Below are 1,141,928 nucleotides of genomic sequence, written 5' to 3'. Positions count from 1 at the left end.
TAAATGCCCTAAAAAAAGGTTGATTTAATGAGTAGAAAATTCAGGCTAGATCTCAATATGTTACAAGATGGAGGCTGGTTAAATAATTTTATGATAACTAAGGGGCAGATCTTAAAACGTACACGCAGGCGTAGATTTGTTCACGCAACCCGGCGCGAACAAATCTGGGGTTGGCACGCGCAAGGGGGTGCACACATGTGCACCTTGCGCGCGCCAAGCCCGAGGGGAGCCCCGATGGCTTTCCCCGTTCCCTTCAAGTCCGCTCCGATTTCAGAGCGGCCTTGAAGGGAACTTTTTTTCCTGCCCCCCCCCCCCCCCGGCTTCCCCTCCCTTTCCCTATCTAACCCACCCCCCATCCCTAACTAAATCCCCCCCCCTTCCTTTGTTGGACAAGTTACGCCTGCCCGAAGCAGGCGTAACTTCTGGCTCACCATTCCCCGGCCCGGGGGCTGCTTCAGAGGCCTCGGCCATGGTCCCGGAACGCCCCCAGGTCGGCACCACGCCCACGGCTGCACCCCCGGAATGCTCCCGAATGCCATGCCGCCCCCAACATGCCCCCGACACGCCCCCCCCCAAGCAAAGCCCCGAGACTTACACTCGTCCTGGGGCTTTGCGCGCGCCGGCGACCTATGCAACATAGGCTCGCTGGCGCACAAGTCCCCCTGGATCGCCCCGCCCCCTTACCCCTTAGAGTATTATCTTAATGGGTGGATCAAAACTGGCAAAAGTCCATGCATAACGTCACAGTTTTTGCAGAAATAATTACATTGCATTGCCAAATCCCAATCCTGAAACAAAAACATCAGATGATTTCTTCTACACAAAGGGCCGGATTTTCAAAGCCCTACGCATGCCGGACCTATTTTATAAAGGACCAACAGCGCGCAAAAAACCCCGGGATGCGTCTAGGTCCCAGGGGTTCGAAAAAAGGGGCGGGGAGGGGGCGGGGCGATCCAGGGGGCAGGCGGGGCAGGGCCAGAGGCCTCCAGCACAGCGGCCATTTGCCGCTGTGTTGGAGGATCGCGTGCCAGCAGGCTGCCGGCTCATGCAACTTGTGCCTGCCCAGAGGCAGACGCAAGAGGTAGGATAAAGGTCGGGGGGGGGGAGGGGGGGGGAGGTTAGAATAGGGCTAGGGATTGGAAAGGTTAGCGAAAGGAGTAGGAAGGACAGAGTATTTATTTATTGATTGATTGATTTTTAATATACCGACGTTCATGTACTCACGTCACATCGGTTTACAAATAATGCCAAATGTTGAGTTAAAAACATTTGTGATATAAAAGTAAATAAATAATCCTAAATACATAAATTCATGATCAAACAGTTAGACAAAATAAAATTGTACTACATTATTAACCTAATCATAACTATAAGCATTAATAAAATTAAAATTACAATTAAGATTATAAAATTCAAAAACTTAAAGTCTTAAAATTCAAGATTTAGTCAGGAAAGGCTTGCTGAAAAAGCCATGTTTTTACACCTTTCTTAAAAGTCTTGATACTTGTTTCCAGCCTTAGGCAAAGCGTTCCAGAGATGAGGCCCGGCAATGGAGAGGGCTCTTTCTCTGACAGTATTCAAATGTGCAGTTTTTGGAGATGGAATTGGTAAGATCCCGGTACCTGTAGATCTTATTGTTCATGAAGGAATGTGAAAAAGTAGGGCCGCGGTAAGCCATTCTACTTTTTCGTTGTATAGAGTTTTATGTATTAGAGTGAGAGCTTTATATTGCGTCCGGAATGTAAAGGGCAACCAGTGAAGATCTTTCAGTATTGGAGTGATATGTTTGGATTTTCGGGAATTGGTCAGGATTCTTGCAGCTGAGTTCTGAAGGAGTTGGATCGGTCTAGTATGAGAGGTAGGTAGTCCCAGTAATACAGCATTGCAATAGTCCATCTTAGATAAAATGAGAGCCTAAAAAATTGTCCTGAAATCATTTGTATATAAAAGGGGTTTTAATCTCTTTAGAAAATTTAATTTAAAATATCTGTCCTTTATTATGTTATTAATCCATCTTTTTAAGTTAATTTCACTGTCCAGAAATACCCTAGATCTTTAACCTCAAAGGAGATAGGATAATTTTTAGATCTAGTCAGTATTTCTGTTTCTATTTGTTTATTCAATTTGGGACAAATGTATAATATTTCGGTTTTCTTTGAGTTGAGTGGTAGGCTCATTTGAGTTAAGACTTTATTTATTGCGGATAAATAGATGTGCCATAATTTAAGAGTTGACTCTATAGAATTTTTGATTGGTATTAAAATCTGGACATCATCCGCATAAATATAAAAAGTTAAATTAAGACCAGCTAAAAGTTTACATAAAGGAATCCTATAAATATTAAAAATGGTGGCAGACAATGATGATCCCTGCGGGACACCATGCAGTAGACTAATTTGGTCTGATACCTTCTCATTTATTTTTACTTTAAATGATCAGTTGGTCAAATAGGAGTTAAACCATTGAAGAGTAGAATTATTTAGTCCTGTTTCTTTCAACCTATCAATTAGAGTATTGTGGTTGATCGTATTGAAGGCCGAAGATATGTCTAGCATCACTAAAAGATAAGTCTGTCCGTTGTCTAGAACTCTCAGGACTGTGTCCTGGAAGGAGACTAGAAGAGTCTTGGTGCTGTGATATCTTCGGAATCTGAACTGGGATGGATATAGAATATTATGTGTTTCTAGATGTTCTGTTAATTGTTTATTTACTACTTTTTCTAAGAATTTGGAGAGACATGGGAGATTAGAAATGGGTCTAAAGTTAGAAGGTCAAAGGAATTGGTTTGTGCCTTTTTTACAATTGGCTTCACTATTGCGCATTTGAGAATGTCTGGGAATGGGCCTTGGTTTAAGGAGAGGTTTATGATATCCGCTATTGGTTTAGCGATTATGTTGGGAATTGTCTTTAATAATTTAATTGAGATTGTGTCCAAGGGATGGGCTGCAGGGTTCATATTTTTTAAAATATTCACAATCTCAGAAGAAGAGATCGTATCAAACGTAGACCATGTAAGTTCAGGGTTTGTAGGTAATATTATTTGGCTAGTTTCATTGATTTGCAAGTTTTTTAGTAAATTGAGTGTTTTATCTTTAAAAAAGGAGGCAATCTTGTCGCATCTTCCTTCTAAAGAATCCTGTGATGCTGAATTGAATGATGAATTTGTTAAATTTGCTACGTATGTGTTGCGCCGGGAGGTGGACTCTTGGCCTGGTGCAGGATTGGTAGGCTCCCTGATAGGACTCAGAGAGTGTCTGCCACCAGGAGGCGGAACACAGGAAGAGACAGAAGCTAACTGGAACTTCACCAATAGCAACCCGGGGTTCCCTCAGGTTGAGCCCTTGGTTACCCGGGCCATCTGGTCTTAGGTGGGCCTCGCAGGATCTCCAAGAGATAAAGTTCAAGGGTATGCCCATCACGAATAAGGGTGTGTGGTCGATGTTCAGGTTTGATAGTCCGGGAGCCAGAGAAGGCCAGAACAGAGTCTCTGAATGTAGAGCGAGGATCAAGGCCTGAGTCCAGGATAGCGTAGTCAGTCAAAGCAGGGGTCAGTCCGTGGATAGTCAAACAGGTGAAGATCAGGTTCCAGATGGCAATCAGACGTGGTCAGTAGTCAGGCAGAGGTCAGTTCCAGGCAGCATGCAGATGTGGTCAGTGGACAGGCAGAGGTCAGTTCCAGGCAGCATGCAGACATTGTCGGAGAAACAGGCAAAGGTCAAATCTAGGCAGTGTTCAAAAGTAGTCAAGAACAGGCCGAGGTCAGTACCGAGAAGACAGTCCAAAGGTACTACCTGGGGAGACAAAGGAACAGGAGGACGCTGGAACAGGAGGACACTGGAACAGAAGGATGGAACAAGACACTGGAATCGCAGGAAGGCAAACTTGCTATCACAACGTGATTGACCCGATTGCCAAGGCGAGAAAGTGGTGTCTGACCAGTTCCTTAAATCTCAGAATCAATCAGGGTGTGCTGCGGAGCTAGGACCCGCCCTTGGCCCTTTAAGAGGCTGGGCGGTCCACGTGCATGCGCACCTAGGGGCGGGGCCGACGCCACGGAAGATGCCAAGCCCCGCCATGAGGCCTGGGAGGAGCAGGAAGGCCCGGCGGCCTCCACCGCGGGACACCTCGGCCGAGCCGAGCTTGCAGCAGCAGCGGGGGAGGACAGCCCGGGACCCGTCAGGGCAGGCATGAGGTGAGCAAGCCCGGGAGCAGGTCAGGTGCGAGCGGGACGCGCAACAGTATGAAAATAATGCTCTAGGGTTATATTGATAATTATGAATTTTGTGTGCGTAATACTCTTTTTTCAATTTGTTTGTGGTTGCTTTATATTTAGTAAGTAAAATCCCGTAATCACTTAGTGATGCGGTGGTAGGGTTCTTCCGCATTTATTTTCTGCGTTTCTTAAGGATTGTTTTATTAATTTCAATTCAGTTGTGTACCATGGGGAGTTATGTTTTTTATTAAAATTTATTTCTTTCTTTATAATGGGACAACATGTGTCTGCAACATTTTTTGTTAATGTGAACCATGAGTTTGTGGTGGTGCTAACATCAGATAGATCTAAATTTTCCATAGCTTTAGGGATGTGTTCTATTAGATCGTCAAGGGTACATGTTTTCCTGTATTCTATGATAGTTTTGTTAGAGGTTATTTTGTGTGAAGTATATTTTATCATAAGATTGGTGGAAATTAGACAATGATCAGACCATGGGATTGATGTGACCGTTGGAGCAAAAGGGTTTTCTATATGGGTATTTATGAATATAAAATCGGGCGCGAGCGGGACGCGCAACAGTACCCCCCCTTCTAGGCCTCCCCCTTACCAGCTTTGGTTTGTCAGGGTGATCTCGGTGGAAATCTTGGAGAAGTTGTTTGTCGTATATGTGGTGGGAGGGCTCCTACGAGTTCTCCTCCGGCCCGAAGCCCTCCCACGACAGGAGATACTCCCAATGGCCATGTCTTTTTCGGACATCTAAGACTTCTTTGACTTGGAGGGTCTCTTCTGGTTCTGCGGAGACTTGCAAAGGAGGAGGAGCCCTATGGGACGGCCAGGACAATATGAGTGGCATTAACAAGGAAATATGAAAGGTATTGTGGATACCCATTGATCTTGGCAGTTGGAGTTGGTATGCTACCGCTCTGACATGGCAGAGGACTGGAAAAGGCCCGATGAACTTTGGCGCCAGTCTCTGAGAGGGTAGCCTCAATCTGATGTTCTTTGTGCTGAGCCATACTTTCTGGCCTGGGTGGAAGAGTGGGGCTGCATGATGATGGGAATCAGTGGTGTTTAGATCGTTCAGCGGCCTGGGCTAGGCGCTCCTTAACTTGGTTCCAAAGGAGTCAAATGGCTTGTACTGTGAACTGAGCAGCTGGCGAAGGCACAGAGAGTGGCACCGGCAGAGGCAAACGTGGTTGTCGGCCAAACACCACAGAAAATGGAGAGACATTGGTGGCAGCAGCAACATGTGTGTTATGTGACAACTCGGCCCAAGGTAACAGGTCAGCCCAGTTGTCCTGATGATCATTTACATAGGACTGTAAAAAGGTCTTCAGTGTACGGTTAGTTCTTTCCGCTTGACCATTTGCCTGAGGGTGATAGGCCGATGTGAAGTTTAGGGTGATATTGAATTTCTTGCACAATGATTGCCAGTACTTAGTGGCAAATTGCGGCCCTCGGTCTGAGATTATTTCCTTGGGTAGGCCATGAAGGCGGAAGACGTGTTTAAGGAACAACTTGGCCAGTTCTGGTGCCGATGGAAGACTTCGCAGAGGGATAAAATGACCCATCTTAGAGGAGCGGTCAATGATGACCCAGATGACAGTGTTATCTTGAGACAGAGGCAGATCGGTGATAAAGTCGGTTGATATGCTTGACCAGGTAGGTGCTGGGAGCGGTTAGAGAAGGCCCCATGGTCGGCCAGTTGGGGGTTTCTGCTGGGCACAGATGGGACAAGAGTCAACATAGTTGCGGGAATCCTTTACCATACTGGACCACTATTAGAACCTCCTTAACATCTGAAGGGTTCTGGCTCGGCCAGGATGGCCGGCTAGCTTCAAATCGTGGGCCCAGCGGAGTACATGCTCACGTAGTCGACGTGGAACAACAATTTTTCCAGCGGGTACTGTGGTGGTAGCCGCAAGGGACACACAGGCAGGATTGATAATGTGTCTTGGGATGTCTGGTGTGTCCTCTGGTTCAAGGGAGCGCGATAGCGCATCTGCGCAGTGGTTCTTCGATGCTGACTGGTAACGCAGTTCGAAATTGAATCATTCAAAGAACAACGCCCATCTGGCTTGTCTTGGGTTCAATAGTTGTGCTTCTTTTAAATGTTCAAGATTTTTATTGTCTGTGAATATGGTAAATTTATGTTGTGCTCCTTCCAACCATGGGCGCCATTCTTGGAGTGCTAGCTTGACGGCTAGAAGTTCACAGTCTCCAATTGTGTAATTTTGCTCTGCGGCTGAGAATTTATGGAAATAGAATGAACATGGGATCAATGTCCCCTTGGAAGAGTACTGACTTAACACCACCCCAGCTCCGATGGTGGATGCGTCGACCTCAACGACGAATGGGCGGTTTGGGTCTGGATGTCACACACAGGGACCAGAGCAGAAAGCTTCTTTTAATGCATAAAAGACCACTTGAGCCTCGGGGCTCCAGACCCGGAGATTATTTCCTTTTCTAGTCATAGCAGTGAGTGGAGCAGCTAACGTGGAATAGTTAGCTATAAAGCTTCTATAATAATTCATGAATCTGAGGAATCTTTGTAAGGCACGGAGGCCTACTGGCTGGGGTCAATCGCGAATCCCTTGAAGCTTTTCAGGATCCATAGTAAATCCTCAATAGGAAATGATATACCCCAGGAAGGGCAGACGGTTCTGCTCAAAGATGCACTTCTCCAGCTTCACGTAGAGATGATATTCTCTGAGGCATTGGAGAACTGTCCTGATGTGAGAATGAAGTGACTTGAGGTCCTTTGAAAAGATTAGGATGTCATCTAAATATACAACTACAAATGAATATAACAGGTCTCGGAGGATCTCATTCATAAGGCTTTGAAAGACCGCAGGGGCATTACAGAGACCGAAAGGCATCACTATGCACTCGTAGTGGCCATCCCTGGTGCTGAAAGCGGTCTTCTAAATGTCTTCAGGCTGGATGCATACGAGATTTTACACCCCTCATAGATCCAGCTTCATGAAGATCTGGGCCCCTTGCAGGCAATCAAACAGTTCGCTGATGAGGGGCAGTTGGTAGCAATCCTTGTGGTTTATGGCATTGAGCCCATGATAATCAATACATGGGCGTAATCCTCCATCATTTTTCTTGACGAAGAAGAAGCCTGCTCCTGCTGGAGAGTCGGAAGGTCTGATGAACCCTTTCTCTAAATTCTCTTTAATGTATTTGGACATTGCCTGGGTCTCAGGAAGTGAGAGCGGATATGTTCTGCCCTTGGGAGGCATGGTACCTGGTAGAAGCTCGATAGGGCAATTGAACTTCCGGAGTGGAGGTAGTGTGTCAGCCTTTTGCTTAGAAAAGACGTCCTCAAAATCAGAGTGTTGAAGTCTTCAAGATGGTAACTGCTGGGGACACTTGTCTCAAGCAGTGTTTATGGCACTGCTGGAAGGATTGCCAGTCAAATTGGGGTCCATGTCCCTGGAGCCAGGGAAGTCCTAGGATGACTGGGTGTGTAGAATGTTTCAAGACATGCAAGGTTATTTCTTCCTCGTGGAGGGTTCCTACGGTAAGGCGGAAAGCTGCCGAGCGATGGGTGATGCGTCCGGGGAGATGTTCCCCTTGGATTGATGCGATGCGGAGAGGCACCTCTAAGGGTTGCAGGAGAATTTTCAGGAGGTTGACAGTGTCGTCCATGATGAAGCTTGCCACTTGCTCCGGTGTTGATAAGAGCAGTGGTGGCGAAGGAACGGGATTCCATGGAGAGTGAGACTGGAAGTAAAAGTTGGGGGCCAGTGACTGTAGCGCCCAAGCTCGGGACCCCCGCCGGGCTCAGGCTTTGCAGTTTTCCGGACGGAGCGGACATGACTGCTGAAGGTGTCTGGAGGCACCACAGTACAAGCAGAGGCTTTGCTTCTTGATCCGAAGACGTTCTTCGGGAGACAACCATCCTCGGTTGATTTGCATGGGTTCTTCTGTGGATGGAGGTGGTGCCGGTAAAGCCTTCAACTGAGGGCTTGGGGCACGTGCTGGGCGTTGAGCAAGAGGCCGGGAGACTTTCACTTCATGGTACTGTTGCCGGAAGTGATAGTCGATTTTTCCGAGGGAAATCAGGTCCTCTAGAGATGTGGGAATCTCTCGGACAGCGAGCTCATCTTTGAGAACAGAATACAGGCCTTCTAGATAGAATGCCCATAGACAGTCCTCTTGCCATCCCAGTTCTGTGGCCAATGTCCGGAACTCCACCGTGAACTCAGAAAGGGATCTTGATCCTTGATGGAGGATGGGATCGAAATGCTCCCAAAGTGGAGAAGCCCACGCCAGGGCCTTCCCCTCAAGGTGTGAGAGGATGAAGGTGATCTTGTTGTATTCCTTCAGGAACAATGAAGGCTGAAGGGCAAACTGCATGAAGCATTGGTTGAGGAATCCTCGGCAGAGGTGTGGATCCCCATTTAAGCGAGGAGGAGCTGGCAGAGCCAGTGATGCTCTCGGTAGCAGGGTAGTAGAGACTAGCTGGAGCTTCACCAATAGCAACCCGGGGTTCCCTCAGGTTGAGCCCTTGGTTACCCGGGCCGCCTGGTCTTAGGTGGGCCTCGCAGGATCTCCAAGAGATAAAGTTCAAGGGTGTGCCCACCACGAACAAGGGTATGTGGTCGATGTTCAGGTTTGATAGACCAGGAGCCAGAGAAGACCAGAACAGAGTCTCTGAATGTAGAGCGAGGATTAAGGCCAGAGTCAAGGATAGCATAGTCAGCCAAAGTAGGGGTCAATACCAGTGGTCAGTCCGTGGATAGTCAAACAGGCAAAGGTCAGGTTCCAGATGGCAATCAGACGTGGTCAGTAGTCAGGCAGAGGTCGGTTCCAGGCAGCATGAAGACATGGTCAGTGGACAAGCAGAGGTCAGTTCCAGGCAGCATGCAGAGGTGGTCGGAGAAACAGGCAAAGGTCAAATCTAGGCGGCGATCAAATGTAATCAAGAACAGGCTGAGGTCAGTACCAAGAAGATAGTCTGAAGGTACTACCTGGGGAGACGAAGGAACAGGAGGATGCTGGAACAGGACGCTGAAACTGAAGGATACTGGAACAGAAGAATGGAACAAGACACTGGAATTGCAGGAAGGCAAACTTGCTATCACAACGTGATTGACCCGATTGCCAAGGCGAGGAAGTGGTATCTGACCACTTCCTGAAATCTCAGGATCAATCAGGGTGTGCCTCGGAGCTAGGACCCGCCCGTGGCCCTTTAAGAGGCTGGGCGGTCCGCGCGCGTGCCTAGGGGTGGGGCCAACACCACGGAGGACGCTGAGCACCGCCGTGGGGCCTGGGAGGAGCAGGAAGGTGCCGCGGTTGAGCCAAGCTTGCAGCGGGGGAGGACGGCCCAGGACCCGTTGGGGCAGGCATGAGGTGAGCAGGCCCAGGAGCGGGTCGGGTGCGAGCGGGGTCGCACAACAGTATGAAAATAATGCTCTAGGGTTATATTGATAATTATGAATTTTGTGTGTGTAATACTCTTTTTCAATTTGTTTGTGGTTGCTTTATATTTAGTAAGTAAAATCCTGTAATCACTTAGTGATGCGTTGGTAGGGTTCTTCTGCCATTTCTTTTCTGTGTTTCTTAGGGATCGTTTTATTAATTTCAATTCAGTGGTGTACCATGGGGAGTTATATTTTTTATTAACATTTCTTTCTTTCTTTATAATGGGACAACATGTGTCTGCAACATTTTTTGTTAATGTGAACCATGAGTTCGTGGCAGTGGTAACGTCATGGCTTTAGGGATGTGTTCTATTACATCATCAAGGGTACATGTTTTCCTGTATTCTATGATAGTTTTGTTAGAGGTTATTTTGTGTGAAGTATATTTTATTATAAGATTGGTGGAAATTAGACAATGATCAGACCATGGGATTGATGTGACTATTGGAGCAAAAGGGTTTTCTATTTGTGTATTTATGAATATAAGATCTAGTATATGGAAGATTAATTATTTGTTGGAACCCTATGGCATGCATAGGAGATAATAATGTTTCACAATTGGGGGATAAGGGAGTTACATCTACGTGCAAGTTAAAGTCACCAAGGATTATTGTGGGGAGGTCTATATTTTTATTTTTGACTATAAATTCAATCAATGGGGAAACATTAACTTCTAATAATCCCGAGAAGGGGGGGGGGGGGGTATAAATTAAACAGATTTGTAATTGGTTTGATTTTAAAAAAGAGATTTCAAAATGAGTGGGGATGTCTATTGATTGAAGTGCTAATTTAAATTCTTTTTTATCAGCATCATTAATAGGGTAGGGGGAAGGCAAGTTTCCTCACAGGCCGCTCCTAAATTGAAGCAACCTGGGAGGGAACAGGGGGAAGGCTGCGGGCGTTGGCGCGCGCATGTTATAAAATCGGGTGTTCATGGACGCCCGCACGCTTCTTTTAAAATCTATCCCAAATTGCATAGTACATAAGAACATAAGAACATGCCATACTGGATCAGACCAAGGGTCCATCAAGCCCAGCATCCTGTTTCCAAGTGGCCAATCCAGGCCATAAGAACCTGGCAAGTACCCAAAAACTAAGTCTGTCCATTGCTACTGATGCTAGTAATAACAGTAGCTATTTTCTAAGTCACCTTAATAGCAGGTAATGGACTTCTCCTCCAAGAACTTATCCAATCCTTTTTTAAACCCAGCAACACTAACTGCACTAACCACATCCCCTGACAACAAATTCCAGAGTTTAATTGTGCATTGAGAAAAAAATAACTTTCTCCGATTAGTTTTAATGTGCCACATGCTAACTTCATGGAGTGCCCCCTAGTCCTTGTATTATCCGAAAGAGTAAATAATGGCATGCCAAAGCATATCCTGTCAGACAAAGGAGTACAGTTCACAGCCATGTTCTGGAGGGCTCTGTGTCATCCACAATCAAATGGTCAAACGGAAAGAATGAACCGTACACTTAAACAGTTCATCCACTCATACGTCAACTCCAGACAAAGCGATTGGGCTGAATTGCTTCCCTGGGCCGAATTCGCCCTGAACTCTCACCCTTCATCTGCTACTGGATCTACTCCATTCCAAATAGAGTATGGCCGTCAGCCATTGCCTCCACTTCCAATACCCTTGTCGGTAACATCTCCTGCAGCTCAGACCACAGGAGAGGAACTCCATCAGCTATGGAAACAGACCAAAGACCTTCTGCATAAGGCAGGACAACAGGCCAAGAAGAGCTATGACGCGCATCACAGAGCAGCACCTCAATTCCAACCAGGTGATAAGGTATGGCTCAGTACCAAATTCATCTGTCTCAAGCTGCCGCCTGTAAGATTCATTCCACGATACATTGGGCCTTTCTCCTTCCTTCGCCGCCTAGGACCTCTGACTTACAGCCTGCAACTACCTTCTTCCATGAAGATACACAATGCTTTCCACGTATCTCTCTTGACACCACTAATTCTCTCTGAGTTTTCAAAAAAGACTCCGGACCCTCTGCCTCTTACTGCTGAAGTGGACATCATGTACCAAGTGGATGACATTCTGGATGTACATAAACGAGGAAAGCACTGGGAGTGCCTCATATCCTGGGAAGGATATAGGCCAGAAGAAAATACTTGGGAGCCTGCTATCAATATCCTCGACAAGGATTTAATTCGACAATTTCATCTAACTCATCCAAGGAAGCCGAAACCCCCAAGGAGAGGCCCTAAGAAGGGGGGTACTATTGCGCACGTCAGTCGCAGACAGCTGTGACCTTTGTTGCTTACCTCCTTTTTCCCAGCACCAGCGATTCTGGCTAAAATGGCGACCTCTGCCTCCCAACGCTGACCTCCCTGGCGTCCCTGGGACAGCTTGGGTGATCCTGTTCGCCATCTTGAATTGGGGATTACTTATTTATTTATTTGTTTTTGTGAACCGACATTCAATCGAGATATCACATCGGTTCACATGTAACTGAAACAGAAATAAGACAATGGTTGCTTATTTTTACATTGTAACTTATATAAGACATTAGAAAGGTTAACTTACATTATAACTTAGAGATGTTAACATTTAAAAAGTGATTTGGAGTAAAATAGACATAAAGATAAAATGAAACAGATTTAACTATTTACAGTGACTTTTTACAAAGGGAACATCTAGGGTAGTTGAGGGGGCTGGGAAGATTGGGTGACAGAGAAAACGGTGTCTTGCAAGGAGGTAAAAGTATGACATTAGGGCGGAGTGCATTTACAATGCGGTATGGAATTACAGGGGAAAATAGGGGCAAGGGGGGGATAGCGGGGAAGGGTTGGAATGCTTGTGCCAAAAGAGGAAGAGGTAGATTACAGTTTGAATTCAGGTTTGGTGGAAGATTCATTTAAGGGGTGCAATACAAGGGAAAGGATGATTCACTTCTAAGCAGAGTAGGGCCTGGGCGGGGGGGGGGGGGGCGCCTAAGTTTCTGGCGGGAAGGCTTTCAGGAAGAGCCAGGTTTTAAGGTGTTGTTTGAAGCTCTCAAAGCTCAATTTGTTACTCAACACAGACAAGACGGAGTTCCTACTTATCACACAAGATGGTAGCTTACCGCTAAACAACCTGCAATTTTCAGTGTGCCCTTCATTCTCACCTAAGGTCAGGAACCTCGGGGTAATCTTGGACAGCCAAATGACCTTCACAGGCTTCATCAACAACACGGTAAAGGAGTGTTACTTTAAACTCCAAGTTCTAAAAAGGCTAAGACCCCTCCTCCATTTCCACGATTTCAGGTCAGTCCTACAATCCATCATTTTCTCAAAAATTGACTATTGCAATGCACTTCTTCACGGCCTGCCTGATATCTCACTCAAGCCCCTCCAGTTGCTACAGAACGCAACTGCTAGGATTCTCACAAAATCCAACAAGAGGGATCATATTACTCCAATTTTAAAGAAATTACACTGGCTCCCAATTAAGTTTAGAATCCTTCACAAACTATTAACAGTCACTCACAAGGCCATACACAACATCACACCACTGGATCTTACAATACCTTTGCAACTCCACACCTCCACCCATCCTCTAAGACTAGCCCAGAGAGGCACTCTGCAAGCACCTACCATCAAGACTTCCTTCAGAAAAAGAGCTATGTCCGCTTTGGGCCCCAAGCAATGGAACCTACTTCCTCCCGAACTAAGACTTGAACAATGTCCAATCACCTTCAAGAAGAGACTTAAGACTTTGTTGTTTGGCCAAGCTTTCTGCCATGGTTTCAGTCCGTATCATCATGTTACTGTCTTCCATAAGGAGGTTAGCATAGTCCCTCCCAATATAAGTTCCCAGCTATCGCCCAAGTTATGTCTACCCATGTTGCTATACCTGCTTTCACCCTAGTTATGTTATCCAGGTTTCTCTACCCTGTTCTATGTAAGACAAGACTGTGTCACTGTTGTTTTTTTGCTGGTTGTAATGTAAACCGTAGTGATAATTAATCATGTTAATTGAACCTCGGTATATAAAAGCTATAAATAAATAAATAAATAAATAAATAAATAAATAAGATTTGAGTCGATGGTTCCATTCTGAGGTGGGATGGGAGGGAGTTCCATAGCTTGGGTCCGGCTACTGATATGGTGCATTTTCGGGTAGAGGAGAGGTGCGCTGATTTGGAGGTGGGGACGGTGAGGAGCCCAGAGTGGATCTGAGGTTTCTGGGTGGGGTGTATGAGAGTATAGCAGAGTTTAACCAGTCCATCTTATTGTTGATCATTTTTTTATGTATGAAGGTTAGGGCTTTGTATTGGATTCTGTGGCTGATGGGTAGCCAGTGTAGTTCTTTGAGAGTGGGGGTGATGTGGTTGCATTTTTTGATGTTGGTGATGGATCTGGCGGCAGCTTTTTGTAGTACCTATAGTGGTCTGATGGTGGTGTCGGGGAGGCCAAGAAGAAGTGTGTTGCAGTAGTCGAGCTTGGAAAAGAGTATTGTTTGGAGGACGGTTCGATAGTCTTGGGCATGAAGAAGGGGTCTGAGTTTTTTCAGGGTTTGTAGTTTAAAGAATCCGTCCTTGATCATTGTGGAGATGTGATGTTTGAAGTTTAGCTCGTTGTCAATAGTCACTCCAAGGTTTTTTGTAGTATGTGTAAGTTGTGACCCCATGAGGTTAGGTGTATAGTTGATGGGGAGGGGCGAGGTGTAGTTGTTAGATATCAACATAAGAACATAAGAAAATGCCATACTGGGTCAGACCAAGGGTCCATCAAGCCCAGCATCCTGTTTCCAACAGTGGCCAAACCAGGCCATAAGAACCTGGCAAGTACCCAAAAACTAAGTCTATTCCATGTTAACATTGCTAATGGCAGTGGCTATTCTCTAAGTGAACTTAATAGCAGGTAATGGACTTCTCCTCCTAGAACTTATCCAATCCTTTTTTAAACACAGCTATACTAACTGCACTAACCACATCCTCTGGCAACAAATTCCAGAGTTTAATTGTGCGTTGAATAAAAAAGAACTTTCTCTGATTAGTTTTAAATGTGCCCCATGCTAACTTCATGGAGTGCCCCCTAGTCTTTCTATTATCCGAAAGAGTAAATAACCGATTCACATCTACCCGTTCTAGACCTCTCATAATTTTAAACATCTCTATCATATCCCCCCTCAGCCGTCTCTTCTCCAAGCTGAAAAGTCCTAACCTCTTTAGTCTTTCCTCATACGGGAGCTGTTCCATTTCCCTTATCATTTTGGTAGCCCTTCTCTGTACCTTCTCCATCGCAATTATATCTTTTTTGAGATGCGGCGACCAGAATTGTACACAGTATTCAAGGTGCGGTCTCACCATTGAGCGATACAGAGGCATTATGACATTTTCCGTTTTATACACCATTCCTTTTCTAATAATTCCCAACATTCTGTCTGCTTTTTTGACTGCCGCAGCACACTGAACCGACGATTTCAATGTGTTATCCACTATGACGCCTAGATCTCTTTCTTGGGTTGTAGCACCTAATATGGAACCCAACATTGTGTAATTATAGCATGGGTTATTTATCCCTATATGCATCACCTTGCACTTATCCACATTAAATTTCATCTGCCATTTGGATGCCCAATTTTCCAGCTTCACAAGGTCTTCCTGCAATTTATCACAATCTGCTTGTGATTTAACTACTCTGAACAATTTTGTGTCATCTGCAAATTTGATTATCTCACTCGTCGTATTTCATTCCAGTTCATTTATAAATATATTGAAAAGTAAGGGTCCCAATACAGATCCCTGAGGCACTCCACCGTCTACTCCCTTCCACTGAGACCGTCGCTCCCTGTGACAAGGTAAGGGCAAAGGCGATCGGCGCCATTTTGAAACCTCCAGCACCGGCACCGGCACGATTGAAGGGATGGCTCCTGGACCCCCCACTAGACCACCAGGTACATCTAAAAGGTTTTTGGGGGTGTCGGGAGGGTGGGAGAAGCAAAGGGGTAATTTGAAAACGGTCGGGGTGGGTTTTTTTTTCGGGCCATTTCAAAGTTGGTGGTGCCTGTGCACCACAGTGCACTATGGGTGCTAGGCCCATGTTACTGTAACTATTATGTGTGTCAAGGTAAGGTCCTGTGTCCACAAGAGGGTATCATCCCAAGTGGATGTAGGTTCCACTTGGGATGATACCCTCTTGTGGAGAGGCCAGGTATTGCAACATCTACTATGTTATGTATGCATCATGTTTTATGTACAGAGCATTGGAAAAATTGTATTCCAGCGAGTGTCCCTCCCTCTCAATCTTTTTCCTGTGGAGGGGAAATGTAGCTGACCCTTTGCTCAGCCATTAGTTGGTCTTAGTTCCTTTAGCATCAGGACTAGTAACAGATGAGTAGAATTTTCCATTCCTTTTCAGTCTCTCCAATGAGCTGACTGATTGGATATCCCAAGAGAATAAGGTGGAGCTTAAGGTATAGAGAGCATGGTCATTTTGAGTAGGCTCTTGAAGAATAAGGAGCTATTTGTCCTTTCAGCCTGCTGAGTTGAGCCTTCTAAACCAACTTGGTATTTTTGTTGCATTCAGAGGAAATTCCTCATCAGTAAACTCCCTATTAGAGGTGTGCCCCCCCCCCCAAAAAAAAATCAACTGTCTGAAAACTGTCCTCAAAGTGTGAAAATTACATCATCATGTCCATAGGTAGCTTCCTGCCTCTATAGTGTGAGTACATGAAGATTTTGCTCCAATGATGGTCCTTTCTAGGGGACCAAAATGAAGGTGGAATAGCTTAGAATGCAAGTTAATAAATCAATTATTTTATTTCTGAAGTGCCTGTTAAAACATAAACATAAGATATGCCATACTGGGTCAGACCAAGGGACCATCAAGCCAAGTATTCTGTTTCCAACAGTGAGTACCCAAAATTTAGATAGATCACAAGTTGCTATTGTTTATTAATTGCCGTCATAGCAGTTTATGGATTTATACTCTAGGAACTTATCCAAAACTTTTTTAAACAGTTACACTAACGCGTTGAGTGAAAAAGAATTTTCTTCAATTTATTTTAAATGAGCTACTTGCTAACTTCATGAAGTGCCCCTGGTCCTTCTATTATCTGAGAGAGTAAATAACTGATTTACATTAACTTGTTCAAGTTCTTTCATGACTTTATAGACTTCTATCATTTTCTTTAATATTCTATGTGGTACCTTTTTTCTATGGCTTTTTCAATTGAATTGTGCAGCCAACACCATATATATATATATATGTATATATGTGTGTGTGTGTATTTCAGATTGTATTAATACTGCTTTGGCTGTTCATCTAAGATTGGCATTTATCCTGCAAAACATATTGCAATGTTTTAATTAATTTAAACGAGCGTGGAAATTATAGATGTGATGTATTAGATTCTTCTGCAGCTAAATAGGTTGTCTTACAAAACTAGTGATTTTCTTGACAATATTTAAGTTAAACGTTTAGTCACGTCACATTAACCCCAATACTGGTATGATATCACAGCAGCTGTCCCCATCAACCAAGCAGATTATGATTTTCATGCGTCAAAATTGAAAGTCGCGAATAATGAAGACAATCTGCAGTGAAAAAGGTATCACAAAGAAGCAAGAAGGCCTGGCACGTCTCGTAAGCGTTATAGCCCCAGTCAATAACAAAAGCCGTCAGCCAACTTTTGCCTCACATCACAGAACCGGCATGCTCGCTCTGAACAAAGCTTCCCGCGAAATGTACGTCACCCTCAAGGGTGAAACGCAGGCTCACTCTTACATACGTAATCCCAACCTTCCTGTTCTCATTGGCTAGTGTCGGCTGGCCACGGTTTTCCTAATACACGTCACGGGCTTCCGCCTGCTAGGATTGGTTGACTTTCCGATCTCGGACGCAGCCGTTGGTTGCCCTCCTCCCGCCCCGGTTCTCCTCGCGCACTGTTAGTGTGCGTGCCCAGGCGGCGCGTGGCACTGGCGCGGGGCTTGGGGCACGCGGCGGCGGGAGTGCCCTCTCACATCTTCCCTTTTCCCGCTAGCGACCTGCTCCCTGACAGCGGCCATGACGGATTTCAAACTCGGCATCGTGCGGCTCGGACGGGTGGCTGGGAAGGTAAGGCAGCGCTGCTGGTTGGCCGGCCGGTTAGAGCCCGGGCCGGGGAGGGTAGCAGAGTCCGTTGTGTGAAGGGACTGCGGCAGGACCGCTGTGAGAGGAGGAGTAGGACACCTGTTGACAGGCCACTTGTGAGCAGGCGGGGGACGGGAGTAGTGTGAGGGGGACGGGCCAAAAGAGGAGGAAGAGAACCGTCGCGGCCTGACATGAGGGTATGGGGATCAGCGGACAAGTGTGGCCCAGCGCGAGGGAACGAGTAGGATAGGGAATAGGTGAGAGGATGCGGGAGGTATTTTGTTGTGAGGGAGAGCTGCGCACGGGGTGACCAGGCCGGTGAGGCGTGGCGCCGAGGGTTAGTGAGGACGAGCACGGCCCGAGGTGCCCGGAGAGTGGTGAGGTGAGATGACGGCGGGGGCGTTATCGGGCGGGGCTGAGAGAAGACGGTACCGGCGTATGAGGTACCCGCCCCCGGGAGGTGTTGGGCTGTGTTCGGAGAGGCTTGGGGGCTGGGTGGGGAAAGGTAACAGGTTGACGCTCTGGCGTAGGGCGAGCGAAGAGTGACTGGGCTGGCGGTCCCAGGACAGGGACTGGGGAGGCATTGCCTGGGAACTGGCGGCTGTGTAGAGGCGTGCAGGGCCCGGGCACGTGCCTTCTGCCGCACTACCACTGTCGAATAGCCTGCTGCACTGGCTCCGATTTTGTTTCATGCAGTCTCGATTCCTCTAGACTGTTTTTTTTTAAACAAATATACTCTTTAATTATCCATTTATTTTTCTAATATTGCATCTAAAGTTCTCTTAACTTGAGAGCGTCCTAAAAATAGGTTTTGGACAGCTATCTTTTTTTTAATGGCGAAATGGTTATTTGCTGATCTTTAGAGAGCGTTTAAGCTGTGTGTATGGTGGCGTTGCATGAGAGGAAACTAAGCTTGGCATTCTTCATACTGGCAGACTGTCTGATAATTCTCAAACACCTTTTATGCCTGAGGAGACAGGGATTGAGAACAAAGTTTGTGTATGATTGGGTTCAGACAGGATCCACTTTTATACTATTTAATGCTTATTGATATACATTGTCTATGCGTTTCTGTAGATTTAGCATTTGATCCAAAATTACTTTTCTTTAGCAGAAAATACTTTTTTTTTTGTTTTAACTTGGCAGTTTCCTCCTGTTTCTTTTCCAGGCTTTCAGCTCATTCAGATCTAGGGCTGGGAGCTGGTGCTATGATATTTGCAGGCTACCTGGACATTTCAACAGACCACTTAACATGGCCCCCCCATCCATAGTCCTGGCCCTAGGGAAAAACAGGGGTCATGCATCAGGTTTCCTTTTGGAATCCTGCAGTCATCCAGCATCTAGGTTTTTGCCATTGTGTTGTGATTTATGCCATGTACTTCATTCTTTTATATGGTTGTATGGAGTCCTCCATATTATCTGGTCACTCCCAGAAAACAAGATATGAACTGGGAATTGAATCTGTTGAGTTGGCTAGCCCAAAACCCCCTCCTCCTTTTTTTTTTTTTTCATTGAAGAGAAGCAAAAACTTGGTTCAAAATTAAAATGTTTTTTAAGGAGGGAGAAATCTTAAGCATATAATATTGCTATAACCACATTTTTTTTATTTCTTTTGCTTTTTGGCATTTGAGTGGATTTCATTCAGGTATGGTAGGTATTTTCCTATCTCCAGAGGATTTACAGTCTAACCTGGTCATTTATCAAAATGCGTTAGGGCATTATCGTGCGTGTTAGGGCCTTAACGCCACAATAATGCTGTAATGCATGCAATAAAATACCACATAGCAAAATGTGTATGCAAATTTAAAATTAGTAGTTGAGTGGGGAGGTGTTTGGGCGGAGTAAAAGGAAATGAGGGCTGGTTAATGTTGTATGCAATAATGTAATGCATGCTGTCACTGGATTTAATGCTAGAAATAACTGCACCTTTTTTTCTGAGTGTTATGCCTGTGATAGCTCTGTGTTGTGGCCGAAACGGGATTTATTGCAAATCCTGTTTTGGGAGGGGGGAAGTGAGAGAGAGCCTCTGAGGAGGGTCACTTATAATTGAACTTTTTATATCACTGTAAGAGGGGGCATTATGAACTTGGGGGTGAGTTCTGGGGGGTAATTTTTATATGCACAGTCATACGTATGAACAGCACCGTTACCGTCTGTGAAGATTTAATGTGATTTGGAGGGATGAAAGGTAAAAGAGCAGATTTAAACTCTACTTTTCATCCCTCTAAATCGCATTAAATCTTCACTGATGGTAATTGTGCTATTGGTACATTGCATGTAAAACTGCCTCACCCTGATTTACTAGTGACCCCTCTTACAGTAGTATAAATAGCTAGCTTTTGTGAGCCTCTCCACTCTTGCTCTCACTCTCCCTGCCCCCCCCCCCCCCCCCCCATATGCTATAAAAGCCTGTATGGTTAGTAACAGTGTGTGATCAATTTAATCACACCCCTTTTAATCGCGGGCTCTATTTTTGTGATATTTATAGCAAAATAACAAATCAAAGCCTAAACATGTACCTGAAATAAGGTAGGGTAAAGTGACTTGCCCAAGGTCACAGGGTGTTGCCCTGGGATTACCACTAGGCTACTTCTGCATAACATGGTATAGGCAGCAGAGCTGTGATCATCTTAATGAAAACATCAAAAATTTAGGACACCATTGAACTTCAAATACCTTAAAGCAGACAACATGAAGCATTTTTACATGGATCAGTATGGATAAAATGCCTCCACAAACTTTTTAAAACATGTAGAATTAAGCTTAAAGCCAAAGCTGCACTATTTATTTATTTAGGGCTTTTTTATACCAACACTCATGATACCAGTCATATCGTATCGGTTTACAATAAACAGTGGTGCAATAACATTAACAACAACGTGAACAATAGGCTAGGAGAGAAAAAGAGAGTGAAAGTTACAATAAACAGGGGCACTTGAACTGGGAGGAGGAAAAGCCAGAGTAATGGCTAACATAGAAATAGGTAATATTTAGTCTCAGAAATAAATAATATAAAGATATATACATAAGGCTATAATAGACACTTGTACTCAGGACTGAATATAATCAACTATACATGGTATCCTATACCTAGTTGTAGCAGTAGGGTATGTCATAGATCAGTGAAGGCTTGTAGAAATAGCCACGTCTTGAGTTTCTTTCTGAATGTCTGCGTGCAAGGTTCTTGTCTAAGGTCTGGGGCATGTTGTTCCAGATGGTTGGTGCTGCTGCTGAGAAGGCTCGATCTTTAGTGGATGAGAGGTGTGTGAATTTGGCTGGGGGGGGGGGGGGGTGTAGTGTACCTTTCTATACTTGTCTGATGGGTCTGGTAGAGAAGTGTAGCGTGAGAGGGTTGTGTAAGTCGATGGGTGTACTGTTGTAGATAGCTTTATGGATCTAGTTAAATCTGTAATACAAAAAGTCTTAAAATAGTTCTTGTATAGTCTTAAATTGGAAACAAAATTTCTACCTGATTTGTTGCTGTTTTAAAGGGTAGTGCATGGGTATATTTTACACTACAGACCTGCTAAAGAAATTTAAGATGTTAGCAACAAAATCTACTATTGGACAACCAGAAGGAGCTATTGTCCTGAATCTATGGTCCTTTTTGCTCAAAGATTAAGTGAAGAAATTCTGGTTTTATCTTTTGGTCTTGTTTCTGTGATGTCGGGGAAAATTGAGGTAATTAGATAATGTGCCAGAGTAAAACTTGGGGTCATTCTTTAGCACATGATAGCGACCGCATTGTGACATTAAAATTTAAACGAGGGGGGGGGGGCGTGTAAGGGTGCAGTTAGGAAAAACTATTTTCATTGCGGGCAGTAGTACCGGCAAAAACACCACTTTTTATGGTGGCGCTATGGGGATGAGAGTGCGCTGCAACTGCTGAGGGCGAAAACGCATTGCTGCAATGTGGCCCCTTTTTTTCTTCATGGCTTATTCCGCTATATAGCGGAATGATGAACCTAGGGCAAAGATTGTTTTCAAGCATTTCTGGGTATATTCTTACTGTCCTAATGTTGCTTAACAATCTTGTATTCCACAATTTCCTAATGAAAAATTTTAGTTCATTGTGGATCACATTCACTCAGAAAATGTAAACAATTCACACAGTCACAGATTAAACAAAACAAATGTAATAAAACATTCTCATCCATATGCCTCTAAAAAAAATATTTTCAACTGCTGCTGAAAGAAATGACAATATGAAATGTCAGTATGGAAGAAGTGAATAGATAGTATGTTCTATGACCAGTAATTTGAAAATTACTAAATTAGTTGACAGGCTCAAATGATGATGTCTGAGGAAAAGGTAAACTATAATTGCAGATGTTTTGAAGGGTTAAGCTCTAAATATGTTTGAGCATTGAAGACAGTTGGCGTCAGCTTTAATAAGTCTTGTCAGTTTGTGATGGTACATATGTTGTGTAATATCTGACTGTTTTCATTTTAATACAGGAAGGTAATAGAAAATAGAGGGTGTGTCAGAATTGTAATCTGTGTAGGCAACACTAACTTTAAATATTCATGAGAATTTGTATATATTCCACAATTTTCAGAGGAGTTCTCATGATTTGTGGTCTTCATTTTATCAGCAGGTTTATATTCAGTTTATATGTAGGGTTTACAATTGCAGATCACATTTTTCGCCCATATCAATGTTTATTACATTTATAGAAGACAGGCAGTCATAAATTCTTGCTTACTCTTTAATGCATGTTAGGGTTTCTGATTTTAGGTGTTTAATTGCAAATTTAGATGTTTGTTTTCCAGCTAATTAGGGGTTCTTTGGGAGTATCAAATCTGTGTATATCTGTGTTTTTTGCAGCATAGGTACTATTATTGGGTACCTTTTCTGGTTGAATCAAATGCTTACATTTGTGCAGTTGAGTAGTTAATATGGAAAAAGTACAAAAACAAAGCAGAAGATCCAGGGTTGGCGATGGAGGGGTGAGAGTACTAGGGGAAGTAGTGTTTTTTTTTTGATAATCTATTAAACACCTATTACTTTTATTTATTTTTTTAGCATGGAAATATTTTATTGGGGTTTACTGGTAAAAATATAAAATCAGAAGCCCTAGTTATAACTCATCACTTGATTAAAATCTTTCGGGGTGCAAGAAGTGGTCGAGATCATGGTGTTCAGGTACGAAAGGAATTCACCAAATTCAACTGTTCATTAGTTGATGTAACTGGGCACGTATGGAAGGATGAAGTGCTGTCAGGGGTTAGTTAGAAATCTATATTTTGCTGCAGAAATGAGACACACATTACTGAAGACATTAATACACACTATAGACTGGGGTGGAAAAGTATCAAATTCTTTGCTTGCTACTTGGGCCTTGGAGCTGCCACTTGCTACTTAGTGTGCCAAACAGGGAATATGCTGTGAGAGATGAATAAATGCTTGGGGGGGGGGGGGAGGGTGAAGCAGGAAGAAGAGGGGATGTCTGGAAGGGGAAGGAAATGGTTAAAAAAAAAAAAAAAAAAAAAAAAATTTTAGAAGCAAACAAAAAATAAAGCTAGAAAATAGAGAAAAATATGGGAAATTACCATCCCAGCAAAAATTCACTCAATGACATCTTAATGGAGGTAACTAGATTTATTACAATAATACAGAAGTGCTGTTGGCAAACAAGATTAAATCCTGGTCAGCTGGAGGTATGCTACCTGTCACAATTTGTAGGATTTGAGAAGCATATCTTCATTCAGTTAGGGAAACATGGGATCATGGTATCCCACAAGTAAGTAATTTGGCATAATTTGACACCTTGGGCCTCAGGCAAGGTAAATGTAGTAATTTAGTTCATTTTGTTAATTGATTATGGAGACCTTATTTAAGCTCTGACCAGTTTTAAACAGCATTGCAGGCCTTGATTATTTTGAGTCTAGGTTACTGTAATGAAGTTTATATTGGCATACCTAGTTCAACCTTCCAAACTCTCCAGGTGATGCAGAATGGTGCAGCAAGGGTATTGGTAGGAACCAATAGAAATGAGTAGGTCTCCCCTGTATTTTGATTATATTGGTTGCATGGAGGGTGGTCAAGTTCAAACTTGTTGATTCATAGTTTTGAATTCTAAAGCACCTTATTAAAGATCTACATGCCTAATGGACGCTCCCAGGGAAGAATTTACTTGAAATTCTCCAGCTAAGGCCATGCATCTCTGTGTGATGAGACCTTTTCAATAGCAGGGTCAACAATGTGGAATGATCTACCAGAGATGTTTAAGAGCTGACATGGATTCAAAATTATTACATTAAAAAATCCAAAATCTTTTATTTTTGGAAGTCTTTGCCATACCTCTGGCTTCAATTGCATGAAATCAATAACAGCTTCTAAAATATGTCAAGTAAAATAAGGTATTCAATGGCATGATATCACTAAGTCTTAAAAATAAGACTTAAGTAGGTTGCTCTCCAATGGCTATTAAAGTAAGCATATTTTGAATTGGTAAGAATAGGCAGGTTCCTACAGCATGAAGCAATCTTGTCTGTTGTAGAAATTTTGTGATTTGATTTGTGTGTAGTTTGTAGCTTAGGTGTTAAACTTTTTAAATTGGAAAGGTGAGGAAAGTCAGGAAAAATTCACTGGCTCCTAAGTTTTCTAAATATTTTTCCACCCTGTTGTCTATTGTGGATAGTTAAAATGCTTCTTCATTTCTCGCTTGCTCCAGCACTCTTATGTATTGCTTGTCTTTTCAAGGAAAGTAAGAGTTCATATTTAAAACCTAAAATGGCATTGTTCTGGCAAGGGTGAATTAAATCCTTCTTGGAGTGTTATCAACCGAATGACCTGGTTACTGGGGATGATGAGCCATGACCATGGTCCCACCAACTGACACCTATTTAGGGTGGGCTTGTAGGTGGGCTCCACCTGGTGATGTACCCCTTATACATTTTTGAATATGTGGTTTGGTTTGACTTCAATCTTATATTGAAGTTGGATGCGTTTGTGATTTTTATGTTTGGAATAATTGTCATCTTTTTGTATAAGTATGCTGGAATAAAATTAGGTTGGAGGAGAGTTTGTCTATTTGCATTTAAGAGTGAGATGGAGTTATGAGGCTGCTGGATTGGTAGCCGAATGCAGAAATTGAAATGTAAACAAAAAATATATAAAATACAGTAAAATGAGGACAATTTTTTTTTTTTATTAGATATGCTAGTTTTAGAAGGAAGTGCAAGCGTGGTATTGAGACTCAGAGATGAAGGTGAGGAATATGTAGAGGCAAAGAAGTAAAATTGCTTAACATATTTCTGTTTGGTGTTTAATTGTGGAAGGGCAGGGGGCAGGACCACATAAAATGAAACAAGATTGGAAGCGAGGTAAACCCTAATTGATTTTCAGAAAAGTGTGTTTGTGAAGATCTGACTAAACTTAAAGTAGATAAGGTAAAGGAGCCAGATGGGATGCATCTGAGGATGATATGGGAACTTAAAGGGGTTCTAGCAGCAACTCGAGCTGACTCTTTTTTTTTTTTTTTTTTTTTCCTTCTTCAATGCTTCTTTAGTCTGGAGTACTTCCAGAGAATTGGAGACAGGTGGATGTGGTTCCTATTCATAAAAGTGGAAGAGGAGTCTGGGAACTACAGGCCAGTTAGTCTGACCTCTGTGATGAGCAAATTAATGGAATCGCTTCTAAAACAGAGGATAATGCAGTTTCTGTAATCCAATGGATTACAAGATCTGAGGCAGCATGGTTTTACTAGAGGTCAATCTTGTGAGACAAATGTCATTTTCTTTGTTTGGGTGGCTATAGTGTTGGATCAAGGGAGAGCACTAGATGGAGTGTATTTTGATTTCAGTAAGGTCAATGACATGGTTCCACATAGGAGACTCTTTTAAATAAATTGAGCACTTTGGGTATTAGACCTAGAATGATTGACTGGGTTAGAAACTGTCTTTGTGACAGAGTAACACAAAAACATAAAAAATGGTGTACTGGGTTGATCAAACTAGGCTTGCAAGTATCCAAACACTAAGTAATCCCATTCTACTGATGCCAGTAATAGTGGCTAAACCGAGAGTAGGATTAAATGGTCAATTTTCTCAGTAGAAAAGGGTAAACGGAGTGCCTCAAGGATCTGTACTTGGACCAGTGCTTTTCAACATATTTATAAATGATCTGGAAAGGAATACGACAAGTGAGGTTATCAAATTTGCAGATAAAAAATTATTCAGAGTAGTTAAATCACAAGAGGATTGTGATATATTACAGGAGGACCTTGCAAGACTGGAAGATTGGGCATAAAAATGGCAGATTAAATTTAATGTGGACAAGTGCAAGGTGTTGCATATAGGGAAAATAACCCTTGCTGTAGTTACACAATTTTAGGTTCCATATTAGGAACTAACACCTAGGAAAAAAGATCTAGGCATCATAGTGGATAATACTTTGAAATTGTCTGCTTAGTGCTGCATCAGTCAAAAAAGCAAACAATGTTAGGAATTATTAGGAAGGGAATGGTTAATAAAACGGAAAATATCAAGCCTCTGTATCGCTCCATAGTGAGACCGCTCCTTGAATACTGTATACAATTCTGGTTGCCGCATCTCAAAAAATATATAGTTGCGATGGAGAAAGTACAGAGAAGGACAACCAAAATGATAAAGGGAATGGAAGGGCTCCCCTATGAGGAAACGGTGAAGAAGTTGGGGCTGTTCAGTTTGGAGAAGAGATGGCAGAGGTCTTGAATGAGTAGATGTGAATCTATTATTTACACTTTCAGCTAATAGAAGGACCAGGGGGCATGCCATGAAATTAGCAAGTAGCACATTTAAGACTAATTGGAGAAAATTCTTTTTCACTCAATGCAAAATTAAGCTCTGGAATTTTTTGCTAGAGGACGTGGTTAGTGCAGATAGTGTAGCTGGGTTCAAAAAAAGGTTTGGATAAGTTCTTGCAGGAGAAGTCCATTAACTGTTATTAATCAAGTTTGTTTATTTATTTGAAGAGTTTTATATACCGTTATTCGGGAAGCCATCATAACGTTTTACAAAGTGAATAAATTTTACAAAATAGGTTTTGAGATCATAACATGTTGTAATTACAATAATAAACATAACCAAGTAAGTCTCTGCAGATATAAGGTTGAATGTGGAGGGAGGTTAGTTAGGTTGAGAATTAAGGTTATGAGTTCATTTGAGAGTTGGTCTGTGTAGATGATTGTGGATTCATGAAGAATTTACGAAACAGTAACGTTTTTAGGTCTTTTTTGAAGGTTTTTATATTGTGTTGAGATCTTAGGTCTTCAGGTAGAGTGTTCCAAAGATTAGGGGAGGCGATGGAGAAGGCTCTCTCTCTTGTTGTTGTTAGATGAGCATCTTTGACAGTGGGGATTGATAAGAGGTTTGAATTGCTGGATCGTAGGTTTCTTGAGGAGTTTATTTACTTAGTTAATAGCCACTGCTATTAATTGCATCAGTAGCATCGGATCTTCTTGGTGTTTGGGTATTTGCCAGATTCTTGTGACCTGGTTTGGCCTCTGTTAGAAACAGGATGCTGGGCTTGGTCTAACCCAGCATGGCAATTTCTTATGTTCTTAAGTCGACTGGATTAAAGGCAGTTAATGGACGTCTCTTCCACGAACTTATCCAAACCTTTTTTGAATCCAGCTACACTAACTGCACTAACCACATCCTCTAGCAACAAATTCCAGAGCTGAATTGGGCATTGAGTGAAAATAATTTTTTCTAATTAGTTTTAAATGTGCTACTTGCTAACTTCATGGAGAGCCCCTTAGTCCTTCTAGTATTGGAAAGAATAAATATCCGATTCATATCTACCCGTTCTAGACATCTCATGATTTTAAAAACCTCTATCATATCCCTGCTCAGCCATCTCTTCTCCAAGTTGAACAGCCCTAACCTCTTTAGTCTTTCCTCATAGGGGAGTTGTTCATCCCCTTTATCATTTTGGTCACCCTTCTCTGTACCTTCTCCGGTGCAACTATATCTTTTTTTGAGATGCAGTGACCAGAACTGTACACAATACTCAAGGTGCGGTATCACCATGAAGTGCTACAAAGGCATTATCCCAGGACAAGCAGGATGCTAGTCCTCACATATGGGTGACATCAGTAATGGAGCCCTATGTACGGAAAACTTCTGTAAAAGTTTCTATGAAACTTTTGACTGGCACCAGTGTGCCTACTGAGCATGCCCAGCATGCTATGATATTCCCTGCCACAGGGGTCTCCCTTTAGTCTTCTTTTTTCCGCGAAGCAGTTAGCCTCGCGGTTATTAGGAGTCCTGTGGGATTCTCCACAATTTTCCTCACGGAAAACTTTCAAAAAAACTTCAACCGCAAAGGGTCTCCCTTAGTTTAGTCATCGCGGTGAGTTTTTACCGTTCTCGCGGTTCCGTTCCGTTTTTTGGTTAAAAACATTTTTACCTGAGTCTTAGGCCGTCGACGGCTGTCCGGCCACAAAATGGCTACAGGTTTTAAAAAATGCCCAAAATGCGCGAGAAATATGTCTATCACAGACCCACACCAGGACTGTGTACTTTGCCTTGGTGAGGGTCATGAGGTAAAAAATTGTCCCTTATGCGCTACGATGACCTCGAAAGGTCGACGTCTACGGCTGGACAAAATGGAGCAGCTATTCAAGATTCAACTAGTTACTGCTCCATCTGCTTCCAAACAATCGTCTCCGGCTGGATCGATTAGAAAAGTAGTATTGAAAAAACGTCACTCAGGTGAGTCGGGAGACGCTCCATTTTCCTCCCCCTCACCATCGTCCAAGGCCTCAACATCGGGCAGTGAGAAAGCCCGCGAAAAAGACAAACATCGGCATCGTAGGCCGCATACGGCATCACCTACCCCGATAGCCGGTGAGCCATCGACAGATGACGGGGCACCGTCCAAGAAACCCCGGCTCAAAGGTAAGGCTTCCGAGCCATCGACAAGGCGATCCTCGCCGATTCCGGCGGAAGGAACCGTACCTCCTCAGGGCTCTGAGGTTGTACTGATGTCGCCACCACCGCCTCCCCCCATGGGTGCTCTGTTCACACCATCCATGCGGGCGGAACTTGACGTTTATATACGCCAAGCGGTTCAGGATGCCTTTGTGGAAGCGATGCCACGACCGACTACTCCTCTCCTGCCATCGACACCGGCCTTCATACCATCGCCGATTCCATCGCCAGTACACGCGATGCCGATGCCGAGGAAATCACAATCAACGATGCCGTCGGTTCCAGGACTGGTACCATCCAGGGCGCAACCAGCGGTACCTTTGATGTCGATGCCCCAGATTCCATCGTTGCCAATGCGGCCATCGACCTCGATGGCACAGCCGGTACCATCTCATGATACGTCCATTTTTCAACCTCTGATGGAAAAATTGGACTCACTTATATACGCTTTTTCCTCTGCACCTCAACATCCAGGTTCTGATCTCCATCAGGAACCGTTACCAGGCCCCTCAGGTGTCATACCACCCATCAGGCCACAAACACCACTCTCTGACACTCCTTTTAAGCCTTCTAGGCCTATAGAACATCCTCTGGACTCTAGTGACTCAGAATATTCATCAGGGGAAGATATCCTCTCTGAGCCCTCACCACCAGAGGATAGAAGAAAATCACCACCGGAGGATCTTTCCTTCTCGAATTTTATAAAGGAAATGTCTGAAACAATTCCCTTCTCCCTCCTTTCAGAGATAGACAGCAGACAAAAAACTTTGGAAGTTCTCCAATTCGTAGATCCTCCTAAGGAAATTCTTGCCATTCCAGTCCATGAGGTCCTACAAGAATTGATGTACAGAATGTGGGAGCACCCTGGATCTGTGGCAGCGGTCAATAAGCGTGCTGATGCCACTTATCTGGTACAGCCCATCCCAGGGTTTCAAAAAACACAATTACCGCATCAGTCAGTGGTGGTCGAGTCGGCCCAAAAGAAGGCCAAGAGGTTAAAACAGCATGCCTCTACACCTCCTGGTAAGGATAACCGGTTCCTGGACAATCTAGGAAGAAAAATATTCCAAGCTGCCATGCTGGTATCTAGAATAAATTCTTACCAGCTCTTTATGAATCAGTACCAGCGAGACCTGTGGAAACAGGTAGAAACACTGTCACACCAGTTACCTGACCAATTTCAGGACGGATTACTAAAACTCGTGCACAAAGGCCTGGAGGCGGGTAAACACGAGGTTCGAGCAACATATGATTCCTTTGAAACAGCCTCCCGACTGTCAGCGTCAGGAATCACAGCCAGAAGATGGGCCTGGTTGAAATCATCGGAGCTGAGACCAGAGGTACAAGAGCGCTTGGCAGACTTGCCCTGCCTTGGAGAAAACCTCTTTGGGGATAAAGTTAAAGAGGCGGTGGCGACAATTAAGGATCACACTGAGACCCTTAAACAACTATCTCAGCTGCCGCAAGAAGTACACCAACCTTCTAGGAGGCTTCCAAGAAGAGAACCAAGGAAACCATATTACCGCCCTCGGCGGTATTATCCCCCAGCAGCCAGACCCAGACAGCAAAGGCCTACTCAAAGGTCACAACCTCGCCAGAGACCTGCCAGACCTCAACAGCCTCCACCTGCAGCGTCCACGTCTGGATTTTGAAATCCAACCAGAGAGCATGAGTCATTCCAAAAATCCTTGCCCACAATTACCTGTCGGAGGCCGAATTTCTCATTTCCATCAAAATTGGAACTCCATCACGACAGATCAATGGGTACTCTCAATTGTATCTCAAGGGTACCACTTGGATTTCCTCACTGTACCAAACGACAATCCTCCTATCCCATCTTGGACAGTGTCTTATCATTACACAATTCTACAAGTAGAATTATCCACCCTACTGACTGCCAAGGCCATAGAAAAAGTTCCCAGGCCTCAGTGGGGCAGAGGATTCTACTCCCGATATTTCCTCATTCCAAAGAAAACCGGGGGCCTACGCCCAATCCTAGATCTCAGAAATCTCAACAAATTTCTAAAGAAAGAAAAATTCAGGATGGTGTCATTAGGCACCATGCTACCTCTTCTTCAAAAAGGAGATTGGCTCTGCTCTCTGGATCTTCAAGACGCTTATGCTCACATTCCCATTTTTCCTCCTCATCGACAGTACCTGCGATTTCTGGTGGAAGGTCAGCACTTCCAATATCGAGTACTGCCTTTCGGCCTAGCCTCAGCACCTCGAGTGTTCACAAAGTGTCTTGCAGTAGCGGTGGCACATCTTCACAAACAAAGAGTACATGTGTTTCCCTACTTGGACGATTGGCTAATCAGAAGTCAAACACAAAACGGTGCTCTCACTTCTCTCCATCTCACAATGCAGTTACTTCACTCCTTGGGGTTTCTCATCAACTACGAGAAATCCCATCTCACACCATCTCACCAGTTACAGTTCATAGGTGCAGATCTCAATACTATCACAGCAAAAGCTTTTCTTCCAAGAGACCGTGCTCAGGCACTCGTCCTCTTAGCACAATCAGTTCGCAATCAATCTCGAGTTACAGCTCATCAGTGCCTCACCCTACTCGGACACATGGCCTCAACAGTTCATGTAACTCCCATGGCCAGACTGACCATGCGCCTACCGCAATGGACACTCAAATCTCAATGGATTCAAGCCATTCAACCATTGTCCACTTCCATTCGTATCACACCAGATCTAAGATCATCTCTTCTCTGGTGGACATCCGTAATCAACTTGCTCAAAGGCCTGCCTTTTCAGCAACCAGTTCCACAAGTGACTTTAACAACAGATGCATCCACCTTAGGGTGGGGTGCGCACATTGCTCACTTAAAGACGCAAGGCACGTGGACAAAACAAGAAGCCTCTTTTCAAATAAACTTCCTGGAGCTTCGAGCTATACGCTATGCTCTACATGCGTTCAAGGACTGCCTTTCACACAAAACTGTTCTGATCCAAACGGACAACACAGTAGCCATGTGGTACATCAACAAGCAGGGTGGTACGGGCTCGTACCTCCTTTGCCAGGAAGCAGCTCAAATATGGGACTGGGCCCTAGCACACTCAATTCTACTACGGGCCACCTACCTAGCAGGCATCCACAACACAGTAGCGGATCGCCTCAGCCGCCACTTTCAACCACCCGAGTGGTCCCTCGACCCAGCGATAGCAACCAAGATATTTCAACGCTGGGGTCAACCAACAATAGATCTCTTTGCGTCGCATCTGAACTACAAAGTGAACAATTACTGCTCTTTCCTCTTCCGGCAGAACAACTTACCAAAGGACGCGTTTGCTCGCCATTGGAACTCAGGCCTGTTATACGCGTATCCACCAATACCGCTCATAACCAAAACATTAGTAAAGCTACAACAGGACAAGGGGTCCATGATACTCATAGCCCCATATTGGCCTCGACAAGTATGGTTCCCCACACTGCTAGATCTCTCAGTCAGGGATCCAATTCGCCTGGGAGTAGCTCCCACTCTCATAACTCAGGAACAGGGACAGTTGCGCCATCCCAACCTTCAATCCCTGTCCCTGACAGCATGGATGTTGAAAGCTTGATCTTGCAACCATTCAACCTTTCAACTAATATATCTCAGGTACTAATAGCTGCACGTAAACCTTCCACTAGAAAGAATTATTCCTACAAATGGAAAAGGTTTACTTTATGGTGCACTCAGAAAGATTTAGATCCTTTCACTTGCCCCACTACCACGCTACTAGATTACCTTTACCATCTCTCAGACTCTGGTCTTAAGACGTCATCTGTAAGGGTACACTTAAGTGCAATCTCAGCTTATCATAACAAGCTAGGTGATGCGCCTCTCTCCACACAGCCTCTCGTCAGTAAATTCATGAGAGGCCTAACTCACATTAAACCTCCAATTCATTCCCCAAGCATTCAATGGGACCTGAACGTAGTATTAACTAGGCTCATGCGTTCCCCATTTGAACCCATAAATACCTGTGACCTTAAGTACCTAACTTGGAAAACGGTCTTTCTTATAGCCATTACATCAGCTAGAAGGGTCAGTGAATTACAAGCACTAGTCACATACGAACCTTTTACAAAGTTCCTACATGACAGGGTAGTCCTCCGGACACATCCAAAGTTCCTTCCTAAGGTTGTCACGGAATTTCATTTGAACCAATCCATAGTTTTACCAACATTCTTTCCTAGGCCTCATTCCCATCAAGGTGAACGAGCCTTACACACTTTGGACTGTAAGCGTGCGTTATCCTTCTATTTAAACCGCACTACAGCCCAAAGAAAATCCAGTCAGCTGTTTGTATCCTATGATCCAAACAAACCAGGTAAAGCAGTGGGTAAGCATACTCTGTCAAACTGGCTTGCAGATTGCATTCAATTTTGTTATGGAAAAGCAGGCCTTACTCTTCAAGGGCGAGTAAAAGCACATTCAGTCAGAGCAATGTCAACCTCAGTAGCACACCTTCGCTCTGTACCTATTCTGGACATTTGTAAAGCAGCAACCTGGAGTTCTCTTCACACTTTTGCAGCTCACTACTGTCTAGACAAAGAAGGAAGACAAGATTCAGCCTATGGACAATCTGTCTTAAAGAACTTGTTTCCAGTATAATCCCAACTCCTTCTACGTCCAACCTGCTGTGATCTTCGGCTGATTCATTCCATCAACAATACTTCACTGTTGCTACATGACAAATTGACTCAGCCTCTAGCTTGCTAATCACCCATATGTGAGGACTAGCATCCTGCTTGTCCTGGGATAAAGCAAAATTGCTTACCTTGTAATAGGTGTTATCCCAGGACAGCAGGATGTAGTCCTCACGAAACCCACCCGCCACCCCGCGGAGTTGGGTCCGATACGTTTTATTATTTTATTTTTGGCTAACGCTATTGCTACAAACCAAGACTAAAGGGAGACCCCTGTGGCAGGGAATATCATAGCATGCTGGGCATGCTCAGTAGGCACACTGGTGCCAGTCAAAAGTTTCATAGAAACTTTTACAGAAGTTTTCCGTACATAGGGCTCCATTACTGATGTCACCCATATGTGAGGACTACATCCTGCTGTCCTGGGATAACACCTATTACAAGGTAAGCAATTTTGCTTTATGACACTTTCTGTTTTATTCACTATTTCCTTCCTATTAATTCCTAACATTTGGGTTTTTTTTTGACTGCCGCAGTACACTGAGCTTCGTCACTGGGAGTTAGTGGTAAATGGAGTTTACTCTGAGAAGGGTTACTAGCAGTGTGTTTCAGGGATCAGAAATTGGACCAGTTATTTTCAACATGCTTGTGAAGAACATATTGGAAGAATTGCTAGGAAAAGCATTTTTGTGGATGATAGCAAAATTTGCAACAGGGTAGACAACCAAGACAATGTGGAGAACAAGAGGAGGGATCTAGTGAAGCTCGAGATAAGTCTAGAGCAGTGGTTCTCAACTGATGTGTGCAGGTGTTGTCTCCACACTTCCCGGTCCCCCACTGACGCAGCTGCTCCCCCTACCCGAGCAAAAGAGGTACTCTACCCAGGCTTAAAATGCTGATAGCACGGGTGGAATGTGGCAGGACAGCTGGAGTCAGCGGTAAGGTTTCTTCCTAGCCCCCACAGCCTGGAAGAGGAAGTGGTGAGCAGTGGGTGCATGCGCGGGAAGAAGAGACCATGCTAGTGCGGGCAGCGTCGGCCCAAAGAAAAGTGCAGCCTGAGGAATGAGCAGTGTGGCTTGGAGAAAAACAAAGGTCAACCCCGTGTCCGATGGGACTACTTTCTCCGCGAGGGCTGAAAGTGAAGGAGGTTGCTGCTGCCTTTAGGATTGGAAGTGGAGGAGGCTGCTGCTGCCTCTAGTTCCGGGGGGAGTGAGTGAATGAGCAAGCATGTGTTGGAGGTGCTGTGTGTGTGTGAGAAGCATGTATGTGAATGATTGATTGAGGCCTGTATATGTGAGTGTGTGTGACTGAGAGCCTGTATGTGTAATTTGTGATTGAAAACCTGTTTGTGTGAAAGAGTATGCTTGTGTGAATGAGATCCTTTGTGTGTGAGAAATCGTGTATGTATGATTAAGAGCCTGTGTGTATAAGTAAAAGAGACTGTGTCTGTGTGTGATTGAGAGCTGGTTTTGGTGAGGAAGCATGTGAGTATGTGATTGAGAGCCTGTGTGTAAATGAGAGAGCGAGCATGTGAATGAGTCTGAGACAGCATGTATGTGTGTGATTGAAAGCTTGCATGTGTAAGCATGGAAATGTGCAAAAATGTATGTGTAAGCATGGAAACGTGCAAAAATGTGTGTAAATGTGTAATTAAAAGCCTATATAAGTGAGAGAAAAAGCATGTATATATGTGAGTGATTGAAAGCTAGTGTGAGAGGAGAAAGTTGCACGCAAACCTTCCCTCCTGCTATTTCAAAACAATCTCAGGGCACCTGGATATCAAACATTCCCAGGTATGCAGAGCAAAACATTTTTTGTATCCTTTTTCATTAGTGGGACTTTGTGTCTGCTATTTTGAAATATTTTATTGGTATCTAGAAATTTTTGATGAGTTTTTAATTATTGGATATTCTATTCATCAGCTGTTTCGAAATCTGTTTTTTGTTTGGTTTTGCTGCTATTGATTTTATATTTCTTGATTTGTTTTATAAGGACTGGTGATTTTTCTCTTTTTCCTTTGTTACACTGCATACAGAGACCCTGGCTTGTTGCAGTTTCCAATTTAGTTTTTGTCTGCATGTTTCTAGTTATGTGTTTTGGTCTCTTTATTCTTTGTTAGGTGAGGGTCAGCACATGTGATTCAGGTGATGTTCTCTGCTGGCATGTAGTTTCTGTGTAGGGCTCTATAGAAGCCTGGCTTGTTCCATTTTCCTAATAGGAGGTGTATTGATGTCTTAAGGCCTGGTGTAGTATTTTCAGTGTTGCCTTTTCTGAAGTACTGGAAATTGGTGCTGTTTTGGTGTGGGATGTTTACTATTTATACAATTTCTGTACAGACAGTATATATCTTTCCCTTTTGTCATTAACAAAAATATTGAGCCTTTATTTTTATTTCTGCCGTGAATTGTAATGAGCAGTGTGTCACACATGAGTGTGGTCTGTCAGGTGTGTCATGATGGGGAAAAAGGTTGAGAACCACTGGTCTAAAGTCTAGCAGCCAGAAGATACTACCATAAGCTTGCTGGTCAGACTGGATGGACCATTTGAATTTTGCAGCTTAAATGCAATACTTTGCATTTAATACATAGAAAACATAGAAATGATTGCAGAAAAGACCAAAGGGGAAGAGGTGAAATTCATGAAGGAGCAGGATGTGGTGGGGATCTGATGATTTAAGTGGATAAACAGGTGGATAAAGTGATGGCAGAAGCCAGAAAGTTGCTTGGCTACATAGGGAGAGTAATGATTAGAAAAGTTGTGCATACTACCCTTAAATATGTCCCTGGTGAAACCTCATTTGGAATACTGTGTACAGTTTTGAAGACTGCACTTTCAAAAGGATTTAAACTGGTTGAGTTGGTTCAGAAGGTGGCTACTAAAATGGTCATTCCCAGTACGTACCAGGATCAGTCCAGACAGCTGGGTTATGCCTCCCCTCCAGCAGATGGAGTCAGAGAGAAAACTGAAAGCACCCCCTATATACACTGGTGTGCCCCCTGCGATCCTTCAGTATAATCTCTGACTCCAGCAGATTGAGAGGCATAACCTGCGGTCCTGCTCCGGTCGTTTCTATCTATCGGTCGGGGTAAAATTAAAACAATAAAATACACTATAAAAAGTAAGGTAGGACAGGGGGCACGATCATTGGATGCTTCCTTTTCTCTCCTCTGTCTGCCTGTCGGTCTGTGTGAATGTCTGTGTGAGTGTATTGCGCTGCGTAGCTAGGCATTAGTGTGAGGCAGGCTCGGAGGGTAGTACCCTTCTGATATTCCCGGGTTAGTGTGTCCGCAGCCTGGGGGAGAGCTTACCGGTGGGCCGGTCACCCTCCCCCCCCCAAATTCCAGGCTTTAGTCCTGAAGGGGGTTTAAAAAAAAAAAAAAAAAAAAAGTTTTTACTTGCAGAGCAGTTTAAGTCCTGTTGGAGACAGGCAGTGTGCTCGTTTTTTCTACTGCCCCGGCCTGCCCGTGCCTGCTCGGACCCCGGAGGGGGTGGCTAGATCACCCGGCGCGCGTTTTCTGTGAGGCTCTCCTCTCGGAGATTTTTTGGCGCCATTTGGTCGGGCTGCTCCGTTCGCGGTGCTGATGCCGCGATCTTCGGTCTGCCTGACCTGTGGAGAGGCGGGGGCGCGACTCTCCCGCGGGGGTCTCTGCCCCCGATGTGTTCCCGGGGGCGAGGGACCCTCGGGGGGGCCGAGTGCTGCCCGCAGCCGATCGTCTCGCCTTTCTCCAGAGCGGCACAGCAGCGCCTCAGGCAGTCGTCCTTCGGCCCCTCCTCCACCGGGGAGGAGTGCGGCGGCCATTTTGAACACGCGGCAGGCTGCCTGTTCAGCGTCGGAGGAGGAGATCTCCCCTCCTCCCTCTCCTGAGGCACAGAGCCCGGGCTCCCAGGCCGATTCGGGGTCTCCTCGGGGCCCCCCTGCATCGGGTGGTCAGAAGACGAGTCTGAAACGGTCAGTGCCATTTTCTTCCGATTTTGTGCTGTTAATGCACAAAGCCTTTTTACAGGCAGAATCCGGCTGGGAGGCGGAGGCTCCCGCTCCCCCGAAGGTTCCCAGGGCCGCCCCCGTCTCGGGGGGGAGTCCACCGGACATGGGGTCCTCCGGGATCAAGGGTCCCCGCCCGAGGGGGGGTGGGGCTGGGGACCTGGGAGACACAGGAGCCGCTCCGGAATCCCCGGGAGCTCCGGACTTGCTGATGGCCGACGATCCGGGGGCTGTAGCTGGGGATGATCCCCAGGTACTCCGCTTGTTTGGGAAAGAAGAATTAAGCTCCCTTATTCTCCACGTGTTGCAGGAGCTAGAGTTGACGACTCCGCCTCAGGAGGCGGACACGTCTACAGGGGATATCGCAATGGCAGGGATTCGAGCTCCTCCGCAGACCTTTCCTTTTCACCACAAGGTCTTACAGATCGTTTCAAAGGAATGGGAGCTCCCAGAGGCTTCTCTGCGGGTAACTCGAGCCATGGAAAGGCTATATCCCTTACCCAAGGATTCCCTGGAGCTTTTGAAGACACCCGCGGTAGATTCGGCTGTCACGGCGGTGGTGAAGCATACAACTATCCCAGTGACGGGGGGTATAGCGTTAAAGGACCTCCAAGACCGCAAGCTTGAAGTTTTATTAAAACGCATTTTTGACGTGGCGGCACTGGGGGTCCGAGCGGCGGCTTGCAGCAGCCTTGTACAGAGGGCCAACCTCCGCTGGGTTCAGCAGCTGCTGACCATGCAGGAGCTCCCTCCGGGCGAGGCTGAGCAGGCGAATTGTGTTGAAGCAGCGGTCGCTTATACAGCGGATGCCTTGTATGACTTGTTGCGCACATCGGCTCGCATTATGTCCTCGGCGGTCTCGGCCAGGAGGTTGCTCTGGCTCCGTCGTTGGTCGGCGGATGCCAACTCTAAGGCGAGGTTAGGTTCCTTCCCCTTTAAGGGCAAGCTGCTGTTTGGCGAGGAGCTGGACCAGCTCATTAAGGACCTGGGTGACAACAAGGTTTACAAGTTGCCCGAGGATAAGCCTCGGCAGCCTCGGTCGTTTGGTAACGCTAGGGCTCGCTTTCGGGGGCAACGGCGTTTCCGTGGGGGAAGAGGGGGTTCCCTTCCCCAGCGGCAGCAGGTGACGAGATCCCAGGCCTGGTCTTCTTCTTCCTTTCGCGGCAGGAGGCCTATACGCGGGGGATCTTCCCAAGGTTTTCCTGCCATCAAGCCCGCACAATGAAGGTGCGCGGGCCCACTCCTCCGTGCCCGTTATCGGAGGTCGGTTGTCCCGGTTCTGGGAGGAGTGGGCCGCAATTACTTCGGATCAATGGGTCCTCGATGTGGTTCGGTACGGCTACGAGTTGGATTTTGTACGTCCCCTCCGGGATCTCTTCCTGATATCGCCGTGCGGCCCCGTAGAAAAACAAGTAGCTATAGCCCAAACGGTCGCCCATCTACAGGCTCTGGGGGCGGTGGTTCCGGTTCCCCGGGACCAGCTCAGGACGGGTCGGTATTCCATATACTTCCTGGTGCCCAAAAAGGAGGGCACCTTCCGACCCATTCTGGATCTCAAAGGAGTAAACAAGGCGTTGCGTGTGCCCCGCTTCCGGATGGAGACCCTCCGGTCTGTTATTGCGGCCGTCCACAAGGGAGAATTTTTGGCTTCTTTGGACCTGACAGAGGCCTATCTGCAGTTTTGCGCCCTCCCCTTCGGGTTGGCCACCGCGCCGAGGGTATTCACCAAAGTTCTCGTGGTGGTAGCGGCTTCCCTCCGCCGGCAAGGCGTCCTGGTACATCCCTATCTCGACGATTGGCTCATTCGGGCAAAGTCGCACGCGGCATGCAACCGGGCGGTCTCCTTAGTGGTGCGCCAGCTGCAGCGGTTGGGTTGGGTAGTCAACTTCGCGAAGAGCAGACTCGAACCGACCCAACAGCTAGAGTTCCTGGGAGCCCGGTTCGACACCTTGGTGGGCAAGGTTTTTCTTTCGCAGCAACGCAGGCTCAATCTCATGACTCAGGTACGGCGCCTGTTAGAGCTCGAGATTCCCACGGTCTGGGATTATTTACAAGTCATTGGTCATATGGTGTCTACTATGGAAATGGTACCGTGGGCTTTTGCGCATATGCGTCCGTTACAAAGAGCACTTCTATCTCGTTGGGATCCCCGCTCGGAGGAGTACGGGATGGAATTGCCCTTGCTGGAACCGGCTCGCTCCAGTCTCTCTTGGTGGTTGACCCCAGCCAATCTCCTACAGGGGGTGGACCTAGAACCCCCGTCTTGGTTGGTGGTAACGACGGATGCCAGCCTGTCGGGCTGGGGTGCGGTCTGCCAGTCCCGTGCGGTCCAGGGCAACTGGTCGGCACTCCAAGCGACTTGGTCCATCAACCGATTGGAGACCAGAGCGGTCCGCCTGGCCCTGCGTTGTCTCCTTCCACTGGTACGTGGTCGAGCAGTGAGAGTTCTGTCGGACAATGCGACCACAGTGGCGTACATAAATCGACAAGGAGGCACAAAAAGCCAAGCAGTAGCGATCGAGGCGGCGCTGTTGATGTCCTGGGCGGAAAGGCACTTAGAGCGTCTCGCGGCCACCCACATTGCCGGCGTGGACAATGTTCAGGCGGATTACCTCAGCCGGCAGCACCTAGATCCAGGAGAATGGGAGATCTCGTTGGAGGCGATGGCTCTCATCGCGCAGCGTTGGGGGACTCCGCGCTTGGACCTCATGGCGACTCGCCAAAATGCAAAGGCGGTACGCTTCTTCAGTCGGAGAAGAGAGCACGCGTCGGAAGGGGTGGACGCGCTAGCCCTTCAGTGGCCTCGTCACATTCTTCTTTATGTGTTCCCTCCGTGGCCGCTGGTGGGGTAGGTGTTAAGGCGCATAGAGTCCCATTACGGTCCAGTGATTCTCGTGGCTCCGGAATGGCCGCGGCGTCCGTGGTTCGCGGATCTGGTCAACCTGGCAGTCGACGGCCCACTACGTCTCGGTCATCTTCCCAATCTTCTTCGGCAGGGTCCAGTATTTTTCGATCGGGCGGATCGTTTTTGTCTGGCGGCTTGGCTTTTGAGAGGAAGCGGTTGAAGAAGAGAGGTTATTCGGACGCGGTAGTGTCTACTCTCCTCCGGGCGCGTCGGTCTTCCACTACGCTCGCCTACACGAGGGTTTGGAAGGTTTTCCATGATTGGTGTGACACGGCAGGGATTTCGGCCGGACGTTCGTCAGTGGCGGATATCCTTATGTTCTTACAGGATGGCTTAAAGAAGGGGTTGGCATATAATTCACTCCGAGTTCAGGTGGCGGCCTTGGGCTGCCTGAGGGGTAAGGTCGAAGGCTCTTCCCTTGCGAGTCATCCAGACGTGGCTCGGTTTTTGCGAGGGGTTAGGAACTTGCGTCCTCCCGTCAGGCTTCCCTGTCCGTCTTGGAACTTGAACTTGGTTCTCCGTGGATTGTGTGCGGCTCCGTTTGAACCTCTTAAGGCGGCTTCTTTGAAGGATCTCACGCTCAAGACTGTTTTCCTTGTCGCCATTTCCTCGGCTCGTCGGGTGTCGGAGCTTCAGGCTCTCTCTTGCAGGGAACCGTTTTTGCGCATTTCGGCGTCAGGAGTTTCCCTCCGAACTGTTCCTTCCTTTCTACCTAAGGTGGTCTCTCCGTTTCATGTCAACCAAACGGTGGAATTACCTTCCTTTTCGGACGAGGAGCTACAGTCGGTTCAGGGCCGGGACTTGAGGCGTTTGGATGTCCGTCGGATTATCTTACGCTATTTGGAGGTTACGAATGACTTTAGAAAGTCGGATCACCTTTTCGTCTTGTGGAATGGACCCAGGAAGGGTCTTCAAGCGTCCAAAGCTACGATTGCACGCTGGTTAAAAGGTGCTATTGCGGCCACGTATGTTGGCTGTGGTAAGCCTGTTCCCCCTGGGCTTAAGGCTCATTCTCTGCGTTCTCAAGCGACTTCATGGGCAGAGAATCACTTGGTTTCTTGCCAAGAGATATGCAGGGCGGCCACATGGAAATCATGGCATACTTTTTCCAGGCATTATCGCCTGGATGTCCGGGGACCTCCTGCAGAGTCCTTTGGGAGCAGTGTGATTCGAGCGGGACTCTCAGGGTCCCACCCCAGTTAAGGCGGCTTGGGTACATCCCAGCTGTCTGGACTGATCCTGGTACGTACTGGGAAAGGAAAATTAGGTTCTTACCTTTGCTAATTTTCATTCCAGTAGTACCATGGATCAGTCCAGACGCCCGCCCACAGAGTTCTAGGTTTCCGCTCGTATTCTCTGCAATTTTTTCCGTTTCAGTGGTTTTATGACGGTTTCCGCACGATTGTGGTTTCTGTGACAGTTATACCAGTGTATCGTGTGTGGTTGTACATTTTTCCTGTTCTATTTGTTGTGTCAGGTTGTTTTATCTGTTTTTTCAAGGATGTTCTCCGTGATCTGGTCACTTGTTTAAAAAAAAAAAAAAAACAAACTCAAGGGGGATTCTTGAGGGCGGTGTTGAAAGTGCTTAAGTCATTTACTTCTGCTTTGATATCACATATACTGAAGGATCGCAGGGGGCACACCAGTGTATATAGGGGGTGCTTTCAGTTTTCTCTCTGACTCCATCTGCTGGAGGGGAGGCATAACCCAGCTGTCTGGACTGATCCATGGTACTACTGGAATGAAAATTAGCAAAGGTAAGAACCTAATTTTCCTGTGGCCTTTGTTCTAAAGCATATGGACATATTTAAAGATCTAAGCATGTATGCCCTAGATTAAAGGTGAGAAATAATTCTCAGAGGACAAGCAAGATGGCAGTCCTCACACATAGGTGACGTCGGATGGAGCCTGGCATGGAAACTTATGTCAAGCTTTCTAGAACTTTGACTGAGCCTCTTCGAGCATGCTTGGTTGGCATGCATTATAATGCACATCCACGCAGGGTTTCCTCAGTCTCTTCTTTTTCATGGAGCTTCATGTGTCACGTCAAGATTCTGATCCTTTTTATTACTTAAGTTGAGATTTTCTCAAGTGTTTTTTCGCATTCATGGGGTCCCTCCTGGTTTTCCCCTTTTCATATTGGCCATTTTGGTGTCTTTGGGTAGGTTTTATTTTGCAGTTGTATCCCCCAGGTGGTGGTGCCTTCGGTGCCCATAAGTGTCCTGTTTCAAGTTCATGTCCACATCCGGGTTTTAAGCCATACCCCCCTCCAGTGCTTGAGGATTGTCGATCAAGGTCCCCCATGATTAATGTATCCTCTGCCCGGGGGCATTGCACAATGTCCAGAGTTGCAGCAAGTGCATCGAGATGAACCTTAACGGGCATAAGATCTAGATCAACAAGATGGAGTGACTTTTCAGGCCTGAGAAGACCAACCCATCAGTCTTTAGGAGCCAAAGAGCTGCACTGCTGGACCCTGAGCCATTGACATCGGCAGGACTTTCATTTCATCGGTAACAGTGACTGCTAGGGATGTGAGAGAGAGGCTATAATCTGCCTCCCCCAGGTTGAAGATAGGTTCATAGTCTTCTTGGCCTATTCACTGGGGAAGGACCAATCAGAGCATAGAAAGAAGCATTGGTCCCAGTCTATGCATGGGAGCAGGCATGGGGGTGAACTAGCTTCTGCTGTGATTCCCCGAAGTATCCACGTAGTGAGGTTCACCAATACTCGGGTTATGCGACTGTCTCCACTAGTCCGATGCCTACCACCGATCCTCCTCTCAGTTCCAAAGAGGATGTGCTTACAACTCCTGGGTCTGTCAGTCTTGTCTTCGGCATTCTTTCAGAAGGAGTTGTAGAGGCAATTGCAGCTGTCTATGGAGAAGGCAGTGTGTTGTGATTGCCTCCCCATGATAAGGGGGGAATGTTATAAACAAGCCCAGTGCAGATCTTGAAACATGCAAAAATGTGCTAGCTATAACTGCAGAATAATAGGAGAAGCTCTTTCCTTCTTAAGGGATAATCACAAGCAATCTGATCTTTCTTACAAACAAAAATAGGGTCCCTCAAGAAAATACAAAAGTAAAGCTGTAAAACATCATAAACAAGACTTTGACATTTTGTCAGTGTGCCATTCAATCCTCTTGTTGAGCCCATGTGGGTGCACAGTATTCAGTTTAAAAATCCACCAGTTCTTCTGCCAGTTAAGTAGTATTTTGTAATCACCTCCCCATGGTGAAGGGGAGAATATGTTGTAAGATTGTCCAGTATTGATCCTGAAACTGATGTCCCAATGCAATACAATGTATAAGATCGGAGCTCGTTCATCTCCATTATTAATGACTTCTGTGTTCTATTAAACGAGTTCTAATGATACACATTGTCCTGACATATTTTACTGCTTGGACACAATATGGCATATACAACATTCAGTGTTAGACAATCTGTATTGAAACATCTCTTAACTGAAACATGTGGGTTTGTTTGTTTTTTTTATTCCCAGCATAGTCCCGGGATAGTACTCGCGTAGATCACAATTTTGACAGGGGTTATGTCCTGTAATTGCTCGCAGAGCTGTCTGCACCGGCAATCCTGCTCTAACTACCCATTATTTAATGCTTTATACTCCTTTTTTTTTTTTTTTTTAATGTTTGAAAATACAGGGAGATTGTGGAAGACCTGATGGCAACCTAAAATATGCCAATGCTTTTTTACAATCCTAATTTTCTCAGCCATGATTTAGCTTTATATTGCAATAATTGTTCTCTACTGAGAAATGTGCTCGAGAGAGAGCCGCCTTAAGTGGTCTTCTGGGGTATCTGTATGATCAGAACTTAGTTAAAAGTTCAATGGATTGTTTCGCAAATTCAATCTTTTCTGAACACACTGTTTCAAACATAAAAATGGTCTTACAGGAAGACATGTTTAAATGGATGAGATTTTATAAAGTGGTTTGTACCCCTGTTTCAGATATCTTCATAATATCTAAAAATGTCAATTGAACTTGATCATAAGAAATAGAAAATTTCAAATTGGGGTGCATCTGATTAAGCCATCTGTATTAGTGCTTCTGTATGATTACAAAAGAAAAAATATCTATATATTGTGACCACATCTGTACATATTGGAAATAATCACACTCAGATAAGTGTGTTTCTTATATGGACTAAGTAGAGCTTTTACATGCAAAAGAAAATTTATTTAAAAAAAATACACCACTCACTGCTCATAAATGAAAGCTTTTTGAAAAGAGTGCCTTTATGACACATGATTATACCTTAGAGCACAAAAAATAGGAGGACTATAGAACATGGAGTCCTGTGCTAAAAATGGTCATTGTTTTCATGATTGATATTATCACTTGTTCAGAAGTGAGATTTCATATTGGTATTTCCAATCATTCTTGCACTTCTTGGATTGCTTTTTCTTTAGTTTGGGCTCTATCTCATGACATCCTGCTGTCCTTGGAGACCATTTGTTACAGGCAAGCAACTCTGCTTTACCCCTAATTTCTGTTAGCATGTTATTATCTTTGTTCATTCTGGCCAGGTGGCTGGTAATACACCCCAATGCTATTTTATCCCCCTTTTCACATGGAATTTCTATCCATAAGGATAGGAGCAACTGTATGCTTTTCCCCATCTCATAATAGCTACTCTCTCCTTTTAAAAAGTTTGCCAGCAGCCTGGTTCCACAATGGTTAAGGTGGAGCCCACCCTATTACAGTCCACAATCTTCCCCAAAATGTTGCCCAGTTCCTAACAAACTTAGTCCTCTTCCCTGTATCGCTCTCTCATCCACGCATTGACTCCGGAACTGTGCCTGCCTCTGGAGTCCTGCATGTGCAACAGAAAGCATTTCTGGGGGAGGTACTGGATTTCAAGTTTCTCACAGGACAAGCAGGATGGTAGTCCTCACATATGGGTGACATCAGGATGGAGCCCAATCACAGAACATTTTTGTCAGTTTCTAGAGCTTTGACTGGCACATACTGGGCATGCCCAGCATGGTACTAACCTTGCATCCAGCAGGGGACCCCTTCAGACTCTTCCTCCCCCCCCCCCCCCTCCCCCGTGCAGCAGTAGCTACGCGGGTTAAGGTGCTTTCTAGAGATTCCTGACAGGAATTTTCCTCACGGAACTTCTTTCAAAATTTTCAAAAAATTCTACCTCGTGGTCCCCTGTTGATTCCGTACTCCGCGGTCAAAAGGTAAGACTTTACCCTCGTTTGCGGTCAATTCCCGTCAAGTTTTCCCTTTGGGGCCTACTGGCCATCGATCGCACCACGGCTAAATTTTTGTCTAAGCCATGGCGTCTGGTTTTTGGTGGTGCCCCGACTGTCCTCTGACAGTGTCCATCACAGACCTGCATAGGATTTGTGTGTTATGTTTGGGGTCCGACCATGACATCCTAACTTGCACCAAATGTGCCCAAATGACACCGAAGGGCTGTAAGGCCTGCTCAGAAAAGATGGAGTTTCTTTTTCAGGCAAAGCCTCAGACTCCATCAACCACTTTGACATCGTCTGAGCCGGTGCCATCGACCTCTTGTCAGCAGCGGGACATCAGTGCTGCCCGACCGGCACCAACTACTCTGAAGGTGTCGACTTCTTCCTCATCATCTTTGGAGAAGGACCGAGGAGAATATTGTGAAAAGCATCAACATCTCATCGGAAGGCTCAGTCCACTGATCCAGGCAAGTCCTCGGCATCTGCGTCGACAGAGCCACCAACAAAGAAATCCAGTCCAGAGAAGGCCCCATCCTCTTCTGCGACTGGGTCATCCAGGCGTTCCCCCACCTTCATTGGTGCTATGTCAGTATTTCCTCCTACTCCGGAGCTGGGGTTGCATGCCCCAGGCTTCCGAGAGGAATTGGATCAGATGATCCAAGAGGCCATCAGTAAGGCACTGCAGGGCTTCCAACCTCCATCGGCGCCAACACAGATGCCAGCCCCCGTCACCGACCCGATACCCATGGTGCTCACACCGCTGCTTGGCAGACTGGATGCGTTAATCGGTGCCCTTCCACTGGTATGTCCACCACCTTCCACGCCGATACCTTTGTCACTGGAAGACGAGGAAACACCGATGCCGGAACCCAGACCGTCTGGGTTCTTGCCATCGATACCGCATCGTCCTCAATCTGTGCTACCATCGATGCCGTCGGTGCTGAGGCCTGATCCTTCAGGAATAGCACCACTACTCCCCTCTGGAGATCCTATGGGAGCCGGTGATCAACCTTACAATTCTTGGATCGATGATTCTTCCCAGGATACGGATGATCTACCTTCAGATCAGTCGACCCCTGAGGAGAGAAGACTGTCTCCACCAGAGGACCTGTCCTTTATTCATTTTATAAAGGAAATGTCTGAAGCCATACCATTCCAGCTTCAGACAGAAGATGACTCCAGACACAAAATGCTGGAAGTGCTTCAAATCGTAGATGCACCCAAGGAGATCATGTCCATACCTGTTCATGAAGTTCTCCTGGACTTGCTGAAGAGGAATTGGGAGCATGCAGGCTCTGTACCATGGGTAGATCGTAAAACAGATGCCACCTACCTGGTACAGACAGCCCCTGTTTTCCAAAAACCACAGCTGGATCACCATTCTGTGGTTGTGGAGTCAGCCCTGAAAAAAGCACGACGTTCTAAGCCTCATTCTTCCATTCCTCCAGGGAAAGAACAGAGGTCCCTCGATGCATTTGGCCATCGTATTTTCCACGCATCAATGCTTATTTATTGCTTTGCCTCCTACCAGTTATACATGACCCAGTATAACAGAGACCTATTTAAGAAGATCCAGGATTTCTCTGAATCTTTACCTGATCAACTTCAGGATTAACTTAATGCCCTGGCTGAGAAGGGTCTAGATGCTGGCTAGCATGAGGTCCACACTGCCTCTAGGGTGTCCGCAGTGGGAATTAGTGCACAAAGGTGGGCTTGGCTGAAGTCCTCTGACTTAAGACCAGAGGTACAGGACAGATTGCCTCCAGTCTCTTTGGGGACAAAATCCAGGAGACTGTAGCACAGCTCAAAGACCACCATGAGGCACTACGCCAGCTTTTGTCCGTGCTTTCTGATTGCCCATCCACCTCTAAAAGGACATTCCAAAGAGACTCTTAAGCGGCCGTCTTTCAAGCCACGGAGATATTATCCTCCTCCTCGAGGTCGCCCCTCCAGACCTCCACTGGGCCCAGCTGCTGGATTTTGACACCTCGCTGGAGAGCATAAGCCAACCTCCTCTACCGTCCGTATCTGTCGGCGGTCAGGTCTGCCACTTCACCAACACATGGCACACAATCACTTCAGATCAGTGGGTACTTGCTGCACTGACTCAAGGTTACCACCTCAACTTCTGTCTGTATCAGCAGACTCCCCACCTTGGTCAACGTGGGGATCATCCGACCACGCTTCTCTTCTGGAAGAGGGGGTTTTAACCCTCCTGAAAGCCCAGGCAGTAGAACCAATGCCCCTCTCCCAGCAGGGGTTCTATTCCAGGTATTTCCTCATCCCAAAAAAGTCAGGGGGCATTAGTCCAATACTGGACCTGTGTGCCTTAAATATCTGCAGAAGGAAAAGTTCAGGATAGTAACCTTGGGCTCTCTACTTCCTCTTCTACAAAGAGGAGATTGGCTTTGCTCTCTAGATCTTCACGACGTGTATACACACACCTCGATCACTCAATCTCACCGCAAATTCCTTCGATTCCTGGTCAGCCCCCGGCACTTTCAGTACCGGGTACTGCCCTTCGGCCTAGCATCCGCACCTCGAGTCTTTACCAAGTGCCTCGTAGTGGTTGCGGCCTACCTGAGATGTAGACATGGATGCCTTGACCCATATCTCGACGATTGGCTGATAAGGGCTCCAACTCAAAGGGATGCACTAGCCTCCTTACGTCTAACTATCCATACGTTGCTGTGTCTCGGGTTTCTGATAGACTACCCCAAGTCCAGCATACTTCATCTCAAATCCTATCCTTCATAGGAGCTGACCTGAACACCATGCAGGCAAAAGCATTCCTCCCTCAGGATCGAGCTCGTACTCGTATCCCTCGCACAATGCCTCCAGAATCAAGATAATCGACAGCTCATCATTTCCTCATTTTGTTGGGTCACATGGCATCCTCTGTACATGGCACGCCAATGACACGCCTCGCCATGAGTCATGCAATGGACTCTGAAGTCCCAGTGGACTCAGACTTATCATGCATTGTCCACGTTACCAAGCAGTTCCGCCTGTCGCTGGCCTGGTGCATGCAGCTCTCCAACCTTCAAGGCCTTCCCTTTCAGGTACCAGAACATCATATTATCCTAACGGACGCCTCCAATCTAGGTTGGGGTGCTCGTCGATGACCTACTGATTCAGGGTGTCTGGTCTCCAGAGGAAGCCAAACATCAGATAAATTTCCTGGAACTTCAAGCGATCAGATATGCCCTCAGTCTTTCAGGATTGCCTCTCCAACAAGACCATCATGATTCAAACAGACAACCAGGTAGCGATGTGGTACATCAACAAGCAAGGGGGAACGGGCTCCTACCTTCTGTCAGGAAGCTGCACAGATATGGTTGTGGGCTCTTTCCCACTCGATGTACCTCAGAGCAACCTACTTGGCTGGCGTGGACAATGTTCTGGCGGACAGGTTGAGCCAGACCTTTCATCTGCACAAATGGTCTCTCAACCCCACGGTAGCAGGCACAATCTTCCAACGTTGGGGTTATCCACAAATAGATCTCTTTGCATCCATTCACAACTGCAAAGTAGAGAACTTCTGCTCATTCACTCGCACCCGCCACTCACAGCTGACGGACGCCTTTGCCCTCTAGTGGTCAGCGGTCTCCTCTTCACATACCCTCCACTTCACTCATATCAGACTCTCGTGAAGTTACGAAGGGACAAGGGTTTCATGATTGTGATAGCCCCTCAATGGCCACGCCAAGTCTGGTTCTCAATCAGTTCAGCACATCCCTCAAGGGAAGAATCCGCTTCTGATAACTCAGAACGCAACCCCAACCTCCAGGCCCTGTCTCTGATTGGCTGGATGTTGAAAGGTTAATACTTCAACCCCTTAACCTTTCAGAGTCGGTATCCCGAGTCCTGGTAGCTTCACAAAAGCCTTCCGTGAGACGGTCTTATCGTTCTAAGTGGAAAAGTTTTACGGTCTGGTGCACGTCTATGTCCATAGACCCCCATTCACTTGTTCCACCGTGAAGTTTCTGGACTATCTCTGGCATCTGTCAGTCAGGCCTGAAAACTTCCTCTATAAGGGTGCATGTCAGTGCGGTAGCTACTTTCCACAACTGTGTGGGAGATGTCTCCATTTCGACACAACTCTTAGTCACACATTCATGAGAGGTTTGCTCCACCTGAAACCTTCATTGCGCCCTCCAGCCCCTGCTTGGGACCTTAACTTGGTCTTAGGATGGCTTATGAAACCTCCGTTTGAGCCTCTCCACTCCTGTGATCTCCGCTATCTCACTTGGAAAGTGATTTTTCTTGCTATCACATCTGCTCGCAGTTAGTGAGTTACAGGCATTAGTAACCTACCCGCTTTACACCAAAAGTCAACATGACAGAGTGGTAATCCGTACACACCCTAAGTTTTTACCAAAGGTAGTGTTGGAATTTCATCTTAATCAACATCTTACCTACTTTCTTTCCAAGGCCCTATTCAAATCCAGAAGAACAGGCTCTATATTCCCTGGACGGCAAACGTGCCCTAGCCTTCTATCTAGAGCACACGTCGGCCCACAGGAAGTCCACTCAATTATTTGTTTCTTTCAATAACATTAAATTGGGAAATCCAATGGGAAAACAGACCCTTTCCTCCTGGTTGGCGGACTGTATCTCCTTTTGCTACCAGCAAGCAGGCATACTGCTACAAGACCATGTAAAAGCACACTGTTAGGGCCGTGGCAACCTCAGTGGCACACCTTCGTTTGGTGCCACTTATTGATATTTGTAAGGCTGCGACCTGGAGCGCTCTCCATACCTTCGCAGCCCATTATTGCTTACATAAGGCTGGCAGACAAGATTCTATTTTTGGCCAGTCTATTCTACGCAACTTATTCTCAACTACCCAACATCCTACCAGCAACCTCACCAGTTTAGTGTGGTCAGGATGCCCTACTACCCAAATCCACCCCTGTTGTTGTGCCTGTTACACATCTTTGGGTGCATTTGGTGCATTGCTCGGGCATCCTCAGTTCAGTACTCACCTATATGTGAGGACTACCTTCCTGCTTGTCCTGTGAGAAAGCAGAGTTGCTTACCTGTAACAGGTATTCTCACAGGACAGCAGGATGTTAGTCCTCATGAAACCCGCCCGCCACCCCACGGAGTTGGGTTCGCTTGCGATTTATTTTTCGCACGTACTTTTTGCTATACACGAGACTGAAGGGGGACCCCTGTTGGCTGCAGGGTTAGTACCATGCTGGGCATGCCCAGTGGGTGCCAGTTAAAGTTCTAGAAACTAGAAAAGTGTTCTGTGATTGGGCTCCATCCTGATGATGTCACTCATATGTGAGGACTGTCCTGTGAGAACACCTGTTACAGGTAAGCAACTCTGCTTTCTACATAAAGCCTACATTTGGCTTCCAGACCCTCCCTTCTACACCTTCATATATCATCATTGCTGCCCACAGTGCCAAGACAGCTGGCTCCTTCTTAGCACGGTCTGAAATCTTATCTAGGTGACATGAAGTTCACCACCTCCTCACCCTACTTGCCTCAATCATGATTTAAAAAATGTGAGATGCTTAGCAAAATTTGAGCCACAGATGGGTTTTTTGTTTTTTTTTGTTGGCCTGACTAATACAAGAGAAGCTTCAAAGGTACTGTATTTAGTCCATGGATAGCATTTTGAAAGACTTAAGAGAACTAGTTGTCTTTTGATTTATTAGGACTGATTGGAATGAGGTCTGGCTTTGTGGTTTTTGGAGGAGCAGATGGGAAGGTGGCTACTTGAGGTAGTATGTCTGAGAAGAGCTGTTACTTGGGTAGGAAGTCAATATGTGGATAGGTTATAGTGTCTAGGGGGTGGTTGTGTTTAGATTTGGTATATATATTTATTTTTTGTTTTATATTGGCATTAATATGTGAGTTTTTATGAATTCTGTTTAGTTTGTAAACTGACTTGGGTGACTTGTTTCAAGCCAGGAAAGTGGTCTATAAAATTCCCAAATTGGAATAATTGTTGCATTAAAAGACAAGTGGTAAATGATCGACCAACAAATGGCCACACCATCTCCTAGCAGTAAATTGTTAGAATATTGTAATGTAAAAAATAACAAGGGAACCAGAAATGTCAGTCTAAACATGGTGCACTTGGAGTAGTCACAGTAGGCTGCTTGGGTACAATTGGGCTGCAAAATTTTTTCTTAACCCCCCCCCAAAAAAAAAAACTTGATGCAAAAGTAGTGTAAGTAGTGTAAAATCTCAGTGCTGGGTTGTCTGAACATTGGGCAGTGACTTTTTTCTGTGGCATGTCTGATAAGTAGGTTGGTAAACACTGATTTTAAAGTAGCTTGGGAGCAAACTTTCTGTAAAGAAGGAATCTTCCCTGGATATTTACCAAATCACTTAGATTATTTCCGGCAGTATATTCCATCATGGTATAACTATGTATTCTAATTACAAATAAAAACTAGCCAGTTGTAAAATGAATAAGGTTAGTAAAATGACTTGCCTTGGCACGCATTGATTATTCAAGACATTAACCTGAGGCACTTGTGACTTGAGTAATAACAATAGAATGTGATGTGAAGTGCTTCTAATGTTAATTGTATATAGAGGAAGTACTATTTGAGAGGTGTGTGTATGTATAGAGGTGTATGTGTGTGTATATTTATTTATTTTAATTCCTAAAGATGAATTTACATTTGTACTTGAATTTTTTTTTCAGACTAAATACACTCTAATAGATGAACAAGATATCCCTTTGGTGGAAAGCTATTCATTTGAGGTAAGAATTTCTACTTAAATATTTAATTCATTTCTTGATCCAACAGTTTCTTCCTTTTGGACTTAACAAAATTGGAAATGAACACCTACTAAAATTATAGAACATAGAATTCCTTGTGAAACTACTTGTGGCTTCTGTACCCCAGGTCTAGCCTAGCCTTCAAAGCAACAATTATTGACAAGAAATCAGAGGGCAGCTTCTTCCAGATAGTTTCAAATTCCATTTGTAGGATTATCATTAGGTGTTGGAGCTGAGCAGTGACAAGAGTTCTTCATTTCAGCGCTGTGAATGCTATAGCATCCCAGCCCTTAATAGGCTCTGGGATTGAACATAAACTACATGTGCTGAACCATTGGGCCGGTCCTCTTCTGCTTAGACTTTTGGCTATGTGGGAGCAGATTCACTATTAATTTGGTAGATTTTCTTTTCCAGTGCCCTTGACTGATTAAACACATTCCCTGCTGGACTAGATGGCCTGCTGTGAGCCACTCACTGAATGCTTTTTCTTAGCTTTTAGACAGGTGAATTCAGAACAAGTGGGTTATGCACCTCTACCAGCAGATGGAGACTGAGCAAAGCTGATGTCACTGCAGGAGTATATAAACTGTGATATCAGCCCGCCAGTATTCTGTCTCCCGCAGATGGTGGATGTGCATCTCCCTACTGTGGAGATTGCTTAGTTTTCAGAAAGAGAAGTGGTAATTATACCATATGGTCCCTTCCTCAGTTGAGAATTCCTGAGGTGAGGAAGGGACCATATATAGAGAGATAGGAGATGTCTTGGTCTGGTAGCTGATTTTCAGCCAGAGAGGGTGGCTTCGGTAATAGCAGCCAGGTGTCAGTTATAGCTGAGAAATTGGTTTGCTGATGCAACCTCCAAGTCTAACCGTACGAAGTTACTCTTTAAAAGCTCACTTTTGTTTGGGAGCGAGATGGAGAAAATGGACTCAACCTTTCAGTTCCAGACAGCCCAGACTGGGTGCAGGCTCGGGTAGTGGACCCCCCTCGAGTCTTCCAATGATGGTGTGCCGACCCACCCTCGGAAGCAGGAGATAGGGGGTTGCATCTTTAATCAGAGGTGGATCAAAATCACATCAGATCAGTGGGTCCTGAAGGTGATGGGAGATGGAAATGTGCTGGAGATTTGCAGTGTTTCTTTGGACTTGTTCATGGGTGTCTCCCTGCAGAAGAGGCAGGCAGTTGAGTGTACATTGTCAAGGCTCCTCGGTCTGAGGACTGTGGTTCCAGTGCTCACATCTCAAGAAAATACAGGCCGATTATTCCATTTATTTCATTTTGCCCAAGAAAGAGGGCTCTTTTCGCCCCATCCTGGATATCAAAGGAGTCTACCATCATTTGCGGGTTACTCATTTTCACATAGAAACAGTGTACTCAATGATATCTTTGAGTCAGGGGAGTTTCTGATGTCCTTGGATCTGTCAGAGGCATACCTTCGTATTCCAGCCGGCTAGAGCATCAACTTTTTCTGTGATTTGCGGTTTTGGGACATCATCATTGGTTTCAAGCATTGCCACTACAGCAGGTGACAGCAGACTTCCATCGCCAGGTGAAGTGGAATCGAATAGTCCTCAGACGGCACACCATCATTGGCATTGTGCCCAGAATTTTTCCAAGGAAGGGATTCTGGTACACCTGAACTTGGATGACTGGCTGATTGGGACCAAGGCTTTGGAAGCAAGCTTCCTGGTGTTGTGCAAGGTGATCTCCTTGTTGTAGGAGCTCTGTTGGATGGTGAACCTGGCCAAGAACAGTCTTCAGCCATCTCAGTTGCCAGAGTATCTGTGTTTGCTTCAACACGAAGCAGGCGGGGTGTTCTGTCGGAGGGTTGTATTCAGAAGTTGATGGCACAGGTGCTCTAATGGATTCAATGTGCCCAACAGTGTGGTTATATCTACAGGTGCTCGGATTGATGGCGACCCTGGATGTGGTGCCTTGGGCAAGGGTGCATATGCATCCTCTTCAGTGCACTTTGCTGTCTCCTTGGAGCCCACAGTCTGAGGACTATTCGATTCCACTTCACCTGGCGATGGAAGTCTGCTGTCACCTGCTGTAGTGGCTAAAGGCGTTTCTTCTGAGGGGTTTCCCTAAGCTCACTGGACTGGCTGGTACCCTTGACAGATGCGAGCCTCCAGGATTGGAGGGGGCTCACTGTCAGGCGCTGACAATGCAAGGGCACAGGAGTCCACAAGAGTGTCTCTGAAGTATCAATCAGCTAGAAACTGTTCGGTCGGTTGGCATGCTTGTGGTTGAGCGATTCGAATGTCTGACAATGCAACTACAATGGCTTATATCAATTGGCAAGAAGGAACTAAGAGCCAGCAAGTATCACAGGAAATAGCCCAGCTTCTGGAATTGGCGGAAGTGCATCTTCAGGAGATTTCAGCCTCGTAAATTGCAGGAAAATGCAATGTAAGAGCAGGCTTTCTCAGCAGGCAGAGTGTTTGGATCCAGGAGAATGGGAATTGTCAAATGAGGCATTTCAACTGATAGTGGATTGCTGAGGCTTTCTGTTTTTGGACCTACTTGCAACTTCTTGTACTACAAAGGCTCCTTGTTTCTTCAGTCACAGAAGAGATCCAAAATCTTCTGAAATCGATGCCCTCATGCAGAAGTGGCCAGAGGTCGAGCTGCTGTGTGCCTCCCGATTCAGAGACTATTAGAGGGGAGTCCTACAGAAAATCCCTCTATCTCCTTGCTCGGCACGCCATACCAACGATGTTCCCACTCCTGTTGGGGTAAGGAGAGTTGGGCTTCCTACCAGGTTGAGCAGCCCCCAGTGGGCTAGGCTCCGCTGTAGGCTTGGTCAGCACACCGCATGGTTGGCTGGCAGCGCCATCTTACGTGCAGTTCTGTGCATACCATATTGCCCTCAATAGGACATTAGTATGTGCGGTGTGTCGGCACTGTGCACGTAACATCGCGTGCATCCCTACGCACACAACTTTGAAAGCGCGTGATACAGGAAGAGCTGTGCACACGGGTTGTGAGAGCACCTCTGTGCCCCACCCGGCAACTTGAAATTCGTACACATACAGTTTTAAGCAAGAGCCGATTGACCGCAGAACTACTGCTGCCAATAGTGCTGGCAACCAAGAAACCTAAAGGCCTTGTTCTCTGCACTGCTTGTCATATTAGGGCTTCACAGCTTGTCAATGCTGAGGGAAGCCCAAGGATAGTTGTCCTCCTCGGACTTTAAGCCAGGCTCCTCCCATTCAGATGATCGGTTCGTCACTGCCTTAACTGGATCTAAGTACACTTTTTTGACTGGGTCTTCCGTGGGAGAGGGAAATTCAGCTGGACCCACCCTAGGTACCTCCTGGACTAGGCATGTATCCGGCTACCTTTTCTTGGGTGGAGTTCTTCCAGGGGCCAAAAGCCTTCATACAAGCACAGTCTACTGCCTCACTTGCCCCTGTCCGGACAGAACCTCAGCTGATGACCCCTCCCGCTCCCCCATTCCTATGGCAGACCCTGAGGCGCATGCCTCACCGTACCAAGGGTATCCCTGGTAGGGACCCAGAGGGCACGGACGAAGAGGAGGACCTGGGTTCCTTGGAAGATGGTGAGATTCCTCCCCCCCCCCCCCCACCCCCCCCCACCCCCCCCCACCCCCCCGGGTTGGAACCGTATCAAACCATGTTATGGTTCTTTCACAGAGACAAATTGCTGACCCTGGCTTCCCAGATCCTGAAGATGCTGGGAGTTCCTAGGGCGGATTCTATGATAGAGCCAAAGAAGAATCCCATTCTGTTTTCTCTGCAGAAAGCTTCTTGCTACTTTCCAGTGATGGATGCCATCCAGGAATTGATTGATCTGAAATGGGATGCCCCAGAAGCAAGTTTTAAAGGGGGCTGAGTGTTGGAAGCTCTTTACCCTCTGGACCTGGTGGTAAGAGAACGTTTGCATTTCCCTAAAGTGGATTCACTGGTCTTTACCATCTCCCAAGTGAACAACTATCCCAGTGGAGGGAGGAGCAGCCTTAAAGAATGTACATGATAGACTGAGTCTATCCTTAAAAGTCTTTTGACGCAGTAGAAATGACCTTACATGGTTTCTTGTTGCACTTCGGTGGCTCGTTCATGTCTACTTCTCTCTCAGGAGGTGGATGACTCCGGGGTGAATTCCAGAGCGGTTATAGAACCCACTGCTGCCTTTTTAGCAGACACGGGCTCTGTTTTAGTCCGTACTTCAGCCAGAGGAGTGGCCTCAGTGGTGGCGGCGGCCTGATGAGAGCTATGGCTGCGAAATTGGTCAGCTGACTCAATCTCCAAAGCTAACCTTACAAAGATGCCCTTTAAAGGATCACTCCTATTCAGGAGCAAGTTGGAAAATCTGGCCAGTAATTGGGGAGTCCCCTGGTTACCGGAAGATAAGAGGAAGCAGTTACAGCACCCCTCGCCTATGAGGGGTCGTTCCAAGGGTTCCCAGCATTTTTGCTCCTACAGAAATTTGACCTTTAAGAGGTCTTGACCCCTTGGAAGGTCTCACTCCTTTCATATCTGGCTGCCCAAGAGAGGTTCGGGTTCAGGATCGTCTCAAACCGGTTTGTTCCGCTAATATCTCCAATTGCATATTAACGCTAGATTTGAACAGCTTGATAGTTTTTCAACTGACATATAAGCCTTAATTAACAGTCTTCTTATTAAAATGTTACCGTACTATGTTGGCTCATGAATAATTTGTAATCTAAACCAATTAGTTTTATTTCTTATTGTGCCTTTCTGTAAACCCTTGTGATGGTGAATTAACTTAATGGTATAGAAGAGTTTTTTATAAATAAATACTGACCCGCCTCTGGTAAAATGGGTACTGGAAGTCATACGAGAAGGATATGCACTGGAATTCCACAGCACTCCTCTGGACGTAATTTATGATGTCTCCTTGTCACTCCCATCAAAAGAAGCAGGCAGTAGAGGTTACACTAAGGCTCCTAAAGATGAGGGGTATCATCCCAGTACCTACGCTCCAGGAATATCCGGGGCGTTATTCCACTTATTTTGTCATCTACAAGAAGGAAGGCTCCTTTCGCCCCATCCTGGACCTCAAGAATGTCTATGGTCTCCTGCGTGTAACTCATTTTCGCATGGAGTCCTTACGCTCTGTGATGATGGCCGTACAAGTGGGAGAGTTCCTAACTCCTGGATCTATCTGAGGCCTACATACAAATTCTAATCCAATAAGAACACCAGTGTTCCTTATGCTTTGCACTACTGGTATCAGTTTTGGGCGCTGCTCTTTGGCCTAGTCACCGCCCCCAGAACATTTTCCAAAATTAATGGTGATCGTGGCGGCAGCACTGAGGAAAGATGGGATACTGGTACCCCTCATACTTGGACAATTGGCTGATCCGGGCCAAGTCCATGGAAGAGAGCCTCCTGATGACCAACAGGGTGATCTCCTTGTTGCAGGAACTTGGTTGGGTAATAAAACCTGGAAAAGAGCAGTCTCAAGCCTTCCCAGTCCTTGGAATATTTGGGAGTCCGGTTCGACACCAGGCGGGGCAAAGTCTTTCTTCTGACCACACGGATACAGAAGTTGATGTGCTGGGTTCATCAGTTGGTGAATACGATATGCCCGACAGTGTGGAGCGATCTCAAATTCCTGATTGCGGCAACCCTAGAAGTAGTGCCGTGTGAAAGGGCACACTTCAGTGCTCCCTTATGTTGGAATCCGCAGCCTCAAGACTGTGGTTCATCTCTACTTACTGATGGGAGTCTGTTCTTGCCTCCAGCAATGGTTGCAGGAAGCTTATCTGAACAGGGGTATGTCCTGTCCTCCCCGGACTGGCTGGTCCTCACAACAGATGTGAGTCTCCGGGGCTGGGGAGCTCACTGTCAGGAACAGACTGCCCAGGGACGTTGAATGGAAGAAGAGGCCCTCTGGAACATAAACTGCCTGGAAGCCCGGCTAGTCATGTTGGCGTATCTACAATTCAGCCATAGACTCCAGGGTCAAGTGGTCTGTGTAATGTCTGACAACGCAACATCGATAGCCTACATCAACTGCCAGGATGGAACCAAAAGCCAGCAAGTGTTACAGGAGATAGATTTCCTTATGGAATGGGCGGAAATACATTTACAGAAGATCTAAGCCTCCCACTTCGCAGGAAAATAACTTTAGAGCAGACTTTCTAAGCAGGGAGAATCTGGATCCAGGAGAGTGGGCATGGTCGGCCAAAGCCTTGCAGCTGGTGGTAGATCGCTGGGGCCTCCTGTCAATCGACCTGCTGGCTTTATCTCACAATGCAAAGGTTCCTCGATTCTTCAGTCTCAGAGATCCATGGTCCCTAGGAATCTGCTTTTGTCCAGATCTAGCCAGAAGACAAGTTGCTATATGCCTTCCCTCCATGGCCCTGCTGGGCAGGGTCATTTGCAGAATCGAACACCACAGGGCATTAGTCCTACTAGTAGCTCCAGATTGGCCCAGGCATTCGTGGTATGCAGAGACTCCTGATGGAGAACCCCCATATGCCTTCCACAGCACAGGGACCTGTCCGTTACAGGTATCAGACGTGATTCTGTCTTACGGTCTGGCCCTTGAGAGGGCTTGCCTGATGAAGCGGGAATATTCTGTGGCAGTAAGTGTCACATTACTCCGTGTTTGGAAATTCTCCATGTCCCTAGTGTATGTGCGGGTCTGGGGAGTATTTGAGGCCTGGTGTGAGAAAGGTGGCGTCTTCCCACTTATTCTGGAAATTTTTGCAGGATGGCTTAAATAAAGGTTTGGCCCTTAACTCCTTGAAGGTGCAGGTAGTGGCTCTCTCCTGTTTCAGGGGTGAGGTGAATGGGGCCTCCCTGTCGGCTCATCCTAACATGACCTGTTTTCTGAAGCGAGTGAAGCACCTTCGATCTCTTACGGTTACCGGTTCCCTTGTGGAATCTTAATTTAGTACTGGAATTTTTGGCAGGTCCTTGCTTTGAGCTGCTGTGCAGTCTTTCCTTGCATTTATTGACTTTGAAAACTGTGTTCCTTTTGGCTATATGCTCAGCTCGTTGCATTATTGTACTGGGAGCCGTTCCTCTGGATAACCTCAGGGGTGTTAGCTAGGTCCCATCCTTCTTGCCCAAGATAGTCTTGGAATTTCATTTGAATCAGTCCATTTTGTTGCCATCCTTAGATACTCAAGGATGCGGAGGAATATAGTCTCCTCCGCCATTTGGATGTCGAGACTTCTAGTGTGGTATATCTAAGTCTCAGAACTGGTCCGAAAGACGGGCCCACCTGTTTGTCCTTCACGGTGGAAGGAAGTAGGGCGACCCAGCTTCGCGGGCTACCATAGCTCACTGGTTTTAAGAGCCATTACCTTCTCAGGTTAGAGCTCATTCCACTAGGACTCGGGTGGTCTCATGGGCAGAAGTTAGACTGCTGTTGCCTTTCGATATCTGCCAAGCGGCAACATGGTCCTCCTTGCGCATCTTCTCCAGATTTTATTTCCTGGACTTAACAGGCCCAAGAGGATGCAGCCTTTACGTGGGTGGTGTTGACTGGACTGCGGGCAGCCTCCCATCCAAATTGGGAGTAGCTTTTGTACATCCCACTGGTCCTGAGTCCATTTTGCTACAAGCTAGGAAATGGAGAAGTTTCTTACCTGATAATTTTGTTTCTTAGTGTAGACAGATGGACTCAGGGTCCTGCCCTCGGCTGCCCAAGAACTGTGCCACAGGTTCTCCCATGGAGTGGGCCTCTAATCCAAGGGGCTACAGGTAATTGTTTATCCAGTCCCTAGATTAGGGACTGGATAAACTAACATCATAAACAGCTCCCTCTCTTCAGGCATTGTTCCCAATCCCCTTTAAGCATGCTGTTATCAAAACCCTCCCTAGACTCACAAGACCCAGCTAACTATCGGCCTATTTCTAACCTCCCATTCATTTCAAAAATCATGGAGAAGGTGGTCAACTCCCAGCTAACAAACTACCTTGAAGAAAATAATATACTCCATCCCGCACAATTCGGCTTTCGTAAGCATCTTAATACAGGAACCCTGCTGCTCTCCCTCTCTGATCACCTCATCAGAGGAATGGACCAAGGACAATGCTTCATCCTAGCCCTCTTGGACATCTCTGCATTCGACACCGTAAGCCACACCCAGCTCCTCTCCCGTCTCACTGACATAGGCCTCTCAGGTGTAGCTCTTAGTTGGTTTACCTCCTATCTCTCCGGCAGGCAATGCTGAATCTCCCCACCATGCGCTGCCCCAATGAGTTCCCCAAGGCTCCTCCCTCTCATCTACCCTATTCAACATCTACCTCATCCCCCTCTCACCTCTTTACAGATCTTGGTCTCAAATTCTACCTCTACGCTGATGATGTTCAAATCATTATTCCTGTCCGTGACTCCCTTACCAATGCAATTGATTTCTGGAAGAACTGCCTTGCTTCCATAAATACCCTACTCTCCAATCTCCACCTCGCACTTAATTCATCTAAAACTGAACTTCTCTTCATCTCACAACACACTCCTCCCAAGCTTGCAAATGATCCAACCTTTAACTCCTACCTTACACAGCACAGTGCACGAAACATCGGTGTGCAACTTGACCAACAACTGAACCTAAAAAATCATATCAATAAAATCCTCAAGGAAGGCTACTACAAGCTCTACGTCATAAAAAAAAAACCTAAAACCTCTACTGCATCCCAGTGACTTTTGCACTGTCATACAAGCCACCCTTGCGTCAAAACTTGACTACTGTAACTCTCTATCTAGGCCTCCCTTCCACCCCCATTAAACCTCTCCAATTACTGCAGAATGCTATAGCACGTACTATTACCAATGCCCGCAAATACGACCATATTACTCCCATCCTCAAAGACTTGCACTGGCTCCCTATCCCATATCGTCTACAAAACCCTCACTATAATCCACAAAGCCATACACATCCACAACTCCAGTTGGCTTGAAGAACCATTCCAACCTATACGCTCAAAGCAACTCACTAGAGCCTCCAAGAATGTGACTCTTCATGTGCCCACCCTAAAACACGCTCATCTCACTTCCACAAGAGAACGAGCTATTTCCATAGCTGGACCCACTTACTGGAACTCCCTACGGCTCGAAGTTTGTCCTTCTAAATTCCGTGCTAACCTTAAGACCTGGCTATTTAAACAAGTGTACCCCCAATAACCCGCTCCCTTCTCTACTCCCTTCACGCCAGTTATTCATTGTTTATAATTCTGCTATGACTCTTGCTGAAACTGGCCTGTGGTTGTGGTTGCAATCACATTCACAACCTCTCTGTGACGGTGGCTGTAACTGTAAATATAACTTTTGCTGAATATTTAACTTGTTTTTATTACTTATTTAATGTTGATGTTGCTGTCTGGTTATCATATTTCCTTCGCTAATCACTCTGTTCCTATTCACCCACTTGCCCACCTCCTGTTCATTGTATTTTCATCCTGTTACAATGTAAACCAATATGATGTTGCCACGAATATCGGTATAAAAAAGTTTATAAATAAAATAGATTAGGGTATCTATATTCTTACTGGAGTTCAGTGGTTATGGTTAGTTGAGCGCAGTTACGGTTATCCATTTGTAATCATTTTTAAGTCTTTTCACTAGAATGTCACAGTGGCTTTTGAAGAGAATACTGGAGGGCTGAGGTCACAGCAAGGGTATAGGTACTGTGACGTCAGCTTTGCAGGCTTACTCTGTATCTGCTGGCAGGGGAACATAACCCATTGGTCCTGAATCCATCTGTCTGCATTAAGGAAAATGAAATTTATCAGGTAAGTTAACTACTCCATTTTTATTGTGAAGTGATAATTCAGCCAGTAACCTCATGCTTGTTTTCATATGGTAACTTTTCTGTGTGATCATGAAAAGGGCCTAATGGTTTTCATATGTCATCTAGCGGCCATATTCCTTATTGCAATTTTGTAAGCTCTACCAGACATCAGACTTTTATCTTCAGTTTCCCATTGCTGCAAATCCTCTGTACCTGTCTCAAACTTGCTTAAATTCAATTTATTTTTGCCCCAAATGTCTCTGTCACCATTTCTGTGAAGAAATGTTTCTTTACATTGTTTCCTTCAATTCTTCTATCAGGACACTTAGAATTTCATGAAAGTGCTTGCCTTTTGTACATCTGAATGGCAGTCATTTAACTTGAATGGGGGCATGTGCTAGGAAACAACCAATATATATGTGGAAATCCTAGTAAGCAGTCTTCACTGCTTTAGATGTTTTAACACCTTAACCAGTTTTGCATTACTTTGTAAACACATCTTATCAGGTGGGTGCTGGCACAAGGCGCATAGGGCTAGCCCCAAATCTTGCATTTTGAAGTTTGTTGCCCTTTTAAAGACTTAAATGTTGTTCCTTTAAGGCACGAATGGAAGTGGATGCTGATGGGAATGGTGCCAAGATATTTGCATACGCTTTTGACAAGAACAAAGGAAGGGGTTCTGGTCGTTTGCTTCATGAACTCTTGTGGTAAGTATTATATAAATCTTTAAAAGCATTGGAATACTTGATTTCTCCTTAACTTGATTGTGATTTTTTAAAAGTAAAATCCTAAGTATTGCATAGTCCTTCTCTAGATACATCTGAACCTACACTAGCTTGTAAGCTTATTGCATTGTAGACTGGTTCTGGTTTGTGGAGTATGTAAGGATTCCATTCCACCTTTTAGAAACATTTTCTTATTTAAAAATATTTTTATACCGTGAAATCAGAGGTCTCAGCAGTTTACAAGAGTATTACGCAATTAGGCACAATTACACAGATGAAATTGCATTAAACAAAATCTGCCAATAGTTCCTTTCCTCATATGGATTCTTTTTGCAATCTAACCTGCATGCATCCTAGGAGCTGCCTTTTGCATAGAGATTTGCGCTGGAACAGCCAAGTTTTCAGGGTTTTCATAAACGAGTCTGTATCTGTCAAAATTCTCAGGTGCTGTGGCATGTTATTCCAAAGGATTGGGTTGGCAACTGAGAAGGCTCTGTCCTTGATTTTGCTCAGGTGTTCTTGTCCCTAGAGTTTGAGATGGAGTATAGATCTGTAACACTGTGCCCAGCCAAGGCACTTTCACATTGCTGATAAGCTTATTTATTAACATTAATACATTAATATTCTCTCCTAGTATGAGTATGGAGCCAGTGGCATATAGCTAGAACTGGGGTAGTATGCTTATATTTTGTACAATGTGTTAATGGGCTACCAAATTCTGTAATGGTTGTAATGGCTGAAGTGCAGACTTTGGTAAACCCAGTAATAGAGAATTACTTTTTATACGCATAATCCTAGATAGAGCAAAAATATTGGATTTACATTTAATTTGATATGGAGTTTGTGGAAAGTGCTGCAAGTGTGTATAATACTGTAGCTAATAAACTCACTAGTGAAATAAAGTAAACACCAGCTGCAAAAATCAAATATTACTCAATATAATATACAACAAACTTTGTTATAAAATGACCATCCTAGACATGCCGGTAGACTGCATTATAGTTTTCAATGTCTTCCGTCACAATTGGTCAAATGTTTTCTTATCTTGAGCAAGATACCATAATTGCATATAAAATTGAATTTTAGAAAATCAAACACTTATCTAAACAGAACTGCATACACCTGTTGCAAAGCACAAACGCTGACACAGTTTTTGTCAGCAACAGCTAAAGTGTGGCTGAAAACATCAGATGTCGCAACATTTCGAGAGAAACTTTCTGCTTTGAGGAAATTAATAAGTGTTGATATTTAAAGCATATCTTATATATCCATAAGTAGACTATTTCAGTAGCTGGTTAAAAAAACAAGAAATGTGAAACTGTCATTGTGGAATTCCTTGATGAATTATATATACAAAACTTTTGTATTAACACTTTTATAATGGTCCACAGGAAACGTTAGTTAAGCATAATTGCACAAGAAATATGATCATTGGTGTACATTTAAGTAAAACTTACTGAAAAAAGATGAAGCACTAACAGACACTATGGCGGTAGAACTACCGCTCAGACTGATGGAGGTGCGGCTCCACTGGGTGCTCCATCTGGATGCTGAAGACACTAGGTTTATCATTTACCCAAATCCCATCTCAGTCTCACCTCAGTTGGACTTTTTGGAGACCTGCTAGACATGGCTTTGACAAGGTTGTCTTTCCTGGACAAAGGGCCATCAACCTGATGACCATTGTGGCACTGATTCAACAGAGCCAGCAGGTGTCAGCTTGGGCCATATGACCGTGACAGAAGCTTAAGCTCCTTACCCTTTGTGCTGCTTGCCATATTCAGGCATCTCAGCCTGGTGTTCCCTCTAACTTGTGGTCAGCACTTTTGGAGGCTCAGGGAGACTTGTCAGTCTGATTTTGCTAAGCCCGGTCCTTCCTGGCATGTTGCGGGAATGGAAAAAGAGTTGCTAGAGCTTTTGCTTGGAATTGGGGCTCCCCTAACTCCTTCGTCAGTGGAGGAAGGTAGTTCAGTAGGCACAGGACCTACACCCCCTAGTTTTGTCATGGACCCTTCTGCCTTGGGTGGAAATTTTTTTTTTTTCCAAGGACTGCAGTCCTTTCTTCAGGCATGGTTGTTGGCCCCAGCCAATCTTAACAATTCAGGATCACAGGCTGCAGATTCCCATGCGTCTGAGTATGTTTAGACCTGCTGTGGGTTGCACTTATAAGGACCTGGATGGCACAGATGATGAAGCAGACCATTACTCCATGGAGGATGGGGAACCAGACCGTGTCTCTTGCCATTGTAAATGGATGTCCCTGCATACCCTGAAGACTAGGACCTGGAAAATGGAGAAACTGCATAAGTCTTAGACTTCTGAAGCGCAGTCTTGTCTGCCTTAGGAATTGAGTTGAGCAGGAACTTAAAATTATCTCCCCCCATCAATGGAACAAGTCAAATCTGGGTCAAGGAAGAAAAGGTTGCCCCTCTGTGGAGCCAGTGAGCAAAAAGCACAAAGTCTCGGGTGCATTGGTGCCATTGACGCATAAATCCTCGATACATTGAGTTCCAGAACATGAAATGTATCTTTCCTTGACATCTTTTACCATCACGGGTGTTACTCCATTTTTGAAGCATCATGCTACAGTTCTTCCAATGTAGCTAAATACTAGTCTACACAGAACTTTGGCAGAGAGAGAGAATACCCTAAATCCAACAATTACCAGAACCTTTACACCTGGAGACTCTAGATCCATTTATTCTCTAATACCTCTCATATCTAATATGTCTTTAATTCAAATTTTGCAGAGCCCAGAAGATGTGTAGGATTTCATTCTGGTATCAGAAGAGGTGATGCTGTTTGTCTTGTCATAGGAAGTAGAATGTCAGCCCCTTGACCAGATAAAAGTTGGTGAAGGATTTCTTCATTTCTGTGGTGACTGAGGATAAAGAGTATCTTCCAACTTTTCCATGATGTCGGGTTTTCTCCTCATGGGAGTAAATATATCATTTCCAGTTCAAGTGGAAACTCTATTGAAACCCCTAAGAAGTGGTTCTAGTCAACGACACTGGCTGAACTCTCCTGTAAGCAATTCAGAGGATGTTCACCAGGAGTATACCCCTCCAAGGTGACAGAGGACCCCTCATTCACTTTAGTTGTCGTCATGGGGGTCCTCAATCAGTGATCCCATACCTCTAGGCTGAAGAGAGGTTGACGGGGATCCCTTCTGACCCTCTTCTAAACCTTCAAACACTCGCCTCTACTGGAGGATCTTTACTACTACAGATTTTAATTTCATTTATTACTTATACTGCACCAATCAGACTAATACAGTTGACCAAGGTAGTTTGTAACAAACTTTAAATACAACAAAACTTTAAACAAATTAAAACCATTTAAAAATAAACAATCAAAACAAATGAGAAACTAACACTTCTTCCTTCTCCTTATTTCACTTGTTCTGCATAACTGTTTTAAATTGGAAAAAGCTAAGTTTTAACTTTCTTCCCGAACAATAGTTTGTTTCCAAAGAGATTCCAAAGCTCTACACCTCCTTCTGAGAACATTCTTACGACTTCTTCCTTTATGTGCTTCCTTCCTCATAGAATCTGCCAAAGGGAGATCTTAAATTCCTTTTTGAGACACAAGTCAACTGTTGCTTTAGATAATCAGCTTCTTTCTCTCAATTCCTTAATCATTATTAACACTTTAAATTGAATACAGTACTTCTCTGTGGAAGCCAGTGAAGTTGACTCAAGGGGCTGCACTAGTTCTTCTTGGGCAACCATGAATGATCCTTGCCATTATATTTTGCACAGTTTGCAAGCGACGAATGGATTTATCTGGCAAATCCAAAAACAGTGCATTTCCTGGCGTGTAGCCAGATGGACTCAGAACAAGTGGGTATAGTGTGCTCGTGCTAGCAGATGGAGACGGATCTGGCATCAGCACGGGTACATATACCCCCACAGGAAGTGAAGCAACTTAGTAATTTCCGTCTCCAAAGCAGTTTGGAGCGCCTGCACGCTCGCTGAGTGTGTTTTCCAAATATACTTTTTACTTTCTACTTTCTAAAATTTCTCAGAAGATTACCAGAAGACGAGCCCCGCACTCCTGCGGTGATACCCTCGGGTCCCTCCCCCAGTTGAGTTTCCAGAGGTGATTTCCGTGGTCCCTCAGAGGTCTAGGCCTCGGTCCGGTGGCCGAATCGCGGCAGGGATCTAGCCCCCAAGTGAGAAGGGCTCGGGCGTGGCTGAGAGGCGCCTCGGTCCTGATCCGTTCGCGGTGAGGACTTAGCCCCGAGCGTGACGAGTTCGGTGGCTTAGAGGCAGCGGGTGCACTTCCTCGAGCACGGCGGTGAAGGTACTCACCCTCTCCCCCCATGACGAGTTCGGTGGCTTAGAGGCAGCAGGTGCACTTCCTCGAGCACGGCGGTGAAGGTACTCACCCTCTCCCCCCGCAGCCGGAGACCACCCAGGCTGCAGCCGGGAAGCGCCGAAGATCAGGTAAGGCGTACATCTCTTACTTTTGCTGGTCTCCCTGGAGCGAGGATTGGCGGCGTTGCCTGCATACGGCATGCCGAGGAGGTCGCCATTTTGTCTGCCTTGTTCAGGTATTGAGCGCCCATGGATAGGCACACACGGATAGGCGCCTGTTGATAGGCGCACAACGCAGCATATAGTTTGCTAAGCATATTGTATATTATTGAGCGCATATAGCTGAAAGTATATCGCATAAGCGCCGGCGCCCTGCATTCGCAAGACGCGATGGAACACTTAAACGCCCCGGCGTCTCCAGAGGCAGCACCTCCTGATTCCGGCATAAAAGCTCTAGGCCTCTGCTCAGCATGCCACCTTAGAGCCACGCAGAGCGAGGAGGCAGACTTCCTTTGTGCCCAATGTGAAGAGGCCATGGGAGCCCTGGGCCAGGGCCGGTCCCAACCGAGGTTTACCGACAGTTCCACAGGGGCCACCCCAGATTTAGCGGGCCGACCTGAACAACCAGGCATCCCGGGGGAACTGGTTCCCCGCCGGCTAGAGACTGCTTCCATTTCTTGGGTGGACTTATTTAAAGGGATCCACGCCTTTGTACAGATGCAGTCGGCTGCCCGCCTTTACCGCAGGCACCCGCCACTAGGCAGCCCTGCTCAGGGGGATCCTGATGTCTCGGAGGATGAGTCCAAGCTCCCCGCGGAGGGGGAACTTCCCTCGGGGATGGAGCCATATCGAACCATGAGACGTTTCTTTCCCAAGGAGGATCTCTCTGACCTGGTTTCCCAGTGCCTGACGGAATTTGCTATTCCTGGCCCCAGCACTACGGGGGAACCCAATCAGAACCCCCTGCTGGAGGGCCTTTGTCCGGCCCAACATTTCCCCTTCCTGCAAGCAGCACAGCAGCTGATCGATCTGGAGTGGAATGCGCCGGAGGCCTCATTCAAAGGGGGTCGGGCCCTGTCTGGCATGTAGCCCCTGGACCCAGCGATCAAGGACATGCTGGCGTGCCCCAAGGTGGACGCCATAGTTAGCGCTGTAGTCAAGCGCACTACCATTCCAGTGGAGGGGGGGCGGCTCTCAAGGAGGCTCATGACAAACGCCTGGACGCCATCCTGAAACAAACCTTTGAGGTGGCAGCTCTGTCTCTGAGGATCGCAACCTGCTGCACAGTGGTGACGCATTCCTGTTTGTCACAGGTCAGGAACAATACCCCGGCAGCGGACATGGAGTCAGCTCTCTCGTTCCTCACGGACGCCGCCTCCGACCTAGTCCGTACGACAGCCAAGGGGGTCTCATCCTCAGTAGCAGCCAGGAGGCAGCTCTGGATACGGAACTGGTCAGCCGATGCTCCTTCTAAGACACATCTCACTAGAATGCCATTCAAGGGTTCTCTTCTGTTCGGCAGCGACCTAGATAAACTGGCCAGCACATGGGGCGCCTCTCCAGTACCTAGACTGCCGGAAGACAGGTCCAAGAGGAACCAGCGCACCTTTCCGAGGCCCTCCAGACGGAGCTCCCAACGCTTCACTCACTATAGGAGTCGCTACCAGGCACCTCGTCCTCAGGCCAGGAACCAGTCCTTTCGGACCAAGCGGCACAAGAGGGGAGCCGGCTCAGGTTACGGTCCCGGCCGCACCTCACAATGAGAATCAGCCGATCCATCCGGAGGACGAAGCCATAGGGGGCAGGTTAACCCTCTTCTACCCCAGATGGGTCGATTACGTCGGACCAGTGGGTCCTCGCCATCATCCGAGAGGGGTATTATCTGGACTTCCATCACATCCCTCCGGACTAGACCTCAGGGAATTGAACAAATTTCTCACCAAAGAGAAATTCAAAATGGTATTGTTGAAAGCAATCCTTCCTCTGATTCAAACCGATTGGATGTGTTCCATCGATCTCAAGGATGCCTACACACACATTCCAATCCATCCTCGTGGCGTTACCTATGCTTTCACTACAAGCATCAACACTACCAGTACAAAGTTCTTCCTTTTGGACTATCGGCTGCACCCAGGGTTTTCACCAAATGCATGGACGATTGGCTCATAATCGCCCCAGCTCCAAACATCTTACTCTATCACCTCCAGCAAGTGATACAATGCTTACAAGAGTTAGGTTTGGTGATCAATTGTCAGAAATCACACCTACAACTCACACAACTACAATTCATAGGAGCATGCCTGGACACCACTTGCAACCAGGCATTCCTACCAAACAGAATATCACAATTCCGTCACCTTCTGCATGACTTGAACCTTACTCAGAAACCTTCAGCGAGACAAGTTCTAGTAGTCTTAGGCCACATGGCGGCAGCTATTTTCACAGTTCCCAACACCAGGCTACACATGAGACGCCTGCAATGGGGTTTGAAACGTTAATGGAAACACTCTCAACTATTTGACACAAAGTATCGTTGACCTCAGAGATGAGGAAAGACATAACATGGTGGTTCCTAGACTCCACCCTGTCCAAAGGAGCATTGTTCAGCTCCCCTCCCCACAACGCAGTCTTAACCACGGATGCGTCTCGCAAGGGCTGGGGAGCACACCTCGAGATTTACGAGACACTAGGGTTATGGACAATCTCAGAACAGAACCTGCAGATAAATTTATTAGAACTCAGAGCGATTTGGAAGGCCTTACAAGTGTTTTAAGACCATCAGAAAGGCCACAGGGTCATGGTCTAACATAGAAATGAAATGAAATGACGGCAGAAGACCAACCGGTCCATCCAGTCTGCCCAGCAAGCTTCACACATTTGTTCTCATACTTAACTGTTTCTCTTGGCTCTTAGTAACCTTATGTTCTAATTCCCTTTTCACCCCCACCATTAATGTAGAGAGCAGTGCTGGAGCTGCTTCCAAGTGAAATATTAAGTTTGATTAGTTGGGTAAGCGGCAGCATAGCTCTCTGCCATGAAGCAGAGGGCAATGCTGGAAATGTGTGAAGTATCAGTTTTTCTTTTCCCCTGTCATTGAAGCAAGGAGTCATGCCGGACATGCACCGAAAGTGAAGAATGCCTTGAAAGTCACATTAACTATCATCAAATATTGAAAAGCCTAATAATTGGTAATACCTATAAGCCCATGAACCCATCCCTGTTTTTTTTTTTCTTTTTTTCTTTTCTTTTTTTAATTGGGAGATGGATGCCCTTCATCCTTCTACTCTGTGAAGGTGGACACCTACCACCGGCCACTGGCATCCCGCTCCGTTAATGCCTCTGTGGCTACTGCCGCTCCGTGCAGTGTTTTACTACCTGCTCTTTATATGCGTCCTCTAGAACTGATGGATCCCATCCCTGGGTTTTTTTATTATTTATTTAATTGGGAGATGACAGCCCTCCATCCTTCCGCTCCGTGAAGGTGGACACCTACCACTGGCCACTGGCATCCCGCTCCGTGAATGCCTCTGTGGCTACTGCCGCTCTGTGCAGTATTTTACTACCTGCTCTTTATATGGACACCTACCACTGGCCACTGGCATCCCGCTCCGTGAATGCCTCTGTGGCTACTGCCGCTCCGTGCAGTATTTTACTACCTGCTCTTTATATGTGTCCTCTAGACCTGATGGATCCCATCCCTGTTTTGTTTTTTGTTTTTGTTTTTTATTTAATTGGGAGATGACAGCCCTACATCCTTCCGCTCCATGAAGGTGGACACCTACCACTGGCCACTGGCATCCCGCTCCGTGAATGCCTCTGTGGCTACTGCCGCTCCGTGCAGTATTTTACTACCTGCTCTTTATATGCGTCCTCTGGACCTGATGGATCCACAATATTTATCCCATGCCCCTTTGAAGTGCTTCACAGTTTTGGACTTCACCACTTCCTCCGGAAGGGCATTCCAGGCATCCACCACTCTCTCCGTGAAGAAATTCTTCCTGACATTGGTTCTTAGTCTTCCTCCTTGGAGCCTCAGCTCGTGACCTCTGGTTCTGCTGATTTTTTTCTGTTGGAAAAGGTTTGTCATTGTCTTTGGATCGTTAAAGTTTTTCAAGTATCTGAAAGTTTGAATCATATCACCCCTGCTCCTCCTTTCCTCCAGGGTGTACATATTTAGATTCTTCAATCTCTCCTCGTATGTCAACCGATGAAGACCCTCCACCTTCCTGGTCGCCCTTCTCTGTACCGCCTCCAACTTGTCCTTGTCTCTTTGTAGATACGGTCTCCAGAACTGAACACAGTACTCCAGGTGAGGCCTCACCAAGGACCTGTACAAGGGGATTATCACTTCCCTTTTCTTACTCGATATTCCTCTCTCTATGCATCCCAGCATTCTTCTGGCTTTTGCAATCGCCTTGTCGCATTGTTTCGCCGACTTCATATCATTAGACACTATCACCCCAAGGTCTCTCTCCTGCTCCGTGCACATCAGCCTTTCCCCCCCCATCGAATACAGTTCATTCGGATTTCCACTCCCCAAATGCATGACTTTGCACTTCTTGGCATTGAATTTCAGCTGCCATATCTTCGACCACTCTTCCAGCTTCCTTAAATCCCGTCTCATTCTCTCCACTCCTTCCGGCGTGTCCACTCTGTTGCAGATCTTAGTGTCGTCCGCAAAAAGACAAACCTTACCTTCTATCCCGTCCGCAATGTCGCTCACAAAGATATTGAACAGGACCGGTCCCAACACCGATCCTTGCGGTACACCACTTAAAACCGCTCTCTCTTCAGAGAAAGTTCCATTTACCATCACGCATTGTCTTCTGTCCGTCAACCAGTTTGCAATCCAGGTCACCACTTCGGCACTCACTCCCAAGCCTTTTGTTTTATTCACCAGTCTCCTGTGCGGAACCGTATCAAAAGCTTTGCTGAAATCCAAGTAGATGACATCTAGCGCTCTTCCTTGATCCAATTCCTTGGTTACCCAGTCGAAAAAGTCAATCAGATTTGTCTGACAGGATCTTCCCCTGGTGAATCCATGCTGCCTCTGGTCCACGGACAATCAAGTAGCAATGTTTTACATCAACAAACAAGGAGGGTCTGGTTCATGGTCCCTTTGCAAGGAGACCCTGCAAATATTCGAACACGCTCACAAAAATTGCATACATCTACAAGTAACTTACTAGGAGTAGCAAACACGAGCGGACAGGTTAAGCCGCATCTTTCATCCTCACTAATGGGCACTCAATACAGAAATAGCCCAAGACATATTCATGCAGTGGGGGACACCTTCAATAGATCTCTTTGCAACAGAAATCAATGCTCAAGTTCCCAAATTCTGCTCGAAAGGACCAAGCCATTTCAGGATCACCCAAGATGCCTTCCTCATTCCGTGGATGACAGGCCTCCTGTACGCCTTTCCTCCCATACCACTCATAACAAGGACAATTCAGAAGCGCATAGCAGACAAAGCTCAACTGATACTAATCGTCCCGGCTTGGCCGAGGCAACCATGGTACAGTTTCCTTCTCAGACCATCATGGATCCAATTCGATTACCAAATCGCCAGGATCTTCTCTGCCAAGATCAAGGGACGCTTCTACACCCGTTACACTCATCTCTCCACTTGACAGCGTGGAAATTGAGAGGCTCCTTTTAACAGAACGAGGAGCTTCCACTTCGGCACAATTCATTTTGTTAGAATCTAGGAAACTCTCAACCAGGAAAAATTTATAGCTGTAAATGGAAACGCTATTCTACCTGGTGCAATTCCAAAGGGGTACCACCATTGGACTGCTCACCTGACTTGCTCATTGATTATCTGCATACACTATATGTAGCTGGTCTAGCAACATCATCCATCAGAGTTCATCTCAGCGCCATAGGTGCCTATCATAGACCATTTAACAATATTCCTATATCCAATCACCCCCTTACTATCTCGTTTCATCAAGGGGTTAACTCATCTTCGTCCTTCCTTCTGTGGAACCTTAACATAGTTTTGGAACAGCTCATGCTTTTCCCATTTGAACCCATGGACTCGGTACATGGAAAGTTGTATTCCTGTTTGCAGTAACATCAGCACGAAGAGTTAGTGAATTACAGGCCTTGGTCCATTATTCACCATATCTGCAGTTTCATCAAAAAGTAATTCTCCGAACTCACCCTTCCTTTCTGCCAAAAGTGGTTTCTCAATTCTATCTCAATCAAACCATGGAATTACCCACTTTTTTTTCCCTAAACCTCATTCAAATGATAGGGAAAAATTACTGCACACACTAGATTGTAAAAGAGCCTTAGCGTACTATAAAGAGAGAACAAACTCGGACTCCCGTGTTTCTCAACTCTTTGTCTCCTTTGATCCAAAGGCACCTGGATTACCGGTGGCTAAACGTACCATCTCCAGCTGGATAGTGCAGTGCATCACATTCTGTTACGACAAACAGAAACTACAACTAGGTTCAGAGCCTAAAGCTCATCAAGTCAGAGCAGTAGCAGCCTCATTGGCACACCCAAAGAATGTGCAACCCATAGACATTTGCAAGGCAGCTTCATGGTCATCTCTTCATACCTTCACATCTCACTACTGCCTTGATCAACAGGCAGCCACTGATGCGAAGATAGGGCAAGCAATCCTGCAATCTCTATCCTCCTGTCCAAGGTGATCGCCACACTGTTAATGATCATGTACAAACATATATCAGAAATAACGTGATCAAGAGCTTGGTACTCCCATGACAGCATGGCTAATTCAGCCCTGCTATCGACGGGGAAAAAGCAAGTTGGCTTATCGTAAACGGTGTTTCTGTAGATAGCAGGATGAATTAGCCATGCTGACCCACCCTCCTCCCTGGCAGTCACCTAATTTTCGATCACACTACAGCTTAATCACAGACTGAGGAGATTCCGTTACTTTCCTGCACGGGAACACATGCGCAGCCGCAGAGAGCAAAGCTCTAATCTCTGCTTTGACAAGCTCCGCCTCCCGGACATGATTGACAGATCCCATGACAGCATGGCTAATTCATCCTGCTATCTACAGAAACACCGTTTACGGTAAGCAAACTTGCTTATATACCGCCATGTTCAATGCCACCACACACATCTCGACAGTATTGATTAGGGCACACCATATGTCTTGGTTGAGAGCCAGTAGCTTATATTATGTCCACAATGAGTTAGCACACATCCCTTACCTGGATGATCATCTTTTCAGAGAAAAGATTAGGGAAAGAGTAGTTCAAATTAAGGAACAGCATGTGGCAGTCCAGTCCCTATTTGAGACGGGAACAAATCTTCTGCAAGGCACATTTTATGCTTTTAAAAGAGCATATTTCCAGACACGCCCCTTCCAATAATTCCAACAATACTAGATGCTGCCTTTACTTCATCACAACAGCAGTTTTCGAATTACCCTAGACAGTGTGAGCACTGTCCTATGGAAGACAAAGGAACAAATCTACCCAAAACCTGGGGCCAAATTTTTGAACACTTTTAAAACCCAGCAAAAGTTCTCTGAAGGGAAGAAGAATCCCACTCTACTTAAAAGAGCAAGATCACCAAAGATGATTGGGTTCTCAAAATAGGAACTGGAGTTGCTTCTCAAACAGCAGGCAATAGGGAGGAACAAATTCTATCACCATTGCCAGAGATTCTTCACCAATTGTTTCTTCATCTCAAAAAAATCTGGGGACCTGACACCCATCCGGGATTTAAGAAGCTGAACAAGCATATAGTTAGGGACCTTCATTTTTGGTTTATTTTTCCCTGGAATTTATCGGGGTTTATTTTGATAAGAGCAAAAAAAAAGTCAATGAAAAATTTCATTTTTTCTGGGAGAATTTTTTTCATTGTCCCATTCCCTCTCAACCTGCCTATATAAACTCCCTTCAAATGCTTCTTTGTGATCCTAATCCCTTTACCAGTCTCCCCAGCATTGCTCCCCTTCGGCCTGTCAGCAGCACCAAGGGTTTTCACCAAGTGCCTGGCTGTAGCTGTAGTTCATCTGACATTGGTGCTTTTATTTCCTTACCTGGACTAGCTTGTGACAGCTGACTCTGGGGAAAGTGGGCTAACTAATAACTTTCAAATTCTGATTCCCTCCCTGAAAATCATTCACTGAAAAGTGAATAGATTCTCTAATGGAAAGGGCTTTCCTCTTGTTAAATTATGCAGGTACTCTCAGATCCTTTGTATACAAACTTTTGACTATGGATCAATCAACTGCCAGAGAAGTTCTAATTTTTCTGGGCCACATGGTGGTGGTGAGTCACATAGCTTCATTAACATGATTGCAGTAGGGTCTTTGCTCCCAATGGAACTAGCTCACTCAACCCTTCACAGTGAAAGTGAGAATTTCACAGCAAATGAAACAGGATCTATGCTGTTGGCTCTGTCCCTACAACATAGACCCTAGTGCAAAGTTGAGGACCAGCAAAAAATGCCCCCACCCCCAAACACACTTGTGGTAGTAATTTTACCAAAATGCCTGAGGCTTGAAGAATGGTGTGGCAGACTCCTTACTGCCATGGTCCAAAGAGGCCCAGCAGGGTCTGAAGAGCAGTGGGGTTTTGGTGAACCCCATTTCTTCACAGCCTGAGGAAGAGAGGGGGAGGACTTGTGTTTATGTAAGACAGTGAGAGCTTGTGTTTGTATATGAAGAGAGGATACTTTGTGTGATCCCCTCCCCCAATCCACAGTCTCAGGATGACTGAATTTGAAACATTTTATTAGCTTTTGAGTTTATTGAATGATCCATTTGTCAGCTGTTGTGAAATATTTTCTGTTGATAAGCATGCTGAATTAGCCATTACATGTGGGTGATGTCATCCAATGGCATTGAAGCGCTTGTATCTCTAAAAAAGTAGATGTTCAAACTGTACTGAGCATGCATGGGAGTTCCCACACGAGTCTCCTCAGTCTTTTTTTGTGCAAGCAAAGCACAAACATGCACTTTTTTTACACAAAAATAGGCAAGTAAAAAAATATATTTTTATTTACAAAAAACTTTTTAAACCTTCTCCATTTCAATACTTTTGCCTTAGTTTTCTTAAGTTGCCTTGCTGTCTCTGCAGCCCCACAACAGCACTTTTTAGTGATACCAAAAAAAAAAAAATCAACGTCCAGTCAGAAGAAATAAACTACAGTGAATAGTTTCAAAAATTGTATCTGTGGGAAAATTGTTCCTCACCAGAAACAAATTATCGATGCCTTGACCCAGAATACAACCAGAAAAACTACTATATATATGGACAGATGTCTGTGCTTGCAGAGGACCAAGATGCTTTGAGGAACTGCATAAATCTCCCCAGAGTTAGTAGGTCCTCATCCAGCAGTGCAGCCTTGTCTGCTGCGCTGGGAAAGGAGTTGAGCAGGAGCTCCTCAAACTCCTCCCCTCTAGGCTGAAGCCATGGGGTTGAGTTCTACCAGCTGCTCTGCATCAGACAAAACCACAATTGCTAGAACCATCGCAATCTATGTCAAAGTAGTACAAATATTCCCAATAACTGTAACTTACCCTAAACTTTGGAAGGTGCAGGCTATAAATGATTTTAAATAAGCAAGGTGTTTTGGTACCAACATCAGCAGTGCACGGAGCATAGATTCTTGCAATGAAACTTCCACTGATGCCGTTGCAAGGCATGCAATGCAAAGGTACTGCCTCTTATTACTCAGCAACAGCAAATTTCCGCTTGCACTTGTCAGCATTAATGCCATTAGTCTAAGGTGATGCAACAAATACAACCAAACTTTGGGCCTAGTTTTTGATCCCGTCGACTATTCAACGGTTTCCCTCTCCAATGGAATGGGGGGGAGACTCCTGTTCTGTTCTTTCTGGAAGTGAGACACCAGATAATCAAAGACTACCGGGTCCTCAAGGTCAAGGAATCTGGATACAGTTTGTATTTGCTCTAGCTACCATCTTTTCCACATTGTTTGACCCTCAGTCCAGATCTGTTGCAGCTGCTGCTACTCCATCTGAGTTGGAATCACTTCTTTCAGCAATGAGAGAGAGCAGATTCCTGTGCTCCAATATGAACAAGGTTTTTACTCCTGAAATTTTCTCATCATGAAAAAATCTGGGGGATTGAGAACTGTTCAGGATTTGAGAAGTTTGAGCAAGCATCTGTTCCAGGAGACATTCAAAATGAATTCCCTCAACACGATTCTTTCCTACATCCCGAGGAGGAATAGATGTATGCTTTCACTTTGAAGGATGCATATGTATTCCGCTCATGAAGAAAGGCAAAACAATTAGTCATGGTTAAAAGGTGAGGTGTAAGAGGCTATTTTAGCCAAAAAATATCCTTCAAAAATTGGAAGAAGGATTCATCAAAACATTAAGACAGGCGAAGAGAAAATTTGAAATGAAGATGGCCATAGAGGCAAAAACTTTTTAAAAAAATATATCCGAAGCAAGAAACCTGTGAAGGAGTCGGTTGGACCATTAGATGACCGAGGGGTTAAAAGGGCTCTTAGGGAAGGTAAGGCCATTGCAGAAAGACTAAATGAATTCTTTGCTTCTGTGTTTACTAATGAGGGTGTTGGGGAGATACCAGTTCCGGAGATGGTTTTCAGGGGTGATGAGTCAGATGAATTGAACAAAATCACTGTGAACCTGGAAGATGTAGTAGGCCAGATTGACAAACTAAAGAGTAGCAAATCACTTGGACCGGATGGTATGCATCCTAGGGTACTGAAATTTCTGATCTATTAATTAAAATTTGTAACCTATCATTAAAATCATCCATTGTACCTGAAGACTGGAGTGTGGCCAATGTAACCCCAATATTTAAAAGGCTCCAGGGGCGATCCGGGTAACTATAGACCAGTGAGCCTGACTTCAGTGCCGGGAAAAATAGTGGAAACTATTTTCAAGATCAAAATTGTAGAGCATATAGAATGACATGGTTTAATGGAACAGTCAACAACATGGATTTACCCAAGGGAAGTCTTGCCTAACAAATCTGCTTCATTTTTTTAAAGGGGTTAACAAACATGTGGCTAAAGGTGAACCAGTAGATGTAGGTATTTGGATTTTCAGAAGGCGTTTGACAAAGTCATGGGATAGGAGGCAATGTCCTTTCATGGATTATAAACTGGTTAAAAGACAGGAAATAGAGAGTAAGATTAAATGGTCACCCTCAGGGATCTGTACTTGGACCGGTGTGTGTGGTGTGTGTGTAATTTGGAAAGGAATAAGACTAGTGAGGTTATCAAATTTGCAGATACAAAATTATTCAGAGTAGTTACAACACAAGCAGATTGTGATACATTACAGGAAGACCTTGCAAGACTGGAAGATTGGGCATCCAAATGGCAGATGAAATTTAATGTGGACAAGTGCAAGGTGTTGCATATAGGAAAAAATAACCCTTGCTGTACTTACATGATGATAGGTTCCATATTAGGAACTACCACCCAGGAAAAAGATCTAGGCATCATAGTGGATAATACTTTAAAATTGTCAGCTAAGTGTGCTGCAGCAGTCAAAAAAGCAAACAGAATGTTAGGAATTATTAGGAAGGGAATGGTTAATAAAACGGAATCGCTCAATGGTGAGACCGTACCTTGAATACTGTGTACAATTCTGGTCGCCGCATCTCAAAAAAGATGATATTGCGATGGAGAAGGTACAGAGAGGGGCTACCAGAATAAGGGGAATGGAACAGCTCCCCTATGAGGAAAGACTAAAAAGAGGTTAGGACTTTTCAGTTTGGAGAAGAGACGGCTGAGGGGGGATATGATAGAGGTGTTTAAAATCATGAGAGGTCTAGAACGGGTAGATGTGAATCGAAAAAATAGTGGGGGTGAAAGGGAAATAGAACCTAAGGTTACTAAGAGCCAAGAGAAACAGATAAGTATGAGAAAAAAGAAGTGTGAAGCTTGCTGGGCAGACTGGATGGACCGATTGGTCGTCTTCTGCCGTCATTTCTGTTTCTATGGTTTTTTACTCTTTCGGATAATAGACTAGGGGGCACTCCATGAAGTTAGCATGTGGTACATTTAAAACTAATCGGAGAAAGTTCTTTTTCACTCAACGCACAATTAAACTCTGGAATTTGTTGCCAGGGGATGTGGTTAGTGCAGTTAGTATAGCCTGTGTTTAAAAAAGGATTGGATAAGTTCTTGGAGGAGAAGTCCATTACCTGCTATTAATTAAGTTGAAAATAGCCACTGCTATTACTAGCAACGGTAACATGGAATAGGCTTAGTTTTTGGGTACTTGCCAGGTTCTTATGGCCTGGGTTGGCCACTGTTGGAAACAGGATGCTGGGCTTGATGGACCTTTGGTCTGACCCAGTATGGCATATTCTTATGTTCTTAACTGTAGAAACTTGTTTCTATCCAGCAAACACAGGTTATCTCAGGACACTTCCCTGTTCGATTGTAATACAGGTCTTTTTCAGCTGATACCGCTCATAGAACAGTGCAGAAAGCCCTAAAGGATTAAGCTCGACTGATCCTTGTAGCTCCAATGTGGCCTAGATTTGGTTTGCATATTTTGTACAGCTGTCTAGCAGTCCTTTGATCCATCTGGGGACAAACCCCAGCCTTGATAACTCAAAAGAAAGGAACCATATTCCACCCAAATCTTTCATCCCTCAACTTGGCTTGGATGTTGAACATTCAGTAACCACAAATCTTTGCCTAGAGAGATTGAGGACACATTTTCTGCTAGAAAACCAACTAAGAGAGCCTATGTCCTTAAATTGAAGAGGTTCTCCATATGGTGACAATATGACTTGGACTTTTTTCTTGTGAGCCCAAATGTTTGCTAACCTATTTGCTTTCCCTTTCTGAATCAGGCCTTGCCTCATCCTCCGAATACATCTCAGCACCATAGCTTATCATATTCAAGTTGACTGTAAACCTATTTCAGCTCATCTGTTTGATATCGAGATTTATGGAAGACTTATGGCAAGTTAAATCTTTGGTAATGTGGGGCTTGAATGTTGTCTTGTCTTGAGCTGCCCTTTGAACCATTAGAATCTTCTTGTCTTAAGTTCTTGACATAGAAAGTTTTTCTGTTGATAAGTAGGCTGAATTAGCCATGACATGTGGCGGACAATATCCGGTATGGACTTGTCTCTCCTAGCTAGTAAGTTTTAAGCTCTACTGAGCATGTGTAGGACTTGCCATGTGGACATTTCCTTGTGAGCGTCTTCACTCATTTTTTTCCAAGCACAGACATGTACTCCATATTTATTTTTTTTCCCTTAAATCTCAATTGGATTTACTCCTCAGGATTCATTTTTCTAGATTCCTTGCTGCTCTGCAGTGCTCACAACAGCATTTTACAGTGCTACTTTAAGTGTTTCTGTGTTGTGTTTTTTTGGGGTTTTTTTTTTTTTTTTTTGCTTTTTCTGCCTCGGCAATGTCAGACCAGAAAAAAAAAGCTATGGTGAATGGATTCAAAAAATGCATCTGTACAAGGTAATGTCCATCACTAACAGCCTTGAGCTTTGCTATCGATGCCTTGAGCTGGACTATAATCGGGAAAAAATTGCTATGCTTATGAACAGATATTCCAGGGCTATAAGGATTGAAGAGCTACATGAATCTCTTCAGAGTTAAAGCAAATTCTCTTCCTGCAGTGCACCTCCTTCTGCTTTGCAGGGAAGAGTTTAGCAGGAGCTGAATGAACTGATCTATCCAGAATACTGAACCCATATTTCCAGGCAAAAATATGTGGATTATCCAAAGATTTGATGTAACTGCAAGATTTTTCTATATTTAAGAATAGATTTTTGTACTAAAGTGTCGTTTTGAATAAGGACTTTGTATCAATGGTGTGATAGTGAAAAACTTTAGGAAGACCTTGTGAGATTGGAAGACTATATTTTATTCAGATGGCAGATGAAGTTTAATGTGGACAAGTACAAAATGATGCACATGTAGGGAAAAGTAACCCACACTATAGTTACATATTAGGAGTTAACATCCAGGAAAAGGATCTGGCTGTCATAGTGGATAATATTTTGAAATTCTCGGTGGTGCTAAAAACAAAACCCAGAACATTAGGAAAGGAATGGAGAATAAAACTGAGAATGTCAATGTCTCTGCGTTGCTCCTTGGTGAGGCTGCCATTGGTATACTCTGCAGTTCTGGTCACTGTATCTCCAAAAAGATATAGTTGCATTGGAAAAAATAGAAGGGTGACCAAAATGAGGGGCTGGAAAGGCTAGAGAAGTTAGGGCTGTTCAGCTTGGAGAAAAGATGGCTGAGGAGGGGATAGGAGGTCTATAAAATCATGAATGGAATGGATACATGTAAATCTGTTATTTACTCTTTCAGAAAATACAAAAGCATGGGGACTAGGGATGTGCAGACAAAAAGTTTATGTCCATAAGTCGAAAAGGGGGGTCAATTTCGGTCAATATGGACATATGGAGAATTCCATAAGTTGAGTCTATGTCCATACGTGCATACGAGGGGTCCAGGACAGAACCGCGGTGGACCACGTGATGGCCGCATCACGAGTGATGCGGCCGTCACGTGCTCCTGACCCCCCCCCCCCCCCCAAGCTGGTTCCGCTCCCGGACCCCTCGTTGGACAGAAACGGAACTTTTGGCCAGCTTGGGGAGGTCAGGAGGCCCCCCCAAGCTGGCCAAAAGTTCCGTTTCTGTCCAACGAGGGGTCCGGGAGCGGAACCGCGGTGGACCACGTGACGGCCGCGTCGCTCCGACGTGACGCAGCCGTCACGTGCTCCTCGCAAAGGAATAGAGGAATGGCTTCCTGACTCCCCGCTGGACCACCAGGGAATTTTGGTAAGTCTTGGGGGGGGATTAAGGAGGGTGAGGGTTTTAAATTTTTATTTAGGATCAACTATCGCGATTTCCAACGTATTCAACATAGCTATGTTGAATAAGTTGGAAATCCGATCGTTTTCGCCTCATCACTTTTTTAAGTTTAAAAAAAAAAAAAAAAAAAAAAGAGTAGTGTTTTACATATAAGTTCAAAACGAATGCACACCCCTAATGGGGGCATTCCATGAAGAAAGTAGCATATTCGAAACAAAGAGAATTCTTTGTGCACATCCTCTGGAATTTATTGCCAGAGGAAGTGGTTAAACCAACTTGCATAACTGGGTTTTTATTAAAAAGTTAGTCTGTAAATGGTTATGAACCAAGTAGACTTGGAACATAAGAACATGCCATACTGGGTCAGATCAAGGGTCCATCTAGCCCAGCATCCTGTTTCCAACAGTGGCCAATCCAGGCCATAAGAACCTGGCAAGTACCCAAAAACTAAGTCTATTCCATGCTACTGTTACCAGTAATAGCAGTGGCTATTTTCTAAGTCAACTTAATAGAATAGCCATTGTGCGACAGCAACATGGGATCTTGCCAGGTACTTATAATCTGGTTGGCCACTGACGGAAAAAGGATACTGGGTTTGATGGACCCTTGGTCTGACCTAGTATGGTAGTTCTTATGTAGTAGTTAGAACATGTAGGCTGCTGGCCCTCAGGTCATCCAACATGAGGACATCAATGAAAAATTGGTCTACATCCCATGTTCAGTGACAATCTCTTAGGAAACAAAGTCAGAAAAACCATTGATAAATCAAGGAGTAGCATACAGCCATTCAGTCTTTATCAACAGAGCACAAAAATTTGTCCTCTAGACAGCCTTGCTTATAAGCATTCGTACTTCAGAAGCAACCGACATGTTTCCACAACAGCAGCTTTGGCTCAGAGGCATCAGTGTGAGAGAGATGAACCTAAAGTACCACAGTAGGTTGACTGGTCCAAAGTTTCTCTTTTTGCTGATACTAAAATATGCAACAGGGTCGATACCCAGGAAGGTGTGGAAACCACAAGGAGAGATTTAGTGAAGCTAGAGGCATGGTCTAGACTGGCAGCTAAGATTTAATGCTTAAAAAATGCAGAGTAACTTGTTTAGGCTGTAAAAACCCAAGGAGGAGGTACAGTATTGGAAGTGAAATTAAGCACTAAAGAGCAGGGTCTGGGGATGATTGCACTCAAGGTGGCCAAATAGATAAAAGCAGCAAACACCAGAAGGATGAACTGCATAGGCAGAGGAGTAGTCAGTAGAAAAAGGTGATATTACCCTTGTATATGTCCCTTTTGAGACCTCATTTGGAATAGTGTGTACAATTCCTTCAAAAGGATACAAACCAGTTGGAGTCAGTCCAGAGGGTGACTACTAAAATCTATGGTCTTCATCCTAAAGCATATAGGGATAGATGCAAAGAGCTAAATATGTGTACCCTAGAACAGAGTGTCCCAACCGGTGTGTCATGGCATATTAGTGTGCTGTGGCATAGGAGCAATCAAACACGCGTCTCTGCAAGGCCTTTCTCCCAGGGGACAGGATTTGCACCTTTCAGTATCTGGCCTTAACGTTAAAGCGAAGCCAGTATCCAACAGCCTGACAGGCACTTACTATCTTGGGTCACATGGCAGTGGCAATATGTTGGGGGTCTCACGCATCTTCACATGTGCCACATGCAGTGGAGTCTGAAATCCCAATAGTTGCAATGTTTTCATCCCATGTTGACACCACTAGCCTTGACTCTATAATGCTACTTGATGTGGGGTGATGGCTGAAGCCTGGTGTTTTGAAGTCTGCATCAATCCGACTTCGATGCATCAAATGGTGCTGATGGATGCCTCCACAAAGGGTTGGGGCGTGCATGTCTCATTTCTGGACATAAGGTCTTTGGTCACCCACCGACAAAACATTTCACATAAATTTTACTGGAGCTACAGGTAGTCCTGGGGGAATTCTGCGCAGAAAATAGAGAAGACCCCAGCATGCCGTGAATGGAGCATGTCCACCTGTACAGCGGGACAAGCTCCATTCACGATGAAGATGAAGGCCTGGGCGTGTCGTTCATGGCAAAAGGGGAAGGTCCCCGTGTGCTGGGAACGATGTGCCCGGGCCATCATCTTCGCTGCGAACGGCGTGCAGGACGCGCTCCGTTTGCAGCATGCCAGTGAGAGAATGTGTGTGGGGGGAGGGGAGAGAGAGCAGGAGGTTGTGAGAGAGCATGGGTGGTAAGAGGATGGGTGGGGGTGATGCTTGAGTGTGGATTTCAGAGAGAGGGAGCCTATATGAGGAGATTGTGAAGGAGTGTGTATGAAAGGGATTGTGTGTATGTGAGGGTGCTAGTCTGTGTGAGGATGTATGTGTGAAAGAGAAAGGGAGCTTGTGTGGGTGTGTATGCAAGAGAGAAGAGGGCACTGTATTAAGGGGGTGTGTGTGTGTGTTAGGGAGCCTGTATGAAGGTGTGTATGAGTATTAGAGAGAAGGGAGCATGTGTGTGAGGGAGGGACAGTGGGAGGGGCAGTACTGAGAATGGGGTCAAACTCTGGGACTGGCAATAGAGTGGAAAGGGGTTGAGCCTAGAGGTGGAGGGGGTATACTGGCAGGTGAAGGAGTTGGGGGCAAAGTGGCCAGGGGAGTAGGGAGAGCGAGTGGAAGGGACACTTACAGTGAATTTCTAGGGAAATTCTGCCCAAAATATTTAAAATTCTGCATCTTTAATAACATCTTTCTGTATTAATTTAAAATGTAATTACTTAGACTGTTATGTAAATTGTTATTTTGACCAATATAAAGTTTGCAGAATTTTAAGTTTGTTTGGGTTTTTTTGCATTGAATTCTCCCAGGAGTAGCTACAGGTCATATGGTATGCCATTCACTCCTTCTCGCACCTCTTCAGCACAAAACATCATAATATACATGGACAATTAAGTAACCATGTTCTACATAATCAAGGAAGTCGGGTCCAATCCCAATATACTGTGCAAGGAGGCGGTGCTTACATTGGAATGGGCATTAGCCCACTCCATACGACTGCAAGCTTCTTACCTATGAGGAAAAGAAACACAGAGGCTGACTGGCTCATCATTTTTCACCCCCACGAATGGGAGCTCCATCAGGAAGTGGCATCCTCCCTGTTCAAAACATGGGGAATGCCCCGCATAGAACTCTTCACCACCAAGTGCAACATGAAGCTTCCACCGTTTTTGCTCTCTAGCTTAGGACACCTTTCTGCTTGAATGGACGGGGGAGCCTGTTGTACATGATTCCCCCTATTCCACTGATCTCTCAGGTGATCCAAAAATGCATTGTGGACAAGTCAGATCTCATAATCATAGCACCAGTGTGGCCCAGACAACCCTCCGTTCAACAACAGATCCTTCTTCCAAACAGAGTAGATCTGCTAATTTATTTTTTATTTTTAACATGTTTTGTATACTGTATATTCAGTTATGCCATCATAACTGTTTACATTAGGAGAGTGACATTAGAATTTTAGCAAATACAATTTAAAGAAAGTTGGGTAGCAATGGGGTAAAAGGGTTAGATTATATAGGGAAAAGTTTTTAGATGTCTGTTATAGAGTTCATAGTTTGATTAGTCTGTCGTAAGTTGATAGGATGGTGTCTTTGTTTTCTTTGGAGTTGTCTGGTTGGGAGTTTGTTGGTGTTGATAGTTAAGATCTTCTGAAAAAGCTCTGGTTAAAGTCAGGTTTTTAATTCTTTATTGAAAGTTTTGGTGTTAACTTGGGTTCTTACATTTAGGGGTAAGGCGTTCCATAGTGATGGGCTGGCGATGGATATAGCTAATGCAAGAAACAGGATCGCTACTGCATCCCATGCAGTATTCCCTCCATCTAACAGCATGGAGATCAAAAGGGAAGTACTTAAGCCATCTCCCTATCATGATGGCTATTCAGGACATTCTTATCTCAAGAAGGCCGTCCAAGAGAGAACTATGCAGCTAAGTAGCATAGATACTGTCAATGGTGCGACTGTCACTCGCGCGCCCCCCCCCCCCCCCCCGCCCCTTTTCTCCTTACCGGAACAACTATTGGAAAACCAACACTTGTATGTCTCCAGCTGGCAGTGTCATCCATCCCTTTTCACCTCAGCACTATATCAGCCTATCAGCCTACCAGCCTACGGTTCAAGGAACCTCCATGTCCACACATCCACTCGTTTCCCATTTCATGAGAGGTGCTCCGAGGCTTCGCCCTCCGACCTCACGCCCAGCTGTATTTTGGGACTTGAATGTTGTTCTGGAGAAACTAATGCACCTGCCCTTTGAGCTGATGCAAACTTCACCATTGAAATTTCTCACCTGGAAGGTTCTATTTCTGGTAACAGTAACATTGGCAGGGTGAGTCTATGAGCTTCATGTGCTAGTCCATTACTCACCATATCTGCAGTTCTTTCATGAGTCACTCTACAGACCCATCCATCCTTTCTTCAAAAGGTACTATAGGTTTTTTACCTTAATCAAACTGTAACGCTGCCGACTTTCTTTCCTAAGCCACATGCATCCAGCTGAGAAGCCCTACTACACACGCTGGATTGCAAGAGAGTGTTAGCCTACTATAAGCAAAGAACTAATGCACAAATAGGCATTTGCAACTTTTTCTTTCATGTTAAGCACTTTTATTTTGTTTCAACTTGTCCTGTCTCCCCCCACCTCCCTAAAAGAGGGTAGCTGAATCCTGCATTGAAATTAAAATGCTCATTGTATAGTGTGAAAAGGAAAATTTGGCAGGTTATAGTTCCAATAAATTGGTTCACTTTTCACTGCAGCTTGGGGAGACAGTGCTGTTCTAGCATTAGTTGGGTCTTGTCCTCATCTTGGAATATAAAAATCTTGCATGTTTTTGGTGTTAGAATTGAATTGGGCCAAGAACAGAATATTCACATATCCTCTTCCCACTTAAGGAAAACTTGAACAAAGAAACCTGCTTGTTTAATATTCACATTTCTACTTTACTTGGTTTTCAAACAGCAGGCACAGACTTTCTTACACTCTCGCTCTCTAAAATTTATACAGAAGATGATGAATTCTGGAATTGAAACTAAAATATGATGCCATTACTGTCCGTGTTATCACTTGGTACTTTTTTACAGGGTCGTGTTTGACATTTTCAGTTTTATTTTAATAATGTTTTAGCTGAATTTTTTTCTGTTTACCTTTTATCTGGCAGGAGTGACAGGCAGGAAAGTCTGTTCTCCCTGTTTTAGGAGACTACCTTAGGACCCTGGGGTCACTCTCTTGAGCCATTCACCCTTGAAAAGAATTTTTGGGGGAAAAAATGCAAAGTACTACTTTAGCAGATAAACAGAGGGAGACTGAATCTAAACAAAATGGCCTTTTGCTGATACTGCATAAGTAGCAGGTTTCCAGGGTTAGTTTTTAGAGACTTTTTTTTCTGATTTCTTATGCATTTTGTAGCATCAGTAAGGAAAGTTTTGTGTACATGCTCTAAAACATGTGGGCGATCTTTGTTTTTTGGGTTTTTTTTTTTCTCAGGGAAAGGCACAGAGGAGGCATTGCACCAGGATTTCAGGTGATTCATCTTAATGCAGTGACTGTGGATAATAGACTGGATAATCTGCAGTTAGTCCCATGGGGATGGAGGCCTAAAATGGAAGAAATATCAAGTAAACAAAGGTGAGGGAACTGCCAGCTTTTTAAAAATATGGGTAAAATAAATTGAAAGCTATTGTTATCCTAACCATCAAACCAGGAAGCTTTTTTGATTATGATACACTGTTTTGGAGGATTTTTCTGTTTGTTTTGAACTTGAGTTAAACACATTTGCTATGAAGCTTCTCTGTTGCAAGCCTGTCTTTCTGTATGGTCTCTTGCCTCCTAGTAGCAGGCAGCATAATGTGCCATGACTTTTCATTAAATGTCTTTATTTGATTATTTAAGGGAGCAGAGTTTATATTGGCTGGCCATTCAGCAGCTTCCTACAGATCCCATTGAGGAGCAGTTCCCCGTTCTGAACATCACACGTTATTATAATGCAAACGGAGACGTTGTGGAAGAAGAAGAGAATTCATGCACTTACTACGAGTGTCATTACCCTCCATGCACAATAATAGAAAAACAGGTGTGTCTAAACAAAGGGATGGAGGTTGAGTACTGGGTTTTCCATGCAAAGTATACCCTAAATCTCTACAATAAACTGAAGAATTAAATGGCAGGTAGAGCACCAGTTTGAGGGGAGGGGAGGGTGTGGAGGGTTTCCTGTAACCAGCAACCATTGGAGTGCATTGGTTAAGCTGTATCTTTTTTTCTTGATTAAATATTTTGTCATTTTGGGGGTTGGAGGAAGAGGCATTGGTTGGTGGGTAGTATTTTCAGAATAGGAAGATACGTTTCCATATTCCTACTGGTGTTGGAGTGCAGTAAGCCTATGATGGTACTTCCAAGCTGTTACATTGAAATAAGTCCTTTTGATAAGGAAGAAAAAAATTATGCGACTTGTGGAACCCTGCCAAATCTTCGTTTGATTCCTCATTTGTTTTATTGGACTTACTAATGATTCCTGGATGATGATTAAATGGCTTTACAAATTATACTTCCCTTTCACATTTAGGTACTGCTGAGTGACATGTCTGAATTTCAGGCTGTGTTCTCTTCATAGGCACTTTGCTGGTAACTGCCTCATGTCATGTGCAGAAGAAGAAAACGAGAAATACAGCTACCATTGCACTCAGTACCTAAGAACAGAAAGTGACATGGGACTAGTGAAGCTATGCTCATATGACCTAGACATGGAGCAGAAGCATGCTTGCAGCTCAGAGATCTTGTAAAGTTCACATAATATTTCTCTAGTATCATAGGAAAAAATGAAGCCTCCTTTCCAAAATGGCTGGCTGTACCTCTTTTCTCCTGCATTTGTACTGTATTTCTTCCCCATGCCTCTCTAGACTTGGTGCAAGCAGCTCATCCATCACATGATATGGTTGGGAAAATTTAGGTTTAGTTCATACCTTTTCACTGGTAGCTCAAGGCGAGTTACATTTGAGGTATTATAGGCATTTCCCTGTCCACAGATGGCTTAGATGGTAAGGTTGTACCTGAGGCAATAGTGTGAAGTGACTTGCCTAAATTTAGAAGTAGCAGGATTTTGAGCCCTAGTTCTGAGCCTGCTGTCCTAACTACTATATTCCTCTCTTCCAGAATTGATTAGGTCTGGTTTTCAAGTTCACCTTGTTCTTAGATCAGATGAATAGCTCATGAATATTCATTATGGATATCAAGTAGACACACAATAGTATCATACTTTCATACTTGGATCTTTTCTTTAATCTTAAACAGTTTATAGCTGACCATAATTCTTGTGCAGCACTGAGGCTACAGACCAGTGGACATGCTCTTACGAATGATAGAAATGTTTACTGTCCAGCATGTCTGATATTTGTAGTATATAGCCTGCTGCATGAGAATTGCAACATAATCTGTGGTTGAGGTTACTCCTGCTCTAATCATCTGGTATAAAACCAGGTGTAGTATCACAAACCTTTAAAATGAATAAAATAAAAAAAAGCTCCCTAGTTATAAAACAGTACTTGCTGGATTCTTTCACGCCATCTTATTGGTGTTCACAGTGCACTTGAAGTGTTAAGATTTCCTAAAGCCCTTTCTCAGTTGACAAGCAGGGCTAAATTTGCCATGACCTGTGGGTGATGTCATCCTAGTGCTGTTTAAGTTCATAGAGCTTTTGCTGTTCTGTGCATGTGTGGGAATTCCCTCTTGAGCCCCCCCCTTTTTTTTTTTTTGTCCAAGTATCAGCATGGAAATGCACCCTTTCTCTCTTGATATCTTTCAGAACATTTGCTCTCTTACAGGTTTTTTTCAATTAAGTTGCTTTGCTACATTAGCCCTCCAAACAGTACTTTAAGTGCTATTTAAGAAAAATTATTTTTACAAGATATCTGGTTTCAAGAAGCCCACAGTTAGCTTCAAAAACTGTGGGTGTGGGAGGACCGTGTCTATTATGGATCAAAATATCATTGGTTACCAATACGTTGGATTAAATCACGACTAAGCAAATTGCTGCCACTGTGGCTGGATGTCTCTACTGTCCCAGAAGTTCAAGGTTTGGAAAATGGAGGAACTGTAAGTCTCTGAAGAGCTGCAGTCTGTCCTCCCAAAGTGGAGCCTCATTATGCTCCCTGGGTGCTGAGTTAAAGGAGGAGCAAGAAGAATTCTCAGGGTCTAGCAAACAAAAAGCCATTGATATGTGCTACTAAGAAAAGCGCCACTCTTTGAAGTTGGCAGTGCAACCAGCTCCAAAAAGGGCAAAGAGAATACTGCTGATGCACCTTGAGCTTCAGAACAAGCTGCTACATTGTTGATGCTCTGGAACTGTGGAGCTTCTGATTAGATATTCACTAGATCACCAATTACTTATATACAAATGGAAGCTTTTCCAAGGGCAACAGGAGATATTCATTTAGTCCCCCCACCAATGTATAGAACAATATCACCATCTAGGTTATTGGAGCAAGTCCTACATCTGGGTATGCCGCATCCCATTTGTTCTGTGGTGCCCTTGATATCTAACCAGCCTCTGGAGCAAGTTTTCAAAGTACAGAGGATGTGCAAGGAGATTTTATCATGGTATCCAAAGACTAAGATCCACCTCAAATGCCTGGCCGGCATTTAGAACAAGTGGTAGAGTTGGTGAAGACTTTTTTGTCCTTAGCTGCCAGAAAATTTAAAAAAAGTCAACCTCTTTTCCAAAACATCAGATTTACTTTTGCAGGAAGGAGTCCCAGTAACCCCTGACCAGACAGGTACTCCAACAGAACCCCCACAAGGAGGTTCTAATCCCCAGCATTCACCTGCACTGGAGTCAAGCCAGTTGGAGGATCTACACCAATACATCCCTCTGAGGTACCCAAAGACCCTTCAGTTGCTCACTTCATCATTGGGGTCTTAGATTAGTGTTCCCTCTCTAGAATCTGAGGAAGGTTCCTTCAAACCCTTACCAGAACATCTAGAACAGTGGTTCTCAACCTTTTTCCTATCGTGACACACCGGACAGGCCACACTCACGTGTGACACGCTCATTACAATTCATGGCAGAAATAAAAAGTAAAGGTCCAGTAATTATTTTTATTGTTTAAAATGACACAAGGAAAAGATACATATTCTGTCTGAACAGAAATTGCATAAATAGTAAACATCCCACACCAAAACAGCACCAATTTCTAGCATTTAAACAGTAACCACCTTACCTAAGAAAAGGCAACACTGAAATATTACACCAGGCCTTAAGACACCAATACATCTCCTATTAGGAAAACGGACCAAGTCAGGCTGCTATAGGGCCCTACACAGAAACTACACACCCACAGAAAACCTCACCTGAGTCGCATGTACTCACACTCACCTAACAAAGAATAAAGAGACCAAAACGCATAACTAGAAGCATGCAGAAAAAACTGAATTGGAAACTGCAACAAGCCAGAGTCTCTGTATGCAGTGTAATAAAGGAAAAAAAACATCACCCATCCTTATAAAACAAATCAAGAAATATAAAATCAGTAGCAGTAAAATCATACTAACAAAAAGAACAGATAGTTTCGAAACAGTTGATGAGTGGAATATCCAATTAAAAACTCAAAAAAATTTCTAGATACTAATAAAATATTTCAAAATAGCAGACACAAAGACCCAGTAATGAAAAATAAGGATACAAAAATGTTTTTGCTCTGCATATCTGGAAACGTTTGATATCCAGGTGTCCTGAGATTGTTTTTTTGAATTAGCAGGAGGAGGGGTGGTTTGCTTGGCACTTTCTCCTGTGTCACATACCAGCGCTCGCTCTCACACTGGCTCTCAATTACACACCTATACACATATGCTCTCAGTCACTCACATATACACATGCTTTTTCTCTCACTTATATAGGCTCTTAATTACACATTTCCTAGCGTGTAGCAGATGGACTCAGGACCAGTGGGTAATACCCACTGGTCCTGATATAGTGTACTCCTGCTAGTAGTTGGAGACGGATCAGATTTCAATCTGTCAGCCCCTAGTACATATACCCCTGCAGGAAGTGCAGCTCTTCAGTATTTTCTGTCTCCATAGCAGTTAGGGACTATCTGCACGCTCTCACAGCGTTAGAACCAAATTTAAAGAAACCTACCTGAAGACGAGCCCCGCTCTCCTGCAGTGATACCTATAATCCATTGATGGATACTTATATCCATCAATAACCTGCTCTCAAGCCTTAATTTAATCCTCAATTCCAATAAAACAGAAATACTCCTCATCTCACAGGACGGCAACTATGCAATGACAAACCCGATCCCCACCAGTCAACCAACCTTTTCTTCTCAAGTAAAACCTCTGAGTCATCATGGACAATCAATTAAACCTAAAGAGATTTATCAATACTAAGGAGGGCTTTTTTAAATTACAAGTCCTAAAATGACTCAGACCACTCCTCCACTTCCAAGACTACCGATCGGTACTTCAAACAATCATTTTCTCAAAAACAGATTACTGCAATTCTCTTTTACTCGGACTCCCAGCTAACACCATTAAACCCCTACAAATGCTACAAAACACCTCAGCCAGGATTCTAACTAAGACCAACAAAAGAGACCATATTACACCTATCTTGAGGAACCTACATTGGCTCCCAATCAAGTTCAGAATCATATACAAAGCACTATCGATCATTCACAAAACTATCCACAATCTCATTCCTCTGGAACTAAACATCCCACTACGCCACATTTACCCTCCAGACCGATAAGAGCAGCATATAGAGACACTCTCCTTGTCCCACACTCCAAAACCTCTCTAAGTAAACGAGCTATGTCCACAGCAGGTCCTGCACAATGGAACTCTCTTCCTCCAGAACTACGGTTGGAACAATGCCCGATCACTTAAAAAAAAAAGACTAAAAACTTGGCTATTTGAACAAGCATTCCATTTATATTAATGACGTACCTCCATTATCTCCGTTACCAGTCAACAAGCTAATCTTTCCAAACTATCTACTCAGACTATCCATAATTTAGCAACCCAACTCTACAGTCCATCTTGCCAAGCTTACTCAGTGTACCCGGACATTAAATTAATTCCAATACGTACCTTGATCCTTAGCCAGACTAGACTAGGCTCAAACATTTTAATCAATTCGTTAATCATTCTTTTTCGTTGCTCCCCATTTTATCTTATCCAAGTTCTACGCCCTGTTCTATGTAATTGCATTCTTACATGCGTTTTTCCGTTATAATGTAAACCGAGATGATATGTAATTTCTTACATGAATCCCGGTATATAAAAATGTTAAATACCCTCGGGTCCCTACCCCAGTTGAAATTCCCGAGGTGATTTCTGTGGTCCCTTGGAGGTAAGCCTCGGTCCAGTGGCTGAATCACAGCAAGGACCTAGCCCCCGATCCTCGGGCGCGGCCGAGAGGCGGCGGTGAAGGTATTTGCCCTCTCCCCCCGCAGACAGAGACCGCCCGGGACGAAACCGGGAAGCACCAAAGACAAGGTAAGGTAGAAATCTTCTGCTTGAATCTGGTCTCAGAGGATCGAGGAAGAGCACAGGTCACCGGCCGGGACCAGTGCCACCGGGTTGATCCGCCCTAGCAGGGCCAGGCCTCAGCTATTTCCAAGGGTCTACCCACGTGGAGACCCTCAGAGGGGGTCGCCATCTTGGCCCTATTCGCTTCGCCGTTCAGCCCGAGCGCACAAAACCGAGCTAGGCGCACAAAGCACTTGTGCGCATAGACTTACCCGCACATAAAACCTTGTGCGCATAAGTTGCACGCACAGAGCTTGGGCGCACAACGCACACGCTCATCTTAAGCGCACCAGAGCGCATAAGAGTTTACGCGCAGACAGTCATAGCACCACCAGAAACAAGGATAAAGGCTCAAAGCCTCTGCCCAGCATGCCACATCAGTCGCACAAAGCGAGGAGGCAGACGCCCTGGGAGATCCAGTTCAGGGCCGAGTACTAGCTCCTCAGGGAGTACCCCGAACCTAGCAGATCCCAGTGGGACCTCCCCATAGATGGGGACCCCCAGGGAACCGGTTGCCCCTCAGCTTGGATCCAGCGTCGATCTCATGGGTGGAGTTCTTCAAGGGTATTCACGCCTTTGTTCAAATGCAAACTGAACCTCCAGCTGGTCAGCCACATGCTCTGCCAGAGGCATGTGGCTGACCAGCCTGTGCCTGGGCCCTTCAAGGCCCAGGCACAGGCTTCCACTACCCAGAAGCCCCACCTATGAGGACTCTGACATCTCTGAAGAGGAAGCTGAGCCCCTAGAAGGGGAGCTCCCCCTGGGGACAGAGCCTCACCGAACCATGAGACACTTCTTCACAAAGGACGAGCTCCCGGCCCTGGTCACCCAATGTCTGTCGGAGCTCGCTATCCGGGCCTAGGTACTTCAGGGGATCCTAAACAGAACCCCCTGCTGGAAGGTCTTCAGCAGACCTCTCTCCATTTCCCTCTGTTACAAGTGGCACAACAGCTGATCGGGGCATTCCATTCCAGGTCAGAGTCCACATTCAAAGGGGGACGAGCTTTGGCAGCCATGGACCCGGCGACCAAAGACCACCTTGCATGCCCAAGAGTTGATGCCATGGTCTGCATGGTCTCTAAGCGCACCACTATCCCAGTAGAGGGAGGAGCAGCGCTCAAGGATGCATACAACTGGCGTCTGGAATCCATCCTCAAACAGTCATTTGTCGTAGCTGCTATGTCTCTACAAATTGCGGCCTGCTGCACAGTGGTGACACGTGCCTGCTTATCCCAAACCAGGAACAACACCCCGGGAGAAGACATGGAACCAGCAGTATCATTACTCGTGGACGCTGCCTCCAACCTAGTGCGTACAGCGGCCAGAGGAGTGTCATTTGTGGTGGTGGCCAGAAGGCAACTCTGGCTCCGAAGCTGGTCGGCCGACGCATCTTCCAAAACGCGCCTCACAAGGATGCCCTTCAAAGGATCCCTCCTGTTTGGCAGCGAACTAGAGACATTAGCCGACAAATGGGGCGAGTCCCCAGTGTCGCGCCTGCCGGAGGATAAAACGAAGAGAAACCAGCAACTCTTCCCCAGGCCCTCCAGGGGCAGAAGTTCACAGTGCTTCAACCCTTACAGGAACAACTATCAAGCGCCCCGCCCTACGAGCAGGAACCAGTCCTTTCGGAACAAGCACAACAAGAGGGGTACCAGCTTGGGTACAGGCCCCAGCCGCACCCCACAATGAGATTCAGCCGACCAGTCCAAGGGAAGAAGCCATAGGGGGCAGACTAGCCCTATTCTACCGCAGATAGGTCGAGAACTTCGGACAAGTGGGTCCTAGCCATCATTCGGTAGAGGGGTACTACCTGGATTTTCTACGTACCCCTGCCACGACCTCTTCAAGAGGGCTGCAGTGGAAGCTACACTGTCCAGACTACTGGCCCTCGAGGCCATAACCCCAGTGCCTCCACAAGAAATAAATACTGGTCATTATTCCATCTATTTTATCGTCCTCGAGAAAGAGGGAACATTCAGGCCCATCCTGGACCTCAAGTCTGTCAACCGCCACCTGAGGATTCCCCGCTTCCGCATGGAAACCATGCAATCCGTAATAAGGGCAATACAACTGGGAGAGTTTCTCACATCCCTGGATCTTTAGGAGGCCTACCTACACATCCCAATTCATCAGGAACACCAGCGTTACCTACACTCCCAGTTGTAAACTTACATTCATGCTCTCTCAAAGGCAGGCTCTCAATCACAGACATAATCTTTCACATATACAGGCTCTCAGTCACACACAATGCTATCTCTCACACACATATACACACGCTTGCTTGCTCATTCACTCCCTCTTCCCAACCCTAATCTCCTTCATTTTCAGCCCTCGTGGAGGAGTCCCATGGGCCGCGGGGGGTTGGCGCTCTTCTTCATTTTCCTCCAAGCTGTACTGTGCCTCTCTTCTGTTCTTCGGTCTGATTCTGACCACACTAGCATGGTCTCTTCTTCCCGCGCACGCACCCGATGCTCTCCATTTCCTCTTCCGGGCCGCGGGGGGGGCGGCTGGAAGAAGAGACCATGCCGATGCCACTGACTCCAACTGTCCTGCCGCATTCCGCCCGGGCTGACAGCATTTTAAGCCCGGGCGGAGGAGGACCGGGGAGCAGCTGGGTCAGCAGGGGACAGGGAAGTGTGGCGACACACCGTGTTCTTGGCGACACACTGGTGTGTCTCGATACACCGGTTGAGAACCACTGGTCTAGAACACTCATTTCCACCTGAGGAGCTCTCATTCCAGGTTTCTGGATAAATTGGGTGATATGCTGGAATTAATGTTTGTAAGGATGACGCTGGTGCAGAGGTCTCAAGCTTTCTCCAAACTTTAGATAACCTGGTGGAGGCAGCAGCCATTCTAATCCATTTTACAAGAGTTACAAACAATGTGGGAGAATCTGCTTTCCTGAACCCAGTAGCCAGGAAATTATACCTACATAAGACTTGCCATACTGGGTCAGACCAAAGGTCCAAGCCTAGTATCCCAGTTTCCAACGGTAGCCAGGCCAGATCACAAGTACCTCGCAGGATCCCAAGGGGTAAATAGATTCCAAGCTGCTTATCCTAACAATAAGCAATGGATTTCTGCAGATCTATCTTAATGGTTAATGGACTCTTCCTCCATGAACTAGTTTTTTTTAAACGCAGCTACACTAGTTTTCACCACATTCTCTGGCAACAAATTCCAGAGCTTAATTATGCGCTGAGTAAGAAAATATTTTCTTACTAGTTTTATAGCCAAAAAAAACTACAAGTTTTGGGGAAATACAGTTAACTCAGCAATCAGTGTCAGTCTGCTCTTAAGAGTGAAGGAAACAAATATTTTCAAATATTCCACCAGAGATGGTAAAAGGTGTCGCAGAGCTCCATGCTTAATGTAAGTATGTCTGCCCATAAGTTTGACATGAGTCAATACTTGATTGCATACAAAAAGTGAAGCCTGCCCTTCTGGTTATAGCAGTTCTGCATACCTGTACCGGCTCCTAGATGCAAAAGAATGTATATACCATCTTTTAAATTCATTTTCGAGGCGTTCGGTACAGTAACCTGTTCCTCCTCCGCCTCCATTGGAGCACATTAGGTGACTTGTTTGAGAGCCAGTAGTTTGCATGACGATATCCACGATTAGTGAATGTCCTCTACCTGGGAGATCTTTGAGGACAAAATCAAAGAGCAACATATGGAAATACAGTCCACCGGCTATACCCTGCTACACTTTCTTAAAAGGTCATAATTCCAGAGATGCACCTGCTGGCAACTTCAGTGGTACTGGATCCAGCCTTAACTTCCACAATAGTAACAACTTCCGACTAGAAGTCAGCAATGTGAATTCCGCCAACCAAATGCAACACAACAGGGGTAGCTTAAACATGGATCGTTTTTGACCAGTTTCCCAACCAACCTCTTAACCTATTCAGGATGGGGGAGAATTTTTCTCCTTGGAAGAATGGTACAAGATTGCTAAAGACCACTGGGTTCTCAAGATTGGTGAATCTGGATACCACTTACCTTTCTCAAGCTTCCCATGCTGCCTAATTACTCAGTCTTCAATCCAGATCAGTTTTGTTCGGTGCAGTTCTGCCTGGAATTGGAGTCTTTCCTCAATCAGTGAGTGGTAAAATCTGCTCTGCCCAGCGATTCTACTCAGACTATTTCCTTAACCCCAAGAAAACCAAGGGATTGAGTCTTGTATGTAAGAATGAACATTTACATTGAAATCAGCCAAGTGTGCTGTGGCGATCAAAAAAGCAAACAATGTTAGGAATTAGAAAGGGAACAGAAAATAAAATGGAAGATGTCATAATGCCTCTGTATCCCTCCATGGTGAGGCTGCACCTTGAATACGGAGTGCAATTCTGGTCACCGCATCTCAAAAAGGATATAGCTGTGCTGGAGAGTGCAGAGAAGGGCAACCAAAATATGGGGCATGGAACAGCTGCCCTATGAGGAAAGACAAAGTTAGGGCTCTTTATTTTGGAGAAGAGACAACTGAGAGGAGGATATGATAGAAGTCTAAAAAATCATGAAAGGACTTGAACAAGTTAATGCAAATCAGTTATTTACTCTCTCAGATAATAGGAAGGACCAGGAGGCACTCCATGAAGTTACCAAGTAGCTCATTTAAAACAAATTGAAGTAAATTCTTTTTCACTCAGCACAGTTAAACTCTGGAATTCATTGCCAGGGAATATGGTTTCAGCAGTTAGTGTTACTGGGTTTAAAAAAGGTTTGGAAAAGTTCCTAGAGGTTAAATCCACAAACTGCTATTACGGTAACTAATAAGCAAAAGTAGCTTGTGATCGATCTAATGTTTGCGTACTTGCCAGGTACCTGTGACTTGGATTGGCCACTGTTGGAAAGAGGATACTGGGCTTGATGGACCCTTGGTCTGACCCAGTATGGCATTTATGTTCTTTTGTAACAAACCTTTGGGAGAAGTTCAAAATGAGTTCCTTTCAGGCAGGGGAATGGTTGTGTGCTCTGTATGTGAATGCTGCCTATGTTCACATACTCATCAGTCCTTTCCACTAGCATGGTCACTGCTTTCTTGTGGCCGCCTCTTTAGTGTAGCACAGAGTACTACACTTTGGTCTATCAGCAGCATCAAAGGTCTTTACCAAATTCCTAGCTGTAATAGCAGTGCACATCTATTAGGGGATCCTTGTCTTCCCTTAACTGGAAGACTGGCTAGTGACCATGACTTCCCAGGAAGGGGTACTGACCTTGCTGTAGAAGTCAATTTCAGTTGTCAGGATTTCTAGTAAAGAAAGTCCATTGGGACATGGATAGACACTCTGAAAGAGCATTTATTCTGATAGATCAAGTGAACACTCTGGGGTCCTTTGTTCATTTATTACTGATCATAAATCAGGCAACAGCCAGGGAAGTTCTGGGTCACATGGCCATGGCAAGGCATATAGTTTCACAAACCCACCTTTACATGCGACTTCTGCTTCCAATGGGATAAGTTAATTCAGCCTTTGACAATAGTGAATGTCTTGCAAGAAATAAAAAGATGCTTCACTGGTGGCTGGACCCCTTCATCCTTCCAAGAGGGGACCCACTCTGTCAGCTTCCTTATCAAGTGGCATTGGCAGAACTGCCTCCAAGGAGTGGGGGAGACTATACAGGCCCCTTTTGAACTCAAGGGGCTTTGTCTTTTTGCTAACTACAGTTTCAGATGAACTTTCTGGAACTGCAAGTGAGCACATATGCTCTCATATATCTCCTAGGGCAGACGAACCTTCTCAATTCAGATAACAAAGTAGCCATGTTCCACATGAACAAACAAAGGTGGCATGGTACCCTCTGTCGGGAGCTAATAAAGAGATGGGAATGGGCCTGCTACTACCACTGTCCTGCAAACAACCTGCCTTCAGGGATCACTAGCATTTTAGCAGACTGAGTTAGCAAAGTATTTCATCTTCACAAATGGTTCCTGCAGCATTCAATGGCTGTTTAGGTGACTGTTTCATCCATTAATAGACTTCTTTGCATCAGAGGAAAACGGGTGGAAATCTTTTCCTCCATTCTTTCCATGGAACTCAGATCCTCTCAAAACACTTTCCTGCTCAGCAGATCTCATGTATGCTTTTCCATGAATTCCACTTATAGCCAAAACTGTGCAAAAAGTGCTTAGAGACAAAGTCTGCCTGATTTTTCTTGTTGCACTAGCATGGCCCAGACAAGTGTGGTTTGTGTACCTGGTACAACTGTCCAATAGCCCTCCAATTCATCTCCTGACGGATCCATCCTTATTGACTCAAGAAGAGGGATATCTATTATCCAAACCTTCCACCCTCAACTTGACACTCTGGATGTTGAGCATTCACTAATTTCCCCATTTTACTTACCTGAAGAAGTGCAGATCATAATAGTGTACACCAGCAAGCAGTCACCTAGGAGAGTTTAGGGATTTAAATTAAAACTTCTCCATGTTGGTGTCAAATTCCTTTGACACATTTACTTGTGAACCAACAGAGCTACTTAAGTACTTGCTGTCTTTGTTCCTCAGGTCTCAGAACTTTGTCAGAGTATGTTTTAGTGCCATAGCCTACATAGTCAAACTGAGGATAGACCAATATCCACTCATCCATTGGTATCCAAGATCATGAAAGGTTTATGGCATATAAAACCTCCTGTCCCATGGAAGCTGAACATAGTTCTAGCACAACTTATAAAGCCACCAGTTTAGTCCTCTTATCTCATATTTCTGACATGGAAAGTATTATTGCTTGTTGCAACCATGTCTGCTGGAAGAGTTGGTGAGATCCAGGCTTTAGTTCATTAGTCTCCTTATGCATTTCTTCCACAATAGAGGTACTCTATACCCAACCAAAGTTTCTACCAAAGGTAGTCTCAGCTTTCCATATTAATCTAGCTATCGTGTTACCTATATTCTTTGAGGCCATAGGCACATAAAGGTGAAAACTCTTCATTCCTTAGACTGTAATAGAGCATTGGCTTACTATAGGAAAAGAACTCTGCCACATTGTCAGGCCTTGCAATTATTCGTCTCTTTTGATCCTAACTGACTGGGCATAGCAGTTTGCTATTAGCTAGCAGACTGTAGTGCATGTTACGCATTAACAGGCCTGTAGACTACAGACTCAATAAAAGCTCATTTTAGATAGCCATGGCTGTGTTGAGGCTCATCTGTGAGCTGTACCTTTTGAAGACATCTGCAAAGCTGCACCTTGTTTGTCACTGCACATCTTTATCCCATTACTATGGGGATAATCTTTCAAAGAGCAAGAGTAAATTCAGACAAGCAGTCTTGTGTAGCCTGTTCACGCAATAGTCCATTCTTCACAGTGAGAGCTGGGCTGCTTATTTAGTAAATGCTTCACTGCAGCTCACAGCTTAATGCATACAACATATGGCTAATTCAGCCCTGCTGATCAGATAAAACAAGTTTGCTTACTGTAAATGGTGTTCTCTGTGGACACTGGATGAATTAACCATGCTAAATACCCACCCGTCTCCCTGGAGTCAACCACCTAAATCTAAAATTGACTGAGAGGGCTTTCAAGGCAGTGCCTGTATGGGAATTCCCCCGCATGCTCTGTGAGCTTAGCGAAGGGTACATTTGGTGCTTTCGAATGCCATCACCTAGGTCATGGCTAATTCATCCTTTTTCCTATTGAACACCATTTATGGAAAGCAAACTTTTGCTGTATGCTCACTAATTGTTGCACTAAAGATGTGTCCATATTCAGATCCACTACACTGCTCAAAGAACAGAGCTATGAAATCCTGAGATCCACTGAGGGGTCCAAGATGGTGGATCTGAGCAGATGGGAGTGAGGCTGCTATGTCGGCTTGTTTTCCACAATCACCATAATGCCGCATACTGCGAGGAAGAGGTGAGCTAAAGAACACGAAGCACTACCTGTTCCCTCTGTTTTACCTAATTGGGGCCCGATGGACGCTTATGTCTGGGAAGCAAGTACTCCGGGAGTCGGGAATCCCCAGACCGGTCGTCATTGGGAATCTGCCCCTGCCAAGGATCCATTAGTGCTCCCAAGGGACATGGACATGTGGAAAAAGTATCTAACTCAGTCCCTGAAAATTCCTGAGCCTGCATTACCAATGATGTCTAGAGTTTACTATATTTATTTATATAAGAAGACTCTGGCTATGAGGAAAGGAGTAAAGTACTTCAACCAGTATTTCCTGATTCAAATCTTACAAATATTTTGGAAACCACACTTATTTATTTATTTATTTAGTTTTTTTATACCGATTTTCCTGCATAGAATGCATATCAAACCGGTTTACAATGAAACAGAATAAGCAGGAAGTAAAATTCCTTAGTCTAATACATTTAAACGTCAATAATGAAATAATTTTAAACAAAGCAAAAAGCTAAACAACATTAATAAAAGTTAAATTATTAACAAAAACATAAATACAATTATATTAGGAGCATAAAGGTTAGCACGAAGGGGAGCACAAAGGGGAAAACCCCTGTGTCGCGCGACACCTGGTGTAATAGCGCTGTTAATCGGGTCGCCGCTGGCTGGTCGTCATGACGTCAGGGGGGGCGGGTCTTCACATCGCTGATTTTCTCTTTTTACATCTCATTTCATTTTTACTATTTTTTTGGGTCTTTTTCTCACAAGATGTAGTTTTCTTTAAGTGCCCGATGGTAGTGGGCTGCCCCTCTGTAACAGCGCCTGGTGGAATAGCGCCGTTAATCGGAACTAGAACTAGTGTTATCTTCAACGTTGATCGCTTCATTCTTGTTGGAATCTGATAAGGACTGGATACTACGGACGTCCTTTCGTCTTCGATCAGAGCTCTTTCTGGGCTTAAAAATTAGTGCATATCCAGGTCGACTCAATCGAGGAGAAAAGTTTCTTCAATTGAGGCCCTTACAATTTGGGGCCTTTTTCCTGTTGAAATTCCCATGTAAATGTATAATCAAGTTTCAGGATAATATTTTCTAGGAATGTGCAATCGTTTTTCCCGAATTAGGCAATTTCAACAATGGTTTGGGAGAACCGAAAAAAGTTCGAATTTTTTCCAAAATTTAGGAAAAAATTCATTTTCAGATTAGTGCGCGCTAATGTGAAAATCAGGGCCCCTGAAAAAAAAAACCCCGAACCGCGGGAAAAATAAAATTCCCGCGGGGGGGCCCAGAAATGAAGCCAGACACTATATTTAGACCCGAAGCACATCTCTAATATTTTCATGCTTTTTTTTACCTCAGCAAGCTTTCTGACTTCTTGAAAGAGAAAATGTCTCCTGTTAGTTCTTCTCCTTTGGCTACTGAATGAGTATTTAAAGGCTACAGCTCTATTTGATCGTGAATATGCTTTCTGTATCAGATCCTTATTTTCCTATTAAATATTCCTGGTTGTGCTTGGATCCCTCTTTGGATAAGGACTCTGTATGCAGAATATTTATGATATAGTTCTTATTTCCTTTTTTATGTATTTTTTGGTCTGCTTACAAATAAAGTTGATTGCTTGAAATGTAACTAGAAAATTTAAAAAAATTATTAAAAAAACCCCCCAGAGATCCAGGGTTCAGTCTGCCTACAGTACACTGACCTGCAGCAAGTCTTTCCCCTATTGAATTTTTAGTCTTTGGAAGGGAAGGGTAAAAATTTTGTAATAGTATCATTTAAGCCATAGAAATAGTTTACACATTGTATAGAAACGTTAGAGAGGATAAGTCTCTCTGTTTCAATTTTCAGAGCTATGAGGTAATGTTCAACAAAATTCTTACCTACTAAAATAGCTTCTAGGATGTGGATATTCAGTGACTTAAGCTGTAAAGATAACTATTTTGGTTTTCTTTCTAGTTACGGGAATTTAACATCTGTGGTCGATGCCAGGTGGCACGGTACTGTGGATCCCAGTGCCAACAGAAGGACTGGCCGGCGCATAAAAAGCATTGTCGGGAGAAGAAGCGGACATCCCAACATGAGCCTGAGCCTGAGCGATGACTGGGCAGGTCAGGTGCTGCACATGCCTCTCTGCAGCATGGACAGACTACTATATATATATATTTTTTTTTTGCACAGCAATGACAAGACTGGTTATTGACGCCCGAGGCACTGAAGAGTTACCTGTAATGCTTGACTAAAATAACTGTATGAACTAACACAGCTTGGACTGAGACTTCATAAGGGGATGGACCACCTGTTTTAGTATTATCTTCACAAGCAAAGGAATACTGTGAAGACCCCGGGCAGGAAGCTTCTAATTATTTATATGTTAATATGTTTGTAAACTCTTGTACAGTTTTTTATGTTAGAAATTGTAAAATTAGAAACTCATTTAAAGTAATGTTGAAATGAGAAACAAAACTCTCTCCTTCCTCTGACTGTGGCCTATGAGTGAGTAAAAAGTCATCAAGCAATGCTTTTGTGGCTTTTCCTCTGGTGTGGCTTAAACTTGTACATCTCTGCCAGGTTCAAGGGACAGCGATACACCATCATCCGTTCTCTTTGAAAACCATTCTGCATGGAAGTACAGTAATTTAAAAAAAAAAAAAAAAAAAGGAAAAAGTAAAGCGTTCAAATGATCTGTTGTCTGTGCTTTTTATCTTTTCTTCATCTTAGCAAGGTATGCAGGATGAACTTGGTACCACACAGAATTTTTTTTCTTTTTTTTTTTTAAACTTGTGAACAGTGAAAAAACTCCAAGGCTTCAGCTCTTGTAGCTGCTTTCTCATCTTGTATGCAGGTGTGGAAAAATCTCAGGTTACTGGTTGCCAGTTAATAGTAGAAATTGGGGATATTCTTTGAAACTAACAGCCGGTAGGTTTAAAATAAATTGGAGAATTTTTTTTTTCCCCCACTCAGTGCACAATTAAGCTGTGGAATTTATTGCTAGAGGCTGTGGTCAACAAAAAAACAGTGGTGTTTAAAAAGGTTTGGAGAAATTCCTGGAGGAAAAGTTATTAACTAGGTCTGATGTAATATAAAACCCTTGCTAAAATTGGAGTTAGATTTTAACTTGGGTTTTATTTAATGTGTGCCTTAATGCTGTCCCTGTGGGCTGCAGGAAGCTAATGACTTGCAAATAGACCAGGAGTGTTATATATTTAAAAAAAAAAAAAAAAAAAGCCTGGCTGGAATAGAATGCCCCAAACCCCCTGCCACACATCTCCTAAAATACAAGTAAACTGCACTGGAGTAGAAACTCCAAACCCCTCTAGACCCCTATTATTCTTCCACATTCCAATTGGAGAAGACCCCTTACCTCTCCTTGGGCAGGGCTGCTCCATCAATGGCAGTTGATTTGTCCTGCCACTGTCAGCTGCCAATGAAAGGGACCAATCCCATTTAAGAATTCTGGAAGCACAGCCTTTTAAAAGGGGATTGGGCCTTTCACTGTCAGCTGAAGATGAAGGATCAATCGGCCAACTGTGAATAAATTAATATTACTATTCACGCCTTTACTGTTCACCATATGATGATATTCTATCAGCACCTGGATTTTAGGATTCTGTTCTGTCTTGGTTTTCTTACCTTTACCATCATACTTTGGTGTGCTCTGATGGATCTCTTCACACTATTTCACTGTCAATTGGTGTGCTTCAGGGCTTTGTCTTTGGACCTCTCTATACTTATTCCCTCGATGTTTTGATCTTCTCTCATGGTTTTTAGTAGAGATGTGAATCGGAACTGATATCGGATCCGATTCTGGTTCCGATTCACATCTATAGAGATGTAAATCGGAACTGATATCGGATCCGATTCTGGTTCCGATTCACATCTCTAGTTTTTAGTGCCATTTTTATGCTCATGATTCCCATATCTACCTCCATCAAATTTCACCAGTATCAAATATCTGCCTGCTTGTTTGACATTGCTGCTTAGATATACCACCACCACCACCATAAAGTTAATATGGGGAAGATCTCTTCCCACAAAACATCCCCCCCCCCCCCCCCTGTTTTTATTCTCCAGTTTTCAGCCTGTAATCTTGTGGTCGTTAGACTCCTTTCTTTACCCTAGACACCAGGGGTGGGGCCAAATCCTGCCCTTTATTACTTTTAAGCCAGCCAATGGAAGACATTTTAAAATGCATTTTACAAGTGGCCTACTGAGGCTTTTGCAGCCTGCCAGAGAGCTGCTAGTCATTAAAGGCCCAAAATGTTGCCTTTTTGATAACGTACGGAAAATGGGCCTTTGGCAGCAGGCAGCCAGGAAGTCTGTGTTGGTACGTGACCTGGCTGACTGAGACCCCATTCATCAGCACAGGAGAGACTTAGGTGCCCATGCCAGCGGTGCCCACCGGAGCCCAGGCTGGTGGGGCTGAAAAAAAAAATGCGGCAGTAGCGCCTGCCAGAGCCTGGGGCAAAAACAAAACAAAAAAAAAAAAAATGCAACAGTAGCATCTGCTGGAACCCAGGCCGGTGGGGCCAAAGGAGGAGAATGGCGATGCGGTACCTGCTGGAGGAGGAGGGACCAGGGTGATTGACCACATTTACCCAGACCGGCAAGACTGAAGAAAAAGCAGAGATTCAGCTGTGAGTTTGGGAACATGCCTGTGAAAGAGAGACTGGGAGCCTGCTTGTGTGTGCTTGTGAGTGTCTACAATCTCAGGGTGACTGGAAATGAAATGTTTTCAGGTATGGAGAGGGGGGGAAATGTTTTCCTTATTAGTTTTAATTATTAGGTGTTTGATCTGCTGTTTGAAATTTGATTTTGGGGAATTGTTTAAAATTTCTTTTAATCCTTATTAGATGGTCTATTTGTCATCGCTTTTAAATAGCTTTTTATTGGTATGGTTTCCTTACTGTTAAGTGATTATATTTCTTGGATTTGTTTTTTATGATGGAATGGTGATACTTGTTTTTTATTATTGCATTGCCTATGAGTCTGCTTTATTGGTTTCCAGTCCAATTTTTTGTCTGCACCTAACTATTTATACTTATGGCCTGCATTTGTGACTGAGGATAGGTGGGTCTGCTACCTGGGAAATGCCTTGTAACTATTGGGTTGAAGGCTTTTTTATTTTGGTAGAGGCTGGGGCTCCTTAGGTGCTAAAAAATGGCATTTAAGTCTGCTAGATTACAGAAATGCCTACAGCAAGTGGTTGGAGATTTTGATTTGCTGTGTCAAGGACCCATCCTCCAGCCCTCATTGTACTCTATTACGTGTAATGTGGCCCCAGCATAAGGTTGCCCTGCCCAAACACCCTTAAAACATCCTTTGTCCTTACAACTATCTACACATTATCTATGTTTAAACTATGCAACCTGCTCCTTGCAGGTCTCGCTACTACAATCCTTTCAAAATTCAGCTGCATGATTAATTTGTCAGAACCATATAACTCCTCATTACATTAGCTCCCTCCATTTCCACATGCAATCTGATCTTGCCTACAAGTGCTTGCATTCTGCAACTTCTCACTGCAGGCTCCTCCCCTTGTCTGTGGCAGGCTCCTCCCCCTAGTCCTAAGTGGTCAGGACTGATGGAGGGGGGGGCGGCGCGCGAGGTGTTGCTGGCTCATCCTCTGGTCCCGGAGGTGGCATGGCGCCCTGCACTGGTATCGATGGGGAATGCTTTGGCTTCTGATGGCCGGTGCCGCTTTGGCAGCACCGGCTTTGGGCTGGCATCAGCCCCTCCATGTCTTCACCAAATGTTTGGCAGTGGTGGCTGCCTACCTCGGATGTTGTTCGGTCCATGTGTTCCCATACCTGGACGACTGGCTGATCAGGAGCAACTCCCACTCCGGAGCCTTGCAAGCTCTAGCCCTGATGGTTCAGACTCCGCAGACTGTGGGGTTCGTTATCAACTTCCCCAAGTTGCACCTCTGTCCGTCCCTGCAGCTAAACTTCATAGGTGCCAGGTTGGACACAGCACAAGCGAAAGCTTTCTTACCCAAGGATCGGGTGATTGACTTTGCCTCGGTGGCCACCCTTATCTGCAACAGCAGGAGGGTGTCAGACTGTCTCCTATTCCACCTGCTGGGCCACAAGGTGGCCTCCGACCGTGTGACTCCCTTTGCTCGCCTCCGCATAAGGAGCCCTCAGTGGGTCTTGTGGTCCCAGTGGCAGCAGGCATCCCAAGATTTAGAGTCTCTGGTCTCGAACCTTCTGAAGCTATCGTTGACCTGGTGGCAAGCCTGCCCCAATCTAGAAGTGGACTTCCCTTCCAGCCCAAGCCACCCCAGGTGACCCTCACCACGGATGCTTCTCGGGTGGAGAGCCCACACGTACAGCCTACATACTCAAGGCCTTTCGACCACCGCCGAAGCATGTTGCCAGATAAACTTTCTGGAACTTCAGGTGATATGGTACGCTTTGTAGGCATTCCGGGATCAGTTGTCATCCAAGGAAGTTCTGATCAGGACAGACAACCAGGTCACGATGCAGTACATCAAACAGGGCGGCACAGGCTCATTCCTCCGCTGCCAAAGAGGTAGTGCAGGTTTGGAACAGTGCCCTCTCCCAAGGAATATATCTGTGGGTGTCCTACGTGTCAGGTCACCAACATGCTGGCAGACAGCCTCAGTCGGTCCTTCCAGCCACACAAGTGGTCTCTCAACCCTGCTATAGTGGCTGGGATACTCCAGATGTGGACCTGTTCGCCTCTCCTCTCAAATCTCAAAGTTTTTGTACCCCGGTTCCTTGTAAACCGACATATGATTGTATCATGAATGTCGGTATGAAAAAGCACTAAATAAATCACAAGGTGAGCAGATTCTGCTCCTTAGTAGCGGGGAACAGCCACCTGGCCTGTGATGCCTTCTCCCTTCACTGGGGACAAGGCTTCCTGTATTCATACAGGAGGCTGGGGGGGGACCATGCTTCTCGTGGCACCCTTCTGGCCTCGGCAGGTTTGGTTTTCTCTTCTCCAGGACCTGTTGGTGCGTGCACCCATCCTGCTAGGGACAGCGCCCGACTTCATACCACAGAATCAGGGCACTTTGCGCCACCCGAACCTTTAGGCACTGGCCCTGGTGGCTTGCATATTGAGCGCATAATCCTTCTGCCCTTACAGCTCTTGGACAGTGTTTCCCGGGACCTAATCGAATCCCAGAAACTTTCGACCAGGAAGTCCTACAGCTCAAAATGGAAATGCTTTTCCATCTGGTGCAGAGGACATGGGTTAGACCCGTTCTCGTGCCCTCTCCCCTGGCTGCTGGACTACCTGTGGCACTTGTCAGAATCTGGGCTCCAGACCAGTTAAGTCGGTGCACCTCAGTGCTGTCGGCGCATACCACCGAGGTGTTGTCGGTCCAGCCCCTTGTTGGGGTAATAGTGCGTCAAACGTGCGGCCAAACCCCCCGAAACTAATAGTGCCTGCAACATGCAAATGCATGTTGATGGCCCTATTGGTTATTCCCGCGCAATACAGAAAGTAACGCCTGCCCAAAGGCTGGCGTTAATTTTCTGCCGGCACCGGTCTGAGAACATGCATGGTGGGGGGGGGGGGGTAACTTGTTGATATAGCTGTTACCACCCTTAACCAATAAACCTTATACTTGTGATGTAACTCAACATTGTTCTCTGCTACAAACAGCAAGAGTTACTGAGACAGGAACCAACAAGGGCTCTGACTTTAACAGTTTTAGAAACTAAGTATGGAGAAAACCTGTATAGCTCGGCCAGTGCTACCATAAGTGTGCTGGGCAGACTGGATTGGCTATTTTATTTATTTATTTATAAACTTTTATATACAGACAACCGTTTGCACATCGTATCGGTTTACAGATAACTAAAAACTTTAGGCATTGCCTTTACATGGAACAGAAACTGTGAACTAGGGAACAGCAAACATCTAAAAGCACATTAATAGTATTTACAAAAGTAGGAGATAGAATAGATTAATTACAGCTTGGGAACTAGGAAGGCAAGCGGGGCATATCGAGAAGATATGCAACTTCGGTAACTGGCAAGGCAAAGATGGACAATTTTACAAAATATTAGACAAGTTATTTTGCAAAAGCATTAAGATCAGAGGGCAGGTGAGGAGAGGAAGAGGAGGGGAAGGAGAGTGTTGCTAAAAGCAGCAGGGAGTGCTGGAAGATAAAGGAGGTGTACTCAAAGGTTTAGGTGGTTTCAGGAGGGCGGTTCATGGAGGAAGGAAAGGCCTTCCTCCATGAACTGCTGTTTTGGTCTTTTTCTGCTGTTTCTATGGAATTTCTATCCATAAGGATTCTACAGTGCATTTTGTTTTCTACAGAACTTTTTATCCTATTTGACTCAATGCACTCTTTAATAATTAGTGCCACTCATCCACCAGTTGATCCATCCTATCATTGTGATATAACTTGTTACCCTGGTCCTATTGGCTATCCTGCATCCACCGGGTCTCTGAGATGCCAATTATATCTACCTTATTTTTGGGCTTCTAGTATTTGTATACAGACATTTAATAGTATGTTTTTTGTTTGAAATAACAACCTGCTTATCAGTTGAGAGACAATTTTGAATCTTTGAACTCTGCTCTTTACTTACAGCACCTGGGCCACTTTTTTGTATTTATTGCAACCTCTGTAATGGGAAGTCCTAACTCCCTGTTTTAGTATCCTTCAAAGATGCAGCATTCCGAACGATGTGCGGCAGAGTGACTGTTGGTTATGCTCCATCTCCTTTTTTAAAGGTTGGTGCTAGCAGTCTGGTTCTACCATGGTTAAGGTGGAGCCCATCCTTTCGGAAAAGGTCCCCTTCCCCAAAATGTTGCCCAGTTCCTAACAAAACTTAAAGCCCTCGTCCCTGCACCATCATCCAGGCATTGGGACTCCAGACCTCTGCCTGACTGGGGTTCTGTGTGTGAAACGGGAAGCACATCTTGATGTTACCCTGGAGATTCTGGGTTTCAACCTTCTACCCGAATCTAAATTTGGCTTACCAAACCTCCCTCCTGCATCTTCTATGTCATTGCTACCCACATGTACCAATGCAGTCTGCTGCTCCTCTCCAACACTAACTAAAATCCTATATGATGCATGAGGTCTGCTACCTTCATACCAGCCAGGCAAGTTACCAAGCAATTCTTGTGTCCACCAATCCCCCAGCTATCTACATTTTTAATAACTGAATCTCCAACTACAACAGCTGTCCTAACTCTTCGCTCCTGGTCATGTGCCCCTGAAGTGACCTTCTCTGTGTGAGAAGGTACCACAGCACTTTGAGAGCAGGTCCTATCTACAAAAATGCTTCCTGACATTCTAAGTTGATACTTTCCTTCCATGTGACCTTTCTCCTCTAAGGCAATACAAGGGCTGCCTGAGTGGAAGTGGGTTTGCTCTGATGTCCCTGAAGGTCTACTCTATATACCTTGTCTCCCTTGGTTCCTCCAGCCCTGCCACTAGCCTCCAGCAATCACTCTCTGCAGCAAGTGCACACGTACAACCTCTCATGACTGGTAGATGTGTAGCACCCTGTGCAAAAGATGGACTAGCCCCCCCCTCCCCCTTGCTGCATCATTGAATGCATCTTAATTTTGTTAATGGCTTATAATTTCTAAGGAAGTAGGGTTGATGAAACTAAGTACCGTTTGGTCTATTGGTTTATTTATATTTGTATGTGAATGACTCAAAACACTACATTTTAATCTATTTACAAATACCTAGATACACACTGACTCCTGATTTGAAATAATTCCATTATTATATCCAGCCTGTTGTAGAGTTTATAGTTTGGAAAGGTGTGGGTTTTTTTTTATATTAGGCTTTGCATTTCCAAAGTCTCTGTCAGAGGAGTGTGTTTGTTGCTATTATGGAGGTGATTCCAGAATTTCTACATTGAGAGAATGCCAGGAGCAGAAATGAAGGAAGGAGTGTCTCTGGCGTGAAGGGGGTGGGATTAGAATGCTTGCAGGGAGGTATAATAGTTAATTGAAAAAGCTTAAAGCCACTAGCTGTAGAGAAAATGTTTAACTGTAATAATACAAATCTTAGACCTTAAATAAGGTACTTTAGGGAGAAGAAGAGTGGCAGGTAAGACACTAGCATAAACGCCCTCTCAAATTTTATTGATAACATAGCATTATGTACAATTTCAGTTGCATATTTCCAACCTCTAAACTAGGTTACATAATTGTCAAAATTTCTATGATTGTCTTTCTATTATAAACAATCTGGCTGGATGGTAATTTGTTTTCATTCTCCAAATTAATTAATCCTCATCTCATATGTAAATGTTTTCTTGGAATTTGCCAGCATTAGCACCCTTGTGCTTGTTCTAAGAATATTTTCTATAATCTTAAATGGTATGTCAACTGTCCTCATCCTTGTTCTAGATATCCTTTTATAATCTCAGATGGAGTGTAAACTAACCTCGTCTCTGTTCTCAGATGGAATGTCAACTAACCTCATACCAGTTCAAAATATTCTAAAGCCTTATATTTCAGCATCTTTTCTCTAACTTATGGAATATTTTGTCTAGGAAAAACAAGTTCAAGGCTGAGACTATAATGCTGCTAGTAATAACAAAACTTTTATGATAAAAAAAAAATTTAAAAAAACCCAGGAGCACGGACTAAGGGCCTATGAGTACCCACATCGATCCCAACTTTTTGTCATTTTTTTATTACATAGTAATCTAAATCTAAAATTCCTCTGATTAAGTTCCTCTATTTAGGTCATAAGAAATATTAAAAATTATCTGCAGTCTTATTTAGAATGCTGAATTGTTCCCTTTAAAAAAAAAAAAAAAAAGGCAGGAATTGGCCAATTACGGTCATTGTTTTAATGTAAATATTTGTGGGAAGTGGATGGACTTCTGGAACGCACCATTTTCTGAGGGCTACCACTGGTCAGAGCAAATACAAGGCAGTAATGATATTGTAGCTGAATAAATCCAAACTAAAACTTTTGTTACACATTACTATGCCACCTCTCACTGTTACACTTACACATACCCAAAAACTGATTCTCAACTGGTGTGTCACCACACTTCCTGTTTCCTTACTGCTCCCCCTACCTGAGTGAAATTGGTCCTCCACCCGGTCTTAAAATGCTGATAGCTGGGGTGGAACACAGCAGGACAATTGGAGTCAGCGGTACTGGTATGCTCTCCTCTTCCTCCCATCCCCCACCCAGCAGAGGAAGTGGTGAGCAGCAGGTGCATGTGCAGGAAGAAGAGACCATGCTAGTGCAGGCAGCATTGGCCCGAAGAGGAGAGGCGTGGCCTGAAGAATGAGCAGCATGGCTCAGAGTAAAACAAGGAACAAAGTCAGCCCCTGCGGCCAATGGGTCGTCTTTCTCTGTGAGGGCTGAAAGTGAAGGAGGTTGCTGCTGTCTTTAGGGTTGGAAGTGGAGGCTGCTGCTGCCGCTAGTGTGTGGGGGTGAGGGGAGAATGAGGGAATGAGCAAGCACATATGAGATCAGCGGTTCTCACAGGACAAGCAGGATGGTAGTCCTCACATATGGGTGACATCAGGATTGAGCCCAATCATGGAAAACTTGTCAAAGTTTCCAGAACTTTGACTGGACCCTACTGGGCATGCCCAGCAGGGGTCCCCCTTCAGTCTTCTTTTTTCCGCGCAGCAGTAGCCTCGCGGTTTAGGAGCTCTGAAGAGATTCCTGACAGGAATTTTCCTCTTGGAGTTAATTAAAATTAGTTTTCCCCACAGGGGTCCCTCTAACTTTTCTCAGGCCGCGGTACTCCAGTAAGTTTTTCACAGTTTTTCGTCGATTACTGTCTAGTTTAGGCCTCATGGCCCTACTGGCCATCGACCATACCGCGGCTTGATTTTTTTCTATGGCCATGGCGTCTGTGCCTGGACTGTACTCGCACCATGTCTATCACAGACCCTCATGGAGTCTGTGTAATGTGTTTAGGCCGTGAGCATGATGTCCTGACTTGCACCAAATGTGCCCTCATGACACCAAAAGGTCGCAAAGCCAGAATGGAGAAGATGAGACTCCTTATCCGTGCTCACACCCTGACGCTGTCCATCGCATCGACTTCATCGGAGCCGGCACCGTTGAAGTCGCACCAGCATTGACAACAGTCCGGTGACCGCCCGCCCGCCATCGACGTCTTCACAGCCATCGACTCCCGTTTCTCCCCCTCAAGATTGAGGGGATCATAGGGAGAAACATCGCCATCCGGCATCGTAAGTCTCGGACCGTCAAGAGAGTGAAATCATCGACCTCGCCACAGTCTGACCCACCATCGAAGAAGCCCCGTCCAGGAACGGCACCGACCACTCCTGCGACCGGGACATAGAGGCCATCCTCACCCGATCGGGGTTTGGGAGTCGCGATTCCGCCTGTAAAGGTGGTCCCTCCAATTGTGCCTCTTCCGTCACGGAGCCGGGGCTGATTTCCCGGAGACCTGGGGCAGAACTGGACCGGCTGATCCAGGACGCCATAGACAAGGCGATGCAACGACTCCCGGTTCCACCAGCACAGAGAGTGGAACCGGTCACCGACCCGATTCCAGTAGCGCTGGCACCGCTGCTATCCTGGATGGAGGTGCTCATGACTGCCCTTCCACCGGTGATTCCCGGGTCTCCGATGGCTCTGGTGCGCTCCCTGATAACAGTTTCATCGGGAGGAGAAACACCGTTCCGCATTCCTCCTTCGGGGGTATTGCCTCAGCCATCGATGCCATGTCGTCCCTTGCCACCGATTCATTCATCGGGGGCGATACGCTCATCGGCGCCTTCGATGCTGGCACCGATACCCCCCAGGGAGTCTACGGTGCCCCCGGTTATTCCTTCGATTTTTCTCGAAGCCTCAGCCGGGCCCTTCGGGTATCCAACCCCCTTCTCGTCCTATAGGTCAGCCTGCTGATCCTTATGACACCTGGGGTGATGATACTTCCACAGACACTGATGACTTACCTTCACCTCCCTCTCCTACTGAAAGTAGAAAGCGTTCTTCAGAGGACCTCTCTTTCATTAATTTTGTGAAGGAAATGTCGGAATTGGTCCCTTTTCAGCTTCAGACGGAGCAAGATGATAGGCACTAGCTGATGGAGCTTCTCCAGTTCCTGGATGCCCCTAAAGTGATCACTTCTAATCCCATTCAACAAGTTCTTCTTGACCTCCTCAAAAAGAACTGGGAAAACCCTGGATCCATTGCCCCAGTACACAGAGAGGCTGACACTACCTATCTAGTACAGTCAGCCCCTGGCTTTCAAAAATCTCAGCTCAACCACCACTCAGTTGTGGTAGAATCAGCTCAAAAGAAAGCAAAAAGGACGAAGCCTCACTCCTCTACCCCTCCTGTCAAGGAACACAAGTTCCTAGACAATATTGGTCGAAGAGTGTTCCAAGGGGCCATGCTCATCTCCAGAATTGCTTCTTACCAGCTGTACATGACCCAATACAACAGGGTCATTTTCAAGCAAATACAGGACTTCTCTGAAACCCTGCCTGACCAATTCCAAGAACATCTTCAAATCCTTGTCAACAAGGGATTTGAGGCAGGAAAGCATGAGATAAGAACAGCTTATGATATCTTAGACACGTCCACTAGAGTGTCTGCAACTGCCATTTCGGCAAGACGCTGGGCCTGGCTCAAGTCTTCTGACCTTCGCCCAGAAGTACAAGACAGGCTCTCTGACCTGCCCTGTATAGGAGGAGATAACCTGTTCGGTGAACAGATTCAGCAAATAGTGGCTGAATTAAAGGACCATCATGAGATCCTCAAACAGCTCTCATCAATACCTTTTGACTTCCCTTCTAGACAGCCCTTCAAGAAGGACTCTAAGAAGTCATTCTTCCGCCCAAGGAAGTACTATCCTCCACCAATAAGGTCCCGAGTTACGAGGCCTTATCAAAAATCTCAGCCTCGCCAGCCCCGGAAGCAAAAGCCGCAAGCAGCTCCCCAGCCAGGGCCTGCTTCAGGTTTTTGACTTTCCCTTGGAGAGCAGAGGCCTGATTCCTCTGCCAGGCATACCAGTGGGAGGTCGATTGTGCCACTTTCACGGCGTGTGGCAATCAATCACAACCGACCAATGCATGCTAGCAATCATTGCTCAGGGTTACCACCTGAACTTTCTTGCTCTTCCACCGGAATCACCACCTCTACAAGCATGGAGAGTAACCAACCACTCTGTCCTTCTGGAGCAGGAGGTTTCCCTTCTTCTCCAGTGAAGGGCAATAGAACCCGTTCCTCTTTCGCAACAAGGTCTAGGGTTCTATTCTCGGTACTTTTTGATCCCCAAAAAATCCGGGGGGCTTTGTCCAATTTTGGACCTACGTGCCCTCAACAAGTACCTCCAGAGGGAAACGTTCAAGATGGTAACCTTGGGCTCGCTTCTACCTCTTCTACAAAGAGGAGACTGGCTCTGCTCTCTGGACCTCCAGGACACATACACCCACATTGCGATAGCTCCAGCTCATCGCAAGTACCTCCGGTTTTTAGTAGGCCCAAGGCACTATCAATACCGGGTGCTTCCATTCGGCCTAGCATCGGCACCACAAGTCTTTTTTCCAAATGTCTCGTAGTTGTCGCAGCCTTTCTCAGGAAAGAAAGTGTTCACGACTACCCCTATCTAGACGACTGGTTAATCAGGGCCCCAACCCAGCAAGCCGCTCGATCTTCCCTGGATTTGACCCTACACAGTCTAATTTCTCTAGGATTTCTCGTCAATTATGAGAAATCCTATTTAGTCCCACCTCAAACCTTGTCATTCATTGGGGCAGACTTGGGCACCTTACAGGCAAAAACCTTTCTACCTCAACAATGAGTGCAAACCCTCGTGTCCCTCACTCACCAGTTGCAGTCTCAGTATACAGCAATAGCTCAGCAATTCCTTGTCCTTCTCGGACACATAGCGTCCTCAGTCCATCTCACACCAATGGCACGCCTGGCCATGAGAGTCATGCATTGGACTCTGAGGTCACAATGGATTCAAGCGACTCAGCCTCCGTCAACCATTGTCCACATCACCAACGCACTCCGTCTGTCTCTTGACTGGTGGAAAGATCAGAACAATCTCCTCCAGGGACTGCCTTATCACCTACCAGATACTAAACTCATTCTCACCACCGACGCTTCCAACCTCGGATGGGGAGCTCATGTGAACGATCTACAGACACAAGGATCTTGGTCTCCAGAGGAAGTCAAACACCAGATAAATTTCCTGGAGCTTCGAGCAATGCGATAAGCTCTCAGAGCTTTTCAGGATTGCCTATCAAATCACATCATCCTGATTCAGACAGACAAACAGGTGGCTATGTGGTACATCAACAAGCAGGAAGGCACAGGCTCCTTCCTTCTGAGTCAGGAAGCTGCGCAGATTTGGGCGGAAGCGCTCTCCCGCTCGATGTACCTCAGGGCCACCTATTTGCCGGGAGTGCACAATGTCTTGGCAGACAGTCAGTCATGTCTTCCAACCGCACGAGTGGTCTCTCAATCCCTCGGTAGCGACCTCTTTCTTCCAGCAATGGGGTTATCCCCAAATAGACCTCTTTGCGTCCCCTCAGAACCACAAAGTGGACAATTACTGCTCCCTCATTCAGAGTGAGTGCTCTCAGCCCAGAGATGCATTCTCCTTCTCGTGGGCAGCCGGTCTGTTTTATGCATTCCCTCCACTTCCTCTTCTCTCGAAGACTCTCGTGAAGCTCCGTCAGGACAAGGGAACCATGATCCTGATAGCACCTCACTGGCCACGCCAAGTGTGGTTTCCCATACTCCAGGATCTCTCCATCCGCAGGCACATTCCCTTGGGAACGCACCCGCTTCTGATCACGCCATCCCAATCTTCAGGCCTTGTCCCTGACGGCATGGATGTTGAAAGGTTAATCCTTCAACCATTTAACCTTTCAGATTCGGTTTCTCGTGTCCTGATTGCTTCAGGGAAGCCTTCCACAAGAAAGTCTTATTCCTATAAATGGAAAAGGTATACATCATGGTGTTCGCAATCCCTTTTCCTGTCCAATCCCAAGGTTTTTGGACTATCTCTGGCATTTATTGGAATCAGGTCTAAAGACCTCTTCCATCAGAATGCATGTCAGTGCGGTAGCCGCCTTCCATAAAGGTGTCGGATGTCCCTATAACGGTACAACCCCTCGTAACACGTTTTCTGAAAGGCTTGCTCCATATCAAGCCACCTTTACGTCCTCCGGCCCCTTCTTGGGACCTTAACCTGGTTCTTGGTCGGCTCATGAAACCACCATTCGAGCCTCTTCACTCCTGTGACCTAAAATATCTCATATGGAAAGTGATTTTCCTGTTAGCTATCACTTCAGCTCACAGGGTTGGTGAGTTATAGGCCCTAGTTACCTATCCGCCTTACACTAAACTCCTGCAGGACCGGGCGGTACTCCACACTCACCCTAAGTTTTTGCCTAAGGTAGTTTCGGAGTTTCACATTAATCAATCCATCATACTACCTATCTTCTTTCCCAGGCCCCACTCCAACCCAGGGGAACAGGCTCTGCATACCCTTGACTGTAAACGGACTCTAGCGTTCTACCTAGACCGTACAGTTTCCCACAGGAAGAGCACTCAGTTATTCGTCTCTTTCCATCCCAACAAATTAGGGCAACCTGTTGGTAAGCACACTCTCTCCTGGTTGGCGGACTGCATATCTTTTTGTTATCAGCAAGCAGGCATTCCTTTTCAAGACCGTGTTAAAGCACACTCTGTGAGGTCCATGGCGACTTCAGTAGCATACCTACGATTGGTGCCGCTTCCTGACATTTGCAGAGCTGCCACCTGGAGCTCTCTCCACACTTTCGCAGCCCACTATTGCTTGGACAAAGCCGGAAGACAGGATTCCATCTTCGGCCAATCTGTCCTGCGTAATCTATTTCCAACGTGACGTACCAACACCCTTCCGCCTGCCCGGTGGGGTTCAGGATGCCCTCTACCAAATTCCACCCCAGTTGTTGTACCCAACGGCGTGTAACAGGCACATTTTGGTGCATGTTAGGACATCCTCAGCTCTGTACTCGCCCATATGTGAGGACTACCATCCTGCTTGTCCTGTGAGAAAGCAAATGTTGCTTACCTGTAACAGGTGTTCTCACAGGACAGCAGGATGTTAGTTCTCATGAAACCCGCCCGCCGCCCCCTGGTGTTGGGTTCGTAACGTTTTCTTGTTTTATTTTTTCGGCACTGCCTGTAACTATCAAATAAGACTGAAGGGGGACCCCTGCTGGCTGCAGAGTTAGTGCCATGCTGGGCATGCCCAGTAGGGGCCAGTCAAAGTTCTGGAAACTTTGACAGAAGTTTTCCGTGGTTGGGCTCCATCCTGATGATGTCACCCATATGTGAGGACTAACATCCTGCTGTCCTGTGAGAACACCTGTTACAAGTAAGCAACATTTGCTTTCTCAATCGGTGTGCTGCCAAGCACCAGCTGGTGTGTCGCTGCTCCCAGTGTACCAAAGCCCCAGTTATACTTCCCTTTACCTTTTTCCTGCTCCAGTGGGCCAGTGGGAAGCCTCCTCCCTTTTCCTGCCAGTGGGAGGAGGAAGCCACTGATTGGCTGGTAGGGCAGGAAGAAGGGGGGCATCTCCCAGCCCAGGGGTGGGGTGGTTTGAGGGGGGCTGGGAGGAATGGCAGTGTCCAGGCCCGTGGCGGCGAAGAAGCCCAATCCTGTGACTGCCACATGGAAGTGCTGAAATTAAACACAGCGGCAAGCCACAAAGAAAAGAGGCTAGCCGTGGCAGGGAACAGCGATAGAGTAGGGATTCCTCAAAACAGCAATGAGTTGCAAGCACGAAGAGGCCGGTTGCTCAGGGGATTCCCCCCCCCCCCCCTCGATGCAACAGTGAGTGTGGCAAAGCCGCGATTAAAGTAAAAATGGCGCTCAGCTATGCAGATTACAGATGGGGCAATTGGAGCTCCCAGTGGCTGTAAAAGCAGGCAGATGGGGAGCCATGGGATATCCCGCCAGCCAGAAGAAAGGCTTGAGTGCTGTGGCATTTTTCTAAAATAAATGTTTGCTGCTGAGAAGACAGCGGCAGCCCTGAGAAATCTGCCATTGTGAAATTAAAGTAGAACACAGCATTGGGGCTCTAAGCAAAGTGTGTGTGTGAGACACAGAGACTGGGCAGGGAGGTGACTGGGGTGAGTGTGAGACACAGAGACTGGGCAGGGAGGTGACTGGGGTGTGTGTGAGACACAGAGACTGGGCAGGGAGGTGACTGGGGTGTGTGTGAGACACAGAGACTGGTTAGGGAGGTGACGGGTGTGTATGAGACAGAGAAAGAGAAGACTAAGCAGGGAGGTGACTGGTGTCTGTGTGAGACAGAGACTGGTCTTAGGGTTTAATTGGGGTGGGTGTATGTGAGTGAGTGAGTGACTTGTGGGCCGTAAAAAGAGGACTGAGCTTCAGCAGCCGCTGCTGCTCCTGGTATGTGCTTTCAAGGGAAAGGAGTAGGAGAGTTGCTGGAGAGGGTAAGTAATGGTGGCATTTTAAGTTTATTTTTCTTGATTGACTGCCATTTTAATTATTGAGTATTATGTTATGTCTTCTGTTTTGAAATATTTTATTGATATTTGGATGATTTTTAATCATTTTTTAGTTTTAATTGTTTGGCCTTATTCTGTTCATCAGATGTTTTGAAACATTTATTAATATAGTTTTACAATTATTTCTGTGTGGGGATCTATAGCAGCTTGGCTTGTTCTGTTTTCCTAACAGGAGATGTATTAGTGTTTACGACCTGATTTAATATTTGTAGTGTTGCCTTTTCATAGATAGGGTTGTTATGTTTTCCATAATGTAGGTGTAACTTTGTGCAGATTAATTTCTGTGCCTTATTGCAGATCCTGGGACTGTGTTCAGTGCTATTTTTCTCTTTCCATTTCTCCAGGTTTGCATTGCATTAAGAGTGGCTTTTTTTGGGTTTCCATTCCAGTTTGTCTCCATATTTATAATTTGTGGTCTTTCTCTACTTGAAGGAGGTCGGTTCTGTGTGTGTGACAGAGGTGAGGTATTTTACTAGCATGTAGGCAATTGTATCAAACCTATCTGTTGTGTTTTCTCAATAGGATATGCATTAGTGGTAAATTATTGCCTTTTCATAAGGAGGGCTATTGTGCCTAGTAGTAAAGGTAGTTTGCTTTGCTTTTATTGAGATGTGATCAGAACCAGAATATCTTTTTTTTTTTTTTTTTTTTTTTTTTTTTGCATGGTGAGTTCTATGGGTAATGCCCTAGTTCTGCTCTGCATCCATTGATGGAGGTCAAGGGGGTTCCCTTGAATGCAGAGTGTATGTTTACATACAGCCCCGTGATGGTCACATGTTCAGTGTGTCTCGCATGTGAGAACCATGTCAGGTGTGTCCCAGCCGAAAAAGGTTAAGAACCACAGTGTTAGATCCCATGTGTGTGTGTGACAGCATGTATGTGAATGACTGATAGCCTGTATATGTGAAAGAGTATTTGTGTGATTGAGAACCTGTGTATGAGAGAGAGCATGAATGTAAGTGTGTGACTGAGAACCTGTATGTGTAAGTTTGTGTTTGAAAACATGTTTGTGTGAAAGGAAAATGTGTGTGTGTGATTGAGATCTTTTGTGTGTGTGTGAGACCATGTGTATGTATGATTAAGAGCCTGTGTGTATAAGTAAAAGAGAGACCATGTATGTCTGTGTGTGATTGAGAGCTGGGTTAGGTGAGGGAGCATGTGAGTATGTGAATGAGTTTGTGTGTTGACAGCATGTGTGTGTGATTTGAAAGCCTATGTGTGTAAGCGTGAAAAGACAGCATATGTGTAATTAAGAGCCTATATAAGTGAGAGAAAAAGCATTTTATATGTGAGCGATTGAGAGCCAGTGAGAGAGAGAGGAGAAAGCTGCAAGGAAACCATCCCTCCTCCTGCTAATTCAGAACCATCTCAGAGCACCTGGATATCAAACATTCCCCGGTATGCAGAGCAAAACTTTTTTTGTATTTTTCATTATTGGGCCTTTGTGTTTGCTATTTTGAAATATTGTATTAGTATCTAGAAATTTTTGATAAGTTTTTAATTATTGGATATTCCATTCATCAGCTGTTTCGAAATCTGTTCTTTTTGTTTGGTTTTGCTGCTATTGATTTTATATTTCTTGATTTTCTTTATAAGGACTGGTGATGTTTCTTTTTTTCCTTTGTTACACTGCATACAGAGACTCTGGCTTGTTGCGGTTTCTAATTCAGATTTGGTCTCTTTATTCTTTGTTAGGTGAGGGTCAGCACATGTGATTCAGGTGAGGTTTTCTGCTGGCACGTAGTTTCTATGTAGGGCTCTATAGTAGCCTGGCTTGTTCCGTTTTCCTAATAGGTGTAGTATTGGTATCTTAAGGCCTGGTGTAATATTTTCAGTATTGCCTTTTCTTAGGTAAGGTGTGTACTAGAAATTGGTGCTGTTTTGGTGTGGGATGTTTACTATTTATGCAATTTCTGTTCAGACAGAATATGTATCTTTCCCTTGTGTCATTCTTAATAATAAAAATAATACCAGGCCTTTATTTTTTATTTCCGTGGAGAACTGTAATGAGCAGTGTCACACATGAGTGTGGTCTGTCAGGTGTGTCACAATGGGAAAAAGGTTGAGAACCACTACCCTAGAACACCTTACAATAAGTCCATATTGCAATCAGACAGACTCTTCATGAAAGGAGAGCTTTCATTCCTTATTTTTTTATCCATAAACATAACCACCCCAGCAAGTAAGCAAACTTCTTATTGAGGTTTTATTAGTATTTTGCTAGTTTTATTGGCTTTTTGCTCTGCTATGGAGGGGAAACTTTTTCACTAGTTATGTTTGTACCAACTGGATGGATCAGATGGGGTTTATCTTCTTTTCACTTGATGGAATTCATTGTCAGAGGATGTGGTTAAGGCAGTTAGTGTAGCTGGGTTTAAAAAAAAAGTTTGGATAAGTCACTGGAGGAGAAGTCCATAAATTATCAATCAATGGGGAATAAGAACATGCCATACTGGGTCAGACCAAGGGTCCATCAAGCTCAGCATCCTGTTTCCAACAGTGGCCAATCCAGACTATAAGTACCTGGCATGTACCCAAAAATTGTCTGTCCCATGCTACTGATGCTAGTAATAACAGTGGCTATTTTCTAAGTCAACTTGATTAATAGCAGGTAATGGACTTCTCCTCCAAGAACTTATCCAAACCTTTTTTAAACCCAGCTATATAGTTAGTTATCCATTTTTTTGGGCTTTCCTTATGAATTGTATAACTGGGCTAGGATGAAGATGGTAGCAGATTGGCAAAATCAGTATGGACTTGGATTCATGATTGGATGAAGTGATATTCAGTGGAGTCAGGAAGTTTTTAAGGCAGATGATGATTCTTGAAGCCAAAGGAGTCGTCCATGGAAATATAAGTTGAAAAGTTTGCCTTGTCAAAGTTCTAGGATTGGTGGTGATCGCAGTCAGTGAGTTGTCCAGGAGTGAATAGCTTAGTATCTTGGAAAAGGTGAGTCTAGGCTGATGATAATTGAAGCAGGAGCTTTAGCATAATAGCAGTATTAAACAGTCTGAGTAATTTCAAATCTGTTGTGGGCATGGACCCTTGGACCAAGGTGTGGAGTTGGCACAACCTGCCACAATCTGCTGGCAGAGCTGACTGTAGCGGAGGCCCAACTGGAGCCTCATCTATACCAGCCCTCGTTCCCCTTAGCTTGAGCCCTTGGGTGCCAGGGCCAGCTGGACTTCGGTGCAGGTCTCTGCAGATGAGGTGAAGATCCATCAAGATGGCCAAGTCACAGGCCAGGGTCCAGGGGAGGTTGGTTACAGGCAGAGTCATGTAGCGGTTCGGGAAGGCAGTTTTTGATCAGAGTCAGTAATCTGGCAGTGGTCAGTGGCAGGAGGAGTTCAAACAGGGTCGAGAGTCAAGCTAAAGTCAAATATGAGTTCTGTCTGAGGGAACATGGGGCAGGAAGGCAAGGAACAGTACGGATGGGCGGAGGAAGAGACTGAAGGCCTGAAGACGAGGAATTGAAGACTGACCACAGGAAAATTACAAAGATTAGATGAACATTTCTCTCAGGAACAGGAAATACTGTGAGTCAGGATGAAGAAAGTCTTTCAGGCATAGTAGGCAAGCACATGTCTGTTATGGGGCCCTGATGGACCCCTTCCAGTAGAGTTGAATGAAGAATCTTTTAGTGGTGTCAGGTGTATCATCTGTTGCAGCTTCAAAACAAAGTGCATGACATATTCATAAGAGGCTGTAATTGTAGTAGGCAGAGCAAATGTCTGGCGTGAATCCAATGGTCAAATATTTGTGGCTGTGAAGCTAGATACAAGAATCCAGATTGTAGTAGTATTGCAGGAAGAATTGAACAGTCAATATTTTGGGTGACTGGAGTCAATGTAGCTGTTTGCTTCTATTGAAGGTGTGCAAAATTTATTGGGTGACTTACAGATCTTGGCTTTTCTTCATGGCTTTTTTGGCAGCGCATGTGGAAAGCGAAACTTGATATTAACTTGTGTTTCTGGCAATACAGTATAGATGTGCTAAAAAGGTACTCTGTGATGTGAAATTAAGTCTGTATCAAGGGGGCTGGGCTGGAATCAGACTATACCGCCACAGGAGCAGTACAGGACCTCAAGGGGCTGGACAGGCAAGATGAGGCTTGGCTAGGTAGGCAGGAAAATCTTGAGTAAGCTTCAAGACGAGGTATAAGGTAAAGACAGGCCCAGAGGCCACAAGGCAAGACACAAGTGGTCAGTCAAAGAACCAGGGTGACTCCATGAAAAGGCACTGAGGAAATGGCAAGGCTGACAAAACAGAGCTGAGGCTTGAGCTTGTGTAACCAGTGAGGAGATGCTTGGCAAAGCTTGTGGGAAAGGCTCATTGAGGACTCTTGCTGATAGGGAGGCATCACTGCGGTCAGGTATGGTGAAGCTGCACAGCAGGCAAAACTGACAGTTTGATTAAAACAAATCACATTTAATCAGGCTCATGTTCAGAGCTTGGGTGTCATAAGCATAGGTCTCCAAAATTACTTCAAACAGATTCAAATTTAATGTCTTTTAATATTAGCAAAGCGGACCAATCTTGTTTCTCCGAGGAAAAGCAGGAATGGTAGTCCTCGCACATGGGAGACATCAATGGATGGAGCCCAGCACAGAACTTTGATCTCAAAGAATCTAGAGCTTTCAGCATGCCCTAATGAGCAGGCGCAGCTGTAGTTATCACCCTGAGCAGGCGCAGCTGTAGTTATCACCCTGCCCCCTCGGCAGAGTCCCTCAGTCCTTTTTTTTTTCCCCACAGTATTCAGCTTTGCTGTCTTCTCACCATTTTTGTAAGTTATCTTACAAACAGCTGCAGCTGTTTTCTTCCCTTTTCTCTTAAGGTAGTTTTATTCTTCTAATTTTCCTCTTTTTTTTTTTTTCCAACTTCTGCTGGCCGCATGGTAGGCTTTCCCCTGTGCAGTCTGGCAGGGTCTGTTACTTAAAAAAAAAACAAATAACAAAACAACAACAAACAACCCCCCCCCCCCCCCCCAAAAAAAAAAACCAAAAAAAAAAACTTCTCCTGCAGTTTATCTGTATCCTCTCCTTGCTCTCTGTTTTTTCTCTTTTTCCATGGTGCTGACAGGACTGACTGATGCAGTCGGTCTGTGATTTTGTGTAAGCTGCTGAGCCTAGGGAGTTGCCTGACTTCCACCCAGGCTGGAGTTCTATGGCGATTCATCAATTGATCGGCATTGATGGATTCAGATGGTGGAAGGATTGAGGACCATGCAATTCCTGGGAGGAGGAGGGAGAGCTCATCCTTTCCACATCAAGGAACTAGTCTCCACGAGCAGGAGCCCTGGATGACGTTGCCTCTCCTGCTTGCCAGCCTTGGCAATGCAGTCTCCCTGGGAGAGAGGGTGAGTGGAGCCTTGGCAAGCAGCTTGCTGCCACACCTTGGTACCATGCCCATGGATGTTGCAGGTGCACGACTGTGACCAGTGCACCGTTCATCTAACGCATCGAAGTCGGGATCACATTGAAGCCCGGGCCCACCTTCAGGTACCATGGTCCAGGGTTGCCCTCATTGCCATTGAGGACCATGACCACCCATGATACCGTAGTGGCTGCCTTTGCTATTGGCATAGGTAGAACTGAAACCTCGCTACACTGGCTTGGGCATCGAGGGAGCGGAGTACGGGGCAAGTCAACACCCTCGAGGCCATGCTGCCCTTGATATTGAGGTGCCCATGGTGTCACGACGCCTTTGATGCCCTTGGTTCCATGGTGCGGCACACTTGATGACACAGTGCCCTTGATGCCTTGGTGACCATGGTACTATCAATGCCGCTGTGCCTTCAATGCCATCGACACCCTCGATCCATCAAGATGCGTACATGGCCACCCTCAGGGCTGTTAAGGTTGAAATGGTGGCAGGCCCTCTGCTGTCAAGGTGTGTAGAATCCATGCTGTGGCAGCTCTCGATGCTGTTGAGGTGCGTACCCTTGATGCCACGGCCCCCCACTAGGTCATCAAGTTGCATGGCATCTGTGCCAGCATGACCTCAATGCCACTGAGGCATGGGGCCACCATGGAGGCCTTTGGACCACCGATGCCTTTCATTACCGCAAGAACTTCATCAAGCTCCAGGCACCAGGTTTGCCATTGAGTGCCCTTGTCACCAGAGGCCATCAACCGCTGGGGCTCTCCGAAGCCTCTGCGTGACTGTGCAACCCTCGGGTGGCAAGGGTTTTTGGCCTTCTACTCGAGCCACCCTGATGTGCTGGTGCATCCATATGCAGTGGTCCTGTGCCCTCAAGACTCCTGGGTGGCATCCACTATGGAGCACTAAGAAGCTCAGAGCTGTCCCTTCAGCTGATGATCCCAGCATTGGAGGCCCTGCTGGGTTGTGCACACAATCAGTGTTAATGGGTGCTAGAGAGGCTCTCATCAGCTGTAATGCTTGCGAGGTCATCAAGCTCAAAGCATCGACACCCCCGGATGAATAAGTGAGCTGAGGGGAACTGTCATTGCACTGGCAGTCATCGGATTTTTGGCATCGGTGACCTGTGGGAGGACTGCAGGGCTTCTCCCTGCAGACACCTGTGGCTTCCTTGATCGATACCTTCAGGCACAGAGTCCCCATCATGGCCTCTGGGCAGTCTGTCCATGAGTACCTGTGGTACCGGTGATGGTGCTATATACCCGCGAACTGATTATAGTTGGGTTTAGCACAGTCAAGGCCCTGGGTGCAGAGTCAATGGGTGCCCAGTAGTGGCTTTAAATTGGTGAGTGCGAAAGCGCCGTGGCCTTATGGGCACCGTCTCTGCTCTGGGCACCAGTGGCTGCAGTCAGAGACTGCAGGACATGTCCACAGTACTCCATAAGCACCTGCGATTGCCAGGACTTCGCTGCTGTTGTTTCCTGTGGGACTCACAGGTGAGCTGATTCTGATGCAGTTTAGAGGGCCCACTTCTTGAAGCATTATCAGGTACTGGAGGGGGTGACATCATAGATCGCACCCTCCACTATGCCTTACCCAGAGCACCAGTGGTGCTGGGGACACCCTTGACACCCTGTTCTTTCCACTCTGCTGGAGTTACTGTGATGTTGAGGCACAGCTTGCGCAGCTGGAAAAAGGTAAGGCATCTGTTCCAAGTGCCTTGGATGCTGGCAGGCGACATTCTTCCTGTCTGTGCAGTCCACAACCATATTTGGGTTCTGCCATCTTTCGGCATGGTCTCAAGCCTCCGCGTCAGTCTGCACCGCATAGTGCTGAGGAGCACTGGTGTGGGAGGTGTCATTACACACTCCGTGCTTGATTGTGGGGCGGCATGTAGCCACCGACTCTGGCACGTGGTTCTCGGTCCTTGCTCGGGCGTGAGATTTCTCCCACAAGCAAGGCGCTTAGGATCATAGGTGTGCTGTCATCTGTGGATAGGTTACCATTGCATGAATTCCGCCAGCATGCTTTCACAGCAGAGACCTTCCAGTTGCCTTCTGCTGCCTAGGCATTTGTGTGTGTGGAGGGGGAGAGTTTCCCTCTGGGCAGTCACAACAGATTGTGTTCCGCAGCTGCAGGACTGACCTAGGACTGCATTCCTGGTCGGATCCTGATGACAGCGGACATCGAGTGGCTCAGGAGTCCTCTCCTTTCTCAGCAGAGGAATGTCTTTCAACTTCTACCATGTCAGACTCTCCTTTCTTGTGGAACAGTCTCTGGGGCTCTGACCCTGAAAAGCCCCCCTCCCCGCCCCAAATCCAGAGCCCTGATCCTCTGAATTGGTGCCTCTCCTTGGAGGCCAGGGAGCGGCAGTGGCAGTCGTTGGATTGTCTTCAGCTGGGGTCCATCCAGGGATTGCAGTGGAGACCTCCCTTATCTAAGGCTATAGCTGCCTGTGGTGGGTGGTTGCTTCAGCACCTCAGCGATCAGTGATTGTGCCTCAGTTCTCCTTCAGAGAGTTGCTAGGTCTTTTGGGATTGGGAGGACCTGATCCAACTGCTTCCCTCTCCCCTCTGGACACCCAACTTTGCACCCCTTCGAGGGGTGTCCCTCACTTTCCGTTCCCGGACAAGGGATGGCACTGCTCTGACTGGAGCCAGCTGCATGAACCAGTCAATAGCGCTCTCCCTTGGGTGCTCTAAGATGCAGCAGGTCTATCCATGAGGGAGCCTGTCCAGTATTGTTCCCTGGTGACCCTCCAGGTTTCCCCTGTTCAGGAGTCACTTTGGGAGTGTCTTCCTTGATCACAATCAGTCATTCTTGCCTATGGGACCCTCCTCTGTGAGGAGAGTTTGTCCATTAGCTGGATGATTGTGTCTTTCACCCTTTTGACATATTCATGGCTGAGGGAGTTGGGGGTCAAGTACCCCGCAACAGAGGCACTGCCCTTTGTTCGTGGTAGCATGCAAGCTGCTATTCCTCCTTTCAGGATCACCCTATCTGCGGATGGAGAAGTCCTGGGTCATGCAACGTTGTCCATTTCTGGGCCACGTGCTCCCTTAGGAGGGGAGGTAAATGCATTCATGGCTGAGGTAGTGATTCCTCAGCTGGGTGCTTGGAACTCTTGTTTCGAGATTACCCTGGGCCTGCCCTAATGCCCTTCAGGTTTCTGGGCTGGTAAAGAAATGATCTACTGGGGTCTACACCTGCGACTCCCCAGCTTCCTGTCTCCCAGTGGAGCTTTGGGATTTCTCCCCTGGGGCAAATGCTCTGTTTCCACTGTTTCAAGAAGACTGAAGGCTCTTACCTCAGTGAGTTACTCTCTGCTGGTTTCAGCAGTCAGTTGTTCACTTGGGGTTTATAGATACCATGGGCACCTTAGCTTTACCTCCCCTCCCCCCTAGCAAAGAACACAAGGAGGCAGACTGGTGGACTGCTAGAGCAAGCATAAGTCGCTTGGTTGTCTCTCTGTATACCTGCATGGATGGATACACCACATTTTTCCACTTATTTTCGCCATTCTCTGGCCAATACTGCCTTAGTTTTTCTCATTCTCTAGGTTGCCCAAAGGGCCTTCTTGCTCCCCTTGCTGTCTTGTGACAGCATAGATGAACCTGTTCTGACAGGTGCTCGAGTGAGGACAGGTGCTCTTGAGTTCAAGCCTATCTCATCTCCCTGCTCAGGAGTTTTGGGCTACAAGTCTGTTTTGGGGATTGTCTCATCCCTTGAAACCCTTGACGCTGTCCTGCGCAGTCAGCTAGGTCTGATGCTTCTGCACGCAGTGTCTGTCCTAGGCCCTGCCATGGTTTGCTGCTTGTTCTTCCAAGTGTTGCTTAGGTTTCTTTTGCCTATTCAGCCTACCAGCCAAACCTGGGCACTCTTCTCCAGATCCATTCGATCCTTTGGTTGTCTGTGGATGACAATTTCTTTCTGGAGGGCTCTCGGCCTGTTTCTTTTTAGGTTTTTTTCACACCGAAGGAAAATGTTGTTGTCATCCAAGAATCTCTTGTTTACATCTCCGGGTCCCTTCCTGTATCCAGGAGGATCTAGATCTACTGTTTTTGTTGGGGTTTACTTATCAGGAACCTTGCTTACCGTTTTCCATGATGCGGAGTTTGCTTCTATTTGCACTTGCATCACTCCTCTGCCTCAGGCATCTCTGCTACGCATGAGGCTTTGTGTCCTGGTCTTTTTTATGGCTTTCTTAATAGAACCCAACTCTTCTCCAGCCTGCACCCCTGGTGGATCGGCTGCATCTCGGACAAAGGAGGGAGGTAGTGCTCCAGCACTGTGTGGTTTCCTGCTTTGTCCTGCTCGGACAACCTAGAGTGAAGGATTCACCTATGTGTGAGGACTACCATCCTGCTTGTCCTAGGAGAAATCAGTTGCTTATCTGTAATAGGTATTCTCCTAGGTCAGCAGGATGTTAGTCCTTGTGAAATCCTCCTGCCTCCCCTGGGAGTTGGTTTCTCTCCCAGTATTAGCTATATCATGGACTGAGGGACTTTGCCTAGGGGGCAAGGTGATGACTACAGCTGCGATTGCTCAGTAGGGCATGCTAAAAGCTCTCTATTCTTTGAGATCAAAGTTCTGTGCTGGGCTCCATCTGATGATGTCACCCATCTGTAAGGACTAACATCCTGCTGTCCTTAGAAGAACACCTGTTACAGGTAAGCAACTCTGCTTTCTTTATCTTTTAATCAGTCTAAGTCAATGTAACTTAACCTCCAGTTGGTCAATAAAATTTCTTTAATATAGGTTTCTGTCCATCTCACATAATATAATTAGTGCTGAACCTTTAAACAAATTCATACAGTCTATACATTGGCCAGACATAAGGAAAATTCAAAGCTATACTGGAATGAAAAGTGTCCAGTTTTCTAATTTCAATATTTTATCAAGATCATGATTAAATAAAATTCAATGTTTGGTCACGTTCCAAGATTCCATAATATATGAAAAATATTTAAGCCACTTTAAATTTAATTTGCATTAGCTTTGGAATAAAGTGTATTAATCATTCTTATCAATAGATTAAAAATAAATTTGGAAGTACTAGTCTTGGAAAGAGTATCATTAATTTAATATCATAAGAGATCTAGACATCTTTTAAAATACTTAAAGCATAAACATATAGTATGATATAAATTGATCAATAGTTATAAGCCCTTGGCTGATATACTAGTGTGTAGAATAACAAATATTTTTTGCAAACTAAACATGTGATATGTATGTGTTAGGCATCTTAGTATGATAAGGAAACATCTAATAAAGGTTTTTTTTTTTTTCAACTTTCAAAGTATCCTTTTTGTACAGAAATATGGTATATACAATAAAAAGAAAAATGCTTATAACTAGAAAATTCTCTTGTACAGAAAAACCAATATCCTTTAGACCACAATACATGTGGGGAGGAGATCAACAAACATGAGAAAAATTGCAGAAAACAAAAAATTAACAATAGCATAACTTGAAAGGCATACACATGTTTTGTTAAGGATGATTAACCTAGATATTACTTGCTTGGATCATAATCTTCTTGGAGTCAATAAAACTTCTAAGCTGCTCTGGTGAAAAAAATACATAATTATCTATTATATTTAACAATGCATTTGCATGGAAACCTTAGGAAGAAGGTTGCTCCAATAGCTAAGGTATCCTGGTGTAGAGCCAAGAATTCTTTCCTGAGTTGATTTAGTTAACTCTGGGAAAAATCCTGACTTTTTGCCCCATAAAAGTGCATTCAATTTCTTGAAATTACTCTTCACAACTATGCCTAGATCTTTTTCAGTAAATAAAGATGACTCTAAAAAAATCAGATTTAAATATGCAGGAGAAATCTGAGTTTGAACACTAGAGAGAGAAGGTAGAAAATACTTTATCCAGGGGGGAGCTGATTCAGTGGTAAATTCCAGAACATCCAGGAAATATCTTTTTATAGTAATTCATGGAATCTCTCCCAACAACCCTGGGAAAGTGAATACTCGCAAATTTAGATGCCTTAAAGTATCTTCTATGAACTCCACTTTCCTGTTTAAGACACTACAATCTTGAATAATCGTTGACTGAACACCTTTAACATGTTGAATTTCACCTTCCATACTTTTAAACTTATCAGAAATTTCCTGCTGTTGAGAATCATTATGGTTAACAATAGTGTCCACTTGCTGCAATAGTGAATCAATCTTTGAAGAGCAATCTGAAAAAGCTTTTCCTATAGAAGACATTAAGTCCCACAGAGAGTCTAGGGTAACCACCGCAGGCTTCTCAGAAAAAGGTGGTAAACCATTGGGTATGAGAGTCCCGGCAGTTAATATTTCACCTCCGCTCTCCGCCCAGGTGATCATATCAGCCAACACCAGAGTGCGAGCTCTCTCCCCACCGATCATTGAGGAACTAAGCACAGGCATTTCCATACCTGCTATTCCCTTGCCCTCTGACAGTTGAATTCCCTCCTCGGGGCTCAAAGTGGGGCGAAGCGACAAGGCTGTCCATGCAACTGGTGGTGGGGGCTCAGCGAGACTGGGGTAGGCTCTCCTTCATTCCCCTTGGCAGCTGAAACTTGGGCCCCAGATTGCGATGCCGTTCCTGAGTACTGCAGGATCGTTTTTTGCCACGGTAAGGTAGAGGAGACTGAGGGCTAAGTTCTTATTCTCCCCTTTCTCTTTGCAGGCATTTTGATCAAAAAAGAAACCAGGAAAATTCTTAGAGGAAAATAGCGAGCAGGTAGTGCTGTGCACTGGTCAAGCTGCCATCTTGGCTCCTCCCCATAAAGGAATGATTCTAACAGAATAGTTGATCACTTATTAACTTAAAGTACTTCTGGCTAGAACATTTTTTTCTATTATGTGTTTTTCATGGTTAATTTCGTTATTAGAGAAGTATGCATTTAATCAGGTTGAAGTTTGTATTAATTCATAAGTAAATTTTTAGAATGGCAATAATCAGGTTAACATTCAGATTACAATTCAGTATTGAACAATGATTTCTAAATAGTTTTACTATATAAAGCTTTAATTGAAATAAGATTGAAATTTTACAGAGCATATCCAAATGTTTGGAATTTTAATAGTTGAAAGTGATTTTCTTTTCAGTTCCCTCCAAGTCTTGGGTAAAAAGCTGTTTGTGAACCTGGGCTTCCCACTTCAGCCCACTTTCACTGGAAAATGGGGCAGGGGAATTCTTGAGCTCTTCTTGGTTTCCTTAAAGGTTCATGCTGCGGGAATCCCCTGATTCAAGCACACCCTTGGACCCCCACCGAGCTGGTTCTGCAATTTTTAGTTTTGCTGATAAACTTTTTTTCTAGCTTTAGACAGGACCGGACTGTTTGCAGTACGTCTATTTCATTATTGCTTTGGGTTAACCTCTGGTGTTGCTGAACAAACATTATTTCTTGTAGATTGATTTGCCTATTTGATGCTCATTGTCTGTCTTCCTGCACCTTCCCCAGTGTTTTAATCTTTTTAAGCTCCTGAATTAGTGATTCATAATTAACAATTCAATTTTAGTTTAAGCCTCTTGTGAAGATAGTAGTGCATCCCTTTCTTGACCATCTCTCTACATGAGAGCAGCTGAATCTGGCTGTGTCTGAAACTCTTGTGCAAATTCATATTGATTCACATTTATTATGTATTTATTGGTGATTGCTTGTTCTACTATTATTCCCACCTTTTGGATACAAAGTTCTTCATGTAAACTAAAGTCCTGTAGTTTGTGTCCCATCAAATTGGCTGCAGGGCAGGGGACGGAGACTGGAACTGGCTTGGGGGTAGGATGATTGACAAATATCACAGAATTAGGATGACCAGGTTGTGTTGCTCATGTGATTTACTGTTGCAGAACTCCGCCCAAGGGGGTAGGGATGCCCACTTGTCCTGGTGTTGGTTTACGTAGGCTCTTAGGAAAGCCTTGAGAGTCTGATTTGTTTGTTCGGTTTAGCCATTACTGGGGGAAGGGCTGAAGAAAAATCTAAGGTAATTCCAAACTTCTTACAAGAAGGGGATCAGGGTGCCCAGGGAAACCATCTTGAACTTTTCTCTTTTGATGAATTTGATTAAGGCCGTCTGGGATGGGAAGCAGTCCCTCAGTTTTCTTTGGTTTCAGGAAGTACCAGAATAAAATCTCTGCCCTCTTTGCTCTGGTGGAATGGGCTTGATCGCCTTTAACTGTTAAGAGAGGAGAGCTTTGCTACTGGGCCCCAGAATGGGCTCGGGGGGGGGGGGGGGGGCAATTTGGTAGGAGACCCAAAAGGTTTAATTTTCACCCCTTGTGAACAATGGATAGAACCCACTGGTTTGAGGTTAGACTGGGCCACCAGTTTATAAAGAACTGCAGCTTTCCAGGTCCATTGCTTCGGGTACGAGTGACTTGGATATGTTCCCTACAATCCAGTCAAAACCCTGTCCCCAGAGTTAACTGAGGCATTGGCAGGGGCTTCGGGGCCCTCTGTTGCCTGGAACGGCTATGAGGGGGCTGGAGTTGCTGATGGGAGTAAGATGGCAGAGGGTAGTACCTGTTCGGGCGGAAAAAGGATTTCCTAGTTTCAAACCCTGACAGCTTTCTGACTGAGGAGCACAGGTCCTGAGTGCCAGTGAAGAGCTGCTCTAGGGTTTGTATGGTGGTCCTGGATCTGGACCACCACATCCTTCACTTTATTCCCAAAGAGATTCTCTCCTGTATATGACGCCTGCGGGTGCCGATTCCAATTACAAAGATCCTCTATGCTGATTTGAAAACATCGTATATTGAACGGACCCCCATGTTTTCTGCAATCGAGATGCTTATGCACCAGCGACTGGAGGGTGCTTACTGCTGCTGAGGTAGTTGCTTGGCAACCTCCTGCACCTGCTTCAGAATGTCGCAGAGCTGGGAGGCCGCTATGCCAGCAATAAGTATAGTACCCTGGAACACCACCTGCTATGCATGTGATTTCTGGAGGTCAACTTCGCCCACAGGACCTCTCTGCATTTCTTATGTATGCGCTGGGGAGATTTCAGGGGAGTGCTCTCAAGCCTCTGTGGGGCTCCAGTGCTGTTGATCCTCATGTCAGTAGAATGGCTACAGTCATTATCTGATATGAAAACCAGATAACTTACAACACATGATCATTAGTTTAATGGAGCAGAACTTATACCTTTTGAGGAAGATGACTAGATTTTTATTATAGCAGTATAAGCATTCATTAATTGGTATGATAGATATAGAATTTGGTTTAAATTTCTGGTTTTTAACAAAGCAAAACACTCTTGTAGCACAAGAATGTGTACATAAATGTTAGCCTGCACTTGTCAACTTGTATTGCCAATTGACTATCCAAGCTATAATTAAGCCAGTGATCTCACCCTAAGTTTTCTGTAGTAGTAAGGTCACACTCCTGGGAAATCAGGGATCCTATCTCAGCACAGAGGGAATCCAGTTGTCACGGATTCCCTGGTAAATCAGGAATTCCACAGTCTCAGGTAGGACCCCGAGTGCTCACAGATGCCTCTGTAAACTGCTCAGGCAGGAATGGGGTGAAGGTGGCTTAATTTGCTAGTCTCACTTTAGCCTAATGCCTGATAAATATTCCACAGCTAGGAAGCAGAGCTGGGCCATATTTTGAAACCAGTCTTGAAGCTCATAGAAAAATCTTGTGTGCCAAATTCACAGGTATAGAATTTAGGTGCAGGAATGCAGAAAGAAAAAGTGCTTGCAGTTAGGTGAATAGGAAAAGTTCTTCTCCCTGCAGTCTGTTGTCCAGGATCTTTTCTTTTCTTAGGACTTCATACATATTCATATACATAAGGTCCAAATGTTGATTCTGATTGGATGTTACTACCATCTATAGACGTATGATTGGAGGCTCCTCCTGATATGAGTTCATCTGAGTTATGTATGTGCATATTCTTACAAAAATGCTGGCAGTTTCTAGAGGTTTCTTTCAGAAACCGTGCTTGCTTCAGGGCTAGATACAAAGTTTCGGTCAAGGCCATGGTTTAGCAATTCTGTGTCTAGGCTGTACTAGCAAATTGTGAAATGAATGTCTGACAGGAAGAACAATGGCAGTTTCTTCTTTGTGTAGTCTTACAGTCATGTTAAACCAAAGAGGTCATCATGTAGCTTGAAAGTCAATTTTGTGGTTTTCAGGTCTGCACTTTGGTTCAGTATGTGTTCAGGCCTGCAGGCTCTGGTTCAGTTGCACACATCTTCCAGTATGACTGGCTTATGCCTTACACTCCAGTGATGGAAAAGGCCTTTTTGGCGAAACCTCGATCTGAACTGTTTAATGAATAGGGCCCTAGCTTGCTGTTTTTTAGTGGCAACGTCTGCCATTTTGGTGCAGCTTCCCACAGAGGTTTCAATCCTTCAGCAACCTTGTTTGGGTTCAGGGGTGTTTTTTGGGGATTCTTTGGTCCTGGCTCCGATGGAGAGGCCTCAACATCGGCATAAGTTAGACTGCTCAGTTTGGAGAATTTTCACCTGATTTTTCTCTTTCGGTTTTATTATCAGGCTTTCTGTGCTGAACAGAAGCCTGATAGCTAGCATAAACTCTCAGCTGGGGCCACCAATCTCTAATTAGAGTCCTTGGTTCCTCTCAAGAGGGACAGGGGATCCCCCTTCTGTTTTGGAGGAGTTTCCAAGAGACCCTGATGATCAGGCACACTGACAATACACACACTGAATATTTATGCGATACATTTGCATATGTAATGTGTGGAATGTTTCACTTAGAATTTTATAATTGTCTTCATTATTATTTCTTGATTTATGTATATTTCTCCTTTTATAAATGTAGTTGGTAGACTTCAGCCTTCCCTTGCAGTGAGGACCTGTAGTGGTATATATAATCTTGGGAGAAGCCTCAATTTGACTTCCTCACTTGAAGGAAATGGTTGCTGCTATTTGGGTCTGTGTGTTTGTGTGCTGGCTGCAAAGTTTTATATTGCTATTTTACCAAAAACACACAAACACACATATGTATGAGTGAGTTTGGCTTTCCTTTTTGAAGGAAATAAATCTGTTTGCTGTTCTGTGTGGCGAGTTCTGAGAGAGCAGGCTGTGAAGGGTTTGTTACACATGCATGGCCTCCATTGTATATAAATGCATCTCATGCATATTCATTATGAATATCCTGAAAAACTGATTGGCTTGCAGCACTCCAAAACAAGAGTTGCCTATCCTTGCCGTAAAGGAGAAGCATAGGGGAAATGAGACATTCAAATGCCTCAGAGATATTAATAATGTACAAGAAGTGCATGTTTGCTCTTTTCAGCAACTGAAGAGAAACAAAACTAGTTGGCAATGCAGTTGTTTGGCAAAAGACTGAGATCAAACCAGGAGTCCAGGATACTTTTTCTGTACATGTGTAGGCATGTGTACACATACATGCTGTAACCAGATTTTTTTTTTGGGGGGGTCCTAACCAATTGTATGGATGGAAAGGAGATTGTAGCTTTAAAAGTTTGCTCATGTCTGTTTGTGGTAACTGGAAGCGGCCACAGCTTGGGGAAATGGTCAGGAGGACAAACTGAGGCAGTCTCTGGCTGTTTATTTACAATAACAGAAAAATATAGCACAAGAGGCTGCTTACCTTTGCAGACCTTATCTTACAGCCCTCAACATACAATGGCTTCCTGTCTTCTCCCTGGGACTTGACTCATACTGTGGTGAGGGGAGATTGGTTCTTAAGTAGGACCAGGCCAGTCTTCAGTGGTTCTCAACCTTTTTCCCATCGTGACGCACCTGACAGGCCACACTCACATGTGTGACACACTGCTCATTACAATTCACGGCGGAAATAAAAAGTAAAGGTCCGGTAATTATTTTTATTGTTAAGAATCTCACAAGGGAAAGATACGTATTCTGTCTGAACAGAAACTGCATAAATAGTAAACATCCCACACCAAAACAGCACCAATTTCCAGTACTCAAACAGTAACCACCTTACCTAAGAAAAGGCAACAATGAAAATATTACACCAGGCCTTAAGACACCAATACACCTCCTATTAGGAAAATGGACCAAGTCAGGCTGCTATAGAGCCCTACACAGAAACTACATGCCAGCAGAAAACCTCACCTGAGTCACATGTGCTGACCCTCACCTAACAAAGAATAAAGAGACCAAAACGCATAACTAGAAGCATGCAGACAAAAACTGAATTGGAAACTGCAACAAGCCAGAGTCTCTGTATGCGGTATAACAAGGAAAATAAGAAACATCACCCATCCTTATAAAACAAATCAAGAAATTATAAAATCAGTAGCAGTAAAACTATACTAACAAAAAGAACAGATTATTTCAAAGCAGCTGAATGGAATATCCAATAATTAAAAACTCATATAAAAAATTTCAAAATAGCAGACACAAAGACCCAGTAATGAAAAATAATAAGGATACACAAAATGTTTTGCTCTGTATACCTGGGAATGTTTGATATCCAGGTGTCCTGAGATTATTTTGAATTAGCAGGAAGAGGGGTGGTTTGCTTGGAACTTTCTCCTCTCTCTCACACTGGCTCTCAATCACACACACATTCAGATGCTCTCTCACTTACATAGGCTCTCAGTCACTCACATATACACATGCTTTTTCTCTCACTTATTATATAGGCTCTTAATTACACATTTACACACATGCTGTCTTTTCACGCTTACACACACATACATGCTGTCTTTCTCTCACACAGACTCTCATTCATATGCTTCTAAACATGCTCTCTCTCTCTCATTTACACACAGGCTCTCAATCACATACTCACATGCTTTCTCACCTAAACCAGTTCTCAATCACACAATCTCTCTCTTACTTATACACACAGGCTCTTAATCATACATACACATGATCTCTCACACACAAAGGATCTCAATCATACACACATACTCTTTCACACAAACAGGTTTTCAATCACAAACTTACACATACAGGTTCTCAATCAAACTTACATTCATGCTCTCTCTCATAGGCAGGCTCTCAATCACAGACATACTCTTTCACATGTACAGGCTCTCAAACATTCACATACATGCTATCTCACTCACACACACACAGGATCTCAAACACACATGCTTTCTCATTCACATTCCCCCCCCCCCCCCGAACTAGCGGCAGCAGCCTCCTTTATTTTCAGTCCTCATGGAGAAAGGAGTCCCATCGGCCGCGAGGGTTGACGTTGTTCCTTATTTTACTCCGAGCTGCACTGCTCATCCTTCAAGCCGCGCCTCTCTTCTTTTCTTCGGGCTGATGCTGCCCGCACTAGCATGGTCTCTTCTTCCCACGCAAGCACCTGCTGCTCACCACTTCCTCTTCCGGGCCGCGGGGGGGGGGGGGGGGGCAGAGAGAAGAGAGCATGCCGGTGCTGCTGACTCCAGCTGTTCAGCCCCGGCAGAGGAGGACCGGGAAGTCGCGACACACCAGTTGAGAACCGCTGTTCTAAACTGGTGTTCTGAGGGAGTTTCTTGTACTCCCTCACATACCCTCTCTCTCATCTCAGCCTTGCTATGGTGAGCAACTGCTTGGACCGGGATCCCGTTTCCCTCATAAATAGGGGAAAAGCTGACTTGTGGTTGTATATGTCATCTTTGTAAGTACCCTCTTTTACCATTCTCTTGGGCCCTGCAGTCCCTGATGCTTGCAGCTGATTGAGGTGCTTTCCTTGCTGCTTCCTTCGACACTTCGCCCTCCCTCTGCTGCTTGTGGTATAAACTAGCATCTTTGCAGGGAGCGGTCTGCTGACGAGAAGGTTCATTACAGTTTGGAGGATTCAAACTAGATGTGAGGTAGTCCCAGAACATCTCAAACTCTGGATAGTATCACAAACTCAGTGTAGGATATTAAGGGTGAGCCTCTGTTAATCTGTGCTGCCCCTCCTCATCTTCTTGCCCAGGGACAGTCTCGCACAGTGTGCGCTTTCTTCCCAAAGTCTGAGCATATCCGTGGGTTTAACTTTGGGGTGGATTACTCTGTTCCTGTGAACTCGAGCCTATTGTGTGAGCTAGGCCACTAGGTTGACATGCATGGCTCTACTTTAAAAAAAAAAAAAAAAAAAAAAGTCCTTGGTGATGTGGCTTCATTGTCCACATTGAAACCACTCCTGGGGGTCCAGACTTGTTTGTCCCTTCTCTGGATACTTTGCATCCCCTGCACAGCTCTTTGAATCCAATACGAGTCATTTTTCTGGTATAACAGAATGCTCTGTTGCTAGCCAGACTTGATAAAAGGTATCTGCCATCTCTACAGTAGACTTAAAGATAACCTTAGAGTGTGGGCGTACCCAGCTCACATGACTGGGTGTAGGCCTTCTGTGAATTGCTTGAGGAGGCCCGCCTGAGATGAAAAAGGCAAATTTCATGTTTAACACTTTTTACCCAGCACCCTAAAGAGGTTTCAATGGAAGTCCCTATTTATATAAGGGGCCAGTTTGTAAGTATGTTTTACCACATGTCAGGGGGGGTACCTCCATTCCAAAAATTGCTTAGTTATCTTTTCAGCCTGAGCAATAACAAGTATGTCATAAGTGAAAAAACTGACCAGTGAGGATACTGTCATGGAGGGTAACATGGGTGATGGTTGGTATAAAGAAGTAAAATATTTCTGTAGGTTATTTTCTTGTAAATGGAAATGATCCATTTATTCTAACTTAAAGTAATCAAACATGCTAGTGACGTAAATCTAAGTTTTGGGTCCTGTGTTCAGCCAGTTAATAAAAAAAAAACCAAAACTGCATTTCAGAACCTTGCAAAATGAAAAAGGTGGTGATGTAAGACCAGAAGGAGGAAGGGTACACAACAGCAAATTCAAACTTTGCAATGTAGAGACAGGTGATGTCAGGGGCCATGGTGGCACCTATAGCTGTGCCTTTGATCTGAAGAAAAAAAAGGTTATAAAATCGTAAAGGTTTTTGTAAGAGCTAGCCGGGTTAGTTTTATTAGAACCTCAGAGGGAACCCGACTGGGTTTGACCCCAGAGGTGTGGTAAAACTTGCTTATAAATGGGCCCTTTTAAATAAATAGGAACTTAAATTTTACCTAGCTCCCTGAAGAAGTTTCAATGGGTTTGACATGCATTTTACCTTTCATCTCTGGTGGGCCAAATTTTGTAAACTTATTTTCCTTCATTGGTCTGTCCCAAAGCACCCTTTGAAGTGCTTTGGGGACCCTCCTTGATTTGCGTTTTATCAGGGCTGCAATCTGCGGGGATAGACTAGTCTCTTCAGACTTCACATCAAACCCTATTGCTCCCCAAGTTTGTTTAAGACATCAACCAATGGAAGTACTGAAAGGAGAGGATCACCTTTGTGGCTGAAGAGAGACTCTATAAGTACTGCTTGGGGAGAAATTTTAGAACTTAAAAGTTTGGGGGAGAAGTAAACTATTGGCATAGTCTTTAGTGTGTTTGTGTGTTTTGTATTAAATAGCTAGTCAGAGGGCAGGTGACAATTTTACAGTCACCTGCCCTCAGTCTTCAAATGCAATTCAGAAATTTCCCTTTAATCATATCCTTGTAGGTCACTATCAGATAAACAGTAAGTATGCTAATACATTTAAAGGACCCTAATTGTATGCATTTTTTACTCCCATAGCAACCAAAACTTAATCAGGAACTGAACAAAATTAAGATGAAGACAGCAGTCCAACAGAAAGGGGTAGGGGGGGGAAGCTTTCCCGTCTCTTCCATTCAGTGTCACGTGTATGATTTTTTTTTTTTTAACCTGTTGGTGAAAAGTTATGACTGCACCCCGTGCAAAGAGCTCCTGTCTCTCAGAGAACCAGTCCGATCTCTGGAAGCTAGAGTGGCAGACCTGGAGGAGTTGAGGCAGACAGAAAGGTATATAGATGAAACCTTCAGGAACATAGTAGCCAAGTCCCAACTTCAGACTGGCAGCCCTGGTGCTGCCTTGGAGGAGGAAGGTCTCATGATCAGAGAACATCAACCTGGTGCAGCAGGAAAGGATCCTGTAGCAAGGACCTACCCTGCAGCTGATGCATTGTCCTCTCGCACCAAGGATGTCTCTCCCAGGGCTACTGCCCTGGAGGGAAGGATCAGGTTGGCTGTCAGAGCTGGTGGTTTGATTATTAGGAATGTAGACAGTTGGATGGCTGGTGGATGTAAGGATCGCCTGGTAACATGCCTCCCTGGTGCGAAGGAGGCGGACCTCACACAGCAGTTAGATAGGACTTTAGATAGTGCGGGGGAGGAACCGGCTGTCCTGGTACATTTGGGCACCAGCGACATGTGAAAATGAGGGAGGGAGGGAGGTTCTGCAAGCCAAATTTAGGATCTTAGGTAGAAAGCTGAATCCAGAACTACCATGGCAGCATTCTCTGAAATGCTTCCTGTTTCACATGCAGGTCCCCAGAGGCAGGCAGAGATTTGGAGTCTCAATACATGGATTAGACCAGTAGTTCTCAACCTTTTTTTTGGCTGGGACACACCTGACTTGGTTCTCACATGCATGATACACTGAAAATGTGACCGTCATGGGGCTATATGTAAACATACACTCTGCATCCAAGGGAACCCCCTTGACCTCCAACAATGGATGCAGAGCAGAACTTGGGTATTACCCATAGAACTCACCATGCAAAAAAAGATATTCTGGTTCTGATGACATCTCCCTAAAAGCAAAACAAACTCCCTTTATGACCAGGCACAATAGCCCTCCGTATGACAAGGCAATAATTTACCACTAATGCATATCCTGTTGAGAGAACACAACAGATAAGATTGATATAAAAAAAGGAGGGGAATAGCTTGCTTGTTACGGCGGTTACTATCCTAAATCAAATACGCCTGATACTTCACTTTCAATGCACATCCAGCATAGCTCTCTCCTTCAATGGCAGGGAAAATGAAGAAAAGATGATTTATATTCAGCATCAACCAACAAGGAATAAATTACATAGTCTGGGTAAACAGATAAGCAGGAGTAGCTGGCTTGTTTCGGCGCTTACTACCCCTGAATCAATTAAGCCTGATACTTCACTTGCAATGCACATCCAACATAGCTCTCTGCTTCAACGGCAGAGAGAATGCAGAAAAGATGATTTATGTCAGCATCAACCAACAAGGAATGAATTACATAGTCTGGGTAAACAAATAAGCATGGGTGTAGCTTGCTTGTTAAGGTGGCTACTACCCCGAATCAATTAAGCATGATACTTGACTTGGAATAAGTATCCAGTGTAGCTCACTGCTTCAGCAACAGAGGGAATTAGTAAAGAGGATTTTTATTCAGACAACCAACAATGGTTGAATTGCACATGCAGGGTAAACAAACATGAGTAAAAACTGCTTTTCTGTGCACCCTCTGCCTTAATATCATGGCAATATTAAGTCGGAGGCCCCAAAAGTTAAAAATAAAAAAAATTTAAAATGGGCCCACGGCTCGAAAACTGGATGCTCACTTTTGCGGGCGTCCGGTTTCTGAACCCATGGCTGTCAGCGGGTTTGAGAACTGACGCTGGCAAAATTGAGCGTCGGCTGTCAAACGCGTTGTTTACGGTATGGACCCTACACTTTGCTTAGAGCCCCAATGCTGTGTTCCCCTTTAATTTCGCAGTGGCAGATTTCCCAGGGCTGCTGCAGCAAACATTTATTTTAGAAAAATATGCCACAGCACTCAAGCCTTTCTGCTGGCTGTTGGGATATCCCTAGGCTCCCTCGGCCTCCCATCTGCCTGCTTTTATGGCCGCTGGGAGCTCCAATTGCCTCATCTGTAATCAGCATGGCTGAACGCCACTTTCACTTTGCCGCGCTCACTGCTGCTTCGGGGGGAATCCCTGGAGCAACCGGCCTCTTCCTGCTTGTGACTCACTGCTGCTTTGGAGAATCCCTACTCTATCGCAGTTCCCTGCCGCTTTGGAAGTGGAAAATCCTGGCGCGGCTGGCCTTTCTTTGTGGCTCGCCGCTGAGTTTTATTTCAGCACTTCCACGTGGCAGTCACAGGATCGGGCTTCTTCGTCGCCACGGGCCTGGACACTGCCACTCCTCCCAATCCCCCTCAAACCACCCCCACTCCCGGGCTGTGAGATGCCCCTCTTCTTCCTGCCCCACCGGCCAATCAGCGGCTTCCTCCTCCCACTGGCAGGAAAAAAGAGGAGGCTTCCGATTGGCCCGCGGGCATAGGAAGAACGGAAGAGGCTTCCGATTGGCCCGCGGGGGCAGGAAGAAGGGAGGCTTCCCATTGGCCCTCGGGGGCAGGAAGAAAGGAGGCTTCCCATTGGCCCGTGGGAGCAGGAAAAAAGGTAAAGGGAAGTATAACTGGGGCTTTGGGACTCCGGGAGCCGTGACACACCAGTTGAGAACAGCTGTATTAAAATATGGACAGCATCCTCCATATGGATTGATATACTTTTTTTTTCCCAATTATTAGACTCACACTCCTTCTGTTTATCTGCTTGTGTAAGTTCTGATATCCACTCGTGGACTTTGTTTATTGCATAAGTAATGACATTGGATGGATTGAATGGCCCTTAAGTTTGTCTTCTGTGATATGGAACAGCAACACGCTGACACCATGAAGTGGGCTCTGTGGCTGGTAGAGGAGCAGATACATGTTTAAAAGAAACCTTTAATTTAGTACATGATTGTAAAAGATGGATACGGTGAATTGCTTCTTGTGAGTGTATAGCCCGGAAATATATAGCCATTTACATTCTCTGAAAGAGAAACGCATTTTGTTTTCTTCAGGAGGAAAAAAAACAATTCTGGAATTAGGAACTTGGTCACAGGGTTGAATCGTAGGAGGAAGATATTACAGGGACTCTGTGAGTTAGACGCTTCTCAAGCGGTGTGTCGCGGCTTCTTGGTGTACCGCTGCCCCGGTTGTGCTTCATCTCCCCCCCTCTTTCATCGCAGTGAGTCGCATGTAGTTTTTCACTAATTTTGCTGCCGTTCTGTTCAGGCAAGAACAGCAGCAGCGTTGCAGGAAGCCAGTGGCGCTCTAAAGGGGGGGGGGGATCCACCTCGGGAGTGTTTCGTAGCACCAATCAGCTGCTTTTACGTACAATCCGGCTGCGCCGCTGCAGAAGAGAAAAGAAAACAAGCTTTGCCTGCCCTGAGCGCGTGCTTCTCATACCAGGTCTGCTGTGCTTGCTGGATCCCGTCCTGTCCCTCTCCTGGCGCCCCCTTTGCTTTGGCCAACAATTAGAGGCCCAGTGCGGCGCAGATTTGGGACAGGCAAGGGGGGTTCCGACCGAAAAAAGGCTGAGAACCAATAGAGGGCAGGGCTCTGGTGGAGATGTGGTGGGGTGCTGGCAAAAAAGGAATAAAGGCTTTTCTGATGCATGTCAAGATCTGAATCCCAAAGAAACATTTTGTTTTTAATAACTCTTTTTTGTTGTTGTTTGTTTTGTGTACATCTTTTTTGTTTTACTACTGAGTACCCTTGGAGAGCATTTTCATTAGTCTATCTTTCTTTCCTTCTCTCTTTTGGCCCTTTTTCTCATTCAGCAGTCTCTTATTACTCTGCCTTCCCCAGACTGCATGTCCGGGCAGTTCAGTGGTTCATTTGTAACGCAAGGGCTGCTCATTGACTGTCAGAGCCTCACCTCAGTAACAGCAACCACCCTCTTTCACTGAGCCTAAGCTCAGCACCTTTATGGTGTGCCCAGGCTTGATTGCACTTAATGGCAGGAGATCTGCATTTGGATTCCCTGCACTGCAATAAAGGGAGGTGGGAGTGGGGAACAATAGGTAGAATAAATGAGGGACAAGGGCTTGTATGTTTGCCCATTCATATGTGAGAGCCAAACAGGGGATAACATGAACCAGAGAGTGGCACTACTGCTGCTGGGGTAACCTGCACAGAGCAGCCATGGTTATAAACCTCACATCAGTGAGCACTAGGTGGCTGAATGTTTTGGACAAAACCTTCACTAGTTCTGGTGATAGTTTGGAATGTTACAAATCTTGGTGGGAAGATGCACAAGGGTACCTGGCAGTTAGATTCAGTATGGGACTTGTTAAAACCAAAGAAAAAGATCAGGATTGGAGTGGCCTACCAGTGGAAATGGTGGAATTCAGCACCACCACAGTTAAGTTTAAGCATGCTTAGGTCCTTATTTACTACTGTGTTATTCATAGTCTGTAGTACTATGGCCTGAGCTCTGGGGCTGGCTCTTAGTTTTTCCCAATCAATAAATTAAAAAAAAAAAAAAGTTTCTTAGCATCCAGTCAGATGAATCCAGAACAAGTGGGCATTCCTACCAGCAGATGGAGATGACAAAAACTGAGGACATAGTATATACACTCCTGCAGTTACATTAGCCTGCCAGTATTCTCTGTCTCCAGCAGAAGGTGGATATGCATCTCTCCACTGGGGATTACTTCATTTTAAAATAAAGGAGAATTAAGGATAAAATTTGCCTCGCTCTCCTGTGGTGATACCAAATGGTCCCTCCCCTAGTTGAGTATTCCTGAGGTAATTTCCGTGGTTCCTCAGATGTGCATCTTGGTCCGGTACCTGGTTTTGCTGGCGTGGACTTAAGCTACTTGAGCAGCTAAAAGGCAGCGAGAGCACGAAGCTGAGCGCGACGGTGACTGCACATGCCCTCTCCTTCCGCAGCCGGAGACAGTCTCTGCTCAGCTAGGTATGGCTGAGCTCCAGTAAGTTAAAAAAAAAATAGAGGCTTAGCAGGAGTGGTGGTTTTTTTTTTTTGTACAGGTTTCCCTCCTCTCCTGGTCTCTGTGCTCAGTGCACTGGTCTGTCATTCGTTCTGCTCGGTGGGAGGTCAAGGGACCTGGGCAGCCTGGTGGGTTGAGCAGCCTCCTTAGGCTAGGAGCTGCTCCGAGGCTTTTTGCTACGTGCCATGTGGTAGGCCGCAACAACTTTTCATGCGCTTTCTAAGGCTGCTCTCTACAGGATTGTCAGTCCGGCGTGCGCGTCTTGCTGTGCGTCCAGGTTGCATGCCCGGTTTTTGGGCACACAGTGGGGCTTGTAGTCTGTGCGCCGATGTTAAGCGAAGCGTAGTAGCTGCGCACTTACCTGTGCGCTTCAGTTTTTTGTGTATTTAATTTTTGGCTGCCTAGGTAAGCGCTTAGGTTTTGGATGCATAATTTCTTGGCGCCTAGTTGAGTGCCTATCTCAAAAAAAGAAAAAAAAACAAAACCCCAGCTAGACGCATGCCTCTGGCTGCCGCTCAGCGTGTCTGCCATCATGGTGCCTAAGCGCCTTTCTCTTTGCGCTGCTTGCTATATATGGGCATCTCAACTTAGGAATGCCTACTGATTTGTGCCAGTGCTGTTTGGAGGCTCAGGGTGAATTGTCTTCCTCTGATTTCACTAAGTCTGATTCTTCCCAGCCAGATGTGGGTCTGGGTAAAGACTATTCAGGTGGGGGTGCCTGGTTTTGGAATGTCCCTTATCTGGTTCCTCAGCAAGGGAAGGTAGCTCGGTGAGTTCACCTCAGGCCCCTCCCAGTCTGGATGCTTCTACTTTTTTTATGGGTAGGATTTTTCCAGGGGGCGCAGTCCCCTGCCCTGTCCTATGCTCGTAAAGTAGAGGCGGAGGGGGAAAACCTTGCCTGGATTTTTTGTTGTCCGCCGGAGTACTTCTGGAGCGGCAGCAGGTCCTCTGGATGGAGATCCGGATGGCACGGATGATGCAGATCCTGCCTCTCTCGAGGATGGTGAAAATCCCCTGAATCAGAGCTGTATGGAACTATGTTGCAGTTCTTTCATAGAAATGAACTGCTAGCTCTGATTTCCCAGACCTTGAAAATTGCTTGGAGTTCCTGGTGAAGATTCAGTGTCTGAGCCAAAGAGAAATCCTATTTTGGTTTCCTTGCATACAGCCTCTTGTTTTTTCCCCCTTGATGGAGGCCATTCAAGAATTAATTGATCTTGAGTGGGACGCCCCAAAGTCTATTTTCAAAGGGGGTTGGATTTTGGAAGGCCTGTACCCTCTGGATCCAGTGGTAAGAGTGCACTTAGGAAAAACATAAGGTGGAAATGCATTTGTGTGCGCAGTCTCCAAGCCGATCACTAATCCTGTGGAAGGAGAAGTGGCCTTGAACGATGCTCATGGTAAAAGATTGAGACTATCCTTAAGTGGGCATTTGAAGCAGTGGCAATTACCTTACAGATTGCTTCTTGTTTCTTGGTGGCTCGCTCTTGTTAGTTTCTCTCCCAGGAGGTTGATGACTGGGGTAAACTCCAGGGTAGTTTTGGTACCAGCTGCTGCCTTCTTGGCGAAGGCAGGCTGTGATTTGGTCCGCACATCAGCCAGAAGGGTGGCTTTAATAGCAGTGGCCAGGTGTTGGTTATGGTTAAGAAACTGGTCAGCTGATGCGACCTCCAAGGCTGATCTCGCCAAATTGCCGCTTAGTGGCTCGCTTTTATTTGGTTGCAAGTTGGAGAAACTGGCCAGTAAGTGGGGTGAATCTCCAGTTCCTCGTTTTCTGGAGGATAAGAAGCAGGCACAGCGCTCCCCTTCACATTAGAGGGCATGCTAGAGGATCCAAGCATTTTCGATCCTGTACAGGAGCAGCCTTCAGAGGACTTGACCCTTTGGTGTGAGTCTCAGTCCTTTGTCCCCCAACAACCCAGAAGAGGTGCAGGCTTGGATAGTGGAACCTTCCGAGCCTCCCAATGAAGGTTTACAGGGCTTACTGGTAAGTGTTACTCCAGTCCCTAGACTAGTAGTATTACATTCTTTTGTGGGTTCAATATTGCCTGTTGACTCAGTATTGCAGTGATTATCTGTTTTTCATCAAGTTTTTTGCTAGTCTGTCCACAGATGCTTTTGAAGAGAATACTGACAGGCTGGTGTCAGTGCAGGGGTATATATATGCTGTGACATCAGGTTACTTCATCTCTATCTGCTGGTAGGAATGTATAACCCACTTGTTCTAAATTCATCTGACTGTCCTAAAGAAAAGGAAACTATCAGGTAAGTAGTAATTTCTCAATCTCTTCTTTCATCTTGGGGATTCTGGAGAAATGGGGAGATAGTGACACATCTGGATTCTGACTTCCTAATTGATGTGGTATTCTGACTTCTCTCCATTTCTTCCTGTGTGTCAAGCAATTAGGATGAGCATTATCTGTCATGGCATGGCACTGCAAGACCCAGACCCTGCAAGTCATAGACACGGAATACAATGCTGATGCTGTTGAATGGTGCCCTGTGGATGGCTGGCATAATATTCTGGTGTGTGGCACTTACCAGCTGAAGAAGCCAGAAAGTAAAGTAAGTATTGGAGGCAAAGCCTGGACTTCTCACAATGTGATGTTTATGGGTTGGTGGTGCTAGAAAATACTGCACAGGAAGTGTGTTCAAATTGGGTGTGAGCGAAATAAGAGGTTATATTTATGTAAGAATGATCTCCTGCTGTCTTAGTTTAGGGAGATGCTCCTTTAGATCAGTGATAGTTTGGCACCAAAAGATGGCAAACTCATGTCTTGAGAACCCTGGCTTGAAAAAAAAAAAAAGAGGTTGCAGTATCAGGATGTGGAAAAATTAATTCAAAAGGTTGAATATTTTGGGTACTGTATGGAGTTCGTGAAGCAATTAAGCTGGGCCAGGGTGTCCCCCTGGCATTCATCTGTAGGGGACAGAGTTCCAAACACTGCATGTGCAGTGACACCTAGAGGCAGGCTGAAGAACATCAGAAGTCACTATCCAGGGTTGGTCCACTGACTTAGTGCAAGGTCATGCACGAGTTCCCCAGTTTGATTCCTGAGTTGACTTTCATTTCTTGTATCTGCTGAGGTTTGCTGCAGAGGCAGTGTTTACAGCTCCTCTAGAATAGGAGTTGTGATCATCAGTCAAGAGTGACACCTAGTTACTGGATTCAAAGTCCATAATTGAGGGTTCTGGAAGGAACCCTGATGCATGGCCCCTGGCCAAAAGAACTGCCACTGCAATGACCAGCCTAGGTGGGGTGGAGGGGAAAAATCAATCCATGTGAATTGAAGCCTCTTGGTGCCAGGATCCCAACCTGAGTTTTGGTTGAGTTGGGGGCCCAAAGCAGCTGGAGAAAACTGCTAGGTTTAAAAAAAAAACCCAAAAAACAAAAAACGTGGTTGCATCCTACCATTTTTGTCTTCTCCAGCCATATTCACCTAAAAGTCTACATAGTGGGGGTTACTTTTAAGCTTTAAACCCTAGCATTTCCTGATCTTTTGCCTTGTTGACTTCCTAGAAGACTTTGAGTGACGTATGTCTTTTTCCTTTTAAGCTTTAGGGGCCTTTTAAGAGCTGTTTACTTCCTTTTCCCCTGTATATAAATATCTTATTTATTTTTTGTGAAGTAGCAGCACAGTGTGCTGGGAGAGAGGCCTGCAAGAAGAGGATTCGCGCAGTCCTACCTGTTGTGTGGGCTGTTTGAGAAAGTGTTTGTTTCTTGCAGTGGGGAGAGAGATTTCATCAGAGGAGGTCAGTATTGCCATGCGCCGCAGAGCTCTCAGAGTGGCTTCTTTTGGAGTGCGGGAAGTGCTGCCTTTGATGTGGAGATTGTTGGGGGAATATTTTATCTTTGGGTCTCAGCAGGGCATTTGTAGACTTTGGAGAGGGCTCTTCGGAAGTGTCTCTTCCAGCAGTGGAGGCAGAAGAACTGCTGTGAAGAAACAGCTGAGCTGTGAGGCAGACTCTGTTGGGCAAGTCATCAGGGTGGAATGGTGGCCATTTTGTGCTCTTCCGCGGTGTGGGAAGCTTCAGGGACGGCGTGCTCTGTTTCTCTTAATCTATCCCCCGTGGCTGGGGGAGTTACCACTCAGCATTCTGATTTGGGAGAAGCCTCTAAGGATCAGATTCCTGGAGTTTGTGTACCACTCCCATCCCAAGAACAGGATAGCTTACATTATTTCTGATGTGAACATAGTTAGGGGCTTCAGAGAGACATTTTCCAGAGGAGCCTTCTGAGTAGTTAAGGGGAATGGGAATCGAGAGAGACCCTTTGAAGGAGGGGGAAATTCCAGTTGCTGAGGAGGATGCTTAAAATGTATACAGTCTTTTTAAGAGGGTCAAGTTGGCAGCTCAGATTACTCGGGTTCTAGCAGAGCTGGAAATTAAGGAAAATAAACAGGAGCAGGAAGTAGAAGATCCTGTTTTGGAAGTGCTTAGAGGTCCCTTCAAAACCTTTACTTTTCCTTGGACAGCTAAAACATTGTTTTTGGGAAGTGGGATATGCTGGAGGTTGGTCTGCAGGTTGGCAGAGCCATGGCAAAGCTATAACATCTTCCGGAAGATGCTCTGTAACTGAAAGGTGCCCGGGGGGGTTGTACTGGTGTTGGCGATCAGAGAGAATCACTTTTTTTCCCATGGAGCCCTTGAAGACTTATGATTGGAAGATGGAAATTCATCTCAAAACAATTTTGAAGTCTTTGTTTTAGGGCAGCCGGTTGCAGTAGTGTCATGCACCAGCATGTATGTGCTGGGTGCACCAGATCCCAGTAGTAGAATTGCCTTAAGAGAAGGAGGCAGAATGCCTACAAGCTGGCATGGCTTTTATTGCTGATGCCCTGTAGGATTTGCTGCGCACAGTGGTCAGAAATGTGGTGCCAGCAATTTTGGCTAGGCAACTGCTCTGGTTCCACAGCTGGGCAGCTGAAGTATGGTTCAAGTGCCAGCTTGGTAACTTCCCTTTCAGAAAGAGCATTACTCTTTTTGGGGAAGATTTGGAGAAGTTGGTTGAGAACTTAGGTGAATGTAAGTCTCACAAGTTGCCTGAGGATAAACTTAAGGGACACCGAAAGTCAATTCCTAGTAAATCAAAGTTTTGGGAAGCTAGGCACTATTGTCCAGAGAAGAATTATTTTTCATTATTAATTTGTGGCTAAATCTCAGCTCTTTTGTGACATCTACATGACTTCCTAAGAGTATGGGGTCCAATTCTGGAGGGCTCAAGGGCTTTCAATGAACTACGGTCATGTGCATCACGGGACGGTTATCCCATTTTTATAAGGAGTGGGCCAAGATTAGAGTGGATCAATGTGTCCTTTCCTTTATAAGAGATGGCAGCACCTTAAATTTTGCTGGTCCAGTAGTTGCGGCTTTCATGGTCTTCCTGTATGCATCTTGGAGTAGGGGGAATGGAGATGATGAGATCCACACTAGATTGACCTCTCCTTTTAACTGTGGTTGTGCTGGCTTCAACTGAAGATGGAAGGAGGAATCTAAGATGGCGACGTGAGTGGACCCGTTCTTCCTGCTCTGACATCTACTCGTTTGTTCGCTTGCTTGAATTATGACACATAAGAGAGGGGAGAGAGAATTTTTCCCTCAGTCCTCACGCCCGTTGGACCAGCGCTTGATCACAGAATTTGCTGTCCTTGCCCCAGACTCATGAGCTTCGAGCCCTGTTGGCGGAACGGAAAGAGGAGCCCCGTTGTTGCACGGGGAAGTCTTTCTCAGCCCACTGGATTCCAGACCTCCGCTGCCTGCTTCCACCTAGTGCGGTGCTGATCTCATCATTCAGCCCTATACGGAGGGTGATGCTGGCGTCTTGTCTGGCAGGGGGGGGGAGGGGGGTTGAGTTTTTCTATAAGCCTCTGCGTTTTGACCATCTCACGGAGGAAGGTGCCATTGGCAGCGTCTCATCCTTGGAGCTACTGGTTGGGAGTACATCTGAGGCTGGGACCATGTTAGAAGGTAAGCGTATAGTTCCTTGGCACCCCCTCCCTTGGGATTATTAAACCAGCAGTGGTCACCTTGGAGTCCCTTTTGGGATTTGATTGCAAGTTTGTTCCAGACATTTTAATGATCAGTGCTGGCAATTGGAGACGGTCTGTCTCCCAGAAGCTGGGCTCTGTTGCTCATGATCATCAGCAAATTCTTCAGGAACACTTGAATTCCATTCAAGTTTTGGAGAATATTATCAAAGGCTTACAGACTATTAATGCATCTGTTATTCATGAGCGTTTCGCTTCTCTTAGAAGGCTGGAATCTATGGAATATTATCTAAGGCATTTTATATTTGAGATTTATAAGCTTTCCTAAAGTTCTTGGTGAAACTGCCTTGAGTCTTGCTTAAAAGATATTTAATTGAAATCTTAATTTCATCTGATATAATTCCTGTCTTTAAAACAACTTTTGATTCTTCTTCATAAACAGAGTTCTAATCAGCTTGGATCCTCTCAGAATGCAGTGGACTTTTCTAATCTATCTGCATATTTGGAAAATTCAGCTAGGGAAGTGATTGAGAGGTCTACAATGTTGGTTTCCTTTTTTTTTTTTTTTTTCTGAGCAGAATCTAAGCCTGGTGATGAAGTCTTATTTCAAAAATTTAAATGTTCCCTTTTTTAGTGGTTTAATCCGGATATATCGTGACTTAGCCAGAACTACACAAGAACAACTTAAAGCTTTTCTGGATATTTATTTATTTAGATTTTTATATACCATTCTTCCAAAAGAAGATCACAACGGTTTACATTAACAGCATTCATATTCATGGTCTCTAATCATATACTTTGTGTCCACTTTCAGCTTCTAGTTCAGCACCACAGCAAGTACGTATTCTAGTTCATAGGTATATATGCTTCCTGAAGTTCAGGCTCTAGGTACAAGCTTTTTGTTACATTATCCTTGTAAATGTATAATTAAATTGAATGCTAATACATTTAGGGGTAGATTTTCAAAGGGATACATGCGTACCCCCCCCCCCCCCCTGCGTGCGCCGAGCCTATTTTGCATAGGCTCGGCGGCGCGCGCAAGTCCCGGGGCTTTGCAAAGGAGGCGTGTCGGGTGGGCAGCATGGATTTTGGGGCATGGCTGGAGGTGTGTCGGGGGCGTGGTCAAGGCCTCCGGACCAGCCCCCGGGTCGGGTGATGGCGCGCCAGCAGCCCGCTGGCGCGCGCAGATTTACACCTGCTTTCGGCAAGCGTAAATCTGCCAACAAAGGTAGGGGATGTTTAGATAGGGTCGGTTAGGTAGGGGAAGGGAGGGGAAGGTGAGGGGAGGTGGAAGGAAAGTTCTCTCAGAGGCCGCTCAGATTTCGGAACGGCCTTGGAGGGAACAGGCAGAGCGCGCCGGGCTCGGCGCGCACAGGTTGCACAAATGTGCACCCCCTTGCGCGTGCCGACCCCGGATTTTATAAGATACGCATGGCTACGCGCGTATCTTATAAAATCCAGTGTACTTTTGTTCGTGCGCGCGTAAATTTATAAAATCTACCCCTTATGGTTTTTAGTCCAGAGCAATCGTGGAACTTCTTAAATGCCAGAGTAACTAATCTCATATCTAACTCAGAGTTCTTTAACGGTTATCTGTTTTGAATGGGGTAATCTTCATGCCACCTTAGTTTATCTTGCAATTCTATGCTGCAGTTTCTATTTGTTCTCTTTTTCCTCCCCCCCCCCCCCCACCCTCCACTCTTTTGTCATAAGCAAAAGAGAATACTTTTTTTGTTTCTTTATTGCTATCCTGGCTTTTTCATGTTTTCTGTAGTAACTCTCAAATTACTGTGCAAAGTTTATACTTAATGTTTTGAAAATTAATAAAGTAAGAAAAGACAGATCAGGGTAATTTATTCCATTTTTGTGGTACCTAAGAAGGAAGGCACATTTCATCCCATTCTGTATGTAAAGTAGGTGAATGTGTCTAAGAGCACCTCACTTCCAAATGGAGACTCTTTAGTCAGTAATTGCAGCAGACAGAAAAGGACTTCTGGCATTATTAGATCTTTTGGAGGCTTACATGCACATTCCTATTCAGAGATATCATTGCTGATTTGTCTGGTTTATGATGCTCGGGGAACATTTCCAATTTTGAGCACTACCCTTTGGGGCATATTTTCCAAAATAATGGTGGTTGTGGTGGTGAGTCATCACAGAGACAGGGTCATGATGGCTCCTTACTTGTACGATTTGTTGATTCAGACCAAGACAGAAGTTGAGTGCCATGGTTCTGTATGCAGAATGTGGGGTGGGATGTCAATTTTTTCCAAAAGCAAGCTGGAGCCATTTCGGAATCTGGAATACCTAGGCCCTCTGTTTGAGACTAGCATGGGAAAGGTCTTTCTTACAGTGGAAGTTAACTTGAAACTTCAGAACACAGTTTGGTAGTTAAAATGGATGACATTTTCCAGAGCCGGGGATTATCTACAAATACTGAGATCCTTGGCTTCCACATTGGGCCTGATCCCTTGGGCAACAACTCATATGAATCTGCTACAGAGGGCTGCTCTTTCTTGGTGGATCTAGCACATCAGTTTGTCCAAAGGTATGTACTTGAATAACCCAGATTAGATAGCAGTGACTACTGAAATCACCTTCAGTGGCTGGGGTGTCATCTGCCAAGAGTAGATGGCACAAGGTCTATGGACTCAGCTGGTCCTGGTCTATAAATCCCTTAGACAAGGGCAATCAGGAGTGCGTTGTGTTTTTTCTTTCTCTGGTCAGCGGAGAGGCAGTAAGGGTAAAGTCAGACAATGTGGCAGTGGTAGCTTATATAATCCAAGCAGGGAGGAACCACAAACCCAGTGGTGGTGTTGGAAGTGAGAATGTTGCTCTGGTGGGCAGAACAGCACTTATGGTCGCTTTTTGGCTTCTCTCATTGTTGGGGCACAGAATGTATAGGCAGTTTATTTGAGCAGGACTATTCTGTACCTCAAAGAATGGGAACTGGTAAAGGAAGTGGTCACTTTCCGGTCCAAATGGGGAATTCTTGTCATGGATTTGATGTCAATGGGGCTGAGCACCAAGGTGCCAAAGTTCTGCAGTCACAGGAGAGAACAAGGATCTGAAGACCTGGATGTCTCATCTCTGGTCTCAAGAAGTTCTTCTTTGTGTTTCTTCTTTGGCACCTGATAGACTGGTAAGGTGCATAGAAAGGCATCTAGGTTTTGTGATTCTGATGGCTCCAGAGTGTCCTGGAGGCTGTGGTTTGCAGACTTGATAAGTCTCAAGGTAGAGGGGTCCTTACAGCTTGATCATATCCCTAAACTCCTGCATCTTGGATTGGGCAGATCACTTTTGTTTCACAACTTGGCTTTTGTGAGGAGAAAGTTGAAGAGTGAGGGCTATTCTGAAGAAGTGACTTCCACTTTGCTTCAGGCCAGGAAGGCTTTGACTTCCTTGGCGCATATTCAGGTCTGGAAGGAGTTTTGAGTCCTGATGTCAGGCGTTGGGGCTGTCTTAGTTTCAAACTCCAATTTCATTTTTTTTCCTTTTTGTGAGTGGGTTTGTGGAAGGAGTTAGCCTGGAATTCCCTTAAAGTACAGATAGTAGCATTGTCCTGTTATACGGGATTCTTCATTAGCTGCTTAGCCAGGTGTGCTTTTGGTTTTTTTTTTTGAAGGTGGTTAAGCTGTTGCATCTGCTGATTTAGGAGGTTGGTCCTGTTGTGGAACCTTACTTTGTTTTTCAAAGCCTTGCGTAATCCTCTTTGTGCTTATACAGAGAGCGTCTATCAGAAACTTTACCCTTAAGATGGTGTTTTGAGTGGCTATCTGTTCAGTGAGATGTATTTCTGAATTTTAGGCCTTGTCTTGCAACTGTCCTTTCCTTTAGTTTTCAAAAGGATAGTGGTATCCCCTTTCCATTTAGGTCACATAGTGGAGATGTCTGCATTTCAGAACTAGAGTTCAGATTCTGCCACTCAGTCTTAAGAATTGCATGTTCGGGATGTGCATAGAAGTCTCTTGAGATACCTGGAGGTCATGAATAACGTTTGAAGGTTGGACCATCTTTTATGGTGATCAGCAGTTGTAACAAGGGAGGGAGAGCATCTAAATGCTCTATAGCTAGACGGAGTAAAGAGGCGATGGCGGAAGCATATATTTGAAAAGGCCTTAAGCCCACTTCATTTGAGGGCAAGCGGCTTCTTGGGCTGAGTATAAGTTGGTTTCACCACAGGATATTTGTGGAGCAGCCTCTTGGTCTTTGCGCATGTTTGCTAAGCCTTACTGAGTGGAAATTCGTGCTCCCAGATGTTGCAGTTTTTGGAGCAGGCGTATTGTGAGCAGGTCTTGCCTGTGCATTTTCTTTCCTTAAGTCCTACCAGACCTGTCCAGAAACCGACAGAATTTGAATCTGCAGTTTGCTTTTTCTGTATATGTATGTGTATCTATAATATGGTTCTCTTTAACTCTGGTGTTAGCAACATCTCAGTGGAGGGATGTCTGGCCTGGTTTCATTTTCACCAATGGTTAATTTTCCCCCCTTCTCATTTTGGGGGAGTTGGTTTAGCTTTGTTAGTTTTACTGGCACAGTAGTTTAAGAACTAACAATACAGTGACTCTTTTGTTCTGTCTCCATTTGCTGGTGGTGGAGAAAAACCCATCCATCTGGACTAGACTATTAGGATGGAAGGAAAGAATTAGTAGGTAAAAACCAATTTTTCCATACTTCTTCCTTCTTCTCCTGCTTATTTCTAGAATGCTACAAGATATATGCAGTGCTGTACACACACATCTGACATTTCTTGCTCCATGGACCTTAGGTCTTGTCAAAAAAACCCCACAGTCAACATAAATAGGTTTCTGAAAACTGTATTAATCACAATAAGCATTTGCAAAATCAACAAGGTCAGGGAGAGCCAGAATTTAAGACTTAAAAGTATTTCCAAAGATGGTCTGGTGGACCTTGGTTTGATCTCTAGATCAGGTTTTCTGTTCTCTCGGTTTGCTGGGGATGTTGAAGCAGCATTCATGGGCTTTTGGGAGTGGAGTTGGTCATCAGTATAATCTAGTGGCAGGATTAGGAGCCCATGATTACAGAGGTCTAGAAGGAGCATGGCCGTTGTCTGAGATGCGGCTCATGTTACTGGATTTCAGCCCCGGTTTTGAGGTAGAAGCCCAAAGGGGTAGAAGGAAACTCCCAGACAAAAAAAGTACATGTGAAACAATTTTTTAAATTTATTGTAACAATTCTAGAATGCTTTAATTATGCATTTCAAGGCTCGTGTAAGGCAAGGGAACATTTCACATTTTTCAGAACTACTTTCTGGATAAGTGAAGAGCAAAAATCAGGACTTGGGTTTTTGTTTTGGTTTTTTTTTTTCATTCACTCTCCAAACAAGTTTATTTAAATTTAGCTATTTCTGCCTCTTGTAATCTTCTTTTAGAAACAAAAAGAAAAGCCTCCTTTTCTCACACGTACATGACAGGCACTGAAGCACCCTCTGCTAGCTAAGAGTAAACAGAACCCAGTACTGCTGGTGATGATGTGGAGTGGGAAGGAGATATACAGAGAAGAACCAGTGACATTTCTGTATTGTGTGTTTAGCCTGCTGCTGGGGATGAAGAGAGTGAGAACCCACACACCAGACTAGGCCGCCTCTACCTGTACTCCTGCCACCCAGATCAACTATTCACACCCTTAATGGAAGTACAGAGGACAGAAACTGCTGCCATACTTGATATGAAATGGTAAGCTAGCTCCATCAAACCATATGTAGGTTAGTGAAATAACTTAAAACAGTATCTTGATAGTTATTGCATGTAGATCATGGATCTGATAAGAATATGGTGATAGTTACATCTGTAATACTGTCAGCATATACAGCACTGTACAAGACAATTACAATTGGACATCTCTGCCTCCAAAAACTATTATTTAATGTTGAGCCCAAAGCAATTGTGGTATTTGTAAAGTCTCACAATGAGCAGTACATAAGATCAGAGCTAGTGCTACTTTTTCCATCGATAAGCTGACTGAGTTATCCGTGTTATGTGGGGTGATGTTTAAACTGTGATACCAAATGGACTTCTCTTCAAGGTTGTAGAGCTTTGAACTCTATTGAGCATGTGCGAGAGTTACCTTCAGTCGTGTTTTTTTTTTTGTCAGAGCTGAAGCTCAAACATGCCTTGTGTCTCACATCAGTGCATCAAAAAGCCTTTTTTTTGGCCTTACCTTGCTGCTTCTGCAGCCCCATAACAGCACTTCAACAATGCAGAAATGCTGAGCCAGAAGAAAAAGTCTACGGTGAGTGGATTTTAAAACTTCCTGTGGCAAAACCATATCCCTCACCAACTACCACAATTTGTGTTACTGCTGCCTTGGACTGTTCATGACCAGAAATACCATGATGCCTGCAGATGAAGTTCCCACGTTCACAGCGCTCTAGAGCTTGCACATGGAAGAATTGTGAAAATCTTTTGATTCGCAGTAGACCATCCTCCTGCAGTGCAGCGTCAACTGGAAAAGATTTGAACAGAAGTTCTTTGAAAACTCGCCCCTCTGCTCAGGCTGAGACCACAGGGTTGAGTTCTGCTGACTGCTCGGAGTCAAAGCATAAGGAGCATTATTCCTGGAGCCAGAGCATGCAATGAAGTGCAAACAATTTAAGTGCAGTGCATCTGTGCATTCATGGTGTCCCTCTTCAGATCTGATGGTGCACAGACTATCAAAGATCCCTCGGAAACACGGAGCACAGATGGTTTCAGCTGTCTGATACAATGATGCATTGTTTACATGTTGCACTCAATGCACTTGACTTATTTCATTACACAATCCTTATGCCCACAAACTAATTTTCTCAACTCTCTGGCAGTAGATGAAAAACATGATTCTAAAGGTTCATTGTTCTCTACGACGTCCAGTCATTCAACTCCCTTGTGCCCTTCAGCAGCATTACAGACACAGCAATACATCAGCCACCCAAGATCTCTAGGGGAAGGTGTGAGATTACCTTTACTCCTTCCAATATCCAGAATGCTAATGCCCCCTAGATTAGTGATGGAAGACCTTCTTTTGGAAACAGCAAATCTTGTGTTCTATAGTCTCACTTTCAAACAGAATCATCTGTTTCTAATGCAAGAACCACCTACCCCAGGCCATAGGACACAAGTTGCTTTACCAGATTGCAGTGTTCGTGAGAAATTTCTTTACCTCTCTCAAAGGGGACAGATGGAATGTTCCAGCCTCCCCTTTCAACTCTCTCCTCGGCAGTACCACAGACTGGATTCCCAATCTCACCTATGTGACCTCATAGAACCCCAGATTAGGGGCTCTTCATCAACACACTCAACTGCAGCGGAGTCTACTCAGTTGGAGGCTAGGGACCCAATGACTCCTCCTCTGGCTTAACTGGAGGAACCCTCTGGTTCGCCACCTTCATCATTGGAGTCCTCGATAAGTAAACCCATACCCCATGACTTAGATAAGAAATCTACTGGAATACAGTCTGATCCTCTACTAGATCCTCCACATCACTTCTTCCCTCCAGAAGATCTCACCTATTCAAAACTTATTGAGAAATTAGGAACAGCACTAGGAATTCATTTTCGTGAAGCCAAGGACCCACGGACAGAACTGCTTGGGATCCTCAAAATTCTGGACACACCGCTGCCTTACCAGTTCACAAGATTCTCAAAGACCTGTTAATGAAATTGTGGTAAATGCTGATTTCATGTACCCCCCTACAGCTGTAAAATTAGACCTCAAGTATAGGGTATAACAGTCACCAAGCTTTGGTGTGGTTCACCTGCTGCACCAATCAGTTGTAGTGGGAAAGAAATCACACTTTCACTCCAATTCCCCGGCAGCAGTATTGCATTTCTAGACAACTTTGGAAAAAGGATATTCGAGTGTTATGCTTTCTGCTTTCATTGTATCCATTTCTACGTGGTTTAATATCTCCATGATTATCTTCCTCCAATCTGGACACTCGTCCTCAACCTTTCCTGGATGCAGAATAAGATGTTTGGCACGTCCTCATTTCTATACGAGCCTTTTGATTCTGCTTCATGTGCCTCTGCAGCCCTCATTGGCATGCGTCATATGGCGTGGTTATGAGCATGTTCGATCCGCGAGGACGTCCATGAGTAGCTAGGGAACCTCCCATGCTTGGGAGACAACCTTTTTCAGAGAGAAGCTCTGTGAAACAGTTTCCCAGAATGTGAGAGAATAGTTGTATGGGAAGGATGGGTTCTAGGTTTGACACAAATTTATTATTTGTCTTTGTATATGTAAACTCTCTCTTCAAATATATTGAATGTGGAAAACATTGCATGTACTGCTTTGTTTGTTGGAATATATTAATAACTGACTTGATATAAAGACTAGAATGTGCCAGAGCAGCCCGATTTGCCACGATATGTCCATATTATCCATACAATCACCCTTACTTTCACAGACTGCTTTATCAATCTTTTCAGCAGTACCATCTTTCATCTCTTCCAACCCAGTTTCAACTGCAGCTTTCAACCAGACTTAGACTACTACTAACGCTACCACCACACCTCAGCCAGACTGCCATGTTTTAGCTGTGGAGAAAGGGATCATTTTGCCAGAGACTGCCTGTAGAGAAGATGAGTCAACGAACATTAATTTCAGACCCCACATTATTGTAAGTTTGTGGATGTACCTAACCAGGAACTCTCTAAGTTTGATTCCTGTCAAGTTAGAGGGCTCTGCAACCCAGACATTTGTAAACTTGGGGAATGTGAAAACACTCATTTGAAGAGATTTGGTGAAGCAGATTCAGAGAGATTACAGGAAAACCGTGACCCTGACATGTATCCACGGGGACAAACGGCAGTATTCTACAAGCCAAGAATAGCTGAAGACCCCAGTTGGCCAGGACCAAATAGAAGCGGGAGTTATTCCTTGGCTTTTCTACCCTGTAGTGATAGGGCGGGACTGTCCAGACTTCAAAATCCTGTGGAACCAGCTCATGTTGAGCTTACCTCAAGCCAACAATGAAGAACTGACATTTCCAGAACTCTTCCACTTAGAAGTTCCAGACCTGTTTAATAAAGACTCTGACTCCTAAATCCTGGAGGCATCGGCAACAGAAAAAAGTTATGCAGCTAATTTAGAGGCAACTGGGGAGGAAAGGGTCAGAGTCAGGAAGAGCAATGTCACACCTTGCCCCTTTTGAGTGGGAAAATGGGGGTGACCCAGGAAACTTCAGATAGGCCTAGAGGGAGGATGAGTCCTTTCAGTGGATATGGGTGGAAAGCTAGTCCCTGGAGCGCAGGTTGCAGACCCTAGTGCTCCTTATTTTGTAATGAAAAGGGATCCACTGTACCAAGTCACAAAGGAAAAAGTGGAGGGGCAATTGATAGAGCAACTCCTAGTTCCCAAACCATATTGCCAGAAGGTTATGCAATTAGCGTGCAGCCACCAACTGGAGAGTCATCTGGGAGTAGGAAAAGACCCGAGAGAAAATATTGGCACAGTTCTATTGTCTGGGCCTACATAAACAGGTCCAGTTGTATTGCTGTCCCTGCCCTTCCTGTGAACTTGCAAAGCCTGCTGGCATATAGGTGGCACCTCTCGTACCAATGCCTATCATCGAGACCCCTTTCGAAAGGGTGAGTATGGATCTAGTGGGGCCACTAGACAGTTGCTCGAGGAAACAAGTACATTCTCATTCTTGACTATGCCATAAGATATCCAGAGGCAGTATCACTACAGAAAGTGAAGACCCTGATGGTGGGGAACACCATAACTTGGGCTACCCAAGGACATCCTGACGGATCAGGGGATCCCGTGTGTGTCCAGGATAATGAAACAACTGTGCACCTTGCTAAAGGTAAAAACTCTGTACCTTGGTGTATCACCCACAGACTGACATCATTGAGCATTTTAGTCAGATGCTTAAGCAAATGTTGAGGAAATTTGTGGATGAAGATGGCAACGATTGGGACTCATTGCTACCCTATGTGCTGTAAACAATCCACAAAGAACCCCAGAGCTCAATGATATTCTTCCCTTTTGAGTTACTGTATGGGAGGAGGCAGAGATGAATCTTGAACATAGCTTGTTAAACTTGGGAAGACTAAGGGAACCCTGGGCAGAACTTCGTTGACTATGTTCATGTGTAGGATCGCCTAAAAAAAAAAGCTGGGGAGTTGACCCGCCTATGCCTAGAGAAAGCTCAAGCTACATCCTTATTCTTTTATTATTAACAAAGCATGTTTATTAGCAATAACTTTTTTAACAATAATACTGACCGAGGAGGCTCACAAGGCACTGCCCACCTGGGAAACTCCCACACATTCTCAGTAGAGCTGAAAGCCCTACAAGCTTGGAGAGTAAGTATGGTACTGCCAGATGACATCACCTTGCATATAATGACTGTTTTATCCTTCTGTCTTTGGAATTGCTGTTTAAAGTATGTAAATTTGCTTTCTTAGCCCTTCTTAACACTGGACTCTAGGGCTAATATACTAAAAGTGCATTAAAATTAATATGCACTAAGCTATGTTAACGTGCTATATACAAAGGCCCGTTACCAATATAAAAAAAAAACATTGTTTACTTGATGCTGGCTCATTACATTTTTTTTTAAAATGTAATTTTATCAATTTAAACATTTTACAAATAAGGAAAACATAATTGCAGGAACATGGACAAATCTCACCATGAAGAAGTTAAATCCAAAAATCCTCCTTTATACTTCAGAAACCATTATTTGGAGGAGGATCCAGGAGAAAAGAGGAAAAATTTACTAAGAAAAAAATATGAAAAAAGCAAAAGAACTACTGCTGGTATGACGCCAGACAGAAAAAACAGGATAAATTAGTCTTCCACAGACTGCAAAGATTCATCCATCTTTATCTCAGATTATGGGTGTTTAGACTCAATAAAATATTCTAACTGTTCTGGATCATAGAAAACACATTGATTCAGAAGAAACGTTTTATTACGTAATTAGATGTTATGAGCAGGTATATTTTATTGTATTACATCTTTTTGTTTGTACATCGCTTTGTGACCTATAGAAGTGAACAAATATGAATTAAATATATCATTTTACATTTCCTTAGTGTTAAGAGTAGGTCAGTCCCAGCGAGTGGCTTATGCACCCCTGCCAGCAGATGGAGACAGAGCAAAAGCTGACGTCACAGCTATATAGTCCTGCCCAGACATCAGTCAGCCTGTATTCTCCATTTCCAGCAGATGGTGAACTTGCATTTCCCTTCAGGGGATTGCATGTGAGTGTTTAAAAAAAACAAAACAAAAAAACCCCAGAAGTTGGAAAGGTGTGTATGTAGCACCGCTTGCCTCCTGAGGTGATCACGTGCGGTCCCTCCCTCAGTAGAGTGCCTTCATTCTAGTAACCTTGACTGGCATGGGCCTAAATTCCAATTCGCAGTTGCAGGCTGAGAGGGGCTCGGCGGTGAAGGCTTTAGCCCTCTTCCCCCCCCCCCCCCCTAGCCGGGACCTGTTCTTGGTCTCAGAGAGGGCTGAGCTCAGGTAAAAGCTCTTAACTTTTAAAGAAAAAAAAAAGTCAGTGACAGGAGGACAGCAGGAAAATGGACTGTTTCCTCAGTGTTTGGCTGTCCTGCTCATGTCTCTGGGGAGTTCTGTGAGGAGAGAGTGCAGGCATGGTGGGTTGAGCAGCCATTTGGCTAGGCCCCACTCTCAGGCTTCTCCCATTTTGGTGTGGGGTAGGCTGTGGGATATTTTTGTGCGCTTTTTTGCTGCAGGCCATCAGCACGTGCTTGCATGTTCATGTGTGCGTCTGTTTTCGTCTGTGCTTTCAATGTGAGTGTTCTTCCTCACTAGAACAGAAGAAATTGCCATGCTGGGTCAGACCAAGGGTCCATCAAGCTCAGTATCCTGTTTCCAACAGTGGCCAATCCAGGCTACAAGTAACTGGCAAGAACCCAAAAACTAAGTCTATTCCATGCTAGTAATAGCAGTGGCTATTTTCTAAATCAACTTGATTAATAGCAAGTAATGGACTTCTCCTCCAAGAACTTATCCCAGCTGCACTAACCACATCCCCTGGCAACAAATTCCAGAGTTTGTGAGTTGAGTGAGAGAATGTTCTCCGATTAGTTTTAAATGTGTTACATGCTAACTTCATGGAGTGCCCTCTAGTCCTTCTATTATCCGAAAGAATAAATAACCAATTCACATCTACCCGTTCTAGACCTCTCATGATTTTAAACATCTCTATCATATCCCCCCTCAGCCGTCTCTTCTCCAAGCTGAAAAGTCCTAACCTCTTTAGTCTTTCCTCATAGGGGAGCTGTTCCATCACCCTTCTCCATCACAATATATTTTTTTTTTTTCTTTTTTTGAGATGCGGCGACCAGAATTGTACACAGTATTCCAGGTGCGGTCTCGCCATGGAACAATTCAGAGGCATTGTGACACTTTCCATTTTATTAACCATTTCCTTCCTAATAATTCCTAACATTGTTTGCTTTTTTGACTGCTGCAGCACACTGAGCCAACAATTTCAATATATTATCCACTATGACACCTAGATCTCTTTCCTGGGCGGTAGCTCCTAATATGGAATCTAATATTTTGTAGCTACAGCATGGGTTATTTTTCCCTACATGCAACACCTGGCATTAAATTTCATCTATTTGGATGCCCAATTTTCCAGTCTCGCAAGGTCCTCCTGCAGTTTCTTACAATCTGCTTGTGATTTAACTACTCTGAATAATTTTTTTATCTGCAAATTTAATTACCTCACTAGTCTTATTCCTTTCCAGATCATTTATAAATATATTGAAAAGCACGTGTCCCAGTATAGATCCCTGAGGCACTCCACTGCCCATCCCACTCCACTGAGAAAATTGTCCATTTAATCCCATTCTCTGTTTCCTGACTCTTAACCAGTTTGTAATCCACGAAAGGACATCGTCACCTATCCCATGACTTTTTACTTTTTACTCTTTACTCTTCTTAGAAGCCTTTCATGAGGAAGTTTGTGAAACGCCTTCTGAAAATCCAAATACACTACATCGACTGGTTCACCTTTATCTGCATGTTTATTAACCACTTCAAAAAAGTGAAACATGGCCACACATCTTGTGCATCGGTTTTGGATGACCATAGGACGACTGGCCTGGGTGCGTGCGCTAGGATGCACATTTGTTTTGTGCGGCCACTTTAGGTGCCCTTGTATGCATGGGAAAGCTAGGTGCAATCCTAATCGAGGTGTACGCTTACAGCATGGCGCCCATGGTAAAGAAACCTAAGCACCTATCTGCTGCCTGCCACATCTGGGCCATTCAGCCGGAGCTTTCTTTAAGGCTGTGTCTGTGCTGCCTGGATGCTCAGGGAGGTTTGCCGCATTCTGATTTTGCTGACAATGGTCCATCTCCTTGTTCTGGGGGGAGTGGAACTGAGGGAAACACTGCAGTGGTGTCTTCTCTCCTGATTGGTCCATGGGTTGAGTCCTCAGGGGACACAGGCTCGCAGGACATCAGGGTCAGGCCTGTGGGGCTTGGAATGGACCCGGCCTCCTTTTCCTAGGTGGAATTCTTCCCAGGAATTACAAACACTTCTACAGGGCCGGTCTGCTGAAGCAGCAGTTCCTACTAAGATAGGTCCAGGTGCTCCTCCTCCTGTCAAGCGCTGTAGCGCAGTACAGTCTGACAGCGTGAATGCAGGTGCATCAAGATGAATACAGATGACTAATAGACTGAAGAACATGCATTTGCATGTGATGAACGCTATTAGTTTTCGTGTGGTTGGCAGAGCATTTTCGATGTGCATCTATTACCCCTTATACTGTAATAGCGCGTCGAAAACACATGGCCATCAGTTGCTAAACGGTGCGCTCTGCCTAGCACACTGTACTGTATTGGCCCGAAAGTGTACAGAAAAGCAGAAAATACTGCTTTTCATGTTCTTTCTCTGACTTAATATTGTGGTGATATTAAGTCGGAGGAACAACAAAATTATGTCCCGAAAAAATAAAGTAAGTGTGTCAGCAGTCAGGTTAGGAAAAGGGTTGCTCTAAAATTGAGTGTCCATCTTCCTAAGTGGCTGACAGCCACCTCTCCCGGGCGCCTGCTGCCAAGGAAGTCCCAGGGGTGCGCAATTTCCCCCAGCACCTCCTTTTTACCGCGGCAGCCATTTTGCATTGGGTGCCCCGGAGAGGTGGATCGGTGTGCGTTAAGGGGATGGGCACTCAATCATGAGCGCCCCTTTAACTCGTGTCAATATTGCATCAGTCTGAAAATGAGAAAAGACCCCTTTAAATTGTAAGCTCTCTGAGAGCAAGGAAGTGCCTACTGTATGTGACTATAACTTGCCTTGAGTTATCAAAGAAAAGGTGTGAGCTAAATCTAAATAGATATTTTTAGTTTATACCTGCACTCATTTTTTTTTTTTTACACATTTTGAGTGGTTTTAGTACATTGGCCTCTGTGTGCTGAGCATTAAAATTAACTGGTTAGTCCAGATCTGCCAGCATTCTGTCTTTGAGAGAACTCCCTTTTTCTCAGCTAACAATGTTAGGTTTTTATTCCATTGTCTCTTTTCTGAAACTTCTCTTCCTTCCATTTCAGTGGAGTAGTAAAGCATTTTCCTCTTCCTTTCACCAAACTTCCCTGTTAAAAGCTTTCACATGGCCTGTATGGTTCTCAACCTTTGTCAACTAAAAGTTTCATTTTGACACAGTTTGAAATTAATTGAGCTTCTCCCTTGCACTTTCTTGGAATCCCTGGGGATAGCCGTATTATAAATTACTTTGTATGAAATGGGATGTGATTTCATTCATGCGGCGTATCTGACTTCATTTGTGAAATCAGTATGTATGGATTAATCAAGTATTGCAAATCTTTTTGGCATGGGTTTTCCCAGATTAGCTTCAGTAACTTTACATTGATACCCTGTGAATATTACTTGTCTTGTCCTTTTTCAGTACTGCTGTGTACACACAAGGCACAATTTTTGTTTTCCATTTTTTCCTCCCCAGTGATCTCTGCCACATCCATGTTTCCTAGAAGGCATTCCTTGGTGGCCCAAGGTCTGGAGATGTACTATGTCCAAGGTGCACCCTGAGGGCTAATTATTGCCCAGCAGGAGCAGCGTTTTTCCTCACTCCTTGCATCTGAGTGCACCACATCTGTACAGAAGGCATTTTTTTTTTATAGCCAGCAGTGCCGCATGTATTCTAAGTGTTGGTCAGTGTTCAGTAAGGCATACAGTGATCATTTCTTCTGGCTAAATAATGCAGCTCATTCTCAGTCCCATGATTCAGGATTAGTAAAGTGGATGTTTCTAAGAAAAGTTTGAGGATCTGTCAGTACTTTGAAAGATTTTTCCATGTTGTTGGGCTGTTCTTGACTTACAAAATGTGAGTTCCTGCTGGCAGAACAATGAGGATAAGGGGAGAGATATTGAGAAGAGTAAGATCATAAGAACATAAGAAATTGCCATGCTGGGTCAGACCAAGGGTCCATCAAGCCCAGCATCCTGTTTCCAACAGAGGCTAAAACCAGGCCACAAGAACCTGGCAATTACCCAAACACTAAGAAGATCCCATGCTACTGATGCAATTAATAGCAGTGGCTATTCCCTAAGTAAAATTGATTAATAGCCACTAATGGACTTCTCCTCCAAGAACTTATCCAAACCTTTTTTGAACCCAGCTACACTAACTGCACTAACCACATCCTCTGGCAACAAATTCCAGAGCTTTATTGTGCGTTGAGTAAAAAAGAATTTTCTCCGATTAGTCTTAAATGTGTTACTTGCTAACTTCATGGAATGCCCCCTAGTCCTTCTATTATTCGAAAGTGAAAATAATAGTCACATCTACTCGTTCAAGACTTCTCATGATCTTAAAGACCTCTATCATATCCACCCTCAGCTGTCTCTTCTCCAAGCTGAACAGCCCTACTCTCTTCAGCCTATCCTCATAGGGAAGCTGTTCTATCCCCTTTATCATTTTGGTTGCCCTTCTCTGTACCTTCTCCATCGCAACTATATCTTTTTTTGAGATGCGGCGACCATAATTGTACACAGTATTCAAGGTGCGGTCTCACCATGGAGCGATACAGAGGCATTATGACATTTTCCATTTTATTCACCATTCCCTTCCTAATAATTCCTAACATTCTATTTGCTTTTTTTGACTGCTGCAGCACACTGAGCTGATGATTTTAAAGTATTATCCACTATGATGCCTAGATCTTTTTCCTGGGTGGTAGCTCCTAATATGGAACCTAACATCGTGTAACTACAGCAACGGTTATTTTTCCCTATATGCAACACCTTGCACTTGTCCACATTAAATTTCATCTGCCATTTGGATGCCCAATCTTCAAGTCTTGCAAGGTCCTCCTGCAATGTATCACAGTCTGCTTGTGATTTAACTACTCTAAATAATTTTGTATCATCTGCAAATTTGATAACCTCACTCGTATTCCTTTCCAGATCATTTATATATATTGAAAAGCACCGGTCCAAGTACAGATCCCTGAGGCACTCCACTGTTTACCCTTTTCCACTGAGAAAATTGACCATTTAATCCTACTCTCTGTTTCCTGTCTTTTAACCAGTTTGTAATCCACGAAAGGACATCGCCTCCTATCCCATGACTTTTTAGTTTACGTAGAAGCCTCTCATGAGGGACTTTGTCAAACGCCTTCTGAAAATCCAAATACACTACATCTACCGGTTCACCTTTATCCACATGTTTATTAACCCCTTCAAAATAATGAAGCAGATTTGTTAGGCAAGACTTCCGTTGGGTAAATCCATGTTGACTATGTTCCATTAAATCATGTCTTTCTATATGCTTTACAATTTTGTTCTTGAGAATAGTTTCCACTATTTTTCCCGGCACTTGAAGTCAGGCTCACTGGTCTATAGTTACCTGGATCTCCCCGGGAGCCCTTTTTAAATATTGGGGTTACAATGGCCACCCTCCAGTCTTCAGGTACAAAGGATGATTTTAATGATAGGTTACAAATTTTAACTAATAGATCAGAAATTTCATTTTTGAGTTCCTTCAGTATCTTAGGATGCATACCATTCGGTTCAGGTGATTTGCTACTCTTTAGTTTGTCAATCTGGCCTACTACATCTTCCAGGTTCACAGTGAATTGGTTCAGGTTGTCTGACTCATCACCCCTGAAAACCATCTCTAGAACTGGTATCTCCCCAACATCCTCATTAGTAAACACGGAAGCAAAGAATTTGTTTAGTCTTTCTGCAATGGCCTTATCTTTCCTAAGAGCCCCTTGAACTCCTCGGTCATCTAATGGTCCAACTGACTCCCTCACAGGTTTCTTGCTTTGGATATATTTAAAAACGTTTTTATGAGTTTTTGCCTCTGTGGCCAACTTCATTTCAAATTCTCTCTTCGCCTGTCTTATCAATGTTTTACACTTAACTTGACAATGCCTATGTTTTATCCTATTTTCTTCAGATGGATCCTTCTTCCAGTTTTTGAAGGATTTTTTTTGGCTAAAATAGCCTCTTTCACCTCACCTTTTAACCATGACGGTAATCGTTTTTCCTTCCTTCCACCTTTCTTAATGCGCGGAATACATATGGACTGCGCCTCTAGGATTGTATTTTTAAACAATGTCCATGCCTGTTGAACACTTTTAACCTTTGCAGTTGCACCTTTCAGTTTTTTTCTATTTTTCTCATTTTATCAAAGTTTCCCTTTTTAAAATTTAGTGTTAGAGCTGCAGATTTACTTATTGTCCCCCTTCCAGTTATTAGTTTAAATTTGATCATGTTATGATCACTGTTGCCAAGTGGCCCCACCACCATTACTTCTCTCACCAAATCTTGCGTTCCACTAAGAATTAAATCTAAAATAGCTCCCTCTCTTGTTGGTTCCTGAACCAATTGCTCCATGAAGCAATCATTTATTACATCCAGGAACTTTGTCTCTAGCAAGTCCTGATGTTACATTTACCCAGTCAATATTGGGGTAATTGAAATCTCCCATTATTATTGCACTGCCAAATTGGTTTGCTTCTCTGATTTCTCTTAGCATTTCATCATCTGTCTGACCATTTTGTCCAGGTGGACGGTAGTATACTCCTATCACTATACTCTTACCCAACACACATGGGATTTCTACCCATATAGATTCTACTGAGCATTTAGTCTCTTGTATGAGTAAGGAGTGGATGCTACAAATACATGGAATAAAAGTTAGAGAGAGCACCTTGGTGGCCTCCGTTCCTAGAGAGGATTAATCAAGAAAAGGAAAATGCTCCAAAAATCTAAGACCCCCCCTCCCCCCCCCCCCAAAAAAAAATACTTTTGAGGTGAGATCTACTACCTGTGACACTATTGTTCCTTTTGTGAGGATTTTGAGTGAGGTGGTTGTATTTATTTGCAGAGTTGAAACTTTTTTTTTTTTTTTTTAAAGCCATTTGACAGCTTATAATACTGGAAATGTGTTTTTCTCACAGGGATCTGAGAGTAGTTCTTCTATTGACACATCCAGCTTAGCAGAGAGACTCCCACTGACTGCTGCTCTTGGGCAGCTGAATGTCAACTTGATGATCTGCTGGGCCTCCATGTGTTAAGCCAAGTGAACTCCCCTATCCTAGAAGGAGTTGTTCAGAACATGCTCTTGTTTGACAGTTTCTCTTTAACAAACTTGGATATTGTGGACCGTAACCTTTTCATTCTCTTCCCAGGTGCCATGTTCCAGTGGCCGAACACCCCCTGTTGGGTATTGCCAATGCCAAGGGAGTGGTTGAATTGTGTTGCTTGACCAACAGTGAGGTAAAGACTGAATTAGCAATAGGGAGAATTTCAGGCTATCAAAAATTAGTTTTCTCTTTACATTAGAGATGTGGATCTAGTAGAAGTGTAATGGATCCCCTCCTAGACTGATCCTCCCCCATATGACACAAAGCAGTAGTGCTACCAAAAACATTGCTTCACGTCATTCAGTCAGCAATTAGAGGCAAGGACAATAGAAGCCCCAGTATACAGAGTATGAGTACAGCATGGACAGCTGAAGAGAGATGAGAGAGAGCAGCACAGTCTGAGATATCCAAAGATTGTTTACGATTCACTCTTTGAGTGACAGCAAGAGATGTAGGGCATGTGATAGTCCTCAGGTTACTTCAATTCCAGTGGTTCTTCCTCCTAATTCTTTTTATTTCCAGTAGAAGATGGAGCTGATCAGCTGTGTTGATCTGGGTCAGGAATGTCTGGCTTTGTCTTTGGATTGGTCCACGGGATTAGGAGACAGGTAAGAAGGGTTAGTGTTACTGCACTCTGATTATATGTAGATGCATGTAGCAATATAGTACCAGGCTTAATGCAGGAAAGAGACTACACAAACTTCCTCTATATAGCTTTGCCGTGCACTCAGTCTTGCTGTGCAGCACACCCTTCTATTCCAATACTAGACCTTCCCCCACTTGCAGCTCTGCCAGTGCATCTTGTTTCTAGCCTAGAGAATGTCTTGCTCTTCCAGCCCAGACTCACAGCCACCAATGAACCTTAATCCTGTTTCATTTAAAACTTGGGTAAAAATTAAAGTATCTTGAGTAACTTTTAGAATGCTTCCCTCTCTTAGCCTAGTGAGAGCTGGTGCGTAAGACATAATGCAGTTTTCAGTTCTGTCTGCTGTGTTTTAGGATAGAATTAGTCCTTGCTTTAGTTGTAGATTTGTTTTAAACACCCAGTGATAGTATTGAATCTACATCTGCAGCACTCAGCCAATGAAGATTGTCAGCAGTGATTCAAAGGGAAGGCTGAGTTTGCTGGAGGTCCAGGAGTCTGCAGTGGCCCTGGACATCATTGTTCAGTGGAAGGCACATGACTTTGAAGCTTGGATTGCTGCTTTCAATTACTGGAACACAGAAATTCTATATTCAGGTATGTACCCAGATTAAGCTTTGTGCAGGAAGTATGTGTTTAAAAAAAATGTCTTTGATAGCTGTAGTGCTTGAAATGCTATCAGCCTTTTCCTATGTTTTTGGTATCTTCAAATCTCCACTGACACAGAGTCCGACTTGAATTTCAATGTGGTGTGGCGACATTCTTGAAGTACTGCTTCTGCTGATTTTCATAATTTTAATAGGCTTATATTCGTGTTCTTCACTGTAGCTCCCAATAATACATTCATAAAAAGAATAAACACATTACAAATTTTATATGCACATACAAAACATTAAATGCATCAATATATAGATAAAACAGAGAAAAATAAAATGTTATCATTCTCTTGTTCCGTAAACCTGCCAAATGTTCTGATGACCTTGCTGAAAAACCTGCCTCTTCTGATGTCACATAGTATCAGCCAATCAGTTATATAGGATGCTACTGTTCTTGGACTTGCTGCCTTTGCTGATGATAAAGAACAGATCACCTGGCCTGTATTTGTGGCCCCCCACTTTGAAAATTCTTGGTTTTCCCAGGAAGGAGACTTAATGGGTATTAAACATTTTTCATTTAATTAAGATTTTATATTCTGCTTGTTAAACATGTTCTGAAGCCTCATACATGAGTGACATCATCAGATAGAGCCCAGCACGGAAAACTTATGTCAAAGTTTCTAGAACTTTGAGCCTCATTGGGCATGCTCAGCATGCATTATACCATGAGTCCACACGGAGCCCCCTTCAGTCTCTTCTCTTTTGTGGAGCCTGTCATTTCGCGGTCTGGTGAGAGCCTCACTTTTTCTCAACTTTTGAGCCTTCTGGCCTGTTTTTGGTTAAACTTCGTTTTCATGATGATTTTTCTTTGCTGCCTCATGCGGTCGATTGGGGTCCCCTCTGGTTCTCCCTTTAGCATCCTAGATAGGACTTTCAACAGATTTTGGTAAGTTTATTTTTGCATAGATACCCCTGGGGCAGCAGTCCATTTGATGCTGCTGCTATTGATTTTAATCTCATGTCCCTTTTATTTTGTGCTGATGTGTCCACCTCTTGGACTTAAGCGATTTTCCCCTGAAGCCTGAGGACCATGTCTATCCATGATAGATGTGTCCTCTGCCTTGGGGCATTGCATGCCATCTGGTATTGCAGCAAGTATGCCAAGATCATCCTGAAGGGATGTCTAATCCAAGTCGATAAGAATAGAGCACCTCTTTGGGCCGGAGAAGTCTGAGCCATCGAGATCAGCATCAAGGGGCCTCATAGCTGCACCTATGGACACTGAGCCATCAACATCGGCAGAACCATCTGTTCCATTGATATTGACGGCTGGAAGGGACGATGGAGACTGGCCATCATCTGGCTCCTCCAAGTCGAGGATGTCTGGTTCCTCGTCATCGACCTTGGTACTGGGGAAGGACCATGCTAAGCAACGAGGGAAGTTGAAGAAGCATCTGCATCGGTCCCTGTTGATGCATGGGGATGCAACATGAAGCAAGCCAGTGGCGAGGAGAGCCAGTTCTCCATCAGTGCCGGAGGTGTGCCACAGACTCCATCTGTCCCGATGCCAACCACTGATCCTCCTCTCTGTTCTGAAGTGGATCTGGTCACACCTCTTCTGTCCTAGCTAGTATAGACATCAACGATGTTTGAGGAGGAACTGGAGAGGCGTGTGGAGCTGGCCATCAAGAAGGCAATGCACGGCAGCATTGCGGCACTGACGCACTGTCACTCCTCAAACAGCTGCTAGAATCTTTGCCCATGCTCATTGGCATGCTACTGACCCAGCCGGTATCTGTTCCCGGGATTGCATTGATGCCCTGCGGGCCACTGCTGCCTTCCTCTGCCGATCCAGTCATTGTTGCCGGTTCCTCGGAGAAGGAAGCTCCCACCAGACCAGCAAAGGCACTGAGGCCTATGGCCCCGTGTCCAGTTCTGTCTGTGCCTCCACCGCTGGTGAAGGCTGAGCACCCAGGGCCCCATCCCTAGTCGGTGACAGTGGGGATGAGGGTACTTATGACCTCTGGGGAGATAACTCATCGGGGGTCTCCTGCGATGCTTCTGGTGGCCTCAACTCGGACACATCTCCTCCAGAGGAGTGAAGGAAGTCTCCCCCTTTCAGTTAATTATTGAAGAGGATAACTGGCACAAAATGCTCAATATCCTCCAGTTCGTGGAGCCTCCCAAGGAGAGCATGGCAGTTCCAGTGCACGAGATCCTTGCGGAGTTTTTGCTGAGGATGTGGGAACACCCCCTCAGTATTTCCCATGAACAAGAAGGCAGATGCAATTTCTCATCTAGAAGGCTCTCTGATTCGACAAGTGCTAGCTGCCCCACCAATCAGTGGATAGTCTAATCTGCACTCAAGAAAGCCAAGCATTCTTGGACTCATTCCTCAGCGCTCCTAGGGAAGGCTCACAGAGCAATGGTCACTCTTGGAAGGAAGGTGTTCTAGAGCCTATGCTTTATTACCTGCATAGCTGCCTACCAGCTCTATATGAGCCAGTATATGTGGCACATCTGGAAGCAGGTGCAGGATGTTGCCGAGCAATTGCCTCAGCAGCAAGAGACACTCTTGTTGCTGGTGATAAAGGCCTGGAGTATGGAAAACACCTGGTCTGCTTGACCTACAATGTTTTGGTTTTTTTTTTAAATGGCATTGAGTGTCTCTGCAGTGGAAATCGGTGCCTGCAGACTTGCATGACTTGCAGGCCTTGGATCTCTGACCAGAAGTGCAAGAACAAATTGCAGATGTGCCATGCACTGGAGAGAATCTTTTCGGATGAGATGGACACAGTAGCCCAAATCTAAAACCACCATGCAGTCCTTCAGCAGCTCTGCCAGAACTCCAAAACCATCCTCCTCCTCTAGGAGGTCAATGAGATCAGGGCTGTGGAAGTCTTTCCACCTGAGAAGGTACTGTCCTCTTCCCTCTTGCTCCGGTCAAAAATACCAGAACTCTCACAACCGTCTCAGGGAGCAAAGAGATCAGAAACCCCAGCTGGTACCTCGGTTGGTCAGTTCCAGAGCTTTTGACTGGATCGTAGGGAGCATAGCCCAGTTGCCAAACCTATTGAATGCCCTGCCAAATTTCCCCCCCCCCCTTCAACATGAGCCCTTTTTTGGAGCCCAGTAGCCCATCAGTAGGTACTACTAACAGAGTTCTCTTCCCTCTTAACAGCCAGAGTGGTCAAACCTATTCCACCAGGGCAAAGAGGGTGGGGATTTTACTCCTGATATCAAAGAAAACAGGACGACTCCATCCCAACGAGGACCCTAAGTCTTGAGCAGATTCGTCAAAAAAGAAAAGTTGAAGATGGTTTCCCTGGGCACCTCGAACCTCCTTCTTGGAAAAAGAGGGACTTGCTATGCCCCCTCAATCTGAAGGACACGAACACTCACATAGAGATCTTCTCAAGTCACCGTAAGTATCTTTGATTCCTAGTGGGAAAACAGCACTTCCAGTATATAACGTACTGCCATTTGGGCTCCCATTGGCCCCATATGTCTACAAAACGTCTGACTGGGGTGGTGGCACACCTTTGCAGTCTGGGTGTTCATGTTTTGCCATATCTGGATGATTAGCTGGTCAGCTCCTCTTGGGCAGGGGCCATCGGATCCATGTACTTGACTATTTGAGTGTTGGAGACACTAGGGCTTATCAACTACCCCAAGTCCCATTTCAGTCTGTCACTTCAATTGGACTTTATTGGAGCCCTGCTAGACAAGACCTTCCTGTTTCAAAAGGGCCATCATCCCAATGGCCATCTTGGCAGAGATTCAACAGAGCCAGCAGGTGTCAGCCTGGCACATATTGAGTATCGCCATGACAGTTCATGGCACATTTATACATACAAAAGGCCCGATGGACCCTGAGGCCACAGTGGTGCCAGACTACACACAACCTCCAGGATCGTATCAGTCACCTCATCTCTCCAGGACTTTTCTCCTGGTGGAAGGTAATTTCAAATCTGGAATGGGAGATCTTCTTCTTTCAAAGTCCTCCTACCCAGATTGTTCTCAGTTACTTAGCCAGGTAAAGTACTTATGTGGCTAAGTAGTGACGACACACGGCAGATAGCCATATAAATCAATATTTATGTCTATCTGACAGCTGCTTCCCGCAGCCAGATAAATTCTGATTTATCTGTTTATCTGGTTAAGTGCGTAGTGGTGGCAGTAATCTGTCAGGGATACCACCCCCCGTCCCAAGTTAAAATGTGCATTCATTCTGTGCATTTTAAAGGTTACCCACATTTTTTTTTTTTTAACTCACGATGCATTAGCTTACTGCATCAAGAGTTTAAAAAAGAAAAAAAATAATAATCTGGGTGCTGAAAACTAGCGCACATTGTATTAGTGTCCTGATTTTACAGCATCGGCCTTTTAGGAAACTGAAATACAGAACCTCCAAGGCTGCATTCTCAGAAATGCTCCCATTCTTCGCAGGATCCAGAGGCAGACTCAACTCCAGAGTCTTAATGCATGGATGAGAGAATGGTGCAGGGGAAAGGGTTTTGGATTTGTTAGGAACTGGGAAACATTTGGGGAAGAGGGGGAGCCTGTTTTGCTGTAACGGGCTCCAGCTTAACCAGAGTGCAACCTTTTAGAAAGATAGAGAAGCTTTTAAATTAGATGGGGGAAAGCCAACAGTCATTCAGAAGCATGTGGTTTAGAATTATGTATCTTTGAAAGATACTAACAAAACAGGGAAGTTAGCGCATCCTGATTGAGAGGTTGCAATAAAAGTTAAAGTAGCCCAGGTGCCTTTTAAGTAAAGAGCAGAAAGATTCCAAATTACCCCTGTCAAGCATGTTGTGAAAACGAATAAATAACATACTTTGAAAAGTCTGTATATGAATGCTAGAAGCCTAAAAAATAAGATGGGAGAGTTAGAACGTATTGCATGGAATAAAGAATTGGATATAATTGGCATCTTAGAGACCTGGTGGAAGGAGGATAACCAATGGGACACACTCATACCAGGGTTCAAATTATTAGATCACAGTGATAGCATAGATCAAATTGGTAAAAAGGTGGTGCTATATGTTAAAGAGGGCATAGAGTCAAACAGGATAGAAGTTCTACAGGCAACAAAATATCCTGTAGAATTTGTATGGATTCCATTTGAGAAGGGGATTAGAATAGCAGTGAGGATGTCCTACCATCCACCTGGCCAGAATGAACAGGCAGATGAAATGCTAACAGAAATTAGGGAAGCTAACAAAATTAGCAATATAGTAATTGTTATGGTTAATGGTATTTGGGTGGATCCTTGAACACTCTGGCAGCTGACCACGCCCACGGGGGGGGCAGTCCCATGAGGGTTCATGGTGTCAGGCTAGACTCCGGATAGACAAACACAGGTTTGAATCTTTTATTAAACAGTGTGAATGACCACCAGAGGTAGCAGTAGTGGTTGTAGAGCTGGGCGCATCTCACAGAGAAAGCTGGAACAGCGGATCCTCTGCAAGGTAGTGCTGTAGTGGAAAGAGACTGAGAGTTATGAGTACACTATAAGATAAACATTCAGAGTCCCAATGTAGCAATAAGAGAAGCTCCGAGACGGGAAGAGCAGGCCCTCAAGGAGCGAGTACCTGATCCCTTAGAGCAGAGAGACTCGGTAGCGTTGTACTCACTTAGCAGTAACAGAGATTCCACTAGACGAGAGGTCTGGCACTGGAGCATGAAAGATACTATATATCCTAGAGGACACGCTCGTCATTCTGGCTGCATTGTCACAAAACCCCTCAAATAGAGACTTCCTTTTAATAGCACTCTCTACCTCATTTTGTTTTATATGTTATGTCTGCAGATAGCAATAGTTATCCGAATATGGCAGGGAGAATGTTCAACACTGTACCCTCCTAAAATTGCTCCGATCTAGTACATCCCTTGTCCTTCCGTCTAGCAAATGCAGCTGATTTAGTTCCTGGTGCAAATTCTGTATTGTGAGAGATTGTATGTGAAAAGTATATCTTATCCCCTACTTTAACTTTACTCCATGTATCCCATGTCAAACTGGGCACAGGTGATATCAGTATTGATAAATACCTAGCCGCCTTTGGTAGTCAGGGTAACACCTCAAGCATTGCCCCTCTCATATCCTTTTCCAGTTGAACCCACCTCTGTCTTCCCTTATCTTATGCCAGTCTACAATTGCTTGAAGTTGGGCAGACACAAAATACCAAAGAGAGCACGATATCCCTAAACCATTCTTTCTCTTAGTTTGATACAAAACGCCCCTTGCCACTCTCTCTGGGGCTTTCTCTTCCATATGAATCTGAACAGTTTTCATTGTCATAAATTAATGGAAGCCTCTGGTATTCCTATTGGAAGGGTTTGAAAGAGATAATTAAATTTTGGCAAGATATTCAATTTTATAATTGCTATTCTGCCACAGCATGAACATTTTCACCTATCCTATCTATGCAAGTCCAGGTCCATCTGCTTCAGAAGTCCCACATAATTCAATTGAAATAGAATTGGCATTTCCATCGATGCCACCCTTCATTTTATGGATGCCATTGATGCCCAGGTCTATTCCATCAATGGGCATCGATGCCCACGTCGATGCTGGTATCATTTTTCCGATACCAATGATGGTTTTTCGATTATTCGATGCCACATCGTTACCATAGATACCTACGCCAATGCCGTCAGTGCTCCATTACTGTCGTCATTGCTCTGGTCAAGTCATCGATGTTTTTTCATATATATTTTTGACTATACCCTCGAGGCCGCTTCGGCCACCATCGACACAGTCACACATGTAATGCCCTCGCCTAAACACAGTGCTCCATGCTTTGGGTTCTTATTAAAGCCCCGTATTAGCCTACGACACTACATAGTGCCAGGAGCAGTGCAGGCATGCTGACAGTCCGTCATCATTCGCCATCTGAGATGGCGAGGGCATCCATCTCTGTGCTGGGGAAAGACCGGACCGAGCACCATAGCATGCATCGTCACCAACACTGACCATCCGCCACAGACACCATCCAGCACATCGGTGTTATCCTTCTCGATGCTGGACAATGCTCAGGCCGAGCAATATCACCACTGCCATCGGCACTGTTCCGCACAGTTTTGACAGTCCTTGGTGATCCAGAAACACCGGAAAGAGTTCCAAAGAATTCTGCACTGGCATCACGAGATATCGAGCCGCTGCCATGAGGGCCGGGTTCACGAGCTGCTTGTTCTGCTCCTCTGTTCCCGAGGCATGCCCCACCGACATCGGTGGGGGATTGTGGTCCTTCACAAAATACTACCGTGGTTGTGCCAGCCACGCTCAGCCTGTTGCCTCCATACCAGGCATCAGAGTTGAGATGGGCGTCTATTCCCTCGATGACTCCTGGAATCCACGGAGCCAGTAATCTTCACCGGCTCGTCCTTCGGCGATCCACGTCGGATGGTAAGTACCCACTTCTGCGGCATTCCCATTGAGATGTGTTCTCTAATTCGAGCCACATGGTTTGAAAAGTTCTAGGTCATGTACCTTCCAAGAACTGTATTAGTGTCTCATATCGCTATGACAGCTATGTCAGCCACAATACCAAGAGAACCTCTCTATCATTTCTTTGGGATTGCATCAGGGAATCCTCCCTTCTTCAGCAATGAGGCTCTATATTGATTAATGCTCTGGCTTCTGGTTCCTGCTTCAGAACCAAAGTTCCAGGTGCATTCGCTGATCTGCTAAACACGAGATCCAGCAAATACTGCCTCAAGTGCAAGTCCGTCTCGATGTCTCCTTGTACAGCACACAGGAATGCGGGTAAGACTTTACCGCTCACGCTCCCGTGGGAGGTTACACGATATCCAGATTACATAAGCCCCTCCAGTTGGACACCTCCTGGTCTCCCAACTGGCCGGATATCAGAGCGGCCACCCCACCTTGTACCAAAGTTCCCGGTACACTCCCCCAGACGCTACAAAGCGCAGAGAGGGGGAAGGAGGGTTGGAGTTTTAATTGCACTATTCTTTCTTTCAACAGAAAGTAGTTACTCTCCACCCATCCTGGACCTCAGAAATACCAACTTTCTTCAGAAGGCACAGGTAAAATGGTATCTCTCGTTACCATGCTTCCATATCGCAGTAAGTACATTACCTCTAATCTTTCTATGTGCTTCAACAATATTACAATCCCAAGCTCTGCCAGTTGCACCAGCTTCGGCAACTGGGGTATTCATTGAATCACTATCGGTGACTGCTGTTTCTCTGCGGAGTGCAACATTATTCACGCTTTCCTTGCATGGACAGCTGCATAACCACAGTCAGTCCACGCAAGGAGCTCTAACTTCTTCATGACTCACTATACTTTTACTAACTGGAATTACTGTCACTGCCATTTCTGGATACCACAGTCACAATGACCTTCCTGTGCAGCAACCGCGCAGACATTCTAATAAATTCTTACATGTCTCTGCACGCATATTCCGTAACCTCAGTTCTTCATTGTCGGGCTATGGGGTTTTTTCCACTATGCACTTTCCTCATAGATCCAAAACTGCTATGGGTTAGATTCAGTGAAATTCTATTATCAGTGGGTCTAAGTTGTTCAACCGCTTTCGTCCCTCATCTATATTGCAGATCTAGAACTAAATCCTAGTCTGATCCTGCTCATGCTCGCATTTACTCAGGGTTGTAAGTTTGACCTAAACTCTTCTCAACCCAATATGCGCTTATTCCGCTCCAGGCACAGTTTCACATAAACTTCCTGGACCTTGTTATACCCTTATGCCTTTCAATACTGCCTCTGCAACAAATCTTTGTGCATACAGACAGCATAGGGACAATGTGCTTTCCAACACACAAGCACGCACAAACTCTTAGCTGCTCTGCAAGGAAACTGCGCAGCTGTACCCTTGGCCCTTGCTCACTCTATGTATCCTCGGGCCATTTATCTGAGAGACTTACTGAACGCACTAGCAGACCTTCTCCATGTAGGTTTCCATCCTCTCAAATGGTCTCAGACTACATGTGTAGTGGGAAAGATCTTCTAACACTGAGGTCAACCGAACTTGCCCTCTGCGTCCGCATCGAACCATACGGTGCACGGATTCTCCTCCCTACACATGTTTCCAATGTGTTCCCATAGGCGCCTTTGTTCCATCAAGGCCCTGTTATATGTGTCTCTTCCGCTGCCTCTCATAGCCAGCACTCTTCTAATGTTGAACCGGGACGGGGTTCACTGTTCCTCAGACCCACTTCCTGGCCAAGACCAGCATGCTTCCCATACTTCTCAATCTATCACACCAGTAACCAATTTGCCTTCTCACCAGTCAGTCACAAACTGTAGACTCACTGATGTTCTCAGGTACTGGTAGCATCACAAAACCTTCCACACACAAATCCTACCATTCAAAATGGCATGATTTACCACATGACGCATACAATAGGGTATTACCCTTTTTCTTTTTTCTATCCCACTCTTTTCTCTTGCTCCCTCTGATTCTGCTCCCCAGACATCCTCCACATAGGTATACCTCTGTTCCAATTGGTGTATCGTTTGGGAGTGGGGATATCCGATTAATGGTAAACCCCTTCTGAGTCATCTTACCATGGATTATCCACTGATCAAGCTGCCTCTATTTCACTAGTCAAGGAATGGAACCTATATTTCATGCTTACAAGTCTAGAGCCTTTCCATTCCTCTCATTTCACAGTTTGACATGGGAAATTCTTTCCCTCAAAAATGTCATTTCTGCCAACAGGGTCAGTGAGTTACACACCTTGTGACATACTCATCTGACCCTGCTTTCCTCCATGACCGAGTGGTTTTACATATTCAACTTTATATCTTAAGGTAGACGTTGCCTCACCTTACTCAGAATATACTCTGTCCATTTTTCCCAACACCTCTCTCTCACCAAAGTGAGAGGGTTTTTCCACTCCTTGGACAGTAATAGTGCACTTGCATTCTATCTAGATTGCACTTCACTCCATAGGAATTCCACCTAACTCTTTCCTTCTGTGGCAAGAGCCAAGCTGCGCGTTCCAGTGGGCAAACAGACCTATTCCTCCTAATTGACAGTCTGTATCTCTTTTCCTACCGACAAGCAAGCATTTCATTACAACACTGTGTAACCACACTCTGTTGTGTCTGTCCCAGCCTCAATAGCTTCCCCTTAGCCACTGCTGAGGGGAAGCGATTGTACATATTTATCAGGCTGCAACCTGGAGCTCTCTCCATACCTTCGCAGCCCATTATTGCTTAGATATGACTAGCCGGCATGCTCCATGTTTGGCCAGTCCATCTACTCTTATTCTTTTCGGTTTAACTACCCAACATCCTTCCACCAACCCGTTACGGGTTTCAGGATGCCCTCCGTTCCAAATTCCACCCCCGTCATTGCGCCTTTTGCGCGTCTTGGGTGCTTTTGGTGCACTCTCGGGCATCCTCAGCTCGGTACTCACCCATATGTGAGGACTACCATCCTGCTTGTCCTGTGAGAAAGCAAGTGTTGCTTACCTGTAACAGGTGTTCTCACAGGACAGCAGGATGTTAGTCCTCACGAAACCCACCCGCCACCCCATGGAGTTGGGTCTGTATACGTTTTTACTTTTATTTTAGTTTCGCTTGCGCTTTTAGCTATAAAACGAGACTGACGGAGACACCTGTGGCTCACAGGGATAATTGCAGGCTGGGCATGCTCAGTGCACTCAGTGTGCCAGTGTCAGTCAAAGCTTTGTAGAAACTTTGACAGAAAAGTTTTCCGTACAGGGCTCCATCCTGTGATGTCACCCATATGTGAGGACTAACATCCTGCTGTCCTGTAAGAACACCTGTTACATGTAAGCAACACTTGCTTTCCACACTTCTACATGTAAATGTATTATTTTTTTTAGCATAACACAATTATTTTTTCTTGATTTACTACCTTTCAATAAAATCATTGACTTACATAAAATATCATAGTACATAAAATGTCATTAATACAATACAACAACAAATCCAAACCAATGTACTGGTATATACTATAAAGCACCCTATTACCGACAAGCTTTTGTTAGACCCTCTATTCACGAGTAGGCATAAATCAATCCGTCTCGTTTATCATAAGAGCTGGATTTCAACCCGCAAAAGTTTGGATATGCACGTATTACACCGCGTTCTTTGATTCTTTCCGTTGAATTGGATTCCATCTTCCAGCGTTTCCCCTGAAGCAGGACTTCGGTCCGAAACATGGCCATGTCGGGACGTTTGGGACCTATTCATCGTGGATAAGTATCTGCATATATATCACCATTTGGATTTATTAGTTGGGAGTTTTCCCTATGAATTTTTGTCGGGACTGTTTTTAAAGATAACTTGAAAAAGCAAAAATATATGAGATTGAAAATTAAAGTAATGAGACCTCTTATGATAAACGAGATGGATTGATTTATGCCTACTCGTGAATAGAGGGTCTAACAAAAGCTTGTCGGTAATAGGGTGCTTTATAGTATATACCAGTACATTGGTTTGGATTTGTTGTTTACATAGTTGTGTACTGGAATACACGGGTGGTGGGAGTGGGTGTTTGTGTGATTAATACAATACAGTCATAATAAATACAAATAGGACATAACATAGGAACTTCTAAAACATTGTCCAGTTTGTAACACAACTATTTCTCAAATATGTACCCCTCAAAATATAATCCCAAACCTGACATAAACCAATGTTTTGGCCCACTAGGCCTTTGTCAGGGGAACATTTTGAGATAAATTTCTGTGGCAAGATGTTTCTGAAGGAATCTTTCGTGGTTTTAGCTGCAGTCTCATCACAAATGTAGTCCAAAATACTTAGGGTCCTTTGTTTTGCTTAAACTGTTTTTTGGTGTGGGTTTGTTTTACCCATAAATTCCCAGATTTTTCCAAAAAGACAATCCATTTATACCAATTTTCACCCTAATTTTACGATGATTAAAGAGCAGCTGCCGATGCAGTTCTCAAGGCTGCCAGTATGGGTCAAAGTACCTGCAGTGTTTCAAGTCCTGCCCCCCCCCCCCCCCCATCAGTGACAGCACTCACACCCACCAGTGCCGCTGATATGGCATGTCAAGTCCCGCCTCTCCCTCCCTCCAGGCAGCCAAGGTGCCTGCTGCTTGATGCTGCCAGTGCAGCATTTGGGAGGCTTCCTGATCCCACACAAAAGCAGAAGTGCAGAGCGCAGGAGCCTCGGTAAGCATGCTGCTAAAGAAGCAAGGAGAAGCCTGGAGCCACCACTAGTAAGGATGAAGGCTGTTGCAAAGAGAGGGGTGGGGGGTGTGGGAGAGAGATAGGGACATGCTAAGGTGAGGGTAGGGTGAGAGTAGAGATAGGGATGCTCCTGAGATGGTGAGTGGGAGAATCTGCTCAATATTGTTTTATTGTCTTGGTTTCTGTCCACCATAATAAACTCTGATATTTACTCAGAAAATTGTCACATTTTTCTACTGATTTTCTCCTGTTTTTTTATTCATCATAAAAATCCTGATAAATTCCCAGGAAAACTTTAAAAAAAATGAAAATGAAGGTCCCCAAGAATACCGCACTCAGTGTCTTCTCTGTAGCTTTTAGCCAATGATGTCAGCCAGGAAGCTACCTCATTGGTCAGTCAGTGATTGATGTCCTTCAAAAATTTGGTATGAAATTCAAAGAAACAGTGAAGATTTGCCAAGATCAAACACTAAAAAAGAGAGCCTTCTCGTAGCTCCGTAATATCCTTTAAAAATGTGGCACAAAATGCAAGAGACAAATGGAAGTGGTCCTCCTCTGGTCAAATACTGCAGATAGTACGTAGGCCATGTCAGAACATATTTATTGCGTCTTTAAATGAAGAGTACCCAAGGCAAGAAACACTTTAAAAACGCAAGCAACAAGTTTGGAGATGTTCATTGTGTAGAACAGATACAGATTTCAAACTGTATTTTTATACATCATGTGTCAGTTATGTTGCTGATTCTTTCAGTTTCTAAAAATCAATTTTCATGCATGCGAGTTTTCAGAAACAGTAGCAGCTATTCAGTCAGGTTCCAGATCTCCCACCAAGCAGTAATGCCTTTTGGGGATGTGATTTGCACCTTATAAAGCTCTTTGTAGTACTGATTGCATTATCTGTACGGATCCTTAAGGAAAGCCTTCTCTCCTTGCAGGTGGTGATGACTGTAGGTTCAGGGGCTGGGACACCAGGATGGGGACACATACATCTATTTTCACCAGTAACAGGTAAGCAGGGAAGCTTCATTTACAAGGCTGCTGCTTCCTTCTGTTTTTTTAAATGGAAAAATTTGATCAGACTAGAATGTCCTCCACCAAAGGCAGTCTCCGCATAATACAAGAACACCAAAGCTTAATTCCATTCCAGTATTTGTTATACTTTTTCTCCTCCCAAACATACCTCTCCCTGTCCAAGTGGATTCTGAAGGTAGAGGGATAAGTCCTTTTGTGAACCTGATATGTTTCTTGTAGTGTTAATTTAAAGGATCCCAGTTTAAGAGTGTTTTACATAATCTTCCATGCTTTTGTAGACCAAAGAAAGGAGGAGGAACAGACCCCCTTAAGTAAACCTGTTTGTTCTACTCCTGGCTATACGAGGTTTCTGACTAGAATGTCACATTTCCCATCTATGGCTAAAGGGATTATCGACTGTTCTCAATAGATCTACATATCTTACATGAATGGGGAGGGGGGTGCTTTCTCACATCAGTCTCATTCTCATCTGGCAGCTTTGGAAGTTGTTTAATTTCCTTTCATCAAGAGAGGTGTAGAATCTTATTCCGTTCACAGATCCTCATCCACTGCTTAGTAAATGTATGTGGCCCCCCAGCCCACGTCTCGTCTTTCATTACTTTCTTGCTTTGAAGAACCATATTTGCTTTACCAACAGCTTCTTTGATAAATTCATATTAAAAAAAAAAAGATGATGCCATTTCTGGGGCCAAGCAAGTGACGACACAAAGTAGGGGCAGGACTGTTACTGGACATAATGGTGCCCCAGACCAGGGATGGGAGGGAAGATGTCCTGATGATGAGAGAGCTGTAGGCTTAGCGGGAGCAGACCACTAAGGAGAGGCATGGCACGCCCCTCCCTCCCCCTTGCAGCACTGAGTCAGTGGAGTCTGATCCAAAGCTTTTCTTTTGGTCTTAGTCTTTGGGGCAGAAGGGAACAGAAATAGATGAAGAATTGCAGGATTTCTGTCTCTGATTCCTGAAATACGGGCTAGTTGAAAAGTTAAATGTGAAAGCATCATACATAAAGATACTGTCGGGGAGGGTTTAAAGAAAAACAAAACTAACTTTTGGGTTTTTGGTAACTTGGACAGGGAACTCAAAGAAAGGCTTGAGACTCTGTGCTTCGTTTGAAGAAACTTGCTGGCCTGAGGTGCTGCTGGCTGTGGGTGTCATGATGGGCTGGGCACTCCCTGTTATGTTATAAATTTGTATATACAGATTAGACCTAAAGCTAATTAGGAATTCCCTCTAGGAGATAACCTATATTTGGCTTTTCTTGTGCCACTGAGAATGAGTAATGAGAAATGTTTCACTGTCTATATATAAGAATAATTAAATACCACCAAATCTATAATTTTTTGCATATAATATAGCTCTCATATCTCTCAGCTCTCATATCTCTCAGCTGTCATCAGTAGAGGATAATTAAGCACGACAATGATTTCAGCCTTATATTTAATCATAAGAGTCTGAAATTGTCCCACTTTTTTTTTCTTTTGTTATGCATTTAAAAAAAAATCATGCCACTTGAATGTACATTTTTTAGTTTCATATTAATTTCATAACTTGTTAAATTGGCCGCCATTGGTTAATGCCCCTCATGGGCATTTCACACTGAGAACAATACAGTGCTCTGTGCAGATAATCACTGTGGGGAGCAAAAAATTGTAGATCTGGTGGAGTAGTGAGGTATGAAATTTTATTTTCTACCTACACTAGATTTTTCTGGGACAGTGTTGTTGGTAATAATTAAAGCCATGTTGGTTTGATTTTCTTTATCTTGCAGGCACAGCATGGGAGTTTGCAGTATTCAGAGCAATCCCCACAGAGAGAATATTCTAGCCACAGGAAGGTACTACCTTTTTTTTTTTTTTTTTTTTTTTTGGCTCACCATTTTTTTTTCTTCCAGCTAAATTGGAATTGGCCTCTATAGGGCTAAGGCACCATGAGCTTTCATTCACAGCTACTTGGGGGATTTTCCTTCCCCCCCCCCCGCCCCCTCCCATTTTATATCTCCTCCTGGCTCACTTAGCCCAGTCATTGCAGTGACTTCCTTTGGCTGCAATACACACACCAGGGCGCCACTTGTAACTCAGCAATCACGGTCCCTAAACCCAGTCACTGAGGGCTGGATTTTACAAGCCCTGCGCGTGTAAATCCGGCTGGATTTACGCGCGCAGGGCACTCGCGCGCCGGCGCGCCTATTTTGCATAGGCCGCTGGCGCACGCACAGCCCCGGGGCTTCGTAAAAGGGGCGGGGAGGGGCGTGTCTGGGGTCAGGGGGTGGTTCAGGGCTGGGGCGTGGCGCCGGCCCGGGGGCGTGGTCGAGGCCTCCGGACCAGCCCCCAGGTCGGGTGATGGCGCACCAGCAGCCCGCTGGTGCGCGCAGATTTACGCTTGCTTTCAGCAGGCATAAATCTGCCAACAAAGGTAGGGGGGGGTTTAGATAGGGTCGGGGGGGTGGGTTAGGTAGGAGAAGGTGCGGGGGGTGGAAAGAAAGTTCCCTCCGAGGCCGCTCTGATTTCGGAGCGGCCTCTGAGGGAACAGGCAGCGCGCGCCGGGCTCGGCACACGCAAGTTGCACAAATGTGCACCCCCTTGCACGCGCCAACCCCGGATTTTATAAGATACGCGTGTATCTTATCAAATCCAGCGTACCTTTGTTCGCGCTTGTGTAAATTTATAAAATCTACCCCAGCGTGTCACTCTTGTGTGATGACTGGGAACTGTGAATGTTTGTTTCCTCTAAGCAGCTCCAGCTGACCCAGGAATACAACCCAGCTCCTCTGCATGGCACTGCGGATATCAGTAAATCACTGATGCAGTATTTTTTTTTGTTTTTAATAATCTACTGAATTTTTTTTAAACGTGAAGAGAGAAATAAAGCAAAAGACAGCATGTTAACTAAGATAGGAATTACTCTTAGGCAAATGCAAAACAAAGGCAATCACTCAGAAATATTACTAAACGTTGGAGCACATAATGGGGAAAATAATTATAGGAAATACAAGGTTACTTCAAAACAGTCCTATCTCGTGAAGTTAAACACCGTTTACAGAAGAGGGAGTTGATCTATCCTGCAGAAAATTTTCCAAATGAAGCAGATCAGAAAATATAAATTTTTTAACTTGATATTTAATTGGATACTTTCAAGGGAATCTTAAAATAAATAAATAAATAAAAGCAGCAACAGCCAAAATTCTAGGCTTTTTCAAAAGAAAGACTTTACATCTAAGTTGTTTCCTTTGCAACATCTGGGAATAAAGCAATATTTCTGTCCCAAGAAACATTTTTAACATGAAAAAGGATCTCAGGGTTCATAACTTATCTGATTCTTGGAAATAGGAAACCATCAAAGTAGCTCTATCCAGTTCATGAGCTTTCCAGAAAATCTGTAAAATTTAAACTGTCAGAAACCAATTCAATCTTTCCCTCATTACCCTATGGTAAATCACTTTTTTTTTTTAAGATAAATAATAAGCATCTCCTTAGAAATCTTTAGAAATTCAAGATAGAATTTTTTTAAAGTAAGAATCAGAAGGCATTGGGGGAAATTTAAGAATCTTAAATGTAACCATCTAGAATAATTCTCAATGTTTTCCATCTTTGGGGGTCATTTACTAAGCATTTTTCCCATAGTACTAAAATGGGAAAAAATAATTTAGTATAATGACCCCTTTTAATTGTAAAACATGATTATTTCTAATGTTAAGCTCCAAACATGCTTAAGGCGCTTCTCCGTGGACACAAGGATACCATACCAAAATTTGTAGAAACAAATATCAATTTTTTATTGCGAATCCTTGGGAGATACAGATGGCAGGGCTTCTGCTTATGCAAAGCACTAGCCCCCGTCTCTCTTTGTGCATCAGTGTGTGTTTCATTTTATAAATGCTCTCCCTGCATGTAAAAAAAGAAGTTAAATTAGACCTATGTTACCTTGATCCCCTTCCCAAATTGGGGCTTAATTGCCTGGTGGTCACATTAATCTTCCATTAGTCCTTTCTCCTGTCATTTTTCACCCTCGGTGCCCTGTAGTTGAAATCCTAGCTGAGATTCTGACCCTCTCCTTCTGCTTTTTTTTTTTTTTTGTGACCCCCATGTCCCTCTATCACAAGTTTTAGAGAATTCCAGCTGCTGTCCAGATTTCTCCAGGTTAGGCTCGGTAGTGCATTTAGAGTTCATGTGGCCAGAATTGCAAACAGACAAAGGCAGCGCAAGATTCTGGGTAAATCAGTCTCCATGTTGGTCTCAGACTCAGGCACACATATCACTGAACAGGCTGACATGAGATTCCTCATGTCTAGAAATTCTTTCCCCTAAATCAGTCCATTTTCCACCATAATTTTGAATTAAATGCTCGTGTGTACCCACTTGTGTAGTTATTCCATCCAGAGTACTCAAAACAGTGACTGTATGGCTGGAAACAGATTTCTGCAGATCCACAATTGCAGCCCACACCAACTACAATGTAACCACTGCTGGCTTTAACTGCAAGGTTGGTGCTGATACTAGTGACTGTTTAGGAGTAGAAAATGACATTACTGTAGAAGATGGCAAATTTCCACCACCGGGGAGACTAGAGGTAGAAGCCTCTACTTCCTCATTGTCTACTCCAACACTTCCAAAGTCCATGTATCTGCTTGCAATTGGGATGGATTTGTAGGGCTCAGACAGGTGGAATAGCCTGAACGGGACCCAGAGGGCCCAAGATCACGTAGCCCTGAATTACCTTGGATTGAATAAAAGGCATCTGTTGTCGATTGGGATGGAGAGGGAGGCACAAATGGAAGAGCTTGAACTGTGCCCTTTCTCTTCTTACCCATATCGTAGCTTAGACCTTTGCACAGAGAGGTGTGCTCCTTAGTCGGTGGGGTATCGCAGAATCGAGGTCTTAAATAGGGACAAGCCCAGGCAGATGACATCACCAAAGACCCTCTGATGTTGGGACTCCCAGAACAGCTTAACTGCAGTAGATCTGCTCTCCTAACACTCCCCAATAACACCACAGGAGCGAGGTCTTAAATAGAGGCAGGTCTGGGGGGGGCAAGTGAAGTCACTGGCTGTGATGGGAATGTGAAGAGGAAGTTCTCCCCAGCATCCAGTGCAATCTTAGCCTTTTAGCAGTCCACAAAACTCTAATGCTTGTTTCACACTCGCACATTAAATGCTGTAGACACTGATTCCCATGTCTTCAAGAAAAAACTGTTTTATACCATTTTCTTTTATGGGGCCTACAGTACTGTGGTTGACAATCTCGACAAAATGGCTGGTACAGATAGTAAGACAGCTCCTGAGGAAGAACAAGTTATGAATCAAACTTTACCTAATCAGTCGGGCATGAAGGTCTGTCATGCAAAGATTTTAATACCTGGTTCAGATACCTAAATAAAAACATTGTGACTGCTAAGTTCGAGATACTACAGACTGTATTAGAGCTGTGCAGAGACCTGATTGATTTTGGCTGTCGGTTTGAGGAAATTGAAAATCATGTGGAAGAGCAGGGAGTGTCTGTTTCACTGCTGCAGAAAGATAGCTGATTTGGAAATGATTAAAGCTACAACTATGGAAAAGTTGTAGGACCTGGAAACTAGGTCTAGGAAATGTAGTTTCTGTTTTAGAGCCTTACCAGACACTGAAGAATTTACCGAAGTGAAAACCAGGGTGCAGCAAACAAGCCCTTCTCTCCCCTGAGGCCGGCGTGGAGTTGGAACAAAAGGTGAAAATAGAAAGAGCCCATAGAGCACGGGTCCCAAAATAGGAAACCTACTGAGGGACATCTATTGCTTGTTTTCATGGATTCCAGGTGAAGCTAATTGCTGTCAGAAAGAAAAGGTTATGTGAGCTGGAGAGGAGAGGGCAGAAGATTGCTGAGTGTAATGATTTAGCCCCTCAAACTATTCAAAAGAGGAAAAGTCTTCAAAAAATCACCACTGTTCGGAAAGAAAATATCAGATACTGCTGGCTTTTTTTCTTTTGGCGTTGCTTTGACTATAAGTGGGGTCATCTGTAAGGTTAAGACAGCTTCTGACGCAGCTCCAATCCTTCAAACAGCAGGGATTACCAGCCAAGTAAGAACATAAGAAGGTGCTATACTGGGTCAGACCAAGGGTCCATCAAGCCCAGCATCCTGTTTCCAACAGTGGCCAATCCAGGCCATAGGTACCTGGCAAGTACCACCATCTACGTCTGCCACTGCCCCTCATGCTTTGTGCAAGGAGTACCCAAGGTAGCAAAGAGTTGCCAACGGGCTCAGAAGACTCTGAAGACACTCTAGAGGCTCAGACTCTTGACTGTGGGTGTGAACACTTTTTTTTTTTTTAATTATTTTTTTCTGATTCAGTAATTTCTTCAGCGCATTACAGTTGCTGCCTTTCACCAGGAAATTTGGCTGTTTAGAGGGCGCACACTGAGGAGTCACACACTTGAGCTGAACTTCGATAACATTTTAGTTTTTTACGTATTTCATGTGCCCTATGATATTTCTTGTTTCTTTTCACATATAACAAAGCTGGATGCTGGGGAGGGAAGGGTGGGTTCATCATCCCCTGAAACCTGAGAATCTATAAGGGTTCTCAATCTAAATAAGAGAGCAGGGAAGGGGGGTGACAGGATAAGAGGTACATAGGGATGGAAAGGAGATGTCTGTTACAACTTTTAAGTGTCTAGTGAATAATAATGGGTTTCAAAATGTGCTATATTGGATATCCACTATATGGTTATGGGCTACATGGAATGCCTATAATGAACTCCTTTTATATGTTTGTACCTGGTGCATTTGGGATAAGGTCTCTCAGCTTTTTATATTATATCTCTAAAATTTATACCTTTGAATGCTAAACAGTTGAATTCTCCATACAAAAGGGTATGATGATTTAAAGAAGCTCAAAATTATATGCAGACATCCTGTTTATATAAGAAACATACCTCCTGTAAGAAGGATGAAAGGTTGTTAAATTCCAAAAGGTTTTCAAATGATTTCCTGGCATTTAATTCACTAAAATGTAAATATGGAATAGTGGGGTTCCTAGTTTCCAAGTACTGAGTAAGGACAGAGGTATATTATGCTTAAAATGGTTACCTCTTTAGAAACCTTTACGTTTTTAAATGTATGTGGCCCCAACTCATTTGAGCTCCTTTTTTCAGATGATCTCTGATCTCCTTATTGAGAAAGCAGAATGCCACCTAATTGGGGGTGGGGACTTTAATATAACCTTGAATCCGTAGCTAGATAACCTCAGTGGGCCAGGAATCAGTGATTAAGAAAAATTATATCCGTCTCAAAACACTGACTAGAATGGAGGTGGTGGATACTTGGAAAGTCCTTCATCCCACAGAGTGGGATTATACCTTTTTCGATAGACCTCCTGCTACCTTTTCGAGAATCAATTTATTTTTAGTTGAAAAGGTTTTGGCTCCCAGAGTTGAGCCTGCAAGTACCAGGTCTGTCACCTGGTCAGACTATGCTCCCATATCATGTGAAATATCTTTAACTCAAAATGACAGGGGAAAGAGGTTCTGGAGGGTTCTTGATGCTTTATTTATTGATTAAGATCTGTGTAATCACATTTATTGAAGAATATTTACAATTGAATGGCACTGGTGAAGTCTCTGTTATGATGATATAAGATGCCCCTGAACAACAGCCTTAACACATTTCCATATCTTGGTCCAGCTATCAGAAAAAAGGAGAGATTAAAAAAAACAAATTAAGCCTCTATGGAAAGTAGTTGAGCTAAAGGCCTCTCATTCCTCCTATTAAGTTTTGGTGCTGAAAAAGCATTTGATCATGTCACCTGTAATTATATGATAGAGACCCTCGCTGGTGTGGGGCTAGAAGGTTATGTTATGAAAGTTAACGTTCTTTACAACAGGCCGGTGCTAGTGAATGACATGAAGTCTGAAAGCTTTGAATTATATTGAGGCCCCTGACAAGGCTGCCCCTAGTCTCTTCCCTTGCTTTTTATTTTGCCATTAGAGCCATTACTAGAGAGGATAAGAGTGAATGATATAAAGGGAGTGGCAGTTGGAGCACAGGGGAGGTATTCAAGCTGGCAACCTTTGCTGATGATATATTAGTGCATATTGCGGATCCTCAGATCTCGTTTCCTCTGTTGTTGAAAAGTTATTCATCTAAATTGCTAAACCACAATATTAAGTCTTATCTTGAATGTACCAAAACCTGACAAAGCCCGAATGGTCCTCTCAATTTTATCACAAATACCAACAATCAGAGGACACTAACTTTTGTCATTTACACAAATGTCTGGTAAATGCCGTGAAGCTGTTTAAGAAGAATACAAAGACAGAAAAAAATCTTAGTCCCTGAAGAAGACCGGATAGTCGAAACACTGTCAGTGTCGGGCTGACATCTCCATTCTCACTATAATAGAAGGCTTATATAAGAGAAGACGATTTCCTCTGAATTATAAGTTAAGCAAATGACAACTTTTAGAGATGGAAACCGTGTAAGAGAGAGCTTTCACAACGTTTTGGCTAAAGACAATTATTAATGAGAACAAAAAGGAATATATTGCATTAAAATAAAAAAATAAAAAATTGAACAAATTAAAAACAGTATTAATAAATATAAGGCTATCACTAACATATGGGATAACCTATTTAGCTATACCGGACATTTGTGTTCATGACAAAATTTAGTGTCCTCTGATTTATTATCTTGAATGTAGCCTGATAAGTCGGGGGGGGCGACACAGTCCAGGGAGGAGCAGAGTTAGCTAGATAAGTTAACTGGCAAACTCTGATATTACAGAATGGACCACCTGTGTGTTCAATTATTTGCAATATGTACTTCTTCTTTTTTTTTTCCGGAGGGAAACTGAGAAGGAGCTGGCTTACAATGCACCTTTACCTGCCTCTGTTATTGTGTAACATTACTTAGGAAAATTTCCAAAACCCAGTACTTAGAACTTGAAGGCAAAGCCTTGGAACATTTTCCACTCACGCTATGTGTAATTTTTCCACTGTTTGTTTCCAGCTATGATGAACACATTCTTCTGTGGGATACCCGGCAAATGAAGCAGCCGCTGGCTGATACTCATGTCCAGGGTGGTGTCTGGCGACTTAAATGGCACCCTACCCATGAGCACCTGCTGCTCGCTGCATGCATGCATAATGGCTTTCAGATTTTGGATTGCCAAGCAAGTATGGGTGAGTGTACATCATGTGTAGCAACCTTCATTTTCAGTTTTTATTTTATTTTCCCTGGGATTTTCAATGTTAACCCTAAAACAGATAGGTGGAAAAATGAATAGAAAAGTCATTTTTCCTCTTATTTTAGTGTTAACATTGAAATTCTCAGGAAAAATAAAAAGTGAAAATGAAGGTCCCTGATTTTATATAGCTACAGAATAAACAAAAATGATTTGATCGAAAGATGTAAAAATTTACCGTTCTTATTCATCTAGTAAAACCAATCCTCACAAGTAAGTTATGTATCTGGACCAGCAGATGGAGAGAGAGAGAAAAACAGGCTCACTGACATCACTCTTAAATTCATCCGTGCTGACCTTAGCCTGCCGTGTTCTCTCTCTCCAGCAGATGGTATAGATGTCCATCTCGTGCAGTGGCCTGAAGCCTGGTTAGATTGAATAGGAATTCTTGTTTGGCTGCTGAGGTAAAAGGCTGGTTCTCCCTTCCTCAGTTGATCCATATTCTAGGATAGTCTGATTTAAAACAAAAAAAAAGGCAGTTCCTGAGGTGAAAGCTGAGTGCTGCCTCTCTCAGTTGAGGGGGCTTCCAGACTTATTTAGAGTCTTGTCCCTCCTTCCTTCTCTACCTCCTTCCTCTCTCCCTCCGCTGACAGCATTGTCTCCCTGCTTTCCTTCTGAATTTGCTTGTTGCTGGGTCCTTTAAGTTTTAGCCATAAAAAACGGAATGCTAAGGGTGACGTCAGTGAGCCTGTTTTTTGTCTCCATCTGCTGGTTGGAGTGTATAACCCACTCATCTGGATTGGCCTGACTGGACTCAAGAAAAGGAAGTTAACAGGTAAGACCTAATTTCTCCTTAAGCCTCCATATTTAATTGTCTGCTTGTGGTGATTTATAAAAAGGCAACACAGCCTGCAGATAATCATCCAGTGATTGTCCAGGTGAAATATTTTCCTAACCCCAAGAAAATACTCGAGTACAACGCCTGCTCAGGAAATTGCAATTAATTATTTTAGGGCAGGGTGGCATAATGTGGCACAGTATGGTATGGCACCCCCTCCCCAGGTTGGCCACCAGATGTCCCTGTCCCTGTATAGAACACTATTAAAGAGCTATCCACCCCCGTCATTCCCTCCCATCTAGAGGGCTGTGGTTCGATGCCTTAATGCTATTTAGCCCAGCCATTTTAGGACACTTTGGGTTCAGTTTGAGGGAACTTTGTAACACTAAGGATGTTTTAGGTTTTACACTCTGGTGAAGCCTGCCAGCTTTACCCAGATGGAGTTTCAGTTGGAAGTGATACCTCATTGCACACTTCCTGCCAGAGGGTCCATCTCCTACTAATTTACAGAAGAGATTTTTATGCCTGATAACCCTTTTGGGGCGAAAGGGCTCTCACCAGAGGACCAAAGACATGTGAGCCCACTCAGGACCCTAGGTGGGTGAGCACCAGTGATGAATCCTGAGGGCAGAAGATGTATCCAGTTTTAAGTTTTGGACCTGAAAAGTGTGGGGAGATTTTTTGGATCCCCCTCCCCATTGGGATGCACTGCTGAGGTATCCTAGTCCCCTCTGACTTCTCCCCAAGAGAAGTCCCTAGACATATTAACTAATTAAGGATGGAAGAACAAGATTGGGTGACCCCCCAACTAATATCCACCTATGGGACCAGGACAGGATGGGTGTCCAAAAAGGAGATGGAGTAAGGTGAGCTTTACGTATTACGTATCACCATGGGGCTCCTTCCAGACGCCTGAATAAAAGGATACTTATCTACTTAGAGGTACACTTGTACCAGCACTCATATGGAACTTCAGCATTGACAAATGGACTTTAATTTATGATTACCAATCCATAAACTTTATTTTAACACCCAGACTTTGGTTCTGTCAGATTTATCATAGCCTCTTACCTCATGGGATGCATCTATATTATTTAAACACACTGTGAAGCAAGACATCATGGGCCAAGCCAAAAGCGAGAGTTTACCCCATAAAAAGAATGCCCCCAGGATTGAGCGTCAAGCTTGGGAGTAAATTTGCCAGCTGGCGCAGTCCTGAAGAAACAAATATTTGTGTGCCCTTTGGGGGAGAACTCTGCTAAGGGTTACACCAGCAAGACTATTCAGGATTGTATCTGCCACTCTGTGCAGGTTTCCCCCTTGTTACCTTGCTCAGGGATGTTATTTGTGCTGTTGCATAGGCAGATGATGATAAATGCTAATCAAGTCTGTGTAGTATTTTTAAATTGAGGAATATTATGTTTCCAATGCACACTGTTGTCTTGCTTCTGCTCTTGTGACCAAAGCAGCAGAGTTTTGATTTGAGCTGTGGGTTGTCAGCTGTCACAAAGACCACTCAAGCAACACTATTATTCAAACCATAATTACAAGTTATTTTAAAGCAGATTTTGCTATTTGATTTTTGGCTTTTCTTTTTCAGCTCAGACTACAGAGAAATGTGACATACTTTCTTCTTATGTTCTCCACAACTCCTTGGCCTATGGAGCTGATTGGTCGAAGCTCTCGCTGTCAGATCCATTAGCTAACAATCAAGAGCCTCTCTTCTATACTTCTGGTGGGCGAGGAAGCAGAAGCAATTCTGACCAAGCTGTCCAGAAGCTGGAGCTGCAGGTCCAGAATCTGAAGATTTTCTATGAGTCACCCACTGCCAGTTTTGACTTGATCTTGGAAGATGAGGTTGGAGGTTATGTCCCCGAGGCTATTGCTGCTGCTAATAACATGCCTGGGCCACCGTGTTCTGAGGCAGGGGCTGAACCTGTAACTGATCCAACTGAGTCGGGATCTGCGCAAAAAGAGAGGAACCTCCTAGCAACCTGTTCCTTTTATGACCATGTCCTCCATGTGTGGAGATGGGAATGTAACTCAATAGAGCCTTCAGAATAAAAAGCTTTTCTTCCTTTTGTTGAAAAGAAAAAATCATTAGAGCAATAGTTTTCAGATGCTGTAAAGGTTGAAAAGCATAGATTTTTTCCCATGTTCTCAGAACATCTGCATTTTGGAAATACAGGACAGAAAGCCTTTTCATAGGGGGAGCTGTTTGCCAACTTGTTTCCTTGCCAATGTGGGAATTTCTTGTTTACTGCCTTAAGGAAGATTGAAAAGGAAAGGGGTGTGGTAAATAAGCCTATTCAGCATATAGTTCAGTCCTTAGGCACAAATAGGGAGAGGGAGTCCACTGAAGACTAAGACCCTTCTAGATTTAGCTAGAACAGGAATTCTAATGGAGCAATAATTAAGATTTCAGCTATGTACAACAGTTTGTTTAAACTATTACTAACATAGTAAGTATTTTGAATTGACAATAGACTTGTTATGTATATGAAAGAAAATTTGATAAAATTGTTTCACTCTTTTGAATTCTTTTAATCTCTCTTGAAAAGCTTCTTTACTATCCTTGAAGCGACCATGCTGCCCAAAGTGTCACATGTTACATCATACCCATACTGGCCTCTGTTGGGCCAAGTAATATGTGATGCTTTCTCCACATGGAGCATTTGAATGACATGACACTTGCTGATACGGGAATTTCAGAAATAATGAAATTGTGCATCTTTAAGATGGCTGTTACTACCTGCCATGTGCTCTTCTGACTTATTATAATAGTATCTGGTGGGAAGAGGTTCTTCTTAAGAGAAGAGAAGCTGTGCACAGTTAGTAGTAGTTTTAAAATTGCTTATTGTAAATGAAATGAAAGACAACAGGTGACTCAAAAGCATTTAACTGTCATTTTGTTTATTCCATGCCTGGTCTATTGAAGTTTGGGGCAGAGTTGATCTTAAATGCATTACTTGATGGAAGTTTCAGAATGATGTAGTTGAGAGAGATTTGAAAGCATCCATTTCCTTTTTTTTAGCCTCCAAAATTCCCCAGACACCAACTCCCTCCACTCTTGAAAGCACCTGATGCATGACACTGCAAGATGTGGTGGGAGATCCTTTTGGTGTATTTTTTTCTGTTTTTGCAGGAGGTGTCTGCCAACCTGTGAGATGAAACATTGGAAGCAAGTACAGATGGACCTGGGAGGTAATACTCTTTTTAAGTCTATTGGAGAGCTGTGGTGCGAGTATGGAGCTTTATGATTAAGCTTAGAGGAACGGTGTAGCACCACTGGCACGGAACAAGAGATTGCTTGGTTCCCACCAACCAACATTAACACTTTGATCAAGGCTGGAGCTAGGGATTGAAGACAGATGGCACAGAGTGCTTTTTTGACAGGGGTATAGAAAGCCATCAGTGTGTGTGTTCTGCTGTTTCAGTAGAGGGTAATCAATGCTGTAGCTATACCACTGTCCTTAATTGTTCTAAATTTGCAGATAAGCAAAAATCACCTTGGAGGATAGTCGGGGCACCTTATCCCAGTTAAAAAATAAATAAATAAATAAATAAATTTTTTGCTTTCGGTGTTCAGTATTAGAACTGGATGAATACTGCATTTACCAGCAGAAGTGCTAAAGTGGGATTTCCCTGAGGACAAGCAGGATGGCAGTCCTCGCATTTGTATGACATCCCATGGCGCCTGAACGAGAACGTTTGTCAAAGTTTCTAGAACTTTGATTGTGCCTCAGTGAGCATGCCTAGCATGCCATCATACTATTCATCCAAGTGAGGGCCCCTCCAGTCTCTGCTTTCCCATGGAGCCCACTGCTCGCAGTTCCTCACTCTTCTGGTCTCATTCTCTGAGGACAAGCAGGATGGTAATCATCACACATGGGTGACCTCATCAGATGAAGCCCAATGCGGAAAACTTTTATGTCAAGGTTTCTAGAAACTTTGACTAGGCACACTGAGCATGCCGTATACCATGCATCCATGTGGGGTCCCTCTTCAGTCTTTTTTTCCAAGAGCTGTCAGCATGGCAGTTGGATTGAGCTCTATAACTTTTGCATTTTGCCTAGTGGAAAACTTGTTTTTGTGGTTTTTCGCTGTCTCTCTTTGAAAGTCTGTCGCCAGACCCTTCTTGATACCTTCCCATAGTATCCCTAATTAGGGTTTTTGGCATTCGGGTAAGTTTCCGTTCACAGTATGTCATCCCCTCTCTCCCCCCCCCCCCCCCCCCCGGTAGCAGTGCCTGTTTTTCCATCTATGCCCACTGCCATCATTCTGTTTTTTCCCCATTTGTTTCACCCTGTCATGACCTTGAGTGGCTTTTTACTGATGCACCCAGTGCCTGAGGGTCATGTCAGTCACCGATCCTCATGAGGTTTGCATTCTGTGCCTTGGTGCATCGCATGACATCTGGGGTTTGCTGCTTGTGTACCCTGATAACTCCGAAGGAAAGTTGGCTTCGACACAATAAGATGGACAACCTCTTTGGGTTGAAGAAGTCAGAGCTATCGCATCGGTGGCATGGGCATCATTGGACCTCTGAGCCACACCAATGGACAACACGCCATCGACATTGGCGGGACCGTCGGATCCTTCAATCACTGGTAGATAGGGGCAGGGCACTGGAGACCGACCTTTATCTCCTCTGGGCCAAGGACGTCTGGTTCATTGTCCTCTCCTCGGCACCAGGGAAAGGTCGAGCCGAGCCTCGTGGCCAGGCCAAGAAGCATCAGCACTGGGCACGGGGACACACTGGTTTTTGCTGTGATGCCCCTGAAGCAACTCTGTGATGAGGCATGCCAAATCTCCATCAATGACCAGGGTCTGCGATGGTCTCCACTGGTCCTGGTGCCAGTCGCAGATTCCCCTCGTGGGTCCGAGGAAGATCCTGCCACCTCTCCTTCCTACCAGTTGGAGGAGGAGCTGCAGTGTTGAGTCCAGTTAGCGGTGGAGCAGGCACTGCAAGACTTTGGTCCCGCGATACTGGCGCCAGTGCCACCTGTGCTCATTCCGCTTCTGGAGATCAATGTGCTCATCAGTGCCTTACCAACCCAACTGACATCTGTTTCCAACAAAGCATTGGTGCCCAGTGGGGCACTGAGGCCTCCCCCCTACTGATAGGGTGGTCATTGCCAGTTTCTCAGAGGAAGAAGCTCTGCCAAGGCCGGCGGAGACACTGAGGCTGTTAGACCCCTATCCAGTTCCATCAGTGCCTGCACCTCTGGATGTCAGCTGAGCAACTAGGGGCCCCATTCCCTATGGTATACAGTGAGAATGAGGGTCCCTATGACCCCTGGGCGGATAATCAGATGGAATCCTCCTCCGAGGACTTCGATGGTCTCCCCTCAGACCCTTCTCCTCCAGAGGAGCAAAGGAGATCCCCACCCGAGGAATTGACCTCAGGAATAGTCAGGGTGATGGCGGAGGCCATCCCATTTCAACTTTTGAATGAAGAAGATGCCAGGCACAAAGCGCTTGAGGTTCTTCAGTTCATGGAACCTCCTAAGGAGATTGTAGCAGTCCCAGTACATGAGATCCTTACAGAGTTGCTGTTGAGGATGTGGGAACACCTCTCTCGCTGTACCTCCCATGAATAGGAAGACAAATGGGGTTTACCTCGTCAAAAAGGCTGCCAGATTAGATAAGCATCAGCTACCCCATCAACAAGTGATGGTGGAATCTACTCTCAAGAAGGCCAAGCGCTCTCGGACCCACTCCTCGGACGCTCTAGGAAGGAAGGTGTTCCAAGGCGCCATGCTTATTGTCCGCACAAATGTCTACCAGCTCTACATTAGCTAGTAATCGTGGGACATCTGGATGCAGGTGTAGGAGGTGGCTAAGCAGCTATCTCAAGAGCAGCAAGACACCTTCAATGTCACTGGTGCACAAGGTTTGGAGTGCAGAAAAAACTAGGTCCGAGCTACCTATGAGGTTTTCGAAACTGCATCAAGGGTCTCTGCAGCAGGTATTGGCTCCTGTGGACCTGGAATCTCAAACCAGAAGTGCAGGAATGACTCGCGGACTTGCTGTGCACGGGAGAGAATATCTTCAGAGAGAGAGGGAAGGATGCTGTGGTCTAACTCCAGGACCATCATGACACACTCTCTAATAGCTCTCCACCAGCACTCCGGACCCATCATCCTTATCCAGGAGGCAGTCAAGGCAGGGGCCCAGGAAGTCTCTTTTACCGGAAGAAGTACTACCCTCCACCTCCTCAAACCGTACACCCATCAGAGCTCCCATGCCGTTCCAGGCAGCAGAGAGCTCCCAAACCCCAAACCCCAACCGGCTCCTCAGTCAATTCCGGGGACAGGGTTTTGACTGGGCCGTAGGGAACATAAGCCAGTTGCCTGTATCAGGGATGATGGACCCTCCAGTCAGGGGCAGGCTGTGGTTCTTTGTGAACTGGTGGCCCAGTGTAACCTCAGACCAATGGGTTTTATCCATTGTCCACTAGGGGTACCAATTAAACCGATTGGGTGTCCTACTAAATTGCCTTCCATACTTGTCTTGGGGGTTGGTAGCACCTTAGGAGTTGCTACAATGGGAGCTCACCTCCCTCTTAATGGCCAGGGCAGTCGAGCCCATACCACCAGGGCAAAGAGGGTGGGGATTCTATTCCAGGTACTTACCAATTCCAAAAAGAACAGGACTCCTCCATCCTAGACGTGAGGACCTTGAACAAGTGGCCTCCGAAACATCAGGATGTCGGCTGAGGTAAGACCGACTACAATTTTGAGATAAGTGAATATTGCAACAGTATCCACGTGATCATTTCAGCAACAATTGCACAGTGGACAGTGAGCACTACAAAAGTTTGCATTCCAACACTGGGGTACCTAATGATTTTTAAAGCCTACACATAGGCTTCACAGTCACGATAGCCGTATTTTTTTACAGCATCGTATGAAGGTACACTCAGATTATTGACATCCATATAACAGGTCTCTTTTTGAATTCATAATTTTTTCATGTTATATTGTTTGGGTTTATAAATTTATACTTTAATTTCTTTTCATTTCAGTCCCGTTATTATTCTTTTGAGTAAACGCAACGACTAATTTCTTCAGGAAGCACAAACTTGGTGGGCAATAACGTGCTTCCTGAAGAAATTAGTCGTTTACATGTTGGGCAGGACTAAGGGAAGTAGTACACTTTTTAAAAAAAAACATTTTTTGAAATGTTTTAAAAAATTCTCAAAAAATTGGACCTATGATTAAAACTGCACCCTGTTAAGCTATCGATGGAGCAAAATTAATGCTCTAAAAGACATCAATAGTTGGGGTTTATATGATGGTCCCATACAATAAAATACTATTTAAATGTTATTTTTGATGAATACGTGTTTTGTTTAAAACTGATGCAATTAATAGCAGTGGCTATTCCCTAAGTAAAATTGATTGATAGCCGTTAATGGACTTCTCCTCCAAGAACTTATCCAAACTTTTTTGAACCCAGCTACACTAACCACATCCTCTGGCAACAAATTCCAGAGCTTTGTGTGTCGAGTGAAAAATAATTTTCTCCATTTAGTCTTAAATGTGCTACTTGCTAACTTCATAGAATGCCCCCTACTCCTTCTATTATTTGAAAGTGTAAATAACAGAGTCACATCTACTCGTTCAAAACCTTTCATGATCTTAAAGACCTCTATCATATCCCCCCTCAGCCGTCTCTTCTCCAAGCTGAACAGCCCTAACCTCTTCAACCTTTCCTCATAGGAGAGCTGTTCCATCCCATTTATCATTTTGGTTGCCCTTCTCTGTACCTTCTCCATCGCAACTATATCTTTCTTGAGATGCGGTGACCAGAATTGTACACAGTATTCAAGGTGCGGTCTCACCATGGAGCAATTATAGAAGCATTATGACATTTTCTGGTTTATTAACCATTCCCTTCCTAATAATTCCTAACATTCTGTTTAATTTGAAAAAAAAAAAAATCAAAGTTTTTATTAGAGACAAGAACAAATATGCCTTACAAACCAATGTACAAAGAATTGCAGACAAAATAAACATTATATATAGCAAAACAGTCTCTGCGTGTTTTCTATTAATAACACCTTCACCCCCCCCCCGTCCTCCCTCCCCTCCCCACATATGTAACACTTACATGCATTTAACACCCATTTGAGAATTATCCTAACTTTAGTTAAGAATTGGTAGTAGTCACCCTTATGAACGAGAATCTCTCCATTGTTGGTATGTCTGCCAGACCCTCAAAAAGGTCCCGAACTTCCCTTGCTTATGTGCTGTGATTTTACATAAGGAATATATCTTATCCACTCTTGCTTGTATAGCGGCCAAGGTGGGCCCCTTGGCCACCTTCCATAGACAGGCTATTTCACATCTAGTTGCAGTTGCTACAAACTTTAGGAACTGCGAACTATATTTATCCCCCTGAACTGAATCCCCATTCAGCAGTGCAGTCTGAGGCGTCTGTTTGTTTTTTTGACTGCTGCAGCACACTGAGCAGACTATTTCAATGTATTATCCACTATGATGCCTGGATCTTTTTCCTGGGTGGTAGCTCCTAATATGGAACCTAACATCGTGTAACTACAGCAAGGGCTATTTTTCCCTATATGCAACACCTTGCACTTGTCCACATTAAATTTCATCTGCCATTTGGATGCCCAATCTTCCAGTCTTGCAAGGTCCTCCTGTAATGTATCACAGTCCGCTTGTGATTTAACTACTCTGAATAATTTTGTATCATATGCAAATTTAATAACCTCACTCGTCTTATTACTTTCCAAATCATATTGAAAAGCACCGGACCGAGTACAGATCTGAGGCACTCCACTGTTTACCCTTTTCCATTGAGAAAATTGATCATTTAATCCTATTCTCTATTTCCCGTCTTTTAACCAGTTTGTAATCCACGAAAGGACATCACCTCCTATCCCATGACTTTTTAGTTTTCTTAGAAGCCTTTCATGAGGGACTTTGTCAAACAACTTCTGAAAATCCAAATACACTACATCTACCGGTTCACCTTTATCCACATGTTTATTAACCCCTTCAAAAAATGAAGCAGATTTGTTAGGTGAAACTTCCCTTTGGTAAATCCATGTTGACTGTGTTCCATTAAACCATGTCTTTCTATATGGATTTTGATCTTGAGAATAGTTTCCACTATTTTTCCCGGCACTGAAGTCAGGCTCACTGGTCTGTAGTTACCCGGATCACCCTGGAGACTTTTTTAACTATTGGGGTTACACTGGCCACCCTCCAGTCTTCAGGTACAATGGATGATTTTAATGAAAGCTTACAAAATGTAACTAATAGATCAGAAATTTCATTTTTTAGTTCCTTCAGTACCCTGGGATGCATACCATCCGGTCCAGGTGATTTGTTACTCTCTAGTTTGTCAATCTGTCCACTACATCTTCCAGGTTTACAGTGATTTTGAAAGAATAAGATGATACTTCATCCTTCTAAGCATCAAGTAAGCAAGCAAACAGGACCACAAACTGCAATTCTGAGAGTTGATGTGGAAAGTATATTCCACAGGCTAGCTAATTTTACTCGCCGGATAAGTGAGGCAAAGGCAGGAACTTTGGCAGGTCTTTCTCCTTTCTTTTAGCAGCTACCAGAGGTTACCATCAATTGTGAAGGGTGGCTGGGAAACATATCACCAAAGGTGTCACCACTGTTACTTCTGCTGTCCAGCCAAATGTCCTGATCTGCAATGGTCTAAGAACTGGCAGCTCAGAGTTAAGGTTAAAAAAAATGTAGAGTAATGCAGATAGGCTGAATGGATCTTGCTCTAGGAAGTTGTGGAATATAAGATTTTCAAATAAATTAGACTGCAAAGACCCAAAAGAGAGAGCTACAGTATTGGAGGTGAAATTCTTCTAAGCATTAAAGAAGGGCAGGATCTGGTGGTAACTGTATCTGATGATCTTAAGATGGCCAAACAGGTGGCTAAAGTGACTGTAAAAACTAGAAAGAGATTTGGCTGCACAGGAAGAGGAATGGAGCGCAGAAGAGAGATGATATACCCTTCTAAAGGTCTCTGGTGAGACCTCATTTGGAATACTGTGTGTGATTCTGAGAGCGCACTTTCAAAGGGACTTAAACTGGTTGGAGCTGTTCTGAGGGTGGCTTCTAAAATGGGCAGTAATCTTCATTCTAAAGCATATGGGGATAGGTTTAAAGATCTAAATGTATAGCCTAGAGCAGTGGTTCTCAACCTTTTTTCAGTTGGGACACACATGACAGATGGTTCTCACATGCATGACACACTGAACATGTGACCATCATGGGGCTATATGTAAACATACACTGCATCCACGGGAACCCCCTTGACCTCCAACAATGGATGCATTACCCATAGAACTCACCATGCAAAAAAAAATATTCTGGTTCTGATGACATCTCTGTAAAAGCAAAACAAACTCCCTTTTTACTATCAGGCACAATAGCCCTCATTATGAAAAGGCAATAATTTACCACTAATGCGTATTCTATTGAGAAAACACAACAAATAAGATAGATACAATTGCCTACATGCTAGTAAAATACCTCACCTCTGTCACAAACACAGAACCGACCTCCTTCAAGTACAGAAAGACCATAAATTATAAATATGGAGACAAACTGGAATGGAAAACCAAAAAAAGCCACTCTGCATGCAGTGCAAACCTAGAGAAATGGAAAGAGAAATATAGCACCGAACACAGTCCCAGCATCTTCAATAATGCACAGAAATTAATCTGCACAAAGTTACACCTGCATTATGGAACACATAACAACCCTAAATATGAAAAGGCAACACTACAAATATTAAATCAGGTCCTAAACACTAATACACCTCCTATTAGGAAAACAGAACAAGCCAAGCTGCTATAGATCCCCACACAGAAATAATTGTAAAACTATATTAATAAATGTTTCAAAACATCTGATGAACAGAATAAGGCCAAACAATTAAAACTCATAAAATTATTAAAATTTGTCCAAATATCAATAAAATATTTCAAAACAGCAGACATCACATAATACTCAATAATTAAAATGGCAGTCAAATAAGAAAAATAAACTTAAAATGCCACTTTTACTTACCCTCTCCAGCAACTCTCCTACTCCTTTCCCTTGAAAGCACATACCAGGAGCAGCAGCGGCTGCTGAAAGCTCTGTCCTCACAGTTCTCTTCTTTAGGGCCCACAAGTCACTCACACATCTCACATCCCCCCCCCCCCCCCCCCCCCAATTAAACCCTACGACCAGTCTCACATAAAGACATCAGTCACCTCCCTGCCTAGTCTTATCTCTGTCTCTCACACACACCCCAGTCACCTCCCTGCCCAGACTCTGTCTCTCACACACACTTTGATTAGAGCCCCAATGCTGTGTTTCCCTTTAATTTCGCAGTGGCAGATTTCTCAGGGCTGCCGCTGCCTTCTCAGCAGCACTGATGCAGCAAACATTTATTTTAGAAAAATATGCCACAGCACTCAAGCCTTTCTTCTGGCTTTCGGGATATCCCTAGGCTCCCTCGGCCTCCCATCTGCCTGCTTTTATGGCCGCTGGGAGCTCCAATTGCCTCATCTGTAATCAGCATGGCTGAACGCCACTTTCACTTTGCCGCGCTCACTATTGCTTCTGGGGGAATCCCTGGAGCAACCGGCCTCTTCCTGCTTGCGTCTCACTGCCGCTTTGGAGAATCCCTACTCGATGGCGATTCCCTGCCGCTTTGGAAGCGGGAAATCCTGGTGCGGCTGGCCTCTTTTCTTTGTGGTTCGCCGCTGTGTTTAATTTCAGCACTTCCAGCCCATGGCAGCCATAGGGCCAGGCTTCTTCGTCGCCACGAGCCTGGACACTGCCACAGTGCCACGCCTCCCAGATCCCCTCAAACCACCCCCACTCCTGGGCTGTGAGATGCCCCCCTTCTTCCTGCCCCACTGGCCAATCAGCAGCTTCCTCCTCCCACTGGCAGGAAGAAGGGAAAAGGCTTCTGACTGGCCCGCGGGGGCAGGAAAAAGGTAAAGGGAAGTATAACTGGGGCTGTGAGACACCGGCAGCCGCAATACACCAGCTGGTGCTTGGCGACACATTGGTGTGTCGCAACACACCGGTTGAGAACCGCTGGCCTAGAGGAAAGGTAAGATAGGGAAGACATTTAAACATCTCAGAGGTTATCATGTACAGGGTGTGAGCCCCTTGCAACAGAAAGGGTGAAATGGGATAGACTTGGGAAAAATCTTAGGGAAATATTTCTTTACAGAGAATGTAATGGTTGTATGGAATGACCTCCCACTGGAGGTGGTAGAGACAAAAACATCTGAATTCAAGAAAGTATGGGATAAATACTGCAGATATCAGAGGGAGTGATTGGAATTGTAAAGGTAAATTAGTTGGGCGGTTTGGCCAACTAAATAGGCCCTATGCTCATTTCTATTGACATTTTTCAATTGAACTTATGTCAAGAGCTTCCTGACTATTGACCTTCATAAGAATGTAAGAACTGCAATGGTTGGTCAGACCAAGGTACATAAAGCCCAGCATCCTGTCTCTAGCAGTGGCCAATCCAGGTCCCAAGTCGATGGGTGATCCCATAAAGTAGATCTAATTCCTGTTACTCACTTCTATACAAAAAAAAAATAAAATTGCTGACCAGCCCAGCAACGGAAGTCTTTCTGGTCCCTAAGGCAGCTTTTCCTGTGAAGCAAAGAACACTCAGTTGGTAAGGGAAAGCTTATCTTTACTGATGAGCCTTCTTTTACAAACACATATAGGGAGAGACACCTCGGTGATCAGTCTGCCTAATGACCAATCTTCATACCTTTTTTTTTTTTAGGTTATACAAGCAGCTGTGATGAGTGGCTATGCATAGCTGTCACTTTCATTGCTGGTGTGAAAACCACATGCTAGGCTGAATGATCAAAGGTGCCTAAGCACCTGTCTAACTTCAAGACGATATGTCTGGTCAAGTATTCAAAATAAGAGGTGTGAGCCGTGCTAGTACTTTCCCCAACAACCACATGTGGAAAGGGATTTGCCTCATAGTGGGCAAGGGACATGTTTGTGATGTGACAGGGATGCTTTTACATTAAATTTCACTTTTCAACATTTCAAAGTGGATTATATTCACTTGCTTTATCACCTCAGCACTTTGGACCAGGCTATCTGCTATATTTAAAAATATCATATTTACTATCTGCAGAAATAACATATTTTCCAGATATATAAAGAGTTCATCACCTGCAGCCAATGTCACTTATCTTTCTGACATTTAATTAACCTTAACTCTATAGTGGCATCTTAGTTTATCTGATTTATCTCTAACTATGGCTATAATAGTAGGTAACCACAATGCAGGTAGCTGAAGTTCTGTCTCTGTAGGACACCTTTAATATGCCTTAAGCAATGTATCCTCTGACATGTCTTATACACTGCAAAGTAATTTTAACATTGTGTGAAGACCTATTTTCAAACTTAACCCTTAAATAACTTGCTGAGCTCAATGCAGAATTACTAGCAGGTAAAGCATAATTCACCAAATCTGGGCTGGACCATGTCAAGAGAAAACGGATTCTAAGAAAACAGACACTCCCAGGCTTAGCAATAGCTTTCTTTAATCTACCTAGCTAATAATGTGTAATTGACTTTTCTTCCAGGAACTTGTTCAAACCTCTTGAAACCAGTTATGCTTATCTCCCTGATCATGTTATTTGGAAACAGATTCCACAGCTTAATAGGGTGCTGAGTGAAAAAGTACTTTCTATGATCTGTTTTGAATCTCTGCTTAGGTTCATAGTGTATCCCCTTGTTTTAGTATAATTTGAAAGGGTCGATAACCACTCTTTATTTACCTGTTCCACCCAACTCACAATTTTATAAACTTCCATCATGTCCTCTCTGAGCTGTTTCTTCTCAAAGCTGAGAAGCCCAATCCTGCATCACCTCTCCCTTCATAGGAGAGAGATTCTATCCCTTTTATCATTTATCTCCCTCCTCTGCACTTTTTCTAGTTCCGCTATGTCTTTCTTGAGATGGGGCAACTCGAACTACACACAATACTCAAGCTGTAGCTGCACCTTGGCTCAATATAGAGGCAATATATTTTCTTTTTTCCTCCATTCTTTTTTTGATCATTCATTCATAATATCCTATTTGCTTTTCTGACAATCGCACACTGAGTACTTTCCTTTAACATTTGATTGCTTAGCACAAGTGATGTGCATAATAAAACAAACATTTCATTGTCCAAAGCAAACATAAAACTGCATAACAGAATAGCAGATATAGGAATGACCAGTTCCAGGCTGAGCTCAAATTATGTAAAATTATACAGATTCAATTTAAACCAAACCTGAACTGCTGCTATAAATAAGCTCACCCACACAAGAAAGTTTTAAGTAATGCTTTGAATGTTTTGGCACACAAGTGTAGGTCTACTGGAAAGGAATTCCAGAGTATTGGCATAGCCACAGCGAAAGCACAATCCCTGAATGCCAAGAGCCATGCACTTAGAGGGGATGTGCAGCAATCCTTTCTGAGGATCTAAGCAAGCATGATGGCTGATACACTTTCAGGAGAGCATTTGACCATGGGCAAGAATTCAAATTAATTTGAACACAATTGTTGCTATTTTATATTTCACTCATTACGATCGAGGAAGCCAATGTAGGTCCATGAGTACTGGTGCTGTATGCTCTTCTCAAGGTATTCCAGAAATATGGGCTGCAGAATTTAATAATAGCTAAAGAGGTCAGGAAGGCCAAGATAGAGTGCATTACCATAATAAGTGGTAAAATGGAGGCCTGGACTACTGTACAAAAGTCTGCTTTTTCCAAAAGATTTTTAAACCAAAAATCACCAAGTTTATAGAAACCAGATCAAATATGTGGGTGAAAATAGGATTTCAACCTTAATTTCCACAATGACTCCAAGGTCCTTGTCTTGGATAGAAACTCCTAATACATAACCCAGCATCATATAACTGTGGTTGGGATTATTATATTTGCCTAGGTGCATCACTTTGCACGTTTCCACATTAAATTTCATCTGCTATTTCGTTCCCCAAGACTCCTAATCTCAAATTCCTTCTGCAGTTCTTTGCAATCTCCTGCTGTTTTGACACAAAATTATTCAAAATTATCTCCAAATTTGATCACCTCACTTGATCTCTTTTCCATAATACTTCACAACCAGCCTATTTTAATCCTCTTTTCATTGACACAAACATACCAAAATACTTAGTAATGAGATACAGGCTCCTAGTGTCAAATGAAGTTAGCAACACTGAGTTGTGTGTATGTGCATCACATTCTTTTCAACTAAAGACTGGAAGGAAACAAATGCCCTGCTAACAGCTGAGGCCTGCTACTCAGTTACTGCCATGTCCACTCATGGCTTAGTTTCTTCTATTTAGGTATGGTGAAAATGAGTGTACTCTTAAATAACCTGCATCTCTGATTGCACTGGGTGCTTTACATGCTGAATTCTTAGTCCTTGGTTAATGTGTATGTGGTATATCCTAAACCTAATTTATAAATAGCTTCAGCTGATTAATTAGCAGTTCTACAGTGTTTGTTTATAAACTGATAAATAGTAGTTGACAGCAAAAGACCAATTTGGCCATCTAATCTGCATCGTTATTCCTGTCCATATTACAAGGATATAACCCAGCTGTAGAAACTTGATTGCTTGCAAGATATCACCGTTTTGTTAGTTAACTTTTGTTTGCTTCCTAGAAGATGTGGTAGGCCTAATTTTCTACTCTTCAATTTGTTAATCACCTGGACCGGATGGTATACACCCCAGCATTCTGAAGGAACTAAAAAATGAAATTTCAGATCTATTAGTAAAAATGTGTAACCTATCATTAAAATCATCCATTGTACCTGAAGACTGGAGTGATGCTAATGTAACCCCAATATTTTGAAAGGGCTCCAGGGGTGATCCAAGAAACTACAGACTAGTTAGCCTGACTTCAGTGCCAGGAAAAATAGTGGAAAGTATTCTAAAGATCAAAATCACAGAACATATAGAAAAACATAGTTTAATGGAACAAAGTCAGTATGGCTTTACCCAAGGCAAGTTGTGCCTCACAAATCTGCTTCACCTTTTTGAAGGGGTTAATAAACAATAAACATGCAGATAAAGGTGAAGCTGTAAATGTAGTGTATTTGGATTTTCAGAAGGCATTTGACACAGTTCCTCATAAAAGGCTTCTAAGAAAAGTAAAAAGTCATGGGATAGGTGGTGATGTCCTTTCATGGATTACAAACTGGCTAAAAGACAGGAAACAGTAGGATTAGATGGATAATTTTCTTGGGGGGAGGGGGGAGGCAGTGGAGTGCCTCAGGGATCTGTAATGGGACCTGTGTTTTTCAATATATTTATAAATGATCTGGAAAGGAATAACGAGTGAGGTAATCAAATTTGCAGATGATACAAAATTATTCAGAGTAGTTAAATCACAAGTGGATTGTAATAAATTGCAGGAGGACCTTGTGAGACTGGAAAATTGGGCATCCAAATGGCAGATGAACTTTAATGTGGATAAGTGCAAGGTGATGCATATAGGGAAAAATAAGCCCATGCTGTAGTTACACGATGTTAGGTTCCTTATTAGGAGCTTCCACCCAGGAAAGAGATCTAGGCGTCATAGTGGATAATACATTGAAATCAGTGGCTCAGTGTGCCGCGGCAGTCAAAAAAGCAAACGATGTTAGGAATTATTAGAAAGGGAATAGTGAATAAAATGGAAAATGTCATAATGCCTCTGTATCACTCCATGGTGAGACTGCACCTTGAATACTGTGTACAATTCTGGTTGCCGCATCTCAAAAAAGATATAGTTGCGATGGAGAAGGTACCGAGAAGGGTGACCAAAATGATAAAGGGGATGGAACAGCTCCCCTATGAGGAAAGACTAAAGAGGTTAGGGCTGTTCAGCTTGGAGAAGATATGGCTGAGGGGGGATATGATAGAGGTCTTTAAGATCATGAGAGGTCTAGAATGGGTAATATGTGAATCTGTTATTTACTCTTTCGGATAATAGAAGGACTAGGGGGTACTCTATGAAGATAGCATGTAGCACATTTAAAACTAATAGGCAAAAGTTCTATTTCACTCAATGCACAATTAAACTCTGGAATTTGTTGCCAGGGATGTGGTTAGTGTAGCTGGGTTTAAAAAAGGTTTGGATAAGTTCTTGGAGGAGAAGTCCATTACCTGTTATTAAATCAAGTTGACTTAGAAAATAGCCACTGCTATTACTAGCATCAGTAGCATGGGGATAGACTTAGTTTTTGGGTACTTGCCAGGTACTTATAGCCTAGATTGGCCACTGTTAAACAGGATGCTAGGCTTGATGGACCCTTGGTCTGACCCAGTATGCATGTTCTTATGTTAAGTTCTCTTCCATCTTGGATAGATGACCATACAAGATCCCCTCTCCAATCCAATACCCATAATCTCACCTCCCCCCTAAACTCCATAATCTAGAGAGAGACATCTAAACACCTAGTCTTCTAGATCTATGTGGTCTTGCTGGACAGAACCCAGTCACCACCAACAGTGATAGTGTTGTTCCCTAGGGAGCTGTAGCCTGCTTATTCCATCCAGGCTATCACATTGCATGCAGTAACAGGAAGTTATGCTACCTTTCTCCACCTTTGTTTTGCTTTACCATCACTGCTCTTGCGCCTGAGAGAGAGTGACAGGGGTGGTATGTTAGCAATACTGCAACCTCCCTACTCTGTTTTGGACTATGACAGACAAAGACCAATAGGTCCATCTTGTCTGTCCAACTTCTAATACAATGCCAGACTCCAGCTGTTTTTGGCTTTCTTCTTACTTTATCACCAGGGATCCTATGTACTTATCCTATGCCTTTTAAAATTCCTTTACTGTGTATGTTTCCACCATTTCTGGTCTGAGTCCATGCCCTGCATCCAGGGCTGGTGCAAGGGTATTAGGCGTCCTAGGTGAACCTTCTGTCTTGCACCCGCTCAGACCTCATTCACTCAGACAAGCTCCCTCTCTTACATACACTTAGGTTCCTTGTCTCATTCACACCCGCACCCTTACACAGGTTCTCTCACTAACACCATTGCTCTTTCATATACACCCCCACGCACATGTGCTGCTCGTGGCCCACAGAGACTCTGCATTTCTCGGTCGTTAGCAGGATGGGTGCTGCTTGCGACCTGCTGCGTCTCTGCCACTTGGGGCCCGACCAGTCTCTACTCCTCTCACAGCCCCACATGACTGCTGTTTGCTGCCCCCTAATGGCTGGTGTCCTAGTTCACCTATTAGGATATCATAGCCCTGCCTGCATCCACCACTCATGAAAAATTGTCTGGTGCTGCTCCAGTCTCTAATCCCTGCCCCTGGAGTCTCATACTATGTCCTCTTGTTCTATAGCTATCTTTCTTCTGAAAAAGATGTGCTGCTTGTGTATGTCAAATGTTAATGTGTCAACTTATACCATTGAAGTATTCGAATGTTTTGAGAGATTCAATATCTCTCTCATCTCCTTTCCTCTAGAGTATACATATTTAAGTTTTAAGTCTCATCTCATATAGTTTTTCGTGCTGACTCAACACCATTTTGGTTGACTTCCTCTATACTACCCGCAGTCCGACTATATCCTTTTGGAAAAAGGGCCTCTGTAATTTGCCACAGTACGCTAGGGCCTGTCATCTAAATGCATTCAGAACTTTACTCACCTTCCATAGCTTTTATCCTATTGTATTGTATCACAAAGATACTGAATACGTAGTGGTTAAAGTAGTTAAAAAGGCAACAGTCACTTAGAGGAAGCATTTGGGTTTAAACGTTTAATGCAGCATGAGCCACAGTTTTGTGTTTGGATCTTGGACTGGGCATGTTGAAGCAATGACCTTTAGATTGCTCAGTCAAATTCTAGGGTGATGAAAACAGATACAGAATTCTTTCAAGCTTGGTTTTTTGGCCACCTAGCAATGAAGACTGGCAGCCAGAATCTAAAAAAAAGAAAAAAAAAGTACAAAATCTCGTTTTAGCCTTCAGACAGGCTAATCCACAGCAGTAGATTATGCAGCTCTACCAGCATATGGAGACTAAGCAAAGCTGATGTCATGGTATACATACCCCGGACTGACAGCCCACTACCATTCTCCATTTCCAGCAGATGGTGGACATGCATCTCTGTATTGGGGATTACTTAAAAAAAAAAAAAAAAATTGTAGAAGGAGAAAATAAGGAAAGTTAATTTTCCCCGCTCTCCTTTGGTGATACCTTATAGTCCCTCCCTCGGTTGAGTTTTCCTGATGTGATATCTGCAAATGAGTGCCTTGGTTTAGAAGCTCGTTTTTCTGCCCTGGATTTGTCTGTGGAGAGACAAACAGCTGAAAGGCTAGCGGGTGCAGGATGCTGAATGCAGCGGTGAAGGCCTTTGTTCTCTCCCCCCACCGCCGAGGAAAGATTCTGCATGTCCACCATATGCTGGAGACTGAGAATATTGGCAGGCTGATGTTGCTGCAGGAGTATATATACTGTGATGTCAGCTTTGCTCTGTCTCCATCTGCTGGTAGAGGTGCATAACCCACTGGGGTAGATTAACCTGCCCTTACTAAAGAAAAGGACATCATCAGGTATGTAGTAATTTCTCCTTCATTCACATTCTTTTCTTGACTACAATGACAAGAGCCTGGAATTTATAATCTAAATTTTTATATTTTTTCAAAAATTATAATGCCTTAATGCCAGTATTTTTTTTAATACATATGTAGCTGACACCACTACCTAGGTTCCCCTCTCTCTGCATTTTTAACCTCCTTCCTGTCTACCATTATGGTAGCCGCAATGGTCCTCATCCAGAGGTCAAAGGCTGCATCTCCCTCCAGAGTCATATATGCATGCATCCTGAGTCAGTAGGTTTTACTGTTGAGCAGTGAACATGGCTGGGACTTCTTTTCTTCTGGCACCTGTTAATGCTGCTTGTGCAGCTTCCTCAGCCCCAGCTCACTAACAGAATAGAAGCTGGACTTGGGAGCCAGACCCAGGTTTATCACATGACAGCATGCAGCACTACCACTAAGCCACTTCCAACCACTGTCTGTTGTATCAAACATTACTTACAAATCTTCAGCATTTATCCTAGAGGATAAAAAAAAAAAAAAATACTAAACCAGGACTTCTCAATTCAAAATTAATTTATTTTCTGCCAAAGTGCAGGTTAGATTTTTAACCTAAGAACACTGTTGGCTTATGTAGCTCTAACATCCATGTTTGATTCAATTCAAATCTTAGTGAACAGAACGTAATATATTTAGGAAAGACAGTTTAGAAAAAGTTACTGATGGAAAGTCCAAGGTGCTACCCTCTCTCTCAGCGTGCATAGTTCTTAGGATACAGCTTGAAAAGCTTGCCTTCCTGTGTTGATTCAAATCCATATTTCTCTAAGTTGTCAGGACTGAAAGAGCCCTCTTTGATGTCTTTCTCCATCTGTGGTGCAATGAGCTCGTCGAAAAGTTTTTTGGCAGTGGGAGTTTCCTCTGTTCCTTCTGGGGCTTTGTAGGAGACATACGGCTTCAAACGGAATCCAGTCAAGTCTGGTACCACAAACTCTGGGATCATCTCCTTCACACTGACAAATTTGGCACTTGGCGTGTGAAAGCCAGTCCGCTTGGGCCCTTTCCATTTGGGGGCAGCCCTGGGGCCGCGCCGTTTGGTGGTGTGCACTGCTGTCCTGTCTGCACCCCGTATTAAGCCTCGTACAATCTTGGTAAGCAATCCCATGGCAATTCTCTGAAAAAAAAAAGATAAGGGAACGTTCAAAACAGGTACAATTACTACACATTCTGGGGGGACATTCCACCACAAGCAATTTTTGTAAATTTTATATTTTTTAAATATTTAGAAAATGTACTTGTAAAATGTCAGACTGATTCTAGCCTGTAATTATCTCGAGTATTGTTTTGTTTACAACATGTGCAAGATTAGAGCAGAATCCTTGCAACCATCCAAATTTCAGCTTTAGCAAGTAGAGATTGTGATATTTAAACAAGCCATCTAAAGGCAAAAGTAGCAAGGGATTTCTTTAATGCCTTGTCTGAGGAAAAGGCTTGTTTGGAAAGGAGACACTTGAGAGAAGACATGTAGAAAGTTTACATAATCATGAGTGATGAGGCATGGGTAAATAAAAAGATGGTTATTTACCCTTTCAAATACTAAAACAAGGAGATACTCAATCAGCAAATTTAAAACAACTTGTAGGAAGTATTTCACTAAATACTAAGTAAACTATCAAAGCTGTTGCCAGACAATGGGGACAACATACAGGCCAATACAGTACAGTGCGCTCTGGTGGAGTGCACTGCTAGCCCGCGATTGGCCGCGTGTTTGATGCGCTATTTTTACCCCTTATACAGTATGGGTAATAGCGCGTCAAAAGCACGGCCACCCTCCCCCCCCCCCCCGAAACTAATAGCACCCGCAAAATGCAAATGCCTGTTAATAGGCCCATTAGTTATTCCCACGCCATACAGAAAGTAAGCCGCACATTTTACTTTCAGAAATTAACACCTGCCCAAAGGCAGGCGTTAATTTCTGCCAGCACCGGGAAAGTGTACAGAAAAGCAGAAAAAAATGCTTTTCTGTACACCCTCCGACTTAATATCATAGCAATATTAAGTCGGAGGCCCAAAATTAAAAAAAAATAAAAAAAATCGGTCCGCGGCCCGGAAGATGGATGCTCAATTTAGCCGGTATCCGTTTTCTGAACCTGTGGCTGTCAGCGGGTTTGAGAACAGACACCGGTAAAATTGAGCGTCTGCTGCTAACCCGCTGACAGCCACCGCTTCTGTCAAAAAGGAGGTGCTAGGGACATGTTAGTGTCCCTAGCGCCTCCTTTTACCGTGGGCCCTCATTTAAATACTTGATCGCGCGTCCAGAAGAGTGGCCTGGGTGCACGTTGAGAGAGCGGGTGCTCGCCTCGGAGTGCCAGATCTCCCGTATCGGCCTGATAGCACAGCAGGGTTTAAAAAGGATTTGGCAAGGTCATGGACAAAAAAATTCATAAACAGGTATTAGCCAAGTAGACTTGGAAAATCCATTGCCTTGCACTGGGAGTGAGCAACAGTTCTACTTTTTGGGATCTACCAGGTCCTTGTGACTAATCTAGCCACTGTCGGATAAAAGGATGCTGGGCTCAATGTACCCTGGTCAGACCAAGCATACACCAAGGCTCTAACCTCTTCCAATTTATATCTAAAAAAATGAAAAAGCCAGTGCACAGCTAAAGGAAACAATGAAAAGCAATGATCAATATTTAAGGAATTTTTCTTTTATACATATCCTGATTCTGTGCCCAACACCTAAAACCATATCAATTACGGTACTTCTTGCAGCAGTTGATCATGGAACCAAGAGGGTAAATTATATTAGAGCTACTTCTTGGTAAAAGGCAGGACCTGCTGCAAGAGAAAGATTGTGGCTCTGCTTGGCAACAGTAACAATCACTGGAAAGCGAGTACTAAGGAAAACTACAGCAGTAGCATTTAACTAAGATAAAACGAGGAAGTTTGTTAGATAAAAACTGAGAGTGATCTACAGTGTTTAAAATGTATTCCATGCATTAAAAAAATTCAAAGGAAAACCAAAACAACTCTGTGGTTTAATAGCGAGAGGTGAAAGAGGCAATTAAAGCCAGAAGGGCATCTTTAAAAAAAAATGAAAGCAGACCCAAAATGAGGAAAATAGGGAAGAGCTCAAGCAAGTTAGATGTAAAAAAAAAAAAAAAAAAAAAAAAAAAAAAAAAAAGGTAATTAAGCAGGTTAAGAGAATTTGAAAAGAAGCTTGCCAGAGAAAAAAAAAAAAAAAGTACTTTAGTACAGTTGAAGCAACAAGCCTGTGAGGTAGGCAGCTGGGTCACTGCATGACCAAAGGTAAAATGGGTGGGCAAGGAAATAGCAGAAAAACTAGATTAATTCTTTGCCTCTGTCTTTACTAAGGAGAACGTCCAAGTCATACCCACACCAGAAATATTTTTTGATTGTGATGATTCTGAGCAACTGGAGGACATAACTCGTATTGACAGACTAAAGACATCACTGAGGCCAGATGCTAGTCACCCTATTTCTGAAGGAGCTCAATGAAACTGCAGACCTATTTCTGGTGATTTGTAACTTATTTAAAACAGCCAAGGTACCAGAAGACTGGAGGGTCACCAATGTGATGTCAGTTTTTAAAAACAGCTCTGAGGTGACTTGGGAAACTACAGACCGGTGAGCCTGATGTCAGTGACAGGCAAAATGGCCAAAGCTATTCTTAAAAACAAAATTATCACATCAATTGATATGGTTTAAGGAGGGAGAGTCAACATGGGTTTTGCCAAGGGAAGGCTTGTCTTACCAATTTACTAGACTTTTTGTGAGGGTGTAGATAAACAGATAAAAAGGTGAGCCAGATGATATAATGTGTTTGGAGTTTCAAAAGGCAGTTGACAAAGTCCTTCATGAGCAACTACTAAAGAAATTGGTAGGTAATGGGATCGGAGGCAGTGTTCTGTTGTGGATTGGTTTCTGGATAAAAAGACAGTAACCAATGGTCAGTTTTCCGTGTGGAGAAAGGAAGTTAGTGGAGTGCCCCAGCGGTCTGTATTGGGACCTGGGCTGTTTAGCATATTCATAAACAATCTGGAAAAAGGAATGAGTGAGGTAACACAAAATTGTTTTGAATTGTTAAAATAGCAGCACAGTGGGGGATTCCCAGCTGCGAAAGAGGTCTGTGGCTTGCCTGTGACCGGTGAGAGAGAGTGGTGGGACTGGAGAGCAGCACCACTGTCAGAGTGGTGCTGATGTCCCCTATAAGACCTGAGCGCCAGTGGTGCCAGGAAGGGGGTTCCCAGCTGCGTAGAAGGTCCATGGCTTGCCTGTGACTGGTGAGAGTGTGCAGTGGGCTGGGAGAGCAGCACCGCTGTCAGAGTGGTGCTGATGTCCCCTATAAGACCTGAGCGCCAGTGGCATGCCGGAGCCAATTGCCAAAGGGGTGCAACCCTTCTCGGTTTTCTCTTTCGAAAAGAAAGGGGAAGATTTGTTTTCCCTCTATGACCTTGACTCCGGTGAGTGGTCCAATGGACTCCCTTTTGGAGAAGAGCGGTTGTGGTCCCGTGTCCCAAGAGTGGTAGCAGAGAGGAGGCTGGAAACTACAGGATGGTTAGTCTCACCTACAGGTGGGAAAATTAATGGAGACTGCTAAAGGAAAGGACAGTGCTCCATCGACAACTGCTGTGTTTCTGGACCTGAGGCAGCATGCGTTCGTCAGCAGAAGGTGCTGTCAGACAAATTGATTTTTTTTTTTTGATTGTGTGACTAAAGAAATGAATAAAGGAAAAGTGCTCAGTATGATTACATGGCTTTCAGCAAAGCTTTTGATATGGGTCCTGCATAGGAGGTTCATGAATAAAATGAGAAACTTGGGAGTGGACGCCAAGGTGGTGGAATGGATTACAAAGTAGTTCACTGGTAGGAGCCAGCATGTAATAGTAAACGGAACCTACACTGAAGAGAGAACAGAGTTAAGTGGAGTGCCATAGGGATTGGTTTTGGGAGCAGTTCTGTTCAATATCTTTGTGAGTAACAATATGGAAGGGATGTCAGGTAAAGTTTATTTGCGAATGATGCTAAGATCTAACACAGAGTGACATGCCTGAAGGAGTAAAGAGAATGAAAAGTGATTTAAGAAAACAAAGCATGGTCCAAGATTTGGCAGTGGGGATTCAATGCCAGAAAGTGCAGAGTCATGCACCTGGGGTGCAGAAATCCAAAAGCACTGTATATGATGGTGGGTGAAAGATTAATATATACAGATGGGGAGAGGGACCTTAGTGTAATAGTGGTTGGTGATGGGAAGGATTGTAATAAAGTGATACCTAAAACCAGAAAAATGCTGGGTTGCGTAGAGAGGAATAACCACTAATAAAAAGGAGGAGATAATGTCCTTAGTGTGGCCGCCCCTGGAGCCCATATCCTAAAAAAGGACAGAGACAGGAGTGAGGTGTCCCGAGAACAGCGACCAAATTGGTGTGGGGGTCTGTAGTGGAAGACTTATGAGGAGAGGCTGAAGGATCTGAATATGTACACCCTGGAAGAGAAGATATGATACAGACCTTCAGTTTTAATGATGCATGAACTTTAAAATTTTTCTAGTAGTAAGGAAACAGTAAGCCTAGGGGTCAAGAAATGAAACTCCAGGGGAAGATTGAGACCCAACACAGGAAATATATCTTTGTGGAGAGTATGGTGGATGCCTGGAATGTCTTTCCAGAAGAGGTGGTAAAATGAAAACCGTAAACAAAGTCAAAAGGGCATAGGCTAAACAGTGTGGGATTCCTAAAGTTTAGAGGTTGGAAATGAATAGGTAAAGAGAATGGTCACAAAAATGATAAAGAAGATAGAAAAGCTCCCTTATGCACAAAGGCTAAACAGCTTAGGGCTCTTTAGCTTGGAAAAGAGACAAGTGAGAGAGGATGTGATTGAAATGGTTAAAATCATGACAGGTAAAGTAGGAACTTATTTATTCTGTCAAACTAGGCAACAAGTCATGAAACTAACAACTGCCAGATTTAAAACAAATCATAGGAAGTATTTTTTCATTCAGCACCCAGTCAAGCTATAGAATCTGTTGCTGGAGGATGTGGTCAAGGCAACACCCATAGTTGGGGGTCAAAAGAGGATTGGAGAAGTTCCTGAAGGAAAAGTCCAAATAAACAATTATTAGCCAGATAGACTTAGGAAGCCACTGCTGTTCTCTAAGAGTGAGGGACAAAAAAACAGATCACCCATTGGGGATCTAATTATCACTTGTGACTCCAACTGGCCACTATTGGAGACAGAATACTGGGCTCAATGGAACTTGGTCTGACCCAACATGGCACTTTTATGAACTTATACTAATCCAAAAAAATGGTTTTATAAATGTGCTGCAAAATGTTTGTTTTTCAAAGAAATTAATTAAGGCTTCATAAAAAATGTATAATGCTTATAATCACTTACAGATGTGTTAAATTAGCACAAGTATTACAAGAGTGAGGCATAGCACCAATCATCAAAGCTTTATGCTAGCTATAGCTAAATACGACTATAGGAATAACATAGTAACATACAGAGCAATGATAGCAGAAGACCAAATAGTCCATCCAAGCTTCATAAGGTAGTAACTACCACTCCATGCAGGTTACCCCTAAGCCTTATATTAAAAGGTAATAATAAAGACCAAATAATTGTTCAGCTCAATCATAAATGCAGGGGAGAAGTAGGAGAGGAAGGGTAGGCCTCAGAACGAAAAGCCTTCTTATGTAAGACTATCGTAAAATATGATCTGGGAAACTAACAGCTCAGTGCCGCCATGAAAGCCCCCCCCCCCCCCCCCCGCAATACTACTGCTCTGATTTTGACTGAGCTTTGTAAAGACCAAAGGTTCCTTTCTGAAGAACAAATTGGTGACCTCAAGTCATTTTCTGATCGCGGTAGGCTGAAAAAAATCATGGCTTTAGGTAATAGAAACTATTAGTCTTGTCCATAACTTGCATATTACCAGAAGCACAGATATTTTTTTTTTTGAGAGCATGATCTGAAAATGCAAAAATAATGTACGAGCTTTGCAGAGCTGCTGCCCTTACTGGGTTTGTTCTGCGGCGAGGCAGCATATGGCTCGACTATCGGAGCGAGAGAGGCTGAGCCCCGAAGAGCGACGCGATAAAGAACTTACACTTCAAACAGCTCCTGGCGAGCTTCCCTTCCCGAGATGGACTGGTAGCTCTCACAACCAGCGGCTCGCTCGTTACCGACCCTTTCCTATAGGAAAAAAGAAATGCGTCCCCGACAGCACCACCCACGACGCAACAACCCGTCACCCGATTGGCTACAGCGCTAACCACCAATCGCCGGCCGCTTTAGTGCCACCCGTCCGCACAATCGGGAAAGAGGAGGCGTGGCCGATGGGAGGGGAGGTGAGCAGTTAGCTGCTGAAAGTTAGTGGCGGCCGTAGTTACTTGAGGTAGGAGTGGAGGAATGGGTTAGGATGGCGGCTGGGACTCTGGGTGGGAGGGGAGTCCGGACTCTCGGCGGTTACGGAGTCGGGCGTGAGATGTTTGTAGCGTGGCTCTCGAGCATGGGGCCCGACTTTGCGGTGCAAATGCCTGTCCCACTGCCTTCCAGCCCGGCGGCGGCTCCTCTGCGGGTGAAGGATTGGAGAGTTGCTCCGGAAAGGGCTCTAGAGGAGCCTTTGATCACTCCAGGACCCGCTTCTGGTTGGGGCAGAGTTTTTAATCTCTTAACTGTTGACCTTCCCATCCCCTCCTCCGCTGGGCTCTGTTTGTGAACGTTCCCTGCCTCTCTCCCCCCAAGCCCCTGCACACACGTCTGAAGGCTTGTGCCGCTGCTCCTTCATGCGCTCCGTCTGCAGGTTTTGGACCCACCGGCAGCTAGCGCTGTCCTCGAGCTGCTTTCCCTTGTCTGAGCAGCGAGTTCCGTCCTATCCATCACTCACTGGTTTTAATGCGTTCCACTGAAGAGCCTAGAGGCTGTCAACAGCAGTCATACTTTTAATATGCATAAACAGTTTCTCAGTTTTTTTTTTTTCCAAAATATAAGATCTAAAAATTGAAATGTCATGGACTGGGTTATAGTTTCGTTTTCCAGGGATAGTCTGGAAGAATCGATGCTTTAAATTTCAAATAGAGACTTTTGGTACCGTTTGTGCTTTATTTGCGTTACCTTAATCTACATCAGTTTCCTTTTTTTTTTTTGTTTTGTTTTGGAAAACAAGCATCAAAAGGGAATCATGAAACATTTCAGAAATGCTATATTATTATTATTATTTAAAATAATGTGGCTGCTGGTTTATTCCCACACTATTCAGTTCTTCATGAAAGACTGGCACACGAGAGAGAGTGTTAGTTTTGGTCTATTAACCACCCTTAATCTCCTCATTGGTCTTCCAGAACATTAATAGCCTGGTGTATGTAACTGCTTTGTGGTGTAGAAATGAGGGTTTAAGATGGTATGGGGTTTCCTTTGCAGTTGACTAGGTATTTTACAAAAGTTTAATCCTTTTCTCTTCTTCAGCCTAGCCCAGTCTGTGCAGTAGCAGTGCTCTGACTGAGCAGCATGAATTATGGCTTCCTTAAGAACCATTAGTACCCCATGCTTGAGTGATGGCTTTTAAGTAGCCTCCTTCCAGTTAGTCTGACCTTGGCAGTGGCTAAATTACTGAAATCACTGCTGAAGGATAGAGAATATCTTGAATCCAGAAGATTTAAGAGAAAAAACTCTTCAAAGAATCTGAGCAGCAGATAAAAAAATCAATTGGCAAAAGCATAAATATAGTGGGGAAATAGTTGCTTCATAAACTTCACATGGATCAAAATCTGGTGAAGGAATGGTTAAAGGAGAGGGAAGCTTAGACCTACAGGTGAGAGACTGATAATTGTAGCACAGGCTAGTGAATTATTGACATAGAAAAAAAACCAGTAAAACATATAAATGCAGATTCTGTAAACAAAACTAGAAACTGTTACATACTTCATTGCTGGATGTCGTGTTGATGTCAGAAGGCCTGTATACAGGAAGGCATATGATGGAACCACACAATCACTGGAAAATAGTATAAACATTATAAAACCACTATACCAAAGGGCAGGGATCGTGATCCTGAGAGAATTATAGAGAATGAAAAAGTTGTGATTACCTGGTGCATTCCTATTTCAACAGCTAGAAAGCTGAAATCAAGGAAACCGGATATTGCAGTAAAGGAGAAAAGCACAAGAACTGCATTGCTGATAATAGTATCAGTACCAAGCAAAGAATATTGTAACCATTTTAGGTATAACTCTTGACAATCAACTTAGATTTTCTCATCACATTTCTAACCTCATGTAGATTTCTTATTTTTTCTTGGTTTATAGTCTTAGACCCTTTCTGGATTCTGCAGATCTTAAAACCTCGCTCACTTACCCTCTCCACATTAGATCATTGCAATGTCTAATTACATAGTCTCTACTGTACAGATTAGACAAATTCAGATGGTACAGAATACTGACCCAAGCTTATTTTTGAAAGTCCAGATTTTATCATACCCCACTCCCCTCCAACGTAGCTCAACCTGGAGCCAATGTAGCTCCAGGTTGAGCTACATTGGCTCCCAGTGTCTTTATGCATCTGATTTAAGATTAGATGCCTTACCTTTGAACCCTTGCGTTGGGGCACCTCCTTATATCTTTCTTCTTTAATCTCCCATTACTTGCCATCACATTCACTATGTTCTTCTGAGCAAGAGCTTTTAGTGGTTCCTTCTGTCAGAGAAATATGTTTGAAAGATCTAGGGAAATCTGTTTTTCTTTCTTTTCTCCTTGCCTAAGAAATTCATTACCGCTTAGTATTCATATTGAAAGACTATTTGACATTTAGGCTCATTCCTTTCTTTTTTTTTTTTTCCATTTATTTATTTATCAATTTTACATATTATACACAAAGAATCCTTTGCATTCAATCAAGAGGAATACACAAAAGAAAATTGTTACACCACATTAATTGTAATAATACAACTACTTTTAAACAGAAATATTTATCCCCTTTATTCTAGGTAATATTGGGAGAGAGGAACAGGAAAAAAGAGGAGTGAAAAGGGAAAAATTAAACCAATACTCTCTTAACAACCCATTCCTTTATAAATTAGAACCAGATCTTCTATGTTATGGGGGTTTCCTTTCTGGCATCTATGAAGCTTCTTAGGCTCATTCCTTTCTACAGGCTTATCCACATCTTAATTCTGTGCCAACTTAAAACTTCTGTCTTTCTATAATGTTTTATATTTGTATATGTTTTTATGCTTTGTTTATTGTCCTTTTATATTTTTAGTTTTATTTACATTTTTTTATTTTTTGTAATGTTTTTATATTTTATATTTGTAGTGTTATGGTGATTCATATAATTTGCTATGTACATTGTTCTGATTTGCTAATGTAATTAATTGTGATTCATCAAGAAATAATAAACATAAACTAACAAACTATTCTGTGGCTAATATATATAGAGAAAAGATCCTCAAGTTTCATATGCAATCAGAGACCAAGAAAATATGGAAGAAAGATAACAGAAATAGTCCTGATTGGGTTGGGTGACACTCTCTTCTTGCTCCCACCATCTAGTGACAGTCAAGAAGCAGTCAATCACCATCTCCCACTGTTGGCAGGAGGACAGTGGCACTTCATGCTGCAATTATCTCTTCTTGCTACTCAGTCCAGACTTGAAGATCCTGTTCTGTGTTGTTCAAACTGCAAACCTACCCCAGGTGGCAGGAAAAGGCAGTCACAGTATGGAGCTCCATATCTTCTCTTCCTGCCAGTCTGGGGAGAGGATGGATGTGGAGCAGAGAAGGAAAGGATTGACTAAGAAGAGATGAAAGGGGAGAAAAGATGGGGTGGGAAGGGATGTGAGGCTGGCAGGCTAAGGCTGGGAGCAGCAAGGGAGAGGATTTGGAGGGGTGAGATGATGGTGGAGTGAAGCTGAAAGAAATGGAGAGAGGATGGAAAGGCAGGTAGTGAACTGGGAGATAAGAATGAGAGACAGGAAAACCTGTGGGAGGGATCAAATCATTCAACTATGTTACTTTTTCAAAGCTCAAAGTATAAGAAAATATACAAATAAACAATGGAATAAAAACAGAATAGCTTATAAGCAATAATATGGGTATCTAATAATTATATCTAATAAAACCAAAGTCATAAAGCATTGCTCTTGCTGTAAGCTATCAATAAAACCACTTAAATTTGTAAATTCCAATGCTGAGAGAGAAAATGTTGTGAAGAGCTTTACGGAACTCTAGCTCTGCTGTTGTTGCTTTGTAATGTTTGTTTTCATGAACTAAAATCTACAGAGAAGTAACTGTGTACACTTGGGGCTGGATTCATAGATACAGAATGGAAGAAAAACCTTTGCGAATTGGGTCTTAAGACTCGAATCCCAGAACACAAGAGATGTGTGGCAGAGTGGATGATGAACACTCTTTTGATCTCTGTTCACTGCAACCTTTCACTGGGATCATAGAGTCTGCCTGCGATATGGTGCGCTGGGGACCTGGATTCTGTCTTGACAATGAGATAAGAGCAGTGTTGAATCTTGATTTATTCAGTTTGTCCTGGGAGTATGAATGTTGATTTTTTTTTTTGTCTTGCACACACATTTATTCTTGATGTGTTGGCTCTTACAGATTTTAATTGTGTTCTCATTGGTTATTACAGGTCATGTGGCTGTTCGGGCTTGATAGCATTACAGGTATTTAACTTCCTCATATACGTAATTTAGTGAATACACTGGTGTGGCAAACACTTATTTAAGTCTGTATTACTCTATGACGCACAGCAAACTATTACTTCATATTCTACAAAATCATGAAAGGATTTGAACAGGTTACTGTAAATCGGTTATTTACTCTCTCAGATAAATAGGACTAGGGGGCACTCCATGAAGCTAGCAAGTAGCTCATTTAAAACAAATTGAAGAAAATTCAATTTGTGTATTTTAACACTGGAATTTATTGCCAGAGATGTTACGGCAGTTAATGTAACTGGGTTTAAAAAAGGTTTGATAAGTTCCTAGAGGAAAAATCCATAAACTCCTATCAATTAATAAGGAATAGTAACTTGAGATCTATTTAATGTTTGGGTACTTGCCAAATACTTGTGATTTGGATTGGCCACTGTTGGAAACAGGTGCTGGGCTTCATGGATCCTTGAATGACCCAGTATGGCATATCTTATGTTCATGTATCTGGTGGCCCTTGAGATAACCATGTTGGTGGAAACAAGGCAGTATTGGGCAGAGAGATTTGATATGCTGTGTATTTATTTATGAATTAAACTTAGAAATTTTAGTGTAACTGAAGTGCCTTTATGATATCTATATAGTATAGATATATAGATATGAAAGATATTCAGACTTTTCTACTGTCTTGTGTAATATTTTTAGTACTGAGAGTTTTAATGATGTAATTCACAGTTTTTTCTTCATCTAGTCAGACTAGACCAGACTATGCATGCCAACCAGCAGATGGAGACCAAGAATAACAGGTTTACTGCCTTATATACCTCTGCGCTGACACCAGCCTGCCAGTATTTTCTGTCTCTAGCATATGTTTGACAAGCATCCTGTTCTGTGGACTTCATCCTGTTAGGCTGAACAGAAAAAATTGACAGGACGCTCCTGAGGTGAAAGGCTGGTCTTCTCTCCCTCAGATGAGTGGGCCCCTTGACTGACAAAAATAAATAGACGATAATTCGGCCCTGAGGTGACGGCCTTCTGCTCCATCTCTCGCTGATTTGCGGGCACTGGAGGAGCTTCTAGAGGAATGGTTTGTAGCTATCCTTTTCCCCTTTCCTGCCTGAATCTCCCCACCTTCCCACCTCAGCATATACTTCTCCTTTAAATATTTTAAGCCTTCTCTGTGTTGGCAATAAAATAGAAAAAAAAAAGTATAGGGTCTGGGCAGCTGCAATAGGACCATCAGCAGAGCTGATCAGGGATTTAGAGATTTTTGAGGACTGAAGCCTGAGTTAAGTACCCAGTTTGTTTTTGAGTGGATCCAGGCAGCTGCCATGGGACTTGGCTGAAGGGCAGTGATGGTGCTGGTGGACCGTGGGAAAAAGCCTGCATTTCATACAGTGTGCTGTTTTAGGGTAGTGCCTTCTGGGGAAAGTTCCCAGCGTTGCTGGGCCTAGTGGTAGGCAGGCGCTCACTCCGGCATGGGGCGGGCATCTGCAATAGCCCAGGAAGGAATAGCAGCAGTAGCATTTGAGTCTTGTTCCTCCAAGCTTTTTTGATAGTAGCAGGAGCACCAGTGGACATTTTGTTATGCACTGCTTTAGAGCAGCTTGGGCCTCCTCTTTTAGCTGTGGGATAGGATTGCAGCGTCGCTCAGTCCAGTGTCAGCTCCTTCAGCAACTGTTTTAGGGCAGCCTCTTTTTTTTTCATAGGGAGGCCTCTTACAAAAGGAGGCGCACGGTATGACCTAAGTAGCCATCTCAGTATTTTCAGAGTCTTCTGACCCCTTGAACTTCTTGAGTAGAAAGAGACTCAAAATAGGTGGTGAAAAGATATTGCCAAGAGCTGTTTGCATTGCTTCAGAGAACTCAAATACCGTGAAGGGATACAACCTTAATTACACTTGCAGAGAGGCAAGTTCATCCTTCTTCAGCCAGTTCCCATTTTTTTTTTTTTTTGCAACTGTGGGAATGGTGACTGTATTACAGCCATGGAGTGCTAGATGAGAGTTAGAGCCTCCTTTATTTCTTTGCTCCTTAATCTGTGGCAGTAGTCTTCTTCTCGGTATGGCCTTTGGCTTTTGTTGAGTTTTCCAAATGCAGACAGCAGGGGCAGCTCCAGTGCTCTCAGATCTGGTGCGGCCATTTTGTGGATTCTTCCACCAGGCCTAAGCCTCTGACTGGGTAGGGCCTGGCTATGACCCTGGAAATTTCCCCTTGGTCTCCCAGGGGTATAATATGCTAAAAAAAACCCCGGACATTTAACAGCTGCTAATCCCAAGTGCCACAGTCTAAAGTGATCCAGAAACTTTAGCTGAATTTAAGACATGCCACCAACAATTATTTTAGTTCCCAATGAAAACATTGTGCAGTTTTCATATAGAAACATACTATGCAATACTTAAGAAATTTCTTTCGACTACCAGGAGAGCTGTAACTACATGGTTGAATCCATGGGAGTCTCAGCCCAACAAGGTCAGTGTTTTGACACAACTGCTTCAGGGGCCAGTGAAGTTGGCTGTGCTGCAAAAATAAACTGCATTAATAGAACTGCCTTGCATACCAATTGGTGAAATACTTATCCATTAGCATAAAATGAATAGTTTCAAAACTGTAAAATATGGTTGCTATGGAACCTGCAAAGGTATCTGATGTCAAGACATTGTGCATTGAGTATTCAATATAATGGTATTTCTTAGGAAGTTTAAGGAATAGAGGATACGGTGGATGGGACAGGGGAATAGAACAATTTGGGATACATGAAAGGGTGGTTTTGGAATGAGAACTCGTCACTTTCTCTCAGACCTCTGCTATGGCAAGATGGATAATAGTGGTGGTTTTTTTAATGGGGATAAAGATAAGGGAAGAGGGAGGGAGGGACAAAGGGGTGAGAGCTGTGAGTATGGGGGGAACCTCCCAAGTGTAGGACACAGCAAGTTCACTGTAGGTAATAATAATAGTTGATGGTGGCACCTAGGAGACTCATTCCTCGAAGTGGGTCAGCATGAGTCTCTCTCGTTAAGGTAGGGACACATACTTATTTTTTGCAGTAGAGATATGGGGTGGGGACCCACATTAAAAGTATATTGTGGAATGTAGCAGGCCTTGGCTCGCCAATAAATAGAGAAAACGTATTACCGCATCTTAATAGATTGGGGTACAAAATTGCATTCTTGCAAGAGACCCATGGACAAAGAACATAATAAATTCTGGAAGCGATGGGTGTCTCAGGTATTTAGCGTGCAAAGATCCTCAAAGTAATGTGGCATGGCGATTCTGATTCGTAACAGTGTCTCCTTTAAGATGGAAAAATCTGATGTGGCCCAGGAAGGAAGTTATCTAATGGTAAGGGGAAACTTCAGGGAAGATTATGTTGGCTTCAGTATATGCACCAAATCAATACAACCACCTATTTTTTTTACACAGGTGGTTTCCAGGTAGTAGCTTTAGGGTCTAAAAATATTCTACTGGGTGACATTTAATTTGTGTCCGAAACTCTGGTTTAGACACTCAACAGTGGGGAAGACTCCATTAGGGAAAAACCTGGGGGTACATTTTCTATGTAATCAGTTGCAGGTTTTAGATATTTAAAGGATTTTACTCACATAGCAATATCCTATGACTCAAAGTCTTAACACCTATTTGCTAGGATTCAAAAATCTAATAGTGAGAGTCTGTGATTGCTGCCCTGTATTGTGTATTTTGACTAGGGGTGGGATTAGGTCATTAGGAGACAGATAGAAAATACTTGCATGGTTACATTTTGATGATAAATTCCCACAATATCTAGAGACAAAATGGATAGAGTATGAGGAAAATAGGGCTTATAAAAATAAACCCATTCTTTTCTGGGAAACTGCAAAAGCAGTTTGAGAGGGGAAATAACAAGTTATGCTGCAGCCAAAGAGAAAGAGATAATTAACCAAATAACTGGATAAATGTAAAAAAGAGATGAATCTTAAGTGTTGAGAAGGGGGTAATGCGGGAGGCACATATATTTATTTTATTTATTTTATTTATTTATTTAAGAGTTTTTATATACCGTCATTAAGTTATTTACCATCATAACGGTTTACAATAGGGCACCTATATCAAAGAAAAATGTGGATCATAATTTACATAGGTGGTGCCATTAATATTCGGTAACAAATAATATTATGAATAATATGGTATATGATAAGGAGTTTACATTATAGTTGCATTGCCCAAACCGAGGAGGGATCTTACTGACCCATATCATTGCTAATTTAGATATAAAATTGTTTTCCAACATCTTAGTGACTAGATTGAACCCTGTTTTACCATCTTTAATTTCATAGGGATAAGTGAGTTTGTAAAAAGGGAGGAAAGCTAATGTACATAGCTGGAGGCTTTTAGTATTCTTGGAGGAAAGCTGGAGACAAAGGATCATTTCCCCCTTCCCCCCCTTGTGAGAGGATTTGAGGTGCAAAAACATTTGACAGTGTCTCTTGAGGTTCTTTAAAGGCAGTTCGCTGCAAATTCAGCCTACAAAGTCAGTTTTTCGGCTATTTTGAATTTCCATATTCCAATCCATCAGTATAGATATAGGCCAATGACACCGTATCAGGTCCCTTCTTGTTACACAGAGGTAGAGGACGGGCTTGTCTCTGTCTCCATTATTATTTATTCTCTCTATTGAATATTTAGTGTATGAACTAGAGGAGTTGCTGAGGACAACCAGTGCTAAATCAGTTATAGTTAACCTGAGGCACTTCTATTCTCTGATGACATTATGATGTTAGGACCTGAGGCCCCCAAACATTTTAAGGCAAGTATCGAGATCTTCAGCTCTTATGGCATAGTATCTGGATTAAAAATCAACCTTGATAAATCAGAGGTGCTGAATATTTTAGGTAATTTAAGGGAACAACGGAACCAATTTCCTCTGAGATGGGTGGATTCTTGGGTTAAATATTTAGGAGTGTGAATTCACAGAGAACAGGATAAGTGGTATGATATGAATGTCCCTCTGATTCTTAAGGAATTCAGGACAAATTGCAAAGTTGGAAGTTCCTACCAATTTCTTATTTGGGAAGAATGGCGCTAATTAAAATGATACAGATGCCTAAATTTCTTTAGTTATTACAAATGGTGCCCATTAAACTGGTGAAGAGTGACATAAAGACTCTCAATCAGATTTGTCAGGCTTCATTTAGCACTGATAAAAGGTGAGGTGCTCTATGGCACAACCAATGGTTCCTAGAGGTGAGGGAGGAATGGGTTTTTGTAATTTTTGGCTATACATTTTGGCCTCTGATCAGACCATTAATGAATTGGTTGAGGGATACTAATAATTATGCAGATATAAAACGGGAAAACCAAATGGTATCACCTTTAGACTTAAGATACTTCTTGCATTTAAAGCAAAAAGATTTAACGCTGGACTTGTCAATCATTACTTGTAAAAAGTATCCAGGGAGGATGGAAAGTACTTAGAGAATTACTAAGTCTTCCCTGGCATAAGTCACTATTTACACGCTGAGAAGTAATCCAGGGTTTGAACCTGATAGGAATACCCTATATTTCACAGGTTGAGTAGTCTAGCACACCAGATAGTAGAGGCATTTATAAATGCTCATTTTCATAAAATATATACATTTAAGAAATTATAGAGACCTTAGGGTTTAAACCCATAGAGTATGTTTTACTGGCAAGTCAAAGATTTTATGACAACTCAGTTCCCACCATCATTAAATTATCTTTCATCAGGTGCTTTTCATCAAGTATAGGCAAGGAAAAAATACCTATATAATACAGAAAATGAAATCTGCATTCATTGTCTTATAGCATACTCGGGGGTGGTTCTATAATGAAACAGAGTGAGATGGCCACTTCAGGTGGCAGAATTTTGAGGCTGCAAAAAATGCCGCTCTCAGAACGCCACTGTGGCATCCGCCTCACCCTGCCTGCCCCTGCTGCAACTGCAGAACCCAGGCTGGCGATGTCAGAAAAGAGGAGGGTCGCTGCTGTGGGCTGCCTCCGCTGGAGATACTGGTTCCGGAGATGATTTTCGAGGATGATGATTCAGATGAACTGAACTAAATTGCTGAGAAACCTGGAAGATGTAGTAGGTCAGATTGACAAACTAAAGAGTAGCAAATTGCCTGAACCGGATGGTATGCACTCCAGGGTTCTGAAGGAACTAAAAAATGAAATTTCAGATCTATTAGTTAAAATTTGTAACCTATTATTAAAATCATCCATTGGCCACCCTCCAGTCTTCAAGTCCAATGTAACCCCAATTTAAAAAAAATGCTCCAGGGGGTGATCCTGGAAACTAAAGACCATGAGCCTGACTTCAGTGCTGGGAAAATTAGTGGAAACTATTCTAAAGATCAAAATCACAGAGCAGAGTGAAAGACATGGTTTAATGGAACACAGCATGGATTTACCCTAGGCATGTCTTGCTTCACAAATCTTCATTTTTTTTTTTTTGAAGGGGTTAATAAACATGTGGATAAAGGTGACTCAGTAGATTTAGCATATTTGGATTTTCAAAAGGCATTTGACAAAGTCCCTCATGAGAGGCCTCTAAGGAAACTAAAAAGTCATGGGATAGGAGGCAGTGTCCTTTTGTGGATTATAAACTAGTTAAAAGACAGGAAACAGCAGGATTAAATGGTCAATTTTCTTAGTGGAAAAGGTTAAAGAGTGGAGTGCCTCGGGGATCTGTACTTGGACTGGTGCTTTTCAATCTAACTTATAAATGGGCCATGACCGACGGCCCGCAAATGCGCAGTAGAGCGCAGCTCTACTGCGCATGTGCGGGCAAGGACGTCGGTCTTAGCCAGCGTAAAAAAAAAAAACAAAAACATGGCGGCGGCGGTGTCGGGGGGGCAGCGGCAGCGGTGGTGGCGGCGGCGGTGGCGGTGGCGGTGGCGGGGGGGCAGCGGCAGCGGTGGTGGCGGCGGCGGTGTTGGGGGGCAGCGGTGGCAGCGTCCGGTGGCGGCGGCGGTGTTGGGGGGCAGCGGCAGCGGTGGCGTCCGGTGGCAGCAGCGGCGGGTGGCAGCGGCGGCGGTGGCGGCGAATGACGACGAGGAGCGGCGGCAGCGGCGGCCAGTAGCGAGGGAGGGAGGGACGAACTGAGGGAGGGAGGGACGAACTGAGGGAGGGAGGGACTGAGTGAGTGAGAGGGAGGGAGGGACTGAGGGGGAGGGACTGAGTGGGAGGGAGGTAGGGGGTGGGGAAGAGTGAGAATGAGGGAGAGGTGAGAGACAGGGATGTGAGTAAGTGGAAGGGTTAGAAGTTGTGGAGCAGAGAAAAAGGGAGTGGAGGAGGGCTGAGGGAGATGGGATTGAGACAGGGTGGGGAGTGACTGAGGGAAGGGGAGAGAGGTGGGAGTGACTGAGGGAAGGGAAGGGAGGTGAGAGTGAAGGGAAGGAGGCAGTGGGAGACAGAGAGTGAGTAAGACTGAGGGGGAAGGGGGAATGAGGGAGAAAAAGTGTAGGAGGGTGCTGTTTTCGAAAATGGACCGAAAACAAAAATGTAATGTAGCCCGTTGTGACGGGCTTAACGGCTTGTATATTTATAAATGATCTGGAAAGGAATACAATGAGTGAAGTAATCAAATTTGCAGATGATACGAAATTATTCAGAGTAGTTAAATCACAAGTGGATTGTGATAAATTGAAGGAGGACCCTTTGAGACTGGAAGATTGGGCATTCAAATGGCAGATGAAATTTAATGTGGACAACTGCAAGGTGTTGCATATACGGAAAAATAACCCATGCTGCAGTTACATGATGTTGGGTTCTATATTGGGAGTTACCATCCAGGAAAAGATCTAGGCATCATAGTAGATAATACTCAGTGTCCTGCATCAGTCAAAAAAGCAAACAATGTTAGGAATTATTAGGAAGGGAATGGTGAATAAAATGGAAAATGTCATAATGCCTCTGTATTGCTCCATGGTGAGACTGCACCTTGAGTACTGTGTAAAATTCTGGTCACCGCATCTCAAAAAAGATATAGTTGCACTGGAGAAGGTACAGAGAAGGGCAACCAAAACTAAAAACAGCCCTAACCTCTTTAGCCTTTCCTCTATTATGAGGAAAGGCTAAAGAGGTTAGGGCTGTTCAGCTTGGAGAAGAGATGGCTGAGGAGGGATATGATAGAGGTCTTTAAAATCATGAGAGGTCTAGAACGGGTAAATGTGAATCAGTTATTTACTCTTGGATAATAGGACTAGGGGGCACTCCATGAAGTTAGCATGTAGCACATTTAAAACTAATCAGAGAAAATTCTTTTTCACTCAACGCACAATTAAACTCTGGAATTTGTTGCAAGAGGATGTAATTAGCGTAGTTGGGCTTAAAAAAGGTTTGGATAAGTTCTTGGAGGAGAAGTCCATTAACTGCTATTAATCAAGTTGTCTTAGAGAATAGCTACTGCTTTTACTGGCATCAGTAGGATGGGATCTACTTAGTGTTTTGGTACTTGCCTGGTACTTGTAGCCTGGATTGGCCATTGTTTTGAAACAAGATGCTGGGCTTGATGGACTCTTGGTCTGACCAGTATGACAATTTCTTATGTTCTTATAAAAGGTGAGATGAGAGAGGCTATACTATCTAAAATAACATCTTTCAAGCAATGGAAAAGAGATCCAAATGAAGGATACAGCATAAGCCCTTGCAAGTCAGATGCAAAGCAGTGATATGGAAGGCAAAGAGAGAATTTGAAAAACTTACTGTGGAAGCAAAAAAATCATTATAAAAACTATTTCAGGTACATTCGAGGTAAAAAACCTGTGAGGAAGTCAAGTGGATCGTTAGATGATCAAGGGGTAGAAGGGGCACTTAAGGATGACAAAGCCATAGCGGAGAGACCAAATTAATTCTTTGCTTTGGTATTAACTAAGGAATATGTTTGAAATATACCCATGCAGAAGAGTAGAATGTATGGCTCACTAAACTAATAAACACACTGTACGTGAGACCACCGATTTTATTTAATTACAAGCAACAAGAGGAGGTTTTACAAATTACAATACATTTCTTGAACAAGGGATCCCCCCTTTTTTATATTAAAAAGGTCATGATTCGTAGGAAATGAAACAAAAATATCAGTGAACCTGGAAGATGTACTAGGGCAAACTGACAAACTAAAGAGTAGCAAATCACCTGGACCAGATGGTATATATATATCCCAGAGTGCTGAAAGAACTAAGAAATTAAATTGCAAACATGCTTTTGGAAATCTGTGAAAATAAATAAATAAATAAATAAATGAAATTGTCTATGGCACCTGAAGACTGAAGGTTTGCCAGTGTAATGCCTGTTTTTAAAAAGGGGGATCAAGGGGTGATCTAGGAAACTACAGCCCAATGAGTCTGATGCCTGGCACAATCATAAAGAACAAAATTGAACTTGAATGGGATAAAGCCAACATGCATTTAGCCAAGGGAAGTCTTGCCTCACAAATTTGCTACATTTTTTTTGAGGGTGTAAATAAACGTGGATAAAGGAGAGCCAGCTGATGTAGTGTAGTTGGATTTCCAGAAAGCATTTGACAAAGCCCCTCATGAGAAACTTAGGAAATTAAAAAGACATGGGATAGGGGGCAGTGGCCTATTGTGGATTGCAAACTAGTTAGAAAATAAAAAACTGAGAGTTGGGCTAAATGGTAAATTTTCCCAGTGGAGAAAGGTGAATAGTGGAGTGTCTCAAGGATCTGTTCTGGGACAACTGCTTCTTAGTATATTTATAAACTACCTGGAAATGGGAACAGCAAGTGAGATGATCAAATTTGCACATTTTACTTTTAGTATTCTGGGGGAATAACTAATAGGCTCATCAACATGCATCAAATGTAGATGGTCTAAAACGCATGGCCAAACGGGCTAAACAGTGCGCTCAGCCCAGCGCACAGTTCTGTATCGGCCTGTTTACTTGAAGACCAGTAAGTGGCTTAACCAGCCCTCAGGTTAGTGATTGTTCACTCTTTTGGCTGGACTCACTGTTCCGTATTAGTTGGCAGCATGCGTGGCTGATTGTTAGTCCTGATCAAGAATAATCAGTTGTCCACAGTTTGGCTTTTTCAGATAATACTGGCAGGTTGATGTTGAGGCAGGGCTATATATCCGTGACATCAGCTTTTACTTTATCTCCATCTGCTGGTAGAGGTGCATAACCTGCTCGTGGGGACAGGTTTGCCCTCCTTAGAGGAAAAGAAATGATCAGGTAAGAAGTAATTTCACTTTTTAATAACTAAATGGTGTATTATGTCTAAAAGACTACAGAAGGATGTAGCCACTATAGCACATTGGAAAGAATAAATGTTGGAGCTTATATGTCTAGAATATAAAAACCCATGCAGGAAGCCACCATTAGGTCAGAAAAAAGTCTTTAAATATGTGGAGTTTATTTGCCCTTGCTACCTGCCGGCAGATATTCAGTCTAGACTTCAAGAGTGAAAACATGCCTATTTGGAAAATGCATATCCAGTTAACTCTGGGCAGTGCACAGGTGTCTGGGAAGAAGAGGTAGTATATTGTTGAGGATTATTAAAATTATATAACGTGTTCATCCTGATTCATCTTGTATTGCATTGCCATTTTTAGCTAAGGTGTTAGAAAAGTGGTCCTAAATCAGTAAAATGTGTTTATTGAAGACAATAATAATCTTGACAATTTTCAGTTCAGTTTTTGATTCTCAAATGGCACCAAAACCTTAAGCTCAAATTTTCAAAGCCTGGTGCGCGCAAAAACCAGGAGATATGCGAGAGGCCGGACCATGCGCGTGCTGAGTGCATTTTAAAATGGCCCAGCCACGCGTGTATCTCCTGATACTCACCGAAGCGCAAGGCTCTTTGAAAGGGGCAGGCTGGGACAGCGGCCATTAGGCCCTGTCCCAGGGAAGCATGTGTCAGCAGCTGGCTGGTGAGCGCGGCTTATTTCTGCTCAAAGGAGCAGGTAACTTTAAAATAAAAAAAAAAAAAAAAAGAGTAGTTAGGTGGGATTTAGGCGTTGGGGTGGAGAGGGGAAAAGGGAGGAAGGGTAGTTAGGGGGTTGGGGAAGTTCTCCCCCAGTCCGCTCCTTAATTGGAGTGGATGGCGTGGACTGGGAGGGAACTGGGCAAAGGCCCGATCGCTTTGCCTCGCGTACTTTAAAAAAAATTCCCTCCTGCGCTTGAGTCACAACCCGCCCACACGTGCCCACGCCGGTATTAAAATCAGGCGCACATGTGCGCGTGGGTATCATATTTTATAACATGCGCGTGGTGACGCACGCAAGTTATAAAATCGACATGTTCCGATGAGGCTTTGATAATAGAACTGATTTTTTTCTTAGTCGTGTTGGATGTAACCTCAGCCTTTGATATGCTTGACCATAATGTTTTACTGTGCCATTTTCAGGAACTCGGTCTTTCATACATTGTGCTGGCTTGGTTTCAATCATTTCTAGCTAATTTATCAGTTGGCTATAATTTTTACGCAGACAACACTGTTTTATGTTCCTGTTTCTACCTCCATTGCTAATGCTTTATTGAAAATTTCTAGTAGTTTGGCTGATATTAAGAATTGGCTGTTTTGAAAATAGGCTTTTGCAAAATGTTGGTAAAGCAGAAGTTTTATTTTTGTCACGTTAATCTCCATTGGACCTTCCTCCAACTTTGCTTTTTGGTGCAGCCCCCATTACTGTTTCTAGAAAAATACAACATTTGGGAATAATTTCTGATACCCTATTATCCTTTAAACTTTAGGTTGGCAGTTTAATGTATAATTGTTTTTATAATCACTGGCTTTTATAGCACATTCAGCTTTTATCTGAATCTGATCTGAGAATAGGCATTAATTATTTCTCAAATTGATTATTGTAATGTGTTATATATGGGCCTTCCTTGTTATACCTTTAAAGCCCTTCAATCGATTCAAAACGCAGCAACCTTGACTTATCATGGGTACAAAGTTGCGAGACCTCATCACCCCTGCTTTAATGAACCTACATTGGTTGCCCGTGACTTTACATTTTACTCTCCAGGCTTTGCTAGTATTTAATGCAATCTGTGGTATTGCCCCTCCATGCTTCAGTTTGTTACTTTAAAATATATTGTCCTGTTTGCACGATCAGATCATAGTCTAAAAATTTACTTGAAGTGCCTTCTGCTTGACAAGTTCGGCTGATTGAATCATGTGAGAGAATATTTTGTTTCTGTCTCCACACTGGAATTCATTGTTGGATGTTTTAAGACGAGAACCTGATTTACTCCAAATTGCACAAAAGTTTGAAAGCATTTCTTTTTTTTCAACAAGAATTTTGTATAAATCGATGACAAAGTATAAATTACAGAAAAAGTCTACACGATTATTGCCTAACAGATTCCGCTCTTATTATTATCACAAGGGATTAAAATAGACCTTTCTAACGAAATCCATAGTTTTATGTTTTATTGTATTTTTTATTTTTGTTGTATTATGCTTGTATTGTTTTACCTGTTATGTTGTCATTCTGTCTTATTTACAATTGTGTATGTAATTTGTACACCACCTAGAATTGTAGATAGATGGATTATACATTTTTTTAAATAAATAGATTGACTAGTTTGTGCTATGTTATGAAAAGTATTGTCAGAATTTAATGGAAAATTTAATAAAGATATTAGGGGGGGAAAAAGTCAATCAATTTCAAATTAGAAATCCCAGTGATAAAGATCAATACTGTTAAAAGATGATAAAGCCACATTATGGCTCTCTACTATTTAAAGACATAGGAAAGGGGAATTTTCAGACTGGGATATATGATCTTCATTCCATTTCCTGTCAGAAAAGGTGGGCTTTCTTTTCATTTTCTTTTACTTCTCTTCAATTCCTTTATGAGTAGGATCCCCTGTGTTTATATTTTCATTTCTAGGCTTGTGGTCCAGTTCTTTTGTAACCTAAGCTAATAGGTAAATATTCCCTTTCACACATTTATACAGCCAGAACTACACAGAATTAGTACTGTGTTTTTCAAAGTGGTTATCAGTAGATGACTAATCATTTTAGCAGATTTTACTCCCAGCCTGTGGTGCCAAGGGTTGAGGCAAGCACCAGATAGGCAGTCTCCTAATTTGAGAAGCAGAAGACGAAAGATTTAGAGGAAGTTGGGGAAGTGAAATTTGTTCCTGCTTTAGTGCTGCTGTTAGTATTGTCTGGGAAAGAAACGGGGGGGGGGGGGATCTCACTTGTCTTGATCATTTGGGCCTCAGATACCACAGTTGGTACGGTACAGTTCATTGATGCCACAGTATGGTATGGTACTGTGGTACTCCAGTATGTGTTTACCTGTATATTGTTTGTCTGAAGGACACGAAACGGATACTGCTGTATATATCCTAAGTAGAAATGCAGTAGTCTACAGAGACTATTTCCATTTCACAAGTTAATTTTAATGAACCAGGCTAGAACAGTTTGCAATTTTACAATACACTTTTCTTTACTTGTCTCCTTCACCTTCTGTTTTTCAGAAGCGGATGATGACAGCGCCATTTGCCTTGAGGTACTATAGTTTGGGGATTTTAATGCCTTTCAAAAGTTAGAATTGTCACACATGTTTCTGAAGATTTTTATCTGCTCTTAATTTATGTAATATTTATGAAATTCTGTAGCCTGCGTGGTTCAGTGATTTAATGGCACATTATTTGCAACAGGTAGATCAGACTGTTGCCTGCCTTCACTTAAAGGAAGCTTGCGGATTGTGTCCTATTAGTGGGCTTGATCTTACTCCAACTTTGTTATTATCCCATCCTTAAAATACAAGCACCTTACATGCTCTGATTATACTGTAATTAAATGCAAGTTGTTGGCATTTGGCTAGATACATGTATGTATGTAGTCACACTGTAGTTCACTTAATGTGAACTACAGTGTGACTACATGAGTAGAATGAGTGACATGATTGCAGGTTTGATGGAGGCTCATTAGTATTAGTTTTGCTTAATCTTTATCCTGGGCCATTTTTGAATACACCTAAATTTGAGAGCCTCTCCCAGCCCCTCTCACTTTGCTAACTGCCATGGTGCTGTACTGCAGCAGTTTCCCAGGTTGTAGCTGGCCATTCTCTTGTGCCTCATGAAAGAAGAGAGAACATGCAAGGTGACTCCCCTTTAAAATCCCATGAAATTCTTTGGGGATTCATTTTTACTCTCTCGGCCTACTCGTTACCTTAAAGCTACTTGCATAATTCAGAGGCAGAAAGAGCAGTTTCAGGTTGCTGAAAGCTCCCAGCACTATAAGAGTGGTACTTGGATCATCGTTTCTTCTGGTGGCTAGTTGAATGGTTGCCACAGGTACTTCTAGTTAGCATGGCCTAAAGCCTGACCTTAGTCTTGCCACTTGACCACAGAGTTGTGACTCCTGGGGCTTTTTATGTATTTGAGCAGAAATCAGCAGAAACACTGGTGACTTCAGTTCAGAGAGAGTGATTTTCTATTGGTTCAACCTGATTTGTTAATGTATTTGTGCTTAAAAAGCTATGTGGTGAGTATTGGCATTCTCCTTGAGGGCACCAAAGTGTTTCTGCTCTGAGTTTCAGCAAAGGATTTGAGATCTGTAGTTCAATATCAAGCCCCTGTACTTTGGACCTCCTTGCCCTTTGATATTCACCTGGAAGGAAATTATCTGAAATTCAGGGAACTGATGAAAACTTTTTTTTTTTTTTTTTCAAAAGTATTTGTTTGAATTATGTTCTTTTTAATTACATTTATTGATGAAATATATCTGCATTTTTCTTTGTTTTATTGATTTTTCTTTTGGATGTTTTTAATGTTATCATTCATGTTTTATTGCTATTTTGTCTGGTATAATGGTTTATATATTGTATTGTTTTTAATTTTATTGTACACAGTTTGTTAATTTTGAAAAATGGTTTATCAAAAAATAAATTACCATTACCATCTTATTTAGTGAATCTTATAGTACACATATTTCCAGAAATTAGTTTGCTGCAGAGAACATAAAACATTTATGATAATAACACACTGTTACAAGATAAAATTAATTATAAACAAAAAAAAGTGCACATAGTAAATTTCTAAATGCAAGTTTTAGGGTAACCAAGGTGTGGGCTGAGCCTGACCACATTTTGTAAAAATAAACTGTACATAGTAACATAGTAGTTGACAGAAAAAGATCAATTGATTCATCCAATCTGCCCGCTTATTGTGGTCTGTATTGCCAATGATAGGTCTCATTTGCCAGCCACAGAAGCCTAACCACTTATCCGAGTCAACCTTTGTTTTCTCATTGGTTCGCTACCATCCTGGATGGATGACTATTAAATATCCTGTTTCCAAGCCAACATTTCTCTTCCCTGCTTTGCTTTACCATAAAGCTCTGTAATAATATAAACAGCTACAAAACTAGCAAGGCTGAGCATTTGGCCTCCTAGGGCCCTGTGGCCTTGCTAGACAATACCTGGGCAGTACCATCCTGTTGACACTGGCACTTATTTATCATAGGGATCCTCTCTGCTTATTCCGTGTGTTCTAATGATTTCAGTAGTTAGCAGAATAGTTTTAGTGGATTCCTCTTTTTCATATAGGATAGTATGGAGATGCTTAACTGTCAAGATTGTATATTGCAAATCCAACAAAAAGTTTGATTTCTTAGTATCTGGTCAGATGAATCCAGAACTAGTGGGTTGTGCACCTCTACCAGCAGATGGAGTTGGAGCAAACTGACGTCACAGTATATATACCCCTGCAATGACAGCCTTCCTGAATTCTCCGTCTCCAGCAAATGGTGGACATGCATCTCTCTACTGGGGATTGCTTTACTTTGAAAAGGAGAAATAAAAGGAAAACTAATTCGCTCTGTTCTCCTGCGGTGATACTAAATGGTTCCTTCTCCAGTTGAGAATTCCTGAGGTGATTTCCATGGTCCCTCAGATGAGTGTCTTGGTCTGGTAGCTGGTTGTTCAGCTGGTGTGAACTTAGCTGTTCAAACAGCTAAAAGGCAGTGGGTGCAGCAAGCCGAGCGCGGTGATGACTATATGCTCTCTCCTCCCCACAGCTGGGTACCGTCTTTGTACTTAGCCAGGAAGGGCTGAGCTCAGGTATATTAAAAAAAAACCAAACAAAAAAAAAACCCTCCTGTTTCTATATGTAGGGCTTTCTCCTTCCTCCGGTCTCTGTGCCCGGCATACTATTCCAATGTTCATCTCGCTCTGTGGGAGGTTAAGGGACGGGGGCAGCTTGGCGGGTTGAGCAGCCTTCTCTGGCTAGAACCCACTCTGAGGCTTTTTCGCTGCACACCGTGTGGTAGGCCTCAACGGCATTTTGTGCACTTTGTTAGGCTGCCTTCTTCAGGATTGTCGGTTTGGTTTGTGTATCTAGCTGCATATCCAGGTTGTGCGGCCAGTTTTTGGATGCTTAGTCGGGCCTGTGTTTGTGTGTCCAAGTTAAGCGGCACCCTTAGTGGCCGTGCACTTGTGTACACAAAAGTGTGCCATTTGTGCACTTAAAGTTTAGGGGCGCCTAAGTTGGACACTTAAACTTTTTTTTTTGGTCATATTTAGAAAAAAAAAAAAAGCTGGATGTATGCCTTCAGTCGCCTGCTAAGCATACTGACAGCATAATGACACTTGTAGCTAAGAAATCTAAGCGTCTTTCCCTCTGCGCTGCCTGGCATATTTGGGCATCTCAGCCTGGTATGCCCGCTAACTTGTGCCAGTGATGTTTAGAGGCTCAGGGAGAATTATCTTCCTCTGATTTTACTAAATCTGGTTCTTCCTTGCTGGATTACGGTCTGGATAAAGATGTCAGGAGGGGTACGTGATCTTGGAATTCTCCTAACCAGTTAGTCAGCGGGGAGGGTAGCTCAGTGAGTACACCTCAGGTGACGTCTGGTTTTGGCATGGATCCTTCTGCCTTTTAATGGATAGATTTTTTCCAGGGATTGCAATACTTTCTTCGTGCTCAGTCCTCGGCCCTGTCTAATGCTGCCAGGGCAAAATCGCAGGTGGGGACTTCTCTCTCTCCCAGTCCTAATGTTAAGTGCTGGAGTACACCTAGATCGGCAGCAGGTCTGCATGATAACAATCCGAATGGTATGGATGATGAGGCCAATCCTGACTTGCTAGAGGATGGAGAAATTACTCCGGGATTAGAACCATATAGGACTATGCTGCGATTCTTCCTTAGAGATGAACTGCTGATCCTGATTTCTCAGGCCCTGAAAATGCTGGGTGTACCTGGGGCGGATTCCATGTCTAAGCCAAAGAAAAATCTCATTTTGGTTTTCTTGCATAAAGCCTCTTGTTTTTCCCTGTGATGGAAGGCCATTCAAGAATTGATTGATCTTGAGTGGGGCGCCCCAGAGTCTAATTTCAAAGAGGCTGGGTTTTGTAAGGCCTGTACTGTCTGGATCCAGTGGTGAGAGAGTGTTTGTTTTACGAAGGTGGATGCACTTGTCTGTGCAGTCTCCAAGTGGACGAGTATCCCTATGGAGGGAGGAATGGCCTTGAAGGATGTACACAATAGGATTGAGGATATTCTTAAGCAAGCCTTTGAAGCAGGGGTAATGTTCTCTGGTGACTCGCTCTTGTTTATTTCTCTCTCAGGGGTCGATGACTCTGGTGTGAATTCCAGGACAGTTATGGAGTCAGCAGCCACCTTCTTGGCAGATGCAGGCTGCGATTTGGTCTGCACCTCAGTCAAGGGGGGGTGGCTTCTATAATAGCGGCCAGGCGCCTGGTATGGCTGAGAAATTGGTCTGCCAATGTGACCTCCAAGGCTAACTTCACAACATTGCCATTTAAAGGCTCGCTTTTGTTTGGGAGAGAGTTGGAAAATTTGTCTAGTAACTGGGGCGAATCACCTGTTCCTAGATTGCTGGAGGATAAGAAACAGATGCCGTGCTCCTTTAGCAGGAGAGGTCAGGCTAGGGGAGCCAAGCATTTTCAACCCTGTAAGGGAGTGACCTTTCAGAGGACTCTGCCTTTTGTCCCAGACAATCCAGAAGGGGCACGGGCTCAGGTAGTGGAGCCTCCCAATGAAGGTTTGCCAACCCACCCCCAAGAACAGGAAATAAGGGGATGCTGCTCTTTTATCTGAGGTGGGTCGAGATCACAATGGATCAATGGGTTCTGAAAGTGATACAAGAAGGATATGCACTGGAGTTTGCAGTGTCCTCGGGATGTGTTCATGGTATCTCCCTGCCACTCCCTGCAGAAGAAGCAGGTGGTGGAGGGTACATTAACAAGGCTGCTCAGTCTGAGGGCTGTGGTTCCTGTGCCCACATCTCAAGAAAATATGGGGTGATATTTCATTGTGTCCAAGAAGGAGGGCTCCTTTTATTCCATCCTGGATCTCAAAGGGGGCAACTATCATCTGTGGGTGACTCATTTTCACATGGAAACTTTGCGCTTGGTGATAATGGCTGTGCAGTCTGGGGAATTTCTGACCTATCTGGATCTGTCCAAGGGGTATCTTCACATTCCCATCCGACTAGAACATCGTTTTCTGCGTTTCACAGTTTTGGGTTGCCATTATCAGTTTTGGGTGCTACCTTTTGGTCAAGCCACTGCTCCCAGGATCTTTTCCAAGGTGTAATGGCAGTAGTTGCGGCAGTTGAAGAGGATGGGGGAATCCTAGTATGCCAGTATTTGGATGAATGGCTGATTCGAGCCAAGTCACTGGAAGAGAGCCGCCTGTGACCTGCAAGGTGATCTCCCTGTTGCAGGAGCTTGACTGAGTGGTGAACCTGGCCAAGAGCAGTTTTCGGTCTGCTCAATTGTTGGAATACCTTAGGGTTTGGGTTCGACATAAAGCAGGGCAAGATTTTCCTGCCTGAAGCTCATATTCAGAAGTTGATGGTACAGCTGCGTCTGATGAATACTCTGTGTCCGACTGTATGGGCCTACCTACAAGTGTTTGGTTGAATGGTGACCATCCTGGAAGTGGGACTGTGGACGAGGGTGCATATGCGTCCTCTCCAGCACTCCTTGCTGTCTTTGTAAAGTCTGCAGTCTCAGGACTATTCAATTCGGCTCCTCCTACTGATGGAGGTCGCCTCCCAACTGCAGTGATGGCTACAAGAAGATCATCTAAGGAAGGGAGTTTCCCTAAAATCATCGGACTGGTTTGTACTCACCTGTTTCAGGGGTCAGGTGAATGGTGGATCCTTGTAGGCTCATCCTGATGTGGCCTGTTTCCTGAATGGAGTGAAACATCGTTGTCCTCCCTTGTGGTTCCTGGAACCCTTGTGGAGTGTTAATTTGGTGTTGGCTTTCTTAGCAGGCCATATGTTTAGACCAATGTGTAGCCTTTCCTTGCGGATACTGACCTTGAAAATGGTGTTTCTTATGGTGATTTGTTCTGCACGTACAATTTCTGAGCTGCAGGCCTTGTCTTGCCAGGAGCCATTCCTCCTGGTGACTGTAGGGGCGGTACAGCTGCGACTGTTCCTTCTCTTTTACCAAAAGTGGTCTCTGATTTTCACTTCAATCAGTCCATCTCCCTGCCATCTCTGGACAGGGAAAGAAATATAGAGGAGTATCGTTTGTTGTGACCCTTGGAGGTCAAGAGACATATCGTCAGGTACCTGGAGGTTTCTAAGCCTTTACGGAAGATGGATCACCTATTTGTTCTCCACGGTAGTAGTAAACAAGGAGAGCCGGCTTCGCGGGCTACAATAGCTCGCTGGATTAAGGAGGTGGTCACTGCTGCTTACGTGGATGGCTGAACAGCAGTTGCCTAGTCAGGTTAGGGTTCTTTCCACTAGGGCTCAAGCAGTGTCATGGGCATAAGTTAGGTTGTTGTCTCCCATCGACATTTGCTGAGCTTCGATGTAGTCCTCCTTACACACCTTTTCCAGGTATCGTCTGGATGTGCAGGCCCGGGAGGATGCTTCCTTTGCACATGTGGTTTTGACAGGACCATGGGCAGTCTCCCGCTCTATTTGGGAATAGCTTGGTTACATCCCACTGGTCCTGGATTCATCTGACCAGATGCTAAGAAATGAGAAATTACTACTTACCTGATAATTTCCTTTTCTTTAGGATGGTCAAATGAATCCAGCTTTCCGCCCTCGGCTGCCGAACAATTGTGTGATGGTCCTCCTGCATGCTATGCATTAAAGGGATTACTGGTAAGTTTTAATCCAGTCCCTAGACTAGTGTTAATACATTTTTTGTCAGAGTTCAGAATTTCCTGTTGGCTGAGTATTGAAATGCTTATCTGTTTTTAATCGTTTTTTGCTAGTCTATCCACAGTTTGCTTTTGAAGAGAATACTGGCAGGCTGATGTCATTGCAGGGGTATATGTACTGTGACGTCTGTTTGCTCTGTCTCCATCTGCTGGTAGAGGAGTATAACCCACTCATCCTGCATTCATCTGCCCCTCCTAAAGAAAAGGAAATTATCAGGTAAGTAGTAATTTCTCAATATTTGTATTAAGGAGAGCACAGGTAGTAGATATTTTCTTCCCGTTTGTCTTGTGTTGTAAATTCCCTTCCCCAGAGACTGATTCAAGATCCTTACTGGCCATGTGCTAGAGAGGATGTCTCATACTTGTTTCAGTGGCCGCCTTCCCTCCCACTCAACATCCTAATGGATGTCGATTTAAAGCAGTACTGTAGTAAAGTTCTTCAGAGAGCAAATCGTGCTGACAAGATCAGAGCTGGATTTAGGTATAGCCAATGCCTTGGTGCCAAATTCTGAAGGCACCCAAAAACTGGAACTCCCTCTGTTCTCTGATTTCTGAGGGCAAAATCTCCCACCCTGGTCCTCTACCTATGAGCACCCATAATCTAAAATTTTGCCTTGGGCAAGACCATACATAGGCCAGGGTCTCACTTGCATCTTCTGAGGACTATGTAAAACTTGTTTACATACCTGTTTGTACTTTTAATATTTCATATTGGACTTTTTCTGCAATGCCAACCGGATATTGGACAGCCTATTGCCCTGGAGTCTGTCCTAGGTGTGGAGCCTTATTTAGAATCTGTTAACTGGTTTTCCAAGTATTAATGTTCTGTGGTTGAAATACATTTTAATAGATATAATTATTGATTGTTATACTTGGTTTCTGTATATGTTTGGCTCAAATCACTTACTTGGTGCTGGAGGAATGCTGAATAAAAGTAATATACCTGCTTTTCATCTGCCAGAGACAACATTCTGTAGTAATCTTTCCAGTGATCCTGAGACCAAATACAAAATGGTCAAAAATGACTTCAAAGATGTTATCAGATCCAATCTCCCTGGGGATTATTCACTGGTGCTGTCAGGTTATACTCCTACACTTCCAAGGAGTTAAGCAAATTTTTAAATTCTGACAGCATAAATATTGATTGCCCTTAGAAGGAAAAATACATTTCCACTTACACTCTTTGCTTGGCACTTTGAGATGTGGCAACACTTCACTGAGACAAGGCTCAAAATGGGATACTTAATATTTCAGATAAAGAGAGAGCTGTTTGGCTTCAATGATATATGATCATTGTTCATTGAACATTTATAGTTTTGCTGATTAACAAGCACAACTGTGTGTAGTGTTTACCTTGCTACCCATGTACAACTAATGCCAAGTCACATATTTGCTTTCGACCAACATGGTTGAGTAAACTAAGTCTGTTATGGATTGTAGTTTGCATCTGGATATGTTTCTATATGCTTTGTGGTGTTCTTTTAATCTGTGTATGCAATCCCTTGGCAAGATCCTCTTGTTTTTGCTTCAATAAGAACTGCCTTCAAAGGCACCCCCCCCCCTACAAAGTGGTCCTGGCTAATGATTGAATGTGAAGCATATCCTAATTTTTTGTTTTGGATGTACACAGCACTGTAAATCTTTTTGTGTAGGCGGAGCTGTTAACATACAGAATGAGCACAAGGGAGATGAAGTAGAAGGGAGGTTTTGAGTGGTTAGAACATTGAACTACAAGTCATGAGATGTGGGATGCACCCTAATGACATTGTGTGACCTTGAGTATGCCTCTTTCTCTCTGTGTAACTTGGTTTACCCCTACAGAATACCTAATTAGTAATCACCCTTCTCTAGCTTATTGGACACTAAGGTGACTACATGCGTGCTTTGACTTGAATTGTAAATTGCACTAGAACTCTATTCTAATGAAATGCATTAAAAAAAACCAAATCAGACTTTCACTAGGTGGAACAGTTTCTGTCCATTTCATGTACTATGCTTGTTTCACAGTTTAGTTAATGTAAAGTGCAGCTTTACACAAAGCGTGCTAGCTGAAGTCTGCTTCTGTGCTGTGGGATTGTCATATGCTGTTGACTGGGATCTTCTCTCTGTTGCCAGTGTGTTGAGACTTCATTGTACACTTGCAAACTCGTGCATTTGTTCCCAAACATTCATCTTACCCACGCTAAACCAGGACATTCCAGGAGAACAACTTGGGAGTGTAGAAAAAAACAGCAAAACAAAAGGAATAGGCTAAAAAAACTGCTAGGGGTAAAATCCTATTTTTTTAACTTTCTACTTCATTCAGTTGGAAGTATTCGATTAGAGTCTTACATCAAAATATTGCTTTAATTGCAAGAGCTCTGTTCCGTAATGCTCTGTCAAAAAGAGTTTTTTTTCTAGCGGTAATTGTGGCTTGTTTTGGATTATCCAGACCAATCTATCAATGGGCATAGACCTGCGTAGCAGAGTACTCCAGTTTGTGGAAGACCGATTGCAGACTACCATGGTAATGAAATACCTGGAAGATATATGGATAAGTAGAATATGCATGGCTCTCTGTCTCTCTAGGTGTGTGCGTGTGTTTTGTATATGCAGACACACATTTCTGCCTCCAGAATCATACAAATACATATAGTATTTTATCTATAACTGTTCCTTCACTGAGCAATAATCAGTGATTTATGTATTTGTTCTTATATATTTCCTTTTCAAACAGTTGATAGTCTGCTGTGCTCATCCCCTCCCCCCCCCCTCTTTTTCAGATTCCCTATTCCTTGTGGTAATATTGGACCACTAACTTTGTTTTGATACTACTAAGTCTAAGAGTCTCAGTTTTGAAAATGCTGCTGACCATCCAAGATAGGCTAGGTTGAAACTGAAACTAGCCTTAAATATAGCTGGCTAGTGCTGAAATCAATGCTAGCCAGCTTACTTTATTCCCTGTCCTGACCTTGCCCTGGGACTGCCCAGAATTTGATTGACTAAATCTAACTGCTTAATGAAATTACGCCACTATATTTAGTTGTTTAGCTGGCCAGATCCCTTTGAATATCTGTCCCTTATTGTTTAATGTGTGTGTTCTGGAGGTGAATGTTTGTCATATCTTGGCATGCATGTCCTTGCTGCTTACTAAATGCGGTGGCTAGCTTGATACCTCTGGACGGCTTGTCTCCTAATTTAGAAATAAAAGAAATGATGGTAGCAGAATTAAAAGAAGGCTAAGTGTGTATGTATCGGCTCTCCATTGTCCCTCGGCATAGTCAGTGGGATGGTGGTTGAAATATGTCTGGGTTTGTGTTTCAGGTAGTGATTTTCCCTTCCTTTCTCCAAGGGTATAGCTTTAATGTTCTAAGCATACAGTGTGAAGTGCTTTTTTGTGAGTCAGTATTTTGGTTGGGCTGGAAACCTAAATCTGTTTTAATCTTAAGTTATTATTTATTATTATGAATTGATTGGAGAAGCCAAATTTAAAGTCAAAAACCCTTTTTTCTAACTGGGTCCTGGGGTCACAGGAAAATAAAGTGACTTGCCTAAGATTATACACAGTCAGTGGCAGAGGAGAGTCTTTAGCTCATGTCCCAGGACCTTTCCTGAATTTTAATCCAGAGCACTAACCACTAGCCAGCTATATCTCCTCCTTCCTCTTCTTCCAGTCAGACCATTCCAGACAAGTGGGTTATGCATGCCAACCAGCAGATGAAGATAGGGAACCACAGGCTTGCTGATGTCACTCCATATATATCTCTGTGCTGACCGCAGCCTACCAGTATTCTCCATCTCCAGCAGATGGTGGACAAGCTTGCTGTGTTGGAAACAAACACATGGTTAGGCTGGGTGAAAGGAAAGATTCTGGTGCACAGCTCCTATGACAAGTGAATTCTCCCTCAGTTGAACTTGGCCCTAAACTGAAGAGGATGTCTGTGTAGTTAGTGGCTCCTGAGGTGGCAGCTTCAGCCTCCCTCTATTGGTAGAGCACCACCAGAGAATCAGAGAGCTACTGGTGTGAGAGTACTTTTCTTCTCTCTCCTCCTCTTCTCTCCCCACTTATGCTCTACTCTCCTTGAGTATGCAGAGCTAATTCGGGTCCAAAGCCTTGTGCTGCTTCTTTTAGTGATGTACTTCAGGAACAAGAAGATCCAGGGCAAATACGTTTTTCCACTCTCTTCCTTCAGGCTCTCAAGATATGTTTGCTGCTTCCCCTTTAAAGTCTTGAAAATGTTTCTGGCTGCAGCATTAAAGTTTAAAAAAGAAAAAACCAACAAACCCATACATAAAGGGGAATGCTGGCTATTTAGCGGCCAGAGGTTTGTGTCAACTGAAGAGTGGGACTGCCCTCTGTGGATTAGATGAAGCCTGTGTGTATCTGTTTTGGGCATTTTGGATTGTGGGCAATGCTTGAAGAGAAGTAATGGTGGAATGCAAAGTCTGCTCTCTGCAAAGCATGAAGTCTTAGTGCAGTGCCTTTGAAGGTGGGCTTTGAATGCTGCTGGGAGGATGTAACTCTGCAGGTCTTACTAGTCTTTCAGCAGGGGTTCTGCGATTGGCCGGGCTGCAGATAACTGTTAGGGGCACCAGCAGCCATTTTGAAATTGTGCGCAAATAGCAGGCACTGGTCAGCATTTGTTGCTGTCTGAAATGTCCCTTTATTAATTTGTTGGGTACCGTGTGACTTTCAGTGGTGAGTATGATTGTGGCACAAGCAGTACATGGAACAGAACCATTCTCTGCTCAACATCTAGTCTGAGGAAAGTAGTAGATATTGCCGGGATTGCTACGAAACTCAGGACCGCCATTGTGGGACTGGCTGAGACTGGATTCGGGTGACACTTTCCCACCAAGCCCAGGTCTCAGAGGGGGTTCAAGCGTTCATTTTATTGCAGCAGAGCACTGATGGGGGTATGACCCTCCTGCTCTGAGCCCAGAGAGGTACATTTTCTGATTTTGCTGTGGCTTTCACATCCACAGCAGCTGCTGTTACATTTCATACTGGATACTTCTTCCTGGCTCTGAGGAACAATTTCACAGGAAATTGCCAAAGTCTGCAAGCCTTTATAGGGGCAGGGTGCAGTTGCAGGACTTAGCTTCTATCCTTAATACCCCTGGATTTGAATAGAGCCCAGGATAAGATATAGGCCAGCATGGAGGAGGAAAATATTTTTCAGCCTCAGATATCTCTCTCCAATAGGACTTCTGTCCTTTGGCCCTGAAGGGCATGTTGTGGATTCCACGGTTGCTTTGCGGTCACAATATTTTCTGCAGTGCTGGGGGGGTTTGGTGCTTCTCTCATAGCCCTTAGGGGCTGGATTTTTGGTTTCCACAGTTACCTTTTGCAGTACTAGGATGTTCATTTCTCCTTTCCTTGACCAGAGAGACATGTTTTGGATCTCGCAGACTTACGCTGCGGTGGCAGCAGCAACAAGAGTGCAGGATTCCTCTGTGAAGGATAATTCCTTCTGGCTCTACACTGTATTTTAGAGATTTTTTTGGGGGTGTAGATCTACAAGTATTTTGTAAGGGGCAGAGTTCAGTTTTGGGAACTCCTGGCAGTTTCCCAGTATCATTGCCCTCAGTTGGAGCCCAGGGTGGCAAAGGCTAAGCACAAAGGCTTATGTATTTTCAGGGGATTCCCTTGAGAGCCTTAACAGACTGACATAAGGGATTAGTGGAGGGTCCTCAGAGGAGGGAGATTGCCCTCCTGAGAAATGTGTGGTGTCTCTTCTGTAGAAGAGAACTGGCCTTCTGATCTCCCAGTCCATGGTTATTTCAGTGTTGTGGAGGAATGGAAGAGAGAATCTTCATCACAGGTGTCTTTGTCACGGCCATTTCAGTTTACTTCTGGGTTAAGCTCCACCTCTCTTCCTGCCCTAGCCCCACCCCTTTGATATCCATCATAGCCCTGCCCACTTTCCGCCCCTTTTTGACACTTTTTTTGTTGTTACTTTGCTTACCTGGTCCTTGTGGCGGACGCAGACTGGAAGTGACATCATTAAAAAGGGTGGAAAGTGGGCAGGGCTAAGATGGATGCCAAAAATGGATGGCATGCTCCCTGCTTTTTGTAAAAAAAAAAAAATGTGAATAAAAAAACAAATCAGACTTTGAACCTCTTACTAAAGATAAAACAATGCATGCTAACAGATATAAAGATAGACTAATTCTCTGGGTGTTTCTTTATAAAGAATGTGTATTTTATGTGATAATAAATGTAACAATTTAATTCTGAGATGACATTACAAAATATAATTTGACTGTCTTACGCACTGTGATTTGTTGCAAAAGATGTGAATAGAAAACGAATCCCAGCTCCGAATCTTTTTCCAAGGATAGAAGTTCTTGCATCTCTTTCTTTTCAGAATTAAAATGTATTTGAAATGACAAAAGCTACAATGTAATCTATTTTGTAATCTGTGTAGTTTAAAAACTAACTGTAATAACCACGATATAAACACATTTATATAAAAAAAACAAACTATGGTTTCAACTATATATTGTGTCCTACCAGTCTGTGTAGATACTGTGGCACCAGGGGCGTATGGGACATCAGGGCCAAACGCGCAGGCCACTCATGCACAGTAAACATTACCTTGGAGCATGCAGAAATAGTCATATTTAATGATTTCACAGGAAATGACATCACAGTCAGGCATGCACAGTATAGACCATCTGCCTATAAAAGAAAAAACTGATGTCAGTCAAATAAGCATTAGCTTTATTATAATTTTTTAAATTTTGTTGTAGTAAAACATTTTGCTTACTGTGCTTTTCAAGGTTTGTCTCCTCTGCCCTTATGTTCTCTGAGACTCTTTCAGTGGGGAGAATGCACAGACATGGACACATTTTCATTGAGTGATGATACTAGAAACACAAAGGAACTTGTGCTCAACAAAATATAGCAAAAGGGGGATGGAAAGAGAGGGGCTCTGGAATGCCTAAAGAAAACAGCAGATAATTTACAGCTTGCAGATAAAACAGCTTATTTGCTTTTACAAAACAAAAAATACTGGCTTGTACTCATTTTTATAATACAACTGCTCAAAAAACTATAATCTTGGCTGGGTCTTTTTTTTTTGTTTTTTTTGTTTCAAACATTTTAAAAAAGAAAAAGGTCAGGGTCTACTTTTGAGTGATTTAAAAAAACAAACAAACAAAAAGCATTTTCCCTTGCTCTGGTCTTTTCCCTCTTTTTATCAGATGCTGTCTGAGCTAACTCAGCATGTATGGGGTAAGGGGATGATGTGGGTGGGAATAAGCAGTGAGGGGCTGTAAAATCTCTGAGATGAGAACTTTTTATTTTAAAACTGGTCTTTTCTCTTTCTCAAACAACACTGTTAAAAAGAAAACCAAAAAAGAAAACACTGACACAAAAATGTATGCTTTTGTGGCAAAAATGAAAAGGATTTATTTTTAGTTTAATGACAGAAAACAGAAGGAATTTAATGACTATCAACTACCCTTTCAAACCCCTGCAGCTACTTACTGAGCATATTTCCTTCCAACAGGGCTGCCCTCCATGCTCTCTCCTTGTAAACAAGATCTGAGCATGCGCAGGGATGATGTCATTGCCTGTAATGTCATGCCAAGTCGGCTGCCTGCAGCATGGTTCACAATGGCACAATTAAAACACGCTTTGTTTTGGTTTTACTGTACATGCGCAGTCGTGACATTTCTCGGTTTCACCACCACAGCTTCCATCATTTCCTGTCTCCAGGCACCTGCCGCCATCTTGAAAAAGTATTTCCGGTTCCGGTTTGCATCCTCCACAAGGGCCAGACAGGGGGCGCAAATGGAAGTGACATCATAAAAAGGGGCAGGGAGTGGGCAGGGCTATGACGGATGCCAAAGGGGTGAGGATAAGGTGAGAGAAGGGGCTGGGCTTAATCCGGAAGTAAACGCTGATTGGCTGAAAGGGGGGGGGGGGGCTCAGTGTGTGTTGCTTAACCCAGAAGTGGGCATTGCCACTTGTCAAATTTTTGACAAGATCTGTACCCCTTAACTACTTACTACCCTTCTTCCAGCCCAACAACTGGATGTGCTCCCTCTGTCTCAAGAATGCCTATGCTTACATTATGATACAACCTTCTTTTTGGCAGTACCTTCTTTTCAAGATAGGTTGCAATCATTACCAATACAAGGTATTCCAATTTGGACTCTTGTCTTCCCCCAGATTTTTCACAAAATGTCTAGCAGTGGCTGTAGCCCACCTTCTGTAAATGGGCATAACACTATTTCCTTACCTGGACGATTGGCTCATTGCTTCCTCGAAGAAAACTTGTCTCCAAATCAACATCAGACACCATTCATTGCTTAGAAAATTTGTGCTTCGTGATAAATTACAAACAGTCTGTGCTCCATCCAACACAAATTTTGCAGTTCATAGGAGCAAGTATAAATACAGTTCTATCGCACATTCCTTCCCGGTGACAGGGCCCAACTGTTACAAAACTTTGTGTCCCAGGTCCTTCGTTAGACTTGCACCACAGTATGCAGAGTTCTGGTGTTGCTGGGTCACATGGTAGCCATTCATGTAGCTCCACGAACTCAACTTCAAATGCGACGATTGCAATGGGGCCTATAAACATATAGGTTATGCACTCCCACCAGCAGATGGAGTCAGAGAACAGAGCTTCGAGGCACTGGTATCCCAAGTGTGCCACCTGCAGCTCATCAGTATTTATCGATACCCAAGCAAAGTATAATTGACAAAAAACCATCTAATTCCCAAAACAAGGGTGAACAGGAAAAAACTCCCTCAAGAGTCCGAAACAAATGACCTCAATATCTGAAAATCAGGTTTGAACCACGGTTCATAACAAAAACCAAAATATTATAGAATCATTCTGATAGATTCCCTATGTACAGCAGCTAACCATTAGGTAAATCAGTCTTTCGGCAGTAGCACCCGGGCGGGATCCTGGACTGATCTGTGGTATTACAGGAACGAAAATTAGCAGGTAAGAACCAATTTTCCTTTCCTGTACATACCCAGATCAGTCCAGACCAGTGGGATGTACCAAAGCCACATTACACCGGGTGGGAACCTGAAAGACCCGCTCACAAGACGCTCTCCCCAAAAAGCGCTTGGTCCGGAACCCTGACATCCAGACGATAATGCCTTGTAAAGGTATGTAGGGAAGACCAGACTGCGGCTCTGCAAATCTCCTCAGGTGACTACAACTGACACTCCACCCAAGAAGCCGCTTGTGTTCTCATCAAGCGAGCTTTCAAACCAGTCGGGATAGGGTGACCCTTCCCGATCTAGGCCAAGCAAATTGTTTCCTTCAGCCAGTGAGCCAAGGATGCCTTAGATGTCTTTTTGCCCTTCTTTGGACCTCTAAAGAGCACAAAAAGGTGATCAGATTTTCGAAAAGTTAGTGACCTTCAAATACCGAAGGAGAACCCGGCAGACATCTTAACAGATGAAGATCTCTTCCCATAGCGGGGTCACGAGCCCAATCAGGGAATCCGGGTAACTCCACGGACTGATTAACATGATAGGTAGACCCACTTTCGGCAAAAAGGAAGGGATCGTGCACAGGGACACAGGAAGGGGTCCCTACAGGAAAGAGCCTGCAATTCTGAAATACGCCTTGTGGAACAGATGTCCACCAAGAACATCATCTTCAAGGTGAGATACTTTAAGGAAGTGTGTCCCAGAGGCTTAATTATACTTTGGTGGGTATCAATAAATACCGATGAGCTGCAGGTGGCACACTTTGGGTACCAGTTCCTCGAAGCTTTGCTCTCAAGACTCCATCTGCTGGTGGGAGTGCATAACAGGGATGGAATGCCTATGTGCTCCAAGACACAGGGTCTCAGATCTGTCTAAGAAAAAGTCTGCCAAATTGATCTCTTAGTGTTGAGAGCAATACGAAATGCTCTGGTAGCATTTCATCACATTATCGGGGGAAGTATGTCATGATTCACATGGACCACTGTCTATTTAAACAAGCAAAGAGGATCCGGTTCATAAATTCTTTGCAGAGAGGCCGTTTAAATTTAGGACTAGGCAGTTATTCACTTCAGGCCATTTACTTACCAGGAAGAGTGAATTCGGAAGCAAACAGTCTGAGCAGAATCTTTCACCCGCAACAAATTGGCTGTCGATAAGAAGGTATTCAACAGCATTTTTTACTGATAGGTTCATCCGTGCATAGACCTCTGCAACAGAACAGAAAGCTAGAATGTTTTTTTTCTCACTTTGGCTCACCAGAATAAGAGAAGCACAAGATGCCTTTGGTCAGAGAGGCTATTCTATACCTTTCCTCTAATTCCTCACATCTCCAGAATGGTAAGAAGTGTATCTAGGATAGGGCAAAAATGATACTAATAGCTCCTGCCTGGCCGAGGCAACAATGGTATGTGTATTTTGTGCATTTGACAGTAGCAGAACCAACAACTTTAACAACCCAGACTTGTTGACCCAGGAGATGGGATCGCTACTTCACCCGCTTAACACATACCTACACTTGACAGCATGGATGTTGAGTGCACAATTTAACTTGCTGGAACCTCCCAGAGTCAATATATGAGGTTCTTATCTTGACTAGAAAACCATCTACCAGATGTAACTATTCCTTCATAAGGAAACATTACCCATCATGGTGCAGTTCCAGATCCATCGATCCATTCACTTGTGAGCCTCGTCAGTTGCTCTCCCCCTTGCACCACCTGTCCCCATCAGGGCTAACAACCTTGTCTGTTCGAGTGCACTTGAGTGCTATAGTGGCCTATCACAGCAGAGTAGAAGGAAAAGCAATACCTTCACACCTCTTTATCTCTCATTTCATGAGGGGCATTGTCAGCCCCTAGATGTCCCTAGTTCCATGCCAGTTAGCTAGAAAGGAATACCCCTTTTCATCACCTCCCCCAGAGGCTGACTAGTGGGTGGACCTTTTGCATATAAGTAGGGGCTAACTGTAGGATAAGTGTGGCTTTTTAGTTAAACCTTTGGAGAGTGAGGAGCTCTCATAGTATCTTTCTTTTGAGTGAGGTCTATTCTCCTACTATGTATATTTTGGGGCTATTTCTTCCTAGACAATCCTTGCCTGTCTGGAGGTTGGTCTCAATTTAGAAAAGATATTTTGTTTAGTGTCTTGCTAATTTTTGAGAAATTCAGTTGAGTGGACGCCCGGTTATTTTGGTGATGGTTCCCTGGATCCAGATGCCAGAATACTGAAGATCTGACAGAACCCTGTCTAGGAGAGAGACAGATCTGCAGTGACAGTGATTCTTCTTCAGAGAGGATTTTTGGCTGCTAGAGGCTGATACTATTTTGATTGGCAGGAGGTGTTTTTTTGGTTTTTTTTGTCCACCCTCCTTGCCTGGAGCTGGGCTGGAAGAGCACAATTCTGAACTTTACCATCAGACCCCTTCTTCAGAGAGAGGTCACAACTATAAGGAAGAAAGAGGAGGAATTTGGAGACCCTACGCAGGATCTTCATCCCAGGGACACAGGCGCCAGCTGGGTGAACGAAAGAATGACTTTGGACTCAGGTAGGACTATTCCATGTTCTAAGGGGGTCCCTTAGAGAGTAAACCCTACTCTTACACACTCAAGTCGGGAGTGGTAGGAATCACTAGAGGATCCTGAGACAGAGGCACTTACACAGAGGAGGATATTCAGCTGCAACTTTAGTCGTAATTGGACATTGATTTAACTTTTGAAAGAATCAGTGCATCCATGTTATCTGCCCCAGTTTCTGCATGTCAGCTGACTTAGACACACATTGTAGAGAGACTTCACACCACCGCCTGGGCCAGAAGCATCAGCATCCCCCATCCCCCCCCCAAGAAAGGACCCACACTTTAGGGGTAAAGGAGGGGAAAGAAGATATTAGTGTAGACAGCTCCAGAAATATAAATGTCTTTTGTGTGCCCTGGGACATGTCACTTTTAAGAAAAGGGTTACACACCCAAGCATCTTTCTGGCTTTTGCTGTCTCCTTATCCACATGTTTGGCCATCTTGAGATCATCTGATATCACCTCAAATCCTGCTGCTGTTTCATGCATAGAAAAATTTCATCTCCTGGACTGAAATGGCTTCCTTGGGTTTTTGCATCCCAAATGCATGACTGCATTTTTTTAGCATTAAATCTTAGCTGCTAGACTGTAAACCATTCCTTTATGCTTCGTTACTTTTCTGCTCCTATTTTTCACACCTTCCTGGGTATCTATCCTGTTACAGATTTTTTATATAATTTGCAAAATCGAAACCTTTCCTGGTAGTCTTTTCGTAGTATCATGAAAATGTTGAAAAAAGCCAGTCCAAGGACTGTCTTGCTCATATTTGTGCTTCCTTTAAATTTTGTCTGCATAATATAAGCATGATCTGTGTTTTTTATCTCTTGATTCATGCCATCTTCACTTTCTCATTCTTTTTCAACTTGACATTTGGTCTGCCGGATTGTACTCTTGACCCACTTCAGGTGCTCTAGAATTGTGCTGCAGATACTTTTCTTGCTTTAGCTGTATAACTCCCCTTTTTATCCCTGTACTGGACTTCCCAAACTTGTTCTGGGGAACCCATAGTCCAGAAGTGGCCAACTCTAGTCGTCAAGGGCCACAAACTGTCCTGGTTTTCAGGATATCCATAGTGTATATGCATGTAATATATTTGTATACAGTACCTCCACTGTATGCAGATCTGTCTTTATTGCATGTTTATTGTAGATATCCTGAAAAACAGGCCTTGTTGTATCTCTTGGTAACTGGAGTTGGCAACCCCTGCCATAGTCAGGTTTTCAGGATACCAAAAATGAATATGCATGAAATCAATTTGCATGTACTGAATTTGCATTTGCTGGAGATTTTTCATGCATATTCAATGTGGCTATCCTGAAAATCTGATGGACTGTGGGGGTCACCAGGATATCTTTGGAGAAACCCGACTTTACACTGACGTCTTGTCAAGAATTAATGTTTTTTTTAAACTTTTTTTAGCTAGTGTAGAAATGCATTCATGCTGTAAGATTCATGGACCTTTCTTGCTGTGGGAAGATTGGCTCAACCTACAGGGAAGGCCCTGTAGGTCGTTACTGACAGCTGGCTGAGCTATGCAGGGAAGAGATGAGTCTGGAGCTTCACCTATACCAATTCCTTTCCCCTTGGGTTGAGCCCTTGGGTTCCAGGGGCCGGCAGATCTTAGGGAAGAGTTTTCTAGGAGGCAGTGGGAGTGTAAGTCCAGAATCAGGCTAGGATAAGCAGCAGGCAAGAATGGTCAATTTCTAGACTAGGGTTGAATCCAGAAGTCAGTCCAAGGGCAGACGTAGGGAGCAAGGAGAAGGACTGACATGGTAGGGCAGGAAGGAAGGCCAGGGCTGGATAAGACTAGGCTGGAGAAATGAAGCAGGCTGGGATCAAGAATGCAGGAGAAGCAGCAACTCGTGCTACTCTGGAATGTAGGTGACCATGTTGGAAAGGCCCTTTTATAGGGCTGCAGAGGTGACATTGTCAAGGGGCACCAAGGCCTTTTTCCCCACCACGGGCCCTTCAAAGGTAAGGAGGGCGGGCAGGCGTGCACGCTCTTAGGGAGATGTGCTGGTGATGGCAGTTCTGGCAGCATCTGGCCACGCACAGGAAGGTCTGTGGTGTTGGCTGCGAAGGAGGGTCCAGTGACGGGGTGAGTGCCGTGGCTTGTGGGGCCTGCCTGCAAGTCGTGAAACATAACTCATGCTTGTGTCTACCACTACCTCTCTACATTTTGTTACTTTACACTCCTATTCATGCTCCTCTCTTCTTCCCGTTGCATAGTGGGGGGAGGGGAGAAGTAGACAGAGGTAGGCTGTTCCTTCCTTTTAATCTTCTTACTTTTGTGCTCTGGAATAAATTTCCATCACCCATTTAAGACAACCTGGTTCCTCTTCAATTCTGTACACTCCTGGTGGCTCCGTTTTAAAATCCTTTGTTCCGATGCTTAGTTTATTCATTAGTAATTTCTGTTTTGTCATTTCCTGATTTTTCCATTTCTTGTGTACCATTACTGCAACCATCTTTTTCTAAGGTGCCGTGGGTAAGGGCACTATATAAATGTTGACAGTAAAATAAATCTTCCTATAGTTAATATAACTGACTTTTTCACTCTGGCTTCCCATCCATTCTTTAAAGCCCTAAAGTGAAGATACTGGTATTACAGTAGTTTTACTAATAGTCTGTTACTCCCCCCAACATCCCACCATTTGCAAGTAATACATTTTTTCTTTCTTTCTTTCTTTTTTTTTTTATTGAACAAAAGTTGACAGGTATTTTGATTGGAGCAGTAGTGGTGCTATGTCTCATTGGGTCTGCTGCATTTGTCATTTACCAACGAGTGAAAGAGTCTGGTAAGTACTTGGTTGCTGACTTTGTTTTAGAGCTGCTGTAATTTGTGGTGATTTGTTTACTTCCCCTTTCACTGTTGTAGTCAAAGATGATACTGTTAGTGTTGAATCTTGATTTTAAGCCATGCTGTTGGGAATTCCTCCAAAACTGACGACTATTTGATCAAAACTAGTGGCTAAATCCATTTTGGCCACTGATGACTTATTTCAGCTTCAGGCGGCACACCCTAGGATTTTACTCAAGCGGCTTCCTTATGCATGCCTACAGGACGTTTTATCTTGGCAGCTTATCCAATGCAACACACTGACTGGCCAGGTCAAAGGTGAAATTTACCCAATGGACTCATCTGCATGCCAACAGGAATGTACTTTGGGAACGTATCCACCACGCCTAGGACTATACCCAGTGGCTTGAACCCAGGAGCTTATACTCCCCACAAATATATACACACTCTGATTCAGTACATTATAGTTCCAGGTACTGTATGATAGGTTTATATGAACAATAAAATGATAGAACAGAGAGTAAATAAAATCTGATAATACAGAAGTTAATTGCAGGTAACTACCAAACAGGCCTATACAGCTAGCATATCGAAAACACGCGGCATTTGGATGCGTGTTTTTGATATGCTAGCTTTACCCCTTATTCAGTAAGGGGTAATAGCGTGTCGAAAACGCGCGTCCAACCCCCCCGAGACTAATAGTGCCCGCAACATGCAAGTGCATGTTGATGGCCCTATTAGTCATTCCCGCGCGATACAGTAAGTATCGCGCGGGAATGACTACATTTTACTTTAAGAAATTAGTGCCTACCCAAAGGTAGGCGTTAATTTCTACCGGCGCCGGGGAAGTGCACAGAAAAGCAGTAAAAACTGCTTTTCTGTGCACCCTCCGACGTAATATCATGGCGATATTAAGTTGGAGGCCCCAAAAGTTAAAAAAAAAAAAAAGTTAAAAATAAAAAAAAAAAAATTTAAAATGGGCCTGTGGCTCGCGGGATGAAAACCGGACGCTCAATTTTGCCGGTGTCCGAACCCGTGGCTGTCAGCGGGTTTGAGAACAGACGCCGGCAAAATTGAGCGTCGGCTGTCAAACTTGCTGACAGCCGCCGCTTCCATCAAAAAAGAGGTGCTAGGGACGCGCTAGTGTCCCTAGCGTCTCTTTTTACCGCGGGCCCTAATTTAAATAAATTAAGTTACTGAATCGCGCGCACAGGAGAGTGGGCGCTCACCCGCTCTCCCACGTGGTTTACTGTATCGGCCCGAAAGAGAATACCTGTGTGTGTGTATATGTGTATATGTATGTGTGTATATATATATTTATCTTAAAGTATACATTTCCAAGGGAGCAGTCAACTGTTTGGGATAGGAGTGATGTCCCCTTCCTCGTAGTGTTCTTAATAGTTCAGAGTACATTTGTGAGTCCTCCTGTAAATTCTCCCTCTCTGACTGTGGTACTGCTTAATTGCTTACGTTCCCACCTTGGAACTGCTGGTACTATAACTACAGTTCCCAGATGCTTGCCTGAGACATTTTGTAAACATGTTAGCATAACATTTCCACATGGCTCTCAAAGCAGCTGCCAGAAGCATTTTATTATAAACAGCATATCATTTCCCTTCTCCTTGTCCTTAACCCTTTCTGAGTCAGACTAAATGTGGCCATCAGCCGCATCTTTTTTGAGATGCGGCGACCAGAATTGTACACAGTATTCAAGGTGTGGTCTCAGCATGGAGCGATATAGAGGCATTATGACATTTTCCGTTCTATTAACCATTCCCTTCCTAATAATTCCTAACATTCTATTTGCTTTTTTGACTGCTGCAGCACACTGAGCTGACGATTTTAAAGTATTATCCACTATGATGCCTAGATCTTTTTCCTGGGTGGTAGCTCCTAATATGGAACCTAATATCGTGTAACTACAGCAACGGTTATTTTTCCCTATATGCAACACCTTGCACTTGTCCACATTAAATTTCATCTGCCATTTGGATGCCCAATCTTCAAGTCTTGCAAGGTCTTCCTGCAATGTATCACAGTCTGCTTGTGATTTAACTACTCTGAATAATTTTGTATCATCTGCAAATTTGATAACCTCACTCGTCGTATTCCTTTCCAGATCATTTATATATATATGGAAAAGCACCGGTCCAAGTACAGATCCCTGAGGCACTCCACTGTTTACCCTTTTCCACTGAGAAAATTGACCATTTAATCCTACTCTCTGTTTCCTGTCTTTTAACCAGCTTGTAATCCACGAAAGGACATCGCCTCCTTTCCCATGACTTTTTAGTTTTCGTAGAAGCCTCTCATGAGGGACTTTGTCAAATGCCTTCTGAAAATCCAAATACACTACATCTACCGGTTCACCTTTATCCACATGTTTATTAACCCCTTCAAAAAAATGAAGCAGATTTGTTAGGCAAGACTTCCCTTGGGTAAATCCATGTTGACTATGTTCCATTAAATCATGTCTTTCTATATGCTTTACAATTTTGTTCTTGAGAATAGTTTCCACTATTTTTCCCGGCACTGAAGTCAGGCTCACTGGCCTATAGTTACCTGGATCGCCCCTGGAGCCTTTTTTAAATATTGGGGTTACATTGGCCACCCTCCAGTCTTCAGGTACAATGGATGATTTTAATGATAGGTTACAAATTTTAACTAATAGATCAGAAATTTCATTTTTGAGTTCCTTCAGGACCCTAGGATGCATACCATCCGGTCCAGGGGATTTGCTACTCTTTAGTTTGTCAATCTGGCCTACTTACATCTTCCAGGTTCACAGTGATTTTGTTCAGTTCGTCTGACTCATCACCCCTGAAAACCATCTCCGGAACTGGTATCTCCCCAACATCCTCATTTGTAAACACGGAGGCAAAGAATTCATTTAGTCTTTCTGCAAGGGCCTTATCTTCCCTAAGAGCCCCTTTAACCCCTCTGTCATCTAATGGTCCAACCGACTCCCTCACAGGTTTCTTGCTTTGGATATATTTTAAAAAGTTTTTATTATGAGTTTTTGCCTCTATGGCCAATTTCATTTCAAATTCTCTCTTCGCTTGTCTTATCAATGTTTTATACTTAGCTTGACAATGCTTATGTTTTATCCTATTTTCTTCAGATGGATCCTTCTTCCAGTTTTTGAAGGATGTTTTTTTGGCTAAAATAGCCTTTCACCTCACCTTTTAACCATGACTGTAATCGTTTTTCCTTCCTTCCATCTTTCTTAATGCGCGGAATACATATGGACTGCGCCTCTAGGATTGTATTTTTAAACAATGTCCATGCCTGTTGAACACTTTCAACCTTTGCAGCTGCACCTTTCAGTTTTTTTTCTATTTTTCTCATTTTATCAAAGTTTCCCTTTTTAAAATTTACCTACCTACCTAGATTTATATCTGAAATCTACTGAAGGGGCTCATGAGGCAAGGCTCGTGCTGAAACTCCTGCACATGTTCAGTAGAGTAAAAGCTCTCCTAGCTAAGAGAGTAGTCTGTTCAGTGCCACCGGATGATGTCACCCTCATGTCATCCTGCTGTCTCCAGCGAACACTGTTTATGGTCAACAAACTTGCTTTTTCTCTTTTTAATTTAATACCGTTCATATATCACACCTACCTTCTCCTAATGTACTAGTAACAGATGTCAGCATTAAAGGAAAATCCACAAATGGTCTTGTGATTTTCTCTCTGCTATGCTCTGTACAGTGACAGCACTTTGTTGGAAGTGGAGAATCCTCTAGGGTCTCTTAGATGTTAGTGTCAAAATCACACATGTCTTCTGGAACTGCTGCTCCTGAGGATGTTTATCTTGTAGTACTACCGGCAAAGCTGCACTGGAGGACAAAAATTACAGCATAAAAGCAGGGAGCATCCATATCTTGGAAGAATAAGAATCCTCGGGCTTTCATTACTGAAAGCACATGCCAGCCTTTCAAATCCTAGGGATTCTAGTGAAAAGCTTTAGGGACCCATTTTACCATCCTCTCCCTCCAAACCAGACATTTTAACAGGCTTTTTGCAACACTTTATAGATGGAATATTGATATAAGATTTTCAGATAATGCCACAAAAAGTAGCAATGGTTTGTGTTTTCTGATGTCTCCAGCTCCTGTTGCCAAATATATCTTGGCATAAATGATTTATTTTCTGTTTCAGAGCAGGAGCAGCAGCCGGAAATGCGTCACTACAGATTTCGCAAGAGAGATAAAATGATGTTCTATGGTCGAAAGATCATGAGAAAGGTACAGTCTCTGAAAACTGACTAAATGTTGAACTGACCTAGGGCTTTACATTCATGTTCCATGTTTTGTGATATAGCTGTTAAAAGAATATAAACATCAGACCTGAGAATAAATGAGGGAAATGTCTTAGAACAGTGATACAAAGGCAGTTTGATGATCTCGGGTTTGCATGCAGACTTTTAACCACGTTAAAAATGTTCTGGGGGAATAGTTGAAAACTATGCATGTACATTTAATTTTCAAAAATCAATGAGTATAGCTAATCTCAAAACTTGATACCTTCATTTCAGATTGCTTAATGTGTGTGCCTACTTTTTAAACATGTATATTAACCTAGTCTTCAAGCTGAACAAGTGGTTTGTGTTTGAATTTCAGATGGGTGTATGTGTGCTTTGTCAGAAGCCTCATTGAAAACATATCCAATGGGAAATAGAATTGTACAGTATTGTTGGGGATAAAAAGGCCCCCTTCCTCCACTTTGTCCATTTCTTCACTAGATGGTGCTCTTGCTATTTTAGTCCTAGAGATCCACATCCCTGATAAATTCATCTTGGAAATAACTATTTTTCCAGACCCATTTCTTTCACAAAGAAATTACTTTTGTTTGCTGAAACATTTCTGTAGCTGAATTGATAGCTGAACAAGTTTTGTTGAAGGTTAAATTCACTCTATAGTAAAACGCTTTTGGGTGCCATCTTTTGGGAATGGAGCTCCTGTGTGTGGCACTCTTCATTAAAAAAAAAAAAATGGAGCTTCTGTGTAAAAATATGGAATAGTCTGAAAATTCATCAAGGAAGACTTTACAAAAACAGTAAACTAATTCAAAAAAGCTTGGGATAAACACTGTGAATTCTTAAAGGTTAGAGCTGGAAATGAAGAAAAGAGTACATGGGGTGTAACCAGCATGGAGCGGCAACTACTATCCCTAGCAGAAGGCATGGGGATTAGTACCCTTAACCAATTAGCTTACATGATTTTTGACACAACTGCAGCATCACTCTCCGCTTTGACGGCAAGGGGAAAAAGTGAAATTGGGATTCAGATGACAATAAATGTTGGGCCCTGATTTTTATAGTCCAGGGTACTGATATGAAGACATCAGGGAAAAGCTCAGGGCTACTTCTATGGCCACGTCCAAAAACCAAACACATTCAAGCAGCAGCAGAGGTGTATGAATTATCAGTAAGGCTGCTCACTCTGTAAAAATGTTGCTAGCAGTAATTTTGTTTTGGGTTTAACAGTTGCTTAGTTTTGATTTTTAATATTATTACCCTTAACATAAAGCTTAAGGATATTCTGCTCATTGTGGCAGTTATTCCCCTTGACAGAAAAATGTGGTTAACCTACATGCAGGGCTGGCACAACCATTAGGCAAACTTAGGTGTTCGCCTATGGCGTCAACCAACACGGGGTGCCAAAGAGCAGCCATGTGGTATGCGAGCGGAGCCTATCCCGCTTGCGGCAAAGAGCAAAAGAGATTCGTTGGGCTGTGAGCAGTGACCAACCTGCTCGTGGCCCTGAGAAGCACACATTCTGTGATGCGAATGAGGTAGGAGTTTTGGGGTAAGACAGGGGAGGGGGTGTGGGCAAGGGGAGGATGGCGCAAAGCAGAGGATCGCTTAGGGCACCTGATACCCTTGCATTGGCCCTGCCTACATGTAGCAGCAGTTACTACCATAAGAAGCTTGCTGGGTAGATTGGATGGTCTCTTTCTGCTTTGTTACTATGTAAAACCTAAAAGCACTGCCCACAGTCTTTCTGTAGAGAGCTGCTTATAAAACCTATCCAGGGGGTAGGGCCACTGTAGCACCCTCAAAGGGAGGGGCTGCATGTGAATGGTATCTCCCTTCACTCTCCTACCAGCTTACTCTAACTTACAGGATCATTTATCAAACTGCATTATGGCGTTATCACAGGCGTTAGGGCCCTAATACCCATGATAGCACCAGCAATATGTAGTGCAACGCATGGATCGAATGAACATTTTTTTGAATTTATTCAAAGGGCTGGGATCAGGGAGGGGTTTAGGTGGGGTTACTGAGAATGAGAGGCATTATTGTAGCTTGAATACTACCCTGGTAGACGGTCTATCAAGCTAGGGCGAGAGAACATTGTAGAAATCTCATGTTTGTGTGATTTTCCTCACTCCAGATCATGTCAAATCTTAACTGATGTGTACGGTGTTGTTCTTACGTCTCACTGTGCATGTAAAACTGGCCCCAAAAACAGAGGGTCCATTACAATAGCATAGTAAATTCTTTTTATTCCAGTATTAGGTGTCTGCAGAAAGTTTGTTTCAGGCAGTGAGAAGTAATTACTGCAGAAATTGATTACATACTGACAGATCAAGCACTAAATTAGAAAATAAAAAATTATAAAAAAAATCAAAATAATTGCAATAATTATGTTTAGCAAAAAGTAATTGGCTGGATTTTTAAAGGCCTGCAGGCGTAAATCCCGGGCCCCTTTGAAAATTTGCGCAGTGCACACAAGGCCCGGCCACGTGTGTAAACCCCGGTACATGCACAAGTGCCAGGCCTCGTCAAGGGGGGGGGGGGGGGGGGCATGGGCGGCTAGGACAGCGGCCATTAGCCGATGTCCTGGAGAAGTGTGCGCTGGGTAGCCGGTCAGCGCGCATACATTACTTCTGCTCCCGATGAGCAGCAAGTAATAAAAATTCAGGGCAGGTAGGTAAGCTTTAGGAGGTGGGGAGGAGAGGGGAATGGGAAGGAAGGTTAGGTAGGGGCTTAGGGAAGTTCCCTCCCAGTCCGCTCCTTAATTGGAGCGGACTGGGAGGGAACTGGGGAAGGCCCAAATGCGTCGCCGTGCAGAGTTTGCATAAATTCACCCCCTTGTGCTCGCCGCCTGCACATACATGCGCGGATTATAAAATCCAGCGCATGTTTGCACACGGCCATTGGAGTTTATAACATGCGCGTGCCGATGCGTGCATGTTGTAAAATTGGCGTGTCCATGTGTACCTGCTGGGAACCGCTCGCACATTTTAAAATCTCTATAAAGACAGTTTGAGAATAATCTCTACTGTGAAACCAGATCAAAAGACAGTTTGAGAATTCTGTTTTTTGGGTATAAAAAATCAAAACTGTCAATTTTTGAAATATGAAATTGCAACAGGAATAAATGAAATTATACATTTTTAGTTCTGAAATTCTAAATTTAAAATAGTCCAATAAATGTATCTATATAATTAGCTTTAACTAAAAGCATTTAGGAAAAATTTGGTCTGGTCTACTGCAGCCCTGCATAATTGTAAGTAGTGAAGGTCTCCTGACATTTGATAGGTATAAGAGAGTTCTTGAATTGTGGGCTGTGGTAACTAGTTACTGAGGGGAGCATAGCACTGAATTTGCCACTCCTGATAAAAGTCTGAAATGGGGACAATGTCTGGATATTGCAAATCTGGATTCTGTGACTGGCATTGCCTGTCTCACTCTGACTAACACAGAAGTTGCTTTCTAGTTCACTTGGGATATGAAGACATGTTTGAGGGCCCTATCATTAAATTTCAGTAACCAGATTTGAGAAAGCTTTGAAGCTTTTTGCATAAAGTTATAGAATACTTATTCTTTTTTGTGATATTTATTGTACATGCCCAACATTATTTGATTAAGGATACTGTGCATCCACTGATAGCTGTCCCAGACAAACCCATGCTTTTCTGCTGACCAGGTGCTGAAAGTAAAACTTCTTCAAAGGTTGAGCCTCTTATTCTATGAGTTGGGGATTATTTTAGCAGCTCATATCCCCAGCCTCCTTTGGGGCCTGGGTATATCACCTCCTGTAATATGCCCAGAACTCGCTGGATAAACAGGAGATCTTGAATAGCTGTGTGCAGCTCTTCTCCCAAGCCATGACCGTGAATACAATCTATATGTTAAATGCACTGAAGTGTGTTTGATTTGAATCCTGCATGTGCACCCAGGTACTTGATTTTGGAAATCTGAACCAGGAGTTGGAGAAAAACTAATTAACGAAGATGGATGCCTGCAATATCAATTGAGAAATAGTACTAATTTTAATATTGAGCCAAAGATTAAGGGTTGGTTTGAAAGCAGTCATCAAATTCATAAATGGAGTTATAAGGGTAGTGATTAATTGACCATCTTTATGGGGGATAAGACATAACTGGCTTAAATCACAGCAGGACAGACATAGATTACATATTACAAAGAACTATCTCACTGCCTTCTGTTAAACATGGGAACAATATATTCAGTGACATTCTGGAATCTGTCTGGAAATTAGGAGCACATTATATTAACATCTGTCTGAGGTGGTTTAAATACAGTGGATCCTGCCTGGGAGCAGGGAAGAAACTAACAGCTCGATCCAGTATCGTCCGCTCGAGGATTGCCCGTCTGTAACGTGCTCGTAGCGCACAATTCGGGCGCGCAAGGCAGTTCGGCGATACAGTGTCCAGTTTCACGCGTCCGTATCGCTTCTGAAAACAGACGCATAACCCTTTCCGCACCCGGCATGTAAATGAACGAAAAAGCTGTATAATGAAGGAATTAGCTATTCCCCTGCGATACTGTAACGGGCGCTGATATTATCTCCTCCGTAACCCGCTGTTCTGCCGCGGCCTTAACCTGCTAGTTTACCGCCTCCCCCTAGTAGGAGTTAGTGTAGTGTAGTGTAGGGTAAAAACATTGCTTACCCGCCCTGGTCCCGTCCGGTCTCCTGCAGCCCCGTCCGGACCGGACGGGGCTGCAGGAGACCGGACGGGACCAGGGCAAAAAAAAACAAACGAAAAAGTAGCAAGGCTCGGGCCTGCTATGGTAAGTGTAAAAAGTGTAAAAAACAAAAAACCTGTGTGTTATATAAAAAAATAAAACAATTTTAAATACCTGTCGGAGGGCCGTGGGTCCAGGCGGCCGGTGGGCGGCGGGCAGCCATCAGCGGCATCCGGTAGTCCCTTCTCCCTTCCTCCCTCCCTCCCCTGCCTGGATGAGCGCCAAAATCGCACGGGCGGGTCGGCAGCGGGGGGGGGCGGCAGCAGGATCCGGGAGCGGCGGGTAGGCAGCAGCGGGGTCCGGGGGTCCGGGCAGCGGCAGCGGGGGGGGGGGGGCGGCAGCGGGGGGGCGGCAGCAGGATCCGGGAGCGGCGGGTAGGCAGCAGCGGGGTCCGGGGGTGGCAGCGAGATCCGGGGAGCCAGCAGCGGCAGCATGTTCGATCGCGCAGGCAGGTAGGTGGCAAAGTAAAGATGGCCGCCTGCACGGGAAAATCGTGCAATTGGCCGCTGAAGACGTGACGTCACGACGTTTGGCGTCACGGGGTGTGACGTCACGTCTTCAGCGGCCAATTGCACGATTTTCCCGTGCTGGCGGCCATCTTTACTTTGCCACCTACCTGCCTGCGCGATCGAACATGCTGCCGCTGCTGGCTCCCCGGATCTCGCTGCCCCCCCGGACCCCGCTGCTGCCTACCCGCCGCTCCCGGATCCTGCTGCCGCCCCCCCGCTGCCGCCCCCCCGCTGCCCCGGACCCCCCGGACCCCGCTGCTGCCTACCCGCCGCTCCCGGATCCTGCTGCCGCCCCCCCCCCCCCCCCCCGCTGCCGACCCGCCCGTGCGATTTTGGCGCTCATCCAGGCAGGGGAGGGAGGGAGGAAGGGAGAAGGGACTACCAGATGCTGCTGATGGCTGCCCACCGGCCGCCTGGACCCACGGCCCTCCGACAGGTATTTAAAATTGTTTTATTTTTTTATATAACACACAGGTTTTTTGTTTTTTACACTTTTTAAACTTTTTTACACTTCCTGGTGCCTGTCATTTCAAATGTCATTTGAAATGACAGGTACCAGCGCACCCAGGTTACTGTATAGGCGCTGTTACAGCGCCTATACAGTAAAATGGGTTGCGCGGGCATAACCCTTCCCTAACGCTTCACAGCCGCGGCATGCATTTGCATGCGATTAGAGGAGAGTATCGGGGAGTTAGTGAAGAGAACTGTGCGTGCGGGGAGGAAGGGTGCGCCTGACACTACCTCACTGTTTTTACCGCGGCCTTACTGGATCGAGCCGTAAATCTGGCATGCAAAACCCTATTCCTGGAGGACTGCAAACAGCTCTGGCTTTTAAGGAAGTCAACTGATTATAAATTAACCTGTTTCTTAAACCAGATGGATGCAGACAAATGCATATGAAAATTCAGTGGTGTCTTGAAAATCAGAACTTTGTATGGTCCTTGAGGGACAACATTTGTACACTCCAGGACTCGATGGTCTCTTCAGATTCTTTTCAGCCCTTTTTTTTTTTATATGAGCCTAGGATATTGAGGTCTGTGATAAATTCAGTGGATAAATATTAAATTTAATCTGATGATAAAAACTCAAATTATGGGCAGATGTTATGAATGTGATCACAGATCCTGTTTCTTAATCCATCTCTAGCTGGTTAAATATTTTTTGTGAATGCTTTAATTCTTTTGACTATTCTCTCTCTTGAATTTTCTAAGGTGAAAACTCTGCCTACCACTCTCGTTGGGAACTCTGCCACACGTCCGAAAATGAGGAAGAGGGCCCGTGTTTTAAACTTGGCTAAAAGGTACAACTCCATTGCGGTGGATATATTTATGTGAAATGAGCTTTCTCAATCACCTTCTCATGTGCATCGACCAAAGTTCTATTTCTTTCTATTGAGGAGCACATTTCAGTGTGCATAAGTTGTGTCAGGAAGATCCCATAGTGAACAAGGATCATCCTCGAATAATGGGGAGTCCTACAGGTGTCACATGGTCTGCCATTCTCCACAGTCATGGTATGGTAGTGTATCTCCAAGTTTCTTTGACAAGCAGGGCTGAATTAGCCATGATGTGTGGATGACATCATCAAACAGTGTCATATCTAGCTCAGTAGAGTTTTACTACCGAGCATGCGCAGGAGTTCCCTCATGCGTGCTGCCTCAGTCTTTTTTTTGTGAATCCCTCAGTCTATATTTTTGTTTGTTTTTTTTTGTTTTTGTCCGAGCTTCCGCATGGACTTGTATCTTCTCTTTCTACTTATCTTTTTCACAATTATCTGCTTCTGCCATTCTTTCACTTTCACTTTTCTGTTGCCTTGCTGCCTCAGCAGCCTCTCAACAGCCACACTCAATGACATCAAAGACTGTGGCTGCAGTATGTCTTTCATCGATGGTCATGACATATGCTTCAACCCGAACAACCACCCACCTAGTCCGGCACAAACCACATCTTTAAACATGGAGCTCTCTGCAGACGTCAGGAATTTAGGAACTTGGCTTGACAATCAACTTAACCTTAAAAAATTCATAAACACAACCACCAGGGATTGCTTCTTTAAACTACAGGTCCTAAAGAAACTAAAGCCACTCCTTCACTTCAATGACTTTCGCCTCGTTCTTCAATCCATTATTTTTTCGAAACTTGATTACTGCAACTCAATCTTACTGGGCCTCCCCTCCAACAGCATCAAACCCCTACAGATGGTACAAAGCGCCGCAGCCAGAATCCTAACTAACACTAATAGAAGAGACCATATTACCCCCATCTTGAGCAACCTCCACTGGCTACCCATCAAACAGAGAATCATATATAAAACCTTAACCATTATCCATAAAGCAATTCATAACGTCGCACCTATATCTCTACAAACTCAACTTCGCCTACACTCATCGGCCAGACCCATCAGAAGCGCCTACAAAGGCACATTAGTCGCAGCTCCCGCCAAATCAACGCTAAGAAAAAGAGCACTATCCACTGCGGGACCACATCAATGGAATGCGCTCCCACCAGACATAAGACTCGAACCCAATCTACCAGAGTTCAAAAAAAGGTTAAAAACCTGGCTCTTCAGGCAAGCGTTCCAATTCCCAGAGTGTAACTAGGCACCTCCTCCTGTCTTTCAGATCCAACCATTGCAAGGTGTCACTAACACATTGACACTTAATTTCATACACGGACTTGGTTATTCGCAATAGCTATTTAACAGTCATCCTTTTCATATTATATTATTTAACCGATTACTTGCAGACTATATACGCTACTAAAGTTCCTTGTAAAATGTGAACACACAGACTCAGCTCAAAACACGAATAATGTTATAATAATAATATTTGTTTGTTAAATACTATTGTTACTTTCACTGTTCCTTGTAATAATGTTCAATGGTTGATTGTTATTGTTCAATGTTCTATGTAAAAAACCCCAGTCTAACCTCCCAGACCAGGGCAACCTTTTTGTTACTTGTAAACCGGATTGATTTGTATTGCATACAGGAATTCCGGTATATAAAAATATAAAATAAATAAAGTCCCTGGGACCTGATCTTGATTCAGCTAATTGCTGTGACTGTGGTTGGATGTTGCCTAGTTCCCAGTGGAACTGGTCTTGGAAGATGGAGGTGCTCTGCAAATTGGTAAACAGATGGAGATGTAGTCCTTGAAGTGGGTCTTATCAGGCTCCCTTCATGCCAATTAGTGAGTAAATATTCTTCAGGCAGGCTCCCCCAACTGCAGTGCCGGACTCTGGATCTGCTGTAGCCAAGGCATTAAGCAAGGCTTGGAAGTATCGAGTGCAGGAGTCTGCATGCTCCATGGAACATTCCAGGGTCTTTCCACTTTAAATAGGGCTCATAAGCGATGAAAGAGAAGTGCCATTCAGCTCATTTTGAGCCAGCAGTGCAGAAATCATAGGCATTGTTGATGCAGTCTGTGCTATTGATGCATTGGCCCCTGGAGCACATGACATACTGCTCCTTGGCGCAGGTGCAGAGAATGTAGTTGATATTGCTGCTACTGATTGTGGTCCAATGGAAATTATTTGCAGCTGCCCTATTCTGTATTTGTGTCCTTGTCTCCTTCTCACCTCCTCTTTCTAAAACAGCAAGCTAGGGTCCCTCCCACTACATTTAAGAACATAAGAACATAAGAAATTGCCATACTGTGGTTCAGCCCAGCATCCTGTTTCCAACAGTTGCCAATCCAGGCTTACAAGTTCCTGTCAAGTACCCATAAACTAAGTATATCCCACGTTACTGATGCTAGTAATAGCAGTGGCTATTTTCAGGTAATGGACTTCTCCTCAAAGAACTTATCCAAACCTTTTTTTAAACCAGCTAACTAACTGCACTGACCACATCCCTTGGCAACAAATTCTAGAGTTTAATTGTGCGTTGAGTGAAAAAGCATTTTCTCCGATTAGTTTTAAATGTGCTACATGCTAACGTCATGGAGTGCCCCCTAGTCCTTCTATTATCCGAAAGAGTAAATAACCAATTCACATTTACCTGTTCTAGACCTCTCATGACATCTATCATATCCCCCTCAGCTGTCTCTTCTCCAAGCTGAACAGCCCTAACCTCTTTAGTCTTTCCTCATAGGGGAGCTGTTCCATCCCCTTTATCATTTTGGTCGCCCTTCTCTGTACCTTCTCCATTGCAATTCTATCTTCTTTGAGATGTGGCGACCAGAATTGTACACAGTATTCAAGGTGCGCTCTCAGCATGGAGAGAGAGAGGCATTATGACATTTTCCGTTTTATTCACCATTCTCTTCTTAATAATTTCTAACACTTTGCTTTTTTGCCTGCCGCAGCATACTGAGCAGATGATCTCTTTCCTGGGTGGTATCTCCTAATATGGAACCTAACATCTTGTAACTACAGCATGGGTTACTTTTCACTATATGAATCACCTTGCACTTATCCACATTAAATTTCATCTGCCATTTGGATGCCCAGTTTTCCAGTCTCACAAGATCCTCCTGCAATTTATCACAATCTGCTTGTGATTTAACTACTCTGAATAATTTTATATCATCTGCAAATTTTGATTACCTCACTTGTTGTATTCATTTCCAGATCATTTATAAATTATATTGAAAAACCTGGGTCCCAGTACAGATCCCTGAGGCATGCCACTGCCCACCCCTCCCTCAATTGAGAAAATTATCCATTTAATCCTATCCTCAGTTTCCTGTCTTTTAACCAATTTGTAATCCACGAATGGGCATCACTACCTATCCCATGACTTTTTACTTTTCTTAGAAACCTCTCATGAGGAACTTTGTCAAATGTCTTCTGAAGATCCAAATACACTACATCTACCGGTTCACATTTATCTACATGTTTATTAACCCCTTCAAAAAAAGTGAAGCAGATTTGTGAGGCAAGACTTGCCTTGGGTAAAGCCATGCTGACTTTGTTCCATTAAACCATGTCTTTCTATATGTTCTGTGATTTTGATCTTTAGAACACTTTCCATTATTTTTCCTGGCACTAAAGTTAAGCTAACTGATCTGTAGTTTCCGGATCGCCCCTGGAGCCCTTTTTAAATATTGGGGTTACATTAGCCACCCTCCAGTCTTCAAGTACAATGGATGATTTTAGTGATAGGTTACAAATTTTAACTAATAGATCTGAAATTTCATTTTTTGAGTTCCTTCAGAACCCTGGGGTGTATACCATCCGGTCCAGGTGATTTACTACTCTTCAGTTTGTCAGTCAGGCCTACCAAATCTTTTAGGTTCACCGTGATTTGGTTCAGTCCATCTGAATCATTACCCCTGGAAACCATCTCCAGAACCAAAATTCTCTTCAGTAAACATCGAAGCAAAGAAATCACGATGGCCTTATCTTCTTTAAGTGCCCCTTTAACCCCTGGATCATATAACGGTTCAACTGACTCCCTCGCAGTCTTTCTGCTTTGGATATATTTAAAAAAGATTTTACTGTGAGTTTTTGCCTCTATGGCCAACTTCTTTTCAAATTCTCTCTTAGCCTGTCTTATCAATATCTTATGTTTAACTTGCCAATGGTTATGCTTTATCCTATTTTCTTCTGTTGGATCCTTCTTCCAATTTTTGAATGAAGTTCTTTTGGCCTCCAAGCAATCCTTAGCACAGGTAGCAAGGAGGGAGACCCCACCTGGAGTCCCATATTCACTTCTCAAGAAGAGGATCCTATACTGATTTCAGAGGAGGATGTCTGTTCCCCAACTCTGGGCCAGAGGGCAGAATAGCCCATGACCACATGGCTGCATTGTTGAAGACTTTGATCTCTTTGGCAGACAGTGGCAAGGAGGGTATCCTTCAGCCTCTCTTCTGTCCAGGATGTTGAATTTGTTTCCTCAAAGGGGAGTCCTTGCTTCCATGCCATGGGAACACTCATCAGAAATTCCAGCCATAGAAATGAGGCTGTCTCAGTCAGGCAGGCTGCCCCTCTCTGTGGAGGGTTCTAGCCAGCATTCTGGAGAATAAGCACAGGACACTGCCGTATGGCGCATGTCCTGGAAATTTTCCTATCTGAGATGACAGATGTCTCTGCTCTGATCTGGTATTGAGAGAAAATTAACAGAATCCCTTTAGCATTGCAGAAAACACATTATAGGGATCTCTTCACTTTTATAATATCCACCATGATTCTTAGATTTATACACATATATTTATATATATACTGTTCAAGTACATCAAAATGTGTCACATATGATATTCTTATTCCAAACAATTTTTTATTATTAATTCCAGTTAAATAACACACATTACATATTATTCACATATATCATACATATCATTATGGACATGTCAGAGAACATCCTAAACATTACTGTCCCTTCAACCCCAATAACATATACACATTCTCACCATACATACCACATTCACATAACATACCTCACCATATGGCTCTGATCATCGCCATCTTTGCTGGGGTCATAAGTTAGCATTCCTCTACCTCTCAGTTAAGAGGAGGGGTCTACAGGGATCTCCTTAGACTCCTTGCATGATTTGTTGGAGCATTCAACCCCACCAGAAGACCTCTTCCTGGACAAGCTGGGTAAGGCCCAGGGACAAGGATCCACACAATGAGGTATTCAGCACTCTTTGGATTCTGGAAAAACTTTCTGAACCAGCAGTAATTCCAGTTCATCAAATCCTGTGGGATCTGCAAACGAGAATCTGTCCTACTGCCCCCCGTTGCTAGAAAGTTGGACCTTAAATATTGAGTGTGACAGGCTCCTGGGTTTGGCATAGTCCCAACTGCTGCAGCAATCTGTGGTAGTAGAATCAGAAATGAAGCAGGTCAAAAAGACTAAGATCTTCTGTAATACACCACTAAGGACCCCAGGTTTTTGGACAGTTTTGAAAAGAAAGTCTGCTAGAGCTTGATACTCAACACTTGCATTGTAGCTCATCAGTTCTATATGGTGCAATGCTTTCATGACTGCAATGACAAATTGAAGCCTCTGGTAGTGTCTCTGGACAGGGAATATAGAGGATATCAGTAGGCCCTTCTGGATGAAGAAGAGTGTGAATACCATCTCATCTGGTTAATGTACAAATCCTTAAAACACCACGGCAAGGTCTGCAGAAACCAATGAGGTGCATAGTTTAGCCTGTTTGAGATCCAGCAGCCTGCGTGAAGATGTTCATGACCATTTGGACGACATCTTGTGTTCTTGGGACAAGGTAGAGAAACTGTCAGCCAGATTAAGGAACGGCATGCAGCCATTCAGTCCTTGTTAGCAGGAGCCGACCAGCCACCTCCTTTTAGACATCATTTGGTTTTGAGCACTCTTTCTTCCAGAGATGCCCCCTCTGCCAATTTCAGTGGTATTGTGCTCCATCTGTGTTGCTATAACAGCAGCTTCTAGCTCATGAGAGAGAGCCTAGGATGCCACAGTGATCCCAATCCAAACCCAAAACTTCACCTGTTCCTCAACTAGTGGCAGAAGATAAAACAGGATCGGTTGGGTCTTCAAAATTGTGGAATCTGGTTACTGATGTGCTTCTTCTGTCTTCCAGTGCTGCAGCAGTGTTTTAGCCTTTAATCTGGATCGGTTTCATTCAATCCAGGAATTGTTTCTCAGCCAGCGGATGATAGAATCTATCCCTCCGGAAGATTGTGGCAAGGAATTCTATTCCAGCTATTTATTTATCTCCAAGAAGTCAGAAGTATTGATACCTATTCTGGATTTATAAAGATTGAACCTGCTATGTGAGAAGTTAAGGATAAATCCCTTCCATACAATGCTACCTTTCATCCCTCTAGAAAACTAGATTTGCACCCTGGGTCTGAACAATGTCTATGCTTACATTTCTATCCACCTGTCCGACTGGAAATACCTCAGATGTGTGTGGAATTATCTCATTACCAATACAAGGTCCTCCTTCAGCCTCTGTGGCCCCAAAGCTCTTCACCAATAAGCCTGTTGGTAGCAGCTGCTCATCATTGGGGAATTTGTGTTTTCCTTTACCTAGACAATTGGCTGGTGATATGAACTTCTCAAGTGGGAGTGCTGGTCTCCTTGCAGAAAAAGATCCAGCTACTTCAGCTACTAGGTTTCATAATTCATTTCATCTGGTTGAATGAAGTTCATCAGGGCATGGATAGATTCGGCAGGAGACAGCCTTCTTCTATGAGCACTGGTCTAGAACTTGCTGCAATAGGATCATAAGTATATAAGATTTGCCTTACTGGGGCAGATCAAAGGTTCATCAAGCCCAATATCCTGTTTCCATTTGTGGTCAATTCAGGTCATACGTACCTGGCAGGATCCCAAGGGATAGATAAATTCTATACTGCTTATTCCAGTGATAAGTGGATTTCTGCAACTCCCCCTTAATGGTTTATGGACTTTTCCTCCAGGAACTTGTACAAACCTTTTTTAAATGCAGCTACACTAATAGCTTTTACCACATCCTCTTGCGATGAATTCCAGAGTTTAATTATGCATTAAGTAAAATACATTTAAAACGAATAAGAGAAAGTATCACCTAGTAACTTCATTGTGTCCCCTAGTCTTTGTACTCTTTGAAAGAGTAAATAACAGATTGTTTACTTGTTCCATTCAACTCATTTTATAGACCTCTATCATATCTTCCCTCAGTTATCTCTTCTCCAGGTTGAAGAGTCCTATTCTTCATCCCCTTTATCATTTTGGTTGCCCTTCTATTATATCTTTTTTGAGATGTAATGACGAGAACTGCACACAATACTCAAGATGAGGTTGCACCATGGAGCAATACAGAGGCATTATGACATTCTCTGTTTTATTCTCCATTCATTTCCTAATTCCTAGCATTCTATTTGCTTTTTTGCTGCTGTTATACTCTAGGCAGAAGATTTCAACATACCGATGATGTCGCCTAGATCTTTTTTCTAAATAGAGACCCTTAATGTTAACTTGCATTGTGTAGTTAAATGCGTCACTTTGCACTTGTCCACATTAAATTTCATTTGTCTTTTGCATGCCCACTCTTCCAGTTTTGCAAGATCTTCTTGCAATTTCTTACAATCCTCTTGGGATTTAAGAACTTTAAATAGTTTTGTCTCATCAGTAAATTTGATCACCACACTTTTTCCCATTTCAAAGTCTTTTATAAATGTATTAAAAAGCAATGGTCACAGAACAGATGCCTGGGGCACTCCAGTATTTATCTTTTGCCATTGGAAAAATTTACCGTTTAGACCTACTTTCTGTTTCCTATATTTTAACCCCAATCCACATTAGGTCACTGCCCCGTGTCCCATGACCTTTTAATTTCCTAAGAAGTCGCTCACTCATGAGGGACACTATCAAATGCTTTCTGGAAATCCAGGTACACTATATCAACTGGCTCACCTTTATCCACATGTGTATTTATGCCCTCAAAAAAAATGTAGCAGATTGGTGAGGCAAGACTTCCCTTGGTTAATCCATGTTGGTTGAAACAGCGTTCTAGTTCAAGTTTTACTATCAAATGATGCTGGTGACAGATGCATCTATCAGAGCTTGGGGCATATATACAGGCTGCTTATGAACTCACTGGATTTGGTTGATAACTGAACTTTTGTTCAGATCAAGAGCTGCAAGGCATTCAGCATGCTTTGAGAGCATTCTCTCTTCTGATTCAAAGAGAGAGAATTCTGTCAACCAAGTGGTAATACTCTTTGTGAAAAAGCAAGGGGGCTCTTCCAAGAATATCAAAAAATTTAGAGTGAGCTGTCAGTCATGGAGATTTTCTTCAAGCAATCTACTTAGTTTTCAACTTGCTGGCAGATTGCCTCAGCAGAGTTTTTCATCCCCATGAGTTGTCCCTGAACCAAGCTAGTTGCCCTTTGCGATTGACTGCCAATCGACTTCCACATTGGAAAGCAAGACAAAAGTCAACAAATTTTGCTCCATTCTTCAAAGCAAGTTCAGATCTACTCTAGATGCTTTTCTGCTCGTTTATTTAACATGTTTTGTATACCATCATTTGGTTTTGCCATCACAATGCAGATCTACTGTATGCATCTCTACCACTGATGAAACTTCCCTATGAACCACTGGAGTTGTCTTCCTTGAAGTTTCTTACATAGAAGGTGGTGATCTTATTTGCTATCATTTCTGCTAGAAGAGTCAGTGAACTACAAGCTTTAATTTCATACTCTCCCATACCTGTAGTTTTTTCACAATAGGGTAGTGCTAAGTTCCTACTTGAAGTAATTTCTGCATTTTCATTTGAATCAAGCTATTGTTTTGTCCACATTTTTTTTCAGAGACCACATGTACACAAAGGATAAAAGGCCCTCCATTCACTGGACTGTAAACAGGCCTTGGCCTATTACCTGAGGAGAACTCAACCACATAGTTAGGCTTTCAACTGTTCTGATCCTAAGAGACTGGGTGTGGCTGTTGCCAAACATACTTTATCCAATTGGCTAGCAGACTGTAACATGCATTTTTATGCACTGTCTCGCCTTCAGATCACAGCCCCTGTTAAGGCTCATCAAGTTAGAGCCATGGCCATTTACACTGCTGTATCTGTTGAAGACATCTGGAAAGCTGCAACTTGTCAGTTAACACCTTTATGCCCCATTACTGCCTAGATAATCTTTCAAGATGTAACAGTAACTTTGGGCAAGCGGTTTTGCACAACTTGTTCACTCAGTCTTTTCTCCACGGGGGATCCAATAGCTTAATCAGTAAATGTTCTGCTATGCAACCCTCAGCTTGGGACTCCCTACATGTCATGGCTAATTCAGCCCTGCTTGTAAATGGAGAAAGCATGTTTGATTATTGTAAGCGGGGTTTTCCGTAGACAGCAGCATAACTTAGCTGTACTTAATACCTGCCTGTCTCCCTGGATAGTTGACTGTCTAGTTAAAGTTAAGCTCTACAATCAACTAAGGGGTTTACGAGGCAGCATTTGCATAGGAACTCCCACACATGCTCAGTGGAAAAGCTTTACTGAGCTAGAGAGATGAGTCTATTCAGCACTGTCAGATGACTTCACCCATGTGTCATAGCTAATTAATCTGCGGTATATGATGAGAAAATGCTTTTCTTGATGAAGATGGCCAAATTAGTGTGTGATGAAGTGTCTGTAACTTTTTAAGATAGACTGTTTTGGATATTTGATATAGACATTGAGTAGTTAATCTGCTTGACAGTGGTATTTGAAAAAGTTATTTATCAGTTTAAAGACCTCCACAACAGAAAGTAGCAAATTGTAAAAGTGTTCAGTATAGGTATTTCACATTTTTGGCTTAGGAAGATAACCCTTGTCACCTTCCTGTTACATTCCTCTTATGTATGCTTCTTTGCTCAGTGATGCACTGTATGCTACCCTACCTCCACTGCTGGTGACCCCTTTACTCCCTTGCCTTTTCATACTCATTCACATACCTGTTTTCAAGACCATAAAATGTTCCACATCTGAGGTCAGGAGAAGTAGGAGCGTTGGCATTAAGTGGAGGAAGGAATGCTGACACCTAAAGGGGAGAAGGAAAGAGAAAGAGGAGCCATTGGTATTGCGAGGATGAGGATGGTCAGTGAAAGGAACCTGGTTGAAGGTATCACAGGAGATGGGAGTGAGGGAGATATTTCAGAGGCATTAGTTGAGAGGTTGGGGAAATTGACTCTGGTTTCAGAGGGGATGTGGGAGAGAGGGGCAGGGTTTGGCTTAATGAGGGAGAAGGTTAGGTATTTGCATTCAGCGATTGGGTGGAACTCAGTAGTATCAGCAGATGTGGGGGTTGTGGGGCTTCCTGCCATTAGTGAAAAGGAGTAGGTAGGACTCAGCAGCCTCTGTGGGAGGAGAAAGGGTGGGGCTTGATAACTTCATGGAGAAGTAGAACTTGGCATTACAGGATAGTGGTTACAATGAAAGAGGAAGATGATTTTCGTAGGTATCAATTGGAGGGAAATGATTGGGATTGGAGGTATGACATTGGAAGGGGTGTGGTGATGGAAGAATGAACAGAAGCTCAGGAAGTGGTAGGCAGGGTGAGGGATGCACTGCTTGTTTTTGAGATCATTTTGATGTTCCCTTAAATCGCTTGTTGCCTTCTCTAGAGCTTTGATTTTCATAAAGAGCCCAGCTGTGGAATCTGTCTTTATTTAAATATATCTAGTTTTACAAGATACCAATCCAACCCATTTTTTAAAACTTCTATTTGATGTTCTCCATCAGTCACTAGTTTAGAAATGTCAGTTCTAACAAGCTTCATTGCCATGAAGATAGAAGCTATGTCTGCTTTTTTTGATTGGAAGCTGAAGATGATACAAAATTACTCAAAGATAAAACATGAGCTGATTGTGAGGAATTGCAGGAGAATATTGCAAGACTGAGGGATTAGGCTTCTAAATGGCAGAAGAAATTTAATGTGGACAAATGCAAAATACTTGGGTAATCTACTGACAGGCAACATCCAGGCTATCTTCCAAGCTGCCAGTCCAGATGGAAGAGCACTTCTTTATGAACACTCTATTCAGCTCTAATAGGACAGTCACTTGAATCCATATTACTTCTGGGTTATTGTGCTTAGCTACTTCTGTTCATTAGCTATCCCGGGGAGCCATTCAATGTTCAGATACTGTAATTATTGTTGGTACTTTATCAGGGATGGATGTTGTAACTCACTGTGTTCATGTACCTCCACAAACCTCTGTTCCCACAAGACTAAAATTTCTCAGCAGTTGGTGAAAAGGAGAGCCATGTCCATATAGAATTGTAAAACATAGGCAGCAAACACTTGGTGAGACTATGCACACCTTACCTGTCAGTAGATTAAACACACAGCATTGAGGTTTTTTTTTTTTTTTTTTATAAATCTCTTAATCAAAATATGCAGGTGATGGAGTTTCAAAGCTCATGTACTCAGTCATTTGTCAGGTGCTCAACACATTTGTTCTTTTGCACTCTGCAGGTAGTGGCTTTTGATTCACATTAGTTCACTCCAGTTTTGCTTATTGGATTGCATAACTTTGTTTTCTAGCTTGCAGGCACATTACTCAAATATGTCAGGTGTATGCCTGGGATGTGAGATTTTTGAATAGGAGCTGCACAAAGATGGTGACAGTGGCAGCTTGGGAGAACTCAGAATGACTATCTGGTACTCGCCTCAAAATGCCAGTTGCAGATTTTTGCCTCAAAACTGGATTTATCATGAACAGCTTTGCTAAAGCAGGGAGCATGTTAATTAGACCAGTGTTTCCCATCTTTTTGAAAATAAAGGCACACCTACATTAACAAAAATGTGTGACATACCAGCCTCCACAGAACACGCAGTGCAGACAGAATGGACTTTTATGGGCAAAAGAAGAACTAAGCCCTTCCAAATCTTAAAACAAAGAGAGAAAAGGAATGGAGACCAATATGGACTTGTCACAATACAGCAATATTCCATTGGCTTTTGAAATAAACTAATGCATCTGAGTCAGGGCAGGATTCTCTGTGTATTTGTGTATATATAACATATATAATATAACCGATGCACTTGTTTCAGGGCAGAATGCTACAACAGCTCCCCCATACTACCAGCTATATATGTCCATATTAAATGGAGTGCTGTTTTAGCAGCCTTTGAAATGAACTGATGGTCTGTGTGTATGTATATTTTATATGTGCGTGTATAATGTATGTGGTGGGTGGGTGTATATGTGTTTAAATACAGTGGCTTGCAAAAAATTCAACAGATTTGTGTGGATTACAAATGGTTCCAGATAGTATGTTTGTTTGCAAAACAGTATGCTCTTAAAGTAAATTTTCAAATGCTATTTTTTTGTAAAATAGCATTTTTCAGTTTTAAATTTTGTTTCCTAGCATGTAGCCACATGGACTCAGGGCCAGTGGGTTATGTGTTCCTCTGCTAGCAGATGGGAGATGGAGTCAGATTTCAAAGCTGACCTCACCCTAGATATAACCCTGCAGTGACCTCAGTATCTCTCCATCTCCTAGCAGATGCGGACACTATCCCACACACTAGCACAGTGTTAGGAAAATTACAGCAAGAAATCAAAATTACCTTAAAGAAGATTGAGCCCCGCTGTCCTGCAGTGATACCTAAGGGGCCCCTCCCCCAGTTGAGAATTCCTGAGATGATTTCTGATATCCCTCAGAGGTGTGCCTTGATCCGGTAGCTGGTTTTCGGCGTGGACTTAGACCCCAGAGTGGCTGAAAGGCAACGGGTGCATAACTGAGCATGGTGGTGAAGGTAAAACCCTCTCCCCCCGCAGTTGGAGATCGTCCGGCACACAATCGGAAAGTGCCGAGACCAGGTAAGCGGAAAACTTTAAATTCAGGAATCTGGTCTCCAGAGCTCGAACTGCCGTACCGATTCCTTCTTCTTCTGACGAGGTAAAAAGGGAGCACCAATCGAGTTGAGCAGCCTTGGTTGGGCTAGGCCCTGATCTGGTGCAAGGGTCCATACACGTGGAGACCCTCGGGGGGGCATCTTACGCTTGGGGGTCATCAGCGCTATCGTCCCTTCTCGACTGGCGGTATGTGCGGGGCAGGTCGGACGGCCGATGCGCCTAACTTGTGCGTGTCAAATACAGATGCGTGCACAACTGAGTGCACTCCGTGCGTATAACTATAGGCACAGCCACGCTTACAAGTACACACCCGCACTGAAGCTCATTACCTGTGCGCCTAGACATTGAGGCAATAGCACTGGCATCCAAGAAGGCCAGAAGGCACTCTCTTTGCACAGCTTGCCACATAAGAGCCACGCAGCCAGAACTGGAGTCCTGCCTGTGTTAGCATTGCGAAGAAGCCCAGGGGGGGACCAAAGCATGGTCCCTCAGTGCTTGAAGATGGGTCCGGAACTACTGCATACGATAGCTCCCTGGATCTATGCAACTCCGAGATGGCTTAAGAACATAAGAAATTGCCATGCTGGGTCAGACCAAGGGTCCATCAATCCCAGCATCCTGTTTCCAACAGAGGCCAAAACCAGGCCACAAGAACCTGGCAATTACCCAAACACTAAGAAGATCCCATGCTACTGATGCAATTAATAGCAGTGGCTATTCTCTAAGTAAAATTGATTAATAGCCATTAATGGACTTCTCCTCCAAGAACTTATCCAAACCTTTTTTGAACCCAGCTACACCAACTGCACTAACCACATCCTCTGGCAACAAATTCCAGAGCTTTATTGTGCGTTGAGTGAAAGAATTTTCTCCGATTAGTCTTAAATGTGCTACTTGCTAACTTCATGGAATGCCCCCTAGTCCTTCTATTATTCGAAAGTGAAAATAACCGAGTCACATCTACTCGTTCAAGACCTCTCATGATCTTAAAGACCTCTATCATATCCCCCCTCAGCTGTCTCTTCTCCAAGCTGAACAGCCCTAACCTCTTCAGCCTTTCCTCATAGGGAAGCTGTTCCATCCCCTTTATCATTTTGGTTGCCCTTCTCTGTACCTTCTCCATCGCAACTATATCTTTTTTGAGATGCGGCGACCAGAATTGTACACAGTATTCAAGGTGTGGTCTCACCATGGAGCGATATAGAGGCATTATGACATTTTCTGTTCTATTAACCATTCCCTTCCTAATAATTCCTAAAATTCTATTTGCTTTTTTGACTGCTGCAGCACACTGAGCTGACGATTTTAAAGTATTATCCACTATGATGCCTAGATCTTTTTCCTGGGTGGTAGCTCCTAATATGGAACCTAACATCGTGTAACTACAGCAACGGTTATTTTTCCCTATATGCAACACCTTGCACTTGTCCACATTAAATTTCATCTGCCATTTGGATGCCCAATCTTCAAGTCTTGCAAGGTCCTCCTGCAATGTATCACAAGGGGCACCTTAGGGGCCCCTACTCCCACTCCTCCTGGGATTAACATGGACCCAGGGACCTTCTCCTGGTTAGAATTTTTCCATAGGCTGAAAGCCTTCGTTCAGGCGCAATCAGCCCCGGCTGCATCCCAGGCTCAACCCCTGCCGGAAGCACAAGATCCTCCCGGCCCTACTCGGATGCCTTGAGACATGCCTCGCCTAACCAAGAATTTCCCTGACAGGGACCCAGACACCTCAGATGATGAGGGTGGCTCCCTAGAAGAAGGAGAAATCCCTCCAGGCCAGGAACCATATTGAACCATGCTTTGCTTCTTCCACAGGGATGAATTACCAGCTCTTGTTTCCCAGACTCTGAAGACTCTAGGTATTCCAGGCATGGACCCTATGGTGGAACCAAAGCAGAACCCATCTTGGTGTCCCTTCGTAAAGCCTCATGCTACTTCCCAATGATGGAAGCCATCCAGGAACTGATTGACCTGGAGTGGGATGCCCTGGAGGCCAGCTTTAAAGGAGGTCGAGCCTTGGAAGCCTTATATCCTCTGGAACCAGCGACCAAGGAACACCTGCGTTTTCCGAAAGTGGACGCCATGGTCTGTGCTATCCCAAAGTGAACAACCATTCCCGTTGAGGGAGGGGCTGCATTGAAGATACTCAGGATAGACTATTGGAATCCATTCTTAAGCAGGCCTTCGACGCAACAGCAATGACACTGCAGATTGCTTCCTGATGCACACTGGTGGTACGTTCCTGCTTGCTCCTCTCTCGAGAGGCAAATAACTCCGGAACACATATCTGTGAGATGATGGAACCTGCAGCAGCCTTCCTGATAGACGCAAGCTCAGATTTGGTGCGTATCTCAGCCAGAGGAATAACCTTGGGTAGTGGCAGCCAGAAGACAACTATGGCTGTAGAATTGGTCTGCTGATGCGACCTCTAAAGCGAATCTCACAAGAATGCCCTTTAAAGGATCTCTCTTATTCGGAAGTGAATTGGAGAAGTTAGCCAGCAAGTGGGGCGAATCTCCAGTGCCTTGGCTACCGGAAGACAGGGGTAAAAGATCCCAGTGCCTTCCCCCAGAAGAAACAGGGGCAGAGGCTCGCAATACTTTAGACCCTACAGGAACTCGCAATTCCAGTCACCTCGTCCCTCTGGAAGGTCACAGCCCTTTCGGAACTGACAGACCAAGAGAGGAGCAGGCCTGGGGGCAGGCTCCAGCTGTGCTCCCCAATGAGAATGGGCCAGGAAGAGGAAAAATAGGGGGTTGACTTTCCCTCTTCTACCAAAGATGGATCGAGATCATGTTGGACAAATGGGTACGAAACATAATACGAGAAGGTTACTCTCAATTTCCGCAGCATTCCTCAGGACAAATTTATGATGTCACCCTGCCACTCCCACACCAAGAAACTGGCAGTGGAAGCCACTCTGACAAGTCTATTCAGCCTGAAGGCAATATCTCTGGTTCCTACGCCCCAACAAAATACGGGGTGCTATTCCATCTATTTTATTCCCAAGAAGGAAGGATCATTCAGACCCATCTTGGATCTCAAGAACGTCAGCTATCATCTGCGGATACTACACTTCCGCATGGAGACTCTTCGCTCCGTAATAATGGCAGTACAACCAGGAGAGTTCCTAACCTCCCTGGACCTCTCCGAAGCCTTTCTTCACATTCCAGTCCATCAAGATCTCCAGCGTTTCCTAAGCTTTGCAATACTGGGTCACCATTACCAGTTCCGAGCGCTATCCTTTGGCCTAGCAACCTCCACCAGAACATTCTCCAAAATTATGGTGGTCATGGCGGCGACACTGAGGAAGGAAGGGATCTTGGTACACCCTTACCTGGGCTACTGGCTGATCAGGGCAAAGTCTTCAAAAGAGAGCCGGCAGGTGACCAGCAGAGTCAAGAACATACTGAAGGAGCTTGGTTGGGTCGTGAACACGGGCAAGAGCAGTCTGCAGCCCTCTCAGTGTCTAGAATACTTGGGGGCCCGTTTCAACACCAAACAGAACAAAGTCTTCCTCCCTCCCCCAAGGAGAAGGAAGCTGATGGAACAATTCCGATTGATGACCAATGCATGCCCCAAGGTATGGGACTATCTTCAAGTCCTCGATCTCATGGCAGCAACCCTGGAGGTTGTCCCGTGGGCAAGGACCCACATGCGACTGCTCCAGAGCTCCTTACTGTCACGCTGGAACCCACTGTCCCAGGACTACTCAATTCGCCTCCAACTACCAGCAGTGGTAGCTACAGGAACACCACCTAAGCAGAGGAGTAAGCCTATCCCCTCTGAACTGAATCTTGCTCACCACTGATGCAAGCCTGCAAGGGTGGGGAGCCCACTGTCAGGAACTGATGGCCCAGGGACAATGGAGCAAGGAAGAGGTGGGATGGAACATAAACTGCCTGGAAGCTCGAGCAGTCAGATTAGCATGCCTGCGATTCAGCCACAGACTCCTAGGCAAAGCGGTTTTAGTAATGTCAGACAATGCTACAACGGTTGCCTACATCAACCGCCAGGAGGAAACAGGAGCCAGCAGGTGTCTCTGGAGATAGATCCTCTCATGGCATGAGCGGAGATAAACCTACAAGGGATCTCGGCCTCCCACGTCGCAGGAAAAGACAACGTCTCAGCAGAATTCCTCAGCAGAGAGAGCCTGAACCTGGGGGTATGGATGCTGTTGACCACAGGCTTCCAACTGATAGTAAATCGCTGGGGCCTCCCAGCCATGGACCTACTGGTCACCTATCTCAGTGCCCAAGTCCCCAGGTTCTTCAGCCGCAGATGAGAGCCACACTCCCAAGGAATAGATGCTCTCATTCAGACCTGGCTGGAGGAAGACTTACTGTACGCCTTCCCCCCATGGCCACTACTGGGCAAGATCATCCGCAAGATAGAACACCACAGGGGACTAGTCCTACTAGTGACCCCAGATTGGCCAAGACACCCATGATACGCAGACATGCAAAGACTCCTTGCGGGGAGCCCTCTGTGCTTACCTCCACACAGGGACCTTCTCCAGCAGGGCCCGATTCTTCACGAAGATCCATCTCGATTCTCTCTTATAGTCTGGCCCTTGAAAGGACTCGCCTGAAGAAGCGCGGTTACTCGAAGTTCGTGATTGATACTTTGCTCCGAGCGAGCAAGTTCTCAATATCCCTGGCATTCATACGGATCTGGAGAATATTTGGAGCCTGGTGTGAGGACCGCGAGATACTCCCGCGGATGGCCAAGATCCCCATGATCTTGGCCGTCCCTAGGACGGTATGAAGAAGGGGTTGTCATTCAACTCCCTCAAGGTCTAAGTAGCTGCCCTCTCCTGCTTCAGAGCTGTAGTGAATGGTATCAGTCTATCAGCTCATCTGGATTAACAGTTTCCTAAAAGGGGTTAAGCAACTTTGGCCACCCCTAAAGTAGCTGGTGCCCCTATGGAACCTCAATCTGGTATTAGACTTCCTAGCGGGGGCTTCCTTCAGACCAACGCGTGGTCTGTCACTACGCCTCTTAACATTGAAGACTGTATTCCTGTTGGTAATATGTTCAGCTCATCACATCTCTGCACTACAAGCACTATCCTGTCGGGAACCATTCCTTTGGTTCACCCCTGGAAACATACAGCTGCGCAACATCCCCTCCTTCCTACCAAAAGTGGTTTCCGAGTTTCATTTGAACCAGGCCATCTCCGGATGAACATAAGGACTCTGAAGTGTCCCGCCTTCTTCGCCATCTAAATATTGGCAGACTCCTGGTGCGATACCTGGAAAGATCAGAACCGGTGCTCAAAATGGATCGCCTGTTCGTTCTTCATAGTGGGAAGAAACAAGGAGAAGCGGCCTCGCAGGCAACTATAGCCCGCTGCATCAAGGAAGTAATCAAGGCAGCCTACATAGAGGCAGGGCAGGAAAGCCTTTACCACTGCAGGTTAAGGCTCATTCTACTAGGACCCTTACTTTTCAATATATTTATAAATGATCTGGAAAGAAATACCACAAGTGAGATAATCAAATTTGCAGATGAGACAAAATTGTTCAGAGTAGTTAAATCACAAGCAGATTGTGATAAATTGCAGGAAGACCTTGTGAGACTGGAAAATTGGGCATCCAAATGGCAGATGAAATTTAATGTGGCTAAGTGCAAGGTGATGCATATAGGGAAAAATAACCCATGCTATAATTACACAAAGTTGGGTTCCATATTAGGTGCTACAACCCAAGAAAGAGATCTAGGTGTCATAGTGGATAACACATTGAAATCGTCAGTTCAGTGTGCTGCGGCAGTCAAAAAAGCAAACAGAATGTTGGGAATTATTAGAAAGGGAATGGTGAATAAAACGGAAAATGTCATAATGCCTCTGTATCGCTCCATGTGAGGCCGCACCTTGAATACTGTGTAGAATTCTGGTCGCCGCATCTTCAAAAAAGATATAATTGCGATGGATAAGGTACAGAGAAGGGCTACCAAAATAAGGGGCATGGAACAGCTCCTTTATGAGGAAAGACTAAAGAGGTTAGGACTTTTCAGCTTGGAGAAGAGACGACTGAGGGGGGGATATGATAGAGATGTTTAAAATCATGAGAGGTCTAGAACGGGTAGATGTGAATCGGTTATTTACTCTTTCGGACAGTAGAAAGACTAGGGGGCACTCCATGAAGTTAGCATGGGGCACATTTAAAACTAATCGGAGAAAGTTCTTTTTTACTCAACGCACAATTAAACTCTGGAATTTGTTGCCAGATGATGTGGTTAGTGCAGTTAGTATAGCTGTGTTTAAAAAAGGATTGGATAAGTTCTTGGAGGAGACGTCCATTACCTGCTATTAAATTCACTTTGGGGTAGATTTTAAAAAATTGCGCGATCGCGTACTTTTGTTCGCGCACCAGGCGCGAACAAAAGTACGCTGGATTTTATAAGATACGCGCGTATCTTATAAAATCCGGGGTTGGCGCGCGCAAGGGGGTGCACATTTGTGCAACCTGCGCGCGCCGAGCCCAGCGCGCGCTGCCTGTTCCCTCCCCAAACCTTCCCCTCCCTTCCCCTACCTAACCCACCCCCCCCGGCCCTATCTAAACTCCCCCTACCTTTGTCGGCAAAGTTACGCCTGTTGAAAGCAGGCATAACTTTGTGCGCGCCGGCCGGCAGCCCCGCTCTGTGTTCCAGTCCCGGGGGCTGGTCCGGAGGCCTCGGCCATGCCCCCGGACCGGTGCCATGCCCCCGGGCCCGCCCCCGAAACGCCACGTCGTTTCGGGAACGCCCCCGGACACGCCCCCCCACCCCTTTTCGAAAGCCCCGGGACTTATACGCGCGCAGGCCTTTTAAAATCCGCCCCTTAGAGAATAGCCACTGCCATTAGCAATGGTAACATGGAATAGACTTAGTTTTTGGGTACTTGCCAGGTTCTTATGGCCTGGATTGGCCATTGTTGGAAACAGGATGCTGGGCTTGATGGACGCTTGGTCTGACCCAGTATGGCGTTTTCTTATGTTCTTATCTTGGGCAGAAACCAAACTGCTATCGCCTGCCGAGATCTGTTGGGCGGTGACATGGTCCTTCCTACACACCACCTCAAGGTTCTACCACCTGGATGTTCAGGCCCGAGAAGACACAGCCTTCGCAAGGGCATTACCAAGTGGGCCACGGGCAACCTCCCACCCTGTCCGGGAGTAGCTTTTGTACATCCCACTGGTCCTGAGTCCATCTGGCTACACGCTTGGAAATGGAGAAATTACTTACCTGATAATTTAATTTTCCTTAGTATAAGACAGATGGACTCAGCATCCCGCCCAAGGCTGCCCCAGAGGAGGAGGACCCTGGAAAGCGAGCCTCGAGACTAAACAAATACGGGTAAGCCGTTGCCTACCCCTAAGACACCCACAGTTAGTCTGGTTTCGGGGTTAACTTAGTTGAATGCACTGGTGGTTTCCAGTTTTGAAACCAGTTTAATCAACTTTGAGAAGTTTAATCAAGTTGTTTATGCAAAAATATACCCACAATGGTTTTTCAAGGAGGATACTGAGGAGCTGAGGTCACTGCAGGGGTATATTTAGGGTGACGTCAGCTTTGAAATCTGACTCAGTCTCCCATCTGCTAGCAGAGGAACACATAACCCACTGGTCCTAAGTCCATCTCTCTACACTAAGGAAAACAAAATTATCAGGTAAGTAATTTCTCCATTTGCATAAATATTCAACCCCTTCAGACTAGTATTTCTCACTGTTGCTACTCTGACAGTGGTTAACACATAATTAGTTAGTATTAAACTTGTCAAAGACTTAGATATTTGTTCTATAGCATGGAAATTCCCTGGGTGTTGCCCCCACTTGTCATATTGACAGTGTTAGACTAGAAGTTTCTTCCCAGGTGAAAAACTTGGTATTGTTTTGTAAAGCAAATCAAGGCAGTTGTTCATTCAGGTTTTTATAAACTGTGTATTATTCCTGTTAAAATCCCTTCTAACTGCCTCAGATTTTTTAACTTCAGTCAAGGCCATTATACCGATGTTAGATTAATGCAACTCACTGTATATTGGCCTTCCTAATGTTATTAATAAAGCCCTACAGCTTCTGCAAAATTCAACAGCTAGGTTCATTACCGGTCAACCAATGAAAGAACATATAATATAAGGATTATGCATGAAACAGCCACGCTTGTGCACAAACTTGTGTCATAAAAAGCTTGTCCTTGAGCAAATGCCCTTCTTCGAATTTACAACCCCAGCTGTACGTTATGATTCTCACAAAGATGCCTTCTTGAGGTTTCATCTCTTCCCAAGCAAGGCTCACAGAAACAAGGGAACAAGTTTTCTTGATTGCAGCTCCAAATTTATGGAATTCACTTCCATTTGATATACTTAGATAATTTCTACTAAGTAATTTAAAATGGTGCTAAAGATCTATCTTTTCCAATTAGCTTTTGGATAAGGGCATGATTTTGGTTGCAGTATTTCCATGGACTGATTAATTCTTTCTTTTTATATGTATTGAAGTTTTTATTTTAGAATGATTGTGTATGTTTTGCTTGTATCTTGCTTAGGACAATTGTATAGGAGGTTTCTAAATTTTAAATAAATGCTAAATACATAAGCGGTAAATGTGTACGATCTTAAGCGAGTGTTTTTTCAATTGGTTCTTGGGACTACCACCCTTTTTATGCCACTCCAAATTAGTCTCTCTTCAGGATAATCAAAATGTGCAAAGAAACTCCTTTTTTAGATCAGGGATGGACAACTCTGATTCTTGAAGGCAGGATGCCTGTTAGATTTTCAAGATATCTACAGTGAATGTTCCTGAGATGCAGTTACACTAGGACTGGTGTTGCCTACTCATTTTAGGTATACCATATGTGAATATTTAATGAATATTAACTCTTGGGAATGGAACTGTTTGGCAGTGACCGAGGTGCTGCTTGGGATTTTCCGAGCTCATAGCTGTAAGTGCTGATCTTGTTGATATATATAAAGAGCATCTTCTTTCATTTTCCCCTTCTCTCCTAGGATACTACATTTTAAAAAGGAGTATCCAACACTGCAGCCCAAGGAGCCCCCTCCCTCCTTGCTGGAAGCAGATCTCACCGAGTTTGATGTAAAAAACTCCCATTTACCATCTGAAGTTCTGTATATGCTGAAGAATGTCAGGTAAGGTGTGAAAGGGCACTGTTTTTCTAAATTGATTACTAACTTGAGTTGTTTAAGGAGTTATGAAGCATCTGGCTCCAGTAGGAATAGGAAACTCTGAAGGCTGGGCTGACCTGATGGCCCAGTGGTAGTGCTTGGCATTGCTATGCAGAAGGTCTCCAGTTTGGTTCCCAGATCAGGTTTTCTACTCCCCAGGTTAGCTGGGGCTGGGATTTGTGACCATTGCTTAAGGATAACACTTATTGGCCAGATTCAGGGCCCATAATTGCAGGGTTCAGGAATGAATTCTGATGCATGTCTCTCTTGTCCCTGGACTGTCACTGCAATGGCTAGACTAGTTACATTGTGGGGGGGAAGAGGCAGGGAGATATAAAATAGGGGGGAAAAAAATCCCCAGGCAGTTGCTAATGAAGGCTTATGGTGCCAGATCCCAGCTCTTGCTCTGATTGAACTGGAAGTACAAAGGAGCAGGATGAAATTGCTGGGTCAAAAAAAAACAAACCCCAAAACACTAGAGGCTGGACCAGAGCTTTCCAGGTGTGTGTTTGAACCAGTCCCACTCTGGTTTTCAACTGTCATTTGTAGCCTGTTATATGAATACAATGTACGTGAGCTCCACCAGTTTACAAGAGATGCTGCTACTGATCCTATAGAAAAGCTCTTAGAAGGTGGAAGATTTAAAAATATGAACACTGATTCTCTCTTAGGTCTTTCAGGTGTGTGATAAATTTGATGCTTTTCCCCCCCAAAAGAATTCCAAATTAGATAGGCGTAAAATAGAGAAAACACAGTGATTTCTAGGTTTACCAAGCTATGAGTAGGGCATGGCGTATCAGTGCAGTGCGGGAGAGCAGTTTGAGGAATTGTTAGAGAGGGAGCATTGAGGATTGACTTGTTTTGATGCAGTAATTGCTTCCAGGAGGTTCAGAAAATTAAATCCTTGAGTAGAAATTGTGCAAGCAAGCAGATTTGAGGGCTGCTTGTATTTTATTTTGCCCTATGTTTGCCTGATACTCAAATCTGGCCCATAGTCCTCAAAGCTGCAGTATGGTTCTATATATGTGCCGTATCCCTCCCAAACCCCCTTCTAAATTTCCAGAACCTGCTCAAGGAAAGGAAGCTGAGCTGCAAAGTCAGAGTAAAGATACTTGAAAATCCAAATCAACAGAAGAGAGGATTTATTAACATAAAACTGTCCATGCTACAGTGACCGAAGTACAAATATTGAAGTAAGAAAAATACTGAGACCTTTAATTTAATATTGATGATCTGCTGAGAAATATGACATTGCATATTTCTAAATTATTCAGTGCTTTTGGTGATCTTATCAGTATTTTAGTGACATGTACGAGTTGTGTACCATATGTCCCAAAGGCATGTGTATTGCTGGATGTGGCCATATTGCATTTCTGCAGTTCTAAATTGTAAAAAAAAAAAAAAAAAAAATTAAACACATTCTTAAGCTGCCAATGAAAAAGGTGTGAGCTAAATAGCATAAATGAAAATAAATAAAAAATTGCCTCACTCTCAAAAGGAAACCCAACTCTTTCCATTGTAAGAGAAGCATTTAAAAAGGGGCGAATGGAGTTTTTACCGTTGGCTCTCAGGATTATTTTAATAAGATATTTAGTAGGGCTGGCCTGCACCATATGAGATTTGAATAAGCTCCTTCTCTGAATTCAGTTTTGTTACACTAGCATCTGTCTTGTGCTCTCACCAAGTAATCGAGTTCTAACACCCAAATCAGACTAACTAATGTCGGCACATTTTAAAATAATAAACATCTTTTTTTATGTCTGAAAATGAATATTTCATATCTCTTTAATTTCAAACACTAGAAGTAGCAGTGAGTCCCAGGGGTTGGCTTATCATGGTACCCAGGAGCAGCAGATTCCTGGGGCTGGAACACCCTCTTGGTGCCCAGGAGCAACAGAGATTTCTGAGGGGGAGTTGGCATATCAGCATGGTGTCCAGGAGCAGTAGAGACTCCTAGGGGGTTGGCATATCAGCATGGTGTCCAGGAGCAGTAGAGATTCCTAGGGGGTTGGCATACCATCACTGTGCCTAGAAGCAGCAGAGATTCCATCATTGTGCCCAGGAACAGCAAAGTGTTCCGGGGCTAGCCAGGCCATCATGGTGCACATGAGGAGCAGGTCAGGAGCAGCAGGAGCTAACATGCCATCAGAAAGCCATTGGCTGTTTTCCAGGGTGTCTGTTCCTGAGTGTACTAATGATTCGAATCTCACACTGTCCTTGGGTTGTAGTCTTGGTTTAGTGAATCGATTAGGTTCTTACCTATGATGTCTGAACAAATTTGGTTATATATTCAGATCTGATGGATAAGAAAAGTAAAGACATATATATGGTGTGGTTTGCAGAATTTGATCATTCCTCTTCATCTAGTTGGACCAGACCAGCCAGCGGGTAGAGACAAAGATCAACAGTCTTGCTCATGTCACTCCTTATATACCTCTGTGCTGATATCAGTCTGCCTGTATTCTCTGTCTCCAGCAGATAGGCAAGCAATCCTATGCTGTGCACTAGGGCCTGGTTAGACTAGGTGAAGGGGATTTGGTGGGCAGCTCATGAGATGAAAGATGTGTTCTTTCCTTCACTTGAGCATAGCCCTGGATTAGGAGATGATTCCTTTGAAGGAGGCAGCTTCTGAGTTGACAGCTGAGGCTTCCTTCAGTTGGCACAGCTGAAGGCAGTGGGGTTTCCAGTTGAATTTGTGCTTGGTTCCCACTATCCTCCTTTCTCCACCTCCTTTCCCTCTGGCTGGCCTAGTGGCCTTTAAAAAAAAAATAAAAAAAAATAAATAAATTTAAGTAGAGCTGCAGAGAGTTGAGAGGAGTTTTAAGGAGGCAGCGGCTATTGGAGTTGAGAACTTGGGCATTTGATGGTTTTTCTCTTCGTGTGGAGGAATCCCAGTGAATTTATTCTGCTCTCCCTTTCTGTCCTGGCTGTGGTGCTAACTTTGCCACAGTAGTGTAAAATGGCCACTGCTGCTGCTATGCAGGGGAATGGAGACCTGTACTGTAGTTAGAAGGAATGTAAAAGCAGCTTCCTGGGGGTCCCTTTAAGTGATCCAGTTTTGTTTGGAGGCGAGCAAAGTTCACTGAGCTTTGGAATGAAAGCTGTGTCAGTGTATCACTGTGCATTGTGGGTTCCCACCAGGGCAGTTGAGCACTGTGGCAGGAACAGGGCCATGTTAGGCGCATGGAAAGCTGCCTAGAAGTTGTGGCCTCCCTTTTTTTGGCCTGTGCAGCAGAAAGTGAGGTGGAGCTGGGGGTGGTGATGGATCTCTTCTCTTTATAAAGAATCCTCCCAAAGACGGGTAGACCAGGCAGGCAGTTTCCTTTTTTTTTATATTTAAATATTTTATTAAGCAACAATGATACATATTACACTTCACATATGTGGTCAAGCATCAAAGAGAATAAGAATACAAATGCAACAATCAGAAGAACCAGCCAATCTAAGTCCACATCCTAAAATACAAAGACTGTATCAAACCATATGTATTAAACATTAAACTTTAAACATTAAACATTTACATATGTGTTCGTTATTGAATGGTGTTGCCATTATTTATTTCCCCCCTTTCCTCCCTCCCCTATATCCTACCCTGATTGCTCCTACATTGAAACATTTAGCTTCCTTATCTATCCACAAATGATATAATGATAGCATAGTTCCCTATGATGTTCTAAGAGATCCCCTGCCATGATCTGTAAGCTCTCCATATGCTCACAAACTTCCCATATGATTTATGGAGATGAGCAGTAATTTCCGCTAAAGTATAGATTTTTTTGAGTTTAGATTGAACTCCTTCTATATTGGGTAATTGACTCTCCTTCCATCGCTGCGCTATATGAAGCAGAGCAGCTGTAAGGATAAAAGAAAACAACCTATTTTCATAATCCCCGAGCTGTGGCATAGATTGGCCTAGTAAAGCTTGTCTAGGGTGGAGAGATATCGAAGTTTGGAAGAGCTTGCTTAGCCATAATCCAACCTCATGCCAAAAGCCACCAATGAAAACACAAGTCCACCACATGTGAAAGTAGTCACCCCTTTGTGAGCATCCCCTCCAACAATTATCAGATAAAACTGGTTTCAATTTGTGGAAGTGAGCCGGGCTATAGTGCTAGTGGTATAACAATTTAAATGCATTTTCTAGCATAGAAGCTGCGATAAGTCCTTTTCCCATTCTCCCGAAAATCTCCTCCCGAAAATCTCCTCCCGAAAATCTCCTCCCATTCTATCTGGGATAAGGTGCATTGGAGATCAGTCTCCCATGCTATCATTTGCTTTGTTTTACAAAATGCCTGGCTCCCCAATAAGGAATAAATTTAGGACAACAATTTAGTAGCCTGATCAGCCTTCTGAAATATTACCCTCAAAGGCAGATTTATCTAGTTTAAAAGAATCGCAAAGTGCAGGGACATATGCAAAATGGCGTAATTGCAAATATGGAAGGGGATCCGCAGTTGGGAGATTGAATTTAGTCTGTAATTCCGAGAAAGGGATCAATGTTGACCCATCCCATAATGAACCACAGGTTTGTATACCCTTCAGCTGCCATGCCTTAAACGCCGAATTGGTATATCCTGGGGGGAACTTGCAATTGGCATATAGGTATGTACTCTGAGAATACACTTTTGGTCCCACCAGTAAATGTTGCTTATCGTCCCAAAGCTCCAGTGGGCATAACATAGATGGTGGGAGCACATCCCCCGGTCTCATGCACCAGGTGGATTTAGGTTGCCAAAGAATACTAGTGAGTGGCACTGTTCCCCTTAACTGTTGACTAAATTGCACCCAGGGTTTAATATCATGGGTCCTGTGCCACTCTACTAACATCTTAAATTTCGCTGCCATATAATATCTTTTGAGATTTGGAACGCCCATCCCCCCTTGTTGGCAGAATAAGAAAAGAGTAGACCTAGCTACCCTTGGCCTCTTTCGTTCCCAAATGTACATCATCCGTTTCTGCCATTTAGCCAACACTGGCTTCGGGATTGCAATAGGGAGAGACTGAAATAAGTACAACAATTTTGGTAAGACTGTCATTTTAATGGCAGCTATCCTGCCAAGCCATGATATCTGGTATCTATTCCACTCTTCCAAGTCCATCAACACTTTGGCTCACAATGGATCATAGTTAATATGAAATAAGTTATGTTGTGCACTAATATAGATACCTAAATACTTTATCTTTTGACGAGCCCATTTAAATTTAAAATGACTACGCAACTGTGCTGCCATAGAGGATGGTAGGTTAATATTGAGAATCTCGGACTTCTCCCAGTTTATGTGGAATCCAGACACTTTGCTGAAATTAGCCATTTCTGTAATTAAGTTTGGTAATGAGGAGTCCGGATCCGTAAGGGTAAGCATAATGTCATCCGCAAATAAAGACAACTTTGAAGAGAAACTGCCCAGCTCGATGCCTGTAATTTTTGAGTTCCACCGTATACTTATGGCCAAAGGTTCAAGGAAGATAGCAAATAATATTGGAGACAGCGGACATCCTTGCCGAGTTCCGCACTTCACTGGGAAAGAATCAGAGTATCCTCCATTAACTTTAATGCATGCTAGGGGTTGTCTATACAGTTGCTGCAACCAATCCATAAAGTGGTCCCCAAATTTCATTTTCCTCAATAAGGCAAAAAGGTATGGCCAATGCACCATATCAAATGCTTTCTCAGCATCGACCGAGAGAGCTAGTGTGGGAACAGGCAGGCAGTTTCTGCCGGGTGGTAGAGCTCCGCGATGAAGGCAGGAATGATGGTCATGCTTTGTGAGCAGGAGATTGAAAGGAGCAGGGCCTCCCTCTGTCTTTCTGCAGGCTCAATTTTTAGTCACATGAAATCAGGCTTCCCCTATAGATGGAACCATTAGCAATTGCTGACTGGAAGAGCATAATGAATGAGAGAGATGACAGGGCTTAAACATTTTTGCAAAATAAGGCAGATGTACATTTTTTAAATTAATTAAAAGCCATATTCAAAACTTTTAAATTTCACTCGAAACAAGACAGGCCGCCAATGTAGTTGTCGCAGTTGGGGAGTAATGTGCTCCTGGAGTGGCATTTTTTGTTACTAAGTGTGCTGCTGAGTTCTTCAACAATTGCAGAACTCGTAGGCAATTTTGGGGCAGTCCTACATGCAGCGAATTAGAGAAGTTGATTGTGGACAAAACAAATGCTTGGACTCCTGTTTTAAAATCTGCCAAATCTGAAAATGGTCTGATGTAATGATAAAATTTTAATTTAAAATAACCCAAGAAAAGAACTGAATGAAGTTGGGCTATAAAATCCAGTCTACTGTCAAAAATTACTCCAAGATTTTTAACCTGATCAACAAAGGGGAATAACATCCCCATTGATCAAAACAGAAGATAAACTTTGCAGTCTTGACCTTTTTGAAATCCTCTTGAGGTGCTTGAAGAGTATTGGAAGGTTTTACCTTCATTTTCTAGAGAAAAGTGTTGTAAATGTACTGTCTCCGGCCTCAAGAGGTAGTTGGCTTGCTGTCACTTTTCCATAGGTGCTGAACCATAGGTGGATAAACCCTGGAATTCTCCTGGTCCCTCATTAAGGGTTCCCCCTATCACTCTGCTAGGAAGGGAGACTCCATAAGAGTAATGCTAAGGAGATTTCTCAGATTGAAAGCGGAGGTTCCAGTTCCACAGCACCTTGGACGACTGGTCATTATTCTATTTATTTTTTTGTAATGCCAGAGAAGGAAGGGTTCTCCCTTCCCTTCAGAATGGAACCCATAAAGGTCTCTAAGATAGGGAGAATTCCTGACTTCCTTGGTGGTAGTGTAGTTTTACTTTTGTACTCCAAGAAAGTTCCTCAGTGATTTCTTCATTTTTTTCTGCTTCTGGCATAGTATTTTCAATTTCAGACTCTGCTCTTTGGTTAGTCACGATTCCGCTGATGTTTGTTACGACTTTGCGCAAGGAAAGTTTTTTTCCTTTTCTTCAAGAGCAATCTACCACTGTTGCAGTCTGTTTGGTCTGAGAGTATGATTTAATAGGACAGTAGGCTGGGTTCGGCTGTTGGAAGTAAGAATTCAGAAATTGGGTCATCGGATCCTTGTGTAACTAGTTGCTAGTCCAACTGTATGGTTGTCTCTTTACATTGTTTTTTGGCAGTGGCACACAGAAAGCCAAAGCTAGAAACACTGCGATCCATCTGGAGCAGCTTGCAATGGAAATTTCAGATCCCTGGAGTTTGGACGAGACTTGGAGCTACATCTTAAGTAGTAGTGTCATCATTTGACAATTTAACAGACTGGGAAAACACATTCCCTGGGTCAGCAGGCTCAAGGGTGGTGGAATACTAAGGAGGGTAACAATGGTCTATTGGTTGCTTGGAGGTCAGTTTGATTTGGCTTTTCTAGATTTTGGGCCTCTGCTGTTGGGTCAGGCAATTAAGATAATGTCCAGAAACTCCACAGCAGTAGTGTGTATAGATCTTCACGGAAGGACCAAGAGTTCTCTGGGTTGTAAGAGGTAGAATTACTTCTAGTATTGAACAATAAAGAATTTGAAGATTCATTGATGCATTTAAGACAGATAACTGCAATATTCATGCAGTTTAATTAATTTACAGATTGTTCACACTTGCTAGGTTCATCCAATGTCCAAGTAGACTACCTTAGTCGCAATATCGTGGACCCAGGGGAATGGTCTCTTTCTCAAAGAGCCTTAAATCAGATTGTTATGAAGTGGAGTCCACCAGACTGAGATTTGATGGTGATCAGCCAGAATGTGAAAGCTAGAGTTTTCAGCTGAAAGAAAGATGCTGGTTCGTCTTGGATCGATTACTGTAGTTTAGAAGTGGTACACTGAGAGGATATTATACGTGTTTCCTCCTTAGTCCGTGGTAGGCAGACTTCTTCATAAGATCGCTGAGCATTCAGGATTGGTATGACTAGTTGCTTCAGACTGGTCTCGCCAGCCATGGTATATGGATCTCCGGTTTCTGCTGTATGACATCTCTCTTCCACCTGACAGGGGGTTTCTATGCCAGGGTACGTTATTTCATGAGGAACCAAGATCATTTTTGTCTTGCAGTTTGGCCCTGGGGAAGGCATGATTAGTAAAGAAGTGTTACTCTCAAGATGTGCTATGCTACTGAGAGCTAGAATATTCTTCATTTCCTTAGATAATGTGCAGGTTTGGAATTTTTTTGAGAATGGATGCTCTGGTGATCAGTGTGCCCTGGGGATACTCCTTTTCCATTGATTTTGGAAGGTTCAGGTAGAGGCTCTCTTACTATAGGGGTCATATTAGTGGTAGACTGCTGTATTCTCAGCTGGATGTCTCTTGGCTCGAGAGGTGTTCAGCATATTAAACCTCAGCTCCATCTGTCAGTTCTGTCTTGTGATTTGAACTTAGTTTTAACATTCTTGGCAGGACCACAGTTTTCTCCTCTTAAGGCTATTTCTTTAGGGCTGCTTATGCTGAAAACTAACTTTATAATTGCTATTTGATTGGCTTGGATAATGTCTGAGTTGCAGGCACTTTCTTGTAGGAAGCCTTTCTTATTGATTATAAAGGAAAAGATCCAGATCCATTCAGTTGTCTCCTTCCTTCCAAAGGTTATTTCAGATTTTCTTTTCACTCAGTCAGTCTCTGACTTCTTTTAATAGAGAGACAGATTCTGAAGACTACCCACTCCTTCGTCCTTTGAACTTCAGGAGGCATTTTTTACGATAAAGAAAAGTCACTAGCACTTTCAGGTGCTCTGAACATCTTTGTTCTGTATGGTGTAATGCGAAAAGATGATAGCCTCTTGGGCTATAGTGGTATATATCCCCTGCATGGGGATAATTACAGCCGCTTATTTGAATTCCTGCACTCCATGCTGAAACAGGTACGGGTCATTATACAAGGGTGGAGTTGCAATCAGTCTCTCCTTTGGAGATTTATAAAGTGCTGACATAGTTGTCTTTGTATATCTTTCTAGGCATTACTGCCTGGATATCAAGAGCTTGAGAAGGAGGCTCCTTTGCATCTGTGTTGTTGCAAGTGGCTAGGGTAGAATCCCGTTCTGTAAGGAAGTAGCTTGAGTACAACCCACTGGTCTGCCTAGTCTGACTGGATGAAGAGGAAGGTGAAAATACTACCTACCTGATAATTTCCTTTCCTTTAATATAGTCATACCAGGCCAGGGCCCTCCCTCTGTTACTGATATCTTTAGATTGTTTATACGCTCTGTTCCTTGCAGGGGAATTTACTTGGAGCAGGTAAGCAGAGTTGAAGACGATGAATATATATACTTTACCGCAGGTGAGTTATTTCTGGCTTACTGTTGGATGTACTTCCTTAGTTTCTGCTTCCTTGTTTTTCTGGAAGTCTATGGGTGTAAAAAATAAAATAAAAGGTTCACTTGAGCTGATAGTTGTTGGAATTGAGCTTGTCCACAGTTTGCTTGTTAGAGGAACAGTGGCAGGCTGGTGTCAGCACAGGAATATACAAGGAGAGACATAAGTGAGCCTATTGATTTCTGTCTCCATCTGCTGGTTGGTTTGCATAAACCACTGGTATGGCCTGATCTGACAGTATTAAAGGAACGGAAATTATCAGATAAGTAACTTCCCCTTTATGTACTGATCTCTCTTGTTTTACACGCAGGGTCCTTGGCCATTTTGAGAAGCCTCTCTTCCTGGAGCTGTGTAAGCACATGGTTTTTGTACATTTCCTTGAAGGAGAACATGTTTTTCGGCCCGGGGAGATGGATAATAGCATCTACGTTGTACAAGAAGGAAAACTGGAAGTTTGCGTTCAAGAAAGTGTAAGAGTAAACTTTGTGTCCTTCCTTGCAACCTTATTTGCAGTTAAAAAAAAAAAAAAAAAAAAAATCTTGTACTACCCTCATCTTGAAAAGCTGCCATGCATCATAAAGAGCTGCTTTTTTAGTCCCAGTGGAAGGAAATTGTAAAGTTTGGTACCATTTTCCAGAGCAGGGCAGAGAGCTGCGTTCTGAGCCTTGCTGTTTCTGTGTTGCTGGGTGCCCCTCAGACGTGGGTGGGTGGCAGCAGGCCTTTTAATGCCAGCAAAAGTCAGCACTTTCTTAGGATGCTGAAAGAATCTGAAATGGGCTGGCAAATCCGAAAAGCAAAAAGCACAATGGGGAAGCGTCTGGCATCCAGGCTGCCAAAGTTTTCTGCTAACAAGGAAGAAATAAACAGATGTGATTAGATTTTTGGCCTTGGTGTGTACATGAGGGCTCACTGGTGTGCTTTGGGGCAGTAAATTTAGTTTGATGTAAACCACCAGAAAGGCAGCTGGTGGCTACAAGTTTCTATTGTAGTTTAAAAACTTTTGGTAGTATTAACAAACAGGTCAATACAGTAAAGTGCGGCCGCGGTTACCCTGCTTCTAACCCGCTTTCTACTCACAATTTGGCCGCGTTAGTCCAACCCGCGATTCACTAACCCTTTCAACCCATCCTTACCGCCTCTTTAAATCAACGGGAAACCCCTTTCTCCCGCGGCATGTATATGAGATGTAAACGATCGGATTAGCTATTCCCTCCCATACAGTAATGCGCGCCCCGATTATCGCTTTTTGAACCTGTAGTTTTGCCGCGCGTTTAACCTGCTAACTTACCGCCTACCCTTACTTCTGCGTTAGAGGCAGGGGTAAGGGTAGGCGGCAAACTTTCCCCCAGCCCTTGCTCACCTGCCCTGGCCGGTGAGTGAAAAAGGGGCAGCCCAGTCCTCTCTACCCTCCTCCCGAAGCAACGAAAGCGAAAAAGGAGAAAAGCAACATGTGAAGTGTAACTTGCTTTTCTTGCAGCCTTCCTCCGGAGACGCACCGCAGCTCCCCTGCCTCCCGGGGGCTGCCCCCTGCCTCCCAGGGACAGCCGGCGGCGAAAAGACAGCACGGGCCCTTTGACACGATCGCTCCAGCTGCGGCCACTTCTCCTGCGTGCATTCAGCCTGTGCGTGCAATTTGGCCGCTCAAGGCGTGACGTCACTACGTTTGGCGTCACGGCGTGTGACGTCGGCGTTCGCTGATGCACTGCCTTGAGCGCCGGCGAAGGTGAATGAATGCAATTTGGGCGCTCAAGGCAGTGCATCAGCGAACGCCGACGTCACATGCTGTGACGCCAAACGTAGTGACGTCACGCCTTGAGCGGCCAAATTGCACGCACAGGCTGAATGCACGCAGGAGAAGTGGCCACAGCTGGAGCGATCATGTCAGAGGGCCCGTGCAGGCATCCATTTTCGCCGGCGGAGCCGCTTTCTCCGCCGGCTGCCCCCGGGAGGCAGGGGAACTGTGGTGCCTTTCCGGAGGAGGGCTGCAAGAAAAGTAAGTTAAACTTCACATGTCGCTTTTCTCCTTTTTTGCTTTCGTTGCTTCGGGAGGAGGGTAGAGAGGACTGGCAATCCCGCGCGTAGGAGAACCGTCCACTTCCTGGTACCTGTCATTTCAAATGTCATTTGAAATGACAGGTTCCAGCGCACCCAGGTTACTGTATAGGCACTGTATAGCGCTCTATACAGTAAAATGGATTGCACGGGCAATCCCTTCTCGGACGCTTCTTGGACGCGGCTTGCATTTGCAAGCTATTTAAATACAGTATCGAGTGGTAGGTGAGCCGGACTGTGCGTGCGGCAAACGCGGGTGCGCCCGGCACTAACGCAGCTCTTCCTATCGCTCCTTACTGTATCGGCCTGAAAATAAGTAACTTATCCGTCTGCTCTGCTCAACTGTTTGTGATAGAAATGGACATGTTTTATTTCTTTCTATCCTCCTGCAGCACTTTCCTACTGCTACTTTTTCCCCTTGTTCCCGTTAGGGAGCCTTCACTTTCTCAACCTTCCCATATGTAAGTTCTGCAGTAACCTCTTATGACCAGTAGAGGGAAGGCATTGACTGAAAGAGGAGCACTTGGCTCATGCCCTTCTCCCTTCTTCCCAATGAATTGTGAATGTCACTTCAGCCTCGCAGGTGGCCTTGACTTGCAGAGGAATCCAGGTCTCCTGTGCAGAGCACTAACCCTGAGTGTGCTGGGTGATCCTGGGTGTGACCATCTGTTATATACTGAAATATATTTAATTTAAAGTGGTGTATATGTATTTGTATGTATACATATATGCTTGTATGTACATGAGAGTAAGCGGTTATATGTGCAGAGTCGATGTGCATGTCCAGCCACATCTTCAGTGTGACATCAGTATAGAGAGATTGATGTTAGCATGTTACAAAAATTGTATAAGAGAGACAAAACTTGAGCCTCCCATAAATTCTGGGATAACGTGCCATTTAGAGTATTAAGGGCCTTTAGGAGATCATGTAATGAAGATAAGGAGCATGACCTTTCTTCAAATTTGCAATCTGTTCCTGTTCTCTAGGATGGGACTGAGATGGTTGTTAAGGAAGTACTTCCAGGGGACAGCGTCCACAGTCTTCTCAGCATCCTTGATGTTATCACAGTAAGTTCACCTTAAACAGCTTAGGTTAGTTTTCCCGTCTATCCTGTTTAGTGAATTAGCACGGAGAGTTTGTTGGGAAGCAATGTTTTTGGAGGGGATTCTAAGATGTGTGTAGTGGTTAAAGCATTTATATATAAATAAAGATGAATCCAGAGATTTAAGCTTTGAGATGCTTTTTTTCCACAGACACTGAATGATCTTTGTTTCCCTTAGGGGCCAATTTATCAAATTGCGATAATGTGTTAGTGTGTTAAATGTGCATTGTTAGTAAATAGGCTTCATTAATCTTAATGAAACCTATTTACTAACAAGGTACATTAGCTTCTTTGTGTTGGAGCCTTGGCTCTAATCCTTACCCTACCATTGACTCTGTGACCTTGGGTAAGCCACTTGATCTCCTTGGTTTCTAGTCATATTCTGGGTCTGACACCATCTCCGTGATCCTGGAAAAGTTGGTTTAAGGGCAGTTTTTAGAAGCCATTTACATGGACAAATACTAGTTTCCTTGGCACTCAGGCAGGCCAATCCCCACAAGTGGGTTATGCACCTCTACTAGAAGATGTAGATGGAGTAAAAAATGACATCACAGACATATAGCTCTGCCCTGACATCGGCCCACCAGTATACTCTGTCTCTGGCAGATGGTGGACATGCATTTCTCTACTGGGGACTGCTTGAAGTAAAAGTGAAAAAAAAAATAAAGGAAACTGAGGGGGGATATGATAGAGGTATTTAAATTCATCAAGGTCTAGAACTTGTAGATGTGAATAGGTTATTTACTCTTTCAGATAAGGATAGGGGGCACTCCATGAAGTTAGCAAGTAGCACATTTAAAACTAATTGGAGAAAATTATTTTTCACTCAAAGCACCATTAAGCTCTGGAATTTGTTGCCAGAGGATGTAGTTAGTGCAGTTAGTGTAGCTGGGTTCAAAAAAGGTTTGGATAGGTTCTTGGAGGAGAGGTCCATTAACTGCTATTAATCAAGTTGTCTTAGAGAATAGCCACTGCTATTATTACTGGCATCAGTAGCATGGGATCTACTTAGTGTTTTGGTTCTTGCCAGATACTTGTAGCCTGGATTGACCCTGTTGGAAACAGGATACTGGGCTTGATGGACTCTTGGTCTGACCTAGTATAGCAATTTCTTATGTTCTTATGAGTGTACGCATGCCTGTTGCAGCCCCCAGCTGAAGAAGGAGCACAGTAGCTGCAGGTTCTAAGGCAGGGCTTCCCAAACCTGTCCTGGGGACCCCACAGCCAGTTGGATTTTCAGGATATCCACAATGAATATGCATGAGATACATTTGCATACCATGGAGGCTCAGTACATGCAAATTTATCTCATACATATTCATTGTGGGTATCCTGAAAACCCAACTGGCTGTGGGGTCCCCGGGACAGGTTTGGGAAGCCCTGTTCTAAGGTGAGGGGAGATGTGACATGGGAGGCCAGAGAGAGAGGGGCCGATTTGGTTAGAGTCCCTTATGTCGTTTGATTTCTATGGGGATGGAGAGTACTCTTCCCCCTTCTCGATGATTTCTGTGGGGAAGGGGAGTACTTCCTTCCCCCTCGATTTCAGGGGAAGAGGGTGGCATCCCTCCCCCCTCAAAACCTTTTGGTTTTTAGAGAGGAGGAGTGGAGGTTTTATACACCCAATTTCCATACCCTCCTATGATTTTTTAAGGGAGGAGGGGACTTACTCCCCCAATCCTCTGATTTTAGAGTAAGGGTGACTCTCCACCCTTTCCCCCAATGTCTATGGACATCCAAATTTTAAATCCAGACTGCAAAATGTTTATTATATGGTTTAAGAAGGAACCTCCCAAGTAATTAGGTTGAAGCGATACCTTTAGTAAGCTGAGGAGTGTTTAAATATGCAGTCTCTTCCTGAGAGAATGTTCAGTCTGTAACATAAATTTGCATTTAAAACTGTAGCACTGATAAATTAAAATTCATCTCTCTTCTAAGAGTCACCTCTTTTCCTGTTAAAAGAGAGAGAGGGCTGAAAGCATCCAGGAATGGGGTGTATGGCCTTGTTTTTCCAGCAGCTTATGTGGTTATGCTTGGCCAGCTGAGAGCCAAGCCAGACTTCTAGCATTATGGAACCATTTTCTGCCCAAGTTTCTATTGTGTGCTTCTGGTCAAGTCTGTGGCTGGGCTAAAACGGCACACCAGGTAGTCAGGGGAGTGGGGTCTGTGTCCGATGTCATGGTCAGACCGGAGGGGGAAGGTGCCCTCTGAAAACGCAGCCAACCTAACTGTAGCAGCATCAGCCCGGTGTACTGCTACTCATCTTACTTGCACTTGCTTAATGGCCCTGCTTCTGGGCTCGGTTATGCTTCTTTTTAATAGAAAAGAGTGCTTAGAGAAGATCTCTGCTTGAATAGCCGTTGGTCCTCTGCATGATCTGTATTGGTAACTACTCCGTTTAGTGGTTACAGCATGCTGTAGGCTGGATTTACGCTTTGAGCAAGAAAAAGGCCAAAAAACCCTGTAGAAAGCCTGAAGTTAGTTTGCTTGCATAATTTTGAAATAACAGACTCCACTTACCCAAGGCTTTAATCTCTTGTGCCATCTGGAAGAGTAAACAATCTCTTCAAGAAAGTGTGTGAGCAAACATGTACATGAAGCAGCGTGAAACTTTTTATTTGCGCAATTCTTAAATTTAGATTTTTTCGGAAGAACTCCCCCCCCCCCCCCCCCCCCTCCCAAGTGGTTTTTGCAGACGTCATTGCTTGAGCAATGAATATTTTCTGTGATTTTCTTTTTTTGGCTTTTCCCGGAGTTACTGGAAATGAAATCCTTTGGCAAAAGATGTGCTATTTCAGAATGTGCAAACTGACATGTAGGTTTTTGCACTTTTTTTTTGATGAAAGTAGGGCAAACAACGAGCCCTTCTGTTTTTCAAAACATGAGTTCACAGCTATATGGAACATAAATAGAAGTATATTCAGAAGAAATATTGCAGTTATTTACCATAAAGGTATCTTGAAAGTGTGTGGACAAACTTTGCAAGTACCTGGATTTTTGTCTTTTTAAAATAACTGAATTGGCTAAGTGCCCTAGTTTTTATAACAGGGTTAGATAACTCTAGCCCTGGAATACCATAAATAGGTTTGGTTTTCAGGATATCCACAAAGAATATGCACAAGGTATATCTGTATGCACAGATATGCATATTCATGGTGATGTCCTGAAAACCAGACCTGTTTGTGGCACTCCAGGACCAGAGTTGTTTATCTCTGATTTATAAGGTAGTGTGTTAGTCTTCCCCCTCTGACTTTTATTTTTATGCCCCTGGTCTTTTTGTTTGTTTTAGTTCTCATGGAATGCTTCACTAGTTTAGGAATCAGTCCCTGTAACCTCTCAGCCTTCCTCTGCTTTATTTATTGCTGTAGTGCACTTCAAGGTCACCTTGATCATGAGACCTGCATTTAAAATGAAGATCACACCAGTTTGTCATTAACATTAGTAGAACAGCAGTGCTGGTTTTAGGTCAAGCTTATGACAGGCTGTTAAATTTTAATTAGCAAATGTGCAGGTGGCATGGCTTACATCAGTGACATTTGTGAGGCTTTAACTTCCTAGAGAAACATTTCTAAACAACTTTGAAATTCTGCCTTAGATCACCCTTCTTTTTGAAATGTATAAAACATTTGAAGCTACCGGTAATTAAATTGCTAGTTTTGTTTTTACTCACTCTAGTTCAGAATCAGTGTAGTGGCTCATAGGACGGCAAGTGGCACTGCAGATCCAACAAACAATCCTTATGTGTTCTGTCTAGAGACCAGATTGGTGTTATTTTCTCTGAGGACAAGCAGGATGTCAGTCCTTTCACATGGGTGACATCATTCAATGGAGCCCTGCACAGAACTTTGACCTCCAAAGATTCTAGAGCTTTCAGCATGCTCTACTGAGCATGTGCAGCTGTAGTCACCTCCCTGCCTGCTAGGCAGAGCCCCTCAGTCTTTCTTTGTCTGTGAAGCTGTGTGGTTGTGATATCAGCTTTGTTCTCTCCCTCACAGCTACTGCTGTGACTATTCTGAAGCTGCAGCAGCTGTTTTGTTTTTTTTTCTAACAGGCCTTTGTTTTCTTTTTTTTTTTCCTTTTATACTTTAAGGTATTTTGTTTTTCTCCTTTACTCCCATTTCAAGCCTCTTTGCTGGCTGCATAGTAGTCCCTAGTGCACTGTGCAGCTTGGAAGAAGTTATTCTCTTCTCCTTAAGTTTGTGTTATCCTCTCCTTTAATTTATCTGGTTTGTGTTTTAGTCAGATACCCCTTGCGATTAGCATTATGCAGTCCATGTTTGTTCCAAGTAGGCCTTTGACCCGGGGACTTCCTTGAGTTCCCGTCCAGGTGGGAGTTCCAGGAAGTTTCATCTGACTGCTGGGCATTGACAGAGGCTGACAGTGAAGGAGTCCAGGACCGGACTGTTCCCATGGGGAGGAGAGCTCATCTTCCCCACACTCTTGAGAATTAGTCTTCATGGGCCCAAGTTAATATTCATCTCTGGTGTCCTGGATGACATAGCCTCCCCTCCATGTCAGCTTGCTCTGGCAATGTATCTCCTAGGGAGAGAAGTTGAGCATGAGGCTGGGCATTCAGCTTTGTTGCTGCACCATTGGTGCCATGCCCTTAATCAGTTGCCCATGCTCGTCTGTGCCAGAGCACGGATGATCAGATGTTGGAGCGTCGAGTGCCATGGATGCTGTTGAGATGTCAGGACAACCACACTGAATATAAATGAGACATATTTCCATGCCCTTGTATGCATCTCATGTTAGTGTCCAATCCACTTATTCATCCAGATAACTTTATGTACTAAGGAAAAGTCTTCAAAAAATTGTTTTCCATTTCATCCTTCTACACCAGTCCAGTGAGTCCTTACCAGGTGGGTTGTGTCCCTCTACCAGCAGATGGAGGCAGAGCACAAAGTCTTACTTCATGACATCATTGCCACTGTGTATAGGTGGTATTGCACAGAGAAACTCCAGTATACTCTGCTTCAGCAAATGGGAGAACGCACTGGTGGTGTAGCAGGATTTCTGGTTTTACCAGGAGAGTGAATCCAGTGCTGAGGTTCAAAGTCCCAGAGGGGGCTTGGTGGAACCTGTGGAGGGGATGGGGAAGGAAGAGTTCTCTCTTTAATAAAAAAAAAAAAAAAAAAAAAAAAAAATTGGAAGAGTGAGAGCCGCTTTCTTCATTGCTGCAGTGTTCTGGAAAGAAGTCTTAAACCTTCACCACCATTCCAGCATTTTTCCTGCTGGCCTATCGCTTTAAGCTTTTGAGATCTTGAGGGCAAAGGAAGGAATCGAGAAAAGCAGCTAGTGCCTGGAGAGCTTTTCTGGAGACAGCCTTTGTCACATATCCCAATGTATGACCTAAAACGTCCAATCAAAATACATGTACCATTTTAAATTTTCCAATGTCATAAAAAGAATTTATGATAAGGATTATTCAAAAACTCAAAACAATGTGTGCTATTCTGAATCTTCGTTTAATCCTGTAGGAGTAAGAAACTGAAACATATAAATCCAAAATTGTTCCCCATAATATAAACTAGTATTTCTAACTCCTCCCCAGGGGAAGGGGGCTTCAGCCACTCTAAAACAGTCAATTTCAATTGTGAAAAATTATGCTGTTGGTCTATACAATGTTGCATGATAGGAGTATTCAATTTCTTATTGTTTAGAAAACTTCTGTGTTTGAGAACATAAATCCTTATCTTACGTTTTGGGTGTCCAGCGTGTACCTTTGGACATGGGCATACAGTTGTGCTCATACGTTTACATATCCCTGGCAGAATATGTAAGATATGTAGCATTTTAAGAAAACACGAGTGATCAGACAAAACACGTCTATTATTTTTAATGTGTTTCAAATTAAACTATTATGCATCACAGAATAGCACAATTATTAAACCATATCATAAAGGGAAATAATAAAATGGTCCTGTTCAAAAGTTTGCATACCCTTAGTTCTTAATATCGTGTATTACCCCCTATTGCATCAATGACAGCTTGCAGTCTTTTGTGGTAGTTGTGAATGAGGCCTTTTATTTTCTCATGTGGTAAAGCTGCCCATTCCTCTTGGCAAAAAGCCTCCAGGTCTTCTAAATTCTTTGGTTGTCTGGCATAAACTGCATGTTTGAGGTCTCCCCAAAGTGCCTCGATGTTGAGGTCAGGAGACTGTGATGGCCACTCCAGAACCTTCATTTTCTTCTGTTTGGCCTTATGTTTTGGGATCATTGTCATATTAGAAAGTCCAAGTGCGCCCCATGAGCAGCTTCCTGGCTAATGAATGCAAATTCTCCTTCAGTATTTTCTGATAAACTGCATTCATCTTGCCATTAATTTTGCTAAATTCCCTGTGTCACTGGAGCTCACACCCCCAAAACAGCAGAAATGCACCTCCATGCTTTACGATAGGGACAGTATGCTTCTCTTCATAGTATTTATGATTGTAACCAAAAGTTCAATTTTGGTCTCATCACTCCAAATTATTTTGTTCCAGAAGTTTTGAGGCTTCTTTAGGTGCTTTTTGGAGTATTGTAAGCGGGCTGTTTTGTGGCGTTGGTGCAGCAATGGCTTTTTTCTGGCAACTATACCATGCAGCCCATTATTGTGCATGCTGAAACACCCACACCACTGTTTCAGAGAAGCCTATATTTCAGTAGAAGTTGCTTGTGGGTTTTTCTTTACATCTCCTCAAATTTTCCTGGCTGTTATCCGAAATCTTTCTTGGTGTACCTTAGTATTAATAGAACTCATAATTTTCCACTTTTTGATCAGAGTTTGAACTTTACCAATTAGCATTTTTAAATTTTTGGATATCTTTTTATATCCTTTTCCTGATTCATAAAGTTGAACTACTTTTGCTCACAGATCCTTTGACAGTTCCTTTGCTTTCCGCATGCTTTAGTAACCACCAAAGTCTGTGCAGCCCTCAATGAAATATATAAGGGTTTCTCAAGAGCTAAGAAACTCATTGACTATATACAAACAGTAATTACAATCAATCAAGGCATAGGTGTAGATACTTACCCTTCATTGCAATCTCATCCTATGTGTGTCAACTTGAGTGTATATTATCAGCCCAAACATTCAAGGGTATGTAAATTATTGAATAGTATCATTTTATTATTTCCTTTATTGCTATGGTTTGTTTAATGATTGTACTATTCTGTGATGCAAAATAGTTTTAATTTGAAATCATTAAAAATAACAGCAGTGTTTTGTCCCCCTATCGATATCCATACTCCGCGGTCGAAAGGTAAGGTTTTACCCTTGTTGCGATCGATTCCCGTTGTTATCCCTTCGGGGCCTACTGGCCATCGACCGCACCGCAGCTAAATTTTTGTCAGTCATGGCGTTGGGTTTTCGTCAGTGCCCCGACTGTACTTGAACAATGTCCATCACTGACCCACACGGGGTCTGTGTTATGTGTTTGGGGTCCGACTACGATGTCCTAACTTGCCCCAAATGTGCCCAAATGACTCGTTTAGAGAAAATGGAGTCTCTCTTTCAGTCAAAAACCCCGACTCCATCAATAGCTTCGACTTCATCCGAGCCGGAGCCATCGACCTCTCGCCAGCACCGGGACACCGCTGCTGCCCGACCGGCATCAACGATTCCAAAGGTGATGATAACCTCCTTGCCTCCTCAAGAAAAGGACCAAGGAGATCATCGTGAAAAACGTCGCTACCGTCATCGCAAGGCTCAGTCCGCGATCCAGGCAAGTCCTTGGCATCGACGTTGACGGAGCCATGGACAAAGAAGCCCCACCCTCTTCTGTGACCGGGTCACCGAGGCGATCTCCCCCTTCAGTGGTGCCAGGATCCGCGATTCCACCTTCACCGGTGGACCCTCCAGCTACGCCAGTGCTGCCTCCTACTCTGGTGCCGGGGTTCCATGTCCCAGGCTTCCGCGAGGAATTGGATCGGATGATCCAAGAGGTCATTGGTAAAGCACTTCAGGGCTTCCAACCTCCATCGACCCCCGGTACCGGTCCCCGAGCCAGTCACCAATCCAATTCCCATAGCGCTCGCGCCGCTACTGGGTAGATCGGATGCGTTGATTGATGCCCTTCCACCGATGGAACCGAGAGCACCGGTAGGTCCGGTGCCTTCCACACCGATTCCATTATCATCTGATGATGAGGAAACACAGATACCCATTTCACCATTTGGGATTTTACCACAGACTCATCCATCGATGTCACCGGACCCTGCGGTGCCACCACCGATGCCTAGGCCTGGTCCTTCAGGATTAGCACCATTTCTCCCCGCTGGAGATCAGCCCTATGATCCTTGGACTGATGATTTGTCCCAAGATAAAGATAATCTACCATCAGAGCCCTCTCCCCCAGATGAAAGACGACGTTCTCCACCTGAATATCTGTCTTTTATTAATTTCATCAAGGAAATGTTTGAAACCATCCAGTTTCAACTTCAGACAGAAGAGGACTCTAGGCACAAGTTGCTGGAAGTACTCCAATTTCTAGATGCCCCTAAGGAAATCGTCTATACCTATTCATGAAATCCTGCTTGATCTGAAGAGAAACTGGGAACACCCATGTTCGATTCCATCTGTCAACAGCAAGACAGATGCCACCTATCTTGTGCAGTCAGCTCCTGGGTTCCAAAGGTCACAGTTGGATCATCACTCTGTTGTTGAATCAGCCCAGAAGAAAGCACGACATTCAAAACTTCATTCTCCATACCTCCAGGAAAGGATAAAAAATCCCTGGATGCTTTTGGCAGGCGTATCTTCCATGGCTCAATGCTCATATCTCGCATTGCCTCTTACCAGTTATACATGACCCAGTATAACACCTTTTTAAGAGGATCCAGTTTTTCTCTGATTCTTTACCAGAGCAACTCCAGGCTCAACTTCATACTCTGGCTCAAAAAGGTCTGGATGCTGGAAAGCACGAGGTCCGCGCTGCGTATGATATCTTTGACACTGCCTCTAGAGTGTCTGCAGCGGGGATTAGTGCAAGAAGATGGGCCTGGCTCAAATCCTCAGACTTAAGACCAGAAGTCCAAGACAGGTTAGCAGATCTACCCTGTGTGGGTGATAATCTCTTTGGTGAAAAGATCCGAGAGACCGTGGCGCAGTTAAAGGACCACCATGAAACGCTGCGCTAGCTTTCTTCTGTGCCGTCTGAGTTTCCTTCTGCCCCTAAGAGAACTTTCAGGCGTGATTCTAAGCGGCCAGCCTACAAGCCAAGGAAATTTTATCCTCCGGCTTCTAGAAGGGATGCCCTTCCAGACCTTACCAAAAAGGTCAATCGATGTAGACTCTGCCTCAATCTCAGCCAGCTTCTCAGCCTGGACCAGCGTCAGGGTTTTGACTCCTTCCTAGACAGTGTAAGCCAACCTCCTCTTCCATCCATACTGGTCGGCGGTCGGCTCTGCCATTTCAACAGCGTTTGGCATACAGTCACCACAGACCAGTGGGTACATGTAGTAGTCACTTATGGTTGCCACCTAAATTTCCTGACTGTTCTAGCGGACTCTCGACCTCGGCTGACGTGGAGGGATGTCAGACTACTCTCCCTTGCTCGAACAGGAGGTCTCATCTCTCCTCAAATCCTGAGCAATAGAACCAGGGCCCCTCTCCCAGCAGGGGCAAGGGTTTTATTCCCTGTATTTTCTAATACCAAAAAAGTCAGGTGGCGTACGCCTGATACTGGACCTCCGCGCCCTAAACAAATTTTTGCAGAGAGAAAAATTCAAAATAGTAACCTTGGGCTCTCTACTTCCTCTCCTACAAAGAGGAGATTGGCTATGCTCTCTAGATCTCCAAGATGCTTACACACACATCTCAATTACCCCATCTCATCGCAAATTCCTGCGATTCCTGGTCGGCCCTCATCACTTCCAGTACTGTGTACTACCATTTGGCCTAGCGTCTGCTCCTCGAATATTTACCAAGTGCCTGGTGGTGTTTGCAGCCTTCCTCAGGAATCAGGGTGTGCATGTCTACCCTTATCTCGATGATTGGTTGATAAGGGCTCCGACTCACCAGGGCGCACTAGCCTCCCTGCATCTCACTATCCACACCCTGACCTCCTTAGGGTTTCTAATCAACTATCCCAAATCCAAGATAGTTACGTCCCAAACCCTATCCTTTATAGGGGCTGACCTAAACACTATGCAGGCAAAAACCTTCCTCCCCCAGGATTGTGCTTTCACCATAGCATCTCTGGCGCATCACCTACAGACTCGAGTATCTTCAACTGCTTATCAATTTCTTATACTGCTGGGTCACATGGCGTCCTCGGTGCATGTCACTCCGATGGCTCGCCTAGCCATGAGAGTGATGCAGTGGACCTTAAAATACCAGTTGATGCAAACTTGTCAGCCAATGTCCAGCATTATCCACGTTACCAAACAGCTCCGTCTGTCACTAACCTGGTGGATACACCACTCCAATCTCATTCAAGGCCTTCCATTTCAGGCTCCAGAACCTCAAATTACCTTAACAGACGCATCCAACCTCGGGTGGGGTGCACATGTAGGAGACCTGCAGACTCAGGGAACCTGGTCTCCAGAGGTCTGTCAGTGGGTGCAGGAAATGGATGCTCAAGCGTCTGTTTCCTGAACCTGCTGACAGCCATAGATTAGGAAAACGGACACCGGTAAAATTGAGTGTTCGTTTTCCTAACCTGACCAGTTGGCATATTAAGTCAGAGGGTGTACAGAAATCAGTAACTTTTTCAGGCCGCACATTGTTTTTTCAGTATCCCCGGTTCATAACTAATAGCCTCAAAAGCATGCTTTTGCATGTGATGAGCATTATTAGTTTCGGGGGGTGGGGGGGGGTTGGACACATGTTTTCAACATGCCAAACCCCTTACTGTATAAGGGTAGTGGACATGTGTCGAAAATGCGCGTCCAACTGTGTGTTAAACAGTGTGCGCGGCTGAGCGCACGTTACAGTATCAGCCTGATAATGGGGTTTATAAGAGGATTGAACAAGTTCCTGAAGGATAAGTCTATAAATAGTTAGTTATTAGTCAAGTAGACTTGGGAAAGCCAGTACTTGTCCCTGGGAGTGAGATCAATTATTGAGGATCTGCTGGGTTCTTGTGAGCTGGACTGGCCATTGTTGGAGACAGGATGCTGGGCTCAGTGGACCTTGGTCTCACCCAGGATCCTGGCACTCTTATGTTTTTTTTATCTTTTTTGAGAGAGCCGTTTTTTATGGGAATTTTTCCACATGTGTGTATTGTGGAGCATCTTTTGTACTGGACCATGTCTGTCTGTATTGTTTTTCAACTCTGCACATGCAGAAACATAAGGCATTTTGTAGTATGCTTATTCCTTAAAAATCCAGAATAGGGGATTGTCTGTACAGCGGGAGTTTATGTGCAGTAATACCAACTGCAGGGCCAAGCCAAATATGGGTGCTGCTTATGGACAAGAAGCCCAACCTGTGGGACTGCTGAAGAAGACAGTTTCCAGGAGCAGCTTGACAGAGTCTGTTCTGTCAAGCTGCCGAAAAGACAGCTGATGTAATATGGGGGTGGGGAAGATGAAGAGTGGGGGAGTTGCTTGAGAGAAGAGAGTGAAAGGACAAGAGGAGAATGAGGGAGGTAGGTAGGGGAAGAGAACTGCACTTGAGGGAAGGAGGAGAGAGAGGGAGAGATGTATTGATGTGGGACAAGTATGTGTGCACTCCTGTTACTCACTCCCTCAATGGTTGCTGTACATAGTGAGTGTATTTTATCTCTTGTGAGTAAGTGCTCAGGGTAAAGGATGCCTTTGGACACTTTGCCAATCTTGGTTTGCTTAGATTTAATGAGCTTTTGTTACATTGTCTCCTGACGTAAGTAGTATTTCTTGAAATTCTTCTCATATTGTAGTGGATCAAAATCTTGAGATAGTAAAGCTCCTGTTGACTTTACTGCTACAAGATTTTGAATCACTGCAAGATTTGCATTATGAAGGTTTTTCTATGCGACAAGTAACCCAGTCTGATGGCAATGTTCTGGGACAGAATTACTGTATGAGTTAGCTGCTTTACTAGAAATCAGTTGTCCCTGAATGTTTTTTTTGAAATGCTGCAGCATTGGGTCCTTCAAAGGATGGATCTTTTGATGGTCACGATCATTTGAGAAGCAATTCTAGATTTGATTTAAATATCTCTCAACAGTGAATTTCTCAGCAGTGCATTTTTCATGAATAAGATAAGTGACGCAAGATGTTTTCAGCGTGGAATTCTCTATAGATAAGGATTTCTGATAACTACAGATGAAATTTTAATTGCAGTTTTGAAAGGAAAAAAAAAAACGAAAAATGAAATTCCTTGTTGCATAACTCTAGTGACCAATGATTTAATCCTACAAACACAAATCAGTACATAAGTCGTAAGAAAAATGTGTGTGGTCTGGTGCTATATTTTTGGAAGATCACATAACACATGCACAATTATTCATATAAATAAATATATAACAGTGACATTGTTTTTGGTACAGTTTGGTAATATTTTCACTTTCAAGGTTTGTTGTTTTTGGTATAGTCATAGAGCATGAACATTTGTAAAATCATTCGCAATCTAGGACAGTTTTTGTTGTCTTTCTCCTTAGTACTCTATCATTTTGCGTTGATAAGAATACAAGATCCCCTATTTAGTTTACACCATGTACCTCTTCCTTCCCATTTCAAACTACAAAACTGTTGTCCAAGCATCCGTCCTCTTCGGTCTGAATATGTGAGCACCTGCAGTTCCACTATGATTTGTAGTACAATGAGAATTAGTGTCCTAGAGGAAAGGTTTTAATGATCCAAAGACAACGACAAACCTTTTCCGTAGGAAAAAAATCATCAGAACCAGGGGTCATGATTTGAAGCTCCAGGGAGGAAGACTCAGAACCAATATCAGGAAGTATTTCTTCACGGAGAGGGTGGTAGATGCCTGGAATGCCCTTCTGGAGGAAGTAGTGAAGACCAGAATTGTGAAGGACTTCAAAGGGGTGTGGGATAAACACTGTGGATCCATAAAGTCAAGAGGCCGTCAATGAAGAGTGGGTGGCTCGCCAGAATGACGGCTACTGCCTGGAGATAATACCCTTATTCAATAAACATACACATGGTTACTGTGACTCCAACATCGCTCTAAGCTTCAACAGCAAGAGGAAATGTGGAAAAAAGGATTTGCACTCACAAAGCGGGGAGTAGCTGGCTTGTTACGGCGGTTACTACCCCAAACCAAATAAGCCTGATACTTCACTTTCAATGCATATCCAGCATAGCTCTCTGCTTCAACGGCAGGGGAGAAGAAAAACAACCAATAAGGGCTGAATAACCTAGTCTGGGTAAACATATAAGTATGGGTGTAGCTTGCTTATTGTGGCGGTTACTACCCCTACTACCCCTAACTAATCAAGCTTGATATTTCACTTGGATGCAGCTCCATCACTGCTCTCTACATTTAATGGTGGGGGTGGAAGGGAAATAGAACCAAAGAACTAAGAGAAACAGATAAGTATGAGAGAAAAAATGTGTGAAGCTTGCTGGGCAGACTGGATGGGCCGTTTGGTCGTCTTCTGCCGTCATTTCTATGTTTCTATGTTCAGATAGCTGGTTTTATCTGGCATGGCAGGCTATTTAGGGGACCTTTGAGGCCAAATAGAAAGCAACAGTAATGTAAGCAGATAAAACAATGGGAATGCAGAGATGTGATCATGTAGGACATAAGGTGACAGTAGTGAAAAAAGGAAAAGAAAAATGATCTAAAAAGATATCCGAAGAATAGATAACACATTTGGGAATGTAATAGAAAAAGTTAAATGTTGCAAATATCAGTTATAATTTTTTGTCCTGCAATTTTGTCTTATTGCATGTGGTGCAATGTCAGTTTTGTTTCCAGATCTGATCTTGGAACTAGAATCTGATGTTTTTCACGTAAGACAGTGCAGTAAGAGGAAAATAATACACCTAACACTACAGATCACACCTTGGCCAACTTATTTTATTGCAGCTTATTATTTCCTCTGTTTTATTTTGATTTGTATTGTGGTGAAGAAGTTTCCTGTGGTAGCGAATAATGCTTCATTAGCGTTGGCTACTTTAATGGAAACATTGTGTTTAAGAAAGGGTTTTCATTTCTTTTGCAGTAAATTATATCTGCTTATAGAATATAAAGTGGTTTGCTTTATAATTAACTTTTAGTAAATGTTCTTTCCTCCAAAGGAAAGAGCCAAGGAAGTTTTATAAAGCAGAAATGCTGTGTTTTAGATATAACGACATAAATGTGTACAATCTCTCTACAGAGCACGGTCCTTGATGTGATGATTTTTTTTTTTTAAAGGAAAAAAATTACTTTAAAATGTTATGTTTTATATTATTAAGACTCTTGTCCATGACCTTTTCATGACCCCCAGTTAAATCATTCAGGACCCCCAGTTAAATAATTCAGCGGCAGAAGGCTTCAGTAAAATTGTTGCTTAGGGTGTTCGAGGAAAGTCATTGGTGATTTATTCACTCTGACATCTCGGAACCTTTTATAGAAATTGTGACTGGGGGCCAACTTCAATAACGCAGGCTTTCCAGATTCCACCAGTGCGAGAGTGAAGAGACAGGCCCATGTAGTGTTTCATTTCCACTGTGGATATGCGCTCCAGAGCAGTACAAGACACTGGCAGCACAGAGTAAATTAATATTGTTTTGTCTGATTTTCTTTGAAAATAGAAAAGAGGATATTGAATGCATTGAATTTTGCTACTTTAATAGTAATGTCAAATGGACTGTTGAAACCAGCTACTGAAAACTTGGCTGAATTCAAAATAAATTCAGGGTTTTTTTTTTTAAATAAAGTAAAATGGAACTTTTTACTAATTTCTAACAATTTCATGTAATTATTCCTGATCTACTTTATCAGATTTGGGAGCGAGGCAGCGAATCTAGGGGGACTCCTTGCTACTAGTGAGCTTCCCTTCCTGTGTTTGAATGGAGCAGGGCCAAGTAATGGGAGAAGAGCAGCACCTGCCTGGGAGGGAAGAAAGAACAGGTCACTCAGTAAGATGGGATGATCTTTGGAGACTAGACACAATTTGAAAAAAGTAAAACTGATTATGTTTAACGCTTGATTTTTTTTAATTTTTTTTTTTTTAGGGTCATCCTAAACCATTTAAAACTGTTTCAGCTCGAGCAGCGGTCAACTCCACTATACTGCAGCTCCCAGCAAATGCATTTCAGGATGTGTTTCAGAAGTACCCTGAAACTCTTGTCAGGATGGTGCAGGTAATGCTTGGCCCCACCTTTCATTTATTAATGAAATAAAACATCTCTTATTTCAAGTTTGTGGTTTGAGGGCATATTCATCGGTCTGTGTTTTTGTTTTCCTTTGGCTGTTGCTCTTAGATCATCATGGTGAGGCTCCAAAGGGTGACTTTCTTGGCTCTACACCACTATTTGGGACTGACCATTGAGCTGTTCAATTTGGTGAGTGCTGAAACAACAAAAGCAATTTATTTCCAGATTATTTTATATTCAGGAATTAACCAACTTAGTATTTACAAATTTTGTTTTAACCCATATAATCTGGGGTCTTCATGATGTGAAGAAAAAACTATTGTCACATGTTCTCTCAAGTTTCTCAAGTAAACACTATGATACTAGAAAGCACAGGACGCTTAAGGGAACATTGCTATGCATGCTTTTTAGTATAGGTCTCAAAAGTTTTAATGGAAATATGTTTGGGTCATATAACCTGCATCAGGTGTTTCTAGTCTTTTAAAAAGCAGCTAAAACCTATCTCTTCAGGGAAGCTTTTGGACTTTTATCAAAACACAAGCTTTCCTAGTGTGTAGCAGATGGACTCATAACGAATGGGTATAGTGTGCTCGTGCTAGCAGTTGGAGACTGATCTGACGTCAGCACGTAGTACATATACCCCTGTAGGAAGTGCAAACGCTCAGTAATTTCCGTCTCCAAAGCAGTTTGGAGCTACCTCACGCTCGCTGAGCGTTCTTCCAAATTCATAGAAGGATCCTACCTGAAGACGAGCCCCGCACTCCTGCGGTGATACCCTCTGGTCCCTCCCCCAGTTAAGTTTCCCGAGGTGATTTCCGTGGTCCCTCGGAGGTGAAAGCCTCGGTCCGGTGGCCGAATCACGGCAGGGACCTAGCCCCCCGAGTGAGAAGGGCTCGGGCGTGGCATAGAGGCAGCCTCAGTCCCGATCCGTTCGCGGTGAGGACTTGGCCCCCGAGCGAGACGAGTTCGGGCGCGGCTTAGAGGCAACGGGTGCACTTCCTCGAGCGCGGCGGTGACAGTAATCACCCTCTCCCCCCGCAGCCGGAGACCGCCTGGGTCGCAGCCGGGAAGCGCCGAAGATCAGGTAAGGCGTACATCTTTACTTTTGCTGGTCTCCGAAGAGCGAGGATTAGCGGGGTCGGCCTACGTGGAAGCCCGCCATTTTGCCTGCCTGCTCGACAGTCTCCATCTGCCCTGGTTCGCCGCCTCGACCTAGTGTCCAGACTAAGCGCACAGGCAACGGGCGCGAATGTTAGGCGCCCGAAAGTATTTGGGCGCACGTTGATGGGCGCACGTTGATCGGCGCGCATATTACAAGGCGCATACTTTCGGCTGGGAGCGTACCGGCGCATAGAGATAACAGACGCGATGGAGCGTATGAGAGCCCATGCGTCCACAGAGCCGGCACCTCCAGAATCAGGCATAAGAGCTCTAGGCCTCTGCTCAGCATGCCACCTCAGAGCCACACAGAGAGAGGAAGCAGACTCCCTATGTGCCTAATGTGAGGAGGCCCTGGGAATTCCAGGCCAGGGCCGGTCCCAGCCCAGATTAATTTCCAGTTCCTCCAGTTCCTCCAGTTCCTGCTCACCCCGGACCTAGTAGGCCGAGGTGAGCAGCCGGGGAACCCTACAGACCTGGTGCCCCTAAGGCTTGAACCTGCTTCGCTCTCCTGGGTGGAATTATTCAAGGGGATTCACGCCTTTGTCAAAATGCAGTCTGATCCCCGAACGGACCCATACGTACCGGATGACCCTGCCCCTGGACCCTCTAGACCTAAGCACGGCCACCCGGAAGCCCCACTTATGGGGATTCAGATTGCTCTGAGGAAGAAGGCAAGCTTCCCGAGCAGGGAGAACTTCCCTCGGGGATAGAGCCGTATCGAATCATGAGACGCTTCTTTCTTAAGGAGGATCTCCCAGACCTGGTCTCTTAATGCCTGTCGGAGCTGGCTATCCCGGGCCAAGGCACCCCAGGGGAACCTAGAATGAACCCCCTGCTAGAGGGCCTTCGTCAAACGGCTCACCATTTTCCCCTCCTTCAAGCAGCACAGCAGCTAATCGATCTGGAGTGGAATGCGCCGGAGGCCTTATTCAAAGGGGGTCGGGCCTTGTCTAGCATGTACCCCCTGGACCCGGCAACCAAGGAGCTGCTGGCATGCCCCAAGGTAGACGCCATAGTTTGCGCAGTTGTGACGCGCACCACCATTCCACTGGAGGGAGGGGCGGCCCTCAAAGGATGCACATGACCGGCGCCTGGACACCATTCTGAAACAAGCCTTCGAGGTGGCAGCCATGTCTCTACGAATCGCGACCTGCTGCACCATGGTGACGTGTTCCTGTTTATCACAAGCCAGGAACAACACCCCGGGATAAGAAATGGAATCAGCTCTTTCATTCCTCACTGACGCTGCCTCCGACTTAATTCGTACGGCAGCCAAGGGAGTGTCATCCTCAGTGGCAGCCAGGAGACAGCTCTGGCTACGAAATTGGTCGGCCGACTCCTCCTCCAAGACGCGCCTTACAAGAATGCCCTTTAAGGGATCCCTCCTGTTCGGCAGCAACCTCGAGAAACTGGCTAACAAATGGGGCGCCTCTCCATTACCCCGTCTACCAGAAGACAAGTTAAGGAGGAACCAGCGCCCCGCAGATGGGTCGAGATTACTTCGGACCAGTAGGTCCTCGCCATCATCTGAGAAGGGTATTACTTGGACTTCCTTCATCCCCCTCCGGACATGTTTGTGGAATCTCCTTGTCCACCCCTCAAGAGGGCGGCACTGGAAGCTACCTTGTGGAGGCTCCTGTCCCTAAAAGCCATAATCCCAGTGCCTGCATGGGAGATAAATTCTGGGCATTGCTCCATTTATTTCATCGTACCCAAGAAGGGGGGCACCTTCAGACCCGTCCTGGACCTCAAGTCAGTCAACCGGCACTTAAAAGTCCCAGGATTTCACATGGAAACTCTGCGTTCAGTCCGAAGTGCAATACAGCCAGGGGAGTATCTAACATCCCTGGATCTGTCAGAGACCTACTTGCATATCCCAATCCATCGGGATCACCAGCGCTTCTTACGCTTCAAAGTCCTGAAACAACACTTTCAGTTCCGGGCTTTATCCTTCGGGTTAGCCACTGCGCCGCGGACCTTTACCAAAGTAATAGTAGTGGTGGCGGCATCACTCAGGAAGGAAGGAATTCTTGTCCATCCCTACCTAGAAGATTGGCTGATCAGGGCAAAGTCACCGGAGGAGAGCCACCGGGCAACCAACAGTGTTATATCTCTTCTGGAAAGCCTAGGATGGGTAGTCAACATAAACAAGAGTTCCCTACAGCCTGCGCAGTCGCTGGAATACCTAGGAGTCCGATTCGACACCCAGGGAGACAGTCAACCTGACCTCCAAGAGGAGATCAAACCTCCGGAATCGTTTACAGACTCTGCTGAGCACCACCCGGCCCACAGCTTGGGATTACCTACAGGTCCTCGGCCTAATGGCGTCCACTCTGGAAGGTAGTACCATGGGCACGGGCTCATATGAGACTGTTACAACGCCCCCTCCTATCTCGGTGGAGCCCACGATTGCAGAACTACACCGTGCATCTACCTCTACCGGCCAGAGTACGGAATCAGTTACGGTGGTGGCTGCAGCCCAGCCACACGAGCCGGGGGTCAAAAATGTCCTCCTCAACCTGGACCCTGCTCACTACAGATGCCAGCCTGAGCGGCTGGGGGGCACACTGCGAAGAGCTAACCACCCAAGGGCAGTGGAACAGAGAAGAGTCGGGGTGGAACATCAACAGACTAGAGGCACGGGCAGTCAGGGTAGCCTGCCTGCGATTTACACACAGACTTTGAAACAAGGCAGTCAGAGTGATGTCGGACAATGCCACCATGGTGGCATACATCAACTGACAGGGCGGAACCTGAAGCCGACAGGTATCCTTAGAAATAGCCCCCCTGATGGCTTGGGCAGAAGCAAATCTCCAGGACATCTCCGCCATCCACATCGCCGGGAAGGACAACACCACGTCAGACTTCCTCAGCAGAGAAAGCCTAAACCCAGGGGAATGGAAGCTGTCATCCACGGCCTTCCAGATGATTGTGGATCAGTGGGGGACTCCGGGCATGGACCTACTAGCGGACAGGTCCAATGCTCAAGTACCCAGATACTTCAGTCGCAGGCGAGATCCTCTATCCCACAGGATCGACGCCCTGGTGCAGCCATGGCCTCAGGGGATCCTGCTCTATGCCTTTCCCCCATGGCCCCTGCTGGGCTCCATTATACACAAGATTCAGCGGCACAGAGGCCTAGTTCTTCTGGTGGCCCTGGACTGGCCAAGAAGACCCTGGTATGCAGACATGAAAAGACTACTGGCAGGGGATCCTCTACCCCTGCCCCCTCACAGGGACCTGCTGCGACAAGGTCCCATCCTCCACGAGAATCCAGCTCAATTCTCTCTTACGGTCTGGCCATTGAAAGGGCTCGACTGAAGAAAAGGGGATACTCGGGGCCGTTAATAGACACACTCCTCCGAGCACGCAAGTTCTCCACATCACTAACTTATATAAGGATCTGGAGAGTATTTGAAGCCTGGTGCGAAACTCGCAGCACCAATCCACATGCCGCTAAAATCCCCATAATTTTGGATTTCCTGCAAGATGGGCTTCAGAAGGGTCTGTCCCTCAATTCAATCAAGGTTCAGGTTGCAGCGCTATCCTGCTACGTCCCCAGGTGTGACAGCAACAGCATTGCCACACACCCAGACGTTTCACGTTTCCTGAAAGGAGTCAAACACATTCGCCCACCACTGAAATGGCCAGTGCCCCTGTGGAACCTCAACCTAGTTTTGGAATTCCTAGCGGGACCCACCTTCAGACCCCTCCGAGGCCTGTCCCTCCGTTTGTTAACCTTGAAGATGGTGTTCTTGCTGGCCGTATGCTCAGCACACCGCATCTCAGAGCTACAAGCGCTGTCCTGCCGCGATCCGTTTCTCAGAATCACCCTAGGGGCTATCCATCTTCGCACAGTTCCTTCCTTCTTACCCAAAGTAGTCGCACACTTCCACCTCAACCAAACCATATCCTTGCCAACCATGGAAGGGTTGAAGAAATCGGAAGCAGGTCGAAAACTGCATCATCTAGACATCGGCAGGCTGCTGTCCAGATACCTGGAAATGTCAGAAACAGTACGAAAGACGGGACCACCTGTTCGTCCTTCACAGTGGGAAGAGGCAAGGAGAAGCGGCCTCACGGGCGACTATTGCTCGCTGGATCAAAGAAGTTATCAAGGCGGCCTACGTAGAAGCGGGAAAACCACCACCTCTACGAGTCAAGGCTCACTCTACCAGAGCACAAGCGGCCTCCTGGGCAGAAGCTAGGATGCTGTCGCCTGCAGAGATATGTAAAGCGGCAACGTGGTCCTCCATCCATACCTTCTCCAGATTCTACAGTCTGGACATCCAGGCCAGGGAGGACACAGCATTTGCAAGGGCAATCCTAAACGTACCTCGGGCAGCCTACCACCCAGTCCGGGAGTAGCTTTTGTACATCCCATTCGTTATGAGTCCATCTGCTACACGCTAGGAAATGGAGAGATTACCTACCTGATAATCTCGTTTTCCTTAGTGTAGGCAGATGGACTCAGCATCCCGCCCGGCTGCCGATATATATGGGGATTCACTGTTTCAAGGTAAGCCATGTTTCCTTACATAGGACATCCATCCTGCCGGGTGTCAACTCCTTCCGATTGAGAACACTGGCGGTCTCCAGCTACTGTCAATCGGTCAGGTTAATCATGTTCAGTTAATCGGTCAGTCACACATATATCCATAATGCTTTTGCAAGGAAGATTACTGAGCGTCTGCACTTCCTGCAGGGATATATGTACTACGTGCTGACGTCAGATCCATCTCCAACTGCTAGCACGAGCACACTATACCCATTCGTTATGAGTCCATCTGTCTACACTAAGGAAAACGAGATTATCAGGTAAGTAATCTCTCCATTAATAAAGATCTAGTTTTTATATGTTGTACAATAGTGTGTAGTTATTTTATGATTCAAACTACAGTGGCAGGTTTACGGTCTTTTTATTTTTATTTCATGTATTTATATATGCTCTTATGTAAGCTGCCAAGAACATTGGATTGCTGCAGCCCATAAATGTTTTAAATAAATAGGAAAACTTGCTCCCCTGAAGCACTTAGATTGAAAGAGTATTCTCAGGTGGAGGCCTCACTGCTCAGCTGGCTGTGGAGGACTTGGTTGTTGTGACGTATAGGCTTCAAAGTGGCAATGACTGGAGCCTTGGCTCCTGTGGGCTCCCTTGGGTGATGCTACTGACTTTATGGACTCTTATTATTGAGAAGGGCTTTGCTCCATTTGTGCCAGTTCTGAGGCAAACCCTACCTTTCACACAGGGACAGGTTACTAAAGTGTTGAACACATTTTGTTGGCTCTGTCAATTACCTTTTGTGGTTCAGAGTACCAGCTAATGGGTGTACTGATCAACTCTTTCACACTTCTCCAAAACTCAACCGTGGATGCAAGATATGTTTGTGTTTCCCGTCGATAGCAAGGCTGAATTAGTCATGCTGTCTGGGAAGCGTTGCGACCCCAAGTAGGTGGAGTTTCCTCAGCTAATCACAGAGCTTTGACTCTGGTGTTCCCGCACGATTCCCCCTCCTCTTCAGTTTCTTCTTTTTCTGCGAGCTGATCACACGCAGGGTTTTTTCCTCAAGCTACTTTTTTCCTCACAGGAATTATTTTCGGCAATTTTTTTTTTTGCATTTTTTCTCTCAATTTTTCATCCTAGATGGCTCCGAAGCCATCCGGCTTCAAATACTGTCAATGTGGCAAAATTATGTCCATCACTGATGGACATAATGTTATGGTTTGAGTGGATTCTTGGGTACTGTGGAGATGACCATGCCCACAGGGAGGAACCCTGTGAGGAGCCACAGTACTGGGCTAGACTCAGGACGCACCAACACAGAGATTTGTCTTTTATTATACAGCTGATGTGTTTCACCAGAGGTGGCAGTAGTGAGGCAATCCAGAGATAGCAGGCCAGGGATCCTCAGCAGAGGAGACCCGTCTCACTGAGATGGTATCGGGAAGTCTGGTTGCAGGTTCCCAGTGCAGCAGAGCTGTAAATGAGACAGACTGACAAAGTTAGATTACTCACTAAGTTGGTAGGTGTATGGTGACGATTCCAGCAGGCAGAAGTAGTTGGTTACAGGCACAGATGCAGGGAGAGCAGTCCCTCAAGGAGTGAGTACCTGATCCCAGTAAGGCACATGAAAGAAAGCAAAGAGCCCCCGAGGAGCGGGTACCCAGGTTAGAGAATTACCCCGAAGAGCAGAGAGAGCTTCCAGCGGCAGCACGGAAGTGGCAGAGAGCTCAGGCCAGAGGCAAATCCAATCCTTGCTAACTCGATGAGCTAGCAAACAAGGGCAGGCTAAATACCCGAATGGCATGACGTCACTCGAGGGGGATGCCCCCGAGGTTCCCGCCATGACGTGGATAAAGACGTGGGTGGCGTGCATGCGGGCACGCACCCTAGGAGGCCCTTAGGAGAGTAACATGGTGTGAGGCTTTGCCATAGCCGTTCCGGGGACCCCGGAGAGAGCGGTTTGCAGACTCGGCGGTAGCCATCTTCCCAAGGCTGGCGGGGAGAGCAGAGAAAAAGGTGAGGCACAAAGGTCGAAGCTGTCTGAGACCGGACACAACACATAACTATTGCTACATTTGCTTAGGCCCAGATCACGACCAAGCGTCGTGTAGAGACTGGCTGCATGTCTCCGCGGGCCCGGCATCAGTGGGCAGCCAAGATGGAGCAACTAAGGATGGGCTCATATGCCCCACTGACGTCAGCACATTCTTCGCCGGGACCGGTGAAGAAGGGTAAGGCCCACGTTGAAAGGGCTTCCTCCCTAGTACCCTCTGAATTGAAGCGTGTCGTGTCCAGTACTGGGCCAGGGTTTCATACACCCTTAAGGCCTTCTAAACGAGCTGGGGCTCCAGCAGCAGTACCATGGACAAAAGGGATCGGGAGATGCGTCGTCTGGGTCTTAGGCTTCTGGGTCGGGTCGGCCCCATTCTTCAGCGCTGACAAAGTGGGCACACGATGCATTTAAGATGCATAGTGCATCAACGGCGCACGGCGCATCGAAATCACATGGATCTGCGCACGGCGCATCAATGGCGCAGGGATTGGCACACGATGCATTATTGATACACGGCGCAAAAAAGAAGCATGATGTGCCACCGAAGCAAAATGTTAAAGAAATCGTCCTCATACGACGCATCAAACACATTCATCAACGCAATCCTCAAGAAAAAGAACAGAAAAAAGGAAACATTCTCAGGACTCCCTACAGGCCTCCAGTATAAGTCCAGATATTGATATGGAGAATCTATCTGCTCCAGAATCCCACTGTTCAGTTCAGACACCAGTGAGTGAGCGTTCCTTTTCTAGTCTCTCCTCTGTATCTCGGTCCATTATAGATCCAGGTCATTACAGATTCCTTTAATTAAACGTTTTCGACCGTCTCCGGTCATTCAACCAAGGACCCAGCTCAAAAGGACATCGCCTGAGGAAATCTTGTTGGCTGCCATTCCAACAAAAGCCTCTAAGACACGGCTACACATCCCTCCTCAAGGTACCTTAGCAGCATCTGCGATGATTAAAATTTCTGAAGTTTTAAGTTCCTTCTTTAAGGATCTAGAGCAGTCAAAACAGGTACCACCCACGGGTTCCTCTCATGATTCCCTGCCTCCATCACCAGGTATTGAACCACTGGACCCAAACATAGAACATATCGACCTATTCCTCAAACTCTTCGACAGGAAATGCCATCTGACCCGCCGGAAGGCCTACCGGAGCCATATTCTCCCCCAGAGGACCTGACCAATGCAAAATTTATTGAAAAAGTAGGTAACCTCCTTCAAGTTGAAATGGGAAAGGTTCCTGATCCCAGGGCGGAAATAATGGGGATCCTAAAAAATCTTTGAAGCTCCTCCTGAGCCGACTGTTTTACCCACTGCATTCGGTCCTAGATAACATCCTGCTAAAAATCTGGAACACACCTTTTTCAACAACAGCAACCTCCAGAAAAATAAATATCAAATATAAAATGCGTAACTCAACCATTTATGAAACTTCTCAGCTTTCTTATAACCCCATTGTGGTCAAGTCAGCTTTATCAAAGGCAAAGCGTACTAAATTACATTCTAACGCACCACCGGACCGTGAAAATAAATGCCTAAGAACATAAGAAATTGCCATGCTGGGTCAGACCAAGGGTCCATCAAGCCCAGCATCCTGTTTCCAACAGAGGCCAAACCAGGCCACAAGAACCTGGCAATTACCCAAATACTAAGAAGATCCCATGCTACTGATGCAATTAATAGCAGTGGCTATTCCCTAAGTAAACTTGATTAATAGCCATTAATGGACTTCTCCTCCAAGAACTTATCCAAACCTTTTTTGAACCCAGCTACACTAACTGCACTAACCACATCCTCTGGCAACAAATTCCAGAGCTTTATTGTGCATTGAGTGAAATAATTTTCTCCGATTAGTCTTAAATGTGCTACTTGCTAACTTCATGGAATGCCCCCTAGTCCTTCTATTATTTGAAAGTGTAAATAACCGATTCACATCTACTCGTTCAAGACCTCTCATGATCTTAAAGACCTCTATCATATCCCCCCTCAGCCGTCACTTCTCCAAGCTGAACAGTCCTAACCTCTTCAGTCTTTCCTCATAGGAGAGCTGTTCCATCCCCTTTATCATTTTGGTTGTCCTACTCCGTACCTTCTCTATCGCAACTTTATCTTTTTTGAGATGCGGCGACCAGAACTGTACACAGTATTCAAGGTGCGGTCTCACCATGGAACGATATAGAGGCATTATGACATTTTCTGTTTTTTTAACCATTCCCTTGCTAATAATTCCTAACATTGTTTGTTTTTTTGACTGCTGCAGCACACTGAGCCGACGATTTTAAAGTATTATCCACTATGATGCCTAGATCTTTTTCCTGGGTGGGAGCTCCTAATATTTATTTATTTATTTAGCATTTTTCTATACCGACTTTCCAATAACAAAATTATTGATCAATTTGGTTTACATTTTAAACAATAACAAATAAATAATAATAATAATAATAATATGGAACCTAACATCGTGTAACTACAGCAAGGGTTATTTTTCCCTGTATGCAACACCTTGCACTTGTCCACATTAAATTTCATCTGCCATTTGGATGCCCAATCTTCCAGTCTTGTAAGGTCCTCCTGTAATGTATCACAATCTGCTTGTGATTTAACTACTCTGAATAATTTTATATTATCCACAAATTTGATAACCTTACTCGTCATATTCCTTTCCAGATCTCTATATATAGAAAAGCACCGGTCCAAGTACAGATCCTGGAGGCACTCCACTGTTTACCCTTTTCCACTGAGAAAATTGACCATTTAATCCTACGCTCTGTTTCCTGTCTTTTAACCAGTTTGAAATCCACGAAAGGACATCGCCTCCTGTCCCATGACTTTTTAGTTTCCTTAGAAGCCTCTCATGACGGACTTTGTCATACACCTTCTGAAAATCCAAATACACTACATCTACTGGTTCACTTTTATCCACATGTTTATTAACCCCTTCAAAAAAATGAGACAGATTTGTTAGGCAAGACTTCCCTTGGGTAAATCCATGTTGACTGTGTTCCATTAAACCATGTCTTTCTATATTTTTCCTGGCACTGAAGTCAGGCTCACTGGTCTATAGTTACCTGGATCTCCCCGGGAGCCCTTTTTAAATATTGGGGTTACAATGGCCACCCTCCAGTCTTCAGGTACAAAGGATGATTTTAATGATAGGTTACAAATTTTAACTAATAGATCAGAAATTTCATTTTTGAGTTCCTTCAGTATCTTAGGATGCATACCATTCGGTTCAGGTGATTTGCTACTCTTTAGTTTGTCAATCTGGCCTACTACATCTTCCAGGTTCACAGTGAATTGGTTCAGGTTGTCTGACTCATCACCCCTGAAAACCATCTCTAGAACTGGTATCTCCCCAACATCCTCATTAGTAAACACGGAAGCAAAGAATTTGTTTAGTCTTTCTGCAATGGCCTTATCTTTCCTAAGAGCCCCTTGAACTCCTCGGTCATCTAATGGTCCAACTGACTCCCTCACAGGTTTCTTGCTTTGGATATATTTAAAAACGTTTTTATGAGTTTTTGCCTCTGTGGCCAACTTCATTTCAAATTCTCTCTTCGCCTGTCTTATCAATGTTTTACACTTAACTTGACAATGCCTATGTTTTATCCTATTTTCTTCAGATGGATCCTTCTTCCAATTTTTGAAGGATGTTTTTTTTTGGCTAAAATAGCCTCTTTTACCTCACCTTTTAGCCATGACTGTAATCGTTTTGCTTTCCTTCCACCTTTCTTAATGCATGGAATACATATGGACTGCGCTTCTAGGATTGTATTTTTAAACAATGTCCATGCCTGTTGAACACTTTTAACCTTTGCAGCGGCACCTTTCAGTTTTTTTCTAACTATTTTCCTCATTTTATCAGTTTCCCTTTTGAAAGTTTAGTGTTAGAGCTGTAGATTTACTTATTGTCCCCCTTCCGGTTATTAGCTTAAATTTGATCATGTTATGATTACTGTTGCCAAGTGGCCCCGTTACCTCTCTCACCAAATCTTGCGTTCCACTAAGAATGAAATCTAAAATAGCTCCCTCTCTTGTTTGGTTCCTGAACCAATTGCTCCATGAAGCAGTCATTTATTACATCTAGGAACTTTGTCTCTAGCAAGACCTGATGTTACATTTACCTAGTCAATATTGGGGTAATTGAAATCTCCCATTATTATTGCACTGCCAAATTGGTTAGCTTCCCTGATTTCTCTTAGCATTTCATCATCTAGACGACTTTGGAAAGAAAGTATACCACTCCTCTATGTTGGCGACTAGGATACAGCATCAATTTTATACTACGCAATACCTTTTTGAATCTCTTCAAAAACTACGCCCAATTTGTTTATCAGAGGACAACACGCTCCCACAGCCTTTTCTGGACATAGAAGAGAGTCTCCGACATCTACTCAGATCTATATATGAATCTTTCGAGTCATCGGCAAGAGCTTCCGCCATAGTGGCCAGATGCCTCGCTTGGCTTAAGGCGAGTGCAATTTGGCCTGATGTTCATGAAAAATTGGCCAACATCCCATGCGGGGGTGACAGTCTTTTTGGGGACAAATTTGGGGACACAGTTTCTCATTTGAAAGAGCAGAGTGCGGCTGTACTCTCCCTTACAACACCCTCCGATACACATAAAACCCAGCAGAGGTTTTATTCTTCGTAGCGTCGACGGTATTATTCACGACCATACGCTAGGCCATATTCACAATATAGACCTCAGCCTTATGCTACGCCTAGGAATCCATCCCAAACTACATCATCAAGGGGCAGATCTAGACAACAAAGACAGCAAAAACAAACACCTGCACCTCAACAGAAACAGCCACCGTCTTTTCGAGGACAATAGAGCCATCACCACCACCAAAATTCATAAGAGGACACCTTCAATTTTTCCTAAGCACTTGGGAATCCATTATATCAGACCAGTGGGTGATCAACATCATCAAGGAAGGTTATCCTTTAAATTTCATATCCATTCCCTCCCTTCCTCATGTTACTCCAATACGGACAATATGCTCCTACTCAGTATCCCTCAACGCAGAGTTAGCCAACCTGCAAATTCAAAGCTCTATACAAATAATCCCTCTTCAACAACAGAATCAGGGATTCTATTCCCAATACTTTCTTATTCCAAAGAAGTCGGGGGGGGGGGGGGGGGGGGTGTCTCCGACCCATTCTGGATTTACGACTACTCAACAAACATATCCAGAAAGAGAAATTCAAGATGACTCTCTCAAGAATATCTTAACACTAATACAACCCAACGATTGGCTATGTTCCATCGACCTGATGGATGCGTACTCCATATCCCAATTCTCCCATCCTCTTGGTGTTACCTCTGTTTTCAAGTTCAGATTACACACTACCAATACAAAGTTCCTTTTGGCCTATCCTCAGCCCCAAGGGTATTCACAAAATGCCTAGCAGTGGTGGTGGCTCATCTCGGGCAACTTTCGATTCAAATATTCCCTTATCTGGACGACTGGTTAATAGTAGCGTTTGATCAGTCTACACTACGAGCACATACATTACGCACGATCAACTGTCTTCAAACGCTGGGGTTCCTCGTCAACTACGAGAAGTCACACCTAAAACCTACACAAATTCTTCAATTCATAGGAGTTCTCATCAATACAGTAGAACAGAGAGCCTACCTTCCCAAAGACAGAATTCAAATTCTTACAACATTGGCTCATAGCCTACTCAACAAAAGCCAAGCATCCGCATGCCAAGTTCTTCAGCTTCTAGGACATATGGCGGAAGCCATCTATGTGGTTCCCTACACCAGACTTCAAATGTGACGCTTACAATGGGGCCTAAAGACCCAGTGGTCACAGTTTCTACAGCCCCTCAACTGCAAGGTTCGAATTACCAACTCAGTGATAGAAGACATTCGCTGGTGGCTCTCTCCCAGCAGCCTATCCTTGGGCGCCCCCTTCCGGTTACCCCCTCATCAGCTCACACTTACGACGTATGCCTCCAGGAAGGGTTGGGGAGCCCACCTAGGTGACCTGAAAACTCAATGTCTATGGACACCTCAAGAGACTACATACCAAATCAATCTCCTAGAGTTACGTGCCATTTGGAGGGAACTTCAAACTTTCTCTGCTCAAATCCAAGGATCAAATCTAATGGTATGAAACGACAACCAGGTTGTCATGTTTTACATAAACAAGGAAGGAGGGTCTGGTTCCTGGACTCTGTGTTGGGAAGCAACTCGAATACTTCACTGGGCTCTCAAAGCCCAAGTATCCCTCCAGGCCACTTATCTTCCAGGTCTCGACAATGTAATGGCAGACCGTCTAAGCCAAATATTTCATCCACATGAATGGACTTTAAACCCAGAGATGGCATTAAACGTTTTCCAACAGTGGGGTTTCCCCACAATAGACCTCTTCACCACGGAAACCAACAGAGAAGTTCAGACATTCTGCTCCATTTTTCCCAGCAAACTACGATTCGCCCCAGATGCCTTTCTCATTCAATGGACACTAGGCTTAATGTATGCCTACCCTCCCATTCCACTGATTTCTCAGACACTTCAGAAATGCATTCAAGATGTGGTGGATATGATACTCATCGCCCCAGCATGGCCGATACAGCTGTGGTATGCGTATCTAATGCGACTTTCCATACACCCACCAATACCACTGCAGAACCTTCCACATCTTTTAACACAAGAAGGGGGCTCTCTCCTCCATCCATTGCATCATTCGCTTCATCTCATGGCATGGAGATTGAAAGGCAAATATTAAACCACCTAGGCCTACCTTCACAGATAGAAGATATCCTTATTGCATCCAGGAAACCTTCAACCAGACGTAATTATACTGGAAAATGGAACTGCTACCAAAACTGGTGTAAACCAAGGAATATAGATCCCTTTTCAGCTGCTGCAATTCAACTGCTGCAATATCTGCACACACTTTGATGCAGGTTTAGCCACCACATCAGTCCGAGTTCGTATCAGCGCTATAGCAGCATTTCATGTCCCTCATAATGATCTACCAATTTCAAATCATCCGTTTAATCTCTAGATACATGAAGGGCATGTTATGGCTTCGACCTCCGGTGCCATGGGACTTAAACGTGGTTTTGGAACAACTAATGCTTCCTCCCTTTGAACCATTAGACACCAGCCATATAAAATACATGACATGGAAAACAGTCTTCCTGGTGGCCATCACATCCGCAAGAAGAGTCTGTGAACTCCCAGGCCTTGGTTCACTACTCCCCTTATTTAGAATTCTACCACAACAAAGTGTCTCTTCGCCCTCACCCTCCCTTTCTACCTAAGGTGGTCTTGGTGTTTCATCTCAATCAAACCATTACTCTGCCCATTTTCATGCCAAAGCCTCATGCGAATGAGCATGAGAAACTTCTACATTCCCTAGACTGTAAAAGAGCTCTGGCTTACTATAAACAAAGAACCCAATCCACTTCGAGACCTTCTCAACTGTTCCTTTCCTTTAATCCAAATGATCCTGGCCAGCCTGTTTCAAAGAGGACTATCGCCAGTTGGTTATCACAATGCATTCTATTTTGCTTCAACAAACGTTCCTTCAAACTTAAAAACAAGCCTCAGGCGCACCAGATCTGTGCCACAGCAGCATCAGTTACCCACTTGAACAAAGTTCCATTGATTGATATCTGCAAAGCGGCAACATGGTCATCCATCCACACCTTTACATCCCATTATTGTCTACAACAACAAATGACCTCTGATGCAGCACTAGGCACAGCAGTCTTATCAACACTTCAAAATGTATGAGACTGTCTACTACTCCAAGTGTTGCTGTCCAAACCTTCCAGGACATATAATCACGGACACAACCCGGGAGCTTGGGACTCCCAGACAGCATGGCTAATGGAAGGCTGGTGTCGACAGGAAAAAGCAAGTTTGCTTACTGTAAACGGTGTTTCCATAGATAGCAGGATGAATTAGTCATGCATTCCCTCCCTCCTCCCTAGACAGTCACACAGAGGACACATACTTTTTAATTTACCTTTCGCTTGGCTACAAAGAAACTGAAGAGGAGAGGGAATCGCGCAGGAACACCACTGCGCAGCTGTACAGAGTCAAAGCTCTGTGATTAGCTGAGGAAACTCTGCCTACTTGGGGTCACAATGCTTCCCAGACAGGATGGCTAATTCATCCTGCTATCTACGGAAACACCATTTATGGTAAGCAAACTTGCTTTTACTGCTTGTGTGGCTTTCTATTCATTGTGATGCAGAATGCAGTGAAGTCTATCTCAGTAATTTTGGTACAAGGAACCATGTCACTAGCCAACATACAGCCCGATCCAGTAAAGTCCGTGGGAGAGCGGACTAACGCCCGCTCTCCCGGCGCGCGCACCGGCCCCTCGCCGGTGCGCGCGATCCAGTATTTAAATTAGGCGACGCGGTGCAAACGAGGAAAAGGAGGCGCTAGGGACACTAGCGCGTCCCTAGCGCCTCCTTTTGGCCTGGAGCGGCGGCTGTCAGCGGGTTTGACAGCCGACGCTCAATTTTGCCGGCGTCGGTTCTCGAGCCCGCTGACAGCCACGGGCTCGGAAACCGGACGCCGGCAAAATTGAGCGTCCGGTTTTCGGCCCGACAGCCGCGGGCCGAATTCAAAATTTTTTTTTTTTTTTTTTTTTTACTTTTTTATACTTTTGGGGACCTCCGACTTAATATTGCTATGATATTAAGTCGGAGGGTGCACAGAAAAGCAGTTTTTACTGCTTTTCTGTGCACTTCCCTGGCGCCGGAAGAAATTAGCGCCGACCTTTGGGCGGTGCTAATTTCTTAGAGTAAAATGTGCGGCTTGGCTGCACATTTTACTTACTGGATCGCTCGGGAATACCTAATAGGGCCATCAACATGCATTTGCATGTTGAGGGCGCTATTAGGTGCCGCGGGTGGGCCGCGTGTTTTCCTCCCCTTACTGAATAAGGGGTAAGGGAAAACACGCGTCCAGAGCAGGGTGACAGTGCGCTCCGACGGAGCACACTTTACTGGATCGACCTGAAAGAGTTGACTTCAGGTTGATATCACTCAACCAGTGCCAGGCCCTCTTGGTGATCTGCTTGCATCTGGTTTGGTTTCAGTGATAAGTCTGTGGAAACAATCCTGCTCCTTGCAATTGTCCATTATAAAAATGGGCATACAATACTGGGTGCAAACAACTTCCACATCAATGTGGTGGTAAAAATGTGTGTCTAGAGAAGTTCAAGAACTTAAGGATTTGTGTGATTGATTTATCCCCCAAGACCAGAACTCTAAGAAGCTTTTGACATTATTGAGAAAATGTATTTCCTAGAATGCTATGCTGAACAGACTACCAGCTCTGTATGTCAGAATATTAGCATACACTTTGGACTGATTATATTTTTGACCAGAATGGCTCCTAGGCTAAACAAGAAGAATTTTGCTCTATTATAAATATAGAGAGGAATGTGAAATGTTTCTAGTTCAGTTGTCCTGTGATGACAATTTGACATTTTGCCTTTTTTTCTCATAAAATAGCTTAGCTATGGACATTTTCCTTAGAGAAAATGGCTCACTGGCATGACTTGTGTAAAGAAAAGAACCATTTTTGGAACAAGTTGAAGGAGACATTTAATGTTATTGAGGATCATCTTGCCAACTTGCAGATTTTCTGCCACCCCAATCTACGTTCTATATCTTGGCAGTCTTGTGAGAATTTTAAGCAGAAAATGTCTTTCATGAGATTTTCCCATGGCTTTTCCAGCCCAGGCATCGGAAGGCTGAGCCTTGTCAACATAAATAAGAGCTCTAAGCCATTCACTTTCACATAGAGGCATTAGCCAATCTTTCTATTCAGATGCTGAAGAACCTCCTTCTAGGAGAAAGGCTGAAGTTTTGGCTTCTTGTTATTTCAGGCAACTGAGTTGTAAGGATTGTCAGGGAAATATACCAATTGCACTCTTCAAGAGTACCTAAAAATTACCTTACCCAAAAATCATTAAGATTTATATCTCACCAGGGTCTACTGAGGTTAGAAATCTTTTCCCTCTTAGAGGCCCATGTAGTCCAACCTATTTTACTCCAAGAAAGATGGAGAGGGTTTTAGTGCAGTTGCTATAAAACCCTTCTTAGAACTAACATAAGATATGCCATACTGGGTCAGACCAAGGGTCCATGAATCCCAGTATCCTGCTTCCAGCAGTGGCCAATCCAAGTTATAAGTATTTGGCAAGTACCCGTGCATTAAATAGATCCCAGGCTACTAATGTCGGCAACAAGCAGTGATTATTCCCTATTAATAGCAGTTTATGGACTTCTCCAGGAATGTATCCAAATCTTTTTTTAAACTCAGCTACAGAACTGCTTTAACCACATCCTCTGGCAACAAATTCCAGAGCTTAATTGTGCAATGAGTGAAAAATAATTTTCTCCGATTTATTTTAAATATGTACTTGCTAACTTAATAGAGTGCCCCCACTATGAAAATAGACCATTTAATCCAACTGTCTATTTTCTGTCTTTTAACCAGTTTGCAATCCACAACAGGACATCTCCTATCTCATGATGTTTTAGTTTTCGTAAAAGCCTCTTGTGAGGGACTTTGTCAAATGCCTTCTGAAAATCCAAATACACCCCATCTAACAGTTCATCTTTATCCACCTTTATCAGGCAAAGTTACAAACTTGTAACTTTGCCTGAAAGAAAAAAAGTACACATTTCCCTGACACATTAATAAGAACATAAGTTGCCATAATGGATCAGACTGAGAATCCATCAAACACAGCATCCTGTTTCCAACAGTGGGCAATCCAGGATACATGTAACTGGCAAGTACACAAACATTAAATAAATCCCATGCTATTAAAGACGGTAATAAGCAGTAGCTATTCTCTATTGATTAATGGCAGTTTATGGACTACTTCTCCAGGAACTTATCCAAACCTCTTTTAAACCCAGCTCTAACAACTGCCTTAACCACATCCTCTGACAATGAATTCCGGTGCTTAATTGTGCATTGAGTGAGAGAGAATTTTCTCAGATTTGTCTAAATGTGTTACTTGCTAACTTCATGGATTATCTGAAAGAGTAAATAACCAATTCACATTTACCCATTGAAGTCCTTTTATGATTTTACTGACTTCTATCATATCCCCCCTCAGCCATCTTTTTCTCCAGCCCTAACCTATTTATCCTTTCCTCATAGGGGAGCTGTTCCATCACCTTTATCATTTTAGTCCCCCTTCTCTGGACCTTCTCCAGCACAACTATATCTTTTTTTGAGAAGTGGCAACCAGAAATGCACACGATATTCAAGTGGTTTCACCATGGAATGATATAGAGGCATTATGATATTCTGTGTTTATTCACCATTCTCTTCCTAATAATTCCTAACATTCTCTTTGCTTTTAATGACCACTGCGGCACACTGAGCTGCTGATTTCAATATATTATCCACTATCACACCTAGTTGTTTTTCCTGGATGGTAACTCCTAATATTGAACCTAACATCATGTAACTATAGCAAAGGTTATTTTTCTTTATATGCATCACCTTGAACTTGTCCACATTAAACTTCATTTGCCATTTGGATGCCTAATCTTTCAGTCTCACAAGGTTCTCCTGCTATTTCATGCCCCACCACCATAGTCTTACATTAGTGTCGCTTTTGTTTCATCCACCATAGCCACGTCCTGTTTTCGGCGATACCCCCGGTATGAATCAGCATGAAACATGTCCTCTGCCTAGGGACATTGCATGACATCCGGGGTTGCCATTTATGTGCCCAGATGACACAGAGGGAATTTCGACTTTGACTCGACAAGATGGAGCAACTCTTTGGGTCGAAGAAGTCTGAGCCGGCAGCATCGGCATCAAAGGACCAAGGAGCTGCACCGATGGACACCAAGCCATTGACATCAGCAGGATCGTTGGTTCTATTGATGTCACCAAAGGATGGGGGTGCTGGAGATTGACCTTCATTTATCTCCTCCAGACCAAGGGAAGGACATCGAGTTGCTTGTCATTAGCCTTGGCACTGGGGAAGGACCAGGCCAAGCATTGAGGAAAGCCAAATAAACATCGGCACTGGTCCCCATCGATGCACGGTGCTGGGCTCGGGGATGCACTGGCTTTTGTCGCGATGCCCCTGAAATGACTCTGTGGCGAGGAGTGCCAATACTCCATCAATGCTGGGGGTCCGCGAAAGTCTCCACTGGTCCTGATGCCAGTCACCTGTGCATAGGGTCTGAGGAAGATCTGGCTACCCCTTCTTCCTCCCAGTTGATCTTGGCATCAGCAACATTCAAAGAAGAGCTGGAGTGCCTAGCAATGGACTGGGTGCTAGGGGGTTTTGGTCCTGTGCCACCGATGGCACCGGACCTGGTACCGCCCATCCTCATACCACTTCTGGAGAAGCTCAATGTGTTCATCTGTGCATTCTGACCCAGTTGGCATTGATTCCTATGTCAGCATCTGTGCCCAAAAGGGCACCAAAGCCTCTCCCTACCAATACAGTGGTCATCCAGTTCCTCCTCCAAGGAAGCTCCACAGAGGCCGCCAGAAACGCTGAGGCCTGCCCCTCCTGGTCCAGTTCTACTGGTGCCTGCACCTCTGGAAATATGCCGAACATCTATGGACTCATCCCCTGTTGCCTTCTGAGAGGATGACATACCCTATGACCCCTGGAGGGATGATATTTCAGAGTCCTCCATCAAGGGCTCAGAGGGCCTCTCTTTGGACCCTTCTCCTCCAGAGGAGTGAAACAAGTTTCTATCTGAGGACTTGAACTTTGCAGGGTATGTGAGTGTGATGGCAGAAGCCATCCCTTTTCTGTTATTGACTGAGGAGGATGCCAGGTAAAAAATGCTTGAGATCCTCCAGTTTGTGGAGCCTCCTAAGGAGATTGTGGTGGTCCCGGTACATGAGATCCTTAAGGAGTTGCTGCTGTGGATATGGGAGCACACCCTCACAGTTCCTTCCATCAATAAAAAGGCAGATGGGGGTTTACCTCGTCCAGAAGGCTGCTGAATTCGATAAGCATCAGCTGCCCCACCAATTTGTGGTTGTCAAATCCACCCTCGAGGGACAAGCATTGTTGGACTCATTCCTCCGTGCCCCTGGGGATGTACTATAGAGTGATGGATGCTCTTGGGAGAAAGGTATTTCAAAGCGCCATGCTTATTGCCCGCATTGCTTCCTTCCAGCTCTACATAAACCAGTACTTGTGGGACATCTGGAAGAAGGTACAGGAGATGGCTAAACAGCTGCCTCAACAACAGATGTTTTCGAAACATTGAGAGACTCTGCAGCGGGAATTGGTGCCCACAAAATGGCATGACTGCTGGCCTCTGATCTCTGACCAGAGGTACAGAAATGACTCGCTGATGTGCTTTGTATGGAAAGAATCTTCGGAGATAGGGTGAGAGGCAATGTGGCCCAACTTAGGGACAACCATGAAACCTTTTAATAACTCTCCACCAGTACTCCGGACCCGTCCTCATCCAGGAGGCCAGCGAGGCTGAGGCCAAGGAAGTCTTTCGTTTTCTAAAGGAAGTACTATCCTCCTCCTCCTCTCTCCTGTCAACACCATCAGGCTTTCCATGACCAACCCAGGCAGCAGAGAACCCTCCAAGCCTCAGCCAACAACTCAGTCAACTCCGGGGACAGGTTTTGACTGGGTCGTAGGGAGCATAAGCCAGTTGCCCATACCTGGGACGATGGCCCCTCTGGTCGGGGGAAGGCTGTGGTTCTTTGCCTAGTATAACCTCTGACCACTGTCCATCGTTCATCAGGGTAAAAATTGAAATTATTAGGTGTCCCACCAAATTGCCCTCCTTGCCCATTTTGGGGGCCAGTAGCGCATCAGGAGGTACTGTTAACAGAGCTCTCCTCTCTCTTAATGGCCAGAGTGGTTGAGCTCGTACCACCAGGGCAAAGAAGGCAGGCATTCCACTTCAGGTACTTACTGATCCAAAGAGAACAGGAGGACTCCGTCCCATCCTGGACCTAAGTGCCCTGAAAAGTTTCTTAAAAAAAAAAAAAAGTTCAGGATGGTTTCCCTGGACACCTTGATTCCCTTCTTGCAAACAGGGGATTGGCTATTCTCCCTTGACCTAAAGGATGCATACACTTGGCTGAGTATTTACATAGGATGGGTAGGAGGGGGTAGGGTCCGAATTTAGAAACAGATTTTTTAGCCCAACCTGTGGACCCCAGAACAATTTGAATGTTTAGGAGGAGATGTGGAGTTGGGGTTCACTGACCGACAAGGCCATTTATGAAATTTAGGGATGGGGAGGAGGAAATTGGGCCACAGATCCCCCCCCCCCCCCCCCTTTTTTTTTTAATTTGATAACTCTACTTAGCTGGATAGTTTTTGATGATATCTGGTTAAGTAGGAAATTATCTGGCCACAGAAGGCTGGATAACTTTAGACCTGCTTTGAAGCAGGTCTAAAGTTATCCACTAACCTAGCTGTAAAGAACTGAAATTTGGCTAATTTAGCTGGATAACTGACAACCCTCAGAATGCCTCTGTTTTATCTGTCTAGATTTTAGCCAGATAATGACTTGTCTGGCTGAAATCTAACTGGATAAGTAGTTTGATTTAGAAAACTTGTCATTTAGTTGGATAACTTTTGAGTTATCCGTCTAAATGGCTTTAAATATCGACCTCTGGAAACAAGAAGATGGTAATGAAGCACTAGGTAACCTGCATTCAGCCCATAACAGCAGTGCTGTACTGCTTTATGCTTTCAAGAAGGCATTAAGGTAACCTCCATGAGCGGCAGTTATAACCTTAAATACCAGTAGTGCTACAGCATTATGTTTTTAATAGTGCTGGAGGGACCATAATTAAAACCCAAACTTCAACAAGCATGTGGAGGCCAGCTCATTATCACAATGTCACTGGGCTACCCACCAGTGCTGATCACCTTGTAACAGCTAACATCCAAGGTAAAAAGACAATAAAAAATTGAAAAAACTTCCTTTGAAACTGAGAAGAGATTTCTGTGGGGAAAGCCATGATTCTGAGACCCACCCCCTCCCCTGACATCATCGCAAACGGATCCGGGCAGTTTGAAAGGCGCCAAGCCAGCAGGCGCTGCGCGCCGAAGGGGTGCGACAAAGGGGCACTCCCCTTTGTGCACCCCTTTGTGTTATTTGTTTAATATGCTCCTTGTTATACCTTTTGCTTAATTGTTAAGAACTTTGATTTTGATGATTTTATTTTTGTAATCTCTTAGCCTCAGGTACAAAAATTTTAGATTGTAAGCCCTTTTAGGGGATAGTGAATTACCTATTGTACCTTATTGTAAACCGATGTGAGATCTCTTTTTGAAATGAACATCGGTATATAAAAATCGTAAATAAAAAAATAAATAAAATTAATATAAAATTTGCTAATGGTTAGGGGGCCTGGTTGTTAAAGTGAATACAACAGGACCCCAAATGGCCTATGTGTGCATATTCATTATGGATATCCTGAAAAGCAAACCTGTTTGTGGCATTCAAGAACAGGAATTGCCTACTCCTGGCCTACTAGTAGATAAAGTTTATGGTGGTGGTAGCGGCAGAGTTGAGAGGATGGGATTCTGGTATACCTATACTTGGATGACTGGCTGTTTTGGTCCAAGTCTCTGGAAGAGAGCCTCCTGGTGTCATGCAAGGTGATCTCCTTGTTGCAGGAGTTTGGTTGGGTGATAAACCTGGCCAAGGGCAGTCTTCAGCCATCTCAGTCGCTAGAGTATCTCTTATTCAGTTTGACACGAAGCACGGCAGGCTTTTTCTGCTGGAAGGTTGTATTCAGAAACTGATGGCGCACCTGCGCCTGTTGATGAACACAATACACCCAACAGTGGTGGTCCTATCTTCAAGTATTCGGACTGATGGCGGTGACCCTGGAAGTGGTGCTGTGAGCGAGGGTGCATATGCATCCTCTTTAGTGCTTCCTGCTGTCTTGTTGGAGCCAACAGTCTCAGTACTATTCGAATTGGCTCCACCTGCCGGTGGAGGTCTGCTCTCAACTACAGTGGTGGTTACAAGCCGGTCATCTAAGAAAGGGGGTTTCTCTAAAATCTCCGGACTGGCTAGTACTCACGATAGATGCAAGCCTTCAGGGTTGGGGAGCTCACTGTCAGGAACTGACAGTGCAAGGGCGCTGGAATGCAGAAGAGTCTCTTTGGAATCTCAATCGGCTGGAAACCCGGGCAATCCGGCTAGCATGTTTGCAGTTCAGTGACAGGTTGCAAGGTCGATTGGTCCGGATAATGCAAAGACAGTGGCCGACATCAATTGGCAGAGAGGAACCAGGAGCCCAGCAACTATTGCAGGAAATAGGCAAACTTATGAATGGGTGGAAGTACAACTTCAGGAGATCTCAGCCTTGCACATTGCAGGGAAAGACAATGTAAGAACAGACTTTCTCAGCAGGCAGAGTCTTGACCAAGGAGAATGAGTATTGTCAGACGCGTTTCAGGTTATAATGAATCTCTGGAGCCTTCTGTTTCTGGACTTGCTGGTGACTTCTCGTAATTTGAAGATTCCTCGATTCTTCAGTCGCAGGAGAGATCCAAAGTCATTGGGCATTGATGCTCTTGTGCAGGAATGGCCCCATAGCACATGTTGGGCAGAATGGTTTGGAGGGTTGAGAGTCACAGAAGGATGGTGCTTCTGGTGGCACCAGATTGGCCCAGGAGACCATGGGATGTGGATCTGCGAAGGCTTCTGGTAGACTCCCCCCTCCGGTTTCCAGCGCACAGGGATCTGTTGCAGCAGGGGCCTGTTCTTCACAAATATCTGACTCGATTTTGTCTTATGGTATGGCCCTTGAGAGTGCTTGCTTGCTGAAGTGGGGATATTCTACTGAGGTGATTGCCACCTTGCTATGAACGAGAAAGTTTTCCACTTCCTTAGCCTATGCAGGTTTGGCAGGTGTTTGAAGCTTGGTATGAAGATGAAGGGATTCTTCCTTGTTCAGTTAAGATCCCACTCATTTTGGAATTTTTGCAGGATGGATTGAATAAAGGGTTGGCCCTTAATTCCTAAAGGTACAGGTATTGGCCCTTGCCTGTTTCAGGGGTCAAGTGAATGGTGGTCTCTTGTCGGCTCATCCAGATGTGGCCCATTTCTTGAAAGGAGGGAAACCTTTTCGTCCTCCCTTGCGGTTACTGGTGCCCTTGTAGAGTCTTAATCTGGTTTTGGATTTCTTAGCGGGTCCTACTTTTTGACTTATGTGGAACCTTTCCTTGTGGTTATTCACCTTGGAAATGGTGTTTCTCGTGGCAATTTGTTCTGCACGTAGGATATCCAAGCTGCAGGCCTTATCTTGCCAGGAGCCGTTCCTTCGAGTGACTCCAGGGGCAATACAGCTATGTATTGTTCCTTCCTTTTTTATCAAAAGTGCTCTCAGATTTTCACTTGAATCATTCCTTTTCCCTGCTGTCTCTGAATAGGGGGAGAGATGCAAAGGAATATTGCCTGTTGTAACCCTTGCATTTTAAGAAACATATTGTGAGGTATTTGGAGGTTTCTAGACCTCTCAGCAAGTTGTCCTCCATGGTGGAAGTAAACAGGGCGAGCTGACTTTGCGGGCTACAATAGCTTGCTGGATTAAGGAGGTAGTCATGGCCGCGTATGTGGATGCTGAACAGCTGTTGCCTGGTCAGGTTAGGGCTCATTCCACTAGGGCTCAGGCTGGGTCATGAGCAGAATTTAGGTTGTTGCTCCCGTCGACATTTGCTGAGCTGTGACATCCTCCTTGGATATGCAGGCCCAGGAGAATGCAGCCTTTGCACGTGTGCTTTTGACTGGGCTGGGGGCAGCTTCCCACCCTATTCGGGAGTAGCTTGGGTACATCCCACTGGTTTTGGATTCATCTGTCTGGACGCTAAGAAATGAGAAATTACTACTTACCTGATAATTTCCTTTTATTTAGGACAGACAGATGAATCCAGCTTCCCGCCCTTGGCTGCTGAATGATTGTCCTTCTGTGTGGCTATGTGTTCCAGGGGCTACTGGTGTTAATCCAGTCCCTAGACTATTGTTAATATATTCTTTATCTGAGTTCAGTGTTTCCTGTTGGCCGAGTATTGGAATTGTTGTTGTTTATAAAATTTGTTAGTCTGCTCACAGTTGGCTTTTGCAGAAGTTACTGGCGGGCTGATGTCACTGCAGGGGTATATATACTGTGATGTCAGGTTTGCTTAGTCTCTATCTGCTGGTAGAGGTGCATTACCCACTGGTTCTGTATTCATCTGTCTGTCCTAAAGCAAAGGAAATTATCAAGTAAGTAGTAATTTCTCATTACAGATGCGGGTCAATATTCAGCCGCTGAGTGGCTCGGCTAGTTAGCTAGATAAACATATCTGGCTAGTAGCAGGGTATATTCAACGGCGCAGTCATGTCAGTGATTATACCTGGCTATCTTAAAGTTTGCCAGATATGTTTATCTGGCAAACCTTTTTACTGTAGGTGAGCAACAAACGAAGGGATGCCACAAAAGCGTCTTTTTCAAATTTGCCCTTTGGGCAATTTTACTTGATCCTTTACGTCTCCTTGATTAAAATTTGAAAAAGACGCTTTTGTGGCATCCCTTCGTTTGTTGCTCACCTACGGTTTCACTGGATCGCCTACCCTGTTGTTTTTTGGGTCTAACCTTTTTACTGGTCAGTGGCACGACCAGTGTTAGCTGTATAAGTTAATCGGCTGTATAAGTTAACCGGCTAACTCTGCTCCTCCCCGAAACATCTCCCTCCCAACTCCAGAATTCCCCCGACTCATGATCAATCGGGTAGCAAAAGTAACTTGGCCATTGGTTTTCATCAGTAGGAGGCTGTACAGCTGCAAAGCAACAGAGGAGCTTCAGCTTCTCTGAATATAGCTCTCTTGTACAAGATTCTTGTTTTTAGGTAGCAATTAATTTAAAATCCAGATGTTAGAATTACCTTAAAACCATAACGTAGGCGGACAAGCTGGGCAAGACGTTTTCCTTGAGAAAATGCTAAATGAGCATAAAACACACTACTTTGTCTACTTATGCTCTGGTTTTAAGGTAATGCTAATAAACTTTAGATTTTTAATTAGCTGTTTATGTAGGCTCTGTTTTTAGGTACTTTCATTTGTGAACTGTGCAGCCCCTTTTCCTTCTTCCTGTGTAGTTACTTGTTTTTTGTATTTATCTGTTTGCTCTCTTTATTCAGAGCAACATTTTTGTTACTCATTCAGGAGAAGTGCAGTTGGTCTTCATATTAAATCTAAAAATAACCCTTAAACTACAGGCTAATACAGTGGAAAAAATGCAGTTAAATCAGCCATGAGGTTTTGTTTGAAATGTAAGTAGAACAAATTAAAATTTCATTTCATTTTTATTTCACAGGAGAGCCAGGCTATTCCATTGGTGACGGTAGCTAGTGTGACAGCTCAGACATGCACTAGCAAAGGGTTGCGTAGACAGATCTCCAACATGTCTATAGAGGACGAACATGGAGAAAGGACAGAGAGAGCTGGTGACCTCTCAGAATCAGGTATTTGCACTTTCAAACACGAAATGAGCTTCCAGATAGTCTAATTAGGAAACATTATTTCATGTTTTTATTATGTATGTTTTTGTACCCCGCTGAGAGTGATGATCAAGCAGAGTAGAAATTTGTAAACAAAATAAATAAAACAAGCTTACCCTGATCGTCTCCCAACACAACAGCAACAAGCAGCCCTCATGGTGCCTCCACCCTCCTGATTACTTCATGACACAAGACCACTGCCTGAATGCCAGTGAACCTCTCTTCTTTATGGCCACACAACAAGGCTGCTCAAATGTTCATCCTGTTGGTGACACAGTAAGAAGCCTGTACTCTGATCACACCAGACTCTCCAATAATACTACCCAGATCCAATTGCCCCACCACCTCCTTTGATACAATAAGACCACTTGGATCCCCCAGGTCGCCCTAAGATTCTGCATCCTCCTTGCTGGCAGGAATAGAGATGCTTACCTCCTGTCAGCTTGGCAGATGCTATAAAAATGGCACCATCTTAGTAGTGTTCACGCTTTCATACAGCCTAAATTTGCAATTGGAGATGGCTTGGGGAGTGGGTGGATAATATTAAAAGTACAGCTCCCTTTTACTTTTTGACCTCTCCAAAAATGCAAAATAGCATTTTGCTTGTATTGGGCACAGAGACATGGAAATTAAATGCAGAAGATAAAAATAAGAGTAAGTAAGGCCATTTATCAACTCTTAAATATACAATTTTAAAAACTTAAAATTTGTTTCTAGAATATAAAAAATTCACACTCAAAAGGTTATATATTCCAATAGGTCAACAAAATATTAGGGGAAACTTTTCAAAACATCCTGCCCAGGTGCAGAGTTTGCAGACAGTTTGCACTTGTGCACTTCATGAAAATATTCCTTTTGAAACATTTTTCTTGCCAATTTCAAAATTGCTGTGGCACAAAATTCCCAATGTCACATCCATCTGCTTTTTTTTTTTGTGCAGGCTAAATTTGGCTGGGAAATAGAACATTTGCATTTGAAAATGCAATGAATGCATGTTGTTCCCTAATTTGAACCAAAACATGCCCCTGAGAACACATCCTTTTAACCAAAGCTAAAAGTGCAAATGCAGTGAATCCTTGCACATACTTTTAGGAAGGTTAAGTGTGAGTGATTTTGAAAAAGCTCTTGCACGCTTAACAAATTGGACTTTTGAAACTTGGTCTCAGGGCTGGTAACTTTCAAATCGGTGAGCGGATGTACATTGGTGTGTGTGCGGTGCATACTCAGGGACGCGGCCATTTTATAACTTGTTCACATATACGCACGCATGCTATAAAATAGCCTTGCCACGTGCACGCCAGTTTTAAGTGGCCACATGCATAAGCGTGTGAATCCCACTTCTACAGTGCAAGTCAGGGAATTTTAAAAGCGGTGTGCATCCACATTATTGCCAGTTTGAGTTTGCCCAGTTAACAGCTAGGTCCTCCAAAACCCCTACACTCACCAGAACTCTTAAACCCCTCAGAAATGGCTTGATTGTTTTATTTTATTACTTACAAGTCCTCCATAGCATAAGTAAAGTTATGCAGAGGGGACTTTGGCGCGCACTGGAGCACTTAAGTATTTATGTGCACATCTATTAGCCAGGCTCTGAAACGCTGATGCCCAGACCATGCCCACACCCTACCCCTTTTTGGAAACTTTTCAGATGTGCATGCAGCAGGTTTTGCACTCGTATCTAGGTGCATTTTAAATTAGGGTTGGCTCACGTAAGCTTGACTTATTCACACACCCCCTGGTTGATGCATTGTGCGGGCTTTTAAAATTCCCCTCAAAAAGTGTTATTTTGTCTACCTTGATTGACACAAGGTTTTTGTTCCTCAGTTTCTTTGCTCATGTTGATTGTGAACTTTTTTCCTGGTTCTTCTCTCCAGTTTTTATTTCTTTTCATTTCTCCTTTTTTCTGTTGATAAACAGGCTGCATTAGCCATGCTCTATGGGTGATGTCATCTGGCGGCACTAGGCAGAGCTCTTTCTAAGCTAGTAGAGCACAAAGAAGCCCCAGATACTTTTTTAATCTTGTGGGCAGAGGAGACTTATCTACACCTTCCCACCGAACCTACTCATGGCAAAATCGGTTCAGAAATGCATTCATGATCTAGCTAGAATGATCCTAATTTCACCGGCATGGCTGAGATAATGCTGGTATGTGTAACTTGTACAGTATTCAGTAAGTCCTCCTCTGACTTTAGGGACCAGCATGTCATTCCTAACGCAAGAAGAAGCCCTTCTACATCCTCTTCAGCCCTACCTAAACTTCACAGCATGGATGTTGAAGGGACAACCATCACCCATTTAGACTTGCCTGAAAACATACAAGACATAGTGGTCACTGCAAGGAAACCATTGACTCGTCGGAATTATTCTTTCAAGTGGAACCGCTATTCCCAATGATGTGAAAACATGATCAACCCTTTCGCATGTCAGCCTCGACAGCTACTTTCATATCTCCATCACATATCCCAAAGAAGGTTAACAATCTCCTCAATTTGAGTAGATCTCAGCATCATGGCAGCATATCACCAATGAGAACAGAGCCCTGATCTCCATTCACCAACTAATTTCACATTTCATGAGGGAAATTCTTCAACTAAATCCCCTCATGCAGAAGCCCCCAGTACTTATGGGACATTAACATAGTCCTTGCAGCACTAATGGAACCTCTATTTGAGGCCCTAGATGCGTCAGAATTGAAATTCCTGATCTGGAAAGTCATTCTCCTAGTAGTGGATATTTCAGCAAGAAAAGTCGGTGAACTTCAAACTTTGGCTCATTTTCTTTCTTATGTACAATTCTACCATGACAAAGTAGTATTATGGATACATCCAAATTTCTTACCACAAATTGTTGGCTTTCCACTACAACCATAACATTACCTACTGATATTTTCTGCACAAACAGGAACTGGAGAAACTTCTGCACATACTGAATTGCAAATGAGCATTATCCTTTTACAAAATGAGAACACAAAGGCATAGACATTCCGATCAGCTATTCATCTCCTATGACCCTAAAAGGCTGGGGACACCAGTAGTAAAGCGAACATTGTCCAGCTGGATCACGTTTTGCATCCAACACTGCTACACATTTAAATCGCTACTATTGGCTCATCCGATTAAGGCACATCAGATGTGGGCAATGACAACGTCCATCACACACTTGCGTAATGTACCCATGGAAGAAATTTCTTTTTTTTTTATTTGTAATCTGTTTTTATTGTCTCAACTGGTAAGCATAATACAAAACAAATCAAAGCGGAACACATCAAACATCGACAACTGACATCCCGAAGCATCTTATACATGTGTCTCGGAGACAATTTACCATAGAAAGGTGAAAACACCCCCCCTCCCCCCTATCCCGCCCCCTGCTGGAGAGCAATACAAAACATAGCATAGATAGTATAAAATGGGTACATCAGGTAAAACCAAAATAAAAGAAAAAGCTAGGATCACTAGCAACCTGGAAGCAAAAATCCACTATACAACAAGGTGAGAATAGATCCGCCACTTAGATTGGTCAAGGAAAGTGCTCCTTGCTATAGCCCCAAGGGAAATCTGTACATGGTACCATTTCGTCTTCATAACCTAATGCAGCTACCCAGTTAACTATGGTATGGTTAAGAGCTTTGACTGTCTAACCATGTCGTATATGGTGCCCAAGTAGCCTGAAAAGTTGACAATTTATTTTGGTGGGTTGCCGTCAGCCTGCCTAGTTGGTAATACGATAGCACCCTATGTTGAACCCCTGCTAATGTAGGTGCTGCCTGTTGTTTCCAGTGTAATGCGATCTCTGCTCGTGCTGCAATAAAAATTTGCAAAAACAATTTTTGTGTCTGAGTGGTATGTTCTGGCAGTGGGAGCCCCAATAGAGCATGCCAAGGCTGTACTGTAGGTGTAACTTGCGACAGCTGGGCTAACCACTGAAACACTGCATTCCAAAAGGTACAGATCTGCGGACACAGCCACCAAACATGGTAGTACGTACCCCTATTTCCGCATCCCCGCCAACATTGATCAGAGATAGAAGAATAAAACCTATGAAGTGTAGCGGGCGTATAATGCCAGCGATAGATCATTTTATAACAATTTTCTTGAAGCCCTGTGGATATGGAGCATTTGCGAGCCATGGTGTAGATAATGTCCCAATCGCTATCAGCCAGCTGAGTCCCAAAATCAGTTTCCCACAACCCTCGGTATTTAGACTCATTGTTCCGGGCATTGTTAAACAGTGTGTAAATTTTAGAAATAATACCTTTAATAGCCGATGCATGCTGACACAGCGTTTCAAATAAGGTATTAGTTGTACGCACTAGACGCAACCGGATTCCTTTGCTAATAAAGGAACGAATCCTAGCATAAAGGAAAAAATCAATACTCCCGGCCGAGTAGAGAGTGCATAATTTATCCCTGGGCGTCATCTCTCCCTGTTGGATGACCTGACGTAAACATGTGGGACCTGTTCTCAGCCAGCGCCGAATAGCTAAGGAGTGCTCCTGAAAAGGGATAGCTGTGTTAGTAAATAAGTGTGTCATTAGGGAATATCTCTCCCCCCCCTATCAACAAGGGCTTCCATCTGTCCCATATGCGCAGCGTTGTGCGAAGGGCGTATGGGAGGTATGTAATAGTTCCCCACGAAGTACGTGGCTGCCATGGCAGCGCGGTTATGGGGAAATGACCCACTAGTCCTTGCTCAATATGTACCCATTGGGGAATCTCACGTGTGTCATGCAGGGCCACAAGTGCTCGCAACTGCGCTGCGTAGTAATACCAGGCTATGTTAGGCAACTGAAGGCCTCCCCTATTCTTAGGTCGAAATAGAACATGTCTAGCCACCCTCGGTGGCCTTTTCCTCCAAATAAAGCTACAGATTATTTGTTGCCACTGCGTAAGATACTTGGTAGGAAGATGGATAGGGATAGTAGTAAAAAAGTACAGAAAGCGAGGTAAGACCGTCATCTTTATTATAGCTAGTCTCCCCAACCATGAATGAGCAAGGTGGCCCCATCTTCTAAGCTGCTCTTGTATCTTGGAGACTAGGGGTTTGTAATTTAAGTCAAATAATTGACGATTATGGGGTCCAATCTTAACTCCCAGATATTTAAGGGAGGAGGTAGCCCACAGAAACGGGAAGTGACTACGGATTTCCTGTACTTCTGCAGGCGACAGAGTCAGGTTGAGCAACTCCGACTTTTCATAGTTGATCCGCATGCCTGACACCGCTGAGAAACTATGAAGCTCTTCCATTACCCCTGTCAAGGATGTCCTAGGGTCGGTCAGGGTTAACATGATGTCATCTGCAAAGAGGGAAATTTTTGAGTGTACCGAACCCCCTATGATACCCTGTATGTGCCCAGCCCGTCGAATCCTTGTGGCAAAGGGCTCAAGAAACAAGGCGAATAGCAGGGGCGACAGCGGGCAGCCCTGTCTGGTGCCTCTCTGGATGGGAAACGGGCATCCATACCCCCCGTTCGCCTTCACCCGTGCCTGGGGGTGGTCATACAGTTTACGGATCCAAAGCAAAAAGGAATTCCCAAAACCCATAGTCTCCAGAGTTTTAAATAGGTACTCCCAATGGACAAGGTCAAAGGCTTTCTCCGCATCCAGAGCTAGCAGTACTGCAGGAATGCCTTGCTGTTGAACCACATCCACTATATCCACTATTCTGCGAACATTGTCCGCCGCTAATCTGCCTGGGACAAATCCCACTTGATCATTATGGATCAACCCAGGAAGTATCCGGTTGAGTCTAGCCGCCAGGACCCGGGCCAGAATTTTTAAATCGATGTTTATCAAAGAAATGGGCCGGTATGAACTGCACTTGGTAGGATTGCTGCCCGGCTTTGCTAAAACGGTGATGCCCGCAGTGTTGCAATCTTTAGTAATTGAAGTGTTGTCTAATAGGGAATTAAAGGCATCTGTTAGAGGCTCCAGCAACAAAGGCACAAATTTCCTATAATACAGACCAGTGAAGCCATCCATCCCTGGTGCTTTCCCCGGTTTTAGCTTCTTTATAGCGGCCTCCACTTCCCCCACCTCTATGGGCTTGTCCAACGCAATTTTCTGTTGCTCAGTGAGCGTGGGAAGCTGTACCCCGTCCAGGTAGCGAGTTATGCCCTCCCCAGTGATAGCCGAATCCCTAGCATAAAGATTTGAATAAAAGTCCGTGAAGAGACGGCGTATATCCTCTGAGGAAGTAGACATGGACCCCTGCACCGTCTGAAGTTTAGCTATCACCGTGCGAGCCTGCGCCGACTTAAGTTGGCGAGCAAGGAATTTTCCCGCCTTATTCCCCCCTTCAAAATACTTCTGTTTCAATAACATGAGTTGATGGCTAATTGCAGCGTCCTCAATCGCCCTCAGTTGGTCCCTCACCCGTACTATCTGACGATAGGTCTTATCGGAGTGAGTGCGGCTATGAGTTTGCGTCAATGTATGTAGTTCTTGTGTCCATTGACTACGTTGGCCCTCTCTCAATTTATTGCAATGGGCCGCCCTAGCTATGCATGCCCCTCTGACCACTGCCTTGGAGCACTCCCATACGGTTACTGGTGACATGCCTTCGGTTTGGTTGGTTGCAAAATAATCCTGCAATAATTGCTCAACCTGACCGCAAAAGGCTGCATCGGTGAGCAGAGAGTCATTAAGACGCCAGGTTCGGAACCCTTTGTCTGTACCGGTAAAGTTGCACTTTAGCCATATGGGAGCATGGTCGGACCATGTAATAACATCTATATCAGTTTTATCAACTAGAGGTTGTAGTGTCTTAGACAGAAAGAAGTGATCTATTCTAGTATAGGTGTCATGCGCACTGGAATAGAAGGTGTAAGACCGGGAGGTGGGAAACCTCTCCCGCCATATATCCACCAACCCCCAGTCGTCCAAGAATCGGAGCCATCTCGAACGTATCGACTGATCATGAATGTTTCCCGAACTGGAGTCCCTAGAGGGGTTTTGAACAAAGTTAAAGTCCCCACCCAGGATTAAATCCCCCTCCAAATGCTGTAGTAATAAAGAATGGAGCACTTCTATAAAGGGAACTTTTTGCGCATTGGGGAAATATACATTGAGTAACGTGTACACCTGTTTTCCCACCCGCAATTTAAGCAAAATATAGCGACCCTGAGCATCATATACGTGGGAAACTTCCTCATGAACAAATGTGGGTGCTATCAACACCCCCACCCCCGTGTATTTGGAGGCTTTAGTGCTAGCCGCCCAGTGGGTCGCAGTGTAGTTGGGGAAACAAAGAAGGCGTTGATGGTGCCTCCGTACGTATGTTTCTTGAACAAACACAATATCCGCCTGACATCTCTGCAGCTCCCGTCTCAGGAGGGACCGCTTCCTCGGAGTATTGAGCCCTTTAACATTTAAAGACACAATTGTAGTCGCCATCTATACGGTCAGTAAACAACCAGATCCCGTCGCAAGGTGTGCCGTTCCCTCCACCCGTGTTGGCCAACGGACCTAGGCCTGAGTGACGTGCATTGGTGTGGATGTCTAAAGTGTGTGGATCCATTTGGACAAACCCATACCCAAACATATAAACAAAGACTCCAGCTTTCCCCCCCAAAAATCCTATTGCATCCCTGCTATCCTCCGTGGGATGCGCCTCCTCTGGAGGTCGGTAGTTTCGCACGGTGCGCATTAGTCCCAGCACCACTCCGCTCCACCCTAATAGCATGTACAGTGCATGTATATAGAATAACCCCTTTAAATTCTCAGTAACTAGAGCACCTTCTACCCATAGGTGCTCCATCTTGAGCAGCAATAAAAATAAGAAACATGAATACTAACGCCTATGTAGCGATAACCATTAGTGGCATCAAACGGCCCAGCCACTGCATCAAACCTTAGTCCCAATAGGACCACAATAGTCCTGTTAACCTGGCCGCCTCAGCCGTGCCCTTGCTCTGCCGGACCCTTCTGGTCTGGTTGTCTCCGAAGCCTTCTGCCTCCTTTATTCGCCCTCTGCCATCGCGGTGCAATGTCCATCTTCTGCGGTAGATTCTGTCCATCCGTATGTTGAAAGGCGACAGGAAGATGAGCATTCGTGAACGCCGCCGCCGCTTCCGCCACCGTGGCAACCTTATAGCTAGTTCCCTGTATCTGAAAGTATAGCCCAAAGGGAAATGTCCATCATTATCTGATGCTCCGCTCTCGCAGTTGAGCTGTAACCTCACGCAACTCGAATCTTTTCCTCAGCGTGACTGGTGCTAGATCCTGAAATATAAATATGGCGTGATTCTTCCATCGGATGTCTTTCAGCTTTCTAGCCAAGAGGTAGATCTGCTCCTTGATAGGAAAACTGGAAAAGCATATCACAATGTCTCTGGGCCGCTGATCCGTTCTAGGGCCTAGGGCCCTATGCGCCCTTTCAAACTGTATATCCTCCGACCCCAACATGCTTGCCTGGTCCCCCTCCGAGCCTTGAAGTAAAATATGTTGACAGATCTGGCGAGCTATCGCAGCCACCTCCTCAAACTCTGGTGTCTCTGGCACTCCCCGTATACGTAGGTTACTGCGCCTGTTTCTGTTCTCTAGGTCTTCAACCTTGTTCTGAAGCTCCAAAATGGCAGAGGAAGCAGAAGCCTGCCGAGTAGCTAACGTGTTTAGGGAATCACCATGGGCATCGATCCTCGTTTCGGTTTCATCCACGCGTTGCCCTAATGCAGCAAGATCCTCCTTCAGATCCGCCACAGACGCCATGATGTCCGCACGATGTTGTTTTAAATCCGCTCTGAGTTCCATGAACCAGGTTCTGGCTTCTGTTCTAGTTAGCAGGGCTGCGTCAGGGGTGTCTTCACTACAGCTCGGGACCACGGCTTGCTCCGGTTCTAGGAGAGATGTTGTCCCCGCCGCGTCTGGCCCAGCGCCGCCATCTTGGCCAGACAGTGCCGCCGCTTTTTCGAATGAAAATTGCCGCAGGTCGGTGGTCTTTCTTTTCGTTGCCATACCCACAGGCAAGAGAGGGATTCCGCGTATCGAGGGTAGAAAAAACCAGCGAATTCGCGCAATTTTGCCGCTGTCAGCAGGGTTTATAGCGAGCGGGTGAGCGGAGTGAAGTTTTTATGCGACTGCGCGCATCCGCCGGAAACAGCGCCCCCCATGGAAGAAATTTCTAAAGCTGCAACCTGGTCATTGATTCACACCTTTACATCACATTATTGTCTTGATGAACTGGCCAATTCAGACAGTTCCATGGGATGAGCGATATTGAGCCATTTTGCATCAACCTAGATTGCTGTCCATGAAGGAGTCAGGGTTGCAATATTATCAACTCCACCTGGTGACAACCTAAGCTTGAGACTCCCCATTGTACATGGCTAATTCAGCTTGCATATTGATGGGGGAAAAAGAAAGTTTGCTTAAGATGGTGTTTTCTTTAGATAGCAGAATGAATTAGCCATGCGATTCCGCCCTCTTCCTTGGACAACAATCCTCACGAAGAAGACGTCAGTTTTGAAATAGACTGAGGAGAGTTCTGGAACAGTGGATTGAGTGGGAGCTGCCGCATATGCCCAGTAGAGCTGAAATCTCTAGTAGCTTTGAGAGACAACTCTGTCTAATGCCGCCTCCTGACGTCACCCATTGAGCAGGGCTAATTCATCTTGCTATCTATGGAAAATACCACTTATGGCAAGCAAACTTGCTTTCTTCTTTCATCTCCTTCATTTCTGATGACCCTTTTTAATCTCATCTTCCCATTCCTTCAACAATTTATTTGCCTTTATTACTAGCTTTTTATTTCTCTCTCTCTCCCTTCCATCTATTATCTCCATATCTTACCCCTTTACCTCTCATCTCTCTCCCCTTCTTCCCTTTCCCTTAGCACTGATTCTCAATTTCCTCTTTGCCTGACTTTTTTCAGCCCCCAATGCCCTGTTTCTGTACTGCCCCACCTCTATCTTCAATTCTCCCTCATACACACCTCTCTCATATGCCCCATTTTCCTCCACCTGTTCTTCATACCTCTGTTCTTCTTTAGCCTCATCTTATCAAACCCTCTACCCCCACCTCTCAGCCCTTTAATTACCCCCGTCTAGTTCTTCCTCAGTGACAGCTCTCCATCATTCTTCTCTCTGTCCATGCTGTCCATTGTCTCTCTCATCTATCTCTGAGCTCTTTGCTTTCATCATCCCATTGTTACACTCATGGCTCCCAACTTCCCCTTTCCCCAGCCCTCCATTGGCTCTTCCACCCTCTTGCAATGCTTCCTTGTGTCCCTTCTAGTCTCCCCCACCTCTAAATCATGTACCTCTCTCTCTCCTTTCCTATCTCCAAGCTGTCTCGTTTGACTCTGCTGTTCTTCCACCTCTTTCATGTTACTCTGTCCTTCTTGCCTTCCTCCACCTACAATTGTTAAGCACTGGCGGGGTCTGTAAGACCTATGCATTTGTTATCCTTATAGTGCTGGTTTTTGCTCTGGTCTTCACAGTTTAGGCTTCTTTTTGAAAGAAGAAACACAGGCTGCAGAGACCAGAGGAGGAAACTGGAAGAGCAGCAGTTTTTACAGTTTCCTTAGTACCTGTCTCTTGCTGCTAGTACTGCCTGCCCTGTCTGCAGAATTGGCAGCTTTTCATCTATTTCCATGTTACCAAGAGACAAGCAGAGGAAACATGAGGCAGTCAGGGAAGAAAGGTGAAATTACTTCTTAGCTGATAATTTCCTTTCTTCTAAGGAAGGCACTGCTTATGCACTCCTACCTGCAGATGGAGACAGAGTAAACTGTTTTACAGATGTTACTTACATATAGTCCTGCCCCAACATAAGCCTGCCAGTATCTCTTGAAAAGCTAAACTGTGGACAAACTGATTATACTTGAACCATGACTATTAACAAACAGCAACTCGTTACTTCCAGCCAACTCGGAAATAATGAGCTTAGTAAAACATTTAACATCTTAGGGGCTGGTTCTTCATTTAGCAGTCCTTCAAAGAAATCAGATCAAAGAATACTTTACATCATCCTCGAATAAGGGATGAACTGAAACCAAAATCAAGTAGGCAGCCCAGGGCAGGTTGTGGCTTGGCCTACCTTCCTTAGAGTAAAGGAAATTATCACACAAGTAATTTCACCACCACCTGCACTCAGGCAGGCCGATTCATGCTGGTAGGATGTACCAAAGCTGCTCCTGAAAAAGATGGGAGGCTGCCGTCAATGCTGCCTGTACAAAGGTTGTGTCCTTTTGAGCCTTAACATCCAAGCAACAAAGCTTGGAAAAAGTATGCAAGGATGACCTCTGTACCGCCCGGCAAATCTCAACCAGAGGCAACAATCGAATCTCTGCCCACAAGACCTCATATGCACTAGTGGGACATGCCCTGACTTCCTAGGCAATGGAACATCTGCAACAACATAGGCATCCATGAAGAACTCTTTAACCCAACAGGTTACTGTCACCTGCGATGCTGGGTCTCCTTATCTACACCCATGATGGAGAATAAACAACTGATCATCCTTCCTCAAAGAGCAAGTAACCTTCAAGTACCGCATCAGATGCTACTTCAACAACCGAAAATCCTACTCAACTCTCTGTGTCCAGTTTGTGCAGGGGAATAGACTGATTCAAATGGAACTCCAATACCACCTTCGGGGAAAAGGAAAGTACAGTCCTGAGCCTCACTGCCTCCAGAGTTATTCGTAAGAAAGAGCCTGCAGCTTGTAAATATGCCTCGCAGAACACCCTTCAGGTGTCTGAGAGCAACTCCTGAACAAGGTAGTACTTGTGCAAACCAACAAACAGGTAGCCATGTGATCCACAGGCTGGCTGTCCACATTTGGTCGTGGGCCATCAACAATGGCATCACCCTCCGGGCAGTGTACCTCCCAGGGGTGGACAACGCCCTAGCGGATGTCTTGAGCCGAGCATTCCGGCCTCACAAATGGTCCCTTAGTCAACAGGTAGCAAACCAGATTTTTCACTCCTGGGGGACCCCGGACATAGATCTCTTTGCCTCCCGGGAAAACAGGAAAGTGCACTGCTTCTGCTCCCTAGGTTGGAGGAGCAGCGGATCGGTGGCCTCATGAATGGTATCTCTATTCTATTATAGCTGAAGTCCTTTTTTTATCTTTTTGGGATACCACTTTTTTGCGTCCCCCTGGAGCCACAAGCTGCTACTTTATTAATCCAAGAGACTAGCACACGACGCCATAACATCAGACGCATTTTCAATTCAATGGAACAGGACCTTGCTGTATGCTTTTAGTACAATTCATCTCATTCCAAAGATGATGCTCAAATTATGAAAGTACAAAGAGAAAATTGATTTTTATAACCCCTTTTTGGCTATGACAAATTTGTTTCTGTGTCTTCAAAGATTAGCAGTGGCTCCACTTGTCCATCTTCCAGTATTTTCAAATTTCCTAACTTGGTTCCAGGGCTCTCTTCTTCACCCCTACCTTCACACTCTGGCACTCACAGTGTGGATATTGAGAGCAAGAGAGCAATGGCCATGCCTTTTTTTCTTCAGGTCATTTTAGCAGTTAAAAGACCTGCCTCCAGGAGCTCTTATAATTTTAAATGGAAGAAATTTTCCTGCTGGTGTTCCCTTATTAATGAGGATCTTTTTACATGCTCAGCAAACACTTGGGATACACAATGTAGTTACTAGGTGATACATTATTAAAACTAATATCAATCTTTTTTTTTTTACTCCACTCATAATTAAGCTCTGGAATTCATTGCCAGAGAATGTGGTGAAAGCTATTGGGTTTGGACAAGTTCTTAGAGGAAAAATCCATAAACTGTTATTAAGGTGGACTTATCCCTGGGATAAGCAGCTTGGAATCTCTCTACCCCTTGGGATCCTGCCAGGTATTTGTGACCTGGAATGACCACTGTTGGAAACAGAATACTGGGCTTGATGGACCTTTTGGTCTGACCCAGTATGGAAAATCTTATATACTTATGTACTTATCAGTATTGCTTTAGTATCTCCTCCACCTTTTCAGTTCTGGTCTGAAATCAAACTCTGTTAGAATTTGTTTGAGGATGATTATTGTTTTCCATCACTATTTGAAACATCTTCCAATATCTCATCAGCTCATAATATTCAAGTTTATCAAAGGATTATATAATTTAAAGACTCCGATCAAGATCCCTCCTACTCAATGAGACCTTAATATAGTGGTTTCTCAATTGATAAAACCTCCATTTGAACCTTTGGTGACTTCTGACATTAAGTTTCTTATTTGGAAGCTTCTGTTTCTTATAACAGTACATCAGCGTCCAGTTTATCCTCCATATACTCAAGTTTTTCCCAGTAAAATTAGTTTGAGATCTCACCCTAAGTTCTTGACTAAGGTGGTCTCTCAATTTCATTTAAATCAGTCTATTATTCTTTAAGTTTGCTTTGCAAAACCTCATTCTTCCCCTAGCTGCACAGTCTCTTCCTACCCTGGTCTGTGGAAGAGCTATGTTAGTGGACAGAACAAAATTATTTGGAAAGTCTTCTCAATTGTTTTTCTCATATGATGTAAACAGCCAAGGTCATCCAGTCAAGAAGCAAACACTATCAACCTGGCTTTCATATTGCATTTCCTTTGCTTCTCTCTCCTCAAAAGGTTGCATTGTCTCTATTCAAGACATTTGCAAATCTGCCACTTGGACATCTATTCATACTTTTACAAACCATTACTGTTTAAAATATAATTCAGAACTGCCAAGCAGTTCTGCAAAACTTATTTCAATAAGAGCTTTTGGCTTCCTTCCATCTTCTTGTTATGGGTTGTGCAACTTCAAACAATAATAAACAAGATTATTCTCTGTAACCCTTAGACTGGGGCAGTCTCCATTTTTGTGGCTGCTTTTGTTCCTGTTTGAATACGGATTAAATGAAGTTGATTACCTGTAACAAGTGTTGTCTGAGGACAGTAGAACAAATCAGGGACACACTTCCACCTTCCTCCCCTATGTTGAAGCTTAGCTTTAGAAATGACTGTGATGACTCACATGGCAGCAGCAGTGTGGAAACTTCCATGCATACTCAGAAAGACATGGTCTTTCTGGGCTCTGAGAGAGCTTTTTTCTACGACGGTGCCTTCAGAAAATGTCACCCACTTAAGTGCCTGATTTGTTCTGATGTCTATGGAGAATGCCTTTTACAGGTAAGCAACTTTGTTTTCTGAGGTTAATATATGTTAGCATGTGGCTTCACTGGCAGCCTTGGATACTGTAATTTTCATTAAGTTGGGAATCAGAGACTACCCCCTCCACATCTGTATGAAATTGGAGATTAAAATTATTGAACTTTATTTGAAATTCAGGTGGACTAAAATGACATTTTCTTGAGCACAATATTAGATACTTGAGTCACCCAAATTTTCTTTGGCCTCTAGAGGGTGAATAGAGTCCAAAACCTAAATAGCAATTATCAAAAAAAAGCAGATATTTGAGAAGTATTCAGTAAAAACACAAAATGGAAATATTTACAAAAGGCCAAAATGTACTTGGAGCTCATGGGAGTAAGAATCCACTCTTCTCTACCCACAGATAAGGGATGTGGACTTGATTCAGTCAAATATATTTGCACCTCTTATTCCCATCTGGGAACCCTCAAACCTGAGTGTATTTATTTCTCTCTGTAGCTCTGATGCAGGTGCAAAGCTCTCATTTATTTCTTATTGGACAATATTGACATTTTTGCATATTTTTTTTACTTATAAATAGGAAATCTTCCTTGAACAAACCCTCTTCTTTTATATTATCACATAATACCAGTTGAAGAATTTTAATAACTCTCCCATTTTTTAAACATTGTGTAAGGGTGCTTTGAGTAGTAGTTCTTGGAGATAAACCATTTGTTGGCACCTACAACAGTAGTCTAAATTTTCCCATGTAAAAATCACTTTGTTAGGGTCCCGTGTACTTTACAGCCTGGGGATCATGACACTTACCTTTTTAAAAACTACAGTTTCATTTTCTAATGCCTATATTAACCTACCGTAGACAACATACAAATGATCTCTCCTAAACTATTGTGAGTCTCCTCCCATTTTTGTTTGCAACTTCATTTCTCTCTCACACATATACACTCACGTTTATGTGGTGCACACTTTGTGCATGCTTTTAAATTTGTTTTGACACATCCACCTTTCATTTACTCAGCCATACAGCATAAGTTCATTATAATACCTGTTTTTAATACCAAGCTTAAAAAGAAAGCAGACAGATAAAGCATGGCCTAAGTAAGAAATAATAAAAGAGAAAAGAAGTAAAATGATAGCATGAAGCAGAACATTACAAAATGTCACCGATATACTAAATAATATCATAGTAACATAGTAAGTGTCGGCAGAAAAAGTCCCAAGTGGTTCATCCTGCCCAATAAGCTTTTTATTTTTTATTCTTAGGATTATTGCTGCTATATGCAGGTTACCCTAGTTAATACGGGTTACTCTCTTCTTCATTTCCCATTATTTATCCACTAGTAATCCTCTGTGCTTATCCCATGCCCATTACTGCCCTTGTTCTCACTACCTGTATTATGAGGACATTCAATACATCCACCACACTTTCTGTAAAGAAATACTTCCTGATTTTGGATTTGATTTAACCACCTGGGAGCTTCATATTATGACCCCTTGTTCTACAGTTTGTCCATCAAAAAAGGTTTTATTCCTGTGCATTATTAATACCTTTCAGGCATTTAAGTCTGAATCATATCCCATCTGTATTTCCTCTCCTCCAGTGTATATATATTTAGGTTCTTCAGTCTCATCTCATAACTTTTGGTGTTGCTCCCAAACCATTTTGGTCATCTTTCTCTGGACCGCTTCAATCTTTTCTATCCTTTTTGAGATACAATGTCCAGAACTGAACACAGTACTCCAGATAAGGCTTAACCAATGATCTGTACAGTGGCATTATCACATCCTTTTTCTTGCTGGTTATGCTCTGTTTATGCAGCCCAGTATACCTCTGGCCTTAATCACTGCTTTGTCACATTACTTCGCTACCTTCAGATCTTTGGACACAATTACTCCAAGTGCTCTCTCCCAGTCCATGCATATCAGAATTGTGTCCCATCATGTATGGCTCTTTTGGATTTTTGAATTCAAAATGCATGACTTTGCATGACATAGAGTCCGAGCTCCAAACGTTCAGCCACTCCTCAAATGTTCTTAGATCATTTTATTTGGGGGATCCAAGATGGCCACACTTTGAGATCCACACGATGGACTCCCAATGCCTTTCCACCTCTTTCTAAATATTTCCTGCTTTCTTTGAGTTTCTTCATGGGGGGAAAAAAAAGGCAAGGGCTTACCAGACTGGCATTGTAATATCTACTCCAGGCACCTCTTTCACATGGATTCCCCTTTGATCAGCTCTGTGGAGCAGTTATTGGGCAATGAGGGAGCTGTAGGATCAATTTCCCATGCCCCTGAACAGAATATATCATTTTCCTAGGACAAGCAAGATGGTAGTCCTCACAAGTGGGTGATGATATCCAATGGAGCCCGGCACAGAAAACTTTTGTCAAAGTTTCTAGAAGCTTTGACCAGCACATTGAGCATGTCCAGGATGCCACTATCCGTGTGTCCATGCGAGGTCCCCCTTCGGTCTTTACTTTTCCGCGGTGCAGTTGCCTTGCGTTTTGTGGAGCTCCACTTTTTTCTCGGGTTTTTTGCAAGAAAGTGTTGATTTCCATTTCCATCGTCGGGTCCCCCTTTGCAGTCTGTGCCTTCTCGGCGTGGTAGGTAAAGTTGCTATTTTTGTTTGCTTCTTTACAGTCATTTCCTGACTTTTCACCTTTGGTGACTGCCGGTCATCGACTGCATGCTGGGTAGTTTTTATGGTGTTGTCCAGTTTTCGCTGGTGCCCCCAGTGCCCGCGGACCATGTCCATCATGGATCCGCATGAGGTTTGTATCCTCTGCTTGGGGGCCTCATACGACATCCAGGGGTGTCACCTGTGATTGGCTGACCCCCAAGGGCCGTCATGCGCGTTTTGATAAGATGGAGAAGCTTTTTGGTGCTTCCAAGTCTGCTCCATCTGCTCCAGTGCTGGAGTTGTTGACACCCAGAGGTCGCAGGGAGTCCCTTGATACGCTCCACCTCGCTACTCATCTCTCCACTTCCTCAAAGGATCTCGGGGATGGTGACTAATCCTCCATGATCTCACCGGTGTCCCGAACATCAGGATCCTCCGCCTCCTCGGCGCCGGGGAATGACCAGGCCGAGCACCGTGAAAGATCCCATAAGCATTGGCAATGATCGCCATCGGCGCATGGCTCCGGTGCTGATGCGGTACTGGAGGCAGCCGTACCATCACCGAAGTGACCCTGACCATCGGAGGCCCTGTCCTCTGTCTCTGGGAGTCCCAGGTGTTCCCCACCAATACCGTTGTTGAGCACCGTGCCACCTCAAAGAACGTGGAAGAGCCGGTGATGCCTCGTCCCCCTTCTTCAGTCTTGGTCTCACTGGACGTCCAGGAGAAGTTGGACCACAGGGTTCAGACTCCGGTGCTCAGAGCTCTCCAGAGTGTTGAGCCGGCCATGCCACCGGCCCCCATACCGGTGCCTGAGCTTCTGCCGACTATCCTAGCACCCCTGCTTGAGTGTCTGAACAGAGAAAATCAAAGGGGGGGAAAAGGGCTATGAGAGCAGGACCGAGAGGGTAGGAAGAGGATGAAGAATAAGCTAATCTGGGTAGGCCTGGTGAAACAGCCAGGTTTTTAATTGCTTTCTAAATTCTCCAGTCACCTAATTAAAAATCAGATTTGTCTGACATGACTTTCTTCTGCATTGCAGATTTCACTATCCTTTTTTTTCAGAAGTGTCTCCATTAGTTTTCCTACCACAGAGATAAGTCTAACTGGCCTGTAATTTCTAGGCTCCTCCTTACTCCGTTTTTGTAAGTGTGGGACTACAATTGTCTTTCTCCAGTCTTGTGGCAGCACTCCCATTTCCAGTGAACTATTGAACAGGTTTTTCAATGGACCTGCCAGCACCTCTCTGAGCTCCTTCAGTGCCCTGGGATGTAGCTTATCTGGTCCTGTGGCTTTGTCCACTTTGTTTCACTAGTTCACTAGTTCATCCAAACACACTCTTCCATATGTATCCCACTTCCATCTGTACCCTTATCAACTTGCAATGGTCCTTCCTAAAGGTCTTCTTTAGTGAATACCAAAATGAAATGATAAGGGGAATGGAACAGCTCCCCTATGAGGAAAGACTAAAGAGGTTAGGACTTTTCAGCTTGGAGAAGAGACGGCTGAGGGGGGGATATGATAGAGATGTTTAAAATAATGAGAGGTCTAGAACGGGTAGATGTGAATCAGTTATTTACTCTTTCGGATAGTAGAAAGACTAGGGGGCACTCCATGAAGTTAGCATGGGGCACATTTAAAACTAATCGGAGAAAGTTCTTTTTTACTCAACGCACAATTAAACTCTGGAATTTGTTGCCAGAGGATATGGTTAGTGCAGTTAGTATAGCTGTGTTTAAAAAAGGATTGGATAAGTTCTTGGAGGAGAAGTCCATTACCTGCTATTAAGTTCACTTAGAGAATAGCCACTGCTATTACTAGCAACGGTAACATGGAATAGACTTAGTTTTTGGGTACTTACCAGGTTCTTATGGCCTGGATTGGCCACTGTTGGAAACAGGATGCTGGGCTTGATGGATCCTTGGTCTGACCCAGTATGGCATTTTCTTATGTTCTTAATGTTTTAGCTTTTTTTCATCTTTGGCACACAGTGATCTTTGTCTCCTTTCAGTCTTACAATACTACCTCTGGTCTTCCTCCTTTTTCTGATATATTTGAAAAATGTTTGTCACCTCGTGTTACCTCTTTGGCAATCCTTTCTTCCACTCAAACTTTTGGCATCCTGATTTTTCCTGTCTCTTTCAGCTTCACAAGATATTTGTTATGAAATTGAGGTGTTTGGTGGATTCTCAGGGGCAACAGTGATGGTATCTCCCGTAGGGAACTGTAGCACCGGGCTAGACTCAGATGCACGAACACAGAGATATATCTTTATTATACAGCTTGGATGGTTCACCAGAGGTGGCAGTAGAGAGTGGATTAGATAGCAACAGTCTGTGATCCTCTGCGTAGGAGACCCGTCCCACAATGGTGGTGTAAGGCCCTGATGCAGATATCCAATGAGGCACTGTAGGAGAGACAGACTGGCAGAGGTTATAATATACTCCTTTATAGCTGAGTAGATGGAGTTCCCAATGAGCAGTAGAGAAAGGATAGGTATCAACAGTCTGTGGTTCCCGGCAAAGGAGACCCGTTCCACAATGGTGGTGAAGGGCCCGATGCAGATAGACAGCGAGGAGCTGTAGACAGACTGGGAGAAGTAGTACTCACTCTCGATAGCTGTTAGGTAGTGATCCATCAGGTAGAAGAATATGTAGCAGGCACTAGGATAGACACACAGGCCCTCGAGGAGCGAGTACCTGTAAATAGGATAGGCACCTGGAAATAAGCAAAGGGCCTCCAAGGAGTGGATACCCAGGTTAGTAGACCCTGAAGGGTGAAGGTAGCTTCCAGCAGGCAGTAGAAGTGGCAGAGCAGCTTCAGACCGGAGCAAATCCAATCTGTTGCTAACTTGGCGAGAGTCAGCAAATGGGCAACCTTAAGAAGGAGGAAGCAGTGACGTCACTCGAGGGGGACGCCTCCGAGGTTCGCGCCAACACTGCTACAAGATGTGAGGTGTGCGCGCGCCGTAGGAGGCCTCAGGTCAACATGGCGGGACGCCGCGCCAGAGTCGCTCCGGGGAATCCGGAGGGTGTGGCAAGGAGACGCCACAGATGCCATTCTCCTGAGGCTGGTGGAGAAGGCTGAAATAGAGGTGAGGCATGTCGGACGAAGCCATCTGAGACTGGACGCAACAATATTCTTCCTTGGGTGCCTCTTTTTATGTTCCTTTGTATTTTTTGAACTCTGACATTTTTGTGTGTTATTTTTTCAGCCGCCTCTTTAGAAAACCATATCTGTTTTCTTTTCCTCTTACTTTACTTACTTTACTTACATAAAGATTTATCGCCTTTATTATAATTCTTTAATTTAGCCACTGTTGTTCCACTTTTCCCATCTCCTTCCAGCCTTCTAGTTCCTCCTCAAGTTATTTGCTCATTTTTTCAAAATCGGTATTTCTGAAATCCATGACTTTGATTTTCATATGACTTCTCTCCATCTTAGCTGCTATATCAAACTATACTGTCTGATGAGCACTGGCGCTCAGATTGCCACCTACCCGACATTAGAGATACTATTTTCATTTGTGAGCAGCAGATCCAGTACCGCTCCTCCTGTCATGGCTTCTGTCACTATTTGTCTAAGCAGAGCCCCTTGAAAGGCATCCACAATCTTTCTACTCCTTAAAGATTCAACAGTAGGAATACATCTTGCATATTAAGGGAGAAATGCTGCCTATTGGAGAGATTCTTTTCCATCTTTTGAATGTCTTCAGCCAAATCTCTGTGCAGTTCTTTTCTCCGATTCTGAAGCCTGTAGATCGCATCTCTTTTGTCTTTAAAAAAAAAAAAACCAAAACCAAAACCCCCCACTGTGCTTCCTACTTACACCAACTCTCCTTACATATTCTCCCAACTTCTTATTAATATATATTATAAAACATATACAAAATTATTTGATTAAAATTGACAAGACTCCTTACACTTATGATCACAAATATACTTTCACAGATGTGTATCATAAATAGTGCACCCAAAAGACATGATTATAAAACATGTTAATAATCCCATAGCCCAATACAAATATGCTATACATCCATATACTTTGTATAGAATACTAAAACCTAATATTAATCCTACCCATACTGCCAAACAGAACACACTGCACTCACACCTCACTTACCATTCATATCACTACACCTCCGTACATTATGTTTTACCCTTAAAACATTTATTTATTTATTTATTTATTTATTTATTTAAGAGCTTTTATATACTGATGTTCATGTACTGGTACATATCACGTCTGTTTACATAGAACCAAAGTTGGAAATTACATCGAACATTATATCGAACAAGAGGGTACAAATAACAGGTCTAACATCGTGAGAACTTATAGATAACGCTGAGAACTTATAGATAAAGCTGAGGACAACTTATAATTTAAAATTATTACAAATAAATAAATAACAATCAAAAAGTCGGAATTACAACTGGCTTAATAAGCATGGGTGCAGATTGAAGTAAAGTAGAGCTAAACAGGAGAATTAAGGGCTACGGTGTCAGACTTCTAGCGTGATGGGGTATGAAATGAGAGAATCAAAACATATATCTTTTATATTCACATATTATCCACATATATTATAATCCCTGCAAATCCTTATCCCTCATTCAATGTCCTTCGTTACTGCTGTATCCTGCTGCTGTATTCTCAATGTTCTGTATCTAACTTCACTATAATGCTTCCGACGGGGATCCTTATTTCACCCAATAAGAGCTTCTTCAGGGGATACAACTCCAAAATCGACTCCAATATATAATTATCCACTGGTATCTTCCTCTGCATACAACTTCTAATAAGGCTCAAGACTTCACCGAATGTCGTGTGAACTAGAAGGGGATATCCAAATATTCCCATACACTCCTCTTCGGCAACCATTCTACAAATCTACAGCATGAAAGACACAAATCTATGTAAATCTAACTACTCTAAACTGTAACATAAATTACTGATTAAATAAATTTATCATAAAACATACCATGTTTCCTACCACGTCTGTTATTAAACAACCGGTTACCTTATTATATCATAAAGGTGCATCTACAAATTTAAAAATAAGATACATTATTTATGCATACCATTGATGCACTAAACTATCCTCACATCCCAACAAAACCTACTCACATTCAAAATTGTTCATTATCCAAACCTCCTACGCACACCGCTCCAATAATTATCACTTCCAGTATGGCCTCCATCAACATTACTGTTTGGCAACGTGACGCATACACGCCTTACCACCCACATTATATACAACACGCCAACCAATCCCCACACTTCAGCCACACCCCTTCCCTTATTGCTCCAATAGTAACATGTACTTTCAAGACTGTCTTACTATAGCAGGATATAATTTTACAACCTCTCTCAATCTCCTAACAAAAAGTTACGCAGGCACATTCATCAAAATTCCATGATTATACAAGTATTTCACACAGCTGGTCTTAATAAACCAAATAATGTTCCCCAATCAACCAATACCAATATTATCTAAAATGTATTTTAACCCTCAGTACATCTTCATAAAATATCACAATAATTCAATAGAATGCCTCCCATTCTACCGTGGTATTCAAACCATTGGGATGATATGTTCTCCGTGTGTGTGTGTAGGTATATATATATATCTCTGCTCCAATTGCCATAATGCTTTAATCCCATTACCCCATTGCACTCCGAAATTTGCTGAATAACAAACGGATCGATTCAGTAAAGTCCACGGGAGAGCGGGCGAACAGGCCACTCGCCTGTGCGCGCGATTCAGTATTTAAATGAGACCTGGCAGTAGAAACAGGCAAAAGGAGGCGCTAGGGACACTAGCGCGTCCCTAGCACCTCCTTTTGGCCCGGAGCGGCAGCTGTCAGCGGATTTGACAGCTGACGCTCAATTTTGCCAGCGTCTGCTCTCGAGCCCGCTGACAGCCACGGACTCGGAAACCGGACGCCGGCAAAATTGAGTGTCCGGTTTTCGACCCAACAGCTGCGGGCCGACTTCAAAATTTTTTTTTCTTTTTTCTTCTTTTTTTTTTTTTTTACTTTTTTTACCCTTCGGGACCTCCGACTTAATATCGCCATGATATTAAGTCGGAGGGTGCACAGAAAAGCAGTTTTTACTGCTTTTCTGTGCACTTTCCCGGTGCCCGAAGAAATTAGCACCTACCTTTGGGTAGGCGCTAATTTCTGAAAGCAAAATGTGTGGCTTGGCTGCACATTTTGTTTTCTGAATCGCGCGGGAATACCTAATAGGGCCACCAACATGCATTTGCATGTTGAGGGCACTATTATGTTCGGCGGGTTGGGCGCGCATTTTCGGCCCCTTACTGAATTAAGGGGTAAGGGAAAATGCACGTCCAATGGTGGGTTAACAGTGCGCGCGCCGTCGGAGCAAACTGTACTATATCGGCCTGAAAATACTTTAAGTCCTCAACCTGATGAGCACATTTAAGCCAATGGGCTACAAGAGGAGCTCCCTCCTTCCCTAATCTGATCCGACTCTTATGCTCAATGATTCTAGTTCTAATCTGGCTGTGGTATAACCAATATAAACAAGATCAAATGGGCACAAGATTGCATACACCACTCCTGCCGACCAACATGAAAAATGTCCTCTGATAATGAAGGGATATTTCATTAGGAGAGTACTAAAAGATTTAATGATGAGTATTCTCACATACTGAACATCCACCACAACTATACTGACCCCATTCATTTTTCATACCCTGAGTAAAATTAGACCGAGTCAATAACTATCTTAAATTTCTGCCTTTTTTCATGGCGAAAATTGGTCTTTCTAAAAAAAAACCGGGGCAAGACCTCAAAATTGGCCAATATTTTAAGATGATCTGCTTGATCTTGCCAGACTTGTAAGACAAAGGGATGCTACAAACAATCGTATTCACCTGACTACGGGGGACAGATAATAAATTATTTATTTATTTATTTATTTATTTATTTAAGGTTTTTATATACCGGCAATCATGAGCACATATCTTGCTGGTTTACATGAAACGGGGGTGCATTAATAAACATCAAACTCAAAACTGTGGTGACCGAAGGAGATAGTTACAATTAACAAGGGTCGCAGAACTTGGAGAAGAAGGAAGAGAAAGGAAAGAATAAATGGTTGGTAAATTATCCCTGTTGTCATATAGTGCTCTTTTGTATGCTCGTTTAGTGCATATAACAGGATAACCAAGTTCAACAAATTTGTTCATGAGATCCTTAGCATTCTTCTTATAGTCATAAATAGAAGTACAGATTCATCTATACCTCAGAAACTGGCTGATTGGGATACTTTCTTTCAACTTACGGGGGTTAAAACTATCAAAGTGTAAAGTAGAATTCTTGTCTGTAGGTTTAATATATATTGAGGTAACCAATTTATGCTGCTGTTTGCTAACCAAAACATCCAAATACGGTAGCTGAATATCACTGGATTGAGCTGTGAATGACAGGTTAGGATCAAACGAGTTCATCAAGGTGATGAATATCATAAGATCCTGATCATCCCCAGTCCACAACCAGAACAAATCATCAATAAATCTCTTCCAAAGAGGTATAAATTCAAATAAGGAAGACACATATATGTATCATTCTTCAAAAACTGCTACGTATAGCCATGCACTATTTGATACACATCTGTGAAAGTAAATTTGTGATCATAAGTGTAATGAGTCTTGTCAATTTTAGTTAAAGAATTTTGTATATGTTTTATAAATTATATTAATAAGAATTTGGGAGAATATGCAAGGATAGTTAATTATTTCCTCTGTTTGTATGTTACATCTGTAGTAGATTCAGAGGTTTTGCATTTATACTATATAAGGTACACACACTGGGTAACTCGAACTATTTTCTCTATATGATCTCACATCACACAAAATAAGAGAAAAGTGTACAATTTTATTACCATAATTTCAATGTTTCAAGAATGTGTCCATAGAATATAAAAACATATTCACACTCACACTCTCACTCATTCCTTCATTAAAAGTATTGGGAAAATACACAATGAAGCCAGCATATACAATTACAAAACATATATATGATGTTATTCAATACAACATATACCCAATTCCCTGTGGAAGTATCCACTTACACTCTATTTAAATAGTTAAATACATTTGTATATTCCTTAAAGCTGGTCTCTCTTGCGTAGTCCCTTTCTTTAAGCATCTTCGTGTTTGAACTTGATTGCGTACACGTGGTCTGACCCCAACAAGTGGCCCTTGTTTCACATGCGTTTGCTTCCTAAGGGGGACTGCAACCACTGAGAGAACCAAATGTAAAACGTCAACCCCAACCCTCAGGACACACTCACTATATATGTTTATCAACCATGTGTTTACCTGAAAATTATTTTATACTCAAATTGTTCACCAGACAACACCGATATTCTTTCTTATTGCTTATGACGAGATTATCCGGTCACATGCACACAACATTTCCAAAGACGGATCCTTTTTACAAATACAGCGCAGAGTCTATAAAACACGAAAATTCACAATTTAAACATTAGACAATATGGTATATAACTGAGACTACATCCCCAGAACTTTTTTCAACTCGACCCTTACCTTTTATTTAGCGCAACACAAAACGAGCCGATCACAGCTTCTCTTCTCACACCGACTTGTAGCTATGCCATGAACTTGCTGCGTTGATTAAAACAGCCCTGAAAACCTTTTTAAATGGGAACCGTAGGGCCCCCGCCCTTCTATGCCTAATCTCAAGTTACTACGTACCACTTAGTAAAATGCTACGTCATGACATCATCACAACATTAACGTAATACTATGCCCTCCACCATAATGACTCGCTTACCAGTAAGCCTCTATTAAAGAGACTTAGCGCGAGACAAACTCTTCTCATACCGACTTATAACACCACCATAAACTTACTGCATTAGTTGAAACAGCCCCGAGAACCTTTTAAAAAGGAGACCATAAGGCCCCCACCCTTCTATGCCGGATCGCAAGTAACTACATACCACATGGTAAAACACTACGTCGTGACATCATCAAAATCTAAACGTAATGCAACACCCTCCACCATAATAACTCGCTTACCATTCAGCCCCTATGAAAAAGACATATGTTTTTTAGCCCTCATATTCATCCAATTAATTTGTGGAAAACCATAAACATGCCATTATGACCTAACCACCCTCACATGCTTTTTCACATTTGGCTACAAAAACCACATTCAAAGAGCCACAGCTTGACATAGAATATTCACAACTTAACTTTGTAACTCCCAAGCTGGAATCTCCCTCACTCGCTTTTAAACGGATAAACCCACCTTACCATCCACCAGGACCTTAAAAGGAAACCAAAAACAGTCCTATCAATACTTATATTCACTAAATTGCCCAGATGTCAATCCATTTATCTAACCCAAAAATTAATGGACCAATTTTAATAATACCAAGTCGGTGTGAGAAGAGAAGTGAAGCTGTGATCGGCTATGATCGGCTCGTTTTGTGTTGCGCTAAATAAAAGGTAAGGGTCGAGTTGAAAAAGGTTCTGGGGATGTAGTCTGTTATATACCATATTGTCTAATGTTTAAATTGTGAATTTTCGTGTTTTATATACTCTGCGCTGTATTTGTAAAAAGGATCCGTCTTTGGAAATGTTGTGTGCATGTGACCGGATAATCTCGTCATAAGCAATAAGAAAGAATATCGGTGTTGTCTGGTGAACAATTTGAGTATAAAATAATTTTCAGGTAAACACATGGTTGATAAACATATATAGTGAGTGTGTCCTGAGGGTTGGGGTTGACGTTTTACATTTGGTTTTCTCAGTGGTTGCAGTCCCCCTGAGGAAGCAAACGCATGTGAAACAAGGGCCGCTTGTTGGGGTCAGACCACGTGTACGCAATCAAGTTCAAACATGGAGATGCTTAAAGAAAGGGACTACGCTTTAAGGAACTATACAAATGTATTAAACTATTTAAATAGAGTGTAAGTGGATACTTCCACAAGGAATTGGGTATATGTTGTATTGAATAACATCATATATATGTTTTGTAATTGTATATGCTGGCTTCATTGTGTATTGTGTATTTTCCCAATACTTTTAATAAAGGAATGAGTGAGAGTGTGAGTGTGAATATGTTTTTATGTTCTATGGACACATTCTTGAAACATTGAAATTATGGTAATAAAATTGTGCATTTATACTATATACACCACACTCTCTGCATTTCATTTGCTAATATATTGTTTTTAACATAAAGAGCTACTCTTTTTTGCCCTCTCTAATTTTCCTCGACAAGTTATAGCCCAGGATGGCCATATCTCATTGATGAGACTCATGCAACCATATCTCTGTAATAGCAACAATATGTAAGTCTGCTTCCACCATCATAGCCTCTAAATCTGGAACTTTGTTGCTCATACTGAGCATTTAAGCACACAATTTTCAGCTTTTTTCCCCCCTCTGCTTGCTGCTCTTACCAGACACCTTTTCTGTGCTTTTACTTAAAGTGGACTAATTGTATTCTTTTTCTCCATCCACCTCCTGTATTTCTATGTGTTGGGATGACATTTCAATTCCATTGACCTCACTCTGCTACTCCTGTCCTTTAGTTTAAATGCCTGATGAGTTTCTCACTTGGGATCCTTTTTCCTGCTACAGACAGATGCAGACCATTTTTGTTGAATAGACTTTAATTATTCCATATGCTGCCCCATCCCCCCAATGTATCCAAATCCTTCTCCTTTACACCAGGTTTTGAGCCACGTATTGGAGTTGTCTTTGTGACCTGGCCTTTCTCTTCCTTTTCTATGAAGAGGTAACACATCTGAAAAGGCAATAAACAGCTGTGTGCCTAAGCTGCTTCCCCAGATTTTGGAAACCTCTCTTCTTGGATGCTGTTTCTAGCAATGTTGTTGGTCCCTAGATAATAACATTTTTTAATTTCCTTTCTTCCTTAATGGTATTGGAAATTTGATTTTACTATTTTGTTTCCCTCAAACTGAGTCCCTAAGTTAGTGCCTCTGATTTCATTTCATTTATTGTTCTTAATAACCCACTTGTTAAGCATATTATCCAAGTGGTGGTATAATTCCACATACATACATAAAAACCAGCATGAAATTAAATTAATTGATAGTCTTCCCAGCAGAAGGAGCTTTGTTAGTGTTTTGCTAGCATTTTATGGTTTCTGTTGGACTTTGTTAAACTTATCTCCCAGCCGAGAGGGCATTCTGCCTCGATTTCTGATGGCTTTATGCAGTTTATTCATATCTTGAGTGACTCTCTTTTCAGATACTTCAGCTTCCATTTTTTGGACCATCCTCGTTTTCCAGTGCAGAAAAGGTGTTTTGTATGGGTATCATTTGGGAGGGGGGATATCTCCTGGTCACGGGTTTTACCATTCTATAGCCTACTGTAATCCATTTATCAGGGGTTTCCTAATTCTCTGTGGGAGTGGGAGCAGATATTCTGGATGTGAAATAGTTTGGAGAGATTTATTTAAACCTAGACAATTCTTCTTTCAGTTAAGTCAACTTTTTCTTTTTCATTGCAGACAGCTCATGGCAAATAGGGCAAGCCTTGACTTCCAGATGGTCTGCCTTATGACCAAAGTACCGATGTTATACAGAATAGCAGCCATTTGTTGATTTGTTTTACTACAGAACACCTGTATTGTGATAAGGCATTTTTAAATATCTTGTTTACCACTCAATTTTTATTACCGTTGTACATATGCTCCAAGGCTACATAAGAAAAACATGGTGAGGGGTGGGTGGGAGGGCTTTTATGTGTCAGGGCACTTGAAACCCAAAACTAACATTCTTAAATGTTATTGAAAAGGTTTTTTTCAGAAGAGTGCAAGGATGCCTAAAATTAACTAAACTTTTGTTTGCCCTAAAAATAGATTCTATACAGAAAGCAGCCCCCCTCCTTGTTTTCCAATTTAAACTGAGAGATATGCACAATTTTTCTAGACACCCAATTAATAGATGAAGCGCAAAGCAGCCCAAATTAGCAAAATCTCTAACCCCTTTTTTCAGATTAGTAAAGAGAGGCAAGACAGAATTAAATCTGCAACTTTAGTGCAAATAAAATAGCTACCAGATCATCTGGGTATCAGAGATATAGAAAAGACAAATGCAAGCAGTATAATTGGCTGACTGTAAAACCCTGTCTCCTCTCCTCTGTAATACTTATATTACTATACTGCACCTATCACTGCATGCCTGCACTATAGATGGTACACCATTGCATGTACACACTAATTGTCCAATGACTTGCTCAGTCACAGGGTATGAAACCTATAAAGCAGCCTTGTCACATGAGTATGTACTACAAGCAGACAGGTAAAATCAGTCAGGCATACCCTTACAGCCATATCAGCCACTGAAATTGCAAACCAAATATTTTTTGCTTCCCTGCTATACAGCACATTCCCATATCTGCCCCCTCCTTTGACTACTGTACCCTTCCAGGCCTGCCTGCAGCCATTAAGGCTTCTGTTCTTCTAGATGGGACAGTGGATGAAGTCCAGGAGGCAGTACGCTACAGTGTTCTTAGACCAGGAAGACACTGCTGACCTTTCCATTATCACTGTGACAACTAAACCAATAATCAAACCAGCTATTCAATATATAGTTAAAATGTATAAACATTTCATCTTTATAACACTATAGCTGGTTATTATTATTTATTATTATTATTTGAGATTTTTATATACCGACATTCATCAATGATATCATATCGGTTCACATTGTAACACAAAACGGCACCTGGAGTAGCGCTTTACATCGAACAGAGGTAGCAGAGGTAACTTTACATCGAACAATAGTAGCGTGTTAACAAGAAAATAATAACTTTACATATAATAAAAGTAACATGTTAACAAGAAAATAATTTAGGGGGGGAAATATGGGGAATTGTATTAAATGTTATAAACAAGATTTGCAAGTATATACAATATGTACAGAAATAGGAGAAAACTTAAAATGTAAATTTAGGCAGAATATGAGATGGGAAGGGGTGATCACAGACTATCAGTAAATAAGTACACATTGGACCCTGTATCTTGTTCATAGCAAATGTGTTAGAATCCACTGATCCCTCCTCCCCTCTCCCTCCCTCAGGATAGGACATGAGCATCAGACAACAAGATCTTTGAGCCTGGCTGTGTATTGCTTATATTGAAATAAGCAATATAGAGCTTAAGAGCCAGCATTTTATGAGTGCAGTGCCTTCCTAATCAAAGGACTCATTATGCAGTAGAATTAAATGCTCATGCACATTTTGTTTTGAATGTTGTTCTGCTTCTGGGATTATATTACCTTTATTACTCTATTTTTGAATGTCAGATGGTGCAAAGAACTCATCTGCAGAGAGCGCTGGGAAAGGAAGAGTTTGCTCTTGCTCAGTAGAAAGTACTGGTAAGCAGATTATCCATTCATTATTAGAGGGGAAGGACAATATACCGATTCTATGAAAAAATTATTTTGTAGCACTATTCATGTATATATGTATAGTTCCTCCTCCTCCTCCTCCTTCCAGTTCAGTCAGACTACCTGAGCTACAGTGCTATGAGCCTTCAATCCCACCTTCCTGATTTGTCAGTTTTTTTTCTCCTCCTGTTTCTCTCGCATCATCTAGCCCAGCCGTTGCAGTGGCAGTCCTCTGCTTGATGCATGGGCCATGGTTCCATTGGCTGTGATGGATTAGTACACCCTACACAGTGCATGGACTGGAAAGGGATAAAACTTTGCTCTCTTGTCAGCTTAAGCTCTAGGGATAACTAGCTGGATTTTAGCTCAGGTGGAACTGCAGGAGCTGATTAGGCTGAAAGGATGCTGCTGCCAAAGCAGGGCTTGAAATGTGGAGCTCTAAAACCTGTTTGTAGACTGGAGGTTGAAAAGCTGGCTGAGACACTAAATGCTAGGACCGTGGCATTCAGTGTCCCAAGTCAGTGGTCCTTCTGAATCCCTGCTGCATTGTACTCACTAATGAAGCCTTACAGAGTTGCACCAGTGGGTTATCTTTCTGGGAGAAAAATCCCACCTGTGAGGAGGAGGAGTTCTTTTGCAAAGCAGAAGATGTTTGTAACCGTTCACGCTCTCCAGTTCCCTGTACGTACCAGGATCAGTCCAGGACACCTGGGTTGTGACTCCGCACCAGTAGATGGAGACAGACTAAAACTTGTGGGCGGAGCATATATGCCCCTGTGCCAGTCACAGCCCCTCAGTCTTACTCTGTCTCCAGTAGGTGGTGCAGGTCCGGTCACAGCCCTGTCGGGCCTGATTCTGGTTCTTAGTCAGGTTCGCTTTTTGGGGTTTTGTTTTTGTTTTGTCTATTAGACCTTGGTTTTTTACTGTAAATTGGGGTTTTTGTTTAATTTGGTTACTTTAGTCCCGGTTGCCCTACCTCCCTGGGGAGTTGTGAGGTCCTGAGGGGACTACCCTCCCCAGGTTGAGGCCGCTGCTAGGGTTGAGGACCCGGCTGGGCTAGTAGCAGCGTCAGGGGTGACACCGGGGAGCCCGGTTCACTCACCCCTGCAGGACATAGGGCTTTTCAGCACCTGGGACAGCGTTTTTTCTTATTTAAAAAAAAAAAAAAAAAAAGTGTTTTTACTTTTGTTTTCAGTCGGCTCTCCGTTCCTTGGCGTTGCGCTCCGTTCCGCTCGAGGGGGGGCGTCTTCGGCAGGGGGGAGGTCGCCGATTTTCGCCGCGTTGAATTTTTGTTTTTATTCAGCGTCCCTCAGTGCTTTTCGGCGCGTCTTTGGTTTCCCGCGGTTTTTTGCAATGCCGCGCGGCTCGCAGTGCAGGGCCTGCGACTCGGCGCGCGCGCGTCTCTCCCGGGACGGCCTTTGCTCGGCCTGCGTCTCGGGAGACGAGGGATCGTCGGCGGCTCCTCGGGGGGCCCGTTCCCGGGTCGCGCGATCGCCGTCGCAAGGGGGGGGGGCCCCTGATAGGCCTCTTGACCCGTTCCCGGTCAGCGCGGGAGTGGCGGCCATTTTGTCTACCGGCCGGATAGTTTCGCGGGAAACGGTGGGGGCCTCGGTTTTACCTCCTACGCTTTCCCTGCAGCGGGGTGCGGCGGTGGAGGTCCCTTCAGAGGGGCCCCAGTCCCGGGGGCATTCGGAAAGCGACGCAACTGATTCGGGCGAGTTTTCTGAAGATTTGGCGCTTTTGCTGCGCAAAGTTCTCCATTATAAGCGCAGCAAGCGCAGACGGGGGGACGCCTCGCGTTCAAGGGTCCACCGGTCCCCGCAGAAGATGGCAAGGAGGGTGGCGAAGACCACCCAGAGCGCGGCCCGGGGCAAACTGCTTCCCCGAGGGGTGCCGCAGGACTCGGATTCCGAAGATACCTCCGGGGCGGACACAGTGGCCTCCGAGGAGCCCCTGCCGGGGGCCGGGACGGCAGCAGCAGATGGCTCGGCGCAGCCCAGTACAGGTAAAGGAGCGCAGGCCGTCGACGGGGATGACCCCAAGGTGGTGCGTCTGTTCCGCAGAGAGGAACTGTCGCCACTCATTCCGGCCATTCTCCAGGAGCTGGGGATTGAGGCTCCTCCGGTAGTGGTCCGCCAGGAGGCAAATATGGATCCTGTTCTGCTTGGGCTCACAGGGCCGGCGGTCATTTTTCATTTTTTCATCCACGGATATCCTCTTCAAGGAATGGGATACTCCGGAGTTAGGTCTGAAGGTCAGCAAGGCCATGGACAAACTTTACCCTTTGCCGGAGGACGCGCTAGAGCTCCTCCGACTCCCAAAGGTGGATTCGGCAGTGTCAGCTGTCATGAAGAGGTCCACCATCCCGGTCACGGGAGCGACAGTCCTCCGGGATATTCAAGACCGTAAGTTGGAGGTTCAACTCAAAAGAATTTTGAGGTTTCTGCCCTAGGGGTGCGTGCTGCCAGTTGCACAAATTTTGCTATGCGTGCTAGTCTGCGCTGGGCTCAAGTCCTGCAGGCGAATGCGGGTCTCTCTTCAGAGGAGGCTTCCCAAGCAGACAGATTGGAGGCGGCCATTGCCTATGGCGCTGATGCACTCCATGATCTTTTGCGCACCTCAGCTAGGTCCATGGTGGCAGCGGTGTCGGCACGTCGTCTCCTTTGGCTGCGCAATTGGGCAGCGGATGGCTCTTCCAAGGCTCACCTCGGGGCTTTGCCTTTTAAGGGGACATTGCTGTTCAGCAAGGAGTTGGACGATTTGATGGTTTCCCTGGGGGAGAACCGAGCGTTTAAGCTGCCGGAGGATAGGACCCGGTCGAGATCTTCCTTTTCAGGCAGAGCCCGGTTCAGGGCACCCAGGAAGTCTAGGCCGCAAAGATCCTCTGGAACCTCGTATAGGCCGTCTTCCTCTCGGAACACCCAGTGGCAGCAGTCCTTTTGGGGCAAACGTTTTGGCCGGCAAGGAGGGGCCCCGTCGGGTGCGGGGTCCAAGCCTTCGCAATGAAGTTCGGCCGGCCCATCCCTCGTCGCGTCCTCGGCACGCTGTTCCAAACGTGGGGGCGTGTCTATCCTTATTCCTCGAGGAATGGGCCAGCGTGACGTCGGATCAATGGGTCCTCGACGTGATAAAACATGGCTACGAGTTAGATTTTGCTCGCATCCCAACAGACAAATTCCTGGTCTCACCCTGCAAGGATCCCAAGAAGAAGGCGGCGGTGCTAGATACCATCCAAAGACTAGAAAGACTGGGAGCTATCTCGCCGGTTCCGGCCGCTCAGTACGGCAAGGGCCGGTACTCCATTTACTTCATAGTCCCCAAGAAAGACGGCACTTTCCGCCCAATTCTGGATCTAAAAGGAGTCAACAGATGCCTTCGAGTCCCTCACTTCAAAATGGAGACCATTCGGTCAGTGATCGCGTCAGTGCGTCCCGGCGAATTCCTGGCGTCCCTAGATCTCACAGAAGCATACCTTCATGTGGGAATTCAAGCAGCGTTTTCAGCGGTTTCTGAGGTTTGGCATTCTGGGCAGGCACTTCCAGTTCCGGGCGCTTCCGTTCGGCCTGGCGACAGCGCCTCGGACATTCACGAAAGTGATGGTGGTCGTGGCGGCGCAGTTGCGGCGGGAAGGCCTGCTGGTTCACCCTTACCTCGACGATTGGCTGATCCGGGCGAAGTCTCAAAGTCTGTGTTGGCAGGCGGTGGCCAGGGTGTTACAGCTCATGCAGTCCCTGGGCTGGGTGGTCAACTTCAACAAGAGTCATCTCGAACCCTCTCAGTCCTTGGAATATCTTGGAGCCCTGTTTGACACGAAGCGAGGCAGTGTGATTCTCTCGCAGGAACGGATATGCAAACTGCAGTCTCAGGTGCTACGTCTTTTGTCGCTACACCGGCCACGAGTCTGCGATTACCTGACGGTTCTGGGGTCTATGGCATCCACGCTGGCGTTAGTCCCTTGGGCGTTCGCTCATCTATGGCCGCTGCAGTCCTCATTGCTTTCCCGCTGGAAACCGGTTTCCGAGGATTTCTATCTACCTCTACCTCTCGAGGGGCAGGCGCGATCCAGCCTGAGCTGGAAGTCGGTTCAGGGTCTGTGGTCAGAGTCGCAGACCCGGTGGTCTATCAACCGGCTGGAGACCAGAGCGGTCCGTCTGGCGCTGCAAGTTTTTCTACTCCTCGTGCGCGGACAGGCGGTCCGGGTATTGTCGGACAACGCTACCACCGTGGCTTACATCAATCGCCAGGGAGGGACAAGAAGTCCTCTAGTGGCGGAGGAGGCGCGGCTCTTGATGCTCTGGGCAGAACGGCATCTCAGCCATCTCGCGGCTTCCCACATAGTGGGAGTCGACAACGTCCAGGCGGATTTTCTCAGTCGTCACCGCTTGGATCCCGGAGAGTGGGAGTTGGAGGACGAGGCGTTTCTCTTCATTCGCCGGATTTGGGGAACGCCCCACATGGATCTGATGGCCACCTGGCATGACGTGAAGGCTCCGCGATTTTACAGTCGACGTTGCGAAAGGGGAGCAGAAGGAGTCGACGCATTGGTGCTTCCCTGGCCGGTGGATGTACTTCTGTATGTGTTCCCACCGTGGCCCATGATCGGAAAGATCCTACGGCGCATAGAATTGCATCCATCCAATGTGATCATGGTGGCGCCGGAGTGGCCACGCCGTCCGTGGTTTGCGGACCTGGTCCAGCTGTCGGTGGCCGCACCCCTTCGTCTACAGGAATTCCCGGGGCTCCTTCGACAGGGCCCCGTCTGTTTGGAGGATGCGGCTCACTTTTGTCTCGCGGCATGGCTTTTGAGAGGTATCGGTTGAAGAGAAAAGGCTACTCGGATGCGGTCGTTGCTACGTTGCTGAGATCCAGAAAACAGTCTACGTCCCTAGCTTATGTTCGGGTCTGGGTAGTTTTTGAGGAATGGTGCATGGAGCGGGGCCTAGACCCCACTTCCGCTTCTATTCCCGATATTCTGGCTTTTCTCCAGGCGGGGCTCGCCAAAGGTTTAGTGTGTAATTCCCTTCGGGTTCAAGTGGCGGCGCTTGGCTGTTTGCGTGGTAAGGTCCGGGGGGTCTCTCTGGCTCTCCACCCGGATATCTCCCGCTTTCTTAGGGGGGCTAAGCACCTCCGTCCTCCGTTGCGGCCCCTTTGCCCGTCTTGGAACCTCAACTGGGTACTCTCAGCCTTATGCTCAGTGCCGTTTGAGCCCCTGAAACGTTCTATGCTCAAGGATCTCACCTTGAAGACCGTATTCCTAGTGGCGATTGCATCGGCCCGTCGTGTCTCAGAATTACAGGCGTTGTCCTGTAGGGAGACCTTCTTGCGCATCTCCGATTCGGGGGTCTCCTTGCGGACGGTTCCCTCCTTCCTTCCTAAGGTCGTGTCGTCGTTCCATTTACATCAGTCAATTGAACTTCCCGCTTTCTCGGTTGCGGAGTCTTCGGACCCGAAAACAAAAGTCTTGAGAAAACTAGATGTGCGGAGGTCCCTGCTTCGCTATCTGGAGGTTACTAATCCGTTTCCGGTGACGGATCATCTGTTTGTGTTAACTTCGGGTCCAAAGAAAGGTGCTGCGGCGTCCCGCATGACAATTGCCCGTTGGCTCAAGGAAGCCATTGGTTCTGCGTACATTCTGCGCGGAAAATCGCCGCCGGTGGGTCTTCGGGCTCATTCGACACGGTCTCACGCTGCGTCTTGGGCGGAATCTTCTCAGGTGTCGCCTCAAGAGATTTGCAGGGCGGCTACCTGGAAGTCGTTGCATACCTTCTTTAAACATTACCGGTTGGATGTTCAGGCTACTGAAGCTGGGGGTTTTGGAGAGAGGGTACTCCGAGCGGGACTCTCTGCTTCCCACCCTCGGTAAGTTAGCTCTGGTACATCCCAGGTGTCCTGGACTGATCCTGGTACGTACAGGGAAAGGAAAATTAGTTTCTTACCTGATAATTTTCGTTCCTGTAGTACCAAGGATCAGTCCAGGATCCCGCCCGCAGTGTTGCGCTATAGTAACGAAGAGTCCGCTCATTATTTTTTTTCAGTACGCTGATCCTTGTTTATTCGCTCTCCCGGTTGGGGAGTCTGGTTCCTGTAGGGGTGTTGGTTTTCTTTTCCCTACCAAGTTGTATGGTTAGCTATGGTTGCCTTTTGGCTTTTGTCTACTTTGACATTACGTATGACTGAGGGGCTGTGACTGGCACAGGGGCATATATGCTCCGCCCACAAGTTTTAGTCTGTCTCCATCTACTGGTGCGGAGTCACAACCCAGGTGTCCTGGACTGATCCTTGGTACTACAGGAACGAAAATTATCAGGTAAGAAACTAATTTTCCTTTAGAGGTGGAAGCAAAGGCTTGTCATGCCCTTACTTCTTAGATAAGACTGAAGAGCAAAAACTTGTCCTTGACTGTTTCTTCTTACATATGCCTGGAGGAAAGGACTTGCATAAACTCGAGTTGTGGTGACTGTAAAGGAGGGATTCGTGCTCAGCAGCAAGCGTTTGCTTAGCTCCCTGCACTCTGAAGGGGAGAAGTACTCTGAAATTGCCACTTGAAAGAAGTGCACAGTATAACTCAGAAAGCTTTGAAGCACTCACTGTATCCAGTGTTTGCCAACCCTCTTAAACTGGCGCAAGCGTGTCTTAAGTCAGCCAGTAGGTGTTGCTCTTATATGATTATTAGGGATGTACGAAGCCTCAACCTTGGCCCGCCGCGGGAAATCTCATATTTCCCGCAGTTCGGGCCTTTAAAATTCGGGGAGACCCAAATTTCTGTTTAGTGCACACTAACAATTTTTCGTTAGTACGCACTAAACCCGAAAGAAACTTTTCACGAAATTTCGGGCTCCCTGATCCAGGACAAATTAGGCAATTTCATTGAAATTGCCTAATTCGTCCTGGACGAATGCACATCACTAATGATTATTGAATGATCTTCCTTTAGTTAAGAGTTTGTGAGCACTGCCTCTGTAATATCCCCAGCTCCTTCTAGTTCCAGGAATCCTAACCTATGGGCCGATGCAGTAAAGTGCGCTCATGCTGAGCGCACCTTTAGCCCCAGTTTGGCTGTGCGTTTTCGACGCGCTATTTTTACCCCTTATACAGTAAGAGGTAATAGCGTGTCAAAAACGCGCGGCCAACCCCCCTGAAACTATTAGTGCCCGCAACGTGCAAATGCATGTTGATGGGCCTATTAGTTATTCCTGCGCGATACAGAAAGTAAATTGTGCAGCCAAGCCGCACATTTTACTTTCAGAAATTGCCTGCCCAAAGGCAGAAGTTAATTTCGGCCGGCACCGGGAAAGTGTACAGAAAAGCAGAAAAAACTGCTTTTCTGTACACCCTCCGACTTAATATCATAGCGATATTAAGACGGAGGAACCAAAAATTAAAAAAAACCATTTAAAATCTGCCCGCGGGTTTGAAGACGGACGCTCAATTTTGCCGAACCCGTGGCTGTCAGCGGGTTCAACAACCAATGCCGGTAAAATTAAGTGTCGGCTGTCAAACCTGCTGACAGCCGCCACTTCTGTCAAAAAGGAGGCACTAGGGACGTGCTAGTGTCCCTAGCGCCTCCTTTTATGTGGGCCCTCATTTACATAAATTTATTTACTGGATCGCCCGCTCTCCTGCGAAGTTTTCTGTATCGGCCCACTAGTCTGCTACACAGTAATATTGATGTTGAGCTCTGGAGCTAGCCACCAAAATCCTATTTTGACTGGTCAAGTGTTCTAATAGCTATATTCCTCTTCGTTCAGTCAGACCAGTCCATACAAATGGGTTATGTATGCCAACCAGCAGATGGAGACTGAGATCAACAGGCTCACTGATGTCACTGTTATATATGCTTGTGCTGCCACCAGCCTTTCAGTATTTTCTGGGTCTAGCAAATGGTGGAAGTGCATACTATACTGTGGACTCGAGCCTTGCCAGAGGGGACTAGGCCGAGATCTGCTGAGAAAACAACTTGTTCTCCCTCCCTCAGTTGAGCCAGTAGCAGTTTGTCTGATGAGAAGGGAGCGCCAGAGGTGACAGGATGTTCTAAGAGCTTCCAGGAGGGTAATGTGGCCATTCTTCTATCTAGTTCTGCATTAGATCTCTCATCCTTCTGACCTCTTCTCTCCCTTCCCCCTTCTTAAAGCGCAGGGGTTGCCCTTAGTCTTTGTGGCATTTCTTTAAACTTTTCTGTGCGCCTTTAGTGGAATAATAAAATTAAAAAAAAATAAAAAATAGAAAAAAAAAGGATTTCTGGTGGAGGAGCTCCTGGGCATTCCCTGAAATTCTGGTGCCTAGGTAATGGCCCACAGCTGTGCTGGGGGAGATTCAGGAGGCACTTGAGGAGTAAGAATTAGGTTTTATTTTTTGACATGACAGTGAGTGGAGGAGTCACATAAGGGACCAAGATGGTGCCAGTCATTCAGCATAGGAGGAAGTCCACCCTGTGCACATCCTGTTATCTCCAATTGGTGCAGGCAGGAAGTGCGCTCTGCTTGTACACGGAGTGTGCCTTGGCCTGGGAGGAGATGCCTGCCTGTGATTTTGTATCAGTGGGGGGGCTCCAGGTTGTCAGGCTTCCCTCTGCTGGGGAGGTGGCCCTGCAGTCATGTTAGGGCAGATGAGCCCTGATAAACATACGAGCCCTGATAAACATGAGCCTTGATAAACATACCTTCATTATCCCCGCAGTGCATCGAGGAGCAGATGGCTTTGCTTCCTTGTTCTGGTGCACCAGCACCTCTTACTCCAATTCTCATTCTTTGGAGTTTTTCAAGGTTCTGCAGATCTTCTGTATCAGCCAGCAGGCTTCGCAGGCTGGATCCTCTTTTTGTCCTATGGTTTCTGCGCATGCCTAGGGAAGGAAGTGTCTCTGGAGAGACTTTGAGGATTCTGCATGGGAGGATCCTTGTCCTTCTGAGGATTCTTTAAATGAATTCCAGAGGTTTCTTCCAGGTGATGTGAAGTTGTCCTGGAGGAGGGAGAAGCCCCCCCCCCCCCCAAGTCAATGCAGCAGGTCTTCCATAGAGAGGAATTGCCATCCCTAATCTCACAGATTTTACATATGTTGCAGCTGTATGAGGATGCAAGAGAGTTGGCTAAGGTGCCAAAAAGGGTTCCCATTATGGTTAGTTTGCTGAAAGTGCCTTGATACTTTACTCTCCATGAGGCAGTGCAGGAATTTTTTTTACCTGGAATGGGGCTCTCCCGAGGCTAATTTCAAAGGGGGTCAATCCTTGGCTGGCATGTATCTGTAAAGCCTCAGATAAAGTAACAGTTTCATTTTCCCTGGTGTGCTTGGTGACTAAGAGAACCATCATCCAGGTGGTGGATAGGAGGATAGACGCCATACTAAGGTGAACTTTTGAGATAGTTACATGAATCTTCAGATCACAGCACGCTGTTATATTGTGATGCAATCAGGGCTATGGTTAGTGTAGGAGGCACAAGAGAAATTAGGGGAGAATTCCCCATATGTAGAACTAGGGGTAGCCTTTTTGATGGATGCCGGATATGATTTGGCCTGCTCCTCTGCAAAGTAGATAACCTCCACAGTAGCAGCTTGTTGGCTTCTTTCTGTATGCAGTTGGTCAGAGGAGATTGATGTTATTTGGGTACAATTTGGATAAGATAGCAAAGGTTTGGGAGGGGAGGGCACTCAACAGTTCCCTGGCTTCTGGTGGATAGGACTAGATCTTTCTTCTATGCTATTTGTCTTGTAGCTGTCTGTGTGACTCCAGAAGATTTTGGCAGGACAAGATTTCTGCAGCTACACTGTCTCTGGTCCTTGTTCCAATAGATATTTCTTTTTTTTTTTCGTAATTAAAGATTTTTATTAAGCCAAGCACTACAACATGTAAACCAGACAAGTTACAATCAGAAAGTAATTAATCAGAACAGAGAACATTGGCATTGTACGAATTCAAGCGTCAGAACCAGTAAGACAGCGGTATAATAAGTGATGTAACAAAATTCGAAAACAAAGTTTACATCTCTGCATATGTTCCAAAACTTTTGATTGCAATACCCGCCCCCCCCCCCCCCTTGCCTCTCATAGACACTGCATATTAATAGAAATGGTGAAATACTGCTCAAGGTAAAAGGTATAAGATACAAAGGAGCTGTCATGTATGAATTCGGCTGCCTTACAAACATGCCTAATTAGAAATATGGGTAGTCTGCTGATCTTGGGGGCATGTGGCCATAGACAATAGCCACAATTGGTATGGTTGCCATGTCAATTCAAAGCGAGGAACTCTCCTATGCTTGTAAGCTGTAATTTTTGATAATAAATAAATTGTCTGCACCTTTTGTATAGCTGCTTTTGTGGGTACACTGGGAGATTTCCACAGGCGCGCAATTTCACAGTGACTAGCAGTTAATATGTAATGGGCTAAACGGTTATGATCTTTCAGAAGCCCAGGGATTTTTGTACCTAATAGTACCTGCGCAGATGTGAGTGAGGATAACCCAGGGAGCAGATCACTCATCCAATGAAATACGTCTTGCCAGACCGCCTGCAGTTTGGGACAGTCCCACCACATATGGAAACAGGTGCCCACCTCCATATAGGACTGCCAGCATGTCTCTGGGTAGTGAGGCGCGAACTTATGCAATTGGAAAGGACACACATACCAGCGATAAAGCACATTTATATGAGTTTTCAATAAGAGAAGCCGCAATATATCCTCTGCCAATATTTTGGAAAATAGACTTCCAATCCCGGGGAGCCCAGTCTACCTGGAGATCTCTCTCCCATGTCTTCTGAAATGTATATGTAGCTATGTCCTGCAAAGATAGTAGTTGGTATATCATAGATAAAACTTTAGTACAACCATTGGCCTTCTCACCAAACTTTTCAAATTCAGACTTCCCTAAGTTGAGATGCAAGTCAACCATGTGGGCATGAGCAAAATGTGTTAACTGTAAATAGGGGTACAAGGCTGAGTCTGGCAATGAGTAAGCCCGTTGCAGGTTTAAAACAGGCGCATGGTAGTTTGGCCCCAAATATACCCCCAATGTCGAATTCCCTGCCGCCTCCAAACTGTGAAAGCCAGATTCTCAAAGCCAGGGCGGAACGCTTTATTAGAGTATAAGCTGGTGCTAACATGATATTCCCTTCCGCCCACCAAAGAAGTTCCTTGCTGTTGCCACAGTTGTAATAACATGAGGGTGGAGGGGGGAAGCACCAGACTTGGCTCCAAAATCCAAGTCTTTCTGGGTTGCCAAATAAGACTGCTAAGTGGCACATTTCCCAGGAGTTCTTGAGTGATAAGCACCCATTGTTTAGACTGTCTGGACAGGTGCAAATCCACCAACTTTTTAAACTGGGCGGCCCTAAAATATCGAGCGAGATCCGGGGCACTAAGTCCCCCTCTTAGTTTGGGTTGAGTAAGTACCCTTTTGGCCACCCTGGGCCTCTGGTCTGCCCAGATGAAAGTCATACACCGTTTTTGCCACTGCTTTAAGAGCGAGGCTGGAACCAGGATTGGAAGCGTTTGGAACAGGTATAAAAGTTTTGGCAAGATAATCAGTTTAAAAACAGCCATTCTACTCAGCCATGAGATATGGTAGCGGCTCTATTCTTCCATGTCCTTGGCTATTTTGTTCCATAAAGGTGTGTAATTTATGGTGAGTAAATCCTGAGTAGCACTTAGCTGGATCCCCAAATATTTAATCTGCGTTTTTGCCCACTTGAATTGAAACAACCCTTGTAATCGACTGACCACCCTAGGTGGGATATTTATGTTAAGTATCTCAGATTTGTCCCAGTTAACCCGGAATCCTGAAACTCTACTAAAGACCTCCATTTCATCAGTCATACACTCAAGTGAGTTCTCTGGATCGGTAAGGGTGAGTAAAATATCATCGGTATACAGGGAAATTTTAGTGGAAATTCTACCCACTACCAGCTCAGTGATATCGGCGTTTCGTCTGACATTAATAGCAAAGGGTTCAAGAAACAGTGCAAAAAGCAACGGGGATAGCGGGCATCCCTGCCTAGTCCCCCTGCCCACCTCAAAGGTGGTGGAGTAACCACCGTTAATCTTTAGGCAGGCCCTGGGAGAACTGTATAGCTGACATAACCATTGGAGATATGGAGCCCCAAAACCCATATATTCCATAGTCTGAAAGAGATAAGGCCAATGCACCATATCAAATGCCTTTTCGGCATCAATTGACAGAGCTAAAGAAGGGAGTTTGTGTTTTTGCGCGAACCAAATGTTATCCAAAATCTTGTGGACATTGTTAGCGGTAGTTTTCCCAGGAATAAACCCCGCCTGATCGGTATGTACCAATTGAGCTATAAAACAATTCAAACGGTTAGCAAGAATTTTCGCCAGTAATTTAATGTCAATGTTCAAAAAAGAGAAATGGGTCTATATGATCTGCACACTGTGGGGTCTCGTCCAGGCTTTACCAAAACCGTAATCCCTGCCGTATTAGCCTGTGCTGATAATGTAGTCCCCATTCTCAATGAATTAAAATTTTTTTAACAGGATGGGCGTGAGTACTGTGGAAAATTGTTTATAAAACCTCGGCGTGTACCCATCAAGTCCCGGGGATTTGCCAGAGGGATTTAATAGCTTCTTGTAGTTCCACTGCCGTGATGTCTTTATCTAAAAATTGCTGCTGAGCAGCTGTCAAAGTTGGAAGAGGTATATTGGACAGATACGCAGTAATGGCCCCCTCCAGTATTGCCGAATCACCACTATGTAGTTGAGTATAGGACTGATGACATCTCCGCCTAATTGAAGTATTATCAGTAATAATCCTCCCCTCCATTGGTGCCCGTACTGTACTCGTACCATGTCCATTACAGACCCCCATAAAGTCTGTGTAATGTGTCTTGGACGAGAACACGATGTCTTGACCTGCATCAAATGTGCCCTAATGACACCAAAAGGTCGCAAGGCCAGAATGGAGAAGATGGAACTTCTCTTCGGTGCTCAAACCCCGACTCCATCCATTGCATCGACGTCGTCTGAACTGGCAGCATCAACTTCGCATCAGCATCGACCATCGGCCGATGACCGCCCGGCATCGACGACTTCTCGGCCATCGACATGCTCTACTCCCCCTCAAGACCAAGGGGGGATCGTAGGGAGAAACATCTCCATCGGCACTGAAAGACTTGGACCATCGAGGGAGCGAAATCATCGACCTCGCCATCGTCCGAGCCGCTGTCGAAGAAACCCCGTCCAGAAAAGGCACTGACCTTTTTGGCGACTGGATCACCGAGGCAACCCTCCCCTGATGGGGCATTGGGAGCCGCGACTCCACCTTTCACGGTGGTCCCTCCGACTATGCCTCTGCCTCCTTTTGTTCTCCGGAGCTGGGGCTGCTTGCTCCAGGTCTCCGAGAAGAACTGGACCGGATAGTTCAGGAGGCCATCGACAAGGCGATGCAATGACTCCAGGTTCCCCCGACACCAGTGCCGATAGTGGAACCGACCACCAACCCGATTCCGGCAGCGTTGGCACTGCTGCTATACAGGATGGAAGCGCTTATTGCCGCTTTTCCACAGATGGACCCCGGGTCACCAATGGCTCCGGTGCCCTCCCCGCTTGCTCTGTCATCGGGAGGAGAAACACCTTTCCGCATCCCTCCATCGGGAGTTCTGCCTCAGCCATCAAGATCGATACAGCCATCGCCACTGATTCCATCTGTGCCAATACGTCCATTGAGCCATCCATTGATGCCTGCGCCGAGACCTTCGATGCCTTCATCGGTGCCTCTGGTAATTTCTTCGATTCCTTCGGAGCCTAGACCGGGGCCTTCAGGTATCCAACCACCCTGTCCCCCTCTAGTTCCTAGAGGGACAGGTGCTGATCCTTATGATACCTGGACTGATGACTCCTCACCAGACACCGATGATTTGCCATCACCACCTTCACCCACTGAGAGTAGAAAGCTTTCTCCTTCAGAGGACTTTCTTTCATAAATTTTGTGAAAGAAATGTCTGAATTGGTTCCCTTCCAATTACAGACTGAATGGACGATAGACATCAGATGATGGAGTTGCTCCAATTCCTTGATGCTCCCAAGGAAATAACCTCCATCCCTGTCCACCAAGTTCTTCTGGACCTTTTCCAGAAGAACTGGGAACATCCTGGCTCCATTGAATCAGTCCACAGAAAAGCTGACACTACCTATTTGGTGCAGTCAGCTCCAGGTTTTCAAAAACCTCAACTGGATCACCAATCTGTGGTAGTTGAATCTGCACAGAAGAGAGCAAAAAGATCAAAACCTCACACTTCTTTTCCCCCTGGAAAGGAGCAGAAGTTTCTAGATGCCATTGGTCGCAGAGTCTTCCAAGGATCAATGCTCATCTCTCGAATAGCCACTTACCAGCTTTATATGACCCAATATAATAGGGTCATCTTTAAGCAGATACAAGACCTGACAGACTCCATGCCTCAGCCACTTCAAGAACAGCTACAAACCCTACTTAATAAGGGTTTTGAGGCAGGCAAACATGAGATCAGAACATCTTATGACATCTTTGACACTGCAACCAGGGTATCTGCAGCTGCTATTTCAGCAAGACGATGGGCTTGGCTCAAATCTTCAGACCTTCAACCTGAAGTCCAGGACAGATTGTCCGACCTCCCTTGTGTCAGAGACAATCTATTTGGAGAGCAGATTCAAAAGACAATGGCTGAATTAAAGGACCATCACGAGACCCTAAGACAACTCTCTCTGTTACCTTCGGATTACTCTTCCAAACAGCCCTTCCGGAAGGACTCTAAAAAGTCTTTCTTCCGTCCGAAGAAGTCCTACCCGCCACCAACCAGATCCCGTTCTATGAGACCATTTCTAAAAACACAGTCTCGTCAGACCCGGAAACAAAAGCCACACAAATCCCCCCAGCCGGGCCCTGCTTCTGGCTTTTGACTCTCGCATAGAGAGCAGCAGCCAGCTTCCATTACCCCCACATACCAATGGGAGGTCGATTGTGCCATTTCAACAACAGGTGGCACTCAATCACCTCAGACCAGTGGGTCCTAGCGATAATTGCTCAAGGATATCATCTCAATTTTCTCTCTAGCCCACCGGATTCCCCACCTCTAAGGACGTGGAAAACATCTGACCATTCATTGCTCCTGGAACAGGAGGTATCCCTCCTTCTCCAGTCCAGAGCAATAGAACCAGTACCATCCCCTCAGCAAGGCCTCTGGTTCTATTCCCGGTACTTTCTAATCCCCAAATGATCGGGAGGCATTCGTCCAATTCTGGATCTACGAGCCCTAAACAAGTACCTCCAGAGAGAAAAGTTCAAGATGGTAACCTTGGGCTCACTTCTTCCTCTTTTACAAAGAAGAGACTGGCTCTGCTCTCTAGACCTCCAGGACACATACACTCATATTGCAATAACTCCATCTCATCGCAAATACCTGAGGTTTCTCGTAGGCCCCAAGCACTAACAGTACCGAGTGCTTCCATTCGGCCTCGCATCTGAACGGGCTTTCTCGACAGCCGGACCATCACTCTGGAACTCCATCCCCACGAACCTCCTCCAGGAGCCTTGCCTGCCAACCTTCAGAAAAAGATTGAAAACTTGGCTATTCAAACAAGCCTTCCCTGACCACACCTGAATCACAACTATATATTCAAAGAATGTAGCCACCCCGGTGCTGTAAATAGTTATTAATTTATGTTAACCTTCTTCTGCTTCGTTATCTCTTGTCCCAGTTCCATTACCCCTGTTCATTGTAACTGCAACTCCTCTGCACTAGATTCAGTTATTGTATTTTTTTTGCACACCTTGTTCGAATGTAAACCGGCATGATGTGATTTTATCATGAATGCTGGTATATAAAAAACCTAAATAAATAAATCTGCACCACGAGTCTTCACAAAATGCCTCGTCGTGGTTGCAGCCTTCCTCAGGACTCAAGGTGTTTACGTCTACCCCTATCTGGACGATTGGTTAATCAGGGCTCCGACTCAGCAAGCCGCTCCGTCGTCCCTACATTTCACCTTAAACACTCTAATTTCACTCGGATTTCTCGTCAATTACGACAAATCCTGCTTAGTCCCATCTCAAACCTTATCGTTCATTGGGGCAGACTTGGATACTTGCAGACAAAGTCTTTCCTGCCTCGACAACGAGCTCTCACTCTCGTGTCTCCGGTGCATCAGCTGCGGTCTCAACATTCAACGACTGCACATCGTTTTCTCATCCTCCTGGGACACATGGCGTCCTCAGTTCAGGTCACCCCAATGGCCCGTTTGGCCATGAGAGTCATGCAGTGGACTCTAAGGTCGCAATGGACTCAATCCTTTCAGCCCCTGTCGACCATTGTCCACGTAACTGACTCCCTCCGTCTCTCTCTCGCCTAGTGGACAAATCAGACCATTCTTCTACAGGGCTTGCCCTTTCAGGCGCCAGACCCTCAAATAATTCTCACCACTGACACTTCCAACTTCAGATGGGGAACCCACGTGGCCGATCTGCAGACACAAGGTTCTTGGTCTCTAGAGGAAGCCAAACACCAGATAAATTTCCTGGAGCTGTAAGCAATCCGATACGCTCTCAGAGTATTTCAGGATCACCTACCCAATCAAGTCATCCTGATCCAGATGGACAACCAGGTGGCCATGTGGTACATCAACAAGCAGGGAGGAACAAGCTCCTACCTTCTGTCAGGAAGCTGCACAGATATGGGCAGAGGCCCTCTCCCACTCGATGTACCTCAGGGCCACCTACTTGCCGGGAGTAGACAGCGTGCTGGCAGACAAGTTGTCGTACCTTCCAACCGCATGAGTGGTCTCTAAACCCCTCAGTAGCGAACACCATCTTCCAAAAATGGGGTTATCCTCAAATAGACCTCTTTGCATCATCCCAGAATCGCAAAGTAGGCAATTTCTGCTCTCTCATTCGCAGCCAACATTATCCACCAAGAGACGCGTTCTCCCTATCATGGGTAACCGGTCTCCTATACGCATTCCCTCCTCTTCCACTTCTCTCGAAAACTCTCGTGAAGTTACGTCAGGACAAGGGAACTATGATCCTGATAGCTCCCCACTGGCCCCACCAGGTGTGGTTTCCAATACTTCAGGATCTCTCCATTCACAGGCACATTCCTTTGGGAACAGACCCGCTTCTAATCACTCAAAACAACGGGTGCCTTTGCCACCCCAATCTTCAAGCCTTGTCCCTGACGGCATGGATGTTGAAAGGTTAATCCTTCAACCTTTTAACCTTTCTGATCCAGTTTCCCGTGTCTTGATTGCTTCACGGAAGCCTTCCACGAGAAAATCTTACTCTTATAAATGGAACAGGTTCGCGTCATAGTGCTCTTCTCAGGCCCTTGATCCCTTTACCTGTCCAATCCTGAAGTTTCTAGACTATCTCTGGCACTTGTCAGAGTCAGGTCTAAAAACTTCCTCCATCAGAATGCATGTCAGTGCGGTAGCCGCCTTCCATAAAGGTGTCAGGGATGTCCCTATATCAGTGCAACCCCTTGTCACACAATTTCTGAAGGGCTTGCATCACCTCAAGCCTCCACTGCGTCCTCTGGCCCCTTCTTGGGACCTCAACCTAGTTTTGGGTCGGCTCATGAAACCACCATTCGAGCCTCTTCATGCTTGCGATGTTCGCTATCAAACATGGAAAGTGATTTTCCTCTTGGCTATCACTTCCGCTCGCAGAGTTACAGGCACTAGTTACCTATCCGCCTTATACTAAACTTCTGCAGGACCGGGCAGTACTCCGCACTCACCCTAAATTCCTACCTAAGGTAGTTTCAGAGTTTCATCTCAATCAATCCATCATACTACCTACCTTTTTTCTCAGGCCCCATTCCAATCCAGGAGAGCAGGCTCTGCATACCCTTGACTGTAAACGGGCTCTAGCTTTCTACCTAGACTGTACAGCTGCCCACAGAAAGAGCACTCAGTTGTTTGTCTCTTTCCATTCTAACAAATTGGGACAGCCTGTGGTTAAGCAGACTCTCTCCTCCTGGCTAGCGGACTGCATATCCTTTTGCTATCAGCAAGCGGGCATTCCACTTCAAGACCGTGTTAAAGCACACTCTGTAAGGGCCATGGCGACTTCAGTAGCACACCTACGATCGGTGCCGCTTCCTGACATTTGCAGGGCTGCCACCTGGAGTTCTCTCCATACTTTTACAGCCCACTATTGCTTAGACAAAGCCGGAAGACAAGATTCCATCTTCGGCCAGTCTGTATTGCGTAACCTATTTACGACGTGACATACCAACACCCTTCCGCCTGCCCGGTGGGGTTCAGGATGCCCTCTCCCAAATTCCACCCCAGCTTTGTGCCTCTGGCATGTCCCTGGGTACATTTGGTGCATGTCCGGACATCCTCAGCTCGGTACTCACCCATATGTGAGGACTACTATCCTGCTTGTTCTGTGAGAAAGCAAATGTTGCTTACCTGTAACAGGTGATCTCACAGTAGAGCAGGATGTTAGTCCTCACGAAAACCGCCCGCCACCCCACGGTGTTGGGTTTGTTTTCTTATATTTTTCGGCACTGCCTGTAGCTTTGTAACAAGACTGAAGGGGGACCCCTGCTGGCTGCAGGGTTAGTGCCATGCTGGGCATGCCCAGTAGGGGGCCAGTCAAAGTTCTGGAAACTTTGACAAAAGTGTTCCGTGATTGGGCTCCATCTGTGATGTCACTCATATGTGAGGACTAACATCCTGCTGTCCTGTGAGAACACCTATTACAGGTAAGCAACATTTGCTTTTTCTGCTGTATACTTTTAACAGTGTACAATTAGTATGTAACTGGCTAACATAGCAATCCTTTATTCTCGTGAATTACTAACTAATAAATGTGCAGAAAAATATCACTTATAAATTCAAGTACACTACGTTAAGACATCTTCGCGGTTTGTTCTAGTGTAGAAATTCCATCTAATTGACAAAAAACACTTGCTTTTACTTTCCTAATTTTTAATTTATATATTTATTTGTGTGAAGCTTCTAATACTCCTAATGTTTAAATATATTGTAATAAATGCAATACTAAGATACAGCGTCTTTCTTAGTTGCAAAAAGGTTATAAGGAATTACTTATTTATCTAGGTCTGGTGTTAATTGTAAAGCAGTGTCTGAAAACTCTGCTGTGCCTGGGACATAAATCACACCTTAAGCACTTGCTGGTTTCCCAGACCTGACAACTGAAGAAAAGAAAATGTTGAATGTTGTCTTTTAAATTAGATCCTGCTTCACGTTTAGGTACAACTTGTGCACTGGTCATTTTTAGATAAAGATTCAAAACAATTTAAAATAATTCTGAAGGGAACAGAGTTTATTGGCTTTCATTTTTTTTTTTTTTAAAGATAAAGGGGAACAGATACCATGTCAACACCAAACTCATGTTTCCCCTTTTGTCCTTGATAAGGGTGATTCAGAGGACTGTAGGACATCTGGGTTTGATATTTCTAGTAGCCCTGGTTTGATCTCTCAGACTGTGGTGTGCGGACCTATAACGCCTGCTGTGTAACAGTCCTCTGCGATTTCCACAACTTGAGAACCTGCTTTGCCAGAGTCCAGTGTCTCATGAGGGTCCAGATTGATTTTGTTTAATGGTTTGACATTAATGTCTGAGGTTTATGTGTTTTTATGATTTGTATTATTTATAAGTGTTTATGAATCTGTTTGTGTTGTAGCCCCTGACGCAGTCCCATTGTAAGAGGGCGAAACTCGGCCTGAGTCAGGATTTTTAAAAATATTTATTTCCACAATTAAGAATCCAAAATTTGGACATTTTGGCTTCTAATTCTCATCTTGTTGCCTCCATGGCTTTGTTAGACAGCCTTCCTTGTTGCTTTATCAATCTATGTACATTTTTAGTCACTGACTGGCATGCATAAATCTGTAACAGTGTTTCTCTTTGGATATCGGTAATTGCATTCTTCCATCTGGAGATCTCTACAACTGTAGATAGTCTACCCAGTTTTTTTCTTGTTTTGAAAAAAACTGTGTAATCCATAACCAAGAGAGATGTTTTTTCTGGATTAGTGAATTGTGTTCTTTCTCTGACCCAGGCCAATCTGGGTCTAGTGGGGTATCATATAGCTCATTGTGCTAGCGCAATCACTTTCAAACCCATGAAGTGGGATTTTTGCCACATTTCCCAAGCACACCCCTGTTTTTGCTGGGGCTACTGAGGCAAATCTGAATTTTAAACATCCTGTCCTATGTAGTCTCTTTGAGGAGGGGAACCTAATTCCATTCTCTCCTAGATCCCGTGACTGGTCAGGCTGCCTCAAAAAAAAAAAAAAAAAAATTATATACGGTTAACCTATTGACATTGTCAACCATTGACAATTGTAGGGGTGTGCAGGTTTTGTTTAGTTTTATTTTTTGTTCTATAGGTTGTATTGATTAGCTGCTAAGTGTAATTCTAGCATATTGTGGCATCATTTTTAGGCCTTTGTAAAACTCTTGTCTGTCAGGTAAGCATCAAGACCCATGCTTGCAGTAGTGCCCCTTGCTGTTCTGACCAGCCTGATAGTGAAGTGCATTTTAGTCAGTATACTAGTGCCTTTGATTGAAGAACTCTCAGAGTTAATACTAATCAATCTATCTTCCTGTTCTAGGTAGTTCCAGTCCTGCTAAATCAGACATGGATATGGCTTTTGAAAGAGCCGGAGTCATCCTTAGTTCCGAGGACTCATCTCTCAGCTCTGTTGTGAATAAGGTACAGTAGAACTGGTACAATGATAGTGAGTAATCTTTTGTAGATTCCTTTAGCCATCTTGCAGCTCTGAATTTTATGCCCAGCAGATAGATAACCTGCCAGCGATGGCTGAGTGTTTGATTTGGGGCCGGCTCATTTAGATCCGTTCTTCCACTCGCTGGGCCAGCTGAGATACTGTAAAGGCAACTTTTACATCCCTTGGGAAAGAGAGGACATTCTAGTCATGGCACAAGGGCGACAACTAGTTGCTGGATTTAGGGCCCATGATTTTATAGTTCCCAAAGAAAATCTTATTCACAGCCCTGGCCAAGGACTGTTGCGCATTGATCAGATTAAGTAAATTGAGAAGAGATATAAAATAGAAAACTCCTTGGGCAATTGTGATTGTAGGCTAATAGTGTTGAATCTCAGGTGGATTCCGACTGAGCTGGAAGCCCAAAGGGGGAGAATATGGAAGCTGCTGGGCCCCCCGAAAAAGTGTAATCTGTTGTAGACTCCAGATGATCTCTGGCTTTTTCTTTATATCTCCACTTTGTCAAAAGCTCCCCTGCTGGCTTCAGTAATACATTATGGTTTTCTGTAGTTTAATACTACTTAGGGTAAACAGTAATTAAATTAGTAATTAAACTGTGTATTTAGTTTTCTAAGTATGCCTTGAAGGGTTTGTTTTCATAAACCATAAAAAACAGCTTTGAGGGCTTCCTTCTGATTTGTGACAACTTGGTTTTAGTGGTTTCAAATATTGTGGCCATTTCTGGGAGAAGGAATCTCCCGTTATCCCAGGTCAAGCAGGATGCTAGTCCTCACATATGGGTGATGTCACTGATGGAGCCCTATCACGGAAAACTTTGTCAAAGTTTCTAGAAACTTTTGACTGGCATTCTGAGCCCACTGAGCATGCCCAGCATGCCATGAACCCTCGAGCCACAGGGGTCTCCCTTCGATCTTCTTTTTTCCGCGCTGCAGTTAGCCTCGCGGATAAGGAGTCCTGTGCAGTGAATATTCACTACAAAAATAGTTTCAAAAATTTCGGGAAAAAAATTATCCTGCCATAGGGATCTCCCTCTTTTCACCATCGGTGAATGATTTTATTTTTTCCAGTCTGTTCCATTATCGTTAAACCTAGTCAGAAGGTCGTCGACGGCTGTCCGGCCTTCATTATTGCTACCGGGTTTAAAAAGTGCCCGACTTGCTCCTGCACTATGTCCATAATGACCCACACATCGAGTGTGTACTCTGTCTTGGCAAGAGACATGATGTGTCGATGTGCCTGAGATGCGCCGAAATGACGCCGAAAGGCAGGCGAGCGTGCATGGAAAAGATGGAACATCTTTTTTTATCTTCAACTGATGCCGTCGACTTCAACTTCGACACAATCGTCTCCGGCTGGAGCGATTAGAAAAGTCGTTCTGAAAACTAGACGTTGCCCAGATGAAGCAGGTGATTGGCCTTCGCCGACCCCTTCCCGGTCATCGATAAAGTCTACATCTATAATCGAAAAGGCCGTTGAGCATCGACAGAAGCACCAACATCGACATCGGAGGCCTCAGGATCTGGACTTGGACCCGATAACCGGATTTCCCTCGATAATCATCGAACCAACTCCGAAAAAACCTCGGAGGGAGGAGTCTCTACTGCCCTTGAGGCCTTCGACTCCTAGGCGATCCCCACTGATATCTGTGCCGGGAACCGTACCTCCACAGGGACCTGTGGAGATAACTGTATCGCCTTCACTGCCTCCCCCCCCATAGCTGCTCTGACTTCACCAGCTATGAGGGTGGAACTGGATGGTTATATCCGCCAGGCAGTTCGAGATGCACTCAGACATGCCTTCGATGCCAGCACAGACAACGGTTCCACCCTCGATGCCAGTTCCATCGCCCGCATCTATTCCAACCCTGTCACTAGTGTCGATTCCGATACCGTCACAGAGTCCATCGCTGGCCCCGGCTCAACCACAGAGACAATCATCCTCGCTGACACCGATGCCTATACCAACGCCAGTGACGGATATGTCCTTAGCAACAATACTAGCAAAGTTGGATACTCTCATCGGTGCCATTCCGGTGCAACCACCCGATGCTCTGACACCAAGACCAATGGAAGAAGAGACAAAGGATTTACTGATGCCTGAGCCTATACCAGGTCCATCGGGAATCTCTCGTCCAAGACCATCGTTTTCTCCACTGTTTCCATCAAGACCACCGGTGAAACCCTCGATGCCATCCTTTCCTCTTCCATCGACTCCTCGTCCATTTTCCTCAGACACTTGGGATGATCCAGATACCGACTCTTCCTCGGAGGAAGTCCTCTCAGATCCTTCTCCTCAGGAGGAAAGAAGGAAGTCCCCTCCAGAGATCTTTCTCTACTTTCATTAAGGAGATGGCTGACACTATCCCTTTTCAGCTAGTATCTGAAGAAGATACTATACAGAAAATATTGGAAGTATTGCAGTTTGTGGATCCACCTAAAAAATTCCTGGCAATACCAGTTCACAAATTCTTGTGGACTTGCAACACAGGTTATGGGAACATCCCTGTACCATACCAACTGTCAATAAAAGGACTGATGCCACCTATCTGGTACAGTATATCCCTGGCTTTCAGAAAACACAACTGCCTCACCAATCGGTGTTCTGCTTTTCTCCTGAAAGGGGGAGGAGTTAGCAATCTGTCATGATCTGCTCCTCCAGAGGGGAGGAGTTAGCAATCTGTAGTGCTTACCTGCTAGGAGGGTGGAGTTAGTAATCTGTTAGTGAACTGCTGTTAGATGCTTCTGTTAAGGGAAGAAGGTAACAATCTGTTATGGATCAACTCTCCAAGGAAGAGGAGTTGGCAAACTGTTCAATGATACTCTTCTGAGGAGAGGAGCTAACAATAGGTATATTGTACTTCGCTACTGAGATAGCAATCTATCATGCCTCCGCTACGGAGTAGCAATCTGTTATATATAGGCTGCTGGCAAGTCCCATAGAAAGAGAAGGTAGCGAGCTATATAATACTTCTGTAAGCGGTGTTAGTGGTCGGTAGTGGTTGGCTCCCATAGAGTGATAGTAGTGTAAGGAATGACCACTTGGAGGAAATGGTGAATCCCTGGGTCGATGGCAGATGACAGCACCCCCAGGAGGAGATCCTGAGAGGAACCACTGGCTAGGCTAGAATATGAAATAAACACAAATAGTTCTTTATTAGGCTGGAAGCTGGACCACCAGTGGTGGCAGTAGTGAGTCAGTGTCTGGCAGGGCTGAAGTCCTTCTGATACTGGAATATAATCTCTGGGTTGCTGAGCTGTAGAGAGAGACTAGAAGTAGTGAGTAGACGGGGTATACTGGATACAAGATGGTACACTCACAATAGTAGATGTCTGCAATGGTCTCTATGCCACAGAGAGTCTTCAGTATATCCAGGAACAGGAGCCTTAGGCAAGCACTGGTTCCTATAAACAGTCTGTAATAAAAACTCGCAATAGCTGTATATGAAATGGCTTCTAGAGTAGAAGAGAGTCTGTAAAGGATTCTAGGAACATGGGCCCTCGTGGAGCGAGTACCGGTTCCTATCTGCAGTCTTGCCAATATAACTCTCGATCTCTGTACCTGCGATAAAGTCTTGGACGGAAGGGAGTCTTCAGAGCTATAGGAATGTAGGCCCTCGTGGAGTGAGTACAGATTCCTATCTACAATAGAACTCACTGTATTCACGTCTGCGATCGCTTCCAGGCAATGAGGAGTCTTCCGAGTATTCAGGGACGTAGGCCCTCGAGGAGCAAGTACCGGATCCTGTCTTGGCAATCTGAAATCAAGAAAAGAGAGTGGAGCCCCCGTGGAGCGGGTACTCCTGGTAAGTTTGGAAAGGCCGAGCAGTGGAGAAGGATTCCCCTAGCTGACTCGGATCGTTGTTGCAAGTATTGTGGACTGCCTATGCAAGTCCTGTTGGAGTTCCTTGCTAACTCGTTAGAGGTTAGCAAACAAAGACCTTTTAAAGTGCAAATGGATGACATCACTACGGGGGGATGCCCCCGATGTTCGCGCCCTTGCTGCTACAAAGTCTGGAATGCGCGCCCTTATGTCATCAGGAATATGGATCCGTAGCATCATGCCAGCCCGGGGACACCGGGACCAAGAGGCAGAGAGAAGCCGCGGCTGCATCTGTCCGTCAGAGCCGAAGGGAGTCGCTCCCAAGGTAGAGAGGATGGAGCGAGGGGCGAGAAGAGGCATGAACGCAACAGTTGGTGGTAGTAGAGTCAGCTCGAAAGCGGTCTAAAAGGATTAAACCTCATTCATCAAATCCTTCTGGAAAAGATCACAGGTTTTTGGACACCATCGGCAGGAAAATGTTCCAAGGTTCCATGTTAGTGTCCAGAATTGCGTCCTACCAACTCTATATGATGCAATATCAGCGTAATCTGTGGAAACAACTTCAGGAGTTTTCGTAATCTCTTCCCCATCAATTCCAAGATTCCTTTAACAACATTCATAAGGGCCTGGAAGCTGGGAAACATGAAGTTAGAGCATCATATGACAGCTTCGAAACTTCATCTAGGATGTCTGCCACAGGCATTAGTGCTCGCAGATGGGCCTGGCTCAAAGCCTCAGACCTGAGGCCAGAGGTGCAAGAGAAGCTTGCTGATCTACCTTGTGCAGGAGATAATCTCTTTGGAGATAAGGTACGTGAAGCAGTCTCTCAATTGAAGGAACACTTGGAAACATTACATCAACTTTCCTCTGTTTCACCAGAATCCCAGCCATCTACACGTAGACTTCCCAGGAAGGACTCAAAAAGGCCATATTATAGACCACGGAGATACTATCCTCCTGCTGCCAGTGGTCGGTTATCAAGGCCAGCACAAAGATCACAGACCCGACAACCAAGGGCACCTAGAGCTCAGCCTCCACCGCAAACAGGCCCGGCTTCGGGATTTTGAAAACTCACTAGAGAACAGAAGCCTGTCTACCAATCCGACCCCAAATTTGCCGGTAGGTGGTCGGATCACTTTTTTCCATCAAAATTGGTTGCACATCACTACAGACCAATGGGTACTCTCGATAACATCTCAAGGTTACCATCTGGACTTTCTAACTGTACCAAACGATACTCCACCCACTTTGTCTTGGACAGTGAAAAATCAATCCACACTTTTACAAAAAGATTTATCCACCCTTCTGAGAGCCAGGGCAGAGGATTCTACTCCCATTATTTCTTCATTCCAAAGAAAACAGGAGGCCTACATCCCATATTTGACCTCCGGAAGCCCAACAAATACCTACGAAAGGAAAAATTCAGGATGGTATCATTGGGCACCATGTTACCTCTACTTCAAAAAGGAGATTGGCTTTGTTCTCTGGATCTTCAAGACGCTTACGCTCACATTCCAATATTCCCTCCTCATTGCAAGTATCTGCGATTCTTAGTGGGATGTCAACATTTCCAGTCTTGCCTCAGCACCTCGAGTGTTCACAAAGTGCCTGGCAGTGGCAGCAGCCCACTTGCACAAGGAAGGCGTACACGTTTTTCCTTATCTGGACGACTGGCTCATCAGAAGCCAAACAAGACAAGGAGCTCTCAATTCTCTCAAGCTCACGATAAATCTACTCCATTCGTTGGGATTCCTAATCATCTACCAGAAATCCCATTTCATACCATCTCACCTGTTACAATTCATCGGAGCAGAATTAAACATCATAACATCAAAAGCTTTCCTTCCAAAAGACCGTGCACAGACACTCGCCTCGTTAGACTCTCTACGCACACGGGCGCATGTGACAGCCCATCAATGCCTCACTCTTCTGGGTCACATGGCCTCCACAGTTCATGTCACTCAATGGACACTGAGAGGGCAGTGGATACAAGCCATTCAACCACTGTCTTATCCAGTTTAGATAACTCAACAACTACGGTCCTCGCTCCTCTGGTGGACGAACATGAACAACTTGCTCACAGGCCTACCTTTCCAACAACCAATTTCGCAAGTAACATTGACTACAGATGCATCCACCTTAGGGTGGGGAGCACACATTGGACATCTCCAAACCCAGGGTACTTGGACAAATCTCGAAGCCACATTTCAGATAAATTTCCTAGAGCTTTGAGCTATACGTTATGCGCTGCATGCGTTCAAGGACTGCCTTTCACACAAGACTATACTGATACAGACAGACAACACGGTAGCCATATGGTACAATAAACAAACAAGGAGGTATGGGCTCGTTTCTCCTTTGTCAAGAAGCAGCACAAATTTGGGACTGGGCCCTAACGCACTCAATGTTTCTGCAGGCCACTTATCTGGCAGGCATTCACAACGTAGTGGCAGACGGCCTCAGTCGCCAATTCCAACCTCACGAATGGTCCCTGGATCCCTTAGTAGCGACCAGGATATTTCAACGTTGGGGTCAACCAACAGTAGACCTCTTTGCATCAGCACTGAATCACAAAGTGGACAACATTTGCTCCCTGCACAAGCAGAGAAACCAGTTACCCAGAGACGCCTTTGCTCGCTACTGGAATTCAGGCCTCCTATACGTGTATCCCCCGATACTGCTAATAACCAAGACACTAGTGAAGCTGCAACAGGACAAAGGGTCCATGATACTCATAGCCCCGTATTGGCCTCGACACGTATGGTTTCCCATATTCCTCAATCTTTTCATCAGGGAACCAATTCGCCTGGGCACAGCTCCCACTCTCATAACTCAGGATCAGGGCAGTTTGCGTCATCCCAACCTTCAATCCCTATCCCTCACAGCATGAATGTTGAAAGCTTGATCCTGCAACCTCTCAATCTTTCCTCTGTCTCTCATGTGCTTGTAGCTTCATGCAAACCTTCCACACAAAAAAACTATCGTTCTAAGTGGAAAAGATTAACCATGTGGTGTACCCAAGAAGGCATTAACCCTTTAACCTGCCTCACATCATCTTTATTAGACTATCTATGGCACCTCTCAGACTCTGGTCTCCAGACCTCATTCGTAAGGGTACACTTAAGTGCAATCTCAGCTTATCATAATACCGTGGGGGATGCACCGATATCTGTACAACCCCTTGTTAGTAGGTTTATGAGAGGTTTAATTCAACTTAAACCTCCACACCATCCAGCAGTCACAGAATGGGACCTTAATGTAGTATTAACGAGGCTCATGCGTCATTCTTTTGAACCCATGGATTCCTGTGATGATAAATTTCTCACTTGGAAGACTATTTTCTTAATAGCCATTACATCTGCTAGAAGGGTTAGTGAGTTACAAGCACTTGTCACATACTCACTCTATACAAAATTCCTACATGACCGAGTGGTACTCCGTACACACCCAAAATTTCTCCCCAAGGTAGTTTCTTCCCAAAACCGCACTCTCATCAAGGAGAGAGGGCTTTACACACCTTGGACTGTAAACGTGCGCTTGCATATTACTTAGATCGCACTACAGCCCATAGGAAATCCACCCAGCTTTTTGTTTCTTTTGATAAAAACAAACCGGGGAAAGCAGTGGGCAAACAAACTCTTTCTATCTGGCTTGCAGATTGTATAGAGTTCTGCTATGAAAAAGCAGGCCTCCCTCTCCAAGGGCGAGTAAAGGCGCACTCAGTAAGAGCAATGTCAACCTCAGTAGCACATTATCGTTCAGTGCCAATAGCTGACATATGTAAAGCCGCAACATGGAGTTCTCTTCATACCTTTGCAGCTCACTACTGCCTGGACAAGGAAGGAAGACAGGACTCAGCCTATGGACAGTCTGTCTTAAAGAACTTGTTTCCAGTATAGTGCCAACTCCTTCCACATCCAACCTGCTGTGATTTCAGGCTGCCTCATCTTTTCCAACAGTACACCAGTTGTTGTGCCTGTTGCACAAGTTGTACGCTGTTGGTCCAACACACAGATGACTCAGCCTGTAGCTTGCTAATCACCCATATGTGAGGACTAGCATCCTGCTTGTCCTGGGATAAAGCAAAATTGCTTACCTTGTAATCAGTGTTATCCCAAGTCAGCAGGATGTATTCCTCACTAAACCCACCCGCCACCCCGCGGAGTTGGGTCCGGTACATTTTATTTTATTTTTGGCTAAAGCTTATTGCTACAAACAAGACTGAAGGCAGACCCCTGTGGCTCGAGGGATCATAGCATGCTGGGCATGCTCAGTGGGCTCAGGATGCCAGTCAAAAGTTTCTAGAAACTTTGACACAGTTTTCCGTGATAGGGCTCCAGCAGTGATGTCACCCCATATGCGAGGACTACATCCTGCTGTCCTGGGATAACACTTATTACAAGGTAAGCAATTTTGCTAAATATATAAGACAGTGATCGCTCCAGAGAATGGATACCAAAATGATGTGAGGTCTTGAACCAAAAGCCCTATAAATTGAGATTCAGGATCTAAATATCTATATTGTGTGTATGTATACACACACTTTAGAGGAGAAGAGAGGGAAGATTTGAGACAATAAATACCTCAAAGGTTGAGGTAATGCATAAGAAGCAAGTATATTTCAGTGGAAAAGAACAAGAGGTCATGATTTGAGACTCAGATAAACTCAGGAGTAAAATAATTAAAAAAAAAAAAAGAGGACATGTTGATTGCACTGAGCAACATCCGAGGTGATGGGGTGTCAAACTAATAATAGCATCAAAAAAGGCCTGAATTTGAGGATCCTTACTTGAAAGAATGTGAGGGACGGGTGAAGCGCGAGATAGACGGGCTCTGTTGGACCTTATCAGGGCACATTAAATGGGCTTTGAGGTCCTTACTACCATCATACTTTGTGGCTATAACCAAACTTTACTTCATTTGGTATAGTTATGTAACGTTCAACTTAAAGTATCCCTTCTTGCTCTGATTTATGAAAAATGCGGTGCCAATAGTCACTGGTGTGAGTGACCCAGTATTGTCTAATCATGTCTGTCTGTCTCAGGTATGGTTCTATTACTAGACAGGATGAGGCAGCAGCCTCAGGTGGCAACATTTTGAGGTGGTAAAAAGTGATCCTGCACTAAAATTCCTGTCCAGCAGCTGCCTCACTTTCAGGCCGATACAGTAAAAGTCGCAGGAGAGCGGGCAAGCGCACAGGCCACTTTCCTGTGCACGCAATTTAGTATTCAAATGAGGGCCCGCGGTAAAAAGAGGTGCTAGGGACACTAGCGCGTCCCAAGCATCTTTTTTTTTTGACAGGAGCGGCGGCTGTCAGAGAGTTTGACAGTTGACTCTCAATTTTGCCGGCGTCCGTTCTCAAACCTGCTGACAGCCACAGCTCCGGAAACTGGACGCCGGCAAAATTGAGCATCCGGTTTTCAACCCGCAAGCCACGGGCTGATTTTAAAATTTTTTATTTTTAATTATTTTTTCTTTTGGAACCTCCGACTTAATATCGCCGGTGCCGGCAGAAATTAACACCTATCTTTGGGTAGGTGCTAATTTCTGAAAGTAAAATGTGTCGCCTGGCAGCACATTTTACTTACTAAATCGCGCGGGAATAACTAATACGGCCATCAACATGCATTTGCATGTTGCGGGCGCTATTAGTTTTGGGGGGGGGGGGTGGGTTGGCTGCGCATTTTTGACACACTATTACCCCTTACTGAATAAGGGATAAAGCTAGTGCGTCAAACGTGCATCCAAACGCGGGTTAACAGTGTGTTCCGCTGGAGCGCACTGTACTGTATCGGCCTGTTTGTATACAGATAGAAAAGTCTTCAGGCAGAAAGAACACACCAGTGGCAGTGGCGCACATGTATGATATACCTGTGAGGATCCCCAGCCCCACGGGTAGGAAAAAGAGATGGTGAGAATTTCTGACATGCTCACAGGGCTCCCAGCCCTTTCTACAAATGTACATAAGACTTGCTGACCATGAGAAATTTCCTCCCTTCTTATTAGAATGCAGCTCTCAGCCCCCACGAGCAGAAAGAAAACAGCAGCAGCAAAATTTCTGATGTGCTCATGGGGCTCCCAGCCCCTGCAAGCAGGAAGAAGAGTGGCAGTGGTTTGACATGCTCGCAGGAGTCCCCGGCCTCGTGAACATGTCATAAAGTCAGTGGTAGCTCAGATTTGTGATATGCCTACAGAGATACCAAACCCCGTGGGCAAGAAGACAGTGGCGGTGTAGATTTCTGACAAACCTGTGGTGGTCCAAAGCCCCACGGACAGAAAGACAAACCCTTGGCTAGTGTTGGATTATGACTTGCCCGTGGGTAGAAATAAAGAAGAGACCCAGTGGGTGGTAGGGAAGAGAAGGGGGTGGGGGATGTGAGTGAGAGGGAATGGCATGGGAAGGGAAAGGGTATAAGTGAGAGAGGGGAAAGAAGGTAAAGGGAGTGCTTGGGAAGGGATGGGAGGGTAAAGAGGAGATAAGTGTGCATGTGAGTGGAGAGGGAAGGAATGCAAAGAGGGCTGAGAGAGGGGGTGAAAGAGAAGTGAAGGAAGTGAGTGAGAAAGGGGAATATGAGTGAGTGTGCATGTGAGAGCATGTGAGTGACAGTATGAGCGAGCTTGTGTGTGTGTATGAAAGTATGTGGACATGTGTGTGTGTGAACATGAGTGCTCATACATACGCTCAACATTTGAAAATGTGTGTGAGAGCATGTGAGAGAATGGGCATATGTGTGTATGAGAATGTGAGCAAGCTTGTGTTTGTGTGTGAGAATGAGAATTTGTTACTGTGTGTATATGAAAGAGAGTGGACAAAGTTTTGGGCCGATACAGTAAAAATTGCGCGATACAGTAAATTAATTTAAATTGGGGTCCACGGCAAAAAGAGGCGCTAGGGACACTGGCGCGTCCCTAGCGCCTCTTTTTGGACAGGAGTGGTGGCTGTCAGTGAGTTTGACAGCCGACGCTCAATTTTGCCGGCGTCGGTTCTTGAGCCCGTTGACAGCCACGGGTTCGGAAACCGGACGCCAGCAAAATTGAGCGTCCAGTTTTCAACCTGCGAGCTGCGGGCCCATTTTAAATTTTTATTTTTTTTTTATTTTTTTTACTTTTTTTTTAACTTTTGGGGCCTCCGACTTAATATCGCCATGATATTAAGTCAGAGGGTGCACAGAAAAGCAATTTTTACTGCTTTTCTGTGCACTTCCCCGGCGCCAGCAGAAATTTACGCCTACCTTTGGATAGGTGCTAATTTCTTAAAGTAAAATGTGCAGCCTGACTGCACATTTTACTTACTGTATCGCACGGGAATACCTAATAGGGCCATCAACATGCATTTGCATGTTGCGGGCGCTATTAGGTTCGGGGGGGGTTGTACGCGCGTTTTCGACACACTATTACCCCTTACTGAATAAGGGGTAAAGCTAGTGCGTCGAAAACGCGCGTCCAATTGCAGGTTAACATTGCGCTCCACCGGAGCGCACTGTACTGTATCAGCCTCTTTGTGTGTAGCTTGCCTTCCTTCCCCCACTACTCCACTACTTCATGACAATTTCACAGTGACTGGAAATCAAAAGTTCCCAAGTATGGAAAAGCTGGAATTTTTTTTTATCTTTATTAGTTATAATTATTAAAGGATGTTATTTGATTTGTCTATTTTGACACATTTTATTATTTTTTGAGAACATTAACAACTTTTATATGAATTTAATTTTAGAATGTTCTTTTCATCAGATGTCTTGAAATATTTAATTTTTGTATTAATATGGTTTTATTATTATGACTGTTTTATATTTCCTGATTTTATAGTTTTGAGGAATGGTGATTCTGTTCTTCCATTGTACTGTATACAGAGCTCACTTTTTGCAATTTACAGCTCAGTTTTTGTCTGCATGTTTCAATTTATGCTTTATGGTCACTTTGTTCTGTATTTGGTGAGGGTCTGTCTATGTTCTGGCGTGTGATAGAAGTAAGATAGTTTTTGTGCAGGGATCTATAACAGCCTGTCTTGTTCTGTTTTCTTCTTAGGGGATGTACTGATGTAGTAGAGCCTGGTGTAAAGTTTGCATTGTTGCATTTTCATGGATAGGATTTTTACTATCAGCTCGATACAGTAAAGTGGGGCCGGGGTTACCCTGCTCCTAACCCGCTTTCTACTCACTTTTCGGCCGCGTTAGTCCAACCCGCGATACACTATCCCCTTTAACCCATTCTTACCGCCTCTTTAAATCCACGGGTAACCCCTTCCGCACGCGGCATGTATATCAGATGTAAACGATCAAATTAGCTATTCCCTCCCATACAGTAACGTGCGCCTCGACTATCGCTATTTTACCCTGCCGTTTTGCCGCGCGTTTAACCTGCTAACCATTACCCCTGCCTACCCTTACCCCTGCGTTAGAGGCAGGGGTAATGGTAGACGGCAAACTTTCCCCCAAAGAAACCGAAAATCCCCTCCTCCCGAAGCGGCTCGACATGTGGCAACTTACCTTTTGTTGCTTTTCAGCCCCTTCCCTTCTCTGCCGCCCTCCGGAGGGGGCAGCCGGCGGCTCAAGCGGCTCGCAGTGGTCCCCCCCGCGCAGGTTCCGGTTCTCCTGGCTCGGCAACAGCTAGGGCTCAATCAGCCCGTCGATTTGGGCGCTCCAGCCTAACCTCTGCACAGCTCCCAGACTTTGCCAAAAGATGGCACCCAACTTGCCTTCCCTCCCCTTACAGCGTCCATAAAATTTATCTAGCACGAGTCTGGAAACCCACCTTACTAGCCCTCCCCCCCTACACAGCACCTAGAAATCTGCCCAGTGTACCCCAATCTAACAATTCTCACTGTCCCCATTTATCCAAAGTACGCCGAACACTACCATCACCTGCGATTCAACCTCCATCATCCAAACGCACTTCAGACCCGCAGTTCATTTCCTTCCCTACACATACCCTCCAAACGCACATAGACAGGCGTGCTTTCATTGGCCGGAGCGCCTGTCAATTTGGGCGCACCGGCCAATGAAAGCACATAGACGGGCGCGCGTGACACACGCCGTGACGTCACGCGCGCCCGTCTGTGCTTTCATTGGCCGGAGCGCCCATCAATTTGGGTTTACTATATTGTAATTGTAGTTCAATTTATTCATGGCCTTTTGAGAGCTAAGCCCAAACCAAATCCACTTTACATTAGGCCTAATATGATATAGGGTTTTTGCAGGGTTTCCTCATTGGCATCACAACAGTGCATGTAAGTTTAATATCCATGTTGTTGAAAGTGATATTTTTACATCAGAAGACTGAATGTCCTTCTTCATATAAAATCTGTTGTTCCTGAATAATTTTAAGTGTCTGGTGAGCACTGGGGCAAGGGGAGAGCACAAGGATGTAAGATTTGCCAAGTGCCTAATATCCTTGCACTGGCCCTGAAAGAGTGCGTTACGCACAGATAAGAACATAAGAAATTGCCATACTGGGTCAGACTAAGGGTCCATCAAACCCAGCATCCTGTTTCCAACAGTGGCCAATCTAGACTTAGAAGTACCAGGCAAGTACCCTAACATTTAGTAGATCCCATGCTACTGATACTAGTAATAGTAGTGACTATTCTCTGTCACCTTGATTAATAGCGATTAATGGACTTCACCTCCAAGAACTTATCCAAACCTTTTTTAAACCCAGCTACACTAACTGCACTAACCACATCCCCTGGCAGCAAATTCCAGAGTTTAATTGTGCGTTGAGTGAAAAAGAATTTTCTCAGATTAGTTTTGGAAAAACAATTTTTGAATGAATGAAAGCATGTAAATACCAATAAACATTGGTGACTCCTGCTCCAAAAAACAAATCCGATACAATGGACAGCCATGCACCATCACTGAACTGTATCAACTCATGTTTGACCTTTACCTCCCCCGCCAGAACCGCTTCCCCTCCCCCCTATGATACAGAGCAACCGATAACATGTCAACACATATAAAAGTATCCTGCGAAGTTGCCTCGGGTGCAGGGTTCCTTATACACCCTTCAGCCTCCCCCCCGCCCCCCCTTCCCAGTTCTAGGCAATACAAACCTACCTCGTTATACATCAAACCCCAATACCTACCCCCCCACCCCTTTCCCCGGTCCATCCAAGGAATATTGCAGTCTCTATGTGTACTTAATGTTCTAAATACTGATCTGAAATTTCAAAGTCACTTCTGTATCCGGCAATATGGACAGCTTAACAATATCAGTCATTGAGTATCAGACTTCTGGTGCGATGAGGCAGTGCTTGTAAATAGGCCTCCCAGATTCGCAGGAATGACCGACAATGTTGTGGCGAAGATCTTGAGGTGAAATTATCCATCTGCATCATACGATGAAAATGTATGCGCTAAGTCCAATAGGAGGGAGCAGAAGGATCCCTCCAGGCAAGTAAAATCACCTTCCCCACCAGCCATGCCCTCTTAAAGTAACGAGGTCCCACCTCTCTGATTAGAGACTGGGGAATGCAATCAAATAATATTAATTGCGGAGACATCGGAATATTCACCTTGAGGATATGCTTCAAAAACCCCACAATTTTTCCCCTGTACATTTGAATCAGGGGACATGCCCAAAATACATGGGAGAGCGATCCCACAGCCAGCTGGCATCGGGAACATGTAGCATCTGGCCTCTGTTTAGCATAGAGCGCAATTTGGGGAGATATATAGGCTCTCCGCAAAAATTTAAATTGCATTTCCCGATGATACATGGTGCCTGTATTCTGACACACATTTCGCATGCAAGCAGAAAAGGCCCCAAGAGGGACCTGGAACACTCCATCACATTCCCATCACTCCACAGACAGGGCATAAGTAGGTTCCGATCGACCCTGGTGCAACCCCTTATAATATCGGGATAAGGAGGGAGATTTTTGGTTGTCAAAATGAAAGAAAGCGTCTAAAGCTTGAAATAGGGAGGGCTTCCTAACGTCAGGACCCAAGGATTGAATATAATGCCTAACCTGCAAGTAGCCAAAAACCTGGTTTGCATGTAACCCATATAGGTCTTTCAAAGTGTCAAAAGATAGAAGGGCCCCCGTGTCATCCAACAAATGTCCCAGGTATAATATACCCTGTTTATCCCAAGTCTGATAGAGGGCCGAAGAGGAGCCAGGCACAAGCTCCGGGTTTCCCCGTAAAGGTAACAGATAAGAACAAACTCTCGGCAATCCCAGCGTTTTACTTAGGGATAACCAAGCCCGTCTAATGGGAAGAATTAAGGGGCTGCCAGATAACAGGGAAGGTAATGCATCACTGGGCCCCATTAAAACGAATTTCAGATCCAGTGGGGCCACGAGTGTCTGCTCCGCCATGATATGCACATAAAAGGATTTCCCCAAAAGCCATTCACGCGCTACTCTCAAATTAGCTGCCACTTCATAGCGAAATAAATCTGGGACCCCCATCCCTCCTTCCCCCCACTTCAATTTTAACCAAGCGAGTGGAATGTGAGCCCTCTTCCCCCGCCATAGAAAAACACGCATCATGCGATCTAACTTATCAAGATCGTGGCGCTTAAGTGAAATGGGAAAATTTTGCAACACATATAATCACTTAGGCAACAGAGCCATTTTAAATAGGTTAATGCGACCCCCGAGGGAAAAGAGGTAAACCCTGCCAGAGGCGCAATTTGTCCTCTGTGGTTTTGAGCAGTCCAGGAATATTTACATTGTAAACTGCCGCTGGCTTTACAGATAGAAGGATCCCCAAATATTTGATAGAAGTCCCTGCCCACTTCAATGGAAAGGGCTCTTCCCATTGCTCCTGCACGGCCGCTGGAAATGCCAAGGCTTCCGATTTGTCCCAATTAATCCGCAAACCAGAGCAAGTGCCATAATCCTGAAAAAGGTCCAGGAGGACTGTCGAGGAGAGACCCGGTTTGGTCAAAAATACCATGATATCATCCGCAAAAGCGGCATATTTAAATATCTCCCTCTGATCTCGAAAATGAAATTGTATACCCCGAATGGCAGGAGTGTCCTGAATGGCCAAAAGCATAGGTTCCAATGGCAGCAGAAATAATAATGGAGACAGAGGGCAACTTTGACGCGTGCCCCGCAGGACTTGGAATGGAGTAGAACATTGTCCATTAACCACGATAGCTACCATTGGGTTACTATATAATAATTGTATGACCTGATAAAAGAAGCCCCCAAATCACATTTGACCCAGAAGCTGGAACATAAAGCTCCACTCTATTCTGTCAAATGCCTTTTCGGTGTCCAAACTGGCGATGAGAAAGGGCATCTTAGCTCGAGTACATAATTCCATGGCAACTGTGAGTCTCCGAATATTAGTTAAAGCGTAGCGCTTTTTAACAAAACCTACCTGCCCAAGTTTAATTATTTGAGGCAGAAGCCCACTCAGCCGATCAGCTAATATTTTGGCCAGCAATTTATGATCAACATTCAATAAAGAAATAGGTCTATAAGACGCTGCCAACTGGGGGTCTCTTCCTGGTTTAGGAATAAGAGTAACAAAACAATGAATCAAAGAACCCCAGTGCTAGTCTTGTTGATCAAAACCCATATAACAAAAAGACAGAGCATTAATTTCTCAATGCTGTGCTGACCACGAGAGAAATCAAAATTAATAGTACCGCATCAGCAAGCCAGACAACAGCAGTGATAAACACTTGCCGTCCGGACCACTCGTCACTTGCGGTTAGATGTTTTTTTTAGAACATTGTTCAAAAGTGTATATTTTAGATAAGCTTAACACTTCAGCTGTTCCCTGAAAGTCAACTCGAAAAATCAGTCCCCCGACAGAGGCTGGTGTTTCGCGATATATCAATCGCTTCTTCAGGAGTACTTTGTAAAATGCTGAGAAAAGTGCTGACAAACAAAAGAACAAAAATTCAAACCTTTTCCAAAACTTCAAAACAACACAGTTGCTTAACTTAAAGCGACACAGCCACGACAACCTTCTTAGTGGACTCATATGTCTCAGACGCTGTTTCGATTAGAACGGGACAGCAGGAGGCCTGAAACTCCTTACCTTTAAAAAAGCCCGCGCTTTGTGCGCGTGATGACGTCATAACGTTACCTACGTCACTAAAGATTCGTTACCATAGTTGCATGTAAACAAAGCAAAATAAGAAGAGAGGTGAACTGCAGAATGATTAGAGAAACACTTGGAGTTCTAAGGATGAATTCAAACCTTCAGGTTCCACAGTGCCAAGTCGATGGATCCAACGTTGTTCTGCGCGCAGAAGGCGAATATTGAAGTCCCCACCTCTCCAATTAGGAGAGAGTTGCTCAAGTACGCAAACTCTAAGATCATCAAAGGTGTGTTGAAAACGAGTGCAGTGCGAAGTGAGTGGAGCTGTCATCCGGCCTGTAGAAATGCATGACCGGTGCTCAATGAGACGAGTCTTAAGTGCCCGTTGAGTCTTGCCAACGTATAGGAGGTGACGGGGGCATTGTATGATGTAAATGACTCCTGTCGAATGACAGTCTGTAAACTTCCTCAAGATGAAAGTAAAATCCTTTCTGGTAAAATAAATTGCTGATGTGTCAATCATGACATGACATACTGTACATGTACCACAGGATGAATGGGCTCCTATAACATTAGCAGATTGGGGTACTGAAGAATCGGAGTGAACCAAAAGATCTTTTATGTTGGGACTCCGAGTAAAAGCAAATCTAGGGATCTCCTGAAATTCATTATGAATCTGCAACATGTGCCAGTTCTGATATATGATACGCTTCATCGTCTGTGTCATGGTGGAGAAAGGTAAAACAAAAGTCAAAATGTCCGTGGTAAAAAAAGCCACTCTCTGTTGGTAAATCGTGCTCGTGTAAATGCTCGTTTCACACATCGCGGTGGATAACCTCTTTTAATAAAACGATCTGTCAAAGATGTTGCTTGATGGCAAAATTCTTCTGTGGAAGTACATAATCTTCTCAGTCTAAAAAACTGACTAACCGGAAGATTCATTTTTAAGGACCGGGGATGCGCACTGCTGAAGTGTAAAAATGTGTTGGAAGCCACTGGTTTTCTGTAAATAGTGGTGTCAAAACCTAGTGGTCTTTTCAAAATCTTTATATCAAAAAAGTAGATAACGGTGGTATGAGATTCAAAAGTGAAATGAAGATGGGAATTTCGCCCATTAAGCCAATTTAGAAAATCTTGAACCATCGATGAAGAGCCTTTCCACAGAAGCAGTATATCATCGATATATCTTTTCCATGTATGAATGTGTTGAATGAAAGGATTGTTCTTGTATATCGAATTGTCTTCAAAGACAGTAACTGTGTTGTTTTGAAGTTTTGGAAAAGGTTTGAATTTTTGTTCTTTTGTTTGTCAGCACTTTTCTCAGCATTTTACAAAGTACTCCTGAAGAAGTGATTGATATATTGCGAAACACCGGCCGCTGTCGGGGGACTGATTTTTCGAGTTGACTTTCAGGGAACAGCTGAAATGTTAAGCTTATCTAAAATATACACTTTTGAACAATGTTCTAAAAAAACCATCTAACCGCAAGTGACGAGTGGTCCGGACGGCAAGTGTTTATCACTGCCGTTGTCTGGCTTGCTGATGCGGTACTATTAATTTTGATTTCCTGGCGTGTAGCCAGATGGACTCAGAACGAATGGGATAGTATCCGCGTGCTAGCAGTTGGAGACAGATCTGACGTCAGCACGGGGTATATATATCCCCACAGGAAGCGTAGCAACTCAGTAATTTCCGTCTCCAAAGCAGTTTGGAGAGCCTGCACGCTAGCTGAGCGTGTTTTCCAAATCTACTTTTCTTCTCTTTTTCTACTTACTAAAACTTCTATAGCATCAAGCCCCGCACTCCTGCGGTGATACCCTAAGGTCCCTCCCCCAGTAGAGAGTTTCCCGGGGTGATTTCCGTGATCACCCCGGAGGTGTAAGTCCTCGGTCCGGTGGCCGAATCGCGGCAGGGACACAGCCCCCGGGCAAGGTTCGGGTGAGGCTTTCGAGGTGCCTCGGTCCCGGCGTGGACGAGGCAGCGGGTGCATATCCTCAAACGCAGCGGTGAAGGTACTTGCCCTCCCCCTGCAGCCGGAGACCGCCCGGGTTCCAGCCGGGAAGCGCCGAGGATCAGGTAAGGCGTACATCTTTTATTTCTGGTCTCCGAGGAGCAGAGGATCGGCGGTGTGGCACGCCGTGGAGGACGCCATTTTGGGGCCTTGTTCAGGTATTGAGCGCCCGTAATAGGCACGGCTCTATTCCTCCTTGTGCGTATATTGACTTATTGCTGTGTGCATATGCCACTGAGCGTGTATTACTAACCGCCTGTTGATGAACGCATATTGCATGCCACTGAGCGTGTATTGCTAACCGCCTATTGCTGAGAGCATATTGCATGCTATTGAGTGTGTATTGCTAAACGCTTATTGCTGAAAGCCTATGGAATGCCATTGAGCGTATATTGCTAAAACGCTTATTGCTGAGAGCCTATTGAATGCCATTGAGCGTATATTGCTAAACGCTTATTGCTGAGAGCCTATTGAATGCCATTGAGCGTATATTGCTAATCGCTTATTGCTGAGCGCTTATTGAAAGCCTTTAAGCGTGTATTGTTGGCGGCATATTGCTGAGAGCATATTGCATACAATTGTGCTGTTTTCATGACCGCCTAGTGCTGAAAACCTATTATTATTTATTGTGCGCCTGTTGTATTAAGCGCCTATTGCTGCCGCATATTATTTTTATTGTGCGCCCGTTGTATTAAGCGCCTATTGCTGCCGCATGTTATTATTCTTGTGCGCCCGTTGTATTAAGCGCCTATTGCTGCCGCATGTTATTATTGCGCGCCTGTTATATTAAACATATATTATTGCCGCTTCTCTTTCAATGGAACAGAACGCATCAGCGTCTTCAGCGGTGGCGCCGCCTGCATCAGGCATTAAAGCCCTTGGCCTCTGCTCTGCATGCCAGCTTAGAGCCACGCACAGTGAAGAGCCAGACTCCCTATGTGCCCAATGTGAGGAGGCCGTGGGACCTTCGAGCCAGGCCCAGTCTCAGCCACGGTTTGCTGACAGTTCCCCAGGGGCTATCCCGGATTTAGCGGGCAGTCTCGACCAATCGGGAATCCCGGGGGATCTTGTACCCCGGCGATTAGAGGCTGCTTCCATTTCCTGGGTGGATCTCTTTAAGGGGATTCATGCCTTTGTACAGATGCAAACGGCTTCCCGTCCGGGCCCTGCGGTTCCTGCTGTTCCTATTGTTCCTGCGGTTGCTGCGACTGCGGCGGCTGCTGCGGCTGCCGCTGCAGTGGCGGCTCCTGCGGATCCTGTTCCTGGACCCTCACGCCCTTATCGTGAGCGGGACCTCCCACCGCTGGACAGTCCAGATCAATCGGACCAGGAGGTTTCACCGGACGAGTCCGAACTCCCGGACGAGGGGGAGCTTCCCCCAGGGATTGAGCCATATAGAACCATGAGGCGGTTCTCCCCCAAGGAGGATCTCTCCGACCTGCTGTCTCAGTGTCTGGCGGAGTTGGATATTACAGGTCCCAGCACTACGGTGCCCTCTGCGCAGATAACCCTGCTGGAAGGGCTTCGTCCTACAGCCCGCCATTTTCCATTCTTGCAAGCAGCTCAACAACTGATAGATTTAGAATGGGCGGCACCAGCGGCTTCCTTCAAAGGGGGCCGGGCCCTGACAGGCATGTACCCATTGGCACCGGCTATCCAGGACCTGCTGGCGTGCCCTCAGGTGGACGCCTTGATTAGCACTGTGGTGAAGCGCACTACCATTCCAGTTGAAGGGGGGACGGCCCTCAAGGAGCCTCATGACCGGCGACTGGACGCCATTCTGAAACAGACCTTTGAGGTGGCAGCTCTATCTTTGCGGATCGCGACCTGCTGCACAGTGGTGACGCGTGCCTGTTTGTCACAGGTTAGGAACAACGCTCCAGCAGCTGACATGGAGTCAACTCTTTCGTTCCTCACGGATGCTGCATCAGACCTGGTCCGGACAACAGCTAAGGGGATTTCATCCTCCGTAGCCGCCAGGAGGCAGCTCTGGATCCGGAGATGGTCAGCTGATGCGCCTTCAAAGACACGTCTCACCAGATTGCCCTTTAAGGGCTCTTTCCTATTTGGCAGCGATCTTGATAAACTGGCCAGTACATGGGGTGCCTCTCCAGTGCCTAGACTGCCGGAAGATCGGTTCAGAAGGGGCCAGCGCGCCTTTCCAAGGCCCTCCAGGGGCAGGAGTTCACAGCGCTTTGTTCCTTACAGGGGTCGCTACCAGGCACCACGTCCTCAGGCCAGGAATCAGTCCTTTCGGACCAAGCAGCACAAGAGGGGAGCAGGCCCGGGCTCGGGTCCCGGCCGTGCCTCACAATGAGAATCCGCTGATTCCTCTGGGGGACGGAGCCATAGGGGGCAGGTTAACCCTCTTCTACCCCAGATGGGTCGAGATCACGTTGGACCAGTGGGTCCTCGCCATTATCCGGGAGGGATGTTATCTGGACTTTCATCATCTCCCTCTGGACAAGTTTGTGGAATCTTCATGTCCCAGACACAAGACGGCAGCATTGAAAGCTACCCTGGCGAGGCTCCTGTCCTTGAAAGCCATCATCCCAGTACCTGCCTGGGAAGTGAATTCTGGACACTATTCCATTTATTTCATGGTACCCAAGAAAGGGTGCACCTTTCGGCCTGTGCTGGACCTCAAGTCAGTCAATCGCTACTTACGGGTACCAAGGTTTCGCATGGAGACTCTGTGCTCCGTCAAGACTGCAGTACAGCCAGGAGAATTCCTCACGGCGTTAGACCTGTCAGAGGCATACCTGCATATCCCGATCCATCCGGATCATCAGCGCTACCTACGCTTCAAGGTTCTAGGCCGCCACTTCCAGTTTCGGGCTCTGCCCTTCGGGCTGGCCACATCACCACGGACATTCACCAAGGTGGTCGTAGTGGTAGCAGCGGCACTCAGGCGGGAAAGAATTCTGGTCCATCCCTACTTAGACGACTGGCTGATCAGGGCGAAATCTCGAGAGGAGAGCCTTCGGACAACCGACAGAGTGATCGCCCTTCTGGAAAGCTTGGGCTGGGTAATCAACCTCAGCAAGAGCTGCTTACAGCCTTCCCAGTCCCTGGAATACCTGGGAGTACAGTTCGACACCCGGGCGGACACAGTCAGTCTTACTTCCAAGAGAAATTTGAAACTTCAGCAGCGTATCCAGCATTTGATGGGAGCCAGTCTGCCCATAGCCTGGGATTATCTGCAGGTTCTTGGTCTCATGGCATCCACCCTGGAAGTGGTGCCTTGGGCGAGGGCCCATATGAGACCTCTACAACACTCCTTGCTCTCTCGCTGGAGCCCCCGTCTACGGAACTATTCCACGCACCTGCATCTGCCAGCCAGAGTGCGGACCCAGTTGCGGTGGTGGTTGCAGTCCAACCACATGAGCAGGGGGTCGAAGATGTCATCACCCATGTGGACTTTGCTCACCACAGATGCCAGCCTGAGCGGCTGGGGAGCACACTGCGAAGAACTCACCGCACAAGGGCGGTGGAACAGAGAAGAGTCAGCGTGGAACATCAACCGTCTAGAGGCCCGGGCAGTCCGATTGGCATGCCTTCAATTTGCTCTCAGACTGAAGAACAGAGCAGTCAGAGTGATGTCCGACAACGCCACTACGGTGGCATACATCAACCGTCAGGGCGGAACCAGAAGCCGACAAGTATCTCTGGAAATCGCCCCACTGATGGTTTGGGCAGAGGCGAATCTTCAGGACATCTCCGCCGTCCACATTGCAGGGAAGGACAATACCACAGCAGACTTCCTCAGCAGAGAAAGCCTAAATCCGGGAGAGTGGCAGCTGTCACCCACAGCCTTCCAGATGATTGTGGATCACTGGGGGATTCCGGACATGGATTTACTGGCGGACAAGTCCAATGCTCAAGTACCCAGATACTTCAGCTGCAAGCGCGACCCGTTCTCACACGGAATCGATGCCCTGGTCCAGCCGTGGCCTCCAGGGACTCTGCTATACGCCTTTCCTCCGTGGCCTCTGCTGGGCGCCATCATCCACAAGATTCAGAAACACCGGGGCCTAGTTCTTCTAGTGGCACCAGACTGGCCAAGAAGACCCTGGTACGCAGACATGAGAAGACTACTGGCAGGGGAGCCTCTTCCCCTGCCTCCTCTCCTGCCTCCTCTCCGGGACCTTCTACGTCAAAGTCCCATCCTCCACGAGGATCCAGCTCAATTCTCTCTTACGGTCTGGCCATTGAGAGGGCTAGACTGAAGAAAAGAGGTTACTCGGAGCCCGTGATTGATACACTCCTCCGAGCTCGTAAGTTTTCCACGTCCCTCACCTACGTAAGGATCTGGAGAGTATTTGAGGCATGGTGCGACACTCACGGCACCAGTCCACATGCGACCACAATCCCTATTGTGTTGGATTTCCTGCAGGATGGACTTCAGAAGGGTCTCTCCCTCAGCTCCATCAAAGTTCAGGTGGCTGCGCTGTCTTGCTGTGGTCCCAGGAGGGATGGCAAGACCATCGCCAAGCACCCAGATGTTTCTCGCTTCCTGCAAGGGGTCAAGCATATTCGTCCGCCACTAAAGTGGCCTGTGCCCTTATGGAACCTCAATCATGTTTTGGATTTCCTCGCGGGATCCGCCTTCAGACCCCTTCGGGGACTGTCTCTCCGTTCTCTAACCTTGAAGATGGTGTTCCTATTGGCGGTATGTTCGGCACGCCGCATCTCAGAGCTACAAGCACTGTCCTGCCGTGATCCCTTTCTCAGAATCACTCCTGAGGCTATCCATCTTCGTACGGTTCCCTCCTTTCTACCTAAAGTGGTTTCACAGTTTCATCTTAACCAAACCATATCCTTGCCTACCACAGCGGGTTTGAAGAAATCTGAAGAAGGGCGTTTATTACGCCATCTCGACATTGGCAGATTGCTGCCCAGATATCTGGAAGTGACACAAGAACTACGAAAGACGGACCATCTGTTCGTCCTGCACAGCGGGAGGAAGCAAGGTGAAGCGGCCTCGCGGCCCACCATCGCCCGCTGGATTAAAGAAGTTATCAGAGCAGCTTACGTAGAGGCTGGGAAGTCTCCGCCTCTACAGGTCAAGGCTCATTCTACCAGAGCACAAGCGGCATCCTGGGCGGAATCCAGGATGCTGTCGCCTGCAGAAATATGTAAAGCGGCGACATGGTCCTCCCTTCATACCTTTTCCAGGTTCTACCGTCTGGATGTCCAGGCTAGGGAGGACTCAGCATTTGTGAGGGCGGTACTACATGGTCCTCAGGCAGCCTCCCGCCCAGGCTGGGAGTAAAGCTTTTGTACATCCCATTCGTTCTGAGTCCATCTGGCTACACGCCAGGAAATGTTGAGATTACTACCTGATAATCTCCTTTTCCTTAGTGTAGACAGATGGACTCAGCATCCTGCCCAGCTGCCTGTATACATGGGTTTCACCGATTCAAGGTAAGCCATGTCATCTATTTCCATAAGAGCGTACACTCTACCAGGTGTCAACGCCTTCCGGTTGTGAATGCTGGCGGTCTCCAGCTACTATCAATCGGTCAGGGGAATCCTGTTTTCACTTTTCACTGAGCGTCAGTACACACATCCATAACAGCTTTTGCAAGGAAGATTACTGAGTTGCTACGCTTCCTGTGGGGATATATATACCCCGTGCTGACGTCAGATCCGTCTCCAACTGCTAGCACGCGGATACTATCCCATTCGTTCTGAGTCCATCTGTCAACACTAAGGAAAAGGAGATTATCAGGTAGTAATCTCAACATTTCTCTCGTGGTCAGCACAGCATTGAGAAATTAATACTCTGTCTTTTTGTTATATGGGTTAGGAATAAGAGTCACATGAGCTACATTTCCATTCCTATGAAAGGTCCCCTGAGATACCATAACATTAAATACAAGCGGGAGAAGTTTGGTCAATGGGTCTATGAGACATTTATAGAACTCAGAACTATAGCCATCGGGGCCAGGAGCTTTCAACTTGGGAGTGCGTTGAATAGCCATTTGCATCTTCTCCTCAGAAATGGGCTCATTTAAGGACCGACTTTGACTGACAGTAATGGAGGGAATATGTATGCGTTCGCAGAATGCCTCCCATTTAGCTGGACTCCAACCCTCTGAGTGATACAGCGTAGAAAAATAAGAGCAAAACTCTTCCAGGATGGCAGCGGTATTCTTAACAATCTGCCCGCTGGAAGTTTTAAGAGTAGAAATGTGCCAAGATCCCCTGACAGACTTAATCAAATTTGCTAACAATTTCCCTGATTTGTTACTATATCTGTACATCTTGTGTTGATAATACAGCAGGCTTTTCTTAGCCCGTTGATGTAAAAGCGAATTAATTGCCGTTTGCACAGCTAAATAGGACTCCCTATGAACCTTGGAATGGGAATTCAATAAAGCTGATTTAGCCAACTGTAACTGCTGGGTTAGACTCAGCAATCTACTATCCAACATTTTCCTCCTATGGGCCAAATAAGAAATGTCCCCCCTCAGTACAGCCTTGGCAGTATTCCAAAACAGGTCAGAATCTTCACTATGTTGCGCATTGAGGGTTGCAAAATCTTCCCAGCGCGCCCGCAAAAACTCTTGAAGAGCAGTATCCTCCGCCAAATAATAAGGGTAGCGCCAATGAAAACCGGAGGGCGCTGTGGGGCATAATGCCAGATCCAGCCAGATGGGCGCATGATCCGAGAGAACAATATCCCCAATCCCTGCATCAGAGACTGTAGAGAAAAATTGCATGCTTACCAAAAAATAATCAATCCTGGAATGGGTTGCATGCGCTCTGGAGATATGGGTGAAGTCCCTATCAAAAGGATATAATGTATGCCACGAGTCCGTAAGGTGCAATGCCCCTTCCAATAAGCTAATTCCTTTACCCGACACCCCAACTCGCTGCACTGAAGAGGACCTATCCCAATCTGGATCCCGTACTTCATTAAAGTCCCGTCCCCCCACTACTACCATGTGATCAATATATGGCAATAATATTTTATGCAGGGTTCGGGAAAAAAGGAGTCTGCGAGGAATTGGGAGCATAGATATTACACAGCACCAAGGGAACAGAATTGATCTCAGCCACCAAGATTATGTAGCGTCCCAGCGGATCTTTAAATTCCTTGTGAATCTGTATAGGGAAATTCTTACGAATTAATATCGCCACCCCTGCTGATTTGGTACTAGCGGAAGCAAAATGAACCGCCCCACCCAATTCTGACACAACTTCCTGTGTTTGAGGTCTGACAGATGTGTTTCTTGAAGGAAGGCTACATCCACCCCCCTCCTTTTTTAATGCCTGAAGTATCTTGGACCGTTTAATCGGAAAGTTTATGCCGCAAACATTCCAGGACAACAGTCTTGTACCCCGATTAGCCATCCATGCCGAACAGGGTAATTGTAAGGATAAAGCCAACCCAACTCGTGTGAGGGGACAGCCATCCCAGAGGTGACCCCCCCCCCCCCGGCATCTCATGACTCTAGCAACATGCACAGATATGACTAACCCTAGTATTGATGGACCGGAACTGAACCCCTACCCACCCATCCCCCTTTCCCCAAACCCTCCCCTCCTCCCTCCCCATCCTATCACACTTAATCCCTTCTAGGAGACCGTTAAGACGCTTATGGCTCCCATCCACCCCATCCTCCCTCAGGGAATTTAACAGGAAAGAAATGCTGGTCCATACAGAGGATGTTTAGAGAATAGTAAGGCACAAAGTTGAAAATCATCCCCCTCCTGCTACAATAAACACAGATAAAGCAGGAACAAAAACACTGCCCCTCCTTAAGCCCAACTGAACTGCAACTTGCACAGTGAGATTAACAATGGACACACAGACTCGCCAATGGGCAAGCCAAATGATTGATAGGAACAGGTCCTGAAAAATGTCCACTAAAGTCCAAATGGAACAATAAAACCCGCTGCCTGGACAGCATGATGTCAGGTCATCCGGCGTCCGGGTTCCCAAAACTAGAGCTCATCTCTCCGCAGTAAGATGAAAATCTTGGCGGCACCAATCCATGACACTCCCAGCTCAGGGGCCCCCCCACGGGCTTGCCGGTGCCTGATTCAGTGTGGCAATATACTCACGGATATACCCCGCATCAGTAAACCAGCGTGGACCACCAGGTGTAGAGACTCTGACTTTCGCTGGGTAAATAATCACAACTCTTTGACCCAAGTTATGCAATTGGGTACACAATGGGGACAGTACCCGACGCTGCGCTGTCAGAGCAGATGAAAAGCCTGAAAATGAGAATTCTCTGACCCTCAAACTTGAGGGCTAACCCATGCCGCACAGCTTGCAGTATTTCCTCCTTGTGGGCAAAATTCAGGATTTTAGCGATAATCACCTGCTGTTTGTCTAGTTGCGCTCGCTTTTGCCAGAGGCGGTGAGCATGTTCAATACGTAAAGGGCCGCGGTTGGTAGAGAGAGTCAGTTCCCGTGTGAGCTGTCTTTCTAAAATCTTGGGTAATTCTCGCTTCTCTAGGGTTTCTGGCAGGCCGATTAGAACGCCGGGACCGGTTTTCAAGGTCTTCCAGGTGTTCAGTGTGTAGTGCAACTGCCTCCTGAAGCGCCTCCATAGTAGACCGCGTGGTATGGAGGCCATCTTTGGTGTCTGAGACCCGCTGTTCCAACTCTGTGAATCTCACATCATACCCGGCTACCGAGGAGGTAAGATCAGCCAGTTGGGTAGACAGCTTTTGAAACTCAGGCTGTAAAGCCTCCACTACCGCCGCCCAAACTTCCACCCAATTCGTCGGCACTTGCGTCACTGTGAGTCCGGTGGCGTCCTCCGCTCCGACGTCAGTAGGCCTCGGTGGTTCTTTAGCCATTTCTTTCTCCTTCCTGGCCGCCTGAGTTGACATTTACCCACGAAATGTGCTCCACCAGATATCGGCCACCAGACACAGATGCCCGAGCCCTCCGCGGACCAAACTTGCGGGCCGATACAGTAAGGAGCGGTAGGAAGAGCTGCGTTAGTGCCGGGCGCACCCACGTTTGCTGCACGCACAGTCCTGCTCACCTACCGCTCGATACTGTATTTAAATAGCTTGCAAATGCAAGCCGCGTCCAAGAAGCGTCTGTGAAGCGTTAGTCCCGCGCAACCCATTTTACTGTATAGGCGCTTAATACAGCGCTTATACAGTATCCTGGGTGCGCTGGTACCTGTCATTTCAAATGATATTTGAAATGACAGGCACCAGGAAGTGGATCCCAACTTTAACCCATGAAAACCTAAAATCCCCTCCTCCCGAAGCAGCTCGACATGTGCCAACTTACCTTTTGTTGCATTTCAGCCCTTTCAATCTTCTCTGCCGTCCTCCGGAGGGGGCAGCCGGCGGCGAAAGCAGCTTGCAGTGGTCCGTCCCCCCCTGCGCAGGTCCCGGTTCTCCTGGCTCAGCCCTCATCTGCTTAAGGAAGATTGTGAAGTCAGGTAAGAGCCCACTGTTCTGTGCCCTCTCCAGTCACGGCGCGAGCGGCGCGAAGCGTACTTTCATTGGCTTGAGCGCCCGTCAATTTGGGCGCTCCAGCCAATGAAAGCACATGGACGGGTGGCCGTGACGTCATAACGTCGTGATGTCACTTGCGCCCGTCTGTGCTTTCATTGGCTGGAGCGCCAGTCAATTTGGGCGCTCCAGCCAATGAAAGCACATGGGCGGGCGTGACGTCATGGCGTTTTGACGTCACGGCCGCCCGTCCATGTGCTTTCATTGGCTGGAGCACCCAAATTGACGGGCGCTCAAGCCAATGAAAGTACGCTTCGCTTCGCTCCGCTCGCGCCGTGACTGGAGAGGGCACAGAACAGTGGGCTCTTACCTGACTTCACATTTTAGGTTTTTAGGTTTCCTTTTGGGGGGAAAGTTTGCCATCTACCCTTACCCCTGCCTCTAACGCAGGGGTAGGGGTAGGCGGTAAATTAGCAGGTTAAACGCGCGGCAAAACGGCAGGGTAAAAAAGTGATAGTCGGGGTGCGCGTTACTGTATGGGAGGGAATAGCTAATTCGATCGTTTATATCTAATATACATGCCACGGGCGGAAGGGGTTACCCGGTGATTTAAAGAGGCGGTAAGAATGGGTTAAAGGGGATAGTGTATCGCGGGTTGGACTAACGCGGCCGAAAAGTGAGTAGAAAGCGGGTTAGAAGCAGGGTAACTGCGGCCGCACTTTACTGTATTGACCTGTTGGATTGTAGATGGGGTTAGATGGGCAGGCCGAGAGCCAGCGAGGGCAAGCTACATCTGCTTCCCTTCACAGCGTCACGTGATCTTCTCAGATTAGTTTTAAATGTGCTATTTGCTAACTTCATGGAGTGCCCCTAATCCTTCTATTATCCGAAAAACTAAATAACAGATTCACATTTACCTGTTCTAGACCTTTCATGATTTTAAAGACCTCTATCATATCCCCCCTCAGCCAACTCTTCTTCAAGCTGAACAGCCCTAACCTTTTTAGCTCTTCCTCATAGGGGACCTGTTCCATCCCCTTTATCATTTTGGTCACCCTTCTCTGTACCTTCTCCAATGCAACTATATCTTTTTTGAGATGCGGCAACTAGAATTGTACACAGTACTCAAGGTGCAGTCTCACCATGGGAGTGATACAGAGGCATTATGACATTTTCCATTTTATTCACCATTCCCTTCCTAATAATTCCTAACATTGTTTGCTTTTTTGACTGCTGCAGCACACTGAACCGATGATTTTAATGTATCATCCACTATGATGCCTAGATCTTTTTCCTGGGTGGTAGCTCCTAATGGAACCTAACATCGTGTAACTACAGCATGGATATTCGTCCCTATATGCGTCACCTTGCACTTGTCCACATTAAATTTCATCTGCCATTTGGATGCCCAATCTTCCAATCTCGCAAGTTCCTCTTGCAATTTATCACAATACGCTTGAGATTTGACTATTCTGAATATTTTTGTATCATCTGCAAATTTGATTACCCTCACTCATTGTATTCCTTTTCAGATCATTTATAAATATATTGAAAAGCACCAGTTCAAGAACAGATCCCTGAGGCACTCCACTGTTTACGCTTTTCCACTGAGAAAACTGACCATTTAATCCTACTGTTTCCTGTCTTTTAACCAGTTTGTAATCCACGAAAGGATATTGCCTCCTATCCCATGACTTTGTTTAAACATAGAAACATAGAAGTGTCGGCAGAAGAAGACCAAACGGCCCATCCAGTCTGCCCAGCAAGCTTTCACACCTATTTGTTTTCATTCTTATCTGTTACTCTGACCGCTGAGGTCAGGGCCCTTATTGGTAACTTTTTGGTTCCAATTCCCTTCCACCCCCCACCATCGATGCAGACAGCAGTTCTGGAGCTGCATCTAAGTGAAGTATCTAGCTAATTGGTTTGGGGTAGTAACCACCTTAATAAGAAAGCTACTCCCGTGCTTGTTTACCCTGCCTGTGCATTATTTCAAATAACACAACAAAACCGAGAGTGCATGGTTTCTGAGATACTCCCAGGATTATGTCAACACCACACAAAGCAAGAAAGCAAATCCCCTCCCCCCAGCCCAAATCTCTCCCTTTCCCCTATCCAAAAAAAACATCATGACCAACAAGAATGTCTCTGTATCATTCATCTGGAAATAGAGAAATCATTACTGCAATCAATGCCACTCATTTAAAATCAAACTCCGTGAGCGATGTGGGAGAGACTGCAAGTAGGGGTCCCAGATAGCCAAGAACAATTTCCGTTGGCGGGGAGATTGCCGCATGGTCTCAGCATCCAGGAGCATTATACGATGAAGACTGTTATGCCACAGCCAATACAATGGAGGGGTGTCCTCTCTCCACTGCAGCAAGATAACAACCTTCTTGGCCACTAAAGCCTTACGAAATAGTAACCGAGATCCCAAAGCTCACACTCGTAGGGGAGAAATGCAATCAAAAAGTGCCCAAAGCAGGAAAAGTGGTATACGAACCTCCAATAAGGTTTCTAAATAATGGAACACCTGTACCCAGAGGCGGTGAATAAGTGGACATTCCCAGAAACGTGTGACAGGGAACCAGGTAAATGACCACACCATCCACATGCAGCAGAGGACGAAATCCGAAGCTGGTATGAGCCTTGGGCAGAAACGTAGCAGCAACGGAGAAATTTATATTGCATTTCTCTGTATGCCATATTGACCAAGATTTGGGATATACGCTTCAGACAGGTACAAATTATAAACTCTGTAACTGTGAAGACCCCATCCCGGTTCCACCATTCTACAAGAATGGTGCAAGTGTTCAGGACAGTTAGCTGTTTTAAAAGTTTATAATAAGTTGATAAAGACGGCACTTTTGACTTTTCAAATGAAAAAAATATTATCAAGGGAGTGGAAGGTCGAGGCCAGATGAGAAGGTGGAAGCAGGGAACCAAAATACTTTTGAAGCTGCAAGTAGGGGAAAACCTCCAACGCCGAAAGCGTGTATATCTGCCTAAGTTTGGAGAAAGAAATAATGTCCAGATTCAAAGAAAGGGAAATCTTTAGATAAGCATTTGCAAGTATTTGATTTATGGTATAGGCAGAGAGATTCTGTTAGTAAAGATACTGAGGGGAATAAGAGGCCGCCACCGTATGCACCGGAGAATTCCATGCTCCCTGCCTCTAATTATTCAGGATTATACCCAGCATTGCCACAGGTTAATTTAGGGCATTTTCCGGAGTGAGAACATGACCTAACTGCAAAATTCCCTTGTCTGCCCAGGTGTGAAAAGCTTTAGTCTGAGAGCCAGGGGAGAAATCTGGGTTTCCCTGGACAGGTAAGAGATAAGCACAGACACGATCCGTCTGTAGCAGTCTTGTAAGTTTCAACCAAGTGAGGCAAATGGGCCTGATTAGTACATGGCATACCAGAAACGAGGGTAGACCACTAGATGGAGACTGCAAAACAAATTTGAGGGAAATCGGACCAGCCAATTCTTGATCAGCAGATAGACCAATGAAAGAGGACGTGTCCAATAACCAATCTCTAATAACACGAAGATTACTGGCCAAATTATAGAAGGCCAAATCAGGAACCCCTAGTCGTCGTCCCCCCCCCCCCAACCCCATCTCTCCCACAGCCAAGCCAAAGGGATCCAGGCCTTCCTACCCTGCCAAAAAAAACCCGCCGCTGAGCTCACTCAAGCTGCTGCAAATCAACCCGTCTCAAATGAAGAGGTCAATTCTGGAATAAGTAGATCCACTTGGGGAGTAGAGACATCTTAAAAAGATTAACACGGCCCCCCCCAAGATAAAGGCATTGGAGTCCAAAGCTGTAATTTATCCTGAGTGGCCTTAAGCAAAGGGAGAACATTAACTTTATAAAGACAATCAAGCGTACGGGGAATCACAACCCCAAGATAATTAATGGCGTCGAGAACCCATTGAAGAGGAAAGTCCTCATCCCAGGCGCTCTGGATAAGCCAAGGTCATAGATTTATTCATGTTGAGACGGAACCTGAGAGAACTCAAAAAGCCCAGATTAATTGAAGGAGTGGATGAAGAGAATTACAGGGATTGGTAAGAAAGACTAAAATATCATCTGCAAATGCAGCGTACTTAAAAGTTACAGGATGAAATTGCATACCCTTGATCCTCCGCCAACTGTATTGAACGTAAGAGTGGCTCAAGCTGGAGTACAAACAGGGGTGACAGGGGGCAACCCTGGTGACTACCTCTGGAAATAGGAAAAACATCGGACTGGGAGCCATTAGCAACTATAACAGCCTCCGGGTCCCGATAAAGGAGATGAATCACGTTCAGAAACAAGCCCTCAAACCCCATCGCATGCAAAACATAAGAGGTAGTCCCATTCCACTCTATCAAACACCTTCTCAGCATGAAAACTTATAGCGAGGAATGGGACCTCCATCTGCTGGCACATGGTCATAGCAGCCAACACCTTACGAATGTTAGTGAGATCATAACACCTCCTGATAAAAACCGACCTGGTCCCCCCAATAAGAGAAGGGAGTATAACTGCCAAGCGATCCGCCAGAATTTTAGCAAAAAGCTTTTGGTCAAAGTTTAATAAAGAGAGAGGGCGATAAGAACCCAGTAGTAGGGGATCTTTACCAGATTTATGAATAAGCGTGATATGAGCCATATTTGTATGGGCCAGGAAGGCCTCCTGTCTCAACAGTTCTGAGAAAGCATCTACCAAAGAGTTACCCACAAGGTTTACCACAACCTTATAGAACTCCGCCCCATAGCCATCTGGCCCCCGGGGCTTTGAAAAGTTTGGCCCCACAATCCACGGCAAGGACCTCATCCAGAGTGATGGGCAGATTTAAGCTAGCTCTCTGATCAGTACTGAGCGATGGGAGTTGCAACTGAGAGCAAAACCGAGCACAAGCCTCCCCATCCCAACCGCCGGAGTTGTACAGGTCTCGATAAAAATCCTGAAAGCTTTGCAAAATGGTGGCGGTCGTGGAATGAATTTGGCCCGCCGGAGTACACAGCGCTGGAATGTGGTGGCACCCTCTAGCCGCCCGCACGACATTGGCCAGCAATCTGCCTGATTTATTGCTGTGCTGATACAGCTTATATTGATAAAACAAAAAACCTTTCTGAGCCCGCTGATGAATCAATGTGTTCAATTCCCCCTGAATGGTCAAAAATTAAGTGCGCGCCACCTGAGTATTGGCCCTATTTAACGCGGTCTTGGCTTTGTTTAATTGAGTCGTCAAGGCTAAACTTTTATGATCAATGGCTCGCTTTCTATGGACCATCTTGAGGTATTTGGAGGTTTCTAAACCTGTCAGGAAGCTGGAGCACCTGTTTGTGCTCCACAGTGGAAGTAAACAGGGCAAACCGGTGTCGCAAGCTACAGTAGCCTGCTGGATTGAGGAGGTAGTCACGGCCGCGTATGTGGTTGTTGAACAGCCGTTGCCTAGTCAGGTTAGGGCTCATTGCACTAGGGGTCAGGCAGTATCATGGGCGGCGTTAGATTGTTGTCTTCCATTGACATTTGCTGAGCTGTGACGTAGTCCTCCTTACATACCTTTTCCAGGCATTATTGCCTGGACTTGTAGGCCTGGGAGGATGTAGCCTTCACAAGTGCAGTTTTGACTGGACCGTGGGCAGCCTCCAGCCCTGTTCGGGAGTAGCTTTGGTACATTCCACTGGTTCTGGATTCACCTGTCTGAACACTAAGAAAGGAGAAATTACTATTAGCCGATAATTTCCTTTTCTTTAGTACAGACAGGTAAATCCACCTTCTCACTCTTGGCTGCTAGATGGTCGTGCTATTGTCCTCCTGCATGGCTGCGTGATGCACGGTTTACTAGTAAGTATTACTCCAGTCCCTAGACAAGTGTTAATATTTCCTTCGAGCTCAGCGTTTTCCTGTTGGCTGAGTGCTGGAATGGTTATCTGTTAATAATCAAGTTTTGTTAGCATATCCACAGTTGGCTTTTGCCGAGAATACTGGCAGGCTGCTGTCATGTAGGGTATATATACTGTGGTATCAGCTTTGCCTCGTCTCCATCTGCTGGTAAAGGTGCATAACCCACTGGTTCTGGATTCACCTGTCTGTACTAAAGAAAAGGAAATTATCAAGTTAGTAATTTCTCCTTTTCCCTCACTTGAGGCAGCAAATTGCCTTGAGCTGCTCTTGGTGTGTCTGGTTTTTGTTATGCAGCAATCTATTGCTGTATAACAAAAAATGTTATGCAGCAATAGATTGCCAATATCAAATAATGATAACCACCTTAGTTTTGCTTTGTAAGATTTGTTTATTGCTTAAGAACATAAGATATACCTTACTGGGTCAGACCAAGGGTCCATCCTGACTTCAGCAGTGGCCAATCCAAGTCAAAAGTACCTGGCAAGTACTCCAAATTTAAATAAATCTCTTGTTACAACTTAAAAACTGTAACCTGGTTTGGCAACAGGAATCGTGTAATGCCTTCGTTGTAGAGTCTACACAGGATTCTTGCAGCTAGTCCCTTGAAATTCCCTCTGGCTGTAGTAATTTTTCAGTTGGTGCTACCATGTTCAAATGCAAAGGCAGGCTACGGCTCTCAAAAATTTTGGCAAATTGAATGGCGAAGTCTGCACCATGGACCTGGTTAAAAATTGGTCATTTGTTCTAATTATTAAAAGGTCCACAAATTATTTTAAAATTAATTAGTATGGTCAACTATATCCAATTCTTGATTTTTTTGTAGTTTTTTTTTTTTTTTTTTTATAAAGCTGACTGCTGATTGGATTCCAATTATCAGAATGGAGAAAGATGTTAAAGGGCAAAAGTCGCCTAACAAAGGTAATGCAAGTATTCATCAGTCTTGCATACTAGCATGCTACTCTATTGAGACACTGAAGCAGCTTATTGATTTGTTGGCATGCCTATAGCAATTGTCTCTTTAAACTGTTTCTCGGAGACCTTCTGTTTTTTGTTGTGGCCACCCCTATCCCAACTTTGTGTGAATGGTGACAAGCATTTTGGGGACCCTGCTAATGCATATGGCAATTTTTATCTCTCCCTGCACCTCTGTGCCCTACTCCCAAAATGGCAACTCTGTGTCTTGCAAGTGCAAGTGTCTTTGCAGATGAATTATAATTTGCCCATAATTGGCTTTAAAATTACATTTCTCAGCTTCTGGGCTCCCTCTTCTTGTGTCAGGACATGTTGGGCAGTTGTTTCCCTATTGGGGGCCACAGTGGGCCTCATGGACTGCCTACTTAGTCCTCCCAGCAATATGGCCTACTTGTTACAGTCTAGCTTGTCCTCTTGGCTCTATGGCCTGTACCTACTGCTGATGGCCATGTTACTCCTGTTCAGATACAGATGTATTTTCCGTTGATAAGCAGTCTGAATTAGCCATGATCTGTGGGTTGACGCCCTCTGGTGACATTGAACGGAAACTCTCTCACCAAGCTAGAAGAGCTTTTAGCTCTATTGAGCATATGCGGGATTTCCAGCGTGGGCATTGCTACTGAAACAGTCTGTTTTTTTGCACACTCCGCACGGATGGTTATCTTATCTCTCCTCAATCCTTGATCTTCTATTCACTTTGGTGAACCATAACAATGCTTTTCAGTGCTCTCTCTCCCTTCCTAGGGATCCTTAAAAAGGTAAGCAAGGATGCCCTTCAAAAAAAAAGAGAAAGCAAGTACAGAGGAAAAGTTCTCATGGCTTCCTAAAAAGCTAATAGTGGCTTCAAGGCCTGCACTTGCAGCCAAATAATGTATGTCTCCGGTCACGAGAACATTGGACCAGATAATTGCCTTGCCTGTAGATGGATGTCCCCGAGGGCTAAATATGCAATGGCATCGAAAATTGAGATGCTTCATGGATTGCCTATTTAGTCCTCCCAGCAATATGGCCTACTGCTTGGACACTCTGGTTGGTCTTCCCAGCTGTATGGCCTGTACCTACTGCTGATGGCCATGCGGCTCCTATTGATATTCAGATATGTTCCAGTCTCATGGTCGGTACTTTGCAAGAGATTAATCTGAGTCTTGTTCCCAGTCTTGGTCTTAGTCTTATTCTTTAGCTGTTGGGCCTTTGCTTGCTTTGAATATCTTGTTCCTGCAGTGGCCTTGCACTGCTTTAGTGGGTACCTTCCTTTTCTTGCAGCAGTTTAGTGCTGCTGCTGTGGGCACCTTCGAGTTCCTAGGCGTGTGTTTGTCCTTATTTCCATTTGTTCCACTGTTCAAGTTCCGTCAGTCACGAGCACCTGAATGTTCAACACAAGGGAAAGATGGCTGGTACAGGCAGAAGATACCTTGTATTTGCACTTGTTCAAGCCTGCTCTGTCTGTGTCCATCTTGCTCCTCCTTTTGGAGTCATAACTCTGGCATTGTGCCCTGACATCTTCTGCCCTGTAGTGGAAATGAGGATGACTGTTTGTCTATGTCCTTGAGTAGAATGGGAGGCAAGATGATATTATAAACTGCTTCTGCTGGCCAAGCGTATTTTCAGCCGAATTTATGCAGACCCCCTGATGTTTATCTGGGTAGACATTATCACTTGGTAGGGTGCTAGATCTTCTCAGTTTTTTGGAGAGAATGGTGATGGCATAAGCTTGGGCCATTTCTTTCAGGAGCTTCACAATCCATTGTGTGGACTAGTTACTCATTTAGTTCATCACCAGAAAAAGGATGATTTCCTGCAGATAAGCAGGTTGAATTAGCCATGACAACTGAGAACGTCCCTCCAGTCCTCTAGGTGACTGAGTTCCAAAGAGAACACAGAGTTGAGCTCTGTATGTCTGCCTGTGCATATCGCCACGTGGTTCCCAGCTTGCCGCTGTGGCAAAATTATGTCAAAGACGGATGGACATACCCTCTGCTGTGTCTGGCTAAGGCTGGACCATGACCAGGTGAACTGCAGGGATTGTGGCCACATGTCCCTGTGAGCACAGAGGCAGAGGGCAGCAAAGATCCAGAGGCTGAAGGAGGCAGCAGTGGCAGTCTGCTCAAGGATCCACACAGTCCTTTCCAGGGCCCAGCAGGGTATCCCTGAGAGGTAAGGCGATGAAAGGGCTCCACGGAAGCGCGCCCTAGGGAGTACTGGGGGAAAAATGTGGCGCCACATGGCAGGCAAGTCGCAGTCGACACACCTGGCGCATCAAGTCTACGCAGCTGGCGCATTGACGCGAAGAAAAGTATTGGGGCAATGCATGAGGTTCGAAGCGACCCACCATGATGGAAAGTCAAAGAGTCCGTGGAAAAGTGTCCCCACTGATGACACTGTGCAGTCTCTGAGATTGGGGAGGCAGGTGGACCTCCGGGTCCCACATACAGCGGAGATGGGCTCTACACCCACATGCCAGCTGCGGTCCAGACACGGAGCCCAAGTCCCAGAATGGGAAGGGCTGTCTGATGTGGAGCTGGTGTCAGCTCAGTGCTCATCAGGATCATCTCAGTCCTCCAAAATATTCTCGGACCTGTCAGCGGCATCAAGACTGAGACGAGAGGGATAACAGCTGCAGAAAACTCTGGCGAAGAGAGACAAGCGGCGCCCGCAGGGGGACCAAGAACCAGTACACCCAAGGGGACTGGATTCAGACATATTTCTGGCAGCAGTGCCCCCCAGAAAGGGGCCAAGGGAATCCGCCTCGGGTGAACGTAGGTCCCTGACTGCCCAAGCGATGTCTCAGATATCTCAGGTCGTCACTGGAGCAAGGCCGCAGGCAAGAGGTGAATGCCTCATGCAAAGCACCGCCACCAAGCAGAGAGGATGTGGACCCAAGGGGGTCATCTCCATATGACTCACTGGTCTCCTCTCCAGACTCTTCGGGTTACTCCTTGGACCCCACCGGAGGAACAATCTCAACCCATTTCCCCACTGGAGGAATTGTCTTACTCCAAGTTTGTCGAAGAGGTGGGAAGCACCCTTAAGGTGGAGATCAGGAAGGTACGGACCCGAGAGCAAAGGTCCTGGAGATTCTTAAAATTTTCAAGGCACCAGCAAGAGCCAACTTGCGCTACCATCCCACGCGGTCCTGGATGAGCTGATGACCAAAGCGTGGCAACTTCTGTTTTCAAGAGCATCAACCTCGAGCAAGACGGACTTCAAATTTAGAATGCGCAACTCCCCTGCAATTACCTCACACCTCTATTGTGGTGGAGTTGGCTATGAAGAGAGCCAGGAGGCCCTGGCTACATGTGAACACTCCCTGGGGAAGGATAATAAGTACCTGGATAGCTATGGCAGGCGTATCTTTTAAGCTGCGATGCTGAATGCAAAGATCCAGCAGCAGAAATTTTATATAATGCAGTATTTGTACGAGTGCCTGGAAACGTTAAAACCTGTGGTGATGGCCGCTGACCTGGACAGTAGCCCTCCATCCCAGCTACATGATATGGAGGAGGGGTTACATAACCTGCTCCATACAGTTTGACGCCTTTGACACCTTGGCAAGGATATCTGCAGAAGTTATCGCGGCCAGACGGATGGCCTGGCTACGGGTGAGTGCCATCAGGGAAGGACGTTCATGAGAAACCGGCCGACCTGCCCTGTTTCCCAGACAATTTATTCGAGGACAAGCTGTGAGAGACTGAAACGCAGCTGAAGGAACAAAGTGTAGCAGTACAGTCGCTGACATCTTGGGGAGAACAGCAGTGGGAAAGAGATTCTACCAGATTCCATAGAAGATGCAGGGCCAAAGCCGTGGGGACAGGCCTTATTCTCCCTTTCGCCTGCAACAATATCAGCCATCCAGGGAGCCGCAACAGCCCCAGAACCACGCCAGACAACAAAACCCGAAGCAAAGCGGGCCCCAGATGATCCGGGCGGCTCCAAACCCCATCAAAGGTTTTAGGAGCCATAGGAACCTTATTCCTCACACTAAAGTCAAAGGCAATTCCCCAGGTTTACCAACACGAGGGGGAGTTAATGACCCAAGCAGAGAAGATCCGCAGACGGGCCTACCAGAATACCAATTTCTATTGGCAGGCCTCCCAGCGGAGCCAAAGATGCTGATCCCAATGCTGCCCCTCTGGGAGGCCAGGGGAAGATGGTACTTCCCAGGAGTACACCAGAAGGCTATTCCGCTACTCCCAGCCCAGGGAGCATGGTTTTCAGCACAGTGTTCATGCCCATGCCGAGGATGTCTTGGGATTCGATCACCAAGCGACGGTGGGCTGGGGCCCTACTTGATCACAAGGGTTGATAAGAGCTGTCAATATGAAGTGGGGGAGGATGACCTGCGTAGGCAGCCTCCACAACCGGTGGAACTGAGCAGCAGTGGCTATAACCAGGAGGAAGACAGAAGCAGTCGAACCCTGGTTAATTGTCCTGGACCGAGCCAAGGGGTCATGGAGGTAGAAAGAACAGTTCTGACATACTTGGACCTGCCGGGGCCAATTCAGAACATGTTAGTCTCATCCAGAAAACCCTCTACTAGGATGAACTACCAAGCTTAAATGGGCCAGGTACTCAAAGTGGTGCATAGAGCAGGGGGTGGATCCTTTCTCGTGACCCCCAGAACATCTGCTCCACTATCTCCACTCCTTGTATTAAGCGGGACTGGTGACGGCATCGGTTAGAGTGCATGTAAGAGCCATCGCAGCCTACCACCTTCTGCAGGATGGTTATGGTTTTATTGTTTTTTGTATACCATCACATCGGCTAAGCCTTCACAACGGTTTACAGTTAAATAAAAATCACATGGTGCTCCAGTGTCGTGCCACCTGCTGGTGTCCAGATTTATGAAAGGTGTTCTCCAACCATGCCCACCAGTAAAGAAGCTGCCAGTGCCATGGGATCTAAATCTGGTCCTGGAGCAGTTGACGCTACCACCCTTTGAACCCATGCAAGCAGCCACATCAGATACCTCTCATGGAAGTTCCTTTTCCTAGTGGTGCTCACCTCAGCAAGGAGAGTCAGTGAACTCCAGGCCTTGGTCCATTATTCACCATACCTGGAGTTCTATAATGACAAAGTGACGCTGAAGACACACCAGTCATTTCTTCCTAAAGTGGTGTCGGCCTTTCACCTTAATCAGATGATCACGTTGCTGACCTTCTTCCTGAAACCACATCGGTTTGAGTCTGAGAAATGATTCCATACGCTGAACTATAAACACACCCTAGCATACTACAAGTGTCAGACACAATCCAGCCCCAGAGCCTTGCAATTGTTCGTCTCCTTCAACCCGAATGCCCCAGGGCACCCTGTTACGAAAAGGATGCTGTCATCCTGGATTTCTCAATGCATTGAGTTTTGTTACAATAGAACGGAAACCTTAGCTGCCATGCCGAAAGCTCACCAGGTCAGGGCAATGGCAGCCTCGATGGCACACCAGAGCGACGTGCCCATTCAGGATATCTGCAAAGCTGCCACATAGTCGTCGCTACACACCTTCACGTTACACTACTGCCTGAACCAACAAGCAGCTGCGGTTGTGGCAGTGGGAAGAGCTGTCCTACAGGCGGGTACAATAGAAGAGACTGCCCGCAAGGTGGGGCTAGGTTGAGCACACCCCATCGGATCTGGATTGAACCACAAACTACCTCCACCACAAAGGGGTGCTCAACCGCCTAGCTTAGGACTCCCCAGTTGTCATGGCTAATTCAACCTGCTTATCTGTGGGGAACAAAGCAAGTTTGCATAGCATAAACGGTGTTTTCCGTGGATAGGGTGAATTAGCCATGCTAACCCGCCTGCCTCCCCGGGACAGTCTCTGGACAGTGAAACTACAAGCTTGGATAACAGTCTGAGGCAAGCTGGGAACCACATGGTGATATGCACAGGCAGGCATACAGAGCACAACTCTATATGCTCTTTGGAGCTCCGCCACCTAGAGGACTGGAGGGACGTTCCCAGTTGTCATGGCTAATTCACCCTGCTATCCATAGAAAACACCGTTTACAGTAAGCAAACTTGCTTTTTCCTAGAATGCCTAGTTTTGATTTTTCTTTTTCTTGCTGGTTGGCATTCAAGAAGGGGAATGCCATTATGTGACTGGCATATGGAATTACTGGGATGATTAACAGTGAATAGCTATTAAAATGTAAAGATGTAACATTTGCTTTACCATATCCAGTTACTGTAGAATGAAGTGTTAATCTGGTTTTTTTCTTAAATAAACAACTTAGGCAGTCTTCTTACAAGAAAATAACTTTTATTATCAAGAGGAGTAAAAGGAAAGACTACAGAAGCCTTGTTTAAAAGCAAATAAAGTACAAAGAGTTGTGTAGGTACTGGGATCTAGTCTCTGCCTGCTGCCAGCAAAGTAGCAGAAAAAAGATGCCAGCCAAATGTTTCCCTGTGGAGCACAACTTTATACATTTCCTATCTTTCTCATACCAATATTCCTTCCGTGTCCTTATATGGTATTACTTCCTGTTCTTTCTTTGTTCTTGCTTCCTGAGGCACGCTCATCACAGTGCTTGATATCTGCGTGTTACTTATATCTAGATAGAATCTCTTGATGTGATTAGAGTTAAAATATCTTAGATCTGTGCATAGGAAATGATAGTATCAAAGGCTTTGCATACAGGCTATTTTCTGAGACCTTTGGACTGCATCTTTCTTATTCTTAGAAGACATAGGCATCAATGACTTAGGAAGGTGCAGAATGGATGATCTGGAGGCTAAATTTAGGCTTTTAAGCAAGAAGCTGAAATCCAGGTCCTCCAGAGTTGTATTCTCAGAAATGTTCCTCTTTCCATGTGAAGAACCCCAAAGGCAGGCTGAGATCCAGAGTCTCAATGCGTGTGTGGATGGTGCAGGGAAGTGGGTTTTAGATTTCTTACAAACGGGGGAACCTTTTTCAATGGGAGTGGAACCAGGTTGCTGACATTAACCTATAAAAAGGAGATAGAGCAGCTTTTAAACTAGATGGTGGGGGAATGCCAACAGTTGCTCAAGAAGCACAAGGTTTGAAATAACAAAATTTGGGAAGTTAAGGTATCCCAATAGATTGCAATAAATGCAAAAGAAGCCCATGTGCCTTTAAGTAAAGAGCAGATGGAGAAAGATTCCAAATTACCCCTGTCAACTAATAAGCAGGTTGTTAATACAAATAAAATACATACTTTGAAATGTATCTATACAAATGCTAGAAATCTAAAAAACTAAAGATGGGAAATTAGAATGCACAGTACTGAATGAAAATAGATATAATTGGCTTCTCAGAGACCTGGTTAGAAGGAGGATAACCAGGGCACAAATTATGTCACAATGATAGAATGGATCAAATTGGTGGAGACATGGCACTGCATGTTAAAGAGGGCATAAAGTCAAACAGGTTAAAAATTCTACAGGAAACAAAATGCACTTAGAATCTTTGTGGATAGAAATTCCATGTGAGAAGGGGAATAGAATAACAGTGGGGGTGCACTACTGTCCACCTGAACAGAAACAATGAAATGTTAACAAAATTAGCAACACAGTAATAATGGGTGATTTTAATTACCTGGTGCAAGAGAGATTGTATCACCACCAAAGATTCCAAATAAGACTTTTTATTCCAATTCAAAGTAGGACCAGGTGAATAGACATTAAAACGGCAACTCCATAAGTTGAATAGCAGACAATTTATAGCGATCCCCCGACACGGGCCGTGTTTCGCTTGGCTGCATCGGGGGGACCAGCACACTCATTTCAATCTAGAACAGATTCCCCCAAAGGATTAAATAAGGATATTGACTGGTATCTGTTTACCTGAGTCCTGCATTTGGCTGTCATGTTTAAGTTTGACAGCTCTCGCGAGACTGTCATGCTCAATTTTGACAGTTCTCGCGAGACTGTCTGCTTTCGCGCCCTTTTCTCACCTTTAAATAGCTGTTAGTATTGAGGGCGTCCGCGCTCCATTGAACATTTTGAGAAGGTATGTGCACTATTTTCAGAATTTGTTTGGCCACATTTCACCACCATTTTATGTTCTAGATTGAAATGAGTGTGCTGGTCCCCCCCGATGCAGCCAAGCGAAACACGGCCCGTGTCGGGGGATCGCTATAAATTGTCTGCTATTCAACTTATGGAGTTGCCGTTTTAATGTCTATTCACCTGGTCCTACTTTGAATTGGAATAAAAAGTCTTATTTGGAATCTTTGGTGGTGATACAATCTCTCTTGCACCAGTGTACTTTATTACTTGCAGATGTGCAAGGTTCCTGCTTCTTCTCCTTTTTGATTTTAATTACCCCAATGTCACATCATTACATGCTAAGGAGGTAAATTTTCTAGGTGTAATAAATGACTGTTTCATAGAGTAGCTGATACAATAACCAACAAGATGAGAGGGAGCTGTTTTAGGACTAATCCTTAGTGGAACCAATGACTTGGCAACAGTGATCATTTCATGATAAAATTTGACTCGATTAACTGGAAGGGAGGACACTAAAGAAATCTACTGCGTTAGCATTTAACTGTCAAAAGGGAGTCTATGATAAAATGAGAAAAATGCTTAGGGAAAAACTAAAAGGAGCAACTGCAAAGATCAATAGTTTACATCAGGCATGGATGTTGCTTAAAAATACCATGTTGGAAGCCCATACCAGATATATTCACCCACAAAAAATGATGCAGGGAAGTCAAAATGACTGCCAGCATGGTTAAAAGGTGCTGTGAGTGAGGCTATTCTAGCCAAAGGAACATCTTTCAAAAAATGTAAAAGTGATATGAATGAAGAAAACAAGTTAAATGCAAAACATTGATAAGGAAAGCAAAGAGAATTTGAAAAGAAGCTTGCTGTAGAAACAAAAACTCATAATAAAATCTTTTTTCAGGTATATTTGAATCAGAAAACTTGCAACGGAATCATTTGGACCATTAGATGCCCGAGGGGCAAAAAGGGGCACTAAGGGAGGCAAGCCCATAGTAGAGATGTGAATCGGAACCGAAATCGGATCCAATTCTGGTTCCGATTCACATCTCTAGCCCATAGCAGAGAGATTAAATGAATTTTTTTTTTTTTAGTAAGATATAAGGCAGATGCCCATTCTAGAAGTGATATTTAAATGTGGTGATTCGGAGACATTGAAACAAATGTTCAATGAATCTGGAAGATGTAACAAAGCAAATTGTAAAACTAAAAAGTAGCTAATCACTTGGTCTGGATGATATACAACCCAGAGTGCTGAAAAAATTGAAAAAATGAAATTGCAGACCTACTGTTAATAATCTGTAAACTATCATTAAAATCAGCTATGCTGCTGTTGAGAAGGGGGTAAAAACACCTAAAAAAAGAGAAAAGAATCCAATTGTTTATAACTTATTGCCCATTGTTAATTTGTACTTCTTGAGCACTATATTTGATGCTAGATTTCCAAGTAATTTCTTTGAGGATGTTGCAGTCTGTTTTCAAAGTATTGTAGTGTATTGTTACTGCAATAAAGATATTTAAAAATAAAATCAGCTTTGCTACCTTGAGGATAGCCAATATATCGCCAGGTTTTAAAAAGGGTTCTGGGGGAGATCCAGGAAAGTATAGACCGATGCGCCTGATGTCAGTGCCAAGGGAAATAGTTGAAACTATTAAACAACAAGATTATTGAACATATAGATAGTCATAGTTTAAGGGGACAAATCCAACATGAATTTAGCCAAGAAAGTCTTTCCACTCCAATTTGCTGATTTTTGAAGGTGTGAATAGACGTGGATAAAGGTGAGCCAGTTGATATAGTGTATCTGGATTGTCAGAAAGCATTTGACAGAGTACTTAATGAGAGACTCTTGAGGAATTAAAAAAGTCATGGGATATGAGGCAATGTTCTGTTGTGGACTGAGAACTGGTTAAAAGATAGCAAAGAATAGGGCTAAATGGTCAACTTTTCTCTATGGAGAAACATGACTAGTGGCGTGCCCTAGGGCTCTGCACTGGGACTGCTGCTTTTTATTGTATTTGTACATGACTTAGACATGGGAGCAAGTGAGATGATCAAATTTTCTGATACAAAATTATTCAAAGTTGTTAAATCTCAAGATTGTGAGAAATTGCAAGAGAGCCTTGCAGACTGGGAGACTGAGCATCCAAATGGGAGTTGACATTTATTGTGGAGAAATGCAGTGATGCATGTAGAGGAGAGCAATCCAAATTATAGCTGTACAATACAATGTTCCACATTGGGATTGATCACCCAGGAAAAAAGTCTAGGTGTCGTCATGGCTTATATGCTGAAATGCTCTGCTCAGTGTGTGGTGGTGGCCAAGAAATCAAATAGAATATTAGGAATTATTCTCAGAGGACAAGCAGGATGGAGGTCCTCAGACAAGGGTAACATCATCGGATGGAGCCTGGGACGGAAAACGTATGTCAAAGTTTCTAGAACTCTGACTGAGCCTCATTGAGCATGCTCACTCATGCAATATGCCACATATCCACATGGGGTCTCCTCAGTTTCTTCTTTTCCATGGAGCCTCACTTCTTGCGGACAGGTGAGCCTCAGATTTTTCACACTACTTCAGTGCTTTTTCAAGTTCTATTTTTCGTGTTTTTCTTTGCTTCTTTCCTTGCATAGTTGAAGTAGCGTCCTCCCAGTTATCCCATTAGCATCCTAGTTAGGTTTCTTGACATTTTTGGTGTCGATCCCCCCTGGGGGGGTGGTGCGCTTGGTGCTCGCTAGCCATCGACAGCTGCTGCCATTGATTTTGGTCTGGCATCCTTTGTTTCACGACATGTCCGCTTTGGGTTTTAAACTGTGCCCAGGTGTACGAGAACCATGTCTATCACAGGCCCCTATGATAGTGTCCTCTGTGTTGGGGCATCACATGATGTCTGGAGTTGCAGCAAGTGTGCCAAGATGACCCTGAAAAGACATAAGATCTGAATTAATAAGATGAAACGCCTCTTCGAGCCGGAGACAACCTATCCATAGGCATTGGCATTGATGGACCTTGGAGCCTCATCAATGCCCACCAAGCCATCAACATTGGTGGGGCCGTCTGTTCTGTCGAGATAGTTGGCTGAGAGGAACACTGGAGACCAGCCATTGTCAAGCTCCTCCAGGTCAAAGATGATGGGTTTGTCGTCCTTGACACCAAGGAAGGACCGATCCAAGCATCAAGGGAAGCAAAGGAAGCATTGGCATTTGTCCCAGTTGATGCACAGTGTTGGGTAAAGGGCTGCACCAGTTTCTGCTGTGATGCCCCCAAAGTGATCCTGTGGCGAGGAGAACTGGTCCTAAATCGATGCCAGGGGTACTCCACAGTCTCCACCAGTCCCAATGCCAGCCACAGATCATCCTTTCAGTTCTGAAGAGGATCTGGTTATACCTCCTCCACCCCAGCCTGTTCTGGCATCAATGACTTTCGAGAAGGATTTGAAGAGGTGCATGCAGCTGGCCATGGAGAAGATGATGCGTGGCGTTGGAGCACTGACTGCACTGACACCAGCACTATCGCTCCTCGAGCCGCTGCTGGAATCCCTACGTGTTATCAGCTGGTGTGCTACCAACTCAGCGGTGTCTCTTCCCAGGGCAGCATTGGTGTCCTGTTGCGCATCGGCGCTGCCACCAGTCAATCCAGTGGTCTTCCCCAGTTCCTCGGAGGATGAAGCCCCCATGATACTGGAGATTGCACCGGGGCCTGGACCAAAGCGAACAGATCCATCAGTGCCTGCACTGCTGTTTGGGAGCCAAGCACCGAGAGCCCCATCACCAGTCAATGACAGCGGAAACAAGGTATTCTATGAACCCTGGGGGATGACTTCTTCATGGCTTCTGATGACTCTTTGGATGGTCCCCCCTTAGAACCATCTCCTCCAGATCGAAGGAAGTCCCAACCAGATGACTCCTTCGCAGGCTTTGTTCGGGTGATAGCAGAGGCCATCCCAGTTCAATTGTTGACTGAAGAGGATTCCAGGCACAAAATTCTAGATAAACTCTAGTACATGGAGCCTCTCAAGGAAATTGTGGCAGTCCTAGTACACAAGATCCTTGCAGAGTTACTGTTGAGGATGTGGGAATACTCCCTCACAGTGCCTTCCATGACATATTTATCTCATCCAAAAGGCTGTCAGATACATAAGAACATAGCATAAGAACATAAGATATGCCATACTGGGTCAGACCAAGGATCCATCAAGCCCAGTATCCTGTCTCCAACAGTGGCCAATCCAAGTCACAAGTACCTGGCAAGTACTCAAACATTAAACAGATCCCATGCTACTAATGTTGGCAACAAGCAGTGGCTATTCCTTATTGATTAATAGCAGTTTATGGACTGCTACTCCAGGTACTTATCCAAACCTTTTTAAACCCAGGTACACTAGTTGCCTTAACCACATCCTCTGGCAATGAATTCCAGAGCTTAATTGTGCGTTGAGTGAAAAATAATTTTCTCTGATTTGTTTTAAATCTCTTAATTGCTAACTTCATGGAGTGCCTCCTAGTCCTTGTATTATCCAAAAGAGTAAATAACTGTTTCACAGTTACTAGTTCAAGTCCTTTCATGATTTTGTTGACAAGTATCAGCTGCCAGTCCAATTGGTGGTTGTCAAATCCACCTTCAAGAAGGACACGTGCTCTTGGACCCATTCCTCGGCGCCCCTGGAGAAGGATCAGAGAGCGATGGGTGCTCTTGGGTAGAAGGTATTCCAGGGCACTCTGCTTATTGCCTGCATAGCTGTACATGAGCCAGTACGTGTGGGACATCCTGAAGCAGATACAGGATGTTGCTGAGCAATTTCCTCAGCAGCAACAAAACACCCCCTCCTTTCGCTGATGCCTTAGAGTATGGAGTACAGAAAATTCTGGGTTCATTTGACCTACAATTTTTACGAAATAGCATCCAGGGTCTCTGCTGTGGGAATTGGTGCCCGCAAGCTCACATTGCTGTGGGCCTCGGTTCTCAGATTGGAGGTGCAGGAACAACTTGCTGACATGCTGTGTATGGGAGAGAATCTCTTTGAAAATAGAGTAAAGGACCGGTGGCCTAAATCTGGGACCACCATGTGACTGTTCAGCAGCTCTCTACTGGAACTCAGCATCTGCCCTCCTCAGCCAGGAGGTTGTCTAGATTTAGACCTGGGAAGTTCTCCTTCCACCCGAAAAAGTACTACCTTCTGCCTCCTTGTTCCTGTCAGCAACACTAGGGCTCTCATGGCCATTCCATGCAGCAAAGAGCTCTGAAAGCTTGCCAGAACCTCAATCAATTCCAGGGACAGGGTTTTGACTGGATCGCAGGGATTATAGCCAAGTTGCCTGTACCTGGAGCGATGGACCTGATGTTCGGGGGAGGGCTTCGGTTCTTTGTGAACCTGTGGACCAGTGTAACATCAGACCAGTGGGTTCTTTCCATCGTTCATGAGGGGTAAAAATTAAATCTTTTGGCTACTCTACCAAATTGCCTCCTGAACCCATTCTGGAAGTACTAGTTGCTGAGCTGTCTTCCTTCTTAATGGCCAGAGTGGTCAAATCCACCAGGGCAAAAAGTGCAGGGATGTTACTTCTGGTACTTCCTGTTCCCCTGTTTTCATTGGTAACTCCGTCCCATCCTAGCCCTAAGGATCTTGAACAAGTTCATCAAAAAAGAAAAGTTCAAGATGGTTTCCCAGGGCAGCCTGATCTCCTTCTTGAGAAAAGAGGACTGGCTAAGCTCCCTGGATCTAAAAGACGCTTACACCCACATCAAGATCTTCCCCAGCCACCGGAAGTATCTCATATTCTTGGTGGGGAAAGCAGCACTTCCAGTGTTACATTCTGCCGTATGAGCTTGCATCAGCCACTCGTGTCTTTGTGAAGGTGTGCCACCACCACGACTAGGCATTTTGTGAACTGGGAGTTCATGGTTTCCTGTATCTGGATGATTGGCTGGTCAAGAGCACCTCTCAAGCATGGTCTGAGGAGTCCATGCATACAACCATCAGGGTGCTGGAGACACTAGGGTTTGTTATCAACTACCCCAAGTCCCATCTCAACCCATCAACACAATTGGAATTTATTGGAGCCCTGCTAGATATGGCTAGATATGGCTCAGGCCAAGGGTTTCCTATCACAGCAATGGACCAAAACCTGATGACCATTGTGGCGGGAATTCAACAGAACCAGCAGGTGTCAGCATGGCACATGTTGAAGCTGTTGGGCCATATGGCTGTGACCGTACACATCACTCCCTTGGAATGTTTACACATACGAAAGTGTAAAGTGGGAGCAAGCCATTCAAGATCTCTAGGGGTGCATCAGAATAACATCATCTCTCCAGGATTCTTTATCCTAGTGGTGGGAAAATTTGAATTTGGAAAGTGGGGTGATTTTCCAAAGTCCTCTCTCTCAAATTGTCTAACCACAGATGCGTCCACTCTGGGCTGGGGAACTCATATAAAAGGACTCAACACCCAGGGTCTATGGTCTGTCCAGAAATGTCTCTATCAAATCAATTTCCTGAAGCTCCGGGCAATCAGGTTCTTGCTATGGGCTTTCAGAGATCAGCTGTTCAACAAAATTATCCTGATACAAACCTACAATCAAGTGGCAATGTGATATGTTAATAAGCAGGGAGGTATGGGATCGTACCTCTGTTAGTGTTCTAGGTAGCTGTGGGTGGATCCTCGGGCCGCTGGCAGATGACCTCGCCCCTGGGGGAAGATCCCGAGAGGGACCACCGGTCAGGCTCAGAGTATGGAAACAGACACACACTAGTTCTTTTGTGGCAGTAGTGAGCTCAAACGCCCGGCTGGGCTGTAGTCCCTCAGATACTGGAACAGCGATCCTGGATAACTTAAGCTTCAGTGGAAGTGGCGGTGTTGGGGAACATCCATAGCCCACTTCAAATGATGACACAGTAGTGGATCTTTCAGCTTGATGAGGGGACTCCTTAAGTCTTCCACTAGACGTCTGAGAATGAAGTTGCCTTCTGCCCCTGAGTCCACTGGGGCAGGAGTCCGAACCGTGACCGGTCCGTAAGTCAAAGAGACTGGAAGAGAAAGCGGAGGAGAGGGCGCAAGAACAGTCCTCCTGCAGGACTTAGGCCCGTCCGTTTTCCGGACGAATGGGGCACGTAGAGACATTTTGGCCAGGCTGACCACAGTACATGCAAAGGCCGCGCTTTTTCCGAAGTCTTCTTTCTTTGGAAGTTAAATGTCCATGACCAAGTTTCATCGGTTCATCTTTATCAGCAGCAAGAATTACTGGAACCAACTGTTATAAACCCTGCCTGCGGAGCTAACCCCTGTGAGCAGGCTCCACTCACTTCCCATGCCTCTGCTGCCCGACGCGGCTGGTGCCGCCGGAGCCGCGGACTTGGCCCGGAGGTCGCCATCTTGTTCCTCTCTTCACCGCGGCTGGAGCCATGGACTTCGCCGTTCATCGCAGCACAGAGCCACCACCGACGTCGCCTTCGCGGCAGGAGGCCGCATCTCCGGACTCGATTGGTGGCTGGAGCCGCCCTCGGGGCTTCCTGCAGCGGCTGGAACCATTGCCATCATCGTGGCCTGCCTTCAGGCCCAGCCCTGCTCTTACGCGACGTCGACGCTGTGAAGGCCGCTGTCCATGGTCCTGCACAGTTCCTGCTTCCTTTCCCTTAGGTGCCGGCGCGGTCTCTCTTCAATATTTAAAGGGCCAGACACAGGAAGTGTGCTGGCCCCACCTTTGGATGGACTTCCTGCTTGAGCCCTATATAAGGGCTGCTCCATCACTTCAGTCTTCGCCTTGCATCAGAGTTACTTCACTCTGGAGGCTCCTGCCTGCCAGAGCTCTGTCAGGTCTTCTTCGTGGAGCTCCTCTTTGTTTCATCTTCATGTCATGTCAAGTCTTCATGCCTGAGGTCCTCGTCCAGGTGTCCTGATGTTTCGTCTCCTGGTGTTTCGCCTCCTGGTGTCCTGCCCTTCTTGGTGTTTGCTTCAGCGCTCCTGAGCCTTCTGGTCCTGTCAGGCCGTGGTCTCTCGGATGACGTCTTTCCCGAGCTTGGAGTTGCCTACAGGTGAAATTCGTTCCTGTGCTCCTGAGCCGTCATGTCCTGCCAGCCTTTGTGGTGCTTCGGGCAACATCTGGCTCCGTCGTCGGAGTCACACTTCGACTGGATTCTTCCTTGTGCTCGTCCCGTTTTCAGCGTGGTCCATGACCAGCCTCCTCGGGCTGTGTAGGGCGCGCAGTGGGACAGGGTGGTCCGCGACCAGCCCATTGGGTCCGCCCGTGAAGGTGGGCTGTGTAGGGCGCCCTGAGAGACAGTGCCAATGTTCACCCTCCCAGCTCTCGTCTTGTCTGGACTTTGTCAAGTTCCTAGTCTCGTCCTGGATGCCGTTGCATCAGTCTTGGTGATGCAACATACATATACACACATATTAATTTATTTATTTAAACGCTTTTATAGACCGGTATTCGTCGAAATATCATATCTGTTTACATGGAACTAAACAGCGAACGTACATTAAACAGGGAGTTAAGAACTTGGGGGTATAACTTGTACAGAATTATTTATTTATTTATTTATTTATTTATTTAAGAGTTTTTTTATATACCGGGGCACGTTAAAAACATCACCCCGGTTCACAGTGTAACGTAACGTAGCAACGGGCTTTACAATAATTTAGAGTAGAAAAACATAGGTAACGTAGCAACAGGCTTTACAATAATTTAGAGTAGATAAACATAGGTAAACATTATTTAGATTTACAGCTATTCACAAGGTGTCAGGTCTTTATTCACAAAGGTGTCAGGTATATGGTATTGGAGGGGAGAAGGAGGATGGGGGTGTTGGGGTGGGAGGAGGAAGAGGGTGGGGGGGTACAGTGATGTGGGGAAGAGGGGGGTAATGGTTGTTAAGTTCAGGAGGGGCGTGTCAGTCGAGGGTCGTATCTTTAGTCGGGGTATGCTAGTTTGAAGAGCCAGGTTTTCAGATTCTGTTTGAATTTTTTATGGCAAGGTTCCTGGCGTAGGTGGGGTGGCATTTTGTTCCATTGGGATGTGCCTGCTATAATGAATGATCTTTCTCAGCGGAATAAGGTGTATATATATATATGTATGTATATATGTATGTATGTGTGTATATATATATATATATATATATGTATGTATATGTATGTATGTATATGTATGTATGTATATATATATGTGTGTGTGTATATATATATATATACACACACACACACACACACACACACACAGGAGACCCTCACCCCAATGTTGGGCGAAAGCATCTGAGTCTGGTTTGTCACATGTCCTGGGCTTTCTCAGAGGTGGAAGATCCGATTCGCGACCCCTTGGTCCAGAGACCATTTTGTGGGGTCTGAAGGCACTACTCAGTCTGTCCGCTATAACATTCTGCATTCTGGCCAGGTACATGGTCCTGAGCAAAATCCCATGGAAGAAGGCCTATGACCAGATCTGGACCGCTTCCTGTCACAGGAGATTGTTGCGACCGTCGCTGCCCGATGTCTCCACTACGCCCACCTTACCTCTTTGGCGACTCCCTCTGTGCCTGTTGGAAGTTTGGCTGCCGCGGCATCATCGTGCCACATACACATACACATATATTTATTTATTTATTTAAACGCTTTTATAGACCAGTATTCGTTGAAACATATCAGTTTACATGGAACTAAACAGGGAGTTAAGAACTTGGGGGTATAACTTGTACAGAATTAGCGGAATAAGGTATATACAATATATACAAGGATACAGTAATATATATAAGCTTTCTTGAAGCTTCACAAAGACAAAGGGACTGTGATTCTCATAGTCCCTTATTGGCCAAGACAGGTGTGGTTTCTACTTCTCAGGGAGATGTCCATCCAGAAATCAATCAGGATAGACTTCCCTAGATTTCATCACACAGGATTGAGGCAGGTTGTGACATCCTAACCTCCAAGTCCTGTTGTTCACAACCTGGTTGTTGAGAGGTTAATACTGCAACTATTAGATCTCTCATGGGAAGTGTCTTAGATCTTGGTGGCTTCCAGAAAGCTTTCCACTGGAAAGTCCTATGGACTGAAGTAGAAGAGGTTTTCCTTGTGTGCAGAAGGCCCTAGATACATTTTCCTGTTCCCCACAAAAACTACTTGACTATCTTCTACAACTTTCAGAAGCTGGTTTAAAGATCAGCTCTGTTAGAGTTCATCTGAGTGTGATTGGCGAATACCACTGTGGTGTAAATGGTATGCACATCTCTGTACAGCCTATAGTTGTATGTTTGATGCAGGGCCTGCTTTAGTTGAAGCCTCCCATAAGGCTTCTCGCTGTGTCTTGGGACCTCAAGTTGATGTTAGCTCAGCTGATGAAAGCTCCCTTTGAACCACTGTGCTCCTGTGACCTGAAATACGTGACCTGGAAAGTCATGTTTTTGGTGGTATCACTTCAGCATACTGGATCAGTGAATTCCAGGCCTTAGTGACTTACCCTCTTTACACTAAGTTTTTTGATGACAGAGTGGTCTAAGTACATTCTCTAAGTTCTTGCCTAAGGTGGTGTTGGACTTCTATCTTAAACAGTCCATTGTCCTGCCAACATTCTTTCCCAGGCCCCATTAGCACCAAGGTGAACAAGCCCTGCATAGTTTGGATTGCAAAAGAGCCTTACCCTTCTATCAGGAGCGGACAGAAGCTCATAGACAGTCCACCCAACTTTTTGTTTCTTTTGATAGGAATAAGTTGGGTATCACTGTTGCCAAGCAGACTCTTTCTATTTGGGTAGCAGACTGCTGCGACTCCTGTTATGTCTAGGTGGGACTGCATCTTGGGGGTCATGTCAAGGCTCACTCTGTTTGAGCCAAGGCAATGTTGGTGACCCACTTACGAGCAGTTCCCATTGTGGAGATCTGCAGAGCTGCGATGTGGAGTTCTCGCCACTCATTCACATCGCATTATTGTTTGGATGGGGATGACTGTCATGACAGCAGGTTTGGCCAATCTTTCCTTCGCAAATTGTTTGAGATTTAGAATCCAGCTCTGTTTCTGCCTAGGGCTCATTATTTTTGTTCAGGCTGCCTCCCCACTGTTACCAACAAAACTGGTTATTGTGTGTTGGTACTTGTTTGGTGTAGGTTTTTGGTCCCCTTTTATGTTAGGGGGCAATGTGTAGCTAGGGATTCACCCATGTGTGACTGCCAACCTGCTTGTCCTCTGAGAAAGCAGAGTTGCTTACCTGTAGCAGGTTTTCTCCAAGGACAGTAGGATGTCTGTCCTCACAAAACCCGCCCGCCACCCCGTGGAGTTGGGTTTCCCATATGTGGGTTTTCTCCTTTTATTATTTTATTCTTTTGAATTCTGTGATGTAAGACTGAGGGGACCCCGCGTGGTATAGTGCATGCGTGAGCAGGTTCAATGAGACTCAGTCAAAGTTTTCTGTGCCGGGCTCCATCAAATGATGTGTGAGGACTGACATCCTGCTGTCCTTGGAGAACACCTGTTACAGGTAAGCAACTGTGCTTTAGGAAAGAAATGGAGAATAAAATAGAGATTATCATAATTCCTCTGTATCACTCCATGTTGCAACACCACCTTGAGTATTGTATGTAGTTCTGGTCAAATGCATTTCAAAATAGATGTAAAGGAATTAGCAAATTTACAGTGAAGGGCAACCAAAATGATAAAGGGGATGGAAAAATTTCCCTATAAGAAAAAGCTTAAGAGGTTAGGGCTGTTCAGCTAGGAGAATAGACGACTGAGGGGAGTATTATGATAGAGCTCTATAGAATGAGAGGAGTGTAAGAAGTAAACTCCAATCAGTTGCTGACTCTTTCTTAAAACAAAAACAACCAAAGATTATTGTGTGTTCCCTAAGGTTCTGAGGTGATATATTTAAGACACACAGGAGAAAATATTTTTTTATTCAATGCATAATTAAACTCTGGAATTCTTTGCCGGAGTATGTGGTAATAACTGTTATAGCTGGCTTTAAGCAACAAGAAAATAATGTGCGGCAATAAACTTAAACTGAACAATACCACTTTAAACCAAACTGTTAGGTTTTAATAGGTACACACAACAATAGTGCACCGAATTTAAATATTAGTATTTAGGATAAGTAGTTACACTTATCCTAAATGCTAACTACTGTGTAACTACTTATCCTAAATGCTAATATTTAAATTCGGTGCACTATTGTTGTGTGTACCTATTAAAACTTAACAGTTTGGTTTAAAGTGGTATTGTTCAGTTTAAGTTTATTGCCGCACATTATTTTCTTGTTGCTGTATCTCTAAATGTGTGTGCCCTTTACTCCGCTCTCCCTGCATAGCTGGGTTTAAAACAGTTTTGGAGAAGTACATAACTGATTATTTATTTTTGTATATTTATTTTATAGTTATACTGTTTTCCACATGGTTTGCTTGATGTGGTTTACATATTAAAAGGAACATACACAGTTAAAACAAGGGACATACATTGACTAATAGCATTATAATATATTCATGCAAAGCAGCTGATCAGCGTTAGCCAATCATTACCAATATTCGCTAATCATGACGTCAGGCATTGAATAAGAGAGAATACACTGATCAAGAGCGTTTGTTTCAGGCATTAAAGGCCTCTTTGAAAAGATGGGTCTTCAGATTACTTTTGAAGTCCTTTAAATTGCTGATTTCTCTAGGGCTCAGGAATCTCGTTCCAGAGTCTAGGTCTGGCCACTGAAAAGGCACAGTTTACAGTAGGAATTTCTAGCAAGTTCTTATTTGAGGATCCCAAGTGCCTGGTAGGTCTTTAAATACGGAGGGAATTACTTAACCATATAGATGATTCATTATGTAGCAAATTGAAAATTAGAGTGAATATTTGATACTGTATACGCAGTTCAGTAGGAAGCCAGAACAGGAGTTATGTGATCTCGTGATCGTGCACCACTTAAAATGCGTGCTACAGAATTTTGAATCAGTTGTAGTGGTCTAATTGAATATGCTGGTAGTCCTAGGTAGACTTTTACAGCATATAATCTGTTGACCTTTTGGGATCCTGCCAGGTACTTGTGTCCTGCATTGGCCACTGTTAGAAATAGGATACTGGGCTTGATGGAACTTTGGTCTGACCCAGTATAGCAAATCTTATGTTCTAATGTAAAATCATTGATATAGTAAGGGAAATGCTTTATGCGTTTGGCACTTGCACATTAACTGTTGTATGAAAGTTAACATTTGGCACCTTTCGTCTTTTTTTTCTTTATGAAGCCTTTTCCAAAGAAGTCTGTAACAGTGGCGGAGATCCCCTCAGCTGTTTTTCATTATACAAGTGATTACTCAGGAGTGCCTGAACTTTGCATGAAAAGACAAATGGATGCTATCTTTGAAGCTGCCAAAAAAGATCTTTCAATCTTGATGAAACTTGAAGTAAGTTATTCCAGTTGAGAAGAGAAGGTTGGGTTAACATATTGAGAAGTAAATCCATTTCTCTGAACGTGCATTTAGAAATAAGGGTCAATAAACAAACTGCAGGTGATAGCTTTTTATTAGGCTAACTCAATACATTTGTGACTAACTCTTCAGGGCTATGCTTTCTTCTTCAGGTCAGTGAAGAAAAGCACAGTTACACTGGGTTTAAATATAGAATATAGAGTCAGCTAGTCATGCAGTTGTCATTAAAGGGATAGAAGTGGGGAAAGAGGAGAGCTGACAGACATTGTAAAGTGTTGCAGTTCCAAGAAGTGTAAGCCTGATGGGGTGAGAACGTTGATGTCCTTAAGTCCTTTTGTGTTTGTTTCAAAGTGCTTGATCATTTTAATTGCAAACGTTTTTTGTATTTAAGTGGACTAACATGGCAACCACAATCCTCTACAGCATTTCAAACCCCATCATAATGGGATAGGAGGAAAGTAATTAAGTACTGTATGTGAAGAAATCCTTTTACAGAATTGTCTATAAACTTTATTTAAAATATTTGTATTCCACCTTTTACAAAAATTGTTCAAATAAGATAAAAAGAAACCATAGATCAAAATATGCATACAGTATTGAAAATAATACAGATTGACTAAAACTTGGTAATGGGTCACAAGGCAAATAACATATAGGCAAAAGCAGAAAGTAAAATCCCTTAAAAACAGCAAAGAATACTGTATTTTTCGCTCCATAAGACGCACCTAGGAATCAGAGGGGGAAAATGAAAAAAAAAAATGGTGTGCTAAACAGGCTCTGTCCTGGGCATCTGTGCATCTTATGGAGCAAATTAGGGGCGTGCATAACATTTTTTTTTTGGTCCCCATTTCGTTTTTGGGTCTGGGGAGGGCCATTTCGATCCACTCCCCAGATCAGAAAACTTTTATCGTTCTCTTTCTGTGGGAACCTCGCCCCCCCCCCAAAAAAAACCCCCATCCCAACCCTTTAAATGTAATTAACTATAACCCCCTACCCTCCTGACACCCCCCCCCCCCCAAGACCTGCCAAAAGTCCCTGGTGGACCATTTTGATTACTGGCAGCCGACAGCCCAAGTGCAGGAGATCGCTCCTGGATCTCCAGGGACTTTTGGCAGGTCTTGGGGGAGTAAGGAGGGTGGGGGGGGGGGGCGTTGTAGTTAGCTTTTTTTTTTATGTTTGCTCCATAAGACACAAAGACATTTTCCCCCCACTTTTGGGAGAAAAATATGGTAATTTGAAAATCAACTAAACACAATGCCTAGCAAGAAAGGGGGTAGGCCAAAGTAATTAAATACTTGAAAAATAAATTCTCACAGGACAAGCAGGATGGTAGTCCTCACATATGGGTGACATCACAGGATGGAGCCCATCACGGAACACTTTTGTCAAAGTTTCTAGAACTTTGGCACCTACTAGGCATGCCCAGCATGGCACCAACCCTGCATCCGGCAGGGGTCCCCCTTCAGTCTCTTTTTTCCGCGCAGCAGTTGTCACGCGGGTTAAGGAGCTCTCTAGAGATTCCTGACAGGAATTTTCCTCACGGAACATCTTTAAAATTTTTCAATAAATTCTACCTCATAGGGGTCCCCCTATCGATATCCGTACTCTGCGGTCAAAAGGTAAGGCTTTACCATTGTTTGCGGTCGATTCCCGTTGAGTTTTCCCTTTGGGACCAATACTTGAAAAATAAATTCTCCTGAAATTAGAAATCTCCTCTCTCTTGGAAGGTCAGGGTTGTCAATGCTGTTCCTCTACAGAAAAGGGGAGTGAGTCTTTTGTTCCAGGAACTTTCTGGTCCCCAAGAAGACTGGAAAATATCATTCTATCCTAGATCCTGTTGGGTTTGTGGTATATTGTAGACCCTTGGTCGTTGTGGCGATGACTCCTTCCACGGGGAGGGGCCCCGTGGGGAACCAAAACAATAGGCTAGACTCAAGTAGGCAGACACTGAGGAAAGAAAGCTTTATTATACTGCTGTTGAATACGATGATTCTTGCCCAAAGAATGGACAGTGCTGTAGACCAGCGATATCACATAGGAACTCCAGATAGTCTCTGTAGTAGATGATCTCACCCAGATGTAGTGAAGGTCCAGTAGTGTTCCGCTGAGCGGATAGGCCGTGAATCTGAAGGGTGGAATGATGAGAGCTGGAGCGTAGTGGTACTCACAGAGTAGCAGCACTGGTAACTTCCTTCGGTAGATGAATGAGGAGAAGGACCCATGGTCCGAGGTGCAGGATACTCTGAGCAGATAGGCCCTCAAGGAGCGAGTACCTCGGAGCACCGAGGGTTTCCCGGAAGAGAGCAGACAGGACCCCTGAGGGGGCGGGTGTCCTGGTAGTTAGGTAGAGCACCCAAGAGGGCGAATAGAAGTGAGAGGCCCCCGAGGAGTGGGTACTCACAGCTTGAGTTGGAGCGAGATACTCCAGAGGGTAGAGTAGAATCCAAGCATGCAGCTTAGAAGCGATCAGAGAAGCAAAACCGAAGTCCTTGTTAACTCGTTGGAAAGGAGCGGAGCGGAAGTTTAAATACCCGGAGGTACTGACGTCATGCAGTGGGACCGCCCCCGAGATTCTCGCCATGACATGGTTAAGAATGCAGTCTGTGTGCGCACGCACGCCCTAGAGGCCTCAGGAAGAAGCATGGCGGACAGGGACGCCCATGCTGGCTTGGAGACGCCGAGGGGGTCGGCAAACAGCAGCGGAGGCAGCCATCTTCCCCAAGGAGGGAGAGTAGGGCAGAAGAGAGGTGAGGCAGAGCGGTCGCAGCCGTCTGCGAGCGACTGACGCAACAGGTCCAGGGGCCTTGAACAAATATTTCATAGTAGAGAAGTTAAAGATGCTTTCCCTGAACACCTTACCAACTCTTTTATATAGAGGATACTGGCTGTTCTCCGATGACAAACAGGATGGCAGTCCTCGCACATGGGTGACATCATCCAATGGAGCCTGGCATGGAAAACTTATGTCAGTTTCTAGAACTTTGACTTAGCCTCTCTTAGCATGCTCACACATGCAATATACTATGCATCCACATGGGGTCTCCTCAATCATTTGTTTTCCATGGAGCCTTGTGTCTTGCGGTTAGTGAGTCTCTCTACTTTTTTGCTACTTCTTTTCAGAAGTTTTAGTATCTTTCACTTTTTTCCCTAGTAATTGGGATCACATATTCAACACAGGGTCCCCTGTTTCTCCCCTTATCAACTTAACCAGGGATTTTGATAGTTCTGGTAAGTTTCATTTTCCAGTCAACTTCCCTAGGGTGGTGGTTCACTTGGTGCCCACCAGCCATCAAAGGTTGCAGCCATCGATTTTGATATTGCGTCTTTTTCTTTCGCAATGCCATGTCCTTGTCTGGTTTTTAAGTAGTGCCCTCGGTGCATGAGGACCATGTCTATCACCGATTCCCATGATAGATGTGTTCTCTGCCTTGGGGCATCACATGACATCCAGGGTTGCAGAAGTGCACTAAGATGACCCCCTAAAGGGCATAAGATTCAGCTTGATAAGATGGAATGCCTCTTCAAACCAGGTAAGACTGATCCATCGGCATTGAGGGACCTCGGAACCACACCAATGGATATTCAACCAGCTATATCAGTGGGGGCCAACAGTTGCGTTGGCATCGACTGTTTCCAGGGATGCCAGAGAGAGGCCATCTTCTGCCTCTTCCAGGTCAAAGACATTAGGTTCTTTGTCTTCAGCCTCTGCACTGAGGAAGGACCAATTCAAGCATCAAGCGAAGCCAAAGAAGCATTGGCATTGGTCCCCATTGGTGCATGTGCTGGGCATGGGGATGCACCAGTTCTAGCTGTGAAGCCTCTAAAGCAGCCCCATGGTGAGGAACACCAGTCCTTCATTGATTCCAGGGATTCACCACAGTCATCATTATTCCTGATGCTCACCACCTGTTCTGAAGCCTGGCCGCCAATCTTCCTAACAGTTCTGAAGAGGATTAGGTTATGCCTCCTGGAAGCTAGCCATCCTTGGCATCCGTGATCTTTTGACTAGGAGCTTGAGAGGCATGTGCAGCTGGCTGTGTAGAGGGCTGTGCATGGGCTCTGCATTGCAGCACCAATGGCAGCAGGGCCAGCACCATCCATCCTCAAGCTGCTGCTCGAATCCCTGCATGTGCTCATCAGAGAACTACCAACATAGTTACCAGTGTCGGTATCTGGGGCATTGGGGCAGCCATGGGCTGATCCAGTGGTCATCCCCGGTTCCTCGGAGGAGGAAACTCCCACAGCTCTGTATTTTTGATTGTTTTGTTATATGTTGCAATGTATTTGTTTTTAAACTGTACCCTGTTTTGAGCATAATATGGAAGACAGGTAAGAAAACAACTAAAAAAAAAATACAATTTGGGAATCCTGAAAAATTTGTGGATTAAACCAAAATTTGCATATCTTAAAATGCACACGAGGAACTAACAGCAAAGTTACCTACATTTTTTTTTTTTTCTAGGATCCATCATTATTGAATGATAAAGTGACACTACATCAGGTGAAAGGTGGAACTTTGATATCAAAACAAGGAGATCAGGTGATTGCCTCCATCAAGACAAGAGTAACGGCATTCTTTGCAAAATAAGCCAGTGTAGTTGTGGGCTCTTTGGGAATGTAGTATTTGCGTTGTAGTCTGTATTTCACAAACAAACTAAGAAAATACTATGTCTTTTGTGCAGTAATGAAAAACTATATTTTCCTGTACAATATATGTATAGAACAGGTGCTTATGAGAACACCTGAGATAAATAACAAACAAAACAAGTAGATACACAGTACCAGAGACATTGAATCTGTTATCAGCTCTGGTCAGTAGTCCCACCCATCCCACCTTACATCTGTATATTATCTCTTTGTTTATAACTCCTGAAGTTTTGCAAGCTACTGATAAGAAAAACTACTGCATATGTCCTCTAAGGTGCTGGACATTTTTGTCTTCATTCACTGCTTCTAATCGCCATATTGTAAAACACTCCAAAAAATAAACCGAAATCACCACATGTTGTCACAAGTAATCACTACTATTGTGTGTCCTGAAAGCTAAAGTATATCCATGAAGGCCCAGGCAATTGCCAAATGTTTCAGCACACAGCTTTTGCCAAAGCAGCCTTTGCTATACTTTTGACTGATAAAGTCAAGATTTAACTGTTAATATGCCAGCTGGCTCCCAGCAAGCACACTAATACAGACAGTAAGGGAGAGAGACATGGAGCATCTTTGAGAGAAGTTAGTTTGGGCTGGGCTGGAAATAAGGGAGTTTTGGTCTTGGTCTTTGCCTTTTGTGAGTGAGGAGGTGGATATAGTGCTCTGTTTGCTGCTATGATGATCTATTAAGATGTGTTTTATGTTTTGTGAATTTTATTGTATTTGATAGTTGTGTGTTTGATGTAAACCACTTTGGGTGCTTTTTGGAGTGGGGAAACACATTAGTGGGGTATGAAATGAAACTGTGTCTGCCTGTTTGTGGGTCTTGTGTTTAATTTTCAAGCAGAAAGTAAAATTGCCACAGATACAAAGTACCTGTAGACTTTTGCATTGGCATTTTCTGCAAGTAAAACTTCTCTGGAAAATGTGTATAGATTTGAAAAAATAGGAGGTAATTTTCAAAGGAGTTTTGCGTATAATGTATCATATCAATTTTCAAAACTTATTTACATGCATAAAGTATATTTATGTACATAAAACCCAGTTTTAAGTGTGTAAATCCTTTTGAAAATTACCCCCATAATCTAGAAGTGTTATTTTCCAGTCCTACTCAAAATATGGCTCTGAGAACACATCCCCCTTCATTCCAACTAAGAGTATGCATGCTGTGGAACTCTGCATATACTATCAGCTGGATTGAGTAGGGGCAATTTTCAGACATCCAGTTCACCTGGTTAAATCACTTTGAAAATTGCCCTCCACAGGAGAAAATATGATTTAATACCTTAAAGAGCCATGTACAACATATGTGCCATGCTGACTCAAACCAAGCTCCATTGAGCCCAGGATCTTCACTCCAACAGTGGCCAATCCCAGGTCACAAGTGCCTGGAAAATCCCAAATTGTTGATCTATTTCACTCCCAGGGATAAGCGCTGGCTTTCCTAAGTCTACCTCATTAATGACTGTTTATGGACTTTCCCTTCAGGAAATATTTCAACCCTCTTTTTGAACCCCAGTGTGTTAGCTGCCTTGACCACGTCCTCTGGCAATAGATTGCATAGCTTGTTCATGTGCTGAGTGAAAAAATACTTCCTATGATTAGTTTTAAATCTTCCGGTTGCTAGTTTCATGGAGTGTCTGATTGAAAGGATAAATAATCATTCCCTGTACACCCATTCCATCCCACTCATTATTTTAAAAATCTCAGTCATATCCCCTGTATTGTCTCTTCTTCAAACTAAAGAGCCCTAATCTATTTAGCCTTTTTCCATAAGGGAATTTTTCCATCCCCTTTATCATTGTTGTCGCCCTTCTCTGTACCTTTTCTATGTCTGCAATATCTTTTTTTGAGATGGAGCGACCAGAACTGGACACAATGCTCAAGTGTGGTTACACCAAGAATCTATATAAAAACATTTTTATATTCTCAGTTCTGTTCTCTATTTCTTTCCAAATAATGCCAAACATTCTATTTGCCTTTTTGACCACTGCCCATACCCTGAGCTGAAGATTTCAAGGTATTGTCTACAAGGAATGTGAGGTTTTTTTCCCCTGAGTGGTGACTCCTAACATGGAGCCAGCATCCTGTATTTGTAGTTAGGATTATTTTTCCGTACGTGCATTACTTTGCACATGTCCACATTAAATTATATTGGTCATTTAGGTGACTATTTTCCTAGTCTCACGAAGTCCTTTTGCAGTTCCTCACAATCCGCTGCTGTTTGAACAACCCAAAAGAATTTTCTGGTGTTTGTAAATTTGGTCACTTCACTTGCTGTTCCTTTTTACAGATCATTTATGAAAATACTAAATAGTACAAGTCCTAGTGCAGACGTATGGGACACCACCACAAACCTTTTTCTAATCAGAATACTGACCATTTAGTCCTATTTTTTGTTTCCTATCTTTTATCCAGTGACCAATCCACAATAGGATAATGTCTCCTATACTGTAATCTTCTATTTGCCTGAGGAGCCTCTCTTGAGGGACTTTGTTAAATACCTTCTAAAAATTAAAATATACTGTATCAACTGGCTCACTTTTATCTGCATGTTTGTTTATATCTTCAAAAAATCTAGTAAATGGTAGGAAAGACTTCACTTTGCAAAAACCACGATAATTCTGCTCCCATTAAACTGTCTATGTGGTCAATAATTTTGTTTTTAAGGATAGCTTCTACCAGTTTATCCTGCACCATTGTTAGGTTCCTTGATCTATAATTTTCCGGATTACCCCTGGAGCCTTTTTTAATAACTGGCATCACATTGGTCACCCTCCAATCTTCAGGGATATATAGCTGTTTTAAATGACAGGTTGCAGATTACCAGAAACAAGTCTGCAGTTTCATGTCTGAGTTTCTTCAGAACTCTGGCATAAATACCTTCCAAACCTGGTGATTTGTTATTCTTTAGTCAATCTGATTTGTTACATCTCCTGTTTCACAGTGATTTGGTTTAGCCACTCAGACTTATCACCATCCAAAAATGTTTCTTGTATAAGTGTCCTGAGGTACCAGCTGGAGAGGATCCCAGGATCCCTCTGTCTGCTGATCAAGCTTCCTAGGGTAGTTCCTCACTGCAGGACTCCTCAAACCACAATGAGGTTATTGTTTCTGAAGTGGCCTCCGGGTAGGCTCACACACCAAGCCCAGTTCCTTTATAATGTCCAGCACCACAGCCCAATGCTAGCTCAGCTCCGAAGCAAGAAATCACAAAAGAAGTCTGTGTCCAACATACAATAATGGAGCCCCAGGCATGGGGGAGAGCCCCAAAATATCAGTTTAGGCTGTACTTCACAGTTCAAAATGCGAACAATACTAGTTATAAGTTCACTCAGTTCAGTGGGGAAAACAAACCAGTTTAGCCTTCCGGCAAACACATCACCCTGCTAGGCAGTAGCTCAACACTCCCCTCCTCCCCACAGTTGTGCTGCAGGCAATGGTCTTCCCAGTCCTTTTACAAAAACAAGCCAGTCAAAAGAAAGAAACAGTCAGAACCCAGAGTAATTACACTTACTCTATGTCCATGTCTGCAGATGCAGTTTCCACTGCAGGAACATCCATCTCCAAGTCTTCTTCCTCCCCTGGGAAACTGAGCTCTCCTTTAAACTCCCATGTGCTGCCTTTGACTTCCTCCTCTGTAATCATGGGCTCAGGTATGTGTATTCCCTCCCCCAGGGTGCCAGCCCCAGTTGGCCAATCAAGCTTCTCCCTATTGGCCTACCCCCGCCTCAAAGAACCTGGGAAATGTAGTCTTCCCAAGATCCTTTGACTGTCTCTGCCATCTGGGTCTGACCCGGGCCCTCGCTGGGGTGATCTGGGCCGGGTTTTCCTCCCTGGGCACATCATGAACCTCATCAAGGTAAGTATGACCCAAACAACCTCCTCAGTAAAGGCACAGGCAAAGAATTAGTTTTTCTATTTCCTTGTTCTCCCTGAGCACCCTTTTTACCCTTTGGTTATCTAACGGCTTTTTGATTCAAATGTATTTGAAAAAGTTTGCAATATTTGTTTTATCTCTACTCCCCCACTTTTTATTTTAAATGTTTAATATTTTAATGTAAATCAAACTTTATTGCATACTAAAAAGACTTGCTCTTGGCATTCTGTCTTTCAGCTTTTTAACTCCTTCTACTCCAGAGATGCTCTGTTTATCCCATACTGTCTTGAATTCTAATCTCAAAATATATCACTTCTAATTTATATTATAAAGAAAGTATATAGATTTTCATTTAACATACCTTATATCATTGCAGATATAACTGCATATTAATGTCCTGTCATATAATCATAAGTCTTGAATTTGTTTAAAATGTGGTGATTGTGTTGTGAATTATTCTTTTCTGTGTTGATATATAATAAAAATGATATCACAGGACACAGATGCGTCAGGTGCATGCTCGCCTCCTCTCTCTATATAATTTGCCTTCTACGCCAGGGCTTCCAAAACCTGTCATAGGGATCCCAGGTTTTCAGAATATCCACAATAAATATGCATATTCTGAGTCTCCATGATATACAAATTTGGCCATAAAGCGTGACCTTGCTACAAGGTATCAACAATCACTGATTAGTGCCTTTGTCACCCTGTCAGTGACAGATCGCTGTTGTGAAGAAAACCACTCTGGCCAATTAAAACAATAAAGCAGTCCCTTCAGTCAGCCCTGCCTTTTAGCACCCAAATCAAATGATGAAGCCTCCCTACAAACCATTGGAGTTAGCTTCCTTAAAGATTCTTACCTGGAAAGTGATGTTTATAGTCCCCCATCACTTCGGCTAGAAGAGTCAGTGAGCTACAAGCATTGGTTCATTATTCTCCGTACTTACAGTTGTTCCCCAACAGAGTGGTGCTGTGCCCTCACCCCAAGTTCTTGCCAAAAGTGGTTTTGGCATTTCATTTGAATCAAGCCATTGTTTTGCCCAGGTTCTTTCTGAGACCTCATGCACATAAAGGAGAGAAGATCTTCCATTCACTGGATTGTAAAAGGGCCTTGGCCTGTTATCTAAAGAGAAAACCACATCATCAGGTTTCTTAACACACTGTAATAGCTGTTGGCAAGTGCATATTATCTGTCTAACTAGCAGACTCATTGCTGGCCTCCAAATTCCAGACTATCAAAGCTCATATGAGCCATGGCTACCTATGAGCCGTTTCCTTTGAAGACATTTGCAAAGTTGTAACTTGGTCCTCATTTCACACCTTGTCTTCCCATTACTATGTAAAACGTCTCTCCAGAAGTGACTAGCTTTGGGCAAGCAGTTTTGCACAGACTGCAAAACCCACTGGTCCACTCTCTGTGGGCAGTTCGGTTTGCTTACATCAGTAAGTGTTTCACGGCAACCCTCAGCTTGGGACTCCCCACTTCATGACTAATTCAGTCTTGCTTGTTGACAGAAAAAACATGTTTGCTTACTGTAACGATAAATTAGCCATGCTTAATACCCTCCTGCCTCTCAGGAGAGTTGACTACCTAGCTAAAGCTAAGCTCTATAATTGACTGAGGGACTGATGAGGCAGCGTTTGTGCGAGAATTCCTCCAAATACTCAATGATAAAACTTTAGTGAGCTAGAGAAATGGGTCTGTTTGGCACCACTGGATGATGTCACCTACATGTCATGGCTAATTCATCCTGTTGTCTATGGAGAACCCTATTTACTATAAAGAAACTTGCTTTTAAACTCATAGGCAGAACAAAAAAAAAATCTTTGGTGCCTTGCAGTCAGACTAGGCCACACTTGGCATCTTGTTTACTGCTCTGAAACAGTAAGACTTCTAGTTAGACTGCTGTTGGTGTTTCATACAAATCATACATGCATGTTAATACTGATAATTCAATAACAGTTCATGCTGCTGAGATGAAACATCCAGCATGTTTTGTGCCTTGACTGCATGTTAGAAGGTGGCTTGTTTTACTTTTCCTACTATTGTGATTTGTAGTACATTTGAGGCCACCAATGAGGACATGTTTTGCAATTTTATTGTTTTTTAATATTGTCATAAGTTTAGATTATCCATCGACATGTGGGCATAAATCAGCCATATGTGGGTGACGACATCCATTAGTGCTAACATGGGACCCAGAGCTCAGTAAAGACTTTACTGAGCATGTATAGGAGTTGTCACAGGTGCATACTGCCTCATGATCCTCTGTTTTATCCAACTACCAAATGGAGGTGTCCCAGTCTCTCTTGAAAATTTTTTGGTTTATGTTTTTGTTCCTTTATCGATCTCATTGCTGCTTCTATTTTTGCCACTGCCTCAGCAGACCCTCAAACAAAACGTTTAAGTTCTTAAAAATAAAAAAAAACAAAACAAGAAAAAGAGTATGGAACCGCTCAAGGCCTGCATTTCTGGGTGGCAGATGTCCATCTTGGACACACGCTCTGTTTCCTATTGCTGCTTGAGCTCAGATCATGGCTCCTCAAACTGCCTCAGCTGTGGATGGATGACCACTAGGTTTTCCATGACTGGAAAATGGAGGCTGTGAAGAAGGCACTGCCTGCAAAGAGCTCCATGCCCTGCTGCGTGGCCGAGGACTGGAGCCATTATCCAGGAGTGTGGTGGCATTGGAGTCTCAACATAAGAAATAGAGGCATTCTCATTCTTACAAGGGAAGCAAGGGAAGGCACTGCCTCTGTGGCTCAGGGTTCTGGATCTATCTCAGGTCAAGAGTTGAAAGTGGTGCAGAAGCCTCTGATATTAGCTGAGGTGCCGAGAAGAGCCGCCCCCCTTGGAGCTGAAGAAAAGATTGACCCCATTGGCACAGGCTCTGCCAAAGTGGGCCCTTCCTCATTGCTGTGGTAGGAGATAGATCTGTGCAGGTCTCATTGCCCTTCATGACATGGAATACTCCTTTAGCACTGAATCATGTTTCACCAGAGTACCAGACGAAGTTGGTTGGACTGTTAGATGACCAAGGGGTTAAAGAGGCTCTTAGAGCAGATAAGGCCATTGCAGAAAGACTAAATTAATTCTTTGCTTCTTGTTTACTAATGAGGATGTTGGAGAGAGATCAGTTCTGGAGATGGTTTTCAAGTGTGATGAATCAGATGAACTGAACCAAATCACTGTGACCCTGGAAGATGAAGTAGGCCAGATTGACAAACTAAAGTGTAGCAAATTACTGGACTGGATGGCATGCATCCCAGGATTCTGAGGGAACTAAAAAATGAAATTTCAGATCTATTAGTTAAAATTTGTAACCTATCATTAAAATCATCCATTATACCTGAAGACTGGAGGATGGCCAATGTAACCCCAATATTTAAAAAGGGCTCCAGGATGATCCGGGAAACTATACACCGTTAAACCTGACTTCAGTGCTGGGAAAAATAGTGGAAACTATTCTAAAGATCAAAATCACAGATCTTGTAGAAAGACATGAAGTCTTGCCTCACAACTCTGCATCATTTTTTTTGAAGGGATTAATAAACATGTGGATAAAGGTGAACTGGTACATGTAGTGTATTTGGATTTTCAGAAGGTGTTTGACAAAGTCCCTCATGAGAGGCTTCTAAGAAAACTAAAAAGTCATGGGATAGGAGGAGATGTTATTTCGTGGATTACAAACTGGTTAAAAGACAGGAAACAGAGAGCAGGATTAAATGGTCAATTTTTTTCAGTGGAAAAGGGTAAAAGGTGGAGTGCCTCAGGGATCTGTACTTGGATCAGTGCTTTTCAATATATTTATAAATGATCTGGAAAGGAATACTATTGTTATCAAATTTGCAGATGATACAAAATTATTCAGATTAGTTAAATCACAAGCGCATTGTGATAAATTGCAGGAGGACCTTGCGAGACTGTAAGATTGGACATCTAAATGTCAGATGAAAATTAATATGGAAAAATGCAAGGTATTGCATATAGGGAAACAAATCCATGCAGTAGTTACACGATGTTAGGTTCCATATTAGGAACTACCACACAGGAAAAAGATCTAGGCATCATAATGGATAAAGGTGATAAAGAAAATCACAGTGTGCTGCAGCACACTGAGCTGATGATAAAGATATCGTCAGCTCAGTGTGCTGCAGCAGTCAAAAAAGCAAACAGAATGTTAGGAATTATTAGTAAGGGAATGGTGAATAAAATGGAAAATGTCATAATGCCTCTGTAACGCTCCATGGTGAGATCGCACCTTTAGTACTGTGTACAGTTCTGGTCACTGCATCTCAAAAAAGATATAGTTGCATTGGAGAAGGTATAGAGAAGGGCAACCAAAATGATAAAGGTTATGGAACAGCTCCCCTATGAGGAAAGGCTAAATAGGTTAGGGTTGTTCAGCTTGGAGAAGAGATTGCTGAGGGAGGGATAGGACTAGGGGGCACTCCATGAAGTTAGCTAATTGGAGTCAATTTGTTTTCACTCAATGCACAATTAAGCTCTGGAATTTGTTGCCAGAGGATGTGGTTAGTGCAGATAGTGTAGCTGGGTTTAAAAAAAGGTTTGAATATATTCTTGGAGAAGTCCATTAACTGCTATTAATCAACTTGACTTAGGGAATGGCCTCTGCTGTTACTGGCATCAGTAGCATGAGATCTTAGTGATTGGATACTTGCCAGGTTCTTGTAGCCTGGTTTGGCCAATGTTGAAAACAGGATGCTGGGCTTGGTCTGATCCGATATGGCAATTTCTTATTTTCTTATATCCATGTCATAAGTATACAGCATGCATTCTAGGGTGCAGTAAACTCAGTTGGTAGGGCAGACAAGGCATCATCAATCAGAGCAGATTGCTGTGGCGAACAAACTCAAGAATCCTGCGGCTAGAGCTATGGCACCAAAAGAAGTGGTCATGTTTGTCAGTGCAACCAGCATGGAGTGGCTTGAAGCCAGCTACCTCTACTGCAGAGGGAGCTATTCCATGATGCTGACCGCCGTTATAGTTTATAGTTTTATAGTTTATTTAGGTTTTTTGTACTGTTACATCAGTCGTGAGACCATCACAACGGTGTACAATTAAAATGAAAATACAATAGTGTCATAAATACAATTAATAACAAATTAATACCATAAAATGTTGGTAACATTAAATTATTCTAAAACAATAAAACATTATTACATCCTTAAAGTAAAATACAAAATCAAGGAATAGTAAAATCAATAAGCTAAAAGGTTAAAAGGTTGCAATATAGAACTTGCTGGTTTATTTGTCATGCCTCTGTATATGCACATGTAAAAAGTCACGTCTTTAAGTCTGTTTTAAATTTCTTGATATCTGTCTGCAGTCTTAAATTGGTTGGCAATGTGTTCCAGAGCTTAGGGCCTGCTATGGAAATTGTTCTGTCCCGAACCTCACTGAGTCTTGCTGATTTGATCGTTGGAACAGACAAGAGGCCCTTGTTGCCAGATCGAAGGTCTCTTTGTGGGACATGTAGGTGTATAGAGTAATTAAGCCCGTCTATATTATTTCCATGTATTATCTTATGCAAAATGCATGCTACCTTGTATTGTACACGGAATGTTATGGGTAACCAATGTAAGGAAATTAGTACGGGATAATACTCACACATTTTTGTTCCAGTCAAAACATGTGCTGCCACGTTCTGTAGGACTTGCAAAGGCCTAATAGTGCTGTTAGGGAGGCCAAGCAGTAGCGCGTTGCAGTAGTCTCTTTGATAGTATTAATGATTACAAAACAGTTCTGAATTCCATTGGTGCCAGAAGAGGTTTAAGCTTTCTGAGGGTTAGTAGTTTAAAATAACCCTCTCTTATTTTTAGTGCAATTTGCTTTCATTCCAAGTTCTCTATCTATTGTTATCCCAAGGTCTCTGACAAAGGCGCATGGCAGTATCTTTGAGTTATTTTTAAGGCAAATAGGTTGGATGTCCCTTCCCATGAACTTGCGTTCCAATAAAAGTATTTCCGTTTTGTTTGTATTTAGAATTAGTTTTAATGGTACAAGTAATTGATTAATCATGTTGAGGTACATTGATACAGGTTTTAAGGATTGATCTATTGAGCCATTGATGGGTACAAGAAACTGAATATCATCTGCGTATATATAAACGTTAAGTCCTAACCCTGATTAAAAAAAAATGGCAGACAGGCAAAAGATAAACATTAAACAGCGTCGCAGAGAGGGTGGAGCCCTGTGGCACACCAGTTTCTAATGGAAAATTGTTGGAAAATGCATTTTTTATTTTTACTTGAAACCTTTGATTATTTAAAAGGATGTAAACCAATTTAAAACAGAGTTTTTTATTCCGTTAGTGAAAATGAACCAATCTGTGACTCAGAAGATGTCTTTCCTTCAACTCTGGCACAGAGAGGTCTCTTAGACTGTGGGAGCCTTCAGAGCTAGTGAAGAATTTATTTGCCCTAAAGACCGGAGAGGGAGATTAGCATATCTCCTGTCCAAGATGAACACAATTTCCCCACATAGTGGGGCTGCACAAGGTCTCACACCAGTGCATTCCTTGCCTTAAAAACTTTCAACATTGGGAATAAGTTCTCACTGGTGAGATGGTGGATTCTTCCTCTTCAGGGGAGTGAAAAAAAAAAAAGAAGTGGAATAAATTCATTGAGTTGTTCATTCTGAGATGTTTCCCCCTCAGACCAGCAGAGATCTATTTGGCCACCCTCATCATCATTGAGATCATGGTTCAGCATTCTCCCATGATTAAGGGAGGAGGAAAACTCCACAGGAATTTCTTTAGACCTTCTGCTAGAATTGCATCAGTATACCTCTCCTCTTGAAGATCTCTGCTAGTCATGGTTCTTGGATAAACTAGCAAAGATTCTGTCTAAACATGTCAGGAAATATAAGGACTCAAGATTGTATGTCTTCGGACTCCTTCAGTTTCTTTAGCCTCCAGCAGTCTCCATGACTATCCCAGTTCACAAAATTCCCCAGGACCTGCTGATGGGAATATGGCAGACATCAACATTATGTCTTCCAGTAGCCCAGAAACTGAATCTAAAGAATGGTGTCCAAATCTTCCTGGTGTTTGGCTACTATGGTGGTCAGCACTGAAATATTCCAAGCACACTTGTGATCACTCTTAACACACCTCCAAAAGCGTTAGATGGATTTGGGAAAAAGGTCTTTCAGGGATCCAAGCTGAGTGCCTGGATTGTAGCTTAACATAGTTAATGATACAGGTAAAGACTAAAATGATCCATCCAGTCTGCCCAACAAGTTGCTAAGGATAAATACTTGCCACTCCATGCAGGTTACTCCCTTGCCTTCTGTTAAGAGTAATAATTGCCGCTTTATGTAGGCACTCCCATGCAGAAATATAAACTTCAAGTTTAACAGAGGTTACTCCATTTCTTCATTTCCAGTCTCTAGCTATTAGGGATCCTCTGTCTTCAGTAATTCCATTACTGTTCTCGTCTTTACCACCTCTTCTACGAGTGTGTTCCATGAAGTATTTTCTGATATTTTTTCTGAGTTTTCTCCCTTGGAGTTTCATATCATTACCTCTAGCTTTATAGTTTCCTTTCCATTGATTTTTGCTATCATTAATTCCTTTCATGAATGAAATCATCTGTATATAGTGCAGTATTTGCACAAATATGTGCCAAAGCTAAATCTTTGAAGAAGTTGTCTGACTCGGGATAGGCAGATTTTCTTTGAGCAGTGGAGAAATGTGAAAAGTATAAGCTTTGGATACTGTGGCCAGGACCTCTGCCATGTGCATAGGAGCCCAGAGGCTCCCTGATTGTGAGCGAGTGGCCTCCATGATTACATGCAGGATCATCTCATGGATGTACCCTATACAGGAGAAAACCTGTTTGTCGACATAGTTTAAGATACGATGGCTCTAATTAAGGAGCATTAGTCCACCTTGCAATCATCATCAGTTCTGTTTGGCAAACAACCAACTCCTGCCTAACACCAATATTTTTCCTACAAGTGTCCACTCTTCCAAAGATGTCCCTTCCATTCTTTTCAGCATCATCAAACTCCTCTCACGCTTCAGCACCAGCTGCCTGTTTGTGGTTGGCAGAAAAAGAAGTATCAGCCGAAGGCTCAGCAGCAGACACAGCCTAACCCTTGGATTAGTTTCTGATGACCTTAAGACCCATCTTCCTACCTTCTCTGGTGGGGGCAAAGGTTCAGTCCTTCCTCTCAAAATGGCTCTGTGTCACCAAAGACTGATGGTCCTGAAAATTGTGGAGTGTGGCTACAGCCTAGGTTTCTCTTGTCCTCCTCCAATCCAGCAAATTTTAGTCTTCATCTCTGACTTTTCTCCGTCTACCCAATTGCAGGTGGAGGTGGCAGGTCCATCTCTGTCAAAAGTGCTGTAGTCCCTCTACAAGATCATATGGTTCCTGCATTCTCTGGGATTCCTAGTCAGCTTCGGCCGATCAAACCTGATTCTGTCTTAGTTCATAGGATGAACTCCCTCCAGATGATTCTTCCCTTTGTTCAACTGCGGGTTTGGATGTGTGCCCTGGATCTCAAAGACAGATATGCGTTCATTCCCAGTCATCCTGCCCATCAAAAGTGCCTCAAGTTTGTGTGAAAGATGTGCATTACTGATACAAGGTTCTCCCCTTGGCTTCTCAGCATCCTCTTAGTGTTCATAAATTGCCTTGTGGTAGTGGTAGCACATCTTCATTGGCAAGGAGTCTGCACATTTCCATATGTGGATGATTGGCTGGTAGCAGGACCATCCCCATCATAAGTGCTATATTCCCTCGAGAAGCCCATATGTCTTTTCCTGTACTGGTTCCATCGCAAAGAATTCAGTTCATAAGGTCTTGGATAGACTCACTTCAGAAAAAAAGTGTTTCTCCTAGGACAAGCAGGATGGTAGTCCTCACATGTGGGGGGTGTCAGTAGGCGGAGCCCTATTACGGAACACTTTTGTCAAAGTTTCTAGAAACTTTGACTGGCACACTGAGCATGCCCAGCATGCCATGATCCCTGTGCCCACAGGGGTCTCCCTTCAGTCTCTTTTTTTTTTTTTTTCCGTGCTGTGGTTTGCCTCGCGTTTAGGAGCTCTGTGAGATTTTTTTCTCACAACTTTTCCTCATGGAAAAACTTGAAATTTTACTTCACAAATAATTTCCCTACACGGGTCTCCCTTCGCGTACATTTTCATCGACACTCCAGTGTTCTCCAGTGACACTCCAGTGTTCTCCAGTCTGTTCCTGTCAACTCACTGTTGTTTCCCCTAGTTACCAACTGTTTGCGGCCCTCTTTTTTTCTCTCCCTATGTCTATCACACTCGGTCCACCCCACGATGCCCACAGGTGTTCTTGCTGCGATCTTCTGCCGGGTCCATTGGGGCTAGAGGGATCAGGGCGTCCATGGTTCCCATTGATGCCAAGGAGGCCGCCATCAACCCCATCGCAGCCGCTGTCGGTGCCGCCGACGCCGTCGAGGCCCCCATCGATGCCTCAGTGCCCTCGACTAATGAAAACGCTCCATACTTCGGGATCTCAACCAGTGCCCCCGTGTAATACTTGGGTGGAAAAGAATGCCAGGAGCAGTAGAGGCACGGTGACCGTCCGTCACTGATGCCATCCAGGATAGCAGTGGCATCTTCGGTGCTGGAGAATAACTGGGCCGAGCTCCAAGGGAAACATAGTCACAGCCACGGTAACCGTCTGTCATTGACGCCATCCACGCCATCGATGGCATCTTCTTCGGTGCTGGAGAATGACTGGGCCGAGCACCGAGAGAAACATCAGCACCAACAGGGTTCCTCATTCGGTGCCAGCACCAATACCGCATCAGCATCGATGTCCATCGAGCCAGTTGCGAAGCGGGCCCGAGGCACCTCACCGACACCGGTGCCGGGTACTGAGTCACCACAGATCCATGTGGAAGTGCCAGTAACACCTAGCCTGCCTCCCCCTGTAGCTGCATTACCTATATCAACTTCCAGGGAGGAGCTGGATGTCCTCATCCACCAGGCTGACCTCCATGCCTTCCGGAGTCTACAACCTCAATCGATGCCAGCCCCCATACCTGCACCAACACTGGAACCATCAATATTCGCACCATTGTGACACTGCCTCGCTGCCCTCATCGGTACCCTACCAACGACAGCCTAAGTCATCAATGCTGACTCATCCTTCTGAGCCTCCATGGGCCCCTATACTTATCCGGGGATCCTCGAAGGACGATGGGGACTCTAATCCTGCTTCGGCACCGATCCCATCAAGACCTAAACCAGCCTCCTCTTGGAGTCTTCTCCACCAGAAGAGTGGAGACGATCCCTCCAAATGACATCTCCTTTGCCACTTTTGTAAAGGAAATGTCTGAAACCAGCCCTTTCGACCTGGTCACTAAAGAGGACCAGAAGCTTTCGGGAGGGTCTAGGTCATAAAATCTTCCAGGAATCCATGTTGGTGTCACATATTGCTGTTTACCAGCTATGTTTGATACAACACCGAGGGAACCTCACTGCCATCAACATGAAGTTCGAACAACATGCACTGCCAGCAACAGGACTCAGTGCTAGATGGTGAACCTGGCTTATGGCCTCTGATTTACGGCCTGAAGTCCAAGATAAACTAGCTGATCTGCCATGCACTGCAGATCATCTCTTCATGCACAAGGTCCCTGCGACTGCTATCTACGTTTCTTGCAAATCCTCCCTCCTCGGGTAGAAAACCAGCGAAGAGGGATGCTAGAAAGACCTTCTACCGCAAACACGAGTTTTATCCAGCTCCTGCGTGAACCAACCAGTCCACTTCAAAAAGCATGTATACGTCAACATCTGATATCCAGCTCATACCAGTTCCACCAGTCAGGCAGGCTTCTGGATTTTGAAACCTTGCCAGAGAACAGAATGGTCCATCCTACTGAGGACCAGGACTCGGGACACTGTTCCCCGGACACAGCAAGGCAGAGGATCTTAATCCCGCTATTTCCTACTTCCAGTATAAACACGCAACCTCCACCCATTCTGGACCTCAGAAATCTCAAAAAATGTCTTCAGAAAGAAAAGTTCAGTATGGTGTCTCATGGCACCATGCTTCCCTTACTACAACAAGGAGGTTGACTCTATTCTCTGGACCTTCAATACGCTTCATAGTGAGTCAACAGCATTTTCAATACCAAGTTCTGCCATTCGAACTAGCTTCGACACCTTGTGTATTATACCAAATGCCTAGCAGTGATTGCCGCTCATCTATGAAAAAACAGCATTCATGTGTTTCCTTACCTGGACGACTGCCTGATAAGGAGTCCAAACAAGGAGCTCTAAATTCCCTAAGACTCACTATAAATCTACTAAATTTGCTGGGATTTCTGATCAACTCCCATAAATCCCATATGGATCCATCTCATCTCCTTGCCTCCATTGGTCCAGATCTGGGCACTACAGTCCAAAAGTCCTTCCTGCCCAACAACTGCGCAGACATCCTATCAAACTGTCCACATCTCTGCCCACATGCAACATAGCCTCAGCCCATCAATTCTTCCCATTGCTGGGCGACATGACTTCCATGGTCCATGTCACTCCTATGGCCAGACTAGCCATGGGAAAAACTCAGTGGACTTTAAAATTTCAGTGGCTCTAAGCCGTTTAACCACTTTCGTCTCTGATCCATGTAACCGATCCAGTAACCAATTCCTCAGGTGAACTTGGCCACGGTCGCATCCAACTTGGGTCGGGGAGCTCATATTAACAACCTCCAAACCCAAGTATGTAGACTCCGCTCGATGAACAGTCTCAGATCAACTTCCTGGAGCTTTGAGCCATACATTATGCCCTTTATGCCTTCAAACACTGCCTCTCTCACAAAACTGTGTGGATACAGCAGACAACGTAGTGGCAATGTGATACTCGAACAAGCAGGGACGTACAGGCTACTAGCAAGCCGCGCAGATCTGGACTTGGGCCCTTGCACACTCCATGCATCTCTGGGCCACTTATCTAACAGGCATTTATTTATTTTTATTTATTTAACGCTTTTTATATATCGACATTCGTTAATAACATCACATCTGTTTCCATAAAACAGAATGCAGCATATAAAGGCTTTACAATGAACTAATTTTCAACTGGGGATGAGAGGTACTAAATAACAGAAATTAAGGGGGGGGGGGGGGAGGATGCTGGAGGTAAAATCGTAGGTCTTACAATGATCGCCTTCAACTTATGTACAATCAATATATATGTGATCCTGATATCGCAGGGAGGGAATATGATGTTAGTGACAAGGGGGGACGAGAGTTGTAATAATAAATCATACATCATGAGTTGAGATAATCTTACATTCCCTGTACGTACCCGGATCAGTCCAGACTGTGGGTTGAGCCTCCTTTCCAGCAGGTGGAGACAGACTAAAACTGAATGGGTGTCCTATATGAGGACAGAGCATATCCTGTAACCCTTCAGTATTTGTCTGTCTCCAGAATAGTCAACCTCTCTGATTCAGGCTAGTCAGCCGTCTTTTTATTTGGATCAAGCAAGTACTTCAGTCTTTAATTGGCTTTCTCTAAAATATAAAAATATACAGGCCGATACAGTAAGGACGCGTAAGAAAGAGTGCGGCAGTGCCGGGTGCACCCTCGTTTGCTGCGCGCACAGTTTGGATCACATTCCGCTCGATACAGCATTCAAATGAGACGCAAATGCAAGCCGCGTCCAAAGCACGTCCATGAAGGCGGTAGGCGTGCGCAATCCATTTTACTGTATAGAGCGGTATACAGCGCCTATACAGTATCCTGGGTGCGCTGGTACCTGTCATTTCAAATGTCATTTGAAATGTCATTCCACCAGAAAATGGATGGTTCTCCTACAGACCTTGAGCACCCGGCGCCAGCAAGCCCCAGCAGCCGGCGATCGGTGGCAGGGAGTGCAACAAAGCACCTGTGCGCGCAGCTCCGATTTTCCGCCTCCTTCGGACGGGCAAGAGAGACGAAATTTCACGGGCAAACTTTCCCCCAGACCCCACTCACCTGCCCTGGCCGCGGCCACGAAAGTCCCCAGCAGCAGCAGAAGGGCGTCCATGGGTACTGGTCTCCCGTGCGGGCGCGCTGACAGCTCCGGAGCAGCCCCAGTCCTCTCTCCCCTCCTCCTGAGATGCGTACCACAGTTCCCCTGCCTCCCAGGGGCAGCTGGTGGCGAGAGCGGCTTCAGCAGCCCGGGGCGGAACGGGCGCTCCCCATGCGAGGTGGCTTCCAGCAGCCCCCGCCGGCGAAGGTGTATGAACGCACGCCTGTACATCCAATTTGGACGCTCAAGGCAGCGAAGATGCATGAGCGCACGCCGTTACCTCGGATGTCCAGCCGGGCGCTCAGGTCATGGGTGCGTTCATGCACCTTCGCTGCCTTGAGCGCCCAAATTGGGCGTCTTCGCTGGGAAGCTGCCCCCTGCATTCAATGCCCTTTCTGTCACCTGAAAGAAATACTTTTCTCAGGGCACTCCTGAGTCTGCTGCCTCTCGCTCTGGATCAAACAGGTGCCTTTTCCCCTTCTTGGTTTTCTTTGTTTACATTTAAGTCCCCCAGATTCCCAGTAAATGATCAATAAAACTGAGTTTGAAGATACTAATTTTATCAGATTAATTGATACGTCTTAATTCCTACCTCATGCTAACGGTAGACCCAGCCAGGAATAATATTATATTTAGATAGTCTCTGAGATTGACTCTGGTCTACGGTGCAGTCTTTGCTTTCATGCCAACATGGTCATACAGTAATTTTTTCTGGCTTCTCCTCTGTCAGTGCTTCAGTCCCAGCGGGTGGTAGGGGAGGGTAGTAAAGGGGGGAGTTATCAACTTAGCAAAAGGATTGCGTGCAAGGCCACTGGAAGTTTGTATACAGAGGTGCCCTGCTCTCAGGCTTCCTTTACATACAGGAAGTGATGCACAGCGGATGGACAGATGTGCTAACAGTAGAACCAGATGTGGGGATTACTGCTTTTTTTTTGTTTTGTTTCTTGTATCTGTCCTCTGCTGTGCTCTTCTTCCCTGAGAGGGGAATTTAGGCAGCGAAGGTGCATAAGCGCATGCCGTGACCTTGGACGTCCAGCCGGGTGCTCAGGTCACGGCGTGCGTTCATGCACCTTCGCTACCTTGGGCGCCCGCTTGTATGTCCAATTTGGGCGCTCAAGGCAGCGAAGGTGCATGAGCACACGCCGTGACCTCTGATGTCCAGCCGGGTATTCAGGTCACGGCGTGCGCTCATGCACCTTAGCTGCCTTGAGCACCCAAATTGGACGTACTGGCGTGCGTTCATGCACCTTCACCGGCGGGGGCTGCTGGAAGCCGCCTCGCATGGGGAGCGCCCGATCCACCCCGAGCTGCTGAAGCTGCTCTCACCGCCGGCTGCCCCCAGGAGGCAGGGAAGCCGCGGTGCGCGCCTCGGGAGGAGGGGAGAGAGGACTGGGGCTGCTCCGGAGCTGTCAGCACGCCTGCATGGGAGACCAGCACCCATGGACGCCCTTCTGCTACTGCTGCTGGGGGCTTGTGTGGCCGCGGCCAGGACAGGTGAACGGGGGCTGGGGGAAAGTTTGCCTGTGAAATTTCGTCTCTCTTGCCCGTCCGAAGGAGGCAGAAAATCGGAGCTGCGCGCACAGGTGCTTTGTTGCACTCCCTGCTGCCGATCGCCGGCTGCTGGGCTTGCCTGACGCTTGTCAAGCTGGCAATCCCCGATGCCAGAGCATAATAAAGAAATGATTTTCACCCTGCGCCTTGCTTTATTTTTTGTAATAATTTTTCCCCCTTGTGCGAGAAGCATTTTTTTCTGTGGATTGGGTTGGTTTGGGACTGGGTGGCTAAGTTCACCAAACTAACACCAGCCCTTTCGTGGCCGTTGGCCCTTTCGCGAGGGCCAGCCCGCGCGCTCCACCCCTAAGCTGTACATTAGATGCTGAGTTTGTATACAGGTAGAGATAGTAAGTATATTTTGCATACAGTGTGTAAGCAGATTGTTAGCAGTTTGTATACAGGAAAAAGTAGTAGGTATAGAACATACAGTAAATTGCTGGGCAGGCAGAAGGTGGATGAGTAGTCAGGAAGCAGGGTGGAGGCGATGGTTTATGCGGTTTACTAGATTATTGTAATTCCAGGGAAGAGAAGCTTGGTGATAGTCGCTGAAAGTTTAGGTAGGTAGGGGTGCACTAAGGGGCAGGCCCCTTTGGTCGTGCCCCTTCAGTGTGCGCCGCCGCTGCAACGGAGCCCAAGTTTAAAGGGCTGAAAAGGCTGGCCTCCCAGGCGTCAACAAGGATTTATTTATTTATTTATTTAACACTTTTCTATACCGACCTTCATGAAAAAATTTCATATCAGATCGGTTTACAAGTAACAAAGGGTATAACTTAAACAAGAACAATTCACTAGAAGCGGAAATTACATATAACAAGGGTAGTTAACTTGGAGGCTAGGCTAGTCAGAGGTATAGGACAGTGTAACTGAAGAGAACTAGAAAAGGCAATGAAACAAAAGAAACGGCGGCTTAATTATCATACTAAATGACTTTATCTGGGTGGCGCACAAGGCAGATTTGGGTGAGAGGTTTATCATATGATTATATTACTTGTCTAGGATGTGGATGTGGATGTGGCTCCTTCCCTGATTGGAGGTTCGGGAGCGCAGGGAAGAGGGTATATGGGCGGCCCTGAGCGGCGGCGCGTTTCTTACTTTTCTCTCTTTCTTATTTTAGAGGAGGATGGTGTCTTTTTGTGTTCCCGGTGGGGTTTTCTCTTTCTCAGTGTCTTTCTCAGTCTGGGCGTTTCTCTCACTGGAGTGTTGTCTTTTTCACTTTCTTGGTGTTCTCTTTCGTTGTCGAAGCTTTTCTCTCTCTCGCTGTCACTTCCGATGGTTTCTCTACCTTCCAGTGAGACCGGGGTGGTTCAGGTCAAGACCGGGGAAGATGGCGCAGGGGAAGGCCTCGATTCAGGGAAGAGGGTCAGGTCAAAAAGCTTTTTTGAGACAGATGGAGCATTTACTAGTAAGAAAGTTAAGGTGGCTAGTACAGTGGCTGAGGATATGGCTGTATAGGTATGAAATTAAATTAATTAGTACTTGGACTGGTTTATGACAAAATACATGAGAGGTTTCCATACATTCCATGGCCAAGAATAACCGAAATCTTGGTTGTGTTCTTATGTTAAATGGTGTCTTTCATTGCTGCAAGGATAAAATGAAAATAATGCAAGAGAAAAGGCAAAAATGAAGAATGTGGAGGATTGTACAGAGGCCCCACGAAGGAGCACACACAGGAGCTCTTTTGTTATGTTCCTTTATGCATGTATGCCTCGGCACCCTCCTGGGTGTCACCAGGGGCCAGAAAGATCGTAGACAGCTCCAGAGGATTGCTTGATACCGTGAGAAGGGGCTGAGATGTTAGTTGCAGTGATAGAAACAGTTGGTTGATGGTGCAGGTCTTAAGTAATTGCTCTGCTATGCAACCCTCAGCTTGGGGCTCCCTATATGTTATGACTGATTCATGCCTGTTTTTAATGGAAAAGCAAATTTACTTACTTGTAAACAGGGTTCTCCATAGATAATAGGATACACAAACCTACTTAATACATGCCTGCTTTTCTGGAGAGTCGACTACTTCTCTAAATCTTAAACTCTAGAAGAACCTGAGGAGCCCACATGACAATGTATGGGAACTCTAGTGTGTGCTCAGTAAAGTCTTTACTGAGCTCTGAAAGCTGGGTGTTTATCAGTGCTGTCAGATGATATCACCTACAGGTTTGGCTAATTAATCCTGCTGTCTCCAGAGAGCCCTGTTAACAAGTGAGCAAACTTGCTTTATTGTCATTCAAACAAGAATGCAGTGCATGTTATAGTTTAATATGTTGGACTTATACCTGCAGCCATAAAGATGGTCTGGAGGCGAATGTTTAACACATAGATTGCATGAAATTTTCAAAATGAAAAGAAGAATGTGATTTTATTATTGGATTATGATTGGGTAAATTGAGATTGCTAAGAGATATGACTTGCTTGCAGGGAAATCCAATGGGAAATGAGCTGTCCTGACTATTTGTGATTTAGTATTCCAAAAACTACACAATTCATTCACTGTCCTTTTAAATAAAAGAAAAAAAAAAAAGAAACAAAACAAAAAAAAACTATATAAAATAAAGTTGATACACAACCAAGAAGCAAAGTTTCATGGGCGGACTATGAACTTTTCCTTATTAATTAAGTGTACAGTTTTATTGTTAGGTGGGTTTTTTTTGTAAATATAATGCTAATTTATATTTCTTGTATCAAAGTACAACTCAAAGTGTAATGACCAGTAAAACATTATCTTTATTCTCTACAGGATGTCAGTATCTGTTTTGTGATCTCAGGTTTTCTTCATGTCTATCAGCGGAGAATTGACAGGGAAGAGGAGACCAGTCTCTTCATTACCCATCCAGGGGAGCTGGTGGGCCAGTTGGCTGTCCTGACAGGAGAGCCTCTCATTTTCACCATCAAAGCCAATCGAGATTGCACTTTCCTGTCCATCTCCAAATCCAATTTCTATGAGTGAGTAACAAACTCTCTTCTCCTTATAACACGCAAAGCAAAGTTGTAATAACCCAACTGACTCAAGCTTTCCTTTTATAACTAGTAGTAACTGAATGATACATTTGGTTTTGTTGGTGACTTTAGTTTGCTCTTGAGTTGATCAGGTCATCTTAAATCATGGTTAAATAAAGTTTGTTGGTAAATTTACCCATGAATCCTGCTCCCAAAAACCCAAAAGGATCCATACTGAATTGATTATCTTGGAGTGTTTGCTAAATTCTTCAATAGATCAAGTTGCCTGTCTCTTAGCACTAATATTTCTTCTTCTGGTGTTATCTGTTTTTCACATTTTTTTTTTATTCTTAACTATATACCAAAAAAACTCCTGGTAAGGGAAGAAAAGCACTAATATATTAAGTATATAGGTAATATTACAAAATTAAAAGATTTCTTTATTAACATATTCCAAACAGTGAAATATAATAAATGAGCATGTTTAAAAAGAGCACAATTCTAAATCACATCGAGTTTTATATCAATGAGAAAATAATTCCTAGCTTAAGTAACTGACACTCAACCAGTGAGGTGTGAAACTCAAATGTATCAATGATGTTATCCCAGGACAAGCAGGATGCTAGTCCTCACATATGGGTGACATCATTGATGGAGCCCTATTGCGGAAAACTTTTTGTCAAAGTTTCTAGAAACTTTTGACTGGCACTCTGAGCCCACTGAGCATGCCCAGCATGTTTATTGGCTACGTTATTGTTAAAACTTTTGTTCGATGTAAACCGAGTTGATTTGATCTGCATCAGGAAATTCGGTATAGAAAAGCCTTAAATAAATAAATAAATGATATTCTCAGCCACAGGGGTCTCCCTTCAGTCTTCGTTTTTCCGCGCTGCTGTTGGCATCACGGAGCAGGAGCCTGTGTGAGTTTTCTCACAGTTTGTCTGACCAAAAAATCAGATTTAAAAGCATTTATTCTCTCCCATATCAGGGTCTCTCGTGTTACCACTGGCTGGTGAGTAAATTTAGTCTCTTTCTTACTCTTTGGAGTAAAAATAATTTTTTCTCTCATTTTTCTCTCATTTTCATCGACGGCTGTCGATGAAAATATGGCCACGGGATTTAAAAAATGTCCCAACTGTAGTCGGACTATGACCATTACAGATCCACACCTCGAGTGTGGATCTGTAATGGAGTCCTTTGCTTTGGTCAAACACACGACGTAACAACCTGTCCCAAGTATGCTGAAATGACCGCGAAGGATAGAAATGCCCGCCAAGAAAAGATGGAGCATTTATTCCATTTACAACTTTTGCCTTCCCCGTCGACGATTACGCAGTCATCTCCGGCCGGAGCCTCCAAGCGTTTAATTCTTAAAAAGCGTCGTCTGGAAAGCTCAGGGGATCGTTCCTCGCTGACCCCATCCGTAGCATCGACGAGGTCAGTGGCGGAACATCGACCAAAGCATCGGCACGGACATCCATCGATCCCGGAGGCGCTTCTCTCCTCAGAGGAATCGACTCAAAGAAATACCGAGGCCTGCGACGCCGAGGCCTTCACCGGTCATCGAGGCACCGATCATTGAACCTCCACAAGACATTGTGGAAGGACCATTAACACCTCCACCGCCACCACGGGTAGCTGCTCTGCATGCGCCAGCTACCACGGAGGAATTGACGGATTTTATCAGTCAAGCGGTGCTCCAAGCATTAAAGGACCAGCAACCATCGATGCCTTCGCCGACGTCGATACCGGTGCGGTGCCTACACTGATGCCGGCGCTCCCGCCGATGCCAGAGCCTGCACCGAGGTCTGTACCAACACCAAAGTCTGCACTGATATCGAGGTGGCCATCGTTGTCGATGCCAATACCATCACCGATACCCAGCCCAATACCGGAACCAATTCCATTGATACCGATGCCACCTGGGGCTCCAGGACAGCTCTAATTAGCACTGTTCCAACTGTTGATGAACAGATTCGATACAATAGTCTGTGCTCTACCATCGGTTCCAACCAAGCCACAAGAAGATGTCCCTGGACGGCTACCATTCGATGATCCACAGCCAGGTCCTTCAGGGCTTTCTCGACCACCAAGGTTTTCTCCCATGTCTCCACGTCAAGACGACCCTGACGATTCCTGGGATGATAGACATACAGATACTTCTTCTGAAGGGTTTATATATATGATCCTTCTCCTCCAGAAGACAGAAAGAAATCTCCACCAGAGGATTTATCCTTTATAAATTTTGTTAAGGATATGGCAGACATCATACCTTTCACTTTGGTATCAGAGGAGGACACAAGACAGCAAACACTGGAATTCCTTCAATTCGTGGACCCTCCAAAAGAAGTCTTGGCTATACCTGTCCACAAAGTTCTCCTAGATTCACAGCACAGACACTGGGAGCATCCATTCTCAGTGCCATCCATAAATAAGAGAGTGGACACCACTTATTTGGTACAATCTGCCCCGGATACCAGAAATTGCAACTGCCACATCAATCAGTTGTTGTGGAGTTTGCACAAAAGAAGTCTAAATGAATAAGGCCTTATTCCTCCACTCCCCCAGGCAAGGATCACAGATTCCTGGACTACTTGGGCAGGAAAATCTATCAAGGGGCCATGTTAAATACAAGGACTGCATCATTTCAGTTATATATGATGCAATACCAGAGAAACCTGTGGTAACAGATGCAAGATCTCTCAACTTCATTACCACAGCAGTATCAAGAAGCAGCTCAAACAATAATGCATAAAGGGCTCGAAGCTGGCAAGCATGAAGTCCAGGCTGCTTATGACAATTTTGAAACTGCCTCCACAGTAGCGGCCTCCGGCATAAGTGCACGTCACTGGGCATGGCTTAAGGCCTTGGACCTCAGGCCTGAGGTCCAAGAAAAATTGGTTGATTTGCCATGCGTGGGGGACAACCTCTTTGGCTCTAAGGTGCAAGATGCTGTAGCCCAGTTAAAGGAACATACAGAAACCCTGTGTCAATTGTCGTCAGTTCCGCAGGACTCTGCTGCATCTTCATCTTGCTGCCCTCCTAGGAAGGAATCTCGACGCCCTTTCTACAGGCAGAGGCATTACTACCCTCCAACATCAAGGGGCAGATCTTCACGTCTGCAGCAAAGATCTCAGCCCAGGCAACCTAGAGCTGCTAGACCTCGGCCTCCACCGCAGACGGGACCGACTGCAGGCTTTTGAGGCCATCACCAGAGACCAAAGCCATCTCCACAACCCACAACTGGAGCTACCAGTAGGAGGCCGAGTTTCCTCCTTTTACAACCATTGGAAACAAATAACAGACCAATAGGTACTCTCCATAATATCTCGAGGATACCAACTCAATTTTGTCTCAATTCCAAGAGATTCTCCTCCAAAACCTCTTCCATTAAGCGAAAATCACATAATTCATCTACAAGCAGAATTATCCACCCTTCTGAGAGCCAGGGCTGTAGAACCGGAGCCCCAGACTCAGCAGGGCAGAGGATTCTACTCCCGTTATTTCCTCATTCCAAAGAAAACTGGAGGCCTACGTCCCATCCTAGACCTAGACAAATTTCTGAAGAAAGAAAAGTTCAGGATGGTTTCTCTAGGTACCATGCTTCCACTTCTTCAGACAGGAGATTGGCTTTGTTCTCTGGATCTACAAGACGCTTAAACTCACATTCCAATATTCCCTCCTCATAAGAACATAAGAAATTGCCATGCTGGGTCAGACCAAGGGTCCATCAAGCCCAGCATCCTGTTTCCAACAGAGACCAAAACCAGGCCACAAGAACCTGGCAATTACCCAAACACTAAGAAGATCCCATGCTACTGATGCAATTAATAGCAGTGGCTATTCCCTAAGTAAAATTGATTACTAGCCATTAATGGACTTCTCCTCCAAGAACTTATCCAAACCTTTTTTGAACCCAGCTACACTAACTGCACTAACCACATCCTCTGGCAACAAATTCCAGAGCTTTATTGTGCATTGAGTGAAAAAGAATTTTCTCCGATTAGTCTTAAATGTGCTACTTGCTAACTTCATGGAATGCCCCCTAGTCCTTCTATTATTTGAAAGTGTAAATAACCGAGTCACATCTACTCGTTCAAGACCTCTCATGATCTTAAAGACCTCTATCATATCCCCCCTCAGCCATCTCTTCTCCAAGCTGAACAGCCCTAACCTCTTCAGCCTTTCCTCATTGGGGAGCTGTTCCATCCCCTTTATCATTTTGGTTGCCCTTCTCTGTACCTTCTCCATCGCAACTATATCTTTTTTGAGATGAGGCGACCAGAATTGTACACAGTATTCAAGGTGCGGTCTCACCATGGAGCGATTTATAGAGGCATTATGACATTTTTCGTTCTATTAACCATTCCCTTCCTAATAATTCTTAACATTCTATTTACTTTTTTGAGTGCTGCAGCACACTGAGCCGACGATTTTAAAGTATTATCCACTATGATGCCTAGATCTTTTTCCTGGGTGGTAGCTCCTAATATGGAACCTAACATCGTGTAACTGCAGCAAGGGTTATTTTTCTCTATATGCAACACCTTGCACTTGTCCACATTAAATTTCATCTGCGCTTCCTGGTGGGTCATCAACATTTCCAGTACAGAGTACTACCATTCGGACTCGCTTCAGCTCCCAGAGTATTCACAAAATGCCTGGTAGTAATAGCAGCACACTTTTACATGGAAAGTGCCCACGTCTTCCCTTATCTGGACGACTGGCTAATCAGGAGTCAATCTCAACAAGGAGCAATAACTTCTCTCAATCAAACAATTGCTCTACTTCACTCTATGGGATTTCTCATCAATTATCAAAAGTCCCATCTCATTCCGTCTCATCTGCTTCAATTCATTGGAGCAGAATTGAACACCATCCTCTCAAAAGCCTTTCTACCCGACAATCGGGCAGAGAGACTTGCACTATTGGCAAACTCGCTACACTCACAGAAACAAGCAACAGCTCATCAGTTTCTGACCTTACTAGGTCACATGGCCTCCACAGTTCATGTCACTCCTATGGCAAGATTAGCCATGAGAATAACCCAATGGACTCTTAAGATTACAATGGATCCAAGCCATTCAATTACTGTCTTCTCCAATTCAAGTAGCCCACCAGCTGCGCTCATCTCTACTTTGGTGGGCGAACAAGGACAACTTGCGCAAGGGCCTGCCCTTCCAACAACCAGCCCACAGATAACTTTAACTACAGATGCATCCACCTTAGGTTGGAGAGCTCACATAGACAATCTCCAAACCCAAGGTTCTTGGACAAAACTCGAAGCAACATTTCAAATCAATGTCCTAGTCTTTTGAGCTATACGTTATGCTGTGCATGTGTTAAAGGACTGCCTTTCACACAAGATTGTTCTAATTCAAACGTACAACACAGTAGCCATGTGGTACCTGAACAAACAAGGAGGTACGGGCTCGTATCTCCTTTGTCGAAGTCGCACAGATTTGGGGCTGGGCTCTAACACACTCAATGTTTCTCCGGGCCACTTATCTGGCAGGCATTCACAACGTAGTGGCAGATCAACCCAGTCGTCAGTTCCAACCACATGAGTGGTCCCTGGATCCCTTAGTAGCGACCAGGATATTTCAACGTTGGGGGCAACCAACATTAGACATTTTTGATTCACACCTGAATCACAAAGTGGACAACTTCTGAGCTCTGCACAGACAGAAACACCAGCCAGCCAAGGACACCTTTGCTCGCCCTTGAAACTCAGGCCTTCTATACGCATATTCTCCGATACCGCTCATAACCAGAACTCTAGTGAAGCTACAACAGGACAAGGGGTCCATGATACTCATAGCCCCATATTGGCCTCGACAAGTATGGTTTCCCACACTTCTAGACCTCTCGATCAGAGAACCAATTCGCCTGGGTGTAGCTCCCACTCTCATAACTCAGGATCAGGGTCGGTTGCGCCATCCCAACCTTCAATCCTGAACAATGCGCCATCCCAACCTTCAATCCTGAACAATGCGCCATCCCAACCAAGTATGGTTTCCCACACTTCTAGACCTCTCGATCAGAGAACCAATTCGCCTGGGTGTAGCTCCCACTCTCATAACTCAGGATCAGGGTCGGTTGCGCCATCCCAACCTTCAATCCTGAACAATGCGCCATCCCAACCTTCAATCCTGAACAATGCGCCATCCCAACCTTCCTCCTGAACAATGGCCACTGGCATTTCCTGGTTAAAGCATATGCTCTAACCCGTTAAATTATTCGTATCATGTTATATTTATTCTACCTGCCTCTATCTTCCTTCCAGCTTGTCTTTAAGCCTCCAAGTTTTCCATACCTTGTTGATTGTAACTTTGACTTATTCCTTTTCCTTTGTTATCTATTATTTACCAGAATTGTTACCTCAGTTTTACCCTTTGTTAAAATGTAAACCGATCGGATATGGTTATCTACTATGAAGGTCGGTATAAAAAACTGCTAAATAAAATAAATAAATAAATAAATCCCAATCCTGGACAGAATGGATGTTGAAAGCTTGATCTTACAACCACTCAGTCTTTCATCCAATGTCTCTCAAGTGCTTATAGCTTCACGTAAACCTTCAACATGAAAGAACTATTCTTCAAAATGGAAAAGGTTTCCTTTGTGGTGCACACAAAAGAACATTGACCCTTTTTCCTGCCCCACAACTTCTCTACTAGACTATTTATGCCATCTTTCAGATTCTGGTCTCCAGATCTCAACTGTAAGAATATATTTAAGTGCAATCTCAGCTTACCATAACAAGATGGGAGATGCACCAATATCCATACAACTCTTGTCAGTAGATTTATGAGAGGTTTAACTCAACTTAAACCACCAATTAAGACACCAGTCACAGAATGGGACCTAAATCTGGTCTTAACAAGACTCATGCGTTCTGAACCCATGACTTCCTGTGATCCTAAATTTCTCACATGGAAGACTATCTTCCTCATAGCCATTATTTCGGCTAGAAGGGTTAGTGAGTTACAAGCACTTGTCACGTACTCACCCTATACAAAATTCCTACGTGACAGAGTGGTTCTCCGTACACATCCAAAATTCCTCCCCAAGGTAGTTACAGAATTCCATTTGAACCAATCCATAGTTTTACCCACATTCTTTCCAAGATTTCATTCTCACCAAGGAGAATGGGCCTTACATACCTTGGACTGTAAGTGTGTGCTAGCATTTTACTTAGACCGCACTGCAGTCCACAGGAAATCCACTCAACTCTTTGTATCTTATGATCCAAACAATCCGGGAAAAGCAGTGGGTAAACATACTCTTTCCAATTGGCTAGCAGATTGCATACAGTTTTGCTATGACAAAGCAGGCCTTCCTCTCCAAGGGCGAGTAAAGGCGCATCAGTAAGAGCAATGTCAACCTCAGTAGCACACTATCGTTCAGTGCCAATTCTTGACAGATGTAAAGCAGCAACATGGAGTTCTCTTCACATCTTTGCAGCTCATTACTGTTTGGACAAAAAAGGATGACAAGATTCAGCCTACGGACAATCTGTCATAAAGAACTTGTTTCCAGTTTAATCCCAACTCCTTACTGGGAGTTTTTTTTTTATGTACTTAGTGAGCACTTTACACTTACATTTACATTGCCTAAATTCTATTAGTTATTATGTGTGTGTGTGCATATATAATATAAATTCTAATAGGTGATGGTGCCATGAACCTTCAAACACCACTACCTTTGGTATTTCTTCTGTTTTTATAAACTTCTTGAGGACAGTCATTGTATTGATGGTCCTTGGCCAAGAGCCACAGACTAAGATATGCTTTGTAACCTGGTTCACATGCACCCTAGGTTTAGCCAGTAGGTGTCACTATTGAGCAATGGATATAACTTCTTAGCTCCAGCTGTCTCAGGTAGCGAAAACTGGGTCTGGGAATTCCACCTGGATTTTCCACATGGGCGTACACAACATTGACTATGAGCCACTGGGCCATCCTTGAATTTCATCCTCTTAAAATATAACTTGTATATTATTATTTTTATTCATTTGTATAGTGCATACCAGATGTAAACAATACAGACTCTTTGGAGCTTACAAGCTAGTCAAAATAGACTAAGAACATAAGAACATGCCATACTGGGTCAGACCAAGGGTCCATCAAGCCCAGCATCCTGTTTCCAACAGTGGCCAATCCAGGCCATAAGAACCTGGCAAGTACCCAAAAACTAAGTCTATTCCATGTTACCATGGCTAATGGCAGTGGCTATTCTCTAAGTGAACTTAATAACAGGTAATGGACTTCTCCTCCAAGAACTTATCCAATCCTTTTTTAAACACAGCTATACTAACTGCACTAACCACATCCTCTGGCAACAAATTCCAGAGTTTAATTGTGCGTTGAGTAACTTTTTGAAGTGTGTTGACTGACAACACACTTCAAAAAAACAACACAAAAACAAATAAGAGGCTTTGAATTAAAACACTGAAACCATGATTGGGAAAAACTAAATCAGATGCGTTATGAGTGGGATTAATTGAGGAAGTAACAGTTTTCATTAAGTGAGCAAAATTGCAAGTAGTGAGATCTCTTAAAAGTCTATAAGAAAATAGGTGTTGGGTTCTAGAAAGAGGATTAGGTGGGTTTCACTTGAGGACAGGACTACTCAGTCCTTTTGGATAAAAGCTGTGAGAAATCTGAACTTTTCCCCAAAAAACAATCTATAAAAGAAAAGCAACTCTTTTTGTATGACCCCAGCTGATCCTCTCTTACCTCCAAGCCAGTTTTATAACTCAAATTGATCCTTTCTTCCCTTCCCTCTCACCCCCCCAGTCTCACCTCTTCTCCTCCAACTTTTCTCTCACTTCCCTCTGCTGATACCATCTCATCCCCAGCTCCTCTCTTACATCCATCCCTCAGTTGATCTTCTGTCATTACCACTCTAATACCTCCATAGCCAATCCCTCTCCAGCTGATCCAAACCTTTCCCTGGCCAGGGTCAGCAGAAACATTTTCTTTTGGACTGCAGATCATAAGTGAATGACAACTGGTGGGAAGAGAGAGCAGGCTGGATGGTAGGGCAAAATTTTCTCTTGAGTAGGTTAAGTGGTATGTGAGGAGAAAGGAGAAGATGCAATCTCTAATAGCCCATGCACATTCAGCTCTTCCATCTTATGGCTGGTCCCAAGCTTGACTGTGACCTGCAAGTGTCAGCAGCATTAGAAATGAAAGTCAGCACGGGTCCTGTAAGTCAACGAAAACTCACAGGCCCTGATCTCTCCTCGCGTAGGTCTTCCTGTTACCATAGAAATTCCAGTAAATTCAGGGCCATTGTTTGTTCTGGCTTACAGGCCCCATGCTGATTTCCATTTCTAATGCAGCTGATGGGCCTGAACACTGCTGCTGTTTGAGGCACTTGAGACCCTAGCTGAAGGTTTTGTTACCCCATTTGGGGTCTTAACCCACAATTTGGGAAGCCCTACCCTAAAGGGGACACAATGGAAGTAGGGGTTGGGTATCATGTGGGAATTTGATCTACTTTGGGTAGATGCTAATACAATGCTACTGGGCAGATTAGGTGGGCCATTTTGATCTTCATCTGTCGTCATTTACTATGTCACTATGAGAATAGAAGAGTATTATCAGGTAAGAATGTATTTCTTCCCAGAAACTGTGAACATATATAATAGTTTCCTGGTGGAGATAGTGGAAGCAAAACAGTATTGGATTTCACGAAGTTAAGGGGCAAGCTTTGAAGATCCTTAGCTCTGGAGAAGTGAAGGGGTAAAGCTAAAGATCGAGTAGGGTCTGTGACATTGCTGAAAGGGAAAGTGAGTGGACCAGATGTATCTTATAGTTTTCATCAGTTGTCATATTCAGTGTTTGTGTTGCTACCCATAGCTTAGATTAGGCCAGTTCTACTGTACATAGGCATGTCAGACAGCTACTGTGGAAGCAGGGAGGCTTCTTATAAAACGCTTTAGCATCACTGGACTTTGATTTAACAAAAGGTTGCACTTTAAACTGGAGTTAACTAGAAACCACAGAATTCAAGGTAACATGTAGGCTGAAATGTATTTTTCTGGGTTTGGCTCAGTGACAGTAGGCAGACCCTGAATGTAATCCTTTTAAAGTGCAATTTATCTGTGGTCCAGTCAACAGTATTTACTGCAATGACTGAACTAAGTAAATTGAGAAGTGAATAGGGTAAATAAACTTGAGTAGTTGTGAATGAAGGCTTATGGTACCTTAGCACAATAGTAAACAGGGGCTAGGTCCAGGATTGTACTGACATCTGGGTGCCCTGGGCAGGCCAATAATTTGATGCCCTGTCAAGCCAATTAGATGGTCCATATAGTCTTTTTATGATGTTTCTATGAATTTAGCACCTCTTACAGGTTGGTGCCTCAGGCAATGGTTTGGCTGGCCTCCCCCTTAATGTAGCCCTAGCTAGTTATGATTGAATTGGAAGCCCAAATTAGTAGGAGAAATCTACCAGTCCAAATGCCCCCCATCCCCTTTATTTTTCTGTCCGTATTAGCCCCAAATGGACTGTGAGCTGCAGCATAGCATTGGTGATAGATTGCTCACCTCGTTGTGGATAATAGACTGCTCTGTCCTTGCCAGCAAAGGAAGACTTACAGCAGTACAATATAAGTTAGTTCACAATTTGCTAGTCTGAAATTCGTGTTCAGGAAGGGGGAGGAGGGGAAGAAAACCTGTTTCCACTTGGTATGAATTTTGAGCATGTGCATTCCTTATTGCCTGTAAGTGTGGCATTTATTTAGCCTGAATAACTGAAGTCAGAGAAAAGAAAACCACAGGACTGAATGCTCTCAAGGAGTGGTTCCCAATAGGGTCAACTAGAAACAGAAAGGTGTACTCCATGGAGTGCACATAATTTCCAAAGGCATTCTTTACATCAAGCACAAATTTCCAAAATGTGAGAGACATGCGGGAGGCTGTATTTGTCTATGCAAGCAAGAATCAAGCTTTGCTTTTGAGTGTGTATGAGAAAAAGAGAAAAGTTTGCGTGCACGTGAGGGGAGAAGCAAGAGTTGTAAGCAGTTCATTGTGAGAGAGGGCAGGGACCACTCAGTATAAGTGCCTATATGTATATATGTGTGTGGCTGTGTGTGAAATTGTTTTGTGTGTGTATATTTGAGAGAAAGCTTGAATTTATTTGGATGTGTGTTGGTGATGAAGATGCTGTTTGTATGTGTGTGAAATATAGGTGGGGATGTATGTGTTGATCTTTATATCAGAAAGGGAGTGTGTGTATATGTATGGAAGAGGCGGCGTATGTTTATGAAATCAGTTATGTGAATGTATGTCCTTGCCAACTTCATTCCCTGTTCTCTTTTTCAACTTAGTGTGTATCTTTCCATTGCTGTTTAGTGTACCCATGTAAGTTCCACAGCATAGAGAAAATACCTATGTGACTATGTTATGGGGACAATTGCCACCTTGCTGCAGCTGATATAGTCAATATGTGCACTTATATTTTTGATGCCGCAGAACTTAATGTTTTTGAAAGTTATATGTGTACATTGAAAAGGACACAGATGGAAATCAATGTTTGCATAAGACATTTTTCAGCACTTCTTTAAAAAATGTCTAAAAATCAAGGCTGAGGGAATCTGTGAAGGGCTAGATGTTCTGTGTATTGGAAGGAGTAGTGAGAGTAACAGAAACTGTGTGTATACTCTTCGCAGTGTATAACAGAAGCCATGCTTCAGCTCCCTGAGTAGAATCTTGATTGAAGCAGGACTTAAATGGGTGAAAAAAAAATTATATCTACCCTGTTATATAAGAGAAAGCTTACATTATAAGGAACATTGCCCAATTAAAACCAGTGGTTAGAATGAAACTTTTTTTTTTTTTTAAGAACAGATCCATTCTAATTTCCAGGGATCTCTGGAAACGGACATGTTCTGCACAGTCACAAATTTACCCCATAGGGATAGGAATCTGATTCATGTGTGACATGGATTTTAGGACTTCATAGCCAATATGGACCAATTAGGTGTCATGGAAAAGGGCTCATTTAAGGCATTGTTTTAGATACAGTTCCAAGTCTTTCAGGAGAATTGCAGAGGAGCATCTTAAGAATTTGCCAAGAATTTGTTTGCTATGTTCTGCTCTTCTTTTTCACTGCTTACTTGACCTCCCCTCCTCTCTGAAACTGGTTTGTTGTCATAGCGCTCCTGTGTTAGTTGTTTGGTTATTATATGAGAATAAGGAGGGGAAATCCTCATTGCCTTCATATCTGATATTTTTCTTTCATTTCTCTTCCTGTGTACAATTTTGTTGATGAATAATAATAAAAAAAAAAGGTTGAACCATAAAATATCTCCGGGATATAAGCTATGGGGTAGATTTTCAAAAAGTACTTGCCCACGTCCATGTGCGTGTGCTATCCGGTGAGCACACATGGACGCGCGATTTTATAATACGCGCTGGCGCACGTGTGTTATAAAATTCCAGGTCGGCGCGCACAAGGGGGGGTATAATTTTGCAAAGAGGCGGCGACGCATTGGGGCCTTCCCCAGTTTTCAACACCCTACCCTAACCTCCCTTTCCCTTCACCTATTCTACCCTCCCCCTATCCTAGCTACCCCTAATTTTTTTAATTTACCTCTTGCTCCTGCAAAGGAGCAGGAGCAAGTTGCGTGCTCCGGCACAGCAGCAAATGGCCTGTTCGCCAATCCTGTTAATTGCAAGGATAATCCAGAAAATGCTTAAATATTGTGTAAGAATTATTCTCATTGCTCCAGCATAACCAAGACAGATAGGTTTTTCCTATCTCTGAACAGTCTCTAATTTCATTGGGCATGTCCCCATCTCTCATCTTTCTGGAGGACAGTTATTTCTGCAGTCCAAATCTGCCTTCTCTAGCCCTTATTATATGGCGGCTGATCACACAGTAGAATCTTCTTTGCTTCTTCCTAAAGAAGTGGACGATATCCTGATCTCAGCCAGAAAGCCCTCAATGAAGGCTTATAGCTTTAAATGAATTTTCGGCCTGGTGCTAATCTGAATCTCTGAAACTGTTTGTAGGAAGCCCCCACAGGACTTGCTTTGCTACTTGTTTTCCCTTTCTTCATCAGAAAAGTTCACATTCATGCCATTGTGGCTTACCAGCAACAGGTGGAAGGTGCTCCAATTTCTACTCATCCTTTGGTATCCAGATTTATGAAATGATTGTGGTACTCTAAGCCTCTGGAGTCTTGAGACCTTAGTGTTATTCTGACCAACTTTATGAAGCCTTCATTTTACCTTTGGAGTCTACTCCTTTTAGAGTCACCTGCTCACATAGAAGGTGATATTTCGAATGGTCAATCATGTCTGCTCAACAAATCAGTGAGTTACAGGCTTGGGTGTACTTGCTCGCCTTATCTCTGGTTCTTTCGCAGTAAGGGTGATCCTTTGCCCTCATCCTAAGTTCCTATTAAAGTGATAACTACTTTTCACATAAATCAAGCCATTGTTCTTCCTACTTTCTTTCCAAGGACACATACTCCTGAAGATGAGAAGGTTTTTCATTCACTGGACTGTAAGAGGGCCTTGGCCTACTGTTTGAAAAGGAAGCAGCCTCATCAAATGACTTTTCAGTTGTCTGTTGTCTTTGATCCAAATAGATTAAGAGTAGCAGTCACCAAAAGAACTCTATCAATTTGGATAGTGGACTATATTGCGCAGTATTCTGCATTGGCTGGCTTATAGATTTCAGACTCTGTCAAGTGAGAGTCATGGTGATTTCAGTGGTGAATGTAAGACATTTGCAAAGCTACAACTGGTTGTATGTGCAACCCTTCACATCCCACTACTTTCTGGACAGCATGTCAAGGAATGACAGTAGTTTTGGATAATCAGTTTTGTGCAATTTAGAAACTTAGAAAGGTGATGGCAGAAAAAGACCATACAGCCTATCTAGGCTGCCCATCCACATCAACTATTTAGCTTTATAATCCTTACTACTCATTCAGAGATCCTCTGTGTTTATCTTATGCTTTCTTGAATTTAGATAATGTCCTTGTCTCTAGCACCTCCACAGAAAGGTTATTCTATGCACCCACTATCCTCACTGTAAAGAAATATTTCTTTAGATTACTTCTGCTTTCACCCTTATCCCATGAACCCTTGTTTAATAGATTCCTTTACAGTGAAAGAGGCCTGCCTCCTGTGCATTGAAACCTTGGAAGTATTTAAATGTCTCTATCATATCTCCCTGTCCTGCCTTTCCTCAAAGGTATATCTGTTTAGACCTTTAAGTCTATCCCCATATGCTTTCGAACAATACCATTGTTCATGTTAGTAACCACTCTCTGGGCTGACTTCATCCTGTTTATATCCTTTCGAAGATGCGGTTTCCAGAACTGTACCAAAATGAGGTCTCACCAGGGACTTACTTATTTATTTTATTTATTTATTTAAAACATTTTCTATACCGACTTTCACAGTATGACCAAGACGGTTCACAACTTCCAATATAAAAGAATAAAGAAAATAACTAAACGAAACTACACAATAAAACAAAACCAATAAAATATAAATAAACAAAGTAAAGTAATAGATGGAAAAAAAATACAATATGTATTTATAATCCCTAATTCTTTAACATAACTATACTAATTTTAAAAACAAGAAAAGTCGGGAAATTAGAGAAGAACAAAAACCAATGTTTTCACATGGTTGGCTGTAACAAGAGCAAGCTATTGAAACTGTTATGTGTGTTAAACAACCACTAATAGTGTGAAGATCTTTAAGAGTATGGGTTAGTTTCATCAAGTCCACCAATATTGCCACCTCCTTTTCTGCTGATCATTCCTCTCCCTATGCAACCAAGTATTCTTTTGGCTTTTGACATTGCCTTATCCACCAGTTTAGCCATCTTAAAATCATCCGATACAATCATTCTCAGTTCCCGCTTTTCTTTCGTGCTTAGAAGAATTTTGCCTTTGTTACTATACCACTCTTTTGGGATTTTGCTGCTCATATACATGACTCATAATTTTTAAGCATTAAATCTTACTGCCAGACTCTAGACTATTCCTTGAGCTTTGCTAGATTCCTCCTCATGTTTTCCACACTTTCCTGGCTATCTACCCTGTTGCAGATTTTGGATCATCCAGAAAAAGTAAACCCTTCCCAACAATCCTTCCGCAATATCACTAACAAAAATGTTGAACAGAACGGTCCCAGGATTGATCCCTGTGGTGCACCACTAGTAAAGCTCCTCTCCTCCACCACCAGTAATGCTCCTCTCCCACCAGTAATACCCACCTCCTTGGAGTGAACTTCATTTGCCACTACCCTTTCTTATCTCCCACTCAAGCAGTTTCTAACCCAATTAGGCTCTTTAGAGTCAAAATAATAAGGGCTTAGTGTACTTGTTCACTGAGTAGTCCATGCTGCACCAGTGGGGCCTGGTTGCTTTATTCAATTGCACTGCTGTGCAACCCTCAGTTTAGGACTCCTTGCAAGTTATAGCTAATTTAGCCCTGCTTGTCAATGACTATAGTATATAAGAACTTTAAGAATTGCCATGCTGGGTCAGACCAATGTCCATCGAACCCAGCATCCTGTCTCTGACAATAGTCAATTCAAGTTGCAAGTACCTGGCAGATCCCATAAAGTAGATCAAATTTCTGTTGTTTACTCCCAGGAATAGTAATCACTTTCTTTTGTCTACCTGGCTAATGTATTATGGATTTTTCCTCCAGGAATTTGTCCAAACCTCTTTTAAACCCCACTATGCTGGTTGCCTTGATCACGTCCTCTGGCAACAAATTCTACAGCTTGATAGTGTGCCGAGTGAAAACAGGGTTCTCTATAGACAGCAGGATGAGTTAGCAGTGTGTTTATCCCCACCCTCATCCCTATAGAATCAACTACCTCATTAAAGCTTGCTAAAGTCTGAAATTGAAAGAGGGGTTCATAAGGCAGCACATGTAGGAACCACCGTAAATGTTCAGTACATTTTTACAGAGCTCTGAGAGATGTATCCATTCAGTACCTCTGGAAGCTGAAACCCACGTGTCGTGGCTGATTCATCCTGCTGTCTATAGAGAGCCCTGTTTAGAGGTAAACAAACTTGCCTTTGTGAAGTGGCTCTGGTACATTTGTGGCTGGAGATTCTAGTAAGAGTGCAGAGTATCTCAGAGACTGCTTTTGTGATGTAGACAGGTGCTACTAAAAATTGCTCTCGTGTTGGCGATTGTGACCAGTCACAGAAAATAACACCATTGTGCTAACACAGAAGGGTTCAGAGTTTCTCTAATATGAATTTGGGTATATTCTTATACAGTAGGATGGCCCAAATTTCGAGCACATTTTCCTTGTATACAAAGCTCTGTCGCTCCTCCGGTACAAATCAGAATTGAAGATTTTCAGTATCTTTTTTAAAGCAAGCACAACCAGCATCATTTCAAAAACACATGGAGAGCCATCAAACATATATTTTAATTTCTCAAGTGTTTCAATATTGTTGGTGGAGCATAAAATCACAAATAAATGGCAAAGTTTGAAAAGTGTTCTGTCTGCTTCACTTTTCCAGAGAGGTGTTGACAGGTTCTCAATGCTGCTTGTAATTTTGATGGTGGTAAATCTGGTGATACTGGGTTTCTGCAGGTTTTTATCCCTGGTGTTTACAAGTCTTATTGCATAATATACAGCGGAGTGCATGTATTAACAGAAAAATATCTAAACACAATGATCGCACATTAAAGAAAGCTGCTTTTTTAAAGTATACTTTGGGTTCCTCTTGTGGACTGCCTGTTTGCCTGATCCAGATGTCCCGAATAACAATAGTAGTGAAAAATGATGCATAGGCCTCTTAATTATGTTATATGATGGTATCCCATCACGTATTTCAAGGGTGGCCTACTCTAATCCTTAAGAGCCATTAACCAATCTGGTTTTTAGAGTATCCTCTGGGAATATGCATAAGATGTATTCCTCCATTGTTTACAAAGATATCTCCTGTATATTCATTGTGAATATCTGGAAAACTAGGTCAGTTTGTGGCTCAGAAGGGGCTGGTGCTAGCCACCGCTCGCCTATTTAGTCATCATCAAAGTAACTTAGTCCTTTGAATTGAGCTCTGTAATACTTGTTTAGGAAGTATCGACATTCAGTGACTTCTCAAGCAAAAATATTTCAAAATATTAGTTCAAAAAGCAAGGTTTAAAACTTCAAACCCAGATGAGCATAATAAACATTATAAAAAGAAATCAAAAGAAAGATATAAATGGATTTTTGTTAGTGATGAGCTCTGGCCAGCTTCATCTCACCCTGTGCTGTGCACTTGGTTCTCATAAGGACTCTGGGAGCCCTCTCACACTCTCCGATGGTTCTCATACACACGCTAATTCTTACCAACCAATCAAGCTATTTATTTATTTATTTATTTATTTATTTATCGAGTTTTATATACCGTAGTTCGGTTTTGCCATCACAACGGTTTACAAAGTTTTGATGTTTAACAGAGTGTTTAAAAGATCCGTGCGAGTGTTAACATCGTCATTGTAGTCATTATAACGTAGTTTGGATGTCGAACTATTCAGATTATATTACGTGCTTGCATTGGTTTCACACGTTTATATATAACTTTATATATACCTTTATATTGGTAATGAGTCCAAACTGGGTGCCTCGGTGCAAACCCTGCCGGTACTTTTACCCGGGTTTGCATTAATAATCTGTAAGGGACCTTGGGTTTCCCCTTACTAAAGAAGTGTACAAATTAACTGAGGAACTTCAGTGCAGAGTTAGCTGGGTTTTGTTGCCCCACGTGGGAACATGCAGGTGGTGTGTCCTAGCTGTTTATCATCTCACAGTACAGTCTTTCCTCAAGGATTTTTTAGTTACCCTTTCAAGGAAGCAGGTTGCTCTGTCTTCTGCTTTAATTAATTTTTTCCTAATTTATGGGACAGGAGTAAGGGAGAGTCCCTATGTAGGAGTCAGCCTTCCGTTGACTTTACTATCCAGCCTTGATTTTTTTGGATCCTTTTAAGACAATCTTTGAGAATTCCCTGCGAGAGCCAATCCCCCTGGTTACAGTGGATTGGGGTGTCCCTGATTTCGAGGCTGGATTTGGGGTAAGGAAGACCTGCAGTGTGCTGTATCTCCTTTAGCGACATGATACAGAGGAGGAATATGTTTGCATTAACTGTCTTTTGAATTATCTCCTCTTGTTTCAAGGTACAAAAGTTTTATTCCACCCTTCCTGCTTCTTGCTTGATTTTCCACTTTTTGGGTTCATTCTAATATTTTTACCACTTGGAGCTGATAACCCATTGTACCTGGGGAGTCAGAAAACTAAAACTTTGGAAGAGGGAAGTCTTTCATCCAGAAAGATACAGAGGAATTACAAGTTCCATCTAAGGCAAGGGATCCCAGTAAAGTGCACTACCAGGAGAAACAAGATTCAACAGTAATGTGATAAGAACTTTGCTGCTATTGAGGGAAATCTTACATGAAGGGGTGAGAAGTGTCCAGCAGGCACTGCCTAAGGAGTTAACAGAATCAAGAAAGAGAGTAAAGTGCCCTTCTGGTGCTGTCTGAGGAGTTAAAGGATATCTAAAGGATTTCTTGGAAGATATTAAATCTGGGACTAAGTTCTGATTAAATATTGGGACCATATACATTCCAACCACCTTCAGTGTGAAGACTTAAGAATTAAATTGGGAGTTAAAGGATTGGACCACATTTAATCTACTGGGATTCCGAAAGAAAGGAACTGGAGAACAAAAGGAATTCAGTGTAAATCTAAGAGCTTTCAGTTGAGAAAAGAGACTTTGATAGAGAATTAGAATCACAAATTTATGATATCTTCTTGCTAACTTATTATTTATTTACTTGACCTACCAAGAGAATTACACTCGGGCCGATACAGTACAGTGCGCTCCGGAGGTAGTATTGCAGTAATCAACATTTGGCAAGCCTTTACCATCCTTATAAAATTCAAGTAAACCAAACTGACCAGGCTCTTAGAAAATGTCCCAAATGTAGCCACATTTCTGCATAAAAATGCCTTTCTCAAGGAGAACTGAAGTCACCTTGAGCAAACATCTTGCCTCCAAAATGAGTGTTCCTTGTTCTTTTTATCCCCATTTACTGCAATGTAGTGTTAACAAACCAAAGTGAATGCTTCCTTGGTCGTCAGTTTTGCTTTTGTAATAGTGATTTTCTATGAAACTCCTACACCCAACTCATAATATCGCTGCTCAAAGTTTGTGCAGCCTTTTCAAAAAGATTTTAAAACAGGGATGTGCAGTGCTGCCTATTATATAGTGAATTCATTAGTCAAGCTGTACAATTTTATTTCTGCCATGCTGAGTTTCAAACTCCCAGGGGAATGTTTTGATGCCAAGGTTCATCAGTTCTTGTCTTTCACAGTTCACAGACCTAGAGGCCCAAATTAGAGCAATCCATATGGCTAACCTTACTGAGAATTGTCTGATCATACATACCACATTTTTCAATTTTTGACAAATCTTTCCTTGTCTGCATGCTGAGGTTGCTCACATCGGTGTGTAAAATGTTCTGTCAGATGCAGAGCTCAGATATTCTCTCAGGATTTAATAGATGGGAGGTTGGTACTGATACTCTTTAACTGTTGGAATAGATAAGCCATGATTAACTTATTGTGACACAGCACCAATCTGTTTTTGACTCCTAATTGGATCCCCCTTTATTTCAGCTTCTGATTTTCTTGTTGAGGGGCACATTCAGAGCAAGAACCAATTTTCACCATCCTTAGAAATTCTCAGTACAGAAGCATTTATACATATAGATTTTCTTCCCTAGACTTTGAGAAAGAGGCCTTCATATTCTTGGAAGTAACTGACTCTGGATGTATTGCAGTGAATAAAGGTCTGAGAGATGGGATAAATGGCCAGGTACAGTAAGGACTCTTTGGATGGTGCAAGTTACTTGAGAGTAGTAGCAGTGTTTGATGGATTTGTCAAAATATTACCCAGCTTGTTTGTTAGATCTGTGGTTTCTTTCATTCTTTTCCTAACTTTCTTAACATAAGAACAAAATAAATAAATACAATTAGTACCGGCAAGTATTTTTATGGTGAGATATTTTATCGTTTTAAATAATGTGTATTGTTTTATTTACATTTTTATTTTGTATATTGTAAACTGCCTGGGTCAGTTCGCTGTATGTGTGGCATAGAAAAATTGAGAAATAAATAAGAATATAAGCTCTGCCATGCTAATTCAGATCAAAGATCCATTGAGCCCAGATCTTGTGACTATGTAACCAATCTGGGTCACAAGATCAATTCCTTATTACTTTCTTCCAGGGTTGAGTGATGACTTTCCTGAGCCTATCTGGCTAATAATGATTTATGGACTCTCTTTTCCAGGAATTTGTCTAAACCTCATTTAAATCCAGCTAAGCTAGATGCCTTACCACATCCTGCAGCAATAAATTCCACAATTTGATTGTATACTGAATGAAAAAAATGCTCTGATTAGTTTTAAACCTGTTAGTTTCATGGTGTGTCCCCTAGTGTAAATAACCATTTATTTACCTGTTACACCCCACTCATGATTTTATAAACTTCTAAAAAAAAAATCCCCTTTCAGTCTCCTCTTCTCCCCAACCTGTTAGCCTTTTTTTTTTTTTTTTTTTTTTTTAAAAAAAAGGAGTTGTTCCATCCCTTTTATCATTTGTGTTACTTTTCTATATATATTTCTACATAACTGTTTCATCATGCATGATCATTGTTTAAAAGTACCATCTTGGAAGCCCAGTCCAGATGTATTCCACATATTAGGAAAAGAATAAAAGAAAGGTCAAATACCAGTATGGTTAAAAGGTGAGCCGAAAGGTTTTATTTTAGCTAAATTAACTTTTTTTCAAAAATTGGAAAAAAGAACCATCTGAAGAAAATAGGAAAAAGCATAAGCATAGACAAGTTAGATGTAAAACATTGATAAAGTAGACTAAAAGAGAATTTGAAAATAAGCTGTCCGAATAGGCAAAAACTCATAATAAAAACTTTAAAAAAATATATCAGAAGCAGGAAACCTGTGAGAGAATTGGTTGGACCATTAGATGATTGAGGGGTTAAAAGGGAACAGAGAGAAAGATTAGGCCATTGCCAAAAAAAAATAATGGCTTCTTTGCTTCTGTGTTTACTGAAGAGGAATTTGGGAAGATACTTGTGCCAGAAACGATATTAAACAGTGATGATTCAGAAGAACTGAAACAAATCACGGTGAAGCTGGAAGATATAAGGCGGCAGATTGAGAAACGAAAGAATAGCAAATAGCCTGGATCAGATGATAGACACCTCAGAGTTTTGAAAGAACTAAAAAATTAAATTGCAGATCTATTACTAGCAATTTATAACCTATCATTAAAATCGTTCATTGTATCCAAAGATTGGAGGGTGGCCAGTATAACCCTGATCTTTATAAAGGGCTCTAGGGGTAATCTGGAGAAATTATAGACCAATGAGTGTGACTTCAGTGCTGGAAAAAATCATGGAAACCTCTCTAAAGAACAAAATCACAGAACACAGAGAAAGACTTGGTTTAATGAGACACAGCCAGCATGGATTTACACAAGGGAAATTTTGCATCACCAATCTGCTACATTTTTTGAAGGGATTAATAAACATGGATAATGGTGAGTTGGTGGGTATAGTGTATTTGTATTTTCAGAAGACGTTTAACAAAGTGCCCTTCAGAAACTCCTGAGAAAATTAAAAAGTCACAGGTTAGAAAGCAATGTCCTATTGCGGATTGCAAGCTTTTTAAAATCCTGAGGGAATATTGAAAGCAGATTTTGCTGGTGGCTGAAGATGATCAGCGAGTACTGCTTTTTGGGTAATACTGGGATTTAAAAGTTTGGGAAGAAGTGAAATTGTGTGGTATATCAATCAGTGTGTGTGCCTTGTTTAAAAGCTAGGACAGGTAAGTGATTTCTCTTAATGTGTTTGTGTTTGGACTTAAATAGCAAGCTAGGAACAGTAAGGAATTTATTTAATGTGTTTGTAAGCTTGTGAAATTTAGTATTTTTTGTATTAGAACTGTGACTATACAAAGATCACTTACTTCATCTGAAAAGGAGAGAATTCTGGTTCCTGGGGAAATCATTCACTAGTTTTGGGCTCACCCATCCCAGGACCCCATCTCCAACCCTTCCCAGGCTTTTTTTCTGTAAAAAGAAAAATCTTCTAAATAGGAGTCAGTAAGTTTGAATTTCATACAATTAACCCTAATTTCAGTGATGAACTAATTTTAGTGGTTTAGCTGCTCATTTACAAACTGTTATCTAGTTATCAAGGTAAAAACTTTAAATTTTAATAGACAAATTTAAAATCCCTTAAATTGAGAAACACAACTACTCCTTACTCAACTTTTAAAAACTTTAACTACTTATTAAAACAAAGATGCAGACAGAAGTCCAGAAGTGAGTTAGTGGTTAGCTAGTCTTTCGCAACAAGTACCAAATGTATGACTATCAACCTGTTGGTGAGGTGTTGTATGTGTTCACCCAGTGCAAAGAGGTCTTGGCTCTCAGAGAACGAGCCTGATCTCTGGAGGCCAGAGTGGCAGACCTGGAGGAGATGAGGCAAAGAGGTATATAGAGGAGACCTTCAGGAACATAGAGCATTCCCAACTTCAGTCAAGCAGCACTTGTGCTGCTTTGGAAAAGCAAGGTCACCTGTCAGGAGACCATCTCCTTGGTTTGGTAAAAAGAGACCCTGTAGATATGATCTAGGTGGTGCCTTATCCTCTCACACCAAGGATATTTTTCCAGGGTTATGTGCCCAGGAGGGAAGGGTTTGAATGGCTGTTAAATTGGGTAATTCGATCATTAGAAATGTAGATAGGTAGTGGCCGATAAGTGTGAGGATTGCTTGGTAACTTGCCTGTCTGGTGGAAAGGTAATGGATCTCACGCGCCACCTAGATAAGATTTTAGACCGTGCTGGGAGGAACAGACTGTCACTGTACATGTGGTTACTAATGACATAGGATGGTGCAGTAGGAAGGTTCTGGAGGCTAAATTTAGGCTCTTAAGTAGGAAACTGAAATCCAGAACGTTCAGGTTGCATTCTCAGAAATGCTTTCTGTTCCATGCGCAGCACCTCAGAGGCAGGCTGAGCTCCAGAGTTTCAATACATGGAAGAGATGATGGTGGAGGGAAGAGGGTTTTAAATTTGTTAGGAACTGAGGAACATTCTGGGGAATGAGGAGCCTATTCCAATGGGATGGCCTCCATCTTAACCTGAATGGAACCAGGCTGCTTGACTAACCTTTAAAAAGAAGATAGAGCAACTTATAAACTAGATAATGGGGAAAACTGACAGTTGCTCAGAAGCACATGGTTCAGAATGATGTATCTTTATAGGATACTAACAAAACAGGAATGTTAGGGTATCTGATAGAGAGGTTACATTAAATACTAAAGTAACTCAGCGGACTTTAAGTAAAGAGCAGACAGAGCAAAAAGATCTCAAATTACACCGTCAACTGATAAGCATATTGTTAATGCAAACAAAAAACATACTTTGAAGATGAGAGTTGTTCAGAAATAACTGTAAGTTTACTGTCTAAGGCATTGATCACTGCTTCTTTAATTTCCGCTATGGTCGGGTGCAGCTGGGAACAGAGATTAGTGTGTTCTCCGTTTTGGGCCTCTGCCGCCACCGCCATCTTGGTTTCCGGCCCACGCGGTTTTTCCTTGTCTCTCTTTTTGCTAGTTTTGCCGGCACAACTGATGTCGATTTCTGCATGAAGTTAGTTATGGACATAAATGGTCAAGTTAAGCAGATTTTCGGGGTTCCGACATGGCAGTTCAAGCTGATGGCGACGGGTAGAGGATTTAAACATCTCTCTAGGAGAGAGCACAGGCGTTTGAGGAAAGTTTAATAAATGCAAATTTAAATTCATAGAAAAATTCTCCAAATTTTCAATCCTTTGTGGAGCTGATGTAAGATTCACTTTTTGCTTAACTTGTAATTCCTTGATTTGAGACATATGCCTTCAAGCTAGCAATACTGGTCTCATGGGACGAAATACGCTGATCTTGATTATAGAATTTAGAATGAATTTCCAAAGTAATAGTAACCAAAAAAGAAACAGACTGTTCAATGGTAGCCAAAGCAGCCTATAAACTATCTAGTGTCACAAAAGCAGACTTAGATAACTCTGATCTGTCTTGGAGAGAAGCAATAACCGCTTGGACCCCTGTAAACCGGCTCCCGAGATCTCAAGCGCTGAGGAAACTCCACCTGAAGCCAAGTAATCAAGCTCCTCACCTCCAACTTGCTTTTCTGGCTCCCAGGAATGCTGGGATGTCTGCATCATCCCACTGTAATCCACCACCTACTCCAGGCACACAGACACTGACCAATGATGCGGCAGCAGCACCGGGACTCTAGGTATGTTCCGGCGATTCAACCCCCGCACGAGTGGCAACACCAGGGGACCTCAGTGTGGATCAATCCTTTGGACTGATCAAAAATTCAGCCGTCAACAGACCGGCAGCCCCTAAACCAGCCAAGTCTAGCTCAGAGATCGAAGGTAGGATGGGTGAAAATTCCAGCATGGTGGTCTGTCGGGATGCTCCGAGAAATGGATAAGTTCTAACTGCCCCCTTCCTCTTGCCCTTGGCACTGGAAAGGGGAAAGAAATAAGCAAAGGAAAATTGTTAGAGAGAGAACGCAGCTCTAGCTCACACGTCTGTTCAGGGTGCCATCTTGACACGGCCCCAGAATTACATTGTCTGATGATGCTTCTTAAGGCTATTATGCTATTGATTACTGCAATGTGTTCTCAGTTCTGAAAGAGAAATTCTGCTTGAGCGCTTAACCCAGTGATACTCAACCTATGACTCAGAGGAGGAAATTACTTTTAATGGTACATATAGTAAGTTATTAAATGTTGAGTTGGAAAAGGTAAAAGAAAACTGAAACTATGCATAACAGCAGTTAATGTATATATCCAAATCAAAATCTTTTTGCCCACATAGGGGTCAATTTTAAAAAGTCCACGCACAGTTCCCGGCGTGCACACATGGACGCGACGATTTTATAAAGCACGTGCTGGCACACACATGCTATAAAATATGATGCCCGTGCGCACAATCATGACAGATTTTAAAATCTGCACATGCATGTCTGGGCGACGCGGGGTGGGGGTGGGGCAGATTTTATAACCTACGCATGGTGATGCAATCTGGCCTCCCCCAGTTCCCTCCCAGCCACTCCAATTAAGGAGTGGACTGGGAGAACTTTCCTATCCCTATCCCTACCCTTCCTACCTCTTCCCCTCTCCTTTCCTCCCCTCTCCTCTCCGACCCCTAACCTAACGCTACCTATCCCTAATATTTTTTTTTTGTTACTTACTGCTCCTCTGGAGCAGAAGTAATCTGCACGTGCCGGCCGGCTGCTGGCGCACGCTTCCTTGGAATAGCGGCTAATGGCGCTGTCCCGACCCACCCCTTTTCCCTCAGCTGGCACTTCTGTGTGTACCGGGGTTTACGCGTGTGGCCAGGCCTGTTGTAAAATGTGTGCAGCGCGCACAAGGCCCGACCACACGCATAAACCCCGGTTTTTATGCACACGATCCTTTGAAAATTTACTTGATAGTCTTGAATATGAAGATTAAAAACATTAAAAAAAAAAAAAAAAAAAAAAAGTAACTGTAGGATTCTGCTCGTGGAGTGATGAAGGTCGCAAACTGTTAAATGCTTTTATATGAGAGTGCTGTTTTATCTGTGGCCTTTGTTTCAAAACCCATTTCTAAATGGTGATATTACTAAATTCATTTATCCATCAAACAAAAATCTCAGCTTTCCAATTGTTTGACATTAAATAGTGGTCAAATGGGTTTGAGGCTCTAACTGTTAAAGTTACCACTACCTTTACCCAATGTCCATTCCTGGTTACTCACACTAAACTTGTTCAAATGTTCTCCTCTCCCACCTCCCTCCCATCCATTCCTCTCTACCCTCCACGCTCTCCTTCAACGCACCCGCCTTATATCTAATGAATGATCCGATACTTCCCGCCTACAATACCATTCATTGTGCCTGATGTTAGTAATCAGTTAAGTGCCTAATGTTAGTAATTGTTTGGTTAAAAATTTGCTACAGCTGCGCTATTAAGAAGTTTATCGTTCAATTGTAATATACTCTCCAATGTTGACTGTAATATACTTTATAATGTTAAATCGATGTATTAAGTTGTTACCATGTAAACCGGTGTGAAGGCAGATTGCTATACGCTGGTATATAAAAAAAATTTGAAGTAAATAAATAAAGTATAGATGCAAAATGTTTATTCTGGGGGAGACAGTTCTTAAAGGACTAACAAGGAAACAATTTTTAAATCACATTTTTTCTTTTTTAAACATTTCTAGGATAATGAGACATCAGCCAAGCGTAGTATTGGGTGTAGCCCACACAGTGGTGAAAAGAATGTCCTCATTTGTGCGGCAAATTGACTTTGCTTTAGACTGGATGGCCCTGGAAGCTGGCCGAGCTGTTTACAGGTGAGAGTGGAGATGGAGAAATGAAGGGAAATAGAAACATGGAAGATATGGTTCATAGGCTCTGCTTCGTCTAATTAGTACCCATTTATTGGGCTGCCACAGACTTTCTGAATTTACTGCTACTATTTCTTATTTCTAAGCTGCTACCAGACATTCACAGCACTTGTACATAGAAGCAATGTTCACAAAATATTTCTTTTGTGCAACTTTTTATAAGCTGAGTTCAGATTTGTACACCACTAGCCAAGTGTGCCTTAGCAAGAATAGTGCAAATAATGTTGGATTTCAAAAGTTTTATTTAACTGGGCTAGTGGTGGGTTCTATGTTGTCTCAATAGCTCATGTACAGTGTTTTTGGATAATGCAAATTATTCAGAACTTGGCACAAGTTCTATCTGGTACCAGCCTTGGTCGACACATTACTCTAGTACTATATTCTGGACATTGACTTCTCATACAGTAGAGAGTGAAATATAATCACTTTAATTCATAAAATTCTGTATAATCATTCTGCCACAGCGTTACACTCCACATTGAGTATTTATCATCCCGGCCAATAATTGCAATCAGCCAGTCGAGGATTGCTTGAGGTATCATGGGTCAGACACACTCACCTGAGTGAGACTTGGGACAAGAGCCTTTTGTACTATATGAATATCCTCCCAGACCATCTTCGTTTGACTGAATACCTCAAGCTGTTTAGGAAATTGTTAAAAACGTATTGGTTCACGCTATCATTTAACCCCAGATGAGTAATATGATGGCTGTGCACTCAATTTGACCAGCTTTGTTCCTCATTTGTTTTTGTTTTGTTATCCAATTATGTTTTGGGATTTTATTATGTATGTATTATTACCCTACATGAATGTAAGATATGTGTGGGATATAATTTTAACAAATATGAAGTATGAAATAAATAGATCCCATAAAAGCTATCACAGCCTGCCAAGAATAAGTTCGCTGCAAATATTACATCAGACCCTAGAAAATCAATACACCTATTGAAAACAGAACAAGATGGATTGTTAGACCTCCTACAGAGAAACTGTGCACTAGCAGAATCTCTCACCTTGGTCACACATACGGAACACAGACAGATCCTAATCAAAGACTGAATAAGGGATCATCAAATAAAATCAAGAAGTATAAAACAGTCATAAAATGCAGGCACTCGCTCCTCACACTCACAAACTCTGACACTTACAAATGAGCTCTTTCCCTGTCACACACCACATATAAGCTCCCTCCCTCACACACACAGGCTCTCTCCTTCACATCCTTCACATCTGTTAATTTATACCAGGTTATAATGTAATCGGTTAAACTATTGGTTTTAATCTGTTAAAATATACCATGTTATAATGTACCTAAAGGCTCGCCTTCGGACAACTTGTATGTAAACTGGTGTGATATTTTGAATCGAATATCAGTATAGAAAAATAAATAAACAAATAAATAAATCCACAGGTTCTTTCCTTTACAGACTCTCTCCCTCGCACATATACATACACAGATTATCTCCCTCACATACAAGCTGTCTACCTCACACAGACACTTTCTTCCTCTCTGTCTCGCGTGTGCACACACAAATACACGCACCTCTCTTCATGTACACACACACACACATGAGGCTCTCTTCCTCACACATACACACACACTCTGGGATCAATATTGAAAAGCTAGCTGGGTATCTAACAGGCCGATACAGTAAAGCGCGGCCGCGGTTACCCTGCTTCTAACCCACTTCTAACTCACAATTTGGCTGCGTAAGTCCAACCCGCGATTCACTATCCCTTTTAACTCATCCTTACCGCTTCTTTAAATCAACCGGTAACCCTTTCCTCCCGCAGCATGTATATGAGATGTAAACGCTCCCATATAGTAATGTGCGCCCCGATTATCTCCTTTTTAACCTGTAGTTTTGCTGTGCGTTTAACCTGCTAACTTACCGCCTACCCTTACCCCTGCGTTAGTGTGGAGCGTCAGGTCAGAGAGACGAAATTTCATGGGCAAATGACCCCCTTACCCCCCCGGGACCCTTACCCTGGCGTTAGTGTGGTGTGACAGCAATAGGCAGGCTCCGGTCAAAATCTCCCCCTCCCGAAGCAAGGCGCAGGGCGAAAATTAAAACAAAAGTGAATAAAGTGTAATAAAAATAAACTTACTGCATGTGAATTTTCTTTGAACAGTCCTCTCTCTCTCTCTCTCCTCCTCCCGAGGCACGCACCGCGGCTCCCCTGCCTTCCGGGGGCAGCCGGCGGCGAAAGCGGCTTCCAGCAGCCCCCACCAGCGAAGGTGGATGAATGGACGCCCGTACGCCTGGATGAATGCATGCCCGCCGGCGAAGGTGAGTGAATGCACGCCCGTATGTGCCTGCGGGCGCGCATTCATCCAGGCGGAAGCCGGCGGGTGTGCATTCATTCACTCACCTTCGCCGGCGGGCGTGCATTCATCCAGGCGGAGGGAGCCGGCGGGCGTGCATTCATCCAGGCGGAGGGAGCCGTCGGGCGTGCATTCATCCAGGCGGAGGGAGCCGGCTGCGAAAGCGGCTTCCAGCAGCCCCCGCCGGCGGTGAATGAATGCACGCCTGTGTACGCCCGTGCGTGCAATTTTGGCGCTCAAGGCATGACGTCACGACGTCGGCGTTCGCTAATGCACTGCCTTGAGCGCCCAAATTGCACACACAGGTGTGCATTCATTCACCTTCGCCGGCGGGGGCAGGGGAGCCAAAGCGGCTTCCAGCAGCCCCCGCCGGCGAAGGTGAATGAATGCAATTTGGGCGCTCAAGGCAGTGCATTAGCTTACACAGACGTCACACGCCGTGACGCCAAACGTCGTGACGTCACACCTTGAGCGCCAAAATTGCACGCACAGGCGCACATTCATTCATCTTCGCCGGCGGGGGCTGCAGGAAGCCGCTTTCGCCGCCGGCTGCCCCTGGGAGGCAGGGGAGCTGCGGTGCTTGCCTCGGGAGGAGGAGGAGAGAGAGAGGACTGTTCAAAGAAAATTCACATGCAGTAAGTTTACTTTTATTACACTTTATTCACTTTTGTTTTAATTTTCGCCCTGTGCCTTGCTTCGAGAGGGTGGGAGAGAGGACTCGCAGTCCCCGCTGGTACCTGTCATTTCAAACGTCATTTGAAATGACATTTGAAATGACAGGTATCAGCACACCCAGGATACTGTATAGGTGCTGTAGAGTGCTCTATACAGTAAAATGGATTGTGCGGGCCTAACGCTTCACGGACACGGCTTGCATTTGCATGCTATTTAAATACAGTATTGAGCGGTAGGTGATCCGAACTGTGCGTGTGGCAAACGCGGGTGCGCCTGGCCCTAATGCACCTCTTCCTACAGCTCCTTACTGTTTCGGCCTGTAAGTTAGCTAGCTGGATAGACATATCTGGATAACAGATTGGATATTCAGTAGCACAGCTGTGCTACTGTATATCCCCTTAAGAGATCACTACTGTTATGAACCCTCCTGTAGCGGTGCTATGGGAGGCTCCTTACCTCTTCCTGGAGGCCGCTCCGAAGCCGGGGTCTCGCCTACGAACTATCCAGGATTTGCTCCAGGGCCTGGGAGGCCTCAATGTTCTTGGGGCCTGCCTGAAGCTGCTTGTGTTTGCATGGACTTCCTGGTTTGAGCTACGCCCTTCTGCCTAGGGGCCAGCCCACAGCACTCCTCCGTACTTATAGGGCCAGCTAGGTGTGGGCCATCCAAACTCCTCCCAGGGAGTTGCCGGTCTGCAGCCCTATAAAAGGCCTTCAACTTCCACTCAGCCTTTCCTTGCATCGGAGTTACTTCACTCTGGAGGCTCCTACCTGCCAGAGCTCCGTCAGGTCTTCTTCGTGGAGCTCCTCTTCGTTTCTTCTCGTCATGTCATGTCTTGGTGCCTGAGGTCCTCGTCCAGGTGTCCTGGTGTCTCGTCTTGATCTTCTGTTTCCTGATGTTCCAAATTCCTTGGTGTCCTGCTCCTGTGTCTTCAGCGCTCCCGAGCCTTTTGGTCCTGTCAGGCCGTTGCTCTTTTGGATGATGTCTTTCCCAAGTGTGGAGTTGCCTACAGGTGGAATTCGTTCCTATGCTCCTGAGCCGTCATGTCCTGCCAGCCTTTGCGGTGCTTCAGGCGACATCTGGCTTCGTCGTCGGAGTCCCACTTCGACTGGATTCTTCCCTGCGCTTGTCCCGTTCTCAGCGTGGTACGTGACCAGCCTCCTTGGGCTGTGTAGGGCGCGCAGTGGGACAGGGTGGTCCGTGACCAGTCCCGCGGGTGGACTGTGTAGGGTGCCCTGAGAGACAGTGCCAATGTCCTTCCGCCCAGCTTCTTGTCTCATCTGGACTTCATCAAGTTCCTCGTCTCGTCCTGGATGCCGTTGCATCAGTCTTGGTATCATGTCAACGTCTTGCTCCTGATGCTGTTGCATCGACCCTGGTCCGGGATGCCGTCGCATCGACCATTGGTCCGTGATGTCTTCACATCTGCTTTGGTGCCATGTTTTCAGCTACCTTGGTGTCATGTCTTGTGCCAGCCCTCGTCTCTGATGCCGTCCACGTCAGCCTTGGTGTCATGTCTTCGTCTGTGGTGCTGTAGCATCGATCCTGGTGTCATGTCTTCATGTCAAGGCCCATCTGCCCTCGACCTCAGGCCAGGCCTGCTGCTCCATGCCTATCCAAGCGGCAGGTCCGAAAAGGCTCGGAATGGTCGGAGGACCATCCACATTCCAACATCATATTGTTGAACTTGGGAGCTTGCAGGCCTGGCAGAGGGTAAGACCGTCAGCCATGCTGGAACACGCCGTCAACCCTCGGTTCGGTCCTGGATCCATCTGGGGTCGGGCTGAGGCCCATGGGCACACTAAACACCCCTGTGTAACAACTACTTGGATGGATAAGTTTTATCCATCTAAGTTTAGACATGCTCTTGAGCAGGTCTAAGCCAACTGGATATTCAGTGACTGTGAGATAGCCGGCTAAGTCCTACTTAACAGGCTTATCTGGTGTTTGAATATCAACTTCTCTCTTTCGCCTTTACGCACAGAGATTTGTCCCCTCACATACCCAGAGACACACATCCAGTCTCTCTCCCTTTCTCACACACACACACACACACACACACACACACACACCGCTCTTCCATACGTACACGCATACCGCTCTTCCATACGTACACACACAGATTCTCTGCCTTCCACATAAACGGGCTCCCTACCTGTCATACACAAAAACTGTCACACGCACCCCCCCCCAGCTGTTCCCTCCCTCACACACAGGCTCTCTATCTCTCTGTCATACATGTACAGACTATCTGTCTCTTACACACAGGCGCTCTCCTTCATACTCTCATAAATATACATATAGGTTCTCTTTGTCAACACACACAGTTCTCTCTATCTTTCTCACAATCTCATATACAGCTTCTTTCCCTTACACACAAAACATACAGAAGCCCTCTCACTTAAACACACACACACACATTCTCGTACATACTGTCTCTTTCACACACAAGCTCTGTCCTTCATGCTCTTACAAACAGACACATAGATTCTGTCCCTCAGAAATACACACAGGCTCTGTCTCTCCCTCTGTCTCATACAGATTCTCTCTGTCACTAAGGTTCTCTGTCACACACAGACATACCCACACGCTCTTATACCCACACACGTTCTCTCCTTCACACATACTTTCACATACTCCCCCCATATGCTCTTTACCACACACACAGACACGTTGTCCCTCCACAGACAAATATACATATAGACACTCTCTCACATACGCATGTACACACAGGCTCTCACACTACAAATTAACAGACAAATGTGCTCTCTCCTAAATACACACACCCACACAGTTCCTCTCTCCTATACACACACACACATGCTATTCCATATGCTCTCTCCCATGCATAAACACATTCCCTCCCATATAAACACAGGCAATTACACTTATGTGATCTTCGGTACTCACACGCTGTTGCGTTCGTGCCTCTTCTCGCCCCTCGCTCCACCCTCTCTATCCGGGATGTGACTCCCTTCGGCTCTGACAGACAGTGCAGCTGCAGCTTCTCTCCGCCGCAGCTTCCCCCGGGCTGGCCTGACACTACGGATCCGCCATGTTCCCGATGAAGTAAGCCCACGCGCGCGCTCCAGACTTTGTACCAGCAAGGGCACGAACCTCGGGGGCGTCCCCCGAAGTGATGTCATCCATCTGCACTTTAAAAGGTCTTTGTTTGCTAATCTCTAACGCATTAGGAAGGAACTCCAATGGGACTTGCTTCGGCAGTCCACGAAACTTGCACCAATGATCTGAGTCAGCCGGGGAACCCGTCCCCAGTGCTCGGCCTTTTCAAACTTAACCAGGAGTACCCGCTCCACGGGGGCTCCGCTCTCTCTTCTTAATTTCAGATTGCTAGAATACTCAGAAGACTCCTCGTTTCCTGGAAGTGATCGCGGACATGAACACAGTGAGTTCTATTACATAGGAATCGGTACTTGCTTCACGAGGGCCTACATTCCTATTGCTCTGAAGACTCCCTTCCGTCCAAGACGTTATCGCAGGTACAGAGATCAAGAGTTACATTGTCAAGATTACAGATAGGAACCGGTACTTGCTCCACAAGGGCCCATGTTCCTAGAATCTTATACAGACACTCTTCTACACTAGAAGCCATTTCATATACAGCAATTGTGAGTTCTTATTACAGACTGTTTGTGGGAACCAATGCTCGCCTACGGCTCCTGTTCCTGAATGTATTGAAGACTCTCTGTGGCATAGAGACCATTGCAGACATCTACTATTGTGAGTGTACCATCTTGTGTCCAGTATACCCTGTCTACTCACTACTTCTAGTCTCTCTCTACAGCTCAGCGACCCAGAGATTATATTCCAGTATCAGAAGGACTTCAGCCTTGCCGGACACAGCAACTCACTACTATCACCTCTGGTGGTCCAGCTTCCAGTCTAATAAAGAACTATTGTGTTATCTCATATTCTAGCCTAGCCGGTGGTTCCTCTCAGGATTTCCTCCTGGGGGCGCTGTCATCTGCCATCAGCTCAGGGATTCACTATTTTCTCCAAGTGGTCATCCCTTTCACTGTTGTCACCTTGTGGAGCCAACCACTACAGACCACTGACTCCGCTCACGGAAGTATTATATAGACAGCTACTCCTCTTTCTCTGAGACTTGCCAGCAGCTTATATAAATACAGATTGCTACTCCGTAGCAGGGGGCATGATAGATTGCTTTCTCAATAGTGAAGTACTATATACCTATTGCCAACTCCTCTTCCTTGGAGAGTTGATCCATAACAGATTGCTACTCCTTAGCAGATTGATACAGCTTGCTACTTCCTTTCCTTACAGGAGCATCTAATAGCAGTTCGCTAACAGAATTATAGATAGCTAACTCCTCCCCTCTGGAGGAGCAGGTCATGTCATATTGCTACTCCTTCCCTTTCAGGAGCACAGCACAACAGCTTGCCAACTCCGCCCTCCTGGTGGAGTGAACGACAGCAGATTGCTAACTCCTCCCCTCTGGAGGAGACGAGTGTAACAGATTGCTAGCTCCTCCCCTTTGGAGAAGGAGAGCGTAAAACACACACACAAACACACACACACACACACACACACACACACACGCGCGCTCTCTCTTCCAAGCTCTCACACACACTCCCTCATACACACATACACATGCTCTCTCCCACACTCATACACACATACACACACACACACACACACACACACACTGTGTTCCACAATCATGTGCATACACACTCTTCCTTTTACACCCACCCATACACAGATAACTCTCTCTCCCACACCCACCCACATGCTCTGTCCCTCACAAACACAGATACATACGGGAAGAGCTATGACCTCAGATACACATGGGAAGAGCTATGAACACGTTGGTAAAGTTAGTTACAGTAACAGGCATATTGGTTCACAGCCAGCACTGGGAGAGGTTAAGACCAGAGTTGATGGACTGGAACAACTTGACAGCATGATTATGAAAGATGGTAAAGATGCAGGCCAGGAAATTCAATAGTCAGCAGGCATAGTACCTAGAACATCAACAACATCATGATTACAATCTTGCAGGAAGGTGAGACAGTAGGGGTCACTCCCAAGGAGCTCCCTATGGACCAGATGGGAGGATCTAGTCTCTATCTGGAGGATCCACACGGTTTTGGGTCGAGTCGAGAGATACTTCAGAGTGGAAGTTGGATGATGACTGTGATTCAGAAGACATCTCGGCTCCCTGAGCCTCTGATGAGGCAGCTCCTGACTCCAGGGGATGCCTGGCTCTATCAGGATACAAGTGAGGAGTAGACTATGCTCCCCCTTGGTTGAATCTTTGCAGGGCTGGGTATGCCTCACTGTTGATGATGGCTGCAGTGGCCCTGTCGGGTTCCAAAGGGGCCATTCCAGTGGACTGAAGTGAAGCAGTCTCTGCTTGGTCCACTAGGATCTGTGACTAGATCATATGACATTTTGCAGTGGCTGGCATGAACCCAGTGATCAATTCCCTGCGACTTTAAATCTGAGTGACCTACCAACAATACTGGTAAGGATCTTTCCACTTAGGCCGCAAACAGTTCATCCTCTGGATGAAATCCTGCAATTTCTCTGGACTAAAAAAAAATAAATGTATTAGCATTCAGTTTAATTATACATTTACATGGATAGCGTAACAAAAAACTCACACCTAGAGCCTGAGCTTCAAGGCACATATCCAGAAAATCTTTTGTCAAACTTGTGTAGCTCTGGCTAGCTCAGGATACATCCTAACTAAACCACCATAAAAAGAAACTTTTACATTACTGAAATAAGACTTCATCACCAGGCTAAGATCCTGCTCAGAAAAGAAAAAAACCCAACATTATAGACTTCTAAGTCACTTCCACAGCTGAATTTTTCAAATATGCAGATAGATTAGAAAGATCCACCGCATTTGGAGAAGATCCTGACTGATTGGAACTTTGCTTATAAGGAAGAAACAAATATTTATTAAAGGCAGGACTCTTTATCAGATGAAATTTTCAAAATTTCAAGAAGATATCTCTTGAGTGTAACATAAGGCAATTCACCAAGAACTTTAGGACAATTTATGAATCTGAAATTTAAATGCCTTAAATGGTTTTCTAAGACAAATGCTCATGGATAATAGAGGCATTAGCAGCCTGTAAACTTTTAATATCATTCTCCAAAACTTGAGTGGAGGTTGAATGTTCTTGAAGAATTTGATGATGATTGTGAGCAACAGAATCCAATTTCAGGAAAACAGTTTCCAATCACCAGGACTGATCATTAAAAGTCTGGGACAAACCTGTAATCACATCCCAGACGGACTCCAAGGTGACCACCGCTGGTTTAATAATCCCAAAAGAGGGCCGAGGAGCCATACGGTCACCTTCTAAAATGGTTCCAGCCTCGGGCGCACTCCCCTCTGGGAGCGCCAAGTTTGAGATGCCACCAACGCACCTTCCTCCAGGGGATGTTCAGAACATAGAGGTTTAGAATAACTCTGCCCTCTGCCAGATGAGATGACATCTTTAACTACAGGAAATGTCTGTCCACCCACTAAACATGCAAACATATAGGATATATCTGCATTTCAACACTTGTGGCATTACAACAAAGTCCATTTGTAATCTGACAAAAGGACCCCAGGGGGCATTGAGGTGTGAGGGTGCAACTTAAATGCCTTTTCCTATATTGTTCTATATTGTCCTATATATATATATTCTTTTGGTGGCGGACTTCGGGGGAATCGGCTGCTCGGGCCTGCGTGGTCGGCACTAAAAGCCCGTCGGGGTAAGGCCTCTTGATTTCACCCTGCCCCCCAACGGGCTCCCCCGCCGACCACGAGGCTCTGCGTCTCGGCCCTCCGCTTCTCCGGGCCCAGCTTACCTTCGTCATCTGTGCACCAGCCAGCCAACCAGGTCCCAGGCGCTGGTGTGACCTCATCTTCAGGCGCCTCCGTGGGATTTAAATCCCCTCTCTCCTCCTGGCGTCGCGTGCATGAAGGAGTGCGAAAAAGGGGCCTGCCTTTTTGTGCGCCCCTTCGTGCACCCTCCAAAGTGCCCAACTATATCTCCTAAGTGCATCACCCTTTCATGTCTCTGTCTTAGGTTTTTCCTCTACCCTCCCTCACCCCTGAGAACACCCCATTCAGTAAATCTTCCACTGATTCCCGCCTCTCCCCCTCGTCTCCCGCCCTATCCCATTAATAATGCCACCCTACATATGCAACTGTCCTATCCCTCCTCAGCATAGATACCCCCCAAAATTCTCCCCCTTTAAACCCTACCCTCCCACACATCTGCAAAGGAGACTTACTCCTATTCTGATTTCCTCCCTTACTCAATTCCTTGGCCTCTCTCTAATTTCAATACTCCTCTTCAACGCCCAATCCCTCCAAAAGAAAACACATCTATTCCACGACCTATTAACTGACTCCAACCCTGAAATCTGCGCCATAACGGAAACATGGTTTAAGCCCCATGACACCCCCCTTATTAACCAGCTTCCTACGGACACATATGACTTCTTCTCTATATCCCACAAAAGGAAGAGAAGTGGTGGCCTACTCCTGGCTGCAAAGAAGGAACTTAAACTCTCATCCCAAAATTGCAATTTCCCCAGCCAATATGAAGTTGGCTTCTTTAAATCCAAAGTTCTCCAAATTTGCCTCATCTACACCCCCCCAGGCCTGCTAGAAAGCGACTCCTCCCCAATCGTTGAATTCCTTGCCGATTCCCTCTCTCCAGACCTTCCTACTATCCTCCTAGGTGATTTTAACCTACATGTTGATGCCACTCCGCAATCCCCTGCCTGTGAAGCTTTCCTTTCCTCCCTCGAAGCTATGGGATTCACACAACTCATACACTCCCCCACCCACAAGGCTGGCCATACCCTGGACCTCATCTTCACCAACTCCCTCCTCACTATCATCAATTCCCCATCCTGCCTCGCCGTACCATGGTTCAACCACTCCATCATTCAAACCACCCTTGCACTTCAACAGTCCACCCCCCCCCCCGCCCCAACCCAGGCACAATCCTTCAAATACCGTAAATCATGCACATTAGACACCCTCACAATAGCATGCTAGGACGTCCCTAACCAACTTGACCTCACTTCAGCCGAAAACGCCTTCAACTCATGGATTGATACCACCCTTAACATAGCAAACAAACTCTGCCCTGTCACTGTGAAAACCATTAAACCTGCCCTTCCAAATAAAAAACCATGGTATTCTACTGAGCTCAAGAATCTCAAAACCCTCCTCAGAACCTCAGAAAGGCGCTGGCGCAAACTTCCCTCCCCAGCAACCAAAACTGCCTACTACCAACTCATGCACCAATACAGGAAAGCCACTCTCTCAACCAAACGAGAATACTACGCCAAAAAGATACATAGTTTCCAATACAATCCCAAGGCACTCTTCACGATGATCTCCAATCTCACCAGCTCTACCCCAATCAACCACTAACACCCACCTCAAAAAATCATTGCAATGAACTTGCACACTTCTTCCAAACCAAAGTCTCTTCTCTCACCGCACGTTTCTCGTCTAACCCAAACACTGTGACACTGCCTAATTTCAGTCTTTCAGCTACCCTCTCGTCCTTTGACTCATCCTCTTTGCTTGAAATTGAAAATATCTTAAAGATGAGATCCTCCTCCCATCCCTCTGAAACCATCCCTACCAAACTCCTAGCTATTCCCAAAACTATCGCCAAACCGCTCTCATCTATCTGCAACTGTTCCTTAGAACAAGGCCGCCAATGAAGAGTGGGGACTCGCCAGAATGATGGCTACTGCCTGGAAACAATACCCTTATTCAATAAACATATACATGGTTACTGTGACTCCAACATCACTCTAAGCTTCAACAGCAAGAGGAAATATGGAAAAAAGGATTTGCATTCACAAAGAGGGGAGTAGCTGGCTTGTTACGGCGGTTACTACCCCAAACCAAATAAGCCTGATACTTCACTTTCAATGCATATCCAGCATAGTTATCTGCTTCAACGGCAGGGCTGAAGAAAAACTGATACTTCACACATCCAGCAGAGCTCTCTGCTTCAACGGCAGGGGAGAAGAAAAAAGGGTTTGCACTCACAAAGTGGGGAGTAGCTGGCTTGTTACGGCGGTTACTACCCCAAACCAAATGTGCCTGATACTTCACTTTCGATGCATATCCAGCATGGCTCTCTGCTTCAACGGCATGGGAGAAAGACTGATACATCACGCATTTCCAGCATAGCTCTCTGCTTCAACGGCAGGGGAAAAGAAAAACAACCAATAAGGGCTGTATAACATAGTCTGGGTAAAACAAATAAGCATGGGTGTAGCTTGCTTATTGCGGCGGTTACTACCCCTACTACCCCTAACTAATCAAGCTAGACATTTCACTTGGATGCAGCTCCATCACTGCTCTCTACATTAATGGTGGGGGTGGAAGGGAAATAGAACCAAGAGCTAAGAGAAACAGATAAGTATGAGAGAAAAAATGTGTGTGGCTTGCTGGGCAGACTGGATAGGCCGTTTGGTCTTCTTCTGCCATCATTTCTATGTTTCTATGTTTCTATGTAAGGCACAGTCCCCAACATTCTAAAGCAAGCTGTGGTCAAACCCATCCTTGACCCCTCTATCCTAGCCAATTTCAGACCTATCTCCAATTTCCCTTTCTTATCTAAAATCTTAGAAAAATTAGTCAATTCTCGCCTATCTGAGTACCTTGAACAACACAATATTCTTCCCTCCACACAGTACGGCTTCCGAAAAAATCTGAGCACTGAAAAATTGCTACTATCCCTGACTGACACCATTATCAAAGGATTCGACACAGGGAACTCTTTTCTTCTTGCCATGTTAGACATATCTGCCGCATTTGATACTGTGAATCATATTATCTTAATCAACATCCTTAGTAACTTTGGAATTTCCGGCACCGCTCTCTCCTGGATCAAAGCATACTTACAAGATCGTCACTACACAGTCTCCACCGATAATAATGAATCTGACCCAATTAGCCTTGACCCAGGGCTCCTCTCTCTCCTCCACTCTATTTTACATTTACATGCTTCCCCTCACCACCCTCCTTACCAATCTTGGCTTTAAACATTTTATCTACGCAGACGACGTCCAAATTCTTTTCCCCTTTTCCGACTCCCTCCAAACCACTCTTCAAAACTGGGAATCATGCCTAATCTCTATCACCCAACTACTCACCGACATGCACCTTGCTCTTAACCCCCCAAAAACTGAACTCCTCATCTCCACCAAACATCCACCACCCTCCATTCCCCTCGCTTACTCCACTACGTGATTCCCCGCCCACACCCGTAACCTGGGTGTCCTTATTGACAACCAGCTCTCTCTCAAACCCTTCATTAAATCTATCCTAAGTGACTGCTATTTTAAATTACAAACTATCAAAAAACTCAGACCTCTTCTATACTTCACTGACTTTCGCACAGTATTACAGTCTATTATTTTTTCCAAAATAGACTACTGTAATGCACTCTTCATTGGCCTCCCCGCCACACATACCAAACCATTACAACTCCTACAGATTGCCTCAGCACGTATGCTCACTAACTCCAAAAAACGTGCCCACATCACACCAACTCTCATCGAGCTCCACTGGCTACCAATCCAATCCCGAATCCTTTTTAAAGTTCTTTCTCTCATACACAAAAGCATCACTAATGAAAACACCCACTGGATCAACCCCCCTCTACTTCCTCACACCTCTACTACACCATCTTGCTCTGCCCTCCAAGGAACACTCCACACCACCTCTATCAAATCTACTAAACTTATCTCTACAATGAACAGAGCCTTTTCTCTGGCTGGCCCCACCCTTTGGAATTCCATGCCCCCAGACTTACGCGCCGAAACCTCTACACCCAAATTAAAAAAAATCTAAAAACTTGGCTGTTCCTACAGGCCTACCCATCCCACGTTAACCACCTTCCTGATGACTCCCTGAGCTGTGTATAGTACATTTTTCATTGAATAACCGTGTACATTCTGCTACTACTCCCCCCTGGGCCAACACTTCGTTAAACTGCTTATTTTACTCCATTCTCCCCCCTTCCGCTAACTCTCCTTTCTGAAACCTATTTCTGCTACCCTAATGCTTTGTAGAAAATCCTGTAAATTTCCTTTGCCTACCCAGCTTTCTAATCAGTTTATCGACTATATTCCATTGAACTTTGTAAATTGTTACTCCGTTTCTTTATTAGTTTTTTAGTTCCTTTTTACATAGTTATTGTTCCCTGTAAAGGCATTGCTGAAAAGTTCCAAGTTATTTGTAAACCGATACGATGTGCAAACGGTTGTCGGTATATAAAAAAAAAAATTCTAAATAAATAAATAAATAAATTGTGGACTGCACATATAATACATCTCTGTACAGCTTAACATGATTGGTCCCAGGCCTGGTGCCCACCAATGTGACTGAATCTCAGACATCACTCCTGCCTTGCTGGAATGCAAACCCTGATGAGCCACTTGAGTAAGATATGGCAAAAGTGACAAGGGGGCAACAGGCTTCCCATCAAGGCCACACCTTAAAGTCCCTGAGGACAGATATAGCAGTTTTGGCACCTCCAATGAAGATGTTGTTTCACGTTGTCTTTCTGCAAATCAAGAAGGCAATTTGGGAGAAGGGTATGGAGATCTATATGGGAAATAAAAAGGCATTAATGGTGGAAAAAGATGTCACCTCATGGAGGGTGGCCTGCCGGGCATTGTCCCTAGCCTCAAAAGAGTTCAAGGTGGTATGTGCAGCATACTTCACCACTGCAGTCTATGAGGGAGAGAATAGAGAATATAGCAACACTTGAATAAACTCAAATTTTCTAGTGTGTGGCAGATGGACTCAGGACCAATGGTTATATTGTGCTCCTGATAGCAGTTGGAGATCGAGTCAGATTTCAATCTGACGTCAGCACCACATATACCCGTTTACAAGGCTCTGTTCCTCAGTTTTTTTCCATCTCCATAGCAGTTTGGGACTTCACACATGCTTGCACAGCGTTAGAAAATCAAACTCCAAATTCAAAGAAAGAATCTTACCTACAGATGAACCCCACTCTCCTGCGGTGATACCTAAGGGTCCCTCCCCCAGTCTAGAATTCCTGAGGTGATTTTCGAGATCCCTCAGAGGTAAGCCTTGGTCCCGGTGTGGACTTAGCTCCCTGTGAAGGGAGCCGCTGAGAGGCAGCGGGTGCATGACCGCCCAGCAAGAGACCGGCTGAGAGGCAGCGGAGACCACCCGGCAAGAGACTGGGAAGCGCCGAGACAAGGTAAGGTAGAAAACTTTTCTCTAAGCCTCTGGTCTCCGAGGCTCGGATAACCGCACACCGGCGTCTGTCTAATCTGGTTGAACAGCCCCGTCCGGGCTAGACCCAGATCCTGCTCGAGGGTCCTCCCACGTGGTGACCCTCCCCAGGGGGGCTCTTCATCTTGCCCATGTGGTTGCCGGTGCCATTTTCCCCCCCCTTAGTCGCCGCTTTGTCCGCATAACTGAGCCGTGCGCACAGCAGTGAGCCGGGCGCATAAAATACTTGTGCGCACAGTGCCGTGGGAATATGCGCCGTGCGCACAGCGACGCGCACAAAGGGTGCCGAGCGCACAACTAGGCCCGGGCGCACAGCCATGCGCGCATCTTCCTTTCTTAGGAGCACCCAGAACGCATAACCAGGCCTCCCAGCATGCGCATCTGTACAGGATACACGTGCAAATCATGGCACCGCCGTCCAAGACAGCTAAAGGCCCAGTCCTCTGCCCGGTATGCCACCTGAGAGTGGCACAGCCCGAGGTGATCTCTGCCCTGTGCCTGTTGTGTGAAGAAGCTCGGGGGGAGCCGAGACAAGGTCCCCCTCAGCCTTTAGAGGACTCCGGATCTACCAGCGAGACTACCCCGGACCTCTCTGTTCCTAACTCGGCCCTTCCACAGTAGGAGCCCTTGGGGAGCGCCGCCGGATCCAATGCAGTCCCAGGGAACTTCACTTGGGCGGGATTCTTCATGGAACTACAATCCTACATCCACGCACAGACAGGACCACCAGCGGCACAACCATACCCCCCCCCCCCCCCCCCGCCAGTGGCCCAGAACCTCCCAGCGCCCTCCTGGCCTCCACCAGATGAGCCGCCCTTGGACAAATACCTCCCTTTAGGGGACACAGATGATTCAGAGAAGGAACCAGAACCCCTGGAAGAAGGGAAACTCCGTCCAGGAACGGAACCGTATCGCACCATGATGCGCTTCTTCCCAAAAGACAAATTGTCAGGTCTCGTAGCCACGAGTCTGAAGTCATTGGCCATCCTGGACACATGCAACACAGCAGAGTCCAAGGCGAGCCCCTTCCTAGCCGGGCTCCGCCAAACCTCACGCCATTTCCGTATGCTACAGGCCATACAATTGATCGACCTGGAATGGGACGCCTCGGAGGCCACCTTCAAGGGGGGTCGAGCCCTAGAAGCTCTCTACCACTTGGACCCCGTGACGAAGGAACTCCTGAGGTTTCCCAAGGTCGACGCCTTGGTCTCCACCACCACAAAGCGCACCACCATACCAGTCGAGGGTGGAGCTTCCCTCAAGGATGCCAATGACAGACGGCAGGAATCCATCCTCAAGCACTTACGATGTATCAGCTATGACCCTACAGATCGCTGCTTGCTGTGCCGTGGTATCACGCGCCTGCCTGGCGATGGCCAGGGATGGAACTACACCAATCGAGGCATTAGACCCAGCAATATCATTCCTCATGGATGCGACCTCAGACCTGGTGCGCACCTCAGCCAGGAGACTCTCGTCCATAGTGGCAGCCAGAAGACAGCTCTGGCTCCGAAGCTGGTCAGCCGACGCGTCCTCTAAGACGAGGCTCACGAGAATGCCCTTTAGATGATCACTTCTCTTTGGAAGTGACCTGGACAAACTAGCCGACAAATGGGGCGAGTCTCCAGTACCCTGTCTACCGGAGGACAGGAGCAAGAGGAACCAATGCCCCTCTCCCCAGGCACCCAAGGGCAGAGGATCCCAGCGATATAGACCATACAAAAATACTTACCAAGCCCCCCCCCTCCCGCCACACCAGCAAGGGGCAGTCCTTTTGGAACAGACACAACAAAGAGGAGCCAGCTCAGGACGAGGCCCCAGCCGCAACACGCAATGAGAATCAGCAAACCCATCTACAGGAAGAGATCATAGGGGGCAGGCTTGCCCTTTTCTACCAAAGATGGGTTGAGATAACGTCGGACAGTTGGGTCCTATCCATCGTCCGAGAGGGATACTACCTGGACTTCCACATCATCCCTCCGGACAAGTTTGTGATTTCTCCGTGCCACGACCCCTCCAAGAGGAAGGCAGTGGAAACTACACTATCAAAACTACTCGCCCTAAAGGCAATAACACTGGTGCCTCTGCACCAACAAAATTCGGGGCACTATTCCATCTACTTCATTGAGCCCAAGAAAGAGGGAACATTCCGGCCCATACTGGACCTCAAGACCGTCAATCTGTACCTGAAGGTAGCCCGCTTCCGCATGGAAACCCTGCGTGCATAAGGGCGGTACAACCGGGAGAATTCCTGACCTCCCTGGATCTGTCAGAAGCCTATCTCCACATAACGATCCATCGCATCCACCAGCATTTCCTACGCTTCGCGATATTGGGCCATCACTTTCAGTGCCAGGTCCTACCATTCGGGCTGGCTACGGCTCCCCGAACGTTCACCAAGATCTTGGTGGTATTGGCAGCAGCACTGAGGAAAGAGGGAATCCTCGTGCATCCATACCTGGATGATTGGCTGATCAGAGCGAAATCACCAGAGGGAAGCCAGCAAGCAACCACTGGAGTCAAGGAACTACTGCAGAACCTTGGGTGGGTTGTCAACACACCCAAGAGCCACCTGCAGCCCTCCCAATGCCTGGAATACCTGGAAGTCCGGTCGACACGAAAGGGAACAAAGTCACCCTTCCCCCTACAAGGAGAAGGAGACTGATAGAACAACTACGAGCATTGTTGAATTCCACTCTCCCCACGGCATGGGACTATCTCCAAGTCCTCGGACTCATGGCATCATCCATAGAAGTCGTCCCGTGGGCAAGGGAACCACATGCAGCCCCTACAACATTCCCTACTGTCTCGATGGAACCCGATGTCTCAAAACTACTCCGCCTCCCCTCCGGCTTCCAGCGAAGATTTGGAACCAGCTACAATGGTGGCTTCAAGAAGACCACCTGAGCGAGGGAATAAGCCTATCCCCACTGGAATGGACCTTGCTCACCACGGACGCAAGCCTGCGGGGATGGGGAGCCCACTGTCAGGAGCTAACGGCTCAAGGGCAATGGGATGAAGAAGAGTCGGCATGGAATATAAACCAACTGGAAGCCCGAGCAGTCAGACTAGCCTGCCTACGGTTCAGCTACAGACACTAACCCTAACCCTACATATTTATTTATTTATTTATTTATTTATTTTTAGATTTTTATATACCGGTGTTCCTATATGAAATAAAGATCACATCGGTTTACATTGAAACAGAACATGAAAATTGCCAAAAGGCATTACATAGAACAAGGTTATGAAACTTGGAACAGGGTACATAAGTTCAAAATTTAACAATAACGTTGTAACATTGATGACCAAAAGATAAAGGAAAGAAAAGAAAAAGACTTAAACAATTAAGTTGACAGGTCTTATTGAGCATAAAAATTATAACGTATAAGTGAGAAAGTCTCAAGTGTCCTGCAGCAAGAGATTAGATACCGAAGTAGGTAGTGGTATGGAAAATGGGGGTTTGTGAAGAAGATATGCTCTTGCTGGTTGGAGGGGAAAAAATGATGATCATGGTCCTGGAAAAGCTTGGCTAAAGAGCCAGGTTTTAAGGTTTTTTTTGAATGAAGAGTGGCAGAGCTCAAGCCGAATGTCTGGTGGGAGCGCATTCCATTGAATGGGGCCTGCTGTAGATATGGCACGTTTATGATGCGAGGATTTTGTTGAAGGTACATAGAGTGTGCCTTTATATGCTCCTCTGATGGGTCTAGAGGAGGAGTGAGGGCGTAGTTGGTTACATAAATGAAGAGGAGAGATATTGTGAATGGATTTATGAATTACGGTGAGTACTTTATATAGGATCCTTTGCTTTATAGGCAGCCAGTGGAGGAGCTTGAGAATGGGGGTGATGTGATCTCTTTTATTTGTATTGGTAAGGATTCTGGCTGCAGAGTTCTGTAGCATTTGGAGGGGTTTGATGGATGAATATGGAAGGCCAAAGAGAAGCGAATTGCAATAGTCGACTTTTGATAGAATAATGGCTTGTAGGACCATCCGAAAATCGTTGAAATAAAGAAGAGGCTTCAATTTTTTTAAGACTTGTAACTTATAAAAACAGTCTTTGGTGGTTGTGCTTATGAATTTTTTAAAATTGAGCTGATTGTCTAGCATGATACCTAGATCTCGAACATGTGGTGAGTGATTTAATATGGGAGTGGATGAGTTGAGTAGGTCAGCTGGGTTTAGAAGTTTGATGTTGTCTTGATTGATGATTAGGATCTCAGTTTTGTTATTGTTAAGAATGAGGCAAAGGCTGGAGAGAAGATGATTGATCTGTTGCAAACAATTGTTCCAGTGAGTCAAGGTTTTTTGTAAGGATTCTGAGATTGGGATGAGTATCTGGATGTCATCCGCGTAGAGATAGTGAGTTAGGTTTAGTTTAGTAAGTAGATGACATAGAGGTAAGAGGTAAATGTTGAAGAGGGTAGGGGAAAGGGAGGAACCCTGAGGGACCCCCCGGTTGGAAGGGATCGGTTGTGATTCTTTGTTGTTAATCTTTACTTTGAATTGTCTATTTGCTAGGAAGGATTTGAACCAGCTGAAGACTGTTCCTTTAATGCCTATATCTGCCAGACATTTTAATAGAGATGAATGGTTGACAGTGTCAAAGGCTGCAGAGAGATCTAGTAGTATCAAAAGATGTGGTTGTTTTTTGTCCATATTAGATAGAATAGAATCGGTAAGAGAGATAAGGAGAGATTCAGTGCTTAACAATTTCCGAAAGCCATACTGGGAAGATACAAGAATGTTGTTTTCTTCCAAATATTCAGATAGTTGTTTATTGACTATCTTTTCCATAAGTTTGGCGATCAATGGCAGATTAGCTATTGGGCGGAAGTTAGCTGGATCTGTGGTTGGAAGGTTAGGTTTTTTAAGTAGAGGTTTGAGAATGGCTAATTTAAGTTGATCAGGAACTAGACCCTGGGAGAGAGAGCAGTTAATGATGTCTGCAATTGGTTTTGATATGGAGTTTCTTATTGCGATGAGAAGGTTAGTAGGAATTGTGTCTAAGGGATGAGATGACGGTTTCATTTTTTTAAGTATGTTTTCTATCTCAAGTGCTGAAGTGGTCTCGAAAGTTTCCAGCGTTGTATTTAGTTGAGGTGAGGTAATGTGAGGGAATGGGGGATATGAAAAAGATGATGAGAAAGAGATAGTCAGTTTGTCAATTTTATCCTTAAAGTATTCTGCTAGTTCTGATGCTTTGTTGAGTGCTTGATCATCAGGAATGGTAGGAGGTGATGGTTTAGTGAGAGCTGAAACGTAGGAGAAAAGTGCTTTTGAATCAAATATGAAATGATGTATTTTTTTTGAGAAAAAATCTCTTTGTTCTCAGTATGGTGATCCTATAAGCATTGAGGGAGGTTTTATAAATAGCTAATGTTGTGGGGGATGGGTTTCTCCTCCAAGTGTGTTCTTTATTTCTTAGCTCTTGTTTAAGCAGCTTCAGTTCTGGGGTGAACCAGGGTTTCCTGTTGTCTGGCGAAGGTTGTACTACTTTTGTGATGGAAGGGCAGGTAATGTCTGCGATCTTTTTGGTGATGTTGCACCATGAGGTGGTGGCTGTAGATGCGTTGGAGAGATCGAGATGTAATAATTCATTAGTAAACTGATTGATGAGAAGGTCTGTAGAACAAGGTTTCCTGAATTGAATAGTGTTTTTTGGGAACGAAAGTGGAGGATGTTGTGAAAGCTTGAAGGTCGTGTTGATGATTTGATGGTCCGACCAAGGGACAGGTGAACATGTGATTGTATTTGTGTTTGAGATGCACTGATTAATGAAAATAAGGTCTAAAGTGTGACCTGCTTTGTGGGTAGGGGTTTTTATAATTTGTGTGAAGCCCATGTAGTTGAGAGCCGAGAGTAGGGTAACACAATTTGGGGATTGTGGTGAAGCATCGACATGTAAGTTGAAATCACCCAGTAAGATGGCAGGTTTGTCTGGGTTGAAGTATTTGGCAGAGAGTTCAATGACTGGTGAAGGGTCAGAATCTAAAGATCCTGGTGGAGCGTAGATTAGGCCAATTTGTAAATGATCAGATTTAAAGAAAGAGAGCTCTAATTTTGATGTGGTATATGAATGTTGTAAAGTTATTCTTAGACCTTTCTTGGCTGCGAGAAGCAGACCTCCTCCCTTTCTTTTGGGTCTAGGTATGGAGAAAAAATCATAAAGCTGAGTTGGTAGTTGATTTAACAGAGCTAAATCTGAAGGTTTAAACCACGTTTCTGGATTGCACAGATATCTGGGTTTACTTCAGTAAACCCAGATATGTAGGCTTCCCTTTATTTTTCTCATCAATTACCAAAAGTCCCATCTTATCCCGTCTCACGTACTTCAATTCATCAGAGCAGACTTGAACACCATCCTTTCAAGAGCTTTCCTACCCAAAGATCGGGCAGAAACACTCTCCCTATTGGCAAACTCGCTACACTCACAGAAACAAGCCACAGCTCATCAGTTTCTCACTTTACAAGTCCACATGGCCTCCACGGTACATGTCACTTCTATGGCAAGACTAGCCATGAGAATGACACAATGGACTTTAAGGTCACAATGGATACAAGCCATTCAACCACTGTCTTCTCCAATTCAAGTAACACACCAGCTATGTTCATCTCTCCTTTGGTGGGCAAACAGGGACAACTTGCGCAAGGGCCTACCCTTCCAACAACCAGTCCCACAGATAACTTTAACTACAGATGCATCCACTTTGGGTTGGGGAGCTCACATAGACAATCTCCAAACCCAGGGTACTTGGACAAAACTCGAAGCAACATTTCAAATCAATTTACTGGAACTTCGAGCTATATGTTTTGCTCTGCATGCATTCAAGGACTGCCTTTCACACAAGACTGTTCTGATTCAAACAGACAATGCAGTTGCCATGTGGTACCTGAACAAACAAGGAGGTACGGGCTTGTATGTCCTTTGTCAAGAAGCAGCACAGATTTGGGACTGGGCCCTGACACATTTCATGTTTCTCCAGGCCACTTATCTAGCGGGCATCCACAACATAGTTGCAAATCACCTCAGTCGTCAGTTCCAACCTCACGAGTGGTCCCTGGATCCCTTAGTAGCGACCAGGATATTTCAACTTTGGGGGCAACCAACAATAGACCTCTTTGCATCACACCTGAATCACAAAGTGGACAATTTCTGCTCTCTGCACAAGCAAACACCAGCCAGCCAAGGACGCCTTTGCTTGCCCTTGGAACTCAGGTCTTTTATATGCGTATCCTCCAATACCACTAATAACCAAAACTCTAGTGAAGCTACAACAGGACAAGGGGTCCATGATCCTAATAGGCCCACATTGGCCTCGACAAATGTGGTTTCCCATACTTCTCGACCTCTCAATTGCAGAGCCAATTCGCCTGGGTGTGGCTCCCACTCTCATAACTCAAGATCAGGGCAGATTTGCCATCCCAACCTTCAATCCCTATCTCTGACAGCATGGATGTTGAAAGCTTGATCTTACAACCACTCAATCTTTCCACTAATGTCTCTCAATTGCTTATAGCTTCACGTAAACCTTCCACATGGAAGAACTATTCTTCGAAATGGAAAAGATTTACTTTGTGGTGCGCACAAAAGGACATTGACCCTTTTCTTCTGCCCCACACCTTCTTTGCTAGACTACTTACGTCATCTTTCAGACTCTGGTCTCCAGACCTCATCTGAAAGAGTACACTTAAGTGCAATCTCTGCTTACCATAACAAGATGGGAGATGCACCCATATCCTTACAACCGCTTGTCAGTAGATTTATGAGAGGTTTAACTCATCTTAAACCACCAATATGGCCACCAGTCACAGAATGGGACCTTAATCTGGTGTTAACAAGGCTCATGCGTTCTGCTTTTGAACCCATGAATTCCTGTGATGTTAAATTTCTCTCATGGAAGACTATCTTCCTCAAAGCCATTACATCGCCTAGAAGGGTTAGTGAGCTACAAGCACTTGTCATGTACTTACCCTATACAAGACTCCTACATGACAGGGTGGTTCTACGTACACATCCAAAATTCCTCCCCAAGGTAGTTACGGAATTCCACTTGAACCATCCATAGTTTTGCCCACATTCTTCCCAAGGCCTCACTCTCACCAAGGTGAAAGGACTTTACATACCTTGGACTGTAAACGTATGCTAGCATATTACTTAGACTGCACTGCAGTCCACAGGAAATCCACTCAACTCTTTGTTTCTTTTGATCCAAACAAACCGGGTAATCCAGTGGGCAAACACACTCTCTCCAACTGGCTAGCAGATTGCATAGAATTCTGTTATGAAAAAGCAGGCCTTCCTCTCCAAGGGCGAGTAAAGGCGCATTCAGTAAGAGCAATGTCAACCTCAATAGCACACTATCGTTCAGTGCCAATACTTGACATATGTAAAGTGACAACATGGAGTTCTCTTCACACCTTTGCAGCTCATTACTGTTTGGACAAAGAAGGACGAAAAGATTCAGCCTATGGACAATCTGTCTTAAAGAATTGGTTTCCAGTATAATCCCAACTCCTTTTACATCCAACCTGATGTGATTTTATTTGCCTCATTTTTACCAACAATACTGCAATGTTGCTTCACTGCAAAATGACTCAGCCTATAGCTTGCTAATCACCCATATGTGAGGACTAGCATCCTGCTTGTCCTAGGATAAAGCAAAATTGCTTACCTTGTAATAGGTGTTATCCCAGGACAGCAGGATGTAGTCCTCACGAAACCCACCCGCCACCCCGCGGAGTTGGGTCAGATACGTTTTATTATTTTATTTTTGCTAAAGCTTATTGCAACATACGAGACTGAAGGGAGACCCCTGAGGCTGAGAATATAATGGCATTCTGGGCATGCTCAATGGGCTCAGTGTGCCAGTCAAATTTTCTAGAAACTTTGACAGAAAACTTTCCGTGATAGGGCTCCATCAGTGACGTCACCCATATGTGAGGACTACATCCTGCTGTCCTGGGATAACACCTATTACAAGGCAAGCAATTTTGCTGTCTTGGATCTTATGACGACTGTTAGCATTACCTAACAAATGAATGCAGGCTGGAATTCCTGAAATTTGACATTTCGAGGCACTATTATAGGGTATGCAGCTCATTGTAATAAAGAGCACAATGCAGAAATTATGCAACCGGAGAGAGAGAGAGATAGTGCTGCATTCCATATCTGGAATGGTTCATCAAGACCTTTATTTGACTCAATAAATTGAAATATTGTTACAATACACTGTTTAGCCATAGGGCTGGTAGAAGTATTTTTATGACATAAGACTTTTGGCCCAATACTTAGTGGTGTGGAAGAATATGTCATGGATCTTCACTATCAAAGTGAATCAAACAACCACTGGTACTCAGATTATTTTATAGCAATTTAAAAAATAATATAATGCTCTTTATTCTTCTAATGTCTCCATTGCTGATGGAAGGCAGGAAGCTTTTCTCTCCCACTTACATCATCTTTTGTTGCGCGAGGAAGATAAAAGATTTTTTGATTCTTCTATTTCAGTGAAAGAGATTCTTCTAGCTGTAAAGTCTTTCTTCTGGTAATGCCCTAGGACCTGATGACTTTTCTCTGGATTTTTTTGGGCTGTTATCCTCCAAACTTTGACCTTAATCATTCTTTTCACTCTTCTGGCAGAGCTGCTGGTAGTTTCTCAGAAGCTCTTATTGAACTACTGGAAAAGCCTGAAAAAATACCCTTTATTGGTACCGAAGAGACTGCAAAATTTATTCCAAGGTTTTGACTACATGACTAAATTGTTAGGTGATTTGATTCATCCAGATCAAACAGGATTTATGAAAGAATGATATAGCTTTGATAGCTCCCGGTTGTTTCATGATCTCATTCACATCGTCCAAGGACAGCATATCCGTGCTTTAACTATGTTGATAGATGCTGAAAAAGTATTCAATCGTGTCGAATGGGTCTGTATGTTTACAGTTCTGCCTTGGATGGGTTTGGGGATGATGTCATTAGATATATCAGAGCATTATACAGGTGCCCAAGATCACGACTTCTGGCAAAAAAAATACACTTTCTGAAAGTTTTGTATTGCATCATGGTATACAGCATGGCTGCCCTCTTTCTCCCCTATTTTTCATTTTATACTTAGAACCCCTTTTATTAGCTTTATGATAGAGAAATGGTATTTCAGGGATTTTCAACAAAGCTGTAAAGAGGTTGCTTATGCTGATGATTTGTTACTTTTTCTGTCTCACCCAGAGAATTCTATTCCTAGCCTCTTGAAGCTGATTGTGGACTTCTCTGTTTTTTCTGGTTATAAAGTTAACTGGGACAAAACTGAGGTTATGCCATTGAATAATTACTGTGTACAAACTATGGTCATGGGGGTGGACTGTAAATGGTCTTCTAGTAGTTCTAAATATCTAGGAATTTGGTTTTTCCCAAAACAGACTTAATGTTGAATGACCTTATTAGATGCATTTTGAAACTGGCTGAAGACGCTACCAAATGGTGGTGGTCTCATTTTGTCTTTTGGTAGGGGAGAATGGAATCCATTAAAATGGTTCTTGCTGCGCAAATCAATTATATCTTAAATATGTCTCTGTCCTGTTTCCCAAATCTTTTTATGCTCACTTAGATAGGGTTTTGATTACCTTTCTTTAGAAAAGAAAGCCTCCTCGTATTGCACTGAACAAACTAAAACTGATCAAAAAATGAGGATGTGGCTTCCCCGATTCTTTTTTGTATCATCAAGCATTTTTTATTTGATATGGGTTATTTCCATAGATGATTTAACCTTTACTCCACAATGGTGGTTTTTTGAGTGTAAGTTTAGTTACTCCTTTATTGTTGAGTCTGTTAATTGGTATGAAGCTCCCTAAATCTCTTAGCTAGATTCCACTAATAGTAGCTACCCACCTATTTTTTGGCTCATTTGATAACACATTACAGGGCAAATGGAACTCTAGCTTGCAAGTTTCATTGTGGCACAATCCTCCATTCATGATTAATAAATCAGTCATTAACTGGACAGTTTGGCAAGAACAGGGTATATGGACACTGGGATAAATGGACACAGACAGGCTCCTCTCTTTTAATACTTTGGCCTTAAAATATCTTCCCCATCTCAATATTATTGATGGCTCCAATTGCAAAATTGTTTTGCTCATAGCAAGATTTAGTTAGGTCTTCTCCTTGAAAATCCTGCTTTTTTAAATCCATTAGCTCCAAATTTTACTCTTTAGGTCATGAGGCTTCTTTATAAAGAAATACTTGCCTCCTTTTTCTCTAGATGGTTGGGACTAGAAAGGGTTTGGGAGAATGACCTTTCTATTGATCAGGATGACTTTAATTGGAATCAGTATTGGGTTGAGTATAGCGAAAACTTCACTTTCTGATAGTGTCACCCAATTTTTGTACTACATGCATCGTGTCACTAGAATGTTGTGAAAATGTTACAAACCTGGATTGCTATCCTATGGTACTTGTTGACAACGTGAATGTCAGGAAGGTACCCTGGAACATCTACTTTTTTTCTTGTGCTAAAATTCACCCCTTTTGGGTTCAAGTTGGGGATTATGTTAGCAAAATTCTTTCTTTGCAAATCCCTGTATACTTTCAGATTGTTGTTCTCCAATCTCAAGTACTACAGGAGTCCCTTTCAGCTTCTTGAAAGCTGCTAAATATTCTCCATGCCATAGCCTTACAGACAGTTTGAGCAATTAGAAAGTTTACAGTCTATTGAATGTTTTTGTGGTGGAACACAGTTTGTATGATTTACAAATATGAAATGGTAACTACTGGTAAATTTGGATGTAGGGCTAAACTTCATGTTATTTAGAAACCAGATAGGTACTTCTTGGCACTGTGAATGTTGTTTCTAAGCTCTGTTAATGTACATATGATTCAATGTATACATCTTTCTTTGTAATTTCTGTATGATCCACTTCCTCCTGTAAATTGTGGTTATTCTTGTATTTGTTCTTTTTTTATCTTCAATAAAAAGATTGAGCTCAAATAAAAGCTTCTCTATCTTCCTTTAAAACCTTAGTGCCAGCTACCTGGTTCCACTCTGGTTAAGGTGGAGCCCATCTTGTCAGACTAGGCTCCATCTACCCCAGAATGTTGCCTAGTTTCTAACAAATCTTAAACCCTCTTCCCTACACCATTGTCTCATCCACGCATTGAGAATCTGGAGCGTGGCCTGCCTCTGGGGTCCTATCCATGGACCAGAGAGCATTTCTGAGAATGTGACCCTGGAGTTTCTGGATATTAAGAGCCTGAATTTAGCATCCTCAACCTTCCTCCTGTACTTTCCTATGTTATTGGTACCCACATATACCACAATAGCCGGCTCCTCCCTAGCACTCCCTAAAATATAATCTAGGTGGTGCGTGAAGTCTGTTACCTTTGCATCAGGCAGCCAGTTTACCAAGTGGTCCTCATGCCCACCCAGCTATCTACTTTCCTAATGTTTGAATCACTCACTACAACAGCTGTCCTAACTCTTCCACCCTGGGCTCTGACCCCTGGAGATACATTCTCAATGCAGGAGGGAGGGCAGGACCTAGCTATAGGACATTAAGGTGTGATAGTCTCCTGCTAAATGACCTTGCTTCTCCAAAGCAGCACAAGGGCTGCTTGATTGGAGTTGGGACTGCTCTACTATGTCTCTGAAGGTCTCCCCTCTATTTCTATTTATTTATTTAATTCATCTTATTAACTGCTATTTCAATTTTTTTCAGTGCAGTTTTATTTATTTAAAAGTACTTATTTCTCACTCCTTCCACAGTTTGGGGTGGGGTACATGTAAGCTTAAATAATAAAATCAAGATATACAAATCGGGACATAGACATACAACATCAATAAGTAAACATAACCTGGAGCAAAGTTAGGGGGTACAGGAGAGGCATCAAAGCCTACTGGGCAGCTGACCTGAACAGAAAGGAGGATCTAACTGACTGCTGGAATAGATGCATTGAAAAGATGGGTGTTCAATGCTTTTTTGAATTTTTTAGGTTCCTTTAGACAGTGCATAGATGGAAGGAGTTCCTTAGCACTGGTCCAGCTATGGAAAGTTGCTGGTAAATGGGCTGAACAAGTAGGAGGGACATCCAGTAGAAATTGAGATGATGGTTGTAGGGTTTTGAACGGGGTGTGTACCTTGAGGGTAGAGCTGATCCAGGGAGAGGTGACATTAACAGGCTATGTATGATTATGGCCAACTGTAATGCAACAGCAAAACATACATATAATAAAAACAAACCATACATATTACAGAAAATATGAAATAAAACAATTTTAACACATTTTAAAACAAGTAAAATATTAAAGCACCTGTCTTCCAAAAATACATCATTTCATACAGGAAAAACGGATAGATTTAAAAAAAAAAAAAAAAAGCCTTCAATTTCTTCTGAAACTTTAAATTAGTTTCAGTATGTACTTCCATTGGTAAGGAATTCCAGGCAATTGATAATGCAAAGGAAAATGCTCTATTTTATATTTCTTGTAAGTAATTATCTGATGGCGAAGAATAACTAACAACCTTTCAGAGGCTGATCACAAGTAATGATTCGGGACCTACTTTTGCAGTTTTCCTGCTAGACCAAAGGAAAATAATGCTTTGTGTTAACACCAAACTTTAAACATTATCATATGTGGCTTATACTTGCTCCACATGTCAACCCGCACACTACTTGCAGAGCAGCATTCTAGACTAACTGCAAAACCCGAATGAGAAGCTTCTGAGTTCCAAAATATAAAGAATTACAATAGTCCAATCTGCTACATACTAGTGTCTGCACAACCAATCTAAAATCCACTTTAGGCAGGTATTCCTGAGATTAAGGAACTGTTTGTACTGGGTGCACACATACAGGGGTGGATTGGCCTAATGGGAGTTCAGGCATGCCCTGGTGGGCTGATCCAGCTTATCACGTGGTTAGTGTTGGTCTTGATGGCAGCCTTACAGAGTGAACACACATGATAATCTTTTGTGTACAGACAGCAGAGATGGGCTTTTGATTGCAGTTTTATCATGCAGAAGACATGCTGATTTATTTTCTATTAATTGTTCCTCACAGGCAGGGTGACAAATCAGACTGCACCTACATTGTGCTGAATGGTCGTCTTCGCTCTGTCATCAGATTGGAAGATGGCAAAAAGCAATTGACTGGGGAGTATGGACGAGGAAACCTTATTGGGGTGGTAAGAAAATGTATTCCATTTCTCTCCTTGTTCATATTTCAGTTATAATGACAGCAGAAAGCAAATGTAAAGACGTTTGACTTCCAGTCATGGGAAATTCCTTCTTGACTGACAGTAGGGTTTGAACTTGTGGCTGTATAGCAGTTCTATCTTCAGGAAGTGGTTGTCATATTTGCTGGGATCATCCTTTTTGTGACAGCAGTGTAGCAGTGATGTCTGCTTCTTCCAGCCCTTCAAGGGAAGTAAGATGGGTAAGGAAGAAAATCACCAGTTTTGTAAATATTAATTCAATAACAGAGGCAGAAGAGCTTTTTTTCCTGCTAGTACCTCATTTGAGGTCTGAGGCTTGAGAGAGCATTTGACATACTGTGGATGCTCTTGCTGTACTGTACAATTCGTGGATTGTCCTCCGTGTTGGTTTCATGGCATTTAAAAGGTCTGAGACAAGAGATGAGAGGAAGTTTGTAGGTATATGTGCGAAGGTTTGGAGGAGAAAAATTGATGCTGGGTACCACAGAGCCATGTGTAAAGAAACAAAGCTGGTGCTTGCAGGAGTGGTAGCAAGTCAAGCCAACTTGGATACTACAGAAACAAAAAAGGTAGATATATTCTTAAAAAGGAAAGATTATTAGATGCAAAGGTGAAAAGTGTGTGTATATTTTTTAATATATATTTATATTGTTATATGTTTGTAGTATTTACAAGACGTTTTATCCGAGGTATCTTAAAATAACAAAACAATCATGCTACAAAGGTACATAATACAATACTTCTGAAAATAATCAGGAAGGGGCCTCATGAGAAGATTAAAAAAAATGCCGTGCTTGGTACCATCGAGCCCGGCATTCTGTCTGGAACAATGGTCAGTCTTAAGTTGCCTGGAAATATTTGACAGAACCCAATGTGAATGTCTGTTGCTCTCACCAAGAATTAAAAGGTAAAGAAATCTAACTGTAGTGGGCTAATAATTATTTATGAACCTGTCTGCCAGAAACTTGCCCAAATCTTTTTTTTAAACTCAGCTTGACTATATTTTCTTGCAACAAGTTCCATAGCTTAATTGTGCATTTACTGAAAAAACACTTTGTTTTAAAGCTGATATTAGTTTAATGGATTGTTTGATGGAGTAAATAACCATTCCACCACACTCGATTTTATAGACTTCTTTCATATCCCTTCTCGGTTGTCTCTTTTTCAAGCTCAAGAGCCCTAACCTGCTTAGCCTTTTCTTCATAAGGGAGCCGTTCAGTACCCTTTATCATTTTTGTTGCCCAGTTTGGTTATATCTTTTGAGATGGGATGACCAGAACTGAACACAAAACTCAGTGTGGTTGCAACATGTATTGGTATAGAGGTTGTATTATATCCCAGCTGGGAGGGTGCTCGTGTGTGTCTGTTTATAAACAAACATACATTGAGAACAAGGAGGACCTTGAGAGACTGGAAGATTGGGCTTCCAAATGGCAGATGAAATTTAATGTGGAAAAGTGCAAAGTGATGGTCCAAGAAAACAGCACAGAAGTTGGTTAATTAAAGCCAGGAGGCAAGCAAACGATGAGATTGACCAAATGTGTAAAATACTTTATTAAAATCCTTTGTTAAAATGTCTACCAATTTAAAGAGATATGCAAAATTGGCCAAATTAATGTCAACACAGATGCCCGACTCTGGCCAAGTTTCGCCCTTTAGGGGGCCTGCATCAGGGGCTGTAAAATAATAAACAATTCCTTATTCAAAAGTAATGTAAAAATGATAAATGCACAATCTGCACATATGTATTCATTGTATATACATATAAAAATATATTAAAATATATATAAAAATGTAATAAATTACAAAACATCTTATAACACCTTACCAATATAACTACATCATGTTGTAATATAATTCAAAATATTAAAGATTTTAATATCATTTGAATAGTTTGCATGCCTATATATTATACATATTTCTCATATATTAGCTTGTCACCATTATTTTTACCGATCTTCTTAGGAGGTGGAATATTTCAATTTTGAACAAATCACTACCTTGATTGTAAACATAAGAAGTTATACCAAAAAAAGTATTCATGTTGATTAATGAATATAATTAAAAATTAAAATAAAAAATACAAATTAAATGTCATGGTGCTTGATTTCATGTTTATAAATTTCATATTAAAATGAAGCACATGATCCCAGAATGAATTGTCAAATTAAAAATAACCCGACATCCATAATTGGCCAATGTACTTTAAAAGACGCTCCAGAATAAACTTTTTGTGAATATAAAAACAAATAAAATTGCTTAAATAAGCTTTGTTCACGTTCTTATTTATTTATTTAAAAACTTTTCTATACCGTTGCTAAGTTTAAATACCATCCTAACGGTTTACATGTAGGCACATATTTAATGTAGGTGAAAGTGTACTATAGTACATTCTAACAGGTGCCGTCAAAGGTTCGGTTACAATATATCATTAGCCATAGTTATTTAGCAAAGTAGTTCATGACCAATTGTACCAAGGTACTTACACGGGTAGTTTTATCACACATAGTTTTATAGTTAAGCTTATTGTGGTGTAGAGTTCTAAGTACCCTGGGTCGGTGCCTTTCTGTCTTTTCCCGAATAATTTCTCTCTATTCTCTTGTCTCTTTGTAAAATGCTTGTTTAAAAAGCCATGTTTTTAAACTTTTGAGTACTTTTGTTCTAATTTTGATACATGCAATGAATTTCAAACACTTTTGTGTTCCCCGGTTGTGAATGTTTCACGCAGAGTGCTTAATAATTTTTTTAAAAAGGTAAAGATTCTGAAACTAAAATAAATTTTAAAACGTTCCCATAGTATTCCCTTAATATTAGTAATAGTGTGCTGCAGCAGTCAAAAAAGCAGACAGAATATTAGGAATTATTAGGAATGGAATGGTTAATAAAATGGAAAATGTCATAATGCCTCTGTATCGCTCCATGGTGAGACCGCACCTTGAATACTGTGTACAATTCTGGTCGCCGAATCTCAAAAAAGATATAGTTGTGATGGAGAAGGTATAGAGAAAGGCAACCAAAATGATAAATGGGATGGAACAGCTCCCCTAAGAGGAAAGGCTGAAAAGATTAGGGCTGTTCAGCTTGGAGAAGAGACAGGTGAGTGGGGATATGATAGAGGTTTTTAAGATGCAATGGGTTTCCCCCATCTTTATTTTCATCAGTTGTATCTCTAACACTCAGCACGCATAATATTCTTTCAAAGTAATATAGATCAGAGGTTCTTTAATAAAAGGAAAATAAATTATTAAAACCATCCCTTAAAGTCTTAGCTAATGGTAACAATGATTTACCTTAAAGTCTTTACAACCTAGCACATCATTGTCTAAAGGAAACCTGAAAAATGTCGGCATTTTTTAAAACGGGGTAGAATGGTGCCAAAATTTACCCCACTTCATTTCCTGCTGGAGTCTTGTCAGGCTAATGATTGACATATATCAATCCAAGGTGTCATACACACCAGCGCAAAGGACGAACGTGCTGAAAAAACAAACTACTTCACCTCTATTTATCTATTCGACTTTAATAATCACAAGAACACTTCCTATGTTTTTATTGCATAAGACTAAATAATTCCTTTTAACCATTGCGCAGAAAATTATTGTATAAATAAACTATCACAGAATTAGTGCAGACGGGTGTGATTAAGAAACAAATAATGAATCAAGGATACTAAAAATAAAAATAGAAATAAAATTGGTGTTAAATAATGTAGCATAAGCACCACGAATTACACTTTTTTTTTTTTTACATGAGAAAAAAAAAGATTCATATTTAACTTGAAAGTAAGAAGGGTTTAATGGATAAATGCCGCCTTATGTAGGCTTCCCTTTATTTTTCTTGAAATGTGAATTATTTCCTTTTCTAATGTTTGGTCAACCACAGTACCACACCATGGCTGGCTAACACTCAGACCAGGATGCTGCTGCAACTCTTTCTCTAGGCACATGTGCATGCACTTCACTGTTGTAAAGGCCCCACGGCAGGAGCTTCAACACTGCGCCTTCCAATGATGTCACCTCCCGGGATCTTTAAAATGCCAGCTATTTAGCAAGTCGCCGCCTCAGCAGCAGGTCTTCATGCATTGCAGTGCATATTGCTCGTGATCTGTTCCTTGCCTTGCTCCTTGTCTCACCATATGTAGTCCTGTCCTGCTTGTTTTGCTCCTTGCTGAGTCCTATTCCTTCCGAGCTTAGGTCCTTGTCTTGTGTCTGACCTAGCCTTGCCTTGTCTCCTCCTAGGTTCGCTCCTGTCTCTCCTGCCTCAGTCCCTGTCTTATCTCCCTCTGGTGCTCATTTCATCTCTCCGTGGTTTCCTCAGATTGATTCCTGGTGTCTTCACCTCTGCCTGGACCCTGACTCTGCCTGATTGCCACCTGCATTGACCCTTGCTTGAACTCCAATGCCGTTTACCTTCTGCTTGCCCTGATCTGTGGATCATTTTTCCTGCTGTGGACCTTTGTCTATGTCCTGCTAGCCTCAGAACCTAAGAGCTCAACCTATGGGGGAATAGGTTAGTATAGGTGAAGCTGCTCCTATCCAAGCCAGTAGTGGGTTTGCCTGCTGTGGTTTGCCCAATATTAGAAAAGGAAATAATTCAAATTGTTGCACTAATTCACATTAGAAAAGGAAATAATTCACTACTCAAACCTTGTTTTTATTAATGAGTTTGTAACCGTACTTAATTGGCACCTGTTAGAATGTACGATAACCTACCTATATATACTTTATTTTGTGCCTATTTGTAAACCGTTGCGATGGTACATAACTTAGTGACAGTATAGAAAAGTTTTTAAATAAATGAATAAATAACTCCCCATTTTCATTGTACTGACTACTTGATATATCTCTGGGCATGATGTTTTGACTATGTAATATAGTTCTGGGCACGATGTACCCACTAGTTTTCTCCGCTGTAGGTCAATGTTGTTTACTCTCACAAGCTGCAATCGGCCCTACTCCCCGTTTTCTCTGTACTGACTACTTGATATAGTTAACTGTTTGTTTATTTGCTCATTTGTTTACTTGTTTTTCGGGACCATTCCATAACTTACTAGAATAGTCTCCCTTATCCCAGTTTCTTGTATCCCTTGTTCCATGTACCGCCTGCGAGCGAATTTCTTTTGATTTATTTCAATGTTTCAGTGTAAACCGATGTGATTTGTATGTCATACAGGAACACCGGTATATAAAAATTAAAAATAAATAAATTTCAAGAAAAATAAAGGGAAGCCTACATAAGGAGGGCAATAATTGCTAGCTTTAACCTCTTCAGGTAAAAGCTAAAATTAAATATTGATGTTATTCAGAAAACATTTTTTTAAAGGTGGAATATACATTTTTAAATAATATAAAATATGGTAAAAAAAATGATCAGGTTAAGTTTTTATGACAGTTGGGCCTGCTGCCTCTTCACTTTGTTCCTTTTTAGTCTATATCAAAATATGAAAGTATTGCCTGCATGTCTTGTCTGTGGCTCTGTTTCTTTCAGCCTTTTTCTTCTTCGCAGTACTCGGTTCTCTCTTGCTTACTCTTGGTCTTGCCTTTCCTTGTTCACTCTTTCTCCCTAATGCTCCTCTACCCCTGTGCTGCAGTCTGATATGGCTCTGCCCAATACTCGATTATTTTGAGTTGCATGGTGCCCGTATCGCTCATGCCTCTTGGTGATCAGCATGAGAACAGTACAGGAACCTGGGAACTGCACGGCTCAAGCTTCCTGAGAGCAGTGCAGAGCTGTGAGTGGGCAGCACATTGCTGAGTCAGACATGACGATATTTCCTATCCCCTGCAGCGACTGTGAGGCAGGGATGTGATCCAGTCACTGGCATGCCATAACATGATAATGCGTTGCAATCCCAATTTTAAAAAAGATTGCGTTAGGAAAACAAAACAGAGCACCTTATTTTAAGACACTTAACCATAAATACCAAGAGAGACAGAAGACTGCAATTTGGTTGGAAACTTGGAGCACATTCTCAGCTCCAGCTGCTTTATCATCTGAAAATGTAGAACAATATATTGAAATGTTAGCTGCCTTGCTCTATGAAAAATGTGAATACAGTCCATGATGATTTGATTTAGGTTGAGTCTACAAGCATGCCAAACTCTGGAATAAGTCCTGAAAAAAGTTAGGATACTGGGGATTTAGTTCTCCAATAACTGCATATTAGTGTTTGGTTAAAAATGATGGTAAAGCAAGTTGGACACTCAACCTGGAAACTGATCCACATTTTCCCTACCTTTTGTCCTTTGGCGTCTGCTGTTTTCCTTCCTCTCTTTTTTTCTATCTTCTGTGTAGCTGACGACATTGTAGTGTACTGAGTGGGTTTTGAAACATCTGTTTTCTTAGTTTTGGTTAATAAGAAGTTGAATATTATAGTATTTTATCTTTTCATATTCTATGGGTGATGTATCTTTCATTTATAGACCCTGTAGTACAAAATAGGCAAGCAAACCATCACATATGACAAACACTTAAAAACCTATCAAAATCAGGTTTTGACACCCCCCCCCCCCTCCATATCTAGCTGCCTGGCTGATTGAAAGCAATTTAGGGAAAGGTGGATTTTAACAGCCTCCTGAAATGGAGCAGATCATTCTTTGCCCTTATTTTGTCTGGTAATTCACAGGGAACTATAGTCTGATCACATTCTATGCTAATTTCTTATCTTTTCTTTTTTGTATAATCTCATTAGGATTTTTCGGCTACTCTCTATTTGTTGTAATTTGTATGAATGGATGAATATATGTTTACTAGTTTGTTTATTATATATTCTATTGTCATTACTACATATTTGTTTGTCCATGCATTCCCATACAAAGTTGATTCTTTATATATTGTGAAATCTCATAAATTAAAAATAATTTGAGTTTTTGCCTCTATGCCCAACTTCATTTCAAATTCTCTCTTTGCCTGTCTTATCAATGTTTTACATTTATTTTGCCAATGCTTATGCTTTTTCCTATTCTCTTCAGATGGATCCTTCTTCCAATTTTTGAAGGAATTTTTTGGGGGGCTAAAATTGCCTCTTTCACCTCCCCTTTTAACCATGCCAGTAATCGTTTGACCTTCCTTCCAACTCTCTTAATTTTTTATTTTTTATTTATTATTTTGCTATACCGGCTTTCATGACAGGAATCGCATCAAACCAGTTTACATTTAACAAAAATCTGGACTGTGTCCCTAAGATGGTATTTTTAAACAATGTCTACACCTGTTGAACACTCTTAACCTTTGGAGCTGCACCTTTCAGGTTTTTTTCTAAATATTTTCATTTTCTCAAAGTTTTCCTTTTGAAAGTTTAGTGTTAGAGCTGTAGATTTACATATTTGTTCCCCTTTCAGTCAATAGTGCAAATTTGATCATGTTATGATCACTATTGCCAAGTGGCCCCACCATAGTTACTTTTTCTCCCCATATCCTGTGTTCCACTAAGAACCAATTGCTCTATGAAGCAGTCAGGTATTTCATCTAGGATCTTTACCTCTCTAGCATGTCCTGATGCTACATTTACCCAATCAGTATTGAAATAATTGAAATTTCCCATTATTATTGCACTACCAAATTGGTTAGCTTCCCTGATTTATCTTAGCATTTCATCATCCGTCTCATCATGTTGGCCAGGTGGACAGTAGTATATTCATATCGCTATATTCTTACCCAACATACACTGGCTTTCTACCGATAAAGATTCTACTGTGCATTTAGTCTCTTGTATGATCTTTATCCTGTTGGACTCTATGCCCTCTCAGACATAAAGCACCCGCCCCCCCCCACCACCAAGTTGATCTTTCCTATCATTGCAATATAATTTGTACCCTGTTATAGCACTGTCCTATTGGTTATCCTCCTTCCACCAGTTCTCTGATATTCCAGTTATGTCTCTCTCATCGTTCACTGCTATACACTCTAACACTCCCCTCTTACTTCTTAGAATTTTGGCATTGGCATATAGACTTTTCAAAGTTTATTTTTTGTTTGTATTAGCAATCTGCTTTTCAGTTCTTAGGGATAATTTGAAATCCTTAACTCAGAGGTGATTCTTTACTTATATGCACATGGACTACCTTTGCATTTATTGGAACCTCTCTGTTGGGATGGCTTAACTCTCCTGCTTTATTAGTATCCTTCGAAGATACCTTCCTCCGAATCATGCACTGCGAGTGACCTTCGACTTTCCCCTTTGCTCTTGTATAAAAGCTGCTCTATCTCCTTTTTAAAAGCACTAGCAGCTTGGTTCCATCCTGGTTAAGGTGGAGCCCGTCCTTTCGGAAAAGGCTTCGCCTTCCCCAAAATACACAAAACTGAATCCCTCTTCCCTGCACCGTCGTCTCATCCACATATTGAGACTCTGAGCTCTGCCTGCCTCTGGGGACCTGCACGTGGAACAGAGAGCATTTCAAAGACTTCTACCCTGAACGTTCTGGATTTCAGCTTTCTACCTAAAATCCTAAATTTGTCTTCCAGATCCTCCCTCCCACATTCTTCTATATCGTTGGTGCTGACATGTGCTATGACAGCTATCTCCTTCCCAGCACTGTTGAAAATTCTATCTAGGTGATGCGTGAGATCCTCCACCTTCGCACCAAGCAAGTTACAAGGCGGCCCTTATGTCCATCAGCCACCCATTTATGTTTCTAATAATCAAATCACCAACTATGATGTCCGACCTAACCCTTCGCTCCTGGGCAGTAGCCCTGAGAGACTTTTCCTTGGTGCAAGAGGACAATGCATGGTGGCTATTTGGCGGTTTTTTTCTGCTATGCTTGGCAAATTACATGATTAAGTTTTTTGGACTGCTGTTTAACTCATGATATGTTTTAATTGCAAAATAACCCAAAAAAAACCCCACAAAAAATATTTGGCATATAGCCACATCTATGATTATATATAGTGTGTGGGAGATAGCAAAAGTGTCCAACATTTTCTCTGATGATGTCTATTATGATGGTCTATTTAATATAATTGCAGTAGATTGAGGAGGAGGTTTAATAGTGCATAGTATTTAATTTATGGCATCAAACCTCAACTGGAGGAAGCTTATTGAGGCAGAAGTATAAATACTGGCATAAATTATAAATAGTATAAACTCTTGTAGGTGACTACAAGTTATAACATAATTAAACAGGTATAAACAGGCCTGATATAGGGATCCTAAGGAGAAACAGACCATTTACTAAGAAGACATTAATACATTGAGAATGGATATTATTTAAAGTTATAGATTATTGGATTTTGTGTCTTTTCGTGAAGTTACTGTGCATTTTTTATGTATTGATATTGCACCATTACTGTACACTGTACTGTCATTTACCAGATGAAGGTATTTGATCTGACCCCCTGATGTCCTTAACGTCTGAGCACAGAAACGTTATGGAAACAGAGAATGAGCAAAGATTGAACACAATGATGATCCTCATTTGTGTGTTGTGAAATAAAGATGAAACTGAAATGCTTTACGGCACTGGCCGTTATCCACTGATCTACGCTGTTAACTGACTACATTTGTATAATAAGTGACATTGAAAATATGTGCATTCACAGGTTGCAGGACTTCTTGTGTATGATTAGAGACCTTTGTTTTCAGTTTTAGTTTTCCTGGGAATTTCAGTGTTTATTACAACAATAACAAAAATGGGAGAAATCATTGGGAAAAAAAGATTCTGCATTTTCTAGATAGATATTTTTGTTCTTGTAATAAACACTGATAAATTCCAGGGGAAAATAAAAACTGCAAACTAAGGTCCCTATGTATGATTTAACATGGAATCTGTATTAATTGTGACATAAGCCAGTAAAATGTAATTATTTGTGAGCTTCCTTATATTTTGCACTGACTTGCAAGTGAAATTCTTGATCACACTTTTTTAGTGAAATTTTCCTTCCTTCCTATGATCCATTTTAATTGGGAATTTGTTTAGTGTTTTTGTCTTCATCTTATTACAGGTGGAGGCTTTAACACATCAACCCCGGGCTACAACTGTGCACGCTGTGCGAGATTCTGAGCTGGCCAAGTTACCTGAAGGAGCATTGACATTTATCAAACGCAGATACCCCCAGGTGAGAAAGGCAAAACTGAACTTTATCCTGCCTAAGATTGTGACTCCTTCATTCAGTGGTCGTGGCATGTTACACTCCTAGCAATGGGGTGAACACCCAGAACCTGGCAAACTTAATATGAATCAAAGGGATGTAGTTGGCTCATTCTTGATAAATACAGCCTGTCCTCAAATATACAGTGATCACACCTTGCTCTAAGAAGTAATACTGTCATCCAGAAACATTCCTGTTTTTGGGGTGTTGTGCTGCTAGAGATATTCTGAATGTTGGCTTATACTTGACTGCTTATTACCTTGTCCTCCCATGAGGAGAGAGCTGAGAAACATGTCATTTTGGCCTAAGCATGAACATGCAGAAACCTTTTAGGCCAAGTCATCTTTAGATCCATAAATTCCACAATTCCCACTCAGAACCTGAAATCAGAAAGTTACATTGGAAGTAATAATTGCCTTTCTGGTCTCATATTTGTAGAATTTCTGAGCCACATAAATTAAATATCTGGAAATATTTGGCCCCTGACATTTTTTCTTTTTGCTGTTAGAAAAACATTTGGGCCATCATGGGGGGTATTTGGCTCTGTTCTGCGTAGATTGCTTCTTCAACATAAATTCTCACAAAGAGAAGGAAAGGGGGGGGGGGGGTAAGATAAATGATGGAATCAGTAAAAACTTGTATCACATCATGATCCTGCTGCTGCTTTAAATCTAAATGGAGGTTGATGAGAAACTTTTTTTTCAAAAAAATTAACATTGACTATTGAACAACAGACTGTTTGGGGTACTGCTAAAATTCAGGTATGCACATTTTGAAATCCATTCACTCCAACTCAGACCATTTCCAGCTATTAGTTGTCAGTTGAAAATGGCAGCTGTAAGGCCCTCTAATAGCTGTGGAACATCCAACTTTAAGGGTCACTATAATGACCTAAACCTAGGGACCTTGAATAAATTTCTGAAAAAAGAACAAATAAAGATGATTTCTCTGGGCACCATAATTCCACTTTTAAATGGAGAAAACCTGGCTATGTTCACTAGATTTAAAAAAGGCTTACAGCCATATACAGAAGTAGCTTACAAGTTGGGTTATCTCAGATTCGTAGTAGGGGCATTTCACCTCCAGTTATCGCATATTGCCCTTTGACTTTGTATCCGCTCTGAATGTTTTCACCAGATGCTTAGCTGTTCTTGTGACTTATCTACACAAACTGGAGATTCTTAAGTTTTCCTGTTTGGATGATTGACCAATCAAGAGCACATTTCAGCTGGAAGCCAACAAATCCATATGAGAAAAAGGTATTGAAGAGATACTTATTCCAGAAACATTCTTTGAGAGTGATTCAGAGGAATTGAAGCAAATCATTGTGAACCAGAAAGATGTAAAAGAGCAAACTAACAGACTAGAGACTAGGAAATCATCAGCAACAGTATACACCACAGAATTCTGAAATAACGTATTACTAGTAGTTTTCATTCAAGCTACAGTACCTGAGGATTAAAAGGTGGCCAATGTAAAGTTTGTAAAAAGGACTTTAGGAGTGATCCAGAAACTATAGACTGGTGAACCTGTCATTGGTGCTGGGTAAAATGAATTCAGAAGCTGTTCTGAATGTAACCCTGACTCTGAGGAGGTACTGGTGACACCTTGTCCCCCTTCATCAGTCCTGTCCTCACAAGACTTCTAGGAGGAGTTGGACCGCAGGTTGCAGAGTGCGGTATTCCAAGCTCTACGGATCATTGAACAACCACCGGCCCCCATACTGGTGTCAGAGCCCACGCCATCTATCTTGGCGCCCCTGCTCGAGTGTCTGGACAACCTACTTGGAGGCTGAGGGACCTTCGGTACCCCAGTGGCCACCGATGCCCCCCTCGGGTGCGACCCCAATCATTGGGTCCTCTGAGGAGTAAGACACACACTGACCACCTGCACTGACTGGTGCAGTGGTCCCAAGGCCTCAGTTCCCTGAGCCTTTGCCCGTGCCATCCGGTGTCTCGAGACCTCACTGGGGCCAGTGGTGCCTAGGTCCGGAGATTTGCGCAGACCTCACCTGCGCAGGCCCTACGGGGACCTCAGCGAGGAGGAGGGTCTGTATAATCCATGGGGAGATGACTCTTTCGAGTATTCCTTCGAGGTATCTAATGACCCTCTCTCGGAACCTTTGCCTCCAGCGGAAAGGCGTTGGTCTCCCCTGGAGGACCTCTCCTTCGCAGGTTTTGTATGGGCCATGGCCGAGGCCATCCCCTTCCAGCTCCTCACGGAGGAGGATGCATGATATAAAATGTTGGAGGACCTCCAACTTGTCGATGCCCCAAGGGAGATAGTGGCTGTTCCTATCCCTGACATTTTCAAGGACCACCTCCTTTGGCTGTGAGAACATCCGATATCTATTTCTCCAGTAAATAGAAAGGCGGACGCCATCTACTTGGTGCAGCAGGCCTTGGGTTTTGAGAGACACGAACTCCCTCACCAGTCTGTAGTGTTGGAGTCCGTTCTCAAAAAGGCCAAACGCTCCTGCACCCATGCCTCGGACCTTCCGAGGTGAGAACATAGGGAGGTAGATGCCTTGGGAAGGAAGGTCTTTTAGGGTGCCATGCTCATCACCTGGATAGCCTCCTATCAGTTGTACATGACCCAGGACAACCAGAACCTGTGGAAACAGGTCCAGGAACTTGCGAAGTGCCTGCCACAACAGGAGCAGGAGTCATTCTCCGCTATCACACAACAGGGCTTTTAAGCAGGAAACACGAGGTGAGATCCACCTACAGTGTTTTTGAGACAGCAGCCAGGGTGGCCGCTGTGGGCATCGGTGCCCGTAGGATGGCTTGGCTCCATGCTTCCGACCTATGGCCAGAGGTCCCAGAGAAGTTAGCTGACCTCCCCTGTACAGGAGAGAATCTCTTTGGGGACAATTTCAGGGATGCGGTAGCCCAATTGAAGGATCACCATGAAACCCTTCAAGAACTATCTGCCAGTGCTTCGGACCCACCGTCCTCTATCAGGTAGCCTTTCCAACCAAATTCTAGGAAGTCATTTTATAGGCAGCGGAAGTATTATCCTCCTGCCTTCCGGACTCGTACGTCCCATACTAGTTCGAGGGGGCCTCTCCCATCAACGGCGAACTCCTAGACCCCCCCAACAGGCCCTGGCTACAGGGTTTTGACTGGAGGCAAGGGAGCATGAGTCAGTGCATTGTACCTCTGGCATCCAATCTTCCAGTGTGAGGAAAATTTCTTTGCTTCGCTCATCGCTGGTCGATCATTGCCTTGGACTGATGGGTCTTCACAATAGTTTGTCAGGGGTATCGACTACATTTCAGAGAAATCCCGGAGGACTCTTCCCCATGTCCATCGTGGGGTTCATCCGCCCAGCAGCACATACTTCTAACAGAGCTCTCCGCCCTCCTAACGGTGAGAGCGATAGAACCCTTTCTCTATCATCAGCAGGGTCGTGGATTCTATTTGAGGTACTTCCTCTACCCAAGAGAATGGGAGGACCCTCTGCGCCATTCGAACCTGTGACTGGGGAACATCTCGATGTGGGTGTACGTGTCCTTTAGACTAAGGATTGCCTCCTGTTGTGCCCTAGGGGCGAGATTTTGTCTGCTTCTCTCTCAGGAGGTTGATGAATCTGGAGGGAATACCAGAGCGGTTATGGAGCCTGCTGCCACCTTTTTAGCAGACATAGGCTGTGATTTGTTCCGGACCTCGGACAGTGGAATGGTTTCAGTCACAGTGGCCAGGCGTCAACTCTGGTTGTGAAATTAGTCAACTGATACAGCTTCCAAAGCCAATCTTACCAAGATGCCCTTTAAAGGCTTGCTCTTGTTTGAAAGCGAGTTGAAGAAACTGGCCAGTAAGTGGGGCGAGCCTCCGGTGCCTTGATTGCCAGAGGATAAAAAGCAGTTACAGCGCCCCTTTGGTATGAGTGGCTGTTTCCTGGGTTCTAGGTGTTTTTGTTCCTATAGAGGGATGACCTTTCAGCACCCTCAGCCTTTCGAAGGTCTCAGTCCTTTTGTCTTCGGCAGCCCAAGAGAGGAGCGGCTCAGGTGGACCTTCCAAGTTTCCCAATGAAGGTTTGCTGACTCATCTTCCAGAGCAGGAAATAGGGGGATGTCTCTCTTTCTCTCTTTTATTGGAGGTGGGTCAAGATCATGTCGGACCAGTGGGTCCTGGAGGTGATACGTAAAGGGTATGCCCTGGAATTTCGCAGTATTCCTTGGGACGTATTCATGGGGTGCCTTGCCATTCCCCGCAGAAGAAGCAGGCAGTGGAGTTCACACTTCAAAGGCTCCTCAGTCTGAGGGCTGTGGTTCTGGTGCCCATGTCTCAAGAAAGCATGGGACAATATTCCATTTATTTTGTTGTGCTCAGGAAGGCGGGCTCCTTTCGTCCCATCTTGGAGCTCAAGAGGGTCAGCCATCACTTGAAGGTGAACCATTTTTGGATGGAAACCTTATGCTCTATAATAATGGCAGTGCAGTCAGGGGAATTTCATACCTCCTTGGATTTATCAGAGGCTTAACATTCTTATTCCCATCTGTTTGGAACACTAATAGACAAACTCCTGAAGACAAAGTATATTACCAATATTTTAACGCATTTGCTGCATAGTTCTGCTGGTTTCCTGTCCCAAGGTTGAGTCATTTCATCCCCTGAAGAAGGACTATCAGTTTGAAACATGTACATGTTGGGACATCCAGAGTGAACGATCTTCAACAGAAGGAAAGTAAAAATCAGTATTTTTTATATGAAAAAAGAAAAAACTGCATTGTGCTTAATGGTGATTCACTGAAGGCTTTTTAGCCAGTTTGAATAGCAGGTTACCCATTGATTTTAAGATTACAAAGAATTGATAGTTAAAAAGTGAAAGTAAAAATGTTTGATACATATTTAAAGATTTTACAACACAAAATTATTTCTGGGACTTTTTCACTTGGTTAAAGACACAGGATAAAATCACTTTAATGGAGGTGTTTGGAAGTTAATGATTAAAATCCAGATAGAGGTATTGGGACACCCACAGAAATATATGAAACTTTCAACCAACCCCGCAAAAATTTTTCCTTTTTTAATATGGTGAAAATTTTTTAAAAAAAATATAAAAATATATGATCACTGATAGTGGTATTTAAGAAGCAAATTTAGATTATATCACTCAAATAAAAGTTATTCTTGTTTGTAAGCTAATTACAGTGATTGGACATTTTTTTCCCTTTTTTGATTTATTATAAGTTAAGATTTGGGCACTTATCTGGATAATTCCTAACTAAATGATAAGTTATCTGGCTAGATATTAGCTGTATAAGTTGCGAATTTTCCATGGGTATAACTGGGAGGAGTTGAGTTAGCTAGATAAAGTTAAATCTGGTCAGCCTGTAGACCTATCCTAAAGTAGGCCGGATAAACTTAACTGACTAAATTTAAGATAGTCTGATATATTCAGCGGAATGTCCATGCTAAGCCGGATAAGTTTATCTGGCTAACTAGCTGAGCCACCCAGAGACTGAATATGGACAGTTCTGTGAGTACAGAAGAAGTCTTTCTCTGGCATGTGCTACCACCACTCCGAGTCGGTTGAAGCAGTAGCACATGCTGGACAGAAGCCACCTCTCTAGTTGCAGAGCTCTTGAATTGCTGCATTGCTTCTGTGGCTTTGGGGTTTGTTTTTGTTTTTGGTAGGGGAGGGAGGTAAGTATGGAGGGACAATGATAGAGAAATTCAAGAGAGAGTGGAGAAAGGACAAAGAAACACAGAAGAAAAGGAAGATGGGCAGCTGGACACAGGAGAGGGTGGATAGAAGAATAGCGAGGCATAAGTGGGGAGGAGAGATGGGTACAAGGAATGGCATACCTCAAAACTTAAACCTACAGTTTGAATTTAGAGATTTGATTCAGAGACTCAAGCAAGTTCTAGGTCTTCCTTGGGTTGCTGAATGGAAGAATTGCAGGCCAGTGTCATTGCAGACATGGGTACTTTGTTGCATTATGGTGGAGAGAAGGAGCCAGTGTGTCATGCAGAGGAGAGAGAAAAATGAACAGAACAGATCCAAGGGAGTAAGAAGTTATTGAGAGAAAATAGGAGAGGGGAAAAAAAGATAAAGTGAAGAAAGAAAAACCTAGGAACAGAAACTAGATATTACTCATTGACCTCTGGGACAGTTGAAAATGCCAAAAATGGCTGTGCAGGCACCAATGCAGCTTTCCTATGTATTTCCATTTTAAAGGTATCCAAACAAGTCTTATCTATTTGTTTTTCTTAGTTTTGAACCTTTCATTTAGTATATATGCCTTGGCTACCTTCTATCTCTATTTCGTAAGTAAGGTCTCTTGCAATATCATTAGGGTTCTTGCTAGAACCGAAAAGGCAGTTGTTTTATATTTGAAAATGTAAATGAATACTGTAAATGTACTTTTTAGAATCTGATGAGTTGGCTGTTGCTTCTTTTTGATGAATTCCTTTCTGGGGCCAGTGATTAAGGATGTCTCTTTCAGACGGTTGACACTGATTTGTGTGTACTGAGTTCATATATGTGCATATCTATATACAGTCCTGATGAACGTTTTGAGTCTGAGACCAGAAGTTCTGTTTTTCTGGTACTCTCTCTGCTGTGCCCCCGATTCCTTTTGAATGTGTCCAAGTTGAATGTCTTGCGTTTTACTCCACCTAAACTATAAAGATTTGAAATACATATTTCTTTTTTTTTTTTTTTTCTAACATAGTAATGTCTTTTATTGACTACAGGCTGTCTATCTTTTCATCTTTTGTTTTGGCTGCCCTAATCATAGTCTGACCTGGTGAAGCTCAGAACTCTAAGCATTGATGAGAAATACTGGATTTTATTTATATATTGCGACTTATGGCATTGATAAAGCTATCCTTTTGTACGAAGCTGCATATAAACCTTGCACTCTTTTTTTTTTTTAAAACTACAGAGGAATATTCCCACAGGCCCTCGTTCCTATCTGGAATTGACAAAATAGCATAGTTGAGTCTTGCAAGTATGTTGCTCTGTCACCATGGCAGCAGCATGATGACTCATCTTATAAAGAAAATAAACAACCTGGAGCTCTCGCATGGGACATGGAATGAGCAGTTACATTTTATTGGTATGTCGGGTGTTATATCTTTCAAGAATTTAGAGATTAAACTCATAAAGCAGCCTACCATTGGGAACATGTATTTTTTTAAATCAGCAGTCCATGCATCTAGTTACATATTCATTCCTTGGAATGTTTAGAACACAGTTTCAGCAGAGCCCCAGAGTTGAGGGGGATATTTAAGATACAGAGAGAGCCTTTACAAAATAATGGATCAAATCCAGCCTGCTACTACAAAAGCTTTTAGCTTGCGTTTTAAGGAATAATTTTATAACTGCCCACATAAACTACACCAGTTTTAAAAATGAACTTAATATGTGTTAAGTTTGCTTGGGAAATTATCCTGTACAAGTTACACCTGCCAATTTCTGCAGGGAGAAGGAACATTTATGCACATACTTTTCAGAATCAAAAAGTGTGCTTATAAATACAAACCCCACCAAGTCTACCAAAATACCTCTCCACTATGCTATTTTAGCCAAAAGAATGTCTTTCAAATATTGATAAAAGACAGGAATGACTCATTGATGTGCTGTGTACTGGGGAGAATCTCTTCGGACATAGGGTGAGGGACGCAGTGGCCTAGCTCCGGGACTACCATGAAACTCTCCAATAACTCACCTCTAACTGTCTGCCAGCACTCTAGGAGATAGACTTCCTCTGCCAGATCTTGCCTTTCTATCACCAGAGGAACCATTATCCTCTGCCCCCTCACTCCCGTCAACAGCATCAGGGCTCCCACAGCTGCCCCAGGCAGCAGAGAGCCCTCAAGCCCCAGTCGGTGCCTCAGACAACTCCAGGAATGGGTTTTGATTGAGTCTTAGGGAGCATAGGCCAGTCGCCCATACCCATGACTTTGGACCCTCCAGTTGAGTGCAGGCTGCGGTTCTTTGTGCACCAATGGCCCAGTTTAACCTCTGACCAGTAGGTTCTTTCCATCGTCCATCACGGTTTACCAATTGAATAAGAACATAAGACTTGCCATACTGGGTCAGACTAAGGGTCCATCAAGCCCTGCATCCTGTTTCCTAAAGTGGCCAATCCACGTCACAAGTACCTGGCAGGTATCCAAACATTAAATAAATCTCAAGCTACTATTGCTTATTAATTAATAGCAGTTTATGGATTTTTCCTCTGGGAACTTATCCAAACCTTTTTTTAAAACCAGTTACACTAAGAACATAAGAAATTGCCATGCTGAGTCAGACTAAGGGTCATCAAGCCCAGCATCCTATTTCCAGCAGAGGCCAAACCAGGCCATAAGAACCTCGCAAATACCCAAACACCAAGAAGATCCCATGCTGCTGATGACAGTAATGTCTGGGATGGCATAATGTCCAACAGGATAAACATCCTGCATGAGACTAAATGCACAATTGAATCTTTATGGGTAGAAATCCCTTGTGTGTCAGGGAAGACAGTAGTGATAGGAGTATACTACCGTCCACCTGGTCAAGATGGTGAGACTGATAGTGAAATGCTAAGAGAAATTAGGGAAGCTAACCAAATTGGTAGCGCGGTAATAATGGGAGATTTCAATTACCCCAATATTGACTGGGTAAATGTATCATTGGTACATGCTAGAGATATAAAGTTCCTGGATGGAATAAATGACATTTTTATGGAGCAATTGGTCCAGGAACCGACAAGAGAGGGAGCAATTTTAGATCTAATTCTCAATGGAGGACAGGATTTGGTGAGAGAGGTAACGGTGGTGGTGCCGCTTGGCAATAGTGATCATAGTGACATGGTTTAATGGAACAAAGTCAGCATGGCTTTACCCAGGGCAAGTCTTGCCTCACAAATTTGCTTCACTTTTTTGAAGGAGTTAATAAACATGTGGATAAAGGTGAACTGGTAGATATAGTATACTTGGATTTTCAGAAGGCGTTTGACAAAGCTCCTCATGAGAGGCTTCTCGGAAACGTAAAAAGTCATGGGATAGGTGGCGATGTCCTTTCGTGGATTGCAAACTGGCTAAAAGACAGGAAACAGAGAGTAGGATTAAATGGGCAATTTTCTCAGTGGAAGGGAGTGGACAGTGGAGTGCCTCAGGGATCTGTATTGGGACCCTTACTGTTCAATATATTTATAAATGATATGGAAAGAAATACGACGAGTGAGATAATCAAATTTGCAGATGACACAAAATTGTTCAGAGTAGTTAAATCACAAGCAGATTGTGATAAATTGCAGGAAGACCTTGTGAGACTGGAAAATTGGGCATCCAAATGGCAGATGAAATTTAATGTGGATAAGTGCAAAGTGATGCATATAGGGAAAAATAACCCATGCTATAATTACACAATGTTGGGTTCCATATTAGGTGCTACAACCCAAGAAAGATATCTAGGTGTCATAGTGGATAACACATTGAAATTGTCGGTACAGTGTGCTGCGGCAGTCAAAAAAGCAAACAATGTTGGGAATTATTAGAAAAGGAATGGTGAATAAAACGGAAAATGTCATAATGCCTCTGTATCGCTCCATGGTGAGACCGCACCTTGAATACTGTGTACAATTCTGGTCGCCACATCTCAAAAAAGATATAATTGTGATGGAGAAGGTACAGAGAAGGGCTACCAAAATAAGGGGAATGGAACAACTCCCCTATGAGGAAAGACTAAAGAGGTTTTAGGACTTTTCAGCTTGGAGAAGAGACGACTGAGGGGGGATATGATAGAGGTGTTTAAAATCATGAGAGGTCTAGAACGGGTAGATGTGAATCGGTTATTTACTCTTTCGGATAGTAGAAAGACTAGGGGGCACTCCATGAAGTTAGCATGTGGCACATTTAAAACTAATCGGAGAAAGTTCTTTTTTACTTAACGCACAATTAAACTCTGGAATTTGTTGCCAGAGAATGTGGTTAGTGCAGTTAGTATAGCTGTGTTTAAAAAAGTACTGGATAAGTTCTTGGAGGAGAAGTCCATTACCTGCTATTAAGTTCACTTAGAGAATAGACACTGCCATTAGCAATGGTTACATGGAATAGACTTAGTTTTTGGGTACTTGCCAGGTTTTAATGGCCTGGATTGGCCACTGTTGGAAACAGGATGCTGGGCTTCATGGACCCTTGGTCTGACCCAGTATGGCATTTTCTTATGTTCTTATAATATGATCAAATTTGAATTAATGACTGGAAGGGGGACAGTAAGCAAATCCACGGCTCTTGTGCTAAACTTTCAAATGGGAAACTGATAAAATGAGAAAAATTGTAAGAAAAAAACTGAAAGGAGCAGCTACAAAGGTAAAAAGTGTGCAAGAGGCGTGGTCATTGTTAAAAAATGCCATCCTAGAAGCACAGTCACAGATGTATTCCACACATTAAAAAAGGTGGAAAGAAGGCAAAATGATTACTGGCATGGTTAAAAGGGGAGGTGAAAAGTTATTTTAGCCAAAAGATCTTCATTCAAAAATTGGAAGAAGGATCCAACAGAAGAAAATAGGATAATGCATAAGTGTTGGCAAGTTAAATGTAAGACATTGATAAGACAGGCTAAGAGAGAATTTGAAAAGAAGTTGGCCGAAGAGGCAAAAACTCATAATAAAAACTTTTTAAAATATATCCGAAGCAGAAAGCCTGTGAAGGGAGTCTGTTGGATCGTTAGATGATCGAGGGGTTAAAGGGGCACTTAAAGAAGATAAGGCCATCGCGGAAAGATTAAATGATTTCTTTGCTTCGGTGTTTACTAAAGAGTATGTTGGGGAGATACCGTATCAGAGAAGGTTTTCATGGGTAATAATTCAGATGGACTGAACCAAATCACGGTGAACCTAGAAGATGTGGTAGGCCTGATTGATAAACTGAAGAGTAGTAAATCACCTGGACCAGATGGTATACACCCCAGGGTTTTAAAGGAACTAAAACATGAAATTTCAGACCTATTATAAAAATTTGTAACCTATCATTAAAATCATCCATTGTACCTGAAGACTGGAGGATAGCTATTGTAACCCCAATATTTAAAAAGGACTCCAGGGGCAATCCGGGAAACTACAGACCGGTTAGCCTGACTTCAGTGCCAGGAAAAATACTGGAAAGTGTTCTAAGCATCAAAATCATAGACAATATAGAAAGACATGGTTTAACGGAACACAGTCAGCATGGCTTTACCCAAGGCAAGTCTTGCCTCAGAAATCTGCTTCACTTTTTTGAAGGAGTTAATAAACATGTGGATAAAGGTGAACCGGTAGATGTAGTGTAATTGGATTTTCAGAAGGTGTTTGATAAAGTTCCTCATGAGAAGCTTCTAGGAAAAGTAAAAAGTCATGGTATAGGTGGCGATGTCCTTTCGTGGATTACAAACTGGCTAAAAGTCAGGAAACAGAGAGTAGGATTAAATGGACAATTTTCTCAGTGGAAGGGAGTGGGCAATGGAGTGACTCAGGGATCTGTATTGGGACCCTTACTTTTCAATATATTTATAAATGATCTGGAAAGAAATACGACGAGTGAGGTAATCAGATTTGCAGATGATACAAAATTGTTCAGAGTAGTTAAATCACAAGCAGATTGTGATAAATTGCAGGAAGACCTTCTGAGTCTGGAAAACTGGGCATCAAAATGGCAGATGAAATGTAATGTGGACAAGTGCAAGGTGATGCATATAGGGAAAAATAACCCATGCTATAGATACACAATGGTAGGTTCTATATTAAGTGCTACCACCCAAGAAAGAGATCTAGGCGTCATAGTGGATAACACATTGAAATCGGTTCAGTGTACTGCGGCAGTCAAAAAAGCAAACAATGTTGGGAATTATTAGGAAGGGAATGGTGAATAAAACGGAAAATGTCATAATGCCTCTGTATCGCTCCATGGTGAGACACCACCTTGAATACTGTGTACAATTCTGGTCGCCGCATCTCAAAAAAGATATAATTGCGATGGAGAAGGTACAGAGAAGGGCTACCAAAATGATAAGGGGAATGGAACAGCTCCCCTATGAGGAAAGACTAAGAGGTTAGGACTTTTCAGCTTGGAGAAGAGACATCTGAGGGGGGGATATGATAGAGGTTTTTAAGATCATGAGAGGTCTTGAATGAGTAGATGTGAATCAGTTATTTAGTCTTTCAGATAGTAGAAAGACTAGGTTACACTCCATGAAGTTAGCATGTGGCACATTTAAAACTAATCGGAGAAGGTTCTTCTTCACTCAACGCACAATTAAACTCTGGACTTTGTTGCCAGAGGATGTGGTTAGTGCAGTTAGTATAGCTGTGTTTAAAAAAAGATTGGATAAGTTCTTGGAGGAGAAGTCCATTACCTGCTATTAATTAAGTTGAATTAGAAAATAGCCACTGCTATTACTAGCAATGGTAACATGAAATAGACTTAGTTTTGGGGTACTTGCCAGATTCTTATGGCCTGGATTGGCCACTGTTGGAAACAGGATGCTGGGCTTGATGGACCCTTGGGCTGACCCAGTATGGCATGTTCTTATGTTCTTAGAGGCCATTCCCTAAGTCATCTTGATTTATAGCAGTTAATGGACTTCTCCAAGAACTTATCCAAACCTTTTTTAAACCCAGCTACACTAACTGCACTAACCACTTCCTCTGGCAACAAAGTCCAGAGCTTAATTGTGCGTTGAGTGAAAAAGAATTTTCTCTGATTAGTCTTAAATGAGCTACTTGCTATCTTCATGGAGTGCCTCCTAGTCCTTCTGTTATCCAAAAGTGTAAATAACCAATTCACATCTACTCGTTCAAGACCTCTATTGTATCCCCCCTCAGCCGTCTCTTCTCCAAGCCCGTTTTGGGGGCTGCTAGCGCATCAGGAGGTACTGCTAATGGAGCTCTCCGCCCTCCTAATGGCCAGAGTGGTTGAGCCTCTCCCACCAGGACAAAGAGGGTGGGGATTTTACTACAGGTATTTCCTAATTCCAAAGAAAACAGAAGGTTTCCATTCCATCCTAGACCTAAGGGCCTTGAATACATTTCTCAAAACAGAAAAGTTCAGGATGGTTTTTCTGGGTGCCATGATCCCCTTTTTGCAAAAAGAGGACTGGCTATGCTCCCTTAATCTAAAGGACACGTACACTCACATCGAGATATTCCCCAGTCACAGGAAGTATCTCCAATTTGTGATGGGAAAACAGCACTTCCAGTACTGCGTGTTGCCGTTCGGGCTAGCGTCATCCCCAAGAGTCTTCACAAAATGCTCTGCAATTTCATATAAGTGCACATGCTTTCATGTTGTGTTGAGTGGGTGGTTTTGTATTGTTGCACTGGTTAATATAGAAGTATTTCACGAGTCATAGATGGTGGAATAAGCTTCAAGGTTCCTACAGAATTGTATGAGGTATCTGGATTTGGTTGGACAGGAAAGTCTCCATGGGAGCACAGATTCCTTGAGTGTGGTTGGACAGATTAAGGATGTTGTTAGAGGATATCTGCATTCTAGAGTGGCATGTCTGAGGTTAGATAATGTGATATCTTTCTTCTTCTTTAGGATAGGAAATGTTTGTAGTGAATGGTGTGGCTTGTTCTGAAGAAGTATTGTTCAGGCTTGGGATCAGTGGTGTGTCGGTTCTTTATGTGTGGTTCTGGGTTTGAAAATTTTCTTTATTTCATTTTTTCTCAAATGGATATTCACCATTAAAAACATTGCATTATGAGGAAGCTTTTGCATAAAGTAGTGTCATATTTAAAAGAAAACATTTACATTGTTTGTGTGTTTTGTTCGTTTTTAATGTTTTGTACATGTATTTTATTTCAAGTTATTTTATAATTGTTTTATTGTAATCCTCGCCAAATGGTTTTATGGAGGTTGTGGAATATAAGCATTTTTAAATAAATAAATAGACCAACCAAAAATATACAACACACACACTAACCAAACCCTGCCACAGACCCAGATGCCAACTTTGTCCCCATATGTACTCAGGCAACATTATTACAGAATCCAGCAACATTTTTGTAAGCAGTATTGCAGAAGGGCTATCAGGTAAGATTTGACTTTTAGTGGATGATACAGAAAATTGTAACAGGTCAGACATCCTGGAAGATGTAGAAAACATAACTGATCTAGTGATGCTTGAGGAATGGTCTAGAGTCTGGTAACTTAGATGTAATGCTAAAAAATGAGGGTCATGCATTTGGGTTGCAAAATCCCACAGGAGTGATACAGAATAGAGGGTAAAGTTCTTCTGGGGGTGAATATGTGTGATGACCAAACATGTAGAGAAGATAACAGCAAAAGCCAGAAGGATGCTAGGGTACACTGGGAGAGGAATAGTTACCAGGAAAAAGGAGGTTTTAATGCCTCTCTAAGTCTCTGGTGAACAGAGTCTGGCAGCTACTAAAATGGCCAGTGGTCTTCATTATAAAGCTTATGGGGACAGATTTAAAGATCTAAACATGTATGCTGTGGAGGGAAAGGAGTCATATGATAGAATCATTTTAAATACTTCTGAGCATTAAATGTACAGGAGGCAATCTCAGAATTAAGAGGTGATGGGCTGAGGGTGAAAAGTGATTTTAGTTTATTTACTTGATTAACCACTTTTTGCTCAAAACATCAGTACAGGGTAAAATTCAGATCAGTAATAATGTAAGGAAATATTTCGTTATGAAAAGTATAGTGGACACATGAAATGACCTTGTGGTGGAGGTAGGGACATTGTTGGAATTTATGCATGGGACAAGCACAGAGGATCTCTGAGGAAGAGAAAGGGAATCTAAAGCTAAGCAAGAGATGTGGATGGGCAGAGTGGATGGCTTTTATCTGATGTCATGTTCTGTGTAACAACTGGGGCTTACTCACCTGCTCTTCCTCCAATATATTATGTCAATGTCTGCCAGCAATGACAGTCTGCTCTCTACATAGGACAAACAAGGAAGTCCCTATGAAAAAGAATAAATGGGTGCAAATCTGACATCAGAAATTCTAAAACTCAGAAACAGTAGAACTTTTTAGCCTCCCAGGATACTCTATCACTGACTTTTTTTTTTTTGGAAACTATATTTATTAGGATTTTCAAGTGATACAAACTCAACTCTCATAGAAACAGTAGTATGTCACAACAATAAAAAGCGCTAAACAAGCAAAATCTGATTTTTTTTAAATCTCCCCTCCCCCTTCAAAAACCCATCCCTCCCTCTCCCCCCCCCCCCCCCCCTTTTCCCACCCACTATGCACTGGATTCATGAGTATAAAGTCTTTAAGCTAGTACTCGGAGATTCTCCTGTCATGTTCACTGGGTACAGATATTGTCTGCTGGCGAGGAAGGCTGGTAGTATCTTCTGTCAGCTGTGTGTCGGCCTGTCCAAAGACCATGGATCCCGATAATTTCCAACTCGTGGGGTTAGATATTTTCTAAAAGCTGCCCATATAAGCTTGGTCTGTAGAGATCTCTTTGGCGACTCTGGCTTAGCAACAGCAGGCTCCATAGAGCAAAGGCGTAATAGTTTCTGAAACCAGTTGTCATAGCTAGAGGGATATTTATCTATCCAATTTGCAAGAATAACCTGCTTTCCCACCATACCTGCCCTTAATATAAAAAGACGTTCCGGGATAGACAATTTCGCATAAGGAAGAGTCACTAGGCCAAAAAGCCAGAGATTGGGGTCTGGTGGGAGCGGCTTTTTCAGAAAAGCAGAACAAGCATGGCACACTTGTGTCCAAAAGTGTGAGATTTTTTTACATTCCCAAAAACAATGAAAATAATTACTGTCTTTAGCCGCGCATTTAGGGCATTGAGACGTTTTTGCAATTTTCATTTGATGCGCACGTTTGGGTGTTATATGGCTCAGCCAAAGAAATCTGTACTATATTTCTTGCAGGAGTACATTTTCCGATATCAGTGGTAAATCTTTGAAACATTTCTCAAAATCGACATAAGTTAAGGAGAAAAGGGGCCAATCTTGCCATCTGGCATACAATGGTGCGAGGAATTGTGCCTCAGAGTACTCTGTCAGTTCCTTATAAAAATGGGATACCTTGGATTTGTTGCTTTTCCCAACCTGAAACATATCCCTTAATTTTTGGACTGCTGGAGTGTCTGCAAGGAAAGGGTTCGCTGATTTAATAAAATGGGTGACTTGGAGGTATGCATAGAAATCCTCCGTTGGAAATGTGAATCTTTGTTGGAGTGTTGGAAGGATAGGATAGCCCCTGTCTTCATATCAAACAAGTCAAATATATAATTTAGACCCAAATTTTTCCACTTTTGAAAAATACCCCCATCATTTCCTGGAGAAAAAAAGATCATGGCCAGTAATAGTAAGGAACGAAGTAAGTCGGTTGGGTAGCTGTCCCATCCTACAAAGCATTTGCCAGGCCTTCCTACATGTTCCCAATAAGATTTGTGCTTTAATATGATAAGGAACCATTTGGTAAGATAGTTGTAATAGAGGATTAAGGGATTTAACTCCATACCATTCTAGTAGATAAGCATGCGGGGTAATGGTAGATAGTCCGAAAAGCCAATCCCGAATGTGTCTAATACTGCACGCTAGGTTATATAATTCCAGATTTGGACACCCAAGCCCCCCCTTCTCTCTAGGACTCATGAGCACCGACATAGGTATGCGAGCTCTCCTTCCCCTCCATAAAAAGGAACGTAAGGCTTGTTTGGAGATTGTGTTGGTCTCTTCTTGAAATCCAAATAGGGGCTAATTGGAGGGTGTATAACCACTTGGGCAGCAGGATCATTCTGAAAAGCTGAACTCGTCCCATCATTGACAAGGGGAGGGGCATCCATCTCTTCAAAGTAGCTAAGGTCGACGCAAGTACAGGGTGTATACTTGCCCTGTAGAAATTTTTGTCAACTTTTGGGGTATTCGTAAGCCTAGGTATTTTAGAGTGACTATCGCCCATCTAATGGGGAAGTCTGTTGGCCAGGTACCCCGTAATGTGCCTATGATATCAAGAACCTCTGATTTTGTATAATTTATTTTTAGGCCAGCAAATTGGCTGTATTGGTCCTGGAGGTCAAGGACTTCTGGTAGAGATATTTGGGGTTGTGTGAGAAAAACTAGTAGATCATCCGCAAAAGTGGCTACCTTAAAGATGTGTTTTGGTCCTCCAAAACCCTTTATCCTCCTGGACCCGTCTGTTTTTCTCAAAAGAGGGGTCTAGAGCCAAGATATATAATAAAGGGGACAGGGAACAACCCTGATGGACCCCGCATGTATTTCTACCTCATCGGATAGGCAATTATTAGCTAATATCTGCGAAGTCGGGTTTGTATATAGTAATGAGATGTAATTCAAGAAGGTAACCCTGGATTCCATATCTTTGTAGTACCGAGAAAAGATACGGCCATGCCACTCGATCGAAGGCTTTTTCTGAATCAAAGCCGATAGCTAATGCTGGGATATTTTGATTTTGGCAAATGGTCATGGCTGTAAGTAATTTGATGATATTTGCATTGGGTTTCCGACCTCTAACAAAGCCTGCTTGGTTGTATGAGATCAAAGTAGGAAGAAAGACTTTTAGTCGTTCTGCCAGAACTTTGGCTAATATTTTTAAATCGCAATTAAGCAACGAGATGGGTCGGTATGAGGAGGGGTTCGTTCGGTCTTTCCCTGGTTTTGGAAGAACTATTGTATGGGCTCTGTTGAAGGAGGTAGGGAAGAGTTCTTGTATAAGTCTTTCCTTAAAGTAATTTGTCAGGGCTCACTAATGTAGGGTGATAATATCTTGTAAAAATCATATGAGAACCCGTCCAGTCCGGGGGATTTCCCCGATTGTACGGCTGATATAATCTGTGTAATTTCAAATGGTTGGAATGGTCTGTTCAGAAATTCATGTTGGGCTGCTGAAAGCTTAGGTAAAGCTATATCTCGGAAAAAATTATCTTCTGCCTCCCTTCCCCCCCCAGGTCTTCAGACCTGTACAGATTACTGTAAAATTGTTTAAAGATGTCGCTGATGTCTGTTTCATTGGATGTCTTCCCTCCAGCTGGTGTTTGCAGGCTGGTTATAATGGACCTCAACCTCTGTGTTTTCGTTAAATTAGCTAGCAAGCGACTGGGTTTGTTACCAAATTTAAAGAGAGATTGTTGTCCCTTCCATAGATAGGATTTGGCTCTAGAATCAAGAAGGGTATTCAATCATCCTAGAATACTATAGAATTCAGCTCTGTATGATTTGTATGGTGCTGGATCAGTTCCCGTTTTGCTTGTTTGAGTAAAGCTTCTAAATCCAGAATTGACTGGTTGATTCGTTTATTGCACGAGTGGACATACGAGATAATTTCTCCCCTGATCACTGCTTTCGCAGTCTCCCAAAAAAAGGAGAGGTGTATTAATGTTGTTGATTGTCCCTCACATAATCTTTCCATTTCTCTTTAAGAAAATCTTTAAAAGAAGCATCATCTTTAAGGAAAAATGAAAATCTCCACAGGCGCGTCTGATGGGTAGTCCCCGGAGCCCTTAGCTGGATAGAGATTGGTGTATGATCTGATATTGCGAGAGTTTCTATCTGTGCATTTGAGACTGTGAAGAAATCTTGCTGGGAGATAAGAATGTAGTCTATGCGTGATAACGTGCTATGGGATCTCGAGATTTGCGTATAATCACGCTCGTTAGGGTGGAGTGTTCTCCAAACATCGATAAGAGACAAGTGTTGACAAAGGTATGCTACTCCCTTTGTTCTTTTACCCACTGAATACGTATGGGGGATATTTCTATCAATGGAGGCATCGTGAACACAGTTAAAATCCCCTGAAACATAAAGTGTACCCTGGCCACAAATATGCAGTAAATTACAAAGGTCTTCAAAAAATTTGTGATTGTATGCATTTGGAGCGTAAATATTAGAGATGGTGATTGGTCTATTATTCCATACTCCCAATAAGATAACGTAGCGTCCTTCTGGATCTGTGATGGATTTGGTAACTTGTACATTAGCATTTTTGTGCATCAATATCACCACCCCTCCTTTCCTATGCATTGCCGCTGCATGCAGACACATGTGCCCACCCAATCCCTCTGAAGCTTTTGACTTTCAGTGGATGTGAGATGAGTCTCTTGGATATAGGCTATTTCTGCGTGCAAGCATTTAAGATGGGCCAAAACATGTTTTCGTTTCACTGGGGTTCCTAGCCCATTTACATTCCAAGATATTAGTCTAGTCATTAACTCTCAGGCATTAAGAGAGCTAACTTTGCTGTTAACATAAAAAAAAAAAAACCTTTAGATAGGGAAGGCTCCCAGCCTTGCCTCTCCTCCTTCTTTTCCACCCCCACCGTACAGACATAGGCAAGTTCTTATAAAAACAACACAGTAATTGAAAACATGAGGATCTCAATAGACTCCAAATGCAAGGTCTCTGTAGTATATGTGACATAAATAATTATCTAGTGGTCCCTTCTCCCCCCCTCCTCCCCCTTAATCCCTCTCTCCCCATCCCCCCCCCCCCATCCCTAGTCAATCCTACCCCAAAACAAAAAATGAACGAACTTAAAACCTCCATGTAACAAGGAGGTTCAGAGATCTTGTTAATATGTCTGGGAGTTCCACTCCATAAATTTGTTGTGAATGTCTGATATGTTAACTTAGTTCATCAAATTGATATAGTGCTCAGCGTGATCTGTATTCAAGAGAGAAATTCCAGGTTACTGTGTGAGAACTCACGGTTTTCCTCTCTGTCAACGCGTGGGTGGTGCCCACACCAGAAAGAAAAATAGAGACAAACCGCTATCCCAGTCCAGGGTCAAGGCGGGAAGTAGAGCCAGGTTATATATATATATATATATATATATATACAATTTTTTTTTTTTTTTTTTTGAGAATCTAAGGGGGAGAGAGGATCCCTTAACAGGAACATCCGGGCCTTGATCGAGGTGTCCACAAGGGTCGGTGCTCTTTCGCACTTTCAGGTTCGCAGCCGTTCTTTCTATGGCCGGGAAAAACATGTGCCCAGTCCAGGCAGAAAAACATGCGGGTCAGCTCGCTTTTAAGTGAAGTGTGTTCACCCATATTTCCCTTCTCCATTTCCAGAATGTGAGTCTACCGGCGTGGCTTAACCTCTGGTTGTATTTCCCTGAATAGCACTCACAGTCATAGCCTCCTCTGGCGAAGCTACGAGCAATCATAGCTATAGTGAAAATCGGAGAGGGTAAGGACATAAGTTTGAATGCCAGTTTCCAGGTGCTCCTTGCTGCTGTTAAAAAGTGCGAAAAGGACACGACTTTTTATTGTCTCGTCTGTTGTCCTTTAAAAATATATAATGCGTCCTCTCCTGAACTCGGCTGTAGGTAGTCACTCAATTTTTACAGTTTTACCGGCCTGTACTCTCCGGCCATAGTCTCCGTCCTCTTCTTCCCCCCCCCCCCCCTCCCCGTCCTCCCCTGCTCTAGTTGTATCGCTCCATCTTTTCCCTGCCTTGACCTCCAATGTTTATGCTGGCTGCTCCTCTGTATAGGGTTTAACTGCGTGTAAACTGTTGAAATCCATAGTCTCCCTTAATTGTCAAGACTCACATTGGTCCCGTTTTTTTTTTTTTTTTATTTGCCCAGTTCCCTGTTTATTTTGTTCAGAAGTACCTGTGCAGATGCTGGGGTCTCAAAAGTATACATCTGGTCTTCGTACCATATTCTTAAACGTGCCGGGAAAAGAAGGGAGAACTTTATTCCACGTTTGTGGAGGGAGGTACACATGGGTGAGAATCTCCTTCGTGCTTCTGATACCGCTGCTGAGAAGTCCTGAAATTAGGCGTATGGGTTGATCGTGGAACATTAGTTTCTCTTTAGTCTGGGAGGCATGCCAGATTTCGGATTTGTGGGCTGAGTTAAGAATTTTTGCTAATATTAATCTCGGACAGGTGGAATCGTCCCTCTTTGCCCCGAGTTGGTGCGCCCGCTCCACAACCAATTTTCCTTGTAAGTGCGGAAGCCCGAGTGATTCAGGGAGCCATGCTTCCAAAACGGCACAAATAGTTTTTTCCTCCACACTCTCTGGGAACCACAGAAAGCGTAGGTTATATCCCTACGTGGTCTATTCTCAAGATCGTCAATTTTAGTCTGTAATATTTTCATCTGCTTTTCAGTGTCCACCATTTTACATTCTGTTTGTATGGCCTCATCTTCTACGCTTGAGATCTGATTTTCCACATGTTCAATACGAGGGATCATCTCATTTAGTGTTTCTTTGACCTCCCCAATTTGTTGGGTGATTTGATCCAATTTATTCTCAAGGGCTTCTCGAATCGCTTCTTTACTGTCTGTTATTGTAAGCCCCGACGGTGATTGAGGGGACTCACCCTCTTTCTCGGCCGCCATCTTGATGGCAGTGGTCTTCGGTTTTTCCTTCTCTCTCCTTCCCGCCTTAGATGCCATCGGTGGAGTTAGTTTATTCATATAATTGATGATGGACATAAGCCCTCTTCACTTATGCTTTTAGTGTCTCAAGGAGCTTTATAACGGGCTGAGATGGTCCGCGGTGTATGGAGTGTGCCCCGGAACTGGTGAAGGACGCGTCCTCCCAGCTCACCACATCATGTGATCTCCTCTATCACTGACTTTAAGGTTCCCGTACTCCTCCAAAGGAGCTTCAGAGGGATACGCCAGCATGAAACTGTGAAGTAGAATTGATGAAAAAGCTGGATGCCGTAGTTCTGGGCCTGAATAAAAGCAATAGTTTCATGGCCCACTACAGTTAATTTAAGGATGCTAAGATCATCATTTCGGTAGTTTTTGGACCCAGTTCAGGTATTAATGACCTTAATTATTCTACTGTTATCACATCCTTTTTTTTTCTATTGCTCTGCACATTGTACCCTGAATTTACTTAACTGTGTCCAAATAATAATGCTCACTCTGTCTGCTGTATCCTTTCCCCCATCAATGCCATCAATATGTCTATATTCCCATCTCCTCCACTACAGTTCATGCAGTTGACGAAGTGGACTGTTGTCCTTGAAAATTGATGCCTCAATAAATCTGTCTGTAAGATGTCCTCAGCTTCTATGTCATTTTTGCTACTATCGACTTACATGGCCTCCCCTCTGAAAGTTCATTTATAGGTCATTTTAAAGTTTAGGTATGGTATTACAAAACTTAAAATGCAGAACTACACCTTTCAGGGTGATGGTTTGGTTATTAAAAAGAGAAAATCATAGGAAAAGTCATTGCAAAAATATATTAAAAAAAAACTAAACATTATATTTTGTAAAATAATTATTTAGAAAAATATTTATACTGCTTCATTATTCAACAGTGTAATTAATAACCTAGAAACTAGTTACGTTATAACACTGGTGGACTTTTATTGGCTTATTGCTAAAGTTTGCTGTAATCCAGACATCTGATACTTAATTTTGAAGCCTAGCAGTTTTATAGAATAGATTTATTAGGTTTTATCTGTTATGGTATTTGTTAGTTCTCTAATGTGAGCTGCTTTAAAACCAAGCAGTCTGTGGGCAGCAAATATGTTGAATTAGATTGTGACTGATATAGTAAATATTGTGCAAGATCCACTTTGGGGCAAATGATTGAGTTCTTATAACTAAGACTTACTAGTAAGTAGTTTTTAATAAAGAGGAATCACTGTAGTTTAATACTTTTATTGAACTTATTTTAATACTGTCCTTTGAGCATTTTTTTTTCTTTTTCTAATGGATATGTACTTTGTAATCAAGAGGAAATTATCTGTATTGTATCCCATGTGGGTTTTGTCCTAGATTCTAGGAAAGATGTACTACATTGTCTTATAGTTCTCAATTCCTGACATTTAGAATGGATGTTTGTGTGTTACCATACCATCATTATTTGTTAATAAACAATAAACATTGTGTAGTTTAGAATTCCGAGATTTGGTCATCTTTATGTATTGCCTTTAAACTAGATTTTAAAAGGCCCGTGCGCGTGTCCATGTTATAAAATACATTTCCCGTGCGCACATGCATGCCGGATTTTAATATCCACGCGAGCATGTGCGGGTGGGCGGATTTTAAAAAACACGCAGTAACGCAAGTAGGGCTACCCCAGTTCACTCCCAGTCTGCTCCAGTTAGTCCTGGGGTTGGATCCAGAAAGCTGAAATTCAGATGCAGAGTTCTTTTTGGGAAAAATAGCAATGAGGCAAATAATCAAATCACAATCGAGCTTCAGAATCATGCCTCTAAACTGGATATTTGTCTACAGAGTTTATTAGATTGTGTTTGTGGAATGTGGTAGTACAAATCCATGAACTTGTGGCTAAAATTTCTATTCCAGTTTTCTTGGTTTGGATTCCTATAATTCATCATGCTGGTGTTTGATAAACTGCATGCAGGCAGATACCAAGAATAGGGCAAGGTTTAGAGGCTGGGGATGGGCTGGCCCATCTTTAAATTCAGTTTGCCAACCCATCCCTTAGCCTCTGCCCCATCCCGTGCTCCAGCAGCGGAGCACCTCCCCGGTTGTGGGCTCCCTGCTTTAGTTGGGGAGGGTTGGCTTCTAAAATAAAACCAAGCTGTTACCTCTGGGGTCTTACAGCATCAGTCAGATAAGTGGGTGTTTGTTTCATATAAGCAAACCTGTAATAAGACTTTCAGTTGATCTGCTGCGACTGCAATTCAAAATGCCATCCACATTCTCTACAATTTACTAAAGTATCTGTCCAGAAGAGGTTCACTTGGCAATAAAACTAATTCATACTGTCGCACTTTTTTTTTTTTTTTACTGTTGGGAACTGATTAAATGGTTGTCAGCTTTATTTACTTATGCTGTTAATTAAAAGTGATTTAGGGGTCTGGGTAAAAGAGAGGATCTTTTGAATTTAATTAAAACATCCACTATTAAAATTCATATGCATACTGATCAATCTGATATAACATTAAAAGGAGGTAGCTCATCAGCTTAAAGTTAGAATGCTTCTACATTTGTCGGTAATGCATATTCTGGGGGCAATTTTCAAACAGCCACATAATTTGCAATTATGTAGATGATCTTAGCATATGTATTTGATCTGAATTTTGAAAGGGAAACCATGTGGGTATTTTCCCTTTGACAATGCACTTATAGCACGCATATTAAAACAACCTGTGTATTTTGCACCTGCTCTTTTGTGTGAATGGCCAAGAGAGAAAGATAATGCATGTACTTTTGAAAGTGTCATGTACAAATACTATTTTCCTCCCTGACCTAAAAGGTTCGGCCGTTTAAAATGTGGTAAATGTAGATTCACATTGTGAATCTCACACATTGAGGACAATTTTTTGCCAATCTAATTTACCTGGGAAAATTACTATGCCAAAATTGTCTTCTGAATCCTAGGATATCTATCTCTACGAATGGCAGTTAATTTTTCCATTTGATACACATTCCATATCCGTTTGTATCCATAGGGACAGCAGTTCTTCTCCAGTGGGCTGCTAATTCATATCTAGCAGCTAGAAAAATGAGCAATTTTGCAACTCTTGCCATAACATTTTCCAAAGCTGCATTAAATAAACACACCTCAGTACATAAATCCACCTTAAAGTTAATTATATCAAAAATAATTTTTTTGGACTATGACCTAGAAAATAGTAATGACTATACATCCCCTCCATACATGGGCCATGATTCTTATGCCTTAACACACATCCGAGGTTGATTTATATATGGTTTTTAATCTATAGAGAGTCAAATACCAACAATAATAGATTTTGTGTGTGTTTTCAGCTAAGTTAGCTGATATCGAAGACTTAGCTGCTCTTGTTCAAATTGATTCCCTAATCTCATCTACAAGAATACAATCAAGTTCTTTCTCCCAAGCTACTTCATGTTTGCACTTCCCCTCTAGAGATGGGGACAAACACCTATTGTTATGCTTGGTGGCTAGTGGGGAGCTGCCTCACCCCCGATGCCTCTTGCAGCCGGGATGGCACTGCAAACTGCTAAAGGCCCTCCACACGGCTCCCACACTGTCCTGCCACTGCCCCTCCAGGTGAACATGTGCCTGACATCCACAGTCTTAAAGAGCCCATGGCGGGAAAGCAGCCACGGTGCCCTATGATGACATCACAGTCGGATTCCTACTTTCCTTTAGGCTGGCATGCTGAAACTTTAAAGTACCCCTTGGCACTTAGAATAAAGTAGTTTTTCACTGCAAATAGTTGTCTGAGCACGTATCCTAGAAACTGTCAGTAGATTATGCAGTGCTTGGGTATTGGCCTATGACATAATGGTGGCAGGAGTGGGATGGGCATGGACATCCAAAGCAGACCGCAAGAGACTAAATAAGCTCTGGACAGCCCAGGCAGCGAAGAGGCACTTAAATAGCACAGATGATTTCAAGAGACCAGAGAAAGACATGGAGAAACGGCAGAAGTAGCCCAGATGGCGAGAGGTGTGGAGAGCTCAAGAGGCCTATGTTTTCTACACTCTGGTAAATGTACTTGGGGACAGTTGAGCCACTGGTGTATAATGAAGATGTGTGCAGCCCTAAAATACAGTGATGTTTTTTACTGTTGGTAAGATTACCTAAGACATGAAAGACCTTGACATGGCAAATTTGCTTTCCTTTTGCTTCCTTTACTATTACTTAAAATTGGTTTAAAAGGGGAAAAATGTTTTCTCTTTTTATTCTTTGTTCTCCTTCCTTTATTGGGAGTGACTTTCCCTGGAACTGCTGAACAGTTGGTGTCACCAAGATATGCTTAAGGGTAAAGCAGTTCTCTGGCAAATTCCAGGAGTATAGAAGGTGTGGCAGGTTTTGCTGCCAGTCCGTCTTCACTTGGATTCTGTTTTTCCTCCCTCTAGGCTACTGACTGGAAGGAAAGCTGGGAAAGGTAGTGCAGAAGACTGTAAAGCAAATGGGAAGATGGGCGGTTGGGCCAAAATTCACATTTATAATGTAATGTTATAATATTCTAAAAGCTGAATACAAATAAAATTAAAAAAAAAAAATATATAGTCTAACTATGGCAAACAACCCCTTTCATACCTCAATCTTCCCTCCGAAATCCTCCCACCCACCCACCTGGTACCTCAATTGTGGCTTCCTTTTCGCTGCAGGATCGCAGTTCAGTGTGATCCCAGGAGCTTCCAGTGTTTTTCAGGTAATGCTGATAGAGTACTCTATCAGCATACATGAACATATGTGCTGATATAGTATGCTTCCAGTGTTATTATCTGAGTAATGTTGGAAGCGCCCAGGAATTCTAGGCCAAGATCACATTGAACTGTGCCAGCGAAAAGGGAGTTGTGATTAAGGTGCCATGTGGGTAGGAGGGTAGCGATGTGGGGGGGCCAGGATGGCCATAGCTATGCTATATTTAGTGGGGGAGAGGGCACGGAGACCTTTTTTTTTTTTTTTTTAGACAATTCTCAATGGGTTGTGGGGATTCCTGGCCAGTGAATAGGTTTGAATGTTTATGGATAGGGAGGTGAGAATCTGCCAGGAGGCCCACAACTACTTTTTATGCTTTTTTTTTTTTTCTTAAAGGAATGCTTCTTAATCAGATATTTTTGAAGATATCTGGTTAAGTAGTTAATTATCCGGCTATACAAGGCCGGATAATTTTAGATCTAACCAGCCATTTTCAGACACTTGCCAGTTAGGATTAAAGTTATCTGGTTGTATTTAGCCAGATAACTTTAGGGAAGTATATTCAGCAGGATAAGTTATCTGGTTAGCTGTAACCAGATAACTTGTCACTAAACGGCCTACTGAATATGACCCCCTTCTATTTCTAGTTTGGCTTATATACCTCCTTACTTCCCTAAAAAAGGAGACCCATTACAAGAAAATGTTGGGATTTTGTCTAAAGATCATTTGGTTTTTCAAAATAAATTGGAATGTATTTAGATCCAGGAACATACAATTACTTAACTTTCCTAAGCAGAGGTTAATTTCTCCCATCCAAATGCTTCAGAGATATTTTCTGGAAGTTTTAAAGATTCCTTAGAACATTTTACTTCCTATTGCTAAAGGGGTAGATTTTCAAAGGGTTACGCACGTAACCTCAAAAGCCGACCCCTGCGCGCCCCGAGCCTATTTTGCTTAGGCTTGGCGGCGCGCACAAGCTCTGGGACATGTGTATATCCTGGGGCTTTGAGAAGGGGGCGGGTCCGGGGGCAGTCCCGAGTCCTCCGGCACAGCAGCTGTGCTGGGGGATGGTGCGCCGGCAGCTGGCCGGCGCGCACAAGATACGCCTGCAAGAGGCAGGTGTAAAAAATAAAATAAGGGAGGGGGGTTGGGTTAGATAAGGGAGGGGAAAGGTGGGGGGGGAGCGAAAGAAAAGTTCGGAGTGGCCTTGGAGGGAACGGGGAAAGCCATCAGGGCTCCCCTTGGGCTTGGCGTGCGCAAGGTGCACAAGTGTGCACCCCCCTTGCGCGCGCTGACCCCGGATTTTATAACATGCGCACGGCAGCGCGTGCATGTTATAAAATCGGGTGTACATTTGTGTACAAATGTACCCTGCACACGCGTAGGTTTAAAAATCGGCCACAAAGTCTACTATTTACCGCAAGCTAAGAAATTCCACAATCTAATCCAAGATTATAAGTGTCTTTTAGACATCCTGAATCTCAGTGATTATTTGGAAGGTTCTGGTTGCAACTTTTGTTGTGGATTCAGTTAGAGACTTGATCATGAAATATTGTTTTGTAACAGATTGATCCCATTTTTAGAGTGCCAGATTAGTATCTTTCCAGATGTTGCAAAGATAACGCAGTAAAGAAGGAACAGATTCTTGCTGCTGAGACCTCTGAGGTATTGCAACTTGGAGCCCTTTTTTGGCTTAATTTTCCTTGTAAATGTGACCAAATTACAAGAGGTCAAATATATCTTTTTTGACCCTCAACATTTAACTACCTTTATATCCCAGAGTTAACTGCTCCATGCTCCCATGAGTAGTTCTTCTCCAGATCCAGCACTTTCTCCTAGAGATTGACCCTTTAAATGTGATTGTAGCTATGCATTGGTGCCTAAGTAGGCTGTTATAATTTCCTTAAATTGATTTCCTTCATCTATATAGCTCCCACCTCCCAGATATAGTGGGCTATTGATTATATGTGGATTTTCCTTAATGTTTGTTACGTCAAAGTTTTGTGATATATTTCTTTACAAGATTTATCTTGGTTTGTATTCACAAAATCTATAAATAAAAAACAAAATGCAAAAGGGAACCATAGCAGTTTGCAATTTAGAAACAAAGTATTCAAATTACTATACTTAAAAATAAAACATAACACACACAAATGCAATAAAATACATACAAAATAATTATAAATAAAATCCCTAAATACTGCTGATCACAGCAATTATAAAGGAAAACAAAAAAGGAGCACTTTGTAAAGCCTTTTCTGAGAAAAAACATGTGTCTGTATTTATTGCATATTTTCTTCTTTTTTAATCATTAAACGATGAAGTATGCAGTTTATTACTTACTTCCTGTGGAGGTCCTGTGCAGATAGAACACACTGCCAGTTGTTGTACCCAATACATGTTTGATGATTTCATAACTGTGATTTCGCTGCTTATATGACAAATCATTGGACTGGCTGACTGATTTGTTGCTTCACTTTAGCTATATGAAAGCAGAAGTTTCTGTAACTAACCCAGTGTTCCAAGTTCAATAGAATAGCCATTTGATGAATGATAGTAATGCAATCAGAGCCTAAATAAAATGCATAAAATACATAACATTTGTGTTTTCAATTTATCTTGTAACATTGTGCTTTTTTAGTGTATTTTTTGCAATTTTATTCAGTTTATTTAGTGTATATTCCACCTTTCATGTATTTCAAAGCTCAGGTACTGTAGGTATTTCTGTATCCCCAGAGGGCTTACAATCTAAGGGCCTGATTTACTAAGGCTTTTCTCCCATTCTGGATCCATGGGAGAAATGCTTAGTAAATAAGGTCCTAAGTTTGTACCTGAGGCAATAGAGGATGAAATGACTTGCCCAAGGTTACAAGGAGTGGCAGCATGATTTGAACCCTGGCTTCCCAGGTTTGCATCCTGCTTCTCTAAACACTATGCTGCTTTTCCTCTTCAGTGTATAAAGTTGCAAAAAAGCCTGAATAACAATAAGATCTCATGTTGTATCTTTACCTTACAGAATTATATGACTTGCATTTCATTTGATTGGAAGGATTATTTATAGCTGGCTATTTGTCTTCTGCTAGGTTGTGACTAGACTCATTCATTTGCTGGGCGAGAAGATCCTTGGTAATCTGCAGCAGGTGACTAACCCCCTCACTGGTGAGAAACTATTATTATGTGTTCATAAATGGCTAGTGAATTGGGGTGTGCTGTCATCCAAATTAAAATAAGAAATGTCTAGAAATGAAAGAAAAATGAGCAAAATGTTTGTTTTTGCCACCATTAGGAAAAAAATAATAAAACCCTGGCTGCCATTTTTTAATAGTCCCTCTGGGCTTCCTTTTACCTCCATGCCCCCCCTCCTCCCCCGACTCTCTGCCGTCTCCCCTTCTCAGAGTCCTTGTTATCATACCTTAAGCCAGGTCAGTCTCTTGGGTATAGGAATGATCCCCAGTCATTCCTGCCTTGCAGCTACCATGTCTCTTAATGGCGACGGCCTTTGCTGTTCAAAATAATGGTGCTGCCACTATTCTGAGAAATGGCACCAGTGGGGCAGATGTGACTGGGGCTTGCTTCTGCCCCAGGATACTGACCTGACTCAAGGTATGATAAGGGGGACTGGGGGAGGGGAGGAAGAGACCCTTGGAGACCTGTGGGAGGGATTCCAGGGGAGGCATGAAGGGATTAAGAGAATGCCCAGAGGGGCTAGTTAATGGCAACCAGTGTTTGGTTTTAGTGCATGCAATTGTATAAATAGTAGAGATGTGAATCGGAACCAGAATCGGATCCGATTTCAGTTCCGATTCACATCTCTAATAAATAGTGCGCACTAAAATCAAATGAAAACATAAACGTGAAATTAATTGCCATGAAATTAAATAAAACAAATTTCCCCTGTACACCCATGAAATGAAATTTAAAAAATTTTCCCCGCACCCCCATATTGGAGAATTGAATAAATGTGATTTTATCAAAAACTGGCTTCTAATTTCTTTTGTACACTTTGAGCTGTATGTCTACAGGGGTCAATATTCAGCAGCATTTAGCTGAATATAAATATTGATTTATCTGGCTAAATACTGACTCTTGAATATTTCCCCCACTTATCCAACTAAATTTTAGCTGACTAATTTCTTATTTGTCTAAAATTTATCCGGATTACATAGGAGCATTTTAGGAACTAGGCTGTACAATAGAGTATCCCTAAAGTTAGCCAGATAAACTTTATTCAGCTTACTTGAACATAGTCTGGTATATTTGGCGGTGAGGTTACACCACTGATTATCCTGTCAAAGTTAGCTGGATAGGTTTATCCGGCTAACTTTGCAGTCCAGCAAGTGACTGAATATTACCCCCAAAGTGTGAGCCTGAAGTTTGAGGACTTGGTCAAAATAAGCCTTGCAGTGGATCTTATAATTTTATGCCTTGTATTTTAAAAATGAAAGTGTCTACTTTCTACAGAGTTCTTGCTCTGTGTGGCACCAAACTTGTAAGTAAACCAAAGCTGCTCATTGGCAGTCTGGAGTTTTACTTATGATTAGCAAGCCAATGTTTTGTTTCCCCCTCCCCCTTATCTGAAGATTTTATTAGGGGATAGGATGAGATGGGAATGTGTGTCTTCTAAAAGTTAAAAAAAAACAAACAAACAAAAAAACCAACAACCCTCCAATATAATGACGACTTGATTTTGAATACATGGTGGATTTATAGTTGATTGCTTTGTGATGCAATACTGGCCAAGTGTCCCATGAGTATCCAACTTCTTGGGCCTTGGTGCAGCTGATTGGCTGTTGTTACCGTCGGGGCAGTCCGCAGCTACCCCCGGAAGTCCAAACTCAGTCCTGCAGCGCTGTAATCACTTGAAAGGTAAGACCTCAAGGCCAAGCAAAATCTCAAATAGGCAAACTCTCTCCTCCTCAACCAGCTAAAGGACTTAATTCAAGTCAATACTGAGGTGACAACAGCCATTCGGGGCGATTTGCAGACCATGTCTGTGAAAATGGAATCGTTTCAAACCTGGATCGATGACGTCGAAACTCAAGTCTCGTCGCTCCTGCTAACTATCGCTTCGGTTCCATGTCTCACAAAAGACCTAGAAAAAATGCAGCAAACTCTAGAGGACTTTTCCAATCGTAATCGGCGCAACAACGTATGAATTCTGAGGATACCAGAAGGATCCAAGGGATCAGATATAATGCAATTTTTATCTCACATGATCCCCACTAGCTTGCATTTGGACTTTGACTATCCGTTTGAGCTAGAGCGAGCACACAGGATCCCGTCGAAACCTCTTAGAAATTCGAAATATCCCAGGCCAATCATTTAAATTTTATTTGTTTATATTTAAATTCTTTTAATATACCGATGCTCAAGACCAAGTCTTATCGTACCGGTTTACAATAAACTAGGGGGTAAACCAGTTAACACTGAAAGCGAAAGTTACATTACAACAGGGAGTGTGGAACTGGGCTGTTAGAAAAAAGGATAGGTTAACAATTTCTAACTGGAGAGCAGAGCATGTAAGTAGAGAGTAATTGCTTACATGGTAAGAATTATATACAATTTACACAGTTGTTGTAAATTCATATTCAAAGTGCTGCTTTATCCTCTGGTTTTGGCTATCTTCACTGCCGTTAGAATGAAAGCTCCTATACAATTCCAAGGGCAAACAATATTGTTCATCCCAGATCTAGCTAAAACCACGGCGGACAAGCGGAAGGCCTTCCTAACCATGCGACTTCACATGCAAGCGTTGGGGGCTAAATATGGCTTGCTTTACCCGGCTCAAATGCGGGTAACATGCCATAATCAAACTAAACTGTTACATAGCCCATAAGATCTAGATGGCTTCTTGCAATCCTTTGAAACGGCGCAATCAATGGTCACCTGAACAGGAAGAGACAGTTCTTAGTCTCCATCTCCAGTTATAGGTTCTATAGCTACGGATAATTTTCTCAGTGGTTGGACCTTTTTCTTTTTTTTATTTTTGGTCTCTAATCATCTTGGTTAGACTTTGGTTTATATTTCACATATGAGACCGAAACCGCGGGTTAATGTTCACATCCGCTCATCCTGTATCTGAAAAGATACCCTGCAGCCTATTTCAGGATAATATATCATCATAATGTCCTTGCCTTTTTTCCCCTGTATTCATTTCCTTTTTTTTTTCAAATTTATAAATGGAGTGGCAGTCTCGAGGGGACAGTGGTCCGCCTTGAGGCTCTTTTTTTTTTGTACTTTTGGTTTTAGTGCTGTCACATGAGCTATCCATTCTCAGTCTCATTTTTGTAACCAGTCCATAAACCGGTCTCTCTCCCTTTCATTCTCTCCTTCTCAGTCTTTTTCTTACTTTCCTTTCTATTTCCTTTCTGGGTGTCTCAATCGTATGATTTTTAATGTGGAACATAGTGTTGTTTACATACCATCATATTCAATTTTTTCCTTCAAATGGCGAATAAGATCTCATCCTTTACAGTTGTTTCTCTGAATGTCAACGGCTCTTGCACCCCATCAAGAGAAAGAAAGTTCTTACATATTTACAGTTATAAGAACATAAGAAATTGCCATGCTGGGTCAGACCAAGGGTCCATCAAGCCCAGCATCCTGTTTCCAACAGAGGCCAAACCAGGCCACAAGAACCTGGCAATTACCCAAACACTAAGAAGATCCCATGCTACTGATGCAATTAATACCAGCGGCTATTCCCCAAGTAAACTTGATTAATAGCCATTAATGGACTTCTTCTCCAAGAACTTATCAAAACCTTTTTTGAACCCAGCAACACTAACTGCACTAACCACATCCTCTGTCAACAAATTCCAGAGCTTTATTGTGCGTTGAGTGAAAGAGAATTTTCTTCGATTAGTCTTAAAAGTTTTACTTGCTAACTTCATGGAATGCCCCCTAGTCCTTCTATTATTCGAAAGTGTAAATAACTGATCCACATCTAATTGTTCAAGACCTCTCATGATCTTAAAGACCTCTATCATAACCCCCCTCAGCCATCTCTTCTCCAAGCTGAACAGCCCTAACCTCTTCAGCCTTTCCTCATAGGGGAGCTGTTCCATCCCCTTTATCATTTTGGTTACCCTTTTCTGTACCTTCTCCATTGCAACGATATCTTTTTTGAGATGCGGCGACCAGAATTGTACACAGTATTCAAGGTGCGGTCTCACCATGGAGCAATATAGAGGCATTATGACATTTTCTGTTTTATTAACCATTCCCTTCCTAATAATTCTTAACATTCTGTTTGCTTTTTTGACTGCTGCAGCACACTGAGCCGACAATTTTAAAGTATTATCCACTATGTTGCCTAGATTTCTTTCCTGGGTGGTAGTTCCTAATATGGAACCTAACATCGTGTAACTACAGCAAGGGTTATTTTTCCCTATATGCAACACCTTGCACTTGTCCACATTAAATTTCATCTGCCATTTCAATGCCCAATCTTCCAGTCTTGCAAGGTCCTCTGGTAATGTATCACAATTCGCTTGTGATTTAATTACTCTGAATAATTTTGTATCATCTGCAAATTTGATAACCTCACTCGTCGTATTCCTTTCCAGATCATTTATATATATATTGAAAAGCACTGGTCCAAGCACAGATCCCTGAAGCACTCCACTGTACCCTTTGACACTGAGAAAATTGACCATTTAATCCTACTCTCTATTTCCTTTCTTTTAGCCAGTTTGTAATCCACGAAAGGACATCGCCTCTTATCCCATGCGACGTCCCTGCATGCAGACATTGCATTGCTCCGGGAAACACTTCACTGCGACGGAATCGCTTAAACTTAAACAACAATGAGTAGGTCAGGTTTTTTTAGTCCTGCTGCCCACAAGAAACGAGGCACTGCTATACTTTTACATAAAAAATTGGACGCCAGGGTATTGCGACAAGCTGCAGATCCTGATGGGAGATGGAACTACATTCTGGTTTCTATATATAAGGAACTGTGGACGACCCTTCCTTTTTTCATAATACGTTCGCTCATCTGCTTGCAGTAGAGACTCAGCAGAATATTATAGGAGGAGACTTTAATCAGCCTTTGGATCATTTTCTCGACAAGAAATCTACAGATCGTTCCAACTTCTCCAAATCTTGTACAGCGATTAAACACCTTATGTCTTCATTTGGACTCTCTGATCCCTGGCGCTTACTACACCCTACTACTAAAGACTATACGTTCTACTCCTTTCTTCATTCATCATACTCATGGATTGATTATTTGTTAACCTCGCACCACTTAATATCTTGGATTCTGAGGGGGGTGCTATTGAGCAGCGCTGCAAGATGTCCGCATAAAAGGTGCGCTCCCTCCCAAAGCTCTTAACTTGGCTCTAATTAGACTCTATCTGGGCCGGTCTTGGTAGTACGACTCACGGGACTCATGGCAGACGGGGCTAGGATGACTGCGAGAAAGAGAGCCGCCGATCTAAAGCGCTTCTCCTTCAGTAAAATCGCCGATGATCTTCCTCCGGATGTGGGCTGTGAGCAAGGCCTGCAGCAGCGGGAAGACTTAGAGGAGCCAGCCGCGATGGAAACTGGCTCTGAAGGCGGGGACGACCGGGCAGCGGGGGGATTGCACCCAGATATCCCCACCCGATCTGAAATCAGATCCTGGTTCTGTGAGATAAGATCGGACCTGAAAAATTATAAGGCGGACCTCCTAGCTAGCATGGCCGATCTGAGAGAAGATCTAAATTCACTTGGACGCCGCGTGGACGACATAGATACCAGGATGGATGGTCACAGTGCCAATTTGGAATCGCTCAATGGACACACGCAACAGACAATGCTCACTGTGGACTCGCTTCAGGAAAAGATTGAAGATTTAGAGAATCGAGCTCGCCGCTCTAACCTCCGCATTTGCGGCGTGCCGGAAACGGACTTGTTCCTGGACTGCATGCACACGGCGGCGGCCATTTGTAAAGCCCTCATTTTGGAGTATAAAACTCCCTCGGCTGAATCGCAGTCGGATCCCATTATAGTGCTAGAGCGTGCGCATCGGGCCTTAGGCTAGAGAAGAGACAACCAGCCGCGGGACATCATGCTCAAATTCTTAATTTACCAACAGAAAGAGGAGATCATCTCGCTGGCGCGGGCACACCCCAGCTGGACCTGGCAAGGTTGTGCTGTCGCTTTCTACAACGACCTGGCGCCCTCCACACTACAGAAGCGATTTCAACTCCGTGAAGCCATGGCAGTATTGCGTAAGGAAGAAATCAAGTATCGATGGGCATTCCCTTTTGCCCTCTTATTCCAGCACAACGGGATCTCCTATAGAATCAAATCTTTGGCGGATGCGGCGCACCACTTCAAAGAGGCAGGCCTGGCTTATTCGTTCACCACTGCAGCCAACACGACCAAGCAGCACTTACCCGATGCGACTCCAAGATGGCGCCGACCGGGAGCTGGCAGGGGACGACTGAGGAGGCAACCCACACCAGTCAGCCAGCAATCCTCCGAGCACGGATGAGTGGTTTGTGGGGACTGTTGGACAATTGTTGGTACTGGTTTTGCTATATGGTGTTCTTAAATGCTTAGCCGGTTTTTGCAATCTTTTTTTTTTTTTTTTTCAGACCGTGGGACTCGATCTGTGTTCATTTTTATTGCATTAGCAATTTTCATTAGTTACTATATTAATGGGCTAGCACACCCAGATAGACTGTTTAGTATGTTTATTGCTGTTTATTACTAACTTGTTTCGTTTTAATGCGCAGAGCTTGGGAGGGGGGGGGGGGGGGCTGGGAGTTGGCCTCCAGCAGTGTTCCTCGGTACCCCCTGGGTAGAGGTCCGTGTGCTAAGTCAGCGGACGCTCTTTGTTACATACCCACTAGGGACAGGGTTACTCTAATGTTCTTGCAGGTGCACAATTCATTCAGACCCCCGACAAAAGCCTGGAGCCTTCACAGTCAAGTCACTTTATCCACACCCTATTATCCTATGGTAAGGTTGGTCAGAGTACCTTTCCGAGAAGACCTATGTATCCTATGCTTTCCTTATGGCTAGAATAGTCACACTCAATATGAAGGGGCTAAACACCTATAGGAAACTACTCCTACTTAAGCAGGAATTACAACGCCAAAAGGCGGATATCGTCTATGTGCAAGAAACCCACTTAAGGAACCATGATAGTTATTTATTAGATTATAAGTCTTTCCCAACAGTGTATCATGCGGGGTGCACCAGGGGCGCTAAATATACGGGGACGGGGATAATGCTTTCGGCTTCATTGGTTTATGAATATTTATCCCATGTTGCCGACCCCAACGGTTGATATTTATTGCTGAAACTTAAGATGGGTTCCCAGGTATACTCTTTGGTAACTATCTATGCCCCCAACACGGCTCACGGGCCCTTTTTGAAAGAAATACAGGAGCTACTGGCAACTCACTCTGAGGGTTTTATTATCTTTGGAGATTTCAATATCACACTGCAACAGGGATTAGATACCTCGACAGCACGCTCACACGCCTCAGGCTGCTCGAAAGCAATTGAAGGCTTTGATGGAGGACTGGTCTGTAATAGATATCTGGTGGGTTCGTCACCCCCAGTCACGATCTTATTCATTTTACTCACCTCCGCACGACAGCTATTCTAGAATAGATTATTTTCTAGTAGATAAGCAACTGGGCAATAAGGTCTCTAAAACCGATTATGACACTATTTCCTGGTCAGATCATGCCCCTGTCATTCTGGACATAGACATTAGCGATGATGACCGGGGGGCTTGTTTCTGGAGACTTAATGAATCGCTCCTTGCTGACCCCTCCTATGTTCAGAAGCTCGAAGCCCAACTCTGAGTATTTCCAGCTCAATGCCACCCCCGAGGTTAATCCTGGCATAATCTGGGACTGTTCCAAGGCGTTCGCTCGAGGGCTTTTACTTTCCAGAGCAGCAGCCTGCACACGCCAGCAGCACCAAGCTAGAGGGGCTTTATTGCACAAAATTAGACTCCTTTCCCAAGAGCATATGAGGTCCTCCTCCTCAAGGTGTTATCAAAAATTGTTAGCTGCAAAGTCGGAGCTCTATAAAATTGACAATGCTCAGCTCTTACATACCCTGGAGATCACAAAGCAAGCTTATTACGAGGGGGGAGACAAAGCTGGGCGCTTACTGGCCCGTAGTCTAAAAGCCAAGATGGCTCGTAATAACATAGCCAAAATTAAGAACTCTAGGGGTGACATGCTGACAGCCTCTAAGGGCATCCGGGAAGCCTTCACGAGCTTCTATGGCCAACTGTATCAGCCGAATGCCGAGATAAGCCCGGACCACATTACCCAATATCTACAAATGGTCATGCTACCTAGCATTACCTCGGACCAACAGCAAGCTTTAGAGGCCCCTATTACGGAAGAGGAGGTATCAACAGTCATTAAGACCCTTAAGCCGGGCAAGGCGCCAGGCCTAGATGGCTTATCTGGTATCTATTATAAGAAATGCACTCCCACTATCATTGGGCCTTTGACGCAATTTTTTAACAGTTTACGTGCGGAGGGTGTAATCGCGCCTCAAGCTAATGTGGCGGGCATCACAGTCCTACCAAAGCCGGGCCGAGATCCGACACAGTGCTCATCTTATAGGCCTATATCATTAATTAATGTGGATCTCAAAATTCTTGCCCGGATTCTGGCCCTTCCACTTAATAGATTCCTCCCCTCACTTGTACACAGTGACCAGGTGGGCTTCGTGCCTCAACGCATGGCCGCTGATAATATTCGTAAGGTACTAGATCTGCTGTGGTGGGCTCATAGGAATAAGGTACCAGCAGCGTTGCTCTCATTAGACGCCGAAAAGGCGTTTGATTTGGTACACTGGCCTTTTTTATTTTCTACCTTGCAAAAAATGGCATTTGGACCTCTTTTCCTCCAGTGGATCCAGTGGCTTTATTCTAGCCCACAAGCGAGGGTAAAGGTAAACAATGGATACGGACCCCCCTTTGATATTGGTAGAGGCACCAGACAGGGGTGTCCGCTATCGCCATTATTGTTTGCCCTTTACCTGGAACCCCTCACTGTTAGAATCCGCGAGTCCTTGGAAATTAAGGGCCTAGAGGTGGGGGCCCACAGGTACAAGCTGTCCTTATTCGCGGATGACGTTTTGCTTTTCCTATCCGACCCAATGTCATCCCTGCAGGGGGTCAGGTGGGAACTGGAGGCCTTCAGTGGAGTGTCGGGTTTAAGGGTAAACTTAGACAAATCAGAGCTCCTTAATATTAACCTGGCCCCAGAGATAGTGCAGCGGTTAAAGGACCGCTTTCCCTTTAAGTGGGCGAAATCTCATATTAAATATCTGGGAGTGCGAATATCTTCCCAATTGTCTGATTTATTTCATATCAACTATGTGCCCCTCGCTGCCAAGATTACCACTGACATGAGCCGCTGGAATCGGGGTTGGGCAGAATTGCCATTGTTAAAATGAGTATTTTGCCGAAATTCCTGTATCTGTTTTCCTCCCTACCAGTATACATCCCTGCCTCCATTCTCCGTAATTGGCAACGCAGGATTTTTGATTTTATCTGGCGCCAGCGACCCCCCAGGTTACCTCGTGCTCTTCTCTTCATGCCAAGGCAACAAGGAGGCTTGGGGGTCCCTTGCCTAACGCGGTACTATCGGGCAGCTCAACTCCGGGCTCTCCTGGACCTCAACCGTGCCAAATTTCCTAAGCAGTGGGCCCAACTCGAACAGGCTATGGTGGGGCAGATGGCAATCGCAGCTATGCCGTGGCAACCGCCGGGATGTCTGGAGACCCGTACTTTGCATCCCTTGGGCTCTGGAGACTACGTTGAGGGTATGGGGACAGACCCGCAAACAGCTCCTAGGAGACTTCCATTATTTCTATCAATCATCTTTGGCCTTTAATGAACGGTTTATTCCTGACAGCACCTCCCCTCTTTTTTACAAATGGCGGGAGAAGGGGATTTTCACCTTAGGGCACTTCATCTCTCAGGGATCAATACAGTCAGCGGAGCACTTAGCTCTTAAATATAATCTCCCTCCCCTAAGTTTTCTAGCTTATGCACAAATCACCCATTTTATTCGCACTTTGCAACGCACAGGCTCCCTCCGACCGGGCAGGTCTATCATTGAGTCTTATTTTCTAAATTGCGATTTTCTAAAGGGGGCCATCTCCAAGCTTTATCAGCTTTTTTTCCCTAATGGCCTAGACCAGTGTACATTTGTCAAACAATGGGAGACTGATTTGCATATGCAGCTAGGGCCACAGACTTGGAGTGCCCTTTTGAAACGGGCCAGACAATGCTCAATATCCACCAGGCTCCGGGAAAACTGTTTTAAAATGGTATACCGGTGGTACCATACTCCGGCCAAATTACATAGATTTTTCCCCCTCATTGGAGATGAATGCTGGCGTGGCTGTGGAGCGGTGGGCACGTACTTACATATTTTGTGGCACTGTCCAACAGTTGCCTCTTTATGGAAGGAAGTTTTTGCCTGGCTGGGTACCATACTGGCACTGGATATTGACACTAGTGCTCGGGTGGCCCTATTACACGATTTCCCCACCATGGTGCCCGAGAAGTACCACCGGGCTTGTATTTAACTGTTCATTGCCACTCGTAGTCTCATAGCGGCCAACTGGAAATCTGGGAGGGTTCCATCGCTCAAGGAGGTTAAAGCGAAATTCTCTTCGTATTATCGCCTGGCCCACTTGACCGCGACTCGGAACCGCTGACTGGCTGCTTTTAACTCCACTTGGAAACCTTTTGTTGCTGCCCTGGGACTGGGTTAGCCCGCATTCAGTTTGATTTGACATTGGGAGGGTGTCGCACTAACCTTGATGGGTCGACCTTTCTATGGTGTAAGCATTTTCTGACACAAATCTTAACTACAAATATCTGTGTATTATCTGAGGTACTCTGTGCCACTTCTGATGTTTCTTTTATTCTAATAGACAGACTGTGGCTGTATGCTACTCTTTTCTTCATCTGAGTAATTGAGGGGGGCGGATGGACAGTTTGGTGTGTGTAATGTAACTCTGTCATGGGGAGGGGTTGGGGAGGGGTTGGGGAGGGGGAGAGGGTGGTTTCGGTTAGGGATTGCCAGTGGGACTGGACCAATCCGATGTTCCGGACTCTTTACTGTTGTTTTTTCAAGCTGATGTTTGTTATATATTAAGATTAAAAAAAAATATCTTGGATTCTCTCGGCATCTATTTCTTCTATTTTGATTTCCGATCACGCAGCTGTTCTCTTTTCGTGTAAACTGCAGAATCTAGTCGCGATTGATCGGATGTGGCTTTTCAACTCCTCATTGCTCTCAGAACCAACTTTCATCGAAACGCTTCGCACGAAAATCTCAGAATATTTCCTATTCAACACTGCTCCGGAAATTTCAGATTCCACATTGTGGGTGGCCTTTAAAGCTACAATTTGGGGAAACATTATCAACTGTTCATCACATTGGAGGAAGCAACAAAGGAGTTCCTTGGAAGCTCTCCAGCAAGAAGTAGCTATCCTCAAAATGGCTCATATCCAGTCCTCTACTAAAGCCTCCTTAGATGTGGTTCTAAGGGCAAAGTACCTTTATAATCAGAAGCTAAGTACCTCAGTGAGACTGCATGGATCTCACTCAAATTGTTGTGACTAGAGATGTGGACCCTTGGGCCGGCCGTGCGGAGAGGTACTGGTGGACTCCGCAGATATGGAATGGCCTGGAGGTGGTTCGAAGACAGAAGACAAAGAAGAACCTTCACCCTGGAAGTCAGAGATCCCCCCAGGATGAGCCTGTGAGGATCTGGACCGCTGGGACAGGCGGTTGTCCAAGAGACGGCAGGCAGGACCTGGAGTCTTCGCCCTGGAAGTCCGAGATCCCCCCCCCCAGGAGGAGCCCGTGAGGATCTAGTACCTGAGTTGAAGGATGGTAGCGAGAAGACAATCCAGGTGCGGAGTGGTCGGCAATCAGGAGTATGAGAGACGAGCAGAAGTCAAAACCAGGAAGGCGATCCGAAGGAGGAGATGACTGGAACTGGAGCAGCGGACTGAACCAAAAGCAGAGGCAGGAGCCGGGAACCGGGGAGACAGCCAGACTGGAGACAGGAGCAGGAACCACAGAGAAGGCAGGAACAGGATCCAAACTGGAAGGAATTGGAGACAGGTACAGATGAAGCAGGAGCTGCAACTAGCTACTCACCACAGGAGCTGACCACGTTGCAAGGCAGGGATCCTTGGTCAGACGCCGGGTTTAAATCCCTGCCGGCGTCTGATGTCATAATTGTGGGCTGGCCGCGGTTTCGCGCCAGAGGCCCTTTAAAAGGGTTCCCTCCTCATGCGCGCGTGTGCCTAAGGGGGCGGAGTCAGAATCTCTGAGCTCGGCGATGTCTGCCTCATGGAGAAGCCATGGAGAGCCAAGCAGGCCCAGCGAATCCTGGGGCCTGCTGCCGATATTCCTGGGGAGGCAAAGTAAGGAACCGGAAGCGAGGGTTGTGACCGGGACCGCAACACAAATGCCCTGTACTACGCAGAAAATAATAAATGTGGGCACCTTTTGGCCTCTTTTTTTTTAAAGAGAAGAACGGAAAAAAAGCATGTAGTAACATTTCTTTCTCCTTCCAATCAGTCCCTGACCACAGATGTGGAAAATCCTGCAAGCCTTTCGGAACTTTTACGATACTCCATATCAATCTGAAATGACTGTAATGGATGCGGACGTTAAAATATTTTTCTCTACCATCTCTCATCCCTAGTTATCACTGGAACAAGTAGCAGGCTTAGATGAGCCCATTACGCCTATGGAAATCACCAAGGCCATCGCTGCTCTATCTATTGGCAAGGCACCAGGACCAGATGGATTTACTACAGACTTCTATCGAGCCTTTCAGAAAGAATTAATACCTCATTTACATGCATATTACTTGGTAGCTCCTCTACAGCCAGACCTTTTTTCCACTTTTTTGGAAGCATGTGTAGTGGTGCTTCCAAAGCCAGGCAGAGACTAGTCCCATATTGGTAATTACAGGCCAATTTCCCTTCTGAATATGGATTATAAGATTGTCACCTAAATATTGGCCACTAGGTTGTCTTCAATTATGTCCTCCCTAATACATCCTGATCAATCTGACTTTATAAAAAATCGATTAATTGCTAATAATATGCGTCTTTCTTCATGTTCATGATGCCACCTTATCGCTCTCCTCCCCTGCAGTAGCAGTAGCCTTGGTTGCGGAAAGGCCATTCGACCGCGTCGAATGGCCTTTCCTATTCTCAACTTTGCCCAGGTTTGGATTTGGCCCTACTTTTGTCTCCTGGATTCAATTTTTATACCACTCGCTTACGGCGTTTCTCTACATAAACAACCAAAGATCGCCGTGCTTTTCATTGCATAGAGGAACCCGCCAGGGTTGCCCCCTTTCCCCTCTATTATTTAACCTGGCTTTGGAACCATTACTTCTTGCAATCAGACAGGATTCTTGCATTGAAGGAGTGACAATTGTTTCCGATACATTCAAACTTTCAGCATATGCAGATGATGTCCTGTTATTCCTTCTAAATCCAGATGAATCCCTCCCACATTTGTTGGATTTGAAAGCATCATACTCCTCTATATCAGGATACAAAATTAATTGGAATAAAATTGAGCTTCTTCCTTTAAATTATTTGGGCACCTTGGTGGATATCTTTCAGTCTCTGATCCAAAAAGTTCTCCATGGTCTCAAATATTTAGGGGTCAAATTTTTTTCTGACCCACAAGTTACTGTTAATACTGCGGAGTCCCACATACTGCAAACCATACGTGAGCTAGCGCTCCGATGGTCTCCCCTTCATCTAACCTGGTGGGGCAGACTGGAAACAATTAAAATGGTTATTGTACCTAAGGTTACATATATTCTCTCCATTTTGCCCGTATTCTTCACTTTAGATTTTTATAAACATATCGACAGACTACTTACCAAATTCCTTTGGCAAAATAAGGTTCCTCGAATTTCCTTGTCTAAATTGAAGGCTTCAAAGATTAATGGTGGGGTAAACTTCCCTGACTTTTACGCATACCATCAAGCGTTTATACTACAACAGGCTTATCACTTTACCACTGAGAGAGATCCCTGGGAACAACCCAGATGGTTATGTGTTGAAAGTAGCCTTCTTGCTCCATACCCACCTTCTTGTTTTCCTGGCATGAAATTGCTTTCCCAGCATGTGTCCAATCCCATATTAAGATCCTTGCACAAAGCGTTTGTAGCCTTCAACTCCTCTTGTCCTAAGGGTGAGTGCTCTTGGAATAATTCTAATATGATGCCCTTACGGCATAATCCGTTATTGAAATCTGGTAATCATCCTCTCAATTGGCCCGTCTGGCAAGCTAGGGATATCTGTTTTCTTTCCTCGATAATTGAAGGATCTAAGTTGTTATCCTTCTCTGCAATTCAAATGAAATATGGCCTACCATATAATCAATTTTATGCCTGGTTACAGTTAAGGAGCATTCTTTATTCCAATTTGTTCCTAACCCACTGGGAGGATAATTGTCCTTTTCTTCTCAGATTCTATCAAGAGTATGGAACGAAGGGGCACTTGGCATCTCGTTTATATAAAATCCTAACTAAATCCTCTGTATACTCCCAACAAAACCGCTTAGATTCTGCATGGACCAAGGACATTAACGCTTCCATAAATAACCAAATATGGGCGCACTTATGGTCCATATCCACGCGCATTTCATTATCTTCCAGTTTTACTCAATCCTCCTTTTGTATCATGCATAGAGCTATATGGACTCCCTGGAAATTACACTGGGCAGGTCTTCTTATATCACATTATTTATTTATTTAAGATTTTTATATACCGGCATTCATGATACAATCACATCATGCCGGTTTACATATAACAGGGGTGTACAATAAACAACTGAGTAACCTGGAAGTGTAGAAGGAGGCAGTTACAAATAACAAGGTTGATAGAACTGGGAAAAGAGAAAATAAGGAGAGGATAACATTAGATATAGATATTTACATTAGCTATAACATTAGCTATAGATATATACATGGAGAAGGGGTTGAACTGGCTGGGTAACGTATGGTTGATGGTAAGAGAAATTAGTTAGTGTCCGGGAATGCTTGTTTAAACAGCCAGGTCTTAAGTCTTTTCCTGAAGGTTGGGAGGCTGGGTTCATGTCTGAGGTCAGGGGGGATGGAGTTCCATAAAGGAGGGCCGGCTGTTGAGAAGGCCCGATCTCTTAAGGTAATATGTCTGGTGGTTTTGGCCGGGGGAACCTGAAGAGATCTTCGGAGTGCGTCTCTAGTTGGTCTGGAGGAGTTATATATTTGGAAAGGGACTTGTAAGTCGAGTGGGGTATGTTGATGGATGGTTTTGTATATTATGGAAAGAGATTTGTAGAGGATTCTGAAGTGAATTGGCAACCAGTGGAGTTCTTTTAGGATTGGAGTTATATGGTCCCTTCTCCTGGAGTTTGTCAGTAATCGTGCAGTAGCATTTTGTATCATCTGAAGAGGTTTAGTGTGGGAGGAAGGGAGGCCCAGAAGGATAGAGTTACAGTAATCTATCTTAGAGAATATGATAGCTTGTAGAATAGTTCTGAAATCCTGAGTGTGGAAGAGCGGTCTTATTCTTTTCAGTACTTGGAGTTTGTGGAAACAATCTTTGGTGGTTCTGTTGATAGAAGCTTTAAGGTTCATCCGGTTGTCAATTAACACTCCTAGGTCTCTCACTTGTGTGGTTGTAGGGCTAGCTGGAAGATTAGAGATGGAGTTGTTGTTATCTGGGGAAATGAGCAGAAGTTCAGTTTTGGAGGAGTTTAAAACTAGGTTTAGGTTGGATAAGAGGCGTTGTTGGACCTGTCTTACCCCAAAGCAACCTTGCAGCATATGCTATTCTCATGCTCATTTGTTCATAATTTTTGGCTACAAATTTGGCAAACCGTCTCTTCCATCTTCTCCTTTACCCAACCCCTCACCTATGCTATGATTTTTCTTAAAGGAGCAAATTCTTCCCTGGATCTCTCATTGCCCCAATGGAAATTGCTAGATTTTCTATTCACCGTAGCCTTACACAATATCATGTCTAACTGGAAAACGTATTGATCTGCTTTCACATCATTTATGGTGGAACTCGGTGTGTCTGTGTAATAAATATGAAAAGACTATGGCTATCAAATGTAACAGACTAGCTACATGGTCTCAAGTGTGGAAGCCATTAGACGACTATGTTTTATCTTTACCAAAAGATACTGAATCATGATACCATGTAATTTGACACTATGTTTATTCACTTTGACACCTTGAATTTTCTTGCTGATTTCTACATCTTTCTACTTCTCTATTATCTTTCTTTTCTCTCTTCCTTCTTCCTATCTATTGAATGCTTCTAGGACTTTTGATTGCCTAGATACACTATTGGTGTTGACTATCAAGATTCAGTTTTTTTTTCCCTTCAATAATGACTATTTGTAAATTGCATGATTATTGCACGCTTTCAGAGTTCAGTATGGAACTATCTTTGTTACAAGTTGATTATAATAACAATAAAAAGATTAAAACAAAATCACGAGAGGTCTAGAATGGGTAGATATGAATCGGTTATTTAGTCTTTCCGATAATAGACTAGGGGGCACTCCATGAAGTTAGAATGTGGCACATTTAAAACTAATCGGAGAAAGTTCTTCTTCAGTCAACGCACAATTAAACTCTAGAATTTGTTGCCAGAGGATGTGGTTAGTGCAGTTAGTATAGCTGTGTTTAAAAAAGGATTGGATAAGTTCTTGGAGGAGAAGTCCATTACCTGCTGTTAATTAAGTTGACTTAGAAAATAGCCACTGCTATTACTAGCAGCGGTAACATGAAATAGACTTAGTTTTTGGGCACTTGACAGGTTCTTATGGCCTGGATTGGCCACCGTTGGAAACAGGATGCTGGGCTTGATGGACCCTTGGTCTGACCCAGTATGGCCTGTTCTTATGTTCTTTTCAATTTACGTTCAGTGATACCCAGATATAAAGAATTATAGTAATGAATTAATGCACATGACAACATAATTAAATCTTGTAAAGACACATAAGTTTTTAATCTGTGGATGACTCTTAAAATAAAATTGACTTTCACAGACAAGAGACATGTTTAGTCATGAATAGTGTGTGATCCAAATACATCACCAAAATTCAAGTACAGACTTGTTTTAGGAAGGAGGGACAATGCATTTTTTTCAGACCCTAGATGTTTTTTGTTTGACATTACAATCCTTGATATCTGTATATAACCCATCAGCAGTTTTGTAATAAGGATATAAATACATACTTTGGAGAAATAGAAGTAAACAGAAATGCAACGTTTTCAGAGAATGAGCTGTACCAGAACATTGTAAAATGTGTAGCAGCTATTCAGAAAAGTAATTTTAAAAAGTGATCATTTCTTAACCCGAAATTTGAAAGTGAAAAAACATTAGACTATTGAAATGATCCAATATGTATTTTGGAAAATAACAGCAGTACTATGTATAGAAAGCCATAAGCAGTTATTTAAAATCTGTATATGTTTTTGAAAACTCTCCGTAATAAAAAATAATCCTTTTTATGTGTGTTTCCTTTTTCCAAACATACATAATTCTCAGATTTTATAAGAAAATATTTTAATTTGATTCTCAGGATGACCAAGAATGCCTTAAAACAAACCTTTGATAGTATGAGAGGATCAGTTTTTCTTAAAGTACTTTCCATTTTAGGAAACAAAAAATGTTGCTGGTTTTTGAACTAAAGTCTGTGTCCTGTGTCCACAGACAGGGAACTGGAATGTTGTATACTGGGTCCATAATTTTTTTTTTTATATAATTGTATTTTTATTGAATTTAACACAATAACACAAATTAACTTATTCCAGTAATGAGATAAATTTCATAATCATACATAATCATACGTAATGTAGAAACAATTCAAAAAGAAAAAATTGGAAACATCCCCAAAGAGAAATTTCTTCTAATTTAAGAAATAGGGTTGACCAAGATTATCATGCGTGATTATAATTAGAAACAAAAATTATTAATAATAGAATCCTGAACTTACACCCGCCAAAAATCAGTTCTAGCCGAACAACCTGTGGCGAACATTAGGAACGGGAGTCCGTAGCTGGGAAGGCTCAAAAAACAAATAATTTGAATTCTGGTATCTTAGCATACATATACATGTATATCGCAGATTAAACTTCGCTCCATGAGTTAGCGCCTCTGATTTCATAGAAAAAAATTTCCTCCTACATTCTTGAGTAATCCTAGTGATGTCATGAAAAATCCAAACTTTGTGTACATGAAATAACAGATGAGGATTCCAAAGAAAGATTTTCAATACTGAATTTCTCTCGGATAAAAAGGCAAAGGTAATTAACAAAGTTGCCCTTTTTTAAATAGAAGTCTTTCCCTGCAGCACAGCCTCCTTCAGCATGGGCTTGATGAAGATGCCATTGCCTCCTGCAGCCCACACAACTGATAAATCTGCCCCTTTCACTTGGGGCTGCAAGGCCTAATAAGGACATCCTTCCCCTGCAGCTGAAGCTCGTCACTGAGACCGGCAACATGGGAGCCACAATTGGCTGCTGAAAGAAACACATGGGTGCCATGGGACAATTCCAATATATCCGATAGATCTGGAGTTGAATCTGGTTCAGAGTCCTTAGCTATCCCTTCATCTGACATAGGAAGATAGTAGGCCTTAGTTATTACAGGAGTCGCCTCTGAAGGAAATTTAAGAATTTGAACCAAGTAATTCTTAAATAAATCTTTAGGAGAAAGCAATTTAACATAAGGAAAATTTAGTACTCTCAGGTTCAAAATTCTTCAGGTATTTTCCAATGTTTTCGAGTAAATTATGTCATCTTGAACTAATTTATGTTGCACTGATTCCATAGTTGTGATTTTGAAACAAGAATTTCAGATTCTTACATCAAAGGAATCAACTTGACTTTCTGTAGCTAAGACACGCCGATTAGTATCCACAAATATTGCTGCTAGAGAGGTAATAGCATTTTCTAAGGAGACTAAAGCAGTCCAGACAGAGTCCAGTGTTATCACTTTAGGCTGCTCAAGAATTGGTTTTGACAACGGACAAACCAGGTCAGTCCCATCTCCTTCAGACATAGGGATGCTTCCACCTACATAGCTCCAGACAGATTCGAGGCCATGGGAGAATCCGTGGAATCCGTTTCAAACGGATTCACCCAAGGTAAAACTGCATTGGTATCCCTTCTCAGGATCTGAATGATCTTCTCTCCTCTTTGTCCCGATTCTTGAAGAGGCACAATTTCTGAAGGTATATTTGAAATCGTTGAGAATGGAGATGGAGGCACAATCAGCACACCAGGGCTGAGTGACACAGCTTCAGCCAACGGAGCTAGCGATCGCTCAGCGTCTGACTCCGAAGCGGCTCTCCCCTCCAGCGTTGCAGTCAGGGGTACCGCAAAGAAGGTCTGAATCCGGGTTTGGGAGTGCTCGGGAATGGGAGAAGAGCTTGAAATCTCCCTCAACCAAGCTTTCCTCTTTGTATGAGGCATTTCTTTTGAAAAAGCAACTTCTTTAGTGTCCAATTCAGGCAGTGGCCATCTTGGTGGGGGTCCTTAACTTTTGTCCCCTGTCAACCCCACTTTCTCCACACACAGGCATTTTTTTTTTTAATGAGCAAGCCCATAACTCCTCCTAAAACCTGAGACAATTTCCAAAATCTCATTTTGCTCTATAACAAAGTTTTAATTGAACGATGTACATTAGGTACACAATGTATTTTTTTGTTTTTTCGAGGGTACACCGGGGTTCTTGTATCTTATTTCAGAAATGAAAAATCACCTTTCTAACACAAATTAAATCAAAGGCAGAAGATTTTTTCCAACCTTCCCTCTTCTCTGCTTTTTATGAGAAACCCCCAAAAGACAGGTGTGGAAAGTACCTTGTGATTCCTAGGGAAGTCCCCAAAAACTGGCTTTGTATATTTCTGCCAAAACTTATGCTAAAACAAAACCTCTAAGAAATAGTGACAGGCAGAAGCAATTAAACTTCCTTTATTTAGTTACCATATTGCATGCAAACTAATGAAACAGGTTACCATCAGATAACAGGAACCTATTCTAAGAGTCGCAACTTTAATTCACACTTATATATGATCTATAGGCAGTGATTATAAACAACTGACAAATCAGCTGTTGATATTCAAAACTCTGTCAATATGTATGAAGCCCCATCATCCATGTATTAGTCACATGGTTGATCTAATTGCCCTCTTATTAAATATTTTTATTTATTACTATATATGGTAAACTTTAGCTTCTAAAGTGTGTGTTTGTTTCCTAGCATGCATTTAGTTACGAAATCGTTGGATCTCTGCTTTGTTTCTGCCATTTTACTAAGCTCAAATGCACAGTCTCTAATCTTTTGTCAGCTGTTGGGATCAGCTACAAAGGAATTGAAGTAGGAATTCCTGAAACTTTACCACAAAATCCCTTCCTCTTGAAGCTCACAGCTGTCAGAGCCCTAATAAAACTACAGATCAAAATCTTGGGGGACCTCTCCTTGCATCCACTGCAACTGGGGTTGTTCAGGTAACCATTCAGCTCTATGATTACTCAACAGTGAGGATGCTTCTGCAAACTCTTAAGGGCAGTGGAGATGGTAGAAAGGTGTCAGCAGCCATGACAGTAGTGATAAACACAGAGGAGAGGTTTTTCCTGCAGAAAGACATAATAAATTGCAGAAGAAAACAGGCAGACAATATCAAGACTAATCCAACAACCATAAGAAGTATATAATAAGCAGTTTTCTTTTCCAGACCGTTGAACAAAGAACCAATCCCCAAAATATCTCAATCTCCATCTACCATCATATCACCCTCACTGAGCTCATGGGCCTGATTTGCTAATTCTCACAGAGTGAGCACTAATTTCTGAATGTCCCCTTGCTTATCAATGTAGGTACAACAGGAGATATATATAAGAACATAAGAAATTGCCATGCTGGGTCAGACCAAGGGTCCATCAAGCCCAGCATCCTGTTTCCAACAGAGGCCAAAAACCAGGCCACAAGAACCTGGCAATTACCCAAACACTAAGAAGAACCCATGCTACTGATGCAATTAATAGCAGTGGCTATTCCCTAAGTATAATTGATTAATAGCCATTAATGGACTTCTCCTCCAAGAACTTATCCAAACCTTTTTTGAACCCAGCTACACTAACTGCACTAACTACCTTCTCTGGCAACAAATTCCAGAGCTTTATTGTGCGTTGAGTGAAAAAGAATTTTCTCTGATTAGTCTTAAATGTGTTACTTGCTAACTTCATGGAATGCCCCCTAGTCCTTCTATTAATTGAAAGTGTAAATAACCGAGTCACATCTACTCGTTCAAGACCTCTCATGATCTTAAAGACCTCTATCATATCCCCCCTCAGCCGTCTCTTCTCCAAGCTGAACAGCCCTAACCTCTTCAGCCTTTCCTCATAGGGGAGCTGTTCCATCCCCTTTATCATTTTGGTTGCCCTTCTCTGTACCTTCTCCATCGCAACTATATCTTTTTTGAGATGCAGCGACCAGAATTGTACACAGTATTCAAGGTGCGGTCTCACCATGGAGCGATACAGAGGCATTATGACATTTTCCGTTCTATTAACCATTCCCTTCCTAATAATTCCTAACATTCTATTTGCTTTTTTGACTGCTGCAGCACACTGAGCCGACGATTTTCAAGTATTATCCACTATGATGCCTAGATCTTTTTCTTGGGTGGTAGCTCCTAACATGGACCCTAACATCGTGTAACTACAGCAAGGGTTATTTTTCCCTATGTGCATCACCTTGCACTTGTCCACATTAAATTTCATCTGCCATTTGGATGCCCAATCTTCCAGTCTTGCAAGGTCCTCCTGTAATGTATCACAGTCTGCCTGTGATTTAACTACTCTGAATAATTTTGTATCATCCGCAAATTTGATAACCTCACTCGTCGTATTCCTTTCCAGATCATTTATATATATATATATTGAAAAGCATGGTCCCAATACAGATCCCTGAGGTACTCCACTGTTTACCCTTTTCCACTGAGAATATTGACCATTTAATCCTACTCTCTGTTTCCTGTCTCTCAACCAGTTTGTAATCCACGAAAGGACATCGCCTCCTATCCCATGACTTTTTAGTTTTCGTAGAAGCCTCTCATGAGGGACTTTGTCAAATGCCTTCTGAAAATCCAAATACACTACATCTACCGGTTCACCTTTATCCACATGTTTATTAACCCCTTCAAAAAAATGAAGCAGATTTGTTAGGCAAGACTTCCCTTGGGTAAATCCATGTTGACTGTGTCCCATTAAATCATGTCTTTCTATATGCTCTACAATTTTGATCTTGAGAATAGTTTCCACTATTTTTCCCGGCACTGAAGTCAGGCTCACTGGTCTATAATTACCCGGATCGCCCCTGGAGCCTTTTTTAAATATTGGGGTTACATTGGCCACCCTCCAGTCTTCAGGTACAATGGATGATTTTAATGATAGGTTACAAATTTTAACTAATAGATCAGAAATTTCATTTTTTAGTTCCTTCAGAACCCTAGGATGCATACCATCCGGTCCAGGTGATTTGCTACTCTTTAGTTTGTCAATCTGGCCTACTACATCTTCCAGGTTCACAGTGATTTCGTTCAGTTCGTCTGAGTCATCACCCCTGAAAACCATCTCTGGAACTGGTATCTCCCCAACATCCTCATTAGTAAACACGGAGGCAAAGAATTCATTTAGTCTTTCTGCAATGGCCTTATCTTCCCTAAGAGCCCCTTTAACCCCTCTGTCATCTAATGGTCCAACCGACTCCCTCACAGGTTTCTTGCTTTGGATATATTTAAAAAAGTTTTTATTATGAGTTTTTGCCTCAATGGCCAACTTCATTTCAAATTCTCTCTTCGCCTGTCTTATCAATGTTTTACACTTACCTTGACAATGCTTATGTTTTATCCTATTTTCTTCAGATGGATCCTTCTTCCAATTTTTGAAGGATGTTTTTTTGGCTATATGACTTGGCAAACTCCTCCTCCTTTGGCCAACAACATTTCCAAGACCATATGATTGTTCAGGACCACCCGAGCTAGAGAAGAGACTTCTTGCTGCAAAGCACCGATGGCTATTCCGCTTTGATTGGCTATGTTTTCAACAGTGGAAGTTCCCCCACAGCCCACTCTGGTAGGACACAACCTTTAGTTCAAATCATAGTATTTTTATTATAAAGTGTTCTATATAGTCCTGCATAGCCACTGAAATATTAGACCAAAAGTTTTGCCAGATATCCAGGCAGGCAGCCATGGTTGTTATTGTTTAAGTTACACTTCCTCCGTAGAAGTAAACTTACGTGGCACTGGATCTGGGCACATACTCATGCATGTATTTACGTGCACATCTTTTGTCCCCACCCTGGAACACCCAAGCCATGCCCCTTTTAGAAAACAAGTAAGATGCACCCACATGTAGGCGGCTTTTAAAATATGGCAGGCACGTGTAAACCCTACATGATTGTGCATCTTCCGATTTTGGCATGTGCCGGGCTTTTAAAATTCATTTTTAATTGTTTATCACATAAGCGGCTGAATTTTAAATCGGCCACACATGCAAATTCCGGTGGTTACGTGTGGGGCCGGGCCCTGCGTGCATTTAACTGCTGATACACACACAAGTGCCGGGCCCTTAAAAGGGGGCGGGGCGGGGTCTGGGCAGGATGGAGCCTGGCCAGGACAGCGGCCATTAGCCACTATCCCGGGGATGCGTGCGTAGGCAGCCGGCCAGCGCGCACAAACTACTTCTGCTCCAAAGGAGCAGTAAGTAGTGAAACAAAAGAAGATTAAGTTGAAATGAAGGGTTTAGGTGGTGGGTAGGAGAGGGGAAGAGGGGAGGGGGTTTCGGTAGGGGGGTATGGAAGTTCCCTCCCAATCTGCTCCTTAATTAGAGTGGACTGGGAGGGAACTGGGGTAGGCTCAGTTGCATCACCACATGTAATTTAGTTAAATTCTCCCCCTGCGCTCACCACCTGCATGCGCGGATTATAAAATCCAGCACGCATGTGGCACACGGATTTTATAACATGCGTGTGTCAGCGCGCACATGGACATGCATACGCACCTTTTAAAATCTACCCCTAAATGCACATTCTTGATGCACAGAGAATTAGTCCATTTTTTTCCATCTGTCAGCATTCATTGTTTTGTCTTTAGTACTAGAGGGTCAATAAGTCTGTGATTCTTTTTCTATTCACATCTTTTAGGAAAAAAAAAATAAGGGGACATGCCACCCATAGATTTCATTAAGCATGTGTTTATATCATTCTTTATTATGATTAATTTTCAAAATACACATACCGTTTACAAAAAAACAAAAATGCTTATGGAATTCTATACATAGTATTGTTGTTTCAAAATATATTTTGGGGTTGCTTCAAACATCTACAACATTTTTCATTTCTGAAAAAGATACAAGAACATCATTGCCGTCTGGGGGTTCTCTGCATTTTTGGCAGACTTGTTCAGATCCATAACCATATTTACATCTTCATTACAAAGCCCCAGTATCTCCATCTTATACCCTGCCAGCATCAATTCACTTATGACATGTTCACGACATAGTCTATTGTGAGCGCTTTTTAGTTTCTACTCTTCCACGTGCCAGCACCATTTCATATAATCATGATATTTTTAAGATACATGCCTCATGGTCGTCATGTAGGACCGCGTACCAACATTTCTTTACAACACAGTGCGCAACTGATTATATGGGTGAATTAAATATGCTTTTATGATAAAGTGAATGGTTATTTGTTTACAAAGCCCCATTTTATTCCATCTCGTGTCCCCCACATCCTCTGCTTTCGAAGCCCATTTGCGATCTTTGGAGTTGATTTTAAAAGGAGCATGCACACGATTCCCGGCACGAGCACATGGACACGCCAATTTTATAACATGCATGTGTCATCGCACACGTTATAAAATATGATATCCGCGCGCACATGAGCGCCAGATTATAACATCTGTGCGTGTGTATGTGGGCGGCCCACGACTCGTGCGCAAAGGGGGGAGCATTTTAAAAAGCAGAGTGCATCAACGCAAGTAGGGCTTTCCCAGTTCCCTCCCAGTCCGCTGCAATTAAGGAACAGACTGGGAGGGAACTTCCCTATACCCCTATCTAACCTTCCTACCTTTTCCCCTCTCCTCCCAGACCCTTAACCCCTTCCTAGCTATTAGATTTTTTTTTTTGTAAGTTACCTTACTGCTCCTTCAGAGCAGCAGTAGACTACACTTGCCAGATGGCTGCCGGCAAGTGTTTTCTTGGGACAACGGCTGCCAGCAAGTGCTTCCCCGGGACAACGGCTAATGGCACTGTCCTGACCCACTTCTCCTCTCCCCGCCCAGCCCCTGCCCCCCAGCCCACTCCTTTCTTGAGGCCCGGCACTTCGGCGCATATCAGGGGTGTTACGCGCATGGCCAGGCCCTTTGCAAAATGTGTGTGGTGTGCGCAGGGCCCAGCCACACCCATAACCCCCAAAATTTACACGTGTGGGCTTCTGAAAATTAGGGCTTTTGTGTTTACCTTCCACATCTTCCAGTTCGTCGTCGTTGCAAGCGCAGAAACAGCTCATGCAGAATACCTTGACCAATAGTGGGTCTCCTGCATCTTCATTTTCTTCAGTCAACGAAGATCCTTCAGTGAGCTAGAACATAAAATGTTTACAAGATTGAGAAAGCCGTTCTAAAGACTAGTTCATTTTCTGTCATAATATCCACAGAAATAAAGTTTTAAAATCATGCGCTTACCTCTGCTACCATGCATGAACAATCTGCTTTTAGTTTAAAGTAATCCATCATCTCAGCATCTGTAACTGTGTAGTACAGTTCCATGTCCATACAATCTATACTGCTGTCGCCATTGCCTACGTCCGCCACTGGATCTCATTTTCTCGGTCCTCTTTGTTATCAAATAATTCTTGGGAATCAAACAACTTTTGTGCCAATGGTATCTTGTCTATCTTTGCATCAGTTGACCCCTCTTCGCATTATCTTTCCACACTGGTAATGCTCCCCAGAGATTCCATCAAAATTCCTACAGCCAGTTGCCCCTCCAGTTATGCTTTAAGAATGAGGTTCCCTAAGAACATCATGGAGAATTTGCCCCTCTTTGAGAATGATTGGATCTTCCCCTCTTTCTATCATCTATTTTTCAGGGGTGGGGGAGCGGTTCTCTGTCTACTTTTATTGCTCATTTTTTGGGATTCAAATAATTTTTGCTCTAATGGCATCTCATCTTTACGTTGTATGGCCCCTCTTTGGCCAATCATGCACAATTCCTATAGCCTGGTAAGCTTCCCTTCAATTTTCCTAAGTATGTAGCAGGAATTAACACTCCACCTTGAGAATCTGGAGTTGGCCTCCTCTTTCTAGAGCCTGTCTTTCAAGGGTTTTGTAGGGAACCATTTATTTAAACAAGGTTATGGTACAGCTTTTTTTTTTTTTTTTTTTTTAAACTTGCTGGGGGTTTGTCTTATTCGGCAGCTTCCACCTGTCATTTTTCTGTAGATATGCCTCTGCCTTGCCCCCAGCACTCAACATAGACATGTTCAGACTTGTTGCTCCCTAGTCCTATCCGTTCCAACACCATAAGAAAAAAGATATTCTTGGCTTGTCTGAGAATATTACTTTATAGTCTTGTAAAGTCAACATTTAATTTATATACATATTCCTAATGGCCCAAAAGGACATATTACAAACAGTTGCAGAAAGCACGTTATGAGTGGAGGAGTAGCCTAGTGGTTAGAACACTGGACTCCGAAACAGGGAAGCCAGGGTTCAAATCCCTGCCACTCTGTGGGCAAGTCACTTTACCCTCCATTGCCTCAGGTACAAAAATTGAGATTGTGAGCCCTCTGGAGACTCGAAATACCTCGAGTATAAAAATGTATAAAATCTGCCTTTGTATAAAATCCAACTTGTGTTGGAAAGGTGATTTGTCATTTCTGAAAAAAGATACAAGAACACCAGTTTACTCTCAGAAAAGTAAAAATGCATTATATACCTAACATTCATCACTCAATTAAAAATATCTTACAGAAAGTGTCTCAGGTTTTGGGAGTGATTATGGGCTTGTTCATTATAAAAAAAAAAAAATGCCTATGTATGTCGAGAAAGTAATGCTGTGAGAAGGGCAAAAACTACAGGACCCAGTATGTAACTGTCTGTCTGTGGACACAGGATACAGACTTTAGTTAAAAAAAAAATAGCTAAATGTTATGTTTCCTAAAATACAAGTACTAAACGAAAAAACTGAACCGCACATACTATCAAAGTTTTGCTTTAAGGTATCCAGGCATATTCTTGATCATCATCCTGAGAATCAAATTAAAATATTTTGTTACAAAATATGAGAATTATGTAAGTTTGGAAAAAGGGAATACACATAAAAAAGATTGTATTTTATTACGGATTGTTTTTAAAGACATTATAGACAAGATTTTAAATAGCTGCTTATGGCATTCTTTCCATAGTACCGCTGTTCTTTTCCAAAATACATATTGGATCATTTCAATAGTCTATAATGTTTTTTCACTTTTAAATTTTGGGTTAAGAAATGACCACTTTTTAAAATTATTTTTCTGAAAAATAGCTATATTTTACAGTGTTCTGGTACAGCTCATTCTCTGAAAGAGGCTACATTTCTGTTTCTTTCTATTTCTCTAAGGTATGTATTTATATCCTCCTTTATTACCAAATGTTTGATGGGTTATCTGCAGATATCAAGGATTGTAATGTTAAACAAAAAACATCTAGGGTCTGAAAAATTTGCATTGACCCCACTTTCCAAAACAAGTCTGAACTTGCCTCTGCATTGTTTATACTTCAAGACATGCCAGAGCATGTTATGATAAAAGGAAAAAAAAAGAATTTTCTGTCACAAGCATGAAAAAGGGAGGAAGGGAAATATTCCCAGGGTGGATCAAACTACAGAGCGTCGCATGTACCGTTCTTGAGTGTTGAGTCTGCTATCAATAAGGAGGAGCCTGGAGATGACATCATCCCTGATGGATCTAACAAACTAGTTTTTCCCTTCTTTTCCACTTCTCCCAAAAGGTATGCCTAAGCATACGCTGGTGTATGTGGAAAAAGAACACAGAAAGATTTTTTCCTTTTACTAACATTAACTACACATTAAAAAAAAACACAGCTGTTTGCTCGAGTTGGCATCATCGAAGATGGCTGCCTCCTTTTAGTTGTGATGCCTCCTTTTAGTTGTGATGTCATTTCTAGTGATGTCATCCAAGATGGACTCCCCAGGGCACCAGCTGCTATCTTAAAAAACATATTTCCAAGAGCAAAAGGGGGTATGGTTTGGGAGGGGTTAAAATGAATGTCAACAAATGGGCGATCCTAAAGTTGGACACGGGGTGGGACTTTGACAGAGTAAATGCTGGATTAGAGGAGGGCTGTGGGTGGGGCTTAACCTGGAAGTGAATACTGTTTGGCTTAGCTGCCTGCCCCTCACTTGTCAAAACAAAGTTTGACAAATGCTGTAGTCATTGTCTACTGCGGCCCCTAAGAACTAGATTTAAAATTTGTGCAAAAGTAAAGCTGGCGGGCCAGTTTGCTTACACACCTCTGAAACAACACAGTTGATGTTCCTATAATAAGATTTAAGTTGGGGTTTTATGACACACTGCATGCCTCGCCATACTGTTTGCCATGGTGTGGAGGAGTATGTTGTCAATGGATCCTTCTTATTTGCTGTATGTTTGTCTGCTTTATAACATTATGGATGCTTTACTACCTGGGGCTTTTTTTTCTTTTATCTTGAGATGGACAGTTAATTCTTCAGTTCATGTCTGGTATAGTATAACCTTGGTTTGAGAGTCATATTTAAATATTCTGAGTTAATTTTCAAAGACTGTCGAACTTTCAAGTACCCCCAGGCCTGCAAGCTAATGTTCAAAGATAATCCCATTGAACGGAGTTTCTCACTGAAAATTCAGGGCTGGCAGGGCCTGTACCCATGGTGAAATACATGTGCAGATTTCAAAATTAAAACACTTTCGGGTAAATTTTCAGAACCCGAGCGCATTTTCGAAACAGCCCAACCACGTGCATGTCTCTCGGTATGTACAGAAGTGCCTGGCTCTGTGAAAGGGGAGGGGGGGGGGGGGGCGGGACGGGGTCTGGGTGGGGCAAGGGGCCAGCTGGGACAGCAGCCATTATTTCACCAGCAGAGTTGAAGTAAGTTTTAAAACAAAAAAATTCTAATAGTTGGGGGGGATTGGGGAGGAGAGGGGAAAAGGCAGTAAGAGTAGGTAGGGTGATAAGGAAGTTTCCGTCCAGTCCGCTCCTTAATTTGAACGGACTGGGAGAGAACTGGGAATGACCCGATTATGTCGCCGTGCATTTTTTTTTTAATTACCCCCCTTTGATCATGCGAGTCGCTACCCACTCGCACATGCACGTGCCAGTATAAAATCGGGCGCATGTGAGTATCGTATTTTATAACATGCGCACAGCTATGTGTGAATGTTATAAAATCGGCACGTCTTTGAAAATCTACCTCTTTGTGCCTTTGCCTTCCCTACCCTATTTCTGGCCCTTTCCCTTTTTCCATGGTGAAAAGTGTGGATGCTGAGAAGAGGGCAATTTTGAGTCCATGATTTTATGTAACTGCTTAGTTACTTGGGCAAATCCCTTCGAAAATTGTTTTCCCTATTAATAATTTTGGGTTATACAAACTGCATAAAGTTAAATCTATTTTCCTAGCATGTAGCAGATGGACTCAGGACCAATGGGTATACTGTACTCCTGATAGCAGTTGGAGACGGATCAGATTTCAACCTGACGTCAGCCCTAGTACATATACCCCTGCAGGAAGTGCAGCTCTTCAGTATTTTCCATCTCCATAGCAGTTAGGGACTCTATGCACGCTCGCACAGCGTCAGAGTAATTTTACCAAAGAAAACCAAAATAAGAAATCTTACCTCTACAGACGAGCCCCGCTCTCCTGTGGTGACACCCATTGGGTCCCTCCCTCAGTTGACAATTCCCGAGATGATTTCTGCGATCCCTCTGAGGTAAGCCTCGGTCCGGTGGCTGACACTCTGTGGGGACCTAGCCCCAGACATCGGGTGAGGCTGAGAGGCAGCGGGTGCAACTTCGAGTGTGGTGGTTAAGGTATTTTCCCTCTCCCCCCGCAGCCGGAGACTGGCCGGAACGAGACCGGGAAGCACCGAGACAAGGTAAGGTAGAAATCTATTTAAAAGTCTCCGGTCTCCGAAGCTTGAGGAGCTGCACAGGTCTCCAGCCGGGACCAGTGCCACCGGGTTGATCTGCCCTAGCAAGGCTAGACCCCGGTCAGATCCGAGGGTCCTCCCACATGGATACCCTCCGAGATGGTCGCCATATTGTCCGCATGGTCGCCGTCACCATTTTGTTCTGTTCGCTGCCCTGTCCGCTGTTCCGAGCCGTGCGCTCAAATACCTTGTGCGCACAACATTGCGCCCACAAGTGACGCTCATAGCCACACGCTTACTGTGCCAGGCGCATAACTTCGACCTGTGCGCACAACAGCGCGTACATCTCCCTGAGCGCGCACCAAACCTACGCGCACAACTTCGACGCACCGGAGCGCACAACTGTATTTTACGCACACAAGCCATGGCACCACCGGAAAAGAAATTCAAGGCTCAGGGTCTTTGCCCAGCAAGCCACATTAGAGCTGCACAGCATGAGGAGGCCATGGCCCTGTGTATACAGTGAGAAGAGGCCCTAGGGGATCCAAATCATGGTCCTCCCCAGCCAGTACCGGGTTCCGGCCTCTCGAACAGTACGCCGGACCTAGCATTGCACAGCGGGACCCCCCCCCCTCAAACGGGACTCCCCAGGGACATATGGTGCCCCTTAGTCTAGACCCAGCATCTAGCTCCTGGGTGGAATTCTTCAAAGGTCTGCATACCTTCGTCCACATGCAACTGGGGCCTCCTATAATACTGCCACAGGCTCCACCAGAGGACCTCAACATCTCAGGACCCTCTATGCACAAGGAAGCGATGCCACCGCCCAGAAGTCCCACCTTCGGGGACACGGACAACTCTGATGAGGATTCAGAACCCCTGGAGGAAGGGGAACTCCCTCTGGGGACAGAGCATCACTGAACCATGAGATGCTTCTTCACCAAGGACGAGCTTCCAGACCTGGTCACACACAGCTTAAAAGAGCTTGCTATCCCGGGCATAAGTGCCTCAAGGGAACCTAAAATGAACCCCCTACTAGAGGGACTCCGTCAGACCTCCCATCATTTCCCACTATTACAAGCCGTCCAGCAACTAATTGACCTGGAATGGGATGCCCCGGAAACTACGTTCAAAGGGGGGGGGGCGGGCTCTGGTAGCCATGTACCCTCTGGACCCAACCGCCCAAGATCTCCTGGCATGTCCGAAAGTGGATGCCATGGTCTGCGCGGTCTCGAAGCGCACTACTATCCTGGTGGAGGGAGGAGCAGCCTCAAGAATGCTCAAGACAGACGTCTGGAATCTATCCTCAAACAGTCCTTTGACGTCTCCGCTATGTCTTTTCAGATTGCGGCCTGCTGTGCTGTGGTGACATGCGCCTGCTTATCACAGACAGGAACAACACTCCCTGGGGAGGCCCTGGAACCAGCAATATCATTCCTCGTGGACGCCGCTTCTGATCTGGTGTACACGCAGCTAGAGGAGTGCCATCCGCCGTGGCAGCCAGAAGACAACTCTGGCTCCGAAACTGGTCGGCCGACACATCCTCCAAAACGAGACTCACAAGGATGCCTTTCAAGGGAACATTCCTGTTCGGAAGCGAACTAGAGAAACTAGCCAACAAATGGGGCGAATCCCCACTGCCGTGGCTACCGGAGGACAGGAATAAGAGAAACCAGCGATCCTTCCCCGAACCTCCAGGGGCAGAGGATCACAGCGCTTCAACCCATATAGAAGCACATATCAAATGGCCTGCCCCGCAGGCCGAAGCCAGTCCTTTCAGAACGAGCACAACAAAAGGGGAGCCAGCTCAGGCCCAGGCCCCAGCCGCACCCCACAATGAAAATCAGCCGACCCATCCAAAGGAAGAAGCTATGGGGGCAGACTTGCCCTATTCTACCAAAGATGGGTCGAGATAACGTCGGACAAGTGGGTCCTATCCATCATTCGAGAGGGATATTACCTGGATTTCCACCACCTCCCTCCGGACAAGTTTGTGGAATTCCCCTGCCACGACCTTTCCAAGAGGATGGCAGTGGAAGCTACACTGACCAGATTGCTAGCCTTAGAGGGTATAACACCGGTGCTTCCACGACAAATAAATACTGGACATTATTCCATCTATTTTATCGTCCCCAAGAAAGAAGGAACGTTCAGACCCATCCTGGACCTCAAGGCTGTCAACTGTTACCTGAAGGAAGATTCCTCGCTTCCGCATGGAAACCCTACGCTTGGTAATAAGGGCGATACAACCAGGAGAGTTCCTTACATCCCTGGATCTGTCGGAAGCCTACCTACACATTCCGATCCATCAAGAGCATCAGCATTTTCTACGCTTCTAGATCCTGGACCATCACTACCAGTTCTGGGCACTACCATTCGGGTTAGCCACTACACCCTGGACGTTCACCAAGATCATAGTGGTGGTGGCAGCAACACTGAGGAAGGAAGGAATCCGCGTGCACCTTTATCTGTATGATTGGCTGATCAGGGCGAAATCCCCAGAGGAAAGCCACCAGGCAACCAACAGAGTCAAAACTCTACTGGAGAGCCTCGGGTGGGTGGTCAACACAAACAAGAGCTGCCTGCAGCCCTCCCAATCTCTAGAATACTTGGGAGTCCAGTTCGACACCAAACAAGACAATGTCATCCTGACACCAACAAGGAGATCAAAACTGATGACCCAGTTACGAACCCTGTTGAGTGAACTTCGCCCCACAGCATGGGACTACCTACAAGTCCTCGGCCTCATGACATCCACACTGGAAGTAGTGCCATGGGCCTGAGCTCACATGAGACCCCTACAGCACTTACTACTATCACGATGGAATCCACTGTCCCAGAACTACACCGTCCGTCTTCAGCTCCCGGACAGAGTTCGGTCCCGACTACGATGGTGGCTACAAGAAGGCCATCTGAGCCAGGGAACGAGACTATCCTCACCAGCCTGGATCCTGTTCACCACGGATGCCAGCCTACGATGATGGGGAGCACACTGCCAGGAGCTAACCGCCCAAGGGCAATGGAACAAAGAAAAGTCGGGATGGAACATCAATCGCCTAGAAGCCCAGGCAGTCAGACTAGCCTGCCTACGGTTCGGTCACAGACTCCGAGACAAAGTGGTCAGAGTAATGTCGGACAACGCCACAACAGTGGCCTACGTCAACCGTTAGGGATGAACCGGAAGCCAACAGGTGGCTCTGGAAATAGACCCCCTAATGTCATGGGCGGAAGCGAATCTTCAAGAGATCTCAGCCATCCACATCGCCGGGAAAGACAATGTCGCTGCGGATTACCTCAGCAGAGAAAGTCTAGACCCAGGAGAATGGAGGCTGTCGACCACAGCATTCCAATTGATAGTAAACCGTTGAGAACACCAACCATGGACCTCCTGGCAAACTGGTCCAATGCCCAAGTGCCCAGTTTCTTCAGCCGCAGGCGGGATCCCCAGTTCCAGGGAATCGATACCCTGGTACAAACCTGGCCCCAAGAGACTCTGTTATATGCCTTCTTGCCATGGCCCCTATTGGTCGCAATCATCCACAGGATAGAACACCACAGAGGACCAGTACTTCTAGTGGCCCCGGACTGTCCAAGAAGACCATGGTACGCAGACATGCGAAGACTGCTGAAAGGGAGCCCCCCCCCCCCGCTACCTCCACACAGAGACCTGCTCCAACAGGGACCGATCCTCCACAAGGATCCAGCTCGATTCTCTCTTACGGTCTGGCCATTGAGAGGACTCGTCTGAGGAAGAGTGGATACTTGGGGGCAGTAATTGACACCCTACTCCGAGCACGCAAGTTCTCCACATCCCTAACATACATAAGGATTTGGAGAGTATTCGAAGCCTGGTGCGTGGACCGCGACATCATACCACACTCAGTCAAAATTCCTGCGATTTTGGAATTCCTGCAGAACGGCCTACAAAAGGGATTGTCTCTCAACTCCATCAAGGTACAGGTGGCCGCATTCTCATGCTACGGAACCAAGAGTGAGAGCGGCAGCATAGCCTCTCACCCAGATGTCTCCTGCTTTCTGAAAGGAGTCAAGCAGATCCGACCACCCCTAAAGTGGCCGGTGCCTCTTTGGAACCTCAATCTGGTCCTAGATTTCCTAGCAGGAATCTCCTTCAGACCTCTCCGTGGCCTGTCTCTCTGACTATTAACATTGAAGACAGCCTTCCTGCTGGCAGTCTGTTCGGCCCGTCATATATCCGAGCTACAAGCACTGTCCTACTGGGAGCCGTTCCTCCGACTCACCCCTGGAACTATCCAGTTACGCACAGTTCCATCGTTCCTCCCCAAAGTGGTGTCTCACTGCCATCTCAACCAAACCATTTCGCTACCATTGCCAGATGAACATAAGAATTCGGAAGAAGCTCGATGTCTACGCCATCTCACCGTCGGCAGACTCCTAGTCCAATACCTGGAAAGGTCGGAATCTGTATGAAAGACGGACCATCTATTCGTCCTTGACAATGGGAAGAAGCAAGGAGAAGCGGCCTCTCGAGCAACCATAGCCCGCTGGATCAAAGAAGTCATCAAGGCGGCCTATGTAGAAGCAGGCAAGCCACCGCCTTTACAAGTCAAGGCCCATTCTACTAGAACCCAGGCAGTGTCCTGGGCGGAAACCAAGATGCTGTCACCCGCTGAGATCTGCAGGGCGGCGACATGGTCCTCCATCCACACCACCTCCAGGTTTTACCGCCTGGATGTTCAGGCTCAGCATTTGCAAGGGCAGTACTAAGTGGGTCACGGGCAGCCTCCCACCCGGCTCGGGAGTAGCTTTTATACATCCTGTTGGTCCTGAGTCCATCTGCTACACGCTAGGAAATGGAGAAATTACTTATCTGATAATTTCATTTTCCTTAGTGTAGACAGATGGACTCAGCATCCCACCCACGGCTGCCGTTACTCATGGACTTCTTGGGGGATTCACGGGTAAGCCATGCTTTCCTTCAGCTAGGACACCCATCCTACCGGGTGTCGACATTTCTTGGTTGAGGGCACTGGCGGTCTCCAGCTATAACCATTTCAACCAGTTCAGATTAATTAAGTTAGCCAAGTTATAAAGTTAATCAAGTTATTCAAATTATTCAGTCATACATATATCCACAATGCTTTTCGAGGAGAATACTAAAGAGTTGCACTTCCTGCAGAGATATATGTACTAGGGCTGACATCAGATTGAAATCTGATCAGCCTCCAACTGCTTTCAGGACTACACTATACCCATTGGCCTTGAGTCCATCTGTCTACACTAAGGAAAATGAAATTATCAGGTAAGTAATTTCTCCATTTCAGTTGCAAAATAAAATATATTTCTTCTTAAAATATTTCTGTTATAAGAAAACAGTACAGGATTAGTGGAAACAAAGTTTATTTTGTTGAATGCAGTAGGTTTAAATGAGGGCAGGCAAAACTTAACTGTTGATGCAGCAAGGAGTTTTGCGCCAGAAAACACATTTTCAAATGGGAGTACTGCTTAACCCCCTTGCATGGAAATCCAATGCAAATGAGGGCATTAAGCATTACTCCCTGATCTAGAGAGACTGCATCTGGCCAGCGTACCTTTTTATAGCATCCTATTTCCAACAGTGACCACTCCAGGCTACAAGTACCTGGCAAGTTTCCAAACACTAAGTAGATCCCATGCTACTGATGCCAGTAATTCTATAACATATACCAATACAAGGGATGCTTGTGTCCTGGAATTACTTATGTACGGTGGCTATTGTTCAAGGACAGCCAATTTTATGGGTGTCCTTCTTTTTAGCCCCGTCTATTAATCTTTATTATCCAAAATTCAATGTAGATTTTCTATTTTGTCTTTTACTTTTTTATCTAAAAAGATCCCCTTATCTCCCCGTTTTTATGAGGCGACCCGCTACTTGTTTGTCAATACTTATCAGGACATCCTGCAGGCAGACGCGATCCCCGCGAGAAGCAATTGAGACGGATGTCCTGATAAGTATTGACAAACAAGTAGCGGGTCGCCTCATAAAACGGGGAGATAAGGGGATCTTTTTAGATAAAAAGTAAAAGACAAAATAGAAAATCTACATTGAATTTTGGATAATAAAGATTAATAGACGGGGCTAAAAAGGACACCCATAAAATTGGCTGTCCTTGAACAATAGCCACCGTACATAAGTAATACCAGGACACAAGCATCCCTTGTATTGGTATATGTTATAGAATTATTATTGAAGGGAAGAGGTTGGTTGATGAACTGATGCCAGTAATAGAAGTGGCGATTCTCTAAGACAACTTGATTAATAGCAGTTAATGGACTTCTCCTTCATGAACTTATCCAAACCTTTTTTAAACCCAGCTACACTAACTGCTCTAACCACATCCCTTGGAAACAAATTCCAGAAACTGGAGTGGTAAAAGCAATGAATTTAGATGTTGAGTCCATAGTTTCCCAAAGATCTTGAGATGAAATGAACCCGAATGGCTCTACATTTGGCTTTTTTCTTGTGTTTTGGATGTTCAAGAACATCTTGCACTACAGTAAGTAATTGAAAAAAAAAAACCAGGTTGCATAGCAGAATTAAGAGAAAAAACCTTTAAAAAGTAGCAGATATAAGGAGGATGGGGTAGCTCAGGGATGCCATAGCCTTTCACCTCTAAGATGGGTATCATAGCTGCAGATTGATATTCTAGGTACAAAATTACAAGACATAGTAGTTTTGCAGTTTGACAAGTACGTCTTCTGCTGATCATCCAGAAAGCTTCATAGAATCAGATTTTCTGTTTATGACTGTAAAACTTAATAAAGCAACAATAAAAAAGTTTTAGCTTTGTGTGCATAGGAACATCCATTTGCTGGCAATTAATGGCCAACACAGTAACCAGTCATAGTCTGAAATTTCTGTATGAATATTTCTTAGCTATTGCTTTAGTGATTGTATAATGAGCCTATTGGTTTTTTTTGGTTTTTTTAATCTTATTACAGTAAATAAATTCTCCTTTTTTTAAAATCTCTTATTCATTTAACCATCCTGGCAGTGCCTTTGCATCTGATCTCCTTGCCATCCAACATACTGTTTATAGCCCAAATATTATTTTGTGACCAAATAAACAGATGATACTCTTTTAGGATCCACCCACAGTCCTGCTCCTTAATCATCAGCAGAACCACAGCAGCAGTATCTGATCTTGTATTCCCCAGTGTAATGTGAGGCACATCAGGATCGACACATGGAAATGGGAGTGGTGAGAGGGTAGTAGAATATATGTTTAATTTTGATGCAAATTGTGCATATTTTTGTGAGTCCTTCAAACCCCCTCCCCCCAAAAAAATTTTGATTTAATGATGTTCATTCTGTAGGCTCTTCAAAACAATTGTGTATATGTATGCTAATTCTATTTTGGTTATGGTCTCAGTGGAGGAGAGGCAGAAAAATACTGTATAAGGAGTAAAAATAGTGCGTCAAAAACGCACGTCCAACCGGGGGCTAACAGTGCGCTTGGCCTGAGTGCACTTTACTGCATTGGCCTGTATATTTGATAATGTTGCAGTCCAAGGTTCCATGAAAGGAACATGCAATAGTAAGGCAAACATCTATAAATATTTTACTTTCAAAGAAATTTGTGTAAAACTGTGGAGGAGTAGATTAATTGTTAGAAGAATAGGCTGCGATCCAGAGAAGCCAGGGTTCAAATCCCACTGCCAATCCTTGTGACCTTGGGCAAGTCACTTTACTCTCTATTGCCTCAGGTACAAACTTACAGGCCGATATAGAACATAAGAACATAAGAAAATGCCATACTGGGTCAGACCAAGGGTCCATCAAGCCCAGGATCCTGTTTCCAACAGTGGCCAATCCAGGCCATAAGAACCTGGCAAGTACCCAAAAACTAAGTCTATTCCATGTAACCATTGCTAATGGCAGTGGCTATTCTCTAAGTGAACTTAATAGCAGGTAATGGACTTCTCCTCCAAGAAAGGTGCATTCAGCTGAATGTTCCTTTCTGCGTGTATTTCAACAAGCATTTTCTGCAGGCAAAATTAACTGCTGATGCAGCAAGGAGTTTTGCGCCAGAAAACACATTTTCAAATGGGAGCGCTGCTTAACCCCCTTGCATGGAAATCCCATGCAAATGAGGGCATTAAGCATTACTCCCTGATCCAGAGAGACTGCATCTGTCCAGCGTACCTTTTATAGCACTGGAAATGTAACCTCTGGTTAGACCTGGAGTTAAGTTTCCCGCGCTATGAAGAAAAAGAGTAAGAATGTTTTTAAAAAGTTTAAAAATAGTCAAAAACTCTCTGGGTAAGTGCTGGCTTGCTGCCTCCACTTACTAGATAATAATGACTTACCCACATAAGTACTGACTTATCTGGAAATCACATTTTACAGATTTTACACGGTTTTTAACTCCTGATGCATTAGCATATCATTAGCTTACTATTTGTTTATTTTAAACATATTTATTTCCCGTCCTTCCTATGTTCAGAGCAGGAAATCTGTTTAAAATAAATAAATAGTAAACTAATACTGGGAGTTAAAAAATAAATAAATCTTGGTGTTAAAAATGTGTGCTAAAGCCAGAACACATTTTATTAGCACCGATATTATTGCATTGGCCTGTTAGATTGTATTAACGAAAAAAAAAACCTGTCCGACAAGATCAGATGCCATGAAGCCTTGGTACATCTGCCTCTTGCTGCACCCTGGTGGTGGCTTTGAAACAGCAGTGTCCCCTAAATGTACCTTTTGCTCTTATATTGACTACCAGGATATTATTTATTTATTTATTTATTTTTAATTTTTATATACCGATGTTCCTGTAAAGAATACATATCGCACCGGTTTACAAGGAACTGAACAACCAATCCCTGCAGAGTAGCATTGTAAAATTGAGACCATATTATGGTGCCTGTCTGTATAAATTAATCTCAAGACTTCAGGTCAGGTTTACTAAAGCTTTGTTAAGGATTTGTTAAAATCCTTGTTTATTTTGTATTTTCACATATCACACATTGAAAATAGGGTATGAGTCTCAGGTTGCATATTTCCAAGAGGCAACTGAATCGAACATTAGTCTCATCATAGTTTAATATTGTTAGCTAATGATTTGCGGATGTTGATTCTTAAAATGCCTTATGTTCCGTTTTCATGGTACAGTAAGTGAGTGTTAAAATGTTTTAAACTAGTGCACTGAATGGATGCCAGCAGAAATGATAGCACTATAACATATGCTAGCACATTCAAGGTCTTAATTTTTCAAAGTAACTTTAATGCTATAGACACTTAAAAGCTTTAAAACCAAGAATATTAAAATAACTACTATAAAACCTAGGGACCACATTCCATTTAGCAGAGAGCCCTGATTAAAACAATATTAGCACCAATTAGACAGGCCGATGCAGAAAGGTGCATTCAGCCAAACACACCTTTCTGTCTGCACTTCAGCGCACATTTTCTGCACACACTGCTGATGCAGCAAGGAGTTTTGCATGCAGAAAATACACTTATCTGACTGAGTAGCAGCAGCCCACAGCAGATAGCCATATAAGTACTGATTTATGTGTCTATCAGCTGCTTCCCGCTGCCAGATAGATGGATAAATCAGTATTTATCCTGGTAAGTGGTAGCTGCTGCCACTTACCCGGACAGCCTGTCAGGGGTGCCTCCAACCCTTCCCTAGTTAAAATGTGTGTTCTACCTGTGCTAAACACTTATTTTACAGTTTTTATATGTTTTGGGTTTTTTTTTTTAACTTCGATGCTTTAATGTATCATTAGCTTACTGTATTGGGAGATTTAAAAAAAATCTTGGTGTTAAAATGATTCGCTAAAAACGTTTGCACATTTTATTAGTGCCAAGATTATTGCATTGGCCTGAGAGTGTGGTAGAATGAAATATAAAACTTTGATCAATAAAAATTTTTTCTGTAGGCACAAAATGGGAAAAAATCCTTTTTAAGTAAGGCCATAATATACAGCATCTTATACTACCTATATAAATGGAATTTTTATCAAAAGCAGATAACATATCTGTGGTAGCTGTATGGGATCCAGACTTCCAAGTGGTTTGGGATGAGCTGTAATGTGAGTTTTTTTTTAATTTTTTTTTTTTTAGCAGGTCATGGAATTGGAATTCACACCATGGGTAATAAGTGGGATGCAGGAAACCCTGCCAGCAATCTGTCTACTGTCTCTATCCTGCCAGTATCTGAAGATGTGCCTCTTACAGCATTTACTCTGGAGCTCAAACATGCCCTCAACGCTATTGGTAAGACAACATGGTGTTTTACATATCTCAATTAGAAATACTGAAAAAATGATTTCTAAACAAATTAATTCACCCTCTCCTCATGCTCCTCCAGCACTCACTCTATCCTCGTGACTTGTAACCCCTTTTCCCAGCATTCACCCCCTCCCGATGCTTCCTCCTGCTTGCACCCACTTGCCTTTCCCCTAATATACTCTTTACTCTCCCACTAGCATTCACCCTTTCCTCATCATTGCCTCGCCCAACTCATGCTTTCCCCCAACTTTCACCTGCTAAACCACCCTCCCACAGCATTCACCCCTTCCTTTTGATTCCTCCAGAATTCACCCAGCTTGCAACCTCAGTCCTTTGTCTCCCTGGCCCCACATCATTCATCCACTCACTTGCCTCATTGGTGCTCTTCTATTCTGAATAGAAATTAAAAGGGGGGAAGGTTTCTATGAAAATCCTGTGGAGAGGGGCACAAATGTAAAAGAGCAGTATGTGTGGGGGTGTCTTCTTCCAAAAATGGGAGCTTTCCTGCCTTACTCTCTGTGCAGGTGGAAGTGGCCCAAAATGATTCCACATACAGACATTTTCTCCTAGGACAAGCAGGATGGTTGTCCTCACACATGGGTGACATCACAGATGGAGCCCGGCACGGAAAACTTATGTCAAAGTTTCTAGTAACTTTGACTGGCACTCTGAGCATGCCCAGCATGCCCTTATCCATGCATCCACACAAGTTCCCCTTTCAGTCTCTTCCACAGAGCTATTGTCTCACAGTGTGGAACTCTGCTCTTTGTATTTTCAAGTTGTTTCTCGGTCGATTCCGACTGTTCCAGTGCCGGGGTCCCTCTTCTCCTACCTGCTTATTTAGTAGGGTGGCACAGTAAGTTTTCTCCTTTCTGTGCAGTCTATTCCCGGTGGTGCTTTCCTCTCGGTGGCTGCTGGGCACCGACTGCTTGCTGGGTCTTTTTGTAATGGTGTCGGGTTTTCGTCGATGCACCCAGTGTCCATAGATCAAGTCTCTTACTGATCCACATGAAGTCTGTATCCTCTGCCTGGGGGCATCGCATGACATCAGGTGGTGTTGTTTTTACGACCAAATGACCCCCAAGGGCCGTCGCGCACGTCTGGATAAAATGGAGAAGCTCTTCTGTTCCAAGAAGTCTGAACCTTCGACTCTGGCGTCGGGAGCATCAACTCTGAGAGGCCACAGGGAGCTGGTGGACACCGAGCCCTCTCTGGAGAGAGGGGCCAGGGATCAGCTGTTATCGGTGTCTTCGTGCTCCAGGATGTCTGGATTGTCTCCATCCTCCTTAGCACCAAGGAAAGACCAGGCCGAGCACAGAGGAAAGTACAGAAAACATTGCCACCAGTCACCATCCTCGCATGGCACCAGGCTCATGTTGGCGCTGATGCCTGCCTTGATGCTTTCGAAGCGACCCCGCGGAGAGGAGGCACTATCCTCCATTGAACCCAAGAGTCCCAAGCGTTCCCCACTGATGCCGATGCCGGGCACCAATCTCCCTCGGGGTTCAAAGGGAGATCTGGTGATGCCTCTCCCTCCTCAGTCTGTCTTGTCTTTAACGGACTTTCAGGAGAAGTTGGACCGCAGGGTATACCTGGTGGTGGTCCGAGCCCTACAATGCATTGAGCTGCCAGCACTTCCACCACTGCTGGAGCTTGCACCTTCAATGTTGCACCACTGCTGGAGCGCTTCAATGTCCTTCGTGGCATCCTCCCCACACAACTGCTGCTGGTGCCCATGGGCCTGTCAATACCCCAGCGGGCAACCATTGTCTTCTCCCTCAAGGGCGATTCCCATTCTGAGTTCCTCCAAGGAGGAAGGCCCGGGGCAGTCCGCAGCACAGTTGAGGCCTTTAGTTCCAGGACTAGAATTTTCTGGTCCAGTTCCGGGACCTTCGAGGTGCCTTGATGCCCACGGTGCCATAGGTGCCCGCAGTGCCCAAGCCGAGGGGCCTGAGTAGGGGCCCTCCACTGGTGTCTCCGGGGGATCTCATTGAGGAAGATGCCCCATATGACCCGTGGGGGGATGATACATCCGAGACCTCGTCTGATGACTCAGGGGATCTTCCCTCGGACCAGCCTCCTCTAGAAGAGCAATGCTGGTCTCCGCCTGAGGACTTGACCTTTTGTGAATTTTGTCCGGGCCATGGCAGAAACCATTCCGTTTCAGCTTCTGACTGGAGGATGCCGGGCATAAGATGTTGGAGGTTCTCCAGTTTGTCGATGTCCCAAAGGAGGTGATGGCTGTCCCTGTTCATGAGATCTTCAAGGAGTTACTCATTATAATTTGGGAATACCCCATTTCTGTGTCTCCAGTAAATAGGAATGCTGATACCTGGTACAGCAGGCCTTGGGGTTTGAGAGGCATCAGCTCAATCTGTCGTGGTGCAGTCCACTCTCAAGAAAGCCAAGCATTCTCATACCCATGCCTTCACCACTCCGAGTCAAGAGCATAGAGTGCTGGAGTCACTGGGCAGGAAGGTGTTTCATGACACACTACTCTCAGAACCTCTGGAAACAGGTCCAGGAGTTGTCTGAGTGTCTGCCCTAGCAGCAAGAGGACAATTTTTTGGCTCTTGTCCAGCAGGGCTTGGAATGCGGCAAGCAGGAAGTGCACTCCACCTACAATGTGTTCAAAACATCTGCTAGGGTGGCAGCAGTGGGCATTGGGGGCCCGCAGGATGGCCTGACTCCGAGCCTTAGGTGTCCAGAAAAAGCTTGCGGACCTCCCATGCACTGGCGAGAACCTTTTTGGTGATAAGGTGAGGACTGCTGTGGCTCATTTGGAGGATCACTATGAGATCCTTCAGCATCTTTCAGCCAGTAGATCGGACCCGTCATCCTCTGTCAGGAAATCATCACAGCAGAGCTCGCAGAGGTCTTTTTACCACCAGAGGAAGTATTATCCTCCTGCCTCTTGTGCTCATTCCCAGTGTGGGGGCTTTAGGAGCCACTCCAGACAGCAGTGGACCCCCAAGCCACAGCCTGCATCCACTACAGGGTTTTGACTGGCGACCAGGGAGCATAAGCCAATCAGGTGTATCCTTGCCGTTGGACCCTCCAGTCGGAGGCTGGCTGCGATTCTTCGCGAGCCGCTGGCCCAGTGTCACCTTGGACCAGTGGGTCCTGTCTATTGTTCGTCGAGGGTATCGACTCAACTTTCTAGGTGTTCCCAAGGACTCTCCCTCATGTCCCTCTTGGGGGGTTGGTCCTCGCATCAGAAAATACTCTTGACAGAGCTCTCCGCTCTTGTAACGTCCAGAGCAGTCGAACCCGTCCCGCTGTGGCAGCAGGGGAGGGGGGTTCTATTCTCGCTATTTCCTGATTCCAAAGAGAACTGAGAGGCTAAGCCCTATTTTGGACCTGAGAGCCTTGAACTGGTTTCTAAAAAGAGAAAAGTTCAAATTTCCTAGCGTGTAGCAGATGGACTCAAAACAAGTGGGTATAGTGTGCTCGTGCTAGCAGTTGGAGACGGATCTGACATCAGCACGGATACATATACCCCCGCAGGAAGTGCAGCAATTCAGTAATTTCCGTCTCCAAAGCAGTTGGGAGCTACCTCACGCTCGCTGAGCGTTTTTCCAAATTCTAAAGACTAAATTCATAGAAGACACCTACTTGAAGACGAGCCCCGCACTCCTGCGGTGATACCATTCGGTCACTCCCCAGTTGAGTTTCCCGAGGTGATTTCCATGGTCCCTCGGAGGTGAGTGCCTCGGTCCGGTGGCCGGATCGCGGCAGGGACCTAGCCCCCGAGCGAGAAGGGCTCGGGCGCGGCTTTGCCCCCGAACGAGACGAGTTCGGGTGAGGCCTAGAGGCAGCCTCGGTCCCGGCGTGGACTTTGCCCCCAAGCGAGACGAGTTCGGGCGCGGCCTAGAGGCAGCGGGTGCACCTCAAGCGCGGCAGTGACGGTAATCACCCTCTCCCCCCGCAGCCGGAGACCGCCCGGGTCGCAGCCGGGAAGCGCCGAAGACAAGGTAAGGCATACATCTTTACTTGTTGGTCTCCGAGGAACCGAGGAGTAGCAGAGCCTGCCTACGTGGCAGCCCGCCAAGGGGGTCGCCATTTGCCTGTCTGCTCGCCGACGCCTTCTGCATTGCTGGGCGCACATGTTACTACGCATACTGTTAGGCACCTGCCGCTAAGCGCATACTGTTAGGCGCCCGTCGCTAAGCGCATACTATTAGTCGCTTGTTGCTAAGCACATGCTGTTAGGCGCCCGCTGCTATCCGCATAGGCGCCAGTTGCTAAGCGCATGTCGATAGGCGCCCGCTGCTAAGCGGCGCCCGCTCATAGGCGCCAGTTGATAGGCGCCCGTGGATAGGCGCACATCTTTCGCTCATATTACAAAGCGCAGACTCTAGCTGAGTTAATATACGAGATGGAGCGTAAGAGAGCCCATGCGTCAGCGGAGCCGGCACCTCCAGAATCAGGCATAAGCCTCTGCTCTGCATGCAACCTCAGAGCCACACAGAGCGAGGAAGCAGACTCCCTATGTGCCCAATGTGAAGAGGCCCTGGGAGCTCCAGGCCAGGACCGGTCGCAGCCCAGCGTACTTGCCAGTTCCTCAGGGAACACCCCGGACCTAGCAGGCAGCGGGGAGCTGCCAGGGAACCCGAGAGACCTGGTGCCCCTAAGGCCAGATTCGGCCTTGCTTTCCTGGGTGGAATTGTTTAAGGGGATTCATGCTTTTGTCACAATGCAGGTTGCGCCCCGAACGGGTCCATACGTAACGGATGACCCGGCCCCTGGACCCTCAAGGCCTAGGCACGGCCGCTCGCCACCCGGAAGCCCCACTTATGGGGATTCAGATTGCCCTGAGAAAGATGAAGAGCCCCCCGAGGAGGGAGAATTTCCCTCGGGGATTGAACCATATCGAACCATGAGGCGCTTCTTTCTGAAAGAGGATCTTCCAGGCCTGATCTCTCAATGCCTGTCGGAACTGGCTCTTCCGGGCCATGACACTCCAGGGGAACCAAGAATGAACCCCCTGTTAGAGGGCCTGCGTCAGATGACTCACCATTTTCCCCTCCTACAAGCAGCACAGCAGCTAATCGATCTGGAATGGAATGGGCCGGAGGCCTCATTCAAAGGGGGTTGGGCCTTGTCTGGCATGTACCCCTTAGACCCGGCAGATAAGGAAATGCTGGCGTGCCCTCAGGTAGACGCCATAGTAAGCGCAATTGTGAAGCGCACCACCATTCCGGTGGAAGGGGGGACAGCCCTCAAGGATACACATGACCGGCGCGTGGACGCCATTTTGAAACAAGCCTTTGAGGTGGCAGCTATGTCCCTACGAATTGCGACCTGCTGCACCGTGGTGACGCGTTCCTGTTTATCACAGGCTAGGAACAACACCCCGGGAGAAGAGATGGAATCAGCTCTCTCATTTCTCACTGACGCAGCCTCCGATCTAGTCCGTACGGCAGCCAAGGGAGTATCATCCGCAGTGGCAGCCAGGAGGCAGCTCTGGCTACGTGATTGGTCGGCCGACTCCTCTTCCAAGACACGTCTCACGAGAATGCCCTTTTAGGGATCCCTCCTGTTCGGCAGCGACCTCGAGAAACTGGCCAATAAATGGGGCGCTTCTCCATTACCCCGTCTACCAGAAGACAGGCCAAGGAGGAGCCAGCGCCCTTTTCCTAGGCCGTCCAGAGGTAGAAACTCGCAGTGCTTCAACCCTTACAGGACTCGCTACCAAGCACCTCGTCCGCAGGCCAGGAACCAGTCCTTTCGAACTAAGCACAACAAGAGGGGAACCAGCTCGGGTTCGGGTCCCAGCCGCACCCCACAATGACAATCAGCCGACCCATCCGGGGGTAGCAGCCATAGGGGGCAGGCTAACCCTCTTCTACCACAGGTGGGTCGAGATTACCTCGGACCAGTGGGTCCTCGCCATCATCCGAGAAGGGTACTACCTGGACTTTCTTCGGCTCCCGCCGGACAAGTTTGTGGAATCTCCTTGTTCACCCCTCAAGAGGACGGCACTAGAAGTTACCTTGCAGAGGCTCCTGTCCCTAAAAGCCATAATCCCAGTGCCTGCAGGGGAGATACATTCTGGGCATTATTCCATTTATTTCATAGTGCCCAAGAAGGAGGGCACTTTCAGGCCCGTCCTGGACCTCAAGTCGGTCAACCAACACGGGTCCCCCCCAGCTTTCGCATGGAAACTCTGCGGTCTGTCAAAAATTCAGTACAGCCAGGGGAGTTTCTCACATCCCTAGATCTGTCGGAAGCCTACTTGCATATCCCAATTCATCGGGATCACCAGCGCTATTTACGCTTCAAAGTCCTGAATCAATACTTCCAGTTCCGAGCTTTACCCTTCGGGTTAGCCACCGCGCCACGAACCTTTACCAAGGTCATAGTAGTAGTGGCGGCGGCACTCAGGAAGGAAGGAATTCTCGTCTATCCCTACCTGGACGATTGGCTGATCAGGGCAAAGTCACCAGAGGAAAGCCACCAGGCAACCAACAGAGTTATAGCTCTTCTGGAAAGCCTAGGATGGGTAGTAAACTTGAACAAGAGTTCCCTACAGCCTTCTCAGTCGCTGTAATACCTAGGAGTCCGATTCGACACCCAGGAAGACAAGGACAGCCTGACATCCAAGAGAAGATCAAAGCTCCGGAATAGTCTGCAGGCCCTGCTGAGCGCCACCTGGCCCACAGCTTGGGATTACTTACAGGTCCTCGGCCTTATGGCATCCACTCTGGAGGTGATACCATGGGCGCGGGCTCATATGAGACCATTACAACGCGCCCTCCTATCTCGGTGGAGCCCACGATCACAGCACTACACCACACACCTACCTCTACCAGCCAGAGTGCGGAATCAGATACGGTGGTGGTTGCAGCCCGGCCACATGAGCCGGAGGTCAAGAATGTCCTCCCCAACCTGGACCCTGCTCACTACAGATGCCAGCCTGAATGGATGGGGAGCACATTGCGAAGAACTCACTGCCCAAGGGCAGTGGAGCAGAGAAGAGTCGGGGTGGAACATCAACTGACTAGAGGCACGGGGCAGTCAGGCTAGCGTGCCTGCGATTTGCCCACAGACTTCGCAACAGAGCGGTCAGAGTGATGTCAGACAATGCCACCACGGTGGCATACATCAACCGTCAGGGCGGAACCAGAAGCCAACAGGTATCTCTAGAAATAGCCCCCCTGATGACTTGGGCGGAAGCGAATCTCCAGGACAGTTCTGCCGTTCACATTGCCGGGAAGGACAACACCACGGCAGACTTCCTCAGCAGAGAAAGCCTAAATCCAGGGGAATGGCAGCTGTCGCCCACAGCTTTCCAGATGATTGTGGATCAGTGGGACGCTGGGCATGGACCTACTAGCAGACAGGTCCAACGCTCAAGTACCCAGATATTTCAGCCGCAGGTGGGATCCGCTATCCCAGGGGATCGATGCCCTGGTACGGCCATGGCCTCAGGGGATCCTGCTATATGCCTTTCCTCCATGGCCCCTGCTGGTCGCCATTGTACACAAGATTCAGCGGCACAGAGGCCTAGTTCTTCTAGTGGCCCCGGACTGGCCAAGAAGACTCTGGTACGCAGACATGAGAAGATTACTGGCAGGGAATCCATTTCCCCTGCCTCCACACAGGGACCTGCTGCGGCAAGGTCCCATCCTCCACGAGGACCCAGCTCAATTCTCTCTTATGGTCTGGTCATTGAGAGGGCTAGACTGAAGAAAAGAGGATACTCGGGGCCGGTAATAGATACACTCCGAGCACGCAAGTTCTCCACATCGCTAACATATATAAGGATCTGGAGAGTATTTGAAGCCTGGTGCGACACTCACAGCACCAATCCACATGCCGCTAACATCCCTATCATTTTGGATTTCCTGCAAGATGGACTTCAGAAGGGTCTGTCCCTCAATTCCATCAAGGTTCAAGTAGCAGCGCTATCCTGCTACGGTCCCCGGAGTGACGGCAACAGCATCGCCACACACCCAGACGTTTCACGGTTCCTGAAAGGAGTCAAACACATTCGCCCGCCACTGAAGTGGCCAGTACCCCTGTGAAACCTCAACCTAGTGTTGGAATTTCTAGCAGGACACGCCTTCAGACCACTTCGAGGCCTGTCCCTCCGTTTGTTAACTTTGAAGATGGTGTTCCTGCTGGCCGTATGCTCAGCACGCCGCATCTCAGAGCTACAAGCACTGTCCTGCCGTGATCCATTTCTCAGAATCACTCCAGAGGCTATCCATCTTCGCACGGTTCCTTCCTTCTTACCCAAAGTAGTCTCACACTTCCACCTCAACCAAACCATATCCTTGCCTACCACGGAAGGTTTGAAAAAGTCGGAAGAAGGTCGAATTATACGCCATCTCGACATCGGCAGGCTGCTGTCCAGATACCTGGAAATGTCAGAAGTGGTACGAAAGACGGACCACCTGTTCGTCCTTCACAGCGGGAAGAAGCAAGGGGAAGCGGCCTCATGGGCAACCGTCGCCCGCTGGATCAAAGAAGTTATCAAAGCAGCCTACGTAGAAGCGGGAAAACCACCACCTCTACGGGTCAAGGCTCACTCTACCAGAGCGCAAGCGGCCTCTTGGGCAGAAACTAGGATGCTGTCGCCTGCAGAGATATGTAAAGCGGCGACGTGGTCCTCCCTCCATACCTTCTCCAGATTCTACCATCTGAACATCCAGGCCAGGGAGGACACAGCATTTGCGAGGGCAATCCTGAACGATCCTCGGGCAGCCTCCCGCCCAGTCCGGGAGTAGCTTTTGTACATCCCACTTGTTTTGAGTCCATCTGCTACACGCTAGGAAATGTAGAGATTACTTACCTGATAATCTCCTTTTCCTTAGTGTATGCAGATGGACTCAGCATCCCGCCCGGCTGCTAGTATACATAGGGATTCACCAACTCACGGTAAGGCATGTTTTTCTTATAATAGGGCATCCACCCTGCCGGGTGTCGACGCCTTCCGGTTGAGAACACTGGCGGTCTCCAGCTACTATCAATCGGTCAGGGTAATCCTGTTCATTTAATCAATCGGTCAGTACACATATATCCATAAAGCTTTTGCAAGGAAGATTACTGAATTGCTGCACTTCCTGCGGGGGTATATGTACCCGTGCTGACGTCAGATCCGTCTCCAACTGCTAACACGAGCACACTATACCCACTTGTTTTGAGTCCATCTGCATACACTAAGGAAAAGGAGATTATCAGGTAAGTAATCTCTACAATGGTCTCTCTGGGCACCCTGATTCCTCTCTTTCAAGGAGGGCACTGGCTTTGCTCCCTTGATCTCAAGGATGCATACACCCATATCAAGATCTTCCCAGTCACATGAAGTATCTTCGGTTTGTAGTGGGAGAGAGGCATTTCCAGTACAGGGTGTTGCTGTTCGGCCTCACCTCAGCCCCCCCCATGTCTTCACCAAGTGCTTGACAGCAGTGGGGGGTGCACCTCCACCATCTGGGGGTTCAGGTGTTTCCCTACTTGGATGACTGGCTGGTCAAGACTACCATCCAGGAGGGAGCGCTTCGGTCCCTGCACTTGACCATTCAGGTGTTGGAGTCCCTCGGGTTTGTTCTCACTACTTGGAGTCCCATCTGAACCCGACGCTGTAATTGTTTCATTGGCACGTGGCCGGACACTTCCCAGGCCAGGGCCTATCTGCCTCGCGATCGAGTGCTCGCACTGGTGTCCCTTGCAGGTCTAGTTCACTTGAGCCGGCAGGTCTTGGCCTGCTTTATGCTCCATCTTCTGGGTCACATGGCTGCAACTGTCCATGTTATTCTCTTGGCTCGCTTGCGTATGCGCAGGGCCCAATGGACTCTGCGCTCCCAATGGCAGCAGGCCGCCCAGGACCTACGCGTGCGTATCCGCATTACCTTGTCTCTCCAGACATCCCTGTCGTAGTTGGATAGTCTGCCCAATTTGGAGCAGGGGGTTCCTTTTCAGTCTCCCCCTTCCCAGGTTGTTCTCACCATGGATGGATTGATTCTGGGGTAGGGTGCCCATGTAGAAGGCCTCTGCACATAGGGGCTGTGGTCTTCTCAGGAAGCTCAGTGCCAGATCAACTTCCTGGAGCTTCAAGTTATTTGTTACGTACTCTGGATGTTCCAGGGTCACTTATCCAACAAGGTCACTGATCCAGACTGAAAATCAGGTGGCAATGTGGTACATCAGTAAACAGGGAGGTACGGTATTGTTCCTTCTGCGCCAGGAAGAGATGCAGATTTGGTCATGGACTCTGTCTCAGGGCATGCTGCTCCGAGCCATGTACCTTGCGGGGACAGAGAGTGTGGTGGCGGACCAGCTCAGTCGGCAGTGGTGGACCGGATCTTCCGGCTCTGGGGAAATCCAGACATGGTTTTCTTCCCCTCCCCCCGCAACAGCAAGGTGAAAACCTTCTGCTTCTTGAAGTCCATTACCTGCTATTGATTAAGTTGACTAGCAACAGTAGCATGGAATAGACTTAGTTTTTGGGTACTTGCCAGGTTCTTATGGACTGGATTGGCCACTGTTGGAAACAGGATGCTGGGCTTGATGGACCCTTGGCCTGACCCAGTACGGCATGTTCTTATGTTCTTACGGATGTTTCTCTATCCGCTGTATCATCTTGCCCGGCAGTGGCCATGGAGGAAAGACATACAACAGAATGTCCTGAAGGCCATGATAGTACTAGAGCATTAATGCCTTCTTGTCCTGTGTTTTTCTCCGGTAGCTGTAAAAAAGAGAAGCCTTGGTGTTCTGTTTGGTTTCAATTAAGTCCATATGGAGGTATCCCCATTTCTTGTAGATGAGACGCAACACCTCCTCTGACAGCTACTATTTCCCAGGGTCTAGCCTTCTCCAATATCTTTCACAGCATCTCAAATTTTGCTTCTGTGAAACAAATTCATTATTAAACCAAGGTGTTCTATGATTCTCTAAGGATAAGCAGGATGGCAGTCCTCACATATTGGTGACATCATTCAATGGAGCCTGACTTGGAAAACTTTCGTCAAAGCTCCTAAATGTTTGCACAGCCTCACTAAGCATATTTGGTCATGCATTTTACTTCACAGCCACATGGGGTTCCCTCAGTCTTTTCTTTTCCACGGAGCCCAGTTTTTCGTGGTGAAATGAGTCTCTAATTTTTTTTCTCCTTGTGAAAAGGATTTTTCGAGATGTTTTTTGCTGAAGTAGTATCACTGGGATCGCGCAGGTCGACACGGGTTCCCTCAATTTTCCATATATAGGTTTTTCAACATTTTTGCTAAGTTTTGTTTTGTTGTCGATCCCCGGGGCAGTGGTGCTCTTGCTACCTGCTGGCCATTGTTGGCCGCTGTTGTTGATTTTGATATCATGTTCCTTTTTGTTTCATGATGCCAATTCATATTCAGGGTTCCAACAATGTCCACAGTACAGGGAGGACTATGTCTATCACAGATCCCCATGATAGATGTCCTCTGCCTGGGGGCGTCGCATGATGTCTGAGGTTGCTGCAGGTGTGCAGAGATGACCCCTAAGATGCTGGGCCCATCTGGAGAAGATGGACTAATTCATCAGGCACTGAAAGATTGAGGCATCGAAGGCATAGACATTGAAGGCTGTTCTGAGGGGCCATCAGTTCCGTTGGTGTCTGTGACTGCCAGGTACTCTGGAGATGGGCCATTGCTCAGCTCTACCAGGTCAAAGATGGATTCATCCTCTTCAACCTTGGCACTAAGGAAGGACAGCGTCAACATCGAGGAAAGCCAAAAGAGTATTGACATTGGTTCCCATTGATGTATGCTGCGGGCACGAAGGATTCAGAAGCCTTGGCTGTGATGTTTCTGAAGCAACCTCATGGTGAGGAGTGCCAGTCCTCCACGTTTCTCAGGGTTTTTACCATGGCCTCCACAGGTCCCGATATCTGCCACCAATTCTCGTCTTAGTTCTAAGGAGGATCTGGTCAGACCTCCTGGATCCCAGTCCATTCTGGCATTGGCAATCTTCAAGGATGAGATGGAAGCATGAGTGTGGCAGACTATGGAGAAGTCACTGCTCGACTCCCTTCAGGTGCTTATCGGTGCCTTACTACCAACAAGACTGGTTTCGGTGCCCACAGTGGTGACGACGCCAGTCAGGGCATTAGAGCCATCCATGGTTTCTCGGATGAGGAAGCTTCTCTGAAAACTGGGGCGGCCTTGGGATCCAGGCCCACCCAGCCAGTCAAGTCAGTTCCCATACCGCCGGCCAAGGACCGAGTGCCTCAAAATCTAACCCTTGTCTGTGACAGTGAGGGAGGATCCTTTTGATCCTTGGGGGGCAGGCTTCTCGGAGGCTTCGGATGATGTCCTCCGAGATGCCTGCCAAGTCTCCACCAGAAAACTTTTTCTTTGCAGGGTTTGTCCAGCTGATGGCTGAAGCAATGGAGGAGGATACCCGGCACAAAATGCTGGATATTCTCCAGTACATGAAGCCTCCTATGGAGATTGTGGCAGTCCTAATACATGAGATCTTTATGGAGTTGCTGATGATAATGTGGGAGAACCCTCTCAGTGGCTTCCATTAACAAGAAGGAGATTGCGGTCTACCTTGCAAATAGGCTCTGAGATTCAACAAGTGTCAGCTGTCATGCTAATTGGTTGTGGTCGAATCTGTTCTCAAGAAGAACAAGTACCTTCACACCCACTCTTCGGTGTCTCCAGAGAGGGATCGGAGGGTCATGGGTACTCTTGGGAGAAAGGTGTTTCAGGGAACTATGCTCATTGCCCACATAGCGGCCTACCAGCTTTTCATGGGCAAATACATGTGGGATATCCTGAAACAGGTGCAAGAGGTAACCAAGCAACTGCCTCAGCAGCAGCAAGACATCCTCCAGTCACTGGTGTGTAAGGGTCTGGAGTGTGGAAAACATGAGATCCACTGTACATACAATAATTTAGTGGTGGCATTGAGAGTCTGCCACAGGGATTGGTACCCCTAGGCTCACCTGCTTGTGGGATTCAGATCTCCATCAGGAGGTTCAGGAAAGACTTGCCAATGTGCCATTTATGGGAGAGAATCTCTTCAGAGATAAAGTGAAGAATGCGGTTGTGCAGCTCCGTGATTAATGCATGATACTCCAGCAGCTCTTTGGCACTTGGACCTGGCCTCCTCATCTAGGAGGTCCTTGGGAACTGGCCAGAGGAAGTCTTTCTTCCACCTGAGAAGACACTATCCTCTGCCTTCTCGGTCCCAGCAATAACAGGCACCTCGTAGCTGCCCAAGACAACAGAGGGCCCCAAGCTCCCAGGCAGCACCTTGGTCAACTCTTTTGACAGGTTTTTGACTGGGTCAAAGAAAATGTAGCCAAGACCATTGTGCCCTTGGTGATGGACCTTCTAGTTGGGGACAGGCTATGGTCCTACTCAAGCTGATGGCCCAGTGTAACTTCGGGCTAGTGGATCCTCGCCATTATTCACAAAGGGTACAAATTAAATCTATTGAATTTCCTACCAGATCGCCCTCAGAATCCATTTTGGGGACCAGTAGCACATTAGAAAATGCTTTTGTATGTGTTCTCTTCCCTCTTAATGGCCAGAGTGGTTGAGCCCATTCTACCAGAGTAGAGAAGGCAGGGATTTTACTCCCAGTACTTCCTGATTCCAATGAAACCTGAGGGACTCAGTCCTATCCTAGGTCTAAAGACTTTGAACAAATTTCTAGAGAGAAAAGTTCAAAATGGTTTTCTTGGGCACCTTGATCCATTTTCTGCAAAAAGGAAATTGGCTATGCTTTTTCGCTCTAAAAGACACTTATACTCACATAAAGATCTTCCCTAGCTACCGGAAGTATCTTTGGGAGTTATTCTGCAATTTCAAGGCTGAGTGGCTGACTAACAGCACCTAGGCCGCAAACAGTTTATCATCTGGAATATTTTATGATAGACAAAGTTTCCTGACTAAACACCTAGGATATCTTGTTTAGAAAGAATCTTGGGAGCATTGTATCTTCTTGACCTGCTGAATTAGCCGTGAAACAAAATGCAAAATCAGTTGATCATGAGCAAAATCCTTGTCAACTGAGAAAAATGAGCATGGAAGGCATGGGTATTGGGTGGTCCATGAGTATCTTATGGGAGTAAGACCATGTTTAAGATTTGGCATGTTCCTCATGCACATGAGAATAAATGAGAGAGCAAAAGTTCATTTCAAGAGATCTTTCTACAATTGATTCAGAACGCCGCGGCAAGAATTCTGACTAACACCAACCGTGGGGAACACATATCACCCATACTCCATAACTTACACTGGCTCCCAGTGAAATACAGAATCCTTTACAAATCACTCACCTTAATTCACAAAGCCATCTACAATCATCTGCATCTGGACCTCAAATTCCCTCTCAATCTCCATATCACCAACAGACCGACCAGAGAAGTATATAAAGGAACCCTTCAAGCCCCACCTACAAAAGCCACACACCTCACCTCGACCAAAGACCGATCCTTTTCTACAGCAGGCCCAGCTATCTGGAACAATATCCCATCCAACCTTAGACTGGAACCCTGCCTCTTAACATTTAGAAAAAAACTCAAGACCTGGCTTTTCCGCCAGGCCTTCTCCGATCCCTTAGACACACATTAGACGACCGAAAATCCATTATGAACAATGGATCTCCTGACTATCTCAAGGTTATGTATAAGAGCCTACCCTGACTCTTTAACTGTTGTTTTTATCCTAAGCACTACATTCCTTTAGACCTTTCTTTCTAGCAGTTTTGCTTCCAAGTTTACCTCCCTTGTTGAATGTAACTTTGTTCTTCCTGTTTTATCTACGGTTTTGTTACAGTTCCCCCTTTTTGATGTAAACCGATCTGATATGGTCCCAACCATGAAGGTCGGTATAGAAAAAGTGTTAAATAAATAAATAAAAAATCTTATGGGTGATTTTAGCCAATTTATTTTTCAGGACTTGATTTAATCGTTCGTTGAGACCGAACGCCTGGGTGTGAAAATGTAGTTTATTCCCAACACCTTTCCCAGCTCTTCTATCACCTTTCCTGTAAAATGTGTACATCTGTCACTTTCAGTTGTCTCTATGGGTATAACCTCAGTTAAGAGTTTCTTAGCAACAATTATGGCATCATCTTTGACTACAGGAAACGCCTTGGTCCACCCACTAAACATTCAAACAATATGTAAAACTTATCTTCATTTTAACACAGGGGTATCAAAATGAAATCCATTTGCAACTTAATGAAAGGTCCCCAGGGGGCGTTTAGGTGTAATTGCGCAACCCAAATGTTATGTTGTGGACTGTAGATACTGCATCTCCTTACAACAATCAAAACCCCTATTGCCATCCCCCCCCCCCCCCCCTCACTTGCATGCACGGAGACTTGTAACGAGCCAGTCAAGCAAGGGAAGGCAGAATAATAGAAGGGGTCACCAGAAGTCCCTTGTGGCCCAGCAAGAACCCATTGGGGGAGAGCATTCAATATTCATACTTCCACAGAGTGATCTTTAGTAGTTTTATTCTGCAAGAAAAGATCAGAGACAAAGATTTGGTCCAGCACCTATAGAGGGAACAAAGTTTCATTAGAAGTAGAAAAAATTGGAATGTCAGAGAGGACCATATGCAAGAGCACTATTATGAGCTTCAAAGGTATCTGCCAAAGTTTTGAAGACATCTCAACACAACAGTATCTGAGAGAAAACCAAAGATTATAACAAGGTTTGATAGAAACATAGAAACATAGAAATGATGGCAGAAGACGACCAACCAGCCCATCCAGTCTGCCCAGCAAGCCCCACACATTTTTTTTTCCCATACTTATCTGTTTCTCTTGGCTCCTAGTAACCTTTGGTTCTATTTCCCTTTCACACCCACCATTAATGCAGAGAGCATTGATGGAGCTGCATCCAAGTGAAATATCAAGCTTGATTAGTTAGGGGCAGTAACCGCCGCAATAAGCAAGCTACACCCATGGTCACTTGCTCTACCCAGATTATGTTATTCAGCCCTTATGGGTTGTTTTTCTTCTCCCCTGCCATTGTAGCAGAGAGCTATGCTGGATATGCGTGTACTATTAGTTTTACTTCTCCCCTGCTGTTGAAGCAGAAAGCTATGTTGGATATGTATTGAAAATGAAGTATGCATTGAAAGCCACATTATCTATCAACAAATATTGAATAAGCCTAATAATTGGTAGTACCTATAGCTTATGAACTCTTCGTTAATTATACATACTCTTGCCCACTCCTGTTTTTTTGTTTTTTTTTAAATATGGAGATGGCAGGCCTCCATCCTTCCGCTCCGTGAAGGTGGAACACCAACCACTGGCCACTGGCATCCCGCTCCATGAATGCCTCTGTGGCTACTGCCGCTCCGTGCAGTGTTTTGCTGCCTCCTCTTTATACACTTCCTCTAGACCTGGTGGATCCACAGTGTTTATCCCATGCCCCTTTGAAAGGGGCGTGGGATAAACACTGGCACCAAAATGATATAGCACTTCAAAAACTTACTTGGATCCCAAAGAATCACTGTAAATGGAAGGCAGTCAAGAAAAAGGCACAAGTGAGGATCATGGATGCCACCCCATTTCTCTCACGATAAAAAGAAGGGAAAAAATGGGGCAGGCCCAAAGCCAGAGGTAATAAGAAGGCCTGTTTAAGAGAACAAAGGATGCCCACCCATTTTATTTGCCCAGGGTCAATAAATTCTGCAGAAAATAATACAATGCCTCAGCTTGAAAATGAAGTGATAGAGCTGGAGGAAATGAGAGGTTTCAGAAGAGCTGAGCTCAAGAGAAATAGGGTGTTGGTCACTCATTATGGGCAGATCTAGCAGGCCAAAACAAAATGCACCCAGCCTAGCACAAAGGTGGACACGCATTTTGGACGCTCTAGACTAGCATCTGGTGCAGTAAGGGGATTAGCATGTCCAAAATTCACGCCCAAAATGTGTAGCCAATAGCGCTCATCACATATAAATTCCATGTAGATGAGGCTATTAGCTATTACCCCCAGTGCAGAAAATCACCAGGTGCCCAATGCACACTTTTTAAGATGGCAAATTCAACTCCAGCCCTGGAGCTGGCATTGTCATTCCACCAGTCAAGGGCTCATGAGAAATGCAAAAATACTGTTCTGCATGGTTCCTCCATCATTGCAATAATTAAAACTACTACTTGCGGTGTTTAAGATTAAAGGAATAATGTAATCACCTGATCTACAAAAAACAAAAATTTCTGGGCGCACAATATACACATACAACATACACATTCCACAAGTATATTTGGCAAAATCAACTGAGGTGGAATAAAATGGACATTTGAATTGGGCGTCTATTGCAATTATGGGCTCACAGCCACGTCTCCTGGACGCTTGAGGAATCTGAGCACTAGGGCGCATAATTCATTTTTAGCGTGTTCTTTTTAATGCAGCAGCTCATTTTTATATTGAATCGGGCACCTAGGAGACGTGGCTGTGCACGTGTTAGGAAAATGGGTGCTCAATACATGTGCCCATTTTAATGCACATCTTATTGCATTAGCCCCTAGGGAAACAGGAAATTCAAACACAGATTGCATCTAAAATGTAGAGAGAAATGTTACAATGGTTTTTTTCTTACAAAGAGCTTGAGAAACAAAAATGAACTACAGAGAACTGCCTGCTGTGATAGATAAAGTCCTAGCAGTTTCTGCAAATTCTTAGTTTAATGGTATGTAGTCTGGAGATTGATTGTGTGACTTTTGGTAACAGCTTCCGTCAAAATAGTTTGTTCTGATGAATCTATGTGTATATGCATGTATCTTCCCAGAGAATAAGTCCTTCCTTTTTTTTAATCTGACATATGTAGAAAGTATTACATAACAACAAAGCATAGGAATCTCTCATGTTTGTAAAATAATCATAGGGAAGAAAAATTATAAAAAAAAAAAAGGAAGTTAATGTGTTACTACATACACCTTTTTTTAGAGCAGGATTTCAGTTCCTGGTTCATAGAAACAGAGATATGACAGCAGAAAAGAACCAAATGATCTATCCAGTCTGCCCAGCAAGCTTATCATGCAGCCCCATGCTTTTCAGTTTCCCAGACCATAAAAGTCAGGTTGAGATTAACCAGAATGTATCTACTTTTAGACTCCATATACAAACCTTAGAGGAGAATATACCACGGAAACATTAGAGAGTCAAACTATTTGCTTGTACCAGCTCCACCTAAGAATTTCATATCAAAAGAAATAACTGATTTTATGTAAGATAGTTAAATAAAGTATACAAAAGATTTTTCTTCTATCTCAGTGGGATTAAAATAAATACTGCAGACCTCTTGGTAATTCAAACACATGGATACCTACTTTTCTCAAGATAATATTCTCTAGCGGTATTTACAACTTAGGAAGCTAGAAATAGGCAGGCTGGGGAGCCATCCCTGTAAACATAGGACACTAATAATTTTTAATGACCAATCTAATTATAAGTATAAGGCGGTTAGTGTGACCCATAAGGAAACAAATTATACCAGGTCAAATTTGGCAGCAAGGATAATCCCTCATATTTTCTCCCCCTTCCTGTGCCCTTTGCTCTGCTCTTTCCTATACAAATAGAGGCAGGAGACTTAAACGGAAGTCCAAGATAGAAATTTGTAATAGATTATTTTCTTTCTGAGCTATTTAAACTCGAATGAGTCATGTAACTATTAACAGGTCTGCAGAAAAACTCAAATGGCTCCTCATTAGCAATCATCTTACATGGGGAAATCTTTGATAGATCAGCTTTATAGAAAAAATCTCTAAAGCTAATTTAACTAGATAATCTTTCTCAAATTTTGTAGGAGAATCTGAAATCGGTGGGGGATCAAGCCCACTTGGCTTTGTCATAGAGATGGGTATGTACATCCCAGACTGAAATATAAGCTTCAGCATGTAACAGGGAGCCCTTAATGGCCAACAAGTCACCTTGTGGCCAGGACATTTAAAAGTCTTGTGTGGCGAAGGTAGTATGCGTACTAGAAACTAGCCTAAAGGTTACTTGCCTTCTGTTTTCTGCCCAAGCATGCGTGTGGAATATGTGGGTTTAGCAGCTTGTCATGCTGACAGGCTGCATGTGCCACACAAACTAGCCGCTCCTCTTACTCAGGGTTAGAATGTCTCATTGAGAACCATGCCTGGGGTCTCTGAGAAAATTCTGCCAAGGAGCAGTGCCCTACATCTAAGACTTGTTATACCATAGGGAAAACCTCCACTTGGCCATATCAGGATGGTAGCACTAAGAATTTTCAGGGGTCTCAGGTCTTAGTACCAAGAGATGCGACATATAATTGGGTGGAGGCAAGACACCAAGGGGCCATCATTCAGAGTTTCTTTGATGGGGGATCTAGAGCAGAAAAGGATAGGGGGAATAGTACAAAGGAGCTAGGCAAGGGGGTACCAGAAGCAGAGCCACTTGCAGCAGCTTCAGGCTTAAAGATTTGAGTGCACAATTTGTTCAGTTCCACTTTTGTCTCTGCCAGGGTATTTTGTGATTTGTCCAAAGAATTTTTTTAATTCACTTTTATAGACTTCTCCTTCCTAAATTGACTCTTTCTCTCAGTGCTTAAAAACTTCCCATTAGCATACATCTGTTTTCTCTTCGCCCATCAAAGCCCCTTTCAAGTGGCCAAATTTCTCCAAGTAAAAAGTCTCCTCTAAATGAAATTGTAATTTCACATTTTCTTTTGTATAGAAATTCCATCCCTCCAGATATTTTACATCTAAATAAGTTGAATGCTGTCATATAAAATGTGCCAGTATATTTGGCGAAGACTCAGGTAATGAACTACCGTGCTCCATTGCAAACTCTACTGTAACAAGCCATGCCTATATGTGTCACAAGAAAAAAAATCATACAGCACTCCACAACAACGCCAGCTGGAAATGGTTACCCAGAGGGCTCCCTCACTCTGTGGATTCTCCTTTTTCTATACAAATGCTACTAAATACAAATGCCACTATGAAAACAGAGATTGAGCTCACAACCTGGAGAGCTCGGTTTGGGTGCCACCAGACTACACAATAACCCCAATACAAGAGAGCTCATGTACCAGAAGAGTTCATTCTGGGCACCACCAGACTTGACAAGAACCAAAATGCAGCCAATGTCGTGGCTGGCCAAGTGCTCATATGCTAACAAAGTGCCACCAATCACAACCATCACCCAAATATGCTAGCACTGGGTACAATTCTCCACACTATACACCTATAAGCAGAAATACCCCAAATCCAGACGCTACTAACCCAAACCCATTTGGTTTGGGTTAGTAACCGCCGTAACAAGCCAGCTACTCCCTGCTTTGTGAGTGTGAATCCTTTTTTCTTCTCCCCTGCCGTTGAAGCTATGCTGGGTATGCGTGAAGTATCAGTTTTTCTTCTCCCCTGCCGTTGGAGCAGAGAGCTATGCTGGATGTGCATCGAAAGTGAAGTATCAGGCACATTTGGTTTGGGGTAGTAACCGCCGTAACAAGCCAGCTACTCCCGGCTTTGTGAGTGCAAATCCTTTTTTCCACATTTCCTCTTGCTGTTGAAGCTTAGAGTGATGTTGGAGTCACAGTAACCATGTGTATGTTTATTGAATAAGGGTATTGTGTCCAGGCAGTAGCCATCATTCTGGCGAGTCACCCACTCTTCATTGGCGGCCTCTTGACTTTATGGATCCACAGTGTTTATCCCACGCCACTGGGGGCGTGGGATAAACACTGTGGATCCATAAAGTCAAGAGGCCGCCAATGAAGAGTGGGTGACTCGCCAGAATGATGGCTACTGCCTGGACACAATACCCTTATTCAATAAACATACACATGGTTACTGTGACTCCAACATCACTCTAAGCTTCAACAGCAAGAGGAAATGTGGAAAAAAGGATTTGCACTCACAAAGCCGGGAGTAGCTGGCTTGTTACGGCGGTTACTACCCCAAACCAAATGTGCCTGATACTTCACTTTCGATGCACATCCAGCATAGCTCTCTGCTCCAACGGCAGGGGAGAAGAAAAACTGATACTTCACGCATACCCAGCATAGCTTCAACGGCAGGGGAGAAGAAAAAAGGATTCACTCACAAAGCGGAGAGTAGCTGGCTTGTTACGGCGGTTACTAACCCAAACCAAATGTGCCTGATACTTCACTTTAGATGCATATCCAGCATAGCTCTCTGCTTCAACGGCAGGGGAGAAGAAAAACAACCAATAAGGGCTGTATAACATAGTCTGGGTTAAAACAAATAAGCATGGGTGTAGCTTGCTTATTGCGGCGGTTACTACCCCTACTACCCCCTAACTAATCAAGCCTTTCACTTGGATGCAGCTCCATCACTGCTCTCTACATTAATGGTGGGGGAGGAAGGGAAATAGAACCAAGAGCTAAAAGAAACAGATAAGTATGAGAGAAAAAATGTGTGAAGCTTGCTGGGCAGACTGGATGGGCCGTTTGGTCTTCTTCTGCCGTCATTTCTATGTTTCTATGTTTCTATGCTATGCCCATTGTCTATAATATCACCAGATTCCCAGCCTATGCTATAATGTCCCTCTTTTTCTTGGGTGTCAGCAGGGCAAAGAAAACAGACCTGGTGGCACTCAAGAAAACCAAGAAACTTAACACAAATCTATGGGGGAAGCCACAAGAGCAGGAGGGTCCAAAAGGGCAGAAATACCAAAACACCACGGTAACATGAATAAGATTAGAAGGCAGCAAACGTAAACACAGTCGGATGCAAAAAAACCTCAGAAAAATCCTCTGACACTAAATCATGGGGAGCAGGAGTCATCTGCCATCAAGAAGGTAGAAAAATTGGAAAAAAGACAGAATAAAAGGGAAGTAGAACTGTTTCTGCACCAGAAAAACCCTCATGAATTTCCCTTTTAGGAGAAAAGTCCCACAAGGCCCCAAAAGACTTTGTCTTTGTATTTCACTATCAGAGCTCATAAAAAAAAACTTAGAAATAAAATTAAGATAGGTGCAGTAAATACTCTCTATTGTTATCAGATAGCATGCATATCTGATGGACCAAGCTGCCAGCCTGAAATGAGAAAGCTGGTCTCTCTGATATACGCAGTTAAAATTCAGACTTACATACCAATGTCTGGAAGAAGCTCCTTGCACTGGAACAGGACGCTGATGTCAGGACATCCCTACTGCCAGCCAAGGAAGGGCACTCTTCCTGCTGCATGGAGTTTTTTTCCAAACAGAAGCAGTGCACGATATAATACTCTGAATCGAGATTCTGATATTGGGACAACCCTGCTTTGTGTGCTATGGTGGGACATTCTTCTCAGTGCACAGAGCTTCTTCCAATAAAAAGTGATGCACTTTAACGTGGTCAGAAATGCTGCTATCAGGTCATCCCTGCCAGCAATGCTGGAGTGCATGGAACATCTTTTGGACAGAAATGGAGTACAGTACCCTTGTGGATTAACTCTGGAATGTAATGCCAGTGGTGACTCACCCTTTCCAGCCATAGAGGGATTGGTGTTCTTTCCTTACCTGGTGTTTCCTTGTGTGGAGAAGCAGTGTGCCTTATTTTCCTTTCCTCCCCTGTAGTTTGCAGAAGACTGGCAGGTCTTTGAGGTATCTCCCTCCCCCCCCCCCCTTCTCCACAGATCAATTTGGCTAACCCATAGAGGGAGTGCTCTTATGGGCCAGTTTGTCCAGTGTTCAGGCAAAGCAAGTCCTCCCTTTCCCTTTGGGTCCAACACATGATGTCTTCCTGGCAGAGGCTTTGCACCTCCCAGATCTTTTGTTGGAATGGCAATGCTATGATACTTTGCAGCTCATACAGTGGCCTGTGCATGACCATTGAATTGTCACTCTCCTTCACATTGGCTTGCACATTGTATTTGATGGAGAATTCCATAATGTCATCTTGCTGATATGTGTTATTGCAGCATGCCTTAAAGAGGCAAATGATGGTGAAAGGCAAAAAAAACCCCACAATCCTCCAGCCAAGATATGAAGCATGCTATGGTTTCTGTGCTGCATTATCGGGCTCCTGCCACATCTTGCAAACATCTTTGAATCTAGTGATTCGGATGAGACATTTTGGGGATTTGATGAATCATTAGTTGGTGACTTTGCCAGTATTGTAGCTGAGGGGAAAGAGCTAGCAGGGTCTCTCAAACTCAAGAGTTAAAACATACCTCATTGGCCAAGAGCAGTCTCAAGAAGAAATGCCGCCATGGTTTTAAGAGCAGAGGAGATGCTCTTGACCCTCTGTCATCTTATCCACCATTCTCCCTAGATGGATCCCATAAAAAAGTATAAATGTGGAGGCACGTTCTACTCAGAGAAATAACTTTTTGTGATATACATATTCTGTGGGAAGCATGCCAGATGAGGAAAGAAAGTCAGACATTCCTCCAACATGTCCATGACAACCAAACCCCCAGCAGAGGCTGGTATTCTGGGGACACCATCCACCACCCAGGCAATAGCTGCACAGTTAGCCCCTTCTCTCACCTTGTTTAAATACAATTTAAAAACCCCATCTTTTTGAGGTTGTTTTTAAATCTTAAGAACATAAGAAGTTGCCATACTGAGTCAGATCAAGGGTCCATCAAGCCCAGGATCTTGTTTCCAACAGTGTCCAATCCAGGTTACTAGTACCTGGCAAGTACTGAAACATTAAGTAAATCCCATGATACTAATGCCAGTAATAGCTGTGGCTATTCATTATGGGGTAGATTTTTTAAAAAAATATGCCCGCGCGTACTTTTGTTCGCGCAGCAGGCGCAAACAAGAGTACGCCAGATTTTAATAGATAGGTGCGTAGCCTTTAAAATCTGGGGTCGGCGCGCGCAAGGCTGTGCAAAATCGGCAGCCTGCCTGCGCCGAGCCGCGCAGCCTGCCTCCGTTCCCTCCGAGGCCATTCCGAAATTGGAGCGGCCTCAGAGGGAACTTTCCTTCCACCCCCCAGCCCTATCTAAACCCCCCCCCCCACACCTTTGTTTGACAAGTTACGCGGCCAGCGTGCGCGAGTTACGCCTGCTCAAGGCAGGCGTAACTCGCGCACGCCGGCCGCGCGATTCCCCAGCCCGGGAGCAGGTACGGAGGCCTCGGCCATGCCCCCGAAACGCCCCCGGGCAGGAACCACGCCCACAGCCCCGGGACTTACGCGCGCCGCCGAGCCTATTCAACATAGGCTCGGCGCATGCAGGGGGAACTTGGGGCAGGTTTTCGGGGGGTATGCGCATATCTTACGCGCGTACCCCTTTGAAAATCTGCCCCATGTCAACTTGATTAATAACAGTTAATGGACTTCTCCTCCAGGAACTTATCCAAACCTTTTTTAAGCCCAGTTACACTAACTCCCCTAACCACATCCTTTGGCAACAAATTCCAGAGCTTAATTGTGAATTGAGTGAAAAAGAATTCCTCCAATTTGTTTTAAATGTGCTATTTGCTGACTTCATGGAATGCCCCCTAGGCCTTCTGTTATCTGAAAGAGTAAATAACTGATTAACATTTACACATTCCTGACCTCCCCTGATGGTCCACCTTCAGCCTCATTAACTAATTTTAACCATTGTTTTTTGCCCTGTATGTTTGCATTGATTAGATTTTAAGCAGTATTGAGCAAGAAATATCTCTTGTGTGTTGTTTGTGCAGTGCTGAATATGTGAAGTAGCACTACAGAAATGTTAAGTAGTACTTTATAGCTCAACAGCATTTTGTGGCAGGTTTATGTTCTTCAGGATGCTCCATGGCCTACTTCTGAACATACAGGAATGATTTATTTTGCTTTCATTCTGCATCTCTGCAGTCTCATTCCCAAACAGCCCGTAGATATTGAGGCCTTTCCAATAACATGGTGGTGTGCTACACAACAAAATTACTGAAAAGTAAGCCCCTAATTCTTAGAAAAACAATGGATTTATTAAAAAAAAAAAAAAAAAAAAGCGATTTAGAGGACCCCTGTAGGATTTTATTATTTTCCTTCTGTAAGTGTTTGTAACTGTTAAATGAGTAATGGAACCTCATTGTATTAGACAAATGGTCACAAAAATTATACAAAGAGATGCCTATTAAGGGTTTTTTTTATTGATTATTTTATTCAAACATGTAAAATAGGGAATAATGTCCAAAATAAATTATCCTTAACTAGATCTTATCTTTCTCAGAGGCTGGAACATTTGGCCAAGGTGACTCCATCTGATAAATGTTTGAAATGTAAATAGGGAGTGGGCAATTTGGTCCTGCATGAAGATACAAGTGTTTTAGAAGCAAATAATTTTATATGTGGATCAAGTTCTTGGTTTGAAGCTATTCTTCAGCGCTGAAATGGCTCTGTTTGGGGACTTTTCCTCATTTGCAACAGGTACTGCTTTACAGAAATTGTGGATCCCTAAGGTTTTTCTTTCGGCCAGGATCTCTGTTTCACACTGCTCCATCATTCATGTTTTGGTGTAACAAGAACCATACTGGTTGATTTTAAAAGCCTTACACGTGCCAAAGTAGGAGCTACGAATGTGACTTGGCCTGGCGCGCACCGCGTGGATTTTAAAACCCGTGTGGGTACACATCTATCACCTGGCTTGCGCATAAAAAATTTTTGTGAAAGCGGGGCATGATCTGGGCGGGACATAGGTGGGCCAGGACTTCACCATGAAGTTGGCATGTAAGTAGTTACGTGCACAAGTGCACGCCGGGGTCTCCTAACGCGTAACTTACGCTATGGATGGCATGTAAGTTGTTTAACAAGAAAAACAAGGTTAATCAGCTGGGTTTTAAGGCTCAAGGCTAATAGGGTAAAAGAGAGGCCAGTTGGGGGTTTACGATGTCCTCTCCTTTACTGGGGTGAACTGGGAAAAAGGTCTATTGCGTCGCCACGCATACCTACTAAAATTCACCCCACTTACGCGTTCCAGATGTCATTCTCATACACGTGCGCGCATCAGTATAAAATCATGCACATTTGTACGCTTAGCTGATTTTATAGCATGCATACATACACATGTGTTTTAAAATTGATGCATCCATGTGCGCACGCCAGCAGACGTGCGCGTATCTTAAATTTTACTTCAGTCTTTTACTTTTGGAGCTCCTCTTTGGCAAGATAGGCATCCAGTAAGATAAAACATTAGACATTTGGATGGCTTATATATCTCCATTGCTGCACAGGGATTACGGCATGGTCTTAAATGAGTATTGTCTGCTGAAAATGTCCACTGTTTTAGTCGTCAAGACTGTGAGACTTTATCTAACAAAGGCTCTGGGATTGGGAGGGAGTTAACTGATAAAATGAAGAAGTTGCTGTTGTATTGGTATCTGACGTGCATCAAAACCAAGTATGTCATATGCTTCTATATAGTTTGCTATTTGTCTTTTTCTTCTTTTTGCCTAATAAACAGACTTATACGTTAAAAAAATATAGCAACTGTGCGTTGAGTAGATAGTGTTAAGTACTGTGATTGTGACACTTTTCCTTTAAATTGGTGTAGTGGTGAACATTTTTCTATTGCCTGATACTCTGTTTCAGAGCATTGAGTAGTAATTGATAGCTTCCTTGTACACCATACACAATCAAGGGCTCATATCAATAAATAATTGGGTTTCTGAAAGCAGGAGCAATTATTCTGTTGCTGGAGTCTTAAGTTGTAAGGCGACTATTGCTATAAAAACACGGAATTTAAAAGTAAGACTGAAAATAATGATTTTTAAAAAATCTTTCAACTGCTGCTTTAACTGTATAGGTCTAGCAGGCTGTGCTTGTCAGACCCTAAAGGAACTTGTGGATGATTGTCTGTGGTGAATGTTTCATTTTCTGTGAAAGATCTAGACTTGCTCATCAATTCTAAAAGCTTTTGGAAATCAATGCAATGCACTATCTTTTGTGTTCTCAGGCGAGCAATTTCTCATCCTAAAAACAAACCCAATATTGTAGTATGTCAACAGTTTCTCAGTCTTTTATTCTCTGTTCCAGCTAGGGAGAAGCTTCAATATAATTTTAAAGATTAAATAGTAAGGATATGGACCGAGAGTATGTATTAAGCTACACACTGACGTTTATAACCCTGGATCACAAGCACCCAAGAAATAGACTTGATTTGTACAAGAAGCTAATTTACAGTTTGCCCAATTATCTTACTGTGTAACATGTATGAAAGCAATGCGAATGCATTCTTATTGAGATTTTTAAAAGGTAGTGGATGTGTTGAATGGCCTTCCAGGGAAGATTACAAAATTCAAAAAGACCTGGGTAAAGCACAGAGGATCCTTAACTGTAAAGAAGTGAAGCAAAGCCAGAGATTAACTATGGTGGATGGCATTGTACCAGAAGTGAACCGGAGAGATTAGATGGCTTTATATGGGGATATTTTTTTCTACTATCAGATTTTATCTTTGTTTCTATATCTTGTTCTTTAAAAGAACAAAAGCATTTTTATTTATTCCTTTCCTCCTGTACAAATGCCCAAGATAACTTACAATACAGCAGAATCAAAAGTATAACATTGCAATAAGTTAAAGTAAATCTTATCTTTACATTCTTTAAGGATATCAGCATCACAAACAAAAAAGAATATAGAAATATAACATAAAGCTAATCATCCCATTAAAAAAATTGCATCACAATAAGGTTTGAGTCATATAATAATATCAAACATCCTTAGCCAAAGCCCAAATAACTTATACTTTGTAACCTTCCAGATACTGAAATAAGTAACCATGTAGTGCTGGACAGACGTACGCCTGGATACCAGGGACTGATTTCCCCATAGTGGACAGTCACATTATTTCATCGTATTCTCCAAAGGCCTGGGTAAACAGCCAAGTTTTAATCTCTTTCTTAAACTGCTCCAAGTATGAAATAATACAAACCTCTTTGGGTAGCAAATTCCATATTAACGGAACATACAAATCAAAAAGCACATTGACGAGTTCTTAAAACACACCTCAAAAACCTAGAACTCCTGAAATTTAAAACCTAAAATTTCTCACTAACTTTCTGTGTGATTTGGGGCAGCACACTTAAAGTTCCTGTGCCTCAGTTATAATCCCATCTCTGACCTCAGCTCTTCCTGCAACTGTGTTAGCTTAGCTGACTTCAAATGTCAGCCAAGTTGAAATGTCCCTGACTGCTGTGAATCTGTAGGATTAGACTATAGCACCCAATATTCACAAAAGGAGGAGAAAATGTTAATAAAAATATCTTTCCTCTGTAGTTTGAAGTTTGGGTCATATGAAGAGAACTCCTGTTGCCTCCTTGGCAGTGTTCTAACATCTCTATCCATCAGTTATGTATATTCTCCTTCCATACCTGTTAGTTGAATACAGCAGGTGGGTTAGAGGGCAGGCGGGTACCATTCAGTGATTTATGGAGAAACACATTTTTACAAATCTGCTTTCCTCCTCCTAAGGTGCAAGTGCTATATTTTTTTTATTTTTTGATGTTGCACCATTATGATACATTATGGGACTTTTAGGATTACAAAATTAGTTAGACTTGTAATATTCTTATAATGGTGATGTGTTATAGTATATATTTAAGATGACCTTTTGTACTGCCTATGTGAATGCTGAGTGCTTGCTTGCACCTCAGTCTCTAAGGACACAAAACTTTTAGTGCTCTATGCTTTTGATGACCTGAAGAAGTGACATTCAACAATGCAGCAAAGCAGCATTTTGCTTTAGTTCCCCCAACAATCTTGCCAGAGCTGCACATTTTCCCTTTGTCAAATGCAAACATTCTCATAATTCTGAATTATTTACATCTGTTTTGGAAAAAAAAAAGCTTTTTGCTGTCAGATGCCCTGGTTCTATGCTGTGGACAGTTGTTTGCTTGCTTAAATACAGTTTACTGGGACTGGCCGGAAGGTTTAATGGTTATAGTTTGTTGCCATGCAAAAGATCTGTGTTCAATTGCGAATCCTGTTTTCGTTCCTTGGATTACAGGGGATGTTGCAAAGATAGCATAATCAAACCAAGAGAGTTAGAGATACCTAAGTTATAAATACACCACAAACATCAAGAATAAGTGAGAAATAGGGTGTCATCAAGCCAAAACACGTGAGACCCTAATTGGGTAATCGCTGGTCTTCTCAATCATGCAACCATGAAAAAGTGTATTTTTAAAGTTTTATAAGTGCAGATAAAAATTCTTTACCTTCCCATCATTATTACAATATTCTTATCTTCCATTTAAAATGTCTGTATATAATGTGATGACATCAGAAGGATATGTCGTCTGTCCAGGTCAACTTGTAGTCTCCCATGTGAAACATAAAATACTGAAAATTGTGTTACCATATGTATACCATTGTACCTCAGTCAAAACTGTACACATTCAAAACATCAACAAGACGAGGATTATAAAAAACAGGAGAAATCTAATTCGGAGTTCAGACCTAAAGGAGAAAGGGCAGAAAGAGTTTGTTCCATTTGTAGCAGCCAAGTGGCAAAGTCTCCCCCTCGTCACCCTGAGTTCAAAATCTTGATGATCTCAAAGCGAAGGTCCTCAAAACATGGTTGTGTTGAAAGCAATGAGTTACCAATGGAGCTGTAATTCGTTGGTTCCTCAAGAAACTTCTCTGTTCTGTCATCCTAACCCCAATAGTATGAGTAGTCTTTCCAATGTATGCTTTAATAGAATGACATATGACACTCCTTTACTTTTACAATCAGTATCAAATCATAGTTTGATAGAAACATTAATTGAAGAAATCCAGATAATGTCTGTGTTCAGGGACACACTACAAACAAGCAATTCTTGCATTGTTGTCTTCCCCTCCAGGTATGGTTAAGTTGCTGGGTACTAAAATCTGAAGCCCCGAGTGTAAGCAATCCTTGTGAGTTTGTGAAACACAGGATGCAACTACAATAAATGCCAGTGTTGAAAGATGGATGCACGAATTTCATTTACCCTAGAAGAAAAAGGTTGCACACACTTCAGCTTATCATCTTTAACAGTAGATTTAGGTAGAAAGAGCCAATGCTTACTGATAAAATTCTGCATGCAAGTAAGCTTATTGAATAATGTGTTACAGATAGACCCTGGCTTTAAAACATGCAGCCATATCCTGTGCTAAAATTCTTTAACTGTAATGCAGATCCAATGTAATCTTAAATTGGCTGACTGGAAGACTGTTCTTGAGTGCCCTAGGATGCACTGCCATATCCTAAAAGATTGTTGTAATCACTTGGTTTTCGAAATAAAATGATGATAAAGCTCTCTTGTGTCTTTCTAATCAGCAGATGTAAGAAGAATATTTGGTATTCCTGTATATATGCAGAAATTTCAAATGTGTATCTAAAGTAGTCAACCAACATACAAATTATTGTAGCAAAACCCTAGTGCCTTGCCTAAAGATAAATTTCATCTATATATGGTTTTAGTAATCCCTGAGTGGGATTACTAAAGGCAAATTACCTCTCCCTCTGGCAAAAATCTATATATGGTTTCCAAACAGCCAACTGTGATTGAAAGGGATAGGCCTCTTCCTAAATAGCCTCAAAGTGGCCCATATACAAGTTGGATAAATCAGGAGCCATGGTAGCCCCCATGGCAGCTACTAAGGAAACAATTTTGGATCCATTGATTACAAACTCTTTCTGCTTTGGGTCTGAACACTGAATTAGATCGCTCTTAAATTTTTTTAGTCGTCTTGATGATGCTTTGAATTTGTACAGTTTTTACTGAGGTACAATGGTATATGTATAGAAACACACAAAGGAGGGGTGAGTAAAGAGCACACACATGCAGTACTGGTCTGGATAAAAGTGTGTGACAACACACTAGACTGTTCTCAGTTTTTCACACTTATCCTTTTATTTAGCAGATAACAGCAGTCCTCAAGTAAGTGATAGCATATATATAGTTCCTCAATACAACTGTCTTTCACATGGGTGCTGCGTAGATCATTATGTCGGGAAGAAAAGAGCTTTTATTGCCTTAATGTGGTACACAATTCCTTTGAAATGCTAAATTGTGTGACATGGGTGCTTCAGCGTTCCCTTTAGTACTTTTGAGATTTTTACGAAAACTGTCCCAGCAGCGTTTCCCACAGTGCTCAAGCAAAGTCATGTGTTGCATTAAGGCATTAAAAGCTCTTTCCTTCCTGACATAATGATATGAGACTATCTTTCATGTTCCTCCCAGTGCAGCACCCATGTGAAACACGGCCTTGTTGAGGAAATATATATGCTATCACTTATTTGAAGATTGCTGATATCCTGGGAAAATACTGACAAGGAAGTGTGAGAGGCAGCCCGGCGCTGATGTCATCAAGGTCCTGGGTCATTAAATTTCTCTGCCTTGTGGCGCACTGCCACCAATGCATCCCCATATCCTTTTTTTTTTTTTTTTTTAAATCTTTTGAGATAATGGGCAGGAAAAGAAAAGGGAAGATTGTTTTTCTCCAATGTGCCAGCATGCGTATGTTGTAAAATCTGATGGCTGCGTGCAAGGGGGGAATTTTTGCTAAATATGCATGGTGATACAATCGGGCCTCTCTCAGTTCCCTCCCGGTCCACTCCAATTAAGGAGGGACTGGGAGGGAACTTTCCTACCCCCCTACCTAGCTTCTTCCCTCTTCCCCTCTCCTCCCCGCCCCCTAAACCTAAGCTAATTATCGCAAATTTTTAAATTTTACTACTTACTGCTCCTCCGGAGCACAAGTAGTTTCTGTGCGCCAGCCAGCTGTCGGCGTGTGCTTCCCCGGGACAGCAGCCTCCATCCTACCCAGACAGAACCCACCTTTGCCACCCCTTTTTCAGGGCCCAGCACTTATGCGCATAATGGGGGTTACACGTGAGGCCGGGTCCTTCCGAAAATAAGTGCGGCACACGCAAGGCCCAGCTATGCACATAACCTTCGTTATTTATGCACGTGGCTGAAAATTTGCTTATTTGGGTTTTTTTTATTTTTCTAAAATCACATTTGCTATCTGGTTTATATATATTTTTTAAATATGCTACTGAAGTGTTACAATTTACTGAAGGCAAATGTAAATAAATAGTGTTGTCTAAATTGTATTATACTCCAGATAAAAAGAGGATGTCTAGCGAAGATGCAAACAGCTCAGATTTGCTTGTTCCTATCTCCAGCCCTGATCTCTCTGTGTATCTCTATTCATAGAAACATAGAAATGACGGCAGAAGAAGACCAAATGGCCCATCCAGTCTGCCCAGCAAGCTTCACACATTTTTTTTTTCTCATACTTATCTGTTTCTCTTAGCTCTTTGGTTCTATTTCCCTTCCACCCCCACCATTAAATGTGGAGAGCAGTGATGGAGCTGCATCCAAGTGAAATATCAAGCTTGATTAGTTAGGGGTAGTAGGGGTAGTAACCGCCGCAATAAGCAAGCTACACCCATGCTTATTTGTTTTACCCAGACTATGTTATTCAGCCCTTATTGGTTGTTTTTCTTCTCCCCTGCCGTTGAAGCAGAGAGCTATGCTGGATATGCGTGAAGTATCAGTTTTTCTTCTCTCCTGCCGTTGAAGCAGAGAGCTATGCTGGATATGCGTGAAGTATCAGTTTTTCTTCTCTCCTGCCATTGAAGCAGAGAGCTATGCTGGATATGCGTGAAGTATCAGTTTTTCTTCTCCCCTGCCGTTGAAGCAGAGAGCTATGCTGGATATGTGTGAAGTATCAGTTTTTCTTCTCCCCTGCCATTGAAGCAGAGAGCTATGCTGGATATGCATTGAAAGTGAAGTATCAGGCTTATTTGGTTTGGGGAAGAAACCGCCGTAACAAGCCAGCTACTCCCCGCTTTGTGAGTGCAAATCCTTTTTTCCACATTTCCTCTTGCTGCTGAAGCTTAGAGCGATGTTGGAGTCACAGTAACCATGTGTATGTTCTTCTAATGATAATATACTGTATCTACTAGGGCTACAGGGATTGTTACTTTTGTTTCAGAATCACATAGGAATCTTTTACTTCAGCAATATTTAAAGTTTAGGGGGAAATCATTCTTTGGCCAACAGGTACAAGTCTTCCCGGATATTTTGCGGGAGACCCAGTTTAGGAGAAGGGCATTTCTTTATCTGAAACCAAATGTTATTTCCTTGGAAGCTGCTTTATTCCTAAAATATCCTTGTAAATGTATGGTTAATTTTCAGCAGGACAGATATGTATTTTTGGACCAGACACATTTGGAGATTTTTTTTAATAAATAAATGTGCTTGATGTCCTTTTTGTTCAGATTAGGTGGGTTCTCAGTATATTTGAATAGATATTATTGTCTTTAATTCATGCAATTTCTGTCTTGTTCTTATTATGGATTTGATATGAATTCCTTTTGTATTTTTCTTGTTTTGTTATCTTGAAATGTCATATATCCTGGTTATCTACCATATAAATGGGCTTGGACCGACGTGCCGCAAATGCGCAGTAGAGAGCAGCTCTACTGTGCATGCACAAGAGCACGTCTGTCAGAGGGCAGCAACATGGTGCTGGGAAGGAATGAAGCGGCGGGGAGGAGCAGCGGCGACGACGGCAGCACAGAAGGTCTCTGGGGGGGTCTCTCTCTCGCGCGGGGAGAAGCGGCGGCACAGACATAGAAATGGGAGGTCTCCAGGGGTCTCTCTTTCGCGTGCGCGCCTCATCACCGAGTGTCGGGCGGGCCAGCAACGAGTCCGGTGGAGAGGCGGGCACGAGAGAGAGAGACCCCTGTAGACCTCCCATGGAGCAGCGGCGGTATCTAAGCATCAGGCGCGCGTTCTGGATAAGAGAAGAAGGAGTGGAGGAGGGCTGAGGGAGAGGGATGGGGTTGAGGTGGGAGGGGAAGAAAGAGGATGTGAGTAAGTGGGGAGGGTAAAGTTGTGGAGTACAGAAAAAGGGAGTGGAGGAGGGCTGAGGTAGAGGGAAGGGGTTGAGGAGGTGGGAGGGGAAGGAAGGGAAAATGAGAAGGATGGAAGGAAGATTGTAAGTGGGAAGGGTAAAAGTGGAGTAGAGAAAAGAGGGAAGAGGAGGGCTGAGGGAGAGGGAAGATGGGGAAGGAAAGGGAAGGTGAGAGGGGAAGGAAAAAGGAAGAGGATATGACTGAAACAGATGGGAAGGGTAAGAAATTCTGGGTAAGAGAAAAAAGAGTGGAGGAGGGCTGGGAGAGGGAAGGAGTTGTAGATGAGGTGAGAGGGGAAGGAAAGGAAAGATGAGAGGGGATGGAAGGAAAAGGGAAGTTGTGGAGAACAGAGCGGCTGTAACCGTGCCGGTCTGACCGATGGAATCTCGCCCTAACGGGCTTAACGGCTAGTGTCATATAAATGATTAAATTGAAAAAACATAGTCCGTTTGGCATCAGTAAGTCACCTCTCTTCCCAGGCAGAATCTCTACATTCTGATTTTATAAGTTTTATTGTGATTTTAAAGTTGTATTTCCAGATATGCATTCTTTTTGTAAGAACTTGTTCTGTAAAAGTTTAATGAGTTTGTAATTAAAATTTGTGACTGATATATTCTATCTGTTCACTTCTTCTTGATAAATGATAAGCAGTTATTCAGCATTTTGTAATTATCTGCTTATTGGTGGCAGAACTGTTTGAAGCAAACTTCATTATCAATAATAGCCATTTTATTTTGGCCTGGTAGTTTCTTCCTACTCTTTGGCTTTCTGCTCAATCAGAACTGGTCTTCATTGGATTATGGCACTATGAACCTTCATTTACAAATAACCAGGTATTTTTGCCCTTTTTTTCTATTTCCTCATCTCATCTCAGTACAGGCATTGCAGTCCTTGGCCAGAAACTCCAAACTGCTACAAATGAAGGCTTATGGTACTGTAGCCAATAGAGGCCAGTTCTGATTGAACTGGAAGCCCAAAAGGAGCAGGAGGAAACTGCTGGACAAACCAAAAAAGCAAAATAATAGTACATATCTGATTATAATAATCTATTCATTTTATTTAAATTTGGTCTTAGGTGAATCATTATTACATATTTTCATTAATTTTCCCTGTAGTCTCTGCCTCTTCTAACATGATAAATTATAACACTTTACCATTTCTGTGTGACACACCATATTAACAGCTTTCTTTATGTATTTTGGAGTATAGTAGGGAGTTGGTTTTATTGAGAAACCAGATCCTCCATTAAGCCTAAGGAGAGTCCCAAGCCCTCTGTGCTCTTTTATTGGTAGCAGCAGGTCTCCCCTAGAGCATGGGTGGTTAAGTCCATTCCTTGAGAGCCACAGGCAGGCCAAGTTTTCAGGATATCCACAATGAATAAGCATGACATAGAATTGCATACAATGGAGGCAGTACATGCAAATCTACCTCCTGCATATTCGTTCTGGATATCCTGAACCAGGCCTGTTTGTAGTTCTCGAAGACTGGAGTTGGCTATCTCTGCCCTAGAATGTTTCATATTCAATTAATTGAGCAATAGTACATAACTGATGATCAGATTATTGTGTTTGCATATATGTGTTTATGAGCACTCAAATGCTTACGGTGGACAATACTCCGGCAAAGCTTTACTAACAATTCCATCTCCCAAATAGGCACACCTAAACATGGTTCATGACAGGGCACTCTCACTGGCAGGTCCAAAAATATGGAACTCACTACCAGTTGACCTAAGGCTAGAATCCCATCCAAGCACGTTTAAAAAAAAAAAAAAAAAAAGCGCAAGACATTTTACTTTTAAACAGTTTTATGGGCAGTTACTGGATAATTTTATCGATTGTATTATTTAAATGTGTTTTAGAGCTTGTTTTATTTGAATTATATTTTATATTTTGGTTTGAATTTTAAGATGTAAACTGATATGAAGTTTTTATGAATACCGGTATACAAAAAAGGGGTAGATTTTAATAAAGTACGCCCGTGCGTACTTTTGTTCATGCACCAGGAGCGAACAAGAGTACGCCGGATTTGAATAGATACGCGCGTAGCCTTTAAAATCCGGGGTCGGCGCGCGTAAGGCTGTGCAAAATCGGCAGCCTGTGCGCGCCGAGCCACGCAGCCTGCCTCTGTTCCCTCCACCCCCCCGCACCTTCCCCTCCCTTCCCCTACCTAACCCACCCCCCTAGCCCTATCTAACCCCCCCTACCTTATTTGAAGAGTTACGCGCGCCAGCTGCGCGATTCCCCGGCCCAGGAGCAATTTCGGAGGCCTCTGCCACACCCTCGAAACGCCTCCGGGCTGGAGAACCACACCCACGGCCCCGCCCCCGGATGACGTGCCGCCGTGACAAACGCCCCCTAGCAAGCCGGGGCTTGTGCACGCCGCCGAGTCTATTCAACATAGGCTCAGCGCGCGCAGGGAGAGGTTGGGGCAGGGTTTCGAGGGGGTACGCGCGTATCCCTTTGAAAATCTGCCCCAAAGTGTATAAATAAATAAATACTTTGAACTGATGCTGAGGTTTGCATCTGTTGGGCTTCTCTTGTCTTGTTTAAGTCCCACAGTCTTGATCAGACTGTAAATATTTACAAAACCTTTGTTTTCTCAGGTCCCACTTTGCTGCTAACAAGCGACAATATCAAGCAGCGACTTGGTTCAGCTGCCCTGGACAGGTAACAAAACCCCTTAATTTACCATGTAGTTGATAAGCCTAATGTGTATATGACAAAAAGTTTGAAATATAATGGATTCTTCTTATGAGAACCCTCTTGGGATTAAATAATAATGCTTGTATATACAGTGGTTTGCAAAAATGTTCAATCCCCTAAAAAGTCAGCAGATTTGTGTAAATTACAAATGACACTTATACAGATTGTTCCAGAGAGTATGTTTATTGGAAATTAGTTTGCTCTTAAAGTAAATTTTCAGTCACAAGTCATTATTTTTCTGCATTTTTTTTTAAATAAAATTAAAAACTGAATAATGCTGCTTGCATAAGTATTCAATCCATTCAGATTAATACTTGGTAGAACCACATTTTGCTGCAATAACAACTTTGACTGTTGGGGTAAGCTTCTACCAGATTTGCACAATGTTTAGGAGTGATTTTTGCCCATTCTTGGCAGATTTACTCCAAGTTGTTCAGGTTGGTTGGATGATGCTTATGGACTGCAATTTTCAAATAGTGCCACAGATTCTAGATCACCTTTTTGTTGTTCAACCACTCCTGTGTTGCTTTGGCCTTGTGCTTGGGATCGTTGTCCTGCTAAAAGGTGAACTTCTCCCAAGTTGTAGTGTTTTAGCAGACTGAAGCAGGTTGTATGTTACACCATTCATTCATACTACAATTTTAACAAGATGCCCTGTACCCACTGAGGAAAAGCATCCCCACAACATGATACTGCCACCTCTATTCTTTACTGTTGGGATGGTGTTTGCTGAGGAATGGACAGAGTTAGGTTTGTGCCACGCATAGCATTTTAATTTTGGCAAAAAAGCTTCATTTTTGTCTTATCTGACCACAAAACCTTATCCCACATTTTAGCTGTATCACTCCGATGCTTTCTGGCAAACTCCAAGCTTGCTTTGATGTGGTTTTTCTTCAGTAATGGCTTCTTTCTAGCCACCCTCCCATGCAGGCCAGTTGTATACATAGCTTATGATATGGTTGACTGGTGCACCTCCACTTCAGTCTCATTCACTGCACTCTGTAGCTTCTTCAAAGTGATTGTTGGCCTCTCTCTGGCTTCCTTCACAAGTCTCCTCCTTGCTCTGATGCTGAGTTTTGAGAGATGGCCTTGTCTAGGCAGTTTCTGGGTTGTTGTATGCATTTTCCATCTCCTCACGATTGATCTAACAGTGCTCACTGAGATATCCAAGCACTTGGATCTTATTTTGTAGCCTTTTCCTATCTTTTGCATGTTTATAACTTTATCCTTAATTTTCTTAGAATGCTCTTTGGTCTTCATTTTAACAGCTTTCCTTCAGATTTACATTCTGATGAATGGTACTGGAATTAGTTACTGGTAATTTGGTGATAGTGGTTTGGGAAGCAGCCAGAAGGAATAAAGAGAATCTTGTTTCTTTTATGTACATTTAATTAAGAGTGAAAGAAACGTAGGGGGGGGGGCGCTAGCACTGCAGAGTAAAATGGCCGCTTAAAACCAGAGCTCCCTGCCTCCTCAAGCCATCAACAGCAATTTGCTGGAGTTTTAACGACGGAAATCATTATAAATACGAGGCGCCCGACTACATAACAATCCTAGATAGCCCAGAGAAAAAAAGGAGTAGACTTCCAACAATATTCATACTCACAAAATGAGCCGGAAGAAACGGGCCTCCTGACCACGGTGAGACTGCCAGCCACGATGTGTCGGAGGAGGAGGGGGAGGTCGGTCCCAGCCTTGCCGCGGCGGCATCAAATGAAACCCCGACTAGAGACTAATTTTATCAGTGGTTTGGGGACTTGAGAGAGGATATGAAGGAAAACAAAAAAGAACTGCTACTGATGATGGTTGACCTGAGGGAGGAGATAACTGAGATCGGACACCGGGTCAACTACTGTGATGGTCGGCCAGATGCACAAGCGGTCAAGATGGATGCTTTACAAGCCCAGTGTCAACAGATGTCCCAAGACTCTGCCGAATTTCAAATAAAATTAGAGGACTTGGAAAATAGAAGTCGGCGAAATAATTTGTGTTTTCACGGCGTTCCCGAGATAGATGAATATGCGGATTGCGTAGAGACTGTTGAAAAAAAAAAAAAAAAAAAGCCAATTCTTTTTACAACAGGATCCGGATCCCAACTTAAGTGCCTCAGAGGTAATAATTGAGCAGGCCCACAGATCTCTAGGGCCGAAGGTGGGAAAGAAGCCACGGGATATAATCGCGTGCTTCAATAGATATCCCATGAAAGTGAGCATGGCAGCTAAAAAACAGATTTGGGAATGGCAATCCCATGGCATTGCTATCTTTGCAGATCTTTCTCCCATAACACTTAAAAATTGGATGGAATTCCAAGAAGTTACAACTCTTCTCAGGCATGAAGGACTATGGTACAGATGGTTATTTCCATTCGGACTGGCCATAACTGTCAAAGGAATCACCACTAAGATCCAAACTGTAGAGGAAGCAGCAGCCATCTTGAGGGTCAAGCTTGCTACAGCACCTAAGAGACTTTCTCAAAATCCATGCAGTGAGATCCCGAAATGGCAAAGGGTGACTAAAGGTGAATGGAGACTCCGAAGGCAGCAAGAAGAAGCAGGGTCAGATAAACAGCAGGAAGCTAGATGAACAGTTTGGGACATTTACGATTTCTTTTTTCTCTTTCTGTTGAATCGGGGAAACCCATGAGTATGACAGGGTACAGAACCAAGCCCCTAGATCAATGGATGAGATGAGTATCATGATATTTTATGGAATTTTATAGTTATCGTTAACTATTTGGACAATTGCTGTAAAAAGTTATATTTCTGATGTTCATGGGCTCGGGGGGGGGGAGAGAGAGCGGGAGCATGCTCTGCAAGTGCTTACAACCCCATCTGCGATAGCAGATCTGCCATGTTTGTATGGCAGAACGATAGGGAAAGGGAGGAGGAGAAAATATATGGGATATTGTATCACATTTTATGCATAAGACAGGTTCTTTATATTGCTATATTATGGGTGTCTGTTCTATTGCAATCTTATCATGAAGATCACATCACCTGTTGAATTCGAGGGATGAGGATGGTTGACATGGAAGATGGTGGGACTGGCAGATAGGGCGGGGATGGATGGACTGAGAAATCAGTTAATGCAATGATATGGAGTCCATTATTATCTGGTCCTTAAATGTTAAAGGATTGAACAGCCCGCGCAAGCGTCAGCTTATGCGAGAGGAGGTTAAACGCTCCGGTGCGGTGATTATTTTCCTGCAAGAAACCCACCTGACAAAACGGTATGAGCATTTACTAAAATGGTCTTTATTTCCACACCAATTCAGTGCAGCTGCTTCTAAATCCCATAAATATGCAGGAGTTAGTATTTTATTGCACAAGGATTTCCAATGCCATGTCAGGAAAGTCCAAGCGGATCCCAGGGGGAGATATTTTCTAGTACAAATTGAAATAGAGAGAGACATCTATTCCTTGCTCAATATTTATGCTCCATAGAGTGAATATAATGCATAACTAGACACCTTAGACAAGTTGATGAGCTCAGTGGGAATGGGAACATGGATAATGGCGGGAGATTTTAACCTGACAATCCAGCCTCGAATAGATAACTCCTCTGTTGGAGGCTTAGGAGCAAAAAAAGAGAGGAAATATCTTAATCTCTTATTTATAAATAGGGGTTATTGGATATTTGGAGATATCATCATCCACAAGACAGGAGTTATACTTTCTATTCTAATCCCCACATATCATATTCCCATATTGATTTTATGCTGATATAGGCCAGATTACGTGGTCTTATCATGCCTCTGTGTGGATAAAGATGAACTTGTTAGGGGGTGATACTGGAAGGAAGTTTTGGAAATTGAATGATACCTTATTAGATGATGAAGCTTTCTGTGTGACCTTAGTAGATGAGATCTGGGCTTATAAAACCAATAATGAGAAAGCATTATCTAATCCTCCACTTTTTTGGGAAACCCTAAAAGCAGTATTACGTAACAAATTCATTTCTCATGGTGCATATAAGAAAAGGTTGAAATTTGCCCAACAACAGAAATTATTAAATGATATTGCCACGCTAAAAGCCACACATAAAACCAAACCAACTGATTCAGTGCTCCTCAAACTACAGCAAGCTAGGATGCAACTCTGCTCTATAACATTTGAAACAGTATCTCACCACCTAAATATAACCAAACAGGAGTATTTTGAGTGGGGAAATAAAGCCAGCAGACTATTAACACAAAGGTTGAAACTTCGGCTAGCCCAGTCACAAATCACTGGAATTATTGGTGAGGATAGGTCCTTGTTAGTTACAGCAACAGCAATACATGAACGTTTCCAGAGATTTTACGGAGTTCTGTATGCGAGGGATGTTACGATCCAAGCGGAAAAGATAGAGGACTACCTCGCCCAGGTTACTCTTCCCACTGTAACTGCAGAGGAGCACCAATTTATGGACCAAGATATCTTGTGATTAATCAGGTGATTAAAAACCTTAAGGCCCCAGGATTGGATGGCTTTACAGCCCAATTCTATAAAAGTTTCTTCTGGAGGTTGCAGATCCTCTCTTAGGACTCTTTAATTCTCTACGTACGGGCCAGTCTCTTTACAAGGGATCTAATGTGGCCAGAATTACTATATTAGCAAAACCCGGTAGGGAACCTATGGAGTACGGCTCATATCACCCCATATCCCTCATTAATATTGACATAAAAATATTGGCTAAAATTCTAGCCAACCGTCTAAATAAGGTCATGCCCAGCTTAATTCACCCTGATCAAACTGGCTTCATACCAGGGAAGATGGCAGCAGACAACGTTCGTAAGGTCATTGATCCCATTTGGTGGACCAAGTTGATAAATACTCCAGCTGTCTTGTTGTCCGTGGACGCGGAAAAGGCGTTCGATATGGTTCATTGGCCATATCTGTTCCATACTATGGGAAAAATGAACTTTGGACAGTTTTTTTGCGATGGTTATCTGCATTATATGACAAGCCTAAGGCATGCGTTAAGGTAAATGGAATATACTCCGACAACTTTCCCATTGAGAGAGGGACCCGGCAGGGTTGCCCATTGTCACCACTATTGTTCGCCCTGTTCTTAGAGCCTCTGGCTATTAAAATATGCTCCACAGCAACAATTACAGGTATCGGAATGGGGGGGTTAGACTATAAGATGTCATTATTCGCCGATGATATCTTGTTTACTTTATTTAATCCACTTAATTCACTGTCGAACATAGTGCATATGCTGTCAGACTTTAGTTCAGTATCCGGTTTTAAGCTAAACTTAGACAAATTCTAAGACAGATTCTAAACATTTCCCTACCCACAGTCCAAACGCAGCAACTGCAATCTGAATTCCCTTTTAAATGGGCTCCTCACAAAATCAAATATTTAGGGGTATTACTCAGCAACAGAGTGGAGGATCTTTTTAACTTGAATTATACGCCTCTCACTTCAAAAATATTTAGAGACCTATATGACTGGTCTGGGAAACAATTGTCCTGGCTGGGCAGAATTGCATCAATAAAGATATCTGCGCTTCCAAAATTCCTTTATCTATTTCAAACTCTTCTGATCCACATACCTACCTCGACCCTTAAGCGTTGGCAGAAAAAATTATCCGCCTTCATTTGGAAGCAGAAACTGCCTAGAGTGCTCAACTTAGAGCTTTCATAGATTGGAATAAAAAGGGCAAGCAGAAAAGATGGGTGGACATTGAACAAACTATGTTGGGATCTATGCCATTGTGGGCTATCTTTGGCAACCATGCAACACTTGGACATCTGGTAGTGATATGCCCCCATCCTTTTCTTCCAGCTTGACAGTGTGGAGGCAGTGGAGATCCAAACTGGTGGGATCAAGACAGTACTTTCTCAGCTCCTCCTTATTTCATAACAATATATTTACACCAGGGTGGGAGTCTCCAAGGTTTACATATTGGAAAGAGAGGGGCATTAGGACAATAGACAATGTATGGGAAATGGGGGGGCATGCTTTTCTTTCAGACCCTTAAAGTTTGCTACCAGCTCCTGGATAGGGATGCTTTCTCTTATACCCAACTTTGTCATTTCTTAAGGTCTAATACTATTGCGGTTGATTTAACCCAAGGCTGAGCTCCCTCAGTATCCTGGGATGAGCCTCATCAGGCCCCATGGCTTTGTCCACTTTCAGTTTCCCCAGCTCTTCCCATACATTCTTTACTGTAAATGGAGTTACATCTACTCCATTCCCCTCCAGTTTCTTGTTAACTAGCGACAGTCCTCCTCCAGGGTCCTCTTTAGTGAACACAGAACTGAAGTATTAGTTTAATATTTCTGCCATTTCTTCGTCTCTCTCCACACATTGATCCTTTCCACCTTTCAATTTCACTATACCACTTTGAACTTTTCTCTTTTCACTGATATATCTGAAAAATGTTTTGTCACCTCTCTTCACATCCTTGGCAATCCTCTCGTCTGCTTGGATTTTTGCTGTTGTCTTGATTAATTTCTTCGTCTCCCTCAGTTCTACCAGATATTCTTCTTTGTGCTCCTCCCTTTGGGATCTTTTATATTTCTTGAACGCTGTTCTTTTCGCCTTTATTTTGTCAACCACCTCCTTTGAGAACCAGCTAGGTTTCATTTTTCTTTTGCTTTTCTTTACTTTTCTAACATATAGATTAGTTGCCTTGGCAACTGCTCCTTTTAGATTGGTCCACTGTTGATCCACATCTCTCTCGTTCTCCCAGCCTTTTAGTTCTTCCTCCAGGTACTTCCCCATTTCATCAAAGTCCGTGTTTTTGAACTGCGAAACTTGGGTCTTTGTGCTTCTTTTCCGTATCCTTTTTGTTTTATTAAACCATGCCGTTTGATGATCACTGCTGCTGAGGTGGGTGCCCACCTGGACATCAGAGACATTATCTCCATTAGTGAGCACTAAGTCGAGTATTGCTCCTTCTCTCGTGAGTTCCATTACCATTTGTTTGAACAAAGCTACTTGCAGGGCATCCACTATTTCTCTACTATTATTAGGTTCTGCAAATGTGATTCTCCAGTCTACATCTGGCATACTAAAGTCTGCAACGATCACCACTTCTCCCTTCTTTCCTATCTTTTGGATGTCTTCAACCAGATCTCTGTCCAGTTCTTCCTTTTGGTTTGGAGGCCAGTAAACCACTCCAATAAAAATGGATGCCCCATCGGCCTATAGTGCTGCTTCATTTTCCCATCTTCCTTGCAGCTCAGAGGCTTGGATATTGTTTCTGACATAAAGAGCCACTCCTCCCCCTATCCCTATCCTCTCTGTCCTTCCTTAACAAGTTATAGCCTGGTATTGCCAAGTATCCCAGTCATGAGATTCTGTAAACCACATTTCCGTGACAGCAACAACATCCAAGTCCGCCTCCACCATTAGGGCTTGCAGATCTGGGATTTTATTGCCCAAACTACGAGCATTTGTGCTCATAGCTTTCTAGCTTTTTTCGTTCAGTTTACTGCTGTTCCTGGACTCCTTGTACACTGGTGTGCAGGACTTGTATTTTCCTTTCCTGCCTTATATTGTATTTTTTAGTCGAAGGGCTGTAGGACCAGAAACCATCTCATTACCCTTGCATTAGACTCCTTATTTCTATTTATCCAAATTTCAGACCTATTAGTAAAAATTTGTAACCTATCATTAAAATCATCCATTGTATCTGAAGACTGAAGGATATCTAATGTAACCCCAATATTTAAAAAGGGCTCCAGGGGCGATCCGGGAAACTACAGACCGGTTAGCCTGACTTCAGTGCCAGGAAAAATAGTGGAAAGTGTTCTAAATATCAAAATCACAGAACATATAGAAAGACATGGTATAATGGAACAAAGTCAGCATGGCTTTACCCAAGGCAAGCCTTGCCTCACAAATCTGCTTCACTTTTTTGAAGAAGTTAATAAACATGTGGATAAAGGTGAACCGGTAGATGTAGTGTACTTGGATTTTCAGAAGATGTTTGACAAAGTTCCTCATGAAGGCTTCTAGGAAAAGTAAAAAGTCATGGGGTAGGTGGTGATATCCTTTCGTGGATTACAAACGGCTAAAAGACAGGAAGCAGAGAGTAGGATTAAATTGACAATTTTCTCAGTGGAAGGGAGTGGGCAGTGGAGTGCCTCAGAGATCTGTATTGGGACCCTTACTTTTCAATATATTTATAAATGATCTGATTTGCAGATGATACAAAATTGTTCAGAGTAGTTAAATCACAAGCAGATTGTGATAAATTGCAGGAAGACCTTCTGAGACTGAAAAATTGGGCATCCAAATGGCAGATGAAATTTAATGTGGGTAAATGCAAGGTGATGCATATAGGGAAAAATAACCCATGCTATAGTTAAACAATGTTAGGTTTCATATTAGGTGCTACCACCCAAGAAAGAGATCTAGGCGTCATAGTGGATAACACATTGAAATCGTCAGTTCAGTGTGCTGTGGCAGTCAAAAAAGCAAACAGAATGTTGGGAATTATTAGGAAATGGTGAATAAAACGGAAAATGTCATAATGCCTCTGTATCACTCCATGGTGAGACTGCACCTTGAATACTGTGTACAATTCTGGTCGCCGCATCTCAAAAAAGATATAATTGCAATGGAGAAGATACAGAGAAGGGCGATCAAAATGATAAGGGGAATGGAACAGCTCCCCTATGAGGAAAGACTAAAGAGATTAGGACTTTTCAGCTTGGAGAAGAGACAGCTGAGGGGGGATATGATAGAGGTCCATTACCTGCTATTAATTAAGTTGACTTAGAAAATAGCCACTGCTATTACTAGCAACAGAAACATGGAATAGACTTAGTTTTTGGGTACTTGCCAGGTTCTTATGGCCTGGATTGGCCATTGTTGGAAACAGGATGCTGGGCTTGATGGACCCTTGGTCTGTCCCAGTATGGCATGTTCTTATGAGAGGTTGGTGGTTCATTATGAGTGTGAACTGCCCCAGCAAGTAGGTAGTGCAAGGCCTCCAAAACCCTCCTCCTTGACTGTTGAATTACACCTTTCCCTTGGCAATAGCTTCCAGCAAATGTATGCCATCATAATTCTTGGCCTTCCTCCTCTTAACTAAGACTGCTCTCAACCCTATTTCTGAAGCATTTGTCTGCACCTTGAAGGGTTCGGTAAAGTCCAGACTTATCAGGACTGGTTCAGAACATAATGGCTCTTTCAGAGCCTGAAATGCCTTCTCTGCTTCATCTGACCACTGCACCTTCTCTGGTGCTTTTTTCACCAACAACCTTGTGAGAGGCTCCGCCTTCTCTGAATAATTGGGGATAAATCTTTTATAATACCTTGTGATGCCTTGCTTTTGTTTGTGGGACTGGCACCCGGGTGATCATCTCGATTACCCGGATGCCATTCTGTGGATGAACCTTGCCTTTCCCCCTTCCTAGGGGGGCAAGAAGTCCATGATATTGGACTTCTTGCCCCCCTAGGAAGCACTTCTTAGGGTTGACCGTCAGTCCTGCTTTCCTCAGACTGGTTAGCACTGCCTGGAGTTGTTTTAGGTGTGTCTTCCAATTTGGACTGTAAAACTTCCCCAGGCGAAGAGAATGCAGTCTTCTCCTTTGCCGCTGGCATGGGAGGCACCTGTCAATATCCTTGTGCAAGGTCTAGGGTTGTGATGAACTGGGCTGATCCCAGATGCTCAGTCAGTTCATCAACATGGGGTATTTGGGTATGTGTCATGTTTTGAGACCTCTTGACCTTTTAAAAGTCAATGCAGAACCTTATGCTGCCATCTGGCTTCAGCACCAATACTAGGAGTGAGGATCAATCACTGTTAGAATCCTCTATAACCCCAAGCCGAAGCATCTCCTTCACTTCGGTCTCAGTGATGTGACATCTGGCCTCAGGAGTCTGATAGGTTCATTGCCGGACAATAACTCCAGGTGGCGTAATGATGTTACGCGGTACCAAGAGTATATGACCCAGTAGGTTCGAGAAGATCTCCTTGTTTTAATTCATCAGCTGCTTTAAGTTAGCTGTCTGTATAATGGACAGCTGTTCTAAAGAAATCTGAGTTTGGTCTACTTCAGGTCTGACCTCTGGATCAAACTTTTTTCTTGTACCAATTCACACACCTGTAGAAACTACTTCTTCAGAAGGTATACGTAGAAGATCTGAGTTTTCTTTCATTTATTAGGCTGGGCTATTTTGTAATCCCAGGGCCCTTTTTTCTCTAAAACTTCATAGGGTCCTTACCAACAGACTAATACCTTGCTTTCCGAAGCGGGAAAGAGGACAAGGACACTTTCGCCTAGCTGGAATACGCTTTGGACTGTGGGGCAATAATAAGCTCGGGCTTGGGTAGCCTGAGTCTTCTCTAGGCACAAGAGGGCCACCTCACCAGCTTTTTTCGGGCACTTGGAGAATGTAGTCCGAGGTTCTGCCCAGATATTTCATCTTCCCAAGTTTCCTGAGCTATGTCCAAAATTCTTCAGCCTCCTCCCATACAGTAGTTCAAAAGGGGAAAACACCATCGAGCTCTGGGGGGCACTTCATGGACTGTAAACAAGAGATAAGGCAGCACGGTGTCCCACTTCATGCTGTCTTCATCCACAAATTTGCTCAACATTTGCTTGAGTGTCTGGTGGAAGCATTCAGTGAGGCCATCAGTCAGCGGGTGATATACCGAGGTGCACAGAGTCTTTACCTTAAGCAAAATGCAGAGGTGTTTCATTACCTTGGACACCAATGGGGTCCACTGATCCATCAGGATCTCCTTGGGCAGCCCAAGTTGTAAAAAAAACTTCCATTAGGGTGGTCGCCACCATCGGGGTCTTAATGTTCTGTAGCAGTACTGCCTCTGGATATCTTGTGGCATAGTCCAGAATGATGAGGATAAAACTTATCATTGCGCCGGTCGACTGCGGTCGACCCTGCTCACCTCTCTCTGCCGCTGCTCCTCAATGCCAGGCCATCCGATGCTGAATCCAGTGGCGCGATGGCGTGCTCCGCGACCTACCCCATAGATGAGTGGCCTTCTCTCGAGACAGGAACGCCGCCGCTGGATAAGCCCCACATCCTGACGTCGCAGGGATGTGTGTGCCGGCGAAAGCACCTTCTTTAAAGGGCCCAGAGCAGGATATCCAGGCCAGCCTCCTCGATGACATCATTTCTGAGGAGAGTATTTAAATCCTTTTCTGTGTTCTGCTAATCGAGTTAGCAAGGACTCTTCCTCCTAATTCAAATCTCCGGGAATTCTTCCTGTTGATTCATTTCATGACCAGACGCCTTCTGCTCTGTGTATTCTCCCTCCAGGACCACTTAGGTACCTGCTTCTCGGGGGCCTTGCCTCGTTCTCTAGGGTTATTTGCTACCTACAAGAAAGCCTAAGGTACCCACTCCTCAGGGGCCTTATTTCGTCCCGGACCTCCGCTCCTCTGGGGTTCTCTCCTACTACAACTGCTAGCATCAGAATGAGTACTACCGCTCCAGTTCTGTCTTTGCATAGTCTCATCTCTCTCTCTCTACATAGATCCTCGGCCTACCCCGCGCCGCAGACCACTACCGGATCTACTCTCACTGGCCTTTCCATCTGGGCCTGGGTTCTCGGCCTACCCCGCTTCGCGGACCAGTACCAGACCCATCTCCCTCTCAGGACCTGGTGAGACTCTGTAACTGCCTTTCTACTCTGCAGCTTTAGACAGAACATTGCCATCAGAGATCTACTCTTTTGGCTGGGATCATTGCCCGTTCCTAGGGTTACCATCTACGTTGCTGTATAATAAAGACTATTTCTCTGTGTCCGATACTACTGGAGTCAACCTATTGCCACAAGTACCCACAGGGCCCTGCCCCGTGGGAGGTGCCATCTCTTGTAGTGACCAAGGGCCCACGACTACACCTCAAAACATAACACTTATTTCTTCGAGTAGATCTCTCTATTGGCCTTACCAGATCTATGCCCACCTTTTCAAAAGGGGTCTTGTTAATGAGCATTGGTATGAGGTGCTGCCCATATGCCGGCAGGCTTTGTGAGTTGGCAAGTAGGGCAGGACTGGCAATACAGTTGGACTTGTTTATAGAGACCTGGCCAATAGAATTGTGCCAGTATTTTCTCCTGGGTCTTTTCCTCCCCTAGTTGCCCCCCTAGAAGATGGCTGTGTGCTATTTGCATGATCTTTTGATGATACGGTTTGGGAACTAAGAGTTGTTCTATCCATTCCGCTCTACACATCCCTTTGTGACTCTAAAGTAGATTCTCTTTTATCACAAAATAAGGAGGAATAGGGTTTGTAAGCTCTGCACTCCAAGGGCTACCTTTCTGTCCATGCTCTGTATATGCTTTTCGGCCCACTTAAAGGACTAATCCTCCCTCTTGCCCCGTTTGAAGTTCCCCAGGTCACCCCTTTTTTCCCCACTCAAAGGGGACAGATAAGACATTCTGGGTGGGTGGCTGTTATTCCACTGACTCTGATCCCTCCTCCCCGGCTGCCTATAAATTAACAACATAAGTGTATTTGTCCTGTCAGGGCTGCCTCCGGGACTTAGGAGTCCTGGAGTCTTTATGATAGAGATCTGGATTATCCAAGATAAAAATTTCTGGAAAGTCCAATTCTTCATTGTTATGGCTGGACGAACCCATTGTGAGCTGTTCCAGAGGCTCTTAAATTTGACAGTCCTGTCTTTTGATCACGGGGTAGGGTAGCCAAGGAAGAACGCCCACCTCAATTTTGTCTTGGCCGACCAGGGTCTTCAGTTGTACCTGGCTTGTTGGATACTGCCCTTGGTCCCTGGATATGCGTGCCAGGTTTACTACTCTGTCATAGTCAATCTGGACTTGCTTCACTAACTCTCTTCAAACAAACTTTTTCACAATGAGTCCACTAATGCTTCGGTTGGAATGCCTTCTAGCTCAACTGCAATCACAAAATAGAGACTACCTGGCTGGGACATCCATGAAATTACAAAAGTGTGGGGCCTTGGCATTAATGTCCATGGATTCATCTTCTCTGCTGGAACAGTCTCTGGCAAAATGAACCCTTTCTTCACAGCTGAAGCATGGCAGCTTTGAGAGTTGCTGTTGAAGTGAAAAGTCCAGATGGATCCTTGCTACTTTTTTGTTGGAGCCTCGGGCTCTTAGGACTCAGTCATCCTCTACCCGGGTCAAATGGCTTCTCAGATAACTATGGTGACTCAAGCATAGTCTGAACCTGATAATGGGCCTCTGCTACTTCCAGTGCCTTTTCTTCCAAAAGGTTTGGGTGACGGCAGACCTACTGCCACATAAGCTATGCTAGGCTCTCTAGGAACTGTTCCAGTAGAACTGCTTTGGCTACCTCCACTTCTCTCTTCTGGGTGCAGCCACTTCCAAGTGACACTTTAAGTCTGTAGAATAGGTTCTTTGGGTTTTCTCCAGCCTGCAGAATTCCTAGCCAATTGCTGTCAGTTGGCTTCTGGGGCGAGTCCAACTCTCTCTAGAATGGCAGCCTTGATTTCCTGGTATGTGGCTCTCTCTTCCATATTGGTGGTTTGGAAGGCATCTCGACTACTTCCGGTGAGTAGATTCCTGAGATAGGTAGCCCACCTGTCCTCTGGCCAGCCTGTGATCAAAGTTTTCAGGAAACCACTGGGGTCTTTTCCTGGGGTCATCTTAAGTAGTGTCGATGACACGGGAGGTAGCCTGGTTACAGGGGTCTGCACAGCTTGTGCTATCTGGGTTAGCACCATATGTTGCTGCATCACCTGCTCTCACAATGCCTGCTGCTGATCAAATTGCATTTGCAGGGCATTCTATAATTGTTGGCCTATAACAAGGACCTCCAGCGCCTGCTCCATCTTCCCTGCTCACCGAATTACCTCCAAACTACGTATTTCTCTGGGAAAAGGAGAGGGGGGGGGGAACAAAAAGGAACTTACTGTACTTTCCGGCTTTTACTCATTGCTTAACCCCTGATTACATAGGCGGGGCTAACCCTCGTTGCCTGTTGGGTGAAGGCTGGCTGGGTGAAACTGGGAGGCCCCAGGAAAAAGAAAAAAACTCTGCATTTTTTTTCTGCAGCTGCGGGATCTTGCCTTTTTTTCCCACTTAGGCAAGGGATCTCACTGCTGCCACCATATGTGGTAACTTGGCGATAGTGGCTTGGGAAACAGCCAGAAGGAATAAGGAGGCAGACTCTGGCTGTTTCCTTTATGTAAAATTATTTACAATGAAAGAAAAGTCAAACAAATGAATGGAGCTCACCTTAACCCATATGTCCTAGTGTTCTATTTAGAGTATAGCCTCTTAAAACATTTGGGACATAATGAATTAAGTTCAGATAGCAAACAGACATGACACACAGCAGGTCTTTGCATACAATGGGTTCCTATCTGCTCCTAGGGCCTCTCTAACCCTTCTAGTCCCTGTGTTCTTGTACACTGGTGAGAGGCCCCTCCCTTCACCCAGGATTCTTTGCTGGTCTGGATTTTAAGGAAGATCCCTTAAGGTGGTCTGAGGAAGTTTCCTGTAGTTTTCTGTAGTTTTCCTGTAGGGCTACCAAAATGTTTTCCTGTAGGGCTACCAAAATGATAAGGGGAATGGAACAACTCCCCTATGAGGAAAGACTAAAGAGGTTAGGACTTTTCAGCTTGGAGAAGAGACGACTGAGGGGGGATATGATAGAGGTGTTTAAAATCATGAGAGGTCTAGAACGGGTAGATGTGAATCGGTTATTTACTCTTTCGGATAGTAGAAGGACTAGGGGACACTCCATGAAGTTAGCATGGGGCACATTTAAAACTAATCGGAGAAAGTTCTTTTTTACTCAACACACAATTAAACTCTGGAATTTGTTGCCAGAGAATGTGGTTCGTGCAGTTAGTATAACTGTGTTTAAAAAAGGATTGGATAAGTTCTTGGAGGAGAAGTCCATTACCTGCTATTAAATTCACTTAGAGAATAGCCACTGCCATTAGCAATGGTTACATGGAATAGACTTAGTTTTTGGGTACTTGCCAGGTTCTTATGGCCTGGATTGGCCACTGTTGGAAACAGGATGCTGGGCTTGATGGACCCTTGGTCTGACCCAGTATGGCATTTTCTTATGTTCTTATGTTCCTCATAGGGGCCTTTTATTCAGATAAGTTGACCCTTTTTAATAATTCACAAGTAAAGGCAATTATAAGTCAGTAGTTAAGGCAATATCTTTCATCTGTGAAAACTTGGAGATTCCACAGTACACGGGTTGAATAATTATGCAAGTAGTATTTTTCAGTTTTTAATTTTATTTTACAAAGAATGCAGACAAATAATGAATTTTGAATTTGAAAATTTACTTTAAGAGCATAACGGTTTGCAATAAAAATGCTGTCTGGAACAATCTTTGTAAGTGTCATTTGTAATCCACACAAATCTGCTGACTTTTTAGGGGGTTGAATACTTTTTCAAGCCACTGTATATGGGATTGTCTTACATTGGAAATTGTTTTCTTGGAGAGGAACATGTATATGAATACATTTTACCAATTACTATAAATGCTAAACTACCTGAGTGTTTTTCTCTATATATTTTTAAAATACAGATCTCTGAAAACTTCTACACTGCAAATAAGAATCTGTTTCCCTATGGTGTGTGCTATTAATTAGGTATCTCAGCTTACTCCTTACCAGAACAAAAATTGAATAGGTGATTGTGTTCTGTTAGATAAATGCAGTGATTTAACGCTTATAGAAGTCCTGCCATGCAAGTTCCTTCTGCTTCTGATTTCTGTATGACTTGGACAAGTCACTTTTAAATGTAAGTAGGGGCCACCAATGTGGCCCTTGGGCTAAAAACTTTGCCCACCTCAGCTTTAAATTCTTATTCTCAGTTTTTTGTCTGTAATTAATAATAAGAGAAGGTCTGGGAGTGGTAACACAAAATCTTGCAGTTCCTGGAAGTGTGTAGATAGACTCCTTAACCAAACCATAAAGTTCATTTTCATCAGCAACGATTGCCGAACCGTAGAGAGGTTCAGGTGCTATCCAGGTGTAAGAAATATAGCTTCAAGAGGTTCTCTGTACCAGATTTCATTGATTTATGTTTCTTGCTCAGTGGTTCTCAGCCCAGTCCTTAGGAATTCCTTAGCTGATCTGGTTTTCAGAATATCCACAATGAATATGTATATAAGATATATTTACCATATACTCTGTCTCCAATGCAAACATATCTCATGCACATTCATCAGAGCCAGACTGTTTGAGAATCACTGTTCTGGACTACAGAGTGCATTTGAATCTTTCATGGATAAAACTTTGTATATAAATCTAAACTATTTATTATTCATTGTGCATTCAAGTATAATGAAACAAACTTTATAGATAAGTAGAGCTAATCTCCCTTTGAATAAGTTTCTTGTTATTTCAGGAGTTATTTATCTAGAAAATGTTATCATACTTTTGGCAGTTAAATTGGATGCTTCTCTTTCTGTGTGTCACCAAGATTCAGCAGTTGTTTGTCTGCATTATTATCATCTTTGGTTTCTGCATCAGATGAGAGCTTTTTTAGATAAGGATTTAGAATCTTTAGTTTATTTTTTAATTCTTTCTTGATTTGATTATTTGCTTCAAGGTTGTGCTGAAAAACTTCTTCAAAAAATGTAATTGGTTCAAAATATAGTCGATAAGTTAATTTTTGGAGCTAAGTAGTATGATTGCTTCAAGAGTGATATATTTCAATTACCCTGGCTACGTTTACGGATCATTCATCAAGCTGCGATGTGGCCTTATCGCATGCTTTAGGGTCTTATCACCTGCGATTATGCCCTACTGCATGCGATATCAACCGCATCGCACAATACTATTCAAATTAACGGAAGGGGAGGAGTGTGGATGGGGTTTGGGCAGTTATGTCCCGGCAGCGTTGCGGGTGATCATATTTTTCACATTATTGCTGGCAGCACTGCGGGAAATAACTATTCCTTTTTCCGGCGCGATGAAGATGATAGTGTGTAGCTGGCCACATCGCACACTATCATCCTGCCCCCTCCCCCCCCCCAGCCCTTTTTTTGTTCATATGCCATCATTCTGCTTAAATATAGCAGAATGATGAATCTAGGCCTTTATCTGTTAAGAGTATTTTTTAAATTCTTATCTTAGTTTATCAGACCCTGGTTACTGGTCAGCCTCAATGTTTGGCCAACCTTCTGATACCATATAAATGAGTTTGTCTTTTGAATTTCTCTCAGTTGAATTTGCTGGTGATCTCTCTCCCACTAGGATACTGTGGACTTCCCACTCTAATTTAGAATTCATAGGTCCCTTTCTCCAGCTCCCTTACTTGAGGCAAAAAAAAACCAAGATAGCTTCGGTAAAAACTTCCTATTTATTCCAATGTATGTGTAGACATGGAGATGGCATAACCATATATTAATCTAAAGAAGTCAAGAAATACAGACCAATATATGGTTTCAATTGCTTAATATTAAACAGTAGCTCATTACTTAATATACAGTTATTAATTGTAGGTTTGCACTTATGGGACGTGTTAATCACAACATGATAGCTTCTGACTAATAACAGCTGTGTTATCAATATTTCTAGCCGTTCCTGCACTTCATAAATAATTTTACCTGCATAACTAATTATTTCTAGCAAAAACAATTTTTCTAAGTGAGAAGCAATATCCAGTCTAAATTGACTGGACATAAGTTTTAGATAGCTCAGACTGGATATTTAGCCAGTTCAGATTGGATATTGCTTCATTTCTAGTGCAGAGGTTGGTTAGTTAGGCTGTGAATAATACAGCATATTGGGCCCTCTAAGATTCAACATTTTCTCCCTTTTCTCCATTTTCATAACCGCCCAGCTAAGCAGATCTAAATTTAAACTTTCTTATGCATACAGTGCCACCACATCCAATATTACACTTGAACATACGCTTAGACATCTTAAAGTAACTCAATATTCACTAAACAGACTTTTCCTGAAAAGAGAGTTCCTCCAATACTTGTTGTTTAAGGCTTGAAGAAGAAATAACCAGCATAACAATTAAACTGGTAACAGTCTTATGGCACATAGAAATAAGTCATTGGGCAATTAGACAAATACACATTAAAAACACCAAATAAATAATAATAAAAATGATGATACAGGCAATCTTTCTACCCAAACCCCCAAATAATGATCCTATGTCTTGATAATCCCAATCAGTATCCTTAGTGTGTTAAGCTCATGGGCTTAGTTGACCAAGGGCCAGATTGCGCACCGGGCCTATTTTAAAAAGTCCCGGTGACGCACGTAAAGCTCCGGGATGCGTGTAAATCCTGAGGCTTGCAAAAAGGGGAGGGTGCGGGCAGGGTCAGGATCCTGGCACAGCAGCCATATTTGCCGCTGTGCTGGGGATCGCGCGCCGGCAGTCAGCCGGCACGTGCAACTTCAATCCCAGGGCTGAAGTAAATTGTGAAAATAAAAAAAAAAGGAAAAGGTAGGGGGGAATAGGCGGGGCAGGTAGGGGAAGGGAAGATGGGGGGGTAGGGAAGTTCTCTCCGAGGCCGCTCTGATTTCGGAGCATCCTCTGAGGGAACGGGGGAAGGCAGTGCGGCTCGGCGTGCGCAAGGTGCACAATTGTGCACCCCCTTGCGCGCTGAAGTTATAAAATCCAGTGTACATGTGTGTGTGCCGCGCGCGCTCCTTTTAAAATCTACCCCCAAGTATTTAAGATTGACAATAAAGTGTTTTATTTGGTCTTCGTTACCAGTGTAAGCACAACAGAAAATGTTGTTGGCAGACTCCTCATTTGTCAACCAGTAGTATGTCTGTAGTCATCCTGTTGTTCATGTCTACCCAAACAAGTGAGGAAACCTCTTCTTGAAGTCCTGTCAGTTCTTTGTTGGTTTCATTGGCTATCTGCTGTATTATGAAAGAGATTTTTCCCAAAGACTTCCAGTTCAATTACTCTGAGGTTGGGAATAAAGTAACACACATATTTGTGCTAATGAAATAGATTTAATGAGGATAATAGTCATCTTTTCACTCAATGATGGGGATGGATATCTGGATGCTAAATGGAAGCAGAAGTAATCATGGAAACGTTGACATAGCAATAGAGAAGTAGGGAATGGTAAACCCAAGGTTGACTCGAGAAGTATTAGAAGATAACCTTCTTTTGAGAGCTCAGATAAGACATCCACAGTTCTTAAAGTTACTTTTCCAGTAGCACAAACAAGGGGTACACTTGCCATTTCTTTCTTGAAGAGGATTTCTGTGACTTTCAGCCATCCATATGAATCATATAACTGAGCCAAGATGAGAGAGTTTCAAGAACAAGATCAGCAGAAATTTGGCACTTATGGTTGGGTGAAGAAGTAGTTGGCAAATTCAAGAAGTCTGGAAGCAAATGATGATCCTTGGAGCTAATAAATATTAGGAGAAGTATAATTGTAATAAACATCCACAGAAATATAAGTCAAAACGTTTGTCTTGTTAAAGCTACAGAATCAATATTGAGAGAACATATTTCAGGTCACATTTTTCTTCTAGCCAGAGAGAAGGGCAAAGCTTACAGTGTAAAACACTGGAGATAATTTTCAAAGGAGGTTTGTGTAAATGTAATATACTCTCATAGCAATTTTCAAATGCCCTTTTATACGCTTAAACTGCACTTAGCCATGTACAACCTATTGACAATGTAATGGTATATATTGTAGCAATTTTCAAAAACCCATTTACACACACAAAGTGCATTTACATGTGTAAAACCCAATTTTAAGTATGAAAATCCTTTTGAAAATTAACCCCATTGTGGATAATCATCCTTATTAGGTTGGTATTTCCAGTACAATCCAGGTCAGACATCACATTCAGCTGAGTCAAGAATGTGAGACAGTTCAATAATATGTATGGTCTGGGAGATCATAACACAGCCTTTGCATATAAGGTCAGAGTCCATTCCAGCAGTAAGATGTTCTGAAATAGAGAGGACGGCATTAGCTTTAAAAAATGAAGTGATTGTGATTGGGTTGCATTCTCTGAAATACTTCCTGTTCCATGTGCAGGTCCCCAGAGGTAGGCAGAGCTCCAGAGTTTCAATGCGTGGATGAGATGGTGCAGGGAAGAGGGATTCAGTTTTGTTAGGAAATGGGGCAACATTTGGGGAAGGGGGAGACTTTTCTGAAAGGATGGGCTCCACCTTAACCAGAGTAGAACCAACCTGCTGGCACTAACTTTCAAAAAGGAGATAGAGCAGCTTTTAAACTAGAACAAGGGGGAAAGCCGACAGTCACTCAGCAGTGCATAGTTCGGAGAAATGTATCCTTGAAGGATACTAATAAAACAGGAGTGTTAGGGCATCCCAACAGAAAAGTTCCAATAAAAGCAAACGTAGTACGTGTAAAAAATCACCGAAGGTAATGATTTCCAAATTATCCCTAACAACTGAAAAGCAGGTTGTTAATACAATCAAAAAACAGACTTTGAAATGTCTGTATGCCAATGCCAGAAGTCTAAGAAGTAAGATGGGAGAGTTAGTGTGTAGCAGTAAATGATGAGATTGACATAATTGGCATCATAGAGACTTGGTGGAAGGAGGATAACCAATGGGACAGTGCTATATTAGGGTACAAATTATATTGCAATGATAGGAAGGATCGACTTGGTAAGGGTGTGGCACTTTATGTCTGGGCGGGTATAGAGTCCAACAGGATAAAGATCATACAAGAGACTAAATGCTCAGTAGAATCTATATGGGTAGAAATCCCATGTGTGTTGGGTAAGTGTATAGTGATAGGAGTATTCTACTATCCACTTGGACAAAATGGTCAGACAGAATGGTCAGATGACATGCTAAGAGAAATCAGGGAAGCTAACCAATTTGGCAGTGCAATTATAATGGGAGATTTCAATTAACCCCAATATTGACTGGGTAAATGTAACATCAGGACTTGCTTGAGATATAAAGTTCTTGGATGTAATAAATGACTGCTTCATGGAGCAATTGGTTCAGGAACCAACAAGAGAGGGAGCTATTTTAGATTTAATTTTTAGTGGAATGCAGGATTTGGTGAGAGAGGTATCGGTGGAGGGGCCACTTAGCAATAGTGATCATAACATGATCAAATTTAAACTAATAACTGGAAGGGGGACAATAAGTAAATCTACAGCTCTAGCACTAAACTTTCAAAAGGGAAAATTTGATAAAATGAGGAAAATAGAAAAAAACTGAAAGGTACAGCTGCAAAAGTTAAGTGTTCAACAGGCATGGACATTGTTTAAAAATACAATCCTAGAGGCGCAGTCCAGATGTATTCCACACATTAAGAAAGGTGGAAGGAAGGCAAAACTAGGTGAGGTGAAAGAGGCTATTTTAGCCAAAAAAGTTTCCTTTAAAAATTGGAAGAAGGCTCCATCTGAAGAAAATAGGATAAAACATAAGCATTGTCAAGTTAAGTGTGAAACATTAATAAGACAGGCGAAGAGAGAATTTGAAATGAAGTTGGCCAAGCAAGAAACCTGTGAGGAAGTCGGTTGGACCGAGGGGTTAAAGGGGCTCTTAGGGAAGATAAGGCCATTGCAGAAAGACTAAATTAATTCTTTGCTTCCGTGTTTACTAATGAGGATGTTGGGGAGATACCAGTTCCAGAGATAGTTTACAAGGGTGATGAGTCAGACGAACTGAACCAAATCACTGTGAACCTAGAAGATGTAGTAGGCCAGATTGACAAACTAAAGAGTAGCAAATTACCTGGACCAGATAGTATGCATCCTGAAGGAACTCAAAAATGAAATTTCTGATGAAACTTCTGATCTGTTAGTTAAAATTTGTAACCTATCATTAAAATCATCCATTGTACCTGAAGACTGGAGGGTAGCCAATGTAACCCCAATATTTAAAAAGGGCTCCAGGGGCGATCCGGGTACCTATTGACCAGTGAGACTGACTTCAGTGCCAGGAAAAATAGTAAAAACTATTCTAAAGATCAAAATCGTAGAGCATATAGAAAGACATGATTTAATGGAACACAGTCAACATGGATTTACCCAAGGGAAGTCTTGCCTAACAAATCTTCTTCATTTTTTTGAAGGGGTTAATAAACATGTGGATAAAGGTGAACCGGTAGATGTAGTGTATTTGGATTTTCAGAAGGCGTTTGACAAAGTCCCTCATGAGAGGCTTCTCAAAAAACTAAAAAGTCATGGGATAGGAGGCGATCTCTTTCGTGGATTACAAACTGGTTAAAAGACAGGAAACATAGAGTAGAATTAAATGGTCAATTTTCTCAGTGTCAAAGAGTACAGTGGAGTGCCTCAGGGATCTGTACTTGGACCGGTGCTTTTCAATATATATATATATATATATATATAAATGATCTGGAAAGGAATACGACGAGTGAGGTTATCAAATTTGCGGATGATACAAAATTATTCAGAGTAGTTAAATCGCAAGCGGATTGTGATACATTACAGGAGGATTTTGCAAGACTGGAAGATTGGGCATCCAAATGGCAGATGAAATGTAATGTGGATAAGTGCAAGGTGTTGCATATAGGGAAAAATAACCCTTGCTGTATTTACACAATGTTAGGTTACATATTAGGAGCTACCACCCAGGAAAAAGATCTAGGCATCCTAGTGGATAATACTTTAAAATCGTCGACTCAGTGTGCTTCTTCAGTCAAAAAAGCAAACAGAATGTTAGGAATTATTAGGAAGGGAATGGTTAATAAAATGGAAAATGTCATAATGCCTCTGTAGGGGATGGAACAGCTCCACTATGAGGAAAGGCTGACGAGGTTAGGGCTGTTCAGCTTGGAGAAGAGATGGCTGAGGGGGGATATGATAGAGGTCTTTAAGATCATGAGAGGTCTTGAATGGGTAGATGTGAATCAGTTAATTACCCTTTCGGATAATAGAAGGACTAGGGGGAATTGCATGAAGTTAGCAAGTAGCACATTTAAGACTAATCGGAGAAAATTCTTTTTCACTCAGCGCACAATTAATCTCTGAAATTTGATGCCAGAGGATGTGGTTAGTGCAGTTAATGTAGCTGGGTTCAAAAAAGGTTTGGATAAGTTCTTGGAGGAGAAGTCCATTAACTGCTGTTAATCAAGTTTACTTAGGGAATAGCCACTGCTATTAATTGCCTCAGTAGTATGGGATCTTCTTGGTGTTTGGGTAGTTGCCAGGTTCTTGAGGCCTGGTTTGGCCTCTGTTGGAAACAGGATGCTGGGCTTGATGGACCCTTGGTCTGACCCAGCATGGCAATTTCTTATGTTCTTAATTGATAAGGTTAAGGCTCCTCTGGATTGTAGCTGTCAGACATTTCTTCCAGGAACAGGCATTACTCTGATGACATGAGTCAGAATGAGAAAGGTAACGTTGAGCCACCTCTTGTGCAAGAAAGGCATACTTTATTAGAGTTCAAGTACTCTACCATAGGACCCCTCCCATTAAAGTTCAGGTAAATGATCGGAGAGTTAGCTTTTCTTCATTCAGCAGATGAGAAACTTCAGGGACCTATCCCAGTGAAGTTCAGGCATGCCTCATCTGTATACACTGTTGCAGATTCAGAAGTCTTTTTGCAGTGACTGACGAGGACCCAGTGGTCAAGTCCTTGTAGTTTTAAAGCTGAATTGCTTACCAGAAGCATTTGATAAGGGCCTTTCCACCGAGGCTGTAAACAGTCATTTTGCTGGCATTCCTTAAGTAGTATAAATTCACTTGGCTCAATGTCTGACATTGTCAGATTGGATGGACATACTGATGCCATAGGCACTGATTGGTATTTCTTCTTAACCTGCTAGTGTAACTTTTAGTTAAATGCAAAACCAGTTCATTCTGGGCAAAGTCAATGTCCACAGGTGATTTTGGCATGGAAACTGTAGGCCGAATTTTCAAATGGCCGCACACGTAAAAATTGGCACTTACATGTGTGGCTGGGCCCTGCACTCACCGCACACATTTTTAAAAGGGCTCAGCTAAGTGCATAAGTGCCGATGTGCGCACAAGTGCTGAGCACTGAAAAAGGGGCTGGCCAGGGATATGGTCTGAGCGGAGAAGGACAGAGGCCGGTCGGGACTGCGGCCATTAGCCGTTGTCCTGGGGAAGCGAGCGCCGGCCAGTTGCTGGTGCGTGGAAACTGCTTCTGCTTCGGAGGAGCAGTAAGTAATGAGATAAAAAAAATTTTGGGTAGCTAGGCAGGGGTTAGGGGTCGGGATGGAGAGAGGAAAGGGAAGGAAGGCTAGGCATGGGAGTAGGGAAGTTCCCTCCCAGTCTGCCCTTTAATTGGAGTGGACTGGGAGGAACTGGAGGAGGCCTGATTGCGTCATCGCGTGTAATATTTGAAAACTCACCCCCCCCCCTGCATACACCACCTGCACATGCGTGCACAGCCAACAGATTTTATAACATGTGCGGGAACCACGTGCACATGGATGCGCGTGTGTTCCTTTTAAAATCTGCCCTGTATGCGTAGACTGTTCCATAAAAGACTCATGGGAAATTAGTCCATGCTTGCGATATGGCATGTTGTTTATGCTCATCAAGGCAAGTGGGAGAGAATCCATCTATTTCAGGGAAGTTTCATATGTGAGTTTGCCAAAATTAATCTTAATGATCCCGTTTATTTTATTTATTTACTTAATTTATTTATTTTTATATTCTGCTTTTTAGTTACTCTATAAATTCTGAGGCTATTAAAATGCACTCAAATCCCTAGGGATACCAAATTTGGGAATAATCTCTTAATACTTTTTCTAGTATCATTGGACATACAATAATTAAAACCCATTTAACTATAGTACCCTTTTTGGCATGGATATAAAGTCCATTTGCAGTCTTACAGAAAGGCTCCAAGAAGTTTTCAAACGAGAGGGTGCAACCTAAAGTCCTTTTCCTACATTCTAAATTGCGCAGGTACTACAGCTCTGACAGAAACAATACAGAAATGGCTGCAGGTACCAATTCCATTAAAGCTTGTATTGCATGGAGTGTTTTACAGCACCAGAGGGGCTCTCAAATCAGGTTCAGAATCAAGAAGATAAAGATAGACCTCATCCACTGTATAGTACAGCCAAACTTATAAAAACAAAAATAGTCATGGTTTAAGAAGATAGGAGGAAGAAAGAAAAGAATGAAAGGCAACCTAACGTCACTGGGACTCGATCAGCAAGAGAGTGTGTCTCGGATCTCAGATAGTGGGGTGAGAAGCAATTAGAGCTGTAACAGCATAGAGGCCCCATACAAATTAAAACTGGATAATACTGGTTAGGAATATTATACTGGCTAGGAACTCCATGAGCAAAGAGATTCCAATGCTTTAAAAGTTGAGAAGAAGAAAATATTGGTGCAAGATACAGTCCTCAAAGAAATGGGGCAGTCAGGAAACGACAAGGCTAAATTTATCTGGGATGGACATAGAAAATCATGCAAATATGGGTTTACCTAATGTAATTACTGTAGCTGAATTACCTTCTAAATTAAAAAAAAAAGTCCAGATATATGACTTCTTATCCATTTTACAAGTGTGTCATCAGTTACATTAAACTCACTGACAGCTTAACATATAAATTCTCAACACAAATCATAAAAAGAGCCATTTTCAATTCATGCTATGAGCTTAAATAAGCAGTTTAATGCATCTAAGTAAATCTCAACACTAATTTATTGAAACAAGATAATCAAAACCACAAATCCCAGAATGCCAATCAACAGATATGACATCACCCTTTCACATAGAAGAGAAAAAAATCTCTTTCTGAAGCACAAAAACAGTAAAATAACACAGATTTACTGGGAATGTCAGCACATTCCTATTTAATGTATTAGAAATAAGGCTAAAAAGCTAGTTGGAGAAATGCCAAAATAGAACACCTAGTTATTTATGTTTATAATAATTATATTAAATCAACTGCACTCCAACATTAGTCTGATAAAGAAACTATTTAACCCATTAAGTAGCTAAAACACCTAAATATATATTTTGCAACATCTAAATCACTGACTTGTAGAATCCATTATCACAGCTGTCACATCTAGATCTCAAAATCAACTTTGTGCACAAATGTCTAACAGTGAGATAGCTGCATGTTCAAATTTTCAAAGTATTTAGATTTCTTAGTAAGATAAAATTTATCTTTTTAGAGAAATAAACCAGAAGTAGACACAGATACAATAACGTACTTTAAAACCAGCAAGTGCTGTCCATTATTTGAAGAAACATTTCTAATAGCTGCTTAACTTAGCACAGGCAAGCCAAAAGAGACACTGATATCAGAATGAATATTACTTCTATTTTTTTCTATATCGTAAATTAATCCACATCTCATGATCTCATCACAGAGGAAAAATCTTTTCCGACAGAATAGACACATACATGGCTTTCTTAACAATTTATATCCCAGCATTTGCCACTAAGATTAAATCTATTCTTTTTATCACCTCAATAACAAAACTTTGACCGCTAATAATGTATGCAGACAATCATCATTATATGCTTTTATCTTCAAAAACAGTGCAATATTTCCAAAGTAGAAACATTTAACATTTGCATAGAATTCAATGCTTTCACTTTAAGTAAGGAAAGAAACGTAATCACAGATAAACACTGACTGAGAGAAAATGTAAGGCATTTCAATGACAAGATAAATATTAGAGTCAAGAAAGACAGTTGGAAAACATGATTTGATTTTAGGTTTTTCCTCAAAGAAACAATTATGAAAAACAGTCCCTGCAGCAAGAGAGAAATGTGATGCAAGGTTAAGTACTGAAACCCAAAGAAGTAGGACCTGAACAATGCACCAGTAGTTCTGTAACTGGTTACTTTAGCTTTATACCCACAGCCAATACAAATCTGTTCCAGATAGTTTGGCTCTTGCACATCTGCAGAATTTTCTCTGTACACTGATAGAGAAAAATGACTGAAGGCAGTTAATACCAATCTGAATGCCCACGGATTTGCTGTTCTCTCTGCATGTTGGAAGTTACCCTTTCGTGTGTCGATAGGAGTCCCCTGTTCGCTGACAGGGTAAGAGAATTTTCAGCCTCCTATATGCCAATAGGAGTCCTTTGAAAAACCAAAACTCTGTATACCCATGGAGGTAAAACCAAAAACCAGTTAACTGAGCTCTAGACTTATCAGGTCCCTACCCCATGTGCCAACGGAAGTCTCTAGAGCTGAAGGGTCCATATGTTGGCAGAATTGAAAATCTGCATGCCAGTAGATATTTATTTATTTATTTATTTATTTAGGCATTTTATATACCGTCGTTCCAAATGAAGATCATAGATTCCTGGCCATGTTTCAACAGCTTACCAAATGTCTACACACCAGTGGATTAATACCAGTGCACTGAAGACATTTCAGCTCCTGCATGCTGACAGGAGTTTCCATTTACCAAACAAAGAAAATAATCAGAAGGAAGAGTAACAGATGGGGAGACCATCACTGACCAGCCCCACCCTTGCGCTGGTGCAGGGCAGCAAGCCCCAAGCCAGAGTAATGGCAAGAAGAAGAAAAAACAGAAGTCACTAGAATAAGAAATAACACTCAAGAAGAAGGGAGCATGGTAACCAGGAATTCTTACAGAATGGAGCTGAAGGCAGTCAGCGGAGGAAGAAATAGCAAAACTGGTGGTAAAAACCCCCAAAACTCACCAAAAGGCGATTAACTCCTCTGACCAGAAAGTTTTGGCATCAACTGTGGAATTCTAACCCTTAATTAGAATTCATATATCCCTTGTTCCAGCTCCCTTTGCTTGGAATAAAAAAAAATTACAACCACACCCAAGATAGCTTCGGTAAAAAAAAAATTCGTATTTCTTCCCATGTTCATACATGCATGCATGAAGACAGCCTAATTATATGCCAATCTAAAGATATCAAGAAATACAGACCAATATATGGATTCAATTGCTCAATATTAAACAGTACCTCAATATTTAACAGTACCTAGTATACAGTTATTAACTGGAGGTTTGCACTTTTGGATGGTCTTAATCAGTGGTGGGCAAACTGTGACCAGTGGATCAAATCTGACCCTTAAAAGGTTTTTAGTCTGGCCCGCCGATCACTGAGACACTCTTCATAATGGGCGGCCCACCAATGCTCCGACCTTCCTGCCCGATTGTCCAGTATCGTCATCAAAGGCCAAATTATCACCCTTAATGATGCTCAATGTTTGAGTAGGCAGGGCGGAGCATTGCCGCATTTTAATGCTGCACTGATGGGGTTCCCACCTCCCTGCCAGCAAGGAGAAGCCCCGTTTGGTGCGCTGATGGGGTTTCCACCCCCAGCCAGTAAGGAGATGCTCCATTGTTGGTGCGCTGGTGAGGTTCCCACCACCGCCAGCAAGGAGAGGCCCCATTGGCATGCTGGCGGGGTTTCAACTCCCCGCAAGTGAGGCGAGGCCCTGTTCTTTGTGCATTGGCAGGGTTCCCATCCCCGCCATCGAGGAAAGATGGGAAGAGATGAGAATGAGAAACAAGTGGGAGTGGGGTTGAGTGACTGAGAGGGAAGGGGATTGAGGTGGAAGGGAATGAATGGGAGGGAGTGACTGATGGGTGAGTGACTGAGAGGGAAGAGAAATGAAGCAAGTGAAAAGGGTAAGTGGAAGTGAGGGGGTAAGTGATAGTTATTTATTTATTTATTTATTTATTTAAGGATTTTTATATACCGGGGTCCGTAAGAAACATCACCTTGGTTTACATTCAAACATTAATTCAGCATAGAGCTTTACAATATAACATAATAACTGTATGAATATAAGACCAAGTATAACTTTGTAATAAAAAAAAGTAAATCAATATAAGAGTGTCTGTAGAAATATTCTGAAAGGTATATAATAGAACTCAGTTTATTGATAGAAGGCTTTTTTGAATAGCCAGGTTTTTAGGTTTTGTTTAAATTTTTTGTGGCAAAGTTCCTGGCGTAATTCAGAGGGCATAGTATTCCATATTGTGGATCCAGCAATGATGAAAGAACGTTCTTTTGTAGTCGAAAGTTTGGTCAAATTAGGCGCTGGGATCTTCAGTTTCGCTAAATGTTGGAATCTAGTAGGTCTGATTGATGTTTTGAATTGTAATTGATCATTGAACCATTGCATTTCTCTGTTGTGAACGGCTTTATGTATAAGAGTCATGGATTTATATACTATCCTGGAAGCCACAGGTAGCCAGTGCAATGACTGAAGTGCTGGAGTGATGTGCTCATGGCGTCTCGTGTCAGTGATGATGCGGGCAGCTGCATTTTGTAACATTTGCAAAGGCTGGATTGTTGTTTTAGGTAGACCTAATAGCAATGCATTGCAGTAATCAATTTTTGATAGAATCGTTGCTTGCAAGACTGTACGGAAATCATAATGGTATAAAAGGGGTTTAATGCGTTTTAGTGTGTGTAGCTTAAAGAATCCATTTTTAATCGTATCAGCGATGAATTTTTTGAAAGTAAGATTGTTATCAATAATAACGCCAAGGCTACGTACTTGCTGAGACATTGTAGAGATGTGTTGTGAGAGGTTGGAGTTGTTCTGTATAGTATTATTTGGAGGTGATATAATCATAAGCTCAGTTTTATTGGTGTTGATAGCTAATTGGTTGTCCGTAAGAATTGATTTAATTTCTGATAATGCTGCATTCCAAAAGCTCAGGGCATTTGTAATTGAACTGGTAATAGGAATAATAATCTGTACGTCATCCGCATATATAAAATATTGAAGACCCAGTTTAGAGAGTAGCCGGCATAGTGGTGTAAGGTAAACATTAAATAAAGTAGAGGAAAGAGAGGATCCTTGTGGGACTCCTTGAGAGAGATTTCTTGGTTTGGATTCACTTTGTCCACATTTAACACTGTAAGTTCTGTTGCTCAGAAAAGATTGGAACCATAGTAGTGCTGAGCCAGTAATGCCTATTTCAGAAAGGCGGTTTATAAGGGTGTTGTGATTTACTGTGTCGAATGCAGCTGAAATATCAAGAAGAGCGATAAGATATGATTTTCCAGTATCAAAAGCTTTTAGTAATATCTCTGAGAGAGATATTAAAAGTGTTTCAGTGCTGTGATACTTTCTAAACCCATATTGGGATGGGAAGAGTAGATGATGTTCATCTAGATAATCAGTTAGTTGTTTGTTGATGATTCTTTCCATTACTTTTGAAAGGAAAGGTAAGTTAGAAACTGGGCGAAAGTTTGCTGGATCAGATGAGTCTAGGTTTGCTTTTTTTAATGTAGGCGTTATTATAGCATGTTTGAGTAAAGAGGGAACAATGCCTGAGGTGATGGATTTGTTAAGAATCTTTGCAATGGGTTTAGCTATAGTTGTACGTATTGCAAGGAGAATCTTAGTAGGCATGATGTCTGTGGGGTGGAAAGCTGGTTTTATTTTCTTTAGAATTGATTCGACTTCAATACCAGTAGTAATTTCTAGATTGGTAAGCTTTGTTTCAGCTTTATTTTGAGTGGCTGATGTAGTTTGATTAGAGTATGTAGTAGCGGTATGATCAGTAGGATTGTTAATGTAGGAGGAGTTAATATTAGAGTTTGAATTCATTGTAATTTGTGACTTACATCGCATTATAATTGATTGTATTTTGTTATAAAAATACGTAGCTAGTTCCTCACATTTTGAGTCCTCGTCATTGTTTGTGATAGAAAGAGCTGGTGCAGTAATAAGGCTTTTGACATATTGGAAGAGTGCTTGAGGGTTGAATTGATATTGATGGATTCTGGCCGTGTAGAAATCCTTCTTTGTTTTATCGGTGTTTTGGCGATATTTATGTAGTAAGTACTTAAATTTTAATAAAGTAGTAGAATTTTGGTTTCTGCGCCATACTTTTTCTGTTTTTCGAAGCTCTGTTTTCATAGCTTTTAGATCAGGAGTATCCCAAGGTTTTTTTTAAATTATCTTTTCAGTATTGATTTCTTAGGATTGTATAGGACAGAGATTCTCTGCTATGTTACTGGTAATTTTAAACCAAGATGAGATTGCTGTTTCTGCATCAGTGAGATCTAAATTTTTAAGATCTTCTGAAATCAAATTATTAATTTCATCTGTTTGACCTTGTTTTCAAAAGTAGATAGTTTTTTTGCTAGGAATATTATTTGGTGAATGCTTGATTGTGCAGGAAGTATCAATCCGAAAGTGGTCAGACCAAGGAATAGGAGTGCAGCGGGGGTGTTTTGTTTCAATCAGGGAGTTAGTAAAAATGACATCAAGGGTATGACCAGCTTTATGAGTGGGGTTGGTCACAGTTTGTTGAAAGCCTAAAGCATTCATAGAAGTCAGTAATGCTTCGCAGGCAGGGGTTAGTGGGAACCGATCAAAATGTAAGTTAAAATCCCTGAGTATAATTGTTGGGAGATGTAAATCCATGTTTTTGGTGATGAATTCTGTAAGGAAGGATGGGTTGTTTTCAAGTATGCTAGGGGGGGAGTAGATCAGGCAGATTTGTAGTTCTTTAGATTTGAAAAGGCCAGTTTCAATTTTGTGATATGGAGAAGTAGCTTGAATTGTAAGATTGAATTTCTTTTTGGCAGCCAGGAGAATGCCTCCACCTTTCTTTTTGTTCCTTGGAATGGAAAAAACACTATATTTGTCAGTAGGTAGTTGATTTATTATGGCTGTGTCAGTGTCTTTCAGCCATGATTTGGTGATCGCACATATGTCTGGCTTTTCATCTGTGAGAATATCACTTAGTAGAGTGATCTTTTTTTGTAGTGATTGTGTATTTAATAGAAAAATCGAAAACGTTAATAGACCTAACATTTGAGTAATAGGCGTTACGATAATTGGAGTTAATGTTCTGATTAAAGGTGAGCGTTGGATACATCTAGCCGGTTTATGATTCGCGTTGAAGTATTTAATAGTGGGAATATAGTGTGGGATCATTTTAACTTTAGTGCGTCGTAACAATCAAAACCGTAGATAACTTGTGTTGTAGATTTATGCAGTACAGAATGGTAAAGAGAAAATGCAGGAATCTTTTATTGAGAGACAGTCCTAATTTTTTTTTTTTTTTTTTTTTTAAATGGTTCAAGAATGGATTTTAGATGTTGTTTTTTGGTAGCACTTTCTGAGCTTTAAAATATGTGGAATTTCTATTCTTGCTGGCTTCCGAAAAGGTCAGTTTCTAGTACAGGGTAAAAGAGGTTTGCTAACTAAAAGAAGGCAAATCCGATAGCAGAATGGTCTGTATAGACAGGGTATTTTTTTTTTTAAAGAGTGGAAAAGATCAATAGGTCTCAGTGAGCAGTAAAGTCGGTAGATAATGTGAAGTAACCACTTACGAACCAGGATTGACGAAATTAGGCTTTACTCAGGGGCCACACGAAGGGGCACACAAAGGGGCCAGCCCCTTTGTCGCGCTCCTTCGGCACGACAAAGGGGGATGGAGTGGGAGTGACAGATGGAAGGGAAAAGGGTGAGGGGGTTGAGTAACTGAGAGGGAAGAAGGGTGAATGACTGTACCCTCCTCTCCTTCCCCCTACTAATCCGATACAATCTTAGGGTGACTGAATTAATTATTTGCTGTTTGTTTGCTCTTTTGAAATATTTGATTGATTTTTGGGAAATATTTAAAGTTTTTATTTATCCTTATTCTTCTTAATTATTAGGTGATGTTCTGTTTATCTGTTTTGAAATATGCTTTTTATTAGTATGGTTTCCTCATTGTTATGATTGATTTATATTTCTTGACTTTGTTTTTTGAGGAATGGTGATATTTCTGGTTTTGATTTATTGCACTGCATATGAGTCTGGCTTTTTGTTGTTTACAGTCCAGTTTTTTTTTTGTCTGCACCTTACTATTTATATTTTATGGTCTGCATATGTGACTGAGGTGAGGTAGTCTGCTAGCTGGGAAAATGCCTAGTTTCTGTTGGGTTGAAGGTTTTTCTGATTTTGGTAGAGGCTGGGATCCGTGATTGAAGGGGCTCCTTGAGTGCTAAAAATGATGGAATTTAAGCCTGCTGAATACTGAAATGCCTGCAGCAAGTGGTAGGGATTTGATTGCTGTGTTGAAGAGCTCAAAGGGGACCCACCCTGTCCTGCCACTCCACAACGCACCCTCCACCCTTGTTGTGCTCGATAACTTGTAATGTAGCCCCATCACAAAAACATTTGCCTACCCCTGGTCTTAATGACAACATGATATCAGCTTCTGATTAATTACAGGTCTTTTAATCTTAAGTTTCTAGCAGTTTCTGACCTTATGAACAATAATTTTACCTAGGTAACCAACAATTTCTAGCAAAAGCAACTTTTCTAACTGAGAAACAATATCCAGTCTGAACTATCTGTAACTAGCTAAACATATCTCCAGTTTTTTCATTTCTAAAGATCCCTACCGGACAGAGCAAATACAAACAGTATATAGAAACATAGAAGTGACGGCAGAAGAAGACCAAATGGCCCATCCAAGCTGCCCAGCAAGCTTTCACACCTATTTGTTTTCATACTTATCTGTTACTCTGACCGCTGAGGTCAGGGCCCTTATTGGTAACTTTTTGGTTCCAATTCCCTTCCACCCCCACTATCGATGCAGACAGCAGTGCTGGAACTGCATCTAAGTGAAGTATCTAGCTAATTGGTTTGGGGTAGTAACCGCCGTAATAAGCAAGCTACTCCCGTTTGTTTACCCTACCTGTGCAATTCAGTCCTAGTTGGTTGTCTGAATATAAATCATCTTTACTTCATTCCCCCCTGTTGTTGAAGCAGTGAGCTGCGCTGGATATGTATTCCAAGTGAAGTATCATGCTTAATTGATTTGGGGTAGTAGCCGCCATAACAAGCAAGCTACACCCATGCTTATTTGTTTACCCAGACTATGTAATTCATTCCTTGTTGGTTGATGCTGAATATAAATCATCTTTTCTTCATTTTCCCTGCCGTTGAAGTAGAGAGCTATGCTGGATGTGCATTGAAAGTGAAGTATCAGGCTTATTTGGTTTGGGGTAGTAACCGCCGTAACAAGCAAGCTTCTCCCCTGCTTTTTTATGGATGCAAATCCTTTTTTCCACATTTCCTCTTGCCGTTGAAGCATAGAGCAATGTTGGAGTCATATTAACTGTGTATATGTTTATTGAATAAGGATATTAATCTCCAGGTAGTAGCTGTCATTCCTGCAAGCAAGCCACCCCCTTGCCTCTTCTCTTCATTCACATCCTCTAGATTTCATGGATCCACAGTGTTTATCCCACGCCCCTTTGAAATCCTTCACAGTTTTGGTCTTCACCACTTCCTCCGGAAGGGCGTTCCATGCATCCACCACCCTCTCCGTGAAGAAATACTTCCTGACATTGGTTCTGAGTCTTCCTCCCTGGAGTTTTAAATCGTGACCCCCTTGTTCTGCTGATTTTTTTGCAACGGAAAAGGTTTGTCGTTGTCTTTGGATCATTAAAACCTTTCAAGTATCTGAAAGTTTGAATCATATCACCCCTGCTCCTCCTTTCCTCCAGGGTGTACATATTTAGATTCTTCAATCTCTCCTCATAAGTCATTCGATGAAGAACCTCCACCTTTTCTGTCGCCCTTCTCTGGACCATCTCCATCCTGTCTCTGTCCTTTCGGAGATATGGTCTCCAGAACTGAACACAGTACTCGAGGTGAGGCCTCACCAAGGACCTATACAAGGGGATTATCACTTCCCTTTTCTTACTCGATATTCCTCTCTCTATGCAGCCCAGCATTCTTCTGGCTTTAGCTATCGCCTTGTCACATTCGCCGACTTCAGATCATTAGAGACTATCACCCCAAGGTCTCTCTCCTGCTCTGTACATATCAGCCCTTCTCCCCCCATCGAATACAGTTCTTTCGGATTTCCACACCCCATGTGCTTGACTCTGCACTTCTTGGCATTGAATCTCAGCTGCCATATCTTCGACCATTCTTCCAGCTTCCTTAAATCCCGTCTCATTCTCTCCACTCCGTCCGGCGTGTCCACTCTGTTGCAGATCTTAGTGTCATCCGCAAAAATACAAACCTTACCTTCTATCCCATCCGCAATGTCGCTCACAAAGATATTGAACAGGACCGGTCCCAACACCGATCCCTGCAGCACTCCGCTTAACACCGCTCTCTCTTCAGAGTAAGTTCCATTTACCATCACACATTGTTTTCTGTCTGTCAGCCAGTTTGCAATCCAGGTCGCCACCTCGGCACTCACTCCTAAGCTTCTCATTTTATTCACCGGTCTCCAATGCGGGACCGTATCAAAAGCCTTGCTGAAATCCAAGTAGATGACATCGAGTGCTCTTCCTTGATCCAATTCCTTGGTTACCCAGTCAAAAAAGTCAATCAGATTTGTCTGACAGAATCTTCCCCAGGTGAATCCATGCTGCCTCTGGTCCAGCCATTCTCACGACTGTAGATAGTTCACTATTCTTTTTTCAACAGTGATTCCATTACTTTTCCCACCACTGAGGTGAGGCTGACCGGTCTGTAGTTACCAGCCTCTTCTCTGTTCCCACTCTTGTGAAGCAGGACCACCACCGCTCTTCTCCAATCACTCGGCACCACTCCCGTTTCTAAGGATCTATTGAACAGGTTACACAGCGGACCTGCCAGCACATCTCTAAGCTCCCTCAGTATCCTGGGATGAACCTCATCAGGCCCCATGGCTTTGTCCACTTTCAGTTTCCCCAGCTCTTCCCATACATTCTCTTCTGTAAATGGAGTTGCATCTACTCCATTCCCCTCCAGTTTCTTGTTATCTAACGATGGTCCTTCTCCAGGGTCCTCTTTAGTGAACACTGAACTAAAGTATTTGTTTAATATTTCTGCCATTTCTTCGTCTCTCTCCACACATTGATCCTTTTCATCTTTCAATTTCACTATACCACTTTGGACTTTTATCCTTTCACTGATGTATCTGAAAAATTGTATGTATGTATTTATTTATTTATTTATTTATTTATTTAGAAGCTTTTATGTACTGATGAACGTTGGGAACATCTCATCGGTTCACAATAAACAGAAATGCAGCTAACAAGCTTTACAGAGAACATTGAACAATCCATCTAAGCAAGGTGGGGAGAGAGTAACATATGGGGCGAGTCAACTAGGGCGAGTTGTAAAATTAGAACTGAACAAAATCAAATAAATGTGGGAACAAGAAATGAATAAATACAAATAATTAACTAAAAAAGGAGATATAAGTTAAAATAACTCAGTATTCTAATGTATAAGTCAGGGTAACATCATAATAAATGAGAAGGAAGGTAGTTATGAGTAAGCTTGTGTGAACAGGGAAGTTTTCAGGTTCTGCTTAAATTTTTTGTGGCAGGGTTCCTGACGCAGGAAGGGGGGGAGCTTGTTCAGAGGACGGGTCCTGCCAAGGATAATGCCCGGGCTCTAGTGGAACAGAGTTTATACTGCTTAGGGGAGAGAGGATGGAGAGTGTTGCTTTGTGTTGCTGTCTTATGGGTCTGTTAGGGGTGTGAAAAGTAAGTTGCTCAGGGAACCAGTTCATGTTTTGGTTGTGGAGTGATTTGTGGATGAGGGTGAGGGCTTTATATGTTGTTCTCTCTGCGACAGGTAACCAATGCAGGTGTTTTAACCACCGGGGTGATGTGTTCGTTTTTGTGTGTGTTAGTAAGGATACGTGCAGCCGCATTTGGAGTAATTGGAGTGGTTGAAGTGTGCTTTTGGGTAAACCAAGAAGAAGGGCATTACAGTAGTCTATTTTGGATAGAATGAATGCTTGTAGGAGAGTGCGAAAGTCACTGAGGTGTAGTAATGGTTTGATTTTTTTTAGGGTGTGCAGTTTGAAGTAACAAGCTTTGAGAGTATTATTAATGTATTTATTGAAAGAAAGGTGCGTACATGTTCATTGGAGGCCAAGGGGGGATTGGGGTTATGTTTTGTCACCTCTCTTTACCTCCTTGGCAATCCTTTCTTCCGCTTGACTTTTTGCCATCTTGATTACTTTCTCTGTCTCCCTCAGTTCTACCAGATATTCTTCCTTGTGCTCCTCCCTTTGGGATCTTTTATATTTCTTGAACGCTGTTCTTTTAGCCTTTATTTTGTCAGCCACCTTCTTTGAGAACCAGATAGGTTTCATTTTTCTTTTGCTTTTCTTTGCTTTTCTAACATATAGATTAGTTGCCTTGGTAATTGCTCCTTTTAGTTTGGTCCACTGTTGTTCCATGTCTCTCTTGTTCTCCCAGCCTACTAGTTCTTCCTCCAGATATTTCCCCATTTCATCAAAGTCTGTGTTTTTGAACTGCAAAACTTGGGTCTTTGTGCTTCTTTTCTGTATCCTTTTTGTGATATTAAACCATACCATATGATGATCACTGGTGCTGAGGTAGGCACCCACCTGGACATCGGAGACCTTGAATACTGTGTACAATTCTGGTTGCCGCATCTCAAAAAAGATATAGTTGCAATGGAGAAGGTACAGAGAAGGGCAACCAAAATGATAAAGGGGATGGAAAAGCTCCCCTATGAGGAAAGGCTGAAGAGGTTGGGGCTGTTCAGCTTAGAGAAGAGCCGGCTGAGGGGGGATATGATAGAGGTGTTTAAGATCATGAGAGGTCTTGAACGAGTAGATGTGACTCAGTTATTTACACTTTCGAATAATAGAAGGACTAGGGGGCATTCCATGAAGTTAGCAAGTAGCACATTTAAGACTAATTGGAGAAAATTCTTTTTCACTCAACGCACAATAAAGCTCTGGAATTTGTTGCCAAACTTGTGGACAAGTTGAGTCTGAACTTTCATCCCCATGAATGGCCCCTGAATCCCACTGTGGCAGAGGAAATCTTCTAACGGTGGGGCTATCCACACATAGATCTATTTGCGTCATGTCACAACTGCAAGGTGGACAATTACTACTCGCTACATCGCATTTTCAGGACACCACCAAGGGATGCTTTCGCCCTCTCATGGTCCCAGGGCCTCCTTTATGCATACTCTCCATTTCCACTCATCAGCAAGACTCTCGTGAAGTTACGGCAGGACAAAGGGTTAATGATTCTCATAGTCCCTTACTGGCCATGGCAGGTGTGGTTTCCCAATCTTCATGACCTCTCAGTCCATCCTTATATTCGCCTGGGAGCGGATCTGTCTCTGATAACTCAGAACAACGGGCAGCTCTGTCATCCAAACCTCCAGGCCCTGTCACTGACGGCATGGATGTTGAAAGGCTAAATCTACAGCACTAAACCTCTCGGACACTGTATCTCAAGTCCTCGTAGCTTCACGGAAGCCTTCTACCAGGCAATCTTATCTCTTCAAATGGAAAAGATTTTCCTTATGGTGCACATGGAAGGAAATTGATCCCTTTACCTGCCCCACTACGAAGTTCCTAGACTACCTCTGGTACCTCTCGGAGGCTGGTCTACAAACTTCCTCCATCAGGGTCTATGTCAGCACCGTGGCCGTGTACCATAAAGACATAGGGGAGGTCTCAATATCGACACAACCCTTAGTAGCACACTTCATGAGGGGCTTACTGCATCCTCCGGCCCCTGCTTGAGACCTCAATGTTGTATTAGCACGGCTCATGAAACCTCCGTTTGAGCCTTTCCACTCCTGCGAGCTGCATTATCTCACTTGGAAAATGGTTTTTCTCCTAGCTATAAATTCAGCTCGCAGTTAGTGAACTACAAGCACTAGTAATATACCCACCTTACACAAAATTTCTCCATGATCGAGTGGTGCTTCGCACTTATCCTAAATTTTTGCCAAAGGTAGTATCTGAATTTCACTTAAATCAATCCATTATACTGCTTACTTTCTTTCCAAAACCCAACTCACATCCAGGTGAGCGAGCGCTGTATTCCTTGGACTGCAAACGTACATTAGCCTTTTATTTGGAACACACTGCAGCCCATAGGAAGTCCACCCAGCTGTTTGTCTCCTTTCCTAACACTAAACTGGGAGTTCCAGTGGGCAAGCAGACCATATTCTCCTGGCTAGCAGACTGCATTTCCTTCTGTTACCAGCAAGCAGGCCTCCCGCTACAGGAACGCGTGAAAGCGCACTCTATAAGAGCCATGGCAATATCAGTAGCGCACCTCTGTTTGGTGCCCCTTACTGACATCTGCAAAGCTGCTACATGGAGTTCTCTCCATACCTTTGCAGCTCACTATTGCCTGGACAAGGCTGGCAAACAAGATTCCATTTTTGGCCAGTCTGTTCTTCGCAGTTTGTTCTCAGCTTCCTTCCAGCAACCCACTGGAATGTCAGGATGCCCTCCTAATCAAACCCCACCCCTGTTGTTGTGCCTGTTGCACGTCTTTGGGTATTCTTGGTACATTTACTCGGGCATCCTCAGCTCGCTACTCACCCATATCTGAGGACTACCATCCTGCTTGTCCTGTGAGAAAGCAGAGTTGTTTACCTGTAACAGGTGTTCTCACAGGACAGCAGGATGTTAGTCCTCACGAAATCTACCCGCCACCCTGCGGAATTGGGTTCGCTTTTGATTTATTATTTTATTTTTCGTTCCTACTTTTACTATAAATGAGACTGAAGGGGGACCCCTGCTGAATGCAGGGTTAGTGCCATGCTGGGCATGCTCATTGTGCCAAGTCAAAGTTCTAGAAACTTTGACAAAGTGTTCCGTGAGGGCTCCATCCTGATGATGTCACCCATATGTGAGGACTAACATCCTGCTGTCCTGTGAGAACACCTGTTACAGGTAAGCAACTCTGCTTTTTTATGTGATATATATACTTGTTTGTCTCTTTATACTTTTTATTGTTCACCGATTTGATAAGGAGTTGCAGTATATCAAGTCAATAAGTAATGATTTTGGAAGGGCAAAAGCTGGAGATGAAAGTGAGAGAATATGTGGAATAAAATCATACCAAAAAATGTGTTCAACTTGGATAGTTTCTCTGGTTTACAAAAATATGTTAATTTAGAGTGACTATTTATAGACATTTTTGTTCATACTCTGGAGATTGTCACTTTTTAAAATAATTTTCATGTGCTGGAAAGTATAATAAATCTTATGAAGGAACTCAAGTGAAAATGTACTAAATTTGTCTACAGTCTATAAAATGGGCTGAACAACTCCAGTTCTGGAGGATCACAGACAGGGCTGAACTTCAAGGTATGCAAATTGGCCCATTTTCTTGAAGCAAATTTGTATAAAAATGTATCTTATGAATACTCTTTGTGGTTATCATGCTGGAAAGATCCTTTTGTGGGTCTTGAGGACTGGAAATGTGTGCCCTCTGTAGTATCCCATTCATAGACTTGCAACTTTTCCATAAGACGAAAAAGGAAGTCAAAGTAGGCATCTTCACACAGTCCTAGTCTGTAACATTTGTCTTTTTGTGCCTACAAACTGTGATCTAGGTTTGTAGAGCTGATCAACATGTGCCTTGGGATATTGATAGCAGCTTCTGTAATGTTTTGGATTATTTTGAGCTAAAATTAATTTGATGCGTTCTGAAAATTCAAGTGCCTTGGATAATCCATTTAGTCAATGCTAGGGTATATTAATTTCAAAACTTTTTTGTTGCAGTTTGCATGAGTATAGATTGTCGAGCTGGTTAGGACAGCAGGAAGATAATCATCGGATAGTGTTGTATCAGTCAGACAGTAGTCTGACTCCCTGGACCCAACGCTGCATCCGACAGGCTGATTGTATCTTGATAGTAGGACTGGGAGACCAGGAACCTACTGTCGGGGAGGTAAGAGCATGATTTCATGGTGGTGATGAAAGATGAAAAAAGACTAGACATGGGTGGGTTGACTTGGAATACTCCTAATAAAGGAGACCCGGTAAGAAGCAGGAGAAATAATCCATATTGGGGTTTAGGCCACAAGCAAAAATGTCATCATGAGGCACTTAATGCAATTTTGAAACAGCTCTAATGATCTGGAAAAGCTGTAAGAATACTGAGGATTGCAGTTCTTCCTTATAGTGCTGGTATTACAGACCAGTTCCAAGTTCTGCTGAGAATGCTGTTAAAACTGTAATTTTCTTCATTGGCTAGAGTATAATTTAGTATTTTCTGATTGGCTTCTAGGAAAAGCTTCTGTGAATATTTTAGAATTATTTTTTATGTTGACCAAATAGTTATGTTGATCATTTAATGTAAACTCAAACATTTAAAATTAAATCCATCTGTCTAGGCTTGGTTATTCTAAATATTCTGACTTGCCCACCTCTTGACAACATAATACAAAGAAATATTTTTTTTAACTTGAAGATAGTATTAAAATTGCATAAAGCAAGAACTGTTATTAAACTACTAGTTTCCAGTTTAAAGCCGCCTTCTTGACCAAACTGCATGAAATATTCTCATACATTAAAGATGAGTCTATAAACACCTTTTAATTTACACAATAGCTTTTTTCCTGCTGAGCAAAAGATATGCAGTACCAGAGCACTATAGGTACTAGTGTAGAATGGGGATCTATTACTTACTTACTGCACAGTCATAGAATGAGCTAACTTATCTGTAACATTTTATTACTGCCTTATTGTAGTGCTGCAGGTTACATGGTTTGCATGTGTCGGTTTACAGCCTCACTGTGGTATATTGATTTATTTGATCAGTTGGAAAGGATGTTGGAGAACACAGCAGTGCGTGCTCAGAAGCAGCTAATCCTACTTCATAAACAAGAAGGGCCTCCACCCTCCCGTACTGTTGAGTGGCTGAACATGAGAAGTTGGTGCTCGGCTCATCTTCATCTCTGTTGCCCCCATAGAGTGTTCTCCAAAAGGAGTCTTCCCAAGCTGGTAAGGAATATCTGTGATATATGGATGTGTAATATTCTCAGCATGATATACAATTTTGTAGTTCTTTCAGAATATCTTAAAGGCATGACCATATAGCTATATATCAAGAGGGACAAGCTGAAACAGACCTGTCTTTACCCCATTGCATGCCTAGAGATGCCATTCTGATTTTTCTGGTCAGTTCCCTAAGAAAAAGCAGGACTATATCTCACCGCATTCAGTAGGGTAAAATCAGGTTGAATTCAGTTTATCCCCTTTGACTTGGAGTTATATGGATATATTACTTCTTGGAGAGTAATTTTCAAAATCATTTCCATGGGCAAACCAGTGTTTTATCTGCAGAAATGGATGGTCTCTTTTTAAAATTGCTTGCCTAATATTCAGGTAAACTGCATGTGTGTCCTGTTCACATATAAGCTTACCCAGACTGAGGAAAGGCAGTGCAGAAGGGTGCATGCAAGCTTTCTATAACCCCCCCATTAGCATGGGATGAGAGGGGACAGGCAGACTTTCTTTTCTATCTTTCCCCACCCCGACTCACAATCTCACTCTTTTATACAAGCACATTCCCTTCCTTTCCCCATCCCTCCCCAGCAATCACACATTCCCTGTACGTACCAGGATCAGTCCAGACGGTGGGTTATGTCCTCCGTCCAGCAGGTGGAGTCAGAACAAAACTTCAGAGGGAGGTGCCATATAAGCCCGCCCCCTCTCTATGCCTCTTCAGTATAGTTCTGAGTCCAGCAGAGTGGAGCAGGGTACCCGCAGTTCTCCTGGACTTTAGTTTAATTTTTTACCATTCTAGCTCTTAGGTTTTTCCTGACTTAACTGGGCTAGGTGAGGGATCAAGTTTGCTCAAAAAAAAAAAAAAAAAAATCTAACCAGAGTGGTTTGCTTCTGGACAGCAACCTGCCCCGTTCCCGCGGAGCGCGGGAACGGCGGCCATCTTGTGGCAGGAACAAGCTGCTTCCGGCGCCTCAGAGGAGGATGGGGAGGCCTCGTTTTTAGCCCTACCACTGGTTCTGGAGCCAGTGCGGGCACCGGATTCTCTGCCACCGTCGGGGGATCCTCAGACCTCACTGGTTCCACCATCTTTTTCACCGGACTTCGTGGTCTTTATGCATGATGCATTCCTGGCCCGGATGGCTCAACCTACGCCGCCCCCCCCCCCCCAAAAGCTGGCACAGGCGGTTCCTGCCCCTAAGGCCTCCCCCCCCCCCGGGAGAGGGGACGACTGGCCCGACCTAGGCTCTTCCTGGATCTTCCAGGGGGATATCCTGCGGGGCAAGGGGGCCACCCGAACCCGAATTTGGTCAGCTCTTGGTGCCGCAGTTGAAGGGGGACGGCCCGCGGGTCCTGCGCATTTTCCAGAAGGCAGGGCGGGAGGAGCTGATCCCGCATACCCCGCAGGAGCTGGACTTCGAGGCCCCGTCTGATCCCCCAGGACCAGAACCTACGGCATGGAAGGGGGACCCGGTGCTGGCGGCCACCTGCGAGAGCGTTCCCACTCAAGCATCCTGCATTCCTGCCACTGCTTTCCAGGGAATGGGATTCACCTGCAGCCACGCTCAAGGTCAGCAGGGCCATGGAAAAGCTTTATCCTGCGGATTTTCGGGACCTGCTTAAGGTGCCCTCAGTGGATTCCGTGGTCTCGGCGGTCACCAAACGTATCACCATCCCGGTGCTGGGAGGCACAGCCCTGGGGGACCTCCAGGAAAGGCTGGAGGTGTGCCTCAAGAGAGTCGTCGAAGGGTCGGCGCTGGAGGTGGGGGTGGCCATCTGCAGCCCCCTGGTACTGGGAGATGGACTTAGATGGGCGCAACAGCTCCTCACGTCTCAGGATCTGCCTCCAGAGGAGAGGTGCCAGGTGGATGGATTGGAGACCGGGATTGCCTAGGGGGCGGATGCCCTGTACGACCTACTCCGGGTCCTCGACCGATCGATGGTGGTGGCGGCTTGGGTTCGACGCCTCCTTTGGTTCCGGAATTGGGCGGCAGATACCACCTCCAAGTCTCAGCCAGGTTCGCTCCCGTTTAAGGGTAAGTTCCTGTTTGGGGAGGATCTGGTTCAGATCATCAAGCACCTGGGAGTGAACGCGGTGCTTAGGCTTCCTGTAGGCCGCCCGCGCCCCACGAGATCCTACAACTCCTCCAGGGGTAGCTTCCGCAACTAGCGCCGTTTTCGTACCACGAGACAGCAGTCTCCATGGACTCCCTCTTCTCGCTCGCATTCCTGAAACTGGCCCTTTCGTAGGCGCGGCTCCGGCAGGGAAGCTCCCTCGCAGGGCACTTCCTCCAAGCCCCCCAATGATGCCGGGATGACCCACTCGGAAGTTCCCCTCGTAGGGGGCCGGACCTCGCTCTTCTACGAGGGGTGGCGCCGGATCACGTCGGATCAGTGTGTCCTCGATGTTCTAAAGAACGGCTACACGTCGGACTTTGTACGGCCTTCAAGAGACAGGTTTCTCTTCTCGCCCTGCGGATCCCTTCTAAATCAGCTCATGGCCCGCCAGTCACTGGACCGGCTTCTTGCACGGGGAGCAATTGTCCCAGTGCCACCATCAGAAGTGGGCCGGGGACACTGTTCCATCTATTTCATGGAGCCCAAGAAGGAGTGCGCTTTCCGTCCTATCCTGGACCTCAAGGTGCTAAACAAATCCCTCAAGGTTCCATGTTTTCTGGAGGGAGATGCTGCACTCTGTAATAGCGGCAGTGCATCAGGAGGAGTTCCTGCCCTCGCGGGACCTCACGGAGGTGTACCTCCACATTCCCATATGCAAGGCGCATTAACGTTTCCTCCGGTTCAAAGTACTAGGTCAACACCTTCAGTCCCACGCCCTCTCCTTTGGTCTGGCAACGGCATCTCAAGTCTTCACCAAGGTCAGGATGGGGGTAGCGGCGGCCCTCTGTTGGGAGGGCACCTTGGTTTTCCCTTACCTGGACATCTGGCTCATTCGAGCAAAAGCCTTGGACCAGGGTTATCGGGTGGTTGACAGTGTTACAAACTGCTCCAGTCGCTCGATTGGGTCATCAATTTTGCCAAGAGCAGCCTTCCCCCATCTCAGTCGTTGGACTCCCTGCGCGCAAGATTTGACGCGGCGGAGGGCAGGGGGTTCCTGCGTCCGGAGTGGGCACAGGCGTTACGGGTCCAAATACAGCGTTTTCTCTGGACTCTCTTCGCACACAGCTTGGGATTATCTACAGGTCCTGGGATCTATGGCCTCCACTATAGAATGGGTACCTGGGGCTTTTGGGCATCTGCGCCCATTACGGTGGGCCCCGCTATCCCGTTGGACGCCGGTGTCGGGAGACTTTCAGGCCGTTCTTCCGATCCCGCAGACAGCCGAGGGCAGCTTCGCCTGGGGGCTAGACAACTACCATCTGGCTCGGGGGGTACCTCTGGAGACTCGGGATGGGTTGATAGTCACGACGGATGCCAGCCTCTCTGTCAGTCGAGTCCTCTCCAGGGCCAGTAGACACAAGTCCAGGCGAGATGACCAGTCAACCACCGGGACACCGGAGTGGTCTGGCTAGTACTGAAGGGGCTCCTTCCCCCCCTTCACCATCGAGAGGTCAGGATACTCTCGGACAACGCGATCACGGTGGCGTATTTCATCCGCCAGGGAGGCACGAGGAGCAGCCAGGTATCCCTGGAAGTGGACAAGCTCATGACCAGGGTGGAGCTGCGCCTGCCCGTTTGGCGGCCTCCCACATTGCCGGGGTGGACAACATCCGGGCGAACTTCCGCAGCCATCAACATCTCGATCCAGGAGAATGGGGGATCTCGGAGGTGACCATGCACTTGCTTGTTCACCATTGGGGGATCCCTCATGTGTGGACCTCATGGCGGCAGCCCGCAATGCCAGGGCCCCTCGAGCCTTCAGTCGCAGAAGAGAACACGGCGCGAAGGGCGTTGATGCGCTGGTCGAGATCCACCAGGGCGCAATAATCCTGGTGGCTCCAGAGTGGCCTTGTCGGGCATGGTTCGTGGGTCTCCTCAGCCGGGCGGCGGACGGGCTCCTGTGCCTCTGTCTTCTTCCACTCCTCCCTCGTCAAGGACCAATATTTTTTGACAAGGCGGCACGCTTCAGCCTTACTGCTTGGCTTTGGAGAGGCACAAGTTGAGACGATTCGATGACCCGGAGGCCGTGATTTCGGCCCTCCTATGTGCAATTAAGAAGTCCACCTCTGTTGCTTACGTCCGGGTGTGGCATGTCTTCGGGAGGTGGCGTACGGCCCAGGCTAGACGACCAGGACACGCGTCCGGGCCCCAGATTCCCTCGTTCCTTCAGGCAGGACTGGACGAGGGTTTGGCTTACAACTCTCTCCGAGTTCAGGTTGCGGCCTTAGGAGCCTTGTGTCGCCAGGGGACGGAAATTTCGCTCTCCTCCCATCCGGACGTCGTCTGTTTCCTCTTGGAGCCTCACTCTGGTGCTTTGGACCCTCGGCGGGGCCCCTTTGAGTCCCTGCGGATGGCTACGATCAAGGACCTCACTCTCAAGACGGTTTTCCTGGTCACCATTTCTTCGACTCGACGGATCTCCGAACTTCAGACGTTGTCCTGCAGGGAATCGTATCTTCGTTTTCCGGACTCGGGGGTTACTTTGCGCACAGTACCCTTGTTTTCTGCCCAAGGTGGTTCCTTCCTTTCGTCTGATTCAGACAGTGAACTGCCCTCTTTTCTCATCAGCTGAGCTTTGGGATTTACGCAAGCTTGCTGTTAAGCACTGCCTGCTGAGGTACCTGGAGGTTACCCACAACCTTAGGCTATGGGATCATCTTCTTGTTCTTTGGTCCGGACCCAAGAGAGGACACCTGGCGTCTAAGTCGATGATCTCTCGCTGGCTGAAGGAGACCATGGTGTCAGCGTATCTTGGCACAGGAACGGCATCCCCGTTGGGGGTCAGGGCTCATTCCCTGCGTGCTCAGGCGACATCCGGCGCGGAGAGCTTTCGGTCTCGTCGCAGGAATTGACAGGGCAGCCACTTGGAAGTCGCTGCATATTTTTTACTCAACTCTACCGTCTGGATGTTGCAGTCCTCGACATTTGGTTCTTTTTGGCGACAGAGTCGTTCGAGCAGGGCTATATATGGCCCACCCTCAGTAGGGAAGCTTTGGTACATCCCACCGTCTGGACTGATCCTGGTACGTACAGGGAAAGGAAAATTATTCCTTACCTGCTAATTTTCATTCCTGTAGTACCATGGATCAGTCCAGACGCCCTCCCTCAAATTGGTTGGGTTTGTTCTCTTGGTGATCTACTGCTCGATTTTCCTCTGTCTGTGTGTCTCCTGCTTCGAGTTCCTTACTATCCTTTGCGGGAGCTGTGTTTCCTACAGTTCTGTTTAACAAGTTGCCATTGGCTCACTGTTCGTTTACCATTTCGGTGTCAAGTTCTACTGTTACTTTACATGGGTTCACTTGATCCCTCTGGTTTCCTTCTTCTATGGCTTTTGATAGTCTAGTTACTGAAGAGGCATAGAGAGGGGGCGGGCTTATATGGCACCTCCCTCTGAAGTTTTGTTCTGACTCCACCTGCTGGACGGGGGACATAACCCACCGTCTGGACTGATCCATGGTACTACAGGAACGAAAATTAGCAGGTAAGGAATAATTTTCCTTTCTTGAGTACTGTCTAAATCTGAACACTATCCCATGTTAACAGTGGTGTCTCTAGAAAGATGTATTTGAGAGGCAAGCTAGGTATGGAAGAGTGCAAGCAATAGTGACATTTCCACATTTATATGCTCCCTCTCACCACCCTCCTTACTAACCTTGGTATCAAACACTTCATCTACGCAGATGACGTGCAAATTCTTTTCCCTTTCACAGATTCCCTTCTGACCGCTCTCCAAAAATGGGAAGCATGCCTTGCCTCTATCAACCAGCTTCTCACTAGCATGCACTTGGCTCTCAACCCTCAAAAAATTGAACTCCTTATCATCTCCTCTAAACTCCCATCAATCCCTATTCCTCCCTCCTTCTCTTCCTCTACCTTCCCTACCCACACTCGAAACCTGGGTGTCCTACTCGACAACCAACTCACCTTTAAACCCTTTATCAAATCTGTCCTCAGCAACTGCTACTTTTTTTTTTTTTTTTTTTTTTTTTTTAAAGTTTATTTAATTTTTATTGAGAAACCAACAGATACAAAACTTGTAAACAGTGAACAACGGTAGAAGCATCACAATCAGTTCTGCAATCTTGAAACACAACATATGACATCCTCCATTGTAAGAGAGCTCTAAAAGTAGGCCCTCCACTCAATCATATAATGGGCTTAGACCACCTACATTTATACACAAACCTCAATGAATAAATCGTGTTAAAGCCCACCAAGTGAAACGTGAAGTTTAAGCTTTTGGATTCCCAACTGTTTTTTCCCCCCCCCCCTCTTCCCATCCCCCCCTTCCCCCTAAATAGGATTGAGAACCAGAAGTTCATTACTTGCCACAGGGAATGAGCTGTTATTTATCTCAACCACATAATATTACCATAGCCTGAGCTGAACTAAATAACTTCCGTACCTTTCCCCTGTCCCCAACCCCTCCCTTTGGATACACAGCCATGTATTCCCATCTCAATCCCAGAAAAAAAAGCCCCCTGCCAATCCCATCCCCATAAAACTAAAAAGAAAACTCCAGTAGCCTACCCCAGTTAACTACGGACATTCATTAAGAATCCGGCTTCTAGCAATGTGAGGAAGAGACTGAATATATGGATCCCAAACACTAAGAAATCGTTTACTTTGTACTGGGGATTGTCGAATGGCCATCTGTTCCATCTGCATCATTGAATACAATAGATTCCTCCATGCCCAAAAAGAAGGGGAATCAGCGCTTCTCCAGTTCATGAGGATCACTCGCTTCCCCACCACACTGGCTTTCTGCAAAAATAACCTGGTGCCAGGATCTCGTATTCGCATCGGGGGTATGCATCCAAATAGAATCCACAAGGGCGCAATCGGAATTGAAACATGTAAGATGGTAGCCAAATAGTGTGCAATCTGGGTCCAAAAAGCCTGAATCACAGGGCAAGCCCAAAAACCATGAGCCAAAGTAGCCCCCTCCTTCTGACACCGCAGACATGAACCCGATGCTGCAATATGTTGTCTTTTGGCCATCTGGGGCGAGATATAAGCCCTTCCCAAAAATTTGTACTGCAGTTCTCTATAGTATGTATTATACGAGATCCTGGCAATCCGACCATAACAGATTCGCAATATGCTGGCGGTGACTACAAACTCCCCATCCGCAGTCCATCTGGCTGCCAGTATGGAATACATCTCTACCTTTTTCAAGCGGTGTAATTGTTGATAATAATATGATAGGGATGGTGCTTTAGTTCTAGAGAGGGCCAACAAGTTTTCCAGTTTCTGAAAGGTCGAGATTTGCCTAAATGCCAGAGGGATGGTCTTAACATAGTGTTGAAGTTGTAAATAAGGGAATACAGTAATTACTCCCCTCCCATAACTCTTCTGCAATTCAGAAAATGACATCAGAGTCCCCTCTGCGGTAAATACATGCCCCAGGTATTTAATTCCCACCTTTTTCCATTCCTGAAACTGTGGAGAGGTGATCCCCGGTAAGAAATCCGTGTTCCCATGAACCGGGAGCAAGTATGCACTGACTCTAGGCATTTGAATAGCTTTAGTCAAAGTAACCCAGGCCTGCCGTATCGGCAATACCACCTTGGACTGAGTCAGTACTGGGGGGAGTTTTGCTGGCTCTACCTGGAGCGCGTAACTAACATGAATCGGGTATTGAAGTGCACTTTCCGCCAAAAAACTAGTATGTGAAGACGTACCAAGCAACCAATCCCGTATAATCCGCAGGTTGCATGCCACGGCGTACAACGCCAGGTTCGGCACTCCCAGGCCTCCCATCCCCCACCTCTGCTGCAACCAGACCAAGGGAATCCTCGCCTTGCCTCCCCTCCACAGAAATTTCCGCACACAGCTATCTAATAACGACGCATCTCCCCTTTTCAAATGGAGAGGAAGGGTTTGAAATAAGTATAACCACTTGGGTAGAATAACCATTTTAAATAGGCTTACCCTACCACACAGAGTTAAAGGAAAGTTTCGCCACGTCGCAAGTGTGTCTTGCGTATAGCGGAGCAGACTCGGCACATTAGCGTTATAAACCAGAGAAGGGTCTACCGGGACTCTCACCCCCAAATAGCGAAAGGAATCGATCGCCCATTGCAAGGGGAAAGAGTCCCTCCATCTCTCCTTCAGCGCTTCTGGAAAGGCCAATGCAGAGGACTTATGTTCGTTCAACCGAAATCCCGAAAAGAGTCCAAAGGAGCCCATTACAGCGAGCAGAGAGCCCAAAGACCGAACCGGATCAGTCAAAAATACCAAAAGGTCATCCGCAAAGGCTGCACATTTAAAGATTTCTCTATCAAATCGCACTCCCCGAATACCAGGCGCTCCCTGTATGGTAAGCAACAATGGTTCTAGTTGCAATAAAAAAAGAAGCGGAGACAACGGACAGCCTTGACGAGTGCCTCTCCTAATAGGAAACACTGCAGACCGATCTCCATTAACCAAAATGGTTGCCTGTGGATCCTCATATAATAATTGCACTGCCTCGTAAAACAGGCCCTCAAAACCCATGTGTCTCAGAATATAAAACAAATAACTCCACTCCACCCTATCGAAAGCCTTTTCGGCGTCAAAACTGATAGCCATATAGGGAGTATTCATAAAGCGACAGATTTCCATTGCCGCCAAAATCCTTCGCAGATTTGAGAGGGCGTATCGCTTTCTAACAAATCCCACTTGATGGGGTCCCACGAGAGAGGGCAACACCACCGCTAGGCGATCCGCCAAAATTTTAGCTAACAACTTTTGGTCAAAGTTCAGCAAGGAGATAGGACGGTAGGCATCAGGCAGCAGTGGGTCCCTGCCCTGTTTCGGAATAAGTGTAATGTGGGCTACATTCATCCGTGGTGGAAAACTTCCTTGTCGGATTAAAGAGGAAAAGAGCGAGGTTAAAGGCCCCGGCACTCTATCAAGCAAGCCCTTATAAAATTCTGCCGAGAGACCATCCGGTCCCGGGGTTTTTAAGCGTTTAGATTTATAAATAGCCCTCCGGACTTCCTCCTCCGAAATTGGCGTATTTAAAGTCATTTTTTGCTCCTCTGTAAGAATGGGAACCGGCAGAGACTCACAAAACTGGCTGCATGCCTCCTCCGACCAGCCTTCCGTCTCATATAATCGCTGATAAAAATTTCGAAAGAGGCGCAGTATGGTGCGTGTGTTTGTTTCCACGTGCCCATTCTCATTCTTTAGTCCCGTAATAAACCGAGGCGCTCTCGAAGATCGAATCAAATGTGTCATTAATTTACCCGCCTTATTGCTATGTTGATACAACCTATGCTGATAATATAACATACTTTTTTTTGCCCTCTGGTGTAGTACTGAATTTAGCGTATTTTGTACAGATAGGTAATTATCTCTATTTTGTCTCGTTTGCGAACGGACCAAACAAATCCGGGCCCTGTGTAGTTGTTCAGTCAACAGTAATACTTGTTTATTCAAACTCTTCCGCCGGTGTGCCACATATGCGATAATATCTCCCCGGAGAACTGCTTTAGCAGTGTACCAATATAATACTGGCTGCTCAATATGTGCCTCGTTTGAAGATTCATAGTCCGCCCACCGTTTTGTTAGATATTCATTAAAATGCTTATCTTCAGCCAGGTAGTAGGGATATCTCCACAACCGAGCCCCTTGTTCCGGACGCCCAGCCTGCACATCTAGCCAAACAGGTCCATGATCTGAGATGAAAATATCATCAATACCCGCCTCTTGTATTGTAGGAAACATATGGGCGCTAGTTAGAAAAAAATCTATACGGGAATAGGTGGCATGTGCCCGGGACAAATGAGTAAAAGTTTTGTCCCCTGGGTTCAATGTACGCCACGGATCCACTAAATGCAGGTTTTTCTGCAAATGCGCGGGTCCCTTACCCATTCCATACTCTCTGCGCCTATTTTGTGAGGCGTCTAACAGAGCATCTTGGATCGTATTAAAGTCTCCCCCCATAATAATATTATCTGAGATGTATGGAAGGAGGTGTTGGTACACCTCTTGAAAAAATGTTTGGCTAAAGGTATTCGGGGCATACACGTTACACAGTATTAGAGGTTTAGCGTATAACTCCCCAATCAATATAAGAAACCGGCCCTCCGGATCTTTAATCTCCTTCTGAACTTGATAGGGTAAAAATTTACTAAGCAAGATCGCTACCCCCGCCGATCGAGTAGTAGCCGAAGCATAATAAACCCCCCCTACCCAACCGCCAGCTAATTTGGTGTGTTCTATATCCGTGAGGTGTGTCTCTTGTAAAAATCCAATGTCAGTCCCTTTACGCTTGAATGCCTGTAGGATCTTGTTTCTCTTAATCGGGGTATGGATGCCGCATACATTCCATGAAACGATACGAGTTAATGTACTAGGCATGGAGCTGAGTAAAGAAACAGCATAGAATAGCTAAATATGCCATCCAGACGAAGGCCGTCCCAGCTAAGGCCCTCGTCCGTATCTTCCCTCTTTTTTTTTTTTTTTTAATAGCATACTGGAGCGTTCCCTTAAAAGGACACGGAATACATTGAATGAAACGACTTAAGAAGCCATCGGCTAGTTCAGATTTGAACCCCACTTGCTCCCCCCTCCCCTCCCCAGAGACTCCCCCCCCCTTCCCCACTCCCACCCCGTCTCTCTCAACCATCCCCCAGACCCCAAATGGGTCTACGCCTTTCATTAGAATGCAGACCGGGACTTCCCCCACCCAGGTCTGCATTGGAGGGCGCATCCCAGACCGGATAGCCCCCCCCCCCCCCCGCTCCCCCTCCCCCCCACAACGCTTGCATGTAACGTTTCCAAATATGTGCATAGCCTCCGCTTTTTTTTTTTTTTTTTTTTTTTTTTCTCTCCATTTCCGTATATTGCTAACATTCTGCTATACCTCAATTACTAAACTTGGAATAACTGTGCAATGACACTCCCAATTAAGGGAACCCTATAACCTCCAACTATACTGGAACAGTCCATTTAGTCTTGCGGTATTGTCTTTTCCATCATTGATGAAACTCTGGAAGTTGGTTTCCTCTTCGGACGTTCCACACGCTGCCAATTCGAAATTGCATCCCCCCGAGGCTTCGTGGCTGTGTCTTCCAAAATAGCCCGAGGGGGTTCCAGATGCGCTTGTTGAAACACCTTGGTGGCATCCTGCATGGTTTTCAAGCGATAGGTCGTCCCATCCTTTTGGAACGACAGGGAAAAAGGAAAATTCCATCTGTATCTTATGTCTGCCGCACGTAGAGCTGCAGTAACACTTTTCAATTCATATCTCTTTTTTAAGGTACTAGCTGCCAAGTCCTGATAGACCGAGACTGCAGCATTTCTCCAATTCCATTGCTTCTTCTTACGGGCCACCGCCAGAATGGTTTCCTTTTGCAAGTAGCTGTTGAAATTTATTATAATATCTCTCGGTTTGTTATCTCTGCGGGCTCCCAATGCCCTGTGCGCTCTTTCTATGGTAAGGGATTCTGGTGCTGACTCTCCTTCCGTGGGTGCCGCTCCCTCTTCCCCCTGATCAAGAAGGAAGGCACAAAACGATTTAGCAGTCTCCATGCTGTCTCGAAAGTCTGCCAATTCTGGTATCCCTCGCAGTCGGATGTTCATTCTCCTTGATCGGTTTTCCATATCTTCCAGCTTATCTTGCAGCACAAGCAGTTCAGTATAGGTTTCAGTGGTTTTTTGGGTTAGGGTCTGCAACTTTGCCGCATGGCTTTCCACCTGGACATCTAGATCATCGACTCTATGTCCCAGCGCTAGAAAATCCTCTCTCAATTCCGAAAAGGAGTGTAGCAGTTCCTCTTTATTCTGCTTCATGTCCGCCCGAAGTTCGATAAACCAATCTCTCATGGTGTCCTTTGTTGGTAAGTCCGAGAGGGATGACGCCCCCTCCCGAGATGTTTGTGGGGATAGTATCGGTGCCTCAGAGTCAGAGCCTCCCCCTCCACTCCCCTCAGGCCCTTCTGTTATGTCCATCCCTGATTGCCGCATCTCAGCCGCCACTTTGGTAAATGAAAACTTTTGTAAATCACTTTTTTTCCTGGTAGCCATCCGCTTAATGAAGATTAAACCCCTAAAAAAAACAAGCTCCTTTTTGGGAAGTGCTTAATCAGCTCCGCGGTAAAGAAGGGGAGGATCACAGCCCAGCCCTTCCACCGGGAAGGTGCTCTACCTTTTCCTATTCAGCACAATCTGGCCTCTCCCAATGGTAGGCAGCCCCACTCTGTTGCAGGAGGCTGCAATACGCTATTAAGTCTGGACTACCACGTTGCAAAAGTGCTTCCCCGGTGTAAAGCGTAAGCGGGGCCTCGTACCTCCGACCGTGTATTCCCTCCTCTTCACCGCTAGCGCCACCAGGTCCTCGGGTAGCTGCTCAAGCACTGGTGAAGGACAGCTTTAGCTTCAGTTTAATAAAAGCTTAGAAGCAGACCCCGACGCACGTCTCTCCCCCTGGTTCCTCTCGCGGCTCTTATAAGACGCAGCAATTAGCGTACCCCATCTTCCCTGTTCAGGCCAAAATCGCAGCCCTCAGATGTCACAGGCCCTGTATGCACTCCATCACAGATAATAAAATGGCGGTTCGGGTCACTCGTCTTCGACGCCCCTCCTCAGTCTCCCCTGCCGCCCGGGCCAGCCGGACCCTTGCACACCAGGTATCTGAAGGTTTAGGTTTGCACCTACGTTTACAGTCGTCCGCGCCGGCTAAGTTTCTCCCAGACTCAGTCCCCCTCGGCAGAAAAACAGGCCGTGATGCAAGCGCACCCCGTGGCCACGTGGCGCTACTGTGCTCCCCGGCTATGCTTACTACTGGCTGTGCCGTCGGACCGGGGGACGCTTCTCCGCTTCTCCGATCGCTGTCTGCACGCTCCGCTGACCCGTTTCTTTGGCGCTGAAGCTGCCTGGATATAGCGGTGTCGGTAAGCCTGGGGCGCCACGGCAAAGGTTTCACGACCCGAGAGGAAGTTCAAAATGGCGAACGGGTGAACCTCGGCCCCGCTGCACCTACAAAAGCGGCGTTCCCGGCTGGCGCGTATCCGCAGTTATTTTTGCTCTGTTACTATTTATTTGATCCGTGTCACTTTGGCAGTTCGATGGAGGTAATATGAGCGCGGTTTGCACATCTTTTCAAAGCGCTGTTTAGGTTTCTAGGAGGAGCGGGACGGGAGCCCCTCGCTCACGCAGCCATCCAGTCACGCGGCCAACAGCGCCCCCAGCAACTGCTACTTTAAGCTACAAACTATTAAAAAAACTCAGACCCCTGCTATATTTCTCTGACTTCTGTATCTTTTCCAAAATAGACTATTGTAATGCTCTTCTGCTTGGCCTCCCTGCTACCCACACTAAACCTCTACAACTCCTTCAGAATGCTGCAGCACGTATCCTCACAAACTCTAAAAAGAAGGATCACATTACACCAACCCTGATTGAACTACATTGACTACCGATACAGTCGCGTATCCTCTACAAAACTCTTACCCTCAATCACAAAAGCATTACTAACGAGCACTCCCACTGGATCAACCCTCCGCTCCTTCCTCGTACATCCATAAGACCAACATGCTCCACCCTCCGAGGAACTCGCTGCATTCCCTCGATTAAATCTACCAGACTCATCTCCACAACAAACAGAGCTTTTTCTCTCGCTGGCCCCACCCTTTGGAACGCCATGCCCCCTGACCTATGCACTGAAACCTCTATACCCAAATTAAAAAAAAAACTTAAAACATGGCTTTTCCTACAAGCCTTCCCTTCTATATCTACCCCCTCTGTGATCAATTGCTAAAAACCTCGCTGCATAATGTTAGATTACTCCAAAAGGCTTTCCCGAAATTACAATCTCTCTGAATGTTCAGATAAATGTTGTTTGTAAGCGAACCTTATGTAAATTCCTCAAAATTAATCAGTACCTCCTTAGTCTATGCATTCTACCCCTCTGTCCCCCTAAAAACTCATTGATTACAACAAATATGGATTCGAAACTTGTACATAGCCTTTCTGTTCATAATTTTTATTCCCCTTGTCCCATTTAAGCTGCTCCCTTGTTTAATATTTAACCGTTTTCATGTATTTCTTGTTCTTGTTCTTTGTAAAGGCCATGCCTAAATGATACACGAGCTATCATTGTTCTAAGTTATATGTAAACCGATATGATGTGCAAACGGATGTCGGTATATAAAATCTTTAAATAAATAAATAAATCGTATGTTAATCCTAAAGTTTTGATTGTGCCGGTTTGGCTTTGCACATGGTATCTTGGAATTATCACGGGTTGGTTCTTTTCTCTTTTGGCTCAGATTCTTGGACCTTGATTGGAAATTCCTATTTTTGAGGAACTGGTCTAATTTTTTTAAATATATATGTATATATAATTGACATTCTTATTACTCTAGAAGATTATCAAATTCATAGTGGACACAGGGGATGGATTTTTTTGTGTCCTCTGATGCGTTTTTCTCTGTGACCTTTATTATCGTGGACTGAGGTTATATTACAGGTCTTTTTTTCTTTGTCGTCATTGTTGACCTGTGGAGTTACCTTTTTTGAGAATTTTTTTTTATACAGGAAGGACCTCATGTGAGTTGATGGACTTACTGGAGTCATATTTACTTCTGTTTTTGGAGTTATCCCTATATATTTTTTTCTTCAGTGATATTCTTATATTTTTCTATTTTCTTCCTCTTATTTTTTCTTATTTTATTATATAGAAATGGATATTTTCTTTATTTTTCTATTCTCTTCCTCATTCTTTTTCTTGTTTTATTGTGTGGAAATAGGTTTTCTGAATGTTTTAAGTCTCGATGTTAATGATCTTAATTATCTAATCAAAAGAAAGATTTTAGGCTATGTTAAGAAGTTGGGCACTGATGTTATATTTCAAAAAACTCACCTAGAAGGTAAAGAATTGTTAAAATTGAAAAGGGACAGGGTGGGTGAATGTGTTTTTTCTACTGCTTATAAGAAGAAAAATGGGGTTAAACTATATAAAACAAGTTCCTTGGAATACTATGGCACACGAGACTGAGTTACTTGCTGTAACCATTTTAAGTGAAGCAGCCATATCTAAGGTCTTAGTCAGTTGTGAATTAAAAGTCAACCAAAGATGTTTCATTGGAATCAAGTGTGTTGTGCACTTGAGACCATTGAGCATGAAATACCACACCATCCATTAAACCTCTGGTATATAATCACAGATTTATTCAGTATTGATGATAAAACAGTGTTTGGTATAAAGTCGAATTGTACAAAAAAAAGTTCAGTCCAAGGGATGGAGTAAATATCTAGGGCCTGAACATAGCCATTAATTTGTAGTGATTCAGAAATAGACAAGATTGAGAATATGGCATTGTATAAGCATTGTATAAGCTGGGAAAAAACAAAAGCTGAAAAAATTCCATCCCCCATTCCCCCTACCTTCTGATTGTTTTCCCTCTCCCATCCCACTCCATGCCCACATTCTCCCACTCGTTCATCCCCTATGTACCCTCCCACCCACTCTCACAGTCTTTCCTCCCATCTCACTCCCTGCCATGCTCTCTCACCTTACTTACTCACCCAATCCCACTCTCCCACCACTCCCCATGAACTTTCCCCTCTTCACCTCCATGCTGTCTCTTCATCCACCTTTCACCCTATCCCCCATGGTCTCTCCACTCCCTTTTCACCCCTTCCTCTCTCCACCCCATTTACTCCCAATGAATTCTATTTATTTATTTATTTATTTAGCAGTTTTTTATACCGACCTTCATAGTAGATAACCATATCGGATCGGTTTACATTTTAACAAAGGGTAAAACTGAGGTAACAATTCTGGTAAATAATAGATAACAAAGGAAAAGGAATAAGTCAAAGTTACAATCAACAAGGTATGGAAAACTTGGAGGCTTAAAGACAAGCTGGAAGGAAGATAGAGGCAGGTAGAATAAATATAACATTCTACCCCATGTTCTCCCTCTACCACCAACTCATCTCCCTGTGCTCTTTTCCCACTCACCTACCCCTTTATTGAATTCTCCCCTTCACTCGTTGCCCATACTATTTTCCTCCTACCTCCGCTGCTGACCACATAACAGACAGTGCAGTCGAAGCTGTGTTGTGGCTTCAAGAAAAACATCAGGGGCAGCAACTAAAGGCCACCACAGCTTGGAAAGTGATGGCTTTTCTTTCATTTTGCCAATGGGCTCTGGGGATCACTGCCAGCACTTTTCTTTCTCTTCTGGAATCCCTCGTCTTTGGCCGGGGGGGGGGGGGGGGGCACTGGGCTCCCTGTCAGGCAACCTCTTTATTTTCTCTGGTGCAGGACTCCTTGATCCGTGGGACCTGTGCTCCCCTCCAGCTTTGGCGCTTCAGATCAGCCTAATGGACAATGCTGGTGGCACCCAGAATGCCTCTCAAGTTGTAGCACCCCAGGCTACTGCCAAGTTCACTCTACCCAAAGACCAGCATTGGTCACATGCCACCTCCTTTTAAGTAGACAGATAAGGTTCTCCTGTTTTGTATGGGATATGGGAACTTCCAGACTCTCCACCACTTGGTGAACTCCTTATTGACCTCATTTCCTAAAATATTTTTCTCATATACACAAAATGGAAGAAAAGCTTTAGAAAATAGGCTTCTAAATCGGGAGAAGAAATGTTTTGCTGGCTTCATATTGTAAAATCTTTTTTTGATTCCCATGCTCCCTTGTGCTGCTCCCTCACTGCATATTTCTATTCTTTTTGCAGTGAATCTGAACTGCTTCCTTAAACAGCTCCCTTTGGACTGTCCCTGTCATACAGTAACAACATTGTAACTTCAGAGGCCAAGTTTGGGTGTTAGGATGGATCCCTGTTCATCATGGAAGTGCTGAGCTTGAATGCTCACAACTGAAAATAATGGCACGGCTGCTGCCAGTTCAGAAGACCAGAACTACTGTTCTTGTGTTAGAGGTTTCCTTCCACCATTGAGATCAGTTTTTTTGGCCTTGTAAAGGGGAACAGTGGCAATAGATTATTTGCATACTCATTTTCTCTTAAAGCTTGGAATAAGGCAATTTTACAGCAGCACTAGGTACATTAAAAATCATTGTTCCTAAATTTTGACCCGGTAGAATCCTCCTGATCCTTTTGGGCCCCCAGTCTAATCAGAACCAATGCTTGAGACCTGGCATCCTGAGCCTTCATTTTCTGCTATCCTGGGGTTTTTTTTTTACTATTTTATATTCCTTCCTAACTTTCTTTAGTCTATAGTCCTTGACTGAGGACCATGCACCAGGGCTCTTTCTGGAACCCCGTAATCATGGCCTCTAAATCCAGCCACTAGTTGGTGTCATTATATGATGAGCTGTATCTTAAATCTGATCTTCTACTAGGCATCTCTAATATTTTGTACCACTTGCTGTTTTGCAGATTGAAATGTTTGAACGCGTGTTTGAGAAACAACCAGATCGACACTCTGATTTCTCTCGGCTAGCTCGTGTTTTAACTGGAAATGCCATTGCTCTGGTGCTTGGAGGTGGAGGAGCAAGGTGAGTTGGACTATAGATATACTAGCAACTGTACCTGTTCTATGCCCGGGCGGTGAGCCTTTTTATTGGCACATTTGCTCTTGTTTTGAGCAGAATTTCCCTAGAAATTCACTGTAAGTGTCCCTTCCACATACACACACCCTCATACAGGCTCCCTCACTCTCTGGCACACTCACACACATCCCCTCATATAGGCTCCCTCTCTGAAACCCACACTCAAGCATCCCGCGCACTCCCCCTCTTACCAACCAAGCTGTATCTCGCACTCCCCCACACCCCCTCTCCTCTCTCACACACACATTCTCTCTCACCGGCATCCCCCTCCCCTCATATAGGCTCCCTCTCTCTCTGAAACCCACACTCAAGCAACCCCCCCCACCCACCCTCTCTTACCTCCCATGCTCTCTCTCACACCCTCCCCACCCCCCTCTCACCAACCATGCTCTCTGTCACCCATCTCTCTCATACACAGACATTCTCTCTCACTGGCATCCCCTCCCCATGCTCTCTCTCACACCCTCCTGCTCTCTCTCACTCTCCCCGACACACATTCTCTCTTACCCGGCATGCCGCGGGACCCGTGCCGTTTGTGAGACCCCGGCATGCCGTGAACGGAGTGCGTCCCGCGGCACACGCTCCGTTCACAGCAAAGATGAAGGCTCGCGGCGAAAAGGGCAGGCCCCCATGTGCCGCGATCGGTGCGCCGGGCCTTCATCCTTTCCGCAAATGGAGCGTGTGCCGCATGACGTGCTCCGTTCGCGGCATGCCAGGGTCTCCTCTGCTATGTTCTGCCTGTCCCCAATGGCCACTGTCCTTCGTACCTCTGGCGTGTTTGAGCCACCAAGGCGGCCAGGGAGCCGCCTGCGCCATCTATTGGCAGGATGGGGAACATGCGCGCGAGCACTGACGGACACACTACCAAGCCTGATATATTATAGCACCATCTTTCGGTGGGCTGCGGAACATGCGCGCGAGTACTGACGGACACACTACCAAGCCTGATATATTATAGCACCATCTATCGGTGGGCTGCGGAACATGCGCGCGAGCACTGACGGACACACTACCAAGCCTGATATATTATAGCACCATCTTTCGGCGGGCTGCGGAACATGCGCGCGAGCACTGACGGACACACTACCAAGCCTGATATATTATAGCACCATCTTTCGGTGGGCTGCGGAACATGCGCGCGAGCACTGACGGACACACTACCAAGCCTGATATATTATGGATGGCAAAGTATGGGGCAGATTTTAAAAGCCCTGCGCGTGTAAATCTAGCCGGATTTACGCGCGCAAGTCCCTGGGCTTTTCTTGGGGGCGTGTCGGGGGCGTTCCGGGGCGGGGCCGTGGGCATGGTGCCGGCCCGGGGGTGTTCCGGGGGATTTAGTTAGGGCTGGGGGGTGGGTTAGGTAGGGGAAGGTGGGGGGGGGGGGGGGCAGGAAAAAAGTTCCCTCCGAGGCCGCTTTGAAATCGGAGCGGCCTCGGAGAGAATGGAGGCAGGCTGCTCGGCACGCACAGGTTGCACAATTGTGCACCCCCCTGCGCGCGCTGACCCTGGATTTTATAACATTATAAAATTGGGCATAGATTTGTTCGCGCCGGGTTGCGCAAACAAATCTACGCCCCCGCATAACTTTTAAAATCTACCCCTATATGTGTGGCTCTGGACCTCAAGTTTGAGCAGGTGCAGAAAGGGAAAGATGACTGATGGAATCATGTAATAGCATATGCAAAAGGCACAAGATTCTTGCCTTTGTGACTTATTATTATTTATGTATTTCTAAACATCTTATTAAGCCAAAATTCAGTTTTCTTTTAAAATGTATGAACTGAGAAAGCCAGATTATGACAAATGCCTTGTTATAACAACATTTTAAATATATGTCCTAGAGACATAGTTGCTTTAACATTAGGACACAGCAATGCTGTGCTTTGGGGCACATCTCTTTGCTTTGTTTTCCATCTTTTCTAAAGGTTGGGAAGCCAGATAAAGCTTGATCCCAGGCTCTGAATGTGTCTTTCAAAAAATGACTGAAAGCTAATACTTGATCCTTATAGTTCTGAGATCAGAACAAATTGTAGTCCATATGATCATCATTATTATCTTTTATTTATGGTATGTTTTCCAGCCAGAATGTTCAAACTGTGTAACATATTGTATACAGAGTTAGTACATTGCCTATAGGGTAAGGCAGTTCAGTGTAGTTGACAGTATTTAAATAGCCCTAGCTGAAGCAAGGTGTATCACACAAATAGTAAATAAAATATGATCATTCTTTGCATACAGAGTATAGTACATTGATTGTATGGTAAGGCATTTAGGGTAGATGACAATAAATAGCCCTTGCTGAAGTGATGTTTCTCCTACAAATAGTGACCATAAAGTTGTATAATTCTTTACATATAGATAGACAGCTGGAAGATTATAGTGATTAAATAATATTATCAGAGTAAGGAATATCACATAAATAATGCAACAGAGCAATATCCATATCATTTGGCTAAAATCTTTGGGAATATTACAGTCTTAGGATATTAAACATAAATAGTGCAATCTGCCCACATAGTGAAGAGTATAGTCTGTGGTAGGAATTGTGTTCTTTCGGTCCGATACGGCATTTGGACGCGCGTTTTGGACGTGCTAGCTTTACCCCTTATTCAATAAGGGGTAATAGCGCGTCCAACCCCCCGAACCTAATAGCGCCTGCAACATGCAAATGCATGTTGATGGCCCTATTAGGTATTCCCGCGCGATTCAGAAAGCAAAATGTGCAGCCAAGCCGCACATTTTGCTTTCAGAAATTAGCGCCCTCCCAAAGGTAGGTGCTAATTTCTCCAGGCACTGAGAAAGTGCACAGAAAAGCAGTAAAAACTGCTTTTCTGTGCACCCTCCGACTTAATATCATAGCGATATTAAGTTGGAGGTCCCGAAAGTTTAAAAAAAGTAAAAAATTTAAAAAAAAAATTTTTAAATGGGCCCGCGGCTGTCAGGTCGAAAACCGGACGCTCAATTTTGCTGGCATCCAGTTTCCGAGCCCATGGCTGTCAGCGGGCTCAAGAACCAATGCCGGCAAAATTGAGCGTCGGCTGTCACAGCCGCCACTTCCATCAAAAAAAGAGGCACTAGGGACGCGCTAGTGTCCCTAGCGCCTCTTTTTACCGCCAGGCCTAATTTAAATAAATTAAGATACTGTATCGCGCGCACAGGAGAGTGGCCTGTGTGCGCGACGGGGAAGCAGGTGTTCGCCCGCTCTCCCGCGTTTTTACTGTATCGGCTCGTTTGTTGGATACAGAGACCTTGAAGAGGTTCCAGACAAGGAGAGAAAAATCCATATGTATATATTTATCTACATGGTTTTGTACATGTGATTTTGCTGGTATGTATTCAGCATAATAGGCAGGGAGATAGGTGGAGAAACCACTTAGTAGTACAGGTTGTATTCTATCTAGTAGCCCTTACAGATCCACTCCTCCCACATAGTGTCAGGTGACATCGCCGGGATGGAGGGGGGCGTTAACCCCTTGCTGTCTATGCTGGAGGATGGATAATTTTCAAAGTGAATTATGTGGGTAAAGCAGTGCTGTATGTGCAGAAATGGCCTTTTACAAAATTACTTGCCCAGCGTCATCTGATGTCATCTCCAACTTGGCCCAAATGGACAACTACTGTACTTTTAATTCCTGTTCAACAGTTGTGATACAAGTTTTACTTTTGGACGTTGGCAGCTTCATAGCCAGATTGGTCAACGCGTTACTTGTTCAATGTGAGCTTCTCCGCACTGAAAATTGTTGTCTTGCATCCTTTATTGAAACAGGCTAACTTAGAATTCATGGACCCATCCAGTTATAGACAAATCTCCATCTTACCATTATTGTCAAAAAGTATTGAAAAAATAATGTTGGATCAGTTACAAGCTTACTTCACTGATAATTTGCTGTGTAGCTTCATGTTTCATCCACATCACAACACTGTCTATATTACTGTCCAATTTTGACCTCATTCACCAAGGCTTTGATAATGGCACCAAATTTCTTCTGGGGTTTTTAGATATCACTTCAGCTTTTGACACCCTTAATTATGATATGTTACTTAAGCGTTACTGAAGACCCTCAAGGCTCTTCGCTTTCACTTGTCCAATATTTATCTTGCACCTCATTATTTGGTTCTTGACATCAAATTACAATTAATATACAATTCTTCTTTCCCATCACTTCCACAATAGATCAGGCCTTTTAAAAACTATGCTGTCTTTTCCAGATTAGAGATTGGTTGTTCAACAATAACCTTGCCTTAAATATTAGTAAAATTAAAATCATCATGTAATCAAGAACAGTTTTGTCTGAAGTCCCCCTGAGCTTCACCTTTGAAGGGCAAGTAATCCCTGTTGATCTTGAAGGACATGACTTGGATGTCATTGTGGATTCCCTTCTATCTCTGCATCTGCATATTAATACTTTAATTCAGTCTTATTTCAAGCTTCATCAGTTACGGTCACATAAACCTTTTCTCCATAACTCGGATTTCCATTTGGTCACTCAGTCACTTGTTCTCTCCTTAGATTACTGTAATGCACTCTTTCTATGTCTTCCCCATTCTTATCTTCAATCACTCCTGTTAATTCAAACTTCTGCAGCTTGACTCATTTCGGGGGTTACATTAAGAGCCATATCTCACCCATTCTTGCAAAGTTACATGGCTGCCAGTTATTTGGCGGGTTAAGTTCAAAGTTTTCATATTTGTATTTACCCTTCATGACTTTACTCTTGCTTGCATTTCTTCATCTATTCAAAGATATTTTCCTGCTCGCTGTCTTACTCAGCATCCAAATTCCACCACTGAAGCACATCCACATAGTTGAATCTTGAGAGTGTATTTTCAGCATTGCGAGTCCTAGTCTTTGGAATAAACTGCCAGACAAGATCAGAGCAGAAAGTGACCTCCTCCAGTTTAGAAAGCTATTAAAAATGCTTTCTCATGTACTTTCCCAGACTGATGATATTCTGATTTTGATATTATAATTAGATGTTTTTAAACTGAATATTTGTATACTTTTAGTCATTATGTAAGTTGGTTTTTTGTCTTTTATTTGTGTTGAATTTTATGTATGTAGAACTGTTAATTGCTGAGATTTTTCAATCAGAATATAAACTGAGTAAATAAATATGCGGATGAACTTAGTGCATATGTCCTGTTGGCACATAAGTTTACCTACATTAAATGGAAGCGTTTCTGGGGATGGAGCGCAAGTAAAATTTCCCAAGAAATTTGTGGACATTTCAGCAGGTTTTAAATGTGCACAGTTAGTTTCAATGGGATCATTTTCAAAGTGGACTTATACATATGACTCCACTTAGAAAATTGGTGTAACATGTGTTTTTGCCAGCTAACGTGTGATATTACAAAATTACCCCCTAAATGTCTGTTATGGTTTTATCCAGTCTTCACCTTTGGCAGTTGCTACCACAACATCTAATGTTGTTATTGTTAGCCATGAAGATACAGTGTCATTGGTTTAGCAGTAAGTTGATATACAGTATTTGATATGTTTTATTTGATAAATAAACCCACTTATTTTTTATCTTAGTCATTTAATATACCACATTTAGTATTGCTTTGATTGTCTCTTGTGATTGTGTTTTAACTGTCCTATATTGTTGTATGTATCTTATCGTAATCCCTTTTATGATATTTATGTGAAGCGGAATATCAATTGATATTAAAGTTATATCACTATGACAAGTAACAGTCTGCATATTTCAATTTGCTTTAAAATGAATCCAAAATAATGGGAGAACTAATTTCAAATGATTTTACCTGAATAAACAGTGAAAATTAGAAGCTGACAATTGCCTTCACCTCTACAAGTAAAAGTATCTGTGCTGCTTTCTAAGATGTTTTCCGCATTATTTTTATATTTGTTTTTCATGTGAGCATTTTCCTTTCCCTGGTCAGTCCTTCTAAATCTGGGACTGCCACAATGTAGTTTACCTAGGGCATCCATAACATCTCCAGACCATGCCTTTCATTCTCAATATTCAGCCAATAGATGCTCCCATTCCATAATTCAGGAGGAAAAATGTGGCTGCAAATTAGAGAAATCTGAGAATTGGTCTAGAGTTCATATTTAAATTGGATCTTCACAAATTATCCTTTAGAAGTACTTGTCTACTAACTGAGAAACAGGAGACAAAAGAATGGGCTAGGTTATTTGTGTGGTAGTGTGCCATGCTATATGCCTTGCTCACTGGAGATGTAAGTAGCACTATGATTTTAAGACATTTGGATCTAAGGCAACACTGGTCTGAATTTTTTAGGTAAAGAGCCAGTAGAATTGTAATTGTCTAATTCTCAATGACTTTTCATGTGATTCATCGATTAGTCAGCTCTGGATTGTCTAAATACACAAAGATGAATGATAGCCTTGCTAAGTCCAGCAATATTGCATTAAATAATTGGAATAACACCTGAGGTGGAATGAGGAGATGATGCTGGTACATTTTCTCTCATAAATTAAACTTGCAAAAGTTATTTTGTCACTACTCAATATCACATGCAGGGCTGCAAGTTTCTGATAGCAGAAAAACAGAATAAAGAAGCTTTTGTATGTGTAACTTCTGCCTGATGAATTCCTTCTTTGTTTTAATGGAGGAGGACCTGTTCTCAGATGGCACGTAAAGAAATGTGCTTATATAATATGTAGGTCTTCTGATCTTCAAAGTAAAAGAAAGCAGAGTGCTCTTTCTAAGGTTTGCATTTTGATTAGATAAACTATAGTATGTCTGTTGGTCAGTTTCTGAGCTCCTGTTCTCTTAGCAACTGATTTTCAGAGACCATGTAGGTATTCTTGACCATTTCATATTCTTGAAGTCTTTCATAATTAAACCTACTTTGCGAGGCTATGAGGCATATTACTTGTAAGCCTTTATACCATGTTTCAGCCATTCTGTTTTATACATCTGGTTCCCAGGCAGGAAGCCAAGCCGACCTGTATTTTAAGAGAAACCTGAGCTATCAGGTGAACTAAGCTGATTTGAGAGCTGCTTTTGTTGAATGGTTACCTGCTCTTCTGTCCCATGCAGTTGTATCCAGCAGCATTCAGATTAATTTAAATTGGAGTCATCCTAATAACTCCCTCCTGAGCTTATGACTGCTGAGATAATGTTGAAGCTGTCATTTTACTGCATATATTTGGGCCCTCTCTCTTTTGTTCAAACAGAAAATAGAATGGGAGCTACAGTATAATAATGTGAGAGAGCAGAGCAAGCAGATAACTGCAGGATTGGATTCATTTGTAATTATAATGCTCCAGGTACTTATGATGTGAATCAGATTGAGTCGTCCTCTTCCAGGCTGTCATCAGAAGCCTGGAATGCCCTCTTCTCTGTTATCTTCCATGGTTTCTGACATTTACTGTGATTTCTGCTCCTCCTCTCCACCCCACCTCTCCCTGTAATTTTGTAACAATTTACTGTTGAGAAAAGTTGGCATCTGTTTCTTTGTCTGAAAATGGTATTATAGAAAACTTAAAGAGATTTAAGCATCTAGTATGCGCTGTGAAAATGATGATAGCAATTCTTCTGTGGTGCTGAATGTTGTAGAGCCCTGGTTTCCAACCCTTTGCAATCAAGTCATTCTCAATCAGGTTTTTTTTTTTGTCTTTTTTTTTTTTAACTGTTTCACTACAAGTTTGACATTAGAGGCTTTGCTAAACCTAAAATATCTCTCAACTTGTCTGACCCTGCCAAAGAGATATAAAATTAACATTACCATATTTTCCTTTAGACGCTAGGACTGCTTTCTCAGTGGGAGATTGATGGCTCATATTGTAGTGTTGTTCTGAAAAAGTCTTCTTTATTTTAGTCTTTCAAAAAAAATGGTTTTTTTAGCCCTTTTTTGTTTACAAAGTTTTTATAGTTCTGGTTATATTCTTCTTATAAATTTGACAAAAAAACCTTTTTTAAAAAATGTGCAGCTGATGTGCTTCATGAATATCATTTATGAAAGAATAAAAGGTTGGATATAGGTTTTTGACCAGTGATTGGAATTTGTGGTTGCAGTTTGAACAGTAGAACAGATAAAGTCTCTGAAGATTTTTCTCATTTTTTTAAAGTAAAATATTATTCAGCACTTTTGAATATTTAGTGGAGTCATTTCTTATTGGGGTATTATATCTGAGATTGTTTTCTTTATGCATATATGAGAGAGTCCATAAGAAACTCCCTTAAACCACCTTAAAGGACCAGTCACAGGTAACTGGCCCTTAAGCATTGCAAGAGATTCTGGTCTAAGGGAGTTCCCTTTAGCCAGGGGTTAAGTTGTCAGGGCAGAGAGAGCTTGAGAGAGGCCCCTGGAAGCAGAGGGAGAGTTACAGATTGCAAGGACCTCCCAAGAGTAAAGCTTTGAGCCATACCTGAAGTGTAAGGTGAGCTATATTGTTTTGTGTTATCTGAAGTGAAGGCATGCAGCCAGATTATTCAAAGCTAATTCCTCTGTAAATAAAGTGCATTTAAGCAACAGCCAGAGCCTATCTGTTGTTTCTCTGGCTAATATCAAGCCATTCATCGCTATAGTTATCACATATGGTGTCGTTCATGGAATTTTTTTTCTCTAAGCGTGGCAAAGAGAGAAAACCCAAAACTGATTGTGTGTAACCTGCCTAAAGAAATAGAGTAGGAAAGAAGAAGGTGTTGCTATAAGGGAAGAGCACAGAAGTTTAAAGTACAGACACAGGCCTGCAGCCACAAGAAGAAAAAAAAACCCTCTGCAGAGGGGGTTGTTTTTTTCCCTGGGGCCCAATTGCAACCCACATTTGCACACAGACCAAGGAGGCTATCCCCGCCTGATTAGTCAGGGGTCAAGGAATGAATAAGGGCCAGATAGCCAGCAGGTATTTTTTGTTTTATTCCGTTCTCCTATCCCCGGAGAGGTAGTAACTTGGGCCAGCACAATAGCAACAGAATGGAACAGATGTTCCAGGTCTTTACTATGTGCAAACACAAATTATCCAACAGCAGGTGATACAGCAACAGGTGTGATACAGCAGCACACAGTATTACTTCAGATAGGGGAGGCTGTGCAGGCTGCTCTGAACAGGATACCACAGGCAACCTCAATGTCTCATACCCTATTTTTTTTTTTTTAATTTTATTTTTATTCATTTTCATCTACATTTAAGTAATCACTCTTACTTCCAACAAAAATTAGAGATACATAAGCATATGTTAAAGCACAATTACAACACAAGAAATCTTCAACAATATCTACAAGCATAAACCCTAAAAATAATCTTTAAGCATATAATCTATATTAATCATATACTCATGACCCCCACAATAAAGGAAATAAGGAAACAAGTGGGAGGGAGGGTGAAGAAATCCTGGGAGTATAATAAAGAAAATATGATAGAAACAGGCTGTGTATCCAACACTATATAACGTGTACTTTCAGGGACTAGATTGTTACTAAGGATTGGGTAGTTATGGTCCTAGCGTTTATGAAAGATTTCAGTTGTTCTGGGATAAAGAAAATGAAGGACTCATCATTCACTTTTACGAAACATTTACAAGGATATCTTAATGTAAAGTTATAACCGAGAGCTGTTACTTGGGACTTTAAAGCCAGAAATTCACGGCGTCTCTCCTGTGTGACACGAGTAAGGTCAGGATAAATTCTGACCTGCTGAGTAAAGAAACTAGCTGATAAATTTTTAAAATATCTTTGCATTATTTGACTTAAATCAGCCTCATTAAAGAAAGTCACTATCAGGGTTCCTCATTCATAAACTTCTTCCACAGAACTTTCCAAGAACTGTGTTAAATTCTCTAGTATCTCAGGCTGTTTTTGGTTGTTTCTTGCACTAGGAGTTATTGGTACAAAAGACAGCTTATTCACTACAGGTGAATTTTGTTCTTCAAATCTTAACACTTCCACCATAAACTTTTTCAAAGTTATAAGCAAATCTTGACCTAAAATTCTAGGAAAATTCAACAAACGTAGGTTTAATCTTCTATTAAAATTTTCCAGTTGTTCTAATCTCCTGTTATGATAGTTTATATCCTTGATTAATTTAACCACACAGTCTGAGTTCTTGAGTTTAATGATTCTGCTTTTCCAATCTGTTCTTTAAATCCAGAAGACTGCTCCTCCATTTTCTCTTCCAGTACTTCCATCTTTTTCTTTACACGCCTCAGTTCTGACCCTTGTTCCTTGTGGCACTGGCCTAAGGTGGCCATTAAATCCCATAACGCTTCCAGCGTTACAACCTCAGGTTTAGATGGAATATGAAAAGACTCACCCATATCTTCCAGGTGGGTTGAGTCACTTTCCTCCCTTGCTGTCCCAGGCATTCCTGTCGCTCCAGCCGAGGTTCCAGATTCTCTGTCCGGCGTTGGTCAGGAAACACGCCCCAGCTCCAACGCTATTCGGGTCCTCCGACCACGACTGTGCTAAGCTCTGCCCGGGTGAGACCGCTCTCAAGCCCCCACCATCCGGAGTCACACATTCGACGTCATCCAACGGCGCCCCGGGCTTGGGAGAGGAGCCAGACAATCTCGGGACCTGAGGAGGTTGAAGGTACGGAGGGCTCAGAGTCACCTCCCCTGGTGGTTCCCTCGCTCCCTCGGGGTTACTCACATCGGGGAATTCACCCTCCTTCTCGATGGTTGGAGTGGAACGGTAAGATGTTATCAATCTCTGGGAAGAGGGCATAGCGGCTTCGGTGGGATATAAGTGCACTTTGCCCTTCCTTTTATGAGGCATCTTAAGAAGAAACGTAAGCACACAGAGAGAGCGTTCCTCCGATCCAACTTACACAGCCGCCATCTTGCCCCCCTCATACCTTATTTAAAATGAAGGCTGGCGAAGACCCGGAGGTCTTCTTGAAAAACTTTGAAAGAACGGCCCGGCCATCTGCTTGGCCCAAAACAAGTTGGACAACCTACCTGGTGAACTTGCTCATGGGTGAAGTCAAGTGGCTTTCCAAGCAGCCAACCAAGGTGGGAGGGCCACCAATTCAGAGGTCAAGGCTTCTGTCTTGGAGAGAGCTTGGGTATACCTCAGAAACATACTGGCAGCAGTTCTGGTAGGGTGCCCTGCAGCCTGGGGAAGAGCCCTAGAAATCTTTCACTGCCTAAAAGATGCCAGCTGGAACTGAACTAGAAGTCCAACAGGTGCTTCTGGAGAAGTTCCTGAACAGGCATGAACCCCCCCCCACCACCACTAATGTGGAATTAGGTCTGCAGACACACAGACCTCACATTTGAAAGAGCCCTAGAAATGGCAGAAGCTTCCATCAGGTGCAATTTATGTCCGATGATCTAAGGAGGCTATAAAGGCAAGCCCCCTGGTGAAGCACAGAGAATGAAGCTCATCAGCAGCATTCTTCCGAGATGACTAGCTCTTCTTCCGGACCCAGATCCCAGGCCACAGTCCCTTCCACATGCTTTAACTGTGGTCGGAGAAGTAACTTGGCAAGGGACTGTCAATATGAAGGAAATGGAATTATGGATGTTGGCCTAGTGACCCAGCTGACATTAGAAGGTGAAATACACGTGGGGAAAAAGCAAATCTAAACAGAGGTAGATCCTCAGTCGAAGGAAGAAGGGAACCATGGAGAGGCTGGAGCAGCCCAGGGAGGGGGGGGGGGGGGGAGGGGGAATGCCTTTAGCTTTTGTACCCTTTCCATGGAGAATGGCCTTGATGAAGAGCACTACCCATATTGACAAGCTGACGAAGGGGAGCCCTTGGAAGGTCAGGGGCAGTATAGGGGGCAACCTACTCCACAGGCTTGCTTGTTCTGTTTGGTGGAGGACCATATGGAGGAGGGATGTCCCTGGTGTAAAGACAAAACATGGAGTACAATTATTAGGATTTGTGGATCGCCTAATACAAAAAGGCCTATGCAGTGAACAGTATAATGTACATATTTATAAAACATATATAATCATAAAAAAGACATACACCTGAAAAGGGTGCAGAGCAACATGGAAGAGTACCAGAGGTGAGACTAGGGCCCCAGAATGAAAACGACAACTGGGAGCGTGAATGGTGCTGCACGTGACCAATGCAGTCAAAGACTTGCTTCCTCAGCATACTGTTCCTTCTCCAATGCCAGCAGCACACAAAGCACCACAGTAGCAAAAATGTAATTATAGGGGGAAGGGGCTCCATCTTTAAAGAATGTGCAAACCCCATTTATGCATAAATACTGAGAAGTAATGGTCAACAAGCAAGCTTTTGATAATACTTTCTTATTTGACTAATTCAGTACATTTGTGACTAGCTTTTGAGAACTCTGCTCCCCTAATCAGGTCAGTGAAGAGACAGTGCAGTTATACAGGGTTTAAATAGTACATTCAGCTAGGCATGGAATTGTCTGTATATGCAAGGAAGCTGCAAATTACATTTACAGCTCAGTAAAGACAGGGCAGGTTCTAGGCTAGCCTACTCCCTGTGTAAAAACTGCAACTGACGCCCCACCTCCTCCCGACCCTTAAAAAGTAGATTTGCTCCCACCACTATCTCTCTTCCGAGATATCTCCCCCCTGAAACACTATTAATCCCCCCCTAACCCTTCTGTACTCCCCAGCAACAAATTTAGGATTTTGTCACCCCTAGATGACATGCCTCCTCCTCCCTACCCTCTCAGGAAAGTCTGACAACACCAGTGGTGTCTGGAGTCTATATAAGATAGGACAGAACCCCGATATAAACCCTACATGTCTAGTTTTATCCATAGATCCTGTATCAACAGAATTTCCCGTGATGGGAGCAGTGCAGAACTAGAAAGTTTACGTTATAACTCACAATGCCAAAAAAAAAATGGAGTTGTCATCTCAGAACAGGAACACTAACTTCCTCTACTACCAGGCACTTTGTGAAGTAAAAAAAAAAAAAAAAAGCCCTGCAAAAGTCACTCAGAACCTATATGGTAAACCTGCCATACCAGAACATCAATAATTCTCAGGACTCAAACAGCAACAACCTACCTTTGAAAAGGCCTCAAATATTACACCAAGCCCTAGAACACTAACATACCTACAATTGGAAAAGAAAATAGCAAGCTTGGACTGCTAGCTCACATGCTAGCAGAATATCTCACCTTGCTCATATATGCAGGAAACAGACAGGCCTCACCAAATACAGATTAAGTGACCACAAAATAGAAATAGAAACATGCCAACAAAAAATGGGAAACTCCAAGAAGCCAGACTAAATGAAATGCAGCAGTGGAGAAATGGAAATGTTTTCTCCTGTATGTACTGTGCAGAATACAGAGATATGAGAGATTGCATTCCCAAAGCTGACATATTCAAATGAAATGCATTTCTTCTACCTTTTGTCTAGATATTTTTTCTTTTTTTTTAGTTCAACTGTTAAAGAATTAACAATAAAAAGAAGAGTAATATATGGCAGTCACAAATGTATAATCAGACATCAATAATTTGAATTTATATACAGAAGAACAGGAGCTCACATTTTCAAATAAGCAGAAATTGATTAAGAACATAAGAGCATGCCATACTGGGTCAGACCAAGGGTCCATCAAGCCCAGCATCCTGTTTTCAACAGTGGCCAATCCAGGCCATAAGAACCTGGCAAGTACCCCAAAACTAAGTCTATTCCATGTTACCGTTGCTAGTAATAGTGGTGGTTATTATCTAAGTCAACTTAATTAATAGCAGGTAATGGACTTCTCCTCCAAGAACTTATCCAAACCTTTTTAAAACACAGCTATACTAACTGCACTAATCATATCTTCTGGCAACAAATTCCAGAGTTTAATTGTGCGTTGAGTGAAAAAGAACTTTCTCCGATTAGTTTTAAATGTGCCACATGCTAACTTCATGGAGTGCCCCCTAGCCTTTCTATTATCCGAAAGAGTAAAAATCCAATTCACATCTACCCGTTCTAGACCTCTCATGATTTTAAACACCTCTATCATATCCTCCCTCAGCTGTCTCTTCTCCAAGCTGAAAAGTCTTAACCTCTTTAGTCTTTCCTCATAGGGGAGCTGTTCCATTCCCTTTATCATTTTGGTCACCCTTCTCTGTACCTTCTCCATCGCAATTATATCTTTTTTGAGATGCAGCGACCAGAATTGTACACAGTTTTCAAGGTGCGGTCTCACCATGGAGCGATACAGAGGCATTATGACATTTTCACTTTTATTCACCATTCCCTTTCTAATAATTCCCAACATTCTGTTTGCTTTTTTGACTGCCACAGTACACTGAACCGACGATTTCAATGTGGAATCCACTATGACGCCTAGATCTCTTTCTTGGGTAGTAGCACCTAATATGGAACCTAACATTGTGTAACTATAGCATGGGTTATTTTTCCCTATATGCATCACCTTGCACTTACCCACATTAAATTTCATCTGCCATTTTGATGCCCAATTTTCCAGCCTCACAAGGTCTTCCTGCAATTTATCACAATCTGCTTGTGATTTAACTACTCTGAACAATTTTGTATCATCTGCAAATTTGATTACCTCACTTGTCGTATTTCTTTCCAGATCATTTATAAATATATTGAAAAGTAAGGGCCCCAATACAGATCCCTGAGGCACTCCACTGCCTACACCCTTCCACTGAGAAAATTGTCCATTTAATCCTATTCTCTGTTTCCTGTCTTTTAGCCAGCTTGTAATCCACGAAAGGACATCACCACCTGTCCCATGACTTTTCATGAGGAACTTTGTCAAATGCCTTCTGAAAATCCAAGTACACTACATCTACAGGATCACCTTTATCCACATGTTTGTTAACTCCTTCAAAAGGAAGAAGGGAACACATTCCGCAACTGCTTTCTCATATTTGCAATATAACTGTACCAAATTCCACCCAGCATGAATCGTTAACACTGTAGTATCCTTCTAGTGAAGCAAGATTAACTGCAAGGCAATTGTAAAGAGAAAAATCAATCAATTTCTGCTTAGTTAGTCATTGAGGTAGATATAGCTTGTGACTTACAAATGGATCTTTTATTTTTCTAATTAGATTGGTCCTATTCTGTTTTTTCCACCTCTTGTGTCTCCTTTCCATTTTCTGTTTCTTCTTTCCTCTTGTTTTCTTCTTTTCCTCTCCTATGTCTCTGACATTGATCTTTTCCTTTGATATCATTTTTCTCTATTTCTCTATTCACTCAAGCTAGATTTCATTCCTCCTTTCTCACCTCTTTTATCCTCCAGTTTTCACTTTCCCAACTCTTCATTTCCTCAATTCTTCCCTCCATTGTTCCATCTCAGCCCTCCTTGTCCTCCTCACTGGGCTACTTCCTTTACCAGTCTCTAGCTATCTAACTCCCTTGTCCTCCCCTCCAAGAGCTGCCTCCTTTTTGGTTCTCTGAACACCCCCTACCTACCACTACCCAAATCATTCCTATGCTGATCTTCTCTCTTCAAATATCCCCTTCTCTTCTCCCAACCACTCCCTTTTCCTCTCACCTATTTGCAAGCTTTCCTGTCTCCTCCAGTCACCCCTTCCCATGCTGTATCCCATCCACCTTCACTTTTACCTCTCCTTCATTCAGGCATTTTAAAACAGATTATATTCAAGTATTTTATCATGCATTCTGACACCCCTCTCCACTTTCAGTCTTACTCCTCCACCTCCCTCATCTCACCAGTCTCTTATGAGCATTGTTCTTCCTAGTCCTCAATCACCCTCATTCCTCAACTTTCACTCCTTCACCTTCTCTCCTCTTCCTCCTTCTCCTACTCTTTATCAAGCCTCCTATTTCTCCTCTTTTCTTTCATCCACTCCCTAGAACTCCATTTTCACCCTCTGTAATATCCCCAACTTCATCTGCTTTCCTCCTCCACTCATGTCCTTGCCAGCTCCAGCTCCTCCAGAATCACTCACTTCCTCCCCTATCTTCAGTTCCTTTTTCTTTCACCCCTTCCTCTGCTCCCCACTCTATAACCTCCAGTTCCTTTTCACTGCCTCTCACCCACTTCCTAGCCCTCCAGGTACTTTATGCCATCTATTAAAATCTCTCCCCATTTATCTCCCTGTTTTTATGCCCCTTTAGGTCATTGTATACGCACACTGTTTTGGATTACACTAACTTGAGTGAAAAAACTCCAGTGTGGTCTGTATTTATAACAAACTCAAGTCTTATTCCTGAGAGTGTTTGTTATTAGCAGTCATATTCTCATAAGTAGGATAACTATGACAAGGGGACAAGAAGTAAATCCAGTTAATATGCCATTGCATGCTTGGAGATGTAGTCCTGCTGTTCTTAGGGAATTCAGTTGAGAAATCAGAACTACATCTCTATGTATGCAAAGGGGCAAAACCAGGACTGGCTCAGCTTGTTCCTCTTGACATGGAGCTATATGGTCATACTAGTTACAACCAGAGCCCAAGGTTTACTGTGGCAGAATTGTCAAGATTCTGCAAAAGAGTTGGCAAATTCAGTGGCAGATTTTGTAAAATTCTATAGCAATTCTGTTGCACATGTGCCTCAATTTAAAATTTAAATAATGTATTACAATTTTAATGATTGGGGCTGGGGAGGAAGCTGGGAAAGGGATCTGGGACTAGGAAGAGAAGAAATCACAGAAGGAAACGTAGGCAGGAGAGGTAGAGAAATAAGGGATAGAGGAGAGGATGGGGGATTCAGAGAACATAAGAAAAAGAAATAGAAGGTAAGGAGGTAAAGGCGTGAAGATGGGTCAGTAGTTGGAATGGAGGAGAGGATCAAGGATAGGGAAGGTGGGAAGCCAGGGAATAATGGGGATGGGTAGAATAGGAGGGAAGACTGGGATGAGGAAGAGAAGGATGGATGAAGGTGGAGGAGAAGGGAAGATTGGGACTGAGTGGAGAAGGAAAGAAGACTCAGTGCCCCCCCCCCCCCCCCCCCCCCGACCACACACTTTCATAGTGATGACAGCAGAAAAAGACCAAATAGTCCATCCAGTCTGCCCAGCAAGCTTCTTATGGTTGGAATGTAAACCGATGTGATATGTAAAATCGAACACCGGTATATAAAAATAAATAAATAACTGCCGCTCTATCCTGTTGCCCCCATATTTCTGTTAAAGGTAGTAACTGCCACTCAGGCAGGTTACCTCCTATTTCTGTTAAGGGTAATAATATATACAATCAAAACTAAGCAACTTGTGAGGCAGTGACCCTAGTGTTCCCCTATTTATCTGTGCAGGCCCAGGCTAAATGCCTGGTCCCCCTTAAATGCCTTAAGGAGAGTATTCTCTCTGGGTGGGATCCTGCACGGAAGGTGGGGCTCAGACGGCATACCCAGAGACTAGGGAATGAGAACTAGGATCCAGGTGGGGAGGAAGGCAGCTCCTGTAACATAACACTGCCCAAACACTGAGCTGAGACAAAGCAGGACAAATTATGAGTAGAGAGAGTACACTGAATGTAAAGGCAGTCAATTGTTGTGTATATGACTGAAGCTGTGCATAAAGATTATTTTTTAAGAAAGGATTCAGACTGAATTTCTGCCTCCAGGCCTGTGGGAATCACCACTTGTTCCCACACAACTGTCAAACCCATAAAAAAATTACTGCTAGTAATATTTTTATAGGGTGAGCAGCCTTCTTGATAATTCAGACAGTGCTGCTTGAATGTGTTTTACTTTTGAACTTGTCTGTGCTTTTTCCCTAATACAGGGGTCAGGAACCTTTTTGGCTGAGAGAGCCATGAACGCCACATATTTTAAAATGTAATTCCATGAGAGCCATACAATATGTTTAAAACTAAATACAAGTAAATGTGTGCATTTTATGTAAGATCACACTTTTAAAGTAGAATAAGTCTCTGAAAATATTACACCAGGCCTTAAGACACCAATACATCTCCTATTAGGAAAACAGACCAAGTCAGGCTGCTATAGAGTCCTACACAGAAACTACACGCCAGCAGAAAACCTCACCTGAATCACGTGCTGACCCTCACCTAACATAGAATAAAGAGACCAAAACGCATAACTAGAAGCATGCAGAAAAATCTGAATTGGAAACTGCAACAAGCCAGAGTCTCTGTATGCAGTGTAACAAAGGAAAAAAGAAACATATAAAATCATCAGCATTAAAACTGTACTAACAAAAAGAACATATTTCGAAACAGCTGATGAGTGGAATATCCAATAATTAAAAACTCATATAAAAAATTTCCAGATACCAACAAAATATTTCAAAATAGCAGACACAAAGACCCAGTAATGAAAAATAATAAGGATACAAAAAATGTTTTGCTCTGCATACCTGGGAACGTTTGATATCCAGGTGTCCTGAGATTGTTCTGGATTAGCAGGAGGGAGGGGTGGTTTGCTTGGAACTTTCTCCTCTCTGTCACATACCAGCGCTCTCTCTCACACTGGCTCTCAATTACACACCTATACACACATGCTCTCAGTCACTCACATATACACATGCTTTTTCTCTTTCACTTATATAGGCTCTTACACATTTACACACATGCTGTCTATCTTTTCACGCTTACACACACACACAGGCTTTCAATCACATAAATACATGCTGTCTTTTTCTCTCACACACAGACTCTCATTCACATGCTTATAAACATTTTCTCTCATTTACACACAGGCTCTGAATCACATACTCACATGCTCCCTCACCTAAATCACCTCTCAATCACACACAGACACACATGCTCTCTCTTACTTATACACACAGGCTCTTAATCATACATACACATGATTTCTCTCACACACAAAGGATCTCAATCATACACACATACTCTTTCACACAAACAGGTTTTCAATCACAAACTTACACATGCAGGTTCCCAATCGTAAACTTACATTCATGCTCTCTCTCTCACAGGCAGGCTCTCAATCACAGACATACCCTCTTTCACATATACAGGCTCTCAATCATTCACATACATGCAATCTCTCACTCACACACACAGGATCTCAAACACAAATGCTTGCTCGCTCATTCACTCTCTCTCTCCCCCACCCCCACCCCGGGACTCGCGGCAGCAGCAGCCTCCTCCCAACGCTAACCTCCTTCATTTTCAGCCCTCGCGGAGGAGGAGTCCCATCGGCCGCGGTTGAAGCTCTTCTTTATTTTCTTCCGAGCCGCGCTGCACAGTCTTCTTTTCGTCGGACCGATGCTGACCACACTAGCGTGGTCTCTTCTTCCCGCGCACGCACCCGATGCTCACCACTTCCTCTTCCGGGCCGCGGGGGGGGGGGGGCGGGGGGCGGGAAGAAGAGAGCATACCGGTGCCGCCGACTCCAGCTATTCTGCCGCTTCCTCTTCCGGGCCGCCGGGGGGGGGGGGGGGGGCGGGAAGAAGAGAGAATGCCGGTGCTGTCGACTCCAGCTATTCTGCCGCGTTCCACCCGGGCTGACAGCATTTTAAGCCCGGGCGGAGGAGGACCGGGGAGCAGCTGGGTCAGCGGGGGACTGGAAAGTGTGGCGACACACTGATTTAGATTTGTCTGCGAGCCAGATGCAGCCATCAAAAGAGCCATATTTGGCTCGCGAGCCATGGGTTCCCGACCCCTGCCCTAATGTCTACATGTCAGTACCCCGAACCATAAAAGTCCTGGCCCAGCATTGGCAGTCATCTGAATCTTATTCCCCTGTTCCCCTTTTTGCCTTTTGTCCCCGCTGTTGAAGTGAAGAATAATGTTGCAGCTGTATCAAAATCATGAAAACTAATTGATTAATGGTAGTAATCACCATTCCTTCTGTTCAGGATAGTATCTGCCTCTCTGTGCAGGTTACCCCCCTGCACCTTTTCTTCATTTCTACATCTAGCCTTTAGGGTTCTGCAGCGTTTATCCCATGCCCTTTTAAATTCATTTGCTGTTTTCATCCTCGCCCATCTCTTCTGGAAAGGCATTCCACGCATCTATCACCCTCTCCATGAAGAAAAATTTCCTTTTGTTGGTTCTGAATCATCCCGACTGGAATTTTATTTCATGACCCCTAGTTCTACAGTTTTCTTTCCAACAGAAAGGTTCAAAGTTTGAGCATCATTAAAAACTTTAATGTATCTGAAGTTCTGTATCATAATTCCCCTGCACCTCCTCTCTTCCAGAATATACATATTTAGATCCTTCAGCCTCCTCTTATAAATCTTCTGATACCGACCACATACCGTTTTGGTCACACTTCTCTGTACCATCTCCATCCTGACTTTCTCTTTTTTGAGATACAGGCTCCAGAACTGAATTCAGTACTCCAGGTGAGGCCTCACCAAGGACCTGTACAAGGGCATTATCTCCTCATTTTTCTTACTGGTTATTCCTTTCTCTATGCAGTCCAGCATTCTTCTGGCTTTAGCTATTGCCTTGTCACATTGCTTCACCACATTCAGATCCCCAGACACTATTACCCCTAGGTCCCTGTCCCAGTCCATACATATTAGTCTTTCACACCCCCCCCCCCCCCCCATCTCATACTGCTCTTTTGGATTACTGCTCCCCAAATACATGACTCTGCACTTCTTGGCAGTGAATCCCAGCTGCCAAATCTTTGGCCACTCTTCAAGCTTTCTTAAATTACTTTTCATTCTCTCCACTCCTTCATGTGTGTCTGCTGTGTTGCAGCTCTTAGTGTCATCCACAAATAAACTTTACCTCTATCCCATTTGTAATGTCACTCACAAAGATATTGAACTCCACTTAACACTGCTCTCTCTTCAGAATAGGTTTCATTTACCATTACACACTGTGTCCTGTAGTCAATTAGTTTGTGATCCACTCCATTTTATTCACAAGCCTCCTATGCGGGACCGTATCAAAAGCTTTGCTGAAATCCAAATAGATCACATTGAGTGCTCTTCCTTCATCCAATTCTCTAGTCACCCAATCAAAAAATCAATCAGACTCATCTGACAGGGGGACCTTCCCCTGGTGAAGGTCCTTGTGTCCAGCAACCCACCAGGTTGTAGATAGTTCACTGTCCTTTCCTTCAGTAGAGTTTCCACTAATTTTCCCACCATCAAGGTGAGGCTAACCAGCCTGTAGCTTCCAGCCTCCTCTCTGCTACCACCCTTGTGAAGCGGGACCACCATCGCTCTTCTCCAGTCTCGCAGCACCCCTCTAATTTCCAGGGATCTATTGAACAAGTCTTTCAGGGGATGCGCCATCTCTGAGCTACCTTAGTATCTGGAGATGTATCTCATCCAGCCCACGGCTTTGTTCACTTTTAGTTTTTCTAGCTCTTTCCATACATTCTCTTCTGCAAACCGGGTTGCATCTACCCACTTCCATCCATAGTCTTGTCAACAGCAACAGTTCATCTCCAGGCCTTGTTTCGTGAACAATGAACTTAACCTTATACAAATGGAATTCTCTACCACAGTGCTTCAATGTGGTAGAGAATTCCATTTGTATAAGGTTAACGGTTTTTGGACAAAAGACGGCTTTAAAACAGAAAGAGAAATATTGCATTAGATTGTAACTCATACCATTTGCTAACCATCTAATTAGGAGATACTCATGTTGGAAGGGCATTGTAATTAAGAATTAAGAAATAACATCAAAAGAACAAATTTAATTGTTTGGGAAAGATTTTCTGGACAGTCTAAACTATTGTTGAATTCAATTGATTTGTCCAAGGATTAAAGGGTATACTCAATAAGTGGGTCCTTTAAAATAGTTAAGAGTGTTGCGAGTTTATTAAAGTACACACACATTTTTTAACAAACACAATAATAAAAAATTCACAAAATTTAGAAAAAAATTTTTTGAGTAATAAAGTGAGTGGGAGGGGGAGGTAAGTTTATGATTACACCATATGAAAACTGAAGCAAGGCCATGGAAGCATGCATCAGAATATGTATGAAACTTACCTCATCCCATAAAAATTTTTTTTCAAGTTCTCTTAAATAAATTGTAATAATTGTGTGGATACACTATAGGGTGGGATTTCGTTTGGGATAGATACAGACAAATGTAGACCATCTTACTATATAATCTTTTATTGTTCCATACATTGCCTCAGACTGCAGTGTATCCAAAACTACTTTCTTTTCACCATGTTTTGAGCCATGTGTTGATGATGTCTTTATAGTTTAGCCTTATCTTCCCCTTTCTGTGAACAGATAACACTTCTGAAAGGGCTTCCTCAGATTCTGGCAATCTCTTTGTACTGTTTGAATGCTATTTCTAGCAATGTCATTGGTCCCCTGATGGATAATAACATTGATTTTTGAGGCCTTACTTTCTCTTTTAATTGCATTGACTCTCTGATTTGCACCTCTACCAGCTGAAGATCCTAGAAGGAATTTTACTATTTTGTTGCTCTCAAAATGAAGTCCCAAATTAGTGCCTCTGACAGAATATCTCAGGACAAAAACTTTCTGATATGACGTTTGATCGTGTTATGGGGTTTTCCTGGGCATTGGGTATCTTCTTTCCTTTCCGATACTGCTGGAGTTTCCATTGCTGGAACATCTTCATTTTTCAATACAGAAATACATTTTGTACCATTATCATTTGAAAGAGTGGGTGTTTCTCTGTCACAGATCTTGTCCTACCAGAGCCCACTGTAATCCATTTATTTCTAGGTTTTTGGATTCTCTCTGGGCTACACAGTTGGGGAGAGTGGGTGTCTCTGGGTCACATGTCTTATGCTATCAGATTCCACTGTAAACCACTTATGTCTGGGTTTCTGAATCCTCCATGTGAGTGGGGACAGGTTCTCTGAATGCGGTAAAGTGGTAGAGGCTGCTAATTTCTGTTTAGCCGCTTTAATTGTAGCTAATTCTGATTTGAGTTGAGTCATCCCCATCAGGCATATAATTCCCTTTCGGCAATCAATCTGACAGTCCAGGTCTTGGAGAGTGTCCAGGCCTAGAAGTGAAATGTGAAAGGAAGGGGTGACTAAAAAGGGAATAACTACTTGAGAGGGACCAATTGTATTTGTCAATGGAGATGTAAGAGAGCTCACAACGCTTTTATTCCCCACTCCCTTTACAGTTTGGGTCTGATCTGGCAATGGAGCACCTATCTTATGATGATAACTTACTGTGAGGAGGGACTGCTTTGCTCCAGTGTCAGTCATCATGCTAAGAGGTACATCTTCCAGGTTGACTTCTACAGTTAATCCATTAGAAGTAAAAGATTCAGATAACACAAGCACCAATAAGAGAAATGCATGCCCCCCCCCCTTTCTAGTCAACTGTAACTATTAAAATTTTGGGCCTGTGTAGATGGAGCAGCCCAGGTCTAAATAGGCTGTCCTCCTTGGACCACTGAGAAAGCTGCTGTCTAGGACCTTATAAGCACTTAAGCTGCACTCAGAATGACACAATTACTGAGTTGGAACGGGTCCGATGTAATCCTAGTAACAATAATAGAGACCCCTCTTCCCTATTCTCTCAAATTATCAGATGCGCTCATTATTGACCAACATAATAGGCATCATTGTGTGGTGATGTATACCATTATCACTCTGCCTTATATTTAATCATAGGTCAGTCCATAAGTTGTTCACGGTCCCTTTTTTTAAATATTTTTTTCATATGCTTTAATCACCCGTGTTATACTAAAATAATGGCAAACGTATTTTAACTTTGACCAGTTACTATATATTCTGAAATTAGCAATGTAGTTTGCAAAACTTATCTGGATATCGCCATTAATCTTGGTGTAATATTTTCTTTTTCTTCAACCACCAACCACGAACTTGGTGCCCCCAACTTTCCAGCAATGTGTGTATTCACCGCATTGCTGATGGTCAATAATGAGCACGTCTGATAATTTGAGAGAATAGGGAAGAGGGGTCTCTATTATTGTTATTAGGACCTTATAAGGACATTTGTGGCTAAGGACCTGGTTGTGGCCTGGGAGCAGTGTTCCAGTATCCTGGCTCCCCTCTAATATTTGTCAGTTTGCCTCCTATTACATTCATTTTCCAGTGACCTTGCTTCCCACAATAATAACAATGAACGTTTTGATGGTTAGAGGTTCCCCTACCTCTGCCTCGGCTACCTCATGCCCTTTCATCATTGCTTGGGGAATAAGGTAGGAGCGATGAAGCTATCACTTTGTCTGCTACATCTCTGATGTTGACAGTTGTTTCAGCTTGATCAGCAATTCTTATAAAGTCCTCTCAATTTTTAGGAATATAAGTTAATAAAGGCTTGATCCACACTTGCCTTAATGCATGGTATGAATTATACATTGGGTAATTAAAGGGTCAATAGGAACTACATTTAATTTTCCATAGTTCAAGAAATCATGCAAAAAACACTAACCGATTCATCTTTTCCCTATATAATAGCTCTAATCACATTCAAGTTTTCTTTAGAGGGGTAAGAAGTTACAAGAGCCGCTTTAACTTGTAAAATAAAAGCCAATTCAATTTCATATAAATCAATTCCATCATTTAGCACTATCCAAGTTTTAACAGTAAGTAAATTATTTATATGTCTCATTTTTCCTGCTAAATCTGCTACTGTAGCCAACTTTTCAAATTGCTTCTCAGTTATCACATCATCAAATATGAGCTCCTCCTACTCTTGCCTCTTTTTGGAATTCATCTGCTAATTGTTAACCCCCTTGTATACTAAGTTTAGGTAATCATTCACAGATAGAGCAAATCTCTGCAGCTGTCTTAGATTCTCCCACCTCATAAGTCATACCTTTCCTGGCCTTTGGTGGCAGGGCATTGTTTTTACTCTCAAATCGGATTCTTATGTAGTGTTATCTGGTTCTGAAGCAATAGGAATGGATTCAACAGAATCTTTTTAACGGACAACTTTTGCAATTCATTCTGCAGTGACCTCAATTGACTTTGACGGCGGCCCGTATGACATAGTGAGGGCAAAGGTAGCGCCAGCGCCATTTTGAATATTGGCAATACGGCCCGCGTGCAGGAGGTCGCTCCCGGACCCCCGCTGGACTTTTGGCAAGTCTTGTGGGGGTCAGGAGACCCCCCCAAGCTGGCCAAAAGTCCCTGGGGGTCCAGTGGGGGTCCGGGATCGATCTCCTGCACGCGTGACGTCGGGAGCCAGGAACCAAAATGGCGCCGGCGCTACCTTTGCCCTGTCATATGATAAGGGCAAAGGGCCACCAGCGCCATTTCTATTAACGCAGCCATGGCCAGAGAGCGGGAGATCGCGCCGGGACCCCCCCCCCCCACTGGACCCCAGGTAATTTAAAACATTTTTGGGGGGGTTCGGGCGGGTGGGGGATTTATTTTAAAGGGTCGGGGTAGGTTTTAGGGTTGTTTTGGTGTGCCGGTTTTCCCGGCCTCCCCCGATAAAACGATTTTTTAACCAAAAAAACTGACGATCAGATTTCCCCCCCCCCCCTCAGCCAAAATCGATCGTTAAGACGATCGATCACACGATTCACATCCCTATTACCAATTATATATATTATATTAATTATGTATGTAAACCGTTGTGATGCATTTAAACCATTGTGATGACAATACCGAATGACAGTATATAAAACTCTATAAATAAATAAATAAATGCACCCAAGCAAGACTATATAAGAAAAGCAAACCCAGGTGTGGGTGTATAGAGGGGTAGTGAGGGTGGGCTTTTATCAGTTGAAATTGCTTTTTTTTTCTTGTTTCTTTTACTCAGCCACAATACAGTCTTTTGCCCTTTTTTCTTAATTAAAAGAACCTCCCTCAAAGGTACACAATATTACAAATATAAATAAAGGGGCGGATTTTCAGACTCCGCGAATAGGCCTACTTTTGTTTGCGCTCCAGACGCAAACAAAAGTACGCTGGATTTTAGTAGATACGCGCGGAGCCGCGCGTATCTGCTAAAAACCTGGATCGGCGCGCGCAAGGCTATCGATTTTGTATAGCCGGTGCGCGCCGAGCCGCGCAGCCTACCCCCGTTCCCTCCAAGGCCGCTCTGAAATCGGAGCGGCCTTGGAGGGAATCCTCTAACGCCCTCCCCTCACCTTCCCCTCCCTTCCTCTACCTAACCCACCCGCCCGGCCCTGTCTACACCCCCCTCTTACCTTTCTCCGGGGATTTACGCCTCCCGGAGGGAGAAGTAAATCCCCGCGCGCGAGCGGGCCTCCTGCGCGCCGGGCCACGACCTGGGGGCGGGTTCGGAGGGCGCGGCCACGCCCCCGGACCGCCCCGGGCCGTAGCCACGCCCCTGTACCCGCCCCCAAAACGCTGCCGACACGCCCCCGAAACGTCGCGACGACCGGGCCCGCCCCCCTGACACGCCCCCGACACGCCCCCCTCGGAGAACCCCGGGACTTACGCGAGTCCCGGGGCTCTGCGCGCGCCGGTAGGCCTATGTAAAATAGGCTCACCGGCGCGCAGGGCCCTGCTCGCCTAAATCCGCCCGGTTTTGGGCGGATTTAGGCGAGCAGGGCTCTGAAAATCCGCCCCAAAGGTTATACTTAGCCCAGATTTTAAATAAGCAAACAATTCCACTTAGCTTTCAGATGCCTCACACAGGAAAACCTGCAGACAATGGCTAAATTTTGCTGTAAAAAAATAGTCTGATGGCAAGTGATTTGCTATAATGAGCCCCTCATCTACAGACTCTCTCATACTTATTGGCCTTATTTGCTGCAATGAGCCCCTCTCCTAGTTCTAATACTAACTTATGGGGCTTTTTTTCATTTTTTTCCCCTTTTTTTTCAATTCAGCCACAGTAGTCTTTTACTGTTTTTTCTTCATTAAAAGAACCCCCTAAGTATAACCTTTGTCTAAAACAAATATAGACAAAGGTTATACTTAGCCCAGATATTTTAAATAAGCAAAAGTTCCACTTAGCTTTCCGATTGTAACATTGGCTGATCACCCCACAATGGGCTGCACTCATCCCAGGACTCCAACAAGTATTTTTGACTTGCATGCCACTATTGGAATGCTGCTGCCATTGGTTCCCAGAGGCACGCACACACAACTGCACTTATTATGAAAGCCCTGCGGTGGGAATTCCTGCCTGACGCTTCCTGATGATGTCAGCCCTGCTGGACTATTTCAGTCTGAGCCCTCCAGCTAAACATCACCTAGCAACAGGTCTTCTGTTTTTACCCTCAGTGTGTGTTGCTCTCCTGTTTTCTAGTTCTCCTTGTCTCTGCCTTTGTACTTGCCTTTGTACTTGCCCCTATCTTGTCCAGCACAAGTTATGGAGAGGAAGTAGTGCCACTCCTTCACATACCCTTCCCCACAGCTTGAACTTGTTGGTCCAAGTGTCTTCACACCCCTTGCTAGCTCTGGGTTCCACTCCTTCCCCAGCCAGACTCCCTGTAGTTCCTGTGGGTATTCCTGTGGTGGCTTCTTTTCCACTAGCTATAAAACTCGTCCACCTTCAGGCTTCCACTCTTTTTCAACTGTTGCCATGGTACTTTCTGACACATCTGTGCCGTCTCCATCTGCAGTGCCTCCATCTGGCCATTCCTCAGTGGTTGTGTTTGGGCACTCTAGTGCCTTCCTCTGGGCTCTCTGTAGTGCCTTCCTCTGGGCTCTCTGTAGTGCCTTCCTCTGGGCTCTCTGTAGTGCCTTCCACTGGGCTCTCTGTAGTGCCTTCCACTGGGCTCTCTCTAGTGCCTTTGTCTGGGCTCTGTGCAGTACCTCCCTCTGCCTCTCTGAAGCACCTCTCTCTGGGCTTTCTGCATTGCCTCCCACTGGCTCTTCTACAGCACCCTTTGCTAGCTCCTCTGCAGTGCCTCTTACTGGCTTCTCTGAATTTAGGGGATCTGGGTATTCCCCTGCCTGGATGATTGGCTGATAGTGGCCCCATCGCAGGACACCTTACGTGAACACAATAACTCTACTATTGGCCTCCTTCGGTCACTAGGCTTCCTGGTCAACTTCTAGAAGTCAGTCCTGATTCCAATGCAGAGGCTTCATTTCATAGGAGCCCTCATGGACATCTCTTGAATCAGAGCTTTCCTACTCTCGGACAGGAGGATTCGTGGATTGCAAACTGGCTAAAAGACAGGAAATAGAGAGTAGGATTAAATGGTCAGTTTTCTAAGTGGAAGGGAGTGGGCAGTGGAGTGCCTCAGGGATCTGTATTGGGACCCTTACTTTTCAATATATTTATAAATGATCTGGAAAGAAATACGACGAGTGAGATAATCAAATTTGCAGATGACACAAAATTGTTCAGAGTAGTTAAATCCCAAGCAGATTGTGATAAATTGCAGGAAGACCTTGTGAGACTGGAAAATTGGGCATCCAAATGGCAGATGAAATTTAATGTGGATAAGTGCAAGGTGATGCATATAGGGAAAAATAACCCATGCTATAATTACACAATGTTGGGTTCCATATTAGGTGCTACAACCCAAGAAAGAGATCTAGGTTTCATAGTGGATAACACATTGAAATCGTCGGTTCAGTGTGCTGCGGCAGTCAAAAAAGCAAACAGAATGTTGGGAATTTATTAGAAAGGGAATGGTGAATAAAACGGAAAATGTCATAATGCCTCTGTATCGCTCCATGGTGAGACCGCACCTTAAATACTGTGTACAATTCTGGTCGCCAAATCTCAAAAAAGATATAATTGCGATGGAGAAGGTACAGAGAAGGGCTACCAAAATGATAAGGGGAATGGAACAGCTCTCCTATGAGGAAAGACTAAAGAAGTTAGGACTTTTCAGCTTGGAGAAGAGACGACTGAGGGGGGATATGATAGAGATGTTTAAAATCATGAGAGGTCTAGAATGGGTAGATGTGAATCGGTTATTTACTCTTTCGGATAGTAGAAAGACTAGGGGGCACTCCATGAAGTTAGCATGGGGCACATTTAAAACTAATCGGAGAAAGTTCTTTTTTACTCAACGCACAATTAAACTCTGGAATTTGTTGCCAGAGGATGTGGTTAGTGCAGTTAGTATAGCTGTGTTTAAAAAAGGATTGGATAAGTTCTTGGAGGAGAAGTCCATTACCTGCTATTAAGTTCACTTAGAGAATAGCCACCTCCATTAGCAATGGTAACATGGAATAGACTTAGTTTTTGGGTACTTGCCAGGTTCTTATGGCCTAGATTGGCCACTGTTGGAAACAGGATGCTGGGCTTGATGGACCCTTGGTCTGACCCAGTATGGCATTTTCTTATGTTCTTAGGGTGGCAAACGTTCATAGGTTGGCTGTCTCTCTACTGAAGACTTGCTGCAGTACTGCCCGCCAAGTTCTTCGATTTTTGGGGCACCTTGTTGCGGCTTTTCACATTGTACCATTTACTCATCTACAGATGTGGCAGCTTCAATGGGGACTGAGGAAGGAATGAAATCAATGTTTTCAATCCCTCCACACCAAAGTAAGTGTCCACAGATGTGGCTCAAGCCCAACCGCTACGAGTCAGGGTCTCTTCCACACCACATCCCTCATCAAACCATCCTGTACACAGACACTTCCACAGGATCTTAAAGACGCAGGGGGTCTGGTTGATCCCAGAAAGAAGACTACAAATTAACCTGCTGGAACTTCAAGCCATTCACCACACTCTCCGGTCCTTCACAGTCATATGCTCTGCGGAAAGAGCATAATGATCCAAATGGACAATCAGGTGGCAATGTAATACATAAACAACCAAGGGGGCACAAGATCTTAGAGCTTTGGCAGCAAACCCTGCAGATCTGGTATTGGGTAGTGACACGCCATGCTTTTCTACAAGCAACATATATCCTGGGGGTACACAACTCTGAAGCGGACAGGCTCAGCATAATATTTCACCCACAGGAGTAATGACTGAACCATTGAATAGTAGATCATCTTTTACGCTGTTGGGAAACACCATGAACATTTATTTATTTATTTGTATTTATAGCCCGCGCCCTCCGAGGTTCGGGGTGAGTAACAGCAATACGTACATAAAAATTTAAAATAGAATACATACATCGGATAAAATAATAATAAAAATAAAGACAATGTAATAATAGGAGACCTAAACAAAATGAGAGAGAATTTAACAAATTAAAATAAAACTAAGAATAAAATAAATAATATGGTACATGAATTATAAAATAGAATAAGATAGAACTGGATATGGTGGATTATTGAATGCATTGGTCGGGGAAAGCATGTAGGAACAAATGGTGCTTAAGGGTCTTTTTAAAGGCTTTCTCATCTCTAATGAAGCATAACTGGACGGATGGAGTTCTATAAAATGGGGCCTGCTATGGAGAAAGCTCGTTCTCTGGTAGAGACCAATCTTGTAGTTTTTGGTGAAGGAATTTGCAAAAGTAATTTATCCCAGGACAAGCAGGATGCTAGTCCTCACATATGGGCGACGTCACTGACTGAGCCCTATTGCAGGAAAAACTTCTGTCAAAGTTTCTAGAAACTTTTGACTGGCAGCCTGAGGCTACTGAGCATGCCCAGCATGCCATGATATTCTCTGCCACAGGGGTCTCACTTCAGTCTTCTTTTTTCCGCTCTGCCCTCAGCATCGCAGAGACAGGAGCCCTGTGAGATTTTCTCACTACTTCTAACTGAAAAAGTCAAATATTTTCTCTGTTTCCCCATTTGGGGGTCTCACTAAATCTCATTTGTTACCGGACGGTGACAAAAAGCAAATATTTTGGATTTTCTTTTCTCAGGATTTCTCTTCTCACAGTTTCAACGGCTGTCGATAGAAACATGGCTTCGGGCTTCAAAAAATGCCCAAATTGCAACAGAACCATGTCTATAACAGATCCACATCTAGAATGTGTAATCTGTTTGGGAGAAACACATGAAATCTCTTCATGTGAAAAATGTAAAGAAATGACCCCGAAGGGCAGAAAGTTGAGACAGGAGAAAATGTCTCAACTTTTCCTTAAATTAGTGCCTTCACCGTCTACTTCGACGAAATCCTCACCAACTGGGGTCACTAAGAAACTTCTACTTAAAAAACGAAGAATCGAGGAATCTGGCGATGCTCCGTCACCAGTACCATCAACTTCATCGGTCAGGTTAGTAATGGAATCGAGGCCTAAGCAAAAACACCGACGGCATCGATCCTCTGTGTCTCCGTCGCTCCCTCCCCCGGGGGAACCGACTAAAAAGTGGCATAAGCCATGCGATACTCCACTGATCTCCGCTTCGATGCCCTTACCTACACCATCGATATCGACGTCAGCATCGATGCCACCGATGCCAGACTTAATCAGTCTAATAAGGCAAATGGTCACGGAAGCCTTCCAGGGGCAAGTACCTGCGTCATCGCCGATGCCGGCTGTACAGCCGATGCCGGCGGTCCCGCCGATTCCAGCGATTACGCCAATGTCGATGGCTACTTCGATGCCTGAACCCATATCGATGCCGGCGGCCACACCACTATCTACAGTGGCGCCGATGGATACGCCCTCGATGCCACAGACGCTGTTGTCATCGGTTCCTCCATTGATGCTTCAAGCTCCATCGATGCAAATAACCTCGATTCCGCCGATGCCTTCGGTCAAAGTCCCAATATCGATGTTCTCTTTTCTTCATACATCGCCTTTGACCGTCCCTTCTTCTATGCAGAAATCGGTTTATACAACGGCACCTACTGTACATCCTTCTCAAGAGCCATCGACATTGAGACAGAAATCATCAAAAAAAAATCGAAACACTCGATGCAAAAACATTCAACTGCATCCTCTGACACCTTAGGTGCACATGCAGCACTTCACAGTATCTTAACCAAAAGGTACGAAGATTTGTTGGCTACCTTGCCTTCTCATCCGGTAGACAAGGAAAGAGAAGATATTTTCTCTGATCCTCTACCTGGACCCTCAGGTGTAACACAACTTTCCAAGCCTACACCACCCAGACAAATTTCTGGATGTGATACATGGTCAGACACTTCATCAAACCTCTCATCAGAAGAATTCATGTCTGAACAGTCGCCACCTCAGGCTAGAAAACAATCCCCTCCAGAGGATTTTTCTTTTTCTGCCTTTGTCCAAGAAATGGCAGATTCTATACCATTCAAACTGCAGGCAGAGAGCGATGACAGACAACAAATTTTAGAAATTCTTCAGTTTGTGGATCCTCCTAAACATAATTTCGTAATTCCTATTCACGAGGTGCTCTTGCAACTGCAACAACGCATCTGTGAACATCCCTGCACTGTTCCTGCAGTGAGCAAAAGAATAGATTCTACATACCTAGTGCAACAGGCACCGGGTTATCAAAAACCTCAACTTTCCCCACCATTCGGTGGTCGTTGAATCTGCGCAAAAGCGTTCCAGACTAACCAGGACCCATTCTTCCATCCCTCTGGGCAAGGATAATAGATTCCTGGATCAATTGGGTCGTAAAGTTTTTCAAGGAGTGATGCTTGCCTCCAGGATTTCAGCATACCACCTTTACATGACACAACACCAGAGAAATCTCTGGAAACAAATAGAGGAATTTCTACCATCTCTGCCTACAGAATGCCAAGAAGCAGCACAAACCATCATCACCAAAGGTTTAGATACTGGAAAACATGAGGTGAGAGCCGCCTACAATGCATACGAGACGGCTTCCAGAATTGCTGCTTCCGGTGTTAGTGCCAGAAGATGGGCTTGACTAAAAGCCTCTGACTTAAGACCAGAGGTACAAGATAAGCTCGTCGACCTTCCTTGCTTAGGGGATAACTTGTTTGGCACTAAAGTTCAAGACGCAGTATCACAACTACGTGAACATACCAAAACTCTGCGGCAATTATCCTCTCTTCCGCATGATACCCATGCTACTCACAGACCCCTGAGACTGGACACCAGGCGACCTTTTTATAGGCAAAGGAGGTATTATCCTCCCTCATCCAGGCCGAGGCCTCAACGGTCCCAACAACGACCACAGCAGAGGCAGCAAAGAATGCCTAAGCCAACAACAGCTTTACAGTCTGGACCTGCCGCTGGATTTTGAGATCCTATCCAGATAACAAAGCCTCTACTCCAATCCTCGGCCAACACTGCTCGTGGGAGGAAGACTGTCCAATTTTTACAACACTTGGACCTCAATAACATCTGACCAATGGGTCCTCTCAATTATACACCGAGGATATCAACTCAATTTCACAACCATTCCTCAGGATTTTCCACCGTATTACTCTCATCTCAGCAAAGATCATTTGGGAAGTGGGCGCTCAATCATGAGCCCCCATTTTTCATGCGACGATATTGCACCGGCCTAAAAGTGCACAGGGGACAAAGTAAGATATACCATGGGCTGGTTTGTAGTAAAAAAAAAAAAAAAAATCCTCTGGGCTGATATTTTTCTGTAATCTGCCCCTGTCCTCATCCTTTCTGTTGCAAAAGACCCACCTTCTGTGCATTTCTTTCTTGGATTTAAATTTCTCTTTCATATTTCCCTTTTCTTCCAGGGTATACATGTTTAGACCTTTTAAATCTGTCCCCACATGCTTTATGATGAAGATGGTTAACCATTTTAGTAGCTGCCCTCTGGATCAACTCTGTTTGGTTTATATCCTTTCAAAAGATGTGGTCTCCAGAATTGTACATAATACGCCAAATGAAGTCCCACCAGAGACTTAATAGAGGCAGTATTGCCTTCTTTTTCCTGTGTGCTGTTCCTCTCCCTATGATCCCAAGCAGCCTTCTGGTTTTTGCCGTATCCTTAGCTATTTGTTTGATCTTTGTACCTTGGGAACCAGTTTTAGATTCTCGTTTAAAATATCCCATGTCACTGTAATTACCTTGGTGACTTCTTTAATATTTAATAAGCCCAAGTCAAACCTGGACTGTGCTGTCTGCCATGTACAGAAAGAAATGTCTCTTTTCATGGCTGCTCTGACCTTGAATCGTTAATACATTGCTATTGACTCAACTGAAAACAGCTCAGGGCTTTAGTTAAGTCATCCTTCTCCTTGATGGGAGTCTATTACAGAGGAGCTAGTTGACAAGTTGGGTAACTATATAGCCTGACTCTCTTAAAATGGAGATAGCTCCTGCAGTTCTCTCTGGTAACAGACTTACAGTGACTCATCCTCTTACATAAATCACAGACCTGCTGGGATGTGAGAAAAGCTTCTACTTACACAAGCTTTGTTCTTTTGCTCTTATTTCCCTGCCTGGTGCTAACTTCAGACATTGTATTGATGTTTAATATGTGATTTTAGAAAAAGAAAAGCTAAGATCAAATAATTATTCTTCAGCTTATTTGATGTCTGTTCCATCCACTTAAAAATAAAATGTCTTGTTTCAAGTCTAGTAATGCATTTAGCACAAGAAGGGTAGACTGAATTCTCACAGGACAAGCAGGATGGTAGTCCTCACATATGGGTGACATCACAGGATGGAGCCCAAACACGGAACACTTTTGTCAAAGTTTCTAGAACTTTGACTGCACCTACTGGGCATGCCCAGCAAGGCACTAAACCTGCAGCCAGCAGGGGTCCCCCTTCAGTCTTCTTGTTTCCGCGCAGCAGTAGCCACGTGGGTTAAGGAGACTGGCTCTGCTCTCTAGACCTCCAGGATGCGTGCACACACATTGCGATAACTCCATCTCATCACAGATTTCTGGTAGGCCCCAAGCACTATCAGTATCGAGTGCTCCCATTGAGCCTAGCATCTGTTCCACGAGTTTTCACCAAGTGTCTCGTAGTAGTAGCAGCCTTCCTCAGGACTCAAGGTGTCCACGTCTACCCCTGTCTTGACGATTGGTTGATCAGGGCTCCCACTCAGCAAGCTGCTCTGTCATTCCTACATCTTACCTTACACACTCTGATTTTGCTAGGATTTCTCGTCAACTACGCGAAATCCTGCTTAGTCCCATCTCAAACTTTGTCCTTCATAGGGACAGACTTGGACACCTTTCAAGCAAAGGCTTTTCTGCCTCGACAGTGAGCTCTCACTCTCATTTCTCTCGCATAGCAGCTACAGTCTCAACACCGTTTGACTGCACAAAACTTCCTCATCCTGCTGGGACACATAGCGTCCTCGGTACAGGTTACCCCAGTGGCCCGCTTGGCCATAAGAGTCATGCAGTGGACTCTAAGGTCACAATGGACTCAATCTGTTCAACCAATATAGATTGTTGTCCATATCACCGACCCACTTCATCAGTCTCTAGCTTGGTAGAAAAATCAGATCAATCTCCTCCAAGGCCTACCCTTCCAGGCTCCAGATCCTCAAATAACTCTTACCACTGATGCATCCAACCTCGGCTGGGGAGCACATGTCGCAAATTTGCAAACCCAAGGAGCTTGGTCTCCAGAGGAAGCCAAACACCAAATCAATTTCCTGGAGCTACGAGCAATCAGATATGCTCTCAGGGTGTTTCGGGACCGTCGGTCCAACCAGGTCATCCTGATCCAGACAGACAACCAGGTGGCCATGTGGTACATCAACAAGCAGGGAGGGACGGACTCCTACCTACTGTGTCAGAAAGCGGCACAGATATGAGCGGAGGCCCTTTCCCATTCGATGTACCTCAGGGCCACCTACTTGCCGGGAGTGGGCAATGTGTTGGCAGACAAGCTGAGTCGCACCTTTCGGCCACACGAGTGGTCTCTCAACCCCACAGTAGCAGACTCTGTATTACAACGTTATCCTCACATAGACCTCTTTGTGTCACCTCAAAACTGCAAAGTAGAGAACTTTTGTTCTCTCACTCGCAGCCACCATTCACAGCCAAGAGATGTGTTCTCCCTCTCATGGGCAACCGGTCTCCTATATGAATTCCCTCCACTTGAACTTCTCTCGAAGACTCTCGTGAAGTTAAATCAGGACAAGGGAACCATGATCTGATAGCACCTCACTGGCCACGCCAAGTGTGGTTTCCAATCCTTCAGGACCTCGCCATTCGCAGGTACATTCCCTTGGGAAAGGACCCGCTTCTGATCACTCACAACGATGGGTGCTTACACCACCCCAATCGTCAGACCTTGTCCCTGACGGCCTGGATGTTGAAAGATTAATTCTTCAACCACTCAACCTTTCTGAGCCAGTTTCCCGTGTCCTGATTGCTTCACAGAAGCCTTCCATGAGAAAATCTTATCTTTACAAATGGAACAGGTTTAAGTCATGGTGTTCCTCACTGTCACTTGATCCTTTTACCTGTTCCACTGCAAAGTTTCTGGACTATCTCTGGCACTTATCAGAGTCAGGTTTAAAAACTTCCTCCATCAGGATGCATGTCAGTGCAGTAGCCGCCTTCCATAAAAGTGTTGGGGATGTACCCATTTCAGTACAACCCCTTGTCACACGTTTTTTGAAGGGCTTGCTCCACCTCAAACCTCCACTGCGCCCTCCGGCCACTTCGTGGGACCTCAACCTGGTTTTCGGTCGGCTCATGAAACCTCCATTCAAGCCTCTCCAATCCTGTGATCTTCGCTTTCTCACATGGAAAGTGATTTTTCTTCTGGCAATCACATCCGCGCGCAGAGTTAGTGAGTTACAGGCCCTAGTTACCTATTCGCCTTACACTAAACCTCTGCACAACCGGGTAGTACTTGGCACTCACCCTAAGTTTTTACCTATGATAGTATCAGAGTTTCATATCAATCAATCCATTATACTATCCACCTTCTTTCCCAGGCCCCATTGTAATCCAGGAGAACAGGCTCTGCATACCCTTGACTGTAAACGTGCTCTAGCGTTCTATCCAGACCGTACAGCTGCCCACAGGAAAAGCACTCAATTGTTTATTTCTTTCCATTCCATCAAATTGGGTCAACCTGTAAGTAACCAGACTCTCTCCTCCTGGTTAGCAGACTGCATTTCCTTTTGCTATCAGCAAGCAGGCATTCCACTTCAAGACCGTGTTAAAGCACACTCTATAAGGGCCATGGCGACTTCAGTAGCATACCTACGTTCGGTGCCGCTTCCTGACATTTGCAGGGCTGCTACCTGGAGTTCTCTCCATACCTTTACAGCCCATTATTGCTTAGAAAAGGCTGGAAGACAAGATTCCATCTTCGGCCAGTCTGTCTTGCGCAACCTTTTTGCAACTTGACGAACCAACACCCTTCCACCTGACTGTTAGGGTTCAGGATGCCGTCTACCAAATTCCACCCCAGTCCTTGTGCCTATTGCACATCTTGCGTACATTTGGTGTATTTCTCAGACATCCTCAGCTCGGTACTCACCCATATGTGAGGACTACCATCCTGCTTGTCCTGTGAGAAAGCAGAAGTTGCTTACTTGTAACAGATGTTCTCACAGGACAGCAGGATGTTAGTCCTCACGAAATCCGCCCGCCACCCCGCGGTGTTGGGTTCGTTACATTTTCTTATTTTATTTTTTGGCACTTCCTGTAGTTTTAAACAAGACTGAAGGGGGACCCCTGCTGGCTGCAGGCTTAGTGCCATGCTGGGCATGCCCAGTAGGCATGCCCAGCATGGCACTAGAAACTTTGACAAAAGTGTTCCATGATTGGGCTCCATCCTGTGATGTCACCCATATGTGAGGACTAACATCCTGTTGTCCTGTGAGAACACCTGTTACAGGTAAGCAACATTTGCTTTATATCAACCAGTAGGTTGAGGACCCCTCCAAAGCCTTTTTGGGCAGTGCAGAGGATATCAGAAGCTTAGGGAGACATCTTTTTGTGCATTATGGAAATATTCAGATAGGCAGGTCAAGCATATTTTATTTATGTCTCAAACTTTGTCATTGATTGAACTGCACTCTGTTCTGTTGCTTCAAAATGAAAGTTGTAGTTAACATTTCAAATGTAGATACAGAAAGTAACATTTGTCTAGAAATCTTATCGATCTAGAGCATGAGGGCACGAGATAAGACCAAATACTGCATGATCCCGTGACAGACAGAGGCAGTAACAATGATGCAACACTCTGTGAATCAAAATGATTTATAGCTCTCATAGGGCCATGTATAGGATGAGTACTGTCTGAATGAAAATGACTAAAATTATGGAATTGGTTTGATAAAGAAACCAAGACTTCTGGCTGACAGCTACCCCCCCAAAAAAAGACTGCTGAGTTACGGCCTTGGAAGTGAAGCGAACTTTCATGGGCTTGAGCGTCCAAATTGTTTCCTTACCAAATTGGTTTCCTTACCAAATGAGCTCAAGGCTCATTTGGTAAGGAAACCACTATCTTGAGCAATATTCAATTCAGATAAAATGGATTTCTCCAAACAAGTTGTGGGATCTACATCCAGTCTTTTATAATAAGATGCATCATCTAATTGTGAACATAACTCCTCTATGAACTGATTACAGTTTTGAATCACAATACCGCCCTCCTTGTCTGCCGGTTTTATAACCAATCTGATGTCCTTTTGAAATTGTTGTAGTACTGTCATTTGTGCTTTACTCAAATTATGGTATACTTTCGGAGCTTGTAATTCAATGGACTGGACCTCCTGTAATACCAGATCCATGAATGAGTTAATTTAAGGGTCAATTGCCCCAGTGAAATTCATTGAGATTTCCTTTGAATTATCGAGATATCTGGAACTGCAGATAGTTGTTTTGCAAAGAGCAGTTTGATCTGTAAAAGCCTAAAAAAATGAGATCAATACTATGTTGAAACAGCTTGTGCCAGTAAGACGGAACAAAAGAAAGGCCTTTGTTCAGGACTTGTTCCTGCAAAACAGAGATCTTTACATTAAGCAAGTTATTTATGGCTGTACCTGACGAACTTGTGATCTCATCTGTGACTCCTGTAGGTTGCGTGTAGAATAGTGTTCTTGATAGGGTCTCTGATTCCACTGCCGGTCTACTTCTAAAAATGGTTGATGGCCGCATGAAGTATCTGGAATAAACAGTTGTGTGTTCTCATCTGCTGTACTATCATCAGATCTTGATGAGTTGCTTGATGAATCAAAAAAGGTTACTCTTTTTTTTTAACTATTGTCTTTGTTGTTGCCACACACAAACCACTCCTGTGCTGTAATTCTTTTCGTCCTGATGCAGTTTACGAATCTTATCCTGTTTCAGAGAGATTCTAAACTGCTCAATGTTGGCATTATGTGAAAGACAGAAAGCGCATGCTCAATATTTTGGACAATATTATTTTACCGTTTCCCTCTCTTCTGTTTGTAATATTGGATATAAAATCCTTATATGCAAACATCCCGCAATCTGTGGCCTTGAAGATGGTTAAAACTATCTTCAAGGTCCTGATCCCCATCAAATATAAGAAATTGCCATGCTGGGTCAGACCAAGGGTCCATCAAGCCCAGCATCCTATTTCTAACAGAGGCCAAAAAAAGGTATAGGTGTCTTCCCAAGCAATATTGCATTAGCTGATTGCAATGTTTCCTTCGTTGTAATTCATAAATCTTCAGAATAAACTAATCCGATCTTATAATCTCTTCTTTTTCAAAGTTGCTTCTTTGTATAAATCCTGACAATTCTTCATTTCACCCTATAACTCAAGGGCTTCCTCAGGGGAAATTTTTTAAAGATATCATCATGCTCATGAAAATAATATCAAAGAATCTGATGTAATATATCAGGATACAAAACGATCCTTTCTCGGATACTTCTCAACAGCCATCACAGTGACTAGAGTATTTTGGTGTTCGGCTCGACATGAGGTAGGACAAGGTGTTCCTGCCGGACGGACGAATTCAGAAGCTGATAGTACCAGTGCATCCACTGATGAACACAATACGTCCAAGAGTGTACTCTTATCTACAGGTACTCGGATTGATGGCAGCGACCCTGGAGATGGTGCCATGGGCGAGGTGCATATGTATCCTCTTCACGCACCCTGCTGTTAAAAAAGAGAGAAGCAACCCCCTATCTCCTGTTCCCAGGGGGTGGTAGGCACACTTTCATTGGGAGGGCTCCACTACTCAAGCTTGTGCCCCCATCTAGGATGTCCTGGGAAAAACGGACTAGGGGGCACTCCATGAAGTTAGCATGAGGCACATTTAAAATTAATCGGAGAAAGTTCTTTTTCACTCAATGCTAAATTAAACTCTGGAATTTGCCAGGGGATGTGGTTAGTGCAGTTAGTGTAGCTGGGTTTAAAAAAAGATTGGATAATTTCTTGGAGGAGAATTCCATTGCCTGCTATTAATTAAGTTGACTTAGAAAATAGCAGATTTGCGAAGGCTTCTGGTTTCCATCTCACAGGGATCTGCTATGGCAGGGGCCTGTTCTTCACGAAGATCCGACTCGATTTTGTGTTACGGTATGGCCCTTGAGAGGGCTCAATTGCTGAAGCGTGGATATTCTACTGCAGTGATTGCCACCGAGCGCTCTGAGCGAGAAAGTTCTCCACTTCCTTAGACTATGTGCGGGTTTGGCAAGTGTTTAAGGCTTGGTGTAAACATCAAGGTGTTCCTCCTCGTTCAGTTAAGATTCCACTTGTTTTGGAATTTTTTTCAGAATGGATTAAAGAGTTGGCCATTGATGGTACAGGTGGTGGCTCTTGCCTGTTTCCGAGGTCAGATGAATGACAGACCCTTGTCAGCTCATCCAGACATGGCCTATTTCTTAAAAGGAGTGAAGCATTTTCGTCCTCCCTTGCAGTTACCGGTTTCTTTGTGGAGTCTTAATCTAGTGTTAGATTTTTTTTGGCGGGCACCAGTTTTTGACCATTGCATAGCATTTCCTTGATGTTACTGACCTTGAAAACAGTGTTTCTTGTGGCAATTTGTTCTGCACATAGAGTATCCGAACTGTAGGCCTTGTCTTGCCAGGAGCAATTTTTATGGGTGCCAAAAGTTTCTCAGATTTTCACTTAAATCAGTCAGTTTCCCTGCCGACTCTGGATTTTATTTATTTAGGTTTTTTATATACCGGCATTCATGATACAATCACATCATGCTGGTTTACAGTTGAACAGGGTGCAAATTAAACTTCAAACTAGACTATAGTGTGGAGAAGCAGTTACAAATAACAAGGAAGATAGAACTGGGAGGTGAGAGAAATAAAAGGACAGGATAACGTCAGCTAAAGATAATTGTACATCGTTGAAACTAAAATAGTTTAGGGATAGGGAAAGAGATGCGGAGGAATATTGCCTGTTACAGCCCTTGGATGTCAAGAGGCATATCTTGAGGTATTTGGAGGTTTCTGAACCTCCTAGAAAGACAGATCGCCTGTTTGTTCTCCGCGATGGGAGTAAACAGGGCGAGCAAGTGTTGCGGGCAGCAATAGCCCGCTGGATTAGGGAGGTAGTCACAGCTACGTAGGTGGAAGCTGAGCAGCTGTTCCCTAGTCAGGTTAGGACTCATTCCACTAGGGCTCAGGCAGTGGGATGGGCAGAGGTTAGATTGCTATCTCCCATCGACATTTGCCGAGCTGTGACATGGTCCTCCTTGCACACCTTTTCCAGGCATTACTGCCTGGATGCGCAAGCCCAGGAGGACACAATCTTTGTGCGTGCTGTGTTGATCAGACCGTGGGCAGCCTCCCGCCCTTTCAGGAGTAGCTTTGGTACAGCCCACTGGTTTTGGATCCACCTGTCCATATGCTAAGAAAAGAAAATTTACTACTTACCTGATTATTTCTTTTTCTTTAATAAGGACAGGTGGATTCACCTTCCCGCCCTTGGCTGCCGGATAATTGTGCTATTGTCCTCCTGCGTGGCTGCATGTTCTCCAGGTTACTGGTGTTACTCCAGTCCCTAAACTAGTGTTATTACACTCTTTGTCGGAGCCCAGTGTATTCCAGTTGGCTAAGTGCTGGAATAGTTATCTAATTAATAGATAGTTTTGTTAGTTTGTCCATAGTTGGCTTTTGCAGAGAATACTGGCGGGCTGATGTCAGTGCAGGGGTATATGTACCGTAATGTCAGCTTTGCTCTGTCTTCATCTGCTGGTAGAGGTGCATAACCCACTGGTTTTTTATCTACCTGTCCTTACTTATCAGGTAAGTAGTAATTTCTCCTTTATTGTACATTTTTCCTAGAAGTATCCAGTTAATATTTGTTCATTTGCATTATTTGTAAAACAAAACTAGTGTTTACCTGAATCTGTAGGGGAGATGTTAATTTGAATACAAACTCAAATATTGATGGAAAGCTAAGATTGTTTTCATTCCTCATAATGTTTCATTTATAGGGTAACCTGATCCAGACTCTTGCTATGTAAGTGCAGGTTAACTGATCTGTTCTTTTCTGCTTACATAGGGGATGCTCTCAAGTGGGAATCATCAAGGCTCTGATGGAATCGGGTATACCCATTGATCTGATTGGAGGCACCTCCATTGGAGCTTTCATGGGAGCGTTGTATGCTGAAGAGCGAAGTTATAATCGTGTGAGGATCAAAGCCAGAGAATGGTCCATGGTAAGAATATTTTTTAAAGCTTACAGAAGACTATGTTAGTAAATAGTGGGTTCAAGAGGAATATATCTTGGTTGAAACACACTGGAGCAGTCAACTTTGCAGCACGAAAAGAAAAGAAATGAGGATTTTGAGCCAAGTATCTTGGTCCTAGGGAATTAAAATATTCTGGTGATTATGAAGAGGTTTGCAAAGCTGTGCTAACCAGATTACTGTATCTCACATGAAACATTTTCATACACTCAATACACGAAGAGAGACAAAAATCAGATAATACAATATAAAATCAAGTCTTTAAAAGGTCAGGGTAGTGAAATAACACTTGTCTAAATGATGTCAGTAAATACATTTTGAAATAAATATGTTTTCAGCTTTTTCTGAAACAACTTAGCAATGGATCGCACATTCTCAGGAATACCATTCCAAAATGTTTGACAGATCACTGAATATGCGCATCTTCTTGTTTCCTGCAACCAAGCTAATTTTAATGTTGCAACACTGAGAAGGTGGTTATTTTAAGAACTTAAGGAGCAACCTATGTATATACTCCTTAATTAAACAGTTTAGATAAGGTGGTCCTAATTTTTTAAATGATTTATAAACTAAGACCACAATTTTAAACTTGATCCACTGTTTCACTGATAACAGTACAAGTTGTACAGCATGCTCCCTTCTGCCTGCTCCTAATACCAACTGAGCAGCCGAATTTTGCTGAATTTGCAGGGCCTTTAAATGGGATTTTGGGATCCCTACATAAAGGGAATTACAATAGTCTAATGTTGTAACTGATTCTGATCAAGAGCTACAGATGCTGAAGCCTCCCAACTGGGCAGTGCTGCCCTAGCAGGAACATACAGCTAGCATTTCTACATTTTGTGTCCATGAAAGATCTTGACTGGAAAGCAGAGGAGGTTAAAAATGACAAGTGAGCACTAAATTAAATCCATCATTTCTCAAAGCCCCATTGCTGAGTACATTTCAAGAATCTGAGTACAAAAGTTGCTTTTGTCCCCATTGTATATTGTCTCAGATATTTCTTTGTCATAGGTATGTTCTCAGTCGTCATTTCAGGGCTATTTGCTTTCTATTTGGCATGCATGGATGCAGAACATGGCGGTCTCTGCTTTGTGCTTCCTTCTGTAGCACTACTGAAATGATTTGAAAGTCTGTATGCAAGGTTAGGTCCAGTGAATAAGGCATTGTTTCTTTCCTTAGAGTTTTTGGGCGTACTTAGGCCTGTTTTTTGCAGAATTTATTTTTTCTGGATTCGCTACCTTATAGCTAGACTTTTGTTAAGGGATGGGGAGTGCAGGCATCTTGGAATCTGATTACACAAACTAGGAGCCTACCAGTGAGAACAAATTGCAAGAAAAACGATGCCCTCTATTTCTCATTGCCCCAACAAATTGTAAAGAAATACAGAAAAACGGTTAAAATCAATGACTAACATTAGGGAAAGACAGAGTTTAAGATGTAAAAGCAGAGTAAATAAGGTGGGTTTTTAGGCTGGATTTGAATATGGCCAGAGAGAACATAAGAACATAAGAAAATGCCATACTGGGTCAGACCAAGGGTCCATCAAGCCCAGCATCCTGTTTCCAACAGTGGAGCAGGATTCACATTTCCAAGAAATCAAAGTAGAAAGTGCAGCGTTGGTAGTTATGGATGGAGGGAAAGTCACAGATAAGTATGACTTGCCCAATGAACAGATTTCATGAGGAAAGGTGTTGGGAGAGAGAAGAGTGGTAATAAGGAACTGTCAAATGAATGTGTTTGTAAGCAAGTAAGAGAATCTTGAAATGTATGTGGAATCAGATAAGGGAGATCACCATCACTGTGAACCTAAGTAGATTGGGGTGCTGCCAGGCTGATCCTTATCAGAATCCTCTTCAGAAATTACAGTGATAATGTAAAGCATGGACATCTGAAAAACTGTTCTTTATCAGAGCCCCAGTCAGGCGTATTGTTGATACATATAGTGAATAAATACATCACAGACAGCTGAAGAGCAGATCTTCTTCAGAATCTCCTTGAGGCATCACACACACTGATATACTGAATATAAAGTATAAATACAGCATGGACAGCTGAAGAGTATTGCATAAGAAAGTTTTGAAAACAAGTTCATAATAAAAGTAACACACCATTTCCTTGTCTTTCTGCTACACCTACCATAAGAAACTTGCTGGGTAGACTGGTTGGAGCATTTGATCTTTTTCTACTGACAATACTATGTTACTGTGTATATATGTTACCTGTCCAGAAACGCTTGGGGATTTATTCCTTTCCTTTTTACTGATGAAAGTAGAATTGTCTTATAATTAATTATTTTTGTCTGCTATCATTTGCACTCATAAGCAATGCTGGAACACTTCTAAATCCAGTATTCCCTACCTCCAACTGCTGCAAGGTTTGCCCTGAGGTATCGGGGACCCTTTGAAGCATTTTTAGAGGAAAACATTTTAATTGGACCTCTCTAATTGGGTCAGGCTCCCAGTGGTAAAGCTGAAGGAGTGAGCCTATAGTTAATTTGATCAAACCCCTCCTAGTAGAGGACATGGTAGAGTGTAAAGGTAGTTGAATTCTGATGCCATTTTAATTTGAGGGCTTTCTTTAAACTATCCTATACGTATATCTTAAAAAAAAAAAAAAAGCAGGAGAACTAAACTGTGAGCATTTTCTTCAAGGTAAGATTTATTTTCAGTTGATACGGAGAAATACCTTGCCCTATGCTGATTGTGGAGATCATGCAGCTGCATCAGGGGGCTCTGAGCTGTGCATAGCTTGTTTTGAGGCAAAGACAAAATTCCTCTTCCCATACAAAACTGACCCAGAAAAAAAACTGAAAAAGGAGCATCATGCAGCCACAAAGAAACAAATCACCATAAAGTTAGTTAGATCTAAGCACTCGAGCTCCGGCTCTGAAATGGCAGCAGCAGTCATTTTGAAGTCCGGCAGAGCTGCTGTTAGTGAAAAGCAGCACAATTACGCTGACAGTTTAGAGCCAGATGAAGAGGTGCCCAATTCTAATGATCCCTGTGTGTTCCAGAAAAGAATGATGATGCAGTCAATTGAGTTTGTCTTTATGCAATTTGCTTTTAAAACATGGAAACAGATCAGTGTTGCTGATGAGGGAGAGCTAAATGTCACAGTACAGTCTGACTCTTACCCTTTACATTTAATGAATCAAGCCAAGAGAGCAAAATTCAATGCTGATCATGATTATATATTTAAGCATGATAAAAGTCTGGAATACGGAAGCGAAGAGGGTTCCCCAGGGGGAAGGTGAATTTCTTGCAGAAGAAGAGGAGTCACTATTCCACAAAGATGATATCACCCATAATTTGCAATGTAAATAAGTCTTTAGGTCTGGAGGAACAAAATTCTTTGGTGCCAGAAAGTTGGGATCCTATTCTCAAGAGCATAAAGAAGCCTCCTATATCTTTTTCCTTGCATCCAGAAATCTAGAGATTGATTTTGGCAGTGAGAAACACCAGAATCTGGGCAAAAATGTATAAAGCATTTTTCAAGATTGCACTTCCTTTCTCCGGAAATTCATGAGCTTTTATTCCAAATACCATTGATAGACATCTTAAAGTCCATATTCAGACACAGTCTGGATAGCAAAGTTAGCCAGATAAATTTATCTAGCTAACTTTGGAGGTATATTCAACATTGTGGCCACACTTGAATATAGATGGCTATCTTAGGGGGTCATTTATCAAAGGCTTATCGCCTTTGATAAATGAGGGGACGGAGTTGGCAGTGTCTTTGCTGCCGGCGATAATGTTATTAATATTATCGTTGGCAGTAGCACACCGAATAGCACCACCTTTCACTGTGGTGCTATTCGGTGCGAAAGCCGGCAGCTGGCTTTCACTGTGGTGCCAAGCCTGCGGGCTTTCGCAGGCCCGTCCCCCCTTCCCCCCCCCCCCCCCACCCTTAATTAGCTGGCTAAGTTTAGGGTAGCTCTTTGACTTGACCAGACTTAACTTTGAATATTGGAGTTAACCAGTTAACTTAGCTGGCTATCTCAACTCTTCCCAGTTATGACCCCAGACCGTCCCTAACTTGTCTGGCTAAATTCTTGCCACCTAATTTATTAGCCGGCTAGAATTTAGCCGGATAAAGGCTGAATATAGTTGGGCAGGTCATTTAGACAGATAACTATTACGTTATCCATCTTAATAGCTTTTGAATATGGACCTCCTTAATTTCAGCAGTTTCCAAAAGAACAACTATTCCTGTTGGAGGAGTTTTTCTAAAGGTCCTCTAAGATTAAAATTTTGTTGAAAAATAAATGTCTTCTCAACTAATAGCTCATCTATTCAGTCTGCAATTTGTTTAGATTATGTTTCTCAAGCTGTTCTTCACTGGATCCAATAACTTCAAAGTGGTGATGTGTCGCAACTAGAGTCTGCAACAGCATATATAAAAAAATGATATTTATGATTTAATCAGGCTTTCATCCAAGTCCTTGGCAATGTCAGTAGTATTTTAATATGTTGGAAATAGGTGAATTATTGTATTAGAGTTAGGTGCAATATCTTTTTTGTGATATGTGAATGTGCATGTGTGAATGTGGTATGAGTGATAATATTGGTTTTAATATAAATTGTGAATTGTATATGTGTTAAATTAAAAGAGCAATAATAAAACTGAGTTACATTATACACAGGTATTTATATATTATTTATCCAATGTCAGTAGTAGCCAGACTTCATCTTTGGTTGAGACAATGGGCAGCAGACTTGTGTTCAAAAACATGTCTCTGTAAGTTGCCCTTTTAAGGGCAAATACTATTTGCAAATGAGTTAGAGAAGCTTGTTAGGAGCTTAGGATGTTTTAAGTCCCAAAGACTGGCAGAAGATTGCACCAAATTGAACTTCAGGTCTTAGAGTCTGATCTCAATACAGAGATTTCAGAAGATATTGAAATTACAGATAAAATAATTTGCAAATAAATAGTTCAAGGGCAAGAAATCACTCTTTTTGTGGAGCAGGAAAGGCCACACCTGATTCAAATAGGCTATATGCCCAAACATCTCTTCAGCAATGATGCCTCAAAGGGTCTGCTCTCTAGTGCAGCCAATAGGGGGACGGCTTCAACATTTTTTCAGAGCGTGGATCTGCATAACTTAATAAATAATGTGAAATGGATCTCTAGTAGATCTTATGCAATAATACAAAATGGATATCTATTAGATCTTATGCATCCTATAAAGGACAGATTTATGGAGACTCCGAGCCTCACAAAGTGTAAAGAAAGATACAGTTCAAAAAACCTTGAGTAAGTTATTAGAACTTCAGGTGATTTTTCATGTTCTGTTTCAAAAGTAAAGGAAAGGATTTTATTCAATTTACTTCATCATACTAAAAAAAATGGAACTCCAAGACCGATTCTGGATTTAAAGGGGGTGAACAGAGCTTTATATATTCCTCATTTCCGAATGGAAACCCTTCGTTCAGTTATAATGTCGGTCTGCCAAGGGGAGTTTCTAACTTCCTTAGAGCTGAAGGAGACATATTTCCATATTCCTATTAATTTAGAACATCTATATATCGCTTATATAGCAATACATATTTATACCAATGAGACCTATGCAATACTTGTTCCTCAAATTGGTTTAAATATATATTGCTATATAAGCGATATATAGATATATATATAGATATATAGATTGCTATATAAGCGATATATAGATGATATTTTCTTTATTTGGGTAGCCTCTTTGAAAGATTTGGAACAATTTCTTACCTGGTTGAATTCCTCAAATGCACACTTGCAGTTCACAGCACAGTACGATCAGCGATCCATTGCATTTTTGGATATTTTGATTCAACGGGAAGGAGAAAATATTAAAACTACGTTGTTTAGAAAAGAGACTGATCGGAACAATTATTTGCAGTACTCGAGTTTTCATCCGCCGAGATTAAAAAATGGTTTGCCTATTTCTCAGTTTTTGAGATTGCGGAGGATCTGCTCAACTGTGGAAGAGTTTAGGATACAAGCATCCAGTCTATCAATGAGATTTGCCCAGAGGGGCTATCCAAAGAAGGTCATCAAGAAAGCATTTAAGAGGGCGCTATATGCCAACAGGTCCTTATTATTACAATATCAACAATGCCCATTTTCTCAAAATTTGACGTGCACTCTACAACATTCTAGACAAATAAATGCGGTAGTTGACATCATCCGATCCCATTGGCAGGTCTTAACCCTACACCTGGTTTTCCAAATGGGTCCACGATTTGCATTCTTTAGGGGCCAAAGCATCCGGGATTTGGTAGTAAAATCTACCTATGTTGCCTCAGAAAGGATTCCATAAACAGGGGGCCACCAAAGATGCGGTCATTGTAATATGTGTGCCTCTGCATTCACGGGTGATCAGTGGCAAGTGCCTGGTTCAGACACGGTTGAAGACACGGACTACCTGTGAATCAGAAGGTGTAGTCTACATTATACAGTGCCCATGTAGACTTTTGTATATAGGGCGGACCAAGAGGAAGATTCGAACAAGGTTGATTGAACATAGGAGCTGTATAAAAACTCTCAAATTGACAGCTCCTTTAGTTCAGCATTGTGTTCAAGCTAATCATTTGTTCACAGATTTACAGTGGCTGGTATTGGAACAAATACAGGCTGGTCCCCGCGGGGGCGACATTCAAATGCGGTTAAACAGACGGGAGCAGTACTGGATTTACACCTTGCAGACTATAGATCCATTGGGATTAAATGAGAAAATTAACTGGTACTCTTTGATCTGAGGATACATCCATAAAGAAAAGGGCTCCTGAAAGATTCTTTGGGGAGTGTGGAAAAGGATCCTTAGGGTTGGTAGAAAAAAAGGGGGGCAATGATTGATCTATGTGGTATCGCTATTATGTGTTTAAAAAAAACATCATTACCTGAGAGAAAGAATGAGCAATTACGTTGCGATATTCAATTTACATCTGCAATGAGTGGGGAGGTATAAGATTTGTCTAGAATGAGTGCGGCTGTCAATTGTGAAGATTGAGGTCAGTACTTCTTCATCTTGAAGGGGCAATTTTTGACTTAATAAGCTTGGGTGAATGAATGATTTGAGACATTTACCTGAGGAAACTGTGGATATGTGATCCCATGATTGGTATGAAGATCGATTTTAACTTCGGGTATGGATCCCATTATGTTTTATTGTGTTGGAAGAGATCAGCGTGAGTGAGAGATCATCCAGAGAATGAACCGACGGTGTTAGACTACAAGGATGATTTAGCGGAGCACATTAAATAGAGTGGAGACACATACCGATAAGGGGTGACTGCGAGATTCGAATACATACACCGGACGTGAGAGGTGGGTTCAATCATTGGAGAGGCCATTTCCGGAATCTGTGACTCCATTGCGAGTCATTGCGAGTCCTGAGCGTATCGACACGACGTGAGAGAGAACTTAAGTGAATACATTCCATGTGAGAGTGAATACAGAGATTGATGATATTGTGAGATCTAAGCAATTACATCTGATGTAAGAGAGAACTCAAGCAAATTTACTTTAGATGATAATGTGTGATTCAAGCAAGTGCATCCGATGCGAGAGAGAACACGAGCGAATATATCTGACGTGAGAGAGAACTCATGAATCGATGATATCACTTCCGGCATGCGACGTGAAAGAGAACTCGAGCGAATATACCCGATGATATCACTTTTGGCATCCGACGTGAAAGAGAACCCGAGCGAATATACCCGACGTGAGAGAGAACTTGGAATTCAGAAATTGATGATAGCACTTCCGGGGGAGGTGTCTATAAATAAACTCTCTGAAGAGCCGCCATGTCAAAAGCGAGCGCGGTCGAGGAGAAACCGCGCGGGCTGAATAAAGTGGTAGAAGCCAGAATTCGAAGTGTGGGACCATGGATGATGTTTGTGGAAGAGTGCTGAGATTACAGTGAATCCCCTGAGGCAGGATGCTGTGCGAAACATGATCGTGTCGGGAAACATCAATGGATGAGTATTCAAGTTCTTGGCTTGTTTGGCATAGATATTAATTTGAACCAAAGTTGGTGTTAAAAACTTTTTTGATCTAGAGGCGGCACTAATAACCCAGCAGCATGCAGTGAAAGAATGGTCTTTTTAAAAAAAATGGATACAAAAAAGTGGACATAAAAAAATGAGAAAAGTTGTTGTTACAATAATAAATTAAAGGTGACCCTATACCAGATTAGAGTCTGAAGTGATTACAGACCCTGAGAGTAAGGGGCCCACATATGAAACTCTGTGTTGACTTTGGCAGTGTAAGACATTAAGATTGACCAGTTGAACCATTATTGTTGAATTGTGGATATATATATCAGGGTGACTGGAGTACAGTGGTATTGGGGTGAGATTTGTGATTGATATCGTATTATGAATGGATGCATATGTATTTAAATTGGTAGTTTTTGAATATATTTTTGATATAACAATATGGATTGTATTAGTGAAGTGTTTATGAAATAACTGTTTTTTGGAAAATAAAAAAAATGTATTTTAAAGGATTCTGTAATATTATCAACCCCTGGTAGTTTGTACATATTGGAGACTGGTTTCTCCTGCTTTCCCTGTTTCTGCCTCCCTTCTCCCAGCTCTACTCTTGTTTGTCTTAAACCTGGGGTTAGGAATAGGTTGGCACAGTTTCTGGTCTTATTTCCAATGGAGCCAGGTCCTTCTACCAATCCCCCTACTATATATAAGGTGTCGGTTGATTCTAAATATCAAGAAATGCAATTTAAATTATTACACCACGGTTATATAGGCATAGTAAAGGCATTTAAAATGAGAATAACATAAGAATATAAGATTTGCCATACTGAGTCAGACCAAAGGTCCATCAAGGCCAGTATCCTGTTTCCAACAGTGGCCAATCAAGGTCACAAGTACTTGGCAGGATCCAAAGTGGTAGATAGATTCCATGCTGTTTATCCCAGGGATAAGCAGTGGCTTTCTTCAACTAAACCTTAATGGTTTATGGACTTCCCTCCAGGAACTTGTCGAAACCTTTTTTAAATGCAACAACACAACACCTTTCCTCTAGCAATCAATTCCAAAGCTTAATTATGAACTGAGTAAAAAAATATTTTCTCTTATTAGTTTTAAACGTATCACCTAGTAACTTCATTGTGTGTCCCTTAGTCTTTGTACTATTTGAAAGAGCAAACGACCAATTAACGTTTACTTGTTCCACTCACCATTGTATAGACCTCTATCATATCTCCCCTCAGCTGTCTTTTCTCCAAGCTGAAAAGTCCTAACCTCTTTAGCCTTTCCTCAAAGGGAAATCCAAATCCATCTCCTTTATCATTTTGGTTGCCCTTCTCTGTACCTTTTCTAATTCTGCTATATCTTTTTTGAGATGTGGTGACCAGAACTGCACACAGTACTGAAGATAAGGTACACCATGGAACGATACAGAGGAATAATGATATTCCCTGTTTTATTCTCCTAGCATTCTATTTGCTTTCTTGGCTACTGCTGCATACTGAGCAGAAGATTTCAACGTATTATCAAAGATAATTCCTAGATACTTTTCTCAAATGGTGACTCCTAATGTGGAGCCTTGTATTGTGTAGCTATAATTGGGTTACTCTTCTCTCATGCATCACTTTGCACTTGTCCATATTAAATTTCATTTGCCGTTTGCATGCCCACTCTCCCAGTTTTGCAAGGTGCTCTTGCAGTTTCTCACAATACTTTTGTGATTTAGCAACTTTGAGTAATCTTTTGTCATTGGCAAATTTGATCACGTCACTTGTTCCCATTTCTAGAGTGTTGATAAATATATTAAAAAGCAGTGGTCCCAGAACAGATCCCTGGGGCACTCCATTGGGAAAATTAACCATTTAGTCCTACTCTCTGTTTTCTACTTTTAACCAGTTCCATCCCACAATAGGTCACTGCCCCTTATCCATTGACATTTTAATTCCCTAAGATGTCTCTCATTAAAGACTTTTCAAATGCTTTCTGGAAATCCAGATACATTATATCAACTGGCTCACCTTTATCCACATGTTTATTTATGCCCTCAAAAAATGTAGCAGATTGGTGAGGCAAGATTTCCTTTGGATAAATCTTCATTGGTTTTGTCCCATTAAACTATGCCTGTCCATATGTTCTTTAATTTTGTTCTTCATGATAGTGTCTACCATTTTGCCTGACACAGATATCAGATTCACTAGTATGTAGTTTCCTGGATCACTCCAGAAAGCTTTTTAAAAATTGGCACTACATTGGCAACCTTCCAGTCTTCAGGTACCATAGACTATTTTAATGGTAGTCAGTACTATGTACAAATTGTCATATGGAAGATGGCACTCTTGTTATAATTTTACCTTATATAATAAGCTATTTAATTTTTGCAAAGAAATGTTAATTTCTATTGAAAAAGTGACATCAGTCAAACTGCCATTTCCTGGGAAATGTTTGTTTTTAGGATCATGCTGTTGGGCCACTTCATTATCAAAGGGATATTTCCCATTTACACAGGTTGCCATTCTAAAGTTTGTATTTTGAAATTTTGGATTAAGGATGTTGCTCCATCATTTAGTGTTTGGCTCCAGCAGATGGCAGACTGGATGCAAACTGTATGACTGGATTATATATATATATATATATATATAGGAAAGATACTAAAAATTATATTAAAGTGTATTAAAGTGCTTTTGTAATATACTTCCAACTACTGTAATCAATAGATTGAAGGACACAGGTTATTCTGTATGTTGGATGAGAATTTTTGGATTGATCTGTACACATTATGGTTATTAAGTGTGTGGTGAACAAATGGGCTAGTCTTTGTTGCATGTGCTGTTATTGCAGCTTTTTGTTATTGCAAAATTGATGAGACAGGTTTCTGTAATTTCTTATATTCTGATATTTTATGTATGCATATTGATCCTCTAATAGTTGTATGATATTGTTGAATATTCTGTTTGTTCATTGTGTCTCTTGCAAGCTTGTTTTAATACAATAAATGTTTGAGTTAGGTCACAAGCAAGGTTTCACATTGTTTATATTTGCTTCTCTCTAGACAAGCTCTGGAATTTGTTTTAAGTGGATCTTCTAGATCACGAAGCCACTTTTTCCTTTTAGAAATTCCTCTGCTGCATGTATCCCACTTCTGATGACTGAGTGTGTAATATAGCATGTTATAAGCCTCACAGAAGGTACTGACTGGTTCACTACGGAAACCTTGCTGGAAGCATGTGCGTTCTGGTGCAGAATACATTTGCTTTAAAGTGAGGCTTGTAATTGATGATTGTAATATACTGAACATCTAAATAGAACATGGTAAAGCAGGATGCATTAGCAGGCATCATCATTGCTCAGATATTTCCCAACCTGTTGGAGTCTTGGTAGGCTGTGATGCCTTTTTAAAGGACCAACAAAAAAATTATTTGAGACTGCACAAGCCTGTGAGGTCTCAACAGTTAATGATACTACTTCTTTTTTGTTGGTCTTTTATAAGATATAAGGGTAGAGTCTGAGTTTGCTGAGTTGACTATTTTGGGGGTGGAAAATGTGGTAGCAAATCGATCATGTTTAATTTGATCTCTGGCATGGCTAGGAGTGGATTTTATTTTGGGGTTTTTTTTAAATGTGACTGTAGTCATGTTGGCTTTGTTTTATATTGATGATTAGTGTGTCTGGCTCTATTTCTAAGGCTAATTATTTTTTTATTTTACTGTACTGCACTTAGAGCAGCTTTGTCATTTAAGCAAATAATAAATGTATGTAATAATATCACAATCTATAAAGACTCTGCTTTTCTCCAGGACCAGTATAGCTGCTAGAACACTACATCTCAATTAAATTATTGAAATGGGAATTTTCCCTAGTCATTTCATACTAGTCTGATTTCTATTTCAGACACCCTGCCTTTACAGTCCAGAGTATATTTCAAGTTACAAAAATACAAATTTACAGTAACACTATAAAAATACAATATAGCAGATTTGCTAGCAGATTCTATGTACTTTTATAAGTAATAATTTCACTGTGACATTAATAACCATGCTATGCTAACCCAGATTTAAGCATAAGTAAACTAAGCAACTACCCTTGGCATCAAATTTTTATAGGTGCCAGAGTATCGCTGCTGCCTTGCCTCTATCCAACCTGCTCTATTCATAGCGCCATCCACAGCAGCAGCTTCTTAAAAGAAATTCAGTGCAGGGCCTGCTTGTCCTCATATACTGATAGGCCCAGCGGCTCCCCTGTGCCTCTCATGGGTTTCTATGGTAACAGGAAACCCATGCAGGAGGAGGGGGCAGAACCCTGTTGAACCTTTCTGCATGTTTGGACTCCCAGGCCCCCCCACACTATTTTTTTTCAAGGTGCTGGTGCCTGGACTCTGAGGTGAGGGAAGGATCTAGGCAGGGGAAGTCCAGGTCCCCCACACTTTTGATGACCAGGCGAGGGAGCATTTCCTATCCCTACATAGGGAAAAATATCAACTATAGGTACACAATGGTGGGTTCTGCATTGGGAGTCACCACCAGGAGAAGCACCTTGGAGTGTATGTGGACAGTACTTTGAAATCCTCAGCTAAGTGTGCTGCGACTGTCAAAAAAAGTAAATAGAATGTAAGGAATGGAAAATAAAACAGAAAATATATTGCCTCTGTATCGATCCATGGTGCTACTTCATGTTGAGTATTGTGTGCGTTTCTGGTCTCCCATCTAAAAAAAGCATAGCAGAACTAGAAAAGATACAGAAGAGGGCAACAGAAATGATAAAGGGGATGGAACGGTTCCCCTGTGATGAGAGGCTATACAGATTGAGGCTCTTCATTTTGGAAAAGAGAAAGCTGAGAGGGGACTTGATAGAATTTTATAAAATCATAAGTGGCATGGAATGGATCAATAATACCTAAAACAAGGGTATTATGGGTAAATAATACCTAAAACAAGGGTATTATCATGAAAAGAATAATCAATGGATTTAAAACTAAATGTAGAAAGTAATTTTTCAGCCAGCAAAAAATTAAGCTGTGGAATATGTTGGCAAAGGATAAGGTCAAGGCAACTAGCATAGCGGGGTTTAAAAGAGGTTTGGAAAAGTTCCTGGAGGAAAAGTCCATAAAATATTAGCCAGGTAGACTAAGGAAAGCTATTGCTATCCCTGGGAGTGAATAACTTTTTGGGATCTCTCTGGTACTTGTGACCTGGATTGGCCACTGTCAGAGACAGGATGCAGGATGGACCTTGATTTGACCCAGCTTGGCATTTCTTATATTCTTATCCCCCTGCACCTCCTTCCCTACCCCATTGCTCCTGGATGCCACTTTCTTAAATCTGACCCTGCTGCAGTGTCTTTGCATGTGATAGCTTGTGAAAGTGCATATCCTGCATCTTATTGATAATGTAAGAAGAAATTTTATGGAAGAAGAGTGTCTTTAATAATGTCAGACTATGCTTTGTGATATGGGCTAGAATATTAACCTGGTGTTAGTGTACAGAATGGAGGAACCACACCTAGGTTTTCCATCATTGCCAGCTGACCTTGTAACCTTGAGCGGAGATCCTATTTTTACTCTCTTACCTGGTTTTTTCCCTTCCCTTTGTAGTGCAGTTCATTGGTCCATAACTATTTTCTGCCTTGTTTCTGCCCCAGAGGAGTTGGTCTTTTCTGTGTATCTGTAAAGTGTGTTGACAGCAGTTGTAAGAAATCAAAATCCCTTCTGCCTCTTTTACTCTAGCTTCTCTAAATATTCTGTGTTATGACTTTACCAGTGTAATAACTTTACTTTTCATTTTGCCCAAGGCTTACAACACATTTGCCAAAGAGAAATGGCATGAATGATTTGGTTAACGAAAACTGCTTCTCATGTTGTTCCTTGATAATAGTGTTCCTTTTCTCTTTTCTCTTTCAGAGCATGACATCTGTGTTAAACAAAGTGTTAGACTTGACATACCCAATCACCTCTATGTTTTCTGGGGCGGGTTTCAACAAAAGCATCAGATGTATCTTCCAAGACAAGCAGATTGAGGTAATGGGTGTTATAATTTGGTATAAGAATTTCAGCAGGCTATGTTCATACACACTTGTTTTTTTACCCTAACTTTTTCTGTGCTCCTTATACTGGGGATGCCACCATTACCCTAATCTTACACATTGTCGCACTGCTGTCTGTATTGCAGGATCTCTGGATCCCTTATTTCAACATAACTACAGATATCACAGCTTCAGCAATGCGAATCCATACTGATGGTAAGTGCAAATAGGATTTGTCCCTTTTATACTCCTATTTCTTTCATTGTCCAGCTTCATCTCTTCCATGATAACTCGAGGTTCTATAGTAACATCCGGGGCGGATTGGCCTATGGGGTTTTGGGCATGCTCCTGTGGGCCAATCATGTGGTTGGTTTTGGTCGCAGTGGGTACATGCCTGTGGATCCACTGCAACTAATACCAGGCACTATAGTAGCTCTGACCTGTAGCAGGAGCCTCCCTCCAAGGCTCTCTGTTCAGTCTGCTAAATTTTACCTGCAGCAGCAGTAGCAAACTAGGCCTGCTCTCTACAGGCCCTAGTCCTACCTACCAATACCACGGCAATGGAAAACATACCCACCGCTTCCCCTCATATCTGTCTTGCTTCTTCAGTGGCGGAAGGCAGCCAGCAGTCCTCCTGCCATTGCCTCTTGCTACTCTCTGCTGCTGGCTTCCCTCAACCTCTGGCCAGTCCTTCTTTTGCCAAGAGACCTCCCACTCAGAGCAATAATGGGCAGGCCTGCTTAGGTCTCCTAACTTCTAATGTAAGTAAAAACATTTTTAATTTATTCATAGGTGTAAGGGGATTAGAGAGAGCGTGATTGTGCAAGTAAGCTAGTAAGCATGTATGAGAGTACAAGTGAGCATGCATGAGTGTTGGACCATGCATGAGCATGTATGTGAGCGTGAGAAAACATGAGTGAATATATGTTTGTGATGGAGAGCGAGTGTGTGTTTGTCAGCGAGGGCATGAGAGTGTGTGTATGTGCGAGAGTGTGAGAGAATGTGTGTGTGAGAGTGTGAGGGAGAGCATGTGTATGTGAGCAAGAGTGTGAGAGACAAAATGCATGTGGGAGCGAGAGCATGAGAGACTGTGTGTGAGTAAAAACATATCTGTGTGTTTTCTTGCAACAGCATGAGAGAGAGCATATATGTGTGTATAAGTGAGAGCATGAGAGACAGCATGTGTGTGTGTGTGAGAGCATGTATGTGTATATGAGAGAGAGAAGAAAAGGCTTGTGCATATCTCCCAGCCCTGACTAACAATCTCAGAGTGATTGAAATTAAAAGTTCCCAGGTAAGGAGAGTGAGGGATTTTTTTATCCTTAGTTTTAATTATTGAGTGCCTTTTGATGTGTCTACTGTTTTGAAATATTTTATTAGTGTTTGGGAAATTTGTAAAAAAATGTTTAAGAATTTTTATTTATTGGATGTTCTATTTGTCAGCTATTTTGAAATATGCATTCTTTTCATAAGTATGATTTTACTATTATGATTTTTATATTTCTTGATTTTATTGTCTGATATTTTATGAGGAATGGTAATGTTTGTTCTCACAGGACAAGCAGGATGGTAGTCCTCACAAATGGGTGACATCGAGGATGGAGCCCTGTACGGAAAACTTTTCTGTCAAAGTTTCAACAAGCTTTGACTGACAATAGCACACTGGGTGCACTGAGCATGCCCAGCCTGCAATTATCCCTGTGAGCCACAGGTATCTCCCTCAGTCTTCTTTTTTCCGCTCTGCAGTCAGCATAGCGGTTGGAGCTCTGTGAGGATTTTTTAACTAATTACCTCATGGAAACACTTAACTTTTCACTTCAAAAAACACTTTTCCCTGCACAGGTCTCCCTCCGCGAACGTTTTTACGACGCTCGGTGAGTACTAATTCTTATTTTTCGGTCGGTTTCTGTCACTATCTTAAGGCAGTTAGCTTTAAACAGCTTGCGAGTATCTCTGTGACACTCTGCTTGCTTATGCTAGTGGGGTAGGGATTTTTTCCTTAACTTTAGGACCTCTGTAGCTTCAAGTCCTTCGTTCCCTGGTACCCTCACGCAGTCGATACCCTATCGCTACACCGGGACCCTCCTAAACCGCCCTGGGCTTTTATATGTCATCAGCGCCCCTCCCCCCACGGTGCCCTGATGCCTTTATCCATGTTTTTTGCTTTTCAGTGCTACCAGGCTTTTTCCTCCTACGCACTGTTTTTTTCCTTGGGCTTCCTCGGTGCCGTCCCTACCCGGATGCATGCCATTGACGCACACGCTGTTAGTCACTGCCATGCATACTCGGGTCGCCGCCACCGCTGCCCGAGACACTTTTTAACGATCCCAGGGTCACTTCATTGATGCCACCCCCCCCTTTTGGGGATGCCATTGATGCCCCATCCTCCCCACCGATGTCCAGCCCTTTTCCATCGGTGGGCATCGGTGCCACATCGATTCGTCGGTGGGCATCGATGCCGGATGGTCCCCATCGGTGGACATCGGTGCCGGATGGTCCCCATCGATGGACATCGGTGCCGGATGGCTTGTCTGTCGATGGCATTGGTGCCGGATGGCCGTCCGTCGATGGCATCGGTGCCAGGTCCTTTTGCATCGATGGACACCGATGCCCAGGTGTTTCATCCATGGGCATCTGTTAGAATGCATCCATCGAGGGCAGTTGATGCCAGGCTGCTCCCATCGGTGAAATTCGATGCCCAGGTGGGTCCCATCGGTGGGTATCCATGCCGGCTCGATTCCATGGATGGGCGTTGATGCCAATGCCAGCCTTATGGCTGGCATCGATGCCCATGCCGATTCCAGGACTGGCGTTGATGCCGGGATGGAATTCATCGACTGGGAGATCCATGCCATCGATTCCATACGTGTCCATATCGATGCCACCGACACACGTGTCTGGGGCACCGATGCCATGTACACTTGGAAATCTGAGTCTGTCCAAATCGATACCGTCAACGTCTGTGGCCCTATAGTTGATGCCCGTGGCCATGCCACAAACGGCATAAATGCCCGCCTCCATGCATCGATGCCCTCGACACCTCCGTTTTCCTTCGGTGTCCTTGACGCCCTATTGATTCGACTTCGACTCAGTCGATGCCGGTATCTTTTTCAATAACGGCAATGTTTTTCGATTATTCGATTCCACATCGTTTCAAAGATACCTATGCCACTGCTGTCAGTGCCCGTCACTGTCATCATTCTCCTGGCCAGTCATCGACGATTTTTCATACCCATTTTGATGATATCCTCGAAGCCCCTTAGGTTGCCTTCAATATCGTCAATACCGACATAGCACCGCCACATAATACCCTCGCCTCCTCACATTGCTCCACGCTTTGGGTTCTTTTTTAAGCCTCGTATTAGCTTAAGACACTCCATTGTGTCAGGAGCAGAGCAGGCGTGCTGACAGTTCGTCATCGATCGCCTTACAGGACGACGAGGGCTTCCATCTCGGCGCTGGGGAAAGACCGGGCCGAGCACCGTGGCACCCATCATCGCCGACATCGTGATCGTCCGCCGCTGACGCCATCCAGCACATCGGTGCCATCCTTCTCCAGGCTGGACAACGCTCGGGCAGAGCGACATCACCACTGCCATCAGCACTGTTCCTACAGTTTTGGCAGTCCTTGGTGATCCAGAACTTCCGGATCCAGGTCCGACAGCTTCTGCATTGGCGTCACGACACATCGAGCCGCTGTGACGAGGGAAGGGAACATGAGTTCCGTTAGGGCTCCTCTGTTCCTGGCGTGCCCCACCGTCAAGTGGTGTGGGACTATGGCCATCTGTTACACTTAGCAGTCTAAACGCCACTCACGCCTGGCCTGTCTCCTCTGTACCTGTGCCACCATACCGGGTTTCAGAGCGAGATGGACGTTTACGTCCCCGGCCTTACCCTCGAGGACTCCGGAGACCGTCGGAGTCAACAATCTTCACCGGCTCGTCTTGCGGCGATCCACGTCGGATGGTAAGTACCCGCTTCGGCGGCATTCCCATAGAGTTGTGTTCTCCCATTCGGACCATGGTTCGAAAAGTTCTGGGTCATGTGCCTTTTAGAACTGTATTAGTGTCACATATCGCTATGTTAGCTATGTTAGCCACAATATCAGGAGAACCCCTCTATCTTCTTGGGATTGCAGCAGGGCTTCTTCTCTTGTCAGTAACAAGTCCCTGTGCCGACCAATGCTCTGACTCTTGGTTCCCTCCCAACCAAGGTCCAGCTGCATTGGCTGATCTGCTAAACATGAGATTCAGCAACCATTGCCCCATGTACAAGTCCACCTTGAGGCCTGGCCACAGGTCTCAGTGTCTCCTTGTACAGCATACAGAAATGCGGGTACCACTTACCGCTCACACACCTGCAGGAGCCTACATGATATCCTCCATTGGGACACCTCCTGGTCTCCCATCTGGTCAGATATCAGAGCGGCCACCCCACCTTGTACCAAAGTCCCGGTACACTCCCCCAGGCGCTACGAAGTGCAGAGGGGAGAAGGGAGGGGGGTTGGGGAGTTTTAATTGCACTATTCTTTCTTTTAACAGAAAATAGTTACTCTCCGCACATCCTGGACCTAAGAAAATCCAACTTTCTTTAGACGTCACAGGTACAATGGTATCTTTGGTTACCATCACTCCATACTGCAGTAAGTACATTATTTTAATGTTTCTATGTGCTTTATGGTGAGTCAACATTACAACCCCAAGCTCTGCCGCTGGCACCAGCTTCGGTAAGTGAACTGTCTCTTGCATCACTGTTGGTGAATGCTGTTTTCTCTGCGGAGTGTAACATCATTCACTTTCCTTGCATAGACTACTGCTAACCACTTTCAGTACATGCAAGGAGCTCTCACTTTTTTCAGGACTCACTATACATTTACTAACTGGGATTACTGTCACTGCCATAAATCCCTTCTGTAACACTTCTGGACACCACAGTCTTAAGACCCTCTTGTCCAGCATGCGCACAGACATTCTGATACATTGTTATATGTCCCTGCGCATATTTTCCATAACCTCAGCCTTTCAACTTTTCATGGTTGGGCTATGGGGTTTCTTCCCACTATGCATTTTTCTCATAATTCAAAACTGCTATGGGTTATATTCAGTGACATTCTATACTCAATGGACCTAAGTGGTTTCATTGCTTTCGTCCCTGATTCTTTTATCCCAGTTCGAACTAGGACCTAGTCTCCTTCGACTCATGCTCGCAATTCCTTAGGGTTATAAAGTTTCTCCTGAAAGCTGTCAACCCATTATGCATCTATTGCACTCCAGCATAGTTTCTCATAAACTTCCTGGACGTTGCACCCATGAGTTATGCCCTTATGCCTTCCAATACTGCTTTTGCAACAATTCTTTGTGCATACAGACAGACAGCATAGGGACAATGTGCTTTCCAACTCATAAGCACGCATTACCTCTTAGCTGCTCTGCTAGACAGCTGCGCAGCTCTACCCTTGGCCCTTGTTCACTTCATGCGTCCTTGGGCCACATATCTAAGAGATTTAATGAACGCTCTATCAGACCTTCTCCACGTAGGTTCTATCCTCTCGAATGGTCTCAATTACATGTGTACAGGGCAAATCTTTTAACGCTGAGTTTAACTAAACTTTCCTCGGCGTCTGCATCATTCCATACGATGCACAGGTTCTGCTCCCTGCACATGTTTCCTATGCGTTCCCTTAGATGCCTTTTCTTCCATCAAAGGCCTCTTCAATATATCTCTTCTGCTGCCTCTCGTAGCCAGCATTCTTCTAATGTTGAACTGGGATGGGGTTCAGTATTCTTTTCCCCACTCCCTGACTGAGATCAGTATGCTTTCCCATACTTCTCAATCCATCATATCAGTAACCTTTTATTCTCTCACCAGTCAGTCCCAAATCATAGACTTACTGATGTTCTTAGGTTCTGGTAGCGTCACAAAACCTTCTAAACATAAATCTTGCCGTTTAATATGGCAGGCTTTACCTCCTGATGCTAAAAAAAAAAAAAAAAAAAAAAGAGGTATTACCCCTTTTACTTTTCCACCATTTTTTCTTACTCCCTCGGATTCTGTTCTCCAGACATCCTCCACATAGATACACCTTTCTCTTAGGAGGTGTATCGTTTTGGGAGTTGGGTTCCCATTTTCAGTAATCCTCTCTGAGTCGGCTTACCATGGATTATCCACTGATCAAGCCGCCTCTATTTCTCTAATCACGGAATGAACATATATATTCTCCTTATAAGTCTCATACATTCTACGTTTGAGCCTTTCCATTCCTCTCTTCCACAGTTTGGCAAGGGAACTTCTTTCCCTCTTAATGTCATTCCTGCCAGCCGGGTCCGTGAGTTATGCACTCTTTCCATACTCACCTGACTCCGTTCCTCTGCCACTGAGTAGTTCTACGCATTCAACTTTCTATCCTTTTCAGGTAGATGTTGTATCTCCTTTCCTCAGGAAATACTCTATTAATTTTTCCTAACCTCTCTCTCTCGCCCTAGGGAGAGACTGGGTTTTCCACATTCCTGGACAGTAATGCTGCGCTTACATTCTATCTACATTGCACTGCATTCCATGTGAATTCCACTTGACTCTTTCCTTCATGCAAGGGTCAAGCTGCTACTTCCAGTGGCCACACAGACCTAATCCTTCTGATTAAGTGGTCTATATTTCCTTTCCTACCAACAAGCAGACATTTCACTACAACACTGTGGGTATCCACATACTGTTGTGTCCGTCTTAGCCTTAACAGCTTCCCTTTGGTTACTGCTGCTTGTACTTTTTTATCAGGTTGCAGCCTGGAGTCCTCTCCATACCTTCGCAGCCTATTATTGCTTACATTTGACTAGCCGGCATGCTCCATGTTTGGCCAGTCCGCCTACTCTTACTTTTTTCAATTCACTACCCAACATCCTTCCACGAACCCATTATGGTGTTGCGGATGCCCTCCGTTCCCATTTCCACCTCAGTCGTTACGCCTTTGCGCATCTGCGGTGTATCTGGTGCATTCCCGGGCATCCTCAGCTCGGTACTCACCCATTTGTGAGGACTACCATCCTGCTTGTCCTGTGAGAAAGCAAATGTTGCTTACCTGATGTAACAGGTGTTCTCACAGGACAGCAGGATGTTAGTCCTCACGAAACCCGCCCGCCACCCCGCGGAGTTGGGTCTGTATACTTTTATTTTAGTTTCGCTTGCGCTTTTTAGCTATAAGACGAGACTGAGGGAGACACCTGTGGCTCACAGGGATAATTGCAGGCTGGGCATGCTCAGTGCACCCAGTGTGCTAGTGTCAGTCAAAGCTTGTTGAAACTTTGACAGAAAAGTTTTCCGTACAGGGCTCCATCCTCGATGTCACCCATTTGTGAGGACTAACATCCTGCTGTCCTGTGAGAACACCTGTTACATCAGGTAAGCAACATTTGCTTTTTCCATTGTTGCTTTACATACAGAGTCTGACTTGCTATAGTTTCCAGTTCAGTTTTTATCTGTACTTACACTGTCTCTTTATTCTGTATTTGAGAGGGTCTATCTGTGTTCTGCATGTGTGATAGAGATGTGAATCGTGTGCCAGATCGTCTTAACGATCAGGTTCGGCTGGGGGGGGAGGGAAATCTGATCGTTAAGATATGTGAATTGGAATCGTTTCCGATTCCAATTCACATCGCTAATTTTTTTTTTTTTTAGGGAGGCCCGCGCCGCTAAAAAAAAACCCACCCAACCCTTTAAATCGACCACCCCCTTAGCCTCCCCCACCCTCCCGACCCCCCCCAAAACCTTTTAACATTACCTGGTGGTCCAGGGGGACCTCGGGGGACAATTTCCCGTTCCCAGGCATCAGCTGCGCTAAAAGAAAATGGCGCCGATGCCCCTTTGCCCTTACCATGTGACAGGGTATCCATGCCATTGGCCGGCCCCTGTCACATGGTAGGAGCACTGGATGGCCGGCGCCATCTTTACTCATCAGCCCCTATTATACTATACTCTATAATAGGGGCTGATGAGTAAAGATGAGCAAAATGACAGGGTATCCGGCCAATGGCACGGATACCCTGTCACTTGGTAAGGGCAAAGGGGCATCGGCGCCATTTTTTTTTAGCGCAGCTGATGCCTGGGAACGGGAAATTGTCCCCCGAGGCCCCCCTGGACCACCAGGTAATGTTAAAAGGTTTTGGGGGGGGTCGGGAGGGTGGGGGAGGCTAAAGGGGGTCGATTTAAGGGTCGGGTGGGTTTTATTTTTATCAGGCCATCGGCGCCATTTTAATTAGTGGCAGCCAAAATGGCGCCGATGGCCCGAGAGCGGGAGATCGCACCGGGACCCCCCCCCCATTGGAGCACCAGGTAATTTAACATTTTGGGGGGGTTCGGGAGGGTGGGGGAGGGTAAGGAATTGGTTTTAAAGGTCGGGGTGGGTTTAGGGGTTGTTTTGGTGTGCCGGTTTTCCCGCCCTCTCCCAAATAATTCCCGTGCCCTATTTAACGATTTATGACGATAAATCGGGGGCATTTGTATTGTATCGTGCACTCTGACGATTTAGGACGATTTTAAAATTATCTGATGATAATTTTAATCGTTCAAAAACGATTCACATCCCTAATGTGCGACTGAAGTAAGATGATCTGCTAGCATGTAATTTCTGTGTAAGGATCTATAGGAGCTTGGCTTGTTCTTTTTTTGTAATAGGAGGTGCAGTGTTTTAGGGCCTGGTGTAATATTTGCAGTGTTGCCTTTTTATAGGTAGTTTTGTCACTGTTAGAGTGCTGGCAGTTAGTGCTGTTTTTGGTCTGCAAGTTTACTATATTGTAATTCATTTTACTCATGACTTTGAGAACTAAGTCCACACCCAACATGTATTATAATAAACCTAAAATCATATGAGTTCTTAGTATATTTTTTGTTTTTGCAGGGTTTTCTGGTGTCACTACAGCAGTGCATGTAAATATAAAATACATGTTTTAAGTATTGTTTTTTTACTTGGAAGACTGTACTTTGAATGTCCTTTTACATGTAAAATTTCTTTTTTACTCTGACACAAAGACACACCCACACACACGGAGTGAGAGTTTGTATGTATGCAGGTGTCTGTGTCAGAGACATACACACTCATTTTCTTAGACACAAAGTGTGTGTGTGTGTGTGTGGGGGGTATCTCTCAGACACAAAGAAGACATACCCTAGACACACACACACTCTCACAGTGTGTGGATGTATTTTTATGTGAGAGAGAGAGACACACTCACACTCTCTATGTGTGTGTGTTTGTTTGTTTAAGAGTGTGTGCCATTAAAGTTACCTCAGTATGAAAATCAGTGTGTGTGACTGAGCATGTGTTTTTGCCTGAGAGAGTGTGGCTGACACAGGATGTGTCTGAAAGTGCATATGTGCCAGACACTGGCCGGTAGTGTGGTTGTCTTATTACTCAGCGACTGGTTCAAGAGCTGATCAGTTGGCAAGAGACTAACATCAGATGAGTAATCCAGGATATATTTGAGATGTAACCAAACTTGTGGGGAACCCAACCCACTGCATGGATGGAAAGGGGACAGCTCTGTTTGCTCATCCCTCATGTAGAGTGTGCTCTACTTACTTATTTAGGAAAAATGTGAAATTTATTTTGGAGATTTTTTGACTGAATATTGCCAGGCTCATATGATGTACCTCTAAAGGGTCAGCTTGGTATGCTTATAGGAGCTGTTGAAAAATTTTCCTGAGGGAATCAGATAGAGAACACGAGAGTTAGTTTTGAAAAAAGTCCCCAGATTGATATATTCCTGGAATCACCCCTAGTAACACCAAAGTAATTATTAGCCAAGCCTTTCCTTTACACCCTTGCCCCCTTACCAAATTTCTTTCACCCCCACCCCAACTGAACTTCTCTCTCTTTCACTTCCTTCCCTTCAGCCATGCCCCTCTCTCTCTCCCCCTCTTTCAAGTCAAGTCTCTATCTCTCAATCCCTTGTACTTCATCTTCTCCCCAGTCTCTCTGCAGCTTAGCTCTTCTTCCTTTCCCACTTTCCTAAGAGGACAGTTGTCATGGTTTCACCGGCTATGTTGCCTCCCCATTCCAGGATTCAATGTACAATGCAGTGATCCCTTCACCAGGGGTCCTCAGCGAGCCTTGCTCACTGCCTTGACATTTACCTCCTCACTGATCATACAGCTACCCAAGCCTCAGCCCTACTTAATCCAGCCTGTCCAATATCTCAGTACCTCTTCATTGAGTCATCTCTGCGCTCTGATCTGGCTAACCTTTCCTTGTTACTCTGCCTTGTCTTGTGACTTATCCAGACCTTCTGCTTTGCTTGCTTATTCTACCTTGCCCTGCAGCCTACCTTGGCCTCTTGCCTTGCTTGTTGGAAATCCAGGACTACCTGCCCTGCTCTGGGCCCTTCCAGGCCTCCTGACTTTACTCTATGGCCTCCTAGACTTACCTGTTATACTTTGTACACTTTTGGACTTTCCTGCCCTACTTTGATGCCTCTGGGCCTTCTAGGTTCACCTAGCTTGCTTGTGCCCTTTTTGGGCTTCCTTGTTTCCTGTTGTCTGTCCAGTCCTTGTCTAGTCCTGCCCTTGTCATTCCCTTTCCAGTCCTTGTCTAATCCTGATTTTGTCATGCCCTGTCCAGACCCTTGAATGCCTTCCCTGGTCTAGCCCTTGCTTCTGCTCCAGTACCGTGCTCTGTGACCTAGCCCCAGCCTGTGCTCTGTGTCCTAGCCCCAGCCTGTGCTCTGTATTGTAGCTCCACCCTTGCTCTGTTTCCAAGCCCCAGCCTGTAACTTTATCCAGCCCCCAGCAAGTACCCATATCTAGCTTCCAGCCAGTACCTGCAACCATCTCCCAGTCTGCACAGGAGCTCCTAGTCTGTGCATATCTCAGCCATGATGTTTTGCCGGAGACAAGCCCTACCGGAACCCAGAACCCAAAGAGATCAGGCTGGTCAAGCAGAAGATCAACTCCGGTTCTACTGCACCACTTATGCGGGGATGTCTCCTGACTCCAACTTGCTGCCACTTTACAGAATGAAGAGGCCAAACAACCCCCACAGGAGTGTGAACAGGGCTCCCTGCCAACCTATTGAGTCCAGAACAGATTTAAATTATTGTACAATAATCACTAGCGATTGTGTTCTTGACCCAGAACTTGAAGCCATGCTTGATATTCCACTTTGCTATGTTTGCCCTGGCTGTCAAACCTGGAACCCAACAACCTTCCCTGAATGCTTTAACTATCATCTCCCTAACCCAGCCAAGCAAAGATGTAAAAGTGTCAGTATGTGAATCCTCACTTCATACAGACCAGCTCTAATTGTAGGCATTTAAAAATGCCTTCTCAGCCATAAACACGGGTGCTGCCAGCATGAAATTAGCTAAGGAAGATCCCTTGAAATCCACAGTATCCTCTAACACAAATTTAGCCAAAGAAAATTAAAACTTACACCTATAAAAGTAAATGCTGTTTCTCAAGAAATATCCAGCACAGCTCTTTTGAAAATCACAGACAATTCAGCTACAAATTGCTAAAATATAATTTAAAATCTGTACCTATAGGGGTAAGAACTGTTTTTCAATCTGGCACACCTTCTGTTATCCTGCCCCTGTATCAAGTTACTGCGGGTTCTAAGCCAGCTCCTGTGAGACAAAATGTCTTGAGAGGTAACAGGAGACTTACCTCTCAAGAAATACCTAGCACAGCTTCTTTGGAAATCCCAGCTAATACAGGAACATTTTAAAAGCTTACCTGTAAAGACAAAATGTGCTTCTGGATCCAGCCAAGCCAATTAAGAGCAAAGGTAATCCTGCTCCTGAACCACTTCCCTGGTATGCAAAGGTTTTGAGACAGAATAAGCTAATTGATTCTGCCTCTAGAGTTCAGCTTCCCATAGCTGTAGGCAACCAACTGCTAACAAGATCAGCTCTTGATCCCTCTTCAGTGTACAAGGCTCAGAAACTAACTCCAACCCAGCTAGACAGAACCCACTTCAGATTGCTGTTTCCACCACAGCTGCAGTTCTGTCCCCAGGGAAGTCCTGTGCTTCTGTTCAGTCATTAGGCAATGTAAAAACACCTTTACTGGCTTCTGCACATTCTATATTATCTTCCCAGCCGGAAGAAATAGTAATCCCATCTGAAGTTCTGCCGGTTTCAACTATGCGTCAGCTTCAGGAGGAGTCTGCTCCATCCATTCCACTCCAGGAAAGCTCCAGTTCAGCAGATCCTCTTCTGATGGACTCCATTCTATCCGAAGTCTGCCCCATTCACTCCACTCCAGGAAAGACCTGGTTCAGCAACTCTATTTCTGAGGGACTCCACTCCTGCTGATCCACTCCAGAAGGAGCAGTCTAGTCCAGCCAATTCCCTCCAGGAGGAGTCTGGTCCAGCCATTCCGGCCAGCCAGTGCCTGAGAGATGCCAGCTACCTGGTGCTAGAGAGATGCAAGTCCAGCTACCTGGTGCCAGTTAGATGCCAACTCAGCTACCCGGTACCCGAGAGATGTGGGCCCAGCCACCCAGCACCCAAGAGAGGCGAGCCTAGTCATCTGGTGCCTGCGAGATGAGGGCCCAGCCACTTAACTGCACAGAGGCTCTGAGTCAACAGTTTAGTCGCAGAGAGAGATGTGCCAGCAGTCCAGCCCCAGAGAGATTCCGAACCAGCAATCCAACCTTGGAGAGACTCCAAACCAACCACCCAGCCTCAAAGAGGCTCTGAACCAGCATTCCAGCCTTAAGGAGGCTCTAACCAACCAGTCAGCTTCAGAGAAACCTTGAATCAGCAATCCAGTCAGAGATGCCGGCACAGCCATCTAGTACAACAAGGATGTCAGCACAGCTGCTCAGTGCCCCAGAGTTCCTGTCTTAGTGCTTCAGCACCCCAAACTTCACCAGGAACAATGTACTTTCACCTTTAGAAAGAAACTGAAAACCTGGCTTTTCGAACAAGCCTTCCCTTGATCTGCCAAGCCTTAAATTCTGTCACTTACTGCAGTCTTCAATTCTGAACCTAGTCAGAATCCTACAGAACCATTCAGAACCTTTTCTCTTTTCTTGCGATATTCCCACTGTAAGCATGTAACAATTTTCACCACCCTGCATGCTCCTTAGCCCTCTGATCTTGATTCTCGATCCCCCCTTTTCCCCCCTTGAACCCATTGCTCCCATAAGATTGGTTTCCACTCTGTTGTCATGCTAAGTTATCTGAGCTGATTTAATAATTCCTTATGATTTAACTTCAATTCAGTACGCTCGTTAAGTTATCTATGTGATTTAATTCATTGTTTATGCCATATGAATGTTAACGCGAAACTTTAATCCTTGTTTATGCTAAGTTCCTTGTTAATGCTAAATTTCCTCCTTACTGAGTTTTATATTCCTTGTTTCTATTCCTATGTTAAACTAAATTTACATTCTAAGTTGTCCCGAATTCATCACCCTTGTTTTATGTAATTTATTCTCTTTCTCTCTGGTTTTCCCCTGTTTTGATGTAAACCAGTACGATAAGTCCTGTGTCTTGAGTATTAGTATAGTAAAAAGAAGTAAATAAATAAATAAAACCCTGGACTCTGTGCTTCAGTGCTCCAAAGAACCTGACTCAGTGTTTCAGCACCCCAGAAGACCTGATCCAATGCTTCAGTGTCAACAAAACTCTGGTCAAAGACTCCTGGAGAAACCCCGATTCTACATTTCTGTTATAAACACCTTTGTTGAAGGAGTCCACCAAATGCAATTCTAGAAACTGAGTACCTACTTGTCACAACCCCCATGGCAAATGGGACCCCGGAGGAGGAGATCTTAAAGCATGGGTTTCTGTTGCAGTATGGCCTGCTATGCAGCCTCCCCGTGCCATGGTTAAGCCTGCTGCACAGTCTTCCCTTCATCAGAGGATCTCAAAGAGCCTTGCTCACTGCCTTGCTACCTACCTCCTCAGTGATCACAAAACACCCAAACCTTAGCCCTACTTAACCCAACCTGTCCAGTGCCTCTTCATTGAGTTACCTCAGCTCTCTAGTCTGATCAACCTTTCCTTGTTACTCTGCTTTGCCTTGTGGCCTACTCAGGCCTTCTGCCTTGCCCTGTAGCCTACCTTGGCCTCTTGCCTTGTGTGGTGGCAATCTGGGCCTACCTGCCCTGCTCTGGGCCCTTCCAGGCTTCCTGGCCTTGCTTTATGGCCTCCTAGGCTTACCTGCTATACTCTGTGCCATCTTTGGCTTTCCTGCCCTGCCCTCGTGGCCTCCGGGCATTCTAGGTTTGCCTAGTCAGCTTGTGCCTTGTTTGAGCTTCCTTGTTTCCTGTTACCTATCTAGTTCTAGTCTAGTCCTGTCCGTGTCCAGTCAGTACTTGTATCCAGCCTCCAGCCAGTACCTGCAACCAGCTCCCAGCCTGCAAAGGAGCTCCTAGTCCATGCCTATCTCAGCCATGATGTTTTGCCAGAAACAAGCCTTATAAACCCCAAGGACCCAAGGGCTCAGCTACGGGAGAAGGGGGCTGGCTAAGCAGAAAAGCAGCTCTAGTTCTGCCTTCAGTGCTGCCCCATGACAAGAGCAATGGCTGCTGTGAGCTGGAGTTGAAATTTGAATAGCATAGAAAACCATAGTGAGATCTATAGTGTCCTGCACAGTTCAAACTGCTAGTCTGGTGCCCACTGGCAGAGGACACCAGTACGACCTGAGGTGCTATTGCTCTTTCCTTTTCATCAGCTGGCTGAATGAGAGTGGGGGGAGGATCAACAGGGAAGAGAGGAGTGAGCTAAGGGGTCAGCTGGGTTTTGGAGGGTAGGGGAAGGATGGATCAGATGAAAGGGAAGTAGAGAGCTACAAACTTGCTCACCTGCCGGCCTTCCTCATAATACCAACTCCTGGTTTCCTGCAGTTTAGCAGCAAAAGGCAAATTTTGTGGTCCTTATTGCAGAATTGCAGGAATTCAGAGGCCCTAGTAATACTGATTGATAGCAAAGGCATTTCCCAGCAACAGAAATTCTTTATATAAATAAAAGGAGGATATTCCTAACCTACTGATCTTTTGGGCTAATGAGTCCATGGGGAAGTGTGTTGAAAAAGTAAAGAATCTGGGAGTTCAATTGGATGTCTCTTCCGACTTGGAGTCCTTTATCTGTGATTCTGTATTTTAAGCTCCAACAAGAATAAAACCTTCAACCATTTTTGAAAAGGCTAGAACTACAGACAGTGATTCAGGTATTTGTAATTTCTTTGCTTTATTATTGTAATGGATTGTTGATAGGATTCCCAAGTAAGGCAATTCAGAGGATAAAAGCTATCCAGAATATGGCAGTGAGGTCCATTATTGGTTGGTCGCATGGATGACATGAGGAAATTGTATTGGATTCCAGTGATGGCTTGGATTAGGTTTAAATTGGTGATTCTGATTTTTCAGTTTATGAAAGCAAGGCGGTTCAGAATATTTGAAACAACTACTGAGTTGGTATTGCCCAAATAGTGTTTAAGATCTAATCAGTGGGCTCTTATCCATTCCCCTGGTTTAGGAAATACAGTAGGGGAGACATCATGGTAGAGCATTCTTAGTAGTGCTCTTCCAGTTGATATCAGAATGGAATTGAATTATATGGCTTGCAGAAAAAAAAATAAAGACATGGCTGTTTCCAGATAGAGAGTAAACTTTGAAGTAGAATTTCCTTAGTGCCAGTTATCACATGGGGAGTAAGACTGGTTATAAAAACATTTGGGATGTATCTGTTTGTTGGGAGGTTTTTGGTAAGTTTTGGAATAGAGGAATTTATTTTCAATATATTCAGAAAGTATTCAGACCCCTTTATTTTTTCTACATTTTATTATGTTACAGCCTTAATCTAAAATGGATAATTTGCAATTTTCCCTCCTCAGTCTATACAGAATACCCTTAAATGACAAAGCAAAATTGGGTTTGTAGAAATGTGTGCAAATTAATTTAAAAAAAAAAATAAATCTGACATAGTATTCACACCCTTTGCTGTGATACTCAAAGTTGAGCTCAGGTGCATCCTGTTTCCTTTGATCATCCTTGAGATGTTTCTCCAACTTGGAGTCCACCTCTGGTAAATTCAACTGATTGCACATGATTTGGAAAGACACACACTTGTCTATATAAGGTCCAACATTTGACATTGCATGTCAGAACAAAGTCAAAGCCATGAAATCGAAGGAATTGTCTGTAGACCTCCAAGACAGGATTGTGTCGAGGCACAGATCTGGGGAAGGGTACAAAAAGATTGCTGCATAATTTGAAGGTTCCAAACAACACAGAGGCCTCCATCATTCTTAAATGGAAGAAGTTCACAACCACCAGGACTCTTCCTACAGCTGGCCATCTGCCCAAACTGAGCAATTGGGGGAGAAGGGTCTTGGTCAGGGAGGTGACGGAGCTCCAGAGTTCCGCTGTGGAAATGGGAAAACCTTCCAGAAGGACAGCCATCTCTGCAGCATTCCACCAATCAGGTAGAGTGGCCAGACGGAAGCCATTCCTCAGTAAAAGGCACACGACAGCCCACTTGGAGTTTGTCAAAAAGCATTTAAAGGACTCTCAGAGCATGAGAAACAATATTCTCTGGTCTGATGAAAACAAGATTGAACTCTTTGGCCTGAAAGCAAAGCATTATGTCTAGAGGAAATCAGGCACCACTTATCACCTAGCAAATACCATCCTGTTATGGTTATTGATGTTTGGGTGGATCCTTGGACACTGTGGCAGTTGACCACGCCCACGGTGGGCAGTCCCATGACAGTGTCAGGCTAGACTCTGGACACACAAACACAGATTTGAATATTTTATTAAACAGTTTTGGAAACCACCAGAGGTAGCAGTAGTGAGTAGTGGATGTTGAGCCCGGCTGGGCAGGTCTTCCACAGAACGCTGGAACAGCGAGTCCTCTGCTAGGCTGTGCTGTAGTGGAAAGAGACTGAGAGTTATGAGTACACAATAAGAAGCATTAAGAGTCCAAGGCAGAATTAGGAGAAGCTCCGAGGCAGGGAGAGCAGGCCCTCGAGGAGCGAGTACCTAATCCTTTAGAGCAGAGAGACTCAGTTGTATTGTACTTATGTAGCAGTAACAGAGATTCCACTCGCGAGTACCTAATCCTTTAGAGCAGAGAGACTCAGTTGTATTGTACTTATGTAGCAGTAACAGAGATTCCACTAGACGAGAGGCCTGGCACCGGAACAGAGGGCAGGCCCTCGAGGAGCGAGTACTTGGTTCCAGTGAAGCAGTGCTGTGGAATAGATGGTAGTTGTACTCACAGATGGAAACTGTTAGTGAAGTCTTCCAAGTAGTAAAGTTTGAAGATGCAGGCAGTGACTCAGGGAACATGGGCCCTCAAGGAGCGAGTACTGGTCTCCTGATAGACCTGAAAGAAGCAGAAGAGGCCCCCGAGGAGCGGGTACCCCGTTAGCAACCCCGAAGGGTGTAAGAGTTCCAGATAACGCTGGAGTGGCAGAGCAGCTTTGGTACGGAGAGCGAATCCCATCCGTAGAGTTACCGTTGCTAACTCGATGAGCTAGCAAATACTGTAGGCTTAAATATCCGGGCAGCGTGACATCATATCAGGGGGACGCCCCTGAGGTTCGGGCCAACATGGAAATAAAGATGAGGGCGGCGTACACACGTGCGCCCTAAGGTACCTTGGAGGAGCATGGCGGGAGGCAGCACCAAAGCTGGTCCGGGAATGCCGGAGAGGACGGCAAACAAACCGCGGCAGCCAGTAGTCCGAGGTGAGCGGGAGGAGCCGCAAGTAGTGAGAAGTAGGTGGGGCGAAGCCGTCGAAGACTGACGGTCGCAACACATCCCTACGGTAAAGCTTGGTGGTGGCAGCATCATGTTGCAGGGATGCTTTTCAGCTGCAGGAACCAAGAGACTAGTCAGGGAAAGATGAACGAAGCAAAGTGCAGAGAGATCCTTGAAGAAAAACCTGCTCCAGATTGCTCTGGACCTCAGACTGGGGTGACGATTCACCTTTCTAACAGGACAATGACCCTAAGCACATGGCCAAGACAATGCAGGAGTGGCTTCAGCACAAGACTGTGAAAGTCCTTGAGTGGCCCTGCCAGAGCCCAGACTTGAACCCGATCGAGCAGAGACCTGAAAATAGCTGTGCATTGACGCTCCCCATCCAACCTGACAGAGCTTGAGAGGATCTGCAGAGAAGAATGGGAAAAAAAAATTCCCCAAATCTGGTGTGCGAAGATTGTAGCATCATACCCAGGAAGACTTGAGGATGTAATCACTGCAAAAGGTGCTTCAACAAAGTATTAATTTGCACACATTTTTACAAACCTGATTTCACTTTGTCATTATAGGATATTGTGTGTAAACTGAGGAAGGAAACAAATGCATATTCATTTTAGAATAAGGCTGTATTATAACAAAATGTTGAAAAAGTGAAGGGGGTCTGAATATTTTCTGAATGCACTGTATTTAAGCAAACTTGTATTCTGCTGCATTTCAATAAAAAATTATTGCAGATCACAGTAAAATCATTCATAAAATACAAAACTGTTTGATCAGGGTTGTGGGTGGGTTGAGGTTTTGTTTTTGTAATTTGATGGAAGGATTGTTATGCTGAGATTCTGTTTTGAGGTTTTATTATGTTGTACTGAACAGATATTGGGGCCTGGTTCTGCGGTATATAAGAAATAAATGGAATGAAACAGAATTAATGCCCAATTAGAAGGCCTCTGAACGCCCCCCCCCCCCCCCCCCCCCCCCCCTCCAATCCAGGGAACCTATTAACAAACAGGAAATACCCAAGCTGGAAATCATTTTTATTCTTGTAAACAATATAAAAATAGCTAAAATAATTCTGTACTCTCTCTTCTTTTTTATGTGAAAACTAAGATTATTGGGTGCAGAAGACTCTGCCTCCCCATTTTCACTCTGTCTTGTACATTTTCCGTTGTTCCAAAAATATAGAGGTTCATATTCAGACAAAGTCCATATAGCAAACGGCTAATTTTGGAGGTATATTCAATATATTGAATATAGCCGACTATCTTAAAGTTAGCCAACTAACTTGCTGGTGAACTTTAGGACAGTTGTTTGGCCTAACCAGTCTTAGCCAGCTAAGTTACTCGGCTAACTCTGAATATCGGAATTAGCCGGTTAACTTAGTCAGCTAACTCAACTCCTCCCAGTTATGTCCCCGGAAGTCCCTAACTCATTTGGCTGAATTCTAGATTCCTTACTTATTAGCTAGCTAGAATTTAGCTGGATATATGCCCAAATAATCATTTAGTTGCTAACTTCTAAGTTAGCCAGCTAAATGCTTTTAAATATGGACCTCACTGAGGTTAATATTCAAAAGGGTTTGTCCAGGTAACTTTTGCAGTTACTCAGACAAACCAAAGATTTGAATTGCCCACCCCTTTCACTGGCAAAATTTTACTCAGATAAGTTCATTAGCTTCTATGACTTTTACTACTTGGCTTATGCTACAGAACTAGAGAATATTTTCTATGTTTTAATTCCCACTCTGACTACGAACTTCTCCATATAAAATGCCTATAGGAAGACTGGATCCTCACTGCATAGCGGTAACAATCTCTGCAAGGTAGGAAGACCTGATCAGGCACTGAAGAATGGGACAACTGGGCTTAAAAGGGCAGCCTCCCGTGACATCATCAAGCAGCACCACTGGGGCTTTTCTGCCACAGGGCCTTCAATAGGAGTGAGTATGTGCATGCCCACACCTATGGACAAGTGCAGAAGTGGCAGCATTCAGCTGTGAGCAGGAAGGCCTGGAGGCATAATGGGTTAGCAACATCTGGAGATGAGTGCAGTCGGTTGCAAGGCCTTCCTGCGTATGGCCAAACGTTACAGCAGTGATCCCAGTTCATTTGATCTTATGGAATTTGCAACACATAAGAATGTGAGAGAGTCCAACCTTGTGTCCCCCAGTAGCCAGGAAATTGAACCTGAAGAATAGAGTGAAACAAGCCCCAGATTTTGGAGTTGTCCAACTACCACATTACTCATTGGTAGTAGAATCACCATTAAAATAAGCTAAAAAGACTAGAATCTTCTCCAACATCCTTTCAAATAAGGACCCTAGATTGTTTGACAGTTTTGAGAAGAAGATTTTCCATATCTTGATGTGCAGCCCCACATGTGGCCCACAAGTCTACATGGCACAATACTTACACAATTGTATTGACAAGATGAAACCCCTGGTAGAGTCACTGACTGAGAGCAGAAAAGCTAACAGCGAGCTTCTCTGGATGAAGAATAATGCGAATGTCCTCTTCTCCGTTTGGAATATGCATTGTTCAATACTGCAATGAGAAATTCTGCGGCAGCCATCATAGCGCATTGGATGGATTGGTTTGAGAGCCAGCAGCTTGCGTAAAGTTCATGATAGGTTGGCCGACAAGATCAGGGAAACTGTTACCCAACATGTCTATTTTCAGTCTCTATTTTCTTCTAGGCAACCTTCCTTCACATGTAAATGCTCCTTCTTCCAGAGATGCCTTTTCTGCCAATTTTAAGCGGTATCATCCACCATCTATGCTACCATAACAGCCATTTTCAGCACGTGGATGTCAGCATGAGAGATGTCAGCCAAAAGCACCACAACAGACCTTTCCAAATAGAGGTTTTGGTCTCCCTGCAGAAGATGATTCATCACCTTCAGTCACTAGGGTTCACAATCAATTTCACCAAATTGAACCTTGTTCCTACCTAAAGAATCAAGTTAATCTGGGCATGGAGGAAAGAGTATTTCTCCCATTTGAGCAGGTATTCTGTCTTCAAACCTTGATCCAGGACTTATTGCAATGGAATCAAGTTCTAGTTCAAAAAGATTTGGTTATCCTAGGGTATATGGTGGCACTGGTGCATGTAGCTCCCATGAACTGCCTCAATATGTGGATTCTTTAGTGGGGCTTCTATGCTCAGTTGGATCAGTTGCTTCAGCCCTTGTGGCACAGGGTGAGAGTTACCGGAGACATGAAGAGGTCTCTCCAGTGATGGCTCAATCCAAAGATCCTTGAGATGGGGGCTCCTCTTTGGCTTCTACCTCATCAAGTAAAACTGGCAATGGATACAGCTACCAGGGAGTGGGACGCACATACCCGCTCCTTCCAAAACCAAGGGATCTAGTCATCAACAGAACAGCTGTTTCCGATCAACCTCCTAGAACTACGAGCATGCATTGATAATTTATTTACATCTACTTCTAGAAAAGAGAATTCTGATCCAAACTGAGAACCAAGTAGCAATCTTCTACATGAACAAGTAAGGGCAGAGGGTTGTGGACCCTCTACCAAGAATCTCTAGTAATTTGAGAGTGGGCTTGCAGAACCTTCCTACTAGCAACCTACCTTCCCAGGACCTTCAACACTCTGGTGGATCATCTCGGCAGAGTATTTCATTCCTTCAAGTAGTCTCTAGACAAAGCAGTAGCAGAAAGTTTGTTTGACCTCTAAGGTTGCCAGTTAATCAACTTGTTCACATCAGAACAAGGAAAATTTAAAAAATTGCTCCATTCCTAATGCAAGTTCAGATCTGTTCTGGCTTTCTGCTCAAGTGGGATGCATATCTGCTATTTGATTTTCTACCACTTCCATTGGTTGCAAGAGCAGTGCAGAAGGCACTTAAGAACTGGGTGAACCTAATCCTCACTGAGAGGAGAGGATCACCTTACTGGTGGCTGAAAGGAATCAGTAAGATTTTGCTTGGGAAATTTTCTTTGGGAATATTATTTAGTGTGTTTGTGTGTGTTTGTGCTTTTAATAGTAAGGCAGGGAATAAACTGAAGTTAGACTGTTTTGTATTTTTAAATAGTCAGTAAGGCAGCTAATAAGCAGTAGTTAGCATATTTATTTTTAATAGTCTGTAAGGCAGCAGAAGTTAGTGTTTGTAAATTAAAAAAAAAAAATTAGCCAGAAGCTAGAAATAAGCTAGGAGCAGTGTATACCTAAGTAAAAAGGTTGAAAACTTCAGCACTTATCTCGGAAAGGTGTTAAGGTAGTGTGATTTAGTTTGATTAGGTACCAACATTTGTTAATCAAGAGAGCAGTGAGTCACTCTGGCTGACTAACTGAAGTTAGACTGTTGTATGAAGGCCAGACAGCCGTCGACGGCCTTCTGACAGAAAAATTCTTTTAACCCAATCAAAATGGGAAAAAAAACTGTACTCACCGACCGGTGGAGAAAGGGAGACCCCTATGTAGGGGATGAAATGAGAGCTTTTTTTAAAAACTTTTTTCTCTCAAATTTGTTGTGTGAGCAGTTCACACAGGGCTCCTTCACCGCAATGCTAACTGCAGTGCGGAAAAACAAAGACTGAAGGGAGACCCCTGTGGCTTGAGGGATCATGGCATGCTGGGCATGCTCAGTGGGCTCAGTGTGCCAGTCAAAACTTTCTAGAAACTTTGACAGAAAGTTTTCCGTGATAGGGCTCCATCCAGTGACGTCACCTGTATGTGAGGACTACATCCTGCTGTCCTGGGATAACACTTATTACAGGTAAGCAATTTTGATTGATTTATATTTTTTGACTTTGTTTTATGAGGAATGGTGATATTTCTGTTTTTGGTTTATTGCACTGCATTTGAGTCTGGCTTTTAGTAGTTTCCAAACCATTTTTTTGTCTGCACCTTACTATTTATACTTATGGGCCTGCATTTGTGATTGAGGTTAGGTGGTCTGCTAGCTGGGAAAATGCCTTATACCTTTTGGGGTGAAAGTTTTTCTCTTTTTGGTAGAGGGTGGGGATCTATGATTGAAGGTGCTCCTTGGGTGCTAAAAATGATGGCACTTAAGCCTACTGGATACTGAAATAGTTTTAGAAATTTGATGTGTAGAGGACCCGCCCTGCCATGCCCTGTGCTGCCCCACCCCACCCTCTGGCTCTTGGTGCACTCAATAACTTGTAATGTGGCCCCTGCACAAAAATGTTTGTCCACCCCTGCTTTAATCTGCTTTCTTAAGTTCCTCACCTGGAAAGTAGTGTTCCTAGTCACTATCGTGTCAGTTAAAAGAGTCAGTGAGCTTCAGGCAGTGGTTCTATTACTCATCTGCAGTTTTTCCACACACTCACCCCAAGTTTCTTCCAAAAGTAAATTTGGCCTTTCATTTGAATCAAGCCATTGTTTTGCCCATGTTCTTTCCAAGACCTCATGCATATAAAGGGGAAAATACCCTCCATTCAGTGGAGGCCTTGGAATAATATTTGAAGAGAAATCAACCGCATCATCAGTCTTCTCAACTTTTCATCTCTTATGATCCTAAGAGACTGTAAATAACTGTTGCCAAGCATATGTTGTCCAACTGGCTGGATGACTGTATTGCACGTTGCTACACTTTGGCTGGCCTCCAGATTCTGTCAAGGCTCATCAAGTAAGAGCCATGGCTTCTTCAATGGCTCATCTAAGAACCATGCCCAGCAAATATATTTGCAAAGCTACAATTTGGTTGTCCCATTGCTCTCTAGATAATCTTTCAAGAAGTAACAGTAGCTTTGGGCAAGCTATTTTATATAGTCTGTTCACCCGGGAATCTTGGTAAGTTAACCAGATAAGTAACTCCTCCCCAAAACTCCATCACCACTTGGCTGGATAAGTACTTATCCAGATGAGTGGCAGCTGTTAAATGCTCCACAATGGTCAAGTTGCTTTTTCAGTAAGTGCTTCGCTATGCAGCCCTAAAAGTGGGGCTGCCCACATGTCATGGCTTATTCAGTCCTGTTTGTTGATGGAGAAAGAAAGTTTGCTTACCATAAATGGTGTTCTACATAGACATGAAATAGCCATGCTTAATCCCCACCTTCCTTCTTGGAAAATCAGCTGTCTACCCCAAGCTTAGTTCTGTAATCAACTGAGGCACTCACGAGACAGCTTGTGCACGGAAATTCCTGGGAATGCTCAGTAGAGTAAAAGTTAAGCGAGCTAGGATAAAAGGGTCCTTTTGACGCTGTTGGATGATCTTTCCCATGTGTTATGGCTAAGCCATCCTGCTGTTCATGGAGAATATCATTTACAGTAAGTAAACTTGCTTTCCATTTATTTATTTTATTTTTATTTAAAAGCTTTTTTAGACTGGTATTCGTGGGTACATCATATCGGTTTACAGAGAACTTGAACGTAATTCGAAGAACAGGGTGCATATAACTATGCACCATTGATTTCCTTTCTCTCTCTCTTTCTTGTGACTTGCAACTGTGGGCTACATATAGTCTTTCCTAGCTTGGTTATATAGTCACTGTTAAAATGACAGTGCCTCTTAAGTTTTGCTATATATTTGAGACTTTGACAATTGAAATGCATGATAGGATCTTTAAACCTATACAGAAGAAAATATTTTGTTTTGTTCGGAAACACAGGCCTCCAAAGGTGGCAAGATCTGTCCTATATCAGCTCAAAAACCAAGTGGGTTTGGGAATACCTAATTTTAAATGTTATTTTCTAGCAGCTCAATTTAATTCGTTATTGGACTGGTAGTTAGATTCCAAGTAGCTAGATTGAAAAGTAGTGGATAAGGGTTACTCCGCTTAAGTACCATTTATTGATTCCAAAGCTGCACAGAGTTCCTAGAACCCCTGCTAACCTCTGTACGTCTTACAATTAAATTGTGGGATTCCCAGAATGCAAGACTGATGTCTGGAGAGAAAGTCTCATCATTGATACCAATCAGATATAATAGAGTATTTCCCCCAGGCTACATTCAAAAGATAGGAGGAGAGAGGATTATCTCAAATTGGGCAAGTATGGGATCGTACACACTTTTACAGTTGTAGGATTCTATAAGGGAAATTTACTGGAAAAAGAAGGGTTCATTTATATAGAGTTAAGGCATTTTCTCACAGGACAAGCAGGATGGTAGTCCTCACAAATGGGTGACATCGAGGATGGAGCCCTGTACGGAAAACTTTTCTGTCAAAGTTTCAACAAGCTTTGACTGACACTGGCACACTGGGTGCACTGAGCATGCCCAGCCTGCAATTATCCCTGTGAGCCACAGGTGTCTCCCTCAGTCTTCTTTTTTCCGCTCTGCAGTCAGCATAGCGGTTGGAGCTCTGTGAGGATTTTTTAACTAATTACCTCATGGAAACACTTAACTTTTCACTTCAAAAAACACTTTTCCCTGCACAGGTCTCCCGCCGCGTACGTTTTTACGACGCTCGGTGAGTACTAATTCTTATTTTTCGGTCGGTTCCTGTCACTATCTTAAGGCTGTTAACTGACTGAAGCCTTCCCTTCCCCCATTTTTCAGTTAGCTTTAAACAGCTTGCGAGTATCTCTGTGACACTCTGCTTGCTTATGCTAGTGGGGTAGGGATTTTTTCCTTAACTTTAGGACTTCTGTAGCTTCAAGTCCTTCGTTCCCTGGTACCCTCACGCAGTCGATACCCTATCGCTACACCGGGACCCTCCTAAACCGCCCTGGGCTTTTATATGTCATCAGCGCCCCTCCCCCCACGGTGCCCTGATGCCTTTATCCATGTTTTTTGCTTTTCAGTGCTACCAGGCTTTTTCCTCCTACGCACTGTTTTTTTCCTTGGGCTTCCTCGGTGCCGTCCCTACCCGGATGCATGCCATTGACGCACACGCTGTTAGTCAATGCCATGCATACTCGGGTCGCCGCCACCGCTGCCCGAGACACTTTTTAACGATCCCAGGGTCACTTCATCGATGCCACCCCCCCTTTTGGGGATGCCATCGATGCCCCATCCTCCCCACCGATGTCCAGCCCTTTTCCATCGGTGGGCATCGGTGCCACATCGATTCGTCGGTGGGCATCGATGCCGGATGGTCCCCATCGGTGGGCATCGATGCCGGATGGTCCCCATCGGTGGACATCGGTGCCGGTGGCTTGTCCGTCGATGGCATTGGTGCCGGATGGCCGTCCGTCGATGGCATCGGTGCCAGGTCCTTTTGCATCGATGGACACCGATGCCCAGGTGTTTCATCCATGGGCATCTATGTTAGAATGCATCCATCGAGGGCAGTCGATGCCAGGCTGCTCCCATCGGTGAAATTCGATGCCCAGGTGGGTCCCATCGGTGGGTATCCATGCCGGCTCGATTCCATGGATGGGCGTTGATGCCAATGCCAGCCTTATGGCTGGCATCGATGCCCATGCCGATTCCAGGACTGGCGTTAATGCCGGGATGGAATTCATCGACTGGGAGATCCATGCCATCGATTCCATACGTGTCCATATCGATGCCACCGACACACGTGTCTGGGGCACCGATGCCATGTACACTTGGAAATCTGAGTCTGTCCAAATTGATACCGTCAACGTCTGTGGCCCTATAGTTGATGCCCGTGGCCATGCCACAAACGGCATAAATGCCCGCCTCCATGCATCGATGCCCTCGACACCTCCGTTTTCCTTCGGTGTCCTTGACGCCCTATTGATTCGACTTCGACTCAGTCGATTCCGGTATCTTTTTCAATAACGGCAATGTTTTTCGATTATTCGATTCCACTTCGTTTCAAAGATACCTATGCCACTGCTGTCAGTGCCCGTCACTGTCATCATTCTCCTGGCCAGTCATCGACGATTTTTCATACCCATTTTGATGATATCCTCGAAGCCCCTTAGGTTGCCTTCAATATCGTCAATACCGACATAGCACCGCCACATAATACCCTCGCCTCCTCACATTGCTCCACGCTTTGGGTTCTTTTTTAAGCCCCGTATTAGCTTAAGACACTCCATTGTGTCAGGAGCAGAGCAGGCGTGCTGACAGTTCGTCATCGATCGCCTTCCAGGACGACGAGGGCTTCCATCTCGGCGCTGGGGAAAGACCGGGCCGAGCACCGTGGCACCCATCATCGCCGACATCGTGATCGTCCGCCGCTGACGCCATCCAGCACATCGGTGCCATCCTTCTCCAGGCTGGACAACGCTCGGGCAGAGCGACATCACCACTGCCATCAGCACTGTTCCTACAGTTTTGGCAGTCCTTGGTGATCCAGAACTTCCGGATCCAGGTCCGACAGCTTCTGCATTGGCGTCACGACACATCGAGCCGCTGTGACGAGGGAAGGGAACATGAGTTCCGTTAGGGCTCCTCTGTTCCTGGCGTGCCCCACCGTCAAGTGGTGTGGGACTATGGCCATCTGTTACACTTAGCAGTCTAAACGCCACTCACGCCTGGCCTGTCTCCTCTGTACCTGTGCCACCATACCGGGTTTCAGAGCGAGATGGACGTTTACGTCCCCGGCCTTACCCTCGAGGACTCCGGAGACCGTCGGAGTCAACAATCTTCACCGGCTCGTCTTGCGGCGATCCACGTCGGATGGTAAGTACCCCGCTTCGGCGGCATTCCCATAGAGTTGTGTTCTCCCATTCGGACCGTGGTTCGAAAAGTTCTGGGTCATGTGCCTTTTAGAACTGTATTAGTGTCACATATCGCTATGTTAGCTATGTTAGCCACAATATCAGGAGAACCCCTCTATCTTCTTGGGATTGCAGCAGGGCTTCTTCTCTTGTCAGTAACAAGTCCCTGTGCCGACCAATGCTCTGACTCTTGGTTCCCTCCCAACCAAGGTCCAGCTGCATTGGCTGATCTGCTAAACATGAGATTCAGCAACCATTGCCCCATGTACAAGTCCACCTTGAGGCCTGGCCACAGGTCTCAGTGTCTCCTTGTACAGCATACAGAAATGCGGGTACCACTTACCGCTCACACACCTGCAGGAGCCTACATGATATCCTCCATTGGGACACCTCCTGGTCTCCCATCTGGTCAGATATCAGAGCGGCCACCCCACCTTGTACCAAAGTCCCGGTACACTCCCCCAGGCGCTACGAAGTGCAGAGGGGAGAAGGGAGGGGGGTTGGGGAGTTTTAATTGCACTATTCTTTCTTTTAACAGAAAATAGTTACTCTCCGCACATCCTGGACCTAAGAAAATCCAACTTTCTTTAGACGTCACAGGTACAATGGTATCTTTGGTTACCATCACTCCATACTGCAGTAAGTACATTATTTTAATGTTTCTATGTGCTTTATGGTGAGTCAACATTACAACCCCAAGCTCTGCCGCTGGCACCAGCTTCGGTAAGTGAACTGTCTCTTGCATCACTGTTGGTGAATGCTGTTTTCTCTGCGGAGTGTAACATCATTCACTTTCCTTGCATAGACTACTGCTAACCACTTTCAGTACATGCAAGGAGCTCTCACTTTTTTCAGGACTCACTATACATTTACTAACTGGGATTACTGTCACTGCCATAAATCCCTTCTGTAACACTTCTGGACACCACAGTCTTAAGACCCTCTTGTCCAGCATGCGCACAGACATTCTGATACATTGTTATATGTCCCTGCGCATATTTTCCATAACCTCAGCCTTTCAACTTTTCATGGTTGGGCTATGGGGTTTCTTCCCACTATGCATTTTTCTCATAATTCAAAACTGCTATGGGTTATATTCAGTGACATTCTATACTCAATGGACCTAAGTGGTTTCATTGCTTTCGTCCCTGATTCTTATCCCAGTTCGAACTAGGACCTAGTCTCCTTCGACTCATGCTCGCAATTCCTTAGGGTTATAAAGTTTCTCCTGAAAGCTGTCAACCCATTATGCATCTATTGCACTCCAGCATAGTTTCTCATAAACTTCCTGGACGTTGCACCCATGAGTTATGCCCTTATGCCTTCCAATACTGCTTTTGCAACAATTCTTTGTGCATACAGACAGACAGCATAGGGACAATGTGCTTTCCAACTCATAAGCACGCATTACCTCTTAGCTGCTCTGCTAGACAGCTGCGCAGCTCTACCCTTGGCCCTTGTTCACTTCATGCGTCCTTGGGCCACATATCTAAGAGATTTAATGAACGCTCTATCAGACCTTCTCCACGTAGGTTCTATCCTCTCGAATGGTCTCAATTACATGTGTACAGGGCAAATCTTTTAACGCTGAGTTTAACTAAACTTTCCTCGGCGTCTGCATCATTCCATACGATGCACAGGTTCTGCTCCCTGCACATGTTTCCTATGCGTTCCCTTAGATGCCTTTTCTTCCATCAAAGGCCTCTTCAATATATCTCTTCTGCTGCCTCTCGTAGCCAGCATTCTTCTAATGTTGAACTGGGATGGGGTTCAGTATTCTTTTCCCCACTCCCTGACTGAGATCAGTATGCTTTCCCATACTTCTCAATCCATCATATCAGTAACCTTTTATTCTCTCACCAGTCAGTCCCAAATCATAGACTTACTGATGTTCTTAGGTTCTGGTAGCGTCACAAAACCTTCTAAACATAAATCTTGCCGTTTAATATGGCAGGCTTTACCTCCTGACGCTAAAAAAAAAAAAAAAAAAAAAAAGAGGTATTACCCCTTTTACTTTTCCACCATTTTTTCTTACTCCCTCGGATTCTGTTCTCCAGACATCCTCCACATAGATACACCTTTCTCTTAGGAGGTGTATCGTTTTGGGAGTTGGGTTCCCATTTTCGGTAATCCTCTCTGAGTCGGCTTACCATGGATTATCCACTGATCAAGCCGCCTCTATTTCTCTAATCACGGAATGAACATATATATTCTCCTTATAAGTCTCATACATTCTACGTTTGAGCCTTTCCATTCCTCTCTTCCACAGTTTGGCAAGGGAACTTCTTTCCCTCTTAATGTCATTCCTGCCAGCAGGGTCCATGAGTTATGCACTCTTTCCATACTCACCTGACTCCGTTCCTCTGCCACTGAGTAGTTCTACGCATTCAACTTTCTATCCTTTTCAGGTAGATGTTGTATCTCCTTTCCTCAGGAAATACTCTATTAATTTTTCCTAACCTCTCTCTCTCGCCCTAGGGAGAGACTGGGTTTTCCACATTCCTGGACAGTAATGCTGCGCTTACATTCTATCTACATTGCACTGCATTCCATGTGAATTCCACTTGACTCTTTCCTTCATGCAAGGGTCAAGCTGCTACTTCCAGTGGCCACACAGACCTAATCCTTCTGATTAAGTGGTCTATATTTCCTTTCCTACCAACAAGCAGACATTTCACTACAACACTGTGGGTATCCACATACTGTTGTGTCCGTCTTAGCCTTAACAGCTTCCCTTTGGTTACTGCTGCTTGTACTTTTTTATCAGGTTGCAGCCTGGAGTCCTCTCCATACCTTCGCAGCCTATTATTGCTTACATTTGACTAGCCGGCATGCTCCATGTTTGGCCAGTCCGCCTACTCTTACTTTTTTCAATTCACTACCCAACATCCTTCCACGAACCCATTATGGTGTTGCGGATGCCCTCCGTTCCCATTTCCACCTCAGTCGTTACGCCTTTGCGCATCTGCGGTGTATCTGGTGCATTCCCGGGCATCCTCAGCTCGGTACTCACCCATTTGTGAGGACTACCATCCTGCTTGTCCTGTGAGAAAGCAAATGTTGCTTACCTGATGTAACAGGTGTTCTCACAGGACAGCAGGATGTTAGTCCTCACGAAACCCGCCCGCCACCCCGCGGAGTTGGGTCTGTATACTCTTATTTTAGTTTCGCTTGCGCTTTTTAGCTATAAGACGAGACTGAGGGAGACACCTGTGGCTCACAGGGATAATTGCAGGCTGGGCATGCTCAGTGCACCCAGTGTGCCAGTGTCAGTCAAAGCTTGTTGAAACTTTGACAGAAAAGTTTTCCGTACAGGGCTCCATCCTCGATGTCCCCCATTTGTGAGGACTAACATCCTGCTGTCCTGTGAGAACACCTGTTACATCAGGTAAGCAACATTTGCTATCTTGAGACTCCATGATGAAAAAAGTCTTGCTTACAGAAATGACTCTTTCAGACTTTGTTGGAAAAATCTGACCAAGAAGGGTCTTCTTTCTAAGATCTATAAATTGCTTAATACTCCCATGCTAGCATTTTAAACATATTAATTTAGGTACAGTTTTTATCTGACAATTTTTAGAGTATGATTATTGTTTTATTATTTTATAAGATTTCATTTTAGTATTTCTACATGATACAAATTTAAAGATTTTAGGAAATTTACATGTAATCAGAAGCTGAGATCTTGAATTATTGAAATTAGATTTTATGATATGAATCTTTGTATCCGTTTTAAATGCATTGGCACTTTAAATATTTTAGTTTATTTTAGATATTTAATGTTATTGTATGTGCCTTGATGTAAACCATTATGATGGTAAAATTACTTAATGACGGTATAGAAAAATTATTAAATAAATAAAAATGCTATTTAAGCCTAGCTTTCATGTGGCGGGGAAGAGGTATTTATTTAAGTTGTGAAATAGGGGGAAAAGAATGGGATGAATGTTTTATATATCTGTGTAAAACCTCCGTTTCTGCTAATATATTAAGAATAGATACAAGATGCTTTACTGGTGTATTACCTTTCATAGACTCTTTTAGATCTATCCTGTAGTAAGATGAATGCTGGCGATTGTGTGGTTCAGGGGGAACCTTCCTATATATTTGGTGGGAATGTCCTGCTATTTAAGCCTACTGGACAAAAGTAATTCAATTAATATATACAATAGTGAAATTTAAGTTAACTCAGACCCCTAAAATACTTCTTTTGAATTTTCCAGTTTGTATAGTTGGGTCAAAGCTTGCAAAGTTAATCACTCATTGTATTGTAGCCACTTGCTATAAAATAGCAGCTATATGGAAAAAGAAGCATCTCCCTTTACGGGCGGATTTTAAAAGCCCTGCTTGCATAAATCCGCCCGGATTTACGCAAGCAGGGCCCTCGCGTGCCTATTTTGCATAGGCCGCCGGCACGCGCGTAGGTCCCGGGGTTTTTTGAAGGGGGTGTGTCGGGGGCGGGGCCGGATGACGTGGCGTTTCGGGGGCGGGACGCGGCGTTTCGGGGGCGGGACCGGGGATGTGGCGCCGGCCTGGGGGCGTGGTCCAGGCCTCCGGACCAGCCCCCGGGTCGGATGACGGCGCGCCAGCAGTCCGCTGGCGCGCGTAGATTTACGTCTGCTTCTCGCAGGCGTAAATCTAGGGACAAAGGTAAAAGGGGGGGGGGTTTAGATAGGGCCGGGGGGGTGGGTTAGGGAGGGGAAGGTGAGGGGAGGGTGAAAGAAAGTTCCCTCCGAGCGGAGCGGCCTCGGAGGGAACGGAGGCAGGCTGTGCGCGTATCTTATAAAATCCTGCGTACTTTTGTTTGCGCCTGCTGCGCGAACAAAAGTACGCGATCGCACTTTTTACCTCCTTAGGGGAAAATGTTTTATGTGGGTTAGGGTGTTACTGTAAAAAAAAAAAAAAAAAATTTGGGGGACTTATTGTACTAAAAGCTGTTATTGATATATGATGCTTCATTAAGATTTTACTGAACTTCACAGTAATTGCAAAAAACAGTAGCCTCAGCAGGAGCAGGAAGTTGCTCGTATATGATAATTTTGTGTTTTGTACCTGACAGCACTGATCAGGCTGACCCTGTACGGCTTCATATGCACCATCAATGCCTATCACCTCGCGTCCCCTGCCATGAGAGTACTGTGCCATCACATACCTAACTGGCCCCCATGAGTGAGCAAAAAATGTACAGTATGGAGAAGTCGTGGTCTAGTGGTTAGAGTAATAGGCTGAACCATGGTTTAAATTTCACTTCACTAGAAAAAGGGAAAACTATGTAAATGCTTAGAATCGTCGCCCACTTAGCAGATGAAAATTTTTAATAAATATTTTAATGAAAGTATTTTGAATATAGAATGAACCACATCAGCAAGCCAGTCAGAAAGCCATAACTTGAAAGGTGGACCGCGTATAGAATTTACTGCAAATGATTGAAAAGACCGAGTGATCTCCACATTCACAGGAGATACGCTGACTGGCTTGCTGATGAGATTCATTCTATATTCAAAATATTTTCATTAAAATATTTATTAAAACTTTTCATCTGCTAAATGGGTGATGGTTCTAAGCATTTACATAGTTTTCCCTTTTTCTAGTGATATTATTTACCGTGGGATTTCTTCGCTCTTTTTTGTTCTCTGTTAAATTTCACTTCCCCATAGCCAGTGACCTTGGGTAAATCACTCCCTCAGATACCCAATATAAGGTGAATTTTCAAAGGAGTTAGGCTTGTAAATGTAACATACTATCATAGCAATTTTTTAAAACCATTTACTTGTGTTAAGTGCACTTAAAGCGGGGAAAACCTATTTACAATTCAATTGCATATATTGTAGTAATTTTCAAAAGCCCACTTCCATGGGAAAAGTGCATTTACATATGTAAAACATATTTTTAAGTATGTAAATGCTTTTGAAAATCAGACCCTTAGATTGTAAGCTTTTTGAGGCAGGAAATAATTATATCTGAATTCTAATAATGCTGTAAGCCATCTTGAGCATCATTTGGAAAAGTGAGTAAAAAATCCAAATCCTCAGGTGAACAGGTTGGACTTTTATGAATTAATTCAATAATAAGGTCTCACCTACAGCTTATTTGCTGATCTTTATTTCTACATGTCAAACTGAGCTAACAACAACAACCACAATACTTTTCAAATGTGCTTGCTAAATATTGCATGAAAGGGAGTTTATAATTTATGTCTGCATAATGCCTATTCTAGTCAGGATTAGAATTTGTAGCAATTATTTTACTAACCATCAAAATAACCAGCCTTGTCCTCTTTTTCACTGAACAAAATACATTAAAACCAAAAGTGACTTTTTCATACTCATAAGTCTATGTTCTCCCTTATTTTCTCTTACCTCCCCTCCTCTTATGTGTTTGTCAGAAATTACTGAGCAGATATGTCCTTCAGGCATCTCCCTGCTAATTAATGAAACATGCCTCCTGATAATTGAATTAAACCTTGCAGTCAATTTTTCATGTGACTTCAATGACCTTATCCATGAAGACGATTTATGGTGAAATCCAGAGCCCCTGTGACATTCTGGAGTGGACTGTATGGAAATATTGAAAAATCAATATATAGCCTATTATGAAAACTGAATCATTAGTAGACTTTCTTGCTTTGAAGACCAGTCTCTTCAGCAGCCTCAGTACAGTTCATGTTTAATTCAGTGTCATCAAATGTAATTTTTCAGAAGCAGCAGGCAAATCATTCAAACCAATTCTAGAGTGAAAATTGATAATATCACTAATCTAAGAGTTACAATAATTATATCTCAAAGCAGTGACAGCATCTGTGTAAATACGATTTGTACTTAGTTGAAAACAGAATGTCGCAGAAGAGAGTAACATGAAAAGAAATCAAGGTCTGCAAGCATATATGGAGGCATGCAAATTTTCTCTCATGCATTTTCATTGTGGATATCCTGAAAACCCATCTGGCTGGTGTGCCCCAGGACAGGGTTGGGGACCACTGCTTAGAGCTTCTATTATTTGTCTGCAGCTCTCTGCTGTGCAAAAAGAGTTGATTCAGTTTGTGGACAAATTATTAGCTAAAGTTAGAGCTGTCTTCCCCATATACAACATCCAGAAATTCTGCCTCCACTTTCTCAAAGGATCCAAAGAACCATGACTAGATGGGCTACAATAGGTTCTAGCAAGATAACACCTGCAATGTTGAGATGCATCGCTATGTGATACCCATACAAAATATCATCATAGCATTGGATAAGAACATAAGACTTGTTTGTAATACCAAGTCAGACTGAGGATCTATCAAATCCAGTATCCTATTTTCAGCAGTGGTCAATCCAAGTCACGAGTACCTGGCAGGATCCCAAATAGTAGATAGATCTCTTGTTGCTGATGCCCAGGATAAGCAGTGGCTTTCCCCAAATCTACCTGATTAATAACAGTTTATAGAATTTTCTTCTTAAGAACTTGTTCAAAAGATTTTTAAACCCAGCTCACTAACTGCCTTTGCCACATCCTCTGGCAATGAATTCCAGAGCTTAATGGTGCTTTGAGTGAAAAAATATTTTCTCCAATGTGTTTTTAATGTGCTAATTACTAACTTCATGGAGTGTCCTTAAGTCTTTGTTTATTCTTTCAAAAAATACAATCGATTCACATTCACTCTTTCTATTCTACTCATGATTTTATAAACCTCTACCATATCACCCCTCAGCCATCTGTTCTCCAAGCTGAACAGCTCTACTCTCTTGATCCTTTCCTCATAGGAAAGCCTTTCCATCTCCTTTATCATTTTGGTTGCCATTCTCTGTACCTTTTCCAGTTCAGCTATATCTTTTTTGAGATGTGACCAGAATTATACACAGTACTCCATGTGCAATCTAACCATGGCACAATACAGAGGTATTATGACATTCTTCATTTTATTCTCCATTCCTTTCCTAATAATTCCTAACATTCTCTTTGCTTTTATAACTGCTACCACAGACAGACATGGATTTCAAAGTATTGTTTGGGACCTTTGTTTTAATTTTTCATTTTATTTATTCTGGAAATTTCAAATTTTTTTGTTTAATAATTTTTATTAAGTGAGAAAAAAATAAATGGTTAACATTACAGAAACTTATTGGCATCATAACCCTACAATCAATAGGATATCTCACCAGTTTTACATATATGTCAGACATACACCAAACACACCATTCATACTCACACATCTCAATCACATACCTAACAGAACAAGGCAATCTTTAAACAAGAAACAGGGGCAGATCTGTTCATAGCCAGACAGCTAATTCCCCTTCAGCACTGCTTCCCAGAGCCTAAAATAACCTTTTTGAAATGTCTTTTCCCATGTAATTCCTTCTTTCTTAATCTTTCCAAGTGGCTTTCCGTAGCATCATTGTTTTCCACATCTGAAAAGATGGAACATCAGAATCACTCCAATGCAATAAAATTAACTTTTTTGCCAAGATGATGGAAACGACAAGAAAATGTTCTTGCCCCCCCCCCCCCAACTAGGCAATATATCACTCCTCTTAAATAAATGGGGATATACCAATTTGCCTTCCCACTGAATAAGGGTTTTCAGTATATGGGCCACATATCTTTGCACCTGCCCCCAAAAGGTTTGTATCATTTGAACATCCTTTAAAACATGTGGCACACATCCCCAGTAAGAATTTGACATTTTAAACACATATATGCATTTATGGGAGTCTCTTATGCTCCTTTTAATTTGGTGGTGTATATTCTATGCAACAATTTAAACTGAATTTCCCTAAGATTAGTGGGGAGTAATTATTGATAAATGGCAGCAAAGGCCTCCATAGTATCTGCTTCTTCCAGCTCAGCTCCAAATCCTGGTTTCTGTCTAGCTGTCCACAGAACATGCCCATATCCATATGGAAGCTTTTCTTGATTCAGTTGCAGGAGGAAACTTCATTGCTGAATCCCTAGTCCACCAATAGAGCATATCCACCACCTCCCTGGTGAATGCAGTCACAGTCTCTTCCGTGTATGAAGATCCTCTTCCAGGCCGACTCACTGAAGTAACCTTGCCACTCATTTTCCAGATGGGCCTTCTTCATAAAAAGATGGTATCCTTCCATGTAATACCCAGGGCAGTTAATGCCATCATCCTGCAGCTGCCAAGGCTCCAGCAGCACCAACCTGTCATTGATTGGGACACCTTGCACCTGGCGTGCAGGGGCCCTATATGCATCAAAACATGCTTTTCTACCATCCAGCTTCCACTTGCAGGGACGGTAACCATGATGCTGCCAGGCTTGTCATCAAAGTACACTGCGTATGCAGATGTGTTAATAAACAACAGGCAGATTCTGCCTTCGCATAGGTCATATGATTGCACTGTTTGTCTCCAGCCAGGTAAGATACCTCTTCAAGGTGGGGTGTACCACTTATCTGTTCCTGAGACCATGGTCAAATCACAATACATAAGAGATTCTAGAGAGAGAGGTCTCATCTAGGTTACTACTTTGTTCCAAAAAAATGTCAGATCCCTCAGGCCCTGTATTGACTACAGAGGCCTTAATGCCATCATCAAAAAATGTCTGTATCCCTTGCCCCTCATTTCGGAGCTATTCGACTTCTGGGCACTGGCTTCCAATCTTCAGGACCCCAGTTGATGAGAAAATTCCATCTAAATTTACCCTGAAGCCTAAACCTACCAGCCTGGGGAGAGGGGGCTTGGGAGGGGTACTGTTACATTTGGGTCGGCTTCAGGCTGCCCCGTACCAGCTGCATTCACTCTGAGCCATCGCCAGAAGCCCCACAGTTCTCTTTATGGTGTTAACGCTGCCACCATGGCACCACGCTGTCCCCTACGCGTGTGCATGCATCATGCGCCACCATTTACTGACCCCCACAGTGAGAAAACCCAGGATTGGCACGCCATGATGACATCATGCAGCTGGGTATTTAAACCCAGCTGTGCCACTGTCAACTTGCCTCAGCAGCAGGTCTCCTGCATCTACTGCAGTATGTGTTGCCTGCCTTTCTTCACCACACCATGCCACATCTCTCCAGCCTGCCCTGCCTTGCTTTGTCTTCCCAGCATGTCCAGTTTCCTTGTCTCCAGCCTGCCCAACCTAGTCTCCCCAGCCTGCCCTGCCATGCCTCCTTCCTCTCTCCTTTCTTAAGCCTTACCTCAGACTGACCATTGGTTCTGAACTTAGCTTGGACTCTGACCATTCTTGCCTGCTGCCTGCCCCTGACTCTTGCTGGACCTCGACCACTCTCCTTTGCTGTCTGCCCTGACCCAGACTCTTCACCTACCAGACCCAGTGGAACTCTAGCCTAGACCCTGCTGGCTTCCAGAGCCCAAGGGCTCAACCTTTGGAGAAAGGGTCTGGTATAGGTAAATCTCCAGATCAGTCCTGTCCCAGGATTCTTCTGCCAGCTATCGGCATGGACCTAGAGGACTCGCACCCTAGGTTGCATCAATTACACCATAGCATAGGGGTCCACCTTTCTAACATCAGTTATGTGGCCCATGCCCGAACAGGCTAGACCTTCGTTAGTTAATGCTTGATGATAAAAGTTTAGAATACCTTTTCACTCCCTTGCATGACCTGACTTGCAAAGAATGAATGAATGCGTTGTAGGGATGGAACCTGAAGAGGACAGAAAGACCAGAGAAAGCATTGCATTAGGGAGGATTCTCCTGCAACTCAGCACTCTAAATTGTGACTTGGACACTGCCCTAAAATAGTGACAGTACTAAGCCAGAGCAGCCAGTATTAGCACAATTACTGCACTGCATCGAGACCTATACTGAACAATATCAGATATTTTAATGGATTTGAATGTTTCTGAGGGATGTTTGTCATAATTAATCCATCCATTTTCTACTTGGTTTGCATAGGTTCTCTATGGAGCTATGTCCGGGCCAGCATGTCACTCTCTGGGTACATGCCCCCTCTCTGTGACCCAAAGGATGGGCATCTGTTAATGGATGGCGGATACATCAACAATCTTCCAGGTATTTACATTTGTGCAAGGCAGGGATTTTATCCACAAAGTGTAATTTACAGAAAGACCAGATGGAGCCTATAGTTTAGTGCTTAAAAGACCCGGGCAGGAACTGATATCCGTAATATAAGGACCAGTAGAATTTACTACTTATTAACCTGAGCATATGTCCCCTTTTTTTTTTTTTTTTCCCAGAAAAGACCCTTGTAATGTGGCTGAGTTGTGTCTCACAAAGGTTATTTGGATAATTTAACAATGTTTATTCCTGTTCATACAACAGATGCATCCAGAAGCATGGGTTTTTCTCCCATATCAGCAAAGGGAGACAGAGACGAAAAGCTTTACTGAGACTGTGTTACTTAAGCCAGAATGCCACCAGCAATCCCTCAGTAGTTTTCTGTCTCCAGCAGATGGTTGAGGTACAAAACCTGCAGTCCTGGAGTTTGGAAAAAGAAAAGAAGGAAAACATAGAGGACAGTGCTCCCAGAGGTGCTAGGTTCCAGATAGATCATCCTCTGGTAGAGCAGTGTAAGCAGGGTGTTTGGTAACCCTATTATTTTGTCTCAGCCCAGTGACTGTTGGGGAGACTAAAAAGCCAGTGGTCTGCTTCCCTCTGTTTCCCCACCAGACTCCTAATACCTCTCCCTGCGCATGGCCAGGTGAAGCCTCAGGGAAGTAGTAAATTTACTTTACTTTACCCAATTCAGGCTACTTTTGAGACTATCTCTGTAATTAAAGAAAAGAAAAAGAGAGAGACTAAAGTGAAAGTAAGGGCTGAGCAGCTTGACTCTAGAGAGCTGTTGGGGACAGGGAGTGGTGAACAATGGCTCCTGCGTTTGGGTCCGGGTCTGGCAAAACAGAAAAACTGCGGAGTTGTGGAGCATTGCAGGAGTAAGTCCTCCTTCTGTGCGATCACATGTGGATGAGTTCTCAGTTACAGCGTGTGCAGCTGGGTTCCCCTAATGACAGTGACCTCGAAGCAATGGAAATACTGCTGCTCATGTGGAGAGCAACCTGAGTGCATCGGAGCTCTGCTGAAAATATGTGACAACCAGGGAGGGCAGCTTTGTAATGGTCAAGGCAACCACGGAGGGCAGGAGACCAGCCTGATTAAACTGAAGTAGGCAGGGCTGAACTCTCCTGCAGCGTGGGAACAGTGGCCATTTTGCGGTTAGATCCTGCAGTATACTAAAGATCTGGGGAGGGGTTGAATTCTCCTCTTGCATTGTTCCCTATTATGTCGGATCTCATTAGTGCCCCAGAGTGCTCAAAAGGAGCTGACAATTCCTCCAGGGGGACACAGAGATTGCAGAGGCTTTTTCATCAGAGCTTGTGCTCTCATTGCACAAGGCTTTTTGGCTAGGAAAGGAGCATCAGCAAAGCATACCCACTTGCATAGTTATCCACGGCACAATAACACGTGGAAGATTGCCTCCCAGGGGAGGGGGGGGGCTAAAGTGCCTCTGCATATCCAGAGGGGGAAGCAGGGTGCCGCAGCCACATTGGAGGACTCAGAAGGGGACAGGGATCCCTTGTCAGAGCCTCCGATTCATGATGACAAGGACTCAGATCTCTCGGGATCAGGGGAGGTTCTGATCATGGAAGATGATGACCCCAAGGTGGTCAGACTTTTATGGAAGGAGGAATTGTTCCCCTGATACCCCAGGAGCTGAAAGAACTGGGGATTAATGAGATGCAAGAGGAGTCTAATCATGAAGGGGTAGACCCCTTTATGAAAAGGCTTTGGTGGCCTGCAAAGGACTTTTCCTTCCATTGAATTGTGAAGAAGTTGGCCATCAAGGAGAGGGATACTCTTGAGGTGAGTCTAAAGGTGGGCAGAGTGGTGAAGCTTTACTCACTGCTGGAGGACGCATTGGAGATCTTGAAGCTTCTTAAGGTGGACGCTTCAGTTTTGATGGTAACCAAGGAGACTACATACTGATGGCAGGGTTCACTGCTCTGAAAAACACTCAGGACAGGAAGTTGGAGTTACATCTCAAGAAAATGTTTGAGGTCTCGGCTTTGGGCAAAAGGGCTGCGGTGTGCAGCAGTTATGTAACATAAGCTTAGTTGTGCTGAGTGCAGCAACTTCAGGTGAAGGGTGCAGTGTCCATAGTACCTGCTAAGCAGGTAGAACATCTCAAAATGGGAGTTGCTTGTGTTGCGGATGCATTGTATAACTTCCTGCACACATCAGCTAGAAATATGATGTTGACAGTTTTAGCCAGGCATCTCCTGTAGTTGCATAATTGGTCAGTGGATATCTGGTCCAAGTCGCAACTGGGCAATCTTTCTTTCAAAGGAAAGCTTTTGTTTGGTAAGGACCTGGATCAGTTGTTGTGCATGGGTAAGTCAAAGAGGCATAAATTATCCAAGGACAAGCTGAAGAGGAGCAGGAAACATTTGCCGGACTCCTCCTCCAAGGAGCAGGGGTCTGATAAGTTAGTCTTTTTGTGAACCTTGTAGACTCGCCTTGGAATTGTCCAGCCAGGGGGCCAGAGGAGTTAAAGCCACGTAATGATATCAGGCTGGTCCACTCTTCTCCAGAGGTCATTGGGAGTGGTTGGCTCTTTTTTATGAAGAGTGGACCAAGATAACCACAGACCAGTGGGTGCTGACCGTCATAAGAGAGGACAGTACCTTAGAATTTGCTTGGCCGGTACACAAAGTCTACTTGATTCCCCTTTGCACCTCTAGCATCAAACAAGATCCTGGATCTGCTGAGGCTTCTGGAAGCTATAGTCCCAGTATCCCCAGAGGAGAGAGGCAAAGGAAGGTATTCCATCTACTTCATAGTGCCAAAGAAGGAAGGGCCCTATTGCCCTACTCTGAATCTAAAGATGGGAAATGCAGCCCTGAGAGTTCCTTATTTCTGAATGGAGACCCTACGCTCAATTATTGTGGCAGTCCACAAAGGGGAATTTCTGACTTCTCTTGATCTGACGGAGGCATATCTATATTTTCCCATCCAGGAGGAACATCAGATGTTCTTTCGCTTTGCGGTCCTGGGGGAACATTTAATAAGAACATAAGTTGCCATACTGGATCAGACCGAGGGTCCTTTAAGCCCAGTATCCAGTTTCTAATAGTGGTCAATCCAGGTTACAAGTGCCTGTCAAGTACCCAAACATTAAATAGATCCCATACTACTAATTGAATGTGCTCCCATTTGGTCTGTCAAGAGCACCACGCACGTTCACCAAAGTGATGGTGGTAGTGGCCACCGTGCTTTGGAGGGAGGGCATCCTTGGTGCATCCTAATCTGGATGACTGACTCGTTTGGGCAAAGTTGAAATAGCTCTGCTAGAGCTCAGTTCAGAGAGTCATGCAGAGCTGGCAAACTCTGGGATGGGTAGTGAACTTAGAGAAAAGCAACTTAATTCCAGTCCTTGGAATACCTGAGGGCTCAATTCAATACCATTCAGGAGAAGGTGTTCCTCACAGAGGAGAGAGTTGTGAAGGGCTAGCATTGGCGGGAAGTTGGAGATCCCAAATTGGGTGTTATTGACCATGATGCCAGGCTGAAGGGCTTGTCAGGACGGATGGCACAGAGTCTGTGGTAGGCGGAGGATGCTTCTTGGTATACAATCTTTGAAATGAGCAGTTCACAAAGCATTGCATTCTTTTCTGCTATAGTTGTGTGGTCAGGCGGTGAGGGTACTCTCGGATAATGCATTATTGGTGGTCTACATCAACCATCAAGGGAAGACTAGGAGCCTAGAGTGTCTTGGGAGGCACACAAGTTTTTTCCACTGAGCAGAGCGGCACCTGGTGGCTCTGGCAGCATCTCATATAGCCAGGGTGGATAATGTTCAAGGGGATTTTTCTGTCTACAAGTACTGGACCCTGGAGAATGGCAGCTAATGGAAGAGGTGATGGCTCTTATTCAGTCAGGTAGGCCATGCCTCAGCTGGACCTGATGGCTTTGGAGCTATATGCCAAAGCATGCCACCTTTTAAATCACAGGTGGGAGATCAGGGCAGAAGGTCTTGATGCTCTTGCTTTTCCGTGGCCACGCGAGATTCTATTGAATGTGTTTCCTTCGTGGCCCCTAGTAGGAAGAGTGCTGTGGCGTGTCAAGACTTCTTCGGGGAAGGTGATCCTCGTGGCTTCACGGTGGCCATGCTATACTTGATAAATCCGGCAGTGGATCATCCTCTAAGGCTCTGACATCTTCCCAGACTGCTTCATCAAGGACCAATTTTCTTAGATCATGCGACTCGCTTTTGTGTCGCGGATTGGCTTTTGAGACGCATTGCTTGTGACTGAAAGAATATTCGGAAAAAGTCATTACCATCTTACTTCAGGTTAGGAAACCTTCCACTTCATTGGCTTATGGCAGAGTGTGGAGTTTTTGAACCGTGATGACTCGAGGAGGGGGGTTACTCCTCTTCAGGCATTGGTCTCACATTCTGGCCTTTTTGCAGAACAGCTTAGCTAAGGAGCTTGCTTTCAATTGTCTAAGAATCCAGTTTGCAGCTTTGGGCTATTTTTGAGGTAAGGTGCAGGAGATGTCATTGGCTTTGCATCTGGATGTTGTCTGTTTCCTTTGAGAAGTGAAGCATTTGCATCCTCCGGTGAGATGAGTGTTTCCCTCGTGGTTTTGCGGGCTCTCTGTAGCCCTCCATTTGAGTTATTGTGGAAAGCATCACTGAAGGTTATTTTCCTATTGGCAGTTTGTTCAGCCAGGTAGATTTCAGAGCTCCAACTGTTATGTAGAGAATCCTTTCTTAAGATTTCGGAGGACGGCGTGTCTTTACACACAGTACCTTCCTTTTTGCCAAAAGTGGTATCCTCATTTCATCTAAGTCAGATGGTGGAGCTTTCCGCTTTTCAGAATTTGGAGTCGTCTTCTCTGCATGCTGAGGATGTTTGCCTGTTGGATGTGTGTTAGGCTCTGCTATGCTATTTTGAAGGTCAGCAGTTTCAGAGGGTCAGATCACCTATTCATTCTGTTTGCTAGAGTAAGGGGAACAATGGCTAAAGGAGGCTATTGAATCAGCCTATATTTGCAAGCAGCGTCCGGGCCCAATAGGTCTGTGAGCCCATTCTTCTAGGGCACAGGCAAAGTCCTAGGTTGAGTATCAGTTGGTCTCCCTGCAGGAGATCTGTTGTGCAGTGACCTGGTCTTCTCTATACACTTTCACGAAGTATTACTGATGAGATGTTCAGGCACCAGAAGCAGTGGGTTTTGGGGAGAGTGTGTTGCAAGCAGATCTTTCCAGTTCCTGCCCAGCTTAGGGGAGCTTTCATACATCCCATGTGTCTAGACTGATCTGAGCTATGAACAGGAAAGGAAAATTGGTTTCTTAGCTGCTAATTTTCGTTCCTGGAAAAACCCCAGATCAGTCCACAGACTTGCCCTTTCTGGAAAGACCACTTTATTCTAGATGTGCAAAAATTGAAGTTATTGAAGAGTTTTCAATCTACATTATAGTCTAAGGGGTCCTGCTTGAGGGGTTTACTTTTCCCCTGCTTGATCGGAAATAACAGGGTTAGTTATAGTTCAATTGTATCTTGGCTTGGGTACAGTGAAATACTGAGGGATTTCAGGTGGCACTCTGGCTTAAGTAACAAATCTCAGTAAAGCTTTTCTTCTCTGTCTCCATCTGCTGATAGAGAAGAAAAACTATTGCATCTGGACTGATTTGTGGTATTCCAGAAACAAAAATTAGCAGGTAGGAATTTATTTTGCTTTAACACTTCTCAAAGTAAAAAAAAATAAATCTGCACAGTTAAAGGATGCTAGTCACATTTATTTATTTTATTTATTTATTTATTTAACACTTTTTTATACCGACCTTCATAGTAATAACCATATCGGATCGGTTTATATTTAACAAGGGTATAACTAAAGCGTCAACTAAAGTAATTAAACAATAGAGGTGAATAAGGCAAAGTTACATTCAACAAGGAGTAAAGTGCATTTTTTTATTGCTTAATTTTTAAGCTATTTCATTTTGTATGATTTTATTGTAAATTGCCTTGATTTACTGGAATAAAATAATAATAATAGACTAGTACTTATTTGAAGGAGAAATATTTTGTAGTTGCAAGCATTTTTCATTCAAAGTTTTCAGAGGTGCAGTGTTCCAGGTTCATTGGGGCACAAGATCTTTATTGAGAGACACTGTGTTTGATAAGAAGAACTTCAGTCATTTTTATTTGCAAATATAAATATACAAAAAATTGTAAGAGGGACCAATAATTACAAAAGAAGACTCATAACTCTTAGTTATATAGAGAGCTTGTGATGATGCAAATAACCTACTATTATAAAGGTCCTGAAATATTAAAAAATAAAAATATCTTTTTAGTGTAGCGTTTGTTAAATATATTGTTGTATTTAAAAATTGGATGTTATAACACCTAAAGGAGTTGGGCTTAGCATTTTCATTTTTTCATATTTTATTCCTCTGTGGACTCTGTTTTGATTACTTAAAATAATATATAGGTCATCTGTTATTGTACAATATTTGTGAAAAAAAATATCCTAACTAGAGCTTGGAGCCCCTGAGAACTAAAAATATGATTTATGTTTGTACTGTGCCTACATCCACTTAGGACTGTTCAATGTTAGATGTGCAGAAACACACATGGATAGTCTAGCCACCACCCTTGGTGCCTTACATAATCATGTTAAAAGATGAGAAGGAATACTACTATTGTTATTGTTACTATTACTCAGTTTAGGTTGACCATCCTGAAGCACATGATGATGAAATGATCTTATCCAAAATCTGAGCAGATATTAGAGTTCACACTGCAGAAATCCCCCTGAGTCTTATTTCACTTTGTTTATATTTATTTATTTATTTATTTATTTATTTATTTAAAGGCTTTTATATACCAATAACCGTTTGCATATCATATCGGTTTACATAGAACAGGGTGAATAAATAATATAGGATAACATTTACATGGAACAATTGGTAACATTGTACCATATCTTAATTTTACTAATTTTAAACATATTAATAAAAAAACCGCAAAATGATATTAGGATTTCAATAGAAGAAAATAACAATTAACATGTGGAGAACTCAGGTTTACAGTTAAAGAGGATTAAAGGTTGAGGGAACCAGAGAAAGTAGGGAGGGGGGAAAACATCAAAATGTAGGAGGGAGGGTGGGAAGGGAGAAGGATCAAGAGAGAGTAGGGGTGTGAAGAGCGAGGTGTATGGGAGGAAGCATGAGATGATAGGGGCATTGGGAAAAGGCCTGTTTGAAGAGCCATGTGTTTAATTTTTTTTTAAATTTCTGTGTACAAGGTTCCATGTGGAGGTCAGGAGGCATTGCGTTCCAGTTTGAGGGACCTGCTATCGTTAATGCTTGATCCCTTGTGGAGGAGAGGTGTGTGAGTTTAGGAGACGGTATGTGAAGTATTCCTGTATAGGCAGATCTGGTGGGTCTGTTGGTGATATGAAAGTGGAGGGAGTCGTTTAGCCATTAGATGTTCTGGGTGTGTAGGGTCTTGTGTATAAGGGAGAGGCTCTTGTAGATAATTCTGAAGGAGCCAGTGGATAGTTGTAATGTAATCTTTCCTGCATGTGTTAGTGAGGATTCTGGCTGCGGCATTCTGTAACATTTGGAGGGGTTTGGTGGTAGAGGCGGGGAGGCCTAAGAGGAGGAGAGTTACAATAGTCAATTTTGGAGAATATTATGGCCTGAAGGACAGTGTGAAAGTCGTTGAAATGTAGGAGAGGTCTTAGTTTCCTTAAGACATGAAATTTGAAATAGCATTCCTTCATGCTGGATTTTATGAATGCTTTTAGGTTTAATTGATTGTCGATGGTAATGCCTAGATTTCGTACATGTTGTGATATGAGTGCTGGAGGGGGGGGAGGTGTTGGAGAGTGTGGGGGTGATGGTGGGTGGATTGTGAAAAATGATGAGGAGTTCTGTTTTGGCAATATTAAGCGTGAGATTGAGGTTCGTGAGGAGGCGATTGATTGAAATTAAGCAGTTGTCCCAGATCTTTAATGATTTGGACAGGGAGACAGTGATGGGGGTAAGAATTTGGACTTCATTCGCGTATATGAAATGGGTGAGGCCTAGGTCCGATAGGAGTTGGCATAGGGGTAACATGTAGATGTTGAAAAGGGTAGAAGTTAGTGAGAAGCCTTGAGGTACTCCTCGGGTTAAGTTGATTGGATCAGATTCACTATTACCGAGTTTGACCTTGTAGATTCTATTTTCAAGGTAGGATTCAAACCAGCAGCGTGCAGTTCCTGTTATGCCGATGTCCGTGAGTTGGTTTAATAGAATTTTATGGCTGATGGTGTTAAATGCAGACGAGATGTCGAGCATTGCTAGGAGGTAGGAATGGCCATTGTCTATACCTTTCAGTACGGTGTCGGTGAGGGAAATTAGCAGTGTTCTGTGCTGAAGAATTTACGGAAGCCAAATTGAGACGGGTATAGAATTTTGTGTTTCTCCAAGTATTCGGACAGACGGAGGTTGACTACTTTTTCCTGTGATTTTGGCTAGGAAAGGAAGGTTTGAGATGGAGCAAAAGTTGGAGAGTTCTGATGGGTCAAAACTGGGTTTCTTTAGGATGGGTTTGACAATTGCTTGCTTTAGAATGGTCGGGACATTGCCAAGGGTAAGGGAGCAGTCGATGATCTCAGATAGGGGTTTGGCTATTAGGTTGGGAATAGTTAGTAGGAGTTTGGTCAGGATGGTGTCAGATGTGTTATGATCTGGAGAGTGGACCCCTGTTCCGAAGTAGAATCAGCACTGCCGAGAAGGGAGTAAACCCTTGTCGGTCTCTACTGTCGGAAGGCAAGGCCTGTTGGAGAGATAAAGCTGAAGACTTCACCCTGGAAGCTCGTGACCCCCCCCCCCCCCCCCCAGGAGGAGCCCGTAGGGGCAACGGCCACTGGGACTTAGGAGACTCCCTGAAGAATGAAGATGGTCTGGATGCAGGCGCCTCCTGCAGGTCGTGGTTTCCAGACGGCTGGCGCCTCCAGCAGGTCGTAAGAGGTCGGGGAGTATGTTTGAAGAATAGTCCCAGTCCAATCCAAGTGTCGAAGTCCGGAGAGAGGTCGGCAGCCGGTCCAGGAGCAGACAGGAGAATGGTCTGAAGCCAATCCAGGGGCAAGAGGGAGAAGGGTCCAGAGCCAGTCCACGTCGAAGCCAGAGAAGTCACCAAACACCGCCAGTGTCCAAAGGTCAGGATGCCACAGAATCAATCCAACGGGTAGAAGAGCGAAAGCGGGTAGAGAAGCGGATCTAGAACTACCAAACAGGAAACCAGGAACTGAGCTTCAAATACCAAGCAAGAGGTCTGGAGAGGCAGACCTTGCCTTAAATACAATAGGAAAGGAGGAAGCAGCTTCAGAAGGGAGCCATGACATATTCCTGTCGTGGCCCCTTTAAATCTATTACAGGTATGTGGTTACAATGTAATGTTTCACCGTAGCCTTTATGTTTCCACTCCTTATACAATGTTATTATATTACAGATTGATAATGCTACTTGGTCCCTCCCAATGCAGCAGCCGCGAAACACGGGACCGTGTCGGGGGACTTTAAGATACTGTTGCTATTCATATTCATGGAGTTGCCACATTTGAACAATTGTGAACAATTGTCATTACAATAAATAGAATTTTGAAACTTTCAGTGGAAGAGAGAGTTGTGTTCTGCACGATTGTGTCTGGATAATTGAAATCTCCCATTATTATTGCACTGCCAAATTGGTTTGCTTCCCTGATTTCTCTTAGCATTTCATCATCTGTCTGACCATTTTGTCCAGGTGAACGATAGTATACTCTTATCACTATACTCTTACCCAACACACATGGGATTTCTACCCATATAGATTCTACTGAGCATTTAGTCTCTTGTATGATCTTTATCCTTTTGGACTCTATACCCTCCCGGACATAAAGTGCCACACCCCCGCCAAGTTGATCCTCCCTATCATTGCTATATAATTTGTACCCTGATATAGCACTGTCCCATTGCTTATCCTTCTTCTACCAAGTCTCTGTGATGCCAATTATGCCAATCTCATCATTTGCTGCTATACACTCTCACTCTCCCAGGCATTGGCATACAGACATTTCAAAGTGTGTTTTTTGTTTGTTTTAACAACCTGCTTTTCAGTTGTTTGGGATAATTTGGAAATCATTAGCTTCGGTGATTTTTTACATATAGGCACATGGACTATGTTTGCCTATATGTAAAAAGGATATTTGGGTAAAGGAGGTGGTCTTGGGTTATTAAGTACAACTGTGGAATAATAAGAGATACCCTAATCTAATTTTGCTTAAAGGTGTTAGCATGTGCAAACAAAAAAGAATGTGAGCACTTTTTCAAATATATAATGAAAAAGTGCTCAAGCATTTTGAGCAGCTCATGCCTTAGGTACAATTATAGGTGAAATAGGAAAAGTCCTGTTGTTGCTACTGTTAGAGAAAGTGATTAAACATTGTAAATTTAAAAAAAAATGTTTTTAAATAACTTGAGCTCTTGTGAAGAGAAACCTTTACAAGCTTTATAGATCAAATGGGAAATGTCTCCCAGATATGTCAGTTCACAGAAGTCTAAGATTTATCCACATTAACCCTGTGCATTTAATTTATTTCCTGACAGACAGACTTTTTAAAATGGGTTGGCTGAATTTGCCAGTCTGCGTTAGATATGGTGTTATGGCAGACATGTTTATTTTTTTTATTTGGTCTGGCAATGTAAATGTATTTGTAGATATTAGATGGAGGTTGCCTGTAGACCCAATAATATATTTATTGAAGGATGATAAGGGGGGGAAACTAATCAAAAGGGTTTTTTAATGACTTCTCTTGTGAGTCTCACAATAGTTCTGGCATTGTTGCGTAGAAGAATTGCCTTGAAATGGAAATAAATGCATATATCATTAAAACAGAATGGATTTTGGATGTTCTGAATATAATTTCCAAAAAAAAGATTGTTTGGTCAATTTTCAGTAAGTCACTGAGTGGCAAAGATAACCAAATGATTTTTCATGGTTATGCTTAGCTAAACCTAGACTAAAGTTTTTGGCTGAAAATGTCCTAAATCTGGCTAGATAAAATTTGCCAGGCTAGATATAGGTCAACCATTTGTGTGACCACAGTTGCTCACTTAAATTTAGCTGGTTGGCACTGAAAATCAATGTTAGCCAGCTAAATCATAAAATCCTCTCTGAGAACAACCTCAAAACCACCTCTTTTTTGCCTGGCTAAATTTGAGTTGATATGATTTTAGGTGGCCAAGTTACTTGGTTATAAGGGGGCAGAATTTTAACCATTAAATGTTACCATCTAACTCCAAACTTAACCAATTAAACCTTTTGAAATAAACCCTTAAAAAGGGGTTGGGTAAGGCTCTCTGATATGCAGATGATATAAATGAATGACATGGATATTTTTTCAAGTTATAAAAATCAGTTTTAAAAAAAGTGTTAAAAAAAGATCTGTTATAAAAAGGGAACCCTTTTGATGCCTATTTTTTCTTTCTTTCTTTTTTTTTTTTTACATTATTGGGTTTTGCGGTTGATTTATAATTTTTGTTTCTTTAACCAAACACTACTGATTTAACAATTATCTACTTGATGAGAAAGAGGTAATAAGCAGGAAGGTGCCTGGAAAAATGCCCCTTCAAAAAGATATAAACCAGATAGTTCAGATGGTGGCTACTAAAATGGCCAATGGTCTTTCCAATAAAGCATTTAGGAACAAACTTACAGATATAAACATGCATATCATAGAGGAAAGGCGGGATGGGGAGATTCAATAGATACATTTAAATGCCTTTAAGCCATTAATGCATAAAGGTGGACCAATAGAAAGGAAGCTATGAAACAAGTCATGAGATGAGGTTGGAAGACTCAGGAACACTCTAAGGAAATATTTCTTTACAGAGAGGGTGGTGGATGCATGGAACAGCCAGTGAATTTGGTGACAATAAGAACAGTATCTGAATTCAAGAAAGCATGGGGTGAAGCACAGGGTATCTATGAGAGAGTGGTAGGGATTGTAGAGCTGAGTAGTTGTGGATGAACAGACAAGATAGGCTGGATGCTTGTTTCTGTTGTCATTTTTCTATGTTTCTGTGTACTCTACCTAGCTTTGGTGATAATTGTGTTGATTTGTCACCCATCAGCGGACGTGGCAAGACAAATAGGGGCAAAAGTGGTGCTTGCCATTGATGTGGGGAGCCGCGATGAGATGGATCTCTATAACTATGGGGATGCTCTGTCCGGATGGTGGCTACTTTGGAACAGGTGGAATCCTTTTGCGCAGAAAGTCAAGGTGAGAAAGGGTTAACCTGGAATCTTCCTCTAGCTATGGACATTTAGATCTGTAAAGTGTTATGTCTTTGTCAGAATAGAAATGTGTTGTTGCATTTGCCTTTTAGAGCATGAGTAATGACATATTACCCCTGGGGTTTAACACTGAAAGTTTACTTTGGACATACTAGAGGGGGTGGTTTGTTGTTGTTTGTATTGTATTTTAGTGAGGGGAATATTTTTATTCTAAGTAACCCATGTCAACATGAAAACTGAATGATTCAAGGGAATTGTTAGACCTTTTATTGGTTTCAAATCCAGCTTAGGTTAGCAAGGACTTGAAAAAGTGACTATATGAAATGAATTGGTGGTTCATAGCAAAAGTGTTAATATCACAGCCACTGTCAGATTCCTACAAAGTCCTTGCTGTGCATCTATCATTGATTTGCGATAAAGCCACAGGAAGAAAGAGGAAGAGTTCAATCCTATAGCCCTGGTTTTCTGTATCTTATCCTTAAATTCATTATTTTGGTCCCAGCACCCCAATTGCTTGCTGATCAACTCTGAAAAGATTTGGAAAACTTCAACATTATGTTGATTGAATATCCTGGTAAAAATATTAGGAATGGACACAGACAGGATTTGTGCTAACTGTTGATTATGGCTGTTATCTTAATCATAACTGGCTTGAGACATATGTTAATTTTTGGTGTAACTTTTCATGCATGTTATTTGCCAGCTAACATGGTGCAGTGTTATAAACTTACCCCCAAAGATTATCAGTGGGAAGAAGCAGGATTTGAACCCTGGTCTTCTGGTTTTCAGTCCATTATTGTACTGCTAGGCCATTATCTCTCCAACTAACTGAGAATGAAGGCCTCTTGTCCTATTAGCCCTAGTTGGGGAAAGTTCCATTTAAGATAAAAATTTAAAGGAGGAGGAACCTGCCTGGCAAAAAAAAATAATAGTGCTTTTGTTGCAGGAGTTTATCTATTGGAAATGGAATGAGTTTAATTACATACTGGGAAATTTCCTTTAGTTGATAAATTGGTGAGCTGCAGTACACTTTTTTAATAATAATTGTTTTAAAGAAAGCCGTACCATTTTGCAGTAATCAACCTGTCAATTTCAAGTTTTTTCACCAAGTCATTAGTTTCAAAATCCTTCCAACTGGTCTGTTCTGGCTCATTAGAATTCCTGGGAGAGGACAGATTCACAAATCCCTTGGGATGGAATGAGATCTGGTTGGCTCAATCATTGTATGTGATGCCATTTAGGCCATTCATTTCTAATACACACCAATCATATCCAGCAAACAGGAAGTAATTTATGGCTCTTCTGTTGCCATGGCTGCTTTCAGGGCCCGAGGAAAAAGGCAGGACAGTTGCTTAAAAAATGGGAAAAAATAATGCTGGCTTGGCAGTACAATTTTAAATTTATACAGGCTGAGTATTACTATTTGCAAAGGACTGCACAGAGGGGCATGGGCTTTCTTTTCATATGACTGGGTGGGCATATTAGGTCAGCGGTTTAAGGTCAATTGTCAATAACCTATCTTATTGCACAATACACAAGTACTTTGTTACTGTAGACCTTGTAGTCCATTTTCAAAGAGAAACAATGCAAGCAGTTTCCCTTTGAAAATTTCCTACAAGATACTTAAGTCAAGATATAACATTTGCATGCTTTGTACCTGCAATTTCTACAGGTGGTGGAACTAGGGGCAAATCACCACATGTACATTTAGAAATCCAAAGGGATTGCAGCATTTACTCCCCTGACTTATACATACCCCTGGAAATGCCTCTTTTAAATCTAGCTAACAGTATGCACGCTATGGAAACCAGTGCCTACTTTTAGCCACTCTGAGGGAGTCACATCTCCCAGAGCAATCTAGCTGAGTGACTGATTTAGTAAGACTTGTTTCCTATTCTGTGTCTGTGGGTAAAAACTTAGTAAGTTAGGCTCTTAATCTTTGTGAAAGTTGTCTAGCTCAACTTTCTTGTAGAATGGTATTGTGTTGATCCTAAACCTTTGTGATAATATGTTGGTTTATATGCATGACATCACAGGTATTGAACATGGCAGAAATTCAGACCCGTCTCGCGTACGTCTGCTGCGTACGTCAGCTGGAGATGGTGAAGAACGATGAATATTGCGAGTACATCCGCCCACCCATAGACAGATATGGAACACTGGAGTTTGGCAAGTTTGATGAAATCTGTGTAAGTTGTTTATTTTAACATTCCTGGCCCAAAAATAGCAATTCAGTAGAAAGCTATAGAGAAGGTTAGTGAAAACCTGCATTACACCTGCACTGAATCATATAAACAGAACAGAAAGTCAATGCACAAGAAAAGAAGAATTGACTGTTTCTTGGGAAAAATAGGCAGCATGATTTAAGCAATAGTCTGTTACCTGTAAAATATTGTTTCCTGGGTGACCAGCTTAAAAATGGGATAATGGCTTCATCACTTAGATGTCTACTTGGAATGTATGTGGAGTGTTTTTCATAGTTAAAAGATATGTTGTTGCAAGCTATGCACAGATTACATACAGATGTGGCTATGCTACAAGAAACCCACTTATCTAATTTAGAAAATCTGAAATTGAAAAAAAGAATAGGTTGGGGAAATTTTCTTTGCATCTTCAAATCAACTTAAGTCAGGGGTAGCCATTCTGGTTAGTAAATCTGTTGCTGTTACTGAAATCCATACAATTAAAAGATCCCGCAGGGAGGTTCATATTCGTGGAAGCACAAATCTTTGGGAAACCCATTCTCTTAGGGAATGTAAATGTGCCAAATGTTTACAATTGTGCTTTTTTTCTTTTTATTGCTAAATAAATATTTTGTTACAATATATTCAAATTCCTTTATTAATAGGGGGTGATTTTAATACTGTCTTAGATTCTGAAATGGACAGTCAACCTGCCAAACCTACCTCTCCAAGAGATGAGAGCCAAGGGATTCCTTATTTGTGTCACCATCTCCAGTTAATAGATGTCTGGAGAGGCTTATATCCTTTGGAAATTGATTTCACCCATGTCTCCAGGACACACAATTTTAAATCTCAACTCGATTGCCTTCTACTGCTAGAAACATTGTTTTTCCCAAGAGGTGGAGTCTGAGATTGATCCTCTTGAAATATGTGAATATGGATAGACTTGGTGAGGTTTTCGGTGACTAACCATCATAATTATTGGAAGTTTCCTTTTTATTTATACTACGATAAGTCATTTCATGAATATCTGAGTGTAAAATGGAAAGACTTTTGAGAGTCCATTGAGAGTCCTCTTTGCTTTTCTGGGAAATTGTGAAAGCAGTACTACAATGGGAGACCATAGTGTTTATAACTAAGAGAAAGAAGATGATAGGTAAAGATATATTAGTGACATAGTTGTGAGCCCTTGTGCTGTGCCGTGATTGATGCTGCCTAACGGGCAAACCCACTAGGCCCACTCTGACAGCTGGCGGACACACCCTAGACTGGGACTGAGCTAGTCCTTCTCCTATACTAACCCCATTCCCCTCAGCTTGAACCTTTGGGTTCCAAAGGCTGGCAGGACCTAGGCAAGTGTCCCACAGGGTGGTCAGAATAGGAAAGTCCTGAATAGTGCTAGGGTTAGGGCAGGCCGTGATCAGAGTTTCCAGTTTCAAGCAGAGGGTCAAGGCAGTCAGCATTCAGGAAGTAGTCTAGGTTCGGAGCAGAGGTCAATACCAGGAGATCAAGCAGACAAGGGACCGGGATGATGCTGGGTAAGCTGGATGCAGCTTGTTAGGCTGGATGAGGCAAGGCTGGAGGAAAGATGAAGGAACACGAGCAACACGCACTACTAGGAGCAGAAGGACCTGTTGCAGAGGTGAGTGCTTGGAGCACAGCTGGGGTTTAAATTCCCAGCCATACCAACATAATCACTGGACACCTCCAGGGATTTTCCCACTATCAGGCAAATAAGAGACTGCACACGCCTAAAGGGAGCTGAGGGAGTAGCGAGATGGTGGCATCCACGCTGCAAGCAGCCAGTGGCAACGGGCAGTGTTTTCACCACCAGGATCCTGGCAACATGTTCATGGCCCGGCGGTGCTGAGGGTGAATGTAGCTGGTCGTGGGCCTCCTTGCAACTGGCCAAAACGTTATAGTACCCTCCCCCCCTTAAGCCCCACTCACCAGGGCTTTGGGTTAAGGCTTCTGAGGAAAGCGATGGTGAAACTCCTTTAACAGTCATGGAGCTCGAAGATTAGATGCTGGCTCCCATGATTTTTCCTTGGGACTGAAGCCTTTTCAAGAGATGAGATACTGTATCTTATTCTGGAATCTAGGATCTCTTGGACCTCGTATGTTATATCTTCCTCAGAAATCACCTCTGCAGGTGTGGGAAGAGATCTGGATGGCCATGCCAGGACCGCTCGTTTGAGACATCTGGAAAACATTGTGTACTTTGAGAGTAGAAGGAAGCTTCAGTTGGTAGGCCATTGGTCTTACCTGACAAATGATGGAGATTGGACTTACAAATCTAGGCGCAAATTTAGTAAACGCATCTTGACGCAAGTTTTGGATAGTTAGCCAAACCCGTTCCCCTGGCTGAAATTGAGGTGCCAGCCAGCACTTAGCAGTTTGCTTCTTGAACTGGTTGGTAGCTGTGATAAGAAGCTGACATGTCCTCTGCCATAGATCTTTGAGGTCATGATTCATGGCATTAGCTGCCGGGCATGACACCGAGAGTAGCACTGGGAGTGGAACTCTAGAATGACATCCAAAGACAATCTGGAAAGGTTTGGTATGTGGCAATGTTTTGGAGATTAAAATATTTAATTCCCCTGTATTAAAATATCTTCTTATTATTAGGGGTCATTTTACATCATATGCCTATGCAGTCTGTTGTATATTGGTCATACCAAACAAGAAATGAAAGTAAGAATTATTGAGCATAAAAGTCTATTGAGGTCGGGGAAGGTGGGAGCTCCGCTTGTCTCTCACTAGCAAGATAAGGCTCATGTGGTGGAGGATTTATGTTTTTTTGTGGTACAGCAAATTTTTTCAAGAAAAGGGGATATTAGTAAGATATTGTGGTGGGTAGAGCAGAGATACATCTTTATGTGGAAAACCTACCATCCTCATGGCTTGAATGACAATATAGAGTGGGAAGCATTTTATAGTCATTAATCATTCGGTACATAAATATATATTTGAAGGTGAAAGTGGATGGACCTTATGGTCTAGTGGTGAGGATATGTGGTTTGTATCTTCCTCTTGTATGCGTATCAGCTTATGTGCCCCACAAAGGTCAAGTTTAGTGAAGATTTATGCTCCTTGGACATGATCAAACAACTTGGTGATGCGATGCAAAGAGTACCGATTTTTCCGGGTGATTGCATTGAGACCCTTGAGGTCTAGAAAGGGTCTGAGGGAGCCATCCTTTTTCCTTACATAAAAGAACCCTTCTCCCATAGGGGACGAGGAAGGTTGAATGAAGCCTCTCTCTCAAGTTGAATATACTTGGATATAGCCTCTGTCTCTGACACTGATAAAAGGGTACACCCAACCTCTAGATGGCATCTTCCTGTGTAGGAGGTCTATCGGGAAATCATGTGATTGGTGAGGTGGTAGTGATTCAGCCTGCTGCTTGCTGAAGACATCCTTTAAGGCAGTACACTGGGGTGGTAAGCCTTGCAGGGTAGGAACGGTGGCCTGAGTCATGATATGTGATAGTAAAATCTGAGCTGGGCAAGTCTCTGCACAGGAGGGTCCCCAATGGGCAATTTGCAGTGCCTCCCAGTCTATGGACGACTGGTGGAATCTGAGCCAGGGAAGTCCAAGAATGACAGGGTGGACTGCCCTGGATAGGACATAGAAGTTGATGCTCTCGGTGTGAAGGAGCCCAATCTGCATGGTGACAGGAGTAGTGACCATGTTCAAGCAACCGGGAAGAGGCTTACCATAGACAGAGGAGATGATAAGGACTAGACAAGGTTGTTGTGGGTAGGTTGTACTGGTGAACCAGCGACGACTCAATAAAAATTACCACTGCCCCAGAATCTAGGAACGCCTCCGTGTGGATTAGGATTTCCCCTATGGTATGGCAGATAGGTACCTGTAGATGCGGAAAGGGTCTGGCTTAGGGTTGCCTCTCCCACCAATCTAGGTCTGTATGTTTCCCAACTTCTTGGGGCAGTAACTGGAAAAGTGCCCCAGGCCAGCACAATATAGTCACAGGTTTAATTGCCGACATCATCTTTTCTCTTCCTGTGAAAGCTTAGATCAATCCAACTGCATGTGTTCATCAGGAGGGGGTGTTGATCCCAGAACCAACAGGAGAGTCTGGGATGGTGGAATCTAGAAGTTGGATGGACAGAATGGCGTGAAGCCTTGCTTTCTTGAGCACGTGGCTGGAATCTTAGGTCTATTTGAATGGCCAAGGAAATTAGGCATTCCATTGTGGATGGAACATCTCTGCCCAGCAGCTCATTTTTTATCTGGCCTGATAGTCTGTGAAAAAATGCTGTCAGGCTATCCTCACCCCAGCAGAGCTCCAAGGCCCAGGGTGTGGAAGTGTACCACATATTTGCTCACGTTGTGAGTACCTTGACAGACTCACTAATTCCATGGCTGTGGAAGTGACTCAGCATGGCTCATCAAAGACTAGTCAAAATTACTGCAAGAAATTGTCCAGGTTCTCAAGGCTGGGTTTTCACATTCCCACAGCCAACAAGCCCAGGGGAGGGCATAACCACCTATTAGGGAGAGCATATAGATCACCTTTGTGCGGTCTGATGGGAGGAGAGCCACTTAGAGCTCAAAATGTATTCAGCATTGTTTATAAAACCTCTGTACTCCTTGGATTCTCCAATATAACTGGGTGATGACGGAAGGTGAAGCATGGGCCCTGGAGCACAGGAAGGAATGACTAGAAGAGGAACCACTGGCGTAGTTGCTACTGCTGAGAGTTGAGCCTGCACAGCATCCATACATACCACAAAACCTTCAGGTAGGCCAGTAATTTGATTAAGCAACCCCTGCTGCTTATGAATTTGCTGGGCCAGTTTAGGTATGGCCTGGACTGAGGGCAGGCTTGTCAGGTTCATGGCCTCAGCAAAGTGACACAATTGTGAACCCTTGTGCTGTGGCGTGGTTGATGCTGCCTAGCAAGAGAGCCCAGTAGATGCATACCAACAGTTGGCAGACATGCCCTAGGCTAGGATTAAGCTGGACCTTTATCTTTATTTAAATGTGTTAATCGCCTATATACTAGGAGATGTACAAAAAGAAAACAAGTTTAAAATCTGTACATATACTGAACAAAACAATAATTACGACAAACAGAAGGAATACCAAACAATCAAAAACCATCCAAGGAGCCCCATTCCCCACAGATTGAGCCCTTGGGTTCCAAAGGACATAGGTCTTAGGTGAGTGTCCCACAGGGCAGTCAGAATAGGAAAGTCCAGAGTGGGGCTAGGGTCAGAGCAGATCATGATCAGAGAGTTACTAGGTTCAGGTAGAGGATCGAGGTAGAGGATCGAGACAGACAGCATTCAGGACTTAGTCATGGTCTGGAGCAGAAGTCAATACCAGGCAGCAAGCAGGAGAGAAGTCTGGGTCCATAGCAGGGGGTCAGTATTAGTAGATCAAGCAGACAAGGAACCGGGACAATGCTGGGTAGGCTTGACGAAGCAAGGCCAGAACAAGAACACAGCAAAGCTGAAGCAAGGACGACAGGAACGTGACAAGCAGCATGCACTGCAAGGAGCAAGAGGACCTGTTTCTGAGGTTAAGGTTTAAGAGCACAGGTGGGTACCCAGCCATGCTAGTATCATCACCGTGAGTGGGCGGGGGATGAAAAAGCTTGTGGTGTGTGTATATGTGAGCTTGATTCAGTGTGCAAGGGTATATATGTTTGTGTATGTGAGTCTGTCTATGTATGTTTATGTGTGTGTGTTTGTGTGCATGTGCATGTATGTTTGGGTGTGAGCCTGCATGCATGTGTATGAATGTGTACATGTATGGGAGAGCCTGTATGCATGTATATGTGTGCACATGATATACTGTATTTATGTGTGTGTGTGTGTGTGTGAACCTGTGCTTGTATATGTGTATGCCAATGGGAGCCTATCTGTCACATATAGGTTCTCACAGGCATACACACACACCCACACACACACACACACACAAACAATGTGTATGTGAGGGTAAGAGAGCTTGTGTAAGTGAGAGAGAGGGAGTGTGTGTGAGAGCCTGGGCATGTATATGAGAGAGGGAATGTGTGAGAAAATGAATGTGTTGGGAGAGTGTGTGTGTGAGAGAGAGAAATAAAGTTTATGTGGCCCTACCTTTCCCAATCCACATCAATTTCAGGGGTTACCAGAACTCAAAAGATCCCAGGTATGAAGAGCAGGAGAATTTTTTTAATCCTTTTTAATTATTGGGTATTATTTTATGTTTATATTGTCTTGAAATATTTTATTAGTGTTTTGGGAAATATATAACATTTTTTAATTATTAGATGTTTTATTCATTAGTTTTGAAATAATTAATTGGTGTTTGGGAAATAGAATACATTTATGTGAGTTTTTTAAATTATTGGATGTTCGTTAGCTGTTTTGACATATTTATTCTTTTTATTATGGTTTTAATATTATGAATGATGTTGTATATCTCTTGATTTGTATTGCTTGTTGTTTTATGAGGAGTAGTGATTCTGTTTATCCATTGTTGCACTATATAATACAGTTGGGTTTGTTGTGGTTTCCAGTTCATTTTTTGTTGGCACATTTCTATTTATACTTTATGGTCTTTCTATTCTGTATTTGAGGATCTGTCTGTATTTTAAATGTCTATTTCTTGTATAACTTTAATTCTTGCTGTAAAATGATCATACCTATTATTGACCTTTTTGCCATTATGGTTATCTCTTCATTTCTATTTTAACAAAAGTTTGTTCTTTATTAATTTCACTTGCATGCAGAAAGCGGTTTTGAATGTTCATATACTTATTTTATTATAACTTCTATTAATAGATTAAGCAATTATTTTAAGGAATGGACATAGCCAATGTTCCTTCTAAGTATTGAGTTGCTGTGAGCATATAAATTGATAGGCTTTTTGCATTAAAGAAAGTAGTAGTCACAGGTTAATGTAACCAAATATTTTGCACATAGCAACCAATCCTTAGAGGAAATAAATGCACTGGGCTTTTGTTGTTTGTCTGGCTTAGAACATAAGTAATATTACTTACTGTTTCTGATTTTATATATTTATGTATGTGAAGTTGTAAACCACATTGAAAAATATATTTTTGGATTTTGCGGTATATAAGATTTTAAAATAAATAAGTAAATATAACACTTCTAGATGTAGTGCTGTACTTCTTTCCATGGATGACAAAACTGGATAGCACCAGTCAAAGATAAGCATCATTTAACTGGATCTTTAGCAGTGATAGTCCTACTGTAGGACTGCTTACTTTCACTGTAAAAATAATTTCACCATTTTTCTAGATGGCCAGCAGTTTGGTGGCGACAAATAAATATCTTGATGTCAAACGTGATTTGCTTCATTGCTGGTGTCTCTGCCTCAGCAAACTCTTGTTTTTCAGTAGGTAGCATGCAGTCATACCCTGTATTATTAACTATGGCAAAACAAATGAGCACAACTCCAATAATAAGAGCAACATTTGGAACAGGCAAAACCTTTTTATTAAAAATGATGCTAGATTAATGACGACATATGTTAGTACGTAAAATGCCACATAAAGTGAAATCTTGCTGACAGCAATCCATTGCTAAAACTATTTTGTGTCCCTGTAGGAAATAATTTGCTGTAAATAGTTAGAATTTTTATTCAAAATTCTTTTGCATCCTTTCTCTGATTCTCTGTGTGTAGGAGGTGGGCTACCAACATGGGAAGACTGTCTTTGATGTTTGGTCCAGGAGTGAAGTCATCGACAAAATGCTGAAAGACAAGCAACAGCTCTGCAAATCCAAAACTTCAGATGTAAGTTTATTCAAATTGTTTTACCTTTTGATGTTTCCTCTGAATCTTCCTCTCTGCATTTCAGGTTATGACATCTTGTCCTTGAATTTCCTTTCCATGGAAAATCTCACCTTCCTTTGCTTTATTGAAGCCTGTTAAATATTTAAAAGTTTCCATCATGTCCCCCATCCCCTCCCCTTCCTTCCTCCAGCCAGTACATTTTGAGTATCTTAAACATTTTTTAAAGTATTTGTGTTACTGTTCTTGTATCATTTTCATAGCCCGTTCCTGAACTGCTTCTATCCTCTCAATGTCCTCCAGAACTGAACACAGAACTGGGGGAGGAGGAAGGGGTCTCACTAGCAATCTTTATGAGGATAATTTCATAACACCACGCAAAGCAGCAAAGTCTGTGTGTACCTAGTTTATGCTGACTTTACCACTAATTTTTAAAGCAATTTCATGCAAATTTCATGCAAATTACCCCAGCATTGAAAATGCTGGGGTAAAGTCACCTAATGCGCACACAAGTTACACTTGAGAAGTTGCGCCTGCTCCTAAAAGTGCATAATTTCTGTGTGCAAACTTGAGGACTTTTGAAAATCCAAAAGTCTGGACATAAGTTCTATTCCCCTCCCCAAATCAGTCCCCACTCTCCAAAACCGCAAATGTGCATAAAAGCTTGTGTGTAGCTTTTACACGCATACCTGCCTGGGCTATTTTCATAAAGTCACTTATGCGCATAAAACCAGCTTTTATACACCTAAGTAGCTTTGAAAATGACCCCCTAGAAGGGCAAAATAATCCTTTTTTTTTTAATGATATCTTTGCTGATGCAACCGAGCATACTATTAGCTTCCCTGTTGCTTTATCATATTGATTTGCTACCATGAGGACATTAGAGATGATTACTTCTAGATTTCTTTCTTGTTTCCCAATTTCTAATTCTTGTCCTAATTAATGTTTCTAATTGATTTTTATACCTCAAATGCATGATTTTACATTTTCTAGCATCAAAGCTCATTTCCCAAATCCATGACTATTCCATTTTTCCAAGTCCCCCTTCATTTTTTCCACCTCTTCCTGCGTATCTACTTTGTTACAGATTTCTGTATTATCTGCAGATAAGCACAATTTATCCTTAAGTTGCTCAGTAATGTCGCTAATAAAAGTATTGAAAAGACCATTCAAGTCCAGGCAAAGGAGCGCTTAGGATCAGCCGATACCATTTTGAAATCTGGCACCAGTGGGGCAGGAACAACTGGAAATTACTGCCACCCATACTAAATCATTGGGGAGGGGTTCACAGAAAGCCTATGAAGGGTTATGGTGGGCATTTTAGGGGTGCCAGGGGGCAGGGCTTAAGGTGAAGGCATGTAATTGTTAGGGCCTGGGAAAGGGGTGCAGGATGGAGACGGGGGGAGCACTGCACCTCTAGGGAATTTTTTTAACAAAGGGGATGGGAGAATCTTAAAGGACTATCCAGTCCCTATAAGATGGCGTCCTTGGTTCATCACCAGACTCCTCAAATTTTTTGTGAGCTGCAATATTCATTGCTATGCCAATGAACTGCTTTGCATGCATCACAGCTAATTACATGGTTGTGTTGAGCCTGATTTATAGGTGAGCAGATAACATGGGAAGGTTGCGATAATTGCAGATTCAATGTGTTGTTTGCATTTACCCCCTACGATAACATGTTTTAACCATGTGGAAGCAGCAAACACATTATTGCACCTTAGTAAATAGGCCCCAAGAGTATAATCAAGTTTGATAGGCTTTTCCCTATATGAAACTATGTCAACTTATTTTAAGATCTTGCACTATATTTTTTTTAGCATTATTTCCACAATTGTGCCAACTACTAAAATTAGATTAACAGGTCTGTAGTTATTTATCCCTTTTTTGGCCCTATTAGAGTAGAGCACCATTTATCCAACATGGTCAGGACAGAAGCCATGCCAGATAATAGATTTTTACCTCGTATGTTAAAACAAATGGAGAAACCGTGGTGGCTCAAGGAAGACACATATATTGAGTGCAAACCAGTAAATAGTAAAAGTAGAGAGACGCATAATAGTTTTGCTGCCACAGAAATGTCGGGAATGTCTTTTTGGATGCCATTTGTAATTTGCTATTTTTGTTGCTAAATAAAAAGTATTTTGAAAAAAACAAGATAGGAAAGCTGCACATGTGGAACACTTAAGAGTAACATACATACATACATACATACATACATACATACATATATATATATGTATATATATATATATATATGGCAGAAAAGGAACAAATGGTCCATCCTGTTAGGTAAGGATGGAACTGGACTGGAACAGAGTACAGATAAGGCTGGAACCAAGTCTGGGATTGGAACAGAGTACAGGTAGGGCTGGAACTGAGGCTTAGACAGGAACAGTGTGTAGGTAAGACTGGAATAGACTAAGATAGGACAGGGCAAGACAAGGACAACACAGAACACGGAACATAGAAACCTGAAGGCAGCAATACAGGAAGGCCCCCAAGGGGCAAGACAGGTAGAGGCCTAGATAGGCCACAGAGCAAGTAAGGAACAGGAAAGCCCTAAGGCAACTAGGCAAGGCTAGGGGCAGAAAGCCGTATGACCACAAGACAAGGCAAGGAGTTAGAAGGCCCGGAAGCCACGAGGCAAAACTAGAAAAAGCCTGAGGAGGCCTCAGGCAAGGGGTGATTAGGGCAAAGAGTCAAGGACAATTCAATACAGAAGCATCTTGGGGCTAACAAGGCAGAGTTAAGTAGGGCTGGAGTCTGGGTGTGGTACAGGCAGAAGGGAGGAGCTTGGCCAGCCTGGAGAGTTTGCTCATTGAGGTCCCCTGGTGGAGCGGAGGCTACAAGACAGGCTGAGACTTGAGATCAGGGACAAGATAGAACAGTTCAGAGTGTGGCTCACCAGAGGCCTCTGCTGGTAGGGAAGTGTCCTCATTAAGGTGCGGTGAAGCTGTATAGCAGCTGAAATCATAATGCATCCAGTCTGCCCAGCAAGCTTCTTAAAGTAACATCTACTGAAAAGTGTAGGTCACCCCCAGGTTTCTCTTAAGGGTAGTCCGTGCAGTTACACCTAATCCTTATGATAAGGATAAGTAATATTTACAATCAAAAACCAAGCAACTGTAAAACCTATAAAAATTACTGCTAGCAACATTGTTACTGGGTGAGAATCCTTCCTGATAATTCCGTCAATGCTGACTTGCTTTGCTTTTGGACTTGACTGTAGAAGCATTCCTGTGCTTTTTCTCTTATGTCTGCATATCAGTATTCCTAGACTGTAAAGGGCGGGACCCATGTTGGTTGCTGTCTGAATCCAATTCCCCTCCCTACACCACCCCCACTATCAAAGCGGAGAGTGATGTTGCAGTTGCACCAAAAGTATCAAGGCTTATTGGTTGAGGGTAGTAATCCCTGTGCTTCTGCTAAGGGTAGTAACTGTTGCACAAAGTGGGTTACTCCAATGCCATTGCACACTTTTTTCTTCATTTTTGTCCTCTTGCCTTTAGGGATCCACAGTGTTTATCCCATGCCTCTTTGAATTCTTTGACTGTTTTTACATTCACCACCACCTCCGGAAGGGTATTCCAGGCATCCACCACCCTCTCCGTGAAGAAAGAGTCCCTATGTATTTGAAACTAAGGAGTACTGCACATGTGAGAACTTTAAGCTGCCTAGTGTTCAGTCAGAGCAGGTGGATGCTGTGACTTCAAAGATCCTAAACCATCTTCAGGAGCCTTTAGAAATAGACAAGAAGAGTGTACATTCCAGAGAAGGAGGCGAAACTCAGGCTCCAAACTGCTGCATTACTCTACATCAACACAATTAATCTGAGTTGGAGTAGTAGGAAGCAGAGTTGGTGTCTTCACTTCTTGATCCATTGGTTGAAGAAAAGAGATACAGTAAAATGCATAGTAGATGGCAGAGATTGCATCTTTGTTACATTTCTCTGTGGAAAAACTTGGCCTTCTCCATTAGCACAGACCTTGATACAGACACACCTTCACTATTTACTTATTTATTTAAAATATTTCTATACAGTCTTAACAATATGTAATTGACCAAACGGTTTACAAAAGTAATTAAAATTAAATAATAAAATAAAATATGGTAAAAATAAAATTGCATATGCATAAATAAACATCTAAAAAATCAAAAGAAGTAAACATAATAAATCATAAATAAAAGTTTAGAGAAAAGGGGGAGCAAGAGAGGAGGAAGGGAGGGCTGCCAGCCCAACCCCGAGGATTACCGTGCTGCAGGAGCCCCTGTGTTACAACTTGCCGGTGAGAACAGCTGCGACGCGATTGGCGACGTGAGGGGCGTGGCTACAGACTATATCAACTGCTGTGGCACGTCCTATCATCGGGGAGCAAGAGAGGAGGAAGGAGAGGGCTGCCAGCCCAACCCCGAGGATTACCGTGCTGCAGGAGCCCCTGTGTTACAACTTGCCGGTGAGAACAACTTCGACACGATTGACGTAAGGGGCGTGGCTGCAGACTATATCAACTGCTGTAGTGCGGCGCACCGTCTAAGCCGCTTGCGTCAAAGGGGCAAGCGGCTTAGTCCGGGGAAGTCTGGGCGTCTGGGAGAACCTTTGCGTGTTCTAATCTTGGATGGGGAAGAAAAGAAAGGCAAAGGTAATTACATCATCCCCAGTGCAGCAACAACATAAAGGCCCAATGGACCAGCATGTTGTTAGACAAAAAATATCACCAAAGGAGGACAGTGTGGGAGGAGTGTCTCTGGCCTCCATTAGTCCTGGTGAAGGACCTATATCTCCACCTCAGCCCTCTAGGTCTCCATCGACCGAAGTGGCACAAGAGCTGGTAGGAATAATACCTTTGGAGGCAAACCTGCAAAGGCAGGTAGAAACCAATGGGTATAAAGATATTTTACATGTTAAAAATGTGTTAGATATTCCACCAGTTGATTTGGGTATAGGCATTAATCCGGTACCCCCGGATAATGTGTCTTTAGTTGATTTATGGCAGATGATATAAAAAATAGATAATATCTCTTTAATGAATAAGTCCTTATCTACTGTGATTAATGTTAATGCCAACTCAATCGCTCAGCATGAGACAAAAATTGTTAATTGTGAAAAGAAATAATTGCTTTAAATTCTAAGATTCAATTAATACAAAACTCTCAGAATGTGTTTATGCAGGATAGTTTGATTTTGCATAAAGAAAATGAAAGGTTGGAGAATTTGTTGCGATCAAAAAATTTGAGATTGGTAAATTTTCCACAGACACGATTGCTATCTCCATTTGAGATGTTCAAAAAATTTCTGAAAGAAATTTTGCAATATAGAGAGGAGGAACTTCCTAAAGTTTCTAAGATTTTTTATTTTTCTGTAAGACCTAGAAGAAATGAGTAAAATATAGAGATGGAAGACCCTCCAAGTTTAGGTGTATCCACCTTCTTGGAGGAATCCATCGATGTAATACATAAAAGAGCAACTCTTTTTGTTTCATTTTCTGCTGAACAAGATAGGGATAATATTTTTAGGAATTTCTTTAAAATAAAAGATGTATTTTTTTGTGGGCAAAGGAAATTTTTCCTGACGTTGCCCGACCCACTCAAGCAAGGAGAAAGTATTTTCTCTCATTAAAAGATCGAGAAGTGGGAATAGGGGCAACCTTTTTTCCTAAATTCCCTTGTGTATGTTAAGTAACCTACCAAGGGAAGAAATTTTGATTTGTGGAGCCGGCTCATTTGGAGACTTTTTTGGTAGATAAATCACAGGCTTAGTTTAGAGATGTAGGTCAATAAAAAGTAAGTCGTGTCTTCCTCCTATTATAAGATGAGCTAATAATTTTCAATCTCTAATATTAAGATTGGCAATTATTAGCAATAATATATAAATTAGTATTTGTATATAATTATTGCCTTATCCCCCCTATTTTGTGAAATGTACACAAATGACTGTTATGATTTACCTTGATTATTTTGTATTTTATTTATGGTTGCGTTACATATTTCTTATTTCTTTTTCAAGATAATGTCATTGAAAAACTTAATAAAGTATAAAAAAAAAAAGTTTAGAGAAAAATACAATTTATTTTTTAATCCCTATACTTCTCAAACATCTTAATAAATCATAAAACTAAAAACTCCCTACTATGCTTTACAAAAACCAAGAACAGAGAGAAAACGGAGAACCGAAAAACCTAAAAGAGGGATGACATATAAGCCTTCTCTGATTGGCAAGATTTTTAGTGGTCAATAACTACAAATGCTTCTTTAAAAAGATGTGTTTTTAGTGACTTTTTTAATTCCTTGCTGTTGGAAATTTGTCTCAAAGCATTTGGAAGCGAGTTCCATAATATGGGACCTGCTACAGAAAAAGCCCTTTCTCTCGTTATATTCAATCTGGCTAGTCGTACTGTGGGAACTTCAAGCAGGTTCTTACTGATGGATCTAAGGTTTCTCGTTGGTTTATAAAGGCGCAAGGAGGTGCACAACCATATGAAATCCTGGTTATTTAGGAGAACATGTAACAATTATAGTATTTTATATTTAATTCTCTGATTGGTAACCAGTGTAATTTATATAAGATAGGGGTGATAAGTTGCTTCATTGATGAACCGGTTAGTACACGGGCTGCTGCGTTTTGGATCAATTGCAAAGGTTTAATCGTGGAGTCAGGTAGACCTAAGTATAGACCATTACAGTAGTCTAAACCCGAGAAAATTAGAGATTGAAGCACTGTTTGGAAATCAGAGAAAAATAGTAACGGCCTAGCCGTTTCAGAACATGTAATTTTAACGGTTTTAGAGATGTGCTGAGTTAATGATAAGTTTGTGTCCAATAGGATTCCTAAGTTCCGAGCCACTTTTTTAATTAGGATCTTCTTGTTTCCTATTGTAATGTAAGATGGACTGTTGGTAGGATTTTCAATAACACTTAGAAACAAGATTTCAGGTTTTTTGCGTTTAGTTTTAACCTGCTGTGAGCAAGCCAATGTTCTATAGTTTTGGTGTAAATCTGGATCAGAGAAAGGGTATCAACCCATGAGGATTTGTACGGAACGAAAATCTGCATATCATCTGCGTAAATATTAAAATGAAAATTTAATGCTGATAGTATTTGGCAAAGTGGTAATAAGTACCGGTATATATTAAACAGTATGGGCTATAAGGAGGAGCCCTGTGGGACTCCTGTGGATTGAGTATAAGAATAAGAGGAACACAATCTGATGTTAATTTGACAAGAACAGTTAGTGAGATAACTGTTAAACCAGTTTTAAACTCCTGGTATAAAAAATTAGAATCTTGTCTTTCTATGCTCTTAAATCATAGACTGCTGTTTGCCCAGCACCATACTCCTGCTAGAGTTTAGCAACACTTGTCCCATCATTACACTTTTTAAGCAACTCCCTTTTCTGCTGAATGGATATAATATACCTCTTCCTTTTTACTCCTGGACTGATCGCTGATTTTCCAGACTTGGGGCTTAAGTTTATTTTGCTTCATTTCTTCTGGGTTCACCTCTGCCAGAAATCCTGGGAACAGAAGAGGAGCCAAGGTTGCTGATCTACCATGGCCATGTCTGCACTGGAACTGCTTGGTGGCTTTTTTCTGCCACTACCAGAAATGCTGTAAACAGGTGATGAGAAATGCTGCTGATCTGACATGCTGCATTGGTTGCACATGACTGAGAATATGACTGAGGCACTGGCCTGTGATATCTGCATAGTGTGCAACTTTCAGATAATCAAGGTTTTTCCAGACAATAGGTCATGATCTGGGAACCACAATTTTTTTTAACAGATAATGAGTTTCCAGTTAATAGACCTTCAGATAAACAATGTTCTACTGTGAATATTATACAGTTCTTATACTTAAATATACAATTCACTTCATGATGAAATCATGTCTATATCTTAATCAAAATGGAGAGGTCCATATTTAGCCACAGAGGATCCGGATATGTTAGCCAAATAAACTTATCTGGCTAACTTATGCCAGATATTCGGTGGCATGGGTGTGCTGCTGAATATACCCAGCTGTGTTAAAGTTAGTTGGATAAGTTTATCCAGCTAACTTTAGGACTGCTCTGGAATGCCCCAGGCCTGCTTCAACTTACCATATACGTTTTTATCAGACTGACAACTTAACTGTTTAAGTCAGGGGTGGTCTAATGGGTTAGAATTTCAAATCCTGGGGATTTGTCTGGCTGAATCCCAACTTATTGAGTATAGAGAACCTATTAATCTTTGCCCTCTGCCCAACTTAGCCAGACAAGTCTCTTTGAATAATGACCTGCTAATGATTTTCACTGCTTTAATTCTATAGATTCAAAATTCTTTAAAGCATGTGTCTCACTGCTGGCCTATGTTGTCCTAGGTTTTCCTGGTTTACTGTTCTACATAGTACTTTATTTTGCAGCTCGTCTGCAATCCTTCCCCCAGCCCACAGTTTGGGAACCTCTAAATTAACCAAAGCTGAGCTGCTACTAGCTTTTACTAGACAATTTAAAGAAATCTTTCTATACCTGTTCCCTCCTACCCATGCAAAGGAACAGCCACAGAAACAATATGTGTCATCTCATGAGTCTTTTCCATTAAGAAAAAGCTCAACTAAGTATAGAGAGGTGATGTAGGGCCCTCATCTAGTCAAAAAATGCTGTCTTCATTGTGTGCCTAAAACCTCATAAAAATATCTGTTCACAGGAATTTCAGGGTAACAGAATTAAAGCTCTGACCTGGTCTAAGGTACATCATGCAGCCTTTGACAGGACTATTTTCTCAATTCAGGTTCCATTTTTTAAATTATAAGTGACTTTTACAGGTTGCCTTTTTACTCACTAAAATGTGTACTGACCTCGAGAGTTTAGAGTTTCTGACCATTAGATCAGATCTAATGATTTCTGACCATTTACCAGATCAAATACTATAAATCATTGAGATTTGTCGATTTATTTATTAGTACAATCTGATTTCCTGCAATTCCGCAAAATATCAAAGCAGGTTACAGTGAACAAAAACACACATAAATAAATATTCCCCAGCTAAAACCCACTCCAATCAGAACCCATACATTTGATGCCTGCTTGTTTTAGTTATCAATAAGTACAGTGAGAAACCCTTTTTAATTTTTTAGCCCCGTTTTTTCCTTTTTATACCATCCCTTCTCTTTCCCCCCAGAGACGTTTTGCTCAAGCGACACACAGATTCTCACTTTTCTTGAGGGTTGGAGGGAAGACTTTTCAGATAGTAGACTTCAGCACTGCTGCTTAACCTGCAAGAGTCATTGCGATACTGTCAGCTGCTTTCCTTCCCTTGTAGGAGGACGTGTTTCATCTCAGAAATTCTAAAACTTCCAAACCTGGAATTACTGGGGTAAATCAGTATGCTTTGCAAACTTTGGAGAGACTTCCTCCCTCCATCATGTCAACAGCAACTGAGCAAGGCAGGGCAAGAAAATGCAAGCTTCAGAGAAACTCAATTCTCTCTTGACAAGCAGCTACAGTGAGTCACATTAATGGGTTATCTATCAGATTTCCTAGAAAGCTTTGCATATGTGCAAGGGCTTTCCTACATGTTTCACTTCAGTTTTTCTTTCATTCATCAGAAAGAGGTACTCTGCAGACTGCTACCACTGTTGTTTTAGGCCTTAAGAAATTTTGTTTTGTTTTTCCTACTTCATCGCCTTTTGGTTGCTGTATTCTGACTCCTTTACTTTTCTGTTTTCCTCTCATAACTTCACTAGTTAGGCTTTTCCCAACTTTTCAAAGTTTTTTTTTTCTTGTTTTTGTCATGGTCCCTTCAGCTTGACCTGTAATGGGAGCTTTGATGCTGCTGAACCCGTTTTTTTCCCTGTAGAAAAATTATTTCCTTTGATTTTGAGTCATCTACTTCCTAGAACATAGCTGAGAAGCAAGCCAGAAGCTTCATGAGATGACCAAAGTACTCCCAGAAAATGTCCTTTACAGATCATCAGAAGGAATGCTGCAAGTGTTTGGGCAGTGGCCACAATATTTCAGCATGTAGCTTCTGTGCAAAGATATCACCTCAAGCAGGTCATGCCCAACAAGATAGGCTTGGAACCAATTTGACCAGTCCTAGTAAGTCCAACTCCAAGCTGGCATTGAAGCATGTAAATTCCCATTCTGCTATTTTTTACTGCAAGAGATCACAGAAATAGGAAGACAAGCAACCATATCTGGAAGAGTTAAGAGAAGTTGGGAAAGTAATCAGGAATACAAAGATGCAATGGAAGAAGAAAAAGCAAACAGGGAGGGACAAGACTTTTTTCAGATATAGGAGGAAGTTTAAAAGTGGCATTGATTGACTCAGATGTGAAAAAGAGTAATATATAGGAGCTGAGAAGGAAAAGGCGGAATTGCTTAACAAATATTTCTGTTCAGCATTCACTGAGGAAGGACTAGGAGTAGGACCCCAGAAAATGAACACAAATAGGATTGAAAGTGAAGTGAACTTCAAACAAATTACAGAAAAGTAGATAAAACAATGGGGCCAGATGGGATACATCCAAGGGTATTAAAGGAAATTAGAAGTTCTGGCAGCTCTGCTGGCTGGCCTTTCAGAGGACTGGAGTCAAGTGGAAATGGAAGTAAAGAGGAGAAGGAGACTACAGGCCAGTTAGTCTGACATCTTTGGTGAACTAATTAATCAAATTGCTGCTAAAATAATGCAATTTCTGGAATCCAATGGATTACAAGATCTGAGGGAGCATGGTTTTACCAGAGGTAGGTCTTGCCAGAAGAATCTGATAATGTCTTTGATTGGCTGACCAGAGAGTTGGATCAGAGAAGAGAGCACTAGATGTAGATGGATTTCAGTAAGACCTTTGACACAGTTCCACACAGATGACTTGTAAATAAATTTAGCATCCTTGATATGGGCACTAAAGTCACTGACTGGGTTAGAAAGTTTGGAGTTCACTCTGAGGAAATTGTCATTAATAGTTGTGTGCTGCAGGGATCGGTATGTAGACTGGATCTTTTAAACATTATTGTAAGCAACATTGCAGAAGGATTGTTGGGAAAGGATTGCCTTTTTGTGGATGAAATCAAACGCTACAGCAGGGTAGACAGCCAAGAAGGTATGGAAGACATGGTCTAGAGTCTAGCAGCTAAACATAAAAACATGATAGTGTAGATGGCCAGACTAGATAGGCCATATGGTGCTTTTCTGCCATCACATTTCTATGTTTTATATTTAAACCAGCACCAGCTTGCTCCCATATCTTCTATCAGACTTATCAATATTGTTCCCACCACTGCCCCATGCATAAAGTGAAGTCTGAGAGACTTTAATTTATACCTGAAAAAAGAAAAGTTTAAAAATTTTTCCCTAAGTACTATTCTTTCCCTAACTAATCAGGGAATTCTGTTCTCTGGAGCTCACTTACATAGAGATACACCCCAATCACAGAAGATACCACAGAAATTTCAGCCAGGTTGTCCAAAATCGTTGCTTGGATATCCCAGCACCATATTAAACTTAACATGACCAAGATAGAATGTCTTATTTTTCCTCCTAAATCCACTTCCCGCTTTCTGCCATAATCCTCTTAGCCCACAATTTTAGAGTCATCTATGACTCTTGTGCATACTCTAAAACACTCCAGATCCAAAACATCAAAAGCCATTCCTTCTTTTCTGAACACACTATCAAAACACTGATCTGCTCTCTCATCACTTACTGCTTAGACTCTTGCAACCTTTCCTAGCATGTAGACATAGGATCAGTGGTTTTATGCTCCCCTGCCAACAGATGGAGACAGAGCAAGCTGATGTCCCAGTATATATAACCCTGCAGTGATCCCAGCCTGCCAGTATTCTCTGTCTCCAGCAGTTGGTGGATGTGCATCTCCCTTTGGGGATTGCTTTGAGCTTTTTGAAAGGAGAAATTTGAAATTCTAAATTCAGGAAAAGAAAGCCCTGCTTTCCTGCGGTAATTACCTAAAGGTCCCTCCCCCAGCTGAGAATTCCTGAGGCAATTTCCTTGGTCCCTCAGAGGTGTGCCTTGGTCCAATAGCTGGGTGTCCTAGCATGGACTTAGCTGCTAGTTCAGCTGAAAAGGAGCAGTTGCAGGAGGCCAAGCATGGCGGTGACGACAGATGCCCTCTCCCCCCACAGCTGGAGACAGTCTCTGTACTCAGCCAGTAAGTAAGCGCTGAGCTCAGGTAAGCTTAAAAAAAAATAAATTTTTGCCTGAATCAGAGACAGAGGGGTTTCAGGACTTCCTCTGGCTTCCGTTCTCAGCACACCGTGCCAACATTCGTTCCCACTTCCATTGGGGTTGGGGAGCTGGGCAGCCTGGCATGTTGAGCAGCTCCCAATGGGCTAGGCCCCGCACTTAAGCTTTTTTTCTTGCATGCCGCAAAGTAGGCCTCAACAGCCATTTTCGCACACTCTTGTGCGTGTTCTGCGCACGCGTTGTATACTCTGTTTTTGGGCGTGCTTTTTATGTGCACAAACTTTTTTACGCGTTTAACTTGGTGCACAGGTTGTGTATGCACCTTGCTGCATTTTCTTCTAGGCGCTTATTTTTTTGGGCGCATTTCATTTTTGAGTGCGAGCCGTTCCGACACACGTTTACCTCAGCGATGGCGCCGGTAAGCAAGAAGCCTAAGTGTCTTCCTATTTATGTTGCCTGTCATATTAAGGCTTCTCAGCCTAACCTGGCTTCTAAACTGTGTCAGCACTGCTCAGACACTTGGGGAGAGTTGTCTTCCTCGGATTTTGGTAAACCTGCCTTTTCCCATTCTGAAGATGGGTTGGTCATGGCCTTGACTGGGCAGAAGCCAAATCTTGGTTCTCCCTTATCTGCTCCTCCGCCGGCAAGAGCAATTCTGTGGGACCAGCTCCAGTTCCTTCTGGGCTTGGTCTGGACCCAGCTGCTTTTTCTTGGGTGGAGATTTTTCAAGGCTTACAAGCCTTTCTTCAGGCACAGTCCTCCGCTTCCCCATTTCTGATCAGTTGGACCCTCAGCTGGTGGCTCCTCCCTCTTCCAGTCCTATGCTCACCTCGGTTCCCTGAGAGTGTTCCCAACAGGAATCCAGATGACACTAATGATGAGGTTAATCCTGATTCCATGGAAGATGGGGAAATTCCTCCAGTGCTGGAACCTTATCGAGCCATGTTACAATTCATTCCATAGAGATGAACTGCCAGCCCTGATTTCCCAGACCTTGAAACATCTTATTTTAGAGGTCAGACACTGGAAGGCCTGTACCCCCTGGATCCGGCTGTGAGAGAACGTTTGTGTTTTCCCAAAGTGGATGCTCTGTTGTGTGTCGTGTCTAAGTGGATGACTATCCCTGTAGAGGGAGGAGTGGCCTTGAAGGATGTACATGATAGGATTGAGGCTATTCTTAAGCAAGCTTTTGAGGCGGTAGCGATGAATTTACAGATTGCCTCCTAATGTGCCTTAGTGGCGAGATCTTGTCTACTTTTCTCTCAGGAAGTTGATGAGTCTGGAGGGAATTCCAGAGTTGTTATGGAGCCTGCTGCTGCTTTTTTAGCAGACGCAGGCTGTGATTTGGTCCAGACCTCGGTCAGAGGAGTGGCTTCAGTGATGGCAGCCAGACGTCAACTATGGTTGCAAAATTGATCAGCTGACACAGCTTCCAAAGCCAATCTTACCAAGATGCCCTTTAAAGGCTCGGTCTTGTTTGGGAGCGAGTTGGAGAATCTGGCCAGTAAGTGGGCTGAGTCTCCAGTGCCTCAATTGCTGGAGGATAAGAAACAGTTACAGCACTCCTTTGATATTAGGGGTCATTTCCAAGGGTCCAGGCATTTTCGTTCCTACAGAGGGACGACCTTTCAGAAGACTCGGCCTTTCAGTAGGTCTCAGTCCTTTCATCGCCGGCAGCCCAAGAGAGGAGCAGGCTTGGGTGGTGGACCTTCCTGAGCTTCCCAATGAAGGTTTGCCGACCCACCTTCTGGACCAGTAAATAGGGGAACATCTCTCTTTTATCAGAGGTGGGTTGAGATCACGTCAGACCAGTGGGTCCTGGAGGTGATACGTGAAGCGTATGCACTGGAATTTCGCAGTATTCCTCTGGACGTGTTCATGGTGTCCCCTTGCCACTCCCTGCAGAAGAAGCAGGCAATGGACTTCATGCTTCAAATGCTCCTCAGACTGAGGACTGTGGTTCTGGTACTGAGGTCATGGTGCCCCCATCTCAAGAAAGTATGAGGCGATATTCCATTTATTTTGTTGTGCCCAAGAAGGAAGGCTCCTTTTGTCCCATCTTGGATCTCAAGAGAGTCAACCGTCACTTCAAGGTGACTCATTTTCGAATGGAAATCTTACACTCTGTAATAATGGTGGTGCAGTTGGGGGAATTTCTGACCACCATGAATCTGTCAGAGGCTTACCTTCAAATTCCCAACCAATTGGAACAGCAAAGATGTCTTTGCTTTGTGGTGTCGGGGCACCATTATCAGTTTCGAGTGCTGCCTTTTGGTCTAGCCACTGCTCCCAGAACATTTTCCAAGATTATGGTGGTGGTAGCAGTGGCCTTGAGAAATGAAGGAATCCTGGTACACCAGTATTTGGATGACTGGTTGATTCGAGGCAAGTCTCAGGAAGAGAGCCACATGATGATACACAAGGTGATCTCCTTATTGCAGGAGCTCAGTTGGGTGGTGAACTTGAACAAGAGCAATCTTCAAGTATCCAAGTCGTTGGAGTATCTGGGAGTCTGGTTCGACATGTGACAGGACAGAGTTTTCCTACCAGAAGTTCAGATCCAGAGATTGATGTCTCAAGTGCGTCAGTTGATGAACACCATACACCCGACCGTGTGGTCCTACCTAAAAGTAATCAGCTTGATGGAAGCTACCCTGGATGTGGTGCCGTGGGCAAGGGTGCATATGCGTCCTCTTCAGCACCTTCTGCTATCTCATTGGAACCTGCAGTCTCAGGAATATGTGGTTCGGCTTCACTTGTCGATGGAAATCTGCTCCTGCCTCCAGTGGTAGTTGCAGGAGGATCATCTGAGAAAGGGGGTTTCCTTGTCCTCTCCGGCCTGGTTGGTCCTCTCGACAGATGCAAGTCTCCATGGTTGGGGGGCTCATTGTCTGGAATTAACGGCCATGGGGCGCTGCAATGCTGAAGAGTCCCGCTAGAACATCAAGCTGGAGGCTTGAGCGATATGGCTGGCATGCTTGCAGTTCAGCCACAGGCTGCAGAATCAAGTGGTTTGCGTGATGTCAGAAAACACGACGACAGTGGCCTATATCAATCACCAGGGGAGGAACCAAGAGCCAGCAAGTGTCACAAACCAGCTGATGGAATGGACGGAAGGTCACCTGCAGTTGATCTTGGCCTCTCTCATTGCAGAAAAAGACAACGTAAGAGTGGACTTTCTCAGGAGGGAGAGTCTGGACCCAGGAGAGTGGGTGTTGCCAGCCGAGGTGTTTCAGCTGATTGTGGATCCCTGTGGCTTTCCATTCCTAGACCTGCTGGAGACTTCTCGAAATGTGAAGATTCCTCACTTCTACAGTTGCAGGAGAGATCTGTGGTCCCTAGGAATAGATGTTTTCATACAGGTCTGGCCGGAAGACAGAGTGCTTTATGCCTTTCCTCCGTAGCTCTTGCTGAGCAGGATAATTCGCAAGATCAAAGGCACAGGGGGCTAGTACTCCTGGTGGCGCCAGATTGGCCCAAGCGTCCAAGGTATGTGGATTTGCATCGACTCCTGATGGAGGCCCCCCTTCATCTTCCGCCACACATGGATCTGCTTCAGCAGAGACTGGTTCGTCACGAGGATCTGACTCGATTCTGTCTTATGGTTTAGCTCTTGAGAGGGCTCGCCTGTTAAAGCATGGTTATTCTTCTGCGGTGATTGCCACTTTACTCCGCGCTCGCAAGTTCTCCACTTCCTTGGCTTATGTGCGGGTTTGGAGAGTTTTTGAGGCCTGGTGTGAGGTGCAGGATGTTCTTCATTCAGTTAAAATCACTCTCATTCTGGATTTTCTGCAGGATGGATTGAATAAAGGCTTGGCCTTTAATTCTTTGAAGGTGCAGGTTGAGGCTCTTGCCTGTTTCAGAGGCCTGGTGAATGGTCTTTCCTTCTCTCATCCTGATATGGCCCATTTTTTGCAGGGAGTGAAGCACCTGAGGCCTCCCTTGAGGTTACCAGTTCCGTTGTGGAGTCTTAATTTGGTGCTGGACTTTTTGGCGGGCCCTACTTTCCGACCACTGTGTAGCCTTTCCTTACAGCTGTTGACTTTGAAAGCTGTGTTCCTGAAGGCTATATGTTCTGCGCATCGGATTTCTGAGCTGCAGGCCTTTTCTTGCCGGGAGTCGTTCCTTTGGGTGACTCCGGGGGTGTTACAGCTGCATACTGTTCCATCCTCTTATCCAAGGTAGTCTCGGACTTTCATTTGAATCAGTCCATCTCCTTGCCATCCCTGGATAAGGTCAGGGATGCGAAGGAGTTTTGCCTTTTGTGCTCCTTGGATGTTGAGTATCTTGTCATGTGGTAACTGAAGGTCTCTGAGACTTTTCGAAAGACAGATCGCCCGTTTGTTCTCCATGACGGGAACAAACAGGGCACTCTGGCTTCGCGGGCTACCATAGCTCATTGGATTAAGGAGTTGGTCCCAACCACATATGTGGATGCTGGAAAGACATTCCCTACTCAGGTTATGGCTCATTCCACTAGGGCTCAGACAGTAACCTGGGAGGAGGTTAGTCTGTTGTCTCCCCTCAATATCTGCCAAGCTGCAATGTGGTCCTCCTTATACACTTTTTCTAGGTTTTATTGTCTGGATGTGTAGGCCCAGGAGGATGCAGCCTTTGCACATGTAGTGTTGACTGGACCACAGGCAGCCTTCCATCCTGTTGATACATCCCACTGGTCCTAAGTCTATCTGGCTACATGCTAGGAAATGGAAAAATTACTTACCTGATAATTTTGTTTTCCTTAGTGTAGACAGATGGACTCAGCTTCCCACCTTGGCTGCCACTTGAGTGTGTCAATAGTCCTCCTGTGGGGCTCTAGGTCCCAAGGGAATACTTGTAAGTATTCATCCAGTTCCTACCTTGGGATACCTAGAATATTAAGTGAGTTCAGTGTTTATGGTTGGTTGAGTACAGTTCTGGTTATCTATTTTTAATTATGATTTTAACCGAGTTTTTTGCTAGACTGTCCACAGTTGCTTTTGAAGAGAATACTGGCAAGCTGGAGTCACTGCAGGGTTATATATACTGTGACATCAGCTTGCTCCATCTCCATCTGCTGGCAGGGGAGCAAAAACCCACTAGTCCTGAGTCCATCTGTCTACACTAAGGAAAACAAAATTATCAGGTAAATAATTTCTCCGTTCCTATCGCGGTCTCTCTCTCTGAATCACCTGTTTCAAATATTGTGTATCCAAAATTCAACCACCTGACTTACATTCCTCCAGTGCCATCATGACCATGTAACCCCCTTTTTAAAGTCACTATATTAGTTCCCCACCTGTTTCCACATAAGGTTCAAGCTTTTCCTCACCTAGAAGTGTCTTTACTCTATAGTGTCTCATTATCTCTCTGCTCTTATCTCCCCTAACACCTGGTCTCTTGACCTCCATACATCAGGCAAGCTACTCTTATCTATGCCCTTCTCCATCAACAACTCCTTTGTGTTCCACCTTGCTGCACAGTATGCCTAGAACAGTTTTCCTGAATTGATATATCATGCTTCCTCTCATACTCAAGTCCCACCTTAACAAAAAAATTACCTTTTGAGGCTGCTTTTAAACCTTAAATCCTGTTGTTCCCGATTATAATTTTGTTGATTTTAACCATGTTTACTGTAAAAAAAAAAAAAAAAAAAGTATATATATTTCCTGAAGCTACCTGTGTCTCCTGACTAGATTGTAAAATCCACAAAACTTGGATTGTCTTGTATGTGTATCTGTAGTGCACTGAATATATATCTAGTAGCCCTATAGAAATAAGTAGTAGTAATTACAGCTCTTCTAGTACCATATTCTCTCTCTTTAAGCCTGGTATTGGCATTATACATATTCACCAAAGTATATTGCAGTGATTCTGGTGTGTGTGTCTACAAGCTGGTGTAACCGAGACCCATTCTTCTGTTATCAGTATGCTTTGGGAAGTACTAGCTAGAGTAGGTTATTGGATGGGGTAGGACCCATTCAAATTCCAGTTCCTCCCTTTGAGGAGCCTGGGAATGGCTGTCCCCTCCTAGGAGTCTTTATAACTGCTCTCACCTGAGAGTCTGGAGGCAGTCATGTATGATTTTTGGAGAGTTAGGCGGTAGTAGGCGCTTACCTTTTTGTACTTTTCAGACCCAGTCAGAAGGAACAGGTTAACCCAGCCTGGGATTCCTGACCAGGCTCGGGAGGGTGTTCTTGGCAGTCTACTCCCTAGCTGGTTTGGATACTCCTCTGGGTTGTTTTCAGGATTTTGAGATTTCGTGATATCAGCCTTGCTGGACACTTGGGTCTTTTCTGGATTCAGGGAATATGGAACCTTATGTTTGGGATACCCAAGAAGACCTGCCCATCTGAGGTGGTGACCCGCTGCAAGGGATAACTCCGGTGTTACCTTCAGTTAAGGGAAGAGACTATTGAGTTAGACATCCAGGAGAAAGATTGTTTGGCTGCCCTTTACTACCTTTCATTGGAGCAGGGTAAAAAACCTGCATCCAGGGATCCCTCCCATAAGGGATTCAAAGGAGAGTTAGAGAATGAGGTAAATCTAAAGAGTGGAAGAAACTGCTAGCCATGAGTAACAGAACTGTAAAGATTCAAGAGAAGCCCCATCAGGAGTCTTCAGCCCCGGGGAGAGAGAAAAGTTTACTCTCTGAGCAAGGACAGTATTTTTGGCCATCCGTGGAAGGGATCTCCTGCTCAGCTTTAAAAGTTGCCTTGCCCATTGAGACCACCATCTCACCTAACCCAGGAGGGTGGTAGTATCCCTTACCTATTCAAAGATTCCTGCACAGTTAGAGAGAGAACCTGTAACTAAGAGATGAGAGATTGTGGTGCTGGAAACACATTTATTGTGCCATCTGCAACTATTTTATTCAGTAAACTTAAGTTTGGGCACTGATCCAGTGCATCCAGTGTATTTCTTTGAGCACCTAGCACACAGGAAAAGAAATGACCCCTCTCCTAGGGATAACCAAGAGAAAATTAGCCACCCCTGCACTGGGACCTGAAAGGAATCCTTTCCCCCCAAGCCAAAGGATCCACACCCTGGGGAAAGGGGCACAGAAGAGAGCTGGTCAGGGTTCCTGCCCCCCCCTCCCCCCCGAATTTAAAATCCTTTTATGCAGGATACACACACCAGGGTGGGATTCCACTGGGAATAGATGTGTGTCTCTGGATGACTGGCTGTGCTGAACATCTAATCCCTTCATATCATCTATCAGTGGAACCCCTGACAATGAAAAATGTGATATTCAAGATAAGTACCACATTTTTAAAGAAATATTCAAGTAAATAACCTCAATGAGAGAGCACACTCATAAGCCTAAGGACCATGCTTGAGATTTTAATTGCAATATAGAAAAAGACTAAAAAATAAAGACTAAAAAAAAAAAAGAGGGGGGGGGGTGGAGAGAGTATGAGAATACATTATCACTGTTTACAACCATTGGAGCACTTAACAGGTGCTGTTTACAACCATTGGAGCACTTAATAGAGTGAATCCATGCAGTCCCAGTGCCATATATGATGGTCATATTTTCAGAATTGTAATTTAACTGTTGCCTAAAAGAATGAGATCTTATTTTGGAAAATTTAATATCTTCACTCGTAAGGTTCGTATTTCAGTTTTCCCTATATGACATTTCATGTCTCTGCAAGCCCAGTGGACATGAAAGTATCAGTCGTCTCAAGCCTTTAGGACTACATCTAGATCATAAAAAAACACCTTCCCTGATTCCACAGAACTTCTGTGCCCAAACCCTACCAGTCCTATTGGACAGCAGACTTAAGCCTGACTCTCTTGACTGTGGGGTGCTCAAATCAGGTTTGAGAAGCCCTGCCAAAAAGCCTCCCATAGTATCATAGAATATCAATTTTCGTTTTAATCCATCAACTCTTTTGAGCGTAAATACCTGACTTAGAAGGTCCCATTTTTGGTGGTGTTCACGTCACACCTCAGAGTCAGTGAGCGCCAGACCTTAATGACTCATCTATTTTACAATTATTTCATCACAGTGGGTAACTCCATGCCCATACCAAGTTCATTTCTGAGGTGGTATCAGATTTTCACCTTAATCAGTTAATCATCTTTCTAATATTCTTTCCTCACTTACATGCATAAAGAGAAAAGCTATATTCCAGGCATCAAACTGCATAAGAGTTTTAGCCTTCTCATAGAAAGTCCACTCAGCTTACTGGTTCTTTGGATCTGAACAGTATGGGACACTTCTTGAAAAAGAATACCATTTCTAATTGAATAACAGATTGTACCTTTCATTGTTATGCCATAGCATGTTTAACCTTAAAAAAAAGGCATGACAAAGCCTATGCTGTCAGTGATGGCAATAGTTTCTGCGTCATTAGACCTGCAAGGCTGCAGTATGGAATGCTGTCCATACATTCATCAGTCATTATTATCTTGATACAGGTACCTCTCTGGATTCTAGTTTTGGATTGATTGTTGTATAAGAACCGTTTGTGGCGAAGAGTTCAACTCCCAGAGCCCAGTTCTATTCATTTCCAGATCCTGCTTAGATCCTTGTCTTCTGTATTCTGTGGTTGCAAAAAGAAAAAAAGGCATAAAAGGCAAAAAGTAACAAAACATGTTTTCTGTTTGGCCCAATGGCATTGTTCATGTCATGTCTTTTCTGACTTTTATTTTAGGTGAACCATTTGCTGGGTATTTCCCATCTGCTCACACCAGTTAGCCGAGCGCACTATTAGCCCCTGGTTGGACGCGCGTTTTTGACGCGATATTTTTACCCCAAAATAAAAAAAGTTAAATTAAAAAAAAAAAAGTTAAATCTGCCCGTGGGTTGGAAGATGGACGCTCAATTTTGCAGGCGTCCGTTTTCTGAACCCGTGGCTGTCAGCGGGTTAAGAACATAAGAACATGCCATACTGGGTCAGACCAAGGGTCCATCAAGCCCAGCATCCTGTTTCCAACAGTGGCCAATCCAGGCCATAAGAACCTGGCAAGTGCCCAAAAACTGTCTATTCCATGTTATGCCCAAAAACTAAGTCTATTCCATGATAAAAAGCTTGACTAGTACCCGCTTTCAGTCTCCTTCCCAATTTCTCCAAAGCAGGAATAGAACCTGCGGCAGCTACAGGTCCTGGAGGACAGTGCTTTTAGTGCAGAGCCACTGGGAACTGCTTTAGTGCAGAGCCACTGGGAACCGACGCCGGTAAAATTGAGCATCGGCTGTCAAACCCACTGACAGCCACCGCTTCTGTCAAAAAGGAGGTGCTAGGGACGCGCTAGTGTCCTTAGCATCTCCTTTTACTGCAGGTCCTCATTTGCATATTTTTTGCTTCTGAATCACGCGCCCAGGAGGGTGGCCTGGGCGCGCACCGGGAGAGTGGGCGCTCGCTGGCTCTCCCGTGGGTTTTTCTGTATGGGCCCATGTGTAATTGCTTATCTATAATTATTAGTCTCTGATGATAGCAGTACAGTGAGCTCTACTACCTACCCACCTCCCCTTTCAGGGAAGATTTCTTATTCAGGTTGAACCAGTTTGTTGTTGGGCTAAGTTTAGTTATAGTTTATTAATTTATTCCTTGCTGTCTCCAAATACTGACCAAAGTGAGTTACAATAAAAACTTACATAAAATAAAATCACAAAAGGACATTTAAATAATTACATGAAGGGTAACATGACTGGGGGCACCTAGGATCATCTAACCCTTCGTGCTCCCCCACTCCATCTATACTTAGAGTGTGCTGGCTCAATAGAAAACATCAGAGTTTCCCTCATCCAGACAGCTAACCTTCCTTCCCAATCAGTCTTCGGACAAAGATCTTTTAAGTTTGAAATTCTTTATTGTACAGATACTTTTCCATTACTTACAATTGTTGCTTCCAAACGTATAGCCCCAGGCAAAGACCTTTGTAGCTGAAGATAGACAGGAGGAGGGAGAATGGAGTTTCTTGGGATGCAGGGTAAGAAGACAAAGGGGTTCTGAAGCTGATTTAATCTTTAGAATTAAAGCAATAGGAAGAAACGTAAAAAAGCTGATTGTATCACAGAGGTTGCAGGCACTTCTAGCTTTGAGGCAGCATGGCTGAGACTGGCTAACAGTCTTGGAGAGTGATTACAGGAAACATCCCTACAAGCTGGGGCTACAGGGCGAGATCCAATGGTAGCGAGCCTAGGATCCATGTGACACGGGGGGAACATGAGGGGCAGTCCCTTGAGCCAATAAGGCTCTTAAGAAGACTCAAGTTAGATTGAGCTGGCATACAGACCCTACCCAAGTGAGAGAAAGCAAAGGATGAAGGGAACTTCTCTTAAGGGCAAGCTCCCTTTAAGGCAAGGCTCACAGGTTTTTATCATGGGTCACAAAAAGTGTTTCAGTACTAAGCACAGTATATACAGACATAAACATGTGCCCACTGCTGGACAGCCATAGAATTGTATTCCTGACTCCATATGTGATGCAAGCTATGCTTCATCAGTGGGTCTCATTGAATTACTGTCATCTAAAAATAGTTGCAAGTAAGCAAACTCTTAGCTTGATTACACAAGCACTTTTATAGGGAGGATTGTTTATTGGTCCTGGATAAAACATATTAAACCGATCTGATATGGTCACCACCATGAAGGTCGGTATAGAAAAGTGTTAAATAAATAAATAAATATTGGTATCAATATTCTGATAGTTTGGCTAAGTTTGGCACTTAATTGGACAAGCCTCAGGTTTTAAATTTCCTACCACTCTGAATGCCTCCGATTTATCTGATTTAGTTGGATAAAAGTTAGCGGGATACGTTGGAGGCATTCCAGAGCTGAGTTAAGTTAGCACTCTTGCCACTGAATATTTGGTACAAGTTAGCAGAGAAGTTTATCTGGCTAACTTAGTCAGACTTCCTGTGATTGAATATTGATGCCAGGAAGTCTTGGAAGACTTAAACAGATGCCAAAGGGTAATCTAATGACTGTGGGTGCCTTTTGAGTTTTTTTCCTGCTTTTTCTGATTGTAATCCTTGAACTGTACCATTGAAATAATCTGTTTTTTCTTTCTGTTCTTTTCCAGTTGAATTCCTGCCCCAATGCCTCCTTTACTGATCTTGCTGAAATTGTTTCTAGAATTGAGCCAAGAAAAGCCTCTTTGGTAGACGGTAAGTTAAGCTGTTCCAGATGTAGCTGTGGGATATCTACTAGAGATTTTGTCATCCAATGAAATGCATTATAGTGCAATACAAAATTAGCACATCAGGCAAATTTTAAAAAGCCAAGTTGGAACTAGTTAGGGGGAAATATGATCCTGCACATCAGAAAGTTGTGCCTCTGAAATATTTTCATTAGCTATTGTTATGGAAACTCAAAAGCAACACAGTTAACTTTCTAGTCTCCCTCCTTTTCCCCCTTATTTGTAAATATTGTCTCTGCCTACATCTTCCTCCCTCCCCCCTGCCCAATGTCAGACAGTGTGTCCAGGGCTCAAGTGCAGTGCTTCACCTGCATGCCCAAACCTTGCCAGCCACATTGACCATGAAAAGTGAACAGGGAACCTAATGCACTGCACAATGCTGTAGTCTGAGTCTTGGGGCTCAGTACAATTTCCTCCTTTTGCTCACTTTTTAGTTACATAAGAACATAAGAAATTGCCATGCTGGGTCAGACCAAGGGTCCATCAAGCCCAGCATCCTGTTTCCAACAGAGAGCAAACCAGGCCACAAGAACCTGGCAATTATCCAAACACTAAGAAGATCCCAGGCTACTGATGCAATTAATAGCAGTGGCTATTCCCTAAGTAAACTTGATTAATAGCAGTTAATGGATTTCTCCTCCAAGAACTTATCCAAACCTTTTTTGAACCCAGCTACACTAACTGCACTAATTCCAGAGCTTTATTGTGCGTTGAGTGAAAAAGAATTTTCTCCATTTAGTCTTAAATGTGCTAATTGCTAACTTCATGGAATGCCCCGTAGTCCTTCTATTATTCGAAAGTGTAAATAACTGAGTCACATCTACTCTTTCAAGACCTCTCATGATCTTAAAGATCTCTATCATATCCCCCCCTCAGCCGTCTCTTCTCCAAGCTGAACAGCCCTAGCCTCTTCAGCCTTTCCTCATAGGGGAGCTGTTCCATCCCCTTTATCGTTTTGGTTGCCCTTCTCTGTACCTTCTCCATCGCAACTATATCTTTTTTGAGATGCAGCGACCAGAATTGTACACAGTATTCAAGGTGCGGTCTCACCATAGAGCGATATAGAGGCATTATGACATTTTCTGTTGTATTAACCATTCCCTTCCTAATAATTCCTAACATTCTGTTTGTTTTTTTGACTGCTGCAGCACACTGAGCCGACGTTTTTAAAGTATTATCCACTATGATGCCTAGATCTTTTTCCTGGGTGGTAGCTCCTAATATGGAACCTAACATTGTGTAACTACAGCAAGGGTAATTTTTCCCTATATGCAACACCTTGCACTTGTCCACATTAAATTTCATCTGCCATTTGGATGCCCAATCTTCCAGTCTTGCAAGGTCCTCCTGTAATGTATCACAGTCTGCTTGTGATTTAACTACTCTGAATAATTTTGTACCATCCGCAAATTTGATAACCTCACGTGTCGTATTCCTTTCCAGATCATTTATATATATATATTGAAAAGCACCAGTCCAAGTACAGATCCCTGAGGTACTCCACTGTTTCCCCTTTTCCACTGAGAAAATTGACCATTTAATCCTACTCTCTGTTTCCTGTCTTTTAACCAGTTTGTAATCCCCGAAAGGACATCGCCTCCTATCCCATGACTTTTTAGTTTTCGTAGAAGCCTCTCATGAGGGACTTTGTCAAACGCCTTCTAAAAATCCAAATACACTACGTCTACCAGTTCACCTTTATCCACATGTTTATTAACCCCTTCAAAAAAATGAAGCAGATTTGTTAGGCAAGACTTCCATTGGGTAAATCCGTGTTGACTGTGTTCCATTAAATCATGTCTTTCTATATGCTCTACGAGTTTAATCTTCAGAATAGTTTCCACTATTTTTCCCGCACTGAAGTTAGGCTCACTGGTCTATAGTTACCCAGATCGCCCCTGGAGCCTTTTTCAAATATTGGGGTTACGTTGGCCACCCTCCAGTCTTCAGGTACAATGGATGATTTTAATGATAAGTTACAAATTTTAACTAATAGATGAGAAATTTCATTTTTTAATTCCTTCAGTACCCTAGGATGCATACCATCCGGTCCAGGTGATTTGCTACTCTTTAGTTTGTCAATCTGGCCTACTACATCTTCCAGGTTCACAGTGATTTCGTTCAGTTCATCTGACTCATCACCCCTGAAAACCATCTCTGGAACTGGTATCTCCCCAACATCCTCATTAGTAAACACGGAAGCAAAGAATTCATTTAGTCTTTCTGCAATGGCCTTATCTTCCCTAAGAGCCCCTTTAACCCCTCAGTCATCTAATGGTCCAACTTACTCCCTCACAGGTTTCTTGCTTTGGATATATTTTAAAAAGTTTTTATTATGAGTTTTTGCCTCTGTGGCCAAATTCATTTCAAATTCTCTCTTCGCCTGTCTTATCAATGTTTTACACTTAACTTGACAATGCTTATGTTTTATCCTATTTTCTTCAGATGGATCCTTCTTCCAATTTTTGAAGGATGTTTTTTTGGCTAAAATAGCCTCTTTCACCTCACCTTTTAACCATGACAGTAATCGTTTTGCCTTCCTTCCACCTTTCTTAATGTGTGGAATACATATAGACTGCGCTTCTAGGATTGTATTTTTAAACAATGTCCAAGCCTGTTGAACACTTTTAACCTTTGCTGCTGCACCTTTCAGTTTTTTTCTAACTATTTTCCTCATTTTATCAAAGTTTCCCTTTTGAAAGTTTTGTGTTAGAGCTGCAGATTTACTTATTGTCTTCCTTCAGTTATTAGTTTAAATTTGATCGTTATGATCACTGTTGCCAAGTGGCACCACCACCGTTACCACTCTCACCAAATCCTGTGTTCCACTAAGAAATAAATCGAAAATAGCTCCCTCTCTTGTTGGTTCCTGAACCAATTCCTCCATGAAGCAATCATTTATTATATCTAGGAAGTTGATGTTTCTAGCAAGTCCTGATGTTACATTTACCCAGTCAATATTGGGGTAATTGAAATCTCCCATTATTATTGCACTGCCAAATTGGTTTGCTTCCCTGATTTCTCCAAGCAGTTCTCCAAGCAATTATTTTCTCAAAAATCGATTACTGCAACTCCCTCCTACTTGGCCTCCCAATCAACACAATAAAACCATTACAAATGCTCCAAAACGCTTCAGCCAGGATTCTAACGAAATCCAACAAAAGAAATCATATTACCCCCATCTTGAAAAACCTACACTGGCTCCCAATCAAGTTCAGAATCTCCTACAAAGTACTAACAATCATACATAAATCCATACATAAGCTCATTCCTCTGGAACTCAATACCCCTCTGCAGCCTCATATACCCTCCAGACCGGTGAGAACAGCCTATAAAGATACTCTCCTCGCACCAACCATCAAATCCTCATTAAATAAACGCACTCTATCCACAGCAGGACCCGCGCAATGGAACTCTCTTCCTCCAGACCTCCGGAAAGAACCTTGCCCTATCGTCTTTAAGAAGAGACTCAAAACTTGGCTATTCGAACAAGCCTTCTACCCACACCAATAATCGTACTCTAAATCTTTTCAAATTTATGCACCTTGGAACGTATCTACTGTATAGTCAGCCAGATCCTATCGGAATACTACATTATTTATTGTAATTTCTTGTTCTTTTAACCCCCAGTTACTTAATCCAAGTTTATCCTCCTGTTCGATGTAATTGCACTCTGTCGTGCTTGTTTAATGTTACAATGTAAACCGAATTGATATGTAGCATTTGCTACATGAATTTCGGTATATAAAAATGTTAAATAAATAAATAAATAAATAAATTTCTCTTAGCATTTCATCATCTGTCTGACCATTTTGTCCAGGTGAACGATAGTATACTCTTATCACTATACTCTTATCCAACACACATGTGATTTCTACCCATATAGATTCTACTGAGCATTTAGTCTCTTGTATGATCTTTATCCTGTTGGACTCTATACCCTCCCGGACATAAAGTGCCACACCCCCGCCAAGTTGATCCTCCCTATCATTGTGATATAATTTGTCACCTGATATAGCACTGTCCCATTGGTTATCCTCCTTCCGCCAAGTCTCTGTGATGCCAATTATGTCTATCTCATCATTTGCTGCTATACACTCTAACTCTCCCATCTTACTTCTTAGACTTCTAGCATTGGCATACAGACATTTCAAAAATGTGTGTTTTGTTTGTTTTAACAACCTGCTTTTCAGTTGTTTGGGATAATTTGGAAATCATTAGCTTTGGTGATTTTTTACATATAGGCATATGATTATGTTTGCTTTTAATGGAACATGCAGTTCCTTTCTGTATTTGTTTTTTTTTCTCCCATTTTCTTCCTGTTCTAGATCCCTTGACCTCATGTGATCTGTTTAAGGGTTGGGGGAAGTCCCCTTTAAGTCTGACCCCTTCAACACTGATATTCTGCTAGTAGGGGTTATAACTATACTGGGAGTCACAAAACTAGCCCTTTTTATTTTTTTGTAACATGAGTTTCCTTTATATGTGAAACAGCACAGTATAGTTAATCATTTCACATGAACTTTCACAGTAGTCGTTTCATTTATATAACTTTTTTCATCCAGATAGATTTCTAATCTTCTATTTGCATTGTAATGCTTTAGAAAGTATTAAAAAAAAAACAATGGCTTGGCTACTAATTTGGTACCCGGTTTGTATGTTTCCATTGGGAATGGAGAAGCAGGAGCCATGTTAGCTGCTCAGGTGACCAATTAGTGTGAATCCATCAAAATATTTAATTCTTTACTGGCTGAGTGGCCCAGAAGCAGTGTTATACACTGGTGCGCGGAAGACCCAGGTTCAGTTTCCCAGACAGGCTTCAGGTCCTGGGCTGGCTGGAACTGGCAATTCTGTGGAAAGATTCTCAGTGGTAATACTTAGTAGCCAAAATTACAGTGCACGCATACTGGGTTCTTTAGGGAGCTAATTTCTCTTGCCCCTGGCCAAGGGCCATCACTGCAATGGCTGGGTTAAGTCAGTTGGATTGGGATATAAAACTGTTGTGAATAAAAGTGATTGGGTCTGTAGCCCATAAAAGGTCCAATTCAATTGAACTGGGAGCCTAAAGAGAAAGGAGGAGAATACTAAGCCAAAAATACCCTGTAGTTTTGAAGAAACAACATTCTATTCCTTTTTGCCTTACTGAGACAATTTTTTAAATTCTATTTAGGGAAACAAAACCAAAACCACATTTTGCTCTTAAGGAAGAAAACAGTAGGAGACCTGACTTGTAAAAGCAACAGAGCTACAAGCCCAGGAGCGCCCTGATTTACCTTGATTCTTGGTGGTAGGAGTACAGGCAGGGGAAACTGTCAAAAATTTTAAATACTAGTATTCCCACTAGAAATGAAATAAGTCAGAAGAGAAAAGAGCATGTCTACGATGCCATTTGGTGCGCCTGGTATCTTCCATATCCTTTAATCCTTGGAGAGTGCTTCAGTGCCTCAGAAGTACTTCAGTACAACAGGATACCCTTGATGAGCAACTATCTGATGGTCCTTCATTGCTGAAAGGCTGCTTGTTTCCTTGAGTTTCTCTGTGCATTATTGCTTTAAATGTGCTTTGGCATTTAGTTATGTGTTTCTATGCCTTAAGATGACCTTGGCATAGAAGCATTTATGACCCCGATATTGAAAAAACGCTGAATGCTACTTAGCCAGATAAGTAGTGAAATATCCAGCTAATTGGCAGCTGCTGAATATCCAGCTATGTTCAGCAATTACCACTTAGCTGGATAAGTCATTTATCCGGCTAAGTATTTATCCAGATTATCAGTGGGTGGGCAGTGGGCATAACTGGACAGTGCTACTCATTTATGTATTTATTTATTAAAGGCTTTTATATACCGACTTTCTTGATACAAATCAAATCAACTCAGTTTACATCGAACTAGGCAGAAACTATAACCAACCAAACAACAAGAGACAATTTGAAGGAGGATAAAGTTACATTATAACAAGGATGCCTTAACTGGGAGTAGGAAACAAGAAAGGGGGAATGAAGATAAAGTACAATATACAGAGAGTATGTGAGAGGGGCAAGGAGCCGTCCTCATGAACTTGTAACATGATTTAGCGTTTATTTATTTACATAGTTGCTGGAACGTTATTAATTTAAATAATTACTGGCACAATTCTAAGTCAAGCTGTTGGGCAAGTGGTGGGGAAGGCTCGGCAGAACAGCCATGTCTTTAGTTTCTTTTTAAAAGTTAGAAGACAAGTTTCTTGCCTGAGGTCCGGAGGGATGGTGTTCCAGATAGAGGGACCTGTGATAGAGAATGTCCGGTCTCTGATATTTGAGTGGTGCACAACTTTGATAGAAGGAACATGTAAGGATCCCTTGTAGGCATCCCTTAGAGGTCTGGCCGTCGAATGCAGTTTGAGGGGGTGTAGCAGATCAAGAGGGGTCTGATGGTGAATGTATTTGTGGATAATTGTGAGTGATTACTCATGTGGGTAACTTAGCCAGATAAGTAGCGATATTCAGATTTATCCAGTTAAGTTAAATGAATAAGTTAGACCTGCTCCATAACAGGTCTAAACTTAGCCGGATAAGACTTATCTAGCTAAGTAGCAGCAAATATGGGGATATTTAGCAGCATAGCCGTGCTGCTGAATATCCATTGTAATATCCCATATCTGATATGTCTTATCTGGCTAACTTTGCATAGACAGTTATGTCTGAAAATCTGCCCCTCTGTTTCTTTTAACCTCTCTTTGTTCCTCCATTTTCATGCCCTCCCTCCCTTTCCCCCCATCAAAAAAATGTACTCTTTTGCTGGCTTGGTGGCTCAGCAGCAGTGTTACACACTAGTGTGCAGAAGACCCAGGTTTGTTTATTTTATTTTAAAACATTTGATATACCGCACATCCATAGATCATGGCAGTTTACAAGTCATAACAAGTTTAAAATTATATTTAAACATAACTCTTCCTGTACATACCTAAAACAAACTTGCAACTTAGATCATAAAATTCTGTAAAAACAAACAGTAAAAACAAAGAATGATCATGCCTGAATTGACCATAAATATTGGTCCCTGTCTTTGGTTCTACCCAGCCTGTTATAGCTCTACCAAACTGTATACTCCTCAAGCCTTCTAATTATATACCTGATTCCTTGATCATTCTTCAAATACTAATTTGAAAAGCCAAGTTTTTAATAATTTCTTATAGCTTTGATATCCCTTGTTACCCAAAGCTGATCAGGCATTGTGTTCCATAATATTGGTCCAGCCACTAATAAAGCTCGCTCCCGAACCTTTTCTAGATGTGCTTGCTGAATTAATGGAACAATTAGTAATCCCTGATTAGCTAAATATAAACACTGCTGAGAGATATGTAGATGAAGGTTTGCACTCAACCACACAGTTTCAGGGTTATGGTTAATCTTATGGATGATGGTAAACACCTTACATTGTACTCTGAATTGTACTGGAAGCACATGTAGTCTAGATAAAATCATCGTGATATGATCATATTTGTGGGAGCCAGTTAAAACTCTAGCCGATGAATTGTATTCTTTGGTAAGCCTAAAAATAATTACAGTAATCAAAAATTAGAAAACAGCCGTATTTGTAGAGCAAGTCTGAAATCATCCATCTCTAAATATAGTTTTAACCTACACATAATACGCAATATATCGTATCCTGCTTTAATCCCTTTTTGCACCTAATTCTTTATAGGTACTCTAGCATATAGCAAGATTCCTAGAAATTTCACTACCTTGGTAACCAGAATTTCAACTCCTTCAATTTTAAAGTGGGGGAGTTTCTCAGTAACATTTCTTCTAGCTAAGATTAAAATTTCAGTTTTAGCTAGGTTCAGTGACAAATGATTGTAGAAGAGCCATTTTTGGATTGTTCCAAGATACATCTCTAATTCTTTCAATGCAGATTGTATGAAATCTTTTATAGGAAAGAGGAACTGGATGTCATCTGCAAACCCTTCTGATAGTTTACACCAGTGGTTCTCAACCTTTTTTCTGTCGGGTCACACCTGACAGATGGTTCTCACATGTGTGACACACTGAGCCCATGACCATCATAGGACTAAATGTAAAAGTACAGTTTGCATCCACAGGAACCCCCTTGATCCACAATTATGGATGTAAAGCAGAATTATGACATTCCCCGTACAACTCACCTTACAAAAAGTATATTCTGGTTCTAGTGTCATCTCAGTAACAGCAACACAAAATCCAACTACCAGGCTCAATAACCCTACTTATGAAAAGACAGCAATTTATCACTAATGCATGTCCTCTTGAGAAAATACAAGAAATAAGACTGATACAGTAAAATACCTCACTTCGGTCACATACACAGAACCAACCTAACATACTCCCAGGATCTGCAAGAATGCACATAAACTAATCCACACACAGTTACACTTGTATTATGGAATGCATGCAAACAGTAACAACCCTACCTTTGAAAAGGCAACATTGCAAATATTAAATCAGGCCCTAAACACCAATACACCTCCTATTAGGAAAACAGAACTAACCAAGCAGCTATAGATCCCAACACAGAAATAATTGTATAACTATACTAATAAGCAGAATAAATGTTTCACAACAACTATGAACAGAATAATATCCAACAATTAAAAACTCATAAAAATGATTTAAAATTCTTCAAACAACAATAAAATATTTAAAAACAGCAAACACATCACATAATATTCAGTAATTAAAATGGCAGTCAATCAAGAAAAATAAACTTAAAAAGCCACCTTTACTAACCCCCTCCAGCAGCTCTCCTACTCCTCTTCCATGCAGGCCAGTAATACACACCAGAAGCAGTAGTGGCTGAAGCTCTGTACTTATGGTCCTCTTCCTTAGTGCCCACGACCAGTCTCTCTGTCTCTCACACACACACAATACCAGTTACACCTCCATGACCAGTTTCTGTTTTTCACACACCAATCGTCTCCTGACCAGTCTTTCTCTTACATACACACCAGTCACCTTCTTGATCAGTCTCTCTCTCTCATGCATGCACACACACACACACACAGGCTTCCCACTTCCATGTTCTATCTTACATATACAGGTTTCTCACTCCCATGCTGTGTCTCACACACACCCAGGTTTCTTACTCCTATGCTAGCTCTCGCCACATGCACAGGCTTCTCATTCTCACAATCACTTTCTATCTCACACTCACACACACTCACACTCCAGTCATCTCCCTGACCAGTCACTTCCATTGTCTCTCCTATATACACACATCACCTCTCTGACCAGTTTCTCTCAATATCACACATGCTCTCTCTCACACACTTTACATAGATGATCTCAATCAAATGCTCTCACTTACACACAGGCTCTCAGTCTCAGTTACACATGCACACTCTCAATCACACATACATTCTCTCACAGACAGGCTGGCTGGCTGGCTGTCTCTCTCTCTCTCATTTCCTGCCCCCGCCCCCAGCACAAATGGAAGCTGCAGCAGCCTCCTCCTCTAGCCCCCGCAGCCCAAGAAAGAAGAATCCCATCAGCCACGGGAGGCTAATTCTGCTGTCTCCTGTGCCGATTTCTGGCTGCTTCTGATTTTGCTTCGGGTCCACGCTACTGTTCGGGGCTGCTGCTGCCGCCGCTGCTTTTTCATGTAGCATGGCTCTTTCTTCTTCCCGCGCACCCCATTGCACATCACTTCCTGTTCCGGGGCAGGTGCAGGAAGAAGAAAAGGCCCAGCTGCAGTTGCCAGCCTCCGCTAACACTGCTGCCGTTCCCATCCAGGCTTGAACGTGCTGATAGCAACGGCAGCAGTGAAAGATAGCCTGCCTCTCGCTCGGTGAAGGAAGAGGGGGGAAGAGCATTGGGAGACCGGTAGCACGCGACACACCTGCCGCTGCTTGGCGACACACCGGTTGAGAAGTGCTACTCTAGGGTATACATGTTTAGTTCTTTGAATGTATCCCCATATGTTTTAGAATGAAGACTTAACCATTTTAGTAGCCACCCTCTGAACCGACCAATCCAGTTTATACTCTTTTGAAGTTGTGGTCTTCAGAATTGTACATACTATTCCAAATAAGGTCTCACCAGAGACCTATACAGGTGCATTATCACCTCTCTCTTTTTCTGCTGAAATTCCTCTCACCATGCAGCCAAGCATCTTTCTGTCTTTTGCCATCAATTTATCACTTGTTTGGTGATACATCAGATATAGTCACCTTCAGATCCCTTTCTTCTTTCATTCCTAGAACAATTTTGTCTCCAATATTGTACCTCTCCCTTGGGTTTTTGCATGTGGATAAAGGTGAACCAGTAGATGTAGTGTACTTGGAAGGTGTTTGACAAAGTTCCTCATGAGAGGCTTCTAGGAAAAGTAAAAAGTCATGGGATAGGTGGCGATGTCCTTTCGTGGATTACAAACTGGCTAAAAGACAGGAATCAGAGAGTAGGATTAAATGGACAATTTTCTCAGTGGAAGGGAGTGGGCAGTGGAGTGCCTCAGGGATCTGTATTGGGACCCTTACTTTTCAATATATTTATAAATGATCTGGAAAGAAATACGACAAGTGAGGTAATCAAATTTGCAGATGATACAAAATTGTTCAGAGTAGTTAAATCACAAGCAGATTGTGATAAATTGCAGGAAGACCTTGTGAGGCTGGAAAATTGGGCATCAAAATGGCAGATGAAATTTAATGTGGACAAGAGCAAGTTGATGCATATAGGGAAAAATAACCCATGCTAGAGTTACACAATGTTAGGTTCTATATTAGGTGCTACTACCCAAGAAAGAGATCTAGGTGTCATAGTGGATAACACATTGAAATTGTCGGTTCAGTGTGCTGCGGCAGTCAAAAATGCAAACAGAATGTTGGGAATTATTAGAAAGGGAATGGTGAATAAAACGGAAAATGTCATAATGCCTCTGTATCGCTCAATGGTGAGACCGCACCTTGAATACTGTGTACAGTTCTGGTCGCCGCATCTCAAAAAAGATATAATTGCGATGGAGAAGGTACAGAGAAGGGCTACCAAAATGATAAGGGGAATGGAACAGCTCCCCTATGAGGAAAGACTAAAGAGGTTAGGACTTTTCAGCTTGGAGAAGAGACGGCTGAGGGGGGATATGATAGAGGTGTTTAAAATCATGAGAGGTCTAGAACGGGTAGATGTGAATCGGTTTTTTACTCTTTTGGATAGTAGACCAGGGGGCACTCCATGAAGTTAGCATGGGGCACATTTAAAACTAATCGGAGAAAGTTCTTTTTCACTCAACGCACAATTAAACTCTGGAATTTGTTGCCAGAAGATGTGGTTAGTGCAGTTAGTATAGCTGTGTTTAAAAAAGGATTGGATAAGTTCTTGGAGGAGAAGTCCATTACCGGCTATTAATTAATTTGACGTAGATAACCACCGCTATTACTAGCAACGGTAACATGGAGTAAACTTAGTTTTTGGGTACTTGCCAGGTTCTTATGACCTAGATTGGCCACTGTTGTAAACAGGATGCTGGGCTTGATGGACCCATGGTCTGACCCAGTATGGCATGTTCTTATGTTCTTATTACTCTGCATTTTTTATTTTAGCATTAAATCTTAATTGCAGAACCTAGACCATTCCTCTAGCTTCGCTAGATCCCTCTTCATGTTTTCCACACCTTCCTGGCTGTCCACCCTGTTAGAGATTTTTTTATCATTGGCAAAAAGCTAAACTTTTCCCAACAACCCTTCCATTATGGCCCTCACAAATGTGTTGAAAAGAACCGGTGCAGGGATTGATCTCTGAGGTACACACTCCTCAGAGAAAACTCCATTTACCACTACCCTTTTTTCTTGTCCCATTCAGCCAGTTTCTAATCCAGTCACTCAGTCTAGGTCTCATCCCAAGGGTGCTCAATTTATTTATAAATTGCCTATGTGGAACTGTGTCAAAGGCCTTACTGAAATCTAAGTATACATCTAGTGCTTTCCCTTGATCCAACTCTCTCTTCACCCTTTCAAAGAAATTGATCAGATTTGTGTAACAAGATCTACCTGTTGTAAAACCATGCTGCCTCAAATCTTGTAATCCATTGGATTCCAGAAACTTCACTATCCTCTGTTTTAGAAGTGATTCCATTAATTTGCTCATCACAGAGTTCAGGCTAACTGACCTATAGTTTCCAGCCTCCTCTTTCTTTCTTCCACTTTTATGATTAGGAACCACATCTGCCCATCTCCATTCCTCTGAAACTACTCCCAATTCTAAAGAAGCATCGAAGAGGTCACACAGCGGAGCTGCCAGGACTTCTCTGTTCCTTTAGTATCCTTGGATGTATCCCAAACAGCCCCATCACCTTATCTACTTAGTTTAGTTAGCTCCTCACGAACATACTTTTTTGAAAATTGATTGAGATTTACCTCACTTCCAATCTTACTTGGATTTGTTTTGTGTGGTCCTGCTCCTGTGAGCATATCCTTACCTGAATGGGATTGGAGTCTGATATTGTTTGTTAATGTTAATAAAGCAGACTCTGTGCTATAGGCTGCATGAAAATCATACTGAGAAAGGTGTAGATTGTTGGTCTTTCAGACAGTCATTTTGCAGGTCAAAGACTACCTTTTTGATGATGATAGAAATCATAGCTAAATTGGAAATGGGTCTATAGTTGGACTTGATATTGGAATCTAAATTATATTTTAAAGAAAGGAACTCACTCTAGCAGTCTTTAACTATTCTGGGAAAGAAGAATTTATGAGATGAGAAACTGGTTTTGACATAGAGAGAGAGGAGGATATCTTACATTGGATCATTATAAAAAATTATCCAAAGGTGGTGATGTCCACACCTGTTTAAACCATCTTGACATCTGCAGAATGGCCTAATAAAATGTGGTTTTCTCCAGGCCTAGTGTGATGTGAAATACAGAATTAATTTGGTTCTGTTTCCAGCATGTCAGCAGGGAACCTCACCATATGTCCTTATAGAGCATTTTACCGACTCCTTTTTCTCAAAGCATCTATTGATTTCCCTTTGAGTGAGATTGTAGTCTGTTTTATAAATAGATGTCAACTTATAGTAAATCTTGTGTTGTTTAGGCTGTGTGCGGCTGGTGGTAAGGTATTGTACATTGCTTTGGCTTATCTTCTTTTCACATTAAAAAGAATTTATATGGATCTGTCGTAATAACAAATAGACTGAAAGCCAATGAATGTTCAACAGAGATTGCTGCAACAATTACTGCAGATTTAGTTTGGGGAACAAGACACCAGTGTGTTATAGCTAAACTTTGTTATAAAAGGTTTGTGATAGAGGGACCGGTGCACCTGGATACTGACTTTGAAAGGTATTTTAGAGTTTTGTAGACAGAACTGTTAATCACAGCTATACTGAATACTTTTCCTTGTGGAAACTGTATTATGGCTATGTAGCCCTTTGATGGTTGGTGGATTCCAGTTCCCTGCTTGGGTTAGTATGTTCTTCTTTGTTCTAAATTGAATAGATGGTGTAGTGGACCAACTCAAGGTGAATCACTCACTGATAAAGGTTGAACAAACCTCTCTGGGAATTGGCAAGGCTCTATGGTACTCTCTAGTATATAGTATTATTATAAAGCACTTAGTTGTCCTTAATGAATGCAACATTTGTGAAGAAGAAATATTATCTAATGTTGCTACTGGGAGCCTCATACCTTGATCTCTTATTTTAGATCCCACTTTTTATGGAAAAGGTTTGCATCTTATTATTTGTACACTTTAGATATTTAAACATGTCTTTCATACCCTCCCCTACTAAGGTACAGGAAAAGGTCTGGTTCCTTCAGGACTGGCTATGTCCAAATATTGGGCCAGTGCATTATTGATGAGTAACTTTCCAACACACTAATCAATATGGGTGTACTTATGAGTTGTTCCTTTATTGAAGTTTCCATAGAACAATAAAACCTAATAGTACCTATTTCTAAAGGAGTGTAACTGATGCCGGAAGCAGTTCAGTACTGTATGTTCCTAAATTGCCTCAGTTTCTAGGGTACAGATTGCAGTTGAAACTATTTATTTAGATTTTTATATTCTGCTTTTTGACAATTCAAAGTGTACATCAAAGTAGATTATATTCAGGTACTATAGGTATTTCCCTAACCCCAAAGGGCTTACAATCAGATTTTGTACCTGAGGCAATAGAGGGTAAAGTGACTTGCTCAAGGTCACAAGGAGCGACAGTGTGATTTCAACCCTGGTTTCCCTGGGTTGTAGCCCGCTGCTCTAATCACTAGGCTATAGTGTAAATCAGTCTAGGATGACAGATGCACAAGATTCCATGTGGTCAGTATTGTAAAAGAAACATCTGTGGTGTATATTAGTGAATGGATTTCTGTGAGAGTTAAGGGGTTATACGATTAATATAGAAAGGTTGGTCTGGTTTTTCTGGTTTCCTGTAAACTATGTACAGAATGTTTTGTGATTATAAAATATTGATTGTTTTAAGTGAGGTTATCTAAAACAGCAATATTAGCAACATGTATATATAGGATCATATATATATATATATATATATATATATATATATTTAGGATCAGACTATTTCTCCAGCTATGTTAGGGTCTTAGCTAGACAAACCATGGGTCTTAAATTTCCTACCACCCTGAGTGCCTCCAACTTCCCAGCTAACTGTTCAGCCAGATAAAAGTTATCCAGATAAGTAGTAAGCGTTCTGGAGTAGAATTAAGTTAGCTGGATAACTTATCCAGCTAAGTCTTGTCATGTTAGAGAGCATTCCTAAAGTTAGCCAAATACAATTATTCTAACTGGACTTTATCCGGCTATATTCAGCAGAGTTCCTAACTAGCAGCATTCCACTAAATATCCATGACAGTTTATCCAGCTAATTTTAGCCGGATAAGTTGTCTGCTTCTACTTTTTCTTTTTTTTTGTATATTTTTATTGGCGTGAGTTCACATAAACCACCCAATGCAATTATATAAACAATCCTAATAACGGAACATGTTGTCAATACAGCAAAACATCCATATCATATTATAATGGTAACCCACATTTTGTGATATAGTTTCCCCCTACCATTTCACATATCTGCTTCTGCTTTCTAATATATTTATATGTATGTGTTTTTGTGTGTGTGTGTGTTGCTGGTATTGCCGTTTTAAGTAGCAGTATTTCCTGGGGCTTCTAAAAATGAAATAATCTTAAACACTCAGTTCCCTTTTGCATATTTCCATAGCCTTGGATGCAGTATTACAGATTGAGGATTCAAAGCCACATGCAGCTTCCCAAGGGTCTCTTTGGGGCTCCTTAACACAGAGGTTTTAAAATGTCTCAGGGTAAATGGAAGCCAATATTTACATTCTGAACTTTAAAAGAAAATACCATTTTTCAACTAGATTCTCCGAGATGTGATCTACTGAGTGATAAAAGTTCTAGACCACTAATCTGGTGGCCATTTCCATACTTCCACCTCACTTACCTTTCTGAATTTTTTTCTGTTTTTCTAGTACAACCACCCACATCAGTTTCTGCCACTCACATACTAAGTGGTAAATATTCAAAAGCCATATAGCAAGTTTGGGGATATTCTGGCAATTATCCAGCTAAGTTATAACTTTAATAAGTCATTACCCAACTATAATTTAGTCAGATAAAAAAGGGGCATTCTGGGGATGTTCTGAGGTGTTCCAAACTAATCCGGCTAACTTAATTGATTTTCAGTTATAACCAGCTGACTGGGATATTTTTCAAAATGCTATAAATATAGTGGACATACCACCAGCGATTTAAAAAAAAAAAAAAAAAGGGGGGGGCGTGGTCAGGCTAATTTCCCAGCTTCTACATCACATAAGTGTTTGAAACTAGCTGGAGACTGCATTATACAAATCAACTCCTCTTGTTGGTAACTTTCATCGATTCAAATGATGGAAATTCTTCAGTGAATTCACATTTGCAATTAATTTCTCTAGCTGTGTATGTAAAACCATCCTCCCTCAAACCCACACCAAGTTGAAAGTGTTCCCTCATACAGTGGTACATATTTAGCATATCATATTGTGCTCCTATTTAAAACTCCCCCAAAGACATCACATCACAGACCTGCGGGGCCGATCCTGCTGCCCTCTTCTGAAAGTGCCCTGTCACAAGGTTTAAAAAAAAAACAATTTGAGGGCTAGGACTTATTGCTGATCAATCCCTCTCACCCTATCTCCTGCTCCCGGTTCCTGATTTATCCAAAAAATGAAGTGCTCTCCACGTCCCCCCTCCCCCCCACCTAATAGCCACTCCAACCCCCCCCCCCCCCACACACACACACACACACTACTTTAAATGACTGCATTTCTTCAGCCCAGATCGCAGTTGCATCCTACTGGATAAATTTACCCTTAACTGGGTATGTTCTTTTGAATATACCCAGTTAAGGGTAAAGTTATACGGCTAGCCGAATAACTTTAATCAGGGATATTCAGTAGAATGCTTATCCCACTGAATATCCAGGACAAATTATCTGGGTAAACCTAGCCAGATAACTTGTCAACTAAAAGGCCTACTGAATGTTGGCCTCTAAATGTCTATGTTGATCCTCTCTTTGGGTTAAAGTAGAGTAAGACAGGGCTGAGCCATCAGCAATAAATTGGGAGGTGAGAAGGCGTCAGTTTTTCCAAGTAGTAAAATTGCATGGTAAATTTCATATGGGTTCAATATTCAAAAAACTGGCAAGCAGCAATGTTAATTTTAGCTGATTATCTTTAGGTGAATTTTCAGGCAAACCTAACCAGCTAGGGCAGGGGTGGGCAAGTCCGGTCCTCGAGGGCTGCAAACCAGTCGGGTTTTCAGGATACCCCTAATGAATATGCATGAAATAGATTTGCATACAACTGAGGCGGTGTATGTATGCAGGTCTCTCTCATGCATATTCATTAAGGATATCCTGAAAACCCGACTGGTTTGCAGCCCTCGAGGACCGGAATTGCCCACCCCTGAGCTAGGGTTTTGTCTAAATATTCCCTAAATCTGGCCAGTAAAAAATTGACCAGTTAGATTTGTCTGCATTTTATTTGCCGAGGAATGACTGTTTTACATGGTGAGGTTTAACTGACTGATGAAATCTTTTGAAAATGAACCCCTGTGCTTTTAAGTATGTTAATGGTGAAATTGAGATGCATTATGTCTCACAGTGTCATGAAGAACTCACCCAAAATTGCAAAGAAGCATCACTCATAAAACTTTAGGTAACCAGCCTCAGGTTGAAAATGACCAAAAATTGTAAGCCTCTGATGATGTGGAGGTCATTGTTCAGATGGCATGAGTCTGCACCACAAAGGAACAGGTTCCAAACTGGCTTCATAGCCCGAGAGGTAAAATACCTAATGGGGCTGAAGACATGTAATTACTGAACTTCTCCTCCTTGCTAGCCATCTCTCCACATTAGCACTAGAACAAGTCAGGAAAGAGTGGAAAGGATTACAGTGTGTTGAAAAGCTAATATTTTTACTGTATTTTATTTACATTAACCAGTGATAAATGAGTTTTCTTTATTCATTTTGTCAGATGAATCCGACTATCAGACAGAGTATGAGGAGGAAGAAAACCAAGATTTGCAGAAAGAGGATTATGCTAATTTTCTCAGCAAGCCAAGTGAAGAGGTTTCTGACAGCGTAAGCACCTTGTACTCTATATATACAGACAGAAAGCACCTACAAGTATGATTTAGTACAGTTTTTTTCATCCACTGGTCTGTGGACCGGCAGCAGTCTCCAGCAGTGTTTTTGACAGTCTGCAGAGTGGCAGTCATTGCAGGAGGGAGCAGACTTGTACTGCAACTGCAGAGACACCTGCTGCCACTAGTGGGGCATTTTCTCCTGCCCTAAAGCACTGGATCAAAATGTCCTGATAGTGGCTTCACTCCAGGCCCTGCAGTGCTGCTGCTCTAGGGTGCGGGGACAGATTGCTGGCACTGAACAGCTGCTCGGGTTGATAGACTAAACATGCACATCAGCTGAACCTCAGACTGCCCCCAGTTCTGGACGTAAACCAAATAATTCAGGTCTGGCAGCATTACTGAATGGGGAGGGAGGTGGTAATAAAGAAGCAAGATGTGTGCTGTAGCATTTCGTTCAAGGTTTTTATGAATGTTATCATTCTATATTACACAGCAGCAATGAATGCAGCATTTTCATTGTATGTTTGTATTTCTTGCGATAAAACCCAATAAATATACTTAAAAAAAAATCCAAGGGATTGCTGGCTATGCAGCCGCAAAGGCTGCTAGAGCAGCATCCCCACTGCCACCACTGTAAGTGTATTTGGAACCTGGCTACATTATCCTCTGGAGAGGGGAGACCTTATTTTTTCCCCTCCCCTGCTCTGGATGCAAGAAGCACAGTTCTTTTGTCATTTCTTGCAATTAGAGCATTAGGTGGAGGTCTGGGTTGAGGCTGGGGTAGACTCCTGAAGCGGCTGGGAGTGTATGTACTCCTTCCACCGCACTTGAACCGAGGAGGGAGTACATACACTCCCTCCACGGTTCATAGACTTAAGCCATACGAGACAATTCTTCCTACCCCACTCTTCAGGAGTCTTCCCCATCTCTACCAGCCCACATAACTTTAGGAGGTCTACAAACCACTCCTTGACATCTAAAAGGTTGAGAAATGCTAATTTAAAGGTGAATTTTAAAAGCCTGACGCACGCATCAAATAGGGATGTGCGAATATGTTGGGCTGGCATGCACCAAGCTGATTTTAAAAGCCGCCAAGATATGCGCATACATGCCGCTGTGCGCACAAATAAAAAGTTTTCCAAAAGAGGTGGGGTGCAGTCTGGGCAGAGTATAGGTGTTCTGGGATTTTAACAATGAAATTTGCACGTAAATACCTACGCGCAGAGGCCCGCACCAGGGTCCCCTAAGAACATGCCATACTGGGTTAGACCAAGGGTCCATCAAGCCCAGCATCCTGTTTCCAACAGTGGACAATCCAGGCTACAAGTACCTGGCAAGTACCCAAAAACTAAGTATATCCCATGCTGCTGATGCTAGTAATAGCAGTAACTATTTTCTAAGTCAACTTGATTAATAGCAGGTAATGGACTTCTCCTCCAAGAACCTAGCCAAACCTTTTTTAAACCCAGCTATACTAACTACACTAACCATATCCCCTGGCAATAAATTCCAGAGTTTATTTGTGCGTTGAGTGAAAAAGAACTTTCTCCGATTAGTTTTAAATGTGCTACATACTAACTTCTTGGAGTGCCCTCTAGTCCTTTCCCTTTTGAAAGTTTAGCACTAGAGCCGTGGATTTGCTTACTGTCCCCCTTCCAGTCATTAATTCAAATTTGATCATATTATGATCACTATTGTCAAGAGGCCCCACCACAGATACCTCTCACCAAATCCTGTTCTCCACTGAGAATTAGAGCTAGAATTGCTCCCTCTTTCATTGGTTCCTGAACCAATTGCTCCATAAAACTGTCATTTATTCCATCCAGGAACTTTATCTCTCTAGCATGTCCTGATGTTACATTTTACCCAATCAATATTGGGGTAATTGAAATCTCCCATTATTTCTGCACTACCAATTTGGTTAGCTTCCCTAATTTCTCTTAGCATTTCACTGCCCGTCTCACCATCTTGGCCAGGTGGATGGTAGTATACCCATAACACTATACTCTTCCCCCATACGCAAGGGATTTCTACCCATAAAGATTCGATTGTGCATTTAGTCTCATGCAGGATCTTTATCTTGTTGGACTCTATGCCATCCCGGACATAAAGCATCACCCTGCCTCCCAGATGCTCCTCTCTATCATTGCGATATAATTTGTATCCCGGTATAGCACTGTCCCATTGGTTATACTCCTTCCACCATGTCTCTGAGATGCCAATTAAGTCTGTCATCATTCACTGCTATACATTCTAATTCTCCCATCTTCTTAAACTTCTGGCATTAGCATACAAACATTTCAAAGTGTGTTTTTTGTTTGTGTTTTCATTCTGCTTTTAATTGATAGGGATAAATTGGAATCTTTTAGCTCAGGTGAGTTTTTAATTACAGGCACTTGGACTACTTTTCTTATTATTGGAACCTCACTTTTGGGATGCCCTAATTCTAATGTGTCATTAGTATCCTTTGAAGATACCTCCCTCCGAACCATGCGCTGCTGAGCAACTGTCGACTTTCCCCTTAGAGCAGCTTTTAAACTAGTACAATCTCATTTTCAAAGGTTTACGCCATCAGCCTGATTTCACCCTGGTTAAGGTGAAGCCCATCCCTTCGGAAGAGACTCCCCCTTTCCTTACAAAACTGAATCCCTCTTTCTTGCACAATCGTCTTATCCACGCATTGAGACTCTGGAGCTCTGCCTGCCTCTGGTGACCTTTGCATGGAACAGGGAGCATTTCAGAGAATGCTACCCTGGAGGTTCTGGATTTCAGCTTTCTATCTAAGAGCCTAAATTTGGCTTTCAGAACCTCCCTCCCAAATTTTCCTATGTCGTTGGTGACCACATGTACCATGACAGCCGACTCCTTTCCAGCACTGTCTAAAATCCTATCTAGGTGACGCGCGAGGTCCGCCACCTTCGCACCAGGTAGGCATGTTACCAGGCGATCCTCACGCCCAACAGCCACCCAGCTATCTACATTCCTAATAATCGAATCACCAACTATGACCACCAATCTAACTCTTCTCTCCTGGGCAGTAGCCCTGGGAAAGACATCCTCAGTGTGAAAGGACAGTGCACTACCTGGAGAGCAGGTCCTTGCTACAGGATCATTTCCTGCTGCACCAGGTTGATGCTTTCCGATCATGAGACCTTCCTCCTCCAAGCAGCACCAGGGCTGCCAGTCTGATGTTGGGACTTGGTTACTATGTCCCTGAAGGTCTCATCTATATACCTCTCTGTCTCCCTCAGCTCCTCCAGGTCTGCCACTCTAGCCTCCAGAGGTCGGACTTGTTCCCTGAGAGACAGGAGCTCTTTGCATCGCATGCACATATATAACTTCTCAATGGCGGGTAAAAAAATCATACATGTGACACTTGATGCAAAAGACTGAGAGGCCCCCCTCTTGCTGCTGGACTGCTGCCTTCATTTCAGATTTTTTAAGCTCCTACTTAAGTTTTAGGTTGCTATGGGAGTAGGAATGTGTCTGATTAGGGTCCTTTAAATGTATTAGTATATTCGCTATATGTTTGGTAGTAGCCTACAGGGGAATGATCAAACTCTCAATGAGGTGTGGGGAATTTGTGAAGTGAAGTTAAAAGGCTGATTGAAATCTGACTCCGTCTCCAACTGCTGGTCCTGAGTCCATCTGTCTACACTAAGGAAAACAAAATTATCAGGTAAGTAATTTCTCCCTAATACTTTAAAAACATTTCCCAAGCAAAACTTACTGATTCCTTTCAGCCACCAGCAAGGTGATCTTCTCCTCTCAGTGCTCCAGCTGGATTGCCGCATAACTTTACTTCTGCTATGGATGATGTGTAACTTATAAAACAAAATAAATCTAGGCAAATCAGCAGAGATTTAAAGGTCAGGGCTAACAGGGGGGAAAGGAGGCTATTAAACTAGAGGGGTTTGGAAGCCCTAGCCCTTGAGTGGGCAAACTGGAGAAAACTGGAAATGGCATTGTTGCGCGTTTCTTTTACAATCTCCTCACTTACATGGTAGAAGTGGTATTTGCGCGCATAAGCATGCACCCACTTAAAATTGAGCACACAAGTGCGTGCGGTCAGGCTGTTTATAATATGCACGCACGTATGTGCATATGTTATAAAATACTAAATTTATAAACCCGAACAATATAACATGCCAGCACAGAGTCGTGGGAGCAGCCGCCTGTCTTTCATGGAGCTTCACGGACCGCTAAACAAACTTAACAAGTTGAACATTGCTGGCACAGTAATCAAATTCACTGTCACAACATCTAATGTTTCACTGGAATACGGGTCTCTCTTGCGCACATCCAGCCCTTGAAGAAGGAGCCAGCCTCCGAAACATCAGGATGTCGGCTGAGGCAAGACCGACTACAAATTTGAGATAAGTGAATATTGCAACAGTATCCACGTGATCATTTAAGCAACAATTGCACAGTGGACAGTGAGCACTACAAAAGTTTGCATTCCAACACTGGGGTACCTAATGATTTTTAAAGCCTATACACAGGCTTCACAGTCACGATAGCTGCATGTTTTACAGCATCGTATGAAGGTACACTCAGACAATTGACATCCATATAACAGGTCTTTTTTTGAATTCATAATTTTTTTTTTATGTTATAAAATAGCCATGTCCCTAGACGTGGGCCGACAAACATGCGTACATGTGTGCCCATACACCGCTTTGAAAGTTACCATCCCTATACATACACAGTAGACTAAATCTTCCTGTAGCAGGCCTTGTCAGCACAGAAGCATCTTCCATCATGCTGCAAAAATCCTGACCTCTGCGCCATTATGGAAACATGGCTTAAACACACGGACACTGCACTAATAAACCAACTTCCAACTCATAGCTACGATATTTTCTCCATTCCCAGAAAGAAAAAAAGAGGGGGGGGTATCCTCCTAGCAGCCAAAAAAGAGCTAAAAATTACTCAATTCCCAATTAACTCTCCTTCTAAAATAGAAACAGGCCTTTTCAAATCTGACAGTCTGCAAATCCTTCTAATCTATGCTCCCCCAGGCCTTCTAGAATCCGATGCATCACCCATACTAGAATTAACAACAACCTACCTAAATCTGGAGCATCCCGCCATAATACTGGGAGACTTTAACTTACACGTCGACGACCCCATTCTCTCAACCAATTGCGAATCTTTCCTAACCGCCATGTCAGCCATAGGCTTCAAGCAGATCATAAACAATCCTACCCACAGAGCAGGTCACACCCTGGACCTAATATTTGTAAACTCTAGCATCTCTCAATCAACTCCTCCCAAATGCCAACCTGTTCCCTGGTCTGACCATACTTTAATATCTTCCACCTTTATGCTAGAACAAACAAGCAGAAAACCTGTCCCACAACCGGAATTCATATACAGGAAATCTTGCTCATCCGAGGAATTAAACAATCATCTAGGCCCAGAACTCTCACTCAAAGACATCTCTTCACCCAACTCAGCCCTCCACTCTTGGTCCAAGATAACAGAATCAGCAGCTAACAAGCTATGTCCTCTGGCAACAAAAAAACTCGAACACAACACCTCCAAAAGACAACCTTGGTTTAAAGAAGAACTTCAAAAACTAAAACACTCCCTCCGACAGAAGGAAAGCAAATGGCGGAAAACACCAACACAGACCTCCCTCTCTGCCTACAAACTCGCACTCCACCAATACAAAAGCGCTACATTAAAAACAAAAAGGGATTTCTTTGCACAGAAGATCCATCACATAATCTTTGATTCCAAAGCCCTCTTTGCCTATGTATCTAACCTAACGCAAACCTCGACTCCTGACATCCCTGCCAACCTAGCTCAAGAAAAAGCAGAGGAGCTGGCCCTCTTCTTTAGCAACAAAATCTCAAACCTAATAACACAGCTGAGAACCAACACTTCAACGCCATCCAACACATACTTCCACCACAACAAAGACATTACTCTACAATCCTTCGAACCCATCACTACTACTGAGTTACTTTCTACATTAAAGAAAATGAAACCTTCATCTCACCCATTAGACCACATCCCATCCAAACTTCTCCTGCTAATACCAGACACAATCTCCAATGCTCTGACAGACATCATTAACTGCTCCCTAGCACAAGGAAGCTACCCAGACGACCTGAAGATTGCATCCATCAAACCGCTTCTGAAAAAACCCAACTTAAATCCTAAAGATCCTACCAATTTCCGTCCTATATCCAATCTCCCATTCATAGCTAAGGTAACGGAAAAATTAGTTAACTCCAGACTTTCAGACTACCTCGAGGAACATAAAATTCTGTTCCCGTCCCAATATGGCTTCAGAAAAGCTTTAAATACTGAATCACTACTAATTTCCCTGACCGACTACCTCATCATGGGCCTGGATAAAGGTCACACTTATTTACTGATCCTCCTGGACCTTTCAGCGGCCTTTGATACGGTTAACCATTCATCCCTACTAACTCAATTAGCAAACATCGGAATAACAGGAACAGCACTATCGTGGTTCAAATCGTTCTTAGGGAACAGAAAATACAAAGTCAAAATTCACAATAAAGAATCTCAACACTACCCTTCATCTACGGGAGTTCCACAAGGCTCCTCCCTTTCACCAACGCTCTTTAATATCTACTTGCTCCCTCTTTGCCAACTGCTAACTGATTTAAACCTTAAACACTTTCTTTATGCAGATGACGTCCAGATAGTCATCCCCGTCAAAGAATCCTACAGCAAAACCCTAGAATTCTGGGAAACTAGTCTTAAAAAAATTGATGAACTCCTCTCCAACCTTAATCTAATACTAAACTCCTCTAAAAGCGAACTCCTCCTAATTTCATCTGAATACAGTAACACTGACTCATATCCCCCACCCAATTTACAAACTCCACAAGTAAGAAACCTGGGAGCTATCTTTGATAACAGGTTAAACCTAAAAGCATTCATAAATCAAACTACTAAGGACTGCTTCTACAAACTCCAAGTCTTAAAAAGAACAAGACCTCTCTTCCACTTTCATGACTACAGAACTATTCTGCAATCAATAGTATTTTCTAAACTAGATTACTGCAACTCTTTGCTATTAGGTCTCCCCTCATCTCACACGAAACCCCTTCAGATGGTTCAAAACACGGCTGCGAGAATATTAACTAACACACGGAGAAGAGACCACATAACACCAATCCTCAAAGACCTGCACTGGCTACCAATTCACTACAGAATCATATATAAGTCCATAACCACTATTTTCAAAGCTATACACCAACACTCTCAGCTCAACCTTCAAATTCCTCTCAAAAAATTTACATCCAACAGACCAATCAGAGAGTCCTATAGAGAAACCTTACAAGTACCACACTCCAAATCCATGCGGCACATAACCACCAGAGACAGGGCGTTCTCCACTGCAGGACCAACACTGTGGAACTCCATCCCACCAGATTTGAGACAGGAACCCTGCCTGCCCACATTCAGGAAAAGACTCAAAACGTGGCTATTCATGAAAGCCTTTCCTGAACTAAACTGAACCTACTCCATCATTAACTAAGCACTCAGACTTTGCCTTATTCACGGCAACTAATTTCCCTACCTTATAATTAATATTCCTACATCATAAACACAATTCACTAATGCCTTAAGCACATTGACTGGCATTTACGTTCTTTCGATTTAATCCCCTGCTTCTTTTCTATGCTCCAAGTTGTATTACTCCCTTGTTTTATTGTAACTGCATACCTTAGCCTTCTCTTGTTTAATGTTTTATTATTATTATTATTATTATTATTATTATTATTATTATTAAGATAAATATTAGTTTTTACCTTTTTTGTTACCTATCCACTTGTTAATTGTAAACCGACATGATGCGATATCTATTGTGAATGCCGGTATAGAAAAACTTAAAATAAATAAATAAATAAATAACACTGGGGTACCTAATGATTTTTAAAGCCTATACACAGGCTTCACAGTCACGATAGCTGCATGTTTTACAGCATCGTATGAAGGTACACTCAGACAATTGACATCCATATAACAGGTCTTTTTTTGAATTCATAATTTTTTTTTTATGTTATAAAATAGCCATGTCCCTAGACGTGGGCCGACAAACATGCGTACATGTGTGCCCATACACCGCTTTGAAAGTTACCATCCCTATACATACACAGTAGACTAAATCTTCCTGTAGCAGGCCTTGTCAGCACAGAAGCATCTTCCATCATGCTGCAGTTAACTTTTACATTTTATTCAAATGAAGATCAGTCTCAACTGCTCAGAGGTGACCTGCCTGATGAATTCCTTGTACTGTAGGTCTATGGTCAGTAGGAATAATCTCCTGTTAGGGACGTTTCTCAGGGATTCAGTTGGGTGTTTTCACTATTCTCAGGCACCGCTTTGGCCATAAAAGCAAGGTCTCTAATCACCACATTCACTTAGTATTAGGTGTTACGCACTGGTATTTGGGCATTGTTATGTGCCAATATTAGGAGCAATATTCAAACTTTTACCCATGAGTTTTGTACCAGCTTTCAAAGTGGAAATATACATATATTTTGCTTAGAAACTTGCTGCAGGTACAAAGTGTATGCATTTTCTGCAGGTTGAGTTTTGCTGGAAAAGTACACATGAAGATTTGAAAATGCCATCTTCTTGAATACGTTCCTCTCCCGACCTGAACATGTCTCCAGGAGCATCTCCTCTCAATATGGCTAAAAGTGCGTGCGTCATGAAACACCACACAGACTTTTAGTCACATTGAGGGAGGGCAGCTTTCAGACAGCTAATTGATATGCATAAATCACTTTGAAAATTGTCCTCATTAATGTTATGCTGCTAATGAGCCCTTATAATGATCACTGCGTGGGAGTTTCATAGTAATAAACAGGTCATGCATTGCTACCAGATGTGTTCAATCATTTTCACAAAAGGAATGAAAATTCTGTTTTGCTATGTAGGGTTTTTTCTCTGCTTTGTAGTGAAAAGATTTTTATACAAAACGTAATCAGTGGATGGAGTTTAGGATATTGATAGGAAACTAATTCAGTTCATGGAGGGCAAACAAGAAAGGTAATCTAGAGTTAATGCTAGCAATGAGTCTGACAATCTTGTCATAGCTGCTTTTTCCTGACAAGCAGAAGGGAAAATAGAAAGTTTTGGGACAGAAAACATACAGTACTTTATCTTAGATTTTATGTTCACTGTTTTTAGACTGACCAATAGCATTTAAATCTTGGCAGTGCATGGATGACGTTGAGTGGTGATCTTTCATGCATGGATTGTCCCAGTGATAACCAGCTTACTGTATCTCTTGCTACTGTGATACTCAAATTTAGAGCTATTAAAATTCCATGTATGCTCCTATCTGGATTATGGGAAACACCATGCATAGACACACTTAAAGATATCAGAAAATGAGTCTTAATTCTGAGGCCGCTTAGTAGCGTTGGAATCTGTATGGTAGCTTTGTACCTATCTATACTTGTTCTTGGTTTCACCCTCAGGATGAAGAAGTTGAGCTTATGAAACATATCAGAGCAAAAAGGCAATAGAAAACCAACATTTCCCAGGAGCACAGATGGACTGCATGCAATAAAGAAAACATCTTGGCCCTCCTTCTGCAGCAGTGCGATTTTGTACTAAGTGCAACCTTCTATCTCACGATCCTAACTGGTTGCAGTCAAGCTGTACCAAGATAATTGCAAGTGAAGACTCTTCAGTCATTCTGGACAAAAAAAACGAAAACGCTCATGTTAGTATGTCAGTGATAGCCTATGCTACATGGATCCTTTAGGCTAATGAGTGTGTGTGTGTGTGTGTGTGTGTCTGTGTTTGTCTTCCAATCTAGTCTATATTTTTCTAGAATCTAAGGTTTGAAAGTGTTCTCCACTCCATTGCTGTTTGTGTAGTCTGAAAAATAAAATCTAAAAACAGCTGCTCATACTAAAGAAAAATATGTATATGCAAAATTCACATTCAGCAATAAGCAGAGATTATTCCATCTTTTCTTAAGATGAAGCTGTCCCTCTGCTCACAATATTTCAAAACCACATGATGCAGGTAGTAATATCCAGCTTCTGTCAAAGAAATAGTTTACTGACCAGTCATCATTTTTACATTTCTTTAAAAGGATACTGCCAGACATGATTTAATGGAGATATTTGATCCTGACTGTGCTGCATCAGCAGAGACTTGTAGACAAAAGCAGCAGCATCTCCTTAAGAATGGACTTTAGGATGCTGCTTCAAGTAGCAAATCATTGCTGCTTTGATTTTTCAGACTCTTATTCTACCAACCTGCACATTCTCCTTCTAAGAAATAGGCAGCTGAGTAGACAGTCCATGTGACTGAAAATAGCAATTGAATCTCTTCTGATTGCACTAGATGCCAAAAATGTGATCCTTATGCAAATGTGAGTATCACGTTAACTGTTTTGTGAGGTATCAGAGAGTGAACTGCGCACTTTAACTGAAAATGGGGAGAAGTTCCCCCTAATAGGTGAGGTTGGCTTGTGCAGTGTGAGAGAGGTTCATTTGTGGTAGTTTGCAAGAGAGAGTCTTGACTTAAAGCTGAGCTGTTAACCCTTTGCCACCATGTGTCAGAGCCAGAAGCCAGAAAACAATTACATCTTGGCTATAAATCTTCCAGTTGAGTAAGGCATGCCAGTCATAATGTGCTAATAAAGACATTCCCTAGAGCCATTAGGAAAGGACTGGGTTCATATTATCCCACCTTCCTTTCCTAAAGGATTTTTTTAAACTTGTGCTACAGAAGAAACTAGCAAATTAATAATCTGTCAGCCAGCATGCTGCAAAGTGGCATTGTGATCAGAGTAATCCACCAGGTACCGTGGGATTAATATGTTTGAAATCATTTACAAATACTAGAGTTTTAAATTAAATCCCATTTTCCCTTCTTTGTAGAACCCTGCAGTTTTGTTATCCATTACAATAGAGCACCATGTACACTGAATGATGAATGAAATGTACATTCGGGTTAGTTCAATAACCTCTGGATAGAATATTGTAAAATTCTCTCAGTAACTCCTCTGCATGTTCCACTTTGAGCACCTAAATTGGCAAGAATGTCAGATATGACATCACATATTAGATTTGATTGCAAGGAAGTAGCCTTCTGGATTTTTTTAAATGATTAACTTAATGATTTTTGTTGACACAGGATGAATACTATTGCTAGCCATGTGTGCCTCCTATATTGCACAGAATGCTGTGAGGCCAATATTAAGTTGGCCGTTTAGTGCACAAGTATTCTGGCTAAGGTTAGCTGAATAACTTGTTCTGGATATTCAATGGGATAAACGTCTCACTGGATATTCCCAATTAAAGTTGTCCAGCTAACTTTAGCTGGATAACTTTAACATAACCGGATATTCTTTTGAATATTACCGGTTACGTATAGTAATTCAGCTGTGGTTAGCTGGATACCTTTATACTTAACCGGCTATATAGCCAGTAAAGTGTTGATCCTTTAAAAAAAAAAAAAACCCACATCATGGGCCTACAAGCCCAAACTAGTCCCCCACCTCCCTCCCACCCGAGCTCCAAAGGCAGGGCAATTTGCCACCTCCTCCCCAAAGTGCCCCATCTGAATGTAAAAAAAAAAAAATTATTAGGACTGGGAGTCGGTCTGGTCTCTTCCCCTCCCCTACCCCCTGCACCCAGTTCTTGTTTATTTAATTCCATAATGTTCTCTCCAGGTCCCCTGTCCTTCCTACAGCCCATTGCAACCCTTTCCTTTCTAAACTCTCCCCCCACTCTTGGTATCTTAAATTGGCTTTTTTCTTCTGTTCAGATCACGATAGCGTCCTACCGTGATTCAGACCCAGAGCTTCTGCTATTGCTAGGCTGCTGCAATGGAAGCATACGCCCCCAGAACACCCTTTTTTTTATCCAGCTAAAATATAGCCAGATAACTGGCTAAATATCCCAGAACTTTCCATCTAGACTGATATCTTTGTTATCCATTTAAATGGCTTTTGAATATTGACTCTTGTATAGACCTCCATTTTACCACATAGCCAGTCAGAAGATTGGATCTTGAGGACTGCTAAATGTGTCTCATTCACTGCATGTGTTCAATTTTAACAAGATTTTTGCATGTAGAAAAAAATGTTTCCTAAAACACAGTGATGTGAATCTTTCAGGACAAGACAAAACAGAAGCGAACAGAGGGAAGATGAAAAAACCCTGCTCTTACATGTAGACACAAATATTTTCTGATATATCCCAAAGAATATTACTAATAACCATGTTACAAAAATGCCACGCTATCAGGGATAAATTAGTGGCTGTTTCCATTCTTGTCTCCAGTTCAGGGTAAATATTTAAATTGTGACCACATCCATGTTTGACAGTATAAGACTAGTCCTATGCTAGTAGCCCAACTTCATGATGAAAATCTAAATGATTAACGGTACTTTGGCCTAGCAGGCAGCTATGAATGTCTAGAAATCATGAACTAGCCATCATACACCTTGATCATGCAACTGACAGCCAAATATTTGAGTTTAGGTTGGGTCCTGCGGCTGAATTTCTCAAGGACGCTTAACTGTGCGATTGGATTTTTTTTCTTTACAAAAGGTGCATGCAAGGAAATTACTTTTAATGGCAAAAATAATTGACTATCTTTTAATTACCTTTTCACATTAACCTTTCTTTAAATGGTGCAACATTGATCTTCTATCCTGTACACAATGACAACTTGCCGCCTCTCTTTAAGGGGATTTACCAAGAAAAATGTTTCTGCCTACTCCCTCTTCCCCATAGCCTTTGCATAATATCAATTCACATTGTTTAATTTTAAAAATAATATTAAGCTATATTACCATGCATACCCCATTTCCACAGGAGGGCACAAAACATCACATGATTTAGGTAGCAGTGCTGTGTGTGTGACCATGTGAAATTCAGCTGAGGAAAAGAAACTCAGATGACAGTTTGTTTTCTTATAGGATTGCAGCAGGCCAGTTCCAAGTCAGAAACTTCATTCAGTAAAATGGAGCATTTGACAAAGATGTAGTTCTTTTTCCAGTGCAAGTCCAAGGCACAAGCAGTTGGTGATAGGGCAGTGCAATGCACATCTCCACTGGAAAAAGATCTGGCTGCGAACAAAATAAGAATGGTAGATAAGCAGGCTATACATTTATTAAATAAAGAGAAAAGTATTAGCAACTGTAAAAAGGTACAGGTCAGACCCAGCTGGTTATTGTAACCTATTGCTGACTATTGCTACAGAGGATTGTTCCCAAGCCTTATTCTCTCTAGTGACAGCGAGGAATGGTCCTCACGGTTATCACTGGATTCTTAACTAGATGGCTATTTGGAGGTCCACAGGATACCTGACCTCTTACTTATATACTTTTACATCACCTCCATGTATCATTTATTGGGAGTCTTAATGTACCATGCAGAAGGACCCTACTCAGGTCTTTCATTCCCCAGGTTGAGCGGGCCTACGGATGCTGCGGAGACAGTGTTCATAGCCCCTGTGGGGAGAGAGCCAGTGATCATACAGTGGCGACCCCTACTGGCTGGATTCAGTCTGTGATTGCAGGATTCCTATCAAAGGACTATCACTGCAATTCCTGAACCAAAAAAAGAATGTAAAATAGGGGAATGAAGATTTATGGCACCAGGCCCCAGCCCTAGTTTCTATTGAGCTGAAAGCCCAAAGAGGCAGGAAGAAAGTTCTACATTGAAAAAAGAAAGTCTACCTACTTTGCATTGTGTAAAATGTGAAAAGTTCACATAATTGAAAATAATACCTTACTTGTTATAATTGAAATTCGTTAAAGTAGGCTCCCTTTTTGTAGGGCCTTTGAATATCTGGGAGCAGCCATGTTTGGAACAGGGTAGGAATTACGTCACTTGGTTGGTTTTGAAATTTTCGGAATATAAAAATGTAGAAATAAATAAATATCTGATTGGTTCTTTCTGTGTATGAGATATTTACAATTAGTGTTAAAATGAGCCAATTCAGTCTACAGTGTAGCGATACTCTTCTTTACATGGCTGCTCCCAGGAATCAAAACTTTTTCAGGGACAGCCCAAACCATTTAAAAAATAACTTGAAAGAAGATTTTTTTAACCCATGCAGGGTATATCTGGTATTTGTTGCTACTTGTGAGGGTAACTTTCAAACAACTCTGTGCGACCCCATGTATGTACATATATAGGCATGCAGAGATCTACTATAGTATTTTATAACCTGCACGTATCTGGTCCATGCAAGTTATAAAATACACATATATCCACCCCCCAACATACATGCAAATATTAGCAATGCACTGAAAGTGTGCACTTTTTTCTATTTTATAAATATATGCGCTTATATTTTTTGTGTGAAAAAAAGAGAGAGGCAATATTCAGTGGACAAGTTATCCGGCCTGGTTAGCCAGTGTATATTATGCAGTGGGATAAATGTCCTGTTGAATATACTTGCTTAAGTGAGGGAAGAGAGCAAATTGGGCAATAGGCTCTTTTAGTTCTTTCTTTTGTTTTTTTTTTTTTATCAAAAGCGCTACTTGCCCGGATATCTTTTGAAGATATCCGGTTAAGGAGCAAGGTATCCAGCCACACAAGGCCGGATAACTTTAGACCTGCTCGGAAACCTCCGACTAACTTAGCCGGATATATGCGATATTTGTCTAGGTTAGCCGGATAACTCAACCTCTCCCCGGAACTCCCCTGAAATGCTCTTTTTTTTAGCCGTCTAAATTATAGCTGGATTACTACTTATCTGGCTATAATTTACTTGGATATGTGACTGAATATGCCTATTTTTGCCATTTAGATGGATTCCTTTTGAGCTATCTGTCTAAAAGGTTTTTGAATATAGACATCAGAATTTATTCAGTCCATCTCCAATTTATCGAGACCCTCCTAGTACTTCATCTTGAAATTCCCCCACCCCAATTCACCCCGAGCTCCCACCTAGGAATAGCATGCAACAAATTGCACTAGATAATTATCAGGTGTAAAATTGCACAAATAAGTTACCTATCGTATTTGCATAAATCTTATAAAATAGCAACTTATTCTTGGACCCTCCCCGGAATACCCCAAAACTGTCCCATTTTTTGCGCAGGTAATTGTGTGCATGAAACCAAAAATACATGCATACTTTTGATGTTTAGAAAACAGCATTGAGGATGTCCTTCTGAGATGTTCCCCTTAATGCCTCAGGTTCTTTTATTACTGAGCTCATAGCCCTGCTGGCTAATGACAGACAAATCTGACAGCAGAACTGAATGCATGAAATATCTGATGTGGCTTTCAGGAAGGGAACATTGATCTGGAATGTCTACCTGGGATTTTTATTTCCATGTATTTTAAGGAAGATGACACACCAATATAGGCAAGAGAAACACTTTAAGGGTCCAATTATCAAAGCATTTTACACAGGCAAATGCATGTTTACTCATGTAAAAACATATTTGGATTATTGTCTTCTCTCCTCCCCTAATGAGGGCAAAGGCCCACACTTTTATCCACTTTAAAAAAGGGGCATCAACAGGTCGGGAAAGGGGCAATATGCACAGTTACAGCATTTTCAAATCATTGTATTTTCTGGTACATACTTTGTACCTGCAATGAGCGCACTGGTGGGATTTTCAAAGGGAAACTCCCCAAGGAGTTTCCCTTTGAAAATGAGCTTTCAAACCCTACAACCATTATCATCATTGCCGTCCACATGAATAAATGGTGTTTTCAATTTAAAGTCTGGGAAAGTGTCAACTTAGTCTACAAAATGCTGTTTCATTTCACTCCTATTTGATATTAACTTAGACTATATACTACGTAAACTATGTGTTATAGTGTTTTTTGTTATTCAAGATCCCTCAGAGGATCTTTTACATTGTAAAATGTTAAATATGGCAGAAAACATGATAGGGATATATGGCACTGGCCATGACACTGCTACCCTGAGCAATATGTTGTTGTATTTTATGGGACATGCCACACTTGCCTGTTGAGCACCATGTTCTCTAATAATGTATTCGTGCCACATCTTCTTGATCGTGTGTTTATACTGCAAGTTAAAATGCGAAAGAGCTGCACATGGTGTGCAAGGCAAATGATAGCACATACCACTTAAAATTCTAAAATGGTGTTTTTAAGTTTGTGTTCACAGAACTTTAGAGCTGCTTGCCTACAATTCTTTCTCCCCAGAGCAGCCTGTTTAACAGGTGTCACAGACCACATCACATAGACTTTCATTTGATTGGTCCATGCATTTTATGTGATTCCATAGGTTAGTGTTTCCCAACAATACGCCTTCAGGCTTGATCAGGTGTGCCACAGAAGTGTCCCTACTACCTGATGCTCAGATCCAGGTTAGCACCTGGGCACTGCTCTCAATTTCTTGCAGCAACAAGAGACACCAGCAGTGGCTTTTAAACTTGTAGGAACTCCTTTCTGAGAAGATAGGTAATAATGCATGCCTCCTCTTCCTAGCTGCAGCATGAATCCCAGAGGTTTGGCAATTAATAGGCAGCATACAAAGTCCAGATATTTGGCACCTGCTTTGTGCAGCATACATGGTGCATACAGCAGCTCCTCATTTTCCCCATCTTTGAATTCTTCAAGCCTCTGTCTTATCCCCAGGCTGGGTGAGACAGGGAGAACATGCACTGAGCACTGGATGTGACTACTTTGAGGGTTGAGAGCAGCAGTAGCAGTGTGAGCTGGCTGCCCACATCATATCAATTTCCCTTCTGTGAGAGCTGGTGCATTGTGATGGGTTCATGCGTGTATTCGCCCTTATCTCTTCCTTTGTTTTAAAATTTGGAAGAGATGCTGGTGGTGCTTTCATTACTTCCCTAGCATTTATTTTGGCCATATGAGTTCTTCCTGTGTCTGCACTACTTGCTGTGTAGAGGCTGTTATGCCATACAATAGTTTTGTTAAGGTAGTGTACCTTGTGCTTGAAAAAGGTGAAAAACATTGCCATAGGTAACACCATGAAGCAATCAAACTTGTTTGTGATGTAACCTGTGACACTTTATGATGCTGGCACAGAATGGCTGCTCTTAGGTGTGTGCAGGAATGGCAGCTACTTAATGAGTTTAACAAGGAATAATAATTCATGCTTATTTTTATACAGGGTAAGTATTATCATTAGTCAAACTGCTTTTCAAACATTGCACACAGTACCGGTCTTTTTAAAAACTATGAAGCAATTGGGATGTGCTTCGAGGTTCTCAACAGCCTGCTAGTATGGATTTGAGTAGCAGTGTGTTACCTGCCCATGCGATACAAAGATTTTAACACTGCCAGTGACCCACCAGTGGCACTCATATTGTGCCACACTCCCATTGAACATACTACACTCCCTTGATAACTGCTGATTTCAGTGTCTTTAATTTACTCCTGGTTCCTTTTAAGTTGTTTTGTAAATTCTCCATCAACAAGAAGACTGAATTAGCCATAACATGTAGATGACGTAATCTGCCATCACCAAACGGACCCTTCTCTCTAGCTCTATCGCTCTTTTATGCCCTATTAAGCATGCGCAGAAGTTCCATGCAAGCAATGCCTTGTGAGCCCTCTCAGTCATGTTCTGACCACACAGCCATTCTGATGTTTTCTCTCTCTTCCACTTTCAACTTGTGCAAGTTTTTTTGCATCTATTTTTTCTGCCTCAGTGTCTCAGGCAACCCCAACAACAGCACTTTTCAGTACTACTTGAAAAGGCAAAAAAAAAAATCTGCAAGAATGCCAAAGAAACCCACCATAAGTGGGTTCAGAATGGCCAAAATATTTGCTGTCAGTGTTTGGGCCCTTACCATCACCCCACAAACTTCTAGGAATGTGGTAAAATGTGTCCAAGGACCCAGAAGAACTGGGCATATAAGTTGGTTGAGCTCCAAGGCCACCACTCTTTTTCCTCAGCAGGTTCTCAGGGAGGTGAGTCCAGCTATGCTGCTCAGCCTCCTAAATTAGGCTCAGGGTTGAGTGGCTCCAAGAAGCGTTGGGCTTCTGCCAATGCAGAGCAGTCCATAACACTCCAAGCATGACAGAGGAACTTGTTCTGTTCCATGAATCCGGGACCCTGTCACACAGAACCTCTGTCAGCTTCATCGATACAGGTAGCTTTGACACAATGGCTCCATCAGCGCTCAGCACAATTCCAGGCACTGCTGACTCTCCTTCTCGCTTGACTGGTGCTGTCAACACATCCTGCCTGACTGGCACTGTTGATGCACTCAGCGTGGTCAGTGTCATTGGAGCAGTCAATAAATTCAACACAGGTGCCAACACATCAGAAGATCCCAACTCCATCAGTGCAGTCTGTAAAGAGCAAGACATCGAATCAATGCATTTAAAAATACACATAGGAGTTGACCAGATTCAGGTCCCTTTAACTTCTTAGCTAAGAAGATGGAAATGCTACCTTCCCACCTCTTCCCCAACCCCACACTAAAGGGTGCTCCAGCTAGTAGTCAGAGGACAACGGCTCCATTCTCTACCTCCTTGGAATTGCAGGACCAAGAGGTCTGCTTTGGAGCACCACCATGGAATTCAGAGGACACCTCACAGACTAGGACTTAATCATGGTATTGGAGAAGGATGTGACTGTTCCAATGTCCATCCAAGGGACACAACCTCCAGCCCATGCAATGGAGTTCTTCAAGTCCTGGATTACAGGTCTGGCCACTAGAAATGAAGGAGCCTAGCAACCTCAACTCCATCCTCAGTTTACTTTCTTGGCAGTCCCTCACCTTCCTGTTCTGAGTGACAGCCCAGATAGTGTGGCCCTTCAGTTGTCACCACCCAGGACACCATGTACTTCTTTAGAGCTGGATAAGTGTCCATCCTGATCTGGAGCCTCTGGCAGGCTCAACAGGCTTGCCCTCTGATTCTCTGCCAGATCCTCCTAATCATTCATCACCTTCCAAAGACTTGTCCTATTCTAATTTTCTTGAGAAGTTAAGGAAGGTACTCAGAATTCCAGTTCTGAGAGGCAAGGATCCTTGAGCAGAAGTCTTCAATATGCTGCATGTCATGGAGACCCTGTCTGAAATGGCAGCTCTGCCATTCCACAAAATCCTCTCAGAGCTTCAAATAATGTGGCAGTCCTCAGCTTCATGTGCACCTGTGGCATATAAATTGGACCTGTAGTACAGGATATAGCAGGCCCTTGAGCTCAGTATCTTCATATTACCACATCAGTCAGTCATGTTGGAGTCTGCCTTGAAGAAGGCTATGAAATTTAGTTTCTACTTGAACATCCCTCCAGGAAAAGATCAAGACTAAGGGCAGTAATGGAATCCTTGGGGGATGAGCACAAAGTGAGTCACCAGGCTTTCTATGACACAGAATAGAAGTCCTTTGACACGGCAGTGAGAGAGTCAGCTGTGGCCATAGGGGCTCAAAGAATGTCATGGCTTTGAGCCGATGGTCTAAGGGTGGATGTCCTTTGCTCAGGAGACAATCTATTTAGGGAATAGGTCAGACAAACCATTTCATAAATTAAAGAGCAACATTTGATCCTCCAATTGCTATCCTCCAATGAAGAGCAGTCCTCAGTGCCACATAGACAATTCTTCCCATTTAACCAGGCATACTACCAATGGTGCCCTTTCCAAGGGTTTCAAAGATACCATTTTCCTCCTTCGCAACTGCAGCAACAGCAGTTCATTTCATCAAGCGCCATCAGCAAAAGCTTGTGCAGCCCACACCAGTGAAGGCAGGGCCAAGTTTTTGACATCAGAGTGATGCCCCTGCAAACTTGACAGCAAATTGATGACCTTTAATCCCCAGGAGGCACATCCCCTAGTGCAGGGGTCAGGAACCTTTTTGGCTGAGAGAGCCATAAACGCCACATATTTTAAAATGTAATTCCATGAGAGCCATACAATATGTTTAAAACTAAATACAAGTAAATGTGTGCATTTTATGTAAGATCACACTTTTAAAGTACAATAAGTCTCTGAAAATATTACACCAGGCCTTAAGACACCAATACATCTCCTATTAGGAAAACGGACCAAGTCAGGCTGCTATAGAGTCCTACACAGAAACTACACGCCAGCAGAAAACCTCACCTGAATCACGTGCTGTCCCTCACCTAACATAGAATAAAGAGACCAAAACGCATAACAAGAAGCATGCAGACAAAAACTGAATTGGAAACTGCAACAAGCCAGAGTCTCTGTATGCAGTGTAACAAAGGAAAAAAGAAACATCACACATCCTTATAAAACAAATCAAGAAATATAAAATCATCAGCAGTAAAACTGTACTAACAAAAAGAACATATTTCGAAACAGCTGATGAGTGGAATATCCAATAATTAAAAACTCATATAAAACATTTCCAGATACCAACAAAATATTTCAAAATAGCAGACACAAAGACCCAGTAATGAAAAATAATAAGGATACAAAAATTTTTTTGCTCTGCATACCTGGGAACGTTTGATATCCAGGTGTCCTGAGATTGTTCTGAATTAGCAGGAGGTGGGGTGGTTTGCTTGGAACTTTCTCCTCTCTCAGTCACATACCAGCGCTCTCTCTCACACTGGCTCTCAATGACACACCTATACACACATGCTCTCAGTACTCACATATACACATGTTTTTTCTCACTCACTTATATAGGCTCTTAATTACACATTTACACACATGCTGTCTATCTTTTCACGCTTACACACACACACAGGCTTTCAATCACATAGATACATGCTGTCTTTTTCTCTCACACACAGACTCTCATTCACATGCTTACAAACATGTCCTCTCTTTCTCTCATTTACACACAGGCTCTCAATCACATACTCACATGCTCCCTCACCTAAATCAGCTCTCAATCACACACAGACACACATGGTCTCTCTCTCTCATTTAAACACAGGCTCTCAATCACATACTCACATGCTCCCTCACCTAAATCAGCTCTCAATCACACAGACACACATGGTCTCTCTCTCTCATTTAAACACAGGCTCTCAATCACATACTCACATGCTCCATCACCTAAACCAGCTGTCAATCAGACACAGACACACATGATCTCTCTCTTACTTATACACACAGGCTCTTAATCATACATACACATGATCTCTCTCACACACAAAGGATCTCAATCATACACACATACTCTTTCAAACAAACAGGTTTTCAATTACAAACTTACACATACAGGTTCCCAATGGTAAACTTACATTCATGCTCTCTCTCTCACAGGCAGGATCTCAATCACAGACATACTCTCTTTCACATATACAGGCTCTCAATCATTCACATACATGCAATCTCTCACTCACACACACAGGATCTCAAACACACATGCTTGCTCGCTCATTCACTCTCTCTCTCCCTCTTCCCCCCCCCCCCCCCCCGGGAACTCGCGGCAGCAGCAGCCACCTCCCAACGCTAACCTCCTTCATTTTCAGCCCTCGCGGAGGCGAAGGCGGAGTCCCATCGGCCGCGGTTGAAGATTTTCATTTTCCTCCGAGCCGCGCTGCAGTCTTCTTCCCGCGCAGGCACCCGATGCTCTCCACTTCCTCTTCCGGGCCGCGGGAAGAAGAGAGCACCGGCGTGCTCTCTTCTTCCCGCGGCCCGGAAGAGGAAGTGGAGAGCATCGGGTGCCTGCGCGGGAAGACCCGCGCAGGCACCCGATGACTCCAGCGCTGGCACCCCGGCTGACACCCGATGACTCCCGCGCAGGCACCCGGATGACTCCAGTCGGCGTGCTCTCTTCTCCTCCCCCCCGCGGCCCGGAAGAGGAAGTGGTGAGCATCGGGTGCCTGCGCGGAAGAAGAGACCACGCTAGTGTGGTCTCTTCTTCCCGCGCAGGCACCCGATGCTCTCCACTTCCTCTTCCGGGCCGCGGGGGGGGGGGGGAGGAGAAGAGAGCACGCCGGTGCCGCTGACTCCAGCTGTCCTGCCGCGTTCCGCCCGGGCTGACAGCATTTTAAGCCCGGGCGGCGGAGGACCGGGGAGCAGCTGGGTCAGCGGGGAACCGCGAAGTATGGCGACACTTGTCTGCGAGCCAGATGCAGCCCTCAAAAGAGCCATATCTGGCTCGCGAGCCATGGGTTCCCGACCCCTGCCCTAGTGGGAGGAAGGATTCAGGAGTTCATGAGTGAAAGGAGGAAGATAACCAAAGATTGCTGGGTCCTCAAAATTGTGGAGTGTGGATACTGCTTGCATTTCTCCTGAACCCCACTCTCTATGCAATGTACCGTATTCAATTCAGATCCATTTCACACAACTTAACTATGCTTCAAGGTGGAATCACTGCTCTGTCAGCATGCAATAGAGCTGGTCCGAGCCCAGAAGCATGGCCAAGGGTTTATCTCCAAGAAGTCAGGAGGCTTGAGGCCTATCCTGGATTTACAAAGATTGAATAATTGTTTATTATGGGAGAAATTCAAGATGAACACCCTCCACACCATCCTCTCCTTCATCCAGTGGACAGGGTCTAAGTATGGATTTTATCGCAGCCATTCAACCCCTGATACACGTGGAGTCAGACCCGACCCTGTTGACATAGGAGAATGGCCATCTGCTGCATCCAAACCTAATAGCTGTCAAACCTGATGACCTTGGTGTTGAGCTCTCAATAGTGTCCTTCCTAGCACTCTCCAAGGAGATCAAAGATATCTTGATTCCAGCACAGAAATAATCGACCAGAAGAGCATATGGTTTCAAATGGAGACATTTTCCACATGGTGCACAACAAATTTATCAGATTCATTCACCTGTGGTCCAAAAAACTTACTCAAATACCTGCTGTACTTGTCATCTTCAGGACTCATTTCATCTATAAGGGTTCATTGCAGTGCTACACACAGATACAGGAAAGACCTTTATCTATTCATCCATTAATCTCCAGGTTTATGAAAGATTTGTTGCATATTAAGCCACCAGTTTCAAAACCCACTGTTCTGTGAGATCTCAACGTTGTCCTGGAGCAATTGATGAGACTTCCATTTGAGCCATTAGAATTGACCTCGTTGAAGTTCCTTACATGGAAAGTGATGTTCCTTGTAGCCATTATGTCAGCTAGGTGAGTCAATGAACTTTACATTTTTGTTTTCTTACTCCCATACCTTCAGTTCTTTTACAATAGGGTGGTGCTCCACAGTCAACTGAAATTTCTCCCCAAAGTGGTTTCTGCTTTCTACATCAATCAGTCAATTGCATTGCCCACATTCTTTACAAAACCTCACATGCACAGGGGAGAAAAGGTTCTTCACACCTTGGACTGTATATGGGCACTAGCATATTACTTGAAAAGAACACAACCACATCATCAGGCTTCTTAGTTGTTTCTGTCTTTTGATCCTAATAGACTGGGAATAGCAGTTTCTAAATTCACCATTTCCAACTGACTAGCAGACTGTATTGCACAGTGTTATGCACTGGCTAGCCTTCAGATTACAGACTCCATCAAGACTCATCAAGTCAGAGCCATGGCTACTTCATTTGCACATCTGAGAACTGTTTCTATCGAAGACATCTGCAGAGCTGCAGTATTGTCATCTGTACACACCTCACGTCCCTCTACTATCTAGACACCCTCTCAAGAATGGACAGTAATTTTGGACAAGGAGATTTGTGCAACCTGCTCACCAAGTAATCCATTCTCCATGGGGAAGCAGGTTTGCATATTCAGTAAGTGTTCTACCTGCAACCCTCAGATTGGGACTTGCCATGTGTTATGGCTAATTCAGCCTGCTTGTCAATAGAGAAAAGCTCCGTAGTTAGTAGGATGAATTAGCCATTCTTAATACCTGCCCACCTTCTTGGAGATTTGACTACCCAGCAATAGCTAGATTTACAAATAGACTGAGGCGGCTCTTGAGGCAGTGCTAGCATGGGAACTCCTGCACATGTTCAGTAGGGAGTAAATGCTCTGCTGAGTTTGAGAGAAGGGTCCGTTCAGCATCATTGGATGGCATCATCCACATGTTTCTAATTCATTCTGCTGTCTTTGCAGAACACTGTTTAAAGTAAACAAACATGCTTTTTACTGAAAGGTGTATCACTGTTAATATGCAAGTACTGTTCATTATTTTGGTGAGGAGGGAAGGGCTTTAACATGCCTTTTCTTAATCTTCATTCTGCTATTAAGTTGGCATGTATGTAAATTTAAAAAGCTCATATTTTAATGTTGCCAAACTGAGTGCCTTAAAATGATGGAGCATTATTTGGTATACAAATAAAACACTGTGTTTATGCATATGTAAGTTCATCATATTTATTTTTGGGGAAGCTTTGGCTCAGGGAAACTGGTCACAGGTGACCGCACTGTGGTGGGGTGAGTTTGGGGTCAAGAGTGGATGTTGCTATTGGATGACTTAAACTTCCAAGCTATGCATACACAAGTTTTACCTTGAAAGTCCAAATATGAACATTTCATGTGCTTTCAGTCATTTTTAAATAAAGGACCTTTTTAGAATTTTCTGGTATCTTAATGTCACTTGCTACGGGTAATCTTGCTACAGATGAACAGTAGAACTTATCTCCTGAACAACTCAGAAAAAATGGCATTTTGAAGATGATAGCAAGACATTTGTTATATCAATGAATCAGTCAAGAGGAACTGGATGTACCCATTGCTCATCTGGGAATGTGGCCCAGTTTAGCTGTTCAGAGTTACAGACATTAATTTGAAAGGTTATGAAAGCTAAAAAAAAAAAAAAAAATATGCAGCTATTCATCCACTCACAGCCTGTGCTTTAGCAAAACAGATGGATCATGTTTTGACATATGCAGGGCCAGATTTCCAGTGCCGGTACCCATAATGCAGGGTGGGGGTGGTAGGTGCCCACCCCTATGGGAGAAGGAGATGTCCATTCCCAGCCACTTACCTATAGTGGAGCTGTTCCATTCCCACAGGGCAGCAACTTAAAAATGAAATTCAGTGTAGGGCCTGTGGCCAGCCGCTGCATGCTCAAGGCCCTGCCCCCTCCCATTCATGCTTCCTATTACTATGGAAAACTTTGTGAGATGCAGGGCCTTGAGGATGCAGCAGCCAGCTGCAAACCATCTTTTAAGTTGCTGCCTCCGCTGATTGGAATGGCTTCATTGTAGGTAAAAGGCTCAGAAGCAGGCCAGGATAGAGACGACATTTTGATGCTGGAGGCAGTTGCCTATCTTACCTATGCCTAAATCAAGGCCTGCATATATGACTTTGGTACATGTGAACCTCATGTGTGGATTTTATGGCAAACAGCCATTCAGGAGGTCTAGAACTGAGAACCTGTTCCCCATTCTTGGGAATGCACCCTTAAATTAATTCAGTTTCCATCTCTTCAAATTGCTTCTACATTACTGGACATCACTGTGAAAATGGCATCATCTGCTGTCATGGGGCCTTGCTAAATGAAAATTTTTTTTCCATAAGCATAGAATAGGTGAAAATCCTTTTTGAATAAGACCCAGGAAGAACAATAATTAAACACTGTGGAGGGCCTATAGGACCACAGATACCAAGTACACTGCCTGTTGAGTTTCTCTTTGCAAATACAGCCAGTTTGGGGAAAATAAGTACTTGCTTGGAAGAAGATGCAAAGGTTATTCATGGAAAAGTATGCTTGGGGCTTTTGTAATGAAAACCCTATGCATAATTAGCTATCCCACCCCAATCCTGCCCCCAGTGCCAATCATTTTTGGCATGGGCAAAAGCATGTATGGTGTCAGCCAACACACACATTTTAGTCACATTTATGGGCATGAATAACCCCATTTTTACATAAAATAACACATTTGCCCACATAAAATGTTTTGATTATTGCCACTTAATGTTTAGTGAACAGTCAGTTGAATCATAAGAACATAAGAAATTACCATGCTGGGTCAGACCAAGGGTCCATCAAGCCCAGCATCCTGTTTCCAACAGAGGCCAAACCAGGCCAAAAGAACCTGGCAATTACCCAAACACTAAGAAGATCCCATGCTACTGATGCAATTAATAGCAGTGGCTGTTCCCTAAGTAAACTTGATTAATAGCCGTTAATGGACTTCTCCAAGAACATAGCCAAACCTTTTTTAAACCCAACTGCACTAACCACATCCTCTGGCAACAAATTCCAGAGCTTTATTGTGCGTTGAGTGAAAAATAATTTTCTCCGATTAGTCTTAAATGTGCTACTTGCTAACTTCATGGAATGCCCCCTAGTCCTATTATATTTAGCTTATATTTTACAGATAGAATCTTTGAACACTAGGTTGCTAATTATCACAGCAGTTCTCTAAGGACAAGCAGGATGGTAGTCCTCACACATGGGTGACATCAGATGGAGCCCAGCATGGGAAAACTTTTGTCACAGTTTCTAGAAACTTTGACAGACTCACTGAGTAAACCCAGCATGCCACTAACCAGATGACCACACGGGGTCCCTCTTCAGTCTCTTTCTGCAAAACTGAAACCTCGCAGCTGTGGAGTTCACGCTTTTTCTGTAAGAAATCATGTTTTTTCTTCCTTCCCGCGTTGCGTCGGATCCCTCTGCGCTTTCAGGCTTTTTTTTGCCATCACTTTCAGTAAGGTTTTGGTAATTCACAGTCTATTATCGATGGTGTCTCCTTCTGGTGGCCGCCAGTCATCAACCGAATGCCGCGTTCTTTTCAACATGGCATTCGGCTTTTGCCGCTGCCTCCAGTGCTCCCCAGACCATGTCCATCACAGACCCCCACAAAGTCTGTGTCCTCTGCCTGGGAGCATCACACGATGTCAGTGTTTGCAATCTTTGTGCCCAGATGACTCCTAAGGGCCATCGGGCACGTCTAGACAAAATGGAAAAGCTGTTCAGTGCCAAAAAATCGGATCCGTCATCAGCATCCGGGACTTCTACACCGCAAGGGAAAGGAGTCTAGGCATCAACCCCTTGATGTTCCCTTCACTACCGATCTTTGATCCCGAGGCAGAGGACAGAGTGAGATCAATATCCTTATGATCCAGATTGGGTTCCTCTCCATTGCTGTCAGTCCTGGGGAAGGAATGAGGTGAGCATCGGGAAAAGTCTAGGAAACACAGACACCAATCATCCTCTTCGAAGTCAGACCACAGAAAGGCATTGACCACGTCGGTGCCTCCCTTGAAGCGGTCTGGTGCGGAGGAGGTTATACCCTCCAGTCCTCCCAAGGACTCTTGGCAGTCCCCACTGATACCAGTAGAAAGTTCAGTTCCACCCTGTGACTCCGGTGTCGATCCGATTCTGTTACATCCTCTTCAAGCTGCCCTATCCTTGGCAGCTTTTGAGGGGGAGTTAGAGAGGCGCGTGTGGTTGGCGGTCGGCTGGGCCCTGCAGGGCATTGAGCCTTCAGTTCCACTGGGACTGCTACCACCACAAGAGCTGACTCCATTGGTGCTTGTGCCTCTCGGAGTGGTTGGACCTCTGCTTGGTGTCTTACCAATGCAACCAGCTCCAATGCCCTGAACCCCTTCACTGTCGAAGGGAGCATCACTGCTGCCACCACCAGTCCCCATTCCAGTGAGTGACTCATCGGGCGAGAGAGGTCCATCAGGGTCGACTGTGCCTCAGCTGCGCAATGCACCCCAGCAACCTCTGGTACTCCCAGGGCCATTGGGACCTATGTCGCTGGCGCTCCCATTGCCAGTGGATCCATCGATGCCCAGGATCCCACTGGTGCCCTCAGTAACATCTTCAGTTCCACCAGTGCCCCTGGGGCCCTCTGGCTCAAGGCTTAGGACTCAGGTGATAGCTCCACCCCCACGTCTCCAGATGTTCAAAGCAAAGGGGAAGCTCCCTATGATCCCTGGGAAGGAGAGGCATCTTTTTCCTCTATGGAGGAATCTGAGGACTTGCCTTCTGAACCCTCTCCACTGGAGGAGATGCAGAAATCCCCTCCAGGGGATCTTTCTTTTGCTGGGTTTGTTAAGGCCATGGTGAAGTCTGTGCCTTTCCAGCTATTAACAGTACAGATGTTGGAGATCCTGCAATTTCTTGATGCTCCTAAGAAAGTGTTGGCTGTTCAAGGTGCTAGTTATACGACTCTGAGAACATCCCATCTCCATTCCTCCTGTGAACTGGAAGACTGATGCGGTCAATCTAGTCCAGTCCACCACCAGGTGTGAATGCTGTCAGCTTCCTCACCAGTCAGTGGTTGTAGAATTAGCCCTAAAGAAGGCAAAGAGACTTTGGACTCATGCCTCAGCCGTCTGGGCTGTGAGCCCAGAGCTCTGGACGTTTTCAGATGCTAGGTGTTCCAGGGTTCAATGTTAGCAGCCAGGATTGCTTGCTATCAACTCTATATGGGGGCAGTACTCCAGAAACCTATGGAAACAAGCCCAAGAGTTGGGGGAATGCCTCCTGCAACAAATTCAGGAGGATTTCCAGAAAATAGTTCAGCAGGGCCTCGACTATGATAAACACGAGGTCCGCTCTGCGTATGATGTGTTTGAGACAGCTATGACAGTTGCCGCAGCAGGCATTGGGGCTGGTCACATGGCTTGGCTGCGTGTCTCTGACCTGTGCTCTGAGGTGCAGGACCATCTGGCAGATCTGCCTTGTACAGGGGGAGAGCCTTTTCAGGGACAAGATTAAAGAGGCAGTGGCCCAACTGAAGGACTATCATGAAACCCTTCAACAGTTGTCAGCCAGCAGTTTGGACCTCCAGCAAAAAGCCTCCCAAGCAATATCCAAGACAACCCTTTTATCAGCCACACAAGTACTACCCGCCGTCCTCTAGATCGAGACCTCAGTGGGCACCGGCAAGACCAAGAGTACGGCAACCTCATACACCCCGTCCAACTCCTTCCCCACCACAGAACCCTGTCACGGGAGTTTAACTGGCGGACAGGGGGTTTGAGCCAGCCAACCCTACCCCAGGGCTCCGACAGCCCCCCCCCCCCCCCCCAGTGGGGAGCCGTCTGCAGCTATTCGCAGAATGATGGACTTCAGTTATCTTGGTCCACTGAGTCCTGTCCATAGTGAGGCAGGGGTACAAACTGCATTTCCCGTTTTCTTAATGGCTCAAGAGGTCAAACCAGTTCCATCAGGCCAATGAGGAGATGGGTTCTACTCCAGGTATTTCCTGATTCCCAAGAAAACTAGTGGCCTTCACCCTATTCTGGATCCGAGGGCATTAAACCGGTTTCTTGTCAGAGAAAAGTTCAAGATGGTCTCCTTGGGAACTTTGATCCCCCTCCTCAAAACTAGGGTCTGGCTCTACTCCCTCAATCTCAAAGACGCAAACACCCATATCCCTCTTTCTCCAGCGGATTGGAGGTATCTGCAGTTTTGGTAAAGGAAGAGCACTACCCGTATTATGTGCTGCCCTTCGGTCTAGCGTTGGCACCCTGCATCTTCACCAAATTCCTGGCGGTAGTTGGGTCCTATCTCAGGAAGCAAGGGGTACATGTCTTCCCTCACCTCGACAATTGGCTTATCAAGAGCAACTCCAGGCAGGGCGCGCTGCATTCCCTACAGTCTACCATATGTGCCTTGGAAGATCTGGGATTTCTGATCAACTATCCAAAATCCCATCTCCATCCATCACTGCAACTGGACTTCATTGGGACCAGGCTGGACACTGACCAGCAGAAGGCAGGGCAGAGACCTGTGCTGCTCTAGCTCGAGTAGTCTCCTGTTACCCTCATGTCTCAACACACCATTTTCTGTGACTTCTGGGACATATGGCAGTGATGGTGCATGTCACTCCATTTGCTCGGCTTCACATGCGCAGAGCGCAGTGGACGTTACATTCCCAGTGGTGCCAAGTCACCCAGGATCTTTGGACTTGTGTCCTGATCACCACTCCCTGTGTGGTGGGAAACCCTGTCCAATCTGGAGCAAGAGATGTCCTTCTGGGGCCCCCAGCCTCAGATCGTCCCTACCACAGACATGTCTCACACGGGTTGGGGAGCCGATGTTGCAGGCCTCCACACTTAGGGTCTTTGGTCCCTGCAGGAGAGGTATTCCTAGATAAATTTCCTAGAGTTATGGGCAATCCATTATGCCCTGAGGGTGTTCAGGGAGCACCTACACAACAAAGTGGTCCTGGTTCAGACCGACAATCATGTGGTGATGTGATATCTGAACAAGCAAGGAGGGACAGAGTTGTACCTCCTCTGCCAAGAGGCAATCCAGATCTGGTCATAGGTCCTCAAGAACAGCATCTTCCTCCAGGCCATGTATCTCCCCAGGATAGACAGTGTCTTGGCAGACTCTTTGAGTTGGGCTTTCCAACCCCATGAGTGGTCCCTGAATCAAGAGGTAGTGAACCGCAACTTTTGCCTATGGGGGACCCTGGACATAGATCTGTTTGCTTCCCCAGAGACAAGAAGGTGGATTGATTCTGCTCACTGGAAAAGGTGGCCAGGGGATCAATGTCTTATGCCTTTTCATGTCACTGGGGCACCAGTCTCCTGTGTGCTTATCCACCCCTTCTGCTGATCTCAAAAACACTCCAAAAGCTCCAACAGGACCGAGGCACCATGATCCTGGTTGCACCCTTCTGCTCCTCGTCAGGTCTGGTTCCCTCTTCTACGGGAACTGGTCTCGCATCCTTCGATCTGACTGGGGACTGCTCCAGACCTGATCTCTCAGGACCACAGCAAGGTTTACCATCCCAACCTCCGAGCCTTGTCTCTCATAGCTTGGATGTTGACTGGGTGACCGTACAGGCACTGGGCCTTTTGGAAGGCATGTCTCAAGTCTTTTTGGAGTCCAAGAAATATTCCATGACAATCTTACAATCTCAAATGGAAGAGGTTTTCGACTTGGTGTGTTGGGAGCAGTCTGGATCCCTTCTCTTGTTCTCCACCAAAGCTTTTGGACTACCTGTTGCATCTCTCCGAATCTGGCTTGCAAACAACTTTGGTGAGAGTTCACATAAGTGGCATCGGAGCATACCATCGGGAAAGATGGCGCTTCCATTTCCACCAATCCGCTCATGGGGGGGTTCATGTGAGGCTTCTTGCAACTTAAGCCTCGTACTCAGCACCTAGCTGTCTCCTGGGACCTCAGTGTAATCCTGTCCTGGTTCATGAAAGCTCCATTTGAGCCCCTGCAGTCTTGCGATCTGAAGTACCTATCCTGGAAGGTCATCTTCTTGGTGGCCATTACTTCAGCATGCAGGGTCAGTGAGCTACAAGCTCTGGTGTCATACCCCCCTTTTACAAAGTTTTGTCATGATAAGGTGGAGTTGCCTACACATCCAAAGTTCCTTCCGAAGGTGGTCACGGAAATCCATCTCAGTCCATTGTGCTGCCTTCCTTTTTTCCAAGGCCGTACACTCACCAGGGTGAACATGCACTGCATACCCTGGATTGTAAAAGGGCCCTGGCCTTTTATCTGGAACGGACGTCACCTCACTGCCTGTCCACTCAGCTTTTTGTCTCCTTCGACAAAAACAGGTTGGGAGTCGCAGTGTCTAATCAGCCCTTATCCCATTGGCTAGCGGACTGTATTTCCTTTTGCTACACTCAAGCGGGCTCATTCCATTTACTTGATTGCCGTTCCCATTCTCGAGATATGCAGGGCGGTGACCTGGAGTTCCCTCCACAAGTTTGCCTCTCATTATTGTCTGGACAAGAAAGGACAATGTGACAATCATTTTGGTCAGTCGGTCCTCTCTAATCTTTTTCAGCCATGAAAACCTAACTCTTCCTGCCTTGGGCCCTTTCCTTGGGTGCAGACCTGCTCCCCCAGTTCTAGGAGCTCTAGTTTTTGTGCACGTTGGCACCTGTTCTATGCTGCCTATGTTGGGAGCAGCCTATAGCTACATAATCACCCATGTGTGAGGACTAACATCCTGCTTAGCCTTGGAGAAAGCAGAGTTGCTTCCCTGTAACAGGTTTTCTCCAAGGACAGCAGGATGTTAGTCTTCACGAAACCTGTCTGCCACCCCATGGATTTTTTTCAGTTCGTTATATTATTTTTCGCAAACACTATGTTATAAGACTGAAGAGGGACCCCGCATGGATGCATGGTTAGTGGCATGCTGGGCAGGCTCGGTGTGTCTGTCAAAGTTTCTGGAAAAGTTTTCTGTGCCGGGCTCCATCTGAGGATGTCACCCATGTGTGAGGACTAACATCCTGCTGTCCTTGGAGAACACCTGTTACAGGTAAGCAAATCTGCTAATTATTTGGTGCACATTATTTCATGTATGTGCACAATTACAACAGTAATTAAAAACAGATTATATAACTAATGAGATCAAATACATAAAAATATAAAATACCAAGACTGATTAAACTAGCATATAGTCACAGCTCAAAATGAAAAAAAAATATAAATTAAAACTTCAAATTATAATCTTAGCAACATTTGGCACCCTTGAACCAGAATACAATAAAACAAGGGACCTAAAAAGGCAAATTATCAATTTGCATTTACTAACAAAAAAAACAAAACTCCTAGGCAGGTCAGAAACATAAAAATAGTAAATAGAATCACAGGGAGCCCAACTGTCAAACCTATCCACATAAAGCGCACAAATTTGGCACCCTTGCGCGCATGTTATAAAATCCGGGCTTGGTGCGCGGAAGGGGGTGCACACTTGTGCATCTTGCGTGCAAGATCCTAGGGGAGCCCCGATGGCTTTCCCGGTTCCCTCCGCCCCCCAGCCCTACCTAAATCCCCCCCCCCCCCCCACCTTAATTTTTTTATTTATGCCTGCCGGCCCCAGTGACAGTGGAGAGACCTCTGGCCTCGCCTACTCCCTGCCCATTTTTCAAGCCCCGGGACTTACATGCATCCCAGGGCTTGCGCGCATCGCTGGTTTTTGGGGTTACGCATATAATATACGTGTGTAACCCTTTTAAAATCCACCTCATAATAATTAAGAAGAATAAGGATAAAAAAAAGTTAATTTCCCAAAAATCAATTAACTATTTCAAAACAGACATATCAAACATCCAATAATCAAAACTAATAAGAATAACAATATCACCATCTCCATACCTATTAACTTTTCATTTCCAGCCACCCTGAGATTATAGTGGATTAGTGGGGGGAACACACAAACTTTCTCCTCTTTCGGTCATATACACATACACACTTGCACTCTCGAAACCTTCTATCCTCTCTTCTCACTCACCTCTTCCACTTCCTCCCAAATCTCTCTCATTCACCTTTCTGTCATTCACCCCCTCCACTCCACTCACCCGCTCAGTCATTCATCTCTTCCCTACCCTCCCATTAAATTCCCTTTCCCTTCCCCCTCAGTCATTCACCCCCTCCTTCCCACTCCCTCCCTTCTCAGTCATAAGCCCCCTTCCCATTCACTCTCTTCCTTCTGTCATTCCCCCTTCCCATTCATTCCATTTCCACTCACTCTCTTCCCTACATAAGAACATAAATTATACCATACTGGGTCAGAACAAGGGTCCATCAAGCCCAGCATCCTGTTTCCAACAGTGGCCAATCCAAGATATAAGTACCTGGCAAGTACCCAAACATTAAATAGATCTCAAGCTACTATTGCTTATTAATTAATAACAGTTTATGGATTTTTCCTCTAGGAACTCATCCAAACCTTTTTTAAACCCAGTTACACTAACTGCCATTTCCACATCTTCTGGCAATGAATTCCAGAGATAAACAATGCACTGAGTGAAAAAGAATTTTCTTCTATTTGTTTTAAATGAGCTACTTGCTAACTTCATGGAGTGCCCCCTGGTCCTTCCATTATCTGAGAATGTAAATAACTGATTTACATCAACCTGTTCAAGTCCTTTCATAATTTTGTAGACCTCTATCATATCCCCTCTGTTTTCAATTGTCTAAATTGAACAGCCCTAATTTCTTTAGCCTTTCCTCATGGGGAGTCATTCCATGCCCCTTATTTTTGTCGCCTTTCTCTGCATTTTCTCCAGTGCAACCATATCTTTTTTGAGATGAGGTGAGCAGAATTGCACACAGTATTCAAGGTGTGGTCTCTGCATGGAGCAATACAGAGGTATTGTGACATCCACCATTTTATTTGCCATTCCCTTCCTAATAATTCTGTTTGCTTTTTTGACCGCCACAGCAGACTGAGCTGACTATTTCAATGTATTATCCAGTATGATGCCTAGATCTCTTTCCTGAGTAGTAACTCCTAAAATAGAACCAGACTTATAACTACAGCAAGGGTTATTTTTCCCTATATGCTTCACCTTGCACTTATCCATATTAAATTTAATCTGCAATTTGTAAGTCCAATCTTCCAGTTTCACAAGGTCCTCCTATAATTTATAACCATCTTCTTGAGATTTAACTACTCTGCATATGCTTGTATCATCCGCAAATTTGATCACCTCTTGTCGTACCCCTTTCCAGATCGTTTATAAATATATTAAAAAGCACCGGTCCAAGTACAGATCCCTGAGGCACTCCACTGTTTACCTCTTTCCACTGTAAAAACAGACCATTTAATCCTACTCTGTTTCCTGTCTTTTAACCAGTTTGCAATCGACAAAAGGACATCGCCTTCTATCCCATGACTTTTTAGTTTTCTTAGAAGCCTTTCATGAGGGAATTTGTTGAACACCTTTTGAAAATCCAAATACACTTCATCTACCGGTTTACCTTTGTCCACATTTTTATTCACCCCTTCAAAAAATATAGGAGATTTGTGAAGCCAGACTTCCCTTGAGTAAATATATGCTGCTTTTGTCCCATTAAACCATGGCTATCTAAATGTTTTGTGATTTTATTCTTTATAATAGTTTCCACAATTTTTCCCAGCACTGAAGTGAGGCTCACCGGTCTATAGTTTCCTGGATCACTCCTGGAGTCCTTTTTAAATATCATGGTTACATTGGCCACATTCCAGTCTCCAGGTACAATGGATGATTTTAATGATAGTTTACAAATTAATTGAAATAGGTCTGAAATTTCATTTTTTAGTTCTTTCAGAACCCTGGGGTGTATACCATCCAGTCCAGGTGATTTACTACTCTTCAATTTGTCAATATGGCCTACCACATCTTCCAGGTTCACCAAGATATGGTTCAGTTCATCTGAATAGTCACTGTTGAAAACTGTCTCTAGAACAGGTATATCCCTAACAAACTCAGAAGCAAATAATTAGTTTAGGCTGTTAAGATTTTCTGTGGACCCAAGTGGAAGAATCTAACTGCCTTACCTTGGTACCAGGATTGGAGCAGAAGACATGCAATAACCAGTTCCAGAGCCAGGCAGCGGGTCAAATGACAGGTGGCAAGCAGAATCCAGAGTCTAAAACCAGGCAAAGTGTCAAGGCAGGTGGCAAGCACTGTCTAGAGTCCAGAACCAAGTGGAGCTTCAAGGCAGGCAACAAGTAGAGTTCAGAATCAGCTTGAATTTTACTGGCAGGCTCCCAAGTGTTTTCCTCAGGGTCATAACCTTTCCAGGAGATAAATAATCATCTGCCAATCAGATATTTTGCATATATTTTTTTAAATATATTTTATAGATTGCAAGTGAAATGTACTTATCTTGACAACACATCCCTGACACGGAACCGTGTTTTGAAGCCTGCATCAGGGAGCAATTCCTTGTGATTCAAAGTTGTCAATGCTCAATAATCATAGTTGTATGAAGATATTTTACTGTAAAATAAAAATAAAATACATTTTTTTTAGGCAGAGTTGTAGATAAAAGTGCCCTATAAAACATTATGATGAAGTATAGTTTGAAATCGGCACAGAAGACACTTATAAATTCTTCAATAATTTATAGCAAGCAGCAGACGTTACCTCAGAACCCTGAACCTTTGGTGCGAAAATGTGAACCAGAAGTCAGCAAAGGGCTTCCCAAAGACTGTATTTATAATGAAATGTTAAGAGGTAAACAAAAATGATGAAGAAAAAAATGTATTTAAATCAATGACTACCACCTGATTTCTAAATTGAGTCTGTGAAGAACAACAGAATTTAAATAAAAAATCCAAAATTGCTGATCTACTCGATAGAAGAGGAGCCAAGATGGCCGACTGAAGGAGAGACACGGAGGAGGTTCTCTGCTTGCTGCTGGATTTTGTATACCTCAGTATAGCGGCTGTTCCGAAAACATGCCGCATACCAAGCGCAAAGGGAAACTCAGGGAAGGAGGCTCAACCCATTCCCCGGCTGGCCCGATACAGCAAAAAATAGAGAGTTTCTTCTCTGCTGACCCTGGAAGAGCTGCAGTTGGAAGCGCTTTGACTCCCACCTTGGAGCTAATGGTGGTGTCTTTAGCTTCATATCTCATTGAGCCCTGGAGCGCCGATAACTTCCTCCCCTCCCAGTAACGAACTGCCCTTTGGAGTGAAACATTCTGAGGAAGGTCCAGTACCAGGACTTTCTTCCTCGGAGATTGAGGAGGTCAACCCATCGGGTGAGTCGGTGGACCCCGAAGTAAGTGGGGAAATTAACAACATTTCCCACAATGTGAGTCATCCTACTTCGGGGAGGGAGGAAAGACACCAAGAGTTGGTGATGGCGTCGACTCCTCAGGAAGAAGGAGAAACTGCCAGTGGACACAGTAATGTGGGGATCCCTGGTGCTACAAGCTTGGTATGTACTTTTCCCATTAAGAAAATTGAGAAACCCTCAGCAGTCACGTTGGACTCAGCTTGGACAGCTATTACGACTTTGGAACAGTCAATCTCCTCCTTTGATAACTGTGGTAGCTGATATTAACAGACGCTCACAACTATCGGAGCAACAAGTTTTATTACATTCTGTTAAATTGGAAGAAATGGAACAGAAAATGGTGCAAGTACAAAAGGTGCAAACTGTGCTTATACAAGGTGAAATGGCACAGACAAGGAAATTAGAGAAAGTTGAAAACAAAATAAGGTTTCTTAATTTAAGAGTTTTAAACCTTCCTCAGATTCAGGAGGTTTTAAAAATAAATCCTCCTTTTGCAAAAATATATTTTATTTCCTTTGGCAAAGAAGAAGAAGCAGTACCTCAAGAACAAAGTATAGCATTAGAACCTCCAATATCAAACTTATCTGCTTTGTTGGAATCATCTGGTGAAGAGCAAGTTCTTAGATGTGGAACTTTACTAGTTAAGTTTATTTTTCCTTCAGATAGAGACCTTGTGCTTAGATTGTTTATGCGTAATAGACAGGCTCTATATTGTGGACAAAAACTATGGATTTTTCCAGACATAGTTAAAGCTACACAGCAAAGGAGGAAGGAGTTTTTAGCTCTTTGTTCACAAGCTAGACAAACTGGAGCTCAAATTACTATCAGATTTCCTTGTAAATGTATTATGAGTTTAATAATGTTAAATATGTTTATTATGAGCCGTCGGATTTGAAATCCTTTCTGCCGGCAAAAGTCTTGATTGGGAATACTACTAACCAAGCAGTTATCGCAATTTAGAGATAAACCAGGATAACCTCCTTATTTCTTTTATTGTGTTTGGTAAAAAAAAAAAAAAAAAAAAGCTCCTTAAAAAATCTTGGCTCTCCTGATTTCATAGTACTTAAGGATATTAGATACTAGATATTAGTATTATAATTAAAATTAGGGAATAAGTGAATTGCTGTATTAGTATAATATGGTATGGAGAATATTGTTTTGTATTTGAAATAATAATATCCTAGTTATTGGCATGTTGTTATTGTCAAATATTTGATAAAATAAATTACAAAAAAAAACCCTAAAATTGCTCATGTAAATTAAATTGCTCATGTAAATTAAATTTTTTAACTCTGCTCTTCCTTCTTGACAGCATGAAAGAATGATTATGCTCCACACAATGAGATAAAATAGGGGCTTGCAGCTTTTATGCTCTGTGAGCCTGGTTTTTATACAGCGTTTTGTACATCCAATGTATACTTTCTGACAGGGACATTGTATGAAATAATCCACAAAACTGGAAAGGCAATTGGTGGAGCCTAATAACTTCTCATCTTGCCACAACCAAGATTTATCCAATATGTGCCTATTATACTTAGGGCCGGATTTTAAAAGCCCTACGTGCACCGGGCCTATTTTAAAAAGGCCTGGCGACGCGTAGGTCCCGGGGCTTTACTAAAGGGGCATTTCGGGGGTGGGGCGGTCCAGGGACGGGGCAGGGCCAGAGGCCATTGCCACTGTGCTGGAGGATTGTGTGCCGGCAGGCTGCCGGTGTGTGCAACTTGTGCCTGCCCAGAGGCAGGTGCAAAAGGTAAGACGTAGGTCGGGGGGGTTAAAGTAGGGCTAAGGGGGGCAAGGTTAGGAGAAGGGGTGGGAAGGTCAGGCTAGGGGGAAGGGAATGGGGGAAGGCAGCGCGGCTCGGCGCGCGCAATGTGCACAATTGTGCGCCGACCCCTGATTTTATAACATGCGCATGCCTGCTATAAAATCGGGCGTATATGTGTGCGCGCCGGGTAACGTGCGCACATGTATGCCCACGTGCACCTTTTAACATCTACCCCTTAGAGCACAAAATGAACGACGACCACATACGACGTGTCCATGAGGTGACAATATTTGTGTAGCGGTAAGGGGTGGCAACTCAGAATGGATGACAGTCTTTTATGTTCTTCCCTCTTCTGTAAGTGATCAGAGGTCGATTTTTAAAAATTTGATGTAATTCTAATACCAGTATTTTAAAATATTCGACACTATTGATGAAGCTATGTGAGAGTACTGTAATATGCAAACTAGAGGGGTTTATGTCTTTGTCTTGTTTGCCATAAAGAAGCCACATTTTTTCTGCATAGTAAGCTCTCTTGTAAGCTTTTCTAATGATGTCAAACGGATATCCGCGGGCAATCAGACATGCACTCAATTCTTGTGCTTGGATTTTAAAGTCTACTTTTGTAGAGCATATTTGGTGGATACATAGAAATTGTCCAACGGGAAGATTGTTTTTGGAACCCTAGGTATAAAAACTGGAAAAATGAAACGTGTTTCTCAGTAGTGCTGATTTTTTGGCCATCTTTATAGATACAGATGTCTAGAAAAGCTATCTTCTGCTGGTCATCTTCGCATGAAAATTGTAGATTTTTGTCTTGTGCATTTAACTAAGATATAAACTCAAATAAATGTGCCTCAGTAGATGACCATAAAAAGAAAATATTATCTATATATTGTCTGCATATGATAATTTTCTCAAAATATTCTGAATTATACAAAACGTTCTCTTCAAAATGTGACACGCACAAATTGGCAATGCTAGGAACCATAGTAGTACCCACTGAAGTACCTTGTACTGAAAAAATGTACCGTGCCTGAAAAAATGTATTGATTATTTTATTTTTGTTTTACAGTAAAATATCTTTATATGACTATGATTATTTAACAATGACAACATTGAATCACAAGGAATTGCCCCATGATGCAGGCTTTGAAACACAGCTCCATGTCGGGATGTGTTGTCAAGATAAATACATTTTACTTGCAATATATAAAATATATACAAAATATCCGATTGGCTGATGATTACTGATAAGGCTAATGAAGGTCTAACCCTACCGGAAGTACCTATTATGACTGGCCGCTTTGATGGTACAGTATTAATATAGGACTTTATTGTTATTGATATCTTTAAGTTGGTCCTACATTCATCCTTGTTGTGCAGAGTATTGACTTCAATGAAACATTTGTGCCAGTTGTGAAGCACACAACCATGAGAATCCTGCTTAGTGTGGCAGCAAGCAAAAATCTGCAAGTGGAACATCTTGATATAAAGATTGCTTTTTGGCATGGTAAACCTAAAGAAGAAATTTATATGTATCAGGCACCAGAATTTGAAGAATCAGGCAGAGAGAGACTGGGGTGTAAACTACTGTATACAAATCCATATAGGGCCTAAAGCAAGCTGCTAAATCCTGGGCTGACAAGTTGAGTGAGATGCTGAGAAGCATGGGATTCAAGCAAGGAGAAGCTAACCCATGTCTTGATTCTAGCTGCAAAAGTGGAAGATGGATGTATGTAAATGTCCTGATTGTATGCTAGGAAAAGAATGACAACTATTCAGAAATCTAGACTGTGTAAACAAAAAAGAAAATCTGGATAAAGATGGACATAACCTGTTGAACCAAAGACAAAAAAAAATCAAAGATCTTGTAGATGTTCTGGGTCTGTCTGAAGCCAATGAAACTAGCACTCCTATGGAAACAGGCTACCAAAAGGGAGGTGAACATCAAAAAAGATATAGCAGTAATAATCTTTACAGGACAGCAATTGGGTAACTTCTCTATATTGCAACAGTAAGCAAAAGTGACATAGCCAATGCTGTGAATCTACTTAGCAGAAGAGTGACTAACCCAACTTAGGAGGACTGAAATAGAAAATTAACTTGTCACTAGCCACTGAGAGTTCAGACTTGACTGGCTACCTAGATGCAGATTAGGGAGGAGACAGGATGGAAAGAAAATCAGCAGGATATGTTTTCTTTCACAAAGGTGCAGCTATCACATAGTCAAGCAAAAAGCAGTCAGATCTGGCTTTGTCTTCTACAGAGGCAGAGTACTATGCTGCAGAGCAAGCTGTCGGGGAACTTGCATGGCTGTACAAGTTATTCCCCGACTTTGGGATCAATTAACTGACCCTGATATGGCTTTTTGAAGGCAATCAAAGGTATATGAAAACAACGGACACAAAACAAATCAGACCAAATAGGAAACGTGCAGACATAAAAATACACTTACAGTTGAATTTTAAAAGCAGTGACCCAAATAAATGTAACATACTATTGTAGCAATCTTCAAAAGTTATTTACGTGCATAAAGTATATTAACATGTGTAAAACCCAGCTTTATGCGTGGAAATGCTTTTGAAAATCAGGCCTTATGTGAAGGATATGTGTGAGAAGGGACTGGTTAAGCTGAAATACTGCCCCACAGAGAAAATGTTGGCAGGTATATTAACTAAGCCTTTGTCCAGGGATCGTTTCTTGGCCCTGTATGACGAAGCTGGACCAGAGTAATATTGGACAGCAGATGTGTGGAGTTGCTGAGAAAGGGGACTGTTGGGAACATCAACTTCTAAAAGTGTAAAAGGGAGGGAAGTTTCTTAGGTTATGTTTGTGTGTATTGATCTAATGCACACTTAGGTAAACAAAAGATAACATTAAAATGTTTTCCCTCTTTCTCTGTTTACTAGCACTTATTGCTTGTGATTAGCCAATGGGGGTTGAGTTGATTCATAAGAAACACTTGTTTCTCCGTCTCTCCCCCGTTTCTGCTTGCAGTTTCACCTTCTGATCTGCCCAGCATCTGTGCTGCAGCTTCGAAAGAGACTAGTCTTGTTTTTGCATGGATGTTTTGTTTCCCAAATGAATCCTAAACTCTATTTTGGAACTTTATTATTAAGTGGCATGTGCATTTTTCCTGCTAGACTACTTACTTTGAACACAAAGGTTGAACGGCAGTCTCCAACATACATTAATTTCTCAGGATGGTGTAGTCTTACACACCAATAAGTGAACATGACTACAGATCCTGGAAGAAAACAAGAAACTTGAGAAACGCAGTGCTTATAATAAGTTGAACAGAAACTCGCTGTACCTCCAGTGTTTTGTCCTAAAGTCAAGAGTCACTTGCAAGAAATGCAGAAGTAAACTCTGCAATAACAAAAAACCAACCCCAAACGAGCATTAGCTTTGAAAGGTGAAGCCAGCACAAAGCCAAAAAGAGCCAAGATTTCTCTAACAACATCAGAAATTATCCCTATGTCCTTTCAAAAGCTTTTACTGTTGGCTCTGGCAAGCAGTGCCATTCACTGGAGCAGCTGCAGGATGCCTTGCTCTTACCCAGCTACTGCTGCACTGTAATTCATACTCAGCAGGAGGCTTTATGTGGTGAAATGTACTGAGGAAAAAGGATATTAAGAGATGCTCGACTCTTGGGACTTTTAACAAATTATATAGAGAGATGCATCAAAAGACATTCATTTATCTCACTCCCCTGAAGTAACTAGCATTCCATTAATTAAATCATCTGTACTCAATGTTCTTGCTTTTATAAACATCAAAGAAAGTACTTTTTAAAAATGTTTTTGCATAATATGATGGTGAAAAGGCAGTGTTCGAAGGTACAATTCTCTATTTATCTGCAGAACAACTATAGCAAAGGTGGTCAAATCTGTAGACTCTCCCTTTCCAGAGATTCAGACCTGATTCCTTTTCTTTCTGTATTCAGACTCACCTGCCTTCTTCCTCATTGGGAACTCCACACAATAGGCAGGTGAAGCTATAAGCTGCTGCAGCAGACACAGTTTTCTACCTGAATTAGACCAAGTCCTGCTAGGTTATTGCTTTGTAAGGAATGCAGCTTCCCTTATAATGGGGCATCTTCTTATTTCTTTTGGGGGAAGGTGTCTTTGCCATCAAATTAACAGGAAAATAAACTTAGCAAAGGACTAAGCATAGAAATGAAAGAACCCTTCTTACATTGGCATTCAAACTACTATGCCCATGCAGTGCTGTAGACACTGAGTTGGGGTATGCTTGTTAGGGTTGCCATCTGTCTGGATTTTCTCTGGACAGTATGGATATTTAGGGGAATATCTGTGAGCTAGAAGGAGGGCAAAAAAAAGTCTGGAAAATGTCCAGAGTTTAGCCCTCCAATCCAGCTGCAGTGCCCACCAGGGTTGATTGTCTGCCAGTCCAAGGCCGGCCCTCTTGCTGTGTGTACCATCAAGGCCAGCACCTCTTCTGTTCCTCCTACAGAGCACAAATCAAACATCATCTGACATTTGACCCCGGCGTCACAGGATGGACAGAAAAGGTCCCCATTCCGCAGCAACTGAAAATGAAATTCGATAGGGCTGCTGTAGACCCCATCCAATGGTGGCAGAAGAGGGCCGCTGCAGACCCTATCCTGAAGTGGCCAAAGGAAAGGCCCAGCAGGGCAACTGCAGACTCCATGCCATGGCAGCCAAGGATGAGAACTGGCAGAGCTGGTTGAATAGGCCCAGAAGAGAAGGGGAGATTCTGAGAGAGAGAGAGAGAGAGTGTGTGTGTGTGTGTGTGTGTGTGTGTGTGTGTGTGTGTGAAAAAGAGAGAGAGAAGTGTATGAGCCCAAGAGGTAGATTTTAAAAGCTTTGCGCATGCAAAAACGGCCTCATACGCGTGTAACTGGGCCACACGAGGGCTATGCAACTTTTAATTAGCTGGGAAGGGCGCATGAACATTGATCTACATGTGCCCATAAAAAGAGGAGAGAGAGAGATACTTTATAAGGCTCAGTCTGATTTTATATATATATATATATACACACACAATGAATACCTCTGAATGTACTAACCCTAACCCCAACCTACCTCCCAAAAACTCACCCCGAATCTAAGTGTCCCCTTACAATAATCCATATATAAAATATCAGACTGAGCTTTATAAAGAGTCTCTCTTTCTCTCTCACATAAGATATGTCAAGAACTGCAGATATACATGCGTGAAGAGTATTTTCTAACCTATGTGTACAGTTTATGAAATAGTGTGCATCTTTGCACACAGCAAGGTACGCGTATTTCTGGGTGCACGTGCGGCCCTTTTAAAATTTAATCAAAAGTATCTGTGTGAGAGAGATGGAGGGTATATGTGTATGTGTAAGAGAGAAGCTGGATGCATGTGTGAGAGAATAAATATGTGTAAGTGTATGTGAGAGAGAGAGGATAAAGTTTATACTGCTCCCCCAGTTCATGACAATCTGAGTGTCTGGAAATCAAAAGATTCCAAGTGGGAGATTTTTTAATCCTTATAAATTTTAATTATTGCATGTTTGATATGTCTGCTGTTTTGAAATATTTTATTGAAGTTTTGAAAAATGTATAACATTTTTTAATATTTGGATATTTTATTCATCAACAGTTTTGAAATATTTATTATTTATTTATTAATATGATTTTACTTTTATGATCTTTTCATAATTTTTTATTTTGTTTGATGTTTTATAAGGAATGGTAATATTGCTGTTATGTTTCGCTATCTGATGGGAGGAGCAATCAGATAGGAGTTAGCAATCTGTTGTGTTCGGAGCTGACAGCCTGCTGTGGAGTTAGCAATCTGTTGTCTACGAATTGCAGGAGTTAGCAAACTGTTATCTTCGGTGTGGACAGACTGCTTGGGAGACAGCAGTTTGTAGATATTTGTAGGTGGATCCTTGGACCAGTGGCAGATGACCACGCCCTCGAGAGAAGATCCTGAGAGGAAACACCGGTCAGGCTTAGAGTATGGAGGCAGACACACACTAGTTCTTTTCTTAAACAGTATACTGAGCCACCAGAGGTGGCAGCAGTGAGCTGGAATGCCCGGCTGGGCTGCAGTCCCTCAGATACTAGAACAGCGATCCCTGGAGGCTGAGCTGGCGAGAAACTGAAATATAGTGAGTAGGCAGGGTATGCAAGGTTCATGTACCGAGCCAGATGGTAACACTCACAGAATGTCTCACAAAAGCCTAGGAGCTGGAAGGTGTAGGCCCTCGAGAAGCGAGTACCTGTTCCAGGGAAAGCTCTGAGAGAGCAATGGTAACTCTCTGAAGTAGTTCGGCAGTAAAGACTTCCAGGCAGAAGGGAATTTAGCAACAAGTCTGGGAACATAGGCCCTCGAGGAGCGAGTACTGGTTCCAGACTGACCTGAAAAAGAAGCCCCCGAGGAGCAGGTACCCCTGATAAGACCAAGGAGGCAGAGCAGTTTAGGTAGAGTAACCCTTGCTAACTCGCTGTGTTAGCAAATACTGAGACCTTAAATATCCGTCGCGGGTGACGTCATCTTCGGGGGACACCCCCGAGGTTCGCGCCATTGCCGGTACTTCTGTCGGGGCCGCGCACACCCCAGGCCTCTCAGGAACATGGCGGTTTGCAGCGTGGAGCTGATCCGGGGACGCCGGAGGACCTCGGCAAGAAGACACCGCGGCAGCCAATCTTCCCGTGGATGAAGAGAGAGGCGCCAAAGAGGCATGCTACATTAATCAGGATTGTTCAGTTGAGTCAAGGCAGAACAGCAATGGCAGCGAATTAAGATAAATGCAGATTTCTACCTACCTACTTTATATTGGATTGACATTGAGAGAGAGTTTGTTAATTAAGATGCACAATGAAGGTATTTTATGTTCATTAGAAAACAAAAAAATAGAAAAATCAGGAAACACTATTAAAAGAAAAAAAGATAAAACTTCATTAAAACAGTATAAGTAGAAGTCCAGTAGTAGCCAAGAAGTCAGGCTATTACCGCTATCTAGCTTACCGGACAACAGAGTTCACTAACAAATCATAATACTCCCCTTTCCTTTTTTATTGACATTTGTTATGCCTATAGGGGTTAGGTCGAGTGGCATTTTGTATTCAGGAGAATAAATTTATCTCTGAAGGTTAAGAAAACTGAGATAATGGTATTAGCAAAAAAGATGCCACCAGATATCCCAGATACACTTTGCTTTGAAGGTGACGCTATTTCTATATCCTCTCAGATTTGTGAGCTAGGGCTGATTTTGGATTCTTTCCTGTCATTTTGTCCTCAGATTAAAGCTATAGTCGAGGGTGCATTTTATAAATTGCATTTATTACAAAGGATTAAACTCTATTTAGAGTTGGAGGATTTTTGCACCGTTTTGCAAACAGTGATCTTAAATGGATTAGATCCATTGTATTTGGTACACCTACTGTGACTTTGAAAATGTGGCAGCAAGGGTGTTGATGAGGACTGAGATATTACACCTGTTTTGTTCTCACTGCACTGGTGTTTCCCATTCACTTACAAGTTAGGTTTAAAATTCTAACCATGATTCGCAAAGCTTTGAGTGAAGAAATCCTGTCATACATAAATGGCCGGATTTTATAAATTAGCGCGATCGCGTACTTTTGTTTGCGGGATTTTAATAGATACGCGCGTAGCCATTAAAATCCGGGGTTGGCGTGCGCAAGGCTGCCCAAAATCGGCAGCCTGCGCGCGCCGAGCCGCGCAGCCTGCCTCCGTTCCCTCCGATTTCGGAGCGGCCTCGGAAGGAACTTTCCTTTCACCCCCCCCCTCCCGCACCTTCCCTTCCCTTCCCCTACCTAATCCCCCCCCCCCCGGCCCTATCTAACCCCCCCTACCTTTGTCGGCAAAGTTACACCTGCTGGAAGCAGGCGTAACTTTTCGCGCGCCGGCCAGCTGCACCGCTCCGTGTTCCGGTCCCTGGGGCTGGTCCGGAGGCCGCAGCCACGCCCCCAGAACGCCCCCGGGCCAAAACCATGCCCGCGGCGCTGCCCCCTAAATGCCGCGTCACTCGTGGCACACCCCCCGACACGCCCCTCCATTCAAGCCCCGGGACTTACGCGTGCCACCGAGCCTATGCAAAATAGGCTCGGCGTGCGCAGGGGGGGTTTGGGGTAGGTTTTCGGGGGGGTATGCACGTATCCCTCTGAAAATCTACCCGAAAGTGCATGAATGTAGACAGGTTTAAAAAAATAATAGGGTCGGATTTTAAGAGTTACGTGCAGGCGTAGATTTGTGCGTGCAACCCGGCACGCACAAATCTTTGCTCGGTTTTATAACATGTGCGCCCGCAAGGGGGTGCACACTTGTGCACCTTGCACGTGCCAAGCCCTAGGGGAGCCCCGATGGCTTTCCCCCTTCCCTCCGAGGCCGCTCTGAAATCGGAGCGGCCTCGGAGGGAACTTTCCTTCTGCCCCTCCCCCCTCCACCTTCACTTCCCTTCCCCTACTTAACCCGCCCCCCAGCCCTACCTAAACCCCCCTCACCTTTGTTAAAGAAGTTGTGCCTGCCTCTGGGCAGGCGTAGGTTGTGTGCGCTGGCCTAGAGGCCCTACGGAGGTCTCTGGCCCCACCCCTTTTTTCAAGCCCCGGGACATATGCACGTCGCCAGGCCTATTCAAAATAGGCTCAGCGCTTGTAAATCCAGCTGGATTTAAGCGTGTAGGGCTTTTAAAATCTGGCCCAATAAATTTTACCTGCTTTTGGGGGGGGGGGGGCACTTATGCCCCTTAAGGTACCCATCTGACAGACTGGCAGTGCCCCCTTGGCTTGGTTGGCTAAAGCAGGCCAGGCTGCAGAGTCAGGTTGGCTGAGAGTGAGTGCTGTTGTTGCTCGCTCAAATGCAGCAGAGAGAAGCAGCAGCTGCAGGCAGGCAGGCAGGCAGGCTTTACCTGCATCCTGCAATCCTCATGTCCTTGGGGGGGAAGGTGGCCAGAATGAGCAGAGCTGCTGTGGCTTTTCCCTCTAGCCATGGCAGTGAAGGAGGCAGCAGAAGCAGTGGCAAGCCTTTGGTAAACTCCCACCGCGAAGAACCACCTCCGGCTGGGCCCAGTGATGATTTCATAACCTGGAGACCTGGTCTCCAGGTTATGAAAGAAAGAAACAGAAAGAAAGAAACAGAATGAAAATAAAAAGGAGGAGAGACAAACAAAATCAAAATAATTAAAAAATAAAAATAAAGTCACGGGGTGCAGGAAGCGGAAGAGGGCAATTATGAAGCTTTCCCCTCCCCCCCCCCCCCCCCCTGCAGTGACAAGACCTTCAGTCCCCAGAAGTAATAGAATGACACAGAGGAGGACATGAACAGCAGCAAGGTGTCCTTGGGAGAGCTCCTGGTGCTGCTGTGAATGGGAGAGAGTATGCTGGAGGCTACAGATAACACCTGGGAGGGAGGTCAATGCAGCCTCCAAGGAAAACAATTTAAAAATAAATGTTTGAGCTAGTTGGAGTGAAGGGGTGGCCAGTTCTAGCCCCCATCAAATGTGCAAGGGACTTTTGGTACTTGAAGTTAGCCAGGGAGAGCCTTTGTGCAGAGACTCCAGTCTATGAAGGATTCCATGTTTCTTTATTGTAGCAAGCATAAAAGCATGAGGGCTAGCTTCGTGGCTTCTGCAGTGAGTTGCCCAGCATAGGAACACTAAAAAGCAAGGTGACCAGCCGCTAATGACCTTGGTATGAACAGCACAACTACTTAAAAAAATTATAGTAATTAAATAGAAATGGCTGGCACCTGTGGTCTATCATTAAGAAGGCTGAGAATGGCAGCATCAGGGGAAGTTGAGAGATTTTAAAAGTAGTACTACTTTAGGTGACATCAGCAAGTAAGAATCCGCTTCTTGAAGAAAGGAGATTTCCACATAGGGACTTTAGGAGAGAGCCTGAGGTGTTTGTAGGAGACAGAAGTGCTGATTATCAGCTCTGCCAGATTCCAAAAGAATTTGTGGTAGAGCCAGCCTGCACCCGAGGGAAACAGCCACAGGAACTGGTAACATTTCTGTTATTGGAAGCCTGAAAGATTGGAAAAAGGAAGAAGAAACATAGAAATGATGGCAGAAAAAGACCAATTGGCCCATCCAGTCTGCCCAGCAAGTTCCCACACTTATTTTCCCATACTTATCTGTTTCACTGACCACCATGTTCAGGGCCCTTGTTGGTAACTGTTTGATTTGAATTTCCTGCCACCCCCTGCCGTTGATGCAGGGGGTGGCAGGAGTTGCATCAAAGGTGAATCATAAGGCTTAATGGTTAGGAGTAGTAACCGCTGCATCAAGCAAGTTTCCCCAATGCTTGTTTACCCCAGATTGCACAGATCAATGCCTTGTTGGATGTTGTCTGAATATAAATCCTCTTTTCCACATTTCCCCCTGCCATTGAAGCAGGGAGCAATGCTGTATATGCATTCAAAGTGAAGTATGAGGCTTAATTGGTTTAGGGTAGTAACCGCCACAATAAGCAAGCTACCCCCACGCTTATTTGTTTACCCAGTCTGTGTAGTTCAGTCCTTGTCTGTTGTTTTCTGAATGCAAATCCTCTTTTCTACATTTCTCCTTGCCGTTGAAGCAGAGAGCAATGTTGGGGTTACATTAACCATGTGAAGGCTTATTGAGTAAGGGTAGTAATTACTAGAGATGTGAATCGGAACCAGAATCGGTTCGGATTTCAGTTCTGATTCACTTCTCTAGTAATTACCAAGTAGTAGCCACCATTCCAGCAAGCCACCCCCATGGCTCTTCTTTTCATTCACATCCTCTAGCCTTTATGGATCCACAGTGTTTCTCCCATGCTCCTGTGAAATCCTTCACAGTTTTAGTCTTCACCACTTCCTCTGGAAAGGCATTCCAGGCATCCTCCATCCTCTCTGTGAAGAAATACTTACTGACATTGGTTCTGAGTCTTCCTCCCTGGAGTTTCAAATCGTGATGCCCTAGTTCTATGATTTTTTTCCACCGGAAAAGGTTTGCTGTTGACCATGGATCATTAAAACCTTTCAAGTATCTGAAAGTGTGTATCATATCACCCTTGCTCCTCCTCTCCTCCAGGGTATACATATTTAGGTTCTTCAATCTCTCCTCATAAGTCATTTTATGAAGACCATCCACCTTTTTGGTCGCCCTTCTCTGGAACGCCTCCATCCTGTCTCTGTCCCTTTGGAGATACGGTCTCCAGAACTGAACACAGTACTCCAGGTGAGGCCTCACCAAGGCCCTGTATAAGGGAATCATCACTTCCTTCCTCATACTAGATATTCCTCTCTCTCTGCAGCCCAGCATTCTTCTGACTTCAGCTATCGCCTTGTCACATTGTTTTGCCGACTTCAGGTCGTTAGACACTATCACCCCAAGGTTTCTCTTATGCTCCGTGCACATCAGCCCTTCACCCCCCATCAAATACAGTTCTTTCAGATTTCCACATCCCATATGTATGACTCTGCACTTCTTGGCATTGAATCTCAGCTGCCATATCTTCAATCACTCTTCCAGCTTCCTTAAATCCTTTCTCATTCTCTCCACTCCTTCCAGTATGTCCACTCTGTTGCAGATCTTAGTATCATCCGCAAAAAGACAAACCTTACCTTCTATCCCGTCAGTATCCTGGGATGAACCTCATCAGGCCCCATGGCTTTGTCCACTTTGCTTTCCTAGCTCTTCCCATACATTATCTTCTGTAAACGGAGTTTCATCTACTCCACTCCCCACCAGTTTCTTGTTAACTAGCGACAGACCTTCTCCAGGATCCTCTTTAGTGAACACCGAACTAAAGTATTCGTTTAATATTTCTGTCATTTCTTCGTCTCTCTCCACACATTGATCCTTTTCACCTTTCAATTTCACTATACCACTTTGGACTTTTCTCCGTTCTCTGATGTATCTGAAACATGTTTTGTCACCTCACTTTACCTCTTTGGCAATCCTTTCTTCCAGTTGGCTTTTTGCTTTCTTGATTACTTTCTTCATCTCCCTCAGTTCCACCAGATGTTCTTCCTTGTGATCCTCCCTTTGGGATCCTTTAAATTTCTTAAACGCTGTTCTTTTAGCTTTTATTTTATCAGCCACCTCCTTTGAGAACCAGATAGGTTTCATTTTTCTCTTGCTTTTCTTTACTTTTCTAACATATAGATTAGTTGCCTTGGTAATTGCTCCTTTTAGTTTGGCCCACTGTTCCACATCTCTCATTTTCTCCCAGCCTTCTAGTTCTTCCTCCAGGTACTTCCCCATTTCAACAAAGTCCGTGTTTTTGAACTGCAAAACTCGGGTCATCGTGCAACTTCTCCGTATCCTATTTATGATATGAAACCATACCATTTGATCCACTGGTGCTGAGGTGGGCACCCACCCGAACATTAGAGATATTATCTCCTTTAGTGAGCACTATATCAAGTATAGCTCCCTCCCTAGTGGGTTCCATTACCATTTGTTTGAACAGAGACCCTTGCAGGGCATCCACTATCTCTCTACTACTGTTAGATTCTGCAGAAGAGATTTTCCATCCGGCAGATTAAAATCTCCAACAATCACCACTTCTCCCTTCTTTCCCATCTTTTGGATGTCTTCAACCAGATCTCTGTCAAGTTCTTCCATTTGATTTGGAGGCCTGTAAATCACTCCAATAAAAAAGGATGCCCCATCATCTTTTTTTAGGATGACCTATAATGCTTCTTCTTTGCCCCATCTTTCTTGCAGCTCAGATGCTTGGATATTGTTTTTGACATAAAGAGCCACTCCTCCCCCTTTTCTGTCCTCTCTGTCCTTCCTGAACAAGTTATAGCCCAGTATTGCCATATCCCAATCATGAGATTCCGTGAACCATGTTTCCGTGACAGCAACAATGTCCAAGTCCGCCTCCACCATTAGGGCTTGCAGATTTGGGACTTTATTGCCCAAACTATGAGTATTTGTGCTTATAGCTTTCCAGCTTTTCTCATTCAAGTTACTGCTTTTCTTGGACTCCTTTTGTGACTTATTTAGCTGACTTTTGTTATCCACTTCACCCTTTTCCATTGCATGTGTATTTGAGGGGTGACATTCTAATTTCCTTCTGCCACCCCCGGCATTTAGTCGAAATGACTTATGACATAGGATAGTGATAGCGCAATACATGCTATCGCATGGTTTGTTTGGTTTTTTAAAATTTTTTATTTATTGAATTTTATTTCAATTACAATTGAAATGTTTACATAAGAAAAAGGAAGAACAATAAGAAAAGAAATTTCAGGAAAAAAAATTTCAGATATACATTCTAGATTATCTAGACATAAATTGTTTCCCATATTATAAGCAAATGGGGAGATCCAAAATATTTAAAGCGGTAATAATAAAGAAAAAATTATACAATCTTATAAGGTAACACCACAAGGTTATTTGAAGATATCTTCTTTTAAATTGCCTACCACTCTGTTCCTAACCGGAGTGAGAGTCCAGGTATGTGCGTAATTAATCTAACTCAGTAAATATATACTACTTGTTATTGTAAATCAATATACATCGACATGGGTATTTCAAATTAAACTTAGCCCCCCTAGATACAGCTTCACTTCTCAAATTCAAAAAGGCTTTTCTTTTCTCTTGAGTTCTTTTTGTAATATCTGGGAATACTCTTACTTGAAAACCATAAAATAATGCAGAATGATTTTTAAATGATTTTCTCAGTACTTCGTCTCTGTCAGATATTTGTTGAAAAGACAGAAAACCCGTTGCTCGCTCCTCAATCTTGGCTTCAAATGATTTTTCAATAAAGTCAGTCAAATTATCAGGGGAATTATCTTTAACCATTGACTCTTGTTCCTGAAATGCTCTATCTGTTCCTTTCTTTCCTGGGGTATAATAAACCCTCGTCAATATAGGCAATTTTTCCTCCGAATATGTCAAGATATTTATAAAATAACTCTTAATTAGGTCCTTTAGAGGCATCCATTTTGTTTTCGGAAAATTGAGAATCCTCAAATTATTTCTCCGCATCTGGTTTTCTAAGGAATCCAATTTACCATTCACAAATTAATCAGACTTTATAACGTTAACCTGAACTTCTTTCATATTATTAATCTCTTCATCCATATTCACAACTTTAGTTTCCATTATCTGGACTCTCTTTTCCAAGCCATTAGATTTCTCTAAACTCAACTTTACTGCATTTGTTAGATCTACTATAGCTTTATTCATTACTGTTAGAGCTTTCCATATTTCTTCGGAGGTTACCTTATCTGGAACACTCAATGGATGTTTCAACATTACACAAATCCTTTCTTCTTCACCTCCTTGGTTCAGAGGGCCCTCCTCATCTCGCTCCACACACTCCACTCCAAATTCACTTCCCCTGGAGCCCGTACTTCCCAGGCTCACCGAAGATGGCATACAATCTGCGCCGCTTCTCTGGGGATCTGTTATTCTGGTGAATTGGTCCGGCGGGGTACCCTGCTGTTGACCCAAAACCCCTTGCATCGGGGGTTTGCAGGAGAGAGAGGGGGTTACAGGCTCGCCGGGACTAAGAGAAATTTCATCGGCCAGGGTGTGTGGCGTCTGCTCCACGCCATCAACGCCAGCGGCTCCCCTCACCGGCTCAAACTGCAAACCAGGAAACGTGTCTTCAATCCGCATTTGCCGTAGTAATGGTTCTGGCGTCGAGGCCGAAACCTCTCTTATCCTAGCCTTGCGTTTAGTGTGCGGCATTGGAACAAAGAAAAAATTGTCTCAGGAAAATCTTTTGCAAGGTAAGAAAATCCCAAACTCAGAGCTAACTCGTTTCCATGTTCACCTTGTGGCGGCCATCTTGGATCTCCAACCCGCTATCGCATGGTTTTAACGCCGGAAATAACTACACCTTTTTTCCTGGTGTTAGCTTCTGTGATATGCCCGACATGGCCATAAAGCAATTTGTGATAAATTTTTTTAATTGTATTTTGGCCATTTCTGGGCTTGGGCAGGGAGAAGGAGTGGAGTAAAAGAGAAAGAGAGAGAGCCTCTGGGGAGGGCCTCACTGTGTGAACCTATTTATATCTCTATAGGAGGGCCATCTAATAGCTCAAGGTGAGGTGGTGGTTTAGGGTTTAAGGGCCAGTTTCGCATGTAGAGGGAGATGTACAAACAGCACAGTACACCTTGGTGAAGATTTTATGTCATTTGGAGTGAGGAAAGTCTCTCTCTTTCCCTCCCCCCCCCCCCCCCCCCCACACACACTTAGTGCGAGATGTGAAAAATAGGGATTAGTGCAGAGTGCGCTAAGTTTACTGCACCACACGACACTACCGATGCAAAGTGGTAATTCTAAAATTTCTCTAAACACGCCCATTTTTCTTAACGCGGGCATTATTAATGCATTAACCAATTTGATGAATCTAGGGGTAATATAGTTATAGCAATCAAAGCTTAGAAAAAATGTTATCTCAAACTGTGGAATGTTTTGTTTGTAATTATAATTACAGCAGTGCTCGGTTAGAATTCAGTATTCATTTTAATATTTAATTTAAGAGAAAAACGTGCTTGCCTTGTTCTATCTTACATAGCAAAGTAGCAAAACTATGCTGAATGCAGCATGATAATTTATGAATTTTAGAGCTTATTAAAAGAAAAAGAAAGGAAAAAAAAATACTCACTAGGAAGTAAAATTTAAGACCTGCATGCACGCACACACACACACACATGTGCACTCATTTGCTGGTGAACGCACATGGACACGCTGCTTTCATAACATACGCGTAGGGGACCACAGTGCATGCTTGTGTACATAACTATTTGCACGCTGACTTCATGGTACACAGTCCCAGCCTGCCCATGTCCAGCCCTCATCTTGCCCAGGCCATGCTCAAGTGCCACCCCTTTTTCAGAAAACCTTTTGTTATGCGTGTACAAGGAGGATACGTGCGTGGCTGCAGGTCTCTTAAAATCTGCATCGTGTGCGCAGATCCGAGTCATGGGTATATCTCCCAGTTTTGGCGCGTGCAAGCCTTAGAAAACTGACCAGTAGGGGACGACAGCTCGCGATGATTTCATGAAACAGTCCCAGCCTGCCCATGTCCCGCCCATACCCTGCCCAGACAACTCCCTCGCACTGCCCCTTTTTCAAAAAACTGTTTTAATGCACATACCAGGAGATACGCATGTGGCCACAGGCTTTTAAAAATCTGCATGGCACACGCAGGTCCGAGTCATGCGCGTATCTCCCGGTTTTCGCATGCCTTTGAAAATCGACCAGCGAATGTCTCTTGTGTGAGAAAATATGGAACTGTGCAGAAGAAACTTTAATATAATGGATAACAGATCTCCTAAAGTTATGAAATTACTTCCTGATGTATGATGCATAGTTCAGATATGTTAACTCTATCTCTCCATTCTTCTCTATGTAGGACGCATCCCAGCACAGTTACAAATTTGTTATTGTTTGTTTTGCTTTCGCTATTTAGATTTTGAAAGTTATTAGAAATGTGTTACATGATTTTAAAGATAAAAATAATTAATAACAAAATTTAAAAGTTTATTTAAATACACTGAATTCTTTTGCTACAAAGATATTGAAATGAAACTAAGGTACAACTATATTATCTATTTAATGTTCTAAAGAAAAATTGTGAAACATATAATTTTAGACAAACTGTCATTTTCTTGCTTATATTTATAGCTCTGTACAAAATAACCTGGCTTTCTTGCAAATGAGTTTGTGTCTAGAACTGAAGCCATGAATTGTAATTGATTTTAAAAAACTGTCCTTAATGTGTGGTAACCAGACTAGAAAATGTTTTTCTACTTCTTTAAAATAATTGGGGTAGATTTTCAAAGGGTTACACGCGTAACCCCCGAAAACCTACCCCTGCGCGCGCCAAGCCTGTTTTGCATAGGCTCGGCGGCGCACGCAAGCCCTGGGACGTGCGTATGTCCCGGGGCTTTCAAAAATGAGCGGTCCGGGGGCAGGGCAGGGGGCATGGCGGTGGTCCGGGGGCAGTCCTGAGTCCTCCGGCACAGTGGCCTGTGCCGGGGGATGGCACGCAGGCAGCTGGCCGGCGCGTGCAAGCGCCTGCTACAACAAAGTTAGGGGGGAGATTTAGTTAGGGCTGGTGGGGTGGGTTAGATAGGGGAAGGAAGGGGAAGGTGGGGGGGGGGAATGGTAGAAAAGTTCCCTCCGAGGCCGCTCCAATTTCTGAGTGGCCTTGGAGGGAACGGGGAAAGTGCTCCCCTTGGGCTTGGCGTGCACAAGGTGCATAAGTGTGCATGTTATAAAATCGGGTGTACATTTGTGCACGCCGGGTAGCGCGCACAAATGTACCCCGCGCGCATAAAATTTAATATCGTCCCCATTATGTGTAGAAAATAATAGATATATGCATTAGTGAAGATAATTTGTTTACTTAATTTGCTTATTGTTATACTGAGATATTTAAGGGGCAAGAGCTACTCCCGTGTTTCACTCCTGTTTTTAGAAATGTTTTTTATACAAAAAGAAAACCTTACTTCATGATTAGCCCTCGTGTAAATGCTAAAGAAAAACTAAATTATTTTTCCATCTATATACATTGAATAAAATGAAAACAACATAGTGCTTTAAAAGAAAAAATATATATATACATTTTTAATTTGGCTAAAAGATTTTAGTTATTCTACATACTAGTATATCAGGATTTCTAAATATTGATCAATATGCAAATTTATATTATACTGTATGATGTTTATGCTTGTAAGTACTTTAAAAGATCTCTCATGATATTAAATTAATGACAAAATCTCTTTCCAAGACTAGTACTTCCAAATTTATTTTTGATCTATTAATAAGAATGATTATTAATATACTCTTTTCTCTAAAAGTGATTCAAATTAAATTTAAGTTGGCTTAAATATTTTTCATGTATTATGGAATCTTGAAAAGTGACCGAATATTGAATTTTATTTAATTATGATCTTGGTAAGCTATTGTAATCATTCGAAAACTGGACAATTGTCATTTCAATATTTTTTTTATTATATACTTTGATCCAAAATAGTTTTGAATTTTTCTTATAATGTTTGGCAATCTATAGACTGTATGACATGTAAAGTTTCAGCACTGATTATATTATGTGATAATGAACAGAAATCTATATTAAAGAAACTCACTGCAATATCAAAATTAAAACTTTTTTGAGCAACTGGAGGATAAACTACATTGACTTAGACTGATTAAAAGATAAAGAAGCAAGATTACATTCAGGTACTGTAGGTATTTCCCTATCCCCAGAGGGCTTACAATCTAATGGGATCATTTATCAAAGTGCTATATGGCGTTTTCGCATGCATTAAGGCATATTCGCATCCTAAAAACACCTTTAACGCATGCAAAAACGCCATTAACGCATGCGAAAGCACCATAACATTTGGTGTGATGCAAATGAGAAAAAGGGGAGGATATTGGGGCGGGAATTTTGGCCAAGTGGGCTGGGCTCACAGTTTTGCGAAACCTTGTTGTTAAGGCCTTTTGGAGATAGGCAGTCCAGTTTGTCTATTCACTTTTGTTCCCTGCGTATTAATATTTCAGAAAAATGTTCAGTCAAATGTCTCATTTCATTCTGGTCATTTGTCCTGCGGACATTGTTCAGTTTGTTCCCACGTTCTTCCCAGTACTACATTTCAACATCCGATTTCTCACAAGATTTATAGTCTCAATTTTTCCACCAACTGCGCTTCGTGGAGAGTAATATATGTGATTGTCTGCCCTTGCCTCAAATTATCTGTTGGCAAAACTATCCGCTCTGTGCGCACTAGAATTATTGAACACCGTTCTAATATTTGAACTGGCTGTGACACTGCACCTTTGGTTCCCCACTGGGTTGACTAAGCACATTCTGAGATGGATTTGAAATTTTTGATAATTGATGTTGTTCCCCCCTCCAATACAAGGAGGTAATTTTTCTGAAATATTAATATGCAGGGAACAAAAGACAAACTGGACTGCCTATCTCCAAAAGGCCTTAACAACGAGATCAAGTGGCATCATTTTATCTGACGTGGGTTGATTTTTGGACTCTGATGTTAACCTTTTCTGATTGGTTCGACTGCTCTGTGATGGTACAATTTCATTGGTGCAATTTTTAGCGCCAAATTTACCCCTTTAAATTTCTGCTCTTGTCAGTTCTCACTGCTCTCCCTTATCTCAGATATGGACTACACGCTAAGGTATGTGTTCCGGCGTAAATTTGAATGTTGCTCTATTGTACAGTCAATTTTTGAATAGTACTTTTGATTATTATTTTTGTTTCAATTTTAGGGGTAGAAATTACACACTCTGTTAGTCCCTCCCGATGCAGCTCTGGGGGACCCGGTAAACAACTGTTTATACTGTGATAAGCTTTGGATGAGCCGCTTTGAATATATTGAAAAAAATAAAAGAACGATTCTAACAATCATTAAATTTTTTGGACTGTGTATTTTTTCTGCATCTCCCTTCTGTTGTGTGGATTATTTTAGTTTCTTAACAGGAGGCATATTGGTGTTTTAGAGCCTGGTGCAGTATTTGTAATGTTGCCTTTCCAAAGATAGGATTGTTACTGTTTGAGTGCTGATAGTGCTGTTTTGGTATGGGAAGTTTACTATGTTGTAATTATAATTCAGTTTATTCATGGCTTTCTGAGGGCCAAGACTACTCCCAACTTGCTATTGGCCAAATACCTTATGTATACCAAGTATCTATTTTGCTTTTTGGCAGGGTTTTCTCTTGGCACCACAATTGTGCATGTAACTATAGTATACATGTTCTTATAAGAGCCATTTTTACTTCAGAAGACTGTACTTTGCTGTTCTTTTTAATGTAAAATCTTACAGTTAAAATTATGCAACTTGGGGGGGGAGGGAACAAGGCTGTAATGGGGGAGTTTGGAGCCAGCAAGGAACATGATGGGATTTAATTTTGATTTTGTGTCTGCTACAAAGCAGGAGCAAATTTAGTGGGTGTATAAGTACCCTCAGTTCAGGCTGGCACCCAGATTTTCAAAAACAAACTTGGTGGGCAGTTTCCCAGTCTCTTGCATAATGTACATTGGATAGGACTGATGATACTGAATCCTCTGATCTATTCATAAGATATAGATACAAATATTTTCCATGCTTATTATTCCAACAATAGAAACCTAACTAATTTAAATATAGTGAGCAATATTTTTGCCATGGATACACAAATATTTTTGGTTGTGAACCGTTTGATTGATTTTTTTTTTTTAATTTTTTTTATTTAAAAACTTTTCTATACCATTGCTAAGTTAAATACCATCGCAACAGTTTACATGTAGGCACATATTTAATGTAGGTAAAAGTGTACAATAGTACATTCTAACAGGTGCCGTCAAAGGTTTGGTTACAATATATCATTATGCATAGTCATTTAGCAAAGTAGTTCATGACCAATTGTACCAAGGTACTTACACCGGAAGTTTTATTACACATAGTATTATAGTTATGTTTTATTGTGGTGTAGAGTTCATAGACTGATCTACTGTGTATAGTCCTAAGGAATGTATGTCGGTGCCTTTTCCTGAAATATTTCTCTCTATTCTCCTATCTCTTTGTAAAATGCTTGTTTAAAAAGCCATGTTTTTAAACTTTTCTTGAATGCCTTGACATCTCTTTGTAGTCTGATCTCTGGAGGCATTGTGTTCCAGATTATGGGTCCTGCTAGTGATAGGGCTCTTTCTCTCACTTTTTATGTTTATATGTTTTAATATGTACCCCACCTAGAATTGTAGATAGAGCAGGTTATAGTTTTAAAAATAAATTTGATAAATAAATAAGGTTCATGGTACCAGGATTGCTGTACTGGTTCCGATTGAGCTGGAAGCCCAAAGGGGCAGGAGGAAACTGCCGAGCCAAAATTAAAATTAAAGCCCACTATATTCAACAATCTCACAGCTTGCGGTTTGTATATTGTGGTCAAGGTGAGCGCACATTTTTTCACTTGGCCATAGGTGACAAATGCCCTGCTATAGCTCTGCTGATTGGTTCACACAATGTGCGTGTTTGATGTCATTTATGACATGCAAGACTGGATTTAACCTCTTGAGTGACCCTGAGTACGGAGGAGAAAGGGGCAAAGTCAGGGACAAGAAGTCAGGCATGGCGAAGGGTGTCATCCTCTGAATGTGCCCCATGGTGAAAGAAGTGCCACCTCCTTTGACCCAGCAATACTTTCTCACAAGCACAATGCAGCCTGAGTGGCAGTATCCCATCAAACCCTACGCCTTTAAAGGCACAGGGGTGGGCCCAGCAGGAATTCTATTTGAAAGTGCTGTGAATGCTGCCAGCTCCTGAGCCCCTGTTCCTTTGACGGGGTGGGTCTGATGGCATGCCATCACTCAGCCGGAGTGGTGCTTGTGAGAAAGTGCCACCAGGACAAAGGAGAAGGAGGTGCTCTTTTTAACTTGGTGTCCCTAGGCAGCTACCTACTCTGCCAAGAAGGAAATCCAGACCTGGTGACATAATCAGGGTGAATCAATTGGATCTAAAGTGCATAACGTTGTTTGCAACTCTCTTGTTAGAATGGTTGCAAGTAGGAATTTGGGAGACATTGTGGGGAAATTACTAAATAATTTAAAAAATAATAACTTTCTGAAAATTGTAAGTAATATAGGGTGAGTATTACTATTTGCTAGACATTTTCACTATGCTGCAGACTCACAGTGTTCAACTTCCTTTTAATACTATTCCAATAGGCTCGAGGTTGGAAATGAAGGACAGGGTGCATGGGGGTAACCTGCACGGAGTGGTAGTTACTACCATTAAGAGGAGGCATGGGGATTACTACCTGTAACTAATTAGCCTTGATGCTTTAGACGCAATAGATAAAAGCAGAATTGGATTCAGATGACAGCCAATGCTGGGCCCTGACTTTTATGGTCCGGGGTACAGATACGCAGACATTAGGGAAAAAGCACAGGACTAATTCTTTCTACAGCCAAGTCCAAAAGCACGTTCAAGCAGCATTGTTTGAATTATCATGAAGGCTGCTCACCCTGTAAAATTGTTGCTGGCAGTAATTTTGTTAAGGATTTGACAGTTGCTTGGTTTTGATTGTAAATATTACTTCCCTTAACATAAGGCTTGGGGGTAACCAGCAGTTACTACCCTTAAGAAAAGGCTTGGGGATAATCTGCACAGAGCAGCAGTTACTACCATAGGAAACTTGCTGGGCAGACTGGATGGATCATTTGGTTTTTTTCTGCCATCATTACTGTGTTACTGTGTGTACAGGCTGAGAGAGAGACTTTCTTCTGTAAAAGTGCATGGACGATTTCTCTCTGATAGGAAGGCAGAGCTGCTTTCAGCTTAAGAAAATGATTATAGCCTTCAAATCTGTAAATGCCAGGTTACTGAAGTGAAGAACTCCTCTTGGTGTGCATCCAACCTGCAAATCTCAGCGAGGGAACATAAAAATAAATTGCAAGAGTCATCTCCATTCTGTTATTTAAAGAGAACACCCTTCTCTGTTCCACCGGTCCCAGACCTCTGTCTGTGGTCCTCTCCCTTTTCCGATCTTTCCATCTTTGGGTCCTATCTTTCTATCCTGGATCCTCTTTCCCACTTCATGTCCCCATCTGGAGTCCCTCTGTCCTTCTTCCTGTCCTCCCTATCAGCATTCCATGTAGGTCTCCCTTTCACTGTAACTCTATTGCCACCCCATATTTATCTCCCTGTCCACCCAACACACCATGTACACTATCCCTGCCCCCACCCCCATCATGTACAGACTTCCGTTCCCCCCATTACCCCATATGATGTAGGTCTCCAAGTCTGTGCTCCCGAATCCTGGTACTTTCAATCCTGCTGCCCCATGACTCTATCCCTATCTCGGTTTTGAGCCCCTGTGGTTGACAGGAGTGGCACTTAATAGGGCATCAGCTTCCTCTGATGAACAGAGCCAGTCTTGTGGTTTGAGCCATGAAATCCCAGACAAGATGGCATGCTGCAGGTGTTTTGACCTCAAGAGCAGAAGTGAACTAGACACAGACCAAACAGGCTTAAGCAGGAACAGATTTAGGAGTCTTTTTGCCTGTATCGGCCACCTTCCCCTTAAGTTGAGCCCTCTACTGCTTGTGGCCGGCGTGACTTTGACAGCAGGAACAGAAACTTGGACACCAGGAAAATATAAGGCACCCACAACTTAGTAGGGCTGAGTTGCTGCAAAACTAGGAACTACAAGATTTTAGCCAGAATTTTCAAAGCAGACTTATGTGCATAAATCTGCTTTGAGAATTCACGGGTATGTGCGAAACCCTCTTCAGCATACATGCACAAAGTTATGCCTGCTTGAGCACACACAGAAATTGAAAGTATATGCACGAATCCTTTTCCCATCCCAACTCTGTCTCTGGAAAGTCTGTTTAATGTACACAAACAAGTCTATTTAATGTAGACACATGCACCACAAACTGATTTTCAAATGGGGATTTATGAACAGAAACCAGGGTTTCTGCATGTAAATCCTTTTGAAGATTAGTTTCATATGTAACTGATCAGGAGGGTTCTTTACTTTCAGTGGTCTATCAGATGGTGCATTGGTGGAATAACCTCACTGTAAAGGAGACTTTCATCTCTATGGCTAAAACATAAACCCTGTATTGAAATTCCACTAAATGCAGATGCACTCAGCTGACGTACTCTCTGACTCTTCAGATCATGTCTGTGCCTACATTGGTTTCTACACAATAGATCTCAAACACAGGAGTTCACTGGATCACACCATGTAGTCAAGGGGGCTATATATGGATCATTCAGACACTGGAGAAATGCATTTATTGACTAATTATCCCTGTCTGAAAGAGGCAAAAGACCAAGCAGCAATTCTACCCTTCTACAACTGGCTGCACGGAAATCCATACAGGGACATTAAGGCCAAACACTCTAACTTTCCAGGCTGGCCTTGTCTGAGAGGGGCAACTTGTTCTCACTTCCTGTGCCAGGTAGTTGTAGTTCAGTGCCATTATCCATCATGAATCCTGGGCAGCAAGCCTAAGCTTGATATGCTATGAACAACTAAGCTGGTGTCCTCTCTTCCAAGCAGAGAGGAAGCAAACCAAAGCTATGGTCCAAAGGGGCATGGCACTCGGCAAGCAGTGGACTTTCACTTGGAAAAGTGAGGTAAGACAGCTGATGCCAGTGCCGAGCTAAATGCCACTAAACAAAGTGGCAGGTTTCAGCCAGTTCTGTTGGCATGGACACATCAACTTGTGATTCTGTAATAATGGTGGCAATTCATCCCTTGATGAACTGGGTATAAAAACAATGATTATTTTATTGAAGCAGTTGCATTGCTAAGGACTCCTGAGTGACTTTCAAACCCATCCCCTTTAGAAACATTACTGTCTCTATTCTGCTTGCATGGCATTCTGTACAACTAGGAAAAACTAGCACCAGGATCCAGAAGAGCTTAGGAAAGGCACTATAGTACAACCCTTACCCGGGGTGCCTAGTCACAAGGGTAGACACCAGGATCCAGAAGCATTTAGGAAAGGCACTGTAGTACAACCCTTACCCGGGGTGCCTAGTCACAAGGGTAGACACCAGGATCCAGAAGCGCTTAGGAAAGGCACTGTAGTATAACCCTTACCCGGGGTGCCTAGTCACAAGGGTAGACATCAGGATCCAGAAGCATTTAGGAAAGGCACTGTAGTACAACCCTTACCCGGGGTGCCTAGTCACAAGGGTAGACATCAGGATCCAGAAGCACTTAGGAAAGGCACTGTAGTACAACCCTTACCCGGGGTGCCTAGTCACAAGGGTAAACATCAGGATCCAGAAGCATTTAGGAAAGGCACTGTAGTACAACCCTTACCCGGGGTGCCTAGTCACAAGGGTAGACATCAGGATCCACAAGCATTTAGGAAAGGCACTGTAGTACAACCCTTACCCGGGGTGCCTAGTCACAAGGGTAGACACCAGGATCCAGAAGAGCTTAGGAAAGGCACTATAGTACAACCCTTACCCGGGGTGCCTAGTCGCAAGGGTAGACACCAGGATCCAGAAGCGCTTAGGAAAGGCACTGTAGTATAACCCTTACCCGGGGTGCCTAGTCACAAGGGTAGACATCAGGATCCAGAAGCATTTAGGAAAGGCACTATAGTACAACCCTTACCCGGGGTGCCTAGTCACAAGGGTAGACACCAGGATCCAGAAGCACTTAGGAAAGGCACTGTAGTATAACCCTTACCCGGGGTGCCTAGTCACAAGGGTAGACATCAGGATCCAGAAGCATTTAGGAAAGGCACTGTAGTACAACCCTTACCCGGGGTGCCTAGTCACAAGGGTAGACACCAGGATCCAGAAGCACTTAGGAAAGGCACTGTAGTATAACCCTTACCCGGGGTGCCTAGTCACAAGGGTAGACATCAGGATCCAGAAGCATTTAGGAAAGGCACTGTAGTATAACCCTTACCCGAGGTGCCTAGTCACAAGGGTAGACATCAGGATCCAGAAGCGCTTAGGAAAGGCACTGTAGTATAACCCTTACCCGGGGTGCCTAGTCACAAGGGTAGACATCAGGATCCAGAAGCATTTAGGAAAGGCACTGTAGTACAACCCTTACCCGGGGTGCCTAGTCACAAGGGTAGACACCAGGATCCAGAAGAGCTTAGGAAAGGCACTATAGTACAACCCTTACCCGGGGTGCCTAGTCGCAAGGGTAGACACCAGGATCCAGAAGCGCTTAGGAAAGGCACTATAGTACAACCCTTACCCGGGGTGCCTAGTCACAAGGGTAGACACCAGGATCCAGAAGCGCTTAGGAAAGGCACTATAGTACAACCCTTACCCGGGGTGCCTAGTCACAAGGGTAGACACCAGGATCCAGAAGAGCTTAGGAAAGGCACTATAGTACAACCCTTACCCGGGGTTCCTAGTCACAAGGGTAGACACCAGGATCCAGAAGAGCTTAGGAAAGGCACTATAGTACAACCCTTACCCGGGGTGCCTAGTCACAAGGGTAGACACCAGGATCCAGAAGAGCTTAGGAAAGGCACTATAGTACAACCCTTACCCGGGGTGCCTAGTCACAAGGGTAGACACCAGGATCCAGAAGAGCTTAGGAAAGGCACTATAGTACAACCCTTACCCGGGGTGCCTAGTCACAAGGGTAGACACCAGGATCCAGAAGCGCTTAGGAAAGGCACTATAGTACAACCCTTACCCGGGGTGCCTAGTCACAAGGGTAGACACCAGGATCCAGAAGAGCTTAGGAAAGGCACTGTAGTATAACCCTTACCCGGGGTGCCTAGTCACAAGGGTAGACATCAGGATCCAGAAGCACTTAGGAAAGGCACTGTAGTATAACCCTTACCCGGGGTGCCTTGTCACAAGGGTAGACACCAGGATCCAGAAGCACTTAGGAAAGGCACTGTAGTATAACCCTTACCCGGGGTGCCTAGTCACAAGGGTAGACATCAGGATCCAGAAGCATTTAGGAAAGGCACTGTAGTATAACCCTTACCCGGGGTGCCTAGTCACAAGGGTAGACATCAGGATCCAGAAGCGCTTAGGAAAGGCACTGAAGTATAACCCTTACCCGGGGTGCCTAGTCACAAGGGTAGACATCAGGATCCAGAAGCATTTAGGAAAGGCACTGTAGTACAACCCTTACCCGGGGTGCCTAGTCACAAGGGTAGACACCAGGATCCAGAAGAGCTTAGGAAAGGCACTGTAGTATAACCCTTACCCGGGGTGCCTAGTCACAAGGGTAGACACCAGGATCCAGAAGCGCTTAGGAAAGGCACTGTAGTATAACCCTTACCCGGGGTGCCTAGTCACAAGGGTAGACACCAGGATCCAGAAGCGCTTAGGAAAGGCACTGTAGTATAACCCTTACCCAGTGTGCTTAGTCCCAAGGGTAAACAATCGTACACCTTTGGGGCTGCTCCATCTAGCTGACTCCTTCCCATCTTAAAACTTGATCCCCAGGGGGGGGGGGGGTGTTCTCTCTATAGGGGAGACTCTCATCTATGGCCCAGACAGTGAGAAAAACCTTTAGTGTGTCCCTTGTGTATTTTGGTAACTGTGGCATTCCCTGGAGGGAGATGCTGCAAAGGAACAGGCAGGACCAGGAACTGGGTGTTAAATAATAATTTACTGATTGACTTTATTTTGCCTTAAATTAATCATGCAGAAGTGTGAGATTACATCTGAATGATGGTACAGGAATGTCTTTTGAGTAGGTAAATGTCCTTTGTTACAAATCTTTGGGTACAACCCATGCTGATTTTAAATGCTCATACTCTGCCATTGGCTGTAAGGGATTCTGTGGAAGGGGGTCCCACTGGCATTACAAATATCCTACCTTTAGACCTCTTGTTCCCCTTAGACATCCAGCCTGTACTGGTTCCTTGATGTTCAGAGATCCGCTTGTTCTTTCTTCCTTTGACTTATTTGTTCCTTTTCCTTAGCTGCTACTTCTGGGACTTCTCTTGTAGAAAAATCAGGGGATCAGATGATTTCTCAGCACTGCCATCCCATTGGGGAAGGGAGATCCAAAGCCTTTCCCACTTAACTCAAAGTCCGGATCATACTTTCAAAAGTTAAAATGGATATCTTCTCTGCCTTCACTGGATCCATCACTGGTGCTTGCCTACCGTGGGGCCGATGCAATGTGCAGTGCGCTCAGCCGTGTGCACTGTTAACCTGCAGTCGGATGCGGGTTGAATAGGCGCTAATCAATCCCCTAATGTAATAAAGGGATTAGCGCCTATTCAACGCGCGTCCTACACGGAGTGAATGAGATAGCGCTCATCACGTGCAAATGCATGTGAATGAGGCTATTAGGCATTCACTCCCATGCACAAAAAAAAAAAAAGTGCATCTCTGACGCACATTTAGCCCTTGAAAGTCGGTTGCAAGAAACAGACGCTCAACTTACAAGCGTCCGTTTCCTAGCTGGCAGATGGCCGAGTTAGGAAAACTGATCGGGATCGCGTTAGCAAGGAGGCACTAGGGGTGCGCAAGCCACCCTAGTGCCTCCTTGCTAACCAACCCCCTAATTTAAATGTTGCATGGCGCCCCCTTAATGGGGCGCATTAAGAAAGCCGACTGTTCAGTGCCCGCTTTCTATGCAAATTTACTGCAACGGCCCCCTAGTGAGTGTAGAGTAGGTTCACAGGTCTTTGGTCCCCTGAAGCGAGCCCCTTCACCCCAGAGAGGTATCGGGCTTAAAACCTATCTCTCTGTAAATTGGGAAAAGGACCCTCAGGCGGGGAGTGCACTGGGAGGTGTCACTTCTAAGAGAAACTCCTTTGAGTGAGACTGGGAGGCCTCACCAGAGTGTGGAAAAAATACATCTTGCTCTCTGACTTCTCTCTAGCTGAATCCCACGGTGTCTTAAAATGGCGCTAAATTGCACTGAGCCATCAAATCAGAACCTCCGGGTGGGAGGGACTAAATCTAAGGACAGGGATAGTGGCATCTAATGGCCAAACCAGGAGGGTCTGCCACAGTATTATTGCAGCAGGAAGAGAAAATAGTCAGATTAAACAGGCCTTGAAATATTTAATGCTGTCATGCCTTGTTACTACATATGTACATACAGCAAATGGTAATATTACCCTGTGTGTGTACCCCCTGTGATGGCTGAATCCGGGAAACAGTTCCAGAGGCCATACTTCAAATTTCTATTAAAGTTGTACTTTAAAGTGTTTAGTCTTTGATCTCTTACCTTTCTCTTCTCAACTCCCAATCTTCTGTAGATATTCATGAGCCATTTAGGTGATCCATCTCCTCCTCTTCTCTCGCCTTTTGGATGGCTCAAAGTCATCCTCTCCTTGGATCTTGATGATCTCACATTCCTCTTGATGGAAGTGAACAACTCCCAGTTGATGAACTTAAATTAACTTAATTTAGTGCCAAATCCCTGGGAACTCCAACTTAAACAACTTAATTAAAGTCTTTAAGGTGTCTTGAAAGGGTAGAAATTAAATAAATCTCAATTGACCATAAGTTAATTAAAGATAAATTGGAGCACAGCACAGGGCATGCTACCTCTTCAAAACAAAAAGGGAATCCACAAGGCAAAATGGTGCTCTGGCTCTAAATGCCAGAGGGAGATATCATTTATCAGCTTCCACATGGGGCAATTGTACACGCACTATTACCACTCTCCCCATACCAAATGGTACATTCTTTTGCCTAACTCTAGTAGGTGATTAAAAGGATTAATACTCTCCCTTGTATTTTTTTTTTAATTTGGGAGGAATCACAAATGTACCTCACAATATTCACAAGATATAAAATACAACATGTAAGGACAGTAAGCAAACATTTCTATCGTGGCTGTGCGCACTTAGGTAGAATAGGCTGTACACTGGGTATAGGCACTAACTGACGCTTCATCCTAAATTATAAAACATGTTACAAAACCATAAACATGATACATTAGCAGACTATTGTAACCATTTAACTCTGTTACAGCTTCCACTCCTTCAACTTTACCCCGCCACACAAACACAAAGTTACAATTGTAGCAACAAATTTGGAAAACTCCCTTCTGCCTACTTAACTTTCTTACGGTAACACATCCCACTGATGCATCTCTTTAACTCCTTCTTTTCTGCACCTCCTCAAGTGGGACACTAAACAAAATGATGAATGGAATATGGAGAAGATATCTGTCACTCATGGGTGGTGTCCCCAGAAAATGCCCAAATGTAATATTCTGTACTGCATTACACCGCAATGAATGGGAATCCTCCCTCAGCTCCTGGAAAAATATAAATAAGGTAATGTACCATACGTTTGACATTATATCCTTACAAAATATGTACCAAGAAGTTGACATCCCAAATCTGTGTAGGATAAAAGTTATTAGTAAGATCTTAGTTTCCACTATATGTATTTTATTCCACACTAATGTGTGGATTCAAAAGTAAAAGATTAATGTGAGAGAACTTCCAGGTCTGGCCAAGAATCAGAAACACTCTGGGGAAAACGTTTTTAAAGAACATGTTTATCATTGATCCTTGTGGGATGACCAAGCAACTTTCTTAGGCTGGACGCAGAAACCACACTTTACTCCAGCCTTTCCTTAACAGATTAAAGCTTTATTTACATTTCTCAACATACAATCATAATAGAGAACCTACCTTCAGCAGTAGTATTCACAACTTCACTTAGGACAGCAATGTAATTAGGAGCTGCCTTCTCCTGGAGATGTAGGACCTCCTGATCCGAGCGGGGCTCTGCCTCGTAACCTGCCCAGCTAGGTCCCATTTGTTGCTGTGGGTTCCACTCCTTCCCAGGCTGGACTCTCAGGACTTTATTTGGGAGTTCCAGAAAACTCTGCAAAAAGACACTTAAAACTCCTATGGAATTAGAATTTTTGTAATTCGTATTGAATGTGAGCATGACCCTCAGAAAGCCATGAACAAACAGAATTACCATTACAGTAGAGCAACCTTCCCATACCAAAACAACCCTAATAACCTTATCTATGAAAAGGCAACAGTGCACATATTACACCAGGCCCTGGAGCACCAATAAAAACTCTTATTAGGAAACCAGGCTGCTATAGATCCCTACACAGAAATTACATGCCAGAAAACACCTCACCTCAGTCACATATGCAGAACACAGAGAGACCCTGACCAAATACAGATTAAAGAGATCAGAAAGTATAAACAGAAATGTGCTGAGAAGAACTGAACTGGAACCCACAACAAGCCAGCCTCTATATGCAGAGCAACAACAGAAAAATAGAAACATTACCATTCTTCATAAAACATTAAATAATAAAATCAAGAAATTTAAAAGATCAGTCATAATAGTAAAGTCATATTCATAAAAAGACTATTTCATTCAAACCAGTTAATGAATAGAATATAAAACATTTTCCAAACACTAAAAAAAATTTAAAAAATCGGATGAATAAAAAATCTAATTAAATTTTTTTCTATCATCCCCCAAAAAATAATATTTCAGAAGAGCAGAATCATCAAATTACATCCAATAGTTAAAACTAACAAGGATTTAAAAATCTGCTCTCCATACCTGAGATCTGATTTTCAGTCACCCTGAGATTGCTGTGGATTGGGGGAGGTAGGGCGCACAAATTTTATCTTCTCTCTCACACACATGCACAATAACACATTCATTCTCTCACACACACTCTCTCTCTAACATACACAGGCTGTCTCTCCCTCACCCTCACAGATATATTATGTGTGTGTATATGTGTGTGTGTGCCTGTCTGTGAGAGCCTGTTTGTGACACATAGGCTCTCACAGGCACAAAACATGCACGCACACACACACACACACACACATAAGCTCTCACACAGACTCATTCACAGGCACATAGGTTCCCACAAAGATACACTCGGGCTCTTTCACAGTCACACACACACACATACACACACACAGGCTCTCACTCATTCACACATACATACAAGCTCATACACATGGTCTCCAGTTATCAGTGGGTCATGGTGGGATGAGCTCCACCACAGCCCTGAGGGCCTCCTATCTTCGGACCATACTGCCCACTGATCTTCCTGCTTGGGGGGGGGAGGGAGTGGAAGCTGTGTGTTGGATCCCCACAGATTCTTTTGAAGCCCCTTTAGCTTCTACTATTGCCGCAGGTCTTGCTTCTGCCATTAATATCTTTTCACACCTCATTTCAAAACTGGGCATTGTTCTGCAGGTAACATCTCTTCACAGATCACCACTGTATCGAATATGCACTTGCAGGAACCCCATCCTTGTGCTTTCACCCCTCACATACAGACATTTTCATACCACGTGACCTTACTATACAAGCATTCCACAGTACACTTTAAAACCTGTTTTCCTCTTTCCAGAACTCAAGTAACTTTTACCCAAGGTCTTCTCTCCTCAACTGCTTCTCCCAAGCTGGTCATTAAAGGCCCCTTTCAAAAGGACTTGTCCAATTCTGCAGGTTTTCTTTGTGCCTTGGAGTCGTCTTCCATGCACCCCAGTGTAGGCTGCACTGTATGGTTTTACAGCTGGTCTTTGCTCCAACCACTTCTCTGTCTGCTGCACTGTGCTCCACAGTCTTCCCTCCAGGCACTGACCTAGGGGAAGAGAAACAAACTCCAATTGCGGACTGAAAGAAAACCCTGGCATGCAACACGGCACTTCCTCAACTCCAGAATTCTATGAGTTAGATACCCTTACCCAAAAGTAAGGCATAATGATGCCTTTCAGGGCTCCATCTGTCCTCCTTAGATGCTGGCCCAACCATCTGCCCCAGGTGGTTGGCCAGAGTGAAGAAAACACAGGTCTCATGAGCTTTCCATAACTCACACCATCCAAACTGTTCCTACTGCTTTCCATGCCTCCCTCTGCCTTTCCCTGGTGTGGTGTGGTCTGGTCTCTGTCTTTACCTTGCCTCCTGCAGGGTATTTGCTGGCTCCACTTGAGGTTTTCTAGACACCTGCCACAGGTTTCAAGCTTTCTAGCTTTTCTTTGGTCACCTGATCCTGCAGTGCACTCACTGGCTCCAGTCCAGGTTTTCTGTGCCACTGCCCAGGCTTTCTCTTGCAGCTGCATTCCTTGACTTCTAGTGCACAGCACTCACTTGCTGTTGGAGGGCCCTGCCCTGCCCAAACACATACAGTAACTCTGGCAGCTTTACTTTCAGGGCCCACTCTGGCCAAATGCAGTCTCAGTGCACAACTATTATTCTCTCCATTTTTTTTTCTTCTTCAGTGAATTGGTAAAAAGATTTAAACAATCTTGCTTCACCAAGACTAACTCGCTTATGCTTTTGTCTACGTAAGTGGAGCTGACTCCCTTACTTGTAATGGTACATTTATTTCTACTTTTGCTTTCAGGCCCCAGGTCACTCTTCCCTGCAGTAAAACAGACTTTCAGTGTTTAAATTCTGTGCTTCCTGAGCCACAGTCTTTTAAACTGTCCAGTGCTCTGTGTGCTCCTGTGCTCTATACTAGTGGTTCCCAACCCTGTCCTGGGGGCCCACCAGCCAGTCGGGTTTTCAGGATATCCACAATGAATATGCATGAGAGAAAATGTGTATGTTATGGAGGCAGTGCACACACATTTTCCCTCATGCATATTCATTGTGGATATCCTGAAAACCCGACTGGCTGGTGGGCCCCCAGGACAGGGTTGGGGACCTCTGCTCTATACCTCTTTAGAGCCACAGGTCCTCTTCTATAGCCTTCAGTGCTCTGTGCACTCCTGTACTCTGTACCCTGTTTAGAGTCAGAGGCTTACTTCTTTGTGCTCCCTGAGCCACACCCTTTTAAAACTCTTCACATTGCTCTGTGCATAAGCTTAGCAGCTCTCCTTCTGTCCCAAACTGCTTCTATGGGCAGAGTTCACAGCACAAACTTTCTTTTCTTCTAGCTGTTCCTCTCCTGGAGACTTGAATTTCTCTCTGTGCTCAGCTTAGAGAGAAATCTCACTTCTGACACTATATGTGAGATGACCGAGCAACTTTCATAGGCTGGAGGCAGAAACCACTAGAGATGTGAATCGTGTGATCGATCGTCTTAACGATCGATTTCGGGCTGGGGGGGGGGGGAGGGAATCTTATCGTCGCGGTTTTGTTTTTTAAAATATCGTGTAAATCGTAAATCGGGGGAGGGCGGGAAAACCGGCACACTAAAACATCCCTAAAACCCACCCCGACCCTTTAAAATAAATCCCCCACCCTCCCGAACCCCCCCAAAATGCCTTAAATTACCTGGGAGGGTCCCGGTGTGATCTTTTACTCTCGGACCTCCGGTGCGTTGTAGAAATGGCGCCGGCGCTACCTTTGCCCTGTCATATGACAGCAGGGCAAAGGTAGCGCCGGCGCCATTTTGTTTTTTGTCCCCCGACGTCAGGAGCGTAGGAGATCGCTCCCGGACCCCCGCTGGGCCCCCAGGGACTTTTGGCCAGCTTGGGGGGGCCTCCTGACCCCCACAAGACTTGCCAAAAGTCCAGCGGGGATCCGGGAATGACCTCCTAAACTCGAATCGTTTTGCCGTACAGCAAAATGGCGCCGACCATGCCGTATGGTCGGCGCCATTTTGCTGTACGGCAAAACGATTCGAGTTTAGGAGGTCATTCCCGGATCCCCGCTGGACTTTTGGCAAGTCTTGTGGGGGTCAGGAGGCCCCCCCAAGCTGGCCAAAAGTCCCGGGGGTCCAGCGGGGGTCCGGGAGCGATCTCCTGGATGCGTGACGTCGGGAGCTAGGAATCAAAATGGCGCCAGCGCTACCTTTGCCCTGTCACATGATAAGGGCAAAGGGCCACTGGCGCCATTTCTCTTCACAGCAGCCATGGGCAGAGAGCGGGACATCGCGCCGGGATCATCGCGCCGGGACCCCAGGTCATTTAAAACATTTTGGGGGGGTTCGGGAGGGTGGGGGTTTGTTTTAAAGGTTCGGGGTGGGTGTTAGGGTTTTTTTGGTGTGCCGGTTTTCCCACCCCCTATTTAACGATACAATACAAATGCCCCTGACGATAAATCGTGGGCATTTGTATTGTATCGTGCACTCTAACGATTTTGGACGATTTTAAAATTATCTGACGATAATTTTAATCGTTCAAAAATGATTCACATCCCTAGAAACCACACTTTACTCCAACCTTTCCTTAACAGATTAAAGCTTTATTTATACTTCTCAACATACAATTGCAGTAGAGAACCTACCTTTAGCAGTTAGGACAGAAATGTAATTAGGAGCTGCCTTCTCCTGGAGATGCAGGGGCATTCTGATCCCAGTAGGGCTCTGCCTCTTAACCTGTCCAGTTGGGTCCCATACACAGAGCTCTTCCTGCCCAGCAGGACCTGCCCACAGAGCTCTCTCCCTCTGTAGGGTTTTAAAGTGGACCAGGCATCTAGCCTGGTCCCACATAGGTTAAAGAATGGTAGTAAGACCAATCCTTCACAAGTCCCACATTTACTTTCCCCATTATATTATTATTACATAATTAAATAGACCCACAACATTGCTATAGTATATATGTAATTCATATATAAATAGAGTACTCTTTTACTATATTACACTCAAAATTCTGTCTGGGATCCATTTGCAAGGATGTACAGGTATTTATTATATAAATTATTTATTTCTAATACTAAACCCCAACTTTATGCAAACACTTCCTCTGCTTCTCTAAAACACTCAAATGTCTCCACAAGATGGTAAAAAGGGTCATAAATTATTGTAGTCTTGTAAGCTGTAAAGAAATAAATAGGTAGTTACAATAATATAAAGCTGTGATCTCATCCAGCATTCCATAGAGCTAAAATGGAAAATGATTAGTGAATAAATTGAATAAATTTGACAAAAGAGTAGTTTAGAAACCTTTTGTAATTTTGTATTATTTAATAGATTAGGTTTTTTTTTAAAACAACAAATCATAATCAAGACATCATTATTATGGAAGTTTGTTTGCCTCCTCATAAGACTACCTATACTTTAGCTAAACTCAGAAATTGTGGGCTCCTGCAATATTACTATCGTGTGTAACACTTCTGCTCCTTACCAAATTCCTCAGGCTAGTCCCTTATCTCAAGCTTTTTGCTGAAAGATTCCAATTTTAATTGATCTGCTTAAAGATGAATCTCCAGATTAGTTTGTTATACTGAATCATGGCTGCATGTACTGTCCTATTGAACCAGTTTTGTAACTTTTTCTAAGCCCTGCATTGGTAAACCAGAGGGAGGACTTTTCATTATTGCAAATTCTCATCTGCAGCTATCCTTATTACCCATTGTTGACCTTGTGCCTGTAGAATGTATTTTCTTATCCTCCCCCTTAAACTGGTGCATCAGATTAGTTTATGCTCCCCTGGGATCCTTTCCTGAGAAGTTATCATCCTTCATTGACTCTCTACTTTCCACTGGAGCTCAGACCAGAAATGCTATCATTCTAGGTGACTTCAACTTGCATGTTGATTGTTTGTCTCTTTCTACTCCTTGTTGGGATATTTTGTAAATAATGAGTATGCCCTGGGATTTTCTCAGGTGTTTCACCAACCAACCCATAAGATGGGTAACAAGTCTAAAGTTTGACCTAAGTTGCGTAAGTAAAAATCAATACTATTAAATATTTCCATCTTGGGTGACATCACTGGAAAAGACATCACTGGAAATGATATCATGACTAACAGGGGAGCTGCCATGTTTGGTTAATGACAACCCAGCAGAGCAGAATTAGGAGTTTTCTCTTATTACTCACCATGCAAAAAAGAATATTCCAAATCTGGTGTCATACTTTTGTTCGCGTCCGCGTACTTTTTTTTAAGATCTACCTCAGCATGTTTCATTTTTAAGAAATGTGTAAAAAAAAAAAGTCAGAAATTTGATTTCTTTTTTTCTTACCTTGTATCACTGTTGTGGATCTTGGTGGGGGTCACAATCTTTCATATAATAGTTCCATTGGGGAGCTTTTTATCACAGCTCTCTGTTTGAAATCCCTTAATAAATATTGTAAAAGTTTCAGACACACACAATCTATTAATTTGTCTCCTTCTCTCCACTTTTTCTGCTTTCTCTCAGCTTTTACAAGAACAGCAGTCTTCTGAATACACATTCGGCCTGATTTTAGAAGGGCCACATGCGCCATGTGCATTTTACAATGGGCCCGGCCAAGCGCATAACCCCTGTTATGCGTCGAAGTGGGGAGGGGCGGGGTAGGGGGTGGGCCAGGATAGCGCCGTTAGCCGCTGTCCTGGGGAAGTGTGTGCCGGCAGCTGGCTGGCACACACAAGGTACGTCTGCTCTGGAGGAGCAGTATTAAAATAAAAAATTAAGGGCTAGGTAGGGTTAGGTTAAGGGTTGGGAAGGAGAGGGAAAAATGTAGGAAGGGTAGTGCCAGGGTTAGGGAAATTCCCTCCCAGTCCGCTCCTTAATTGCGCATGTTATAAAATCGGCACATCCATGTGCATGCGTCAGGAACAGTGCGCACATAGACATGCACACGCAGGTCTTAAAATCAACCCCATAAAGATCGAGATACGCTGTCTGCCCATGCTATGACTTAAGGCAGCAGATTCATGATGAAAAACATGGCAAGTCAGGAATGAAGAACCCTGGGCAATGTAGTCCCCACCACTCTGTCCTCTCTGCTCTTTTCTACTGGAATTAGATCCATCTGTTCACCCCTACCTCTTGTAACACTGGTAAACAATGTTTTTGTTTCCTTTAGGCTTTTTGGTGTTCCAAATAGAGTTTTTGATGCTGATCACAGATATTACTTCGAAACGTGTACATCATGTGAAGTTTTTGAGAAACGGCCAATTTTGTGTTACAATAATTGTGAAATTTTAAAACATAATCTCGTGTACATATGTTTCCTTGCTGGACAGTAGTTTTTATGATTTTTAAAATTCATGTCGTATTTTTGATGGCCATAAGCAACGTAACATGTAACAGAGACTAACTTTTTAAAAAATACACCAAGAAACTTTGCCTGATCATGACCGAACCTGCTCGGGCAAGCCCCAGCTCGGCTGCAAGATTCCAACAAATGTTTCCACGCATAAGTGATGTCAAGATAAAAGAAGGTGTTTTCGTTGGCCCACAAATCCGAGCTGTGATGAAGGACAACCACTTTGATGGTCTTCTGCAAGGTACAGAATGTGTTGCGTGGACAGCCTTCAAGAATGTCATTTGTAACTTTCTAGGCAACTATAAGGCAGCAGACTATGTCGAACAGATTGAAAACAGTTGTTCAAATATCAATCCTAAAATAAACAAACTGTTAAATTCTCACCCCCTCCAAAACCCGTCATACAACACCACCCACTTAATAACTCCAATCCAATGTGGCTACTCACTATATTAATCACAAGTTTTCATGCCGCCAAAGATGATATTCTTAATTTCTTAAGAACATAAGAACATAAGAAAATGCCATACTGGGTCAGACCAAGGGTCTATCAAGCCCAGCATCCTGTTTCCAACAGTGGCCAATCCAGGCCATAAGAACCTGGCAAGTACCCAAAAACTAAGTCTATTCCATGTAACCATTGCTAATGGCAGTGGCTATTCTCTAAGTGAACTTTAATAGCAGGTAATGGACTTCTCCTCCAAGAACTTATCCAATCCTTTTTTAAACACAGCTATACTAACTGCACTAACCACATTCTCTGGCAACAAATTCCAGAGTTTAATTGTGAGTTGAGTAAAAAAGAACTTTCTCCGATTAGTTTTAAATGTGCCCCATGCTAACTTCATGGAGTGCCCCCTAGTCTTTCTACTATCCGAAAGAGTAAATAACCGATTCACATCTACCCGTTCTAGACCTCTCATGATTTTAAACACCTCTATCATATCCCCCCTCAGTCGTCTCTTCTCCAAGCTGAAAAGTCCTAACCTCTTTAGTCTTTCCTCATAGGGGAGTTGTTCCATTCCCCTTATCATTTTGGTAGCCCTTCTCTGTACCTTCTCCATCGCAATTATATCTTTTTTGAGATGCGGCGACCAGAATTGTACACAGTATTCAAGGTGCGGTCGCACCATGGAGCGATACAGAGGTATTATGAAATTTTCCGTTTTATTCACCATTCCTTTTCTAATAATTCCCAACATTCTGTTTGCTTTTTTGACTGCCGCAGCACACTGTATCGACGATTTCAATGTGTTATCCACTATGACACCTAGATCTCTTTCTTGGGTTGCAGCACCTAATATGGAACCCAACATTGTGTAATTATAGCATGGGTTATTTTTCCCTATATGCATCACCTTGCACTTATCCACATTAAATTTCATCTGCCATTTGGATGCCCAATTTTCCAGTCTCACAAGGTCTTCCTGCAATTTATCACAATCTGCTTGTGATTTAACTACTCTGAACAATTTTGTGTCATCTGCAAATTTGATTATCTCACTCATCGTATTTCTTTCCAGATCATTTATAAATATATTGAACAGTAAGGGTCCCAATACAGATCCCTGAGGCACTCCACTGTCCACTCCCTTCCACTGAGAAAATTGCCCATTTAATCCTACTCTCTGTTTCCTGTCTTTTAGCCAGTTTGCAATCTTCGAAAGGACATCGCCACCTATCCCATGACTTTTTACTTTTCCTAGAAGCCTCTCATGAGGAACTTTGTCAAACGCCTTCTGAAAATCCAAGTATACTATATCTACCGGTTCACCTTTATCCACATATTTATTAACTCCTTCAAAAAAGTGAAGCAGATTTGTGAGGCAAGACTTGACTTGGGTAAAGCCATGCTGACTTTGTTCCATTAAACCATGTCTTTCTATATGTTCTGTGATTTTGATGTTTAGAACACTTTCCACTATTTTTCCTGGCACTGAAGTCAGGCTAACTGGTCTGTAGTTTCCCGGATCGCCCCTGGAGCCCTTTTTAAATATTGGGGTTTCATTTGCTATCCTCCAGTCTTCAGGTACAATGGATGATTTTAATGATAAGTTACAAATTTGTACTAATAGGTCTGAAATTTCATTTTTTAGTTCCTTCAGAACTCTGGGGTGTATACCATCCGGTCCAGGTGATTTACTACTCTTCAGTTTGTCAATCAGGCCTACCACATATTCTAGGTTCACCGTGATTTGATTCAGTCCATCTGAATCATTACCCATGAAAACCTTCTCCATTACGGGTACCTCCCCAACATCCTCTTCAGTAAACACCGAAGCAAAGAAATCATTTAATCTTTCCGCAATGACCTTATCTTCTCTAAGTGCCCCTTTAATCCCTCGATCATCTAACGGTCCAACTGACTCCCTCACAGGCTTTCTGCTTCGGATATATTTAAAAAAGTTTTTACTGTGAGTTTTTGCCTCTACAGCCAACTTCTTTTCAAATTCTCTCTTAGCCTGTCTTATCAATGTCTTACATTTAACTTGCCAATGTTTATGCTTTATCCTATTTTCTTCTGTTGGATCCTTCTTCCAATTTTTGAATGAAGATCTTTTGGCTAAAATAGCTTCTTTCACCTCCCCTTTTAACCATGCCGGTAATTGTTTTGCCTTCTTTCCACCTTTCTTAATGTGTGGAATACATCTGGACTGTGCTTCTAGAATGGTATTTTTTAACAATGACTACGCCTCTTGGACATTTTTTACTTTTGTAGCTGCTCCTTTCAGTTTTTTTCTAACAATGTTTCTCATTTTATCAAAGTTTCCCTTTTGAAAGTTTAGCACGAGAGCCTTGGATTTGCACACTGTTCCTTTTCCAGTCATTAAATCAAATTTGATCATATTATGATCACTATTGCCAAGCGGCCCTACCACCATATTGTTCTTTCAATATGAAGTTCTTTGTTGTGTCAAGTCACAACCGCAATGGCGCCTCAGCGTTCAAACAACCATCTTCACTTCCTCCAGAACTATTTATATCCACTCACCACCCCAGAAGTCTGAGCTGTCAATCTCATTTATAGGGACTCATCAACATTGAATGAACTTTATTCAGAACACAGACCAATCGATCTCCCTATTCAACCCAGCAGGGGCCACTGTTTTGAAAAAGTGTATCCACTTTTGTTCTTTTTGTAAAAGAAAATTATCAAAGTCACCACCCCGTAACGAAGGTTTTGGTTGCTCAATAACTGCAAACCTAAGATCTGTAAATCCATGTCCTACTGCCAAACAATGTTGGACCAAAGGTGCTTCTATCTGCTGTCTCACTATAGAACTCCTATGTTCAACCATCCTTGTTTTTAAACATCGTTTCGTTTTTCCAATGTAAAGCAGTGGACAGGGACACCAGATCCATTGATGACATTTCCAATGTAAAGCAATGGACAGGGACACCAGAGTCATTGATGGCATTTTTCTAGTATGGTTGGGAACAGACATGCAATTTTACATGTTTTTTGACTGGTTGAATCAGTGTAATGCCCATTTAAAATTTAGTTGTAATATCCACCCTTCTCAGATTGCTTTTTTGGATATCCTTATATCATATGAGAATCTCCAATTCTCCACTACCATCTTCAGAAAGAACACTGACAGAAACACTTTACTTAGCTTTGACAGTTGCCACCCTAGAGCCTTAAAAAAAGAACATCCCTACTGGTCAATTCCTGAGGTTACGGTGGCTATGTTCATCTAAGACTGATTTCATTATCCAAGCTAAGGAGATGACATCTCTGTTTTTGTTGAGAGGGTACCCTAGGACTGTGATGAAACAGGCATTTAAGTGGGCTTTAAACATTAACAGAGATCTTTTGTTTCTGCCACATAATCAGAGTACAGATATGACTTTGAACTGTATTTTACCTTTTTCTCCATTGAGTTGTTCAATTTCTCATATTATCCGAAAACATTGGCATGCTTTATCCTTGCCAAACCTCTTTCAGAGCACATTGCACTTTACACATCGGAGAGGAGCAAATTTACGTGATTTATTAATGCACTCAGATTTCAAACCAGCACACATAGACCAACAGGTTGTTGGTGAGCATAAACCATGTGGACATTGCTCTGTCTGTCCACTTACGAGCACCTTATCTGAGTTCATATACCCCAGTACAGGTAAAAGATATGTGTTGAGGAGCTTTTCTGATAGCAATTCAGAAGGAGTTATCTACATCATTCGATGTCCATATCAGAAATTATATGTTGGGAAAACCATTCGCAAAATTAAAATCAGAATCACTGAACATCACATTAAACATCTACGAGAAAACGTGCCTTTGACTGATCATTGGACCCAGTGCTCTCACATTATTTCTGATATATATTTCTTTGTGCTAGAAGTTATCAGTTGTCTGAATCGAGGTGGTAACTTTTCTGAATTTCTAATTCGTAAAGAGCAGAAGTGGATCTACACTTTAAACACCGTAACACCTTATGGACTCAATAAGGAACTTGAATGGACATACTTTACTTGATTCTGATAGGCTCTGGTTGCCTTGATCTGGATTGACTGTTCCTTTCCTGTATGCTGTTTGGTCGTCGTTGTTTTGGTGCCTGTTTTTAGTGCTTTAAAAATACACTTGATGTGAATTCTTACGCGCTCCCTGCCAAATCTGTTTAAAGGAATATAAGGTATGTAAAATGATTTTGAGAATTTTGTTGGTCGGTCTGTATATCCATTTATTTAACATAGTCCTTCATTTTGGGGTAGATTTTATAAATCTATGCATGCAAGGGGGTGCACATTTGTGCAACTTGCGTGTGCCGAGCCCTGCGCGTGCTGCCCGTTCCCTCCGAGGCCGCTCCGAAATTGGAGTGGCCTCGGAGGGAACTTTCCTTCTACCCCCCCGCACCTTCCCCTCCCTTCCCCTACCTAACCCACCCCCCTGGCCCTATCTAAACCTTCCCCCTACCTTTGTTGTTAAAGTTATGCCTGCCAGAGGCAGGCGTAACTCTGCGCGCACCAGCGGGCTGCTGGCACGCCATCACCTGACCCGGGGGCTGGTCCGGAGGCCTCGACTATGCCCCCGGGCCGGCACCACGCCCCAACACGCCCCCTGGAATGCCCCGAAATTTGCGCCGCCCACCCGACACGCCCCCCTTGCGAAGCCCCAGGACTTATGCGCACCGCTGAGCCTATATAAAATAGGCTCGGCACGCACAGGGGGGGTTTAAAAGGGTTATGCGCATACCTTATGCGCGTAACTCTTTTAAAATCTGGCCCTTTATGTTTCTGTTTTAGAATCGCTGTATAAGCATTGCTTGTCCCTCCCGACTCAGCCTCAGCGAAACACGGGTCTGTGTTGGGAGACCCCTGCTATGTAAATTACCATTTGATAACAGTGGAGTTGCCATACTTGTGAATAATAAAATTACTTGAACATCAAAAATTTGGACTATGTAACCCTTTACTGCACTTTTCTTAGTGTGTTACTATGACATTAACCAATAGCTGCCTGTTGATTTCTTAATATTAATCAGAGTTTGTATGCTTTTATTAAAAATAAGATGAGAATACTGGAGAAAAAATGGCTGATCACAGACCTTGTGAAGATAACTCTGAATGACAGGCAATCCAAATATTAATCCAGCAATGTAAGAGCTCTTAGTTTTATTACTATGCTGTATTATAAAAAACAAGCTATGGTTAGTGGATTTTTACACTATATGTTTTAATTGTTTCATAGTTCAAGAAGAGAAATGCTTACAAATCCAATTAGACCATGCTTATTACAGGAGAAAGCATTTACAGAAACAAAAAGTATAAATGAATAGGACGTGACATTACATACGCAGGTCTTACCTACAGAATGCAGCAATGTGGAAATGTATTAAAAAGAGCATGATGCTTAGCACCCAAGTAAGTTTTTATTTTTAAGTCTTTCAAAATGTGAAAAGCAAATGGTATGCCTATTAGGGATGTGATTTGGCTGAACCTTTTGGTTCGGCCTTCGTAATCGGCCCGCCGTGGGAAATTTCGTTTCCCGCGATTCAGGCTGATTTTTTTTCCGGCTGTCCCGAACCAAAGAAAAAACAAAAAAAACACCCCGACCCTTCAGATTTAATTAATTACAACCCTCCCCCCAAACTTACCGAAAGTCCCTGGTGGTCTAGCGGGGGTCCCGGGAGCGATCTCCCGCTCTCGGGCCGTCAGCTGCCAGTAAACAAAATGGCGCCGGTGGCCCTTTGCCCTTACCATGTGACAGGGGCTATTGATGCCATTGGCCTGCCTCTGTCACATGGTAGGAGCAATAGACGGCCGGCGCAAATGAATGCACATTCCTAATGGCTATTAATATATATATTTTAAATTTTGCTGTATGTTTTATGCCAACAAAATAGCAATCAGGGAAAAAAATCCTAATAACAGACACACCTTCTTATGCAAACACAGCAGGCTGTGCATTTTACGGCCTTGCTATTTTCATAGGCCTTCTGTTTTAACATTAGCACATGTATTTTAGAGCATTGCCAAATTCATAGGTCTTCTTCTGTTTTACTACAAAGCTCAAGAACCGGGTACTACCCAAAACGTTGAGTCAGTACAACACACGGCTGAAGAACCAGATACAACCAAAATCTCTGAGCTGGTACAAAGAAAAGAATCAGGATATCCTAATAAGAAACCAATGTAAGTGAAAAAAACACCTGTGTTTTCCAAATATATCATGAAGTGTGTCAAAGGTGTTAGTTTAGCAATGGAGCTCTTTTTCTACCAATATATTAGCATGAGTATGCATTAAAATTATTTTTTTAAATATGTTTTTGATTCACCTCACAGCTCAAGAGCCAAGCACAGCCAAAAAACTCTGCACATTAGATTTGTTATACGAAGCCAAAGAATAAAAGCATTAATCGCAAAAGAAAACACAGCGAGTCTAAAGACACAAGTATGCATCTAGAGACTGTGAGAGTTTAAGTGTTTTCATTTTGTTTTAGTATAATCTTAATATTTTTGTTTTACTGGTTTACCTTATAGTCGATGAAAATATAATACATTATCTAGGGATCCAACCAAACCTGCGATTTAAATGCCTATTGCAAGAGACAAAAAGGTTTGATCATGGTACATAAAATTAAATAAGTTAAATATATTATGGCACTTATATAGTATCTTTGTCCAAAGAGCATTTGAAGAGACATGAACACCTTTTTAAAAATATTCATGTTATCATCCAACTATAGCTGGTCTTCATTTTATCTACCTCAGAAGATTCAGTCACATAATTTGGGTGCAGTTCAGGGGTGGGTGGGAGGTGTTTCAGGGTGGGCCGGAGTTAACTGCATAACTTATGCAGCTAACTCCAATATTCAGAGTTAGCTGCATAAGTTATGCGGTTAATTCTGGTTATGCCGTAGGGCTGTCCTAAGCTGGCCAGATATACTAAGCCAGCTAACTTTAAGATAGTGGGGATATTCAGTGGCGTGGCTGCACCGCCGATGAATATCCCCATTAAGTTAGCCGGATAGCTATATCTGGCTAACTTAAATAGACACTTGGCGGCTGAATATTGGCCCCCTAGATTACCACATTTGTTCATTAGTATTTCCATCATAAGTGAAAACAGCCACAGTACCATTTCCCTTTGGCTTTTCTGATATTAAATCTGTTGTTCTTGTTTATTTTATGCAAAATGTGAAAAACTTCAATGCATAAATGTGTGCTGTACACATGAGGAAGAATCACATCCTGGAATTCTTAGAAATAGAAATACTGGGTTCCCAAATTGTTAAGCACCTTAAGGTCCAATTATTATCCTTAACTAGTTTCTGTATTAATTAGCAGCAACTACTTACCATATTTGAAATATTTCAACGTGTTGTATATTTTGTCTTGGCTGGCTCCCTCTTGTTGATGTATCTATAGATTTTTAGAGTTGTATATTGGCTTTTTGGTAGGGGCCTGTCAAGATGCCCGTGAAAGCTAAGAAGTGTTAGCAGGGGGAAGCAATGTTTCTATGAAATGTTCTTGGGCTGCATTTCTCCCTTTGCTAGCAAATTACCCCCTTACATCATTCTCCACTTTTGTCTCTGACCTATTGCTGGATTCTTATCTTAGATCTTTGTTTCCCCTAATCATTTCATCCTATTCATAGCATGGATTGTTCCCAATTCAGTCTAGCTTTATTTACCACTTCTGTTTTCTCTCCCCCTCCCTGGCCCACTCTGGGCTATAATTTTCCTTTCAGCTTGTAGGACGGCCTGTCAGAGTTATCCATTGTAGCCTGCTGCTGAAATTTACACTTGCAGGAGCTAAAGAGATGATGAGGGGGGATATATAAAGAGATCACGGTTTATCCTGTCCCGCTACAAGCTCATAACAGTTCAGCCCCACTCATGCTACAGTGCCCAGAGACATGTGATGCCAAGACTAAGCCAAATCCCTCTTTCTAATAGCCCAGGACTATCATGGACTGAAGTCACATCTCCAAAGTAGTTCCTCTGTTGTATTTATCACAGCCACCAAATGTACTGATAAAACAAGCTTTAAAAAGATTAATAAAAGCTTTCAGCAGCAGCAGCAGCAGAATCCTGTCAATCACACTGTCCTCCCTTGGAAGTAAATATTTTCTCTGACTACGTGCTGGTTCATATTTTGCTATATATGAGTATGTGTCACATATATATACCTGACAGATACAGAGGTCAGAGGTATGTGCAAGGGAGGTAGATGATTGACCTAGAGATCAAGGTGACTGAGTGATAGAGAAGGTCAAGTGGACAGACTGGGTGAGCCAAGACATCAATATCTGCTGACCACTACTATGGGGAACAATATTCAAAAAGCCAGGCAGCAACAAAGATAAACAGTTAATTTTAAGTGCTTATCTTTGTTTAGTTGAATTTTCAAACCTAATTGGCTAGGTTTTTGGCTGAAAATTTCCCTATATCTAACTGATCAAAATGCAACCAGTTAGATTTAAGCCTGCAATTAATTTGCATAGTTTTAATCCCCTAACCTAAGCCACAAACCAGCTCTGGGGCCCATTTTTTAAAAGGCTACATTTAGCATTACCTGTAGCATTTAACTGGTTAAATGTATCCAGTTTGGAGGAGGGCAACACTGTTCTTTTCTTACAATTACCCTGTTAAACCTTTCAAAAATCAACCCCATGTTATGACATTAAAGTTCTTTGACTGGTGTTGGGCCTCCCCAATGTGTTGTGACTCCACTCACAGGAGGACCCTGCGAGTGGCCTTACCCCAATGCTGCCTCTATTCTCCTGTGTGGCCCTGGGGTGCTTCTATCCTCTGGCACCACTTCAGCCTTGCCGCCACGTCCTGCGGTGGGTCCTGCGGTGGGAACGATGCCAGCAAGAAATGCTGCCACCGTCCCCTACAGTGATGAGATGCCACCATTGCTGCCATGCAGCTGGTTGCTGTCTCTGTCATCCTTGCGGCCCAGAATGCTGCCACCTTCCGATCTACTGCTCAAAGCTCAAACATCACCATTCTTTATTTCAGATCAAATACAATCAAGAAAGATAAAACATCAACCATACTAATAAAAAGAATGATGGACCCTTGGTCTGACCCAGCATGGCAATTTCTTATGTTCTTATGTTCCTAATTAATAAGTCAACAGCTGCTCAATAGAACAATATCCAGTAATTAAAAACACATACAAGCATGTTTACAAAATTAACAAACATCAATAAAATATTTCATAACAGCAGACATATCAAATAATACCCAATAATTAAAATTAATAAGGATTTTTAAAAATTCCTCTACTCCCCTGGGAATTTTAGATTTCCAGTCACCCTGAGATTGTCATTGATTGTAGGGAGGTGCACAAACTTTAACACTTCTATCTCACATACACACACAGGCATACTCTCTCTCACATGCAGGCACTCTCTCACTCCCACTCATACACATACAAGCATTCTCCCACTCACATTCACACACACTCACACAGGGTACTCTCTCTGTTACACACTGTATGACTCTTTGTTTCACATACACAGGCAGTCTCTTACACGACATACACATGCACCAATGCTCTCTCTCTCACACACACAGGTGCTCACTCACACACACACAGGCACTCTCTCTTTCACACACACACATGCTCACTCTCTCACACACATGCACACAGTCTCAATCTCACTCACATACACACACATTCAGGCACTTTCTCTCACTCTTTTATGCAAACAAACATACAGGGATTCTCTCTCTGATGCTCACATGCAGACATACTCTGGACCTCTCCTTCCTCAGCTGCTGGTTACAAGAGAATCACAGGGTCTCTAACTTGATTGTACAGAAATGCTGGCAGCCCAAATGGCCTCTTTCTTGGCTGCCATCTGCACAGAAATGCCAGTGGTCCTGCAGGGCCTCTTCCTCTTCTCTGCCAGCAGCTGCAAGTGTGACGACTTGGGGCACTAGAGGAAGAGACTTGGGGCATGGGCCCTGTCTGCCCAGTGGTAACGATGCCTCTATTTACATCCTCCCTAGCAGTTGACAAGGATAATTTGGAATCTTTTAACTTGGTTTGCTCTTTACTTAGGAGCACTTGGACTACTTTTGCCTTTCTTGGAACCTCTCTATTGGGATATTCTAATTTCCCTGTTTTGCTAGTATCCTTCAAAGATACCTCCCTCCAAACCATGTGCTACTGAGTGACTGTCAGTTTCCCCTCATGTTCCATTTTAAAAGTTGCTCTATTTCTTAGTTTCAACAGCCTAGTTCCACCCTGATTAAAGTGGAACCCATCCATTCGGAATAGGCTCTCCCTTCCCCAAAGTGTTTCCCAGTTCCAACAAATCTACGGTTCTTTTCCCTGTACCATCATCTCATCCATGCATTGAGATTCCAGAGCTCTGCCTGCCTCTGGAGTCCTGCATATGGACTGGGGGGTATTTCCAAGAATACAGCCTTGGAGATTTTGGATTTTAACTTTCTACCTAAAACCTAAATTTGGCTTCCAGAACCTCCCTCCCACAGTTTCCTATTTCATTGGTACCCACATGTACCACGACAGCTATCTCCTCCCCAGCACTGTCTAAAATCTTATCTTGGTGGTGTATGAGGTTTGCCACCTTTGACCCAGCCAGGTAAGTTACCAAGTGATCCTCACAACATCAGCCACACAGCTATTTGCATTCTTAATGATTAAATTGCCAATCATGATGGCTATCCTAACCCTTCCCTCCTGGACACAAGCCCTTTCATACCCATCCTTAGTGCAAGAGGATAATGCCACATCAAAGTAATACTGTCCTTTCAGGTGCCCTGGGGCTACCAGACTGGAGTCCCTGAAGGTCTCCTCTATATTCTTCGCTGTCTGCCTCAGCTCCTCCAGGTCTGCCACTCGAGTTTCCAGAGATTGGATTCATTCTCTGAGAGTCAGGAGCTTTTTGCATCGAGTACACAATTACAATCTCTCATCAAGTGGTAGATAATCATATATATATATGGCACTTGGAGCAAAAGACTGGAAGGCCCCCATTTCACTGACAGAGTATTTCCTACATCTTAATATTGTTGAATTGTTAGTTACCGGTAATTAAGGTTGCTAACAGAATAGGAATTCTTAATCTAATATAAAGTCCTTTCAATTTATTTGGGGTATTTTGTGTTAGTTTGCTATGACTTGTAAGAGTACCACATTTAATCTGTTGATAAGAGCTAAGTTACTCCTTTGTTTTATCTAAATCTCTGATTGATTCTTGTTGTGAAAAATGCCCCTCTTGTCCTCTTAATTGGGATAACAGCCTATATATCAAAGAATATGCTTGGGGTGGGCAGGAGGGAAAAAAAATACCCATGAAAATTAACCTAACATTCTTTAAATCAAACACATATTGGAAAAAACTGGTTTTCCCCTTGTGTGAGCATACAGGCATATAAGTCGCTAAAGCCTTAGTAATATGCATGGGACATTGCCTCAAGCTACCTCTTAAGATTACACGCGGCGGGGTATTTTAAATGATACGCTAGCATGTGTGTGCATGATATAAAATTGCAGTGTATCTACACACGTGTTTATAAGTGCATGCGCGTTCTGTTTAAAATTAGCCAATTAGCTTACTCTTTCAAATCGGACACAGAATATCAATTTACCCTGCAGTCGCTCTTTTTCCCCAAGCTTTAAGTCACCAAATTTCCCAGCAAATCAATATTGGCAAATCTTCTTCAGTCATCAGCAAGATCATCTTCTACTCTCATACGCTTTCAGAATTTGAAAGTATTTTTTGGTATGGTGAATTATAGGGGGGGAATGTCCTAGCCCTGCTTTACACTCATTGTTGGAGAAATGTCTGAGGATGCAGAGTAAATATTACAGAGCTGAGAGGTGCTGGGTTTATATTGAGATTTTGTCTCATCCTGTATAGACTCTGGACTCCACTCCAATATACAAAACTGGGTCAAATTATGCTATGAAATAATTTTACTGGGTGGTTGAAACTGGTCGGAGGTTTCTTTATTGCATAAAAGGCCTTGAAGCTTTTTCTTGTAGTGCCTTTTATAGCCAATTTAAAGGCAGGGGGCCATGCTGTGGGAGTGGGTGTGATGCTTGGAAATGTTTCTTTGGCTTGCCACCCTTTATATATCTAGCTCGCCTCCCTGATGCTCTCTCAAATATTTCTGTCTAGAGACGCCACTGCATATGGTGGGTGGGAGGTCACTATCTTCTTGCTGTGTGGTTAATTCATCACTTCCTGCCAGGAGTCTTTGATGTCAGCAACAGCACCACTTAATTTACTGACAAAAAGTAGAGATGCCAAGGTTGAAGCCTCATTTTGCTGGCAGGATGGACTTTAAAGGCTCCCATTGGGCCTCCCCCATCTGATCTCAGAAGAATCTTTGGTACGCAATGAAAAAAAACAAAATAGTCCATGCTGCTAAAGCTACTTTGTCAGGTGATAGCAGGTTGGTACACTGAGTCATAGGCCAAGGACTGAGCAGAAAATGGAAACAGAAGCTGCTTTTTGCTAGAGGTGATTTTATCTAGGGTACACAAGGCCCCAGAGTCTGTATATAAACTTTGTATTGGTTCTTTACATTATTGGAGAAATTAAATGGTAGACACAGAACCCCTTGGCAATGGAACATCATTTAGCGGCAGGTTGGCAAGGCAGTGAGGAAACAGACTCTTAGTTGCCACTGCCTGTATTGTATCTGCTGCTTGGATTAAAGGAACATTGTGTGATATTTGTCTGGCAGGTTTCACCAGTGTTAAATTTGCTGGAATCAAATGAAAACTTTTCCAAGGTTAGCTGAGATCCTCCAAGTTTTTTTTTGCCTTTTTCTTTTTAGATGCTGGTTGGGAGGGTGGTGTGGGTGCATTCAGCAGTCACATTATCTCACATCCTAGCTCCCAGTGTGACTGTTTAAAGGCTCTCTGAAGGGGGAGGGTGACAGTAACACACCATCTGTGCCAACCTGCCTTTCCAATTGCATGCCATGTGCATGAAAGAAATAATTACACCCAGTGCTTGCACTTGCTTTTCTTTTTATATACCAAACACAAGAAGAAGCAGTCATTATCTCGACTATTTCAACTGGGGTGCGATGTTATAAAAGGGCTGATGGACAGCGCGTGGGACTGTTTTCCCTGGAGCTCGTGAAAACAAAATTCTAATGATCAGGGAGTGCGTTGCCTTTTCCCCTTTGTTAGAATGTCAGTGACACTGCACTCTCCTTACAGCTGAGGTCTTCCTATGTTTGCAGAATGCACAGTTTCCTGTGCTTGGACTCTTTTTATAGCCTGGTTCCATGTGCTGGGGCCCTGGCACTCCACCTGGTCTGGCTATTTCACTAGGGACCTTCCCAGCAAGGCAGATGCATCTCCAAGCTTGTGGTAGCAGCAGGACCTCTGGATCCCTAACCGTAGGACTTCACAAAAGCAGCAATAGGAAGCTGGACCTGTGGTAGTGAGTGTGATTAAAGGAGCAGCCCAGTAGACACCACACTGTTACTGTGGAGTCTCTAGAGTCCACAGTACTGTGATTCGTTTGAATGAAATGGATTCGTGAAATATACAATGCTTTAAATAAATAAATAAATACATGAGGGTGAAGAAGTGTCCAGCCCTAAGTATGGAGGGAATGGGGGATGGGCACCTTTGTGAGCCTTCTGTTGAAATCAGGAAAAATGGTGAGAATGCAGTGGTATCTATGAATAACGCGCAGCCTGCTGTGGTTTTTCTGAGTAACAAAACAATATTGATCCAGCTGGGAAGCACGGTGGTTAAGGTTGACAACTGGCTCTATATTTTCAGGATGGGTTGATCTAATCCTGGTTTTACTTCATCTTGCAATTCTGATTTCCCTGAGAAAAGAAAGACAAAATCACCATGCAAAACGCAGGCTGGATCAACCTGTCCTGAAAAATGGGACCCAGTGGATAACTCTTAACAGTGGTATTGGTGAGTAACCGGGAATACCGAAGCAGCTGGGAAGTACTATGGTACTTTCACAGAAGAATACTGCATCAGTAGGAAGCATCATGATGTAAATTGGACTTTGTAGATACAGAGAGAAAGGCAGGTGTGCTGACAGAATCAAAATCATCAGCTCTGTGTAGAGCATTAGGACAAAAAGAAACTCCACAGTAAGGAGTTTCATGTTTTGCTCATGCTACTCTTCTTTGGGAGCATTCAGTTATCTTTCCTTTAAGGCCTAGGCCACATGGTCTTGCATGTGAGAAAACTGCCTAGTTGGCATGGCCAGTGGCACTCTAGCATGCAAGGTCATGTGGGTCCCAAACCTCTAACCTAGTTGAACCCTAAGAGAAAAACCACACAATGAAAAGACACAACAAGAAAGTACATTTTCAAAATATGTGATCACTTTATTAAACATTTGCAGTCACAACATTCAAAGCAATAAAATATCTTTTGTAATCACATTTTGCAAGGACAAGGTCTCAAATAGCACATGATATTGTAACTGAAAGAACCAGCATGTTTTGTGGATACATGTACATACATTTTTAAAATGGCAACACTACATTGTCCTGGGGTAGTCACCTGGAGTAGATCTGAGCCTTGGCTGTAGGCATCCCAAACTTCTGTAAGCTTCCACTCTGCAGGACTCTCCAGCAACATTGTCTTTCGGGTCCAGGCAGGGAAGAGAATCGTGTTACTTAGCAAATAGTCCACCTTGGTAAAGCTCCAACTGTAGCAGCCTTCCCAGGGCTCAGCTCCAGGAAATAAAAAGGGCCACAAAACAACAGTAACACAAAAGACTGGTTTAGTGTATATTCCCCTTGCAATCATCCACTGAGGAAACTATGTTTCTCCTTGTCTGCAGATGCCATGACACTACAGCAAACACTCCCTAATCCACAGGACAGTAGCTCTGTTCACATTTTTGCACTTGTTCACACTTTTCTTTTTAACAAATAAAAAAAAAACACCTCTCACAAACAAACCTAAGTTTAAGCCCTCATGAGTCATAGGGAGAAAAGTAAAAGAAAGTCTCTGCACCAAGACACATTTAGAAGGATTCTTAGGCTGTAGCACAACTCACCCCTACTCCCTACCATTGTTCTTTCAGGCAACTGCCTTCCATGTCCTCAAAACAATTCAAAGCCAAAAAAACAGTCAAAATACCCTACCCTTAGTCCACTTCCAACCCCATCTGGGTTTCTTTTTCCGGGCAATCCATCTCCATGTCCTCCTCCCATTCCATTTATTTATTTATTTATTAACTTTTATTTACCGACATTCGTGCAGCACATCATGCCGGTTTACAAAGAACTCAGGTGGGTGATACAATAAAACAAAAAACAATGTACAATGAATAAAATAAAAGTAAAACTATAACGATGTAACCTTAGAACAAAATACTATTCCTTACAATAAGGACACATTGACCGATCATGATCAAAAAATAAATTAAGCTGTAGGGGGAATGTTGTTTCTTCTAGGGTTCCATGGGGCTGGATGGCAATTTAAACTCTCCAACATCACCGTATACTCCCTTCTCTCTACTCAGGGGCTCACCTATGTATGTCCAGTACCCCAGGGCCATACCCCCTGGTGAATAGCCAGCCCTCTCTCCCCTTTCCTATTGGTCTCTCAGAGGCTCTAACAGCCTGGGAAATGTTTCCCTTCTGTCTCTCCGAGGACTTTGCTACCTGGGCTTACCTCTGGCTCTCCCTGGAGTAATCTAGTCTGGGTTTTCCCTGCAGGGCAAACTGAGTCTCATCACAACATATACAATATAATGATCTTATCCCTAGGCAAAACGATGATTACAGCTACGTAGGATGTAGAAGTGGCAACCCAATTTCTACATTACAGCTATTATGTTAGAGCTGATGCCAGCACAACAATGTGATGACAACAAAAGGCCTAGATAGTCCATTTTGAAAGAGTGCACTCAAAGAGGACTGCAAAGGGCCATGACAGCAAAGATCCTGAAAAGGTCAGACAGTCCATGTTAAAAGAGTGCACTCAAAGGGACTACAAAGAGTCACAGTAGCAAAGTTGACATAGCAGGCAGCAGCATAAGGACTGGACAAGGCAGCATGGAGGCAGGAGGAGATGAGACATGATGAGGTGAGACTCCAGAAGCAGGATGAGATGAAACATCAGCAAAACCGTGACTTGAGACTGCAGCATGGAGGCAGGACTATGAGCAGAGCATAGAGGGCATAAAAAAGAAGCAGCAGGACAACACTGGCAAACACTAGACCATCCACATCATCTAGCTAGCTCAGGGACATTTCAGGCAGGACAGGTCCACCACTCCTTCATCTAGCTGGCACAGGGAATCTTCAGTCAGGATGGACCCACCACTTCACCATCTAGTTGGCACAGAGAATCTTCAGGCAGGAAGAGCCTGGAACTGACTGAAGTGGCAGTGAAGGGTTACATCATGGGTGAGGCACATGAAGGCTCAGGGTTCTTTCCCTCCATGAGGCTTCTTGGAGGGTGGGGGCAGCATTTCCAGTTGTCCCTGACCCCAGGCTCATCCTAATAACTGGGGATTGCTTTGAGGAGTGGTAGACCCTTCTGAAGGCAGGCTATGGCAGGAGCTGAATCAGCTGGAGTACAGAAGTGGTCAAATTGTTGATGGCTGGGGCCACCATTTGCATGATAGCTGTTGTTTGCTGCTGCATGGGATGGGTATGGCTGAGTTGAGCCTTCTTCATTCAGACCAGCTCTGCCCGTATGTTGTGGAGGTGCAGCCATGCCTCTTCTCAATATGGTCCAAGGTGGTGTGCAGATCGACATCAACCTCTGCTGGTACTTCTGGGTGTGGTGCTTTTGGAAGCTGAGATTGTTGCTGAAGTGGCATCTCTGGCTTCAGAGTAGGCATCCTGGGCTCCCATGTTGAGATAGGTTTCCCTCTGCTGTGTTCTGCTGTATGACACATGGGGTGCTGGAGGCAGCTGGTGAGGCTGGAGCTGGTATCACTTTCCACAGCAGGTCTGTCTCATCCATGAAAGAGGAGAGGTTTAGGCTTTTCTCCAAACTGAATGGGTCCCCCAGTTGCTCCTGCTGCTAAATAAGCTACTACTGTTGCTGTGGCACCACTTCCTCCTCCTCTGTCCACCATATTTGCGAGTCGAGCTGAAATGGAACAGTACATTCCTCCTGTGGATGGCTGAGACTTGGGGCTTCATGGCTACACCTGGGATTTCCTTCGTGAGAGCTGGGGAAACAAAGAAGATATAAGTATGAATGCTAAGAAGTTCATGTGCACATTGATTGCATCATTAAATATGAGCATCCCATACAAAAAAAAAGTGTGGATTTATGTAGTATACTTCACATTTACAGGTGATGTGATTTATTTGCCCTGTCATGTCCAGGGCCTCATCCATGCCCTCAAAAAAATGTCCGGTCTCAGCCGTTGAATGAGTCACTCCTCCATTGGGCTCCTCCTCCAGTCTGACTCATGTACTTGTTCTTGCTGACACCTTATTCTTCAACTGCACCTTGATGTCCCTATAGTGGTGGTGCAAACAAAACAAGGTGGAATAGGTATCGACATGAACAAATTATAGGTGAAACTCAGCCCGAGTCGGATTTCTTGTGAAACTATTAATAAATAATTTGTTAATCTCGACACTGATTCCACCTTGTTTTGTTTGCATTTCTGCTATATTGGATTGGCTTCCGTGCTATTTTTTTGGGACCATCCCTGTAGTGGTGGGCCACCTGCTTTCCAGTCTTCTTGATGCCCCTTGGTTCTTGGCAATCCTAGAGGTCTTCACAGCCTGGTTGCCAAAAAGCATTTGTAATTCTCAGGACCCCAGCAATGAGCTGCTCGTTATCTTCCACGCTATATTTGTATGCACATAGATGTGGACAAACTGCTGCCTGGCTGCTGAAGGATTGGGTTGCCACTTCTGCTTCCGGAGAGGTGGTGTCACTCTTCTGACTCTAGCTCCCACTCCCCATTCCTCTCCCTTCATCCCCCCTCCTGCACCTGATCTGACAACTCCCTCACCCTCTGTCTAGCCCTACCCTGAAGTCCTCCTCCCTCTACACTCTCCTGCCTAGACCCCCTCCCCCTCCCATCTCCTCCTATCTCTTCCCTCCTCCCTATCTCTACTCCTACTGTCCCTACTTCTTCTCCTACCACTCTGGTCCCTACCACTCTTGCTCTCCTCCTTCTCACTCCTCTCTTCCCACCTTTCCTCATGCCTCTCATCCCTACCTCCATGCTTGATCCTCACACCCACCCACTCCTCTCTTTCACTCTTTAATTAGAAAGGGACACACAAACAAACAAGACATATGTTGAAAAACTGTCACTCTTCTTTCACACACAGATAAATACAATAGGTAAAGGTATAGAGATGAGAAACAATAAAGAGGCCAAAGCAATCTGGTAATCAATTATAGATCTCCTCAACTACACCAACTTCTCACCAACATAAAACTCCTTCCCTCTAACTCCTGACACACCCTCAAAGATATGGTAATCACAAAAAAAGAGAGAGTATAGACCCCCTACTCTTTACACAATACACACATACATGAATTGATTAAAAATAAGAAAAAACTCATTCGCATGGAATTACATGCTGCCACTTTGGGCGAATATTGCTTTGCAAAGCGTATCCCCAGGGGTTTACGCATGAATAAGGAACCATCATTGTTTACAAACGATGATGAATTTGTAGCTAAATGGAACACTATTTTGAACAAATGTTCATATGACCTGATGGTCCTTATTATCTCTAGGATAAAAACTCAGATTGTTTCTCTTAAAGAAAAGATTAATAGTGAGGCTGAGGTGTTGCAAAGGATGTTATCTAAAGAGATTTTTGACAATCAAATTGATGAAACACAGAAGCAGCTTGACTCATTTAGACTGGAAATAAAAAAAATTGAAGGTTCAGAAATATCATCGTGATGAAAGAGATTAGGGATGTGAATCGTTTTTTGACTTATTTAAAATATCATCCGATATTTTTTAAATCGTCAATAATTGTCAAAAGTGCGATACAATAGAAATTCCCCCGATTTATCGTGAAAAAATCGTTAATCGGGTTAGTGTCCACTAACGGGAGTTATTTGGGGGGAGGGCGGGAAAACCGGCACACCAAAACAACCCCTAAACCCACACCGACCCTTTAAAACTAATCCCTTACCTTCCCTCACCCTCCCAAACCCCCCCAAAACTTTTTACAAATACCTGGTGATCTAGCGGAAGTCCCGGGAGCGATCTCCCGGTCTCAGGCCGTCGACTGCGCTAATAAAAATGGCGCCGATGGCCCTTTGCCCTTACCATGTGACAGGGTATCCATGCCATTGGCCGGCCCCTGTCACATGGTAAGAGCACTGGATGGCCGGGGCCATTTTTAAAGATGGCGCCGGCTATCCAGTGTTCTGGGCTTGATGGACCCTTGGTCTGACCCAGTATGGCACATTCTTATGTTCATCGAGTCATTTCAGCTCCTTGACCTCACCACCTCTTCCTCCCTATTCTACCTTTTCTTGCGGCCTACCCAGGCCTCCTGCCTTCCTCTTGTGGACTTTCTAGGCCTTCTATCTTGCCTTGTGACCTACTCAGGTCTTCTGCCTTGCCTTGTAGCCTCTTACCTTGTTCTGTGGCCTTTCTTGGCTCTTGCCTTGCTCTGTGACCTCTCAAGCCTCACTATCATGCTCTGAGCCTTCTTGAGATTTTTTGTCTTACCATGTGACCTTCAGGCCTTCTAGGTTCACCTAGCCAGCCTTGCACTGTATTTGGGCTTTGTTTGCTGTTGCTTGTCTAGTCCCATCCTTTTTCAATTGTGAAAAAGGTAAACAGTGGAGTTCTTCAGGATCTCTGTTTGGACCAGTGCTTTTTAATATATTTATAAATGATCTGGAAAAGGAAACGATGACTGAGGTGATCAAATTTGCAGATGACACAAAATTTTTCAGAGTAATTAAATCACAAGGGGATTGCGATAAATTGCAGGAGGACCTTGCAAGACTGGAAGATTGGGCGTCCATATGGCAGATGAAAATAATATGAACAAATGCAATGTGGAGCATATAGTGAAAAATAACCCATGCTGTAGCTACACAATGTTAGGTTCCATATTAGGAGGTACCATACAGGAAAATGACCTGGGTGTCATAGTTGATATTACATTGAAATCATCAGCTCAGTGTGCTGTGGCAGTCAAAAGAGCAAACAATGTTAGGAATTATTAGGAAGGGAATGGCAAATAAAACAGAGGTTGTCATAATGCCTCTGTATCGCTCCAAAGTGGGACCGCAACTTGCATACTTTGTGTTATTCTGGTCACCGCATCTCAAAAAAGATATATTTGCACTCAAAGTACAGAAAAGGGTGACCAAAATGATAAAGGGCATGGAATGGCTCCCCTGTGAGGTAAGGCTAAAGAGGTTAGGCTGTTCAGCTTGAAGAAAAAACAGCTGAGAGAGGGATATGATAGAGGTCTACAAAATCATGAAAGGACTTGAATGGGTAAATGTGGATCAGTTATTTACTCTTTTGGATAATACAGAACATAAGAACATAAGAAAATGCCATACTGGGTCAGACCAAGGGTCCATTAAGCCCAGCATCCTGTTTCCAACAGTGGCCAATCCAGGCCATAAGAACCTGGCAAGTACCCAAAAACTAAGTCTATTCCATGTTACCATTGCTAATGGCAGTGGTTATTCTCTAAGGGGCGGATTTTAAAACCCCTGCGCCGGCGCACCTATTTTGCATAGGCCGCCGGCGCGTGCAGAGCCCCGGGACGCGCATAAGTCCCGGGGCTTCCTGTCGGGGGCGTGGCGGGGGCGGGCATTTAGGGGGCGGGGTGTGGAATTTTGGGGGCGGCGACATGGGCGTGGTTTCATTCCGGGGGCATGGCCGCATCCTCCGGAACAGCCCCCGGGACCGGACCACAGAGCGGGGCAGCCGGCCGACGCGCGCAAAGTTAAGGGGGGGGTTTAGATAGGGCTGGGGGGGTGGGTTAGGTAGGGGAAGGTGGGGGGAGGGCAAAGGAAAGTTCCCTCCGAGGCCGCTCCGAAATCGGAGCGGCCTCGGAGGGAACAGGCAGTGCGCGCTGGGCTCAGCGCGCGCAGGTTGCACAAATGTGCACCCCCTTGCACGCGCCGACCCCGGATTTTATAAGATACACGCGGCTACACACGTATCTTATAAAAACCAGCGTACTTTTGTTCACGCCTGCTGCGTGAACAAAAGTACGTGCTCGCGCAAGTATTTAAAATCTGCCCCTATGTGAACTTAATAGCAGGTAATGGACTTCTCCTCCAAGAATTTATCCAATCCTTTTTTAAACACAGCTATACTAACTGCACTAACCACATCCTCTGGCAACAAATTCCAGAGTTTAATTGTATGTTGGGTAAAAAAGAACTTTCTCCGATTAGTTTTAAATGTGCCCCATGCTAACTTCATGGAGTGCCCCCTAGTCTTTCTATTATCCGAAAGAGTAAATAACCGATTCACATCTACCCGTTCTAGACCTCTCATAATTTAAACATTTTAAACAGGGATTAGGGGTACATTTAAAATAAATTAGAGAAAATTATTTTTCACTCAATGCACAATTAAGCTCTGGAATTCATTGCCAGAGGATGTGGTTAAGGCAGTTAGTGTAGATGGGTTTAAAAAAGTTTGAATAAGTTCCTGGAGAAGAAGTTCATAACTTGCTATTAATCAATAGGGAATAGCCACTGCTTGTTGCCGGCATTAGTAGCATGGGGTCTATTTAATGTTTGTGTACTTGCCAGGTAGTTGTTGCATGGATTGGCCACTGTTGGAAACAGGATAATGGGTTTGATGGTGTGATCCAGTATGGCATATTTTATATTCTTATTTTTTGTTCTTGTCCAGTACTGTCCTCGTCCAGTCCTGTCCTTGTCTTGTCTGGCCAAGTTCAGTCCCTTGTCTATTTCCTAGGCTTTGCCCTTGCCCTTTGTTTGGACCCAGCCAGTGCCTGGATCCAGCTCCCAGCCTGTGCCTGGATCCTGCTCCTAGCCATGATGTTCTGCAGAAGACAAGTAATACCAGCCCCCAGAACCCAAGGACTCAACCTGCAGGGGAGGGGTCTGGTTAGACAGAAGACCAGCTCCGGTCCTGCCCTGCAGTCCTGTATTGCTTCTGTGACTGTGCTCCCTGGCTCCAGCCTGCTGTTCCATGACAGACAGTCACTACATTAACAGAATAAAAATAAATTAATTAAAAGAATAAGTAAATAAAGCTTGCTGGGTAGTCCAGATGGACCACTTGGGTCTTTTTCTGCCATCATTTACTATGTTACTATTATTCACACTCTAAGCCCTTGGCACGTTTTAGGATCTCTTTAAGAGGTGATGATGGTGTGGGGGGTTTGGTTTAGGGTATGCTTGTTATCATCAAACTGGCTTCAAAGAATGCAAAAGGTTAGCCTGTAAAATAAAAGATTTACTGAAAGAAAACTAAGAAACTAGATGGGTAGTGGTGGTACCTGTACTAGATTTACAAGCGAGTGTCTGATCTTTGTTCCAGGGAAATCATCTTTCAGGGTGACTGAGTACATCAGAGTCCATGCAGATTCATTTCTTGGTTCACCTGCAGAAACTTCCAAATTGCCTTCTGTCCTGGGGAGTTTTAGAGACGTAGTAGGCATCTTTCTACTGCTAATCAGGATGAGACCACCAACTTAATTTCTCCTTGGTTGATGAAAAGTATTTGGATGGTGAAAACATTTGGTCACTAAATACCTAAGCTAGATTTGAACTGGTGGCCGGCAAGTGAAAGGAACAGCTCCCCTATGAGGAAAGGCTGAAAAGACGGCTGAGGGGGGGATATGATAGAGGTCTTTAAAATAATGAGAGGTCGTGAATGAGTAGATGTGAATCGGTTATTTACACTTTTGGATAACAGAAGGACTAGGGGGCACTCCATGAAGTTAGCAAGTAGCACATTTAAGACCAATCGGAGAAAATTCTTTTTCACTCAATGCACAATTAAGGTCTGCAATTTGTTGCCAGAGGATGTGGTTAGTGCAGTTAGTGTAGCTGGGTTTAAAATTGGTTTGGATAAGTTCTTGGCGGAGAAGTCCATTAACTACTATTAATTAAGTTGACTTAGGGAATGGCCTCTGCTATTACTGGCATCAGTAGCATGAGATGATCTTAGTGTTTGGGTACTTGCCAGGTTCTTGTGGCCTGGTTTTGCCTCTGTTGGAAACAGGATGCTGGGCTTGATGGACCCTTGGTCTGACCCAGCATGGCAATTTCTTATGCTCTCATGTTCTCCGTTGCCAATCTGAGTTATGCAAATCTAAAGGTAAAAGGTGGTGTATCCCTGGGCCAGTCCATGAGCCACACAGTCCTAGAGGGTATATACTCTATGAGGCCGATATTCAGCACTACTTAGCTGGATAAGTTGGTACTTACCCGGCTAACTGGCAGAAGCTGAATATCTAGTCCCGTTCAGCAGCTACCACTTAGCCAGATAACTCCTCATCTAGCTAAGTAGATAGCCAGATAAGTGGTAGGTGGATTGTGGGCATTCCATAGAGGAACTACTTATCTGGCTAACATAGCTGGATAATTAGCAATATTCAAACTTATCCAGTTATGTTAGCCAGATAAGTTGGACCTGCTCAACATCAGGTTTAAAGTTAGCTGGTTAAGACTTATCCAGCTAACTAGTGATTTCATCTAGGATATTATCAGCATTGCCTTGCTGCTAAATATCCCTTGTAAGTTAGCCGGATAAGTCTTATCTGGCTAACTTACTTAGACATTCCTCTTTGAATATATAAACCTATGTGTTTTCCAGTGGCAGTCACTGAGTCATCCTGGTCTCCCAAGAACCTACCACTTCAAACTTTGAAATTCTATATCTGCAAGCTGTGAAAACAAGAATAAAATGAAAAAGAGTATGTGAGAAAAGAGTATCAGTGAGATGAACCATTGATAAGATATCTTAATATGACTTTTTGAAATAATATGATAGCGTTTCGATTACACCCTCCAGCATTCATGATATGAACTTGGATTTTTTTCTGGCAGTGCTGCTGCTGGGTGCTTTTTTAGTTATTTTTAACTCACCTAAAATTGCAGAGAGATACATTGGAGCCAGGGTAACAGACACTCAAAAGAGATGAATTAGCACAAATTTGACACGTGTGAGGAATGGTGCCAATCATCAAGACTTCAACCTTAATTTCAGCACACTTGAAACTGAGAATCTATTATTAGTTCTGCATGGGTTTATCCTGGCTGCAAATTCACGAATAATAATTACAAATACTTCAAGCATTTGGCACATAAAAAATAAAGTTCAGTGATGCTATTATTATATAATGTTTTCAGATTTAAGAATAATTTTTAGAAATAATAATAAAAAAAAAAAATCACTTTTCTTGGGTGACTATGTGGTTCAAGTGCAGGGGATCCAAGCTCGGATCCCTCATCTGTCAGGGATGTTTGGGGATGAGCACGCCACACCTGCTGCACCCATGTGGCAGCCACCCCCGCCATGCCAGTGCCTACCTCCACGCGTGGGGGGTCCGGGTCTGGCTCCCACCCATCACTCCGCATGCTGCTCCAAAATAGCGCCGGCATCATGCTGCCGGCACCACGGGGCTCTGCCGATGACTTCGCTGCCCCCCCTGACTGGCCTAGTGGTGGAAGCGGCGACATCAAGTCGCGCCCTGATGCCCAGTCACCCAATTGGCCAGGGGGGAATGCACATCACCATCGATGGGGAAGGACGGCCGGCGTGCGGGCAATTTAAAACCTGCCAACTCCCCTCGTATCAGCCTCTTTCCTTCAGTCCCTGAGCAGAGCTGCTCCCCTGTAGCAGTGTCGACCGAATCTAGGAAAGTATTTGTAAATGCAGAAGCATTAGAAGGAAGCAGGGAGCAGGGGCGGCTCAAAGCAATCTGCTGCCTGAGGCGAGGGATGAGATGGTGCCTTCTTGCTCCATCCCCTGCTCACCCCCCCCCCCCCCTCCATCCATCCTCCCTTCAGCCGCCACCAGCCTGGCCTCCAGCGGCAGCAGCATCCCTCCTCCCTTCAGTCGTCACTAGCCTGGCCTCTGGCGGGGGCTTCAGCCCCCCACGGCAGTGACCTTCATCTTTTCTGCACACTGCCGGCCTGGATTGGCAGCCATGGCAGGGCAGGCAGGGTGAGGTGGACGGCACAGTGGTGTTTTGAAAAGGGCATTTTTTGTTGCCTCAAAAATCTGCCGCCTGAAGCAGCTGCCTCGCTCTGCCTCATTATAGAACCACCCCTGGCTGGGAGGTACCAGAATTTGTGATAGAGGCCTAAGGGCTATCACTCATTTGCCATGGATGATCAATATCTTGCCTGGGCTTGGGGACTTGACAGATCAATTGCTAGCTATGTGGGGAGGGGCTCCATCAGGGCTTGCATTGTGGTGGCCGAGCCGAAATCCCATCTGGTGTGTGGTGGTCACGACGCCTGTTCCTGGAGCTCGCTGGGCGCAAGACCCCGGAGTTCTATTTGGGGCAAAAATCGAAGTTGTTGGCACCTGCCCAGTGGCAATTTTCAAACATTATTGACCGGACTTGGCGCCTAGATTAGACTCCCCTGTTAGGGACTCTAATAAACGGCTGCAGCCTTTGCATGCAAATAGTGTGTAGCGTTTTCCCTGTGTGTAATTTGTGTAATTGGTGGAGTCCAGCTAAGCTGGGGTGGGGGCGGAATACAACCAGGGGGTCCGGGCTGCCCGGTTATTAATGCACTCAGACCTAGGGTCAAAGGGAAAACAGTTGTCACTATAGTGATGGCACTGATGGTGGACAAGCTGCGGTGAGAGCACATCTTAGAGGAGAAAAGAAAAAAAGGGAGCCAGGCCATTTAGCTGAAATGTGCCAAGAATTTCACACTTTAGATTGATTACCAAACACCTTATTGCTCACAGTCCTTTCAAAATCATATATATATATATATATATATATATGATAACAACATACCTCAACACCATCACACTAGCCATCTTTCTAAATTAAGACTATCCAATCATGCTACCCTTACAATTTAGTAACCCTTCTCTACTTCAGCTTACCCAAAGTTTTTTGTCTCTCATATTAAATATTCGCGCCTAATAATATAAATATGCATTTTTTTCCCCTTTATTATGTTCCAAGTTTTTCCCCATGTATTCTGATCCAAGTTTTATGCCCTGTTCTATGTAATTGCATTCTCACATGCCTGTTTGTCAGTTACAATGTAAACCGAGACGATATGTAAAATTTTACATGAATCCCGGTATAAAAAAATGTTAAATAAATAAATAAATAAATAAATATATATATATATACACACACATACATACATACATACATTTATAGGTGTGTGTATGTAACACCCACACATACTAGGGCAGATTTTAAAATATACGTGCGCGGCATACATTTGTGCACGCAACCCGGCGCACAGAAATGTACGCCTGATTTTATAACATGCGCATGCAGCTGCACGCATGTTATAAAATCAGGAGTTGGTGTGTGCAAGGGGGTGCACCTTGCGCACGCCGAGCCCTCGGGGAGACCAGCTGGCTTTCCCTGTTCCCTCCGAAGCCACTCCGAAATCAGAGCGGCCTAGGAGAACATAAGAACATAAGAAAATGCCATACTGGGTCAGACCAAGGGTCCATCAAGCCCAGCATCCTGTTTCCAACAGTGGCCAATCCAGGCCATAAGAACCTGGCAAGTACCCAAAAACTAAGTCTATTCCATTTACCATTGCTAATGGCAGTGGCTATTCTCTAAGTGAACTTAATAGCAAGTAATGGACTTCTCCTCCAAGAACTTATCCAATCCTTTTTTAAACACCGCTATACTAACTGCACTAACTACATCCTCTGGCAACAAATTCCAGAGTTTAATTGTGCGTTGAGTAAAGAACTTTCTCCGATTAGTTTTAAATGTGCCCCATGCTAACTTCATGGAGTGCCCCCTAGTCCTTCTACTATCCGAAAGAGTAAATAACCGATTCACATCTACCCGTTCTAGACCTCTCATAATTTTAAACTTCTCTATCATATCCCCCCTCAGCTGTCTCTTCTCCAAGCTGAAAAGTCCTAACCTCTTTAGTCTTTCCTCATAGGGGAGCTGTTCCATTCCCCTTATCATTTTGGTAGCCCTTCTCTGTACCTTCTCCATTTCAATTATATCCCCACCCACCTTCCCCTACCTGTCCCGCCCCCAGCCCTCCCCCCCCCCCAAATCTGTACCTTTATTTCACAAGTTACGCCTGCCGGCTAACTGCTGGTGCGCGATCTCCTGGCCCCCACTCTGGCCATTTTTTCAAGCCCCAGGACTTACACGCGTCCCGGGGCTTTACGTGCGCTGTCGGACCTTTTGAAAATAGGCCCGGTGCACGTAACCCTTTGAAAATCTGCCCCCACTGTATATATTCTGTAAATATACTTTAGCCTTTTCATATGCTTTGCAGCAACTTTGCTAAGAGGCAAATGTTAAGAAGAGTAAATATGAAATCTGAAGAAAGGCAGAAGGGTTTCCAAAATTAGCCTTGGGAGTTTGGGGTCAATTTTTCTTGGAAATGGCTCAGTTTTTCTGCACCTTTATTCAGTGGTCTTTATGAATTATTTAAGAGGTGGGGTGCTGAGAGACAGCATAAATTTGTCTTTCTAGGCACAGTGATATATTAAGAATGTTATTTTTAACTGCCGACTGATGCAGCCGTGAATTAGCAATTCCAGCATGCAAGGAACTGTTAACACTTATTCTGTCTAAGTGCAGACTCTAGCACTTAGAAACCAAAGGAGACAGAAAGTATCTTAAAGAGGTACGTGCTGATATCCAGTACTAGATCTTCTCTGTGTCGCTGTCAAGAAAGTGGACCCTTGTGGCTGTGGCATGGTTGGCATAACCCTAGTGACCAAACTCATTAGGCCCACGCTGGCACCTGGCGGAGAAGCTCATAGGCGGGACAGACTGGAGCTTAACATATACCAGCTGCCTTTCCCGTTGGTTGAGCCCTTGGGTTCTGGCAGCTGGTAGGACTTAGGTAGATCTCTGGGGCTAAGCTGAGTAAGAATCCAGTCTAAGCAAGGGTCGTGGGAGGCAGCAGACAGCAGAATGGGTAACAGGCCAGAAGTCAGGGCAGGTGGATGGCTAGGCTAATGAGTCCCTCCAAGCTCACTGGGAGGTTAGGCCCAGCAAGCTCATCCTTGATAGCCTCAGAGAATCCTTGCTGGAGAGTCCTGAAGCACATAGTGCATTCCCCCACGGATCTGGAGCCTTGATGGATCTGTAGGAGGTCCGTTGTGGCCGAAGATCAGCATCCGGGTTTTTCAATTATCAGGCAGAGCTCAGCAGGCAGCTGGTCAAGGTTGGCAACAATGTGGTCCTCTCTCTCCCACTGGGGAGACACCCAGGCAAGTACAGGGCTTCCCAGCTGGGACAAGATGTTACGTCACCTTGGTCTTGTCAGATGGGAAGAGAGATGCCTGCAAGTCAAAATGCATCCGACATTGTCTGATGAATCGTCTGCACTCCAATGACTTCCCAAGGAATCGAGGTGGGGGAGGAAGCTATGGTACCAGTCTGGGTGGAATTGTTAACAGCAGTGGAGGAGGCACTGAAGGTAGAGATGGCTATAACAGGAGCAAGGCATCAAGACAGATCACCAGGCAGTCTAGTGGGTACCTGGTCCAGGATATTTTGCTGTATACATTGGGCCATGCCAGGGATGACCTGCAGTGCAGACAGGACCGCTGGGTCCATGGCCTCAGCACCCTGTGACGCTGTCAAGGAAGTGAACTCTTGTGGCTGTAGCATGATTGGTGCCACCTAATGAGTGAACTCACTAGGTCCATGCTGGCAGCTGATGCAGAAGCCCGTAGGCGGGACCGGCTGGAGCTTCACCTATACCAGCCGCCTCCCCCACAGGTTGAGCCCTTGGGTTCTGGTGGCTGGAAGGAGTTACGTGGATCCCTGGAGCTAAGCTGAGTGAAAGTCCAATCTGAACAAGGGATGTGGCTGGCAGCAGATAGCAGAATGGGTAGCAGGCCAGAGGTCAAGGCAGGCAGCAAACAGTGGAAGGTCAGGGTCAGGCCAGAATCAGGATCCAAGTAGTTGATCCAAGTTAAACAGGATAGACAAGACAGACAAGGTTCAACAAGACAAGCAATGAAGGGAAACAAGCAGGGCCAGGAGCAAGGGCAGACAGGCAAGGAAATAGACAAGGAACATGGCACGGAGAAGGAAGGACAACACAAGAAAACAAAACAGGAACATAGAACAAGGCAAGGCCATGACAAGGATAGCAATACACACTGGACCGCAAGGGTACCAGGAGACCTGTTGCTGAGGCACTGGCTGGCTGCAAGAGTCTTCCTTATATACTCCTGGAGGATGTGACATCATCAGCCAGTACCACAGAAAGTCCCGGCTAGGGGACCTATAAAGGCAGTCCAGAGTTGGAAAAAGTTCTCTCTCAGGTCCTTGGAACAGCACGCTGCCAGAGACTATGCTTTGCTTCAGATCAGAGGTGAGGGGCTTAACATTCTCCATTCCACTTTGCTCCCATGATCCTTGACGTTCACTCTAGCCCCCATTTCACCCTATTGGGGCACAGAATGCATAGGTGCAGTACAAGGGTACAATGAGGGAGAGTGCTCTCAGTCCCCATGGATGCTCCTCAGCAGCATTGCTCAAGCAGAGGCAAGTTCAGACAGCTGTTAGCCTGGTTTATCCTCCCCCCCCCCAAAGATGCCAATTGGCTTTTCTTTTTCTATCTCTCTCCCTTTCACTCCTTTCCTATCTTTATCACTCCTTACCTCTCTTTGTTTTCCCATCATAAGAACATAAGAACATAAGAAAATGCCATACTGGGTCAGACCAAGGGTCCATCAAGCCCAGCATCCTGTTTCCAACAGTGGCCAATCCAGGCCATAAGAACCTGGCAAGTACCCAAAAACTAAGTCTATTCCATGTAACCATTGCTAATGGCAGTGGCTATTCTCTAAGTGAACTTAATAGCAGGTAATGGACTTCTCCTCCACGAACTTATCCAATCCTTTTTTAAACACAGCTATGCTAACTGCACGAACCACATTCTCTGGCAACAAATTCCAGAGTTTAATTGTGCGTTGAGTAAAAAAGAACTTTCTCCGATTAGTTTTAAATGTGCCCCATGCTAACTTCATGGAGTGTCCCCTAGTCCTTCTACTATCCGAAAGAGTAAATAACCGATTCACATCTACCCGTTCTAGACCTCTCATGATTTTAAACACCTCTATCATATCCCCCCTCAGTCGTCTCTTCTCCAAGCTGAAAAGTCCTAACCTCTTTAGTCTTTCCTCATAGGGGAGTTGTTCCATTCCCCTTATCATTTTGGTAGCCCTTCTCTGTACCTTCTCCATCGCAATTATATCTTTTTTGAGATGCGGCGACCAGAATTGTACACAGTATTCAAGGTGCGGTCTCACCATGGAGCGATACAGAGGCATTATGACATTTTCCGTTTTATTCATCATTCCTTTTCTAATAATTCCCAACATTCTGTTTGCTTTTTTGACTGCCGCAGCACACTGAACCGTCGATTTCAATGTGTTATCCACTATGACACCTAGATCTCTTTCTTGGGTTGTAGCACCTAATATGGAACCCAACATCGTGTAATTATAGCATGGGTTATTTTTCCCTATATGCATCACCTTGCACTTATCCACATTAAATTTCATCTGCCATTTGGATGCCCAATTTTCCAGTCTCACAAGGTCTTCCTGCAATTTATCACAATCTGCTTGTTATTTAACTACTCTGCACAATTTTGTGTCATCTGCAAATTTGATTATCTCACTCGTCGTATTTCTTTCCAGATCATTTATAAATATATTGAACAGTAAGGGTCCCAATACAGATCCCTGAGGCACTCCACTGTCCACTCCCTTCCACTGAGAAAATTGCCCATTTAATCCTACTCTCTGTTTCCTGTCTTTTAGCCAGTTTGCAATCCACGAAAGGACATCGCCACCTATCCCACGACTTTTTACTTTTCCTAGAAGCCTCTCATGAGGAACTTTGTCAACGCCTTCTGAAAATCCAAGTATACTATATCTACCGGTTCACCTTTATCCACATGTTTATTAACTCCTTCAAAAAAGTGAAGCAGATTTGTGAGGCAAGACTTGCCCTGGGTAAAGCCATGCTGACTTTGTTCCATTAAACCATGTCTTTCTATATGTTCTGTGATTTTGATGTTTAGAACACTTTCCACTATTTTTCCTGGCACTGAAGTCAGGCTAACCGGTCTGTAGTTTCCCGGATCGCCCCTGGAGCCCTTTTTAAATATTGGGGTTACATTTGCTATCCTCCAGTCTTCAGGTACAATGGATGATTTTAATGATAAGTTACAAATTTTTACTAATAGGTCTGAAATTTCATTTTTTAGTTCCTTCAGAACTCTGGGGTGTATACCATCCGGTCCAGGTGATTTACTACTCTTCAGTTTGTCAATCAGGCCTACCACATCTTCTAGGTTCACCGTGATTTGATTCAGTCCATCTGAATCATTACCCATGAAAACCTTCTCCATTACGGGTACCTCCCCAACATCCTCTTCAGTAAACACCGAAGCAAAGAAATCATTTAATCTTTCCGCGATGGCCTTATCTTCTCTAAGTGCCCCTTTAACCCCTCGATCATCTAACGGTCCAACTGACTCCCTCACAGGCTTTCTGCTTTGGATATATTTAAAAAAGTTTTTACTGTGAGTTTTTGCCTCTACAGCCAACTTCTTTTCAAATTCTCTCTTAGCCTGTCTTATCAATGTCTTACATTTAACTTGCCAATGTTTATGCTTTATCCTATTTTCTTCTGTTGGATCCTTCTTCCAATTTTTGAATGAAGATCTTTTGGCTAAAATAGCTTCTTTCACCTCCCCTTGCCGGTAATTGTTTTGCCTTCTTTCCACCTTTCTTAATGTGTGGAATACATCTGGACTGTGCTTCTAGAATGGTATTTTTTAACAATGACCACGCCTCTTGGACATTTTTTACTTTTGTAGCTGCTCCTTTCAGTTTTTTTCTAACAATTTTTCTCATTTTATCAAAGTTTCCCTTTTGAAAGTTTAGCACGAGAGCCTTGGATTTGCACACTGTTCCTTTTCCAGTCATTAAATCAAATTTGATCATATTATGATCACTATTGCCAAGCGGCCCCCACCACCGTTACCTCTCTCACCAAGTCCTGTGCTCCACTGAGAATTAGATCTAAAATTGCTCCCTCTCTCGTCGGTTCCTGAACCAATTGCTCCATAAAGCTATCATTTATTCCATCCAGGAACGTTATCTCTCTAGCGTGACCCGATGATACATTTACCCAGTCTATATTGGGGTAATTGAAGTCTCCCATTATTACTGCACTACCAATTTGGTTAGCTTCCCTAATTTCTCTTAGCATTTCACTGTCCATCTCACCATCTTGACCAGGTGGACGGTAGTATACCCCTATCACTGTAGTCTTCCCTGATACACAAGGGATTTCTACCCATAAAGATTCAATTTTGTATTTAGTCTCATGCAAGATGTTTATCCTGTTGGACTCTATGCCATCCCGGACATAAAGCGCCACACCTCCTCCCGACTGCTCCTCTCTGTCATTGCGATATAATTTGTACCCCGGTATAGCACTGTCCCATTGGTTATCCTCTTTCCACCATGTCTCTGAGATGCCAATTAAGTCTATGTCATCATTTACTGCCATTGGGATCATCCACTGTGCCTGAAGACTGGAGGGTGGCCAATGTAACCCCCGATCTTTAAAAAGGGCTCCAGGGTTGATCTGGGAAACTATAGACTGGTGAGACTGACTTCAGTGCTGGGAAAAATCATGGAAAGTATTCTAAAGTACAAAATCAGAGAACTTGTAGAAAGACATGCTTTAATGGGACATAGGCAGCATGGATTTACACAAGGAAAATCTTGCCTCGCCAATCTGATACAGTTTTTTGAAGGGGTTAATAAATGTGGATAATGGTGAGCTGGTGGATAGACTGTATTTGGATTTTCAGAGGGCTTTTGACAAAGTGCCCTGTAAGAAACTCCTGAGAATATTAAAAAGTCACAGGATAGGAGGCAATGTGCCTATTGTGGATAGCAAACTGGTTAAAAGATAGGAAGTAGAGAATAGGACTAAATGGTCAGTGTTCTCAGTGGAGGAGGGCAAATAGTGGAGTGCCTCAGGGATCTGTTCTAGGACTGGTGCTTTTTAATATATTTATAAATGATCTGGAAGAGGGAACAATGAGTGAAGTGATCAAATTTGCAGACAATACAAAATTATTCCGAGTTGTTAAATCACAAGTAGTTTGTGAAAAACTGTAGGGGGAGACTGGAAGATTGAGCATTTAAATGGCAGATGGAATTTAACATGGACAAATGCAAAGTGAGGGAAAAGTTCAGAGTGCAGCCAATCCCCTCCTTCCCCCCATCCCCAAAGTGTGATATTAGAGCCCCATTGAGACATATTCTCTTCCTCCCCAACAAAATAAAATACGTAGGCCATTCCCTAAGGGGTAGATTTTCAAAGGGGTACCCGCATACCCCCCGAAAACCTACCCCAAACCTCCCCTGCGCGCGCCGAGAATATTTTGCATAGGCTCGGCGGTGCGCGCGCAAGCCCCGGGATGCGCGTAAGTCCCGGGGCTTTGCAAAGGGGGCGTATCGGGGGCGTGTTGGGTGGGCGTCACGAATTTCGGGGCGGGGCGGGAGGCGTGTCGGGGTGTGACGCCGGCCCGGGGGCATGGTCGAGGCCTCCGGACCAGCCCCCGGGTCGTGTGATGGCGCGCCAGCAGCCCGCTGGCGCGCGCAGATTTACACCTGCTTTCGGCAGGAGTAAATCTGCCAACAAAGGTAGGGGGGGTTTTAGATAGGGCCAGGGGGGTCGGTTAGGTAGGGGAAGGTGAGGGGAGGTGGAAGGAAAGTTCCCTCCGAGGCCGCTCCGATTTCGGAGTGGCCTCGGAGGGAACAGGCAGCGCGCGCCGGGCTCGGCGCGCGCAGGTTGCACAAATGTGCACCCCCTTGCGCGCGCCAACCCCGGATTTTATAAGATACACGCAGCTGTATTTGGTCAGGGTCTCTCTGTGTTCTGCATTTGTGACTGAGGTGAGGTATTTTGCTAGCATGTAATTTCTGTGTAGGGATCTATAGCAGCCTGGTTTCCTAATAAGAGTTTTTATTGGTGTTCTAGGGCCTGGTGTAATATGTGCAGTGTTGCCTTTTCATAGATACAGTTATTAGGGTTATTTTGGTATGGGAGGTTTACTATACTGTAATGGTAATTCTGTTTGTTTGTGACTTTCTGAGGACCAAGCTCACACCTAATATGCATTACAAAAAGTCTGATTCCGTAGGAGCTCCAAGTGTCTTTTTTGCAGAGTTTTCTGGTTGGCACCACAGGAGTGCAGGTAAATATAACATGCACATTATAAGTGATATTTTTGCCTCAGAAGACGACTCTTGAATGTTCTTTTTCATGTAAATTTTGTTATAAATACATAATTTAATTGTGTGTGTCTGTAAAGTCTGGGAGTGCGTGTGGAGGGGAAGGAGGGGAGGCTTGTGTGCACGGCTGTAAGGTTTGCCTAGGGTACAGTAATACACTTCCTTATCCATGGGTACTGGCAGGAGGCTTGTCAGTTTTAAAAATATAGATTGCAGGATGGAGCTGGGCTTTATTTCATGGGCCTGGGACAGGCACTGAATGAACCGGGGGGGGGGGGGGGGCACAGTAATTTTTTGCACAGGGCAGCAAAAAGACTAGCACCAGCCCTGGGTAAATAAGGTATTTTACTGGAAGGAATGGGAAGGGGGAGGAGGTTGTGGGAGCCTGTGGTATCATAGGCTCAAAATCTCTTTTTCAAAATTGGCAACTCTTATATTGAAAGGGGCTGTGGTCAGGGCTTGAATTGAAATGAGCATTGCACCCTTTGCTACAAAAGTAAATAAAACATTCCCCTGTTATATCCCACAGGAAACAGCAGTTTTCTCTGGGTTTTCCAAATCGAGGGCAGGAAGAACCACATGTAGCTGTGGCCTGGAGCTGAAGATAAGTTGTCATACTGGGTCAGACCGAGGGTCCATCAAGCCCAACATCCAGGTTACAACCACCTGACAAGTACCCAAACAGTAAATAAATCCCATGTTACTAATGCCAGTAATAGCAGTGGCTGTTCCCTATGTCAACTTGATTAATTGCAGTTTATGGACTTTTCCTCCAGGAATTTATCCAAACTTTTTTTAAACCCAGCTAAACTGCCCTAACTACATCCTCCTGTTGCGGTCCTGGCCGCGAGCACTGCGGCCAGGCCCTTACCTCTTGATTCCCGGACCTGCTCCCGCCTCCGGAGTCCTGGCTTGCGGCCTGTTTGGCGGCTTCCCCGCTGGGGCAGTGCCGCCGTGACAGTTCCGGTGGACGCCCTGTTCCTAGGCGCACGCACACGCCACTTGGGAGCCTTTGTAGCCCGTTTCCCGCCAGCACTGACTCCGCCCAATTCCTGATGTCAGATGCTGCGGCCTTGATAAGCCAGCCGCGGCCACCCAGCCTTTGCCTTGCAACGGGTTAGCATTCTGGTTTCCTGTTGTGTTGCGCCCCGGAGTGACCTGCTTGGCTACGTCACTCTGTTCCTGCTACAGTACCTGTTTGGTTCCTGCTTGGTTCCAGTACTCAAGTCTTGCTACAGTTCCTGCCTGGTTCCAGTACCCGAGCCTGCTACAGTTCCTGCCTGGTTCCAGTACTAGAGTCTTGCTACAGTTCCTGCCTGGTTCCAGTACCCGAGCCTGCTACAGTTCCTGCCTGGTTCCAGTACCCGAGTCTTGCTACAGTTCCTGCCTGGTTCCAGTACCCGAGCCTGCTACAGTTCCTGCCTGGTTCCAGTACTCAAGTCTTGCTACAGTTCCTGCCTGGTTCCAGTACCCGAGCCTGCTACAGTTCCTGCCTGGTTCCAGTACCCGAGTCTTGCTACAGTTCCTGCCTGGTTCCAGAACCCGTACCCAGTTACAGTATCATTACTGTCCTAGTCTGGTTCCAGTTACCTGTCCTGATCCACAACCCGCCTAAGTCCCAGCGGCCGGGCCCCTACAGGCTCCTCCCGGGGGAGCACCAGCTTCCAGGGTGAAGAGCATCTACATCCTGCCTGAACATCTGCCTCCCGGCCCGCTGTTCATCAGAGACATTGTCCATCTTTTCCTAGTCTCCAGCAGGTCGGCCCAAGGGTCCATTAAACTGAGACTCCCACAACACCTCCGGCAATGAATTCCGGAGCTTAATTGTGCGTGGGGTGGAAAATAATTTTCCCCAATTTATTTTAAATGTGCTACTTTCTTACTTCATGGCATGCCCCCTAGTCCTATTATCTGAAAGAGAAAGTAACCGATTCACATTTATCCATTCTGGTCCTGATTTTATAAATCTTTTTCATATCCCACCTCAGTCATCTCTGCTCCAAGCTGAACAGCCCTAACCTCTTTAGCCTTTCCTCATAGGGGAGCCATTCCATCCCCTTTATAATTTTGGTTGCCCTTCTCTGTACCTTCTCCAGTGCAACTATATCTTTTTTGAGATGCGGCGACCAGAATTGTACAGTATTCAAGGTGCGGTTTTCACCATGGAGAGATTCAGAGGCATTATGACATTCTCTGTTTTATTTACCATTTCCTTCCTAATAATTCCTAACATTCTGTTGCTTCTTTGACTGCTGCAGCACACTGAGCTGACAATTTCAATGTATTATCCACTATGATGCCTATATCTTTTTCCTGGGTGGTAACTCCTAATACAGAACCTAACATCGTGTAACTACAGCAAGGGTTATTTTTCCCTATATGCAACACCTTGCACTTGTCCACATTAAATTTCATCTGCCATTTGGATGCCCAATCTTACAGTCTTGCAAGGTCCTCCTGCAATTTATTATAATCCGTTTGTGATTCAACTACTCTGAATAATTCTGTATCATCTGCATATTTGATCACCTCACTTGTCGTACCTCTTTCCAGATCATTTATAAATATATTAAAAAGCACCCTGAGGCACTCCACTGTTTACCTTTTTTGACTGTGAAAACAGATCATTTAATCCTACTCTCTGTTTCCTGTCTTTTAACCAGTTTGCAGTCCATGAAAGGACATCGTCTCCTGTCCCATGACTTATAAATAAATATTATTTATTTGATTTATAGTCTGCATTTTGGCACTTCAAAGCAGATTACATCTGCTACTGCTTGTGGTTAGAGCAGCAGGCTACAGAGCAGAGAAACTAGGGTTTAAATCCCACTGTCACTCCTTGTTACTTCAGGCAAGTCCCTTAAGCTCCATTGCCTCAGGTACAAACTTAGATTTGTAGCCCGTTGCTCTAACCACTAGACTATTGCAACTGCTACTGGGGAGATATTAACTGCTGAGCTGCTAGGGCTCAGGACAAACAGGTAGTGGATTGTTTTAGGAGGACTCTGCAGACATGGGACTGGCTCTGGAATGGAATCAGAGTGCAAGGAGGAGGCGGGAATAGTTCCAGACAAAAATAGTGCCTGCGCTCCGGCAGTGCACAGCAGGGAAGTGATCCACGTGTGAAGAGGAGGGGAATGACAAATTGAAAGATGAGAGGAGCCTGCCAATGAAGGGAAGCCTAACATGCTGATGAGGAGTGGAATCAGTGAAGGGGTGGGTGAACCAGGCCTGCAGAGGAGGCATCTGGCTAAGGAGGGGTGAGGAGAAACCTGCTGGGCAGTGCATGGATGGGAAGAAGAACTGGGAGGGGAACAAATGACAGGTCAGTGGGAAATGGAGAGCAGAGCATTTGAAGGGGATGTAGAGTGCAGAGCTGAAAGAGGAAAATTAAACCCCCTCCTCAAATGTAAAATTCAGAGTATTCCCATACAGGAGGGGGAGAATAGAGAAATTACTACTTACCTGATAATTTAGTACAGACAGGTGGATCTATAACCAGTGGATTATGCACCTCAACCAGCAGATGGAGACGGAGTATAGCTGACATCACAGTATATACACCCCTGTACTGACATCAGCCTGCCAGTATTCTCTGCAAAAGCCAGCTGTGGACAAACTAACAAAAACTTGATAATTAACAAACAACCACTCCAGTACGCAGCCAACAGGAAACCACTGAGCTCAGACAAGGACTGCGAGTGCAATAACACTAATCTAGGGACTGGACTGACACTTACCAGTACTCCCTGGAACACACAGCCACACAGGAGGACCATAGCACAACCATTCGGCAGCCAAGGGCAGGAAAGTGGATCTACCTGTCTGTACTAAAGAAAAGGAGATTATCAAGTAATTAGTAATTTCTCCTTTCATAGCGTTCAGACAGGTGGATCCAGAACCAGTGGGATGTACCAAAGCTACTCCTGAACAGGGTGGAAGGCTGCCTGCAGTCCAGCCAAAATCGCACGTGCAAAGGCTGCGTCCTCCTGGGCCTGCACATCCAGGTGATAATGCCTGGAAAAGGTATATAAGGAGGACCACATCACAGCTCAGCAAATCTCGACAGGAGACAGCAATATAATCTCTGCCCATGATACTGCCTGAGCCTTAGTGGAATGAGCCCTCTCCTGACTAGTTAACAGCTGCTCAGTATCCACATACGCGGCCAAGACTACCTCCATAATCCATTGGGCTAATGTAGCCCACGATGCCGGTTCGCCCTGTTTACTTCTACCATGGAGAAAAAACAGGCGATCAGTCTTCCTGAGAGGTTTAGAAACCTCCGAATACTTCAAGATCTGCCTCTTGACATCCAAGAACTGTAATAGGTGATATTCCTCTGCATCTCTTTCCGTGTCCAGAGACAGCAGGAAAATGGACTGATTCAAGTGAAAATCCAAGACCACTTTTGATTTAAAAAAAAAAAAAAAAGGAGCAGTACACACCCCAGAGTCACTCGTGAAACTGCTCCCAGCAAGGCAAGGCCTGCAGTTTGGATACTCAACACGCAGAACAAACTGCCACAAGAAATACTGTTTTCAAGATCAGTAACCTCAAGGAAAGGTTACGCATCAGTCGAAAAATAGGGCCCCCTAAAATATTCAAAACTAGATTGACTCCACAAGGGCACTGGTAACCGCAAGGAAGGATGAAGATGCTTCACTCTTTCAAGAAAAGGGTCACATCTGGATTAGCCGACAAAGGTCTACCATTCACCTGACATAGGCTAAGAAAGTGGAGAGCTTTCTCGCCCATAGCAAGGTAGCAATCACCGCAGTGGAATATCCATGCTTCAGCAACTGAGCCCTCTCAAGGGTCAATACCGTAAGACAAAATTGAGTGGGATCTTCATGAAGAACAGGCCCCTGCCATAGCAGATCCCTGTGCACCAGAAACTGGAGGGGAGAGTCCACCAGGAGCCTTCGCAGATCCACAAACCATGGTCTCCTGGGCCAGTTTTGTGCCACCAGAAGCACCATCCTCCCTGTAATTCTCAATCTTCTGAATCATTCTGCCCAACATGGGCCACGGGGGAAAAGCATACAGCAGCTTGCCCTCCGGCCTCTCCAGCATGAGAGCATCAATGCCCAAGGACTTTGGATCTCTCCTGCGACTGAAGAAGCAAGGAACCTTCGCATTGTGAGTAGTCACCAGCAGGTCCAGCAGCTAATAGTGATCCACTATTAGCTGAAACGCCTTGTTTGAAAATTCCCATTCTCCTGGAGCCAGACTCTGTCTACATGAGAAAGTCTGCTCTTACATTGTGTTTTCCTGCAGTGTGCGAGGCTGAGATCTCCTGAAGATACACTTCCATCCATTCCATAAGTTGGGCTATTTCCAGCAACACTTGCTGGCTCTTGGCTCCTCCCTGCTGATTGATGTAAACCACTGTTGTTGCATTGTCCAACATTATCTGGACTGCTCGACCCTGCAATTGGTCACTGAACCACAAGCGTGCCAACCGGACCACATAGGCTTCCAGCCGATTGATGTTCCAGAGAGACTCTTCTGCATGCCAGTGCCCTTGCACTGTCAGCTCCTGACAGTGAACTCCCCAACCCTGGAGGCTTGCATCTGTTGTGAGTACTAGCCAGTCCAGTGATCCAAGGGAAAACCCCCTTTCTTAGTTGATCCACTTTTAACCACCACTGCAGGTGAGTGCAGACCTCCATCGGTAGGTGAAGTGAATCGAATAGTCTTGAGACTGTGGGCGCCAATAAGACAGCACTGTGCACTGAAGAGGATGCATATGCACCCTTGCCCAAGGCACCACCTCCAGGGTCGCCATCAATCTGAGCACCTGTAGATGGAACCACACCATCGGGTGTATTGTGGTCATCAGTAGATGCACCTGTACCATCAGCTTCTGAATACAGCCCTCCGGCAGGAACACCGTGCCCTGTTTCATGTCAAACTGACCACCAAGATAATTTAGTGACTGTAATGGCTGAAGATTGCTCTTGGCCAGGTTCACCACCTAACCTAGCTCTTGCAACAAGGAGATCACCTTGCGCAAAACCTGGAAGCTCTCTTCCAGACTCTTGGCCCGAATCAGCCAGTTGTCCACGTATGGGTGTACCAGGATCCCATCCTTTCTCAACTCCGCTGCCCATCATCATAACCTTGGAAAAAGTTCTGGGCATGGTGGCCAAATCAAAAGGTAGCACTCAAAACTGATAATGATGCCCCAAAACAGTGAAACACAGAAATTGTTGATGCTCTAGCTGGATGGAAATATGCAGGTATGCCTCGAACAAATCCAGAGACGTCAGAACCTCCCCTGACTGTACTGCCATTATCACTGAGCATAAGGTTTCCATACAAAAATGAGTCACACGCAAATGATGGTTGACCCCCTTGAGATCCAGGATGGGACAAAAAGAGCCCTCCTTCTTGGGCACAATGAAATAAATGGAATATCAGCCTGTATTTTCTTGAGACATGGGAACCACAGCCCACAGACTGAATAGTTTGACAACGTACACTCCACTGTCTATCTCTTCTGTAGAAATTTGCAGGGAAACACCATGAACACGTCCCAAGGTACACTACGAAACTTGAGTGCATAGCCATTTCGTCTCACCTCCAGAACCCACTGGTCTGACATGATTTTGACTCAACTCCAACAAAAGAAAGAGAGATGACCCCCTATCAACTGTTCCTGGGAGTAGGACGGCACACTGTCATTGAGAGGCTCGGGGGGGGGGGGGGGTACACTGCTTGAGCCTGCACCCTGTCTGGACTACCTAAGATGAAAGGACTGAGACCTACCCAAAGGTCAAGCGCTCTGAAAGGCAGCTCCCTCTGTAGGGTCAAAAACGTTTGGATCCCCTAGTACAACCTCTCATGCTGAAGGAGCATGGCATCTGTTGCTTAACCTCTAGCAAATGAGGAACTTGGGACTCACCCCACTTCTTGGCCAATTTCTCCAGCTCACTCCTAATCAAGAGCGAGCCTTTAAAGGGCAACTTCGTAAGGTTAGACTTGGAGGTTGCATCAGCTGACCAATTTCTCAGCCTTAACTCATGCCTGGCTGCTATTACCAAAGCTACCCCTCTGGCTGAAGTGTAGACTAAATTGCAGCCCGCATCTGCCAAAACGGCAGCTGCTGATTTCATTACTGCCCTGGAATTCACACCAGATTCATTGACTTCCTCAGAGAGAAGTAAACAAGGGCAAGCCACCAGGGAACAAGAAGAAGCTGTCTGCAAATTCACTGTCATTGCTTCAATGGCCAGTTTGATAGCCTTAATTCTCCTATCCTGTGCATCCTTCAAGGCTGCTCCCCCTTCTACGGGAATAGTCATCCGCTTGGTAATGGCACACACAGGCGCATCTATTTTCGGAAAGTGAATTGCTCTCACAGCTGGATCCAGGGAGTACAGACTTTCCAAGACTCGTCCCCCTTAGAAATTAGCTTTTGGGGCGCCTCATTCAAGATCAATCAATTCTTGAATGGTTTCCATAATAGGGAAGAAACATGAGGCTTTCCACAAAGAAATCAAAATGGGATCTTTCTTTGGCTCAGACATGGATTCAGCCCCAGGTACTCCCAGCATCTTCAAAGTCTTGGAAATCTGAGCCGGAAACTATGAAAGAACTGTGACATAGTTGTATATGGCTCTAATCCCAGAGGAATTTTCCCATCCTCCAGGGAGTAAGGATCGGCTTCATCATCTGTGCCATCTGGGACCCTATCAGGAAAACTGGCAGCAATTCTAGGTGTACTCAGACGCTTACCCACAGCACCAGGCATGCAGGATTTTACCGCCTGCGACCCTGACCTGTTAAGACTGACAGGGGCCAAGGACTGCTCCTGAAGAAAAGACTGCAGTCCTTGAAAAAAGTGTATCCAAGAAAAGGCTTAGGGATCCATGCTAAACCAGGGGGCATCTGTCCTGTGTCCCCTGAAACTACCTTCCCCACTGATGAACCAGTTAGGAGAGCTCCAAAGTCAGGAGACCCTTCTGGCAGCTCTTTTCCCATTCCCACATCAGGCTGGGAAGAACTGGGCTTAGTAAAATCGGATGAAGGCAATTCCCCCTGAGCCTCCAAGCAGCGCTGACACAAGTTAGAGGGATCGCCAGGCTGAGATGCCCGAATATGACAGGCAGCATAGAGGGTAAAGCGCTTAGGTTTCTTCGCTATAGTCTGTCAGTATGCTCTCAACAGGCATCTGAAAATGTGTGTCCAGCTGTATTCACGCTGCAAAAAACTAGGCGTCCAAAATTTAGACACTGTGCCTCAAGTGTCAAAACCTGAGCTCTAACGAGGCCGCTCAGATTGTGCACATAGATAAAGTGCGTGCATGTGAACACCCAGATAGACACCCCTAACCAACTGAATGCCCAACTCGGCACACAAACCAACAGAACTGAAGACGGCAGCCTAACATGCAGGAAAAAAAAACGTGTGAAATGCCGCCACGGCCTACCACACGGCGAACAAGAAAAGCCTGAGAGCAGGACCTAGCCAAAAGGCTGCTCAACCTGCCAGGCTGCCCATGTACCCTAAGCTCCCCCGGAGAAGGGAATGAACATCGGAGGAGGAATCCCTACAAAACTCCCCTGCTTCTCTGTTTTTATTTTTTGCTCCTTACCTGAGCTCAGCCCATCTTGGCGGAGTACAGAGACGGTCTCCAGCTGTGGGGGGAGAGGGCATATACCTTCATTGCTGACCTCGGCTTCCTGCACCTGCTTGCTTTTCAGCTATTTTTTTTTTAACAGCTCAGTCCATGTCAGCTGAAAACCAGCTACTAGACCAAGGCACTCATCTGAGGAAGTGATACAAAGATATCACCTTAGGAATTCTCGACTGAGGGAGGGACCATAAAGGTATCACCACAGGAGAGCAGGGCAAATACATTTCCTTCGTTTCTCCTTTTAAGACTTTTAAGCAATCCCCAATAGGGCAATACACATCCACCATCTGATGGAGACGGAGAATACTGGCAGACTGATGTCGTTGCAGGGGATTTTGCTCCGTCTCCATCTGCTGGTAGAGGTGTATAACCCACTGGTTCTGGATCCACCTGTCTGAATGCTAAGAAATAATAAAATAGCAAGCTAAGGGGGGGGGGGGGGGGGGGGAGAGAGAGAGAGAGAAGGTAGATCCACTGGGATTGGGGAAAAATGAATTGTGGGACTTTGAGTGCTTCTCTAGCTTTTGATTTTGCCACAGAAGTTTTTCCCATGTTCACATTACCTCGCTGGACATTTAAATTCAGGCCGGTCAGTCCTATTGAAAATCCACTGTGCTCTGTTTTTTCTTTTATTCTGGGGGCGCTGTATAATTTGTGTTGAGTTCAGCACCCTCCCAAACATTTTCAAAAATCGGCTCCTATAATCGAGAGTGCAGCTTCCTCCCCACCCCAACACTCCAGAGAGATTATCCCTGTTGAGGGCATCCTGCCACAGCAGCCACCCCTCTGTCTACACAGAACTTCACCGTCTTCAATTAAGCCAATTTGCCTAGAAAATCAATCGTCTCCCCTTCCCACCTTCTCCACGCCGCCTCGCTGTTTCGCCTCCGTCTCTGTCCACCTTGGAGACGGTCTTCGCTTTCTCCCCCCCCTCCACGCCTCCCATGACGTCAATGCCGGTGGAGGAGGAGCCGTGCTCTGCCCAAACATGGCCCCAGGTTCCTGCTTTCCTTTGCCTTCCCCACCCTCTTGCTGCAATCAATGGGAGAGCAGTGAGGGGAGAGCCGACCACAGGCTCCACGGGAGCCTTTCAGTCGGAGGCTTCTGCAGCCGATCTCGGAGCGGGGATCCAGTATGTTCCTGTCTCAGCAATGGGCCTAACCAAACCTAACAAAGCAAGAAGACGCGCTGCAGGGCTCGCCGCTTTTATAGGTTAGACTTAATTTCAATAAAAAAATAATAACCTAGTCTATTTTCCTGTTAACCGTTATAAGCCTCGTCCTTGTGGAATGAAGGTTTTTCTAAAGCTTTTCCAACGAGAATGGGCACAGCTGTATCCAAAAAGAAGACTCTGAGGAATGATGCTATGTCCTCTGTAGCAGCTAAAGTTCGGTAAGTGGATCGCGGAGGAGTTTGGATGCTGCAATAGCCGTCCCGGCAGCTGAGGGTCAAGGGAGATGATGGGGGGGGGGGGGGGGGCATCGGGATCTAGAAAGGAGCGCTCCGCTCGTAGCGCTACACACACACGCGTGCACTACTGCACAAGAGCTGAATGAGGCTTTGTGATGTGCCGGTGTCCTTAGGAATGGTTGCAGCTTTAAACTGAGAGCATCGTGAGTTTCGCTGGTTAATGTGACATTGCCTCGCTAAATTGCTGCCAGAAGCAGGCGTTCAGGCTACCTATGCTGTGCCTGGGCTCTGGTGCTTTGCTTTATGTGGATGCTTTGCTTTCGCTGCCTATAATGCTCTCCTGCTGCTCCCGTTACATGGTCCCTGTTGTCATTGTTTTCCCTAGCTTTTTAAATAGTACTGACATCAGAGGTGAAAATCTCGCTTTCCCCCTACCCTTCTGTCAGGAGACTGAGAAAAAAAAAAGCTTTAATAAATAACAGTACTGATAACCAAAGGGCGCGATCTCGACGTTCCCCAACTTTGCATTTCCAATTTCTAGGCACCTTGACACCTCTGGTTTGTGCACGGGGGGGGTGTTTTGAGGGGGGACGGGTTGTTTGATGGTTGACCTCCTGGAAGTGGTATACCGTGGACAGACCTGATTGCATACTTAGATGAGCCCTCTAGGGACAGGGAAATGCCTACAATTCCTGAATATAATCCCTGAAGGGTGGAATATAAATCAGATAAATAGATACATACATACATAGTACTATCTGAGCATTACTGGGATCCTTTTTTTAATTCTTTATTTATTAATCTTATTCATTTCACACAAAGTAATACTTTTACTGGGATCCTTTTATCTAACTGAATCTAGCTGGATATTCCCCTGTAGTAGTAACAATGTGCCTTCTCCTCTCTGGCCCCAGGCAGGAGAAACATGCTGCCTGCCTCCCATCTTGATTGCTTTGAACACCTGCTTTTACAATGTTAGAATCAGCTAGTGCTTTAAGTAGGGTAATTTATAGCTTGACATTGGCCTCTGTTCTGAAGCATCCCCGAGCTGTGTAAACGGTTGAATAACAAAATATGTCTGGCCCATGACATCTTTGCCACATGCAGCAAAAAAAAAAAAAAAAAAAAAAGTTTGGAACTGACTTGGTAAATATTCGGTTCTGGGTCAGGTGGAGATTTGCTGCTATGTAATCTTTTGCACAAGGCTGAATTTCGCAGAATGGCGCACACTGTTTGTGGTTGTGGAAAAGGCATGGGTCCCTTATGCGGATTGTTTTACAGCCCACTACCGATATAATAGTCTCTATATATCTCATTGTATCCTCCTGTTCTGCAAAATCTTCTGACATCCCTCCCTACATTCTCTCTCCATCATTCAGCATTGTAGAGAGTAGCTATTGTACAATGTTTCATAGTGTCTATCACATGTCTGTGTCTACAGTATATTTACAAACTGTATAGTGTCCTCATATCTATATCGGCAGAATTGATTTTATATCTTTACCTTTTTCTGCCTATTATATAGCTATGATATTTGCCAATTGGCACACCGGTATCTGGCAATCTGGGCCTATTTTGCTGTGTGTTCCTAAGGTAAGGTTACAAATACCATGCAGGAGGTTACTCCTAGTATCCGGGTTGCACATCCTGCTCCTTCTGTGTTCCTGCTCCTGTTTCTTTCTCCCGAATTCTTTAAATATGCAGATTCGGAGGCAGGGGAAGTTGTAACTCACAGCTCATGAAGTCCTAGATCTGTGATTTAGCAAAAATCCTTTAAAATGATAAAAGCCAACAATTTTCCAGCTACTAGCTTTGTAAAAAAAAAAAAAAAAAAAAGTCTTATTCTTCAGGTTACTTACTGGAAATGTTTCCTCTTCCCAGGGTTGGCCCCAGCAATTTTAACTCCCATTAGTGCCATCACCTCTCCCCCATCCCTTACAATATGGGATCACTGCACCCCCTTCTCCCCAAAATGATTGATGTGCTAATTAATCTGCAAAAATCAGTACGGCAACAGTGCAAAGGATGAAAAGATATTTAGAGCAGCCAGGCGGAAAAAATGTTGAGCACTGGATGGCAGGGACGATACCATGCCAAGTTCAATCGGCAGGTAGCTAAGGCCATTCAAGGCATGGATGGCTTATCATTTGAGGCATGACTGGGTGGACGTACATTGTCCAGAATTGTATGCTCCGGATGGGGCGCATTTGTCAAATGTAGGAGATGATTTGTTTCTGCAGGCTACGCAGAGGTTAATGATAGGTTTGGCATGGGGGGAGCCCGTCCTGCGTGGGTGGAAGGTTACTTCCTGGCCCTCGCATGATGGGATCCCTGTGTCAGTGGCGACAGAGACCAGGAAAGGCTATTGTAACACTGGAGGCATTAAAAGGAAGCAGGGAGGTGCTGGTAAGGAAGAGAGGGAGCCTTGGGGCCACCACTTGGCGGTTGGCCACGGATGATGCCTGTCTGGCCCGGGGATTGTGCCTTGACGGATTGACGGCTAGGCACATATGAGAGGGACTCTGGTAGGGCCTGCTGCATGGTGGCCTGCCTGAACCTCTCCAGTATGGCGGTCAAATACTGGTCCAGGGGCTCGTGGGCTCCTCCCTCCCTCCCCTTCAGTTCCGCTTTGGTGGAAGGAATCTGAGATATTGGCACCTGCCCGGTGGTTGAGAAAAGGCAATGATGGCAGGACTTGGCCCCTGAATTAGACTCCCCTGTTAGGGTATTCTAATAAATGACTACGACCATTTGCATCCCACTAATGTCTCACGTTTTCCTTGTGTATGTAATGTTACGGTGTCCGGCCAGGATGGGCGGGGCGGGATAGAACTATGGGGGTTCGGTTATTCAGACTTCCATCTCACTGCCCAAGCAGTCCAACCAAGAAAAGATTACACTTGGAGAGAAAAAGCAGGGCTGGAAGTGAACTCATAATACGGAGTTAGCTGAGCGCTCTGCATGCTTTGGGTACGTTAACCCTTCGTTAGCATGTCTTACACACTATATAGTAGAGTTGTGCTTCGTTTATCATGAATTAGGCAATTTCAATGAAATTGCCTAATTCGTCGTGGGTCAGGGGCCCCAAACCCCGGAACTGATTTTCCCCGAACTACGAGGAAAATTTAGTTTTTTGGGTTTGTACGGGGGGAGGGCACATTTTATTTTTTTAAATAAAAAACCACCCCAAGCATTAAACTTTACTGTAATACAACCCCCCCCCCCATCCCGATCCCTCCCCAAGACTTAATAACATCCCTGGTGGTCCAGCGGGGTCCCACGAGGGATTTCTCCCTCCAGTGCCCTCGGGCTTTCGGGCCTGCCTCGCCTCAAAATGGCGCCGATAGCCTTTGACCTACTATGTCACAGGGGCTACGATGATATGGTGAGACAGAAATTGTTAGTGCTTCCGTGTGTTTTTGCTCCTTGAAGGCTGTATTTGCTGTTCCTCTCTTGAATTTGGCACAGTTTAAGTGAAGCTATTCTTCTGCCATCCAGCACTGTCCTCTGCAGCTTCAATGGTGCTTCACAATCAGAGAACCATGGTAGCAGCCAGCAAGAGCATTCCACCTGCACTACAGACCTACTCTGCGCTATCTTTTGGTCTGAGAGTCTCAAATGCTTCTCACATTAACTCTGGGATTCTTCGTAGGTTGAGAAATGTGTCATTGGATCAAAAGCCATTGTAGTTTACCAGCTCACATGGGCCCCTTCTTCAGATGCGACTAACCAAGAATCCACTGTTTTACAGGATCAATATAGCTAATGGAACGCTGCATTATTACACCTTGGACTATGCTTCAGGCGAAAATATCCTGAGGCCATGCAGATTTGAATACCTGCGTCATTGCTTTATACAATTGCCCACTAATATGTGATTTTGCACTGCAACCATTCCTGCAATCTTCAGACAGGGTCACAGACCTGCTGACAAACCCAACCCATTTATCTTCTTCAGTCGGAGCACTGTGCTTGAGCTTGCAAAGGCCCTGATGCAATAAGATGCACATGGCTGTGCACACGACTTTATTCCTGATTTTAACAAGGGGTTTAGTGCACAAAATACATGTGCACAACTGTGAGTGTGACTGTATGCACAAATTAGCACTCCTCCATGTTAACGAAGGCATTAGATATTACTCTTCAGTGCGGAGAGGTGCATAGGTTTAGGTCATGATTTCTTAATCAATCAATCACTTATTTATTACATGCTTTTACAGCAGGTGAGATCAAAGCATGTTAAAATGCTGCAGAAGGGAGTCTGCACTTATAACTGTAAAAAGAGCATTTTACATAAACCTGAAAAACAGCTATAGATACGATATTAGCATCAACTTGAGGGAACCAACAGAAGAAACCTACCAAATGCCGAACATCAACTGAGCATCATCATTTGGAACAGCAAATGAGAAACAATCATATGAGAGCACCATCTGAGAGTAACAAAACTGAAGAGCAATCAAATTTAAAAGAAGGAAAGAGAGGGTAACCTGAGCAAACCTCATGCATCTAATTTAGCCAAAAGGAGTGTAAGTTCAGGTCAGGTAAGGAAGCAAGAATACCCTTCGCTAAGGTCCGAAGACCTATGAATAACAATGTTTTCAGGTTCTTCTTACAGGTCACCACGTCCGTGAAGCATCTTATGACCAGATGCAGGAAGTTCCAAAGGGCTGGGAATGAGCCAAGAAAGGCCTTTTCCTTGGGGGCTGGAACTGTTAGGCATGTGTAGCGGATGAATCTGGGTATATAGGGAGAGTCAGTTGGCTAGGTGGGGTGGGGCCAGGCCATTGAGGGCTTTGAAAGCCAGGACCAGAATTTTGAAGATGGAATGATGAGAGATCGACAACCAGTGGAGGGCTTTCAGCAGAGGAGTGACTTGTTCAAATTTATTGGCATTGAGCAAGATCTAGGCTTCAGTATTCTAGATAAGTTTCAGATAGTGAGGGAGTGTTTTGGGGAGGCCTTTATAGAGGGAGTTGCAATTATCTAATTGGGAGATAAGAAAGGCTTGCATGATGGTGACCGTGTCGAAGGCACTGCAGCCTTCGACACTGTCAACCACACATCTCTCCTAGACCGCCTTGCAGATATAGGCATCTCTGGTACGGCTCTCAGCTGGTTCAAATCCTTCCTCCACAACAGAGCTTTCAAGGTCAAAATTAACAATAAAGAATCTTACCCGGTCAGCTCCAACTTTGGAGTCCCGCAAGGGTCTTCCCTCTCTCCAATCCTCTTCAACATCTACTTTCTACCTCTCTGCCACCTACTCTCTAAGCTAAAGCTTACTCATTATCTCTATGCAGACGATATACAAATTCTCATTCCCATCATCGAATCTCTACATAAAACCCTAGCTTCTGGAACAGCTGCTTACAATCAATTAACATGCTCCTAACCAGTCTCAACCTAGTTCTAAACACCAATAAGATGGAAATCCTCATAATCTCCCGAGATGACAACAACCTTCTTCTCAATGCTCCAATATCGCCACATCCTTCTAACCTCAAACACTCGCCCCACGTAAGAGATCTAGGCGTCATATTGGATAACCAACTTAACCTCAAAAAATTCGTCAACAACACCACTAAGGAATGCTTTTTCAAACTGCAAGTCCTAAAAAAAACTGAAACCCCTCCTACATTTTCACGATTTCCGACTGGTACTACAATCTATACTCTTCTCTAAAATTGATTACTGCAATGCTCTGCTCCTCGGCCTTCCAGCAAATACTATCAAACCTCTGCAGATGTTGCAGAATTCAGCCGCCAGGATCCTGACGAACACAAAGAAAAGAGAACACATCTCTCTCATTCTTTATATCCTCCATTGGCTTCCGATCAAATTCAGAATTCTCTACAAAGCCCTAACCATAATTCATAAGGCCCTACACAACCTCTCTCCAATCGAGCTTACTATCCAGCCACGTCTTCATAAGTCCATTAGACCAATTAGAGGAGCTTATCAAGGCATATTACACGTTCCCCCAGCAAAAACCTCATTTAGGAAACGAGCCCTCTCCATAGCAGGCTCTGCACAATGGAATGCACTCCCTCCGGACCTCCGTCAAGATCCATGTCCCCTTTCATTCAAGAAAAAACTCAAAACATGGCTCTTCAAACTTGCATTCCCAGAATAAGGACTACAGCTCACATTCCCAGAATTGAAGACTTCCGCTCATACCTTTGACCAGTTGGACCAACACATTGCATTATATCTTTATAATGTTTCTCACTTTCTAGACTCCCGCTTATACCTTGACCAGTCTGACCAACGCATTGCACCATGTTTTTATATTTGTTTCTCATTTTGAAATCCTTTGATCCTACCTAATGCTATAACTTTAATCAAGCCTCTCTTAAAGAGCTATCTCATTTAGTTCATGACGCACCCTGTAACCAGTCTCCATGTCCGGACCTGATCAAGTCTACTTTACCTGTTTAATTCCGCCTTTAAGATGTATATCTTGTTAGTCAGATTTTATTAAGTATTTATCCTAATTTGAATCTTGTTAATGTTCTAAGTAATGAATCATCTATCATTTCCAGTTCAAAAGTATTTGTTTATCTATTAACTTTGTTTAACAATTGTTTAGCCATGGTTCCTTAATTATGTTCTTGTCTCTTATATTGTTCCTTGTAATGCTCCTTTGCAAAGTTTTTTGTTCACTGTAAACCGGTATGATTTGTAGTTTTGTACAGGAATATCGGTATATAAAAATAATAAATAAATGGTGGCATAGGCAGGGGCATCCAGAGATGCCAAAGTTGGCAAAGATGGAAAAAAGCAGCTTTGGTGAGCTGAGTTTCCATGATTAGCTTGGAGTCTACAATGATCCCAGACTGCGGACCTGGTGGGAGAATGGTATCACAGTTCCCTCTAGCAGTATTTTAGAGCAGACGGCAGAATGGTCTGATTTACCAATCCATAGTGCTTCAGTTTGTTGAGGTGTAACCAGTCTGCAATCCTCATCAGGCAAGTAATGAAATTCTGAATGGCTCAATCAGGGTCAGTATCCAGGGTGCAGATGAGCTGAATATCATCGGCATAGATATAGAAGAGGGTTTTGCAGGATCTGATGAGCTTACCCAGGGGGGCCAGGAGGATATTGGACAGTGTGGGGGAGAGGATACAATCTTGTGGCATCCCACATGACAGAAGGCAGGGTGTGGAGGAAGCCTGTTCTACGGAGATGGACTGAGAGCAGACTATGAGGAAGGATTTGAACCAGACCAGGGTTGTGAAGGAGATACCCTAGTTCAGTCAGGCGGAATAGGAGTTGTTCATGGTCGACTGTATCAGACACTGCTGTGAGGTCTAGGAGCACTAGAAGGGCTTGTTGATTTAAGTATAGGCGTACGTCATCTACCAGGCAGGTTAAGGCTGTTTCCATGGTGTGAAGAGGGCTGAACCCAGATTGGTGGGTGTCCAAGTAGTTTGTGGTGTGAAGGAGATTCATTAGTTGTTGAAGGTCAGCTTCTCACTAACTTTGCTGAGAAACGAGAGATGTTGGAAATTTAACTTCTGGTCAGAGGTGGAGTAAAATTTCTGGGGCTAGTGCTAGTCTATGGAGCTAAACCTGGTTTGTGGTGTGAGATCCTGTATTCGGGATTTATGCTCGATTTGTGCGTGTCTTTTGGATTAGTTTGCTTTTTTTTAAACTCCAGATGTATATGCATACCATTAGTTGACTGCGACGGGCGGTTAACTCTATTTTCAGCACATGACTAAAACAAATGTGTGCCGAAGTTCAGCGCACGTGTTTTACTCTCATCTTATTACATTGGACTCAAAATGTGTCCTAGACCCTCCCTCTGCACTGAGAGAGCAAAGTTGTGCTGATTCTGCTATAAAGAGACAATAGTCAGAGCTTGGGTGTTGCAGATCAGTCACATTCGTTTATCAGCGATCTCACTCCCAGTTTCTGAAACCTGACCTCAGACTCCTGGGACCTGCAGTCCTGTATTAATATATAATTAGGTTATAAGCGCACTGGGGTTTATTTTAGGCGTCTCTGGATGGATAGGAGCAGGAGAATGCAACCTTTCTGCCTCCACTGTTACAAAAGACATTCATGTCGCCTCAGCTGGTAACTTCGAACAGCAGGAAGAGAAAATATCTTCTTTTTAAAATCAGGTTGTATCCTGTGAAGAAATGAAGCTGCAGCTTTTAGGAAGCTTCTCCAGCCTCTAGTTCTGCATGAGGGTTGCCTCCTGTGCCAGCAGTCCTCCCCAGCTATTCAATTTCACTTCTAGTTCTAAATGATAACAATGAGTACTACTTTAAATAAAGTGTTCTAATGTCACCTCTTCTTCTTCTTCTTCTTTTTTTAGTGTTTTGTATGTAAAACTTCAACCTTGGCTCACTTCCAAAGCTATTTCCTACATTCCTGCACCTGATCTCTGGTCATAATCCTGCTCCCACGCTGACTTCCCCCATTTCAAATTCATGCTCACCTCCTTCCAGTCTGCTGTTGCACTCGCTAAACAAGACTGCTGTGTCCAGCTGCAAGACAGCCTTGTTTCTAACCCCTGCCGTCTCTTCACCCTCCTCCGCTTCAGTCTCTGTCCAGCCTATGGTTGATATCTTCTATGACAAGCTTCCCAATATTCCTTGACTTCCCCCTCTAACTCCCCCTACTTCAGTCCTTTGCCTTTCTCTTCCCCTTGGTCTTTGTCACCCTTTCTTCCTTTTCTGAACTTGCAGAGGAGGACAATGGCCCCTTCCAAACTCACTACCTGTTCCTCTGCCTCCATTCCCACCCAGCTCTACAATTATCTCCCCTGCAGTCATCCCCTCCATATGTCACGTCCTCAGTCACTGCAGCCTTCAAACATGCCATGATTATAGCACTCTTCAGAAACGTTCACTGGACCCTGTGAACCTGTCCTGCTAACCCTCATCCCCTGCATCCAAGCTACTTGATCCTGCTGGCCACGTCCTTCTTTGACGTTCTTTAATTTCAAGATAGTCTTGAACCGTTCCAATCTTTCTGGCTTCCACTCCCTGCAATCTGAATACTACCTCTGCTACCAGTTGATTCATAGCTATGATCGTTAGTTTTGTAAACCGTTGTGATCTTGACATGGAACGACAGCATGTAAAATGTCTAAATACAATTCTGTGGAGCCAGCTCTGGCCAAAGTCTCCAGTTACCTCTTCATGACCAAGGCCAGGGGCCTTTATAAGATCCTCATCCTCCTTGACTTATCTGCTGCTTTCGATACCATTAATCACTAGCTATTCCTTGATACTCTGTCCTCATTTGGATTTTAGGATTCCATTCTGTCTTGGCTTTTCCTCTTATTTCTCCCATCACACTTTTGATATCCTCTGATAGACCCTTTCTCCCCATGACTTTGTTAATGTATCCTCTGGTGGATTCTACCCCCCTCTCAATCCCATTATCAGTCGATGTGCCTCAGGGCTCTGTCCTGAGCTCTCTTCTCTTCTCACTCTATACTCATTCCCTTGGTGATCTGATCATCTCTCATGGCTTTTAGTACTATTTTGTGCCAATTACTCCCAGATCTGCCTTTCTGTATCAGCATTTTGACCCAGAATACAATCCCAGGTTTCAACCTACTTGTCCAACATTACCACCTGGATATCTCATCACTCTTTCAAACTTAAATGGCCAAGACAGAATTTTTTACCTCTCTTCCCAAACTCACTTCCCCTTTTTTTTTTCTGTCTCTGTGGATAGCGTTGTCATTGTCCCAGTCCCCACAACCCTCAGTCTTGAGGACATGTTTGACTTTTCTTGCTTCTTCTCTGCACACTACTATTACTACTTGACCTTACTATAGCATTACACAACATGCACATACAAAACTTTGCTAAAATACTTCTTTCACCAAAACCCATCCTAAACAAAACCCTTATCCTCTCATAATCACCTGTGTAGATTACTGAAACCTTCTCTTCACAGGTCTCCCACCAAACCATCTTTCTCCACTACAATTCATTCGAAATTCAGCTGCATAAATTATCTTCCTCCAGTGCCGTCACAACCATGACACTCTCTTCTTAGGTGACTAGATGAGTTCCTATTCAATCTTTTCCTCCTCATCTAGAAATGCATGTATTCTGCAGCTCCTCGTTACCTCTCCTCTCTTGTTCCCCCTTACATTCCTCCTTGCCACCTCCATTCATCTATCAAATGGCTCTTATCTGCACCCTTCTCCTCCATTTACAAATCCCTACTCTGCGCTTTCCATCTTGCTGCACTGTATGCCTGGAACAGCATTCCTGGGTTGGTATCCTGCTTTCTCTCTTTGTTGCTCTCCCTAATCCTAGCCTTATTGATTTTAACCATATTTACTGTAATAAACAGATTTCCTGAAGCCTTTTTTTGTGTTAACTGTCTTGATTGCACTGCAAGCTCTATGGAGAAGAGACTGTCTCTTATCTGTATGTCTAGTAGCTCTCTAGAAGTGATCAGTAGTAGTAGTAGTAATTCTTCTGTTAATATTTCTGATGAGAAATGCCTCTTCTGATAAAATAGATGCATGCCAAACAATTTGGACAGTTAGAAGTTTATAGAGTTTTGTTTTGCAGCCCTCTCATTCACCCTGTGCATAATGCTTCTCTCATGCTAGGAGGCCTAATTTTCTTGCTATAGCAAAGGTTGGAACATAAATATCTCCCCACTAGGATGTCAAGCGGTAGGATGTGAATCACCCTATATTGTAAGATTCTCAGTCAAAAGGCCAAGAAGGGGACCTATCCTCAGTTCATGGCTCAGACCCTATACCTGGATCACAGCAATTGGGATGCTCCTGAGCTCCAAGTGCAAATGATATCTCCTTGCATATTATTGAAGTCTGCTAGATATTTTAATAATTTTATTCTGTGACTTGGATAGCTGTAATGAAGGGCAGAGTTTCTGTATTTCTATGTTCTGAAGACAACCAGAAGGGCGGGATAGGGATGGGGGGGGTTCCATATGGGAAAAGTGTATCTTATTTCGTTTTAAAAATAAAATCTGGGTTTATATAGAGCTTTTCAGCCATCGAAACAAAATCATAGCATTACAGTTTTTAGTACATGCAGTCACCTTTGGAATGGATGGTTTGGAAGCAGATTTCTGGGACATAGATGACGAGCAAAGGGAGAAGAAACTTGGAGGTCCATATTTAAACGCATTTAGCTGGTTAACTCTGAAATTAGCTAACTAACGGGCCGATACAGTAAAGTCCGCGGGAGAGCGGGTGAATGCCCACTCTCCTGTGCGCGCGATTCAGTATGCAAATTAGGTCCGGCGGTAAAAACAGGTAAAAGGAGGCGCTAGGGACACTAGCGCGTCCCTAGCGCTCCTTTTGGACCGGAGCGGCGGCTGTCAGCGGGTTTGACAGCCGACGCTCAATTTTGCCGGTGTCGGTTCTCGAGCCCGCTGACAGCCATGGGTTTGGAAACCGGACGCTGGCAAAATTGAGCGTCTGGTTTTCGAGCCGCGGGCCGACTTCAAATTTTTTTTTTTTTACTTTTGGTAACTTTCGGGACCTCCGACTTAATATCGCCATGATATTAAGTGCCGAAAGAAATTAGCGCCTACCTTTGGGTAGGCACTAATTTCTGAAAGTAAAATGTGCGGCTTGGCTGCACATTTTCCTTTCTGAATTGCGCAGGAATACCTAATAGGGCCATCAACATGAATTTGCATGTTGCGGGCGCTATTAGGTTCGGTGGGGTTGGATGCGCGTTTTCGGCCCCTTACTGAATAAGGGGTAACACTAGCGCGTCAAACGTGCATCCAATTGAGGGTTAACAGTGCGCTCCGTCGGAGCGCATTGTACTGTATCGGCCCGTTTATGAATATTTGGGCACATATTCAGCTAAATTCTAACCGGCTAATAAGATAGGAGGCTAGAATTTAGCCAGCTAATTTAGGGGCATTCCAGGGGCATAACTGGGAGAAGGAGTTAGCCGGTTAAGCTAGCCGGCTAACTCCGATATTCAGTTAGCTGGATGGCTTAGCCAGCTAAATCTGGTTGGGCCAAAGAGCTGTCCTTAAGTTAGCTGGCTAACTTTAAAATAGTTGGCAATATTTAGTAATATGGCTGCACTGTTGAATATATCTCCAAAGTTAGCTGGATATTTTTATCTAGCTAACTTTGCTTGTGGACTGTGTCTGAATATGGACCTCTAGGTTAATAATAATGAAATGTTAGTAAACTAAGCTATAGGGAGATAAAGTGACTTCCCAGGATCACAAAATGACAAAAATGTGATGATAAGCGGTCAGGACTAGCAGGAGAACAGACTCCAAGCTGGATTCTTGGCAATAATCTTTATAAGTATCTTTATTGTTAAGCAATAAAAAACAGCAGTTAGCTGGTTTGAGCACTTCATCAAAAACAATCATAACTTGCAATTTGTATTCTCAAGGCTTCTGCCTTTCTCCCTAGGCCTCCTTCATCCCTCTGGCCCTGGTCTCCACCCTATCCCAGAATTTCTTGCAGGCCTGAGAGTTAGGGAGGACTGGTACAGATTGCTGTACCCTGTCCTTTAAGGTATTCTGAGGGAGTTCCTTACATGCTCCCTGGCAGGCAGCTTTGCGCTCATATTTTTAAGACTTAAAAATCAGAGTTTAATACACTTGCCCCGACCTACATGTCTCTAATGTCAGACAGAGTTTAAGAGTAAGACACATTGTTTGTGTCTTGTTTTTTTTCCTATTCTTTTTCATCTATAGTGCCAGTGAATATTGCAGAGTTTGCTATTGCGCTCTGCAGGCCACAGCACTCGGTCTTCCCTGGTGATCCTTCATCCAGGTAGTAACCACCACATCTAATCCTGCTTAGTTGTTAAGATATCTAACAAGGGCAAACTCTCCTGGGCTGGTGCTGCTGGGAGTCGGGCAGCATTAATGTGGGAAAAAAATGCTAACTTGTGCTTCTCTGTTTATTGTACTGCATTATTGTCTAATCAACACTCCTTTTCTGCAACCTGCATACACCCTATGTGCTTACACAGTGAGGAAAATGGCTCAGCTATGCCTTTTTCCTCACTGCAGAGTGAGCTGAATTAGAGATTCTAGCTGTCGGAGGCCTCAGAGATCTGGGGCATTAAGTGATGGCATATTTGAAGTTTGAAAGGATTGTAATATTAAAGTGAGGCATGGAGTATGTGTCTTTATGGTAGAACAGTCTCCCTAGGCCTAAGAAATAGTTTGATCTACAGAGTCACTGAAAGGGAGATCTTTGAGACAAAAGTCAGAGTAGTCCTTGTATATCAGCTCCTATCATTTGTCATCCCAGGCAGGTGTGCTTGTACTCATTGAATAAAGTGAAAGATACCAGCAAGTTGAAATCCTTCTGGTTTCGACCTGGAAATATTTCTTTGCTGGATTGCAAGAGCATTTGGTAGACTCATACCCAGTATGCACGGAGAGACGCCTCACTTGATGACAGTGATTTAATTCTCAAGTCAGAGCTTTCTGAGACATGCATGTTACGGCTTCCTCTGTCAGTGTCATCACTACAGTGAGTGCTCTTTTGACAGACCAGCCCCTTTTCAGTGCTGTCACTGCACAGTGCACCTCTGTGACAAATCGGCACCTTTTCAAGTGAATCACTGAAGTGTACTTCAAAGTGAATTGTAGTCTTATCTTTCAGTGTTTAAAGATCCTTAGTAGTGCAAAGACCTACACTGGCTCCCCATTCAACAACGCATAACTTACAAGTCTCTCACTATAATGCACAAAACACTCCACAAGGAAAACATGCACTGGATGAAAGATACTATCCGCTACCTTACCCCCACCAGACATTCGAGATCTTCCCACACAGGTATCCTCTACACCCTCCCCCCTAAACATATTCACCTCAAATCTACAAAAGAGCGGGCCTTCTCAATTTCCGGCCCCTATGCCTGGAGCTTCTTGCCACCGGAACTTAGACTAGAGCAGTGTGCACATAAGTTTAAATCAAAACTCACAACATGGCTCTTTAAACAAGCCTACCCTTAAATAAATACGCGACTTCCCCCCTTTCTAATTCCCGCTGTCAAACTTTTTTCCTTACCCCACCAGAGTAACCATGATAAGTTTGCCCGTAGATAACACTTGTCCACACCTCGGGTGTGGCTCTCCGCCCTGTTAACCTGCCCACACGTACTAGATATGAGACATTGGCTCTCCCGTCTCGTCATAATGTTGGGAATCTTTTTGATGTACATAAGTTTTCTTTGATGTTTCTAGCCTTAAGCTTTCGCTTCCCCGTGCAACTGTCTCTGCACTTCCCAGTTCTCTGTTATCCTGTTTTTTTGTAACTGCTCTCTTCCTGCTTTATTGTTTACCCTTGTTACATGTAAACCGGCATGATATCTCTGATGATGGTCGGTCAAGAAAAAACACAAATAAATAAAATAAATAGTCATGAAAAAAGTAACAGCATTACAGGATGAGGTATTTGTGTTTATAAAAAGTATGTATGTATATATATATATATATATATATATATATATATACACACACACACACACACATCAGGTAATATGTAATTATATAAGGTGCTCAACAAACAGACCAAAATACACTCCAAAGGAATGGGAAAAGAGCACTTGTGTAAATAAATGTAGTAACAATCTAAAAATAAATCTTTATTAATATTATTCAAAATGAATACAATAAAAGAACACCTTAGCACTGCTAGATATATCACATCAAACAACTACACGTGCCCCTATGTGTATGCATAGGTTTGACAATCAGATATGAGTATTTCCCTGTCTATATACTATTCAAACACTAATTAAATATATGGCAATTACTCACATTCCAAATGTATGTAGCATAGCTCTCTGCTTCAACGACAGGGGAGGAAGTTTGACACTTTACACATATCCAGCATAGCTCTCTGCTTCAACGGCAGGGGAGGAAATTTTGACAATTCACGCATATCCAGCATAGCCCTCTGCTTCAACGCAGGGGAGCAAGTCTGATATTTCACTTTCAATGCAAAGCCAGCATAGCTCTCTGCTTCAACGGCAGGGGAGGAAGTTTGACACTTCACGCATATCCAGCATGGCCCTCTGCTTCAACAGCGGGGGAGCAGGACTGATACTTCACTTTCAATGCATAGCCAGCATGGCTCTCTGCTTCAATGGCAGGGGGGAATGAAGAAAGGTGGAACTATATTCAGGCAACAATCAACAAGGACTGAATTACACAGTCTGAATAAACAGATAAGCATGGGTGCAGCTTGCTTATTGTGGTGGTTAATACCCCTAACTAAATTAAGCTATTTCACTTAGATGCAGTTCCAACACTGCTCTCTACATTAATGGCGGGGGTGGAAGGGAAATAGAATAAAAAAAGGTTACTAAGAGCCAACAGAAACAGATAAGTATGTGAGAGAAAAAAAAAGTGCAAAAGCTTGCTGGGCAGACTGGATGGGCCGTTTGGTCTTCTTCTGCCGTCATTTCTATGTTTCTATTACAATGTTATTACAGTATGATTAACTCAAAAATGTATATATGGACATTGCAAATGTTTATCAGAAAGCAATAACAATGTGCTGAAAATGCCAGCAATTAGCAAAATCATATAGTTTCAATGCTGTTAAATTATGTTTAACGTAAACCTGTATATATGCCCCTGCTTCGGCATGATTGAAGCCTCACGAGATTTTTTGGGTGTCCAGTATGTCAGGGTTTCCCCCTGAGGAAGCTGCATTTGGCGAGGGTATTTGACATCATACCCAGGAGGAACACCATTCTTATGGGTAATTTTCTAGCTGGTTATTGAATAAATGTAATATTGCTCACATGTACTGCTGTATCAGGCTTTTTGTTCTATATAATCTTGAGCAAGTGCTTTGAGGTAGTACTTGTAACATTGTATATCACAAAGCAATAACAAACATTTGTAATGTTCATATATACAGGTTTACGTTAACCATATTGTAACAACATTGAAACTATATGATTTTGCTAATTGCTGGCATTTTCAGCACATTGTTATTGCTTTCTGATAAACATTTGCAATGTCCATATATACATTTTTGAGTTAATCATACTGTAATAATATTGTAATGCTACTTACATTTAGCATGTGAGTAATTGCCATATTTAATTAGTGTTTGAGTCGTATATAGACAGGGAAATACTCACTCATATCCGATTGTCAAACCTATGCATCACATAGGGGCACGTGTGGTTGTTTGATGTGCTATATCTAGCAGTGCTGAGGTGTTCTTTTATTGTATTCATTTTGAATAATATTAATAAAGATTTATTTTTAGATTACTGCGTTTATTTACACAAGGTGCTCTTTCCCCATTCCTTTGGAGTGTATTTTGATCATCTACCTGTCTAAAACAAAATACGGGGCTAAAATGTATGCAAAATCAAGTACTTGAGAAATACACCAAAAAAGAACTTTCTATAAAAACATTTTTTTATATTTATCATTAGTGCTTTTTTTTTCTCTTTGGTGGGGTTTTTGGTGTATGTGTATATAATATATATTATTAATAATAATGAGAAGACAGAGATAATCTTGCTCTGCTGAAGTTAATCCCATGAAAATCAATAACCTTGCAACTGTGAGGGGTCTTCGGTAATGTTATTGATGTTGGAGTCTGCATGGAGTTGATTATATTGTAACTGCAGATGCATCCAAGTTCTTTGTAATGTATTTCCAATCTCTTCCCTTTCTGTCTCTCTGGTTTCGTCTGGATTTCTGGGACCTAGTGCAGCACGGGCATTTGGAGAGTATCTTTCCCAGAACCATCCCGAGGGCAAGAATGGGTCAGGTAAGCTGTGCCCTTCACCCTGCATTTTTTTTTCTCCTGTGTCTGTGGGACATGTGCAGCTGCCATGTCCTCTGAGGGGGGGAGGGGAGGGGTAAAAGTCTTTGTTTAGAAGATGGTATAACCTCAGAACTGAGAATAATTGCCCTTCCCACACGGCAGAGAACCCCAGGAGTTCCTACTCTCATTCATCGAATAAAGCAGGACAAGTTTTAGTGTGATTTCACTGTTTCTCACTATGGGAAAGACCTGATCCAATTCAAAGGGTGAAATTGTGACCAGAGGTATAATATGAGTTTTGTGTCTTTTAGCAGAATCTACAGATGATAAATGAGCCTTGATGTAACACATCGTAGTAAGGAAGAAACTGAAAATAAACCTTCATGCAGGTTTCCAGAATGCTAGTTGGAAAATCTTAGTTGCTGTTTGACAGTGAAAGATGCTGTTTTCTCTCTGTCCATCGATAACAGTGACTTTCAAGCCAGAAAAAAAATTAATAGGAGGAAACCGCGTGGAAACAGTTTATTTAATTTATTTACAGCATTTATGCCCAGTCTTTTTTTTTTTTTTTATAAAACAAAAAAAGATAGTTTACAGACTGTTTTTTAATGAGATAAAGTAGCCTGGATTCATATCGCTTTATGGGTAAAGCAAAGCAGTTTTTGTGCAAGACCTGCATTAGGGCTGAAAAATATGGAAAACAATGCAGTCCTTTCAGAGCCAGTTCGCAGCTTATGTGAGAACATGCCAGAGACATTAATATTAAGCCTCATGGGAAAAGCAATCCTATTCCCATGCTGTCAGCGTATTAGTGCCACAGTGTTACAAACAACAACAAAAAAAGGCCATTTATTCTCAGCTGACATACGTGTGCACACAGGCGTGAGTGTGTGTGTGTGCATGAGCAAGCCGGAAAATTCAGAGCTAGAACTGAATTAGGGAAGCAGGAGCCAAAAAAAAAAGAGCCAAGCTAGAGTTCAATATTCAGAGATCAGGCTTATTGTGATCGTCCCAGGAACTGAGATGGTTAAGATAATCAGAGGCCACAACTCCATTCCTGCAGAGGTTTTCAATAAGTTGAGCTGGGCAGAACATTCAGTGAGGACTGCAGACTTCACTGCAGCTTTCCCAGGGCTTTTACATTGGATACAAATCCTGCTGACCCTAGTTTCAGCTATATCTGTAAGGAGCGCATCTTTGCTCTGAGTTGACTCTTGCTTGACTGTTTTCTTTGGTTTAGCCCTGCCAACTCTTTGTACTGCAGATGAGTGTTTATGTATAAACGATGGTGTTCTTGAGTAGTGTTGCTGTTTTTAGCTGCATGCCACAAAAAAGTGAAAAAACAAGAAACATTTGCCGTCTTTCTAAAGTAAGTGTTCATACTATAACTGTGCTATGCCATTTCTTGACCCCCCTACTAATATTTATTTTATTTATCTGCCTAAATTGGGCACAAGGTGGATTACATTAGGCTTAGATAGTGTGATTACATGAAATGCTAGTGCAGTGCTGGCATGATAGGTCTCGAGCTATTCTGTGTCAGACACAAGTCCTACCCTTAGAGATCACACACTAAATTTACCTTCTCTACTATGTGCCTGAACATGGGTTGAAGGAGGGGCCTCTTCAATCAAACCAGTGCATGTGGGCCCATCCAGCCAGTGGCTGCCACACATTAGTGCTTTCAGGAGCATTAAAATTCCTTGATTTAAAAAAAGCACTTTGAGACTGCACTGACCTATTTAAATGACTGCTTCATGTCGAGCCATTTTCTTTTAATCTTTTTTGATTTTCATTTTTAACAGTGTTCTAAATCATCCAACAAGTTCATTGATTTCTAGTTTGGACTACTATTTAAAATAAGTTTTAAATTATGATCGAAGCTGTCCTTTGCCAGCCACAGGCATACGCTGACATGGCTTCGGCAGAGTGTGGCTGAAGAAACATAAGAGCACCTCCATCAGGAATAATGTACTACTTACTACTACTTAACATTTCTATAGTGCTACACAAAATATGCAGCGCTGCCTGTGCAAAAGTGTAACAGCTCCTGGACAGTATAATTGCTTGGGGTGAACTAAAGGAATGCAGAACCTGACCCAGGGCCAGTTCCAATAGACAAACTTGCCGGCTGCCTAGGACAGCAAAAATCCCAGAAATCTCTGGGTGCAGCACTCGTCGTTCAGTACTTCCTGACTGCTGATGTCAGATATCGGACATACTGGCCCACGAGTTTTAAAAAAGCTTGCGGTGCTGGCACTGGACCGTTTTGGCAGCGCTCGTCCCACCAGCAGCTAAAGAGGGAAGATGATCTAGGGATGGCTGGCAAAGTTCATCCCATCAGTGGCCAAAGCGAAAAGAAGGTCTGTAGTGGCTGGCAGAGCTCATCCTACCAGCTGCTGAGGATGGGAGGAGGGTGCAGGCTGCTGGCAGAGCTTATGATGCCAGTGGTGGAAGAAATGAGACTGCCTGGCTAGCAAAACTCATCCTGTTAGAGGCTGAAGAGAGGGCGAGGTTTGGAGTTGACACCATTAGAAGGTGAGAGAAAACAGAATGCATGCTGGGTAGCTGTGAATGGGGTGGTGAGAGAGATAAGTATAGGGAAGGGTTGGAGAGAGAGACTGCTGGGCAGGTGAGAGGGCAGAGAGAGACAGGGTGGGTAGGAAGTAGTGGGATGGAGAAGAAGTGTGCTGGATGGGTAGGGGTGGAAAGGGAGAGTGCTGTGGGGGTGCAGTGTACAAAGTGAGGTGTTGGGTGGATAGGGAGGAATATGATGCTTGATAGGTGGGGTGTGGAGATGGGAGGTGTAAAGAGATTAAAGTGATATTGGGCTGCTGGGCAGGGGGTAGAGAAGAGAGATTAGAGATGTTGGGTAGGAGAGAGGGAAGATGCTGAGCACTATGGACAGGATGCAAAGGGAGGGACTTGCAGGGCGAGAGAGGGAGATGCTGTGTCAGAGCTGCCACCAGTGTTCAGAACGGTTTGTTAAATAACAACTATCTCAGTCTTGGTAACATTTAATGATAGCTTATTATGTGTAAGCCAAGTTTTAATTGTAGTAAGACACAATGAAATCACCTCTGGGTTTCTTCTCAAGTATTCTCCAGAGGGATATAGAACTGAATATCATCAGCAAATATGCGAAAACCTGCAGAGCCTCGAGCAGTCTACATATTGGGGCAAGGCAGAGATTGAATAATAAAGAAGATAGTGCTGGTCCCTGAGGTAGACCTGTCGTCATGGTATGCCAGTTCGAATCGACCTTACCAATCACTGTCTCAGCTTTTCTATTAGGACTGGAGCCAGTTATTCCGGATTCCTCCAGTCTGCATAGAAGAATCTGGTGATCTACTGTGTAGCAGGCTGAGCTAATGTCCTGCACAACTAAGGGAAACGTCTGACCGCTGTCACTCAGGGCCCTCCTCGTTTCGATCTTGAGGGTTTTCGAAAGTCTGCACCCCTTGTGCATTCCTTTACATAACCTCAAACAGTTGCAACTTCAAGGACGTGGAGAAGGCTTATGTATGTCTTGTCTGCCTGCTTCAGAGAGGGTCTGGAAATGGCAAAGTTTTATGTTTCCTTCTGATACATGGACAAGCCACGCCCCCTTTGGGAGTTATCCAAGACTGACTGACTGACTGAGCCGGTCCATATACTAGTGGGAAAAAAAAGAGGGGCTTCCAGTGAGGGCCACCACCTCCAATCATGATTGCTCAGTATCGTCACCGATATTGTATTCCAAAGACAGTGACTTTGTTGGTTAAGAATGAAACCACTGCTGTGGAATGCGCCACTGCCCTTAAGCAGTTCCATCCATTTCATTAAACATTTTTAATATTAAGTTGGCTGAGCTCCTACAAATTATGAGATTACTTGGTGGCCTGCATAATTTGAAATTCTAATTCACATGAGCAGTTCCCTGGATCACAGCCTATTGCCTCTTGGGGGGGTCAGAAAAGGCAATTTTGCTTCTGGAACATAATCAACGTAAGTTCTGGATCACCTCCGTTGAACAATTGCTCAGTAGTGGATAATTAAAAAAAAGAAATATGGATGTCTTCCTCCAGCCAAAGTATATGACTGTTATGGAGCCATGGCAGAAATACAATAAAACCAGGGCTGCTTCAGAAACATCATGGGGTCAAGTTTCAGTCGCAGCTAACTTTCCTAAACCTAAGTGGCCCAATTTTCAGCTGAGCCAAGGTGGCTAGGTTTGTGGCTAAAATTGTCCCTAAATCTAGGAAGCCCAAAATAGGCTGCTTATAAGATTAGGCCTGCTATTGCATTGCTTTGGCTTGGGTGCCTAACTTTTGTCCTCCAGCTTAACCCCTGCCCCTGGGCCCCTCCCCAAACCTACTCAGTTTTCAGTGGGGCTGCTCTAACTGCCTAATTCTCAAGATCTTAAGTAATCCTGAATAAAAAGGAAAAGGTTTGGTCTGGTCCATACTTGTACAGTAAGGCCCATGCTGTAGCCATAGCATTAGTCTTAGTCTTCCACCGGGAAATAAATAGAGCAGACGAGATGGGCCTTACAGTTTTTATCTGCCAGCATATTCTGTGTTTCTATATGTGGTGCTAGGTTGGAATATCACATTTCCAAATCTGGAAGTGCTGGCTCACCCCATGGTGCATTATTGGCATTGCTGATGCAGTTGAAAAAGCGTGTTGCTAGCATATAAGGTAAAAGATTTAAAAGCAAACATTGCCTTCCCGAGTTTACTCCCATGCCAGCACTGTAGAGTCCTCCAAGTGAGAGAGGTCATGACTTCTCTCCTCCTCACCCTTTCTTTCTCTCTTGTTCTGATGTGCTTGTGTTTTTTGGAACAAGTCTGCTGCCACCATGCCATCCTCTGCCCCATTTTGCCACTTCCATCCCTCATGCACACCGCACTCAGACTGGCTCCAGGCTGCATCCTTTGAACGGGTACCAAGCTCAATGTCAGCAGTGTGGTTGAGACCTTCCAAACTCATTCCATTTGTGTGACCTTGCTCAGCTTCCCGAGTGCAGCATTCTTTTTTTTTTATTTTTGCTCAGCTGTGTGTTTTCTTTGGCCAGCTGGTGGGGGGTGGGGGGCAGAGGTGGAATTGGAACCCGTCACCTTGGTGTGTTTTGAGCCCATGGTTTGTAGGGCATTGCTGACAAAACCCATTCTCTTGCTTGTAAGCAGGGAGCTGTTTTTGCCGGATAGGGAAGAGGCATCGGATTTCAGCAGCTGCCAGTGTCTGGATTAGAAGGTGTTTGGAGCTGTGATTTGCCAGGTGGATTCTTCTTGCTACTGTTTCTATTCTGAGTGCCATATTGCATCTGGTGTACTTCATCGCATCTCCTCCAGCCCTCGTCTGAGAAACACCAAAACTGCAGTTTTAAAATAAGAGGCCAGTTGAAACCCACCCTTCTCTTCCCTCATCCAGCCCCAACAAATATCATACAGAACAGGAGCTAATAAGAGTTTGAAAGTTGTGTAGACCAATCAAAACTGAGCTTAACTAAAAGTGACTTTCTAGCGATAAAAAGTCACTGCAGTGGGATGCCAGGTTCAGGATGGTTCTTTAAAGAGCTGTGGTATCATCATGGGGAATCTATTTCTACTGCTGCTATTTACAATTTCTATAGCACTACATGCACACTCCCAGTCCCATGGAGTTTCCGGTCTTAACAAGACACAACACACAAGACAAATAAGACTTCAGGAAAAATATCTCTTAAGGAAAAATGGTTGAAGTCAACAAGGCTATGACCATGAAAACCAGGGTTGAAGATTTAAAAGCAAAGTCAAAAAGGTGGGTTTTTAGGTAGGATTAGCCAGAAAGAAAGTAATGACTGACTCGAGCTATTCCAGACACAAGAAGCAGGAAGGTGGAAGATGCGGAGCAGAAAGTTGGTGATGGAGATGGGCACGTTAGTAAGGCTTTGCCCTATGTAGTGTTGTCATATATTTGTGACACGTTCTGTTTTATGAAATGATTTTGCAAGAAGATTTTTTTCCAAGAGGGAGAGAGGGAATTTTGAAATGTTTCTGTTCTGAGGGAGGGTCAGATTGCATGGGCCAAATGACCTTTATCTGCCATCCTCTTCTCTATTTCTCTGTTTTTTGTTTTTTTTTGGGGGGGGGTCCACTTGTCATCCTTCTCCTTTGGGCTTCCAGCTCAATCGGAACTGGAGGTGGGTTCTGGCGCCATGAGCCTTTATTTGTCAGAGAATTTAATTTTTTCCTCCACTTTACATTCCCCCTACCAATTTATTTCGGCCCGGGGGCCATGCACTGTGACTCCTTCCTGAACCCTGTAATTAGGGACCCTAAATCCAGCCACTAGTTGTCACTATTGCACAGTTACTGTGGCTCTCTTCCTCCCCCAGGGTCCGTGACCTCCTAGACCCAGCCAACTCGGGAAGATCTGACCTGGGAATCAAACCCCTTTGCATGACGACTGCCTCTGAGCCACTGGGCTCAGGCATAGTTCTAATGAGTCAGTTCTGATCATTTTGAGGGCAATGCCAATAAAGTGTTCTGGAGGTAAATGACAGTACTAAGAGGGCCATATATAGCTCACTGGTAAACTTGTATACAAACCCCTCCCCCACCCCACCACCAAAAAAAAAAGTGAAAATCACTTCATAACATGCAGGAGGATCATACTTGAAAGGACTTCTAATATTAAGATAAAGGGAGCATTTAGGATAAATAAAGTAAATATTTTTAGTTTTATATGCAAAAAACTTTCTGAGAGTTAAAATGTGCAGAACAGGCGCACATTTTTTTTTTGTATCTGGCACGAATAGCTAAATAGCCTCATCAACATGCATTTGCATGTGATGAACACTATTAGTTTTGGGCGGGGGTGGGGGTAGGACGTGCTAAACCCTTTATGGTAAAAGGGGTTGTGTATGTGGGTGAAACAGTGCGCTCAGCTGAGCCCGCTGTATTGTCTTGGCCTGCTAATGTGGCCGAGGTGCAGCTGGTCCTTCAGGTAACCAGGTGGTAAGAATGCACCATAGGGAACTGTAGAAAGAAAAAAGCTGGAAGGACCCTCAAGAGGTCACCTAGCCCTGCCCCCACCCTCCAAGCAGGATTGCGTCCTTGAATCCTTTCCGAGAAATATTTGTGTAATTTCTTTAAAAATCTCCATGGGCAGAGATTCCACTACCTCCCTAGGTCAATATTTAAAGTCTTAACTAATCTCACCGTTACAAAATTCTTCCTAATGTGTAACTTGGATCTGCTGTGCTGCAGTTTTCTCGTCCTACCCTCAGCTGAGATGGAGGAACATTGAACCACCTGGGAACTCTCTCTGGATTTGGGCCCCGAGACTCCGGAATTCTAAAGGAATTGCCGGGGCTCTGAGCCAATCTCCCGAAACTGCGAGGAGACTACAGAAGCGGCCTGCCGGGCCACGGGCGCAGGAAGGAAGGAAGAGGAGCCATCTAGGCCTGCAGTGGAAGAAGAGGGTGGTCACCTTCTCATTCGTCAGTCTGGGCACAGGGAAGGAAGCGGAGAGTTGGCTGTACGGTGGGAAGCAGGAGGCACATCCAGCCGCGCTACTGAGAAAGAGAGTGGTTGCCCATTAGCCTATGTGGCCATAAACAGGAGCGCTGTAGTTAGTCAGGAAAGGTCCAAAGAAGGAGGTTGTTGCTGCTGCAGCTGCTACTCCCCAGGGCCAAAGAAGATGGAGGAGGAGGAGGAGGAGGAGGAGGAAGCTGACTTTGGTTGGTTCACGATTGGGGAGAGAATGAGTGAGCCACATGTGTGTGTTTGTGAGAGGGAGAGAAGTGAGTGTGCATGGGCACGTGTGAGAGCGAGTGGTTATATGTGGGTGAATAGGTAAGTATGTGTGGAAGAGGGAGAGTAGTGAGTGAGCATGTGCGTGGGGTATGTGGGAGAATATGTAAGTGAGCAGGTATGTGAGAGAGAGAGTGTGTGTGTGTGTGTGTGTGTGTGTGTGTGTGGGAATATGAACTTGTATGTGTATGAATATGTAAATGTTAACGTGAGTGTGTAAGACAATCTGTGCACACCCCCCCTCCTCCCACCCCCTAATCCTCGGCAATCTCAGAGTGCCTGGAAATCAAAAGTTCCCAGGTATGTGAATCATCATCCGCTGTAAACCCCACCTTCCCCCTCTATATATGTAGGATTCACCCTTTGGCCTCTGTAGACCAAAGCTGCTTCCATCTTTTCTATTAGGGGTCAGTGTTGTGGGGACAACAGAAGGAATAAAGCTTCTCTTTCTCTTGCTAGATCAGCCCTGCCCCCATGCCAGAGATCACTTGGTTTTTTTTTCCTGTTGACAGTTCTCGAAGTCGAGGCATTGTCTCTACAGTAGTGAGAAGAGAAAACTGGATTACAAATGCTGTGACGATTGAACAGAGATCACTGTCAAATCTGTGCTTAATATCTAAACTGAAATCTGGCTCATTTCCCAATTTTAGCACTGGGAATGAGATGTTGTGCATTTGAGATCATTTACCAGCTGGTGCTGCTTTGTACTTTAGCGTTGTGGACCACAGAGTGTGTGTGTGTGTGTGTGTGTGTGTGGGGGGGGGGGGGGTGTTGATATTTGTGATCCTCCTACACAGATCTTCTGAGAGCACCCTTCCCCTCCGTAAGAGGGTTTTCAGACCTTGGATTGCAGCCTCTCCTCTCCCAACGATGATGCCTCACGGGTCCCTAAGATATCCTTGTCACTAATGTAAAATCGGGGATGGCAACTGTGATCCTCAAAAGCCACAATGAGGATATCTGTAAGCTAACGACCATTGATTTGTACAATTTGCATATATGTAATCAGATTTAAATAAAAATTGCTTAAATTGTGCACACTGGCCTGCCTGAAAACCCAAACCTGAGGACTAAAGCCGACCATCCCAGCTGTAGAAAATAAAACACACTCAAAGCAAACTGTGATCTGTCCTTTTAACACATGGCGGTTTCTGGTAACTGTCCCAGTAGATCGTGCGGCAGAATTGGATTAGAGAACAATAGTTCAAGCATTATTTTTTACAAGAAGGGGCACTCGTTAGTGCTGAGCTCCTGGGGTGCACACAGCTTCAGAAGGCGTGAGTCATGGGTTCGTCTTTGCAGCGGGAGCTCAGTTCTGGTGGAGCTCCGTTCCTGGATTATCCCGCTCGTGGGATCCTGCAAGCTCTGCTCTCTTGGAAACATTCAGTTGGGGATCATTACTCATGCAGGCCCGCTGTCCTCTACTGAGGGTGATTGGGATGTTCAGCATGTAAAAAAAAAAAATTACTCACTAGACTTCTGCAGCCTACATAGTTTAAAATAAATTGAAAGGGAAATAAATCTAGGCATACTCCTAACACCATGGAGTCTTCCTACATTGGAGGTGTGTATACATAAAAATATTTTAGAAATAACAGCAATCTGGCTACTTCTACTGATTTAGGGAGCTACTCTGCTTGTTTTATACTATATTATTTCCGTTGTGTCCTCTCTTACTCTATCTAATTATCCTTTTTTCCCCTCAGATCTTTTAGCCTTTATATTATGGCCAGACACCATGAGGCCAATATTCAGGAGGCCGTTTAGTGGACAAGTTATCCGGGTAAAGTTAGGCGGATAAATTGTCCTGCATATTCAGCGGGATAAAGTTATCCAGCCTCGTGTAGCTGGATAACGTGCTGCTTAACCGGACATCTTTAAAGATATCCGGCTATTACTGGTAAAACGCAGCGACTTAAATAAATTAAGAGGGGGAGCTTCGGCGTTTTCTGGGGGGGGAGGGGGAGAGGCCTAGACTTCCTCGCTCTTGGCTGAAGGTACGATGGGGGAGGGGGGGGGGGTTTGGGAGTCCCGGACTTAGCAACCTATAACTTGGCTTGCAACTTGCGGATCCTCCGGGATTGGCTTTTAAATAAATCGTGCCGTGCGCCTTTGGAAGCGGAACAGGCGCTTACACACACCCGCAAGCACTCCCCCGTGTTTTGCAGGCACAGTCCATGGGCCTCCCCATCTTTTTAACGCACTCGGCACGTACTCAGCCCATCCGACAAACCTGGTTAAGACTTACCAAATTACTGCAAATTCCTCATATCTGTGCGTATCTACTCCCTATTCAGGGGAGCGCTGACTTCTCCCCGGGTTCCCAATCTGGTTTGTTTCGCGAGTGGGAATCAGAAGGACTTATCTCTTTAGGACATTTACTGACACGAGAGGGGAAAGCCTTAGATTTTACACAATTTTGTGAAATTTATGCTTTGGGGATCTCTCATACTTTTCCATACATGCAACTTTGTCACTATATTAAGGCCTTACCTGCTGACTCTAAGAAACCTTTAGTGTTTAATACATTGGATCAGGTCTTTCATTTTGAAGGGAGTAAGGTCCCTTCTTTGTCTGTATATTATAAACATCTCCGTCGCATAAACTTTCTGGATATCTCCTCCATTTTGGAGGCTCGGTGGAATCGAGATGGAGATTTCATTGTCACCCAACGAATCTTACAAATCTGTTTTAGGCGCATGGCCAGGATCTCTAGTAACATGTATTTACGGGAGATGCAATTTAAATTTTTATGTCGGGCGTATGTCTCCCCACAAGTGGCGAAGCAATTAACTGTAGCAGCCTCAGAAATATGCCGCCGTTGCCATGTCAAAGTGGGTACACTATCCCATGTTCATGCCCTCCTGTAAGACGGTTTTGGCGTCGGGTGGCAGACTATCTGATAGCTCTAATGGATGTGGCTTTCCCTGTGACCCCAATGTGGCTTTTATTTGGGTGTATTTCCCTTATCCGGATTAGAGATCCTGGCTCACGTCTGTTCCTGCAAAAGGCCTGTCTAGTGGGTAAGAAGACGACCTTATCCGTTTGGTGTTCTTCCGACCCACATTCCTTTTGGGCATGGAGGAACCATCTACATGCACTGATGACCATGGAGAGTATGGCCGCACGTGAAGAACCATGCCGGCGAAAGTCCTTTCTTGCAGTCTGGAACTCTTATCTTCAACGCTTGCCGACCCGAGCGCGCAGTCTTGCCATCAATGATTAATTCCACATAGTCTGCCTACCAACTGCATCTATAAGTTGTCTGCTTATCTGATGGAACTCATCTCATTGTTGTGAGAAGATGGGGGGTGGGTAGGTAGGGGAGGGCAAGTTTCTTACTCGGCGATTATGAGTGTTGTATTTGATATTCTGAGGCTAGGTCAGAAACCACCTACCTCAGTATTGTGTTATTTTTGCTGTTGTAAAAATTTAATAAAAAACTGCTTTAACATAAAAAGATAGCCGGCTAAGTAGCACTGTCAAAAATTGAAAACCATTAAAGAAATAAAGTAGGCCATCCCCTCCCTCGCCCTCCCAAAATATTTTTAAAGGCCCTGTCGGGCCATGCCCGCCTCAACCCCTCACTCCTGAAAAAAAATATTAACAAGACTCCACACACCCCCCCCCCCCAGCCTGGTATATTGTCAGTGTTCAAATCAGGAAGCCCCCTCCCACCCATCCACCCACAAAGATATGCTATCCACCCCCTTCCCCTGACCCTCCCAATTCCCCCCCCCCCCACCCCGATACCTTAAATTACATTGCTAGGAGCAAGGGACCCTTTGCCCTGTTTCTGGTGCCTCCGTGCTACTCTAAAACAAACATACGTTTACGCTTCCAGCGCTGTCTGTTTTAGAGCAGCGCGAAGGGTTCCTTGCTGCTGACAATTTAATTTAAGGTAGTTAGAGGGGGAGGGTTGGGAGGGTTGGGGGAAGAGGGTGCTGGTGCCGTGAAATAGTATATCCTTGCAGATGGGTGGGAGGGAAGGGAGAGGGCTGCCAGATTTGAACATTGATGATACACCGGGACGGGGGGGAGGAGGGGCGGTGGATAAGGGCTAAATATAGCCGGGTAAGTCATTTAGAAGGATAACTATTATGTTAGCTCTCTAAATGGCTTTTGAATATGGACCTCCATATTTTTAAGAATCTCCTGCACTGAGTCAACTCAAGTTATAAATGCCATATTCATGCTTTATTTATACTGATGTGATCTCTGCATGGAGTTGCAATGAAGATCTGCACTTCAGCTATCTGTGCTGTATTCATGCTTTACGTGTATCATAGTTACAAATTAATAGAATAGATGATGGCAGAAAAAAACACAATTAACCCATTCAGTCTTCTCATTTATTCTGGATTACACTGCTAAGGATATATCCCAGGTGCCAGTCATGCAAGCTTGGCTGCTTATAGGATATTGCTTCTTATCCAAGTCCTCATTTGGTGTCTTCCCCTTTTATTCTCCACCATCTCTGACAGATGGACATACACCCATCAGGCTTCCTTCCCCTTCCAGTGCATCTCACCTCCAAGCCCCGCAACAATTCAAGCAAACACCAAAACCAGTGAGACCATCGCCTGTACATCCAGCTGCCTAGGTCTCCGTGGCCTTGCTGGGTTGATAGCTGGCCACTGTCTACCTGCTAGCACCAACCCAGTGGGTTCCTGGATAGATGCAGCCTGCTGGTTTTAGCCTTATTGTCCCATAACCTGTGGTGATATTAGTTCATGCTTTCTTTATCTGTTCCTGGATAGATGCAGCCTGCTGGTTTTAGCCTTATTGTCCCGTGACCTGTGGTGATATTAGTTCATGCTTTCTTTATTTGCTCCTTGTTTATTTTCCTTATCACCTTGCTGGACAGTACCTGGCCACCACCAACGTACCAGCACCAATTGGATTAGCTAGGGAATTGTGGCCTGCTGTGTCACTAAGTTAACTTGACTTCTCAACTTTGTGCCTACCCCTGCCTTTTGTATCTGACCCAGTGTGCCATGGATTTAAAAATCTCCTCCTCTCTCCATACCTGGGATCTTTTGATTTCCATTCACCCTGAGACTGTCAGGGATTGGGGGAGATAGGGTCGCACAAACCTCTCTCTCATATATAGGCACAAAGTTGAGAAGTCAAGTTAACTTAGTGACACAGCAGGCCACAATTCCCTAGCTAATCCAATTGGTGCTGGTACGTTGGTGGTGGCCAGGTACTGTCCAGCAAGGTGATAAGGAAAATAAACAAGGAGCAGATAAAGAAAGCATGAACTAACATCCCCACAGGTCATGGGACAATAAGGCTATGACCAGGAACCAATTGGGTTGGTGCTAGCAGGTAGCAAGGGAGTGTGTGAGAGAATGAATGTATTAGAGTGTGTGTGTGTGTATATATATATGTATATATATATATATATATATATATATATATATATATATATATATATATATATATATATATATATATATATACTCACACACACTCCCTTCTATATGTAACACACACACTCACACAGACACACACGCATGCACTCAAGCTCTCACACAGCCACACACATATACTGCCTTTTCCTGACTTTGGGCCATGGTGGGATGAGCTCCACCATGGCCCCACGGACCTCCTCCTGACTTCGGAGCCATGGTGGGATAAGCTTCACCATGGCCTGTTGGACTTCCTGCACTGGGGGTGAAGTAGAAACTGTGCACACCTGCAGGAAAGTTGTGCATGGGTGCACATGTACACAAATTAAAGGGAACACCATAGCCTCTCCTCATTTTTGGTTGCCGGCAGGTTGGGCTCTGCCGATGGCCCCGTAGCCTCTTTGCTGCTTCGGCTACTGGCAGGTTGGGCTCTGCTGGTGGCCCTATGGCTTCTTCTGCCTCCAATATGGCCCCCCCCCCCGGGTATGCCACCCTGTGCAAATGCACAGTATGCATGCCCAGTCACATCGGGCCTGACCCTTTCTAGCGAACCTTATTGAAAGTGCTGTTCTAAAACAACTACAATTGGTTTTGGATGATCACCAATTTGGATTTCATAAAAAATGTAGCATGGAGCTCTTATTAAGATCGAGTCTCATTGTAATCCATAGAAGATTTGATGGAGGCCCTGACTTTTACAGTCTGGGAAACTGATAAGCATGAGGATAACCTGCACATTGCAGTAGATACTGGCATATGTTTGCTGGGCAGACTGGGTGGATCATTTGGTACTTTTCTGCTGTCATTTCTATGTTTCTATATTATTACTTGTCCTCTTTAGACCTTTCTTCCGCATTCGACATTCTTGGTCACAAAATGTTGTATACTTGTCTGGCCCAAATCGAAATTGGTGATGTGGTATTGTCTTGGTTCTCCTCTTATCTATCAGGACACAACAAGTTAAATGTGGCCCTTTGATCTCGTCTTTGCTTCCCTTTGAATACAGGAGTTCTACAAGGTTCATCTTATCTGCTGTTTTGTTCAATATTTATTTGAGACCATTTATGTAAATTGCTTTCTGGCTTGGGTTTAAACTATTACATATACTTATACGCAGGTGATATACAATTCTTTTTTCCATGTGCAGCAGATATATAAACCATTTTTGGTTTGTTGTCAATTTACTTGTCAGTGATTCAAAACTGGCTATCTCAGAATAGGCTTTCATTAAATTTAAACAAAGCTGAGATTATTTATCTTAGCAGAAAAGTAGACAGTTTTTTTCCTCCAGTTTTCAAATGTTTAGATTGTGGGATTATAGTGCAATCTAATCTCCCTTTTAAGGCACATATTAAACTCTTAACCAAGGAATTGGATCGAGGAAGAGCGCTCGATGTCATCGACTTGGACTTCAGCAAAGCTTTTGACACTGTCCCGCACAGGAGACTGGTGAATAAAATGAGAAACTTAGGAGTGAGTGCCAAGGTGGTGGCCTGGATTACAAACTGGTTGACGGACAGAAGACAATGTGTAGTAGTGAATGAAACTTACTCTGAAGAGAGAGCTGTGTTGAGTGGAGTGCGCAGGGATCGGTGTTGGGACCGGTCCTGTTCAGTATCTTTGTGAGCGACATTGCGGATGGGATAGAAGGTAAGGTTTGTCTTTTTGCGGATGATACTAAGATCTGCAACAGAGTGGACACGCCGGAAGGAGTGGAGAGAATGAGATGGGATTTAAGGAAACTGGAAGAGTGGTCGAAGATATGGCAGCTGAAATTCAACGCCAAGACGTGCAGAGTCATGCATATGGGGTGTGGAAATCCGAAAGAGCTGTATTCAATGGGGGGTGAAGGGCTGATATGCACAGAGCAGGAGAGAGACCTGGGGGTGATAGTGTCTAATGATCTGAAGTTGGTGAAACAATGTGACAAGGTGATAGCTAAAGCCAGAAGAATGCTGGGCTGCATAGAGAGAGGAATATCGAGTAAGAAAAGGCATGTGATTATCCCCTTGTACAGGTCCTTGGTGAGGCCTCACCTGGAGTACCGTGTTCAGTTCTGGAGACCGTATCTCCGAAGGGACAGAGACAGGATGGAGGCGGTCCAGAGAAGGGCGACCAAAAAGGTGGAGGGTCTTCATCAAATGACTTATGAGGGGAGATTGAAGAATCTAAATATGTACACCCTGGAGGAAAGGAGGAGAAGAGGTGATATGATACAGACTTTCAGATACTTGAAAGTTTTAATGATCCAAAGACAATGACAGACCTTTTCCGTTGCAAAAAAATCAGCAGAACCAGGGGTCACGATTTAAAACTCCAGGGAGGAAGACTCAGAACCAATGTCAGAAAGTATTTCTTCACGGAGAGGGTGGTGGATGCCTGGAACGCCCTTCCTGAGGAAGTGGTGAAGACCAAAACTGTGAAGGATTTCAAAGAGGCATGGGATAAACACTAGATCCATAAAGTCTAGAGGATGTGAATGAAGTGAAGCGGCATGGGGGGGGGGGGGGGGCAGCTTGCGGGAATGACGGCTACTACCTGGAGGTTAATACCCTTATTGAATAAACATACACATGGTTAATGTGACTTCAACGGCAAGAGGAAATGTGAAAAAAAGCATTTGCATCTACAAAAAAGCAGGAGAGTAGCTTGCTTGATACGGCGGTTACTACCCCAAACCAAATAGGCCTGATACTTCACTTTCAATGATATCCAGCATAGTTCTCTGCTTCAACGGCAGGGGGAATGATGAAAAGATGATTTATATTTGGACAACAACCAACAAGGACTGAGTTGCACAGGCTGGATAAACATGCGTGGGAGTAGCTTGCTATGACGGCAGTTCCTATCCCTAAACAATTAGCTAGATACTTCACTTAGATGCAGTTCCAGCACTGCTAACTACATTGATGGCGGGGGTGGAAGGGAAATAGATCGATGGCAGGGGTGGAAGGGAAATAGAACAAAAAAAGTCACTTACAAGGGACAAGTATAACAGAAAAGTATGGGGGGGGGGGGGGGAGTGAAAGCTTGCTGGGCAGACTGGATGGACCGTTTGGTCATCTTCTGCCGTCATTTCAATGTTTCTATGTTTAAAACCGTATTTGGAGATGGAAGATTTTCGGTCAATAACTTTTGTACTGCTTGTACTGGTTATTGTAACTCTTTAGTTTTGGGTCTTCCTTTATATTCCATTAAGGCTTTGCAGATAATTCAAAATTCGGTCGCTAAGTTATTAACGGGCACTATGCAGTTTGAACACATTAAAGCTGTTTTGAAGTCACTGTATTGGCTTCCAGTGGAATTTTGCATACAATATGAAGTTTTAACTATGATTCATAATGCCTTAAATGGTGACTCACTTTTGTGTATTAACACATTGCTTAAAATCCATCAATCAGTCAGACGTTTAAGATGGGAGGGACATTGCTTATTGGATGTCCCTAGTCATATAGTCATCCGATTCTAGAGAGAGACTTTTTTTTCAGTGGCAAGTGCCCTTTTGTGTAATCAACTTCCAGTCACTTTACATAATCATGCCTGCAGCAAAACTTTTAAGAGGCAGCTAAAGACCCACATTCAAATGAGAATTTTATTAAGCAGGAAAGAATATTAACAAGGCATGAATACCTCTGGATTACCAGGGATGTAGGCATGTTACATCAATTAAATCATAGTGTAATTACTATATTGTATTATTTTTAAGTATGTGTAATGTCACTAATTTTTGTTATTGTTATGTTGTTGTCTTTTTGGTGTACTTTTTAAGAATGTATGTACGGAAGCTGCCCAGATCTTTGGGTGATGTGGCCTTAAAATTTCTAAAATAAATAAATGCCTGGAGTTGTGTTCTTGGCTCCACTATCTCTTTCGTTTTTTTCTTTCTTTCTTTCAGATTTGTAGACCACCTATTAACATTCCTAGGTTGTTAACAGGATACTGTTAGTATCATTGCCATAGTTTTGCCCACTTCTATTGTTAAACGAGTGCATCTGTAATTGCCCACCTTCTCTGTTTCCGCTTATTTGTGGCGGAACTACGTTCGCTCGCTTCCAGTCCTTCAAAACCTCCCCCCTGTCTTCAAGAACAAGTTGACAATACAAGATGTATTGTTAGCATGTTCTTGAGCTCAACCCAGGCCCACTCTCATTTCCATAAATATATAAAGTGCCTCTTTTTCTGTAATTTGGTTTATAATCCTTTCACATTTATCAATGCTGTTTCCTACCTTAGATCCATTACCTTCCCCTTTTTCTGTATGTACTGAGCAAAAGAAGTTATTTAAGATATCTGCCATTTTCCAGTCCTCGTCAGATGAGCATTAATGTTCCCGATACCAATACCATATGGTGCTGCAGTATGGGGAGTGTATGCTGAGGGGAGGGGGAGGGTGTCAGAGGTCATGTGCCAGAGCTCCCAAAGTCGTCTTGCCTTTCCCAGAGCTTTATCTCTCTTCCTAAACAGAGCCATATTCCAGTCTAGTCACCTCTGCTGTCAGCACCCACGGGTTGCCATCAGCCCCTTATCTTTAAACATTTGCACTATGAGCAAGGCTGGTGATGACAGCCCAGGAGCTGCTTGTAAAATGTAATAGACAGCATAATCTTTTACTTATGCCTTAAACACAAATCTCTGGTGGCTTTAGTCATGTTCCCTTTCATTCTCAGCTTGTCGTCACCTTCAGCGTCTGGAATGATAACAGGATGTACATTATAGCAGCCTGTGGCACAGAATTAGTTTATCTGATATTCTGTCTGAGATTCATTTGGAAGACAATATTTGGAGCATAGAAGGTGGAGGGCACAGAATCACAGTAACCTTTTTTTTCATTAACTGAATGCTGGTGTCTACCAAAGTGAGGGTCTTAAATCTGCCAGAACTGGTTGCCCTGCAGCATTCCTTGCTCTTCTTCTAATGAGACCCTCCACTCCCAGCTCTGGCAGTGCACCTCACTCCTGCCCTGCAGCACCCCCTACTGTCCTGGTGGTGCGAGGATGCTGGGAATGGAGCTCAGTGCACAGAGGGCCCTGAGTGTGGCTGCTGCTGAGTGCATGGAGCTTGGAAGTAAGTTTGCTGGAAAATGGTGAACGTACCTTGAAAGTAGCAAGGCAAAGACAGGAAATAGTGTCTGGAACTGGAGAAAAAAACACCTTGAAAGAGACAAAAGCAGCAAGCTAAAGACAATAAGCTGTGCTGGTATCAGAGAAAATATCCAGAAGGAATTAGAAGGACAAAACCCAGAACACCAAACTGCAAATAAACCTTTATTTTCTGAACTGTTTAAGCAACAGAATAAGCCTAGGAAATAGCAAAATAGAGCAAGATATGTAGTGAGGTTCCCCTATATGGTAGTCTGTATTCCTGTCTGACAGAATATATTGGGAAAGCTATATTACTGTAGGGAACCTGTTAGTCCCCTACTAGAGATAGTCAGTCCAGGTTTGCAGCTCTCCCACGTGGAATGCCTGAAATGGAACTGTCCTGTTGGTTTATACAGAGAGATCACCATTTTATCTTTGTGGATCCCCTTTTGTTTTGAGGAGACAGCATGCCTAGTAGGGGTGTGCATTCGTTTGCAACATATTGGCAATCCGTAACGTATATGCCGTATTCGTTGTATTCCTGGGGGTCATGAAACGTATGGCGAACCCCCATGAAAACAACGTATCACTAAAGAATAAACCCCCACCCTCCTGACCCCCCCAAGACTTGCCAAAAGTCCCTGGTGGTCCAGCGGGGGTCCTGGAGCGATCTCCTGCACTTGGGCTGTCGGCTGCCGGTATTCAAAATGGCGCCGATAGCCTTTGCCCTTACTATGTCACAGGGGCTATCGGCGCCATTTTGAATACCGGCAGCCGACAACCCGAGTGCAGGAGATCGCTCCAGGACCCCTACTGGACCACCAGGGACTTTTGGCAAGTCTTGGGGGGGGGGGCAGGAGGGGGGGGGGGTTGTAGTAAATTAAATTTAAAGGGTTGGGATGGGGTTTTTTTTTTTGGGAAACAAATACATATGTAACTAATGAACGGATCGGGGTCCCCGAGAACAGATGCAACGGATTTGGGTCCCAACAAATACCGAATGGGACGAATCCGTCCCTGCTGCACATCCCTAATGTCTAGTGCTGAGCTCTGACATAACTTAAACCTCCATGGAGTACTTTATTTTGGATGAGAGTTTCTTTCTACCCTCTCATTCCACTGTTTAAGCTTTGACTATATATACTTAAGTTTGGAGTGCCAAATCCTTTTGGACTCTGTTAAGCTTACTTAATTTTGCTCTTATATCAATGGAAGAGATTCCCTTCCTGTAAGAGGAACTTGAGGATCACCAAGATCAAGAAGGGGATGACTTCTAGCCATCCTGGGAGAGGATAGAAGAGGGACCACCCCAATGACCCACTAACATCTGCTGAAAATAAGGAAATGAAGAAGTAAAAGGTATCACCTTTGATACTACAGGAGGAGGGTAGGATATAAAAGACTAAAAACTTTAAAAACACAGTCTTTGATATTTTGACTACCATGGGAGGGAAGCACAAAAACTTTGCCCAGAATCCAATGGGAGAGAAGAAATCAAGTAATTAAAATAGATTACCTGAAGAAACATCTACATTTTAAGAGAGACTCTGAGAAATCAGAAACATACTAAAAGCCCTTGTAACGATTTGAAAATGAAGTACACAGCAGGTAAGGACTTTACTCATCATTTGTACCTTATCAGTAAAAGAGAAATTTTGGAAACCACCAAATAATGCTCCTTGTGATTCATTGAGTAGTGACTTCATTATTCTCTATGCTGTGATTATCAGTACTGTGTGCAAGAAATATTTCATTGGGAAAAGTAAATGCGATGTGAAGGGCCTTGAAAGCAAACTCCCTCCCCCCCCCCCCCCCAAAGCAGGAAACCCTGAATTTACATCTTGGGGTATAGTAACAGGGTCCATCAAAATAGAAATGTGAGAGGTGGCCTCTGGAACTGTTATCCGGGGTGAACCATCCAGGGGTTACATTAAAGAAAAACCACATTTCCCTCCCACCATGTGAAAGTTTTAATTCCTACCTCAGGAAGCTCTCAGTAGGATATTGCATTCAGAGCTGGGACTCACTTAATGGCCTTTTGGAACTGGTATGAAAAGGTGAAGGACACCCCAGAATGGAAGGATTTCACTACAACTATCCCTTCACAGAACACTCTGAGAATAGTGAATGTGCACTTTAAAACTGAGCATACTGAGGCCTGTGAGGTGAGCACCTGGCTGTAGAGATACCACATGTGCTGGAAGAGCCATGGCCTCTACTGGACTCAGAGGGGTTCTGGACTGCAGGCTGGAAAGCAGTGGGGCCTCTCCCACTGGCAGATGGCCACATACAGCACCTGCCTAACAGTTTCATGACTAAAAGGGAGAGAGGCTCCTGTTTCTTCTCTGGGCAGATAAAGAAATGTTTTAAATGTGGCTCTACAGAGCATTTAAGCTCTATCTGCAAATATGTAAAGTGTGGGAGATGTGAACAGACCGGCCACACCAGTGCTGAGGGCACTGAATGAGTGAAATGCAACCTGTGGTAGGGTAGATTGCCACGTTTATGTCCATTGTCCTTAGGCATATTGCAACTGCCCCCCTCATACTGTATGTCACCCAGGAGGAAGTCCCCAGTGAGAGACGAGACTTGGCTGGGACCCAAACCAGAGAAGGAACCCACTGCAAGCCAGCTGTTCTGCCAACTGGAGCAGGAGGCTGTTGAATGTCAGCCTGTACACGAAAATGTTGTGAGGCAACCTTCACGTCAGGCAGAACAGGTAGCAAAAGCAGCAGTGCCTGATACATCTGAGCAGGATATGAGTATCCTGGTACTAGATGGGAATGAGTCAGAGGGGGAAATGTCAGCAGAAACTCTCCTGTGCACTAATGCAAGTGAAAAAGGATGTGATGATAAAGGAACCCTCTGAAACATTAGAGCCCAGCATCTCCTGGGGTGACACTCCAATTCCTTGTGACAGCCTGACAAGTTTGGAGTATCTTCCTTTTATAGCTACATAAAAAGGGAAGAGGAAGGCCAGCAAAGCCTTGAAGGAAAAATCTAAGGCATCCAAAGAGAAGAAGAAAACAGAGAGCAATATAGCCCCTCTGACACCTGAAAGTCCCACTCCCACCTTTAATTGCTTCGGGTCACTAAAGATGGAGGAAAAAAAACCCTCTTAGTAGGGGGCAGCACAACCTCCTGAGGACAGTACCAAGAAGCACAGATGACCCAGCATTGGATCAATGGCCTTGATAGTAGTCCCCACTGAACCTGAGAGCATGAATATGGACATTCCTTCTGTAGCCTTTAAGAGGTGCTCATCCTTACCCAGGTTGAACTTGTAGGCAAAAAGTGTAATGTGAAGAAGAAATAAAATACCTCTGTGAAATATGCCAACATCACAGCCAGGGAAGTTGCCCCCCCCCCCCCCCCCGGAAGATTGGACATCCAAATGGAAGATGAAATTTAATGTGGACAAGTGCAAGGTGTTGCACATAGGGAAAAATAACCCTTGCTCTATTTACACGATGTTAGGTTCCATATTAGGAGTTACCACCCAGGAAAAAGATCTAGGCATCATAGTGGATAATACTTAGAAATAGCTCAGTGTGCTGCAGCAGTCAAAAAAGCAAACATAATGTTAGGAATTATTAGGAAGGGAATAATTAATAAAACAGAAAATGTCATAATGCCTCTATATCGCTCCATGTGAGACCGCACCTTTAATACTATGTACAATTCTGGTCGCTGTATCTCAAAAAAGATATAGTTGCGATGGAGAAGGTACAGAGAAGGGCAACCAAAATGATAAAGGGGATGGAACAGCTCCCCTATGAGGAAAGGCTGAAGAGGTTAGGGCTCTTCAGCTTGGAGAAGAGACGGCTGAGGGGGGATATGATAGAGGTCTTTAAGATCATGAGAGGACTTGAATGAGAAGATGTGAATCGGTTATTTACACTTTTGGATAATAGAAGGACTAGGGGGCATTCCATGAAGTTAGCAAGTAGCACATTTAAGACTAATTGGAAAAAATTCTTTTTCACTCAACGCACAATTAAGCTTTGGAATTTGTTGCCAGAGGATGTGGTTAGTGCAGTTAGTATAGCTGGGTTCAAAAAAGGTTTGGATAAGTTCTTGGAGGAGAAGTCCATTAACGGCTATTAATCAAGTTTACTTAGGGAATAGCCATTGCTATTAATTCCATCAGTAGCATGGGATCTTATTGGTGTTTGGGAAATTGCCAGGTTCTTGTGGCCTGGTTTGGCCTCTGTTGGAAACGGGATGCTGGGCTTGATGGACCCTTGGCTGACCCAGCATGGCAATTTCTTATGTTCTTATGTTTACTGTTGCCACATGGAATGTCATCACTATAAAGACAAGTAAGTCACGAGATGCGGTGTATGACTGAGAAAAGAGAGATGGGACATAATCTTCCTGCAAGAGACCAGACTGTGCAGTCTGAAAGAGATCTCCATTGCTAAACAGGAGTGGAGAGACAGCCTCTCATTGTGGTCAGTTGGGCAGGATGCATGCTGTGGTGTGGCGATTCTGTTCACCGTCACAAACCTGACTGTGGTGAAAGTGCTGGAGCTGTGTCCAGGGAGATGCCACCTGATGGATGTTGGTGTGAGCTTGGGCTTAATCAATATCTACAACTTCCAAACCAAAGGAGAAAGAAAGAAAACTGTTTCAGGCAGTGAAGCCACTCCTTGTAATATCCAGGCTCCTATTCTTTGGAGGGGACTTCAGCTGTGCGGAGAATAGTCTGGATCAGTCATGGTCAGGATAAAACAGATGGAGCAGATACTCAAAAAAACTGAGCTCCTAAATTTAAGCCTCTGAGTTAGGTGCTTAAGTTTTCATCTGAAAATTCACATAAATTTAGGAGCCTAAAAGTTAGGAGCCTCAATTTAAGGCATATATTTATTTGCCTAGATTTATGATCCTAAGTTAGATGCTTAGTTCTAAAAATCAGTGCTGAGCACCTAACTTTGTTTTCCTGCCCTAACTCCACTTCGGTAGCCACCCATGATTTAGACTCCTATATTTAGGGGCCTAATGAAAGAGGAGCCTAAATGTAGGCACTCAGCCCTACTAAATTTTCAAAAAGGCCAATTTAGGAGCCTAACTCCAAAGGTTAGAGGAGCCTAAACTCTTTAAAAATTGGCCCAGATTAGTCAAATAGATGTGTACCAACAGCACTTTTCTCGGAGCAGTATGAGTCCTTAAAAGGAAAGAGTTAAAAGCAAGTTCATTACCCAACTACAGGACTCGGAGGGCAATATGCAGAACTCTCAGGAGATGTGACTGAATACTACAAAGTACTGTTTAAAGGACGTAATATACCAACTCAAGAGATTCTGTCCTGCCTGGGAAATATCCCTGTACCCAGAATGTTAGCATTGGAGGTCCAGCCCCTCATGGCCCCAATCACAGAGCACAAGAGGTCAATGATGCCTTCTCCAGCATGAACGCAAGGAATCTCCTCCAGGGAGCGTTAGTGTAACTGCAGAATTTTACAAGATCTTCAAAGCTATGTTGGTTAAGTACCTGATCACCATGTACAACCTCTTCTTAAAGGAAGGGTCTCTGCTGGACTCTGCAGAAATGACCTCTTGTCCTGTTGTATAAGAAAGGGAAAAGAGAATACTTGACAAACTGGAGACCCATATCGTTACTGAGCAGGGACTACAAAATATTAGTCAAAGTTCTATTGAACCGTCTGTCTACAGTGGTTCCAACTCCCCAGAACAGGCCTGTGCCATAAAAGGCAGACAGATCGCTAGCTATCTGGCCTAATTGCAGGAACTTGTAGTACTAGGAAAGAGAAAAATAATTCCTGTTTACCTGCTGAGTCTTTGACTGAGTTGAGCATGGCTACCTTTTTTGGACTCTGAAACATTTGTGCTATCCCCGGAACATTTGTAAAATGGTTGTCATGCCTATATCACTCTGCTCAAGGTGTTCCTATTGTCTGTGGATCGCTGGGAGAGGTCTTTAAGATCCAGTCAGGAGTTAGGCAAGGTTGCCCACTTAGTGCCTTACTGTATGTTAAGGGCAGTACAGATAAAAATAAGGCCATCCAGGGGATTTCTGTTCACCCAGGAGGAAAGATATCAACAGATGTCATTAAGATTATGGCATATGCAGGTGACATCACCTGCTTTGTTCCAAATGTCAGGTCTGAGAAAATCGTATGGGAGACAGTAGAAAGGTTTGAAAAGATGTTAAATTCTAAGATGAACAGAGCAGAGTCTAATGGCTATGTATATAGGCCCTGAGGAAGCTAGATTCCCATTTAGATAGGGGATCCAGGACTGCCTGAAATTTCGGTTCTGGGGGTCTTCTTTGATAGGGCAGACCCAGCCCATAGAAACTGGGAGAAGAAAACTGAAAGAAGAGAGCAGCGGGTGGCCAGATGGAAAAATATTAAACATCCATGTTGAATTAAAGTTCAAATTATTATGACTTTTATTTATTAATTAAAATATTTATCTGCCTGTAACATACAGGTGCTAAGAGGAGTACAAATAAATGATCCAACTGTATAAAATAGATTAAAACAAAGCAATTAAACAAAATAAATATAAACAATTCATCATATAAACTAAATATAAAACAGTAAAACAAAATTTTATGTAACCCTTGGGCAGGATGGGTCCTTTACTTAGCACCCAGGGACACAGAAAGAAAATGTAGAGACGGACTCTTTCTGCACAATTCCCCTCAGTTTCTATTCAGCTCCTTCTCCCTACCGGAGAGCTTTCATTTGAGGCCAAAAGTTCCAATATGTTGGGCCGAACAATAGATCTTATACCCTGCTTTTTTGCAATTTAGCCCAGTTTCTGTCCTTAGTGTACAGCAGCAATATTATACAGTCTTAGCAGCCAATAAATACACAGTTGGAGCTGTGGTTTCCAACTTCTTTACTGATAGTGTGTTCACATGATTGAATAATATTTATTCTTCTCTCATTAAATGATAAGACAGCAGATAGAATAAGCTTGTGACTCCACTTCTTGGTAAAGTCTGTGCTTCATATGGAAGCTTTATATTTACACAGAATTCTCCTTGTATTCAGTTTCTTAAATTCTTCAGATTATGCAGGTTAAAGTTCGTTTAATCTTTCTTCTCTTCCCCAGTTTGTTCTCTGGTCTCTTTCCACTGGAGGTGGTCAGAGTATACACACAGTCCCAATATGTGATTGGAACTCAGCCCCAGATTTAATACTCTTCCAGAAATCCTCTTTAAATACTTTAATTGCTTATCCAGCACCTTATCGAATCCTTATTGATTTTTTTTTAACTCTGTTGTCAGCACCTGGTGGTCACCTCTCACCCCTTAAATGACTTCCACTAATAGCAACAAAGTTCTTGTTACCTTTACTTTTGTCTCTTCTTTGTTTCCTCTAACAGCGCACCTTACTGGGATCCCTTTCTTTAGATGGTCTTGGTAACTCCGCTGCGTCTTTCTGAAGGAAAGACTCTCTCTTCAATAGGTTTAGGATGCTGACTCCAGGTACCTTGGGTTATCAGCTCTAAGCTGACAGAAGATTACTTGAAACCCAAAAAAGGGGAAAATTTTAAGCAAGAAACAGGAAGGGTGGAAATACTTCCATGCAAGGATAGTTCGAAACAGTTAATGCGAAAATATTCTTCCTCTGCAGCAGGTCACTGTCGCCGAGTGTGTGCTCGTTAGGAGGCCTATCACAAGCAGGTCTTCCTTACCCCACATCCAGCCTCGATGTGGGGTAATCCACTGCAACAAGAGGGATGGGCTTTCACAGGGAAATCTCAAAAACTAGCTTAAAAGAGTCCAAACAATCTTTAAAGGCAGGTAAACGAGTCAACGGGAGGCCGACCCCTAAAGGGGAACTTCTTTACTCCTTTCCCAGAAATCAGAAAGAAAAATTAAAAGGCAGAAGACAGAGAGTTCCTAATCCAGCAAAAAAACAAACTAAAAACCATGAGGACAGCAGGTGGTGGTGTGGGATGATAAACAGTCAGGACACACCATTTGCATGTTCCCACATGGGGGAGTAAAACCTAAATCTCTCTCACTTATTGCTATACAGAAACTCCTGACTTAAAGAGGAGGCTTGCTTAGGGACACCAAGGGATCCTTACAATTAAAAATCAAAGAAACTTTTGGTGTATCTAAGTTTTATATTTCCATTACCCCAGAACTTGGTGGTCAGACTGAAAGGTCAGTACTGTGAGGAGCACTAGGTGTGTAAAATCCAAAGGCTGCAAAGGAACATGGTTTGCTAAAAAAACGAGGGGGGTTTAAGCATATACTGTTTTGTGCTGCGTTATATGTTTATTATTACTTTGAATCAGTGCTTGAGTTAATGGCAACGCATCTTGTCTAGAGAGGTCACGCCCTTAATCCCAGCCTGGATAGAAAGATGCAGGATAGCGTCAGCCAGGGTACAAGGCCGCTGCCCTCCCCACGTGCAAGTGCTCATATTTATGTATTTAAAATTATTAATGAATCATCCTTTCCAGGTTTAGAAAATAGCAGAGTGATGTACAGAAATAACACATATGCTACGTTGCATCTTGGGATACCATAGCTAATGAAAGTGACATTGCTCTCCAGGAGAGAGTTAAATGAGCCTTGCCGCAGTGTCCTCGCAAGTATTATGCTGAGTTACTTCAAAAGCTGGGAGACCGAGGATCCCACGGTCAGTGTGGGGTTTCCTACGGCTGTCAATTCTAAGGCTTCTCAGTGATTGAACCAACATAAGACTGAGTGAGCGTGAGCAATAACTGTCCTTGCCTGACCTGTACCACACAGAAAGAAACTGTCCATCATTTGTTTGTAAGCTGCCCATTTAGTAAAGCAGTGTGGGTAGAGACCCCAAATGGATACCCATTTGCTCAAGCTATGTGGGCAGACTGTATAGAGTAGGGTTATGGCCCAGACAACCTTTATGGCCATCAATAAAAGCACAAGATATGGCCAGCAAGATGTGCCCTAGTCCTGAGGACAATTCATACCTCAATCGAGGAGGTGGTGACGCCAATAACTATAACTAGTACAATCTGGAAAATCAGGGATAATGAGAGAGAATATTATACCCCCAAGGTTTGGAGAGCTTTCTGGGCAAACCTGTCTGTAACATCCAGCCGCTGACCGTCTTAATTATGTGATGTAAATGCCCCTTTGTGCTGTCCAAACATGGGAAATATTGCAGATATGTAAAGCATAGAGTTGTTTACAAATAAACTAGAATTCTCCAGCTATTCCATTATAGAGACTCACGCATGCTGCTCTGTTGATCCACCTTATTCCTCTCATGCCGAAGCCTCTGCTGTTCTGACCCATACACAGCTCCGAGGGGGCTGGTTCAATAAAATCTGCGTGAAAATAGGAGTTACATTTTAGCATGGGTTTTGGTTAATGCATCTGGAAAAGACCAGCAGTACCACGGGATGCAGTAAGCTAATGGGATACCAATCTAGCAGGAGAAAAAAAGCATATCAAAAGAAAATAAAACACGCTGAAGTGAGAGTTAGCCTGAAAATCCACACTAATGCAGAAAACTGCTTTAAAATAGGATTAGGGAGGTAAGTGCTTGAAGTTAGGAGTTTGTCTGTAATGGCCGTGCATGCAAGATTGACACTGGGCATCTTAACTTGGGCCCAGTCTTGGATGCAAGGCTTGCCAAGTGCAATCAAAGGAGAAACTCTTTTGGACGGGCACCTGCAGCTGAACAATAAACACTTTGTTGCTGTACATTCCGACTATGGCACAAAAGAGTGCGAACTGTAAGGCGGTAGTTAACCTGCTTCAGAGAGTTTACACTTTGCCCAAATGGCCTTGCATGGGAGAATGTGCCGAAGTCCGGATGCAAGGCCATTGTGCTATAGTGCCAGAGGTTAGTGCTGTAGGTGGGCTGTATTGGGGGAGGGGGGGGGAGTGTCATGGTGTGTGTGTGTATGACTAGGGACAATTGAAATTTGCTTCAGCTGGCAAAATGCTGGAAATTTAACTCCTAGGCCATGATATTCTATTGCTGTGTCCATGTGGTAGTGACAGCAATAGAATATCATTGACCACCAGAAATATAAGTATACTTCTCAGACCAAGGAAGGATTTACATTTCCAGCGCAAGCTTGGTCATGCACCAACAGCGTAACAAAATGTAAGCTCTCTGGGGAAGGCACCTTCTGCTGGACAGTATGCACTTCGATGCTGTGCATCCCAGCTTTGGTGTACTGTTTATCTGTAGGTGCTTGTCCCAAAGAGCTTACACATTATTCAGCTGTAGGTGCCCTCCCCAGAGATCTTACACTGGAGATGTAATTCTTTCCTGGGTCCAGTTGTAATTCTTTCCTGGGTCCAAGGTGGAATATTATACTGAGCACAACAATAGACAACACGGCCACTAGAAATGAGTTTAAGCCACCTCAGATCATCCAGGAGTTAAATTTCCAGCAGAAGCTCTCTGAGACAGGCACCAGACATAGGTTTTCTTGCTTTTCCTGATCAGTGCATGCATAGTGCCAAAGTGCTTACTGTTCGGTCTTGGTGTCTGCCCAGGATGCTTATGCTTTGTTAATCTAGCTGTAGGCGCCATTCCAAGAGAGCTTTGTTTTTTTTATTTTACTTGCCATTCCTTGCCAAAATGGCCTTGGATGGGAGAATATGCCCATGTTTATTTATTTAATAAAATGTATTAATTGCTTTTCAGATTCCAAAGATCTCCCAATGTGCTGCACAGTTTTAAAATCCATAACCGTGCCAATCTCACATGCAATGCCATTTTGGTAAGGCATGGCAAGTAAAATCAAAGCATAAGCTCTCTGGGGTGGGCACCTATAGTTGAACAGAATGCTAAAGTTAGGATGCACAACGTCTAGGAACTGTTGTTCATCTGTAGGTGCCCGCCTCGAGAAACTCCACTGAAAACTAAACTCCTGGTTCCAAGGTGAAGTAAACTCACATATCTGATGGCTGAAATCATTAGAACATAAGGACATAAGAAATTGCCATGCTGGGTCAGGCCAAGGGTCCATCAAGCCCAGCATCCTGTTTCCAACAGAGGCCAAACCAGGCCACAAGAACCCGGCAATTACCCAAACAAGAACCTGGCAATTGCTGTGCCCAGTATGGCAGAAGCAGCTGGGCATAGCAATAAAATAACATGGCCACCAGAGCACCACAATTTATACCTGTTGCCTACAACTAGATGCTGACACAGAATTGCCTATGGTTGTAGTTTGAAGGGAGCAACTGTGATTTGACCTCCTGTTGAATCCTGATGATGTTTTCTTGTATGTTTGTTTTAAGCATTATGGATGTATAATTTTGTAAATCGCCGCAATCTTTGGAGTGGCAATTGATAAATGATTTAAATAAATACATAAATAAATGTGAGTTAAGTTTTATTCCTGCTTTGACCTAGGAGTTAAATTTCCCACTTTAAGAAAATATGCCTTAAGGTGTGTGTGCCCTTTAAAGCACCTTGCATTGCTAGAGAATAGTTAATTATATCAACAAAAGAGAACACATAAAATCACAAAATACAATATCAAATTTATAATTTATTAATGAAACATATAAAATAGATCCTGTCTAGACAATAATTACTATCTAACACAGTCATTCATCCACACCACAATCATATCACAATTACAGCCATACCACACCTATAAAAACATCATGTTCATAATGAAAAAATCCCAACACCAATGTGTAACACTTATTTTTAAGCACAATGTCAAATATCTATTGCAGTAACATCTGTTATAATTCTAACATCTGTAATAATTCTAAACGCTATTAGAATTATAACAGATGTTACTGCAATAGATATTTGACATTGTGCTTAAAAATAAGTGTTACACATTGGTGTTGGGATTTTTTCATTATGAACATGATGTTTTTATAGGTGTGGTATGGCTGTAATTGTGATATGATTGTGGTGTGGATGAATGACTGTGTTAGTAATTATTGTCTAGACAGGATCTATTTTATATGTTTCATTAATAAATTATAAATTTGATATTGTATTTTGTGATTTTATGTGTTCTCTTTTGTTGATATAATCACTTGGTATAAGAGAACCATAGTATAAGATTACCCTCAGTGTAGTACACCTTACGGTTTCCAGAGAATAGTTAATGCCATCTTTACAATGGGATTTGCAAGCCCCTGTACTAATTGTAGGGCTAGTTTTTACTCCTGTTTTAGCATAGATTTTCAGAGTTAAAAACCCTGTGAAGTATCCATTAACTTAATGAGGAAAAATGCATGCTAAAACAGGAGTAAAAACCTGCACTATCATCAGTGCGTCTTATTACATCGGCACCTCTGAGCGCTGATGTGTCTGCATGCCCTTTCTATACCATATAACCCTCGCTTTTTAGGGAAATATTCACTGCTCATGAAAACAGAGTTGTCAGTGGGAGTGGCTACCAAATTAATGTATTCAAATCCTCTATACTGAATCCTCTGGCTCTGATGACACAGAGGGCAGGATCCCAGCTCACCCTGTCCCTCCAGCAGGCCGGCACAGCCCACAAGGCAGCAACTAGGTTCTCTGCTAAAAAGCTCGAGTCACTGCAATGAAACAAAATGAAATTAAACTGGGCAGCGGTACCAGTGAAGAGTGGCTGATGACTCTAGTTAAAGATTACGTTTGGAAGACAGTTCTAATTAATGTTGAGCTTGGGGTTGCTGCTTGCCAGTGCCTGCTGTAAATATTAGCACATGGTTCATGTTTTATTCAATGTGCTGTGCAAGAGCAGCAGCAAAGCTGATCAGATCCCGACCCATGGCATCTCTGCTAGCAATGATGAGTGATGTGTGTTCTGATAGCCTCTGCCATCATTCTCTCTTTGGCCTGGTGATGGTTCCTTTCTCCTCAATCTGAGCCAGAGCTGGGATTCTGGCACCAGGAGCCTTCATTCGCAACTACCCATGGATTTTTTTCTCTGTTATAGCAAACTCTTCCTTCAGTGGCATACTGAAGGGGGAGGGGAGGGGAGTCCAATATCCCTGGGCACAGGGCCATAGGAGGGCACAGATGGCTGACATAGGGAGGCCTGAGTGGTTGCTGGATGACCCCATCCTGCCAGCGGCCGAAAAACAAGGAGTGAGGCCGTGCAGCAGAAAAGTGTGCCCTTCTCGTTGTCTTTGCCAGCCTCGTGGTATTAAAAACTCACGAGGGTAGCATTTCCTCTGTGCTGGTCTCACGATGCAGGAGGTCAGCATGGAGGAAGTGCTAGCTCCCGCGAGTTTTTAATACTGTGGGGCCTGCACAGAGGAGGCAGCAGGGCTTCAATAGCAGTGATCAGTTCGTCTCTTCCCCAGCAGGTACACGGCAGCGGTGACAGCAGCAGGAAAGGACTGAGAGGGGCACCAAGGCTGCTGGGAAAGAAAGAAAGGGGGCCTGACTTCAATGTGTGTATGTGTGTGAATGAATGGCAGCCTGCCTGGAGTGCTGTATGTGTGTGACAGAGTGAATGTTGCCTGCCTGGGGGTCTGGCTGTATGAGAATGGGTGCCTGCCTGGAGGTCTGTGGGTGTGAGAATGAATGGGTGTATGCCTGGGGGTCTGTGTGTATGGGTGTGAGAATGAATGAATGGAAGTCTGCCTTTGGGGGGGAGCAGTGAGAATGAATGGGTGCCTGCCTGGGGGGTCTGTGCGTGGGTGTGAGAATGAATGGAAGTCTGTCTTTGTGGGGGGGGGGAGGAGTGAGAGAATGGATGGGTGCCTGCCTGGGGGTAAGAGAGCAGTGTGAGAGTGAATAGGAGCCTGCCTGGGGTGTGTTTGTGTATGTGTGTGTGTGTGTGTGAAATTTAATGGGAGCTTGCCTGGGGCAGGGTCTGTGGTTGTGTGAGGGAGCCAGTGAGAGTGAGTACGTGTGTGCGCGTGTGTATGTCAGGGGCCCAGTGAGAATGCTTGCATAAGTGTGTGTGTATGTGACAAGGAGTCAGTGAGAGAGTGTATATGTGAAAGAACCTGTGAGTGAGATATTGAGTGTGTATGAGGTAATCTGGGAGAGTAAGAGTTTGTGTGTGCATGGTGTGGGGAGAGAGGGGGGTCTGAGAGCTTGTGTATAAGAGTATGTGTGTCTGTGAGAGAGAGTGGTTGTGCATGTGTATGAGAGCATGTCTGGATATGTATGTGACAGTGTGAGTGTGAGAGAGGATAAAGTTTGTGTGCCTCCCAGTCTCCTAATCCTCGACAATCTCAGTGTGACTGGAAACATGGAGGTCGATATTCAAAAGTCATTTAGCCAGATAACCGAATAGTTATCCATATAAATGTCTAGCTGGGGATATTCTGTACTATATGCACCTAAATTCCGGGGAGCGGGAGGGAGGCATTTCGAGGTGGGCCAAAGTTAGCCATATAAGTTATGTTCCTAACTCCGATATTCGGAATTAGCTGCTTATCCAATGCAGCTAACTCTGATCGGCCTGTAGGGCTGTCCTAAAGATGGCTGGTTTGACATAACCGGCTAACTTTAAGATAGCTGAGGATATTCAGCTGCGCACGACTGCACCGCTGAATATCCCTGTTAAGTTAGCCGGGTAGCTATATATGGCTAACTTATAGGGTCATTTATCAAAATGCGCTAAAGCATTTTCACATGCGTTAAGGGTTTAACGCTGCGAAAAACCCGGGTAGAGAGTCCATCAAGCTAGGTTGAGAGAACATTGCACAAATCTCATCTTTGGGTGGGTATCCTCACTCTGAGGGTCATCAAATGTTCACAAGAGAGCACTGTTCTGTTCATATGTCTCACATTGAATGTCAAAGTGGCCCCTAACCCTCTACACTAATACCTAAACCTCACCTTGAGTTACTAGGTGGGCCTCCCATAGAGATATAAATACCTATCTAGGTTGAGGCCATTATGGCTTGTCTCTCTCTCTAACTCTTCACATAGGTATTACTGCAAATTGAGATAAACTGCCTAATACCATAAAACACACCCCTTTTTCTATTACAAGCGGTATTTAGTGCATTTTGATAAATCCAGGCCTTAGCTAGCTGCTCTGTGGCTGAATATTGATCTCCAAGAGTTCCCAGGTATGGACAGCAGGGGCTTTTTAAAAATCGTCATTAGTTTTAATTATTGGGTGTTATTTGATGTCTCTGCTGTTTTGAAATATTTTATTAGTGCTTGGGAAATTTTTAAAAAATGCATATGACTTTAATAGATGTTATTCCATTCATTAATAGTTTTGAAATATTTATTCTTTTATTAATATGGTTTTACTGTTATAATTAATGCTTTGTTTCTTGATTTTATTGGTTGCTGTTATGAGGAATGGTGGTTCTGTTTTTCCATTGTTACACACAGAGTCTAGCTTCTTAGGTTTTCCATTTCAGTTTTGTCTGCATATTGCTGGTTCTAATTTGTGATCCTTTATTCTGTATTTGGTGAGGGTCTGTCTCTGCTCTGTGCATGAGATCAAGGGGAGAGATTCTGCTAGCGTGCAGTGTCTGTGTAGGGATCTATAGCTATGGGATTTGTTTTGTTTCCCCAGTAGGTGGTGTATTGGTATTCTAGTGTAATATTTACTGTCCTGCTTTTTTTTTACAGATAGGGTTGTTGTTGTTTGAGGCGTTGGGCGGTGCTAGTATTACATTAAGAGATTTGCTGTAAGGATTTTGAGTGCCTTTTTTTTTTGCAGGTTTTTGTTAGTTCACAATGTGTCTGGCAGTGGAAAGTGTTTGTGCTGCTGTTACTGTGAGGTGACAGCAGAATTTGAAAATATTTTTTTGTTTGAGTTGTAAGGAAAACATCCAAGCTCCATTGTTGGGGGAATTTCTGTGGATGTGCAGTGTTACAGAACTGGAGGTACAGGATTTATATTGACGTTCTGTCCCTTCCTGTATAGATTCCAGATGTCACTCTCATAGTCATATAGGGGACGATGCAATACCATGTGCAAAAAAACGTGCGTCCAACCGGGCGCCCATAAGAACATAAAATATGCCATACTAGGTCAGACCAAGGATCAATCAAGCCCAGTATCTTGTCCCCCAACAGTGGCCAACCAAGTCACAAGTACCTGGCAAGAACCCAAACATTAAATGAATAGATCCCAAGCTCCTAAGCCTTATTGATTAATAGCAGTTTATGGACTTCTGCTCTAGGAACTTATCCACACCTTTTAAAACCCAGTTACACTAACTCCCATAATCATATCCTCTGGCAATGAATTCCACAGCTTAATTATGCATTCAGTGAAAAATAATTTTCTCCGATTTGTTTTAAATGAGCTACTTGCTATCTTTATGAAGAGCCCCCTAGTCCTTGTATTCTCCGAAAGAGTAAATAACCAATTCATATTTACCCGTTCAAGTCCTTTCATGATTTTGTAGATCTCTTTCATATCCCCCCTCAGCCGTCTCTTCTCCAAGCTGAACAGCCCTAACCTCTTCAGCCTTTCCTCATAGGGGAGCTGTTCCATCCCCTTTTATCATTTTGGTCGACCTTTTCTGTACTTTTTCCAGTGCAATTATATCCTTTTTGAGATGTGGTGACCAGAATTGTACACAGAATTCAAGGTGCGGTCTCACCATGGAGCGATACAGAGGCATTATGACATCCACAGTTTTATTTGCTATTCCTTTCCTAATAATCCCTAACATTCTGGGTTTTTTTTCAACACACACACATCTACCTCTCCTGGGCACCGATTGCATTAATCAAATGTACTGCCGCACTAAAAAGGATGCATTAGGGATAAATTATGCGTCCCTAGCATGTCCTTGGCATCGGGCATACAGGAGATGTGTGCTGTGTACGGGTTAAGAAAACAGACACTCAATACTATTTCCTTTTTATCCTGTGGCAGCTAATTTACCGGCACAATGCACACGCACAATTTACATGGCCTGGATGTATATTGGGGGTAAATATTGTGAGCCCCAATTTTTTTTTTTTTTGTCAAGCCTTTTTACTTTTTCATGTTGATGCTTTCTGTGGTTCCTTCTACTTGATATCTCGACAATATTAAGTGTGAAGAACCACAGAAAAGCAGTATTTTTGGTTTTTAGTTGAGCCCCTGACGTGCAGCAACACTTAACGCCAGCTCCGGGGCTGGCGTTAAATTTTCTGTGTTTAAAAAGTGCGCGTCGGGCGCATGGTGACTTTTTGCTTCGTGGTAATAGCTAATAGCTTCATCTGCATGGCATTTACATATGATGAGTGTTATTAGCTACGCACTTGTTTGGAAGCGGGTTTTGGACGGGCTAATCCCCTCGCTGCATCGGGAGTTATTCCAGTGCATCCAACCATGCGTTAAGCTGTGCGCTAGGCTGAGCGCACTGTATTGTATCAGACTCATAGAATTAGTTGAATGAGGCTATGAAATAATTTTATTAGTAATTTTACTAGAAGGGTGAAACTGGCCAGCTTTTAAAAAATGACGCAGAAGACCCCTTGGATCTTATTATTGAGTCTTTTTTTTTTTTTTTTTTTAATAGCCAATTTTAAGGCAGGGGGCCATGCTGTGGAGGTGGGTGTAATGTGTGGAAATGTCACATTAGGCATGACCCCCCCCCCCAAAAGATAATTCTGTCTAGAGACACCTCTGATTTCCTGTCACCTTAAGCATTAGTACAGAAATAATTGGGGGGGGGGGGGGTGTTTCCGGAGAGGCACACACATGTATTGGCCCCCGGGTGCCGGAGACCCCTCTGTATGCTGCTGCCTCCGTTTCACTGTTCCTAGTCTAGTCATTGAGGCTGGGAGTCAGGCACCAGGGTTCCCTTCCTACCCTCTATCATGGGCTCTAAATCCAGTTGCTAAGTGTCACCCTTAATGATGACCATGACTCCCCTCCCCGCTTGGGCTGTGAGTGCTTCCTCCAACATCTCCCGCACCAGATAACCCGATGACCCAACTCGGGGATTGAACTGGGGATTTCCGGCATGGCGATGCATAGATAGCACGGACATTGAGCGACCAGAGCCTCCTTAGTCATTCCTGAGATTCCTTTAGGGAGATTTCACACAATCATTAAGGAGAAAGGGGCAAAAAATGTCTTTAGCAATTGAAGCTTACGCACACTGTTCAGTTTGAACATGGAAATAAAGCAGGTAGTTTGGGCTGGTTAACTTTTAAATACTATTTTGAAGGAGTTTTGTGGTGATTTGAAAGTCTTGTATAAATGCAATTTAATTTATAATCAAAAAGGGCTGGATTACCCTTTTGGTACAATGGATTAAAGGAAAAATTGATCAAGAAACATAGTGCTGGCCTTCCAAATGCAGGACCATAAGGATAATGCCAGCTCAGCTTTCTATAGAAATGGAGAAACCTGATGGCAGAAAAAGACCATATGGCCTATCTAGTCTGCCCACCCACAGCAACTGTTCAGCTCTACCAGCCTTCCCACGCCCTCAGAGATCCCTCGCCATCTTCTTTAGCAATTCCTGCCATCAGGAGAATGATCCACCCTTGATTTTCCAATGTGCTCTGATTCTGTATTAGAGGGTGACAAGGACCAGAAAGCACTGAAAGAGGAGTTATAAAAAAAACAAAACAGAACTGGATCTTAATCTCATGATGACATATAGTGAGCACAACAGACAATCTGCATACATTTTCCATATGATGGGCTAATTTTTAGTCACATAGCCACATTGTAAGCTGGCATCCTCTTCTGGCATGCATCTGAATCCAGGGGCAAATCACTTAGTTTTACCATAAACTGGAGAGATGGGCTTTGAGTTTCATCTCCACCCCCCATAGTTGATGCAGGAGCATGCTCAGCCCACAGAAGACCTATCCCAGCTACTCCCATCTACAGCCAGGGAACAGTTTGCAGTTGCCCATACCGTAGCCGATGTCACCCCCATTCCTTGGGAGGTAGGGTAGGATTCCCAATGGTGCAAAGAAAATGGGGTGAGAAATGATAGGAATGAGGTTGTCAGCAATTCCATGTTGTAAGGGACAGACTGAGCCAGTCCTGCTATTACGCCATTGCATGTGTAGAGAGGCTGTGCTGCCTTCCTTACAGAAATCAGAAGGGCAAGGTCATGGATGCTGTCGGGTGAAACCGGAACTGAATTAGCATGTCTCTTATGATATGGCAAGTTTGGCAACACTAGATAGTAGATGGATAGCTGTTTCTGTAGGTGTAGAGACTATGAGGTGACACATTGATGGTTGTTAGGAGTTGAGGAGGACAATGGGGTGAAGACTTGGTAAACAGGGAAGGGGAGGCGCAGCAAGGTGGTGGTTATTATTGTGGGTATAGGGGATATGAAGAAGACTATGGTTATTGTCTGGCAGAGTGATTGCCAGACATTTCCTTGGAAATTTGCATGTATTTTTTTTTACATCAGTTAATGCCTTGTTTTAAGTACAAGATTGTGGCAATCCACAGAAAATAGAAGTCTGAATGTAATAATGCACTGTAGTATCTTTGTTCTTGCAATTTGATCTGTATCCCACTCATTTGTACATAATAACGTAGTAATAATGCAGAAAAAGACCAAAATGGTCCATCTAGTCTGCCCAGCAAGCTTCCCAAAGCAGTCACTGCCGCTCCGTGCAAGTTACGCCCATGTTTCTCTTAAGGGTAGTAACTGCTACTCCGTGCAAGCTACTCCCATGTTTCTCTTAAGGGTAGTAACTGTTGCTCCATGCAGGTTACTCCCATGTTTCTCTTAAGGGTAGTAACTGCCGCTCCGTGCAGGTTACCCCCAAGTTTCTCTTAAGGGTAGTAACTGCCGCTCCATGCTGGTTACCCCCATGTTTCTCTTAAGGGTAGTAACTGCCGCTCCATGCCGGTTAAGCTTTTTTATTTATTCCCATCCTCTAGCCTTTTAGGGATCCACAGTGTTTAGCCCAATCCCCTCTTCCTATTGCATCTGATATTTTGTCAAATCTAGCCCTAAGTTTGTACCTGAGACAATGGAGGGTAAAGTAACTTTCCCAAGGTCACAAGGAGCAGTAGTGGGATTTGATCCCTGGTCTCGCTGGTTCAAAGGCTGCTGCCATAACCACTATGGCTACTCCTTCCCCTTCCCTTTTTCTTTTTTTTTTTGTACAAGTAATCCCTGCAGAGAGCAGACTAGAGGATCGCAGCCTACCTCTGATAAAAACCTATCTCAGAAGGATTCTTAGAAAGACTGACAGTTTGAGAAGGCCAAAGGGCCAGGCATGTTGTAGCATGCAGAATGAAGGTCCAGAATCATAGGTTTTGATTGCTTTTCATTTGATTTCTTTCCCGCTCCTACAGGATATTATCAAAGCAAGTTACAAATAAAAGCATTCATAAAAATAAAACATACAGACAATACAATAGCGATAAAGATTGTTTGATAGACATGGTTTAAAGGATTAACGTAATTCAATAAATTAGCATGCTAAGAAATGCAATAACGAAGCATGAGTGGATAAAGATTATCAATCAAAAGGAGAGATGAAGACAGAGTTCCACTTTTGGACTTTAAACCTCATCTGACTAATTGATATTGAAAGCTTCCTGCAATAAGTGAGCTTTTAACATTCTTTGAACTGAGTTGTATCAGATAGTAAACGAAGGGATTCAGGAAGTTTATTCCAAATGATAGGCCTGGCCACTGATCACACACCTTCTAACAGACCTTTGTTGACTACCCTTTGCGCTCTAGGTTTTTAAGTTTGCAAAATCAAATTTAATCAAATGGGCTCCATATCATAAAGTAGCTTATGAATTAAAAGCAACACTTTAAATAGGAAGCCGGTGAAGGACAGCCAGTATTGTTCTAATATGCTCATGAAGGGGATGTACCAGTCAACAATCATGCAGCACTGTTTTGGACTCTTTGGAATGGCCTTAACATATTAGCTGGAACCGCTAGCAGCAGGCAGTTTCCATAATCAGTAGCAGGGAATAGTACAGCTTGAAGTGTAGCACAGAAATCAAAAGGCTTAAGCAGAGGTTTCAACCTCTGCAATAAACATAATTTCCAAAATGAGGTTCTTACAAGAGATTTAATGTGATGGCCTCATCGAAAGACAGCTATCTGGGGTTGTCCCAAAATTCCAGACTTCTGTTTTTAGTGAGAGATGACAATGATCAAGCTCAGAGATACTAAGGGATAATGAATGGATGATGAGTGATTCAAAATAAAAATTTCTGTTTTGCTTATATTCAAAATCACCTGATTATGGAATAGCCATAGTTTGATAGCAGATAAACAGATGGTTAAACATTTAAAAGTAGATGACCATGATGCTGTAACTGGGGAAAAAGTCATCAGCATACAGTTTGTACATTAGACCCAGTCCTGTGAGGAGCTGAGATAAGGGCGCCAAATAGATATTAAAACAGCGCAGCGGAAAGGGCTGATCCCTGTGGACACATGGTGCCAAGTGGAACAAACAGAAAAAATTCTTACTTGCTGTTGTCTATCTGATAAATATGAAATGAACCATGAGAGAACATTACCTCCAATAGAGATATCAGTCAAGCTTGAAATCATGATTTCATGGAGAAAATAAACTTTCCTGCAAAAGCTGTCTTATCTTTTGGAATGTGCGTAGCTCAGTAGTTTCTGAGGGAGTATTTCAGGATAAGAGATTTCCTGAGCAAAAATAAAATAAAGAATGGGAAAAGGGAAACATTATGCTTGCATGGTTCATCCATTTGCTACTAATTTTGCAATGGCCTTGGATTTCCAGTTCAGCTTCCTTTGATGGACTTTAGGTAAATTAGAACTCTGCCCACAATGCTCTCGTAATGCTTTGGTAACTGCCAGTGCCTTCTGGCTCCCCTCGGGCACAACTGGCTGATATCCTGAGATGTGCTGCCAACTTAGGCTCTGGGTAATTCCTGGGTTTTGACTTTTACATCCTGAAGCACCAGCACCATGGTGTCTGCACTCTCTGATCCTTCTGTTTACAATCGGCACCACGAGTTCCAGAATGCACCTGGGATGGGATGGCAGAAAACCAGGCCTGGCTCCCTTTCAAAATCAGCGTCACTTGTAGGGATGTGCAGATTAGTTTGGCTCGGTTCTGAACCAGGTGGATTTCAGCTTGGTTTGAGTTGTGAAAAATGCCACAAATTCACCCAAGTTCATTGGATGGAAATTATTATTATTATTTTTTTTTACTGCGAATCTCAAAGAAATGAGTGGAACTTTGTCAGTCTGTGGAAATCTGTGCATTTTGTCTACACCTGCCCCATTTTCTTTGTGTGTTTTCTGTGTGTTCACCAAATTAGTTTGAAAACACAGTTGTAGTTTTGGGATGGCAGTTTCCTCCTGCTCCTTTGGGCTTTCAGCTCCGTCAGAACCAGCCTTTATCGGGCAATGGTACCATGAGCCTTTATTCATGACTATCCAGGGGATTTGCCCTATTTTTGTAAGCTTCCCTAGCCTAGCTATCGTTTCCTTTAGAACAGGGACCTCCAAACTCTGTGCTCGAGAGCTGCATCGCAGTCCGGTTTTCAGGATTTCCATCATGCGTCCACTGTATGCAGGTATACTTTATGCATATTCATTGTGGAAATCCTGTAAACCTGACCGGATTGCAGCCCTCAAGGCCAAGTTCAGTGATCTCTACTCGGGGAACCTGGTTTGGTGGGCACCCTAGTTGTTCCAGTAAGTAAGTGTCAATGTGTGCAATGCCTGGGACTCCCTGCATTCTCCCTCTGTAGCATTTTCAGCTCAGGCTGACCCGAGTTGGGGGAGGGGGGCAGAGTTCTGAGGCTGGACCTGGGAATTGAACCCTGGTCTTCTACCTGACAGTGCACAGTACTGACGCTGACATACCAGGCTGGCCCACAAGTCTGCTTTAAAGACATTTGCACATCCCTGATCATTTGGCAGCTCTGGGTGAGAAGGGAAGAAGAATCGTTCAAAAGCTAGTGGCGGCTCAATTCATTATAATAAAAAAAGTGCAAAGACAGAACATTCATTAAATGTTTTATATACAGTCTTACAAGCCATGCTTTCATTCTGTATTTACAGCTGTCATCCAAGCCCCTCCCCCCTCCCCCCCCCGCATGGGATCAGAGATAAAAAAGGTTGTCCCCCCCCCCCCTCTGTTTCAGATCACCTGTTAGCCAACTCGTACATGGTCCAAGAGGAATCCCCTGAGAAGCAGCAAGCAGCCCAGAACAAGCGCAGGCTCTCCGTCATCTCGGACAGTAAGTTTGAGAGAAGCTTTTCAGAGGAGTGTGGCGAGAAGACCCCGAGCGAAGGCTCCAAGCCCCGTGTGTACACCATCTCTGGCGAGCGGCCCCTGCTGTCGGACCACGAGAATGAGAGCATGGAGCTGACAGTGCTGAAAGGTGGGAGAGAGGACCGTCACCGCCACCACCACCAGCACCACCACCACCACCACCACCACCATTCCTCCCAACCCCTGCAGAGCTCTGGCAGCACCCACAACATTAGCAGTCAGTGTAAGAGTTGGGTTGGCAGCCAGCAAAATACCAAGGAATGCAGCAGCTGTGCCCACCTGACGGTGCCTTCCCAGAACTCCTTTGACCTGGAGCAGCATCAGTCCAGTGAGTCCGACTGGCGAAGGAAAAAGCTGGAACGCATGTACAGCATCGATCGAGTGTCTGGTAAGTGTGTGTGTGTGTTGCAGAGGGATGTGTGCAGGTGGCACACATTGGCATATTAATAACAATGTGGATTTGTGGAGCACTTTTCTTCCAAACAGGATCCCCCCAAACACTTTTTACAGTGTAGTGTGCTTATTTTATTTTTTTAATACCACATAGCCACCTCTATTGTGTATCGCTTGATTGCGATGAAACAGGCGACTGAAAAGTGGCAGGAACGAATGGAAAAGTTGATACAGAGATTCTAGCACGAGAGGGTATTCTCAAATTTTTTTGGGTACCCACAGAAGCCTAATTTTTATTTTTCGAAAAAAAAAAAAAGGAGATAATCCATGAAAAAAAAATAAATTAATGGCATTTCTTTTAGGGTAATATCGCAGTGCTTGGCACTGGTGTTTGTTATACCATTTTATGTGCTGGACCCACTCACAGGCCAATGTAAAAAGGTGCATCCAGCCTAGCGCACAGTTTTACTTGCAGTTGGGCATGCGTTTGGGGCATGCAGGACTAGCGCCCGATGCAGGAAGGAGATTAGTGAGTCCAAAACGCACGCCCTAGCAAATGCGTATCCGACGGCGCCCGTTACACGTACATTCCATGTAGATGAGGGCATTAGCTGTACTCCAATATAGGAAAGCGCTGGGTGCCCAACACATACTTTTTAATAAGGGGAATTTAACTCCAGCTCTGGAAGTGGAGTAAAGTTAACTTGTAGTCAAGGGGCTCATGAGAAACATTAAAAAAACATGGTCCTCAGTGTTGCAGTAAATGTATAGTCCTCCTTAGTATTATCCCGGGTGTTGAATTTTCTGCTTGCAGTGGAGAAAAACGTATACTGTTTTGATCAAAAAGACACGCACCTTTCTTATGAGCACACAATTTAGACGCCCAGTAACAATGAGCGCCAGATATAATACACTTCAGCACCCTCAGTAAAATAATCAAAATAATCAAATAATCAAAATAATCAAAATACCTACAGTACCTAAATGTAAACCGGTGTGATATCTCAATTGAGATCGAATGTCGGTATACAAAAAATAAATAAATAAATAAATAAAAGAAGCGCGATCAAAATGGACACTCGTATTGTGTGCCTATTGTAATTCTGGGTGCCTGATGCAATAAACTCCTTTGAGTGCTACAGGCGCACAGTTCTCCCTTAGCGCATTCTTTTTTTACGCTGTCCTGATTTCCCTCTCATTTAAAAACTGCCTCGGGCACTCGGGCTGTGGATGTGCATACGTTAGGAGAACAGGTGCTTGATATGAGTGCCCGTTTTGAGCGAATGTCTTACTGCATTGGCCTGTCCGTGACTTCTCCAGCTGCAGCCAGTGAGTGAGCCTTGAGACAGTCTTTAACTAGATGCAAACTTCAGTGCAGGTGATGAAACTGCAGATCTGATTTTAATTTTTTTTAATTTATATTCTTCCTTTTGTGATTGGTCAGGCACTTCGGGGTGGATTACATTCAAGTACCGTGCTTATTTCTCTGTCAGAAATGGAAGAAAAGAAAAGAATGCCCATAGAGCTTATAGACACTTGAGTAATGCTGTATGTCATGTTGTGAGGTTCCTGCTGTTAACCATGCCCGCTGCCCAAGAACGCAGTTCCATGTGGTCAGTTTCTTTTACCGGGTATAACATTGAGGCTGGAAGAAAAAGTTTGTGACAAGCCAAGTGGGGAACAGAGAGCATAAAAGCATTAAAGCCAAGATAATCCAGTTTTTACATTAAATAAAAAATGAAACAATTAAGGGCTTTCTGCGATAGCTGTGATCACTATGGAGATGAGAAATCGGCTCATGGCTTGGAATATAGTATGTGGTTGGGTTGAGAGGAGAACAGGGGGGGGTTAACATCCTACAGTAGTTTAAAACTGAAAGGTGTTGTTGTGATCCCCCTAGATCACTGGGCCAGGGACCTGGATCTTGGTATTATTCCAACTGGGGTTAATAATGAAAAAACAGAAGGGACAAGGAGCAGGTGGTGCGTTGCCTGCATGCAGGGTAACTGGCCATAATGATCCTTCCTAATACTCTTCCATTATGATAGCCTGAGAGTGCAGTTTTAGCTGGGCTCCCACAGAGGCATGGTACAAGCCACTATGGGCAGTCCCTTAAAAAAAAAAAGAAAAAAAAAGTGCCTGCCCTCAGGTATTTGCCAGTTCTTAAGAGATTATCAGGATGTGATGGATTCTTGGGGACCCTAAACAGATAATAATTAGAGTTTTACCTAACAATAAACCACATAGAATCAGGAGTTTGCTGGGAAATCTTAATTTTTGTTACAATTGCATACTCTGGTTAATAATTAAAAAAAACAAACAAACAGTGATGGTTAATTAGATTTCCAGAATGGATTTATGTTCTGCCATGATGCTAAAGCCTTGTGTATCTCCATGATGTGAAATATAATTTTCCCAATTGGCAAATGTTGCTCAGAAATCAGACACTGGTGCTGCAGAGATACATTTTGTTCCTCCTTGCATCACATTAACTTGCTGTAAAAGTATATTTTTGTCTAGCTTGGATAGGGGGAGAACTGACCCAGTCAAGGGGATGAAACCATACCTTCTAACTTTGATCAACAGTAGTATAGTAAACAGTTGAAAAAATATAATGATTTACAGTTCATCTAATAGTCAAGAAAGGTAATTAGTTGCTTTTGTAGTAATATTTATTTTTTAGTTTTCTTTTTGATTTGCATATATTATGCCTTATCCAGGGCATCTTGTAAGAGTTTACTTTGGATCCACTTCAAGAATGGCCAACTGGCCAAGACTTTGAAGGCTAACTTTAGGCTAATCCTGGCTTTTAATGTCCCTTCTTGGCACATTTTGATGCCTGAGGTTAAGGAGAGGAAAGGTATCCATTCCTGATTAAGATTCCGAGATTACAACCTGAAAGCTGGATTATTTAAGTACATTAACTCCGTGATATAATATTTTTCACTGTCATGCTGGATTGGTCTAATTTGCTCACAGATTGCTGTATGGGAGCCTTAGGTGTTTTTCTCCAAGATCACCCATTCTTTTTTTGGCGTTCATACTTTCTTGCTCTTTTCTCCTGTTGAACTGAGACAGGGGTTACAGCTGCTCAATTACACTGTGTATCTTCTTTACAAACACTAGACGTTTGATAACCCTTCACGCCACTAAATTAATTTTACAGGAAGGTAGCTCTTGAGTTTGGGAATAAAAGGTCTACTCATTGAACTGTTGAATAGGAATATAACAGTAAATACATATGAAATATACAATATGCTGTACTTGTTTTTGTCCAGAGATAAATCTGTAGCCTCAGCTCAGTAGTTTATTTAAATGTGATTATGAATTTAATGATAGTGAAAGGTGGAACTTCAACAGAAGAGGAAGCCATAAGCACATTAGTCTCTTTGCCTGGTGGTAGGCAGGCCATGGCATATTGTTTTAAGTATACTTTATCAGTCGGAGAGGTCAGTGGCACAGTATTTAGTGGTAACAAAAATAAGGCCTCTCCAGGGGAGAGAGAGTGATATTTTTCAAACCTCTTTCAATAAATGTGATTTTTGTTAACAACATGGGCAAGATTGTTTGGCATGGCTGGTTTCAAAATGGTCACCTCAATGGGAGGAGAATTTTAGGAGCTGAGCTGGTACCACAGTGCCTGTGAGCTGATGTATCTCTGCTTTTTTCCAATCTGGCCTTGAAGAATGGAAAATGGACTTGCTTTTCAGGTTCTTTCATCCTGTTCATCTATCTAACATCTCATGATATGTCCTTATCCTAACCTGATACCTGATGGGTTTGGAATGTTTATGTTGAAAACCGGGCCCAATGAGTGTGTTACAGGTCTTAAAAATATAATCTATTAGAGTGGAGCAGGACAATGTCACACGCACATTGACTTCCAATATATTGGTGTTCTGTGAATTACACAAGGTCAGTTGACAATGATTAAGCAAGGAAGAGGCTGCATTAATAAGAGCCAGGGAGAGGCTCTTGGTGGGTCTGTACAGGGAATTTGCAGTGTTCCCTTTTATCATTCCCTGCTCTCTTATTATAACTATCATTGCATATTCCTGACTGCAGCAAATCTGTTATGACCTCTAGTTTAGTGTTGTTATCCTCCAGCTCAAAAAGAAGTATACAAGGGTAACAATGACAGTGCAAAGACACAAAAAAGAGGTGCAAATCATACAAGCTTAAATGACCTTGGTATATACTCAGTTCAATAATCTGAAACCTCTTGCCTCACAATGGCCTTCAAGCATACTCAGTCATGTATCTCTATCTTATTATATATCAGTTCAATGAAGTTCTCAAAATGTGCAATCCATAATATTAAGATAACTAAAGCAATCTAAAAGTGTACTTATCTTCTGGTCTTTAAATATTAGACCACAACTAATACTCATAACCACATCTGCTCCACTTCCTGTTACATTGGATCCAAAATTTGTTTTAAAGATATTAATTTTCCATTTGCCTGACATAGGTCAATGTTTTGGTGGATTCCACCACCTTCCTTAGGAATTACTGAAATATTATGCAGACAAAAAAAATATAGAGAAAATGCTGTTAAAAAAAGAAAAAGTTTATTTCAAAATTTACCTCACACAGAAATTCATATCTCCCCACCTTCCTCTCTTGGGAATTCTTCAAATTACTAAAAATGGGAGCTACCTCAACAGGACACCACCCTCCCTCCTTTTTTATAAACACTTTACCCAATCACAATCTTTTTCCAAAAGTCTCAATATTTAAAGGAACAAGACCCTAACTTAACTATTGACATGCTGCCCATTCCACTTTTTCAGACCATATGGTTGAATCGTATTCAACTTATAAATCCACTGTTGCTCTCTCTGTACCAACATTAAATCATGATTACTCCCTCAAGATCATATTGGAAGGTTCTCTAAAATGCAAACGTGAAATGTTCAAAAGTGTGCTGTGTCACAACACAATGTTTCACTAAGAGTGCATCCATTTTGTGACAAGTAATCACACTTCTATGCTCGATTTTGTGAGTTTTTATAGCCCTTTTGGTCTTCCAAATGTATATCAAATTACATGTGTACCACATGATGTATACTACTCCTTTTATATTGCAAATGGTTAAACAGTTGGTATGTTCGAAGATTGTCTAAAGGTAAACTGTCCCCTTCAAAACTCTGAGCACATGCAGAACATTGTCCATAGGGCCAGTGATCCATTCTCCAATGCTTTTGTATTTCTAAACTCCAACTGTATCACCATATCCCTAATGTTACAACCTTTGCTTAATTCAAAACTGGAAGTTCTTCCAATATCTTATGTAATTGCAGCACTTAGTAGTGTCTGCATATACTCTGTTGGACTCGAAAAACTAGCAGAGAATAGGGCACTGCACATACTAAATTTGATCTTCATGGATTTGATTTAAAGCACAATAGGAGTTCTCGATTTGGCCATCTAGGCCATTTATAATCCTTATGAACCACTGATTGGGGATAACCTCTCTTGGTAAATGCATCAATCATCTCTATAGTCCTCCTCTTATATTCCACCACAGTTGAACACAAATGTCTCAAATGTAAAAATCGACTAATGACCAAATTATATCATTCTCTGTGGATGACAAGAGTATTTCTGTCTGTTGATTTTCTGTATATGGAAAATTTAAACTTATCCTGAACCATACTGATACAGATATCAAGATACAGTTTACTTTTTTTCACTAATAGGAAAAATGAACTGCAAATTAGTTACAGTGGTCCAACCATTCAGTGAAAATAGGGAACAAGTCTTTACCCTAGTCCATAATTCTAAAATATCATCTATGAAACGCCTCCATTACATGATGAAAGCTTGAAAGGGACACTGATTGTAACCAGATCTCGTCAAAATAACCAACATAAAAGTTTGCTATATCTGGGGCTAACGAGTGTCTCCCTAGCTATCACTTTAATTTGCTTATAAAATTCTCCATTGAACATAAAGAAAATGTTCCACCAATACAAATCATGTCAACTCGCAAATAAAGGCATTGGGAAACTGCTGGAATTCCGTCCGTGTCTGCAATGATTGCCAAATTATTTATTTATTATTTATTTTAAAACACTTATTACTTTAATGCCATGTTCTATGGGATATTTGTATACAGTGAGACTGCATCAATGGTGGTCATATATAAATTGTGAAATGGGCCATTAGATTGTTGTAAAACATTAATCATTTCAAATTAATCTCTTACATAAAACAGTAAGAGTGGCACCAGTAGATGAAGAAATTTTTCCACGAATATAGACAAAACTTCTCATAATGATCCTTTTGTTGAAGTGATAGATCAGCCTGGAGGATTAATTAGAGTATTGTATACCTTTTAAAAGTATGTAAATAACTGGTTTCATTGGAAAATCTACCTTCAAATATTTGTATTCATGGGTAGTAACCCATGATCTCTGCAACGCAATGTCTAGTTCCTTATCAATCCATTCCTTTATCCTTGGCGATGGATCTTCTGATAAATTGCTGTAACATGTCATGGCTGCTAGATGCCGCTCAATCTTACACCTGTAAAAGTGTGTCTCTGTTACCATGACTGCCCCACCTTTGTCAGCTGCCTTAATCACAATAGAGCTATTTTCCTGCAACTCCTTCAAGGCTTGATGTTGTTCTACTGTCAGATTATTTAATCATCTCCCCATATGTGATGGCATCTTTTTAATGTCCCTTCATACCAATTCATAAAAAGTATGAATCGTGGAATCAATCAGCCCTGGTAGTATCCATGTTGACAGTCTGGAAAATAAATATTATCCAACTAGTAGAAAAATACAACTTCAGTCACAACTGGCATATGAATTTAAAAAAAGCACATTTCCACCTGAAATAGATCAAAGGTTTTCATGGGAACAAATGACAAACCCTTCTGTAGAACAGAAATGTGTGCTTGAGTCAATACTTTTGAAGAGAGGTTGGTCACCAGTCACTCTGAAACATCTGAGACCGAGTTAAAGGTGCTTCTCATGTCCGCTGTGGTGCTTACAAATGGTTCTTTTGTGGGGGAACTCCTCCCTTTCCAGCTAATGAAAATGAACCCACTGATCTTTGAGACCCTAAAAAAGCACTCACTGATTTATCTGCCTCTTCTCCTGAAGAATCAGATGAGGATGAAGAAGCATCAAAAGCAACAGTTTTTCTATTCTGTTTAAAGAGAGGATTCATCAAATTATACATTGTTCCACATTTCTAATCACTTCATCTCGTAAAAAATTTTTGTTTGATCTTTTTTTTATATCTTCCAAAAATTTGGCCCTTGTAGATTGAAACTCTTTCAATTGTTGGCCAAAACCCTCTTTTGGAAATTGGTTTTTAAACCACATAAATCTTTGCCAACTTCGCTGTTCATGCTAACAGCTGTTAAAGTCACGTGTTCAATGATAAGGAGCATTACTGTATATCAAGTGAACATTTATTTAAGATATTCCATTTCATTACGAAAGTACTATTATCCGTGTATAAATAAGGCTCCTTGTTCAAACATAAGCCCCGTGGGATTCTCTGAGCTCTAACATATTCAGTCAAAATGCCTGCGTGGAGATCCATTCAGATTAACTTCTTATTCAAGCATATAACTTGTTCCTGCGACTGTTCAGTATTAGCAAAAGTATTCGGTGTGTGATTGGGAAAAGCTATAGATATTGTTCCACCGTGGAGGTGTGCTCATTTTGAAAACCCAAATGATTTTCAAACAGGAAATCAGAAAATAATAAAAAATCAAGAACACTTTTCAATGATAAAAATGTTATCAATCTCTGCTCATAATCCAGTATATCCTGATAAAATAAGCAGATACTTTTCATATTACCACATGAAAAATACAAAACAGAGGTGTAAATCCTACAAGCAGTACCAGAAGTAAATGTGCTCCAATTCAATAATCTGATGCCTCTTGCCTTGCAATGGCCTTCAGGTATACTCAGTCATGAGCACGTATCTCATCATGTACCACTTCAAATCATTTCTCAACATATGCAATCCTTAACATTAAGATAACCAAAGCAACCTAAAAGTGTTCTTATCTTCTGGTTTTTTAATCTTTGACTGCAACTAATACTCATATCCATGTGTGCTCCATGTCCTGTTATAATGGAACCTAAAATTTGTTTCAAAAATATTCATTTTTCCATTCTACTGACTCAGGCCTGTGTTTCGGCAGACTCCACCGTTTTCCTCAGGCGTCACTCAAACATTCTGCAGACAAAGAAAATATAAAAACATTGTAAAAAAAAAAGTTTATTTCAAAATTTACCTCACATACAAATTGATATCTTTCTCGGGAGTCTTTCAAATTACTAAAAATGATGGCTATTTCAACAGGACGTCGACCCCCTCCCTTTTTATAAACACTTTATCCAATCACAACCTTTCTCCAAATGCATCAATATTTAAAGGAACAAGAGATCTGGAAGAAATATTATTTTACGGAGGTTGTGCAAACTCTGCACAGCGATGTGAAGTAGTGTTTAGAAGTGGACTCAGTCCTCCTGCTCATTGCATGTCACCAGTGGCCCTTATTACCACTACTGATGACCCTGCTGCTGCTAGAAAGGACTATGAGAGGGGTCCTACAAGGGAGCACTGACAGAAATGAAGTGTGCAGAATTTAGTTGGTTCCACGTGTATCAATCTCCCAGTGGAAATTTTGTAATGATTCCTGATGAGAGCGATAGTTTTGAGTTATAAACCTAGAATGATATCAAAACATATATCAATATAGTGTAGGAAAATTTTTTTTTTTTATTAGCAGTGAAAATGTAGCTGCAATTGTGTAATTTCCCTAATCTTTGAGGGGTGTGGGGGTGTGGGTGAGTTCGTAAGAGAGTTTATTTACAGGGTCTCATATTAATGAAAACGTTATGATCCCATCTCTCACCTTCCTGATGCCATGTTCTCTTTCTTTCTCTTTCTACAACAGATGATGGCCCTGTTCGGGCATGGTTTCCGAAAGAGAACCTCTTCAGCTTTCATACTGCCACCACAACTATGCAAGCGTAAGTAAATCTGTCCTCTGTGCCTCTACTGAGTTGGGCTGGGCTCAGATTGGGCTTCACAATCGCATCTCACATCAGCGATTTCCACTCCTCTCGCTTCCAGACTCTGTTGGCTTGGGAACACGGTAGGACTAGGGCTTTGATGTCTAGCACCCGTTGGGTGCTCTGCAGGTAACCTCAGGATCAGGCATTTGGCTTTCACATGAAATTCTGGGTGGAGGGTTACAGCGCTGGACAGTGCCCGTGCAGCCTTGCTTGAAGTCGCCTTCCAGCCGATTACTAAGGGGGTGAATTTTCGAAGGAGTCACGTACATAAAATTAGCATACGCACACACAAGCAGCTTGAACTTGCATATGTGCTGTTTTTTATAAATATAAAAGGTACGCATGTATTTTCAGTTTTGCGTGCACTTTTACCTGCGCAAAATAGGGGTGGTCTATGGGTTTTCCAGGGCAAGTAAGTTGCTATTTTATAAGGAATTTACACAAATGCATTAGGCAACTTATTTATTTATTACCGTCCTTCTTAGATAATATCACAACGGTTTACAAAATCAGCTTTCAGTTACTGGGTCAACAATCCCATTCTGTTTCAAAGTTCATATTCTAGGTCAATATAACAGCAAATACATTTTCTAGGTCATATTTATACATAATCTAATTCATCTCAACAGCAAATGGGTATTCTGAGTCAATACATCAAGATTAAGTACAAGGTAATTAGGGTGCCTTGATGTAGAATTATTACTTATGATTTCCATTTCATTATACTCAGTATACATTTAACATCGATCAATATTTATTGCTTAATCTGTTAGCATAGTCTGGGGTTCTGACAGTGATGTTATTGGCATTTTCGAGTTTTATGTTCATATGCATTTCTAAAGAGCCATGTTTTCAGTTCTCTTTTGAAACTCTTTTTTTCTGTTATCTGGCATAGAGGCTGTGGAAGAAAGTTCTATAGTTTAAGTCCCGCTATGCGTTTTTATACCTGCTAATTATCTGGCACAAATATCAGACTCATCTGTTGTCTGCTATTGTTGAGTGGGAGTTCTGGTTGAACTGAGGAGAATTCAGGGTCAAGAACTAGGAGAGTCTTGATGAACTGGTGGATGTATCGGGGAACTGGTGATTTCAGTTTCGTGCGCATGTTTTAAAATATACCGACTTCCGCGTATATTATGCAAGGAAATTCTGTGTATATTCCTTAGGCAGGGAAGTTCTATTTTTTCATGTGTAAAGTTTACACATGTATGTTTATAAAATAGGTAGAGAAAATATACATTTTTAATGCATTGCAGATATTCGTATGTAACCAAATTTATACACATGTGTTGGGGGGGGGGGGTTAGATATTTGTCTGTTTTATAATCTATGTGTACCTCCACGTGGTCGTATACATTTGTATACGGGGCTGTGCAAAATTGTTTGAAAGTTAAACTCTCTGGGAGCTGAATGAGCAGCAAAGATTTCTTGCCTGCTTTATTCCTGGAGGCTCTGCAGCAGTCCCAGCACCTCTTTTCCTGACGCATGGGAGATCCTAAATCATCCTAATCTCCTATGGGGTAGATTTTTTTAAAAAGTACGCTGGATTTTATAAGATATGCGCATAGCCGCGCGTATCCTCTAAAATCCTGGATCGGCGCGCGCAAGGCTGCCAATTTTGGGCAGCCGGCGCGCGCCGAGCCACGCAGCCTGCCTCCGTTCCCTCCGAGGCCGCTCCGAAATCGGAGCGGCCTCGGAGGGAACTCTCTTTCGCCCTCCCCTCACCTTCCCCTCCCTTCCTCTACCTAACCCACCCCCCCAGCCTTATCTAACCCCACCCTTACCTTTGTCCGTAGATTTACGCCTGCGAGAAGCAGACGTAAATCTACGTGCGCCAGCGTACTGCTGGCGCGCCGTCCTCCGACCCGGGGGCTGGTCCGGAGGCCTGGACCACGCCCCCGGGCCGGCGCCACGCCCCCCGGTCCCACCCCCAAAACTCCACACCCCACCCCTGAAACGCAGCGTCATTGGGTCCCACCCCCCGACACGCCCCCTTCCAAAAACCCCGGGACCTACGCGCGTCCCGGGGCTCTGCGCGCGCCGGCGGCCTATGGAAAACAGGCGCGCCGGTGCACAAGGCTTTTAAAATCCGCCCGTATGTGAGCACTTAGAATTGTAACCCTTTGTGGAGGGGAGGATAGCTGTTTCCCCTAGGGCCATAAAAGTATTTGTTAGCCGGGGCTACTTTCTCCATCCCTCCCCTTCTCTCTCCAGCTCCCAGGGAGTGGAGGGGAAAGGAAATCCTTTGTGGCCCTGGTGATGGAGGGTTTCTCCTGAAGTGTGCGGTAGCTCATAGCAGCAGTGTTCTCCTCAGGGACAAAAAGGCTGGACTCAGACTGGGGGGGGGGGGGGGTTCATCTTAAGTTTACCGATTATTTCCAAAATGTCAATCACTGTCCCACAGAACATTCCACAAATGAAACTGTACATTCAAACTATTTACATTGTCTCTCTGCTGGAGTGCGTGTGGCCTTTCTAGCTCCTGGGAGAGAGCTTGCCATTGCCTCCATGTGTGCAAACTCTCCAGTAGATTGGGGAACTCGGGGGAGGGGGGGAGGGGGGGCACGCACATGCCATGCCACAAAAAGATCCTACCCGAGTCCAACATTCAGCCTGATGCCCACAGAATGTGTCCCGATCCCTTTGGTGTGGAGATCCGGGAATCTCCTAAGGCTTGATATTACAACCTCAGTTGACCTCTCTGGGAGAGAAGCCTGATGTTCCAGTTCTGCTTACAGCCCTCTATCTCTTTCCACAAGTGTGCAGAGGGGTGGGGGAAAGAGCCCTCCACACTAACAAAAAAGGGAAAAAATTCAAAAGTGTCTATGCAAAATGTAGTACTGTCGCTGGTCTTGCTTCCTTTAGGGAGTGGAAGGGTTGCTCACAGGTCTCCAGTCCCTGCTGTCAGGATTGGGGGGTTTGCCCCTTTCCAAAGCACAGATTATTTCCCAAAGCAAGAAAACCGAATCCAGAAGCTGACCAAAATCTACAAATTCCTCTCTCTCTTAAAAAGGGGAGGCAGACCCTCTCAGACAGGGAGCGTACTGCTGAGGAATCTCCTCTAATACAAGAAAAACATCAAGCTGGGTTAGTGGGCCCAGCTCGGCAGGGAGAAAGTAAAATACCTCCTTGCTCTTCAAAACCTAAATCAAAATGACCACCCACTCCCTACCTCTAACTCCGTCTTATGCCCCTGGGATATCCAGTCACAGTCAGCTCAGTGGAGAGATTGAAAGAGAATGGAAAATCCCAATGTTCTCATAAGTCCTGATGGTAAGGTACCTGGGGCCATCTAGTGGCTGACCGAAGGGCCGGCCACAGAAAGTTTACCAATGAACCATTAGCTAGAAATATTTGTATTTCTGTCTGACAGTCAGCACTGCTCTCCTTCAGTGAATAGTGAGATACGCAGCAGGGTTGCTGATGATTGAACCATTAAAACACGACAGGGATTGCCTTATCTTGCCTTTACTATACAGCTCAGGTCTGTTAGGTAGGAGGCCAATGGACAAGTGATTCAAGCACCTGATAAATGTTGTAATATCCAGGAAAGGCAGGCTCTGGAGTGTGTTAATGTTTTGGGTTGATAAATCATATCTTGTTTTAATGTTAAAAGATGGAGTATATAGCAGCACAGATCTGACATCATAAAAGAATCACTGTCAAAGTGGTTTTGCATGTTATACATTTACAGCTAGCGAGGAGAATGTTCAAAGCCATTTACCTCGGTAAATAGTGGTTAACCTGGATAAACAGGCTTGTCTGAAAATTGCCCTGCTCAAAACGACTAGAAATGTGAGGTTCGCAACGTGTGGACTTTTAGCCGCATTAAAAAATGGCATTCCTTGGGGGGAGGGGAGCATTGAGAAGGGGGCAGTAAAATATGAGTGCAAAATGGAATTTTCAGATCTGTATACATTCTCTTTCCTCCCCACAGGGAAAGAAGGAAGGGTCTGCAGGTACCTTTGCCAGCAGGCATTCATCTAAGCAAATATTTTACAAGAAAAATGTCATGCCTGGTTTTCTTTGAAAATTGTCTACCAGACATGTGGGTAGGAAACTTCCCACAGACTTGGCACCCAGGTGGGCTACTGAAAGTTGCCCATTGTTTGCATTCAGATATATAGATGTGCTTGAAAAGTAAGTAATCGTGTACTATTTTTAAATACATGTTTGGGAGTTCGTTTTGGGAAAATAAAACTTGACCTGACTCTGTTAAGAGGAACGTGGATCTGATTTGTATAAATCTTAAGAACAGATTTGCCATTTGCAATAAGAAGAGAAACTGCACTGCATTATAAGAGAAGTCTTCAAAGCTTGTCCAGAGTGTTTGGCTGGCTAACTTTGGCACTTAACTGGACAAACACTAAGATCCGAAAGGCCTGCTTGTCTGAAAAGCCATAACATAGATAAGAGTTTTTAGCCAGCTGAAAACATATCCAGCTATGTCAGAGGCGGTCCGCTGGTGTTCTGGGGTTTAATGCCATTATCCAGATAAGTTAGCTGGATAATGCCAATTTTCAGCATTTATCTGGCTAATGTCACAGGATAATTTTAGGATAGCGGAAGAGCAGTCTTAAAGTTAGCTGCATAAACTTATTCATGCCCATGCCACTAAGTATCCTGACTAAGTTCACAGGATAATTTTATTCAGCTAATTTTCCTAGCTGGTCAGTGGCTGAATATAGACCTCCAGGGTTTAAAGTCTTAATTATGGCTAAAAGAAACCCCTATGAAATTGAATACAATCTCCTTGTGGGTGGGGGGCACAGAGGATGGTAGTGATATGGACAGACTGAGTTTAATTTGATCTTAGCAACTGTTATATTCAGCATGCTAATATTTCACATTGTTTCCATGTGCTCATTTTCTAGGGTTGCCAACTTTCTCCCCCCCCATAATAAAAAGAAAACAACCAAATGCCCCACCCCATCCCATTCCCTTTCTTTATTTTGGGCTATGGTTCAAAATAATTTTTCAAATTCTGTTTAATGCAGATCTGTAGTAGCCCTATTGGTCCTGGAAAAAGCTGGATTCTTTGCTGGCTGTGATACCTTTGATTGGTCTCACATTAGACTTATCCAAAGATGATGTTTTAGAGAGCACACAGGTGCTTTCTTCAGATATCTGAAGAAAATGATATGGTATCCAAAGTTCATCTACAACAACACAAGAATATAAAATTTGACATACTGGGTCAGACCAGAAGTCCATCAAGCACAACAGCCTGTTAACAACAGTTGCCAATCCAAGTCACAAGCACTGGCAGGATTCCCAAGTTCATCTTAATAATGGTTTATGGACTTTTTTCCCAGGAACTTGGCCAAACCTTTTTTTAATCCAGCTACACTAACAGCTTTTACCACATCCTGGCTTCTGAGTCATGATGTACAATGCCACATGGAGTCCTGTCCTAACTGTGCAGTTAACAAGAGCTCACACTTTCACCCTTGGAGGCTGTTCCAGCCATTGCCAGCCTCTGAGAAACCATGGACCCATTTGGCCATGGACCTCGTCATTGACCTAACTCTCTCTAATGGCTGTACTATTTGTGTTGCTGTGGACCAGTTCTCAAAAATGGCTCATTTCATAATACTCTTCAGACTTCCTTCTGCACCAGAACTGGCTCGTCTCTTTTTTTCAGCATATCATTCGACTCCATGGCTTACCTGAAAACCTTCTCCTAGATCAAGAAGTGCAATTCATAGCACAGTTCTGGAAAAGTCTATGCAAGAAGTTTGAAATTTCTTTGGACTTCTTCTCTGTGTACCATCCACAAAGTAATGGACAGACAGAAGAACCAATCAAATCCTCAAGGGACTACTAAGGGCATATGTAAATAAACAGCAGGACTATTGGGTGTCTCTCCTTCCTTGGGAAGAATTCTGCCATAACAATCATGTTGGAGAGTTCACAGGGTCACCTCCATTCCAGCTCATCCTGCTTGAAGGTTCACTTTTTGAGTATGGCAAATAAGTGGTTTTCCTGGAGCATCTGCAGCACTTGTTTTTCATGCTGACAATGCTGTCGCAGGGAGTGTGAGAAAATGAGGATATCACCCTCACATGAGAATAGAGGAAGTCCCTCAAGATCTTGTTGACCATGTGCTGGAAGATGGCAGCGACATTGAAAAGACCAAATTGCATTATGAGGTATTCATAATGCCCATCACAGATGATGAATGCCATCTTCACTCCTCCCTCTCCTATATCGGGTTGAGATAGTAAGCTACTCTGAGATCTGGTTTAGTAAATATCTGCGCCTCTCGTAGACAGAGTTCGTAATTAGGGGCAGCGGATATCTGTTCTTGTGGGTTATAATGTGGAGGCCCCTGTAATCAAAGCATGGCCTAAGGGAGTCATCCTTCTTACCAACAAAGAATAATTCTGCCCCTGCTTGGGATGATGAAGGGCAGATAAAAACCTGCTCCAAGTTTTCTTGGATGTAGCTAGACATAGCTGCTATTTCAGGAGCAGATAGTGGGTAGACCCTGCCCTTAGGGGTCATCTTACCCAGGAACATCTCAATTGGGAAGTTGTAAGACCTTGGGGTGGCAGTGTCTCTGCATGCTTTTTACTAAAAAATCAAAATATAAATATTCAGCTGGAGAAGAACTCTTTAGGAGTATATACCGCAACCGTCATAAATGGCCTCAATGTACTTGTGGCTTATTGTGCTTATTGGTGCTTATTGTGGCTTATTGGTGCTATAGAAAGCTGGGGCACAGTCACTGTACAATTTAGGAAACTAGTGTGTGCACTTATCTTGAATACCACGTAGAAAGAGCTGGCTTAAACAGTCCTGAAGTTTTCCTCCCGTGGGGAACAACAGCATTAGAGTTCTTTAAATGCCAAACAGGTTGCAAAAATGTATATAATGGCAATCGGTAATGGAAGTCAAACTTACTCCATGATATCCGGTTAGTTCTTAGATCAAAAGCAGCTTATGCGCTATGGTAAATAAGAAATCTTTTAATGAATGTCAAAAAATAACTTTGGTATTTAGCGTTCTAAGAAATGGATATTCGTGGATGGCTGTACTTACGAGCACTATGATAATGTGACCTGCCAGCGTGTCGTCTTGATTACTGACAGCTAGAACGTCAAAAAGACGCCGAATTTAAAGGGATTCCATCGACTCGTGCGGTAGGAGGAAATGAAGTATATTGTTCCAATTATGGTCATACCCTAAAAAGGTAATTGACGTAACATGGGAACCTCTTAATTGCTAATACCAAAAAAGGTTGATGACATGACTGCGGCGGCCATAAAACTGTGCCCCAACCTTCTATAGCACCAGATAGTGCATAACAAAATACACTCGCAACCTATGATTATACCAGCCTAAAGTATTATAGGCTTTATTCAATAAGCCACAAGTACATTGAGGCCATTTATGACGGTTGCGGTATATACTCCTAAAGAGTTCTTCTCCAGCTGAATATTTATATTTTGATTGTTTCGGATTTTCAGCTGCACCTTTGGGTATATTGAATTTCTATTGCTTTTTACTAAAGACATCTACAAATACCATGTACTGAGGAAGAAGGCCCAGGAGGTCTGGGATCTGAGTCTGGGCTAGAGGCATGGGTGGAAATACCCGCGTGAGACATTGTTGCTGGCATGATGACCTGCAGTGGGATATCTGCAAAGCCTGCCAATCTATCGGAAGGTTTTGTAGCATTAGCCAAGATAAGCCAAGAATGATTGGATTGATTGCCCTGGACAGTGTATAGAAAGATATGTTTTCCTTGTGCAGGAACCCAGTTTGCAGCATAAGTGGTAGAGTGACCAAAGATAGATGGCCAGGGAAGGGTTCACCATAAACAGAGGATATGGTAACAGGCTTATCCAGAGTCACTGTAGGAAGGTTGTACTGGTGAACCAAGAATTCATTGATAAAGTTGCCTCTAGCACTCAAGTCCAGGAGCGTCTCAATATGCACTTCAGTATTGAGGGAGGTGAGACAAACTGGCACGAGCAATTGAGGAGAGGATGAAGGCTGGCCTAAGGTTCCCTCTCCAACCAACCATAGGCTCAGAAGTCCCACCTTCTCAGGATAACAGCCAGCAAAGTACCCCTGAGTAATGCAATAGAGGCACAGGTTGAGCCACTGATGCTTCTATTTTCCTTCCTCGGTGAGTTGGGCCCTGCTGAGTTGCATGGGTTCTTTGGAGGAGGGCGCAGGCAAGAAGTCCATGGTAAGGACCAGAGAACATTGGGACTTAGGCACTAGCTTAAACTGCCAACAAGAAACCTCCCTCTTTCTGGCCTGCTCTTGGAAGCGGAGGTCTACTCAAATAGCTAGAGCAATGAGATCCTCTAACATGGGCAGCAGTTCCTGGCCTCTTAGCTCATCTTTGATGTGCTCTACAAGCCCTGCCAAAAGATGGCATTGAGACTGTCTTCGCCCCAGTGGAATTCCAAGGCCAGCATCTGGAACTGGATGGCGTAGTCGCCCCCTGTGTGGGTGCCCTGTCTTATTCGGAGCAACTCAGCCGCAGAAGAGGCCCAACTTGGCTCATCAAATACCTGCCGGAATTGTCTCAGAATTGTCCAGATTCCCAACCAGGGGGTCATTTCATTCTGAAAGTGGTGATGCCCAGGCTAGGGCAGATCCCTCTAGGAGAGAAAGCATAAACGTCACTTTAGCTCGGTCTGAGGGGAAGCTGGTAGCTTGTAGCTCAAAGTGCATCTTGCACGGATTGATAAAACCTTGCCAGGCCTTCGGATCCCCCTCTTACCTAAACAGTGGTGGTAGCTGTGGCATGAGTCCCAAATTCCAGGTGGGTGCAGCTGGAGGAGATGCCGGTGCTGGAGCATGAACTTGTAAGGATTCTATTTGGGCTGCTAGACTTTGTAGTATGCCAATTGTATTATTGTGTGATCTTGTTGCTGCTGAGGATGAGTCCACTGAGCTCATGGCCTCAGCAGTCTGTCATGGATGTGAGCCCTTGGGCTGTGGTGTGGTTAATGCAGCCTAGCAGGCGAATCTACTAGGCCCATGCCGACAGCAGGTGGATTTGCTCTTACTAGGACTGGTTCTAGGGTTTCCCCTATACCAGTCCCATTCCCTGCAGGTTTAGACCTTGGATTCATGGGGTCAGAGATGTACTGTATGGAGCGGTCAGAAAGACAAATAGCGGGCAGAGGTCAGGACAATCAGCGAGTGAACAATATCAAGGTCCACGCCTAGGTCAGGCGAGGCAGTGAGCAAGTGGTGTCAAGGTCCAGGCCAAGGTTAGGCAGGCAGTGAGCAAGTGGTGTCTAGATCCAAACTGGGGTCAGGGCAGGTGGCAGTCCAAAAGAGTAGTCAATATCCATAGCAGAAGTCAGAACCAGGAGTCAGACAGAGACAGACAGACAAGACAAGACAAGACAAGGCACTGGGAACCAAGACATAAGCAGGGCCTGGCAGGGTAAGACAACAGTGAGGCAAGACTAGGCAGGGTAACAACAAGGCAAGATAATGTAACAGCGAGGCAAACAAGGTTAAAATGAAGCAAGACAGCGAGCAGCATGCACTGCAAGACAAGGACTTGTTGTTGAGGCATTGAGGGAAGCATGGCTAGGAATTTAAATTCCCAGCCGCGTGATGTCATCAGGAGGCACTTGTGCAAGGCTTTACCACCGCGGGGCCTTCATAGACTAGTGCGTAGTGTGCACGTGCACCTAGGAGCAGTGCCAGCGGACCGGAGGAAGGCAGAGAAAGATGGCGTCCTTGTTGCAACAGGACTCAACGATGTGCTGAGTGAGCGCGGCGGATCGCATGGCCATCCTGCAGCTGGCCAAGCATTACACTAGGCATTGCTGATACAGTCGACCCTCCCCAACCCACTCCCACCTCCATTAAGGTCAAATAACAGGGAGCAAGTCTAAGAAACAATCCACAATTTCCTGCTGCAGTTCAAGTGTAGATTCTATGGCATAAATTAGAAAATTCTGAAGCACATTGGCAAATATTTTCATCTTTTATTTTACATTCTAAAAATTAAGGAGGTCAATATTCAAAAGCTATTTAGCCGGACTAAGTAGGACTTATCTAGCTAAGTAGCAGCCACTGAATATCCGGCCATGTTCAGCGGCTGCCACTTAGATGGATAAGTCACTTATCTGGCTAAATTTTTAGCTCCTGGATCCTTTGCCATGAAACCCTGAGAATTTGGCAAGGGCAGTATCTCACAAAGCTTATCTGCACATGACATATGTTCCTGGTGTTGACATCGTGAAGGCGGACTGTCTCAGCAGGATTTTCCAACCTCGTGAGTGATCTCTAGACTAGACAACTTTCAATAACTTCTTTTGGCAATGGACAATGCTGTGAATATGATCTTTTTGCCTCGGAAGACATTAGGAAGCTGGATCACTTCTGCTCAGTTCTTCCCAGCTCCAAAAGAGAGGCCCCAGATGCATTTCTCCTATCATGGGGGATGGAACTGTGTACGCCTTCCCTCCCATCCTGCTCATTGCTCACACCGTTCAGAAGCTTATTGGTGACCATGCCCAGATGATCCTTTGGTCTGGCCCTGACAGCCATGGTTCACATATCTGGTTCACTTGACTGTCAAACCTCCTGTTCCACTGGGATACGACTCTGGAAGGGGGTATGCTACTATATCCCATGCTGTATGACATGGATATTGAATGCACAGTCTTGAACTACATCTCTCTTCCAGAACCAATTGAAGAGGTGCTTCTTTTCACTCGAAAACATCTTACGCAGCAAAACTACGCGTTCCAGTGGAACCGATATGCATTGTGGTGTAATACAAGAAAGGTAAACCCCTTTACATGAGCACCACTGATCATCCTAGATTACCTTTTTCGTCTATCAGGGTCAGGACTCGCAACATCATCTGTTAGAGTTCACCTGAGTGCCATTGCGGCATATCATACCCAAGAGGATGGCATCCCATTCTCTTCATTTCCTAGTGTCCAAATTCATGCTGCGAATTAAACCACCGGTCTCAAAACCTCCGGAGCCCTGGGACATCAGTGTGATTCTTATGGCTTTGATGAAACCCCCTTTTCGAGCCTCGACTTGATGCCTTTCAAATATATCTCACTTGGAAAGTGCTCTTCCTTGTTGCTGTCATGTTGGAACACAGTGTCAGTGATCTTCAAGCACCGGTACATCAATCCTTTTTTCTTCAGTTTTTTTCATGACAAAGTAGTGCTTTGAATTCACCCTAAGTTCCTTCCCAAGGTGGTCTCTGCTTTCCACTTGAACCAATCCATAACTCTGCCCAACTTCTATCCAAAGCCTCATGCACATGAAAGCGAAAGACTCCTCCAAATGCTCAACTATAAAAGAGCTCTGGCATACTATAAACATCGTACCCATTCTCATAGGAAGGACCCCCTCAACTTTGGTCCTAACAGACTGGGAATCGCTGTTTCCAAAAGAACACTCTCAAATTGGATTACCTCTTGCATATAGTTCGGCGGCCGAACTTCTACTGGGACCTGTCCGAGCACACCAGGTGCTTATGAGTGCAGCATCAAAGGTGCACATAAGAGGCATTCATATCGAAGACATCTGCTGAGCTGCCACTCAGTCTTGTGTACATACTTTCACCTCCCACTACTATCTGGACTCTCTGGCTGCCAGAGAGAGTGCTGTGAGGGGTGTTGTCCTATGGTACACAGACTCTAAGTAGTCTGCTCTCCACGGCGGAGTCCAGGTTTCTGTATGAAAAAAAAGAGGAGAAATGTGTCTTTCAGTTGACAATTTTTCTGCAACCCTCAGCTTTGGGATTCCCCACAGAACATGGATAATTCAGGCCTGCTTATTGACGGAAAAAAGCAAGTTTGCTTACCGTAAACAGTGTTTTCTGTAGATAGCAGGATGAATTAGCCATGTGATGCCTGCTCCTACTTTTCTCATTTGCTTGGAATAGGTTGAGGAACTACGCTGATGACGCCTGCATGGGAATTCCCGCGCACGCCCAGTAAAGCTAAAAGCTCTAATAGCTTGGAAAGACAGTTCCGTCTAGTTACACCAAGTGGTGCACTGCCATAGAACATGGCTAATTCAACCTGTTATCTATGGGAGACACTGTTTCTGGTAAGTAAACCTGCTTTTACATAAATCGTCGGCTCAGTATGCTGTTGCAATTAAAAAGCAAACAGAATGTTAGGAATTATTAGGAATAGGAAGAGAATGGTGAATAAAGTGGAGAATGTCATAATGCCTCTGTATCGCTCCATGGTGATACAGAATTGAGTATTGTATTCAATTCTGGTTGCCGCATCTCAAAAAAGATATAGATGCACTGGCAAAGGTACAGAGAAGGGCAAACAAAATGATAAAGGGGGTGGAATAGCTCCCCTTTGAGGAAAGACTAAAGAGGTTAGAGCTGTTCAGCTTGGAGAAGAGACAACTGAGGGGAGATATGATGGAGGTCTATAAAATCATGAGGCGACTAGAACAGGTTAATGTAAATCGGTTGTATACTCTTTCAGAGTAAACTGGGGGCACACCATGAATTTAGCAAGTAGTATATTTAAAAGATAACGAACAAAATTATTTTTTCACTCAATGCTCTGGAATTCGTTGCCAGAGGATGTGGTTAGGGAAGTTAGCTTATCTGGGTTTAAAAAAGGTTTGGACAAATTCCTGGAGGAGAATTCCATAAACAGTTATTAGTCAGGTTGACTTAGGAAACAGCCACTGTTTATTACCAGAATTTGTAACATGGGATCTGTTTAATGTTTAGGTACTTGCCAGGGACTTGTATCCTGGATTGACCACTGTTGGGAACAGGATACTGGGCTTGATGGACCTTTAGTCTGACCCAGTATGGCAACTGCTTATGTTCTTATGTTCATTTGTAAGAGGGTTGAGGGGGATGCACCAGGGAGGCAACAGAAATGCTTTTGATCCCAGGCGCCAGAGACCCTCACCTCTGGTTGGAAGGCAGCAAATCTTCAGTCAACCTGCTGCCCCCGGATTTTTGCCACCCTAGGCACAGGCTTAATGTGCATATTGACAAATTCAGGCCCGCCTGCCACTGATTGTATCTTGTCAATAAGAGATTTTATTCTCTGATCACTACCACATAGCCCAAATACTTAGTCTTATTCTGGCTAGAATTCACTTTAGCTGTTAGGCCAGTGGCTGTTAAGGCACTCAGTACAGTTTTGCTAGATAGGACAGTCATTCCATGCTTTGTATAATGTAAGTGAAGGCATATAGATAATGTGGTCTCAGCACAAGATCCACAAAGCTCTGGAAGGCCACCATGATGCCATGTAGGCCAAATGACAAGACCTGAAACTGGTAAAGAATGGGTGGCAGAAGCTGTCTATTTTTCTAGGAGACCCTGGAGAGCAGGATCTACCAACATCCCTTTGTGAAAACTAAGGTGAAAATCTATTTTACCCAACCTAAACAATTTAGTAGCTTGTCTCTCCAGTGCACGGGGTAGGCATCTTTCTTTAAAATTAAGTTCACTTTCTGGAAATCAAGGCAAAAGTGAATTGAGCCATCAAACCTAGGGACTGAGACTATGGAGCTGAATAAGTGCTTATTATCTTTTCAGTGATTCCCAGTTGTCTCATAGCTTAGACGTTTCTCCATTGCCTCTTGGTCGGACTTTCTGGAATCCGATAGGGCCTTTGTCTGACTTTATCTTCAGGTCTGGTTTGAGTGTGATGTGTAATTAAATTTGTCCTTTCTGGCTGTGAGGAAAAAAACATTGGTTCTTGAAATCCCTGCAAAAATGGGTAAACCTAGGACTGGAAAGCCTGCTCTAAGCAGGTGAAGTCTGTTGATCACTCTTTCTGTTTCTGGCCTGGGTAGATGACCTACTTAAAAAATACTTTTGTTGAGAAGCTGAGCCATCAACAGCTTAGAATTAGAACTTGCTGAGCAGTCACAAAGGAAAATTCCGCTGCCTAAAGCACTCTCACTGGTACAGCTGCTTCTGGAGGTGCCCATGGTTCTTGCTTACCCTTGCAAAGAAGAACAGATGTTAGTACGTTTATTTTTATGGCTTTCATTGTTTGGGTCCTTCCTTTTTGCTTTTTCACAATAGGATGAGGCTTTTGAGGGGACTGATAGCTTTCTTCCCTCTACTTACATAGTAGTCGTATCAGCTTTTTTTTTTTTGCATTATTTTGAAGTAGGTTGTTAGCTCTGCATGTGTTAAGACCTATAGAGGGGTAGTCAACGAATGTAGGGTAGTGGAGAGCACACTGTGCTGTGAAACCTAAAGACTTGTGTTCAAAATCTATTCTAGACTCTCCCCATATGACTTTGTGAAAAGTTTCCTCATTTGCCTGTGCTCGGACTTAAAATTCAGTTTTGGGGGGCAGGGACCATATAACTGTTTATTTTCTGATGTACCCTGAAATACAGTAAGGATCTTGTCAGGCACCATGGTTTAGTCATGGATGAGCAATGAATTCTCTCCTGCAAAGTACAGATACAGCACAATTCAGGGCCTTTGCTTCAGCATGAAGAATTTAGTTTGTAGAACTCCCTCTCAAAATTATAAGGAAAATGTGATGGCTTTGTAGCAGATTCATTAAAGCAGCTCTTTACCCATCCCTCTGTTCATCAGAGAACCACGGACTGACCATACATGCTTTCTCTCTGACTTCTTCTTTTACATTTGCTTAGTTATCAATTAAGCATTACTTTTGAATACTTTCACTTACTATATGATGAAAAATAGACTGAAATAGCCTGTTTTAATTGAATATGAACATTGTTAGACTATGATTATTGTAGAATTACCTATGTCTCTCTGGATGGCAGCCATCCTTTATTTCTCTACTATGATTGACTTTGGAACTGCAAATAGTTTTTTAAACATTATTTACTTATTTTGTTGTGGTTAAAATTATATCAATGATTCTGTTTTAAGTGATTTTTGTTATTGCGACTGACTTGCCAGGTTTTTCTTCTTTTTTTGTGTGTGCTTTAATTTGCTGCCCAAAGATTATCAGATGATATCCTGGGAAGGATGGGTTGCACCTTGGGACTGGCCAGAGGAGAGATACTTTCTTCTCATCTTCGAACACCATTGCAGAGCATTTGTGTCATCTAGGACAGGCTGAGCCAGTCCTGGTTTTGCCTCATAGCTTGGAAATGCTAGTCCTGCTTTACACAATCTCTCCATGCATGCAGTGAGGTAAAACCAGGATTGGAGCAACCTATTCTAGGCCAAATGGTATGTGCTAGCTCAAACTTTACTGATATCCAGCAATTTGCAAAAGAACCACATTATACCAAATAACTCTGAATTCAAGCTCATCCTTAACTAATTGCTTACTTTTTCTCTCTCTCTCTCTCGCTTACATTTTGGAACACCAGAATCTCGTAAGTACTTCTTCCTGTTCTCTGTTTTCTTATTTGTTGCTGACATCATGACAAAAAAAACCCCAAACCATATGAGCAAACCATATTGTGAGCAGTCATCTATGCAGTGCCTCCACCCTGTTATAAACTGTCAATAACCTACATGCAAGTTCCATGACGCCTTCCTCCCACAGCTCAGGCAGCGATGCCCAGTTATACTCAAGTCAGCTGTGCCATGCCCAGTTTGTCCTGTTGGTCTCGTCTCTCTCCCTCTCTGTGTCTGCGGGGCCTCTGTTTGTCTTGTGTCATGTGCATCCGGGCAAGGTGTTTCTAGATGCTTAATGGCTTGAAAATGGTTCCCCAGGGCATTCAGGGGCTACGCAGAGAGGAAGAGAAGAAAACGTGAAAATGATTCAGCAGCTCTTATCCAGAGGTAGGGCGCTTTTCTACAGACTGGTTCCCATTCACGGTCTGTCGTCATCCTGGATGCTGGAGGTCATGAAAATTCACTGTTCTGTGACTGAAGTAATTGTTCAGTGCTTTGAAACTAATCGCCCTTGAAAGTGAATGCATGATCTGTTGTGATAGGGATCTGTATTCCCACTTGGTAGGGTGACCAGATGTGTGGTTTTACCTCACATGGAGATGCAGTCCTTGACTTTCATAGCAAAAGGAGAACTCCATCTCCATCAAGGGGGCAAAACCAGGACTGCCTTAGTCTACGCTAGGTGACATGACCTCTAGCTAGAAACCCTATCAAATATCGATTGTAAATATTGTTGTAGATCATATAAGTACCTGAATGTAATCTGCTTTGAAGTGGTTGAAAAGTGGAATATAAAGCAAATAAATAAATATAATACTCAATTGACTTAAGCCCCAGAATCTGAATCTTTACAAAATAGTTACCAAAGGAAAAACAAAATGAGGCACGCATGGTACACTAAACAGTCACACTAGTTGCAAAGGTGCAGACTTTTATTCCTTTTTTTTTTTTGGCTTAGCTAATCTGAACCCCCCTCAAGCCCTCTCCCCCCCCCCCCCCCCCCCCCACACACACTTTAAGACACAGGTATTATTGCCTCTCACAGCACAGTGCAGCAGCTCACAGTCTCCAATACTCAGAGTGGATGAAGATTCAGATTCATTTCCAGGAAAAAGAATCCAGGAATAAGCAAAAGTTAATATTTAAATTCAAGTCATTCTCCAGCAACAAGAGCTTGCTCCTGGAAAAGACCGGATGCTTTGCAGACTGCTTTGGTTCGTGTTCCTCTGTTTGCAAGCGCCATGGTGTGATGACATGACCACGGTGTGGTCGCTACACTTTCAGGGACCCCATAGCTGAATGATGTGGTGCTATGAGCTGAGTCTGCTCCTTGTGTATTGTTTTAAAGCGCTTCTCTTCAAGGGCAACACGCATTTATCAACTGTTGGTTTCCATCAACCTTTGAGAAATTAAGCCTCAAAGTTTCTTCAGGTTCTTTCCTAGAACAAGGAACTCAATTGTTTCTCTAAAGTTAGTGAAATAGTTTTATTTTATCAGTTAAGCACAAACATTTGTCGGAGGTTCCAAAAGATACAAATTTGGTGATTGTTATAACATATTACTTAGCATGTTCTCTTAGACATTCTTAAGTTACACCAACAGATTACATTAAAAGCTAACTCACACAGCACATGTACATTATAAGCTAAACTACCCCAAGATTATTTAGGGTAATTCTGAAACCTTAAGACAATAAATGAAGCATCTTCTGTGTTCTGAGGGTGTGTATATAGATGCGGTGGAAGGGGATAGTGGCTCCTCTTCTTCTGATGGTTCCCCATGCCCCATTGGTAGCTTCTCCTCTTCTTGGGCTGGCAGGTTCTGGAAAACCCCACCAGCCTTGTTGCTCCAGCACTTTTTTTTTTTTTTTTGTTGGTCTGGCAGTCACTACTCCCCGCCTGTCACATCAGTGTCACAAACAGATGGACAAAGTAAATACAAACTTTTTAAAAATAAAATGCCCTGAAAATATGTTCCTAGTACTACTGAGTTTAAAAAACTTGGAAAGGAGTTGTTTTTGTATTGATAACATTTCCTATAGAACAACTAGGGAGTATGTGAATACATTTTTCGAAAAAGTGACCATCTGGGCAGATTTCTTTAGTCCATCTGAATGCACAGTGACCTTTATTTCTATAAGGTGCCATCTACTTAAATTCTGCATGAATCCCATGCATCAGGAAGACATTCTGACCCTTCTCTTTCATGGACACATACCTTTGCAGTGTCTTTCCTAGCACCTAGAGTTAGGAATGAGTATTTGCAACCTATCACGATGTGTCGACTCTGTCCAGCTGTCCCAAGCTCTTGGGAAAACCTCTGCAGGAATTAGGAGGAGGCAATTGCTTCCTATAGTTTCTGCTAGATACACTTTTTATTTTTATTTTTTTAATGTGGAGGGAGCTCTTTTTAAGAACTACATTTGCCCACAGATGAAATACAGGTGCCAGACGCTTATCAAGATTTCACATTAACTGCTCAAATGTACGTAAATTCTCTCCATTCTGATTCATTCTGTGTGAATATATCTTAGACATATTGGTATGACAATAGGGTTGCCCACTGTCCTGATTTTTTTTTCTGGACTGTACAGCATTTTGAGGTAATGAAAAAAAGAGGGAAGGCTAAAAGGTTTGGAGATGTCCTGATTTTGTCCTTCCAGCTGCAGGTTAGCATTTGAACCTTCCTTGCGATTATACAATACAGTGTGCACTTTGGAGCTACACTATATTCTTCTTTAGTATGCCTTGATACATTTATTTTGTGTCACTTGCATACACTTCAGTCCATGATTTAATTTACAGGACTCTGGTTAGGCCCCTGGACTGGTAAAATCGAACCTTTTTCAGAATTAAGTTTGAGAACATCAAGCTTAAAAAAGGGCATGATTTTCAAAAGCGTTTACACATGTAAAACTAGGTTTTACACGTGTAAATGCACTTTACCCATGTAAGCGGGCTTTTGAAAATTGCTATAATATAAGCCATTGAATTATCTATAGGATATTCATGTGTAAGTGCACTTTGCATAAATAGCTTTTGAAAATTGCTACGATAGTTTGTTATATTTACTCATGCGACTCCTTTGAAAATTCACCCGTTAGAGGATAACTTTCAAACAGGTGCATGAGGTGACATATATGCCATGTATATGACTGTGTGTACTTTTACCATAGTATTTTATAACCCGAGCATATGATATAGGCATGTTTTATAAAATACGTGTATCTTGACCCCTCAACATATATGCTTTTGTAGGCTTATGTGCAAATGAGTGAAATGCAGTGAAACCATGCATTTCAGTGTATTGAAAGTATACACATTACTCACCTGTTTACAAAAATATGCATATATATTGAAACTAAAATAAGGCTTGCACGTGTAAATCATGATTTACACACGCAAGCCAGTATGTTTTAAAACATGCACACGTTGAGGAAATTACCAGTTTTACCAATTGGTCCACTAGTTTTGTTCATTCCTTCAGTTCGAGACCCTCTTGGTTCTTCAGCCTGAACTCCCCCCCAGTTCACCCAGACCTCCCCCGCAGTCAGTGCTACACAATAAACACATTTAATATCACTTATGCCAGAAAATTAGCAGGTGTAAAAATACCCAAATATATATGTGAGCCTTTTAATATAGCACCCCGTAATACCCCTAGACCGCCCATTTTTTACAAGTGTATACAGTCTATGCACATAAAAGTAAAGATATGCACGTTGGACTTTCATAAAATATGAAGTGCGTGAGTAGAGGCCACTTACATATGTACTAATTTTAATGCGCATAACATTTTTGAAAATTCACCTCTGAGGCTCCAAAGGGGTAGACTCAGACATAACATCAGGAAGTATTTCTTCTCAGAAAGGGTGGTGGATGCATGGAACGACCTCCTATTAGAGAAGATAGATGCAAAAACAATAACTGTTTAATTAAAGCAGGGTACAAGTACAGAGGATCATTAATTGCAATGAAGCGAGGGCAAAGTCAGAGATCCACTGGGATCTGTGGCACTGTAGCAGGAAGTAAACTGAACAGATTAGATGGGGCCTTTATTTTAACTTACTTTTTATTGGTATTTAAATCATCACTAAATTTCAAGGGATTTATACCAAGTATTGATCAATTGCCCTCAACATGTAATACTAATATAAAATATTTAAAGAACTGATAAATCGATAGCCATCACTCTGGCGGTTAGGTCTATCATAATCATTTACCGGTCCCTCCACTACCACCTCTTTACACAGACCATGTGACTTGCATCAGCTTGTGACTAATCTTTTTTTTATTTCATTTTTGATATGCGAATAAAATATCTCTTATGTAAAAAACGTGTCACTTATCTTTTCTCTTGTATTCTATCGTGAGAAAACTTTTCACCATATTTCAAGTCCTGAATCCAATTCAGGTTCACAGCACTCAAGCTTTTAAATGAAATCTCGCCGACCAACTGAAATCATCACACCAAATCAATTAACACCAGGCAAGCATAGGTTTACAGAGAAAATATAACCACAAGAAATATATGAAAACGAGAAAAACGCTCCATATCTAGTCCCCAACATAGAAGAAATGAAGGGAAGGAAAAGGAAGGAAATAAAACCCAAGAAAATAATTAAGTGTAGGACAAGCCAAAACCATTTCATGCCTTCCACCTAATCACCTCACAACATGCAACCAATGGTCACAACTACAGGGCAATAATCACGTCAGCTATTCTTATGTCTAATAAAAGTTTCAAAATGTTTCTTCTGATACGTAATTAAACATTAACAGGAAAATTTAAGAAAAAAAGTGGCCCCTAGAGCCAACACCTTTTGTCTCAACTGAAGGAACTGTTTCCTCCGTAGTTGAACTGATCCAGTAATATCTGGAAAAACTTGAATTTTCTGACCATAAAAAAAAGAAAATCCTTATTTCTGAAATATTTCTGGAGGGCCAAGTTATTGTCTTGTTTAGCACAAAAAGAAACAATAAAGTAGCACTTGTTAGGATATTATCAATAGATGAACCCAAAAAAGCAGACAACTCAGAGCTTTCTGGTATGAAAGTATCCAATCCACCTTCTATCTCATTCAAATTCTTCCTAAATTTAGAAATATAGTAAATGTTAGACAAGGCAAGTTCCTTCACCTCTGAGAAATTCAAAACTTCTAGGCTAACAGTCTTGTCATAGGAAATAAAAAAAAACGTAAATTCCTCTCATGCAGGGTATTTTCCAAGGTCTACAACTGATTATGAAATATTAATATTAGCCATTCCAGTAGCTTGTAGAGGGGTCAACTAGGATCTTAAGGTAGATACTGTATTTTCAGTTTCAGTTAGGCATTGCTCATGTTCTCCCAACTTAGCCATTGCCCCATCCAGTGAACTTACAAAGCTGAAAGAGAGAAAGCATCAAAGTATTTTCCAGTTGTGTGATCACCCTCCAGACATCAATAAGCAAAATATTCTAGGTTCTGCAAGGTCCACAAATGGCTTAGGACTTTCGACGAGTTGAAGAAGACGGCACTAATTTGACAACAATGGGGTCAGGAGACGAGTGGGTGCTCCTCTCAGAAGTGCCAGGATTGCCCATTTATATGAAAAGCTGTTTGCTCCTCCCCCCACATTCCACACAGCTACTACTCAGGACTTCATCCATCCCTATGCCCTTCCCATAGCCTGGGTGCACAAACTCCAGTCCATCACAAAACAGGAATAACATCTGGGCATCTCTTTCACTCATCCCAACAGCCTCCACAGGAATTGTAGAAGTCCCTCTAACAGCAGCAGCAATCGCTTGAGCCAGCAGATGACTCGTTAGCTGAAGAGGCAGTAGTCTAGCATCAGGACTCAGAGAGGCCTCAGAACAAGAAAAGGTCTCTGCATTTGGGTCACCATGGGTTTCTCCTGACTGACCCTGAATATGTCGATCCATTGGACTTCATACTGAAGCTAAATCGGGAGATGAACTCAATGATTTCCCCTTTCTCTTTTCCTAGTCAGAGCCAGATGGAATTAGAAAGGGGTAAAACAGAGGAAAATATAAAGAAAGAAAAAGTTCTTCAGCTGAGTATCAGGCAGAGGTAGCCATTTTGATATCACCCATCCTTTATTTGCTATTCTGTGTTTCTGAGTTTTTCTAATAGTGAAGTGTCAATATGTCACATGTGCGTAAATTTCATCACCAAAATGATTAAACAGCATCTGCAAATGTTCAGAAATTTGACGGTTGAAAGTTGGCAGCCCTACATGACAGCCAGACTTCAGCTCTGGTTTTCTGGATAACCAAATCATGGTAATTAACCCAGTTCTTTGACCAACTGTGTGTAAATATACATAAATAATCATTATGGATACCGTGATAAGCAGACCTGTTTGAGGGTTTTGACCGGATCTGGGAAATCCTCCTTTACAGCCACTGTGAGTGCATGATTTCCTTGAAGCTTCCATTCTTACTGACTCTTGAGGACAATATCCCTTAGTGCACTAGGTCAGATTTTGCTCTGGCTTATCAGAGGCTGCTGCCTCCTTTCTCCCCCCCATCCCCACCTCCATTCACAAACATGAGAGCCCTACTTCAATCCCTTTGAAAGTTAACAACAGTAAATCCCTTGATGAACTTTATATGCTTAGAAAATCTTTAACTTTTTTTTCTCTCCAGGAATTTTCGGAAACATCTAAGAATGGTGGGGAGCCGACGAGTGAAAGCACAAAGTAAGGAACTGCTGAACCCAACATCCCATGCAGCTGTACAGTGAAATGTTAAATAAAAGGAACTATATGTATTCTAGATGGGGGTGGGGGTGCGGGGGAGGGGACATTACCTTACTAGGATGGCCACATAGCTTCAAGAGTTAGAATCACAAATCCCAGAATGTTTTGCAAGATAATTTGTTACAGGACTGAATGGGGTCTGTGCTTATTGATCTGACATTCTATGATTGTCTGATATTGGCAGCCAGGACTGTTGTTATGGGAGGGAAAGATGGGTACCTGTCTGGGGAGCATCAAAAGATGGGGAATATGGGGTCAACCAAACACTACTAGGCCCATTCTGAATACTCCCTCTGATCATGGTCCTGTTGACAGCACTGAATGTTTCTTGTGATAGGGTGCAAGAAGGCAGATTTTGGGGCTGGCAAGTGCTGTTCACTGTCCTTCAGAAGATCTGGCTTCTTTTCTTGGGTCAGCAAGAACTTGTTCACAGCCACAGGGAAGTAGAAGGGGGAGTCCCAGTCATCATGCAATGCGACACCTAATGGCCACAGTTGGGGTCTATGTTAGCTGGGTTCCTGAGGACTGCCACTACAATGACTGGGCTGAGTTAGGAGGAGATGTTGTGAGCTCAGCCTCTTGGTGCCATAGCCCAATAGTGGCCAGATCTGAATGAGCTGTAACCCTAAAGGAGTAGGAGGAAACTTCCAAACCAAGAGAAAAGAGCATATTTTGAGATTGTTGGGACTTGGCAGAGGTGAGACTCTAATGAACATGGACTACTCCCAGAGGTGACAGGATGCAGGTGGGAATTAATGGCCAATAGTTAGAACTAATCAAGGAGCATCTCATGAATAGCATTATTGGCAAAGAATGGCAGCCTGGGGCCGGGAATTTGGGTTTTTATAAGCAGAATATTTATTATTACAAATAGATATGTTAGGACTGTGTAAAGAGGCTCCTATAATAGCAGAGGTCACTTCCAAAGGAAGGAGCAGGCTACAGAACTGATACTATGCATTTAAACATGGAATATATAATAGGCCTTCTCAGGAGACATTGTAGGCATGCTTTTATAAGCCATATTAATTTTCTAGGGTGGCAGTTTGAAATGATGTTACAGCCGTGATGTTTTGTGTTTCTGTACAATGCTGTGTAGGACTATAAAAAATAACCTGTAGTAGTAGTAGTATTTGGAAAAATTGTTTTATTTGTATAACCCCCTTTCCCCAAACTTATTGGCAGAGAAGTTTACACTTGGGTGCTGCTGAGAACTTGCAAAACTCAGCACAGCCCCACTAGAAAGGGGGGAAGACCATGCAAGGCCCTTAGAAATTGGGTCACAATCCATTAAATAAAACTCTTCACTCACCAGAGTGGTGATCCAAACAAAAGTTTACTGATGCAAGTTGCAGGGTTGGTTGAATTTGTAAAAATTATCTCTTTCAGAATTATAGTCCAGTACAAAACACAAATGGTCACAAATGCAAGTTCCTGTGGTCACTTTGGCTTTTCCTGCCTCAAAGATTATCCTAGGAACAGATAAGGGATTTTCTGTTGGTCACATAAACTCTCCCCTTGTACCTGCACGCTTTGCAGCCCTTTAAGATGTCTCTCCTTTGCTCTGGTTTAGTTTGGAAGAAATCCTGGTGAACTGATCACTTTTTACTTCTCTGCAGAATTATTTATTTATTGCACTTTTAACATTACTGTTGATACCAATGACACACTTCTGGGCCACTGGATTGGTAGAGCTTTTTTATATCCATGGAGCCAGGAAGGCTTCTTTCTCTCCATTCTGAGAGCAGGCCAGTCTGCAAGATACCTCTGTTTTCATTCCTCTCCTCTCACAAGACTACTGATCCCTATCTTATGTATCACTGAAAACCACTTTCATTTGGGTTGGGGTATGCAATTCTATATATTTATATTCCACCTTATCAATCTTGAGAGATTGCCTAAAGTGGCTTACAATAGGTTAAAATACAATTACATAGTATACAATATTTAAAACAGACAAAATTCAATAAATGCAGTTCAAAGAAAACATAATACATCATAAATAAAACATGTAACAATAAATACTCATATTAAGCCCTGTAAGGTCTCCTCAAACCTACTGGGGAATATGCCAGGTGCATGAGTAAGGAAATACAATCAATTCTACAAATGCTAGGTATGAAGGAACATATGAATCCCTACAGGTAATTCAGTTGCCAGGGAAACAAAATCATAATGCATAGGAACAGAGAATATGACAGCAGATAAATCCCAGAAGGCCCATTTTTCTTTCCTGTTGTGATACTACAGGCATTACTTACGGTCCCTTTTTTGTATTCTCATTTATATTTCATTACTGTGGTGATACTAATGTTTAAAGTTTGGAGAAACTAGTTAAAAAAAGCTTCCATACTGCCTGAGGAAGGAACTTTGGTAATCCCAAAAGATGCAGCTTGGAAAATTCATTAGCCTATACTCATTGTCATCTGATTTAGTTTCCTGTAACAATATCATCTGATTTGTATTTCAGAACTAATTCCATGAATGTTCCATGTAAAATTAATCATTCAAATAATTCAAAAGTTTGCCCATTATTAAACAATATAGTCTTCTAATAAACCTTTTAAGAGGCCCCCCCCAGCTATTGCCTCTGTAAGTGGTAGTAGGGGTTCTGTAACCTGTCTGATACTGTGCACTAGAGATGTGAATCGTGTGATCGATCGTCTTAACGATCGATTTTGGCTGGGGGGGGGAGGGAATCTGATCGTCGCGGTTTTTTGTTTTGTTTTTTTTAAATCGTTTAAATCGTAAATCGGGGGAGGGTGGGAAAACCGGCACACTAAAACAACCCTAAAACCCACCCGACCCTTTAAAATAAATCCCCCCACCCTCCCGAACCCCCCAAAATGTTTTAAATTACCTGGGGTCCAGTGGGGGGGGGTCCCGGTGTGATCTTCCACTCTCGGGCCATGGCTGCGTTAATAGAAATGGTGCCGGCGCTACCTTTGCCCTGTCATATGACAGGGCAAAGGTAGCGCCGGCGCCATTTTGGTTCCTATACCCCGACGTCACGAGTGCAGGAGATCGCTCCCAGACCCCCGCTGGACCCCCAGGGACTTTTGGCCAGCTTGGGGGGGCCTCCTGACCCCCACAAGACTTGCCAAAAGTCCAGCGGGGGTCCGGGAGTGACCTCCTGCACTCGGGCCGTATTGCCGTATTGCAAAATGGCGCCGGCCATATGGCCGGCGTCATTTTGCAATACGGTTCAGGAGGGTGGGGGATTTATTTTAAAGGGTCAGGTGGGTTATAGGGTTGTTTTAGTGTGCCGGTTTTCCCGCCCTCCCCCTTCCCCTCCCCCGATTTACGATTTTTGACGATAAATCGGGGGAATTCCTATTGTATCGCGCCTCTAACGATTTTTGAGGATTTAAAATATATCGGACGATATTTTAAATCGTCAAAAAACGATTCACATCCCTACTGTGCACTTCGCTTCCCCTTCCTACTTACCTCCCATACCTATACAATCCGAATAGCTCAGAAAAGATCACGTGTTTTATCCACAGAATCAGACTTTTATTTGTCAAACTTTGCGAGGTTAACAATAGAATAAAGACCTGGCTTTTCCAGCAAGCTTATGAATAACTAATGACGACAGCTGTATCCATCCTTTAATTTCAGATAAATTTTATTTTTTATCTATTTTAGTAATAACTCTCTTAGATGCTTTTAGAAAATTTTATTTTATTTTATTTCAATGTTTCTTTTAACAAATTATGTATTTCACTGTATATTTTGAATTGTGTTTTTATATTTTATTATATTGTAAACCGATGTGATGTTTCCCACGAACTTCGGTATATAAAAACAAATAAATAAATAGATTTACAAGAAAATAAACACTGCATGTCTCTAAAGTCCTTGCTACTTAGCATCGGTTAGTGGATTGAAACATGCTAGAAACCTTAGCCTGCTTAGAGTATTAATAAAAGTAACTAGCTGGCTAGCCCCACCCAACTTTGGGAGATTCCTTTCTGCTTACCTCTAGATCAGTCTCTGGCTGGAGATCTCTAGGATCATTTCGAGGGAAAGAGCTCATTTCATTGGTCCTGCTGCTGTCTGGACTGAGGAGTCATCTCTTCATGACAGGAGGCCAGAATTCAGGCAGGGCTTTCCTCTCTCTAGTCTCACTGGACATCCTCAATCCTCTACCTCTTCAACATAGAGAGGGGCAGGGTTGAAACCTCCATGTCATCAGGTTTTGACTGTCTTCTTGTTTGTCCTCCTTCCCTGTTTCTTTCTCCTCTGCTCTTTTAACATCCCAGACATGCATATGTAAACAGCTCATACATAGTCATGTGGCAGGCAGATGGTGTCATCTCTATAGTTCAGATCACTGACCTCCCCCTTCACTGCTCCTGTTGCGTGGTAACTCTGGACCTGGTCCACTCACATCTTGACCAGCGCGGCCTTGCCATGTCAGTGATTCTCTTCATTTCAGATTGTTGACCCTTATCTCCTTTCGGGGGGGGGGGGGAGGAGGGGGGAGTGGGGAGTCACTGCCCCTGTCTGATGAACTGTCCTTATATAGGCTGTTTTTGATGCTCTGGGTATTAAGTTGTTTTTCGGAGTTCACCTGTGAGACCCCCTTCTTGGTTTGGTTGTTTACTTATTTCCAGGTAGACTTGTTTGTCTCAGCTCACTTCATTATTTGAGGGAAGAAGCGTATAGCTCCTAAATCAAACACGCAGATCTGATAAGCTAGGTAGCATTGTTGTCCTGGTCAAAATTCCTTATCTTGTTTACCTGTGCTGAGACTTACATGTCAGCATCCATCTTTTAAAGTCTGTGTCCCTCTGAGGTCAGTATTCATAGAAGGTAAAATTCATATTTTGTTGCATACAGTGGTAGAACATCTGGTATCTCCCTTATACCGTCACACAACTTGTAATACTTTTGAAGCATAGTGAGATGGGTTGAAGCCATAAAATTAACCAAATCTGATGTTGAAATAATCCCCTCCCATAAAAAAAAATAAAAATAAACCAGCCCACCTAGTGCACCCTTCCGCCTTCTCAAAACACAAGATCAGTAAGAACATAGATATTTAAAAATAGTGAAGGAAAAAAAAACACTAATGTATTCCTTGATGACCAAGAAAAGAGCACAGTAATTGAAATTTTGTCCAAGTGATCTCAATAACCCAATCACTAAGATGTCATACTATTCACCAGGCTGTTGCATTAGGTAGATAACAAAGGAAGATTCTGTAATAGTGGCTAGATTATTGATGGGACTTGAAAGTCGGGATACGAAAGGCTCAGTGCCTTCTTTTGAACAGGTCACTGTGAATTCTGTCAGGCAGCACCAATCAATATTACTGCAGTTGTTTCGAGTGGATTAACGGAAGCCGGTTGGGCTCTACACTTAAGTTAATATAAATTTACAACTACTGCAGTTGTTTTAAGTCACAATATCGGAAGCCTTCCAGGCTCTGATCAAGTTATAACACCGGAAGCCTGTTTGGCTCTGAGTTGGAGTCATTAGAATTTACAAGTTGCTTACTTGGACTATATTGGGTATGGCGATACATATATCATTGAAGACTCTGAATTGACCATTTATATGAAATTCTCGGAGTTAAGACATCATATTTGAAATAGAAAAAATAGAATATAGTTAACTATTTCAAGGAAATCTTAATAATTTAGATTATCAATCCAAAGAGTCTCATTATACTATTAGTCCATTTTTAAATAATACTATTAAAGTAATATTTTAGTTTTTTCAAACAAATTAGAATAAATACATAGGTCAGGTAGTAGACCAGTGATTGTACCAACACGGCTTAGTAATCATCAATTTTCTGTTAACTAACAGAACTATTGAGCCGGTGCTGAGGTCTACTCCTTCCCATATAAAAATTTAAAAATTTTACAAAACATTATACAAATCAAAAAATTTTCCTATTTAGATAGCAACATTCAGAAGTGGTGACTTCATGGGTGCCCATATTAATAACTAGTTGATTTTGTTTTGTTAGATTATTGATGAGCCAGATGTAAAAAATTCTGATAGAGGACAGAATGTCTACTGGACTGGAAAGCAGCCATGTAGCCAGTTCATAGTTCCAAAGTACGGAACCTTGGACCCCGAAATCAACCTAAAACAACACATATCGCTAAAAATAAAAGAAGGCTATGCAAAACTCATGATCCTCAGAAAACTAAAACCACTACTAACACCAGCTGATTTCAGAACAGTACTTCAGGCACTAGCTTTCTCCAGCACTGACTACTGTAATGCACTTTTACTAGGACTCCCGAATACAACATTAAGGCCACTTCAAAACACAGCAGCTAGAATACTAACCGGAAAAAGAAGGAGGGACTATATAACTGAAACCCTAGCTGAATTGCATTGGCTACTTATTGAGCACAGAATAAAATACAAAGCCTTATGTACCGTACATAAACCCGTACATGATGAAAAATTGGACTGGCTAAACACAGCATTGTGAGTGCACGTCCCACACAGAAACCTTCGTTCAGCAAACAAAGCACTTTTAACCATTCCTTCAATAAAGACAGCAAAACTAACCCAAGTGAGAGAAAGGGCCTTATCATTAGCAGGCCCCACACTTTGGAACACAATGCTTCTAGAGATCGGATTACAAAGGGATCTCAAAACCTTTAAGAAAAGTTTAAAAACATGGCTTTTTAAATAAGCTTTTTATAAAGAGACCGGAGAATAGAAAATATACAAGAATAGGCAGAAAAGCAACAGCACACAGCACTATTCTCAGAATGTGCATTAAAATAGTCTAACAACTCTATTTCACAACAAACATAATTGTAAAACACAAAGAATATGTATTTTATCTGTGAATAGTACCTTACAAGCACACCTGGTCATGACCGTTTCACTAAACGATCGGTTGTATTATATAATATATTGTAACTGAACCTATTGTGGCACCTGTTAGAATGTACTATAGTACGCATCTCACCTACTTTAATTTATGTGCCTACATGTAAACCGTGGCGATGGTATATAACTTAGCAACGGTATAGAAAAGATTTTAAATAAAATAAATACATAAATACATAAAATGGAGAAAAAGTTCCATGTACTTTTCTTCAAATTAGTTAGAAAACTTGCTCTGTTCACAACTGTTCCAGACATTACAATAAATATATCTAAAGTTCCCAATGACATCCTTAAAGTGGGTCCTTTTGCAGAATGCAAAATACTGCCAAAAAAACAGGTTTTTCACACAGATCAATCGTCCATGGTTTGCAAAAATATCCTTGTAGCTGCTGCTGTTTTGAAAGGCATGGACTTCCTTTGATGAAGCACTCACAGCTTTGCTGAAAATTGTACATTTAAGGTGAATTTTCAAAAGGTTGCTCATGAAAAAATTAGCATATGTGTGTAAATATGTGCTGTATTATTATTATTTTATAAAGCTTAGCTACACTCACGTAAATAAGGGTTCGTAAGTAAATTTACATGTATAAGAAAGGAGAGGTCCAGGGGTGTTCCAGGGCAGGGCCAACATTTATACATGTAAGAAGCTATTATATACAAAATTTAAACACATAGATTTGTCAGTTTACTCGTATATATTTACACTTGCACTGTATCTGGTATAAATGATAGAAAACGTCTTTAATATGAATTGCTGACTGGATGGGTGGTCTGGGTGAACTGGGGCTAAAGATCCAGGTATCAAGGAGTGTGAGCTCTTTGGCTGTGGCATGGTTGACTCAGCCTAGTAGGCAAACCCACCAAGCCCACACTGACAGCAGGTGGACATGGTCTTACTAGGACTAGGTGTAGGACTTCACCAATATCAGCCCCGTTCTCTGCATGTTGAGCCCTTGGGTTCCAGAGGCCATCAGGGGTTAGGCAAGGGTACAGTAAGGAGCAGTCAGTCAGGAGCAGGCTGAGGTCAGGGCAGGCAATGATCAAGCAGTGTCAAGGTCCAGGCAGAGGTTGGGGAAGGTGGCGATCAGGCAGCTCAAGATCCAAGCAGATGTTAGGGCAGGCGGAGATCCGGTAGCACAGTCTATGTCCAAGCTGGAGTCAAAACTAGGAGTCAGGCAGAGACAGACAAGATCAGGACAGGACATGAAGGGATCAAGACCTCTATGCAAGATACACATGTAAAAGCTGTAGAAGTACGCACAGCAACAGTATTTTAAATGCTACGTGCGTATTTTTGCTCGCGTGTTTATGGGCGCATGCGCATTCTTTTAAAAATTTACCCATGAGGAAATAGAGAGACAGACAGTTGTTCTTCCTTCAGAGCTGAGCTACATGTAAAATCCCAACAAGGGACAGAATAGCCAGAGACCGAGAGACTTCCTTTCCAGAGATATCCAGGCCCAGCAGCTCATGGCTAGATCACCCTCCTAAGATACTGAGTTAAGTAATCTAAACTTTGCATAGAGAGTATCTTAGCAGAGGAGGGAGAAGGTTTATTTCCTTGCTTTTTGTCCCAAATTCAGTATCTCATCTTAACAGCTTCAGCCTTTCAGCTGAAGTCAAGCCTAACCCTTGCTGACAGGTACTGGAAAGAAAAACTGGTGGACTGTAGTCTTTGGGGTAGATTTTAAGAGGCGCGCGAACAGCCTACTTTTGCTTGCGCATCAGACTCAAGCAAAAGTACGCTGGATTTTAGTAGATACGCGCGGAGCCGCGCGTATCCACTAAAATCCTGGATCGGCGCGCGCAAGGCTATCGATTTTGTATAGCCTGCGCGCGCCGAGCCGCGCTGCCTCCCCCCGTTCCCTCCAAGGCCGCTCCGAAATTGGAGCGGCCTCGGAGGGAACTTTCCTTTGCCCTCCCCTCACCTTCCCCTCCCTTCCCCTACCTAACCCACCCACCCGGCCCTGTCTACACCCCCCCTTACCTTTGTCGGGGGATTTACGCCTCCCGGAGGGAGACGTAAATCCCCGCGCGCCAGCGGGCCTGCTGCGCGCCGGGCCGCGACCTGGGGGCGGGTACGGAGGGCGTGGCCACGCCCCCGGGCCGTAGCCACGCCCCGTACCCGCCCCCAAACGCGGCCGACACGCCCCCGAAACGCCGCGTCGACCGGGCCCGCCCCCCGACACGCCCCCGACACGCCCCCCTCCGAAAACCCCGGGACGTACGCGAGTCCCGGGGTCTGCGCGCGCCGGTAGGCCTATGTAAAATAGGCTTACCGGCGCGCAGGGCCCTGCTCGCCTAAATCCGCCCGGTTTTGGGCGGATTTAGGCGAGCAGGGCGCTGAAAATCCGCCCCTTTCTGTAGGAGACTGAAACCAGGCCACCTTTCTGTTTAGTACCAAGTAAATTTTTGAAAGCTGTGTACTTCACTGCTTACCCCCGCACACACACCTTTCTCTATTGGTGTTCCCTATCTTTTTACTATCCGTATGAGTATGTTGGTTGTCCCAGTATTATATTGCATTGCTTGATGTAAAATAAGAAAACTGCAAGTTTATATTATACTTCACTACTGTACTATTCCTATTTAATGTTCTGGTTGGATTTACCGTCTACTTACACAATATTAGCAAAAGTGTTAATTACTGTTTTATTCTGGTGTGATGATTTTATCTGGTCTGTGGTGTTTGGGAAGGGCACAGAATTGTGGTACCGGGGTGACTGGGACCCTGTCTCAACTCCCACTCAGGCTACAAACCCAAAGATAAATCATATTAGTAAATATACAGTAATTTCTCATGTGGTACTCCCCACGCCAAGCAGAGGGGTAATTCGTAGTCTGGACCATGGAAGGGGGGAGGGGGTTACACTATGTGTGTCAAAGTGTTAAGTAAAAAGGTTGAGATTTAAGAGGCTGCTGTTTACCTTGTAACTTTGTTTTTTGGCAGCAGCATTTGCTGACCGTCGAGAGAGGAGCTTCAGCCGGTCCTGGAGTGATCCAACTCCTATCAAAATGGACTCCATTCATGACTCCCATGAAAGTGAGTTCTGAAGGATCTATGTGCTCCATAACATTGGCCAAGGCCCTCCTTAACAACATCAGTGTTATTGGTGTAGTGTGCACTCCTTTGGTTAATTGATGCCTTTTCAATGTTAGATGCTTTGGGTAATTAGGGCCTTTGCACCTATACCTATACAGCAATCTTTCATTGTATCTTAAACATATAAATTACAGCAAATAAATCAGTGTGTTCTGGAATAATGGCTTTGTCTACAATGTACACCGCATCCGAGTCTGGACATTCTACTTTTGATGGGGATCATTGACTCATCTGTTTAGCTTATCTAATATTTCTCCATTGTATGTTTCTGACATAAGGACTATTGTGAATTGTTAGTTTATTTATATGGGATTGCAAGATCTGAGGCAGCATGATTTTTAACAGAGGCAGAGAAATCTGATCTGCTTCTATGATTGGATGACCAGAGAGTTAGACCAGGGGAGAGCGCAAATATAGTGTGTTTGGATTTCAGGAAGGCCTTTGACATGGTTCTGCATAGGGAACTTAGAAATGAATTGAGCAACCTTGGTATAGGCCTAGAGTGACTAATTGGGTTTGAAACTGATTGAGTGAGTGGTGACAAAGGGCAGTGGTAGGTGGAGTTCACGCCGAGGAGTGGAGTGCTATTATTGATATGCCTCAGAGATTGGTCTCTTCAATATTTTTGTGAGCAACACTGCAGAAAGATTGTCAGGAAAGGTTTGTCTTTTTGTTGACGATACCAAAATCTGCAACTGAGTGGACAATGATGAAGGTATGGAAAGCATGCGGAGGGATCTAGCGAAGCTTGAAGAATAGGCTGGGATCTGGCAGCTAAGATGTAATGTTAAAAAAATGCAGTTGTGTATTTAGGATACAAAAACCCAGGGAGAGGTACAGAATAGGAGGTGAAATTTTTCTAAGTATGAAAAAAGAGTGGGATCTGGGATTGATCATATCTGATGATCCTAAATTAGCCAAAGAGATGGATAAAGCAACAGCCAAAACTAGAAAGATGCTTGGCTGCATAGAGAGAGGAACGGTCAGCAGAAAAAGGAAGGAGATATTGCCCCCATGTAGGTCTCTGGTAAGACTTTATTTGGAATACTGTGTACAATTCTGTAGACTGCTCCCTAAAAGGATTTAAACCTGTTGGTGTCGGTATAGCAGATGGCTACTAAAATGCTCAGTGGTCTTCGTTCTAAAGTATATGGGGACAGACTTAAAAATGTATACCATAGAGGAGAAATGATAGACATTTTAATATCTCTAAGGTTTCCATGCATGGCAGTAAGAATCTTTGAACAGATTGAAGGTTCTAGAACGAGGGGGTCATGGGATGAGTATAAAAGGAGGTAGACTCAGAAGTAATCTTAGGAAATATTTCTTCACAGAAAGAGTAGGGATGCATGGAATAGCCTGCCCACGGAGATGGTGGAGAAAAAAAACAGTATCTGAATTCAAGAAAGCATAGGATAAACACAGGTGATCTCCGAGAGAGTGATGGGAATTGTAAAGATAAATTAGTTGGATGAATGGGCAGACTAATTAGGCCATAATCACATTGCTATGTTTCTATTTTATAATTTGTAGTATTTTGAGAGTTAGGCTGAAAGTAGTCTTCCAACTGGTTTTCATGGTAACTCTGCCACTTTTCCAGACATGATTTGTAGATTAAAGACCAGAAAGCCTGTGTGAAGGGTTTTGCGGGAGTGAGGCCCGCCTTGTGTGTTAGAGCATGACTGCCTCATTAATGGTTCTCCTGTCCTTGCAGGCCATGATCTCCAAAACTCCTGCAGTGCACTGAATGATGATTTTGATGACCTGAATTGGGAGGCGGAGAAAGAGCTGGAAGCCATGGCGTGTGATGGAGATGATTTCCTCCCGCCCAAAATAATGGTAAGGTCTCTGTTCTCATCTCCTCCCCACTCCCATCCCTGATCCTGGCTTTTCGTATTTTTTAGTACCCAGAATTCAAATCAAGGCCCTGAAATATCTGTCATTTTGATTTATGTTTTGTAAATGAAAGACAAAGTTTAACATAATGCGCATATAGAGTGCCCATATCTCAGCTACGCTCTATTAGGTACTGATCTGATGAAATGACCTAGAAGGATAGGCTGATGGAGTTGGGTTTTTCCATTGATAAACAGGCTGAATTAGCCATGATGTGGGGATGTCATTAAGCAGCACTGAACTAACTTGTCTGTCCTAGCTAATAGAGCTTTTTAGCAAGAATTCCCACTTGGGTGTTGCCTTGTGAGCCTCCTCAGTCATTTTTTGTCTAAGCTCAGCACGTACTCAGTCTCTCCGTATTTTTCTTAGAATTCTTCAGTGTTTTCCTTTATTTTCTTCAGTTATCTTCTTTTTCAGTTGCCGGGCTGCAGGTGCAGCCCCACAGTGCTACTAAAAAAAAAAAAAGTAAATATAAAAAACTTGCCTCCTCAAGATGTCCAGCAAGAAAAAGCCCACAATGAGTGGTTTTAGAAACAGCAATTGGGTTAAGGTTATGTCCCTCACAGATGGGTGTGAATTATGTTACCATTGCCTGTGTCCAGACCACGGTCAGACAAATTGTTATGCTTGTGAATGGATGTCCCCGCGCACTCAATGTTCCAGGGTATAAAAAATGGAGGAACTGTGTAAGTCTCTTAGAAGTCGCATTCGGTCTTCCTCCTGCAGTGCAGCATTTGTCTGCCTCACTGGGTAAAGAGTTGAGCAGGAACTTATCAAAAACCACTTTGGTGAAGCAGGCCTTTGCCTTGGGGACATGTAATGCTAACTGCTCTGCATTAAGAAAGAAGTGGCATCACTCTGTGGGGCCATCGGGGCAACTAGCACCAAAGAAACAATTTTCTAAAAGTGATGCATCAGCACTGTCGACACACAGTGCATTGGCACTGTCGATAGACCTTATAGCAATGCTATTGACACATGGTGTATCAGTGTTTTTGATGCATGGTGCATTAGCATCATTGCCTCTCAACGCATCAACACCACTATCACATGGTGTACTAGTCCTGATGATGCATGGTTCATTGGCACTGCCATTGCACAAGCCCATCAATGGACAGCACACAGGCATATGATGCTGGTGTGTCTTCAATGCAAGCATTCCCAATAGCATCGACGCATGTGTCATTGACACACACCTACTTGGCACTGACTACATGAACACATTTGAAACAAAGCCGCTTGACTAGGACTACAAAGCACGCAGCACCATTAATGCAACACTCTCCTGAAACATCAAAATCAAAAGCATCAATTCCAGTACTGCATCATTTGATGCATTGAGCTCCAGAAAATAGGCATCATGCAGAATTTCCAATACAATTCTATATTGGTTGGCCAAGATAAGGTGCAGATGCAGATATACTACTTCTGCCGCTCCCATTACCAGAACCATTACCCCTTCAAGACGGATGGCAGATAGTCTATGATTAGAAACACCAGACCAATATATTCTCTGGTGCCACTTATCTCTCATAGGCTTCCTATTCAAGAATAGGAACCCATTCTTATTTCAAAGGAAGGTGTTCCACACCTGCACCGGGTCAAAAGACATGTTAGTCACATGTCCAGATAGCAGAACTAGTGAAGAATTTCTTTACCTCTTTGACTAAGGAGACAGGTGGTACTTTCCATCCTCTCCTCTCTACTATTCCTACATCAATCTCACAGGATAGAGTCCCAGTTTCCCTTTTTAGGATAAACACATCATCAGAATCCCTGCTGAAAGGTTCTTCATCATCTTAATTGGTTCCAGTGGATTCAAGTCATTCAGATGTTGTAGACCAGGTCTGTTCCCCTTAGAGACAACCAAATCTTCCATCCCTCAACCTGATGACTTGGATGTTGAATGCTTAGTAATCGTTGATTTCTCTTTGCCCAAAGAAATTGAAGACATAATAGTTTTGACCAGGAAGCCATCAACTAGAAAAATCTAAGGTTTTAAATGGAAAAAAATCTCCATATGGTGTCAACAAAATGCCTTGGACCTGTTTTCATGCGAGGCCAAACAATTGCTAACCTACTTGCTCTTCTTTTCCTAATCAGGCCTCACTGTAAAGGTACATCTCAGTACCAAAGCAACTTACCATGTTACAGTTGATACTAAACCCATCTCAACTCATTCAATAGGGTCAAGATTTATGAAAGGCTTATGGCATGTTAAAACTTTGAAATAGATCTTTGGTTTTCTTCAAATTTTGGACCTGAATGTTGTCCTCTCTCAACTGATGAAGCCATCTTTTGAACCATTATAATCAGCTTCTCTTAAATTCTTGATATAGAAAGTAGTCTTTCTTGTGGCAGTAACATCAGCCAGAAGAGTCAGCGAGCTCCATGTACTGGTTTACTATCTACCATATATGCATTCCACAATAGGGTGGTGCTCTGCATTCACTTGAAGTTTCTCCCAAAAGTCGTATCGGTTTTCCATATCAATTAGTTCATTATATTACCTACCTTCTTTCTGAGGCCACATACTTGCAATGGAGAGAAAATTCTTCATTATTTGGATTGCAAGAGAGTGTTAGCCTACAACAAGACAAGAATTTAGCTGCTTCACCAAGTTTCACAACTATCCATATCTTATGATCCTAATAGGCTTGACATACCAGTCTGCAAATGTGCTGTATGCAATTCTGGTCACCACATCTAAAAAAAATCTATAGTTGCACAGAAGGGCGAACAAAGTGATAAAGAGAATGGAAAGGCTAAAGAGGTTAGAATTGTTCAGCTTGGAGAATAGACAGCTGAGGGGGATATGATAGAGGTCTATAAAATCTTGAGAGGACTAGAAACGGTAAATGTGGAACGTTATTAACTCTTTTTCAGATAATACAAGAACTAGGGGCACCCCATGATGTTAGCAAGTAGGACAAATAAACAAATCTGAAAAAAATATTTTTCACTCCATGCACATATAAGCTCTGGAATTAATTACCAGAGTATGTGGTTAAAGGCAGTTAGCATAGCTAGTTTAAAAAAGCTTTGGACAAGTTCCTGGACTGAGAAGTCCATAAACCTCTTTTAACCAGGTTGACTTAGGAATAACCACTACATTTTACTGGCATTAGTAGCATGGAATTTATTTACTGTTTGGGTTTTTACCATGTATTTATAACCTGGATTGGTCACTGTTGGAAACAGGATGCTGGGCTTGATGGAACTTCAGTTTGACCTAGTATGGCAAATTCTTATGTTCTTACTTTCTAACTGGATAGCAGACTGCATTAGCATTGCTACACAGTCACAGACCTACAAATTACAGACTATCAAAGCTCATCAAGTTAGAGCTGTGACCTCTTCCATTGCTCATCTCTGAGAGGTACCTCTCCAACACGTCTGCAAATTTGCAACGTGATCGTAATTATACACTTTTATGTCCCACTGCTGTCTGGACAATCTCTTGAGAACTTACAGTAAATTCAGACACCCAGTTTTGTGTAACCTGTTCACTTATTAGTCTACTCTCCATGGTGGGGGTCCAGATTGCTTACTCAATAAATGCTCCACTGTTGCTGTCAGCTTAGGACTCCCCACATATCATAGTTAATTCAGCCTTTGTATTGACAGAAAAAGCAAGTTTGCTTACCATAAACAGTGTTTTTCATAAATAGAATGTATTACATTTGTTAAATACCTGCCCGCCTTCTTGGAGAGTCGACTACTTAGCTAAGATTAGCTCTGATATTGACTGAGAAGGCTTACTAGGCAACACCCATGCAGGATATCCCGCACATGGTCAGTAGAGCTAAAAGTTCTACTTGCTAGGAGAGTCAATCCATTTGATGGTGCTGGATGACGTCTCCACATATAATGGCTAATTCATTCTGCTAGCTACAGAAAACACTGTTTACAGTTTTATCAGCCTTCCTACAGTGCTTGTAACTATGGGACCTGCAAGCCGAATGTCAAAAGGGAAACTCCCTTTGGATTTTCATTTTGAAAGTCCCACGGCAGTTGGTGCTGCAGGGAATACCCTATTTACTTTGCAGGTGCAAAGTATGCAGGGTAAATAATGCATAAAGATTTCAGAATGAATTAGAGATGTGTATTTATTTTAAACAAGTTAGACAATTTCAACTAAATTGTCTAATTCGTCATGGTTCGGGAGTGCTCTGAAATGAAGAATTTTTTCAGAAATTTCGGAAAAATTCGTATTTCGTGTTAGAGTGCGCTAACCAAAGTTAACAACCACACCACTAAACATATCCAGTTACATTATTGTTAGCTGTATAAGTTTATCTGGCTAACTTTAGGGAAGGTCTATGGGACGACTAGAATTAGCCGAATAAGTTATTTGACTAACGTATCCAGCTATCTCAACTCCTCCCAGTTATGCTCCCAGAGTACCCCTGACTGATCTAGCCAAATGTTAGCCAGGTAAAAAGTTATCCAGCTAGAATTTAGCCATACAAGTGTCAGAATATTCATTTTAGCTGGACAACTTTCGAATATGGACCTCTTAGTTTCACTTGGCTCCTAAATTTAGGTGCCTGAAAAGTGTCTGGTTACAGGAGCGGAGTGAGGGTGGGAAAACAAAGTTAACTAAGTTTTAGGATCCTAAATATTTGTGAATTTGCAACTGAAAGCTTAGGATTCTAAATTTGGCTGTCAATAAGCTCCTAATTTAGGTACATAAATTAGGGTCCTAAATTTAAGAGTTCAGCTATTTTTTAATATCAGCTCCTAAATTTTAGGGCCCTAAATTTATGTGAATTTTAAGATAAAAACTTGGGTCCCTAACTTAGGCCTAAAGTTATCCAGATTGAGTAGGACTGCTATTCAGCTGTTCTAAAGTTAGCTGGATAAACTTACCTGCTAATGATAGCCAAGTATATTCAATAGCATGGCCATGATAGCCAGATAAGTTTATCCTGCTAAGGAAGTTGGATAGTCTCTTAATATTGAATCCTTAGAGACCAATATTCAAAAAAAGATGAATTCTGAAATTTAAGCTTCTATGTTAGGTTCATAAGTTAGGCACTTAGGAGGGACCAAGTTATCAGCTAAACATTTCAGCTAAAATGTTAGGGCCTAAATTTAGGTCTGGTATTCATTAACCTATATTTAAGTCCCTAAATTAGGTGCCTAGTTCCCCACCCTAACTCCACCCCTGTAGCCACCCACGTTTTAGGGTTCTAAATTTAGGGACCTAGTAAAACTGGGATCCTAAATTTAGGACTCAGCCCTAGTAAATTTTCAAAAGCACCAATTTAGGAACCTAACTCCAAAATTTAGGAGACTAGACTTTTTGAAAATTGACCCCTCAGTTTTCAGAGGTTTTTAGGAGCAGTTTGGATAAATGTTTGGTGTGGTACAAGTATATCAGACCCTGCCACTCTGTGGGCTATCGAGCTGTGGAATCTGTTGCCAGAAGATGTGATCAAGTTAACTAGCATAGAAGGGTTTAAAAGACGTTTGGACAACTTCTTGGAGCCCATCCCGTATTATTAGCCAAGAAGACTAAAGAAAGTTATTGCTAACCCTGGGAGTATTTAACAAGAATTAGATCTACTTTATGGGATCTATCAGGTACTTGCAACTTGGATTGGCCACTGTTGGGAGACAGGATACTGAGCTCGAGGGATCTTAGTCTGACCTAGCATGGCAATTCTTATGTTTTTATTTTTTTATGAATTGAATTATCTCTTGTGGTCCCTTCCAACCACATTTTCATGATTCAAAGTCAATCACCCTCATGCTTGTATCAGTGTCCAAGTCCTTACTACCATTACTTTAATGCCAGAATTAACTGTCAAAAAAACCCCTCTAGAGACCTGAGAATCGGATTAGCAAAAGTAGAGCTGATAAAACTAGAGATGTTAAATGTTGCTGAGACAGGTCTATCTTCCCCTTAGCTTCTGTTACTGTTAGGGCTGATACCTGACCGAGGGCCTCCCTGACAATCTGCATCTATGAACTTATTCTGCCTGTCATTGAGGGACTAGAAATACAATAGATGCAATGGTATAAAGCCAGAACTGGATCAGCCTATCTAGTTTGACTTGGTCAGATGGCAGTCCTAGCTACTCTTAGGAATCTAAGCAAATCTGGATGCTGCTACACTGAACCTTTTCAGAACCTGAGCAGGCATCACACTGCTACCTATAATTAATAATAATTTAATTATAATTAAAGAGTGAAAATAACATGAACAGCCGCAAAAAGCACTCAGGGGTCTTAGTTTTCTTAAAGACTTTAAAACTATAAATCCATGCATGTAATAGGGTAAAACCAGGGCTGGCTTGGCCTATCCCTGCTAAGCTGGAGACTCCTGGAAACTATGAGGTGAATTTACAAAACTTGGTGTGCACAAAAATGAATATATATGAACATAAAGGTGAATTTTAAAAGCCGAGCATGTACCAAAATTGGGAGATGCACATGCGCTTATCCACCCAATTTTATAAGCTGCCCACAAGTACGCACAAGTACCGATGCATGCATATCTCGCATTGGAGGAAAAAAGGGGTGGAATGTGGGCTGGGCATGGGTGTTCCAGGGAAGGGCCAAGAGATATGCATGCATGGATGGATAGCCAGGTATATTGCGGTGCAAAGTTATTTCTCCTATGGATGAGATGTAAGTCTGAGTCAACTTATTTCAACTATCTATAGGATGCTTGACGGTTCTAGGTTAATTGGAGGGGAGTGCAAGCTAAAGAATCAGGGGGATCTCGAGGACCTAGCTGTAGATTGGGCAGACTGGTGGATGATTTGGCGAAACTGGTCATGGGCTGGATGTGTGCCTGTTTTACAGTTCCCTCACATAGCCAAAGCCGACTTTATGTTGTTGTGCATACGCGTACTCAACACACACGATATAAAATTGCAGCGCATCTGGCTGTGTGCCCTGTAAATGGGTGCCTAAACGCCCGTTTTAAAGTTACAATCAAAGGGCCTGATTTTCAAACGCATTTACACGCTTAAAACTGGGTTTTAAAGCGTGCTTTTGAAAATTGCTACAATATATTGCATTGAATTGACAATAAGTTGTATCCTTGTTAAGTACATTTAACATGGGTAAATGGCATTTGAAAATTCCTACAATAGTATGTTACATTTACACGCGTAACTCCTTTGAAAATTCACCTGAGAAGTAGCATCTACTTGCATATTCTATAATTTCACTTTTGTGTGCACACATACATGCATAAAAAAGTGGAAATCTAGGACCGTTCCAGGGCAGTGCCAACATTTACGTGCTTAAGTTGCTATTTTAAGACACACTTGTAGATTTGCCAGCTTACTAGGGTAAGTGCTATATAACGTGTTTGTTGTGTTCTGCTGGCTGGGTAGGAGGGCTGGGTGAACTGGGGGGGAGTTCAAGCTGAAGAACCAGGCAGGTCTCAATGACCTAGAGAAGGGCTGGATAAACTGGTGGACTGTTTGGTAAAACTGATAATTTCCTTGACACACACTTGTTTTAAAATATCCTGATATACGCGAGAATGTCCTACTTTATTTTCACCCACAAAATATACGCACGTATATATTTAATAGGTAGGAGAAATATGTACGTTAAGTGAATTGATATAAATTATTTCAATACATTGCATGTATTTGTGTTTGAGCCTACATATCTGTGAATATTGAGGAGTAAAGATATGTATATTTTATAAAACGCTCATAAGTCTTACATGCAGATTATAAAATACTATCGTAGATCTGCTCGCAGCCATATACACACATATATGCCACCACATGCATTTGTTTGAAATTATCCTTCCTTTTGTGAAGAATTTGTGTTCAAAGGATAAGGAGAGGTGGTCATACTGTAATAGTGTCTCTATACCACTGGCGCTGAAATCCAGGCCAGCAGCCACTCTGAACCAGAGATGCTGAGAGATGGACTTCTGTCTGATTTTCTCATTTTCATCATTTCCCTTCACAGCTCATTTCTTCCAAGGTCCCAAAAGCTGAATACATTCCAACAATTATCCGCAGAGACGACCCTTCCATCATCCCCATCCTCTACGTAAGTATCCAGAATGCTAGACAGTGGAGCGCATGGTTTGTAGCCTATGTGAATATATCCATCTGGGATTATAAGGGGAGTAGTAGGATCAGTAGCAGGCAACAGTGCTAAGAAAGAGAAACAAGTTTGCCCGTGAGCCTTTTCATGTTACACTGAGTCCAAAACATGGTTGTGATTTCCTCCACCACCTCTGGCATGCCATATTAGTAGTCTTCCAACAACTCAGTCAAGACAATTTTTTAATGATTGCCACCTCTCCCAGTTCAATCCAACCAGGCTGTTTGCATCTATGGGCTTGATATTGTTTATCTAAAAGAAACTGGAACTTCAAGTTTGTAGGTGCTATGGCAGGACTTCCCCAACTTGTCCTGGGGATTCCATAGGTTTTAAGAATGTTCAAAATGACTATCATGAGAGAAATTTTATATATTTGAAACCAGGTGTATGCAAATATAGCTCATGCATAGTTATTGTGGATATCCTGAAAACCTGATTGTTGGAGAAGTACCTAGGATAGGTTTTAGAAGCCCTGTGCTATGGCGAGAATCTAAGTTTGGCTCAGCCTGTCAGGCCAGGTCAGATGGAAATCCTCAACATTATTTAAGCTATGATAATGTGTTAATATGGCCAGTAAGAACATAAGAACATAAGAAATTGCCATGCTGGGTCAGACCAAGGGTTCATCAAGCCCAGCATCCTGTTTCCAATAGAGGCAAAACCAGGCCACAATAACCTGGCAATTACCCAAACACTAAGAAGATCCCATGCTACTGATTCAATTAATAGCAGTGGCTATTCCCTAAGTAAACTTGATTAATAGCCATTAATGGACTTCTCTAAGAACTTATCCAAACCTTTTTTGAACCCAGCTACACTAACTGCACTAACCACATCCTTTGGCAACAAATTCCCGAGCTTTATTGTGCGTTGAGTGAAAAAGAATTTTCTCCGATTAGTCTTAAGGAAAGCAGGCTAATCCATACAAATGAGTTAGACATCTCTACCAGCAGATGGAGAGGGAGTAAAATCTATCACGGACATATAGGGGCAGATTTTAAAACATACGCGCAGGCATACATTTGTGCGTGCAACCCGGCATGCACAAATGTATGCCCGATTTTATAACATGCGAGTTAGTAGGTGAGTCCAGTGTGCATCATAAAAGAAAATCCTAAAAGGGAAATCTTGTGAGCTTGGACCTGAAAGTCATAGCCACAGCCGGCATGTAGCCACAATCATGGAAGCAACCTGTCTAGCGGCTGTCCACACCAAGCCACAGCCTGTCTTTTGGTCTTACTTTGCTTGTAGTCTGATGTTCTCTCTTAGGATGAACTACTGGTTTATCTTAAAATATTCTGATATACGTAGTTTTCTGTCGATAAGCAGGTTGAATTAACCATTACATGTGTGACATCATCTGGCAGAACCAAACGGACTCATGTCTTGAATGTCGAAAATAGTAGAGCTTTGAGCTCTACTGAGCATGTGTGGGAATTCTGTGCGGGCATTGCCTGATGAGCCTCCTCAGCCATTTTTTGTCTGATCATAAGCACAAATGTGTCCTCTGTCTTAATTTTTTCTCTAAATTACTTAAATTCTCCATTTTTTCCATCAGTTTCTTCTGTTTCTGTTGCCTTGCTCCCTCAGTGGCCCCACAAAAGCACTTTTAAGTACTAACAAAAAAAAAAAAAAGAGATATGATCAAGTTTTTCTCCCTCTCAAAGAGGCCGTGCCTCCTTGAGATGTCAGAGAGGAAAAAACCCAACGTGAGCGGTTTCAACCCGTGTATTTGTGTAAGGTGATATCTATTACCAATGACCATGAACTTTGCTATATCTGCTTGGCCTCGGAGCATGACCAGCAAAATTGTTATGCCTGGGGACAAATGTCCTCACAATCACAATGCTCCGGAGCACACTGCATTGAGGAACTGCGTAAATCTTTAGGGAATTGCAGCAAGTCCTCCTCTCACAGTGCAGCGTCATCTGCCTCACTGGGAAAAGGTCGGAGTGACAGTCCATCTAAATCTTCCCTGTCAATGCAGTCCAAAGCCATGGAATCAAGTTCTGCCACTTGCGCTGCATCAAAGAAAAAGCATCTCAAGTCACTGGAGCCACTGCAACCAACATTGTAAAAACATAAGCATTCAAAGTGCGGCACCTTGATGCTGGCACCATTGACACATCCAGTATTGGCGCCATCAGCACAAGCTGAGTCAAAGTATACAGCGCAATCTGCATCAATGCGCTTGATGCAAGATCCTCTGGTGCATGAAACAATCAAAGCCTGGAACATCGTCTTACTAGATGCACTGTGCATCAATAGACTTGATGCATGGTACATTGAAGCACTCTATGCACAATCTATCAAAGCATATGGAGCAAGAAGCATCAAGGCATTTGACGCCATCTGACCACCCAACACAGACAGCATTGATGCATTCTGTCTTGGTGCTCTCGATGCATGGAGCTAAGATGAAGCACCACACCCTCTCAACACATTCTGAAGCCTCAGCTCTTCAACTGCTGTGCTCAATGCAACTGGATCGACGCACATGGCGCAGTAATGATGCAAGTGGCCCCATATTGATGCATAATCCTCAATGCCATCAGAATACAATTGATCTAAATATGATGTCTAGATCTTCAAAATCTTCAAAGCATTCTCCCTCTTCCAAGTTGCCAATCTTAACAGCCAGTCCTATTGATACAGTTATATACAGCGCTTCCTAGATCTGCAGGGAAGGGCGTAAGATTACTCCTTCCTCCTCTAATCACCAGAGCACTTTCTCTGCCTAGGTCATTGGTGGAGGGGTTCCATCTGGAGACTCCAGATCCTATATATTCCGCACTCCTCACTTTGAAGCATCCACAGACCTAATCACAGATGTCAATGCTTGTATCAGAAGAGGATATATCACTGCTTATAGCCAGTCAAAGTCTGTATCAGTCGGTGGAGCAGATTATGTTTTTGGTGAAAAGTTTCTTTTCCATACTATCCATGCAGTCTGGTAAATCTCTCCAGCCTGTCCTTCAAACCCTGGCCTTAGCAATTCCATCTAGCGGAGACCCAGTTTTGCCCATAGGGCTGAACAAGCCCTCAGAGCCCATTCTTCAGGCTGCTTCTTCATCCCACTCCATTGCAGTAGATTCTTCTAGATCAGAATTAATTTACCGTATGGCATCAACTGCACTCCTGATGGAGGAGCCTCCTGAGTCACCCTCATTCTAGTTGCATTCCTGGGTGAGTGATCCTGAGCCCTTGGGTTTAGATGAGGACTCTACAGGTATACCTTCTGATCCTCTGCCGGAGCCACCAGACCATATTTCGCCTCAGGAAGATCTCTCATTTTCTAAGTTTATCAAAAAGATGGGATCTGCCCTGGGAGTCCATATTGGTAGAAACCAAGGAAGACTGTGGCGTAGATAAAAGACCAAAATTTAGCTGTGTAGTCCCTCTCAATGGGGCCTCAAACAGCCAGCTGCACTGCAGCAGCCTTTCTATCATTACAAGCAGCCTTATTTTCATAGGCACCCTTTCTAGACTTATCAACAGTACCATTCTCAGCCTCTTCCAACTCAACATCAGCAACCTCTTTCTGCCAGGCCTAGGCAAAGAGAACACAGGCAGTAAAAACCAGCGCAACCAGCCCACCTTAAACCAGGGCCCAGTTTTTGATCCCTTCACTCAATCCACACCTCTCTGTTCCAGTCGGGGGCAGAATTCAGCTTTTTGTGAAAAAGTGGCGTCTTATTACCAAGGACTATAGGGTCCTTCAAATAGTGAACTCTGGGTACCGCTTGCATTTCTCTTGACTACTGCATCACCTGCATTGATCCCTCTTCTATGCTTCAGCTGGATCCATCCCATCTTCTGCAATTATGCCTGGAAGTTCAGACACTCTTACATCAGCTGACAGTAGAACCCCTGCCTGTGTCCCAAAATACTTAAGGGCTTTACTCCTGATATTTCCTCATTCCCAAGAAATTGGGAGGTTTCTGCTCTCATCTGCCCTGAGAATCTTCACTAAATTGCATGGTGGTGATAGCAGCATATCTGCAATGCCAGGAGATCCAAGTCTTTCCTTATCTGGATGACTGGTTAATCACAGTTCGATCTTGGGAGGTGGTAATCAACTCTCTGCATGAGTCTATCTCCTTGCTACAGAGCTCAGGTTTTCTGATAAACTTCAACAAGCTGAATTTGGTGCCAGCTCAAAGACTGAAATTTATAGGGATATGGATAGATTCATTACAAGAGAGAGTATTTATACCCTGAATCAAGCAATCATCATGCTGTCATTGATTCACAAATTGCTTTTCTCTCAGCAATTGACAATGAATTCTCTTCTACTCATGCTGGGACACATGGCAGCGGCTGTTCATATAGTTCCACTAATTCGCATGCATATTCAATTAGGCCTATGTTCCCAATAGGACCAACTAATTCAGCCCCTCTCCAAGATGGTCCAAATTTCTCAAGACACTGCTCAAGAGGTCAGGTGGCTACAACCTCGTGCCTCTTCATCAGCTTCCTTATTGAATAACATTAACAATGGATGCCACATCAAAGGTGTGGGGAACTTCCGTCAGCTCTTGCCAAATCCAGAGCACTTGGTCCTCCGAGGAAAGTCAATATCAAATCAATATGCTTGAGTTCCGAGCAATAACAAACACATCAGTTGTCTTCATGCACCTTCTTCAGGACAAGATCATTTTGATTCAGACAGACATATTTTATGTCAACAAGCAAGGAGGAATAAGTTCATGGCCCCTCTGCCAGAAAGCATTTAATATCTAGTCTTGCACGGACAAGAATCGGGCACTACTGCAGGCCTCCAACACTGCTCACAGATCGGCTCAGCAGAATATTTTGTCCATATGAGTGGCCTCTGCAACAATCTGTAGCAGACAAAATCTTCAAATTATAGGATCAACAATCAGTGATCTCATAGGAGAACAGCAAGCTAAATCAATTTTGATCAGTTTTTCCAAGCAAACTAAGGCTAGCTCAGGACTCTTTCCTCCTTGATTGGGGATCAAATCTTATCTACACTTTTCCACCGATCCTGCTCATAGCCAGAGCAGCGCAAAAAGTTCTTCAAGATCATACTTGACTGATCCTCATAGCTCCAGCCCAGCCCAGATAAATATGGATCTGTTCCCAGCAGTCCTTCCATTCTGCTGGGAACAGATCCAATGCTATTAACTCAAGGTAACAAAACCTTTTATCATCTCAGCTTTGCTACACTCAACTGAACAGCCTGGATGTTAAATGCTCAGTGACTGTGGATCTCTGGCCTTTTTAGGGGGCAATTTTCAAACAGCTTGCAAAACTACAAAGTACATGGATGCTTTTACCACATTTATTAATAATTATGTGCCACTAATGCCAAAGAGCTCTAGATGGCTTCAATCAAACATACATAATGTTGAGACTAACCATTATACAAAAGACACAAACATGAATAAAGAATAAAACAAATGATTAAAGTTGAAATTTTCCTGTAATACTTGCAACATATCAGCTGTAAGTTAACCTGAATAGATACGTTTTTAGCAGTGCTTTAAAGTTTTTTGTACATGTGGTGGTGCACAACTCCTGTGGTAGCAAGTTCTACAACGTGGGAGCTGCAACAAAAAAAAGCCCAGCCATACGTCTCCATCAGCCGTGCATGATGAACAGTTGGAACGTCAAGCAGGCCCCTCTGTGAAACTGCAAGGCCCGTAATGGATTGTAAATTCGCAACATGCTGTTTGCCCATGGAAACAAATCAAAGGCAAGGAGTTCATGCACCAACCTAACAATCTTACAAGTTACTCATGCTTCAGTCGGTAGCCAGTGCAAACGAAAGAGAACTGGAGAGATGTGATCTCTCAAACAGGATTGGGAGATCAACCAAGCTGCTGCATTTTGAAGCAATTGAAGTGCACGTATTAAGCTGGCAAGTAAATCACATTGCAAAATCTAAAAATGTCATTATTACAGATTGAATGACTAAAGAAAATTGACTTCCAACAGTAAGGATGTCAAACCACATAAGTAGTTTAAAGAATTCTGCCCGGATGACCAATTTGATATGCTTCCTGAAGGACAAGTCAGAATCAGTAATAACTCGTAACCTGTAAATACTAGAGGAGAGCTGAATATCAGTATTTTCAGTCTTTAAAGATGGGGGAGCAGTGATAGAACCTTCATGATGAATAGTTAAGAGTTTGGTCTTTGATACAGTGAGAGAGAGCTGCTTGTATGTCAACCGTTGGCGAATGGCAGAGATGCAGCAAGAAATAAGGGCAGCAGTATCATCCCAGGAAGGCCTGAGTTGGATGTAGAACTGGATATTATTGGCATACATGCAGTATCCAAGGCCCAACCCTGCACGCAATTTGCAGATCAGTAACATGTAAATGTTAAAAAGCAATACCGACAGGGCTGAGCCTTGGGCACATTAATGTTGATACAGTGCCAGGAAGACCTAACTGATCCACACATATTTATTGTGAATGATTTGTCAAATAAGAGGTAAACAAACCAAGTACTAATTCAGTTAATCCAAGCTCTCTCAGCCAATATAACAAGATCTGGTGGTTGACGGTATCAAACGCCAAGGATATGTCTCGAGTTACCAGTGCAGCTTTCTTATAGGCATTGAGGCCTCTTCTAAACAAGTCCACTAAAGAAAGCAATAAGATTTCTGTACTGAGAGATTTACCGTGTACCTAATTGTAAGAGAGAATACTGGGTAATTTCTCTTTAAAAATTGAGTGTAAAATCCCACATTCTTTGTACCTGCTTTTTGTGCAGTGTGGTAAAGCTGCACACATCCTTTGGAAAATCCCATGTGTGCATATTATTATCCTCCCCCAGCCTGATCAAAGTTAGATTAACATCTCTCTGGCAGCGGCACTGGCTCAGGCATACTAGATCTTCTCAGGAGGCTGGGGATGGACTCAGTGATGTTCAGAGGTCCCTTCCAGCCTAGTTTTTTGTGTGTGGGGAGGGGGGGGGGGGGCGGGGCGGGTTAAGGATTCTCTGAAATATCGCAACCTCAAAATAGAGAAAAATCTCAGAAAGGATTTGGGAAAAGAAGTTATCTGCTTTTTTTTTTTTTTTTGGTTTCTCTCAGGTTCTTGTTTGTGATTTTTATGCTTTGCTGTGAGATTTCTGGTTGAGCAGAGCAAGAAGTGGATGACTGTTTGATAAGACTTATTACTACTACTTATCATTTTTAAAGTGCTCCACAGAGCTTACAGTCTAGTCAAGACAAACATATATGACAAGCTAGAGTCTGTGGGAAGTGTATTTATTGTAGACAAGTGCTTAGTAAAGGGCTTTCCAACCCTGTCCTGGGGCCATATCTCATGCATATTCATTGTGGATAGCCTGAAAACCCGACTGGCTGTGGGGTCCCCAGGACAGGTTTGGGAAGCCCTGGCTTAGTATTTAAAAGCAGCCTCAGAAGAGTGATTTTTTTTTTAGGCAGGGCTTGAAATCTTTCCTACTTCTTTCAGGCTTAAAAAAAACCATACAAGCGCCAATAGATGAAAGGATTCAAACCTAATTAAATAGTGTACAAAAAATGTGACATTTCAATTTTCTTCTTCTGTGTTGAATTCCTAGCAACTAGTCTCTTCCAAAATGACCATATCTCACATAAGTGAAAAGGCATTCTCAACAAAGCCACTGTTCCACCTCACAAACTGTATGGAGCTACCAGCTTATAAACTAATCAGCACTTTTGCCAAAAACACTTATGTATGTCAAATGCTAGAATTTCAAAGTGAAGTATCTCTTAAGAAGATATTACCAAATTGCTATGCTATTTTATTATGGCAAGTTCCTTAATAGTCCTGGTATGATAAAATTTTCTTCTATAATAACTATACAATGGCATGCCATTTTGGGGGTTTTTTTGTCCTTTTTATCTTTTTCCTTCCTTCCTAGGCTTAGATTGCTTGCAGCAAATTCATAAAGAGGAATTTATACTTTTCTTGACTAGTCGTTCCTGCCACATCAGCTTCTACCCCTAGTTAATTTTTAAAAGTTCTTCACTCCATAACCTAACAGGCTGATGCAATAATGTGTGCATTAAGAGCCTGTGTGCTGAATTTCATTGCACAGTTTAAATGCACAGGTTAAAAAATGTTTAGACTCCCAATGCAGTAAGCTAATTCTGTGCTAATGCATCGGGAGTTAAAAGTCTGCCTTTAACGTGGGCTAACCACACGTTTTAACATGGGGGGAGAGGGGGCTGAACGGGAGAGAGTGTATAGGAGCATATCTCTTCTTGATCTTCTAATTTAGGAGCATATCTTTTATTGTACACCTAACATAGGAGCATATCTTTTGTTGTGCTTCTAGCCGGCTATCTGGCCACGGTTAGACTAAAAAAAAAAACAAAACAGACACTCTGGAGCAGTGGCGTAGCCACGGGTGGGCCTGGGTGGGCAGGTGCCTACCCAACTTAGACCCAGGCCCACCCAACTAGCACCGGAACTGCAAGGCTGTCGCGGGATCCCATCCCCGCGACAGCGAACAAGAGAACCCACGCCTCGCGCGCCATCACGGCACACATGGGGAAGCGCTGCTGCGGCGTATGGCCAACCGGTCTTCCTGTTCGGGGGGGGGGAGCGGAAGCGCCGCGTGCAGCTTCCGCTTTCACCCCCCAATGCAGGAAGATCAGCTGCCTCTCCTGCTGCCACCCGTTCTCCTGCTATCTTCGGGTCAAACGGCCCGCCGAACTTCCTGTTTGGGGGAGCGGAAGCGCTGCGCACAGCTTCCGCTTTCTCCCCCAGAGCAGGAAGATCAGCTGCCTCTCCTGCTGCCACCGGCCTCCTGCTATCTTCTTCGGGCGTCGGGCCGTATGGTCCTCCGATCTTCCTGCTTGGGGGGGGAGGGAGGAAGCGGACGTTGTGCGCTGCGCTTCCGCTCCCCCCCTCCCAACAGGAAGTTCGGCGGGCAGTACGGCCCGATGCCCGAAGATAGCAGGAGGCCGGTGGCAGCAGGAGAGGCAGCTGATCTTCCTGCTCTGGGGGAGAAAGCGGAAGCTGTGCACGTGCTTGAATGTGTATGTGTGGATGAGAATGGGAGTGTGTGTGGGTGAAAACTGGAGCCTGGGTGTGTATGTGGGTGAGAATGGAAGCTTGAATATGTGGGTGAATGGGAGCGAGAATGTGTGTATATATGGGCGAGAATGAGAGCCTGGGTTTGTGTGGGTGGGTGAGACTGGAAGCTTGAATATGTGGATAAGAATGGGTGCTTGAATGTGTGTATGTGTGGGTGAGAATAGTACCTTAAATGTGTATATGTATGGATGAGAATGGGAGCTTGAATATGTGTGGGTGAGACTGGGAGCATGGGTTTGTGGGTGAGAATGGGAGTCTGGGTTTATGTGTGTGGGTGAGAATGGGTGCCTGGATGTGCGTCTGTGTGTGCATAAGAATATAAGCCTGGGGAGGGGTGAGAAAGTGAGAACTTGAATGTGGGGGGGTGAGGGGGGGGAGAGCATATGAGAGTGACAGCTTGAGTGTGTGAGAGGGAGTCTGTGAGAGAAAGCGTGTATGTGTGTGTGTGTGTGTGGAAGGGAAGAAGACAGTAATAGAAGAAAGACACTGAAAAGGAATTAGGAAATGAGCTATAAGGGAAAAAATGGGAAAAAGAGACCAGGACCAACTGATTAGAAAAATACAAAGATCAGACAACAAAGGTAAAAATATATATCTATATTTTGAGATGTTAGCAATTTAAATATAAGCAACACAACCGCTCTCTCAAAATTTATGGACAGGTAGGAGCCGTGTATAAAATCGTAATAATAAGAAGGCTAAAGTACCACAAATCACCGTGAATTATGTTTGTATCATTAAGTAAACCTCATACTTAGGCGTAGATGTGAATGCTATGCTGCATAATTTGGCATTATTTATCAGTAAAAAAACAACTAGTAGACCTGCATGCCTACAGCCCACCCATGTTAACCTTGTGCCCACCCAAAAAATCAATTCTGGCTACGCCACTGCTCTGGAGTCTCTGCCACTTATCCTCACGAGTGGGAGTGGAGGGGGAGCCCCAGTGGCAGATCCAGCTGGAGAGATGTGATCTCTCAAACAGGATTGAGAGATCAACCAAGCTGCAGCATTTTGAAGCAATTGAAGTGCACATATTAAGCTGGCAAGTAAATCACATTGCAAAATCTAAAAATGTCGTTATTACAGATTGAATGACTAAATGAAAATTGACTTCCAACAGTAAGGATGTCAAACCACATAAATATGTAGTTTAAAGAATTCTGCCCGGATGACCAATCTGATATGCTTCTTGAAGGACAAGTCAGAATCAGTAATAACTCGTAACCTGTAAATACTAGAGGAGAGCTGAATATCAGTATTTTCAGTCTTTAAAGATGGGGGAGCAGTGATAGAACCCTGACCAGGAGTAAAGTTTCTAGTGTTAAGAAAATGTGTGCTCAGCCAGCATACCTCTCTGCAGTGGGAGGGAATGCTTAATGCCCTCATTTGCATGGAATTTGTGCTGAGCTGACCACACATTTTTGAACGCTCATTTTGAGAGTGTAAAACTTCTTACTGCATCGGCAGTCAGGTTTATGCTTATAAAATGTGCGTTCAAGAGCAGGTAACCTTATGTGCTTGGGTGAAAGCACCTTTCTGCATCAGCCTGTAAGTTTGCTCCTCTGACCTGGTTCATGGTTTTACCATCCCTGGGTTTTTTCACAGGAGCTGTTTCAGAGCTGTCTGCGTCTTTTGCTGCTGCTGTAATTCAGCCTATTAAATTAATTCTAAAAACATATTTCTTATTTCAGGACCATGAACATGCAACCTTTGAAGATATCTTAGGTATGTGGTATAAGCTCTTTGCTCTTTGTAACTTGATTAATAATTGTAAGTAGACGTCCGCTTTGCTCTCGTTTGGTGGCAGCCTCTGCACTGTGGCACAGAAGAATCATAACACAAATTTACTGTTTGGTGGCATATGCGTGCCTTGGGTTGATTTGCTTCTTTCAGCTGATCATGGGAAGGGTACACCAGCTGGAATGCACAAGTAAATGCATATCTCATGCTGTATGCATTCTGCACACGTGATAATCATGCACTTCTGTAGAGGAACCAATGAGATGTCACTATAGAGGACAAGACCTCTGCCACTCTGAAGGCCCCAGCATTGCAAGATCTCTACTAGGAGCATATCATGTTCTTGCACTATGCACACGCCACTATGAAGCACCAAATGGACTCATGTCTCAAAAATAGTAGAGGTTTGAGCTCTACCTAGCATGTGCGGGAATTCTGTGTGGGCGTTGCCTTGTGAGCCTTGTTAAGCGCCAAACCACGCTTTATGACGCTTACCCAGGGATACAAGAACACTTAGATTTTGTAGAAAGTATAATTTTTTATTGAGCAATATAAGTATTCTTGGGAGATGCTGGATGCCATTTCTCTGACAAACTGACCGCCAGCATCTCGTTGTATACATGATCTGATCCTTCTTTTATATGTAAAAAACAATACAATACTAGGTCAGAAATTCTGAAAGTGTGTGACCACCTAGAGAATCATTTACATAGGTTGTCGTGTCAACAACATGATAGATTTTTTTTTCACTTGCTATTCTAATGTATCAATAGGCTGAAATGTAAATATTGTGCTGTTCAATTTCTCCCCTTCCATCCCAAGTTTATTTTCCTTGTTTTTTGTAACTTTCCCTCTCCCTTTTTCTGATTCACTGTATTTAAAGTTCAAGGTTCTTATTGAAAATATTGTTTTTTACGTTACGTTATGCTTTACACTCCTTGTTATTTGTAAACCGGGTTGATGTGATGCCTATCATGAAACTCGGTATAACAAAAACAATAAATAAATAAATAAATAAATAAATAAATAAATAAATAAATAATCCCTAAACTACCCTGACCATTACTCCAAGGTGGGGCCCATTTACCATTACTCTTTAGATAATCCTTTGTTCTGTTAAAATATTGCTGTTCAGGGCAATCATTACATCTTAGACTGTATTTACAGATGCCCCTGTTAATGTTGCCCCTGTAATAACATTCTAGCCTGAGGTTCCAACAGTTGCCTTCTGCTTTTGTGACCCTATAATTAGGCATCACAAATTGTCGCCAGCTTCAACTGCTGTCCAAGTGTCCTTGGAATTCCTCCAGGTCAGGCTCAGTAGGACATTTAAAGTTCACATAGCCAGAAAGGCTAAGATAGCAGAGGATTCTGGGTCAGTTGCCATCTCCATGTTGGTCTCAAACTCAGGCACACATATCAGCCTCTTCAGCCATTTTTTGTCTGAGCTTAAGCATAGAAGTGTACTCTGTCTCTCTTAATATTTTCTCTAAATTACTTAAATTCTTCATTTTTCTATCAGTTTCTGTTGTCTCGCTGCCTTAGCAGCCCCACACCAGTGACTTATCTCATATTCAACCCATGTTTAGTGATCCCCAACAGAACCCATGCTGTAGTGGGGGAGGAAAGGATGCGAGTATTGCTACTTAAAAAAGATTTTTGTGGGTTTTGCGATGTTAATGAGCTCATAATGAGCTAATGAAAGGCAAATTTCTCTCTGTAAGGGACCAAGAATCAACCATTTCTAACCCTGCTTTGTTTATGCACTGGCACAGTCACTCTAAGGGTGACTAGATGGTACAATTCCAGCTGACTAGATAATGCCCCTCTGAGTCCCTCATTTCACTGGGGCAAGTACTCACGCCTATGCCAATTTTTCCACAGAGGAAATTGAGAAGAAGGTAAACATTTATCGCAAAGGCTGCAAAATCTGGAAGATGCTGATCTTCTGTCAGGTGCGCAAATTTTAACCATTTTACCAGAGTTTGGATTATTTTGCTAAATTCTCCAGTTACCAATCAGAAAGCCAGTGAAGTGAATAAATGTGTATTAAGTGTGGATACAGGTCTCTGCTGAACCGGCATTTAATACTGAAACCAGAGGGAGTAGGTCAGAGACTCTGCTTTTCCTGCTGGCTTAACTCTATGCATTTAGGGGTTGGGGAGTGTGAGAAGAAGGGTGAGATGTAAGAGGCATTGGCAGGAAGGATCAGGGCTGCTTATTCTTTTATTGAGGGGAGCAGGAGGGACTGGGGATGCTTATTCTTTTATTGGGGGCATCGGGAGGGAGTGGGAGGGATCAGGGCTGCTTATTCTTTTATTGGAGGCATCAGGAGGAAGTGGGAGGGATCAGGGCTGCTTACTCTTTTATTGGGGGCATCGGGAGGGAGTGGGGGGGATCAGGGCTTCTTACTCTTTTATTGGGGGCATCGGGAGGGAGTGGGAGTGATCAGGGCTGCTTACTCTTTTATTGGGGACATCGGGAGGGAGTGGGAGGGATCAGGGCTGCTTACTCTTTTATTGGGGACATCGGGAGGGAGTGGGAGGGATCAGGGCTGCTTACTCTTTTATTGGGGACATCGGGAGGGAGTGGGAGGGATCAGGGCTGCTTACTCTTTTATTGGGGGCATCGGGAGGGAGTGGGAGGGATCAGGGCTGCTTACTCTTTTATTGGGGGCATCGGGAGGGAGTGGGAGGGATCAGGGCTGCCTACTCTTTTATTGGAGGCATCGGCAGGGAGTGGGAGGGATCAGGGCTGCTTACTCTTTTATTGGAGGCATCGGGAGGGAGTGGGAGGGATCAGGGCTGCTTACTCTTTTATTGGGGACATCGGGAGGGAGTGGGAGGGATCAGGGCTGCTTACTCTTTTATTGGGGGCATCGGGAGGGAGTGGGAGGGATCAGGGCTGCTTACTCTTTTATTGGGGGCATTGGGAGGGAGTGGGAGGGATCAGGGCTGCTTACTCTTTTATTGGGGGCATCGGGAGGGAGTGGGAGGGATCAGGGCTGCCTACTCTTTTATTGGAGGCATTGGGAGGGAGTGGGAGGGATCAGGGCTGCTTACTCTTTTATTGGAGGCATCGGGAGGGAGTGGGAGGGATCAGGGCTGCTTACTCTTTTATTGGGGGCATCGGGAGGGAGTGGGAGGGATCAGGGCTGCCTACTCTTTTATTGGGGGCATCGGGAGGGAGTGGGAGGGATCAGGGCTGCTTACTCTTTTATTGGGGGCATCGGGAGGGAGTGGGAGGGATCAGGGCTGCTTACTCTTTTATTGGGGGCATCGGGAGGGAGTGGGAGGGATCAGGGCTGCCTACTCTTTTATTGGGGGCATTGGGAGAGAGTGGGAGGGATAAGGGCATCAGGAGGGAGTGGGAGGGATCAGGGCTGCTTACTCTTTTATTGGAGGCATCAGGAGGGAGTGGGAGGGATCAGGGCTGCTTACTCTTTTATTGGAGGCATCAGGAGGGAGTGGAAGGGAGGAGGGAGTGGAAGGGATCAGGGCTGCTTACTCTTTTATTGGAGGCATCAGGAGGGAGTGGGAGGGATCAGGGCTGCTTACTCTTTTATTGGAGGCATCGGGAGGGAGTGGGAGGGATCAGGGCTGCTTACTCTTTTATTGGAGGCATCGGGAGGGAGTGGGAGGGATCAGGGCTGCTTACTCTTTTATTGGAGGCATCGGGAGGGAGTGGGAGGGATCAGGGCTGCTTACTCTTTTATTGGGGGCATCGGGAGGGAGTGGGAGGGATCAGGGCTGCTTACTCTTTTATTGGAGGCATCGGGAGGGAGTGGGAGGGATTAGGGCTGCTTACTCTTTTATTGGGGGCATCGGGAGGGAGTGGGAGGGATTAGGGCTGCTTACTCTTTTATTGGGGGCATCGGGAGGGAGTGGGAGGGATGAGGGCTGCTTACTCTTTTATTGGGGGCATCGGGAGGGAGTGGGAGGGATGAGGGCTGCTTACTCTTTTATTGGAGGCATTGGGAGGGAGTGGGAGGGATTAGGGCTGCTTACTCTTTTATTGGGGGCATCGGGAGGGAGTGGGAGGGATCAGGGCTGCTTACTCTTTTATTGGGGGGCATCGGGAGGGAGTGGGAGGGATCAGGGCTGCTTACTCTTTTATTGGAGGCATCGTGAGGGAGTGGGAGGGATCAGGGCTGCTTACTCTTTTATTGGAGGCATCGTGAGGGAGTGGGAGGGATCAGGGCTGCTTACTCTTTTATTGGGGGCATCGGGAGGGAGTGGGAAGGATCAGGGCTGCTTACTCTTTTATTGGGGGCATTGGGAGGGATTGGGAGGGATCAGGGCTGCTTACTCTTTTATTGGAGGCATCAGGAGGGAGTGGAAGGGATCAGGGCTGCTTACTCTTTTATTGGGGGCATCGGGAGGGAGTGGGAGGGATCAGGGCTGCTTACTCTTTTATTGGAGGCATCGTGAGGGAGTGGGAGGGATCAGGGCTGCTTACTCTTTTATTGGGGACATCGGGAGGGATTGGGCTGCTTATTTCTTTTATTGAGAGCATCAGGAGGGATTAGGGCTGCTCGTGGGCTACTTACTCTTTTGTCCTGGAGATTGGACAGCAGCGGGCAGGCTGCGGCTGCATAGCCACTTGAGGAGTTGTTTTTTTTTTTATGTTTGTTTTTTTTGGGGGGGGGGGGGGCAGGGAAGCCGTTTTCTGGCTAACTTTGACTACTTTTTTGCCGACCAAAGTTAACCAGAGAACTTTATCTGGCTAGCGCTGATATTTAAAGCTAGCCGGGTAAATGTAAACCAAACCTTGGAATGCCCATATCTTGCCCCTTTTTTATCCGGCTAAGTTTTAGCTGTGTAATGACTTACACGGCTAAAACATAACTGTTTATCTTAGAAGAAGCTTGATTACCAAGGTTTTACCCGGCTAAGCCTTGAACTTAGCTGGACAAGCCCTTTTGAATATTGGCCTCCTCGTGTTTGCCCATGTTAGGGTAGCAGGAGCTAACAGGTACCCAGAGCCAAGGTTATGATAAATGCGGCTACTTTGTGATTTTAAGGCTATGCTTTGTTTGTGCAACTCTTTATTTTACATATTTAGTTATTGCAGCGTGAAAATGGAATACCAACTCCAGGGTGGTGTTTTATGTAACTGAAATTATCATTCTATCAGTTGACATCAGAACTCGAGGATGTCAGCTCCCGATAAGGACACATCCTGAGCCATGTGCATCATTTTATACTCTGCAGGAGCTAAGCCCTTAAAAAAATGCCCTAGTTATTAATTGGATTGACATGAGCTGGAAGCCATAGATCAGATGTATGCAGGTAACTCAAGGTTCTTACTTGTACATGAGAGCTACTTTCTATGGGAATGTCTGGAACTGCAGTTTGTGTGATGATTAGAAATTAGATTTGCTGAATGCAGCTGGGTCCAGGCAGTCACATTAGGAGGTAAAGCAAGGTTTGAGTTTTAGTACAGCAAATTTATGCACTGCTGAACCAGTTACATTTGAATTTTGCCGCCTTTGATCATTTTTTTTCTTTTTACCATTTTTTTTCCAGGGAGGTCCTGGTCACTTATATCTCTTAAAGAATAAAGTTGCCACTTTTGCCAAAGTTGAGAAGGAGGAAGACATGATCCAGTGAGTTCCCGATTCTTCATGTTTTACCTTTTTATTGATTGTCTAGTCTTATCAGGCAATTCTTGGCAGAGCTGTAGCATGCCTGTGGCCAATATGGCCATGGCCAGAGGTGCCGCTACCAAAAAGTGCCGGCAGGTCCTCAACAAAAGAAAAGCAGCACTGCCCCATCGAAATCAGCAGCCACTGAAAGTGGGTACATATTTAGTGGCCGCTACTTAGCCGCAAAAGTCCCGCTTATCTGGCTAAATGTCATTTTATTTCATTTCATTCCATTTATTAAAATATATTAATTGCTTAAAACAATGGCCTGAATGCACTTTGAATATCGCTTTGATTGTAACATGCTTTGAATATCGGGCCCAATGTTTATTTTGGTTCAGCAACTAAACCCAACTGAAATAAACATTAAGCAAACTATAATCTGCATTAAAAGAATATAAAAAATGAATAAAACTTTTGCCTCTGCACATCCCGACTGGAGGGCATTTTTCACTTGCCATTTCAAAGTCTTTTCTAGGCTACAAATCTCTGTATGCATGGGAATGAGAGTTAAAAATCCAGGACCATAAAGATTATTGTGTGTTTGTAGAGCTATCCTTATTCTTTCTACTTAATTTATGTAGAAAACAATCTTTATAAATGTATGAGACACTCCAGATCTGATTAGCCTACATGAAAAGATTTGCTGGGGCTAATTTTCAAAGAGTTTAGGTCCCTAACCTTTGGAGTTAGGCCTCTAAATTAGCCCGTTTGTAAATTTATTATGGCTGAGTCCCTAGATTTAGGTTCCTAGTTTCATTAGGGGCTCTAGATTTAGGATTGTAAAACGTGGGGGGCTACAGGGGTGGCATTAGGGCAGGGAGACAAATTTAGGAGCTTAGCATAGATTTTTCAGAACTAGGAACCTAATTTACAAATCCTAAATCTAGACTTTTAGAGTAATAAATTTATGTGAATTTTCAGCTGAAAACATAGGAACCTAAATTGGGCTGAAAATAGGATCCTAACTTAGGTTTTCTAATTTAGAGGCCTAAATTCAGGAGCGCAGTTTTGTTTCTTTAATATCAGCCCTGATGTTCTCATAACATTCTCCAGCTTAATAAAATTCTGCAAGTATTGGCTCTGGTCTTCATTAACTGTTAGTCTATGATTAGAATGGTGGCTAGAATATTACTTGAAAATTTCAAGGGCATCAGTGTACCATGTTTGTGCCAGGATTTACAGATAGGACAGATTCCAATTTTTTATAATGTATTTTATTTCTACATTCTTCTTAAGGTGTTTAATCCACTATGTTTGCTAGTTCTTTTATTGTACTTATTTGGTATCGATCCCTTGATATTTTCTGAGGGGCCTGGATTTGATTTATAGAAGTTGTTCTTCATAGGCAATAACTGGGAGGAGATCCTTTATAAACCCGGTAATGTCTTCTCACACTTTTTTGATGATCCAGTTCATAATCTTTTGCTCTTTAGCCTCTGTTCTATCCGAAGAGAGGCTTATGAGATCGTATTGATATCTGTGCATTTCTGTCCCCTTAATAATTTGGAAATGGTTTCATAAGAGAGTCTGAAACTTTGGGGGCACAGAGAAGCAGGGATGTGACATATGTAGCTTAGGCTGTTGGGACATAATTATTGAGGATGGAAAAAATGCTTGTGCAAGAGATTCAGTGGATAGCTATGGAAAGTCATAGACTTGAGGCTCTTTCGAATTGGTTAGGTTCTACCTGTTTAACCCCCTTCTTGTCCCCTTTTTCTTCCCCTCAGTTTTTGGAAAAGGCTGAGCAGACTAATGAGCAAAGTCAACCCAGAAGCAAATATCATTCACATCATGGGCTGTTATGTTCTAGGAAACCCCAATGGGGAGAAGGTATGTAACTTGGGAAGGGATGGCAGTGCCATAGAAATATAGACTCTCTCTCTTCTGCCCTGTCACGTCCTGCTAGACCTGGCTTCCTGAAACACTCAAGGCATCGGACCCATCCAGTGATCTAACTGTCCATGCCTGCTCCAGGGTTGTATCTAGCAGGAAGTAAAGGCTGACAATGTGCATTGCCCAACATAAGCACGGTACCCTGTTATCCATAAAAATCCTAAAATAACCCAAGGGTGAGATGACATGGGTCGATGGAACAACATTATGTGATGTGTCATATTAAAATTAATTCTGGCAGAATAACTATGTCACAAGGAGTACAATTTTCAAAACCATGTATGCAGGCAAATAACAATTTACGTGTTCAGTTTGGCTGTCATTGCTTTGATTCTTAAATGGAAGAAAAGCAGTTTTATCAAGTAAAATAAACTAACTGCCTTAAACATGCCTCCCTCGATCTGACTGAAAGTCCATATGGTATTCTGCAATGCCCAGATTTTTAGCTACATTTAAGGGCGGCATTACTGGAGGCATGTTTCAGGTGGGATCAGAAAATAGCACATGCATGTTTGTATTTTCAAGACTCTGCACATTCTCTTCCATACAAACTGTACCCACACAAAAAGCGGGTACAAATGTTTGTGTGGACATTTTAGCGGTGGCAAGATTCAAAAGGGATACTTTCTCTTTGAAAGTTAGAGCAAATTTTGAGGGGAAAAAGTTCCTATGGACTATCCCAAAAGTTATCAATCTGAAAATTGCCCTCAAAATATCCTTGTAAGTCTGTGCTTAGCCAATGGAATGAATTTCTCCTGTGTGACCATACAGGCCTTGTCAGCCTTCACCCCCCTTACTTAATAGACTGGATTGACTGAAACACATTGACTGTAATTGCACTGAAGTGGTATGCAGCTTCCCTTCTGGCCATAATCAGAAGTACTAATAGGGATGGGGGGGAGGGAGTGAAGAAGGTTAATACACAGTGCACTCTAAGTAGAGGAGATGCATAATCCCTCCAAGGTAACCTAAGCCTGTTTCCATCTCTCTTCTGGTCCAGCTGTTTCAGAATCTGAAGAATCTAATGAGTCCATACCGGATCGTGTTTGAATCTCCCCTGGAACTTTCTGCTCAAGGTAATTTCATGCAGTCACATCTGACTAGAGCTTTTCTCTTAAACCAATCAGCGGTTTTCCTTGTGGGTCTCTCTGCCTGACTTTTACTGGTACTGTAGTTAACAAATTGGTTTGGTTTCAACCATTCCCAAGTGTAGTCCAACAGACAGAAGAATAAGAGGTAGATGCCACGGGGCCTTCTGCCAGGATCAAGATGACTTCATCCTAGATAGTGCTGAGTCTAATGCTCAAGTTCTGCACTGTTAGAGCAGTTTCTGCAGCAAACTCTCCTACATTTCCTATGATGTCTAGGCTGAAATTTAAAGATTAAAAGAAAAAAAAAGAAAAAATGTCTGCAGGGCAGTGTGCTTGCATTATTGTGCAATAGCATATCTTGAGTCCCTAAATTTCCACCCATAAGTTAGGTGCATATGTACTTGTATTTTATAATCTGCGCATGCCATTTGCATGCAGATTATAAAATATAGTAGTAAATTACCATGTGTCCATATACCCGCACATATGGGCGCATGCAAGTAGTTTTGAAAGTTATCTTCCCTGAGTTGATGGTGCTTACTTAACCAGTCAACCTCTGTATCATGTAGACCCTTCTATTTAAATGTTAGGACTATGGTGCATATACAGTGCATAACAATAAGTATCAATAGTTCCTCTTGTTCAATCACAAAATCATCAAGACGCCTGTTATGTAATTGACCTTCATACTAGGCTTCATCGTATAGTAATTAAACTTTTAGACTCAGCCTTTTATATAATCATCGGTCCCTTATATGGACTAATTCAACTTTTTTTAGAAACATTTTTTTAAATGCAATACTATCCGTGTTTTTGGAAGGTTTAAAGGGACCTCATTTTTATTAGTATGTCTGAGTGGGAATTAACAATGATGGTTATAAGTTATATTTGCATATAGCAATAACTGAGTGTAGGGTGAAGGATTTTGCATTATAATCTAAGCAGGGATATACTGGAAGTCGCAGATGACGTGGCGTGCAAGTAACTTAAAGGCCTTATTTTACCCAGGTATCTCTTAGCATGGGCAGGATAAGAAGTACCATAACTTTCCAGTATCTGACTTTGCTCTTTCTTTCAACTCAGGGAAGCAGATGATAGAGACGTATTTTGACTTTCGCCTTTATCGTCTCTGGAAGACTCGGCAGCACTCCAAGCTACTGGACTACGATGACATCTTGTGAACCATGATAAGGACCCTCGCGAGCAGAGGGGGAGGAAGCTTACTTCACACTGTCTTAGGAAGCAGATCTTGTTGGGAAGACTGTTCATTTTTCTAGAAAATGAAGGATGGAGGATGAGGCAAAGAAAGAGAGAAAGGTTGTGGGGGGGCTATAAAGCCATCAGGGATGCACACCTTCAGATGTTTCTGTGGAAACAGAGACTTGAGATTGGGGGAGGGGAAATTATTTGACCCTCCGAAGCCTTGGAGCAGAGGCTTGGTGTTGGAGGTGGTTTTGGGGCATGAAGATGAAAATGTTCCTCATAGACTGAGCTATGTCAGGTCAATGACAAGACCTGAGTTCAATCTGAAGTCCTTGTAAGGCATTTAACAGCTCAGGTTTTCAAAGAAACTGAAAAAAAAAAAATCCTTGCACTAACATACAATGCTAATGACTGTCCTTTACCACCAAGGTGACTTTTCTACTGGATCCAGGTGACTTTCATACTTTCTTTTTGCTGTGCAAAGGATAAAACTGAGACAAACTACAGGCCATAGTTACCGTGATCCTGCAAGTTTGCATGGAGGAACTTAATAATAAATCTAATGTGAATACGTTTAAAATATATATTATGGTGGGGTAACCAGTTTTCTGAGAGGGTTTATAGGATATAAGTGCAATTTTTATACATAGAAATACCATATTTAGTTAGTACAAAGAAAAATATATAAAAATAGAATGAACAGGTTTATCAGTAGCTAGTAGTGGAGACAGAACTGATCTGATTGGAAACAGTCTGACAGTAGTATATAATATATATAGTGGTATGTAATCACCAGCAGCATTGATTTTCACGTTAACTGGGGAATGCCCATGTTGACACTAAGCAATTCTGGATTTTTAACATTTTTTCACAGAGTAGCTGTGGTGCACTAAATGTACGTACTCTTACAAAATGTATAGTTCTATCCCCTGGCTTCCTCCTTAATAAGGCTGCTCTGGTAATTTGCATTTGCTGCAAGCAAAGCTGTATGTTTTGCTGGGCACAACAGGCTATTACCACTGCACAGGACTGTGCGAAACCTTAGTAGATTTCAGTAAAATGTATGCTGTACTATTTACTAGAATTCTATAGTCTGGAGAATGCCACGTTCCCAATAATTTAATGCCTTGTTTTTGAGAAGGATGAGCCCTTCTAGTGTAGACTAGAGCACGGAATAGTTGATCTATGACAGTAAACTTGATCTCCTTAGGTGATTTGAGTGGCACTTATGAAATGCTTTTTGGAGATATGAATATCGGCATGCTAAGTCTTTCCAGTGGTAGTTTCTGATTTTTAATGTGTAGGCCATGGGTTTTCACTATTGATAATAGCTTAATCACTTAGGAAAGGTTGAGGCTTTTATTTTGCCAAGGCCTCCTTAAGACTTGTGGGTTTTTGTGTAGCTCTCATTTTTGAGCACCATGGGGATTTATAATCCAACATGGCTTCATGAGCTAGAATATTTGTAATATCTAATGAGTCACTAGCCTTCTACTATTCTACTAGTTGTATACTTAAAAATGAGCTTCACATGAGATGCCAGATGTTCCTGTTTAGAAGAGGCATCCTGACTTTTATGGGTAAAAAAACCCAATTAACTATGCCCTTCCAAAAGGTTTATCCAGCCCAATTTCTTTCAATATGGGTTTAAAGCATGTGTCTTTCTTTCCCATCTTCCCCCTCCTAATATTATATAATTTCTAGAAACCTAGACTAATCAGAGGGAATATGCCCCTCGTTTTTAGTGAAGCTAAGGTGGGAGAACCTGCAGGAGGAAAACCAAGATAGTATCATCCTATTCTGGATTTGATGTCTAAATTATGTTACAGTAAATTCTAGCACAATAAGAATAGTAGGATAGAAGGAGAACGTTAGTCTTTTCACTTATTAGACCCTGCCTCCATATCACTTTGACTAGGGCATCATCCAGGTTTCTTTTAAGTAGCTCCAGTGCTTTGACTAGTATGACTTTCCCTGGCAATGTATGCTGTTCATTTGTTGTTTGAATGAAGCTCTTGATCGCCTAACCATTTAGAACCTGATGTTCACCAGACTAGCCCTGCCTTAGTCTGTACTGGCCTTAAGGAAAACTAGATTCTATTGACTTGTTCCACATATTGTAACCTTCTTAGAAGGTAGCTGGAGATTTTCTTGCATGTTCTGTTTCAAGGCTGGGAAGATGTTAATGGTGCTGTCACCAGCACTGTTCAGGGACAGCTAATGCAACTAGTACCCAAAATCTTGCACATTAGACTTGTAGAAAATGGAAGACCCATGAAATGACACAGTTTGCAATGCAAAGAAAAAAAATTCATATATGGACATTTTTGTGCATGGTGAAACGAAAATGAGTGTTTGCTGATTAGAACTCATCTCTTAGAATCATCATGGTATATTCATTTGGTGCATGTGTCCTTCAGTTTTGAGATCTGTGAAGCAAAGAAAGCATAGATAAGTAACTATAAAATATAATCAATCATACCAGACTACTGGGTAATTTTATTTATGGAAGTAAAAAAATATCCATGTCTAAGAATATAGAATCTGTCAGATAAGGATCGTAAAGCTCATCTGGTTTGAGCATGCTTCCAAATTTTTGTTGGGTTCTTTCTGGATAACATAATACCAGTTCCTGAAATTATGCACTTTCTTCTCTTCAGAGACATTTGGGTAGACAAATGATTGTAAAAAGAATTGCTCCAATATTGTCAACTGAAGACTCAACAGCTAGAAAATAACATTTTCAGGAAAATATTTAGGGACATTATCTAAGTCAGTTGCATTACAGCCCATCAACGTTTTCATTCTGAGCATGCGACCATGGGGGAGCCCTTTGAAACGTGCATCCTCTTCGCATGATGCTTCCACACTGCTATTTTTAATTTTTTATGGTTTGGTTGGATGAGGATGTCCTCTAGTGACATTTCATGGGGTTGGAAGGAGATACTATTGCACTTTTATAGCTGTTTTCCTGGAACTTAGTTTGCAGCAAGCCGACTCTTAACAGAAGTTCCTGCTGAGATGTACAAAATGCTACAAACTACAGTAAGCTGAAATCAAGACGTCACATTTTGAGACACACCGCTGCATAACTATAACCTTTCCACTTAGTTTACTTGCACTGTTAAAAACTGGAGAATCATCAGACATTCACTCTTTATGGGGCCAGATCCAGTTTAGTGAACCTAGTAGCATAAATGTAGCATCATAGGAATTGTTGAAAATAATATCAGAAGTACTCTTGGAAGGCCCATTTATCTATAAATATATATAAACATGGTTATTTATCTATATACAGTAGTTATTGTATGAAATATAATTGAGCATTTGTAGAGGTAGGGTTATAATGGATAAGGTGAGTTGAATATTGCTATGCTTTAGTTTTATGTGAAGGTCCATGTTTTTGGTTATTAAAGAATGTATTATTGGTCCAATAGTAAGACATAAGGTATACTGAACTAATAATGTACTTTTCCAAAGATTTATCCATGTTGATGTAATATATAGTACATGCAACATTTTTTTTTTAACTTGTGCTCAGACTGGGTAGAGGCCTAATGAGAGTTTGTGAAGTCTTCTGAAATATGTGCACTCAAACATGATTAATGTATTTCTCCTACATCTATCTACAGTTCATGTACCCAGTGCTCTTACGTCCTGATTTTGTGGGCTGGCTGGTAGTTTATAAAGATTTCTCTACTTTCAAAAGGGCTAGCTCTCCTGCAAATATTATTAAAATATATTAATTTCCAATATGGAGCCTCTTCCCAGCATCTTTGCTTTTGTTTTTATGGCTATTGTATGTACTATACCAGACTGCCAATGGCAGAAGAAACATATCAACCAGGTTTGCATATATTTCAGGAGACACTGCTCCAAATGTGAATTTATCAGGTTTTGAAATTCTTCTGTGCTAATTTGTATTCAGGAATTTCCTTATTGTGCTTTTTTTCTTGCAGCATTGTCTGGCTTCTCCTTTGTAAATGAGCAGTAGAATAGAAGATGATTATTAGCCTATACTGTAACAAACATGCATTTCTTTAAAATCCACTCTCACAATAGAAATCAATAGTAATGAATATTGACTGTGGAACTCTATTATAATGAATTCACTGCTAAAGTAAATTCTTCTCAGTTCTTTCCCATGAAGCTGAAACTCTATTGTAAATGAAAGAGACCATGTTATCTTAATTGCAAAGTATCAGAGGCTTCTGGAGTGAAAACAGTACTTTTAGTCATATCTTTTCATCTCCCTTACAGGTCTAATTATAAATGCGAAAAGACAACTAATTGACAATTGCAATGCAGCAAAGTACCATAAGCCAGAATGCCTGGGTATAGTTTTTATTCCATGCAGTGTGAAGCACATATGTTATTGTGAATATTTCTGCTGTAGCTTTTGGGAAGGAATCTTTTCATTTAAAATAAGTGGACTATAAATGGGTTCCACTGTGTATGAATTAATAATATCGCCTGTCATGGTGCCAACTGAATTATATGTCATCGGTCCCCTTCTGAACTTTCAAATCAGGGTTTCTGGTTTCTCTGTGCAGTTCATTTGTATTAGTTAAACCTGAATGTCAGGAGGAAAATGTCAGTAAAAACACAGAAAGATGTTTATATAGACCTGATTACACCCAAATCGTTCTCATATTTCTTAGTTAGAAAAGTTAATTTTTTTTTTGCCACATATTAAAGACTCCACCAACTGCTGAAAAGTAGCAGGTGCTGACAGCCACATGGAGGGCAATTTTCATAGACATTTCCAAGGCAATTTTCAAAGGCATTTCCATTGGTAAAACAGTGCTTTACCTGCAGAAATGGCCTTTTACAAAATTGCCTGCCCCCATGTGCAGGTAAACTATCTGTTTGCATGGAGGTTTACCCAGACTGAGCTGAGGTGTTGCCAGGGATGGGATTGGGGAAGGGATGGACTTAAGATGCATACTTTGGGGTTTTCAAAATCACGTGCGCTTAATGGCAGGCATAATTGTGTGCAGGTGAATTTGGTGAGAGATGTTTCCATTTCATTTATTTCTTATATTACTTCCATATCGGATACATAGTGTGCTCATGGCACAGTACAAAAATATCTACCTACATATAAAATGTAAAAGAAAAGCAATTTAAAAACGCCCTCCTCCCTCCCACTCTTTAACTTCCCCATCTGCCTTCACCCTGCAGAAAGTGGCTCTCTCTACCCCATTTGACTCCACCAAAAGAGTAATTAGTGCATTTCACCAGCCATCTTTTTCTTGCCAACATTTGCCTCCACAAAAATACCAGCTCCCCCCTCACCCTCTGTCTCCAAACATTCCTTTATCCACATGGAAATAACCAGGCTTTTGCTTTTTTTTGTTTTTTTTTCCCCCTAAAATCCAGATGATTTGATTCCAACTGCCTCTCTAAAGGGGTTGAACTCTACAACTCCAAAACTGCAACAGTCTGCTTTGAAAATTAGTGTAACTTGTGTGCATGTTTGCTGTTTATAAAATTACCTCCCACAGATTACATGCATGGAACATTTATGGGAGGCACCATTTTTTCCCCCAAGTCGGCCATGGAATTGCATGAAATAGACGGAAGAAATATTAATGCAGCTGTAACTCTTTACTTGTTGAGGCTGAAGGAAGCATTCAGGACCCACTTCTACCACTATGTCTGTTGCTGTGATGCAGTAAATTGGAGCCTACAAAGTTTCCTTAAATCGATTTAAAGGAAAAAAAAAAAAAGTCAATGATCCAAAATAAATGAACATCACATTAAAGAGCTGGCAACAAACTAAGGTGGGATAACAATTTATCTTTCAGAGATTTTCAAAATCTGTTTTACCAGACCTGAAAATATTCCTCCATAGGAAAGCAAGAGGAAGAAAGACTTGGGAAGGGAGTTTTACAAATAGTCCCTGCAAAACAGGACCCACTTAATTATTACGTAGATTAATTTGTCATAAGAGAGAACAGATGAGTAATATACCTAATAGTACAGTCGCACAAAGCCTGCCTGCTGCACCTGGGGAAAAGGACCCGACACTAATCTGTCACTTACCCTGATTTATACCAATAACGTTGAGGGTTGCCATGACAATACTCTTTGTGGAAAATCCCACTGGAAGTCTCTCTCTGTATTACTGTACCTCTGAGGCCCATCTGTGTGCCATTTTATTGAAGATTATTTGATTAACCTGAAGACTGTGAACGCTGTTGGTGTATTGGCAGCCTGCAGTAACGGACAAAATGTTAAGATGGGATTTATTGTTCTAACTGGTCAGTTTTAGCAACTCGGTACCACGTGGTTTACTAAATAACATCTACACGCAACGTTCAACAGACCATCTTTTTTCCTGTGACCTTTAAAGAAAAGAACCTATGTGGTCTTCAGAGCTCATGTATTTCATTTTTGGTTTATTCTTATGTTCTTCCAATAAAAGGTAAAGAATACAGTTTTCTTTTTGACCAATGTGGCTGTTAGTACTCTCTTTATCTTGTGCAAATCCTTGCTAAACTCTGTGGTAATAATATCACTTCCTGCAATGAGTTGGTTCCCCTTCTAATATTACTCTGTATAGTACATGGGCCTTAGCCCCATTGACCCATGTGTGTGTGTGTGTATGTGTGTGTGTGTGTGTGTGTGTCTGTGTGTGTGACTATAAAATCTTATTTCTCAGAAGGAGGCAGATCCTTCTTTTCAGAGGCAGTAAAAGTATATAACAAAGGCAGCTGAAGGCGCAGCATAAGGTTTCTTGGGTCCAGTAAAACCGCAAGATCCTCCCTATCTCCAACTCTCAGTGCCTGATGTGAAGAAACTGCTCACGTTGCTGGGTATTACCATTCCCCTCTTGCCGCCCCCAAGTTATTTTTCATAGCCTAGCATTATCACAAGCAATGTAATCATTCTGCCGAAAGTCCCTCTGTGAGCTCACGAGGACACTGGAAGGCTTTATAGCATTTTACTGCCATATATTGTTACTGTTTGGTTCCTCTCTATAGGCTCACCAGGAAGCTGCATGCCAAAAGGGACAGACTGAGCTGCTCCTGGCTTTACTCATTCTGTCAAAGCACTTGCACCTTGTTACCTTCCTTTTCAGGAAAGGAACCTAAGGCCTGGCTTTTAGGAAGGCCTTCCCTGTGGAGACCCCATTCCCACTGTTCTAATTCCCCTTGTTCTTCCGATTAAGCATTTGAAGTTATAGATCCTGCATTTTCTCTTTGCATTCCCAAACTATAAATTGTCTCAATTGCATTTTGTCTGGTTTTTTTAATTGTTGTTATCCGCCTTGAGGCCAATCTTGGTAAAAGGCGGAATATAAAATGTCAGTAAATAAATAAGTAAATGGAAGTGGGATTACAAGTCCACAGATACAATGGCATTAACCCAGAACCAGGACCGGCTGAATCTTCCCCTTTATGACATGGAGCTTCTTGTTAACCTTCAGGTCAATATTCAAAAACCATTCTAGATGGATAATTCAGAAGTTATCTGTCTCCCCATATTCAGCCACTTATCTGGCTAAAGTCGGGAGCGAGTTTTTTAAGGAGCTGCAACAACTTTCTGGAACTCGCGCCCTGAAGAATCTCCTTTGACCTCTTGCATAAAAACGTTCAAAGCTCTGCTTAAATCCTCTCTCTTTCCATGGGCTTTCTTGTACGTTTGTTTAATTTACTTATGCTAAACGTGCTGGCCAGTTTTCAACGGTATGGATGTTCGTTTTATTTGGTCTGGGATTTTATGTATTTATGAATGTTTAATTATTATAAGTAGCCTAGAGCCTGGCACCAGGCGACTAAATAAATAAATAATCGCCAGATAATGACTTATAAAAAAAAAAAAAGAGGCAGTCGGGGGCATTTCGGGGAGCGTTATAGTTATCTGGCTACCTAAGCTAATTTTGACATATATCCATTTAGTTATTCAGATAACTTTAAACCTGCTTCGGAGGGGGGAAGGGGCAGTGTGAGGGGAGGGGGCTTGGAGGGCTGAGAAGCCCATATTTATTGTATATTTAATGGGGAGGGAGGGGAGAGGGCTGGGCATGGTTGGCTCCAATATATGACTTAATTTTTAATTTCAGGGGGGTTCTGGCCAGCAGAGGTTGGAGGGGGAAGAGTTTCATTCTTTTGCGATGGGGAAGGGGGTCGTATTGGCCCAGGAGGTCCACGATTGTGTAGGGATTTTTGCATAACCTGCCACCTAACCAGATATCTTCAAAAGATATCCACTTATGAAACAACCATCCCTCTGCTGGCCAGAGCCTCCCGAGACCCCTGAAATTGAAAAATAAATCCTATATTGGAGCCAGCCAGGCCCTAAATATACAATCTATATGGGCTTCTCAGTCCCCGTCCCCCCCAAACATCCTCACCCCCACACTGCCACCTTCCTCCCCCCCCCCCCCCAAAGCTCTCTCACCCACCCAATACCTTAATCACAGCCCCCTTTCTCCCCCCTGGATCGCAGTGCATAGTAATCAGGGACCGCTTCCAGCGTTACCATAGTGCTAGGTGCTGAGCTGAATCTTTGTGCTGCTGGCGTACGTTTCCAGTGCATACGTTCAGCTTAGTGCTGAATATTTACACTGATAGCAAAAGCTTCTGGAGCTAGTACTATTGTAAAGCTGGAACCGGCCCAGCGTCGCTGTGTACTGTGATCCTGGAGAGATAAAGGGGGCCTCAATTAAGGAACCGGGAGAGTAGCAGAGTGCGAGGGGGTTGTTTGGGGGGGGGGGGGGGAGGCCTGAGAAGCCCATGTAGATTGTATATTTAGTAGGGAGAGAGGGGGGACAGCCTGGCCTGGCTAGCTCCCATATATGAATTTTTTTTTTAAAGAGGTTTGGGGGGGGGGGGGGGGGGTCATATTTTTGTGGTGAAGAGGGAGTGTGTTTGTTTGTTTAAGGATCGCCACTTAGCTGGATATCTTGAAGGTACATGATTAAGTGCCTGGTTATCCGGCCACACAGGACTGGATAACTTTAGGCCTAAAAGAGCCATATTCAAACAGTGGCCGGTTAGGGTTACCGTTATCCAGCTATAAGTAGCCAGATAACTTTATGCTAGTATAGGGAGGTTTATCCATCTGAACATTCAGCCAGCCGCTTGAATATGACCCCCCTTAGTAGTTGTGCCTGAAGAATTCCACATTTTCCTAGGATCTTGTGTTTTTTTGCCATTTTGTTTAGGACACTCTAGGTTCCTCCAGTAGACTTATACTGGGGCATCAGAGGGAAGAAAACATTTATGAAGAGGCATTTCATGGTGGCTTACCAGATTGTACTAGGTTAGCAGTAGGCACCTTTATTTTCAGTTTTTATTTTATTTTGCCTGGGAATGTCAATGTTATATTTTTAAAAAAAAGTCAGCAGAAAAATCAGTTTATTATAGCACACAGGAGGAAAATTAGTGGAGAAGTCATTTTTCCACTGATTTCTTTTTTGCTATAACATTGACATTCCCAGCAGAATAAAATAAAAACTGAAAACGAAGGTCCTTAGGTCTCAGGAACAGGATGAGCCAGTCCTGGTTATGTCCTAGTGCATCTATAGAAATCCATGGAGGAACAGAAATTACAATGGGACAATCCCAGGGCAGGCTCCATCTGTCTCTGGAGACATAGGCGGAGTAAATTTAAAATGTCTGCCCTGTATGCAGGGAAAAGTCTTCTACGAGCGTATTTTTACCCATAGAGATGGCATTGCTGGGACAGGATTGGAGAAGGGTTTGCACAATGTACACGTGCGTTTGCATCTTCTCTGCTGGGTGAAATTCAACACAGCTGGAAGGCGGCAAATCTTCAGCCAGCCTGCTACTGTCACATTTTTTGCCACCATCGGTAAAGGCTTAGTGTGCTTACTGACAAATCCAAGCCTGCTCGGGGAAGGTGGTAATCCTCTCTAATTACCTCCCAGCTGGCTAGCCTAAGTCTGTAGCTGCTACACCTTCTCCCAGCCCTGGTCTGTAACTGTTTCCCTGATTCTCCCCGGCTTCTTAGATTGTATGCTTAGTGGGCCAGGAACTCTTCTCTCAACCGCTGCTCAGCATAGCTTTCTGTCTCTCTTCCCCCCCATCTACCTCTGTCTATGCCTGCTCTCTCTTTACTGCCCAGCATCCCCCTCCATTCACATCAGCTCCTTCCGTCTCTCCCAAAACTGGCTGATCTTTAATACTCCCCAGTCCTGAGTCCTGCCGCCAGCAGTGGATTCCTAGGGCAACAGCGTGCACCCTCCTCCCTCCTTGGAGGGATCTCTCTCAGGCAGATGAGTGCAGAGGCTTCTCGGGCAGCAGTGATATGAACAGGCAGTGCTGGACCTCCTAAGTCCTGTGCATCGCAGTGGCTTCCCCTTCTTGGAAGCCAGCTGAGGCCCAGAAGTTGTAACATGCAGGCAACACAGTTTGCATCAGGCCCCGGGAGCATACCTGGGAACTTCTCCGTTGTGGTCACCCTGAGATTCACACTTTTCTCTCTCCAGTGATGACCCCAGCAGGCCAGGGTACTCCCGATCTTCAAAACCGGGTCGTGTTCTGTGTTCCAAGGTGAAGACTCCTTTGGGTGGGTCTCCAGATGGTAAAAACTCCTCTTATCCCTTCAATCTCCTCTCCAAACCAGGTCGCTGTAGACTGTCCAGGAAGAGAGGCCTTTCAGTGAGAAGTTAGCATTTAATACTTCCCAGCTGTAAGGTAAGATAGGGCGGCAGAAAAGAAACGTTCTTCCCTAAACTCAAGTAGACCAAAAGCAGAAAAATCATCTTCCTTCACCTAAAGGTCACAGCAGCCCCCGCCTTGATCTGGATGAAGAGGTAGGTGGGACGCTCCTGGCCCTCCAGGCATAAGAAACAGCCTCCCAGAAAGGCACAGGTCTTTTCAGGAAAACCTACTCCAAAAACTCTCTCTCTTGTTTCCAACTCCCTTCCAGCCCTATAAAGGAACTGGCTGGGCAGTGCTTCTCCCTTCCTGTTCTAGACTAGGACCTAAAATGGGAGAGAACACCAAAACACCCCTGACTCTCAGAACGAAAACTGCAGACTGCTACACTACTCCCTAAACTTCTCCTCCCTTATGGTGCAAGAGCTCACCTTTCCAGGCAGCCTCAGGGGAGAAGATGCTGTTACGAATGGCATGCCCCCTTCTCCTAAGCATGGGATGAGGGCCATCAAGTAGGGACCCAAAGTGTCTCTATAATAGTAAATTATTTGTTAAATAAAAACAATGCAATTAGCACAAAGGTTTTTCCCACATCTTACAGCACATTACTCTCACTGATTTCCAGTTAAAGGGGTGGGGGAGATAGAGAGGAGAAAGATGTATCTTACTCAATTGAGCCATTTAATTAGCACGGTGATCAGTGTAGGCACTCCACCATGCACTTCTTAGATCCATAGTGGTACTACAGAAGCAGCTCTCAAAACAAAAAAAAAAAAAGTGAGTGATGATCATACCTGGGAACTTTTGACTTCCAGTCACCCTGAGATTACCATGGATTAGTGGGGGTGGGGTGAGGGGGAGGGCAACTGCATAGTGGGACAGGATGCTCACAAATTGCCTTCATAAACACTCTTGCATGTTCACACTTACTTTCACTGCTCATTCTCTCACATTCTCACATGTCCTTTACTTCTGCCATTCTCCCACCAACACACACTCACTCACTCATGTGCCCACTCACTTTCACACCCATGCTCACTTGCACTCAGCTCTCTCCTACTCACCTACATACACGCTCAGATCTTTTCTTCCTACACAATTACACACACTCACTCTCACACACAATGCCCATTCATTCTCTCTCCCCCCTATCAAAACCACTAGCAACAGAAGACTCTAACGTGAGCTCCTGGAGCAGCGGCAGCCTCTTCCTTCTCCTCCTGTGCTGTGGAAGTGGACGCTGCCTGTTTCTTACTCCTCATTTGATGCACGGGCAGGAAATCGCAATGCCGATTGGCCAAGGCAAACAGGATGGGGCGGGCAAGTGGCTGGATACAGGAAACAGGCTGTGCAGGAGCAGGTGGTGTCACGAGGAAGCGAAGTTAAGAGTTAAAAAGGTCCGGAGATGGTAGAAATCACTGTCGAGTTCCTCCTTTTTTAGCCACACAAGACCTATGATGTTCCTTTCTTCTTTCCGGGTCCAAGCAGATTGGTTTTGCTGCAGCACCCGGAGATTTCTGGTATTGGCCCGGAGACCCAATAATTCTTTTAGAATTCCGGAGTCTCCGGGCCAAATCCGGAGAGTTCCCAGGTATGGAGATGATGGTTGGGTTTGGGCCACAGGGCAACCTGTGGCCTTTGGTTTTAAGGCCCCACTCCCCCTTTTTACCCTCTTTTTTAGTCTCCGGTGTCCTTGCCAGAGAATTCTTTCTTTTATTTCTCTTTTATTTCTCAATTTTTAAGGCCGGGACAGGGGCGAGGCAGCCAAAGGCTGCCTCGCCCCTGTCCCGGCCTTAAAAATTGGCTCCACCATTTACTTCTTAGATCCACAGTGATCCTTTGGAAGCAACTCTCACAATAAACAACAACAAAAAACAAAAACAATAGAAGATATCCCTCCAATTAGATAGGAGTCAGAAAGGCAAAAGGAGAAATCATAAATGTATTTGTTAAAACTGCAATCAAATTATTAATACTATGTTTGATAGCTCTAAACTTGCAAACCAAGAGCCTGATTTACTCTAAGGCTTTTCTCTCATTCTGTGTCTATGGGAAAAATGCTTAGTAAATGAGGCCCCAAGTCAGTCTGAGCTGGAAGTCTTATAGCAGACCCACATCTGAGGGTCCCATTATAGCTAGTGACTTGGGATCGAGCCTTGCAGTGCTTTTGTATGTAAGGCGACCCCCACATTTGACCTTAACTATTATGGCCACAGTGGTTTCAACAGACTTGGTGTGCCAGTAGTGTAGATTCAGTGGTCTCAACAGATCCTGTCCTGCTAGTGAGATTAGGTGGGAGTGTGTTAGAAGGTGTGATACTCCCCAGTAGTAGGGATCTTAGTTTTACTAAAACTCCTGCGCTCATGCAGTGCAACAGGATACCAGGAGAATCAAAACCAGGGTGAGCCAGTCTGCCAACAGGTCTGAGGGTGCAGTCTCCCCACGGCGTGGAACTAATGGGGACTTTTACAGGAATAGTACCAGGAGTGGGGCTTCCTCACAAGTGAGGAGTGTCTCGTAAAAGAACAATTTCTGTCCAGCGGAGAAGACTGGGGTCCAAGGTTGGGGTACTCAGTACGTCCAGGGAGGAAAAGGGTCTTGGTGTTCAACAGAGAGAGCCCTGGGGGAGCTGAAGAGGTTACCAGGAAGCAGGGATGTTTAAAATTCCTCATCCGTCTTGAGAGAGGACTTGGAGACATGTTGAATAAGAAAACCATTTTGTCCTTGGTGGGAGTTTGAGGAAGGAGTCTTGAGGAATTGCTGGCTGGAGAAAAAGCCAGCTGGAAGTTCACCAGATTTGGAAGGATAAATGTGATACAGGAGCAGATCTGCCTTCAATGCAGCTACTTGGGAGAGCTCAAAGGGAGAGCGTTCATGTTCCAGATAAGGAAGGTAATTGCTTATTGCTCCTGAAATTGACGGAGATGTATTTTTGTACTTTTTTTGGACTTTGTGTTTCTGTTTGGTGCACTAGCCATGGGTATATTATATTTTGGACTTTGTCTTTTCCTGCTATCAGTGCCGGTAAAGAATTTTTATTTTGAACAAGAGCTTCGGTTGTGCCTTTTACTGGGCTGATAGCAGAAGACTCCCAGTGAGAAAAAAAACAACCAAGAGCCTTGAAGAGTTAAATATTCCCCTCCCCACCTCCATACAGGAACCCTGGAAGGTCATGGTGCCTATCTTTTGCCATTCGTTTCTCCAGGAGTCCCTGTGTCTAGGACCAGATCGGTTCAGGGGCTACTATACAGCAAGAGTGATGTGGAATTGGATCAGCTGCAGTCTATGCGCTGGAAGGAGTTGTTTGTTTCATGCACAATGGCCATTATTCATAAAGGAATTTTTCTCATTCTATGCCTATTGAGTAAGACCCAGCATTTCATTGCTGTTCTAAACACTCTGTACCAATGTAACAAAACAAAAGGGTATGGGAAAACTTCCAGATGTGTATGCCTTCTACAGGGCTATGCACCTTCAGAAAACCAGCAACTTTATGTCAAGCACAGCACAATTTATGAACTATATCCATTAGAATCTCAACATTTTGGGCCTATAAGTTCTTTTTTTCACTAATGTCTATAATGTTTACTAGTTGTGGGGTCGTCCTATGACTGGCAGTAGTCACCCCCATAATGCCAGCAGTCTCCTGGCGCGGTGTATTTGGTGCCAGGAAATCACTATAAGAACATAAGAAATTGCCAGGATGGGTTAAACCAAGGGTCCATCTAGCTCAGTATCCTGTTTCCAACAGAGGCCAAACCAGGCCACAAGAACCTGGCAATTACCCAAACACCAAGAAGATCCCATGCTACTGATGCAATTAATAGCAGTAGCTATTACCTAAGTAAACTTGGTTAATAGCAGTTAATGGAATTCTCCTCCAAGAACTTATCCAAACCTTTTTCGAACCCAGCTATACTAAGTGCACTAACCACATATTCTGGCAATAAACTCCAGACTTTAATTGTGTGTTGAGTGAAAAAGAATTTTCTCCGATTAGCCTTAAATGTGCTACTTGCTAACTTCATGGAATGCTCCCTGGTCCTTCTATTATCCGAAAATGTAAATAACCATTTCACATCTACTCATTCAAGAACTTTCATGATCTTAAAGACCTCTATCATATCCCTCCTCAGCCGTCTCTTCTCCAACCTGAACAGCCCTAAACTCTTCAGCCTTTCCTCATAGGGGAGCTGTTCCATTCCCTTTATCATTTTGATTGCATTTCTCTGTACCTTCTCCATCGCAACTTTATCTTTTTTGAGAGGCAGCGACCAGAATTGTACACAGTATTCAAGGTGCACTCTCACTATGGAGCAATACAGAGTCATTATGACGTTTTCCGTTTTATTAACCATTCCCTTCTTAATAATTCCTAACGTTGTTTGCTTTTTTGACTGCTGCAGCACACTGAGTCGATGATTTCAAAGTATTATCCACTATGATGCCTAGATCTTTTTCCTGGGTGGTAGCTCCTAATATGGAACCTAACATCGTGTAACTACAGCAATGGTTATTTTTCCCTATATGCAACACCTTGCACTTGTCCACATTCAATTTCATCTGCCATTTGGATGCCCAATCTTCAAGTCTTGCAAGATCCTCCTGTAATGTACCACAATCTGCATGTGATTTAACTACTCTGAATAATTTTGTATCATCCGCAAATTTGATAACCTCACTCGTTGTATTCCTTTCCAGATCATTTATAAATATATTAAAAAGCACTGTTCCAAGTACAGATCCCTGAGGCACTCCAGATTTACCCTTTTCCACTTAGAAAACTGACCATTTAATCCTACTCTCTGTTTCCTGTCTTTTAACCAGTTTGTAATCCACGAAAGGACATCGCCTCCTATCCCATGACTTTTTAGTTTTCTTAGAAGCCTCTCATGAAGGATTTTGTCAAACGCCTTCTGAATCCAAATACACTACATCTACCAATTCACCTTTATCCTCATGTTTTTTAACCCCTTCAAAAAAAATGAAGCAGATTTGTTAGGCAAGACTTCCCCTGGGTAAATCCATGTTGACTGTGTTCCATTAAACCATGTCTTTCTATATGCTCTACGAGTTTAATCTTTAGAATAGTTTCCACTATTTTTCCTGGCACTGAAGTCAGGCTCACTGGTCTATAGTTTCCCGGATCACCCCTGGAGCCCTTTTTTTTAAATATTGGGGTTACATTGGCCGGAATGCCACCATGATACCGCCAATGCCGTCTTCTCTGTGTCCTCCTAGGAGCATGCGCGGTGCCTTATCAAGGACCCGCAGCAGGAAACCCTCTAGCCACTGCCTCTTGATGACATCTGAGTAGCTGGGTTTTTAAGCTCCAGCCGTGTGCTAATCCAGCACCTCAACAACAGTCCTCCTGCATTAGCAATGTGTTTTGCTTTCCAGAAGCTTGCCTGACTCGACCCTGTGTCATCCAGCCTGTCCTGCCTCTTCCAGCCCACTTTGCCTTATTTCCAGCCTTGCCCCATCCCAATCCTTTGCTTGTCTACTTGGTATTGACCTCTGCTATGAACCCGGACATCTCTCTTGCCTGCCGTCTGCCACTGATCTCTGCCACGGACCTCGACTACGCTTTGCTTGCTGCCTGCCCCAACCCTTGGCCTGAACCTGTTAACTGTCTGATCACTGCCTGCCCTAATCTCAGCCCAGCCCCAGACTATCTCTTCCTGACTGCCCTGTGGGACTGTCGCCTAAGTCCTGCTGGCCCCTAGAACCCAAAGGTTAAACCTGGAGGGAATGGGGCTAGTATAGATGAAGGTCCAGCTCTGTTGCTGCCAGCTGTCAGCATGGGCCTAATTGGTTCACCTACTAAGCTGTGTCAGCCAGGCCTCAGCACAAGGATTCATTATCATTACAAGTTTGCTGAGGCCATGGACCTGGTAGACTCACCTGCAGTCCAGGCCATACCAGGAATGGCTTAGTGTATTCAGCAGCAACAAGATATATGCAACCAAGTGACTGGTCTGCTCAAAGGGCTGGTGGTATGGATGGATGTGATGCAGGCCCAGCTATCGGCACTGGCACCAGTTACTACAGCTCCTTCTCCACCTGAGTCTGCACATCTCCTAGGACCTGTGCACACTTTCCACCGCCTGCCAGGTAGCTTGGGGACCCCAAGGAAATCAGGGGCTTCATAAATCAATGCAAAATGCATTTTGAGCTCCAGACGGCTCTCTTCCCCTCAGACAGCATGAAGGTGACATAAATACCTTCTTTGATGGATGGTTCTGCCCTTGCTTGGGTCTATCCCTCTGTGGGAGCAGGATGATCTGCTTCTCCAAAATTTAGATCATTCTCTACAGCAGTTTTGTCTGGTGTTTAACAAATCAGGTTGTGCATCATCTGCAGCAATGGAATTGCTAAGAATTTGCCAAGCAACAAGCACCGTAGGTGAGTATGCTGTGCAATTCCAAACCCTGGCCTTGGAGCTTGGCTGGGGAGAGGACAGCCAAATGCTCCATCTTTTGGCAAGGATTATCTGGGCGCATCAAAGATGAACTAACAGGCTGTAATATTCCACCCACACTAGCAGGCTCGATTGCCCTAGCCATCAGGCTAGATATCAGATTTCAGCAACACACACAAGAAAGCAGAGTCTCCCTCAGAAGAACCCATGCAGCTGGACAACTCCAAGCTTACCAAGAAGGAGAAATGCAGACCTCTGTCTCTATTGTGCTAGCCAGGGGCACTTTGTTAACTGCTGCCCCGAGAAATCAGAAAACTGGCACACCTAGGGTTGGATGAAACCTCCACTCTCTGTAACTAATGGTGCCTGTCTGCCTCTCTATCGGGGAGACCACATTCTATACAGATGCCTTCCTGGACTCTGGGACAGGAGGTAATTTTATTGAGGAGTCCCTGGTTTGGCAGCACAATCTGCCAACCATCATGTTAGCAAATGCCCTCACAATCTCCTCCATCTATGGCAAGCCCCTGCCTGGCCACATGACCATAGTCACTGTCAGCCTTACCATCGAGGCAGGACTCTTTCATAATGAACGCATTGACTTCTATGTGTTACCCAAGGCAGTCAACTCATTCATTCTAGGGCTGCCCTGGCTCTGACTTCACCAACCAGCCATAGACTGGGACACACTGCAAATTGCCTATTGGGGCCCTTTTTGTGCGGGTCCTAACTCTCATCACTGTCGCTCGGGCTGTTTGCCCCCAAACTACCAGACTTGCTGCCCCACTATGCCGCTTTCTCAGACATCTTCAGCAAGCAGCAGGCCAAGACACTACTGCCTGACTGATCCTATGTTTGCCTGATCTCTTACCTGGAAAGAAACCCCCTAGAAGTTGAGTCTAGCTGTAATCAGCACCAGAGCATAGGCTATGTCTAAGAGAATTTGGAGAGAGGATTCATCCAGCCCTCACCTTCACCTGCAGGAGCAGGCTTTTACTTTGTGGTGAAAAAAGGATGGCTCTCTTTGACCCTGCAGAGACTACAGGGGTTTTAATGCAATCACTGAGAAGAATCATTATCCTCTGCCTCTTATCACAAAGCTGTTTAATCATCTCCAAGGAGCATGCGCCTTCACGAAACTCAATCTCTGTAGGGGCTATAATCTGATAGGAATAAGAAAGGGTGACGAATGGAAGATGGCCTTTAACACCAGGGACAACCATTATGAATATTTGTTTATGCAATTCGGCCTATGTAAAGCCCCTGCCATCTTTCAACACATGGTCAACAAGATTTTCTGAGACCTCCTGTATTTGCATGTGGTGGTATATTTAGATGATAATCTTATTTTCTCATAATCCCTGGCACAGCACCATGAGCACATAAAACAAGTCCTGCAGAGACTTCAGGAACACCACTTTTATGCAAAACTTGAAAAGTACACATTTGAACAGAAAAAATTGCCCTTCTAGGTTTACATCATTTCCTGGCACAGGTTCTATATAGACCCTGAAAAATGGAAGGCCATTTTGGATTGGCTCCAGCCTATTGTAGTCAAGGCCTTATAAACTTCCTGGGCGTTGCAAATTATTATAGGCAATTTATACTTGGGTATTCCTTAGCAGCTCCCCTCACTGTCCTCACGAAGAAGAGCGCTGATACCAGACATTGGCCAGAAAATGCCATCCAGGCTTTTAACTATCTCAAAGAAGAGTTCTTCTAAGAACCCTGTCTTCACCACCCAGGACCATCAAAACCCTTCGTCTTTATAGATGCCTCTCCCATCAGGGTAAAGGCTGTCCTCGCTCAACATAATTACCAAGGGACTCTCTTACTTCTCCCAAAAATTTACTCCAGCTGAGAAAAATTATGCGATCGAGGATAGCGAACTCTTGATGATTAAGTTGGCATTGGAAAAGTGGTGACATCTGTTAGAGGGGGGCTAGGCACCCAATAGGATCACAAGAACCTTTAATAGCTACCGCAGGCCCAACAGTTGAACCCCCGACAGGCTCAATGGTTATTGTTCTTTAACTGCTTTGACTTTGAGCTACGCTATCGTTTAATGGAGAAAAACCAACAGGCTGACTCCCTTTCACTGTCTTTTGAGACCGAAGATGCCCTGGAATCCCCTCACCACATAACAGATCCCACGAGGATTGTGGTCACTGCTGCAATTCCTGTATCACCCAGGAAAACCGTAGTTCCCAAGTGACTCGGGGAAAAAGTACTCAAATGGGCACATGGCTAGTGCCTGGCAGGAAATTCCGAAGTTATCAGACCCTGGAACTAATCCTCCGCCACTATTGGTGGCCTCAGGTGAAGCAAGATGTGAAACACTATGTGGAATCCTGTCCCACTTGTGCAAGACATTAGAGCTCTCATGCTCACCCTTGAGGGCTGTTACAGCCATTGCTGGCCCTCAAGGAACTCTGGACCCTCCGGCCACTGACTTTGTCACTGACCTTCCCCTCTTTAATGGCCATACCACTGGATGAGTAGTGATAGATGGCTTTTCTAAGATGGCTCAATTCATACCACTTCCTGGTCTCCCATCTGTACCTGAGTTGGGTCGCCTCTTCATACAACATATCTTCCATCTACACGGATGCCCTTCCCATATCCTTTCAGACCAAGGAGTTCAGTTCACACTCCATTTTTGGAAGAGCCTTTTTAAAAAATTTGGTATCACTCTGGACTTCACATCTGCATAACATCTGCAAAGCAATGGGCAGACACAAAGGGTCGACCAGATCCTCATAAACTTCCTAAAAGCATATATTAATGAATGCCAAGATGATTGGGCCTCCCTTATTCTGTGGGTAGAGTTCTGAGCAACAACCATGTGGGGAGCTCTTCTGGATCTTCAACTTTCCAAATAGTCTTCAACCAACATCCAAGGATGCCACTCCCAGTCCCACTCTGTCTCCTGTCCTACGGCCAATACATGCTGACAAGAGGCACTGGCCAGCACCACAATTCGAGTCTGGGGAACTGGTGTGGTTAAGCACCTGAAACCTGCATCTCAAGATGCCTTTAACCAAATTTGCAGTTAGGTTTATTGGACCATTCCCCATTCGTTGGTAGCTAGGAGTAGTTGCCTATTTGCTAAGGCTCCCACTCACATTGAAAAGTCATAACGTATTTCACATTTTGCTCCTAAAACCTCTGCTTCTATCATGGCCTTCTCGTCATCCCCAAGTCCAACGGAAGCAATATCTGAACCAGATTCAGAATTTGAGGTTCAGGAAATTCTAGACTCCAGGAGATGTCTGAATTGGCTTGAATACCTCATCTCCTGGAAAGGATTCAGCCCCGAGGAGAACTTTTGTGGGAACCTGCATCTAATCTCCAAGCCCCTGAGATAATAAAGGAGTTCCACCGGAGGTTTCCTCAGAAGCCTAAGTCTAGAAGCCTGGGCAGGGGACTCAGAAGGGGGGGGATATGGTAATGTTTCTCTGTTGTGGGGTCATCACTTGGCTGGAAGCACTCACTCCCCATAATGCCAGCAGCCTCCTGGTGTGGTTTGGACACTGCCAACAAATGCCACCAGCATCTGCAGCAGCTAGAATGCCACCAACGCCATCTGTCCCCAGGTCCTCCTAGGCATGCACAGTGTAGCACCTTATCAATGACAAGCAGAGATAAACCTCTAGCCAGCACCTCCTGATGACATCTACATGGCTGGACTCTTAAGCCCCAGACACATGCTGGGGCAAAAAGTCCTCCTGCTTTAGCAGTGCGTGTTGCTCTCCTGAAGTGTTTCTGATACTGCCTTGCCTCGTCCAGTCTGCCTTGCCTCCTCTAGCTTGCCCTGCCTCTTCCAGTCCACCTTGCCTTACTTTTAGCCTTTCCCCATCCCAGTCCTTTGCTTGTCTGCCCGGTGTTGATCTC

The 1,141,928-nt window shown here is 43.7% G+C and overlaps 5 protein-coding genes across 24 annotated transcripts; 4 read left to right on the top strand and 1 right to left on the bottom strand.

Moving 5' to 3' along the window:
* The first annotated feature begins 17,500 nt into the window (after nucleotides 1-17,500).
* Nucleotides 17,501-103,804, top strand: ZMYND19 (zinc finger MYND-type containing 19). The gene is made up of 6 exons (XM_029613074.1): nucleotides 17,501-17,713; nucleotides 52,082-52,141; nucleotides 62,496-62,602; nucleotides 87,255-87,395; nucleotides 87,660-87,840; nucleotides 103,104-103,804. The coding sequence occupies exons 1-6, from the start codon at nucleotides 17,663-17,665 to the stop codon at nucleotides 103,245-103,247; spliced, it is 684 nt and encodes a 227-aa protein (XP_029468934.1). The 5' UTR covers nucleotides 17,501-17,662; the 3' UTR covers nucleotides 103,248-103,804.
* Nucleotides 103,805-131,627: 27,823 nt separating this feature from the next.
* DPH7 (diphthamide biosynthesis 7) lies at nucleotides 131,628-197,208 on the top strand. Of its 6 annotated transcripts, XM_029613061.1 has the most exons (11): nucleotides 143,266-143,409; nucleotides 143,698-143,864; nucleotides 148,033-148,197; nucleotides 157,173-157,315; nucleotides 170,264-170,351; nucleotides 170,744-170,826; nucleotides 171,292-171,458; nucleotides 184,573-184,645; nucleotides 186,438-186,503; nucleotides 193,649-193,821; nucleotides 196,262-197,208. In XM_029613061.1, the coding sequence occupies exons 3-11, from the start codon at nucleotides 148,057-148,059 to the stop codon at nucleotides 196,723-196,725; spliced, it is 1,398 nt and encodes a 465-aa protein (XP_029468921.1). In that variant the 5' UTR covers nucleotides 143,266-143,409; nucleotides 143,698-143,864; nucleotides 148,033-148,056; the 3' UTR covers nucleotides 196,726-197,208. The 6 variants fall into 6 exon arrangements, with proteins under 6 accessions (XP_029468926.1, XP_029468923.1, XP_029468921.1 ...); XM_029613066.1 differs by lacking the exons at nucleotides 143,266-143,409; nucleotides 143,698-143,864 and adding an exon at nucleotides 131,628-131,646; XM_029613063.1 differs by lacking the exons at nucleotides 143,266-143,409; nucleotides 143,698-143,864 and adding an exon at nucleotides 143,190-143,252.
* Nucleotides 197,209-214,807: 17,599 nt separating this feature from the next.
* On the bottom strand, nucleotides 214,808-221,517 carry MRPL41 (mitochondrial ribosomal protein L41). The gene is made up of 2 exons (XM_029614474.1): nucleotides 221,379-221,517; nucleotides 214,808-215,417 (listed from the first exon to the last, which is right to left on the bottom strand). The coding sequence occupies exon 2, from the start codon at nucleotides 215,406-215,408 to the stop codon at nucleotides 214,998-215,000; it is 411 nt and encodes a 136-aa protein (XP_029470334.1). The 5' UTR covers nucleotides 215,409-215,417; nucleotides 221,379-221,517; the 3' UTR covers nucleotides 214,808-214,997.
* A 51-nt stretch (nucleotides 221,518-221,568) lies between these two features.
* Nucleotides 221,569-890,286, top strand: PNPLA7 (patatin like phospholipase domain containing 7). Of its 9 annotated transcripts, none has more exons than XM_029614468.1 (37): nucleotides 221,569-221,666; nucleotides 225,910-225,943; nucleotides 239,392-239,423; nucleotides 248,504-248,578; nucleotides 260,301-260,388; nucleotides 264,547-264,632; nucleotides 271,107-271,195; nucleotides 293,156-293,296; nucleotides 302,948-303,107; nucleotides 305,677-305,757; nucleotides 320,882-321,010; nucleotides 321,131-321,211; nucleotides 348,084-348,231; nucleotides 378,310-378,381; nucleotides 398,960-399,060; nucleotides 455,409-455,567; nucleotides 460,054-460,131; nucleotides 481,438-481,643; nucleotides 508,002-508,133; nucleotides 537,548-537,671; nucleotides 547,644-547,757; nucleotides 576,901-576,976; nucleotides 617,146-617,298; nucleotides 653,653-653,716; nucleotides 694,089-694,257; nucleotides 695,130-695,312; nucleotides 712,784-712,902; nucleotides 754,838-754,994; nucleotides 768,882-768,998; nucleotides 769,150-769,219; nucleotides 807,129-807,245; nucleotides 819,363-819,511; nucleotides 821,562-821,714; nucleotides 829,371-829,481; nucleotides 852,672-852,756; nucleotides 870,284-870,390; nucleotides 879,875-890,286. In XM_029614468.1, exons 2-37 carry the CDS (start codon nucleotides 225,913-225,915, stop codon nucleotides 879,920-879,922), a joined length of 4,005 nt encoding a protein of 1,334 aa, XP_029470328.1. In that variant the 5' UTR covers nucleotides 221,569-221,666; nucleotides 225,910-225,912; the 3' UTR covers nucleotides 879,923-890,286. The 9 variants fall into 9 exon arrangements, 8 of the variants coding, with proteins under 8 accessions (XP_029470328.1, XP_029470331.1, XP_029470327.1 ...); XR_003858427.1 differs by lacking the exon at nucleotides 879,875-890,286 and adding an exon at nucleotides 836,987-837,095 and having other exon boundaries at nucleotides 221,573-221,619; nucleotides 870,284-870,301; XM_029614467.1 differs by having other exon boundaries at nucleotides 221,573-221,619; nucleotides 617,149-617,298.
* Nucleotides 890,287-990,271: 99,985 nt separating this feature from the next.
* Nucleotides 990,272-1,127,434, top strand: NSMF (NMDA receptor synaptonuclear signaling and neuronal migration factor). Of its 7 annotated transcripts, XM_029612185.1 has the most exons (16): nucleotides 990,272-990,657; nucleotides 1,007,371-1,007,432; nucleotides 1,048,673-1,049,191; nucleotides 1,058,135-1,058,210; nucleotides 1,073,577-1,073,582; nucleotides 1,073,926-1,073,994; nucleotides 1,080,259-1,080,311; nucleotides 1,090,195-1,090,284; nucleotides 1,092,059-1,092,183; nucleotides 1,100,191-1,100,274; nucleotides 1,111,094-1,111,127; nucleotides 1,113,027-1,113,097; nucleotides 1,116,671-1,116,750; nucleotides 1,118,520-1,118,622; nucleotides 1,119,686-1,119,761; nucleotides 1,120,860-1,127,434. In XM_029612185.1, exons 1-16 carry the CDS (start codon nucleotides 990,587-990,589, stop codon nucleotides 1,120,955-1,120,957), a joined length of 1,617 nt encoding a protein of 538 aa, XP_029468045.1. In that variant the 5' UTR covers nucleotides 990,272-990,586; the 3' UTR covers nucleotides 1,120,958-1,127,434. The 7 variants fall into 7 exon arrangements, with proteins under 7 accessions (XP_029468045.1, XP_029468040.1, XP_029468043.1 ...); XM_029612180.1 differs by lacking the exon at nucleotides 1,073,926-1,073,994; XM_029612183.1 differs by lacking the exon at nucleotides 1,073,926-1,073,994 and having other exon boundaries at nucleotides 990,273-990,477; nucleotides 1,090,192-1,090,284.
* Nucleotides 1,127,435-1,141,928: the final 14,494 nt, after the last annotated feature.

The sequence above is a fragment of the Rhinatrema bivittatum genome, chromosome 8 (genome assembly GCF_901001135.1).
Source record: "Rhinatrema bivittatum chromosome 8, aRhiBiv1.1, whole genome shotgun sequence".
NCBI classification, from domain to species: Eukaryota; Metazoa; Chordata; class Amphibia; order Gymnophiona; family Rhinatrematidae; genus Rhinatrema; species Rhinatrema bivittatum.
The sequence above is the reverse complement of the archived record's forward strand: the minus strand, read 5'-3'. Positions and strand labels throughout refer to the sequence as shown.

Excerpts from the sequence above, each read along its gene's own strand:
- ZMYND19 (XM_029613074.1), top strand. The coding sequence starts at position 17,663 with ATGACGGATTTCAAACTCGGCATCGTGCGGCTCGGACGGGTGGCTGGG. Across the intron at positions 17,714-52,081 it reads TCGGACGGGTGGCTGGGAAG|ACTAAATACACTCTAATAGA; the intron begins GTAAGGCAGCGC and ends TTTTTTTTTCAG. Across the intron at positions 62,603-87,254 it reads TTGCTTCATGAACTCTTGTG|GGAAAGGCACAGAGGAGGCA; the intron begins GTAAGTATTATA and ends TTTTTTTCTCAG.
- DPH7 (XM_029613066.1), top strand. The coding sequence starts at position 148,057 with ATGGCATGGCACTGCAAGACCCAGACCCTGCAAGTCATAGACACGGAA. Across the intron at positions 157,316-170,263 it reads GCCATACTTGATATGAAATG|GTGCCATGTTCCAGTGGCCG; the intron begins GTAAGCTAGCTC and ends TTCTCTTCCCAG. Across the intron at positions 170,827-171,291 it reads TCCACGGGATTAGGAGACAG|CACTCAGCCAATGAAGATTG; the intron begins GTAAGAAGGGTT and ends CTACATCTGCAG.
- MRPL41 (XM_029614474.1), bottom strand. The coding sequence starts at position 215,408 with ATGGGATTGCTTACCAAGATTGTACGAGGCTTAATACGGGGTGCAGAC.
- PNPLA7 (XM_029614466.1), top strand. Across the intron at positions 819,512-821,561 it reads CTTTTGCGCAGAAAGTCAAG|GTATTGAACATGGCAGAAAT; the intron begins GTGAGAAAGGGT and ends ATGACATCACAG. Across the intron at positions 870,391-879,874 it reads GTGAAGAGGTTTCTGACAGC|GATGAAGAAGTTGAGCTTAT; the intron begins GTAAGCACCTTG and ends TTTCACCCTCAG.
- NSMF (XM_029612185.1), top strand. The coding sequence starts at position 990,587 with ATGGGCACAGCTGTATCCAAAAAGAAGACTCTGAGGAATGATGCTATG. Across the intron at positions 1,111,128-1,113,026 it reads AACCTTTGAAGATATCTTAG|AGGAAATTGAGAAGAAGGTA; the intron begins GTATGTGGTATA and ends ATTTTTCCACAG. Across the intron at positions 1,113,098-1,116,670 it reads AGATGCTGATCTTCTGTCAG|GGAGGTCCTGGTCACTTATA; the intron begins GTGCGCAAATTT and ends TTTTTTTTCCAG.